The 1117079-nt window shown below is 37.2% G+C and overlaps 1 protein-coding gene, 1 non-coding gene and 1 pseudogene across 2 annotated transcripts; 1 reads left to right on the top strand and 2 right to left on the bottom strand.

Moving 5' to 3' along the window:
* Positions 1–63751: 63751 nt before the first annotated feature.
* LOC119800558 lies at positions 63752–63857 on the bottom strand. Its single transcript, XR_005283050.1, has one exon. It is a non-coding gene; the product is annotated as a U6 spliceosomal RNA (small nuclear RNA).
* An 80048-nt stretch (positions 63858–143905) lies between these two features.
* Positions 143906–666784, top strand: Gpc5 (glypican 5). The gene is made up of 7 exons (XM_038310428.2): positions 143906–144068; positions 167015–167176; positions 332394–333088; positions 366689–366822; positions 386599–386724; positions 478957–479077; positions 666581–666784. The coding sequence occupies exons 1-7, from the start codon at positions 143906–143908 to the stop codon at positions 666782–666784; spliced, it is 1605 nt and encodes a 534-aa protein (XP_038166356.2).
* On the bottom strand, positions 661752–662042 carry LOC119800277 (annotated as a pseudogene).
* Positions 666785–1117079: the final 450295 nt, after the last annotated feature.

Raw genomic sequence — 1117079 nt, 5'->3', positions numbered from 1 at the left:
ATTAGATAATGCGGGTGGATAGACCTAATGAAAGCAGTGAAGGTCACATTTAAATATCAAAGTGCATGTTATCTCTGGGGAAATTAAGAGACACACAGCATTAAGTCATGTCTAGAGCCCCGGAAATCTCACCTTTTGAAAGACAAAAATCATGTTACACTTAATATTTACTAGACGATATAGCACAAAGAGGACAAGATCTATGTATGTGTATGCAACTGTCACCTGATATATGTAAGTACACATACATGTGACATTAGACTTAATTCCTTACGTACATTAAGGAAGTCCTGTGGGATAAAAATACTTATTTTGATCATTTGTCTTGGACCCAGTATCTTTACTGACATCACCAGGTGAAATCTTTCAAGTCTTATTGCTCTTACAATTGAAAACTATCTGTAAGATTGGTAAGAATATTTAAATTAAATTCCTTAATTTAAAATATTACACAAATAAGAAAAACATCAGAGGAAATGATTACAATGACTTAACAAGTGGTATTCAAGTTTTTTTCTAGGCCATTAACCTATGAACTGACTCTTCCCATCTTAATTATTTGATGCACAAGTTAGTTAATTGATCAATTAAATCTGAGAAAAAATTATAATTGAAAGTTACTTACTTTCAATTTTATGCTGAGGAACTGTCTTAGTCAGAAGGACATCATGACCACAGCAACGCTTATAAAGGAAAATGCATAGTGGGCTTTACAGTTTCAGAGGTTTAGTCCATTGTCATCATAGCAGGTAACACGGGGCAGCATGCAGGTAAATATGGTGCCAGAGAAACTACTGAGATTTCTACTACAGGAAGAGACAGAGCCTGGTTTTGGCTCTTGAAACCTCAAAGCCCAACCTCAGGGACACACTTTCTCCAACAAGGCCATGCCTAATCTTTTCAAATAGTGTCACTATCTAAGTATTTAAATATATGAATCTAGGGGGCATTCTTATTGAAATCACCACAGGAACACAATGGAGAAAAAAAACAGCAAGTTAAAAATAAAATGAAGCTAACAAAGTACATGATGTGCAGGTAGCTTTCAACTTGAGGCAATTATTTTTATTTTGCATATTGCAGAAATACTTTTTCCCACAAAGGATTGGTGAGAACCATTAGTCAGGCACCATGCTAAAGATATGAGGCATGAGTCTTCCCTTCTACCATCAGGAAGCTGCTCTCAGAGTCTTCTGGGCCCCTTATCGTGTTCCCTTTCTATTTCAGGTGCCTTACAGCATCAGAGCTGAGCATCCTCAAGTGTTATCCACAATATCTTAAATGTTTGCCTTCCAATACCCCAGTCTTTGTCTATAGTGGTAAATGATCTTCCGAATTTTCTCCAGAGTGCTCTTCTGAAAGCCAGCCAAGAATTACTCATGCCCCAGAAAATGCCTGCTCCCCTTTAATGAGTACATCCTGCAGTTTCCTGCCACTCTTTGAGGTCCCTGAGTTTGGCACCTCTTCGTGTTGCCAAATCTGTGTCCTGAGCTCTGTTCATCTGCAGGAATGGAAGGAATCTGATTACATAGCATTTCTGATTGCAAAAGTCACCTCTGCGCTGATCCCTTGATGAAAAGAATTCCCCATTGTGCGACTGCAAGTAAATCACAGTGCAAGGCTTTAGGTCTGCACGAGATCAACCCACCTGGTGATGGCTGCCCAGAGACACAGTTTATGACTCTGACTGCTGACATTTGTGTCCTGGAAAGTAGAAGCACCTCCAAGGAATGGTTAATACTGCGTGTTACCCTTTCCGCCTTCTATAGGGAATACTTGTACAAGGTCAGCCATTGTTCTGAGCACTTCGCATATAATAATACCCCACTTAATGTTTGGTAGCAGCATCATAAGATTGAAATTAATATCATGGCAACTTTGTAGATGAAGAAACATGGGATCAGTTTCCCTGGGCATGGTTAGCAAGTTACTGAGCAGCTTGGAGCAGACTGTCATTGCGCTGCTCCAGTTCCAGTGGACTATAAACCCTATTTAAATTGCCATTGTAAATGCTATTTAATATTGGCAACCCTCTAACTTTGAAATAATAACTTTTGACATATATACATTAGCCATAAGCAGAGAAAAGCTAAACTGTCCGATGGAAATATTAGAGATATAATGCTATCGATATCTGACAATAGTCATTTGTCTTAAAAGAGTTTCCCTTAAATGAGTATATAAAGCAGGTCACAGATGAGCTGCACATTCTCTTGGCAGAAACAGAAAATGCTGGATAAGTAACGGCTTCTTGAAATACTGGAAGGAGAATTATGAGGGCCTTTAGAAATCGCTGAAATGTAAGTCAGCTTCGAATGCCTTGACAAACACTGCCATCTAATGCCCAGTGGAGAAATCCAGGCTTGGTTCAGACCTTGAATATGTTCTGACACCATCCTGCAGCATTGCTTACAGCAATGCTGCACACACCACACTCTCAAGGGAGATCCTATAACTGACTGCTTCAGTCGTTTGGAGGCAAGCTTTAGGAAACAGCGGGAGACGTACGCTTTAACATCACAGTCCAGCTTCTGGGAATGTTAATTGTAGGGTAGGGAGGCGTGGTAATTATAAAAATAAGGTTGATTATAACATCTACCCAGTGTGTAGGACAAATATCCTTAAGTAATTACAGCAAAACCTAATTGATGCCATCGGTTTGATTCTGGATTCTAAATACTTTTTCATGTGACTTGGTGCTTTTTTTTCATCCCGTGCTTCTTCTTGAAGAGTATAATGATAAAAATGTGCCTTCCCATGGCTTTTTGAAATATATCCTAGCAAAATGCAGACGATAATGAATTCAAGACTGTGAAGACAAGTATGGGCATCTGAAGAACACTGTGCTCTGTGTTCACGTTCATACATGTTGCTAATGTCGTTTTTACATGCTGGGATGGGTTATCAATACTCAATACTCAATGCCCAGTTGAAGTTCATTCCTAGCATGACACCACAGGCTGACTCTGAAGCAGCAAATTCTGGCTAGAATATATATATATATATATATATATATATATATATATATATATATACACTATATACACACACACACACATATATATATAGAGAGAGAGAGAGATAGATAGATAGATAGATAGATAGATAGATAGATAGATAGATAGACAGATAAAATGGCTAGGATAAAAGAGATGAAAAGGAAACATTATCCACTGTGGTCTGTATAGTACTACTGTATAGCAATGAGCTAAAATCAAAATAACTCTTTCTCCGAACCTTCCAGCTGGCATGGGGAGAAGGTTCAGTGAGGGAAAGTACCTGCTGCAAAGCGGAAGGACCAACATTCAGTTCCCTAGAAGCCATATAAATGCCGGGTGGTCTTGGTGGCCTGCTCGTAATCCCAGGACGCACGATATGGAGATAAGACATTCCCAGGCCAAGATGACCAGCCAGACTATCTGAACTGGTGAGCTCCAAGTTCAAGTGAGAGATCCTTCCTCAATATTTAAGGTGCAGTGCAATTGAGGGTGTCAGCTGACATCATCCTCTGGCCTCCACACATATGCCCCCCACATATATCCACACACATGGCTATACAAACCACACAGAAATACACATGCAAAAATGGCAGTTTTTACATGTTACTTAATCTTTATTTAAATTTTAAATATTATATACATTTTACCTTTTTATAAACTGTGTTTGCTACAGACTAAGTGCTCTTTATTCAAAATATATGGCACCAGGATATTTTAGAAATCAGATCCCTCAAATCTCTATTTGAATATACATAATAAAATGCACAGGTCTATAGCCAAATTTAAACCCAAATTTGAATGAAATAGATATAGAGATACATACGTACATATATATGTATATATATACATAGATGTAGATATACAGACAGACAGATAAATTGATAGATATCCCAAGACAATTTCATTTCATATTTTCAAATTATTTCTTAAGGAAATGAAGTTTTATGACAAGGTTTTCTACTTGGAGCCATCATGTTGGCACCCAGAAAGGTTTGGATCTAAAAGTGTTTGGGATTTAAATATTCAACTTCTTATGATCCTTGGGTAACTTTAAAAATCACATCTTCATTGTGTTCCACATAGCTAAAGAATTCTTAGATGGCTATGATATTAAAAACTTTATAACTAGAAGGTTTCAGTTCATGGTAGAGCTCGTTTGTCTTCCAACTTCCACAAAGCGAGACTGTTTCAGTGAAACTAAAGTACAAGCTGTCAGTCTCTCACAGACAGTTCTCAAACATGAGTGGGCCCCTCCCAGAACCCCTGCTGCATTTGGAAGGAGTATTTGTGAATACACAGCAAGGCATTTAAGGGTCAAAATAAAGGAGTTTTAGGTGGAAGGTAAGAGGTATTACCCTCCTGTCTTCCCCTTTGCCCTTGGTTTAGATCCTTTGTTGCCCTACAAGACTGGCAAAGCTTGGTTGCTATTCATTGAAGGGCTCGCCACTTAGCACTAAACCTGAGGCAAGATAAAAAGTGAGGTGAAAACAATTTAGCTCTAGACCTGATTCAACAGAAAAGCTAAATTCATCCTTTGATATCTGTGCCATTATCTAGAAAAAAGGTGGTGGGAGGGGACAAAATAGTACTTAGGCAAATTTGAACACACACACACACACACAAAAAAAAACGTTATCTTTTCAACATGATTCTGAAATCTAATTTTAAAATCTACTGCCGAATTTGTAGCTAAGTAGCTATTCTCAGAATAGAAAGTAGTTTGAGTCCATTCAAAGTCTACTGTTCAAATCAGTTTGGGGTTGGCACAGTCCAGATAACTCACTGGGGTATTCCCAAGTGAGCACAAAGCCTTCACAGTGGCTTGACCTGACATTCATTAATACAGGGTTGTGAAGAGCAATTTAGCATGCTACTTGAAAGACCAAAATTCCTTGAGATTTAATCTTCATGTCTGAAGTACTTCTCAGCATTTTCAGCAACTCCATGTGGAATTCTTAAAATGCAGAAGTAACATTATCAAAATAATGGCTGTGAACCAAGGCTGGGAACCAGGCAGGCATTCATCCTGACAGAGATAAATAATGGGCAAAATAAATTGCGGTATTAGCTGGACACTTGCTACACGTGAACCACACCATCTCGCTTGTATCTACACAGGAAGCATAGCGCAAAAGGAAAGACAACTGCACTGGAATCCATTCAAACGAGCACAATAGTGGTTACCGGGGAAAAATGATTTTGATTGTATCATTAAATTTAAAACATTCACTTTAGGCAATGAACACAATCCTCAAGTGGGCCTTTTATCACCAGCTTAATGGAAGGAGTGTTAAGAAAAAGTGCAAGCGGATGTTTTTAGATTCTATAGCTCTCTTCATTCTGTGATTAGAATATGGAAAATACACACTCACAGGAGAAAAAGCACTGTGTTCCTCAACACAGTCACAAATTAATGTGTAAAGATCAATTAAAAAGAGGCCAATGAAAATCCATTGATCTCAGGAAGAGGTCAAACTGAATAAACATTGCTTAACAATTTAAAAACTAGTAGGAAGCCGGGCAGTGGTGGCGCACGCCTTTAATCCCAGCACTCGGGAGGCAGAGGCAGGCGGATCTCTGTGAGTTCGAGACCAGCCTGGTCTACAAGAGCTAGTTCCAGGACAGGCTCCAAAGCCACAGAGAAGCCCTGTCTCAAAAAACCAAAATAAATAAATAAATAAATAAATAAATAAATAAATAAAAACTAGTAGGATCACAACAAAAATAATGAGGGGATGGGGTGGATTGTGTCACGTTAGTAAATTTCATTGTCCATCAGAATCTAGGAAGACGCAGTGCTTCTTCACAGTTGACAGCAGACAGAAGCTGAAGCCTAGGTAACCTAGAAAGTCTGTGGCCCTGAATCTTTAACCTCAAGCTGAAATAATCATTGGGGTTTCACACAGCTGTTGGTGGCTTGAGGAAGTTCTCTCCTGTTTTGTTATTCTGATTATATGTCCTAAGAAGAACAATACTCATTCAACAATTAAGGTTGCCACTGGGCATAGTGGTCCTTAACCTACTATGTTAAGTAGTATTACTGCTTGTCCTCTGACAAAGCTCTTTGACCATCAGATGTTGTTCACAGAAAAGCCACAATGGCCATGGCTTGGTTTAGCTCCATGTACCCTGAGATGAAGTCTATTACTCCATTCTTTGTCTCAGCCTTCTGACTTCTGTACACAAATGCAACGTGGCAGGTATGGCCATACCCCAGGCCCAAGTTTAGTCTCAAGAGGCCTTACACAACAAGTCCTAATGAACAAGCAAGCCCAAGATAAGTTTATAGATCAAGATCAGCATTTGCTGTGGAGATTTAGATGACACATATTTAGGTGCTGAAGTTCACAGTCACTGTTGGATCTGCTAAGCCTGCTAAGTATAGCCAAGCATATGCACAAAGGTACTGGGATAAACTTTATTTTAAAAGGGTAAGTGAGAAGGCTTAGCAGGTAAAGGTACCTGCTGCCAAGCCTGATGACCTTAGTTTAATCCCTGGGAGCCACATGGTAGAGACAGAACTGACTCCTGAAAATAGTACTCTGACATACACATACTCACACATACATGCACCACATACACTCACACATACGCTCTAACACATACACACTCACACACAACACACACTCTCACGCACACTCACACACATTCTCACACGTACTCACACATACACTCACACACACAACACAATACACTCACAGATATACACACTCACATATACACACACTCTCGCACACACTAACACATACACTCACACACACATCACATGCCAGACATCACCCCCACACCATACATACACACCAATAAATAATAAAACCTTTTTTTTTTTAAGCAGCAAACTATCTCAAGGTCTCAGTTTAGAACAGATGAAGTTTACGGAGAGTTGAAGAACTGGCTACCTGACCCCTACCACATGGACAACCTAAAAGGTCTGAACTGAAAGACATCACCACTTCAAGACTCTCAGGAACCAGCTCTGCCTCAAACCAGAAGAGGAGAATGATGCAAGGTATCAGTCTTCACTACCAACTTGAGGTGTCCATTTCTCCAGCTATAGTGAAGTTGCCGGCAATGCAGAACAGCTCCCCTTGTCCAAGGCTATACCTGTCCTAGGAGAGCACTATCTGCCAAGAGGCTGCTCCACAGTCAATGACCCTTGCATCCAACTGAGACCAGCTCTGCAGGTAGAATTGAGCTCCACAGGGTACCTGTAGGAGCAGTTTCCTTCTGAAGTCTGGCTTCCTTAGGTAACTCTTTCTTGCACTTTACCGTTCACCTTCTCCCAGTTACACAGTCTATGTAAGGAACTCTTTGTACAAAGATCACAGGCTTCAGGATATTTAAGACAACTTTTGTTATTTGTCATAATGAGAAAACGCCTTAGAATAAAAATTTGAAGTGAAACTGTGTAAGACAGCATCAAAAAACAGCAGAACTCTGTGAAACTGACCGTAAGCGCAGAGAAGAAGCTTTGTTGAAACACAAATGTAAATATTGATAAGTTTACTGAAAACTTATCAGAAGTTGGCAAAATCAACTGTATTGGACTTACATCTACTATTTGAAAGTCTCCAAATTAATAGATGTTTGGTGAATGTATAAATTTATTGATAATTACCTATCCCGTTGAACAAAGTTACAGTCTTGTGGTTTTAGGTGACATTCCTTCTAAAGCCTGTCTTTCTAACATTCATTTCTTTATTTGCTGAAAGGACCCCAGCTGATTCTCCATATTACATGAAAATCTAGACTACTAATGAATCCATGCACATAAATTACATTTAAATCACCAAGTGAACAGCTATTTATAAACACACCACACACCATACCTGCCACTTTTATCATTCAATCAGCATTCTGAGTATTTTGAATAACAAGAAGCAAAACTAGGAAAAGAGATTTATGCCATCCGTGGGTTCTTTACACACCAGGAGATAGGAAGCTGGCTGAAAGAGATCTGAAGGAAATCTAAAGAAAAAGAAATGACAGCAGCAGGGGTTTCCATTTCAAGAGACAGAAAATAAGAACTTGTCAAAGAAATGTTAATCACAAACAGAAAGAAGTATGTGGAAGGAATCCCTAGCCACTGAGAAAGAAAAGATGGATGGACAGCCCATTTCTAGAGGTTGGAAGGGGAAATAGGAAGTAGACAGCATGTTTACTGCAACTGATGAAGGGACTGGTTCATTGTTGTTCTGCATCCAGTTGTTAGAGCACTCAGAAAAGAAGGTGGCAAAAAAAATCAAACCAAGGATGCTTTGGCAAATACCCCCCAAATTAGGCACCATTAACTATTTGTTAAAATCCTAGAAAATGTTTAAAATATTGATTTTCATTTTACATCACCTCATTTCAACTCTCAGATTTTTTTTCTTAGTGATAATTAGTATCCAAACTAAAATGTCTGTCCCACCTATCTGATTAATAGGGAATAAAAGAACGAAGAGCTTCTCATAATAAAGACTTATTTTAAGAACATTTAAAAACGCCTGTATCTGTTTTCTCCTCTGCAAATGAGATTAAGCTATATTTTAATATTCAATATTTCTTGGAGAAAAAAAATCTACATTTTCTTCGAGTGTGCATACTAGCAGGAGGAAAACATTCATTCTAAATGGCATTTTAAAGTCAAATTGCTGTTTGTAACCCTTGGAATATAAGTTAAAAAGCAGTAGTTTCTGCATTCCCTCAAATCATAAACCAAAGAACTCAGAAAAGCTAATTTGGTACAGCTGGAAAGAACTCTAAAGATGCATGTTAATCTAATGACTGTTTAGTATAGGAAATTATAGCTTAAATAATGTATACAAATGTGGATATTCATTAAGGGTTTGTAGCATTTGAAAATGAGTTATTTTAAGATTAAGAACTAAAAATACTGGCACTTTATTTCCAAGAAGCTATCAGTCAATGGCAAAGCATAATTAATGCACACATGACTTCCTGTTAGAGCTTATGCAAATCAGAATTTCCTAAGACCAATACACATTCTCCTTTCAATAAATGTAGATACCTTCAGGGAATGAAAAGAAAATCAGCTAGATACTTTTAAGAATCAACAGTGAGGTGGAGAGAAGAGTTTTCAAGACAAACTTGAGTTAGTCACAGTCAAGAGGGATAGACTATTAGGAAGGAACATTCCAGAGGAGACAAAGGACAGAACCTTGTATTATGTGAAAGGAAATTACCCTGAAAATGCAGAGAAGCAACTGTTACTCAGATACAGGAGGGGATACTGAAGTTGGTCACTAGTTCCCAAGACATTGGCTGTCTCACAGGCTCCAGGTCTGGCCATCTTCTACTCTTCTTATCCCTTCCTTTCTACCACCACTGCATGGACTTGCTCCCCTGTGTGGACCACTGTATGGACATGCTCCCCTGCCTCAGGTCATTCAAATCCCTCTCTCTATGCCCCAAGCTCTGTTTTCATTTGTTTCCATTCTCTGATGTGCTTAGGAATCTCTTTCTGTATGCTGTGGATATGTTGTTCTAATTGGTTGATAAATAAATGTGTTTTGGCCTATGACAAGGCAGGATAAAATTAGGTGGGAAATCCAAGCAGAGATACAAGAGAAGGGTAGAGTCTAGGAGACATTTGTCAGCCTCTTAGGAAGCAAGACATGTAAAAAAAGATATAATAAGCCATGAACCACATGACAAGGCATAGATAATATATATATACACACACATATATGTATATATGTGTATGTTAATTTAAATGTAAGAGCTAGCTAGTAATAAGCCTGAGCCATTGGCCAAGCACTTATAAGTATTATTAAGCCTCTGAGAGGTTATTTGGGAAAGAGCAGGTAAGAGAGAATCCTGCACATACACTTCTGACCAGTACTCTCTGGAACTAATTTGGCTTTGAGATTGATATCTGACCTGAATTGCTCAAATTACCATAAGTATTCTCATGGAAAGCTCTTGATTTCACTCCCCTAATATATCCATCCCAACTTTTGAGGTTGTGACTATATAGTCATAATTAAAAATTTGAATGGGCAAATCAAGACATACTATATATTCTATTGTGGCAAAAAACATATAGGTACTACATCTGTACTCTTAAAAATGAAATATTTGCACCTTAATTGCTTATTACACACTAATACATTATAGCATGTATAATTAATCATGTTACTATATGTCATGAATATAGACAAGTGTGAAGATCATATTAGCATCAGTTATATTATTTATTATTATTGTAGATAAGTATATGATGGTGGGGGTCACATAAGTGTGACAGCATTCATGTGGATGTCTTTGGCAGGAAGTGATTCTCTCCTTCCATCATGTGAATCTCAGGGAATGAGCCTAGATCACCACTGATAGAAATAAGACAATTCAGCATGTTATCTATCAAAACTAGCTACTTTTAAATTTGCTATAGCTCTTGCCTGAGTATCTTGTTCATAACTACTGGAATTTCTGTTAAATGTAAGTAATCATTTCCTATGATTTTGTTGCTAAAAATTATACCCTTTATCTTTCTATTAGGAGGATAGATAATTCTTTTAATTAATAAGATCAATCATTATTTTGACTTGTGAATCTTCCTTCAAATATTTAGAAGTAAATGGGTATTAAAAGGTGATTTTGGTTCTATGAATTGTCCACTGTTCAATACACTTCTTTGCCAATTTTATTGAAATGTACATCCCTATGAAACTGAAACTTCAACACCATGTACAGTCTTCCTTAGGCACTGAGTGGTCACTGATGAATTGACTAATATGGGAAAAGAAGATTAGTAGTCAATGAGGTCTCACTGTTGCTCACAAGTTCATGCTTCAACTTCTGTGACCATTTGTGGATGGCCAAAATATGGTTTAATTAGACACTGTTATCTTTCTAATTTTAATCACAATTCAAAAACAGAAAACCAAAAACCTTGTCTAAAAAACAGGTCATTTAATTTCCTTGATATTATTAAGTAATCTCTTTTAATATTATCCTGAAAATTAACACTCGGGTTGAAATTTAAATATATACTCTTTACTTAATTATATTATCTTAAGAAATCTTCTCTTATCAGTGATGTCAAATATTAAAACAAATCACAAATGAGCTTCAGATCACTTCTTTGAAATAACCTATAGTTATGCTTTCCAATTTTACAAACAAAGACTAACCTCTTAATATCTTAAAATCTATCTCTTGGGGTTTGTTTTGAAATTAAAAAACAAAGTTGACCCCTATGAATTTACTATATAGCATTACAAATATAATAAATTGTATCCCTTGATTTCCATGGTACAAGATTCATTAATTATTTAATCACCATATACTCAGTACCTATATATTAATAAGCACCTATAATTAATAAGAAAGCATTATGGAGAAAAGATTGACAGTAAGGTAATTAATGTTCTGTTCCTCGTTAGTTCTGACATGATAAAATTTGCCTTTAAATGAGGTTTGTTGCTTTTGAATCTCTCTGAAGAACAAAAACAATCCCAGTGTTGTGCATATACATGGATGTATACAAGGATACATGATGGATTCTGTCTCCAGATTTATATGCTTTTCCACAACAATTGTGTTACTTATTAGATGTGTGGTATGTATAACTTACTTAAACTTTTCAAGTCTTATTTTTCCACATCTATGAAGAAGAAACAATAATACACATTTGTTGTGGGATATTTGTACACTGTGTAAAAATGTATTGCTATGATTTGTGTAATGAAAATCTGAATGGCCAATAACTAGGCAAGAGAGTATAGGTGGGAATTCTGGGCAGAGATAGAACTCTGGGAAGAAGAAAGGCAGAGTCTCCAGCTAAAAACAGAAGAAGCAGAATGAGCAGTACAGAGATGAGGTAACAGGCCACGTGGAAGAGTGTATATTAAAAAATATTCGGTGATTTAAGTTATAAGAAATAGTCAGAAACAAGCCTAAGCTAAGGCTGAGCTCTAATAATTTATAATAAGTCTCCATGTCATTATTTGCAGGCTGGTGGTCCCAATGAGAATGTATTACTACACATATATAGAGGTGATGTATGATGAACACACACACACACTGCATAGCATAATACCCAAAAAATTTTAAGTATTCTTCCAAAGACAGTTCTTACTGAGTCCTATTGCTGTGGTTTAGGAGCCATCTTTCATGGTGATGATGTATTCATATTTACAGTTGCTCAAGAAGCAATTAGTACCAACATGGTTATTTAATCAGTACAAACTTATTATCTCACAGCTCTGTTGATCATTAATCCAATACAGGGTTCACCAGATTCAACCAAGAGACCTGCATTGCTTTCTTTGGGCTCTTGGATAAAACTTGTTCTGTATCTGTTCCCTGCTTTCAAAGGCCACCTGTCTTCCTTCGTTCATGGTACCTTTAATCTGCCTTCAAAGCTATTTATGGATTGCACTCATACATTACATCTCTTTGATTGCAACCAGAAAAATGTCCTATTTTTTAAGGACTCATATGACTAAATTGCATGAATGAGGATAATCATAGTAATAATAATAATGAATAATCTTCCTCATCCCAAGGCCTATATCCTTAAGCATATCAGTACAGTTCCCTTCGCTATGCAATCTAACATAGTTTCCAATTTCAAGGATTACAGTATGCACATCCTTAAAAAGCATTATTGTGCTTATTAAAGGTGCATTGGGATTGCATAGAAGGTGCTGCGCACACCCCCACCCCACCCCCCATCTGTGCTCTATGTGCTAGAATCCATTTCGCGAGCTTTGGGCAAGGGGCTAGAGGTTGAGAAAACGCACACAGAGACAGACTGTACCCTTCAGACACTGGTACCCAAAGCCCATCTTTAATAGCACCATGGAGGCTTAAATACAGTGCAGTCAATGGCCAACAGGTGAAAATCCTAGCCTCTGATCCTCTAGTTAAAGCACAGCTTTTAGTAACTTCAATTAGAAGGCTATAGACAGGGAAGAGCAATTGCAGGCCAGGATCCATTAGTCCCAACAAGAAGGTGCCTATCTTACAGCACTAGTAGCAGGAACTCAGATGTATTAAAAACTATAACTGTGGCTTATATAGGACTGCCCTGGCAACATAAAAACCAAACCTACATAAATCTTCAGTTCCTCCTCTGTCCACATGAAATCAGGCTTACAGTAAACGCTATTAAGTAGAGGCAATCAACTACCTGCAAAAGTAGTGTATAGACAACTACCCAAAGAAGTAGTGTGAAAATATATTTACTTTGGAAATAAGTCCATTTGTGGCTAAGATACTGAAAGTATATTCAAATCACTAACCTGGTTTTGTAGAATGTTGTATTCTGAGCCCAGCAGTCATGACCATCTTCATCAGAAACAATCATGACTACTCATGGGTTAACTCAAGAGTTAGCCTTTTGACATGCCTTCACAGAAGGGAAGGCTACACAGAGTCATTAGACGAAGTGCCTCTCTCCAGAAGCATGCAGCTACTTGTTTTCTAGATGCATTCTGAGATGCCCTAGAATGTATAAAATGTAGAAGGTTAACTGAAGAAGGGTACTCTATGTATGCAGGGATGGAGAAGTTATCATCTATATTGTGGTGAGGCATTTGGTGGTGTGGCTGTTTTCGTGCCACTTACATCCCTGTGAGTATCCTTCACAATACTCTGTAAGCCCAATGAACTCACTGGTTTGCAAATCTGAACTTTCAGAGAAACATTCTTTGATCTGTCATTGATGCCTTATCCAGGCAGGAGAGATGTTTCTTTGCATCTCACCAGGGAAAGTTCAGGAAATACCAGTACATCCCACACCTGTCTAAGGCTTTACTGGTTAGTCACTTGGGTTTCTCTGTGAAGGTCACAGTCTTAACAAGATGACTTAGCTCAAAAGCTTCAGTTAGAAAAATTAAATGATGGCTTTAAGCTGATTACCCTGTATAATTTGGCTCTGTCATTGTCTCATGTTTTTTATATTATGAACAAAGACATATTAAACAATTCAAGAAAATTCAGCTAATTCCTTTAAAAGAATTTATCCTAAAGAAAATAATATGTGAGTCATTTTAATCAACAATTATATAGCGTGTACAATCTGACCAAGTCTTAAATTATAAAAAAAACCTCTCTGTATCCTCATTACAGATATTTTTGGTATATGATACAGTGCAGAATTCTGAGCACTAAATTAGGTACTGGAGCTTAATAAGATGAAAACAGCTATTCACCACACTAAGGCAAGGCTAGAATGGAAATGAAACTCCAAAACCTAAATCCCTCATTTAAGCAATAAGAGAAGTTGAATATCTAAAGATTTAAATGAAATTGACTCCTCCTTTGATACATAATTCACTTTCATATCCTCTTACTAGAATTCATTAGTAAGATTGAGATTTTAAGATTAGGGAGGTCATGGCATTCAGTAGAACACTGACTCCAATTATCCTCATGATTCAAGAGGAAAAAGTGATGAAGAAGATGCCAAGCACATTAATATCACAGTCATAGAGATACAGGTTGCGTTGTCCAACACACCAGGGCATTCCTACCAATCCTGCTCGAGAGCTGGTGAGCTTCAGCAAACCGCTGCTCCTTTCTAAGTTTAGATGCATTGGAGAAAACACAGCATAAGACTGACACTCCAGCTTCAGAATCTCATGGTTTGAACCCTGGCCTTTTCATTTTTAATCTGGGAAAGCTTGTGCTGGCCACACACTCTCATTGGAATGTGGAAATGACAACACCTACTTTAAATACTTATTACCAGGAGCAAACGGAATAACAGAGCATTTAGATCTAAGTCTGAAGAAGAGCAAACAGTTGAGGAATGGTCCGAAGTAGCATTGCAAATTAATTTGCAAATGCATTGTGAAGAGTAACAATAAATGCAAGCCCATTTCCTCACAAATTAAACACCATTGTTATGAATATTCATGTCCATTCAGCATTACATAAATTTTCCTCAACCCAAGTATTGTAGAATATTTTCTACAATACTTTGAGAGTACCCACCATCTTCTGCATCAGAGAAGCTGTGACTATTTGCAGTCAACCTTCAAAACTGGACTTGTTGATAGCTGTTGATCTCTAATAGAAGGAGGACTATGGAGAAGGTCACTGGGCTGTCGCCTCATCTCAGCTACTCATTCCTGTAGCTTGCAACTAGCTATATGTAATTATTCCTTAACTGCACATGGTCTTCTGACTTTGGGGGTGCTGGAATGTGTAAAGTGTGCAAGGTTCACTAAAGTGGAGCTCCACCTCTGAGAAAGTTTTCATCAATGTTAAGACTTTCCAGTCATGTGGTTGCTTTGGCTCATACACACCCCTTTGAATGACTGCTCACTCCTGCTCTCTGTAAATATTCCTGGTAAACATTGGTTACCCCAGTTGGACACTGGTGGAGCCATGCCTCAGTCTGTGAATGGTGCTCTATAAGAAGGGGTAGGTATTGGTGTAGCTCTCTAGAAAAAGAGTTCCCATGACACCATTGTAGTGTAATGGGTGGTGCGGGCTATTGGGAAGTGACTAAGTTATAAGACTGAAGCCCTCGGGATTGAGATTAGAAGAGTGAGGTTTCTCTCTCCTCCCATCTTGTAAAGACTAGATCAAAAAAGAAATATCTGTAAACCCCAGAAAGCAGGCCCTCCTGAGAAATTTTTAAGTTTTAGAAATTAAAATATTATTACATATTTCCCCCCTTCCCTTTTCTCCCTCAGTCCTTTCCCATAACCCTCCCTTATTCTCTCTCACATTTATGGTATACTGAATGAAGTGTCATAGAAACTCAATTTGCCAGTATCTTGATCCTGACCTTTACTGCCACCAGTCTATGGCAATTGGTTCTTGCCTAATAGTATCTAGTTGGTGATATTTTCTTATGGAAGTTGTAACGTTTTACAACTTAGTAATTTACATTTGTAAAGTTTCTAAAAACCGTCGACCCAGCCCTTTGCCCTAATGACTCTCAAACTGGCTTTTCCTATTCACAAAGTGAAAGTTAGACTTTGGAAAGATGCTGGTGATTCATAATCATGTATTAAAAGTGGAAATAGAAAAAGAATTCAAACTGGGTGACCGCTGGCTCTCTGCTTTCTTTGTTAAATTATGTTACCTTGGCAGTTTAACAGTACACTGGAAACATTTTCAAGGCAAGGATATTTATGTACACAACTCTTGGCACCATAAATATTTGTCTGGATTTATCCAGCTTCAGGCCAATCAACACTGCAGGAAATCTGTGATTTAAAAGGGCCGAGTTTATATTCATGCAATGTTAATAAAATGGAAAGCAATTCAGTATCTCAGACAGGAATGGTTTTATAGACATTAGCAGGTGGCAGATGACATAAACTTACCTTTCTTGACATTTTTAAGCAACTAATATAGTTTGAAAGCATGTACATTTCTGTATCATTTAAACACTGAAAGTATTAATAAATGAGGTTTTGTAAGAAGCATGAATCTGAAGTATTTTGTTTACAAGGGGTAAAGTGCATATAAACTCTAGTAAATGGAAATGAAAGTTATACATTCTTTCCACAGCAATGCAAGAATACGTTGTACAAATTCAAACAACCCTTTAACCTTGAGAAAAATGAACACTGAATTGGAGTATGTAGAACATGAAAGCATAATAAGCATAATAAAGGCAAAAGTAAGTGAGCTTACTCCAGTTTATTCCCATGCTAGGCAGTAAGGAGCAAGCACAATTCATGAAGATTGTTACAACACTATGCTTCCCTTCTGGCCTCCTCTGTACAGAATGAGCTTCCTTCTTGATACCCATCCTTCCACCATAACCATTAGGCTTTCTTCTTTATCTGCACTGATAGTGTAACTTCATGTTCAGTTAGCAATATAATTAGAAATTATATATTAATTTATTCCTCAAGTATGTTTTTGGCTCCAAATTCTATTCACAACTAGTCAAGAGAAGTTTCTCTGTTTTGTAAAATCTTACAGTTAAACACGAGAAGAAAAATTAAGGAGACGGTTTCAGTGTGATGCAATAAAAACTAAAATGTAAAAGTGATGTAACTGAGTAAGCACAATCTTGTGGAAATACAGAGGCAAAATGTAATTAAATAATTCAAAGATGTCGATGCTGTGTAAAAATTAGTCACCTAGCAGGATTATGTATTCCATTCCCACTGCCCAAAAACCCACTGCAGTTGAGGCAACGGAATAAACAGCTTTACTCTCCTTTTACCAGAACAAAACTGTCTCCTAGACATGGTCATATGTGTTCTATACTTCTCTTATTTTTACAGTTCGAATCCTTATCTTTTGTAGTTTATTTCAGAAATGGATCCAAACTCAACTGGTCACCATGTTCTAACCAAGAGTGGAATATTAAGAAACACATTCTACCTCATTCCTTGTGTCAAAAGCACAAAATGATGTTTGGGAGAATGAGCAGTAAGGACCTGGAATTGGTTCATGATGTATTTGAGTGGCAGGCTAGGAATCATAGGTTGTACCCTGGAAACCATTGAGTCCATTGGTTACTGCCACCATTGTCCTGTTTATACAGGCGAGTGAAAAACTTATCTTTGAAGTACTTGGTGAATCATCATTAATAATAAACATGCATAGATTCTTTTATTGTTTTAATAGGAGAAAATGAGTAAGATAATGTATATGTTCTAAAAACAAAAATATAGATGTCTTAACATTCTTTAAAAATAAGTATGTCAAGGAATATACACAAAATGCGGTGTCTTGTAAGTGGCTCTCAGTGTGGCCCATGTGATTAAATGTTTTAAACTGAGGGGTCTGTCACCAGACAAACGTTTGCTGCTATCTTGGCAATACAATTTTTATGTCTCCTTTTTATGAGACCCTGGGCAAGTAACGTAGCCTTTCTGAGTCTGGATTTTTTGACTTGGAAAATACATATACGGTCGTACTTTTAGAGTTTCTTTTTGTGATGGTTAAGAGACATTATGTAATTAAAGCTCTGCACAGATAGGAAGGGTTCAACAAAGTGGCATTGTAGCTATTCTTACTTCAGAAAGGAACCAAAGATAAAAATGGCCTTTGGCCTAAGACAGGGTAATTTTAAGGCTTCATCTGGCTTTGGAAGAAGCATCCATTAATAGCTTTATGACATATGCTGTCAAAGTGGTAGAATATGACAAACTAAAAATCACCCAGATGCGAACACCTTAAGTGCTACATAAACTTTACCTGAATCCGCAATGTGGAGCCAAAAAGGGGAAGTACACAGATGCCTTAAACTAAACAGTATGTGAACAGTGGCAAGGAGCTGTGCTGTCTCTGGTTATTAATGGGGACAGATGGGGACAGTTTTATATGTTAAAAGCACAGATTTCAATACCAAAGCAGGGAAAATCAGCTCTCGAGTTCATACAGTAAGATCAGAACTAAAATCTTCCCATAAATCTGAACGTCCATGTTTCAGTACCGGAAAAATGTAGACTAGAAGAGAAACTGTACTCTCCAGTTTAACAAGGCAACAGGGAAACTCAGCTTCTCTGGGAGCATTGGTGAACAGTAAAACACAATACATATCCTTGGAAACAAGATGTGGACCAACACTTTGGGTGATGATTTGTTTTGTGCATTTGATAGGTACTTGTGGTAGTTTGAGTAAGAATGGCCACCATAGGCTCATATATTTAAATGTTAGTCACCAGGAAGTCAAACTCTGATAGGATTAGAAGGATTAGGAGGTGTGGCCTTATTGGAAAAAGTGTGTCACTGGGAGTTAGCTTTGAAGTTTCAAAAACCATGCCCAACCAGCTTGCTTGCTAGCATTTCCTCTCTTCCTCCCTCCCTCCCTCCCTCCCTCCCTCCCTCCCTCCCTCTCTCCCTCTCTCCCTCCTTTTCTCCATCTTTCTCTCTCTCTCTCTCTCTCTCTCTCTCTCTCTCTCTCTCTCTCTCTCTCTCTCTCTCTCTCTCAACAAACATGTCATTCTCAGCTACTTCTCCAGCACGGCCTTCATGCTTTCATCTCCCCCACAATGCTGAGAAACCCTGTCTCGAAAAACCAAAAATAAATAAATAAATAAATAAATAAATAAATAAATAAATTTCTGGAACTGTAAGCAAGCTCCCAATAAGTACTTTGCTAAGAGTTGCATTGCTCATGGTGTCTCTTCACAGCAGCAGAACTAAGACAGTATGATTTGAGACAGGCATATGTAGTCCAGGTTGGCTTCAAACTTTCTGTGTTCCTCCTCCCCTACCTACTGGCTGCTAAAAATACAGGTGTGTGCCACCATGCCCAGTTTAGGTAGGTTTTTTTTTTTTTTTAATATACTTTGTAAAACCAAATAACTAGTAAAATGAGAAAAATGGTCCTGTGTAGTGAGAATATGTTGGTCATATGATAGGAAAAAAAATCATGAAGACAGGACATCTGACTCAGGCCCCTGTATACATGCAAGTCCCCTGAAACTGCAATGCTGAAATCAGTCTAAAGTTACTTTTAGATATTCTACTATGAGTATTTATCCTACAAACTTTAGGTAAAAGAATAATTTAATATAGTCTTTAGAAACCAGGATATATAAAATTATTGAAAGAAAAACTGGTCTATAGAGAGAAACAAGACATAATAGAAAAATACCAGGTTTATTTGAAAAGAAACAATTAAAATTTCTAAAATTAGAAAAACAATATTATGTCAATAAGAAGATTAGAGAGCAGATAATTCACAATAAGGCATACTTAATAAACTGAAAAAGTAGATTTGAAGGAAAATATCATGAATGCATTTATTGTGGCTTGATTGTGAAATGTCTTGACAGAGACATGTGTTTGAACACATATTTCCCCTGATGGTGATGTTTGGGAAGGCTGTGAAAATTTTACGGGGTGAAGTCTCACTAAAAAAAGTCACTTCATGACACTCATGATAAAATATTGCCAGTATATGTGTTTTAAACGTTCTTCATACATAAAAAAGCAACTCTTGTACTTTTTGGTAAATAATGTTAATAATTTCAGTGATTATACTTTAATACCTGTTTCAGAAAGACTGGAGAGACATTAATTATTTTATATTATATGAATCTGTAGATATTATCTAGCTATAGCCATATATGTATTTATCATCTATATTTTAAATGCATAATAAAATTTTCAGATAAAGAGACCAAATAAGTTCAGTTTATTTAATTTATTGTTTTCTTTTCTTCATAATCTCTGCATTAGTTTTGTTACAACAAAACTTTTCTGGTGGAAATAACATAAGGGAAGACAAATTTATTTTGGCTCATAGCTTGACAGAATCTCAGACCACCATGGAAATAAATGCACCACAGGGCAGCTCAGTTCATGACAGTGGGAATATGTGGCCCTTTAGTTCCTATTATGGCCCATGAGGAGGTAAAAATGGTAAGCTCAGAAGTGCTTGCAGGGCTATACCCACCTGTCCTACATGATTTCTATTTGCCAGCTTGGCCTTGCCTCACAAATGTTCCATGGCTTTCCAAAACAGTGCCACCAAAAAGAAAACAGGTGTTCAAAACATAAAATTTTAGAGATTTATTCAGGATAAAATCATAACAATTCAAAGTGATAACATGATTAAGTGTTTTGTCTAAACATTTATTAAAAACAAGGAAATAATTTTAGAAATTAAAAAGAAAAGAAACAAACTGGGTACTAAAATCCAGGATAAATTCACACCTTTACTTGAAACCATAAACAAACCCATAAAACAGCCAATAATCATCACACTCAAGAGCACCTTTGGGCTATTAGCGGAATTGAAAGGCAGCCAAAGATTTATTTGGTTTCTGACAAGTACTGAAATATTATAACACTCACATGAAATGGTGTATTACCCTTGTCTGTGAAGATATGAATTTTATAAACAACCTTAAACACGAAATTATTAAAGGATGGAAACATGATTGCAAATAATAGGGCTGAGAAATGTCAGAAACTAGGAAGTCAAACATTGGGAAAGAGAAAACTGGATTCTAGTGTAACTGGATGCACTAGAGAACAGTGAATAGATGCTAAGCTTAAGTTCTGAAAATCATTGACTGCGCAACCATGATTACAAGAAGAGAAACACAGATGCTTGGGTGGTATACTGTGTTTAAGTCAGGAGTTACACAGCCTTTCTAGATATGTGTCCTCAATTCTTATTATGGGATATCTATGAGGAAAAATATTATCTGCTAGTGGTTATTGTAACTTTTGAAACTAGACAAGTTCTGTGTAAAGCATTTGGCAGATATTCATTCTCTGAGTCCTCAACGGAGCTTTATAAGTAATCAACTCTGCATTTTACAGAGTAAACTCAAAGCAGAACAAGATTACCTGACTTGTATGAGATCATTTTGTTAGCAAGAAGTAAGTAAAGGACTAATGATAGAATGTGTGTGTAGAAGTGGACATGTATGTACATGTGGGAACACAATAGAATAAAATCTATCATTCCAGTCATTTTCATCTGGCAGTTCAGTGCCAGTGAAAGTTTCCACAAAGCCACACACATTGTCACCATCCATGGCTACACCTTCTTGTTATCCCAAACATAAACTTTACATCACTGAAATGAAAACTTCCCACTTCTCTTTTCAATGAGAGAAAATCTGAGTATGGGATAGAGTTATGAAAAAGATATGATAAAATTTTTATCAAATATAAACATTACTAAGTGTACAATGTAATAGTAAAGCTAATTTGTAGCTTTAGCAATATAATCAAAATGTTATATAAAATTTAGCAATATAATCAAAGCCAAAATACCAGTGGCATGTATGTTTGAATGAAAACATACTCCAAGTATTCTAACATTCTGTCTTTTCAAAAGAAAGGAAACATTTTTTTTTACTTTTAAATTTTACTAAGTATGCAGGTAAAATAAATAGGATAATTTCCAGAAATATAATTGTCAAGCTGCCTCACAATGAAAGAAGTAACATGTTAGAGAGAGAGAGTGGAAATGTGCTCAGTGCGAAATGAGACAAGAACAGTTGAAGCACAGAGCAGCAGGGTGATGAAGCTGGTGAAGCTACTCTGAATCTTAGAGTAGAAAATATATTCTCAAACATCCACATATGAAAAATAGAAAGCTCAACATGAATATTTGTATTCCATACTTCCTAAAATCAGAGAAAGAATAAAATGTTATACAAAATGAATTATAAGGAAAGATATATTCAAGATAGAGCCATAATCTAACGACAACAAAAACACTCCATTAAAGAATGAAGAAAATAAGAACCGAGTCTCTTAATGGGTTTATCATACAGAAAGACTGATCAGATTAATGAAGAGATAGATGGAGAGAAAAAAATATGATAAAAAGGAGTTATTGTAACAAATGTTTTAGAGATTAAAATACTGATCACATACGCCGGTAGATGGTCCTAAACAATGTCAGCCCTAATTTGAACTCAGTGGCTTTCAAATTTTTGGGAAAAAAAGGACATAAAGTATGGGGGGGTGCAAAAGGGATGAGGTTCTAAGAGGCTTCAGCATGGAGTGGGGAATGATCAAAATATATGTGCATACATATATGAAAGTCTCACAGAATAAATAAAATATATTTAAAAATGAAGTGTGGAAAATGTTTCAAAGAAGTTGACAAGTTTCTAAAGGTATCATTATAGTCAAATCATTTGAACATGCAGAAAAAAAATAGTTAAGTCCTCTAAGAATCTAGATTTCAAAACTCATTTAAAAAGTCAGTAGAAGTGTAAGAATCCCATAGGCTCTAAGGCTTCATCAGTGACAATCTCCCCTCCAGGAGAACACCAGAACAAGCTCAATTGCACACAGACTTTCCAAATGGAAGAGGAAATCCTCTTCTATGCATTTCACAGAACTCTCAAACCATCAAACCAAGGAAAAGATTAACTAGCAATCGGAAAATTAAGGATGACATTGTTTTAATAAAGAAATATACCATCACTGAACATAAATTACCCAGAAATGTATGTCTAAATCATTAATAAAAAGAATTACTAACATAATCTAAAACTCTATGGGTAATTTTTATAATGCAAAATTATGTTATAAACAAAAGAGTGACTTGAGAAACTTTAAGTATAATTCATAAGAAATACAAGAAGTTAAGTAAGAAAGTGTCAAAAAGAAAGACTGTCCTTGACCTGAGAAAGGATATCAACAAAGCAAAACAGACAAAAAGAACAGTGACTGATGTCAAAGTGTTCTCAGATAAATCAATTTTATTATCGAGCTAGCCATAACCAACACTGTGATTGAAAAGCCTATAAAACAAAATACAATTGCATCCATAATTCTGTATTACACAGAAAGCATTTTAAGTGAATTAAATAATACAATGTGTTACTTTTCAGAGATTGTATATCTTTAGGACTTCAGAATTGGAAAGATTTCTTAAAAGCCCAAATGATCAGACAAAGAAATATATTGACAAACTCATTGCTTAAAATTTCAAAATTCGTCTCCTCAAAAGATCTATGGATGTAATAGATGATGATAAAATATGATAATATTACAACTTAGACAACTAACCAAGAATTACTATCTATATTTATAAAGAACTTTATTAATCTAAAACATAAAATTCCTTCAATGACTGAACAAGGAAGTCTCTTCAGAAGCCTCACATGCAGTCATGAAAGACACCATGGTGCTGTGGAAAAATCCTTTTGTATACTGCAAAGATTTGTCACTCAAATTGGTTTAATAAAAAGCCGACTGCCTGGTAGTCAGGCAAGAAGTTTGGGTGAGACAACCAAACTAGGAAGCTGGGATGAAGGAGGGTGGAGTCAGAGGAGACACAAGCAGACACAGACCTGTACAAAATGAGCTGCATGGTAGAAAGAACTTAGGTGAGGATGAGAAATATGGGTTAATTTAAAATGTAAGAATTATCTAGTAATAAGCCTGAGCTATAGACTGATCATTTATAATTAGTATTAAGCCTCTGTGTGGTTACGTGAGAGTGGCTTATGAGACAGAAGCTTCTACCTACACCATGCTTCACTATATGTCCACAGGGTCAACTGGAATCTTCATTCCTTAGAACCTCGATGAGATTTGATCCAACTACCCATTGCAGGACGTGTAGGAATTTAAAACCCTTTCTAAGGACAGTATGTGCATTTTCTTGGGATTGAGGAAAAGAGTATCTTCCTGAATCCTCATAACCTCTTCCACTACACCTCTGATTAATTGCTGTACCCTGTTCTGTGCCATATTGCTCCTTAGAATAACCTCTTCATCAGCTACCCCAAACCTAGAGAAAGGGAATTTCTTCTCAACAGCAATGAAATCAAGCCTCTGGGCTGAGTAACAAACATTTGACTGGAGTTTCCCAAGGTCTCAACAAGGCAATTTTTAGTCATTTATTCTGTAGGACATGCCAACCTTTAGCCACCATAAAGGCGCCAATTTCCCATTTTTTTCCATTTTATTTTTCATGTATGTTTAAGCTGCCTATAAGTCTGTGAGAGTGTATGACATCCCCTGGAACTAAAGTTACTGACAATTGAGAGTTGCCATGTGGGTGCTGGCAATTGAAGCCAGGTCCTTTGGAAGAACGGACAGTGCTCTTAACAACTGAGCCATCTCTCTAGTCCATTCCCCCTTCCCCATCTAATGGACAATACACCACCTTCTCTGCTCTTCCATCTTGCCCTTACCAAATCATAGAAAACCCAAGAATTTCTTCTTACTCTCAGCCACACCATTCTCTCCCCATCCCCCAGGACTCATCCCATCACTTGCCTTAATACATGTTGTTCAAACCACAGTTGGCCTACCATAGAAATTCTTGAACCAGTTATTATTGGCAGAGTTGTTGGTTCCACTAGCCTCCTCCTAAATAATCACACAGAAACGTATTATTAATAATAAATGTTTGGCTTATGGCTTAGGATTGTTACTAACTACTTCTTTTAACTTAATTTAACCCATATTTCTTATCTATGTTCTACTGTGTGGCAGTACCTTTTTTTCAGTACAGCATGTTCATCTTGATTCTCTTTGTGTCTCCTGGCAACTCTCTGTGACTCTATCCTTCTTCTTCTCTGAACTCTTTTTATTTTTGTCTGTAAGTCCCACCTAATCTCTAGCTGCCTAGATATTGGCCATTTAGAACTTTATTAAACCTTAATGAGAACACAAATATTCACAGTGTAAAAAAAGATTGTTCCACAGCATATGCCCCTTTTTGTCTAATTAAAAAGGAAGGTTTTAACTTTAACATAATAAAAATATACACAACAAAAATAGTTAACAAGAATTACAGTTACAATATCCAGTCCATTTGTATTTGGCAAATATAGAGAAAATACTCTATTATCTATCTTATCTTTGTGAGTCTAAAGTTTTATGTCAGTTTACCTTTTATTATAAGTGAGGAAATATTTAAGTCTAATTATTTAGTCTTTAACTCCATCAAAAATCTGAAAAGGGTGCAATGTTATCTAATGACAGAGACCTCTGACTGCCTGACCAGTCACCCAGTGTCCTTCTGTAACATTGGGGCATTCATATTTGGCCTACATGATTAGTGTATCTGAGAGACATTTCTGAGAAGCAGGGAATTTTGGAGAACTGTCCTGCCTTATCTTGTCAAAGCTCAGCAGTTCTTTCTTTTGCATCCTACTGGTCCAGTTTGGACAGCATAATGTCAGCAATTAAGGCAAGGGTAGTTTCTTTGCCCGGTGGTTAGCTTTTGACATAAAGAAATAAAATTCCATATAAATTTCTTTTCAATACCCTCCATCTTCTCTGAAGTGAATTGGTACTACTAGAAGCCGATGTGACTTATTGTCAAGAAAAGCCTCCTGCTATTAAACATTTTAAATGCCACATTCTGTAGGTCTTTGAAGTAAAACACTGCCTATAAATCGTTAAAATGTTTTCACCCTGTTGTTTTTAAAAGAAATATGAGAGATTCTAGAATTTGCGAAAGCAATGATTCTTATAAAGATAATTCATATTTTAATGTTATCTTTATTTTTGATTTTCAATCAATCTACCATATAACTATCAAGACCTATTTTAAGTTATAATCCTTTTTTATATATTATATGTCATATATTTTCTATTGTTGAAATTAGGATCAACTGGCCACTATAAAATAAATAATTCTAGGTTGATTTTTAAATTTTAAGCACATTATATGAGCATGTATATCTCTGATCTCTCTCCCTTTCTCTCACTCTGAGTTTTTTCCTTCAATGTCACCACCTGCTTGACTCAAGAAAATGACAAGTCAAGATGGGAAGTGGTGACCAAAGTGGTCTCCTAGCCATGACTGTGATTGACAGGTTTCCTAAACCACATCCTCTTCTCCTAACAAAGTCTCGGAGTCTTTTGACTTCCTCACACCCAACAACACTGAATAGTATTTTCAAAACCAATTGTATCCCACTGATAAAAAGAACAAGCTACAAAAATTTTAGCACACATTCAAAAGCATGAGCTGAATTATTATTAAAATAGAACTTAAGGAATTTTTTATGACAGAAGAACAGAGTTTGACCCCAGATAATGACATTAAAATTAATATTCTCATTCATCCAGCATATATCCTCTCTTGAAATAATTCTACAGTCTTGCCTTAGGCTACCATCCTTAACACTTGGGAATCAACAGCTAGCAAACCTCATACATATAACTGTTTCTTTCCACAGTTGCCTAGCCCTTCTCATGCCATTTTCAACATAATCATGTCTACAAATCGTGCAAAGCAAGCTGGTTGGCAGCCCCAAGCAAAATGGAGTTCTCACTGCAAGATTTCAAAACTTGACATTACATGATGGCAAAACAGCATCCTTGTAGTTAGAGAGAGATAGCCACACCTCCCAAGATCCCCAGGAATCCCATCTGACCAAGCACGCCTCTCAGTCCCTTATTTCAGATCAGCCAGTGTATTCACAAACACAAGCTATTCACTACTGGGTTTGGAAAAAAATAAACAAACAAAAATATTGGAAAACTTACTTAATATAAGTAAATAAAAGTTCAGATTCCAGTTTGAAATAACTCAGTCAGGAAGGAAGGAAGCATGTTAAGAAGTTATACCCCTGGTAATTACAGACCTTCCATGCTTGGCAGAAAGGCAAATGGGAACAGAAAACCTGAATTTTACTTACTTTTTCAAACAAGTTAGCTTTGCTTGTCTCTTTTCTAAGCAAGTATCTCATCTAGGAAACAACAGTTGGAGGCAGGGAAATTACTTGTACATAGACTCAATACAATAGTTTGTCTCTTCCAAGAACTTCTGCTGCCATCAGATGTAGCTGCTACAGGAAGAACACCATGTCCATAGCTTCAGGAAACAATTGTCACTGGTGTTATAGTTTTAAAAATAGAAATAAATTTATAAATGTTTTCTGTAACTTAGAATTGAATATTGTATCTTTTAAAGATGTATGCTTGGGGCTGGGAGTGCATACACATGTACTGGATTCCAAACGTAGCACAGAAAAGTAAATACATGTACCTTTTAAATGTGTCTGTTTTGAAAGGGCTGTCCACAAGATCACTCCTGCTGTACGACATTGTGGAAATTGCAAAACAGGCAGGAAAGTGAAGACATTGGTAGCCTGAGATGGAGAGGGAGGTAGATGGTATGTACAAAATTTGGAAAGTGACAACAACCGATGGATGAGAAGGTACCAGACTCTCTGGCAGACAGATGGATAGGGAAAGAAGCCCTGGCTAGTGAAGAAAGGTGGTAAACTTCAAGAGGCCCAGCTTCCTTCTTTCCCTTCTAACTTGAGATGAAAGCCTGGAAGCTTAAAACAAAGACCTTGTAGGCTGTTTTCTGTGTGATTATTTCCTCCCAGTCGTTGCCCTGATGAGGGACTGACTCAAGGAGTCCCAGCCAGGCCTCCTAAGGTGTGAGCCCATCATCCATCCTCTCTTCAAAGTGACCAACCCTAAGTTAGGGAAGGAAAACTCTCCGGAGATTTACAAAACCCAACCCTCAAACAGAGCCTGGAATCTTCTGCTTTCTGAGGTCCCCCTCTGCGTTGTAGAGGGTCATTTTCTCTGTGTGTCTACTGCCTGCATGTGTTCCCCCACTCCGATAAACGCCTTTCTTCAGCTGTTGATTGTCTGCTGCTGTCTGTGGTATTCGAGATTTCTCCCTTGTTACCTGTCATGCTCCAGAATTCTCCTGCCTTTTAGTTCTCCAACTGGCAGAAAGACAGGAATGCAATCAAGACCCCCAGACTCTATCAATATCATATGACTATTTCATTGTGAAATGTACCATAGAGCATTTGTTAAAGACCACAGACTGAACAACTGAAAGCAAACTCTGCTCTAGACTCTAAGCTTCCTGTGATGACAAATATGGGTATAAATCCAGCTTTTGCATCAAAAGTCCCACTCTCCCGGGGTTTGTTGATAATGGCACAAGTTTCTGTATGGGAGATGGAAGCCAATAGGAATTCTTGGTAATTTCTGCCCAATTGTTCTATGATTCTTAAACTGCTCTTTTAAAATGTCTATTAAAAAATACATAGCCCTGAGATACTAAGAGAAAAAACAAAGGCAGTTACAAAACCTATCAATGAGGAACCAGCAATTACAGTATGCAATTTTACAAGGCAATGACACCCTAGGGGTGAAGTATAGTCCCAAATGGAAATCCTGGTACAAAATCCAGAACGTCTTATTATATGGAAAATGGAAAATGTTTTTATCAAGCACCACACATGACCCACTGCCTGTGTTCTGCCATCATTACCGAGGCAGCCAGGGAGAGGAGACTTCTTGCTGTGTCCTACGGAAACACTACCACCAAGGAGACTTCCTCGGCTGAAAATAGAACTCTGGAGTTGCAGTTTGAGCTATTCTTTTCTTCAGTGTGGTTGAGTCACTTCCTCTCTCTAACCTTCTTCTGAGAAACCTGAACTTTGAAAGTTAAAGAACATTTGGAATTTCACACTTTCTACGGAGTTCAGAAACTGCTGGAGTGATAGGAAAGCCTATCATCCATCCCACTGGATTTGTTACAACAAAACCCACAACTACATGTCTACTTTGTCACCATGTAGAAAATTATTTTCACCACATCCTTCATATAGGCTGAACTACCATCTCCAAAGTGAGGAGTGAAGAGAAAAGGAAAAAAAAAAAAAAAAAAAAAAAAAAAACCTTACAAGCTCTGTAATCCCAGAGGAGGACCACGCAGAGCAATTCAATTTTGTGGCCAAAGGAATTTTGACTCCATGTATATAGAGAAATCGAGGTTTTCTTACAAAGTGAACTAAAATTCTATGTATTCTCTATGTGTTTCCTTTCCTCACAAAATTAGTTTGTAGAAATTATTTGTTCCTGATCCATGTTATCTTCCATGCTATTCTGCACTATACCCTCTAATCTCTCCAAATAAGTCACTGTAAAGCACACACACACACACACACACACGCACACACATGCATGCACGCACGCACACACACATGCACGCACACACACGCACACACACACACACACATGCAGGCACACACCTTCACACTGTACGCAGACACCTCTAGGATTCTTACATATATATTCTTACACCTGTAGGATTCATATATATATATATATATATATATATATATATATATATATATGGAAAAACCTTTCAAGTATGGGTTAGAAGTAAGTTTAGAAAGCACCAAAATGAAGTAATTATGGAACAAACCAAATAAGCACTTACTAAATTTCCTAGGATGCAGAAGAATTTGGAGTATATGAGTAATTAAAAAAACATTTAATTTCTCAATTCCTCTAATCTGAGGACCATGCCAGGAGAGGGAGCCCATACCTGGCATTGCCCTGATGACCTGCAAAGGGAGACTAAAGGAGAAATCACGGAGCCCACATGGAGCTGTGCTAGGTCCTCTGCATATGTTATGGTTGTTAGCTTGGGTTTTTTTTGGGGGGGGGGACTCCTGACAGTGGGGGTAAGGATGTCTCTGACTCCTTCACCTGCTCTGGATACCCTTTTCCTCCTACTGGGTTACCTCACCCAGCCTTGATATCATGTTTATACCTAGTCTTGTGTATCTTGCTATTGACTGATTGATATCTTTGAGAGGTCTGTACTTTTCTGAAAGGAAATGGAGCAAGAAGAGGAATGAGGGAGAGGGGAGGACTAGGAGGAGTTCAAGGAGGGGAAACTGGTTCAGGATGTATTGAAAACATTTGAACTTGGAAGATAGCTTATTAAATAAAAAGCTTGCTGTACAAGCATGAGGACCAGAGTTCAAATCCTAACAACTCATGTAAATATTTGGTAGATGTGGCAGTCTACCTGTAATTCAACTCACAAAAGAAGGAGACTAGTGGCCCTGTGGGTCAGCTTCTCTGGCTAGGTTAGCTATGTTGGTGAGCTCTGGACTAAACGGAGAGACCCTGTCTTGATGAACAAGGTGGAGAGCCATCCAGATTGCAACAACAGACCTTCCCACACATATACCCATGTTATATAGTACCCCTACTACCATGTACTGCAAACATGCATGTATAACACACACACACACACCAAAGAGAGAAAGATGTTTAAATTTGACTCAAATTAAATGAAGATGCTTCAAAGTTCAAAACTGAGGTAAATACCACAAAATGCTTGAAGAATGCAATTGAATACAAAAGAAGCATCAATATGAAAGTCAAACCAAAAATTTCTCAGAATTAAAGTATAAACAGGGCTGGAGAGATGTCTCAGCACATAAAAGCACTGCCTCCTCTTCCAAAGATCCTGAGTTCAATACCACATGGTGGCTCACAACCATCTGAAGATCTGGTGCCCTCTTGACTAAGAGACCTGGTCAGACAACCTCATCAACTTAGACCATGAAACCCAATATGGACAAGTTCAAGAGAACTTGTTGAATATAAGGGCTGCCTATGCATGGTTCAGTGTTGCCAGGGCATACATTTCATTCAAATCTCATTCAAAATGTAGAAAACAATGGCATATTCCAGTTTTATTAAAATTTCCTAGTTCATGCACATAGGTAGAATGATGCATTTAAAACCCAACTCAATATATGCATATAAAATATATATTATATATTGCATTATACATGTTATTAATTCAATACATAATTTAAAAACTAAAAATTGTTTACAAATGTTTACAAATATCTCTTCTAAGACTTACAAAGTACAAAAGGGTCCATTTTCCTCTAGTCTTGTAGAAAGCAAGTGGAACTAAAGGCTATTATGCAATATATAAATATATATGTGTGTATATACATTTATATAATTTATTTTCTCCATTTACAGTTGGCTGGTCTTTAAGCATAAGAACAGGCTCCAAAGTCACTCAGTCCTGTAAAGACCATACCGAAAATAAAAGCACATGTACTTCAATTCACTCAGTCCTTTCCAGAAAAAATAAATAATGGAAACAGATTATGTTTGATGGAGGACAGGAGCTCTGACAAGTGTGGGAAGACGGATGGATGATCCACGGCCTCTTTCTATCTCCTAACATGATGATGGATGGCAGCGCTAAGCCACAAACCAAGAGATATAATGCAATTCTCAGTATGTTTTAAAGTTATTTGTCCCATTGTTTAAATTCTAAAAGTGATAGAACTCTTATTCTTTCATGAACTTACGTTCATAGCAATTTTTTTTCCAAAAAGAAATAAAAAGACATTTCACCAGTCTCGTGTTGATTTACGTATTATGGGGGGACTTTGTTGCTGTACACTCCCCTGATCTTTCAATGCCCCCAAACAAAGTAAGATGTACGTATAGTATACTTGAAGAACTGTTATTTTCCTCTGTGAAAGAGAATAGAACTGGAGGATTCAGGTGGTTTATAACCTCAGTTGTAGGCCCCTCACTGGGCCAAAGGATGAGAGCTGAGTTTCGATCTGCTCTATTCCCATGACACCAGTTCTGCTTCTGTTTTACAAATTAGGCATCACATCCGTTTGCCTAAAGGATGGACTCAGGCGCGCATAGGTTTTCAAGAGAATTTGATCTCTAATGTTAAACCCGTGTAGTCCAATGTCTAATTTCTACATCTGTTTATCTGCTGAGTAACAGAGTGATTGATAGTTCATCAGCAGATGACATGAAGCTAAGTGAAAGAGCCTGGTCTCTATAATATGCTTAATAATAACCATTTCAAGAAGCACGAAAATCGCAGGTGTACAGTAGAGAAAGCCTTGATGTGATTTTAAGGGGAAGGCCCACCAATTTCACTTCTGTAAGGCCTTCTGCTAACAGACCTTTTGGTACCGCATATCCTGTGCTCCCCTTTTCATATCGACATTTCCGTCTCAGGCCGGTTGCTTAGCTGTGTGTACATTAGGAAATTGTGTGTGGCACACATAAAGCTTTATTTCTATTAATTTGTCTAATTAAAGGCAATGATAGCATGATTCGGGAAACTCAGAGAAATAAAGCAACTCTACAACAAACTTCTAAAGAAGGTGAATCTTGATAAACTTTCCAAGAATTCTGCGAGTATAAAATGTATTGGCTTTTTTCCAACCAATATTTAATGTTTTTATCATCATCACCATAAGTTTTGTTTAAAAAAGTCTTCCAAACAAACTTAAAAATTACAGAGGGGAGATAGAACTGGTACAGGGGTAACTTTTAGCTTTATAAACCTAAGAACATCCATTTCATCCATTTAGTAGAAGCTTTCCGGAGGGCTGGAGGGGGAACTCTCTAAATATAGAGCAAAGTTCACAGGATTATGAGTCAAAGACCTAGGCTTGAGCTCTGGCCCCACAGGCTATTAACTGCCCATCCTCTTAAGCAACGGACTTAATCCCTTAAAAAAAAAAAAAAAAAAAAAAAAAAAAAAAAAAAAAGGCTAAAGAAACAATACCTATATGCCAGGGATGTTGTGAAGATCTGTTGGAACGGTGCTCACAAAAGCATTTTATACACTGTCCTGGACTAAACACTTGGTGTTTGGATGGGCTGCAGAAGAAACTTGCTAAAGAAAAGAGACTTGGACGCGCCAGCAGGCACCCAGCAGGGATTCCCTGCAGGCGCCTTTTAAAGGCTGATAAGCATCTCCAACAGCTGCGTTAGAGACTTCGAGGACCAGGCTAGAGGGCATGGGTCGTGCCCTTTGACTTTTTGCTCTGGGCTCAAAGGACAGCTGCCAAGGATCCCCTGGAGGGAAATATAACTCTAAGGAGCAGGGCACAGAGGACATTTTTAAGGGATTCTAACGCGTTTCAAATTCATGCCTTTGCCCACATAGTGTCCGTCCTCCGCATCCGATCACCTGCTTATAATATCCCCTCCAAGAATTACTACGTGTGCAAGTCTCTCTGGAATCTGCTGAATATTTGAGAGTCATTTCTCTTTGTGTAGCGCACATTCTTAGCAGCCTGTCACCCAAAGCGCTCTCCCCTCTTACTGAGTTTCTCAAGGCGGGAATCATGTGACTTTCTTCTGTCTCTAAAGTTAATTGTGTTCCGCAGTTACGCAGAGATGATTGCGAAAACACGTTTTTCAATCCAGGAGGCTCATGGTCAGTCCTTAACTCAGCTACGTCTGAATTTGTTTGCATGCTTTTAAAAGTGGCAATCCATTAGGGTTTTTTGTTGTTGTTGTTGTTTTTTTTTGTTTGTTTTGGTTTTTTTTTTTTTTTTTTTTTTGCAAATTTGGAATCAACAGCTTCCAATTAAGGCCCTAAGGACCACACATTAAAAAAAAAAAAAACAATGTAAAGTGATAACAGTTTCAAAACACCCTGGGGGGTCATTCTAACACAGTTTACTAGAGACTGGCATTTCAAACCACCGAATTTCACCACTCTGGTTATCTTGTTAGGTTTATAAGACAACAATAACTTGATAAAACCACAAAAACGCCTTCTCAGAATGGCTTTAATGTAATAGTCCTCTTTTCGCTTCAGTGTGTCATTTCCACACGTGGTTGTCTTTCCCTGTGTATTAAATGCTCCTTCCATTCAAGGGGTCTGCTTCGGACTTGTAAAGTTCTCAAGAGCTTCCTGCTGGAAATTCGAAACACACGCAACCACCGAGTTTGGGAGGATCATGAGCCACCCCCTCATAAACATGATCCGGAAATTCCTTCGGCAAATATCTGCATAAATATTAGAGGAGAGATTGGCAGCTACTACCTGTCTCCTCAGAGAAGACCCTCTCAGCAGCTGCTGGCTGGAGTTCTGCTGAGTTTCCAACTCAGGCGTTTTTATGGAAGAGTCAGGAGAAGTCTCAGCACAGCTGATAAGCAAGCCCACCACACACAGCAGCTACTGAAGGCAGGCTCCCTCCCGGAACTCTAACCCCAGAGTTAATTTCCACCCATCACATCGCTTTAGGAAACAGATTTAGTAAACTGACTTTCCAAAAAACAAACCTGCGGCATGTCAACCAAAATACAGACCCTGCTCTTGGAATCCTTGTTTCCACGGTGTTTCCATGGCAGTCTGTAAGCACTGTTTCTTTTAAATGACCACGACTATAACCTAAAATTACAGATCTCTGGAAAGAAAAGAGAATGTCTTAAAATTATGACAAAATGGGTGGGAAAGAAATTTGAATTTTGAAAACAGACGAGATTTGTGGCTCAAAATCTGAGTAAAAGTTAAGGAAAGAAAAGAAAGTTTGATTATATGGTAAAAAAATGATTTTGACTCATTTTAGTTTAGTTCCAGAGCCAGTTACAAAAATACATTTCTGAAAGTATTACAAAATTGAAAATAAAAATAAATCTTACTATGTGATCTAAGCTTGATGATATTTATTCGGATGTTTACATTTGAGTAACATCAATTATATTACGGCTAAGCCATGCTTTAGGGATATTGGAAAAGAAATTATTAACTAAACATAGCTTTTAAAACTACTTTGCATATTTATGTCATTTCCAAATTGCAACAATTTAAACAAACCTTTACAATAGAAAAGGCACAGCTTCCTCAATCCAAGCCAATACAGCAGATGGCTTCTGGCTGCTGGCTTTTCTCCCTGCCCTGTTCTCCACTGAGATTTTCTGTAGTGGTTAGAAATGTTCTTCATTTAAGAGAGAGAAAAATAGTGAAAAAGCAGTCTTCAAGGTGCAATATAAATGAACTATTTTCATAGAAAGCAGAAAGCTTTTGGCATGATAAAATTAAGTCATTGTGTGGTTTGGATACAATGTCCCATCCACGGTGAGACTATATCCCATCCATGGTGTGTCAAAGAAGAATGCACAGAGCAAGCCCTGGGTGGGAATAATGAAGGGTCGGAGGTGAGATGGAATGCAGACCTTTGTCAGTCTTTGAATGCGATGCAGTCTTGAGCAAAATCAAAAGGCGTTCAAAATTCTTTTCTCCCCCATCCTTAATTACTCCTCTTGCCACCTAATGACCCTTCTTAAGGTATTAGCGAATAATATTTAAGGAACACAAGTGAACTGACCCAGGAAAATGAGGCTACAAATTAGTTGAGGATAAAAATGTTCTATTTACTTCAGGAGTAGTTTCCTTAGAAGACAAGAGAGCCTGAAGATCAGTCAGAACTGGAAGATATATAAAAAAAAAAAAACTCTCACAGGCTTCTTCATGAAAAGGGCTCTAAGTCCCAGGAGAGAGTGCTGGAGCCCAGTCTAATTTAAGGGACTGATTTTGAACACAGAGACCTCCACTCCACTATCCCAACCTACCACATTTCTGGCCACCAATCTTGCACCTTGGAGGAACTACAAGGTCCCCACGAAGCTCTCATTTCACGGTACTATTGCCACATGTGGCAAAATTGTTAATGAAGGAAAATTCTGTTCAATGGCACTTGTTAAAACATAAAAAGCAACATTTTACTTAGAACCAACACAAGCAGTGCATATACTAATGGGGTCGTGAAGGGAGATGGAAAAAAAGATTGAGATCATCCTCAAATATATCATGGGACAGAGGGGAGTTCTATACAAGCAGCAGGGCAGGGATGGCGGATGGAAAATTACTAGGAGGAAACCTCAGGTGCAGGGAGACTGGCTGAACTGATCTAGCAGCATTCTTGACTAAGACAGCTCAGAAGCCTTAGATGTCCCCCGGGGAATTGAACAGCTGTTATAAAGAAGAATGAATCCCTGACCAGTTATCAGGAAGGACCAGACTTGGAAGGCAGGAAGAACCTTGCTAAACTGCATTCTTAAAACTTGATTATGTATAAGTAGGTTTGTGGGTGGGATGGCCAGGAATTTCAGAAGTCGGGTAAAAGTTTGTCTATGAAGAGAATTCTTGTCACCACGTGGCAGTGACATCTAAATAAGGGGGGAAATAGATTTATTTCAAGAAGAGTTGTTGGATTCTGGACTTGAATGGCTAGGCCAGTTTTCCACTCTACCCTGAAGTTATGGTCATTAAAGAGTTTCCTCTCATTTGAGGAATCAAACACTTGTATTAGGGATGACTTGAGGGATGTCTTGCTATTACATGCATAAAGAAATTATAGGGTACAATTTGTGGTTGAACAAAAGTGAAAAAGGAACCCAGACCTGCATGGACTCACATTTTGATGGTACCACTACAAATCACCGCTGCTCTCTTTGCAACTTTCTGTTTGAATTTGACACGTATCTATTGCACTTCCCTAAATAGTCTGGATAGTCCCTTAACCCCTGTAATAAAGACGATCAATGAAGCCCGCAATTAAAACCAGCCTCATTTTGAAATTTCAAGATTTGCATTGGAAAATAGCTCTGTGAATGTTACCGCATTTTATCTGCCCATCCCCTTGGTTATTGTCATTTAGAAAATCAGAGCTTACAAGGGTATTTTATACATTGTGTATTTTCATGAGACAAATGCATATTGATATCATAAATTAGGCCATATATTTATCCTTCTCAAGTTATCTCTCCTCTTATTATCTAATAGAATGCTGCTAACAGCAACACGGCCCTGAAGAAATGCATTCAAATTTATTCCTTGGAACTAAATAGAAATAAAACCTTATTTATGGAACTTGAGACTACATGAAGCAATAAAACAAGAGGATTTCATTAATTTCTAGTTTGAAGCCATATTTTATTGAGACATAATCATAAATATTCATGTAATGGGTGGAACAAATAATAACTTTTTTATATGGAGAGTAGAATCTTCTAACTGTGCATGCTGGAAGCGCAAAGAAAAACATTGTGAACTCCACTAAGTGTGCACCTGGCACCGTCTTAGCTCCGCTTTAGGTCCTCTGTCTAGGTACCTGAAGCAAGGGTCTTCAGTTTCCTTCCCTTCAGCTCCTTGGCTAGGTGCTAGCTTCACAGACACTAAACTACAAGAAGGCATAAAACAACACCGGCCTCCTTTTATCTTTTTCTTTTAAAGTCATTCTTATTTAACGCTCTGTCCCCTTCCCAGACAGTATTTGCAAACCCCTTTTCTGACATACAAAAGACAAAAGCATTAATAAGACTGTTGAAGAAAAATACTTGTTACATATAAACAAAGGTAAATGTGTAGAACTCAACCTCAGAAGTTTTCATTTACGACATGCTTTCATTTTATGAAAAATAATATTAGGGTCTTGGCAAGATGTCTCTACACATAAAGGTGCTTGCTACCAAGTCTGCTGAGCTGAGTTCAATCCTTGGGACTCACCTGGCAGAAGGAGAGAGTTGACTCTCTCAGGGTGACCTCTGACCACTGCAAAGAGAAAAATGCCCCAAAACAGAAAAATGTAATGTAATGAAAGATTTAAAATTTATATATATATATATATATATATATATATATATATATATAGTTTTTCTTGACTTTCCTGCTGGCTGATGGGAGAATGCTTGTCACCATCTTCCAATATGTCAATATGTCACCACATTTCAGATTTAGCAGTATATCTATCCCCTGTTCCCAGGAGCTTAACAGGAAAGGTTTATTCCATCCAAATTTCTATGCCAGGTATGTTTTGAAATAATTTTGATGTGGGATTCCTCTCTGTATGCTGTGAATAAAGAAACTGTCTTAGGCCTGTGCAAGGCAGAACTTAGGTTAGGCGGGGCAAACTAAACCGAATGTTAGGTTAGAAGAAAGAAGGCAGAGTCAAGGAGAAGCCATGGAGCCACCAGAGACAGACACGCCAGAACCTTGCCAGTAGGCCACAAACCTCATGGTAAAATATAAAATAATGGAAATGGGTTAAACTGAGATGTAAAAGCTAGCCAATAAGAAGTTAGAGCTCAAAGGCCAAACAGTGATTTAGTTAATACAGGGCGGCTGGGAAACGAACAAGCAGCCTTCCTACAACATAATTTTTCCTATAATACCTCTTAATTCATGTTTCTTCTCTCACCTGGGACTCTCCATTTCCACAGTACTGTGAATTATATTTAAAACTGCCGACCCAGACCCACTGTGCTAATTGCTGGCTGTTAGTCAGCTGCCGCTCTAACACCTAGCACCTTTCAGCTCTTCAATTTGCTGTAGTTAGATGGTGATTGACAGGAAGAGCCACAGATGGTCAATATGCGGAAGATAAGAGCAGAAAGCTCAGCCCTGAACTGCATGCCCCTCCCGAGGTTCAGGGGTCATGGAAATGGGAGCAGAAAGAATCTTAAGAGCCAAAGGTGCTGGCTAACCACAAGGTAACATTGTCTACAAACAGAGGAGTTGACCTGTACCATTCTTCAGTTTAAAACATGTAACCTAGTTTGTGATACTGTTCTGTCTTCATAATTCTGAGAACTCCACACTAGCTGCTCACATAAATGGGTGGAATTAATGTTGCTATAATATATTTATTGTTACTGGAATGAAGGGAAGTTTGTCACAATGATCCTTAAGTTAAGAGAGTATGGTTACTACAGCTTCTTACTTTACACTCCTTTCTGCTAAACAGAAAGGCCTTCTATTTCTCCACCCCAAATCTGCACCTTCAAAGCAAGCTATCAAACCTAACTTCACTTTTCCCCTAAAGCATATTGGAACCATCAATAACCACTACCAATTCTGGCTAGCGGGTCTGGCTTCTGACTCTGAGTATTTTGTTTTCACTAAAATCTTCACCAACCACTTCACATGGCTTCATGAAGACCTTCAAAGTCTGAAGTTCTTAGGGTCCTCTCAAGTAACAAAACATGCCATGCTTTGCTGATGCCTGTGGGTGGCCTGCCCCTTTCTGAGCCAATATGGAGAAAGAGTGGATGGGGGTGGGGGCATGGAGAGGAGGTTAGAAGAAGTGTGGGAAGAGAGGAGAGAGAAAGGAGTCTGAGATCGGGGTGTAAAATAAAGAAATAAATTTTTAAAAAGAGTCAAACATGATGCATAAATGACAGGACTTTTAAAAAGAAGGAAAGAGGCCGGGCGGTGGTGGCGCACGCCTTTAATCCCAGCACTCGGGAGGCAGAGGCAGGCGGATCTCTGTGAGTTCGAGACCAGCCTGGTCTACAAGAGCTAGTTCCAGGACAGGCTCCAAAGCCACAGAGAGACCCTGTCTCGAAAACCCAAAAAAAAAAAAAAAAAAAAAAGAAGGAAAGAAATTGCACCTCATTCATGGACACTGGGAGAAGACAAGCTCAGAGACAGACTTCGGTTTATCAGTCACAGAAAAAGCTTCAACCACTCTCAAATTTTAGGGCAGCTCCCAAATTCCAGTGATCAGGAGACACTGTAAGGAGGTCGGGATGGCTTGCAGCAAAGGCGAGTAAATCCTGCCTTTAGGAAACTCCCGAGAATTAAAATGGGCAGTGAGGACCCTCTTTCCTTTCAGGATAAGAATAAAGATGTTGGCTATTGATTACTGCCTCTCAGCAACAATTTCATAATTCTTTTTTAATTTCCCTCCCTTTTTTTTGTGCCTTTTCCCTTTCCTTCCTGACTTTGTGGGAGAGGAATTGAACCTGTGGCACTGTGAAATCTAGACACATTCTCTCCCACGAAACCAGATCTCATCCCTCTTTTTCCTTTTTCCCTTTGAAACGTGGTCTCACTCAGCTTCACACCATAACCCTGAAGTCACTCTGCGGCCCAGCAAGCCTTTAACTTGCTTCACTCTCCCTGAGTTGTTCATGGCTATATTTTATTTTCTTCTTACAGATTTTTTCACAGATCAGAGATTTTTATAAAGTTTCCAAAGATGTCCATTGTTTCAAATTTTGCTCAAAGAATATTGGTTTGCATGGTAACTGAAGTAAGGACTGGGTAAAACACCCAAGACACACAGTCCTGTTGATACACAACCACATTCGCTGTGAGGAGTCTTCTCTTAGGAGCCTTAGCCTGAAAACACAGTGTATTTTCCTCACCTTCCAGAGAAAGCTGTTGTGCATTCATCCACACAACCCCCTTCAAAGTAGTGATTTTTCTGCCTCTGGTTTTTCAAGACAGGGTTTCTCTGTGTACCCTTGGTTGTCTTGGAACACACTCTGTACTCCAGGCTGGCCTCAAACTTATAGCAATCAACCTGCCTCTGTTTCCCAAGGGATTAGAGGTGTGTGTGCCACTACCACCTAGTGATTTTTGTCTTCTTAATGCATTATTCATTCTATTGCTTTATTGACCTGCACACTAAATCATCTATAGCTACAGATAGTGTCTCTGGTAACTGGTCTTAACTGTCAGTTAGACAGGATTAACAGATTTCTAGACCTGGTTAAACACAAGAATCTATCTGCGTAAATATTTCCAGAGATTACTGACAACTGCAACAGTGATTAAGGAGAAAAGAAGCATCTTCAATGTGGGCATTTTCTTACTTCCACCTAGATGAAAAAAAAAATCTGAGATTAAAAAAAAAAACCAATGCATGTAGGCACACAAGCTCTTCCTGCTGGGCAAGTATACTTCCTGCTATTGCTGCTGCTTGTCTTCCAGCTGCTTCTCTTCCTGTTGCTGCTTCTGCTGCCATCCTCCACCGACCTAAAGCACCATTGCTTCTCAAACTCTTCTTCATAGACTCAATATTAGTAACTCCAGGACCTTCCAGCCTTTCAGTGATGGATTGGCACTACTGTGCTTAGATTTGTGTGTGTGTATGTACATACATGGGTCTCCTATTCCCCTATACAATCCTGCCTCATACAGCATCCTTAACAAATTGGTTATGCACTATAAACAAAATTGGAGCTTGAAGCCAAAGCAAGGCTAGAAATCAGGGCATCAATGTCCTACAGCAAATAAGAATTGGAACATGCATATCAAATTTGAAAAGAAGGTGAAAAGTTCATCAGCTTTTCAGGGTGAAAACCGGGTCAGAACCCTGGCCACTGCACTGTTTGCTCCAGGTCAGGGCTTGTCATCCTAATTAGGCACACAGCAGAACAGAAAACAGTAGGTGTTGAATGGTATAGTTGCCAGGTTGGGGGAAAGGAGAGAATACGAAGAGATTAGTTAATGGATAGTTTCCCTTTGGAATGAAAAACAAAAACATCTTGGACCTGGATAATGATGATAGCATTTGTTAACATGTCTAATGCTGATAAGTTGTGCATCTCATTTTTCTCTTCATTATCTCAGTTTTGAGACATCATCTCATGTTGTAGGTTGTGTTTGGATCATTATAGTGTTAAGATTTCATGGGTGCAAGATTTCAGGTTAGCTTCAACTCTCTCTGTCATTGAGAACACTCCTGAATCCCTGGTCCTCCTACCTACAACTCCAAAGATCTGGGTTTTCCAGTGTGCCCGCACACATGGCTAATTCATGGCTGGTAAAAATGCGGTCAGCAACCGACCGTGTAGTGCCCCCACACAAAACTGATATGTCTTCAACACAAATCCTATACCTAAGGCTCAGGAAACATCTCTGAAGATAGTGTAGAAGAATTAAATGAACCAGTAGACCAACATGTCACCCATGAGGCAGTGTCTTCTCTAATATCAGCAAGTTATGCCCATGAAATCTTAGCATTATGATTGTCTAAACACAGTAGACATGATGACAATACCTGGTAACATCCCAAAGTCCCCACTCGTACATAAAGACCATGAGGAATCGATAGCTGCTAAGAAAGGGACAATCAGACCTCTAAGGGAATTAGACCCCAATAGGTTATCCAATCCCAACTGGTCCTCCCTGAATACATACACATATGAGCACCACTAAATGGATTCAGAAGATAATACACCTATACTACACACACACACACACACACACACACACAGACCCACAAAATTAAAGAAGAGTTCCTGACTTTGAGAGGGAGTGGGTGAATACAGGAAGAGTTGCAGGCCAAAAGGATAGAAATAATGTAAATACAATACACAGGTATGAGATTCTCAGAAAATAATAAAATAAGTGTTAAAAATAAAATAAAAATGAAATTTTGAGCAGTTAATTCCATTGTGTGCACTTTATTACAACAATAGTTTTGGAAAAGATTAGCTATACATTTGGGAGTTAATTTTGAACTGGAAATGTCCAACTCATTCTAGTAATGATGCAGAAAGAAAGTGATAATGAGGAAATAAGGGATATGGAAGAAAGGATGAATAAAATATATATATTAAATAACATCTGATATTATTACCAAACTTCTATGTATTGTTTTGCTAATAAACAGCACTGTATTTTAAAAAAATATTTCAATATCTGAGGCTGTAGCTCAGATGTGGTAGAACATTTGCCTAGCTTGAGTGGGACCCAGCATTCATTCCATAGCACACAAAATATTATATAAAATAAGCAAAACCACAGACAAAAAAAACTTTCTTATGAAAGTAGTCAATATAAGTAGTCTATAAAGCTGACAAAATGATTAAGTTAATCATCAGGATAAGACACTTTATCTTATATTTTCCTCGTCTTTAACATTTTAGATCACCATATGTGGTGGTGTGAATGAAAATGGCCCCTGAATGGCACTATTAGGATGTATGGCCTTTTTGGAGGAAGTGTGTCACTGTAGGGGCAGGCTTTGAGGTCTCATTTGCTCAAGCTACCCTCAATGAGACTATCAGTCAACATCCTGTTGCCTGCACTCTCAGCTCTGTCCCACATCTGCCTACAGTGCTGTCATGCTCCCAATCCTGATGATAATTGACTGAATTTCTGAAACTGTAAGTGAGCCATTCCAATTAGATGATTTCTTGGTAAGAGTTGTTATGGTGTTGGTATTTGTTTACAGCAATGAAAACCTAAGACACCATATGAAGAAATAAAAATTATAGAATTACATCAGTGCCTTTGTTGTCTTGATCCTGTACCCAAGGAAGAGTATTTGGAGGTTTACCCTCAGTTTTACCTTTTATATATCATTATAGCTCATGGCCATGGTAAATAATAAATTTACATAGCTTCATCTGATGAGATATTCCACCAATAAATTCAGTCTTTATTGGATGATCCAATACTGCTTATTTTTAAATAATAAAATTATGCAACAAGTACCTGTCCCTGTCTTATAAATAGTAATAGAGTTGAAATAAGACAGAAACCATAAATGTATAGACGTAAGGGGCCCTGGCTGAATGAAGATCATCTCCTTCCATTCTACCATACAGGAAGCATCCAAGTTTGGAAGTCGGTTTTATCAAGATATGTTAACCCAGGGAGGCCATCTATGAATTTTTTAGTTTTTCAGCCCATCTGTCATCTAAATGAGTTTCATTCAAGTGTTTGAATTTAAGCTAATGCTCTAAGAATTGGTCAGTTGCAACTGATAACTTGGCTGACCAGTTCCATCTTCTACCCAGTACCAGTGAACAGGTCACAGGGTGCGTCTCTCTCAGAAGGACATCCTTGAGGGCAGGCTGTATGTCTTACTTTCTAATACCAGGGTAAAACACAGAGTCCATTGATAAGCAATGACAATTTTGTAAGAATTGACTGCAAATATGGGAAATTTTAATTCACAAGTCTATCATGTAGAGTGTTTATTACAGTGGGGAAAATGAAGGAAAGGCAAGCAAATGTTTCTTCCTACTGACTTATCAAGGAAGAGGACACTGTCTCAGCCCTTATATAGTTCCAGAGTGAGAGAGAAGGCAGATAAAGGTAATTGGCACAGTTTATGGATTTTGTGACATCAGCTTGGAGAGAAGATATAATAGGAACCATTTTGCTTCATTTCCTTAGATTTCTTCAATCAAATTCATACCTAAGTGTCATTTACAAATTCTACTGGAAAAACTCACACTTTCTGTGATGTGGAATTCCCTTCTGTATTCTGCGAATACCATTGACTAATAAAGAAACTGGCTTGGCCTGATAGGGTAGAACAGAGCTAGACTGGTAAAGCTAAACTGAATGCTGGGAGAAGGAAGGCAGAGTCAGGAGAAAAGCCACAGAGCTGCCACAGAAGACAGACTTGCTGAAACTTTGCTGGTAGGTCATAACCTCATGGTAATGCACAGATTAATAGAGATGAGTTAAAGTAAGATGTAAGAGTTAGCCAATAAGAAGCAAGAGATAATGGGCCAAGCAGTGTATTTAATTAATACAGTTTCTGTGTGATTGTTTCAGGGCTGGGCAGTTGGGAAACAAACAAGCAACCTCCTTACTACATTTTTGTAACACCTAGAAGTAGTGGACATGTGCAGTCAAACATTACTTGCTGGATGTGACAGGGTCATTGTTCACAAGAACTTACGTGACTGTAACGATATACACAACACCTCCAGGAGAACAAACCAGCCAGAGTCCCACGCCTTCTCTGAAAAGCTATTGGCAATAGATAGCTACCAGTGAAAGGAGAATAAGTTTCCTTTAGAGGTTCAGCACCTGAAAGGTTGCCCCATGTGTACATAGTCCCACACATGTTCAGACACAGACAGCACTAAGGGAACTAAGTCACTATAACAGAGAAAGAGACAAATGAAGTGGGGAGGGAAAAGTTGTGAAAGGGAATGAGCCAGAAATTGAAGGAGAGATAATGGTGGGTAGATTTGATCAAAGCACATGATATACATGTATAAATTTCTCAATAAAAAACAGAAAATACTTTTAACCTCTGAGCCATCTCCACAACCTTCCTCAACACCCAGTAATACCACTTTTGGGTATATATCCAGAGGATGCTCAATTGTGCCACAAGGACACATGCTCAATTATGTTCATAGCAGCATTATTTGTCATAGCCAGTACCTGAAAACAACCTAAATTCCCTTCTACCAAAGAGTGGATAAGGAAAATGTGGTACATTTACACAATGGAGTACTATACAACAGAGAAAAATAATGACATCTTGAATTTTTCAGAAAAATGGATGGAGCAAGAAAATATTTTGAGTGAGGTAACTCAGACACAGAAAAACAAGTATCACATATACTCAGTCATAAGTGGCTTTTAAACATAAAGCAAAGAAAACCAGAACACAAACCACAATCGCAGAGAACTTAGACAACAAGAACACTAATATATATATATATATATATATGGATCTAATCTACATGGGAAGTAGAAAAAGACAAGATCTCCTGAGTAAATTGGGAGCATGGGGACCTAGGGCGAGGGTTGAAGAGAAGAGGAGGGGTAGGGAGAGGAGAAAAAATGTAGAACTCAATAAAAATGAATAAAAAAACAGAAAATACAAACAACTTAGGCTTTCTATTTTTTGGATAGTTGATTTCAATGCCATCGACCAATACCCACTCTGCTCCACCTTTGCTATACTAGTCATGTGCAATAAATAGCTTTGTTTTGACAGAATGCCATTCCAGATCCTGCCGTCTGTGACCACATCCCACAAAGAATAAACCACCAGTCAGACCTCTCATGTTCTATCCATTTCTGGCCTCTTCCTGCCTCCTCTTTCCATCCACTCTGACCGCCAGCTCAGTGAAATATGATTTAAAGACTCTACCATGTACGTATTACATTGTCTAACAAGAGGAGACTGATCAAAAGTGCTGAAAAACTTGACTCATTAAAAAAAAAAAAAACAAATGAAAATTGGCTTAGAAGTAGCACAACATAATCTTTTGACAAACAGAGGAAATCATGGAACACATCAGATAAAACCTATTGATCTCAGTACTTTACATTTGAAGGCAGTCAGAAAAGAAAGGAACCCACTAAAAGCAAGAGCAACGATGCCATGACTAATCTTTGCGCGAGTCTTTCTATGTGTTAGACATTATTTTTGGTAAACTACTATGTAAATTTGCCCTTAACCTCCGATGTAGCTAATCTTCTTCTCCCCCTTTTATGGTTGAGGAAACAATCAGACAGTGGTTAAATATGTTGTCCGAACTTTATCCAGGCAAGAAGCAGTAGAGCATAGGTTGGGGCTGAGGTGGACTCGTTCCCACAGTAGACAGCTTCTCTAGGAGTTGTGTCAAAGCTGTCTGCTCGTCAGTACATCTCAGCCCTCGTCTGTGTGAATATTGTTTTTTTGTGTGTGTGTGTGTGAATTAAGATTATTAAAATACATAAAGTTTTCCTTTGTGAAATTTCCGCAAACGCAAAAGTAGAAAATTTTCTCTGTCCATTTGAAGGATGAACAGCTTACTCCATGTGAATTACTTGTGCCACTTGAAAGAAATTGCTCTAAGCCCTCGTCTTCTCCAATCTGGGTCCTTGACTATTGGGAAACAGGGACATAATGTCACCTCTGAATGGTCATTTTGAGGTGGCTCTCCTTAGTAACATTAGATTGATCTGACGACTTTAATACCACTCATTCTAAAATGCTATTATCCAGAGTAAATTCAGCGGACAGCACACTTAGTCAAAAGTGATAGATTAATTCATTATCCTCAGCCAATTTTAATGGGCCATCTAGAAAGGAAATCACCAGTCAGTTTGGGCTATTGAATATTGTTACTTGAAGCACCTTATTAAGCCAAATTATGAAAATGGGTGATTTTTCATTTCCCTATCAGACAACAAAGGTCACCTATCATGAGCTTTAGAAACATTCCAGTTATTTTTTTTGTCTTTGGCCCGACCAAAAAAAATATATATAGTGCTGAAATTTTTATCTTTTCTATTGTAACTCAGTTATATCAGAACAATGTGCACCACCAAAGAGGAAGGCAGTTTGTGGGATTCAGAATGCAGAGAAATAGAGGCTGGCCTCGATGAATTCTCTGGGGGCTATCTTTGTGATGGCACTGACTAGTGAGATCTCAGTCCTATCCTTTTGATCTGGGCGTAAAGAGCTGCTGTGCATGTAAGCGGGAAGCACTGTGGGCTCTCACCCTACGGCACGAGAAACCAAAAGTAGGTGGCACGCGCACAACCGTGCTCTTCTTCATGCCCCAACTTCTCTGCTCTTAGTTGAGAAATCCTAACATATCTTCTAAATGGTCAGTTTCCCCTTGAGTCTTCAACATGAACTTCTCCACCTTGACCTGGTTCTGAGTACCTGCCACTGCTGAGTCCAATGGCAAACAAGCATAAATTTCACTTTTGTTTACGGCTGGCTAAGTCGTCAGTTCCCAGTCAGGTAAAGCTGACCTGGCATTAGGTTAACACTTCTACATATGAATACATATGAATGTGTGCTGGATTTCAAAAATATGTTTTAATAAATTTTGTGCAGGAAACTGCTGAATCACACAATGTTGTTTGGTTTTGTTGTTGTTGTTGTTTGCCAATTAGAATTAAGGAGACAAATTGAATACTCTGGCACCTGTCTGTGATCCCAGCACTCAGGAGGCCCAAGCAGGAGGGGGGATTGCCAGTTTAATGTCAGCCTGTGCTATATACAGCAAGAGCCTATCCCAAATGAGAGGTGGGGGATGCTGGGAAAAAATAGTTGAGACAACATTCTGATGTGAATATACTATACCAAAATAATTTAGAAGAAAATTCAACTATCTTCCTATCTCTGGGTCAGACTCAAATAGGAACAAGTGCCTAAATGCTTCGAAAACACTGGCCAGCGGGTCTTGCTAGTCAACACAGCTCGTCATCGTAAGTCTTAACTACCACTGTGGGATGGTGAAATGGCTCAGTAAGTGTAGATGCTCGGCATGTGTCTTAGTTAGGGTCTCTATTGCTGTGAAAAGAGACTCTTACTACAGCAACTCTTATAGTGGAAAACAGTTAACGGAGGTGGCAGCTTACAGTTCAAAGGCTCAGTCCATTATCATCATGGCAGAGAGCATGGCAGCATGCAGGCAGACATGGTGCTGGCTACATCTTGAATAGAAGGCAACAGGATTGACACACTGAGTGAAGTCTGAGTAAAAAAAAGGTCTCAAAGCTCACCCACATGGTGAAACACTTCCTCCAACAAGGCCACATCTATGCCAACAAAGCCACACCTCCTAAAAGTGACACTCTTTATGAGCACATAGGGACCATTGTAAGCCCAATGACCTGAATTCCATCCATGGAACCCACTGCAGGAGGACAGAAACAACTACAGCAGTCCTCTGACTGTACATGTGTGTTGTGACATGCACAGGCCCATACTTGTATGCACATATCGTATCCACACATACATTATTAAAAAGCTTTCATAAGGAAACGATCAATGTGATTTCAACATGATTGTGATATACAGTGATTATTAATTGCATTGAGTAGCAAAACTATTAATTCAAAAATTAAAGACCAATACCTTAAACATATGATAGACGTGATCCGTGGAAAAGGAACACTCGGAAAGAAGCCAACCCAGCTACTCCACTTCCCTGCTCTGAACAGATCTCAATGACCCAAATGTGAGAATGTGACAGTGACCTGGCCCAGCAATCTTAGGAAACAGATACAACGAATGGAATTGTTTGCCTTGGGGATTCTGGATGGTGATATTTTTTTAGCCAATTACCATGAAATGAAGTAAATCTTGGAAATCCATTCTTAATAGTTAACTGTCTGACCCGAAGCTCCTGGGATGGATCAGCTTTGTATTTTTGTCTTCCGAAACCTTTTCAAAATTCATCAGATTTATTTTCAAATAGTCATCAAACCATCAGTTTGAAAGTTGTGACTATTATAATTCAAGGCATAATTCTTCCCATGTACTAAGAATATTTCTGGGGTTCTCTATTATAAATTATTTTCTAAAGAAGCTAACTGGAGTAAGGCATAAATTTTATAAGTTTGAATGGTTTTTATAACAACATAACCAGTATAACCAGTAGTGATAACTACTGGTGGAATAGGCTGTTCCTTTTGGTAAAGCTAATTATTCACAGGGAAGTAGTAGACGCATGCCAGGAAAGCATTTTTAATAGCTAAACAAGCTGGCATAGTAGGAAATGACTTCTAAACACCTATCTTCACTCCCACTGAAAAATCAGCTCCCAGCCTGAATTAGAGATCCTCTCCTTACTGGGAACAGCGGTGAATGCAGACTCATGGCCCCAGGATGTAGAAAATAATAACCATATGTGAGCTCAGCCCTAAACAAGTTACTTATACCCACCACTCCGGCTCAGAAACCATCAGGAAATAGAGAGGAGTTGGGAAGACAAGGCTGTGAAAAGTCATTCCTTAAACACAGCACAGCTACAGTAGCTATTAACTCACATCTGCCATAGTTATCTGCACTGGGTCCACACAAGACCAGCCCTATCAACAGTCAGTCAAAGGGGGGAGGGAGTTCATGGGCCCCTGCCCTTTCCCTATGAACTATTGGCTATTGATATTCAGGGAGAGGGAAATTACTGTCTTTGGTTATGTACCCTCTTCTGAGTCCCCCAAACTCAGCATCACATAGATAACCCTGGTTCATCTCAGTAAATCACAAAATAAAATTAATAAACATGAATAGAAGAAAGAGATTTATAGGGGTGGTAGGGAGACTAGGAGTGGAGTGTATGCAAGCACATATATGTGAAACTGTAAAAATGATAATTAAACTTATGAAAATACTTCCTCTTATGATTTATTTATTTTCTCTATATATTTTTCACTATATAGATCTCACTATATATATAGTGAAAATAAATAAGTCATAAAAGGAAGTGTGTGTGCGTGTGTGTGTGTGTGTTGTCTGCATGTATATCTGTTGCATGATTTGAGTTCCTTACCTACAAAGGCCAGAGGGCATTGGATCCCAAGGAACTGGCGTTTCAGATGAGTATTAGCTAGCATGTGGGTGCTGGGAACTGAACCTGGGAGTTCAGTTTGGGTACTTTTATCCTCTAGTCCATCTCTCCAACCCCAAGGAGAGACTTCCTAAAACCTATATAACATTTTCTGGGCACCTGAAAAGTTACTTCTTTGATGACCTCAACCTACAAGCTATTACCAAATAAAGAGTAAGAACAGCGGCATTCTACTGTTGGGTAAGGTAGAGAACTGATTGATGAACAAGAATTTACCTTTTGTTCCACTGGAAGTCATCTACTTACCAATATAGCAAAGCAGGTAAAGAATGAAATAAATGATACATTGTTTTAAAAACTGTAAGAAAAAGGTCTTAATTCCAACAACAACAAAAAAATGCTTCCATGCCTTTCTCCTATTTCTCCTCGTAATAAAAACTGCTCTACACATAGTGAATTACTCGGGAATTTCAGTACGAAAACTAAATTTCAATACGAAAACTAAAACACCCATTTTTCAAACTCAGAGTTACCTAGAAGTAATGAAATCTATCTTCGAACCTATTCCTAAAATGGATAGAATATTGCCCATAATAATCAAAAAGCTCCGCCACGTTATAGCTTACCAAAATAAATTTCAACAGAAGCTAACAACGCTTTTAAACAGATGTAAGTTCCTTCTACCATACCCTATGTTTATGAATATGGCAAAAAAATGTTAAAGAAGGTTTTAAACAGCACAGATCCCACAAGTCCATCTGCTTATGTCATCTGCTACTCTCTGTGGGACACGGTAATGCTTAGAAAAGGAAACTCAGATTCACACAGCATTTATCCAAGTGGATTCTATAATTGAATTCTTAAGGTTTTTTTCTTTTAACTTTACTAATTAAAACTGATATTTTAATATGATTTCCTTTGTTTAAAAATAACGACTTTGTTATTCACCACCCCAATTGGATATGTTCAAATTCACTTAATTTTTCAACTTGCTTTCAACCACATTATGTGTTAAAATACACCTGTTGAATTGGTCTGCTATTTTTAAAGATTTTAAAGATGAATGTTAATATTAAGTGGTAGACAGATACTGAACCACATAAATTGTCCCCTTTCTAATTTATATGGTTATCTAGTTCTTTGACCAATGATTGCCACCCCAGACCACACCAATACCCTACCTAGTTCATTGTAAGTGGCTCATCATGACCACAAGGGGAAGCACAACATTCCCCTCTGATTATTTCAGTAGGGTATCTGAGCAATCCAGGAGCACAGGGCAGCAATAAGATGAGATGGTTGCATTAAACATGCGAGGCCAAAGCAATCAGTAAGTTGGAGTCAGTGTTAGATGAATCTCATCAGGATACTACATTTTATGAGACAACACTTTCCTGATGGAAGAAACCCTCTTTCCCACCTGCTGAAAGCCAGGTCAACCTGAGTAAAAACCAGATCTGCTGCAGTCTTTATAGTGAGTGTCTTAGTTACGGTTTCTATTGCTGTGAAGAGACAACATAACCATGGCAACTCCTATAAAGGAAGACATTTAATTGAGGCGGTGGCTTGCAGTTTCAGAGGTTAAGTCCATTATCAGTATGGCAGGGCATGGAGGTGTGCAGACAGACATGGTGCTGGAGAGGTAATTGCTGCATGTTGATAGGGAGGCAACAGCAAGCAGTTTAACACACTGGGCAGTATCTTGAGCACAGGAGACCTCAAAACCCCCTCACACAGTGACACACTTCCTCCAAGAGGGCCACACCCACTCTATCAAAGCCAGACTTTCTGAAAGTGCCTTTGGATGACATTTTCTTTCAACCTCCCACAGTGTGTCTTTGAGATACGCTTCTGTTTCCTTCTTTTAACATCTCTTCTCCTCATTCTCCTATTGCCACTCCTCTTCTTTCAGTCTTCCTCCTCCCCTTTGCCCTCCTTCTTAGATTTGTTCACTCAACAAATATTCCCTGAGTAAAGTCAAAGATGGGGCAGGTACTGAGCTAGATACTTGCATATGACAGTGAAAGAGATAGTCATGGCTCCTTCCCTCCTCTCATAGAGCGTTGAATACTTCAGGAAGATAGATGTTGTGATGGTTTGAATGCTTACCCCAACCCCAGCATAGGCTCATGTTATTTCAATGCTTAGTCCTTAGTCCAATCCATGGAACAGTTTTGGAAGGATTAGAAAGTATGGCCTTGTTGAAGGAGGTGTGTTTCTTAGGACAGACTTGGAGATTTCAAAAATCCTCACTAGGCTCAGTTTTGTTTTTTTCTGCTGTTTGTGGATCATGATATAAACTCCTAGCTACTGCTCCAGTGCCATGCCTTCCTACCAGCCCCCAGGTTTCCCACTGTGATAATCATGGGCTAACATTCTGAAATTGTAAGCAAGCCTCCAATTAAATGCTTTTTCTCCAAGTTGCCTTAGTCATTGTGTCTCTTCATAGCAACACAATACATAGTAACTAAGACCATATTTAACAAATAATGACAATAGTGATGGGAATAAGGAAATATAAAGATCAAAATGCAGTGAGATGTACGTCTTGTATGAGTCCTAAGGTAGCTTCAAGGCCAATGTGCAGAACTGATCTTAAATAAACAAACAACCCAGATGCTGTGGAGCAGTGTGGGGTGAGGAGCAGAATGACAATGTGTCAGAGGGGTCTACTAGAAAACCCAAAACAGAAAGGGGAAGAGAAAAGAAGGGAGAGGCAGAAAGGAGAGGAGTGAAGAACAGGAGAGGGAGTGGAAAGCAGAGCAGAGAGTGGGAAAAGAGAAAGAAGGGGAAGAGAAAGGAGAAAAATATACAGATTGATGCTAGGAAACAAAAACAATTTGATGTTACAATAGCAATGAATAAGAATGAATCAACAAGAAGAAAGAAGATTCAACTCAGAGTAGAAAACAACAGCACACGGTTTCAGTGTGACGCCTTGATGGTTTCCCAACCAATGCGCAGAGGGCACAACCTCATAAAAAGAAAGGGCAGGGGTGAGGGACAATAAAGAAGAAAAGATGATTTGAAGGGCATGGAGGAAAGCTTTAAAAGAGCATCCGCCTTGAAATGTCTTGTTTTTTTAATGAAGTAGGAGTGAGATTATTTGATGAGAGTGAGGGGTGGAGATTTGTAATAATTGTGGAGCAGAGGACCATGAGTCAACTGGGAAATATATTTAGATTACTCAGCAGTGTTGAGAACCCAGGTGAGGTGATGACAATGAATTAATAATGTTACCAATCTTCTTGGTTATGTAATCTTATCAAGTAAGTCCTCTCAGAACAAACATGGCACAGAGACAGAAAAAGTTAGACTCATTCTGGGATGATGACTTGCCAGAATGGGAGAAATCAGGCAAAGAAAAAATTGCCAGGAAAGTTTCTGAAACAATAAGTAAGCTAATTTATGACTGAATTGGGATAGAAAACTGGAAGAATTTGATAATCAATTGACTAAAGAACCAAAGTAATCAAGTAAGCAGATAACACTTGTTCTGCTGGAGCTCACATCATATCAAGGAAGCCAAATAAATCAAATATGAAGATAATGATCAATACTACTAAAAGAATTCATAAAAAAAATAATGTGTCGATACCGAGAAACAGGGTGACTACTTTATTGTCAGTCCCCAGGTTTCTGAAGGGACAATATTTCACTTGAAACATGAATGACAAGGAACATTTAGCTCTGAAGCGTGAAGAGCAAGATCAGCTGAGAGAGATCACAGAGCAGGGAATGGTGCACTCAGATGGGAATGAGCTCTGGACAGAAAGAAGGCTTTCAGCACTGTGGAATGTGAGCAAGAATTATAGGAATGAAATCCCAGTGATGTCAGCCATACTGTGAACAGTTCGACAGAGAGTTGGCTTTTTTTTCTCATATCAGAAGATTAAAGTGGAGGAGTGATTTGCTTTATGGTTCACAAGTTCACTCTGGCTGCTGCTGCGATGTGTAGACTATGAATAGGAATCTGAGCTAGCAGACGGCTGTCAATCATTTGTGTGATCCAGGAGAGAGATGAAGGTGGATAGTCTAATAACTAATGACGAGGTGAGAGTGAGAGTGGATTTTAATAGCTAGCGCAGGGGACATAACATCAAGGGAAGAGAACAGGGATAGAAGCAATTGTTCAAGTAGCATCGTGTTCCAAGGAAGCAAGCAGGCAGCAGGTTTGGGCAGGGAAGCAATGGATCCTCTTTTGGAATATTAAGTTTCCCTTGTCTCCAAGCTCTCTGACTGAGCAACAGTAAACAGTTACAAGGGAGGATGCACTTAGATTCTCATCAGAAAGACAGATAAAAATTTCAAAAGAATAATATGAGATGTGTCAGAGGATGTTAACTGAGTGTGTGAGGAGTGAATTGATGAGGTGAAGCTGAGTCACACAGGTATGAGAAGGCCATTGGCTGACAAACCTTACTCTGGATGTCTCCTTTGATTATGCGGGATAGAAAAGGGATGTGCTCATGGGAGAGAACCAATTTTTTTAATGTAAAATACTATGGCATCTCAGGAAAAGTAAAATTGATGAAAAGTTCACATTGTATTAGGGAGACATAAGGCAAACTTTCTCAGTGGGAAATGCATGAAATAACTTATATTTAACCCAGGAAGGATCTGTACTGTGTGGGCTTGTGGGTGGGGTTCTGACACTTTACTGGCTCCATGAAGTGTTTGTTGTAAGTAGAAAGAAGGCTGAGGTTGCTGCATCTCTTTCCTTGTGCTCTATGGCACTATGAGGAAACTACATTTGTTGGACAGTCACATCTTCCACTTATTTTTGTTAATAAAGTTGTGTTAGAATACACCCATGCGTTTTTGCTGTGTATCCACATATGCTCTACCACTACAATGGCAAGGATGAGCAGAACTCACAAAGACCAGATGACCCTTGACATCGGCTTATTATCCAGCAAGTCACAGAAAATATTTACTGATTTGCAAACTATGGATCTGTACAATACAAGCAATGACTAAGGACCTACAATGTGAGTGAGCCCCATTCTTTGAGATGCAGAATTATTAGCTCCCCTGGGACCTTTCAACAAAAGCTTTGGGGCCTTTGGGGAAAGATTATACAGGTACATATATAGCTGAGACCAAAGTCCATCTAATGTGGAAATACACAACAGGTTTCTTTGTGTTATACACATTCTCATGTAAGCCTGATCTTTCCCATCGCCTGCAGGAAAATGCAGTACTCAGGTTACATCTATTTAAACAAGAATCTATAACTATTGACCTCAGAATTAAAGACATGGAAGTCTTTAAACAAGGAGCTGGAATGGTAATGATCACCATTACCTATTTAATCTTCTTGGTGTTTAAAAGAAAATATGTGATTTCTATATCCTGATTAAACAAGAATACTTCTCCTAAAATTCCCTTGGAATATAATATCTTTCTTGTGTTCTAAATCACATACCTACAATTGTGTCAAGACCAGGTGAACAATTTAAATAGACCTATAAGTCGTGAGGAAATAGAAGCTGTCGTCAAAAGCCTTCCAACCAAAAAAAGCCCAGGACCAGATGGTTTTAGTGCAGAATTCTACCAGAACTTCCAAGAAGAGCTAATACCTATACTCCTTAATGTGTTCCACATAATAGAAACAGAAGAGTCATTGCCAAACTCTCTTTATGAAGCTAGTTACCCTGATACCAAAACTAAACAAAGACTCAACCAAGAAAGAGAATTACAGACCAATCTCACTCATGAATATCGATGCAAAAATTCTCAATAAAATACTGGCAAACCAAATCCAAGAACACATAAAAAAATCATCCATTATGATCAAATAGGCTTCATCCCAGAGATGCAGGGCTGGTTCAATGTATGAAAATCTATCAATGTAATCCATCATATAAATAAACTAAAAGAAAAAAACCATATGATCATTTCATTAGATGCTGAAAAAGCATTTGACAAAATTCAACACCCCTTTATGATAAAGGTCTTGGAGAGATTAGGGATACAAGGATCATAGCTAAATATAATAAAAGCAATATACAGCAAGCCAACAGCCAACATTAAATTAAATGGAGAGAAACTAAAATCAGGAACAAGACAAGGCTGTCCACTCTCTCCATATCTCTTCAATACAGTTCTTGAAGTTCTAGCAATTGCAGTAAGACGACATAAGGAGATCAAGGGGATTCGAATTGGAAAGGAAGAAGTCAAACTTTCGTTATTTGCAGATGATATGATAGTGTACATAAGCAACCCCAAAAATTCTGCCAAAGAACTCCTACAGCTGATAAACACCTTTAGTAATGTGGCAGGATACAAGATCAACTCCAAAAAAATCAGTTGCCCTCCTACATACAAAGGATAAAGAAGTGAAGAGGGAAATGAGAGAAGCATCACCTTTCACGATAGCCACAAATAGCATAAAGTACCTTGGGGTAACTCTAACCAAGGAAGTGAAATATCTATTTGACAAGAACTTTAAGTCTTTGAAGAAAGAAATTGAAGAGGATACAAGGTTATGCTTTTGTTTCCACAGGAAACACAAGGCTATGGATTCTTTAGGATTAATATGGTTCAGGTTTGATTGGGGTAGACTGCCTGAATCTTAACCGGTAATATCTATCAACAAAGGTTACAGCTATATATCTTTCTTCCCTTCTTACAATTGTAAGGAGAGAGGGCTTGCATTTCATCCCAGCTGCCTGGCTAGCTTAACCCCCAAATAATCACACAGAAATTGTACTAATTAAATCACTGCCTGGCCCATAGCTCTAGCTACTTATTGGCTAACTCTCACATCTTGATTAACTCATTTCCATTAAGTTTGTGTGTCACCACATGATTGTGCCTTGCCAACAAGATTCTAACCTACATCTCAGGCAGGAGATCCATGGTGTCTGCCTGTCTCTGCTTTCTTCCTCCCAGAATTCTGTTCTGTCTTCCCCACCTACCTGAGTTCCACCCTATCAACTAGGCCAATACAGTTTCTTTAATAACCAATTAAAGCAACACAAATACAGAAGGACCTCCTACACCACTTACTCTGTGACTGGCTGTGTGGCTGGGTGGCTGGCACCTGGCATCTTCCTCCCCTTCTCTTTTTCTCACTGCTTACTCTTTTCAGGTTTAGATTTTTCCTTCCACTCATTCTCTTTGCCTGGATTCCATGTCTTTCCCTCTCTGGCCTATCTATTCACCATTCAGCTCTTTATTAGACCAACCAGGTGTTTGGGGCAGACAAAGTAACACAGCTTTATAGAAATAAACACATGTAGCATTAAAAAAATGCATCATTAAACAAATATTCCACAGCCCAAACAAATGTAACTCATCTTAAACTAATATTCCATATAGTTAGATTTTGTTGTTAGGAACACTTACTGTAGGAATTCCTACTGCCAGTAGCCTTTAAGTTACCCGCCCACTTGGGTGTAGCCTCTTACACTATAAATGCCAATCTAAAGAGTGTTCCCTCTCTCTTCCAGCTGCTGGATTAGGTTCCTGTTCCCCATTCATGCAGAAGATTGTGATCTGTGAGTCTACCCCTAAATAAATAGCCCTTTATTATACTCAATTCTGAGCTAGTGTGGGATTTTTTTTTTCTTCCATCTTCAAACACTTATTATGCTTTGGGAATTGTTGATTAGAGAAGAAGTTGATTAGTTTTCTGGACAGTCCCCAAAGGAAATCCATGAATTTTTTTTTTCCTTATGAGTACTATGAAGCCTGAATTCAAAATGACAGCACTTATGACAAGGTGCTTTTGCCTGCTTCCTTCACCTTAACTGTGTTCTTTTTTTGTATAGAAAAGTACTGCAAGAATGGATGTATCTCCCTCTACCAATAAAACTATTATATTCGTCTAATATTAGTTCACTTGTCTGCTTATTTCTTGGTATTTAAGGAACCCATAAACATGACAAGTAGCAGCAAGCATTGCAACCATAGAGACTGAAAGGCTGACGCAGCTATTTGAATCGTTCTCCATTTCTAACACCCCAGATCACATATACACTCCTAATGATCAACAGAACACAAAAGGATGCTATAACTTGATATAATTCAGAAAAGTACACATAATCATTTAAACACATATAATACGATAAGGGTTCCTTACTTTTCTGTTGTTTGTATTTCTGATTTCCTCCTTCATCTATATGTAGAGGTCATGACAATCACTTAGATTCTTACCACATACTTTCCACACTTCCATTAAACTAATTATCTTGAAATATAATTAGCTAATTATGGGGAGAGGTAGATAATGATTGTGAATGGAATGTAAGATAAGCATTAATGAACAGCAACAGGATCCAAATATCGCAGTCAGAGAGAAGACATTCACACTTGGCAGAGAGACAAGAAATATTCAATAACCTTTTGATCAGATGCACTTGAATCAGAACTAACAATGCTACACTGTGTTATTGCAACTGGGTAGGAATCCAAGTATTCCATTTAAAAACTAACAAAGCGCCTTTACATTTCAGTGATTCAAATAATGGTCTTAGGTATCCTGATGCAAACGGATTACAATTTGTCAACTGGACTTTTTAGTCCTTCTGCTTCCTGTGCTTTTTAGAAAGCATTATATAGGAAAGATTTGTTTTCATTTGTAGCTATTGCCAAAGCAACAGAATGCGTTATAATTAAGTTACACCATGCTTTTGAAGGGCCAGTATTGTAAAATTTAAATTTTTCACAATATGGTAAGGGCATATTTGTTTGAAGTGAAAGAAAAAGAACAGGTTGAAAATAGATTTTTTAATTAACTGGCCCAGGATCAGAGCACTTTTCAAATAAAACTACAATAGAGCATCTAATCAGATAGGTTATTTACCCAGAATAATGAAATCTATGCTCTTGGAAAGTCCTTTAAAAAGTGCTTTGGCTGCAATGCTTTTAGTTAGCTAAGTGTATTCAACTAGGTAGAGCCCAAACCAAGGTAACATGTATATGTTAAATTCCTGTAGGAACCACCTGCCTCATCTGGAAAACTAAGCTAATATCAAGGGTAGCAGTGACACCCTGCCTCTGCTATTTGTTGCATTGGTAACAGGAGTATCCTGTCCCCAAGCCTCCCAAACAAACAGTGTGTTTATCATATTGCTTCAGAACAATATACCTGCCCAGATCCCGCATTAGAAAGTGAACTGCTTTTGAAGACAAAGATTGAGACTAACTCACCTCTGTCTCCCTGGCTAATTCCTAAGCAGTCTTCAATGCATGTCATTGGTTTAAAATATAAACAGTGCAGAAGACTAACACCAGTTTAACTCAATGTATTATTTATTCATGCTGTACTAAGCATTCTGGCTTACAAGTTCAACAGAAACCAAGGCAGTTACGTAGGAATGTGTAATTGTCTCAGAATAGATCATCTGAGAATGTTTAAAACCTGGAAAGAGAAGATAAACACCCAGGAAGCATAAAGAATCTAATAGGAAGGTCTGTCCTTGTCCAAATCTGCTTTGTAGCACTGTGATAAACACTCTGGCAAAAATAAATAGATAAATAAATATTTTTTTTTAAAGAAGACAACTTGGGGAAAGGAATTTATTTCATCTCACAGGTTACAACCCACCATCTGAAGAATCCAAGGCAGAGAATCACGGCAGAAGCTCAAAGAGGAATTCACAGAAGAATATGCTTTCTGGCTTTCTCTTGTTCCCACACTCAACTGTCTTTCTTATACAGTCCAGGTTCACCTGTCCAGGGATGACACTGCTTTCAGTGGTTAGACCCTCCTACCTCAGCAAACCAGAAAGTTCCCTATAGACATGCCTGAAGGCCATTAGATAGAGGAGATTCTTCAACTGAAGTTCTTTCTCCCCAGGTGTGCCAAGTTGACAGCTAAGATCAGTCATCATCTCTTTTGATGAATGCTGCAAAGATGGACAGCTGACCAAGTACAGAGAAAGGATAAATGTGTAAAGGCAGGACTAGCAAATACAAATATCATACCAGGACCCTAAGAGAGACATACATAGATCGAATCTACATGGGTAGTAGAAAAAGACAAGAGCTCCTGAGTAAATTGGGAGCATGGGGACCTTGGGAGAGCATTGACAGGGAAGGGAGAGGAAGAGAGAAGAGCAGAGAAAAATGTAGAGCTCAATAAAAATATGAAGCACAGTAAAAAAATCATATGTGTGAAAGGACAGGGGGAAAAGAAGCTATCCATGAGGAAGAAAATGAACCTGGCCCATTTGTAATGAATGGGTACTAGGTTTACCTATAGTAGATGATTTGTGGCAAGGAGTCATGACAGTAAGGATGGAGAGGTAGATTTGGAAACAGAGAGAAGAAGCACGAAAGCTTTAGTGAGAACTGAACATTTAGTCCAGTGTGAAAATCACAGAGCTGAATCAAGAGGTCATACTCTAGGCTTCTTCTTCACACTTGTTCTGGCATCAAAAGAAAAAAGAATCAGACATCTATGAGACTTTGAGAATTCTTCCTTCTCTCTGTCTCTGTCTATATCTGTCTCTCTCTGTCTGTCTCTGTCTCTGTCTCTGTCTCTGTCTCTGTCTCTCTCTCTCTCTCTCTCTCTCTCTCTGTGTGTGTGTGTGTGTGTGTGTGTGTGTGTGTGTGTGCGCGCGTGCATGTGTGTGTGTCTCAGGGTAATCTTGAACTTCAGATTCTTCTGGCTCCACCCCCAGTGCAGGGCTATATCTGGTATAATGTGCTGCTAGAGATCAAACCCAGGACTTCCTGAATACTAGCCAATAACTCTAGTAACAAGTTACATCCCCTGTCCTAACTTCAGTTTCTCCATGAATGACATAGGGAAGATCAAAAGACTGCTGCCAGGTAAGGAAGCTAGAAAAAGGAGTGCCATCAAGAGGGCAAGTCTCTTGACAGTGCCAAAAAATGGCCAAGATTTCGATACTGAATAATGAATGGACAAAATTATGATTCATAAGCAAGGCATGATAGAGAAGAATGGTGCAAGAAATAGTCACACTACTCAGAATGGAAAATAATTCGAAAGTTATGGGTTATTTATTTCTGGAATTTTCTAATACCATGGGTTGTTAAGACAACATAAAATAAAACCATGGATTATGGGTACTGCTGTGTTATTTTTCTCAGGAATAAGGCAATGCATCTATACCAAAGCATAAACTTTTTTTATTCTTCTCTCCACAATACATCTGGCCCACAATTTCGCCTCGCTCCACTTCTCCCAGTCAGTTGTGCCATTTCAATTGTGTTTTAATAAATAAAGATTGCCTGAAGATCTGAGAGTAAAATAGTCCCACAGGTCAGACTTATAGACTAGTTATGGTTTTGATAACACACACCTTTAATCCCAGTAGTCATATGAATTATCATAGAAATCGGATGGTACATGCCTTTAATCCTAGTGGTGCACACCTTTAATCCCAGTCCTAGTGATAAATATAAAATTGGGAGGCCGCTCTCAGACACAGTCTCATTCTGGGATTCCTGGAGGTAGGAGTACCATTTTTCTGTATACAAAACCATGCAGGCTGCATGACTGTCATGGAGCATGACTATTACAGGCCATCTTGGAATTCTGCTACCGGTGAGAGATACTAGAATACTGCATGGAACCTAGACTGTTCTGGATATTCTCAGGTATTTCTCCCAAGGTCTGGCAAACCCCTGATATTTTCAATGAGCTAATGTGGAGTTGGTATTAAAAGCATGGGTTCTAGAGTGTGCCTCTGCTGGCAGTGATTCACAATAGCCATATTTTCATGCACGTTTTATTCAAGATCTTTACAGTTCTTTCCAATTTACTCTACTGTTATGGGATAGCTGATCACACTGTGGGAAGATGCATCCCTGTTTGACTTCACCTGCCTAAGGCACCTTCTGATTGGCTTAATAAAGAGCTGAGAGTCCAATAGCCAGGCAGGATAAGTGGGACTTCCAGAGAGAGAGATAGGAACTCTGGAGGAATCTGAGGCGTGCAGGAGTCAGTCTTGAAATACAAAGCAAGTTGGACATACTGTACTGAGGAGAGGTGAGGAGTCACAGGCAGAGTGTGGGAAATAGAAACAGGTTAATTTGAGCTTTAGGAGCTAGTTGGGAACAAGCCTAAGCTAAGGCCAAGCTCTCATAATACAGCCATGTCATTATTCAGGAGCTGGTGATCCAAAGAAAGATCCATTACATTTGGTGCCCAATACGGAGGCACATATATTCAAGTGTAGGGCCTGAGAGCAGCTGGTGTGCCCCTCAGCAGGACTAGGTAGAATTGCCTACTGCAGCTTGGCCCAGCAATTTCTCAGAGCTGGGGCAGGTAAACATGGCTCCAGACCCACAGACCTAAGGGGACAGAGCCAGATGCCTGGGCCGTGTGCTAAGCAGAGCCTTACAAGGAGCCGACAGAAGCACAGAAGGACTTTGCAACATTTTGCAACATTTTCCCAGAGCCACAAACCCAGGTCCAGACCAAGAAAACCTCTAAACAGATACAATTGAAAATGTGCTGATGAGCTGAAGAAAGAAAAGAAGATGGCTGCAGACAGTCATAGAAAGAATTAAAAAGAATTAAGTAAAGTCTTTAAAGAGAGGGTAATGTAATATAAAAAGAATAAGCCAGGTAAGGATGTGCAGTTGGCTACTCCCAAAACATTTGTGCCACGATTGCTCCAATGAGCATGTCTTGTCAGACCAGTGGTTGTTGTGGTCGCCAGAGTCACAGCTGGGTGTTATTGTTGATTACTTTCTCCCTCACTGGATTGAGTAGCATCTTGTAGTAGGGTGAAAGCTATCCAATAGAAAGGATGCTTTCTTGGTCAGGATCAGTTTGATTTCTCCATGGCTTATGGCCCACATATATGCTACCTTCAGCGACCTATGTTGTGGAATAATCTTTTTTGTACACTGTGAAGATGTGTCATTCTGATTGGATTAATAAAAAGCTGAATGGCCAATAGCTAGGCAGGATTTTTAGGTACACAGGACACTGGGAAGACGAAGAAAAAAAAGAAATGCAGAATCCCCAGCCAGACAGAAAAAGAAGCAGCATGGGCAGTACAGAGTAAAGGTGATAAAGCCACAAGACAAAAAGTAGATTGATAAAAACTGGTTAATTTAAGTTTTAAGAGCTAGTTAATAAAAAACCTAAGCTATTGGTTGAGCTTTTATACTTAATAATAAGTCTCTGTGTCATTATTGGGGAGCTTACAATTCTGAGATAAAAGTTTGACTACAGATCTATACCACTATTGGGCACATACTCAAAAAAAAAAAAATCTACCCCTTTCTGGATCCATAACACTTTATGTTTCTTCCTTCCACATAGGGTTATCTTTCTGAGGTAACTCTTGTATAGCACCACAGCCTGCTCACCCAGTCAACAGACAGTCCTAATGATACCCTGTTCATCCGGTCAACACGAAGTCCTGGATCTCTACCCTGCTCACCCAGTCAACATTCAGCCCTAGCTCTCTGTCATCATTTCTGTTAGCATGCACATGTGTTGAAACCTTTATCATCTTAAGAAGAAAGCCTCCCTGTGTCTACTTTTTGGCTTTCATTTCTTAACTATCTCAGTAAACAATACCCCATTTTCCCAGGTGGTCTGATGGGAACCCCTAGAGTCATCTTTGTATTGACTCTTTATACTTTACAAGAATCCTGTCAGCATATTCTGGAAGCCCCAACTCAAATCTAGCCACAACTGACCACTCGTACTTCCCTCATTATTCCAGGATAAGGACTTTGTACCTCAAAACATCCAAATCTTTGTCAGGTATTACAAGATCCTTAATGATATAAGTCAAGTCTTTTCCATGGCTGAACCTCCAACACCAGCTAGTTTCTGTCACTCACTCGAGCCTTATTCATTTCCTTGAAACACACCAGCCAAGCTTCTGCTTCATAACTTTACAAAACTACCCTCTGAAGGAAAATCTAGCTTCAGGCAGACTTATTCCTCCTCTTCACTCAGATCACATGTCAACTTTATCTCCTCAAAGCTTAGCTGGAACAACTGACATTTGTGTGTATGCATGGTTGTGGGGTGTGTGTGTGTGTGTGTGTGTGTGTGTGTGTGTAAAATTTGGTAATTCTTCACAAATCTGTATGCCATTCTTGTTCAGGAGTCCTGTTACTCTTCTCTATATTATTCAGCAGTAATATTTTGTTTGTGTTTTAGCAAATAAAGCTTGCCTGAAGATTAAATTGCAGAGCTAAGTCACTAGAGGCCAGGTGGTGGTAGCCTCACACCTTTAATTGCAGTGCTTGGGTGTCCTAAGCCTTTAATCCCAGCACTAGGGAGATAGAGACAGAAAGGAATACGGCTGAGCAGAGAGAGGAATATAAGGCTGGAGGAGACAAGAGCTCAGTGCAGTCTGGAGAGAGGTACAGTTGGAGGATGCAGTCTGAGGAGGCAGTCTAAGGACAGGATCGCCCTACCCTTTTGATCTGAGGATTCAGTGGAGGTAAAAGGTCTCTCTAGTGGCTGGCTACACTGCTTCTCTGATCTCTCAGCTTTCACTTCCCAATATCTACCTCTGGGTTTTTATTAAGAACAATCAGAATTTATGCTACATTGTTCCAAATTAAGTATATGTGCCACCAAAGCAAGTACCTTCAACAGTTATTTGTTGCATATATGCATAATTATTACTATGATTTTCTACTCTTGCATATCTTTTACATATATATATATATATATATATATATATATATATTTGTTTGCTTTGCTTTATATTTGCTTCCTGACTTGTTATCTTCACCTCCCTATAATGGAGACTCGGGGCTTTGGGGCAGGGTACTTCATCTATCCTGGCCATTGCTCTATTGTTTGTATTCTTCATAATAAATCCTCAAGCAGTACTGTCCCTTTATCTAGGTACATATGTAATGTTAATATGCATGAAGCACTAATGGTCAGTAAATATCCCAATACACCAGCAGTGCAAATAATGCAGTTGTTTTCCTTTCATTGCGATGTCTCCATTTAGCTTCATTCGTAGGTGTTTGGCACATAGATGCAGTACATACATGTGGTTAGTCATAAAAGGCCACATAAGATTCCTAAAGTTCTTGTTCCTGAAAAATGCAAACACCGGTAAAATAGAAAGATGACGAACTGAACGGTGAGAGTACAGTAAGTGTTCTAGAACATGGAAATGTGTGCTGTAATTTAGGAATGTGGGTGGCTTTTCTCTAGAAGTAAACTACTGCTCCAGTAAGAACTGTCAAATATCTGGATAGGATGTTGTCTACCTGTAACGCTAATACTCAGTAGGCTGAGGCAGATGATTGTCTTGCAATGGAGGCCACCCTTACTGTATAGTAAGTTCCACACCAGTCTGGGCTACAGTGCAAGGCTCTGATGCTACCCTAAAAATCAGAGAGAGAGAGAGAGAGAGAGAGAGAGAGAGAGAGAGAGAGAGAGAGAGAGAGAGAGAGAACTGTCTGGTAATTCTAGATCTTAAAGAAAAGTAACAACCAAGAAGTTGAGATTGTATTATTTTTTCATTTATATATAGACAATGGAAAAATTAAAATAAATGGTGACTGCCAAGAAAAGTTTGTGTACTTATTCTTATCCTTGAAAACCTAATTTTTCACTTTAGCTCATATATACAGATATTAAGACTCTTTAAATGTCAAGAAAATTGGCCTTGTACTAACAAGGGAGAATTTGTATCAGATTGTGATATCTGCTGTCAAATCCATCTAACCCAGTAAATGGTTACTAAGAGAATGTTATGTACATAAAGGTAAGCAGATCAGAGCTTCCGTTGTATATACAAGGATATGGGTCTCTGTGAAGAATGCAAAACATATAGGCAAATAATTAAAGTACAAAACAATAGATAAAAATGTATTTATGGAATTTTTCAAAAGCCTATGAAAGTGAAGTTGGGCATACAGATTATTGGCTAACTAGGATTGTCACATAAGCAGACGGAAAGCAACCTAATCACCAAGGTCATTGAGAACTTAGAAAATTTCACATTCCTGGGAATCCCTGGGGACACACGGCAAAAAGCTAAAAGAGGACAAGAATGTTTAAGAAATAAAAGGAGAGATACGGACTCAAGCAGCTTTGCCTCTCCTCTGCCGAGACTAAAACTGGAATTTAACTAATGAAGATCAAGAAGAAATCTGTGGTCTTGTTTGTATTTGAAACAAAAATGAACAGAAAATTCTGAATCTTCACTCGTGACCATCAAAGATAAAGTCACAAGTTACATGTACAGTCACGTTGAACTCTGATGACAACAAATTTGCTTTTGTGTATTCTCCAACAACACCAATGAACAATAATTCAGAAACAAATGTGAATGATACACTTTTTGCTGTAGGCTAGAATAGTTTAGAGACACAATTTAGTTGTCTATCATCATGTGAAAATTCGACACCTACCCGTATGTAGTGAAATAAAGCTTTCATAACAAGTGTACCTAGTTTCTAAAATTTATTTTTGCATGAAAGTGTTCTTCGTTCTCAGCATGTTATATGAAAATTGTAATCAGCTCTCAGTCGGATCCCTTATAATATAGTGCCATCTAGAGATTAAAGTTGATGTTGCTGCAACCTATATTAACCAGAACCAGTTTCTAAATTGTAACATTGCATTTTATTGGAAATATGTTTAATAGGGCATTTTAAATGTCCGTTATAGTCTATCATTATGGAATGCATTTAAAATAAATTAACGACTGTGGAAGTGAATTGAACAATGCTTTCTCTGGGAGTTTCGCAATATACTATGACACAGAAAGAGCCATATTTAAGTTTTGTAAGGAGTAATAGTCAAACTTCTCCAAAGAAGCAAGATATAGTGTCCTTCATATATACGTATTTATAAAGTAGCTATGAGCGAGGCACTGTACGAACCATGTGTATCAGTCCTGGGGTCCTTCATAGCAATCCTACCTTAACTTGACAGCTCAAAATAACGGAAGTGTCCTCTCACACAGTTCTGAACACAGAAGTCTTTTAAGTCGACTTTTAAGTCGGCACCTAAAGGTAAAATGCTCTCTAAGGCTCTAGGGCAGACACTTCCGCCTCACCTCTCACCGTTTCTGGTGATGGAGCAGTCTTCCTGTTGTTGGCTTTTGACCATATCACTTGAATCTCTGTTTCTGTCCACTCCTCTCCTTCTGCCTGTGACTCACGGTGGCTGAGCGACTCCCATCTGCCATTTTGTCTCTGTGCTCTCTGGGTTTCTCCCCTCTGGGTTGTTCCTCCATGCATCTTGCTGAACAGTTGCTGGATTTGGGCTCTTCCAGCAGAATCCAAGATGACATCTTCCCTTGAAGACCTTTGACCACATCTGCGAAGTCTCTCTTTTTGCCGAGTGAGGTAACGTTGTTTAGTTCCAGGGACTTAGCGTCGACTTATCTTTGAGATGGTTACCACTCAACCCATCACGTTCATTAGTAAGAGAAGTTAGATGTTGGCTTTTCACTAATGAACGTGGGGAAAGCAGGGTGGGAGAGGTGTAAGGGAAAACTTGCAGTTAAGAACATCTGAAAACAGGATTTGTTCACTTGGGCAATGACAGGAAGTCCACAGAGAAATGAAGGTGATGGGTTTGAGGGAAAGTCGTATGTATGCATCAAGAAGTGGGAAGACAGGTAAATTTATCGATAATTTAAAGTTTTTCTTTTAGAAAAAAAAAGATGCTGGGTAATAAAGGAATTAAATGAGTGTTGCTTAATTTGTAATTATCTAAAAGTTTTTAACTGGAAATTATACCCATAGAAGTTCATAAAATCTTTAGGGTTGCTGAAAGGTCACTCTGAGAAGTGGAAAACAAAGCCTTTTCTTCCTCTGCGGGGACAGGCCAATGCAGACCCCACTTTGTTCCTGCTTTGACTTGAAAGACTTGAAAGCCACTTTCCCTTCATGGTGCAATAATGTTCACAGCCAAACCAACTTCAGATCCACAGCTACTTTAACACAGCAAGTAATTTTGAGAAAACAGTTTGTTTAAAAAAATTAAATCATTAAAGGTCATTAAAATCATTCAAGGTCGTTTTTTTCTCATTGTTGCCAATAGTTTTAGTAAACTGGCTATTAATGACTTGAAAAGATAATTGTATAATTACTTCAGTTTTTTCTTAATTTCTTATCTGGCTTCCTTTTAATTTTTTATTTGGTAATTTTTAAGCTGTTATCCTCTTAGTATTTTAAGTTGCAGGGTACCATATATGGGTATTTTAAGGATAGAATATTGTATGTCTAATTAAAGAATGATTTCATATAAAAAATAATTACCAAACTAAAAGCTGTTTTATCAAGAGAAACAACTCAAACTCCAAATATGCCTTTAGGAAAATGGTTGTGTTGTCCCCATCCCCCGCCCCCCCACCGTGAGGTCACTGTCTCCTATGAGTCGGAACATTGCTAGAAGTGTCCTTTGCAAGCAGCTTGGGATGGAGCTATGTAAGCTAAGGCCCCATTCCATTTAACCTGTGTGCTAACCCCGTGAAACTGAGAGGGGGACTGTAGTTCCAATGTTTTTACTACTACAGGCGGTGGTGGTGCACACCTTTAATCCCAGCACTCAGGAGGCAGAGGCAGGCGGAACTCTGAGTTCTAGGCCAGCCTGGTCTACAGAATGAGTTCCAGGGCAGCCAGGAATACACAGAGAAAGACTTTTACTTCAATATATCAGAAGAGTATAAAAATGACTTAGAGAATCCTGTCTCCTAGATCTGTACAATATGTAGCTGACACACTAGGATGGAGGGGCTATGGGAACACTGCTGGAAGGTAAACAGAGTCAATTGTTCCCTGTCTTAGGTAACAACTTGACTGGTTCATAGGATGCCCAGATATTTTATACAGTAACATTTGAACTGGTAGACTAAGGAAGACAGGCTGTCCTCCTTCCAGCTCGATCAAGCCTCATTCAAATGGCACTAAAGGGTAGGCAGAAACAAATGTCTGCACAGGAAGAAATCCATGCTCCTGTTTTTGAGCTGAAAGCTTCCGCCATCCACCCTCCCTCTCTCCCTGTCCCTGTGCCCTGCACATCTTATAACATTTAAGCTTCCGCCGTTTTGCAAAGCTACACAATAAAAACAAATAACCCGTTGGTTCCAGTTTTGGGACACACTCTGAGCAATAAGCTAATGGGTCCAATCAGTCTTTGCTTTTGTTTTAAATTATGTTCTCTAAAATGTGAGATTTTTGTCTTATTCATGAGGCACATATCATGGAAATAATCTACATTTTGTGAACCCTAAGATAATTTCCTTTCATTATGTGAAGATGTTCAAGTAGGGCAGGAACCACTAAGGAACCCAATCCTTATGTTCAGAGCAAAAGCCAAACAAATGAATATTTTAACAACGTAGGGAGAGCGTCCTTTTCCTTGTTACATATAAAGTCTGACTTGGTGGCACATGTCTGTAATCCCAAAACTGAGGCGACTCCACCACTGAGGCAGAAGACCACTGCAACTTTGAGATCAGACAGCTAGGATAGCTGTCCCTAAACAAGCCAAAACGTAAAACTGAATGGGGAATTTTCAAGATCTCTATGTTTATGAATACATCAATTACTTCAAAAATGAAGCAGATGCATGGAAACCTTGGGACTTGTGAGAGAAGAACATTAGAATCTTTTGGCCAGATTGTATGATCCCAAGAAGATAGAAAATGCCTCTTTAGTGTGATTGGATAGCAGAGCTCAAGGTAATTTATCTCTAATGTATGTTGAAGATTGTCAAAGGCTTCTTTTCATGGCTTTTAAATTCTCATAAACAACAGAACCTTAATAAAAACAAGAAGTCAGTCATCAATTGTTACTTTACCATAGGAGAATTTGTTTACTTAGGAATTTTTTCAATTTGTTTTGTTCCTACACTTGTTCCTCAGGTTAGAAACTGTCAGGTCCCAAAGAAACCTTGACCAAGGTTCACTCAGTAACTGTGACTCCTCCCAGACTTCCCACTATGTGTTCTACCTTAAATCTCTCCAACCCAAGGGCTGTTCAGCATCACCCTTCATCTGAACAATCAAGCTGAGGATCCTCAGGTGAAAAAGGACAGAGTCAGGGAGACACCAATCAACTGCCGAAGAAGCAGGACATGGGGAAAATGAGGTAAGAAGCCATGAGTTGTGTGGCAAAGCATAGATACGAAATATGGGTCAATTTAAATTTAAGAGGTAGCTAATAACAAGCCTGAGCTATCAACCGACCACTTATAATTAATGTAAACCTTGTGCTGAATATTTGGAACTGGCAGTTGGGATTAGGAAAGAAACATGTCCATATATCACATCCAACATGTGGCATAGATCCACATAAGACCTAAAAACACTTTTTAAAAAGAGCTTCAAAACACACAAAAATGGAGCCAGATGTAGCATTCTAGTCTCACCGTTTCACACCAGCCACAGGACAGATATAAGAGTGAATAAATCCAAGGTCCTCCCAACTACCCCCAGGTCCAGGAAGGTGATCAACCAAGCTGACAAGGCTCCCACAGAGCCTGTCAAGCCTGGAGAGGGAGGGAAGGGGGAGGAGGAGGGAAGGAGATGGAAATTTTTAATAAAAAAATAAACCATGAAAAAAAGAGTGAATAAAAAGCCTGAGCTAATGGGCCAATCTGTTTATAGTTAATATAGACCTCTGTGTGATTTTTTGGGACTTAACAACTGTGGGAACCAGGTGGGACAGAAACCCTGACAACATTCCTCTTTCTCTTCTGCTGTCTTCACTCTCTCTTCTCATGGCCTGGTTCATCTGGATCCTTCTAGAATCCTCTCTATCTTTTCCTCATATCTATAACAAAAAACCTTCTACTCAACCATACTTTCGAACTGTCTAGTCCACATTTTTATTTAGACACCACAAGATACCCAGAGCAGAACCATAGGCTTGACGATATCCCTTAAATTAAGCATTTCCCTTAAATTAAGCATTAGAGAAAGATAGAGATAAATAAAACATATAAACAAGATCTTTGAGGTTCTGAGAAGTTGATTTTAAATTCAGCATAACTTGTCAGGTAGGAATACAAGCAACTAATACTTCTACAAAACAATTCCTGCATCTAAGGTTAAGGAATCATTGCAGATGGGGTCAAGTCCTAAGGGTGAAGGTCAGGGGTGGTATCACAAGAACCTTAAAGGAAAAGGGAGATTGCTGTGAGCAGCTACACCTGTGAAGCCATCTTTCCAACATGGCTGCCTGAATAATGCTTGTGCAAGGAGAACGATGATGTGTATATTAATATGGAAAGTGGAGTGGATGCTTTGGAGTTCTCAACCTACACAAAGAACTATAGGCAACTAAGGGATGCTGAGAGCAGGAGAAACTGTTTTCCCCAGGGAAGAGCCCACCAACTGATGATTATCCTATACCAAATGGCTGGCGCTGAAATCATACACGTCCAAATAACAGCATGCAGACTGATGAGACTGCATTTAGGGGAAAATATATATGTATATATACACATACATTATATACAGCAACAACTAAAGAAAAAGAGATCGTGGATTTGAAATTGGTCAAGGGAGTGGTACATAAGAGAGCTTGGAGGAAAGAAAGGGAAGGGGGAAATAATCTTCAAAAAATAAAAATAAAAATATTGGCCTCAAACATTAAAAGTTGCAGCTCTGCCATGTGCAAATCCAGCCTGGTTAATTCTCTCATTTTAAGCTCTTATTAACTTGTTCATCAATGAAAAGAAAATGAGCAGCTCTTGAGGGAAAGATTGGATTTCCTGAGAAGAGAATTCATCAGTCACTCTAGTACTTACTCTCACTGCTCCTTCGCTCCTGGTGGATTTAATGTCTTATGTCACAATTTGTGATAACTTTCTATGCATTGCTCTTCTTGTAACTGATGTTAACAATATTTGCATGGAGACTGTATTGTGGAATAAGATAAAACCTTGTGTCGCTGCCTTCTGTAATATTCCTTTCATCTGAAGAGCACTGGGTTTTCCTATGTATCTTTTTACAAAACCATATGCTGCCTTATGAATGAGGAAGGAAAATATTCCTTCTTTGGTTCTCAAACAAAAAAGCAAAGATGACAATGCCTTGAGAAATCTATTACGTAAGCCATTGAAGTGCTTCGTGTTTGATAATTTGACAATATTTTTAATTTATGATTTGTTTATGTTCTTAAAAAACTGAACGCATGTTATTTTTGAGCTTATAAATAACAAGAAAATAAAAATTAAGTTCAGCTATTTCTTTCCTCCTAGAATTTTAAAACCATAACCTTTATTCCAGGCTACAAAGAAATTAATTCCTGCCAGGTAATTGAGAGTATCCTACTGTATTGCAAGCACATTGATATCCCTCATGGTTTGTGGTAAACTGAACTTTGGTATACATGTAGGAGATCTTAATTTCTTTCTATTCTTAGATATGATTTTGAAATCTCCCTCCATTCCTTTCTCCCTGCCTCTCTCCCTCCTTCTGTTTCTCTCTCTCCCTTAAATTATTTCATCTATATACTGCTTTCCTTTACCCCGTCTGAAGATGTTGGTATCAGGCAAGAATGAAACCAGTTCTAGACTGAGATAAGAGAACATTCTGAAGTCCTGGTTCAAAACGAGCTGACACACTTGTTGCCTTTTAGAACAGTGTTTCGATGTCCAGAAGACACCACTGGTTAGGTTGGTTGGTTGGTTGGTTGGTTGGTTGGTTGGTTGGTTGGTTGGTTGGTTGGTTGGTTGGTTGATTGATTGTTTGGTCAGTTGACTGGTTGGTTGGTTGGCTGGTTGACTTTTGAGATATGGTCTTCCTGTGTTGCTGAGCCTAGCTCCTAACAGTCCACCTGCCTCCACATTCCAACTGCTGGATTACAGATGTGTGGCTACCATATCCAACTCAGGAATCTCAGCTTTTATGTCAAGATATGTGACTTTAAAATACAATTCAAAGCAAATTTTAAAAGATGTGACTACAAGACAATGCTGGCCACCACAGATTGACCCCAGTTCTTACTTTCTCCCATTTGTACTTTTGCTTGTTGTAGTTTTCTGCTTAAAATAAATGTTTACTTCAAGACATAAAAACAAATGATGATAACTCCCTGCCTGGAAAGTTTATTGCACTTCTTATGTATCAACTGCAGACGTTCTCTAGGTCAACTCCTACTAGGGCTAAGAAGTCGTCACAACAAATCTTGATGGTTGCCATTTAGAATATTCCTCAACAGGTTGAGCAGTCACTTATGGAATGTCCATTATTTGAAGACATATACTAGGCACCCTCAAGACAACAACAACAACAAAATACGAGAGGCTCCCCTTTACTCTGGAAAATAAAGCTTGAACATAAAAGGCAGTAGTGTAAATTGTTCTGTCATATTAATTAAGATGGTGCTTCAAAACAGGAATATAAACAGAGAAGCAGTTCGTTATTTCAACAATAACAGATTGGTAGTAATAGTTTATTTTTAAAAATTCTCCTGTTCTGAAAATGGGTATATTTAGGTCTTTAACAATATTAGATTATTAGCCCTAAATATTTATGCATAATATCTGCAAAACTAAAATTGACAGCAAGAGACAACAGTTGCTACCAAGCTTCACGATGTTAGCATATTTTTCTGACATATATTTCAAAAGATAGAGAAATCAACTTTAAATTTCCAACAGATGCCTGGCTTTTCCTACACATTGAACTATGAATGCTGTTTTATGTTGTCCACTTGATCAAATCATACTAATGAAAACACTGACTGACAAGGTACATAAAATGTCCTTTGCCCTTCAAGGGACAACCCTAAAAACTAGCGAGTTAAAGCAAATTGAGAACAGGAAATAATGTGTTTTATTTCTACAGGTCACTGCTCTCCTCTGCTGGGTGACTATAGATTAGAGGAGACAAATCTCAGAAGCAGAGAATGGATAGAAAGTTCAGATGAGAAACGGAGAAGATCTGATATTTACCGTAGATACTGAGTCAGCAAACACAAGATGGAGACAAAATGTATTCAGACCACAACAAAGAAGTCACAATGGAAAAACTGTAAAAAAGAGCAAAGGAAAGGATAACTCCAAGAGGATGCCCAAGATTTTGCTTTAGCAAATACGGACTCATGTCACTTACTGAGACAGGAAGACAACGTCACATGATTTGCGTTTTATCTCCATGGTTCTAAACAGCACTCCTTGGGAAAGTGATTGTTTGTTTCGAGATACCATATGAGTCTTATTGGTGTATTTCCAGAGCTCACATAGTCGCCTTTATAAGACTCTTAAACAATACATTTTTGAGCTCCTAAAGCATGGTTTTAAATGTATTGAAAAGTGAATTATTGTATTAAGTTAAAATCAGCATAAAGTAAGCTTCGTTAGTTTCTTATGAGTAGTGTAAAAGCTTTAATTGACAAACCAACAGACCCAAGCACAGAAATTAATGCAAGTATGACCTCTACATTTTCCTGGTAGCTCCTCACAAAAGCCACCCATGTCCTTTATTACAGCAACAGGGAACACATGAGCTGATTTCTGTCCCTGCAGATTTGGTTGCAAGTATTAGAACTATTTATATATTTATATTACCAAAGAATAATCCATCTTAGATGTTCATAATACATGCATTCTTTTATTTCTATGCTCCTGCTTTCATCAAAATTATTTTGAAATTTATTCATGCTTACGTGTTTTGTTCCTTTGTAGTACAATGTGCTGCTTCTTTATGCACACTTTTACACACACTGAACATGCATTCTTCTACTGATGGACGTTGAGTTATTTTCCGTTCTGAATATAACTAATAAATTTGTTTCAAACACTGGCCTGCCGATCTTTGATGCTTTCTTTCACAAAAATATCTAAAATTTAAATGGTTAGAATACAAGAAGCCATGGTCCTTCCATAGCCAGTTTCTGTATTGATGTCCATGGCCCATGTTGTCACCAAAGGCTATGTAGGCACCTGGGGTCTGAGCCACAACTTGTGGCCATGAGGATATTTGAGGGCTGTGTGGCCACCAGAGACATGCTGATCTGAGAGGCCTGTGCTGTTACCCAGGGTCATGGTGTCATCGTCTGGGCCAGGGCTACTGCTGAGGACCCTGTCTGGGTCCATGGTCCTCCAGCAACCCGGGTCTGAATTGATGTCCATGACTCCTGTTACCACTGAGGGACATGCAGAGGGCCAGGGTCTGCTCTGCTACTTGAGACCTTGTCAGACAAATTATTTTCAAATATTGTTGCAACTTGTGTGCTACCTCTGCCTTCCCTTGCAGTGTCCTTCAAAGAACAGGAGAGAGTAATCTCGGCAATGCCTAATTTACTCTGTTTTGAATTATGCTTATTATCAGATTATATTATTATATATTATAATCATTCAATATCATAGCTGAAAACTATTTCCCCAAGTTAAGACCATAATGTTTTGACCACATTGAAAGACCCAGACATAGGATTTCTCCTGTGGAGCGAATCTCAAATCCAATCAGAAAACAGTTGTTTACCCCACAGTTATCACACTCCTACTAAAGCTGAAGGACTATCTTGTCTCTCGAGTCAGGAGAAGTGACAGTAAGTATCCTAGGGGAGGACTTATTGTTATATTTTGCTAAATGGTGATGTTGTCAAAGTGCCTTCTAAATCATCTAAATACTTCTCATTATATGCCTTGCTTTGTGCTGCTTTCAACCTTGGTCAGAGAAACAGTGGGTAGTAGTGAATGAGCTGGGTAGCAGGTAGTGCAGAGACTCATATCTGGTTAAAGTACTGAGAATAAGTGACTAACCATCCAAGGATCATGTACATACATGTGCCCTACATAAGGGTCTGGAAAGAGTAGAAGAGCTGAGGGGGGGGAACTATACTGTTGGGTTTTTATCTTTCTTTTAAGTGACCTGGATTTGTAATGTCAACAACTAAAGTTCATTTTAAACGAACAAAAAAAGAAGTCACCTACTGACCTGGAGATTCGACCAATATGAAAATATCATGGTGATGGCCTCACCACTTAAGTTTTATTCCTGTGTCTCTCATTATATATGCATGCAGTATTATACTGGAGAATAAGGTAATTGTATTCTTTCAATCAAATGTCTGGAAAATAGCATCTGAAGCTGCATCAATATCTTGAAATACCAAAAGAAAGTGAGAATGGCATATGTCTTTCAGATTTCAAGCCTCTATAGACATTTCTGAGCCTAAGAGTTGAACTATCATTTGGAAGCTGTCCTTGGGGCTCAGCAGACCCTTGACTGCTCCTGAGTTTTGTGAGGTTTTTGTTTACGTTTCTAAGTCCTGCTATCCTGCTACTGCAACAGTTTCCTGGAGATTATTCTACAAAGAATAAATGACTCAACCTTAAATGGGATGTCTACACTTCAGAAGAAGGGGCAAAATAAATGGACCGACTGAAGGAAAGATGAGAGGAGGTGTGGAATCCTGCCTTGCGGTAATCACATGGCTTTTGCACTCTTGACCCTCAGCAGCTGTGATTTCTTGCACAAGTCTGGGCCTGCTACTGCTTTGTCATGAAAGGGGAGAGATCCATGGGCCCCATACCCACTCATCTGGGATTGATATATCGTTAACAATCGATGCTGAGAGGAGAAATAATATCTTCGGTGGTGAATTCAATGCTAAAGTGTCCATGCTCTTGTAAGCAAACGCTCTCTCATTCCAGTTTAAAGGACTCTAGTGAAGCTCACTGGGCTACATACACACAGAAGTGAAGCTGCAAGGGGGCAGTTTGGGAACAAGGAGATTCGTGGGAATGAAGGACAAGAGAGAAAATTGGGAGTAACCTGAGTATGATTGCTTTACTCCGAATACACATATAACAAGGTCTTAATGAATTATAGCATTAAAATTAGAAATAAAATATAAAAAATCCTAAGCCTATATTGTCATATTTGGTTTAAATATGCAGTTCCTTCTATATAATTTTCAAAGTCAAAGAAAATATTAAAAAATAAAATCTTGTCTAAAGAAAGTCACATTTGTTCAAAAATATATAGTTTCTTCTGCGTTATTTTCAGAGTAATCTTTTTCTGTACCTGGAGGGGATTGAAAACCAGTTCTTCTTGTAACAGGAAACCTGGAGAAGTACCCACCAGCTCCATGGTCATTGGCAGCTTCCTGTTTCAATCTGTGAGCCATCTCAGTGATGACTCGGCTCATCTGCCTCTCCTTCACCCTATACTTCAGTAAATATGAGTTATCTTCCAAAGAGCCGTCAAACAACTTCTGAGGTCACGCAAAAGTCTCCATTTGTTAAAAGTGTCACCGTTTTTGCTAAGGTGATTTGAATAAGCACGAAGTTTACACAACCCGAAAGTCATCAGATTCTTTGCATGTCACTGTTCCGTTTGGTCGGTTTTATTACATTGCTTCAGTTTCTTGTAAGATGTGTAAACCCCCCAATTTGAGACCAATAAATATAATGAAGTCCTACTTATAGAAATGCTCACAATATCTTATGCTCAGAATACACAGATATTCAGGCCAGAAATGTAGCCCATTGGCAGAGCACTTGCCTGGTATATGTGAGATTGTAGGCTCCATTCTCAGTACTGGCCAAAAGGGGGAAAAATGAGATTTTTTTCTTTGAGTAGTCATTGACAAATGAAGCAATGTTTTCTGTATATTGTATATTTGAATTTTACTTCAAATAGACAGAGATTCAATAAGTGAATAGAGATATGTATGAGACATTAGAGACAAATCCCAAGGTTTATTGGATATGTAAGTTGGGCTGCCCACTGTGGAAGCTCCTAGACATAGTTAGCACTGCAAACGCACACTGAACACTGCTTCAATTCCTCATTCTCAACAGCTGTTTTCCCTTTTTCTTAGCCACATAAGATTAGTGGTTTTAGTATTACACAGTATAATATAGAACATATCCATCATTACAAAATGTTCTGCTGGACAGCAATGGTGTTCAAAATAAATAAACATTAAAGAAACTAGAATTTCATCCTCAAAAAAAATGATTTCTTTACAGCACACAACAGTGTTCTTTGCTGTTTGTATACACATAGCTCTTAGGAAACATCTTTGGCAGCTCATGTTATATTTTTTATATTTATTTATTTGTGAATGTGTTTATGACATGTGTGAGTACATGCCAGAGCACACACTCAGATGTGAGCAGACAGCAACATTTAGAGTTCTGCCCTTCCACAGTGGGTTTCAGTTTGCGTTCATATATCTTTACAAGAAACATGGTTGTATTGGGATTGCCAATATGGTCTTTTACACAGGAAAAATAAAATCTATATGTCTTTGCATTTCAAACATGGAGAAAAATCCATAGAGCAGGCATGCATATGCCGTCTCATTTACAGTGATGGAGCTGCTTCTTTCAGGTTCATCTGCTACTCCCCTACAAACCAGATCCTTGGGAAAGGAGCAAAGATAGCACTATGCCATTTTCGTCCCTTGATGACTAAACTTGATTTGCGAAATGTAAACTAAATTGTGCACCTTCTTTTGTAACTGAATGACCCCAAGCTGAGCTTGGAATGAATCAGTCACATGGCTATATATTTCAACAGTGATCACTATTTTCATCTGTCTCTTAAGTTGGTTACTGTAGTAGAGGGGGCAGGCTGCATCCCGCCACCCGGCTAGTTTAACCACCGAAATAACCACAAAGGAATTGTTATAATTTAATTACTGTCTGAACCATTATCTCTAGCCTCTTATTGGCTAACTCTCACATTTTAGTTTAACCCATTTCTAATAATCTGTATTACCACTCAACGGTGGCTTATCGGCATGAGTCTAACCACGTCCATCTCAGGCAGGAGAACCATGGCGTCTGCCACACTTCCCTTCTTCCCAGCATTCTGTTCTGTCTACTCCACCCACTTAAGGGCTGCCCTATCAAAAGGCCAAGGCAGTCTCTTTATTCAAACATTGAAAACAACACACAAACAGAAGAAACTCCTACACCAGGTCACTGTGGTGACTGACTGTGGTTCATTTTATCCAAAGCCCACTGTGGGCTCCACACCTACTATATGTCTCTTTGTGTAAGGCAAGAAGTAAATAATTCAATTAATATAAATGTAGCTGGCTTTATCTTCAAATTTCTGTTACATAATTTCTAACTTGAATTGTCTATGTAAAATGCCTTTTTCAATGTGTAATATTAGAAAATGCGTTATTTTATTAACACTAATGTCATATACTTGAGTGATTGAGTTACCTTATTATTAATTATTTTATCCAGCATTATTTGACAAAACTATTTTCTGATAACTTTCACCAAAGAGCTAATGACTTGGCATGCATACTTCTATACAAGACAATGAAACGATATCCCTGATGTTGGTGGAAATTGTCACAAAATCTTGGAACAGCTAAGGCCAGCAATGCTTTGCTGGTTTGGAAGTTTCTCTTATTTGACATGTAACATTATACTGCTTTGTTTTTACCTGCATATTTTCATTTTCAGGAAAAAACATTCAACCATGAGACACTTTGCCCAGCACTATCCCGAATGTGTAGTGGTTAACATTTCCTATACAAATCAGAGAATTATTAAATGGATACCAAAAAATATAACTATCATTATCTGATACGGACACCTTTCTTGGTATCCCATAAAAATCTCTACCTTGTTGAATAGGCAAGGCAAGTGACAGAAGCAATAGATGGACTTCCTGGAGTTCTTCATTTACTCTTTTTGTTTCTAGAACAAGTAAATTCAACCTTCGTGGACCTTTGTGAAAACAGTCTCAGCAGAGAAACATTGTCACCTGGTAACTATTATTATAACTTTATACACTCCATTGAAAAAAGCAAATTGTAGGAAAGTGGTTTTCAGTAGCTTCACTCTGAGTCCCAAACTGGCATTCCCCAAACAGTCTACACACCACCCACATTAATTCACACACATCCTGGTTGAAGTGTTTGATCCAGGATGATAAAAGCGAGTTCAAAGCAGAGGTGGGTTATGACGTGTGACTTTCAGCTTCCCTGTCCCTGCATCTTTGCTCTGACAACTGAGCTTGTCTGACAATGTTCTGATCTCAGATTTCCACCAATCCTCTTCTACACTGACCTTTGCTCCTTGGGAACACCATTCTGAGTCCTCTAGCTTTTCTACACATTCTATAGGAAATTAAAAGCTGTTATCTATTCCATATCGTTCTTCTTATTTTGTTAGCAGAGATAAAGAAAAAAAAAAAAGGAGGGACCTTCATTTTGTTGCCTGGAAACCTCCTTAATTAGAACATGGACTTTCCACTCTTGTAATGAGCAGTGTTACCAAATTCCACCATAGGAGAGTTCCTTTGCCTCCAACTTTCCAGGACATTTTCCTTACTTGTTTCCTTACTTGAACATTGCTAAGAAATTTTCTTCTATGGAAAAAAAAAAAAAAACCTTTAGGCTTTGTTATAACACCTAATATCAATGTTGTCCCAGTTACTTTTGCAACTCAGTAAGTAGCCTCTCAATTCTTATATACCCTTGGCTCAAATGTTTAGAAAAAATACAGATTGAATGTGTTTTTTCTTTCTTCACTATGCTTGAAGTCTTGGTGGAAATAATTGAATAGTGAGAGGTAACACAAACAGCTGGAAGTTGGAATCACCTTGCATATTCTTCGTTCATGTATCTGGTACGTGGTCTGGGGAAACAAGAAGCCTGGAGGCTGTCTGAGGTTTTGATAAAGGTGTTTTATGCAGCCTCTTCATGTGTTTGGGACTAATTTGGAATATTTATGTAGTAGTTGGGTGTGATGGGAGACACCCTTAATCCCAGCACTTGGGAGTCAGAGTCGGATCTCTGTGAGTTCCAGACAGCCTGATCTAGAGTGAGCTCCAGGATAGCCAGAGATACACAGAGAAACTCTGTCTCAAAAAAATTAAAAATAAAAATAAAAGAAATAGACTTGAAAATAAAGCAATGTAAAGATGGAAAATATGTAGAGAATCTGAATACTGTGTGTTATTGTGTTTTCTTTGAATTGTTTGATGGCTGAGGAAGGAGTAACAGCTCCTAAAAGACATTTGATTATAAATGCTGCTGAATTAAACCAACATATATATTTTGAAAAATGCCTTGACTCCAAATTTTAAGTTGTAAGATATGTTACTTTGGAGATGTTTTGCTTTTGTTTCCACAGGAAATGAGAGGCTGTAGGTTCATCTTGGGATAAGAAAAGTCAGGTGTGTTCAAGGAAGACCACCTGAAAAATCCCTTATAGGAACAGATGGCCCAGATGATCCAATATTTCAGAGGACCTCTATTGGAGTTTCCTCTGAGCTCTGCATCCAGAACAGCCTCAAGACTGTTAGCTGAAATAATCAAGTATCACAGAATATTCTGGTCAGGACTGACCATAATTGTAAATTATCTTTAGGTCTCCGTAAGATTACCAGTGCCCCCAGTCAGCAGGAAGTAGCCTAGAAAACTATGCCCACATTCCTAAAAAATGGATTATGGATGTTTGTCTTTGTTTGGAGTGTTGGTTACAGGTTGTTTTGGATAATGGTCAACAAAAAAGCTCAACAAAGAGATTAGATTCAGAGTTTTTGTTGTGAAAAGGAGAAAAAGAGGAAGTACTGTCATACAATGGTCTTGTACCCTGTAAAGATTTGTCACTTGAGCCGGGCGGTGGTGGCGCACGCCTTTAATCCCAGCACTCGGGAGGCAGAGGCAGGCGGATCTCTGAGTTCGAGGCCAGCCTGGTCTACAAGAGCTAGTTCCAGGACAGGCTCTAGAAACTACAGGAAACCCTGTCTCGAAAAACCAAAAAAAAAAAAAAAAAAAAAAAGATTTGTCACTTGTATTGTTTTATTGAAACATTGATTGGCCAGTAGCCAGGCAAGAAGTATAGCCAAGGTGACCAGAATAGGAGAATTCTGGGAAAAGGAAAGACAGTCTTGGTTGTTACCTAGACATAGAGGTAGCAAGATGAGAATGCCTCACTGATAAAAGGTACCAAGCCACATAGTTGACACAGACAAGAATTATGGGTTCAGATGTAAGAATTAGTTAATAAAAAGCCTGAGCTAATAGGCCAATCAGTTTATACTTAATGTAGGCCTTTATGTGTTTCTTTGGTACTGAACAGCTGCAGGACTGAGAGGGACAGAAACCTCTGTCAACATTATATATTATATCAGAATTCTTCAATTAGTGCTCTAGCATCAAGACAGAAGTTGCTTGACCTCTTAGTGGTTTTAGAAAACACAATCCTCTACCTCCATTACTCTATTGCTTACCACAGTCACAGTATATCCAGATTTAGGATGAGGGGTCACAGATATTTCTTCTGCATGAAGGGATATCAGCTCATTTGTGGCTATGTTCTTAAGACATCCTATTTATTGGTATTCAATATAAGCACAAAATACTAACAGAAAAGTCAGAAGACAATTCTCAAAAACAAATAGCAGAAATTACTTTGTGAAGTGGGGACAGCTTTCCCCAAAACTCCAGGAGATCAAAATAGTATCCTTCTGTCGGGCTCAGTCTCAATTGAGCTCCCTGCTCTAACACAGGTTAGGCATTGTGCACCTCTTACCAGTGGTAGGAGCTTCAAAACATTTTAGAATGCTAAGATCCTTTAAAAAGCTATGGCTTCTATGTACCTTCATAAAATTAACTTTACAGAAGACATTTCCCCTCTGATACCACATAATCACTTTCTGGGAAGCTTTATTTTAGGAGATGAAATTTATTGTTTAATTTAATTCAGAAAAAAATAAAATAATCACTTTCCCAATATTCTTGCCAAATAATGTTTACCTGCTGATAAAAAGAAATCCGGAATTTCTTAACTTTTCTGTGAAATAACACGGTTAGGTCATTTTATCATTCTCCTGTGATTTTCTATAAAATACGTTTGTTGCAGTTTATTTAGCGTCTCGTTTAGTTAGTGGACATGCTCGCATGCACTCGTTATGAGCATATCACAGTGCACACATAGAGGACAAAACACACGTGCAGGAGTCAGCCTTCTCTTGCTATAATTGTGGGTCCTGGGGATCCCACTGGGATCCCAGGCCTGACAGCAGGCACTTCCGATAATCTGAATTCCTTGAGCTATATTATCTTTGTCTTTAATGATTTGTTTTGCTTTTAATTATGTGTGTATGTATATATGGGGTACGTACAGATGCTTGCAGAGGTTTGGAACCCCTGGAGCTTCAAGTACAGGCTTCTCTCTCTTCATTTCAATCTAGCAAGTCGAATGTGTGTTGCCCAAATACTCTCGGGTGTTGTGCTCTGCCACAGAGGGTGGCTGGAAACGCTTCATGATTTATTGCTATACCCATAGATCAGTGCCATGTGACTATCATAGATGTTTTGGATCTGATACTGCAATGCCTTATCTGCCAGTGTATCAGTCTGGGTCCAATCAGGCGATGAAAGTGACAGTAATTTGCACAAGGGAAGCTTAGAATAAACTATTATTAAGTTATGACAGGGGCATCTATAAAAATGTAATGAAGATGTTAAATGCTACCTTATGATTAAAGGACTGTGGTCCACAGAAAGAGGAATGGGAGTGTGTTGGGGGGGGGTCTCTCAAGAGAAGGTATTGCTATAACCCACTAGATGGCAGAGATGTTTGCTGTATAGCTCGTCTTGTAAAACCCTTGGGATGTTGAGCAACAGATAGGAACAGAGTATTTAAAGAAGTAGGGGAATGGTGAGGACCACAGCAAGATGGCCGCTGGATTCCAACCAGAGGCTCAGGGTTTCCCAGCAATGACAATCTGTAGGTGCACGATCAGATGATCAGCCCCAAGTGTTTTTGCCAATTCACTCCATAGGCTGACCTCAAAGCAGGAGTGAGACTAGGACGTTTATACAGACAGGAAACAAGTAAAGCTACTCCCTTCCATTTGCCTACTAACTTCACACCTCGCACATGGAAAGAAAATATATTTAATTTAAAGTGTTTCATATGAACTTCCAGAACAGGTGCTAAAGAGCCAATTAGGAGCTAAGAGGCAATAATTTGATAACTGGAACAGACCATAAAGCATCTTTGAACACAGAACATCTTTGAAATGTCTGCTTTAAAAAAGGAATCAGAATCCTAAGTTTGATTCCAGAGAAAGCACTATGATTGAGAATCTGCATTATATAGCAGGAAGAAAGAAATAGAGGAAAAAACAAGTGTAGAGAAATCATATTCACAAACATTGCTTAGGAAGACAAGGTGCACACAGTCACACACAGCCACTGTAAATCTTTCACATTGAGAGCTGACTTTTATAAAATATTATCTATTGTCTCATTTAGTGCCTCACAAGCCATGCAGTTCCAACAGCTTAGTCTCTACTAATTAGGAGGTTAGTAGCTTCTAAACTAAATCATTTTCAGTTTATACTCAAGGAGGCTGTGGTCAAGCAACATTTAGACTTAACAAGTGACCAGGCAGTGGTAGCACACGCCTTTAATCCCAGCACACAGGAAGCAGAGGCAGGCGGATCTCTGTGAGTCCGAGGCCAGCCTGGTCTACAAGAGCTAGTTCCAGGACAGGCACCAAAGCTTCAGAGAAACCTTGTCTCAAAAAAAAAAAAAAAAAAAGACTTACCCAGTGACAGGCCCCATGCCTTTTTAAAAATTTTTTTCTTAGTTTTCTTGTGGTTTTTAGTTGTCTGTTTTCTAATGAAAGAGAGAAGGGGTGTGGATTTGGTGGGAGGGGAGGTGGGAAGATCTAGGAGGATTTGGGAGAGTAGAAATTATAATCAGAATATATTGTATAAAAAAGATCTATTTTCAGTTTTTTTTTTAAAAAACCTACCAAGTGATTATTAATAGTTTAATCCTGTCTTACTGATCCCTGCATATAGTGACTATCACAGTACTTAATTTAACATTTTTGGAGAAACAGAAGCAATACTGTAGTAAACATATTGACCAAGAAGTTAGACTAGAGTTGTCAACAGCTGGAAATATATTCCAATGTGCACATGAACTTATCAGCTAACTGAAATGGATTCTTTTGGTCTTGCCACTTTCTTATTCATTCAGACAGTTGGAGCTTCTCTCCTCTACAGTGAGATTGCAGAGCCCCCAGCTCTTGGAGAAGTTTCTCCCCCCCCCACCTCTCTCCTCTCTCTGTGTGTATAGGTAAGGGGCTGTTGTTGTAGAAACTTACTAAGTCCGTCAGAGGACGTCGTCAAACCTCAAAACTCTTCACTGAAGTTTTTTAATTTAAAAACCATTTTTACTTTTTATTATTTAATTTTAAAATGTTATAGTTTTATTTATATTTTTAAGGTATATAAATACTAGGAAGAATTGATTGTGTATACGAAGGTAAATTTTATAACAAATGACCATTGGACTTGCTATGCTTTAACATGCAAACCCAAAGACATATTTCTTGATTTCCATAATTTTTAATGCTGTTCAGTTATTCTCAGATTCAACCCATACAGCTTTGCAAACTGACTTAAATCTTCAGTCATGCTGATATACTTATGGCTCCAGCCATGCAACTAAAACCAACTCACAAAAATCCGTTTCTGCATAAATAGCCAAACAGAAAGATACAGTTTCTCTCTGTCTCTGTCTCTCTCTGTGTCTCTGTCTCTGTCTCTCTATCTCTGTCTCTGTCTCTCTCTCTCTCTCAACACAGAGATTATTTCTGCACTTTCTAAGTCAACTTAAACATTTTCCAGCTATCACCAGCCACCGTGGTTGTTGAGACTTTAAATTTTGGTGCGTATTCACAAGATAGTAGAACTTGAACTGCCGAGGCTTTCATTTTCCAAGCTGGGTGTGTGCTGTGCTCCTTGCTTTCCGGCTCGGAGCAGTCCTGCCACCGTTACTGCGTGCCACCAGCAGAGGGTGGGCAGAGTAAGGGCTGTCAGCGGAACCAAAACTTGCTGCCTGCATGCATCTGCAGCGAACAATTTTAAAAAGAAGCCGGGGCCAGAGAGGATCACTTAAGCCTTGGTTGTCGTGCGGACAACATCGAACAAGTTTAAGGATGTTTAGATTTAGGGCGTTCGTTGATTTCCACGCCTGTGGATGTCCAGATGCAGGGGAACGCACAGTGCGCTCTCGGATGCTCTTTCCTTTCCATCGTGTGACTTTTCTATCAAATCTCGATATTTGACGCAATTTACAGTAATTTATGTACAATATTTTGGGAGCCATATTAAGTGTGCTAAACTATTTGAAAAAAAAATTAGCTTTAAAACAAACCCTGGGGAACTGCCTAAGGAAGGCATTTAACATGGGTACTATTAAAAATGTATTTTAAAATAAAAATTATATTTTAAGAGAATTTTGATTAAAATATTAAGGCCAGTTCTTGAGGCGCCTCTGGAAAGCTGTAAATGTGATGTGAGATACGGGGATGAGGGTTAAGCTCTACGTATTGTAATTAAAGAAAGTCTGAATGAGGCTATTAAATATGAAAATTCATTTCATAGAATAAAGGTAATTCTGAGTGAGTAGTACAACAAACTGTGCCTGTTTACATGAAGAACAGAAAACATCTAAAAGCAAATTTTGGTTAGGGGAATCTGGGGTTCCGGGTACGTTCTCCTCAAGCCAGCTCCTCGGTGCCAGGAAATGACCCCCTCCCCATAGCACCACATTCGAGATTGGCTCCATGCCAGCTACGACCAACACACTTTCCTAGGTGAGCAAAAATGAGCATATTATCAAGTGCTATATCCTTTTCAAACAATTTTCAATGTTTTGCAAAACTTTTGCCACTGCCAATTTAAAGTTCGATGACTCAGTGATTGAAACATTTTCTCATAATGAATAACTCTGTGTAGGGTTTTACAAAATGGTCTCTTTCTATATTTTTCAGACAAAATATTTGCAAACGACAAATGCTCTCTAAAGTCCCTCAATTCTTTGTAGCATATGCGAGTTTCCAAAACTTCTGTAACTTTAAAAACTGTGCCAATATGACCACGTTCTCAGTAATGGGTGAAGCGTAACTGGCAACTAAGGTATTCATCATTTCTGTTCTCCAGAATTCACAATCATTGTTAATTTAAGTAGATCTGTTTCCGTTATTCTGGACCAATAAAATGTTTAGTCAGTATCCCTTTTCACTAACATCAGTTGAACTTCATTTTACGTATGAAAATACTTAAGCTTAAGTAAAAATAAAGAGTTGGAAAGCTTTTTATTTTGGAATGCTCTGCATGCTTTCTTGGGGCTAATATTGTTCTCAGTTTCACTTGTAAGTGCCCACGACTAGCTATTATTGTTTATATGTTTAAAATAATTAAAGTCAATATTTTATGCATTGTGAGTGATGTAGATAAAGAAACGTGTGGAAATTTTGATATGAACACTCATGCTACTTCAAATCATGAGGAAATGTAATTTTAAAGAATTTTTCTCGCACAACTCTATTCAAAAGAAAACATTTACACCGAGGTTACATGGCCAACATGCTTCGCCCTTCTCAGTTATCAAAGCCATTAATTAGCAACCGTTCTGTCCCCTAACACCATCAAGGTGATGCCTGTAAGCTAAGCACAGGACGTACACAGACAAGAAAATCGGCAGTCAATCCAGGTTTCCCGTTAGAGGTACAGCTATTAAATAGGATCATTAGTCTTGATCCAGTGCCAACCACAAGCCTGGGTCCTGCCACCAAAGAATACATTTATAAGTACTCATCAAGCATAGAAATCACAGTTTTATGCCATCAAAGTCTCAGCAAAGTCAAAACTGAATAACTGAAATAGCACTTACTGAATAATTTGGTATGCATTAATAAATTCCAAAAAAGACAGATTTATTGTAAAGTAGTTTATCTAAATTGACGGGAATCATATTATAACACAGAAAAAAAAAACATAGGGCAATAGATTTTCATTTAACAAGTAAATCTTATCAATAATCATCACAATTTATTTTTCTTTTACATTCTAGAGGTTTACTGTTCAATGGTGCTTACCCTAGATATGAGGGAACTGGTGCTGTTTCTGTGTTTTATGATTTTAACTCTCAGAACCTGCGCCATCAGTTCCAGAGTTTCTGCCTCATTCTGCTGAGTAGATTAACCTGCTACTCACATGGAGTTCTCACAACTCATCCCCTATAAGGTGTATGCACCAGACTCCCTGAGCCAAATACTCTGTAATTTCCTCTAGACATTTAAAAGTGATGAGTGGCATCAAGTTCTGTTTCCATTTAAAGTAAAATTGAACATAACCAAGGCTTTAAGAATTTTACAGTTTTCAGTGTAACCTGTGGAGACTCCTTTTATAAAATAAAGATTCAAAGGAGTTGGGATTAACAGTTTGAAGACTGAGTGTTTGGATTTCACAGTCCAGCCTTCTATGTTTTAAATATTTAGTTTTATTCATTTAATAAAACAAAATGCCAGTCCTCACATGCCATTATTATTTATAATTTTTTTCAAAAAGACATTTTAATCTCACGAAAAGATTATAGTAGATTGTAAGATGCCGAATTAAATTTAAAACTTATGAAAAGACAGCTTCCTGGCTTTGATTGCTTTTCTTATCTTTGTCCCACTCACTGTGCACACGGACATAGAATGGCCGTAGCATGAGTGAGCCATATTGTTCTCAGACACTTCATGCGTCTAGCCCTGCTCTCATCTTCTGGCTCACCTCAAATATTCTAGAGAACTGCTTTCCATTGCTAGAATAAAATACCTGAAGCTGGAAACATCACAGAACCAGAGGTTGGGGAGCAGTGCTGGGAAGTGCTATCTTCAGGGCCATGACATGGCCATTGCATTCTGAACTTACCACAGGGTTACCTGCGCAAGACTTGTATAGGGTGAGGCAGAGAAGATCCCCAGAATCCCAGCAGAGAGTGCTAATAGAACTCAACGAGTTACCAAATAACCAGAGGGGAGGGGAAGAGGACAGAGAGGTGGGATGGGATATGTTATGGGGCTTAGAAGAAGTCAGAGGGGAAAGAAGATGATCGACACACATTGCATGCACACCTAAAATCGCCAAAGAGTAAAAAGAGACTCTAAATATAATAAAAATAAAACACCTTCAGCTGAGAGTTCTGTAAGCAAAAGAGCCTGTTCCAATCACATTTTCGGAAGATGAAAGTCCTTGTTTCATAGGATGCCATCTCGGTAGGCACCTGAGCACGAAGAACCATGTGCCAGAAAACAAAGTGATCAGTCTTATTCTCTAACAGTGACCTTCTCAAAAGGGCTTGGCACAGTGGTACATGTCTGTAATTCCAGCATTTGGAAAGTAGACAGAGAAAGATTGATATTTGAGGTCGTGCTCGACTATATAGTGAGTGCCAATGGCTGCACTGCATGAGAACTGTATTTTTTTTAAGGCAAGGGACCTTCATTTAAGGAACCAAATAGGGTAGTGGGAGACTCAGGAACTGTGCTGATCATTCCAGAGGGGAGTGACCGACCCAGCAACCTAAGAACCTTGCACTCCTCCTAACTCTTGAAGGTTCTACCACCTCCCAATGCCATCTCAGTAGGACCAAGCTCCCTACACATGACTACTTGGGGAACGGAGGTGACAATGCTAACCCTGAAGAGGGAGAGAAGCCTGGCGGGAGACTCTTTTCTTAGGTCTCTCTCAGCCAGACACGGAGAGGCGTCCATTGAAGGGCAAATGGAGCGAAGGAGGCTCTCTATTCAGCAAGTTTGTCATGTGAGATGCAGCAGCAAGCTTTCTGACTAGCGTATGTGGAAGAGCAAAAGGACTTCCAAGGGCACCTCAGCAGCATGCCATGTGCTCACTAGAGATAGCGGATTAGAGAACTCTGGTGCCACTGCCTGCTCCTGAGGTTGAGCCACATGTGTCCTTCATGACATTTCTTTGTGTCTATTGACTTCATGAACTGGTTCATGCAAACCGACTTAATGGAATCATCCAGATGTGGGCTTGAGTTTTACTTCATTGATTTGATGGCACTGAGATTGAGAATAGTCCTGTAACTTCTCTGAGCTTTAGTTTCTCCTTCTAAATCAGTGATTGGGGGACGGGGGCTGGAGAGATGGCTCAGAGATTAAGGATGCTGACTGTTCTTCCAGAGGTCCCAAGTTCAATTCCCAGCAGCCACATGGTGGCTAACAACCATCTACAATGAGATCTGGTGCCCTCTTCTGGCATGCAGTCATACATGGAGGTAGCACACTGTATTGTATACATAATAAATAAAATCTCAAAAAAAAAGTGATGGTGAGAGCTGGCGGAGGGAAGGGGCTCAGCCATTCAAGGCTAGGCTCACAACCAAAAAAGTGATGGCAAGATTTTGCAATTAAATTAAAATCTCAAAAATTAATGAATAAAGCGTGACAGCAATTTGTACTAAGGCATAGTTAGAACTAAACCCGATAAATGTTGTATTTTAACTGAATACAAAGAAAGAATATACACACATATATATGTATTATATATACATATATAATATATACATACCTATACATAATACCTATATATAACAACTTAGACCTGGAAATTACCTACAGAGGAAGGGTGAGCTGTGCTGGGTATGATTTTACACCTAGGGTGGGAGTTAGACAATACTAGGGAATGAGCACTCTTATCTCTGCCTGAATGCAAACACTGGATCTCATCTTCTTTGGCACGAGATTCTGAGCTCTCACAGACCAGATGAGGAACTCTGAGACATGCCAGTAAATTTACGGACCCACAGACTTTCAAAGTGAGATGAGTTCCTAGCTCCCCTTTCTGTTTTTCATGACATAATAAAGAAGAAAGCAAATCAGTATCCCTTTTGGAGCTGAATGATCACTTCAGAAGCTTTGGCCAAAGAGTTTTTCTCTGACTTCACTGGGGTCTTGGATATAGAGGTGGCACCAGGAGCAAGAATGTGTGGACCCATCAGCAGTTCCAACAACTACGCTCTCCATTCCAGCAGGGAATAGGAGCACACGCTCAGTAGGCTGACTGCTCAAGTGTGAATGGTGGCTTCACTTAAATGCCTGTGTGTTCTCAGAGAAACTAGTCTGCTTGTCTGGGCTGCGTCAACTATGAATGAGAGCTATGTCTTCCAATGGGGACAGGGAGTCTAGTTTTGTTTGAGCTTTATTTTGTCCACCAAAGAGATTTTTAAGTGCTTCTGTACTCTATTTTTTTTTAATGAGCAGGTTTGGCTGGGTTTGCAGGTCCATTGCTTGAGCGCTTGCCTGGCATGCACAAAGCCTTGAGTTACCTCCAACACCACCTAAAACTAGTCATGTTGGCATAGAGCATAAGGACCAAAGGTTCAAGATCATCCTTGGTTACATAGCTGCCTGGGAATTTTGAGACTGTCTCAAAGGCATATGTGCACATATGCACATACACATACATACACACCAACCAGAAACTAGCAATTCAAACACAAAACAGTAAGACTGACATATTTGTGAATAAATTCTTCACATGGAATACATTTAATATTTTGAAATAATTAAATTGTCTTCAGTTTTACACATTTATTGTAAATACAGATGTTATCTGTTCAGAGAGCAGGGATGGGAGACACTACTATAGACATGTTATCTACACAGCAGTTTACACACATCAGTGCTCATATTCCACTGTTGGACACTCCCAAGTTCAACCCTCTCCATCAGTTCTTACCTAATAAAACTCCTGCTTTATAGACAAGTCAGACGTAGCTAAGAACTCTGCCAAATACTATTATAGTGCAGTAATATCATTATGATCAATGTTTTATACTGTGCCTTTGGAATTAGTCTCCATAAAATTTGTGACAGGTAAACTAACTCGTGATTTGACCCCATCTGTCATATACTGCCAGTGTGGAATTTGGAGATCCCTAAGAGTTGCTTGTGGAAAAGGAAAAAGAAAACTATCAAATATTAACTTAATTGTAGGAAAATCTCAGCCATATTTGGGTTCTGATTTCGGCATAATCATTTTCAGTTTTCCATATGCATGTAGTTTAACAGTATATTTTAGATGATGGTGATGGTAGGGAATCTTTTGTGTATTATTTAATGCAACTAAATAATTATAGTAACAACTAGCACAAGCTGTTGCCTAGGAAGCACGTACGGCTGACATTTGGCACACCTCACCCTGACACACACTACGACATTAGGGACATTAGGGACATTAGGGACAGAATATACTAGAAGAAAACCTACGAGCTATAGTCAGTATTCTGGGGTCTTGAGTGAGTGTCTTCAGTGGAAGAGAAGTTTTGATGAAGTGCAAAGAACTCCATGTATTTAAGTGAGCTCATTTCTCATTTTATTTCATTGCCCACTTAAAGGACAATCATGATTACATTATTAACATACTAACACTGTCATTTTTAGAAGAAAGAAAAATCTGCAATAATGGCATTCATTATGAGTCACAAAAAATTTAAACAGCCATTGTTTCAGTAACATTTTGGCTTAAATATGAAAGTCCACTTGTAGGGTGACAATATTTGACCTATTGTGCTTCTTACTCAAATTTTTAAGCTTGTGATAGACATGGCAAATAAGGGCAAAGCCTGCTTCTCCCACTCTGCCCTCCCTGTGTCCTTTTTACGAAAGTCAGGGTTTTTCTTATAGACCTATTCATTTTAATTTTATATGTATGAGTGGTTTTGCCTGCACTCATACACATACAGTCTACAGAGACAGACTAGGACATCAATATTCCCCAGAACTAGAGTTACAGTTGCCTGGGAGCCCATGTGGGTGCTGGGAATCAAACCCAGGTCATCCCAGAGTACAGCAAGTGTTCTGAGCACTGAATATCAGGCCAGGCTCAGAAACTCATTCTTTAAAGAATCATCCTTCTTTCTCATTTCTTCTTTCAATTTCATAATAAACATCTCAAGCTACTTCCTATCTCCTCGGGCGCCCCTAATTCTCTATCTCTGAAATTCTTTCACCCTCAAGTTTTTTCCATATCAAAAGTTTCCCTATTCGCAATGCTGGTTCTTCAGAGACTGTTTTTGCTAAGTAAAGTTGTTAATTAGTAAATTAACAGAAATACTTTAATGTGGCTAATAACACCATTATGCAGCCTACAGTCATGAAATATTTTTCTTCCTTACTAAGAGAGAAAAGTAACAGCAATCATATGGAGATAATTCTTCACCAACAATGGATGATTAATGGCATGAATTCATTTAGCACATATTACAAAAGACTCGGAGGCTAGAGAACAATTTTCTATGGCTGGACTCTTTAGCTGCCTTTAAATTTAATGCTACAAATGTTCCCTGATCATTTATTCACTAAGAATACCTCGCAATATTTCACCTCAAAGACATGCGTGAAGTTAGGACACAGAATCAGGGCAAATTCACAGGCATAGAGAACCCAAAAAAGCCTTTGTCCTATGTCCTTCCAGAAAGTTCCTTTCTCTCCCTGTCTCTGTGTGTGTCTAAGTGTCTAATTCTCTCTCTCTCTCTCTCTCTCTCTCTCTCTCTCTCTCTCTCTCTCTCTCTCTCTCTCTCTCTCTCTTCCCTCTCTCTCTCTCTCTCTCCCTCTCTCTCCTCTCTCTCATCTCTCCTCTCTCCGTCTCTCCCTCCTCCTCCTGCTCACTCTCGCCTCTCTCTCGTCATCATCTCGTCTCTCTCTCTCTCTCTCTCTCTCTCTCTGTGTGTGTGTGTGTGTGTTGAGTCTGTGTGGGGAGTGTGTGAGTGTATGCATACATACATGCTGTATCTATGTGTATTTATATTTTTGGCACACTCGTTAAAATACAAGTTTCCAATGGAAACGGAGCTTGCTATATATAATTTCCAGAGGAACACTGATCCTGTTTTAGACCCTGCCAAAAAGAGTTGCTCTTAATAGACCAGTTAGAGTCACACCTTTATTAATGGGCATCTAGGTAGCTATAACCCACAAGCCACTGGTACTGGGATTCTACAGTAAGTTAGAGGGTAAGTTAGAGTTTGCCTGAAGCCCTTCCTTTCCTGATGTTTTCCCCAAACTCCATAAATTAGTGATGGGAAACCTTCATTCTTGAGCCACGTTGGTGCAACACATACAGTAAAATCTCTGATGGAATGGAGCTAAAGTCCACATTGTTTATTCTCTAATTCCCACATGTGTCTCAAATTTTTGGGCTTAAATATTCTTTTTGCTTTTAAATTACACAAATTGTACTTTAATAAAAGGTATAAAATTTTACAATGGTATGTCTTTTACAAATGAGCCATTGCTACCTTTTAAGACAACTTTAATCTTAGTAGTTCAGTTGCTTTAAACTCATGTGAAGTCCTTGCATATATAACTAATCATGGTTTATTTTTTTAAGAATCTTTCATATGTCTATTAATTTCTTTTCATCTAACAAGCATGCCCAAAATATTTAGACCTACATATTACAAACTTTAAGGGTAAAAGTAAAATACAAGTGTTTAAATTATCTGTTTGCTTGTTTACACTGTTAATTTTTAGTGTAATGTCTGAGCTCACTCTCCTTTGGTGGAGGTAGCTTTGTGCTACACCATCTGCTCAACGAATTAACCCCCAATCCTCATAACCAGGCACGACAAAGTCTTCCCCTTAACTGTCTTGATTGCTACAGTTTTGACACCGTAGAGAAGGATTCTGTGTTTCCTTCCATGTAAGCCATGAAAGGTAATTATAAAATTGACTTTTCCCCAAATTTCTTTAAATATATGTTGACACTGTGGTTGATGGCTTGCTTACTATTAGTATGCAAACAGGACTTTCAAAAACATCTGGCTACATGCAGTGTGGCTCAGAGGATTAGAGAAAGATTTCTGGTTGTCAACAAGAGCTGGATTTCTAAAAGTACTTCATCCTAGGGTCTCCTAACACATGGAGGCATAGTTAAAGATTTCCACTGATCTGGATTCCTATATCCTATTAGGATGGTTTCACTACATAGCATACTGTTCCCAGGAAATCAGAGGTCACAGCCAATAGCAAAAACACGATATGCAATTTTGACTATTAACTGATGTGTTTCCATTTTTATCCATTGCTTTTATGAATAAGAAAAAATAGCATCTTCCAGAATGAGGTGAGAATCTTAGGGGGTTTTGTTATGGTTGGTTTTTCCCCTTTCATGCTCATGAATACATCACTTAGAAAGAACTGTCAGTTTGTTCTCTGCGGTTTTCCTCTTGGTGTCCTTACCTGTCTGCCATTTGGCAGAGGGAAGGGCTGGTGTGAATCGTCTTGGGGAGAAATAGCTTTGAACAGACAAAATTGGAATTACAAAAGAAAGATGCCAAAGGTCTAGATGGGAACGATCTAAGAATAGATGGCTGCCTTTGCAGAGTGCTGAAGAAAAAAAAAAAAAAAAAAAGACGTAGTCAGAGGATAAATTCAACAGAATGTGTTAACTGCTGAAAAAAAAGTAGAGAAAAGAAGAAAAGGGAAGTGCTCCAGTTTTTAAAATGTTTTCACAAAGAATAAGGGAAAAGAACACTTGTCTATAATGTTTGGAGTGATGGGAGGTTAAGAGAAAAATCCTGGATACGGTATCCCTAGTGATGGATGGAAAGATGGACGAGATGCACGAGGAGAGCAATGCCCGGATTCGCAGAGCTCTTCCGGCGTCCCTCTCTCACTGTTCCACTCGTGAATGCTGGCAGCTCTCCCAACCTCAACTCTGCACGAACAACACGGAATGACACACGCAGACCAGGGGGGATTCATGTTCTGTATGTTTATTTTATAAATGTATAGACACACACAAAGGAACTCTGTATCCGGCATCTTCCCACTACAAGCCATTGTGCCGACTGCTTTCCCATACAATACTACCACACAGGCCCATTCTATGCATATTTCTCCTGAAAACAAGCTGTCTGTGTTATAATTTTTGTAGCCACTCAATGATTTCTTGTTGAATGAATAAATGAATTCAGCCACTTATTCATTCATTATAGAACTATTGGGCTTGTCCAAAGAGGGGAGGGGGGCTAAAAACAAAACAGGTTCTATCATGTTCCAAAATGAGGATAATACTAAATTCAGTTCAGAGCAAATCTACCCATTTAGAACAAATTTAAAGTTTAAACATGGTTCTGATGAATCATAAACCAAAAGAAGACTTTAAAAGAACATAGGTTTGTTTGTTTTTGTTTCCTCCTCTTTGGACTAATGCTACATCTAGGATCAAAGATTTTCTTCCTTTCCTTCACGGACACATGTGCCTATGTGTATGTATTGGTAGCCAGACAAGCTTCTAAGGAGGGGGATATTTAGTAAGTTCCTCAAAGGTAAAGCAGATACTTTCATGGTGATACTAGCATTGCAATTTCTAAAATTATATTCCTCTCATAGAAACTGAAATGTGTGGGACTGTGGCTCAGGATTTATAAGTATATGGCTTAATATATTTTCAACAAAAAGACTGTAAGTATTTGCAAATAATATTATTATGATATATTTAACTCGATATTGATGATAGTATTTATTTAGTCCTGATTGGTATGGCCCTCAATTGTTTTACACCTAAAATTTCAGTTGTTCTTAAAAATATCATGACAAGAAAGAAATTGTTGGGTTTTTTTTTTTTTTGTCTTGTTTTGTTGTTTTGTTTTTCAAGACAGGGTTTCTCTGCAACTTTTGGAGCCTCTCCCGGAACTCACTCTGTAGACCAGGCTGGTCTCAAACTCACAGAGATCTGCCAGCCTCTGCCTCTCGAGTGCTGGGATTAAAGGCATGCGCCACCATGGCCTGGCTCAAAAAGGAATTGTTAATGTTCTAATTACAGAGATGAAGCAATTGAGAAGTAGAAAGCTACCTATGATTGCAAAGCCGTATGTCAAACAGCTCTGCCCCCACCTGGGTCTGGAAAGCAAGTTACATTCCTTAGCTTAAACACAGATATATCATTTTTATTTTAATCAGGTGGTCTGAAAATGTCAGATATTTTTTGGATTATCTGAAAAAAACTGAGATGTGAGAATCTTTAAAAAGACTAATCTATGCTGCAATTTCAATTTGTTATTGTCTAGAAATGACAATATGAGAATAATTCTTGTCTTTTCTTTCTGCTAGCAATCAAAGCAGTGGCAACCTTGTTACTTATTAAACATGTTTAGAACTGTAAAAGTGAGATTTGTCCTTTTTTTTTTTTTTTTTTTTTGCTCAAGTAAGTACATCTGTTGTGTATTTTAGTTGAGGAGGCAGCTCAGTATAGAGCATTTGCCTAACATTTAAAAAGGGGTCAATTCTCCAGAGTTATAAATGATAACATAATGCTACTAAAATAATAATGTAAAGATTTACTGAAGGAGGTATGGAGAGTTGGAAATGTTCACATTTACGTTGCAGGCTTTTTATTCGAGCCAGTTAGCCTTATTTGTGATGATCAGCAATCCCGTGTGAAATCATAGTGACACTATGTTACCTTGCCTGGCAGTTTGTAAGTCATCAAACCACAGGAAATTCCTAAGTGAAAGTGAAAATGAAAAATGTAGGAAATGCTTTGAAGCTCAAGATCTCTGACTCTAGTTTGGCCAAGATTGCTTTAATGAAGTATAGACGTCTAAAATATATGATAGCATAGCTATGAAGCGTTACTTCATTAAGATGTGGAATTTAATCTCGGCTGAGAATGCAAGGAGCTAGGGAGGCTCTTGGGCAGACCAGGAGCCCTGCAGAGTGTGCTATGTATGCTGGGTAATCTCAGAATCCTCACTCACAAGTGTTTTAGCATTCCCAGCTAGCGTTTCTTGCCCTTCTCTTTATTGCTTCAGGACCGGCAGGGGCAGTGCATTTCCTGAAAAGGAGATATTTAGGACGATCTAGCAGGAGCAGAATTTTGCTTCTCTGGGTCAGTTCTACCACGTGGTGTTATGATAGCTGCTGTGTTGTATTGAATTTCTCCGGGTTGTATTTCTCACTTGTTTTGATTGGGGCTTTCACCTTATCCTAATACATGTTCTGGGTTCCCTAGGAATCCAACTTGACAGTCTAGGTATTATCCTCATAGATAACGATTCAGGAGCTTCTGACTGTTCTCCTGCATGCAAGCAGCAAATGATAGCCACAATCAGAGGAATCATCCTTCCAATTGAGAGGACCTGGCTTCACAAACATGCGAAGATTTAATTGCTCAACAGTCATGATATTGCCTGCTGTAATCTCCTAAGGTTCTTTTGAAATTCTACTCAAGTCTGAAAACCACATTTCCATCTCACATTGGTTTTATGCCAGGGATATGACACTGTGCATAATTCCCCAGAAATTGGTGAATAAACCTATTCATGGCCGAACTCTTCCACTCGTATGCTTGTAGAAAAGCAACCGACACTGCAGTCTCTCATGTGGCTCCTGTTCAAGGGAAGAAGGCAGCACTCTGTGTTCTGTAGAGCAGATACTCAGCAAGGAAGTCTGTGGGGTTTGAGGAACCCCTGTGGCCATGTGTTCATAAGGCTCCTCATGACAGCAGTGGTTCCTTTCATCCCTCGCCTCTCTCTCTGTGCCTCTGAATCCTGAATTTCTTTTAGCTAAAGACAGTCTGGAATGCCTTTTCAGGCTGGCTACAAGGCACTGAATACATCTCTGGGGATCAACTGTTATATGGGCACTAGTGATTCTGTTGATAGAACATTCGCATGTGTTGATAAACTCAATCACTTTTGAGTTCAGAGACTAGTAATTATTTTAGGTGAACACATTAGACTTTAACGCCCCTAATTTGTTCAAGAAAACTAAGCATCATCTCTTCTTGAACGGTGAATATTGAGATTCCTGGCTTAGATGATGCAATTCTAAATAGTACTGTGTGTCTGGTTTGTTAATGCCAATCTTCTCTTAAATGCTTGCGTTGAAAGAATTCTCTTAGGTGATGGAGGTTAGTCTTTCTTAAGTATCTGATACTCTAAAAGCCCGTCTTTTGGGTCCCACGAGGCATTGTCAGTTTCATACACATTAACTGACTGATTTACCCATTGCACCCATGACTATAAATGCTACCCACTCAGGTCATCCACTTAGAATCGTTTAGAGAACAAACTCAAACAGTGATTTGTGGTGACTGAACCACACCATCCTTGTACGCATCTCATTCGTCCCTGCTTCTGTTTCCTTTGAGATCTTACACTGGTACTTTCCTTCTTCCTGGCTGCTGCTATCATTTGGAAGCTGAGAGATACTATACAAAGAACAAAGTGTGCAATGTACATCAATCCCAAGTAGCCCTCTGTTACAAGTCAAGACAAAAGAGTTCCAATACCACCTCCCTAGGCTTTTACACCTAACCTGTCCACATCCCTCAGACTACTGTAAACCAGCATTCCTCATCCCTCTTTATGGTGATGTTAAGTCAACTTTAAGTACATTTAAGTATTTTAAGTATTATTAAGCTCTAAGTATTCACTTGGATTCATTCTGAATCCAAGCATAGCTTCCCCACTAGAGAGGCAAGCAAACCCCCCGAGTCTAATATTATGCAAGCAAATACTGGGCACATTGTAGTATGTATGGCTAAATATAACATTCTTTGTTTTAAATTTTATTCTCATAAAATTCTGAGAAAGTCCTATATATGTACAACACAAATAAATACAACTAAAGAAAAACACTTCCTTTATTGGAAGTTTCATGTAAACACTATGTCTGAGATTTTAACGTTTTAATCAGATTATCTATTCTTTTAAAAGTGTATTACATTTATCTATTGTGTGTGCATACCGGAGCACGTGCCAAGCTACACTTGTGAACCTCAGAGGACAACCTGCAAGATGGGCTGTCTCGTTCCCTTCTGTGTTCCGAACTCAGCAGGTCTTCAGGCTGTCAGTAAGCCCCTTTTCATGTTGAACCATATTGCTGGTTCCAGATTATCTAGTCTTTTTAAAAACTTCTATATCTACCCTTTATGTCCCTGTTAAAACCTCCTCAAGGTCTCACATGGCAAGATGACTGTTCAGAAATACAGCAGTTGAGCTCCTCCACATCTTTAGCCTGAACACCCTGTTACCAACTTTTGAAGTTCACAAAAACAAATTATCAGACACTAACAACAAATTCAGGATGAGTTGATTTGTTTTTATCGGCTTGACATGTACACAAAGGATTAGGTTCAACTCTGGGAATGAAAATAAATAGTTAAGTGCAATTTTATAAAAGACTACAAAAAAGTTAAAAATAGTATAAATAGTATATTTTTACAAACTATTTTTAAAATAGTATAATAACTGTGAAATCTGTTATTTTGAATGGTTTTCAAGAAAATAAAAAACCATAAAATCCAGGTCTTGAGCTGTTTTGGGAACTAGTAACTGGAAGAACACAGTTGGGGGCAGAATATAGCAGTCTATCTCATCCGATATCAGATGAGGTTAAATCTAATATTTGGAACTAACAAATTAGAGAAAATCTAAGATACTCTTTGGGAATTGAATATAATCACAGAAAGTAGTGGCACTTTCTAATATCTTCTACCCTGGACTCTTCTTATTGTGTCCTTTCTTATTTTAAAAAACTTTTAAGTGGCCTGGATGATTGCTATATACACTTTTTGTTTTGTTTGTTTTTGTTTTTCAAGACAGGGTTTCTCTGTGTATCTTTGGCTGTCCTCACTTGGAATTCACTTTGTAGACCAGGTTGGCTTCAAACTCACAGAGATCCACCTGCCTCTGCCTCCTGAGTGCTGGGATTAAAGGCGTGTGCCACCATGCCTGGCTTGTATATACACCTTTCTTAAAGCTGATTGGAGAAGAAAAAAAAAAAGATCCATCAACTTATATCCAAACAAGTATGCCCCCAAGAGTATTTTCAAACACAGCACAGCTCCGTGAAGCACATAACCACTGTTATGCCACTGTCTTAGCTACCTCAGGATCTTCCCAGGGTGCCACAGCATGGGTGACATTCAGCACGGGTGACATTCAGTTTTCAGTCATTCCTAAATTCTTTCTTTGTCAGACTTTGCACCTCGAATCCTTGACAAGAGACTTAGAACAACCTTAGTCACTGTCTCAAGGCTTCTCAGTGTGTGCTATATGTATACAATAGGGATGGGCAGGCAAAAGCACCCATCACCATTAACAAACAATAGTAAGAATTAGTCAAGCGTTTTTATCTAATGTAGAAGTCAGCACCAAATCTGGTAGTCCTGATGTCACATAAACATGAAACATGATCTGGAAACTAAAGGGGGAAAAGTGGCCATACTTCTGACTAACTAAATTAGAATGTGTGCAAGTATGAGCCAGGCATTTGCATGTCTTAATGGCTCCTTGAGTAATAAAGGGACAGCCAGGCTGAGAAGCACTGAATTAAGAAAAAGAAGTTTAAAATTATCTATTTGTAATTTTTAAATTTGTGTCCTAATAAAAATATGTGGAAAAGTAGTGAAATAGTTTGCAATACTGTACTATAATGATATGTTGCCTTTAAATGTTTAATGGAAATCATACTATGTTTTTCTAGTTTTGTAGAAGCCTCACGGTGTTGCCCACATTTGCAGATGACTGCACTGGACAGTCCTCAAGGCTGACGGCTGTGGCTGTGCCGTGGTAACTAGGAACTAGTGTGACTGATTTCTCCGAATTGAGAAATCATCTGCTTTCCCCTCCACCTCTCCAGTGTGCCTCCAAAGACGTAACAAGAAAAGGAAGGAAAGAGGAAAAGAAAGGTGATAACTACTCTTTATTGACATGCACACTGACTCGTCTTTCCTTCCATAATTTCTAATTTAATTCCAAAGACAGAGCTGGAACTTTCCAGTTCAATGATCAAAGGACTCTGCATTCACCACAAATTCACAGACCCACATAGTGGCTTGGGCCATCCGCTGTGGTGAATGAATAATCCCTAAATTTCTTCTCTATGGGTATTATTATCGGGCGACTTACAGAATGGCACTGTTCTAAACAAGTCCACATTGGGACAATTATTTGAAGAGCTATTTGAAGGAGCAAATAAAACACAGGTTGGAAAACATAAAACTTGCAGCTCACTCCGAAAAGATTCTTGGTAACCAGAGCCATTTTGTAGTTCTTGATTTTGCAGTAGGCATGGGTTCTGTCTGACTCATAGATGATGGGGAGAGTGGACAAGAGAGTTAGTTGTTAGCTGGTCAACATTAAGTACCCCCAATATGTAATACTAGATTACACAGTCCCAAATATGCAGACATGTTGTATAAAAAAAAAATCCTAAAACTCACCATTCAATTTGTACTGCTGGGCAACTTGCTACATTACCAAAGAAGCTTGTTACATTACCAAAGAAGATCCAAAGACGTTCTTATTTTACAGTGAGCTAGTTCTGTAAACTCACGGTGGTATTTTGCTTCTACTTCCCATTAAATCCAAATGCTGTGGAGAAAATAATAAATAACTGCAAGAAAAGAACCCACTAAAAACGTAAGTCTTCAAGAACAGTAAATGTACTTAGTTGCTCAATTAATTTATAGGTTATCTTTGAATTACTAAATTATACATGTTTAAAAATATGACACCCAGGAGTCACATGTAGTTGAGATTTTAACATTTTCTTTCCCTCTAAGATGTGAATGTGATGGTCACTCTGTACGTTTCTTAAGACTTTATAAGGATGCTAAAAAAGATTATTTTAACTGAATTTATCTTTCAAAATCTAAACACTAGTCAACTGATGGTGTCACAGTCAACTGGTAACACATTTTAGTAATCAGCTCCAGGGCTTTGTAGATGTCCTCTATTCCTACCATCTGTCTTCTGGGACTCAGAATCCCATGACTGAGAAGTGAAAGGTACTGGTCTCCTGCTTGCTGCCCAGCCTGTGAGCACTCACTCAGGAACTGAGACTGAACTGAGCCTAACATGTGTGCCAGAGGGTCGGGAGTCTGAAAAATCCCACTGTGTTTATAACTTCGAAGGACGTGCGTTTCACTGGCATTTCAAGTTGCTTTGTTTTCATACTCTTTGGATGCAGAAGGCACTTGAGAGCCGTCCAAGTAATTCTGTGATGGTCAAAGTCATGTTCACAAAACTTTCTTTTAGTTATGAAATATTCCCAGCTGTGGACCCTGAGACAGAGGAGGTTTCTAAGTAGTAACGGCTTCAAACACACACACAGAGAGAGACACACACACACACACACACACACACACACACACACACACAAATTCATTGTTATAAAAAGTTTCCAAGTACTTTAACTAAGATCTATTAATTTTGAAAGGAAGTATGAGCGTAAAACTTTTAAAATAAAACGTAACCTAGTAATTCTGAGACTTTCTGGGCCTTCCAAGTCAATGACTTTAAATGAATTTACATCTTTCAAAATCCCGATTACCATAAAAAATGTGTACATGGTAAGAGCCAAATCCTTTATAGTTACTATAGTCATATAAAATGCATGACTGCATGTCAGATTTCCAGATATTGTTAGATATCTTAAAACAGATTCTTAAAATAGGACTGATGATTTTAATTGGAACGAAACTGTGAAAGAAGTAACTTTCCTGCCATGGAACTGGTCTACAGGTGGGGTTTCCCTCCATTCAGTGTGTGATGAACACAACAATCACTCTGGTGTAGAGCAGAAGATGAAAGTTGTCAAGAAAACTTGACATAATTAGTCAGTGCCAGCTAAGTGATGTAAATGAGACTTAATAAAATTAGCAGTCCTTTCCCCCTCTGAGTAACTCATAAACGTCTGTATTACAGAAGGACCACCTATTCAAAAGTATGCATTCTAATTTTCAAAGCAAAAAAAAAAGTTTCTAAAAATTAGAGTCAATATTAAAAAGTACTGAAAACAAAACATGAATCCACTTTTTAGAAAAGTTAGCCGAAGTTAAGCAGCACACGAGAAAGTAAGTCAGGGAGACAATAAAGACAAAAGTGCCAAGAGTTGACTGTCAGAACCCGTAACATTAGGACATTATAGACCTCTTCGGGTAACACACGTTTTACAGTTTTCTTGTAAAAAGCACGGAACAGAGTGGCAAGTGCTTTCCAAAGACTGCGAACGGGATTATTCGAAACCAATTTGAAATAGCTGTTTGTCGGAGATGTTATGAATTCTCACTTCTTTTAATAAGGTTTCTGAGAATTCTGGAATTTCCTGAACCACAGCGTGTAGCAGGGAGGGGGCTTATCTCAGCACTGTGGTTGTTTACAAGGCTCTTTCCGAGCTGGGTGCTTTTTCTACCGGAGAGCCGAGAGTTCCCGGTGCAGCTGGGCAAGGGAGGCGGCACGGGTAGTGGCCGAGTAGCCCCCTCCGGGGGCACGCGCCCCGGTGACACGCGGCCAGGTTAAAGAACCCATTCTTTCCCGGCTTCAAAAGGATCGGTGGCCGGAGGAGCTCGCGCTCGGTGGATCTGCCCGGTCCCCGTTCCGGTGCTCCGGTGGGGCCCCCCGATGACCGGGCAGAGTCGCGCGGGGCGAGCAAAGTGAGCAAGCGGCGGTCACCGCAGCGGCTCCGTCGAGTCCAGGGCGAGCGCGGCTGGCGGGAAGCCCGAGCCGCGTGCGCTCGCAGGAGGGTGTGCGGCGCGGGGTCCGCACGCGCGGGCGGGGCCGGCTCGGGAGGGCGTGCCGGGGGCGTGGCGCGAGGTGTCCCGGCCCGGAGCCCCGCGCGGCGGGCGGGCGAGCGGGCGAACGGGTGGCGGTGGGCGGACCCCGGGGCAGGCGGCGCGGCGCCACCAGCGGTTCCCCGGCTCCCGCTCTCCCGGCCGCCAAGAACGAGCCGCCGTGGGCGGGGCCTGCGGTGATTGGCGGGCGGGCGGGGAGGTCGGAAGTACTTTGTTTTTTATGCTAATGAGGGAGTGGGGCTTGTCCGTATTTACGTTGAGGCGGGAGCCGCCGCCCTTCATTCACCCACATGGTCCTTCGAGGTGCCGCCGCCGCCGCCCGGCCTGCGCCTTCGCGCCACTTCGCGCCCGGCGGCGAGGCCGAGGGGGGGGAGGGAACGGTGCCCCGCGTCCCTCCACGGAGCCCCCGAGCGCGGCCCGGGGCCGGCCACGCCGCATCCCCCAGTCCCGGCCTGGGGCCTCGGGCCGTAGTAGTGGCGCGGAGGCTGGCGAAGATGGTGGCGGCTGCTCCGGTGAGTGCGCCCGCCCCGCCGCCGGCTCGGGAAAAGGAAACCTGTTGTGCGCTCCCCGGCACGGCGGCGGGGAGGGGCGGGCGAGCGGGACGGCCGGGGTCGGGGCGATCGAGGAGGGAGGGGTGTCGGGCCGTTGGGCGCCGGCGTGCCCGGGGCGGCCGTCCTGGCTCGCACGCGGGCCGGTGGGCCCGAGGGGGCGGCGGCCCCGGAGCCCGGCGGGGGCCTGCCCGGCGCACACAATGGCCCTGGGGAGGGTGGGCACGAGGCCGCCGGACGGTCCCGGGACCCTCGGGGGCCGGGCGGGGTGCGCGGCGGCCGTGCGGCCAAAGTTTCTCCCGGGGGCGAGAGTTAAAGCGCCTGCAGAACAAAGCGGCGGCGGCACATGGGGCAGGCCGCGGGCCGGGAGGGGGCGCGCCCACGAGGAACCTGCGGGCGGGCGAGGGAGCGGCGTGGGCGGGAGGCCCCGAAACTTTGTGCGCGCCCGAGCGGGCGCCGGGACGCGGGGGCCGTGGGACTCGGGCGCCACCCGCGCGCTCCGCGTGGGCTTTTGTGTGCCACCGCGTGGGCAGCTCCATCTAGTGCGGGCTGGCGCCCCACTGGCCTCGCCGGTGTCCCCCTCCCCTGCCAGGTCCCGGCTCGCCCCGGCGACGGCGTGGAGCCGGGACGGGGCGCTGGCTGCCAAGCGCGGCGCGGGAGGGCTGGGCGGGCTCGGCAGGAGCGGCGGCCCCGCCGCCATGTTCCTCCTGCGGGGCGGGCCGCGCCGCGCGCCGAGGGCGGGGGACATGGCGGCGACTGCGCGCCTCCCGCCGCCGATTGTTCCCGGCGCAGGCCTCGGGCCGCGTGGGGCGAGCCCGGCGGACGGACCCCCTTTCCCTCGGAGCCCCGATCGGGGGCCCGCGCGGGGCACAAAGGACGGCCGGCGTGTCCGGAGCCTCGCTCCGCCCGGGCCTGGCCGCTCGTCGCGCAGCCGCCCAGGAGCGGGCGGGCGGGGGGACTCGGCGCGTCCGGCTCTGACCTGCCGCCCCCTGGCGGCCGCGCGTGGACCCGCTGGCCCCCTTGTGCGACATGTGCTGCTGCCGGCCCGGGCTCCATGAGCGTGGCGGGCACTTGGCAGTGTGGGGTGTTCACCCCTGTCCGGTTTTCTCTTGATAAGCTGGCTCGAAGTGGAGAGAACCGGAGAGGGTAGCGGGCTGGTGGCTTCTGTGGGACCGGGAGAGGAGGAAATTAGCAACGTGGCCACGAGGATCCTAGCAGTTGGGGAAACAACTCTTTATCCCGGCTTGCAGCCACGAGGTCTTGATGGGGGGAGGGGTGGTGAAGAATGGTCCCTCGGTCGCTCTTTTCCTCTGGCTTGAGCTACTGCCCTGTAGGGTTCAGGGTTGACGGTGGTCCTATGAACAGTATTTAAGGGAACACATTAATTCATGCACGGATATTTGAATCTTTGTAATTTTTCAACTTTATCCTCTGCTACCCTTTTTTACCCAATACATTGTTGGCCTGCCTCTGTTGTCCTTGTTTTTGTTTTTTGTTTTTGCATTTAGGAACGATAGAAATGACCACATTCGAATAGGGTGTTGAAAGCGGTAGTAATTTTGAGCAAATGAGCTTATCCTTTCTCTGTCTTCACCCCCTCCCCCCAACCCTAGTCATACACGTGGACCTAGCAGCACCCGAGGCTTTGCCCAAGGATACTTGCAGAGAAGGAAGTTTGCCTGGCTGGGTAAGTATATTCCGATTTTTGTAGTTACTTCTTACAGAGAATCGTTTTTACTTTTGCCTTGGAGTTTTTACAACAGGCTTGAAGTTTTAAAGTATGAAATAAGTGCGTTTGGGGTTTTGTCGAGTTTCTACAAAAATTGTGGGTGAGCTAGATTTTAAGTAAACCTACAGTAGGTTTTGGAAACCGTTTTCAAAATAGTTGCAGGCCCTTTAAGTTGGATTGATAAAGTATATCTAATTTGGGATGGTTTGTAAAATTTAACTTTTTAGATTGTATAACTAATAAACTTAAGTGAATAAACAGTAATTGTATTAATTATTTTGTCAAGTGTCTGCTCATTTGGAGGACAGAAGAAAAGAAATCTCTGCCTTTTGGATCTGGAGTTTTCCTCTAAAAGGTACTAACAAGTCCAGCTGCCCTGCTGGTGATGGTGCTCATGGTGTATAGCGTGATTTTTGTGTGTCCTTCAGTGTGTAGAGTTGGGAAACCCTAGTGTGAGGAAGAGCCAACATCAAAATGTACAATTTGGACCTTTGTGCTTTTAGATGATTTTTCTCTTGTTGGATTGAAGCTGAAATGTATGTTTGCCACAGGTGTTAGAGCTTTGGGCTGTTCTTCTAATTATTTATTTCAGATTGAGCAGGACTAAGGAGAACACCACGTTGAGACCCTGAGGAGTGACGAGTCAGGATAATGTCAAAGTGCTTACAGTGCAGGTAGTGGTGTGCGCATCTACTGCAGTGAAGGCACTTGGAGCATTATGGTGACAGCTGCCTCGGAGGGCCAAGGTGGGCGTCGAGTCCCAGTGAGGCTGCTGGTGCTGCTGAGTGCTTTTTGTTCTAAGGTGCATCTAGTGCAGATAGTGAAGTAGACTAGCATCTACTGCCCTAAGTGCTCCTTCTGGCATAAGAAGTTATGTCCTCACCTAATCCGAGTCAAGCAAGCATGTAGGGGTCTTGATAGTTTTTGTGTGCAGCCCTCTGTTAGCTTTGCATAGTTGCACTACAAGAAGAATGTAGTTGTGCAAATCTATGCAAAACTGATGGTGGCCTGCTATTTACTTCAAGTGTTGTTGTGTTTTCCTTTTTTTTTTTAACTAATTCTGTACTTTTATTGTGTCTGTCGATGTAGACTCTGCGTGGTGTGTTTGATGACAGCTTCCGTAGCACTAAAGTGCTTATAGTGCAGGTAGTGTCTAGTCATCTACTGCATTACGAGCACTTCCAGTACTGCCAGCTGTAGAGCTCCAGCCTCGGCCTTCGCCCAGTCACACTGTCCTGGTACTGAGCACTGGTCTATGGTTAGTTTTGCAGGTTTGCATCCAGCTGTATAATACTCTGCTGTGCAAATCCATGCAAAACTGACTGTGGTGGTGACAAGTCTGTAGAAAATGAGGGAAACTCAAACCCCTTTCTACACAGGTCGGGATTTGTCGCAATGCTGTGTTTCTGTGTGGTATTGCACTTGTCCCGGCCTGTTGAGTTTGGTGGGGATTGTGACCAGAAGATGTGAAATTAATATTGCTGAAGATGCCGATTTCCACTGTAAAGAGATTGTGTGAACTCTGTAACTTCTGTTGCTTTCACTGGTGTAAAACATGAAGGTTTTTACTAAGTCATTTCCCCTTGGGGTTTGTATCTCAGGCATTTCTGTGGGCTTACACTCACAGGTACCCAGTATGATAGCATTAGAGTGGCACCCTTCGCTGACATCGAGTCTAGAGGATCCCAGGGCTGTGTTACTCTAAAACCCTATTCAACTGGATTGATGGGAGTTAAGAAAACATTTTCTTTTAGTCTCTGTAGAGAGTTTTTCTGTTACACCAGATGAGGTGTTTTTTGATGATGCTGTTTTCCTGTATGTGGTCTTGGGAGCACTGGGTAACAGGCTTCTGCTCTGTTAAGTGCATAGCCTGTAAGACTGGAGGACGGGTTTAAGGGAAAGATGACAAGCTGGTGACAACAGTGACAGGTATGCACACTTTTCCCCGCTGCCCTGGAGTGTGATGTCCTGGGATTGACAGCAGAAAAAGTTTTCTCCAAGTTTACAATTGGAGTTCCCTCTATCTAGATTTGGGCAGCACAGTTGGTTGCAGCTGTGTGAATAAATGTCATTGGAATAAAACTTAAAAGAATAGAAGAACTGATGCGGGTGAGCTCGTAAACCAGATCTAAGGTAATAGGACTTAAGCAAGTATATCACCTTGGGAAAAGTATTATCTTTAAAATTTGAAATTGTCATAGCCTTTGTAGTAGACTACCTAGAGTTAAGTTTTCCATCTCTTATGTGCTACTTTTTAAAAGAAATGTAAGAAGCTTAGTCTTGGATTCCTGAACAGCAAGGTAAGGACTGCAGATACAGAGTGACTGTAAAATGCATACATGTTTAGGATAAAGAGTGATCAGAATTGTATAATTATTAATAAAAAGGAAATGTACCTTTAACCTGAGTATTGAACTTTATGAAGTAAAGAAAAGCTGTTTTAATGATTAGTGAAGACCATTCCTTTAAAATAATGAGTTCTATAATATGACATGATTCGTGTGTTCTATAAGGGGTCTGTTGGTTGTGTTCTAAAATTTTGATATTATGTTCATCTTTAAAGGTAGGAAGCCTGCTGGGTGCCTTTTTTTAACATAAGCTAAGTTACAAGTTTAAAACTAATGGGATCTTAATTAGTATCATTGGATGCTGAGCTTGTGTCATGGTGTTTGTTGCATGTTCTTCACTAGATTGTATTTTAGCAAAGCAATTTGTCCCTTTCAGGTCCCACAGTGAAATGAAGTTTTTTCCAAGTTCTTTTTTAATTCTCCTTTAAGTTTGGTACACAAGAACATGAACAGAGCTGTGTAAACCTTGGTTCAACAGATAGGGAGACGAGTGGATGTCGTACTAATTTAAAAACAGTTTTGCTCTTACGCTTTGGTCTTGTGGTGGCTTAGGCTTATAGGCATTCAGGAAAGAGGGAACGTGTAGTTTTCTTGTATGTTACATGTAGATAGTTGTTAAATTTACCCTCTATTAAGAAGGAACCACTGTGAGACTGTAAAAATCCTTACTGAGTGTTGACTTAACTAAAAGTCCCTGAGATGTTCATTTTAACAGGCCAGCCTAGGCCAGGCAACCATCTGGACTTTTCCCTGTGCATGGTTTGAAGAGTCAGTGCAACCTGCAGCTGTCTGGAGAAAGAACAAGTCGATGTCACTAAAAACCTGTTGTATGTATAATGAAATTCTGTTGTGTAACTGATAACACTATGTAGTTTGCCTTCAGAGATTTAACAGGTGAATGAAGCAGTGGAAAAAGTTCAGGGGTCATGCCTTCATGCAGCTTTCCAGTTGATTTTGCTCTCTGCTCAGTCAGAATTGATGTGCTTTTCATTAGACTAAATGGTTTATATCGTTGCCAGTATGTATAGGATCTATTTAGAGGGCTCGGCGTTTTAAAGCATAGGATGGTTGACGGGGGTTTCAGTGTGTGAGTCATCAGACATGGGCAGAGCATGGAGCCTGAAGAGTGCTGCTCAGCTTTCTTTGATGCTTAATAAACACTGTGTGTGTGTTAAATTTTTCATTTCCTGTACCTGATAAGCATGTTGAAATAAAGTTAACTTGTGGCACTGGTGATATTGTATCTTTATTTCCTTACAAGTAACCCAGACACTTTTCCTCTTGATGGCATGGGGACCAGTCTTTAATGGTGGGCTTTGTATTTTTGTCTTAATTTTATAGGTATTTAACATGATTGACAGTGAAAGGAAATATCTCAAGTTTTTAGTTGTCTAATGCACATTCCTAATAATTGAGATAGGTCATTACTTAGAATCCATAGTAGTATAGATGGAATGCTGCTAGCAGGCTAGAGAGCTAGGACTTGTCGAGAGACTTGTCTTTGACTGTTCTGGAACACGATGCATAGGTAAGTACAGTGAACAGGGTTATACACTTAGTTTTACTACACAGTGTGTAGAAAGCTTGTGCAGTGAATGAGTAAGGATGATTTGCAGTATTGATGATTGGTTGTTAAGACAAATGTAACCAGTATGTCCTGAGCTGTCTTTCTCATGAGCCATCACATCACTTGAAGCCATGCCTTTGAGCTTACAGGCAAGGTTTTGTGGTTTCCGTGTAGAATTCTTTATGGACATAGCACTTGTTTTTCCATAACTTGAGATAGGAATGTTTGGGTTTTCCTCACCAACAGCAGTTAGTATAATTAGAAATTGCACTTAGTTACTTCATTTCCATCCTACCAACCTAAAGAATTTGAGCTTTAATGTCTAAAGTTTACATGGTGTTTTACATGATACTTTTTTTTCCTGTTTTCCCTGGCCCCAAACTTTATATCTGTACCCTTTTACGTGGTAGCTAAAGTTTTAGAGTAGTTTTTTTTCCAGTGTGCACATACATCCTCTGCCTTTCCCTCTTCAGACAGTTTTCATGGTAAATGTGCTCTTAGTCTAGCGCCTTTTCTGCTTTATTGTATGTTAGAGCACAATCTCTAGGGAAAAGAATTAAGTTACCTGGTGTGTTTGAATTGGGGAATTTGAGGTACTTTTCCACGCCTCCTTTGCTGTCTTCATTTCTAGAGATGGAATGTGGTCCTGCTTCCAGCATAAAATGGTAATATGTAAACTATGAGCCTGGTGACTTGAAGATACGGTCCATTGGTGCTTAGTATGTAAACCACCTGCTGTGTAGAGCCCATGAACACAGCTACTAGGTAGAAGTACCCAGGTATTAGTGCTGCTAGGGTGCCAAGGACCTAGGGCAGTTAACTAAATCTTGACTCGCCAAAAGTAAGTTGTATTGAGGCACATGGGCAAATATCTGATTTGACAGTGTTAAGTGTTGGTGCCTGTTAGAAAGGATAGCTTGACAGACGTGATCAGTTTTCTCATGATCAGGAAAATAACAGTACTACTTGGTGTTTTCGGGGACTTGAATTTGGCTTAAACCCTTAGCAGACTTAAGGCTGAGGTTTTTTTTAGGGGTTGCCTGGAGAAAATAAGACTAGAAAATAATCCAGTGGCTAGGCTCTTTTTAATAGCTTCTCCCTCCAAGTGCTGGGATTAAAGATTTGTGCCACCACTGCCCAGGTGGTTTCTCAAATCTATTTAGGACCTGAACATAGTGTTTATTTAGGGGGGGGGCAGCTTTGTACAACATGGTTTGATTGTTCATTCTCACTTCATTTAGTCCACTTTGTGCTAAGCTGCTCAGTAGTGCTATCCACTGAAACATGATCTACCTACCTACCAAAAGTCATCATTAAAACTGATGATCCCAGAAGCCCTCTACTGTCCATAGCTCCTCAGTTTGGGATTGGTGCTCATGAGCCTCTCAACCTGTTGAGAACATAAAGATATCAGGAGTGGAGGCCAGCCTACATGGTAAATTTTGAACTATATGATACCCTCAACCAAAACTGCAACCACAACTTCAAGTTGTATGGGCATCAGTTTTCTTTATGTATTAAACACTGTCAATGCTGCAAATCTTGAAGGGTCTTCCACAGGTAGCACTTAGTCACAAAGCAGTAAAAGTTCAGGTTTTTTTTTTTTTTTTTCTTTTTGAGATAAGTGTATCTTACAGTAAAAGTACCTTCACAAATTACAAAATTAACAGCAAATGATTTTTGGGGGGCACATCGGAGTTGTTCAACAGTAACAAGCACAGGTTTTCCCACATGTAATATTTAACCAGCTTGCTTCTGAGGAGTCTTAATCAGATTCACTGAGACATTTGATCTCTAAACTGGAATCTCGGGCATAGGCTTTGAACAGTTTCTGATGCTATTGAGTACAGAACACTTCCTCAGGTTGTTTGAATAGTTACAGATGAGAAATGGTCAGAAAAATAGACTTATGTGGGCTGCAGCTCACAAGGATTCTGGTTGGGAGGGAAGGGAGGGTTTAGGTGGTGACCTGAACACAGCTTACACAGTATACAGTGATGGTCACCGACCCATAGTGTGCTTGCCTGCTAGTGGGTTTCCCATGTCCTGTAGGAGAGGCCTCTGCTGCGCTCTCAAGTTACCCTGTTACTTGTTTTAGAGAAAGCTTTTAGTACATGTTTAGGTTTTTTTGTTATACTTCAAACATTTAGAGTTTAAAGCCACAGTTTGCAACTCTTTGGGTCAGAAGTCTTGAGGGGGATCTCAGTAGTTTTGGCCATTCAAAGGGGAACTGTGTCAACCTTTGTTTCTGATGCTCTAGGGGATCTAGATTCTCCTTGTCTTCAGTCTACCGACTGTATTTCTTGGTGTCCTCTTTGGACCCAGCAATAACTGTTGGAATCCTTACACACGTATCTCCTACCCACTCACATTCAGTGATCTTTGCGATTACACTGGGCTTTCCCAGGTGCTACCTATTTTTATGGCCAGTCAGTTGACCTTGATTCCGTCTGCCATTGCTGTGTAGTGCAGTTTTAGGTCCAGGGATAAGACTTGTGTATTTGCCTATTACCATAACCTCCTTATTTTGTCTTCGTTGTGGAACCATGGTGATTTTAAATGTATGCATAGTCCTAGGCCTTTGTAGCTCCTGAGGATTTAGACTTCAGGAAAGTTCAAAAGCCTTGTTTGATGGAGGGCAAAGGAGCAGAAGAAGGTGCTCATAAAGATTACCCCTCAGCAGTGTTTACCATCTTAGAGCAATGTAGGAAGGTCACAAACAATAGACGGCTGCCATCAGGTAAAAGAAAGCCCCGCTAAAATGAAAGGGATCCACAGTGTCTCACCAAAGCATTCTAGAAATGCTGGCACCCCAGTCAGTTAACAGGTTCCTTAAAGGTCTCCAGGAGATGGGGGTGAAATAGAAATGTTTGCTAGCCAATAGCATTTGTAAACATTAAAAGGTTTGGTTTTTTTCAAGTATGCAAAAAGACCATCAGTGTAGGAATGCTTCTGGAGTCATGATGAGACTTTGTAGAAGTTAAGGAATAATAAGCAGTTTACTTTTTGTTAAAAGTATTAAAAGCAACCACCAATAAAGCAGGGAAAGCCACTAACAGTTATATAAAGAACAAAAAGAATGAAATAGATATTTAAACTTTATAACATGAAATCCTGGATTTTGGCCATTGAGAATGTAGGCAGTTAGACAAAGGTGAGTCTCAGAGCTTACTCACCTTGGTTACTTTCTGTTCTGGCATTGAAACTTAAACCGAGGTTCCTGAAAACCAAAGAACATCCTAATTTGTTTTCCTTGAAATATATGTAAAGGTCTTCATAAATCTGTTAAATGAATGGAATATTTAAGTGTTCTGTGGTTAATGAAAATTTCATTGCTCTGGTATCCTATAAAGGTCTTCAGTGTCGGTTAACCTAGTTGTCAATGCCGCAGACGGTGCTTATTTTCAGGCAAAGGAGAGCAAAGGACACATGCAGCAGTGGCAGAGAGGCATGCGATCCAGAAGAAAAACTATCTGCATAATTACATGTGCTGTGCAAGAGTGGCATGCACAGCCGAATGGGGCAGGCAATGGAAACTTGCCTGTGTGACAGAATTCAGAGCAGCTACCAAATCAAGAGGCCTGGTGCACAGACCTGCAATCCCAGCATTCTGGAGAGAGTGTAGATCAGATTGGGCTCCATACTGAATTCAAGGCCATCCTTGGCAACTACTAACACCCTGTCTACAATGTAATAAAATCAAACCGTTTTTCTGGCTTTTTTAGTAAAGAGACTTGGTGTGATGGCTCAGATGTTAAGTTGCTGCTCTTGTAGAGGACCAACGTTCAATTCCTAGTACCACGATGGCTCACAACCGTGTATAACTAAGTCCCAGGGGCTCAAATGCCCCCTTCTGACATTTAGTACCAGTCAGGTGCACACATACATATATAAGTATATACATCCTGTCAGGCAGAACACTCATATGCATAAAGCAAAGTAGGCCTTTAAGAAATGAGGTCATGACCTCAAGAATACTTTGTGCTGTTGTTTTTCAGTAGATGACCATGGTCTGATATATAACCCTGTGCTAAATGCTATGTTTCCTTAAAGATACTTAATTTTGAGGTAAGTCTCGTATACAATCAGAATTAGTGGAATGGAAATGTCAATGGACGTCTCAGAAAGTCAGCACTACTGGAGTTTATGGTTGGGATGACCAATAAGGTGAGTCCTGTGTACTTCTGGGGAACATTCCACCAGGTAAGTGAAGGGGCAGCCTTGTTAGTCTAGTGTAGCATGCATAAGTACAGTAAATTGATGGGTTTTATTCTTGACAATTTGACCTTTGTATGCTAGTCTTAATATGAGGAGTCACCAAATACCTAACATTTTTGAAAAATATTAAGAAAAAATTGAATGTGTTAGTGTCAGCTGAGTGAATCCATTCAATGATGATTGACATACAGTCCTGGTTTTCTTGTTTATATATGATTGGGTACCTCTTTCTGTTGTAGAACTGCTTGATTTCTTTAAAATGATGGAATGTTAAGAAATCAAAAACCCTAAATAGCACATTTTATTCATCTTAAAGACACTCAGTTTTTCATTTTTAAAACTTACTGTAACATTTTAAATACAGGTTTGTCTCCAGAAAGATGCCATTCACAAGGAATTTTCAGTTTTGTATAAGGCTATTACTTTGATTTCATTTGGTTTGTAAAAAAAAAAAAATTAAGGGACAGCAATACATTTAGAAGCCATATAATTCAACCGTAAATTACAGGGTTCTTATACACACCCGGTTCTGGGTAATGATAGGGTCTAGAAAAGGGAAGCACTGATTAACCTTAGAAAGAAAAAAAGAAAAACTAGCACAAAAATGAAAGAATCATAATGAGATTATGTTGCAGCAATTTAATAAATATTCTGTAATGGGATTATTTTAAACAACGACAACTGTAACCCTAGTTTAAGAAAACAATGTTAGCTAACTGTAGCCCATGCTGCTGGGATGCTGAAGGCAGTTCTGAGGTTCATAGCTGACATTTACACATTAACCCTGCTGGAACACAGTCTTAAGTGCTGCTGACGCTATTCTTTCCTAAACTCCTCAAATAATTGGGAGAAGTTTGAGGAAATCAATCTCTTTTAAATAGTTAACCATAAGGCATATTTATCTTAGCAAACAAAATGCTTTCAAAATGTTCCACTTTTGAAACTGCTTGAATCATTTATGTTGATCCAGTGACTTTGTTTGCAAAGGTTAACTGAAGTACAGTTAAGCAATTGTTTGGCACATTTGGACATTGTAAATGATCATACAGGATAAGATGAAAAAAGTGAATTTTTAAAAGTTAATGATGAGCAGACTTTCACTCTCCCTAGATCATTAGGAGTTTTTATTTGAGGAGTTCCTAGTTATGAAGCAGCTTGTTTTTGTCCATGTGCATATTCTATCTCTGTTTCTTTCTTCCTTATATATTTCTCCCCCTCTTCTGTCTGTAGCATCTGCATTTAATGTTAATATGTGTACCATTAAGGAGTTTTCTAGTAATTATTAACGTTTATACAATTCTAAGTACTTGGAAACTTATAAAAATAATAGGAATAATTTTAGTTTTATTTGTACATTTTACATTCCTGTGGAATACTCAGCCCAAAAGTAAATATTAAAAAAGTAATAGTATACTTTGATATGAGCGATGAAGACCAAATTCAAATTTTCTGAATATTTTATTTTTCCTCTTCCTTCACCTTGTTTCTTCAAGTTTTACATCTGTTCAGAACAACAAACAAAAGCTACACAATGAGCTGTACACTTTCCAGCTTGACATCCAACGGGAAGAAAGCTGCCTTCTTCCTGGACTGAGTTGTGTGCTGCAGTTCACAGTACCTGCATGCGTGCAAGATATGTAGGCATAGATGGCAACAAATCATTGTGAGATTTGGGACTAGAATCACTATCTGTTGAATGGTAGTTTGGATGAGAATGGCCCCTGTGGGCCATTACCTTTGAATACTTCCGTCTCCAATTGGTGGCTGTTTAAGGAGGGTTTGAGGTGTGGTCTTGCTAGAGGAAGCATATCCTTTGCTCCTGCTAGTGGGTTCAGATGTGAGCACTTAGCTATTCCTGCTGTCAGGTAATTTTAATAAATTTACCTTTGCTCCACTATCCCGTTGCCTCTGTCAGCTTGAACTCTAATCCTGAAACAGTAAACTCAATTAAACACTTTCATAAATTGCCTTGATTGTGGTGTTATATCACAGCAGTAGGGAAAAGGCAAATACAGATGGGCTAGAAAATGAGATGATACAAGAGAATGAGATGGGATGAAGAAACCACCCATGATCCACATTAACTTCTGAGCTCCACAGTAAAATGAGACCATAGCTAATACCCACTGACAAGATAAATGATGCTTCTCAAAACAAAAAGATCCATTGTGCTGCCTTGAGGACACCGACGCAACAGAACCATACTCCTCAGCTGTCCTTGTCCATGCACATCTGTTTTCTTAGCAGAAACAAGGAGTTAATAGGCAGCCAATCTGCTCTGCAGCAGAACTACCAGAGAGCACAATGGCCATGTGGTTGCCTGGAAACTTGAAGAGAGAATAATAGTCAAAATTAATTTTGAGTAGCTTGAGTAGTTGTGTTATGTGAATTCTATTCAATAAACTTAGCTAGGGTGGCTGACATGTCAAGCACCAGGAAATTAATTTAATCCTGGCACAAACTTGATCATTGCTTGGTAAAGTTCTCCATGTCAAGGATGAAGAATTGAGGCAGTTATACAGGTAACTTCCATTTATAGAGTGAAGTAAAGGCAACATATGTCTTAGAATGTCTAAGGCTGTGCTTCTAAATTTTCCTAATACTATGACCCCTTAGTACAGTTCCTCACGGGGAGAGGCCAACCATAAAATTATTTTCATTGCTACTCCACAACTATAATTTGGCTGCTCTTATGAATTATAATGCAAATACGCTTTCTGGTGGTCTTATCTGACCCCTATGAAAGGATTGTTTGACCCTAGATGGGTTATGTCCCATAGGTTGAGAAACAATAGTTGAAGACTACTTTGACTTGAAGAGAAGACTTAACATATTCAAGAGGACACAAGGAATATGTAATTCTAGGACATTAACTAAAAGTTATAAGAGAACAGTAAGTTGGATCAATGAACATTAAAAGTAACAACTCTCAATACTAAAAATCCTAATTCCTAATGAAAGCTGCAGACAGAATGGGTTAGAAAGCAGGATCCATTTTATTGCTGCCTCCATAAAACTCTACCATCATCTGTAGGCACCACCTTAGGATAAAAGGGTGGAAGAGTTCTCCAAGCAAATGGAACAAAGAAACAAGCAGTTATAGCAATTGTAATATCTGACAAAATGACTTAAAAACCAAAAGGAATCAGAAGTGACAGAAACATTTCATATTCTGAAAATTTCCATCAAATGGAAATTAACTCTAAACAAGAACACCCACAAAATGAATATAATTAGATCTGAAATCACAGATTGATCACAATATGACAATATACTTGTCAATAGGTGGCTGGCCCCTCAAGACAACTAGAGAAACTTAGATACGTCAGTTAATAGATATCTATAGAATATATATTCAGCATTTCTTGGTCATTGTTCTACTTCCATGAAGAGACACCATGACCCTGACAATTCTTATAAGTGAAAACATTTCACTGGAGGCTGGCTTACAGTCTCAGATCTTTAAGGCCTTGTCAACATGATGGGGAGCATCATGGCAGTGTTGTGAAGGCAGATGTACTGGAGAACTAGCTGCAGGAGCCACGTTAAGATCCCTAGACATCAGGAAGAAAGAAAGTCACTGGACCAGGCTTGGGCCTTCAGTTCCTCCAACAAGGTCATACATCTCTCAAGTAGCACCCTTCCTAATGGCAGGACATTCAAATATAAGAGCCTATGGGGCCATTTCTATTGAAAGCACACCAGCACCCAGACAACCAAGAATATGCTTTCTTAAAAGTTCATGGAACTTTCTGCACAATTGACCACAATCAGGACATAAAGGAAGTCTCAACAAATTTATGAAAATTGAAATTACATCATTGTATTTGACCACAAGGAATAAAACTGAATGTCAAAAACAAGTATCAGAAAGTACACAAACTTATGGAAGCTAAACAACACATTACTGGTGAGTAATTGTCTCAACAGAGAAAGTAAGAAGGAAATTTAATTTTTTCTAGTATTACCTGAAAGCCAAATATACCAAATCTATGAGACACAGTGAAAGCAATTTTAAGAGGAAAAATAGTTCATAGTGCTAAGTACCTATATGAACAAAACTGGTGAGCTTAAGTATTAATAACATAATGCTGCATCCAAAAACAAAAACAAGAGCACCAAATAATAGAGAAAATAAAAGTCAGGGCTGAAATTAATGAATTAGAACAAAACAACAACGAAAGATATGAAGAATCAATGGAGTTGGCACATTGAATAAATTGACAAGACTGACAAAACATTAGACATATTAATGAAGAGAGCTAATATACAAATTAATAAAATCAGCAGAAAAGAGAAAGTCAGATATGCTGAAGAATTCAGAGAATCAAAAGTCTGTACTTCACTATGCTTGAAAATTTTAGGGAAATAGATTAATTTCCAGTTACCTATGATCTACCAACGTTGAATCAAGATGACGTAAAAAAATTAAAAATGCATATAACAACCGAAGAGATAAAAGCAGTAATTTAAAATTCAAACCTCAAAAAGAAGTCGTGGCCCAGATGTATACATTTGATGATTGAACCAAATCATAAAGAAGAACCAATGCCAATACTCAAATAATTCTGCAAAATAGAAACTGAAGAAACATTTCCAAGTTCTTTTTGTGAAATTATTACCTTGATATTAAGACCACATGAAGCCTCAACAACAAAGGAAATTATAGATCAATTCCTTATGAACACAGATGTAAAAGTTTACAAAAATGCAATTCAAATTCAAGAATACATCAAAAAGGTTATCCACCACAACCAAGTTGGCTTCTGAGAAATGGATGGATATACATACATACATACATATATATATACATATATGCATATATCTACACAAATATAAATGAAGTAACATAAGTGTTGTACACTTTATAACTATGCACTTTATATGATAAGTATATAAAATCAATAAATGTAACCCACCACAAAAAACTACTAAAACACAAAACCATATGATCATCTCACTAAATGAGTGAAGACCTTTGACAGACCCATCAACCCTTCCTGACAAAAGCATTGGAGAGTCTAGGGATACAGGGGTTGAATCTCAACATAATTAAAGCAATTTATGACAATTATGTCCCACAGACAGCATCAACCTAGATGGATTAATATAATTTCTCCTAAAATCAGAAGCAAGAAGGATGCCCATTTCTCTTTAAAAGACACTAAAGGAGATAAAGTAGGAAAGAAAGAAGTCCATGATTCTGTACACAAAAGACCCTAAATAGTCTACCAGCAAACTCCTAGAGCAAGAACCATATTCAGGAAAATAGTAGGATAAAAAATCGACACAAATATCAGTAACATTCCTACATACAGAGGACAAGCATACCAAGAAAGAGATCTGTTATACAATTACATTTACAATAGCCTCAAAAAAGTTAACTTGGAGTAAGACTTACTAAAGAAGAAAAAGACACGAAATATTTGCAAAATTTGAATAAAAAAAATTAGATACCAGGAGAGACCTATGCTCATAGATCGGCAGGATTAAGATTGAGAAAGTGACCATCCTACCAAAAGCAACTCACAAAACAATGCAATTCCCATCAAAAATTTTAACTCAATTCTTCACCAGTTTTGAAAAAAATTATTAACTTTTATTTGAAAACATAAAAATTTTGTCAGTCAAGACAATCCTGAATGATAAAAAAAAAAACTGCTAGAATTATCACTATTCCTGATTTTAACTTCTACTTCATAGATATAGTAATTAAGCAACATGATACTGGCAGAAAAACAAACACAACAATCAAAGGCATAGAATTGAGGACCCAGATATAAATCCACACATCAAGAGCCACCTGTTTTTTGACAAAAAGGCAAAAAAATAAACACTTGAAAAGGTAACATCTTCAATAAAGAGTACTGTTTAAATAGGTCTTATGCAATTTCTAAGTGGTCTTAATAATAAAAACTTGGAATAATATATTAGGGCGTGAAAGTTGAAAGATCAGAGAAGCAGAACAGCCAGACTCTAGATCTTACCTTTAAAAAAATCCTCAGACTGAATTGGGTATTCGATCTCTAGAAGTCCTCAGACCGAATCCTGAGCTCCTGTCTCCTCCTGTCTTATATCCCTCTCTCCGCCCAGCCATATTCCTTCCCGTCTCCACCTCCCTAGTAATTGGTTGTTACTTCTCTCTTGGTTGGTTTTTACTGTTAACTTGACATCACCCAGAGTCACCTAAGAGAGAACTGTACAGATAGGAACTAGTATATGGGATTTCTGTTGGATTTTCCCTGATTATTAATTAATGTGAGAGAGTCCAGTTAATTGTGGTCAGTGCCCTCCCTAGGCAGATGATCTTGGCTTGTATAAGAAAGCTAGCTGATCACAAGTCAGTAAGCTAAGCAAGAGTAGGCTTACTTAGCCTACTCTATGGTTTCCACTTTAGGTCCTGTCCTGACTTTCCCCAATGACAGACTGTCCTGAGAATGTAAGAAACAATGAAAAACTGTTTCTGTCCGAGTTGCATTTCATCAGAGGGTTTTGTCACAGCATCAGACTGAAACTAGAATATTGCTAACCTTTGCGCCACTGCTGCCCCCATAGGCATACCATGTCATGCTTGTAGGTTATTGTAGCTCCCAGGGTTCACAGCAGGGTTATGACTGCTGCCCCGGAGTCCCCAGAAAGTCTGAGTAGCATCTTCTGGTACTGTGAATGTCAATCACCAGGAATAGAGCTTACTGCTTAGTACCAACTTGATGTTTCTGTGCTCAATGACCAAAGTGTATGGTATGTTCAGGAATAGAGTCTTACCATCAAATTCTGGTGCATAACCAAGAGCGATGACAATATCCTGCATTGTTTTAGGGATTTTAGGATGCTCCTGACCAACAACTCAAGGTAAGGGATCTGATGTCTAGCACTGAGGTTTTATTTGTTAGCTTATGGCTTCTGGGAGGAATACAATCCCATATGTATGTTAACACCAATTACACACATGCATGCATGTGTGTGCATGCACACACACATACACACACAGACACACACACACACACACACAGAGAGAGAGAGAGAGAGGGAGAGAGAGAGAGAGAGGGAGTGAGAGAGAGAGAGAAGAGAGATAAGAGTTTATGAAATTATAGTTTTTGCATATGGCTTTTTCAAAAAGCCTTAGTTCTCACATTGGTTCTTAGCATCAAATATTTAGATTTGTGTGTTCAACTTGGAGTACTTATAGGTTCAGAAGCTAGAAAGGAGCCATTGGTGAGTAAAGGGAAGGAATATCTTGAGGGAGTAGATATAGTAGTAATAGAGGGTAGGTTTAAGTAGGGAAAAGGATGGGAGGATAGGGCAGAAGAGTAGGTCAGGAGAGGTTAGCTAAATGCTTTTAAGTTAAAAAAGCTCTCTGAGTGTTTGTTTGGTGACAGCCAGAAGAGAGTATTCCAATTTGCATTCATATATAAGAGAGACTTCTTGACAGGGGATGGAAGTGGAAGTGCACAGCTGGTTTCCCAATTCTGCTTAGCAGGTGTTTTCCTCTCTCTGCTCTTTTCCTCTATTTTAATCAAAAGCAGAGTGCTGGTGACTCTGTTTTGATACATAGTCAAGGGAAGCCTCTTGAGTATCAAAGAGTCCACACAGAGAAATGAATGTGCCCTGTAACGTTGTCTTTCTTTGTCCTGTGTCACTTGACTCCTTCGGGACAGACACTTGGGGAATAACAAAATTATTTCTTTTTTTAATTTACCCTTGGGCTTGTTGTTATCAGTCTAACCTGTTTCCTAACACACCATATCTTTTTTTTAAAAAAAATATATCCTTTTCAAATTTAATTCTATCTGAATTGCACAGTCTACAGTATGTCTTTCCCTTGGGTCTACCACTCATATTCCCTTTTCAGAAATAGGTGTTTGCAGAAACTTTTGGCTTCATCTCATTACTTTTTACTGTCATTGCCTGAAGGCAGAGCTCATAATGTAAAAGTAAAATTGTGTTCAACTAAGTTCCCTTGAGTATGTAATTATAATGTATTCCAGTTCTGGGGTATACCTAAACAGGAAGGACCTACATCTCCAACATGGGATTACTTACAGTGTCAGTCACATAGGAAGATACAGGCAGAGGAGGAAGCTATAATAACCAACCCTAAGTGAGGCAAAGCATAACACAGAATAGTGTCCATTTTCATCACTGATGTTCTGTTAATATAGAGGCCCTGAGGGAAGATTGAGAGAAGTGTGCTTTGGAGAAGTACAAAATATTTTTAGGACATAATAGTATTTCTGTCTGTGTTAAAAAGTACCAAGTGTTTCAAATACATTTCATATTAATATATTTGATAGTTAGAAGACCTTATCATTATTTCCTATCAACAAATCATAAATATTGAACGCAGTATCGGATATTGTTTTCAGTTGTTATGCTATCTACAATAACTCAGTATAGATGGAAGCATGAAAATGTTTTCCTATATCAAATATACTATAACTTCTAAGGATCTGAAAACATGAAATGGAGGAAGATGAAGAGGAGAAACTATTGTGAAATATCTATCTGAGAGAAACTATCGTGAAAATGGGAGAATAGACATCATCAAAATATGTTGTTGGGAACTCTCAATGTATTAACAAAATAGATTGCTTTCAAAAAATTAACAACTAATCAGATATTTAAAAAAGTATGATCTCAAATTTATGTCAGGTCATTACAAGAAATAATCACTTGCCAGTTTCTTGATTCTGTCAAGGTTCTTGAACCACACTTACTTATTCTGCTGTTTTCTTTCCTGGGTTTCCTGTATCATTCCCACCCCACCCCCATCATTAACCTGTGGTTTCATTAGAATACAGAGCTTATTCTGGCCTTCTTGACCATCTCTTCCACCTTCAAGACATGTCTGAATATCCTGTGGCCTCTCATGTGAAACTGGATTAAGGGGGGCTATTGCATTTTGTAAAACCTTCACATGTATTGGTTGTTTACCAACTAGAATTTTTTGAAAGCGTTCTTATTTTAATATTATGCAATAAACCAAGCATTTTAAAGTAACAAAATGATTTAAGTAGGCACATTTAGAAGTTTTGAACATTTGGGACAGGGAATATAACTCCATAATACTGCATATTTTGGTTTTTACAAGTAAACTGCTAGTTCCAGACACTTTTTGAAGAAGTGCTTATTTTTTGCATATTTAAGATTAGAATAAGAAAAATCTAAAATAGGATGCTTTTAGCAATAGGAGTTTGGGACAGGTAGTTAGGCTATTCCAATTGTTTTCTTGGAAGGGCCTCAGTCAATTCCCATGATAGATGGCTATTGCATTTTTTAAAGTAAGCCTAGCACTAAAACCCTTTCACACCATGATGCTAGCCCCTGCTGCGATACTGTTGGAATGCCCTCACCAAACTGGGGGTATGCTTGCACCGTGCCCTTGCATCACTGTGGGTGAATAAACATTTCTTAACTGTTACTCAAATGTTAGTATTCCATTGCAGCTACTGAAAATGACCTGTGATGGTGTCTGTCTCTCGGACAGCTTTCGTCAGCTAGGCTGCCTCTTACTGAGTGTTCCCTCTAATGCTATCCCCAGCACAAATGTGTCGTGTCATTTTGATGTTTTCCCCTCAGAGTTAGTCAAATATTTCTTCACACGTCACATATCTTGAAAGCTCATTTTGTTAAAAACAAACCAAGATTAGTGTTTGATATATATATATATATATATATATATATATATATATGTGTGTGTGTGTGTGTGTATATATATATATATATATATATATGGATGATACTAGAGAGTTTCAGGTTTTGTTACAGAAGAAAGTAAAAGTAATGGCTGGGCTTGCTTTGGAGAAAAATCTCCAGCTTTACAGTCTTTTTTGCTTGGCTTACAAACAATATGAAATAAATCAAGTAAATTTCATTGACTTTAGAAATCATGCCTTAATGTTCAATATTTGGAAACTGTTGTGGATTATTTTGCCTTTTTTTTTTTTTTTCGAGCCATGTCAAGAAGACAACCATATCATTTTTTTGTTTAGGTCAACCAAATCTGGAAACTTTCCCACTGACTCAGGGAGGGTCTATCTTGTGCTCAAGTGGCTCTTCCATGTTCACAAACAGCAGCCCTGGGGAGCTAGTTCAGTTCATTCACCACAACAGTGGGTACGAAGGGCCAGGGAGGAATGTCTGTAGACGGCAATTTTCAAAGACATTGATGCATTTCTCAAATTGACAGGTCTGTCTTAAAAATATTTACAGTATACTTTACTTCTTGTTACAGGAACTAATGATTGTCATTTTCTATTTCCTGACAATTAAATACTTTATGTAGCACAAATATAAATTATTTGGTATTTATTACAAATATTTTAGCCTCTGAAGGGTTTTAAAATATTCTTACCAATGTTCTTTAATCAAGGAATGTTTTAAAATATTTTCTATGCTAAGCCCTGATGGCTCCTTGGCCTTGAGAGGGAGGGAGGGGAGGTATGGGTGGAGGGAAGGGGAGGGAAGGGAGAGAAGGAGGGGCGGGAAGGGGGAGGAGGAGCGGAGGGAGGGGGAGGAGGAGGGAAGGAGATGGAAATTTTTAAATATAAAAAAATAATAAACCATGAGAATGGAAAAAAAAATAAAAAAAAATAAAAAAAAACAATAGGTGTTTCTTAAATACTCAAAGTTACCTAAGGTAACTAAAGTTTGTCTACTTTTTCTAAACTTTTACCTTGTTAAAGAAGGCTAGACTTTTCAAAATAAAGATTTACTTATTTTTTTTTTTAAAAAAATATTTTCTAGCTACAACCTACTGAAATACACCTAAACCATTTTCCTCAATGGACAACCATCATTATTTAAGATAGAAATTATACAGATTTATCTACTTTTTAAAAATTTTTTCTCATCAAAAAATTGTTCCACCCACACATCCTTTTTTTTTTTTTCTCTTTTTGTAAAAGATTCAGCAAGCTAGGCACTGCCGCCTTTGAACAGTTGGTGGCTCCAATGCTTTGCAACTGTCTCAGTTTAGTGACGGAATAGGATGGCTCTCTTTTAATCATTCAAAATGTATTTGCAGGCAAGAATGCATGAGCAAATATAGTGCATCTTATCAGAAGCAGAAAGCATTATCATATGTGAGCTTAAACGAAGAGTTTTTCAACTCTCCTAACTTCGGACTGTGTGATTTAGTGTGAGTTCCTGTTCATAACTCACTGTGTACTGAAAGAGCTCAGGTATTCGAAGAGAGCTGTGATGACAGCCACACTTGCAGTATGCATTTCTTAGGATTCATGTTTGAAAAGAATAAGAAGAAACAGGTGATCAATATTAACATTTCATTTTTAATCATTTCAACTGATTAGTGCTTTTCCTCTGTGTCTGTTTCTTCCCCTCTCCCTTTCTCCCCCCTCCCTTTCTCCATCCCTCCTTCCCTCTGCCCCTTACACATATACCCACACATCATCAACATCCAATACACATTTTGTGTTTACAGCACAGTTCACTTTGGACTTGGGACAGAGCAGGTAGCAAGTGGCTAGTCCCAGTGAGCTCAGACCTCAAGCCATGAAGGGCAGTCCTCATACTCAGATAAGATGGACCTATGAATTATTGACAAAAAGTCATTTTGGTAAAGTAAACTGTGATCCAGGAGACTTAATTAAACAATTTAATGAGATGAAAATGAAATATGTAGCTTAGCTAGCAACATCTTAATTTTGTGGTCTTGGCTATGTTAGAACTTTGTATTATTAAAGAGTTCTTGGATCACTTTAGACTCTAGAGTATTTCTTTGGACACGCTATACAGTTTCTCCTATGTTTAACTTCCAGTTCAGACTCTCCTTTTCCATATTTCCAGATTTAGCTTGTATATTATTTTATTTGTTATAATGACTTCTAGCCTCAGTGTTCACCCCTCCCCATAAAGGGCAGCTGTTATGACATGGGTTTAAAGAGTTTAGCCACAGAGGCAGGAGTGACTTGGTTTATTTGAGCCCTGCCTCTACCCTTGACCTATCCTGTGAGGCTTCTCTATGCTGTGACATCTGAAAATACTGAGAATTACCAGACCCAGATAATGTCTATCATGACAGTTAAAATGGCTATGGTAGGAGCTGGAGAAATAGCTCAGTTGTCGGGAGCCAAATTTCAGAGGACTCAAGTTCTGTCCTAGTACTTGCGCTGTGGACCAGCTACTGGGGATCCCGTGCCTTCTCTGGCTGCTGCAGAGGGCCCTGGCTTTGTTTAATATGTTTTATTACATCAATAGAAAGTAAAGTAAGATGCAGAGAAAACTAGTTCTGGATCGTGTAAACATAAACCTTTAATTATTATTTTTTTCTGAAGCTAGCTAAGTGTGTATATCACTTTTCTAGGTATAAACTGACTTTCACATTAAAAAACAGAATCTGAAACATCAGAAAAAAATTACTCTCCACCATCTGCTATTGTCTAATTTTGGAAAATTGATTTGGGATGAAAATGAAATGAAAATCTGAAGTCAGTAACAATTCTAAAAACAACTGCTAGAAAACTGTTGGAGTAATCATTAGTACTTAGGGTTTCCAATTGGTAAGCATTTACCATGTTGGCCACAGCTGCTAGAACTACTTCTGGACACTAAAAATCTGGAATAAATAGAACCTGAAGCATATCATGAGGGATTTATAGCATAACTTAATGTAAAGTTGTATGACAATACTGTATTGTGTTCGTGTTTTAATTCTCTATTCCATGAAAGATTAACAAGTAGATTATACTTCCACATTCAATGACAATGTGTAGACACTTGTGATTTTTTTTAGTCTTTCAGAACATTTTTAATTGACAGTTATTGGACAAGTATAAAGTATGTTCACAGGCTCTGAAGTGAAGCTCAAGAGTTCATCCTCTCATCAGCGACTCTCTTCTTTGTACCCGATACTACAGTCTGCACTTCAGTGTGTACGACTCTCAACTGTGAGCGTGCGGACCATGGTCAGGGAGCACCATGGAGAATGACTGTCTTAGAATAAGGAGGGAGCTGCTGTAGACTGAGTCTAGACACTACAACTCCCACAGATACAGGTAGAAGACAGCCAAACCTAACTCGCTTTCTTGTCAGACAATTTGACCTCTTCTGTTTAAACACCTGTCTGCTGATGGGGCAGTCTTCACAGGCAGCTCACAGGGTCCTCTGTACAATGACTGGACTACAGGTAACAGAAGATTGCATTCAGCCAGCTATGGGAAGATTCATGAAATATGGGTCCTCTTCATCACAGCCCAGTGGTAGTGTCTCTATTCTTCTGCTTTGGAACCATTATTAAGTAAAATAATATTATGTGAACACAACCCTCTGATTCTACAGGAGTGGATCTGATTACTGGGTTTATCGTCATGGGACAGGTTTGCAGATAAGGAATGTAGTATGATATGCTTAATGAAAGGGTAGTCCAATGCCTGGAAGGGATGGTGTGAGGGTCCATCATGCTAATAGGCAGACATATGACTTATACTTGTGAATTGTTGGTTTCTATGCTGTTATGTACTTGAGATTTTTGGACCATGGTTCATCTCAGATAACTGAAACCGAAGAAAGTGAAACTATAAATAAGTGGAAGCTACTGTGTAATGGGAGATGCACACCCATATTGGGAAGGGAGGCTACTGTGTGATGGTAGACACACACCCATATTGGGAAGGGAGGCTACTGTGTGATGGGAGATGCACACCCGTATTGGGAAGGGAGGCTACTGTGTGATGGGAGATGCACACCCGTATTGGGAAGGGAGGCTATTGTGTGATGGTAGACACACACCCATATTGGGAAGAGAGGCTACTGTGTGATGGGAGATGCACACCCATATTGGGAAGGGAGGCTACTGTGTGATGGGAGACGCACACCCGTATTGAGAAGGGAGGCTACTGTGTGATGGGAGACGCACACCCGTATTGGGAAGGGAGGCTACTGTGTGATGGGAGATGCACACCCTCTTTGAGAAGTAGACATGACTAGTGCCGTAAGATAATGAGGTGGCTGCTGGCCAGTCCAAGTGGTGCTGCGAGGAGAGGCATCTGTTTAGACAGAACGTCTCTCTCTCTCTTTTTTTCTAATGATGATCTGTAATCATTTGGGAAGTAGAAAGATGGCTGAGAGTATGAGTGGAAAGTGTGTGTAGAAGCTTCTAGAGAAGTGCGCAGCAGGCAGTTTGAGATTAAACTGCCATATTCTGTGTAGAAAACAAAGGCCAGGCACCAATGATGACTTAAAGTGGTTTCTATTTGCTTATCTCAGCTACTACACCACAGAGCCCCCTGTGTGGAACCCCATGGCCTGTGAGCACACTCAAAGTTCATTTGACATCCTGAACCCAGTTTCTGTTTCTGGTTAAATCTGATGGTGGGGAAAAGTTTGAACTCTCACAATAATTTATGTTTAGAAATATATTTTTTCTGTGCCACCACTACCATATTTATAGTGCATTTAAAGGATTAGCCAGAAAAGTAAATAACAGTAGAAGGGCTATGATGACTTCTTTTTGATGGAATTTTAAAATTGTTACATGCAATATTTTGGCCACAGCATTAAACATTGTGAGAATCAGAAATACAAATAGAGAATTCAATCACTCAAGTAGACTTTGTATTTCATATTTTGGTAACAGTAAACAAAATCAAAAATGATATCAGCTTTATCTCTACATGATTTCTTGAGGCATGTGTATGTGTGCATGTATGTTATTTGTATGTTTTCACTCTTGAAAACTTACCACAGTTTATATAACAGTGTTATATGCCTTAAAACAGAACATATGTTTGAAAGCATTTTTTTTTCTAAAACAAGATTTCTATAACTTAGTCTTGCCCTGACCGCTCTAGTTGCTGAGGATGCCATTGAACCCCTGATATCCATGCCTTCGTCTCCCATGTTCTGAGATTACATTTGTTATCATGCCGGTTTATGTGGTCCAGGAATTGAACACAGAATTTTGTGTGTGCTAGGCAAGTATGATTGCCAACTGAGTTATACCCCAGTTCCTACTCATCAGAAAACAAAGAATATTCTGAATGAAGCACATTCTGTTATGTAAAATGCTTTGAGGGTATTCAGTGAACTCTTGATTGACGACTCATTCTGTGTGTATGAGTTCACTTGGAGAGAGGTGATGAGTCAATACATGTGAATAGAATACATGTGAATAGAATACATGTGAATAGAATACATGTGAACAGAGTACCAGTAATGATGTGATGAAGGCCGCACAAGAAGAACAGTGCATTTATGACATTGACGAAGGGATCATGGTGTCCAGTAAAGACATAAGGGTCTAGGATGAACATCTTTGGAGAAGGTACAAAGATGGGAAAAGAAAACCATTTGGTTTCTATGAAATGCGTATAAAAGAGACCAGGAGGTCTGGGGAAATGATTCTGTTAATAATGAGCTTACCTCCTGTTGCTGGTTGTTTTCACTCCTGCTCTTTTACTCTTTGTCCTTTGCTCTTCTGTGGGGCCTGCCACCCAGCTCCCAAATAAATCACACGGAGACTTAGTCTTACTTATGAATGCTTGACTTTAGCTTGGTTTGATCCTTGCCAGTTTTTCTTAAATTATCTCGTCTGGGATCTTACCTTTCTCTATATCTGCATACCTTTTTTTTTGTTTCTTACTCCATAGCCTGCTGCGTAGCTGGGAGGCTGGCCTCCTTATTCTGTTCCTCCTTCCCAACCCCTCTTTTCCTCCTATTTATTCGCTCTGCCTGCCAGCCCCACCTATCCTTTCTCCTGCCTAGCTATTGCCCGTTTAGCTCTTTATTAGACCAATCAAATGTTTTAGACAGGCAAAGTAATACAGCTTCACAGAGTTAAACAAATGCAACATAAAAGAATATAACACATCTTTGTATCATTAAACAAATGTTTCACAGCATAAACAAACGTAAAATATAATAAAATAAGTAATATTCTACAGCACCATATAATCATGAGAATCTTAATTCACATGGAAATCCATATGGCATCTACTTGAATACACAAACAAGCACCAGCCCCCCCTAAAAACTGATGCTGGAAGTGGATCTTTGTATTGTAGACTTGTAATCATCCCAACATTGGTAAGGAAGAGACATATAGATCCCTGAGGCTAGCTAGCAAATTCAACTACTCAGGAAATTCCAGGCCACCAAGGGGGTCCTATCTTGAAACACAATGTAGACGGCTCCTGAAGAATGAATATGAATCCATGTACACACACACACACACACACACACACACACACACACACCATCATACACATACACCATCTCCCCCCCACACACACTAAAATAAAAATAGAACAGCAGAAACAGTTCTGATGAGTTAGGTTGGAGGCTCAGCTCAGAAACACCCCAGAATGGAAGGGTAGACAATGATATGTCGTTGGATAGAATGAATGTAGTTAAGAACACAAGCAAAGAAGACAGACCTTTGTCCCAATCTAGTTTTGTCCCTAACTAGCTCTGTGATCTTAGGTAAGGTACTTAGCCTCTCTGAGCCTTGATTACTTTCCTGTGTGTAGCAGGGATTGTAATCATATTCCCCATAGAAAGCAACATGTATCTGATGAAGAAATGAGCATTAAACACTACTACAGTTTATGCTTTCTAAAGCACAGAGCAGCTTTCTTAAAAGGTCACTGCTCATTTCAGTATTGTTAGCAGGTAATATAAGATGACCTCGTTTTTGCCCTGTGTGCAATAGTATTCATTCCTCATATACCCAGATCTTCAGGCCAAGCTACTCACTGTCATTCCATGGCAGTCTAGACTTAGTTCCTTGTTACTAAAGCTGTCTTCCTTATGCTATGTACATGAAAGTGTGACAGGAAACTAAAAGTTAATTGTATGTATGATTACTTCAAATAAATCTTGGTTAGAGAGAATAAATAACTTCATTTTGAGCAATTAAGCTTTTTATGCTTGCTGTTTTCCAATTGGGTTTGGAAATATCTCATCTATCTATCTATCTATCTATCTATCTATCTATCTATCTATCTATCTATCTATCTATCATCTACCTACCTACCTACCTACCTACCTACCTACCTCTGTCTCTCCCCAATATTGCAGATTTTCAAAGCAGCCGGAGACATAACATGATTTAGCTCAGCTCTTCCATAAAGTATAGAAGATGTGAGTGTGGTATGTGGCTGACTCTAGGTTACACATGCTAAAAATGCATGGATAGAGCTGTTATTTCTCCCTCCTCAGGATCTTGCTTGTTTCTAAGATATAATTAAAGGTGAATTACTTTTTCTAAAAGCTTAACACACACAGACACACACACACACACACACACACACACTCACACAAAACCACCATAAGGAACTTAATGGGGATTATCTGTTGTATAAAAATAAACTAACAGGAAAATATTTTATTTACAGAATTATGTAAATTAGCACATGAACAGCTAAAGAAAATGTGCAGAACTTTTGCCCTGTGGTCCTCTGGTGTTTTAAATAGTTATCAAGATGGATTGTTCAGAGTTCCACATCAGCTTCTCAGACTGGCTTTGTTTCTTGCCTGTCTGCTGCCTGCCTCATTTTGTCAGCCAAGTGACTGGAGGGTAGAGGGCTGAGGCCATGAGGGTAGGATCTGGGGTCATTTTGGAGAAGAATCAACCAGAGGTGAGAAGGGCAGAAGGGGCTCCTCACAGTTTTAAATATCTGAACAACTTCGTATGCCTCTGCACAAGTCCTGCCCCACAGACAGGTTCCTGGGATCACGTTAAAGCAATTAATTAATTTGAATGTGAAGATTAATATTTAATACAAATTTAATTGAGTGACAAAATGCTTACTCTTAAGCTCCGAGGAGACACCAGAAGATCTCCAGGGCTGCAGGTGAGGAAGCGCTAGCCTGTGCTTCAGTGCTCTTCCCCCGCTTTATCTTCTGCGTGTTTCCTTTTCTTTCTCTGATGTTAGAGAAATGTAGAATTTCCTTGGAAGAAAAGTGTGGGATTTTATTGGTATTATTTATTTTTGTATCACAAATGTAAATTTGGAAGGTCTTTAAAGTCATAAAAAGAAAGTAATAAAACATGCATGACTAGTTAGTGTATTTTCATCGTCCCTCTCTCTGAGAAGGTTCCGTGCAGCAGCTTCTGGATGCCACACAGGTTCTTTCTCAGCGCCTTCCCATCCAACATTCCTGGAGAGTTTCTGAACTTGTAACGCATAGTTTTTATTGACTGCATTCCTTTCCATCATATTGAGGATGTGGTATGCAGATTGTTTTTGCAAGGGCTATGACTGCATAACAGGGCATTCCAAACACTATAACTTCCAACATTCCCTCTAGCTAAATGACTTATGGTGGGATGCATATAGTTCATGTTTAATTTTGTTTGATTTTGAAATATTAAAAATGCGTGTTAAGCACCAACCAAGGAAAGCAGCCTGCTTCTTCTGCTTCCTGCCTGGGAGCCATTATGCCTTCTTTGTGTACTCTGAACAGGGCTGACATATCCCTTTATGGTCCCTATTTGTTTATGTGCTGCTCTAACCTTCTGAACTGTAAATTTGGAAGGCAGCCACTGTATTTGATTCACCTCTTTAGCCCTAGTTATAAACCAGGAGTCAAGGCTGGCATGCAGGCGTTTTGACATCGAGTGAGTCACTGAAGTGATGTAGGACGTGCTGGGAGTTGATGAGGGAGCCAGAGTGGTCAGAGCTCACTGAGTTCACCTGTGAGTAGGGCTCCACCTTTCTCTCTCCCTTTTGTGTCTAGCTGAGCAGTGAGAGCAAGGACTATAGAATGCAGGAATCTGTTTGGAATTCTGAGGTTTACAGCGTAAAACTTTCCTTTTTTCTTCTCAGAGAAGGATAAGCTAATCAAGGACAACTAAAGCAGTTTAAAATATATTGCATTGTTGTAGACAAAGTTTCCTACGTTATTATTGTGTTTATAATTGATTAAAAAGATAAATCAGATAGGCAGAATATTTGTGTGTAGATAATTCCCTGAAGAGCAATGAAGATTATTCTGTATATAATTTCTATGGATAATATGCTATGGACCCAGTAATCAACATTTTGATTTGCATAGTACTTATAATATTCAATAAAATATTATAATATAATATTGTCCATGTGAATGCAGTGATTTATAATAAAGATTGAGTAATGCATATTGGTATGAGTTTCATTTTAAATTGTATTCTAATGAATATTAATAATTATTTGCTGAGATTGTTATTAAAATTTTGTAATGATCAATGGTTATTAGGCCAATAGACAGTATGATTTCAAGTTCTGAGAATCAAAAAAGATACTTGATCATTTTGGAATTAACATCAGCCAGCCTTTACAGATACATTTAAGTTAAATGGGAAGGAATATATGGATTCATCTTCATTCATTTACTTTCTTTTTTAAATTAAAATGGTTACAATTTTATTTATTATCATTGTGTATGTTTTTGTGGACATGATGTGTGTGAATGGATGGAGGTCAGAGCACAACCTTGTGGGGTTGGTTCTCTCCCACTTTTACATGAATTCCTGTGCTTGTGTGGCAAGCTGCTTTCCCAGCGGAGTCATCTTCCAGCTCACCTACTCACTTCCTAAGGAGGATTGATGGACAAGTCTCCTGGGATCACTGCTAATTCTTTCATTCAAGCATTCATTCAACACATTTATTAAAGGTATAAGTAGGCTATTGTGGTCTATATTCTGGAGGAAGCTTAAGTTTTTCTTAAGAAACAAATCATAATGTTATGATAGTCTAAGCAACAATATATTATTAGTCAGCTAATAATAACTGGTAAGATAATATGCTTAAGATGGAAGAAAATTATGTGAGATGCAGGATGAGAAGTTTTCATGGAGAATCAGAACTGAGAGAAATGACCTGGAGGAAGGGATTTTAGGCTTATCTGTGGCTGAAAAGTATAGCTGGCCAAGATATAATTTAGGGAAACTAAAATGGAAAAAGTGGGTTTACACCAAAATAATAAACGTTCACTAATTTTAAATATTGAGCTTATATAAATCTTTTAAGGTAATTAACCTGGATCCCAAACAAAGAGCACAATTTTGCATAAGACCTGGGAATTGACCTTCTCATACCCTAGCAAATGTTACTGACATTCATTGAGCTGTATTGAAGAAACACAAGGATACAGGCTAGGAGCTGACCAGGGCCCATTGCTATAACTTAGACCAGAGAGGGAAAGGAGCTAATGGGGACTTGGTGAGGAAGACTGGGAAAGCTGGGATGAAAACAGTAAATATAAATGACAGATGACAAACTGTTGAGGCATTACTTATAACATACAGTCATAAAAGAAGGGAGCGTTAAAAAAGCTAGGTTAGTTGAATAAGGATGCTTTTGTTAATAAAAAGAACAAAGCTTGGATTGTGTTCATCAAATTAGCAAATTAATCAGTGGGTGAGAAAGTATGAGCTGGAGTGTAAATATTGTAAAGTCTCCCTTGTATATGCAGTGGTTTAAACCAGTAATTCCTGCACTCCAGAGGCCAAGTGACAGGGGACTTTGTTTTAAAAGTTTGAGATGATGGCAGGATTCTGACATTAAAAAGCAGAAGGGATAGATGTGGAGAGGGATGTGTGTGGAAATTAAGTGCAGCCACCACAGATAAAGGAGCAAGAACCCCAGCCTTTCCCTGGGTTGTCCAGATTCCCACTGGCATGCGTAGAAATGAGTCCTCTGTTGATGCAGGTGTCGAGCAGCCAGGCTCCCTTTGGAGTCCTGGATCAATCTATCCCATCTCTCTCTCTTGGCTTTACGCAACTGTCAGCAACCATGGCTCACCCTAGGTTCAAGTGGCGTCATCCTGATGTCTTTAACTAAATGCATCTGGAAAAACATCACGTTTTCATGTTCAAAATTCAAGAGTGGAAATGATTTGGGGGAGGATAGTTTTCGACTCAGTAACACCCCAAAGAATAGTTTGGGCAACTCAGAAGCATGAGAATAGAGAAAAACTGGTAAAGAGGAAAGTCTGACCTAAGAAAGCTTGGAGAACTAGGGCTGGCAAGAAAGCTAAAGAAGGGAAGGACTCTGGGGAACAGGAAGTTTGAGGTGTCAGGCTCACCAGACCCAAGAAACTGTTAGCCAACTATTTTAGAGTAGTGTTGATTATGGTGTCAGCAAAATAATTATAAGATTGTTTGAAAATAGTTCCAGGAAAAGAAGAGTCATATGAAAAGCTAAGATGCCCTGTGGAGCTCAGGTAAAGGAAGGAGGCAGGGGAGTATCATTGTCCATTGGGGGCCAAGTGTTGGCAGTGAGCTACAGCCTCTGGCACATCCCAGAAGGAGGGTTGTTCTCTCTCCTCACAAAGTTTGGATCAAGACGAGAATTCAAAAGTGGCCAGAGCAAGAGATTTCTCTTTTTAGCTTGGGAGTATGAAGTGCTTGTACCTTTTCATATGCAAATATAAAGAATCAGGTTGAATACTAATGTGCAAAGACACTTGTAAAGTAATATCTCCTTCAGATGGTTAATAAGAGTGCGACATGGACCTTATTTATACATACTAAAGATTAAACACACGCTAGAAAGAATCTTTACATGGGGCAATTAGCAATCAATTATGACAATGGTATATAGCGCTGAAGCCTCTGGAAGAATTTCCTTTTCTTTAATCAGAGATAATTATCAATTATGAGGCTTTATCATTAGTAGACTGTCTATATTTTGCATTTTAAGAAGCTACTGATAATTAGTCTCCAGATATTGCTCCAAGTGCTCATTACACTCAGAGAGAAGTGACTCTTCCTTCTAAAAGTGACTTTTAGCTTATAACCTTGAGCTATTTAAGATTGCCTTGTACCAACATTGAACTGAGATGTTATGCTCATTTTTTCCTGTTATTTAAAACAATTCATTTGATAACTGCAGATATGCTAAAATAAGAAAAGGAAATTTAATACTTCCAAAAAATAGTTTAATTAATTTTTTATAGAGATCTGCCTGCTTCCATCATTAAGAGGAGAGTTTATTATCTTAGTTATATTTAGGATGCTACTTATAAACTTGGATTAGTGTCAAATATTTTTCCAGTGGGGCAGAATAATGTCTATTTACTGTGTGAGGCTGTGAACTGGAGTTGTATAAACCTCTTACATGTATTGCCCCAGTTAACCCCATCAGCAATGCTACAACATGGGCATTGTATTTCTGCCTCATTGCCTGCAGTAATGAAAACAGGTGTCAGAGTATTCTTAAACACTTGGACAAAGTAGTGCAGACAAAGAGCAATCATTCTGGAGTATATTTATATCTAGTGTTAACATTAATCTTACCTGAATGTATTAATATCTCAGCTATTATAATACTAGCTGTGAGAAAATAAGAAAATGATTCTCTCACTCTTGATTAATTTAGTAGTGCTATTAACATTTTAAGATACCTATTTTATAGTTTTCCTCTAAATATAAATGAAGAAAGTGAAAAAAAACTTACTGAAAGTTAAGAACCAGATGATTCAGTAACCCATAAATAAAGATGACAACCTGATTTTGAAAGTACTTGTTGATATTATTTTATCAGATGGTGATTTCCCCATGCATTAAAAAAATCTAAAGATTAAGTTAAATGTAAATGTGGACTGTTATTTAAGTAATAAGAACTTCAATAAAGATAACATAATTTGAGTGTCCCAGTCCCTGCTCAAAGGGTAAAGGGTAAAGCTGATCACCAGGGCTCTGTTATCTGGGAGATGAACTTTCTCACATTTCATGATCAAACAGTAAAAACTGTTAAATATTTTTGTTTATATTAATTTCTGGAAGACATTCACTTTAATGAAAACATTTTAGCTGTTGCGGTTAACAAATTTATTTGTTAATTCATCTTTCTTGAAAATATTTGTACAGTTATGGAGGGTATTGAATCTCAATGGAGAATTGCTCTGTGTAAGACCTAAAAAAAACGCTGTATAACAGTTGGTGCAGGTTGTACAACTGAAAGGGAAAGAAACTTGTGCTATATTAACTCTGCTATACCATGATTTCACTTCAATAATTTCCTGGTAGGGAGCTGAAGTCAGATGGTTGAAGACAGGATGGGATAGAATTGGTCCAGTTGATTAAGGGATTAGTCAACAGGCATCCTTTCTTACTGGTCACTTCTGGCAAGACCATGAAAATTCATGCTAGGCTTTTGGGTCTTTGGATAGCTTAAATATGACATGAATGTGGTTGTCATTATCAGAAATTTAGTGGAGGTGAGAGATAGGGGACACAGTGAAACGAGGGGATGTCGAACCAGAGCTAGAGACTCTGCAGTACTCAGGGATGCTGCCGGAAAGAGGCTCTAGTGACTTTTCAGTTACTTATTTATGAGTTTAGTACAAGGAACTGAACATTAACTGTCTAGCTCAATAGTAGCAGGAGTACTGTTGTTCAGGAGTACAGGAGTCATATGATGGGCTTGACTTGTATTTGTATTCATTCATATTTGTTTCTTCTAGGAAAGTTCTTAATCATTTTGGACCTTTCTTTCTTCCTCCATCCATCCCTCCCCCCTCCCTTCCTTCTTATTTATTTTTTTTTTTTTTTGCTTAGTAGAGTAATTATGACTGCCGTGGGGTTGGTTGAGGTGTCTGCTCCAGGAGCTATAACTAAGCACTTAATCAATGTGAGCTATCATTATTTACTGGATATAGAGAGCATCCAAACCAGCTTCTGAGCATGTTTTAGTTTTATTTATGCTGCTATGTAAAATATCTGACAGAAAGCAACTTAGGGAAGAAAGCGTTTATTTGGCTTACAATTCCAGGTTATAATCCTTTATAGCAGGGAAGTCAAAGTGGGAATTTAAAGCAGCACATTCACAATCAAGAGCAGAAAGAGAATAACTACTTGGGCTCTTGCTTGCTTCTCAGTACTTAGCTAACTTCCTCTACTCTTGTGTAATACAGGGTCTGCTGCCTAGGAAATGGTGCTGCCTGCAATGGGCTGGGTCAATTAATAATTAAGCCCTCATACACACAGGTCTATCAGGTTTAGGTAGTTCTTCAATTATGACTCCCCTTTTTGGGTGATTCTAAATTGTCTCATGTTAGGAATTAAAAGGAACCACTACAGAGTGTGAGCTATTCAGTAGACAATTTTGGCTTAAAGATGTACTCAGGGTGAAGACTGCAATCATTACACCATTACCACATTACTCTTACATTATGCTGGCAATTCATTATCTCTCTTTACAAGATCTTGCGTTGACAAACTGTAAATGGTTACTGAGAGTACAAGGGAAGCTTCACATTTAGAAGACTATGGAAGTGTATTTTAAATGATGGCCCTTTAAAGATTTTCCTATCTTAGAGTATTGATATTTGAAAGCAAAGCAGAGAGTCTATTATACAAAAGACAGTCAATAAGTGCTGATTGAATAGCTTTCAAAAATGAGTCATTGTAAATATCAAATTATCGAAATTCTCTCTGGCTTCATTTGTAGTATCTATGAGTAAATTGAGCCAAAGATCAGCTATAGTACAGTATTTACAGGTTGCTCTAAGAATACTTATATAAAAGACACAGTGGTATTGTATCCTGATTGGACGATAGGAACTTGAATGCTCTCAGAAAAGCAATTGAGCTGTTTGGGTGGCATAAGAATACCGAGAAGAAAAAAAAAACCAGCCTTCCTAGCCACCTGTTAGTTCATCCACTGTGGGACAAGGATATCAGCAAAATGTGTCTTTATTTATGAATGTGGACATTTACATTTTCTCATGAGAACCATCCAGTTGGTTGTATGTTTTCCTACCTTTTTTGTTGAAAGGATAAAACCACTGAGAACTTGCTGATAGGTCTCTTTAAGCCTAGTTAAGCTTGGTGAAACTTTTTACATCATATTGTCCAATCAATGCTTGCTGCTCAAATCATCAATATGTCTCAGCTGTATCTGTGATTTTCGTTAGGCAAAGTGTTTTCCAGACTACGGTTGAAGGAATCAGGCTGGACAGCATGACTCCTTTTCACTGTAATTGTTGACGATGATCAGCTCTAACAAGGAGAGATTCTAGTGGGAATCTTGGTGGTTAGTTTTATATAAACACATGATGAAGTTTAGAAGAATAAGCAAATATATATATATATATATATATATGTCTAGTTTAAAAAGTCTGATGAATTAATGAATTGTCTTTAGTCTTTTGATGTAACTGAGTAAGTGTTTAGGTGAAGTATGAAATGCCTAAGACACTCTTGTCCTGAATTTTAACATCCTGATTTGACTCTTATTTTCCCCATCTGTCTATGGCCTTGTGCAAACCATCCCATATATCTATTCCCATCTACTTATTTGTAAAACAGTACTGGTAATAAATACTTTATAGTGTTGAAATAAAGAGTTAGTGAAGGAGAATCATATAGCACTTAGAATATTATTTATTATTATACAATTACACAAGAATTGCATAGAAAGTTATGGCTGCTCTTGTTTCTTAACATGGATATAAATAACTCCCAGGAAGCTTTTTTCATGATGGGGCATCAAAGCAAAAGTGGTTCATAAATATTTTTTTAGGATACATACGCAAAGCCTTGCTTGAAGGCCTAGCAATATAGAAGCTAGTGTTTTCTATTCTCATTTATTAAGAAAGCTTCTAAGAAAAAAATTGTAGTATTGGAAGAATGGATATCTAAAGCAGTTTTTAATTGCTTTATTAATAGAAAGTGGCTGGGAGTCAGATATTAGAGTCAAACCTGATAGATCCACAGAGTGACGGAGAAAACGATCATCAACCTCTACTCTCCATACTTCCCCACATGAAAGTGTTGCGTATCTCCTTTTGCCATTCCTTTCTCTTGTGTGTCCATCTCTCTCCTCTGAGTCAGTCAGAAGACTGTATGGTCCACTCTGGCCAGATGAATGTGAACTCCACCCTCTTAACCAAGGCGACACACCGGTGGCTGTCTTGAAGCAACTACACAAATCTCTCACAACCTTTCCCCCATTTTTTTCTAAATGAAAATGAAAGGGTTTTAACTCTAACATAGTAAAACTATATATGATAAAAGCAATTATAAAGTAAGGATTACATTCACAATTTACAGTCCATTTGTGTTTGGAAAATTCTAAGAAAATACTCCATCTGTCCTCTCTTGGTGAGTCCAAAGTTTTGTACCTAATTTACTTTCTATCTTAACTAAGGAAGCTATAATTATAACAATCTAATTTCATCCCAATCAGAGATCAGAGAGGGATATAATATTACCTGAATAAACAGGAGGTGCAAAGCAAACAACTTCCAAAACTATAGGAATGACAGAGATATCTGGCTGCCTGGACAGTCATACCAACATTCCTCTGCTATGTGGGACATCCATCTTTGGTTTACAGGTCTAGAATATCTGACAGACTTTTTTTGTAAGTAGGAAATTTTGAATGGCTGTCCTACCTTGCCTTTGCAAAGTTTAACAGTTACCTTCTTTTATATCCTGCTTGTCCAATTTGGATAGAGTACTGCCAGCTGTCAAGGCAAGGGTAGTTTCTTGCCCAGTGGCTGATTTTGCCACAAAGAAAACAAACTGAATGTGGAGTTCTTCAATGCTCATCATCTATCTAGAAGTAAATTGGTGCTACCAATAGCAGATGTGTTTTACTTTCATGAAAACCTTATGTTAATAAAACATTTTAAATTCTGAAGTGCTTGAAGACCATCTATCTTTTAAAAATAAATCTCTGTTTTAACTTGAAAGCATACCTACTGTAACTATAAGTTTGATTGTTATAGATGACTAACTACTAACATGTCTTTCTTTGTTATCCTGATAGCTTTGAGGACTAGAACTTTACATTACAATTTTAAATGAGCTACAGAGGAACAATGCCTTAAACAAAAGTAGAAACATAAATACAGTATAACAAAAATAACCTTAAATTTTCATGAATATACAAAAATATCTTAAACAAGAGTAGAAACATATATATAGTATGACAAAATAACCTTAAATTTGTATCAATATATTAATATTCATACCAATTCAAAATATTTGAAAGTAGAAATTGCTTTTTCAGTTTAAAAGTAGATTCAGTAATATACCTTTTTATCCTATCATTTCTATATCCTTTTTTTTTTCAGAATGAGATCTGTGAATATAATATCTTTTGCTTAGTTTCCTCCTTGCCCTTGACCAATAACAACTTGTAAAGAATGGCCTATATGATGATAAAAATTCATAACCCACTGAGTGACCAGAAATAACCCACCCCATCTCTTGGGAACATAGGCAACATATTCTTAAAATTGCTTACTGTTGTCTTGGGATGACAGCATCTTTAGGGAACCCTGAGAAAATTGGGCTAATGGTCAAGTCCTGGAAGAGCTAGCTGTATTCTCATTCTTATCCTTATTCTTATCCTTATCATCATCATCATCATCATCGCTATTATTATTATTTTAGTTTCTGTGTTATGGGAGAATGTGGAGCTTATCTGAAATCTTGGCTGGGTACTTTGTGAAGCTGGACCATGCCAGCTAGCAGCTTTGAAGTTGTTCTGGATGCAGAATTTTGAGGAAACTGCATCATAGGCATTCTGAGAGGCTGGATCACCTGGGCTACTTGTCTTTATTGGTGTCTAGTCCTTTTTTTTGCTGAAAACACGCAAACTTTTAAAGGTAACATATAAATCTGCATTAACACAGGAATGGAATGTGCAGTGTGCACAAGTCAGTTAAAGATGATTTTTTTGTTTGCTTTATGTTTGAGCAGGTAAATGGCATCTGTTAACTTTATGTCTGCTTTGACTATATAAACAGCCTCTATCCATGCCATATGAGGATGGCATGTAATTATAAGTAATGAGTACTTTGAAATCAACAAGATTTATCATGTTTCATCTGTTTCAGGGTTGTTCCAATAATAGAGGGATCAGCCTATATGTCACCTGTTTTGTAGTCTTTCTTGGTTTCTTTCTTCTTGTCTGTGGCCAAGATTTTTAAGAGGTCTTCCCCAATGAAATTTGATTTTCACTCCCCAATGCAACACATTTCCTGACTTCCATTCTTAAACCAAGACATCTCTAAAGTATCTAGGCTGGTTTAACCTCCTGCAACAGACGTCAGAAGTCACGTGGGTAGTATTTCACTCTGTCATAGCAAAATGTCACCTTCTGAAAATGCTACCTTTGATACCAAATGGTCATTAGAAAAACCCCATGACACTTAGCTAAGACTGAAAATTATTCAACATGAGTCTTGACAAGAGTTCAGTTTAAGATGAAATTCATTTAAAGTGGTTAAGATATCTAGGGTCCTTCAGGCCTGCAAAGCTTTTAAACAGCTTCTTTGTGTTGGAGAGCACTCTCTCCAGGCGGCTGTGATTGGGACTGCTCTTGCCACTCACCCACTCACTCATGTTTAACTCTAGTTTGACTTTTGGTTCCTTATTTATTGCTTTTGCAAACTCTAATTTGACAATCTTTCTTTGATGGCTTTTACTTGACTAGTAAGTGCGTTGTGTCTATATTCCCGGGGAAAAAACTCTTCTGAGCATGTTTGTTTTAGTTACTCTCTCAGAACTTTTAAAAACAAATTCTCAAATATATCAAAGCTCAGAAAGACCTGTAAAGGCAGAGAGCATAGAGCGAAATATATACATATAGCTGGACTTCACCGTGATAATGAGAACGTAATGGCTTTCTGAGGAGATTCTGACTTCTAAGTTCTTTCAGAAAATTCATAGCGTTACAGAAAAAATACGCCAAAGCACTAACCTACAACATTTAAGAATAACTTCTACTTCAGGCTTCTTTGAAACCTAAGTATTATAGGCTTCTCAAAAGCCAGCTTTTGCCTTTCGTAGTGTGCCCAGGTCCAATTCATGAAATTTGAATACAAATTCCCATGGATAGAAGACCTTGATTTGGAGAGAAATGCTTCCTCTTATTTCCAGTCCATGGCTTTCATCTCCTTTCTCGGATCCTCTTTATACACACTTTTGGTTCGGCAGGTCAATGATTTCCTAAAGGAACCGCGAGGAAGGAGACTGGGCCTCCTTCCACTCCACTAATTTGGTTCTTTTCTGAGGTCACGCAGTCGGCCTGTTGCTGGGCTCTGCAGGATGTGGGCTGGGGCGGAGCAGGCGGACCGCCAGGGGGTGTGGCTAGGGGCGTGGCCTGCTCCCGGGGCTTGCCAGCCCGGCTTTCTGTGGAGCTCCGCTGGCTGGCACAGCATAGGTTTGCAGCCGGTGGCTGCAGCTCTGGTGGCCGGTGCGGGATGCTCGCAGATTCTCCGCGTCTCCGAAGCTTGCGTTCGGCTTGCGCAGAGCCAACTCGGCCAGGTCGGGGAGGCACCCCGGCGATGCTGCTCCTGAGAAGTCCAGCGTCTCAGCCTCGGGGCTCCAGAGGAAAAACCCGAGCTCTTGCAGGTGAAGCTGCGGTCCATCCGCGGTCTTCCGGAGGCCGTCTGCGCATCGCATCACCGCCAGCCTCGGCCACGCATATTACCCCGGCACCTCCGGCACAGGGCGAGCGGGAGAGTGGGGACCCCGGCGGGGAAGGCGCGAACCGAACACCGAGGATGGACGCCGGCATCTGGCGTCTGAGCTGGCGCTGTCTCCTCCTCCTGGCTCTCCTTGGATCTACCCGGAGCGAGGGTGTGGAGAGCTGCGAAGAAGTTCGGAAACTTTTTCAGTGGCGACTTGGGGGAGCTGTCAAGGGACTGCCGTATACGCCGCGGGCAGGTACGCGCAGTTGTTTGACCAGGCGGTATGAGGGGTTCCGATCGGCTGGAGACCTCTGGTCTTGCGACCATGCTCTCCCAGGCAATCCAGAGGTAGTACCTTCAGTGAAAAGATGAGTTTTAGGGTCCTCCAGTCCGACTAGGTGAATCGAGGGGAGGTCTCTGGGGATGCTTGCTGTGCTCAGGAACTAGAGCAGCTTGAAGGAGCTCCTTAACTGCGCCTGGGATTCATCAGAGCTCCGGAGCATCTGCTTCCCGCCCGTGATCTTAGTCTCCAGAGATATGTCTGAAAGACTAGTTAAGCGGAGGTTTGTTCACCGTGCTGGCAAGTCCGTAGATCTGTTCTTAGAGGGAATGTCACCAGGTGTCCTGCCTTTGCTGTTTTCTCAAGGAATTGTGCTGGTTGCCGCAAGTTTGAAGGTGAAAACATAGACCCAGGCATATTCCTTTGCTGGACAGATGCAGTGGATGTTTTCTGTAATGAGCACTGAAACCAGTACACTCAGACATGACCTTTAGTCGCCCCTTTGCATCCTGGTACCAAGCTTTCCTAAATAAATCCGAGCTTCTCAGTGTGTCTCCCCGACGCACAAAGTAGTTTCACCCCTAAAATAGCGTTAAGGCAACAGGCATTCAAAACCTGCATTTTGGGGGTTCTGCGCATGGATGAGGTATGCCGGAGACTCACGGGGGGAAAAAAAGACAGGTAATGTGGCAGGTGGAGACCATTCTTCATATAAGCTCCCTTTACCTGCGTTCATCCCCAGTGCCTTGTCCTAGCACTCCAATTCTTGGCTGCTGGTGGGAGAGGTGTTAGTGAGCCGAGCAATAGCAAGTGTCTGGAGCTAAGTTAATGGAGTAATGCTTGCTGTTGCTGAAGTCAACAGAAGGGGTGGACTCAAAGGGAGTTGTTGGATGAACAAAGAATTTGCAAAGGATGCCTGAGTACAAAATACGTTCTTTTTTCCAATGCAAGGAGGCTTGTCTTTAGCACTCCCCAGTGGTAACATTTGCTTGGTAAATGTTCTGCCAGTAAGCTAAATTCTTATCATCCTTCCCGGGTTTCTGGGCACGTAAAACCCATCGACCAGCACTTACGTGATCACTTTTAAATATATCAATATTTATTTAAATGTCTATTCAGTACACAGACACTTTTCAAACTGCTTGACACACATAGCTGGTACTTCCAACTTAGGGCCATTCTTGTCTCCTTAACAAGCAAACAAATAACAACAAAACCCCCTTATATGTATGTACTTAACTTATTTTAGTATATTCTTTCATCAAGGAATGCATCTCACTTAGCTGCTTATAAAAACTACCTGATTTGTGTGAACTGCGAAACCCTCACATTATGAGATTTTTGTCCCTTGGATGCCATAGCTTTGGCTGCATGTTGACAGCTCTGCAGTAAGGCTTTGATTCCAACAGCTTCTCACATTTCAGTGTTTCTGTTGCCTGCCGAATACAACACACGGTAGCAAAGTGTTGAGTTTCATTTCTAGAACCTGTATATACCATCCCTTTCTAGAGCATTGATCACCAAGATCACCTTTTGCCATGATATATAGGACTAGTGAAGCTCCTGTACTCCAGAGAAATGCAAAAGCTTGTCATTGCTTGCATTTGATACATGTGGCACAAACCAAGAGCTGCAATGGCATGCGCCTTCTTTTTAAGGTCATCCTGGGCTGTTTTCCAATGGAAGCATGTATCCTATCTGTGGTCTAAGGTAAGGGAGAACAGTGTAGCTCCAACTACAGAAAGTGGAGCAGCTGTGCTCCTAGGGACATCGCTGGTGCTCCTGAGAGAAGTGCTAAGCTCCTTCTATATTTCATTAAGAAAGTTATGTAAAAGTACTATGTTAATTTTGACTAACACAGTAAAAACATTCATACACAAATTTGGTACAAAACTGAAGTTTTCCTATGTTATTCATTAATTTGAATTATTCATTAAAACATTAAAATGTTTTAGCATTGACTTATCTTTTCCCTACTAAAAATATCCCATTTGCAGTTTACCCTAAGTTGCATATATCATATGCTTAATAAATATTTTATTCATATATGTATTATATTTATGTATATTATAGTTATATTTTACAACTGTATGTATAATAGCTTGATAAAATCAGTAGGTGTCTGCTCTGTATTTTAAAATTACCCTGGTATACTTAATATGTAGGCATTTTCACATGAGAATACAAATAGTGCCACTTTTAAAAAAACTCATGCACTTAATTAAAATATAGCCTTTAATCTACTAAAACTAAGACCTTTAACTTAGAATTTGTTTTTCTTAGAAGTTTGTTTTTTTAATTGCATTTACTTATCTATTTGTTCATTTCTTGCATTTCTTGTCCACAGTGGTTAATTCCTTAGGTGTCTAGATAAATGCTAGTTCTGTAATAAAGAGAAGATTTACACTTCCTTCCTACACTTGTGTATTTGATATCTTCTGGAAAATCTTAGCCGATTTGAAATTATTAAAACAGTGTGGACAGAGATTTAAGCTCTCTCGGATTTCCCCACCTTTGTTCTCTGCACTGCTCCAATCCCTCTAAGCCTATTGAGCTCCTAAGAATGTTTGTATGAGAAATGTAAAAAAGGAAAGAGGGCGCAAGTGTGATTAGAATTACAGATTTCCCAGTGTTCCGGTTTCATTTCCTAAGTAGTAGTCAAGGTGCCCTTTGCTCCTGTTGATTGTATTCAGGGAAGAACTGTTAGTGGGGACATCTGTAAACGGCCCTTTCATTTTCTCTTACTCATGGAGGAGGGAAGATAAGGATTTATTCACAAACATAGACATTCTTTTTGAGGGTAGTTAAGGGATTCCCTTAAAATGTGCTGTCCGATAATAAGTGTGTAACTAATCTTAGTGGGTGCTTATCTATCTCAAGAATAACTTTGTAGCAAAGTTGATGGAAGAAAGGTCTTAGTCAACTTTTCATGACCACAAAAAATTACAATACCGGATGTAATGAAGTCACAAAGAGAGTAGATTTATTGATGTGCTTTGCCTTTTGGCTCTGCCGAGTAGAACATGGTGGAAGTATGTTCACTGCCTCTGCAAGGTGCTCACACTGCCCCAGTTCCAAGTATTCAGTGGGTCTATGTTGTGCCATTAAGCAGTTTGTAATATGCTGCTCATAAACCCCATTTAAATGCTTGGTGTCCTGAAAGAGACAAAGTTCATGCTGGCAGCACAGAACTGGAAGCCGCTGTTTTGAAACCATGTGTTTTTTTTTCCTGCTTTTGCAGTAATCAGGAAAACCTTTCTTAAAGAAGCCATAGAGTTAAGCCATGCATAACTCTTTTCTTTTGTGTCTAGAATTCCTTTTCAGGCTTTTTCAGGGTTTTAGGTGGATGTAGTTGCCCATGAAGGAGAGCCAGTCTGTTGTAGGTTGCTGTATGTTTGTTTCCAGCTGCCCAGACTTGAAATAAACACTCAGAAATTATATTATTTAAATCACTGCTTGGCCAATAGCGTAAACATATTCTAGCTAACTCTTATACCCTGAACTAACCCATCTCCATTAATTTGTGTATCACAAGGTGGCTGTGGCTTATTGGGTAATGTTCCCTCCAGTGTCTGTCTCTGGAGAGGCTACATGGCTTTTCCTTGACTCCACCTTCTTTCTCCCAGCATTCAGTTTAACTTTCCCACCTACCTCTATTTTGCTAAGCCACTGGCTGAAATAGATTTATTCATTAACCAATAAAAGCAAAACATAGACAGAAGGACTTCCCACACTAGTATAGGGCCCACTGTAAGCATTGCTATCAACTGTAAGTATGTCTGCTCCCTCTTCCATCTCTCTCATGGTTGTGGTGACATTTCACCTGGTGGCACAATATTCTATTTGTATAAAGGCTTCGGGATGGTTGCAATTTGGAAGTTTAAAGGGACCATTTTACACTCACAACTTATGTTAGATTTACTTATTTGGAGCCAATTAAGAATGTCTGGAATGAGGATTTTTGTTGCCCCACATGTATGTGTGTATAATAATAAAATAATTAACAATAAAAAAGGTCATATAGATTTCTGACTAGATTATTTGGGAATATGGTCCTGGAACTAGAGAGTTAAGAGCAATTAGTTTGGGTGGGGAATAACACACACACACACACACACACACACACACACACACACACACACCCCACACAGAGGTGAGGGGAAGCAAAAGGAGAGAGTTATTGAGTAGCTGGCTTATTTGCATGCTTCAAATTTCAGCTTAAATCAGCATTTAATAAACTGGAGTATACCAGTTATTATTGTAGGATGCCTTTTCCTTCTGTTACCTGACACCTATTACACACCCCTTTCCTTTCACTTTGAGATCTTTCACCATGAGATTGCATGCATATTGAAAACAGAGAACATATCTATTGGGGTCAGTGTCGCAGGCACATGAGCAGTCTATACTGTCACACAGGAGTCCACATTTGAAATGATGTCATGCCTGTTTTAATGAACTACTGGCACTGTATCGACGTTTGAACGCATCTGCTTCTGACTCGGGGTCCTGAAAGTCATACAGCTAATTGATCCTGGTTTGGAACATGTTCTTTGAATACTGACTGGTGTATAGAACAGAATTTGGCATAAAATGAGATTATAGCTACCATGTGACAGATAAGCTGTGGCCTTGCCTTCCCGCTGTGGTGAAAGGTAGCTCAGACGATGAGCTCACACAGATCATGTCACCTGTCAGGCAGCTTATCACAGCAGTGAGAAAAGTAGCCAATGTGGATACAATGCGGAGCTTAGAGCATCAGGTGGACCAAGTGGAGTGACCTTAGACTTTGAGAATATGAAATAGTAATTGCTAATAAATCACAAACCATGCTGTATTGTAACAGGCAAGTATCAGAGCCTGTTATAATACAGATAGTATTTTCAATAAAGGCAACTTTAAAAATACATTATTAGTCTTTTTTCAAATCTGCTTATTTTAAATTAGTGACATAAAATTGTTCATATTTATTATTTGCAACATAATTTTCACTATATTTAAAATATAACATATATAATGTATATATGTTTTGAAGTAGCTAATTTTAGCTAAATAGTATACATGTAATCTCACAGTAGATCATTCTTGATGGCAAAATCACTTAGCATCCAGTCTCATTATTTCTAAAGATTCAGTGAACCATCACTGTATTTATTAGTTCATTGCATAACAGATCTCTTGAACGTAATTCTTTCTAAGTACAGTTTTGTATCCCTTAATCAGTATATCCATCCTGAATTAGCTGAGCCTCAGGTGAGTGTAACTGCCCCTTTACTCTCTCCCATTACAAAAATCCACCTTTTAGATAATAAGGTATTTTTCTATTTGTATCTTACTCTTTTTTTTTTTACTCAAAATGATGTCTTCAACATTTATCCATATGGCTGCAAATGACAGGAACGTTTTCTTTTAAAGACAGGCCATGTTCCATTGTTTGGCCATACCATAGTTTTTTTTTCCATTCATCTGTTAACTAATGGACACTTGAGCTTACCAAGTCCTTAAAATCTCTTTTCAGTGGAAATTTGGAAAATGATCTGCCTATATGAAGTATAGGCATGATTTATTTAGGACAGCTTATGAGAAGCACGGCAAGTTTCCCCAAATAGAAGACTGATTTGTATCAGTGCTAATGAACACTATGCAGATTTTGATATGTATCATCTTGTCACATAAGATTGTTTAAAAATAGTTATAATCTAAAAGTTAGTAAGCATGCCTTAGTACATAATTACATTTTTATTACTTGTTAGGATAAGGAGGGCTTTTTCTTTTCCTTCAATGTTATGGTAAAATTATTTTAGTTTTCACAATTCCTTATGAGCACTATAATTCATCTCTGTAACTATGTTCTTCAAACTCATATTTCCAGACTTTTCTTCTCTTACATGTTAGGAAAGGATGAAATCTGAGGAGGGAATTGAAGTGAAAGCATAGCAAGAGTATGCCCACATTGATCAAATAAAATGAACAAGAAAAAATTACACTGAGATGTCCTTTTCATTGCATATAGTTTCTTTAAATGGAAGACTGTCAATATTAAATTACCGGTTCAGATTTATTTGCTTTCTGAGTAACTCTGTTATGCAGTGAGGTTAGACCAAGTTTCATTTGGTTCGTTTTCTTTTGATCATTGAGATGTCTCTGTTTAATGAGCTGAAACTGGGGCAGGTCAATAAAGCGAAGAGATTAATAGCCCGTTCTCACCAGGCTTGGAACACAGTTTACTCTGGGTTTAAAAAGATACTCATTTTTAAAAAAAGGTTTTGATGAACTTAAAAGGTAAAGGAAATAGGAATAACACCTTGAGGCTCACACAGTAGAGAAATCAGTGAGCTCCTGTAGTTGCTGTGTATCAGGTGGACCTGTGTGGGTCTGTGTCTGTGCAGTTACGAGTTCTGGTTTGAAAAGACTAAGCTAAGTTTCCTTTTTCCCCTCTGGAAGTTCATTGGTGCAAAAAACGCTCCACGTCTTTAAATATTTAGCATTTAATTCTTCTATACAAATGTCTTGTCATAATTTTAATGGGAAACAAAACTTGACAAAGCACTAAAATGTTGTTTTGGGGACAGAAATATGGAAAAAGCAAACAGTGTCACAATTTTGTCACATGTTATACAGTAGAGAAATGAATTTGTAGTCTTGAAATGGCTTAGTCCACACCATTCATTAGATGTGTGACATCTAGCAAATGACTCAACTTCTCCGAGATGTTTAACTTTCTTCCACACAGATGAGAGTATATTTAGGTTTCTTTCATCATTGGGTGACTTTTGGGAGCTATGTTATGCTGGCACTACCTGAAAACATTTCACAGATATCGTGATGTACTTGGCTAGTTTTATGCCAACTTGATGTAAGCTAGAGTCAGTTGAGAGGAGGAAGGCTCAGTTGAGAAAATGCCTTCAAAAGATCCAGCTGTAGGGTATTTTCTTAATTAGTGATTGATGGGGGTGGCATCGTTCCTGAGCTGGGAGTAGTCACGGGTTCTATAAGAAAGCAGGCTGAGCAGGCTGTGGGGAACAAGTCAGCAATCAGCACTGCTCAATGGCCTCTGAATCAGCTCCTGCCTCCTGGTTCCTCCCCTGCTTGAGTTCCTGTCCTGACTTCTGTTGATGATGAATTGTGATGTAAAAATGTCAGCCAATTAAACCCTTACCTCTCCAAGTTGTTTTGGTCATGGTGTTTCATCCCAGCAGTAAAAATCCTAAAACACTCAGGGTTAGTTACTTCTTTTGTTGTGACTACATAACTGACAAGATCTACTTGAGGAAGGGGAGTTGACTTTGTCTCATAGTTTGAGGGATGGTCTGTCAGAGAAGGGAAGTGATGGAAGCAAAAGGTGAATTCTGGGGCTCCTCTCAATTTCTTCTTATTGAGTTTAGAACCCAGCCCATGGGCCTAAATTACTTCCGCTTATGTGGATTTCCTACTGCAAACCAGCCATCTGTACATGGCAGAAATTAGCTGTGTATAACAGGAGGAACTAAAGCAATACTCTGATTTCCAAATTAAAAACTTTCACGAAGTTGATCCTTTACAAAGTTTCTGTTGCTGTTGCCAACTGCAAGAGTAGGTTGGGTGTGGGGACTAGGAGGTCCCAGGAAACCCACACAAGGCATCTGTACCAATCCAGTGGTATTTGTGAGACTTCTGCAAACAGCCATCCGCGTGCCCCAGGAAGCTTGGACTCCCACAGTTGCTTTTGGAGACTCCTGTGATTCCCGCCCTTCTTTCCAGTTTGTCGTCTGCAGCTCTCTGTTGCTTCCTTTGTCGCTTTCCTGTTGTAGAAGATGAGCCACCAAGGGCATTGCATATTTTCATTGTTTGTCCCTATAACAGAAAGGCCTAACTCTGCTTTCCGGAGGCTTTTCTTCTGTGTTGTGGTTACACCAAGTAGAGGAATGTTGTTATCCCAGACAGAGCAGGATGACTGTAAATCCTTGCAGTGTAATTCACTGCCTGCCCAGGCAACCCTCTAGAACCATGATGGAGCCCAGCGACTGACAATATATTCACACTGCTTATTGTGCTCAATGTGCTGGCTAGTTTTATGTCTACTTGACACAAGATATAGTTGTTGGAGAGGAGGGAGCCTGAAAAATGCCTTCCTGAGATCAGATGGTGGGCAAGCTTGTCGGGAATTTTCTTTTTTAATTTAGTGGTTGATGGGAGGGAGCCATCCCTCTACTGGTGATCTTGGGTGCTATAAGAAAGTACGTTGAGCAAGCCAGAGGGAGCGAGCCAGTAAGCGGAACTCCTTAATAGCCTCTGTATCAGCTCTCGTCTCTAGGATTATATCCAGCCTGAGTTTCTGTCCTGACTTCCTTTAATGGTAGACTGTGATGTGGAAGTATAAGCCAAATAAACCCTTTTCTCCCTTCCTTGTTTTTGGTCATAGAAATTCTAACTAGGACACTTGAGTCTCCAGCAGTGAAAACCTCTAGAACATTCCCCGTCCTAGCAGTATTCCCCGTCTGTAGTTCTTCACAGAGCCAGCAGTTCATCTCAGCCTCACCCTGGTCCATTTGCTGTACTTACGGAAGGTGTGCTCCTTTCTTCTCCCTCACTAGTCATGTCTTACCATATCTGTTCTGCTATATATCAGTTTTATGTATTGAGAGTAGCTTAACCACAATGAAACCTGCTTCTTATTTGTTGAGTAGGAATATTTTCTGCCTTGTAAATATTTCAGTGTTGATTCAAAGAAGCTATTCAAGTGGCTTCTCAGAGACTCTTCTGACCACTGCTTGCAATCTCTTAAGAAGACAGTCTATAATCTATGTTCCCAGGAAACTCAGTGCATCTTTTATGACATTTTATCACATTAAGCTTTTACAAATGTGTCTCTCAATCTTCTGAGCCCTGGAGGGAAAATTATGTTTTATCCTCTTGTTGGCCTTAATAACTACACAATGTCTTGTGCAGAACAGGTGCTTCATCAATATTTGATGAATTCGTTTGACTTATTAATCAAAAATGAAGAGCAGGAAATTACTCTGTAATTTAGTACAGGTGAATGGGAGACTTGGCAGCTCCTGAGAAGGGGGTGATAGAGGATTGCTTAAAGGGCTCTAGGGCCACCATTTCTCCCCACGTGTAGGGACATCAACTTGTCACTCCTAACGTTATCTCTGCGAAGGATTAGCAGCTGAACCCAAGATCTGTACAGCCTCATGCTTTTCCCTCTGCTGCTTGGTGGAGCTGGGCAAAAGCTGCACACTGAGTGCTTCTTAGAGTCACTACGCCAGAAGTTGAGTATTTTTGGTACTGAGAAAGCCAGGTGATTTGCACAGGGAAAGCTTTTTGACTCACTTCGTCTTCTGTCATATATGTTTTTAGTTTACCATCTGACATATATACGACCATCCATCCATCCACCCATCTATCCATCCCTCTGTCAGTCCACCATCTATCTGTTTGTTTCTCATCTATCTACTTACATCTATCTATCTATCTATCTATCTATCTATCTATCTATCTATCTATCTATCTATCTATCTAATGCCTCTCCAGTTAGAAAGATGCTTGTATAAAAGGCAAATGGATCAGTTGGAGTTCTTTAGAAGACTGAATTGTTAGGATTTCTGAGGGAGAAGCAAGTTTCATATGTGATTGCCAGGAAATACTACCTTTTAGGGACTAGGAAGTGCCCTGTGGGAAGGACTTAACATTCTGGATGCTAATGTCAAGGCTTCTGCACAGGTAGTTGAAACATCTGTCCAATGAGTGGAAAAAGGGAGGGGTAGAGACAGAGGTGAGGGGGAGGGAGAGAGAACAAAGATTGGCAAGTCATTGGGTGTGGAAAAAGAACAGAATTGTGAAACTTGCTGACTATGCACTTCACAAAGAAGTTTAGGTAATTGGATATGGATCAATATTTCTTGGTGTAGGCATTACAAACTCTGGCCAAGCTAATACTTAACTTTTGGAGTAACTTGCAAATGAAGTGGAGATGTGGAATCTCTATAACCATTCCACAAAGTTTAGTTTGGTAGGAATGACTCTGTATTCTGATTTGTAATTCTTGCATTGTTGCCTTTGCACAGTACACACTTGCTGACTGTGGACAAAGAACAGGATCTGGTGAGAGCTGCCTGCGAGGTGGATGAGGCAGGCAGCTATCAGAGACAGGGCAGCTCACTTGCCCTGGAAAGAGCGTCCATCAGAGTGACATCATCAGATTTGCATTTTAAAAGATCATTCTTGCCTGTAGAGTGTCCATTTGACCTCTTTTCTAGGTGTGAGAGTAGAATGGTGTTAATTCAGTTGGAATGATATCAACGCAAAATGGGTCGAAGAGGTTCAGAATGACTGGGTAATTACTTTCATCTGCTTACTTACACTAGGGACCTGATAAGGACTCCCCATGCTTTCTTAGGCTGTACATTCAGCTGAGCTTATAAAACACAAGAACAACATATTTTCCTTGAACTTATGATTGTGTTAACATCTTGGTTATAATGCATAAAGCACCTGTTTGTTCATATGCATGTACTCCTCTCTGAATAATCAGTGTAGGCTGATGCTGTAGGACAGTCCAGTCACCTGTGCATGACCCATGATCTTCTTTAAATGTTTATAGTATATGCCAGATAAAATAAAGCAATTCAGTCCTAAATGTTAACTAAAGATAGAATAACAATGATATAAAAAATAGAAGCAGGAAAAATAATCTTCAGTTTGCGATAAGAGGAGGACAGGACATGGCTGTGACCTTGGCTGGAGATTTCAGCTTTGAGTTTCTTATTGCTCACTACAAAGAAGAATACAATCAACCAATTATTTAGTACAGTTGTAGGTAAGGGCTAGGATGGGCTACAGGCTGAGAAAAACAGTGGGGGTTGTGAAGGAATGGAGGGGAGGGAGAGGGAAAGAGAAGAGAGAGAGAAAAGAGGAGAGAGATAATTATATCATGGTATGGACAATTTAAGTGGGAGAGAAAAAAATGGATTTTGGTTTTCTTTGTCAGGAGGAGACTGCATGCGAATAAGTCACTAAGCTGAAGTTGAGACATTTTGTTATGAAGGAAGAAATGATGCATTAAACATTTAGAAGATAGAAGTAGATGCAATAGGCTTTTAGCAGGATGTACCTAGTCTCTTACTGTTTATAGTAAATAAAGCTTGCATTTCTGGGTTTCTGAGCCACAGGTCTTAGGGAAATGTTACTGTGAGCTTTATGATCATCAAAGCATCAAATGAGAGAATTCATGGTTGAATGGTGTTTCTTATTTGAATTTCTTAATGACTGTTCTTGCTTACAATCTGGGGCTTATCCTAAAGTGCTAGGATTCATGTGAAGAGCTATGGTGATGGTGTTAGACTTCCTGTTTACCTGTGTCTCATAATCCATGAGCTTTCCAAGTTATTAGTAGAATATGATCCTGAGTAAGGTCTGAGCTACATTTGGAAATAAAACTCATTTTGTTATATTTCTGTTCTCATGAAGTATACACTTGTGGATTGCTTTTATTATTCTGTATCTTATGTATTTTACATGCTACAATATTAGTTTAGTTAGATAAAGTATAACCATTTTCTACAGTTGTCTATGGATAGTTCCCTTGTTCTTGGTGGGATCATCACTGCCATGCTCACAGTTTCAGAAGTTATTTTGTTCCTTGTGTGCCTGATTCTTGACTCAAGAACCAGAGAATCTCCTTTTGTAGACTTTTGGCCTTACACACTTTATCTTTACTTCTTAGGCTGAGGAACAGCAACACAATGGCCATATTTACACATGTGTGTGATTTGCTTTCTCTTTCTCTTTCAGTGTTCTGTGAAATGTCATCGCGTTTAATAAAATGATTCCTCCATTTCAAAAATGTGTGGACAAATTCATAATGCATCTAATGGCGTCGTAGACAAGTAGAAAATGTAAGAGAGGTCTTGGAAATGACCTCATGATCTCACTTTATCAAACAAAGGTACCCTGTCCTGAGCATGCTTCTGCCAATCATTCTGAAGTGGTTTTGTTTTCATAGTCACCTACCCAGTGAATATGGACCCAAGGACAACCAAGTAGAAACACATATTTTTAAGGATTTTAGAATTGTCTACTTTAGTCAAATGGTCAGCTTTGTTATTTCCTTGTATGTGTTGTATATATAATGTTCTGTGAGGCTTACATTAGTGGTACTCAGCCTTCCTAATGCCGTGATCCTTTAATACAGCTAGTTCTTCATGTAGTGGTGATGTCCCAACCATAAAATTATTTTTGTTGTTACATCATAACTGTAATTTTGCTACTGATATGGATTGTAATGTAAATATTTTTGGAGATAAAGGTTTTCCAAAGGGGTTGTGGCTCACAGGCTGAGAAGCACTGGCTTAGAGAATGCCTCACGATTATTTTGGAATATGATGGTCCTTTACAATGAACATATCCTAGGTAGCAATTGCCCACTGATATTCCTGGAGAAAGTGAGAGGCAGACATGCATGTACACACACAAAATGCAATACATAAAACAAATACCTTACTTTTTCATTTCCTAGATTCCATAATATTATAAAATAATTAAAAATATAAGTTGTATATATGTGTATAATTTGTTGAAAACTACAGTGGAATAGCAACCAATATGAAAGGAGTTGACACATTTCTACATGACAAAGTTCATGGAAGGCAAACTTGTACAAGAAAGCTTGCTCTAGAAATAATAGATGTCACCCTCTAACATTGCCTCATTCGCTATAGAGTCTCTGGGCAGAGAGGGCCACAGACTAGCCAATAAGAATGAAAATACTGATGGCATTGATGTTTGTTCCCATAGCATTCACAAAGGTATACTCCACCAGGGCTGGTCCACTGCACTAATCCAGCTGTTGAAGACTCGCCTTAGTGAAGGCGGGGACAGTACTTGGAGAAGGCAGCATCACCTGGAGACCACAGAGAACTGGCCATAACTCTGACAGCTCCTTTTCCTCTCTATCTTCCCGATGCTGGTAATCTCCTCCTGTTTTACATGGACTCCCAACTCTTCAAGAGCTAAAGAGGCATTGCATAAGATACTTAACATCACTTTCTGGGCTGGAAAATTAGTAACAGGACCCTACAAATCCTGACAAACTTGACTTCAACCTCAAATACTTAAAAAGCAGACAACTTCTGAAACTGTTATTGCAATAGATTATTTACAAGAGGTGGCTAAAAATCAATAGACTACAAACTACAAGGATTTGCCTTTGATCCTCAGAAGCCAACTCAAAAACACTGGGTGTGGTGGCATGTACTTGTAATCTCAGCACTGGGGAAGCAGAAGGGTTCCTGATGCTACAGGACAGCCACACTAGTCTGATTTGCATGATTTAGACCAATGAGACATCCAGTCTCAAAGGAGGTGGATGGCCTTTCTGAGGAAGACCCTGCCTATTGTCCTCTGGCCTACACACTCACATACCCACATACGTATTCCCCCCCCCCCACCACACACAACACACACACACACACACACACACAGAGGATAGAGTAATTTGGAACCTCCTAAATAATAAGCAATGGTATTGCAATTTACTTTTATTTTCTTTCGAGTACCAGACTATGCTGCTGCAGCTACTGCTGTTATGAAGTGGTAGTGAGGTGGGTACCTTTTTTCTACAAAGCTGGTTGACATCCACAGACAGCTAGCTGTTGGTTCCAAATTCATGACCTGAAGTTTGAGAAAGCATCCCACTGAGCGTGCCTTTTCTTCTGCTTCATGAGCTGGCAACACAATCTTTCATATTAAAAGAGCCTGTTATTGATTTTATAATTAAGGATTTAAGCATGTGATTTTGTGTCAACATTAATTGATCACTCTAGGAAAAAAAGCTATGAGCATATTATCTATAGAAGGCACAATTATGCTGTTTATATATATAAAAGACACTATTACTGTCCCATCTGTGAGCATTATATTGATTTTATTTGCCTGAGTTTTCTGAGTCCTGAGCATTAATTTTTATTGAAAATGGACTATAAAGACTCATAATATCTGAAATGATTAATATTCCTTTAAGAGTTTTCATTTTTATGAATGATATCTGTATATACTTTTATAGAACAATGAAAATATTGTATAAAGTAATAAATGAATCTGTAAATTATAGTGACACTTTAATATGAAGAATATTTGTAACAATGTAAAAATAATAACCACAAATACTATTTCATATAGTTTATTGAACCAGTTTTTGATGTCTTCAGCAATATGTTCTTCCTAGATAGAATGTTTTTGAAGCTCTCTCATTAATTTTGATCTAAGACAGTGCCTTCTTAGATTTATTACAATGTACTGTATGTGCAAGAAAAAAGAGAAGAAAATTATTAATATTCTTTTGAAAACCTTTCATGCTGGCCTTTGCTTTAGTTACTTGTAACAAAAAGCATAGGGGGAAACAAAGCTTGCAACAAAGGAAAACACACGTTTGATAAAAAGTGACGTGAACACCACCTTTTTAACACCATATTGGGTAATAACTTGAATTTGTCAGCACCTCACATTCTTTTGGTGAGTTCGATTCCAATCACAAAGTTCTCATTAATGCCGTGTTCCACTGTGACTGTCTGTGAACACAATGCTAAGCAGCAGCTCTCTAGAAATTCCTCTTCTATGTGATTCCTTTGATATATTACTTTCCTTTATGTCCTGTTCTTTGGCTTATGTATCTGCTGAGGACCTGGACCATTTGGCCTTTGGAGTTTTCCACAGTCTATACATTGCTGACTGTGTACTGAGGATGCAGGATAAGAGCATTCCTTAGTCCTTCATGTTTGCTATAGTCTGGCAGATGGGATTAAATTCAGGTTGGATCTCCCCCTGGCAAGATATTACTCTGGTATTTGGCAAGACTACAAAGGAGGCTTTGTGTCAATTACCTTTTCTTTAGCTTTTGTTTGGGCAGCGATCTGTTGCTTAATGCCTCTGCCTATTATTTCATTTGGGTTTGATAGCTGGAGCTACTATAACACCTTGTTGTAAAGAAAGACTTGCTGTACCTACTGTTTGGATGCCCTGACGCAGCTCATTTCTGAAAGGCAAGGTATATAATTGCCTCTTACTGCTTATCAACCAGTTTTCACTGATGAATTCTCTACACTCTTGAATATGACAAAATCTAACTCTTAAAAAGCAGCAATTATTAGGAGACATGGAGAGAAAGGATGTAGGAAGAGACAGCTGAAACTGAGGAGCTTTGGGGGAACAGTGAGGAAATCTAGTGTAGCTGAAGCTTCCTGGAATCTATGATCATGAGGATTCCTAGGAATAGAGGGTATGGAGCCTGAGCCAACCATCATATGTAACAGGGCAAGGCTTCCAGAAATGAGACTGGATTACATTTGATTGATGTGTTGTTCAAGGTTAGTGTGGGAAGTCTTTCTGTATATGTGTTTCTTTTATTGGTTAATGAATAAAGAAGCTAGTTTAGCTTGTGATAGGACAAAGTAGAGCTAGGTGGGGAAATGGAAACTGAAGGCTGGGAGAAAGAAGGTGGAGTCTGGAGACACTATGTAGCTGCTGCCGGGAACAGATGAGCTGGAACCTTGCCAGTAAGCCACAGCCATGTGGCAATACACAGATTAATAGAGATGGGTTAAATTAAGATGTAAGAGCTAGCCAATAAAAATCTAGAGCTAATAGGCCAAGCAGTGAATTAATTAATATAGTTTCTGTGTGATTATTTCAGGAGTCTGGGTGGCTGGGAAATGTACAAGCAACCTCTCACAAAACAAGAGGGTCCTAAACAACCAAAATTGATACTAGGACAGAGTGTTTCTGTTGAAAATCTTACAGCAGGGTCCATTGACTAGAAAAACATTCACATAGCTCATTGAATATAGAGAGGTCGAGCTGGTACTTGCATGGAGCCTTGCTCCTACATCCTAGTCTCTTTGGCATGGGAAGATACCCTGTAGTCTACCAAAAGTGGAACCTGGGCACCAACCCAGCCATAAAACCCCCCACCTACATTCTGTCCTGCCTTCAAGATGTCCTGGTACAATGATGGCTCAGAATTTGTGGGAGTGGCAACCCAATGCATGATTTAACTTGAGGTTCACACCATGAGAGGAGGGAGATCATGCCCAGCTCTCTCTTGGATAGCCAGAAACTAGAGACTAGAAGGATAGCACAGAGATCTAGGCTAGAACCAAACATTACTGACAAAAAAAAAAAAAAAAAAAAAAACAATTAAATGATATTCTACTATACTTAAAAATCAGTGCCTTGTCCAGCCCTAATCAGAGAGGCATCCTCTGGCAGCAGATGGGAGCAAGTGCAGAGATCCATAGGCAGACATTATGCAGAGAGAGAGAGAGAGAGTCTAAGTTGGAGGTCTCAATCAGGTTCCTCCCCTCAGAGCTTGAGGAACCCCAAGAAAGAGGGGGAGGAAAGACTGTAGGATCAGAGGGGATGGAGGACACCAGGAGAACGTGACCCACTGAGTCAACTAAGCAGGGCTCACATGGGCTCACAGAGACCGAAGTGGCAATCAGACAGTTTTAATGGATTTGCACCAGGTTCTCTGTGTGTATGTCATGGCTGTTAACTTGGTGTTCTCGTGAGACTCCCCAAAATGGTAGAGAGTGTCTCCCTGGTTTCTTGGCCTTCTCTATTTTTCCTTTTCTTTTCTTCCTATTGGGTTGTCTTATCCAGGCTCAATATCAGGGATTTTTGCCTTGCCTTATTGTATCCTATTTTGTTCTGTTTGACTGCTATCTTTTGGAGGCCTGCTCTTTTTCTGAAGAGGAAATGGGGGGGTTGACCTGGAGAAGAGGGGAGGTGTGTGTCGAGGACCTAAGAGGAGTGAAATGAGGGGAAACTGTGATTGGGATGTATTGAAGGAGGGAAGACTCTATTTTCAACAAAACAATAGCGATTACATCGTATTTTTATGAAAACCGTGAAATGCCTCAAGGCATTTTATTTTTATGAAAACCGTGATTTCCGTAAAACATATTTTCTAATGTTTGGGTACTAGATAACTCCTGGAAGTCTTCTTCTGCCATAAACTGAGTTTGGTTCCGCAGAAGTCATGGGACAGCTCTGACCTGAAAGGGGCTGAGTTTGGAACTCTTGGCGTCAAAGAGGTCATAGGGTAAGGCCCTTCCATCTGACTGTTCCCCACCATGAGAAGACAAAGAGACCCTGGAAGTGTGCATGGCTAACAGGTACGGGGAGCTGATGTCATCTGTTTGCCAGGGAGAGACCAGCTCTGTTGGGAGCTAGTTCTTGGATTTCTTTTTCCAAGAATGAGAGACAAGTCATTTCCATCTGAAAAGTCACAGGCCTGTGACATTTTGTTATGGTATTTCTGCCCAACTAAGCTTAGTCTAGATTTCTCTAACAGGACTGAACAATATGTGTAGCAGCTATTTTCTTATTTATTTTCTGTCCCGAACATAAGAGAAACCCATTTCTTTTTCCTTTTAAAGATTTATTTTAATTAATCAATTAAATTGTGTGTGTGTGTGTGTGTGTGAGAGAGAGAGAGAGACAGAGAGAGAATGGCATTGTGTGTGTGTGCTATGTGTATGAGAATTCAGAGGTCTGTGGAGGCCAGCTAAAGGTTTCCTATCCTCTGGAGCTGGAGTTACAGGAGGTTGTGAGCCTTTGGCATGTCCTCTGCAAGCACAGTGCGCACTCTTACCAGCTGAGCCATCTCTCTAAGCCCTGAGCCATTTCTTTAAGAAATACTGATTTTTTGGGGGGAGAAATGTTATTTCATGGTTATAACCTGGGTACTAGAGATATCCTTCCTATAATCAGTGGTTCTTCACTTTCCTAATGCTGTAAACTTTTAACACACATCACGTGGTGACTGCCTCCCACAAAATTATTTTCCTACTGTTACGAATCATAATGTAAGTATCTGATATGCAGGATATCTGTGTGATATGTGACCTCCCTTCCACCAAACAGGGTCGCAACCCACTAAGGAATGCTGCTCTATACTGGGTCACTGTTTTTAGGCCTTTCTTAAGATATTAGGAAATATACTTCTTAAAGATAAAATTCTTCATGATTTTTATTTATACTTCAAGTTCAAGATTACAGGGTTTATTTAATCTTGTTTTGATTACATGTAAAAAAAATCCTAATTTCCAAGCATACAGGGTGGAACTAAAAATAGAACTGAATAGTTCACAAATGCCCATTTAAGCCTGTATTAACACAACGTTCTCAGAATAGCATGAGATGCCTTTAAATTTTCTTGTTTGTTACCAAACTGTTTGTTTCCCTACTGCAGTTTTCTTTCCCTGTACGCTTGCCATTTCCCTCGAGATGCCATTTTAGATTCTCCTTGTCTCCTGCAGGAATCTCACCTCTCTTTAAAATTTGTTGTTGCTAAATTTCACGTCTTTTCATTCTTTTTGTTTTTTTCGTTCACACTTTTTGTTTTTCCTCCCATTTCTTCATACAGCGCTCCCTATGTGTCACTGACTCCCTGTTTCTCCACCTGAGTCTTCACAGAGAATTTGTTTATCATCTTCATTTCTTCCCGGAGGACGTTTGAACGTGATTTCTAGGTTTCCTAATTCTAATTCATGACAAGCAAGCAAACAAACAAAACCTAGACAAAAATGAACTACAGAGAGCATTGATGTCAAATCTTATACACAATCATTATGATAAAAAGAGGGAAAATGGAGAACACCCTACAAAGAACATGCCTTAGAAAGGGTGCCCCACAAAATCAGACCAATTAAAATTTAATAAAATAAATAAAATTTAGCTATACTGCTGTAGATCCCACTAAAAGATGAGGATTCATCACACAATGTTTTCTGTCATTTATTTTTTTGTTCATTTAGTTTTTTATTGTTTGAAAATAGTTTTGTTCATTGTTTAGTTTTTTTATTGTCTGAAAATCTGTTTCAAGACAGCCTTGGAATAGCTCTTCTAATTTTAAACAACTTTCATTTCTATTGTTCTCATGTAAGATTTAAAAGCATAACTGCTGGGACAGACATGGTGGGACAAGTGAGTGATACTAGACTTGAGAGACAGAAGCAGGAGGCTGACCGTCAGTTGACACCCATCTAGTTTACATGGAGGGTCTAGGCCAGCTTGAGCTCTGTGGTGATGCCCTGTCTAAAATGCCAAAATTAAAAAAAAAAAAAAGGAGGAAGGGATGGAGAAAGGGAAGAAGGGAGGAAGAAAGGGAGAAAGGCAGATAGCTCAATGTGGCAGTTTGTTTTCTTCAAGTCCTTAGTTGATTTATTTCCTTGCTTTACTAAGTAAACTGTCCAACATTTTGACATTGTGACAGGGCATCACCATCTTTGAAGTTCACCTTCTAGAACAATCTTAGCTATCCATACCACCTGTGGCTGTGGGCTGCAAGTTGCAATGTTGCCTGGACATCTTTCTATTTCTCCTGGCTCACTTACAGTTTGAGTCTACTTCCAAAAGGTTTTCTATCAAGTTGGGGTTTGTCCTCAGAAAGAGCCCTGCCAGAGTTTGCGAGGTCAGGACTGCTCTGTCCAGCCCTACCTTTCCCTAAAGCGTCTCTCCTGCACATTCATGAATCCGTCTGCTGTGTTTTCCTGTATTGCTACTTCAGGTTCCTTTCCTTACTTTGTCAGCCATTTTCTTTGCTTCTCCTCCCTCCCTCCCTCTCTCCCTCCCTCCCTCCCTCCCTCCCTCCCGCCCTCCCTCCCTCTCTCACTCCTTCCTTTCCTCCCTCCCTTCTTCTCTCCCTCCTAGACTCTGATACTGCTAAGATCTTGCTGTTGATAGTTTTTTCTTTCTTGTTTGTAGTTTAACACTTTGGAGATGTCATACAGTGTATTGTTGCAAGATTTTTTTTTTTTAAGTTTTAAGGAAACTTTTCTGGTGATATGTGAGGATATAGAAATAGTGAAAAACCACACTTTCACCACTGCTCTCTTAGCAGAATGCCTCACAGTGATTCTGTTTTAACTTAATAAACAAGTTCTTGAGCAGACCGATGCTGTGTTTGATGCTGGGAAGATAGAGGAACAGACCAAGTCCGCTGCTCCTGGATGAGACCTCAGAGAAGTCCTGGCTATCTTGGCTGATGATTCCTTCTGTGAAGTGCTTATTATTTTATTTTTAATTTTGCTTTGTTGTTATCTTCCCCCTCAGAGTTTGAAGTTATTGTTTGGGAACACGATACCTACTTTGCAGCCAGGGCTATCTTGCAGTTTCTGAGTGTGTTGGGATTGTGCCATGTTCCTTGAAGCCAGGCTTTGATATCTTAGAAAGAAAGAAAGGAACTTTCTGCTACCTGTAGTGTATGCCTGTGTTCTCTCTGGCTTTGTTTTCTTGTGATGCTTGTTACATTTACAGTTGCGAACTGCAATGTGCGCTTTTTATCAGCAAGCCTCACATCAAGTCCTTTGTACTGACACTGCAAACAGGGACCATCTGGTCTTCCCTGAAGATTTTGTTTACTTTAGAATCTTGTCTTTGAACAGACGTAATAAGAAAGGAAAGGTTCTTTTTCAAAATTATCTTTTCTTCCTGCATTGGCACCTCAACTTTAAATCATGTAAACATACCTTGTAGGTGATAGTGATTAAAATGTACGCAATTAAAAATAAGGTGACCTTTGAGTTGTGGTATCATGGGTCAGATTGGTTTGTCATTTAGTCTTGTGCTACCATTATAAAACTTCAGGACTGTAGGTGAAAGCATCAGCCAGGGCAGACATTCATCAACAAGGGAATGCATATCCACTGAGATTGGTGTGTTATGTTCACTGTGAAATATTGAGCGGAGCGGATTCTCTCTACACGTTTAGAACAGCAGTGGGGACAATTTGTAGCATCTTTTCTAATTGTAGTTTCCATCATTTAAAAGTGGGCAAAGAGGCAAATGACTGCCATATAACTACATTTCAGACTGTTTTATTTTGAGAAAATCTCGTTTGATGGTTCCTAACCTTAAATTTATTATTGTGAAGCTTTCCAAACAGATGCCTCCTTTCTGAGTAGGGAGAGGAAATGGCCAGTTATGTTCATAAACCAACCGATTATCGGTTTAAGACTTGCTTTCCCTCTTGGTAGAATGATTTGAGAATCAGCTTGCCTGTTTCCACACTTAAGCATGAAAACATTTTGTAGTCTATTGGTGTGTGAAAATGGTTAATAGTCTCCTTCCTATCTTCCTTCCTTCCTTCCTTCCTTCCTTCCTTCCTTCCTTCCTTCCTTCCTCCCTCCCTCCCTCCCTCCCTTCCTTCCTTTTTCTGTGATAGGGTTTCACCATGTATTCCTGGTTAAATTAGAACAGACCATGTAACCCAGGCTGACTTTGCATTTTGATTCTCCTGTCTCTACCTCCTGAGACAGGTGTGTGTTACCCTTACTCAACTAACATTAAAGAAACTTTTTTTTCTTGAGGTTCTGGGCATCAAACCAGGGCCTTGCATGTAAGGATGAAAGGAAATAATACATCTATATTATTGGCTGTTTATGATATACTGAGCATGCCCTCAGTAACTGGGATAATTGACAAGTGGAAAATGGTTCACTTGGGGATTTTCAGTATTAGTGGGAGAACTAATTAATTAGGTATCACATCAAAGAACATAAAATATTAACATAATTAACACGGAGAGATATATTTCCCCTTATAGATATAGGCAATAAAGACTTGAGCTGTCTGAGAGATTTGGGGATATCCTCTAGAAAGATAAGGATTTGCTTCCAGTTTCAGAGGTTAGTCCATTATCAAGGTAGGAGCATGACGGCATGCAGACAGGTGCTGGCTGGAACAGTAGTTGAGAGTTCCCCCATGATCCATAGGCAGAAGAAATGAGAAGGACACACTTCTTTCAACAAGTCTATACCTTGTAATCCTTTTAATTCTTTCAAATAGTGCTACTAATTGAGTTCCATTACCTGGTGACTAAGCATTCAAATATATGAGCCTATGAGGTCATTTTTATTCAAACCACCCAGGTGTATTGTTCTGGTCATGCATGGGAATGTCAACTAGAAAACAGTGTTGCATTCTGGAATCATCTTTGTAATAATCTACTATTGTTATTTTTAAACCCTTCCTAGTTATTCTTACACATAGGTTTATAGGTTCCAATGTTTGTTCTTTCTTTTTCCTATTAATTATTGTATTTTTCTGAATGCGAATCCCACGATTCTTCCATTTAGGAACAAACCTGAGAAGATAGCTTTGTTTACTTTCTATCGATTTTACTATTTGATATAGAATTATCTTTTGTGTAACGTTAGGTAAAATAAATGAAAGAATCCCAACTTATTACCTACTGTGAGGTCTATAAATATTTGATGCTTCTTAGCTTTGTAAAAATGCTCAAATATTGTCATTTGTTATTTAACTTCAGCAAACTAAAGCCAATATTGATAGAATTGTTGGTATCCCATGTTGGCAGAAAGAATTTGAGTGACTTTACATGCTTTGTCCTTTCCAAGAACAGCTCTAGTGAAGCGCTCTCAGACTCTCTCTGAATGTGGAGGAAGGGTTTGAAAGGTAGCTGCTACTTTGGCTCTCATATGTGTATATATGTGTATGCGTGTGAATGAATTTTATTTTTGTTCATTTCAGTAATAATATTAGTTAATGCAGAGATGAAGGTGGGTGCTCTGAACATTATCTGTCAAACAGAAAAACCATGAACAGGCAATTCAAACAAACTTGCAGTGAGCATCACATAAAATCCAGGTAGCCTAAACTATCTCCTCTTAGCTTAAATATTTAGTGCAAAGAATACCAGTATAGAGCAATATAGTGTGAGTGTTTAGGCATCCCGAGGTTACCTGGTCTCCATGTAGGACGATAGGTAAATTTTTATACAGCAAATGCACTTAAGACTCAATTTCCCACCTATACACAAATTTCCCATATGCAGGATTGGTCATGAAGTTTACCATGTAACTTGTTATGTTTCTTAAATGGACTGATAGTCATTGTAGAAAATCCATTTATTTTTCCAGGACCTGATCTTCAGGTTTGTGTATCCAAAAACCCAACATGCTGTACCAGGAAGATGGAAGAGAGATACCAGATTGCAGCTCGGCAAGATTTGCAGCAGGTGCTTCAGACATCCAGCTCAACATTAAAGTTGTTAATATCTCGAAATGCAGCTGCTTTTCAAGGTAGATGGATTTGGGCGAATGAACAGTCCTATTTTGCTATATACTTGTGATAGCAATATTGGTAAACTTGGCTAGGTTCATTTCTTTGTAATTGTGTTTCATTCTGGGATAAAATAAAGTTTGTTTTTCTAGCCATTATAAATTATGTATGGAGCCTTCCTGAGTAGCTATTAAAGATGAATAAGAGAAACCATTGTATTGTTGAAAAAAACCCATTGGAATGTACGCCTTTCAAGAGAGCGCTCTTCCAGTTTTCCATGATACTCACCCTCCATTTTACCTCAGTGGAAACACATATTTATTAGAATCTGTGGGCAAAAGAGGTAATATGAAATCTCACTGATTATTGCCTGGATAATCACAGATTAATATTTAAGGGTAGGAATTGAAGAAATGTTTATCCTGAGTTTTTTTCCTGGCAGCCCCATGTGGTTTTCATCAGAACACAGATTTGATATACTAAGCGCATTCAAGACTGATAAATAGTCAAGTCAGAGATATTAATTGATGTTTAAGGGCTGGCTAACCTCAGAACTCATCCCTACATCAAACATGTTGACACATAAAATTAATGAGATATGAAATTATAAGGCACACTGAAAAATAGATGGTCTTTTTTATTTTAGTCTTTTTGTGAAAGTCCTTACTACTGTAATGAAATAGCTTAATTTGTTCTCCTTTACAAGGCTTTTGTTGTTCCTATGCTTAAAATTAAAAAAAATTAGCTTACATGACTTTTAAAACCAATTTACAGCTTCTGCTCAACACTGAATATAGGTTCTGTTAGTCTTCCTGTCTGATAAGTATAATAATGTCAGTACATGCGAATAATTTGCATGTTTATATGTATAACTAAATCACAAAGCTGATTTTTAAAATTTTACTTCCTATATAAAATAAATTTAGTAAGTCAAAATAAAAATTTAGTTTGAGTTATAATGCAGCTCATGATAAATTGATGATTTTTTCCTTTATAAATTATGAAAAGATTCTAAGATATTTGCTCAATTATGTTTTTGAAGGTCTAGAATATAGCTTTGTTTCTCTTGTGAAACTTACTTATAGGATATTGTGAGGAGGAATTCATTGAAATGCAATTTACATAAAGATTTGTGACACGAAATGGCAAAATTAGAAAGCCTTAGGTGCCCAGTGGAAGTGATAATTCTTATTTCTCATAATAATGGGAACATTGTGATACAGAAAATGTATTTTTTTCAAGTGAACAAGCAAGAAGTAGAAAAGTCAATGTCAAACATAGTGTTTCTGGTTGTCAGTCATATACTTCCAAAGGTAAGGGCAACATTGGAAGTAATCTTAAAACATATATTTGAGAATGCCAATGAAAAGGTTTGCATGTGGAGTATTACCTATGAATTCTCATTTTTTAACCCTAAAGTTCATCCTCTCTGGAGCAGGTGACCAGAAAAGGTCATGATGAACGCAGCCTTCTCTTAGTCAGTGGCATTAACTACAGACAAGGGCATGGTGCCATTAGTTGCTCTCACACAGGCAGATGGGAACAAATATAGAGACCCACAGCCACATAATATGCAGAGTGAGAGACCTTGGAACACTTAGCCCTAACTAGGAGGTCTCCATCAAATCCCTTCTCTCAGGGCTACTTCTCCTTCTCACAGCAGTCATTAATACTTATAGTTTGTTCACTTAGGGGTGGGACCCTGTGGAATTTCTTCTTCCACACACATAAATTTCCATGTCAGTTGGTGTTGCCATTGTGCCAGTCTTGTTGGGAATTCATGAGTGTACTCATGTTTTGGGCACACCAACTGGCAACAGGTGTACTGGTCCCCTAGCTCCTGCAATGCTCTGTTTCTTCCGTGTTTTCCCCTGAACTTTAGGTTCAGGGTCACAGTGCACTTGTATTCACTGGGAACGGGTGCCCTATGGCTGCTTATCCTTTTCATTCTGACCACTTGTGGATCTCTCATAATTTTCATCTGTTGCAAAAAGAGGCTTCTTTGAGGGGTGAGAGTTACACTTAACAGTGACTATAAAGTTGAGTATTTAGAACATAGAAGTTAAGTTGGTTTAAGAAGATGACAATAGTTGGTTGTCCTATCTAGCCATGGTTAGTCAGCTGTTTACAGTACTAAGCATGAATTCCCTCACACTGAGTGCCTTAAGTCCAAATAGATAGCTATTGGTTTCCTCCGTCATGAAAGGTATGGCACCACTATTGCACCACTGGGGAAATCTTGCCAGTTTGGTCATTGATGTGTTTCATAGGTTTTACTTCTGGCTACCAATGCCTATTACTCCATCTCCCTCAGCGGTGGGTCTCTGCTATGTAGAAACATACATAGCTCTGCCTGATATTCTGGGAATAAGTCAGTAGCAAGGAGGATTCCAGGTCAGTTCCTCTTCCATTCCCCCAAGTCTTGTGTCTGAAGTGTGTGGTGTCTGTAGCAATAGGGCTGTACATTCAAGTTCTAGAAGAAAACTGAGCACAATAATAATAATTTATATTGTTTGGGAACTTCCTGTAGGACCCTGACCAACAACTTGAGGGAGGGTTCCAATGACTAGCACTAGAGTTTTTTGTTAGTCAGGTCATAACTCTTTCAGGGAGTTATGTGTGTAGCTGTAGAAGAAAGTTTCTGTTCCACCCGGTCCCACAGCAGTTCAATCTCAAAAAAAAAAAAAAAAAAAAAAAAACCACACACAGAGGCTTATATAAATTATAAACTATTTGACCTGTTAACTCAGGCTTATTATTAACTAGCTCTTGCAACTAAAATTAACCCATAATTTTTGTCTATGTTTAGCCATGTGATTGGTACCGTTTTACCAGCGAAGCATTCTCATTCTGCTTCTTCTGCTTCTGAATGATGCCTTTCCTTTTCCCAGAATTCTACCAGTCTGGTTTCCACACCTATACTTCCTTGAGTGATGAATCTTTATGGTGTATAAGAGTATTTTCACTCAATATGCAGCTACATATATGAATGTGCACACACACACACACACACACACACACACACACACACATTTTGTTTCCAGCCTTCTTTCTCTCCTCTCTGCCTCCCTCTATTTTCCCTCTCTCCTTCCTTCCTTCCTTCCTTCCTTCCTTCCTTCCTTCCTTCCTTCCTTCCTTCCTTCCTTCCTTCCTTCCTTCCTTCCTTCCTCCCTTCTTTCCTTCCCTCCCTCCTTCCTTCCTTCCTTCCTTCCTTCCTTCCTTCCTTCCTTCCTTCCTTCCTCCCCTCCTTCCTTGTTTTTGGTTCTTCCTTTTGAGATAGTTTTTACTGTGTCATCCTGGTGGGCTTGAAACTCAGTGTCACTATGTAGACCAAGCTGACCCCAAACTCACCAAGATCCTCCTGTTTCTACCTCCTGAGTGCTACATTTAAAGGCATACACCTAAGTGCTAGTACTTTATAAGTATTTTTAAGTAATCTTATAACACAATATGTTTCTCCATGGCTTTTAAGAACATTTTTTGTGTTATTTATGCCTCTTTTCTCCTTGTCTCCATGTATTGACCTTTCTCCCCAGTCAAGTCCCTCCAATATCTCCTATTATCCCCTTGGTAGCCGATGTGGGATTCCCCTCTGTATGCTGTGAATACCACTGCTGAACAAAGAAACTGCCTTGGCCTGTTGATAGGGCGGAACTTAGGCAGGTGGGGAGAACTAAACTGAGTGCCGAGAGAAAGGAGACAGAGTCAGAGAGAAACCATTCTGGAGACAGATGACAGAACTTTAGCTGGTAACCCACAGCCTTGTGGCAATACACAGATTAATAGAAATGGGTTAAATTAATCCCAGTGGCCACACTAGTCAGCCATAGAGGATGGGTGGTGGTGGGGCATGCCTTTAATCCTGGCACTAGAGAGTAATATAAAATGGGAGGAGATAGTATAAGAGTCAGTCTCAGTCTGAGGATTCTTGGAGGCAGGATCACCATTTCAGACTGAGGTAGAGGTAAGAGCCAGTGGCTGGCTGTTTTGCTTTTCTGACCTTCAGCTTGAACCCCAGTATCTGTCTCTGGGTTTTTATTATTTGGGCTACACTCTACCAGTTCACAACCCTAACAATGGTGAAGGAAGGCTCCCATTCCCTACACCCTCAGCAGCCGTTGCTGTCAGTTGCTTTCCTGAGGTTGGTTGTTCTGATTGGGGTCAGATGTTATCTCAAAGTACTTTTAGTTTTCATTTTCCTAGTTGCTAAAGATGTTGAATACTTTTAAATATATTTTGTGGTCATTTTACTCTTTTTTTTTAGGGAATGCACTTGTAACAGATGTGGCCAATTTATAAATTGCATCGTATGTTTTGCTGCTTCTTTGTGTTTTAGTTCTTTGTATATTCTAGCTATGAATATTATCTCTGTTAATTTTTTTGTCCAACTTTTCTGCCTGTTAGAGAAAGTGGAGTATTAAAATCAGCTGTTAAGTTGGAATTAACTTGTGTTTTGAAGTCCAGGAGTACACTTTTGTACACTTTTTATGACACTTTTTATGGGGTGTGCCAGACTTTGCTGCATTTAGTTTTAAGATTGCAGTGCCTTCTTAGTTAATTGTTCTTTTGATCATAATGAAGTGTTCTTATTTATCTCTTCTGATTAGCTTTAGTTTGAAGTCTATTTTTGTCAGATATTAGGATGGTGACATTCTGGTTCCATTGGCTTGGAATATATTTTTTAAATAATTTTCTCTAAATTGGTGTATATTTTGAAGTTACCAGTTTTTCTTATTACTTTGTCAACAAATAATAAATCATTAAAGTCAACAAAAAGATGGATTTCTAAATTTTTAAAATTTATTTTATGTGTCTGGGTGTTTTGCCTGGGTACATGTTTGTGTAGCACCTGTATATCTGGTGCCTGTGGAAGCCAGAAAAGGGTGTTGAATTCTCCACCCATTAGTGACTACATGTGATAATTGTCTTTCTGGGTCTGGGTTACCTCACTCAAAATAATGTTTTCTAGCTCCATCCATTTTCCTGCAAAATTCAAGGTGTCGATATATTTTTCTGCTGTGTTCATTTCAATTCTTAATCTGACCAGCTAACCTGTATCTTTTCAGTGAGAAACTGAGGCCATTAGTATTTAATAGTATCATTGGAAGGTGTATGTTGATTACTGTCCTCATCTTACAGTTTGTCTTTCGTTCTAGTTCATGTTTCAGTCTTTACAGTTTCGTTTGTTTTCCATCTATAGCTTCTTGGCTCTGCTATTTCTCCCCTCGGTCCAAAGCATAGTTTCCCGTATTCTCTGTGGGATTGGTTTTGTAGGCGTGCATTATTTTAGTCTCTTTATATTGTGGGAAGTTTTTCTTTTCCCTTCAACTATGCCTGATAGTTTCCCAGGGGGAAGCCATCTGGTTGGTGTCTGTGGTACATTGCCACAGACTTTTCTGCCCTTTAGCGTTTCCATCGAGAAATCAGCTGTTACTCTGATGTGTTTTCCTATATGACATGTGATTTTTATCTGGTTTCTTTCAATACCATCTCTTAATTCTGTGTATTTAGTGTTTATAATATATCAGGGAGTTTCCTTTTTGATCCTGTCTGGTGTTCTGTGTTCAGCTGTGTCTTTCCTTATTTTGACAGTGTTCCTCAATGGTCCTGTTGATGGTCTGGTCTAAGCCATTGGCCTGGGATTCTTTTCCTCCTTTCATGCCTATAATTCATAGATTTCATCTTTTCAGGCTGCCTCAAAGCTCCTGCATACCCCTTTAGTGTGCTTCTCTCATATCTTATTCCTTGTTTAAGTCATCCAGTTCCTCTACCTTATCATTGAATATTGATTTTCTATCTTCTACTTGATTCGTTCTATTGGCATGTCTTTTCCATGTGTTTTCTAATGGAATTACTATTTTCAATTCCATCTTTATTTCAGTGTGGGCCTCTTTGACATTTCTGTATCTTTACTGAATTCAGTTTTCATAGCTTGAATTCTCTTTGTCATTTCATTCAGCCACATACTTGTACTTTCTTAGAGTTCTCTGAGGAGTGTTTTCCTTCCTCTTTAGGGTAGATGAGAAGTTTGTTCATGTTTTCTATAAACACTCTGGATTCTTTGACCACATTTATGGTTACTCATCTAAATCATGTGTCCTGGGCTTCACATACATAATTCCCATCAGAGAACATTCCTACAGGCCTGGTGGGTTCAGGGAAAACACATAATCTTGGCATGTCATATTGTTGTGAGTTTGTGATATGACCTGGTCGTGTGGGTTTCTTTCCATGGCTCTGTGTCTGATGTGAGATTCCTTCCAGCCTCTCTTCTGCAGAAGTTTTGTTTTGTTTTTGTTACTGCCCACCTTTGGTTTGGTTCAGACCAGGAATGAAGAAGTGCTAGACCAGTCCTTACAATCCTCAGTGTTAAGTTTTCATTAGAGTGCTAGGGTGGTTCCAATTTAGTAGGAACTCAGCAAACATGCAAATGTGACTTCTGACTAAGGGTTTTGTCTAGCTTCTGTGCAAACTGCCTCAGTTAATACTGCGAGTATTTGGTGGTGCAGGTGAACTGGGACCTGGAGCACTCACCCCTCCCCAGGCTAAGCTAGTATACATGGTGTATGCTAGCCCTCAGGGTCTGGGATTGTGCAGGCAGGGAATGTTCTGGAGAGCTTACAAGACAGAGTATGTACAGACTTCACGACTGAAACAATGCCTGGGTGTTAGAAAAGCAAGATCAGGAGAGGTGCAGGGGCCTGTACTAGGCTAGGCCACCACACAACCTGGGCAGCTGGAGTTAGGCCTTGGGTTGGGCGTGCTTTGGGTAGGTGACATTTTAGAGGACTCACTAGTCTTGGTTGGTGAACCAGCGTCATTTACATTAGCTACTTAAAAGAGTGGTATTGGACTGGAAAGGGTGCTTGACTGGTCTGTAGTGACCTTTTTCCTCACTGGTCTTGTGGGACTATATGGAAACAAGGATTATAATCAGCCCCTGCCTATTGATTTGGATCTGTGGACTTGGGTCTTCCACTCTACTGTTAGATAAAGGCTGGAGGATGGCAAGGGTGAAAAAGATGAGAAGCCCATTCCCAGAGAGTCTTGGGTTCATCCTGTGTACAGTTCACACTGGTGCTTGTCTACTCGGGCATACCATGTGTAGGCTGCTAGGCCAGAGTCAGCTTTAGGGACCACTCTACTGTTTCAAATAAAAAAATCCACCGCAGTCCATCACAGTGGTCCACTCTCATAATAAACAAAATACTAATCAAAACTGTTGCTGCAAGGGTTCTGCGCAATGACTTCAGATGTCACTGTTACCTGAGCTAGTCATGCTTCGAGCAAGCTGATGTCCTCATGTCTATTATGCATAGAAAATCAGGGCTGTCTTCAAAGAGTCCCGGACTGCCCTTGTCACCGCACAGACAGTCACTGTGCCTTTTGCACGGACTGCAGACTGTCATTAATAAAGCAGAACAGCTCTGGAAAACCGAGGGTGCCTTTCCCTTTGGCCTCTGATGATGACTGGGTACTCCTGCTTTAAACAATCATGTTTTATTTATGTGTGCACTGAAGTTTAGTGTGACTCATGCAACAATAGGCAAGCAGACAGAACATGTTTTGCACTGGACATGCAGCCCACACAGCTCCCGTGTCCTGCTCTGGACATGCAGCCCACACAGCTCCCGTGTCCTGCACTGGACATGCAGCCCACACAGCTCCCGTGCCCTGCTCTGGACATGCAGCCCACACAGCTCCCGAGTCCTGCTGTGGACATGCAGCCCACACAGCTCCCGAGTCCTGCACTGGACATGCCGCCCACAGAGCTCCCGTGTCCTGCTCTGGACATGCCGCCCACACACCTCCCGTGTCCTGCTCTGGACGTGGAGCCCACACAGCTCCCGTGTCCTTCTCTGGACATGCCGCCCATTAACTTTTCTAGTTCTCACCTTCTCAACCTTTGTTCAACGGAGACGCATTTTATTCTTCAACCTAAAATGATCAGAAATCTCAGTTAAAGATAAAAAACCCTCAGTGTTATTTTAATTGAAAGCCATAAGAAATTTGTGTTCTATATAAACTGGGATGATGAGACTGAGAACAAAATTCTTTCCTCCCCTGTGCACTGTTTCTTCTTTCCTTTATTTTCAAATACACTTAAATCTTTCTTTTTTGTTTTTAGTAAACATAAGCAGCTACTTGTCTAAATTGTGGAAAGTTCCCAATGTCATATATGGCATTAAAAGTGGTTAATGATATTTAGGATAGAAATTATTCACATTTTTGTTTGTGATTGTCATTCTCTTGGCTTATTAAATTTCACACATTAATTATAAATACTTGAAATTGAAAGATTGGCAAGCTTGTCTTTTTTATTTGAAGGGTTAAGATCAGGAATTAATAAAACTACATTCTCTTATTTTTCTGAAATATTGAAGTATGTTCAAAATCAAGAATCATGAATTTTTTGTGTTATCTTTTTTAAGAGATAATTTCACTGTGTAACAGCCTGGCTATCCTGGAACTTACTGTGTAGATCAGGCTTGTCTCAAACTCACAACAATCCCTTTACCTTTGCATCCTGTGTGCTTCGGTTAAAGGCATACAACACCACTGCCTGGCTAAGCACCATGCTCTTAAAAATGGATTTATTTAATTTTATTTGATGTGTATGGGAGGTTTTGTCTGTGTATGTCTGTGGACCATTTCAATGAAATGTCTGCAGAGTCCAGAGTGGCCTCTGATCCTCTGTTGGAGGTTGTTAATATCCATGTGGATGCTGCGAACTGAATCTGGTCCTTTGTGTTTAACTGCTGAGCCATCTCTTCAGTCCAACTGTCCTACTTTAAAAGCAGTTGCAATAAAGATGAGAGTGTCAATGAAGATAAATGTGTGGAAAGAACATTTGAATAAAGATACAATTAAAAATTTTCCCTTTACCTGTAAGAAATTCACACACAGATGCAATGAAATATATCTGCTCCCATTTCCTTCTCGGAGTCTCCATATCCTTTTATCCTATCCTTTTTTTTTTATACACTCAGTTCGGTTTTCAATCTGGTCATCTGTGCAGCCTCCACTGGAGCAAGGGACCCTACTAACTACTATATTCTCAGCCCTGAAAACGTGTGTGTGTGTGTGTGTGTGTGTGTGTGGTGTCTGACTGAATGGGCTATATTTAGGAATGCAGATCTATATACACATATGCATGCAATAACAATTAGTGCCAAAAGAGGCCATGAAAGGGAAGGAGGGCAGGGAGGGGTAAATGGAAAGGTTTGGAAGGAAGAAGAGGAAGGGAGAAAGAACAATGAAAAAAAGAGACCATAAATTTGAAAGACAGCTGGAGGGGTATACAGAAAGGTTTGGAGGAAGGAAAGAGAAAGTGTAAATGTCGTAATGATATTATAATCTTCAATAATACAAATTTAAAAACATTATTATTCAACCAAACTTCCTAAATGTAACATTTCTAGTAAGCCACTAAGGCTGAGGGAACATTCCAGAAGAGGAGAGGAAAAAAAAAATAACCAGAGGAAGGGGAGGATTGCTGTGACATTCTGTCTTCTGGGTATCATATGACTATCATAATCATGAGCTCAGAGCTGTGGTAATGTGCATCAAATACACACAGGATTAAACTGTCAAATTCAAGGCATAGATGGAGGAGGCCATATCCCTTACTGTGGAGCTACCAGCAGTAAGGAAAGGAGAAGTTTCTCCCTTTTATTTTCATTCATTGCTATTACACAATTACACACACACACACACACACACACACACTCACACACATGCACATTTACATATGTATACACTTACGTATGTGTGTGTTATTCAGTATGTATTATGTTATTTTATGTATGTTTCCTGGGCGGACTGTTTGGTACTGGATAATCAGTTGGTGTGCTCATCCCTAGGGAAGACTATTTCTCTCGCTCTCAGCATTTCTTAGTTGCCTGTAGTTCATTGTGTAGGGTTGCGGCCTCATGGGCTTTCTTCCACGAGTAATGATATTTTAAGCAGTAAGAAATACTTGATCAAAAGCTTGGAGTTCAGAGAACATGTAGCTTTTCAGAGATTAGTTCGGAGCTTTAGCTCTAGAGTTCAGTGCAGATATGCAGCCAGGGTAATTAAATGAGCTGCAGGACTAAGTGATGCACTGAGTGGCTCTTAGCATAGGAAGGTTCCCAGGGAGAGGGAACATTGCTTCCCTCCCTCTCTGTCTTGTGCTCCTCCTTCCTATCCTACGCTGATGTTGTTGCAATGTCTGTTGAGTACTTACAAGGGACCAAGACATTAAACTGTACCCAATATTCAAATATCAACCTACTTTACCTTTATTGCTTCCTTCAGATTTGTGTTATGCTCCTGTGTTTTAGTTTGTCAATCATGAATTAAGATGCTACACTGCCTAGCTGCTGTCGATGGCATCCAAGTAGATTGAAGGACTTCCTGCAGGTAAAGTTTGTTATCTCGTACAGCAGCCATCCAGTGCAGTTGTTTGTATCCAACTGTCCTTTATCTCTAAAAAGCTGAAAACTGTCTTCTTTGCTATGTTTCATTACGTTGCTGCTAATAATGGGAAACAGGTCAGTCTCCTATATTCTAGGTAAAAGTTACAAGTTTTTAAGTATCAATTGGAAACAAGCTTGTTTTGCCTGAAACATTATTAGTAGTGGAACATTTCTAATTTTAATATTATGTTTACCCTGACAAACTTTTGTGAATTCTAAAAAGTAAGTTTGGGGGCTTTGGAAGTCTGTAGGGGATGTGATTGCCCTGCAACCACAAGGCCCTGAGTCTGGCTCCCAGAAGTTATGTAAAAAGTTGCCATGTCCCATTGTGTGGCGTTTGAGTGAAAACGGCACCCATTTGGAGTGGCACTATTAGGAGGTGTGGCTTTGATGGAGATGGTGTAGCCTGGTTGGAAGAAGTGTGTCACTGCAGTGGGTGGGTTTTGTGGTCTCCTGTGCTCAAGCTATGCTCAGAGCTGGTTCTGCTTTCTGCAGATCAAGATGTAGAGCTCTCATTTCTTTCTCTAGCACTATGTCTGACAGCATGCCGCCATGAACGTAGTAGACTACACCTCTGAAATTGTAAGCCAATCCCAATGAAATGTTTTCCTTTATAAGATTCGCTGTGGTCATATGTCTCTTCACAGCAATAGAAACCTTCACTAAAAATGTTGGCTGTTCAATATCAAACTGTCAGTACTGAAAGCAAACACTGAAGTAACAGGAGACAGACAGAGTAGGCTGTATTTAGGATTATAGGTGTATATATGTAGATTCATGCAAAACAGTTGCTGTGCACCGCGTCCCCGTGTCTGCGCTCTGTGCACTAGAACCCAGTTCGGGAGCTTCGGGCAAGGGGCTGGAGGTTAAAAAACACAGACACACACAGACAGAGAGACAGTGACACGGGTCATCCTTGAATTCCCCAAGAATGCCCCCCTTATTATGTTCAGGGGCAGATTATATAGAGATAGGCACGCCCCAGCCAAACCCACCAGAAACCACTCTCCTGCCATCAGGAACTCCTGAAAATCTCGTGCTCAGAGCAGTTGTAGGCACTCAGATCAAGGGATTACAAGAAATTCAGGATCTGGGGTCTCACTGCTCCCAACATACAGTGAAAACTGAGACCATGAACTTGAAAGTGAGCAAGAAGGAGGCTATGTGAGTGTCTGAAAGGAGGAAAGGGAAGTGAGACATCTATAATTAAATCACAATCTCAAAAAGTTTCAAAATATTAAAACACAAAATCTGGTTGTGGGATCTTTTTCCCAGGGCTGCATGGTGGAGGCAGGAGGAACCCATGCACCAAGGGTGTGTGCCCTGGGTGTGTGGGCAGGTCAGGAGACAAGCTGCAGGGGTTCTGCCCTGTGGGTTCTGGAGATTGAACTCAGGAGGCATGGCTTGGTGGCAGGCACCTTTACCTCCTGAACCTCTCCGCCAGCCTTCAGTAGGATTGATAGAACATGTTTCTTGGCTGGCTTGCTAGATATTTACTAACGTTGCTCTTCTGGGCAGACAATCAGGTCATGTTCCCACCAGTCTTTGGGTGACTTCTCTCTTAGTGGCTTTCTTCCTGCAGGGTACTGCCGTGATTTCAAAAAGTAGGTGTGATGGACGCGAAGTGATTCCTCTTTGGGAATTGTTTGGACTCCCTGGTGATTACATAGCTTGAGACTTGCTGCTTTTTTTTCTTCATCAGGTTCTATGTTTATGCACAATAAGCTCTTATGTATATATCACATACACATATCTACACACCTAGATCATATGTATAGATATCACCTTAGCCTCCCAAATTTGAAAATTCTCATGAAAATAATTGAAATGTCTCTCTGTTTTCTATAAAAAGGCTGAGTACTGTGTATTCTGAGGACAGCAGCCTAGCTGTTACCCTTGCCTCTTTTCTTGACTGTTTTGCTGTTCCCAATTTCTTCCCTATCAAATTAATTCAACATAACATATTTTCTCAAATTCCAGCCCCACAAATAAAGACATATGCAGACTCATACCTACCTATGATGTGTGCATATGTAAATGTTACCAGTTGGTAGTGATAGATTTGACAACTTACAGACCACAGTTTCATATGGAGCACCAGCTGCTGTGTCTGCATGACTTTTCCACCTCTGCCTTGTTGATCCTCAAGGCCCTAGGCTTCTGTTATTTCTTCTGAGTCGTAAATCTTCTGTGATGGAAAATTCTCGTCTTCACTTACAGCAAGACAGTGCGTCTTCCAGTTCCCAGCACGTATATGAACACAGCAATGTTAAATGTCCACCTTGTGACTCCCAGTGTCAACGTGAATCAAGTACTGTTTGATTACTTTCTTGCCTTATTGGATATTATGGGAATGATTAAATTTAGAAATTAGTAAATTTGTAAAGCACAGTAATCTTTATAAAGTACAGATGACGTGTATAGTCTTTGTTATTATGTATATATTTTTAACATCTAAAAGTATTATACTTAATTTATTTTTATATTAACAATATTTTTATATTACAATCCTTTAGTATATTAAAATCATCTTTAAATGTGAATACTATTATCCTGTATCACGTTATGTGATGTGTGTATAACTCAGACTAGAGGTTTTAGCAGTCTCTTGTCCTTTCTTATTAATGTATTTCTATTTCCACAAAATTGAATACAGTATCTGATATAAATTTTTACATTTTAAAATACTGTTATAAAAACTAAGATTAGATTTATCTCTTTATTAAAATGTACCAATATTGTAAAATCATACAATAATATTTCAATGTCTTCAAACACAGCAACATTTCTCCGTTAAGAGTCTTCATATCAAAAGTTCAGTTCAAATCCTGTTTTTTAATATAAGATGGGAATGATGCTGTTCTAAATGTGCATTTTAACAGAAATGTCAGAAATGGCATTCATCAGTCCATGGTCATGAGATACTGCTAATGTTGCTGGAAACATTAATGTGCTATGTAATTTGTAAAGTGACCAGCACTATAAACATAACCTTTGCTCCATGGACATGACGTACGACTTGAATAATGGCCCCAGAGGCTTATATTTGAATGGTATAATATATTTTTAAATAATAGGTTTTGTGGTAGTTCAATGACAAGAAATGGGCAATTCTTACCTGCTTTTAAAACATAGCTTTTAAAAAAAATCTTGGAAATGTTTACTTCTAAAAAAGCAATAATTGTGGGCTAATTTAATCATGAATTTTCATAAAACCCAAATATATTTTAGTCACTGTTTGTCTTTGTTTCTATGACTACATATTTAAAAATGAAATAGAGAAAGTAAAACAAAAAATAACCTTTCCTGATTATTATAGAGAAATCCTCATTAAAGCACAGTTGCAATATAACTACTACACATTTTGATTTTTATAATCCAATAAGATGAATTATTTAGAAAAAAATTTACCAAATGGAACAAACAGTGACATAATGCAGTCAATTGTGAAATTTATACTTTTCCCTTAGTTTATTCCTACCCAATAAATGTCTGAATATGGGCGTTTTTGACAACCGTTTCAGTTTATCATGTGGAAATTTATCTTATAATGAATAGTTTTGTAAATCAAAAAGTTTTAATTCTGAAAGGAAGTTATAAAAGGCTGGCGCAGATAGCATAGCTGTGAAGAGTGTTACTACCCCTGCAGAGCACAGAACCCACAGGGGAGCTCCTGTGTGGCTGGTGGTTTCAGTTTTAGGGATCTGATGTTCTCTTCTAGACTTCATGGGCACTAGGCACACATCACACACACACACACACACACACACACACACACACACTCATACACATAATATTAAAAGCAGCAGACCTTTAAAAATAAATAAAAGCTGGTGGGAAATGGAGAATGAGGTTTATTTAAGTATTTCTTGATATATTTTATATGAAGTTGAAATTTCAACCAGTGAATATTGTTGTCACTCGCTTATAGCTAGTATACATTTTTTTTGTGTTGGACCAAATTTTGTTGACTGTTGTCTTGATGGAGCACATGACTTGCCACCTCTTCTCAATGGTTGTTTTAGTGTTAGCTTATTTAGTTTGAAGAAAAATCACTTGCCCCTGAGAAGTGTACAGTGTAACTAGTTTAAAGAATAATATTGTCAATATTTTCAGAGCTTGTGGTTTTACGTTCTTTAAGACCTTATAAAATTATATATATATATGATAACTATAATAACTTCAGTTTATAACCTAATGACATTAAAATACTAAATAAACTACCTGGGCATAGGTTGCATACCTTTAATCCCACCTGGGAGTAGAGGCTGGCAGATCTCTGTGAGTCCTAGGTTAACCTGGTCTGTATAGTGAGTTACAGGACAGCCAAGGCCATGCAGTGCAATCTTGTCTCAAAAAAACTTTAAAATTTAAGAAATTAATTTACAATTGAATATTGTACTTCATGTTTTGCATATTATCTCATGGTATTTTTGTGACCTGCTGATTTATATTTTAACATGATTACTGTATAGTTTGTGTTATATGGAAAACATTTTTCTTATCTGCCTTATTGATGAACATCTTCCAGTATGGTGAATTTAGAGACAAAGAATATTGCTATAGTAACTGGCCATGGCAGAAAACAAAATGGGAAGTATTTACATTGTCTGAAGTCATATTTGTGGGAAGGACTCAAGAAAGGAAATTAACAAAGAAAGTAGCTCAGCACTTTAGACAACTAATTAAGAGTAAAACCAACATGCAGGATGTCTGGTTGTTTTCATTTTTATTTTCTTGACAGAAGGGGACAGGTGAAGAAGCACCCTTGAGCAGCTGCAGTGGAATATTATTGGGGGACAGAAGATTCATCCATCCATTCAATAAATATTCATAGGGCAAATGAGCAACCACTATTTTCTTGCATTGTGTTAAGTCTGTGAATGACAAAAAAAGAACACTTGCCTTGTATAAGTTAGTCTACATTAGTGCTTCGAAAAAATAAAGAGAGCAGGGTGAAGAGGACCAGAACTACTTCAAGGTTGCAATTTTAGATGGGCTATTCAGAGAAAGGGCAATATTATAGCAAAGGTTTGAAGTGGAGGAGTTAGTCACATGCTTATCTGTGGGAAATACTTCATAGTAAGAGGGGATAATCTGGAGGTAGGAGAAAGCCTCAGGTGCCAAGGGTAGCAGCCAAGAGGCAGGTACAACTTCATTGACGTGATGTATAGTGCAGGGAGGGGGAAGGGATACCACAGAGGCAGCAGGGGACTGAACAGGGGGGCCATCCAGGGTCTCTTCTGAAACAAGAGTTTTTCCACATATGCCCTTGATTTGAAAAATTGTCTGTAGTCTTTGGACCAGGTATGCTAGGGTGGTATTAAACCTAAGTCTAGCCAGGAAATTGTTTTCATAATTCAGAAGAGATATAATGTTTTAGGCCCAACTCTTTGCAGTGGAGGCAGTAAGTCACTGTCAAAGTCAGGACATGTGATCCTCAGTGTCCCTGGGCATAGCGGATGGTAGTGATCATAGCATGGGCCTGGTGTAGTGGAATATGTGGGCGTGTCTGTGCAGCAGCTGCCTGAGGCACTGTGGAATCCCTGAGGCCACCTGGGGGATCGTGATGGCTCGTCTTTGACACGGGTTTGATGAAGATTTGTGTGGAGCAGCCAGCAGACTGTTCTACAGCCTGGCTTTTAAAATGATGGAAATATTTCTACAATAAAACATGTCTATAAAACCTCATAATAATAACCTACCCATACATTTGATAGCTCTAGAACAGCAAGAAGGAATAATACCCAAAAAGAGTAAGTGGGAAAAAAAATGAACAAATGCAGGGTTGAAATCAAACTCATAGAAACAAACCAAATATACCATGTTTACATATGAAAAATAATTTTGACAAAATAGCTTATGATTCCTTGATTCTATATGATGAAACATATTTATAATATTTAGCATAATTTAAAGATGAAGGTTATTCAGAGAAATGGGTAGTACCCAAAGTCAGTTTGAGTAAAATCTAGAGCAACCTGAGCATCATGAAGAGAATTCATGCAATTAGGCAGCAGTAAATAAAGCTGAATACTTCTAATTAAACTGAAGATCATGAGTTTGGAAGGAGATATTTGTTTTAGGCAAAAAGACACACCATAGATACATAAAAATTAAAAGCAAAATTAAAACTAATGGCTCAGCCCATGATTTTCTCAGTGGTTTAAGAGTTACTGAAGTCTAATTTGAAAGATTGCCAAAATATTTATAAGCAGGGCTACATTTGCCAGTGCATACTGATTGAAAATGAAATAATTTCTGTTCACCAAGCAATGTTAATAGCTGTCAGTCATTTAAATAATAGGCTTTTCTTGTAACTTCTTTTTATCTCTTACAAATATTTGTAGTTTTATAATGAACAATTTTTATCAAATTAAAATTTTCACACAGCATTATAGTCTATTATAAGCCATTAAATACAGTTTATTAAAATGTAGAGAGTTCTTAATATTTGAACTGATATTTTTGTACCCTTGGGGAAAGAGCAGATTAAGGTGAGAATACTGCACTATCATCCTTGACATTCAACTGACAGAGTGATAAAGGTATAACCGGAAGTGAGATTCCTCCTCTTTCCTCAAACAGAGGAGCTATGTTTTACAACTACTCTCCAGTGCAGCCTTTCATGATGGGAAATTATCCATGCATATCTTTATGCTTTCAACATAAAATATGTCTAGTTGTAAATGGAATATAGATGCTATAGCTTTTATGCAGAAGGCAACGGGCTTCAAATGACACCTCTGCATCCTGTGAGTTATAACAGTAAATAAATACATGGTAATTGTTGGATAGCTATGTTCTGATTTTTTTTATTCCAAAGTAATTTTGCCTACGGACAAACTTTGTATAAACAAAGATAATTGAACTTTTGCACCCCAAAGGATATTGTTCTCTTATACTAGTAATTTGCCTTCATCCCCTCAGGATGTAAGCTTGACTTGAATGTTAATTTAGAACATGTATTCCATATTTTTCCTTAAGTAGGAATACATTGAAGATAATTCATAAAGAGAGGACTGCTCTTTGCAGTGGGAAAATATTGATTGTGAGTGGATGGAAAATACGCTTAGGAGTTTAAGGAGTAGGGCTAAAGAGTTTGGAAGTCCAAATTTTGATCCTGTTTTTAGACTTGTTTGCTGGGCTTCAATTTCCTTGCTGTGTAAATAGAAAATAATAGAACCTTCCTCAAAGTAGTAATTGATAGAGATTGACTGCTCTAACTCCCATGAAGAACCTACTGTGGTGAGAACTTACATAATAAGCACATAGGATATGTTAAAGTTACATTATAAGCACATAGCATGCGTTACCCTTCTTTATTTATAGTTTTCCTCTCAATATGTAGCAGTTTGTAAACAACTGGAGTTTTTTGGTGTTTGCATTATTTTAAGACTTTGTTTTCCCACTGTTAGAAACACTGCGGTGGCTTGATGGGGGAAGGGTCTTGGTGGAACCAATTTCTAGATCTTTCCAAGGGTCATTCTGCCCATGAATTTGCCAGCAGTCGAGTTGTAAGTGCTTAGCACAGCCAAGTATACTCTGAGCGGCAGCTTAGAGTGCCCTTGGGTAAATACTAAAAATTGGCATTGTTTAAATCAGGATCTGTTGCTGCCTTGCTGGCAATGAGAGAGTCTCAAGTAGAGTTGCACTAATGCTTTTGAGTTGTAATGCCTTGTCCTTCATCATAGTCGAGGCTGATATTAACACTAAGATCTAACAGACTGACTGATGAGATGTCAAGGACGGAGTCCATAAAACATTACTCAATGGATGGTTTAAAATAAGGTTATTCTATTTCTTAAGATAGCCATTAAATAAATTATATGGGTTCTTGGTGGTTGGCAGAATTTGAGATAAAATTTGATCTAAGCTAATACTGGGTTTTTTTGGAAGGCAGTGTTGTGTGTGTGTTTTGTAAATATGTGTGTGCATAAGTAAGAGTGGATTCACTTGCCTTTTGTGTGCATGTAGAGGCCAACGGTTGACCCTGGGTACCTTTCTCTATTGTTCTTTATCTTATTTTAGAGAGAGGATCTCTCAGTAAACCTGGAGTTATTATATTGTTTAGTCTGTCTGGTCAGCAAGACCTCCAGAGCTGCCCAGTCTCACTCCCTAGTACTGAGGGTTTTGGTGGGTGTTTGAGACACAAACTCAGGCCTTTCTGCTTTTGCAAAAAGTCCTTTAGCTACTGAGCCTTTTCCTTAGCTTCCCAGTATGATAGTTTTATTTAGTTACTGTTGTAAATTATTGTTTCATAAAATTATATATGTATCTAATAGCTTAATTTCTTTTCTGTTATTATATGAAAACCATGATTAGTCACCTAAAAGGCATTGACAGTGGGTTATCTGTCTACACAATGAAAAACTTGCTAATTTTATACGTTGATGCTTACATACAACACAACCATTTTAAAAATCACATACTGACAGAAATGGTCACTAGTGTTTTTGAAAGTTGTGTGCTGGGAATCCCCTTCCCAAGTCATTCATAGATGGTAGGGAGATAGCCACAGCATCAAGAAGGAAGACTATCACCATGCACACTTCTTTAACGTTTGTGCTAGGGACTAGAGAGTTGGCTGAGAGGGTAATGGTGCTGGTTGTTCCTATGGAGGACCTGGGTTTGATTGTCAGCACCCACAGGGTGTTCCTAAATTCCCTCTAAGTCCAGTTCTAGCTGACCCAGTACTCTCTCCTTAACTCCACAGGCACCAAGTGTGCATGTGGTAAACAGACATGAATGAGAGCGAGCAAGATACATATGGACATAAAATAATATAAGTAAACCTTAAAATGATTTAAAATTTGTGTTTGTTGTGCTTGCCTCCCAGCTGTAGTCCTAGGACAGTTCTTTTTTTTTCCTCATTTTTTTTTATTAAAGATTTCCATCTCCTTCCCTCCACCTCCCCCTTCCCTCCCCTCCCTTCCACCCATACCCCCACTCAACCCCTCTCCAAGACAAAGAGCCATCAGGGTTCCCTTCACTGTGTTAAGTCCAAGGTTCTCCCAGCTCCCCCTAAGTCCAGGAAGGTGAGCAACCAAACTGACAAGGCTCACAGTGAGCCCGTTCATGCTGTAGAGGTCATGTTCATTGCCGTTGTCCTTGGTTTCTCAGTCCTCCTCCACCGTCAGCCACATTCAGAGAGTCCGGTTTGGTCCCCTGTTCCATCAGTCCCATTCCAACTGGACTTGGTGGTCTCCCGTTAGATCTGTCACACCGTCTCAATGGGTAAACGCACTCCTCACGGTCCTGACTTCCTTGCTCATGATCTCCCTCCTTTTGCTCCTCATCGGGACCTTGGGAGCTCAGTCCGGTGCTCCTATGTGGGGCTCTGTCATTTTCTCCATCCAATGCCAGGTGAAGGTTCTATGGTGATATGCAAGATATTTATGCAGATCTAGGCCAACTGCTTGAACTCTTTTTACAACAAACCTATGTTGCAAATTTATATTACATTATCTATGTGTTTAGCACCTCCTATTCAATGTATTTAGTATAATTCCTATTTTAATGAGATCATACGTTTTCGTGCAGATGAAGACAGTTAACAGTGCAATTGTTCTAGAAAGAAATTTTATAGCACTTAGTTAAATTATGTCTTAACTTCCGTTTTTGTATATTGGAAAAAAGGGCTGATAGCATTCTTTGTGTAATAGCGGGGTCTGGAGACATTCTGGATATCCATGGTCAAAGGAAAGGCCAAGAAAGGGCACAAGAGTTGGCTTAAGGAATGGTATGAATCCGTGGGAAAGAACAAATCGTGCACAGTGATTAGGATAGACTTTAGAGACCCAAATTTGAATGGGGAGATGAAGCAAGACAATGGGGCATATAACACAAGGAAGTAAATATTTAAAAGTATACATAGCTTAAAAGTATATGTAAAAGAAAATTCCTCATAATATTCTTATCTGTACTTTTTATTTCTTATTTTTGTTTTACTTTTATTATTTCTTAAGCTTTCCTGGAAGGCGGACACTACAAAGGTGAAGGGGTGGATACAGAGGGACTTGGAAGTGGTGGCATTGGGGTGCATAATGTGAAATTATCAAGAAATCAATAAAAATTACGTTAAAAAACAAATAAATTTGGGAGAGAATTTCAAAGTGAAAAGAATTTTACCTCAAGGGAAAGTCTCTGTGATTATTTTTAATATTTAACTAAATGCACATGCTATAAATCACAGATATTCTCAGTTCTAATTTAAATCAAATTAAAATGACAGCATTATTTGTTATCCCACTGTTTAATGAATTCAACTCTTCTTTGGTTTTAATAGAAGGGATAGAGTTCCTTTTTTCTTTTTGTTTTAAAGTTCCCTAGAGTTAAACTGTGTTAAAAGTCTTTAAAACAGTGTTTTTGGTGTTCTTTACTTGAAATACTTTTGTTTTAGAAGTCTAAGTGACATTTTTACTGGCTGGAGGATGACCAGAAAGGCTTGTTAATAGTCCAGGATAGAGCAGAAGCAAGAGAGTATGTTTTAGTAGTGATGGCAGAGAGTAGGGGAAGGCTTTGAGAGAGTTCAGGTGGATGGTGGAGCAGGACTTGGAGGAGCGAGGACGGAGGTGGCTGAGAGCTTCTTCATAACAACACATTGTCCTTATTTCGTTTTCGATATCAGTTTTTCTTTTATTTTAAAATATTGTATCCAATTTTAAATATATACTTAACCCATGAATATTTGGTATATAAAAATGCCTTATTCATTCCTCTTTGTTCAGATGGCCCTCTGTTAGCACAATTTTGTTTTACCTGTAGCCCATGCTTAGCCAAATGGTCCTATTCTTATGTGGTTCAGTTTACTTCAGTTGTGAGGGAACTTGGAAAATGAGGACAGTCTGGGTTCCATCTCAGGCCAAGTCTGAAAGTCGTGACTGTTCTCCAGTAGCTTAGCGTCTATTGTGGATGACACAACACTGAATACAACCTACAGGTCTTTGCTGGGGTGGGGCTGAGAGACCGTAAAAAAGACCCTGGACTTGGAGGTGGGTAGCTGGACGTAATGAAGACAGTTTTGTACATGTGTACATGTGGCGGTGGGCGGTTTCCACTGCCGCAGAGGGAGATAGACTCTGGTGTGTTCCAGGAAAGCATCACTAAAGCTTGCCCAGGTGTGAGCAGTGGGGAGCTTGGAAAAGAGCATCTAGGATGTGCAACGTCTTCTAATGTCTAATCTCTCAGCACTAAGATGGTGTTCTTTCTCTTTCACAAGTTTTCTCTTTAGTCTTCCTATTTTCTTTTTTTATTTCATCTGATGCTGTCACTTCTCTTCCTTTTTCTCTAGTCTCCTTTCTCCTCACTTCTGCCATAATTGTTTTTAAGTCATTATTTTTGCAGACATTGCTCAAGAACATTATTTTATATTTTTATACCTTTTAGCCTTTTTAAATATCTATTTTTCATCTTTTAAAGATGAGATTTAAGAAGCTTTTTTTTTAAAAAAAAAAATCTCATTTAAACCAGCAATGGTGGTACATGCTTTGATCCCAGCATTCGGAAGGCAGAAGCATGTGGATCTCTGAGTTTGAGGCCAACTGGTCTATAGAGTGAGTTCCAGGACAGTTAGGGTTACACTGAGAAACCCTGTCTTGGAAAGAAAATCTAACTTAAAAATTTAAGTGTTTAGTTTATTAAGATGGCTAGTAAAACTTTAAACTTTTATCAAAAAGTTGTCTTTTTGATAATGAAAATATTTTCAAAAATAAAATTTCATTTGATAACCATTTACCATATGGCTTAGATTTTAAATATGTGTTTTATATCATATCTAATTTTATATCATCTCTAATCTTATTGTTGATTTCCTTCTTTAAAGTTACTGATACAGTTTTTTTCTCAGCCTCTGAGAAAATTTACTGCAGTTAGAATGACCTTCAGATATCAGTGGTTTGTCTCCAATAGAGTCTGAGTCTTTATGGTAAGATATGTTTGATCCTGCCTTGGGAAAAGAACCCTGCTCTGGTATGCTAATCTTCTAGGGCAGAGAAGGTTGTCTTGTACTGACTCCTGTGATTTCTATTTCCTCTCCAATTTTTCCTGACAGAAAGAGGCTTGTGACCAAGCTCTGATGTCCTACAGGAAAGGCCGAGTGTGTTTTGAATGATGGTTCTGATATTCTTTTTTAAAAAAATGGTTGCTTTTTGTTGAATTTCACTCCCCATAAGTTCCCCCAAAAGATATGTGGGATTTGGGCTATCAGTACCACATCATGAAATATTGATTCCACAGAGACAATTAAGTTAAAATAAGACCATTAGACTGGGTTCTAATCTTATATGACTGATGTTTCTATTTAATAATATCAAATAGAAGGCATGTAGGTTGGTTAGTAGCTTGTTTTACTTGCATGCTAAAAGCTGATTTGGGTTCTTAAGCAGTGTGTTAACTACACACAGAATCACGTAAACCAGGTATGGTGGCTCAGGCCTGTAATTCCACTGTTTGGGAGCTGGAGGCAGGAAGAATCAGGAGTTTAAGTTCATCTTTCCTTGAGGTCAGGCTGAGAGATATAAAGCTCTGTCTTTTTTTTTTTTTTTAAATAATAAACAGCAATGAAAGTCAATCTGGTCACAGAAATATGTGCTTTCTAATTTTCTGTCAACTTGAAAGAAGGTAGAGTGATCTGTGCGGAGGGACCTCATTGAGAAAACGCCTCTGTAAGACCCGGCTGTAGGTGAGCACTTTCGTAAGCAGTGATTGATGTCCATTGTGGGTGATGCCATCCCCGGGCTGATAGTCCCGGTTTCTTTAAGAAAGCAGTCTGAGCGGCACCCCTCCTTCATCTCTTCTTCAGCTCCTGCCCCCAGGTTTTCACTCAGTATACCGTGCGCGTCTAGATGTGTAAGTCAAAGAAACCCTTTCCTTCCCAAGGTGCTTTTGAGCCTGGTGTTTCTTAGCAGCCTTAGTAACCCTAACTAAGACAATAGGGATACAGACAGAGGATCACAGGATGATATCGATAAGGGGAGGAGTTTCTGAAGCCAGAAGAGAGGAACATTGAACATTTTCTCCCTCACATTTCTCTGAAGTAATCAAACCTAACTGATTTTAGACTTTAGCCTTCAGAACCATAAGACAGTAGGTTTTACTCTAAAAGCCACCCAGTCTGTGACACTTCATTACAGTAGCCCAAGGACATGAGTACCATTGTGTTTAAATTTTCCAATATGCTTTTTAAATTTTTTTCTTATTGACTTCCAATTCATTACATGTTTATTGTAATATTAAGCCAATTAAAATCGCTACTTTTTAAAGGTTTTTATTAGGCTATCACAATGAGTTTAAATTTTGTTTCCAAATATTAAATTATATATTTAAAACCAATTTTGTGGTTACTATAGTTTTCTCTATTCAGAAACAAAGAAAATCTTGTGATTTTTCTAATTTAATATCCTGAGTGTGGTGTGAAGTATAGTTATATAGAAATAAATCTTTGTATTTTCAAACACATAAATAACACAAATATCTTTGATATTTGCAGTATGCCATCGTTTATAAAGTACGCCTTTCTGCAAGCAGTTGCATCTGTCTCATAACTTGCCGTGGCGAGGTTGATTGAAACAGCACTGTTCTGGCTGTGGCGTGGATCATCCCCTCCCCTCCCCTCCCCTCCCCTCCCTCCCTCCCCTCCCCTCCCCTCCCCTCCCCTCCCCTCCGCTCCCCTTTATTCCCCTCTTTTTCTTTTCTTCTCTTTTCTCCTTCATTTTCTTTATCATTATTTTTTAAGTGAACCAGCACAATGATTTCCAACAGATAGTTCTCTGTTGATCTAATTCCCAAACACACCTTGGAAGTGAGAAATATGTACTTTCTTTACAAGTGTGCCTGGGACAGGTGTGCCTAACACAGTTCAGCTGGGAATGGTGATGGGCAAAACAGCTACCCAGGAGAAGGAAGCCAGACTATGGCGGTGCTGCTCTGTTGTTGCAAATGTTTACCTGCCATCCGATGGCATTTTTACCCAAGTGTTTCGATCTCCCTTGCTCTGAGTCATCCAAATGCTTTTTATGCTCTGACCTCTGTTCCAAGAGTTGCTCCAGTTTAAGGATTCTGCCCATTTTATCTCACGGGCTATGGACTCAAAACAATGTTAACTTCCCTCTTTACACCTGTAAAAAGTGTATAAAGTAATTAATATGACCAATTTTGTATCTTTAAGAATAGCTATTTTCAAATAGCAAGCAAGCATGGGTAAGAAATTGGAGCAAGTCTTTCCAGTTGGACTGTATTAGAATTCCATCTACATTTTAATTTGGTTCCTGCTGTGTGGATATGTGAGACTGAATCTATTACCTGGCTCAGTGGTCTTTTCAGACAATTTCCCTTTCTCATTCTCATTTTATTGTGAGAGATCATCAACACACTATAGAGGGCCGCACATCCAATTTTGACGACGTTCATGAGGCCTCGATGACTGTAACTTTCCATTAAGAAAACAAAGCTGAATCTCAGAATCAGAACCAATGGCGTCTGTGCTGTTGAAGAGATTGCTCTTGATTAAAGGAACTGCTTGCAGAGCAGGACGTGAGATTTTCTAGTTTGACTTTTCTTCTTTACTGAATCTTCATTTGGGTACTGCACAGAAGAAAACTGTATAGCAATTGCCCCCCTGGGAAAGGGCCTGGTTTCACAGCCGACATTCTGCGTTCCCTTCAATGCTACATTGGCTTGCCTGCTTTTGCTGATCACAATCCACCTGCTGTGATTTCATTTGGAAAGACTTGTTTCTCCGAGTGTTTGCTGTGACTTCTGCTTTAAACACAGTCCTTTCGTGCCTTTAATGCAGTTAATCCTTACTGGGAAGCAGTTTAATAGACCTTCGGTGTAAAGCTTAGGAACATTAATTTAGTTTTGGTTTATTTAATTCATTGCCACGGTCTACAATTTCAGGATATGTCTGGAAGTTAGAGAAATGGTGTTAGATTATAATAATGTGGCATTTCATTTTCTCTTGCTGCCCAGAAGTTTGATGAAATACTCTCCTGGGGTAGAATAACTAGCAGTTATTGATTCCGTTTGCAGCCAGGGCTCTCGTCTCCATCTTCAAAACTGTCCGCTTTTCACCAGGTACCTGGAACCTCTATTCTGTCTCCAGGATCAGTTTTTCCCAACTCACTCTGTCTTTCCTCTTGCTATTTTTGACATTTTCTTCTTGATATACAGCTTACTCCTTCCTGTCACTTCCTTTTAATACTTTCATTACGGCAACTGCCTCTTAACCAGCCTAACAACTGTAGATTTTTGTAAGATAACAGATGAAGATTTTAAATTATGCTACTCATATGTCAATTCTCCAGTGTTTTGTAGTTTCTTCTACTTAAAATACCATCTGGTATTCATAGCTTTAAATGTCCGCTATAATCTCCATTATATCTATGCAAAGTTATCTCTTATCAATGGCAATCGTTTCTCACTTACAGGAGGTCCCATTCCCTGAATTCTGATTTTCAATATTGTCACTTTTCAGAAGTGAAAAATTGCTTATGCTACTTGTACCTGTGCCCATATTACATCCCTTAGTACAGTGCCTAACCATGGTAGATGTTAAATTAATGGGACCTTAGAGTTTTGTGTTTTTACTTCTCGGTATAAGTCAATGTGATCTTTAGTTGATAGGAGAATGGCTTCCCTCGCATTCTACTTCAGACCTTCCAGGCTCGGAACGGGACTCGCCTCATCCGTGCCTCGCTCCAACTCTTGATTTGCAACCTCTACTGATGTAACTAAAGCTCCCTGACCTCATTCCTTCATCTGCGAGGTGGAGATAACCTGTCCACAAACAGTAAAGAGTTGTTATGAGATCCAAATAAAGGAGTCTGGGTTTGGCGTTTTCAAAGAATGATGGATACACTGCTGTCAATTACATGTATGTGCAATTTATCTTCCCAGGTTGATAACCACACCAAACATTTTCAGAACTTGAAAAAATTATATAGGGAAATACATCTTAATTGCAGAACTCGATTTTTAGCCTTACTCCTAGTAATTGCCAAAATATATGTTCTCTTTATGTCGACACTCTTTGTAGCTACATAGATACTTTTGTACTATTGAATTGGTATGTTAAAATATCATGTAAAGTGCTGGTGATAGTATGAATATTGAATTTGCTAAATATTTTAATATCAATAAATCTATTAATACAAATCCACATCTGCATAGCCATACAATGTATGTTATTAAATAGCCTTGCTCTGCTAGTTACTTTCATCACTTATTAAACATTGAATAAGCACAATTTAAATTCATCTAGTGACTGTAATATATCCATTAAGCGCTGGCCAAAAAAATTAGTATAAGCACATCTGGTTCATTAATATGATAATGTATACATGCTGAATCACAATTAAAATTATTTCTAATCTTGTCCAACTTACATTTGATCCACTCTTGGACTCTTTCCATCTTCCCTTCTGTTATCTAAGCTTCTGTTCACCCATTAACTACAAATTTTTTTCTGAATGGCTTTGATATTTAAGTGTTTTAATATTATTATTATTTTACAATTCTTAATATAAGAGTAAAAATATTTCAATTTTGAAAATCCAAGGGCATTTCTAGAATTCCAAAAGTATCTGGAACTCTGGAATTGATTTGAACAACACCATGCTTTCAAAATAAGGAAAAGAATCTGGGTTTTCTATTTTGTAGCAGATTCTTCATTGTCTTCTGTAACATTTGTGCCCTAGTGAACAATACCAACAAAGGAAATAACTGAGATAGAAATTCAAATGACAGTTATGGTTGTGGAATATTTAACTAAACAGAGATGTGTTACATTTGTTTATGCGGTGGAGTATTACTTTAACTGTGTGAAGGTGTGTTACTTTTGTTTGTGCTGCATTTGTTTAACAGTGTAAGGATGTGTTACATTTGTTTATGTTGTGGAATAATACTTTAACTGTGTGAACATGTGTTACTTTTGTTTATGCGGTGGAGTATTACTTTAACTGTGTGAAGGTGTGTTACTTTTGTTTGTGCTGCATTTGTTTAACAGTGTAAGGATGTGTTACATTTGTTTATGTTGTGGAATAATACTTTAACTGTGTGAACATGTGTTACTTTTGTTTATGCGGTGGAGTATTACTTTAACTGTGTGAAGGTGTGTTACTTTTGTTTGTGCTGCATTTGTTTAACAGTGTAAGGATGTGTTACATTTGTTTATGTTGTGGAATAATACTTTAACTGTGTGAACATGTGTTACTTTTGTTTATGCGGTGGAGTATTACTTTAACTGTGTGAAGGTGTGTTACTTTTGTTTGTGCTGCATTTGTTTAACAGTGTAAGGATGTGTTACATTTGTTTATGTTGTGGAATAATACTTTAACTGTGTGAACATGTGTTACTTTTGTTTATGCGGTGGAGTATTACTTTAACTGTGTGAAGGTGTGTTACTTTTGTTTGTGCTGCATTTGTTTAACAGTGTAAGGATGTGTTACATTTGTTTATGTTGTGGAATAATACTTTAACTGTGTGAACATGTGTTACTTTTGTTTATGCGGTGGAGTATTACTTTAACTGTGTGAAGGTGTGTTACTTTTGTTTGTGCTGCATTTGTTTAACAGTGTAAGGATGTGTTACATTTGTTTATGTTGTGGAATAATACTTTAACTGTGTGAACATGTGTTACTTTTGTTTATGCTGCAATTTGTTTAATTATGAAAAGATGCGTTGCTGTTTTACCTTGCCTGGCCAAGGTACATGATAGGTCGAATAAAAAGCTGAATGGCCAATAGCTAGGCAGAGAGAGGAGTAGGCAGGGCTGGCCAACAGAATAAATAGGAGAAATCTAGGTTCCAGAAGAACAAGTACAAGAGAAGGAGTAGATGAAGTATCAACAAAGGGACTCTCCTGGAACCAGAAGCCAGGCACCTACCAGCCAGACACCTACCAGCCAGACACAAGAAGCAATGAAAGTAAGATATAAAGAAGAAAAGAAAGGTAAGAAGCCCAGAGTCATAACTAGACAAACAGAAACAGCTTAAAACAAGAGTTAAGATAAGGCAGAGCATTCATAATTAAGAATAAGTCTCTGTGTTGTGATTTGGGAATTGGTTGGTGACCCAAAACAAAAAAGCTTGGTCCACAGCTGACCTCAACTGCGAGCATAAGCTTATTTTTATGGCCCGAGGTCCCGTTAGGTGCGGAACGTACAGGGGACATTCTGATCGCAGGCTCCCTTCCTGCAACATTCATGCTCTGATAAAGCAAAGACAGTGAATAAGTGTAGCAGAGGGTTGGTAGAGCTTACGGAGCAGACTGAGACAGTGCTTAATCTACGAGGATGGCAAATGAAAACAGGCTTGGCTACACAGTGTTTCTTAGAATGGCACAGCATACGATTCCTTTTCTCTTAGCAGTTTAATTGAAATTTTTACATATATTTCTTTATTTACATAGAGTTGGTGTTAAGGCAGACAACGTTTTCCAGCTGCTGTGAAGTTGTTGCACCAAATCTTCCTAGCTGTGGCATAGTCATATACTTTCCTATAAACTTCAGTTTTATCTTCTTCCCGGGTGATACTTAGAGTTTGGCATCCATCAACAAAGCTTTGAAACAGAATAATAGTCCTAGGAAAGAAAGGGAGTCTAAACAGGCAGGTGGAGATTTTATTTATACTGTAGGAATACTAAGCATCCTGTTTATGACAGCTATTTCTCTCTTTGCAGGGTAAGATTCTTCATCTCTTAGCAGTGTTAGTTGAGCCGTAAGACCATGGAAGAATAGTCCCCACCCCCAGAGTACTCTAGGCTATCAATTTTACAGACTGCATAATTTTTGACAAGAATACAGTTTGAAGGAAACTGTTATGATTAATTGTTGCTCATTAACTTGTTCCTCATTCTGCATGAAATAATATTGTGGATTTTCTCACTCTAAAATCTATGTTTATATTAAGTTGCAAGGTATTTGGTAAAGTTGGAAGTTTAGAAGTCTTTGTCAAGTTGTGAAGAGGCAGCTTTTCTGTGTGTTCATAGGCCAGTGTCAGTGTTTAGCAAAATCGTAGTAGGTAGACCAACAGAACGATTGGCATATCAGTTTTGATGTTGGTATCCTACTATTTTATACCTTATAAAATGATTAACTTCGAAGAAAGAAATATGTATACAATTATTCACATTGTTTATAGACTACCTTGGAAGAATGCAATACCAAAATACAAGTCCTTAAACTCATATGGACTTCTTGTCTTTGTAGGTTATTTAGTAAATGATTAACGTGGCCCATCAGTTTCTCTCTGACAAAAAGTAGGCAGTAATAGTCTTCTGCTATTTTACTTGTGTAAGAGTAGGAGATTCTGAATTTTATGTGTGCTCACGTAAATATGTATTAAGGAATACTTTTCCTTAATATCAGTGTTGGACTCTGTCAGCTCTCAGACTCTTAGCACCTCTACCTTTGATATCCCAATACATGTGATTATGTTGGCATAAACAATGAAAACATCACAGTGAAGAAAATGCTTAGTTATATTTGAGTTTTTATTTTTGTTCCAGAATTGGGCAACACTTAATTCCTTGAAAAACAATATAGTCCCTATTTAACTGTCAATATTGTGGATCAAACCGAGAGCCTTGTAGATGCCAGGCAATCACTCTACCACTGAGCCATGTAGCTCAAGAATCCCCTTTTAAAGACATCTTACTATTCAGCCGAGACTGGTCTACAGTTACTGGGAAGACAAAAATAGAATTTAAAGTTAACAAAAATGTTTTAATTTCTAAAACTTGCCCAGATCTGGTTAGGAGGGGCATGTTTAGTAGTTCTAGTCATTTTTATTTGATAAAAAGTAGAAAAAAACATTGCTTTAGAATTATTATAGTGGAACCAGTTTCCAGTGTCTGCCACAGACATAGTTTAAAAATATCTTGTTTATAATGAAAAATGTGATATCCATCATAAAACCAAAGCCATGTATATTACTTACAAAGTGTTTTTATTAATAAAACTCATATTTTATAGCTACTGTGGGGATTCTGATATTCAAGCATGTAGCTTACAAGGCTAGGAATTCTGATTAACAATGTTCAGACAATTAGAAAACTTTGAAAGAAATAGAATATGCAAAGGTAGTGATTACAAAGAATGATATAACTTTAAATGCCTCTCAGTCGTTTATTTTACACCCCCAAGGAAATTTTATTTCCATATTTCTTACTGTATTCTTCTCTGCATGCTTTTCCTTATAATTGCATTTTAATTTGTTAAAAAGACTTTTAGCTATACGTATGTATGTAATTGTGTCTGTGTTTAGTATGTGCACTCGAGTGCAGGTACCCATGGAGGACAGAGGCATTGGAGTCTTTGGAGCTGGAGAAAAAGGCAGATGTAAGCCTCTTGATGGGTTGAACTGAATTTAGGTCCTCTTCAAGAGCAGCTTGTGTTCTTAACTCCTGAGCCATATTTCTAGCCTTAGCATACAATTTCTTATGCAAGACTCAAACTATACACCCTTTATATTTTCTTTTGTAAATAAAGTACTTCAGACATAACTATATCTTTGTATATAAAGAGAAAAATAAGAGGTGGTATTCATGCTTTATTGTTAAATGAGATTATTTTGGGTGATTATGTCTTGGTTTCTTAGTGTTTTTAAAATAGGAAAACAACGGTAATAGGTACATGGTTGATAGTTATCACCGTATACAGCGAATCATAAACTTTCAGAATTTCATACAGCTAGGAGCATTTATTGATAATGAATTTGCATATTGATTAAAGTTTGGTTGATCAAAGCTTGTTTTATCTTGCCTTGTACAATCTTTTAGTCACAGGCAGTTCTGTTCTAGACTGTGGCTTGTAAGGACATAGTTTCTGTGTCCATGTTGGAGCCATAAGGAAAGGAAAGCAATGGACAAAAATTCTTATGTTGTTGGGAGGAGTATTAAGACAGCAAGAGCAAACGTGTCTCATGAAGTTGGAGCTCAGAATTGGGGCATTGAATGGGGCTTCTGTTTATTTACAGAGGTCAAAGCATGTCAGTGGATGGTGGTAAATTTTGTTTTCCTGTGATGCTAGAGCAAGCAGGGAGTGAGTATATGCTATATGAGATAGAAATAAAATAGTACAAGTTCAAATTCTGTAAAGGGTTGGAAATTAATCTCTTGACCTTCACAATCACTGACAGTTACCAAATATTGTGCTGGAGTCCACACTCCAGTAAAAATATTTGTATTGTCCTACAGCATTTTCCCCCTGCAGCCAGAGTCAGGGCTAAAATAAGAACAATGAAGGAGATCAAGACAGAAGAAATTAGTATATTTAATAAGTTTATGGCACCTATGAATAGAGGGTGTTATAGGGGTCTACAATATTGGGTAATGTTCATAATTGTACATGGCCTAGTAATTTCTATTCGACTCACATTAGAAATGCTGTCTGTGGTGATGACTGTTTGGTGGATCGATGAGAGATTATTAGTATAATATCTGTCAGGAGTTGAACCTCTGCCATAAAAGTCTTTAATGGTAAGCACTGTCTAGACTCTGGATCCGCAAGTAACTTGGTCTTATATGTGAGTGGTGCTGTATAATTCTTTGCTGGGGCAATCCTGTGTATGAGGGATGCGTGGGATGCCACATTCTGCCATTCACATACTAGATCCCTTCTTCCTAGCCATGACACTGTCAAATCCTTCACCCTATGCATTGCATTCTCCCCAACAGAATCTAAATTCTGCTCTCTTAGGAACTTCTATCTATCATAGCACAACTTATGTTATTAGTCTTGAATATGTGATAATTTTTTATATCAAGGATGGGGAAAGCAAACAAAATATTTCAGAGTAAAATCCAGCTCTTAATTCCAAAATGAATAAATTTCATAATTGCTCAGTAATAAAGGAAATGGCAACTTAGAATGGGAATTTTTTCCTTCAGTAGTTGACAAATGTAATTACATTGTACAGAGAGTAAGGCATATGAAAGGGAGTTGGGGGGTTGTTCTGCTTACACCAATTGAGACAGACATTGGCAGAGTTAGATGCAGTGCAAGGGGCAGGCGTCAGCCAAATGAGAGAAGTCACAGTGAGCCTCATAAGAGCAGCCTAAATTCAGTCCGATATCAAGCAGCAGCTGGAAGACAGAAATGTTGACTTTAATAACGTGGTTCAAAGTGAGAAAGTGGCTGGAAATGAGGTGGAGGGCACAGTGATTCGTGCCATGCTGTGGGTTCTCAACTTGAATCCTGAAGGCAATATTGAGACATTTTAAACATGGAAGTTAAAAAATCCCGTAACACTTTAATCCTGGGTACCATCTTCCTACTCTACAAGGGTGGTTGTGTTATAGGGAAAGTTGCAGCTGAGAGGAACATTTACTATTGGTGATAGAAAGTCTGTTGAATACAAATTCAAGTTGCAGGACTGTTTATGTTAGGGTGATGACTGTGGCTTAAATTTCTTTTTTTTTTTTTTAAAAAAAAGACTTATTTATTATGTAAACATTCTGCCTCTATGTATGCCTGCAGGCCAGAAGAGAGCACCAGATCTCATTATAGATGGTTGTGAGCCACAATGTGGTTGCTGGGAATTGAACTCGGGACCTCTGGAAGAACAGACAGTGCTCTTAACCACTGAGCAATCTCTCCAGCCCCCTTAAATGTTTATTACTATTCTTATGACTATTTTTATATTTTGATATAGGGACTTATTATGTAACTCAGGCTGTCCTAGGATTCACTATATAGACCAGACTGGCCTTAAACTTACATCTGCCTATGTCTCTTCTTGGTGCTGAGATTAAATGCATGCCACATCCAAATCCTTTATTATCTTTGATTTGAATTTGGTAGTGGAGAAAAAAATTATTTGTAATAGTGTGTGTGCATGTGTGTGTGCACGCGTGCATGTGTGTGTGTGTTCCCTAATAATTGGCAAGTTTGGAAAGCATTCCAAGACCGCTAGTGAACACCTCAAGCTGTGGATACTAAGTCCTACATAGGACATTAATAACCGAGACAGTTGCTAGGCTACCAACAACAGGTAGAAGGCATATATAATATGAATACATTAGCCCAAGAAGTGATTTGTCTCTCTCAGCCGACTTTCTTATGAACCATCCTTTTCCTGAGAATGCATTTTAACTTATGAATTCTTTATCTTAGATTTTCCATTCAGTATTTCCAGTGTGGTAGATGACAGGTAACAGAATCTGGGTATTAAGCAGGCAAGGAGGGCTACTGGAGGATGTGTTGTTAGAGTAGTCTGTTGTGGGGGTTCAGTTCAGGAACTGTAATGGTGGGTGTGGCAGTGGCAGACTGAGGTCAAAGGGGAGCTTAGGGATGAGTGACTTAGGAAGTGATGTCATGGGGAAGTGTTTGTGGTCACTGCCAAGGGAAAGGAAGAGTCCTGGCATTTCCCTGTGTTTCCAGCTTGAATGACTGGTTAAATGACTCACCTCTTATAATGGGAATTTAGGGAGATGACAAAATACTTTTGGAGAAAACGTATCTTGATTAGATCTGTGCTTCGGGGACATTTACACTGAAGAGGTACCCAGTGGCCTATTAAAAAGTTCCGGGGCCTAGGAGGATAAATCAGTCAAGTGGTTGCCACAGAAACATGAGGCCCTAGTCTGGATCGCCAGCACTGTGCTGTGAGTCTATAATCCCAACTCTGGGAAGACTCGCAGGAGGATCCCTGGAAATCTCTGGCAGGCTACCTCAACTAAATTGTTGAGCTCTGGGTTCAGTGACTAAATCTGTCTCAAAAATTTAAGTGATGAGAAATTGAGAAAGATACTCAACATTGCTCTTTAGACCCTGCATACATGCACTTGTCTGCATATACATTCACATGCATACACACATTTACATAAGTGGCTCATCATTTAGGATGAGGCTGGGTGGAGATGGACATCTAATAATAAAAGATTGGGTACATCACCCATGAAAATACACTCTGGGAAAGGATACCCTTTCTCAAAAACCATAAAACAAAACAAAATCCAGTGATCCCTACAAAAGAACAAGGAAGAATGCCTAATCAGGGGTGGTTGACCGTCTCCTGGGCAAGAGGGAATTTTTAGAGGAAGGGAAGAGGAAACATGCAAAATAACAAGCAGAGACCAATCTAATGCCACATACAGCTGTGTTTCCATCTGTAGTAGTCTGGACAAAAGCCAGAGTTAGACACTGACTGTGGGAGCTTGTGGTAACAATATGGACAGCAAGAAAGAAAACCACTTTTAAGGTATTTGCATTGAAAAAGTGGATTGTTTTCTGCACAAGACTTTTTAAGTGACTTAGGTTTCTTTAGCATAGAAAGTTTTCCATGGGACTATAGAGAAAGATTCATATATGGATGATGTATTTTGAAACATTTGCCTGTTAACTGATGAGCATCATGAACGTATTTTGTATCACAATATACCAGCTGTTTTTCTAGTCCCTTTTGGTTTAATTTTGCTGCTTTACCCACTGTGCCACATTCTTTCCTTTGTCATATTTCAAATGGTTAATTCTACAATAATTAAAAATGCATGTGATATTTAAAATATAAACTAGACTTATTTCATAATTCTGTAGTATTGAGGTTTTATCATTTAGTTAAAGTATATATTGGTCTTCAGCTATTTATGTATTTTTAATACTTTGTAAATGCTTAATTTTTAATGCTGAGAATATATACTTTTATTAAACTTGATTTCCATTATTCCATTTGCATATGTTTTTCTCCTAATATAATCAATGCATACATGATGAGGAAAGCCTAATAACATGGATATTATTAGCTACAAATCAGAATGGGATTTAAGAACCAAATTCTTAGATTCCTGAATTAATACTTGTTGGAAAGAAACCCTTGGAACTGTAGCACTATTAGTCACTTACACCTAACTCTACGGCATGGACGGGCTCACTGTGAGCCTTGTCAGTTTGGTTGCTCACCTTCCTGGACTTAGGGGGAGTTGGGAGGACCTTGGACTTAACATAGTGAAGGGAACCCTGATGGCTCTTTGTCTTGGAGAGGGGTGGAGTGGGGGTATGGGTGGAAGGGAGGAGAGGGAAGGGGGAGGAGATGGAAATCTTTAATAAAAAAATGAGGGAAAAAAAGTAAATTAAATACATTTTAGTATGTTGCAAAGACATGCAAACCTTTAATAAATGAGTAAAATTGGAGCAGAAACATGGCCAGGAGCATGAGGTAACCTAGCTGAGTGGAGGGTAACTGCTTACCATGTGTTTCTGGGGCATGTGCACACACAGCATCCTTGGAGGGTCGGAGTGAGAGCACATGGGCTTCTGAGAGGAGAATAGAAAGAGTATGTGGCAAGAGACAGTGCAGAATAATAAGGAAGGCTACTAAAATATAGGCTTTCTCACAGAGTATTGTCTATTTGCAATTTCAGTTTTGGGTGGCAACAACTGACATTTGAACCAGGCGGTTTGAGTGGAACTGCACTTGCTCTTTACAGCTTCAAAGAAGCTTCCACTGTGAGTTCTAAGAAGTCATCCCAAACAGATACCATTTTAAAGGTCTTGAATTCAAGAATATTGTAGATTCATTTCTACTTTAAACGTATCTATCCATACTAATTAATGATAAACATCCTTCCGTTTTATAAAGTAGTATTGAATGCCATGTTCCATAGTGAAATGGTATAGAAAAGAAAGTCTTTCTGTGGGACTTATCAGTGGAATTTAAAATAGGGCTAAAATAATTTGTGATAAATATATTCCTTAGACTCTGTAAAATTTTCAGAATTCTAAATTAGTATAGACTTTCTGCCTTTTCTTTTGCTGATATGGAAGCCACAGTCATATACATTATTCTATGATATGGGGTCTTTTTGACTTGGATGTATATATGTCAGAATTGTAATCAATGTCCTAAATAGGATAACTTAAAACCTCTTAAAGGAGTTCTATTTTATTCAGATTTTTATGAATTTATATATTTGGCTTATTTCATGTTCCTATTGCACATGTGTGTTGTATAAAGTAAAACATATCTTCATTAGTGGAACCGCAAAAACCTCTATGGACAGGGTCTTTTAAAACAGATGATGGCTTTTACAGTAGAAGCCGAAAAACAGAGCATCAATCAGATGATTCTTTAAACTTCCTCTTCTGTGGGTTTTGCTCCGTGTTAAGTCCTTCACCACATGTACACAGTGCTCTTTAGGAAGAATAATGGGTGGGGAGAGGGATCTGAGCTGCCATTACTTGGAAGCATAGAAAACCGCTTTCTAAAACCCATTGCCAAATGCAGTCTGGCTAGCCATTACTTATGACCAAAAGACTCCTTTGTAAAACTTTCAGGCATTCATCGATGCCTGAGCAAATACTGCTGTTCGACATCTATTAGGATACATGGGTTTGAGTTTCTGCTTGAAAAGACAAACCAAAAGATAGGAAAAATATTTCTGTATGTATGTGCCTGTATTAGTGAGTGCACACGTGTGTGTGCGCAATTGTATGTGCATGCTTGTGCACATATTTGTGAGGGTCCATGACCAAGCTTTGATGCCACTCCTCAGGACCTATCTATGTTTGCTTTTGGTTTGTTTGCTCGTTACTTTGAAGCAGAATTTTCACAGGGCCGGGGCTTGCTGATTGGGTGAACTGAGTGGTTTGTCTTAATAGTTCGTAATAGTGTAGTTTCTTTTGCTTATAAATAGCTGGACTTGAATATGCCTGTTGAATGTAAAGAATTTTTATGGGATGGGCGAAAATTTGTAGAATCTCTAAGTTTTGAAAAAATGTTGAATATCTGAACCCTTGGAAAGATAGGAACAAGACAACCCCAAGGACCGTATTAGTCTCTGTAGTCTGTTTCTTTAGAACATCAACCATCCCAAGTCTCCATTTCTGCTGAAGGAGAAAATTCTCAGGAGAAGACCAGATTGGCTCAGTTTGCTTATACATGTATTGCGTTAGATAAATATGCATGCTCGGGGGCATTAACATGGCAAACTTAAGAGCGCTAGGGGATTTAGGCAGTCATATACTGTCCCTGTGTACAAAACCAAGGTGTATTTATACAAGTTTTCTCTTGCTCAGGGACAAGCAGTCATTTCTCTTGCTGCATGCGGAATCAGCGTCATGGCACTAACATTATAATGGTTCGATGTACAGAGTGACATGGGGGGAAATTAAAGAAATAGAAAATAAGTTATGTACATATTTTCATGTACTTTGTAATATTTATTTCTGTCTATATGCATATAAATATGATACACCCACACACATATTCACATAAAATGTATGCAAGGGAAACAATTCTGGGATAGTAAGCAAAACCTTGCAAGTAAAGGCAATAGTATTGATTCTGCGAGAGATGCAGAGTCAGATTTACATGACTTTGAGAACTTCAATGTTACCTTGCATTTTGTTGGTAGCATCATTTATTGAGGGAAAAGGGTCCTTAAACAAGACATTGTTCCTAAAGTCTCAGTACCCTTGAGAGCTATACCAGTGCAGAGATGCAGTAGGAAAAGCTGGAACCACCAGGTCACACCCCCACTCCTTCCAGTTCTCAGGACTGTGACACAATTTCTAATTGGTGCTAACAAAAACCTGGAGTCAGATATTAGGGTGTGAAAACTGAAAGATCAGAGAAATGGAGTAGTCAGTCACTAGTTCTTACCTCTACAAAATACTCAGACAAAATGGTGTATCCTTTCTCTACAAGTCTTCAGGATGAATATTGTCTTGATGAAAACTTCAAAATGAATGCCTAGAGCTCACACCTCCTCCACCTTATATTCCTTTCTTTGCACAGCCATGTCTTTTCCTGTCTCCACCTTGTTAGTGCTTGGATTAAAGGTGTGTGACTCCCAAGTACTGGGATTAAAGGTGTGAGCTATCATTGCTTGGCTCTGTTTCTCTTTGAGAATGGATCAAGCTAGTGTAGCCCAGGGTGTCTGCCTCTGCCTCCCAAGTGCTGGAATTAAAGGTGTGTGCCATCACTGCCTGGCTAACTAGTGTGGCTAGACCCACATTCTGATCTTTATTTTTTGCAGCATAAACAAAATGCCAATGCATGGAAATTCAGTCATCCTTCTCTTGTTTGGTGAACAGGACCATTTCTCCAACAAAGCCCACTTGCCTTTCTCATTCCTAGTGAATGAGAATTTCAAAATGGCCAAGAGGAATTTTTGGTTGGATAATTTGTCATTTCTTGCAGTTATTATTTTTCTTTAGAAATATCAAAATGGATAGATTCAAAAATCTAAGATTTCTTCTACCAGGAAAAGAGGGATTGGTGAATGATGGTGAATGGTATATGTTTGTGCCTAATCACCATGGCTTATCTCTTCATGAGTTCATTAAGCAACCATCTGCTTGCTTAATTTCCCTTGCTATGGGAAGAATCTCCTTAAAATACATGACTGGTTTCAGGATTTTCTTCAGAAAATGTCTTTGATTAGGTCTTCATATGAGACATAGGGCACAGTTATTTTGAATCTTATTTTCCCTGTCTCTCTGTGATGATCCTAAACATTGTTGTTGCTCTTTCCAGAGAACTGAAACTTCGTTCAAACACAAGCTATCATGTGGGTTTCTTCTATGATCTCAACCTCAACTCATTTAGCCTCCTTAGACAAAGTTACCTAAATGGTTGGTAATTCTACCTTCTCCATTGTTCGTCCTTGTCAGTCGTAAGAGGTGTTATCCGTCTAAAGCACTGTAACTGGGGTTTGCACTAGGTTAGTTTATAAAACTATGCACCTAGCTGTGTTAAGGGCTCTTTACTAACATGGGATTTTGGTATGAGAAGCTCAGAACTGGTGGCTGTTATCCTGTTCCAGTTGTTGTGAATAGTGTCTTTTAAATTACTAATTCAAACGGGAGAATCTCTCAAGCCCAAGGACATATGTACTTTATGTGTAAGGCTGCAGGATAAACCAAACCTTCCAGAACCTACTTTGTGATGGTAGCATAAGTTAAATGTCCATCTAATGTTGCCTGCCCTCTGACTTTGCAACCAAATAGTGAACCAAAACATGATCTCTTTCTGGATGCATTGCATTAACCCTATATGCTGGGGGGGGGGCTATTTTTATATTCTATCAAGTGCTTCTCTAAACATCACTCATCATATAGGAGTAAGTAGTAGAACCACTTATACTTAAATTTGGGTCAGCTAAAGACCTTTCTCTCACTTTGCATCTTACTCAACTGTGAGAGCCTTTGAATGACCCAAAAAAGGATAAAAGGAGAATATTCCCAATGTAGAGCCTATTGTCCTTACTGCCTCATTGGTAAGAATAATCCATTTGAAGATAGCCCAACTTGCCAACTATGTTTCCCTTAGTGTGAGACAGAAACTAGCAACACATATTCATGGGTATGTTAGAAATGAAGATATAACCTCCAGGCTTATGAAATCACAACCTACATTTAGTATCTTTAGGGTAGTTATATACACATTAAAGTGGGGAGAGCATAAAAATGGGGAGCATTTTGGTTTCTCAGGGGTTAATCTGTAACCATGCTGTGGTCTTCCAGCTTAGAAGCATATTCACCCTGACAAATGGCTACCTTGTGATAAAATAACTTGTTATAATATCTTATAAGAGCATATAGCCATCACTCTTAGCATTCCCATGAACATAATACAATATATGGTCATTAACAAAGTCATCACGAGGTGCCACAGATCTCTTGGTCTTACAGAGCCCATATCTGGGCCAAGCAAACTCTGTCCCAATCTTAAATCGATGTGAAGGGGCTTTACAATAAATTTATTTCTAAAGGGTATGGAACCTTAAAATTTGTTAAAAATAAAATTGCTTTAACAATTACAATGTCCATATATTTTTACATGTCTGTATACAATATATTTGACTTATATTGTATAAGAGTTGGAAAAATTAGGGAACAAAAGGAATTTTCTTTGATTTTGTTTCCCAATAAGTGAAAAGAGAATTTAATGTTAAGATGGTAGTATGAAGACAAATTAAGGGAAAAAAATACTCTGCAATTTAGAAACAGAAGACAATCAAGAGACCGTTGTTGAAGTGAGTACTGAATGCTTGCTTTTTTTCCTGCATATTCTATGGCTACAGTGGCATAGTGTTTACCTTTCATTTCTTGTAGAAGCTGATTTTAGAAGTCCCTCTATAATCATGGAATGATGTTTTCTGTGCTTACTACTTAATATGGCCCTTGGTCAGACACACTGCGGTCATTATCTGAAATCCTCCATCATGTAGACACAGACTGTACTGGATAATGAGTCAGCTTTCTCACTTCAAATAGAAAACATTATTTTGAGTGAGGTAACCCAGACACAGAAAGATAATTATCACATGTACTCATACATAAGTGGCTTTTTAAACATAACACAAAGAAAACCAGCCTACAAATCACAACCCCTAAGAACTTAGACAACAATGAGGACACTAAGCGAGAATTACATAGATCTAATCTACATGGGAAGTAGAAAAAGACAAGATCTCCTGAGTAAATTGGGAACATGGGGACCTTGGGGGAGGGTTGAAAAGGGGAGGGTAGAGGCAGGGAGAGGAGCAAAGAAAAATGTAGAACTTAATAAAATCAATAAATAAAAATACAAATCTGTGTTTGAGAAGCATTTGCTTTGTCACTTGTTTCTTTTTGGACTCATGCACCCCATTCTCTCCCTCCCTCCCTCTCTATCTTTCCTTCTCTTCTTCCTTCCCTCCCTCCTTCCTTCCTACCTCTCCCTTCTTTCCTCCTTCCATTTTTCCTTCTTTCCTTTTTTCCTTCCATCCATCCATATATTTTCCTTACTTATTTGCCCTTCTCAGAACAAATAAGATCTGAAAAAAGAACTTGTAACTACAATAAATAACCATTTCTAATCCTTTCTCTCTATAATGTTCAGTTTCCTACTGTAAATGTTACCTGGGTAATGGAGAACTCAGCGCTAGTTGTTCCTCTTTTTCTCCTCTTGTTAGACCAACTACTCAGCTCATTTCAATTCCCAACCCGGCCCGGCTCCTTCATGATGAATTGGTCTTTACCACTGAATTGCTTTTTTTAACTGAACCCAGCAATTTACAATTTGCCTCTATTCAAGCCAAACTGCTCTTTAAATAGACATTGACCTCCTTTTCCTCTCACTGAACCTTTTCAATATATTTGAATAAAATTTAATGTAGCAAAATAATTTTGACTGTTAAACCCATTGAGTTCTTTCAAGGAAGCTTTGAAACCTTTAAGTAATACTCTATAGTAAGAGTAACTTTGATACCTGCTTTTAGATGTAGTGAGATGAAAAAACTCTCAAGAACAGGAAAGTTAAAGAACTTTCTTGTTCTCTGGATGTGTTTGGAGACCACTCCAGGAGAATCCAGAATAAAACCTCTTAAGTTAATGCTGTCTTCAAGCTTAAACCCATCAGCCAGTCAGCTACCCAGGTTAATAGCTTTAAAAAAAATCCTAGGCAAAGAGAGGTGAGGGTTTGTTTTTATGAGTGTGAAAACTGTGATGAATTCGGGATGGATGTTTGTTTAGTCTTGATTGCGGGAGAATAAAGGAACAATGATTCTGTTTAAATGCAGGAGACAGAACAGGGTGGCAGAAGGGCAAGCTGGAAAGGACTGCTGGAGTGAGTCTTTGTCAAGGTTGTATTTTTCCACTTTTGTTATGTTTGGGTATATGTGCATACTTTTCCATGTGTGTGAGCAGGTTACATGTATGTGAGTGTGCACGAAATGTGAACTTCCAAGGCTGAGGTGAGAGCCTCTCTTGATTGCTCTTCTGTCTTATTCAATGAGACAGGGTCTCTCAGCAGAAATCTTCACTCATCAGTGTGATTAGTCTCTTCTGTGGATCCATTGTCTCCAACATTCTAACCTGGATTACAGGCAGGCTACCGTGTCAATATGGTATTTATGTGGGTTCCAGGAATCTAAACTCTGGGCCTCATGCCTCTATAGCAAGCACTTTATCTACTGAACCATCTCCCTAGCCCCAAGGCTGCAGTCTTCACTTGTAAAATTTATGTATCTGTGTAAACTGTACATGGGAAAGGAATTATAGCACATATAGGTTTTTATGTGGGAAAGAAATATTCAAATAATGATATATGGATCTATGTACTTAAGTTTTTCATGGGACGGTTTATTCTTGAGGTAAGAAGTTTAAATTTTAACTGTTTTCATTGGGAAATCGAATACCTCCCCTTTTTGTACATCATGTGAACATGTTTTCTTTATAGTTATCTAATAAAATGGGAATGTTATTACATGCTATGAGTTCTATGTCAGCCTGGGCTACAATATGAGCAGCTGTTTCAAAAAAAATGAAGAAAGAAAAGGGAAAAAGAGAAAAGGAGGGGAAAAGAGAGAAGCAACCAGAAAATTGCAAAGATGTCTACCGCATCCTAACCTTTCTTCCTTTGCCCTTTTTTGCTATGAATGATCTTTTTTTAACATTCCAAATCTACTGCTGTCTTCAAAAAGAGTTGCAGCAGTATCCTCCTTGAACACATCAGTTTTGACTTGTTACTATCAACATATTACTAAACTGTTGCTTTTTCTATTTCTATACTACCGTAAATGTGCTTGAATATATTCTTTACCTTCTTCTGGCTTTTCCCTTTCATTCTTGAAGTCTAAAGATGTCTTTAAAACTTATCTGCAATTACTGTCCACAATTTCTCCCACTCTTACTCTCTGGTGAATTTACTGCTGCAGACTCTTCACTGCCACAGCAACACCTCTGATGCTGTCCACATTGCTTAAGCCAGAGCCCAGTTTTCTTCCTTGTCTTAACTATTCTGTCCACAAGCAACTGACACGTATTCACTCCTTTAGAAGCTGTTTCTCCTTTGACACCCAGGACTTGACTTTCATCCTTTGTCCTCCATTCTCATTAAGTGACCACCCTTCTGTGTTGTTCCTTCCCCCCACCCCCACCCCACTGGCATTTCCTCTCTTCCAGCACAAGTTTGAAAGTATGTTCTGGTTCAAATCTTAATTCTCCTTTTCACCCATTTATCTGTATTTTAAACATTCCATCGCTAAGTCTTACAGCTTTAAAAATCAAATATGATGTGTTTGTCTTAGACTTTTATAGTGAACTGACTGCTCCATTCAACAGTATTCTTGAAATTTTAATAGATGTCTTAAACCCCACACTAAGCTCCTACTTTACATCTTAAAAACCTGCTTGTTCAGGCATGCGCTCCACTATGAGTCTTAGCTGGGCTCATCCTCGTGGGTTCCTGGGAATTTCCCTAGCACCAGTTTTCTTCACAACCCCATAATGGCTCCCAAGCTGTTATAGAACCTACACCGTGCAATGAGTGAAAGCAGGTGCAGAGATCCACAACCAAGCACTGGGCTTGAGTTCTGGAGTCCAGTCAAAAAGAGGAGCCGGGGGGGGGGGCGGGGGGGCGATGGTCAAGATCATGATGGGGAAACTCACAGAAACAGCTGACCCTAGCTAATAGGCGCTCAGAAAGTCTGGATTGGCAGCTGAGGAGCCTGCATGGACACATGCTTGCAGTTCTGTACCTGGAGTTGGAGACAGAGGGATGACACATGAAGGACGAGTGATGTGGGATTTCCCATTGTCTGCTGTCATTACCATTAATGAACAAAGAAAACTGCCTTGGCCTGTTGATAGGGAAGAACTTAGGTAGGTGGGGAAAGCTAAATGGCATGCTGGGAGAAAGCAGGCAGAGTGAGAGAGAAGCCATGTAGCTCCACTGGAGACCAGACACCAGAACTTTAGCCGGTAAGCCACAGCCATGTGGCAATATGCACATTAATAGAAATGGGTTAAATTAATATGTAAGAGTTAGCCAACAAGAAGCTAGAGCTAATGGGCCAAGCAGTGATTTAATTCAGTATCTGTGATTATTTCAGGGCTAAGCAACAGGGATGAACAAGTGGCCCTCCAACAGACAAGATCTTTGATAGACAGGCACACAGGGAGATGGGCCATAGATAGATAATAAAGACTACAAATTTTTATCATGGCAAACTTTTGGCTCCATCCTCATCCTCTAGACCTGAGACAAATGCTTCAAGCCTTAAAAGTCTGGCAGCCATTTCCCTTGCCAGCAAGTGGAGTAGTGGCATGCGTGTCTTGATAATAACCAGCACTTAGGATGTGCTCAATAAGAGGGAAATCTCAGTGATGCTGAGACTAGCTTGGGGTGCTCTGTCTCACAAACCAAGTAGACTGGGAAATCTGGGACAGTATGAGCTTGGTAAATATGGTAGCCAAATAATTGTTTCTATTTTAAGAAGATCGCCCTTTGATAAGTAGAGGAAGAATAAAATCAATAGGAAGTCGATGAAGAGTCTGCTATAATCTAGGGATCCATAATGAGCAGAATTTTCACTTAAAGGATGTGAAATGAAATGGGAGCAAGGATTTTTTTTTTTTTTGAGAAAGAATTGGGTACATGTGCACAGTATGAAGCCCTCCTCTGAGCAGGTGGAACACATCAGTGTTGGCTTTCTGTTGACCTTGAACACAAACAGGATTGTTTTCATCTAGCGGTAGGAAGAGTGATTGGTGTGTTCTTACTGCTTATCCTATTAATTCAGTTCATTTTCAGCATGGCTAAATTAACTGGATTGTTGTCCTATTACATTCGGTAGATGTGTTTAGATGTTAGAGATAGCTGAGCAAGGAAGTCGGTGTTAAAACTAAGAACAGTAAGAATGAAGGAGACTGCTACATCTTGAGTAAGAGAGCACAAAGCACCAAAGCATTTTTCTTGTCTTTCTCCTAATACTTAGTGCTTTGCAGCATTATCCTAACTCAGTGTCACCATCATTAGACTTGCCTTAACATGTCATTTCAGCAGCTTTTCCGTTACTTATTTTACGCATGTGGTGTACAGTAGCTTAGACTTTCCCCCTATGATCCTGCTTCCCTGCTGAGTCATACGAATGACAATGGCAATGAACCGTGTTTATTTTGCTTTCTAGTGCTCTCACTACCTCGTTTTCCTCCATCAGGCTTATCTTTTACATCTTTCAGAGGTAGCGCTAGGGGGTCGCCATCTGCACAGCAGTTTCCTGCCTTCTCTTCAGTCTTATCTTCCCTAGCCCTTCTCTTTAACTTTGATATTTTTACATCCTTGTGTTTATTCATTGCCTGTCTGTCTCTAGAGAGTGGAATCCATGATAGCAGTCACTAGTTAGTTTTATATTTTGGACTCCTGTTGTCTAGCTATGCTTCCTGTTTCCCTGTGTCCTCTTGGGTCATGTCCTCATTGTTCTTTCTGATCTTTGTATAAGCACAGTTTACTAGCTTGCCCTGTCTGTTCTCTGTCAACAGTACTCAGACTTTAGCAATGTCTATTCTAGTTTTACTTCTTGAGAGGATGATGCATAGTTTAATGCTTACTGTTTGTCACTTTCCAGAGAAAGTAGATCCAAATGGACAGAAACCTTATTTTGCGCATAACCATGACTGTGGAATTTACTTAATATTTGATAAGTAATTGGGAGAGTTGGCAAGCAGAAAAATATTTTTCCTTTGGCAAGAACCTTGGTCCATCAACATGAGCATTTGATATTTTATGTTGGTGACTTTTCTGTATTTACAATCTGTCTGATACATACAACATGATAATTCTGAGAGAGGTCCCATATAATGGAAGACACAGAATGGCCAGTTAAATTTGAATGTAGGGAAGTAACAAGTAATTTCATCATTCCTGGAAAAGGGGAAGGAGGAAAAGTTCCCAAATCAGGCAACAGTCAGAGACAGCCCTTACTCCCAGTGTTAGGAATACCACAAGAAGACCAAGCTACACAATTGTAAAATATTTAGATATTTAGCAGACTCATACTTATCCTTTAGCATCAACCATCCATTTGCTTTTAGTTTAGTACCGTCTGTCTTCAAGTAATTAGCAGTCATAATTTTTTGTGGGGGAGAGGAAGCCTTCAATCCTATTTTGAATCTTTGTTCAAAGAGATGGCTTAAACAGATTCACAAGGAGAGCCCAAGACAGGGGTCAGTGCTATTTTGTGATATATTTGTCCCTGTTCTGCTTTCTTTCGTGTGCCTTGTAGAAGGTGACTTTCTTGTCTGGCACAGAAGGTGTGGAAACTTCAAATCAGTTTCAAGGTCCTCCTGAAGCAATTCAGTCAGAAGATGATGCATCAGGTTCTCAGGATAAAGCTGCAGCTCTTAGCTAGCACTGGCCCACCACCCCAACATCACTACCAGAGGCAGGTGACAGCTATGGGGTGTTTATTGTGTAGCATGTGCTGTTTCTTATTTTCATGTTGCCTCACTTAATCTTTGCCTACATTATGTAAATGTTAGTGCTACATGAATTTTAAAAGAAAGGAAATGACACTTGGGAACATTATAAGAAAATCTTGAAGTTGTCAACTGAACCTCAGTTCTGTGACCCTGGCCTTGTGTGTTGATGCTCTAGCCTCTGGTGCATTCAGAAGACGAGGCAATCTGGAAGACTTTCATGTTCAGCAAGAGTGAAGCCAAAATTTTTATGTAAATAAAATTAAAGTTTAAAAAAATAGGAGGGATGAATACAGATTAAAATTAGAAATTACAAAATGATGAACATATCTGAAATAAATAGCTATTTAATTTAAAATAAAATGAGCAAAACAGAAAGGAACAAGGAGGGTGTGGAGACAATCCCAACTCTCAATCTCAAATGCAATCACATGGGCATAGCTGTATTTGCAGCAAAGCTTATTAAATTACTAGAGGACATGTCTTTAATGCTTGGCTGAGACTTCTAGAAAGAAATGAAGATCACCAAAAAATTGGCCTGAAGAAAAGAATAATCAAGAAATACTCCATATTCCCATGATAAAGTTGACTAAGAGGTCTCTTGTTTCTCTAGTTCTGTTCATTCCAAAAGCTGAGTGAATTAAACGACTATGAGGCCTAGCAGAACTTATGAGTGATTTCTTTCCAATTGCCAAGAGAAGGTCACTTGTGATGACTATTAGAGATCCTGGAACACAGAGATGGGTTTCTAAGCACTATTTCTTTATTGTTCAAAAATATGACAGAGAAATTCCTGGTGGGAACACCCAAAATAATTCATTTCCATTCACGGTGATATAAAATTTGTATGCAAAGTCAATGCAAAAATATTTTAAGTTACTTCGTAATTAGTAGGATTTATTCTGTGAACACCAGGCCAGCTCATTAATGTGAAATGTATTGATGAACTTTCTTACAAGTTAAACACAGATTAATGTTCTTCTCAGTATGTTAGAAAGAGTTCAGAGTTAACCTTCATCCCTGACACTGAGAAGATGGTTTCTTCAATTTTTTACAAGTTGTAATTTTCTGAATTGAGCAGAAGCCATAACAAGTATTCTTGGGACCTATGTCCCAGAAAATTGAAAATGTAAAGCATTGTTTTATCAGATTGAAAAATGCATCCATTGTTACCATTGCAAAACATTTTTCAGTAGAGGCAGGATTCATATTTGGACCCATAATCATTTAGTCACGGTCCTCTAGAAGCAGTACTTAATGACCTTAGATAAATGCATTAGCATTTCTCTTGTCCGAGTGGAGAGTTACTGTTCCAATCATGGCTATAATAGGACACCCATGAAAGTCAGTGACTGGGGCTACACTTGGCTTAGTGGCGGAGCACTTTGGAAGCATGTGCAGTGTCTCAGCTGATTGTCCAGCACTTTTGCCAAAGCTCAGTTTGAAAGAGAAACTATGACAATTCTCCAAATAGTCTCACGATCTCAAAGCAGCCTTTAGATTGCACCTTAGGAACCAGTAAGGCTTTCTTTATTCTGTTACAGGGGGGGACAATATGTCAATCCACTTGGCTTTTTCTTTGTCAATGGGAAGTTTTCTGAAGGATGGAAATTCATATTTTTGAGGTACTTTGAAATTGAGACTTTGCAGAGCTCCCCTGACTCATACCTTCACTATGACCCCACAATAGAAAGCCAAAGGTAGTAGTGTCTGCGTTGCTTTGCCGGAAGTCAGGGCGTGAGTTAGTAGCATATTATAGTCAATGTTTTCTAACTCTCAAGCCCACGTTTTCACTGGGTTTAATTTTCTCTTAGGAGTAAATTGATTAGTCCTTGAACATGAGGATTTATACCATTAATTTAGATAGAACATCATAAATAAAATTCTCAAAAGGTGTATTTATGAATGAGAAGAAAATGAAAAATACAGTATAGTAACCGTGTTGTTAGATCTTCACTTTCATTTTCTTTATTTAATGTCCAAAGCTATTCATCTTTTTCTCTTTTCCCCTCTGGGCTTTGGTAATGAGCTTCCCTATTTTATTGTATTGTAATTTGCTTTCCCAATGCTTTGTCTTCATCTGCCTCTCCTCATTCTCTTATGGCTAGATATTATACAAACCTGTGAAGACCTGAAAGCACAGAAGATGTGTAAGCCAGTAAAACTCTCTGAATTTATGGGTAACATAGAAACCAAGTCACTAATAAAGGAATGAGTACAATTGATATAATGAAGCTGGAAACACTTTAAAAAACTAGGGTGTTAAAATATTATAGAAAAAAGCTTTTTAAAATATATTGAAGTGTATTTACAACAAATACGCATGCCTTCTTTACAAGATAGAATGCATTTCCCATGTATGATTTTTTACTAACTTATATTACTAGATATAATGTCTGAGCATTTTATGCTTAAGTCAATAGATATTTGCTTATTTACAGCTATTATCCAAATGATAGTTTAAATGCTGTTGTCAGGACAAAACACGCCAAAACTATAAAAAAAAAAAAGTAAGAGACAAAGTTAAAGCAGTCTAGAGAATACAAATCACACTGTCTCCTAATTCCCACCTTCAACCCAGAGCTGTGCTTGCTATTTTGTGGTTTACATTACCACACCATATGCTCAGCTAGTCTCTGGTGCCCAGATGTTTGGGTAAACACCAGTCGTCTTGTTGCTTCGAAGGTGTTTCCTAGGTGTTATTAACATTTAAATTGGTAGACTCTGACTAAGGCAGTTTCCCCTCCATAATGTCGGCTGGCCTTAATTAGCACAGGTCCTTAAGAGCAACAGCATCCTGCCTCCATACGGCATGTGGATTCATGACTTTGGTATCAATCCCTCCAGAAGCTCCAGCTGTGGGTGAACATTTCAGCTCTCAGGTTTGTCAGCACCTCCAATCAAGTGAGCCAGGTCCTTAAAGCATTTACTCTACTTAATAGCCTGTTTATTCCCTTCTGGCAATAATTCTGATTACTTCAGTGAAGATGACTTTTACACACACACACACACACACGTGCGCGATCTCTGTACTCTGAAATTAGGTATGTAGTTCAGGATGATTTTTTTGCCTCTGTTCCCCGGTGCTGGTATTATAGTTATATACTACCTGTATGACTTCAGATAGCTTAATTTTAAGCAACAGGATAACCAAGGGGCTGATAGATGCTAAGAGCACTTAGTCTTTCAGTGGAACAGAGTTTGGTTTCAAGAACCTATTTTTGTGACCCACAAGTGCCAGCACCTGGGGACTCAATGTCGTCTTTTTGGCTACTGCAGTCACCGCAGTCACCTATATACACACGGCATATATTCACTCAAACATACATACACATGCACACATGTGCATACATATGCACAAGTAAAACTAAAACAAATGTTGTCTTTTTTTTGAGTTAACCTAGCTTTTTAAGGTACAGTGATTTAAGAGATATACAGCAAATTTTAAGTTCTCTGTACACACAATAGTATGGGAATTTTGGTGACCATGAAAGCATATCCCCCAAATTGTTATACCCTAACAGTTGTTTAAAGAGTTTTGGCATTTATATTGCTTTGATGATTGAATGTCTAATAGTTGTGTTATGTGTTATATTATTAAGTTTTATTCTTAGGATGATTCAACTCCCTTCCCCCCACACGGTTAAATTTCCCTTTGTGAAATAGAAAAGACTTTCTCTTGCTTGACTGCCTTTGTTTCCCACTTTTCCTTCACATGACCAGGAAAAACAAGTTTGTTTTGAAATTGGTCGCCAGCTGACACTGTTTCTTAAGAAACGAAGAATTCATAAAAGTTGATATAACGCACTGTCTACTTACAATGAAAAACACTAGTAGTGTTTGATTTTTTTTTTTTTTAATTTTAGATCTGCTGTATTTTGTATTGCTTTGGGCTGAGGCCTCTCAAGAAGTTTGAGAGAAATGGGCTGAGGGACACCTCTGCTTCTTTGAGTGAACAGCTTAGTAAAAGGGAAATGCGAACCTACAGACGGGAAGAAATACTTCTTTCCTTGGTTAACTTTTATTTCTTACCCATCCAGATTATAGTTTCTGTATACTTGTGTCTGTTACAATGGCAGGGGGCTTGAGAAACAGTCACACATAGGTCAAACACTGGTTTACCACACACTGTACTATTGATATTTGATTTTTTTGATAGAATAAACCCACATATGTGTAGCATGATGGTTAACATGTTGGATGGTCCCTGATTTCAGGCTTTTTATCCCAACCCAGACTAGAGAGTTCATCGTTTACATTTCTCCACAGATGTTTCTCAGAGTAGAAGTCGGGAATTGTCTGCTGCTCCAGTCCAAGTTGGGACCAAGGGCCACTTGGGTGTAGAGAAGAGAGATCATACTTCTTCCTTTCCCATGCCATTCTTCTTTACGAGTATCTTACACATAGCAAGAGTGACATAGAAAAATGAATATTTGCTTACTTAAATGTCTGTTCCCATTTTCCCTGAGAAAGGTCAGCCACTTGAAATTACAGGCAAGTCAATTGCATTACTTATCTTTAAAGAAATTGTCTTGTATGGCTGAAAAGAAAATGGCATTTTACCATTGCTGTCAAATTAAAGTCAGGTATGCAAATGTGGACACTGAAGTTCTTGTAGCCGAGAGCACTGAGTGTCAGAAACATGTTTATTAATATTTATGTACACAAAGTCCTCCTGATTTTGCATCTGTCTTGCACTTTTTGAATGTGTATACCTTGTGTCTATATCCAAAGGAATTGTATAGTTTTCATATAAAAATTAATCTTGCCCACATTTTAAAGGGATGTTATTTATATCCAAGAATTTCTTTTAGTATTCTATCAGAAAAAAATCCCTTCTATATCACCTTGAAGGACTGGTAAATTTTGCAATCGCTAAGTCTTCAAGAGTATTTGTATGTGAATGTTTTATATAGGCTGATGAACTTTAATGCTGTTTGGTGATCCTATGAAAATTATTTGTGATATATAATTGAACTATCTAACTTTTGAAATTAATCAGGTTATATATTCAATATTAGCATGAGGAAAATTTAAGCATCTGTAACCAGGTTTCTGATTGATTTGTTGAACAAATGAGCAATTACAAAGCTGCACATGAGTATTCTGTGACTCCCCTACCGTGTGTGTGTGTGTGTGTGTGTGTGTGAAATTCATGCTAGAATCACCCTCCCTTGTGCTACCTTACTCATTGAGGCGAGGGTCTCAGAGTCCAACCCCAATCTCACGGATATGGCTGGCCTAGCCAGCCCTCTTTGAGGATCTGGTCTCTCCTGTGTGAAAGTGAAGTTACAGGTGTGTGGCTGTGTTCATCTGGCACTTGCATTAGTTCTGGGAACTCAGACTCTTACCACCATTTTCCCACATGATTGTCTGTGCCATAGATGCCATAGATATGACTGACAGTCCTTGAGGGAAGGGACGAGGAGGAGAATACACTAGTTAGACACTCCGTGTCACCTCAGTTTTCATTTTTCCAGAAAAATATTTAGCTCTCTGGTTTTCCATTTCACTGAGCACACTGGATTTACAAGTTGTCACACAACAGAGCTTTCAATTAGCAGGTTCCAAGAGGTGTAGTGCTAAATAACATTAACATACCGTCGACAACCTTTATACAAAGGAGCCCTAACTCATGTCTGGGGTCAGGAGACTTGGGGCACTGAACATTTGCACTATTCACAGTGCAAGGCGTGGAGTTCATGAAGCATGAAGCACAGTATTCTGCAAGGGAAATAATTACCCAAGGATTTGATAGGTTGAGGAAAGCAACGCAGTATGAGAGTGAGATTCTAAAAATTTCTTCAATTAACATCAAAATGTATGCTGTCCTAAAAATTCTAGTTTAAACAGTCAAAGTATTCTCCTAATTCAGTCATTTAGGAGTGAGCACAAGAGACAAAAGAAGGGAAGACTTTATTCCATAGTTAGATTCTCTATTGTAGTTTTTAAAAATTTTATCACTTCCCCCTTTTTCTCTGTCCAACTTCTGCAATGTACCTCCTTCCCTTTTTTTCTCAGATTGATGACTTCTTGTTCTCTATTTTTACATACAGATGTAAGTTCATAAATATACAAGTATGGAGTCTGAGTGTTGCTTGTGTGTATGCAATTTCAGACCTGACAATTTCCATGGGATAACCACTTATGTGTTTCATCCCCACACAAGACCACTTTCCCTCTTTTACTAGTCAGTAGTTGCTTGTAGTTTTGTTTGGAACTGGGGTACAATGAGCTTCCCCCTTTCATAGTTAGTGGAGTTGGCATGCCTGTTGGCATTGGCACTGTGCAGGTCTTTAGATAGTCGTATTGTTGAAGCAATGTGGGTGTAGCTCCGCTGTCATTTCTAGAAGACACTATGGTAGTTTTCAGTCACTGAAAATACACTGGTCTCATGAACTGTATAGTGCTAGATACAGGGACTAGAACTGTTAACGCCTGTTTCCCACCAGTGAACGAGACTGAGGGAATTAGAGCCATGTGTGTGAGCTAGAACCTGAGTATGGTTACTGGCCTGTTTAATGCAGCATAGGTAGATGGCTTCCAAGATAAGTAAAAATGGAAATCAGAAATGCAAATTTGTCCCAAACACTCATTAGAGAAAGCTAGATAAGGAAGCCTATGACCCAGAATCCTAGAGTTATATTTTGCCTTTATCATAGCTGTATGTGATTGACAGGAGTTTTGTGTCTCTGAAGAGGACTGCAGATACTTGTCAAACAAGTACGCATATCTGTGTCAGAGGTTATAAAACCTGTCACTTTCAAAGGTGTTTTACTTGAATTAATGCTGGAAATAAAAAATAAATAACACCTGAATATATTGTTATATTTTAGGGACAAAACATTATAATAGGCAACAAGGAGAACTCTTTTTTGCTTTTTGTTTATAAATGTTTAACATTTCAAGTAGCTAAAATATTTGTATATTAAATTTTTTATTTATACCTGCTTTGTCCTCTTAAAGTTTCATATGCTTTTGAATTACTTATGAAATAACTCAATTTACTTAATATATATGATTTATATATGTAATTGGATTTTCTCAATTTTATTAAATATCATTGGAGAAGAAAAAGTAAAATCATTGAAAGTAAAAACTTGTGAGGGATGCTGCACTTCAAAATCGTCTTCCTCTAGTTTGGTGCTTTGGACATGTCTGTCTGTGATTCACCAAACTGTTAGAAACGAGGTGAAATTTGCCATTATGCTAGGTGGGGGTGGTTCACACCTTAAATCCCAGCACTTGGAGGCAGAGGCAAGCAGATTTCTGTGAATTTGAGACCAGTCTTGTCTCGACAAAGAGTTGCCATTGTGTTTTTCCCAAGTTACGATGTAGTAATGCCATTTAATAGAAACAGCAATAATGGCAGTGTCAGCAAGGGAAGTGTTGAGGGAACAAACTTGAAAATTCATGAAGATTTTCTATCTATGTTAGAAAGCATATGCTCTCCACTTGCATTTTCTTCTCAAGGAACAAAAGGGAGGCCTATATAAATCTTCTGGAGATTGCCCATCACGACAGTGTGGAGCCAACTCCTGGTGATTTAGCCTTCTACTGAGACACCATTTGTTTGGGTTACAGAACTGCAGTGGGCCTTCAGCTCCTGCCTGGTCTTTAACAGAGTCCTATAAAGTTCCAAAGTTGCCTCCCCTGAGTTTCTTCTCCACTTAGGCAGACTGTCAGCGGTCCGTCATGAGATGCTAATGACCCATCTGAGCCTATCATCTTTTCATTGAAAGCAGTATTTGCCTTCTCTTGAATTACATGAACATATTTGGCAAATAGCTTATGGCTTCATCTTATACAATTTCAACATACATACAGAGGACAATTTATCCTTTCTTTTGTGTTACATAAAAAAATGGCATTTAGGTCGGTTTTACTATCCACCTAAATCTATAGTGATGCCTGTGTCGGCCACTTGCATATGTAAAAGAGATTCTCATCTTGGTAGCATAAAATAAACCACACTGGGAAGTTTTATACAATGTTTGGACAATAGTACTAATCGGAAGTTTCCAACCCACTGAGACAAGTATGACCTTTAGTATTATGGTTCCGATTACTAATAATCTAGCATCTGGGACATGGGTAACAATTTATACGTAGTGTGACTATCATAAAAGTGACAAAGGAATGGGAAGCACTTGACACATTCCCTAGATTAATTTGATCATTTAATTTGTTAGTCACTCCCATGGCAAAGAGGCCATTTTCTTTGGGAATTCTATGGTCCTTTTCTATAATGGAGTGCATGCTGGCCTTTGTGGAACTTGTTATATTTAATTGATTCCAACCCAAATAGAATGTGGCAGTGACCAAGGAATTCCTATAAGACATTTGGGTATTTAGATTGTCTTTGCTAAGTGAAAATAAAATTTGAAAACAAAGATTTCATGTAACTGATAACAGCATGGTCAATCTCGCGTTTCTTAAAAATCCTCATGGTGGATGCCACTCACTGAAGTCTTTCACTTTGCAGCACTGAAGCCTTCCGAACTCTGTGTATTTAGGGAGCTTTTTTGCAGTATTCATTTTTGAGTCTGTGGCTGATAGGTCTAGAAGATTACCACTGGGAGAAGGCTCTGGCTGACAGGCTTCACAGTATCTCTGAGTAATGATTTGCTTTACAAGTTAAATGCAATTGTCACACATTGTATTTAAAGTCTTTTGTGCTGCAGAAGTTTGCACAGAAATCAAGTACAAGAAGCGATCTATTGTTTTACACTTGGACAGTTTGCGGCTTCCTAAATAGCTACAGTTGTTCGTACAAATCATTCTAAAACCTGAAGTGACTTTATGGAAGTCACTTTGAATGAAGAAAAGATGGTAAGGTTTTTTTTTCTATAAAAATTCTGTTCTAATCTATTGGCTTTCTCTGAGCTAGCAGGAAGAACAGTTATTGGGGGAAAAATCTTCACTTCTGAAACAGAAAAACAAGCTCCCCCTCAGTATCAACACTGACAGTGGTGACCCTGGGTTTCCTTAGGACCTTCCCTTCCTCTCAGGGAGGAAACAGGCTCTTTCATTTGGTATTAGGTCCACTTGTAAAACGTGAGCAGGCAGATGTCTAGACTTAGTGCTTACTCAAAGAATAACTTTGTTTATGTTCTTCTTTCTCTTTGTTCGGGACACAAAGGTAGCACCTTCAATAGAACTGTGAAGCAGGCTATAAATAGGCAGAGGGTGTGAGAGAACTTTAGACGGGGAAATCCATGGCTCTGGGCTTTTCATTTCACCCAGCTTCACTGTGCTTTCTCATTTAGTGTGGTGTGTGTGTTCTTCTACTTTTAGATTGGAAATGTTGATTGTAATACGGTTTCATTCTTTTCCCCTGACTCTTTCAGAAAGACCTTTGTTAATAAGAGCAAATGTATTTGCTGTGCCAGGATTTTTGTCACTAAAACCTTTTTTTTTTTTTTTTTTTTTTTTTTTTTTTTTTTTTTTGTGGCACTCTAGCTCACCTAGGTTTTCCAATCTATCCAAGCAAGTAGTGCACATCTGATGACTGAGTTTGAGAATTAGACAAGTGATTGTAGGAACCCAAGTAATTCCCTACTTGAAAAAATAGAGGGCAAGATTGAGGAAATTGACAATTAATGAAGACTTCAATATGCATTTGACAAAAATCCTGAATATTCACTTTTTAATCAGTGCTTTAATAATAGCTCGTAAAGAGTCAGACTGTAAGTGGTCTTGCCTTTGAAGAGTTTGACAGTTCTGTGATTCAAATGCACGAGAAAGCTCCAAGATCAACCAGCCACATGACTCGAAATAAAGACAAGAATTAAAGAAACCTCTGGCTCAAGATAAGTAAATGAGCCATGTTAGCTAAGCCATGTACATATGTGGGCTTTGGTCTATACAATTTCTGATTAGGAACTTTTCAAAGTCTTTATTTCAGATGGAACTTGATGGATCTATTTATATCACTTTTTTACAATCTGTTAATGCTTTATGAACTACTTTTTTGTTTTCATCCATTTTTTTTTATTAAGTTGATGGAGATACATTCAAAGCTGAAAGACGCAGGGTTAAGGATGTAGCTCAGTTGTCAGGGTTTGCCTTGCATGCATGAGGCCCTGGACTTGATTCCTAGCACTGCAGATAGAGCAAGATGCTAATGTGAATGGATAAGATGCTGTGTGTGCTTAGGCAAAGACTGTGTCTCCTACGTGAAGTGGTCGTAGACTCTGCTCATTCTTTTGGTGTCACCTCTCCATTGGCATTACATAAAAGAACCTTAGTGACCAGTTCCTCATCCAGCAAGTTTTCAAGGAGCAAGCCATCGAGAAGTACTATTGCTTTAATTCTGTTTCTCACAGCTATTTCCAAAACAAAGACTTATCCTCAGAACCAGAAGGTAGCTCTGGAGAGGATGTGTACTTGGCACTGGTGAAATTATTAGTTAAGGAAAAACGATAAACGATATTCTTCATACAATGTATCTGAGCTAATGAAAAAGAACAGAAAATAGACATGACTGAACAAATTGATGATTGAGAAGGAGATAACAGTTCACGGGTGGTCAGTTATGAACTGTTGTGAAGAACCCGTGAATTCAGAGTGTGATGTATTGCTTGTTAATACACATAAGGTAAGATGGTCTGAGTATTGATAGGTAATAAAAATCACGTAGGCATATTGGAAAGCAGGATTGGAGCCAGTAGCTGTGGGAGCTGCTGGGCTGAGAGAAGCCAGATGATTCCCAAGTTCTTCCAGGTCATTTCATGATTTTCACTTCTGTGTAGCAACGTCACTGAAGAACTGTAGCTGCCGTTAACAGCTCTGCTCTCATGATTTTCCATGGGTCAGCTTACATTATCAGAATGAAAATGCTCGTTTCATAATTTGGATTTAAAAGTGTCTGAATGCCCATCTGCGGAGAAGGATTGGGACTCTGGCCAAGGAGCAAAATAATCTAAGCTTTTGACCTTGTAGAACAAACTGTCCTGGGCAACAGATAATTTGCAACCATGGAAAGACAGCCTTAGGAGAGCTTACACAGGGGTCTGCTGGAATTAGAAGTGGGTAAGCAACACAGACGGCAAAGGGCGTTCTGAGAAAGCCCAACTGACACAGGTTATGGACGCCTTTGGGTGACCTCCATATTTCTTCTCCCATACTTGCACAGTAGATTATTAATTTAGAGATAATTATGTAGTTGAACCTTTATATGCTTCCAAGCATACAGATTTAGAGCCCTTTAGAACATACTCCTTCCAACTCTGAATCAGAGCTTGACACTGGAAGAATATAGTAATGAAAATGGGGAAGGGGCCATTTCACATGAAATACTTTCTGTGCTTTATTATTTTTAATGAAACAAGTGGCAGTATTTCTGTACAGCTGCTCCCCTCTGAGAATTTGCACTGAAGCACAATAATACAATTTTGTCTGTGTATGTGTGAGAAAAAAATCGTCTGCCCTGCTGAGAAGACAAAGAAGCATTCTCCCACTAAAGGCCATTATGGATTATATATTGCTCAAGTAACATTGGGGTACTTCATGGTTGTGTATTATGATTTAAGCTAAATTAGGTCAGGAAAGACAGAAAATAATTTTCTATTATTAAACTTGAAAACTTTATTCTTCGTTCATTAGTTGTACAAACCCTACTTGTCCATAATATCCATACATAAACATTTCAAAATTTTATAAATTAATTTTACAGTCATACACATTTTAAATTGTGGTTTTATCTTGGCTACCCCACCCATTCAGACTCTGATTCTCAAACTAAGATTCTCATGCCTTACTTTTCACATCTCTGAAATTGGATACTCTGTGATTCTATACTATAAAGCACTTGGAAATGCACTATTCTGCCTTTAAAAGTAGACCTATATTCACTGTTAATGGCATTCCATACTGCGATAGTTGGTGTTGCTGAAAGTCTAGTTGCAATAATTAAGTACCACTTTTAAATCTTTTAAATGACTTTATCATGTCATTATGGGAGCAGACTACCATTTATTTGGTGGTGCATGGCTTTAATCCCAGCACTCAGAAGCCATAGGCATGTTGGACATGTCAGTTCAAGGCTTTCTTTTCTGCACTGTATAATTTTAGCTTCTTTGTCAAAAATCAGGTGTTCATAGGTGTGTGGATTAATATCTGGGTCTTCAAATCGATTATATTGGTCAACCTCTGTTTTGATGCCAGTACCAAGCTGTTTTCATTACTGTGTCTCTGTAATAGAGCTTGATGTCAGGGATGGTGATGCCTTTGAAAATTCCTTTATTGTATAGGATTGTTTTGGCTATTCTAGGTTTTTTGTTTTTCCATATAAAGTTGACTATTGTTCTTTCAAGGTCTGTGAAGAATTGTGTTAGGATTTTGATGGGGACCGCATTGAATCTATAGATTGTGAAAATGGCAATCCTACCAAAAGCAATGTTGATCCTACCTAACCAAGAACATGTGAGATCTTTCCATTTTCTCGTATCTTTTTTCAATTTCTATCTTCAAAGACTTAAAGTTCTTGTCAAATCGGTCTTTCACTTCTTTGGTTAGTGTTAGCCCAAGGTATTTATTTGTGGCTATTGTGAAAGGTGATGTTTCCATGATTTTCCTTAGATTCTTTATCATTTGTGTGTAGAAGGGCTACTGTTCTTTTTTTTTTTTTAGTTGATCTTGTATCCTGCCACATCACTGAAGGTATTTATCAGCTGTAGAAGGTCCCTAGTTGAGTTTTTGAGGCCACTTAGGTATACTATCATATCATCTTCAAATAACACAAGTTTGATTTTTCCTTTCCAAATTGAATCCCCTTGATCTCTTTTATTGTTTTATTGCTATAGCCAGAACTTCAAGAACTACCTTGAAGAGATATGGAGAGAGTAGACAGCTTTGTCTTGTTCCTGATTTTAGTGAAATCGCTTTGAGTTTCTCTCCACTTAAATTGATGTTGGTTGTTGGCTTGCTGTATATTGCTTTTATTTTATTTAGACATGTTCCTTGTATCCCTGATCTCTACAAGACGTTTATTATGAAGGGGTGCTGAATTTTGTCAATTGCTTTTTCAGCATCTAATGAGATTTTTTTTCTTTTAGTTTATTTATGTGATAGATTACATTGATAGCTTTTTGTATGTTGAACCATCCCTTCATCTCTGGAATGAAGCCGACTTGATCATGGTGGATTTTTTGATGTTATTTGATTCGGTATGCCGGTATTTTATTGACTATTTTTGCATCTATGTCATGAGTGAGATTGATCTGTAATTCTCTTTCTTGGTTGAGTCTTTATGTGGTTTTGGTATGAGGGTAACTGTAGCCTCATAAAGAGTTTGGCAATGTTTCTTCTGTCTTTGAGGAGTGTAGGTATTAACTCAGAAGTTCTGACAGAATTCTGCACTAAAACCATCTGGCCATGTTTATTTTGGGGGTGGGGGAGCTTTTGATGACAGCTTCTATTTCCTTACAGTTTATATGTCAATTTAAATTTGTTCACCTTGTCTTGATTTAATCTTGGTATGTGATATCCAGAAAATTGTCCATTTTTTTTAGTTTTCCAATTTTGTGGAGGACAGGTTTTTGAAGTATGACTTAATGTTTCTCTAGATTTCATCGGTGTCTATTGATAAATTCCCCTTTTTATGTCTGATTTTTTAACTTGAGTGTTCTCTCTCTGCCTTTTGATTAGTTTGTATAAGGGTTTGTCTATCTTGCTGATTTTTTGAAAGTACTAGCTCTTTGTTTCATCTATTGTTTGTATTTTTTGTTTTATTGATTTCAGCCCTCAGTTTGATTATTTCCTGTCTTCTCCTGGGTGCATTGGCTTCTTTTTGTTCTAGAGCTTTCAGGTGTGCTGCTAATTTACGAATGTGAGCTTTTTTCACTTTTTTCATGTGGGCACTTAGTGCTATGAACTTTCCTGTTAGCACTGCTTTCATAGTGTCCCATAGGTTTGGGTACGTTGTGCCTTCATTTTCATTGAATTCTAGAAAGTTTTTAATTTTATTTCTTCCTTTACCCAGGTGTTGTTCATTAGTTAACTGTTCAATTTCCATGAGTTTGTAGACTTTCTAAGAGTATTTTTGTTGTTAAATTCTAACTTTAATCCATGGTGATTCAACAAGATACAGGGGGTTACTCTAGGGCGTGTGTGTGTGTGTGTGTGTGTGTGTGTGTGTGTGTAGGTTTGCTTTGTTACCAAGTATTTGGTCAGTTTTAGAGAAGGTTTCATGAGGTGCTGAGAAGCTATATTCTTTTGTGTTTGTGTGGAATGTTCTATAGACATCTGTTAAGTCCATTTGAGTCATGACACCTTTTAGTTCCCTTATTTCTCTATTTTCTGTCTGGTTTACCTGTCCATTGATGAGAATGGAGTGATGTAAGCTTTAGTAATATTTCTTTTACATATGTGTGTGCTCTTGTATTAGAGGCATAGTTGTTCCAGACTGAGACTTCATCTTGCTGGATTGTTAGTGTTATGAGTATGAAATATCCTCCATCTGTTCTGATTGTTAGTTTAAAATAAATTTTGTTAGATATTAGGATAGCTACACCTGCTTGTTTCTTAGGTTCATTTGATTTGAAAACTTTTTCCCAACCCTTTACTGAGGTAATGGCTGTCTTTGAGATTGAGTTTTTCTTGTATACAGCAGAAAGCTGAATCCTGTTTTTTGTATCCATTTTTTTAGCCTGTGTCTTTTTTCGATTGTAAATACCCTTTAATATCAAAATGTCACTTGAAAACATGCATACAATTAACATACAGACTGGATAGATTATATTTAGGAATATGTATTACATATACATTTATGCATGCTATAACAATTCATGAAAAGGGGTCATGAATGTGAAAGGAGAGCTAGAACAGATATATGGGAGGATTTGGAGGCAGGAAAGGAAAGTGATTAAATGTAATTACTATAGTATCTAAAAGAAAATGAAAAAGTTAAAAATATTATGCATAAAATGAACTGAGTAGGAGCATAAGGGAAGTGTAACCAAAATTAAGGTGTTTGAAAAGCCATATGGAAACCTACAATTTCATAAGCATATTAAAATATAATATATAAGAGTTTGGTTCGAGACTTGCCTAGTGCCTCTGTGCTGTAGAAAGATCATGATCTTGAGGGTATGTGGCTTAATCACCTTCCAAAGTTACCTTATTCCCAAGATGAATCACAGCATATAGCATTCATTATTGGATTCCTTCCAAAGGCCATGAGGACCCTGGTGAGAATAGTTTAGAAAAATCTGAGAAAGACTAAAGAAATAGGCATAGAAGCAAGTCATCTGATTTTAATTAAGAGATTCAGAAAGGAGCTCAGTTATGGTGACATGAAAAATCCTAAAACCATCATTTATTAGCTTAGCCTGTGTCTTTTTATAGCTGAATTGTATCCATTGATATTAATGACCAGTGGTTGTTAATTCCTGTTTTTTTTTTTTTTTCAGTGTTACTAGTTTCCTTTTTGGGGGGTTTTGTTGGTGGGGGGCTACTTCCTGTATTTTTGTGGGTGCAGTTAGCTTCCATGTGTTGGGATTTTCCTTAGTATTTTCTGTAGGGCTGGGTTTGTGGATACATATTGTTTCAGTCTGATTTTATCATGGAATAATGGAATATATTGTTTTCTTCATCAATGATGACTGAAAGCGTTGCTGGGAAATAGTAGTCTAGACTTGCATCCATGGTCTCTTAGTGTCTGCAGTACATCTGTACAGGACCTTCTGGCTTTCATGGCTTCCATTGAGAAGCTGGGTGTAATTCTGATACATCTTCCTTATGTTACTTTTCCTTTTCTCTTTGTAGCTCTTAATATTCTTTCTTTATCTCATATGTTTTGCATTTTGATTATTATATGGCCAGCGGATTTTTTTATTTTATATTTATTTGATCGTCTATTTGGTGTTGGTAAGCTTCTTGTCCCTTCATAGGGATATTCTTCAGGTTGAGAAAATTTTCTTCTATGATTTTGTTGAATATATTTTCTGTGCCTTTGAGCTGGAGTTCTCCTTCTATTCCTATTTTTAGGTTTGGTCTTTTTTTGTGGTGTCCCAGATTTCCTGGATGTTTTGTGTTAAGAATTTGTTGGATTTAAAGTTTTCTTTAACCAATGAATAGATTTCCTTGATAGTATCTTAAGCACCTGAGATTTTTCTCTTCCATCTCTTATATTCTGTTGGCTATACTTGCTTCTGTAGTTCCTGTTCATTTTCTTAGATTTTCCATATCAAGAATTCTGTTTGCATTTTCTTTATTTGCCTCTATCAGCCTTCAAGTGTTGAAATGCTTGCTTGACTTGTTTAATTGGTTTTTTTTTTTTTTGAGGGATTTAATTTCTTCCAATTTTTTGTTTGTATTTTCCTCCATTTCTTTAAGGAAGTTTTTCATTTCTTTAAAGGTCTCCATCTTCGTAAAGTTAAGTTTTTTTTCTGCTTCTGGGTTAGGATAAAGAAGTCTTCCTTTGTGTGGCCACTGGGTTCTGCTGTTACCATGTTGCTTTTTAGGTTGTTGGAGGACTTCTTGCATTGGTGCCTACACTTCTATTCCTTCAATTGATGTAGCAGTGTCTGTGTCTTGGTTCAATCCTTGTAGTGACTGACTGAGTCTTTGGGAATTGTTCTTGGTCTGCTCTGTACTGTCAATGTCTGTGTCTCAGAGAGGTACTGAGTTCCTTCTTAATCTTTCTTGGTCTTTTCTTCTGGTTCACTCTCTTGATCCACTCTGTTCAATCACAGCTTGTGCTTTAGAGTTCCTCTCTTGGTCCTCTCAGCAAGAAACTCTCCTGCTGGGTGGCTAAATTAGTTGAGGCAGGTGTGGGAGGGGCCCAGGGTTTTGCTCCACTATGGAGGACCTAGAGAGTGGAGTTTCCTGCCAGATGGGAACTTACCTCTTGGTCCTCTCTGTATTGTAACAGGCAGTGTTTCAGAGTTCCACCTAGGTGGCAGGAGTATAGGCAAGTTTGGGGGTAGCATGGGGCTAGTAGCTTGCAGGATCAAGTGGATGGTGTTGGGTATTAAGTCAGCCTACCTGAAGGAAACTCTCCTGCTGGCTGGGCTGGCTAGAAAAGCCCTGGAAGTTGGTGGAGTGGCTTGGGGTTTTGCCCCATTATGGAGGTCCTAGAGGGTGGGCGTATTCCACTGGGTGGCTGCTCACTCACCTCTTGGTCCTCTGTCTATTGTAGCAAACAGTGTTCCAGAGTTCCACCAAGATTACAGGAGAATAGGCCATGTTGGTTTAAAATCTATTATTTATTTTTTAAAACATTCTTTATATTTAGCAATATAGGTTATATAAAATAACATTGTAATAAAAATACTTGATATATTTTTAAAAAAACAAAGGAAAAAAATTTCGAGTTATAATCAATAACCTTTTTTACATATCTAACACATTATTTTTTTGAATCAGTTATTTTGAAAATTTGGCTATCTTTTTAATTTCATTGGCCATTGGTGAAGCAGAAATTAGACATGACTAGTCACTGAGCACATTTGTTGCACTGATCCACTGAGGAAAAGTGAGTTTTTAAAATTAATTTGGAGGAGGAGGGTTTATGTGAGGCAATACATTTTTATTTAACATTGTAATATTAGCCTGGTTTCTACCATTGTGTACCCATTTGGGCTTATTATATCCTTTGACTTAACATAGATGTCCACAATTTGAGGGCATGGGGAAATGACTATACTCATGCTATAATCATTTGTCATTGAATGATGTAAGCATCCTTCTTGGAGATCATTTAAAATAATGGCATTATTTCAGTAAAGTAGAAGTTAATGAATCAATGGTATCTTTTTCATGGCAGATCTATAGTAGAAGCAAATGACTGCTGTGTATTTACTTTTCAAAGCATGATATTAATTAAAGTTGCAATATAAATCATGAATAATGTAAATCAATGTATAAAATGAAATTATAATGCCCTCAAATGGCATTAACTCAAGCTATGTCTAATTGACTATCAAGAACCAATAGTTTATTTTAATGTAAAATGTAAAGTAAGCAGAAGTCCGTTTTAAATTAGTATTAGATATGCCACCACTGCTATACATGGTAGTATCTCCCGAACTTAATCTCTCTTGAGCTTAGTAGTTTTACAAGCGGCACTTCTGCTACGCTGAGCAATTTCAAGCACCAAATACTTTTTTCAGCCAACTGACAGTTAATTTGTACACAGACATTTTCTTTCCAGTGCCAGACTATTTTTTTTTTTTTTTGCAAATAGGTCTGAGAATTTAGAGATGAAGTTATTTCTCAGGAAGCTGAGATATTTATATTTTAGAAAGTTTCATTTGATTTCATTGCACAAGGAAGTCAGATAGTTTGTCTGGTGAAATTATAATAAAAATACTATCAATAATGACACTGAACAGATTCAAGAAAATCAGAAGGGACATAAGCCATACTGAATGTTTTAGATTTTGACATATTGTGGTTGAAAACTGTACAGTTGCTTTTGTTAAGTGTTTGGCATGTTACACAAGATTAATGTCAGAGTTCACCTTCACATCTTGTTGGTGTCAGGGTCTCTTTGCTGTTCATTAACCAGGGCTGCTGGTCCCCAAACTACTGAAGGTTCTTGTGTCGCTATGTCCAGGCTCCCCATGGGGGTGAGCTTCTATTGCAGATGTGTGGGTTCTGAAAATACCAGCACAGGTCATCAGGCTTGCAGGACAAACATTTTTACCACTGAAGTTTCTCATCAGCCTCTGTTGCTCTCATCAATGCTCTCATCTTAGACTCTCACAGTGATGTTAATTGTGCCCGGTGGTATTGTTGAAGATTTTTACATCTTTCATCTCTTTTACAATCTAACATTCTTTGAAAACCTTAGGAGTCCATGATATGGTTTTGTGTGCTATGGACACAGATTTGTGAATAGGCAGTTCTTTATTTTCTGCCTAACATGTAAGGAATATTGTGCAACACAGATTCTAGCACACAGTTCTCTCTCTCTCTCTCTCTCTCTCTCCCTCTCCCTCACCCTCTTTCTCTCCCCCACCCTCTCCCTCTCCCCCCCTCCCCCCTCCCCCCTCTGTGTGTGTGTGTGTGTGTGTGTATGCAAGGGGGTTGGTTGTGTATTGAATACATGTGTGCTCATTTACTTCTCTGTATGAGTGTATGAGTGGATGTAGAGACCAGATAATATTAGATTGTCTTTCCTAAGCACTCAATTTCTTCCCTACCCTTCCTTTCCCCCTCCCTCTCTTTATCTTTTCCTTCCTTTTTTTTCTTTTGAGAGAGATGTCCCTGACAAACTTAGAATTTGCCTTTTCAGATAGACTAGACTAGCCAGGCAAAGAGCCTTCTGTCTTTTCCCTCCCATGACCCCCATTACTTGGCTTACAGGTACATAGGACTATGCCCTATTTTTGAAATGTTAGTGTGGGAATCTGAATTCACGTCCTCACATTTGCACAGAAGCACTTCACTGACTGAGCCCTCCCCCTATTTGAGCACATATTTTGTTTAAAGTCTTCTATCATCTCTGAGCCAGAATTTGTCTTGAAATTGAGGCATTAGATTAAATTTGATGATGCATCATAGTTTATTGGCAGCGTTTTCCCTCTCTAAACAGAACGTAAAATAATGATGAATGTTACAGTTGATGGTAACGTAGAGTTGGTGAAATATCGTACTCCATGTGTGTGACGTGCCAGGCAGATTTAATTGATTTGGATGATAAATATGCAGCAACTGTGGTAATTTTCGTCAGTCTGGGTAAATGACTTTGAAGTAGATAACATTTTCCTATTCCATCTTTGCTTTCATTTTTACAAGGTTAGATGTACACTAAAGCTCAGTTTCAATTCAGCTCCCATCACCTGTCTGTCTCATTTTGAAACAGAATATGAAGACAGTAACATGTCCAGGCTTAGAAGGCAGTAATAGCATGCTGCTTGGGTAACTTTCACATCTTTTAACTACGATGGGAACTTTTTGCAAGAAAGAGCGAAGTGTAACATGTACACCTAAATTTGTTAAATCATAGTACTTGATATGTCTTTAGAATTAGACCCAGTGCAACCTGTCTTTAGGAGTCAAAATTAGTCTCCAGTAATTCAGTTTGATCTGTGGGAACCTGCTGTCAGGACCTAAAAATGTTTTCTGACTTTGTATTCTTTTGTCAATGAATTTGATGTATTAAGTTTTACAATCTTTTAAATAGAGTGTTATTGAACATGAAACCTCGGGTTATTTTAGAAAATCGACATGAAATGCAAATTTTCCCATATCCTTCCATTAAGTAAAAATATGTGCTTCTAATAGCACTGTGTTTAACAATAATTACACATTCTCATTAAAGGAAACGACTCTTCTGGAAACTACAAAAGGAATGAAACACTCTTAATAATGTGCAGCTGGGACCCGTCGATTTCTGAGAATGAGATTAAAGAGTATTTACTTAATATAACCTAAGAGATTAGAAATGAAAAGTTGCGGTAATAAAGTCCAGTGATATTATCATTTATTATAAGGTTTTTATTGTTTCAAGACTTCAGATTTAAATAGAATCTGGAACTTAGGATTTCTTAAATATTAAATCTCCCTCTGTTTAAATTTAATAAAACCTATTTCTTTTTGTTCTAATTGTAAGTCCCTTTTGCCTCTGCATTTTTGTCTAGCGAGAAATTATGTAACCACAATAAGACTGGGCCTGCTTGATTGCCTCCTAAAGTGGGACAAGTAGCTTGAGATGACAAGAGCTGAAGGGCTTTAAGCATCCCCCTCCCTGAGTTTGTGTGGGATGCACACATTAAAAACTGACAATTTGCCCGCCACTAATGAATCTATAAGTCTGTGACTATTTCACTAAACCAATTCCTGCTTTTTAAAACAAGATCTATTTACGGTTCTTTGTTCAAATGTCTTCCCTGAGTTCCAGTGAAGGGACTGATGGTCTAAGCTAATTTATTCCAAGTTCTTTTTATTGTTAGTGTCTTAGACGCTCATATCAGAATACACTGTTTAGTTTTCTTAGAAGTTTTCTATGATGTTGAACTAAAGTCTAACTTACAACTAACCTCAAAAATCTATGAAAGCCCTCATTTCCCAAACCCCAGATGATCGACAGTGTCTTCATACAAACACAGTTTTAGGGATCCTCTTTAAGAAATTTTAGCTCAATTCTTTAATGCCTTCAAAGCAGAAATAAATCACTATACCTTACCCACGCCAACTTTTTCATTTTTATAAGGAAATAGCTAAGAAATTTAGAACTTGGGATTTTTTAAATTTTCTTTAAATCTGTTTAAATTTAATAAAACATATTTCCCTTCCCTTCTTGTTTCTTACCTTTTGTTCTCAAAAGGTAATTGTGCATTGACAGCTATAAGAAATAATGCAAACTGAGTTAAAACATACTTCCCTCAGCTTCTTCCAATGAGAATGTTGTACAACATATAGTTCAGTATCACAAGGAGATTGATGACTTTGGTTCAACTAAATATAGAAAGCATGCCTGTAAAGGTGTTTTGTAGGCATGTCTATAGTTCTTGGCCTTGCTGGCCACTATTTTTCTCCATTTCTCTAATTTTGTCATTTCGAGAATGATACATCAATGAAATTGTGTAAGATGTCATGATTTGGGATTGACCTGTTTTTCTTTGTAAGCTCCACACAATTTTACTGAGTCATTCCAACTGTTGCATGTGTGTATAGTTCACTTCTATTGTTGGGTGGCCATCTTATGGGTGTGTAAAACCTCAGGATAGAATAGTTACATTTGTGTTCATTATTTTCTGTTAAGATTACGCAGTCATTAAGAAATCCACATATACGTACATTTAGTACAAGAAAAAACATTGGTTTTTGTGTGGGCATAGATTTATTGCTCTGCTATAAATACAAAGAATGCCATCTCTGACTCATAATGCACTTAGCTCTACAAGAAAATACTGAATTTAAGTGGTTTGAATGTTTCCACTATTTTACATTCTCACCAGCAATGTCTGGCTGACTTCATTCTGAGCACCCTTTCCATCATCTCAAGAGGCTGCAATTTTTCACTGGATAGGTACTTACCTTCTGATTGTGGCTTTAGTATATATTTGTCTTGTGGGTAACAGTACTAAACACTGTTTTGTGCTAGTCCCAGCCCTTAAGCAATTAACAGCACAAGTTAGTAGATGGTCACAATTAACACAAGAACTAAGAGGCAGCTAGCTTCCTGGAATGTTGCTTCTTCTACATTAAGTGGAAAAACCGAGACCAAGGCCCCAAAACCTGACCTAAGTGACCCCAGTAGACTTACACCTCAGATTCTATACACAAGTCAATCAAAAGACAGAGAACCTCTTGGTTAAAATGTCGCTCTCTGTTTGAGAGACTTCTGCAGCATTACTACAAGCATACATCATAACTGTTCAAGCCTCCCTTGAGAAAACTCCATCGGAGTGCCTGTGTAGACCTCTGCTGGGCCCTGCATCAGAGAGCCTGTGCAGGCAATTCTTGCCGTACCTTGTCAGAGTGCCTGGGCAGAACCATTGTGGTGCCTCCATTAGCGTGCCTGTGCAGACGGTGGTTGGTGGACACAGCTCTTTAATGGTTGCTAATTTCTAGAGACCCCAAACATTCTGACTAATTAGCCAAACTAGGAGTGTACTGTAGTGGGAGATAAGTGGTGTCTGAGCTTGATAACTCACAGTGGGCCGAGTTTTGAACATAGATCCTACTTTGTTGTTGTTTCTCAGTTTTGCTGAATGTTTAATTTCAAGAATAAAAGGATATTTGGAAACTTGCAAAAAACAACCAACCAGCACACAGATCCAAGAGATAATACCTATTCACGTAGAAATGACTAAGGAGTAACTCACTGAGCATCCCTTACCCTCTACAGTAGCAAACCTGCATCTCTGGGGGATTAGAGACCAATTATGTTGTCATCTCAAACTCGCACAAGCTGGGGATGGTATTATCTATCGCATCCCCTCAGAGTTTATCTATTTAACCTGTGTAGGATTTAGGTTGTTCTTAGAAAATACCAGACTCTTTTTAAACTTTATCCATGGTCAGAATAGTTTTCATGCTCTCAGAGGTGATATGTTCGTGAGGTGTCAGAAGTTAGCATGATCCCTGATAGGTGTTGTACACTTACTGACTTGGGCTAATGGTTTTTAATGTAGGTAACTTTAAAGTTATAGACAACATATGTGCAATTTATTTAATGCTAACTATTTTATACCCACTGTAATACTTTAAATTTTTTTGTGGTGGCCTAATCCACGTTTACTGAATTGAGTGGGAATATCAATATATCTAATACCTCTAAAACAAGATATGCAAATGAACAAATCAAAAGAACCATAATAAGAAATGCATGAATCCACTCTGAGAAATAAGGACAAAAGAGATGATAAAAATATCTGTTTTTTAGTGAGTATACTGTGGAAATTCATATGTTGATAGAGGAGGTCACCTTTATGGCTAAGGTTAGGGACTTCTCCATACATTCAGCAAGACAAGTCATTAGCAGAACTCTCTTGTTTGCTTAGCAAAGTCCCCACAATTGTCCACTGTTTCTTGCATTTTTTACTAGTTATGAAAAGATTCCTGGAAAGGTAAGCAGTTATGTTCATGGAAATAGCCCAGAAATTTCAGGGAAGAACCATCGATATATAATCCATATTTCCAGGATCAAACTTTTCTAGAACTATTTTAAATGTAAACCTGAAGTCCATATACTTGAAAATTTTGCTAGGAAACATATTATTGAGCCTTAGAGGAGTTAGTCTCATTTCTAATTGCTCTCCCCTCTGTCTCTCACCTTCATCCTAGTGGCGAGCCCTCTGAGGGAAGATTGCATTCTTAATATTAAGCACAGTGTACTATGTTAATGGCAAATACCGCCTATGCTAGACATTGTTAATGGGCAGATTGTCATGTCCATATTTTCCCCTGACATACTGATTCCCCCAGTCCCAAGACAAACCTGCATAATGTGGTTACCCAGGGCACAGCTAGTCTTCTTCCTTTAATTCTCCATAAAGGACTAACACTGTGCTCTTTAGCAGCTTCCACTTTCAGGACTTTAAGTCGCATTCCTGGGACACAGGCAGGCATGAATAATGTAGATAAAGATTTAGCAATCTCAGAGGATAATTGGCAGACATGAATGAATTTTAACTTATTTGCAAAGCAATCTCATGAGTGTGTAACTAGGAATAGCATGTGGCAGGATAAATCACCTGCAGAGTGCTTTGTAATATCTGCTGTCTTAGTGGAATGGCAAATTTGCTTATAGGTGTCCCTGAGATATGGCTGTAAATGGAGATAAATGATATACTTGGATTTCTTTCCAAAAATGGCCAAAAAGTTCTCAGGCATATTGACTTTTGTTTAGTCTAAGTGATTTGTGAGTCATCCCAATATGCTACACTAAATTATAATATGCTATAACAAAATACAATTTGAACATTCATATTTTCTAAGTAAAAAATAACTTTAGGACAGCTAAAGGCTTATGTTTTCTGTTTTGATTAGCTTTGACTTTTAAACATTGTGTTTCAATAACTGGAATTTGCACTCTATATGTAACATATATATAAACACACATGTAACACATATGTGTGTACATACATGCTATTTTTATATATAATATGTGGCAAAATGGAGGTACATTCTTCAGAGTTCACAATTAAATGGTTGCTGAGTATTAAAAAAAAGGCTTTTCTTTCTCCTGTGTTCCAAAGCATGTGAGCTTTGCATCTATGATTGGTTCTCTCATGGTCACAAGATAGCTGCTGTCGCTACTGGTACTTCATTTTCTTACAGCCACAGGTAAAGCAGGACATGTCAGCTTTTTGTGAGCGGTCCCGTTATAAAAGAGGGAAGCCGGTCCAGTCCGTTTTTTTTTTTTTTTTCTAAAGACCAAAAGGGACACAAACCTGGCATTGATCTCTTTTTCAAAGCATGGACAAATGCTTGGATGAACATGTCCAGGGAACTTTTTATTCACCAAACAATGACTAGCCACTGATCCTGTGTCTAGTGGCAGTGAAGGGAAACAAACCTCAGGCTTCGAAGGCAGACATTCTTGATCATTCTGTCATTTCTATTTTGTTAGTATTTTCCCAGATTACACATCAAAGTTCAGTGAGTAGTTACGGTGGGCACAACTGACTTTAACGGGACAGTTAAAGAGGCTTTTTAATTCATCATTTTGTATTTATGAAATAGAATACAACTTTGCCAATGAAAATTCAATTCTGCCTGTGTGTTTGGAAGTTATTCCCTTAGTATTTGACTACAAATGTAGTTCCTAGGTACAATTCATTAGCCCAGAGGAAAAGCGCAGGTTACATAGGAGCAGCCTAAGGAAGAGAATTAACTGAAAAGGAATCCTGTCACGAAAATAAAAACAAAGAAAAACAAAAACAAAATAAAAAGATTGTTGATTGCTCTTGGATACATGTAACAAAAGGCTCTCCCAGCCTTTGGCCAAGCTTCTTCTAGTTTGGCAGTCTAAAGCCAGAATTCCAGTATCTTTTCCTATCTTTACATAACCATTTTAGTGTCTTGTATTTTCTTATCATAAGGATTCTAGTTATTGGATTTAAGATCTACAGGGTGGTCTCATCTCCTAATCTTAATTATGTTGGGGGAAAAGTACTATTTAAATAGGATCACAAACATATCTTTCACTGGATGGAATGACAGTCACCATTTAGTCTAACATAGGCTCTCAAATGTGTTAATGAGAATTGCAAATTTGTTAGCTACTAAATCTAAAACATTTATGTAAAAGACAACGTGGAATCAGTTGTTAAAAGGTAACTGCCAAGCCATTTCCCAGCAATCTGATTGAAAGACTGAAGGGTCCATAGATGTCCAGAATACACCATGCATGTTTTTCCATACACCGAGGCACCTTTTTGAACCACATGCTCTAGAAATAGAAGGGAGCATTCACGCAGAACCACACTGGAGAAAAGACGGTGGCGTTTTGATAGCTCCACATGATTAATCAGTGCATGTTACTGCAAACTTTTCAATTTGAGAATGTTTTGACCTTGAAAACTGATGAGTCAACTAAAAGGTTGCATAAATGCACACACTGCAACACTTAATTCTGAGAGATTTACATAATTAATTGAAGTATTTTTTTCTGATTCCTTCTTGGTTCATTGCTGTTTAAAGACAGATATGTTGGTCTTAATTGCTCTAAGTGTAGTAGACTAGCCTTTAATGCATAGTGATCCTCCTGCTTCAGCCTTCCTTCTAAGTGCTGGAATTATAGACATCTACCATATGAACAGATACTATTTTTCCTAATTTGTAACTAACAAATATGCAAACATTTACAGGTTGAGATCTGGCCATATACTACTGTAGGTTGTTCATGTTGTGTAAAACCGTGTTTTTTTTTTGTTTTGTTTTGTTTTTCCAGGGTGTGCTGTAGCAAGCTTTCTTGTTGGACTGTCTTTGGCTTGCCAACCTCAAAAAATGATAGAATTTTTATTATGAAAAATTGGCCACTAGCTTAGGCTTGTAACATTTGCTCACATAACTTAGATTAACCAAGCTGCATGGCTTGGTTGCCTCTACTCTGTACTGTAAGGTCGACCTTTTCAGTTTCTTCCTGGCATCTTGTTAGACTCCATTTCCTCTTTTTCTTTCTGCAAACACAGCCTGTTCTCCCTGCCTAGCTATTGACCATTGAGCTCTTTATCACACCAACCCCCAGTAGTACATCTTCACACAGTGTACAGACATCCCCAAACAGTGTGCCCCGCCCAGGAGACTCCATTGTACAAGCCTTCGATTTTATTTGAGGGAGAATGACTGCAGTCCAGGGGGTACCCTCAATTATAATCTGTCAGGTGCTACAATCCAGCACAGACTGACAAATAGCCTAGTTCTAGGATACCCTGTAATTGCGTTGAATTGAAACTGCGGGGAACCATGAGCTTATTAAGGGAAACCAGGCCTAAGAAACTTACAAGATGCCAAACCAAAGAAAAGGTGCCCATTCTCCTGGACTCCATAGAGATGAAAAACTAGCAACCCAAGTGCATGGTCCTAAACCACTAGATGTGTGGTATCCATGTAAAGAATGGGAGAATTCTGGGGCTATGACTTTCTGGGTCCTCCACTGATGACATAGCCTACTCCATTGCCTTCCTAGCTACATGTTCATTTGCCAACTTGTTTACCTGTCTACTTATTTTCCCACTGGACATGACCTACCATGACCTATGCCTTTGTTGAGCAAGGTATCTCTCCATAGAAAATGGGCTCCAGAAAGCCATGTTCTAGGGTTCGATTCTGGTCCCATTGCCAGTGACCCCACATACTGCCTAAGCCCCAGCATTGTCACCTGCCTTCAGAGGGGTAGTTCAGACCCATGCAGGTTCTCTAGTTGTCAGTTCAGAGTCAGTGAGCTCCCAATAGTTCGGGTCAGCTGATTCAGCGTGTTTTTAATGGTCTTGGCCATTTGTTTATATTATTGTTCCTCCTTCTCTTTGTATTCCAGGAGCTCTGCCCACTACTTAGCTATGGATCTCTGCATCTGCTTCCATCAGTTGCTGGATGACGGTTTTATGATGTCATTCAAAGTAGTCATCAATCTGATTACTGGGGAAGGCCAGATAAGGCACCTTCTCCATTATTGTTCAGATTCTTAGGTAGGATCATCCTTGTAGAATCCTGGGAATTTCCCTAGTGCCAAGTTTCGCATTAATCCCATACCCATAATAATCTCTATCGAGATATCTCTTTCCTTGCTTTCTCTCTTCTATCCCCAGCTCAACTTTCCAGATCCTTCCTGTTCTTTGTTCCTCCTCTTTCCCCCTCCCCATTCTGATTCCACCCTCCCATCTCCTCTGAAGCTTCTAATTTACTCAAGAGAATCTTGTCTATTTCCCCTTCCCAGAGGGATCCATGTGTATCTCTCTTGGGGTTCTATTTGATACCTAGCTTCTCTGGAGTTCTGAATTATAGGCTGGTTGTCCTTTGCCTTATGTCTGATACTCACTTATGAATGAGTAATACTATGTTTGTCTTTCTGGATCTGGGTTACTTCATTCAGGATTTTTTCTAGTTCCATCCATTTGCCTGCAAATTTCAAGATGTTATTTTTTTCTGCTGTGGAGTACTCCGTTATCTAAATGTACCACATTTTCCTCATCCATTCATTCATCAGTCGAGGGGCATTTAGGTTGTTTCCAGGTTCTGGCTATGACAAATAATGCCGCTATGAACATAGTTGAGTAAATGTCCTTGTGGTGTGAGTATACCTCCTTTGGATATATGTCCAAGAGTGGTATTTCTGGGTCTTAAGATAGATTCCTATTTTTTCTGAGAAACTGCCATGGTGATTTCCACAGTGGCTGTACAAGCTTGCACTCAGACCAGCAATGGAGGAGTGTTCCTCTTGCGACACATCCTCTCCAGCATAGGCTATCATCAGCATTTCTGACCTTAGCCATTCTGATTGGTATAAGATGGAATCTCAGAGCTGTTTTGATTTGTATTTATCTAAGGTTGTCTTTTGGCTTTTTGAGATTCTTCTGTTGAAAATTGTTTAGCTCTGTAGTCCATTTTTAAATTGGATTATTTGGTAGTTTGATGTCTAGTTTGAGTTTTTTGTATATTTTGGAGCTCAGTCCTGTCAGATGTGGGATTGTTGATCTTTTCCCGTTCTGCAGGTTGCTGTTTTGTCTTGCTGACTATGTACTCTGCTTTACAGAAGCTTCTAAGTATTAGAAGGTCCCATTTATTGTTGATCTCAGTGCCTGTGATACTGGTGTTATATTTAGGAAATGCATTTTGCCAGTGCATTCAAGGGTACTTAACACTTTCTGTTCTATGAGGTTGAGTGGGTTTAGATTTATGTTGAAGTCTTTGATCCATTTGTACTTGAGTTTTGTGCATGTCAATAGATATGGATCTATTTGCATTTTTCTACAGGTTGACATCCAGTTATACAGCACTGTTTGTTGAAGACACTTTTTCCCATTTTGTATTTTTAGCTTTGTTGTCAAAAGTCAGGGGTTCATGTGTGTGTGGATTAATATCAGGGTCTTGAGTTCAATTTCATTTATCCTGCCTATTTTTATGTCAATACCAAGCTGTTTTCATTATTGTAGTCAGAAATGGTGATGTCTCCAGAAGTTACTTTATTGTACAGAATTGTTTTGACTATCCTGGGTTTTTTGTTTATCCATATGAAGTTGAGTATTTTTCTTTCAAGGTCTGAAGAATTGTGTTGGAATTTTGATGGGATTGCATTGAATCTGTAGATTACTTTTCGTAAGATTGCCATTTTTACGATGTTAATCCTACCTATTCATGAGCATGGGAGATCTTTCCATTTACTGATATCATCTTCAATTTTATTCCTCAAAGACTTAAAGTTGTCATACAGGTCTTTCACTTGTTTTGTTAGAATTACCCCAAATATTTTATGTTGTTTGTGGCTATTGTGAATGGTGATGTTTCTTTCTGATTTTTCTCGACCTATTTATCATTTGTATATAGAAGGGCTACTGATCTTGTTGAGTTAATCTTGTATCCTGATATACTGCTGAAAGTGTTTATCAAGTGTAGGAGTTTTGTGGTAGAATTTTTTGGGGTCATATATGTATACTATCATATCATCAGCAAATAAGAAATTTGACTTCTTCCTTTCAAATTTTTATCTCCTTGATCTTTTTTGTTTTATTGCTCTAGCTACAACTTTGAGATGTTTTGACTCAAATGAACTTAACATACATCTATTAAAAATTCAATCAAAAACATGAAAGAATATATCTTCAGTACCTCATGGAACCTTCTCTAAAATTGACCACATACTCAGTAATAAAGTAAACCTCAGTAGATACAAAAAATGAAATAACCCCATGCATCTATCTTATTATATCACCACAACTTAAAGTTAGAGTTTAACAACACTAATCTCAAAAAACCCACAAACACATGGAAATTGAACAAAGCTCAACATAATTATCCCTGGGTCAAGGAAAAAATAAAGAAACTCTAAAACTCGATGAAAATGACCTCACAAAATGCTCAGACTTACAGGACACAATAAAGGCAGTGCTAAGAGGAAAGTTCACAGCACTAAATACCCACATAAAGAACCTAGAGAAATCCCACAATAGCAAATTGAGAAACAAAAAACACCTATGAGCTCTAGAACAAAAAGAAGTAAATGCACCCAGGAGGAGTAGATATCAGGAAATAGTCAAATTGAGGGCTAAAATCAATAAAATAGAAAGAAAGCAGTACAACGAATCAACGAGACAATTGAGAAAATCAAAAATGACAAAACTTTATCCAAGCTAACCAAGGCACAGAAAGAATATCCAAATTAAACCAGAAATGAAGAGGGAGACCTAAACGCAGACAATGGGGAGCTCCAAAGAATCATCAGATCATACTTCAAAAACATGTACTATACAAAATTGGAAAATTTAAAAGAAATGGACAATTTTCTGTATAAAAAAACATATACCAAAATTAGGACCAGATACAGAAATTAAACAGACCTTACCCCCAAGGAAATAGAAACAATTATCAAAAGTTCTCCCCCCACAACAAAGCCCAGGGCTAGATGGATTCAGTGTAGAATTCTATAAGAATTACAAAGAAGGGCTAATAAAATACTCCTCAAATTGCTCCACACAATAGAAGCAGAAGGAACACTGTCTACTCTTTCTACAAAGCTACAGTTACCCTGGTACCCAACCACACAAAGAAGCAGGTAAGAGAACCACATATCAATCTCCCTCATGAACATTAATGCAAAAATACTCAATAAAATACCGGCAAACCAAATCCAAGAACACATCAGAAGCATCATTTACCATGATCAAGTAGACCTCATTCCAGAGATTCAGTTGTTGGTTCATCTGTTGGTGTAATCCACCATTTAAACAACTGACAGAAAAAACCCACATGATCATCTCATTAGACGTTGAAAAAGTCTTTGACAAAATCCAATACCCTTTCATGATAAAGGTCTTGGAGAGAGCAGGGATACAAGGAACATTCCTAAACATAATAAAGTCAATATACAACAAGTCAACAGCCAACAAATACCAAAACTAATGGATAGAAACTCAAAGTGATTCCACTAAAACCAGGAACAAGACAAGGCTGTCCACTGTGTCCATATCTATTCAATATGGAAACTTTTGGACTCTTCTGTAACATCTTAACCTGTATATATCCTTTATTTCACATATATGCACATAGACATATAGATACTTTTTGTTGTGTGACATGAGAATTATTAGTAATTATAATTGGACACGGGTGCCATGGGAAGCTGTGGGCAGATTGGCAGGGCAGGAGAGGAAGCTAAGCTGGGGATGGTTCTAGCTTTTCTCCCAACTTCAGGTTGCTAGGTTTGTGTCTAGCTCTGGTTCATATACTGGTGGCTAAAGAATTTTAGGAAAATGGCTTTTTCTGTGAATTCATACGCCAAACATTGAGTGTCAAATGTAGCATGATAAATAAAAACCCATAGACAGATAGTGGGGTTCAACCTGAAGGTCAGAAAAGCAAAACAACCAGCCACTGTTTCTTACTTCCACCTTAGTCTGAAATGGCAAACCTGCCTCCAGGAATCTCAGAATAAAACTGAAATGAGACCTGTCTCCCAACATTAGGTGCCATTTATATTCGGAGACTGTACTTTTAGTTCCTGGTTGCCCAGACCCAACTAATTACACAGAAGCTATATTAATTACAATAGTGTTTGGCTAATGGCTTAGGCATATTCCTAGCTAGCACTTATATCTTAAATTAACCCATTTCTACTAACCTATGTATTGCCACAAGGCTGACTTACCAGTAATGTTCTAGCGTTTTTCTCCTTCAGCAGCTATATGACATCTCTTTGACTCTGCCTACTCTCTATATCTCTGTTTAGAATTCCCACTTGGCTTTACTCTATGCTACTGGCCAATATAGTTTTATTCATCAACCAAAAAATGCAACACATATACAGAAGGACATCCCACATCATAATTTTGTTTCATAAATTTGGGATTTAAGGAACATGCATTTGCACTAGCTTGGCCACCAAGATTGGTGGGTTATATGACAAATTGATGCTATTGAAACTAGAAAATCTTGTGAATTAGTTGTTGTTCCAGAAGTTCTGACACTGTGGAAGGACTGTCAGACACAAACATGTTTGTTTCTCGCATAGTGCACTCATGATAGTGAACCTGAGAAATAGAAAGAATGTGCTGGAACATGGAGCTTCTAAATGTCTCTGCTGTGATTTTCTTCATTGGCTTCCATAGTTTGGTTCTGATTCCAAATCTTGCCCTGTGTTATGGTATCTCTAATGGCATATATTCCCATAAAAATATTACTCTGACTTTACATACTAGAAACTCAAATTATCAAAGTTATCATCCTGCAAAGGAATTTTAGGAAATTGTTTGCTCATAACCATTCTAGATAGTGTGGGTAAGGAAAGGTGTGTGTGTGTGTGTGTGTGTGTGTGTGTGTGTGTGTGTGTGTTGTTGGTATGAGGGTACCCTTGTATTCAGGGCATAGATGTTCAGTATTGAGATTTCCTCTTGATGGGCTTTTCCTGTGACAAATATGAGATGTCCTTCTTTGTCTCTTTTGATTTATTTTAGTTTGAAGTCTGTTAGATATTTATATAGCTATACAGCTTGTTTCTTAGGTCCATTTGGTTAGAAATATTTTGTTACCCACCATTTATTCTGAGGTGATGTCTGTTTTGAGATGAGGTGTTGTGTTTTTTTTTTTATGCAGCAGAAAGATTGTTTTCATATCCAACCTGTTGGTCTGCATCTTTTTATAGGTGAGTTGAGTCCATTTATATTAAGTGTTTCTAGTGACCAGTGATTGCTAGTTCCTGTTATTTTAGTTTTCTTTGTTAGTGATCTTATTGAGTGTTATTTTCCCTTCTATAGGTTTTGCCTCTGTGAGAGAATCTATTGTACGCATCTTTGTAGATGTAGCTGACTTCCTTGGGTTGGGGTTTTTCTTCTAGTACTTGGTGTAGGGCTGGGTTTGTGGGTAAGTACTGCTTAAATATGGTTCTGTCATGGAATATCTTCTGTCTATGGTGATAGTTTTTCTGGGTATAGTAGTCTGGACTGGCATCCATGGTCTCCTAATGTCTGCATAACACTTTACTAGGACCTTCTGAGTTCCATTGTTTTCATTGAGAAGTCAGATGTACTTCTGATAGGTTTTCCTTTGTATGTTACTTGGCCTTTTTCCTTTGCACCTCTTAATATGTTTTTCTTCTTTATGGTTAGTGTTTTGATTATTATGTTGCGAGGGCACTTTTTTGATCCAATCTATTTGGTGTTTTGTAAGATTCTTGTGTCTTCATATGCATATCTCTAAGTTGGGAAAGTTTTCATCTATGATTTTGTTGAACATATTTTCTATGATTTTGAGTTGGACTTCTTCTTCTAGCCCTAATACTCTTAGGTTTTGCCTTTTTATATTTCCTGGATATTTTGTGTTTAATTTTTTTTTAGATTTAATCTTTTCTTTGAATGAGTCTATTTCCTCTATCGTATCTTCGTTTGAGATTCTTTCTTCCATCTCTTGTGTTCTGCTGTTAATGCTTGAATTTGTGGTTCCTGATCATTTCCCATATTACCCATTTCCTTTGATTTGTGTTTTCATATTGTCTTTTGTTTTCAAGTCTTGAAATGTTTGTTTCACCTGTTTGGCTTTTCTTAGTTTTCCTTTAAGGGATTTGTTGATTTCTTCCAATTTTTTGTTTGTCTTTCCTTCCATTTCTTTGAGAGAATTTATCGTTTTCTCTTTAAGGACCTCAAACATTCTCCTAAAGTTAAATTTGGTCATTTTCATCTGCACCATCTGTACTGGGGTGTTCAAGTCTTGTTGTTTTAGAGCCAATACTTTTTGTTGGTGTCAAGTTGATCTTTATGGTGTTGAATATGTTCTTACATTGTCTACCCACAGTTTCCTCTGATTGGTGTAGTTGGGGCCATGTCTTATGGTGGTCACTGATCCAAGTGGCAGTAGATCCAAGGGTCAGATGGTTGTTCCTCATGGTGGAGTCAGGGCCATTGTTCAAGTCACCCCCATAGGTCACTTGTCATTCACCAAAGTTGCTTAGCACTTCTGGCAGTGACTCTGCAGTCCTGGAGATCTTTGGGGCATGCACCCATGAAGGTTGCTTGCTTATGCCTGTTCTCATGGAGAGTGCTAGTTAAGGCCTGCTCCCTCAGAGGTCACTTCCTCATAGCTGGTCTCCTGTGGAGATTGCTTACTTGGGCCCAGTCCCTCAGAGGTTGCTGCCTCAGGCCTACTCTTTCCGAGCTTGCTCCGTTGTACCTGCACCTGTGGAGGTTGCTGACTCAGGCCTGCTCCTGCAGAGGTCACTGGCCTGTTGCTGCTCCAGTGGAGGTCTCTGGATTGGGCTTTCTCCTTGGGAAGTCACTGGCTCAGGCCTGCTCTGGCGGATGTCCCAGATACACACTTATAAACACACAGAGTACATAGAAATATAAAGAAAATCAAACACAAAGTATTTAGAAGTTCATAAAGTTGCCATCTAAAGCAAGAGCACCATGTGTGGTGCCTGTATGTGCCAGGTGGGGCAAACTTTTGAGTTTAACTTGACATGAAGCTACAAGGCTTCCCCTCACCCCAAGCTTAAGTGTTCTGAGGTACAGAGGTGAGGTCATTTGTACAGGATTAGGGGTTTCCTTCTGAACATGTTCTAATAGTTCTGACTGTTTGCAAGAGTGCCTGTCAAGCCTGCCTGGGCATTTCTGCTCTGTAGATGTGTGTTGCCAGTAGTCATTGTAAATGCCTGGATCAAAAGTCTAGGAGAGCTGCTGAGGATACAGCTTAGTTGCCCAGCACAGAAAGATCTTTGGTTTAATATCCAGCACCTTCCCTTCAGTTTTGGGTATAGTTACTCTGGAATCTGTTTTACTTGAGGGCTCTCTAAAACCATCCCTGAGTTCAGGACGCAGTCTAAAGAAGTGGTATGGACCAACATTTATATTCTACTATCTTTTTGAATCCTAATTCTAGTCATCCTAGAGACTATAACCTTCCTCTGTTTTACTACATTGAATTTGTGAATGTTCAAATCAATTTTATTTTTACTCTTCTGTCTTGGAAGACAGCCTAGTAAATTACAGTATAAAATGATCAAGTTATAATCATTTACTGATGCGGATGGAATGAAAATCCCACACATAAGAATGTGTTTGTTCTGTGAATATGAAACTTATTGCTAATTGGCACTCTGAAAAGTCCAATATTACCTGCGTTGAAGGTAGGTCTCAGAGAAAAGGTGGTTCTAAAAGCCATTTGCAACTGGGAAATAGGGAAGTTAAGAATAGGAGATTGTATGAGTAAATACCCGGGAGCTAACCCAGAATCTGTTCAGTAAGGAGAACACACTGCTTTATGTGCGTGTTAGATTTACCCACCAGTGGAAAACTTTTACTGACTGGCTGTGCAGTGCTAACTCTATAGCCTACAGCTTTTCTTCCTCCGTAATGTTAATTAGCCACTTCTTAAAAAGCTTCTTTGTTGATTTGGGTGAAATAGAAGACATATGAGACAAATTTGTGGCTACATAATGAAAGAGTGGTGACTTTTATATTCTTAATAATTTGAACAATGGGGCTATTTTCCCTTATAGTTAATAAGTAGTCGAACATTTGGAAAGCTATTTTTATAACATATCAATTATAATTCTAATTCTTTCCATTGCCACATTAGTTTTAATGCCAAATGGGTTCTATGTGAATAAAGGAAAGAACAAATAATAAAAAGTATTAAATTATCATTTACTATGTCAATAATCTAATAATTTAGGCAGAGTTTATTTAATATAAAAACTGTCACATAACTATCAAAGACGTGACGTACTAAGTAGAAATGTCCTGAATTTTCTCATCAAAAACAATGTAGGATTATGGGTATTTGGAAATGACATGAGAGGTTTCAGGCCAATGCTGGTCAAAGGATACAAACTTTCTGACAGATAGGAGGGCGAACTTAAAATGATGCTTTGTACACTAATAGCATAGCAATGTCTGGCATTTTTTAAAATTGAAAAGTAGATAGCGTTGTTATTGCCAAAGAATTAAGTAATGCAATACATACATCAATTCTCTCAATATAGAAATTCTACAAGGCATACATATTTCTAGGTATATGATAGCACACTTCAAATATAATCCATTCTTACATACTGGAAATTATTATTAACTGAAAAATCAAATATAGACACAATGAGAAGTCATAGGTAGCAAAAAGCAAAAAAAAAAAAATAAAATAAAATAAAGAAAGCAATTTTAAAAGGAGGTGGAGAAAAGGAACTTTATGTCCCTAAGCCTGCCTAGAGAGTATTTGGGAGGAGGCTTTTCAGATTCAAAGGAGAGGAAGGCTTCAAACACAGGCCTTTGCAGCACCCTGATGACTATGCATGCGTAGATGTCGGGGAAAGTTATGTGTTACTAGGGCCTGCTGAGTCACAACCGTGGAGCAGTGCACCTTCCAGAGCCTGTGACAGAGGTGAATAGACCAGGGCAACGCATCAGTAGGGCCGAAGCAGAAAGCTCCTGGTGCCCCCTGTCTGGCCACACTCAACTGGAAGCCACAGCTAAAGTATGTTCTAGATGGATTGCATTTATACACTATTCTTCATGTCATGCTCTCTGCAGGTTTCAGATTCGGCTGAATGCTTACAACTTGAAGTCCTGGTCCATCTGCATTTTCATTGTTTCTGCGTGTGAAAAGGCATATTTATACATCAGTCTCCTTTTGCATGGATTCTTCAACCTCATCTTCATTCATTACTTAGTTTTTTTTTTTTTTTTTTTGGAAGGAGAGTTTACCCTTCAAGCATGTGTTTTCCCTAAAATAATGTGAGGAGATTGTTTCTTGTCTCTCTAGGCCCCATATGGATTCTTCTACTATAAAAGCCTGAAGGGTTGGATGATGGGGGATTCCTTTTAGCCACATAGCTGTCAGGTGTGGGTGGTGAGAAAGTGGGTGTCCATCAAGGTTTGGAAATGCGGCTTGTTTTCTCGCTTTGTTTGCTGAAATAATGCAAGTGGAGTTGAGCTCAACTAGTCAAGATATTCATAAAGTTCCACTAAGGAGACCCAAACACACAGGGTTCTCCCAATCGGAATGGAGTTCTCAGGTAAAAGAAAATGCCATAGGACGTATTAAAGGCTTTCTCCTTGGTGAGCTGCCAGTGTGTTCTTCTGCACGGTTAATTTCCATGGTAGTTACATATGCATTCTGTGTAATTGGGTCCTCATTTCAGGTAGACTGCATTTTTCTCTTACGGTGTCCGAAATTCCCAGGCCATGTGTTGATGTCGTCTTTAGTGTCTTGAACTATTTTGTGGTGAAAGTTGGTTAGAGGGGACAAAGAATGGCAGGTGCTGTGTGTGCTGTGAGCTTCCTCTTCTCAGTGCTTGTCTGTGGATTTCCTGAAAAGCTGTTGATTTATGGGGGGTGGGGGACAACTGTCTGCTTTTCTTTCCTTTTGCACAACTTTCTGACACCTGTGATCCACATGCCAGAATCCTAGTCATGTATGTGGTAGTTTAAAATACATATACAAATTCTTTGGCATTCCTTTTAAAGTACGGGGTCCATGATTTCTCTCCTCTTGTGTTTGAACTTGACTAGGACCTTGCTTTATTTAATATATAGGTAGGTTAAAGTCTCAGCATGTGGCTTTTGTGGAAAGATAGTGTCACAGTTTCCTCTTGCATCTTAGGTCAGTTAAGATGGGTGTAAACCAGTGGTCCTGTTGTTTGGGTTCTCAAACATTACCTTAAAAACATTTATATAGAAAATGTTTAAACATGCTGTTCACAGTAGCTAGAGTCAGAAGGCTGTCAACAGTTCTGTGAGCTTCCTACAGAACCAGACTCTTGAGCTGGTGCCAAGTCACTAAAAGACAGCCCCAACCGAAGCCTTAACTGCAAACTCAAGGGACCCTGAGGTTGACCACATAGCCTACTGTTCTCATGTGCTTGCCCCAAGAAAACTGTGAGATTTCTAGCATCTTTTTTACACTGGTAGCTTTTAGGACACCTCTCATTCAGAACTATATATGTAGCACATTTTATGTTTTTGAATTCCACAGTTACTGTTCCTCTTGTTAGTTCAAAGTTTTCTGACATGGTGGAGAGTTATTATTAATGTCTGAAAAATCTTCCTAAAAGGAATTTTGATTCATATATTGCTGTGTTCCCAGTGTTGAATATCTATATTTTACAATTGTGATTCTTTTTTGTGTAATCTACATTTTATTGCCTTGATATTTACTTCTATAAGACTTTAATTTATGATACCTTTCATATTTAGATGCCTTTAATATTTTATATCTACTTTAAACTATTTCCTATATGTAGTTAATACATTTTAGTATCAAAATTTTATGCTTAAAATCAAAATAGAAAGGTGCTACATTCTGTCTTGCAGTTATTTTAACCTCCAGGCGGTCTTTCATGATGGTCACACTGTCAGCCCTTGCCTCCTTCAGAGGTCAGCGTGCTCTGTGCTAACTTTGGATACCTTCTGGGACTGCCATTTCCTCTCAGCTAAATGTTTGCTCTTCCTAACTGAAACCTGTGTGCTCTTCATCTGCTCGTGGGACGCTCTTGTCACTCTTTCCCTTTGGAGCTGATGTGTCGTCACATGTGAATGTGTGAGTGCCGTGCAGTTATTGATGCTAACCACTCCCATGCGTGAGCTCCCTTCTCTGTCGTGAGATGGCACAGACTGTGTCCGAGTTATTTCTCAGCTTTTTCATCTATTTCCTGCACAGGACAGAGGGCTGTGTTCCTCCTGGGGGATGCAGTTGTGCATCCCATACATTTGTGTTTTCAATATACTACTACTTTAAGCTCTTGCAGGTTAGAGTTTGCATTATGAAAGTGTTCTTAACTTTGGCGTGTCTCCAAGAGCATCATAGTGATTTTGAATATCTTTACTCCCTTATTGTCAGGCCCTGACTTTATATTAAGAGCTCTAGAATTTTATTGAACATTAATATTTTAATACACTTTTATCATAATTAGTCTCACTCCTTAAGATGTTCTTTTAAAACCTTTTACAATAGAAACTATATGCAATCAAACAGGTTAATATTTTGTCATATTAAGCATATTAAGAAAATATTGTTTCTTTTTCTTGAATGGGGTTTTGGAAGTGTTATGAACACTGCAGGCAGTTTTTCTAAGATGCAGCCAGAGGTTTGTTCACTGACAAGAGGGTCAAGGTAGGTTAGATCAGTGCATGCTGAGATTAATTAGGAAGTTTCTAACATCACAGTGTTGCCTGAAGACATCTGGGAACTGGCATGTTAATACAGAATTAGACCGAAGTGCAGGGGAAGGTAAACCCAGGATGATGATATTAGCTTTGAGAATCTTCTGTGTAGTGTTTCCCAACTCCAACCAAGGGGCTGAAAATCAGGTTGGACTCTTTAACAAGAATAGGAAAAGAGACTTAGATATCAAAAGTAAATATGTCAGAGTTCAAATTTCTCTTCCTTAAGAATGTGCTTAGAAGAATAGAAAAAAATTCTCTTTGGAATAGAGACCATCTATTGGGTAATTTCAATTATTTATTTTTATGTTTTTACTGTTCTATTCACAACATCTGCCAGTTAGGAATACATGCACAAAAAGTTGTGTAGACATGCCAGGGAAGCAAAGATAGAAAGGACTCAGACTTGCATGTCTCAGATAAGGTTCATGTCAGCTTTTTACCTTCTAAAGTAACATTTGTATAGGGAAGAAAAGAATGGGATTTGGGGCAGCATAAGTTTGATTTAATATCCTGAAATCATTTAATGTAATTGTATACTTTAAGTGTCCAACAGGGTGGCTATTATAGATCATTTCAGTCTCAACAATCACTACGTGGATGACATGTGCAATGCATTATGATCAAAATACATGGTACCTACTCTAAGATTATTTGACATAGATGGCTGACAAAATGACAATGTCGTTTATCATAGTAAAATGTTTAAAGCACAGGCTTTTGGATTTGGAAGAAATCAGTGATACTGACTTTCAGCAAAGTCTTTTTAAAAAATGTATTATATGTGTATGGGTGTTTTACTTGCATGTATGCCTGTGTACCATGTACATGCCTGGTGCCATGTATGTCAGAAGAGAATTTTGGATCCCATGAAATTCAAATTTAATCAGTTGTGAAATGCTATGTGGGCTCTGGGAATTGTAAGAGTACCCAAGTGCTCTTAACTACTGAGCTATCTGCCAGCTCACCAAAAAGATCTTATTAGATGAGTTAACACAAGTAGGTAAGCAGAAGAAATAAAATGTCGGAAGATAGCAAAAAAGTGTTGTATAATGGTCTGTGTATTCCAACTACCTAAGTTAACTTGTGAATTTGTCAATGCCATAAATAAAAGTTCAATAGTCAAAGTCACTTTGATATATCAATACTAAGGTTTGACAACCCTATAAGCTAAACCTCAAGTATACCAATATTGAAATGAATTCCAAAGAGGGATGCTATTAATTAACAAAAATATTGAATACCAAAACCAGCCTATAAAACTTCTATGGAAGATAGGTGAATAGTCCTGAGAGAAAGACAGTCCATAAACTCAAAATAGCTCAGCCAAAATTTTGTTACTTTTTTTCTTTTTGGTAGAGATTGCAATTTAGTGATATAAATTTCTAGCTCTTGTAGACGAGACTGGCCTTGAACTCACAAGGATCGACCTTCCTCTTTCTCCGAGTGCTGGAATCCACCTGGCTTATTTACACTTCTTAAAATGTCTACTTTTTTAGGGTAAAATTGTTATTTGAAATAAAATGTAAAATGAAACCTGAAAAAAAGATTGCAATTTAGGTTCCAAGATTAACAGATCAGTTGAAAGAGACAAAACCAAGCTTAGAAAGTTGTGAAGATGGCAGGATTCCTGTGTGGTTGCTGGAACTATGAAGTACAGTTGATATGTGATATACGGGGGAAGTTGAAGAGAACATGCACCTAACTTGTAATTTAGGTCTGCCCAGTAATTCCCATCTGTTTTAGCTAGGTTTCTATTGCTGTGATAAAACATCATGACCAAAAGTAACTTGGGGGAAGAAAAGTTTCATCAGACTCACGGTTCCACATCACAGCCCTTCATCAAAGGAAGTCAGGGCAGTCACTCACAGGGCAGGAGTGTGTGGCAGCAGGAACAGAAGCAGAGATCATGGAGAGTCTGCTTGCTATTTCCTCATGACTTGCTCAGCCCAGTGGTGCACCACCCACAGTGCCTGGTATGCATCCAAATCAACCATTACTCAAGAAAGTCCCTTTTAAAGCTTAGATCATGGACACATATTTTATATTAAGTGTGATAGAAGAGCAGTTATTTTTGTTTGCCCTTATTTATTTTCACATTTATTCATGTATTCTTTTACATGCAATATTGTGTTTGTGTGTGCACATGTCTAAGTTCCTTACCATTTAATTTGTTCCTCTGTTAAAGAAAATATTTGGTAAATACATTACTTTGTGAAGAGTAATGGGAATAAATTTAGATATCTGTTCAAAGTAAACACTTCAAGGACACACTTGTGTTAAAATGGGATGTATTCGTATTAATATCATTACATAAAATGATAAAATTTAAGAAATGAATATATAATGCTGTCTGCATAAGAAACTGTCCTCTCCACTGAGCTGTCTATCAATCTCCTTTTATCCCTCCACATTTACATAGTCATTTAGAAAACAATCTGGAGGACTTCCCTGATCTTTCTGCTTTGGGAAACATTTGCTCATTTTTATAGTGTGTTGATATGTCTTCTTAATTGCATTTATGTTTTGAGATAAAATCATTTTATTTGACATTTAGCTACAGATAGATGCATTTTTTTCTAATGGGATTATAGATTCATGAGGCTAGGAAACACCTTTTCATATATCAAGCAACTCACGATGTGCCCAAGACCTCTTCCTCAGCCTGAGCTGCCTTAGTAAGAATGTAAGCTTGCATGAACAACAAAGTGTCATAGTTTCGGGCATCCTGTTCATAAGACTTCTCCTACACTGGATACTTTCCTTGTTTGGCTGCTATTAAAGTAATGAGATTTCTGGTTGAGTACTCATAATGCAGAACCTCACAGTAGGAAGTGATAAAGAAATGCCTTAGACAAGCCTCCACGTACACACTGCCACAGATCCTCCATGCCGCCTCACACAGAGTGGGTGTATTTAGAGAGCTAAATTGACCCGGGGATGCTAATGGCGTTGATGTACCATTGATTGGTACAGAGAGCAGCATTTCATCTGCAGGTGCATTGCATTTTCAAAAATTAGTTAATTGGAATTATCCACGAGGTACTTGTCTACAGCCCCCAGTAAATAGTTTTAAGCTTCAGATTTGCATGATGTGACCTTTAAAATGAACTTTCAACCTTTCAGGCATGTGCTGCCTAACAGTGCGCAGATACAGTTTGTGCTGCAGAAGTGGCTATTGGAGAATGGATATCTGGATTCACAGCATACATAGAGGAGTTTCACATCAGTCAGTCACTCATGTTGGCTTGGTAACCTTGTGAAAGGTTCATAGTCTTTATGCCTTGTCTTTCATCTTTAATTTGATTTCTTCCTCTTGGCTTTATTCAAGTTCTTGGAAGACATCATGAGGAATCAGTATAAAGGTGTCCTATTGCTATGTACATTAACAACATTAAACACTGATTTTTCTAGGCTTGAGGTGAGTTTATGTCCCGAGAAATAGTGTAAGTTGTAAATATTGAAAATGAAATGCATTTAATATGGCTTGATTGCCAAACATCAGAGCTCAACATGATGGTGAGATGTAGGGCCCAAATTGTATGTTCTCCTGGTTGTGACCGATAGGAAGATGATCTCAGCAACATTGCCTAGAGTTCTGAGACAATATAAATCTACCAATCACCAGCCCAGGAGAGGATCCATATCCTGCTTCCAGGAAATTCCTATTTCTGTCACACCATAAAATACTGGAATGTTATAAACTGAAAAATCTTTAATTGGGACCTTGTGTGCCTTAGTGTGGATACATAATATGTCACTATTTTATGATTAGATCGACTTGTGTAAATATTCAAACTAGTTCATCTCTGAGGATGAGAAATGGTGCATTTTTTCTTGCTAAGATTTATGACTGGGTATCTGAGGAAAGATCATTAGTAATTGCTTTCAGTCTTACACTGTGTTACTTTGGAGTCTAATAATTCATCTGTAATAACGCAAATAAAATCTTTTAAAACAGATATTTAATATAATATTTATATAGCTCATTAAATCCATCCATTTTATAGCTTAGATGTACTAAATATATATTGTATGTTTTGTATCCCCTAATACTCTTTATTTATGTGAGACATGGATACATTTAGAGACTGAAAAGAATGATCTGATAACTTGAATTATCAAAACACATCAAATAAACATATGTTATTAATATTCACAATATGGTTAAAAAGAATACTTAATTTAGATCTTTTCATTATAAAATTTATATTAAAGTATTTAAAGTCTAATGATACTTTTAAACTATCATTCACTGTTTTTTTTCACTTATTGACAGTCTAAGAATCTAAAAGTCATGGATAGCTAGGGTATGTGCTTTCCTAGTCACTCTAATTCAATAAGGTTCATGCTTGTACATGTGTATTTGTTTATGTCAAAACTGTAAGAACTTAAGAAGCTTCTGTGGTTACTAGTTGCATATGTAACAATTTATTCTTTCATGCTAATACATTAGTAAATTTAGCAATATTTCTCTGTAGTAAAATTATAATAGCAATATTACTATAAAAATCATTTTATCTTCCCCAAACATTGAAAGTTCACAGTGAGTGAGATTTGTCATCTTATGTGTTATTTATAGTAAGATATGCATTACTAGAGTAGTTATAATCATCTAAAGAGCATAAGAAAAATAATAATAAATGTAGCTGATAATTTATTTTATTAAAGAAGCATTTAATTCAATTTTAATGAAGCTCAAATAGGATGTTTCCAGAATATTACACATACTTAGAAAATCTCATATTTATGCATACATGGATGCATTTTGAAGTTACTAGATACAAAATCTAAAAGCACCTCCACATTTTGCTCCAAGCTAGATATCAGAACAAGACTGTGAGACAAAGTGCAAATGCCGTGTGGACTTCTCTCTTGACTTGGGAGGTAGTCTCTGAAGCATTTCATCTCATTGATAACATTCCCTGTTCAGAACCAAACCTCAGTTGCTTTCCATTGATATTTAAGGTTTTGATATGTTGGCAGCACTAGTATTTTTTATTATATAATCCAATGGTAGTTAAAGTTCTGTGTGATAGTGGCCTGCACTTTGGTGTGTTGTGTTTTGTTTTGTTTTTTTTTGTATCTTCTTTTGCTTACTTTTGAATTTGGGCTGTATGCGTTTGAATGTTCTTTATTCCTGGGTGTAAATTTGAGCAATAAAAATCATTAGGAGCAAGAGGAATGAGATGCTCTCACTAAGTGAACAAAATCTCATAGCAAAGCTTTGCTCCCGGGCACTGAGTCACACTGTTATAGCTGCTCCATTTTAAAGCTGTGCTCCCGAGCACGGAGTCACACTGTCATAGCTGCTCCATTTTAAAGCTGTGCTCCTGTGTGACTCCGTGCTCAGGCTTCCATTTTCTCCTTCTGACCCTGCTTTGACTGTTTACTCATTTTGCCTTTCTTTTCCTTTGATGTCCGTGTGCTAATCACTGGCACACAAATCTTTATTATTTTTTAGACTTCTAAGTGTCAGTCAGTTCCTATGATTCCACTTCCCTTGAAAATGAGTAGCTCTAATCATCAACTCTAGAGGCGGCAGATACCTGGGACCAGACTCTTCTCCCCCTTTTCCCAGTAACAGGATTCATACCTTTTACTGAACTTTACTCGGGGCCTCTGTCACCTAATCTGTAGGATAGAGACAAGAAAATATTCTGAATAACGTTGTTGGGGGCATTACAATGCTGGTACATGTAAAATTCCTGGAGGAGTATCTATCTGCTACTTAGAGACTGCTGTGTGTTCACTGATCACCCATGTTTCCCACAGGTGCATCCTAGTCTACCTGCCCGCCTCAGTAGGAGCAATGTCTCTTTGACATTAGACCTTCATGCAGACCTTATATCATCAATGTCCCTTAACCTTCTCAGGGACCCATCTGCTTTCACATGCTTCAGTGATGTGGAATATTTCTTAATTTAAAGAACAAGTTTGTTGTGGTAGAATGGAATATTTTTAATGCAATTGAGTATCTAATCTGAAAACATATTTTTGCTTTTGAGCATTTCTATATAGTTTTCCATTTAAATGCAGAATTGTTTCCCCTGTTATTTTTCCCAGCTTAAATTGACTCTTTCAAATTCCCTCCAGGTCTTACAGCCAGAGCTTTCTCTCCTGAGTCCACAGCCCTGATCATAGCTGTCACCACATTGACCTACAAATGTTTTCTGTACTGGGACCCACAGGACATGACTTTATTCAAGAGTAGTGTGTTCCATTCTATGATCTCAACAGAAATCACTGGTATAAAGTACATAATGTGGTTTTCCTTCAATGGAAAAATTATTTTTAATATGATTGTTAATCTATCCTATTTTAGTAATATATGTCCTGATCAATAACAAAGGGTTTTCATTCCAACCATGAGCAATGTGGTCATAATTTCCTCACTAAGAATTTAAGAAACAAATATTACCTTACAAGGTAGATGACAAGGGCAGCTTTACTTTTGAACAAATTCTGATGTCAAAGCCTCACATTTGTTTATTAGACAATTAACCATCCTGTATCTTGAGATGGTCAAGAACTGAATTATATTACATTGTAAAACTTTTGTTCCTAGCTTTATCTACGAACTAATTTTCTATTGGAGTTAATGCACATTAGATTTCCTGTCCAGTGGCAGAGGATTAAAAATTGTCATGCCATCTTATGAAAAAAGTTGGAAGAAATATGATTAGCTCTGTGACCTCAGCAGTTGGACAAATGTCAATGGTCTGTTGTCTCAAAAGGAGGATTTTAAATATTTCTAGAGATTTTGCGTATGCAATTCTGAGATATTGAATGTATGGTTGGAGATTTCTCTACAAGGAATTACTGTCCCATTGATCTTGGCTATCTCTATTTGCCTTGGGTAGGAAGTGGAATTGACACAATTGTCAATATATTTGCGAGCATATTTGAGCTGTGCCTCTCCTTGGGTTTGTATATTTAGCCTTTAAACATTGATCTGTTATTTTGTTGATAAACCTGTCAAGTCCATTCAGTAATTTAGCTTGTTTTCCCTCCAAGCAGAGCCTGACAAAACATTTCCCTAGGCGGCTGTTATGGGGCAGAGACCTCATCCTTTCTAATTCTCAGTTTAGACATCCTCTTAAATGAATTTGGATTTCTGCAAGATGGAGCCTTGGGGGTGACAGATTGTCCCCAGGGTGCCTTTACTAGTGCCTCTGGGCAAACCAGAGGATTTCTCTTCAATAGTGCTAATCTCTGTGTTAGTTACAGCTGCTTTCTCTGTACTGCCTCATCTAAAATCTTAATTGCTCCTCTGCCAAAGGGCTCAATTTTATGACTTTTCCTACACTTGTTCTCACCCATGATAGACCTGGATAAGAGCCATGAGTAATAACTGTGCCACAGTCTTGATGCTGGTTTCTCCTCCACGAAATAAACCCGTTCATCGCTTCTGCACTCAGCTTCACTGTAGGTCTGTTTTCAGGACACAGGTAGAATGTAACCAGTGTTTTGCCAGGATATAACGCAAATAGCCCATAACCTCATCCCTGTGAGTTATGTTCCCTTATGATCTAAGCCTCCACTGTCCACATTTCTCAATCTCATCTTCCAAATGCTACCAACAGTAAATGAGTGTTTATTTTTCTGGATTCTCAAAAAATTAGGCCAAATTGGCTGACTACCAAGCTGTAGAATTCTCTTCTCTCTTCAGTACTCCATTATAAGTATGAACTACTATGTACATGTTTTTCTTGGGTTTGGGTTGTAGGTGTTAAACTCAGATCCACAATTTGTGAGGCAAATGCTTTCCTGAGCAAGCTGTCTTCACAGCCCCAGATGCAGTTTTTTTCTCTGTTGACAAAAGATGATGAACACTTTGAAAACGTAATTGTTGGCCATGCGACGATGCCCATTTAGCTCACCCATCCAGTTACTGATTGCGTTGTTTGTTCTTCAGAGATTTTGAGTTCTTTAAATATTCTTGACATTTAAATCCATGTCAAAGATTGTCTTTGTCGTCTCTTTTGTTGAACAAGAATTTGTTCTTTCAGTTTCCTGTAGTCTCGTTTGTTTTTATGACTTCCATTTTCATGAGAATCCTATTGAGAAAGTCATTGAATAGCTCTTGCCCTTACCTTTTCTTCTAGTATCTTCAGAGTTCCAGGTTTTATATGGTGTATTTGATCTATTACTTTTATTTCTGTGTGGGGACCCCTTGAAATCTAATTTCAGTTTTCGAGGTGTGACATCCAGTGTTCACCATACTAATTGTAAAGAGGCAGTATTTTTCCATCCTATAGCTTTGTGCCTTTGTCAAGAAGCAGTAGTTACAGCTGGATGAGTGCTTCTCAGTTTTCTGCTATATTTTGACAGTCACCCTTTTTGTCTATGCTACTAAGATACCTTTTGAGTTTCTGTGACTCTGTACTGCAATTTGAAGTCAAGTGTTATCGTAGTTCTAGTACTGCTCTTTGTGCTCAACTCCTCTCCATTCACCTCTATCCAGACCAGCCAAAAAGTAGGATAATAGAGCTCAAGAAGAAATGTACAGCTCTTCATATAGGATCTACTTCCTGGTTTTCTGTAAGCTTTAAAAAATATTGCCATTTTTTTCTCATTTTTATTAGTTCTTTGAAAACTTCACATATCTTTTGATCATATTCAACCCCATCTCCAGTGCCTCCATACCCACTCCCCTTTCCTCGCCAACCAAATTTATGTCCGCATTTTTTAAAGCTATAAAATGTAATTCATATATATTGCATGTGTCTTCGTGTCTTTCTGGGCACTGGAGTGTGGTCCTTCTATCAGGATATACAGTTTGAAAGAACATCTTTTTCTCTTTAAGCAGCTACCAGTTGCCAGTAGCTCTTAACCGAGGGCTGGGATTTTGTGTTAATTTCACCTCGTCTGCAACCTTTTTCTATGGCAGAGTGGCACTTGAATTTGTCATATTCTTAGTTGTTGAAACAGTTTCTTCTTTCCAGAAATATTTACATGTCCCACAGTCTTCTAGACACTGTAAGCATCTACCCCAGATACATTGGGGGGTCCAAGTGCAAAGATGTGACACATTGTCTAATTTAGCGTAGCAGTTATTTTAGATAAGACCAGTCATTACCCATAGCAAAGTCCAAAGTAAGAATCTTGAGTGTCTTGACTTGCATTTTTCCATCTTTGCAAGATAATGAGCAATTAACCCAATGATTAGAGTGCAGAAGATAATTTGTAATGACGGATATAATAATGGAATTTAATTAACTTCAAATATTTTAGTGAGGATTGATTTGTGCACCAAGATAGTTATTTATACTATAATAACTTCTTTACTTTTGTCTTTAACCATTGCATCAAAGGCATGCCGCAAAGTGACTATCAATGTAAAAAGCCATGGTCTAAAACATCATAGCTTTTTAATGTTGATTTGGATCATGATCAGTATGCAGGCCACAAAGACTGTCACTTCAATGTGATTAATAACTTTGTTTTCCAGTTACTCAACATGTTGTCTATATTCTTTCAGATTGGATTTTATGTGGTAGTAGATTCTGTGAGATACAGAATATATCTTAATTGATTTGAGGCCATTATTTACAAATTTTGCAATTAAGAGAAATAAGCATTTGCTTTGTTATTTAGTTAAAAACAGACAAGAGAATATTTAGAGATGCTTAGAGTTAAGGAAATGTTTTCAAAGCCCTTCAACTTGTATTTGTTTAAATCTACCAACTTATACAGGGTCTACATTCTCTGTAGTAATACAGTAGTATTACAGCCACAGTAATACATGCTTAGAAACCTTAAACTTGACTGCAATGGGTGTTTGGTATTTCAAAGAAAACATTCAATGACTTTCTCATTGCCAAGGGAATACCACGTGTCAGAGGAGCTTGCCTTGGCTTCCTCCTGGCATCCAGAGGGCAGCCCTCATTTAGAATAGAGTGAGATCATTCTTTTTTAAGCCAGCTCTCCTCCAAACCACCTGACTGGGAGGAAAGACTGCATGTGAAATTCTAATATGAATCCTTCATATTGTAATGCCCTGACCCAGGCAGCCTGGATCAACGCTTCTGAAGGAAAACAGATGTCTCATCTTAAGCAGTGGCAGTCTGTCCAGCTGACTGGGAAAGGGAGGTCATTGACTGTCATCTTGAAATTTTCCACTTTTGTCTAATTTTAATGAACATCAAATATAAAAATCTATTTGAGAGATGGTAGAAGCACTCCAAATAGTAGAAATGTCTACTGGGGTCTTTGATTCTTAAATGACCCTGAGGTGTCTTTGTAGGATTCTACGGCTGTGTGATCCAGATATTAACTTATTTTGAGTTTACTAAAAGCTTTTTGTCAAGATTAATGTGAATTAAATTATAAATGTAGGCTAGATACCTATGCCTCTTCAGTTTGATGTGACGATCTGAAGATACTTTTTTTTGTAGTAAAATTTGAAGTCAAGTAGAAGGTAGTTACATTTTTCCAGAATAAAATTATATGTTGGATTTCATGAAAAATATAGATGTATGGAAATATCTTTTCCTTTTTTTAATTTAATAAAAGGGAAATGAGGCTGCTAGTATAGATTTCTCTAACCCAGAGCATCATTTGACAAGACAACTTTTGTCGTCTTTTTTTCTTCATCATTTTGGGATGTAAACAAATACTAGCAGAAGAATGTTAATCGTACTGATTCCAATTAAACATTTTACCCATTTTGAACGTTTCCTTTGTGTGCCCTGGTTGAGGATAGATTCATGGATTCACTCATGCTGCATGTGGCTGAGACATGCCAGTACTTCCCTATCAGTTCTTGTCTCTGGGCAAAACGTCACCACAGACTCAACAATTCACAGCAGCACGTTTAGATCTCAGTTTTTACGGGTCAAGCCTTCAGAGACAGCTTCCGTGAGTGCGCTGCACAGGCTCCCTCACTGCTCTGTTTCTATGTCCACTGAACCGTGTTCTCTCCTGGACCAGGGGAAAATCCACTTTCATGTTCATTGCATCTGTGAGTGGAGTCCTTGTTCCTTGTGATCGTTCCTTGTGACACTGTTCTGCTCCTTCCTCTCAGCAGGAAGCCACCCCCAGGTTTTAGAGGCCGACCCCTACTCTGTGATCTTCACAGACAAAGCTATTCCTATGTTTTATCTCTACATCCTTGCCACAGGGACTTGAACTTCTCCAATATAAAATCAAATCTCATCAAGCCAGAAGCTAGAGTTAGAGGAAGTTGATCAGGGAAGATAATGGTATGAAGTTTAACTTAATCAACATGGTAAGAATCTGTTATCACTCTTGTGGTTTTGTGTGCTTCTGAGTGTGCAGGTATATTAGCACGTTTGTGCTTGTGAGTGGAGGACAGAGGGGCACCTTGGGTGTCAACCCTCAAATATTATCTACCCATTAGATGTCAACCCTTGGGTACTGTCTACTCCTTGAGTGTCAACCCTCAGAATTATCTACCCTTTGGGTGTCAGCCTTCAGATACTATCTACCTTTTTTTTTTTTGGAGACCTTATCTCTCACTGGCCTGAAATTTACCACATGGGCTACACTGGCTGCTCACTGCTCAGTTAACCCCAAGCACTGAGTTTCTAATGACCCTGCATTGGGCTGACAACTATGTGCCACCACACCTGTTTTTAATGTCAGTTCTGGGCCTTGAACTCCATTTCTCAGGCTTACAGGGTAAGTGTATTACTCACTAATATGCCCCACCAGCCCAAGAGTGGTTTAATGCTACCATGTTTTTATGCTTAGAGCAATTCAGACACTGTCTACACTCAACAGTCAACACATGGGGATTCCATGCGAGGCTGAAGACTGGGAGGCTGTGCTTATGGAGACCTTGTGGGTATGGTCAGCGTAAGCGCTTTGTACTTTAACTAGAACATGTCTGTGTTGAACAATGCTTCTCCAAGTAGAGCCTGTCAGAGATGAGTAGAATTAAGTATCTTATCTGCAGAATGTCTGCAACACTTTTGTTTAAAATACTTATTGCAAATTGCAATTGTTTTTCATTTGTCTTTTTTGCAACCATGTAAATCTTTCCCTACCAGCTACCTGAGAGTGATATGTATAATAGATTTATGTCATATAGAGTTAGCCATTAAGCTGATTTATTTGATGCTTATTCCTTAGCAGAAGGTGGAATGAAGGCTTTCCTTGATGATCACTTGAAAGTCCTTTATTTTAGGTCTTGTAACATTCCGAGGAAATATTTGATTAACTAAACAGACAACAAATAGTGTTCCATCTTACCATATCAAGGGTGATGCTAAGTGGACAGAATGAAGAGTCACTGGCTGTCTTGACATTTGGGGCCTGTTGGCTGTGAATACCACAGCAATATCTGTGCTTAGGTAGGTGCTGGTTGAAGCTAAAATTTAGTGAATCCTAAATTTAAAAATCAGATTTTGAAATTTGCTGAAAATTTCCTCAAGCAAATGGGACGATTTATTCTTGTCACATATGCTTTTCCACATGCTGGGAGAAGAGCTTCCACCTGTCTAATGTGCTTTTCCTGCCAAATGGGCAGAGGATGGCAAAGTAAAGAAGGGTACCTCCCTCTGTAGCAGCCAGCGGGAGCCCCATGCAATACGCAGCCTATCATACTGTTCATGAAACAATCTTTTTGGATGAAAAGTAAATGCAAAACACCTTTGATATCTGTTCTATGTCCAAAATTATTCAAAAGTTTTTGGTATGAAGTAGCTTAATTACGTAAATAAAAGTTTGATTTCCTGGTTGACTCCAAGATTTTATCTTTGGCTGCTGTTCGTGTTTTGTAAATGTAGGGTAGCACTCAAATTCATAGGCACCTTGTTAGAACTGGAAAGTTGCCCTCCAAAGACAACAGACAGACCACAGTTGATATCTCTTAGCAACTGTAGCCTTGACATGGAATTAATAAGGATAAGCTTTTAGTCATTCTCGTGTGGAGGAATTAAGAGTCAAGACAGCAGGCTCAGAGTTACAGCTAATGGTGCCTTAGAGTATTTTCTGAGTTTCCAAGTAATGAAAATTCTCAGATAATTTTTAGTTTAACATACACTGTCCTTAAACAATACATTTATTCTAATTATTTTCAATAAGGAAATTTTATATTTTTAATATTAAACAAATTTATCTGCTTTATATGACTTCTTAAATGATTTTTTTTCCTTAACGAAGTGATAAATCAGGTAACAATTTCTCAAGTAATACGTGTGGGGTACTGGGAATAAGGTGAGGCATATAATAAGCCCCAAGGGACTCATTAACTATTTAGCGATCGTTTATGCAGCATCCACTGTGGTTTACGAGCTAGAACTGGAATATACTAGAGAACGAGAGAAGCATGGATTTTCTCAGTAGAGATCAGAAAAGATACTAACTTTACTTTTCTAAGAATGATGCGTATGTCTTCAGCATAAAATTGGGGCTAATCTTAGGATGTTAACGAAGTTCGGTTTTTCTGCAGATAGGTTATTCCAGATCCTGAGCAATAGTGTGCACTCCCACACTTGCCTCGTCCCTTGTGGGCACCTTGTGACTGCAGCTGCAGCAGGCTCTCCTAATAGGGACAGGCTCTGGTTTCAGAGGGAATACACACAAGTGAAGCAAGAGGTACAATCGTGCCTACATTCCAACATTTTCTAGGATATTTCAAGTGGCACAGAATTACTGAGGCAATAGAAAATGCCATGGTTGAAGAGATGAGGGCAAAAAACCCCTAGAAGTTGGTCATTGAATAATACCTGGTTTTGTAAATTAAGGTTTAGAAACTCCTAAACTGTGAATGGCCTAAGCTGGTTTTAGTGTGTGTCCCCTCTCCTTCTTGATCATGGGTGTGGTTAGAGGCAGTTAAACTTAACCTTGCCTGGTTAGTATTTGTTAACAAGAACATAAAAATTGCTTAGGGTGATTTAATCAGGATATTAATGAAGAGTCAGATTCAGTATGACAACTTTGTGAGCCTGTGCCATTCGGGTATAAATTTTAAATTTGGACAGTAACCCCTGCTTACTGGGAGGTGTCCCAGTGTCCTATCAGGCTGGGATGATGTGTCTGAGGCATCTTGACCGAGTGAAATTCTCTGTGGAAAAGATGCTATCATGAAGACTCTCAGAACTTAACAGGCCATGAAGTCTGTGGCTGATGAGACAGTGAGGCTGAAGATTCTGAAAGTCAGGACTGGTGGGAGGGAAGCCACTGTGATCAATGGCTTCTTTTTGACAGTGCTTGGAATAAAGGGATATAGCAGCAAGCCAGAGAGAGCTGCAGAGTAACCAGAAACAGTCTGAGAGGTATGGATCAAAGATGTTTGTTTGACAACAATGTCCACTTATTGCAAGGATTTCTGTCTTGACTTGATCTTTGTTCCTCTGTGCACAAGCCCTGTGTGATGAGTCTGCTTTATGTGTGGGTAAGGCCCTGTGGCAGGTCAGCCTTGTGCTAGCCTTTTGAGAGTTCTAATTGACGGTTATTAGTAGGTGGTAGGCTGATTATTATCAGGAGACTGGCTCTTCTCATACATCATGCCACCTGCTGTGTCAAAACAGTGTATGAGAGCGCTATTACAATTTAACTTTGAGCAGATGCAGAGCACCGTCCAAGGATGTGCAGAGTGTGGTGTTAGGTCAGTTGTATAACAAGATGAATGAACTCAGTGTTCTTTGCTGAACACTGGTCTCAGCACTGTTGCCTCAGCACACACTGTGACAAAATCCACACGTCATTTCATCAGATACTTCTGCCTTATGCTTTGTATATTTGATAAGCCAAAGTCAGCTTAAGGTCAGAGTTAAAGTACGTCTTGTTTCATCAATAAAGGCATACCAAGTGAGCTGTTTCTCTATCTTCTTCCCTCCTGAATCGCTCGCCCCTCTTATTTAACCATCTCAGCAACATTACCAGTCCACATGCTGATAATTCTAAAATGTGAGTGGCTAAGGAAGACCTCTTCTCCAAGCTCCTTTTGCTACTGGATCTGTTGAGTCCTCTCAGGAAAACAGTAACATTCCAGTAAATGGACATTTTGTATAGAAAATCCATTCTGGAAGTGGGGAAAAAAAAAAAACCAGAAGTGAGAGGTTAGGTGGAAGCCAGGAGATAAATTGAGGCGTTGGAAGCCTGGAGAATGGGAAAAGAACATAGCAGCTGCACTTGTTCCTATTCATTCAGCTGCAAAAGAAAGAAACAACTCGAGCTCCCTAAGGAAGAAAATGGGCAGGGTGGTGTCTGAGTGTGAGGGGTGCTACTCAGACGTGGGGCAGAGGAAGAGGGTGAAGGAGCAAAAGCAGAACTGAGCCTCTTCCTTTGGCAGAGTTCGTCTCACCGTCTCTCTTCTTCACCATTTCCTAGGTCACTCTCCTCTTCCACTTTGAGTATTTTTAGGTGGAGGGAGGGAGATTTTCTACCAACGGAATGTCTTCTCCATCCTTAAGAAGAATCACAGGAAGGTTCTCATATTGTTTTAGCTAGAGCAGTTGGTAGAAAAGTTATTCTATTCAATAGCTGACATAGAGACACAGCCGTATCTTAAAGCTAGAAATATCTCGAGCATAGTCTGAACAGTCGTGTTGTCAAAGGAATGGTGGTCCCCGAAATGTCCAGGCAGAGTCAAGTGATGACTTGTGATGTGTTCAGGGGATGTGATGGAATCATGGGAGTGGGGTTTCACAAATGGAGATGCAAACCAGTCAAAAACATCACACATGCACACAATACTGTTATTGCGGATATTGTTTGTGGGGAAAAAAAAAATCAGGATCCCGTACTATATACCATTCCAAATATCCCAACTCTAGTTATATATTAATAACAGCAGTTTATTATAAATACATTTTTATTGTTCCATATTTTTATATGGTTATATTTTTGGTTATTTACATATTACTTTTAGAGTTCCACATATTTCTTATATATAAGCTTATATTTTTAGAAATTTCAAGTCTCAAGCTAAAATCTTTACAGAGCCCTTAGCTTTGTATGCTCACATGAAACAATTTCTTCCTTTCCATCTTTTTTTATTAAAAGCAATATGTCAAACATAACTCACTTATTGAAAATCTACTGTACCCTCAATCATCTGTATTTTAAATGAAGCATGCAGACTCCTTTTGTAGTAATATTGAAAGATATGTCCTTGTTACTAACTCTTCATAGCCCCCTTTTTAGCAGAACACTGTGACCTAGATTTAAATCAGGCGAGGGCTAAGTCACATGTTGGTTTTTGTGACGTAGTAGAAGACTCTGAGCAAATCCAGGTGAAGCATCGTATATGCTCATTTTATATATATATCAGAACTGAGAGATCCTTAAAGCATTCAACTCTGTGTTTTATACCCCAGGGAAACTTTATTTTATGTGATTTATTTACATTTATTGGCCCCTTTAGGGGATTAAAGAATTTGTAAGGGTAATGGAGGCATAATTTTTACCAATATGGTAGGATACTTGCCCAATATGTGAAAGGGCCTGAGTTCCATCTCTATCACCATACAAAATAACACCCCTTCCATGTCATATGCAAAACTGTGGAGGTGTTGCTTTTTACTGGGAATTCCCTTAGGTTCTCATCCAGTGGAGTATTCTTATGAAACTCAGGGCACTTTGGTACCCAAGGTCACTGAAGCAGTCTTACCAATGCCACAGCAAAGTTCACTGCCACACTGATGCACTGAGATATGTCCAGCTTATGGCAACCACAGACACAGTCCACACTGTTGCAAACAGTGCCCCCACCCCCAGGATGTTGGATTCTCAGTATATTCTAACAGAGGGCTGCAAATCAGAGAGGGAAGAGATGGGCTGAGTGAGGCCATTTTGGAACCTCTATCCGCTTGCACAGTTGAATGTACACATTTGTTATGTGGACTGGGTATCCTCAGTGAGCTCTGTATCGTGCCATTGACAGTGATTATTTTCAAGTAAATGAGCATTAGCTGGAGGGGTACTAGTGTGCATGATCATCAAGGTTTTCATTTTTTATTCAACACTTAATGACAGTGGATTCCTCTTCATACTGTCATAACAGCAGGAAGGATTATAAAGTGGTAATAAAATACTTGCACATTTGCTGAGTCCAAATTTTATTCTGAAATCCCACACTATAAATCTCATAGAATTCCTGTAAAGCAGTAAGCAAAAGATCCATGACTGCCTTTTGCAACTTATGTGTTTATTTGATTTCAGATGGGCTGTATTTATTTACTGTATGCTTTTCTCCCATACTCCATTTTAAATGCATTCTTTAAATGTCAGAACGTCACGTTCCTGTTATCCTTACAGCATTGATTCTGGGTGCTGATGAGCAAAGAGACAGGCTGCTCAGGAGCAGGTGTCATTATGTTGAAATGTGACAGGACTTCTGTGGCCACGCTGACATCCATGGGCAGTACCTTAGTGAGGGAGCAGGGCTCCATGTCTGAAATATTTCTTTTGGTTACTATCATTTCCCACATCACTCTGCTGTAGGATTGACTGTATCCTTATGTTGACTTCATTTAGATCTTCAGGAACTTACTCCTCTGTGAATTTAAAGTTCTTATATACACATGAATATATATGAATTCATATATACATATGAATACATATGTGTGTGTATTTTATGTGTATATAAATATATATACAGTTATTAAGAAGCATCCTGAACCTGGAATGCATATGGCAATTGCTATTTTCCAAGTTATGATAGCAATAGTACTCTAGGTATTTCTGCTCCTGCACCATGGTCCCCAGAGTGGAGATGGGAACTTAGTGCTGGGATGTGAGGTTCCACTTGAGCTTTCTCCATACGGAGCTGGGTGGACGGCTCAACTGTTGAGACAGCTGCAATTCTGCTCCAAGTTAAAGGGTAAATTTACTCAAGAGATGGAGATACCAGTGCTACTCTCCAGTAAATGAGGTTTTATAAGTGACAATTTAAGATGCGATTTTTTTTCTCTCTCTCTAGCCTGTCTGTTAGAAATTACAAGGGAGTCTAGATCTCACTGGGTGGTTATGAAAAACTTGTCAGCTTAGTTAGACTGTTCAATAATATGATGGCATTAGTTAGCTAAATTGCTTCTTTAATGAGGGCATATGACACTGGCTTTTTAAATGATAGCCAAAGATTTTAGAGATATGTAGATTAGGAGACTCACCAAATGGGAGTTGGTAAGAGAATATGAAAATTCTCTGCCAAGCTGTTATGAAACATACTGGCTGTGTGAATCTCTTTTAATGCCTGTAAGTGGGCAAGGCTATTAGAATGAAAAGGCAACAAGGGTTTGAGCCAAGATAATGTTTACAATGATAAACATCAACACACCCATCACCATGGCCAGGTTCTCTGACATCTACTACCACGACTAGGTTGCCTGACACCCATCACCGTGGCTGGGTTGGCTGTCACACAGTGCTCGGGCTGCCTGCTGACTGAAATTGCTGCTACCTCCCTCCACAGTGCTGTTTTTATTTTACTGACTACACAGCAGGAGACTGCTGGGTCATTTATGTGGCAAGAAGTCTGCTTAGTTTGACCTTGTTGTACAATTTACAGTTAGAGCCTGCTCTGTTTGCTGCCTCTGTACCAGTGGTCTCTGAGATCGAGTCATACTCAATGAGGTGTTCATGTTACTTGAGGTCTGCCAGGGAACACAGTAGAGACTTGTCATGCAATCAGTTTGCCTCTAGCTTTCACTTTTAGTTATATTTGTTCATAAGTTGAGAACCTTGCTGTCTCATACAGTGGTTGCAAATATTAAACAAGAGATAAATGATGGCTAAGTTTTTTTTCAAGACACCATTTCTTCTAAGTGGTACAAGCTTCCTCACATGACTGAAGAGAATATGAATTGCAGATTCTCGCCTATGTTTTTGTCATATGAGTCTGCATAGTTCTATGTAGAGTGTATAAAATGTGAGTTTGTGGGACTTGACTATTCTGAGATCTGTACTGCACAGGCTTCCTTGCTGAGGCCTCCAAGCAGGATGGCTGAGCTTGTTGGTTCCAGGATCACGCAATGATGGGGGACAGACCACCAAAGTATATTGAACCAGAAGCAAGCTTCATTCCAGAAATTGTGGCAGTGGAGGCTGGTTTTGGTCATCCTCTTAGAGTAAAATCAAGCACCAGGTGTGGGTCAAAGAGCTTTTACAATCTTGAGGTCAGGTTTAAAGTCACATTACATTTTAAGTTTTACAACTTTTGGTTACAGGACAGTAGAATGTTAACTTAGAGTGTTTGTAAAAGCCTGTGACTGACACAGCCACTTCTCACTGTCCCTGAAAGAATGCAAGGCAGAGAGGAGAGTCACATAGGGGAACAGTTAAAAATTAAGGGAATACAAGCAGAGGGTCTCATAGAAACAATAATTAGAATCTAACCTTTGTCCCCAGTACCTGCCTAGCTGGAAAGCTGGGAGGCAGGAGACAATTGTTAAAAGTTTACCTCTGTACACAGTGGGTGCCAGGATGTCTGCTCTTAAGGCAGAAAGTGGTTAACAGTGTTAAAGGTTAACAGTGGCTGCCAGCTTTATTTTTTTTCAAAATGTGTTTGCACTTACAACTTTATTTCTATATTCCTGGACCAGACCCTTTATTTCTATATTCTATCCCTGGACTCTTCAAGCTGAAAGTTTTCCATGTCTGTGTTCTTTCTCTTTTACTGAATTTATTTTCCCATGACTCAGTAATAAAAGCATTTTGAGAAAAATGTTGATTTATCATTTTTTAAAAAAGATTAATTTTTACATTATATGTATATGCATTCTTATCTGAATGTAGACATATGTACTGCATGTTTGCCTGGTACCTTCAGATTCCAGAAGAGGACATCATAGCATGGTCAAAATAGTCCACAGTTCTAAGAGCAACAAGTGATTCTAATAGGCACTCCTCCAGCTCTAGTGATATCAGAATATATCCATTACCAACTACTTCTTAATACAATTCTTGTTAGAATCAAATAGCTGAAGTAGTGAATTTTGTGACTGTACAAATAGGTTAATCTGAGAATCACATTTAATTATTATTTGAAGTTTAGCGAGCCCAAGAGAAAATGGATTGAAATATTACCAGAATAGATATTAGTTGGTCACTCCCACAAGCTTTGTGTCATGATTGTATATCTTACAGGCAAGACACCATTGTAGATCCAAGAGTTTGTAGTTGGGTTGAAATCCTGGTCAGTTTTGTGTCAATGTGACACAAGCTAGTGTCATCAGAGAGGGAGCCTCAGTTGAGCCAAATATCTCTCTAAGATAGTGCTGTAGGCAATTCCATAGGACATTTTCTTAGTGTTTAATGTGGGAGGGCTCAGCCGGTTGTAGGTAGTTCTACCTCTCTGCTGGGCTGTTGTTTCTGTCTTCTATAAGAAAGCAGGCTGAACAAGCCTTGGGAATAAGCCAGTGAGCCTCTGCATTGTACTTCTACCACTAGCTTCCTGCCATTTTTGAGTTCTGTCCTGACTTCCTTCAGTGATGCACAGTGAAATGGAGGGATCAACCAAGAGAAACCCTTTGCTCCCCAAGTTGCTTTGATCATGGCACTTTAGCACAGACTAGTAGACCTAATTAAGACCATTGGTATTTACGTTTTTCTTTTCCATGCAGAGCACCTTCCTGTACCAAAGGCACTAGAGCATAGGGGTGAAGTCTCCTGGAGGCACCAGCTCCACTTTCCCAACATCAATGAGTTGTGTAGGTGTTGTCTTCAGCAATGAGGACTGATTTGATATAAGTCCTACTCTGAGATAGAACTCATGCATGACACTGCTCAGGTGACCAAGATCCTGAGACTAGATAGCCCAGGGACCTAAGGAAAAGCAAAATGCTACTGACCTTAAAAAATAAAAGTAGCAGTAACATGATTCCTGATGATATTCTGCTGTTCTCATAGATCAGTGCCTTGCTCAGCCACCATCTTTCTGTACCTCATGGGAACAAATAGAGACCCACAGCCAGACATTGTGTTTATAATGAGAGACTTTGGAACACTCAGCCCTAAGAGGGAGGCTCCATCAAATCCTTCCCCTAAGGACTCAGAGAACCATGCAGAAGAGAAGGTTTAGAGTATAAGAGCCAGAGGGAATAGAAGACACCAAGAAAACAAGGCCCTCTGAATCAGAATGTTCAGAGCACATGTGAACTCAGACTGTGGCAGCATGCTCAGGGAGTGTGGAGGTCTGTAGGTGGTATTATTATAGCTTCCAGTTCATTGTTTATAAAGTGATTCCTGGGTGTGTTAACGAGCAGGACTCTTTCTTGTGTCTTCTCTTTGGCCTCTTTCTCTTTTGTCTGTTTTTTCCAATTACAATGTGCTTATTAAAACAAATATCACTAAACAAAGTTATAAATTGAATTCTCTGATACAGGTGGGAAAAATGAACAAACAAGACTGTGGCATTAATCTCTGAATAAACAAATTTGTAAGGGGGTGTAGGTTACCTCAAAGGTTACTGCCTAAAGCCTGTGAAAGACAGCTTACTTCCTGTGACCTTTAAGTGTTGACTGTTAAGCTATTATGGAGCTGAGTACCCTGGCGATTAATTCTTTCATTGGGTTGTCTTAATTTTATAGAATTAGATCTCCAGTGAACTATTTAAAGATAATTCTTCAAGCTAAACAAATCCGAGACCGAGTAAAATGAGTAGGAATAGTAACTATTAGGGTTAGAGACAGAAAATAGGAATGCCTTCTAATACTTTCTACAAAGGAATCTCCAGGGCTGATGAACTATTGGAAAGTCTCAGGAAGGCTAGGATTAAAAATAACACCATTAAATGCAGATTATGTCATTAGGAAAGGCAATTGAGTTTCTATTCTGTGTCTACCTGTTTATTTTGCTGTCCTGTATTCATTAAGGACTTTTATGGCTTGTAATTTTCCTTGCTAAATTTAATTGTTTATCAGTGTTTTTTTAAAATGTCAGTATCATTTTTAAGCCTTTAAGCTCAACAGTTTTGTCAATTCCTGGGTATAAAACTGCACTTTGAGTACTGAAAATTACAGATCATATATTTAATTTCTTTTCATTTGAATTTTCATTATTAATACTTTATGAAGGCCTAAATAAATTTAAAACATAACTATCATAGTTTTTAATTTTGACAGCCTTAGGAGACTTCTCTTCCATGTCTTTTGAGCCTCAGGTACAGGAGTTGTGTGGGAAATGGATTAGTGAGGCTGGGGCACACGGGTTCAATGTCTCTTCACATCTTGACTGGTTGGTTTTCTTCTGTTAAAAAGATAACTTTGATTGTTGAAGGGTGATAATTCTACTTATTCATGGGGTAGGAATAAATATTTAGAGTGTAGTTAGGAATTGTTCTGGTTTAATGTGTTGGTAACTGTAGGTTCTCCTCTAAAATCCACGATCTCAATAACACTGGGAGGTTGTAGGTTTCCGGAACCAAGTATGATTTTTCTCTTATTGAATGGGACTTAAGTCAAGGTGAGAGATTGGTTAGCCAAGGCATGCCTGATGCTATTGTACCATAAGGATATAGCGCCATGCTGTCTTGTGTTTCGGGCACCATATCTGGATGGGGTATTTATTGGTTGCTTCCCTAAAACCCCCATGTATCCTTCGTTTACCATGAAAGCTAACCCTCAGGAAGGAGGCTTTCATTTCTGATCAAGCATGGATCCTCTGGGTTCTATGTCTAAAGCGCATGGTGTCTATACCAATACGGACTGACATCCAACCTCTGGCAGAAAATCAAGGGCAAGAGGAACAGCCTTATAACATTTTGGAAGTCTGTTGGACATCTCTGACCAACAACTTAAAATGACATTTCTTATGTTTGTTATTAGAGTTTTGGTAGTCTGTGGGAAAAATTGTCAGCCCTGGATGGAAAATTTCGTTTATACTGTATATGTATTTTTACACACAAACACACACACAGAGAGAGAGAGAGAGAGAGAGAGAGAGAGAGAGAGAGAGAGAGATGAGGAGAGGAGAGAGATGAGATGAGAGAGAGAGAGAGAGAGAGCAAACAAGAACAACAAAAACGCACCATGGGGCCTCATTTCTGTTGACCCACCATACCTGATCATGAAATCTGTCCTAGAGTATGGGACTAAGGTGGCCATTGGGTCTAGTCTGGCATGAGGAAGGTAGTTAATGAAGAGGCATTACAAATAAGGCATTACATGATGGATATTACACATTAGTAAAATGTATACATGAAGCAGATATTCTTGTTGACAACACCTTCGTTACTCTATTTTCTTTAGTACACTTACTTAATTACTCCCCCTAGGTACTAGGAACAAAGAAATATGCAATCAGGAAAAATCCTGCAAGCATGGAATTTGCATTATAGACCCAGACTTATATCATAGATCAATCTGAAAATTGCTTCTGTACATAGCAAGATAATAACTATTTTGGGCCTTCTAAGTCATATAGGTCTTAAATGTACTAAAGAAGAGTAAAGAAATAGACATAATTTGTTATCAGTAAAACTATGATTATATGCTAAAGTTTGACTTTCACATGCTTTGTGTCACAAAATAGTCCTCTGCATTCTTTCTCTTAGCTCAACTATTAAGAAACATAAAGCTCATTCTTTTTTTAGAGTCCACATAAAACCATAAAGGCAAGCATTGGCTCATGGGCTTTATTTTGTTCATCCCTGTTTAAGATGTTTCAGAGCATTAGCCTCCCTTAGTTAAGTAAACCTAAAAGGTTGCACATTTAGGTGATTTTAAAAATATAGTTTAGCAACCAGTTCATAAAGCAGGGAACTACAACTGGAGAGACATTGAGTTACACAGTTTGAGCCATGGATCCTTAGATGACCATGAGTTAAGGGAGTGTGTATCACATGAGTTCCTTTGGAAGTTGCTGTCTCCTGTTCCAGGTCTATGTCTATACATACACGGTTACAAATCCAGAAAGTGACAACTGGAACTGAATGACATGGTGGGGAAGCAGTCTATTCAGGCTTGGCTTCTTTGCGTAGCAATTTCACAGCATACTAATTTAAAGCAAATTAGTTGAAAACCAACCACTACCCCAAAATGTCCCTGGGATTTATAGAAAAAAGATAAAACAGTAGATGACGGCAGAATGAAGAGAGTTGAGAGTAGATGCAGTAGCTGGGAAGAAGCGTGAGAGCAGGCAAAACCCAAACAGCAAAACAGTGTTAACAATGATGGAGAGAGAACACTTGAAAAGTAGCTTGAGGACGTTTCACACGTGAGTGCTAGGAATTAAACAAAAACAAGTTTAGATGGAAATGAGGCAATAAATGTTTTTTTTTTTTTTTAATTGAGCTCTACATTTTTCTCTGCTCCCCTCCTCTTCAACCCTCCTCCAAGGTTTCCATGCTCCCAATTTACTCAGGAGATCTTGTCTTTATCTACTTCCCATGTAGATTAGATCTATGTAAGTCTCCCTTAGGGTCCTCATTGTTGTCTAAGTTCTCTGGGATTTGTAGGCTTGTTTTCTTTGTTTTATGTTTAAAAAACCACCAATGAGTTGAGTATCTGTGATAATTGTCTTTGGGTCTGGGTTACCTCACTCAAAATGTTTTTTAGCTCCATCCATGTTTTTAAACAAAGAACTTCACAGATTAGAGGTGTGAGTATAATACAGATTTAAAACTCCCCTGTGTGCTAGGCACTTACCTTAGTAAGTCCTGCTAGAATTTATGAACTTTAAGGAATAAAAGGATAAAAGGAACAATCCAGAGTTGTGACTGAATATACTTTATAAAAATAAAAAAATGAAGCTGTTCTTTGTGTTTGCAATATTGACATTTGCCAAAGTTTGAAGGGCAGCCATTGCTTACTGAGACAGAAGCACCACATTATATTAATCCAAGGCCCAGCTAGAATCTAGGCACTTGTTCAGCTAGTAGTGTGTACAATATGGCATGCCAAGTGTTCAATGATCTAGATAGTCTATTATCTTTATATCTAAGGGAGTTTGTTCCTTGAAAATAAACTTAGCAAAGTAATTATCTGCTCAGAAACTCCAAGATGAAGGAAAAGGATGTGACAGAAAATAGCAGTACCAGTTTGGTGTACCTCAATGTATATGGATGTGCCAGTCTGTCTTTTTTTTTGTCTAAGTGGGCAGTAACCATGTACAATATTATTACAATCAAACAGATCCAATAGAAGTGTAATTTAATATATTGAAGAATTAGATAATTTCAATAAACATAAACTATAAGAATACATACTTTCAATAAGTTATATTCCTTTAGATAGTCATGAAATATCAAGTATTACTAGATAGTTGTATTCCTGACTGTAAAGGAAAACAGTAAAATTGGTTTGAAAAAAGTAAAATTTACTTGGGCGATGATGGCACTTGCCCTTCATCCCAGCACTTGAGAGGCAGAGACAAGTGGATAGATCTCTGAGTTTGAGACAGCCTGGTCCACAGAGCGAGTTCTAGAACATGTTCCAAAGGTAGAGAAACCCTGACTCAAAAAACAAAATAAAACAACAACAAGAAAGTATACTTTAGTGTGTGTGTGTGTGTGTCCCTGCTCTTCTGTGGAAGACAGGACAACTTGGGTAGTCAATTCCCTCTTCCTTTCTCAGATCTCCAGGCAGTGACAAACACCTTTACCTGCTGATGCTTACTCACCTCACAAACTCCATTCTTCCTAAATTATCAAAATTAAGATTAGTGATAAGGCTTACCTTCTTCAGTCATTCAAATTAAAAAGCATACTTATAAAATTGAGTCAGTCATAAATTTGAAATTACATTTTAGGAAGACAATTTATCACTTTACAAACTATTTAGAAATCATAAAGGAGAATAAATTTTGAAACCAAATTGCCGCAGTTTAACTGTACTCTGAGAAATAATTTCATTTGGTGAGCCATAGAAAGGGAACTTCAAAAAAATGAAAAGTTAGCCACAAGGATCAAGATGGCAAATGGGAAGGACTCCTTATAAGACTTAAAACAAAATTGATTTTTTTGGAATATAAGCAAAATGGGTAAAACCTTGTAGATGTGAAGAATTAAGTGGCAGGGTTAACGTGCAAGGCCAGGGAGAACAAAGGCACCAAACTGCACAAACCTACTACAGTGATGTCTGGAAACCCTTGTGAAACACAAAACTACCAACAATTCTAGTAGAAGAGTAGGCCACGTTGTACATATTTAATCAAGGTCAACGAAGAGAAGAAACTTGAAAGATAAGGAAAACAGCTAATTTTTAAAAACTTTGAATGCTTCTTTGTGGTTTTCACATGTATTCTGATCCCACTGCTCTTGCAACCTCCCTCACAAATCAAAACCAAATTTGAAAGAAAAACAAAACAGAATAATAATTTTAAAAAGAAAAGCTCTCCTGAGTAAATTGGGAGCATGGGGACCTTGGGAGAGGGTTGAAGGGGAGCGGAGAGGCAGGGAGGGGAGCAGAGAAAAATGTGGAGCGCAATAAAAATCAATTTAGAAAAGGAGACTCTTGTCCTGGAAGCTGTACTGTGGCCCGCTGAGCCACACTGTTCAGCCTTAATCCATTCATCTTTACTTGCAAGTGTTCACTGTCACGAGTCATTGGTCTGCTCGAGGCCTCTGGTATGGACTCTCACTGTAGCTCCCCTTGGATACCCTGTTATCCTGTGACATGGTGATCCTGTTGTTTTTAATCTGTAGGTTCATTCCCTTCACAGGCTCCAGCACTTCATAGTGTAAATGGATGCTGGGGTCAGCCAGCTCATAACTCCGGTTCTGGGCCTGGGTGGGAGCTGGGCTGGTCAGCTCGCCAAATTTCCCTCATAGTCTCTATGGCAAGCTCTACCGCGCTGCCTTGGTCAGCTCATCCAGTGCAACCTATAGCAAGGAGCAGGGCCAGTTCTCCTGCTCTCATACTCTCAAGGGCTGCTCACCTGTGCCTCAAACAGCCGGGGAAGCTCTAGGGTGCTGCCCAGGCAGGGTGCAGGGACAGCTCTCCTGTGTGCCGGAGCTGGTTGGGGATAGGACTAATTCTCTCACTCTAGTGACCCCAGGGCCAGCTCTCTAGCGCTGTAACCTGGAAAACTGTTTAAAACAAAGCAAAACTGCAAATCAGGTTATAATTAGGCATAAAATAACAGAAGTAAAAGGAGAACATGAAGAGTCTGTCTTCTGTGAGCAGGCCTCACAATATAAAGGCTGTGTGCCCTGGACTGTTATCGTTGATCCCATAGTAATAAGGGAAAGAAGGTTGTGCAGAGAGGAAGACTGAGTAATGGAGTAAAGGGGTCAAAGCTTTGTCTTTCCAGTGAAAATTTAAAGCAGTTTAAGTGAAGAATGGGAGAGAAACCCAGTAGGAACAGATGTAAAATATGAAAAATTGAATTAAAGTTATTCTTTTAGAGCCATTGTTCAGGAAGAATGAAGTGGAGACTCCTTTGAAAATCTGTGGTGTACTTCTTCTAAGTATGATTACAATGTAAGCTTGAATATGTCCTCCCAAAACAAAGTTGTCATTGAAAACATCAAAATATTATCCCATCAAAAGTGTCTTACCTAGTTCGTGAGCTTAAAAAGAAACATTTCTTTTAATCAATATAAATCTACACCATCAAATTTATGTAGTTTTCGACATACACTCATAGTACTTTTTAACATAATAGCTTTATTAAATGCTTAATATCTAGCCAAAACCAAATAGAATTTAATGTAAAATCAAAGTTTAGCCTGTTAAGAAGCAATGATTGGTTTCCTTAAAAAAAAAAAAAAAGCGTTGAAGTGATTTGACTATTTTCCTTTCCCATCTAAAATTGGAAAAATACATGACTTGATGGCAAGGAATCCTTTCAAATCCTGTGCTTCAAGGTCACATGAGTGGGAAGACATCTGTTCCAATGAGCATGATTCAACATCATGTATCAGTTTGACACTGAAAGTCATAAACAGACTTCTGAAGCAGAGGCACTGCATCAGTAGAAATAAAGAAAATGAGCTAGATTGTACATAGGTGTTTGCTAACTACTATTAAGTCTAGGGAATATCTGAATTGCTTTGAGTCTTAGTTTGACTCCTAATGCGGAGACCCTTTAATTCAGTTCCTCGTGGTGACCTCCGACCATAAAATTAGTTTTATTGCTACTTTGTAACTATAGTTGTGCTACTGTAATTAATCATAACGTAAATACCTGTGTTTTCTGATAGCCATGTGAGCCATGTGATAAGGTCGTTTGACCCACTGGTGAAAACACATACATATATACACAAATAGATCTATACATACACATATATACACACATGTATACACATATACAGAAATACATATGTACATCTGACATACATACATATAATATCATTCTGGCTTACCTTCCTAGGGGCTTTATGGTCATGCACAAATGACTACAAAAAAGACTTTGTAATAAGCTATCTAGTCTTAAAGATTTCCTATTATAATTTTTGCCCTAACTTGTGGCCAACAGGCCTAAACTACTCTCAATAGCTATAATGTGATGAGTCCCTTCTGCTCCCCAGCCTGTCCATGTAATCCAAGCAAGCCTTGAGCTTAAGTAGTAGAAGATGCTCAAGTTCTCTTCCTCTGCCCTCCAGTGCTAAAATTGCAAGGACAGATGCACCACTGCTCCATTTTTTGAGCACCAAAGAGCATGTTATAGCTTTATGCAAGAAGTATTAACTTTAGCAGATCTACAGATTGATTGGATAGTGAAGCAGGTACTTAAAATAATAGAACTTGTTTACCTGGAAACATTTAAATTCCATAAGATTTGATTTCATCAAATGACTAAAGAGACAGTACTCAAGTGGTAGTAGATGCCATGTAGCTTTCTAGAGGAGATGATGTAGAACTATAATAAGGAATTATTTTTTTCTAATAGTATTCTTCAGTACTAAAATCTTACATAATTCTGAAGTAATTACCACAAGTAGATGTTTATCAGTGTTCAGGAATTCTTTCTCTGTACAGAAAGGGAAATTACTTGTTACCAACTCTCAAATATTATACACTTATACCCTTTTCTAAATCATACTTTGTAGATTTTTAATGAATTCAAATAAAATTCCATTTTTATATTCTTTAATCTTTAAGGAACTATGCACATATAAGACAAATCTCTCTATTTTGTCTCTGTAAATGTGTAGTTTTGTGTGTGTGTGTGTGCTTGTGTATGTGTGTGTGCTTGTATGTGTGTGGAGGAATTTTCAGATCTTTATTCTAACCTTGACACAAATCAAACTTATACTTGAATTAGAATGAAAATAAGCTATTACTGCCACACCATAAACCTGGAGTTTGCTTGTAAAACAAATCTCCTAATTTAGCACACACTTCCAATGAAGTTAATTCCTCTTGTGTATGGCACGCTTTTTACACTTTTGAGAGTAATATTCTTACCTTCCTTATTTTACTTGCTAAATCCTGATTTCTTTCCATGTTTCTACTGGGGCTTGAAATTGATAGTTTTTTATACCAGTGTTACCAATTATGTGAGCATAATGACAGTTGTTGCACTTAACTAATGTTGAAGAGTCACATAGAAGTAGATTAATCAGTTGGGAAGGGTGTTCCCTTAATAATGCATATGATTAACTCCAGAGATAAAGGATTGATGTGGAATTCTGCTCTGTATGCTATGATAACCATTGATTAATAAAGAAATGCTTTGAGCCTATGACAGGGCAGAACAGAACTAGGTGGGGAAAGCTAGGCTGTATGCTGGGAGAAAGAAGGGTGGAATTAGAGAGACGCTGTGGAGCTGCCGCCAGAGACAGATATGTTGAAACTTTGCTGGTAGGCCATGACCTCATTGTGATGCACAGATTAACAGAGATGGGCTAAATTAAGATGTAAAAGTTAGCCATATATAAGCTTAAACTATTGACCAAACAGTATTGCAAATAATATAGTTTCTGTGTGATTATTTCTGGAGTCTGGGCAGTTGGAAATGAACAAGCAGCCTCTTACAACAGAGGATGGGTTAATTAGTTTTGCTTCCACTCACTCTCATCCTGGGGTCACTGACATTCCTTTCAATAGCTTTTGGAAATTACACTCAATAATTCCGTATCTTTCCTCATCTCTTCATTGTATCTTCATTTTATCATTGCAGAGAGTGTGCTTTGCATGCAATGTATTTATGTGCATTCGATAAATTTTAGAGTTGTAGAAGGTCTTACAAGAAAGTGAAAATGGAGTATTTTGAGAAGCCAGGAAGTGCTTTGACCAGAGAGTTGCATACCCATTAGCAAATGAAGTCAGACTATGGCCTCAAGTTTCTGATTAATATTTCAGAGTTCTGTTTCATATTTAATAGATATAATTCCTGGAAATAATGTCTTACCTTGCTTGTAAAGGAATGGAAATCCATGCCAAATATTCTAGCAATAGAGAAAATACTAAAAATGAATATACAAACATTGAAGTTCCACAATTCTAAGGTGTAATGAACCAACTTCTCTATAACCCTCTTCAGGTTTCTTCTCCCTTTGATTTTTTTTGAACCTTTCTTCTTGGAGAATTACTCAAATTAATATGACTAGCCATGCACACTGTTGAAATAACATCATGATTGTACATTTGTACAAACACGAAACTACGCTTTAACATTTCCTTATGATTAAGCTTATTTTCACCACAAAGATTTTCCTTTATTTCACCTACTCGCTATAAATCCTATTTATCTTCCTGTCTTTACAGTTAGACTGAACCACACTGTTATATCTTTAAATTTTCTGCAGAGTACTAGAGTGGAAGATGAAGGGTAGAATTGCAACGTTATATTCCCCACACAAATAGTTAATTTACCAGCATTATTTACATGACTGCCGTTTTCTCCTCCACTGACATACTGGTGCCAAGTATTCAGAAGTTCATAGTCACAGATAAACTTTAGAATTACTTTGTCAATTCTATATTTTTCACCTCTTTGGGACTTGGTTGTACATACAGATTTTATTTAGCAAAAAAAAACTGCCATTTTTTCCAGTATGTTTTTCCTAGTTGAAGGCAATATCTCTGCATTCGTGTGTGTGTGTGTGTGTGTGTTCTTTTATCTCCTGTAGTAGGTACATTTGTTTTCCTCATTATATTTTCTGCACATTCTCCTTGCTTATTTCTTACCCGGGTTGTCACTGTTGAATAAATATGATTTACTTATATATAGCAGTCATAGCAATTCTGCGTACATATTTTTAAGTGTGTGGGATTTTCACATTATACAGTAATATCAAAGTAATTATTAGTTAATTATTTAACTATTTATGCTTCCATGTCTTTGTCTTTTAATCATACTGTAACACCCACATGTAAGTGATGTCACAGTTTATAAACATCTTTAGCTTCTAATCATAATAGAAACATAACTCTCACTTAGCATGACTCTGTCAAGCATATATTGAATTAAGTGTGTAGCTTATAACTTAGAGAAGCCTTATTTCCATCAAGTCTCATGTAATGTATGTATATGCTTACATTCAGATATAAATTATATTTGTTATGTATGCATTATCTTTGTATATAGGTATCATTTTTCTCAAAAGAAAATCAAGAGGCCGCTGAATAACTTTTATCTGTAATCACAGAACACATCCCTAGCTGTTACAATCATGGATAAAACAAGAATAAATGAGAATAATTTGTAGGTTGAGTAAGGAGATCCCTTTGACTGTGCCAGCCTCAAATTGGCATGTTATGCTTTGATGCCGAAGTCCAACTGAGAAGGGTTCACTTAAAATTAATTGATGAATGTGCCTGCAATCAACGACTCCTTCATTAATTCAAATTAATGTGGTGGGTTACTCAAATACTTTGGAGACCAGAGTATAAATTAGAAAATCATCTTGTAATATGCTGTAGAAATGGTGACTGAATGGGTGGGCAAAGGGACAGAAAATCCTCCTACCTAGTATGTCTCCAGACTTCAAAATGAAGGAGAGTATTAAAGGCTGATAAAAGATGGCTAAAATTGGATTTGCGAATAACAAAGCTCTCTGGCTTCTGAAGTATATTTATCTACATTTATCTTTAAGTATTTTGTTCCTTAAAGGAGCAGTGTACAAATCCATGCTGAAGAGATTCTCAGAGAAGTGGTGGAACTCTTTGTTATGCGTACTGTCTGTAGGCAAGGTGCACACAGTGGGGGATCCTGCATAAAAGATGGAGGGACTCAGACACCAAACAAATCTGTAATTCTGGAAGAAGTAATAAGTGATTCAAATTCAAAGAACTCTCCAATGTCACAAAAGACAAAGAACAAAGAAAGAGAATGGAAAGGTCTGGGAAACAATGGTGAAGGCCGGAGTAATATTAAAATGATGTAGCTAAACATGCTGTGTTCAAAGTGGGTAGTAGAAAGTTCTTTGACCTTCATATGAAGTTTGTGGAATGAACTCAGGTCCTCACCCTTGTGGGATAAGTGCTTTACCCAAAGAGACATATGGCTGGCACAAATTTTTCCATTATTTAAATCAATTGGAGAGGCATTGCTATCTAAGTATTAACATTACATTTACATTAAAATTATATAAATATTTTCTAAAAATATGCAATAATGTTTATTATAAAGCACGTTGTGTTAGTGCATGTATTATAGCTTATCTTCGGTCACAGACACATTATAAATGTAAGACTATAATGGCTGTGTGCATGCACAGGTGTGTGTGTGGCCCTGATCTTTGTGCATGGCACTCATCTGGCAGGCACATCGAGCATAAATATAATGGAGACCTCTGGATAGATCATCTATGAGAAAGCACACAGTGCTGAAGGTTAACAGGTTCACAGAAAGCAGGATGGGACTCTCTACATTTGACCCTATTATTAAAATCAGCATTTCATGTGCTTATTTAAAACAAAAGGTTGTCTTTGAATACATTATTTAGCTGACCCTTTTTGCTTTTCATTCTGTTTGCAACCACAGTGGCACTGCCCCTGTTGACCTCCTGCTATGGGAAGCTGCCCTAATCAAGGGCCTAGACCTCAAGTTCTCACAAACATTACAGCATTTCTGCTGAGGGCATACCTCCCACAGGCTGTCCTTTTGTTAGGATGCACAAATACCGCAGGGAGTTGAGTTCAACCTCTCTTTAAGGGGAGTGGGATTTAATTGACTCCTGACTCTGGCTTTCAGGTACCCTTACAGCCTTGCCTTCTCTTCTTTAACCTGTACAGTGGACCAGTATACTCTCACAACCTTCCTTCTCTCATGCACACAGATCAGACTCACATAATCATCTGAGAACTGCCCCAGTTTTTCGTAACTCTGTTTACTCTTGTTGGCACATCTCAAAGTATCCTTCTGAGTCAATCTATTACAGTGCCTACTTTGATGGGAGCATTTTCTCAATAACGCATAATTGTAGTGGTTCCGTAAATAGCCACCAGGAAGAATATACATTTGGGATGTTTCAAACCAGTAAGGAGAGCCTATCATCCTGATTTTTGATTGTGTGTCAGCCAGGAAAATCTCAAGGGTCTTAACACTGCTGGGATTGTTTGCACAAGGAGTGTCTTCAGTGAAACTTCCTTTAATATTTTATCTACACAGAGATGAGCTGCTTTTCTTTGAACTTCTTAGTGAGTGTTTATACTAGTATGGAGAATCGTCTGCATCAGGCTCTTCCTATTCCACAGTTTCTCCTCTCAGCCTTACCATTCATTTATCAAGCATTTATTGAAAATTGATTTTTGTCAGGTTTGATCTTAGACTCTGAAGCCCATTGCAATGTGTTAGACATAAAGATTTATTTGTTAAAGGAGTAGCATAATTTTATCAATCTGTGAAAGCAAAAATGAATATTGCCTTCAGTTGCATTAAATGTTGGACTTTCTTTTATAATGAAGAAATGAAAAAGAATAAAATCTATAATCTCTGAAATTACAACTTTGTTATATATTAAACGGTGGGAGAGTCAGCTTTATTTCTGTTTCATCTTTCCAAAATTAGACATTACATACCATCCATTGGAATGAGAAGATGCAAAAATACTCGTGGGAGAAATGACATGATCATATAGTTTAATATGTGTGAGTGTCTGTGTTTCAAAGTGTCTGTCGTTCATATATCTAATGGCTTCTCTAGTGCCAGACAAAAATTCATAAGGCATCTTAAGTTTGTCATCATTTTTATCTTTGGCTTTGTATTTATAACATGTTTACTGTATGACAGAACATAGGCTTACAGAAAAAATAAATGTGAAGAAGTACTCCATTTTTTCTGAACTCTCTTATTAATAACACATTTCCTTTATTTTTCTGTCTCTGTCCCAGTATGTGTGTGCATGTGTGTGTGTTAGTATTACTGACACTATATATCCATATCTATCTATACACAGTGAGAAAGAATATTCTAAACTATGTTTTCATATGACTTTCAAATATATTGTCAGTCATGTACATCCATCTATCTATGTGTCAAGAGAGAGACTCAGAAAGAAGCTTTTCTGTGTCAAGCTTTAATCACGAGGGCTATGGAGTCTGGGGAACAAAGTCAGCATTGCTTCCCCTCTGCTGGGACTTGAAATACAAAAGCAAGTCAATCAAGTGTGGAGGCGCTGGAGAGAGATCACGTGGGTGACATCTGTTCTTTACTACTTTTTTTTTTGGACACGACCAAGATGGGCACCACATCCCAGTAGTTGTAGCAAATGGCACAGATGCTCCTAATAACTACACAAGTGTCTTCCTCCACACAGGAAGTGCTGGGTGTCTGTTTCTATTGTCCTACTAGTTGGTCCTTCATGCCAAGCACCCAGAACGATCACCGCTGCTTATCAGGATAAGCAACCCCCAGTGCTGTTACTCTGCATTTGGCTGCCAAGTGCTCACCTTTGCAGGCATAGTTCAGCACTATGTCACTATGCTGGGCATGTTTTCAGAAATCCAGTCTTAGCAACCTTTTGTGTACTTGAGTTATAACAACTGTGGAGCCTAATTTTCTTTTTAAAATTGTATTTATTCATTTTACATACCACAGTTCCTCCTCCTTCCCCTCCTTCTACCCCGCCCCAATCTCCTCACTATCCACTCTTCAGAAAGGGAAAGGCCTCTCACGGGTAGTCAACAATGTCTAGGACATTAAGTTGAAGCAGGACCAAGACACTTATCTTGTAACATGGTTAAGCAAGGCATCCAATAATAGGGAATGTGCTCCCCAAATCTCTCATGCACCAGGGATTAAACTCTATTCCTACTGCCAGAGGCCCCCTCAAACAAATATATATAACTGTCACCCACATGCACAGTGTAGCACAAATAATAAAAACTCAGAGACAGAAAATGGGGCTCAACTTAAAAACCAGAAAAGTAAAACAGCCAAGCTACTAAAGAAGTCCTACCTCTATCAAAATTGGACGACTGTAAACTAAGCATACTAGGCCTCTCTTCTACCATTTTATATTCCATCTAGTGTTGGGATTAAATGCATATGACTCCCTAGTCTTGAGATTAAAGTTTAGGCCACCACCATGTGGATTTGTTTCTGCATTGATCTTTGGGAACCCAGGGTAGACATGAACTCAGAGATTCATCTGCTTCTGTCTCCCAAATCCTGGGATTAAAGATGTGTGTCACCATTACCTGACTTCTAGTAACTTTAGCTTTACCTCCGGTCTTTGGGAAAGATTTATTAAAATACACATAATATGCCACTATATTTCCCCTTTATTGTTTTCAAAACAAGAACTCGTAACCACTATCTTGTAACCAACACCCTGAACAACAAAAAATATCTATAATACATTGAGTGACCAAAACCCACCAATCCCACCTCTTGGGAAGGTTGGTGTAATATTCTTAAATTTACTTTCTGCTGTCTGGGGGTGATGGTCTCTTTAGGGGATCCTAAAAAAAATCTTGGGTTAATCGTTGTGGCCTACATTTTAGTCCCAGTACTAGGGACTTTTGCCTTTAATCCCAGCACTAAAGGGAATATAAAATGAGAAGAGAAGAGAGGCTTAGTCTTAGTTTATGGTTGTTCAGCCTTGGTAGAGGTAAGACTTCTCTGATGTAGGAGGGTCTTCTGCTATATGTTACTTTCATTAGTCAAATAAAGAAACCGCCTTGGCCTTTTGATAGGCCAGCCCTTGGGTGGGTGGAGTAGAACAGAATGCTGGGAGGGAGAGAGAGCAGTGTCAGGCAGATGCCATGAAGCTCTGGCCTGAGGTGGATGTAGTTAGAATCTTCCCAGTAAGCCACAATCCTGTGGTGATTCAGATTACTAGATATCGGTTAAAGCAAGATGTGAGAGGGATTAAAGATATAAACCACCATCACCCAACTATAAACAGCAATTGTTAATTTCTGTATTTTTTTTGTTGGTAGTTGTGTATGTGTTTCCCTTCAGGATTTGCTGGTATGGGATTATCTATTGCTTTTATTTTCATGGGCTCAGCTAACTTCCTTGGGTTGTAGTATATCTTCTAGTGCTTTCAGTACTGGATTTACTTAGGTATTGTTTAAATCTAGTTTTTCATGGAATATCTTGCTTTCTCAATCTATGGTAATTGAAAGTTTTGCTGGTTATAGTAGTCTGTGGTGCCATCTGTGGTCTCTTAGTGTCTGCATAACATCTGTCTGTTACATCTGGCTTTCAGAATCTCCATTGATAAGTTGGGTGCTATTCGGATGGGTCTGACTTTGTTGATATTTTTCCTTTGCACTTCTTAATATTCTTTCTTTATTCTGTATGCTTAGTTTTTTTATTATGTGGCAAGGGGACTTCATTTTTGGTCCAGTCCATTTGATATTGTGTAAGCTTTTTATATCTTCATACCACCTTCTTTAGGTTGGTAAAGTGCTCTATCATTTTTGTAAACCCTTTCTGTACCTTTAAGCTGTCATTCTTCTTCTGTCCATTTTATTCTTAGTTTTGGTCTTTTCATGGTACCTCAGGTTTCTTGGAAGTTTTGTGTTATGACTTTGTTGGCTTTAACTTTTTCTTTGACCAATGCAACTATTTCCTCTATAGTATCTTCAATTCCAGAGGTTCTCTGTTCCATATCTAGCATTCTGTAGGTTGTGCTTGCATGTATAGTTCCTGTTCATTTAATCAGATTTTCCATTTCCAGAGTTACCCAAGTTTGTGTTTTCCTTATTGCCTCTAATTCAATTTTCAAATCTTAAACTTTTCCTGGCTTTCTTTAAGGGACTGATTGATTTATTCCAATTTTTAGTTTGTCTTTTCCTTGATTTCTTTAAGTGAAAATTTCAATTTCTCTTCGAGGGCCTCTATCATCTTCATAAAGTCATTTTAAGGTCACTTTTCCCTGAATCTTCTGCGATGAGGTGTTCAGGACTTGCTGTTGTACAACCACTATGTTCTGGTGGTGTAATATTGCTCTTTACGTTGTTGAATGAATTCTTGCCATGGTGTCTACTCATCTTTCTCCAATCAGTGCAGGTGATGTCTGTGCCTACGAGGTCTTCTCTTTAAATTAGTCCAAGTGGTGTCTGTGCTTACAGGGTCCACTGATGCCAGAGAGGATGGTTGGGTTTGTGGGGCAGAATGGAACTTGTAGATTACCTGGTACAGTTGGAGGAGTCTTTCCTGCTTGCTGGCTAGTGGGGCTGCAGTGGGGGCAGGGGCCCAGGGTAAGCTCTAGGGCCTGTGACCTACAGACCAGTCCCTCACCTCTTTGTCAACTGGTGCAAGTGGTATCTGTTCCTCCAAGGGCTGCTAATGCCAGAGTGGATCAAACTCTGATTTACTTATGTCTGTATTCCACTCCAAGCTTTCTCACATGACTTTTTATACTCCACCTAGCTCATATTCTTCTGATCTTCTTAAACACACAATCTAAATTATGTAAATATTTCCAGCCTTAATAAATCACTGAAACCTAATGCTGTCAATTACTACAGTGATTCTATACAATGAATGCATTTAAATCTTCATTTAAAAATAAAGACTCACAGGTAGTCATAAATATAAAGCAGAGTCCAATAAACTATCTACTCAACTTCTGGTTGATGATATCTTGCATAATGTGGTATAATAAAAAAGCCAGACCAATGGGACATGATGGTTTATTGATTTCAGATCTCACCCTGTTTCCACTAACCTCCTTCTGTACTGATGTGTGAAGTACTTTGTGGGTGCATGTGTTTCAGTGCAGTCTAATCATTTATTTGGGCTTATGTTGACAACACCATAACCAAGGCACAGTGCTCTTTGATCATTCCAAGGGAATTTTCAATCCTTATAGATACTCCTCTCTTTCATCTGTGCCCCTCTTCTTAACCACCAACCCAGTTTACATCATTATAGTTTATTTGAAGAAAATAACATTTCTGGAGAAGATGAGCTATCACTTTAAGAGACTCTTGTAATATGTAACATCTTGAAATGGACTTTTTCTTCACAAAATACATTTTTTGGGTTTCTTTAATTTTATCAGTATCATATTTGTGAATATTATTTTATTAGATTTTTGTAAGTGTTACAGATGAAACTAGAAAACTGTCAAGAGAAATGTTTCACATTTGCCTGTGGTTGTAGGGGTCTCAGCCTAGAATCCATCTCATTACTGGTTGTGTCCTTCATTTCCACAGTCAGACAGAACCTGTGGCTGGAGAACATGACTTGTTCTGTCATGAGCCATGTAGCACAAAGCAAGCAGGTGAGGTTGGGAGCCCCAGTTCCCTTGAGGTCTACACTCCAGTACCCACACACTTTTCCTAGGCCCCCCTATGAAAGTATAATCAGTCTGCCAGTGGCTCCATTTGGGGTCATTCTTTTCACATACATACCTTTGTGGGGGACAGTACAAATCCAAGCTTTAGAAAACATATTCCAACCAAAGTTAGCTTTCCCTATCTCTTCACCTCTTCTATGTGGGGAAAACGAAACAAAGGAACACCACAGAACAGCACAAGATGGTATTTCAAAACTTGGAAGAAAATAAAGTTGCTGGAGAGTCATAAGCACAAGGAAAGTATTCTTTTTAAACTTTTAATTAACACCAATTGAAGCAATTTTAACTTCATCTAAAAGTAAAAGGAGATATTTGCTCCCAGTTAGCTCTAAATTCATATTAGTCTCCAGGGAATGTGAATATAAAAAGAACTTGGAGAATCTGTGACTAGGATTCTCATGTACTTTTTAAATGTAGAAGAATGAAAGTATTTGTTCTTCATAGGAAAAATTTATTAATTTTAGTGAAATTATTAAATCCAGTGATGAAATTGAGAGTCACTTTCAACTACTGTGGCGTTTGCTATCTAGAAACTTTAAGCAGTGACTGTCCTTCAAAGTCATTATTAATACCGAGTATATTTCTAACATTGCTGAATATTCAGTAAGTCATTTGATATAAATTCAAGTAATTCAAATGTCGGGCTGAGTTCACAGTAGTGATTTACATCGGCAGGAGTTTTATGAGCGTGCATTATTAGTTCTCTGACTTCCTTAATATATAAAGGTTATAAAAAGAACGTTTCCCACAGTTAGGAATTTTAGCATTTCTTCAGGTAAATGTAAATACCCAAAGATTGCATGCAGCCTTACGATTTCTGCAGAAATGGTCAAAGAGTGATTCAGCTCCTCAAATTATGGACACTTGTTTTTCATTAAATGATATTTACAGTCTTCTCACATTCTGAATGAAAATGTACCTGCTAGCTATGCCAATAGGGTTCTGTAGTCTGGTGAGTGACGTTGGTTTGGGAGCACCGTCCTTCCTCAGTGTACATCTGACAACCTCTATCAGCAGCTGAATTTAGCCGCATATATGCTCTGATTTTTAAAGCCATTGATGTGTTTCTAACCTCTCTCATTAAAGAAACTTATTAATGTGGGTATTAGTTATTTGGTAAAAGCAGTTTTAGAGAATGACTGTTTTAGTTTACATTGTTGTGCAAAAGTATCCAAGAAAGTATACTTAAAATATTTTACCTATGTTTCAGACTATTTTTTTCCATGCTTGCTTGGATTATCTCTGTGCCTCAGTGAGACAGAACATCATGGTCATGAACAAATGGTGGCCTGAGAAAAGGAAAAAGCAGGGCCAGAGCCAAGCAGTGCTTTACAAAGGAACTACCCCAGTGACTGTGCTGCCAAGTTTTGACTGTCAACTGGGCACAGACCAGAATCACATGGGAAAGAGAGTCTTAGTGAGGGAATTTTCTACATCAGGTTGTGCGGTTGTGCTGTGTAGGTATGTTTGTGGAGGTTGTCATGATTAATTGATGAAGGAAGCCAAGTCCACACTGGGTAGTACCATGTTCTAGGCATGATCCTGAACTCTATTAGAGTAGTGAAACCAAGCTAAGCAAAAACATCAAGCAAGAAAGAATGTTATCATATTCTCTTTGCTCTTAACTGTAGATGTGGTGCGACTAGTTGCCTTAACTCCCACTTGATGAACAATAGGCTGAATTTATAAGTCAAATGAACTTTTTCCCTTAAGTTGCTGTTAGTTGGAGAGTATTTCCCTGTTAAGAGATTGTTTTAACATGCATTTCTATTCTTTCAAATAGACCCTACTCCCAGTGACCTATGATTTCTTAGTTATGAACTTCATAGAGTGATCCCCTGAATAGGTTATCAATCATGATTTTTTTCACCTGTCATTATCTCTACACATTTTCAACACAGGAACTTTTCCCCATTACATTTAAACCATAGCTACAAATGAATTTTGGTGTCCTACCCCTTATATTTGATTCTTAATTTACATGTCAAGGCATACAACTTTACCCAGAGTCAACCAGTTTGGAGCTAGACATAAACTTATTCACAAAAATCAGGGTAACATTTTAGTTATAGAGTTCCAACTGTTCTTTTTCAAATATCAGGTTCTTTTGGTTACTATGTAGGATGCTGCCCATCAGGAGCATATAGATGCTTATTTGGCAATGAAGTAATTTAAATTTTTTTAAAGAAGCTGGTTCAGTGACCAGGAGGGGGATATAGCTGCTTGACACTACCACAGAAATTCTTATTTTAATGGTCTTTTGTATTACTTGACAGGCTTTTCAAGTTGATTCGTATGAACTTAAGGAAAGATAAATTTCTTTTAAATTGGAAAGATTGATGGGTAGAATGTTTTGGAAAACTGACTGTGACCCCATGGGGATAAACAAAATACATACAGACTGGGAATGGGTGGGCATGTTCACTCTGATGGAGTGGACCCTACTATACAACAGTCTGGAAACTCAACAAGTGTGTGATGGACACACCAGGGAGTGGTACACTGTTACCTGTAAATGGTCTCTGTAGGGGAGCATTCTTACTCTGTCAATGTCTGGAGAATGAAGCTGCAATTAATGCTTTTTATGTTCTATCAGCACTCACACAGACTAGAGGAAGGTTTTGTCAGCTCTGATCCCGACCTAGAGACAGTTTAATTCCCAATGAGTCTAAGGAATTGGGGTCCTTGTGAATAAGGCACCCTCAGGACTTCACACACTTCTTACATACTCACTGAGGTCTTCCTCAGCTCCCCAAGACAGATTCTATATGATGTGGGATATCCTTCTGTATGTTGTGTATATGGTTTAACCATTGATTAAGGAATAAAGGTGCTTCAGCCAATGGCTTAGCGGAGCAAAACAAGATGGGAAATACAGAGAGATAGAGAATAGGTAGAATGAAGGAGATGCCATGTAGCTGCCTAAGGAGTAGAACATATGACAGAACCTTTCCAGTAGGCCATAGCCTCATGGTGTATACAGATGGATAGAAATGGGTTAAGATGTAAGAGCTAGTTAGAAATATTATAGTCATTGGTCAAACAGTGTTGCAATTATTACAGTTTCTGTGTTATTATTATTTGGATCTGAGTGGCTGGGAAACAGAAGAGCAGTCTCTGACTAATCTGTTTTTAGTTACATTCATAATAGCTCAGTAGTATTATTAGTCGTATTAGTACTGGTCAAAGAATTTTTTCCATGACACTATTTCCCATAAAGTATGAAATATCTATAGAGTAGGTAATAATACATAAACTCAGCATAATACTATCAGAAAATAAATTACCACTGCCATGCTGACTTTATTGACAATTCACTTCTTGTTCACATATGGATTTGTTTTATAAAGGATAACCTTATATGTATTCTTTGCAAAGGTCTGTCAGTTTGTAAAATTTACTTAATAAGGTCAACTAATTCAGATAATTGATTCTAGAGTAGAAACTTTTGATCCAATTACTCATTCAAATTGACCTTTCTCGTGAAATACTGCTTGAATTGCTCTATGCAGCTTATGTTTAATTACAGTATCTATGTTTAATTATCGAATCTGAGTAATGTTTAATGAGCTCCCATGTTTAATTACTGTATCTGACTAATATAATTACTCTTAAGTAATCTGTCATTATCAGCTGAGCTCTCTAAGCTCTGTGGAGTTGTCCTCATCCTGATTCTCCTGTCTTTACCCAGTGCTCCATGTGTTCTGCATCTGCCCCAGCAGTTTATTCTAAGCCATCTGTGTGCCCAGCTGTCTGAGAACTTGGTTCTTTCCCCCTCTTGATGTCCTTCCCCATGCTTTGATCTTTCCAACTAAGCTCATGACACATGCTATCTGCAGAACTATCTTTCCGGTTTTCTGGAATACTTCATGGCCCCTATTCCTGTTACTGTTAGGATCACACACCATGTGCTAGAGTGTCCTCGAACTGTGACCTCTGGTAACGTAAGTCTTTACTTTCATATCTAGGAACAGTTGATCATTACATGCAGCATTATTTGATGAATGAATAAATTAATGAGTGTATAAGTTCATCTATCAATCATAATTATGTATAGGCATTTGATTAACAATTGTTTAATACATATGGGTGCTTTTTAAATGCCATTACATTAGGTCAGTGATTGAAAAGACAAATGCATCTGAAAATCAGAGGATAACAAAGGTGAATAAAAAGGCAGGTGTGAGGGCATGATGAAGACTGTCAGGACAATAAGTAAAGTTCAACCCATGGGTTGGTGTTCTGAGCACAGTTTTAATATGATGGGTATCAGTCAATAACAGCACTGTGCTCATTGGTACACTGTGTTAATTCTTAGAATACAGGAGTAGGCATGGCACATGGATAGGTGACTTCAGAAGCATTGCATATTGTTTCTTAGATTCTATCATATTGTGGACCATGCTGTGCTTATAAATGTCCAACAGTATAGATTCATGAGATGGATGAGGGAGCTTTGAGGGTTGTCAGATCGTGGTGCTGGTGTTTCCCAATAGTCCTGGCATGAGGATAGCAGTGTTATGAATAAATACAAGAGGCTTTCCAGGCCAGATTACTTGAACTTCTCAAAAAACTCCCCTGTAGAGTCTGGTCAGTGAAGAAGGTGAAAAATCTTCAGTATACATTTCTTCTAGAGAAACAAGACCTTCAGCTGGTTCCTGAGACATTGAGATTTGTTTTGTGAATAGGCAGTTATCACAGCATGAAGGCAGCAGCTTTGCAGCAGCAATTAAAGAATATTCATCTTAAAAAACAGAAGCATTTGCCAGTGCTTGATTTGGTATTAGTCAAGAAACAGTAGAAAAGTTCATTTATAATTTTTCAAAAGATGTACTATTTATTTTGAGCACTTTTAAGTTCTAATACAAAATAGGAAAGGAAGGGTTGCAGTATTTTCTTTTAAGCGCTCTTGTGTTGAATTGACACAAGCTAGTGTCTCCCAGGAAAAGGTAACCTCAGTTGGGACATGGGCTTTCTCAGATTTATTTGCCTGTGAGCATATTTTGGGGGCATTTTTAAAATTACTAATTGGTGTAAAAGTCCCCAGTCCACAGTGGGAGCTATCATCCATAGTCAGGTAGGCCTGAGCTTAGGAGGGAACCTGAATAACCACAGGGAGCATACTGATAAGCAAAATTCTTCTTCCGTCTCTACTTAAATTTCTGCATCCAGGTTTCTTCCTGGAGTTCTTCCCTTGCCTTCCCTTGACAGTGAGCTTGAACTACATGATCAAATAGTCTTTCCTCACACAAGTTGATTTTGGTCACTGTTTTATGATAGCAATAGGAAAGCAAACCACCGAAACATCTAAGTAAAAATTTATACTTAAGATTCCAAGCAGACAGGGCACCATCAGAAAGTCCTGGTTTTCAGAGAGGCGGGGAATGATGTGGTAACTGTCTTTAATGGGCGCTCAATGAGGCCAGTTTGGTATTCACAGCCTTGGATTATCACCAGCCACTTTACCGTAGGGTGAATTTACTGACCCAATTCCAAACTAAACACCTGTATTTAGTATTGAGCGTGGAGAATGAGAAAACTACCCAAATGATAACAAAGGATATTTCATTAAGTGCAAGGAAGGCTGGCCAGTATTGCCAATATTTGTCAGTAAATTGCAAGCAGAAGGATAATATCTTAGAGAGGAAAGAAGGGAGTTCTCACGTATGACATTACTGTAGTCTATTAACATGGGACACCATGGATGAATTAACTAAAAATCATTTCATGTATTGGTTAAGAGATGTTATTTGATCATCCATGGAAAACAGGCACAGAAAATGGGGGTTGTCAGTGACTGATCAAACCTTGTCCATTTGGGGCAGAGTGCTGCAAAGACCATGGTTCAGATGCTGATTGTTGATAGTTGCAGTTAAACTTCCTTGACTAGTTGTGAGTTGCAGTTATCAAATATAATCTGGCCATTTTGTATATATTCAGTTTCTTTGACACCATTGAGGGGGAAATACTCATTAAGTGAACTCAGGAGTGAATATTCTGGGGTGTCTGAGAGCCACGCCTCAGCTTTATATGCACATCCATAACCAGGGAAGCGGTGCGGTGACCACAATCCTGGGGAAGGGATTCTCTAATCATGTGTTGTGGATGGTCCTTGGCAGAGCCTTGTCTAGTCATTGCCTTTGATTTACAACCTGCAGAAACTGTGGCGTGATAAATACACTGGCTTTTGTAAACCACAACTTTAGATTCAGAGTTTGAGTAAGTTTGTCTAGAATGCATAGGCAATTTCAGTATCTTAGAAGGAATCATGTCCTCTTGAGATTTATTTATTTTCATTTTAAAAAAGAAAACTGTCTTTGCTCATTTTACATATGATTCCCAGTTCACACTCGTTCCCTTCTCCCCATTCCCTCCACCTCCTTCTCACCCCACACCCAACCACTCCTCAGAGAGGGTAAGGTATACTGCTTTGGGGAGGGCCCTTCTTACTATATCTAGGCTGAGCGAAGTATCCCTCCAAAGAGAATAGGTTCCCCAAAAGCCAGTACAAGCAGGGAAAAATCTTGTTGTCACTTCCATTGAGCCCACAGTCTGCCCCAGTTAAACAGCAGTTCTCCTATATCCAGAGTCTAGTTTGGTCCTATGCTTGTTCCTTCACTGTCCAACCAGAGTTGGTGAGCTCCCATTACCTCAGCTAAACTGTTTTAGTGGGTGTACACATCATGGTCTTGACCTCTTTGCTCATACTCTCACTCCTCCCACTCTGAAACTGGACTTTGGGAGCTCAGTCCAGTGCTTATCTGTGGGTCTCTGCCTTTGTTTCATCAGTTGCTGGATGAAGATTCTATGGTGACATTTATAACATTCATCAATCTGACTACAGGTCAAGGCCAGATTGGGCACCCTCTCCTCTATTGCTTAGGGTCTTAGTTGGGGCCATCCTTGTGGATTCCTGGGAATTTCTCTAGTGTCAGGTTTCTTGCTAGTCCAATAATGGCTCCCTCAATCAAAACATCTTTCCTTGCTCTCATCTCCGTCCTTCCTCCGTCTCGATTATCTAGTTTCTTCGTTTCCCTTGACCCTCCCCTCCTCTGCTCCTTCCACTTTCCCTTCTCCACCCTCTGAAGTGCTCCCAATCTTGTCAGGTGATCTTGTCTATTTCCCCTTCCAGTTGGAACTATATATGTTTTTCTTACGGTTCACCTTGTTACTTAGCTTCTCTTGGGTCATGGACTATAGGTTCATCTTCCTTTGCTTTATAGCTAGTATCCACTTATGAGTGTGTACATACCATTGTTCATCTTTCTTGACCTGGGTTAACTCACTCAGGATTTATTTTCTAGTTCCATTCATTTGCATGCAAATTTCAAGATTTTTTTTAACACATTTAGACTTGAGATTTGTGCATGGGGATAGTTAGGGATCTATTTTCATTCGTCAACAGGTTGACATGCAGTTATGCCAGCATCTGTTGAAGATGCTTTCTTTTTTTCATTGTATAATTATAGCTTGTCAAAAGTCAGGTGTTCATAGGTGTGTAGCAAGCTTAGACAGCAGTTAGAGCTGTGACCTAGGGCAATCATGAAACCTCTCACTAGAGGTCCGTGGGTGAAAATTAAGGCCTCTGTTGTAGTGGAGAACTGAACCTTTGGGCCCCCTAAAGTGAGAAGAATGAAGGATGTGAAAAACAGGGAGACTGAGAATGAATGACCAGTGAGGAAGATAGGAGTCCTAAGAAAGTATAGTGTCCTGGAAAAAAAGGAAATAAACCAAAGACCACCTCTCAAACACTGACATATTACATGTGAGAAGAAACAGAATTCCTTAACAGATTCAGAAACTAATCAAAAGTCACTAGACATGTTTTCAGAATTAACTGGGTGGATTACTGGGTGAAAGGCTTAGTAAAGATGAACTATGTGAGGAAATAGTAATGAAAACTGCAGAGAGGAAAAATTGGTAAATCTTGATTTTGTTAATTTTGTTATACAGCATTGTAGATAACTGAGACAGTAGCTGACAATAAAAGGATTATTTTTATTTTCCTTGGGGTTTCCCTAATGCATCTCTATTAAGCCCTGGAGACATTCAGATATCCAGTTTTGTTCTCTCTTCCATGTTCAGCATTCCACACAGTTATCTATATATTCTACTGTCACTGTCTTATTGACTTTCACCCTGTTCTTTAGTGTCTCTCACTGGACTGTTACCCCAGCATCATGGTACTTTATCATCACCGTATTTCCGCTGTGTGCTTCCTATTGCATCTCCCCTCTCCCAGTGGTTGCTTTATCACTCCTGCCAGCAAACTGTCTTCAAGACACGTTATCTGTGATGTCATTACTCTGCCCACTGTAGCTATTTACATGGCTTCTCAAACTTCAGTTGGCTCCAGTCGCTAAGCATGCTGAAATGTTCAGAAGACGGGAAAAATGATAGGTGAGTCAAAGTTACAAGAGGAGGCTAGGACTGGAGTGTGCTGGGAAACTGGCAGGGCTTTCGCTCACATGTTTGTGGAGTTGTGATGTCATGCCATGGAAAAAAGTGTTCATAACCCAGATCTTTTAGAAACCATGGTTTGAGTTTCCCAGATGGGAATCTGGAGCTGTTAACTGGTGCTTCACAGTGTAGTTTGTCCTGGAAGGCTGAGTACTGAATTCAGAGACACTGATATTTGCAAGGTTCTACCACTGGAGAATAAAAGACTCTCGTTACTTTGTCAGTTTATTTCTTATTGTTTCATTATGTATCAAAAGCCTTCAGAGAAGTGTTCAATGAAATTTGTTATCTTATTTTATATCAATTTGAAAATAGGCTAATGTATATGCATACACAGTATGAATATACTTGTATATTTCTGTCCAAATATATGCGTATATTTTTTTTAGTGTTACATTTTTCCTGAGATCAGTTTTTAATTGATTTGACCTGATTTTACAAAATATAAAATCACAGACCTGTTTCCTGGGATATTACAGTTGCCTTAACATTTTTAACTATTGGCTAACTTTGTTTCTAGCACATAGTATGAACTTGACCCTTATATAATTGCTATCATTTGATGGAAACAATTTTAAGGAATTCTATGTCTTGAGATTAGACATTACCTTAGGCACCAATATGATGCATCACACAACAGTCATACACTTGTTGGCATTTTAAAAGAAGGTAAAGCAATACTGTCAAGTGAATCACACACGTGGACACACATACACACATGCACAGAGAGGGAGGGAGGGAGAGACTTGTCACATGATGATGGCTTAGCTTTTATTTCAGGCTGATGAAAAGGGATTGGAAGTTTTCTGGAAATGTGTGGTTCACTCTAGTAATGTATCCCTGCTAATGTGATTCTGCCAGCAGCACTCAGGTTTTCCTCAAGGTGTCTTGAAGAGGAGTATCTTTTTGTCAAGCCATGTTTTAGCGACTTTAGTTCATGGTTGATAACTCCTGTCTCAAGACAGTCAGGACATAACAGGAAAGAAAAAGGGGCTATGGGTGAGATACACATCCCTCAAGTCACACTGTCCTGTCTGACTTTATCCCAGTGTGTCTAAACTCCAATCAATCACTTATCAATGGATTATTCCCTGGATGAGCTATGGAAGTGTCTTTTACTTAGCATTGATTTGGGGGATCAATCCTCAGCAATACAACTTTGTGGTCGTGTTACATTCAAACCAGAAAAGTGGTGGACTTAAACCTTGTCTTTTGTGCCCCTAGTCCCCTCTATGACTGCCTGCTTGGAATGTATTTCACTGTTCTACTTTAAGTTATATTTTGGTTTCCTTACCTTTCTCAGAAGCAAATTACTATGCACTTTTCCTTTTCCAAGTTTTAAGTGATGGTGTTTCTCTATATTTATGTCCTGTCTCTAAACAGATCTATTTATCTGCACAAGATCTGCATCGTTAAACACTTGTCCCACATCTCAGTAAAAATCCAACAAATATTCCATGCTGTGGCACTGAGATGAAGGTTTGTGTGTTGCTTACAGTTTACAACAATGGTGGAGACAGGGTGTCTTTAGTGTTTTTGCAGCATTCAGATTTTACATTAGCTCCCTACTTAGAGATGAAGCTAAACTGGGACATTAACCACAGACTTCGGTTATAATTCTTAACCTGTGGATTCTTATGATGCAAATCATGGTTTCCCCTGATTGGTGTGCATATTCTGAGACTGAGCTGGAAGGTGCCCACTTCATTCTCATATAATACATGCAGCTAATTGGTGTTTTGATTGAACCAGCAGAAGAATAAAAATGCCTATGAATCAAAGGAATTATTCTCATTAGATATGAAACAAAGAAAGCACTGGTTTCAAGAACAAATATTATTCAAAAATATTCTCATTAAAAGAAATTGCTCTCTTTGGTGTAATAAAATTCTTCTAAAGAGAAGCATCTGGCAGAATCATATAACTTACTGTAGCATAACATTTGGGATGAATTAAGTTGCTTCATGCAACAAAATGCTTTCAAGGCTTCTCAATATTTTCCTTCACTTTAACTTATCTGTGTCTCACAGTTCTACAATTAGGTCATTTTTTTACTCCACCTTTTGTTAAAGGTATCACATTATGAATATTGCATAGAAATTACAGTTCCTTGAAGGCTAGAAGCATTGCTAACTGGAATTAGTTCAAGCTCTTGTGTGGAATGTAAAAAGTCTTACTATGTTTGCCACACTTGCACAATTTACCATATTAATAGCTGGTCAGGATGAACTACACAATGCTACAATGAGTGAAAATGGGCACTAACGAAAAGGAAGTCATTGTAATTCATGTGCTGGATAACCAACCTACCGCCAACCAATACTTGAGCATGATAGAGTTAGTGTATGCCGTTGAAATATTGAAATTAGATGTCAATGAATCTCAGAGGCAGAAGTAATTTTAGCCATTATCTGGTAATCTCATTACCATCTCTGATCAGTAGTTTAATGACCGTTTATCTGGACATTACCTTTGTAGAGAAGGCCATTTCTTCTCCAAGACCTCTTTTGAAAGGAGGTTTACCTGTCTATTTCTGTAACTAGAAAACAATTTCAATCAGTCCTCCATATAAGGGTTTTGCTCAGCGTGATTTCCACATATCCTCAAACATTAAGTATTTTGTTCATAGGGACCCTGAAGTACACTGGCATGGTTTGCATTGGTGCTCAGGTGAGTGTACTTAAGTATACATTTATATGTATCAATAATAATTTTGTTCATATGATTATTTTGACAGATTAATATGCTAATGTAGTTCCATGTCACCAATAGCTTGTAACATATATTGTATATAGTATTTGAATAATTAGAAAGTTAACCCCATTCAGTGTTGTCTCTTATTTTTGGGAGGCTGGTGTGGGAAGTCCTTCTGTATATGTGTTACATTTTTTTGGTTAATGAAGAAAGAAGCTGTTTCAGCCAGTGGCTTAGCAGAATAGAGTTAGGTGGGGAAAAGTAAACTGAATGCTGAGAGAAAAAAGGCAGAGTCAAGGAGATGCCATGTAGCTGCCAGAGGGGAAAGATGCAAACTGCCAGCTGGAACCTTGCCAGTAGGGAGCCTGGTGGTAAAATATAAAATAGAAATGGGTTAATTTAATATTTAAGAGCTTGCTAGGAATATGCTATAGTTGTTGAGCAAGCAGTGATTTAATTAATACAGTTTTTGTGTGGTTATTTCGGGAGTCTGGGAGGCTGAGAAATGAACAAGCAGCCTCCTACTACAAATCTATGCTCCAACATATGCTAACCTTTGTTGAGATTGTTGAGGTGCTTGTGTTTAGAGCTGCAGTGGTCAGATGTGTAGTGGAAGGAAACTCATAGTTATAGGGATGGGAAATCATAGTGAGATCTTGTGGTCCACTGGGATCCATATCCAATGGTTTCCCCCTTGTTTATTGGGCCAAGAGGTAGTTTATTCTGGAACCAAATATAAGCCATCATTGGCTATGGAACAAGGTTCAAGAAGTTTAAAGTTTCAGTGTGGTGGCAATTTCATGAAACTTTTATACTAACATAACAAAACCATGAATCACGGAAAAATTTTAAATATGTAAGCAGATTGAGCTAAAGCAGGATAATATACTACAGGCTTCAGGCACTATCTGAGGACACTCATCGCCATCTGGTTGGTAGACGCTATAGTCTGTTAATATATTTCAAAGAGTTATTTGCTATCAGGGTTTCTGCCCTGCCCAGTTCCCGCAGTTGTTAAGTCCCAAAGAAATCACACAGAGGTCTACATTAATCATAAACTGATTGGCCCATTAGCTCAGGCTTTTTATTAACTCTTATAACTTATATTAGCTAGCCCATTATTCTTATCTGTGTTAGCTACATGGCTCAGTACCTTCTTGAACAGTGTAGTCACATCTTGTTTCTTCTGTGACTGGGCAGGACTGCAGAGGGAGCTTCCCTTTGTAGGACAAGTGACCGGTGGACTGTGTCCTACTGCCCAGATAGCTTAACCTCCGAAATGACCACATAGAAATTATATTAATTAAAACACTGCCTGGCCCATTATCTCCAGCCTCTTATTGGCTAACTCTCACATCTTGATTCATCCCATTTCTAATCATCTATGTCACCACGAGATTATGGCTTACTGGGAGAGATTCTAACCTACATCCATCTCAGACTGGAGATTCATGGCATCTGCCACACTTCCCTTCTTCCTAGCACTTTGTTCATTCTACTCTGCCCACTTAAGGGTTGCCCTATCAAAAGGCCAAGTCCGTCTCTATTCAACCAATAAAAAGCAACACACAAATAGAATAACCTCCTACACTTCCCTCTTCCCAGAATTCTCCTGTTCTCATTGACCCGCCTCTACTTCCTGTCTGGTTGTCCTGCCTATACTGCCTGTCTGGTTGCTTGGCCAATCAACATTTATTTAAAATATAATTGATAGAAATATACAATTGTCCTGCACCAGTTATTACCTGTTAACCAGCAGATATTAGTTGAGGCATGAAAATATTAGGAATGCTTATTAAGATGGAGCAAAGATAGCCTAAGATAAATTGTAATTAGGCTCTGGACCTGCAACATTCCAACCCTTCTACAGTCAGTGAATGTGCCAGCAGTTAATCCACCTTACTGAAGACAGTGGAAGTGAACGCTTCTGTGCAGAGAACCTCCTGTGCACATCTTCATCTGTGTCTAATGTGACAGTGCTGTATCTCAGGATTTCAGTGTGTGAAGATTAGCTCGTGGCATCTTATCCTCAGGTTCTCTAGCATCAGATTCATCTCTGAATCATTGGAGACATACTAGAATGTCTCTATACCCTAAAGGGAGCAGGACACATGTTCAGTAGGTGACTTCAGGTTGCTCTTAAGTACTGTAAATCGACTCTGCAAGAGAACTCAAATCCCGATACTTGGAGACCTATATCTTAAGCTCTGGATAAGGCACAGAAAACTATCACAGTGAAAGCTACTGTATTCAAGGCTGTGGAATTCAGAACTTATAATTCTACTCAATTGCTTCATCAAATGAATTTTGATGGCTTCCAACTTTTACTGAAGATAAGAATAGAAAAATCTGTTATATTTTAGACCTATCGGCCTTGGTCCACTGGATCAGGATTCAGGCTTCAATTCCTTTCTTAGTAGTCCCAAGTCTGCTGTCATACTCTGTTGTTTGAGTCACATCACATGCTGTGTGCAGTAATTCAGCTAAAGTAGTGCACATGTGCTGTGGGCAGTAGACCAGCTAGAGTAGTGGACAATGCTGTGTGCTGTAGTGAAGCTAGATCGGCATACACATGCTGTGTGCATGTAGAGTGGCACACACATGCCTGCTGTGTGCAGTAGTTGAGCTAGAGTGTTGCACACATGCTGTATGCAATAGTACAGCTAGAGCAGTGCACACTATGTACAGTAGTGCAGCTAGAATGGCTCACACATGCTATATGCAATAGTGTAACTAGAGCGACACACACATGCTGTGTGCAGTAATGCAGCTAGAGTGGTGCACACATGCATGTTGAGTGCAGTAGTGCAGCTAGAGCCATGCACACAGTGAGGAGGAGAGGCTCCTTCCTCCTGGGACTTTTCTCAGATGCTTGGGTGACACCTGCATCGGCATGCACCTTGTTCTGTTTCACACAGAGGTGACTTAAATGGCAGTAGCCCACAGCATTGAAATGACGTGAAAGCTCAGAAACCATTCCCCCTCATTGGCTTGCGTTCTCACTACGTAAAGAGATTACAACACTGCCTTCCCATACCAGAGTCTCCAATGCATAGAAACAGTTACCAGAGTATCTGCATTAATTTTTATTGTATTTATCATTTGGTTATAATTGTTTTGCTAGTCTCATTTTAGAATAACTTAATACTTGTTTCTTGACTTGCTTCACTTTTGGCACATTTCTCTAAAAAGCAAAAGGCAGTGGAATGTGAGGACAATGAAGTGTTCTTGTCGGAAATAAAAATAACTGCAGACGATAGCAATGATTTAGAAGTCAAGTTGGCTCTGGCTGATATTAATATTCTGGTTATGGGAAAACCCATTGACACCCTGACAATTCCAAACATAAGCAATAAAACAGGATACATTTGTGAAGAATACCTTAATCATTGTTCTCTATCTTTGCAAATGAATGCAGTAATAGCAGTGGCATTTTCTAACAAGGAGGATTCAACTAATCCATTTTTTATAAAGTGAAAATAGACATCAGGGTAAAATATTGTACATTGATTAACTACTTAATAAGTCATTGGCTTTACAAGGCCCAACAGAGGAGTGTTTCCAAATGACAGTGCTTAGATAAAAAAAAAACCCTGTAATCCTTTGTATGGTAATTACAAATGCATTAGGAAAACTCTGCTTAGAATGCATTAGAGAAGATGGTGAAATATGCTCCAGGATCATCATTAGAATGCTGGCTGAAGAGAGGAGGCGTTGTTTTCACAACCAGTGATTGTCATACATTGGTAGTTCAGAAATTGTGCATCACAATACCCTGTTAGGAACAGTAAGACAAAAGCATGGGTCCTTTGGAGTATAGTAATCCAGTTCTGAATAAATTAGCATTTAGAAAGAATACAATAATTCTGAATGTGATTTTTTTGATTCCTAGCTTGTCAGAAAAAAACACCATGTAATAGAGTTGTGAAGGTGCAGGTATGACTGAGTGGTTCTAAACACACACTGGTTCATTAGACATTTGGCTAAAATAAAGTTTCTTAGGATTTTAGTACCTTCCTTCTTAACATATCTCCAATTGACTTCCTTTCTTTTCCTTTTTAAAGATTAATTCTCTGTCTCTTTGTATTTGTCAGTCTCTCTCTCTGACTCGGTTTTTCCTTCATGTGTGTAGATATATCTGGTAGAGTCCCGAAAACCAGATTTAGGAATCACATACTTTAGAGGTAGGGTTACAAGCAGTAAGAGAGATGGGCTTTATTTTGGCTTATGGTTTAAGTCTATCACAGCAGTGATGAAAGAGTAGAGAATTTTAAGGTGACTGCTGAGAGCGCTCATAGTCAGTAAGCAGAGAAAGGAGAATGGTAGAGTGCGGGGTTTCCTCCCCTCCACCACCTTTTTACTAAGTTTAGGATCCTTCCCCGTGATGCTGGCTCAGTTAAATCTCTGTGGAGCATGCCCACAGACCACCCCACAAGTGGTTCTCCTGGGTGGTTCTTGGTCTAGCTAAGGGGACAAAGATAGTCAATCTTCATATAGCTGAGGCAGCGGAAGGCAAGTCAGAGAGACTGACTTCAAACCGAGAGGATGGGTGCTTTTCATGAGGGAGGGGGAGGGGGGGAAGCTCTAGCAGAGTTATATTTTGTTCTTGTGTCAGTAGACAATACATTTTCATCAAAACCACAGGCAAGAGCTCAGGACCAGCCATTCACACCAAAAGCTGAAAAGCTACAGTGATACCAAACCCATTTGATGAGAAGAAATATATTTCCTTGCATGTGTGTATGTTTTTGAAAGTGAGTTTCCAGTAGAAATTCTCATTAAGACATAAAATTCCCTTCTTTGAAATAACTCAATCCTTATAAAAAATAACCTGCTTTTTGATTTGGGTGTATCTTGGTGTATTTTATTTTGCAGTGTTAACTGTTGGCTTCTCAATTTAGTAATACTAATTTTTCCCCAGACCTAGTGAATACAATGGTGATACAATTTGCAAAGCAGTGAGTGTGCTGACGAGCTAGTAAAGCTATTACATGTTTTGATAATCCACTTTGATGGTTTGAATAAGAACGGCCCCCATAGACTCATATATATATATTAATACTTGTTTCTTAGTTGAAGGAATTTTTTGAGAAGGATTGGGGAGTATGTCCTCATTGGAAAAGTTGTGCCACTGGGTATAGGCCATGAGGTTTCAAAAGACTCACACCATTCTCAGTTAGGGCATTCTTTCTGTTTCTTGTTTCTGTTTGGGGATCAAAGATGTAAGCTCTCAGCTACTGCTCCAGCATCATTCCTACCTGCCTGCTGCCACCATGCTCCCTACATGATAGTCATGGGCACATCCTCTGATACTGTAAAGTCCAAATTATTTTCTTTTATAAGTTGCCTTGGTCATGGTGTTTTCATTACAGCAATAGAAAGTAACTAAGGCACTCTGATTGCAACTTTATGAGTAATTCATCTTCAACCTTCCATTCTAAGATCTTATAGTATCATGTACACCAACTGTTTTCATGGACATTGAAGGGCTACAGAATAAAACAAGCCTTATTGGAGAATAGACTAGAATAGGCTCATAAGAACTGAGATATCAGCAGGATTGTCAAAGACAGGGAAAGTTTTATCAGTTGAGACTAGAATCCTATAGTGGAACTGAATGGAAAGTGTAATTGGAGCTCTAGACTAAAAGCTTTAAGTCAGCCTACTACCGTGGTCTACCCACTAACAATAGACTCATTCTATGCTGTGAGGAGTGAATATATGCTAACAGTATTTGGTGATCATAGATTCATTCTCTTGGGATGAGAATTTTTTTTTTTTTTTGGTTTTTCGAGACAGGGTTTCTCTGTAGCTTTGGAGCCTGTCCTGGAACTAGCTCTTGTAGACCAGGCTGGTCACGAACTCACAGAGATCCGCCTGCCTCTGCCTCCCGAGTGCTGGGATTAAAGGCATGCGCCACCGCCGCCCGGCTTGGGATGAGAATTTGAAAAGAGTAATACAATATTGAGTATGCTGCAATTATTATATATGTGAATGTAAAGTCTACATTGGTAGTTATTGTATAAAATATAATAAATCTGAACAAATTATATGATATGACAGATAAAACTCAAAGACAATTTTAATGTTAGTGGGGCTATACAAATGCAGGAGATAAATAGCAAAGATGTAGTTCATTTTTGAAAATTAAATCAGTGCATAACTTAAAACATTCTACTAGGATTTAGAAAGACCAGTCATTGTTTTTAATTAGAAATTGAAATCTGCACTACTTTTAGTGACCTATCGCCAATCATTGTTTCGTCCTCTCATTTGTACCATTTAATAAAATTGACAGTTCTTGCTGAGGTGAAGAGTGTGACATAAACTGTCCAGTACAACTATATAAATAATTTCTCAGATTGTTCAATTCCTGGGTATACTTCCATCCTGATTATCCAAGACTGTAGACAATTTCAAAAATGAACTAGCTTGGCATGAAATTGCCAAAATATTTTCTCCTGTAAAAAAAAAGTGATAGGATGTTTCTAAAGAGAGGAAAGAAAAAAAAAAGCCCTGTACCCTTCCCTTCCTTTCCTGGAGCCAAAGCATCCAGAAAAGCATCTCGAACACTAGGGTTTATGCCATTTGGTATTTCTATGTTTGACATTGGTAAGCAATTAAATCCCAGGAGGTGATCACAAAGGCTAATTAGATATATTTTAGACATCTCAATGAGCTCTGCTTTTGATGTGTGGGCATAATTAGTGCATTGAATGCATGTTAGCCCTAATTAAGTTGATTAATTTTGGCAATATTTGCCTTGGTTAATATAATTAATAAAAGCCCAGGGATATATTTCATATCCCCACATTCAATCATCTTCAGTGATATGTTTTGCAGTTGTGCTAGGTGAATGGGAATAGTCTAGAAACATGAGTGGCATCATGTTTTGAGCTATAGCATCTTAACCAAGAGGAAATCCCCATGTTTTCATACTTTTTCCTCTGAAAAATTTAAATTTTTACATTTTTTCAGTGACTGTTATCAGGTGACTGATTAGCTGTCTTGATCTTCTGCACTACAGAATTCCTCAAATACCCATTGTTACCTTTGTTCTCCTCGGATTGAGTTAGGATTTCAATTGCAGTTAATTTCCCTGTTGCTGTGATTGAATACAGTTCAAGGAACAGTCCCTCTAGAGGATGAAGTTAAGGCAGGTGAATTGGAGCAGCTGACAACATTGCATCCATGGTCTAGACATGGAAAATAATAGTTAATGCTCAGTTAGTTCTCCCAACTGATGTAGTCAAAGATTCCCACCCAGAAAATGGTCCCACTCATAGTCAAGCTTAGCCTTCCCACATCAATTCACATAACTGAGGGCATCTCCCCAGTCATGGTCCTATAGATTGTTGTCTCCCAAGGATTTCTAGATTGTTTTAATTTGACAACATAACCATCTCAGTCCCTCTTGGGAAACTATAATAAAAATTACCTCCCAAGGAATCTGAATTATTTAACTGTTCTTATTTTAAAAAATGATGTAGAAACAAGTTCCTTCTTGGTGTGCTTTCTCCAGCAGAGTTGTACACGGATCCCTTTACGTTACACTGCTACTAAAAACAACGCCACTGCTCCCTGCCATTGTTTTATCTATTTTTATACATTCATATGTTTTTACTTTTATGTCTTTCCATAAACACGAAATCTTTGATATAAGAAGGCGTAGCACCTGGCCTTCCTAGTTCTTTGGGGGCAATTGTTGACTAAAGACAGAAGCAAGTTCTGATTCTCTGGGCAAACAGAAGAAATCTAACAGCATCATTGCACTAGTGACTATTTGTTCTGTGGTCTTTTGCATTTTGCATTGTTCCAGAATCAACAAGAGTTTCTAAACTCACTAGATTTCTCACACTAATGTGAGAATGGCACTTTCAGTTAATTAGCTTAAGTGTTAACTATTTAATTTCATAACAGAAAACATATGTATGCCATTGAACTTTAGCTATAAGAAAGGACAATTGGATCTTCTTATGTATTTCCAAATACTGGATGTTATGAAATTATAATGGTTAATTTTATGTGTCTAATGGATTGGCTGCAGGGTGCTGTAAACAGAGATGGAGCTTTTCTTGTGTTCTGACAGCCCAGTCCAAAATAAACACACAAAACCTTATATTCATTACAGGATGCTTAGCCTATAGCTCACACTAATTAATAACTATTCTTTCCTAATTAAATTAACCCATTTCCATTATCTTTATTTTGCCACATGGCTCATAGCTTTACCTGTCCTTTAGCATCTTTCCCAGGAAGTGGCTCATCTTTCTTGACCCTTCTTTCTCTCTGTACTTCCAGTTTGGCTTTCCTGATTAGCCTTATTCTGCCTTGCTATAGGCCAAGTAAGCTTTGTTATTAACCATTGAGAACAATACATACTCACAGCATACAGAAGTATTAACCCACAGCAGGGTACCTAGGCATTTTAAAATTATTTCTGGGGTTGTTTTTTGTTGGGATGTTTCTGAATGAGACTAAAATTTTGATCACGAAAATGATTAACATAGATTGAATTTGCTAATATAGGTGAGTTTCAACAAATCTTTGAAGGCTCACTTAGAAAAAAAGCTGAACAAGACAGAATCCTTTCTGTGTGATTATATTTGGATGCTTACTATATATGGTATGTATATTCATACATATGTATGGTTGTATATTGTACATGTATGGCTGTGTGAGATGCTAAGCTCGTGGGAAGGAATGCAACACTAGGGGAGAAGAACAGTAAGTTATTTGGGGAGTGATTCTTGAAGAGGTGATCTGTGAGGTGACTGAGAGTTGCTTGCGAGTCAGGGTGGAGAGTTTCCCACACCAGAAAGGAGTTGTGTGTGAGTCATGGTTGAGGTTTGCCACACCAGAAGAGAGTTGTGTGTGAGGAAGGTTTGAGGGTTTACAACACCAGAAAGGAGTTGTGTGTGAGTCAGGGTTGAGGGTTCACCACACTAGAAAGAAGTTGTGTGTGAAAAAGGGTCAAGGTTGGCCACACAAGAAGGGAGTATAATCAGATTTGTGTTTGCTAGTTACAAACAGAGGGAACCACGGAAGAGTTACATTTTTTAATAGATATGATAAATAGCAGAAAGAGCATTAAATCATTTTGCTGGCAATTAAATCTGATGTGACAGGTTGTCACTGGAACATAGTTGACATCACAGCACTGGGGAGGCTAAAGGAGAAGGATTGCACTTTGGTACAGTATGAGCTACATTATGTAACACAAAATGGCCTGTGTTACATCGGGCAGCCCTGTAACATAAAAACAAAACTAAAAAGAATATCAGAGTCAACATCTCAAGCAATGCCAAACTTAATTGAAATGTCAAAACAATGCAAAATAATCAATAAAAACACAGGCAGTTCTGATCTGAGCTGAAAAAAAAATACCAAAAGAACCCACACAATTTTCTTTTTTCCTCTGCTGTTTTGATTGTCTTTTGGAGTAAAAAAAAATATTAAAATATTTCCAAATCAACTCTCTCCGTAGTTTCTCTGTTCTTCAACAAAGCAGAGAGAGCTTTGATTTCTGTTAGGCAACTGGAAACGGGAATTATGCCAAAGATCGGTGATTAATGGCAAAACACCAGTGAAAGCCCTGATATGTACAGGTGTATCAATGACCTTTTCTGGGGACACCTTGGCATCTACTCTCAAGAGGTTCTTAGCTGAGTGGAGAGTTTACCCAAACATAGTCCTCATTCAAAGTGGAAGAAGAGCAATTATTCTGTGCCAAATACAAATGATTCAAGTGACCATGGTCCAGTAACATGGAATTAACATGACTAAGTAACAAGTTCATTGTAAAATCAATTAGCTGGCTGTCTTAGCTTGGCTTTTTATTGTTGTGAAAAGGCACCAATACCATGACAATTCTTACAAAGGAAACGGCTCTCTCACAGTTTTGGAGGTTCAGTCCATTGTCGTCATGGTGGGAAGCATGGTAACATGCACACATGTGATACTGGAGGAACAGCTAAGAGTCCTATATCTTGTAGGCAATAGGAAGTAGGTTGATAGTCAACCTGAAAGACACCTGAGTAAAAGAGACTACAAAGGCTGTCGCCACAGTGACACACTTTCTCAAACAAGTCCACAACTCCTAATAGTGCCTGCTCCCTTTTGAGACCATTTTCTTCCAAACCACCACAGCAGACCTTTTATAGTGACTGAACAGAAGAAAATCATGAATCACAGTGTTTACTAGATACACTTTCGGGTGGGTATCAGAAAAGCAGAGTGGAGAAAAGTCAGTTATAGTTTGTTTTAGTTTATAATAATTTTTAATTTTTGAAATTATAATTCATGTTCTCTTGACCTTTTCCTCACTCCAACCCTTCCTACAAATCTACTTTGCTATCTCTCAAATTCACTTCTCTTTTTTTTGTTGTATATATATTTGACTGAAATGTCAAAACAATATAAAATGATCAATAAAAATATAGGCAGTGGTGCAGTGGATGGAAATGTGAGAATATATGCTATTTGATGCCATTCTTAACTTTTGATATAACCTTGTGGTTCTCTAAGAATACATTACAGAAGTTTTACCTGCCAGTCAAAAGGGTGTTGGGGTGGGCTGGAGGGGAAGGTGGGAGAGTAGGAGTAGGGGTGGGAGAACTGTGGATGCAATTAAAATGAAATTTAAAAATAAGATAAAAGGCTGTTTGGTTAGCGGGTAATAAATAATTACTATGGGGACTAAGGATAGGGTAATTTTGACCGTAGAGCTGCAACATTCCAGCTTTGCCATCATGGACTTCTATTCAGTTTCTTAGCTGTGTGTAATGTTTAACATGGCATAACTTTGGGGATGTGGCAAGGCTTCAATTTATAGGAAGGTCCAGAAAGGAGTGATGATACCAGTAAACAGTCCTTCTGAGGGAGCTGTGTGGTGTGCACAGTTTATACTTCTTCAGTGGGAGCAGTGTTTGGTGTGTAGAGTTCACACTCCTTTAGAGGGAGCTGTGTGTGGTGTGCAGAGTTCACTCTCCAGAGGGAGCTTGTGTGGTGTTCAGAGTCACACTCCTTCAGAGGGAGCTGAGTGTGGTGGGCAGTTTTCACTTCTTCAGAGGGAGCTGTGTGTGGTGTGTACAGTTTACACTCAAACTGAAGGATTTGTGTGTGGTGTGCAGAGTTCACACGCCTTCAGAGGGAGCTGGGTGTGGTGTGCACAGTTTGCACTTCTTCAGAGGCATCTGTTTGTGCTGTGCACAGTTCACACTCCTTCAGAGGGAGCTGTGTATGGTGTGTACAGTTTCAAATAGTGAAATATTTCATATTATCTGATGATCCTTCTGATTCATCCCTGATGTGTACCAAAGGAAGTATTTTAAATCTTTCCTCATGCCAGAATTTATGATTTACATTTTCATTTCTATTAGCCATGAGATGGAGTAGAAGGACTACTTCATAAAGAAATTAGAAACATTCCATATTGGGAGATAGTGTTATAAAATCTAATTTTACAGTTTGTATGTAAAATTCTAATGACTATCTTAGCACTATGCCTGTGATATTTATAAGTATAAATGCGTTTTATGTACATCAAAGAGGGAAGAAAATTTGATATAACAGGTAAGTATTCTTGAGAATCTTTTCTTGTATTAAGACTAGCATTTTATAACATTGATTTGGGTCCTTTAAAATATGGTTACCTGAGCCATCCATAATATCAACCCTATGAAGTATACAGTCATTTTTACTTCCTTATAAAGATAGAGGAGCTACAGAGAAAAAAGTTAAATATCTTGCCCAAAGTTCAGGAGGCCAGTGTAATTTTGAAAGTGGACAGAGGGATGTGGAATCCCAACAGTGAACTCTCTGCCTATCGCCTATGTGTCACTTTGATCTTCTGCCTTCTAACTGAATAACAAGCTCCGTCCACCATTCTATGTATTTCCAGAGAATGCATATCCCCTTTGTTCTCTAGCAGATTCTCACTCCTGCTCTCACATGAAGTTCGTCTGCTGCCACCCTTTCTGCAGACACCTCTCCTGAGGTTACTTGATGAGGAAACACAAGATTTTGTTCAGACCTACCTGCAAACCCATTCAGTGTGTATGAAAGAGCTTTGGTGAACGTTTGGAGACAGCATAGCTAGTGGTATGGTAGCAAAACACACACTTCTGTCTCTAAGATATTTAAAAGTTATTCTTGTCACTCCAAGTAAATGCTCCCCCCCCCCCCTCGGGGCTCTCTGGATATCTTGACATTTTGTTGTAATTACTTCCACTCTGGGCACTTGTGGATGGTATATTCACCTGTACCATCTTACTTGTCAAACCATCTGAGCTGAGAAGAACCCAATAAACTTCACATGTATTTTTAATCATCTTTAGATTGCTTCTAAGACTTTGAGGTGTAGCCACTGTAAGAATTGTTTAGGAGGTCACTGACAAGGAAAATGCCTGCACATTCTCAGTACAGGAAAGGTTTTTCAAAATATTTCTATGCACAGTTATTAGGATACATGGCTTTGGAATTCAAATTTAAGGGTCACTGGGATGATGGATTATCATGCAAAGTCTCCTGCAGAAGATATTATTTGTTCTTAGTGACAGGCATGAAGGCTCTATGTAGAGAAGTGATGAAGAAATACTGGGAATGTGTAAAGACTTGACAACACCAGCATAACCCCACTTGACTGTGATTGTGACAGCAGCTACATAAGTGGTATCATTGAAAGAGTACAGGTAGAGAGATAAGAGAAAGAGGGGGAAGTGCAGAAAAGAGACTGAAAAAATGGCTTAGATTCTACCAAACAAATAACCCTGTGAATCCTTTTTGGGAGTCTAGACTTCTAGAAGCAGCAGATACCAGGGCTCCAAATGCTTGAAGAAAGGAAGATTTATGCACCTCATCCAAAGTACGCTGATCATGAATGTCTTGATGTGGCTCAAAACCTTTAAAGTCAGTTGTGGCCATTAGGATTTAAGAGATTTGGCTATAGGTAGTTGGGGTCTTTGACAGTTTTAATGTTACATATTGTTTGGTCATATTTGGCACCATAAGCTATCTTCTATAGTATATATGTTAAATGTATTTAGAAACATAAAAAATATTTTTAATATACCCTGAAATGAGGGTGGCATCCTGTGTAGCAACTGGGTGGTTTAGCTACATGAGTATATATATGCCTGTTGAAATTCTATTGGTAAAACTTTGCCAAGGTTTTTTTTTCCTTTGACTCCCTCCCTAAAAAACAATAAATCCTCTTTGAGTAACTTAATAACACTGAACATTAAAGTGGACTTCGTGAACTGAGGATAAAGATTTTCCTGGCTGTATTGTAGCCTTTGGAAGCACTGCTGTAAGCTTTGTGTGGGTACAGGAGGCTGCAGCTTCATCCAGGGATAGATTGGAGAACATGTGTTATTGAACAGGACAGAGCAGGAAGCGAGTGGGCTCTCAGTTTCCCAAAGTCATGGTGGGTCAGGCTCAGAGACTACCAGTGTTAGACTGCTTTTGATCCAAAGGCACAATCTAGGTCTGTCTTGCATGTGGGCAAGGGTGAGTTAGTATGGCTGTGTTGTGTAGAAGACAAAATTCATATGAAAATTGAGACAAAAATCATAGCTAAGTGCAGCTATAACAAAGTCTTTTACTACAAACAGCAAGGAGAGATAAGATGTCTATATAAATAATGCTTGCAATGGTGGCCAAGAGCTCTGTAAAAGCTGCATAAGATGCACCATGGGTCATTCTCTCAAAAAAAAACAAAACAAAAAACCCAAAACAAACAAAACATCTAGTGATAGTGAAGTCATGGTTCTTGGAAGAGAACCTACAACCATCAATTTGCTAAACCAACACAATCCTAACTGCCATCTAAACATTTGCCCACATATCCACAGATAAGTGCAGTCCTCATTGCTGATCATGGAAACTTCATTTTGCAGCAGCAGGAGATCATTAAAGACAACACCATCAATCAAAATGAAGAGGGGAGGAGATGGAAATTTTTAAAGATAAAAAAAAAAACCAAAAAAAAGACACAGAAAAATAAAAAAAATGCAGAGTTGTGGAGCTCACTTCTAAAAGATACTTTTCTATAATGTAACTCCTCCTGCACCAAACATTGTGGGGTCAGGGTGGATGGTGGGGTTGAAAGATCAGAGCATCAGAGAACTTGCCATGCAGTTGTGTCCTCCAGTAACATAATGAGCTACATCCATAATATGCTATAAATGTGAGCAAACGACACAAACACCAAGAAGACGTGCCAAGTGGACTTCAGAGAGGCCCTGGAGGCCTTGACCCCATACAAAGAATTATAGAAAACTAAGGAATGCTGAAATGAGGAAAAATAGACTTCCCCAGGGAAGAGCACACCAATGCAGTATGGACAATTATCTGTATTCTGTCCATTATGTTTTAAATAAACACGGATTGGCTAGTAGTCGGGCAGGAAGTATAGGTAGGACATCAAGATAGGAAGTAGAGGGAGGTCAATGAGAACAGGAGAATTCTGGGAAGGAGGAAGCTCTCTCTGCAGTTGTGATCCTGCCACAGAAGAAGCAAGATGTGACCTGCCCCGCTGAAAAATGTACTAAACCATGTGGCTAGCATATACTAGAATAATGGGCTAATATAAGTTATAAGAGTTAATACGAACCCTGAGCTAATGGGCCAATCAGTTCATAGTTAATGTTGATCTCTGGGTGATTTCTTTGGGACTTAATGATTGCAGGAACCAGACAGGACAGAAACCTGAGCAACACCAATGTTTTATATAAAACTTAATAGTTAGTCTTGAAAGCATACATTAGGTTATATTTAAGAATATATATATATATATATATATATATATATATATATACATAGATATATGTATTTAACAATGAAAAAAGAGGCCATGGAGTTTAAAATGAAGATAATGGGTATATTTGAGTATTTGGAGAGAGAAAATGGAAGGAATAAATTTTAAAACTATAACCTTAAAAATAAAAGAAATCCAAAGTATGGTGATGCCGAGGGTCTACGCAGGACTCAGTGTATCCCTTACAGTTCCCACTGATGAGTCCTTCCTCAGTGATGCTACCTGTATTGTAATGGTTTTCAAATGAGAGCTAATGTCAGTTAACACATGTGCATGTGCTTGTGTGCGCACACGCACACACAGATTTTCTTGCATTCCAGGTGTATGGAATTTGGTATGTTAATGACATAATCACTGTGATTGAGCTGCACTAAACATGGCATAATGGCACTGAGAATCATTTATTCTCAGTGTAATAGAATGGAGACCAGAGTTCCTGGGCTGGTGGTGAGGACTTTGGGGTGCTGCATTCTCCTATCCTTCAAGTTCTTTTCTTTTCCTACACTGACACTGCAAACACTTTGGCCTTTCTGTGTAAGGTAGTATCTTTTCCACTCATATTTTAAAACCCAGTGAAAATGAAGGCAGTTTCTTTAGATCTCTCTCTCTCTCTCTCTCCCTCTCTCTCTCTTCCCCCCTCTCTCTCACACACACACACTTCTTTATTTCATACATTTGAATTCACATTTAAAATTTAGATTAATAAAACCTAATATTTTTGAAGTATATTTTTCAATTTATAACTCAGGCTGGTGAGAAGCCTTGGTAGATAAGGCTACTTGCTGCCAAGTCTGAACACCATGAGTTAACTCTTCAGATTCTACAAAGCAGAATAGAAAAAGAATAGAAGGACTTCAGTAAGTCCTCCTCTGACCTCCAGATGTGACCATTGCACATGAATGTACATGCATAAGCACATGTACACAAACATACACAAACTCTATGCATTAAAATGTTTAAAAAATAAAATAAAACTTATATTTCTAGTGAATTTAGAAAAAAACTACACAGAGAAATCCCATCTCAAAAAACCAAAAAAAAAAAAAAATTTCCCCCTGCCTAGCCCTTATCTCATAATTGTAACACTCTGTTCTTTATACTTTTGACTGTGCTACTGGTGGAGTACTTTGTGGTAATAGTTATGACAGCAGAAATGCATTCTGTAGTAAAACGGATTCCTTCTGGTCTGATTGATTTTTGTGCTTTATATCCCACTTCAGTTATCAGAAATTATTGCAATTTTTCCTCCTGCTATTTGGAAAGAATGTAATAGTCTAAAAGATTGCCTGGATTCTGCAGGAGTTTGTCCTGTCAGGTAGCCACAGTGTATTTATTAAACTGCCTGGAACTCAGTAGTGGATACTTTCAATTCTTTCTTTCTCTATTTGGGACTTGAATGGACTCTTGGCAGTGTGACCTAGTGGACCTGTGGGGTCATGGTCAAGAACTGTGAAAATCACTATTCCAGATTGCAATTAGAGTACCTTCCAAAGTTACTGTACATGAGGCATGTGATTGCTAGAACCCATCAATACTGAGGTACAGTGCATTCAGAGTAATTTTCGTATGACTTAGACTTTCATATGGCTTTTCGTGGTGTTGTGCGCTTAACCAAAAAAGACAGATATGTGGTTTTTAACATTACCCTGTCAGGAATTTTTCAGTAACCATGGCATGACCACGAGGAGGATATAAGAGACTATAATGCACACTAATAAAATTCTTTTGGAAAAAATACCAGCAGACTTTTCTAACACTAAGGAGCACATATAAATTAATGATAATTCTTCAAATGGTAGATATGAGTGATAATGTATATGATAATCTAAAATGAGTATGGTAACTGTTGACAAAGATTTCTGTTCTGCCCAGTCCTGCAGCCAGTAAGCCCAAAAGAAATACACAGGGGCTTATGTTAATTATAAACTGGTTGGCCCGTTAGATCAGACTTTCTTATCACTAATTCTTACATCTTACATTAACGCACAATTCTTGTCTGTGTTAGGCATGTGTCTTGTTACCTTTAGCAGTGAGGCATTCTCATCTTGCTTGCTCTGTGGCTGAGTGACCACTACAGACTGAGCCTTGCCTCTTCCCAGAATTCTCCTATTATTGTGGCCCCGCCTGTACTTCCTGCCTGGCTACTGGCCAATCAGCATTTAACTAAACCAGTACAATTGAGAAATCCTTTCAGAATACACGACCATTGTCTCATAGGACGATTAAACAGTGTAATTAGGAGAAGACACTAGAAGTGTGTAGGCAGAAACTGTCCTATTGTGCATCTGTTGAATGTTAGTGTAAACAGAAAGATGAGTTTTTATGTAGCAGGAAGGCCTATGTCAATCTAGGTCACATTGGTTTGGACTGTCATGTGTTAATACAATGCCATCTTTCCTAGCATCCATCTGTCCTTTCAGGTATGTTCTGATAATCCCACAATGCACTTGAAATTGTCTTGATTGTCTCAGGTTTATCAGGATTAGATATGGTCCTAGAGTGAACCTGCACTTGAATACATGGGGAGAGCTAAGAAAAAATAGAATTTTAGTACTCGGGTGAGGAAAAGTTGGCTGAATGAGAAGTAGGAACACTTAAGGAAGTTAAAAAGGGCATTTACTGTTGACAAGGTAATTGTTGGAAACCAACGTTAAAGAACGATACCTATGTGAAAATAAGGCTTCCCTAAAAGTGTGGGAGGCTCTGAAGGAGGGTTGGGGGCAAATGAGAAAGACAGTCCAAGTTGTTGCATTAGACTTTGAAAGTAATTAGATCTCAGGTAAAGATGCAAGTCTCAGAGAAGTCTCAAAGTGTGATGTAATGAAGAGAGACATGACCGTGGCAACTCTTACAAAGGAAAACATTTAGTTGGTGTTAGATTAATGTTTTAGAGCTTTAGTACAGTATTGTCATGAGAAACATGTTAGCATGCAGGTAGACTTGGTTCTAGAAGACCTGAGAGTTCACAAGCAACAGGAAATGATCTGAGACTGGGTATGGCTTGAGCATATATAAGACCTCAAAGCCTACCTCCACAGTGACATACATCTTCCAATGAAGTCATGCTTACTCCAACAAAGCCACACCTCCTAATAATGCCATTCCCTTTGGGGGTCATATTCTTTCAAACCACCACATAGTTTTAAAAATCCAATTTCATTTGACATTATCCCCATGAACCAAGAAACACTATTTGTTTTGCTGACTATACACCTTCTGGCCAACAAACCTATTTTTCACTACTGATGTGCTAAAATGCAAAAGATACATAAAGCATATCTGTTATCTGCATGTCAAACATAATGAATGTCTCAATAAACACCACTTTTGCAGTTAAAATAAAGTTGAAAATTTAAATAAAAGATGCATTTTCTTATGAGATTGACTTTTTCATACTTATAATGTGGCAAACTGTGTCAGCCTTAGTGAAGTCTGCATAACCTGAGTACCAACATTTTTCAAATATCAGTACATGGCAGATTTTGTCATGAATAATGGAACAATTTAAAATGCAGAAGCAATGGATTTTAATTGTGAGAGTAAAGAAATCCCATTCCTTGTATTTCATGTTTGCAACTAACCTTGGACAAACGTCTAACACCCTTGTTTTGAAGTAATACAAGATAGTGTTAAGTCTTAAATAATGCTAAATATCTGTGTGATGTTGAATTTCTTTTTCATATTTGTTAAGCAAAACTACCTACTGTTAGAGACTGCATCAACTGTGTCTCATTAAGCCAGACATGACAGGAATTTGCAATGATGTAAAACAATGACAGTTTTCTCACTAAAGTTTTCTTTTTTTCTTTATGCACATGTAGACATTTTCCTTCATAAAATCAATAATCTACTTGGTAGCATTTGACTTTGCCATGTCTCCTTCCCCAGGCTCATTTGAACCTTTATGAGGTCTGGACTACTTGTTACAAGTAGGTCTCAAAAAGCTGGCCTTTGATAGCTAGCACTTGCTCTATGCTTTCTGTTCCATGGTAGTGTTAAAAGTCTCTGACCCAGGCTTTTGCCATCATAAACTCTACCACATTTTCTCCACCTCCTCCCTTAAGTTGATTAGTCATTCATTATTAATGCTGATAGAGATTCAAAATATACCTACTTGTAAAGCAGTTTTACTTTTTGTTTCCTTTTTCGATTGAATAAATATTTAAGTCACATGTAGATATACACACACTGGTTTTTACTCTCGACTTGGCACAACATAGATTCCCCTGGAAAGAGTCTCTGTGAAGAATTATTTACATTAGATTAGCTTCTGGGTGTGTCTGTGGGGGATTGTTTCAATTGTTAGGCAGTGTAGCCTACAATAGGAACATCCATTTCTTTCTGATCTTGTCTGTGGATGGGGTAAGACTAGCTTCTTGGATTCATGCTTTCATTTCCAAACAAACAAACACAATATTCAAAACAATATTCAAACAAACATATTCAAAACCCTAAAAAAAATCCACCAACTCAAAACAAAATAACAAAACCCAAAACCAAATGACAACAACACCAAAAGCTGCTTTCTTTCATAAAGTTGCTTTTGGTCAGGGTATTTACCATGCCAATAGAAATGAAACTGGAAATATATGCATATTTATATGACTACATATGTACATATATATACATCTCACTGGGACAAAAGGACTTCAGGCTTCTTAATAAGCTCTAAAAAGAGGAGATAAAGAGAATGCAGAAATATCGAGCTATATTTGTAGATGAAGTCAGCAATTGGTAGTGTCATTTGTCATGAAGGGTGTCTGTCTTAGTTACTTTTCTGGTGCTATGTGATACCATGACCAAGGCAACTTACTGAAGAAAGACTCTGTTGGAGGGATGTTGTGTTAAACAGTTGAGTCCATTATCATTCTGGTGGAGAGCATGACACCAGGCAGACAGCCAGAGAGCCCAGAGAATCACTGACAGCTTGTATTTTGATCTACAAGCATGAGGCAAAGAGGGTAATATACTGGCAATAATGTGAGTCAGTGAGACCTCAAAGTCTGCCTCCAGTGCAACTACCTTTTGCAACAACATCACACTTCTTAATCTCCATCCCCATAGTATACTAACGATAGATTAAGTATTCAAATATATAAGCCTATGGTAGTCATTCTCTTTCAAACCATAACAGGCTGTGTGAAGCCTGGTGATCTAAGAAGGATCTCCAGAACCTATGTAAAGGTGAAAGGAGAGAGCCAGCTATTCAAAATTGCTCTTTGATTTCCACACACATGATGTGGCATGTCTCCCACACACATTATGCACTAACAGCCTCACAATATTAAACACAATATTTTTAAAAGTGGTGATATATTTTAAAGAAGATGATATATTTCCAAGACTACTGCTTTTAAATGTTGGCTAAGGAAAGAAATAAATGTTTCATGATTACAGAATGTAGTAAGATCATTGGCTTTGAATTTAAAGGCTCAAGGAAATAGGAGAGTCTGTGTTTTCAAGAAGTATATATTTCATTTGGTAAGAAAGACTTCCAGACATCTCTTGAACCAGTTCCATGGCTGATCACATTACTGGATTCTCTTTCCATTTACTTACCTTGCTGTCAGTCTTGGCAACTTGCACACCTAAGAAATATCAAATGTTTGGATTTCCCATGAGTGTCCAGCAGGATTACATCTTTTAGCTAATTCAAATGATTTCTATCTTGATCCCATTTCTACTACTCAGTCATCAGCTTTTCCATGGAAGAGATGTAGGAAGACTGAATCTTTTCAGAAAAATAAAATCTTTGACTATGGATTCTTATTCAGTGTCTTCCTTGGTTCTGTGATTCCACAGCAAGCTCTTGCTTGGATGCATATGTACATGACCTCAATTCATGCTCTGTTGTAGAACATTATTTTAAGGTATGTTATTCTTGTTTATGCAATGGAACGTGTTTAATTTTCTCATGAAAATTCCCTCTAAATGCTAACTTCTTAGACTAAGTTTTCTTGTTCATCTTGTTTAAGATAGCTATAAAGATAGCTATAGTGCAGAATATAACTTTTAAACAAATAATTTGCATAAATATGTTTAAATTTGTTACATGTATAAGTATTATGTGTAGATTGATTTGGTAAATCAGAAAGTTTTCTACTTGGAATAGGCTAATGATAAATTGATTTATAGCTATTTTCTGTCACAGTTGCAATTTGCTCTCTGGCTAAAATAGTCATTTGATCACTTTCATATTTCTCTAGTCTATAGATTCTAATTTTATAACATGTAAACATGTATGAACTATTAAACTCCAGCTTCAGTGTCTAGTACACATTCTAATATAGTGGCTCAATGAATGAATGTCAGAAGAAATTAGATTTTACTGTGTTTAAGGAAATGGACAATATGCCAGGGGATGCCAAAACTATCAGATCATCTTGTTTTCTTGAGATATCACAAAAAGGAAAATGACAGCAGAAATTATCATTTGTTAAAGTGGTATATTTTGTTTAAGTAAAAGAGATCTATGATCTAGATGATGAAATTAATCAAAATTTTAAATCAGAGAGAGGAGAGGCCCACTAAAAGTGTTGGTTCATTTGTTCTTTTAAAATACAGATTATATCATTAGTAATATACAGTGATTTTATAGCTGTTCCTTGTTTCTGTATTTTTTTAGTGTATTCTAAAATTACTAGAAATTTTTAAGTTCTTCATTCTATAATGTGTGGTATGCCATTTTATGCTATGAATGTTTTATTGCCATTGATTAATAAAGAAGCTGATTTGACCAAATACCTGACTGAATATAGTCAGATGAGAAATACAAGAAAGATAAAATGGAATCTGGGAGATGCCAGCAGACACTGGAGAAGCAAGATGTAAAGTAGCAAGCCAGGATCCCTGTAGTAAAATACAGAATAATACAAATGGGTTAATTTAAGTTGTAAAAGCTAGTTAATAAGTCTGAGCTAATAGTCCAAACAGTTTGTAATTAATATTTAAGAAATGGCTCTGCCCCATTAGGCTTTCCAACATGGCTGAGATATATTCACCACCAGTTCTAGGAGCCATGTTCACTGACCCAACTCTAGGGATGCAACACCTCGATCAAGAGGTTTGTAACACACTGCCCATAAACCCCATTCAAATGTTCCATAGCAAGATCTTTCAAAAAAGCTGTCCATGCCACCAGTACAAACCAGAAAGACATTTCTTAAAGGAGCCGCACATCTATGCCCCACCAGGAAACAGTCTTAATGAAAAAAATGTGCCTACCAAAACGTTGTACTTGACTCCCATTTTTTTTTGTGTGTGGATCTAAAAACCTCTTTTTAAACTATTTTAGGCCTTATGTGGATCCATGCCAGATGGTAGGTGGGTGTCAGTTGCAGCTAGAGGTTTCTCTCCTAGCCACTTAGTCTCGAGTAATCACACAGAAGCTTATATTAATTACTTTATATCAATTATTAATATACATCAATTATTGGTATATTAATTTATTAATATACATTAATTATTCTCTATTAATATATAATTCTATATTCCTGCCCCTAATCAGCAGGAAGTAGTATATAAAATTACACCCAAATTCCAAAACTATTATTTATAAATATTTGTTTTCATTTAAAGGGAGTTATAAGTGATTAATAGTCATAGTCAATATCTTGCTAAGTAAAAAGGGGAATATGTTATAGAAATGATGAAAAAAGATAGGTTATTGAATAGACTTTAAAAAACAACTTTTAGTCTCAAAGTATCTTATTGGTATGAATTTTAGTTTATACAAGTTTAAAGTCAATTTAGTTATACTTTATATTTTTTCTTTTAAGGTACTATGTTTATATGGCTCATTAAAATGTAATGTATAGTTAAAATGCAAATTCATAGTCATCTATAATAGTCAAACTTGCAGTCATGTTTTTTAGGTTTTTAAATTTTCAGAGATATAGTTCAGATAGGTAATCTCCAAAAACATCAAAGACCTATAGTATATGTTATTTAAAAAGTTTTATGGGCTTAGACTTTTCTCAGTGAGACACATCTGCTCCTGATGTCACCAGTTACTTCAAGAGGATGGTGGACATCAAAGAAACTCCTTATGGAGTTTGCTCTTAATGTGGCAAGACTAGCCATTTGGGCAAGAAGCTGCTCTTGTCTGAACTGATTGACAATATGCTGTATAAACTGGACCCACAGGAAAATGACTGCTGAAATTGCCAAAACAAGTTGGGCCAGTCTTTCATGGTTCTTGATTCATGGAAGAGTCTTCCAAATATTACACAGGACACAGAGGAAAATGACTGACAAACTGCCAATATAGGTGGGAAAGTATCAAATTTCCTGCTTCACAGAGAAATCTGCCAGATACTCTGGGCCTGTAGGCTGAAGATGGACGCCCTAACATTACAAAAGAACTTTGAGTGACTGTCCAGCCAGCCAGATATCTCTATCACTTCTAGAGTTTTGGAATTTGTTTATAATTCACTTTCCCATTACTTAGGTAGTATTATATCCTTCTGAGTACTATGATGGAACTGAGACTAAATACTTAGTTTTCCTTAGTTTTGATAAATGATAAATTTAATATAAAACTTCAGATTCACAGATAGGATAGATGATATATTTTCTTTCATTTTGCCAAAATACAAAGTAGACTAAATATTGTAGCTGTAATTATTGCTTGATACCTGTTTTTTTATACATAATTTTACAATGTTAAAACCTTCTGTTGTAATTAGACAAAAAATGGGAGATGATGTTGGATGCCATTCTGAATGGTGTGAATGTTTTCTTAACATTGATTAATAAAAAACGTTATTTGTCCAATAACCAGGTAGAATAGAGTCAGGCATGCAATCCAAGCAAAGATAGAGGGAAAAAAGAAGGCAAACTCGGGGAGATGCCAGCAGACAGCAGAGAAGCGAGATATGAGGTAACACGACACAAGTATCATGGCAAAATATAGAATAATAGAAAATGAATAAGTTTGTAAGAGCTAGTTAATAACAAGCCTGAGCTAACAGGCAAAAGTTATCAATTAATATGAGTTTCTGTGTGATTACCCGAGACTGGGAGGCCAGGAGAGAAACTTCTGTTTACAAACGTGTGAAGTGTTTGTGTATACACACAGACACACACACACACACAGAGAGGGAGAGAGAGAGAGAGAGGAGGTGGAGGGTGTTCATTTGGCTCTAATTTTAACTATTATATAAATGCTCTATTAAGTAAGCTTTTTTAAAACTAGAATCTATATTAACTTTCAGGACATGAATGAATGCAGAACTATGTTAGAAGTAAGGGTAATGCACTGTGATTACCAAATTTTAAAAAAAGAGAAATAAAGGAAGAAGAGTTGAGAATTTTTGCATGCTGTGCTTGTCTTAGTAGCATAGATTAATGACCAATATGCTAATTCATAGTGATGCAGATTAATATCCCAGTCACTATTTATACAGATGACTAATTTCTGAAGAATTACAAATCATAATGCAGAGCATTTAAATGTCATTAAATCAATATTCCAGAGAACAGTTATTACACATTCTACTTTCCTGAAAAACTTCAAGAAATATGAGAATGGAAGAACAGATTCATCATAAACATTTCCAAGCTGGGAAAATAAGCATTTGCTGTGGTTTTATGTGAGTTTGTGTCATAAGTCACATGTTGGCATGACATCCATCAGTGTACAGCGTCGAAGAGTTCAGCATTCCAGGGTAAGGACGTGTGGATTAGAAATGTTAGGCAGGATAGACAGAGATACAAAAGAAATACTGAGACATAGGATAGTGCTGGGAGGGCAACTCACTGAACGCTGAATACTGAATCCACCCATGTTTATTTTACACATGATTATGTGGAGGGTGGGGGGGAGGCAAGAGACTACATTCACATGATATAAGGAATAGACTAAGTATCCTGCGGGTGGTTACTCCGTGAAACCTCCTAATAATCTTCTTTGAAGGAGCAGAATTAGCAAGGAGAAACAGATCCAGCTCTATACTCAAAATACTAATTAACCACACCCTAGGTCAGGATCTCGTTTGTAGCCACACCTGTTGTCAACTTTGAAAGAGAAAAATAAGCCAGACTCTAACCTTCAGTCAAGGTAGAACAGGTTCCCATCTGTGGGCCTCCGCAAGTTTATATAACGACAGTGTATCTCTGACGGTCTTCAGAAGATTAAAAAAATTATTTAATGTGGTACTTTTAAAACCATTGGAAAGCATTTTGTAAAGATTGAGATAGAGTTAAAATTTATTTTAATATATGCATGATAAAGCTATTGAGAAATTATTCTTAAATTTTATCCATCTGTTTGTCTCTCTAAAATGTAACGAATGGGGAAGCATAGCATCGGGCACACAGGAGCTTGGACGTAACTGAGTAGTCGTGAAAGTTGTTTCAGCTCCATATTCTGTGACTTGAGAACTCTGATGTGCAAAAAAGTTGCTCTGAAAATACCTCTTCGCCATAAATGTACCTGCTAAGCCTGAGCTGCTTATCCATGGCTGATGGGTTTTATTTCTTCCCATGTCTCGTTGCTCTAGCTGGGGATAGCTGCAGTCTTACCATGGACATCACACTTCATAGTTTGTTTTTTAACATGTTTATCGACTTAAAATTTAATAAGACCCAGAAATTGCCTGTTCATGTCCTGCTGGAAAGGTTGTTAAAACTATTGTTTCGTGATTGTTACCTATGGAGTCAATTTTTCATTGAAATAATAACAGCACCATGGAGATAACATTTCTCTTGCAGCCAAAAGGCACTCACACAGGAGTCTTTATTGACTTTTCAGTTTGTTAAATTTCATTTTTTATCAATAGCACCTAACTTTATATTTATTAATTTGAATTTAAATTCTTAATTTATATGTCAGCAATCCTTTGCATATAGGATAAAATACCTTTGATGGGCATTGGGACCGCGAAGCCTGAAGTAAAATTTCTATATTTGTTTAGCCATGCAGTTATCCTAGAATGCTAATGTCAATAATTGAAATAAGTGTTCATGAACTCCAGACATTCAAATACACGTCTCTGTGAGATTATACACAAATGGTTTTATGTCTGGATAATTAATTTTTTCATAAATCTAGGAGGCATTATATTTTCAATCAAACTGTAATTTGATTGCTACCTTTGCTCCTTTCCACCACTTGACATTAAAGTGATTTTGGCCTTTTAGATTATATCATCACTGGAAGGAGATGCCTACTGAAGTACTGAACAGCAAACACAAAGAGAAGGAAGGGTTTGGGGTAATTTATTCACTGAGTTGTAGTTGGTTTTTATCTTAACTCTTTGGGGTCCTGCCACCCAACTCTCAAATAAATTTGCCGAGGCTTATTTTGACTTCTAAATGCCAGAGCCTGCTTGGCTTGTTTCTAGCCAGCTTTTTAAAAATTATCCAGTCTACATTTTACCGCTGGGTTTTTAAGTTTTCTTTATTCTATATACCGTTTTTTCCATCTTTCATTTTTTCCTCTCTCCCCCTCTTATCCTTCCATTTATTTTCTTTGCCTGCAAGCCCCACCTTTTTCTCTCTCCTGCCTTGCTATTGGCCAATCAACACTTTTATTAGACCAATCAGGTGTTGTAAATAGGCACAGTTACACAGCTTCAGAGTTAAGCAAATGCAACGTAAAAGAATGTAACACATCTTTAAGTAATATTTCAGAAGTCTAAGCTCTTGAAGCAAATGAGGGCTAATGTTTAATTTTTCATGGATCATTCCAATGGATAGCACCAGGATGGAAAGATACAGCTTGCATGGCGTCAGTTTGGATTTCTCACATGAAATAAAATATTGTAATGTGACATGAACCTTATTTTTCACAATGAAGTCACTAGACAAATTTTTCTGCACCTGACCCACCTTCTGTTCACACTGAGGCAAATTCTTTTGCAGGGCAGCAAATGCTTCGTTACATGTCAATTACTTTTATGGTTAAAAGTCTTGCTAATACCAATGTCAATTCTTAATGCAAAGTGTTAACACCAACTGATAAAAATCATAATTTTTGTAAATTCAAAGTTAATATACAGAACTAATTTTTAAAAACCCATCTCAAGTTTACCCAACTTTAAAAAAATGACAAAAATCATAGAAGGGGTTGAGTTTTTAAGTTGTTTCATTTTGAGACAGGATTTCTTGTATAACTCAAAGGGCCTGGCTCTTGGCATTTAGAAAAGACCAACTTCAAACTCATGATCTGCCTCTGAGTCCTTGTTTACTGGGTTTTTAAGTGTCAGCATATTCAACTGAGGCTTTTTAATTTTTATATATTTTTATAGTTTAAACTGTTTGGAGACTTTGCGAAAGTCACAGAATGTTTTTTTCCCAATGGCTTTAAATATTGGATGTAACACAAGCAAATCAAAATAAGTCCCTATGTTGTGGTATATTAGTAACAGTGTGACAAACTAATTCAAAAGCAACTTCAAAATTCCATTTTGTTCAGACATTTAGAAAATAATAATCAGATCAGAGGAAACCCATACTAACATAAAATGCAATCAGGATTGTGTGCTTTGTTCATAGATTTATTTTTTAATTGCACACTCAAATGGTAGTCAAAGTTAGTATGTTGTCAGTAGTAGAGTTAATTCAGTAAAGAAATATTTGGATGCACTACACTTACCATCATGTTCTAATAAATATGTTCTATTTAATGTTTTCATAAAGTAAGTTAATGTGCAAAATATAGTTATGAATATCCACCAGTAAATTTTATACAGTCTTAAGTCATTAGCTATAAATGGATGTTGTTAGAATTTGTAAAGAAACAGTTCATATATTTTTACTTCTGGCTACTAAAAACAGTCACATACCTGAGCATCATTTAGAGTTGTCAGAAAAAGAACAGGGCATTTGTATTGCCGGGATTAACAATGTTCAAATGCCATTCGAGAGTCCTATGGCTGGTGTCAGTTACCTGAAGACATTCATAGCTTAACTTAAAAATGATGTGTGAAAAGTACATTGGAATACATGTGAAATGGGGGTGTCTTTTTATCTAGTCTCATTTATTTTAAAAATCAATTACCTTGTAATCATTGGTGTTTATATACAAATGGTGTATATAACTGCTTGTGGCTTATGTCATAATTATTTCCCACACACAAACAACTGAATAACAAGGGCCAATGCTACGGAGGAAGGGGCAAACTTAGATACCTTTTTCTAGTTAGAGCACTGAGTTCAGTGTGGCTGTCACAGTCATTCCGTGGCTCTGGGAAAGCAGCATACTGGTTGAGATGCAGCTGAAAGGGTGGGCTGTCCTCCTGGGACACTTGCTGACCCTTTCTAAGAGCAGAGAGGGCATGTTATCTTTATTGGCCATTGCAGTGTCTGGCCATGTGGGAATCACCTGCCCTGCATGGTGAAATATAGATTGCTTTTCTAAGACAGATCTCTGAAGTGGTCTTACAGCCTGCATTTGCCTTCACACAGACCAGTGATTTAGCCAGTTGGGGAATCCGGTATTAACGGTAACTCCCAGCCCACTTTCATTCTCTCTGATCACTGAGTTGCTCAAATACACTTAATATCTGAATATGAATAGTAGAGTCTGCCCTCATTAGCAATCTAAAGCTTGTCATCATCTGACTGAGGAAACACAGAGGGGCAGAGCCCTTTCAAAGCAGGGTAGACATACCCTGACATTTCACACTGAGGTCTGGAATGCAGTGTCATCTACTCTCAGAGAAATTCAGAATACACTTCAGTGTTTTCTTTTCTCCAGAAGACACTACTGCGCAGTTGGGGTTCTGGTTCCGTAGTCACTCCTTGTCTGCTTTTCATGATTTCCTTTTTTACTTTTTCTCCATCTCTTTTATAGGATACTCAAGCAGCGATTTGATTACTGAATTATGACCATGGCCTTTTACAACCTAATTAAAAATAACTATGAGGTTGTTGCTATGGGAGATAATTTTATTGAATATATTTTATAATTATATATCAATATAGTCAAGTGTCATTAGTCTAATTACTAGAGTAGTCGTGGCAGTTTACTGCTGTCTAATAGCCAGGGTTTGGAATCTCATTTGATCTCAATGATTACTCCAATCCCTTCTTTTTAGATTATTCTCCCATTCTCTGTGGATATATAGATTTGCTTGACTGGTTCTAGAGCATCAGCTACTTAGGTAAAAAATAAAATATCCCAAAGACAGCCTTCTGTGAAGACAAGATGAACAATAACAAAGTACAATGGATAAGAGGGTTCCAAATGACTGACTTCAGGTAGCATTGCTTATGCCTCTCACTGCTTAACAAGGCATGACAATTTACGTCGAGCATGGTAGTGGCATATTTTAACTATGTTTAAGTTAGAAAATATTAAAAGATCTATGGACTATCAGTTCTTTTGGGATCTACCTGCTTTAGGTGTAAGTAATATGTAACCTACAAACTTTCATTTTGAAAATAAAAGTAAGATGAAAAACTATGAGAATAAAGTAGCCAGGAAATAAGTACTAAATGTTGTCATGTTTATAAGTATTGACTCAGATATGAAAGAAAATAAACTTCTGATCAACAGGTTACGAATAGCTATAAAATAAAATTTGTCAGACTTTTTATGCCTCTTTATAACTATTCTTTGCTTTTCTGTACTGTTTAGCTGGCTTAGATACTAGGAAATGCATTTCTAGAAAATGTATGTGTTGTGTCTATTGGCAATATCATACAGCCATTCTCCTTGGAAATTAGTTTGGCAGACTGTCCATCAGAGTTTATATTGGGCAAATTATGATGTATTACGCTCATTTTTACATGTGGCAGATGGACAGATGTCTTGATAGGAGTACTAAGTCTTTTGCTTTACCTTCATTGTGTTGCAGAGACCCTGGAAACCCTCATCCGGCAAGCAGAGAATTACACCAGCATCCTTTTCTGCAACACCTACAGGAACATGGCCTTGGAGGCTGCCGCTTCCATTCAGGAGTTTTTCACTGATGTAGGGCTCTATTTATTTGGTGCAGATGCTAATCCTGAAGAATTTGTAAACAGATTTTTTGACAGTCTTTTCCCTCTGGTCTACAACCATCTCATAAGCCCTGGTGTGACTGACAGTTCTCCCCAATACTCTGAATGCATCCGAATGGCCCGCCAGAATGTTAGTCCATTTGGTAATATTCCCAAAAGAGTCATGGGGCAGATGGGGAGGTCCTTGTTGCCCAGCCGCACATTTCTACAGGCCCTTAATCTGGGCATTGAAGTCATCAACACCACGGACCACATGCACTTCTCCAAGGAATGCAGTCGAGCCCTCTTGAGGATGCAGTATTGCCCGCACTGCCAGAACCTCATGCTCAGTAAGCCCTGTATGGGGTACTGCCTCAATGTCGTCAGGGGCTGCCTCGCCCACATGACAGAGCTCAATCCACACTGGCATGCTTACATCCGGTCTTTGGAAGAGCTCTCAGATGCAATGCACGGGACCTACGACGTTGAGCACGTGCTCCTGAACTTCCACCTGCTTGTGAATGATGCTGTGTCGCAGGCACACCTCAATGGGCAGAATCTACTGGACCAGGTGAGATGCCTCTCTGTGCCTCCTTGAATGCAAAGACTAGGCAGGTTGCACCCCAAATTTTGTGACATTTCATTTTCATATTCTTCACGTTCTTATCAGCATAGTGTATCCATTCTCTAAGAAATAGTAGCAAGATGAGTAGATAGACATTCTATCTATGCCAAAACTTCAAACAGCTAAAACAACACTTTACCCACTAAAGTAGACAGTTTTTCGAATGGTTCGGTGATTCTGGAAGAGCTCACATTTAAATCAGGAACAACATCGATTTGAGTTAGAATGCAAAATTAACTGGCAACGTGAAACGAGGTGAGAGTTTTAACTCTCTGGGTCCCTAATATCCTCCTTGCTAAGAAAGACAGTCCTGCAGATGTCTCCCGCAGCATTCCATTTTGAGAAGGCATTATTTATGCAAACTGTCTCTCAAGCACTTGTATATAAAAAGACAGGCTGCCGTCGTTGGACCGCTGCTGATAAGAGGTTGTAGCTTCCTAGCTTTAGAATGGGGAAACACTGCTTTTGCATCCATGAAGGTAAGGCTTGATACCTAGGTGTGCAGAAGCGTTTCTTAGGATTTCGACAAAGTGGAGGAGTGACAGCTTGTGAGAACCTAAGCTGGGCCCTCTCTTGTTTTATTTCTAGCAAAATAAGAATCTTTGTGACAAAACCATCAATCAAGGGATGCTAGAGTTTTCTCTCTCTCCAGCTTCCTGTGGAGCTCTTTAAAAAATATTCTCAGGCTCCTTCGGTAAAGCTGCTCATGTTTCATAGAGGGAAGTGGGATGTGCTGTGAATGTTTCTCCTGCATCACTTCTGAAATAAAACGAAAACTCTGCAGTACCAAGACAATCCATCTCCCTGCAGTGACATTGATTTACCGACTTAACAAATATTCTCATCACGAGGTCTGTATGTCAGCTCTTCATTTCTGGTAGAAGGTGGACGTGAAAATGTTTGGGTTTAACTACTACCTTCCAGTTCTTTCCCTGTGGCCTTTGTGAGCCGTTCTGGGGCCTTTAGAAAAATTAGAAATCGCGCCCTCTGGTGGCTGTTTCATAAGCATTTGGCATTCACCGGATTTCAACCCCCAGTCTGCCAAATGTCCCTATGCAAGAACACTTTTATTTTGCCATTTTACAACTATTGTTCAAAATAATAGGTTTCATTATGACATTTTCATGTATCTATCACTTTGTTTTTCTCATATTCACCTTTTAAATGCCTTCCCTCTTTATCTGTTCTCAATTTGATATAGATAAACCTCATTTCTTGGTCTTTTCTCCTCAGTTTACGTAAATCAAATACAGCATATTCTAAAAAAAACTTAAAAAGAATTAATAGTTTTAAATTTTAAACAGGAAATATAATATCCATATTATGATGACAAGTGTGTCCAGAGGGAATATATATATTATTACCTGAGGTCAACTCTACAATTAGTTTTTCAGTTTTTTCTTTGTTTTAAAATTTTTTATCAATTTTATTGAGTTACACATTTTCCTTTGCTACCCTTCCTTTTCTCCCATTCTGTTTTATTATTTTTGTGTATCTGAGTGTTAGCTCGACCATATAAATGTAGTGTGTGACTGATGCCCGCAGAAGTTAGAAGAGGTCCCAGTGAGCCTGCCATGCGGGTCCTGAGATTAGAGACCAGTTCTCCAAGTGCTCTTCACTTCTGAGTCATCCCTCCAGGCCTCAGACTTTAATTTTGGTTTGTGGTATGCTAGTTAAAATCGTTGGGCCAGGGATTTCTGATGTAAGAGAAATGATGCTTTAGGTCCCCTGTGCTATGTATTTTTGAGAGCCAGAGTACTTTTTTTGTATCCTTAAAATCCATCACCTAGGAATTTATCTATTTTCTCTCTTTCAAAGGCTGAAATAACACAGGACTCCAGTGGATACGCAGGCATGATTTTAAACCCAGCATTGTCTACCCATAGCCTAGGCAAACTGTTCACAGTGCTGTATCTGAATGTGGCTTGTATGGCAAGGATGGTAGGGCTGGATTAGGTGGGATAACATTGGTCAGTCACTGGAGCTGGATTTGTGGCTACCAGCTATTTTTTTCCCTATTCCAAGGTCAGCCCTGGTCAAATCTTGGTTAAACTGTTTACTTCTGTATTTCAAATTATTAGTATAATGTTTGTGTTCTAAGAATCCATTTTAAAGAAAGCTTTCATCCCATGAAATCCTCAGGGAACATTACAGAAAAGAGAATGAGAAGTATAGGCAAGTCAGAGAATCGGGCACGAGCTGCAAAGGACACTGAAGTCATGAACTCATAATTGTGATTCCCTGCACTGGGGCTTGTAGGATTTGCCTTGTCCATAATTACAACCCCCTCCATGTTTCTTTCATTCTCTTTAATCTGTTTAGTAATTAAGTTTGCCCTTTGACAATTTCACACAATAATGAATACTGAGCATTTTTACCGCTGTCTTCATTCATCTCTCTCCTATTCTGCCTGCTCTTCCTTCCTACAAATCTTTCCCACATTCATGTCTATCCATTTGTTTTACGAATCAGGGCCTTCGGTATGACCGTGGGTTTGGAACTATTTGTTGGAACGTCAACAGACCATGATCCGTTGTCCCAGAATCTATCAGCAGCCAGTGGTTCGGTCATAAAGAGTAGGGTTCTGTGTGCCTGTCTCCCTTCCATGACTGCATGACTGACTAAGTCAGTGTTGCCGTGGGTTCAGGAAGGTAATTATGATTATATGCTCATGGTTGGAACAGTTGTATTGGTGCTTGAGGAGTGTTTCACAGCTCCTCCCCTAATCACCTGACTCTTAGATACACCGTCTTCTCCTCCACAGTGTTCCCTGGATATTAGAGGTGGTGTTGGTAGCATAAATGTCTAAATGTGTGTTGTAGGGTTGGGGGCTGGACTCCTACTTATTTTCAGTGTCTGGCATTCGCTGCCATTCACTGAAAAGATGAACCTCTGTGATGAAAGTGGAGAGCGAGTTTATTATTTTGGTGTGTGTGTGTGTGTGTGTGTGTGTGAGAGAGAGAGAGAGAGAGAGAGAGAGAGAGAAACATAGGTATGTAAGAAGTCCCTTAGATGCTGTTTTATTTAAACAGCAGTGGTAAGTTCCCTCTTGAGTTTCTCACTCCCCAGGCATGGGTTGTTGTTAACTACAAAGACAGTGTCAGGTATGGTCTCCCTTCTATGGATTGGGCTTCAAATAAAATTATAAGGCTGTTGGTTATGCCCCTACCCAGCAGTTGTACCACTATTGCAAACGTGGGTACAACTTTTTTGGGCAGGTTGGGTTTTGTTACATAATTCTCACATGCGTAAAACCATTGCTAACACCTTTACTACTTTAATGCATATGGTATCTTCTGTCATCTGAAAGCAAGCCAACAGGGAGGAAGTTTCAGTTAAGCACCAGCTTCCTCTATACCCTACAACGAGGTATGTGGTGTTGTCAACAATATGGTCTGAGCCTGTAGTCATTGGCAATCAAGAGCACTGACAGGAGATGTCTGTTTCAGGAACCAAAAGAAGTCTTATTTTAGAAAATAAAATCATCTGATATGTATTTAAAGGAACATAGTTATTAGTAACAAACTATGGATTATTTTCCAAATAAAGCAACAGAGAGCCTCATTTTCATTTATTTGGAAAGAAGAAACTGACTTTAAGTTCCTTGTAAATGGAGTCATTAATATTTATTTGTGCCAACTTCAAAGTGATTTATAAACTGTTTATCAAGTTTTGATAACCAGTTCACATATCAATGATTTCAACAAATTCAAAATAAATTGTTAGAGAGTAGCAAATAATGCCACTTTCACGTTCCCAAAGCAATCTGTGAACTGAAGCACTTCTCCGTGTATTCTTCAATAAATAGGAATTTACTCTTAAAGGGATCCATAGAAGAGCTCTGATGTATTATGCTCTGTTGGAGGGATTTCAGCCTGAAATAAAAATAAATCCTTAATTTATTGACAAAACTGTAAACATTGCGCGCACACACACACACACACAAACATACACACTCTCCTACCAGCAACAGAAGCATGTTTAGAAAGGCTATTCTTTAAATCCTATAGTTTTTTTTCTTTAGATTATCTCAGAATTTAACTTAAAAATATAGAATCTGAGCCAGAAAGACTGGGATTAAAAGCACAGGCAGTTATGCGAAGCTGGATCATGCACGTGCCTGCACCATCTTTTAGTACAATTTCTCACGTGGTGGTGACCCCCAACCATAAAATTCAGTTGCTACTTCATAACTCTAATTTTGCTACTGTTATTAATCACAATGGAAATATTGGATATAGAGGATATCTGATATGCAATCCCTGTCAGAAGGTTGTTTGATCCCCAAACAGATAGCAATAAGTTGAAAAACACTTGTCTAGCAGTAGACTGAACAGTTCCTTGTTAATTTAGTTTGCTCTCAGGTTAAATGTGGCAATAACAGCCCCATATCTACAGCATCATGAAGCCTAAAATCCGCGCTCATGCTTAGCATCTGCTACAACGTGTTTAAGCCATGGAGAGTTTTTGTCAAGTTACCTGTGCAGTATAACTTGTGATTTGTCTGGTTGCATCCACATTACCTTAGAATCAGTATCTGATTCACTTTTGAATTACAAATCATTTCAAAATTGCAGTTAAGATTGATTGTGCAAAATCATGTAGCTTAATTAGCTGGCAAGAGAACAATTATCTCCTTCCTCCTATATACACTAAAATTTACCTAGGTCTGAAAAAGGACAGTAACATCTTATGCTCATAAGTATGTCAACCACACCCTTGTATAAAAATTGAATTGGTAACTTGGATTAATAGGAATATCTGCTCCTTTTCCTCTAGTATGTGGTACTCACTTTTCTATAATCTCATTGTCCATGAGGCTATGTAAGCTGGTGCAAAGAATAAAGAGCAAACTAGAAAACAGTTGATACCCACAATTACTTAAATAAAACGCAGATGCTTTAAATTAGGTATCTTTAAAGCAAACATGCACTTTTAATACCCATTTCAGTGTTTTCTCAGGGGCAGTTGATGTGGTGGAGGATGGTGGGTTTCTAAGTGGTGGGAGAGAAAAGGAAGATAAGCACATGTTTGGGGTGTAGCATATTCATTAACCGACTGTGGATTATTTTTCAAATGAAACAACTGAGATTCTCATTTATATTTATTTGAACCACAAAATCCATATAACCACCTCTCCTCAGAAGACTAAATACATGGGCATACAGAGGAGTAAAACATGACATGTAATGGAAGAATATTAAAGTTCCTTCTTAAAGGTCGAAAACTACAGGAGAAAGAGCTAAGGGTAAAACACAGATATCCTTATTTTTAAGATAACTCCTGGTGATTCCAAGATTTGGTTTATAGAGTTTTATTTGAGAGATTCAAACATGTCTTTAATTTTGTAGTTTATTTGGATATGTAGTGTGCCAGTTTGAACATGACACATAAGAATGTATGTAGTTCACACAGAGGGGAGCTCAGAATAAGAATAATTCTGGAGTTGCTTTATGTATCGCTAGAATTTATAAAATATTGACATGGGGCAGTTTGATGACACAATTGATAAAGGCAGTCAACTCTAAGCAAGACTCCTTGAGTTCCATGTGGGTCCCCATGACCCACATGTTCGAAGGAGAGAAATGGCTACTGAAAGTTGACTTCTGACGATCTTAAGTATGTAATGTCATGTATGTACTCTTCAAGAATGATGTAAAACATATAGGCTGCAAAGACACTGTTGACAAGAGGTTTCATATGCTGAACTTTGCTGTCACGGAGTAGAAGGTGGTGATCAGAAGTTCTGTATCAGCTACCTCACATCTATCAAATTCATTCATACTATTTGGAATATATATATATTTACCTTTGTTTACCTTTTGTTTGGCTTCTATGGCTGGTTGATACTGGGTCTGTGGCTTAAATGGGGCTTGAATTTTCTGTAAGATGGCATAGTACCTGGGCAGAAGAGAAACTAGACATGTAAATTAAATCAGTAACTGTTGTAGAGCAGAAGTCTAGTGTAGGAGAGAAACATTCCAAGTGGATTGAGCAGTAATGGAGAATTTCTTCTCCAATAAAGAGGAACAGAAAAGCTCCAGCTTACAGAAAGCTCACACAATACTGCTCACAGTTCCATAAAGAATATTTAGAAAGGGTTCAGCCACTGACATATGGGCAGTCCGTGATGCTGGGGAGTTTGGTCCTGCATTGAGCATGAGGCCATAATTAGTTTTTAGTTTCAATGGTAGGGTTATAGTATTCTTTTCTAATGCAGAGGAAGAATTTAAGGCACATCTAAGTGTAAAATCCTTTATTGATTTTCTGTTCAAGAAATGTTACAGCTTAGAGGAACTTCTAGAACAATGGCTCTCAACCTTCCAAATTTTTTGACTCTAATACAGTTTCTCATGTTGTGGTGATCGCCATCCATAAAATTATTTGTTGCTGCTTCATAACTGTAATTTTGCTACTACTATTCATGATAATGTAAACATCTGTGTTTTCTGGTGGTCTTAGGCAACCTCTGTGAAAAGGTCATCTGACCTCCAAAAGGACTGCAACCTGCAGGTTGAGAACTGCTGTTCTAGTATGTTTCCACCCTCTGGTGATGGGTTTTCGTCACATGCTTGACTGTACACATAATCCTCACCTAAGGAAGATTTCTCATTTGCACATGGATGTGTGAAGGCTGATGGGAATGGGTGTATCCAGTTTGATACTTCTGTTGATACTTTTTGAGATAAGGTCTTCTATAGCCCTGGATAGTCCTGAACTCAATATTTAGCCAAGGAAAACCCTGAACTTCTGCTCTTTCTATGCAGCACTTGGGGTTATGAGACAAATAGCTTAACATTAAGCTTTCATTTTGACCATTTGGTAACTTTCTAAAGGCTGAGATGATTGGCAGTGAAGACCAGTCAGTACTGAAGTTCCTCAGCTGTAAAATTTTAAATTCTTTAGAAAGACATTAGAAAATGAGCTTGAATAATTTTTGAATATATATTCCAGAAGAAATTGAAATTGTGTGATTAATTTTTGAATTAGTCTTTTTGAAGAACAATGTGACAAATTTCTTTAAAATCAGTAATGAGAGTCATGAGATTTTACTTTTGTCTGATTTCCTAAGAAAAGAAATATAATTAAGGTTCTTATGAATACTCTCAGGTCTGTATAGCTGTCAAAATCCAGAAAAGTAGTCTTCCATGTTTGTGAGGAGTAACAAAAGCTATGAAATTCTATGTATATGTTAACTGATGATACATTTGAATATAAAACTTGAAGACAAAAGGAAGTCATGACCACCTTCCTCTTCTAGTATTTGAGGGCCAATCTTCACTTCTCAGACACCATCTTCCTTGACACTGTGGTTCAATTTCATTTTAAATACAGCAGGGGAAATAATCACTTATATCCTTCCCAATTAATTTCAATATCATTTGTTTATTTTCATTAAATGATAGAGGGCTCTCTGAGATATCCAAGTACTATGATCCTTTGCTTTCGTTCAAAGACTTATTTATTGCTATCACTTTTGTGTGGATTGATTTGATCCGTGTTGTGATTAAATACCCGACAGAACACTAAAGGAAGCACTAATTTTGGCTCACTCTTTTGGAGGGGGCGAGATCATTTGGTCTCATATTACTGGACACAAAACTCATGTTATTGGTAGTGTGTGGCACAGGCAGATGTTTGTATCATGGAACATTGGGAAGGAAGAGAAGTCAGGAATTGGACAATAATATGATGGCAAGAATCTGTCCATAGTGACCGACACCCAAGTAGGCTCCAACTTCAGGAAACAACAACAACAAAAAAACATTTAAAAAGTGAGATACAAAAAGGCATACAGCTAGGATCAAGTTTTCAAATCAGGAGTATATGTGAGATATTTTATATTCCAACTATAACAGGTATGTGTTTGTTGTTCAAAATAGCATATTTAAAGCCTTTCAATGAAATCCATTGCCCACCCCTGTCCTCCCAGTTCATCCCTTAACCTCAGACCAGATCCAAATCCAGCTCCCACTTTCCCTCCAGACTTCATGTGCTCTCTCTCTCTCTCTCTCTCTCTCTCTCTCCATACACACACACACACACACATTCATGAAGCAATTCAGTAATAGGGGCTTATTAACTCTTAAATGATAACTGAGAAAATTGGCAATAGCCCATAACATTTGGGAGGTCTATTGAAACTTACTGATCAATTACTTGAAAAGCATTAACCAAACCTTGCACTGGCTGTTTGATTGGCTATTCTGTGGTGTTTAGAGAAACCATTTTCTCCCATGTGGTGTAACTCAGTTTAGACCCCTTTAATATATGTATACATTTATATTTTTGGAAGCATCAACAGTAGTAAGTTTCTATATTGCAATTTTTAAAGTTGTTTTTCAAAATTAGCTTACTAGCTAGTGAATTTCCAATAAGCAATTTTATACTTCTTTAGTTATGGATAACCAAGAATCCAGTCCTTCTCGCATCCCCACAAATTTTATCTATCTATCTATCTATCTATCTATATCTATCCATCTATCTTAGCTTTCTATCTTGTATGTGTGTAGGAGTAGATTAAGAGTGTATTGAGAGTAGTTGAGGGGCATCTTTGGGGTTTGATAACTTACACTGAGTAGTGTTGGCAACATGACAGATCTTCTAGAAACAAACTGTGCTGTCACTATCCCTGTGTCATTGTGGAGTAGTTTAAATTCACGTACAGTGGCTGTCATCTCTTCAGTTTCCCACTGTACAAAGTGAATGAATGTATACCTTTTGTTGTATCCCTGCCACCAACCTGTGCTGAAACTTCAAAGGTCTGTGTTAGTCGTCCAAAAATTCCGAAACAGTAAAAGTCAACAATGTTAATTTTTGGAGGAAGTTTTGAGAACTGATCTCCATTTTTTTAAAATCATACCTTAAATAATATATCACAGAGATGTGACTGAAACTCATCACCACATTGGTTACAATTGTAGTATGCCAAAAGGGAAATGAATTTATACATATAAAATAGAATTTCTATCATTTTCAAACAGAAAAAGAAGACATTCTGGAAAAAGGTTTTTATGTTCATAAACTTAGATGGTGGGGGACTAGTTTCTTATATAAGATATCACAAACAACAGTGTTAAGGTACAAAATGATTGAAAATACTAATTTTTAAAATTTTTTGTTCTCTGTGTAATGTTTCACTTTATGACCCACGTTACTTACTAAGGGTTCTTCTACATCACATAAAAGAAAAAGCCTCCTATGCTCTGGTCCATTGCTCTGGTTCCAGACCATGGTACCTGTCTGCATCATCGACTGATGTTTTAAATTGGCATTCTTGTGGCAGGGCACATGGTATGTTCTCTGTTGAAAGCTTCTATGTCAACTGAGAATGGGATAGAGTTACTAGAGGATGAAGAGAAGGCAAAGATTAAAATAAGAAAAATACTGAAGATGCATAATTTATAAATGTAAATAATACAGTCCACAAATACTGCTCATAATTTGCCAAATAGTCATAAAATGTGCTTAATAATAAAGATAAAACGTGGAAATAAATACAGCAGTGGAAGTAAAATTAGTAGAAAAGCCAACTTTGAAAACGCAATCCTAAAAGTATAATGGAATTATTAGAAACATTTTCTTTAAAGTCATCTTTTTTATATATCACATAATAGAAGTTAATGTTTACATGAATCTACTCATACACACTTATATAATTGTAATACAATTATTAAATCATTACAACTCCCCGTGAGAGAAAAAATTAGAAGAGATAAATAAGTATCCTCTAACAAAGGAGCCAGTGAGCTACATGGAAGAAGTTTAGCATCTTTACTCACTGGTGACCAGGCAATAATGAGATATTGTTTAACACTCTGTAGGATAGCTGTAATGGAGATTTAGAAGAAAGTGTTAGTGCAGCTGTGGAGAACCTGGAACACTGAAACGTTGCTGGAGGCGCTGTGAAATGAATGATGCACAACATTTGGACAACTGTTAGGTGCCTTCCTACAGGGTTAAATAGTTACTATATGACTCAGGAATTTCATACTGAATGGATGCATATGCAGTATGTATGCATATGCATACATCATAGAATGGTTAAATATATGTCCCACAAAATACACATTTATGATAACTGTATTTATCACAAAAGTTGAGAAAATAAAACTACCTATATGGTCATCAGGAGATAAATGGGTAAACACGATGTCTTTCATGCACATGTGGCTATTCTCCAGTGAGAAGGAAGATGCAGGAGACACACCGCTGTGCTGCAGGACACTGAACCGCTGAGGAGCAGGCAGTTGAGGATGTCAAAGAAGTTATGTGGATCAGAAACTCCAGCCTGTGTGTAACTGAGTCTCCAATGACGATTTTTTTTTTTTTTTTTTGGTTTTTCGAGACAGGGTTTCTCTGCAGCTTTTTTAGAGCCTGTCCTGGAACTAGCTCTTGTAGACCAGGCTGACCTCGAACTCAGATATCCGCCTGCCTCTGCCTCCCGAGTGCTGGGATTAAAGGCGTGCGCCACCACCACCCGGCTCCAATGACGATTTAAGAGGAAACAGACAAGATGCTTTTCATAGAAGTTGACAGTGAAACATTTTAATGATTAAGATAAAGCAAGGGCCTTTGTTGTTAGCTGGATGTTTCTGATTGGCTAGGTTTGAAGTTTTTGTGGGATAGGAATTCAATCAGTTCAGGTTGTTTGTTTACACAGGAACTGAGAAGGCTGGTCTTAGGCCAATGAGCCCCCCCCCCCCACCCCCAATTAACTACTATTTGAAGTAAGTTGGTCATCAAGGACCCTGCATTACCTGTTACTACGAACATGAAAAGCCAGAGGAGCCAGTCCACTGAGACAGAACAGCTTGGTGCTTCCTTGGGCCTGGGAGGTGGACAGGAGAATGGGAAATTACTGCTTACACAAAAAAAGATTTGAAGGAGTTAGAGGTGAAATCATAAAATGTGATAACGTAGTGTTGTACACTTGTAAATATAGTAATATTCACATTTCAAAGGTGAGGTTGATGGAACATAAATTACATCATGCAGAGCTTATAAAACCATTGACGCTCATAGTAAGTTATAAGAAAGTGACAGTCTGAATTTGAAATTAGATTCATAGAAATGGAAACCCACAGCAGCGCAGTGAAAAATTTCCATGTTGGGGTTTGTTCTTTTGTACTTTGTGTTGGCATGTGTCCTGGAAGCTATGTGAGCTCTTCTCATACATGGTGACATATTAAACATATTTTTAGAAGCATCCTGTTCTTAGTGATTTAAAGTCCCTTAGAGCAAGCATCTCACTGTATAGTGAAGGTTTTGTTTTTACATAAGCAATAAACCCGAAGACCTTGGAAAATGGCTTTTATTACTTCAAAAATGTAGGGGTGGGGTTTAGTGGGAGAATGCTTTCATTTATTGTAGCATCTAGTGAAACTCTGTCAGGCTGTTACAGAAGGATGCCCAGTAAGACATGGATGTCTACCCACTGGATAGTGTAGCTGCAGAGCCGGAACTCAGGAGCATCTGCTCTAAATGGAAGTAAGAATGCTCTCTCTAAAATATAAAAAGGAATCATGGCTAACACCTTTCAGTGACTATCCATTGACCTTACAGAAGAATCTAAACCTTTATGTTGGCTTTCAGAGCTCAGCCTGTTCTGGGCTCTTTTCCCCTCCTACCCTCATCAGAAGGACTCTGCTCTGCTCCAGTCATGCTGGAGTGCTGGAGACCCCTTTGACAAGTAGGCTTCTGCTCCCTTCACTGCTTATGATAGTGAATGAAGCAGGCCCTCCTCTGGTTGTCTGCCTTTAGCCTCTTTAACAGATGTTAATGCCGCTTCTCACTTTCGGTTTCATCCTTCCACTCAATGAATGTGGAAGCCTTTCTTATCTTTAGAAGAAAAGGGTGGGTAGCCCTCTAACTAATACTAATAACATGTTCATCTCCTTATGCCTTGCAGTTATTATTTATTTCTATTTTATGTTTAATTGTAGCTGCCTCGAGGATAGAGGCTCTTGCTCGTACTTAGTGCTCTATGCCTAGAGTCTAGGTGAATTTCTATAGGCCAAGTAAATAAATATGACATTTCTAATCTATTTCCTCAACAAGGGCAGGTCTTTCCAAATTCATCTTTGTCTCCACCTTATTCTTTCTTGTGTCTGTATGAAAACTCTGAACTCCGTGGCATAGTCTACAGTCCTCTGAGTGGTGGTGACATCACCCACTGTCATCTGCCTCCGCTGTGTGCTTTTCCCCCACCTGCTAAAATGCCCATGCTTCATCCAGGACTCCTTACTATCTCTGTACCACTTGATAATGTAACAGCTCAGAGAATTCATGTCATCTTTTTTCTTTCTTTCCAGTGCCTAGTAAAATGTTTGACAATATTTGTTGAACTGAAATGATCTCAAATTTGACTGTTAGAAGCATTTTGATTTAATGCACTAGCTGGATTTAATTACATTTGTTTACAGTTTCTCACCGAAACTTAAATTGCTAACATTACTGTCTCCCATGAGAGCACATCCAGAGAACAGTTATAGTTTGTGGTTATTGTAACGAATATACAAAGTATAACATTAAATGTTTACACAGATACCTTGGTGGTGTTGATATCATATGTGCATTTTGCATAAGCCGCGTCATATATCTCATCTATCAGCTTATGTTTTTGAAAATAAGGGCAAGATAAAATTAATGAGCAATAAAACAAATAATAATGGTCCATGTGATTTTTTTGTCAATAGTTCTAGGTGCAGGTTTGTATCAGTCTTCTACGTTCCACTCCTCAGCCCAGGAATGACAGAAATAGGCATTTAGCTCCCCATGCTATGGGCTACACAGATTTCCAGGCAGACAACATTTCCAGGGCTGGAGAAAGACTGAGTCTCTACGGTCAGCATAAGCACTTGTTAGATGCTGTGAGCTTATCCTCATGTACAGAATTCTTACAGAATTCTTAGAACTATGTTCTCAGGAGTTCGCTGATGTTTTTAGATGCTAGTAGCTAGTCTTTAAATCCATATAATCTTAATGCTTGAAAAAGCTGGGTTCAGTAGCCATCTTCACAAATCACAAAATGTTGTCCATGCAGGTTGTACATTAAAAACTCTGGTCAACATCTGTTAAAAAAAAAACTGTTAACTATGTTTACTTGAACCCTGAAACCTATTTTAACTGGGTACCTCATTTTATCCCAATTTAAAAAGTGCTCTTTTGAGGTATTTTGTGATTTTTATATTGAGAAAAGTTAATGGAATTTTAGTTGGGTTTCTAGGCATCACTTTCAAGTTCAGCATATTGGGAAAGAAACTTTTAAATTTACCATGGAGTATATCCTGGAAACTGACTTCCTAGGAACCTGTCCTATGCATTTATGTGAACTACATTTTTCCTAGGCAAAGCAATATGAAAACAGAAGACTTAACATGGGGATCTTTACAGATTGCCTGTTTTCCTGGAGCTAGACATGAGTGTAGAGGAGGCATGCTTCCCTCCCTGAAAGCCACTGTTCCACGTTCACAATCTCCATTCTCATTTGTATTTGATTAGTTTTTCATAGAGTGAAAGTTACGATATTCACAGTGTGTATTTGAAACATTTCTCAAATATCTTAAACAATAAGCATTAGCATGTGGTGTTGTATGGGGGATCAGCCTCCAGCTGCGCAGGGATTAAAAAGAATCCATGGAGTCAGTGTGTACTATTTTTTTTTTCTTTATCTGAGGGGATTAGAAGAAAGGACACACACTCTCTTGATGGTTTCCTTTTTCCTTCTGCATTCTGCATTCTGCATTCTGTGGTCTATATTCTCTTAACTTTATCAAAAATGTTCTTTCTTTCTTGATTTCCTTCACCTTCTAACTCTCTTGATATTCTCCTAACTTTCTCATTCTGAATGGTTTCCTTCTAACTCATTTAATTCCATCTGTCTTTACTCTTTCCTTTACAGCTTATCTACCCCAGCAAAGTCTTTAAAGCGATATAAAAGTTACATTGTGGTTATATTCTGTTTCTCAAGTGAATGGTGCAATGAGTACAATTCATAAAGAGCATGTTTTCCATATCCTATACATGATTAAACATTTTATGCATTACAGGTAAAAAACAAATTATCCCAAGAACCCACATACACTCATACCTAAGAAACTTGTTGTAGATTAACAATGTAGGCAAGCAAGCTGTTTTAATTCTTTTCCTGCCAGGCTGCATTTTTGTGGTTACAAAGGAAGGACCAATCACTTTCTTATCTTGAAAGCCAATCTCATGAGGAATCTTACGGGGACTACAAACCTAAATCTTTACATATGAAAAAGAATCAGGCAGCTCTACTTTAAATCTTTAGGGAACATACCCACTCAGCAACAGTTCATTTCAGGAGATTGAGGGCAAAAATGGGTATAAGGAATTAATCATCGCCTTTGGTCATCAATCCTAGCAAGAAAGACACATCAGCTAATGATAATTAGGCTGCTTTGCTCTTGACCTTAGAGTTCCTCACTCATCTACATGCATTTTCAGAACTTTAGATTGGCTTCTTGGGGGTTTCACCTCAAAGGTATTTGATAAAAACATCTTACTATAAGTTATTTTTCAAAACTTTCTTTCAGCTGTTATACATGCCCAACCCTGTGAAAACATCTCCCAACATTAAGATGAGCAGGATTTAAACTTGCTTGGCTACTGGGACTCATGTGTTCCATTTGTTGTCCTAAAGCACCGTCTATGTGGCTCCTCAATAGACACTCAGATGTTTTAGGTGTGTGACATGTCCTTGTTTTATTTTTATCATCAAAACTCTATTTAAACTAACATTAAATGAGGCAGTACTGCGTAGGAAGAAATCATCTTCATACTAATGCACAGGTAAAAATGACCAGTAGAATGGGGTGTTTCCTTGTGATAATTCACTATATTTCAGGTAGTGGGGATCTCCCCACACCCATTCACAGCATGCCAGATCGTGGAGGAAGATGGTAGCGGCAAATATATGAAGGCACACCAGATGCGAAAGACATGCTGGGGTCTGTCGGTACTCTCGGGGCCTTGTCTGTCCAAGATTCACCCATCAGGGATTTTTCCTCTATGTGGGCTGACATCTTGGAAGTCTACTTCCATCTGCTGCTCCTTTGACATGGCCACCAGAAAACATGAATTCTACGTTTAAGAAAGGCGAAAGCAACAAAGGAGGGAGGCAACAAGGGGGGGGAGAGAGAGAGAGAGAGAGAGAGAGAGAGAGAGAGAGAGAGAATGAATTATCTGTATCCTTATGTCTTCCCAAAATTTAATATTGTCAGTCTTTACAGTAATTTTATAGTAAGTTGTATGTAGTTATATTCAATTTTATAGAAAAGCATTGAGATAGATTTAATTTTATGTTTATTGACATTTTAATGTTATTGTTTTTTATTTGAAATTTTTATTTTGTTAAAATTATATGCCTGAGTACTGTATTTACTTTATTTCCATCCTCTTCTTCCTCTTCCAACTCCCCCCCCCCCATGTGCTCCACTCCCTCTCATCTTTAATTATTGTTTTACACATGTGTGCACACACACACACACACACTGTCACACACACAGGCCCATGTGCACACACAGGCATGCACCCTGTTAGTGTTGCCTATATGCATATATGTTTAGGGAAGACTACTGGGTTTGGATAAACTACCAGGCATCTTTTCTTGGAAGAATATTAGTCTTGCTCTTTTGCTGTCATTGAGTGCTGTAGCTCCACGTCTAGGGGTGGGACCCTGTGGAGTTTCCCCTATCCACACTAGCCTTGATAGCCTTTGTGCATTTATTTCCCTTACTAGCTTTGTTTTTGTCTACCTTTAAAACTTCCAAGCACGCTGAATGAAAAATAATTTTTCACTGAGTTGAAGTTATTCTTTCCATCTGCAGTGTCTTCCCCTGAGTCTCTTTCTTGCTCTGTCATTTTGTGTTCAATGAATGTTAGTTACATGGAAACTTCTGTCAATCATTAGATGTAAAAAATTAGAGACAGGAAAATCTAAAAAAATTGTCATTGTGTTAAACAGAAAGAAAACGGTTGCACATTAAGTGCTCAGTGGAAGGAGGCATTGAAATTTTTCCCTGCATTACCATGTGAGGCAGCTAAAGACATTCATGCGCTATATCCATTTGTATCAGCTGTGTTAAACAGGACGGACTGATAGCTGTTGCCAATTGAAAAACTCACACCAAAAATCATCAATGGAAATATTTCTTACATTACACTTTCAAATCTGTGAGTAGCATTCCTATTGGAAATGCACAAATTAAATGCATAAAAGGCATATCGAGAGCCTGGAGTTGAGAGATCACATACTGTTTAGTTTTGCAGGTGACGGATGGCAATGTTTAGACAGGCAGAAAGAATAAAAGTACAGAAACAGGAAAGGCCAGTGTCCCTCTGGAGACTCTCAGATGCACGCAACACAATTTAGCAGAAACTTGGGCTCTTTAAAGTGGAGTACTGGGGAATTCCAAGTTTGAACTCTAAATTCACATGAAATGCTTTGGTTCCTATCATTAGGAAGTGGGAGGAATGACCAAAGGCTTTGGATCAGAGAGGCAGTGTGATCAGAGCCTGCTTTAGGAAGATTAATCTTGGAACCCAGAGGGAAGGATTAGGGCAGGGCAGTTGCTGGGAGGAAAGGAAGCAGGGCTGCTCTTGCCTCTGAGAGGAGGCAGTGAGGGCTCACAGTTGAGTGGTGAAATTCCTGCACTGGAGCGGTGGGAGCCCAGGACACCTGCTAAGGGCACAGAGCCTTTGTTTCAGGGCTCTCTACCTCCAGTTGTTGCCATTTTTAAAACATTTTCATGCATGAGTCTCAGTTTTCAAAAAAAAAAAAGGGAAACACTGATTCGTAAAATTCTGACTTTGTCCATTCAGGATGTTTGCTCCTTTGGATAAGTTCCATGGGCACACTTTCGTGTATGGGAGTGTTGTTCTCTTCCCGTTTCCCTTAACTTCAATTCTCAGTTGTTTTTCTTGCTTCCCTGTGGTACTTTTTCATCTGTGATACATTGTGGTTTTGTGGTTGCACAGGCTGGTTGTCCCTTCTACTTTTGTGACAGAGTAGAGTAGTTTGTAGTGTGTCATTCTAACTTACAAGACTGTAAATGTCACAGAGCCCAAAGCATCACAAAATGTTTCTATCTGTAAGTCACAAGATGTTAGTTCATACACAGAGATGGGCAAGGAATGACTGCTCCAGAGTCCTAGAACTGGCCCAAGATATAGTAACTACCGTATACAGCTGAGTTCTCTATACACACTATAATCTCTACACACTACTGACACTGGAATCAATTAGTCTCTGCACACACAGACTCCCTTCAAGGGTCTTCGTTTAAATCTGAAGAAAAAAAATCCCTTCTTACCCAACTAGTGTCTAGGCTGCTTAGAGAACAGATATCAGAGACCAGGCAGGGAAAATTCCAGGTCCAGTTGTAGTTAATATTGCAGTTGGAGTCATGAGGTTTATAGAGTTAAATGTACCTACATGGGCATGGTCTTAAATTTTACAAAGTTCCCACAACTGTGTAAATACGTATGTTTATTTTACAAATATTATTAAATAATATTTAAAAATTAACTACTTAACGTCGATTGGTACATTTTCTCCTAAAACACGTCATTGCTAATGACTCTAATGGACTCTGTCAGCTGGTTCTGTATTTTCAAAACTAGATGCTCAGTATCCTGAGACTGTTGGAGTCTCCAGAATAGCCAGCCACTCAATCATACCCTATTTCTCATCCCTTCTAGCTTTCCAAGACAATGTCCAATCATTACAGTGTCTCTGAAATCCTCCCTCAATCTCTCTCCCCACTGCCATCGTCGTCTTCCATTCCAGGTGACTGGCTTGTATTTCTAATTCCAAAATAATGCTATCAAGTGGAAATGTCAAATACATTTTTCTCATTCTTCCTTTACTTTTGCTTTTCTTCCCCTTGTATGTACATATTTGTCTCTCTAGGCTACATTCCACGATGAGCCACCTCCGATTCATGTCAGGGACAATTTAAGTGTCTCTGGATGACCATAGATGAAAAGTAAACTCCAAGCTTACTTTGTTTCAGTGCCTCACTGGCTCTAATACTCTGGGAACACACTGAAAATCTTGTGTTGCTTTATTCTCATAAGTGGGTCAAATTATCTGAAATTGAATGTCTCCCATCAAATATAAAATTGTTTGAAGATACTTTTGTCTTAAATCAAAGCAGGCTGTTACTGTTTCATGGGTTCTCTGGAAGTCCTCCCAAAAGGCTTCTTGTGTTCTAAAAGAAAGCAGTCTGATAAAGCCATGAGGAACAAGTCAGTAAGTTCCACCTCTTCTTGTCCGTGCACCTGTTCCTCCCTCCAAAATCCTACCCTGCTAGGGTGTCTATACTTCCATGGTAATGAGCTGTGATATGGAAGGGGTAAGCTGAATAAACCCTGTCCTCCCCAAGTTGCTTTGGCTGTAGTATTTCATTACTATATTATTTGTTATATTAGTTACTATACTATTAGTTAAGTAACCCTAACTAAGACAAGTTGGTACCAGGGTAGTAGAGTATTGCTGTGACAGACCTGAATATGTGTTTTAGATTATGGTAGGACTTTGGAACTTTAGACTAGAAAAGCCATTCAGTGTTGAGAACTCAGTGGATTATTTTTTTCTTTGGTTGTTTGTTTCTAGACAGGGTTTCTCTACATAGTTACAGCTATCTTAGAATTCTCTCTATAGACCAGGCTGACCTTTAAACTCAAACATTTCCTTGTCTCTGACTCCCAAGCACTGTTTTTTAGAAGCCTTGAAGATAAGAATGTTAATAAGAAATAATAAGAAAATAAGAAGTATAGAAGATGGAGGGAGGCCTGGCTTGTGAAGTTTCAGAGGGAAGATTAAGGACTCTATCAGGGTCATTTGTTGTTAGGAGTTAAGATACTGCAGTTATGGTTAGCTGGGGCAGAAGAATCAGCTGTGATTAAAAAGATACCAAAACTCCTAAGTGAAACCTTTGCTTTGTTGGGATACTCGATGCTAATCAGCTAGAGCTAAGAAATTAGTGTTGATTAAGAAAGACGAGAATAGTTAAGGTGAAATTGTCTGGAAAGTGTTCTCTGAGAGTCAGAACACACAAACTTGGCAGAGAAAGCCAAGATCGTACCTTGAGCTGGCTGCCAAACTTGGTGTAAGAGTCACCCAAGTGGTTCTGGTTTTGAAGGTATAGAGGGTTTATGGTGAGCAGCTGAGACTTGGCACTGTATAACAAGGCTGGCGTCCCTGAAGAGAACCTAGGAGACTACTGGTGAAAATACAGCCCAGCTGTAACAGACAACCCAGAATTTGGTACATGGCGTTACCATAGGCTGACCATTAAGAAGAATAATAGCAGTGGAATGGACCCATCGCAGCCTAGAAGATAAGCAATATGTGCTGCACAGGGAAGAGTTGAAGTGAACCACGTCCTTTGGAGGAGTGCAGAAGACAGTGAGTGAGCTCAGGCATAAGGCATTGTGTTGCTTACACTAAGGGGAGTTCGGTTTGGTTTGATCTGATTGACTGTGCTTTGGTTCTTCCTGCTTGAAGTCTGAAAGAATTTAACTTAATTTTTATTTATTTTGGTGGAGAGGGTTGAAATAGGGTTTCTCTGTAATCCTAGTTGTCCTGGAACTCGCTCTGTAGACCAGGCTGGCCTCAAACTTAGAGAAGTGCATGTCTTTGCCTCCTAAGTGCTGGGATTAAAGCTGTGCACAATGCCTGACTTTAATTTTAATTTATACAGGAGCCCACAGTTTAAAGATTTCAAACTCTTAAAGAGATTTTGGAATTTGAAAAAATCTGGGTATTTTAAAAGGACTGAACTTTTAATTTGTTTCAATTTGTAAAGACTGTAGGATTTTTTTTTTTTTTTTTTTTTTTTTTTTTTTTTTTGGTTTTTCGAGGCAGGGTTTCTCTGTGGCTTTGGAGCCTGTCCTGGAACTAGCTCTTGTAGACCAGGCTGGTCTCGAACTCACAGAGATCCGCCTGCCTCTGCCTCCCGAGTGCTGGGATTAAAGGCGCGTGCCACCACCGCCCGGCTAAGACTGTAGGATTTTTAAGGTTATATACTCTTAATGTGATGTCTCAAGGATGGATGTGAAATGAAAGGCACTAGATGGGTTTATATCAACTTGACAAAAGCTATAATGATATGAGAGGAGGGAATCTCAATTTTTAAAAATGCCTCCATAAAAACCAAGCTGTAGGGCATTTTTAAATTAGTGATTGATAGGGGAGGGCTCAGCCCTTTGTGGTACCATCCTTGAACAAGTGGTCCTAGGTTCTGTAAGCAGGCTGAGCAAACTGTAGGAACCAGAACTCCTCTGAGGACTCTGCATAAGCTCCCGCCTCAGGTTCCTGCCCTGCTTGAGTTGCTACCCTGACTTGCTCAGTGATGTGTGCGCTAAATAAACCCTTTGCTCCCAAAGGTGCTTTGGTTATGGTGCTTCATCACAGCAATGAGGGCGCCAAGAAAAATGGCTTTTTGTTGTATTTGTTCATGTCCTTTCTTTTAAAAATGAAAATCACCTCTTGCTCAGTATTAGTTTTCTATTGCTGTAATTTGACACCATGACAAAGGCCACTTATGGACAGAGGAGTTTCTTTGGACTCATGCTTCCAGAGGGTTGAGCATCCATGTTGGTGGGGAAGTAGTAGGCATGGTGACGGGAATAGAAACTGAGATTTCAAATGCTGAACTGTAAGCAGGACGCAGAGAAAACAAACAGGGACTGGTATGAGGTTTTTGACACTGTATCCCCTGCCCCAATTATGTGCTTCTTCCAGCAAGACCACATCTCCTAGACCTCCGGAAACAGCACGACCCACTCAGAGTCGTGTTCAAAAGGCAAGAGACTATGGGAACATTGGGTTTTTGTGTGTTTGGTTTTTTTCTTTTTGACACAGGGCTTCTCTGTATAGTCCTGGCTATCCTGGAACTTGTCCTATAAACCAGTCTAGCCTCATAATCAGATCTTCCTGCCTCTGTCTCCCAACTGTTGGGGTTGGGGTTAAAGGGCATGTGACCCCACTGCCCGGTGGGGAACATTCTTATGAAATCACGATATACACTTTTCTGAGATTTGCTATGATTGCAATTACTGTTTAGAGAGGCGAAAGTACCTACATTGAAAGGATTTGTTGTTCTTGTTTGGAAGCGTTCTCTATAGTCTTCCTCAAGCTACCTTTGTCTTCATGTCTGATGTTGCAGTGTCCAGGATGCGTCTTCAGCATTCTCTTCTGTCTTTTCTCAAATGCTACAGAGTGGATAACTGAATTTAGAGCATGAGAGATGGCGATGCCTCTAGATGCTCCTTTATTGTACTGGATTGTGTTGGCTATCCTGGAGTCTTAGTTTTTCCATATGAATTTGAGAGTTGTTCTTTTCGGGTCTCTGAAGAATTATATTGGTATTTGGATGGGGATTGAATTGCTTTTAGTAAGATTGACTTTTATTATGTTAATGCTATCAGTCCATTATATGAGCATGAGAGATCTTTCCAAAATATGATATTTTCAAGTTTTTTCTTCAAAGACCTGAAGTTCTTGTGTTACAGGTCTTTCACATGTTTAGTTTGATTTACCTTAAGATTTTTTTATGTTGATAGTGTTTCTTTTACAAATGTGGGTATCCTTGTATTTGTGGCATAGATGTTCAGAATTGAGACTTTATCTGGATGGATTTTTTCCTTTGAATATGAAATGTCTTTCATCCTTTTAATTTTAGTTTATTTTGTTAGATACCTGAATAGCTACACCAGCTTGATTCTTAGGTCCATTCTTCTGTCCAATCTTCTTACAATCCTTTACTCTGATGTAATTTCTGTCTTTGAAGTTGATCTGTGTTTCTTGTATGAAGCAGAATTGTGGATTCTGTTTTCATACCCATTCTGTTAGCTTCTGTCTTTGGTCTTTTTATTAGCAAAATGAGTCCTTTGGTTTTAATGGATATTAATGACCAGTGATTGTTAATTCCTGTTACTTTTTTCTTATTTTTTGGTTTTGGTGGTGATTGTGTGTGTGTGTGTGTGTGTGTGTGTGTGTGCATATTTCCCTTCTTTGGGTTTTGCTGGTGTGAGATTATCTATTGCTCATGTTTCCATAGTGCACTAAAGTTACTTGGGTTGGAGTTTTCCTTCTAATTTCTATAGAGCTGAATTTGTGGACAAGTATTGTATAAGTCTGGTTTGTCACAAAATATCTTGTTTTCTCCATCTATGGTGCTTGAAAGTTTTGCTGGGTATAGACTAGCATCCTTGCTTACTACGTGTCTGCAAAATGTCAGTCCAGGACTTTCTGGCCTTTAGAGTCTTCATTGAGAAGAATGTTAGTTAGTGTGATTCTGATAGGTTTGCCTTTATATGTGACTTGGTCTTTTTTCTTTTCAGCTCTTATTCTTTTTTCTGTGTGGTTAATATTTTGATTCTTACATGTATTATGTGGCAAGAAATCTTTTCTTTTTTGTTAAAGTTTATTTAGTGTCCTGTAAGCTTCTTTGTAATTTCATTGGTATGTTCTTTAGGTTGGGAAAGTTTTTTTATATGATTGTGTTGAATATATTTTCTGTGCCTTTGAGTTGGGATCCTTCTTTCTTCTATCCCTTCTATTCTTAGGTTTGGTCTTTTCATGGTGGTGTCCCAGATTTCCTGGATGTTTTGTTGGGAAGTTCTTGGATTTAGCCTTTCCCTTGACCAATGAATCTATTTCCTGTTGCATCTTGAACACTCTCTATTCTCTCTTCTATCCCCTGTATTCTGTTGGTGGTGCTTGCATCTGTAGTTCCTGTTTGCCAACTCAGTTCCATTTCCAGAATTCCCTTAGTTTGTGTTTTCTTTACTGCCTCTACTTCAATTCTCAAGTTTTGAACTGCTTCCTTTACCTGTTTGGTTGATTTTTTTTAAATACTTTAAGTGATTTATTGATTTCTTCCAATTCTTTGTGTTTTCCTCAATTTCTTTAAAGGAATTTTTCATTTCCTCCATCTTCATAAAGTTTGTTTTAAGGTTATTTTCTTTGTTTCAACTGCTTTGGAATGTTCAGGTCTTGCTGTCATAGAATCTCTGGTTCTGGTTGTGCCATACTTCCCTTTTTGTTGTTGAAGATATTCTTACACTGGCATTTATGCATCTGGGCCTGGGATTGTTATATGTCTGGTTGTTGATTACTGTGTTGTCTTTGTTTGGGTATTTTCTTCCTTTATTATCTATCTGTTACCATTATTGTCTTCCGGCCTGAATGGCCAAGGGTTCTGGTTATTTACAGGTCTCTAGGTCCCATAGGGTTGTCTTAGCTGAAGTTTGTGGAGATATGACTGCCTAGATCCAGCATATCCTCCTGTTCATCTCTCTTGTTGGGCTGTACCTGTGCTGGTGGCATCTGCTGGAGCTGTAAGGCAGGGCTAGCAATGGGGGGGATGGTGAGGTGTGTGGGATTGGGTTGCAGAGTTGGTCTTGGGAGAACAGGGTGGCTGGGTAGCGGCACTGACAACACTGCTTCTTTACCCCACACAGAGCAGAACGTTATTTTTTATATTTTTATTTTTATTGAGGTATACATTTTTCTCTGCTCCTCTCCCTTCCTCTCCCCCCACTTCCACCCTTTCCCAAGACCCCAATGCTCCCAATTTACTCATGAGATCTTGTCTTTTTCTACTTTCCATGTAGACTAGATCTATGTATCTCTCTCTTAGGGTCCTCATTGTTGTCTAGGTTCTCTGGGATTGTGATTTGTGGGCTTGTTCAACATTCTTAGTCATCAGAGAAATGCAAATCGAAACAACTCAGGGATTCCATCTTACACCTGTAAGAATGGCCAAGATCAAAAACACTGATGAGAACTTATGCTGGAGAGGTTGTAGGGTAAAGGGAATACTCCTGCATTGCTGGTGAGAATGCAAGCTAGTACAGCCCCTTTGGATGTCAATGTGGCAATTTCTCAAAGTTAGGAAACAACCTTCCTCAAGACCTTTTGGGTATATATAACACTTTTGGGTATATATACAAAGGATGCTCAATTGTGCCACAAAGACATGTTCTCAAATATGTTCATAGCAGCATTTTTTGTCATAGCCCGAAACTGTAAACAACCTAAATGCCCTTTGACTGAGAAATGGATAAGGAAAATGTGATAATTTACACAATGGAGTAGTACTACACAGCAATAAATAAATAAATAAATATAAAAAAATAACGACATTTTGAGTTTTTCCGGCAAATGGATGGAGCTAGAAAACATCATTTTTAGCGAGGTAACCCAGACACAGAGCAGAACTTTAAGATGACATTTTAAACTGTTCATTCTTGATGACCCAGGTTAAGATCCCACATACCCTGTCATACTTCCAATGATTCCCTTTTTAACCAAAAAACTTCATATTAATTTTCCTATTGCTGCGATAAAACAACAGGACAAAGGCAGTTTATAGAAGGTGAGGCCTGTTTGGCCTCTCAGTCCAGAGGGACGTGAGTCCAACATCAGGGTTTGAAGCTTGGCAGCAGGCAAGCATGACGGCTGGAGCAGCAAGCAGAGAACTCACATGTCTAGCCGCATGTAGTAAGGTGAGACTGATGAGCGCTTATAATAGTATGGCGTCTTTAAACTCTCAAGCTTCTTTCATCAAGGCCATAGCCCTAAACCTATACATGCAGCTCCAACTATGGGGGTTAAGTATTAAGATATCTAAATTTATGGGTACACTCATTCAAACCACCAGAAAGATTAGACATCTAGTGCAGGCCTTTAACCTCAGCAGTTCAGAAGCAGAGGCAGACAGATTTCATCGACTTTGAGCTCAATCTGGTGATTTCCAGGAGAGCCAGGTCTACATAGAGTCCTTGTCAACAAAACCAGTGGAGAGAAAGATACACAAAGATGCACAGACATGCATACACACAGAAAGAGAGAATTTTTGCTTCCCTCATGAAAATATAGATTCTCTGACAGAAGGTTTATTGCTGTATTCTCACCTCTTAGAATAATGTGAGTAATATGTGCTCAGTTTATTGATCAACATTGTGCTCTGTGCAGTTAAACAAGCACTAAAATCTTTAAAATTGACTTTCAGTCTTGGGGAGTCGCTAAACCAATGTGTGCCTGGAACTGGAACTAAGAGATGCATGATGGAGAGAAGGAAGGAAGTACACTAGTGAAGGAGACAGGGAGGGAATGAGAGAAGAGCACTGGCTAACATTTAGTTTCCTGTTACAGAGTATCAGATGGTTTAGACAGGGCACATGGCCCCATAAGTGCTCACATTACACTTGGGCTTTAAAGCACACATCTAGTAGGTTTTCACAAATCATTGGATTTTTGTGAAGCCCTCATGTATGGGTACAGATTTCACAGACAAGCTGGATTTTCCTTTAGGACTCTTAAAGTCTATGATATTGAATAAACTCATGACAGTTTGATTAATGATGTCAAACAGGATTGAAATGCAGAAGCGCCCTCTGGTGGTTTAGTTTATACCCTTGGGGAAAAATACAGAGGGAACATCCTGCAAGCCGTGGATACAGAGGGTGTTTTTTCCTTGTGCAGTTTTAACACCTGTGTTGCTGTTCTTTACGAACTGGCCACCCATGACAACCAGAATTCTCTTATGGATACAATATATTTAAGGACTGAGATTTGTGGGTTAGCAATCATTTTTTACTCTCTACATAAATTTCTTACTACACTGCTATAATTTCCCCAACTTTTAAAGCCTGTTGTTATGGTTTTAATTTTTTTCTGTACTGGACTTCTGTATTTATTTGCACATTGGATATGTGTGTATACACATGTCTACATTATTTGTATAACACTAATAACATAGTTTTAGGACAGGATTCTGTAATCATTTAATTCTTTTTTTATTCTTATTCACTTTTATTTAAAAATGCTTTTCATACAATATGCTTCTATCATATTCCTTTTCTTCCTTCAGCTCTTCTCAGAATCTCCTCACTTTCTTATCCACTCAACTTCATGGTCATTTCCCACACCTCGCTATTAAAAAGAAAAACAGCATTTTTTATTTTTTGAGAATTCCATATATGAGTACTTTAGTTATCATGTCCTTCTCCTTCCAGTTCTGTCCTTCTCAATTCTCAAATTTATGACTTATTTCTTAGTTTATTCTTCACATACTCCATCCCAATAGCAGTTTCCTCTCCCGCCTCTTCTCCCTGTTTCCCCTCTCCCCAACATGTCCTCTTCCCCAGATCCACCCCTCCTCCATTTCCCTTCAGGAAAGGGTAAGCCTTTTATTGATATCAACCAACATGCTTATAAGCTGTAATATGTATATTATATATAATATATATAATATGAGGAGATATATGCAATAGGCATTTATCTCCTTATATTAGGTTGGACAAGACATTCCAATAGGAGAACAGGGTTCAAAACGCATGAAAAAGAGTCAAAGACAGCCTCCGCTCCCACAGTTAGAAATGCCACAAGAACACCAAACTTTACAACCATAACATATATACAAAGGGCCTAGGTAAGACCCATGCAGGCTCTGTACTTTATGGTTCAGTCTCTGAACTCCTATGAGCTGTGCCTAGTTGATTGTGTAGACTGTGTTCTCCTTGTATACTTGAGCCCTCTGACTCCTATGTAATCATGCAATTCTTGTTTTTCTCTGGTATTGATAAAAGTGCCACTCTTCTTCCCAGTCATGTTTCGGTGACAGAGAGACATTTATTACTGTTTTTAACCTTTGTTTCTCTAATAGATTTTCTTTCAGAACTTTATATTCTCTGTATTTTGTAATTTCTATTTACATTTGGTTTTCAATAGATGAGTATGTTCATCTTCCTTTAAGAAATCAAAACAAAATTACCCTCTAACTCACAATTTCAAACTCGTTTTTAGAAATTTTCCTAATTTAGATGAGAATCAGTCTCTCCAAGAGGTATGATGTAAGATGTCCTTCTGTATATGTGTTGCTTTTATTGAACAATGAATTAAGCTATTTCAGCCAATACCTCAGCAGAGTAAAGCCAGGCAAGAAATCAGAAAAGAGTTAGAGAGAGCATGTAGAGTCAAAGAGACACCATGTAGCTGCCAAAGAAGGACATGCTAGAAACACCAGTAGGACACAGACTCGTGGTTATAATCAGATTAATAGAAATGGGTTAATTTAAGATGTAAGAGATAATTAATGAGAATTCTGAGCTATTGGCCAAACAGTGTTGTAATAATAAAGTTTCTCTGTGATTTGGAGGTCTGGGTGTCCAGGAAATGAAAGTGCAGTCTCCATCAACAAATGACACCCAATGTAGGGTAACACATCCGCATAAACCCTGCAAGAGCTTGGGAAGGAATTCTAGACACAAAAGAAGAGAGTTAAACATGGCTTCTTGGTAGTAGCATTTTCTTGGGTTGGCTCTGTTTGCTAGAGGCAAGAAGAGGCACAACTTCTTTAAGAGGTTTCCTGACTCTGCATTAGCAGCAAAATCTTTGAGGCTCCTTTAAGAGACAGCTACGTGCTGGGGCAGAGTACTTAAATGGGGTCTATGAGCAGCATGTTACATATTACTTATTGGTGACAGAGATCTGCTGCATTCCTGGAGCTGGGGATGGCTCACAGAGGTTGTGGACGTACCTCTGCCACATTGGATGGGGTGGAACAAGCCAGCAGGGCCATGGAGTTGGTCCTCGCCACACCAGCTTAGCATTAAAATGGCTTAATTTAAGATGTATGTTGTTTAATAAGAAGCCTGTTTAGTTGCCAAACAATGTTGTAATTAATATGGATTTTGTGTGATTATTTGGTCTGGGTGGCCAGAAAATGAACAAGTGGTCTCGTACTACAGAGGTACTTACACAAGACTAAATTTGCTTTGTCTTCTTTTTACCTGGATATTTACTATTTACCCTAGTTATCTCGATAAAACTGCCCAGAGTTTTAGTGTCTCTTTTTATAAAATTTATTTTTATTTTTTAAAAAAAACATTTCTCATTTTACATATTTATCCCAGTTCCCATTCCCTGGCCTCCTCCTGCTCCCTACTTTCCCCCCACCCCAGCTGTATCCATTCCTCAGAGAGAGTAAGGCTTCCCATGGGGAGTCAACAAAATCAGACCTATCACTTTGAGGCAGGACCAATGCCCTCCACCCTAAATTTAGGCTGAGCAAGGTATATCGCCAGAAAGAATGGGCTCCAAAAACCCAGTTCAAGCGCTATGGATAAATTCTGTTCCCACTGCTAGTGGCCCCAAGGACTGCCCAAGTATCACAACTGTCACCCACCTAGTTTGGTCCTATGCAGGTTCCCCAACTGACAGTCTGGAGTCAGTGATTCCCACTAGCTCAGGTCAGCTGATTGTTTCCCCACCATGGCCTTGGACCCCTTTCCTCCTTTTATCTCTCCCCTGCCTTTGGTCTCTGGAGGGTTGGTCTAGTGCTTAGCTGTGGATTTCCATATTTGCTTCCATCACCTGCTGGATGAAGGTTTTATGACGATAGGACACACAGCTATAGCCAAATCCTATTGTTTGTAACCATAGTTAATCCTACTTTCTTCAAGGGCCCTGGCTGAGCCTATTGTGTTAAGATTTCCAGTCACGATGGTCTTCTCATGTCATGAGTCTGACAAATATTTCTATAAAGAGGCTGTAAGATCTTCATGTGTTTACTCATTAACCATTAGCACATCACTGGAATCCGAACACAGAAACTTAAGGATAATGAAACCGATATTTAGCCACTACATCTGCCACCTTATTTACAAGATCTATTCTGACTGATTTGGGTTTAAGAAAGAAGATAATGGATATCTTTATCTCTGTTGGCATGAGAAAATAAATTCTGTGAGTTTGAGGCCAGCCTGGTCTACAAGACCAGGGCTGTTACATAGAGAAACACTGTTTTAAAAAACAAACAAAACCCACAAACAAACACATAATAAACTCACAGTTTTTGTTTAAGCTGAAAGAAAAATCATATTTCAATCTCCTCCCAGAAGTCTAGAAGAAACTTTGCATACAATGGGACACAGTACATGATTAAACACTATGCTGTTTCTTTTGTTTTGCTTTTTTTGTGGAAATAGGGTTTCTCTGTGTAAGAGTATTAGTTATCCTGGAACTAGCTCTTGTTGATTAGGCTGGCCTTGAACTCTCAGAGATTCACATGCTTCTGCCTTCTCAGTGCTGGGATTAAAGGTGTATGCTCCTACTGCCTGGTTTCATGTTGTATTATATGAATATTACAGTAATTTCTCATTAATATCTTCTAAGTTAAAGCAATGATGCTCAACATATATAGTGATGTGAACTGTGCGCCTTTGATTAATCTCTTAGGATGAATTACTTAACAACCATACACAGAACATACAATTTTTAATTTAAAATGTATAATCTTAAAAAAGTTGCTGTTCAAATTGTGCTATTCCCCCCACACCCTGCATATGTATCTGTGGCTTGTATGCATGTTTGTATGTGTGGATGCTTATGTGTGCAGGTGCACATGTATATATGCAGAGGCCTAATGTTGATGTTGAAAGTGTTCCGTAATAGCTATCCATCTTATTAATTAAATCGGGTTCTCTTAGTTGGGCCCACAGCTTGCCTGGCTCCACTGCTTATAGAGTCGGCAGAATTACAGGTCAGCTTCACCAATCTGATATTTATGTAGGTTCTGGGGATCATGATTCTGGTCCCCATGCTCATGTGGCAAGCACTGAACTATTTTCCAAATCCTTGATTTGTACTATTAATAAAATTTCTCAGACTATCATTGGTAGAGAAGCCAAGACCCCATTTAATTGGAGTGAACAAACAAAGTTGTTCTTTGCAGACATCTTAAGATTACCAGTAGAAATCTTTGGTCTGAAGACTTGAAAAATAGTGAGTGCACAGACAGATGAAGATGATTTTATGCTTTGTGTGCGGCTACGTAATTATATTAAGACTGGGAAAGTTAGCCAAGTGACAAGAAGTCTTTGAAGCAAATACTTGATTGGAGTGGGAGAAGTGATCTGACTTAGGAGTGAGTAAGAGTCATTTCAAGGTGAGATGGGAACTTGAAAATCAGTGGGAAGCCAGACATGGAACTTAAAGCAGGAGTTGATAAGCATTACAGAAGAAAACAATTTTTTTCAAGACACTTCAGACTGATTACAGGGGAGAATAGTAGAGACCAGGGAGGAAGAAAAGGAGGAAATTGCAGTATAAATCAAAGATGAAAAATTGTCAACAGAAGTGTGAGGTTTTTTCCAATAGGAAGAAGGTGTAAGTATTGAAATGTACCACCCAAATTGGCTCACCTCAGGGGAGGGAAGGTGGCCGCCTAATGTCCTGCCAGCAAATTGTTTTCTGCTCCTTTTCAATAAAATGTGAAATAGAACTCTCTGACAGAAAGTCAAGAAACAGAGGGTCTTTGAAATTCACCTGCTGTTACTGGCATCTTCTGTGTCTACTTGTTTCTTCAGATGTAACTGAAGCTATTCTCTAAGTTTGTGGCTAATGCATTTTCTTTTGCCGTTGAATATAATGAAAATAAAGATCATGGAAGGATGATATTTTTCAGCTCCCCATATTCCTACCTAGAATACAGTTCAGTAGAAGACACGGCCTTGGTTCTAACATGGGAGGGAAGAGAGTAAGATAATATTTTTTCCCAATTATAGAAGTTCAAAGCAGTTTGTGCCTCCTGTCATTTATAATAAAAGAGAAAACTGAGATTCATCAAAACTTTGTTTCAGTTTGCCTTATGTGCCTTTGACCCGTCACAGTGGACCATGGTTACTTTGAAACTATCCCATAATACTTGCAGACGCACCCACCACCAACTCCTATCATCTGCCCCTGGTTCTTGTTTCTAGTGATTGCTGACAATAAAGATTCTCCTCTCTCTGAGCACCTCGCTAATACAGCTACGCCCCGCTATCACTTTCTAAGCCTCGGGATTAAAATTCCTTTTGAACATCTCCACACCTTGATCTTCCTTTTCACTTAAAATAGTACTGTCCTCGGTAATCGATTTTGCCTCTACCTGAAATCTATAAACACTGTCATTGCTTAACATCAGAATTGAAATTTCTTTCCCTGGAATACTAACAGTTTTTAATTACGTATCCACATTTAGTAGACATTCTTCTCTCTAGACAAATATACAATGCTGTCCTGTGCATGTGTACAGTTCCAACTATTCCAATTTTCTAATAAACACACATTCTTAACTTTAAAAACCTTTCCCAAGGTCGGTTTTCAGCCTGTCTAACCAATCTAATTTCCCTTTGCTTTTTTCCCATACAAACCTTTTTCCTAGGGAAAACAAAACTGTAGCCATATTCTACACCAGAGCCACAATACCTTCCTCTCATAGCATTTGTTTCTCATTCTTTGTTCTGAGATGATTTCCAAATCAGCTTCTAAGGTTACCCTTTTCTGTTACTGTAATCTTCATTTTCTGATTTCTGCTCCTGACTCTGGGTCCCAATGATTTTCCACAGGCCTGCTCTCCCCTCTCTCCACATCTTGGCCATTACCTCTTTGTAATAATGTGAAAGTATCAATTTCCTGCTTGATAATTTTTCCTACAAGATTCCTCCCTTGATATTAAAGTTGTATGCCATTTTTGCCTTTTGCTATTGCATTCATTATACAAGATGTGCACGACAAGTTGCTGTATCCTCTTCTTAATTTAGACTTTTCTGAAACATTTTTATTTGCTTTTTCCATCTTTCAAACTTCCAGTTCATCCTTTGATGTGCTGTTCAGATGTAACTTCCTGTAGCATTTCCTCAAGCACCCTAAATACAACTTAACCACCCATTTTCTGTGCAATTGTGCCAGAAAAAAAAAGCATTAACTGGCCTTAATGCTGTCCTGCAGCTGCTTCTGTTGTGAAAATCTGTGAACGCTTATACCTATGAATTTAATTCAACCACGTGCATATATGTATCTTGAGTTAGCATAATGGTATTTAATAAGTGCTTATTTATAAAATGACTGCATAGAAACATATCTCAATATCTTCTGACCTAACAAATGCTCCAAGTCTCATACATGACAATTTGGTACCTTTTCTGGGGCAATACCATCTTTTTCACTTCCCATCTTTTTCCAACCCTAGAGGATCCTAAAACACTGAGAGGACACCATCATCACTCTACCTACTTTTTTGTTTAAGTGAACACAATTTGCCTTTGGAAGATTTAAAAGATCTTATTCTGTTCCAAACTGTAAGCTCTGCTAGGGTAAAAGTCATCCTTCTTTTATCTTCTCACATTTATCACAGGAGCCTTACAAATGTTAGGAGTGAAATAAATATGGATTCAAGGAAATGTATGAACAATTATTTTATATATCCCAATATGGAAAAATCAAAGAAACTGAGAATTTCATGAGATCTTTGCAACAATGTGGCATTTTTGCCTGATGTATTAGATGATCAGGTTCAAAGAGGTTCTGTGATACTTTTAAGGTCTCAGAACTAAGAAGAAAAATTAGACAAATTAAAGTCTGATTTTGGCACAGTGTTTTTGGGGTTTCTTTCAGACATGTTTATTGTTCAACTACATATTCTTAGTTTTTTTTTTGGTAGAGTAGATGCTGAATTAGTTTTCCAATGACAATTACACAAACTATGTAGATTACCATTGCTAGAAGAGAACTGAAAAAGCAATCCTTTTCCCCTGAGTATAGTTTCTCTGTGAAGCCCTGGCTGTCCAAGAACTCACTCTATAGACCAGGCTGGCCTCAATCTCAGAGATCTGATTGCTTCTGCTTCCCAAGTGCTGGAATTAAAGTTGTGTACCATTATCACCTGGCTAAAATCAATCGTTTTTTCACCTTTTGAAGACTAGAACATCTTTACATAATTGTAAGGAAGATAATATAGGGGAATTGCAAATGAGAGTGTATATTATACACTATTATAAGTACTCATTGAGGAATTACAAAATAAGATTGTATTTTATATATTATGTATACTCATTTTCAGCAGTACTTCATGGTTCAGGCCTACCATCCAGCTACTTGGGGGGGAAGGGGTTAAGCCAGGAGGATAGCAAGTTCAAGGGCAGTCTGTGGCACATGGAACCTTGCCTCAAAATAAAAAGTACAACTGGGCTGGGAATACAACCTCAAAAAAAGTGCTTGCCTAGATTGTGTGAGGCCCTTGCTTCCCTCTATGAATTGCAAAGAAAAAAAGTCATTGTCCTTTCTCAAAAGATGCCTTTACCCTTAGTACTAAGTAAAAACTGACTGCGTATTCAGAAAAAGTACATCTTCTTATACAAATATAATGCATGACATGTATCCATATTGAGTAAGCAGTTCTGTTCATACAAGAAATAGTTTTTACTTTAATTCTTGATGTCTGTATAGTTTTTCCAAGTGTTTTCCAGCCTGTATCAATAAGCATGCGACCAGTTCATCATTATTTCCACTACATTCAGATGTGTTGATTCCCATTGTTAAACAACCGTAGGCATTATAGGAATTGAAAGTTAGAAAGTACAAGGTTGAACACAACATTGTTTCATGGCCTGTGGGAGATTTCATTCTCAGAAAAGCTGGAACAGGTTTGTAACTGCTTTCTGATGTTTTCTGTTTGAAAGGTGACTAAGATTTGTGGCAATCCAGTGAGGACAGTGACACAGAGCCCCCGCTGTACGTCTGATGCAAGCAAAGAGAAGCATGGAGTGAGGATCTCTACAAGGAATGGCGAGGAGACACTTGCCAACAGAAGAAAGTAAGACATTTGTTTTACAACCAGAAAGAGAAAGTAAGCCATTGATTCTACAGGAGAATAGAATGTTTGTTAAATAGATCCAAATGTAGTGTGGAAGAAATTTTTTTTTTGTTTTGTTTTTTTTTTGTGTTTTTTTTTCTTTCTCGAGACAGGGTTTCTCTGTGGCTTTAGAGCCTGTCCTGGAACTAGCTCTTGTAGACCAGGCTGGTATCGAACTCACAGAGATCCGCCTGCCTCTGCCTCCCGAGTGCTGGGATTAAAGGCGTGCGCCACCACCGCCCGGCTTGGAAGAAAAAATTTAAATGCTATTTCCCTGTATTTAAAATGTAATTGAAGGGGAGGAGAGAGGCAGGGAGGGGAGCAGAGAAAAATGTAGAGCTCAATAAAAATCAATAAAATCAATCAGTAAAATGTAGTGGCTAATTTTCTGGACAGAGAGTTCAGTGTTAAACACTTGCTGTTCTTGCAAAGAACCTGAGTTTTGTTCCTAGCACCCATACAAGCTCATCTCAACCATCTGTAGCTACAATTTGAGAGCCTCTGAAAGTCCTCCTGGCCTCTGTGGGTGCCCATACACACATGGTACATATATAGACAGACACATATACACATACATAATGCCATAAAATTCAGCAGCTCAACCTTTCCCGTTAATTTGGAAGATGGGTTCAACTTTTGAGGATAACTTTTGTAGCTACCATTATTCTTGATTTCATTAGGTCAATTACTATATTCTAATAATTGTAATCTAATAATAATTAAAATTATTCTTTAATGTTTTATGGAAGTCACGGGAATATGTGAGCATAGGGTATTTAAACTGAGGACCACATACTATCTTTTAACTGATTTGAATTAACTGTATTGTGATTTCTACGTAGAGCTAATGGTGATTATCAAACAGTCCAGGACAAGGCTGTCACTCCATGTGGTTTATATTTTTGGATATACCATTCTTTAAATAGAGTAAAACAAAAAACTTCCCCTACATTTTACCTGCAATGATAAAAAATACCCACTTGTTTCTATCAAGTGGTAAGCATTTAGCATTTCACTGTGCCTGTCACTATTTTACTGGGTAAATTAAATCTTTCTCTGGTGTCCCTTTGCTTGATAATGGGTGTGTGACATGAAGAACTATTCAAACTAGAAGAAAACATTTTAATATTTAGTGAGTGTATACCTTCTGGAAAACAGTGGCATCTCTGTCATTGCCTTCTAAATTGAATCTAAATTCAGATCGTTATATATGTATTAGTTTAAATAGTTATAGAAATATCTTTTAGGTAATCTATAGTAAAATGCTGTAAGCAGCGTTCTCAATATAAAATCATCCAGTTTCTTTTTCCTTATTTGTTTACTCATTTACTTGTATTTATTGATTCTTCTCTCATACATTATATATTGAACAGTAACTTTTCCCTCCCTTCACTCCTTCCAATTTCTCCCCTCCCCTCCCCTCTCCTCCAGACTCCAGCTCCACTTTTTCATTTCCTTACAATAAAAAAAGAAAAAGCCAAGTCTCCCAGAGATATCAATTAAACATAGTTACAATAAGACTAGAAGATTAGGCACAAACCCTCACAGCAAGGCTGAGCAAGGCAGTCCAGTAGGAGAAAAAGGGTCCCAAGATCAGGTAAAAGAGTCAGTCACCACTCTCTTCTCAAGTCCCACTGTTAGGAGTCCCACAAGAACACTGAGCTACACAACCATATAATATATGTGGAGTACCTAGTGCTGACCCATGCAGGCTCCCCAATTGTTGATTCAGTCTCTGTGAGTCCCTATGAACCCTGCTTAGTTGATTTAATGGGTTGTGTTCTCCTTTATCCCCCCTCCCCCGCTCCTACAATCCTCCCAGGCCCTCTTCTGTGGTTGTTCCCTTGGCTCCACCTACTGTCTGGCTGTGGATCTCTACATCTGCTCCTGTCCTTTGCTGGATTATGCCTCTATGACGACTGATTGGGGATTCCCCTCTGTATGCTGTGAATATCATTGGTTAATAAAAGAACTGCTTTTGGCCTATAGCAGAGCTATAAGGGAACAGAGCTAGGTGGGGAAAGCTAAACAGAATTCTGGGAGAAAGGAGGCAGGGTGAGAGAGAAGCCATGTAACTTGCTAGAGACAGATGCTGGGAACTTTACCCGGTAAACCAAAGCCATGTGGCGATGATGAAGATGGGTTAAATTAATATGTAAGAGCTAGCCAATAAGAAGCTAGAGCCTATGGTCCAAGCAGTGATTTAATTAATAGAGTATCTTTATGGTTATTTCGGAGCTGAGCAGCAGAGAACTAATAAGCGGCTCTCTCCTCCTACACAACTGGGCTAGGCCCCAGTCTGTAAATATAGTGGACCATCCATCACTAGGAATCATTTCGTTGACTTTTTTTTCCTTTCCCTTTTTTTTTGAGTCATATTCCGTTCTATTCTAGGTCTCTTGGCTGCCTTTCCTCTAGTTCTTGGCCAACCATGCAATTGAGGATCAGACTCCCACTCATAGCTTGAGCAAGCACCTATTGGACTAGTCGTTTGCTGGGCACTCCCACAATTCTCTGCCTCTATTACCCTAGCATGTCTTGCAGGGAGGACGGGGGAAATTTGTTTAGATCTGTATTGTGTTTTTAAATTGGACTATGGTTTGCTGATGTCTAATTTGTTTAGTCCTTTATAAATTTTGAATGTTATTTGTCTGATGTAGAGTTGGTGAAAATTCTCCCATTCTGGAGGCTGTTGTTTAGTCCTATTGACAGTGTCGTTTGCTCCTTTGCTTTGACGTACAGAAGCTTTTCAGTTTCATGAGGGTCCCACTTATTAATTGTAGATCTTAGTGTATGTGCTATCTGTCTTCTGGCCAGTAAATTGTCTCCTATTCCAATGCTTTCAAGGCTATCCTCCACTTTCTCTTCCATTAGGTTCACTGTGTCTTGTTTTATGTTAAGGTCTTTGATTCACTTGGACTTGAGTAGTGTTCATGGTGATATATATGGGTCTGTTTGCATCTGCACCATCTGATTTTCTTTTGGTCGCAGCACACTTAATTGTCTCATTCTTTTCAGATGGACTTCAGTTCTGGGATCAATATTTAGTTACCTGCTGGTAAATAATATAAACTGGTATTTTGTGTATAATTTTTTACCAAAACCTTTTTAATGAATGAATAACAATCCCTCTCTTGTGCTTTAAAAAGCTAAAAAGCAGTGTATTTTACCTTCAGAGTCTTATAATAAAACCCAGGTAAAACCTTAAGCACGAAAGGTCAAGTATATTTTAGCACCCAAACAATCTAGTACAAACCTTAGGACAATGAAATCTTTAGTATGTTTTATTCATTACTGAAACTAAGTGGATTCAGGTGAAAGGTGCAGAACAGCTCTTGACTAGATCTTGTCATGAATCTAGCAGATTCATTGTCCTGTTTCTAACTACCATCCACTGTAATTTATGTAAATTACATATATCTTCAGTATGGATATTGTATATATTATATATCCAAAATTATGTATCACACTACCCAGTGTGCACACACAATCGGAAGGTCTTTGAGTATATTTAAATATTTCAATTCTGTACCATTTATCCTATTTCTGAATAGGGCTTAATTGCCATAGTAACCTATTTCTGCTTATTGTTTATGTATTACGAAGGTTCATTCATTAACTCTTTCTGAATTTTATTGCTCACTCATTACTTACTCTCAAACATTATAGGTTTCACTTGGAATAGGTGAGGCTGTATAGCTATAGCAGACATGTGTACTGTCTTCCTTATGCTCTCTCATCCTCTTGAGTTTATAACACCTCCCTTTCAGAGGATGATAAATTGCTTCCACTAGATATGTCTTGAGACCAGGTGCTTTCTTTTTGTTTTTAATGTCGAAAAATTTTTGTATCTTTCATATTTTTCTTTTCCCATCTTTATGGATGATCTTCTTTGCTTTCTCATTCTAAAAATATAAACTTTAGTTTCAAAGCTTCAACATTTTTTGTGCTTGTTTTGGAGGCTGTGTTTGTCTCTGTGTAGCACTGGCTGTCCTGTTGCTAGCTCTGCAGACCAGGTTAGCCTCAAACTCATACTCCTGCCTCTCCTTGAGCACTGGGATTAAAGACACAAACCATGATATGTAAAATGTGGACGCATTGTGTAACAATGAGCATGTTTCCATTTGGAATCACTGTGATGAAAGAGGAGTGGCATGAAAAAGGGAATGAAGATCGCTATTTCTATAAATTAATAACACATACATAGATGAAAGCACTCCTCAGTCTCAAGCACCATTGTGGAGGCCATTTCTTGGAACTGTGCACCTGTACAAAGTTTCAGCAGATCAGAAAAACAAAACTGACTGTCACCACTCATAATAAAATGCCACATGAACATTGAGGCAGTGGGAACACAAACGGGTTAATTTTCCCTAAAAACAGAAGACCCAGTCCATCTCAGTCTTTGTGTTAAGGAATTCCCTTCTTTTAACCATAACCAAAGGGAAGTCTGCGTATATGAGTTAAGTTTCTGTTTCTGTCTTGAAGCATCATGGTCAAAGAAACTTACAGAAGAGTTCATTTTGGCTTTCTGTTCCAGAGGGATAAGAGTCCATCATGGCGGGGCAGTATAGCCATAAACACCAGTCATGGCTACTGGAGCAAGAAGCTGAGACCTAAGGTCTAAGCCGCAACCATAAGTTTGGACTGGAAGTGGTACTGGGCTACAGGATTTGAACTCCTACTCCACCACCACCACCGTGATGTGCTTCCTCTCTAGTAAGGGCTGCACCTCCTGAGCTTCCACAAATACTGCCTCTGATTGGAGACCAAATGTTCAAATACCTGAGCCTATGAGGGACTTTTCTCATTCAACCATCACATTCTACTCCTTGGCACCCACAGTCTGATGGCCATTCATAATGCAAAATGTGTTTAGTTCAACTTCAACCCCCCTTAGTCTTTGTCAGTATTAACACTTTTTAAAAGTCCAGAGTCTCTTCTGATGCTCAAAGCAACTCATAATTGCAAGCCCTTGTAAAATTCATAAAGCAAATGATGTACTTCCAGTACAGGATGGCAGAGAATATACAGTACTGTTCCGGTGTGGATGGCATGATCAGACAATGCCAGGCCAAAGCCAAGCCAAAATCCAACAGGGCAAGCACAAATCCTCACTCAGTGTCCAATATCTACGGCTTAACTTTAAATGGCTTAGATGGCTCTGTCTCAGCAGTTCTGCTTCCTGTAGCATCTCTTCTTCAGCTGGCTCCATTTCTTGTGCATCTCTTTGGCAGATGTCTCATGACACTGGTATCTCCAACATCTTGGAGACTCCTCTCAAAACCAGGCTTCATTCTCACATGGTGGGCTCTCAGGGCCCCCAACTGCCTTGTCCCACGCTGCATGGCCTCCTTGGTTGTCTGAAACAGATGAGGAAGAAGCCATGACCCACTTGCTCTTATCTCCTTTGAGCCTCTATAGCCAGCACTTACTGATAATACTGCTAAATTTGCCTGTCAGTTTCAGATAGATATTGTGCCCTTTAAATCACATTTGCATCAGCTTTTATTTGTTGTTGCTTTCTAGGACCCAATTTGAAATACATGATCCTATAAAGGACATTGATTATTCCAATCACCATATCTGTTCTTAAATTATTTTCAGTTTTTATTCACATTGGTGAGATTCCTGGCTGCCAGTTTACCAATCTGTTATGCCCCTGTGTTGTGAGGGTTCTCATCCTGCTTTAGTCAGTGTGTTTAAACTACAAACACAATTAATTAGATAAACTTGTAGTTATATATATTTGGTGTGCTTTGGGTTTTGATGCTATTTTAGAAGTGTATGATATGGAATTGATATTTATAACAGCATAGTGAAAAGGATGGGGATGAAGAAAACAGGATAAAACAATAAGGACTGTGAACACTCAGGAATCTGCAAGGACACATTTGATAGTGTGGTCAGAACATAAGCATCTGCATAACTTAAACATCTGGAGTATAGTTACAGAATATATAAAAGAAGAACTTACTGTGTAATTTTCTATAGTTTAAGAATTTGGAAGCTGATTAGCTTTGGGGTTTGTGCTCAGGATCTCTAGGAAGATTGCTTTGAAGACTCCAGGAACTTCTACCTGAGGCTTAAGTGGAATTGGAGGGCTGTCTCCAAGTGTGGGTCACTGGCTTGACTGTCGGCATAGGACTTAAGTTTCTTTTCAGCATGACTTCTCCGTAGAGTACTGTGAAATGCTGTAGCCTTCAAAACCAGCCTCGGGAATCACACATACCATACTAAGCTCATCTTTTCACTGGAGAAAGTGATGCATGATGGGGTAAATGGGAAGGTTGTCCATGGTGGTTGCAGAGAGTGGGAGTGCTCACCCTTTTCTACCTAGAGAAGAGGGGTGTGAGTCCTGTGAGTCTCTTGTTTGTGAGTCTCTCTTGTTTGTAAGTCTGGCTGCCCATAAGCTGCAGATAGGCCATGGTGGTATAAGGGGTTTCTGCCTGTGTGGAGATGGAAATGAACCTCTGCTGTTATTCATGCTCTTTACTGTGACTCTGCCCTCTGCCTAAAGAACACACTCCATTTAACTCCCACCCCCTCCACCTTCTCCCACAGCTTCCGTCAATCTTTTCCTCAGAGAGCCCTCTCTCTCTCTGCCCATATCCATTCCTGGCCTCAGAAGGCGGGTCTAGGGAATCTGATCAAGAAATGTCTAAATTTATAAAAAGCACCCAGAAAAAAATTACAGAACAAGTATAAATTAATGGAAACTCAATTTCTAAATACGTCTTCTATATGTCATAGTTCAAAATCTTAATCAATTATCCCCTGTATTTTCTACTCTATATTCATAAACAACAACAACAAAACAAAAACAAAACAAGACGAACAAAAAGCAGCAACAGCAAAAGTCCTCTCCTGGTGAATGTGTGTGCTTTCTTTGCTCTAAGAATTGACAAACAATTTACATATTAAACATGTCTCTGTAGAAGACTTGGGCTAAGGCCCTTGTGGACTGTCCAAGCATGACCATTGGAAAGAGATTTGAGCTATATGGTGGGATTGTGTTTGTTTCTGGAGATGTAATTATCTAGATTTAGTCTGTTACATTATGCTTTTTATATTCTACAAAAAATGAGCAAACTGAAGACTGAATGTTTGCTATGTGCTGGTTATGGAGCTTGCCATAGCTCCATCAGGGAAGTTTCAGCTAGAAGCTGTAACCCTTTCCTCATCAAACCAGCACAAAGGACACAGCACTCATACAGCTGTCTCAGTCATCCCAGGCAAAGCGATTTTCCCTGTGGCACTTCCTGTTCCCTGCCTGATTTCTTGAAGTTAGCTGGTAAGAATAAGCTATTAGCAAGCTTAAGTCAGTGATAATTAGCTGAACATTATTATTTCAAAGTGGTGTGGCTGTGCCAATTAAGTGGGTAATTAGGAAAACCCCAGGACAATAAATTAAGACACAGCCTCAACACCAGGGTCCCATCTGTTCACCAGCATGCTTTCCAATTACCCAAGTTTCTCAAAGCAGAACATGTGATGAAGGGATAGTCTACATGCACCCTGTGTTTGAGTGAGAGAGACTGTCCTAGGTGCTTTGCAAAATTGAGATAGCATCATGTATGATTTTGGTGTCCAAGTTAGGAGTAGGAGGACCTTTAATACTTGGTGTATATTTAATCTTTGAAACAAAATATGATTCCTTAATTTTCTCATTGGAACATCATACCCATAATACCCATTTTAAACTATGTTTATTATGATTTGGGTGAGCCTTTTCCACTTGGATTAATAGAAGCTATATTTATTAGAAATTGAAACTGAAATCGACTCTTGACATTTCAGTGTTTATAGAGACCAATAAGGAAGACTATCGTGTTGATTGGGGATGCCATTGTCAACTAAAGCAAATCATATCCGTGTGTGTGTGTATGTGTGTGTGTATCCAATATATTAAGTGTAGGGGAAATTTTACATATACTCAATAAGAACACTAAATCTATTGGGTTTGTTAACAATACAAATAAAATAGATTTGCATTAAATGGATTAGTTTCTTAAAACACATTAGTTTATAATTCCTGAATAAATTATAATGCTTTATTAATGACATAAAATGAGTTAAACTTGATGATTCTACAGAATACTGGCTGTATATAATTTTTAAATGGTAAATAAATCAACCTTGAGATACACTGGGCTAAAGGTAACATTAGAAATGTAAGCATTCTATGCATAAATATATACATAGCACAGAAAAAAAGAAACTTCTGAGAATTTACTATCTTTTATAATAATAAAGAATGCAATTTACAATCTGTTTCCTAAAAGGAAGTAAGTCCTTTGAGGTGTCATTATTTATTACCTGAAAGTTTAATTTAGTAAAATAAAGGTCATGCTCTTTGAATGAGAAAATTTCTGTTTAATTTAAAACAGTACTTAGCGAGTGGTGCTACTAAGTAAGTACTTCCAGGGCAAGACAGACCTCAGCAGAGCTTCACACAGGGTGCAAGAGGTGAGGCTGGAGAGGAGCATGGAAGGAGGGAGCAGAGTCCCAAGCAGGCCAGAGCGGAGAGCTACATGAGTAATGAAGACGAAACTGCAGGAGTCAGAACTCAGGCCCACAGGAAGCATCTAATGCCAGAAGGCAGAGCTAACATGTGGCAGAGGTTTAGGATCCTGGGTCTTGAACCTTTGGGGGTCATGTACCCCACAGAGAACTGATAAAGCCTTCTCAGAGACAGGCTCATAAACAAGCACAGAGAGAGAACTGTGTTGGCGTGGAAAGCAATTTGCTCCAGATGAAACTAATTCAGAGAACGATGCCCTTAAACACACACACACACACACACACACACACACACACACACACACCCTGTCTTTTATTTTCTCTTAGCTCATGGGAAACCTCCCAGCCATTGCATAAGACATCTTGACATCTTAAGTTAATGCTAGCCCGCAGATAACTAAATGGACACTGAGCACCTTTTGTCCTGAAAGGAAGAAATAGTGTCCAGTAGTTGATGTGATTGCACATTACAGTTAGTACATGCAGATTTAATATCTAATAGATTTTCATGTCTTTGTTTTGACTGACAAGTACTAAATGCTGTAGAAAACTGTGAATCTATTCCTGCTGAGTGAGAACTCTCATTGTTCACTTGTTCGGATGACTGTAGGCTTATGTCAGGGAACATCACGAATACTGGAAATTTTCACGCTCCATTGATGCTCTTCTAAGCATTGTTCATTGTGCTAATCTGGGACATCTGTAATAGCACACTTGGCCATTTTGATTAAATGAGTGAAAACAATTTTTCACATATTTCTCACTATAGGAAAAATAAGAAAATATGCTTCAAACCATGAAAGGGAAAAATCCTTTACGTTGGACAGATCTCAAACTCTTTCTCCAAAAATCGATTTCCAAGTAATAGATTTCTCAGGTATACCTGGGGTTTTCAATAATGGTTATAACGTGACAGTTGAGTTGTCTCATTTTTAGCCTCAAAATATCCCCCTGCAAGGAAATCAAGCTGTGAATGGAATTTTTGCCAAATGACACACCAGAAATTGTTCCCCCTTCTCCTTACTTTTTCTTTCCTTTGCCTTCCTCCCTCTTCTTTACCTCCTTTCATTCTTCCTTCCTCCTCAAAGAGGTGAATGTTCCTTCCACCCAGTCTCCTCAGAAGGTCAACAAACATCCACAGTTCTGAAAAGAAATCCAAATTAAATTCCCGTTTTCCCACTATTTTAAAAGGTGACTATTCAAGCTCATGTCATGTGGAAGTAGATGACGTTTATGAATACATAAGTCATTTCAGGATTTTACACAGCCTATTGGAGGCAGGTAGACAGTAAACGAAGCTTGTCCCTGTTCAAATGGAGAAACAATGCTTGCATTTGAAGCAGCATGGTCCTCCAAACATTGAAGCTCTACGTTCTACTTTGTTGGGCATGGCAAAGAATATTTCTAACACTCTGTCAGTGGCCTTTGAAGTGTTTTAAAGACAGAAATATGCATCAGGGAAATGGAGAACAGGAAGGGCCAAGAGGTTCTATAATAGCATTGTTTTCCATTTCCTGTCTAAAGGAGACACCAAAGTTATAATTGTCCTAACTGTCTTTACAATGGTAAAACAAATGTGTGTCTAGTGTAGGACTGTATCATTTAATAGAGACAGTCCTATTATTTAGTGTTTATTCATTAACTGTCCTCTCTAAGAAAGAAATCCGAGCACTGTTCCCTAGTGTCTTTAGAATCACATGAGGTTTGGTTCTCTTGGAAGTGGATCAAATGGAGTTTTAAAGCAAGTTTCAGGGTAATTCTTTGTGCTTAGACTCATATTTGTAGAGTTAATCGACATGTCAAGTCGCATTCTAGAAAATATGACTTTTCTTTGACTTTTGAAATCAATAGAACTAAAGCTCTTCTCTTGCTATATTGGTTTACCTTCCACTACCAAGAATCTTGTTATAAATCAAATATTACAACTTTCAGATCTGGTAAATTGAACAGGCTCACCGGATTTATAACCTTCATCTTATTTGGCTTTGTGTATAGTTTTCCATTAAAACTAATCCTGATGTAAACACACACACACACACACACACACACACACACACACACAAACACACACCCACACAAATGAAAAAAATACAAGAAGAATAGAAAACTTTAATTTCCATCAGGTTGAATATATTTTGAATGTTATAATTCAGTAAAACAGTTACACATTTTGACTCCTGCTCACTAATCATTTCTGTGCTCAACTATGTTCATAGCAGCATTGTTTATCATAGCCCAAACCTGGAAACAACATAAATGCCCCTCGACCAAAGAATGGAGAAGGAAAATGTGGTACATTTACACAATGGAGTACTACACAGCAGAAAAAAATGACATCTTGAAATTTGCAGGCAAATGGATGGAGCTAGAAAACATCAAGTAAGGTAAACCAGACCCAGAAAGACAATTATCATATGTACTTACTCATAAGCAGCTTTTAAACATAAAGTAAAGAAAACCAGCCTACAAATCACAATCCCAGAGAACCTAGACAACATAGAGGATCCAAAGAGAGATATACACAGATCTAATCTACAAGGGAAGTAGAAAAAGACAAGATCTCCTGAGTAAATTGGCATCATGGGGGACCATGGGAGAGGATTAGAGGGGAGGGGAGAGGCAAGGGGAACAGAGAAAAAAATGTATAGCTCAATAAAATCATTAAAAAGACTGTAATTTTAAAATCTAGTCCCTGTTTAGGCTACAACAGTGTGCAGGAACTTCTGCCATGACTTTCACAAACACACCAGACAGGCCCCTTACTGGGACATTGTGAGTCCCTAGCTAGCAAACTGTGTGGTGCCAGAATTTCACCTGGGAAGTGATTTTATATTCAGTGGAGTATAGTTCCTGTTTCCTGCTCTATACCTCTTCTCTGCTTAGGAGTCAGAGAGCCTGGGTAAACAATTTTTATTAAGTAAATAAAGCCCTGACATGAAAAATTACTTTTACATATAACATACAATTATTAGATAATAGAGAAGTAAAAATGAGAAAAAAAGCAGAAATAGTCCATTTGCAAATGGTATAAAAGAGAGTATTTTTATTAATATTGTAATTCTAAGAAGGCACAGTATTATCCAGTCTAACATTACTCCTAAGTACCAATAAAAGAAATATCCACGACTTGACCCAAAATGTTGTATTCCCAGATGTATGAAAAAATGAGAAGAGACAGCTCAGTGGGTAAATTGCCTGCGTGGCACACATGTGAGGGCCCATTCATTTCACCGTCTAGGCCCATTCATGACACCGTCTAGGCCCATTCATGACACCGTCTAGGCCCATTCATGACACCGTCTAGGCCCATTCATGACACCGTCTAGGCCCATTCATGACACCGTCTAGACTCATTCATGACACCGTCTAGACCCATTCATGACACCGTCTAGACCCATTCATGACACCGTCTAGACCCATTCATGACACCATCTAGTCTCACTTGTGGCTCTGTCTGGGTTTCATGATCAGATTCCTTTTCTCTGCAAAAGAACTGAAAGGCAAGAAAAATCTCACGTGCAGCAGGTAGCTGTGGGGAAATTCTAGAACACAGTAGACAAATCCACTGAAGTATGGCTTGTTCAGGGGAGAGGAAAGACACACAGGATTCTCTCCCCATCCTTCCTCTCTCTTCTTCCTATCCTCTCCTCTTCCTCCTCCTCCTCTCCCTCCTCTTTCCTTCCTTTCTCTACTTCTCTCCCCAACTCTCCTCTTCTCTCTCCCTCTCTCTCCTTCCTCTCAGCCTCTCACCTTCTCTTATGTTTCTTCTCATATACTCATACTTACATACTCATACTCTCATACTGTTACATTCCTTGCATAACAGATATACACAAACACACACACACAGAGAGAGAGAGAGAGAGAGAGAGAGAGAGAGAGAGAGAGAGAGAGAGAGAGAAAGCACACAGACAGACCATCTGTACAGAAGCAGAAGAGCTGGGGGCGCCAGAAAAATCCAGTATCTCTTTAATAGGTGTACTACTTAGTCTTTGAAGGTTTTTCTTCCCCTAACTTAGGGCTGGTCAATTTGAACAAAGAGATTTTGGTTTTTAATTTTATATTTATTTAATTTATTTAATTTTAAGTTGCCAAGATTTTGTCTCAGCTCAGGAGTGTGTAGATGAAGCTTGCTACTTTATACAAGCTCTGTCTGTCTTTCTTAGTCATGAGCCCTGACCCCATCTGTCTGCCTTTCTATCTGTCTAACTCCAGTAGTTCATTCACATGAGCAAGTATACATACCACATACTACATACTATTCTACCCAGTGTAGGTAGATTATACAATTTCAAAATGAAGGTAATAGTTATTTGTGGAGTGTCCTGAATTAGATTCAGGAGCACTGCAGATGTACCATTTCACTTAACTTTCTTGTTGATTTTGACCCAATTATAAGTAACTTGGCATGCACATTTCAACAAGTAGAATTTGCCACACTAGCTGCAACTTTAATTGAAATGAATAAAAGTTACGCTGTAAAGAAATTACATCCTTTTCCTTGAGTGGACACCCAGTTTCTTTATGGTGGCCAGATTTGTTTTAAATCTTTTCCATCTGCTCAAGTTGTTCTTTTCTTTTTAATGTTTGATATTTTTGTTCAAAGTACCCTTTAATGAAGAACATGGTCAACACCTTTTAAAGTAGATTTTCACAATACAGAATATTGATATTAGATCTAGGCTTGAATGTCCACTTTTGTATTTTCCGGGTGGGTTTTAAGTCACACAAGAGCAAAATGCATTTAGAACGCATTTTCTTATTGGGATGATGAAGGATAGTGTGGGATGCCTTGTCTGATCCTTGCAGCTGGCTGTAGACTGTCAGCTCAGGGCTAAACTAAAACTACAGGAGAAGCCTCATCATGGAGCTCCTGTCAGAAAAGAGCTGCCAGAAAGGATGTGGAAAGATACTTGTAAATTTCTTTTTTTTTTTCTTGTTTGTTAAACCAAGCTTTATTGATAAAATGGAATTCAGAATATCTTACTAGGAACAGCAGCAGGCCCAGCCAATCATGATAGGAAAAAAAAATGTGGCAGTCTCCTACTGTGTAGGAAGCTGCTGCTTACCAATTAGTAACTGAATGTAGGACTCATGAAGAGGTGCAAAGAATCAAGGCATTTCAGCCCCAAATCGATACTGTCACCAACACTTGGTGCCACCTGCAGTGCTCTCAGCTGCAGGAGAGGCCATCCTAGAGACAGGTAAGAAGGAGAGGCTGCACGAACAAGCCAGTCCCCCGCCAGAACACAGACAGTTTTCCATAACTCCCTGGGTGTACAAAGTGCTCATATTTAATTATGAACTGCTTTAAAATCACGGTCAACGATAAAGGAAATGTTTGGCTTGTTGTGTGACACAACAGATACAGTCGTGCTGGGACAGGGAGAGCAGCAGCCACGTAGCTCGATGCTCATGTGCGCATGATTATGAAGAATTCCAAAATCTTACAAAGCTGAACACCCAGGGAGTTATGGAAAACTGTCTCTGTAAATTTCTTAGAATCCATTTCTATCCCCCATTTCTTTCCATGTTGCTTCTTCTGTTACCATCAACTCTTCATCTCCTTTGGAGTGTAGAGGAATCCCTGTCAGTCCTTAATGAAATAAAATCATGTCAGGTGAACAAGACTTCCTGCAAGGATGGGAAAACCTGGAATCATTTAACCAGAGAGGAAAAAAGACTCTGCAAATGATGCTGAACAAACCTTAGGTCACAGTTCCATGATGGGAAGTGGGTTCAGATAGGGTTCAGAGAACAGACCCCAGGAGTTCCTTGGGTGGTACAAACATATTTAAAACAAAACCGTTATCGTAGACTTAACATTTTTGAAACACAATCTGTTTGTGATAAATGCTAAGCATTGCTTCCTAGGAAATTGTGACCATGTATTTCTCTGGGCTGGGAAACCTAGATTTCAGCTGTTCCTATGGTTCATCAAACTACACACATTGTACACACACTGAACTATTTTCAAGTGCTGTGGGATAGAAATCTAAAAATTGTTTTCAAATAGAATGACTTAGGTGAGAATAAAGTTAAGTGATTAAATATAGATTGAGAACAGCAAGAGAAAATAGTTCTTATCTCAAAGCATGTAATTATATATTTCCTCTGCTGAGCTGGAGACTGACATTTTAAATGCCGACTGTTTGACAGCTGTGGTCAGACATCTCTACAGGGTTGAGCCTGCTCATTAGTGCCACATTAACCTTAACTTTGCCTCAGGCCATTAACTAGCAAACTGCACATTTGACCTTTGTTCTACAGATATTTTCAAACAGTGGGCAAGGTACTGCTTTTAATTTGGGTTCTGTATTATGTGTGGACTGACTTTATGGGTAAGAGAAAAAAATCAATACATGTCATTAAATAAAGAAACATGTGGTTGGAGACATTACACAGAGAAAAGATCCATTTGGAAATGTGATTATTTTCCGATATTTTCCCAGATAATTAGCTTTGGTACAAATTAGAAATAGTGCCTACTCTCTCCAGTAGAAAAGATAGTGATGAAGTACAACACATGACAATATATAGATAGCTGAAAGGAAACAAACTGCCAGAAGATAAGGACCATGAAATAAAACTTTATTTTTAGAAGTACCTAACAAATGCAATGCAAACCCAAATGTAAATTAGTCACATGGCTAAAGGCATGTGGTTCTCTAGACGAACAAAGTTTAACTTTATTTGGGCACAACTCTTCACACCCAATGTATGAGGCATATGTCAAACTTATAAATTATAATTTAAGTTAGCTTAATCAAGTATTTTATTAGACTGTGTACATGTGACTATATACTATTTATAAAATACTGTACCACAGTTCATACTTAAGTGTGATATATATTTGTGGAGTTTCAGGGGTTCATGTTATCCAGTTAAATATGGGAATAGCTTGGTACCAAGTTTGTAGAACTAACTTATCCTTATATGCTGCCTTTCTAATGTTCCCCCCTCTGTCTGAGAGCTTGTTAATATCCAGGTAGTGAAAGTTGGGGAAGGGTAAACATCAGCCTGTCAAGGTCAACTTTGCTTACTTCAGAAGGGTACAAACACTACAAAGAAACTCATTAACTCATTCTTTAGATAAAACCTATGAATTATCTTATTGCTCAGTGAAAGATGTTGCTTTTGTTATTAAAGGTAATTACTGTATTATGCCCATTGAAAGTGTTATTCTATTTTATAGTAGTAACCAAGCATGATCACGTCAATGAACCACGAAGAAAAAAATCACAGACTGATTACATTTCCTTTTATATATTTGAGCATGCGATGTATCAGGAGACTCTTCTGATACTGTTGGCCTCAAGGGCATGAAAAGCAATGAAGCAATAACTATGCTAGTCCATGTTTCTACCCTGTCTTCAGTAAGCTCAGGGCAAACAAGGCTGCAGGCTATGAATGAACAATTGTGTTATAGACCTTTTCTTTACTGAGCCAGCACTGAACAAGTCTGGTCATTAGGTAGTGATTAGAATTTACTCTGCTCTCGGCTTCCTGTACTGCGTATTTTATATATATATACATACATATGTATATATCTGAAATATATAGGTTTTTCCTATCTGAACATTCCTATATGAACATACTACATCCTCAGTGCAGATTTTCACAAAAGATAACAAATCTGTTTTCTATCATAGCAACATACATATAAATGATGTTTTTGCTTTCTTAATGTGATAATATCCATAAATTATTGGAACTATAGAAGTACTCCTCTACTTAATATTTTGAAATTTTGATTTGTTAAACCTTCAACATTTTTCTGACATTGATAATTGATATTACACAATGCTGTTGTGGAAAAGGTCAAAGGAGATCCTGGAGTTGGTTCTTCCCTACCATGTGTTTCTTTGGATTGAACTCAAGTCAACAGTTTGGCTGGCAGGTACCTTTACCTGCTGAGCCAACTCAACAATCCTCCCTGTATAGTTTAGTTTTTTTTCCATGTGATGACGCCATATAGGTAGAAGGTGCTACTCAAAAATGGCTTCTTCAGGTTCTTTGTAATTCATAATGAGTGCCTCTGTGATGGAATACTATAGGATCTTAATACACAGTGAGGCTAAATAGTAATGGGTTATTATATTTCAATGTAGTTCATTCCCTGGGATTGCTACTGAGTTAGTAATCTTGACATTTAGAAACCTAACATTTTTTCCTCATTTTTTTTTATTAAAGATTTCCATCTCCTCCCCTCCTCCTCCCCCTTCCCTCCCCTCCCTTCCACCCATACCCTCACTCCCTCCCTCTCCAGGTCAAAGAGCCATCAGGGTTCCCTTCACTATGTTAAGTCCAAGGTCCTCCCAACTCCCCCTAAGTCCAGGAAGGTGAGCAACCAAGCTGACAAGGCTCACAGTGAGCCCGGTGGTAAAAAACAATGACATCTTGAATTTTGCAGGCAAATGGATGGAAATAGAAAACACCATCCTGAGTGAGGTAACCCAGGCCCAAAAAGATGAACATGGGATGTACTCACTCATAATTGGTTTCTAGCCATAAATAAAGGACATCGAGCCTATAATTCGTGATCCTAGAGAAGCTAAAGAAGGTTAATCCAAAGAAAAACATATAGTTATCCTCCTGGATATTGGAAGTAGACAAGATTGCCGGACAAAAAATGGGACACCTAACATTTTGATAAACTATACTACGAGCATACACTGATTCTTCACAATCTAGAAGTAGGTCCTATGGGTTAAAGAATTCTAAGGGATCTTTCTGTTTGAGTTTATGAGTAGCATCATTAATAAAAAAAGAATATAGTACTAATTTTCAATTCTGAAAACTATTAAAAACCAAGACATCACCTAGGGCTAATTTACCAAGCATTTGAGTATCTGTTGGGTATTAATGATGATCAAACGCTCAGAACAAATGTAGGACAAGGTAGAGGTTTTGCTGTGAGACATCATCCATCAGAAGGGAAAGAGAAAGGGCAAAATTAGGAGGCAAAGCCCATCTGTTTGAAGTCTGAAGAATTTATACATTTTTATATGACCTGATAGATCATGCTTTAAATAAATGCTCAGACAGAGAACACTTTCCCATATCCTCTTAAATAGTGCAATTCAATTGCTCATATGAATTATATATGATTTCTATATTTTAGTGATGTTTCCAGGCCAAGATAAAAAATTGGCATAAGTAACATAACTACTGAAGGATAATTAACAAGAGCTTTTAACTTTTTTCATGTATATATCATGCTTCCAAATTTAAAGGATAATATCTTCATGATGATAAAAAAGTAAATATATGGATTAGTCACACCCATAGCACATATATGTGCAGGTGTATATATACACAGTAGGTCTATATCGCCATTAGGCAATTTGTAACATGTTTCTCACAGATCCCATTTAAGTTCAGGACCTCAATCTACCAGCATGAACCAGGAAGCCTTCTCTCAAAGAAGCCGTACAGTTTCTGCTACTTACACTGAATCAGGAAGCTTTCTTTTTAAGAAGCCGCAACTCTGCTCACTGCCAGTGAACAGAGACTATCTGAAAAATATGTCGCTACAAGAAGCTGCTGCACTCTGTTTTTTTGTGTCTAAAATTCCTTCCCAAGCTCTCAGTTTTTATGTGGATGTAGTTGCCCCACAATGGCACCATTTATAGACAAAGACTGCTTGTTTGTTTCCCAGCTGCCCAGTGCAGAATAGTCACAGAGAAATTATATTAATTACAGCACTGTTTGGCCAACAGCTCAGGAATATTTCTAGCTAGCTCTTATATCTTAAATTAACCCATTTCTATTATTTTGTATTTTACCACAAGGCTCATGGTTTGTTATCTCTTACTTCTTAGGAAGCTACAAGGTGTATGCCTCCTTTGGCAGATATATGGCAGCCCTTTGACTCCACCTCTTCTCTTTATATTTGTTTGGATTTCCCATCTGGCTTTACTCTACGAAGCCATTGGCTGAAACAGCTTTATTCACCAACTAATAAAAGCAGTGCATATACAGAGGGGCATCCCACATTACCAGTTGCTGCACTAGCTTGCCATAGAGACCAGGCAGTAGTGGAGCATGCCCTTAATTCCAGAACTAGAGAGGAGTATAAGATTAGAGGAGAGAACGCTCACTCACAGTTTCCTTCTGAGATTCCTGGAGGCAGGATCACCAATTTGGACTGAGGTAGAGGTGTAAGAGCCAGTGGCTGACTATTTTGCTTTTCTGATCTTCAGGTTGAACCCTAATTTCTGTCTTTGAGCTTTTATTAACCATGCTTCACATACACACAGGACGTCTGAAAGTGAAGTTGTGTTCTCCTCCACTTTAGGTGTTGATAGTTTTTTTCTCTTTTTTTCCTGAAGCCAGAGCTGTCTGATTCTGACAATTCCAACTCTCAAGCCAACCTCCGAGATACTTTGTCTCTTCTTCCTGTATGCTTAGATTACAAGTATCCACCACATCTGTCTAGTTTTCATAAATTGTGCTTATATGAACACTGGCATTTGAATTTGAAAAGCAAACTTTCTTTGTTCTTCTAGGTCCTGATTTTAAAACTCAAGTCATTGCTTTCTAAGCAAAAAAATGCAAAATTCTTCATTATCATTGAATTTTCCCTTCTATAATCCTCAGGGGCAGGAGAAATAGAATGTGAATACATAAAAAAGCAAACCTTAGTTGATATACTAAACATTCTTCACTCTATTAAATTTTACTGTAGTTCTTCTGGAATATTTTATATCTAGCTCTTAGTGTCATGTATAATAAAAACTTACTACTTTGTATTCCTTGTTACCCAAGACTCAGAAATATAAGTTGAATAAACCTTTATTCAGGAGGCAATTCATTAGCATGTTGTAAGCCTGATGTTTTCCATATAAAATAGAAAATATTTTGTGTTTCTGTGTTTAGATACCAATGACTTGGTAAGGATTTAGGGAGACTGAAGTGGTGTGTGTGTGTGTTTGTGTGTGTGTGTGTGTATGTATATGTGTGTACGTATGTGTGTACATGGTATTCAAAACCTTTTGTCTTTAAAATAAGACTAATAGCCAGTAAAATTTTTTAATCAAAACACAAATGTAGATACTAAGATGGCATTCTTCTATAAAATAACTTTACTGGTTGTTAGAAAAAGTCATAAATATATAAAAATAAATAAAATATAGTATCCTATAAGAAGCATGTAGTAATTTTTATGTGGATCCTCTCTATGGGTTAATGTTATCTTTTTTTTCCATTCAGAGAATTCATCAACAGCCTTAGACTGCACAGGTCTTTCTATGGTAGCCTGGCTGATCAGCTTTGCATCACTGAATTAGCTGCTGCTGAAGGAAGGCCCTGCTGGAATGGAGAGGACATAGTGAAAAGGTGAGTTCTGTGCAGAGTTCCTTTCCTTCCTTGCTTTCTTCTGGTGGAGCCGAATAGATGCATAACTGTTGGCACTTTACAACACAGGTTAGTCAGACCTTTTCAGTGTCTCTGACTATCCTTATCCTTTTTATCATATCACTCTGAGGACACTTTGTGTTGATTTAAAGCTTTCATCATGTCCACCTGTCTCCAACTTACACACAACCCCAACCTCAAAACTGCTATCTTCTGTCTAGTTGTTTTTATTAAGTGTCTTATTTTTTAAATTCACGAATATTAGATTTTGAGGAAACTCACTGAAACTTGAATACTCATCCAAAAATAAGATTGAGAGGGGGAAAAACAGTATTTCTAAATCATAAGATGAAATACACTTTCCACTCACACACTCCCTGTGTAGGATTTGAACCTTTAAAATGTATGATTGAATCTTTGGAAATTAAGTTTGTTTTCAGCTCTCTGATAAAGATACTGAGTCTAGGGCTGGAGAGAGATGGCTCAGAGGTTAAGAGCACTGGCTGCTCTTCTATAGGTCCTGAGTTCAATTCCCAGCAACCACATGGTGGCTCACAACCATCTGTACTGAGATCTGGTGCCCTCCTTTGGCATGTGGGCATACATGGAGGCAAAATGTATACATAATAAATAAATAAATCTTTAAAAAAGATACTGAGTCTATTCACACACATCACATACATAGTGATTCCATGTGGTTGGTATCTCATGGTTATCACAATGACATGCTCATTTAAAATAATCTACCGTTCAAGTACTAACAAGTTCAGACCTTGCTTAGCTTACAAAATCAGATGAGATGGGGTCATCCAGGGTAGTCTTGCTACAACTTTATATGCTATGTTTTGTTGATATCCATGGGAGCCCTGCCCTTTTCTGAATAAAACTGGAGGAAGATTGGGTGGGTTTAGGGGAGGGGGGCAGAAGGGGATGTTCAGAAGGACAGAAAGCTGCAGACAGAATAAAAAACTAGTAATTTCAAAATAAAACAAAGCAAAAAAATCTAGCAAATTAAGTTACCTGATAAATGCATGACATTGTACTTAAACACAGACATCTGTATAAATTTTTCTACAAACTTTCTATGTGATTATATTATGTTTAAAAACTATATTCTATCATAAACAAAGACAGAGATTTACAGAAAATAAATGTGAAATTAAAACTGTAAATTACAATACAGTATTTAGTAATCTGACAAAAATGTTTTTATTATGTCCTTTGGCTAGTGGACTATATTTTAAAATGTTTTTTTTTTGAAGGCAGTCATAATATTCAATTGAGTGGGTTCTTTTGAATTGAGTTCTTTCCACATGAATTTTCCTTCTAAGATCTACCAATTTCTTCTTTGAATTATTTTTCATTATTCAATTGAGTTATTAAATTTGAAGTGAACTCTATTTATAATATAATATAAATAAAAATAATATATTTCTAACTAAGATGAATGAGAATCCCATGATTTTGAAATGAAAAGTTAAGTAATGCAAAACTTTAAATATATTATGTTTTTAAAACCTTCATCTGTAACTATGTTCGATTTGTGGAATTCTTGTCATTTGTGTGAGATTTGTGTACTTGGAGAATCACAACTCACATGACACAATTTCTTAACGATGCCTTTAACTTCCTTTGCATTTGAGAAGCCACATTTTTAGGTAGAGTTCTCCATGAAAAGTGTCTGTTTGTAGAGCAAATTGATTCTAGGTCTTCATCTCCTTGATTTATCCTTCCTTCCCTACACTGTTGAGGATCCCTGTTTACTGTTGATCCTGTTTACAAGGGCCAAGTTCAGAGAGCCTCCAGCTCTGGAGAACAAACCACACTCCACCTTTGTCGTCCTGAAACCAGTCTTCTAACCTCATGGCCTAGAGGACTCTTTGCTTTCCTTCACGGAATTTTGTTTCCTCATGTCATGGCTCCCCAGTCTGTTACTGCTACTGCTTTCTTTAGCTGACATTTTTGCTCCCAAAAACCCCTGTTAGTGAACACTTTTCAGTCAATATATTTTAAGGCAGTGCACAAAAAAATTTAAGCACTGGGTCATTTAATTATCCCAAGACATCTGTATTGTACTAAAGTAAATTTGTTGGTTTGTATGTTTTATCATGTTAATACTGAACTTTCATGTGTACATTATCTTTTTACATGGTTGACTTCTATTGTATTTTCAGTTATGGCTTAGTCAGTTCCTGAAGTAAATTTAGAACAAGATAGTTTTGCTAATGCAAATTCAATGCTAAAAATCTAGGTATCTTTGCAATCTAGTTGACTGCTTATGTTGTACTTACTGTGGCTTTTATATGGATCACTACTGTTTGCTGTTTTTATTTTTTGTAAAAAGTAAAAATTCACTTCATAAGAAGTGCTATTAATAGTTCTAAGTTTCTAATTCAGATTTTCATAAGTTTGGTGACATGTGTTAAAGCACTGATAGATGTTTTAATATTGAACTCCTGAATTGTCTTAATAGGATTTCTGTAAAATATTGAGTCCAGATAACTGATATTTTAAACTAATTTTTGTTCTTTAGGAAAAAAATTTAGCAATATCCCCAGTGAAAAGCTGTATGTGTATTTTGCTTTAGACATTCATTTTTAAAGACATACCATTACTTAAAACAAAAAAGTCATTCAATTTTGAGATTGAAATCAAGTGGATGTGTGTCATATTTAGGGGTGAAGACTATTATTCTCTTCATGGTAGGTTATAATACCATCACGTTCATCCTGGGAAAATTATGCCAAACACATCAGCACACTAAATTGGTTGCCAAGATTGATTTTTATCATTCGTTATCAGACTGGAGTGATTATGTTGGCAGTGTTTCTTCTCCTGCAGGCATTTGTTAGGAGGTGACTGATAAGATTATTTATGTGCACAGCTGTGCTGCTTCAGAGGTTCGTCATAGTGATGCTTCTGTATCATCAGAGTCTACAAAATTGGGTAAAAACAGGAGACCTTGGAAGTTCCTTCTGAATGAAAGAGAAAAATGTCTCAAATATCTGTAGTATAAGGAGAATTTTGCCTCTGAAACAAAGTCTATATTAATTTTAATATTTTTAACGGCACCCTTCGCGGCATATACTTCACTATAACACTGAGGTCAACAGGTCAAGTTCCTGATTTTAGATGAAATTGAGTTGCTGCTGAAATCTCTAATCTGCATCTCTGAAGGTCCATCTTCTGTAGCATGCTTTCATTATCTTGAAACAAAATTGTTCTCTGAAGGCATGCCGGTCCCTACTCTGTCCTCAGTTATCTGTGATTGTAAATTGATTGTTCAATGGTTCACTTCCCTCTGGGCAGTGAAGTTTAGGTGACAGCCCCTTAATTAGCAGGGCTTGCTTTTAATAGACAGAAAATCTAGTAACTCTCCCTCGATATCCAGGAATTCAGCATCTCTACATTAGTCCTTAAAGCAGCCAGGAGCTGTTAACTACTCTAGTAAAATTAATAAGCCACATCATTTCTACTTTATCTTGATTTAGTTAAAATGTTCCCTAATGCTTCTGGCACAATCCGTTTTTTTTTTTTTTTCTCTCTCTAGTTCTTATGTTAAGGTGATCATTTCCTTAAAAGATTATGACCAAGTTTTTTAAATCATATAAAAATAGGCCAATGTTAGCACTCTTAACTTTGTACTTAGTTTATTACCATTTTCTATTTCAATCAGGACTTTTTTTCTCAGCAGTAATTCCTTTTCTTCACTTCATCAACTAACAGGAAAGCGATTTTGCTTTTAATCTTTTGTTCTTTCTGTTCCCATAGTGTTTAATTATATTTCATCTGTTTTTACAAAGCAAGTGGTCTAGTTCTCATGTTATGACCTTCATTTGAAGTAAATCAGTTCTCCAGTGCTCAGAATGGATCCATGGAATGGCCATTGGCGTTTCCTGCAGACTGCGTTTCAGATCACATTATTCCTTGTCACCTGACCCCTGACTGCTGCCAGTTGCGGTCCACTGTTCATGACACATATCCTGTTAGCTTTGTAAATATTTTCAAAACACACCTTTTCTTTACATTTTTTTTTTACTTTCATTTTAAAAATGTTGCAAAAATAAAATCTCATGAACCGAAATTAGACAGATGAAAAACCGTACAACTCAGTGAACTTCAGGGTAGCCATTCAGAATGGATACTGGGAAGTTTCATTTCTGATTATATACTTCACTATGGAATATATTTTATGAACTTACTCATCACCAAAAATGAAAATTCCTGTATTCAGTCCTTCCTTACCCTCAGCCTTTACCCATAATTTTTTTCGTACTCACACCAAATATAATTGGTTGAGAAGTAGAGAGTGTTCAAAAATGTAATTTGTGGGCTTATTCATCTCAGGAATCTACTATAGAATGTAAAAACCTCCACTATTAAAATGAGTAATTTCCAGCTAAATTATTTTCTCCAGGCAACTACATACACCACTTAGCCAAACTCCTACTTTCATTTCATGTTTCAGTAGAATGAACTCCCTGTGTGTGTTAGACCCCCAATTTACTGTACTAGCTACAAAGGTTTTTACGTTTATATATCACATCGTCTTTCTTCTGTTCTAATTTCTTTTAGAGTAAATCCATTTTATTAAAAGAAGGGTAAAAGTGATTAACATCATTGAGTACACATAAGTGATTTTCATAAGATAACAGAACTATAGGGAAATTAAGTCCATAAGACAGTGGTTCTCAACCTTCCTAATGCTGTGACCATTTAATATTCTGAGTCCAACTGGATGCATATAGTTGTATCTGATATGTAAATTTGCAAAAAATATGGAATAAATTTGTAGCACACTCAGCTGTGACTCTCACACAGCAACTAGGTTCTAGCTGTGTTATCTTGAATTCTTTCGGACCAGAATTTTATTTTTCTTTAAATTGTAGTCTCTGTAGTGATCATTCTATTGTTTAAAACTTCATAGCAAATGCTAAAGGATAGTCTGGGGATATCTTGATAACCAGTTGTCTCTTTTTAAGGGTACATCATTATTCTCAGAGCTGCTCTTTGCCAGGCAAAAATATAAACTGTAGCAATCCACTAGAAATCTTTTCATAAATAAAATCATGACCAATTTTAGGGTTGTTTGAATCACTATGGTGCCAATAGGATGTTTGGTTATCAGTTAGTTTTATAAACAGTGTAAATTGTGCACTAGAAACACCCAGCACTACTTAATATTTGAAAATCTAAATGCATTCAATGTGTTTGTTTATACCTTGCCCAGTTAAGCTCTGGTTGAATCTAGGAGACATGTTAGTGGGTGTGAACAATTTATACACTGTGTGTCAACCCTGAAAGGTACTAATTCAACTTCTTCTAACTTTCCATATCTACCTGAGTGTTTTGGATTTGGGAAATTTTAGTATGAAAAGGTGAAGTAAAAATAAAAAGATATAAAAATACTAACTTCTGTGACTGATTATATTTATGATATTTTTATTGATGCCCCAGGCTGGCAGGAATTTAAAGTTGAAGGGTGTCTCAGTGTGTTCAAGGCAACGCCTCCCCTCACTTCTCTATCTCACAGTGCGTCTCTTTGTGCTCAGAGGATTATAAGGTTTCTCTTCTTCCCCATGACCTGCCATAGAAACCACGGAATCCTTTCCTTACCACCTCTGGTTTTGGGAGTCTAGTCTGACTTGTGTTTCTTTCTCTGTCACTAGGTGGGCTTCCACTGCATGTGTTAACAACAAGGCTTTTATACCTTCCCACTTGTAGGGAACCCTTGAGATTTCACTTAGGATGAAGAAATAGGGAAATGCCATAGTATTCTAACATTTCCTCAAAGAAATTTTCTCATTTGGTTCTTTTAGCCTAAAATTTTGTATAGTTAAGGTGATGTCAAGCTATGGGACCAAAGTTGTAGGCATGTAACCTATTATACTTTTCACCTCACACGGAAGGCAAAAAAGAACATGTACCATGTGTCGTCTTGTTCTCTGATGCGATGAACACAAAATAGGTAGTATGGTCAAGAGTGTTTGGAGATGGTGGGAGAATCTGAAAGCACTTTCCATGTGAAGATAATAACATTGCACCTAGAATAGTATATTAAGTTAGGCAAGTTATAGCCCTAATATTTGGAGGACTTAAAATGTAAAAGCTGGTAGAAAGCATGCTCAAGGTATGTACAATAGCAAATCAGATTCTAAAATAGGAAAAGCATGAATTCCAGCATTACTTCAAATAAGAGATTTCTTATTTGACTGAGTACATTCAGAAATAATAAACAGAAGGTGACATGGATTTCCACTCATACATTTAATAAAAATATATAGTAAATATAAGTAGATAATAAAGTATAATATGAAAATATAGTAATGAAAAATTGAAAGACGTAGTAAATAAACATTGTCAAGCAACTTCTCTGTCCACACAATGTTCTAGAACCTGGGACAGAATTAGAGATGGAAAATCTTGGTAGGATCCCATCTTCCAGGTAGATTAGGAGACAGAAGAGACAAATCATGGTCAGATGTAACTGTAATTCACAAAATCTTTATAGTTGTGGGAAATTCTTCACCCTGCAGACTTGGAAGCATGAAACAGAGTGGGAGAACATTTATTCTTAAATGACCTAGTGAGTGCTGGGTGCCCTCCAAGCTATATTCTCACCATTTCTAACTGCTCAGATTGTTCATTCTCCCTGTATGCTCTTTTCACATCGGCTTCACTGGCTTGTCTTAACCACTTAATGACAAGCTGCTTCTCCTTCACTGCACTGCACCCAATAATTCAGAAAGAGGCTGTCAAATGTCCACAGCTCGTAACCACTTGCAAATGATCTCCAGGAACATTAATTGATTTTTAAAGATTTAAAATCTGCTTTTTTTGATAATCTCATGTGAGTACAATGTACTTAGACTATAGCCATTGCTCATTACTCCTGTCCCCTACTACAGCCCTTGTGGATCTCCTCCCCTCCCAATCTCAACTTTATACTCATTAACTTGTAGCAATTTTCATATATTTACAATGTGACTGAAAGAAATATCTCCCTGATACATAAAATTTGTTGAACTATTTCCATAAGGAACTCAGAATGTTCGCTACCACAGAGTAAAGATTGCACAAATGTTGAATCACTATGGCTAAGTAAGATCTGCTCATTTACTTCAGGGTCACCATATCTCTGTTTTGAACTCCCATAAGTGGATGAATTATAACAGGAGAGTCTTATTTGGAAACATCAACATATGTGAAGGGTTGTTTGTCAATTAGTAAAAACAATAAGAGCTGGAGAGATGCCATGACAGTAAATGTGTACTGTTTGTACAGATGGCTTCAGATGGGGTTCCAGAGCCCATATCAAGCAGGTAAAAACTCCATGTAACACTACCTTCAGGAGCTTTGACTCCCGTTTTGGGCCTCCCTTTGCAACTTGTATGCATATACTACATAGAGACACATGTGCATAAACATAATTTCCTCCTGGATATTGGAAGTAGACAAGATTTCCAGGCAAAAATGGAGAGCTTGGGGGTGGGGGTGGGATGGGTTTAAGGGAAGATGGGGAGAGAGAAGTGAGAAGGGGGGAAGGATGGGGAGAACTTGGCTTCTCAGTCAGCCCTCCATGTAAGCCACGTTCAGAGAGTCCAGTTTGATCACATGCTCCATCAGACACAGTCCAGCTGGCCTTGGTGAGTTTCCATTAGATCAGCCCCACCATCACAGAGGGTGAGCACCCCTCGTGGCCTTGACTTCCTTGCTCATGTTCTATCTCCTTCTGCTCCTCATTTGGACCTTGGGAGCACAGTCCAGTGCTCCATTGTGGGTCTCTGTCTCTAGCTTCATCCACCGCCAGATGAAGGTTCTATGGTGGTATGCAAGATATTCATCACAGTGGCTATAGGATAGGGCCACTTCAGGCGTCCTCTCCTCAGCTGCTCAAGGAACAAGCTGGGGACATCTCCTTAAACACCTGGGAACCCTTTTAGAGTCCAGTCTCTTGCCAACCCTCAAATGGCTCCCTTAATTAAGATACATACTTCCCTGCTCCCATATCCACTCCTTCTCCAAGTGTAAACCTTAGGAGTCTTTTCCAGACCATTTAACACAGGAGCTGATCTGTCTGGGGGTCCGATTTTCATCAGTTACCCTGACTTTTGTGACTTTCAGATTGTGTTATTGAAAACAGCAGCAATCTTACTGTTTTCCAGGATGGTAATTCTGTTTATAGTAAGAGCGTTTTAATACTTCACCTTCATAGTCACACTCAGAAGTATTTCTTCTAAATAAAACAGATAGAGATACTTTTGCTCAGACTAGGTTCTATATTTTTGCATAACAGCAATAAATTTATTAGACAGTTATTGTTACATATGAGAAGATATATTAGAAATGTAATCATTCACTTATTTTTCTCCAAAAAGATCCCACTGTAGTCTCATTTTATTTATATGCTTAGCTCATCAGCTACATGTACATTTTACTGCTAAATCAGCAGATCTTCTCCTCTGATGTATTTCTCAAAGTAAGGAAACCTGTTAGAAGTTGTTAAAAAGAGTTTTGCAATACCCAATGGCAGGATGATTTCCACATTAATAAATGTGGTAGTAGTAGCTTATTGCCCTTTTTATTTGGCTTGTACAAGTAATATGGTTGTGTGTCGTACTTTATGTAGATTTAATTTTCTCCAGATTATTCTGAATACTTTTATTCCTTTCTTTACTTAGACCCAGGAATACAAATTATTTCTTGTTTTGAGATGGAACTTTGAAAAGTAGAGTATATAATGAATTTTACATATAACAACATCCATAGAAGCTGCCTGTTATAAACCTTTGAGTTACTAATTTAAAAGTCTTAGGATTATGAAGGAAATGGAACTCACATTTGAAACATTTGGTAAGTGTCATGAACAACATTTCATTGTACACAGAAAGAACATTAAGTGGAAGCTAGGAGAAGAGGGATTGTGTGTGAAAGTCCATTCTCTGCAAACATCTAGAGTTGACTTCATCAACAAGCCAATGTAGATACATTATTATAAATAGAAAACCAGTCAGTTCTAAGAAAGTCTACATAGCCAAAGTATTTCATCTATCAACATCTATCATCAGGGACGAACCTGCTGATGTGCCATAAAAATTATCTATTCTTGGGTCCTATTTGATATCAAGGAAGGCGTTCTGTATAGTAACACTGATTGCTAGTCACTGTGGTGGAAATATACATGTGGAAGGATATAAATTCATTTATAAGAATTTCACATAAAGTAAATATGAAATTACACTTAAGTACATGTGTGGATAAAATGCTAGTCATTTTATTGTTATAGAGAAAATCTAGACAAATAAATATTTTGAATCAGGAAAACAATAGGAGCTTAGGCTTTAAAATGATCATCTTTTAGTGAGCAAGATATATTAAAATATAAAAATTGTTGCTAAGTGAAAGCTGTATATGGTGAATTGGTTCAGAATTCAATTGGGGTTTAGCTGAAATGTTTACCAAATTGTAATATGTATTTCTACAGAAGGCGATTCAGTGTGGGTGGAAAGAACTGCAGTGTAAAATGGCATAGTAGTGTAGAAGTGTTATTAATTTCGGATTCCTTAAAAGAGAGAGAGAACCAAGCCCTTCTTTCTTCAAAAAAGTTTGTTTTACGCATGCACACACATACATATTTACCCCTTTAAATTTAAATTACAGTGCTATCTGAAGTTTAAACATAGTCAGGCGGTAGAATTTCTCAATTTTTGGAAGATTTAAGTCTTTCCCCCAAGACTTCTACTGAAAGACAGAGGCCTCTTTACCCCGTTGACAGTAAAATGCTTTAGTCTATGTCTACAAGTTTAATCAGTAATTAACCAAATCTGAAAACAGCCTTTTATGCCAGCATGAAGACTTAAATCAAATCAGTGAGTATAATATTCCCAGTGAGTACAATATCCTAAGTGTGTTACCAAATGAAATTAACAATCACCATCACTGTTTTAGGTGAGGAACAATAAATTTTTCTCGCAGGCTAGTGTTGCAGACCTGGGGTGAGGAAGAGGCTGGGTTCCGTAAATACTATGAAAGACCTCTGTGGAGAGATCACATTCAAGCTAATGTGGGAAGACCGAATCTCCAAGAAGAGAGAACTTCATGCTTCATATGGCTGCAGAACAGAAGGAATGCGAGTGTGTGAGCAGCAGACATACAAATGACAAAGGGTTTCTTTTAATTAAGACTCTCTAAAGGGTAAATAAGGCTACCCCAGCCAGAGAAGTACTTGGTGATTCATTCTAGGTGTTTAAGCAGTCTGGGCATTTCAAGCAGCAGTGGGCTGGCACTAAAGAGTTTTCTCTCTGTATTCACATTCAACTCAGATCACTTACAACACCAAATGTAGTGGCTTCTCACACATCCATAGCGTCTCCAGCTCTTTACACACAGTTGCGTTTCCTCCTGTTCAGCTCAGTCTGGCACTCATCACAATTACTACCGAGTCCACAAGTTGAGAGCGCTGCTCCACAGAAAGACTGTTACTTTTAGAATTCATTCACAAACAGTATTGGCAAGTTCTCCACAGCTCATGTGTGATGTAGTCAAAATTTGGAGATTTTCATACTCATATTCTTTGGTTTGATAGTTGCTAGAGTGGCTTACAGAATTCAGAGAAATGCTCTGTTTTCAGCCAGTTAATAGAAGTAGCTAAAAGGGAGAACTGGAAACTGATGACAAAGGTTGTCTGAGAAAGGCTCTGTAAAGATTAAATGTCAGCCTACAGCAGCTAGGGCCAGGCATGTGATGCTTCCACACCCTTTCTGGGCAAACCAAGCTCCGAGCACTTCCACACATTCAAATCAGCAACTTAGATGTTCTTTGAACACCGAGGTCTTAAATATTGATGGAGAATACTTGAAGGTCTGAAAAAAATTAATGATTAATGTTCTTTGATCATCAGCTGAGTCACTTTTTTTACATGTCCTCTCTAGTCCCCAGAGCATGAAGAGAAAAGCTTAAGTTCCAAGGTGTCAAGTGTTGTTTGATCTTTTTCGTGACCGATCCTCATGCAAAGCCTACCAAGTGTTCCCGTACTAAAAGTGAAGTAGTTTCTATCACTCAGGATATGTCAAGGTATTTAAGGTTGCTAGATGATTCTATGTAAGGTATTGCAAAAGACTTAGGAGATATGTATCAGGAACCTGGATCAAAGACCAAATATTAGAACTAATATTTTTCCGGGCAATCATATTTATGTTTGTGTCATAATATTTGAGTACCTTAGACTTGATAAATTATACACAAGAAAGATTTATTTGTTCATAGTTCTAGTCCTGTGCTTTCCAAGTTTAGGATTTTGGCATGGATTTTTTTTTTATCATGGGGATAGCTTTGCATAATTGAAGTCCTCAGTGGCAGAAAGGTAAACAGAAAGAGGGTGAATGTGCTTGTGGTACTTTCTCTTTGCAATGCTCAAACACTCAGCAGAAGCAACTTGAAGGAGAAATGGTTCATAATTTCACTACTCCCTTAAGGTAGGGAAGGTAAGGCAGCCACGATGGGTTGCTCCAATTGTAGTTGTATTTTCACATGAGTTTTGAACAAATCTTTAGACCATAACAATGGCTCTTTATAAAGTGGATTCATTAGCCTTGTTTCCCCACATCAACAAAATACCCAAGAAAGCCATCTTGAAAGAGGAGATGTTTGATTAATCATATTTATAAACATTTCCAATCATAGCATCTGGACCCACTTTTTCTGGTCATGTGATGAGGTAGAACATGGTGCCGGAGGATGTGGTAGAAGGAAGCTGGTAACCTCCAGTCAGCCAGTGTTGGTGGAAGTAAGAGGAGAATGCAAGTGTCTTCAGGGGTCTAGAGAAAAAATAAACATGAAGACACATGCCAATAACTTACTCCCATCCTCACATTGATCTTTAAATTCATTTATCAGTCACTGACACTGTTCAAACACTCATAATCAAATTAGCTCCCAAAACTCCACCTTTAAATGCTGCTGCATTAGGAACCAAGGTCAATATAAGAATTTTGGAAGGATATTTTTTAACATCCTAATAGAATAAGGACTTTTGAAAAACTGCTTTGTCAGAAGTTAACTAGACAAGATTGAACAGGGACCACGGGAGGAAAAATGGAAGTCTACCACTGCCACAGGATAGATTCCTCACATAACATTATCTCCTTTTATGGTTTCATTCATTAGGACAAACCCAACTATTTACAGATCATTCTGCAGAAATAGTAGATTTTGTTTTAATAGTTTGTTTCTCCAGATCCATTGAGTTTTCCCGAAATCTCTCTATACCACTAATTATCATTACTTGTCTTATTAACCCCACTCCCTTTAAAAGGATTGTATAAGTTTCTGACCTGGTTGTCTTAATGCAAGGGTTTATTAATTGTTGAAATGTTTTATACAGTGTGTTTTGATTGCAATTAGCCCCTCCCTGAATGCTTCATAGATCCACTCTTCTTCCTTTCTTATCCACTGAACCTCAACTTTGTGTTCCATCCCCAAGTCTGTTTTCCATTTATATTATCAGTTATTTTAGTGAGCATTCATAAGGTGGAGGAAGTTGGGCTCTGTGAAACAGTAGGCAATGCATTGAATTTGTAGTTTGACTAAGATTCATAAGGTGGACAAAATTTCTAGTCTTATCCTAATATAAGTCAAGTTAAAAAGAGCACAATCAACTAAATTCAATAAAATACAAACCCAATATATTTATTTTTAATTCACTAATATGGTATAGATAGATAAAATTTATGATTCTCGACATTGTCAAAAACATGTAGAAAAATATATTTGTCTTTAGATAGGAGAATGATTCATATGTCTTGAGAAGGGCAACCAGGTAATTTGTATCAATATTTCAAAGACACTAGACCGGCAGGGCGGTGGTGGCGCACACCTTTAATCCCAGCACTCGGGAGGCAGAGGCAGGCAGATCTCTGTGAGTTCGAGGCCAGCCTGGTCTACAAGAGCTAGTTCCAGGACAGGCTCTAGAAACTACAGGGAAACCCTGTCTCGAAAAAACAAACAAACAAAAAAAATCAAAGACACTAGACCTCTGAATTAACTGATTACCTGTAAGAAATTTTCTTCAAATATAGCAACATATAAGTACAAATATATTGAAAATACCTAAATGAGAAGAAACATGGGGGTATGCTTAGGAGTAATCATTAATCATAGTTGTATGTGCTTTTAAACTATTAATAATCCCATGTACTTTCAGTCCATGTCGAAACAACATAATACACTAAAACTTATATGCATGATGGTAAAAATACTGGCACTTACTTTAAGTAAATATATTTGCTTGGGGAAAGGGGTGCTCTGGTAAAATGCTGCATATGTGGAGGCCAGAGGAAAACTTTCAGATGTTGGCTGTCTTTTTCTAACACGTGGGTTCTGGGAATTTAGCTTAGATCATAAACCTTGATAGCAAGTGTCTTTACAGATTGAATCATCTTGTGTGCCCCACTAATCACTTGCTTTATTAATATAATTAATTATATAAGATTATAAAACTGTAAAGATGTAAGGTAATGAACATCTCTATTCAAGATGTTCACGTGTCATAACAGGACAAGTCCTACTATAGAGACAGTGTAAAGTTCTTGTTTGAACAAATTCTTTAGAGCAATGTTGTTGTTTAATAAGATTCCATTTTGATAAACAGCATCTTCTACATAATGAATTTTGTATCTCAAATGTATGAAAATGTTAATCAGGTTTTTAGGTATTGTACATTTTTGGAGAAAAGGCATTGATTACTTTACTTTCTCCTTAGGCATTTAGTAGTGATGGAAAATAATTCTTTAGGCCACATTTGAATTTTTAGAGCATATTAGGGTGTGGAATGTTTAAAATCTTCTCTCTTTCATACCTTTATACACACACACACACTCTGCATAGACTTTTCCATAACAGCACTTTCTTGGGGATGTCTACCTAAGAATCACAATAAACTGTAGAGCTACAGGTTATAAAATCTAAGACTGAGCTTCCCCATTCCTAGTATAACAGTTCCTAAAATACAAGAATTAAAAAAAACCTAGAGAAAACCCCACAGTTTATTCTTCATTTGAATTGAAATAAAGACAATATCTAAAGAAGACAGACTTTCTATAGGTCATTTTCAACGTTCTAATTGACATTTTTGTGTCTTGCACATGTTTTCAATATCACTTGTTTCTGCAATTTAAAAATATTCTTTGGACAAAAGGTTTTTGCTTGGTCCAGACAGGCAGATGAAGCCATTGGTAGAATGTAAAAGCATCAGGACCAGGCAGCTAATTAGGAATTTATCCATTCAGACATGCAAGTCAGCTTCTCTTTGGGACTCCATCCAAGTAAGCATAAAAAGCTTCAAAATGCGTACACAGACAGATCTGTTAGTGTGCAGATTGACATAATTCATCATGATTTCTCATGTGTCTTCTGGGGACTATTCGCCTGCAAGCTTTATTAGTATTTGTATTTACTTATGGTAGAAAAACATGATGCTATTCCTCGGGAAATGCACTGTTGTTTGGGGATTCCTAATTAGCTGTTTCCTGTTCATTTTACTTGCAAATGTGCTTTTTGCTCTAGAAGTTTTCTAGCAGCCAAGATGACAAAACATTCAGTTTCATGAAGACTTTAACCACTAAGCAAATGTTTAGACCTTGATTCAAAAGAAACCAAGGAAGAACTCATGGGTGGACATTTAATGGGGAAATTGGCAAGGAGTCACACTAAAACCTTGTTGTAAAGTGTCCTTGTTTTTTGACTTTGATGAAGCAGAGAAATCTAACATTTTAAAGTATAAGGTACTGCAGGATGGATTAATTGGGAGGAATTTCTGTGATGGAATGTTAGGTTGCTCTCAGTTGATCATTAACCAACCATTTTTTAAAATGTATTTATAACTGTTACGTGGTTCTGGGCTCCAAAGGATGTATACCCAAGTTTCTGTCCTACCAATTCCCACAGTCATTTAGACCCAAATAAACACAAAGAGGATTATATTAATTAGAAAGTGGTTGGCCTATTGCTCAGGCTTATTACTAACTAGTTCTTACAACTAAAATGAACCCATAATTTTTATTTATGTTTAGCCAGATGGCTTGGTATTTTTTCTCAGTAAGGCATTCTCATCTTGCTTCCTCTGCATCTAGCTGGTGACTGTGTCTCTGCCTTTTCTCTGATATGGGAGGGTCTTCTGTTTGAGTTGATTTCATTGCTTAATAAAGAAACTGCCTGGCTCATTTGATTGGCCAGCCCTTAGGTGGGTGGAGTAGACAGACATAATGCTGGGAAGGGAAGTTAATAAATCGCCATGCCTCACCTCTCTGGGGCAGATGCCATGCCTCTCCTCTCTGAGACAGACTGATGAAGCTCTGGCGTACGCTAGAATCTTCCAGGTAAGGCACCACTTCGTGGTCCTACACAAATTATTAGATATGGGTTAATCAAGATGTGAGTAAGAGGCTGAAACTAATGGGCCAGGCAGTGTTTAAATGAATACAGTTTGTATGTTATTTCAGGGCATAAGCTAGCCAGGCAGCTGGGAGCCAGGTGGGAATGCAGCCCACCACTCCCAGTCACTACAGAATGGTGCCCAACGTGGGGCTCAAACCCACGACCCTGAGATTAAGAGTCTCATGCTCGGCCGCCCAGCTAGCTCAGTCGGTAAAGAGCTGGGTGGCAGGAAGCGGCTTGCTGTTCCCACTACATTTCTCTTCCCATAATTCTCCTAAATTGGATTGCCCCACCTATGCTTTCTGCCTGGCTACTGGGCAATCAGTGTTTTTTTAAGCCACTGTGAGTGACAAATCTTTACAGTGTACAAGAACATTATTCTTCAGCAAAGAAAATAATGTGTGGCAGTGAACTCTGGCTATGAATGATGGGACAGCTTCTCAGCACATCCTATTACATAATATATTACAATGGCAAGATACTGACATTGCTTCTGGAAGTCAGAGTGAGCAAGGGATTGGAGTACATACTGTAGTACACACATTTTCATTGATCTGCAGTATAGTCATCCCCCTACTAATGGAACCACTAGTTCACCACATCTTCTCAATGCCTGCCCCATAGAATTACCACCTGACTCAAAAACCATAAAATGCCTCCCAGAGGCCCTCCCCAGACTTCAGGATTGACATTGCATAATGAGTTTTACAAAGATTACCTTTCTTGTCTCCAGATGTGTTCAGCTCCAGGCTTCAGTTCATACTTCTTTGCTTCCTGGTGGGTCAGAAGAGGCTAGTCATAGCTAAGATTCCTCTTTCAATGTCTCCTTATTTCTACCATCCACTCTGCATTGTGTCATTCATTCCCCTTCATCAGAAAGCATTTCTTCAACAATCTCTTGAGTAAGCATATAGCTATGACGTATGCTCTTATATCACAAAGGACTTTTCTGAGAGCTGAAGGACAAGAAAGAGCAAGTTAGAATGAATGGTATCAAGGGAGACAAAGTATTCTATAAGAAAAAAAAGACACCAGCTATCTTGATAAGGACAGCTACAACAAGGGCAAGAATTCTACTTAACGAAGTGATTGTGCACATGGGGCACACTTGGAGGTTTAAGGGCTGGTTCTAAGCAAAGGAATAGTATTAGAAATGAAGCCAGAAAGGCTAAACTCTTTCTAACTTGCCTTATCTATAGTGACTTAATGACAAAAAATTGAAACCTTCAAACCATTGCCTGTATTTTAGACAATATAAAAATCATGTCATAACTAAAGTAATGTATGCGTTTGAGACACTTCAAAATTGATTCTTTAAGATGTTACGCTAAAAATTGTTGCTTACATGGGTTCCTCCCACCTTACTTGCATGTACATCATCATTGTGACTGTAAGCATGTAAAAAGCCTACAACAGGCAGTATCAACAGTGCAAAGAACTCATCATTTTTATTCTTTATTCCAAGCACAATCTCACAAATGCAATATGAAGAGCATGATGTAAGTCTGTATGGTATACTTATTCATAGAATGCATGAATATTGTTACTTTTTAAAATATATGGGGGTGAGGGACCATGTGACAGGGAAGGTCAGCAAAATAAAAACACATATAGCATACCCTTTTATACATTTTATTGCAATTCATGTTTTTAAACACTTTTTATGTGGTATTTGCCATGATCTGGTAACTTAGGAAGGAGATTTTTTAAAGACTATGGACTTGGTTGCTATGTATATTATTAAGCACATATGTATATCACAGCTTCAGAAAAACTACTTCTAAAAATCTTTATAAAATAGAGAAAATTATACATTACATCTGACTGCCAAACACAGAACTAAATTAAGGGTTATTTCTGTACATTCAATATTTCACTACCATTTGGGTTGTAACTCACGGTGCATTTCAGTTGTTGGAAATTCAAATTACCATAATTTGTGATTTCTCAGAAGTACATTGATCTATAAATATATGTACAGTTTAAAAGTAGCGTGCACTCCTTTTTATCTTGGACAGGTAGCTTAGTTTACAGCCTTTCTGTTCTGCTCTGGCTTTTATGTTCTCATTTCCTACTCCCTCATTTTTTTGTTTTTGTTTTTTGTTTTTTGTTTTTCGAGACAGGGTTTCTCTGAAGCTTTTTTTTTTTTTTTTTTTTTTTTTGAGCCTGTCCTGGAACTAGCTCTTGTAGACCAGGCTGGCCTCGACCTACTCCCTCATTTTAAGAGCAGGTTTCTCCCTCTACCTACCACCTCTCTTGCAAATTATTTCCCCACACAAGTATGATTATTTAAAAGAAATCAATAATGTAATTCATTGCTTATGAATTGCTTCACAGTAAGAAGGATTTCACGCCCGTAGACTACTCTTTCTACTCTTTCTCACACACCTTCAAGCACATCAAGTATTCTTTTTAGAGCTCTATACTTCGGAGCAATCATTCCAGTGTTGGGATTTTACCTTCCCTGCATTTTTAAAACAAAGTATGAGTTACTGGCTCTCTCTCTCTTGGGCCTCCTAAACTGTGTATCGACTCGGGATGGTTTTTATATACTTAAGCACTTGCTCAGGTGGCTGTCATTTTCATGAGTTTGCCTTGTCTTTGAGAGTCTCCATGAGATTCAGCTGTGTGAATAAAAGTGATGCTGAGACCATGAGGGGTGGGAGTACTCCATGTAAGAAACAGTATGTCCAAGACGGATCAGGAACAGTGAGCTGCATATAAAGTTCTGTGGCTCTGGTTCATCAATCCAAAAGTCCATGGAACGGCTGAGAATAGAGTCTATACATCAATACTGGATTATACATAATTAAATAGTGTATATTGCTGTTAGCTGAAGCCTAGTCATAGCTAAAAGTGCTTTCTGTCACACCCTTACATCGATTTATTAAGATGGTGTTATTAGTACTTGCAATTGCAGAAAAATAAATTGAGATATCAAGTTATTAACTCAAGATACTGTTGCGGCAATGGGAAAGGAAAGGGGGGAGGATGAGAGAGAGAGAGAGAGACAGAGAAATAAAGGCAGAGAGAGAGACAGAGAAGGAGAGACAGAGACACACAGAGAGAGACAGAAATAGATACAAAGAGAAACAGAGAGCAAAGAGGTTTCTTTGGGAAATAAGGTGTTTTTTTAGCCAGCAGAGAAACAGAAATTCCTGTGCAATTAGTAACCACTCAGGGCCTTCCTCTCTTCTCAGTCATATCCTGGCAGCTGCCTAGAAATATCATCAGAAACCCCATTACAAAGACAGACCATACACTAAAATCCCTGTGTGCTACCCCATAAGCTTCTGGTCTTGCTTTGTCAGCCTCTAATTCTATCCAAGTCATACGTAGAACCACATCATGCATCTCATTTACTAGATGAAAGGGAAAAACAGCTTTCATACAAGCTTTTTGAGATGTAATCTGAATGCCACCAGGATGGTATACATAGCTAATTGCTGACTCCCCCTTAAGGACTCTAGATATACACTTGGATATATATTTTATGGAAATCTTCATTCTTATCCTCAGTTCATCTTTTACTAAGTGTCTTTCTCTTAATGTTCTTGTTTAATCCTATATGAAAACACCTTTAGTAAAAATTTTAGCTTTACTTCATTATTCTTGTTAGCCCCAAAATTCTTTCCAGCATAAAAAGCCAAAAATCGTGGTTGGCCCTGAGAAGATCTTCCATAGAGGAGAGGAACTCACCAAGCTGTGCTGTCCCCTCACAGATGAAATCATTAGCAGTACCAAGCAAAGTTTAGACTGCAAGTTCTGATGGCAGAGTGTACATCACTCCCATTGGTCTGTTCACGTCAATCACTAACAAATTACACATCAGTGATGAACAAGCTAGTGGATGGGTAATATCAAAGCATCTGGTTTATCATAAAGAAAACAAACTTCATAAAGTTACTAAAACATTTCAAATGCCATATTCTGTAAGTCTTTAAAATGATTGAGGATACCTATTTACCAGAAATATATCTCTGTATATCTAGAAAACCTAACATGATTGTAACTTTGACTATTTTAGATGACTATTAATCTATATTTCTTAATTATACACTATTTTTAAATGGGATGCATGAACATAATACCTTAAATTAAAGTAGGAATATACATACAGTATAACAAAATTAACCTTAAATTTATATCAATTAAAACCATACCAATACAAAATTTGGAGATCAACAGTTGTTTTTTTGGATTAAAGTATATTCAATAAACTATCCTTTTTTCCTTCTTTTTACATCATATCCCCCTTTCTTCATTTAGAAAGATATAGTGATACTTCATTTCTATTTTAACAAGGCTTACCTGAAGATCAGTAGTATTAGCCACACTGATCAGCCATACAGATCAGGCAGTGGTGGCACACACCTTTAATCCCAGTAGGCACACTAGTTTTCCATAGAAACCAGGAGATAGTGTTACACAACTTTAATCCCAGCACTGGAGAGTAATAGAAGATGGGAGGAGACAGGTTTCAGGCTAAGTCTCATTTTGATGATTCCTAGAAGTGGGATCACCATTTTTGGAGTGAGTTAAAAGTAAGAGCCAGTGGCTGGTTGCTTTTATTTTCTGGTCTTCAGGATGAACTTTAATATCTCTCTCTAGGATTTTATTAATTGTGCTACAGAAGGAAAATGACTATAACCAATAACAACCTATCACCAACCCTCCTTAAATGTAAGCAAGCATTTATAAACAGCATTTTGAGAATTTGGCAATAGTTTTCCAGACTACTTCCTGCTGATTAGTAGGCACTGGTGATCTTTGAAGGACTGTGAGAAAATTTAGAGTTAATGTTCAAGAACTGACTTAGAAGTTGGGTTATCTCAGCCAGCAGTCTTGAAGCTGTTCTGTATATAGAACTGAAAAGAAATTTTGAGATACTTTGAAATATTGAATTGTCTGGGCTATCGCTTCCATGGGACCACTTAGGGGGTCTTCCTTGATCAAATCATGTTAACTTACAAGGAATCAGTGTTTCTCATCTTCTGTGGAAACAAAAGCAGAATCTCTTTTCAAAAGCAACATATCCTTAGACCCAATTTTTGAAATCTAGACACCTTTAAATTATGTTGGTTGAGTTCACTTTGCACCCCAAATTAAATGTCTCTCAGCAGTAAAACACACTGGAGCCTATCTGGGGGTCTTCCCACCTGGATCTCTTTCACTGCATATCCTCTAGTCTTTTTTTGAACACATTAGCAAAAGCCCTAAATCTTCCATGCAGTATGTGGCTCTGTTTTTAAGCCCAGAACTGTGCTCTCAAGTCCACACTCAGTGACTGGGAAGAGGCTTTTTGTACCTAGGCCCATGAAAAACTGCAGTAGTCTAGCACACAGTCTGCTACAAGAGACATGAACTATGAAGCTGCTCTTGACTCTGGTTTTATGTGTCTAGAATCATTTCAAAGCTTTAAGTTTCATGTGGATCCATGTCCCACATTGGGTGCCATTTGTAAATGGAGGTTTCTCTGTCTTGCCCCATCCTGATAATGCTTCTAAATAATCACTGATGTTTAATATTAATTACAAAATGCTTGGTCAAATACCTCACATGTATTACTAACTAGCTCTTACATTTAAATTAACCCATTTCTAGTCTATTAATCTATATTTTATCACATTTCTTCTGGCTTTACCTGTGCTCTAATACATCTTGCTCCTCCAGCAACTGGCTGGCTTCTTTGCCCTCTCTGTCCCTCATCTGAATTCATCTCACCTAAAGTTAACTTACTTAATCTTATCCTGCCTATTAGTCAAACATCTTTTATTATTAACTAATGAGAAGAATGCATTTCACAGCCTACAGAAATATCATCCCACAGCACTAAAGCTGTGTGAAAATAGCATTTCAGTTAAGCTTCAAGAAGATTACCCAGTGATCCTCAGATTTGGAAGATTCTGAAGCTGGAGGGGTTCTCCAAATTCACCCTACTCTTTCATCAAAAGGTCTTGCTTGCAAAGCTTTCATACAGGATTTTCAAGAGGCTTAACAAAAGGAACCATGCTTTCTGGCTATGAAATACACCTCATTAGATAGTCAGAACTGGGACTTCTGTACATTTTTTCCAGCATTTTACAGGCAACGGAGAGCAAAGTCCACAGGAATTTGAGTTTTCACATATTGTTTGTTATTAGGTTCAGTTGAATAGCCAGCTTAATGAACTTTGCAAAGCTGCGTGTTCAAATCAATGAACGAGGAATTGATCCCAAACATTTTTACTTAGGTAATTTCCATGCCTTCTGCTGCTTACCCATCCCAACTCTTTCTATAGCAGACTAGAGATTCAGTAGAGAATTATGATGGCCCACTTCCACTTAGCCATCTATCACCTCTTTGTTCTTTCTTACATTTTAAATTTTTGTCTGTGTCAAGGTATGCAAGTACCCATTCATGTGTGTGCACATCTGCCAGTGGAGGCCAGAGGTTAGTGCCCATGTATTCCTTCCTCCCTTGCTTTCCATCTTTATTTTTTTGAAACACATTTCTTGAACGTGGATGTCATTATTTAGGCCCTTCCTATCACATCTTAGACCCCTTTCTCCCCCACCTGTATCTTTCTCCTGAGAATCTTAGGCTGAACCCAAGGCAAAATGTACTTCCTCATTTCTAGACTCATCATTGGGTGGCCTGATTGTTGAGTTTCAGTCTGTTCTGTACTGATCTATATGAAGAGGTATTCTATGTAAACTGTGTAGTTATTATTTTCAAGTTGGATTTGCTTACCTTTCCAGTTTACAAAAGTGCCCTAGAAACTAAGATGGGAAATTCAGGGCCATTTAATGACCATGTCTTTCTTCATTAAAAGAGGAATTACTGCTTTCAACATTCACCAAACAAGTCTGAACTTGTTTAGTACATTGACTCATTTTATATATAAGGAAAACACTACCCACATAAGTAAGACTCTACTCCACTCAGAATTGTTTTACGGTGTGAGAATTCTCCCTGCTGAAGTCCATGCTTTTCAACAGCCTCATATCCCACAGTCTACAGGAAACAGCAACCATCCCAGGCCCACACCTCCCTTTTCTGTAACTAAAGGTTGCAGCAAAGGAGGATCTTTGAAGCTGGACTTTAAAAATTGATTGCACTCTATCCTAGTCCTGGAAAAAAGCAATTAGATTATCTGTTTAGGTATTTTTTCTCAAAATACATTAATAGTTTTGTTGAACAATAGTAACTCATTTTAAACAAAGGACACTAACTTAATGAGCAGAACCATTTGCATTTATTTTTACAACACAATAATTTCTTCAAAGTAAGATCCTCTTGAATTCCTTTTGAAGTGCTCGTGTTCCTTCAGCTGTTTCTACAGCTTTCTTCTTTTTGTGTCTTGGGTTGCCATCCAGTGGTAACAGCCACATACTTCACTTGTGTAATGAAACCCTCTTCCTATGCTTCTGATTCAGAACTCTATAGTTCAGGATAACTTTATACAACTAATAACAGTTGTAGCCAAGCTTCCCACTGAAACCAATAAAGATAAAAATGTCTAGATACTGGCAGGGTAAACCAGCAGACGCTGGCTACAGAGAAAAACAGTTCTTTGATTTTCTTAGTAAAGTTATTACCCAAATTTCCCTTCAGATAAATAAGAAGTGTAAAGCATTTGTGTAAGTTTCTATAGTCTTAGTAATTTCTAAATGTATTCAACAATGATGGATGCACTCAAATCAATGAGTAATTGATGCTTTTCTCGGGTTTGATGCTGTCCATGTTCAAAAGCACATGTGTAAATTTGAGCAGAGAACTTACAGCAGCTAAATCCAATTACATTATTTATTCCAATATGGGCAAGTTGTTTGTAGCAGTTGTAATTTAGAAGAGTTCTTTTGAATAACTCCTATAATCTTCTTAGAAACTGGTTCCTGAGCAGTGGTGAGGAGCCTGCACAATCATAATACAAATAAGGACTTACTTAAGCCAGGTAAAGAAAATATAATAAATGCACAATAGTTTAAAAATCAGTGTTTCTATCTATAAAATATGGCATAATTTTATTTGACATTGTCTAAGTTTAAAGATGAAAGGTTTTGGAAGCAAAATAACTCAAAAAATAATTTCATCTAAATTAAAACCTGTGTCTTTGGATAGACATTACCTTGCTTCAGACTGACTTAAGATGTTTTAGGTTGGAACTTGGTGTAACATGTTTTAGCTCTTTTTTTAAAATCATCATTCTGACACAATGCCTGAAGGAACTCTTGTGCAGGGCTGGGGGTTTGCTTTAGACGACTGTTTTGGAGACCTCATTCTCCAGTCACTTGTACTTGAGAACTCCTGATAATGAGAGCACATGCTAGATTTACTTCATGAGTGACTAGAAGGCAGAGAGACAACGCTTCTACTCAGTGGGTTTTCTCCTTCTTGCTTTTTATTTTGTCTAGGCCTCCAGTCGATGCAATGGTGTCTCGGCCTCATTCCACTGTTTCTCTGAGAATGCCCTCACAGACCCACAGGTGTTTCTCATCAATTTCTTTGGTGATTCTAATTTTAATCAAGTTGATAATGAAGACTAATTATTACAAATCTACTCCTTGTTAACTTGATATTCAAAACACTTCACTAAATTGTGATGCCCATTCTGGACCTTACAAAAGTCTCGTGTTTAACTGAGAATATTCAGTTTCAGTAGTGCAAATAGTTTTCACGGTTCCAATTTTGTTTGGTTTCCTCAAGACTCAATACAAGCCCTTAGTTGTGAACCCATATCAAATAAAATGGTAAATTTTATTGTTTCACTCCAGAGAGGCATAGAGTAACATCATTCATTCCAAAAAGGAGGAAAGGGAGGACCATGAGAGGCAAGATGGGACTAAAGCAAAAATGCAGGTTAGCAGGGCAAATGTTAAGAGAGAAAATTCAATGTCAGGCATCTGGGGCACATGGTGTCCAGATGTGAGCTCTAAACAAACAGCAGGACCACACTATGGAGTCTTTTATACTGACTTAATTCATTATATGCAGATTTCTTAGCAGGTATTCCATGTTTTTGGCAACTTAGATTCTGCTCTCACAATTTCATGAATTGCTTTCTTTGGTGACCATTTCAGGGAATTCATTTCTGATCCTGCCACATAATGCCTAGCATAATAAACTTTCCTCCAAAGTATTGATGAGAGTGGTCACAACTTTCAGCCTCTTACATTCTACATATTTGTAAAAACTAACATCCTGTGGACAACAGCAAAGACTGCAGTAGCTGCACTTCTTTGGACAACAGCTGAAGCCTGGCTGACTGAATTGTGTAAATCACTCTCTAGATAGTCCTGGTCATGCAGTTCACCTATGTCTTGGCTCTCTCATCAGTTAAGGAGAACTTGAGCTGCATGGGGTCTTTTCAACTTCTGAGATGTTCTCAAGATGCCTTCCTCACTTCCCAATGCAGTGTGCTTAGGTTCTCCTTAATGATCATGGTCTCATTCAAAACCACACTTTCTTTAACTCCAGGATGCACTCCTTCCATTGGTAACTAGGCTGTACTTCTTTTAAGTTATTTGCTCCTAATTCTTAGGAAATCTTACTGACTCTCCCTAACCAAACTCATATCATAATACTATGGCATATTGAAATGTTGTCTGCCAAATCATTTCATCTCATGGTTTTAAATTCAGGATCTTAGAAAGTTTCTGGACCAGGACAAAATCTTTACAATATATAACACAAACATTGCCATATGTAACACAAATAACTTCTGTACTTATTCATTATAGAATTCTTATGATCTAATAGTCATGTTTATGTAATATAAACTTTTATTGCCACTGTAAAAAGTTAACATCACAGAAGAACTTAATATGACAATATTTATTTTAACTCACAGTTATAGAGAGTTTGGTTCATACTTGGATGCCCCCATATGCATGAACAGAACCTTGTGGTAATGGGAAAGTTAGCTAAGGAGTAGCAGGCTAACTATAAAACAAGGTAGAAGAAATGCTATTGCTCAGATGACTTTCCACTACTCCTCTTCTTCCCATTTTCTCACATTTTTACTGTCCAAATAATCATATTCCTAGTTAAGATTCTTTCTCAGACAATCACCCGCCACCACCACAGGAAACCCCTTCACAGATATACGCCAAGGTACACCTTACCTATAAACTAGATGTTTTTGAATCCAGTCTATTCATTCATGATGATTAGCTACAATGTTCCCTTCCTCTATTTCCTAATCTTTCTCTTTTATGGTTTTCTCTTTGTTTATTGTAGTACGGAGGCTGCTTGGTAGTTCCCTGCTGCCTAGCCACAAAATAATCACATAGAAGTTGTATTAATTAAATCACTGTTTGTCCCATTAGCTCAAGCTTCTTATTGACTAACTCTTATCTTAATTTATTTTATTTCTAGTAATCTGTGTATTGCCACATGGCAGTGACTCACTGGCAGATTTGGCATGTCTGACTCTGGCAGTGGCTCCCCATAGTGTATCTTTCTCTGCCTTCCTCCTCCCAGCATTCAGTCTAGTTTTCCATGCCTACCTAAGTTCTGCCCTATCAACAGGCCAAGGCAGTTTCTTTATTCAATAACCAATAAAAACAACACATAGACAGAAGGACCTTCTACACCAGTTTGTATACAGTGTTTGCATGTGCATATTTGCACCTTGTGAGTGTCAGTGCCCTAGAAGTCAAAAGGATGTAGAATTCCAGGAATTTTGAGTCACAGCCTGTTGTGAGCTGCTTGATGTGGATGCTGAGAACCAAAGTTAGGCCCTCTGCAAGAGCAGCAACTGCTTCCAACTGAAACTGGATTTCAAACTCTTATAATTTGTCCAGAAAGGAGAACAAGCATGTTTCAGGTGTGTCAGCTACAGTACCAGCATTACAAGTGTGCACCTCCATTCCCTGCTATGAGTAGGTTCCCGGGAGGGCTTGGACAGCACAAGGTCTATACACCGAGTCATCGCACCAAGCCTCATTTTGGTATCAATCTTTTTTTATTGATAATTAGTCATGTGAAAGTTTTATTATTATGGTTATTTCATAAACCCATTGGCTAACTATGTTGCTTCCTTTGTGAACCATCTACTGATGCCACTTGCTAAGTCCTAAAATCTCTTCTGTTGTTGTTTTGTTTTTTAATAACTTTATTTTCTCAGATTTCTTAAGTTAATCTTTATTTTTAATATTTTAATTTTGTTTTGAAGATTTAATATATCTATGATTTCTTTTGATTATATTCACCCTCAGTACCTTCCAGAACCCTCCCCTCAACTTTATGTCCTCAGTTTTAACACAGTGTCCAGTAGCGCTGTCCATATGTGTATATGTGTTGGGATAAGACACACGACCTTAATCCTTTGTCCAATATGCTTATCCCAGGTAGATGTTAAAGATGTTTCTGGTATATTTACTGTATTAACTCGTGTACTTAATATAATTTTTAATTAAGTCATTTATTTAAGAAAATGGCTCACCTTGTAGCACATCCTCTGCTAATTGCTGAAGTACTAAATTTAATCAGTAAAAAGTTCTTCTTTCCTGAACTACACTTTGTTATTTTAGTGATAATTAAATCACTAAATAGTGATAGTGATAATATCAGTGATAATTCCTATACTATAAAATCAGAAATGTAAAAGGGACAGAGTGCTGTGCCAATTGCAATATTATTTTGGTTGGAATTTTACTCATTTTAGTTATTATTAAAAATCGAACCAGATTGATTTTTTTTCTGTGACACATTCATAATATTCAGCATTCTCAGAACAAATAAAAAAGTTCCTTGTAAAGCAAGAGAAATTAAAATTTTATAATTATCTTTGCTCATTTTAAATATTTAGTGTATATTTTATATGCAGTAAGGTAGTCTCTTTTGGATAGTATCTTCATTTTGGGATTCTTGAAATAATAAACCTGTCTCTCCCTAAGCAGTACTGCACTTGGAATCATATAGCACCCTGTGTAGACTTTTATATGAGTTCTGGGATTGAAGTCATACCCTTGTGCTTGCATGGCAAGCACTTTACCAGCTAACATCTTTGAACCAACCCACTTTAAAAAATGTAGTTCATAAAACCAGTTAATTTTAGAAAGGTGGATTTATATTTCTTTTGATTCAAAAAAATTTGTCCAATGTCACTTTCCACGGAGTACATATGGTTGTTGTCAGTAGCTGTCTGAGAAATGACAAAATGCCATAGGATTTTCTGTTGGCAAAGTGACTCTTACAGTAGTGTTATATAGAAATCGTTGAGGAAAGCCTATTAAATCTGAAGGATGTTTATGTCAAATCCATCAGGTCACCCCCCAAAAATCCTTTTCCATGGCTGGAAATATTGTGCTGAAGAAATGACAAATACACATCCTAACCTCTCTGATTTATGACAAATGTGTGCCTACATGAAAACCATTGCACTGTGTTTCATAGATATATACTTACCATGTGTCAGTAAGACACAAAGCATGCACATTCCTTTTGAACAACAATTAATACAGTTTTCAGCATGAGGTTATTGTGTGATGGGTGGCTGGCAACATTTATGCTGTCTGCACTATCTAGATAGCAAGGTGCATTCAGGTGATTCCTATTATCCTTCAGGGCATGTGTCTGAAAAGCATTATTTTCAGATGAACCATAGACTTCTGAGTGGTCAGCCCCTAGATAACTCTGGACTGTCATTGTACCAGAAAGGAAATGTCTTCATTTGATAGAATAAACAAGAGCTTCTTTTCTTTCCATTGTCTTGTATTTAATATTTATTAGTTTCTTTTAAGATTTGTTCTTGTGTCTGTTTTCCTTTGTATTTTGATAACAGCCTTTGAGTCTGTCCCTGTCTGTCCATCTCTGTCTGTATTTCTATGTGTGTGTTGCTGTGGGTCATCTTGGATTTGAGAATGCTGTTGTAAGCACATCATTATTGAATCACATTCTTTGCCCACATTTGACTTGATTTTTATCTATCATTCCAAGCATCGGAGCTTTTTTTTCTCTAGTGGTTTATCAAGTTGGATAAATGGTCTGTCTTTTTAATTCCCTGTCTGGACTTGATAAATTTTGGTTTTATCTTGTGTTTCATTGTATTAACTTGTTTTATGTAATTATTAAGCCATACAATTGATCTATAATTGTAACTTCTTAATTTTATGTACTAATTCATAACTGATCACACATGTTCATAACCATTATGTTTTAAAATTTTAGTCTCATGTTTGTCTAAAGAACACTTAGTTCTTTTTTTTTTTTTTTTTTTTGGTTTTTCAAGACAGGGTTTCTCTGCAGCTTTAGAGCCTGTCCTGGAGCTAGCTCTTGTAGACCAGGCTGGTCTCGAACTCAGAGATCCGCCTGCCTCTGCCTCCCGAGTGCTGGGATTAAAGGCATGCTCCACCACTGCCCGGTTAAGAATACTTAGTTCTTATATTTTCTCTCCAAACATGGAATTTAACCATAGAATCTCCCTCTCTGTATTACTTTGTGTTTAATAATATGCTATTTGGAACAATGCTTCTTAAGTGGTTCTTCCAATAGTCCCTTTGTACACAAGATGTTCTTAGTCAAGCCTTGACAGGTTTGGTGGTTTGAATGAGAAATGATCACCCCTCATGGATTGGCCACCTGGTCTTCAGTTGGTGTAGCTGTTTGGGGATGCTATAGAACCTTTTGGTAGCACAGTGTTGTTGGAGGAGTCAGGTCAATGGGGGTGGCCTTTGAGGGTTTATAAGCTTACCCTGCTACCTATTTGTGTTCAGTCTTCTGTATAAGAGTAAAATCTTGATTCTCTAGTTCTTGGTTTGTCTGCCATTCTGAAATATCTTCCCTACCATTATGGATGCTAGCTATTCTGGAATCCTATGCCCAAATAAACCTTTCTTTCCTTTCACTGCCTCTGGTCATGGTATTTTAGCCCAGCAACAGAAGACTTTGTAATAAAATGGGCATATAAAATAAGTTGAAAATCAAACATTTACTACTAATAAATCATAATGTCTTAAGGTTATTTGATATATTCATCATTTTTCCATTTCTAATGATTAAAGCAAATTTGTGCATATTAATGAGGTGGATAAGCCTGTCTTCTCTTAGAATAAACTCTTGACTGAATCTTTATAAGACATAGTTTTCAAAACTCATTATTTTTATTTTATAAATATTAGTACTGAGAATATTGTCTCATCAACCTAGGACAAAATAGGGGAAGTACACTTAGAGTCATTTTAGAAAATGTTGGCAAATCAATCCTAATCCGGAGCCAGAGTTTATTTATTATTGTTATTTTCTTTCTCTTTGATACTAAAGTCAGCAACTCAAAAAATACAACTTTTTAAGGTCAATCTTCTCTAATGATACAACTGTTTCCCTGCTGAGAAAAATCGATAGTCAAATACTAAGTCTTTCTTTTTCGTAATGGAATCATTATGCTTCTCTGAACAGAAACTTCAGATGTGCGGTGAAAACACCGCAACCAGGACACAGAGTAGCCCGACTCTGAGCCACATTGTTGCTGGGAGGAGCGTCCCTTGGCTCCGCGAGTCACAAAACAGAGCTCACTTTGTCTGCTCGAAACGTGCGTTCCAGTGCCGTCATGATGAGCAGCACAGGCAAACTCTACCAGAAGCTCGCGAGATTCAGTACAGATTTCTGTTTTAGTAATTTTTGTCACTGCATGTACAGAAATGTGTTGGTATAGCTAAATTTTCCATGACACACCCACATTGAGTGTAGGAACTCATGATTCGTGGTGAGCACTAGATTTTCCTGTTTGGTTCTGGGCCAAATGCTGTGTGAAAGTCAAACACCATCGTTCGTTGTAAAGACAATAGTGCTGTCACTTATGCTGAAATTTTAATTTTTAAAAAAATTACAGTAAAATGAAACTAGTAACATTAATATGAGGAAAGTACTCTATTCCCATATTATTTATTAATAAATGAATCAAAATAAAATATAAAATTCCTGCTTTGTTGTTTTTCATGTTTTTTTTTTTTTTTTTTTTTTTTTTTTTTTTTTTTTTTTTTTTTTTTTTTTTTTACAAATTAGTCAATTAAAGTAATTATGTAATCTCTGGTCTTGGGAAATTCCTCCACAAAGGTAAACAATGTTGATTTGGCCCAAATGTTTAGAAAAAGGATTTTAATTTTACATCCTATGTACATATGGGAAAACATATTTTACATCCTATGTACATATGGGAAAACATATTTTTAAGCTTATGAGTTCTCTAGGCACCCAGCAGTCGAGTGTGGCTGTCTCTTCCTTGATGATGCAGACACATTGCTGTCCTGCTAGGTAAGCTTTCCAAACAAAAGGAAAACCATGGCTTTGAGGCAAAGCTGACAACTGGTGAGTACTGTGGCCTGTGTGCGTGTTATTTGGTGAGCTTGGCCTCAGAAGAATAAAGGACCCGTGAGATACATCAGCTATCAGATACCTTTCAGTGTTTAAGCATTAGAATCAGGGAAAAATAAATACAAATTGCACAGAGCGCAAAGAAAGGTGTGTGTTGTGGAGATTGTTTTGATGTAGTTAATGAAGAAATTTTTAAGAGATGATTTTATAATAGGAGAATTTTCATTGAAGACTATGATGGACAAGTTTACCCAAGAATGAAATGTTGTGTTAGTACACTGACATTTCATATATATATATGTATATATATACATGCATGCGTATATATGCATTTATGTATGCATACATACATATATCTGTATATGTTTTGTTGAAAATTTTGCCAGATAGTTTCCCTTTCCACACACACACGATGTTTTTAGTGTCTATTACCTCACTCTAAACGATTTCATAGCAAGGTCTGTAAGATTTATTATCTGGTAATACCACAGACTCTGTACTAATCATGCTAAACCTTCTATAACCAAAATTTATTATACACTGCACCAGATGCTGTGTGCTTTGAACTAGTTTCTCCACAAGAATTTATGGTGTGAATATATTAAAGATATCAATTTATCAAAGGAGAAGGGGGAGTGACTTGATCCTGCCTTAGCTGAAGGTGCTGGTCTTTGTTAGCTCCCCATGGGAGGCCTTACCTCTTCTGAGGAGTGGATGGGGGTGGGTTGGGGTGAGTGAGCAGGAGGAGGGAGGGAGGGGGATCTGTGGTTGCTATGTAAAATGAGTAAAAAAGATACAGAATTGTAACATGATTCCTGTTTTAGTAAAATTCAGTTCTTTTGTATTTGAGTAGTGTTTTATTAAATGCAAAATTTGTAAATGATTACTATCGAACAAAAAGTTGGCATCGTTTATTAAACAGGAAAGCAAAAAATGTCATCGTCTAACCTACACTTCCATTAGCAACAAAATGAATCATCTATCCTGGGGAATTTTTATTTCTCCTTCAACTGTATAATAGAGATCACTTCACATTTTTCAAACCTAATTCACCATAAAATAGTCAAGTCTTAAAGAATCATGATTGACCTGTGCATTTCCAAGTTTAGTTTTCTGAAGACACTGATCGTGAGATAACATTCTGTTGAAAAATGTGATGTGTGAGAGTGGTTCACCCCTGTGACTAGTGCTGCGGGTGAGAAAACAAACATGGAACATCTGTAAATTTATGATCCTGAAATTGAGCAATATTTGGTTTGGCTCTACGGCACACCAATTAACCCATGTGAGAAAAAGTTATTTGTCTCGGCCGCCTAGCATTTCCATTGTCTACTTTCCTTATGTAAGCCGGCACGCAGCCAGAGTTTAACACAGAAAGCACCACACATCGATTCATCCCACACTGCTGGGAATGAAGGAATGAATGTACGGGAGACCCTGTAGATCATCCTGGCTCTGGCTTTTTCATTAGTGCAAGGCAATGCAAAGCAATAATTTCATGGATTGTATTTCCTGTCCTGTTATCCAAAATCTGACTGCTTTTCCATGTAGAATTCAGAGTATGCAAAATCTCCTTTGTTAGTAATTGCTTTGAAAGGCCACTCTATTTGAACTGAAGGATAAGAGTATTAGTGAATCAAATAACAAGCATTCTGGCAAGAGAACTTTACAATACACGATTGGGTTTTAATATAGATTATAGCAGTTCTTTTTATTTTATATTTGAAAGAATTAATTGCTAATTTTATTGTCTCTAATGGTTTGGATTTGGCCTTGCAAATTTCTTACAATGTCAGCCTCAAGCTTTCCTTTTATTATTGCCATCTTTATAGGATATATATATATATGTACACACATATGTTTTTATAGGAAAAGATGTATCAAAGATTTGCACTTTTTAAACATAATTCTATTAAAAATTCTATTAACTTTTCACTCAACTATATTATTTGAGTCAAAGAAAATGTACATACTTGTTAGATTTTAGTCTGCGGGCTGATTTTTCTTTTATTTCTCTTATCTTTGAAATGCTCTTAAATTGAAATAGTGCAGTGAGATTGTAATAGCCATATAATTAAATCAAAATGGAAGTGTCCATAGTAAGCAGTTGTTTAATTTCATTGCTACTCACATGCTTTTATCTAAATGTAGTCCAGATGCCAAGCAGACCATCTATGAGCTCTATCTACCTATCTGTCTATCCATCTATCTATCATCTATCTATCTGTATATCTATCTATCACTAATCTATCACTATCTCTATCTATCTAACCATCTATCTATCTGCTACTACTTCTGTGTATGTGTGTGCACATATGCCCATGTGTCCATCCTTCAGAAGCCTGGGCACTTTATTTGCCGAGTTTGTTTCTGAAACCCTAGCTATCTGATACTGAGAACAGAACTGAGTTGTCAGTCATTTACTGGCCCAAATTAGGACAACATTCATAAGTACCTTTGGCACATTTTTTTTCTGTTTTTTTTTTCCTCTGAATACATTCCCTGACTATGCCAAGAGAAACGGTTTGTAAATTATTAAAATTTATTTGTATTCCATGTAGTTGATAACAGAATCAAGGGAAGGTGCCACAGCCAATGGAAACAGATATAAAGGGATCGACTAGTAAATATCGTCATGTAGCAGTTACCAGATGTGACAGGGCTGCATCTCAATGGGAATGTCTCTAGTAGGTGCATTTATGGAAGAGGCATCCATGGAAGGGACATTATGGTGGCAAGGACTAATGTTATTATCATTATTTGCAAAGTGGGGAGGACTCCAAAATTAGATACCTAATAATATGATACACTAAGACTTAAGTACATCCAGTCCTTACTACCCTAAGGCCCCAAATCTCTAAATGCCACAGTGATCCGCCCAAAGTGGTAAGGACTCTCTCTACCTGGGTAGTTCTTCACACCACCTACTTAAACAGCAAAACTATCCTTAGGTACATTTGTTTTGCACATGTGTGCCTATACATGTTCTTCTGTGTTTGTGGACATGTGGATTTAGAATTCTTGGTGCATGTATCTTCCTCATTGGAGGAAGCCTGCAGTCAGGTATCTTACTCTGTTGTTTTCCACTTTATATACTAAGCCTTAGTGGCCCACATAGTGTGAGTTTTATTTTATATCTCTCATAGCCGTCTTGCTCTGGGGAATCACCCATCTCTGCCTTAGCACACTGAGGCTATGGGTGGGTTACCACGCCCACATGGCTTTTCCAAGTGCTCTGGCAATCTTAACTTCAGCTCTCACTTTTAAACGACTTGGACTTTTTCCTATGGACCACCTCTCCGCTTCTAGATTGCAGTTTTGCATTGGCCACACAGGTGCGAGTCAAGACAAATGTCAGTATGCATGAGGAATCTATGGGTCCAGTGAGATCAGCGTATTCTTGCAGCCAAGCTTGATGATCTGAGTGCAACCCCTAGAACCTACACAGCAGAGTTGAATCCCAACTCCTGCATGTTTATCTTAGTGCTCTACATGCTAACCTTGGCACACAAATGCCCACACATGCACAAACATACAGTAAATAAATAAATGTGAAAAATGAATATAAAAGTCTGTGCATTCAAACAACAAAATTCAAAACCATTTCCAGGCCAGATCTCTTTGCATATGTAAGTATATAATGGTTACTCTTCATCACCTAGAAGACATATTTCTTGGCTCCTGCAGCAGCAAGTTTCCAGAAAGATTTAATTGAGGTATGAGGGGGAGTCTGGTCTTGAATGTGGGTAGCACTACATGAAACTGGAGCCCTTGGTTGAATATAGGACTGAAAAATTAGGAGGGGCTAACTGATCAGTATTTATCTGTTTCCTGATTGTACACTAAACATGACCAGATATTTAATGTTACCGTTACTCTACCGTTACTCTTCCTTTCCTCCCCAAGAATGTTTGTTCCTTTAAATTGTGACTTTAGAGACTGTTAGAGCTGCCATGTGTTGGGACTAATGAGTCCTGGCCTTCAGCTGCTCTTTCCTGCTAGAACCTTCTAATTGAAGTTACTAGAAGCTGTGCCTAGGTTAGAGGATCAGAGGATGGAATTTTCACCTGTTGGCCATTGACTGCAGTGTTTTTAAGCCTCCATTGTGCTATTAAAGATGGGCTTTTGGTACCAGTGTTTGAAGGTCTGCGTGTCAGTCTGTCTCTGCGTGTGTATTCTCAACCTCCAGCCCCTTGCCCGAAGCTAGCGAACTGGGGTCTAGCGCATAGAGCGCAGACTGGGCCCGCCGTGCGGGGCAGCCATGTAGCAACTGGGACTGAGAACCAGGTCCTTAGGGAAAGCAGCAAGTATTCATAACCACCGAGCCATCTCCTGCAGCCTTATTAAATTTTAAAGTATGGCATACAAACATTGTTTGGCCAGGTTATTTTAACCTATTCATCATGGCCATTAAAAACTTTAAAGACAATTCTGGAAATGACGACCGAATTGTAAAACAGTGACCCTTTAGAGTATTGCAAAATGAATTTAGAAAACCATCTATATTTCTGCCTTTTTAGTTGTTACTGTATGTGATGTGTGTATGTGTCTGTGTGTGCATGTACGTGCATGGTCAAATGTGCACATGTATACGCATCTTGCATACATGTTCTTGTCATGGAACAATTTTGTGGAGTCCTTTCTACCTTTCTACCTTACTGGGCTGTGGGAATTGAACTGTAGATCGCCAGGCTCATTGAATAAGGATCTTTAACTGATGACCCATCTCCTTAGCTCCATATTTATTTTTTAATTAAAAAATAGCAAAAATGAAGTAATCACACAAAGTAATTGTGTGAAATTTTTGTTTTACATAAACACATACAGCTTCTTGACCTTATTACCATTTAACATTAGTATTTATATTTCAGTGTTTAAAAAATGTCACCTCTTTAAGAGCTTAGTGATCTCTGACAAGCCTGATTTATTTCCTCATAAAGATGCAGGGGATCATGACACATAGTATTTGTACTCCATCATGGTCCTTGCTCCCCTGTTGCCACTCCAAAATGTCAACATATCCTCTGCAATTATGGCATTGATTTTTTGGGTACTCACCAAGCTGCTATTGAGATAAGGGATTTAGAGGAGTTTCTTGACATCTCTTGCTTAAGGCTAATATTTTACTTAACCTGTGTGTGTGTGTGTATGTGTGTGTGTAGTCACTGCTAGCCATAAAAGAAAGTTGTTGAAGCAGAGAAAAACTGAACGAAGGGTGAGGTGTTCCATTTCTCTGACACTCATAATCCAGGGCTGGTATTTCTTGATAATTTTTAAGGTTTTCCATATGTTAAAACGATATTGTGAGAACAGTTTCATACAATAGGTTAACAAGCCATTATGTCATTTCGAATTGCAAAGAATGGACGGTTTAGCAGGGCAACAGTGCAAGGAGGACCTGTCTTGTACAGTGAGATGTGTGCAGACAAACCTTCATACAGACCCAGCAGAGGAGATGAAGTCGCAGTTCCAGGCCTGGCAGGAAAGGTTGACACGGGGCCATCTGTTCCTCTAACACATGTCAGGTAGAATGATGGAGAGAGTGAAACCACACACTCAGGTCTGTTCATCATGGGCTTGTGGGGCGGGGGGAAGGAGATGATAACCTTGTGGAAACATGACAGAGCCACCACTAAGTCCTGCTTTTAGAAATGTGGCACGTAGGATGGGTGTTTGAAAACAAGACAAAACAGCCTCAGAATCAAGGGCAATATAGTAGCATATTTGACTTTTAACTTTTAAAGGCATTTTAATAGTATTGCTTTAAAAACTTCACTGGCATCCATTTCCAGCTCCACCATCCTTCCACCTATGCAAAACTGGAGGGACAATAATCTAAAAATCTAAATTAAGACGGAGATATTGGTGGAGTTTGCTTGCAATATTACTAAAGAAGGTTTGCTGTTTCTCTTCATCCACTGGTGCTTATTTTATTCTTGTCCTTAAGTGATGTGTGAAGGAGAAGTAAAACATTTTATTTTCTAAATTAAAGAGTTGCATTTTGCTTTCATTAAGGCACCCTAGGCTTTGCTTTATTGCATCCTTAATTAGCACTTGAATGGTCAAAGGGACTTATTTGGTAAGCGTGTATCTTGCAACACAATAGAGGCGTATATTAATAAAAGGCTAAAACACACCCAGGGGTCTCATGCAGCCATATTAAAACATGTATTAATGGGACTTATATGAAGTGCTGCTCAAAGGAAAATGAAATGTTGTATTGATTCTCAGGCCATATGCTTGTCAGAAATGCAGGGTGCGTATTATTCCCTATTCAAATTAGCACTTCCAAACTGACCTGAACATGTTCAAGGTTTTTTTTGCAGACCAAATGTAGCCCATAAGGCAATTAGAAAGCTCAGAGAAGCCTGCAGGATGGCTTCTGGGCACTAGGTGGCAGAAGTCTCCAAGAACAGTGCTCTTGCATTGAAGACTGGACTTTGATTCCTGAAATCTGCAAACCAATACTCATCAAAGCCTTGACTGTTAACACTAAGGTCCTCCATTTTATTCACATGTGGGGCATTTTGATAAATACAAACAGCATATTTCATTTCGTGTGGATTCAGCAAAATCAGTAAATTCTGTTTTCAAGGAATTTATTTGCTGGTAAAGTCACAAAAATAAGGTTCTACTATTAATTTTTAATTTACCCTTTTTTCTTCGATATATTAAATTTTATTTCAATTTTATCTTTGATTTTGTAGCACAAAGAATCAAAATATTTTTAAATAGTGTGATTCAAATGGGCAGGGCAGGGGTGGAAGCTCCATTTTTATGTGAAGATTAAAATTGTCGTGTGATAAATTGATCAATTTCTGATAGGGTGAACCTGGATGGTCTGTAAGATGAGCAGCACAGGGCTTCTTCCTTTCTGTCAGTTGTACGAGACAGGATGTCTCTGTGTCACAGTCCTGGCTGTCCAGATACTTGCTCTGTAGTCCAGTTTGACCTCAAACCCAGAGATACTGTCTTTGCTTCTTGAGTGCTGGGACTAAAAGCATGTGCCACTGCTTCCTGATTTAACATATTACAATTGTGATTTTTTTTTATTATTTGTATTTTATTTTTTAACTTAAATAACATTTTTTTCATTCATTTCTCATACCAACCAGGATCCCCTCTCTTCTCTCCTTCCGTCCCCTCCACTTTTTCATTTATCCCCTCCCCATCCACTCCTCCTCCTGTGGGTTTGCACAATGCATAGCACATCAAGTTGAGGCAGGACCACGCTCCTCTCCTTATATCGAAACATTTAACAGGCTTATAAACAGTGAGTCTTTAGAGACAAATTTTGTTTTCTGAACATGCTATATAACAAAACATTTCTACATATGAAAAACGTGGCATGGTTACAGTGTAGGGTAGTGCTGTGAAGCCCAGACCTACAAAGTCCCCCAGAAAACAGCAAGGAGACCAAGACCCGCATGCAAAAGCAAAGAGCCTTTATTTTGTACAAGTTTGCAAACTCGGTCTCTTCATGTGTCCAACATATTGGAATAATCGGAGAGCCGTGAGCTCAGTGAGAGTTGTGTTTGTATAGTAGTAAAGGTGGGAGTGAGGGATTTCTAAGGTTCAGGACCCCTGATTGGCTGACATTTTTCTAGGGGTGTCATGGTGAGTCTGTGCTGGAATGTGATCCTATCTACAATGGTTGGAAGTTAGGCACTTCCTTTGGGTGGTCTTTTCTTGGGTGGTGCTCAGGTAATCTCAGTTTATGCTCCTTCCTGCAACCAGGTATTGCTTCAGGGTAAACTATTGAGACTCAGGCCTCTGTTAAGCTTGTCATGACTAGGCCCAGCACTAGCAGGTGATGGTGGTTGGAAGAATTTCCTTTGGGTGGTCTATTTATATTAAGCCTATCAAGCTGGCTCCTACAGACAGCATATATGAATCTAACAGTTTATTTCTAGCTTTAGCATTATTGGACTTTTAGGAGAACAAACGATTTACTGCTAATTTGTGTGTGTTGTTCACTATAAGAGACTAACATCTCCTTTGTTCTCCTTAGCACAAGGCCCATGTGTTCCTTCTGAAATGTGTGCAGACTTGTAATATAAGAGACATATCTGAGCATGTCAGTGGAGAGAGAGGCAGTTTCAGAGCTGTTTGAGTGGAGGCAAAGCCCATCCTGAATGTGGGTACCGCATGTGTTGCAATCCCAGACTAAAATAAAAAGGGAAGAGGAAAAGCCAAGGAAGCATGGGCATGAATCTGCTTCCTGATTGCAGCTATAATGTCAGCGTTCACCTCTATCCCCTGCTGACGAGTCTTGTTGGTCAGGATACCTAAGCTAAGACACACAGATGCTTTCTTCTTTAAACTGCTTCTGTCCGGCATGTTGTCATAACAACAGCACAGTAACTAATCATAATCTCTTACAGTGAGGATGAGTGGGGCTTTCTCATGACTGTAGATGTGGCATAAGTCAATGAGACCTGAAATGCCATAGCTAGGAAAGAAAGGGACAATACTACATTGGGCATTTCCATCACCATAGTGATTTCATGCTGTGTGTTCCTTGGTATTGTTTGAATTCTGATACATTCTGTCCATTGAGGAACCAATGCTCTTGTTGCAGAGCTGAACCCTCAAAACCTCGGTCCTGTTATTTTTGGTTTACTATGCTATACACCCTCCTTATCTGTGTAAAATGTCATATAAACACCTTACCTCCAAGTTTTAGATGTGTGACTCAAAGGCAGAGCAAGAGAAAGTTTTGATGAACTAGGTTACACTATAAACAAGGAAATAAAATGAAAGAAAGGAAAAAAATGTGGATTGTATTTTAAAAAGGATGTAGATAAGTGATGTGAAGGTGGGGTGGTAGTGCACCCTTTTAGCCCCAGCCATTGGGAAAAAGAAGCAGGTGGACCTCTGACTTTGAGGCCAGCCTCAAAGTGAGTTACAGGATATCCAGGGCTAGGTAGAGAAATCCTGCCTAAAAAAATCCAAAAACAAACAACCAAAAAATCCAGAAAATAGTTTTTGTCCATAAATGACATAAATGAAGCTAGTTATATGCAATGTAAATTATATAAGCTAAAGGGTATGACCAGATATTTAGTTTTCCTTCTTGAAAATAAAGTGATTATTGTCTTTTCCATATATCTTAAGGACATAGTCAGACCCTCATCAGTTACTATAACTGTATAATGTGTCTTGTCAATGCTGAAAGGCAAGATACTTCATTGAATGATTATTTGGTAGTTTTATATATATCATTTGACTCATTACCATCATATTCAACTATATTCTTAGCCACTTCTGAAATAGTTTAGATCTACTGGACTGAGCTCCCAAGGTCCAGTTGAAGAGCAGAAGGAGGGAGAAGATGAGCAAGGAAGTCAGAGTACATAATAGAGTAAAATCCATTAAAAATAAATATGCGCCTCATGGTATAATAAAATGATAACCAAGTCCAGTGTTGAAAATTAAACTTATCCACCTGTAATATTACACTTTTCAGGATTTAATATAACATTTTACTGTTTATTAAAGTAGATATTGATAAAAGTGAAAATAATTATAAGGGTTTCTTAATAACTACTAATTAACTTTTTATCCATTTATAGTGAGACTATAGATAGTTCTTCTACTAATTATATTGGAAACTTCTGTGTAATAGACACAAGGAAAACTAGGGCACATTTATTTTATCCTAAGCTTGTAATTTGGATAATAACATCGAGAAGATGATTGGAAAATATGGGCATACTGTAGCTACTGCCTATCTTCACTGAACTTCAAAACTGACAAATTTTCTTGAAGTTTCTTTAGGCATTTATTTTAAGCTTTTTAATAAATTTATTTTATCTGTAAAGTGTTTTTCTGATTTTTAATAATTTCCTATAATCTATTCTTAAATAGTAACTTAGGCTTATGTTTATTTAACCTTTTATATTATAGTGATAATTTTATTGTTAATAAGTAGATAAATTTTTATAGAGTCAGTGAAGGAACTGATTTTATAAAAATATAAACCTACGTTATATAATTACTCATTTCTTTCACTGCCATTTTTAATATTTATGGCCTAATAATTATAAACAAAAATGGTGAGTTTAGTGGGTAACTTTTGAGAAAAATTTCAGAATATTAATAGATTTTAATTTTAATTTTTGCTTATTGAATAAATCCTAGTATGAAAAGAGGTCATGCTGCACCGCATTCATGGAGAAGAGTATAAGTTAAAAAATGATGTTTCAAGTCAGAAGTCGCTGTCTGGAACCCCTTGGTTGTAATCTTGGTCGCCTCTAGGTTTTACCTTCTCTCAGAGGTTTCTATTTGCAGGGGATAATCTCACCCTCCGAGAGTGTTCTCAGTCCAACCACAGCGTGGCGCTGCACTGTGAAAGAGCCAGCTCTGTTGCGCTGAAGCAGTTTGCTGAGTCTGGTAGAATAGTACATTTTAAAAAGCCTGAAGTGGAGAGGAAAACTCCCTTAGGCTTACAGGGAAAGATCCGCACTTTCAGTGCAGGAAGGCATTTACAAACGTGTTTCCTACCATGAATTTAGCAAGCGCGTCTCAGACTAGCAGGTCTAGCTGCTTTGCTTTTAAGTGTCTTAAGTTTTCCGGGTGTTCTTGGAACTGAACTTTGAACCTTTGCATAATCACGTGTTCTTTCTTTTGAAACATGCACAAAAATCTCTGGGCTAATCCCAGCATGTGTTCATATGTTTGCTGTTATTTGCTTAGTGCATTAGGTCATGTAAGAATATTATCCCTGAGGTTGGAGGCTGGGTAGTTAGGAGGGAGGAAGGGGAAGCGGGAGAGTGATGTGATTACCAACTTAAAAAGAAAGAATAGTAACCAGTAAAAATAATAAAAATAAACTTCATCCAAGTTGGTAAGTTGGTGCATTTAAAAAATAAATAAAAATGTTATCCAATATCCACAAAAAATTGTGTTCTGTCTTTAACCCCATTCTGTACCAGCATTAATGGACAATGTGTTGTTCAGCAACAGTTAGAGATGCGGGCTTCTTCACTCACCCTCAGTCCTCTCTCACGGACTGCACAGTTTGTCAAAGTGTAACATTAACCTCAACAGCAAAATCTAAGAAATGGTTGAAAAGCCAGCGGTCTCAATTTATTTCTCTCCCCCAGCTTCCAGGAGTCAATCATTAATAAGACATTTTGAATTGTTATTAGAAACACCAAAGCTAAATGAGGAGTAAACTCACAGCTCTCACATATGTTCTGCTGATACTGCACGTGTATAATTTAAACTAAGGTGTGCTGTACTTCTCTCTTCATGGAATTGAAGTAGCTACCCCCAAATACTGAGATATAAATTTATTCTAAAGCCCTGAAACCAAAACCAAAACCAAAAATCTTAAGATTTCTCTAAGTTTATGGAGGTCATTGAATATTGAATATTAAAAGATTTTTATATTCATAAAAGGTTTATATATGCATGCTTGTTTATATTGCTGTGTTTTGCTAGGTCCAAGAAACTCACCCCCTTCCTTTCGATTATGCCCCTGCACCTGTTACCATCCATCTGAAAGCATCCTTCCTTCTCAGGAGCTCTGAGAGCACCTTTGTACGTTTGGAATTTTCATTAGCTCTTTACTGGCTGTCAGAATTTGGGCTGTGGTATTGCAGGGCAGAAGCATACAATGTATCAAGCTGCCAAGTCACAGATGCTTTTCTAGAGCGACAGCAGGAACCTCGAGACCTCACAAAAGCAAAACACATTCACTGAACAGAGCCAGGCTGTTTCAGCATGTGGCTGGTGACAGGCTGTTTCAGCATGTGGCTGGTAAATTCTCTCCAGAGTAAGAGCCATGAGGGTCTAAATCAGATTAGCCCCTGAAGATGGTTTGCTGGTCAGGGAGATGGGATTGTGGGTCAGGGATTGGGGTTTGTTGGAGTGAATGGTTTGCAGGTCAGTTAAGTGTGGCTTGCAAGTCAGGAGTGGGTGTGGTTTGCGGTTCAGGGGTGGTTGAGACTTGCAGATCTGGGTAGGTGTGATTTGCAGGTCAGAGGTAACTGTGGCTTGCAGATAAGGCTGGAAGAGGACCAACACTTTGCCAAGTGTTGGTTATAATGGAAGATGATTTTTAAAAGTTGCCAAGTGCAGATTTTTCAAGTTTGCACTTTTGTTGAAAGTAAGAAAATTTGGATTATAAATTGTGTACTTTAATTAGCAAATCAGTAAGTATAAAAGTAGAATATTGTAAAAGACCTGAGTAAGTCAGCAATGAAAATACCTTTTGCCCCATATTTGAGTTCTACTCATGTGCAAAACTTTTAAAAGGAAATATTTAGGTTGGTGTTTGTGGCTTTCTTTGAGATGTGTTTTTTAGTTGAAATCTTGAAATCTATTATACATCTATGTTTCAAAAATGTCTCATTATGTCATTATCTATATGCTATTCTATATTGATATGCAGATATGCAGATTATATTCACCTAGTTTATAAACCCAGACCCAAAGATCTGTGTGGGTCAATAGATCCTGACTCCATATAATAAAGAACTTTTGCAGACGGAACACTTCAATTCACTCTGAAGCTCTTAACAGTCAATGTTTTTGATAGTGTCCTTCTGCCTATTTGTTATTGTGCCACATATCAGCATGTCTAATACTAAGTGCCTAGTTTTCTCTATTATTTTGCAAAATTTTTCATGGAAAATAGATTTTTAATAAAATAATTCTAATTATGGTTCCCCGTTACTGAGCTCTTCTTAGATATTTCCCAACTCACTAACCAGCCGCATCCACAATCTTTCTCATGCTTTCTCATTAGAAAACAGGCATCTAAAAGATACTATAAACTAAAACCAACCTGAATGGGAAAAAAGAAACACACAGGAAAAGGAAGCACGAGAAGCATATAGATGCAGACACACACATTGGCAAATACAGAATTTCCATCAAAACAAAAAAACAGAAACAATAATATGCAAGCAAAAGACCTATAATAAAAGAAAACTGCCCAGACAAAGCCATGCAAGACAAAAACAATTGACCTCATTCTATGCTGACAGTCTACTGCTGACCATGTCCTTAAAAAATGGTTTTTATACTCAGTGAGTTCCTTGGAGGAAACTTATTTTTCATTTGAGTGGTTATCAATTGAAGATAGCTTTTGGTTTAGAGATATATGCTTGTGTCCACTTCCAGTCATAGCCCTGGGACCCCATCAATTCCAGACCTATGCTGGCCCAGTACATGCTGCCATGGTCTCTGTGAATTTACATTTGCGTTGACTCTGCTTTGTTTAGAAGGTCTTGTTTACTTGGTAATCTCCATCCTCTCTGGATCTTACAATATGTTTACCTTTTCTGCAGGGTTCCCTGGGCCTTGAGGGGAGGGATTTGATGAAGACATCCCATTTAGGACCAAGGGTTGGTCTTTCAATTCTCTGCATATTGCTCAGTCATGGGTGTGTGTATTTCATCCCATCTGTACCAGAGGGAGCTTCTCTGGTGACTGCTGAGGGAGACACTGATCCTTTGAGCAAAGCAGAATGTCATAGGAGTCATTTTCTTGCTAAGTTTCTTTAGAAGAACAGTAGTATTTGGTTTTTATCTTAGGTCTCTAGCCTATCTACTCTCAGGTCTTGGCCACCTGAGCAGTGCTGGGGATGGGTTCCACATCATAGAATGGGTATAAATCTTAGATATCAGTTGGTTATACCCCAAGCTTTGTGGCACTATTATACTAGTGCATCTTGCACCCCTATAATGTCACCAAATGAGGACTTCAGTTCTTGGGATGAGTTACTTCTCATTGAATTGTTAGAAAGGAGCTCCATGGGAATATCAAATGACTCATGTGATTACCAAGGCTGTTTATTGTCCTCTCTAAACTGAGGGCAAGGCTCTATTAGTGAAGACAATACCTACCAAACTCATTGAACATGGAGAAATCAAAGTTGTGTCTACCTAGAATTTCATCCCTACCAATTAATATTTGTGTTCCTGGAAGGTACTCTAACAAGAGAGAAAGGTAATAATTGATCTGGCTACACACCCTTTGATATATAATGGTGACATTATAGGGATGCAAGACCTGAGAGTAGATAGGCTAGAGACCTAAGATAAAAACCAAATACTGTTTTATTTGTATTTCCTTGGTAACTAACAATGTGGACCATTTCATTAGGTGTTTCTCAGATATTTGAGTTTCCTTTTTTTGAGAATATTGTTTCCATCTGTATCCCATTGTTTATTTGGGTTGTTTTCATGATGTCCAGATTTTGAATTTTTAATGCATTTTGGATATTAGCTCTCTAACAGATATGTAGTTGAAAAATACATTTTCCTATTGTGCAGCCTGTCATGTAGTATAAATAAGGTATCCTTTGCCATACTTCATGAGATCCCATTAATTGTTTCTCTTAGTGCTTGTGCTAATTATGCTCTGGTCAGGTAATTGTCTCCTGTGCTAATGAGTTGAAGACTATTTCCCATTTTTTCTTCTATCAAATCTATTGCATCTGGCCTTATGTTGCAGTTTTTGATCCATTGGAGTTGAATTTTTACAAGATAAGTACAGATCTGTTTTCATTATTTTTTACATGGTGGACATCCAGTTTGACCAGCTCCATCTGTTGAAGATGCTGTCCTTTTTCCAGTGTGTACTTCTGACTTCTTTATTTAAAAAATAATCAGGTGTCTATAGGTGTATAGATTTGTGTGAATCTTCAATTTGATTCAATTAACATTTCTGGTTTCTCTGAATATCCTACTATTTTTGTTATTATAGATCTGTAGTACAATTTTAAATTGGGATGATGATACCTCCAGTATTTATTTGATTATTCAATTGTTTAGTTACTCTGGGTCCATATAAACCTAAAAACTGTCCTTTTAAATTTTGGGAAAAACTGTGTTGAAATTTTGATGAAGATTGTATTGAATTTGTCAATTTCTTTTGGTAGGATGGCATTTTCACTAAAGTAATCCTATTGATCCTTGAGTATGGGAGATATTTCCATCTTCTGAGGTCTTCTTCAGTTTCTTCAATGTTTTAAAGTTTTTATCATGCAAATTTCTAGCCTGCTTGGCTAGAGTTACCCCAAGATATTTTGTTATTTGAGGCATCTGATTTTTGCATTAATTTTGTTCAGCAAAATTTGAAAAATAATGCAAAGGAGACTTTAGCTTTCTATGGGTCAGCTTTTGTTTTTATTATCTCCTCCTTTTTTAAATTTTTTAAACATGATAATAAACCTGTTGATTACTTACATAATTATATCAAGATTAAAAGGAATATAACATATTACACATTTCTGGGGAAGCTTACCTAGCTAAATAATGCCATAAAATATGAACCTTTTCATCCTTAGAGTTCAGAGAAGTGATCAATGAAGCCTAAGTCAGCCACAAAGACTTCATTTAATAAATACTTAATGATGAGTTGCTGTGTGTAGTTTATTTGCCTATTGACAGTACACCTCCCAGCTATCGGGCATCTGCTCTAGTAAGCTCTTCCTGATCAAGGACTGTTTGTATATGTATGTAAATATGCTTCACCTTGGACACTCAGGTTGGATATTGGGTATATTTACTGAGTGAATACATCCATGGATGACTGTCAGAGAACTTGAAGGCATGCTTCTTTCAGTGGACAAAACTCTAATGGAAGACTGCACATTAAAGGAGTGAGGACCTAGGTTTCACAGTTGGAAAGTTTTAACTCTCCTGGAATCATTCACGGCTGTTCCCATTTTGTCTGCTTTAATGAAGGACGTATTCTGCAGCACTGGAGTCGAAGGGGAGGAGGATTAACTATTTAGTCATATGTCTGTCTTCATCTCAACCACATTTTCCAGATCATATTTTAATAAAATTTTTATTTATAGTGTGTCTTTGCAAGGAAAAGTATCAAAACTGAGTAGATAGTGTGTCAAACAGGTATTTTAGAGTTGTTTGACAGATGTCTTCTGGAAATAGATACCTAGAAATGTGATCTCAGAACCCCCACTTCCTAAAACAAAAGAACATATGCCCTCAAACTACTTACTTTGGTAAAATGCAAAGGGTTTGAACTTGAGACTAGAGAACATAGCTCTGTATTTCTACTTGATATTACTCTAGCCCCAGTAAATAACTTATTCTTGGTGGGTTTCTTTATAACCTTGCTTTCCTAAGTGAGTGGTATAGAAACTACAGAGAGATAAAGTATTGAGTATCTATATGCTGAAAATACCTTTACCCAACTCTGCACTATCAACAGGATTTGTCTTAACTCTTTCATACAATTTGTGTAGTAATTCAGACTGTTTTTCTATGGGTATTAATTTTCAATTTTAATTTGATGTATTTATAGGAAACTCCACCTCATTTATGTATGCCATTTTATTTTGTATTTTCCTCCAAACAATGTATAATACCAGTCATGAATATATAATTTTGTCTATTGGCAAATATATAATTTAAATGATAAATAAGTGAATTGCAAAAGATATTTTCACATAATCTCACAGGAATGTCACCCCACCACACATACCACAAATGTCACAAAATTCAAAGAATTAGATAAGAGCAATATATTTTGGAACACTTCTTAAGCATTGGCTTCATAGTATCTCAGAGGTTAGCAGAAATGTGCCAATATGCCTGTAGATGGCATCCTTGCACCAGATGGGATGAGTCAATAATTAACTATGCAAAATCTTTCCCAGTGAGTCAAGCTACTTAGTGTCAAGTGCATGCTTAAGAATCTGTGATACTGATTTTTTGGAACTGGGAACTGATAACCTATTTTTAGGGAAAAACGTGGAAAATTGGGTATTACCCGATGGGTTCTACAGTGGTTATGTCTGCTTATAATACAACACTTTAGAGAAGAAAAGGAAAAAGTAAAATAGGCATTTTAGTGATTGATCTAGTCATGTCTTACAAGTTAGCATTGTCTAAGTAAACAATCTACATTACATATGGAAGCTGTGTTTGTCTTTTCTGAGTTAAAGTTCCTGGGGGTATTCCTGGAGGCAAACAACAAGTTCTTTCCTCATCCGAACTGTGAATTGTTTGTGCAGTGCTGTGTAAAGGCCTGCGAATGCAAATGCTGCGCCATGCAGAACCCATCCACTTTCATTAAGTACCAGATTCGCCTTCCCTGGTCATCACAGATACAGATGACTCTGATACCTTTCTACTTACCATGAACTATATAACTGACTATATATTTAACATTGGTAAAGTATCTTGATACAGTAATTCATACATAAATTTGATCAAAGAAGATACTCTTATAAAAGGATTTTGCTTCTCAAATTATGTAAATTTTGCATTTTGTAAAGAAACTATGTATTATCCTTCCAGATGACGTACAGGTAACTATTGTGGGCATAAAGCACATTGTTTAAATATCTGATGACCAATTTCTCTTGTTAATCCCAATTGCTTTTTAAAATTTTTACTATTTTGATTGTGTAAAGCGTGTGATTGCTGATCAAGCTCAACTTGAGATGAAGTGATCAACTGAGTAAATTTATCAGCTAAAGCATTACCTTCAGCCAAATGCCCAGGAAGATCCGAATGTGCTCTAATATGACCCACAAAGCATGGCATTTTTCTTAGATATATGGAATTTTTTTTGGATTTACTTGACTACTACCAATTCCAGTTCATGGAACAGTCTCTATGGCCTGAATAGCTGTAGAAATGCAATGACATCAGTATATAAATTAAATGCATTATTTGCAAAAAGCTGAAACGTCACAGCAACCACTCCGGTCATCTACTTGAGCTGAGGCCGGGTCTGTTTCCACTACATATCCTTTACCATCAACAACATAAGCTGCTCTTACATTAGAAGAACCATCTGTAAAAATTAACAAAGCATCCTTTAAGGCATCTTTCATTACAATTTTAGGAGAAATAAAAGAATAAACTTATGCAAATTGTAGCAGTCAATCAGCTGAAAAAAATTATCAATTTGGCCTAAATATTGAGCAAACACAATTGTCAAATTATCATTATTTTGAAATAACCAACCAACCTGTTACCTAGTTAAACTGTAACTTAGTTACCTAAGGAACACTGATCACATTAGGTTCTCTACCAAAATATTGCCTAGATTCCATGTGGCTTTTCTGTACTAAACAAACTACTGCTTCAAAATAAGGGTCTAATATTTTGGCTGGGGAAACAGGTATATGCAACCATAATAATGTTCCTTTTTGCCATAGTATGGCTGTTGGAGTAAGTCTTGTAGGCAAAATATATGTTGTCCACGGTAGATCATAATTAATATAAAATGTACCTGCTGATTCTGTATTGCATATTCCACATATACCAGTACCTGTCTAGCAATATATGTAAGATGTCTTGGGGAACTGGAATCATTACTCCCCTTAAGAATTTCACTGAGGGTCTCAGATCCTGTGGGAGATTTTAAATTGGGATATAGTCACTGGATATCCCCCAATAATTTATGAAAGTCATTGAATGGTTGTAAGCTATTCTTCCCAATTCATGCTTCTCTCAGCCCAGGAGCTGACCTACAATGGCAGCAGTGGTTCCTGAAGGCCTCAAACTGCAGCTGTTGCCAGGCGATGCACCCTGCACTCCTTTTCCTCGTTCAGGAGCACTGGAGGCTATGCCATCAGTGTGGGGGATGGAGCAGAATATTTACACTAACTACAAACTCTAAAATTCTCTGCATTTGTTCGTGCTCCATCCCAGCTCCTCTGGCTGTCACAATATGTCCAAGCAAATGTACAGACAGCTGTGTACTATTTCTTTGATCCATATCTACAATTTTTTACAGTTACAATTTTTACATATAATTTTTACTCCCAAAATATTCACTGCACCTTTACATCACTCTTTCCCTGCCAAGTGCTCACTTTTCATCTCTACATCTTGTCGTGAAGCTCCTCTGTGGTACCACTGGCCACATGCCGGGATGCCATCTATCAGGGTCCAGTCTCAATGGGTTCATATGTTCCAGGGTAAGGGTGTGTGGATTAGAAATGTTAGAGAGAAAAAAAAAACAGATGTAAAAGAAATAGAGACACAAGATAGAGACGGGAAGACAACCCAGTGAATGCTGAATCTGTCCTTTGTTTATTACCCATATATACCCCAATCCAAAAAGGAAGGGGAAGACAAAAGACACCTTTGATAAGATATAAGAAAAAAATCACCTCAAAACATCCTGTCAGTAGTGACACTTTGTGTCAAATGTTCTGTCAGTAACTTTGAAGGAGCAAGAATAGGCCTGAACTCTCTCTGACCTTTGGTCAAGGTGGAATAAATCCACATCTGTGGGCTGTTACATATAACAAAGTGACTGAGACCATTAACTTGGAGAAATTATTTGGCTCAGCATTTTAAAGATTCCTGTCCATTCTCTAACTAGTTCTGGGACATGATAAAGCATCATGTAGAAGGTGTGGTAGAATTAAACATCCTAATTCAGGGCCAGAGGCAAAGTGAACAGACAGGAAGTTATCACCTTCTTCAAAGATGCAACCACGAAGAGCTAAGGACCTTCACTAGGTAGACCTCTTTAGATGAAGAGATGGTTATCTGCTATATTACCATTCTGGGGGGGTCAGCTTTTCAACATGTGACCTCTTAGGGAATATTTAATATCAGAATGTGGGAAGTTGTACACTACAACATAAACTAAAATACAGTGTCCATCTGACTTTAGATAGCTGGAAAAAATATGAATTGATATCATTTTAGTATTTTAGCACTGGCCAGTGCAAAGTTTATACTAGGCCCTCTAGATAGCATATTGGAAAAGATGTAAACTCAGCCCTCAGTAGGCAATGCTTGTATATAGGGAATGTAAAATGCATAATGAGATAAAGTAGCAAGCATCAAAGTTACCCATATCTGTATCTATATGTATATCAATGCTATACATTTGGCTCAAAGTCAAATCAAAACTAAGGTGTTTGAATGAACTGAGTCAGGCCTTAAATGTTAGAACTCAGTCTTGATGACCACCATTGAAAGATCTTTCATACATTTGCATTTTGCAGTTACTGAAAGTGGTATACAGCTTTAATTTAGTAACTGTATCCAGAGTGAACATCCAATAGTCTTGAAGTTAAAAGTTAAGCTATCGAAACATTGATGTCTAGAAACACAGGTCACATATTGAATTACAGAGTAAAGCCCATCATGGCGGGGAAGGCATGGCAGTGTGGAGGAGGATGAGACAGCTCTCATCCTTTCAGTCAGGAACAGAATGCTTCTGCTGCTGCTGCTGCTGCACATCTTGGCTTCTCCTTTTTATTTAATCCAGAACCTCAGCCCATGATGGGACTAGGGACTTTTAGGGTGAGTGTTCCCATGTTATCTAAATGACAAAAGACATCCTCTCAGAGGCATACTTAAAGCATTACCTTTGAGGTAATTCTAGACTCTATCAAATTGAAATCAGTTTATTGAACTCCATACTCAGTAAGGATGCAGTTATATCTTCAAATATAGTCTCTCTCTTGCTAATGTATTTTCATTTATCATATATGCATTGTTTTCCTATATATCATCTATACAAACTTCTGTATTTCAATGCTTTACTATTTTCTGGTTGGTAGTAAGAGTGTTGGTATTGTATAAATCCCCATTTAGTCAAATTTTGAAGTGTCTTTTCTCATTCTATGGTTTCATTAATTTCATGTCATCTTTTGCTAGATTTTTCTCAGTATCAAGAAGAATTTGTAGCGGGGCCATGGTAGTATATGCCTTTAATCCCAGAACTCAGGAGGCAGAGGCATACAATTCTCAGTGAATTAATGATTAGCCTGATCTATAAGAGCTAGTTCCAGGACAAGCTCCAAAGCTACAGAAAAACTCTGTCTTGAAAAAACAAAAAAGAAGAATTCATAATTTATTTGTCTTTGTTCAGTACTTAAAAATAGATGATATTTTAGAAAGTACTGTTATGACCTTAATATTTCAAAATATTACGGAGTTCAAGTATGTTTTTCAAGAAGTGATCATGAGAAAAGGAAAATTTTGTTGTTGAATAAAAAGAACATTGCAATCAGAATTACCTCAAAACTAGAATGGTAATACATTCAACCAAAATCCTCTGATTGATGAATTCAGGGCTTGGTTGTTGTTTCTCTTTCTGTAATGAAGTTTTCAAAGTTTTACATTAGGGCCCTTTTATTATGCCAAAGATTTTTTTCAACTTAATTCACACCATTGGCTTGAGCTTACAGAGTTTCACTAATGTCTATAGTAACTAAGTATCTCAGAACTGTCTTTTTAAATTGAAATTAAATATCTTAAATATTTATGTTCAGACATTTACTAAACAATGGAGAGACTGAGTCAGTATTGTAGAGAAATGGAGACAAATAATGAGGGAAAGGAATCATTCGACTCTGGGAAGATGGTAGAAGACACAGCACGAATCTGAGCTTTACATTGTGGAACTGTAGAAATATATAAGAGCTATGAAAACTACTCCCACGCTGTCCTCTCAGTGTGCATAGCTGAAAGTCTTACATTTGTATGGATATGTGAAAAATAATCTGTCAGTCATGTAGAGACCACCGATCTGTAGCTCACCACCACAGTCTATTCATAAACATGAAAACAAATGATATTCTTAAGAAAGTGTGTACTTTTTGTTTGCTTGACGCTTTTTGGATGTGGATTTGGCACAATAGATCCTTTATATCCAGCCCTACTCCAGCACCCCATTGCCACAGAACACACAGGATCAAATGGCGCGATGCACAAGTACAATTCAGAATCCTTAACTAATGCTCCAATATAAGTTGGCTGTTTGAGGCAGAGTGGATATCTGAACCAGTTTCTTCTTTTTTCCAGTGTACTCTCTTTAAATTGAAAAATGTGGTTCATTGTTATCTTCAGTGTTTCATCGATCTCTTTAAAATTATGACACCAACTGTACAAAGTAATATAAACTCTACAAGCCAGTTTCTAGTAAAAGCAAGTACTTTTGAGTACTTTCATGTAAATCAACTGTTGTTATCACTCTTTATCTATTACTTTTACATGCAGGGATGTCTCCACCCCACATGCAACTGCCATTGCATTTCTAGTTCATTCTTCCTTCAGCATGGCCAGGACTAATGCTCAGCATCTTACATACAACACCTGACATTCGTAGTGCTGCTGGAAGCCTTTTCGTCATGAGTGATCCACTTTGAATTATCACTATATTATTGTGGTTATTTGTTCTGGAAAGTGCTGTAATGGAGACCATTTTACAGGCATGCTTAGAATCACAGGCTTGTATGGAATACATTCACTGCTGGAGCAGTAAAGATCCATGTATGATGGAATGAAACAAAGTAAATTCTTCTAGGCAGAGGCAAGGCTATATTAGTCTCATTGCCTCTTCATATCACCTTAAGCAATATAATGTGTGGTTATGTGCCATATAAAAGGCTTGGATATAATAAAACTAAATATGGGAGTTAATTCAATAAAAGTGAAATAAACAGATAAAGACAATCACAAAAAGATCAGATTATAATCAGGTTATGTTGATGTTAGATTTGAAGGAAGACATTAGGATACCAGTATAAGGATCATGGAGGATGGGAGACTAAGGAAGAAAGTCCAAGTTGTGCTTGAACCTCAGATAGTATTTGGAAAATTAGAAGTTTTATGGCTCTATACTCACTGTAGGCGAGTGAAATACATTTATTTTGGGGGAAAGGAAAATGTGCTAGGCCAATTAATGTTCTCAAGCTGATAAGGAAGTTATTGCTTACTGATATTGGATAACATGTGTTCAGTATTTTGTAAGTCATTCTATTCATCAGAAGAGAGAATTTGTATTTACTCCATAGTATTATGAAAATAAAATATAATCACAGTCAAAAATGCCTGACTCTGTATTTAGCATATCTAAATACAGATGTACATCTCCAATAAATACCTAAATCCTTTCCTATTTCACAGTATTGAAGTATTTCCCAGCAATAATAAATGACATAAACATATCCAGAAAACAATCTTAATTTTTTTCAAGGAGATTAAATTTTTGTATAATATTGTAATGTAATTTATTGAACAGTTATCACAAAATTTAATGTTGAGCATTTTCTGTATGGATCAGATGTTCAAACAACATATTTGATTCTCACAGTAATTTTCCATATCATTTCCCTTTGTAGAATTATCAGTTACATCAATGGGGCTTTGGGATAATCCATAATAACAAAGAATATCTCTGAAGTCTATGATGTTAATAATTACGATATTTTTGATATTCATCAGTGGTGCTAACATTTGCAAATTTGAAAAGTGGGATATATGACAATAGAATATGGTATGGCTTTTGTGGATTTTTAAATCCTTCTCTAACTTTTGAACTTTTCCAGTCATCAGGCTTCCAGTCTTCCTTCTTGCAGTGTAGAATCAGATAAATATGCCTGTCTGCAGCATTGCTCTCCATATTAAATACAACTGGGTTGGTGGTGTCTATACACATTTATGTGTATGGGGTAGAACAGTGAACTGTTCATGGCAGCATCAGAAAATAAGCTGTCAGGTTTTATAGAATGAAAATATTTGAATCATAATGCTCATGACTACTGGAATAAAATAAATGAAAGCACTTTTTCTAGTTCCAATAATAGCACCAGGGTTGGAACTAAGAATTACAAACTCTGAGAAAAATAAAAAAGCAGGTTTTTAAGAAATGAGAGAATGACCAAAAAGAGCAGAAAGAACTTGACCTTATGCAGAGAAGGATAGCTGGTGAGATCTCTATTTATTAGATCTTGACAAAAATCATTTTTCAGATCATATAACCCTAGGAAACTAGAATTTTAAAGCAACGGCACAAACTGTGGCTTCAGAATTCAGGTGGTGAAGTTTGAGCTTTCAAAATAGGTTTGGCAGTGTGAGAGTAGTTAATTGAGAAAAAGACAGGCCAAAGTGACCACAGTTCTGCACCTGACTTACCAGGTCTTTGGATTACTCTATTAGGGAGCATCCAAATACCATAAACCAGCTTTACAGCTGAGGGAAAGAGTGAAGTTCATGCTGAGCTCAGCACATATTAGCCATGTCACTAGGGCCAACTTAATTGGGAAGAACTGACAAGGGTCCAGAGCTAAGTACCATTATCTCTCATTTATTATGTAATCCACAAGATTCAATCTTAACTTGAAATAATAATTTCTCATGGGAACAGTTACCGGAACTAAGATCCAGAGTCAAGGTTAAATAACTTAGGCATCCCACGTCTGAGGTGTGCAGACTGCAGTTAGGATGTCAGCTGTGTTAGATACACCTGTGTACTTCAAAGAAGTAATGTTTATATGGGGAGAGCAATTGTAGAATCTGTGCAAGTGCCCAAATTATCAATGGAGAAAGCCTGGAAATTCCAGAAATCAAAGTGAATAAATGTTTGGGGATAGGTTCCTACCTGTTAGAGGGAGGGCTGCTGGTTAGCTGCCCAGCTAGCTTAGCCCTGAAATAATCACACAGAAACTATATTATTTAAATCACTGCTTGGCCCATTAGCTCTAGCTTGTTATTGGCTAATTCTTACATATTAATTTAACCCATCTCCATTAGTCTGTGTATCGCCATGTGGCAATGGCTTACTGGCAAAGTTTCGGCATGTCTGACTCCGGCAGGGCATTATGGTGTGCCTCTGACTCGACCCTTCTTTTTTCCCAGCATTCAGCCTAGCTTTCCCTGCCTACCTAAATTCTGCCTTGCTATAGGTCCAAAGCAGTTTCTTTATTCATGAATGGTAATCACCAACACACAGAGTGGACTCTCACATCAGGTACCCAGTGAGTAAGTTTGTGTAAATGCAAATGCATTGGCACTACCCTAACATAGGGAGAAAAAGAAATGGTATGGAAAAAAACCAGAAACTCACGTGCAAGGCGGGGGGTGATAAAACACACTTAGCCACAGGTATTCATAAGAATATTGAAAGAGGGGGACACTATGGGAGAGAAAACATTTGGAGACTAAATAAAGATTCCCTAATTTATTGAAAGCAAAGAAGCTAAAGACTAAGCTAGATGGTGAACCTCAAAGCAAGATGCTCAGAAGGAATGAACGCAATGAACATGCAGAAGATAAAGATGAGTGAAAAGGTGAAAGGCACAGAACGTAGGAAGCTGTGCCACAGACTGGATAAACACAGCTAGTGTTCAGACGGAAATCAGTGAGGAACAAGTTTTCAAGTTTTCCACACAAAAAATATCTTACCTTTTTCTCTTGAGGACTATTTACTAAATTAGATAGCTAAAAGGTATAAGATATAAAGTATGCACACATTGAAAATTGTAATGTCTTATTACAATGATGAAATTATTCTGAAATCTATATTTCAATGTAAAAAGATACAGAATAGCTAAAAGAATCTTGAAACTTGTATACAGTAGGCAGTTATTTTGCTATACATCTAAAATAAGGTAAATCGCCATCCATTCTAGAACAGAACTCACTTTAGAAGACACTCATAATTCACAATGACAGAAGAATATGTTAAATTCTTTTTTTTTTACCACCATTGGCAAATCAACTGAATGGTAAAGCTGTAAATGATTATTAAAATGAATATAAGCCAGGCGGTGGTGGCGCACGCCTTTAATCCTAGCACTCGGGAGGCAGAGGCAGGCGGATCTCTGTGAGTTCGAGACCAGCCTGGTCTACAAGAGCTAGTTCCAGGACAGGCTCCAAAACCACACAGAAACCCTGTCTCGAAAAATCAAAAAAAAAAGAATATATATGTGTATATATATGTTTATCTTTATGTGTCTGTCACATCACATAAAAGTCAACACATGGTTGATCATATGGTTAACATAAAATTGTTATAGCTTTTCAGAAGTACATCTTGAAAAGTAGGCTCTTCAAAAGATATGCTATATTAGAACAAAAGCCCAACATAGAACAAACATGAAAAAATATATATATTGGGGAATTTTGTCTTGACTTTGCCGACAATATCTTAAATTTTCAAAGGTCTACTTAATAAAACCAAAGAGACAAATAGACACTTAGATCATAAAGACAGATATGTAAGCTGGTAATGAAACATATGATATTTATTCAAACTTAAGACCCAGATTGTATCCTAGGTTGAAGAAAAGGATTTATGAGAATTATTGGGGATGGTATGATGGCACACATCAGTTCACAGCTGCTCATGAGGCTGAAATAAGCTGACAGTGCCCAAGACCAGGTTGAGATGTATAGCAAGATCTTGTCTTAAAACAAGGCTGTGTGTGTAGCTGAGTTCTTTAGCACTTGTATAACATGCTTGAGTCCCCGAGTTCAACTCTTAGAACTGCTAAAAGAAGAGGAAGTGGGAAGAGAAAGGGAGAAGGAAAGAGTTGACTAATAGTTATATAGTAACATAGTAATGTGTGTATATGTTGAAGTCAGAAAAATGAGGATATCGAACAAATTTGGCAAAGCATAAGCAATTGATGCATCTTGATGAAGGTATACAAGAATTCTTGCAAATGTTTCTATTTATAATATTTAAGCCTAATAGTTAAAATGCACAACTTTCCCATTGAATAAATATTTACCTACAGTAGGCTCTGTCTTTCTGAAATTCTGTGACTAATCCCTGAAGGGGAATGTACCAGATGAAGGAATTGTGAATAAAATAGCTCTAAATAGAGTATAATGGGGTATAATAAGGGGTTCCATATTGAATGGGGAACTCACAGATCACAAAAAGAAACAGGGACAGAATCCAGCATCCAGGTGTGACAGTGGGAAGAGAATGAGCTAGTGGGCAGGCTCATACATTTTTGGTACCCAAGGCCATGCCCAACCTGGTCCATAATCTCATAGACCATTGGCTGAAGGAGGCTCCCCATCAAAGCTCCAAATGAAATGTGTATCATAACAGAAAACAAAAAGAATCAAATTAATATATGTCAATATGTCATTGCCCATAGCCATTATGACAGATGAAAAGCTAATTGCAAATGATCCACAAGTAAAACGTTACATTCTCTTTTAGATAGATACTATTCATGTTGTATCCTGAAATCATTGTATTTGAAGTAGTGTAGTGGGGAAGTAGTGAATGAGGAGGCCAATCTACGAGAAACACAAATGTTTTAATGATTAAAGTTAAATGTTAAAATGATTTAAGTAGTGAATGCTTATTTTGTGCATGCACTTGGGCCTTGTTACAGTGCAGTTTGCTCCTAGCCATGAAATCATGCAAATCAGTTCTGCCCAGAATCTAACCCTTTATGTTATTACTGATGTTTCAATACTAAGCAGTTTATTAGATCAGCTCTTCTTGGTAAAACACAGATTTACAAATGCATGAGTCTTCTTCAGTCATGAAAATTTTTAACAGTAAAATCAATTTCAGCATCTTTTTGATTATTACTTAAAATATATTTTGAAATTTATTTTATGTTTAAAAATAATTTTCTGTTTATACAAGCAGTCACATTTGCATTGACACTTTTTTCTTTTTATAAAATTTTATTGATTTTTATTGAGCTCTACATTTTTTTCTGCTCCCCTCCTTGCCCCTCTGCTCCCCTTCAACCCTCTCCCAAGGTCCCCATGCTTCCAATTTACTCAGGAGATCTTGTCTTGGCTTTCTTAATATTCTCTCTTTTTGTAGAAGTCCTAATTTTCAAAGGATTTTTTTAAGATCTTTTTTAATTGAAAAGTAAAAAACAAGGCACAGCTTCTGGCCTGGTTGCCTTTTCTGTGTGAACTTAATTACAGCTCTGCTACTGCGAGTCAAGGATCTATTCCCTGAGTGACAGTGTGGGTCAAGGTCACCTTTATGCTTGTTAGAGAAGATGCCTATCCGAGACCTCTAGTTTAATGACCCAGCATCTTCTTCATAAGTTATCATCTGGGACCATGGCAGGAACTTTTGAAGCTCCATTAGCCCTTTTGGCCACAGGGGAATCATTAAATTAACAAAAAATGACAAGAAACAAAATTTGAAATTGGCTACATTTTAGCCCTAAAAATGTTGGCTTTCGGGTATTTTTTTTTAGCCAGGAAATAGTATTGAATTGTCCTTTGAAAAGTTTAGCGTAACTTCCATTATCATTGAACTTTTATTCTTTCTAAATCTGTTAAGCTTTATTCCACTGTAATTACTTTTCAATTAAGCAACTATTATCTTACACATCATTCCCATCACAGTGAACACGAAATACCTCCACTGCAAAGTTGAAATTGGCTCTAATATAGATTCTAATTCTAATATATATATAATATATATATTATATATATAATATATAATATTATTATTCTTATGATTCTGTGATTGCAGAATAAGATTTTCAGTTCCAAGCTTAAGAAGCACTTTCTAGTTTGAATTTTTTTTCATTTCATAGCTGTATCTACATCCCTGGGAACCAGAAAAAAAGTGTGGTCATAATATTTCAAGATGATTATTATCTACCACCTCTGGAACTGTGAAAGTGCTTTTTATTTTTGCAGAGCTGGGAGTATCAGTCTCCCTACAGATAATAATAAACACAGAAAAATCTATATCTGAATTTTGAAGGAACCCGGAGTGAAGGGATTTGTCACACAAATAAGTTAGGACACCTCCCTAACATACTCATCTCTACATTTATTAGGAAAATGGATTTCAAATTCAAAGCTAGAAAATGCAAAAATATCCTAAAGTAGACTGTACAAATGGGGAAGAGAGTATATTCAGAGAATACTGTCCACACAGCCAAGACTATTCAGTGCACAGTGCATTCAATGAAGATGATGCAGCCCACTATTATTGTATATTCAGAGAAGACTGTACAGTCAGCAACGATGACTGTAACCCAAGAAAAGATTAGTGTAATCCAGCAAAAACTGTAATTTAAATGATGATTTTTTTAACCATGGAAAACCAAGTCCAGCAAAGTCTGTAGATCCAGGGAAGATTGTTCAGGAAAGACTCTATCCAGACAAGACTCTCTACCCAAGCATGGCTCTATATACAGAAAAGAATGACTCTATATTGAGACAAGACTCTGTAATATCTTATGAGGAATATACATGATGCAAGGAATATATATACAGCAAAAAATATATCTAGGGAATATTGGTTATCCAGGGACCAGTGGTTATCCTGGGACAAATGATATACAGAATGAGTGTATAGTCATTGAAGACTAGAATAATAAGAAACCTATGCATTCAGGGAAGCCTGTAGATTCAGAAAGTAGGATATATTCAGTGAAGACCGTATATCCAGTGAGGACTGTAAATCCAGGGAAGCCTATACACCTAGCGAAGACTATGCATCCAGTGAAGCCGGTGCATCCAGTGAAGCCGGTGCATCCAGTGAAGCTGGTGCATCAAACAAATCTATAGGTTCAGTGAAGACTGTACATCCAGCAAAATTTGTATATCCAGTGAACACTATATAATCAGCAAAACTGTATATACAGCAAAGACTGTGCAGTCAAGGAGGTATGTATATTCAGTAAAGCCTATATATTCATCAAAGTTGTATGTTTATCAAAGGCTGTATATCTAGTGAAGACTCTACACTCAGTGGAGCCTATGCTCAACAGAGACTATATAATAAAGGCAGATTGTACATTCTGAATAATGTACATCCAGTTAAGACTGTATAGCTGTTGCTGACTATACATTGAGCAATGGCTATACTTTCAACAAGGACTGTATACTAAGTGAAGATTGTACATTGTGGGGATTGTATATTCAGTGAGATTGGACATTTCAGCAAAGAATTTATACTCAGCAAAAACTGTACATCCTACCAAAACTAGAACCAGTGAAGACTCTACTTATAGCAGTTTCTACACATCGAATGAAGACTGTTTGTGTATTGGAGACTATACACTCAGCAAGGACTGTACACTCAATGAGTATTCTGAGTCCAGTAAGGATCCTCCATCCAGTGAAGACGGTGCATCCAGTGGGGACTGTTCTCCCAGTGGGACTTGACTGTGCATACAATGAGGACTGCGCAGCCAGTGGGGGCTGCGCAGCCAGTGGGGGCTGTGAATTCTATATGCAGGGATGTCTATGTACTTAGTAAAGACTGTACATGCTGGAAAGACTGCACATTCAGGAGTATTGCACTCCTGGTAGAAACTGCAGGTTCAGTGAGGACTCTGTGTTCAGCAAAGACTGTGCATCTAGTGAAGATTGTACACTCAGCAGAGACTACAATCAGGGACAACCGTACATTCTACAAGGAATGTGCATTAAGTGTAGACTGTATATCTATTGATGACTACATTCAGCAAAAACTGTACCTTCAGCAAAGATCTGTGTATCCAGTCAAGAGTACATTACATGAGTATTGTATATTGAGTTAGGATTGGACATTCAACAAAGACTGTACACTGAACAAAAACTCTACTTCCAGGCAAGACTACATCCAGTGAAGACTATTCCCGGAAGACTTAAAATTCAGTGTGGTCTAAACATCTAATGAATATTCCTCATCAAAGACTTTATCTTCCTTAAGGACTGTACATCCAGCAAAGGCTGTACATTGATCAAGGCCTACACATTTGTTGAAGACTCTACATTCAGGGAAGACTATACATTCCTTGAATTGTGTCATAAGTTTTAGAGTGAGAAGAGACTCTGAATATGGAGTGAAAATGTTTGTGCTATATCAGTCATGCCATCAGAGTTCCTTGGCATGAAATAGAAAATGGAATGGTTACTTTCATATAAATGCTTGGGTAACCTTTTAAGTAAAAATTCATCCATTTTTCAAAGTAATATACTTCACTAAATGTTGTTTATATCTTCTAAATCATTTTGTTCCACCTAATGATTATAGGTAAACATGAAGTTGCTGTAGAAGTTATGTGTTCTTACAATGTGGCCAATGAATGTTACCAAAAATTTTCCTCTTTATATAATCAACTTAAGAGTGCTAAATTTGTCAGTAATTGAAAGAGATTATAAAGAAGAAACTATAATGAAAGGGAAAAGATGGAAGGAAAAAGGAAAGGAGGAAGATTGGAGGACTACTGCAGGTGGGGAAAACACTAAATTGAAAGAGTTTCAAGCCATTGAAGATGCTTACTAACCAAAGTTATATTTAATTTATTCCAGGCATACTGTGCAATCACCTAGAATTAATGAATCAGTTTTTGTGTATCATAATAAATGTTTTAGTTTGTGGGTTTAGTTTTAAAAGATTTTTAGTTTGTTTTTTCTATCACATCTGGGCTACACAGCCTTATTGCATTGTAAGAATTGGAATAGTCTTTTGTCCAGTGTCGTCATCCTTAGGTTGTAAGTATGAGGCCAAGGCCATATTCTTCTACTCTTCAGAAAGCTTCTTTCTGCTTCATAATCACGTGATCTGAGAGTAAAGCCTTGAGGATGAAGTAACAGTCAACATACATAGCATTTGTCTGGTTTCCTGCCTCAAAGAAATTAAGAGAAAGTCATTGCTATAAGAATGAACAATTTCAATTACTTTATTTCAAAAGGCTATCATAGAAAAATAGTAGTGAAATGCACAAAACTCTGCAATCTGAAATGCTCTGTTCTCAATTAAGATCAATATTTTCCAAGGAAACTTAGAGCAACCCTGGCTTCTAAGACTGTTTATTTTGTACATATAAATGGTGTGTGATTTTTCTGAACACCTGGACCAAGCACTGTTTCAAAAATGATGAGACGCACTCTTTTAAAGTTCAATTACCTTCTAAGAGATTTGTCTTCCAGATAAATGGACTACTTCTAATTCCCTAAATTGAGAATAGATTAGCATATTACAAGTTTAAAATATTACATTGTGTATTATAGCTGTAAATATTTGGTTTAGTAATAGTTCAGTTACTTATTTTTCACATCTAATTTCTTGTTTTAATATTATTTTATTTGGAAAGACAAGCCTTGCTGTTATGATTGATCACTGTGTGAGCATTTATAAGAGAATTAAAATTTTGAAGCATATAGCACTTTAAAGCTCTTTTTTTACACCAGAAAGAAATAAAATATGATGTATTAATAAGCTATTTATGTTGTAGGTATTTAGCCAACATTCTACATTTGAAGAAAGCCAAAACTCAGACAAAAATATAAATGTAATCAATTTTAAAAAAGACTTGGTGAATGTTCAAACTTATACTACAAGGATTCACCAGTGAGAGAAAATACATTTCTTTTTAGTTTTCTTGTTTTTTGTTTTTCAAGACAGGGTTTCTCTGTGTTGCTTTGGAGCCTGTCCTGGAACTAGCTCTTGTAGACCAGGCTGGTCTCAAACTCACTGAGATTGCTCAGCTGCTAAAGGCTCAGCTCACAACCAAAAATAAGAGAAAATACATTTTTAAAAATAGCACAAGAGGATAAGCTGTCAGAGTTTGGAGATTAAAACTGGTGAGTAGGTTAAAGAGTCAGAGATAATATAGCAGGGAAAATATGAGCCCAGATACTGAAATATGCAAATGTTTGATATATTTGTAGAATGACCAGTAGACTAGAATCAAGAAACTATTGTTACTCTATGGAAATGACAAGAAAATAGGGGGAAAATATTATGCTCAATTTGTAATAACCATTTGAGAGGCTATTTGTATTACCCCCCAGAGAGAATTTAAACTGTTCATTTACAAGTGATGCTAGTTGAAAGGAATTACTTTTGTTTGTCTAGCTTCTGCTTTTTCATTGGTGATGTTAACCTTGTAGGACATACTATTAGAAAATTATTAGATTGCAGTTAAAGTAAGAACATAGCTAATGACACATTTAAATTTGAACTTTAATTGACATTCATTTATATAGTCTTATCCCATTATCTTTTCCTATTTTCAAAAAGGCATATAATGGAGAATGAAATCAATGCAAAAATCAAAGAGCACACGAGAAACCTTATATTGTAAAGTGATTATGAGACTCCACATATCACACCAAATCTCCATACATAGTTTTATGAGACTGCACATACCAATTCTTCCATTGTATGCACTGTGACTTATTAAACCATATGAAGAAACCAGCTTCTATTATACTTTAAGATTAATTTTATAACCTCTCCAATTTTGAAAGGATTGGAAAATATGTTTATGTAGGAGAAAAATAATCAACTCTTGTGTCAGCTGTCTATGATTTCAAATACTACCTGTGCCAGATCCTCTTAGGGCAAGGATTTTGACTGCTGAAAATTTATTGTTAGTTTTAACTCTTGCTTTTTATTGTCTTCAGTAAGTTGATATTTTCTTGCAATCAATGGAAACATAAAAACTGAATGTGATTTTCAAATGTAACTTTGAAGTAACTGAGACACTTTGATAAAATTTTGAGCTGTGGCTTCCCAGAGATAAATAACCTCTTGCATTCTTATGCTTTTTCATTAAAGCACATATAAAGACACATGAAATAGGAGGGGATTTATTGATAAGTATTCCAGCAGGAGAGGGAGGTAATGAGAGAGGGACTGAGGGTTAAAATAACTGAAATTCATCATACAAATTTATTAAACTGTCAAACAATAAAATATTTTAAAATAATTATTAAATGATTATAATTTATTAAATAAATAAATATTATGGAGTACATTTGATACCAACTATTTAAATGCAAAGTTTTATTTAAATTTTGATTTTTGTCCCTTATTTACTTCTGTCTTCAAAATATGTGCCCTATTTTATTAAAGAGAAATTACAAATGTCTTAGTATGCACCATCGGTTCACAGATATTATTATAAACCTGGCCCAGCACTACTTATTAATTTTTAATTAATATATCCATTGGATATTGTCAAAAATCAATCAGAACAGTGGAAATTAGGTCTTTAAAATATTGCACTCCCATGTTTACAGAAACCATTTTAATGAATGAGTCCAAGTTCATGCAGTGGGAGAGAAAATACACATAAGGTTTATCTGGGAGGGGCCAGTTTGCCAGGAGAATGGTCTCTATGGGGCTGTGGCTGAGACAGTACAAGGAATAGAAATAGAAAGAAAATAGAATAGGCAGGGACAAAGCATGGGTAGTAAAGAGGATGCCATGTAGGGACTCAGTTTCTTTCGTCAGTGATGTACATCTATGGCAACTCAATTAGGGAGAGATGTTTGATTTAGTCCTTTAAACCAGAGCAGTGAAGATGTCCAATTCATGCTGAATAGCACAGTCTTACCTCAGCTACAAAGCTGCTTAAACATTTTTCATTTGTGTGTTCTGAAACAAAGAGAGATGGCAAATATGAATAGGAGGCTGAGAAAAGACAATTATAAACTAGAGTTGGAAACACAGGGAATACTTCAACCAAATATGAACTTACGACCATTAGGCAACGCTCAGACTTGGAATTTCAACAGGAAGAGGGAAGACAAACTTTTCAACTAGGATAGGAAAAAATACCGATCATCAAACATAGATATTGCAGAAAGCAGTTACAATACTGTGGTGTAATTATCAAGCCTGACATTAGGAACTGAAAAATTCTTTGCAGTATCAACCCAAATGGGCAAATTTCACATGTGAAGGAAAATTATCCTTTGTTGTTCTACAGATTTAAGTTATATTTATTATAAAATGTTGGTGTTGAATTTATGGTTTTTAATGAAATGATATTAACTAATGACATTATCACTGGTTATAATAGTTTAAGTATTGGCAAATTTTCAAGGTGAGAGTCATGGTATTCCAGTCATGAGTACTTCAACTTCCCATAAATTTACTGTTGATTGGTATACATTAGAAACTTAAGAAACTTAATAGTAAGTTATTAATATTTGTAGTAAGTTCTTAATATTTGAAGTGGATCCTTTTTAGGATCTGTTTTTTTTTTTCAGAACCCAATAGTCAGTGTGGCTATGAATTTTCTTCTTAGAGAGACAAGATTCTATTTCTAGTTAAAATATTACACTAATTTAGAAGATACATTGACTAGCGGGAGGACTAAAGGGTCATATTTGAAAGCTTCACAGAAAATTAGAGCTCGTAGAGAAGTAAGCACCCAGCCCTTGAAATCAGACATGAGACTTGACCTTACCACTGTGGTGTGAAGGGGTTGCATTAGGTCAAGGGCAGCAGAAAACTTAACAGCCTATGACATAACAATATTACAAAAACCATTCATTATAAGACTTGTTATAAAGCTCTAGAAGGATGATGAAATAATTATGTTATTTTTCAAACACCTTTAAAGGATGAACGATTTAGTGCCCATGTGCATTGTTATGAAATTGCCATTGAAATATTAAAATATTCCAGAATTTGCTGCAGCTGTACTTCCAGTGGTCTGATTTTGGTCACCATAGAATGAAAGATAAAGACATTCAAGAAACGTATATTAGAGAAAGCTCTTTTTAGGTCATAACATTTTATTGGATACAATCAGAAAGTGTGGTGTGGTTGACAAGCCCTCCATTGAGTTTGAAATTGCTGTGTTACTACTATGTTCCAATCAATGAGAACCTCTCAGCCGAACTTTTATTGATTTGTATACCTCAGAGTCACATAAATGGCTTTCCTTAAATCTTCCAATTTTACTCTTTTTTTTTCTGAATTCTTGCCTGCTAAAAGGATATCTATTTACTTATTCTCTTATGTTCCTATCCAGACATAATGTGGGCCAAGATTCATGTTCTATATGAAAGTGTGCATGTGTGTGTGTGAGCGTGTGTTATGAAAAACTGCATTATTCTGTGAGCAGATAAATTATACTATGGGGAATTCTATAAACAGAGTTTTAAGAAAGCAAGTTAAATGCTTTTCATTTCAAACAGAAAAAGCATAAATGAGAATGTTCGCACATCGATCACACCTGACATGGTTCTACAACTTCTTTTCAGTTTTGAGAAATGTATGTGAAATCCAACTAAATCCTTGGTATTAACAGATGCATTTAAAAACGTATTGTGCACATGCAAAACTAGTTTCCAGACTTCCTGAAATCATGGTCCAAAGGATAACCAGGAATTTTTTTTAAGCATTCTTAGTTTCCTCCAGTTTCTAACATGTTAACTATTTATATGAAAAATGTGATCTCACCATATGTTCCAGTTGGAAAATCAACTACACTGAAGCCTTTTTGATGTTGCCAAAATCATGGACTTAATTTGTTTTAATTCTATTTTCCATTATTATAGTTAAATCTTTTTTAAATGTCACTAATTTTGATAGGAAAGGTAGATATTAGCAAATAGTTTGTCTTCCTCACATGGGAATTTTTATTGAAATTTTTTATGCAGTATTGATTATGGTTTCCCTTTTGCCAGTTCCTCTGTGATTCTCCACACCTTCCAATGATGCAATTCCATACCTATTTTTATCTCTCTCTTTAGAAAACATACCTGAAAGCAAACCACGAAACACCCCAAATAACAGAAAACATATACAAAAACCACACTGACCAAATATCTATGAAAAGACAAAATCAGAAACAGTTTAAGAGAATAAGTCTAACAATTGCTCGGACAAAGCGATGTCAGATTAAAAAAAAACCTTGAAAAACATGATTGAGTTGATTGAGTTTTGTCCACCTACTGCTGGGCATGAGACCTGTCAATAAGTGTGATTGATGATAACCAGCGAGACTTCACTGCAGAGAGCTTCTTTGTTAGGGATGGGAGCTCGTGTGTATTCCCCGCTCTCAGAACTGGGACCCTATCTGATTTGAACATATATAGACCCTACGCACTCTGCCACTGTCTCCATGAGTTCGTATGCACAACAGTCCCATGGTGTCGAGAGAAAGTTTTTTTTTTTAAGTTTCTTCATCCCTTCTAGATTAGTTCTCTCTGCCTCCTCTCCATAATAAATCCCTGAGACCTGAAAAAAAGATTTGATGAAGACTTCCCACTTATGCCTGAGTGTTCCAAAACCTCTCATTCTCTGTACATGTTGATGTTTTCTAACTATTATGTATTTGCCATGAGTAAAAATGGAAAAGAGAACAGTTTCAAACTTCACTGACTTTTGAGTTCTTAACTTTATGTTCTTATCTAAGCAATGAAATTCTGTTTAATCTTCCTTACAGATGTCTGTGAATTGTGTGCCTTCTTAATAGCATTACAGCCAATGCAGTCTATATTAAATGTTATCATATTGAATTATATAACATGTATATGAAGTCATTTGCTCTTTTCTGATAAAATAAAGCTACGGATAATTAGACATAATAGAATAAAGACTGATTACTTTAAATGAATCATTATAATTTACTAATGTACAATGATAAAGTCATTTAAAACATTATTTGGATAAGAATGAAATGAACAATATTTCTTAACCTTTTAAAATTACCATGTAGACTCATGCTTGATTGATGCAACTGAGGCATTTATGGCTTGAGCATTTAAAAAATACAATTTTCTGTACTGCTGTTAAGTAGATGTTATTTATGTTTCTACTAAATCTCATACTCTCATAAGAATTAAATATCTAAGTGAATATTGGGGTATAATATGCTTACAAATGAACTGATTTTAGTCTTATAGAAAACACTATAATTTTATAGATATAAGGAAATGGTATACTCTAAATATTGTGTTGTTTTATTTTTCAAGTAATCATCTTTTTAAAGGTCATACAGAAGAGTTGTCTCTGAGGGAAGCCAGAGTTGATACTACGAATGGCATACAACACAAGAGAATATGGCAAAACAGGAGTTAAGGAAGACTGGGAGACTGCATCAGATCCCTGACAGACTGATGACGATGACTCCTCTAAGCAACCATAGAGTCTGACCTATAGGCCTTGGACATTTTGAAGGATATAATTTTAGAGGAATTAGCTAACATAAAACCTCACCAAAAGAACTAAGAATATCATGAAATAAAGCCCTGGAGATACAGGAAGTTTTTCTCTAAAATGAACACAAAATTATGTATACAATATGACAAAATAACTTTGACTATGTATACAAATATTGTAGAAATAAATAGGAACATATTCAATATATTTTAAGTTTGTATCAATACACAAGAATCTATACTGATGTAAAAGGCCTATAAAGAATAGCTCACAAATATTCACTCTATTGCTCACTATTATTATTAGTGTGAGTAAGCTCCCATTAATATATCATCCCATCTTTTGTTTTCAAAGAGATCCCTGAGCCTGGTGTGCAAGGTTCCTATGTCTATGTGTTGCTTTTATTGGTTAATAAATAAAGAAATTGCCTTGGCCTGTTGATAGGGCAGAACTTAGGCAGGGTAAACTAAATAGCATGCTGAGAGAAAGGATGCAGAGAGAAGCCATGGAGCCACCAAAGTCAGACATACCAAAACTTAGACCAGAAAGCCACAGCCACATGGTGATATACAGATTAATGGAAATGTGTAAAATTAATATGTAAGAGTTAGCCAATAAGAAGCTGGAGCTAATGGGCCAGTGATTTAATTAATACAGATTCTGTGTTGTTACTTTGGTTCTGGGTGGCTGGAATGAAAAGCAGCTCTCTCCAACATAAGCCTACATAATTCCCCCAACTCCCAAACCTATACCTACCAGTTATAATCAACCCCTAATTAATGTCCATAACCCCAAGGACAAACTTTTTTTGGAGAGGGTACATCATGCTCTAGTATTACTTTCAGCTGTCATGGGATCAATATTCTTTCTATGGGATCTTGTGAAAGTAAAATGATGGTTAAGTATTACTGTCTGGTATAATTGCAGGTAGTCTCTGAGTATTCAGTAGGGTCTTTCTGAGGTTCCTATTGGAAGTTCTGGCCAGAAAGTTGTAAAAACATGCACCATTTAAGCTAACCAAGTTGAAACCATCTTGACCAGCTGGTACCAAAAACAGGTCTTATAGTAGTGCTATCAGCAACATGAAGTCACATCAATTAGGTGGAGTCATTGTTGGGGGGCCCAATCTGCTTCCTGGAAACTTCAAAGATGACTGAAGAAAAATTCTTTGCTCATTCTGGAAAACTTAAATATTATTTATACAGACATATTTTCAATTAAAGGTACAATAAAGACCGAAATAGGTATAAAATAGTTTTTTCTTAAATTCTTTCTTCTTCTGTCCCATACCAGATGGCTCCTGACATGAGACAATAACTCTGAATTTTTCTTTTAACAACCTACTTGGATTTAGACAAGTACAGAGTAATTGTCCAACTCCAAAGCCAACTTTGATTTTTAAGTGAGTCATGACTATTATTCTAGGTTATATTCAGAGTTTCTTACCTTCAGATGACCTATCCTCATAACTCATAATTATCTTTGCTTTGTGATCCTATCTGGATAATTATACTTCCCTTTTTAGGCATTTACATATCCAAGGTCTCTTGATTTTTTTGAAGATGAGTATTTTCCTGGAAAAACAGGAACAGAACCCTGCCCCAACGCTTAAGAGGTTTCTTTACCACCTGTATGATTGTCACCTCTGTGGATGAGTCATCATTCCTCTTTTTCAAGAAATTCACTTTTCAAACTCAATCTTTATTAATTTTGATGGTATCCATAGATTTTTCTTCTCCTGTGGAAACAAGAGCAAAACACCTTCCCTACATACCACATCTCCTGGTCAGCATTGTGAAGTCAACACATCCTTGAAATACATTGGCTGCTTTAATTTATAAGATTTTTCTATTATCCAAAGTCTCTGCTGCTGTTTTTCCTTTCTCATTAGTGTTAAGAAAATTTAAGTTTAATAAAACATTATATAATCAATTTCTGGGGTATTTTCCATCCCTTTCTGTTGTTTTTAACATATCCTTTACAGTTTCTATAACTGCCTGACCTATAGGATTATTTTGTATACCTGTAATATGCTTTATATTATAAGCCAAAAAGCTTCCATTTTCTTAGAGACATATGCTGTACCATTATCTGTCTTTATTTGTATGGGTATACCCATGATAGCCATAACTTCTAATAATGCGTGATTACTGAATCAGCCTTTTCTGAGCTCAAATCAGTTGCCCATTGAAAACCTAAATTACTATCTATGGTATGGTGTACATATTTTAATTTTCCAAAATCTTCAAAGTGAAATACATCCATCTGCCAGATTTCATTCCTTTGAGTACTCTTTGGGTTGCTCCCTGCAGGCAGTGGGGTTTGGTTATAGAAAGAGCAAGTAGGACATCTCTTGATAATCTCCTTATCTTACTGTCATGTAAGAAAACTTTCTTTAAACCTTTGCTATTGACATGTTTCTTATGAAATTCTGAGGCCTTCAATACACTTCCAATCAATAATCAATCTCTGCATTACCTTGTGCTAGAGAACCTGGCAGACCCATGTGGGATTGGATGTGTGTTATGTACATGGGACAAAGTGTATTCCTGATTATATCTCTTTTGGTATATACATGGCATCTCTTTGACTCCACCTACTCTCTCTATTATCTCTGTTAAGATTTTGTGCCTGACTTTACTCTTCTAAGTCATTGGTCAAAACACTTTTATTCATCAGCTAATAAAAACAACACATATACAGAAAAATATCGCACATTATTTCCCCTTTTTGTCTAATTAGAAAGGAAGGTTTTATCTTTAACATGGTAAAATTGCATATACAAAACATTTACCAAGCAAGAATTATAGTTAAAATATTTATTCCATTTACATTTGGCAAAATAAGAAAAATACTGAATCACCTATCCAATCTTCAGAGTCTAAAGCTTTTTATCTAATTTATCTTTCATCATAATTAAGGAAAAATATAATAACTATCTCTCTTCACCTCCATCAAAGAACACAGAAGATTATAATATTACCTAAGTAAATAGGAAATGCATTAAAAGCAACTTCGAAATTTGTAGAAATTACAGAGACATCTCACTATCTCACTATCTCACTATTCTGTTTTAATGTTGGGCCATCCATCTTCAGTCTATAAGTCCATAATATCTGGCAGACTTTACATTGAACCAGATCTGCTTTGCCTTTTAATGGCAAAGTTTTTCATTTGTTTTCTTCTGTGTCCTACAGAATGTCTGTCAGTTTCTTCTATGGAGCAAGAACCATAAAGGACCATCCAAACTTTTGAAAATTTCAGCAGTCACTTTTCTGTGTGTCCTGCATGTCCACTTCCCACAGCATAGCATCAAACTGGCCAGGCAAGAGAAGTTTCTTGTGCAAGAGGCTAGCAACTCCTTAAGAAGCCTCTTTAATTCCCATTATCTTGAAGTAATTGGTGCTGCCAAAGGCAGACATGTCTCACTGTCAAAAGAAGTCTAAGTTCTTAAAACCTTTTAAATGCCATTATTTTGGAGTTATTTGAAAATCTGAAAAGCACTTATCTATCTGAAACATATCTCTATATCCTGAAAACCTAACTAGCATTACAAGTTTGACTATTGTAAGTGACTATTTATTAATCCAAAATTTTTAATTTTAGATTAATTTTTAAATGATCTTGAGCTATATATACATACTTTAATCAAGAGTAGAAATATATGTAAAACAAAATTGACCTTAAATTTGAAACAATAAATCAATATCCATATAAATGCAAAGTATTCATCTCTATATCATATCCCCCCTTTTTAAAAAAAGATTGACTGTGAACTTTAATGATTCATGCACAATACCTTATAAGTGAAAGCAAACATTTATAAACAATCATTTGGGAATTTGGGTGTTTTTCCCCCAAATTCCTTCCTGTTGTTTGTTGGGTGAAGTATTTTTAGGATTGACAGAGACCTTTCGTTTTCTTCCCATCAAACCCCATTAGCCTGAAAGAAATCCATGGGTTCTCATCTTTTGTGGAAACAAAAGCAGAACCTCTTTACCAAAGCAACATATCCTTAGACCCAAATTTTGAAGTCATTACCTTCATGTTGGTTAAACATAGCAGCCCCCTGAATCAATTACCTTGCTGTAGTCAAAAATTTCAAAGAAAAACTATAATATACATAATATATAATTATATATATATATAATACTCTCTGTATATTTCATCTTTGTGGGGCTTTTTATATTTACTTTTTCTCCTTTAATCTATGTCTGTACCCTTTTGAATTACTTTTACTCTTTTTGAAGACTGTTTTATTTTTAAAACTATTTACTTTTTAAAATTGTCTATACTCTTCTCTCTCCCAAGCCTGCGTACATTTTTTACAAACACACTATGACCCATTCAGAGGTTTACTTTGGTCTGAATCCATCTTTAATGCCTATCTGTAATCATTTTCTGACAAGGTGTGCTCTTCTAAAATAAGCAGGTGTGGCTAGAACTAACATTGCAGCATTGCCTGTTGGCTCTGCCATACAACATGGCAGAGGTATGTTCACCCCCTCTGTGAGCCATGCTCACCAGCCCAGCTCCAGGGACATAGTGAGTCTATGTTGCCATTAAGCAACTTGTAGCACTGTTCTCATAATCCCTAAGTGCTCCATAGCCAGAACTCCCAAAGAGTAATAGCCATTTGTGCTGCCAGCATGGACTAGGAAGAACCAAAAAGACATGTCTTAAAGAAGATCTGTATTTTTTGCTGCTAACAGTGAGTTAGGAAGCCTTCTCTTAAAGAACCTCATCTCTGCTCACTGCCAGAAAACAGCCCACCCATAAAAGTGATACTACAAAGAAGCTCTGTGTAATTCTTTTGTGTCTAGAATTCCTTCCTAAGCTCTCTTAGGTTTTATGTGGATTTAGTTGTTCCATGTTGGGCATCAACTGGAAACCATGCTTTGGTTTCTGGGATGCTCAGACCTGAATAATCATACATAACCTATATTAATTATAAGAATGTTTGGCCAATAGTCAAGGTATATTTCTAGATAGCTCTTATATCTTAAGCCAATTCTATCCCTTTCAGCAACTATATGGTGTCACTTTGACTCCACATACTCTCTCTATATATCTCTGTTTGAATTTCCTGCTTCCTGCTAAGCCATTGGCTGAAACAGCTTTATTCATCAACCAATACAAACAGCACATATAGGGAAGGACATCCCATATCATGAGACTGTGTCATGAGCCTGGCTTGAGCATCTGTGACTCAAAAACCAGTCCACTGGCAACTTTTTTTTCAATAAAACCACCCCTACTCCCGTGTCACACCTCCACATAGTGCCACTTTCTACCATTTTTCTTTTAAATCACCAGAGTGACTCAAATACCCCTTCTCCACTGCATTCCATTCCTGGCCTGTTGTCCTTGAGACGGCTTGTAGGCAAAGGCTCCTTCACTGTCTTGTGACCTTTGTTATATTTCCCTATATATTTTTAAGTTGTTCTTGTTTTCTGCATATTACCAGTTCTGTTTGTTTGAGATAGCATCATAAAGCACTGTTAATCTTTTTTATCACTTCATCATGTTGTAGTTAGAATTTTTTCATATTCATTATTAAATATGTTCACTATGTAAATACATAAATATCCCACAATTCACCTGTGCATTCTTGAATTGTTTTTAACTTCTGCACTGTGAAGTAACCCATGTGTGACCTTTTCTTCACATAGATTGAAATCTTTTCTGCTGAATCAATCACCATGGTAAACTTCAAATGACTGAGTCAGAAGTTTGTTAGGATTTTGATGATGAAATGTCTCTTCAGCTGTGGAGAATTTAAAAATATAGTTTAATGAAGCAAAAAAAGGAGCCAGTGAAATAACCTAACTTCGGCTTTACTGCATTTCAGAGTTGACAGTGCATTAACGCCTGGGTTAATTTCTAGCATTTGACCTCTGTTGTGGTGTCCGTCTCTGTCTGGTCCTGGTAATGGCATTCAGCTTTCTCATCTGCTTGCAATTCCTGCGCCATACCGTAGCTGTCACTCGTGCTAATTTTCCATCAATTATCTAGCAAAAACAAACCACTCAATAACAAAGAATGAATTGAATATGTGGCCCTTTGACTTCAGAAGGCAAGAGCTAGAAATCTCCTGTGGCTGAAGCAAAATATTCAACATGTCAGTGTTGTGTCAAACACCAGCTCTGAAATTATCAGGTAATCTCAAGTCTCATCCAGGCTGCTGTTATGGGATCGGAGAGACTTGCAGCATTGTTTTAGAGGAAATAGGAACTGTCAGCCTTAAGTCTCCGAGCTTGGTCTCTTGAGTAATGGTTCATACAATTCCTATATTAGATGCCTTTTTGTCTACATCAAGGAGAAGAGTTCAGCCTGGTTGGGATCTGTGTGCTTCTATTTTATTGTAATTGGGCTTGAAAACTTCATGTCTTCTCTTTGCATTTCCCATAGTAATGTCACTGTTGTTTTTGTAGCAGTCCACATACGTTAAAGTAATTTTTAAAAGTAATTAAAATTTCAGGACTACAGATACAGGTATTCTCAGTATATAATACAGTTTTTTGCTCTAATCAAGAAAATTTAAAATTAAAAGTTTAATTTTTAAAAAAAATAAGATTGTGGTAGATGAATGAATTTATTATTTTTTATTAAAAATTTCTGCCTCCTCCCCGCCTCCCATTTACCTCCCCCTTCCCCCTACACTCCCCCTACCTCTCCTGTCCGAAGAGCAGTAAGGGTTCCCTGCCCTGTGAGAAGTCCAAAGTCCTCCCCCCTCCATCCAGGTCTAGGAAAGTGAACAGCCAAACAGTCTATGCCCCCCAAAGCCAGTACATGCAGTAGGATCAAAACCCAGTGCCATTGTCCTTGGCTTCTCAGCAGCCCTCATTGTCCGCCACGTTCAGGGAGTCTGGTTTTATCCCATGGTTTTTCAGTCCATGTCCAGCTGGCCTTGGTGAGCTCCCATTAGATCAGTCCCACCATCTCAGTGGGTGAGTGCACCCCTCGCGGTCCTGACTTCCTTGCTCATGTTCTTCCTCCTTCAGCTCCTCATTTGGACCTTGGGAGCTCAGTCCAGTGCTCCCATGTGGGTCTCTGTCTCTATCTCCATCCATCGACAGATGAAGGTTCTATGGTGATATGCAAGATATTCATCAGTATGGCTATAGGATCTGGCCATTTCAGGCTCCCTCTCCTCAGCTGTCCAAGGAGCTAGCTGGGGACATCTCCCTGGACACCTGGGAACCCCTCTAGAGTCAAGTCTCTTACCAACCCTAAAATGGCTCCCTTAATTAAGATATATACTTCCCTGCTCCCATATCCACCCTTCCTTTATCCCAACCATCCCATTCCCTCTTGGATATTAGCACTCTATTGAATGTGGAGTTGGTATTGACCTTTTCCAATTCTGTAGCTGCTGGGTTGTCCTATTGACAATGTCTTTTGCCTTACAGAACTTTCTCATTTTCATAAAGTCCCACTATTAATTGTTGATCTTAGTACCTGTGCTGTGGTGTTCTGTTCAGTAAATCACTCCTGTGTCAATGCTTTCAAGACTATTTCCCACTCTTCCTTTGATCAGGTTTAGTGTAACTAGTTTTATGTTGAAGTCTTTGATCCACTTCAACTTGAATTTTGCAAAAAAAAATAAATACCAATAAAATTACTCCTAAATGATATTCTCCCTCACTTACAGATCAGTAGGTGGGAAAAGATGCAGAGACCCAAAGCCAAGCACCAAGAAGAGGGAGGGAGGGGGGAGAGAGAGAGAGAGACAGAGAGAGAGACAGACAGAGAGAGACAGAGATTCTAAATTGAAGGTTCCCATTAAATTTCTTCCCTCAGAACTCAGGAAATCCCACAGAAGATGGGGAAGACAGATTTTAAGACCTAGAGGGCCTAGAAAACACTACAACAAGGTTTTCTTAACAAACTAAGCAATATGTGCTCACAGAGACTAAAACAGCAAGCACAGGGCCTTCATGGGTCTGCACTGGGTTCTGTGAATATATATTCTATGAACTTAGTATTTTTATGACATTCTTTACTAGGAGAAGAGGCAGATGTCTTACTCTTGTGCTTGCTTTTGAGATTCTTTTCCTCTTCTTGAGTTGCCATGTTCAACTTCAATATGATTGCTTTTTGCTTTATCGTATGTTTTATTTCTCCATGTTTTGGTATCTCTTAGAAGGCTGTTCTTTTCTAATAAGAGATAGAAAGGGTGTCTGATCTGGATAGGAGTGGGGGGATAGGGAACAGCTGGGAAGTAGAGAAAATGGAAACTATAACTGTAGTGTATTTCATGAGACAATGATATTTTTAATACAGGGAAAAGAAAAAAATCTCTCAAGTTTTGTTATCTTTGTGTAAGGAAGCTGTATAGTATTTACTGTCATCAGGTCACAGGTTAGCTTGTTGGCAGTTTAGAGCCCTTGTCCCTGGTTCATCTATAAGCTTGACTTAGTTATACGAAGCCCAAGGAGCATATTCATTTCCTGAATGGCCAGTGGTATTTATATTTTATTCCAGATATGGAAGATAAGAGCTTGAGCGTGAGTCAGTGACAACTTGGACAGTTTCAAAGTTAGCATGCAAAATGTACCATTTTAAAAACATTTAATTTCTGAACCTACCATAATTTTACCCACTGCTGGCCATATACCATTGTATGTCCCAAGTAGTACTTGCTTCCCAAGGGTTTTCTCATTCATGATTCCTACCCCAACATCCCCAATAGCTTTCTTCATAAGTAATGTAATTCAGTTATTTTCAGTCACATGCATGGCCCTGAAGGGAAACCATTTTGTATCTATAAGTTTCATAAAAATCAGCTTATTTTTACTGCAAAAATAACACATGGTTAAACAAAAATAGTTACCCTGGCCTCACCCTTCCCTTACTCTACCTTCGTTTGTTTATTCATCTGTTCATTTGTTCCTTCCTTCTTCCCTTTCATTTGTCCTTCATTTGCTATTTTCTTTGTTGATTAATTTTATCTGACTATTTGGTAAATGTGTATAACTTCCCATCACTATAAAGCTTGTTAACCTTCCTTCCCTGTGTGTGCTTTCCCTGTATGTATGTTTTTTCATTTGTTTTTGTAGCCCAATTAGATAAACCAGGGCTACCTGTGTGACTGTTGGATGGTACCTGTCCATTAGAGTCTGGTGGGAGGCCCAGTAGGTATAGAACTCAAGGCGGTCCTTCATTCCCTGAATCTACCACTGGGAAATATTTAATAAGATTGTCAAACTAACTTACTTAGGACCTTAGAATTGTTACACATGAAAAATGGGCATCAGGTGGAAAACATTTCAGGAGAGACACGAAAAGTTTTGTTAGATCTAGTCAAAGAACAATGCAAAAAGTGAAGAGAGCACAGCTTCTTAGTGAAGTGCTGAACAAGAATTCTGTGACCTAATTCATAGATAGGATCATGGCACAGTGAGGAAAGGAAGGGCATTAGTTGGCAACATTGAAGAATATAACCATGAGGAGCACTTTCCAAAATAAGTACCTTGTAGATCATCATGTGATTTGGGGAGAGTTCCTTACAATGAGTCTCTGAAAGGCTTTAAACAGAGAAATAATATGTGAATTACATTATGAAAAACTTTTACCACAGTGTAAATAGGTTTTCTCTCCCACATGTCAGTTTCCAAATAACCACTCTGAGGTTTAATATTAACTACAAACTGTTTGTCCTATATTAGCTCAGACTTATTATTTACTAGCTCTTACAACTTAAATTAACTAATTCATATTACTCTATATTTTACCACAAGGCACATGGCTTGTTACCTCACATCTTGCTTCTCCAGTGGCTGTTAGCATCTCCCTACTCTGCCCTTCTTACTCCCTTCTCTCTGTTTGAATTTCCTACCTGGCTCATTTCTGTCTGGCTGTTGTTCAAATCAGTTTCTTTATTAACCAACAATAATAAAACATAATCACAGCATACAGAGGGGTACCCCACATCACCAAAGTCCTAAGAAGAGCTGGAGGAGATCAGTAGCAGAAGTTAGGAGACCATGAATTCTTTGTTATAATCAGAAGAAATGGGGTAATAAGTGGTTATTTTGGCAATTGGTTCTGTATAAGTACATTGAGTCAAGCCATACAGGAGCTTTTAAATGAATCTCTGATTTTACTTAGTGTTCTATAATCAGAAGAAAATCCTACTTTTCTATGTCAATTTTTATAACTTTGATTAGAGCCTAAGTATAATTATAATAGGTAATATGACATGGTTAGATATTTATGTGATTTCTTTTCTTGCTATTATATGGCCAAAATCATTATGCTTATAAACACAGAATATGTAAAAGTTAATTTCTCTTGTAATTGAATCAATGATATCCTTCCAGGAACTTGGAGTAAGAACCTTCTAATTCTTAAATAGTCTTGTTATTTATAACATTATACTGGCATATCATTGGGCAATGTTTTAATACGTGAATAAACTAGAGCCATATTTGTACACAGATGTCATTTTAAAATGCAAAGTAAGAAAAACTCATAACAAAAAATTCTTATTTTTTAAGGGCAAGTATGCACTGTTTTTTGAGAGGAATGTTAACATCTCATTATGCCAGGGAGTGGTTTTGAAAATGATTTGCCCATAATTTTTGTCAGTCTCATGCATTTAAAACTTGTATACAATTACTTTGTATTTGATATTTATAGGTTGATTGATTGACTGTGGTGTTTCAAAAAAAAAAACAGTATGTTGTCTGGGGTAGCCTTGAACTCATAATCCTCCTAATCTGAGGCTCAGTGTTAGGATTATAGGTCAGTTCTACCTCTCCTGACTTCTAATAATTTAAACAGAATAGAAGGAAATTTTGATATATTTTTTACATAACTTATCTATAAAGAACCAAATCTTTCTTCTTTCCTTTCCCTGTCTTGTGTATTTGACATTGTATTTGTTTGGACTCAGGCTTTGTCCACTTTCTGTCTCACATTGGCTAATTTTGCTGTTTCTTTTCTTGTCTTTATTAGAATTCAATAGTCCTTTTAATATTCACAGTTTCGGTTTCTGTTTCAGATCTTGTTCTTCTTGTTACTTTTTACATTACAAAAATTATTCTTGACTCAAAACTCTCCTCTCCACAGCCCATGTGCCCTCTCTTCTGTCATTATTTGACCGTACTTCCCCCAACCCCAGCCCCAGGCTCTGACGGAATTCCTGCCTGAACTTTCCACTGTAGACAGACTCCTCAGAGGATCGACTACCTGCTCCTGCTTGTTTGGTTTCCTATAAAACAAAGTATCTGAGGTGTCACTCATATTGACGTCTGGGCATATTTGTCTTTGTACCATTTATGCCCTAAATGATATGACCTTCTCCATACTGCTCAAATTTAAACAGTTTAAGAAAATTCCTGAATAAGTCTTCTGGTGAGCCATGAGTTTCTTTAGGATGTTTTCTACTGGAAGATTTAGTATAATCCTCTTTTCTCTTCCTGAACGGGGTGCCTACATTTTGCTTGCTTTTTTTGTTTCTCTCTTGTCTCTTCCCTACTCTTTTTTAAAGCCTTATAAATACTATTTTATATAAAGAAATGACCATTTTATTTAGTTTATTCTTTTGGCTGTAAAAAGATGTCATGCTGCTTTTCTCAGCTCTGTGCTGTAGGTAAGATTGATGTCTGTAGTTGCTGTGGGTAGTCAGCAGGCCCTGGTGCAGCTGAGCTGAGGTGGATGGATACCTGTTGAGCCTGTCTGCCTCTGGGTACAATACATATTTCAATAATCAGCATGAATATATTGGGGCAGTGAGAGGAGAAGGTATGTGAAAGTGGTTTATAAATTATACACTCAGCTGGTTCCTGGGTGGAAATACTGAAAGAAGGCTACATTTTTAAAAAATTGATCTTAAGTGGCTGGTTGGTATGGAATTAGATGGCTTGTTTATTCAACATTTTCTATCTTGCTCATAATCTATCTACATAATTTCTTAACTTCATTAAGATTAAGTGATCATGCTAAATGAGAATGCATAATACACGTAAAAGAAGAGAAAGAAAAAGATAAAAAGCAAAGCTCAGGCTAGTGAAAGAAACAACAGAAATAAAATTAGGAAGCCAACGGTCGGTACTGTCAGGTTCCAGCATACAGACCCCAGACTGCTCTGCTGCCTCATCACAACACTTCCCTTGAGTGCTGATCCTCCAAGATCTCATTCTTAGTTTTTAAATTGTTACCTAATTCTCCCAGCAGCCCTTCTTCCTCATTCCCTCTCTCCTTCCTTCTCTCTTTCCTTTCTTCCCTTGTTCTCCTTTCCTCTCTTTCCCCTTCTTTTTAAGAAAATGAATAATTTTTAAAAATATCTTTAAAAGACTACAGGTATTGAAGAGAGAGACACACACAGAGAATGGGAAAGGGAATGTTGGAAGGGTCGAACCTGTACACTCTAAGGATGCAGGAGACTGCTTTACAAAACTGCAGGGCAAATGGGAAGAAGGCACACTTAGTGAGATATCAGCCAAATTCACCTGGTGTATGAAATCATTAGATCCTTGGGGTCATTATCATGTTCTTCTCTTCACCATATTATTTATTTTCTGTTACATAAAGATTTATAAGTATGTTTGACCAAAACATGGTTGCTAACATATCCTGCCACTCTCCATAGCAGGTAATTGGTAAATAACATGATCTGATTGCTATCTGGTTTTCTTTCTGGCCTTCACCAACAAGATAGGTAGGGCAAAGTTTTAGACCAAAGACTAGTGTCTCTTTCCATCTCTCACCACATATACTTTTCTTCCCTCTCCCTTCATCGTGCTTTCCTTTATCCTTTTCTTATAGAGTCTGTGCCTTTTTTTGCAAGATCATCTTAGAAGCCTTCAGAAATACACAGCACATACATACAAAATGATGAAGCAAACATACCTCCTCAATTTGTTTTAGGCAGGGCTGAGTTGAACGTATTGACCTCTAAGGTCCCTTCCAACTCGAAATTTATGTTGTTGTCACCGAAGACAGACAAAAGAAATCTATTAAGCTATGGGCTAAGAAACAAAAGTAGGTTTGATACAGGTGTATTTCTTCTTGGGGGCAGGCTGCTCGATACTGTAGGCTGCTGCGTATCCTCCTGGGTACACAGTGGTAAAGCCAAAGACACTGTTATAAATACAAAATTTCAGTTAAAACGCTATTTTATTTTTAAGAGCAATTTAAACAGGAAACAAAGGATTTTAAATATATGCTTTGAGTCATTTGTATATAATGGAAAAGTAAGATTAACCAAATAGATGTAGCTAATTTTATGAAACTGATTGACATTTTATACAATATAATTTAGTGTGGTTTTATTTTGTATTTATAGGAAATATTAAGATATATTTCCAAAGTTTTTGGTAATTTTTATAATTTTTACCCCTTCTAAATAATTATTAGTTTTACTTATTCAACTTTTATTGAGGATAGACCCACATATTGGGTCCTGATTATGATTTTTGCCTCCTACTATTCTTTCCAGTTCCTCTACAATTACCCTCCCATCTGTATGCATCATTCATTAAAAACAAACATGATTTTGAGGAATAATAATACAATAAAATGAGATAGAACAAGAACAAGCACATTGGAATACTACAAAACAAATGGAAGGAAAACAAAGAGAAGACAAAAAAAAGAGACTCCCTAATTTGCACTGTCAAGAATTTCATAAAAATACTAAACCAGTAACCAATATATATACACACAAAACCTTTAAAACAATGATAGAGGAAGAAATTTAAATGAAAATACAAACATTAACAATATAAAATAGAAAAAAATTAAAAACCTATTACGACATTATGAGAAAAGGAACCAACCCCAAAGATGCCCTTGAGTTCATTTCTTCTTGGCCATCGACTGCTGGACATTCAGCCTATCTTTAAGAGTAGTTTATTACCCAGAGAGAGACACCCTTGGAGAAAGTGAAGTTTTCATCCGCAAGTGTATCAGTTGATGATTGCTTCTGGGTTAAGGGTGAAGGCCTGTGTCCGCATCTCCATTCAGGTCTAGGACCCGATCTGCTGCTGACAGCCGTAAGTCCTGTGCTTGCTGACTCAGTGTCCATGAGCTCATATGGGTTTTGATCATATTGATTTAAATGGTTTTGTTTTCTTGGTGTCCTCCATTTCCTCTGACTCTTACAGTCCTTCTGCCGTCTCTTCCATGGGTTTCTGTGAGCTTTGGGAGAGGGATTTAATGGATGCATCCCATTTAGGGCAGAGTGTTCCAGGGTTTCTCACTCTCAGCATAGTATCCACCATGGATCTTTGTGTTTGCTTCCACCGTATTGCAGGAAGAAGCTTTCATAGCATGCGGAGTAATTTCCAGTACTAAAGACACTCACCTGCAAGTGTGAAGATTCTGTATAAGTATCAGCTTAACTTCTTCATGTTCCATGAATTGAGTAGGTGTCGTCTCCAGTCAGTGGGGTTTTCTGTTGTTTTGTGGAGAAAAACCCATAGTCTTTGCAACAGCCTAGATTGCTTGGGGGTTCCTATGAGATTCCTTTGGTCAATATCTCAATTAGATGTAACTCAATCCAGGTACTGGAGGTTTCATTTGATGACAAGAGATGGTCAGTTAGTGTTCTTTCTCTTCTATAGTTTGGCAATTTTACTTAGATTGTCTTCCTACATGTATATATTTTAAAAAGGTTCTATTGTATTAGGTTCCTATGCTGCTCTACAAATAGCTTTTAATTTCATGTCTTCTAGTACTCAGTCATTTTCCTATTCTCTTCCTCTCACTCTACTTGAGACTCCTGTTCCTGCCATCTATAACTATGTATGTATTCTGTTACCTTTTCCTAAGGAAATATCATTCTGCTCCCACCTAGTTCCTTACATAACCTCTATGGTTCTAGGGACTGAACCTTGATTATCATTGACTAAACAGCTAATATCCAAATATAAGAAAACATTCCGTATTTTTCTTTCTCGATCTGGGTTACCTCAGTTAGATTTTTCTTTCTTTCTAGTTAGTGTGTGCTTCATGCTCTTACTTTGAATGGCTGAGTAATGTTCCACCATGTAAATGAACCACATTTCCAGATTGGAGGGACATCCAGATTGTTTCCAATTTCTGGAAATTATGAGTAGAGCAGAAATGGACATTGATAAGTGTCTTCGTGATAGGATGATGCAACTTTGAGCTTATGCCTAAGAGTGGTACCTGGATGGAGATGGATTGATTCTCAGTTCGTTTATAAACTGCCGCAGTGATTTCCAAAATGGCTATAAAATTTTGCTCTCCCACGGGAAACAGATGAATGTTCTTCTTATTTCATGTACTTGTCAGTATGAACTCCTACTTGTGTGATTGATCTTTGATATCTGATAATTGTAAGATGGAATCTCAGGGTAGTTTTGATTTGCATTTCATTGATAACTAAGAATGTTAGACGTTTCTTGAAGTTTCTCAACCGTTTGAATTTCCTTATTTGAGAATTCTGTTTTAATCTGTACACCATTTTAAAAATTGGATTATTTGTTTCCTTGTCATTGAATTATTTTAGCTCTTGAATTATTTTGGATATTAGCTCTATCAGATATGTAGGTGATAAAAATGTTTTTTCACTCTGTATGCTGCTGCTCAGCCAAATGCCAGTGTATTTGCCTTCGAAGCTTTCCTTGTTTGGTTGGGTCTTTATGTGATTTATGTATTGTGGTAACTGCGACCTTGTAAAATGAGTTGGGATAAATGTTCCTTATGTTCCTATATTTTGGAGTAATTTATGAGAGTTATGGCATTGATTCTTATTTGAAAGTCTGGTTGCACTCTAAGCTAAATCCTTTTGGCCCTGGGAATTTTGTTTTTTGTTTTTTTTTGGTTAGGAGACTTACGACTCTTTCTATTTCACTAGGTATTTTAGGTCTGTGAAAATTGCATGTCTCATCTTGATTTAAGTTTGGAAAATAATGTATATTGAGAAAATTATCTTTTAGATTTTCCAATTTTGTGGAGGACAGATTCTAAAAATGATTCTCTGATTTCCTTGGTTTCTGTTATGTTCCACCTCCACCTCTAATTTGTTAATTCAGGTACTTTTCATTGCTCCTTAATTTGGGTATGGGTTTATAAACTTCTTGATTTTCTCCAAGAAACAACTTTTTGTTTCTTTGATTCTTTGTATTGTATTTTTGTTTCTATTTTAATGTTTCAGCCTTGAGTTTGAATATTTTTACCCTTCTACTACTTTTGGGTATGGTTTCCATTTGTTCCACTGCTTTTAATTATGCTGTTAAATTCTTAGAATGAGGTTTCTCCATTATTTTAATGTAGGAACTTACTTAGTGCTATGAATTTGTCTCCTAAATATTTCTTCATTGTGACCCATAAATTTGGGTATGCTTTATATTTTTCATTCAATTGTCAAAATACTTTAATTCCTTTCATAATTCCTGTCTTAACCCAATTGTGAATCAGTAGTAAGTTGTTCAGTTTCCATGAATTATTAAGCATTCTGTTGTTGAGTAAATAACTTTAATTTGGGGTGTGTGTGTTTGTGTGTGTGTGTGTGTGTGTGTGTGTGTGTAGGATACCATTCTTTTATGTAAAATTTAATTATTGCTGATATAAATTACAATATATCACAAAATATTATAAAATTCCAAAAAAATCTAGAATTTTGTGTCTGAGGTAAAATAGTGGTTATAGATTGGTAATGTATCTCAATTGTAGAGCCCTTGTTCAACATGTGTCAGATACCAACGAAACAGAGAAACACAGAGAGAGATTGAACTTATACTATGAGTCATTTTGACTTGTCTTAAAGTACATATTAGAACCTGCATAATAATATGCATATAATAGCATATTTTCATGTAATAAATAAATAGTGTATCAAGAGTTCAAAATATAATTGTGACCATGGTAGGTCAGTTGAAGACAGTTTACACTGTACAGTTTAATTTTGAAATTCATGGCCAGGAAATAAGTATCACTGTAGTATTCTAGTAGTTGCAAATTATGCTGAATAGATAGGAGAGAGAAAAGACAGTTTTAAATTCTGAGAAGTGCTTGGAATCAAAAGAGGATGATTGTAAATTAGATTTATAGCTTGTGTTTTTTAAACTAATGTGAAGTATTTATAAATTCCTTTATAACCGATGTATGTATAGTCCTGTTTAAAGTTTTCTGAAGTGTCAGCTTCCTGCTGACTCCAAATTGTCCAGATGTTTCCTGTGTTGAAATATCTTCTTTCTGGTTCACACAACTGCTTATTTTACAAACTGTTCTGAAATTGCTTACCTGTGGGTCTCTTGGCTACCCTGGCAAGCAGCGATGCATGCCTTGCCAAACAAAGTGAGGCTGAAGACTGATTTATGTACATTTTTTAAAATGAATTCATGCTTTCTGAATTTTTTTTAAAATGTCCATTTCTTAATTGGTTTATTGAGGTGGTAAACTGACAATAAGTAAAGCATACATTGACTTTTAAAAATAATAATTATAACCATAATAACTAAATCATATCACAAAATATCATATCCACAAGATAAATTAGTTATTTATAAATAATAATATCAAACATATTCACAATTATATTTATTTTGACTTTAGTAAAATCATAGATACAGTGTTAGTTTTTAAACATAAATGTATAGTTATAAAGCTAATTAAATTGCCAACAGTCTGAAAATGATTCTATGTCTTCACAATTCAAGTGAATATGTAAAATCATGAGGAGTTTAATCACTGCAAATTGACTCTACATTGTCTATTTTCTAAAGTTCTGTGAGCCCCAATCTACCGTGAAAGGTTATTCCCATAAGTGTGGCTCATAAAGTCCGTCATAGGAGTTATTTCTAGACTGAGGTTTCAACAATTAGAACTTTCTATATAGAGAAAATTGTTATATAGCACAAGTGTCCACAGAATGGCCCTTAGCATTGGTGATCAGTGCATATCAAGAGCATATTCAGGCTTTTCTTGAGGAAAATCACCAGTCTTTACATCATAGTTCCTACCAGAAACAGAAGGAGAAGCAATAGAGAGCTCAAAAGTAATTTACTCTCTGTCAAGGAACTCACTGATGAATACCTACAGTGTACTTTATAACCTGTGTTCCCACCCAGGTGTGCAGACAACAGCACATTTGCTGGACCAACTGCAAAACCAGCCTTCTATCTTTCAGCAGTTCTGAGACTCAGGATTCTAGACATGAAAGGAATATAAAATCACAAAATCAGCCATATAAAAATTTATTGGAAACAGCAAAAAATAGCAGCTGCAGTTAGGTTTCTACTTTCGGTTTTTAACTGCTCATACGTGCTGCAGCTTTGGTAAAGATAAACATCTGATGGAGTACGTTACACATCAGGAATTACCATTGTCTTACCTCATGTACCAGCAAACTTGGGGAAGAGAGTTAGGATCTATCATTTTAAGTTGTTTACATCCCACTGTCTGATTCTGTTATTTTTCCCTGAAACTGTATAAGTATACATGAAAATATAATTCTGGCATGAATTTGAGTCAAATTATATGGCATTTTACAAAATTAGTATCTGCCAGTCAGTGGTTATAACATTGGTTTCAAGTAGGAATTGCAGGTTAAGACAGTAATCAAAGTCAGTCCTTCCTAATTATTTCTTTAAAGCTGGTTCATAAAGTCAGTCATGCATACAACAACTGTCTATAGGCTTACCAGCATCTCTTTCGTGTTATAAATGCCCAACACAGAAAGATTGAAATTGTCTTAATAGTTATTCTTTTGCAGTGTGTTAATGTGTGTGTGTGTGTGTGTGTGTGTGTGTGTGTGTGCGCGCATGTATGGGTATGTATATGCTTTTGTGTGTATGTGGATATGTGTGTATGTGTGTGTGTATTGTATGTGTGTTAGTGTTTGTATTTATGTGTGTGTTGTGCATGCCCTTGCTTTTGTCCTTGATGATCAGAACAAGTTGTTCTTAGGAGTGAATATTCCTGTACACGATTAGCATCCATTACCAGTTCTGCTGAGAAGAAATAAGCACATGTGGTAGGGCTTAACTTTTATATTTAAAAAATTCTTTCTGCTTTAGTGCTTTGTTCTATTCTTTACATGTTAACAATTTTTCAAGTAAAAAAATCTATGGAAATTCTTTTTTTTTTTTTGGTTTTTCGAGACAGGGTTTCTCTGTAGCTTTGGAGCCTGTCCTGGAACTAGCTCTTGTAGAGCAGGCTGGTCTCGAACTCACAGAGATCCGCCTGCCTCTGCCGCCCGAGTGCTGGGATTAAAGGCATGCGCCACCGCCGCCCGGCTGGAAATTCTTAAAATGTTTTATAATTAGTCTCACACTCAGAGTAAAAAGAATAATGATCTGTAGAAATTCCACAAGGTAAGCAAAACACATTTGTTAGGAAGAATTTTATTTAATTAAGAAATCATATTTGTGTACACAAATTTAAGTCAACAGAAAGTAGGTTTTTAAAGCCAACGAGAATCTTCAATCATTCATTTAATGATGCTGGGACTTTTTTTTTTTTTGCCTAAGTATGTATGGCAAGATGTTAGAAATGAAACTAAGTAATAAAAGGGCCAGACTGAAAGGAAAGAGGGTAGAAGAGGACAGGAAAATGTGGAGTAAATATGCTTACCACAGTCTGATGTAGAATGAATATGTATAATCATGAAAACATTTATGCACGCATAAAAATGTAATTCCTGCATATTGTTTATTAAACAATTAATTATTTTCTTCAATAAATACTGTAGAAATAACCAAGAAATTGAATATTAATATTGTTACATCAAAAGTATCTCCATATAATTTATAGTAAAGTGTCCAGATCTCACTTTTTTCTCAGTTTTTTTTATTTTAATAAGCACTCCTGATTAACAAGAACCAATAAAGAAGCTATATGCAGTTCTTTTTCTAGGGTGGCTTTGAAAGTGGCACTAACAGAAATTTATTAATGATTGATTGCTTTTCAAAGTACATTAGATCATAAAATATATTCTGTACCATCCTTTATTTGAGGCTATGGGACTTGTCAGTCTTTCCTAGTGTAGTTGTGATTCATTCATCTTCATTGTTGTTCTGTCTTTGTGCAATTAATATTAGCACACACAATAAATTGCAGCATATAAAAAGGAAAAATAATACAATGATGAGAATGAAGGAATCATAACTACAATAGAAAAGGTTGACAGGTGACACAATGAGAGTTAGTTACCTTGTGTTTTTGCCAATACTTGATATCACTCATCTTTTCACTTGAACCATTTTAATGTGAACATTAGACTATATCAGAGTGTCATTTGTAGAAGAAGCGGCGGGCTGTGTTCCTACCCGGTCCCCGCATGCCTTGGCTAGCTTATGCCCCAAAATAATTACACGGGAACTGTATTCTTTTAAGCACTGCCTGGCCCATTAGTTTCAGCCTCTTATTGGCTAATTCTCACATCTTGCTTTAACCCATATTTAGTAATCTGTGTAGCACCACGAGGTGGTGGCTTACCAGGAAGATTCTATCCTGCTTCCATCTCGGAGCAGAGAGCTATGGCATCTGCCTGAGGTTTCTGCCTGATTCTGCTTTTTTTTCCCCCCACAATTTTGTTTTGTCTACTCCGCGTACCTCATTTTCTGTCCTATAAAGGGCCAAGGCAGTTTCTTTATTAACCAATGAAAGTAACACATAGACAGATGACCCTCCTCCATCAGTCATTAGTCTTATAAAACAAGAAAAGGCAATAGCTTTCAGTAAACCATATTCCACTTTAATTTTTAATAACATTTCAATGTTGTTACTATCCAAATAATAATAAAAGGAGGTAACTCAAATATTTAAGAACAGAGTAGCTGAACTTATAATTCTGTAACTGGCCTTGTATAGTTAGTTAACGGTGTCATAAGCTGTTGTAATAAAAACACCAAAAAGCAAACAGTTTCTCAGGTTAACTCCAAGTCCCACCATTAGTGCATGCTGAAATACTTGTCTGACGCAGAGTGAAAGTGAGAGGAGAGAAGCTATGAGTGACAGTCTGAGGAAGACTTGACAAGGGCTCCCTGAGGATCCTAGACCAAATTTAGCCATTAGAGGTCTAGGTTTTCAGACATTGGACCTGCCTTCCCTTCCTGCATCTCTCGGTAACTAAGGGCCACATAAAGAAAGAGATGTTTTACTGAAACAGCAGACAACTTTATACTTCTAGACTTCCTTGTTTTTTTTTTTTGATCAATTAAGCTCAAACTCATGAACACCAAACAAAAGTATAATGATGAATTGACTGTCCCCACATTGAGAAACTAAAGAAATGTGTGAATCACCATTACAGTGTTGTATATTTTTTTTACTGCTCCGGTTGGTGGTAGGACCAGGGTAAATAGAGCCAGTAAGTGAGGCAGAGTAGATTCTCATGAAATAGCCAACTTTATTCAGAGCATCAGATGAGTTATACTCTGATGGTTAAGAGGAGTCACCTGAGTACATTGTACAAACACAAGGCGAGGTTGCACATGACAAAGCATGTTTTTTTCCATAGAGGCAGATAAACAAATGGCAATATCCAGCTGTAACGAATAATCTGAAGTGAATTCTTATCCCTCACACTGAGGAGGGGCAAGACAACATATCCTGAGGACAATTCTATGTTTTGAAAGAACGGAAGTCACAAGACTCTTGTTTTTATTAAAGATTTCTCACAAGCACTCAGAAATCTCCTTACCAGGACTCTATTCTTGGACTGTATTCTGATGATATTTATTTACCCACATTAGTCATCATCTCTATTGATTTTCAGCACATTAATCAAGGAGCCAACTATGTAATGTGCTTTTAACATTGTGACAATGATATATACTTGGTCTAGCTACAGAAGATCAAGGTTAATTGACTCCTTGGTAGTTAAGAATAGGAGGCATTCACAACATAAGTGGTCTCAATTTTCTTCTGCTCCTTTCTATTGGCATATACTTCCCAATCTCCATAGATCCTGGAAAACCACCTCTAAATCCTGTTGTGGCTGCACAAAAAAATAAGGTGAATTTTGGTGTAGGCAGAGACTCCTCTTTCTTTTTCCAGCTGCTCGGATCCGAATAATCACACAGAAACTATATTAATTACAACACTGCTTTACCAATGATTTAGGCATATTTCTAACCAACTCTTACATGTTAAATTTACCCATTTCTACTAATCTGTAAATCACCATGAGGCTGTGACCTACCAGTAAGGTTCCGGCTGGCAGATTGCATCTTTCTCCTTTAGCAATTATATGGTGTCTCCCTGACTTTGCCTACTTTTTCTTTCTATCTCTGTTCGGATTTCTAGCCTGGCTTAACTCTAATAAGCCACTGGCTGAAACAGTTTCATTAATAACCAATGGTAATAAAACAAATTCATAGTATACAGAGGGGAATCCCACATCATTCTGAACTGTTTTGGAAATATCAAGATTTAAACAACTGCCTGTCACAGTTTCATTAATATTATACTTTATTAATATTATACTATTAAAATACATAATACTAATATTATGAGAATTAGTATGTCAAATACAATGTCAAAGTTTGTTATTTAATTTTTATTTAGAATTGTCAACCCTCGTTTTGAAATGGACATTCCTTAAACTTATTTAATGCGGCTGTGCTCATACGAGTGGAACACAATTTCATTGTTTCCAAAAAAGTTTTTACTTCACGAGGAATTTTTGGGGAAAGGTGTGTTAACAGTTGGCACACACTCGTCCAGGAGAAGGAAGGAAAATCACATTAAAACAATGTGAAATCACTGTGGATAGCTTTCTTTTTGTCATAATGAGAAAAAAAGAAGAGTTACTATAGGGGAGGCAACTGATACCTCCACCTGGTGGAAGAGACCTTAGTACATTAACATTTTTTCATTTTCCTTTTAAGAGTGTTATCCTTTGCTCCAGAATATCATGGCCCATTACATGAAAATCCAGTCTGTCTTAATATCTCCTGGCTTAGCTCACTTAATATTTATTCTTTCCTGCTTTCCCCCAAATTTCTGAATCCAGAAAGACTTCCCATATTTTAAGTGTGCATCACCTGTGTTAACTTGTCTTTAGAGCTATGTACAATGCTTCTTTGTTACTCCACAGTGATGCATGTGGCTGCTCATGTGACTTACAAAGCTACAGTATGAATAAGTGCAATTATGTGGCTGAATTCTACTAGGTAACTTTGAAATCTAGCAAAATGTAATGAATTTTATCAGTGAATGACTTAATTGGCATTGGTGTTTTCTATTTCCCAGTTGGTAATGAGCATTGTGAGGACAGGAATTATATACTTTTCACCTAGTCTATTCATACAGAATAATTAATAGAGTAGGAACAGATACATTTTGGGACATATAAATTTAAATATTTTCATGAATAGTAAGGTGATATTATATTATTGCCATTTGGTGAAGATTGCAGACTTCTAGTACCATTTACTGCCTGTGACAATATACTGTTACTAATGATTGCAACTTACTGAAACTGTATTATTTCCTCTACCTACAAAAGATTTTGTGGATTTTATGTCATTATAAAGTTAATAATTTTGACTTGTCTTTCTCAATGAATGTATGTGTGTGTTTGTATATATATACACACAATCTTATATAAATACTGCATAAAATAAATTGATGCAGATAATGAGACAATGTTAGGTATAGACATGTGTAATTAAGCCAGAATTATTCTCTCTGTCTCTTTCTCTCTCTCTCGCGGGCACACACACACACACACACACACACACACACACACACTCTTTTATCATGTTGTTATACACAGTTAAAATCCAATTTTTTCTGTTTTCACTGTGACCATTTCACCTCAGCAGAATGGTGATAAAGTTTTTCTATTTGTATTTTGAGAAGCACAGCCGTGGTGTCTGTTCTGAGAAAAAATGGCTCAAGCAGCTCTGAAGGTTGCCTCTGACCAGGTTCTCAAGTCATAACTCTTTCCTTTCACTCCACCAGCTATGCTCAACGAGTGGTTGGAAATGGGAAGAAAGCCCAGTCTGGAAACCCCGAAGTCAGAGTCAGAGGAACTGACCCTGTGATAAACCAGATCATTGATAAACTGAAGCATGTTATCCAGGTAAGTGCTGACTTGATTTTTATGGATATATTCAACTGTAAAGGCAGTATGATTACTTTTAACCTATTTGATAATTTTAATAATTGTATCTAATATCCTCCTAAATTGATCTTTGGAAAAAAATTATTTTTATCTGGAGTTTCAGAAATACTTTGTTGAACCATCATCATTTCAAGTCAATTCCAATGGTCTGGTAGAAAATCTGTGTCTGTGAAAAACAAGTTGTTGCTTTTAGCATTTCAACTATGAACCTCTTGGGGTATAATCATTCAGTAAAGAATCTATAAGCCTAGGAACTTATAACTACTAAAGGAAACCATATCAGATCACAAAAGCCAGAACTGCCTTTCATACAACTATATAAAGTTTGTCAAGAAAGTGGCACTATCAAAAGACCATAAGTAAATAATCTGCATTTCTGGTATTTATTTCACATTTTAGATATTATGTGTGTAATCTCCCTAGTGAGTGTTCATTAAATATTTCTGTTTGATCTTTTATGTCATATGCATTATTGTTTTAATACGTAATATATGGACCATTTCAGATAAGTATTCAAAAACATTTCATTGAAACTGTTTATTAATTGGAATAATGCATTACATATTGTAAGTGTCACCTTCATCCCACATTTAGTACTATTTGAGGTAGGAAGGACTATTCCTTAAGTTGATAGTCATTATGTAACAATTTATATGTGTATATACATCTTCATTCATTTTCATTTGAAACCCTGATGAACCTAATATGTGTATAGCTGTTGTTTACTCCCTAGGTAAGTGCACAAACCCAAGAACATACACACAAAGGAACAGTTAGATCTCTAATCTACAGAGCTTCTTACAGTCCTGTGGAGAAGGCCTTCCTGATCTGTGGCCCCACAGCATAGCTGCATCCTTGTTAAAAAGATATCAAAGCTACATCCTTTTCAAGGTGTTGCAGGGAAATGATCCTACTTTGTAAGCTCCTGTCCAGATTGCATCCCGTTCTTTCATCTTTATGAACATGCAGATCTCAAATTATACAGACTTTCGCTTCATTGTACAATTACAAGAAAATATCAAATATATGCTGCCTTTGAGGTTTGAATTTAAAGTCTGCTGGAATCATATGGCTGGAAATTAGATTTTTTGTGAAGGATCACAGAAAAGTCATATCCTGAACAGGTGTCACTAACACATTAACCTTTTGTGCCTTAGAATATACTGCTTCATAAGCTAGTTCTCCTGCAGATGGAGAAAAAGTTTTTATTTTGCCAGACTTCTGACTCCTTATAATATATATGTGCCCTGAAAAGGTGGCTGGTGCCATGCGGAACTGCAACGGACAGTTAACAGGATCCCTAGTGTCATTTCTAAGAAAGGTTCAGGAAGGTTGCCGTCTGGCGCGAGGATTCATTACTTGGGGAGGAGTGCGGGCTAAGTGAGGGCATGGACATTGTGACATAGTCACAGTCAGATCCCTACATTTATAAGATCGTATAAATATTTGTGTAAAGTTGTTTTCATTATAATGGATTTTAGCTACACTTGTAAGTGTGCACTTGGAAAAATGCTACATTTTATAAGAGAGATTAATGTGCCCCTTGCCTTTTTGTCTGTGTACAAGTATACAGAAATAATCACCTATACTTTTTGCCAGCAAAAATATTAGTAATAATTACCTCCATATGTTATTTCTGAAACACCTGTGTTCTTGGCCTGCTATAGCTGTGACCTCATTTTCTCTGACTTCTGCAATTAATCACTAAGCAAGCAGGCAGAGATTTTATGTTGAATTGGCTATACTTTCCCTGTTTTTACAGTTACTTTATTAAGTGCATTTAATATATTTACCCTTTAAGTTCATAGTTTGAGAATAGGTTTATAAAATAGCGAGACAAGGGAGATATGGTGACTATCAGTGCCTTTGCACTCCCGGATGATGTAATTGAACCAACAACAATAGCTGGAGAGAATTATAAAGGAAATCAACAGACTGAGAAGAAAGCCTTAGGAAACTAGTGCTACTGAATGAAGAAAAGGAATCGGGAAAATTGGTGAGAACTCTGGGGCAAAAGAACAGAAAGTTCATCATCTTTAGGGCATAGAAAGCACAAAGCTGCAGCAGAATGAAGGGGCAGCAGAGACAAACATGAAGCTTGTGTGGGAGAACATTAAGGGGCTCTCGTCACAAGTGTTTGGTTAATTCCTAATGCAAGAGGAAGACGTTTAAAGTGCTCAGGGGGCGACTTCACTTACGTCTTACAAAAATAATTTTGTCTGTATTGTGGAAACTGGACCTCGTGGAGAAAGAATCAAGGAAAATCCTATACCTTGAAGATGATAGTAACTGAGAATTGGATGATCAGCATAGATATGAGGTATATAGAGCCTGAGAAATATTTTGGAAATGGAATTGGTTTTTGGTTAGGTTGGAATTATGGTTGAGGAAAAGAACAAGGGGTCGATTCGATGGTTCTGTGGGTAAGGACATTTTCTGTAAACCCTGAAAACCTGAGTTAAATGGGGAGCAAACACATAACACGATTTTGTCCATATGTTGAAGGGTTAGGTAGAATGCCAACAATGACCAGGAAGATGCTAGCAATATGGAACATTTAGTGGTATTAGAGATATCAGAAGTCCCTTAGCAAATTTAGGATGAACAATGAATCCCAAGAGTAGCCAGAAGAAATATTTGCCTTCCATCCTCCCTTAATACATATTTACTCTTTCTGCTTCTCTGTTCTGTATGTTATGCTGCACTCACATGTATACTTGCTTTCTGATATATGTATTTATTATAGACTAGGATCTGCATATAAGACAAAGACAACATAAGTTATAAGAGCAGATATAAAGGTACTTCTTTCTTCTATTTCTAACTCTACCGTGACTTTTCTTTCTTTTCTTGTGGTAGAGAAATATATATATATATATATATATATATATATATATATATATATATATATATATATATGCAATTATAATTGTTAGCAAGTGTATGAAATCCACTGTGGAGCCCCACTCCACAGTTTCAGAGTAGCTAGCCATTCTCACTGTATAGAAGTTCATTGAGATATGTAGATTTTGCTTTAGCTAACCTTGCTTACATGGTTTTTAAATTTAATTTACAAGTTCTTTTAAATAAAGATTTAATTATTGTTAAAATGAAAAAAATATTGTAGTCAGAAGGTGACTTGCAAAGACATTCAAGGTTTGCTAGAGAGAGAAGCTTTAGCATAAATAATCTCAACATACTTCATCATTTAAGGCAAACCCTATTTCTATGTTCTGCTCTTAAATACATATTGATGCAAATAAAAATCCTTGGTTTGTGGTGTGATCATGTGTTCCTCACAGACATCGCAGGACCCCACCGTTTCCACACCTCCTGAAAGCCCTTCTGCATTGTGAACGGAAATCTTGAAGGAACAAGGGCTTCTTAGCCTGCCTCTCCTCCACCTGTGATTCTGCCTGTGATTCTCTCCTGATTCAACCTTGCTGGGATCCCAGTACTTACCTTCCAGGGCCTCTTTGTAAAGAGTAATTTCCCAGGGCAAATTCAACTGGGGAAATCTCACCATACTGTAATGTTAACTTCCCACTGAGATGAGAAAAAAAAAATTAGTTCATTTCTCCTAGTGTATCTCATAGGGACAAAAATCTACAACCTTTTTCCATTTGGATTCCTTTTCCAAGAACTTCTTGTTCACACTGACTACTTGTTTCAGGGAAAGTTGTCAGCATGCATGTTACAGCTGTGTAACAAATGGTCTGTAACCATTAAACATCTATAATTTTTAAGGAAAATGTTGGAAGAAGCTAAAATATTCACTGCTGGGTACTACTAGCACAAAATGGATGTTTTTTTTTTTTTTTTTTTTTTTTTTTTTTGGTTTTTTCGAGACAGGGTTTCCCTGTAGTTTCTAGAGCCTGTCCTGGAACTAGCTCTTGTAGACCAGGCTGGCCTCGAACTCAGAGATCCACCTGCCTCTGCCTCCCGAGTGCTGGGATTAAAGGCGTGCGCCACCACCGCCCGGCAAAATGGATGTTTTTAATGCTAAGAAAATTTCACTCTTTCAATATGACATGTAAGATGAAATGGCATTCAGTTTGCCATAATCATTTTACTGACAAACCTAATAATAACTATAATGGTGTGGAAAGTGGTGAATTTAAGTGGAATTTTATTTCCTAACCCTAACCATTCCAACTCATTTAAGAGTGCTAAGTTTCTGTGAAGCATTTGCTTAATGGGTACTAAAACTTCTTCATAAAAATCGTCATGTATTAAATAAATTTTTTCTTTTAATAAAAAGATGTTATAATAGCTACTTAAATTGTAAAATAACCATATATTTAATAGCATATATTCCAATGATCATAGTGTAGTATATTAAGGCATAGATGACACTTATGTAAGGAACAACTATGCTAAACAGACTCTGCCTTTTTTCACTTTTTCCTGAAATACTAATATTATGAATAGTCACTTTAGCACCATGGCAGACTGAAAGAGATTCTAATTTAAATCTCAATGAATAGTTATAAAGGATAGTTTTGCACATACAAAAAAATAAGACAAGATGTTCTAAAGACACTGTTATTTCAAAGTTTCAGAATTCTAAGGACTTTTGAAGCTCTTCTCATTAAACATACAGTGCAATACATTTTAGAAATTTTTTTATTTGTTTTTAACTGTGCTTGAATTAGTCAGTCTGTTTGAACTCAAATATCAACAGATTCTGGGATTTCTCTTCCTCTGACCCATCCTATCATGGTCTTAGAATGTACCACCATACTGAGGCCATTTAAACTTGATTCTACTACAGAGTAGCCATGGCCCTAGGCTTGTGGTACTCATATTACATAATCAGACAGTTCTTCACTTGGAATTAGCAATGCAACAGCCATCAAAACACATTTAGTTAACTTACTTTGAGAATAAGGTACTTGAAAAGCACTCGATAACTTTGGAAGGCTATCTAATTCAACAATTAGCTTGTTTGAAAAAATTCAATTGAAGTCTGCTTTCTGGAGTAGAAGTAGAGGGACTCTGACTCCATTATTGGCTGTTTCACTAAAAATAAATCAATTGCAAGCATAAAAGAACCATTCCAATTAGTGTACAATCAACTGGAAACGAAGTCCTAAGAACTCTTTGAAAGTAATGAGATTAGGGTTGGCCATTGTTGATTTATTTCTGATTATTTAGAGTATGAGATTGTCTTATGCAGAGAGGAGGCTAAGCGTTCTAGTCATTTCAGTAAGGCTGCTGCTGGTCTTAAGACTTGATTAGTTTCCCGGCTAGATTTTCTTTTTGTATATAATTGGAAAATCATCGATAATTAGAACTTTTATTTCTAATTATTTATTGCCATAGGATTTCATACACATATACCCCCAGCAAATCTCTTCTTCTTAAACTTCTCTTCTACTTCCACATTCTTTATTTTGTGACCTACTATGTTTAATTAGAGTGTTCTACATGAGCACTGGCAGAAGATTGTTTGCATAAGTGAGGCAATGTATCTGTGCTATACTTCCGAGGAATATGGCTCTTTATCCCTTGTCAACCTGAACTGCCTGCAGCCCCTCCTCACGGAGGGTGTGAGAGCCTATGAACATCTCTTCCATCTAGGATAGAATGTTGATGGAACCATTCTTGGTCAGGTCTTCTGTAGATTGCCACTGCCACCGTGAGTTTCTGAATGTAGTAGTCCTGTCAGAAGACAGCATTTTATAGTCTTCCATCTATGACAATTTGCATGAGAATGGATTCCATTGGCTTTTCTGCTTGGGTGTTCTGTCCCCAGTTGGTGGCGTGTTTGGGCTGGATTAGGAGATGTGACCTGGTTGGAGGAGACATGTCACTGGGGGGTGAGCCTTGAGGTTTCAGAAATTCATGGCATTCCCAATTTGCGCTCTCTCTTTCTCTCTTTCTCTCTCTCTCTCTCTCTCTCTCTCTCTCTCTCTCTCTCTCTCTCTCTCTCTCTCTCTCTCTCTCTCTCTCTCTGTCCCTCCCTGCCTCGCAATTGCTCTCAACACATAAGTTCTTAGTGCTCTAGCACCATGCCTGCTTGCCTGCTGCCATCTACTCCACTGCGATGGCAATGGACTCACCCTCCGAAACTGAAAGCAAGCCCCCAAATTAAACTTCTGGTTTTATAAATTTCCTTGGCCGTGATTTGTCACAGCAGTAGAAAAGAAACTAAGGTTAGTTATTTTTAACTTTGAATTAGCTTTTAAATTAGCCTTCTCATTCTCCAACTCCAATATTCTTTTTGTCTTCTCTTGTCTTCCCTGAGCTTTGGGGGCTTATATAGATGTCTCATTTATGATTGAGCATTTAATACTTACTGGTTTTTGTCCCATTGATCAGTTAAGAGTATCTGAACTGGTCACTACCAGCATCATGAACACTCGATATTTACTGGTTCATGTCTCATTAGACCAGGTAAGAGTCTCTGAACTGGCCTTGGACTGCCTGAAAGAGAAACTTCTCTTCCCATGACTGAGAACAGCAATGATCTTGGGAATAAACTTAAATTTTAATTAGGCAACTAGGAATATCTATAATCTTTGTTAAAATAATCTAAAATCTTTTTATGCATTTAGTTAAAAATAAGGTGATTTAAGAAAACGATGTGACAAATTATAACCACTTTCCACTTAATTCAGATTTCTTTTTCTTCTCCTTCTCCTTCTCCTTCTCCTTCTCCTTCTCCTTCTCCTTCTCCTTCTCCTTCTCCTTCTCCTTCTTCTTCTTCTTCTTCTTCTTCTTCTTCTTCTTCTTCTTCCCCCTCCTCCTCCTTCTTCTTCTTCCTCCTCCCCCTCCCCCTCCCCTGTCCCTCCCCCCTCCCCTGTCCCTCCCCCCTCCCCTGTCCCTCCCCCCTCCCCTGTCCCTCCCCCCTCCCCTGTCCCTCCCCCCCCTCCCCTCCCAATCCCCCCTCCCCCTCCCCCTCCCAAGCCCACTCCCCCCCCCCCTCCCACCTCCCCCTCCCCCCTCCCCCCTCCCCTCCCCCTTCCACCTCCCCCTCCACCTCCCCCTCGCCCTTCCCCTTCCCCCTTCCCCTTCCCCCTCCCCCTACCCTCCCTCCCTCCCCTGTCCCTCCCCCTCCCCCTCCCACTGTTCCCTCCCCCTCCTCCCTCCTCATCTTCCCTCCCTCCCCATGCCCCCCTCCTCCTCCCTTCCCCCTCCTCGCCCCGCCCCTCCCCCCTCCCCCTCCCCCTCCCCCTTCCACCTCACCCTCCCCCTCCCCTTCCACCGTCCCCCTCCCCCGTCCCCTCTCCCCCTCCATCCTTCCACCTTCCCCCTCGACCCCTTCCACCGTTCCCCCATCCCCTCCCCTCCCCCTTCACCCTTCCACCTCCCCTTGCCCCCTCCCCTCCCGTCCCCTGTCCCTCCCCCCTCCTCCCTCCTCCTCTTCCTCCCTCCCTCCTCCTCTTCCTCCCTCCCTCCTCCTCTTCCTCCCTCCCTCCTCCTCTTCCTCTTCCTCCTCCTCCTCTTCCTCCCTCCTCTCCTCTCCTCTTCCTCTTCCTCCTCTTCCTCTTCCTCTTCCTCCTCTTCCTCCTCCTCTTCCTCTTCCTCTTCCTCCTCTTCCTCCTCCTCTTCCTCCTCCTCCTCCTCCTCTTCCTCCTCCTCCTCGTCCTCCTCTTCCTCCTCCTCCTCTTCCTCCTCCTCCTCTTCCTCCTCCTCCTCTTCCTCCTCTTCCTCCTCCTCCTCCTCCTCCTCCTCCTCCTCCTCCTTCTTCTTCTTTTTCTTCTTCTTTTTCTTTTTCTTCATCTCGAGACATCATTATACTGTAGCTTGGGAGTCTGTCCTGGAAATAGCTTTTGTAAATCAGGTTGGATTCGAACTCACAGAGATCTGCCTGCTTCTGCCTCCTGAGTGCTGGGATTAAAGACATGTGAAACCACCACCTCGCTAAATTCAGATTTCTTAAGATATTAACTTCAATGGTGCTTAAAAGACTGCAGGAATTACGAAATACAGAAATAGTTACACATTGTATTATTGTTAAGGGTTCTTCTTGTCAACCTGGTTGGGTTGAGGGATGCCTCAGAGATTAGCAATGTATGTGCCTGCATGAGTCAGTGAGGGGCTATCCAGGGATGTTAGATCATGGAGACTGTGACTTATCTATTTATCTCAGTAGTTGAGTACACTTCTGAGAGATGGTGAGCTTTGGAGGATGGGGCATGGTTGAGGGCACTAGGCTACTGTAGACATGTCCTTGAATACTGCATTTATCAAATTTTAGACTGGTTCCCTTGTGTTACTATTCCACTGTGCTTTCTCTCCATTATGATGTGAGTCAATCTGATATTCTCCTCCATCAAGTAATCTAGAGTCTCTGAAATCAGGACCTAATCTGAATCTTCCCTTTTCATAAATTTTACTTATCTGGTATTTGGCTACAATGCTGGTAAAACTATCAGCTATAGGCCGGGCGGTGGTGGCGCATGCCTTTAATCCCAGCACTCGGGAGGCAGAGGCAGGTGGATCTCTGTGAGTTTGAGACCAGCCTGGTCTACAAGAGCTAGTTCCAGGACAGGCTCCAAAGCCACAGAGAAACCCTGTCTCGAAAAAACAAAAAACAAACAAACAAAAAAAAAAAAAAACCTATCAGCTATATTTCATGACAAGTGTAATATTTTAAGACCTTCACCTGTCTACTTATGGAGTCATTTCAAATAGCTAAAAATGAAACTAACCCTAAGTTTTTCTTCAGTTTTAACAAAGTAAGCATTCTTTAACAAAGTAATGCACCAAAAGGCAGAGATTTGGGTTATCAAAAGACATAAGCCTGGATTCCAACTCATCTGATCAGTCTGTTGTGACTGCTGTCACCTCCTCTAACACACAAGGCTGATAGAGTATTTACTGAAGACCTGAACTCATCATGTTTTAACTTGATAAGTTTGTTTTGAAGATTGTCTGTTTCTGTTAATTTTTTTCTAAATAACATTTTTAGTTCTTTACTGCCATAATTTTGCTAAGGTGTTCTTGCTGTACTAATGGATTATCTTTACTTCTTCAGCAATTATTCAACAGTATCTTATTAGTGAATATCTCCATTGGCTTTTGAGCACTTACTTATACAGCTTCTTTCTTCTCTTGGTTCCTTCCTACTAATTTGTTAGCAATTGTTCTGACTACTGTCATGTGATCTTTGTGTCTTTCCTTTTTTAATTTCATGAAAAATTATTTTGTGATACCCCATCCCATCACCTTGTTATTCCCTTCCTCTGCTATACTCTCACAGTATCATGATAAGCAACTATTTATCTCCTTCCAACACATTTCCTCTGAGTCTCAGAAAACTTTAATTTACTTTTGTGCTGGAAAAGAAATATAGAGGTTCAGATTTAAGGTGGCCAAATACCCTCAATCCTAATTGATAGACCCCCCCCTTATTCTTGTTTGCATACTTTGTGCCCTTTCTCATTTCCCTAAGCCTGTAACTTGACTAACAGTTTAATTATACCTCATGTTGGTGACCTGCCCATACTGCAATTGCAAATTTTCTTTCCATCTTTTAACTTGTCTGCTTATTTTACATCATGGTCTTCACAGGAGTTGATACCACTACAGTTGTAGCAAGAGTTTCTGACTGATTTTAATTTGGTGTAGTATTGTTGTCTATAGCAGCATCTCCAGTTTCTCTCCTATACTGTGTGCAACACATTGTGCTTGTCTCTGGTATCCTTCATTCATCTTGAGAAATTGCTAGTTATCTTTTGTGGCAGATTCCAATAGACAATTATCAGTCTGACGGCACACTGAAAATGGCACTAAATTTCTGAAAACATTCAGAAAACAAGTCATTTTGATGAATCACCTATATTTTTTGCTAAATATGTAAATTTGACAAAAGGGCATCTCTTTTTTCAAGATATCCTAAAATTCAAATTAGTAAATTAAATATGTGAACTCACAAAGAAAAGGCCTAATATATTTGTAAAAATCCAAACATTAAAGCATGGCATTCACATGCATGGTCAGGTTTGCAGTCCACATGAATGCAAAGAGTTTTACTTAAAACTAAGTGAAGGTAACTCACCCATTAACTGCTGGGTGCATGAAGGGATCAGGGAAAATAAACTCAGAGAACATGAAGGTGGGTGTGGTGCACATCTTTATTCCTAGCACTCAGGAGGCAGAGGCTGGATCTCTGAGTTCAAGGCCAGCCTGGTCTACAGAGCAAGTACCAAGACATCCAAGGCTACACAAAGAAATGCTTTCTAAAAAACTAAAGAAAAAATGCAAAAGGAACTAGCAGAGTCTATAATGAAAGGAATGTGTTTTGTTGGACTCCTGATATGCATTAGGTGTAAATTTTCTGTAAAGTTCATTGTGTTACATGTTTTCCCCCAGAGTGGCATTATCTGAAGGCTATTGTAATTTTGAAAGGTGGAATCTAATTGAGTGATCTTTAGTTAATTGAACTCCTGAAAGAACTGGTAGACTGAAGCTTCTTGTCACTTGTTTTCCTCATAACAGGATAAGCCTTTTGTTTGACCATATAGTTTTCCAATATTGCCATCTAGCACTCACATTGAACTCCTCAAAGAAATGGGTCTTCTTTATCATGGGCAGGAGCTATCAGAGCCCAAATAAACATCTTCTCTGCAGAAATCTGTTATAGTAATTGCAAGACAGTTTTACAACACAACTACCTAATTCAAGAAGTTACCCTGAAACACTCTTCTCTTTATATTCCACCAACTGCATGACTTAGGGATTGGCCTACCAAAGATGGCAGGAATGGACAAATGACACACTCATGTATAGAAAATCTTGAATCTGGTGGGCCATATACTCCGACGGATATACTCTAACAGCAACCCTAAGAAACTCAATGCATATGTTTCACATGTGTGAATTGAGAAGGGTTTATTGTATACCGTGGATTGAAAAGCAGAGTTACTGTATGCAGATGAACAAGAAAGTGGAAATATATTTAGCTGATCTTTGTAGGAAGTCTTTTTAGGGGAGGGGCCTCAGGCTGTGGACATCCTGGAGGAAGAATCTGTGATCAACATTTTTTATACATATTGTTAACATACACACAGGGACCAAGAAATGCTTTTAGATTTCCTTAACTCTGAGCTATTCGAGTCTTGAAGTGGCTGTGTTCATATCAAACAATCCACACCTACTCATTATTTCTTTGCTCCTTATATATTTGTTCAGGGTCTTCTCTGCTTCCCATAGCACTTATGTTCTGTCCACAAATACCTAGATTATTATACCCTTATGAATACTGATCATGGCACTGCTGTCATTGAATAATTTCAACATGCAAAGTTCTGTTTCACAGCTCGAATTTTCAGTCTCCTCTTTGATAATTGTTTTTGTTTCCTCTATGTGTTCTAGAGAATATTCCCAGCAGCTGTGCCTGGCTGTTTACTGAAATCCATAGTTCTATCACCCTCCTTTGAACTGTAGTTTTGAGGGATCATGATAGCCTGCTTTCTAAACCACCCGCCTATCCACCAATCCAAAGAAACCCAAGATAGCTCTTTGTGTCCACCTACACACAACTGGGTGGTGAGATGAGTTACAGATTCCCTGGAAAACTATCCTAATTTTATTTCACTTGGCTCAACATCTAGCATGCAAAAATTGTTTCTCTAATGATCATTTCCAACATGCTGTTGCCATACATAGTTTTTTGATAGCTCATTCATACATAATCTTAGCTTTCTGCTGGTAAATGATGAGACCATAATGCTTTACAGGTTCAATAAATTTACTCTAACCACTTGACAGCAATTTTATGAATGTGCTTTGAAGATATACTTTGTCAGAGCCGAGCAGCTCCAGAATGTGTTCCTTGCAGTTCAGTGGCACTTAACCAGATGGCCTCCTACAGCTAAGGAACAGTTAAGGCACCTAGAAAGAGGCTGACTAACAACGAGAGATGGCTGCTGGGAACCAGTCAGGATATTTCTTGTCATAGATTACTGAAGAAGAAAGATAGCTACAATGTAGAGGTCCATTAGAAACTAAACCTGAGAGTTCTGTACATTTATAATTATAAATATAACAAGGCTTATGAATATATTTTGTTTGTTATGTGTTTCATACTGATGTGGTGGAACCTTAATCAGTTTCATTAGATAAAGAACAAATCATGAATTTTATTGAGTTCATGTACGAATATCATCATGATGGGTCAGCAAGTATTTCTGAAAATTATAACTTTGAAATTTTATAGTGTGAACTATAGTATGAAACCAGACCTAATGCTCATTAAACAGGAGGTGAAATCCTACTTAACTTCTTTTAATACCTCTTTTTTCATCTTAGAAAAGTGAGCTTTTAACTGTGAAGCTCTGAATTTAGTTTTTAAGGTGGATATAGCAAAGCAAGTTGGCTCACTTTTACTCAATCCTAGAAAATGTTAACTTCTACATTTTATTTAGTAAAGAAAGCATTTTAAAGCTTTTCTACAAGAATCACAGCACCATGAAGGATAAATAAAATTTCCAGAAAATAAATACACTCTTAAAACATTTTATAAATTTAGAAGAACATATTCTTAAGAGTTTAAAGATTGCATACCTGCATCCATTCCAATTTAGGCAGGATTTTAATTTCATAGTATAAAACATAAGCAAAATACAACTTGAATATATAAAAAGTTGTTTGCACTTAGTTCTTGTATATATATATGTATATATATATATATATATATTAAAGAAAATATTTACTTATTTTTTAGTTTATGTGTGTTAGTGCCAGCATGTATGCATGTATACCACATCTATGTTTGGAGGCTAAGATTCAGCATTATATTTGTTTGTATCTGTGCTTAACAAAACATTGAGACATCTTGTATATACCGTGAACTTTCACAGGAACCTTTGGAAGATCAACAAAGGACATTGAGTATTGCTTGTATCAGCTCTCCATAACTACATATGAATATTTTTACTTATGAGAATTAATTACTATAACCAAGAGTTTAGTATCTTTACCCAAGTGTTAATTTCTGTGCTTGATAATAAATATGCTATCAACTATGGAACTTGTTTCTCATTTTAGTTAACTTTTTTAATGTTTAAAATAAGACAACTTTTCTATTGAGGTCTACATTTTTCTCTGCTCCCTTCTCTGCCTCTCTCCTCCATTTTTCAACCCTCCCCAAGGTCCCCATGTTTCCAATTTACTCAGGAGATCTCATCTTTTTGTACTTCCCATGTAGATTATATCTATGTAAGTCTCTTTAGTGTCCTCATTGCTGTCTAAGTTCCCTGGGATGGTGGTTTGTAGGCTCATTTTTGCTAATTTTTAAGAATACTTCTTTATCTGACATTTTTATAGGTACTGCAGTCTTCAAGGTTTCTCTGCTTAAGACTAATCTTTATGTTCAGGCTACAGTGAAATCCTTAACTATAATCTCCATTTACCATAGAGCATAAAAGCATTAATAAAGTGATGTAAATAATAATTTGATTATTTTATATAAATTAAAAATAATAGATCAAATATATGCTAATAGGAACATTTTAAAATCATTCTCATGATAAACTATTGTTTTAAACTTATAAATTTTAAGTTATTATAGTTTTTGGTTCGTCTATTCACCTAAATTCCTGGCAGATGTGTTCAGCATCCTGAGAAACACAGGGAATACAACTTGAGAAAATGGAGACACTGACGATGGTGTTGGCATTCTAGCAATAATACCTATTTTTAAAAACATTTTATGTAGTAGTTTTTTTTCCATTTTATGTATGCAGTTCCTCCTTCTTCTTCTCCTCCTGCTCCCTCCACCTTTCCAAGCCCCCCCCCCCCATCCACTTCTCAGAAAGGGTAAGGCCTCTCATGGTGAGCCAACAAAGTGTGGCAGATCAAAGAACTGTCCCTCCTCCTACCCCCACCCCGCTCTATATAGCCTGAGCCAAGGTATCACTCTACTGGGAATGGGCTCCAAAATGTCAGTTAGTGTAATAGGCATAAATCCTAGTTCCACTGCCAATGGCCTAACAGACTGCCCAAGCCGCAAAACTGTCACCCACATTCAGAGGGCTTAGTTTGGTCCTATGCAGTTTCCCCAGCTGTCAGTCCAGTGGAAATGAGCTCCCACTAGCCTGGGTCAGCTGTTTCTGTGGGTTTCCCCATCATGGTCTTGACCCTTTTGCTCATATAATCCCTCCTACCTGTCTTTAACTGCACTATGATCAGTGCTTAGCTGTGGATCTCTGTATCTGCTTCCATCAGTTACTGGATTGATGATGATAATTATGGTATTCATCAATTTGATTACAGGGGAGGCCAGTTTAGACACCCTCTTCACTATTGCTAGGAGTCTTAACTGGAGTCATCCTGGTGGATTCATCAGAGTTTGCCTTGCTCCAGATTTCTCCCTACCCTCTAATGGCTCCCTTTATCATGTTATCTCTTTCCTTGCTCTCCCTCTCCCTCTCCAAACTTGAACATCCTGTTCACTCATGACCATCTCAATCCACCCCACCTACTCCCAATTTACTCAGGGGATTTTTATCTATTTCCCCTACCGCGGAGCATCCATGCATATCTCTCTTAGTGTTCTTCTTGTTACCTTGCTTCTCAGGGGTTCTGAATTATAGCCTAGTAATCTTTTACTTTACATCTGATATCTACTTATGAGTACATGCTGTATTTGTCTTTCTGGGTCTAGGTTACCTCACTTGGGATTTTTTTTTGTTCCATCTATTTGCCTGCAAATTTCAAGATGTAATTGTTTTTACTGCTGAGTAATACTCCAGTGTGTAAATGTACCCAATTTTCTTTATCCATTTTTCTGGTGAGGGGCATCTAGGTTGTTTCCAAGTTCTGACTATTACAAATAATACTGCTATGAAAACAGTTGAGGAAATGTCTTTGTGGTGTGAATGTACATCCTTTGGGTATATGCTCAAGAATGGTATTTCTGGGTCTTGAGATAGATTGATTCCTAATTTTCTGAGAAATCACCACACTAATTTCCAAAGTGTCTGTACAAGTTTGCACTCCCACCACCAATGAAGGATTCTCTTACTCCATATTCTCTCCAGCATCAGTGCTTTTGATTTTAGCTGTTCTGATTTGGTGTAAAAGTGTATCTCAGTCATTTTGATTTGCATTTCTCTAATGGCTAAGAACATAGAGGTATTTCTCCAATATCATTTGGCCATTTGAGTTTCTTCTGTTGAGAATTCTGTTTAGATTTGTACCCACTTTTTAATTGGATTATTTTGTATTTTGATGCTGAGTTTCTTGAAGTTTTTGTAAGGCAAAGGACATGGTAAATAAAACAAAATGGCAGCCTACAGAAAGGGAAAAGATCTTCACCAATCCCACATCTGACAGAGGGCTGAATTCCAAAATATATAAATACCTATAAATACAAAAAAAACCCTGTTTGTCTCTGAGGGAAGTGGTGGGGAAAGACTGAAAGTTTAGCCTTTTTAAACCAATGCATTTGATGTTCTAGTGTGAAACAGTGACTCCTCCTAGGGAGTGCAATGGGAGTCAAGGCCAGTGATGACAGCTTTAAAAAAAGCATATAAGCCAGAACATGCACAAAGATAAATACAAATATTTACATAGTAATCAGAGAAATGAAGAATAAACTTTTTAGAGTTTATAGGAAGATTTCTTCTCCAGACTCAGGAAATACATATATAGTATCCAAAACTTAGTAACACCCACCTAACAATTGTAAGTTAGAATTAATTATCAGAGGTTACTAAAGTAATCTGATGTTATTTAATTAGAATATATTAACAGTATGTTTGAAGTGATCTTATTCCTTGCTTATAGTGTAAGTAATAACCAACTGCAGAAATGATGGACAATGGAATATTATTTTATCTGGTAGTCTACTTTGTTTGTAAATTATTTCAAGGACTATTACTTACCTGGTTTTAAGTTACTTCAATTTTAGTAATGATTCCCATGAAATCAAGAAGATTTGCATAAAATCTCTCTACATGACTCCATAGGGTGGACAAAGGACAATTGTGTTTAAATGTGATCAGGTTTGTTGTGTCCCTCCTATAAATAATTGACTGTGAATTAGTTTATCATACATGAGGTCTTGAAAGAACTCCCTCAGGTTTTATTTGGTTTTGTACCTAACAGTTGGTCACATGGTACATTTCAAGGCCCCACTTATGACTGACGATGATATAGAAGCTGGTCCAGGGGTTGAACACTTAATTCTTCTGAGATCATTAAAACAGAGTCAGAGTAGAGATTAAAAAGTCAGCAACACCAGTGAGGCACATTTTTTGGAAGGTGGCATACATGGAAGTCCATAAATAATAGCCATGCTCACAACAGTATAGCCATCATTTTAAAAGAAAATAATGCATGCACAAGGTGCATAGAAAGACATTGTAACCAAGGCCTAATTCAGAGCAGAAGAACAGAGGGAAGATGTAAAGGTGTCCAGCAATTGCTAATGTAGAGAATGGGCAGTGAAGGTAAGAGGCTTTAATATATTTAATATATTTACTTTAATATATTTACCATCTAGCAGTATATAAAAATAGCTTCTCAACATCAGTGTCAGAAATACAAGAATATTTTTAGGAACATTTTCTCTTAATTCTGTTTTCATGACAATAAAGTTGAAAATGGACACCAGGTTTCAACTTCTATCTTTCCTGTCCAGTTCCTGACAGTGCAGACTCCAGAGTTGACCAAATTAAAGATTTCTTTCCCATTTTCCTGGTAACCTCACTGAGAACTACTCCCATACTCCAAACTCAATCAACCCAGCATTTTTTTAATCACTGTCAACTGCAAACACTTCGATATCACCAATGCAGTGAAAATGTAAGTGTTCTTGAACAACTTGGAGCTTATACTGCACACGGATTAATTCTAAAATTACATGAAACACTAAGGTTCTGAAGTTGAATAGACTTAAAGTCAGAAAATACTGCAGTCGCATGTTAGGAAGCAGTTGTATGCCATTGGTTTCAGGGCTGATATTGGTCTGCCTGTTAGGGGTGTGGGTCATGTTGTCTGAACTTCCGTAGAGAATGGCTATGATCTTTGATTTTTTTTTCTTTTTGAGAGTTAAACCTCACAGTTTACATGGATCTTCCAGCTAGATTTTCTTTTAGTTGGATGTATGTGCATAAACTGCTTACCTCTATTTGAATTTTTACCATACAATTACAGCAGATCTCTCTTTCCTGTAAACAGCTGTGACTTTTATTCTTTTCCTTTTCGTTGAACACCTCATGTGAATATTTTCCCTACTTGATTTTATTTAACTTTTTAATGGTGGGTACATCTGTTGCTCTCTCTCTATCCGGTTGTCATTTTAATGGTTTGCCCAGAAGCTGAAACCACGATAGAGGTATATTTTCTTTCTGTTCCATTTTCTTTGTTCTAGATATATCTATTTTTAAACAACTGAGTTGCTTTACTATCACAGATATTTGCCTTGCAAAGCTGTTCATCTACAGTCTTCTTTATGCATACTTTGGAAAGTTTTTGATTAATTGATGCATGAAATATCAGACTTCTCTTAGAAGTCTTTTAGTATTTCCCAGATGCATATTGGTAGAGATTACTTAATGGTTTCTACAAGAAATCTTCAGAACAATAAATTTTGTTATGTGAGGACAATTCCCAAAAGCAAAACTTAGAGTGATAAACTAGCCATTAAAGGCCCAGAATTGATGTAGATTTATCATTTTAATTTTCATACAAATTTAAGAATACCATGTAATCAGCACCAGCTACATAATCTTGAAAGCCCAAGGAACTCTGTTTAATTTTAGATAACCACATATTCAAGCCCAGGCTGGCACTAGGTCAACTGAGCTACAGCTTAGCCTCAGTGGATTTTACATTAAGTTTGGTTGACATAAGAGGTTGGTTGACTACTACTTCAGTAGTTCTTTGAGATGGACAATTTTCAAGCATGCCCTTAAGTAAAATACATCTACAGTTGGTTCTTTCCTCCTCGGGAGCATAGTCATCTTCAGATGTCTTGTTTCTGTTCTAGACTCTAGCACCAGACAATCACCAGACTGGGCATTTGGGATTCTGTGTTAGGTTTACCATGTTCACCTCTCTGGCTGTGTTGCAAGGAACATTGCTTCCAGATCATGGCCTTCTCCCAGTTTTATTAATTACAGTTGAAGCGATGTACACACTAGCTCACAAGTGAACCCTTACAACATTACTCCTTTATCATGTGAGAACTCCATTTTGATGTTAGAATGTCTTTTAAAGCAGAAGTTAGGTGACATTTTTTCAGTATGTCTTCATAATTCTCAAAATGATAGATTATAATAATGTACACCAATGGAAAGAGGAATAAAATAGACTGTTCAGTACACACATTTGCAAACCATAGGATAAGCAAAGATGAGTATCCCTTGTTTCTTGGCCTCGTTAATAAGCATCGGATATTTTGAATGAAGTATTATATAAATAGAAAACTCTTATTCTCTTTGACAAAGGCATACATTTTCTTTTATGTTGTATTATTTTATTGGTTTCTCTACATATATGTATATATTGTGAATATACTCCTCTAGAGGTGAGAGTAGAGCCTTGAGTGAGTGTCACTTCTCAATAGCCGGCCCTGTTCTTTATTCAGGCATATTTTCTTACCGCGGTGGTGGTCATCAAGTAGCCAGCAATCGCCAGGCTTCTGTCTGTGTCTGGTGCTGGAATGACATGCACAGGCCATGACGTATTGTTCATGTGGTGGAGGGGGGTCACACTCGGGGTCTTGTCCTGTCCATGTATCTTTTTTACTGGTTGAGTCATTTCCATGACAATTGTCCATACCTCTAAACAGCAGCTATGCATTTGAGATGGTCGTGTTGTTTGAATTATATTTCACGGTCCTTTATATGTTATAGAAATAAATGTAGGATTTGAGAAGCATGGATCAGCACTGTGTGTCACTGCTTCATATTGCTTTAGTCAGGTTTGTGCCTGAAATTCTTCAGGGCTTAGGTATTCTCAATGAACATGTGTTAAGCTTCAATTCTGAAAATCCTTTTAACTATGTTATGTACTAAAAAGATGAAATGATACCGTGAACATAAAATTATAAGCCTTGTGTTTCACAGCAAATGTGATTTAAACAATGCGAACAACATCTGTTTTCTCCAAGTCATTTTCTCTGAACTCCCACAGATCAACCATCCAGGAATTCTTCATCAACACAATCAAATCCAATTATACTTAAGTGTAGGTATTCATGGTTATTTCCCTTCTGTTTCTAGCTATCCCTATTTGCTTTTATGTTTTAATGTTTAATCTTTTTTCTTTTAGTTTTCCTTCTTTTGAGAATCACAACCTATTTTTTATGGCAAAATCCCCACCTTCCTAATTTAGAAATAATGACATCACATCTCCCTGTTTTTGCAGAGTGAAATGTTTAGTAATCTTCTCACAGGATTTTTTTCCTATAGAAGACAGCTTTTATTTCTATGGAAAATCCACTACACGCCAAACTATGGGATAGATATTTACATGAGTTACTTTAAGTATGCCATTACCCATAGAGGAAAAATTAAATAGACTCACTATTGCAGGTTAAAAAATGCTAAGACACACAGAACTGATGCAATGTCTTTAAGTTTTGTAGCTAAGTATGTGTTATTTACACCTGGCTATGCTATCATTAAGCTACCTTTCTGTTACACATCAATTTTATTTGCATCTTTGTACTTAAGGTATTCTACCATGAATCATGGTGACGTTATCTGTTCTGCTATGCCTTCCCCTATTTTGTTCTCTGATCTTGTTCTGTACTCAGGTTGACTTCCAGCTTGGATCCACCTTTTCCACCAGTGAATGCTAGGAATTGTAACTTCACTGTGCCTGATATTCTTATCACAATGTGTAGTCAGGAGCCATTCCCACCGGGATGCAAGCTCTGTGTGGTCAGATGAGGAATCATAACAGCTGGACAGCTATTGCAGTAATTCCCATGTGTGGCTGAATACATGTTCACTTGAACTTGATTAAATCCAGTTACATCAGCTACTTTGGCACTACTGATTGGTTTCTGTGTGGCACCTTATAGTTTCTCTTTGTTCAAATTCTCCTTAAAATAACTCTGAGAAAATGATATGTAACAAATTACAGGTGACTTTCCAAATGTCTCCCTTACTGCTTCAGATCCTCCCCTACACACAAAGGTTTAAGGTCTAAAAGTTAGTAGAGAATTTACACTCTGAGACACACTTAATCTCTATCATCATACTCAAAGAATACAATTTTCTGTGACTCTACCAATATGAAGATGTAAAAAAAAATGAGAGGGGGCTAACAGGGTCGCAGAGGCAGGATGTTTTTTTGGTTTTTCGAGACAGGGTTTCTCTGTGGCTTTGGAGCCTGTCCTGGAACTAGCTCTTGTAGACCAGACTGGTCTTGAACTCACAGAGATCCGCCTGCCTCTGCCTCCCGAGTGCTGGGATTAAAGGCGTGCGCAACCACCGCCCGGCTGAGGCAGGATGTTTTAAACAGTTAATTGGAAGCATGTTTCACAGGTTCATTGCTTCAGAGTGGAAGTTAAACACTTTTATGAAAGATTTAAGTATAGAGCAAGTCTCAAACGTTCTTTTTTCTGCTAAGCCCTGGAGTTGTGCTCTTCAGAGTACACTCCAAATTACTGTGTGAGAGTAACATTTGCTTTAAAATACATAACACAATTCTGTGACTGGTGCAGGCTGCCAGATAGCACGAAAAGTAAGAATGCTTCATCTTATTTTCATTTTAAAAGTTACTATTTATTTCAATTAGCTTACAAAATAGCAAGTTTCCTTATGGTGTTTTAATATGTAATTCATTTTCCTGGATTTCTCTCTGTTCCTCATTTCATCTCTTGCCATCTTTCCTTTCTGTACCCCAAATACCTTCTTCCATTTTCTTTTCTTTTTAAAATTTATTGTTCTCTCATACAATACATCCCAAACACAGCTTCCCCCACTCTGCTCCCAGTCCCTTCTCATCACCTGCTCTCTCTATCAGATTCTCTGATCTACCGTTTCCCTTCACAAAAGACCCTTTCATGGGACTCACCCAAACTTGGCATAGCAAGATGCAATAAGAGTGGGCATATACACTTACATTAAGGCTAGATAAGGCAACCCTGTAGCAGGACAAAGGTCTGATGAGCAGGTAAAAGAGTCAGAGACAGCCCCACTTCCATTGTTAGGTGTACAACAAAACCCCAAAGATTAATAATCACATCATGTATTTAGAGCATCTGATGCAGAATCATACAGGCTCAATGCTTTATTTGTATCTTAAAAATTGGCTGTGTTCTAATGTCAACTTTGAAATTTAAGTTTTATTTAAAAGCTAGCAGCCAACTCTCTGTACTGCTGGGCAAATATGGCTAATAATTGATACATAAACACTAAGGGTGCCTCCATGATTTAGATTATTAAGTGATAAACTGCGCAAAGGGAAGAAAGATGGGCAGGATTAATATTCCTTCTGATGGGGAATCCAGATGACCCCCTTTCTGTCAATAATTAGAGGTCATACATGACTTAAAGCTAAGAGAACTGTGCTCAAAGCCTGGCCATGGGACATCCACTCATCTATTACGTTCTTTTCTGCAGAAATGTGGCAGGAAACCTAAGAAATAAGTCACTGAATTAAAAATCTGTTCTATTGCCTTTCCTCTGTTGCAATGATCTTGCCACTAAAGAATACTCTTTAGGTCATATTTTACCCTGTGAAAGCAAGCTTCCAGAATAATGCTGTTCTGGCTTTCTGGCTTTGCTTCAAGCAAAAACAAAAGACTTTCTTGTAATTCCTCAAAGTAGATGGATTTAATGCTGGACCATAGCATGGATGTCACTTTCCTTAGAGTTCAGCTACACCCACGGAACGCTTCAGATGCTCAAATTACCATTCCAAAGGTGAAAAAGATTTTCTCTCATTTAATTCTAAGGGCATTTTAATCTATGACTGTAAAAATTGCACAAATCAGGTTTCAAGACCAGAATAGCAGAATTATATTTTCTGTTAGTAGATATTTATTTTCCCATCATAAACCTTTTTATTTCTTAATTAGTAATTTACCCCGTTGTTTACTAAACATTCAGTGTGTCTACTTTTATATTTTCTACAAATAAAGAAACAGACTCTTATGTACTTACTAGGTGCATCAATTCATTTTAGAAAAACAAATTCATTAAGTGTTACTTTGACAAGAGCCCTTGGAAATCAAAAGGTGAAAAGATCCAGGTATGACCCTCTTCTATCATGAAGCTTAGTTTACCAGAAGTGATGGGGTTTAATTAGATAATAATATGTATAATTAGTTAGGTTTTATAATATGAAAGAAAGGTACAAGGAGCTGCAATAAATAAAACTTACTAAGGTGGTTATTCTGATAGCTAAAAGATAATTAAGCATTTATTGGACAAGAGATGCAAGGTTTACAAATATAAGATGCAGACATAACCCAATAGAGAGAATGAGAGAATAGATGCTTATAGTATGCGAGAGACATTAACAGCATGAAAGACTGTAATTAAGTTGAGAACAATGGAGGGAGGCAGTGAGCTGACACTTAAAGTAGAAGACTGGGACCAAGTCGTACCGTGTCATGGAGAACTGGTTTTAAATTCACTGAAGAAATAAAATTATACATAATTTTAAGCTATGGCATACGTGATATGACTTGTAAAAAGAAATCAGTAGTCTGATTACAGTAAGTAGAATAGATTGAATGGAGACTAATTCAGTAGAGGTGATGATATGGGGGATTATACTAAAAGTTCATTACATCACTGTAGACTAGCAGGGAATGATCACTGGATGTGCCAGATGTTTACAAGATCACCATGGCGAGCCTGGCTAGCTGGCTCCAAGGAGGGCAGAATGTCATGGCACTATAGTGTGAATGTTTTTCAATCCACCCCCCCCCCCAAATCTCATCTATTGACAAGCTAGACTTTAAAATGGTAGATTTAAAGCTACAGCCTTAAAGAGATGATAAGGCTCTGAGCCCAGAGTCTTCATGGTAGGTATGAGGGCTTTTATGAAGAAAACTCCAGCCTAAGCCAGTCCTTCCACCATTTGGGGTACCAGCTGTGATCCAGAAAAGTGCCCCTCACCAAACATTCAGGATGCTGGCTCCTTTGCGTTAGATTTCTCCACTGCAGACCTGTGACAAAGAAGTAGTTTTTGTTTGTAAACCATATTGATTGACGACTTTAGTTGTACTAGATGGAACAGATGTAGCAAGTAAGCTAATAGTGAAATGTCCAACAGTAGAAATTGCTGAACAGATTTCACATGTGGGGAGGAATATTAGATCAGATAAAGATGGAATTCATCAATGTCAAGTGTGAAATGAACTTTTCAGAGTTTGACTCAAAGGATAAGTAACAATTAGAAATATAAATATCAGCAACACATACCCACAGAGAAAGCAGATCTTTCTGAATGTATGGAGAAGTTCCCCCACCTAAGTCATAAGGGTAATTTCGTCTATCACCATATTAATTGCCAGAGTATACTCACTCAAAAGTGTCAGATATTTTAATCTGATTTTGATCTCTTATATCTGTATTTCTCAGAGTGAATGCATTCATTTCTCATTATTGTTCTCTGCCTATATTGTTTTAGAGGTATTAGTGAAATTTCTACTCAATCCAGTAAATATGTATTAAGCCCCCACAAAACAATTTTAAAAATACTTTAGTGTGTATAAAGTAGTTAGCATTAAGTGACTTGCATATACTTTTTATAACTTTAAAATTAGCGTGGATTGAAAATTGTTAGCCTAAGTCAATAAGTATACAACAACTACAATCGATCATGCCAACTTCTGAAACCTCATGACCGTATCACCTCTGAGAGTGTAAGAACTGTTTTGACTATGGATAAAGTTATAAAGAGTTTGGTATTTTCTAAGATCCACCTAAATCCTCCAAAGTTTAAATGAATAAACTCTGAGGGAATGTGATAGATAGTACCAGCTGTAGTTTTTACAAGTTAGATATAATAGCATAAATTGTCTGTTTGTCCAGATGACCACTAAGTATTTACTTGCTCAGAAATCTATGCGATGTTAGTGAGACCTGAAGCCACATGTGATTAATTGTTATTTTATAATTATATCACTGTAGAATTTACTGTAGCATATGATGTGTTGCAATCCTGCAGGCTCCTTTTCTAGAGAAAATAGGAAGCAAGGATTCAACTCCTCAGTCTAGTAATTTTGTGACAGCATGTTAAAGACTACCACAGATACATATGTTGAAATTAGCTTAGGTACACAGAAGACTTATCAGAAGACATGGAAGCTGAGGAGTCCAGATTACCCTGGAAAGTCCTTAGATGCCATCTGCTGAGCAACCTGGGGATAAGTGCCACTGGACAGTGGTCCATTCCTCACTACCTACTCCCAGAGCCTTCCAAGTCACACTAATTTAATCACTCTGCAGCAGGTTTCTTATGGTGTAGATAGGTTTCTTATGGTGTAGATAGGTTTCTTATGGTGTAGATAGGTTTCTTATGGTGTAGATAGGTTTCTTATGGTGTAGATAGGTTTCTTATGGTGTAGATAGGTTTCTTATGGTGTAGATAGGTTTCTTATGGTGTAGATAGGTGTAGAGCTGTATCACAGTGTTTAGTTAAGCAAACGAGGAAATACTATGACATAGTTATTGCTCTAGTTTTTACCTTGATGTCCCCAAAGCAGAACAAAGAGGTTTATTCTTGCCTTCCCTAAGTGAAATTCCATTTTAAGAATTACATTTCCATATTTATTATGTTATTTTAGTGTTCGTTATCCTTAGAAGATATGGAAAGGTAAGTCAACTACTGTATAAGAACCATATCATAAAAATGTACCCCTTTGTGTTAGGAGACTTTCTTGACTTATGTTCATTCAGATGCTCTTAATTTGACTGAAACTAAGTTTTCAAAATGTTAAAAACAAGAGACTATAATGGTATATTCTTAGTGTACACTTTATGCTTAGAGATGGCTGTGTTTCTTTGGAAGAGCAAGTTAGAGATGGAGAAGTGAGCCGGGAAGTTAAAATCTATGGCACAATGTTGAAATCTCCACAGGTAAATGCCTTAATATTGATCTTTCATATGGCTGGAAGAACTGTCACAATGATCTATTGACTTATGTGCCTGGAGATGAAGGTGATAGATTCTTTCTCCAGATTGCATTTCCCCACACAGGATTTTATAAAACTATAGCTAGACTTAGTTTAAAAGCACATTATGAGAGCTGATGTAGTTTCCTTGATTTGATATACAGATATACTGGGTTCGGTTTTTTTACCCCATTTCAGATTGTATATAGGTTGATTGAAACTGATAAAAACAAACAAATATAAGTGGAAATTAGAAATATGAACCTAGGATGAGAAAAGCCATGGCTTGAAAGAGTCCCAGAGTTGTTACCTATGAATGACCCAATTTAAGCACACTTAGCATTCTGCAGGAAGAGAGAATGACAAATTTGTAAGAAGTATGTAAAAATCTACCCCGACCATATTGGTTAGAAATCTACTTGGAGTTTCAGGGCTACTTTATGAGCTGCGCTTTCCTGGTACACTTTGGTATACGGTGGGAGTATTTGGATACTTTTGAAGAAAGTAGAATTTGCTACAGCTTAAGGCCATGGGAATTCTGCTAAGATTGCTTCCTTCAAGCTTAGAGCTTTAGTAATACGGTGATACACTGCTGCTTTACGAAATAGGGGCCAAAGCTATTGCCAGTGTTTAGGATCTTCCCGCACCAAGAAAGGAATATAAAGTAAAGCTGTAAGTAATTTGATTTTTCATCTGCGGAGTGCTTAATGCTTTCATTGTATGCTTTAGCTTCTCATATGATATGACTTAATTTGTTTTAGATATCCACATGGTATCTATTTATCTTACTGGTCACAATGAAATTCCTTGAAACAGTTATACTACAGTGTTCACTCAAAAGTAAAACATTTGTATATTTTTCTTACATAGAATGAAATAATGAAGATCCTCAAAGACTATTAAAATATTACTGCAATGAAATTTTAAATTTACCTAATAGCTGTAGAAGACAGTGTTTACTAATTTCAGTTTCTTATAAATAGTGCAGTTCCTGTAACATCTGATCCCTTTGACTGCTATTAACTATGACTATTTTCATAATTTAGATAATACAATATTTAGCAAAAATGTCACTATTATAAAATCTACTTTTAATTCTTGCTTATGATAGTGTCTAGCAATAGATACTTGTGTATTTACCATGTAATTAAGAGAAAAATTGAAAATATGTCAACAGAAATATTGGTAACGAATGTTATCAGGCACAAAAGAAATTTATGTGGATCCATTATTTTCACAAACTAACTATATTTGAGATTTAAATGTTTATCTTTCACTATTGGTTTAACAGCTCCTTAACACAATTATGGTATTGATAAACAGAAAGGCCCCTCATAAAAACCATCGCTTTATCTTTCTACCATACGAAAGTCCAATGCTCTTGATTTTCTTACCTGCTCTGAGAATATCAGACAATTTATTTATATTTTTGTTAGTTATTTATTAGTTACTTGGCACGTGTGTGTTTGTGTATATGTAGCTGCCATGATGCAAGTGTAGAAGTCTGAGAACAACTAGTAAAAGTTGGTGTTCCCCTTCCCCGTGCAGGATTCCAGGTTCTAACTGTAGTGATCAAGCATTCCAACAGGTGCCTTTGCCAGTGACCTTTCTCCAGGTCTGAGCATTTGCAACTTTAAAACATGGTCAAGGAGGGCTAGCACATATCTCTAAGTTCAAATCTCTTTTATCACATGTAGAACCAAGGAGGTTGAATCTTTTTGCCAGTTACTAGATTAATGTACCTTATTCTTAAAATAGTCCTTTAAATTAGGTGTTTATGTCTGTGCTTAGAATGGAGTTCATGTTTTTATAGTGGATACATGTTTGTATGTTTTTTGGGTGCACAGGGACAGGGGTAAGTGTTTATGTATATTTGTGTATTTATAGAAGGCAGAGATTGATATCAAGTCTTCCCCAGTTGTTCTTTACCTTATTTTTTGAGATGTGGTCTCTCACAGAGCCTGAAGTTCCCTGACTTGGGTAGACCAGCAAGCTGCAGGGACCTTTCTATCTCTGCTTTGGCAATGGTGGGATATAGGCCTTTACTGTTACAATTGGGCAGTTTGGGTCAATCTCAGGTCTTCATGATGGCATGGCAAACACTTTATTTACTAAGCTTTCTTCCCAGGCTCTGTGCTGTTATTTAAATGAAAACTTAAGCAGGTAAATTGCCTTATTAAATACATATGATAGGAAATTTGCTCTGAAATTTTAAAAGAAAAGTTGGAGAGAGACAGGCTCTAGATAATCCTAACAGAATAATCCTATCTTGAGATATGATGAGGGCACAAGTCATGGCACTGACACTCAGATGGAGAAAGTACTAGGCAACAGGGCTGGTTTTACTGAATTAGTGACTTACAGATTAGATAAGAAAACCAATAGTACTCTATACCAAGTCATCAATCCCATCTTTATAATCTCTAGTTTAATTACTATATTGTTTTAACCATATCCTAATATGGGTCCCAGTCAGATGTACCCTACTCCAGTGCTTCTAAGGGCTTATGTTTTCTTCTGCTTTAGATACCATGGCACGTCATTTGGCAATTTGGGGACCTTTCTTGCCCATTCTGTCATTTAGCTATCTAGAAAAATCTTTTTATAGTTGTAAAACTGAATCTGGGATGCTAGGAAGTCTTGGGAAAATTTTCATAATGATATACAGAGTTACATCTATGTTCCATGTGAGTTCCTAGTCACCCAGTTTTTCCTGTTTTCCTCATGATGTGATCCCTTCCTATTGTCAGAAGTAGCTCACAAGCTCCTCACTGCTCTTTCTGTTTCAGTAGGTTTTATACAAGGATTTGTTGATCTAGTGACCTATGAAAGCTTTCAATATATTCTTTCCTCAGCAATTTATTTCCTTATATTCATTAATATATATCTCAGAGGACAGGAAGACTGTTCTCCCTGGTTTTGTTAGTGTCTTACTGAAGCCCGCTCAGGTCACATCACTTCAAAGTAGTGTGTGCTGAACAATATTCCATTTCTTGTTGCATTACAGGTGGCATGAGGCCCTTTTCGCCCCTTGGTTCTGATGAACTTGGGTGTTGCAGTGTGACTATATGGGCTGTGTCTATAGTATGTAGGAAAGAATTATGTTTTATTTAGCTTAACATAGTTATCTAGTATTTTGGTGCTATCTGGGGCCCTAAAACATTTTCTGAATCATTTGAACAAGAAATGAATAAATGTCACTGTCAAAACTATAGAGTATTGTGTGCAATTTGGTTACAATTAAAGCAATTTGCAGGCATATTTTCTAAAACAATCTGTTCTGTTTCAGACGGTGAGACAACGTTAATTATTTCTCTATTTTCTCCTTTGTTGAGATAAAATGAAAAATAGGAATTTTAGGTATTTAAAAAGCTCACTGCCTTTGTATTTACTATATACACAGTGGAACAGTCAGTAAGCTCATGCTAATTGCTATCTCTTCATATAATACTTAGTATTAAATGTCTACATATTTATTTGGTGATAAGACAGTGAAGCTCTATCTTCTGAGCGAATTTTAAGTCTTCAGTATGTTACATTGCATAATCAGGGAATCATGTCTTAATACTTCTTATATCAGTATGGCTTATTGTTTTATATAAGGATTGAGCATTTCCCTGCTAAAAATGTACAGTTTCTACTCAGAATTCTTTGAGGTGAAATTCAGTTTCTACCTTTTATTTGAGAATGACTTTTAGTTCTCATCATGTCTTTTCTTGCTGTGTCTCAAGTTCTAGTCATTTTATCATTCAACGTGGTGAAGAGCAGTCCATCAGGTCTCTAACAAGAGAACAATGACATAAAAAGGGAAATCTTATACCACAACCAGGTCTTATATCAAACCTTTTCAGATTAATTCACCTTCTGTTCTTGATGTCTAACCCATCTTGACCAAATCAATCAAAAAGCTTTACTTTCATACTTGGAAGTGTTGCTTTCACAATCAATAAAAACACAGCTCATTTTAAATATGCATATATTAGAAGAATGAAATTCCTATTGACTTGAGGTGGAATTTAAGAAAAAGGGTTCGTATTTGTGTGTGTGTGTGGGTGGTGTGTGTGTGTAATTCATCACAGGCTTTATGGTTAAGTTCATGACAAAAATCATGATTATTGTACAAGTAATGTACACTGTGTATGTTTAAATTTAATTTAAGAAAAATAGTGAATTGTTGCTGCATAGAGAATTATTACTCATGTCATGCTTCTCAATCATTCAATGATAAATTGGTATCTTTCTTACAGTTCTAACCACAGTTGATATTTCTGTATTATAAAACACATTGTCCAAGAAAGCATCTCTAGAAAAAATTGAATTTAATTTATTTATAGGAACAGTAAAAATATCAAGCTATGTAACTTTTAAGCATCTTTTATTAAAGACAATAAGTAGAAACTATGTCTTCTATTGGCAGATGATTAATTGGATTGAATATGTGCATGAAGAAATACGTTTTCGGTCATGCAGTAATCACTGTTCATATGAACTACTGCAGTTAGGTATACTTCTAAATGTGAAACTTGAGCTGGGCAGTGATGGCACATGTCTTTAATCCCAGCTCTTGGGAGGAAGAAGAGTTGGATCTCTGAGTTCTAGGCCAGCCTGGTCTACAAGAGCTAGTTTCAGGACAGACTCCAAAGGTGCAGAAAAACTCTGTCTCAGAAAAAAAAAAAAAAACAACCAATAAAAAGCAAAATAAAACAAAGAACAACAATAAAATCATGAGAAGATGATTAAGATCAACTTTTGAGTAAGATTGCTTATGCATTTCTTTTCATTTGAAAATATGTAATGTAAACACTGAGGAAAAGGTTCAGTTGATAGTTTCTGCCAGTCAGACTAGTACTGGAACTAGGATCTCTGTAACACAAATAGCAGGCATGCTAGTATGAACATTGTTTATAATTGCAGCACTCAGGAAGCATACACAAGGTACTGTGGAACAAACTTTCTAACTGGGTTAGTTGGAATGAGCAAGTTGCAGGCTCAGTGAAACAACCCCATCCCAATAAAGACAAAGTAGGAAACGATCTGGAAACCCCCAAAGACAGCTGTGGGCCAGAATAAGCACTGGCACTCACGTGTACATGAAGACAGACACAAAAAGAAATCCCACACTAGCTTAAAATTTGGTACAATAAAGAATTATTATTTACGGTAAACTCACAGATCACAGTCCTCTGCTTGAAGGGAAAACAGCAGCTGAATCCAGCAGCCGGAGAGAGATCAGGCACTGGAGATTTACATAGACATTTATAATGTAAGAGGCCATACCCAAGTGGGCGGTTTAACTTAAGGCTCCTGACTGAAAGGATTTCCAACAGCATACACATGCACTTCTTTCACTTATATCCAAAAATGTGGTGTGCGTATAATGTACACACTAATCCATACTATATGCATCAAATATAAAGAAGGGAAGCCTGGTGTTGTTTATATGAGATGTATATAATCATGCATGAAGTAAGCTATTCTCTTGGCAGAAACACTTGGCACCTTGCTGAGAGTCAAGTGAGTGTTATGTTGGCATTATCAACATCATTGACAATGTTTACTCTGTCATTGAGAGTCGTTTTACTGATCATCCATGAGCTTCTGTATTGTTTCTTTGAATGCTGTCACATGGTCATAGAGAGAGAGGTTTTAAGTCATCAGAAGTTGTCACTGAAGTGTGTGTGCTTCCCCATAAGATCGAATTGGGTTTGTTGTATGTGTAATAGATGAATTTTTACTGTATGATGGATAGCTGCTCATTCTGTTAATGGCATTTCATCTATCAATGCTTTTGATATGGGTGATCACAGGATGTGGCCAACTCAATTTGGGATTATGAACAGAGGGTGAAAGTGGCCATGGGTTTGAAGTTCACTGATACGTATTTTCTCCTCTTGAGGGTAGGATGATTGTATTATTTGTTCAGACACCTTTCCACCTGGAACAAGCTGCCAACTTTCTTGTCCTGTCAACCATATCTTGTCAGTATTAGCTGAATAGAGGACTTTCAGTTCCTAGGTGATTTTTCTATGTCAGAGAAAATTTTATGACTATAACTCTCCATTCTTTCTGGAAAGTTACCAGTATCAATAACTTGTTAGGAAAAATGAGATGGATTTCTGTTCTTCTGGTTAAGAAAGCTCTCTATTGCTTCCTCGACACACTGATTTAATTAATAGCTTGTAAATTGAAAAATAAAACAAAACAATCAAATAAAAACAAAGTACCTAGGAAACTGAAAATAAACCAATGGTAGTAAAATATTGAAAGGTAAGAAGTAGAGAGGCATTATTAGGATTTTGGTTTCTGTTGTATTTTTCCAGTCAAATTGAAACAATAATAAAAGAAAAACAATCATCATGTAACAATCAAGAAAATTGGTACATAGGGAAAAATTAGAATCATACAGTTAAGATTTTCATAAAACTTGTATAAAATAATTATTTTTAAAAACATCATCACAAAAATTTTGTGATGAATATGAAAATATAAAAAAATGAGATCACATAGAAGTAGCCCACCTATTCACTTGTTTGGACCTATCAACACTGCACTAATAAAGATTCGGATGCTTTTGATTCTAATATATTTCATATGTCTTTGTATATGTATTACTTACTAATGATATTAGAATATATTAATAAAGTGACCATGTATTTTAATTTATATAGTTAATCAAAAATTTTAATTGTCTTTTTATATCATCCACCTTTAAATTTCCTTACATTTCAACAGGATTAAGACTGTGGCAGTTAGACAATTTCACGGCTCCCTGGGAACTGAAAAAAATAGTTTAGTGCCATTTCTAATTTCTTCACTTCTTTGTGCTATTTGATTGGGTAATTAGAACTCTTCTTATATTTATTTAAAGCACTAGTTAATGTATTTGTGAATTCTAAAAATAACCTGCCGTTTTCCCTGTTACAGACCTGACAATCTGGAAGCTAATTCCTTCTTAATTAGTATTCTTTTCTCCAAATGTTTTGTAGCTAGATTATTTGCATGTTATGAGCATTGTAGGTACAAATGTTTTTTTAACTTTCATATGATATACTTTTTAGATTTATAGACATATATATTTTATTTCCCCTGGTTTACTCTAAATATGTCACTTCTTGAGCCTGAGGCAGATTAGATTATTAGCATTTGCTAGCTGCTTAATAGTTTTTTTACTGTGAATAATGCTTTTGTACACTGTAAAAGATTTATCGCTCCTATTGGTTAATAAAACTCTGATTGTCCAGTAGCCAGACAGAGACCATAGGTGGGGCCACCAGATTAAGAGAATTCTGGAAGAGAAAAGTCTCCACCCAGACACAGAGGAAGCAAGATGAGAATGCCTTACTGAGAGAAGGCCCCAGACCACGTGGCTAAACATAATAAAAAAATATGGGTTAATTTAGTTTTAAGAGATTAGTAATAAGCATGAGCAGTTTCTAATTAATATAAGCCTCTGTGTGCTTATTTGGGAGTGAATGACTATGGGACCAGGCAGAGCAGAAAACTTCTATCTATAGTGGTGCAAAGTAGGACAACAATTTTCACATAAACTTGAGATATGTATAAAAAGTATTCTAGGTAATAAGATCGGGTTTAAACACTACTTCTTGGTAACTGTCTCCTTCAACAAGCAATCTCCTTCAACAAACATCGACACCAGTCTTCTTTGTGGTAGCATGGACCTGGAACACCACAGAGTTATGCAGTATGCGTCGATCCTTCCAGTACTTCTGCATTGAAGCTAGACTTTCAAAAAAGCTAAGGAATAGTGGGGAGATCAGCTGCCAAGATACAGCTTTAATCCTAGCTGCATTGCTTAGCAGATTAAAGACTCATGTGGTCAGAAAAAGAGAGAGGTAGGTATCAGTAAGACAGATTCAGATGGAAAAAAAAAACTTCTAAGCAGTTTGTAGTATTGTTGTCAAAAATAAGCATAGGCTTGGGAGGGAAAATGAAAAGAATAGAGAAAGTCCTTAATACAGAGTATTTGGGTACAGTGGCATATGCCTTTAATCCCAGCACTTGGAAGACAGAGGCAGGGCAGATTTCTGTAATTTTGAGACCAGCCTGGTCTACAGAGTGAGTTTCTGGGCAGCTAAAGATACATAGGGAATCCCTGTCTCAAAATAACTAAAAATTAAAAAATAAATTTAAAAAAATAGAGTAAAAAATAGACCAAGAATCTAGATACTGTATGTTATTGTGTTGTCCTTTGAATTGTTTGACTGCTGAGAAAGGAGCAACAGCTGCTAAAAGACATTTGATTATAAATGTTGCTAAATTAAACCAACCTATATATTTTAAAAAACCTTTACTTTAAAATATAAGTCAAAAGATATTACTTTGAGAAAGAGGTTCTGCTTTTGTTTCCCAGAATGGATTCATTCTGGATTATGAAAACTAAGGTTTGATCAAGGAGATCCCCTGAAAAATCTCTGATAGGAGCAAATGATCCAACATTTTAAAGCACCTCTGTTGAAATTTGCTCTGAATTTTATATCCAGTACAGCTTCAAGACTGCTGACTGATATGCTCAAGCCTCACAGATAACTCCAGTCGGAACATAACCATAATCCTAAATATTCGTTGGGTCCTCATAAAATTATCAGTGACCCAATCAGCAGAAAATTACAATCCACATTCTCCAAAAAATGGATTATGGATACTTGTCTTTGTTTAGCAGGTTGGTTACAAGCTGCTATAAATAATGGTCAAGAAAAAAGTTAAACAATGGAGATTAGATTCAGAGTTTTGTTTTGAAAAGAAAAAAAGAAGAAATGCTGTGGGATACTGTTCTTGTACACTGTAAAGATTTGCCACTCACATTGTTTTAATAAAATGCTGATTTTTATTAAATGCTGAATAATATAATGCCAGTGGCCAGACAGGAACCATTGGTGGGGCAACCAAACTAGGAGAATTCTGGGAAGAGGAAATGCAGAGATTCAGTTACCAGCCAGAAGCAAAATCAGAATGCCTTACTGAGAAAAGGTACCAAGCCACACTGCTAAACATAGTTAAGAATTATATTATGGGTTAATTTAAGTTGTAAAAGCTAGTTAGTAATAAGCCTAAACTATAGGCTACCTAGTTTATAACTAAGCCTCTGTGTGTTTATTTGAAACTAAATATTTATGTGACTGTGCAAGACCGAAACTTCCATCTGCAGGTTTTGGAATCGCCTAAAGAACTAGCTTCAGGTATCCCTCTGCGTGATTATTTTACTTCTTATGCCTGTGAGAAATCATCTTGAATACATAAATTAAGCAGAAATTTGCCACTGTGGGTGGCATCATTCCCTACCTAGGAGAGAGAACTGAACAACAGCCTGCACTCATTACTGTCTCTGATTTTGACTGTGGATGTAATAATGTAAGGCTCCCCCTAAGACCCTGGTGCTTTGACTTTCCTGTAATGAAGGATTTTAACTTTGAAATTGGACCCAAAGATAAACCCTTTCTTCCATATACTCTCTGAGGAGTGAATAGGGGTGGGGTGGGGAAAAGGTGGAGGAGTGAGAGGAAGAGGAAACTGGGATTGGTATGTAAAATGAGATTCTTACTGCAAAGTATTTCTTGAATATATGGTTGTGTAGCTTTGAGTTGGTGGATATCATGTAGAGACAGAGTTAAATACTTAACCTTCTCTTCCCCTTTCTTCAGTAGCTTGTAGGGATTTTTCTCTCCTGGTGTGCACTTCCCCTGTGGAAAAACAGTTGTCCAACTGATTTTAACTTTTTAAGTGAAATGTTCTCTTTGATGAAGCTTTGAAGTAATGCAATCTTAATTTGATTTCTTTTTAAAAGTATAGTTACGATAAAGTAAATTATGAAAAATTCCTCTTAGGTGAACATCGAACCATATACTTAAATTCTTAAAATATAATAAAATAGTCAGTTGTGCTTATTGTAGACAATAATGTTCAGCTACTTCCATTTTATATTTTACATCACATTTTTTATTTTGTTTTCCTTTATTTGTGTTTTTGAAACAGGCTTTCATTGGGTATTTAAGCTGCCTTCAGATTTACAATCTTCTGTTTCTGCCTCCTGAGTGCTAGGATTACAAGCAAGTCAGATTTTACATGTTGTCATCTTCTCTTTCTCATCCTCCTCCTCCTTTTCCTCCTCCTCCTCCTTCTCTTCCTCATTCTTGTTCCTTATTCTCCATCTTCTTCATCTTCATCATCTTCTTTCTTTTGGGAGAGGATTTTTTTCTTCTCTCATTTACCCTTCTGATGGCCCTTAAACTTTTTCATTCCTAATCCTTTTTTCTCTCTATTAAAAAAAAAACATTATTGGCTTGTGTACATGTACTGGAGGACATACAATGGTATACCTGTGAAGGGCAGAGGTCAGCTTTCAGGAGGAACTTCTCATCTTGCACTGATCTTCCACTGTGTTGCAGCTGGGTCTGTCTTTTCTCTGATGCTATGGTATGTATTCCAGGCTAGTTCCTGGTAGTTTTCTGGGAAACTCTCCTGTCTTTACTTTTGCTGCAGGAATGCTGAGGATGTCAATGTACTCCACTGTGTCTGGATTCTTATGTGAGTTTCAGGGTTCAAATGTGACTCCTCATGCTTGCATTATTTTCTGCATTTACCCACTGAGCAATCTCCCAAGCAGTTCTCTTTATTATTTACTATATAGTGAAATGATTTTTCCCTTAAATTTTATTTCCTTCATGAATTCTACTTTTTTTTCAAATTCTCTCTTTTCCCCAACAGTCTTATTTGTTGTCTTAAGGTCTATTTATATTTTATTATATTTTTAAATTTTAGGTTTGAATGCACAAAATTTCTGTTTTATAGCAGAATCTTTCTGGTGTTTAACTGTTGATAGGTTCCTATTTATATTGTTTTACAGAATGTTTACATTGTTGCTAAAGAAACTTCTTAGTGCCTGTCAGTTGTAAGTAATGGCAATCCTTACCATTCAGAAAGCAGGGATTTTCTCTATGAGGTGAGAAAGCAGTCAGAGCTCAAGGGCACTCTCAGAATTTCCCACCATGAGATTGTTGTATCATTTCTTTAAACACCGTGGACTTGCTCTTGTCCTGCTTCCCAGAACCACACTCTGGATAAGGAGAATTCCATTCCATGCCTCTTACTCTCTTGACCACCAACCTGCCTGGTGTAAAAAAATCGTCGCCTTCCCTCACTTTTAGAATTCCTGTTTGACAAGTATGTTCTGTAGGATTTCCAGTTTTGGAGGGTATCCTTTGTTACCCCACTCCTGTCCTCATATGGTGTCACAGTCTTCGTATATCTGACATATGGGGAAGTGTGCTTTGTCCACAGATTTCATTGTAAATTTCCAATATTTTATAACCACCTGGAGCCACTTCTCCTTATTTTTGTTCTTGAAAAACCCAGCTTTCATGTTACTGCAGCTCAGCCCCGTACTTTTTGTGTCACGGTGTTATAAAACTAGATGCTAGGATAGTTTTCTGTTGGTTTCCATGAAAACAATGTTTACAGTTTAAGAGGGGGATTTTTTTTTACCCTGTCTTGGAGATGACTCAGAACAAAGGTGGTAACACAGAACTATATAAATCCTTGCATATATTTGAATAATGGGAGTGCAGTATTTAGATTAACAACAAAAATTCCATGTGTTTCTTCATTTACCTCTGCTCTTAAAGTTTAGTTTGCTGTTTGGGTTGATGATAACTTTAAACAGCAAGTATGTAAAATAGAATTGCAACAATAATAACATAGTCTGGATATTTTTATTAGGAGGATGTCAAAGGTTAAGCACTTGGGAACTTTACTTTTTGCTCCGTATTTCTGAGTGTTTCTCCCTAATGTAAATGTGATTTGCACAATGCCATCTAATCACTGTTCTTTCGAGCATTGCAACCTCTGTAAGCCTAGTAAATGAACAGCAGATGTCACTGTTGGATGAAATGAGCGTTTTTGTTAATCCCATCATCTCTAATTTGAAAGTGTCTTTCCAGAATCCAAATTCTGAAGTTTATTAATGTAGGAGTCGGACACGGGGTGGGGGGGGGACTAAGATTAAACTCAAAACTGAATTTTTGAATCAATTTCATATCTTAGCATGGCACCTTAGAACATGGATATATGCCAGCTTTGCAATTATCTCGATTTTCCATTTAATGTTAAAGCATTTCTCCAGTTTACTCTGCATAATGATGTGTCAAACTTTATAGATGGAGATGCTGCTTCCCATTTGGATGAATTAGATACAATGGGTTTAAATTAGCCCTGGAGTATCAGGGTATAGGTGGCAGCACTGAATCACCAAAGGAAAGGTGGCCATGGTTATTGCTATGGGCAGCAGAGCAAAGCAATGCCCATAATGGCCTGGCCTGTAGTGGGAAGCACAGGCAAATTAAATTTTATGGTGGCATGACTCATGTGGACCTTTGGTATCAGCTAATCAATCAGTCATGGTGTTTCCAGTCAGGAAATAGTTAAGAAGCCTACTGGCCAATGTAAGGGGAAAAATTCTCAAGCAAACAAAAATTATTGCAGTGCTGACTCATAGCAGTAGGGAATCTTGACCTGTGAACCACTCAAATCAGTTTGCATACCCAACTTCTTGAATGAAAGGAAGGTCTTTACTAAAATACCAAACTTTCTCCTTGAGTACAAAGTTTTGTCCTGATTACGGTTATTTTTGCTGTGATAACACACCAATTGGGAGGAACAGTTTTATTTCATTTACACTGCTACTCTTCATTGTTCCCATCCCTGAAGGAAATTAGGACAGGATCTCAAACAGGGCTGGAACCCCGAGGCAGGAACTGATTAAGAGGCCACAGAGGGTGTTGCTTACTCATTTGTTCCTCATGGTTTTCTTAGCCTGCTTCTTTATAGATCATGGAACCAACAATGGGCTGGGCCCTCCCCATCAATCACCAATTAATAAAATGCCATACAGTCAGATTTTTTGGAGGCATTTTTCTTTCAATTTAATTACCTTCCTTTTAGATGACTCTGCCTTTGTCAAGTGGACATCAAACTAGTCAACACAGACAGGAATGAATTTTAATGGGAATAAGTATTTGACATCTATGCCTCATTGGCATTACTGCTTGAAGCCTTTGAACATGTACTTGGTAGTTTAAGTCTAGCAGCTCCTCATCTGTTGGTGCCCTTATAGCTGGTATAACATCAACCCCACAGTTCTAGCAGGGTCCACTTAATATGAATATGTGAGTGTATGTAAGCTTACAATATTTCATTTTTAGCTTAAATATATTTTAATTTTCAACTGCTAATATACTCTACTATTGCCATGTATGGTAGCAATTTTTGTGGTCAAAGCTCCTTTTTTATAAATATTGCGGATTCCAGTGTGGGAACTTGAAATGTTCAGATTGCTTGCGTCTATTTTCTAAAGGGAAATGGAAGGCGACATTTCCTGAGTCCTACTGTGATGTTTAGAATCTTCCTCATTGATGCCTCCTGCTAATTGTCTCTGGAGAGTTTTCAAATAATTTTGAACTTTCAGGCATGGAAAATCTTTAAGTGACAGCTTCCTTTCCAGTTGGCATGCCATTACTGATCAGTTGTGATTCATTTTTATTTCCAGTATTTTTACTTGATAATTTATTAACATTTAACTATTTTTAATTTTGCTTCACAATTCTTTTAAAAGAACTGGCTGAAGTAGTATGACATTTCAGTCTTCATCCATCATCTCCAAATAGACAATCTCACATAATTCTTGCTGTATAATTGCAACTGTTGTAATCACAAGAATGAGGAAAGTGCCAGAAAAACACTAGAAACAGTTCAGCTAAAATTATGTTGATATTTTATTAAAATAAAATTGAGCTCATTCTCATCACAATTTTGATTCCAATTTTACATTTGTTCTTCAGCAATGGGGCAGGCAGGTTTTTTTTTGTTTTTGTTTTTTTTTTTTTTTTTAGCATTGTAGAGCTGTACACAGGGCTTGGCTTTAAAGTAGGAGTCAGCAAAATTTGACTGCATGACAATTGAATTGATCTATAAAAATGGAAATTTCATTCCTGACATTTTTATTCTAAGATGACATGTAACACATCAAAGTAGAATGTAAAAAGAAAGTTGGCATTGATTAAGACGCCATGGGAGGTACTATTCATTAACTAAATGAATATCCATTGAGCATCTCTAGTCTATGGATCACTTTAGTTTGGTGTGTATCAGTGACACATGATAGGTTTACAAGCCTTTTGGGACAATTTATTTTTGTTTTTACAAAATAAAAATCAAATGACTAAATTATTTCTCTATAATAGATAATTTTAACAGTATAAAAACAACTTTATATTCATAAAATATGTTAGGAAAAATAAAGTATTTTAATAATAGCCATTTTAACTTGATAACATGCCCCCCTTCATCACGTTTTGTCCAATATTAGCAGGCCACATTGGTGAATCTATGTTATAACAGAATATGATAATACTGTAGTTACACATATGCATTGAATATCAGGAAGAAAATGAAGTTTTGAAATCGATGAAAATTATCCATGCCATAGCAAATACGAGAGTATCTTGTTAGTACATATGTCCGGTATGGTTTCTTCCTTTTAATGAGTTATTACCATCTAGGAGAGACATATGGTATGTCAATGGTGCTGCTTATTAAGGTGTTTGAGGAAGAAATATTAAGAAGGTGCACCAGATGCTGTTTAGCTCTATAAGAACACAAATGGTTGCCAGGAATGTGTTACTGCATTTCATCCTTAGTAGGCATAAACCTGACACAGTTTATAAGCAAAGAGCAATTTAAGACCTATTTTATGTTTTATTTATCTTTCATCATCTTTATCTATGCGTATGTGTGTGTCTATGGATATGTGCCATGTATGTGGGAGTATACATACAGGCCAAGGAGAGGGTGTTTGATGCTCTGGAGCTGAATGAACAGGCAGTTGTGAGGTACCTAATGATGCCTGAAAGAAAGCTGAAGTCTTGTAGAAGAGCTGAGCCATCTCCACAACCCCTATTTATTTATTTTTTAATTATATGTGTTTGTGTGCATGTGTGTGGGATGTGCTATAAGCATCTGTGAATACAGGTACTCTCAGTTTCAACAGAGGATGATGGGTGGCTGATCTCCTGGAGCTCAAGTGGTTTTGGGCCTTCCAATATGGGTGCTGAGAACCAAACCTGACACTTCTGGAAAAGTGGTCTCGCTGTTAACCATTGAGGTATCTCTTCATCCCCTATATAAATATTTATAACATAAATTTATATAAATATAAATTAATCTATAAAATTATATTTATATAAAACTATATTTAATATATTTCAGATCTAAGCAAAAGGCTGTGTAATGTACACAGAACAACACTCAAACCATAGTTCCCATTAATTTCATAAACAGTGGAACCCTTGATTCTGTGTTTATGTCTCTTATATAAGATTTTCAGACCATTTCCCTCATAATTAAATCTACAAGATATTTCATTATCCTTAATGCTGCCTCTGACCAGCACTGGATAGAATGTTCTTGTTCTTCCCTCCCTGCCTGATTTATGCTTTTGTTTTATTCCTAACCAAGAGAATTTTCTTCATCAGTTGTGTTTGACTTCTCCAGTAAGCTCTTTTTTTGTTGCCTGTGCTAAGTGCTTGTTTAGAACATGAGTATTCACCAGATTGCCTGATCTGATTCCAGGAATGGGTATTAATCATTGTATAAGCTTGGAAAAAAAACACTAATCTCTAAACTTCTATTTTCTCATCTTCAAAATTACAGTGAGGGCTAAAGGTATATCCCAGTGGTAGAATGGTTGCCTACCATGTTCAAGGATCTAGGTTCAATATTCATTACTGCAAAATAAATGAAAATAGAATAATTCTGCTGAGCTCCTGGGGTATAATCATGTAATGATGTGATGTTTGCTATAATATTCAAAGATAGGTTTTACTGATGCTAGTGAATAACTTTAGTTCCTTTCTACTGAAAATAGGTTCTTTTTTCATGCATTATATCTTGATTATAGTTTTCATTTCCTCTACCTCTACCACTTTTCCTCCCCTCCTGATCTACTCCATTTCTGTATCTCATGAGAAACGAACAGGTTTTTCACAGATACCAATCAAACATCATAAGATAAAATAGAAGATGGAGCCAAAGCTATTATATCAAAGTTTAAAATGACAAACTAACAGGAGAAAAAGACTCCCAAGAGCAGGCACAAGATTGAGAAACCCACTCATTTTCACAGTCAGATATCCCGTGAAAATACTATTAAGTTCTAATGAAGGCTCCTAGAAATAGGTGAATCTAAATCCCAACTGGACATCTCTGTGGTCAGGCAAAGCTTCCAGAGGTGGGACTGGGTTGCGGTCACTTGAGTTGTTCACCAAGGAGGTCACGTGGAAATCTCTGAACAACCCAGAGTAATTCTAAGACAAAAGATAAAGACAAACTAACAGCATGAACCTATTTTGAGGACAACATCCATACAACACATTGGACATGGAGAAGTTGAACTGTTACCTAGAACTTTCGCCACTATGTTCTGGTATCTTTTGTTATATGTCTAAAATACTATTCTGCTTAGTATATTTGATAGGCAGTCACTTACAAAATAATTATAGCCATTGAAAGAAGGGGACAAAACTTATAAAATTACATACTTATAAATAATAGGGATAGGACTTAAATTCAAATGGTATAGCTATAGCCAAAACTATCACTACTATCTTATTTATTCTTCCTTATTGACACATGGCTTTATCTGAGACCCTGTTTAAATATTTACTGATGAATTAATTGACAGCATTCAATAAACATGCAAAAATTCAAGGAATTATGAATGACCCCAAGATTGTAGTTCCTTTGCAACCTCATACCCATTTTAATAGTTCTATCAATAGTGGATCTCAACCTCTGTGTTGTGGCAAACCTGTGCCAAACCTCTATCTCCAAAAATATTTGCATCATAATTAATAACAGTATTAACATCACAGTTATGATATAATTAACAGTGACAATAATTTTATGGTTGTGCATCACTACAACATGAGGAACTGTTTTAAAAGATTGCAACATTAGGAAAGTCGAGAACCACTGGATTATAATATCATGAATATGTGAAAAATAATACTAAAATTGGAAACCTTGTGTGTGTGCATTTATCTGTGTATTTTCCAATGACCACATGTGTTAATACTATGTCTGTACAGATGGACTGAACAGGAATTGCAACTAGAAAATGCAGATGACTAGTCTTCATTTTCAAACCATATTAATGGCTTTAATCCTTTCAGTTGAAATTACTTAATTTCAACATGTCTAAAAAGTTGTATCAGAAGTTACAAACTTTGATTCTTAGGTTGGAATTTGCTGACATTTTTAAACTATTAATGAAAGGAAACAGGATTCTTTCAGGTATCAATTCTCTACAAAAGTTATATTTTTACAAATGTAATTATGTGTTAATTTAAAAAGTATTATGATTTCTGTACATAGGCCACACAGTTGATGACAACACCACTGGTGGAAAGAGCTAGAACCTTCCTGCTAAGACAGAAGAAAAGATGAACACTGTGGTGGTAGAAAACTAAGTCAGTTTTGGAACATATATTTCCTCTGTAAACCCCTGTATCATATTAAAATTTCATTTATCTAAGTAGAAATTGGTGGAATGTACTTCATGCTGCTGAATGGAAGCTTTTTATATCAAGATTTTTTAGTAGAAGTTTTAAGATTTTGAGGGTAAGTAGGTGAAAGTTGCTTCTAAATTAAGAGAGACATTTCTAATTAAAAGTATAAGCACATGGATTAGTTTGAATTACTAATGCATATTATAGACAACTACACAACTGGAAATTGTAAGCCCTTCGGAATTTTCACTCTAGTTGTGTCCTCTACTAAGTGGTGTACAATACAGTTACCACTTACTGGTATACTATTGCTATTTTAATAAAAGTTTCCTTGTGACTTCTCTCTCTCTCTCTCCCTCTCCCTCTCTCTCTCTCTCTCTCTCTCTCTCTCTCTGTGTGTGTGTGTGTGTGTGTGTGTGTGTGTGTGTGCCTGCGTGCATGCACATGCATGGACATTCAGTGTTGTGATAAGTATCTTACATAGGTTCTTTCTAGTCATAACAAATATCAGTCAAAAGTTATTGATTAATATCAATGACAATTACCATCAAGGATAGGAAAGTCTGAGGAAGAATGATAGTAAATAATGGTTTGGGAAATGACTGAGTTGCCAGTGTACCTTCCATACGAGCACTTGGAGTTCTTAGCACCCACATGAGCAAAGATGGGTGAAGTGTCAGGTGGTAGAGATAGATGCATACTTGAGCTTTATAAGACAAACATAAAGGTTCAGGTTGAGTGATAACAATCGTGTCAGAGTGTAGGCTTGCCTCCTCATCAGTGTGGACTCTGACTGGAGTTCTGTTAGCCAATAAATATTACAAAAATTAATGTGAGTGGTCAACAGAAGGACAGTATGAAGAAAATCAGCTTGCTTTCTATTCACACATGTCTATCTGCTGGCTCACCAGAATCCTGGTGAAGACTTCAGATGACTACATGTTGTGGGAACTCTTTCAAGCAAATAAGCTCTAAGATGTTGGCCCACCAGGTGGATCTCTGTGAGGTCAAGGCCATCCTAGTCTACAAGAGCTAGTTCCATGACAGGCCCCAAAGCTACAGAGAAACCCTTACTTGAAAAACAAAACGAAACAAAACAAAATACCAGCCCACTTTGGCCATGGTCCCATGTACTATAAGTACAGCCCCTTTTTTTGCTGAATTCAATTCCAGTTCCCAGTGCACTCAAAGGACTGTAGGTTGCTACCATTACTATGAGGTTATCCCCAAATAAATAAACGTTTGTTATCCTACATTCCGGGATATTGTGGAACTCTTTGATTCTAGTACAAGTATAGACAACAGCTTTTGCTGGCAGATGGGAGCAATCTTTCATTCAGCAATTGATGTTTTTGGAATTTTAATACAGGTGTTTCAACTAGTTAAGTACTCTGTTGCTTGTAATGTCTTTTAAGACTGTTGCTCCATTCTTGTTCTGATTCACCATATTCTAGGTATGAAATTTGAGGGCTTGAGTGGTAAACTCGTGAGCTGGTAGTTTTGGGTGGTAGAGACCATGTTTACATGAGAAAGAGCAAGAGACATTGCTCCTTTCTCTTTGACAATGCAGATCAGCCTGTGGAAGAGTGATGGAGAGAAAAGAGAAAAGTTACACACAGATTATCTTGTGTTTATACTTTCTTTCTGAAACCACATTGTCAAATGTTAGCAAGCATTTCCCTCTGAATTCCATGAAGTTGTCATGCATGGGTGATTATAACCCAATAAATGAGTTTTCACTTATTGAACATAAACTTTGTGTGTCTCAGTCTCACATTTCAAATTGTGAGGATTCCAAGGACAATGCTAGAGGGATTTGTCTTTGTTCCAAGTCAATGCTTCTCATGTTTTCTTGGATGAATAATTTTTCCCTAGGCCTGTAGGGTAAATCTTAAGACACTCCACATATTTTATTTTACTTTTTTTTTCTAGACAGGGTTTCCCTGTAGTTTCTAGAGCCTGTCCTGGAACTAGCTCTTGTAGACCAGGCTGGCCTCGAACTCAGCCTCCTGCCTCTGTCTCCCAAGTGCTGGGATTAAAGGCGTGCGCCACCACCGCCCAGCATATTTTATTGACCATGAGAAGCAGGATGTGCAGAGCACTCTATTCTGTGCATATCTGTAAGCCAGGAATGGATTTACTCAGCGAACACTCCTTAGCTCTCTGTCTTAAACAAATGGTGCAGGAGCCAAAGGTACAGTGGGTTCACACTGATAACACAGCTGAAAGGACTTCTAGCTAATGAGATGGATCCAGAAAGACCAGATTCCCTTGACTCTTAGTATGCTAATAGGAGACTTGAAATTCTCAGATTCTACTTGGAGTGGAAGGGACAATCACTAACCATATTTTATAGGCAATCATAAGTGCCAAATATGATTGTCATTCTGCATCATATGTACATTCTCTTAAAAGGAGATTTAAATTTATATACATATGGAATAGGGTCAATAGTTTGAAAGATCTATGTGTCAGTCAAAAAATACCTAATGTGTTACTAATTTTACATTGTCAAAATACTGCTTAAAATAAATTGCATTATAAATTGCCTTCATCTAGACTTTTATTTTGTCAAGATTTAGTTTGCAATCACTTTTAATAATAGAATGGTTGACAGGGATCAGGTACTCCATAGAATAGACTTTTAAGAGAAAAAATTATCTGAGAGGCTTCCTTTAGACCATAATATGGAACTCTAAGTTAGTTCTTCTAAGTCCATAAAGGCAAGGACTGGTGAGTCTGTAGTCTGTAGTGTGACCAATAGAGCAGGTTAAGTACATCGCTTTGGATCTCATCTTAGATGTGCCTTACTAACTATCCTATGTGATCTAATAGGCTGAATTTGCCTTCTTTGTTGATTGTTTCTAGTTCCATCCATTTACCTGCAATTTTCATGACGTCATTTTTTTCCACTGAGTAATAAACCAGCAGCCTATTCTGAATAGGAAAAGTTCTTCACTAACCCTACATCTGAAAGAGGACTAATATCCAAAATATATAAAGAATTAAAAAAAACTAAACATTAAAATACAAATAATCTCACTAAAAATGGGATGCAGAAGATTCCCAACAGAAGACTCTCAAATGGATGAGATACACTTAAAGAATTCAACAACCTTAGCTATCAGAGAAATGCAAATCAAAATGACTCTGAGATACCATCTTACGCATGCCAGAATGGCTAATATCAAAAAAGCCAATGATAGCGTATGTTAGAGAGGATATAGAAAAAGAACTCTCCTTCACTGCAGGTGAGAGTGTAAACTTGTACAGTCACTTTGATGTGATAATACATCAGTCACATCAGGTATGGTAGTTTCACAGAAAATTGTGAATTAATTTACCTCAAAACCCATCAATACCATGCTTAGACATATATGTGAAGAATGATCAATCATACCACAAGGACACTTGCTCAATTATATTCATAGTAGCATAGTTTGTAATAATCAGAAGCTGGAAACAACTTAGATGCCCCTAAACAGAAGAATAGCTAAAGAAAATGTAGCTTGTAATACCTCTTAATCATGTGCAATATTAGTGGAATATGAAACTCTATCCAAATCATGAGAATCTCTCAGTACTTGTTCAGAGCTATTTCAAGAACTGTTCAGTTGGACTTGGCTGGCTATGTGTAGCAGTTTTTGAGCCTTGAGAAATCAAATGCCTTTTTACAAATAGCTTCTAATAAGTAACAGTTCTAGCTATGTGCATATATTGTCACAGGGCAAAGTAAACAGAAACACTGCTATATTTCATATCATTTCTGCAAAAGCCCTGTTGAATACCTTATTTGACACATTAACCAGAAGTTTAATTCTTGTTAATTTGTTGTAAATACAAATAGATGATTTAAATTTTCCACATGTACTCTTTTAGTTTTAATGGTTTGAAATGAGATAAGCATGCCACATTATATTAAATCAGAATACATTCCATTTATTATAATATACATACTTTTGGGGCATATGTTGTATATTTTATAATAATAAATAAGATCATGAAAAAAGCATAAGGTAAAAGCAATAGTAGAATAATACAACACTGACACGGAGCTTTCATGTGAAAACATACTTATGTTCATGAGCACTTGTATATTAGTGTGTACATACAGCTACGTGTACTTGTGCATATATATATATACATATCACATACACATAAAATAATAATTTTTAAAATATTAAAACTTTCGTACATGAGTATAATCACATAATTTGAAATTTTCTTTAAAAAATCTAAGAATATATATGATTGCTGATTCTGGCAAAGCTACCAGACACAAATTCAATCTAAGAAATAATTTGTCCTTAAGTCACATGAAAGAGATGTTTTTTTTTTTTTTTTTTGGTTTTTCGAGGCAGGGTTTCTCTGTAGCTTTAGAGCCTTTCCTGGAGCTAGCTCTTGTAGACCAGGCTGGTCTCGAACTCACAGAGATCCGCCTGCCTCTGCCTCCCGAGTGCTGGGGTTAAAGGCATGCGCCACCACCGCCCGGTGAAAGAGATGGTTTTTATATAACTTAAAACATTCACAATAACAAAACCAACAAAATTATTCTATTTGTGAATCGTATGAGCTATATGAGCTCTGAGATTGATTAACCAAGATGTAGAATGTCATATCCATTTTTTGAAATTCATTCACTATATAAATTTCTACAAGTTACTATGTGATTTTTGCTATTGTTCATTATTCTGTACCTATAATTTCTTCAAAAAACAAATTGAATCATTTTATAAGGCTTATCTTTAATCATAGGACTCAGCAACAGGTACAGAGTTCGATAGTGCCTAAAAATAGAGAAACATAAAGATATAGACACCTAAAAAGCTTTTGCATTGGCTGAATAAAAATTATGTATCCCTTCTAGAGATGTATGAAGTCATGTGACTGCTGTTGGTCCTCTTACCATGCTCTCCTCCATGGTGGTTATGGACTCTAAGCCTCTTCAAACAAATACTTCCTTATGTAAGTTGTATTGGTTGTGTATTTTGTCACAACAACTGAATAGTGTAAGACAGTAAAATTGTAAAAACGCAGACAAACACTACCCAGTCCTTCAGTATACAATAGTGCTGAGATGTTTATTTCCTTCCTAGCTTTTTGAGCTCCAGAGGTTTTCTGTAAATTTGTCTGCTCCTTTGTAAAAGCAGTTGTGATGTGGGATTCCCCTCTGTATGCTGTGAATACAATTGGTGAATAAAGAAACTGCCTTGCCCTTTTTATGGGCAGAACAGAACACATATAGGCAGGAAAAACTAAACTATATTTTGGGAGAAAGGACGCAGGGTCTGAGAGAAGCCATGGAGCTGCTGTTGGAGACAGAAGTGCTGAAACTTTGCTGGTCGGCCACAACCTAGTGGTGACGCACAGATTAATGGAGATGGGTTAAATTAAGATGTAATAGTTAGCCAATAAGAAAATAGAGCTAATGGGCCAAACAGTGATTTAAATAATATATTTTCTGTGAGATTATTTCAGGTCTGAGCTGCTGGGTGGCCAGGAAACAAACAAGCAGCGTTGTTTTACAACACAGTTGAAGCTCAGATTGCTTGCTCATCTGTTTTTACTGTGGTATCAATAAGTGAGTGATTAAGCATGGACAACATCCCTCTCTTCCCAGTGATTATTTAACCAATGCTTCTTTCCTGGAAGCGATAGAAATTCAGAAGCTCACATATAATTATAGAGAGAGTCCAAAGCATTTCTAGAAGAAAATGACACATTGCCAAGTGCACAAGGGATTTTAGCCAAAGTAAGTGAATGAAAGGTTTTAATTCACAAGGGTTCAAATTCATTTAGGCTTGTCATATCCTACAAAGGAAAATTATCAACCAGAAAGGGGTAGTCAGGCATGATATTAAACAGCTGAGTATGCCAAAATAATCACTCTGTGGTTATGGAGTTCCATTCACTATATCCATGCTTGAGCTGTTACCATTGTGTGGGATTTTTTCCCTTCCTGATAAATTGATTTGTTTTTCCTAATGTAATTATCATCAAGTTTTTGCTAAAATGAAAATCTGAATTGAATAACTCCATGGAGTTACAATTTTTGAATATTTAAGTTAAACATTAAGTAAATTTAATTTGTGAAACAGGCTTCCAGATGGTGGAAACACTATTTTTTGCTATTTATTTGCACAGGATAGGGTTGGATGTACTTATGACAAAATAAAAGTTTTCTTAATAACTTCCTGAATTTCTAACTAGGATTAGTGAGAGATCTCAAAGATACATTTATTGTTCACATATGTGAAAACCTGTGTTATGTACTTTTTAAGGTGAGAAATACGTTGCCAGAAAGGTTCATTTTTCAGATCACACACCACTCTGACCCCAGTGAATTGAAAAGTTCACTAAATTGTTAAAAAGAAACATCTTGCTTTAATGTTTCCCTTTAGAGTTATTGTGTAGAAAAAGTGAAGACAAGATCTACAAACATCTATCCAATAATCCAAATTGTGAGGGTTGAAAGTGGACTGTTCCATGAGGCAGCTTTTATCAAGTGATTATCAAGTAGGGTTTTTTCTTTTAGCAGATACCAAGGGTTTATTAGTCAATATTTTAAACGGATTGCTATTATTATTACTATCATCATTATTATTTATATTCTATTGCAGTTTCCCCTCGTTCCTCCACTCTCAGTCCCTTCTTTCAAGGCCCCATTCACTCCTCCTCCTTTTCTAATTCACATAAGAACAGGACTCACAGGGAGAGCAACCAAACAAGGCACATCATATAGCAGTAAGACTTGCCACCTTCCTTTGGGTTAAGGTTGGATGAGGCAACCTAGTATGAGGAAACGGTCCCAAAATGAGCAAAAAAAAGTCAGAGACAGGATTGGGAAGTATTTTATTTCATTGAAAGACTTAAGTGACTACTTAAGCAGCAAATAGCTTGTTAGTGAAATTCTATAGCCTTAATATTAAGCAAAAGTGATAAAGACAGTCATGGAAAAAGGTAAATATATTCACTAACCATGTTTATGTATTTTTTCCTTGTTGTTTTCTTGAAATTTGGGTACGTTTGTTTTCTTACTGACACTATTTATCAGGACATTTGGTCTATTTTCTAGATTTTGTGTGTGTGTTTTTGTGTGTGTATAAACTTAGTTACCTGAACAAATGTTTGTGATCATTGAACAAGCTACAATGTACAATGTTGTATTAAAAAGCTTGATTTATGTAAAAACTGATTTATTAAGTGGGAAGGAGCACACAAAAGTACAGAGGAGCCTTATCTGCATCTGAGACATTAAGTAAAGAACACATTTATAGGCAGATTATACAGGAAAAATGAATTTCATTAATTGCAAATGTTAGCAATGAAGTATTTGAAAAGTAAAACCTATTTTCTTTATATTAAATGTACTCTATGATAGGGAGATGACTCAGTGCAGAAAATATTTACCAAACAAACATAAGGATCCATGTTCAGTCCCCAGCACCCATGTAAAACAGCTAGGCATGGTGCACAGCCATGCACACATGTAAGCACATCATTTGGAAGGTGGAGAAAGCCTTTATATCCAGCCAATCTGGAAGAATTTATGACTGGGGATTCAGTGAGAGACTCTGTCTCAAACCCAATGTGGGTAGTGATCAAGAGAGACAGCCAGTGTCTTTCTCTGGCCTTAGATGAATGGATACATACTAACACATACAAACATGCAAATAGTCAGTCTATTCTACTGCTCCACTCTATTGCTTTTGTTCAATCTTTGATTTTATACATTATGACAGGTTTATATTTAACATTATAAAATAAAATATATTCACTGGCTACAATAAAACTTTAAAGACAACCAGGAAGATATCAAAATGATCCATAATTTCAAATCTTTTTGCATTCGAATTACTACATTATATATATGGAATTTGCTAAGAAAGTGGGCATAGCAAGAAATTATCATTTTTGTATGTATCACATCACCATATCCTGTATATTACATTTATTTTTTCAGCATTATTGATGAAAGATTAGAGATATATAGATTATGAGATAGAAAATGATATATGTAGATAATTGTCTCATGTGTACAGATACACGCATACACAAACACACGTACACATGAGATAGATCTCACTGTTTTTCATTAAAACTGGAAAATGAAGAGTAAAATTTCAAAAACCAAAGAGCAAAACCACTGTGACAAAAAAGAAAAATAGTATTATGTATAAATAGGTATACCATATTTCTAAGAAGACAAGAAGCAGACTTGTACACTTTATTTGGGATATATTTGTATATTATAAAATTTTATAACCTATATCTCTGTTGCCATATAATTTTTAAATCATGTGGGAAAAATCAATGCTTAAGAATAAACATTTTTAGTGTAAGTCATTCCTTCAACCTGGAAATAAGAAAACATTTTTAAAACTTAATCAAAAAAGTGACATTTCAATTTTTTAGAGTTACATTCTAGTAGTTCAGTAGAGTTTCCTACATTGTTTTACCCTCTCTCCTGCCTCTTCCCAGATCCAATCCTACCCTATACATCAAGTCCAATTTGGACTCTTCTCATACATTCTTGGCCTTCCACTGAAGTTTGATGACTTACTAGCTGTTACATATTTTTTTTCTTGGTTTTTTGAGACAGAGTTTTCCTGTAGATTTGGGGCCTGTTTGGTACTTGCTCTGTAGACCAGGCTGGCCTTGAACTCAAAGAGATCCTCCTGCTTATGCCTCCCGAGTGCTGGGATTAAAGTGTACACCACCACTGCCCAGCAAGCCAATACATTCTTAAGACAATTCACTCTTCCTCTCCTAGAATGTATCAGTTATCAATAGTTTCATGCCTACCTCCTCTGCCCACTAAGGAATTTGGTCTAGGTTGAGCTTACACAAGCCTTGTGCCTGCTGTCAGAAGCACTGTGAATGATTCCTTGCTGAATAGAGCTTTCCTGCTGTGTCCAGAAGGTTTTGCTTCCTTGGAGTCATCCATTCAGTCTTTTCAGCCCTTTTTCTATGATACCGGAGTCTTTGGGGGAATGAGTTGTTATATACATATAAACAACAAGTTGATATACATACATACATACATACATACATACATACACACACACACACACACATACACATATATATACACACACATATGTTTACAGCTGGGCATTCTGTCTTTCACCCTTTCAAAGGCACTTACCATAGCACCTTAGTAACATTCTGATGTCTATGAGTAGTTCACATGAAATACATATTTGTGAGGATTTATGTCTTGGAGAGAGAAAACATAAAATGTTTAGTTTCTGGGTTAGGTATGTATAAGTCAGAATGTTTGTTTTAAGCATCATCCATTTGCCTTTCTTCTAAGGCAGACACTAAAAACTAGCAAAACACATTTTAAATTGTTAATGTATTTTATTTTTTTAAAAAACAATATTTTTAAAAACAGTCTTTTCTCACTTTACATACCAATCCCAGTTCCCACTCCCTCTATTCCTCCTGCTCCTCCCAATTTCCCTCCACCCATTCAATCCTCAGAGAGGGTAAGGGATATGGGATTCCCCTTTGTATGCTGTGACCCCCGCTGTTTAATACAGAAGTTGTTTTGGGTTTGTGATATAGTAGAGCAGAACCTAGGTGGTGAAAACTAAACTGAATGCCGGGAGAAAGGAGGAGGTGGAGTCAGGAGAAGTCATGGAGCCACAGCCAGATACAGAGATGCTGAAACCTTGCCAGTAGGCCACAAGCCTCATAATACAATATAAAATAATGGAGATGGGTTAATTATAATGCAAGAGCTAGCTAGCAATATGCTTAAGTAATTGGCCAAGCAGTAATTGAATTAGTACAGTTTCTGTGTGGTTATTTAGGAAGTCTGGGTGCCCAGGAAATAAACAAGTGGCCTCCTACTACAGGTAAGGGGGGTAAACAAAGTCTGACATATCACTTGGGGCACATTTTTAGATCACAGTGTACAAAAAGAAAACTATGGGTGAGAAAATAAATTATGTAGGAAAGATAAATGAAAATAGTTATATTAAAAATATTTATTTGAGCAGAATTCATTTGGTCATGCTCCCTGACCAAGAACGTTTATTTTGTAATTTTGTGAAGAAAGAATATTTCATTTCAGTATTTCTTTATCCTCCTAATGCATGGTATGGTATGAGAAACAGCAGAAGTAGTATAGAAGACAAAGTGACGACAGACAATTGTAATGTTTCTATGCAAAATGTTGGAAATGCAAGTGTGAATATTAAATAAGATGGAAGGTTAAGAGTCAGCTGAGGAAAAGGGGAGTGATTACAGCCTCAAACATGCTACGTTAGTCCCAAGAAGAATTTAGTGACAGATATTTGACAAGAGTTAAACTAGAAAGTAGTTAGGGACTGAACAAGGTCGTCCTCTTCTTTGAGTACTGAATTATAGAATCCATGGAGAACTGGGAAGGAATAGAAAGAGGCAAGCATGAACAGGTCCCCGAACTAACCAACTCCACTGACAGAAAAGGCAGCAATGTTAGGGGAGCTAGAAACAGAGCCAGTGCTCAGGAGAATATTGTGAGGAGGTCCTAGACAGTACTGAAACAGGATCCATAACAGTAGAAAATGCTAATTCTCTTGAATGAATTCATTTTAATTCTAGGCAAAGACTTCAAATATATTAAAATGGCTCAAGTGTCAAATTATAGCCGGGGGATGCTGGTGCACACCTTTAATCCCAGCACTCGGGAGGCAGAGGCAGGCGGATCTCTGTGAGTTTGAGGCCAGCCTGGTCTACAAGAGCTAGTTCCAGGACAGGCTTTAAAAAAGCTACAGAGAAACCCTGTCTCGAAAAACAAAAAGAAAAAAAAGAAAAGAAAAAAAAGTGTCAAATTATTTCAGATAGCAAACATCCATTAACATTACATTTGTTGCTATCCTAGTGATTATATGCAGAAATATCTCTACTATATGGAGGGAAATGCTGTTGTTCATGAATGTATAGTAAGGTATTATAAAGGGCACCACTAAAATTATGTGCAGATAGGTAAAATGAGGTTCATTAATGGAAATTTTCAAGCATTCAGTTATGGGACTTCATTATACTCAATGAGATGTACATGTGCAGGTGGGGTAGGACTGACAAACCCAGAAAGGATGCCATGGAGACTAAAGGTACTAGACAGTATCTGTTTAACTACATAATAGCTAAATAGTTTTCTTGGTCAATAAAATACCTTAGAAAGTATAAGCTTGGCCTGATCCTGATTTTGTATTAAGTTAACCAGAGCTAACACAGCCTGTTCTGTACTAAGTTTCTAAAATGGGAAAGAACTAACTTGAGTCCAGGGCATCCAGAGCTGTCTCTCCAGAACTCACATTTAATCTAATTAAATTATGTCATGCTTGAAAATTGTACCATTCATAAATCTTTATGCCATCAATATTCTGTATCCAGTTACTAAGTACAGAGCATATGAATATATTTTTATGATTATTTATTTGTGTTTTGATTTCTATTTTGTTAATCAAATTTCTTCCATGTTTAGTTTTTTCTTCTTAACTTTATTCTTTTACTTCCCCCCGTTCATCTTTCCTGCTTTTTTTCTTTCTTTGTGAGATAAGGTGTTTAATATACTCTGAACAGCAGCTTCAACTAGCAATCCTCCTACCTCAACCTCCAGAGTGTGGGGATTACAGGTATGTGCCATGATATGAAGGCCTATATTTTGAAGTGTTATTGCTTGCTTCATGCTCATTTGGGGTTACTTTATATTTTCAGCTGAACTATTCCTTTCGTTGCTATTAACCAATATGATGCATGTTGATTTTCTTCAACTTTACTTTGACCAAATTTGATAAGGTAGTTTTTCATGTCTAATGGTTTTCTGTTGTCATTGTTTCTTTACTATTACGTTTGCAAATAAGATTTTCTCTATATAGTATAAATCTATTTTAAAACTCATTATAATTGTTCTTACCTTTAACTTTTTATTTACACATTTTATTAATTTTGTGAGTAGAGTTTGGAGTGTTACAGCATACTTATGAAGGTCAGAAGGCACCTTGCCACAACAGAATCTCTCCTTCTGTCATGTAGATTTACAGGAAATTTAAATACTAAGGCTTTGTAATAAGTGTTTTCTTTGTTTTTTTTTAACTTGCCTAGACTTCTTGATGGAACAGCTGTTGCCTTTGAGTCTTAATAGATAACCTACATTTGAGGATCTCATTCTTTTCTTAAAGTTTGAGTCTATTATTCTGCTATATATATTACATTTGATTTGTTTGTTTATACTTTATCATTTTTACTTATTTGTCCTAATTATTATAACTTATTGTCTTGTTTTAATGGCTTTTTGCTACACATTTTCATTGTTAATGTGCTAGTTAGCTTTGTTTTAAGGTACAACTGAGATTTATTATATCCAATTACAAAAACAAAAATGAAACAGTAGGTTTAGTGCTTTTCAAACCACCTAAGAAACTTTGTACTATGTAACTTTTCTTTGCTATCCCTCCAGCCTGTAGTGCTATTTTGTCATATATTTTATTTCTACATATGTTATAATCCCTACAGGGGAAGCACAGCTTGCAATGACTAAAAAAAGCGCATATTATAACTCCTTTAAGATAACTTAGGCAAGTTGCATCCTGAAAATTCATAGGAGATACTTCCAAGAAGATGAAAACAAAAATACACATTGTCACTTTGCAGCGTGTGCACGCAGGCATATGGCGCTCTATTCCTGGCTTATCTCTCAATCCTGCAGAAGTGCACTGCCTTAGTCACCAAGACCTTTGCAAATGTGTTCTTCTGATGTAATTTCCCAATATGTAAAACTCTAGAAGTTGTGATGGAGGGCAGCTATGACTATCTCTTTTGATGAAACAGGCTCTTCTACTTCTCCACCTTGGTTTCCATTGCTTTCTGTTCCTAGGCTTATGCTTTCTATATTTGAATAAATTATGCAGCTTCAAATCTCTGATCTTGCTCTAATCACTCCAGCAAGGTTCCTCATATTCTGAAGAGGACCTGTCACAATGGCCCTGTTACACTGTTTACCCAGTCGTTGCTTATGTACATAATCTTACTCAGTAGACTTTGATCATAAAACTATTCTCAGCATCATCAGTCACAATGTACTACACAAATTGAATAGACAGAGCAATCAATTAATGTATCAACAGTTGGTGTATAGGATAAATATGAGTAAAAAGCTAATTTTGCCACAGCAGTTTTAATTCAAAGTTAATTTGCAAGGCTTTGTTTGGTCAATGGATTCTTACATAGACACAAGGTGCCTGTTGCTGAATGTGTTATTAAGCAGTGGGGGTTGAGTGCCATAGGCAATATATCAGAGATTAATTGTCAGTTAGTAAGCAAATTAGGTAGCAATCAAGGATACACAAAAATTACACTGTCTTTAGAATAAATGTTAGCTGGGAAGTCATAAATGAACAGATAATCAGGTGGGAAGACATTGTGGCAAATGAATTTGTTTCTTTAAACAACTTTTATAACAAACACAATTTTAATAAAATATCACCCTGCTTCCCAGTCAATAAAATTCTACTAAAAAGTAATGAAATCTGTAAAGGTGATTGCTGTAATTCTGCAGACACTGACAGAGGCTCGGTGGGAGGCCTGGATATGCCTCTTCCCTGCCTCTTCTCCTATTTACAAACATAATTAAAATGAAAATGAATAGCCTGCTTGGCTGCCCTGAAAGAGTGAGCACCAAGAGCGGAGTGTGGGTTGCTTGTTCAGGGTGACCCCTATGAGTCAGTGTTGTAGAAGAGCAGCCAGAGCAGACAACAGTCTCAAGCCTTCCGAATAAAGCTAGTGTCACACAAACTTTGCTTCAGCAATCCTTTAAGAAAAAGTGTCCTTTGATCCTTTAATTTCCTTCTTTCTTTTTTTAAGGGGGCAGGGAGTAGTATGTATTTTAGTTTTTGTTGGTTGTTTTATACTTATAAGAAATGAGAAGTTCCCAGGAGTTGTTGACCAAAGTCTATGTTCATGTATTGCTTAGTTTTTTTTCTTTTTCTTTTTTGATTTTTTATTAAGCTCTACATTTTTTTTCTGCTCCCCTCCCTGCATCTCCCTCCCCCATTGAGCCCTTCTGCAAGGTCCCCATGCTCCCAATTTACTTAGGAGATCTTATCTTTTTCTACTTCCCATGTAGATTAGAACTATGTAAATCTAAGTGTCCTCATGGTTGTCTGAGTTCTCTAGGATTGTGGTTTGTAGGTTCGTTTTCTTTCCTTTATGTTTTTTTTTTTCTTATGTAACCAGTAAACACACATTTTGTTTTTCTTCACAATACCAATCTTTGCAGCTTTTAGGTACATATTTTGATTTCATTATTCTGCTAGAATATAAAGAGATGGAGAAGCCTTCACATTTTAACCCAAGAGCAAAGATTAATTTTCGTCTAAAACAGAAGCATTGTGTGTTCAAACATAAAGGATGAAAACTTCATTTGGAATTGTTCCTGAAACTGCACTGAATGACTGGAGATCTCCACTGGGGTTACTTTGGATTGAAATGTTGGATTTGTCTAACGATTCCTGCAAAGGGAAGCATAGAAGCCTCTCAGTCTGAAAGTCTGTTTCAAATACCATAAGGTCTTCACACATGTACTCAAACCTAGTGACTACACAGGATGTTAACCAACAGGAAATCTCATTCCTCAGTCAAAAGCCGATTAGAACCAGACTGAGAGGCAGACTGTTGCAGCAAACCAGACGTTTAGTAATAAAAATCATAACCCATGTTAGAGTGCAGGGCAGCTTCTTGGTTGTTTTTAGATCACAGGTATCACAGGAAAAATACATTCAGTAAGGCATGGAATGAAAATGTGGACCTGTGGCAGTAGCTAATTTTACAGAGTGTCATTCAAGGCTCAGATTCTGTGTTCTAGAATATGTTAGGTGTTGGGGTGACTCTTCTGATGAGGTAGTGAGGGTGCTCTTCTTACTGTGGGATCACACATCAAAGCTCCACTGCTTACACACTGTTGAAGTAGACAGACATGCATAACCTCATATCAGATCTGCTCTATTCCTAGTTAGCATGGTAGGTGTGTCTTTACCTGCTGTAGAGTTAGAATAATTCACATTCAATTGAAAAAGGCTCTTGCCTCATGTCACAAAACAGCAAGAGGAAAAGCAAAAGTGAAGCCAAGGCGGCAAGTTTTCACTCGTTCTTCTACAGACCCTCGCCTGTCTCACTATCCTTGTTTGGAAGATGAAAGTAGAGCTCACTGGCCATATGCCTTCTTGTCTGCTTAAGAACATCGGGTTCTACCAGGCAGTTTTAGAAAATAAGGATCTAAGTGGGTTTCCAAAACCTTTCACATGCAAAGAAAAGAAAATCTGTTAAAGAAATATTATGGAGAATAACGAATAGTCTTTCCATTCTTGTGTTCTGCTTCGGTATCTTATATCTGTTTTGCAGTATTCTAGACATGTAACATAATCATGGCTGCACTTGAGTTGCATTGCAATGCTGAAATCCGAACAAAGGGACTTTATGACACCTGTGTAAAAATAAAGTAGTACTTAGTAAACGCTGGCTTTGAATGCTATAGATAAAGCTCTCTGATGGTACTTTAATGAGCATATCATTTTTGCTTCTGGAGTAATTTCTGCACTCAAGGATTGTTTATAATTATGTGTCTTTGAGTACCTGTTACCTGTCATTACAGATGCAACGAACCTTATTTTGTCTGTCCTCTCAGTGCTTTAAATATCATGACCACCTCATTAATCTAGTACTGCTGACAGTTATCATTGACATATAATACCATGCAATTATCACTGTGAGAATCACCCCCCAACATGCAATCATGATTGTAAATACTGCATAATTGTTAATGCCATATTTTATTAGTATGAAATTACTGTTAATGTTGTTAAACATGCAGCTATTGTCATAGTTTTCATTCCCTAGGTACTGAACTTCACAGTGAACACCAAATATAATGTGAGGATAAGATGAGAAAAAAGGAGGTATATCCCCTTTATAGAATTAAAGTGATTAAACCAAGTCATTCATGTGCAGAATTATAATAGTCTAAAATTCCTGAGTTACACACAGCATCTCTGTTCTCAAAGAGATCTCAAGACAATGTCAAGTTTCTACCTTTTGTTTGACCATATAGGTAATATCTTTGGTGAACTAATATTTTATGATTTGGATTTTTTAAACCCTGAGTATGAACTGATGACTTCATACTTAGATACTAATCTGCAATTGTACCAGAACAAGATGATTATTTAAATTCTCTTTTGTTCCTAAAATAGTCACCATTCTTGAAATTAGACAAAAGTAAGCAAATTGCCAGGAGAAGCAATATATTGTATGTCAAAATGAAGTGGGAATTTCAAATAACCTCAAGATTCTTCAGCTCTGTAACCATTTTGATTATCTGAACTTCAGTTTGGTCATTCACAGAAGTAATGGCTCTGTGGACTAAGGACTATCTGTAAATAATTCAAGGTGCTGTGGAACACATGCAATAAGCCCCCAGTTAGTGGCAAGAATATGACACATATCTGAAATGCTAGATGGAGTTTTCTTTTACTTTAAGAGTCACATTACCTGGTTATATCACCCCTGTAAGTAATTTCAGTATGTTTAACATGATTTACACTAATATTTAGGAAGCAGTCACTTGGTCAGTATGTGTATGTGTACCCATGTGCTTTGCAGGAAGCCTACGGTTATAAGGCGGAAGGTAGTTGGCTTTCTTCCTCCAAGGCATTGTCCTTGACTGGTCAGCAATGCCATTGCTTCCACGTGGACAAAGATTTAAACAAATAACAAAACTGAAATGCATAAGGCTTCTGTGAAAGAAGCGAGTGACTATGTGATTTACATGTCAAATTTTTTACTATCAAACTGTCCTCATGAATCAGTAAGATCTTACCTAACTCTAGCCCACTTAATATGATGTATGTTTATGAGAATTAGGATTACTATGAATTAGCTTATTATCTTATTATTTATATATCTTTCATTATTTATTCATGTTTTTCAATATTGTTAAATGAATATGTGCTCATATAAAAGAAAATTTCTCACTTCTAAGTCCCATGCCCCATTCATATTACACAAATGAAAGCAATCTGATATGGTATTAACAACAGCTGTGCTGCATAAGGAACAGATGTTTGTAATGATCAAGACAATGACTTTCACGGCTGTGTGTCCCATAGCATTGTGTCAGTAAATCTCTCCACCTTTCTCAGTCCTTCTGCTAGATGTATTTATTTCTTTTGGTTTTATTATCTCTGAAAAGAATGTTAGAGAATTTAAAATACTTGATGACTACCCCAAAGTGAAACTAATCTTTTCTGAAATTTCCCCATTTGCATGTGATCAGAAGAGCAACCTGCTTACTTTATTTTGGCATAGTTCATACTTGGTAAATGATGAATAAATGATATTCAATATATTTCCTTAATTGTAGCCATACTTAATAATTAGCATGATTTGTATTAGCTCATTTGAATGTGAAGCATTAATTTTGTTATTTTATGAAAGATAACCATTTAGTTTAGTATATGTACAAAGCTTCACAATACTAAAGCATTTATGAATATTCTAAAAATGGAAATCAAAGACTCATACAATGAGATGCTAAGATATACAAACTGGAAGACAGATCTTTCATTTTTATGAATTAACCAGATTAATATTGTGAAAATGGATACATTATCATAGACAGTGTATATATTCAGTGCAATCTTAACCAATAATCAACACTATTCTTCACATAGATATTTTTAAAACAACATAAAATTAATATGGAACAAAAAGACCCTGGACTGCCCAAATAGTTCTGGGCAATGAAAGTGGTGCTGAAGGTGTCACCTTCCGTCTCCGTTACCAAGGTGCTTGCTCTTTAGTAGTCGTGTTCAGTACAATTACGAGTTTGTAGACTTCGTTAACTATGTCTGTGCTTTTTCAGTCTCATCATAGCGACTACAGTAACATTTCAAAAAAGGAGGCTGTGGATTGCATTTCTACAAAGATGTCTCATAGTTATTCTCCTGGTTATGTGAGGGCATAAAATCATCTTTGTAATTGCAGAATAAGTTAAATGCTATGACACAGAACACAGAAGTAACTGGTTATCAGGTTTTAGGTAGCTGTAGCCTCAAATGCGATAATGGAACCAAGTGAGAATTTTCATTAGTTGCTTTACTAATGGCAAACATTACTGTGGCAAACATTCCCAACTAATGCAATGTAGGGAGTGATTTTCTTTTGGCTCACACTTTCACGGTAAAGTACATCATGACCTTGACGCCATGGATGAGAAGGCAGGAGGCAGCCCATCACTTTACCTCTGAAGTGAGGTGTAGAGCAACGTGGATGTTCTTCTCAGGTTCCTGCCTGATTTGTTCTTTTGTCCATACTTGGAGAGAGCAATGAAGATTGAGAAAGAAATAGACAAGAAACTTAGTGAACACTGTGATCTACCTTAAGTTTATTATTTAAAGTTCTTACCTACCCCAATCCAAAAAAGGGGGGATAGGAGAATAAAACTTCCTTACCGTGATACAAAGAACAAACAAATTTCCTTTACATATCTCCAAACATCAGGTAACCATGCCATAGATCAAAATATCCTCTTTTGTCTAGGCAGAACATTTTGTAACCATAACTTGTTAAGCATACTGTTGTATAGTCTTGAAAGGAGCAAGAATAGGTCTGAACTCACTGACCTTTATTAAAGGTGGAAGGTATTTACTCTGTGGCATAAAAGGAGCTGTGGGCTGTGTCCCGCCATCTGGCTCCCGCACGGCTAGCTTTGTCCCAGAATAATTATATGGAAACTATATTCATTTAAACATTGTCTGGCCCATTAGTTTTAGCCTTTTATTGGCTAATTTTTACATCTTGTTTTAACCCATATTTAGTAATCTGTGTAGCACCATGAGGGTGGCTTACCAGGAGAGATCTTAACCTGTGTCCGACTCAAGAGAGCAGAGGCATGGCATCTGTCTGAAGTGTCGGTCTGACTCTGCTTTTTTTCTCCTACAGTTTTGTTCTGTCTACTCCGCCTACCTAATTTTCTGTCCTATTAAAGGGCCAAGGCAGTTTCTTTATTAACCAATGAAAGCTCCTGGTGTTCGCGAAATCTTTGGTCATGTAAGTTTTCCCTTTTCCCCCAATTATTAAAAACTAAATCTTTTGTATTGAGTTGGTCTGGTTAATTATCTATCGACCTCGCCCCTTGACTGTAGGTCCCAATATTCAGTCCAGGACCACAGCCTATGGAATGCTGTCATCCATAGTTAAAGTGCGGTTTGCTTCTCCAAGTAGACTAATTGAGAAACAACCTCACTGACATGCCCAGATGCTCATGTAATGTAAATGAGCAGTTGTGGGCTTGGCTGGCAGGCTCAGGGTCCTGGTTTGTTCATAATAGTCCTTTCACAGTGCCTTCATCCGAATATTTTAAATTTTCAACCAAATAAAAATTAATTCATTGTTTTTAATCTCTGAGATATACATACATTGTCCATTGATCTTTTCTCTTTAAAAGTGGCTTAGAAACATTCTTCTAGGTTCTTTGATTCACATACATGGAATAGAAACAATCTGCTAGATCCAATGAGTCACATGTATGGAAATAGGAAGGCAACATCCTGATAAGTTTGGATGAGGGTCTTGGATGATGGTAGAAGGAGCTGGTGAGTGAAAACCCTAAATTTTATTATATAAATGTGTGAAAATGCCAAAGAATAATTTTAAAAAAAGAAATCCCCAAAACTAGTCTAAATTTCCTTCACCCATTTTGCTCTTCTTCCCAGAGCTTTATGACTCTCAGGCTATCACACTATCCTGCCCTCTCTTCAACAGCACGTGTGCTAGCATTATACAAAACAAAAAACAAAAAAACACATTTTCTCAAGATTTTTTTCACAAATTATCAATCTTTCTAAATTGAGGCTTTTGTTTCAGAATCAGATATTGGGTCTATTTTGATTTGAGGCTACATGCTTACAATTCTTTAAAAATTCAAATGAAAGAACAGTGTAGAGGATAACCTCACACTCACCAGTATATCATTTGAAACCTAATTTTCTGCATCTTAGCTCTGTATGGCTGTGATTTAAAAAAATGTGTCCAGAATCAACTTGTAGAATAAAGTATTTTTATTAGCTTAGTAGTTATAATCAACATTAAGGGCAACCAGGATAGGAACCCAAGCAAGAACCTGGAGGCAGGAACTGAAGCAGAAACCACAGAAGAACACTGTTTACATGCATGCTTCCCCTGTTTTCCTCAGCTGCTTGCATATTTAAGTCAGGTCCACCTGCCAAGGGGAGACAAGGCCCACAGAAGACTGAGCCATCCAACATCAATTAGCAGTAAATAAATAAATAAATAAATAAATAAATAATGTCCCACAAAAATACCCACCAGCCAGGCTTGTAGAAGCACTTCCTTGATTTAGACTCCCTCTTTCCTTATATGTCTAGGTGTGAAGTTCCCAAAAACTAACTCGTGAACTTTTCTATTCAATTCATCAAATTCTAAGGTAGACAATATGTGTGACTGTGTATATGATTCTCTCTCTCTCTCTCCTCTCTCTCTCTCTCTCTCTCTCTCTCTCTGTCTCTCTGTATGTGTGTGTGTGTTTGTGTGCCTTCATATGTGTGGAAATGTATGGTGGTGCTGCCTTGGGGATTATCTAAATACACACTGAATTTACTTTCATAGGACTGAAATCATCTCATAGATGAAAGCTTGGTTTCTTTCTTTTTGACTTGATCTCAGAGCATCTTGTAGGAAGTCTTCATTGCTCTTGAAAGTGTCAGTTGCTGGGCAGGACTCCATAGTCCAGTCACCTTAGTTCTTAGCTAGGATACATAAAAATGACCAAAATGTCACTAACATCATATAGCAAGTGGCAGTTGATATAGGGTGAAGTGAAAGCAACATCAGGAATGATAAGACAAACCAAGTAAGCATGACAAAAAGGGGACAGAGTAGTGCAATGTCATATGTCCCACAAGCCATTTTATAGTCAGTGTGTGTTTTACACAGAAACCAGAACAATGCCTACAAGTCGTAAATGGTTGATATTTTCCTGGTTTCTCAACACGATGTGTCACTTTGACTGTATTGTGACAGATGTTATTCATAAATCAGTGTTAGGTTCTAAATAATACAAATGAAGTGTTTTCAGAATGAAACAGTAAAACTATGTTTTACACATTTATGAGGAAAATTCACTTTCACATGAATTTCCATTGGACAAAATGTTATAGTATGCAATACTCCTACTTCCTTGCCCTACTTCATGTATTCATTTAAGTGCCTGACACATTACTAATGCATGATTTAAGATATACGTACACATGGTATTCAGAATAATATCATTCAAAATCCCAAAGTCTTTATTGACTGGCTCTAATGCACTGATATAAAAACAGAAGGACTCAAAACTTTGAGAATTCTCAATTATGGATTCTGAAATAAATTCAGAATACAGGCTTCAATGATATAAATGCAACACATTCTGCTACCAAACTCACCCTATCACAAATACACAGTGAAAGGCCTGGCCTCACCCAAGACCTGATGCATATTCAAGTTTTTCCCTGAGATTCCCTGAGACTGCCAGAGCAACAAAAGAGAATATTTAGCATGCTAAAGCGCACTACTTCCAGTTTTAATTACACACAAGTCATCTGTTTAAAAATCTGTTTGAGAATTTTGTCTGGAATCAACCTGGATTTCTGTTTTAGCAACTGCCCTCCTATATAAAAGATAATCTACTTTGTGTACACTGGAATTTCTTCTTTCCATTTGATGTCCAGTTTTATGAACTTATCCATTCATGAGTTTGCTTCTTGGTTAGTTGGCAGAGTTTTCTTTTGGAAGCATATATTCCCATGAATAACTTACACAATGATTTATAATTTTCTTACCCAGTTTAAGTATTTCTTTCTTAAAATAATAATCTGTCCATATTTGAAATGGCTACAGTAAGTCAGAAAGTAATTGGAAGAAAAGGACGAGTTTGCTCTGGGTTCCGCTGCTGAAATGGAAACATGCCTCTAGTTCTTACAACACCATGGCTCTACCAATCTAATAACTATGTGCTTTTGTTCTCTGATCTATACAATGGGAAAAATCAACAGAATACTTGGAAAGTTTAAGTCAGTTGATTCTTGAGAAAAATTAAATTGATGCCTAAGATCCTGGGAGTCAGAGGACTAGGAAAAGAAGATTCTGATTTCAAGGAGAGCCTCGCATAAAATAAAGTAAAGCAATTGGGAAATATGTTTGTTAACAAGAGAATTGAGGTTACTTTATTTTCCATATTCACTTTTGGGTTATCATTTGTAACTAGGCTAGAGTTATCTGAAGCTGTATATTGCTTTGTTCTGGAATAATGGTATGATTTTACTATTATTTAACCAAAAGCAACCACTACTCACACAGTACTAAGATCAGTAAGTCACTATAGGTTCTGACTGCAAGAAAGATTTTGAACTGTTGTGCTTCAAAGTGCAGAGGCTCTGCATGAGATAGAAGAGCCTCATCACGTAGTCATGATATGGTTTTGGACCAATTATTAACTTCTCTATGTGTTATTGCTAAGGTGTTTAGCTGGGATGCTCACATTCAGGCTAGGTCATGAAAAGCTTTTGTTTCCACGGTCTGCATGATAATCAAAATTTGAAATACACATGCTGAAATTGAACTGCTTCCAGTGGTATGTGTCAGGGAAAGGTAGAATCAATTCAGAGAATATGTCAGTAGGTAATTTCACCATTGTGAGTATATCATACAGAAGATTCACAGGTTAAGAATGGGAAATCAGTGCTTTAGAGATGGTCTTACAATAGCTGTCATCCCACACACTACTGAGGGATCACTGAGTGGCGTTTGGGCACAGCTTTTCTGTAACTACACACAATGTGTTCATGCCTTGAGGAAGTTGAAGCCCAACATGCACAAGATGATAGTTGAATGATGTATGGTGCATTATTTGTAGTGGGTCAGGAAAGCCTTGAGAATTATCAGAATAATTTCCAAAGCTGTGACATGAAGGGGCCAGGCCTGTTTGTTTGGGTTTTTTTGTCCTGCCCGGTACCCCACAGCCAGCAAGCCCCAAAGAAATAACACAGAGATCTCTATAAGTTATAAAGCTGATTGGCCCGTTAGCTCTAGCCTCTCACTGGCTAACTCTCACATCTTGATTAACCAATTTTCCTGATCTATGTTAGCCATGTGGCTCAGTACCTTTTTTCTGTGGTTGCAGATCACATCCTGCTGCTTCGGTGGTCTGGGCATGAGTGGGAGGAATCAACTTCCTCCTTCCCAGAATTCTCCTGTTCTCATTACATCATTTCTACTTCCTGTCTGGTTTTCCCACCTTTACCTCCTGCCTGGCCAATCAGTGTTTTATTTAAAACATGATTGACAAATTACAGACAATTCTCCCTCAACACATAACAGTGTCTGCCTAAGGACAGGAGGCAGAGAGGGTAGATTCAGAGAACATTTATATTTACCATCACCCGGAAAAACAAGCACATTCATGAGCATGCTCAGTTCAAGATCTCCCTTCTCATGCTTTTCATATTCTATTGGCATGTAGGAATGACTCCTGGCAGGTCTTCTGAGGAGGAAAATGCACAAATACAGTAAAGTAAGTGAAAGACATGCTAACAGGGATTTAAATGTCTGCAGCTCCCTCTTTCAAAGATAGGATCATGACCCCAGAAGTTCCTGCCTAGCAGATGATATGTCCAAAATTAGGTAATGAGATGGAAATTATTTTTGTCTTCCTAGGTTTTAGGTTTGGCATCCTTCATATTTTTTTTTAAAAAAAACTTGGGAATGTGGTTCATAGGTTTTTGCAAAGCAGAAGACGTAGTAGAACATCCCAAAATTATTGTAAAAATGTAGAATAGGACATTTTTCTATACTGCACCAGCTCTCTCCATAAAATTCCTTGCACGTATATCAAAAGCATTACATATCAGGGAGCAACTGAAAAAATGACTAATTCTGCTGTTCTCAGCTACTTAATGTATTTTCACCTTGAATTCCAGGAAGACATTTTAATCTGCCCTGAAAAGGAAATAAATGTCTTCTTTTTATACTCAGACTCAGAGCAGAACACAAAATTCCCAGAATTTATATTGGGTAGCCATCAGTAAGTCACAGTTTCTCACAAAGAGAAAGTAATACTTTAATGAATTAATAAGCCAACAAGGCATTAAGAATATTTTTCTAGATATTTGAAAGGAAAAATCAACCTTTATAGTTCTATGTCACAAAAACAGAAACAAAGATAAAATAGAAGTAGGCACACACAAAAATGAGAGTATGACTATATACAAAGAATAAGAAAGCACCTATTCCAATATTCAAGTTTCTCTTTATGGTAAACAAAAATATATATAATAGGAAGGGGGCATATAAACATGTATTGTAAGTTTTCTTCAAATAGTGAAGACAAAGAATTCCACCAGCTGGTATTTCTTTCCACTGACAAAGAGAAAACAGACTTGTTCTCTCTTCAATAAGCCGAAGCTCAGAAAAACCAGTGGAGTGGGTCTAAGCAGATGCCTTGTAAGCTGCCTCTGAGCCCCTGCAATTGCCTGCTATGCTAATGTTTAACAACAAAGAATAAAACATCTGAAAATGCCGAAATCAGTGTGGGAAATCCTGAGGTGTTTAACAGCATTTCAAAGTTGCCGAGTAAAATTGCTTAGTTGAATATGGAAGGCAACTACTTTGTTTCCCAGCCTGGAGAACAATGTCAGAAATTTACAGTCTGATACAGAGAAACTTTTTCAGTGTAAGTTCTTTGATATCTGAAGGTTAAAAAAATGGGGTTATATTCCCTATGCAATATATGTGTCCATACTAACATTTGACCAATCATAGCCAGATGTCAGTATTTTAAGCCAGCTAGGTCGAAGTTGTACATGAGTTATGTGTGTAGAAAAGCATGTTAAATATTTAACTCTTGATTTTGATAATACACATAGCAGACCCTTTTAATCCTTCTTTACTGTAATAGAGTTGTCCCCTTTTCTTAGTAGACACACAGGAAAGTAGAAATAACAGGTCATTCATGACTACTATATCCAAGAGAGCCACAGAGAATGCCTCAAAATGTCACATCTCAGTGTTCAGACAGTGCAACTATAGAATGAGGGAAAAATCACACCACTGCCCATGCTCTGTGAGAAGACTAAATGAGTCCTCTTCAATCTCTCTTTTTGGAAGTAGGTTAAAAACTTAAAAGTTCCTCTTCCTCTTCTCTGGGAGTTTCCAGAGGTACATCCAGGACTGTCACTAGAACTGGATGCAGCATGCTACAGGATAAATTTCTTACAGAGTGTATTGTCTTGGAAGTTCATTCAGAGAAATGCAGGTTTGGCTTTATTTTCTCAAAACTTTGATTCTTTGTTACATACTATGTAATGACAGACTATCTCCTACTGATAGGAGGGTGCACCTAAAACTTTTGTCTCTATTTGTGCAAGTATGTGCCAGTGGTTGTAAACAAGGAGACATTAGAAGAACGGCATCATAAGCTCTGACCCAAAGCCGTGCTGGAGATTTTTCAGTCCCATCCTTCTGTGCCCCTGTCTAAAATTTAGAAAGAAGATTAAGCTAGGGTAATGTTAAGTGATGAGGTTCTAAAAACAGAAATTGTAGGTTACAGGTTCTCATTTAATAATATTTCTTGTATTAAAGTTGAATTAAATCCTGATCACAGTTCCCTACCCTCTACTCCTCCCAGTTCCTTCCCATCCCCCCGTCATCCTGTGTAGATATGTATATGACAGATACATTACTTCCTGTCTCTCATTAGAAAAGAACAGGCTTATAAGGGATAACTAAAATACCAAAATAACATATAAGATAAAACCAAAAACACCTTAGCAAAGTTTCACAAGGCAAACCAGAAGGAAAAGGGCTACAAGAGCAGACACAGAATCAGAGACCCATTCATTCTCACACTTGGGAATCCCATGTAAATACTAAACTGAAAGGTGTAATATATACACACAGAGGAAGAAGTACATGCCTGAGTAGGCCCTGTACTTGATGCTTCAGCCTGTGTGTTCATATGAGCTTTTCTCACTTGTTTCAGAGGTCCTTATTCTTCTGGTGTCCACCACAACCCTAGGTCTTACATCCTTTCTTCCTCCTCTTCTTGATGATTACCTGAAGCATAAGGGGAGGAATTTGATAAAGAAATCCCATGTAGAGCTGTGTATTCCAAGGTCTCTCGGCAAAATGTCTGGTTGTGATTCTAGGTATTTGTTTCTATCTGCTTCAGGATGACGCTTCTCTGATGATGGATGTATAAGGGACTGATCTGTGAGTTTAGCATAATATCATTAGGAGTTAAGAGCAGTAATATTTGGTATTGCCCTAGGTTTCCGGGTTATCTAGTATCTGATTCTTGGACACTAAAGCAGTGTAGGGTATGGGTTTCATCTGATGAAGTGAACCTTAAGTCAAACCAGACATTGGTTGGTTACTCCAACAGAATTTGTGCCATTACTGTCTTAGTATATTCTGCAGGTAGCACAGACTGTAGAGGTTTTATGGCAGGGTTGCTATTGACATTTCACTTTTTATAAAATGCAGAGTACCTTCTCATAACAAAGGCAAAAGAACATGGGGTGAAGGTTTTTTCTAGGCACCAGCTTGGCCTTTCCATGCTCAATGAGTTATATGGGTGTTGTGTTCAGCCATGTGACCTTACTGTCATTTTGTTTAAAGAAACTTATTGTCTTTGCAACCACCTGGATTATTTGGGGATTTTCATGGGACCCCTTTGGCCAACAACTCAATTGGATTTAACCCAGTTCCCATATTATAAGCTTCATTTGGTGATAGGAGATGGCCAGTTTGGGACTCTCTTTCCCTCATTATTTGGAGACTTCAGTGTGATCACCTTCATGTATTTTAGGCAGTTTTTTACTATACTAGATTTCCATACCACCTTTTAAATGCCCTTCCTTCTCTATACCCATCCATCCATTTGCCATTGACTTGCCTGCAAATTTCATGATGTCATTTTTAACAGGTGTGTACTACTCCATTGTATAAATGAACCACAATTCTTTATCTATTCATCTGTTAATGGACATCTAGATTGTTTTTTAATTATTTATAGTGGCTATTAGAAATAGAGCAGTGATGAACATAGTTCATTGTGGTAGGATGGAGAGCTCTTTGGGTATGTGCCCAGAAGTTGAGGTGTAGATCATTTCCATTCTTTTCTGAAGGAAAGCCGTCGTGATTTCCATTGCGACTGCATGTGTTCTCACTCTCACCTGTGTTCCTCTTCTTCTGTATCATCTCCAGCATCAGCTGTTACTGTAAGCTACAAATTAGAAGCTCATTCTTCCTCAAAAGTATTTTCCCAGACCAGACATCTTCCATATAGAATTTCCTTGGTTTCTGCTTCCTTTCTTTCTCAAACCTTCTTGATTTCATTGTGTGTATGTGTGTGTCTATGTGTGTTCATGTGTCTATACTATGTACATAACTTCAAGGTTTTTATACCAAGTTTGTGTTTTCAGTGTTAAATGTTTAGAACAAATGTCATTTTCCCCCTTTCTATGTGCTGCTCCTTCCACTGTTCATTTTATCTATCATCTATCTATATCTACCTACCTATCTACCTATCTATCTATCTATCTATCTATCTATCTATCTATCTATCTATCCGCTTGCATTATATATGGACATATATACATATAAATGTATATAGTCTGATTACCTATATATTGTCACTAGAATGTAATCTCAAAAACAGAAGAATTTAGATCATGTTTACTGCTATGTCTCCTGCACTTGCCATAGTTAGTAGTCTACAAATATGGCTCAACAAATGATTGAATTTATTGTCCTGTGATAGTAAATAAGGTTTTCTCACCCTTAGAAAAGAAAGAATTCCAACTGCACTGAATGAATTTTGAATAGAGGAGAGACATCCACAAATGTAGGATTTTCTTATTTTGTATTTTTCTATTTTTGAAAGTTACAAGAAGCCTGATCAATAATTACATAACTATAGAAAACAATGAAGAATCTCCCATGAGCAGCACTTCAGTTTCAATGGAAGACATTTTCTTTTCTAATGTTTTCATAAGATAAAATACTAACTCCAGTTGAACCTGCTGAAGAGAACACCCTGCCTAAGCGCATGTGTATTATGAGAACACCATATTCAAGGCTTCTAAGAAGAAATGGGAAATGAACTAAGTGTTCTCTGTGTTCTGAAGCAATAAAAAGAATGACATCAAAAGTTTTCACTAAGGGTCAGTGACTAAACTAAACCATTTCTGTGAAATGTGAGGCTTTGTGCTTCCTGCACAAACTCAGGTTGTTTTATCTGGACTCTGTGTACTTCTGTAATAAGCAATTAGTACTCACTGGGGCTGAGAAATTGTGTGTTCCCCAAAAGTAAATAAGTATTGATTTCTCTCTGGCCTGAAGAGTTTTTGAAATTCTGTCTTGCACAAAAGTGATTCACCCTTACTTTTGTCTATACTAGGTTTTAGTTCCTCTCTGAATATAGAGCCATAGCCAAGGAAACTCATGATCTTGGGTCAAATGTATTAGGAAACATTTTCATTTACATTATTTCCAGAAAGTCTAGCTCTTGAGGTGTCAAAGAATTATTACAAAGAAATAACATTAGCGAATATTCTGTTTTCCTAATTAAAACAACTAAGATGGACCCCCCCACAGAAACATGCTCAGAAGTCTAGTCAAGGCATACTTGTTAATTAATTTTGTGAGTTTCATAGATTATAGACTGGGAGAGCAATCAAGTTGTCTGACTTTTCATGGTCTGCTCATTTGTTAATTAATTTTGCTTTATCACATAGTCCATTTTTATAATATTGTAGCAGATATAATTTTGAAGGTTATATTTTGTGCTTTGAAAAATTGAATTTATTCATATTGCTTAATCAAGTATTCATAATTAAATGTGTCTTACAGATCATTTTCTTGTGGCATTTAATATGATAAAGGTGCACCATAAAATTCAGTTATGCAATATGTATACATTTTATTCCAGCAAAAGTAATTATATCAGTTTTCATGATCTGAATATCAATGTATAGTAGGATTTCTATTTATTTACACATCACATCATGACTAGGACAAGTTGCAAGTTTTAAAGGGGAAATCTGTTTGATTCTACTCATGTAGATATAAACCATGTCTTCATTATTTGCCTCATACCTAATAATAATAAAACCTTTACTCATTTCTGAAAGACAGAATTTGTTATCTTTTTTAAAGATTTTTTTCACTTTTTTAATATTTATTTATTTATTAGGTATACAATATTCTCTCTGTGTGTATGCCTGCAAGCCAGAAGAGGGCACCAGAGCCCATTACAGATGGTTGTGAGCCACCAAGTGGTTGCTGGGAATTGAACTCAGGACCTTTGGAAGAGCAGGCAATGCTCTTAACCTCTGAGCCATCTCTCCAGCACCAGAATTTGTTATCTTAAAGAAAATATTTTATAAATATTTTGAGAATTTTATACTGGGAGTTTTTTTTCTGAATAACACTTCAGCTCTCCGAAGTCCACTCTCACATTCCAATCCTCCCTAACCCCTCTGTTTTTTGAAACCCATGCAGTCCTGTTTCTGTTGCTCATCCACTTTTAAGAGTAGAGATAGACAGAGACCCACATTGGAGCACTGGACTGAGCTCCCAAGGTCCTAATGAGGAGCAGAAGGAGGGAGAACATGAGCAAGGAAGTCAGGACCGTGAGGGGTGCATTCACCCACTGAGACGGTGGGACAAATCTAATGGGAGATCACCAAGGCCAGTTGGAATGGGACTGATGGAGCATGTGATCAAACCTGCCTCTTTGAATGTGGCTGATGGTGGAGGCTGACTGAGAAGCCAAGGACAATGGTGCTGGGCTTTGATTCTACTGCATGGATGGGCTCTGTGGGAGGCTTGTCAGTTTGGATGCTCACCTTCCTGGACCTGAGGGGAATTGGGAGGACCTTGGACTTCCCATAGTGTAGGGAACCCTGACTGCTCTTTGGCTTGGAGAGGGAGGGAGTTGGAATGTGGGTGGAGGGGAGGGGAGGGAAGTGGGAGGAGGGGAGGAGATGGAAATTTTTAATAAAAAAGAGTAGGGATTTGTCCTGCAGTATAGTAGAGATACCAGAGTTCACACAGTTAAGAGTAGGGATTTGTCCTGCAGTATAGTAGAGATACCAGAGTTCACATATTTAAGGCAAACTTACTCTTTCTCTCCCAGCTGCAAAAATGTCACTGGCTCCTCAGCTAGTGGTGATTTCATTTAACCTCCGCCTGTCCCTGTTGGGATTCTGTCTAGCTTGAGCTTGTCTGAACGTTATACAGGGTGTTATAGGCACTCTAAGTTCATAGGTGCAGAGCCCTCTTGTGTTTCCCAAACACTTGGTTACTTGAAGTCATCTATCACCTCTGGCTTAGAATCTTTGCATCCATCTTCCTCCTTTGGAGTAGGGTTTTAATTTGTACATCATATTTAGGGCTAAGCACTCTACAATCACTTTTTCTTGCAGATTGACCAGTTGTGTGACTCCGTGTTAATCACCATCTACTGTAAGATAAAGCTCATCTAATAAGAACTGATGGATTCACTGATATATGCAAATAATAAGTCATAAGGAGTTATTTTACTAAGTCTAGTTAGCAAAACAATAGTAACGGGTTCCCCCGTGTGCCTATGACAATAGATTCTTGTTATCATTGATGGTGGGTTCCATTTCATGGATAAGGCCTTAAATCCAATCATAAAGGTGATTGGTAACATCTGTAGCACTCTGGCACTGGTAGAGATATCTTGTCAGGTCAGCCCTTACTGTAGCCTGCAAAGTACAAAGCTCGGTGAGATGGATGATTCCTTTGATCATTTGGTAGCATTCAGAGTACTTTTCATATCTACTAAAGCTAGCAAAGCATGAAGCTTCCAGTTGAGTGGCAGCTACATTTTTTTCATGTTTTATGACTCAATAATGAGATGTCCTCAGCAGTAGAATTCTTCTCTTCAAACACTGAAGAGTAACCAAGAGCATTGACAGTAATGTTTTGGGGGGTCTTTGGGAGTTTATTGGCAAACTGAAAAACAGGTAACCCTCATAGGATTGGGCTTTTTATTTGCTAGAATTTACTTATCTTTACCATTGCCCTAATAGAAATTTATATTTGTGGTTGCAATTTGAGATGAAGAAAATGTAATGACATCACTATGATGTCAGTACTTAGAAGGCAGGCAACAGACTGCTGCAATTTCAAAGCCATCCTGAATGATTTTAGACCTTATTTCAACAAAGAAAAAAAAAGGAAATTCAAGTGATGATAACTTTCTGTTAGAGAGAAGTCTTCATATTTGCCCAGTTGAGCTGTTTTCCTAGGAGCTAAATAGAATTTTAGCAAACTCACAGCTTTTTAAATATAGCTGGAAAATATTAATCAATATTATGTGGTGGAAAATGGAAAATAAGTTTGTCCTCTTAAAATGTCATTTTGTACCTTTACTCTGTTGTAATAAAATTACTAATTGCTGCTATTTGTCTTCTAAACTCTGTTTTGGCTCCTGTCCACATTTAATGTTACATTTTCACTTTTGTTGATTTTAAGAGTTTTATGTTACAATATTTCTTTACCTATTTATTAGGAATTCCGTTTTCTTTCAAGGATATTATCATTTCTTAGTAATATCTTTGGAATTAGTCTGAATCATGTATGATGCCAACATTATTGTTTGATGGTCCTCAAGAAATATCCCATTTTCCTGCTAGTGATTTATGTTCTGCTAGTGCTGAGGAGACATTTTACTAAATGTCTGTTCAAGAAGAGCTATATTGGTAATATTATTTGAATTTTTTGCATGCCAGTAAATAGTTTTCTCTCAGATAGTGAGAGAAAAATGTTGACGTCTGTACTTAGAGTTATTGTCTATTCAGTTCTTCATGCAATCCATCAGTTGTTCCATGCATTTCAAGTCTGAATATTTGGTGCCTATTTATTTAGAACCTTTATGTCCCTACCTCTTATCATTCTGGAGACTTCTCATTTCTTGTTACCCCTTGAGTATTGTTGGATGCTTTTTGCTTGCAGTAGAGTAACTCAACTTTCCTTGTGATGACTTTATCATTACTAAGATATGCTTTTTAGAGCTCTCAGTCCATAAATTTGTCAGTGACATTATGTTGCAGTAGTATTGAAGTTGTGATCTTATTTGTTGTTGTTGTTGCTTTCTTATCTACTCTTTGTTTTCTTCTACATTTTCCCCATTTGTCTATGGTCAACTTCTTCAAATGGTTTATCTTGTTTACTGTGTGTTTCTGATATTATAGTCTACCATGAAGTAAGATGTTACTCTTCCGCAATGCATCACAGCTTTTTATTTCTAATTGTTTCCAGCTCTTCCTAGTCTTCTTGCCAAGCAGTTTCTTTCTTTACATGCTAAAAAATTTGTAATGCAATATTTTCTGTAAGTGTTGCAATTATGTGTTAAAGACAATAGCAAATAATCATAATGTTTTGTGGTCTCTCATATATTTAAAAGTTCTGGTTCTCCTGTGAAGTTTGCTTTCCATCTCACATCATTGTCCTTCCTCATAAGGAACCTTCTCTCATTATTTCTCAGATCTTATGGAAAAATTTATATCTTCCAAACTCAATGTGTGGGTAACTTTGTTCTATATTAAATTCTACAGTATCATTTTCTTCTAGCTTATTTCTAAGAATTAAGTCAGCAGCAATTGCTATTTTTTTGCTTGAGTTGGACTGAAACTTTTTGAATCTGTGAGAAGAGTCTTGAATACTTTTTCTCTATGTTTAAAACTGAATTGCCACTGTTTATCAATGACTCAAAAGGTATTCCTTGTTATGCTTTCAAGTGGCTTAATAGTTTCTTCTGCCATTTTACATAATATACTGAAGATTGTTTATCCAGAAGTCTTTCAGGATATATTTCTTAGGTAGCAGTGTCATGATTGCATTAGATAGTCATTATCTTGACAAATTATTTGGTGTTTTTCTTCAAATGGGCAAATACATTTCCAATACCCACTTTACGGCTCTCACAGTTCCTGTGGGGTGTGTCGCATGTTCTCCTCTGTATGTGGGGTGTGTCGCATGCTGTCCTCTATAGCCCTCCAGATAATGTCAGAGCTCACTAGTTGGTTGACTTACTTAGTCTGTGAATCCCTAAAATGGTATTGTTTCTGTCATGTCAAGATCACAGGCATGTCCTGCCACACACTGTCTTTTCCAAGTGGAATGGGAGGCCAACTCAAGCCCACTTGGTTACATAGAAAGCTCCTTGCATATTGAGTTCCCTTCAAAGCCCATTCTGTCTTTTTCTATGCTTTTGAATGTCATTTATCCTATTTAGTATTCACATTAATTATGCCACTTTCATGTTTTTCAAAGCTAGATGGCCAGGGACATTGTTTTAAAATGTCAAATTGGTTTTATTTGGGGTAAATAGGTTGAATTACATGCACACTATGTGGATATTTTAGACTTGTTTGTAAATGTCCCTAGTGCTGATCTGACCAGCCTCTAACCTAACTGCACGCACACAGGCAGTGTAAGGAATCTCTAATGACTTTTCAAATGAACTATCCTTTTTTTGAGATCTAACTGTGGGTTGTCTTGCTATACACTTCACTGTCATGACTGAATACATATTCATGTGTTTCTGTGTCCTTTCTATAAGTGGCCTTTTAGTCGGCCAAAGATACGTGTGAAAAAATACTTACTACTCTATTTGGGATTTTGTCCTTTCCTAGTTCCTTTTTTACTTAAAAACACATTTTAGTCCTACTTCTCTGCATTTATTTTGCATTATGTGCTTTATATATTTATGTTTATTAATTTTTCTTATGTTTTATGGTACTGAAGATGGAACCTATAACTTTATACCCTTGAGCCTTGTAGACAAATGCTCTACCACTAAGCTGTATCATCTGCTCCCGTTTTACTTCTTATTTTGAGACATGGTTGCATTAACTTACATGGGTTAGCATTGGCTCACTCTGTAGCCAAAGCTGACTTTGCATATATAATCCTCCTGTTTCTACCTTCTCCATATTTGGCTATGGGCATGAGCCACAGAACCCACTTTGCTTTTAAGTTTTCTCCTTTCCCTTTTCTCTTAGATTAAATCTAGTCAAATAAGTAGCTTTTGCCCTTTAATGGGTTGTTATTTTCTGATATATTGACTACATGTGATATGTATTGAATAAATGCAGTTATCAAATAGAGAAAAGAACTTTAAGGTTTACTTGGTAGGAAAACAAAGAGACATAATTGCAGTTATTTGAATTGCACCTCTTTGTCTGTTATTTAGAAGATATGTAACCCCTAATATCTAGTTGATATAATAGCTAGTAGATATATTAATTCACAAATGGCTTTAATAAGAGCTATCTTTTAAGGTGGCAGGCAAGTGTTGTGAACCAGTAAAAGAAGTGACTGTCTACATATTTTAGAAAGTATACTTAGTATCTACCATTTGCATAACATTTTCTATGTGTCAAGCATAACATTTATAGTTTTATCCCTAACTCATAGAGTAAGTCTAAGAAACAAGGTGTGTTTTATTGTACAGATAAAATGGAAGACATTCTGAAATAAAGCATTTTGTCCAGAGACACGACTCAAAGACCAGCCTCAACAAGATTCATATGTTCCAGAATAGGAGCAAGAGGATTAGGATTAGTAAACAAAAGGTACACAGATATGAGAGAAATAGGAGACAGAATCACAGAACAGCATTGGGAGGGACATTCAATGAATACTGAACATTGAATTCTTCATTTTCCACATGTGTATATATTTATTTCAAAAGTGGAGATGGAGGCATCAGACTTTGTTAACATGATACAGGGAATAGATTTGGATTCTCTGATCTTTAGTCCAAGTGGAATGGATTTACTTCCATATCCAAAAATACTAATTAACCACACCGTATGTGTGAATCTCTTGTTTGTAGCCATAATTGTTGTCAGAAACTTTGAAAGAGCAAAAGTAAGCTCAACTCTCTGACCTCCAGTCAAGGTGGAACAGGCTCACGTCTGTGAGTCCTCATAGCCAACAAACCTAGCAGCAGTAAGGCTAAAATAGGAAGATGTTTAGCTGAACCTGCCAATAATGATCGTGAGTCAAAATAAAATGAAAACAGCTAAACAACTAGGTAACAATATTGAGTTTTACTTGACCTAAATCTTCTCTGATTGTTATAAATTTTAACTACAGAGGAAAACCTATGAATTAGCAAGTGATGCTGAAATTTTAGTTGAACAACCTTTTTTTTTAATTTGTTCAGTTTTGAAACCCCCATATTTTTAGATTTGAAAATGGATGTAATGCTGATGACATAATGCAAAAACATTATAGAACTTACTAAGTACCCATGAAATACAATTTTAGCCAAACACTAGGTGAGTTTGGTTTAAGTAGCAGTTATTATTGGGGTGGAAAAATTTGCTGAGGTATAAAAATCAAAAGATGGCATTTAAAATAAATGACTAAGAAAGTAGAAAATAGTCCCATGTGTGACACCATCTCAGCAGTCAGTGTGTTTTAGCAGCAGCAGCAGCAGGGGAGCTTGTGAATGACGTTAAGAATTAGCCAGCACTTGTTTTGTACCTGTAGCACTGCTCAGTGTGCAAGAACATGCGTATAAGTTTAAGACACAACGTTAACAAGCCTTTCATTAACCTGATTAACTCACAAAGAGCTTTTTGGATCAGATTAAATAAATAAAATCAAGTTAATTATTAAAACAATTGAACATAGATAAAAATATACTAAGAAAATGAATTGTTTACCTGTTAAGATAAATACTTTGGAGGAAATTGCCTCTTGGACTTCCGTTTTCCAAAAATAATTATTTGGTTAATTGTCCTTCAGTTGCCAGTTTTGTCGGTATCTGTGGGATCTAGTGTTAGCCTCTGCTTCATTCTCAATAATGAGAGCTGTTTATTACTCTTTCTCTTAGTTAGTATTGCTGTAAGTCAATCCAATTTTGGTATTGTTTATTTGTTTTTTAAATCTATTTAATTGGTTGCCTTCTATTTCTCTTCTCTTTTTGATTTTTAATTACAATTTATTTCCTTCCATCCATAGATTCATTTTGTTGTTCTTTGCTGGGGTGTTCTCAAGGAATCTTCTTAGCTTAACACTTTCTATTTTCATGTAAATATTTCATGCTCTGACATTTTCATACTAGTGTATCTGAATCTTATCTTTTCATTTTAACTGTGAATTCGTCTATTATTCTACTCATTTCTTATTTTAGCATAGACTCGAAGATTTCCTTGGTGGATTTTTATTTTCACTTGAGACTTTGTTTTAATGTATGGCTCATAAAAAGTGTGTTATGTACTATGTGGTGCCCATGTTTTTGAAGAGTCTCCTGATATACTTATTTCACCTATTGGAGTCTGGCTTGATTTTATTGTGGCTAGAGAAGAGAGTATTGTGAATTCAATTATTTTAGATGTGTGTCTTATTTTATATCTTGGGATCTCATGCATCTTGGAATGTGTACCAAGAGTACCTGAAAAACCATTTGCCCTGCAGTTGTTGGATATTGTTTGTTCATGGTGCTCTTATGTTGACAAGGGCCTATTGAGGAGTCCAACCAAAGCTCTGTATTTGTCTAGGTTTTTTTTTTGTTTAACTTCTTTTTAGTTATTTCAGTTTTATTAAATTGTTTTATTTTTAATTAAGTGTATGTGTTTGAGTGTAATTGCTATGCTTTCAGAGGCCAGAAGCATCCCATTTGTCTGTCACTGGTCTTAAGGTGTCTGAGATAACCAATGGAGCTCTGGTACTGAGCTCAGATGCTCTGTCAGAGCAGCACTGCTCTCAACTGCTCAACCATGTCTTTAACTCCAGCTCTTTCTTACTATATTTAAATCTCTGTTGTTGAACTTCGATTATTTAAGAATATAAATGTGGAAAACACAGTCTCATGGTTGACCTCAAATCAGTCCACATTAACTTTTAGAGAGCATAAATTATATATACACACATGAATTCAGTCTTTCTCTCCATATACCTGTGACTCTTTGGAAGGATGTGGGATTTTTACCTCAAGAACAGACATCTGGCTCAATTATTAAATCAGTCAAAATCACTAACTGTGAAATACAAACTTAGAGTAAAAGTTCATAGCAAATTTTAGGCATAGTTTAAAGTAACAATTAACTTAAAAGTATTTCAAAATTTCATTATGTTCTTTGCAATATTATAATTTGTACATCATTAAGAAGAAACACTAAATGTAAAATTCATGTACATATTTTAAAGAAAAGTTTAGTTTGTTAGCCTTCTATAAAAATACCTAGCATTTTGGAAGGTTTAATACAGTAAACAGAGGAGAAAATGAGGAAATGTAATATCATTCCAAACCCTATGCCAGAAATAAGTTTGAAACAGAACTGGCTCTTGAAATTAAGTTTTATGCTTGCATTGGGAACATTAAAATCTCTGCATTTCATCTGCCTGTTTCCTATCATAGTGCTCAAGTCAAATATGAAAAGAAATACAGGATGAGATATGTAAGTTCAAATATTTTATGTTTCTGATCATCTCCGAGCTTAGAGGTGGGACAATTTCTGTCCGATATTTAAACGGACTTTAAGAAAACAGGCCAGAACGCTAAAAAATTTAAAGGTGGTATTAAAAATACATAATGAACATCAACCCTTCAAGTTATTCTGTAAATTTGATGTTTTTAGTATTGTGACAAAATTGTTTTAATTAGTCATAATCATAAATAATAAGAATTGATAATATATTCTTATTCCTCCCAACTCTTTAACTGGACGTTGGGAGCTCAGTCCATTGCTCCAATGCAGGTCTCTGCCTCTGTCTCCATCAGGTGCTAGATGTTTTATGGTGATATTTAAGATATTCATCCGTCTAAGTACAGGGCAGGCCAGTTCAGGCACCCTCTCATCTATTGCTATTGTCTTAGCTGGTCATCCCTGTGGATTCCTGGGAATTTTTCTAGAGCCAGGTTTTTTGCTAACCTCACAATTGCTTCCTCATTAAAGATACCTCTTTCCTTGCTGTCATCTCTGCCTTTCATCTCTCTCCCAGGATTTATCCCTGCTGCTTTTACTGGCTTTGGGGGAACCTATTCTCTTTGGATGGATACCCTGCTCAGCCTACATATAGTAGTGAGGGCCCTGGACCTTCCCAAAGCAATGTGGCTTACCCTCTCTGAAGAGGGAATGGGCAAAAGGTGGTATGTGGAGGGAATGGGAAGAGGAAAGAGAGTGGCAACTGGAATTAGTATGTATAATTAAAGAAGAGAGTTGGTTTTCTTTTTTAAAAAATTAAATACAAATTTAAAAAGACATAAAAATCAATATTAATGGCCTTAGTTTTCTTTTTAAAAAAGAATTGATAATACATTTTAATTGTACTTTCAATTTTCTTTCCAAAGTAAAATAATTTCTATTGAGGTAATGCTTTCTGAGACAAGTACTTAAAGTGACTGATTTACAAACACAAACAAATAATTATTTCAGTAGTATATTTTAAATAGTGTTAGATTCTTTTCTGCTCAGCTAAAATGAAATATTGGCCTGTTTAACCATATATAAATATATATATATGGTTTTATATATATGTACATATATATAAAGAGAAAAAGTATGAGTCAAATTATAAGTACTCATTTATTTTACTATAATGTAAATGTATACATGTAGAAAAATCTATATTTTTGACATTTAAAAGGATTTGTATTGAATATATACTTCGAAATGTTTTGTTACTATCTTTGTATAAAATATATGTCAGTAAAATGAGAGATTTTTCAGTCACTAAAGGTTAGTTTTACTTGGTTTGGGACTTCTGCTTCACAAATAACGACATAGAGACTTCTTATTAATCAGAAAGCTTGGTTTTTATCTTAGGATTCTAGCTTAAAATGACCCATGTGACTCTTTACATCTCCTCAGTATTACACTTCCAACTTGCTCAGAGGTCCCTGAATCTAGATTCTTCCTCTTAGTTCCTCCTTCTGACTAGAGAGCTGTTCAGCTTTTTATTAAGCCAAAAAGAAGGTGTATAGTCGGAGACACATCTTTACAGTTTACAAAAAGATTATCCTCCAACAATAAAGCACTTATCTCATTGTTATAAGGACCTGAGTTTAGAGTCCCATGGAAAAAGAGAACACAGAATATTGACCGGAACCCCTTGTATCAGCTGTGGCAGGATGGTGTTTGGAGTCAGGTGGTAAGAAACTACAGGGTCTCCTCTGGTGGCAGAGGCATAGGCAGGGAAAGCTCTGTGAGTCTGAGACCAGCCTGGTCTACAAAAGCGAGTTTCAGGGCAGGGTCCAAAGCGACAGAGAAACCCTGTCTTGAAAAAAAAATGAACAAAAACAAAAAATGACTGGATCTCAATCAAAAGAAGAAAGACATCTGCGAAATGATAATGTCATTAATTCAAATCTGTGAATGTGGACAGACCACACATTTATACACTTCACATAAACGTTATACACAAAAGAAAATGTGTGAGTCATGAATCAATGATAAACGAGTTCAAACATTTTATGATTTTCTATCTGTCTCTCTGTCTGTCTATCTGTCTGTCTCTCTGTCTCTCTGTCTCTCTATCTCTCTATCTCTCTCTCTCTATCTCTCTGTCTCTCTGTCTCTCTCTCTGTCTCTCTATCTCTCTATCTCTCTCTGTCTCTCTGTGTCTCTCTCTGTCTCTCTGTGTCTCTCTCTATCTCTCTATCTATCATCTATCTATCTGTCTCTATCCTCTCCCTCTCCCTCTCTCTCCCTTTAGTATGGGCATGTATAATTTTAACTACTCCTTTTATATTGTTTAAGTCTGTGTATATGAATGCATGCATGTGTTTTTATTTATTACTTAAAAGGGAGATTTATATTATTCTTCTTTCTTTAAGGTTTTAGTGACTTTAAATAATGTCCTACTAAGAGAATAAAGGGTAAAAATAATATTAAATTCTGTTATTCTATGTTTACAGAAAAATAATGACAAGCTTTGGCATATTTGGCCTTGAAATAGTTCATGTAGATAAGAGATGCCATCTCAGGGACATTCCTTCTACTCTATGAATAAAAACGATATGATAGAACTCTTCAGTTCCCTATTCTTTGACATTAATTGAATCATGTTTATCTAATGCCAGATCCTGTCTGATTGAGGCATGCCTTAGTTTTCTATTTGCTGCTATAACAAAGTGTGATATATCTAATCACATAGAACAAGATGTTTATTGTTTTAGGTCTGTACTGACACTTCAATCACTAGGTAAAATCAAGATATTTCTAGTGCTGCATCAATTTCCTCTAAGGAAAAAAAATCATTTCCTTACCTTCTCTGTTTTTAAAGGCTTTTTTACCCTCTTCCTTAATTCCCGTACTTGTCTACTTTTCAAGTTTAAATGCCAAACCTCCCTCATACAGGCCCCCTGCCAAACTCATTTTTGAGGCCACAATTAACCTGATACCCAAACCACACAAAGACTCAAGGAGGAACAAGAACTACAGATCAAAGTCCCTCATGAACATTGATGTAAAAATACCCCCCCCCAAAAAAAATACTCAAAAAAAATTACTGGCAAACGGAACTCTAAAAACACACCAAGAAGATCACTCACCATAGTCAAGTAGGCTTCATCCTAGAGTTGCAGGGATGGCTCAACAGATATGAGATTATACATTGTCACAATCTGTTCGACATGTTAAGATCTTGAGTTCTATTCTCTGTAGTTTGTATTTAAGGCATTTGGAGTCCTCAAGAAGAAATCCACATGGCTGCTAAACACTTTTAAAACTGGTCAACGTCCATAGACATCAAGAAAACACAGATTAAATCTACATTAATGGATAGAAATATTGTTCTATGGTTAAGAGAATGCATTTCTTCTCCGAAATATAATCAAGTTCTTTATGTGACAGTAGTGACAAGAGACTTGCAGAAACTAAAAGCATGGGGAAAAGGGGAAGTGTGATGGTCAAATGCTAACAAAGTGGCTTGCTCAAACAATACAAACTAGAGTTTTAAAAGATGATAACAAGTAGTTTTGTAATAAATATTGATTCTTCAATTTATCAATCCCTTCTGTTTCTATAGTGTGTAATTATTTGAGGAATATTGGTATTAGTTCTCCTTTTGAATTCTTTTGCAGAATTCTACAATAATTCTATCTGGCTCTGTTCTTTGTTTGCTTTGGTTGAGATTTTTAATGATTTCTCTATTAGGGATTGCAGGTGTATTCAAGTTGTTTATCTGATCTTGATTTCACTTTGGTAAGTGGTAACTATCAAGAATATTGTACATTTCTTTTAGACGTTCCAGTTTTGTGGAGTACAGGTTTTTGAAGTGTGACCAAATGATTCTTTGGATTTCTTTGGTGTAATCCTCCCATTACTTTATGATTTTTCTTAATTCAAATATTATCTTTCTTCCTTTTACTTATTTTCATATGAGTTTTTCTATCTAGTAGATTTTCTCAAAGAACCAACTTTTTGTGTCAATTATTCTTTGTGTTGTTTTCTTTGTTTCTATATTATTGATTTCAGCCCTGAGTTTATTTCTTGCCTTCTCCTGTTGTGTATGTTTGCTTCTTTTTTTAGAGCTTTCAGGTATACTGATACCTAATATTACAGCTTTCTATTTTCTTTTTGTGGGCACTTAATGCTATGAATTTTCCTCTTGGCACCACTTGCATTGTATCCCATAAGTTTGTGTATGTTGTACATTCATTTTCATTGAATTTTAGGAAGTCTTTAATGTCTGTATTTCTTCCTTGACCCAGTGATGATTCAGTAGAGAGTTGTTCAGTTTCCATGAGTTTTTGTCTTTCTCTTGTTTCTGTTGTTACTCAAATTCAGCTTTAATCAATGCTAGTTTGATACACTACAGGAGTAAATTCAATTTTTTTATATCTGTTGAGACTTGCTTTGTGATTGAGTACACGATCAGTTTTGGAGAATCTTTCATGAGGTGATGAGAATATATATATATATATATATTTATATTTATATATATATATATATATATATATGTATGTTTGTATTTGAGTGAAATGTGTAGATATCTGTTTCAGTTCATTTAAATCATAATGTCTGTTAGCTCCATTACTTCTGTTTAGTTATTATCTAGAGGATCTGGCCATTGGTGAGAGTGGGATATTGAAGTCTCCCACAATTAATATGGGATATTCAATGTTTAAGCTTTAGTAATATTTCCTTTACAAATATAGGTGATCTTATGTTTTGGGCATAACTGGTAAGAATTAAGATCTTTCCTTTGATGTGTGTGAAAGGTCCTTTTCCATCTTTTGATTAATTTCAGTTGAAAAGTCAATTTTGTTAGTAGTAGAACAGCTAGCTACATTGGCTTGTTTATGAGGTTCATTTGCTTGGAAAATCTTTCTCTAACACTTTACTCTGAGCTAATGTATATATTTGGTGTAGAGGTGTGTTTCTTGTATATAGCAAAAGGATGGATTATGCTTTGCATCCATCCTGTTAGCCTGTGTCTCTTTTTATTATGCAATTAAGTCTACTGATATTAGAAATATTAATGTCCAAAGATTTTTAATTCCTTTTATTTTGTTGTTGGTTATGTGGTGGGAGAATGAGAGATTCGCATCTTTAGGTTATGCTGGTAAAGAATTACTTACTGTGTTTCTGTGGGAATAGCTAACACTCGAGTTGGAGTTTTCCTTTTGGTGTCTTCTGTGGGACTGGATTTGTGAATGGATATTGTTTAAATTTTAGATTACCATAAAAGATCTTGTTTTCTCCGTCTAGGGTGATTGAAAGCTTAGCTGGGTATAGTAGTATATTAGTCTGGGAGGGTATCCTTGGACTCTTAGAGTCTTCAAAACATCTGTCTAGGCCCTTCTGGGTTTTAGAGTCTCCTTTGAGAAGTCAGATGTAATTCTAGTAGGTCTGCCTCTTATATTACTTGTTATGTATTGCTTGTCATAAAGTACTTTACATTTTTCCTTCACAGCTTTTAATATTTTTTATTTGTTCTGTATATTTACTGTTTTGAAATGTTACATTATAACATTTTTCTGCACTAATATATTTGGTGTTCTGTAAACTTCTTGTGCCTACCTTTTTAGATCTGTCATAGTTTAAGTCAAGAAAATTTTCTTCTATTATTTTGCTTGAATATATTTTCTGGGCATTTGAGCTTGGATTCTTCTCTTTCAATTCCTATTCTTAGATTTGCTGTTTTCTTCCTTCTTTTTTCTTTTTGGAAGATAATGTATCATTCATTATTTAGGTCCTGTATGCTGTCTAAGATATGTATATACCTGTTATTTCAACTGTTAAGTTTATGTCTGCCAAATGACAATTTCATATGTATTATTAGTCTCAACAGTAGATACTTTTCTCTCTCTTTCTTTCTTTCTTTCTTCCTTTCTTTCTTTCTTTCTTTCTTTCTCTCTTTTTTTTTCTTTTTCTATTTTAGTGTTCCAGATTTGCTGGATGTTTTTTCTTAGTAACTTTTAAAATTTAACATTATCTTTGATTGAACAATCTATTTTTGCTATCATATCTTCAATGCCTGAGATTTTCTCTTCCACCTCTCATATTCTATTGCTGATATATGTATTTGTAGCTCCTGTTTGCTTATCCAGATTTTCCACTTCCAGAATCCCTCCCTTTTGTGTTTTCTTTGTTTCAAGAAAGATCTTTAAACATTTCCTTCAGCAGTTTGTTTGTTTGTTTTTTCTTACATATTTGGCATTCTTGAGGTTTTTCTTTTATTTCCTACATTTTTTTGATGTTTCCTCAATTTACTTAAGGGATTTTTTTCATTTCCTCTTTAAAGACCTCTGTTGTACACATAACATTGTTTTTAAGGTCGTTTTCTTGTGCTTCACCTGCATTGGAATGTTCAGGTATTGACAGAGTTCTATGGCACCTGGTCTCACAGTCGTTCAGTCCCTAAGAAACATTAATTATAAACTTGTTGGCCTATTATCTCTGGCTTCTTATTAACTCTTACATACTACATTAACTTGTAATTCTTGTCTGTTTTAGCCACATTGCTTGGAACCTTTATCAATGAGGCGTTCTCATCTTGATTCCTCTGCATCTGGGTAATGCCTGCAGACTAAGCCTTTCCTCTTCCCAGAATTCTCCTGTTCTTGTTGCTCCACCCATACTTCCTGCCTGGTCAGCCCACCTATACTTCCTGCCAGGATACTGGCCATTCAACATTTAAAGCAATACAACTGACAATTTTTTACAGGGTATAAGACCATTGCCCCACAACATTCAGGTCTTGCTGTTATAGCGTAACTCAGCTCTTATAGTGCTTTATTGCCTTTCTGTTGTTAATTGTGCTCTTATACTAATTTTTAGGCATGTGAGTTTGGGATGATTGACAGTTTAGGTGTTGATTTCTAAGTTTATCTTTGTTATATTTTTCCCTTCATTTCTATTTCCTCTCTGGTCTTCTGTTCAAAGTGGCCAAGGTTTTGGGTACTAGCAAACCTTCAGGTCCAGTAGGTTTTCTCTGATGGGATTTTTGCAGCTTGCAAGACCTCTGGGGATTTGGAAGCTTACATTTCCTCTGTGGTTCCAAGTACCTGTGTAGCCTCTGTTCTGCCTGCCTGATTGGTCTCTGTGATTTCTAGAACAGTGAGACCTCCTGAAAAATGGAAGTTATTCTGCCCTTGTTGTGCTCAAGGAGATGGGAATAATTTGTCTTTTGTGCAGTTGAAGGCTTTAGGGCCAGCTATAGGGAGTTTTAGCTGGTTGTGGGCAATATCTTACTTGTGGTTCCAAGGATCATCCTGGCCCCTGTTAAAGCTGTCAGAGTTATGGGCAAAAATATTGGGTCTAGTGAAAGGGATACTGTTTCTGTCTCTGGGATTTTATTATTCATAATACACTTACCTGGTGTCTGTAGGGTCAGCATGGTATCCATGTAAGCAGCCAGAGTTGTGGACAAAAGCCTATGAAATTTAAATAGCATTTTCTCTGTTTTGTCATGGATGTATTGATAGGTGATATCCCATAGTATTGCCTGTCTTTATGTTGACTGAAATTATGATAGAATTACAATGCATTGGTTGTGAAACTCTACTTTGAACAAGATTAATTACATTAAAATTATTTTATGTTTTTAAATTAAAAATAATCTTGGCAAGAATCTGATAGAGGTAGCCAACAACAATGGCCTCCTCTATTGCTGACCAGGTTTTGGATGTGAAATCATAGAGAGCCAATGAGTTTTTAAAATAGATTTATTTTGCTAATACATTTAAAACTGCTTTAAGGACTGAGCTGGTATGGGGTCATTTGCTTGGATTCTAGGTCCACTCAGTGATTTTTTTTGAGAAGTTTTGAGAATGTACATTATATTGTGGAGATATTTTTCTCTCACTGCATAGCTTGCCACTCTTCACAGCTGGCCCTGAGCCATGCAGTGATTTGAAAGGAAGAAAATTAAATTTGAGAGTAGGCCTTTGTCGAATTCACAGAGGACCCATGTGGAGAAGATTGAGTGTCGTATGTGGTACACCATCTCTAATGCTAATGTGTACACAATTTTTTTTAGGTGAAAAGTAAGATAAAAGATTTATGGCGTTTTAAATGAAAGAGAAAACTTTCTGGTAGCTGCAGTTCTACTTATATCACTTTCTAAACAGAGGGTAAGCTCTGGGATTTTCTTTAGAAACTGATCAGAACACAGCGACACTACATACTCAACCATAGCTGAACCATGCAGATGACTTCTCAAACATTTTACCATTTTATCAAGTTTTATTTTCAAAATACTTCCGTAATGCTGGGTGACAATTATTTTAATTCTAAGTTACAGCTCTTGATTTCAGTATCTCTTTGTTATTTTTCCCTTAATCGTGCCTCCATAACTTCCCATACTCTTCTGAAAGAAAATTGCACAATTTCTTGTGATCTTGAACTAAATTGTCTCAATTACTCAGCAACCTAACAAATAAATGAGAACTCTGAATGGATGCCCCTTAGTAAACAGAGGTTGTCTGGGCAGGGGGGTGTCCACAACCAGATACACAAAGATCACTAAGCCAGAGAAAAGTTAACCTTTCTTCTTTCTTCTAAAACATTAATATTTATATCTCCTCTCATCTAAAACACTGATATACAAAATATTTTCCAACAAGATGATTCAAACCAATGTAAGTAGCATGCACAAATTTTACCAATTACTTTTTAAATGAAGATGTGAATTAAAAAGCAATATCAGCATGATGCATGTTGTAGAAAGAATAATAATTATAACTATTGGAAACTTTATAATGATAACTTGTGTGGATGACCCGACTTTGTGTTATCAACAGGCTCAAACCCGAACACTACACACAATGATTATCACTTTTAAAGTAGTGCCTACCTGCTATATTGGGAAGTGTGATCTCCCTAGGGGAATAAAAAAAAGCAAACTTCTTAGAACTCATTAAATCAGTGGCACTATAATAAATCATAAGCTTGTTAAAAGGAAATAGTTTAATATAGACAGACTAGGTCCAGCTGTCTCAATAGCATATAGCATATGGAACTTAGTAATTGGACTCAAATGATAGCTGTTAAATCATTTACACCAGTGTGCAGCATTAGAATTCTATAAGAAAAAAAATTGTTCCTAAGTTACTACTAGATTGAGTAATATACTTTAAATTGTGGATGAATCTCTCTCAAATTAACATCTGATTGTTGGTTTCTATGGAGTTCCTTTGAAGTAGAAACTAAAATATATTTGTTCTGGGTCATTTCTGGGTATAATTTATTTAGTGATTTGTTTGACTTCAAACTACTTTATATTTTTATCATTTATATTTTGTTTGCTTGTTATTTAAAAAAATAACAAAATTCACTTAAAAATACAATATGTATGTCACTCTGTTCATATTTGCACTAAAGTTAAGATGGGGCAAAACAATACAAAATAATTTCATTTTAATATAGTTATAATAAAAAAGATTTAGTTACTAAAAAATACTTCTGTCTTGTTTTTGGAGATGTGAGATCTGCATCAACAAAGCTTAAAGACCTACAAGGTCCTGTCTCATGGAGCTATGTGTCATGGAAAGCAGAACTTACCCTGCTATGAACAGACATGTTCTCTCAATGAAGATTCACTAACACAACTGTTCATCAAATGAATTGCTTTTTGTACTTTAATTTTATTTCAAACCAGACTCATAGGGCTCAATCTATATATTTGCTTTGGTGGTATGGTATGAGTCATCTGCGAATTTGGATAGATGCTCCAAAGGAAGGAAGATGAGAGAAAAGGGTGTTTTCCCATGCTACCATGATTCTGTGAATGCAGTTTCAGTTACCTAGCTCAGTCAGTAGAGAGTGTAACTCTTAATCTCAAAAACATGAGTTTGAGCCTATGTTGGGTACCATTTGTTAGATGTAAGTTTCTGTCTATCCTGGTCCCATAGCTGTTCAGTCCCAAATAAACACCCAGAGGCTTATACTCGTTATAAGTTAATTGACCTATTAAACTAGTCTTATTATTAACTAGCTATTACAACTTAAATTAACCCACATTTCTTATCTATGTTTAACCATGTGGCTTGGTACCTTTTCCCAGTAAGTCAAGCTCATCATGCATCCTCTGCTTTGGCTAACAACTGTGCCTCTTCCTTGTTTTTCCCAGAATTCTCCTAGTTTTGTCTTCCTTCCTATGCTTCCTGCCTGGAAACGGGTAATCAATGTTTAACTAAACAAATATGAGTAACAAATATTTACAGTGTACAAAGACATTATTCCACAGCACCTGCAAATGACTTCTGTCTCCTGCTTTGGTTTCTCCAGTCCATGGGAGAATCCTTCCTTCTACCTTTAATCTACAGGTTGACTCACTGTCTGCTCTTTAGATACTTAGTTTTTCTTTCACCTATTCCACCAATTCCCTTGGCTAAATTGGCTTTACTTTGAACCCTTAGGATAATTTCTGTTTTTGTACATGGATCCTGACTTGTATCAACTTTCTGTTTCCAGAGGGAGGTAGTAAAACAGATGAGGTATGCCCGTTTCCCTCACATTATATATTAAACATGACAGTGCAGATATCCTAATGCAGTCTGCTGAAAATTAACCATGAATCTGTTGCTCGCCGAAGGAAATTGAAAGAAAAATACCAGGAAAAGTGGTTGGAAACATAATGATTATAGGACGCATAATAGAAGAAGAAATGAGCCACAGCTCCTGGGAACTACTCTGAAATGGGACTCCTCTGCATTTAAACTCTGTGACAAGCATACAGCATAACGTGAATGTCGGGCAACTGTATGGAGAGGGAACAGGAAGACAGAGTATTTTTTAGGTTTTTAATTGAGCATTCTTATGCTTTGTTTGCTTTTGTTTCTTTGAGAATGGACTCTGTATTTTAGGCTGGCTTCAATTTTGTGTCAATCCTCCTGTTTCAGCTTCCTAAGACCTAGGATTAGCTAAGAACCACCACACCGTGCTAGACTGGGATGAATTAAGGACAGCTTTAAGGCTTCCGTTCAGAGGATAAAAAGGTTTCAGAACTCAGTGCCCATAACTTACAGCCGTAGAACAGTGTCTTTCCATGGAGATTTATTATCTTCCTGATTCAGTAGTGAAGTTCTCCAGTGTGCTTTCCTCTTTCAGCTCTCTTTACCCTAGTTGATGATTTCTCAAGCCCACTTAAGTCACTTGTACATCTGAAAAATCTCATCATTCCAAATTACAAGCACATTTCTCCCTCCTCTGCATTCTAGTCTGGTTGTAGCTTTGTCATTCCTCCCAGTCAAAGCTTTTGAAATGTTTTCGTACATATTTACTCCTTTTTTTCCTCTGCTACATATTCCATATCCCAAGGTAACGAAAGTTTCTCCTTATTGTCACGTATAAAATCTCTTACCTGTGAGCTAATCCAATAGTCACATTCAACTTTCACTGCTCACGGTTTCTCAAAAGATTTTGATTGCTTTTTAAATTTTTTAAAATTATTTTTTAATTTTTGAAATTATAATATAATTGTATCATTTTCCAATAATTTTTTTCCTTCCTTCAAACCTTCCTGTGTGCTTTCCATATTTAAAATTCATGGCTTATTTTTATTTAATTGCTGTTATACAAACACATACACATATATGCACACATATATGTAATATACACATTACATAATATATACAAATATTTGTGTGAATTCATTCATACATACACATATATATTGCATATATCATATATTTTCATAAATGCAGAAATACAACTTGCTCAATGCATGTAACAGAACTTGTATGTATATGTTTTCAGGGTTGATGACTTGATATTGGATGACCAATTGTTATCAGTAACACCCAGCTTTCGTTGAGGTAATAGATTTCTGATTCATGGCTAATTGGTTAAATGCTTTGTATCAGTAGACATTTTACTAATCTATACTTTCATTTGAGCTAATCTATCTTTTCTATTCATTGATAATATTATATTCTAGCGTTTGAGAACATTGACTATTTTTAAATTTTATATGAATTAAATTTTCTTGGAAATAAGATTAGTACATTTAAAGCTTAAAAATCAATCCATTTATTTACATTTGTCTTTTAAACATACAGTAAAAAGTATAAGTCAAAGGATTAAGCAGCATTCAAAACCATTTCTAAATTTACCATTATTATGGCAGATGTTGCTTTCTAATGAAATATTGAATGCAATATTCTCTGAAGCTACCTGATTTAGCAGGAAGCTTTTGTCTACCCCACAGAGATCTAAGCTAAAATCCTTCATTCAGTGTTTAATCTTGCAGCATTTATTCTCTTTCATGACTTTCCAATTTGCCAATTCATTGGATTTCGTTTATCACCTTTCTACAAAAGCTCATTTGTTTGCTGACAGTTGCATTCTAAGTTAAATCCAAAGTAGGGCAAATTAATGAATATTCAAAGTGGCCCTGAGGGTTGTTGTTAGCATGACAGTTCTATCACATCAACCATATGTAAAATCTTTCCAGTTAAATGTGGCTGTTTTTGCTTTATCAGAGATTATTTATTACTTTATGCTTTATTAATCACAATCCACAGGAACTTTTTGATCAATTAAAGCCTTCTCATGTCTGAACATCAAATAATCTGCCATGCATTTGACATATTAAAGGCTTTATAGCATTGCTATTTATTTGTTTCATGTTTTTCAAATGGTTTGGTGCAAAACAAATGAGACAGAGTTGAGTAAAAATCAAGACACCATTACAGTTTTCTTATACATGTACAGAGAGTGCTTTGATGTTCAGGTATTTGTCAAAATATATAGGGGTATAGGGCTGTCCAAACTTGTTACAGCAAGTGTTGCACAGCGAAGCTTGGAGAGCTCATTTTTTATTTCCATTTTAAGTATCATCTGTCATCAAAACAGGAATTGAGTTTATGTTGTTTAAATGAAGGTGTGAGAAAAATTAAGGCATGTTTAGTCATGCTGGGGAAAAGATTTTGTTCCCAACTCGATTCCATTCTCCACATGCATTATTTAACAATTTTTTTTGCTATGGTCCTTCTTAAGAAGATATTATCAACAGTATCTCTCAATCATTTCAAACATGAATCTTACAGTCTACACTGTCGGCCATTACTGTAGTCATAATCTTCTCTCTGTATTGGTGAACACTTAATCATTTACTTACACAAAAAACATTTTAAACATAGATTTGTTGTTTTTCTTTCCATTACTTAATAAAAAAAGTACCAGGACTTGAAGAGTTGGCTCAGTGACAAAGAGCACTGTCTGGTCATCCAGTGGACTGGGGTTTAATTCCCAGTACTTACATGGTAGCTCACAACCATCTGTAACTTGAGTTCTAGGGGACCTGATGCACCTGATGCTTTTTTTCTGCCTTCCAGTGGTACCGGGCACACACATGATCCATAGACATATATGCAGGCAAAGCAAAAACACACAGACAATCAAACAAACAAACCAAGCATCTTCACTACTCCTTAACAGTTGTTCCCAGTTCTCTTCGAGATGGTTAATGTATCTCTACTTGATCTCTCAGGTAGAACATTGCCATCATCTCCGTCTTTTCCTTCTTCACTTCTTTGTGTAGCTAAATAGTAAAGAATCATTCAAGTGGCAACTTTTAAAAAACAACCCCCGTTAGAATGTACAGTTCTACTCTGACACAGAGATTCTGCAATTTACAGTTAATAAATGATTACTTAAGTAAACAAGTAGTAGACAATAAATAGTATGGTCTATAACTCTACATGAAATTTGAGTGAGAAATCTTTCTTTGGCCCTAGTCAGTTAGCATATTATTTGATCATTCATTTCTTTTCATCAACTTAGTACTAAATGTGTAAAATTGAGAAATATTTTTTCAATATAGAAATTGGTTTTTCATCTAATTTTTATACTATATTTACATCCTTTCCACTTCTCCATCTCTCTCTTCCAACTATGCCTGAGCTACCTGTCAAACTTGTCCAATATATCCAACATTCACAGTTATTTTTGTTTTACTAATATATATCCATATACACACATATGTATGCATTTATATGTCTAAGGCTGAGAACATGCTTGGGATTGTATAAGCTTTTGGGGTGCTAATTCCTGGAGCAGATTGGTTCTCATTCTAACAGCAGCCATTTATTGCCTGTAGATCTTCATTTAGGGGTGGGACCTTTTAAAGTTCCCCCATCAATGATGCAAGTCAAGTGGTGTTGTCTTATGCAGACCTTAATTAGGTGAACATATTGAGAGTATATGGGCACACCTTCTTTTTCATATAGAGGTGACATTATTTCCAACAGATGTGCAAATGTATAAATATATATGTACACATATATACATGTGTATATCTTCAAGTATAAAGATATTATATACATATACAGGCATATATTTGTATATTAGATTAGATTTTTCATACTTGACTTGTATAATATTCATTAATTCTCCTAAAATCTATATGAGCATTACTATTCTGAATTAATTTCATGTGATGAAATGTTCATATATATGCTAAATAATCATGAAGCAAATTGATAAACACAGAACAAGAGTATACTCTAAACTGTAGAACCCATCCAGCGAACCCATTTTCAATTCTTTTGTATCCAAATTAGCCGTATATTAATCAGTCAACACACTGAACTGGTACAACCAACTGTCACATTTTCTTTACCCATCTACTTTGAAATAATTTTTGTTCTTTTAGAATTTCATACATGTATGTAATGAACATTAATCACGATTACCATCTATGTCATAAACACAATTCTTTAATTCTTAAGCAGCATCAAGTTAAGTATATTTTTATATCTTTGTTTATCTTAGCTACTGAACTTGGAAGCCGTATCTACTAATATTTTCCCTTGTTAATCCTCCAATGAATTATTTGATGATATAATTAAAATGCAAAATATTGGCTTTTATTCAATAAAAATCCCTTTAAACTACTATGTGTTCATTTCTGGAGTTAAAATGGCAAATTAGGTATAGTTTCTTAATGAAGTCAATGCCTGCTGAAAGTAGAAATCACACCAATTTCAGTATAATTAGAAACACTGGATGCTATGTCACAGAGAAGCCTGCAAATGATGTGAACAGCATAGCTTAGATTCTGATTCTACAAGTCAGGCATGCTTAAAATGGAGCTTGGTAAACAGTTCCCAGAGTATCTGCTGATCTGTCAAAGAATAGGAAGACAGAGCTACAATTAGTGTAAGGCTTTATTTGGATAACAGCTATTTAAATTTTTAAAAATATGTTTATTTGTGTAAGTGTTTGGCCTTCATATATGTGTATTAACCCCATGCATTTCTGGGACCCCAGGAGTTAAGGATTGGTGATTGGATGCTCTGGTGGAGTTGGAGTTAGAGAAGGTTGTGAGCTACTACATGAGTCCCGACAGAACCCAGGCCCTGTTATACAAGTGTATACAAATACACTTAACCAATGGGGCCACTTCTCCAATCTCTACTACTACCATATAATCTCTGTTTCTGATCATTGTTTTGCTGTATACAAACATAAATTGCTCAACAAAAGGATACATTTTGAGAAATATGAGACATTTTATCATTGTAAGTCCACAAAAACATACACTGATTATACATTTACACATTGAAGTTTTAAGTGGGGTTTGATATGATCTAAACACATTGTATCCTTGTAGGAAATTATCAAAGAATAAGTCAGTTTATAATGGAATGGATTTTTATAGCATTCTTAGAAACACCAATATATAAGAGCCAGAACAGCATCTTAAAATTCTCCATAAACTTGAACTTTTACAGATATTATTATATATTACTAGTTTGCTCTGAACATTACAGCTGTGGCTTATTTCTTCCAATCTATAAGTAACATGAATGGAAAGCCAGGCCTCCACATTCATCAGGAAATTAGGTGAAATGTTACTGAAGAATCCCAATATTATCGTCCTTCAAATAAATAGGTAATGTACACCTGATAGTTCATCTTGAATGTCAACTGAATTATATTAGGAGGATGAACAAATGAGGACGCTTACATAGGGTGATGATTAGAGCTTGCTACATTGATATGTGTAACATTTAAAAAGATTATTTAAAGTCTGTGGAACCAGAGAAAGGTCTAGTTGGAAGAAGTCCGTAATGGGGTACATGCTTTCATAGGGTAAACATCGATTTGGTCGCTTCCTGTATGACATGCAGTAAACAGCTTTGCTCTGCTATCCATTTCCTCCCTCTTTCCGTGTTGCTACTGGCTTAAAAAGAAGGCTAACCATAGTCTGAATCCTCTCTCACCTAAGCTAGCATACACCTTGCCAACTTTGAATGGTATCTCTCAGTCTGTCAAGTGACAAAATATCTTACACATCTCCATATAATCACCCTGAGATGCTCTCGTTTCTAAATCTGAGGTTTAGTCTAAACATTTCTAGATATGGTCCCGATGTTTTCATGATGTCTTACCTCCTTGGGTCTCACTATCAATAGTTTTGCACTCTGGTGTAAGAGAATATAGAATGGTGTGGTGTGGGAAGTTCTTCTGTATATGTGTTGTTTTTATTGTTAATGAATAAAGCTGTTTCAGCCAGTGGCTTAGCAGAATAGAGCAAGGTTGGGAATATTAAGCAGATAGAGGAGGAAAGAAGACAGAGTCAGGGAGAAGCCACGAAGCCACCACAAGAGACAGAAGCCAGAATTTTACCCTGTAAGCCACAGCCATTAATGATTAATAAAAATGGGTGAACTTAAGATATAAGAGGTAACCAATGAGAAGTGTGAGGTAATAGGCCAGGCAGTCTTTTATAATATAGTTTCTATGTGATTATTTTGGGTCTGGGTACCTGGGAAATGAACGAACAATCTCCATCTACAGAATGGCACCTATGTGGACAACTACATCCACATAAAACCCAAGAGAGCTTGATAAGTAATTCTAGAAACAAAAGAACAAAGGTAAGCATGGCTTCTTGATAACAGCATTTTCTCAGGTGGGCTTTGTTAGAAGCAAGTGCTTCTCATTTAAGAGATGCTTGCTGATTCAGCATTAGCTGCAAAAATCTTACAGCTCTTTAAAGAGGTTCAACACCAAATACTTAAATGGTGTTGATCAATAGCCAACAGCATGATTTTGGGTAGTGGAAGGGACCTTAAAAGTCCATAGGCTTGTGGTAATAAACGTAATTCCTGACAGTACCTCTACCATGAAGCTACATTCTCAGAGAGGTAAGGAATGGGGTGGACCCAGCTGTCAAAGCCACAGCTTAAATCCTAGCCATATTGTTTAGCAAATTAAAGACTCATGAGGTCAGATAAACAGGGATATACAGTAAAGATAAATTCCGATGATAAAACCTCTAAACAGTTTACAGTGTGTTTAAAAATGTATGTAGACTTGGGAAAGAAAAGAAAAAGGATAAAGTCCTTAAAAATGAGAGAGAGAGAGAGAGAGAGAGAGAGAGAGAGAGAGAGAGAGAGAGAGAGAGAGAGAGAGAGAGAGAGGAGAGAGAAGTTGGGTGTGGTGGCTGGTGGCATACACTTTTAATCCCAGTATTTGGGAGACAGAGGCAAGTGGATCTCTGAATTCAAAGACAGCCTGGTCTACAGAGTGACTTCCAAGACAGCCAACGATATACAGAAACAGAAACATCATGTCTCAAAAAACCAAAAAATTAAAAGAAATAGAGTTTAAAATAAAGCCACATAAAGATGGAAAATAGAGACTCTGGATACTGTATGTTATTGTATTGTCTTTGAATTGTTCGACTGCTGAGTAAAGAGCAGCAGCAGCTAAAATGTACTTGAAAATATTTAAATGTTACTGCTTTATTCCAGCATATATATTTTAACAATGTCTTGACTTCATAATTTAAGCCAAAAGATGTTACTTTGGAAAAGATGTTTTACTTTTGTTTCCACAGGAAATGAGAGACCATGGGTTCATTCTGGGTTAAGAAAAATCAGGTTTGATCAATCAAGAAAAAAGTGATAAGATGCACTATTCAGCCAGCCATTACAATTATGAAGCCATGTTTTTAAAAAACTCACATATTAACTGTCCTATATCTCAGTGTGACCTATGCAGCTACACACTGTTGGATGGTGATAAACATTAAAAATGAGAAGAATGCAACTTTTCACCTAACAGATTTTTGCCTGTACAAGAATTAAAAGCACCAGAAGTTTCTATTTTTTCTTCCCACTGAGGACATATAAAGGCATGTAGGTGAGAGAAAGTTAAGTTTCTGCTGTTAAAGCCTCACATTCTGTGGTGTTCTATTGTGGTAGTCTACAGAGACTAACACTGTGTACTGTGTGCATAGATATCCCATGATTATTATTTAAGAAGTCTTCTCTGGTATTTAATGTCCATCTCTCCTTTCTCCTGGCATCTTTCCCTTGCCACTTGGAGACATGGCACCACAGTTTCCTATCCTTGTATAATGAACTGAGCAACTCCCTACAAAGTCTGACGTGGCTGAAGAAAGTGCATATCCGAGATGCCCCACCTAATGATTGAAGTATTTCTGAGGGGTCTCTGCTCTGATTCAAATCTATTATCAATGGACATTCAGAAGCTTCAGAATTCTCCAATTTGTTCACTGCAGCCTCTGTTAAGAGGTCATTGCATCAGATATGTCCCCCTGCTTCCTGCCAGCCATTCCAGGTGCCAGCCCCAGAGCCTACCTCAGAAAAGCCTATGTATTCTGGTCTCAACCTCAGTTTGCAGCATCTATTATATGAAAATCTATAAAATGGCACTATAGATTTTGTTTGTCTGTATGTGGATTGGGTCTGAAACTGAGAAAATATTATAATTTATTATAAATTTCCTATCTGTCTGTCATCCCTTGTACATTTTCATGAGATGCTGCAGGCCACAAATATATTACTTCCATGACTGTCCATACCATTTAGGGCGTATTATGAAATAATCATAGTTTTTGACAAATGTTTTCTGAATGAACTACAATTATTTCATCATCTCACTCTCTAGGCTGGATTAGCTCTAAATTGAAAATTATTATAAAAATTTACACTCACTCTAGGACGTTAAACTGTATAAAGTTTGGCTGTGCTCCTTGAGTGACAGTTTATAATTACTTTAATATTTTTATGAAAGTACAATGCATTACTTCACATGCAACCATGTGCATGTAACCTTTATCCAATCATATAGTAGTATCTGGACATCATACGGTATCCGTAAATCAGACAGTATCCACACATTATATGATACCTGCATATCTAATAGTATCTGCACGTCATACAGTATCCCCACATCATATGGTGTCCGCACATCACACGGAGTCTGTAAATCATACATAGTCACACATCATACAGTATCTACACATCACACAGTAACTACAGATCATTGTACATTATCCTCCCTTCATCATACAGTATGCGCCCATCATCATACAGTATGCGCCCATCATACAGTATGTGCCCATCATCATACAGTATCCACACATCACATATAGTATCCACACATCACTCACTCAATATATAAATCACTCACTGCACTTCAGCTAATTCTTAAAAACATTAAAACCATGCATACTAAATAGGGCACTAATGATATTTCAATTTATGTAAAGACCAAAACTTTGAAATCTCAGTATAAAAGTATCTCCCACTTCAAATATTTAACAAATTTTTTAGTGAAATATTTATTTTGAATCTATTTTTATATTACATAATATCCCCAATACCTACTACCATTTTTGAAATGAGTAGAGGTTTAAGACTTTGTTCTTCACTGATTAAGTCAGATGGCCATCAAGTAGACCCATATAAAATACCATAAGATTCATAATGTCACAAATTGTTTGTGACATGCATTTATCACAATGGTATAAATCAGAGATGATAAATGAGCATGTAAAACATCTATACATAGTATTTCATTTTCCCATCAATGAAAGGTTTACAAAAGAATTGCATCATTAGCTCACTGAAGAATTCTGTTCTTGGAGGTTTACTTTTCTTCTGTTTCTCTCTCTCTCTCTCTCTCTGTCTCTCGACTTTATTGATTCTTTTTGGATTTCACATCATGCAATCTGATCTCACTTATCCCCCGGTTCCCTTGCATTTACCCTCTGCCCTTACAATCTCCCCAAAATCAAAACAAAATAAAAGAAGTCAAAGAAACCAAACAAAGCAAAACAATAAATATATAAAAAAAGAGTTTTTCTTTGAAGCTGTAGTGTGGTACCGTGAATCACAGCTTACCCTTTAGTCCATTCATCTTTACTTCCAAGTGTTCATTGTCATGAATAATTTGTCTGGCTTGAGTCCTTTGGCTAGTGCTACACCACAGACAATGGGGCTCTCAGGCTCCCCGCCACCCAGCTAGCTTTACCCAAAATAATTACTCGGGAACTGTATTCTTTTAAACACTGCCTGGCCCATTAGTTTTAGCCTCTTATTAGTTAATTCTCATATCTAGCTTTAACCGATATTTAGTAATCTGTGTTAGCACCATGAGGTGGTCGCTTACCAGAAGAGATCTTAACCTCCGTCCATCTCAGAGAGGAGAAGCATGGCGACTCACTATGGTGACTGCCTGAAGCGTCCTCCCAACTCTGCTTCCTTTCTCCCACAATTCTGTTCTGTCTATTCTGCCTACCTAATTTTCTGTTCTCTTAAAGGACCAAGGCAGTTTTTTTTATTAATCAATGAAAGTAACCACATAGACACTTCTCCATCACTCTTGGATATCCTACTGTTGTCCTACATCATGGAGATCCTGCAGCTTTGGATCTGTAGGGTTTCCCCCTTCACATTCTACAATAGTCCATAAATTCAGTGTTTGTTGGGGTGGGCAAATTCACAGCCATGTTTCTGGTTCTGAGTAGTAGCTGGGTTAGGCATCCTTCCAGCTCTCCTTTGTCTTCACTACCAAGGTGAACTCTCCAGCATTGCCTCACAGATAGCTCACACAAGCAGCCTGCAGCAAGGAGCTGGGCCATTTCTCCTGCTCTCGGATCCTCAGATCCAGATCTACAGTCATGTTGCCAGGACCAGCTTTACTGTGTTGTCCTATCAGGGTGCAAGTCCCTTGCTTCTGAGTGCTGAAGGAGGCATATAAGGGGACAAATGCACATGGGTAACTTACCTAGAATGTCTAGACTTCTCCTTAGCAGGGTGATTGTGCTAAGTGGTAACCAAATGAACTTTGTACATGATATTCTATGCTTTATTGATAAAATGTGATTAAATGCTGCCCAAATCAGTTTTTTTCCCTGAAATTCCATTCTGGTACTTCAAATAAATCACTTCACTTTTATGCTTAGTAACATAATCAATCAGATAGTCTAAGTAAAACATGTAACGTTGAATGGTGTCTTCATTGCTGGGAGGGAATCATTACTATTTTCCAAATAGAATTTGAACATATGTCACATCATCTGCTATCAGCTTCTCAGTTATTTATTGAATAATGTGTTAAGATACCATGTTAGTTTCAAATTCCTAGATTCAGGGAACTTTCCTGCTTTACTCTCAAGAACCTGGGACCACAGGTGTGTACCAGTGTATCTGGCTTTAGTTTTAACTTTTCACTTTTTCGAATTTTCTATTTTTGTACTTTAAAATGACAAACATGCACACACACACACACACACACACACACACACTTTTGTATTTACCCACCATTTGCTGAAATTGTATCTGTTTTAGATTTTCTCGGGTCATGGGGACTGCATTCCACTTTGGTTAATGTAACTCGTATGCTTCATTCAAGAAGGATGATTAATTTCTAAAATGCAGGGCAAGAACAGGGATACAATAAATGTGGTTAAATTTCAAATTAAAGAATCATTAGGACTAAGAACTGAACAGTGAAAGAAGCAGTGAGAAAGCTATGTGGGTGACGTAGGCCAAGGGACCTAGAGCAAAGTGCTCCCTTAAACTTTGAAAAACAGTTAAAAGTATAGTATAGTTGGCAGACTGAGTGAAGAAGAGTGAGAGCAGAGTTCAAAGCTAGAGTTGGCAGTAAAGGAGAAGGTATTTCATGGAGATGGAAGATTTTGAAATAGTCTTGGGTTTTACTATGTATAAAACAACTCCCAATGTGCAGATTTTGGAAAACAGGTTTTATTTGTATTTTAAAAGGATAAGTCAGTCTCTGTAAGAGTAGCCTAATTTGGGCTATGGATTCAGCTCAGTGGTAAAATGCCAGTTCAACTTGTGTGAGGCCGTTAGATTAATTGTTAGCACTACATTGTTAGGAGCAGTGAGACCCCAGATCTTGAATTTCTTGTAATCCCCTGATCTGAGTGCCTACAGCTGCTCTGAGCACGAGACCTTCAGGAGTTCCTGATAGCAGGAGAGTGGTTTCTGGTGGGTTTGGCTGGGGCGTGGCTATCTCTATATAATCTGCCCCTGAACACAATAAAAGGGGCATTCTTGGGGAATTCCAGGATGAACGCTGTCGTTGTCTCTTTGTCTGTGTGAGTCTTCGTGTTTTTTAACCTCCTGCCCCTTGCTCGAATCTCGTGAACTGGGTTCAAGCGCACCGAGTGCAGACATGGGGGTGTGGTGTGCAGCACTACATAAAAAATAGTCCTGCTGCTCAGGGTTGAAAGTGGCAAATGGAGAAGTATAGAGACCCTGGAGAGGTCACTGAGTGGGGGAGTATGCAGGGCAGGAGTGCATCTCAACAGGAATGATGGAGTTTACACTAAATAATTTAGGGAATACTTTGGTGAGATCACTGCTGAATTTGAATTTACAAGGTTGGAACATTCTAAAACTAGAATATTTAACAACAAATACTAAATAGGCAGGCAGCATTCAAGATTGGCACTCCAAAGCATGATCTACAGTGTGCAGTGTGTGTGTGTGTGTGTGTGTGTGTGTGTGTGTGTGTGTGTGTGTGTGTGACATATATTGTTCAATACCACAAGGGAGAGACTAGTGACAGGAACTGAGATGCCACACTTGTGAAGTCTGACATTAACAGGTAAATGAAAGTAGAGAAGTGAGTATGTGAAACTGAGAAGAGATAAAGAAGAGAAGTGAGAGAAAAAGCAAGTACATGTGTTTCCTCTGAAGCTAAATAAAGAATATCAGAGGAAGGAGTGATCAGATATGTGAAATCTTACAAGTAAGTCATTTTAACAAATTCCTGGAATTTTGTTTCATTTAACAACAGGCAACATTTGATGAATTGATCAGTGCAGTGTGGGAAGTGTGAGGCAAGCAAAGCCAGGTCTAGATGAGGTGAGAATGATGGAAAAGATGAGGGGATCAGAGAGTGGGATGATTCAGACCAACCAGAATAGGATGTTTGCTCGAGAAGAGGGTGGGGAGAGAGAGGAGAGAGAAGAAGAAGAGAGGGGAAAGACAAGCGAGAAAGAGAGAGAGAGAGAGAGAGAGAGAGAGAGAGAGAGAGAGAGAGCGCGAGAGAGAGAGAGAGCGCGGAGAGGAGAGATGAGAAAGAGAGGGCGGGGGGGCGGGAGAGGAGAGAGGGGGGAGAGAGAGAGAGAGAGAGGGAGGGAGAGAGAGAGAGAGAGAGAGATCTCTCTCTCTCTCTCCTCGCCTCTCCTTCTCCCTCCCCTTTTTTTGACGAATCCAGCATTAAACAATGGGGATAAAGGAAAGATATTCTTAGGATGTATACTTTTATATTAGTGAGAATTACCTGTAGGGAGTGGAACATAATGAAGCGGATGTTAGAAAAGAGAGCATGACTTCTGTGATGATGAATTCATGAAGCCCATCTAGGGTATAGGGTAGCTATCAAAAAATAGAAAGCAATAAGAAAAGCCATCATTGTTTAAAATGATAAGAGATGGTTTGTGTGACCAAATATGAGTGATCAAGGTCCAGAAACACAGATTTGGGCTACCCCAAATTCTGTATTCTAACATGGAATCACTTTCATGGATTTTTTACATAGTAATAGAAAAAAAAAGAATGCTATAAATTAAGGCACCTTTAAGGGATGGAAACGGTGGGTAGGTGGGTTCCAGCAAAGTGTAAGAAATACCTGACTTAGATCCCAAATTGTATCTGATTATATTCTTAGCTTTGGGTTAGTAGAAGTGAGGAATTTGCAAAGTTAATCTATTTCAAAGGTTTCGTCAAATATCCCCATATTGGGTAAGACATAAGGTGGAGAAGAAGAAGTAGCTAAGAAAGAGGATCAAGATAGTCCAGGATAGTCATTGGGCTCTGGACTTGCAACATTCTGACTTTTCTACGCTATTCACTATAGTATATGTTTCAATGGAAGATGCAGCTCCACTTCCAGGAGCCTTCATTTGTAAGTCCTCTCAACTTGGAGTGCAGGAGCTGCTCTTTGCTGTGTTTTTCACAAGGTCTTTCCTCTGTTCAGGCACAGGTTTATAAATTCTCCTGGTAAGAGCATCCATCCTATTAGACCAAGGACAACCCATGTGACTTAACTGTACCCTAAGACAATAATCTTTTTTTTTTTTTTTTGGTTTTTTGAGACAGGGTTTCCCTGTAGTTTCTAGAGCCTGTCATGGAACTAGCTCTTGTAGACCAGGCTGGCCTTGAACTCAGAGATCCGCCTGCCTCTGCCACCCCGAGTGCTGGGATTAAAGGCGTGTGCCACCACAGCCCGGCGACAATAATATTCTTAAGTCAGGGCTTTGATTTCAACATGTAGGTTGGAATAGGAAATTAAGTTCAACCAGCAACTAGAGTTTATCACCTATGACCTGCTTCATAGATTTTTTTTGAGGGTTCTGCACTCAATCGAACTTGAACAAGAAGTTGATTTGGGAAGATGTTCATAAAATGACACATATTGGTGAGGAGCAATTAATGCGGTCCTCTTAGCTCCTTCGTATGGACAAACATGATCTCAGTTGTCCATGACTGCTGTGGAAGATGAAAACATGAACTGTAGAACATCTTCTATCATATGCATCTAACAACGAAAGATCAAAAGTTAATGTGCCACACATAACCTTCCATCTGCAAATGGTCTTTGATGACTCAACAGAAATCCCATATTCAGCAACATGAAATGATTTAAAAGGTAGAAAATACTCTGAGCAGAAACATTATCTGAGAGGTTGCATATTGTGGGGAAAAGTGGAATTCACTGGATAGGGTTAGTTAAGTATTAGCCAAATTAACAAGAGACCAAGTGAAAAACAAGAACAAGAAACTCTGAAGGGAATGACTAAGAATGGAAGCATTTCAGTAGCTTTAAAAAAGATTATTCAATAAGATTTATGCACTAGGCTGGAGAGATGACTCAACAGTTAAGAGAGCATACTGTTCTTGCAGAAGACTGGGGTTTGGATCCCAGCACCTGAATAGGATGGCTTACAACTCTCTACCTTCTTCACATACCTGTATTCATGTCACATGTACAGACACAGACAATTTAACTTGTAAAAAATATGTATATGTATGTAAAACTTTCCATGAGTTTGTATAATAATAAAGGAAAAATGAACCAGACAATAATTGAATGCTTTAGACAGATATGACATGTAAATTAGATTGTTGAATGCGCTCTTTCATGAGAATCCTGTGCTTAAGATTTGACTGAACTTGCTGTTACTATAATTCTCACTTTATATTATAATGTAGCACCTGATATGACAACAGAAAGCCGGCATTAGCTTAGTTCTTCTCCTTTAACTGCTAAGTTTTCCATGAATCTATGAACATTGGTTCTGTTCTGTCTGTCATTTGCTGGGCCTGTTAAGCCTCTAATTTGATCTTTTTATGTTCTTTTCCTTCCTGGATTATTTCTTTGATATCTATTATAGAAATCTTCATTCTGCATGGTAGGATGGTACCCTCACTCCTTTAATCCTAGCACTCAAGAAGCAGAGACAGGTGGATCTTTGAGTTCATGACTAACCTGGTATAGTGAGTTCTGAGACAGCTAGGATGACACATAGATTTCCTATCTCAAAAAACAAACAAAACCAGCTAAACAAACAAATAAAACTTCATTCTAACTTGCATTAAATGTATTTTAAAGTGAAAAATTAAAATTTTCACACAAATTCATTAGTAAGGCTATAAGACAAAACCAAAGCCAAGCCTATGCATGAAATCACATAGTAATCAGAACTGTGCTCTGGGGTCTTAGAAGATGTCCACATTGGATCTTGTGCAGTAGAATGCAAAGCTGCCTTAATATGGGAGGCCCCGGAAGCTACTATGGAAGGTGCTAAGTAAGAAATCTGAACAGCGCTGTCATGGCATAAGATGCCTTCACCTTGCTGATGACAGCTCTGAAGTGGGTTCTTTCAAAAGAAATTATATTGAGAAAATTGAGAGTAAATATCAGCATTAGGAGTTTCTAGAATTGTTTTAGTCTGCTTCTAACATGCTAGAAAGCTATTAACATTAATGTTGAATGCTTAAATATAATCTACTATGATTATTGTTTCAACCTTTATTGCAGCTTGGGATATAGTAAGATGATTGAATGTACTAACCCTAACAAAATTTGATCATGTTAAGGATCTTATCTACTGAATCCACCAAGGATTTGGTGAATTAATTCACAGCTTCATCCTAAGGAAGTTTTAAATGGAAAAATCTTCTTGGAAGATTTCTACTTCTGCCAGAAAAGTAAAACTTTTGGCTTTTCCAATCAAAAAGTGAGTGTGTTTTACCAAGATCAATATAATGGCTTCATTTATATGATTCATAAACCAATCTAACTTAAAACCTCATAATTTTGAACTTGTACAGAAATGTATATCAAAATAAAATGAGAAATCATCTGCTTCCTTACAGATGCAATGCTATAAAATTCATCATTGATTTCAAACAACATTTAATCTTTTCCTTTATATACTTTGTCCAAAAAATACCCCTAGCAGAGTAGTTGGATAAATCAGTTCTTTCCTGTACAAGTTATTCTCATTATTCTTATCATGCTGTTTATTATAAGGAAAGGGCTAATTCAAGGATAATGCAGGACACACAGACAGGGTGTGTATAGAACAAAGAATCAAATGAACAAAAATGTGAAGCAAAATATGATCAAGGGTATGTGTAGGATGCCATCTTCCCTATGGAGGAACCCAAACAAATAGATTTCAGTCTCACTGCCTCTCCCGTTGGCTCGCCCCTCCTAAGAAAGAAGCAAAGGTGTAAGAAAGGTGGGACTTTCTTCCTAAAAACGTTTACAGGGATATTTTCTGGGGTTATTCAAAGATTTGGGAAAGAGCATAGTCTTTCACAGTGATCCCCAAAAGCAGCTTCACCCTGATAATCACCACTATCCTTGCCAGTCAACTGCTGACTGGCAGACATGTTTAAATTGCTTAGATCACTTTTGTGGCACTTAAGTGCCAGATGACTGTAGCAGTGAAGTCGGAGGAGGGTTTAGAATGAATGTTGGTAGAAGATGCATGATGGGTAAAAATAGTTCCAGGACATGTATACATGGGCAAGTCATCCTATAGAGATAATCAATAGGTTTTATGACGTTAGAACAAATATGAGTGTTGGCAGAACTGATGTGGGACTGAGTGTAAAATTCTAGTTCTGAGACCAGAGGTAGAAAAATCAAATTTACCACACACCATTTGAAGATACCAGAGATATCTGTTAAGAAAAGTAATTCCTAATTACTCATGTATAACTGTTGAAAGTCAGTCTTAAAATGTCAACTTTGTATCAAATCTTTTCTCCATTGTATTCTTCAAAAGTGTTTCATCAATCTATTACGGGTTGAAGACAGATCATTTGATGTTCTCTATGCAACCTCTACAATCTTGGACTTAGGTTGAACCCTTCTTTCCTTTTGATTTTTGAGCTGCACTTAGTTACTAAATAACATCCCTTACCCTAGGCAGTCATGAAGACAAACATGAGTTTCTTTAACTGACAGAAAAGAAACGCTCTCACATCAAGTCAGGTTATCAGGCAGCACAAATCCACGCCGATTGTTCCTTATTTTCTTTCATGCTCACCCCACAAGAACTTTTGTATTTTAATCTTTATGAAGAGCAACTCTGATTCAATTATGTTAATTGATCATATATTTCTGTATCCTATTAGAAAATTCTAAAAATTTATAGATAACCGTGTAGTTAGCAGAGCTGGAATTTCTCATTGTTGGAAAGGGTAGTGGAAGTCAGATTTTTTAGCTTGTCAAAACAGAATATAACAGGAAGAAATATGCTGTCTTTTTAATAAATATGTATACTTGTTCCATGAATGCTCTCTCATATGCCATTTTCCTATTTTTGAATCACAGTTAATGTTTTTAAATCACTTTTATAAAACAATGAGTAATATTCAAAAGCATATGTGGATCTATTTCTCTTGATTGAATGCAGTGAATTAAACGATTTCACAAAATTTATTTCATCTTACTCCCTAGTATAAAAGCAATTCAGCTCATAATCTCAGATATGAATTCAGGGATGACTTCACAGGAAACAACCAATCCTAGTGCACCAGCGCCCAAAGGGCACCAGAACAAGGACATGGTCTTAATCTACCGCCACTACTGCATTCCTTGACATTCTTCCCGCCCTGTAGGTCTCGGGGCTACAGTGCTATTCTCTCTGGCTTCTATTTTCTGTAAAGCCTCTCTTTTTCATCTTCATTCCCCTTTTCTTCCTCCACTGTATGCTTCCTTTTAACCTTTATACAGCTAAGAAATCAATAAAAGCCTTAGGTAGCATGTGTCAATGCTGTTTTAATATAATTTTATTTCAAATATTTAACCAATATTTATTTCTAGTCTACTGAAATTTTAATAATTGAACATTAATAAAAAGTATTATAAAATATAAATACTTAAATATAAACTTTCCCATAAATATCTACAATGATATAAATATGTTCTACAAGGCACCTTAGAATAAAAAATTTCTAAATATACTATGAGTTTCCTAATTTGAATTAATTTAAGAGTTCAGGAGAAAAAGATACAGAATAACACTAACAATAGTAACAACAACAAAACTCAGAGATAGTAGTTGAGATGCCAAAAACTATAAAGCATATTGATGACAAGAAGAATGAAGGTCCCAACTTAGGACAAATCTTAACCTATCTTGTCATGTTTTTATTGGATATGAGATGACTCATTACAAATGATCCTGAGACAGTATTTGAAACATGGCTCGGGACAGAAATTTATTATATGATTCTTAACTAAAAACTGTGAATTAAAATATAGGGACATAGAACATGTTAAGCAGTGTGAGGAAAGGCAAGTAATTCCGTATATGTACATATACTATGATTTAGTATATTATTTATGGCAGCTATTTTGTAATTATTTAATTTTAATATAAAATATTGTATATTATATGTTTATGAATTATTTTTTAAAATTAATAATTCTGACATGGAATGTAGAAAACCATTACTGACCAAGTACCAACAACGATAGTGGAGTGCTTACCCCTAACTGGGCAATTATGTCACATCCTTCAAAGACTAAGGAACTTCATGGAAAAGGCAGCAGGATGTATGGTGTAAAACCAGAGGATGGGCAGAAACGCAGCACCAAGGCATCTCCTGGACATGACGTTATTGTCTCCCTCATGCACTCACTGCAGTGTTAATCACTGCAGAGGATTAGGCTCCTAAATAGTCCATCATGGATAGCAGAGGAGCCCATGATAATCAGCCTGTTTCATACTTCCTAACAAATAGTCTGGAAGAATTAAAACAAAACATTTGTGGAGAGAATGTCAGCAGGAGGAAATACAAAGGTAGATGGGGGTGGAGAGGCTTAACTCCAGCTTGCTGGATTCTGCTCTGGGTGAGTAACTTGCAGAAAGCTAATGGCTGCTGCCCACACTCCTGTAAGTTCTGAAGACAATACTGCTGCTGTTCAGTTAGAAGAATTTCTGTTTGATGTTTTGAATTTTCCATTCTTAACAATAATATATTATGAACTCTACCATATAGATTTTTTAGAAAAATCAATTCTACATATTAACATGTTCCATGAACAGATGAAAAAACATGTTTAAATGCTGTGAATTGTATTTTTCTGTATGCTATCAAGTAGCTCATTGTGATTTTGTTCTCAGTTCCATCATCACAATGCCCAATATTGGTCATAATATAGACAAAATACATAACGAAATTATTCACATTTTGTGTGTATTAGGATGATTTTATCCTCGCCTTTTCTGAAATCACATATATTTAATTTTAGCTCTTATTTAACATTCAACTATGAAAATAAGTGACATTTCAAATGCCTTGGATGAATCTTCTGTAGCGGATAGGTATGGGAGGGAAGTGAAACAGGCATTGCTTGAGACTTAGCTACAAATAAAGGCACAGAGGGAAAGAAGAATAGGGAGTGTTCACGCTCTGCTGAGCTCATCTGCATGCTCAGCTCTCCTTGGTTGTTCTCATGGAGAATTATTCATGATAATACTCAGTGTTGTTGCTATGAGGAGAAGACAGGAGAAAAGCTGCAGTAGAACTCTGTGGGGGTGTGAAACTTGCCTTCCCGGGCTGTGGAAATTATCGGTTTTTGAGTAATAAAAGCTAAGCAGAAAAGATAGGGGACCTGGTGAAGATATGAGCACAGATGGGAATGTGAAGAGAACACTAAGATGTTCTTATTCTCAAATTCGGTGATTTCTTCATCCATGACTCTTAATTGCAAAAGCTGCCCGAGTTCCTTCAAGATGTCAGAGATGCCTGTTACACACCTTACCTACAAAGGAGAACGACATACGTTCCACTCAGTCTGAAACAAAATACTTTGAAGTCCAGGCTCTCTTCACTTAAAAGCCGTAACAGGAATGGCATGCATCTGGCCACCCCCATTTTTAGTTCTATGTGGGTGGTTCTAATGGAGTGTTTCTAATGGGGGCATCTACTGCAGGGGCGGGTGATGTGGGAGGTTCTTCTGTTTGAGTTGATTTCATTGGTTAATGAAGAAACTGCTTGGCCCATTTGATTGGCCAGCCCTTAGGTGGGCGGAGTAGACAGAACAGAATGCTGGGAAAGGAAGTTAATAAATTGCCATGCCTCTGCTCTCTGAGCCAGACTGCCCTGCCTCTCCTCAGGGAGACAGACGCAATGGAGCCAGCTACCAGGTCAGACATGCTGAATCTTCCCCGGTAAGACACCAGTCGTGGTGTTACAAAGATTATTAGATATGGGTTAGTCAAGATGTGAGTAAGAGGGTGAAACTACTGGGCCAGGAAGTGTTTTAAAAGAATACAGTTTCCGTGTAATTATTTAGGGTAAAGCTAGCCAGTGGCTGGAAGCCAGGCAGCAGGAAGCTGGTCTGCAGCTACTCACTACAGGCGGGGAGGTAGAAGATAGCACTTCTTCAATAAGGAGCAAAGGGGAAATTGAGGCTTAGCATAACAAGGGATCATGGGTTTCTATTGAACTATCAGAGCTTGACCCCAATAGTCAGGAAGAGAGTAATGGGTCTGAGACGGAAGTGGAAGATAATGTTAAAGCATCACCCAATTCTTGTTTGTTTGTTTTTCACTTTAATTTTGATAGAATAACTTCTACATGTATTTTCCAACAAGTACTTTAATACCGCAAACATGTATTTTCCCCAGATGTTTTAAGAAGAGTGGCTGAAAAAGGATCCAATCATTAAGTTTAGGCATCATTTTCCAATTTGCTGTTCATTATACCAGATTTTCAAGAGATGTTGGTATATTGCCCAGAGGAAACATAACTTCAAGATCAAGTAACTTGGGGAAATATTAACTGGCCTTTTGTTTTCTTGAAGTATAATAAAATTTCATTGAACTCAGTAATCCTAAGAAAGGAAGTTGGTGTGACACAGCCTTCTATAAAATGTATTTGGTTATAAAACCTATTTATTATATAAATGTAATTTCAATGCTATATGCTTTATAAGGAGCATGCTTTGGGGAATTATTTTAAGAATAATTATTTATATACCCCCAATTAAAATGTTGCTCAACCATCTGTGTCATGTGAAACTCCAGAGGAACTTACTGAAGCAGAAGTGGACTCAGTATCTATCAGTACTGGTCTCTTGTGGTGCCCAGGGTGCTGGCCTGACACCCACAGCATGAGAGATGCACAGACATACTAACACCCTGAAGTGTTGCACAACTTACAAGTAAAGCCTGGCCTATGGTTTTGATTCAGCAACTTGAATGGCTTAGGCTGATGAAATGAAGCAAATCTGGAGAGTGGAAGTCTTTCTCTGTCAGCTTTGACTGGTGTCAAAATAATAAGAAAGTAAAGATGAAAAAATCACTGCTTATTTACAATTAACAAAAACATTGACTACAATAGGAATATCCCTAGAACCCCATCTAAAGCAGATCTTTGAAAGGTAGCCAGACATAAGATGTGATTATAGTCGAGTCTTTTGAGAAGCTGATATATTGGTCTGTAGGCCTTTGGAGGAAGGAATAGGGAAATGCCTGCCAAGCCCCAACTTTAATGACTATATCCAAAATAGAAATAATTCATTTTGAAATGAATTACCTTAGGTCAGAGAGCACTGACAGCACAATACCTGATTCATTTTGGGAACCTTAAAGGAACATTAAAACTAGGTTTGATATATCCAAGAAGTTACGTATAAATAGTAACCTATTTATTTATTTATTTATTTATTTCTATTAATAGAAACCCAAGTTTCCATAATCTATTGGTATTAGTGGTCTATATTTTCCTCAGACTACCACGGTTTAAGTCCATTAGGAATGCTATAATCACTCGACAAGGAATCTTAGCAGAAGAATAAGGGTTATACTTAATGAAGACCCAAAGCTGAGCCAGAAGTCAGCACAGGACTGCCTCAGGTGAGCACACAGGACAGTACCCGAGGCAAGATACTGCAGACGAGAAGCCATATAGCCTGCTTTGGGAATCTAGAAAGTGCAGTTCCAGCCCAACCTGAGTCATGCTCCTCTGAGTTTGAAATTGAGAGAATGGGAAATCAAGTTTATCTGGTACTTCATGTTTCTTTTTATTAACCTTGAGTTGGACATCCGGCTTCTCAATCTCACTGGTCTACATTCAAATTTGAAACTGCCAGTGTCTCTAAGAATAGACAGAAATACCGTTTTCCTGTCAGAATCCATTCAGGAGCACTGGAAAATTCCAAGCCAGTGACTGTGGAAACGACATTGGACTGTCTTGGTTCCTTCTGGGAGTTAGTGACATCGATGTCTTCACAGACAGTAAACACAAATTTATTCTCCCATACCAATGTCTGATGTGACTTCTCTCTGGAGTTGATTTGAACTTGTGTGCTCTGTCATTAAGTGCTAAATTAGTCCTAACTACTCACACACAAGAATAATTACAAAGGTGAGCCGAATACATACTGTTGGCTCTTCCAGTGGTATATCCTGTTTGTTCAGTGCTGCATGGCCATTTCCGTCTCTTTACCTGTTATTGAACTGAAACAATGTCCATTCTGTTTGATTGCTTGAAACATCAATCAGTTATTGTGAATCAGCAGTTGTGTGGCTATTTCATGCATATGCATTTTAGTCATACTTTTCATATGTACACTGAATTTCTCAGGATATCAGTGAGTCCGTGGAAGAGCCCCGCTCATAAGAAATGAAGGGCAGACAGACTCTGAGCGCAGCAGACTTCATTACTAAACCTGAATATGCAAGTCTATGACAAAGTAGAATATAAACATTTGATATCTGTATGGAGTCCATGTGCCCCACAGTGAAATATAAATTATATGATGGTTATTCTCTATTTACAATGCTATTACAAAGATTATACTATTATTTTTATCTTTTGCTAGTTATTTACAATAAATGAAGTTTAACGTCTCAAGAGGTACCATTAAACTATACAGAGTCCCCAAGATTAAAAGAAAATATGCTATAATTTTATTTCTAATTCTTTTTGGGGAATGAGAATTTGAACTACCTTGAATTTTATGTGTCTTCCACATATGTACATAAAGTTAATTCTCTGTCCCGAGAGTAACACAGACATAAAAAAGCCAATTACAATTTTATGAATAGGAAATATAAGATCTGGGTTTTCAGTTTCTCTATTGCTGTGTTCTAAATAACAGCATGATTCCCAGGGAATGCTTTCATCCTTTCCAACAAAGAACAACTAGCAAATTTCAATAAAGAAAAGTCAAGCTAGACTTTCTATAGCACAAGAAATGTTAAGATAGAGTCCAAGCTGGTACCATGTTTTGGTGAAAACTCAGAAGACAATTTGAAGGCAGCTTTTGAGACTCTGGAGACAGGAGAACAGATGGATCTCTGAATTAAGTGACTGTGTAATCTGAGATTTGAAAAGAGCCCCAGTCCCAGTTGTATATTTTCAGTGATTATGGGCTAATTGGATGTGGTAATTGATTATTAAAGGACTCATAGGCTTAAAGTCTTAAAGTTCTTAAATTTATGATTTAACTATTGCTAATAAAATCCAAAGATGTGAAATCCATTATCTGAATGTTGATAGTAAATAACATTCCATGAAGCATATTTTGTTCTTCTAGATGAGAAAATACAAGAGCTGGAGAGTTGGTTCAGGAGTTAGCTAGTCATAACCAAAATTAGAAGATAATACTTTGAACTAACACATTTTCTATGAAGCCAGATAAAAGTCAAACATTCACATATTTTATTTTAAATTCTGTGGTTGGGAAATTAACAAAACTTCATGCTTACCAGACAAAGATTGAAAGGAAAAGCCCACTTTGTTTTCTTTTTCCCTGAAGTGCCTTGGTAAGGTATTTAGAACAGAGAATATATGTTCACATATATGCTCATATTACATGAATTTTCTTTAGGAATATTAAATTCTTTCACTCAACTTTACTACTTAAAATTCAGTGTTTATTAACCCCAGATGCCTTCTTGTAAATAACCATAATCCAGTTTCTTCTTATACCGTGTGTTTAATTTTCCTAAATGGTCTATTGATTTGATAATAACTACCATTAAAATTGGTCATTTGTTTTCAAAATGTTTAATAGATTTTGGGTTTTCTTTAGAATCTATAGAAAATCACTACAAGTTTAGTATTGTAGTACATTATCATATAGATCTGCAGGTCAGGAGTCTGAAGTGGGTCCTGAGTTCTGGAGGTTCTAGGAGACTTTTGTCTGCCTTTTCCAGCTGCTGCTGGATTCTTACATTCGTTCACTTTTGGCCAGGGGAAGATGGCTCATACCATCCCTTCTCTTGAATTTCATTTGAGTTTGTGAAGGACATTTAAAAGTAAGGCTATAATTAATGACCCAAATGACCCAAGGTCTGGGAGTCTGCATGTCAAGAAATTTTTGACTTTCTTTCCCCAGCCCCTTCTTGAATGACTCTGTTTTGGAGACTATCCACAGGTAAAAAGTCCAGGTTTCTTGAGAACACTATGTAAAGGAAGTTAAAGATGCCCAAACTGAGAGAAATGATGTGAAGTGAAAGAAGGGAGGGAAGAGACTCCGCGAATCAAAAGTTGTTGTAAGCACACCTGCCTGAAGCAGACTGCTCACCCCCATCTGATGCTGTACGGGATCAGAATGGCTGGGCCTGATCCGCATTTCTAACTTGCAGCATCATGTGTGAATCAAACAGTTTTGCTGAAGCCATAAAGTACCATTCTACCTAAAGGGCCACTAGCACAGAAAGAAGGCAACGTTGATCACTGTGGTCACCTAGCACAAACAGTGGGTTTTTAAAGTCTCTATCACAAATAATTCTTACCCTCTTTTTCCCCACGGGATGGTTCTTTAGAGACACAATAAGCTTTGTGATATTCCAGCATCGTCCACTTCCTAAATACCCAATCCTTTAGTTCAGCAGGGCCTTATTGAATGACTATTCTGGGACTCTGGATCACTCCTTTCCTGATGACAGAGTTGCCTGATTACAGCTCTGTTCTCAGTTCTACCTCCAGCTAGGGCAGAGAGAGGGCACTTTCACTTACCTATGATGCTTTCATGACCTCTAAGCACACCTCATACTGAAAATGGATCATAAAGATTGAGTATCTTACAGCTGAGTCTTACTTTTTATTCATAATAGATTTAAAATGAATAGAGAAAGTCATACATCTTAGCAGTTGTTTTATATCTGAAGTATATCTCATTGGGGTAAAGAAAAAAGTGCAAGAAAGATAAAATATTTGTGTGATTCAATTCTCTATGTCCGCAGTATCAGGTTAACCATGAACATGGAGGACTGCTGTTCATAAGCCTTTCAGTTAGGAAGCATGGCATTACAATCAAATGGGATTTTCCTTGACTGTATATTGTAAAGGGACATGAGGGGCAAGCCTTCTCAGTTGGATCTTTTCTCATGTCCAGGAGGCTTCCACTAGTATGGTTCCAGCAACTTTGCTGAAGGAATTTGGCTGTTTTAAATTAATAAGCTTTATTTGTTGAAAGAAATTTTATTTTAAAAAATGAATTCAGTCATAGAACAGAGATACCCCTCCAGAAAGAAAGCACACAAGCATTCCCCTCTATTAACATCCTATTCAGGAGCTGTGCATTTGTTATCCTAGGTGAGCTTGCCTTGGTACATCTTTGTCACCCACTGGTAACTTCAGACCTGTGTGTGCACAGTAGAAATCAAATGAATCTAAGACTTCAAATGTTTTTGTATTATCATGTACTTTTTTAAAATTACTTTAACTTTCTTTGCGTTGCTTTAGAAAATTTGACATTTTTTTCTCCTAAAACTGCATGGTTTATTTAAGCACACTTGACCTTTAAAATATGTTGACTAACAAATTCTGTTCTACTGCTTTTTTAATGCAGCTCTAAGGAGTACTCACAGAGTTTGACTTGTTATATGGATACGACTTCCTAGCTATGGTTTTATTTGTTGTATTAAAATGACTCAATATGGGAGTTACAGAGAGATTTTACAGTAAAGGAAGATCCAAAGGTTAAGCCAAAATATTCAGAGTCATTGAAGAAAGACCATTGATGTTATTAATAATGTAGCTGATGGCTTCACTAACTTCCAATTGCTGTGATAAAAAGCAACTTGGGGAGGAAAGGGTTTATTTCATCTTAAAGCTTCAGGCCCAGAATCCAGGGAAGTCTGGGTATGAACTCAAAGCTGGAACCTGGAGGCTAGGACTGATACAGAGACTAGGATGGGATCTTGCTGACTGTTCTCCATGGCTTGCTTGTCCTGCCTTCCTATAGCACCCAAAACCCCCAGTCCAGTTTCAGTACTGCCACAGTAATTTGGGACCTCTGTATCAATCAACAGTTAAGAAAATACCCTATAGACTTGACTACAGGCCAGTCCCATGAAGGCTTTTATTCATCTAAGATTCCTATGATCCTAGCTTATATCAAGTTGACATAAAACTATCCAGCACAGTTACATGCATAAGTGTGTGTGTGTGTGCGTGCACACACACACACTCACACTCACACCTTTGTGTCTATATGCTCTAACATGATGCTATATAAAAAGAATGTACTATGTTTTTGCATGCAATATTCTTTATTGATGATATTGAATATTGTGAGAATTTTTTCTGAGACAGATAAATATATTCAAGATTATATACCTTTCAGTATGCACTGGGCTGGTGGCAAGCACTGTTAAAAATATATGTAAATTGGTGATGCTAATAAGTTTTTAAGTTGTTATTATAATCATTCCTTCTGATATTAATTTTATTAAAAATAGTAAAGATGGTGGAGGAAGAACTCAACTTTCTCACTGCACTAGCGATCGAGAAAAAATATCTAGTCAAATAGTCAACTAGACTGCCTTCATCCTCAAGATTGATGGGAAAATTATCAACCAATCACATCTAGTTAGGGTGTGGCTACCTGTAGTCCAGGTAGCAAACCTGGCGCTCTCTCTTTCTCTGCACAGTGCCCACCGGACCGATTGGATTTCGGACCTCCCACTCTTGGAGTGTGAGTTTCGCCTTTTCAACTATTAAAAAATAACTGTTATTCTTGAGCTGGTCTGGTTATTTACCGTACCGACCTAATTTGTCAACACAAGATTCTATGGATGCTTTTGCAATTATGACATTAGAATCACAGCTTCAAACAGAGGCAGAGTCCATAAGAGCTCTGGACTGAGCTCCCAAAGTCCAGTTGACAAGTGAGAGGAGAATATAAGCAAAAAAAAAAAAAAAATAAGGTCAAGACATGATGGATACACCAACTAAAACAGTCTACCTGAGCTAATGGGAGCTCACCAACACCAGCCGGACTGGGAAGGAGCAAGCATAGGACCAAATTAGTCCCTCTGAAGGAGGCTGGCAGTTATATGGCTGGGGCAGAATGAGGGGCCACTGACAGTGGCACCAGGACTTATCTTTACTGCTTGAACTGGCTTTGGGGGAACCTGTTCTCTTTGGATGGATAGCTTGCTCAGCCTAGATATACTAAGGAGAGTCTTGAACCTTCCCCAAAGCAATGTGCCTTACCCTCTCTGGGGAGTGGATGAGGGTGAGGTAGGGGAGTAAGTGAAGGGAATGGGAGAAAAAGAGGGAGTGGGAACTTGGACTGGTATATATGATGAAAAAAGAAGAAAAAATTACAGCTGCACATACTCATAAAGGTAATAGCACAGCTAAGGCTGATAAAATGTTAGTTACAGAGTTTTTTTTTTTTTTTTTAATATGCTTCAATGAATTGTAGGTGTCAGTGAAGGAAGCAACTCTGACCACAAAGGAATAAAAGACATGGTTTATTCTGGAGCAAAATGATTGACTATGGCCTAGATATATAGTTTCAGGTCTCCCCAGATACCATCTTCCAATGAGTTATTAATTTCTCGAAACTTTCATAGTAACTGAACAAAGAAATCTATAAATCAAGATACTTTTTCAAATACACTGGAAGTGCATCAACAAGACCTTGCAGAGCTTTGCTGTAGGCTTTGGAAGTTTTTTGACAATGTTCTTAGACCTTTGATTGGAGGAAAACTCGAGTTCTGTTAAGTCAGTACACCCCAAGTGGTTTTACTATGATTGATTATTATTTATCCTTTCAGACAATACATCTTGACCACAGTTCCACTCTTTCCACTCCTCCCAGATCCCCATACCTCCCCATCTCCCAGATACACTCCTCTTCCATTTCTTGTCAGAAAAGAGCAGGCCTCCCAGTGGTATCAAACAAACACAACCTAATAAGAGATACAATAAGACTAAGCATGAATCCTCATATCAAGGCTGAGCAGGGTAACCCATAAGAGTCTCAAGGGCAGGCAAAAGAGTCAGAGCTACACCCTCACTCCTGTTAAAAGTTCACAAGAAGACCAAACTAACAACTGTAACATATGCAGAGGACCTAACACAGACCCATTCAGTGTCACAGACTTCCGCTTCAGACTCTGTGAGGCGCTGTGTCTCCGGCAGGGGCAATGCACCACAGGCACCGTAAAGCAGTTCGATGGATGAGTTATTAACATAGCAAAATAGTCAGATGGAGGCAACTGGAGGATTTGTGTTAACAAGAAACAATATCAAACAGCAAATATTAACAAAAAGAAAGAGCTGAACAGGGTTCGAGCATCTAGGCAAAATAAGGAAAGAAACACAGAGAAAGAAAGCAAGAAAGGACCGAGCAGAGACTGAAGAGGAAGAAAGGCAATAGGAATCCAGGAAGCAGAAAATGCAGGCCCTGGTTATAGGAAGACTTCTTGTGTGGTGCTAAGGGGCACAGAGGCCCAACTCGGGAGGCTAAGTAGGGGCTTGTAACACTTTGAGAGCTAGGGGTCTAAGGAGGGAGGTCTGCAGAGGATCTAACTCCAAAAGCTGTTAGCTGCTGTTGTCTTCTTGCTCCTGAGGCTGCTGGACCCCTCTGAACCACAGAGGGGTACAGGAGCTGCTTTCAGTGCACAGAGGCATCCTAATTCTCTGGGTAGAAAGGACCCCAGCTGCCTTCGGTCTGCAGCCGTCACAAGTGAGAATGTACTTCCTTTGCAATGATGTATCTTTGCTTATTTAGCCACAGTCAGCTTTAAAAATGTGTAATGTAAATGCCGCGTTTGTATTATGTAGACTTATGCTTTAAAATCAGGCTCCTGACAAAAACTGGATTTTCATTTCAATAAAAATATTTCTGCTTGAAAAAGGTTTGGCTGTTGTTTCTAACTTTTATTATTGTAACTAAGATTTAGATGAATATCTTGTAGCTGCGAATTTCCCTACTACCAACATTTCTTTAAGCATGAGACTTTTGTACATACAGCCATATAGCTCTTTAAAGCTGATATGAATGACACATTTAGCACAAATGGGTTTTCCCAGTTATATAATATATTCTATTAATTTACTAATATTATCAATACTTTTAATATAAAAAATAAAATTATACTGTGATTTTTTTCACATAAAATCCAGATTCCTTAATTCTATCCTTTGTTTTTTGCTTTGTAGATTGAGCAGAGTTCAATATAAAGACATTTGCAATAACAAGATATGTTATCTGATATAATTTATGTAAGTTGAACTACATGAGGTGGATGACACATCTCAGTGGTAGAGCCCTTTCTCAGTGTACATGCGTTTAATCATCGGTATCATCAAAAGTTACATAAAATCAGTAAATAATGGAAGGATAACTACTCTAGTTATGCTAGGTGCCTTTTTGAATTTGAAATAAATACCGATGTAGATTTTATCTTTCTAAAATTGTATTATTTTTCTCACTTCCTAAGCAGTCTAAAAATGATGATTTTTATTTAACTTAACTAGCAATTACTTTATTTTTGTTATTTTCTAATATGAAGGAAAATAACATTTTAGTAACATTTCAAAAGTTGCTGAAGCAGCATTTAATTCTGTTTATCATGAATAATAGGAAAACAAGCAATTATCAGATTTCTCTTTGACTAGACAGTAACAGTGATTAGAGAACAGATGATAAAAACAACGTACTGCTGTGGTGAGGGGAGCTGAACAGGCTGGCGGGGCTGTGCAGTTTCTCTGTGACTGGTAGGCACTGCACACTGAACACAACTGTGAAATGTATATGCATGTAGTACTGGCTAGACTGCCAGTCTCTCTATTAAAAGATGGATTGCCTTTTATGAGTGGAAATTACTAAAGAAGATCAAAGCTATCTTGTTCTTTGAATACCCATGATATCATCACCAAGTCTCCCTAACTGTTCATCGTTTTCTGAAAAGCTTCAGGGTGCCCATTATGTTTAAGCCATTCTTTCCAGTTATCATGGTCATTGAAGGCTTACCACAGAGTCTGGGTTAATTCTGTTTAAAATTCTAACACATTGACCATCCTGTCTATAAATCATAAAAAGATGTATTAATTTCCTTCCAGAATTAATTCTAGATTAGAATATGGTGACTTGTACAGGTCTTTCTTTGTAATATTTGTTCTATTCAGACAATGTGCAGAACTGTAATCAACAGAAAATGGCAGAACCTTTTACTTTAGGGATATGACTTCTTCAGAAAGGAGATGATAAATCACAATTATATAAACTGAGAGAACACATAACATACCTATAATCCGGGCAAGAGGAACCCATTGCATTTGCAAGATTAGAGCTAATCGTTTTTGCAGGGAGTGCAATAAATCAATTTTGAAAATGTCAAGTCAAATCAGGTGTGCTAAGCTATTAACTAGTATGTGGTTTACAACAAAACCAGAAACTGAGTTATAGAATTTATTTCAGACACCTTCATTTGCAAACCACATAAGGAAGGTCTAAGCCATGTTTATATATACAAGCATCTCATGCAGTGATAGGAAAAGAATTGAGCATACAATGCAGAGTAATCCTATTTCTACTTCAAAGAAATTGAATCAATTCATGAAGTTAAGACTTAAATGTTAATCATCATCCCTTTATGGCATTGTGTCCTTAATAGAATCAAGAAACACTAGGTAAAAAATAATTTCATTTTCAGCACATTGTGCAAAGATTTTATTTAAAAAATACTTTATTTGCTTCTTATATGAGCCTTGTCCAGCCTTGATAAGAAGGTTTGTGCCGAGGCTTATTGGATTTGTTATGATATATTTGTTTTCGAGGCAGGGTTTCTCTGTAGCTTTGGAGCCTGTCCTGGAACTAACTCTTGTAGACCAGGCTGGCCTTGAACTCACAGAGATCCGCCTACCTCTGCCTCCCGAGTGCTGGGATTAAAGGCGTGCGCCACCACCGCCCGGCTGTTATGATAGATTTTATGTGTTCATTTGCTATCAGTGGAAGGTCTGTCCTTTTCTGAAGGGAAACTGAGGAGCAGTGGATCTGGGGAAAGAGAGCGATGAGAGAGTTGGAGGAGTGGAGGGAGGGGAGACAGTGTCCAAGATGTATTGTATGAAAAGAAAAATATATAAAAGAGTAAAAAGTAACACATGATTAGAAAATGATCTTAGATTTGCAAATTAATTCTGCAGCCAAGGTGAAATGAATTAATGAATAAAGTGGGGGTAGATTTAAAGATCTATGTTGAACCCAATGATTCTTCTCTAGGCTGCAGAATGTTTTGTCCCAAAGGCTACCCTCAACTAATCATCAAATTGCTTAATGATGTGTCACAAAAGCCTTTTCAGTAACACAGAAGGAACAGAAATTGTAATACTCAGATTCATGATAGTAGATGATTAGGAAGAGGAGATTCTGTTAACTAATTGCTCTGCATCCCTTACATTATTATTAGCCAAAGGTTACTAATTCTTTCCTGATAAAGGTGATGCATTTGTTCATGTTTTATGCTTAGATTCAAATTTGACTGAAAACTACCATATTTAAATCACAGAAAATCATGTTCAACACTGAGGTAAATATATTAACAGTACTTTATCATGGGTTGATGGTTGAAATTTCAAGTTACCAGGACAGAGACCCAGAGATTTGATAATATATTTTAATAGCATCGAGGGGAAAAAAGAAACTCTGTACATGGTTGATAGATGCCATTTTGCCATTTGTAATGTATTAGGCTATTAGTAGGAAAGTTGTATGAAGGTCTGAGGTCATTTCTCACTCTAAATGATGTTTTTCAACCTTGACTGAAATTTGGAACCACCTGGGAGATTTGGAAATTACTGATGTTTAGCTTTCATCCCCAGCGTTTCTGCTGTAATTGATCTGAGGTCCAGACTGGATATTAGAACTCTGTAGCGAGGTTGGAAATCACTGCCCCAGAAAATCTTGGGATGTGAGTTTTTAAAGTACACATATGCAGATATAACCAAGCTGTAAATATTATGGCAAAATTATTAATGAATATTGGTTAAAGATACCACGTTAGACAAGGAAGGCAACTAGAGAAACATTTCTCCAACCCTAAAAAGGTGTTTGCCTTGGATTTAAGAGTGTGAAATCAATAGTCTAAATAATTTCTATGAAAACAATGAGTATTACATGAATAGTTCTCAGGAAAATCAGTTCTGTCAATGATGAATTTGTTTATGAAGCTATAATAACGCAAAAGGAGATTTTCAAATTAGTGCTTCTAAGAGGCAAAATAACACTGGGAGAGCACAGATGCTCAACTAAAGTATTCCAAATTATTTCTGATGTGTAATTGGTATCATTATTTTGAGTTTACTGTATTTTTTGAAAAAAGCTTTCTTCAAATCATTATGTCAACCAATCAAATGTTCATATTACACACATACAGTTTGTTGTTATTTTGGGTGTAAAGCTAGCTGTGCGGGAGCCGGGTGGAACGAAAAGCAGGTCCCGCTCCTTATCACTACAATACTTAATTTTCATAAATATAAATGATACAACAAACACATCACCCAAGTTTTTGTGGAGACAGTAAATATTTTTTTCAGTCGGATAGTTAAACAGAATTGTTTCCCTAACTCTAGGGCTGGGGATTGGAGATTTGTCCTTTGTGACTTACGAGAACAGTGGATATGGGTATAAAAATAGTAAAGAAATAATTAGTTTTAAAAAAAAAACACTGAACTCCACATTTAGCAAAGTTAATGAGAGTCCTTACGGTCTTAAAGCTTCATATCAGCATGTAAATGAGAACTACAAACCAACAGAGAATAACCTCAGCATCCACGAGTATTTAGCTAAAAATGTCTTCTTTCTCCTGATGATTCTGTATCCCCTAGTTTTACTTCAGACAGATGGTTCTTCCCCTAAAAGACTCCAAATAAATTTTGCATCCTTTGTGGTTTACATTTTTTTCAGGGACCATTGGTAGGAAAAAATAACATTTTAAAATGCATTTTGAATTGACTGGCTCTTTTACAGTCTGTGTTTTAGTAATGTAGCTCAGTTAGTATTGTCTAGATAATCAGGAATAATTATTCTTTGACGGGGTTACGGTAGCTTAGCAGTATACTATATTCTTTGATATTCTGAATATTTAAATTGTTACAATATGAGTAATTAGAAATATTTAACCTTATGACCACTTGACACAGCAGTAAGTTAGCACACAGGGACTACAAAGAGAAAGATTGTGTTGTGAACCGAAGAGTTTGACATGGAAGTTATCGAAGGACAAAGAAAAAAGTCTTAAATTATGTTTCTTTTCTTAGAATTTGTGTAGAATTCTAAAGCAGCAGCAGAAGTTTGTTTGCAGTCATTAGGTAAACTTTGATAGTTCTTCTCTCTTGACAGTACCCCAGCCCTTGACTGAGATGGGCCCTAACTTAATGTAAGGTAATATTCAAGGGTTAAGAGCTCTCAGCTGAACTCTGTCTCCGATCAGATCTTATGACGGTACCCTATAAAGTGAGTAGGACAGAAAAAGGATTCACTAAATACCATAGAATCCACGTCAAACAGCTGAATAAGGACATTGTGGTCATAAAAAAGGTGAAAGGGGGGGCATATGGAAAAAAGTTGATCATTTAATCAGTTCTCCATACACTAATTTTAACAGGTCACATCTGAAAAGACACAGAAAAATAATACAAAGACTAAATGGCTGGTGGCAAGGGTTCTCTAAAGATAGTCTGCCAGCCCTGGTCATCCAGAGGCTCCTTTGTGCCATGTGACAGCAGCTCTTTCCCAGGGGACACATTGTCTAGGTGTGTGTCTCAGTGTTCTAGTCTCCATTCTACTGACTCACAGTCTAGAGAGGGAAGACACCTCCCTGATCCTAAGGCAATGGTCAAGCTAGCTCTGTAAACAATATTCTTCATCAGGAGGCTTGTCTCTAATGATACACTTCCTCCAGCAAGGCCACACCTACTCTGAGAAGGCCATATTATTCCAACAAGGCCACAACCACTCTAACAAGACAACACCTACTCCTCCAAGGCCACGCCCCCATTCCAACAAAGCCACATCACTCCAATAAGGCCATACTCACCCCAACAAAGCCATATCACTCCATCAAGACCACACCCACTCCAACAATTCTACCCCTCTTCCAACTTAGCCACACTTCCTAATATTGTAGCTCCCTAGGAGGGCCAGTTCCATTCAAACAACCCCCCAAAAGAATACTGTGTAAACTGTTTCAGCAGGTATGTAAATTCTAGTAGACAGTCAGGGACTTCCTCTCATTCAGAACTACAAAGATGTGTTTCTTGGGGGTATGCAGAATGCTGTCTAGATTGTTCCATCTTCTTTACATGCATGTGTAATTCTGCCTGACTGTAAGAGATTTAAATGTCAGCCTTCTTAAATGTGTTTTGTGTAACTTGTGTATACAGATTTATTTTAAGGTGAGACGAGAAGGAAGAGAACATTAATTTCAGATGGCTTTAAGCAAATATTAGAAAGGTGAGCTCTCATAGGCTTCCAAATATCTTTTGGCTAGTTGACATTTACAAACCCTGAGCCGGCTAAGCTTTCTCCCTTAGCAATATTAAGGCTTTATAGCGTGTCAAGGATATGTGGAATGAACTATGCCATTCAAGAATAGCAAAGAAAAGACAGGACTGTATCCACTGTGAGTAGACATCAGGAAATCACACTTTGTGTTATATGAAACATCGTATTATATAGCACTACAGGGTGTAATCATCTTTTCTGCTGCTTATGGTGTTGAAAATGTTTGCTCCCTTTTCACCTTGCTACTTTAAGATCCACTTTTGATTTTATTATTTATCTTTCATTCATTTGAGTAGCAAATTATCTCCTTCAGTTTGAGAACACTGTTTGAAATTCTGGAGGATATCTCATAAAACTTAAGAAAACCGTCAGCACTGTTGACGGGAAGTGCTAACAAGAATTGCTTAAGGCTGTAAATTGAGAACCAACTAATTCTACTTCTTTAAATTGTGTGTGTGTGTGTGTGTGTGTGTGTGTGTATGACTCCTTTCTCTTACATAACAGTATTTTATGTATGTGCAAACCCTTAATGTTAGCGACAGAAAAAAATTATAAGAGAAAATAATTTCAAAAGTTTGCAAACCATTGCCAATCTTCATCCTCACACTGCAGCTGGAGGAAAGAGGTCAAAGCAGTATGTGTGGGTGATAATAGCTGATGCTATCAGTACACAGGAAAATATTTCAGATATATGCAAATATGGAAATAAGTTTAGGAATTATTTCAACCTTTAAATTTTTTATTTTCAAATTTTTATTATGGTAAAAATATAGATAGCATAGTCGATACTTTCTTAATGACTTTTAATTATACAACCCAGTGTTAAATCCATTCACATTGTTATATAAACCATCTCCTCCCCAGATTACTCTTCTGATTTCAAAATTGAAATTACATGAATTAAATGCTTCCTTTTCAATTTTCTAGCAGTCCCTGCCAACCATTTTCCTGATTTAATGATCTTATTTATTAACTCCTGAAAGCCATACCCATTCAGAAATAAAAGCAATTTAATAGGGTAAACATATTATAACTTTCATTAAATCAAGACTGCTTGCTACTTGTTTCTCTGCTCTGTGGATTTTGTTTTTCTTTGGTCATTTTTGAGATTATAATACAATTCCAACATTTCTTCATTTCATTCCCTCATTAGTAAACCCTCCTATGTATACTTCCTGGCTCTCCTTTAAACTTAAGGCCTCTTTTTTTTTCTCATTAATTGCTGTTGCATGCACCAATGTATATTCATATACACTCCTAAATATAGCATGGTCAGTTCATATTCTGTTACTTGTATGTCCATTTTCAAGGCAGATCATTGGCACTGGACAACCAATTGGTGTTCTCTTCCCTGGGATGACTGCCTCTTCCACTACCAGTTTTCCTTAGTTCTCTGTGTAGGGTTGGGGCCTGTGGGTTTTGCTCATTCACCTTTGCATGTCTATTGGCATCATCCTCGTTCACCTTGTACTGTCATGGTGCAGAGAATTTATAGATGTAGCTTCTGATGTTAGCAAGACGCACAATCTAGCAGAAAGCTTTTACTATCTCTTCCCCCTCCCTCTCGTCCCCTGTCTCTTTCTTTCTCTCCTCTGTATAGCTTCTCACTTATGATCGTGTGTAAGTTTATATGTAATTATAAATACATGTACACATATACTGCCAATGGATTTAGTAACAATGTATTTACAAGATACTATCAACAAATAAATAAAAATTTGAAAACCAACAATTAGGAAAACAAACTCCTCCAAGGAGTTTGACTTCTGTGTAAAGTGATCATCAATAATGTGAGAGTCTTGATATATGTATGGATACCTATCATCAGATCCATTCTGTTTAATATTTTTACTTTTCATGGCTAGAAATGTTTATAATTATTCAACTTCACAATTTCTCTTATGTTTATAGGAAATATTTGAGTAGGAAAAATATAAAGTTCACTTTAAAGTTAACAAAATATTAGTTCTTAGCATAATATAAGTGCATTATTTTATTATTAAATAAGGTAATAAAATAGATTATATGTATTATATATCATGGATTTATCTAACTACATTTGCTACTTCAGTTATTTTGAATTTTTACTTTTCTACATGTGCATTTATAAGTTTTTGGATATGTCAGCTAATACAGAAAATATCCACTGTTATTTCTTCATCAATTTTTAGGCTTTTTCCAAAAATTTGAACTGGATAGAGAGTTGTATTTGGCTATTTTCATTTTAGTGCCCATATTTCTGTAGGTATTTTGATTGCCGTTTCTCAAATTTTAAGTACTCCATTCTATTTTTACTTTGTATTTCTTCAAAATATAATTTTGTTCATTTACAGTCATAAGATACTCTCTCTTGTGTGTAGTGGTAATGTAGTAAATCTCTATAAAAATTCTTGGATTACTGAGAAAAGCCATCTCTTGTTCTTCTCTTTACTGAGATATCATTCAGATGCTCGTAACCTTCATCCTCTAAAGAGGTGCAATCCAGTGACTTGTATGTGGACAAGTTTATGTTGTAAACAACAAAATATGCAGAAAATCTTTGTCATTTTGAAAACAGGCAAACAAACAAACATCAAAATCCTGCACTTTTGACTGTCCAGTTCATGTTTCCTTCATCTTACCTTTAGCCACTAGCAATGACTCATTTACTTTCTATTTAGTCCCACAATTTTCTATAGATCAAATTATATAACATTTTACTCCTGCCCAGCCATCTTCACTTAACACAGCATTTTCATGACCTGCATATGTAGTGTATACTAGAAACCAAATGCTTCTTATGAGTAAACAGTACTCCATTGCTTGTGTATACCATCCTATTTATTTGTTTGACCGTTGATGGATATTTACTTAGTTTTGCTTTTTGGCTGTTATGTTTAAGTATCTCTGTAAACACTTGCATGTAGTGCTTTACAAGTATTTGTTTTCAATTTTATTAGATATGTTTCTAGGAGTGGAATTATTTAGTTACTTGATGAACTTTAATGTTTTGAAAAACAGCAAGCCCATTTAGAAAGCGGTTGCATTATTTAGTATTCCCACATGCAATTATGTGAGACTGTTTGCACACTGTCATTTAATGTTAGTTCCTGTTTTATTTTTGTTGTTTTGACCATAGCTATCCCTGTTAGTATGTCTTTGTGGTCTTGATCTGCATTTTGCTAACTACTAATATCTTCTGAGGTATTTTCCATTCAAATGTCTTTTCTGGTGAAATGTCTGGTTATACCATCTGTCCTCCTCTTTAAATCTGAGCTCCCTTGTTTTATCATAGTTGAGCAAGAGGAATACATTATATCCAAATACAAGTCACTTACAAGACAAATGATCTCCAAAATAGTTCTCATGGTCTATAGTTTCTTTCACTGCCATGGTGATGTCTTCAGAAGCATATAAAATTTAAGTACAATTTATCTCCTTCTCTCATGTCCCTTGCAATTAGATAAAGAGCCATTGCATAATTCATAACCATGAAGTTTTGACTTGTTTTCTTCTATGGGGTTTGTACTTCTAAATTTTACGTTTAAGCTTCTTCCCCCATTTTTGGCATACAAAGTTTTCCACAGTAGCCCAGAATGGGGTATAACAAAGGTTTATTTATCTGGGGATAAATTCACAGAAAGTATAGCTATCCATAGTCCTCTGCAAGCACTGGGCACTGGAACTGAATCCAGCAGCCAGGAGACCTGCTCATGCTTTTCATAAGCATTTAAAGTATAGAGACCACACCCAAGTGGGCCAGTATCTTAAAGGCTATTAAGTGAAGAAGTCCCCTCAGGACCCCACTTTCAGTAAAGTTTTGTAAGTGTCATAAGGTCAGAATAAAATTTCTTTGTTTAACATCTATTTTATTGCTACCTTTCCTGTTTTTCTTTTATTGTTACTTTTAGATGAAATCATTGTATTTATCATTTTACATAAAATCTTTGCTAGACCAAAGTATAATTTATTTTATATTTCTAACTTTGATTAATCTACTCATTGGTTTTATGTTTCTCTGTCTCCATCCCTGTCTTCACCTCTCTCTCTCTCTCTCTCTCTCTCTCTCTCTCTCTCTCTCTCTCTCTCTCTCTGTATATGTACTTCCTTAGATGTTTTTATATAGCTGAATCTATTTCTTGATTATATATTAGAATATTCATACTTTACTTTCTTTTCATACAAAGTTAACTTTTTGTCTTTTACAATCTGATAGAATATTTTTGTCTGTCCAGTTCCCTTGGATGTCAAGAAATTAAGCTACAAAGGCAATGGGCGTGAAAGGCAGAGGAAAGTGATATTCTGTATGTTCGTAAGACCAGCCACAGAGTCAGCTGAGGCCACTGAAAACGTTTAGCTGACAGAGACATACGCACGTGTAGTTGAAGTGACAAATAACAGACACACAGTCACATTCACAAAGGCCGTTACAGTTGGCTACCAGTGAATATTTCATTTTCTCTAGATCTTAGTTTGTAAGTAATGAAACAGACACTAACTCATTAAATGACAACTGTAACAATATCTTTTGTAAAACTGGTTTTCATATCACTATAGGCCTTTTTCACTAAATTTGTGGATGAACGTCACAATTTAGTTGAGATGAAGAACTTCTATTAAGCGATAAGTTAATAGTGAGGGTTTGTTAATATCTAATGATCTGATTTAACCAAGAATGCTTTACAGTACTCATAGGCATGATAGACAGCATTTAAATTTTCGTATCTACTATGACTTTTGTTTGCTTTAATCAAATGCCTACATCTCTTGGTGTCATTAAAATAATCATTACTTACATCGGGCTCACATAAGGTTGGCCTAGTAAGGGAACAGTCAGTTACAAAAGCCAACAGTCTTAGGAGGTTGAACCTTATAATACTGTGAGAAAAGGAACAATGGTCTTCAGCAGTCTACCCACTGCTGAGATCACCAGGACCTAGCGAATAACTTCAAGCCTATGATTACACAGATCACCCTAGATAAACTCAGTGGGCTTCAAGACAAACTGAAGTAACCATGCTTATTTGTAGGGAAGACATCAGCTAGACCAGGAGTATCCAGCAGAGAAACAGAGTAGGGATAAGAGGAGTCAGTATGTACTGTGTACATGTGTGTTCACATGTGTTCACACGTGTAAATACAGTATATACTGACTTGTAAAAGAACAAATTTAATTAGTACATTCCTAAACAAAGTGTTTCCTAAAGTAAACAAATTCACAAAATAAAAACTCTTTCATACACTCACTATAGGTTTATTCTGGTGTCACATCATTTAAAATTTTTTTGTCACTACAAGTTGGAATTAAATTTGTGTGGATATAAATCAAAGCTGGCTAAAGGTAGACACTTCATTTTTATAGACTTACTAAAATGCAGTATAAGAGATGTGTCTACATAAGATTATGAAAGCAAACATTCAGAAGAAGTATATTTTCTTCAGTGTTCTGGAGTGAGTGGCTAAAACCAAATGAAATCAGTGAACTGAACTTAAAAATTGATTTGTTAACTTTTTCCCTTAGGTAGATATTATGGTTATGTTAGAATACTTAAGCTCCACAGAGTTGCATTTAAAATACTGCTATATATAAGCATAGTACCACTCATTTTTTTTTAGAGGTTCTTTTCCTTTGGGGGCTGAAAATAATTAATGTAGCTCTCAGGAGCGCCCTCTCTGTGCTTGCTAATCTGGCTTTTGGCTCTGCCTGCTCAGTCTCCCATTTGCTGCTCTCTGAAAAGACACTGCTGTGGGCTGCCAGGTGATTTGCTCTTTGCTGTTTCCTTAGCAGTAGAAAGATAAGAAAATCATAGACAGAGAGTCATCAGGAGATGGGACCTGCATCTAAAAGATGCATCTGATTTAGTTATGGAATTTTCCTCTAAAAAAGAATATGAATAGGGAGTGGCTGTTTATAAAGCTGGATAAGCAGCCTTAAACCATGAAGAAAATGTGTGAAGTTCAAAACATATAGGACACCTGGTTTATTTTGACTATTTACCATCAATGGTAATGAAATAGAAATAAGCTCCAGATCTTTCAAAGTCACATTTCCATGTGGGCCACATCTTTATCATTATGTTTATTTTAATAGCATAGAAAGGTCTGGGATATTTAAGTTGGAGAGGCTAGTGATGGTGAGGGAAAGTCTCCAGGAGAGTTGGTCTTACTGGGAGTCAACTAAGAGCCAGGCTTTACCTCTACCTTCATTTGTAAACAAATGCCATAGTTATCTTTGTACTGTGTTGATAAAACACTATGACCAATGCAATTTTTAGATGAATGAGTTTATTTTGGGCTCAAAGCTCCAGAGAGTTCATGACATAGAGGTACCATGTAGCAGGTAGCCAGGTAGCCAGCAGCTAAAGACACCTGGGACCTCACAAGTGCAACTGCAACAGGAGGCAGGGAACTAAGGACTGGCACAAAGTTTTGAATCTTCTGTGTCACACTAGTGACACACCTCCTCAACAAGGCCACAGCTTTTAATCCAATACAGTTTCACCAACTAGGGATAAAGGATTTAAATGTAAGAGACAATCGGGTGTGTTTTTATTCAAAGGAACACAATAAAGTTCATTCACAATATAGGCAGTAGAAAAGAAAAATTATGGGCTTCAGACTAACAAGGGCATAAACCTAGTTTTTCCAGTTACTAATATAAGATAACCAGGAATATTTTGCCTTCTAAGACTTCTGTCCTCGTATCTGTAAATGCAGAAGTAACCAGCACTAAATCGCAGCATCAATTGATGAAATTTGTGTAACTAATGTATAGTGTCTCACAAGTTACTGGCTTATCGTTGTACCAAATAAGTACTATTATAAAAGCAAGACATTTTTGGAATCATTATTTTGATACCCTCTAGTTATAACTTATCTTAGCTTGTCAGCCCCAAATGCCTTGACATGATCATTTATAAACAGGAGACAGTTACTGCACAGAGCTCTGTAGCATGGGAGTCAAATATCATGGAACTGTCCCCAGAAATGCTGTCTGCTGAGAGTGTCCTTTCTCCTTCAGAGCTGATGCCTGTGTGGGTGCTCACATAAGAGTAGTGCAGGAACTTTCTAAGTTCTCTTTCATAAAGGGCTTTCTCTCCAATTCAAGGTTATCTGAATACCTTCTAATTGTCTGATCTTCTAGTATTACTGCAATGGTTATTGTTTCAACATAGGAATCCTGGGGATACACACATTCATAATATGACACATAGTACCAGGCAAGCTACAAATAACATATTTATAGATAGATGGATATATAGGAAGATACAGAGATACAGAAAAAAAAATCAATCTGCTTTTTAAAATATAAATTTATGCCTATTGTATAAAAACAAATATTAGATATTTCAGCAAATAAAATATGATATGAAATTTATGGATGAATCCTGAAAATACACTATTAATAAAATCATATTCTGATGACTACGTCTTTGAAGCGCTCCATCCCTTGTGAGTCATGGGGCAAAAGAACAAAACCTAAAGTAGTAAAGAGAAGCTGATAATGTCTAATAAAGGTTTAAAGGAGCAGATGATCCCATGTCAGCATCTGGAGTATGAAAGGTAATTGTTCCCTTTGGAATTCACATTGTGTCACCTTCCTCAAGGAAAGGGCACTCAACTAATCATCAGCATTACCTGATCTTCATGTACAGGTGCCACACATGGCTGGCCTTCTTCCAAAAGCACAGCTGCTCCCACATCAGCTTTACCACTTGTGTGCATCAGGTCACAAGCCCTTAAGTTGCTCTGGTTTCAGAATGGCTTGTTGATGAACACCTCTAACTACAAGCTCTTGGATTTTCTCCCTTCCATCACTCTTACTGAGTTTCATGCTAACTCCAAAAGAGGGTCTCCTGGCCTTACAGGTGTTCATAATTTCCATTGGCATCATTCCTCATTGTAAATTTATCACTCATATCCATTGTCTTATCAGGAATCTTGATATCATCAATAGCTCTTTACACTGCATTGTAAAATTCCAGGGCTCTGAGAAGACCCTTCACCTCAATTTCTTATTCTCCCTGTTCTTTGAATTTTAAAACATTCTTTTCTTATATTTCTGAATCTGACACACAGTAATATAGTTTTATCTCTTTGCATTTTTCTTAGACTTTAAAGTTTCTTTATAGCTTCAGCTATTTCTTTAATAATCGTAAATATCTCAGATGTGTTAAATATGGAATTTAGATTCCTATTTAAAATGATTCATTGCCAAGCTAAACCTGCATCTATACCCTTCAAAACTGACCACCATGGGCATAGAAATACAGCATTTCAAACAATTCTTCCTTAGATCTATATGCCATTGTGGTATTTTGTTAGTGAAGACTGAACATAAATGGTGGAAAGACTGATGAGCTTCAGGCAATGTACTGAAAAATCTCTAAAGAAAGAGATGAATAGATTTTACTCAGACTGAATTATAGTTATAAATAAACTTAAATTTCCAGAACACTATACGCTATGGATTACAAAGCTTAATGTACTATCAATTTCTTCTATAGTTTCAATGAATGTACCCATTAGGTTAACAGCTATTGGGTCTATTTCATAACTAAAATACTATTTAAAATGATGATAGTTTGTGGCAAACAAGACTGACTGGGCCCCTTTACAAGATTTTATATGGAAACTACGGGTATTTTCTGAAAAACACAAAGATTATCTAATTTTCTATAAAAAAAAAATAGAAAAGTTTAAAGCATTCAACTGGCTGCTTTCTCCTTTAAAACTAAGTCCTCATTACTTCAGTAAGGTGTAGATCAAATATCTATAACTATACATTTAAATTAAATTGGTAAATTTATGCATACATTTCAGTGTTACATATGGGGATGTAAAACATCTTGCCTGTTACTTTATTCATATTGATGGTAGCCATATCTGGAGTTTGTAGGTTCTTGGTTTCATTGGCTTTTATAGCTGCTTAGGTTAGATATATTATGCTGTATCAGTCCCTGTTGGCTCGATACTACTTGGAGTTTTAAGAAGTTGAGCATCATTGGGATAACACGTGTTAACAGTAAAGCAAATAGGATAAATGTACCATGAATAGCACAAAATATTTCCTGCAATGTCACATGCAGAGTCATGCTGCATTTTGTCAGTTTGAGTAAATATAAAAGTTCCCAACTCATGAATCAGTCTAGTATTCTGACTCCCACAGTGGAAACAGAGATTATGAAAACAGCTAGTTCCTAGTTACCATAAATCAGGGCTCCTATTCGATCCTGCTCAAAGAAAGCTATTTAGAGTGCTACCATTACAAATATATGCAAGAAGATGAGGTAATGAGCACCTGTACTTTTAAGATAGCAGCTGACTTGCTTTTTGCTTTCATTATCAGTCAATAGCCCAAATGATTAAATGTACCCAAGCAAATGCATTTGAAGTATGTATCTACGTATCTAAATATCTGAACTCACCATAGGTGAGTGTTGTCATTTATACATTACCTCCTGACTTTTATGAGAATTTGCCAACATTTCTGTTATTTATCTTTTAAGTGGTGGTCAACAAACCATATCATTTTTTCAGAAGCCAATTATGGAGTGAGGAAAGGATGTGAGGTGCTCTCTGCACGTCTGAGGTACCCAATTCTCACTTATATCTGTGCCTGATGAGTTAGTACTGCCCTCTAAAATGAAACAGATTTTGAATTGCTTTCTTGAAAAATTGATGAAGCATTTTATTTGGTGAAAAATTATAATCATGCCATTAAAAGCCTGTACTTTGACTTAAAAGACTGATGTTCTACATGGATGAGGAGAAAATTGGGAAATAGGACTGCCAACTTGTAAAATTACATGAGTCCTCAAAGCTACAGGGCTACTGGGTAGACTCATAACAAATGAAAAGAAACAAATAGTTGAAGTCACAGATAAAATAATAGTTACAGCTTCATCATATCCTAGGTTATCGTGTATGCTGGTCATCAAATTTTAGATGAGAATGGGAATTGTTTCATGTTATAACAACCTACATATATGAAATTTTTTTCTCATTTTTTTATTAAAGATTTCCATCTCCTCCCCTCCTCCTCCCCCTTCCTTCTCCTCCCTTCCACCCATACCCCCACTCCACCCCTCTCCAAGACAAAGAGCCATCAGGGTTCCCTTCACTATGTTAAGTCCAAGGTCCTTCCAGCTCCTCCTAAGTCCAGGAAGGTGAGCAACCAAACTGACAAGGCTCACAGTGAGCCCACCATGCTGTAGAGTTCATGTTCATTGCCATTGTCCTTGGTTTCTCAGTCCTCCTCCACTGTCAGCCACATTCAGAGAGTCCGGTTTGGTCCCCTGTTCCATCAGTCCCCTTCCAACTGGACTTGGTGGTCTCCCGTTAGATCTGTCCCACCATCTCAATGGGTGAACACACCCCTCACTGTCCTGACTTCCTTGCTCATGATCTCTCCCCTTTTGCTCCTCATCAGGACCTTGGGAGCTCAGTCCGGTGCTCCTATGTGGGGCTCTGTCATTTTCTCCATCCAATGCCAGGTGAAGGTTCTATGGTGATATGCAAGATATTCATGAGTATGGCAATAGGATCTGGACATTTCTGGCACCCTCTCCTCAGCTGCCCAAGGACCTAGGTGGGGGCGTCTTCCTACTCGGCGGTAAAAAACAATGACATCTTGAATTTTGCATGCAAATGGATGGAAATAGAAAACACCATTCTGAGTGAGGTAACCCAGGCCCAAAAAGATGAACATGGGTTGTACTCACTCATAATTGGTTTCTAGCCATAAATAAAGGACATCGAGCCTATAATTCGTAAAAAATCCTAGAGAAGCTATATAAGAAGGTGAACCCAAAGAAAAACATACAGTTATCCTCCTGGATACTGGAAGTAGACAAGATTGCCGGACAAAAAAAGGGAACATGGGGGTGGGGTGGGATGGGGGGAGGGGGGATGGGGAGAGAAAAGTGTGAAGTGGAGGATGGGAAGAGCTTGGGGGAATAGGATGGTTGGGATATAGGAAGGGTGGATATGGGAACAAGGAATTATATATCTTAGTTAAGGAAGCATTCTAGGGTTGGCAGAGACATATATGAAATTTTAAGGATAATTTTTGACTTCTTTCAAAACATTTGTAAATCCTTTATAGTGAATATTAAATATACTTGGGGTTTAAGAATTAATATAATTATTTGTCCTTGACCATAGACTTTTGGCCAGGTTTAAAGTACCAGGCAGAAATCTGTCTTGTAGAGTAGGTCTTACATCCAATCAGAAAGTAGTTGGTTAGCCCATAACTTCCATGCCATGATTGCACGAGAAGATAAAGTTAGTGTTGTAGCAGGCTAGGTATGGCTCACACAGAGAGAATTTTCCTGTCAATTCGATGTTCATTTCTCAATTGCCTGCAATCAAAGTGAGTAATAGCAATTACTATTATGGTGGACAACGGAAAGCAATGGCAGTGCCAGTTTTATTTTAGACAGCTCAGAGCCTCCCTGCTAAGAACTCATCCTATGCTGCTTCAGATACTTGCCTTTAAAGACCCTTGTTTGCAGGAAACAGCATTTCCCACCAAGGCAGAGTATTTCAGTTTAAGCTCCTTTAAAACTGAATTATATTTTCTTTTTTTTTTTTTTTTGGAGGGAGGAGGAAAGGGTTTATTTGGCTTATACTTGAGCATTGTTGTTCATCACTGAAGGAAGTCTGCATTATATTTTCTAACTAACTTACGTACTAGTTAATTTCCATAAGACTTCTTGCACATCCTTAGTTTTGGATAACTGACCATCTCTTCGTTTATCCCTTTTCCTTAAACCTTTAACCCAGAGTCTACAGATTAAGTGTCCACTTAAGGTCTGCCCACTGCCCTTCCCTGTCACCCATGCTCGGCTTGTCCTCCAAATCACTACTTTCTTCAGTTGATGATCTTAGGTTTCCATAGAGATTTTCATGAGCACTTTGTTTTGACTAAACTTTCCACCAACACCTCATTTCACCATCCCCACCCGCTTCTATACAGTATCCTTCCTGCCCCTACTGTAGCTCTTCCCCTTTCTTAAGGCATCCACTTCCTGTAGCTTCTTTAGTTCTTGGCATGCACATATACTCTCCTTTAAACATACAGTAGTTTTGAAGTCAGGATTTAAATATCAGAGTGAAAAGGTGGTGTTTCTCTTTCTGAGTCTAGATAATTTATCAAGATTTATCCAATTATGCAAATTTCATTTAATTTTCTTCATACTTTATTAGTATTCCACTGTGTTTATATATCACAATTTCTTCTTGATTATGAATCTTTTTATTCTACTTTGTAGCTATTGTGAATAAAGCCATAATAATCACAAATGTTCAAATATTTATGTACTATGATGCAGATTTCTCTGGGTATATGTCCAGAAGGGATATATCTGGATCATAAAGTAATTCCATTTCTAGATTTTTTTAAAAATAATCTTCTGACTGCTTTCCAAAGTGACCACCTTGGTTTACACTTCTGCTGTAGTGTGTAAGGTTTTCCTTTGCTACATCTATTTATTGTTACTTGTCTTTCTGATCATTTCCTCATTTCTAGTAAAATTAAACCTTAAGATGGTCTTAATTTACATTTACCTGTTAGGTAAGACAGTTGAACACTTACAAATTGTTTTTCAGCCATTCATATTTCTTGTTTTGGGGAGTTTTTGCTGAACTCCATAGTCCCTTCTTTAATATGTCCTAGAGAGGTATTTTTATAGTGGTTATTATTTAATGGTAATGGAGACTCATACCTGATCAAAATGCCAAGCATAGGTAACTGGTGCTCTTCTGTCCGTGGGTCAACTCTATCAACTTACCTACAGCCAAGTCTCTAACTCTGACCTTCAGACCAAGCAGACTAGGCTCATGTTTTTGGGTTCACACATTTGAGATTATCTAGAAATTAAGGTTTGTCCAGTGCCCAAGCTTAGGAAGTTGGCTAGTATGTGTATGTCTTTGCGTGTGTTTATTTAAGTATGAACCTATGTAAACATTTTTACCTAAGGTTTGTCCTTTTCTTAGTGTCCCCTAATCATGAATAAAAAGTCGATCCTCTACTGAATATTTTTGGTAGGTAGGTTTTTTTTAAACAATCTTTTAAGATCATTATTAGTGGACTTTTGAAGAATTCATTCCTGAAAGCAATAAAGATCTTACAGTGTTACTATTTGACTATTAGTCAGTATTACAGTCAGTCCATTATTGGCTTCCATTATTACTTTTCATGGTACTGTTGATGCAAACCTTCATGTATTTTCTTAGGTTATTTGAGTCTGTTCTATTATTCTAAGGCATCTATAGAACATTATAATTTTCTTAAAATATTAAATCTATTATCTAATTTTTTAAATATATAAGAACTTCAGCCAAAAATTCTTCCAAAACATTTATGCTATTTTACAGAAGGAAATTTAAATAGTACATTGGTCAAAGAATCAGTTTGTTAATGCTATACACATAATTATTGTCAGATACATGTTTTTAAGTCATCTTTTATATTAAATACATTTTATAATATTATAAGCAACGATATATGGACTGTTCTAACTTATGTTTCTGTTTACAGCAGATTTTACTCTTTCAAAATCTATTTGTTTTAATCCAATTCATTTATAAAAATAAGACTTTTTAAAGAAGTTTTGTGAAAAATTGAAAATATTAAGTTAGATTATATTTTGATTTTCTAATTTTATATGTCCTATAGCTTTAATTTACTTTCCATTTCATGTTCCTGTTTGTTGGTACAGTTTCAAAGGTGTCTTTCTTATTTATACAGAGTTGGGACTTTAGATCCAAAATATTCTGAATGTGATGGAAGTCAAAGCTCAAACATTCCTTGAAAATGAGATTTTTCTGGGTTGGGAATCAGCGGCGCCTATTGCTTGATGCGTTTTGAGAGCAGGGCTTGCTCCAACTCTCTATGCATTAACAACCTAGAGAAGAAATGGGATAAAGGAGAGGCAAAGAGCACACATTCACTAAGAAAGAGAAACACTGAGGGACTAACAGAAATTCACTGCATTAAAATAAACTCACCAAAGGATAAAACACATTCTCTTTCACTGAGTTCAGAGAAGACTTCTTATTACTTCTAAATCCTTTTTTTCTCTATAATAGTTTGCCCAAATGAATTATTTTTAAAATTCACTTTTGTATTTTGTATTTGCAAAGATCTTCCCTGTGTTACATTATTTAGTCTCTTGACGATATATGCTAAACATGCCTATATTACTGATAGGGAAATTGTATTGCTAATAATTATAATGACCTTCTCAAGGTAACAAGACTGATAGCTAATAGTGCCAGTCCTGACAGCCTGGTTGCCAAGACTTTCTGTGTGGTTTCCCATTTCACTATAAAATACCACCTCTGAGCCCTGAGCTCAGCTACTGAATAATGGATGGACAACAACCCACCAGAGAAAAACATCACTTTATTTATTTATGAAAATTTATGTTCGTTACATCCATCTTTATGGAGCCATTTTGTGATGATGGCAATGAAACCTTAAGTCTGACATACACCAAGCATAAACTCTACCACTAAGCTGCACCCCCAGCCTCAGTAACCTACAGCTTTGGAGTACATGGCACATATTCTTTTGGCTTATTTTTTTTCTATCATTGGCTTGAGAACCTGACTCCATGAACTCCCTTTCCTAGGGTTATCCTGTAATTGTCTCCATCAGTTATACAACAGCAGACATCCCTCCCTGACTTTGCCTACTATCCAAACTTATACTGTGATGACAACTGGATAGATCTATTTGGAAGTTACCACGTAACTCATGCTCAACATGTCCTAAATTGAAGTAATCAATTTTCTCTTAAACTATTTGTAGACAAAATAATGACCTTTGGCTCACTACAACTATGGCTTAATCATCCCACACTGTGAACATGCTGTCTATACATTCCGTCGATCTGAATGAGTCCAGAATGTATATTTCAAATGTAATCCCTACTTTAAAGAAGCTAATAAGTAGGGCCTTGATGCCAGTAATTGAAGATTAAAAGGTTACATCTTGTAAAGTGTTGGAGTGAACTACATCATCCTCTTTAGTTTCTATTTTGTGTTGTGTGAAAGTGTTTTTCATTTCTGCCTTTAGTGATGAAGCAAGTAGGCTCTCAATAGACACCTGCATCTTGTGCTGTACAACTCTCAATATTAGGAAAGACATTTCTTGGTGTTATAAATTACTGAGTCTCATGTCCCATTGTACTAATGGTAATAGACTAACATGTGTGGAAAAAGGAATTAAGCTTGCTACCTGAATTAGAATTATTAATTGGCTAAGAAATTAAAGTATTTCAATGGGTAATCTTCAAATGGGAAGACTAACTTAGATGTAAAAATTTGACCCATTGCAGCTACAAATATACTTAGACATGTAATAAGAGAAGAGTGTCCTCTATAACCTTTAGATGTGGTTGTGTAAGAATGATCAGAGTGATTCTTAGTAAAGGATTGCATGAATATTCTAAATAGGTATAGAGCCAAGGAGTGTGAAGGAGGCTATACATATTAAAAAGGCAAGAAATCAGGTTCTTATATACAGCTGAGAAGCAAATCAAATCCTTTACCCATATCTTAGTGTTAGCAAGTTATCCTTGTTGGAACTCTGACCAGCAATATGTCATAATGGCACTGTTCTAAACCACCAAGGATGTGGTAAGAGAGTGGGAAAAAAACTAGTTTGCAATTTGCTGTCTGTAAGTAGGATTATGTTGTATTACATACAATGAAAAATGTGCCAGGTGATTTGGAATTAGGTCAAAAATATGTCTAGAAGACATTCACAGGGCTTGCATGGCATTTAAACCCAGAATTTCCTTAACAATGCCAATCACAGTGTAGATGCTCATGTCTCTAAAGAAAGCTAGAAGCATGATGGAGAGTGTCTACCCTCAGTGACAGTAACAGTGAGAATGCCAGGATGATCATAGCTTGTCAGTAGAAGGCTGGGTGGTCCGTGATGAGCTACTGATTCTGAAATGGAAAATAACTAAGTTTTAATACAAGTCAGTGGGGAAAAAAAGATTTTGTTTATTGGCAAAGAATTTAGTTGAATTTTGAAATTCAAGAATGAGGAAAGAAAACTCACAAATTGTAGTAAAAATTGAAGGAATTTCTTGGAAATTTCTTGAGACTTCATGCTTATCACTTCTTGAAACCTCTGAAAAATAAACAGGGAAATGAGGATAATAAGAAAATCCGGATTATTTAGTTTAATGTTCATATTACCTACATTTAAAAGACATTAGTAATTTCAAAGGTTTGTTTTTGGAACCTTCTTTAAATATTGAAATCATAGATAGAAAATGGAAAACTGAGGAAGATCTCAAAACAAAGAATTCTGTTTCATCAAAGGCTAGGAGTCGGCACTGAGATGGCTCAGTGGGCAAAGTATTTGTGCGGTCAAAGAATGACTTTTTGAAGTAATTTCTGTCCTTTCATCTTTATAGGCATAGTCAGCATTGAATTCATGTTGTCTAACCTAGATGGGAAGCACGTTCTCCACTGAACCACCTGGCTATCCCAGGGGATTAGCTGGAGGCATTGAAACTGAATGGTGCTTGACGATTTAAATTGTAAAACTGTACAACACCTAAGGATCTCATTATCTTTCCATTTGTCCCCTTTTTGAACAAGATTATCTGTAACTACTATCTCATACTGGTCTGAATTTGCGTTCTGTGAGTGCTGTGGGTCTTTGGAGCCTTCGCATTGGATGAAATGTACCTAAAATTGGTGCCGTAATGTGATGATTGCCTTTCAGGAAATAGAGTGAGAATTAAGGTATTTTATGTATGAGATAGATGAGTCCTTCTCAGGAGACTAAGGAAGACAATAGGGAACAGAAAACAGTGTCCTCTGCATGTCCTGTGTGTTAGAGTCTGTGGACATGCCAAGTAGCAAAGGAAATTAATGCATAGTAAAATGAAGGTTGCCATGCCTGTTGCCTCCAATGTAGGATTATGCGGAAATGATTGAGGTGGGTTCAGTACAACCACAAGAGTCACAAGAAGAAGGAAAGGCATGCAGTGCTTCTCTGGAACATCTACATGAAACCTGATGCTAGCCCAACCAGATGTATTTGATGTGGATTCTTGAGAACACTAAAATAATGCATTTGTGCTAAATTTGCAGCAGATTTTCATAGGGACAAAGGGAAACTGATAATGTAATATCTCTCCTGTATTATTTCTGGTTCGAGATTCCTTTGCTGATGCCCTTCCCCTCCTGGTCTAGAAATCACTCTTCTTTGCCATATAACTAGATGTCAAATTAATCAATTACTTCGTGTGGCTTAAAAAGCTCCAAAATGTTTCTAAAATAGGTTTTCTCTTCACACCAATTAGCACATCCTTTGATATGTTGCATATTTTAAATGAGAATTTACTAATATTCTTAAAATGTCTTTATATATGGGTATGAACCCTCTTCTGATAATTTCCAAGAACATTTCATAATCTACCCTAACTTACATACAAACTTAAGCTTCCCATGTTTGTCTCCTGCCAACATTCTACCATCGCTATTTTGTACTGAATGATGACACTCCTGTTGTTGCCTAGGGCAGACCCATGTCCACACCTTCTTCTAGTGTCTTCAGTGTTCTAACATGTGTATACCTGTGAAATTTTTGCTTATGTTGATAATCACATTAGCTGCCGTCTGCCCTGTATTTCTACTTTGTTTTAATCTTTGACTAAAAACAGAGCACCTTGATACTTAATAATATAAAGTGTGGGTATTTATTTTTAGCTCAGTAAACTTCAAAGAACCTGTTTCATAGTAGCTGATGAATGCCTGGCTACTTAGTTGAATTAAACTCTTTCCTTATTGTGTTAGTCTCTAAAATTATTCCCCCATGCCCACAGCAAGTCATACACTACTATCAAATTCCATTTCCATGAGGTCAGGCAGACCACATGGCTTGTTTCTCATATCAGAATGACAAGGTAAAGGGATTTTCAAATAAAGTTAAGATCCCAATTCATTTTTTGAAAGTGAATCAAAAGCAAAATTAAACTCTAGAAGCCTGGATTAAGGTTAAATCCCTGAGGCAGGGACTGCTGAGTTCTCACTTGAGGTGGGAGATTCTCACGCTCATCTTAAAGAAGCAGATAGCCACCATGTTATGAATTGCCTGTGAAAGCCCATGTCATGGGAAACTCTGGCCACTTGAGAGAATCCAGACAAAGACCAACAGAAACCAGATCACACAATGGTCTGTCTCAGTACAAGGAAACAATTCTCAACAAAGACAGTATGCTTGAAAGCAGATCTCTCCCCAGAAAAGCTCGGGGTGAGTTCTCACATAATTTAGCATCTTGATTCCAGGCTGTGGAAAATCATGTCAGGACTCCTAACCCATGGAAACACTGAAATCATAAGCGTGTGTAGCTTCAGTTTTCTTTATTGGTGAAAATTTGCTTCACAGCAATAGGAAACTAACACCCATGGAAATTCAAACTGGGAAGGCATTTATCTATCTATCTATCTATCTATCTATCTATCTATCTATATCTATTTTTTATTTATTTTTTAAAAAACAATCCAAATTCCTACTCCGTCTCCTCCTCTCCTCCTCTCATTTCCTACACACACCCTCCCACCCAACCCCTTCTAATCCTAAGAGAGGGTAAGGCACTTTGCTTTGTGAAAGGTCCAAGGCCCTCCCTTCTCCATCGAAGCTAAGAAAGGTATCCATCCAAACAGAATAGGATCCCCAAAAGTCAGTATATGTAGTGGAGATAAATTTGAGAGCCATTGTCAGTGGCCCCTCAGTCTGCTCCAACCGTCAACCACTTTCAGAGAGACTAATTTGGTCCTATGCTTGTTCCTTCCCAGTCCAGCTGGAGTTGGTGAGCTCCCATTAGCCATTAGCTCAGGTAAACTGTTTTAGTAGATGAACCCTTTTTGGTCTTGACTTCCTTGCTCCTACTCTCATTCCTTCCACTCTTTGACTGGACCTTGGGAGCTCAGTCCAGTGCTCCGCTGTGGGTCTCTGCCTCTGTTTCCATCTGTTGTTGGATGAAGGTTCTATGGTGATATTTAAGATAATCATCAGTCTGACTACAGGGCAAGGAAAGTTCAGGCACACTCTCCTCTATTGCTTAGGGTCTTAGCTGGGGTCATCCTTGTGGACTCCTGGGAATTTTTCTAGAGCCAGGTTTCTCACTAACCCCAAAAAGGCTCCCTCAATCAAGATAGCTCTTTCCTTGCTCTCATATCTGTCTTTCTTCCATCTCAACTATCCCATTCCCTCAAGCTCTTCCCAACCCTCCCCTTCTCCCCCACCTCTTTTCCTTCTCTCCTTTCTTCTACCCTCTGACGCCATGCTCCCAAATTTTGTCAGGCGATCTTGTCTGTCATTGTTTTTTACAGGTGTGTAGTACTCTAAAGTATAAATGTACTACACTTTGTTTATCAATTCTTCAGTTGAGGGGCACCTAGGTTGTTTCCAGGTTCTGGCTATTACAAATAATGACAGTGTATTTTTAGTATTCAGGCATACCCTGGAACAGTGCCTAAGGCTCTGTACCAACAGGCATAGCAAATGTTATCCTGTCCCTTTAAGAGAAGCTCAGCCCACTCTTAGTCTTTCTTCCTGCTAGGTAAAGGGGTCTAGGTCTCTTTTTCTTCCTCTCTGTCTCTCTCTCTGTCTCTGTCTCTCTGTCTCTCTCTGTCTCTGTCTCTCTGTCTCTGTCTCTCTGTCTCTGTCTCTCTGTCTCTGTCTCTCTGTCTCTGTCTCTCTGTCTCTGTCTCTCTGTCTCTGTCTCTGTCTCTCTCCCCCAGTCTCTCTCTTACTCTCTCCCTCCACTTTTCCCCCTTTTTCACCTCTGTTCCTCCCCTCTATGCCCCACGCCCCTTTTGGAACTTTACACTAAATCTCCATCCACCTGGCTTATTTGTCTGTCCCTTACTTACCCTCCATGGTTTGGATCTCACCCACAGGCCATGGGACCTGCAAAGGTTCCAACTTGCTCAGAAATCTTTCACCTGTTCCCTTTAATAGGTTCCTATTTCCTGCCTTTTGCAACCATGCACTAATGTGACAATGTTGTAATTCTATGTGTGTATTAATAAGTCACTATGTCAAAGACTTCAGTAACCTAATGGTCTTTAGAAACCCCATGACAATCTTGCATAGAGACAAGGTTTACTAATTTCCCCAAGTGATGCTCAATTTCATCAATGCAGATCACGATATACAGCATTAACATTACCAATAAAAGGACTTAACAGCACTAAATATTCTTAATATAATGCAATTAAAATGAAATATCACTACAGTGATAAGAAATAATGTGTGATCTCTAATCATAAACAAATGTCCAAAGATCCTAAACTGAGAAACCCTGAATACCATATCTGTTCCTTTCATAAGAGACAGGTAAAGTCTGAGTAACTCTCCCAGAACAAAGAAATCTAACACCTAAAAGCCATGCAAAAACAACTTCCATGAGACCTATGATGTGTTATTATAACTTCAACATTATTAACAATAATAGCAATACAATCATGTTTAGAGTAATGTTAATTTTCATATAAAACCTAGTCAATGGAGGGAAAGTAAAACATCTTATGAAAACATCGTTGTAAAAATAACCCTGTGACTTGTTAGTTAATGCCGTAAATGAAACTATTCAAATATTATTTTAACCTATATAGCACATAGCTTTCTTTTTCTTAATGAGTATTAATTAAGAGGCTAGTGGGAAATAAAAATTAATGACTGAACATGTAAAGTTACTGATAGGTTGCTCCACTTTGAAATATTTTCTGTTAGTTTTCAACAGACGGCGGCTGATTCAGAGCATAGTACCCTGCTCCTTGGGGATACAACTAACCATGTTGTTTACACGAACCGTGTTGATCTTGTGTCTGTACACAGTTTGTGTCTGTCACCCTGGTCCGGACATGTCCACAGTGGATTCTCAATGTGTTCCTATGCATATATTCAGACTTTCCAGAGCTATCATTTAATTAGGTCACCAACAAACTGGAGAAAATGAATTCAAATTAGAAAACTTTTACAATTAATGTGAAAGTGTTTAAATATGGGTAACTTAAAATTTATAACATCTAATTAACTTATGCTTACTCCATCAAATCATATGTATCAGGAATATTCCAAATTTATAATCATAACCTCTGTCTTTATGTTACCTAGGAAATGATATGTTCCCAAAAGACTGTTGTTCAATCGTTTTCTATTCAAAACTTAGTAGCAATTTCCCATCTTGGAATAAGTTCTGGCTAGCTTTAGTTGTGTCTCGGGTATATAAGAGTACACGATTTTAATGGGAAAAATAAACCTAAACCAACAATTTAAATATTGAGGAAAATTTTCCAGTATCTGAAATGCACATGAGCCCTCTGGGTGCTGTCAACGGCTAGTGATTTATTAACACCTGTGGGGCATTATGACAACAAGCTGACTTTGAGGGGAATGGGGAAAGGACCAAATAGCTCAGAGACTGGCAACGAATGCCATCTACAAAGTTACACTTTCCTTGAGAAAGCAACTAGTGTAGGAGAAGGACACGGGCAAAACTCAGGAAAACATCAGCTTTGGTGAACAGACAGGGAAAGAACTAGAAGTAACAAGGATCAGAACAAACAAAAGAAACATGTTACCAACAGAGGTAGAGCATTTTAAGGGAACCAAAAGATTGTCAAAATCAACCCTGAAATATGACAGACTGCATAATGAATTGGAGCTATGTGGAGCAGCAACTTGCTCTTTTTCTTTGATTTTGCAGTTATATACACAGATATCCATAAATACGATTGATGTAACTAATATTTGCAGTGTGGCTTGTCCAAAAGCTACCACCTTCACTAAAGTGGTAAAGTGCCACCAAACTCTTCACTGTTTTCATCCTTAAGATTTCAGAAACCACTTTTGGATAACACAAGAGCCAGGATACTGCCTATGCCGTATCAGAATGGGCTGCAAAATTGTCATGTTATTTCTTTATCAAAAAATATGTGTGTGACAGACAGATCCTTATGCATAGTGCAACTGTAACTCTCTTACTGTTCATGCCCAGCTCTGTGTATTTTCAGAGGCATGCTTAACCCACAGAAGGGACTTTAGAACAAGAGTCTGGTACTTCTGGCCATAACACATCCTCAAGGTCAGTCAGCTTGAAGGGTTTTTTTTTTTTTTTTTTTTTTTGCAAAGGCACACAGCCCAGCACTTATGACCTCTGCATTCACATGAATGTGTTGGTAATTTTATAACCACATGTAGATACCTGACTTGTAACTGTACCGAATTTCCTTGCAGATCTTTTATTTTGTCTCTGTCTCTGTCTCTGTCTCTGTCTCTGTCTCTCTCTCTCTCTCTCTCTCTCTCTCTCTCTCTCTCTCTCTCTTTCTGTCTGTCGTGAATTTGTACTTAATCTGAACATTGTCACCTGCCCATATCTGGGTGGAGACCTCCAATTGCCGCTCACGGCGCCCCCGTGTCTGCGTTCGGTGTGCTTGAACTCTGTTACCAAGCTTCGGGCAAGGGGGCTGGAGGTTAAAATACACAAACACACACACAGAGAGAGACAAAGACAGGGGTCATCCTTGAATTCCCCAAGAATGCCCCTTTATTGTGTTCAGGGGCAGATTATATAGAGATAGCCATGCCCCAGCCAAACCCACCAGAAACCACTCTGCCATCAGGAACTCCTAAAAGTCTCATGCTCAGAACAGCTGTAGGCACTCAGATCAGGAGATTACAAGAAATTCAGGATCAGCGGTCTCACTGCTCCCAACAGTCACCACCTTAAATATAGGAAATAATAAAGCAGTGTCCTCCATTGGCAAATACCTTGGAGGAAAGGCCATTAGAGAATTGTTAACCAAATCTGCTAAAGATAGAGTCTATCAAAATACTAGTGGATTAAATAGCAATATGAACTGTGGATGCAGCTTTGGGGTATTGCCACACTTGCTCTTTTTCCATCAGTAACCAACAAACCCATTTGTTTCAAGACTGGAAGACTGCTCATTTTTAAGGTAACTGCAGAGCTGGGGATAAGGGAGGAATATAAAGTACATAAAATACTATAAAACTAAGAGATGTCCAGCATTTCCCCATAACAAAATGATCCTTAGTTTGTCTAGATCTGAAAACATGGATTTCAATGGTTTGTACAGAGTTGGTACTGATTTACAGAGTGGGTATGGAAAGGTCTCTACCATTCCAGAAGTCAGGAATCCTTACATGTTTTAACACATTCTCACTGGAGTTCTGGAGAAATTGGTTATGTGCGGTCCCAATTCATCAAAAGAGAATCTAGGAAGATCCTGGATGAAGCAAAACTTTCATGGTAGGAATCAGCCAAAAACATGGAGCCCTGGTGATAGGGGCTTTTACAGTGAAGGACTAAGAGACAATGCAAAAGTTGGGATTGTTCTTGACAGGCATCTGATAGGGTCCCATTAAATAGAACAGGGTGTTGCATGAAGTCGCTACCCAAGTGGTTAATTCAAACAGTTTGGTAAATTCGAGGTGACATGTATAATGTTGTGTTAAATTCAGAACATTCTGGATTCTACAAAGTCCCTTACAGTTTCATTGCAGATGGAACTTTCAAAAATATTGGATTAGCTAAACCATTGATCTTACTAGAAATTTTGTCATGTTTTTTAAAGAAGTCTTTAGGATTCAGGTATAAAGAATCAACAGAATGGAGTTTTGCCTGCTTTTGCTTTTGGGTTTCATTTCAAATAGGCTAGTATATTTCTTAGTTCTTAATAGATTTATTTTCCTGTGCCAGTAATGGTCATTAAAATAATTCACTTTGATGTGAAAAACAACTTCTTCTCTTAAGGGCACTTGTGAGGGGAATTCACAATTATTGATCATTTTAATTGAATTATATCCTCAGAGCTTTAGGTTTGAGATCTGAATCCACAATCTGTCATGTGCAAGTAATCAATTACGTTTATTTAAATGTGCTTGCTTAGAGCAAACACGAGCAGAGAAAGCTGCCGGTTTCCAGTATGAAACTATGCCTTTAGCATAATACTATATCACTGAAAATTAACTGTGAAGATAGTGCTAATGCTTTCCCCATTTTGCAGTTTATTTTTAGATTTGCTGAATATTAAAAAAAAATATAGGGTAATTTAATTAAAATGGTTGAAATGTAAATGTAAACTTTTAAAGTATTCTCTAAATCTGCGAGGTATTTAATTTTTCTTTACATTTGTTATCTGTTGTGGAATTCACTTACATTGTTGCCATTCATGATAAAAGTGATGTTGCCATGACCACCATTCATGGAATTCGATCATGGCATGACCAAGTATAAAATACTGCTCTCTTTAGCTCTCTCTACCAAAACTGATATGTTGCTGTTGTTACTCTTGCTGCTGCTGTTGTTCCTGTTATTGTTGTTGCTGCTGTTGCTGTTATTGTTGTTGCTGCTTTTGCTATGGCTGTTGCTGCTGTGGCTGCTGTTATTGTTGCTGCTGTTGTTGATTTGTCACTTAGATTCACCACATACCTAGAAACCAAAGACAATTATTCCTGGACTCAAGAACATTCTTGTAAAATTTTATGTCAATATTTTAAGGATTTATATTATTTTTCAATAGGTATTTATTCCACAGCATTGTGACAATTAAATGAATTCTGAGTAATCCTGAATTCTTACATCTGAATCAGCACAGGAAAACAGTTTTTACTGGATTACCCTGAAAAATGAATATTCTTTTTCTCAGATTTGTTCACTTTGGAAGTTAGTAGTTTTGATTGCCAAGAGTTGGGCACAAAATATTCTGAAATGAGTTATCCTATTTCTTTATAGTAAGTTTTGCTTCTCTCAATTTGGATTATTTTATAGATTGAAATAATTAAACATATATACAGAACAGGACAAATGCATGCAAACATGAAAGGTAACAAATCAAGGCATGTATAGAAAAAATGAGCACAGTCACCAATTAAATTAGGTCCCACTGTGTAGACTTGACCTTACCCCTCTGCATGCTGTGCCACGCCACCTTCCCTTTCTCAGTCCCTGCTTATCTTGGTTTAAATTATGCATGAGCAGATTTGTTGCTGAAATGGTCAAATCTACCCAAAAGAAGTTTAAACAAATAATTAATTTCACCATGACAGAGTTTTGGCTTATTAACTGGTCCTGTAGTGTTCCATTCTATTTCTGGTAAGAGAGTATTCTCTTCCCAAAACCATTTTCTGTGTCTTGTATAAGCATGGTGCCAACCACCCTGCTCCATTATTCATCCTTTTTTTTTTTTTTTGATACACCTATTCTGAAATACGCTCTTGGCTTGTTTTTAAATGTTTTCTGGAAATCTCTCCATTCCAAAACTACATCAGCATTGGCAATAATGACACACAGGAAAAATAGGATAAACTCTTAAGTTTGCAGTGTGCTGAGCGGTATGAATAATAATAAGTTGTAGTGATACAGATGCATTCTTGCTTTTTTGATTTACATATGTTTTTCCCAGTGTTACATGAGTCAATGATAATGTAATCTTTACAACTATATTTCAATGAAAGCATTATTGCGATCCCTATAGAGAATTATAAAAGCAACTGTTAAGGCAATGCTCAGCTAAATAAAATATAAATAGAATATTCCATTGCTACAATTTCTCCCAGGCCATTATTTGATCCTGCTTTCTTCTCCCACCTGTTCTTACAAGCCATGGAATGTTTAAACTCTGTGTTCACTGTCTTTCTCTAGTGCAGATTTTTTTTCCCATTATCACTCAATATGATATTCCTTACATAATCTCAGAACTTTTGTGAGACCCTCCTCAGACCTACTGTTTTTTTTTTTCTCATACTCAATGTCTAAGCCTAAATCGAAATGCAGCGTACCACTTTTCGTTTGTGAACGCCGGCATCCTGGGGACCTCCTGAAAATCCTTTTTCCACTCAGTTTTTGTCATCTATTTCTATTTTTATTTAAGGTCATTGCTCTGCTCTTTAAATTTTTATTTTTATACCTAGTATTTTTGACACACATTCATCAACTTTAATGCTCAAAAGTTTAATAAGTCCATCTCTGCACATCACTCCCAAAGTATAATCTTCTCTAATTTGAAATGCAAATTCTCCTCTGCTCATCCTTTCCACCTTATATCCCCTTCCATACCCTCATGTTCATGATCATCAAATACCCTAGACCTTGTATTGTTTACTTCTTTCTTTCTAGATTTAGGTTTTTGTCAGGCCTTCATAGTTTCTCTTTAGGACTTGTCTCCCTGAAGCTTGTCATCATTCTGTGCAAGTTATTTTCTTCAGTTTCTACTTTATCAAGATACTTTTACGTATGATTCGCTCTCTTTGGATCTTTTATTGACTATTTAAAGTATATTTTATTTTTTAAAAGTAGATTTTTCTTAAATTATACTCAGCAAGATTCTTGATAGAGCATGCCATTGTTGTAGAATACTGGGACAATAAAATCATAGAAAGCATTGCTTTAGTGCCCTTCTTTGGTTTTGATCATGTTAAAATCAGTCAAAATTTTCCCCAGTACTGCATAGTTTTAGTACTACAAAATTAGGAGTAATTTGAAAATTAAAATTTAGTAACCTGCTAAATATCCATTAATTTGATGTTTAATGATAAAAGTTTTATTTTTAACTAGATCAATAATGTCATTTATAGAACAATGTGTAATAGGCTATTTTATACATTTTGAACATACATGAAATTAGTTATACTTAATCCCCATGGCTAGAAAAGTTACAAAAGTATTGTCAATATAAAAAAATGTAAATAACAATAAATTTAAATTTAATGTAAAAGATGTGATTAAAAAATGAACTGATGCATCAGTAGCCCAGAAATTTATTTAAGGGGTGAATTCATGTAATAAGATCTTCAGACAAAACCTACCTACCACTTCAGTTGTGTAGATGGTGAAAGCCATTCATAAACTGAAGACTTTTGATGAGTTCAGATATGAGATAGGAAGAAAACATCCCCACAGGATTGATTTGATTCTGCATCACTAAACTCCAACCATTGGCAAATAGAAGCAAACTAAAACAGCAGGTGTTAAAAGGGGATTTCCGTACAGTTAATATTTTACATATGTTTACTAATTCCTACTCTTCCTGAGCTTGTATGTAAGATCTTGATAATGTTAGGCACAGAAGCTCTGCTAAAAATCAGGTTGGCCATGTTAGCTAAAAAATATGAAGTATTTTTTCCTTATCATTTGAGTTAGTCTATCTACCATGGTGCGTTTAAGGGGATTCAATCACTGACAGATGACAAGCTATTTCCTTCTCCCTAGAAATGAAAAAGTGATAGTTGCTTTTAGGAAAGAAAAAGACCACAGATATCTTTCAAACAGTCAAAATCTAAAAAGGAAAATTGGTGCTTGCCTTTTAGTACTTTGTAATATAAATGACAAAGCAATAATTTAGCTGTGTTAATTGGAACTAAGCAACGGCAGTCTTAGTGGGTTTTTCTCAGACTAGAGGGATAATTGAAGGGTACAGTTATTGTAGATTTGACCTCAGTATTCTAAGCAATAATTTATCACTCTCCCTTCTTAGTTATAAAATTAATTTTATTCAGATAAGGAAATGGGTGTTTTGGAGGCTATGGAAAACTTTTTGCTGTCACATGTCTATGTATAGAATCTAGCATTTTTTCTTCAACATCTTGATTTTAGGAGAGGAAACTTGCTTACAGATTTCTTTATATTTACTCATTCATTCTTCGGATCACAAATATTCTGTCAATATATAGAACTGAATGAGATTTGGTTCTTGCCTTCAGTGAGTTATCTTTCCAACTAGAAAATCATTTCACTGGCAATTGTGCTCCGTTATGACTGACAGTAAGCTTCCATCTGTACTAGCTTTCTTAAGACAGTGATCTGGATTCACCATTTCAGTGCCTCTGTTTTTCCTCTTAGCATTGTGTCTGCCTTTCTGGTAGTCACCAAATGGTAGATTCATGTATGTGTAGTGCTTATATGGTACAAAGAAGGAGGAGTATGGAGAATTTCAGATGTGAATGGCTCAGGACAGCTAGATTTTTCTTTTATTCATAACCATGCCCAATAGACTTCAAGTAATATGTTACCACCAGATGTCTGTCTAATTTCTTGAGCCTCTCTAGAGACTGGGAATCCAGGGAAATTAAGATTTCTGCCAGGCATACATATCATTATCCAAACTAAAACAAGATCCAGCCAACTAGGAAATATAAGAAAATAGATATACTTTGGTACCTTGATGTTGCCATCTTGACAGACTTTAAATTTGTGACACTCACAAAAAAAAAAAAAAAAGAGGGAGCAGTGCTATGAAACAAGGTGCAGATTGAGATGGCCTGTAGTTTTTAGAAGTACCAGTGACACGCACCTTAAATAACTGTTTAAAGAGAAATGTTTGCGATGAGTTTCAATAGTAAACAAATATTTAATTAGTCAATAATCATCATTCATCATCATTTATACCCCAGCAATGCTTAAGTATGCATGGGAAGCCTGGTTATGGTGGTTCTGCAGTTGCTCCTATCCTGGGCAGTCCTAGATACTTGTGTTATTGTCATATCTAAGGGTCCACAGTCTTCCTTTATGATGTCTATCCAGTGTTTTGGGGGACTTCTCTTTGCCTTATCCTGTGCACTCTTCCAAGCACTGCTTGAGTATCTGCTGTCATTAATTCTTATTACATGGCCAAAGTATCTCAAGTACTGTTGCCATATCCTGTAGTTAACTTCCTTCTGTAGATGAAGGTATTTCTTAGTATCATTGTTGTGCAGCCTATCTCTTCATGTTAGGCAATAGTGGGTAATACTAATCCAGGATTCAGTATTAAAATCTTGTTCACTCAAGATTAAAAAAATCATATCTACTCAATATAAAAACAAGAGCTAACCATGGTGGCACATGTCTGTAACCCCTGAACTTGGGAGGTTAAGGTAGGAGGATATGAGTTCAAGGACATCTTTACCTTTCCCAGGACACAAAGATGAATAAATGAAGGATAAGAAAACATTTGTAATGGCTCAGTTTATCACAGTATCTCCATCTGTGTCAATGCTTTTGGACTCGACCATAACATTAAACCATAACATTAAAGTTTTATTTCATATCTATGACCATTATTTGCTGAAACTTCAACTCTTATTCTTATTTTGAATTATCTTAGAAAAATTAAGTAATGCATATTCCATATAACCATGATTATAACAGTCTTAACTAAGAAATATATTTCTCTTTGGTACTAAATATTTTGTCAGCAGCACTAATAATATTTTTCCTTGCTAATAATTTTGTTTTGGATATGAATTTTCTATAAGTCAATTAGTGTGATTTATCTTCAATATTAAGCCTAAACTTTGGTCTCCATAAGCCTAAGCAGTTTAATACATAACAATAAGGTTAATAGTGAAGTTAAGAACTTATTTTATTCTTGAGACCTGAGCAGATTTTTGAACCCAATTATCTTAGTGTGAAATGTGAGAGACATATTAAGTTACTCTCTTGAAATGTCACATGTAAGTAATCATAAATGGAATATTTGCAACAGTGTTATGCCTCTAAAACGTAACTCTTGGGCATGGAAGATGAGAGATGTCCTTCTGTATTATGTGCTGATTTTATTGGTTGATGAATAAAGATCTTTTGGCCAATGACTTAGCAGAATAAAACCAGCCAAAAATACACGCGCGCGCGCACACATACACACACACACACACACACACACACACACACTTGTGTAGAGACAGAGAGAGAGAGAGACAGAGACATAGAGTGAGCAAGAGAAAGTAGGCAGAGTCAAGCAGATACAATGTAGCTACCAAAGGAGAAAGACACTAGAATCCTGCCAGTAAGCCAGAGCCACATGTTGAAACACAGAGTAGTAGAAATAGGTTAATTTAGATGTAAGAGCTAGATAGGAATATGCCTAAGTCATTGATCAAGCAGTATTGTAATTAATAAAGTTTCTGTGTGATTTTTCAATCTGGGTGGCTGGAAAATGAAAGTACAGTTTCCGTCAACAAATGGCACCAAATGTGAGCAAATACTTCCACATAAAACCCAAGAGAGCTTGGGAAGAGAGTCTAGACACAAAAGAACAGAGTTAAGCATGGCTTCTTAGTAGACATAATATATCAGAATATATTGTTTGCTAAGGGCAAGCAGAATCACAGTTCTGCTAAGAGAGGCTTACTGACTCAGTGTTAGCAACAAAAACCGTGCATTCATTCAAGAGGCCCTGACACCAAACACTTAAATGGTGTTTATGAGAAGCTGGCTGCATGCTTCTTGGTGGTGGCATGGACCTCGAAACTCCATGGAGTTGTATAAAAATAAAACAGGATCCTGCCAGTACCTCTGCCATGAAGCTACTCTCAGGAATCCAAGGAATTGGACAGATCCAATCACCAAAGCTGTGACTTTTATGCTAGTCTTTTTGCTTAGCAAATTAAGTACTCATACGGTCAGAAAAAGAGAGATATAAAGACAGATTCAGATAAGAAAAAAAACCTGTAAATAGTTTACAGTATATTGAAAAATATGTGTAGTCTTGGGAAAGAAAAAAAGGATAAAGTCTTTTAAATAAAAAAAGAAAAGAAATAAAGGAGTTAGGTGTGGTGGAACATGGCTTTAATCCCTGCATTTGGAAAACAGAAGCAGGTGGATCTCTGTGAGTTCACGGACAAGCCTGGTCTACAGAGTGGGATCCAGGACAGCCAACAATATACAGAGAGACACTGTCTCAAAGAAACAAAAATTTAAAATTAAAAATAAAAAAATAGTTTTTAAAAAGTTATATAAAGTTGGAAAATATATAAAGAGTCTAGATTATGTATATTACTGTGCTTTCTTTTAATTTTTGACTCTGCATAAATGAACTACAGAGATACATCTCTTAGTATAGGCTGCTAAGCTCAAACAACATCTATATTTTAAAGGTATCCTGACTTCAAAATTTAAGCCTAAGGACATGTTACCTTGGAAAAGAGGTTCTGCTTTTGTTTCTACAGAGGATAAAAAGCTGTGTATTCCTTACTGAGTAATATGGTTTGCTCAAACAAGACTACCTGAAGTCTTGGCCCAGGTGGTCCAAAAACCACAACAGCTTTATGACTGATGGCTGAAATGGACCTACCACACAGGTTACCCCATTAACAACCTGATTAACAGCACCCTCAATCAGCAGGAAGTAACCTAGAAAACTATGTCCACATTCCCAAAAGTGGATTATGGATGTTTGTCTTTGTTTAGAGTATTCGTTATTAGTTTTAATTAATAATGGTCAGGGAAAAAATCTAGACAAAAAAAATTAGATTCAGAGTTCTTATTTTGAAAAGAAAAAAATGGGAAGTGCTGTGGGATAGTGCTCTTATACTCTGTAAAGATTTGCCACTTTCATTGGTTTAATAAAATGTTGACTGATCAGTAGCCACACAGGAAGTATAAGCAGAGCAACCAGACAAAGACAATTCTTTGAAGATGAAAAGCTAAGTCTGTAGTCACCAGCCAGATGCAGAGGAAGCAAGATGAGTATGCCTCACTATGTTACCAAGCCACGTGGCTAAACATAGATTAGAATTACGAGTTAATTTAAATTGTAAGAGGTAGTTAATATTAAGCCTGTGCTAATGGACCAAGCAGTCTATGATTAAGCCTTGGTGTGTTTCTTTGGGACTGAACAGCTGCAGAGCCAGGCAGGACAGGAATTCCCATCCACACATGGAGTCATAGGCATTGCTTTCTTTGGCAAGAGAAATAGTGATTATCTTTGAGAAAAACGGTTTGATGAAGTTCTGTGAATACATGCTCTGGTTAGGAAACATGAGGTAAGTGCTTGGAAAAGAAAGATGTATTCCATGAAGACAGTGAGACAAGGGCAATATGTGGGATGGTTTTTGGCTTAAAACAGTTTTGTATTTCTGAGAAGTGATTAAGGATAGACAACTCTTCCTTTGTAGTGACTACTTTGGTGCTCTGGGATGTTTGCTTAGATTATCATGAGCACATGGGGATTTATTAACTATTGCTATTGGTGTTTCTGATATTTGGGGACTTTGTTGTTTTAAACATAGATCATAATATCCATTTCCTCAAATATTCTTTTACCTGAAACACTAATGAATAAAACAGCATTAAGATTTAATAGTTGATTACTAGTACAAAATATATGACTATGAAAATAAAGACATCTCCCATCAAACTATTTACCCTGATAAACCAAAACATAACAATGAGAAAATTTCCACTGCAGAATCTCATTCCCATCCCTGTATGAGTGACCCAAGGACTAAGCAAATCAGTGCTCACATTAGTGTTTACACACATACACATACATGCACACACCACAGCCTCTCTTCACTGGATGTCTTTTGTCCCCCAGAGCTTTGATCTCCTCACCAAGGCTGGGAAGCATTAGTTATTCAGGCTCTCTTCCTTCATTCATCTCTGACTCACCACCAATATTTTCCCAAGACACAAGAAAAGTTACAACAGAAAAAATTCATGAAAGCAAGTAAATTGTGTACCATTAGAGGACAAAAAACTAAAAATCTGGCATGCTGTGAATAGCCTGTTGTGATGAGAGAGCACGCAGGCTGTTACTGACGAGTTAGTTCCTTCCTTGTCTCATTCCTGGGTCTTTTCATGTCTTGCCATACAGGCTCACAACTGTTTTTTGCAAATAGTTTATTGTTCTCTGACTTGCTGAATTAGAAGGTAGAAATGGATGAATAGAGAGCTCAGCATTAGGAAATAAGCAATATTAAAAATAAAGTTATCATAAGGATAAAAACAGGATTATAAGGACTAATAATAAAATGATGTAAAATAAAATAAAAGTGAAAACCACAGCCAAGATATCAGAATAGGACAAAAACAAATGAACAAAAGCACAAGAAAGGTACAAGAAACAGATACAGATGCAGAGTCCAATTTGTTCACATGATCAGAAGTCCCATGAAACCACTAGACTGAAAGCCAGAATATGTACTCAATGTCCCTCTAAGGTTAAAAAGAGAAAAGAAAATGGTACAAATAAAATAAAATAAAGATAAGTTTTAAATAATGGAAAAGCCCTGACATGACATTATGATACAAAAAGCTGCAAAAGACGAATTTAAGTTCGTTTCCTGCTGGCCATCACCTGCTGGGCACGAAGCCTACAATTAAGAGTAGTTTCTTTCCCAAGTGAGACTTCCCTGGAGAAAGCTAAATTTCCATTTTAAAGTGTTTTTTAGTTGGAGATGACTTCCAAGTTACAGATGAGAGCATGTTTCCACTTTCAGCTCTAAGACCCCGTGTGGTGCAGAACCCTGAAGTCCATGTGCATGCTGCATCAGTCTCTCTGAATTGTTAAGTGTGTTCATCCTGTTGATTTAGAAGGCCTTATCATTTTGCTGTTCTCTATTTTGTTCGGCTCTTACACTCTTTATGCCTTCTCTTAATTCAGGGTTTCCCAAGCCCTGATGGGTAAGGATTTCATGGAGACATCCCGTATAGGACTGGGTGTTCCAAGGTCTCTCAATATCTTCACATTGTGTGCTGATGGGTCTCTGTATTTGTTCTCACCTGCTGCAAGAAAAAGCTTCTGTGATAATTAATGGACAAAAGACTGATCTATGATTATAGCAGAGTGTCATTAGCTGTTATTTTATTACTACTTTTTTTCTTTTTTGTTGTTCAGTAGCATTTGATTTTACCCTAATTCCTGGGATATCTAGTCTCAGGTTTTTAGTCATTCAAATGGTATCAGGTAGGAGTCCCATCTCATGCAGTGGGCCTTATGACAAAGCATATTTATATTAGTTATGCCACAAGATTGGTGCCATTATTGCACTAGCATATCTTGCAGGAAGGACATCATTGTGGATCAAATGGCTTGTGTCTGGATTGGTATTTACATTTCTCCTTTGGTAGCTTGCAGAGTAACTTTGTTTACTTTCTCTCTGCTTCTTAAATGGAGTAGACATGTCTAATGCTGTCCAATGTATTGTTTCCCTTTATGGGTTGATTTTTAACTAAGAATGCTTAGATTAATTAACATCAAATTTGCAAAGATAACTTTCACTTGTTTCTACATAAATTGTTAATTCTCCCTGAACTAACTTTTGTGTGATATATGTAATGATTTTTTAGCATCTTTTGGGACCAAACATATAATAGTTCTAGGACTGTCTCTTAAATAATGTTTTTACCCAGTAACTGGCCACCATTTTACCTTTCTCAACATCAGATATCCATATTTGGTATTTTTGAACTTTTATTCTATTTATTGATTTCATACCTCCATTTATTCATTCCTGCAGTACCGTGCAGCAAAAGTATAGAATGATCTTAAAACCACAAGGAATTCCTAAACTTGACATTAAAAAAATAATCTTGGTTACTTTAAATTTTTTTAACCTTCCTTTACATATTTTATGCAATTTGTAGGTGTTTATAATTTTATTGGATATTCAAAGGACTGTGGAATGTTTAGGATTGACAAGTGTGAATATTGAGCTTTCCAACCCATGAACAACAGGAATCTCTCTATTTATTAAACTATGTACTTTTACAGCATATTTTACCTGTTAAAATACTGATTCTGCATATTTAGGTAAATTCGTGATTGATTTTATATATTGACTGTTCTGCAGTCTTGCTAAACACATACATCAGATTGAATAGCTGCTTGATGGATTAATCAGGACATATTTATGTCTATTGCTGTTGTCAGAAAATAGAAGTAATTTTCTCTCAAATATAGATATTTATTTTTTCCTGAACTGTTGATGTGGTTTCATAATAAACTTAAGCATGAAAGGAAAGATTCATCCTTTTTTTCCTGTAACAAGTCAGTAGTAAAGAGAATCAATCAGATGTTCAGCATTTCATAACTTAGGATAGTTTTGTTGTTTATTTTTTTATTTTTTTATTTTTTTTAATTATTTTTGTTGTTTATTTTTATTGTCCTCTACTAGGTTGACAAAATCCTTAGTGTTACTTGTTTGCTGAGAATTTTAAGTAGAATGATTTTTAAATGTGTCAAGTTTATTTGATGAATATATTGATGTGGTAATTCTCCACATATCTGTTAACTTTATGAAGTATATTTATTAGACTTTAAATTCCTCTTTTTTAAAATTAATTTTATTTATTTCCAAGAATGACATACACAAGTACTATATTACATCATTTCTGCCCTCCCTTCACACTCCAACTCCTGCTAGCCCTCCCTTCACTCTTTCTTAAATTCATGACCTCTTCTTTATTATTGTCAGATGTAAAACACAAATATATGTCTACACATAAATATACTTTCTGATGGGGAAGCTCAGCCAATCACATTTGGCTAGGGTGTGGCCGCTTGGGGCGACAGAAGAAGGACCTGGGCATCCAGGGACCCTCCCCTTGTTTTTGTATTCATTTGGCGCACGTGACTCTCGCTGGATCCCGATCGTGTGAGTTGCTCTTGCTTCCAATTATTAAAATTATATTTCCCTGTTTTTTGATCTGTTCTGGTTAATTCTGACTACCGGTTGACCACACCCTTCAACTTTCTCAGTTAATTTTCTGATGCTTACATGTATATGTGTTTATTCTTAATTACTAGGGATTATATGAACCATGAGGACCACATCCTTGGAGAAGACTGATTCTTCTTAGTAGCTATTTATTGTCTACTTCTCTTCATTTAGGTCAAGGAATTATGACATCTCCCCCATCTATATTAGCATGTCAGTTGGTGTTGTCAATCTAAAAATCTTGTTTAGGCAGTTATATCATTGAGATGAGATTTCTTGAATGCAGCTTCTCTATAGTATTTTTATAGAAGATACTAACAAGCATCAGAATTCTTGTCTTCTTTGACTCAGATCAACACACACACACACAATTTCCTGAGCCATATTTGTATGTAAGACTGCTTATTTATTTCCCAGCTGCCTAGACCCAAAATAATCACACAGAAGCAATATTAATTAAAACGCTGCTTGGCCTGTTAGCTTAGGATTCTTATTAACTACTTCTTACACCTTAAATTAGACAATTCCTATTATTTTATATTCTACCATGAGGCTCATAATTTACCAGTAAGGGTCTGAGGTATCTGTCTGCTTTGGCAGCTACATAGTGTCTTTATGACTCTGCCTACTCTCTCACTATATCTTTTCTAGCCTGACTATATTCTGCCTTGTCATAAGCCCAAGCAACGTCTTTATATGTTAACCAATAAAAGCAACACATATACCATAATATATATCTGAAATATATCTCTGTATACCTAGAAAACCTAACTAACATGACTACAAGATTGACTATTAATGTCTCTCTGTATTTAACTCATTCACAGTCAAAAAACTTCAAAGAAAACACAATAATATACATAATCTAGACTCTTTGTGTTTATTCCTTCTTTACATGGCTTATTTTTCTTTATTACTTTTTCTAGGAGTTTAATAATCATTTTATTTTCTTTAAGCTTCTGTACTCTTTCATATTATAACTGTCTATACTCTTTTTCTTCTCTCTCTCAAGTCTACATACATTTATCTAACACTACGATCCCTTTTAATGTCTTTTCCATCCAAATTTGCCTTTATTACGTATCTGTAATTATTTACTGACCAGTATATAAAAATAGAAGCACTGTTAAACTGGTAATCTCCTTGGTTGCAGCAGACTTGGATGCAGGCTCCTCCTCTCTCAGGCTTTCAATACGGCAAAGGTAGTTCACTGCTGACTCTGGGACAACTGACTGGGAGCTGTCCTTACCAGTTCAACTCTGGGTAGCACTGTGCTGCATATAAACTCTTTTATATGAGTAAAAGCTAAATCTTCTATGCTGCACACTTCACAGCCTGGAAATACCTCTGTGTATGGTGGCAGAAATTCACCATGCTCTCTGGCCTATGCACCCCTAACAGGAGTACAATCCCACTGCCTGCTCAGGCAGGAAACACTGAACTCCAGACATGGTCTCAGCTAATTTCCTCCTGACCCCAACTGGGCACACAAGCATCTGGACCAGAAGTGGGTGGCAGGCATCAACCCCAAACTTTGGGCACCATCCTGTAGGCAGAGTCTGCTTGTTTGTTTCCTGGCTGCCCAGACCTGAAATAATCTAGTAGAAACTATATTTAATAAAACACTGCTTGGCCTATTAGCTCAGAATGCTTATTAGCTAATTCTTCATCTTAAATTAACCCATTCCTATTATTTTATATTTAACCATGAGGCTTGTTAGGGGTCCAGGTGTCTGTCTCCTTTGGCAGCTACATGGCATCTATTTGACTACACCTACTCTCTTGCTATATCTTTTCCAGCCTGACTGTATTCGACCCTGTCATAGGCCCAAAAAGCTTCTTTATTCACTAAGCAATAAAAGCAACACATATACAGAAGTACTTTATAGCGTCTATCTACATGTATTTAAATTGCATATTTATCATTTGGAAATGGGCATCCCACAGTCAATTCTATGCACTTTGTCAAGTTATATATTTCTGTAATGACCTCTGGTTAATTAAGAAGTTTCTTTGATGATATGTGAGATTTACAGTCATCTGTGTATAAGAATAATAATTTAGAACACAGTTGGGAATTATAACTGTTTTAAGAAAATGCGTTTAATCCCAGTACTTGGAAGGCATAAGCAAGTGGGTCTCTGTGAGTTCAAATCCAGCTTGGTCTACAGAGTGAGTTCCAGAACAGTCTGCAAAACTACAGAGGAAAAAAAAAAAGAATAAAAGGGGACATATTAGGCTATTTTCTAAGGTCTGTGACCTCGCCAATCAATGGTAGTTTGTTACATTTATTTGCTTGAATTCCCTACTATTGTGTGGTCCTTAAGTCCAATAGACAACTCTTGGTTACCCTATTGTATAAATACTATTGCATCATTATCTTTCTGTGTTGGTCGATGAGTCACAGGCGTTACCACTGGCTGGCACACCTTCAGATGCTATAAAAGCTGTCCCAAGAGAGGAGACTTCCCATCTGTTTCTTCTTAATTACTTCAAGTCTTGTCCTAAAGTGTACAATATATTCAATAATAAGGTCATGGATACATTCTTTTAAAAATATAGGCATAATTGTCTTTCAGATCATTGGATGAATGTCTACTAATTTCAAATCCACTCTAAGGAAAATGTTTTGTTCTTCCCTGTGTGCAAAAGTTCTAAGAGAAAAGATGAGAAAAGCACATGGAAAGATGACCACTTACCTGCTTCTTTACAAGACAGCTTCAGCTGTCTTTATTTCTGTACTTCATGGTTCTCATCATTTACAGAGATCGCGAAGTGAAAAGTACCTCAATTCTTGCACAGTGTACTCTTGAACAATGAGTCTCCTCACTTTATCTGAGCAATCCCTAAGAAGTCTAAAATCTATCCCAACCCAGATTTCGAATAATGTCTCACAGCACAATGTGGGGTCTGCTTTGCTTTTCTAAATAAGATATTTTTGACTATTTTTCAATGAGCATTTTTTTCTGAACAGATTGCTGAAATATGATGAATGTGCCAAATCAGTATGCTTATAAATTTATAATATACAATAATAGTTAAAATTGGATTAAAAGAAGAAGGTTTTCATCAAATTGCCTTGTTCAGTCATAAAATTAAGGTCAGAGAAACATAAACTCTATTTTCCTCTTTGTTACCGGTGTGCAGTAAGTCACTCCCTAGACAGTCAACTACATTAGTACAGTAACACCAGCCATGTTCTGGGACCTATAGAAATACAGTTAAGAAAAGAGATTCACAAACAGACCAGTCAAGAATTGTTTCAAATTAAACAACACTTTTAAGAAAAAAATATGCTTGTGAAGGAAAGCTCTGGCAGTCACTGGCACCCTTTGTCTATAGGGTGGAAACATTACTTGGTGGTCCCAGTAAGTATTTCTAGTTTTAGCAACAATATTATTTCTTAATCTACTTACCTTTCTTTTAAAATTTTTAATAGTTACAAAATGTCTTGCCTTCTTATTGCCCAGAAGCCCCAAAATTTGCAAGAAATGCTGCCTGTAGCTCTTTGTGGGTGGCAGAGAGGTGTGAAAACATAGATTCAGTCCCACCCCCGCTTCCTCTGCCTTCTGGTGCCTAATTAGGTGCTTATCCTAACACCTTAGTATATACTCTCTGTATATGGCATAATTCCCAAACTCATGATTTGTTTTAATCCTAGTTTCTCCAACTTCTCAAAAGTTCTTCATAAATAAGACTGTGTAATCAGCCTTCTCAGAATGAACATACCTGAGCTTTCCATCCATTCATAAAACAGAACAGCATTTATTTTTGTATGGTTTGATATTTTCCATGATATTTACAGACTTTGCTTATGAAATTTGCTTAATCATTAATCATATGTTTACTTTTTAATCATTATAATTATATTCTTTGCATATAATCTAAAGAAGTTTTCTGTTATATGAAGGTAAAAGGTCCCCCATAGGCTCAGGTAACTCTTTCATCTCGATCCCCAGCTAAAGGGACTATGGAGTGGGTTATGAAACTTGTGAGTGGATCAGAACGTATAGTCCAGCACTCTAAGACAGGAATGAAAGCTAAAGAGATAGGACTGTACTCAGGGCAGGTGGTGGCACCACAGTTTATTCATAGCTTTGCGATCTGAGAGTACATAGAGAAGGAACCATAAATGTGGCCAGGAAGTCAACCTTCCCCTATCCTATCAGTAATCTACTTCCTCCTGCGGATTCCTGTCTTCATAAATTTCCTTCTTTGGTTGTTTCTGCTAGCCACTCTTTCATACTGACAATATTAAATAGCATCACAGAAAATTAAGCCAGGGATGGGGTCATTGTGTTGGTAAATCTGCCTGTTTGATAATCCTTCGGAAGGGGCTACTGGAAACAATATGGAAAAGTTTGAAAGAATAAGGAAACTGTAGAAGGCCGTCAGCAGTGCTTAATGGGCAGTTCTTCTCAGAGATCAAAAGATCAGAGTGTTGATATAAATATAGACAATGAAGGCCAAATAAAATAAAACCTCTATTAGGAACTAGCCTTATGGCCATTCATTTTACAGTTTGCCTGGTGTGGGAAATCCTTCTGTATATGTATGTGTTGCTTTTATTGGTTAATAAAGAGGCTGCCTTTGGCCAATGGCTTAACAGAATATAACCAGGCTAAGAATATATATATATATAATATATATATATATATATATATATATATATATAGAGAGAGAGAGAGAGAGAGAGAGAGAGAGAGAGAGATTAGGAGCACAGTCTGAGCACTGAAACGGGAAGACTTGCTCATCATGTTTTCTCCACTCTGAAAAGTGCTCGGCACAACTTATAGAGGCAAACATCTGCTTTGACTCACAGGTTAAGAGGGTTTTGGCGACAGCCATTTGACTCTGCAGTTTTCGGCTTTGTTAAAGTAGAGTGTCCTGGGAACCTTTGGTGAGGAAAAACTGCTACCTCCTGAAAGTGACGTGCAGGCACAGAGAAAGAGATGGAGAAATGTGGAAGGGCAGGAGAGATGAAAGAGAAGAGGCAGAAGGGACCAAGTATTTCATATGCCCTTCAAATATAAACCCAATATTTCTCCTGCTCGACTACCCCATCTTTTGAGGGTCTGCTGTTTCCCAGACATATCACCAGTTCAGCGTGTAAATCTATAGGGAACATTCCAGACTGACACCAGAAGAGTGAAGATGCGAATCATCCCGTTTGTGGATTTCATGAGCCAAAGGCTCTACAAACACCTGTTAGAGTTAGAGTTCATAAGTCTGGCCAGATGGTGGCACACCGTTAATCCCAGAATTCAGGAGCCAGAGTCAGGGCCATCTCTGTGAGCTCAAGGCTAGCCTGGCCTACAAAGTGAATTTCTGGACAGCCAGGGTGACAAAAAGAAATCCAAAAGGGGGAAAAAAGTAAAAGCGAAAATAATTCATAAGTCTGACAAACTTGAGATAAAATCAGTATGCAAACATTAATGTTCTCATACACCAAAAACTAACATGTATAAAGTGAAATAATTAAAGTAATCCTACACATAGTAACTCCAGAAACACAAAAACAAAAAATCCCGAAAACAATGGAGTAAATTTAACTAGAGAGGCAAAGAGTCACTACACTGAAAATCAAAATGAATTGATGAACAAAACTGATACACAAAACGAACTTTAATATTGTCTATTGAAGTAATTTCTACAGTTAAAATATACACGCTACCAAAAGCACTTATAATTCAATACAATATCCCTGAAATTTCCAATGGCATTTTCTACAGAACTAGAAAAATATCAATCCAAAATTCCATGAAAAAAAAAATCACAAAGCCCCCAAGTAGCCAAAGTAATCCTTAACAAAATAAACAATCCTAAAGACAGTAGAAAGAATGTTTTTAGACATTTGATAAAGCTAAACAATGGGAGAGGGCGGAGCTCCATAAGAAAACGTGCCACAGAATGGAGATCTCCTACGTTGGGTTACATTCGTACATCCTTGGAATGTACTGATATTCTGCAAAATTGCTATCTGAATGGCTTACCTACACTTCATTAAAACAATAAATCAGAAATTCTAAAATGATTCTAACTGTATCTAGCACACTGCACCATATATGTATATGAAGTTGCATTTTCAGCAATGATTATGAAATCAGAATTTCCATTACCTCTGAAAAATGTTTATAGTGCTCTATATCTATAAAGTCAAATATTCAGCTAGGATTTAATTCTTCCTGTTAAGATAAATAAGTACATTCATGGCAGTAGCCTTCAAATTTGCTCTCACATTTAATGTGCTGTAACTTGTATGTACATCAGAGAACTGTTTTGAGATGAATTTATGATTTGTTGTTAGTGAATGGTGGCTATGAATGGCTATTTTATATGACTATACAGCTGTACTTTCCAAAAAGGGGGAGGGCAAAAGGGCTGTGAGTGGAAATAATGTAAGACATGTTATTGATATTATCTAAAGAAAAAAACTCAGTGAAAAAGTTTCAATTAAAATTTGAAAAAAAATGGGGTGGGGAGAGATGGGGGAAAGGGAAGAGGGGTAGAAGGTTGTGGTTGATAGGTAAAATGAATAAAAAAATATTTAAAAGATACAATAATTTCAGTACCAGAAAAAAAATGAAAAACAAGAGTCAGAAATGGTTTGATAATGGTATTAAACATTTTCAATAGCAAGATTCAGCAGGCATATGCATAGCATCCTAAGTTTGAAGCCAGTTTGAACTTCATAGTAAGACTCTGTCCCACAAACAGCAAACAAACCAGAGTAAAACAAAATAAAAGGCAACTGAGGGAAAAAAAAAACATTTCTTAAAGGAAGAAATATAGGTAGACAAAAAAGTGGGGAAAATGACTTACTATAACAATCCATGAAAAGAGTTCAATCTGTGAAATATTACCAATAAAACCAACTTTTATTCAAACTACAATAATAAATGCCATGTAGCTATTGACAAAGAGACTCCTTGCCTAATATTGATGGAATATTAAGTTAACGTCACCATGATGGAGAATATGGAGTTTGCTTAAAAATCCTAAATTTAGGTCTGCCATTTTTTTCACGTTATCCTGTTTCTGAGGGAATTGAAATTAGCAGAGAAATAAAAAAAAATTGAAATTACAAAGACATACTTGATGGCAGGAACACACTAGCGGACTCCTACTACACAAACTTGCCTGTTCATGAGTAATGAGTATTGTAACAATATTCATGGCAGCAGTGACACGGAATCAGACTGTGTGCCCATCGTTTAATGACTGTATGATAACATTATATATACATAACAGAATGTCAGTCATACACAGGGTGAAATACTGCCATTTTGAAAACTGGATGGAACTGGCAAGTAATAGCCTGTGTGAAGAAGGCCAGACAGAGAAATGTAAACAAGCACATTCTCTTTTTTGTGAGAACCCAAAGCCTTGTAATGGTAATTACCAGAGAGAGGGTATGTACCCTAAAGGGAGTCCAGAGAGCCGGATTAATGGGTGCCATATAGTGCAGAAATGGTCAAGTCTAGTCTTCTCCAGCACCCTGGAGTGAGTTCGCTGTCCAATTCCTGAGTCTGTAGAGGGGAGTGCTAGAATGCAAGGGTTCTGAGGCTCAAAGGGGAATAAATAGTAATGAGGCGAAATGCAAAGGAGAGTAGACAGAATTCAACACTAAAGAGTTCCACTGGAGACAATGGAAGTTGTATCCAGGTGATAAGTATTGTAGTGTTTCCCATAAACATGGATGATCACTACATGTTATCCACAAGCAACAATTAAAAAGCACCAGTAAACAAAAGAAAAATGTATGTTCGAATCTAATTGACCATGTGGAAACAATATGTATCTTACAATGGGTTTGATTGCACATTGAAATAATTGATAAGTATATGATGAGTCACTTTGACTTTATCAGTTATTTATAAATAAGTGATAAATAAGTTACCAGAACATAGATTATAAATTCTTGCAAGCATTTTTAAAGTATATCCATATGATAATTTATGAGTGTGTAAAAATCATATGTTAGAAACTTTCTTCTCGAGAATGTTACGTTTTATTATATTCAAGGCAGAAATGCACTCTATATTTTGTTTTCTGGAATTTTAGGAACTGGCATTAATGAATAAAAACGGAAAAGACAGGTATTTGGGTTTCTGACCTTCTCTGTCACACATTTTATCTGGAGTCAGAGGCTCATTGCTGTCACCATGGATTTATTTTACAAGTTTGGACTTGCAAATATGTGGCAGAATTTGAATGTCTTGCACAGTTTTTGGAAAGCAACCATTATAAGGAATACACTGACCTTTTCCTGTTTATTTTCATTGGTTAATGGCAGCACCTTTACAGCCCAGTCAGCTTGTAAACAAGAGGAGGAAACTGAATGCATAAAGGTCAGGAAACTTTAGAGTCAAAATTTATGAAACACCATACCTATCCTGTGAATAAAAAGAAGAAAATGACACTCTGCTTTTTAAAGATGTATGTGAAGTTGGAAATTTTTGGAACTAACCAAAACATAAATCATAAAATATTTTAATTCTGTTGCAAGTAAAGTGAAGTAATATTTCATAGTAAGATGTATTTCTTCTCTGAGTATCTTTCAAGTTATTATTGTAAAGGTCAATAGCATTGGCTTTATATAGAACTATGGTGTGTTACTAGAAAGCCTGTGATATTTAGGAGCCTGTCTGTTTTTCTATTATTATTCCTAGTAAGGCATGGGCTAACAAATAGTAAACAGTAAATATTCATTTAACTGCATTGACTTCTCAATGGTACACTCAAATAAACAGTAAAAATAAGATTACAGGAAAAGTGGTTGCATAATATTTAAAATAGCTTCCAAGAGTTAACAGCTCTTACATGACACTGTGGAAAACATGGGTAGTTCAAATTTCAAAATTATACTTTGAGATCCAACTGGGGAAGAAATAAGATGACTGAAGAAATTTGGTATTATCAATATTATGAACAATTAATCACAATACTCAGTAACATCTCCTAGTACAAACTCTTTAGGAAAGGTCCCATCTCTTTAAAATCACAGTGCACAACTGAATATACAGAACGTGACACTGAGCAAAACAGATAAAAGAAAGACTAAGCTAGAATTTCATTGCTAATGGAAGCCAGAGGGTCAAGGGGAAGTGGAGACCGCAAAGCAGCCACCATGATTAACATCTGTTAATGGGAAAGTGAGAACTTCAGGGTTTGGCACGTCCTAACCCATAGAATTGGAAGGGGCTGACCTCGCTGTCTCTACAGGCTGTAATATGGAGAATCTGAGGGGCTGATGCAGGTGTACACAGTTTCTTCACTCTGCTCATCCCAGGAGAAGTTGGTGGGAAGGAAGAACCAAACTGCTGCATTCCCTACCAGCTCTGTAAGGGAAGAGAAGGGTTTTCAAACTAGAGACCAGTATTCTGTCCATTAAGAAGCAACATAACTTGGTCTCTCTCTCTCTCTCTCTCTCTCTCTCCATAATGTCTGGCTGTAGGCTTCTGCACTTACTCCCATCTGCTGCTGAAGGAAGCCTCTCTGATGTCAACTGGACATGACGCTGGTATATGAGTATACCAGAATATCACTAGTAATCAGTTAATCATTTTTTTTGGCCTGTCATATTTGATTCTAAGTCTCTGGACTGTCCAGTCTCAGGTTCCTGGCCATCAAAGCATGATAGGGCAAGGGATCCCTCTCATTGAGTAAGCCTCCCCGTCATGGAGGAGAGGGAACACTGTTAGGCGTCAGAGAGAGGAAAACCCCAGGAGAGCATAGCCAGTCAATCAACTAAATAATATTCAGTAGGGCTCATAGAGACTGAAGCATCTAGAACGGGGCCTGCATAGATCTGCACTAGGTCCTCTGTGTATGTGTTATGCCTGTGTACTTGTTCTACTTGTGATACTTCTAACAGTGGGAGTGGGTGGATCTCTTACCCCTTTGCTGGCTTTTGATACTCTTACACTCCTATGGGATTGTCCAGCATCCATAAGAGGTCTTGCAACTTACCTTATTGTATCTTGCTTTGCCCTATTTGACTGTTGTTTCTTGGAGGCCTTCTCTATTCAGAAGAGAAAACAAAGGAATGGATCTTGGGGGAGACTCATGTGTTTGAATGTTCAACTGATAGTAAGTAGTGACAGTATTAGGAGGTTTGGCCTTCTTGGAATAGGTGTGGTCTTGTTGGAGCAAGTGTGCAACAGTGGAAGTGGGCTTTGAGGTCTCTTATGCTCGTTATAGCCAGTGTGATATGAAGTCTCCTTCTGCTGCCTAGATATCAAGATGTAGAACTCTCAGCTCCTTCTTCGGCACTGTGTCTGACTACATGACACCATATCCTGTAGTGAAAATAATGGACTAAGTCTCTGAAAGTATAAGCCATCCCTAATTGCATGTTTTCCTTCATGAGGATTGCCACGGGCATAGTGTCTCTTCACAGTAATAAAAACCACAACTAAGACAGCCAGCATGTCTTTGGTAATTCCTTTCACTTTATAACACCATCACTACAGTTAACTTAAAGAAGAGAGAGTTATATTGGCTTCTGATTCAGAGGGATACGATTCCCTCATGGCAGGGTTGAGGAATGGAAGCCGGCTGCAAAGAAGTTATCAGGAACAAAAGAGATAACATCTTTAACTTCAAACATGAAAAAGACATGGCAGAGAGAATGTAGGGCAAGATTATATACTATGGTAGCTTCCCCTCAATGGAGTGTTCCCTCCCATAAGGCCACAACTCCTAAACCTTCCCAAATCCTGTATTCTAGGACCTTGAGCCCGGAGAAGCCCTGTGCTTGGCTATATGTTGTTATGGCAACCCTCTGACTTCAGGGAGCAATGTGGAAGTGGAGCATCAGACAGTTTCATGTGTTTTAAATTCAACCTGTTTTATATTTAAAACACTTTGTAAGGATGTCTTTCATCATGCCGTCAAGTCAAAAGAATTAATCAGCTGGCCATATTTTCTCTCTCTGGGGATCAGATAGATCAACCACAGAGAAATGAAAGAATTACCGACTGAGCAAGACCTAAGCTACAAAGGAAAGCCTGAGTGAGAAGCTCAGCTTAGGGCTGCTGCTAAATAACGGGAGGAATGAGGCCAAGCTAAGGTTAAGGCATGGTCTATGACAACAGGAAAGGTTCCAAGAGGCCATAGGGTAGAGACCAAAAGATTTTGCCACTAGATGTAGTCAGTCATGGATGCACCCAGCATTTAGAAAGTGAAGGCAAGAGGATCAGGAGTTCAAGGGCACATGTACTTACTTATAGTGAGTTCAAAGCTAACCCAGGGTCCTTGAGTCCCAGTTTCAATAAACAAAGGACAACCCCACACAAAATAAGGTGTGAAATAAAATTATATGGGGTAGAAAATTCAATGACTTTTGTTTACCAAATAAATCAACAATTTTTCTGTTTTGTTGTTGTTACTGCTAATATTCTCTATAAATACAATTAAATCCATTTTTCTAAATATACTATTAAAGGACCAGAGCCATATATGGTATGTGTGTGTGTGTCTACATGTGTGTATGTGCCTCCTGAGTATAGAGGCACTGTAGTAGATTAAAGACTAAAATTCCAATGAATAGAGCACTGTTAGACAGCTGCCCTTAAAATCTGGCCTAAGAATAACACATATCAGAATGCTGCAACCATCTAAGAGTACACATGGCCACTAAAGGGAAGTGGAAAAGGTACTAGATAAATACCCACCAAAGCACTGTGATAGACATTTAAAATGAAAATGCGTAAAGATTTTATTAAACCATGGATTTTTCTCTTTTGCCTAATTTTTAATAAAAGTAATCATTTATATATAATGAAATACATACAATAGTTACTTGCTAGTGCTAGTGTCTGAAAGCCACATCATTACACACACTGAACTGTATATCCTGCTCTGCTTTTGTATTTTAAAGGGAAAAAGTAAAAATGTTCATACTGAACATGCTCAAACCTCCTGTTCATCAGCATGCACCAGGCCAGGAGACCTGGGGTGACATAATCTCTCTCTCGTTCACACTATGATGACAGAAATCCCGGAATCCCCTTACGACTTCCAAGCCACTCTCGCCAAAGGCCACTTTCCTCTGATATTTGCTTTCTTTGAAAGCCAGCTGAATGCTGACTTACTCAGCTTCTCCATTTGTCCCTGTTTCCTCTGGGGATTTTGACACTAGATGCTGATAGCCCTAGCTGTCACTCATTCCCATATGGTTCTTTGGTTTGTTTGTTAATTCCCCTCCATTAACCTCAGAGATAGAGGCCGAAGTAAATTATTCCCTCACCACATTTTCAGAGACAGGTTCAGAGAAGTGCACCTGATGATGTGACCAGAGCCTCCACTGTCATTACACATTGCTCTTTGAGGAAACTAATGAAGGGCATATATTTCATGTTTGAGTTACCTTAGACCAGCTGTTGGCATATGCCTTGCTCTCGGTACTCTTCAGGCAAAGGGCAGAGGATCCTTAGTGCCAGGCCAGCCTGGTATGTACACAGCAATACCCTATCTCCAACAGGAAACAGGAAAAACAAGAAAAGATAGCAATTCACTTGCAAGACACTTAAAACGTAAGCAACCTAACTTAGTAAAAGATAAATAGAAAAAAGGTATCGAACTGCTGATCCACAATAAAATGAAAGCAAGGCAAGTGAAGAAGCAAGAAAACAATGTTTTAACAAAAAACTGTGGAAACTCAACAATGAAACAATGTTTTCAACATGCTAAGGAGAAAATTATGGCAACATAAAATTCTCTAGCCAGTGAAATTATCCAGAACAAGAAGCACAGTATAGTATATTTAGAGAGATAATGACCCAGTAAATGCCTGAGAAGAAGAATGGAAACACAAAGAAAACACAAAAGAAAGCCACGGACAAGCTAACGTATTCCAGACCAAGGCTCAACACTACAGGAAGCAATTGATTTCACTGGGAAAAAACAGTTGTTAAATATTGCTCCAAGAAGCTTGAAAACACTGAATTAATCCTGTATCTATTATAGAAGCTGTTTCTATGATTAACACATTATATATGCATGCACATGCACACATAGGGAGAGGAGGGGAGAGAGAGAGATGAGATTTTCAAGCATGGTGAATTATCTGGTTAGCCCTCCCAAAATGTAAGCAATGCCTGCTTCTATTCGTATAGCATGTTTTCAGGAAATAGATACACCCACAGACATCTATTCTAGCAAGATTCTCACAGCCACAGCATTTATATCTAGATTCTCACATTGGACAATTTTAAACGAACAGGAAGCCAAAACCGTAATTTGTTTCATTAATAGACCAGAAAGAGGCTTATCGCAAAACAGGGATATATGAGGTCTTCAGGACATGGCTCTACTTACTTCTGCGGCTGAAGAGCAAACCCTTGCACAAGTAGCCAGCATTTTCAGAGCACCATTTGTAAGAACCTAATGCTACTGGATAAGGACTCAACCCAGTACTTTCATTTTCACTTTGCTACCTCTAAAAGGGTCCTATTCTAAATGCTATCACATTTTGAATATCATGATCTAGGGTTTCAGTATCTGTTTCAGATAAATACAATTTAATCTGTAACAAACATACACTTCCCACTGGGCAGGGTGTGTGTGCTGCTGGGAACAAACCCTATATCTGGCAATGAAAAAGAAAGAATTCTCATGAGTCTTATAGAGGCCTAAAGGAAGTCGAAAAGATAGACTATTCATTTTCTGCAAAAAATTTACTATGGCCTGAGATATAAAGAAACAAACACACATATATAAAACAATGTATTTGCATATTGTTATAAATAATATATAAATAAAAAACAATATGTATGGCTCAAGCCATATTAACATTATATATATTACATATAACATGTAATTATAATTACATGTATAATTATATAGAATACATGTATATATGTGTGTATATGTATGTATTACTTTAGGGAGGGGAAGGATGGTAAAGAAAAAGTTAAAATAAGAGTATTTTTAATTTAGAGCTATACGTGACAACTGAAAATTTTGTTTCGCCTTTTGGAGTGAGTATGTAGCTATAGCAAGATTAAATTGTTTAAGTGTACATGATTAAGTAGTAAGTGACAGAATTTGTTTTAAAAATCTTAAAATATTCACATCTAGCCTCTCCACAAGACAACTAAAGATTCACATTTTGTCCATTTTCTCACATTATTTCTGTAACATTTCCCTTCAGTTCATCTATGACTGTTCACAGTTTTCCAGGTTGGCTAAAGAAAGGTACAGTAAGGGAATCTCATGGTAAAGGGCGATGTTAGAACAACATTTGTGGAGTCATAAGGTCTGTTACCATCTGCAGGACTTGAGGGTGTCATCCTAAGTGGGTCAGCCTGAGATCCCTTCACAGTGAACCTTTATTGCGTTGAAACTTTACGGGAGTTTTTCATTTTGCTTGAGCACCTGAGGATGTCTCCTGCACAGCTGGCCAGTAAAGCAAATGGGGAATAGTTGCCAAAATCAGATTTTTAAAGGAGTTTTCAATACTTCATGATTCTTTTGAGAAGACAATGGAAATTTGATTAATTAAAAAATCTAAACAGGGACCACTTGCATGACAATATATCATGATTAAAATCTTCCTCCCCCTGCCTTTATTCAGTCATTCTTTTTAATTAATTCTGTTTATTTTATGTCATAGAATGAAGGCAATATGATGGAGATGAAAGGACAACAATTGCAAAACCTAGAGCTGAGTGACATAAATCTCATATCCTACTAAAACTACAGTAGCAGTTTGTCTTAATAAAAGAAATGGCAAGTGGGAAACCCCAAGCTAATATAGGAGAAGGATGATACCTGAATTCTGTGTAAAAAGAACATGATGTTATTGTTGGTGCAAGTGTGTATTGCTAGTATATTGAGTTGTTCCCATAATAACGCGGCCAAAGTCATTAATTACCATATCAACGGACATAGAAATTATTACTATAGGGACTGAAAAGTAGTTTAGCTTTTAAGATGATTGACTTCCAGAAGATCGCAGTTCAATTTCCTCCACCCTTATGATGGCTCACAACCATCTGTAACTCCAGGCACAGGGGATGCGCATCCCTCTGTAGGCACCAGACATTCGTTTGCGGCAAGACATACACAGACAAAATAGTTATCTACAAAAAATAAATAAATATGTAAATCAGTGCTGTCTATAGTCATTAACCAGAAAATGAGAACATTGTTATTGATATGGCCTCTGTTTCACTGAAAATGTTATGTTTGATGGAAACTCAATTTACCAAATGACTTGGTGTTTTAGAACATATTTGCTTAGTTATGTTTTATCCATGGTTTGGGAAATTAAGTTAGATTCCTGTATTATCAGGAACATGATGTGCAATGACTGGGCAAATAGTTTAGCCTTTTTTCTCAGTAAGTAAATTATTAATAAGTACTTGCCATTATACTTTTGACAAGGAGAATGAGTTTCTGAAGACAAACCCAAGCTCAAGTGAAAATTCAAAGTGGGAAGGAGGCACATTAATGCACATCCACTCAAAAAAGCACAGTTTTACCTCACCCCTTGAGCTCTTTAAAATTCTGCATGCTTACAAAGATATAGTTGGAGAGATTAAGGCTTTTAGCATAGTAAATAGAAATGACTCCTGAATGATAAACCATGAACAATACACATTTAAAGCACCTGAGAGAGGCAAAATAATGAAACTTCTCAATATCTCATTATTCTTTCTTCAAAAGCTATTTAATTTTAATCGTAACTTAGCCTGTATCAACTATAAGTTCTTACATGTAATCACTTCTCTCCAAGCGTATTGCTAAGGTCGTGCATGCATGCACGATATTATCCATTGTCTTTATGTCAATGATCGTGTAATAATGATTTAGGAAATTAGTAAATTAGCTTGAACGTGAGACTGAAGAAACGAAGTCTCCTCAAGCAAACAATAGGGAAAGTCCTATCTTCTGAGGACTACGATGTTTGTCTTTTCAAGAATTTGTCTTAAACATCTACTTGCGCCACCAATCATTTTACAGATATTCGCCTTGCTTAAAATTTCCAGTTTCTCGTTCACTTCCTCTTCCCTTGTGTTGCTGTAATACAACATCACTGCTTACCCACAGATTGCTCTTCGTGCCTGTCACTGACTTCTGGTTTTTCAAGAGCCATTTGAATACCAATTAAAATTTGGCCTGAATATTCCTCTTTGGTTGCCACTATTTTGTTTTTCTTCTAAGTTCTGTATAAAATTGTTTTTTCTTCCATTTCTACTTCATTCCTGAGATACCTAGGGTATAGATTAGGACACAGATTCATAATTCACTTGATCATTTCATTATGGCACAAATGGGAGAGCCCCTTTTTGAGTTAGAGATGAAGATCAAATGTAGTGGTGGGATCCAGAGCTTTTGTATGGGAATATGATTAAATGATAAGTGCGGCATTACAGCTTCAGAGAGCAAATTTAGTAAACCTTCCTTAACGTCAGCGTTCTTTTACAAAAATCTCAAGACTTTTATAAATTACCAGCCTGGATTGCATAAGCCAAATACCAACAGAGCAGTGACCTTTCGTATTACTGGTGTAACAGACTCAGAGATCAGAGAGCTCTAACTTAAAGCAAACACTGACAAGCAACCCTGAAGAAATGACTTCTGTGTCTGCTCAACCTAACATAACATGACATACTCTAAAATGTGTTTGGCTTTTTAGGTTTTTAGGTCTCTAAAGGTTTAACTGCTCTTGAAAATACAGAGCTGGGGAGTTGCCGTGTTTGGATTTATGGGTAAATGTTTTCTCAATTTGAAAGAGCAGCAGTAGCACACTTTGTTAAAGGATTCATAACAAGGATTTTAATAATATTAATAAGGACATAGAAAGTGAAATAGCATTGGGTCTGTAGAGGCGGGAGTAAGGTTGGAGGTTTAGAGAATGGGAAATTGTATTACAGAGCAGGTTCCGTAAAGAGACGTCTACATCTCATTTGCAACAGTCTTATAGAGGTAAAAAGGAATCAATCATGGGATTTTAGATCAGAGTTCCAATTTTAATATGTTATGAGCTTCCATTGTGTTTTTACATGAAAGCAAAAATGCCAGTATCTTTAAAACAGAATTATATTCATTTTTAGTATCAGACAAACTTATCTTTATATACACTTGCTTACATACGTATGCATATACAAGTATTTTTTCATACTTATGTGCACATATACATAAAATTTTCAGCTAGTGTGCAAAACATATCATTTAAAACATTACTAATCTTGAAAAGATTCTGTCTTTTTCTGTTAACATTTTAATGTTTGTCTGAACAATTTTATAATTAATATAAAATTGCATATTACGTGGTGTTTATGTTTTCCAGGATGAGTGACATATCATATGGGGGCTAATACTACCTTAATACGTGCTTGCTCATTATACAGCTATGTAAATGATGATGACAGTAGAGGTGACTAGCTAGAAATGCTCCATTATGTCCAGTGCATTAAACCATATTGTTGTACTCTTAGGTTTGGGGTTGATTTTGAGTCTGATTGATGTGTCTCTTTTATGGCACACATATTATACATATGAGTCAGATAAAGCTAGATTTCCCTGCAAGTGTTTGACATGCTCTTGCAAAGGTGGGATGTTCCCGGACAGTGAAGTGACCTCGGTCTATTGAGAGATGAATTCAGCAGCCGAACGAAGTGCGTTTGCTTAGGCTCATCAGATATTCTCCCCACCCAAACATCCTGTAAAAAGCCTCCTTAATGAGCTTCCTAAACCAATTAAACACAAGCAGACAGCATCAGTCATCAAAACTGACTATTTGCAGCTAATTGGTGGCGTGTGCAAGTTGCTTGCTCTTGGGAAAGGAAGAACACTCCCCCCCCCCCACTTTGTCCTTCCTCTATTGTCTTCCCACTGGGAAAGGAAGAACACTCCCCCCCCCCACTTTGTTCTTCCTCTGTTGTCTTCCCAATTTTATGGATGCATGGTCATGCACAGGGCACTCTGAAGGAGTACGGGGCTCTCAAGTGGATAAAGTGCCTTCTCAAACATTTTTGTTCATCAGAGTAAAATGAGTTTTAATAGGCTTAAGTGATTTGCCTAAGGCACACAATTAATGTGTGGCTGGCGCTCAAAACCATGTCCTTTCTTCTGTTCTAATTGTTCTATAAATATGTATGTATTGATTAAATTTCTTCCATCCCTAATGGGGAATGAGTTAAAATCTTAAAACATAATCATTTTAGCTTTAGGCAGGCTGAGGTGGCAAAGCTAAGGCGGCCAGTGTTGTAAATGCTTCCCCTCTTCCAAAGAGAATTGGTGCATCAGTATCAAGTCAAACTTTTACAGTGAAATCCATGATAAAGCAAAACATCCACCACCGACATTTACAAGGCCCTGAGTGTTTACAGCACCTAAGCCAAATAATGCTCACTAAAGAAGGTAAAATGTTATACTATTTTATAGAGGCAAAGAGAATATGGCCACAATAGTAATGATAAATTTATTTGTATTTTATGTTTAAAAGCATCCATATATCATGCCCACCTTAATGCATGGAATGTGTGAACAAAATGGTGAGATTTATTTTGGTGACTATGTGTCCTCATGGCTGATTTTCATGTGTCACACAGAAATAAGCACCATTTTCATGCTAAAGATTCACTTTGCCTATATGTCTTCAAATCCACATGTGGTTTATTAACATAGAGAGGAAAGTCTGCCCTTGAGAGAAGGTAGGCTGGTATCCAAGTATGGGTTGAAGAAGAGGATATGAAATGCTGCTTGTCCATGAAGGTGATCCAATGGAGACAAGGAGAGGAAAAGACACACTGTCTTTCAGGGATTGGAGAAGGACAAATGTGGAGAATGGGCCCTCTGAGAAAGACCAAAGAAGCTGTTCTTGCTCTGAAGATCCCAAATGCAAAAGCAGACTTTCCTTTCTTCTCTAGAAACAACTAACCAAACAAAATAAACTGAATCAAATTTTGAAACTATTTCAACAATGGAGACTTTAGTGAAAATAAAAATGGTGTAGACATTTAAAAATTGCAATAGGAACACCTCTCTTGCAGTAGCAAATATCAAAAACAAACATCTTAAAAACTAATCTTCTGCTTCAACTGCTTTTTAAAAACAAATTCTTAGAAATATTCAGGGACTAAGGAATAAGATTATTTAAATTTATTCCTTTTTTAAAATACAGAGCTAATAATTTAGCAAAGTCATAACATTAAACCTTAGACTCTTCTGATTTTAATTTCATCTTATAACATAGCTATAAATGATTCCTTGGAATTAAAGCATGTGTATGCACATTTTAAGAACAGTGCTTGCTTTTTTAGTGTAGATGATGTATCTTTCAGAATACTTGTTACATAACATATGTTCAATTAATGCCATAAGCTGGATAAGTGAACCATATTTGCCACCAGCAAGAATAGATCCAGTTATTCTTGAACTTCATGACCATTGATGATTGTAGAAACAAATTTACTAAAGCTAATTTGATACAGAGGGCATTAATGACAGGATATACATACACAATGAAGTATTCCCAAGGAATAATAAAAATGTTTATTATTACCATTAATTACTTATAATTATCCCCTAATATTTCAGCATGATGAGGAGAATATAGAAAGATAAATCTTGGCCTCATTTCTGAGAAATATACTACTCATCAGATTTTATGACTTAAAGAAAAGAATGTGAATTCAATATTAATTAATGGCACAGCGGCGGTAGTTGTTACTGTTTTTTAAAGAAAAAGACAGAAATATATGAGGGATGAAAAGGAGATATTGAACTTGAAAACAAGATACACTGTTATGAGTTGCAGAGAAGGGAAGGGCTTACTTTAGGAGGGAAGAAGGAGAAGAGAAGTGAGAATGACTACACAAGCATATCTTCATGGGAGTAGACACCATGCTCTTAGAAAGAATTTGCATCTGAAAAACTAGGTTTAGAATAATTTTAAAGTATCTTAGTGTATTCTAGGGGACCTGGACGAGTAGGGCACTATTTACCTTTTACTTCGTCCTCATTTCTAGATGTATATTGGTTTGTACCAGGTGATTTACAGACAGGCAATTTGCTTATGTAAATTTGGAAAAATGTGAGGTGAATCCCAAGGAGACAAGACTGCTTCTTGAGGAATTTCTCATAAATCTTAATTCAAACAAACCAAGAAGGGCCATACGGTGAAACCACCAAGCACCTCACCTTTTGCAATTCTCATGGCTCATCTATCTGGAGTGATGTTTCCCTTTCTCCACACACATGTTGAGAACTATTGATGTTTATTTTTTCAGTAAAGCACATGAAAGTGCTTTAAGGCCAAGAAGTGACATGGTTAAACTACTGATTTGGGGAAAATAACGCTGTCCTAGTGGATTGAACAAAGTCCATGCAGTGAGAAATAAGGTAAGATAAGGTTTCATGAAATGTGAGTAGAGACAGTTACCCTGTAAAACAGAAATGAGTTAGCTAATCTTCACCTCCTGTCCCTGGTGGGAGACTGTAGGAGGCAAGGTCAATTAATAAATAACCAGAGCAGCTCTATTCAAAAGATTTTAATAATTGAGTGAAAACTTACACGACCAAAGATCCCGTAAACGCCAGGAGTGCAGGAAACCAAAGAGGAAAAACAAATGCACGTGGATGTTTTATAGACTATTTGTGGCCCCAGGGGGCCACACCCCACAGACAAGGTGATTGGCTGGGCTTCCCCTTCAGGAGACAAGCTAGTAAATACAACAAGGGTTGTAAATAACCACAAGAGTGTGATCTCTTGAAAAGTGAGCATGCAGCATGTTAGACATTCCCTGGAAAAAACAAAAACATGCTTCTGTATGGAGTATTGTTTTCATCGTTCTGATAAAGGAGCTCATATAAACAATTTAAAGAGAGAAGGAATTATTTGGCTCATAACTTTTAGAGGCTTCCGTTATGGAAGGAAAATACAGATGAGGACATCACATCATGGAAGAGAGCAAGGTAGTGCAGAAAGTCAACAGGAAGGATCTAGGATAAAATATAACTACAAAAGGCACATTCCCAGTGGCCTCCTTCTTCTACTTGGGTCGTGCCATCTAATACTTGTAGTTCTTTGAATAGTCTCTTCAGATTTTTTTTTTTTTTTTTTTTTTTTTTTTTTTTTTTTTGGTTTTGAAGTTATTTTTAGTAAAAGAAAAATAAATGCAGGCTTTCCAAATGTGACAAAGTGAACTGAAGGTCAGAAGGAAGCTGGGTGTAGGCTTATCATAAGCTCTTACTCCAAAGCCTGGAAATGAGATCTAAGCTTTCCCAGGAACTGGCTGGATGCCAGAGACATTCCTTGTTGGTGTGGGCAGAGCTACCCTTGATCAATGGCATGGTCTACATGGGCTCTTAGGCAACCACCATGTGCCCACTGACATGATTAACACTTATTCTGGGGAACATTAAGTTACGGAATGACATAGGAAGCCGAGATGGTGGCTTATTCAGTTGGATTCTGAATCACAATCAGGAAATAGTCTTTATCTTGTGCAACCATAATTTCATTTAACTTGGAGCGAATTCAAAGGAAGGTTAGGTCATTCTGGGGGTCAATTTCATGCATAGTGCTCCGTGCCTTCAAGATAAAGTTGTGCATGAGGTCGGCATATTGTGTAGTAGTGGGATTTTCCATGGTGCTCTTGATGGGAATGCCTTCAGTGTTCACCACGATGTTTCCCTGCACTCCTTTCTGGCTCTGAAGTCTCTTGAGTGTTTCCTCCACCTCTGCCATCTCGTACCAATCCAGCAGCTCTGAGTCGCTGACGCTCAGCGAGGTCCCCTCTCTTCAGATTCTTAACCTATCAGGTTAAAATAACCCCCTTCTTCCAATTGGGGCCCACCATCAAACAGTTCTAGCCCTTGTATTAGTGTCTTCAGATTCTGAACCTATCAGTTGGTTAAAACGCTCATTAGGTCAGAGTGCTGTGGGCTTTACTAATGTCTTATGCTATTCTCAATCCCGTCAGGTTGATAATCACATTCTATCACATGAATAGAAGTGGATATGCATTGGCATGTAAGAGTAAAAATAATGAAATGAATTAGATGAGGTAGATCCTCCACATGTAGAAAAGGGATACAGCAATCCTATAAGGAGAGGAGTTTGAAAATCTGGGATTGTCAACCCAGTGAGATCCTGGATTTATTTGCATCACCACCGTAGAAACAGCAGTTTTGTCTTCTACATGAAGACAGAAAATAGGAAGAATACACAGAAACAGAGAAAGTCAAAACCTATACATGGTTGCAATGTAGGAGGTTATTTCTAAGGGCCCCATATTTACAGTAGGTGGATTTGTTTCTAAAGAATGTATTAGAAAATTTAAAAAATATTTTCATTAAAAAATTTTCTCAAAAGTAAGTGTTGTCCAAGTGTGAGTATGTATTAAATATGTGAATGCATTAAATTTCTCTTGGGACATAACAAATGATCATACAGGTAGCAGTACTCCAGCATCAGACCTGAGCTCATACTATCACATGGCTGAAATCAAAAGGCTGGATACATTTGACTTAGTTTAGAGATTTTGAAAAATGAGCCATTTCCAAGAATCTAGACAGTACAGGGAGGATTATAAGACCAGTGGCCCAAGTCCCTACTAGAAACCACTTCATTCTTAGTTTCTAGATACCTCACATAGTCACTTCCTTTCCATGTGACCCTTAAGGGCCTTGATCAAAACTAGATCTTATATATTCATATACTGTAGTTCCCTGTATCATAATCCCCAAGAACCTATGATTCTAGTTTCTGTCTCTGGTAAATGGCCAAAAACTCATCCGTCTTTTAAAACACTGATTTAATTCTATTATTCTCACCCAGACAATCTTGCTTTCCATAAACCCCAAATTAACTAATAAATGAGTTAATACATTTGCACAAGTCCTAAAAATGCAGTGTATCATTTTTGAAAATGATACTAGCTTCCTAGTTTCAGGGACTAAAGTACAAAGTTCTGGTATCTGTTTTCCAATTCCGCTCAGCACAGATTATTTGAAAGAAATTATAGCTGTATAATTATACTGTTTCTTACAATTTTGAGTTCATTACTTTAGATATTTCCTAGATGCTAAAGTGAAAAACAAGTATAAAAAACATTGCAGATGATTTTATAAATGTCCCACACTATTTTGAACATTCACTATTTTTGATCACAGACAAGTAAAGGTGTCATGTGAGAGGAACTCTGAGTTGCTTGTGAGAACACTCCAAGAAAATAAGACACGTTTTGTGATCTCAATTTCTTTAAAAGATGGAATTGCCCTTGGGATGTGTTTTCTTGTTCCTCCCAGGTTAGTGGATGAGTGAGCTCATTTCATATTACTCATTATTGATTGCTGCTGTTATTTAATTAAATGCTTATATGCCTTTCTGGAAAACTTTTGTTGCCACATTGCTGTGGGATAGTGGTTTGTACCCTGTCACTTGTATTTTAAATAAACACCAATTGGTCAAACAGGCAAGAAGGAGAGGTGGGACAATGAGAATTCTGGGAAGAGGGAAGTTTCAGTCTGCAGTTGTCACCCAGACACAGAGAAAGCCAGACACAGAGCAAGTCAGATGTGACTGCCTTGCCAAAAAAGGTACCAAACCATGTGGCTAATACAGACAAGAATAATGGGCTAATATAAGATGTAAGAGTTAATAAGAAGCCTGAGACAATAGGCAAATCAGTTTATAATTAATGTAGACCTCTGTGTGTTTCTTTGTAACTGAATGACTGAGGGACTGGGTGGGACAGAAACGTCAGTCAGCACCATATGAGACTTGACCTTGTGGTTGCATATAGCTTGAACTCATGAGAACTTTACTCATGATTGATTTCTCTAAACCCTCAGAGTATAAACTGCTCAGGCTGTCTCATGAAACTTTAGTTTGCCTCATTTATTGGCTCCATTCTCCCAGTTCCCACTTCATCTAGAGTGGTGACAAATATAAATAAATGAATAATTCTCTGACCATGTGTTTATTTACTTTAAATGAAAAAGTTTCTTAAAATAGTACTGTTTTACAGTGCCTATCATTCTGTTTGAATTTTGAGATCAAATTCTTAGGATTGGATCATGGTGATTTATGTATTGTTGTTCATGAGATTTTCTTTGTGTTTGGGCCTGGATCCTAGTAAAATACCAGAAGAATCCTTAGAAATTAAAGTTGATATGGGAAAATGTTGGTAAAGCATGCACGCATCAAAAAAAGAAGGCAAGATACCACAGAGTGTGGCTTTTGCTATAGTTGTTACTCAAGGCTTTACCTATAATTAGATTGCCAATCAGATAATTCTTTAAGCTAACATTAGATGTTTAAATAACATTTTATTAGATTATGTAATAAAGTAGATAATAGTAATTAACTATATTAGTATTTATTGTTTTGGCACATTTATTTCAAATTACTATGTTTTCTGGATTTTTTTCTCAAGATGACAATAGCACACAGATATTGTTGTGATTATTTTAGATGTGAGAAAGCTGAATTAGTAATTCAAGGAATTTACCTTTAGCCATGTTTCATAGTGAATGTATGTGAGAGTCAAGATTTATTTCTCAATATGTTGAACTTCATAGTTCAAGCCCTTTATAATGCTAGCTATATGATCAGTAGAATACTTGAATAACAAATGATAAGTGAATGTGGATGCTAAAAAGAAATCCCACCCTAGCTCAGAATTGAGTATAATAGAGGGTTATTTGTTTAGGGGTAGACTCACAGACCACAGTCCTCTGCTCGAACAGGGAACTGCAACCAAATCCCACAGCCAGAAGAGAGAGGGAGCACATGCTTTACATTGGAATTCATAGTATAAAAGGCCATGCTGAAGTGGGAAGGTAACTTTAAAGGCTACTGCCCATAGGAATTCCTATAGCAATAAAGACTATAAAATAGAACCACTTCTCCTGACTCTATCTCTTCAGGTTTGAGTTTTTAAAGTTGTTTCTTCATTGCAATGACCCCTGCCACACCCTCCCATCTCCAGTAACCGGCACACATACCTACAATCAAACAACATTAAAGAAGTTTCGATTCATTTGACTTTGAAATAATTTCTTAAAAATTAACTCTAGTGGCATAGTCTTTGAGAACTGCTGACAAGCAAGGCAAATTAAATAATTATTATTGCTTGCATGATTTTTGGTTAGAAAAATAGAAATTTTAAAGAAGTTGTGGCAGTTGGCATTTGTGATCTGATAGTTTTTAATTGTGAACTTTCTCAATCTCAAAGTCCAGTTGTTTCATCTAAGTATCCTTAGAGTTATCATGTTTGTCACCAACGTTCTGAAGTTATTTTCCTCTGGACTCTTAAGTAGGAGATGCTGTCACTCATATGAATGTCTATTATCTACACATTAATGCCACTGAATTCCTCTCCTCAGCCTTTTGCAAAGAAACCTAATTTACATGCCTATTAAGTGGACAGCAGAGGTATACTCCCTTTACATCAGTGCCCTGTTCTCTTACATTTAGTCATATGTGCCCTCAAATTGCCTTATAGAGTAAATGCCATATCTAAGATTATTTTAAAAGTCTTACCTTTAAGTTAAATATTCTGCTATTTATATCATCACCTCATTACAAAGAAGTCCCAAAATTTTCAGTATTATTCAAAATATTGTGTTTAGTCTGAAAAAAATGTCTATGGCACTTATTTTGTTCTTAAGAGCTAATGAAGTTCATGAGAAATAAGAGCTATGGAGGTCAAAGAGTCAACAATTTGCAGAAATGTAACTTGGACTTCAAATCTGCCCTATGCCCTCTACATTGGAATGTTAGATGGCTTGACATGTATGTGTCTGTCCAGAATGCTAAACTTGTTGGTGAATTCTTTTATGAGGTGCTAGCACTCATATCTGGAGAAAGTGTGGAGTGTCAGTTTGAAAACGAGTACAAGATTCTCAGCCAAGGCTTCACAATAGGGGTTGTATTGTATAACAATGCAACTAACTGTGGTTAGATTCTGCCTATTCAGAAATACAGGGTTGTTGGGTCAAACCACTTAAACGCACAAGGCATGACTTTGTTTTTCAAAGCATTCTCCAAAGCTTCACATTAGAGTTAGTAGGTAGACTGTTTACTCTTTGTAGATACCAGATTTTGCCCATCATTTTTCACAGTTCCAGTTACTATTTTAAATGCATTAAATGATGAAGGTTTGATTAGGACAGGGATCTACACAGAGCTAGCAAAATCATATAAGAGAATCATCCTAGTTTCTGAAAACGAAATGTGCATCTGTGGTTTTTACATATACCGTTGTTGTCTATATTCAGTTGTTACAGGGTAGATCACCCAAACCCAACACAAGGGAGATGCTTGAGCCAGGCAGTGGTGGCGGCATGCTGGAACAATCCAGTGGGGACTGTGATGACGAAGACGGCTGTGGTGGATCAGGGAGTGGAGAAGTCAAGAGGACCCTGAAGATCGCAAACTGTGAGTGCATGGATCTAGCATTACTTTCAAATGGTTGGTTTTGAAATATCAGGTAGGAATGGCCGTGAATTCAGAAACTGACTGGAGTAACTGGCAAAAGGAATGAGCCTGTTTTTAACCATGTAGGACATGCGTTTTGGGGGGTATTGCTCATGTTGTGCTAGTAACTTTATGTGGAAATGACATTTTTTATAAAGAACTGATGAGTGATGGGCAGTTTTGAGAAATATATAATTTTAAAGAAACAATCTTTAGGACACGTTGTTCAGTGTGTATCAGTAATTAGTCTGAACCAGGTGATTAAGAACCACTAAACAGCCAAATGTGCGATTTCACAGTATTATCATGTCACCGTCTACGTGGTTTTACTCTATTAACTTTTGTTATAATCTAATTAAATTTGTCTTGTCTGAATATGCGGTTTTATTAGTTATTTGATAGTTTCATACAATACTTTTTGATCATGTTCAACCTTCTCCCCAAACTCTTCCTCAATCCTGTCTTTACTTTTAAAATATGTCCCTAATGTTGACTTTCTTTTTGTTTGGATGGAGTATAAATTATAAATGTTTCCAAATGTTTGAATATTCATTTACAATGACAGATATAACTTCCAGGGATGGGGAGATGGATAAATTTATAAAGTGTCTACCATATAAATATGAGAATTCACTTAATTTGGGACCCTTAGTAGATGCCTAAAAGCCCAGGTGCAGTGTCTTGTGTCTGCCATCCTAGTCCAGGGAAGATGGAGTTCAGGGATTCCTGGAATTCACTGGCCAGAGACCCTATTTCAAGAGAAAAGTGGAGAGCAACTGATGTCTGCTATCCTCCTTTGAGTGCACACACACACACACAGACCACCACCACCACACACACCACACACACACACACACAATTTCCCCACACATGTACATTCATGTTTACCTGTAAACAGAGAAGATGCAACTTCCAATTTAACGTTTTGAAACGGGAAAAATTGAAGGAAAAATAACTACCAAATGTTTCAATGTGGTCTTCATATCCAAGATGAAGACGATGGGATCTATTCCATCCAGTGGCATGCATGTTTCTTTGTTCATGGAGCAGGACAATAAAAGTGATCAAATGAGGAAACAGGCAAAATTATTACTACCCAAGCAGATGACACGGATTAGATTGAAATTGCTTCCATATGTATGTGTGTCTGCGTATTTCTGAATATACCATTAAAATTTTAATTTTTATGGCATTTTCACATTCTAGACTAATTTAGAATCTCAAGAACCTGGGATAGTTAAAATGGGGTTTGTTTCATGAGAGAAATCGATCCAGTGAAAGATGTTCAGCGACTGTCTTCACATCAACTTAGGTGACAAGGTGGCAGGGGTGAATTGGTTACTTCAAAACCCATGTTTCAATTACTGCTCATATAGACTTGTTGTAAGCAAGACCCAATAAAAATTGGGGAGATTAAGATATAGATGATTGTCAGAAACTCCAGGCAAACATTGAAAACATCCTTGTCTGTTCACTCCAAGAGCGCTGCCTGTTATTTCTAAGTGTTTATAGCTGTTGTCTTTCAATTTTTAATAAGTGGATAGGAAATCACTGTGGATAGACTTCTGAAATGAAGAAGGTTGAGAAAATCAGCAAAGTGTGACTATACTCCTAGATTTCAAAGTACTGCAACTCGGATTTTTGCAACTTTGGGCTAGTTCATTGGTCACAAGTTAAAAGCAATTGTGGTTGTCTCAAGAGATGGAAAATATCATTTTCCAGAATGTTCAATGGCTATTATTTGTGTTTAGAGCTCATGACTCATTGTGATTTCTTTTTTATACTCCATGTTTACTCTTTATTAGCTGAAATTGTCATGACTATTTGCACTCTCAAAATGTTCAATTAAAATAATAATATATATAGTATTATGTATGTACACACACGTGTGTGTATATATATACATATATATATATATATATATATAGAGAGAGAGAGAGAGGGAGAGAGAGAGAGAGAGAGAGAGATTTTCTGAGAAAGAACATGTAGTGGTATATTATTTGTATTTTGATAATTCTTCACTGAAGACCAGAGGCAAAGCTAATGTCACTATAGGTCAGGCAGTGGTGGCAGACACCTTAATCCCAGGATTTGGGAGACAGAGTCAGATGAATCTCTGTGATTTCAAGGCCACCCTGGGCTACAGAAGATCAATGCTGAAACACATCTAGGTGGTGGTGGCTCACAACTTTAATGGGAGGACAGAGAGGTTTAGTCTGCTTAGTTTTTTTTTGGTTGCCCAGCCTTGGTAGAGATTAAGACTCCTCTAGTGGTTTGATTACTTTGCTTTTTGGTTTTCAAGATGAACCCCTTTCTGTCTCTGGGTTTTTATTATTCGTGCAACAAAGCATATTCCTACTCTGTTATGTAAATTAAATGAATGTTCCATTCATGCAAATTTGCAAAGTTGATAAATATTTTTCTAATTGTACTGTTTTCTATTTCTATATATGTTTATATAGAATGCAGAGAAATATGTGATTCAAAGTGTAAATTTTTAGCTCCAAAATATTTATTTATCATTTAGGCATCATTTTTATTTAATCCCCCAAAATACTAATTTAGTATATTTAAGTTTATTTTTTAAATATATTATTTGTGTTTGTGTTTATCTGTATCTATATGTATGTGTGTATATGAGTGTGATATGTGTGTGAGTGTGTATGTGTGTATATATGGGTGTGTGTTTGTGTGTGTGTATGTGAATGTGTACATATGTGTGAGCTTGTGTGTTAGTGAATGTGTATGTGTTAATGCATGTATGTTAGTGTGTGTATTGTGTAAATGTGTTTGCAAAAGATTGTATGTGTGTGACATGAGTGTGTGTGGCATGTTTTTTCTGCCTACCTTTCTCTCCAGTCAAGCCGTGTTTATTGTAAAAGTATTTTTTTGTAATCCTGCCTGTGGATTCTTATTAAATCGAAAGTGAAGTGTTATTTATAGTTAGAATCCATCTATGCTGCATAGTTTCCAGTACTAGGAAAATTTTCTACATTTGAATGTTTTACATATATTTGGCTATTCAATGAGAACCTCAAATTGTAGGAATTGCATCTTTGAATCTTCATTTTGCCTTTTTCTAACCACCTACAACCTGAGGTTCTTTAACAAGGAGAACTCAAGCAGGACCTACATGCTGATGGACACAATCCAGTTCTTCCTCCCTTTGCATGTTTGACAAACTTAATGTCACTAAAATCAATGTCTCTTCAACTGCTGTACTAATCATATATATATATATAATATATGATATAATATATGGTATATATATAATGCTGATACTGTACATCAGTGCACCGTTTGACAGCAGGTTATAGGAAAACCATGGCTCAGTAATTTTGAAACTTTTGTAGCTCTTATATGCTATGGATTTGTCAACAGTGAGCAGCTTTATTTTGATAAGTTGGCTCACAGTAACAAAATTAGATGAAATAATTTTGGTTTCAAGTTTATTTAGATGATAGACATTAGAATATACTGTGATTTACATCTTCAGGTTTCTGCATCACTAAAATGAAATATTTACTAATTTTTCTTAAGCAATATTATTATTTCATTTTCACTGAAGTGCCTGTAAGTGACACCAGGCCCTGTTCATTGTGTGTGCCAGTTGCGTTTCTGAGTGACCGTATTAGAGTCATTGGCTACCTGTAGGAGTTCACACTGACTGGAACATTCACAGGACCAAGGTACCCTTCCAGTCCTTGGGCCTTCCTGAGTATTCCGTTTAGCCATCCAAGGCTGTTTTCTAGATACATAGAGTTATTGTTTACTGTGTCTTTGATACCTCACTTAGAGTCCTTATATAAGCCTCTAACAAGTGATTCTGATAGAGCTAAGAAGATCTTGGGAGAGACTGCCACATTCCACATGCACAGTGAAATAAGACATAGTCCTTTGTTCCTTAGTTAAGAAAATATACTAATTTACTTAGCAACAAAGGATTGCGGAGTGAGGAAAAAATTTTGGCTTCCTCATATCTTTGTTCACATAAATCATTATTGCTTCAGGATCTCATCTAGCAGTGGACGTTAGGGTGAGCTCAAAGAATATGGCTTGAGATTTCTCTCCAGAGCTATGAATTAATGCTATCATAAAAATAATGTCATGTAAGTTTCCATTGTCTGTTATTTCTCAGGCTTTGAACAAAGATCAAGAGTCATTTTCCATAGAGAGCCAATTTTCTCCTTTGCAATCTAGGTCATTTTAGATAGTACAGCATATAAGAGCTGAACACCATTAAATTGGTTCCAAATATGTTAGAACACCTATATTGTTCCTAAAATTAAAATATTACGAAGTTTGTTCAGTTTGAATGCATGGATTCTGCCTTGTAGAGTTAAAAATAGCACTGTAGGAGCTTTATTAAAACATAAGAAAAGTATAGTGTGAATAATTGAGTTGCTTGTCATGTATTTAATTCATTGAAACAGAGATAAAACTCTTATTGAGGTTATTGTATTAATTTTTGAGGTACAGTAAATGTAACCTTGAATAATGACTACGTACATGCACTTACCAATTACAAGTGCTAATTTGGGGTGAGAAGAAGCCTTGCATTAAAAAAATTTTGAATTTTCATGAAGAAATTATCTCTTTCAAAGTTTATTTAAAATTACCAGCTAGTTCAGTTTTTACTTATAAAATTATGTGGGTAAATGAGATATATATCTACTATAAATATGTTTAACTTAATATTTAATCATTATTCATATTCTTCTGATTATAGTATTCCATTTTGATTTATAAATAACTGAGACTCATCCTGGCTACTAGCTATGGTGTTACCAAGATTGTATGCAATGGAATGTGGGAACATAATGGGTAACATAAAACTACGTTTCATCCTTTCGAACATTGTATATTATATTTATGGATTTAAATAACAATTGAAACATAGGATCTGCCCTTGAATGCCCAAGTGATGATTTTCATTGCATTGGCTTTGAATGATACATTTTTAGATGAATAGAGACATCAATTATTACTTAAGGGAGCCTGTTAGCATCCATCCCAAAGGAACTAGCAGTTCAGCAATATTCCACTAGTAGCCTATACCACATCAGAGAATATAAAATAAAGTATTCATGCTTTTTCAGAATAGCATAGTGCTGAACATATTTGTAAAAGCAATAAAAATATAAAAATTGAAACTCAAGAAAATATCACCAAATAAATTGTATCTTGACTTAATTGAGTTCCTCTAGTAACCAAAAATGAATAAATAAAATGAAAACAAACAAACCTATATTCTATTATCATTTTATTTCAAATTAACAGGGTATAAAATTGCAACATTTTCTTCTATTAGAGAAATTGATAAAGTAAATAATGTTAAAGTCAAGTTAGACATGCAATTGGTTCATTATTGATTTCTTTCCATGTAAATATCTGGAGTGAGTGATCCAGAGTATTTACCAAATAAATAAATGCTCACTAAGTGGATGAATTATAAAATTAAAGATAATACAATCTGATCCCAAAGCATCAGAAATTTATTTTACAAATGTCTTGAACATTCCGCTAAAGAGGAAAGCACATTCAGAAGGCCCAGGGAGAGGCCCAGGTGATACTGCTGCTCACAATCTAAGAAGACACATGAAGAACAACTACAGTCTACCCATTAGACTTCCAATATCCAGAATCATTACCTGGTAATGTAACAAAGTAAAAGTAATCTTAAAATTCTCTCAGTGGTTACACATGTTCTTTCCAAGAAAGCAGTGTGAAAGAAGGCCATTAGAAAACATCACAGCTGAGCTAGCAATGATGATGGATCTTTTATACAAATACTAATTTCCGTATTAGCTTGCTTTGGGGACTTGTGTTTACTGCCCTACTACCTAAAGACCACCTAAAGAAGGTCATGCCTATCTTTTCTTGGGATACAAATTTCTTGGTTCTTCTACTGCAAACAGACTTTCTTCTTGAATTATGATGTATTGCATCCCAATAGAAATAGTCTGTTTATTAACTGTGGTTTTGGGTGGACACTGAGTTCACCATCAATACCAGCAGAAATAATCAAAGTTTTATGTGTAAATAGAGAAAAGAGTGAGACTGTGAAGCCATAGGGAAAAGGTCACTCTAGAGAAAAATAATTATTTGACTGAAATATTTATGAGTGAATGGCTTTGAGTGGGTAAATTAATCATTTTGCTCCAACATGTGACAATAGGGAAGAAAAGCTACCTGGCAGGAGCAACAGGTACATTCACAAAGAAACAATCGAAGGAACATTGTGATATGTCTCATATATATATATATATATATACATATATACATTATTCATATGTATATATATATATGGATTATAATTTGAAATATGAAAATTTTCACCTTCAAGAGTTAAGGTCAAATGTTTTTCCATTTGGAGCTTATTTTTTACTTTTTTATTTTTGTATTATTCATGAAGTTTTTGCTTGTGTTTTTACTGTTGTGCAAGGCACAACAAATTCAGATTGAGAATCACTGTTACTGACAGACATTTTTATGTAAGTTTTCATTCATTTATTAAAAGTGGTATCTCATGGCCACTAGCTGTATAACTGAGATGGAATTTTTTTCTTTTGATTTTTTGAGACATGGTTTCTCTGTAGCTTTTGGGGTCTGTCCTGGACATAGCTCTTGTAGACCAGGCTGGCCTTGAACTCACAGAGATCCGCCTGCCTCTCGAGTGCTGGGATTAAAGGTCTGTGTGTGTGACCACTGCCCAGCTTTTGAGGTGAAAATGAAAGACAGAGTGATAATGTAAATAAATATTTATTTAGTACTTGTTTTATTGAGCAACATATATATGAATTATCAGAATAATTATGTCACTATAAGATATGCCTGCCTATTAATATTACTAACATCAATTAAGCTGTTTTGCATTGACAGCCTATACTTTCTCTTCAATTGATGGTTATATATCCTTAATCGATTCAGAGAAACAGACGTAGATGTTTTCAGTCCACATAAAATCTACACCTAACTCTAATTTATTCTCTGCTGAGCATACATTTCTCAGCTCTAGCTGTGGTCTCAGTCAGTCACTACTTCATTCCTGAAGAAGGTTTCGTGACAGAACACCTCACAAGTCCTTCCATGATTCAAAGGCCTCTTGCCCTTTATAATCAAAACCTAATTTTGATGAATATAGCACGTTGACTCCCATTTTCTCTACTTGCATCTCTCCATTTTATTTTCCCAGAATGTTAAATCTGTAAAATGGATTTTAATATTACTGTCTTCCGTTCTTTTCATTCATTCTGGCTTTTCAGTGTAGTTCTTTCATTTTATGTCTGTAATTCTGAGCTCACATGCTCAGGTGAGCAGTGTCCTTGTTCAGTTTCTACTAGTCAATATTTTCTCAAAGACTTCTTATGAAAAGTTTGACTTTAAATTTAAATTTGTTCTCTATTCTTGACTCTTTTTTGGGAATAGCTACTATGTATTTGTTAAATTTCTCTTGCTTAGTTTTAATATCTTTCCAAAACCTTTTAATATACTTTCAAACTCAGCTGCTCTGCCCCCCGCCCCCAGTTCTGTTGGTTAAGATTCAGTTCTTTAGCCTTCTGTTTTATCATATGGCACTATGACTGAACTAGCTCCATGTTTACAATCCTTATATATTTTAGTATTTATTTTTAAATCAATTCATTTTTATGCTTCTAGCTATAACAAACGCTATAATTTCCTACTTTTAAAGCCCTAAAATTTCTTACTTTAATTTGGTAAAGGACATTCTTGGGGAAACACAGCATGCATTTAGAGTTTGGTGTACTTGCTAGGAATCTTAAGGCTTTCTTAACCATGATAACCCAGCTGTTGTAAACTGGTTAATCTCACCATTGCTTCCTTAGTTTACTGAACATTTTTTTTTTTCTCATGGTTTATTTTTTTTTATATTTAAAAATTTCCATCTCCTTCCCTCCTCCTCCCCCCTCCCTCCCCTCCTTCTCCCCTTTCTCTCCCCTCCTTCTCCCCCTTCCCTCCCCTCCCCTCCACCCATACCTCCCCTCCCTCCCTCTCAAGGCCAAGGAGCCATCAGGGTTCCCCACTCTATGCTAAGACCAAGGTCCTCCCAACTCCCCCCAGGTCCAGGAAGGTGATCGACCAAGCTGAGAAGGCTCCCACAGAGCCCGTCCTTTTTTGCCTCTTTTAAAAATTTTATTTTTGATTCAAAATATCTCATTATATATACACTTCTATGTTTTGTAGAATATTATTTTTATTTTAAGATGTGTTACATTTATTTATGCTGTAGGACAGTTGTTTATTGATACAAAGATATGTTGCATGCTTTTTGGTGCATTTCTTTAACTCTGTGAAGCTATGTTACTGTGCCTGCCTAAAATACCTGCTTGGTCTAATAAGGAGATGCACAGCCAATAGCAAGGCAGGGGAAAGGATGGGCAGGACTGGCAGGCAGAGAGAATAAATACAAAGAGAAATCTGGGAGAAAAAATTGAGGGGCAAGAGAAAGAGGAGAGGAAGACACCAGGGTCCAGCCATTCAGCCATCCAGATTTAGACAGCAGGAAAAATATACAGAAATAGAGAAAGATAAAAGCCCAGAGGCAAGAGGTAGATGTGATAATTTAAGTTAATAAAAGCTGGCTAGAAACAAGCTAAGGCCAAGCATTTATGAGTAAGAATAAGCCTCTGTGAGGGTGAGATTTACTTGAGAGCTGGGTGGCAGATCCCTCAAAGAGTAAAGAGCCAAAAGAGAAAAACGAACAAACAAACAAAACCATTATGTGTATATACCTAGGAGGTTAAGTATGGACAAGTTAAATTTTTGGCTTTTCTAACATTTTTTAAATATACATGTGGCCTTCCTAGCTTTAAGGTGCTCAAAGTCTAGAAGAGAAAGATGTAGTAAGTAAATGTTATGACATGATAACAGAGGGAGACATTGGGATAAATGGTAGAAAGTATCCTTTCTTTGAGTTTTTGCCCCTTATGCATAACATTCTGAAAATTAAAGTTAGGGTAGATTACCATACAGAATCAAAGTTATATGGGAAGTACGATTAAATTCATTCTAACCAGGGCATTTACAAAAGAAAAATGCTTCGAATACCACTATTCTTTTAGTACACCAAAGCCTTCCCTCTAGTCCTGGAAACTGCCTCTTGAGTTCAGAATGAGAGAACCAGCTGGGGAAGGAGCCAGACTTACCGCAATGTACAAGAATATATAAGCGGCATTGCTTAGTGGTTTCAGCTTTATTCTGGAGGGAATAATGGGTTTACTCAACTGTAAAGGAAATCCATATATACAAGGCAGAAGGCACAAATAATATGAGAAGTGCCAGTGATGTGCTGGCAACAAATTGATGAGTTGGAAGCGAATTCACTTTCTTCTCAGTAAACTTTTCTTTTCTTTTCCCTTATTTTTAAGTTGATAGATGACTCGTCCAAATTGTCCAAAGCCAGAAACTACAAAGATTTTCCATGATTCTTTTCATCCTTTATTCTCTATGTCAAAGAAGATCTACTGTATTTACCGCTAATTATTTTTTTCTGAAAAATACCCACTTCTACACACACCTCTACTTTGCTAATTCACATCCTTGAGTTCTGTGGCCGGGACACATAGGGGATATCAATTTTGCTCCTCTGATGTGTACTGGGCATTTGTACATTTTCACTAAAACTAGTATTTCAAACGTAGCCTATGTTTTTTGACTAAAGCAAGAAACTTCAGCAACCATGTAGCATTACTGGGCAGATAGGGCATCACTGCAAGAAAGAGGCTGGTTTAATATCAGTCTGTGCACAGTTGAAAGACAGCTGTTAGTACTAGCCCTATCAGGGAGACAGGTTCAGTTCTTCAGATGCCTTTCATCATCTTCAGTTTGAACTGAATATGTCTACATTTTAAAACATGGGGGCATCCTCATACAAGCATATATTGTATGTTGAGAGAATTCCTCTTGAGCATACCCTACCTCCTCTAATTTTAAAAGGTAAGCAGGGCCAGGCTTGGTTAGTGCATGAATGGAAGACTAAATTTTAAGAATGAAGTGTGTGGGCATACTTACTGTTTCTCCTAAGACACTAGTTTTTTACAACATTAGAAGATTCCTATTGCTCTTGTGATATTTTTAACTTACTTTACTGCCCCCACTTAACCAGTGAATTCTACAAATTGAATTATTTGTAACTATGCAAAACAAACTTAATCTCCTAACGTCTTCAAATAAGATCTCAAGCTGTGAAATCTGAAAATCATATGACCTTAATTGTTTTTCAAGCTAATTTATTATTTTATGCCCTAAATGGAGATTGAAAAAGGGAAGGGAAAATATATCTTATTTCTGGGTAGATTAGTTTTCAGCCCAGACCCGACTCTTTCTCTTAGTAAGAGTGTTGATTCTTGAACTCTTCTTCCTCATGGAAATGCTACCGAGTGCAAAACTCCTGCCGTCCCACCTGTGGGGCAGGTTTTTTTTTTTAATTTCTGACTATATCTTAAGGATTCCCCTCAAGTCCTGAAGAAGACAGTCTTTAGTTGTGAGACTGTCAAGAAAATAGAAAAAGATACACTTGTGATTGAGATGTATTTCCATGATATTCCTGAAAGGCGCCTGTCCGGAGTGAACTCGCTTCCTTGCCAAACTGAGCACACTTATCATGGTGTCTCTTTAGAAGGCTCTCTGACTATCATCTGAATATGGCTGCACTCTCAGATCTACACATCCCTAGAACCTGTTTACCCTTCTTTTCCACTTTTCCAGACTCTATTCTTAAGAGCATTCAAATTGTGTTCAATTAACCTTGTATATCCACATGCCAAATCCTGTATTAATTTATATCTTAAATAACTTGTTTCCCTGTGTGCTTTGTCTGATACAGCATGTATCAATATTAAAATCAGAACCAACACATATTTATTATTTGAAAATCTATATGATTCCTGCTAGTTTTCTGGGGTAGCAAACTTAAATCTTCTCTCTGTAAGTATATATCCCATTGTGTGATTGAAATTTGTTTCACAGTTTCTTCCCAAATTCCAAAGGAAAATGATGACATAATTATCAGATGAAATAACTCATTCATGGTTGGAGACACCGAGCAGAGTACAAGGAAACTGAGTGTCTTGTGAGGGAACAGAACTCAGGGAATTCGGCCATGGAATCACTGAGGCTTTTGTTTAAATTCCCTGTGAACCAAGATCTATCAATGGTATGTGAAGTGTTTCTTTGAGGGCTGACAACTGAGGCTCACTACTGAGTTGTCTACAGAGACCATTGGACAGACTGACAAAAATATATTTAGGACAACTGATTAATTAATAAACGAATAAAAAGCAAATGGAACTAAATTCTAAAGTGCAAGATATAGTTGATTCTTTAAATAAATTTCAAATTTCTACCTTCATTACTAATTCCATGACATCCTTGTTTGGAGTGTATTGATTTATTTTATAAGATACAGCCAAGTACTTCTCCAACATCCTATATATTTACCAAACATAAAAACTGTGTTTCATTCCTACACCCAAAATAAAAAATTATCATTGCTTCTCATGACTAACTCAAGGGCACACCTTCGTGTATGAGTTGCAATAGCTATCATAGATATTAATATCTTTATAGGAAACTCTACATATAATTTTTGATCACATTATTGATAGCTGCTATGCATTATGTTGTCTGGCTTCTTGACAGGACTGGGAGTAACTTAGAACAGTTGTGAAGCCCTCTCACGAGGGCTCATTTAGAATAGGTTAATTAAAATGGGAAGTCCCACAGCTACAGAGAAACCCTGTCTCAAAAAAACAAAAAACAAGCAAACAAAAAAATGATTATGTGGTTGCCACGCAAGTCCTTTTGTGTTGAGCACTGTGTTCTATGGATAAGTCTTGATCAGCCACTCCCTTGCTTTGAATCACAACAATATGTTCTAAACTCACCTTGTATTTTCCCTGCCAATGAGGAGACTTCTCTGGGAGAAGTCGCAATCCTTTCTATGGGGAATGGTACTTAAAATATAGCTTACAATTATGGTTTAAAATAGAAACTTTAAGAGCTCCATGGTATTTCTTCTGTTATTGCTAAGGGCTAGAATGGGCAAATCTAATGTTGAATTGGCAGACATTATCTTCTTAATCTTAGCCCAAATATAAAATGCAGCACCATTCCTCTATGTTTCAAATCTAACATGCACCAAACTTTTAATGGTGGCTTCTTGTACGGTGGAAAGAAAGTAAAGAATTCTACATTCATTGCTCACAGTGATTATAAGGCAGCCACAGTTTAGAAAACCATCAAAATGTAAAAATATTTTTTTGAAAATCAAGAAAATAAGCAATTTACCCCAAAGCTCGTGTCATTATAACTTAATGCAGATTCATTCAAAGGACTTAGGGAAAATGTTGACTAATATCACGAACAAATTTGATATATTTATTCATTTGTTATCTAGCCCATATACTCTTTCATTTTCTCTAGGCTGTAATAAAAGTTAGGGGACAGACTGGATCAAAGTCTATACTTTAGTGTTCATTCTTTTGTTTTTGTTTTTTAATTGTTTATTATTAAAAATTTCTGCCTCCTCCCCACCTCCCATTTCCCTCCCCCTTCCCCCACTCCTCTCCTCACCCCTCTCCAGTCAAAAGAGCAGTCAGGGTTCCCTGCCCTGTAGGAAGTCCAAGGTCCTCCCCCCTCCATCCAGGTCCAGGAAGGTGCGCATCTAAACGGACTAGGCTCCCACAAAGCCAGTATACGAAGTAGGATCAAAACCCAGTGCCATTGTCCTTGGCTTCTCAGTCAGCCCTCATTGTCCGCCACGTTCAGAGAGTCCGGTTTGATCCCATGCTTTTTCAGTCCCAGTCCAGCTGGCCTTGGTGAGCTCCTATTAGACCAGCCCCACAGTCTCAGTGGGTGGGCACACTCCTCGCAGTCCTGACTTCCTTGCTCATGTTCTCCCTCCTTCAGCTCCTCATTTGGGCCTTGGGAGCTCAGTCCAGGCCTCATGGCTCAGCCACCACGTCTTCCCTGTGACCTGCTGCCTTGTGCCTCTTCTACCAGGACTTCCCTGATATGATAAACGGTGAACTGAAATAAATTCTTCCTTACTCAAATTACCCTTTATCAGGTATATCATCAAAGCTACAAGAAAAAATAACCACTGCGGTAAATATGTCAGGGTTTCCTTTGTGCTGGTTTGATAATGCAGATTGTAAAACTGTAGCCCTAAACACGAATGTAACATCTCTAGGGGAAGAAGACAGAAACCTCTATGAATGAGCAAAATGGTATTCATTATTTCAATAAGGCTTTGCAGCGACAGCTTTGTCTTCATTTCTATAATGTTTCCATACATGAAGCATTTAATGAAAATGTTCTGAATTCCATGGACAGAGAAGAGCATAATGTACATCATTCTGAGACACATCTTAATTAACACTGGAAATAAGACCTTCTAATGAATTAGAAAGATTGATGTCAATTTTAATCAACACTATTTTCCAGAAGCCAAATGAATGTAAATGTTTATATGTAAAACCAAAACTGACTTGAAATACATATTTGACAACTACAGTTTTGTCAGTAATTATAAGTATCTGTGAGTCACATAAATAACCTTTGTGTTTTCATCTAGAGGAAACCTAACTGGAATATTTTATACTACTTTGGTGTGCTATTTTGAGTGAAAATTAATAAGCCAAATATAATTACTGCATGCTAAGTGTTAAGTTGGGAAGTGAAGCTCAGAACATGTGTAATTTAGTAGGATGATGTGTCATATCTCAATTTTAGAGAAGCATTAAGAGAGTGTTAACTGCTTGAGGGTAATTTTGATTAGGTTTGACTTTTAATTTCCTTATAGCGCTAATATGTCTCTGTTATAGAATATGAACAATTACTTCTACATATTAAATAACATTAATTTTAGCTCTCTGGTTATAAATTTGCAAAATAACATGGATTTTATATCATAACGCTTTCAGAGTAATTAGTACCTCTTTCATGTTAAAATGCATTCTGTGTAATCTTGTATTTCTAAAATCTAAATATATTATGAAAGTCATTAGGGAATGATCTGGCATGGATTTCATGCAAAAATTTTGAACTCTAGTTACAGTCACTGATGATTTCTTTATCTGTATTCCCACACTAGTTATTTCTTCGTGGGATTTAACCCCTTGTTTTCGTGTCATCGTTCTACCATGAATTCATTCAATGAACACTTTCTTGGTACTTAAATGTGACAGCATCTGCCGCTAAAGGATTGATGAATAATTAGGAAATGACAATGGAGTGTGGGGAAACACATTTGAGGGGAGACGTTCCTAGGAGCATTTAAGGAGAATACACAGTTCAGTGTTGGAGGTAATTAGAGGGCCTATGCAAGAAATTGAGCCTATCTTGCATGGAGAGAACAGTTTTCTCTTGGTAAATGGAGAGCCATGGAGTGATTACCAAAAGGACTGGACGCAGAAAGAGAACTCTGCTAAGTAGAGACAGGAGAGTTCAGAGGGAAGGAAAGGATCTGAGAGTGTTTCATATACCATGCCCTGGGACTTATGAGGTTAACTCCTGCATCAATACTCAGGGGCCTTGGCATCCTTCTGAAGAAAGAGACTGGAATACCCAGCAAACCTTCCCAAACTGGGGGGGCTAAGAATGCATCTGCAGAGCAATTGAGGGGCAGCCATCACCCCAGGCACAGTATATGGACGCCGGCATTCAAATACAAATAGCGAGTGCCTCATCTCCTCATGTGAAATCCTTCTTGCCTCCACTGCTCTCCTGACACTACATATATAAATGCCACGATGAGATATTTGCCTATTTGATTTTTTCCTAAAGTGTGTTTTATTTCTGAGACAGGATCTTATGTAGACTATGTCAGTCTTGAACTCCTTAAAGTAATGGTTTGTTTGTTTTATTTTGATGTGTGTCTTTGTGTGGGTATGGGCATGTGTGTACATGTCACTACATAGGTAAAGGACATGGGTTCCCTTGGAGATTAACTTCTAGGCATGTGTGAGTCACCTGACATGGTGTGGAAAGCTTAATTCTGGTCCTCTGGAAGAGCAGGAAGTGATCTTAATCATTGAGCCATCTCTCTAATACCTGCATGTGTATGTTCTTTATTTCTTCTCTGACTATGAATTCCTGAAAACATCTCTATGTATACACATCTTTATACCCTTGAAGCAAAAGATAGCAAATCCTTACTAATGCATAAAGATATTCTGAATGAGTGAACAAAGAAAAATTTTGCATCATCATAAAGAATATGATAAAATAAAATTGCATAAAAATAAAGAGAAAATGAGGTATAAAAGTGATGTTTAAAATTGGCAAAGTTATATAATATACACGGTTAAAATAAACAATAATTTCACCAGGTATTTCATTCCTCCAGCATACAGGCCATAAAATAAACCACATGAGTTGATCATGCTTAATTAATATTTTGGTGTTTTTGATAAAAAAAAACTTGCCTTGGTTACAATATTCGTATACATGTGCCAACAAAGTTTGCCCAAGTTCAGTGAACAACACCCAGAATTACCTGAAAGGTAAGAATGTCCTATTTCAAAGATATTTTACTGCAAAATATTAAATACAGAATGTGAAAGTTGTGGTCTTAAGAATTCTTAAATGTACACTAGCATTATTAAAGTAGTAGATAATCCTGGCTGAAAGTCAGATACAGTGCCTTGTGTAGGAAACTATGATTTAGTATGCACTTGCCCCTCTTCAGCACAGAAACATGAAGTTATTGGCCCTGAGTTATAGACCCCCTGGTTATGGTACAGAGCAATGCTCAGACACAAGAAGAAGAACTTCAACCAAGGATGGAGTCAGGATAATCTTTCTCATACTGTGTAAGGAATCCTGTACTATATAAACCCTTTGACATTATTTTCTTATATATGGATAAACAGAAATGAAAAAAGAAATGTGTGGAGTAAAACAAAGCATCCTTAGAGTAACATTTTTGAAATATTACCTTAAATCTTACTGAAAGCAATTAAAAAAATAAGATGGCTTTGTCGAAGAAGTTCGCTGACAATACTGAAACTGAAATGGCCTCTACCAGTCTCTGCTCCTATCATCCAGGACCCTAACCAGTCCCACTTGCTAACATTACAAAAGGCTCACAAAGTCTGTTTAGTGCCTTTTGGTTTGTGTGTTTGTTTGCTTCAGAGAAGGCCACAGTGGTAACTGATGGTTTATTTTGCTTGAAGCAATTCTTGGTTATAGGAAGCATCACATAAAGACCTCAAGAGAAACTTCTGATGCCAAAGTAGGTTCACCAACTTGAGGCATGCAGGGAAACAACACACCGAAAGACTTGTGAGGTGACTTGGAGTTTTTCTATGAACTATTCCTAGTGTGGAATTGTACTGGAGAAATATGAGGAGTTACTCTAGAGGACATGTCAGCCAAGATGGGCAAGTGCATCACGATGATGCTTACTCAAGAGTGGATAGTACTGAAATCATCTTGAGAAGGTGTCATTAATAAACCAGCAACCACAGTATTTTCTTGTCTGTATCCCATAAGAAAGACTGTTAATTAGAAAGACATCCCTGTTCATAAAAAAACAAAAGGGACATGGATAGCAATGTGTTCTCTATCTAAAATCAGGCAACAATACACACAGAGAGATAGATAATAGATAGCTAGACTATAGAAAATAGATCTGCAAACACACATGGGCACAAAATATATATTCATATATATACATACATACATAAAACACACACAGTACACACACAAGACACATATATACATATTCACACACACACACATATATATATATATATATATATTTACAGATATACACAGACACTCATAATCCCTGAAATTTTTCTTTATAATGGATCAACTCTTCTTTTCCAAAGAATATAAAGAATTTTGGCAGGGGAAGTAATGAATTCAGTTTATTGCTCTGTTTTGTATTTAGAATCAAGGTCTTTCCATGCAACCCAAATCAGCCTTGAATTTGAAACTCTCCTGCTTCAGCTTCTCAAGTGCTAGGTCTACACCAAAGTATTTGGTACCAGAAGGTATTTAAGTTTTTCTCCACTATTAGAAGTGTGGTTTATTTTCTGTGAAAAAACCCTATATCAAGACCCCATGATGTTTGTCCTGTCAAAGAAGAGATGAATTAATGGTGAACCCAGTACTGAATAGTACTGACAACTCTCCATGGCCCAAAGACTGTAATAAGTTACATTTCACAACCAATATTTAGATAACTTAAATGTTCATCATTAGATATCAAATAGAAGAGGCAAATACATTTAGTTGTTATTTGAACTGTCTAATTAGAATCCTGGGTTAGGCATTAAAAGATCCAAGTGACAAGTGATATCAATTTCATCTGTCATACTTGTCGCACACAGAAAGTATAGGAGCAGTGGAAATGAAACTGCAGTGAATCAAGGTGAGAATGAGGTGATATCAGAGCAGGAAAAGCAGTGCATGAAAGGAACATTACAAAAGATTTTACCCTGATCTCACTTTTGAATAAAGTCTGAAAAGAAATGGGAATTTGCACAGAACTCCTGTTAAAAATCTGCTGATTTTACAGTTTGGACAGAGTGCATTTAGGTGGCAGAGATGGGTAAGATAAATATGAAGCAAGAGCTGGCAGACAGCCTGCTGTTGTTATCCACAGGCCACACAAGCCTCCAGACACAGCTCTGCTGTCAAAAGGGCCATGAGGATCCAGAGGTCTGATCCTCACAGAAAAGGTCAACTATTATTTTTAAATTGCCCTTTTAGCTCAATTGAATTCTATTTATTTTAGTTCAACTCAAGTTTTGTGCCAACCGAGGATCAAGAAAGATGAGGATGTGAAAGAAGAAAGGAGGGGTATTGGGAGGGTTTTTTGTCTCAAATGGAACATCCTGTAAGTCGATTCAGTTAGTTAACTGCAGCATAAAGGTCCAAACTATGGTGATTCCAGTGAATTAGGATGTGATTACAAACTGCCACCTGATGATGTCACGGTTGATTTGTCCATCCTTTCGTCCTCTCTGCTCATGGTCAGTCCTGATGGGAACTGTTAATTGTACTAGGGAACAGTCTTCCTAAAGAAGGATTTTTCTAGTTGGTCAAGAAGATAAAAGTAACTGAACATTCAAATGATGCATCCTTTATAGCCTTAATATCAGTACTATTTTCTTCTCTTTTGGCTGTGACTGAATGCTAGACATGATGCAATTTCAGAAAGCATTGTTTTATTCTGATTTACTGTTCAGGGGAATTGGTCAGTAAGTTTTGCAGCAGAAGGAGAGGCCATGTGTAACATTTCATCAGCAGTCAAGAAAAAAAACAAACAGGAAATGAATTCAAGATACACACTCTTTTTTTTCAGGTTTTCTTGTTTTTCTTTTGATTTTTATTGAGCTCTACATTTTTCTCTGCTTCCCTTCCTGCCTCTTCCCTCCCCTTCAACTCTCCCTCAAGGTCCCCATGCTCCCAATTTACTCAGGAGATCAAGATACACACTCTTAAAGCCAGGCCTTGTAGCTACTTCTTCCAGGAAGGCGCCACCTCCTGCTGGCTCTGTAACTCCTCAAACAGTGCCAAACACAAGGAACAAACATCAAGGACATGAGCTCATGTTTAAGCACAGTATCTTCATGTAAACAGCCTAGGACAGAATCCTGAAACTATCTATAAATACCACTGAAGCTGAGAAACTGACATTTCTGAGGGACTTTCCTTTTCTCTGAAAATCTTCAGTTCTGTATGAGTCTATTATTTAAAACATACCTATTTTAAAATAAATTATTAGGCAAACAGGAAAACATTAAAGTGGAAACACTGGTACTTTGAAAATTAACTTTCATATGCAAAAATATTTATATTTGAAATGAACTTTGAAATACTTGTATTTATTATTAGGTTTTCTTTTTTAATAAATTTTGTGGAGAGATAAGGGAGTTGTAAATTTTATAATCAGACATTGCCTTGTACTCCTTCCAAGAGATCATTTATTAACAGCAAAAAATTCATCAGGTGACACATATATAATGTAAGAACAAATATATTTTATAATTTGAAAGAGTGTAGCTTTTTATGGGAAGATCAAAGACTTCTTTTTTAAGAAGTTGAAATAGTTTACTATATTCTAGGATAACTACTGAATTTTTGAAATTCAATCCATTTTGCCCTTCTGATAGTGACATAGTCAAAGTTACCATCAGTCTCTATTCACATTAATGTGTTTTTATTCATTCATTCCCCAGAATTGATCATGTCAATCTCTTCTTTCTTAAAATATAATTTCCTTTAACCATCACTTTAATTTAGTTATGGGGTGGCTTCTGTTAGGTTCACTCAGATTTTCTCTCTATATTTCATCTTCCCTATATACATCTGCTTTCCATATACATAGCTTTTTTTCACTTCTATTTATTGCCATTCTAATTTTCTCTCCATCTTGGTTATTATCATGATTCACTAATTGGCCAATACAGCGTTCTGTACCACCAGCCTCACAAGTAGTTGCAACAGTAGGATTATTATATTTACCAAATTTTAAATACCGGCTCCTTTTTTGGTAAGTCTTAAATAGTGTGTATTAGAAGGTATCATTGCCAGCACTAACACACATACTAATATTTCAATGATTCTTAAATGAATGTAAGAATGAATGCAAGAACCAATTGATAGACAGTTGGAATGATAGATGTATAGATTATGAGGGTAGATAAGTGGTATGTTTGTTCATTTATAGTTTTAGGATGAGTATGGAAAAACAATTTTCAAATTTGAGTAGTGGGATTAAGTTGGGCTCCATGATTACCTTAAGTTTCATGAGAAATTATTTTAAAGAAGATCATAGAACTTAGGATATTTGAGAAACATTAATAGAAGAGTTCTTTAAAAAAGAAAGAAAACGAAAAAATAAACAAAGTATATAAAGAAGTCATGATGTAGGTCACAATATGGAACATAATGAACAAAACATAACCATTTGAATTACTTTTAAATGAAGCTTTAAATTTAGTTTGAGAGATCCTAGTAGAATTGATTTTGAATGTGTTCTAAGAGGTAAAATTAGGCAGTTACGAAAGTGGTGAAAGACATCTTGGCCTATGCAAAATTTGTCATATGCTTTATAGTCACAGTAAATTTTATATCTCCCCTGTTCATTTAAACTGCCTCTCAGTTACCTGACATGTCACCTTGAAGATATTCTTGGAGAGAGAAAAACCATTTATAAAAAATTGACTCTTCCTGTTATTTAAAAGAGAGACTATTCTGTATGTTGGTTGAAAGGTTCCTTTATGGTTATTTTATTTCTATTGAGACACCAAATTGCACACCTCATGTCTGAGACAAATATTTGTAATTTCCATCAGCTTAATGTTAAATTATTAAGCAATGAAGCCTAATATTTCTTGTTTCATTCCAATTGATCCAGCGTTTTCTAAGTAGAAAGCAAGAGCAGCTATTTTAAATTAACCATGTCTACTCATGACATTGAAAACATAATGGTAGATTTAACAATAATACTCCTAACATCTTCTAACCACAGTGTATCTGGTCAAAATCAATTCTTGATTATAGGTGAAGTCAATGGGTAGACATAATGCAGAAGAAAATGCTTTCTTATCTATATGTTGTGATCGACTAATTGTGTATGAATGCAGTTAAGCTTTCATTCAGATAATTGGGGAAATTCAGAAAAAATAGAACCACCTACTTGGACTAAAGGTGAGGTTCTGCCTTCATTACCAGCATCATTGGTCCTTGGGGCTCTTTCTTTAGCATGATGTGTTTCCTGCTCCAGTGGGTTGGCTTGTGGAGTTGGGGTATGAGCTGAACTGTTTTGACCAATATAACTTTTGAGTTTTAGGGCCATGTTGTTCCACCACCGTACAATATGCCCTCAGCAGTCTAAGGACGGTTAGTATCAGCCTACATTAACTTCTTAATGACTTGTTTTCCTTTATTATTTCTCAAACTGAATTGTATTGCTTACTTTTCAAGAGTCAGCTTTTACAGTCTTTCTCATTGCTTGTAATGAATTCATTTATTCATAAATTGAATCTTTTAAATTAATTAACTTAATTACATTCCTCTTTAAACTTGGAGAGCTTAAGTCCATTGTCACTTGTACTTCGCTTTTCTTCTATAGTTTATCACAATTACATATGTGTCATCTCCTTCATAAGGGTGTCGATGTAGTAAATGGTAATTTTTGCTGTATGTGTACCAAGTAATATTTGTAACATGAGCAGGGCCATCTTAAAATGTCTTGGGGAACTCACAAATCTGTACAGTGAAAGGTAAGCACTCTTTTTTTAATTTTATTTTTATTGATGAGCTGTACATTTTTCTCTGCTTCCTTCCCTATCTCTCTCCTCCCCTTCAACCCTCCCCCAAGGTCCCCATGCTCCCCAATTTACTCATGAGGCCTTGTTTTTTCTACTTCCCATGTAGATTAGATCTATGTAGTGTCCCCATTGTTGTTTGTGATTGAAAGGGAAGCACTCTTATGATTTTTGTCTAGTGTATGTCCATATATACAAATATGAAAATGTAATACAATATAAACATTTAAATACAATCATATATTACTTATTTAATATATTAAATATACATGAAGTTATTTAGCAAGGAATTATAAACTATTTCAACGCCTTTAATCCCAGCACTCGGGAGGCAGAGGCAGGCGGATCTCTGTGAGTTCAAGGCCAGCCTGGTCTACAAGAGCTAGTTCCAGGACAGACTCTAAAAAAGCTGCAGAGAAACCCTGTCTCCAAAAAAAAAAAAAAAAAAAAAAAAAAAAAAAAAAAAAAAAGGAGAACCATCTTTGGGAACTACAGAAAAATCAGCATAAGATGGTTTCTTTCCCAAGAGAACTTAAAGTTATACGTGCAAAACCAAGCCCTCAGCAACAACATTGAATGCAAAGCTCTACAACAGAATTAAACACAGAGAACCAGAGCAAGGACACAGTGCAATTTTGACAAAAATTATTTTTATAAACATTTTGTATTAAGTATTCTAAATACATAAATTTTATTTTATTGTGCAATGAAATGTTTATTCCTCTGTTTCCAGATTTAATGTGTAACATGTCTGTATTTATCTACTGATATCTTTACATATAGCATCTGTGTCTACATATGCATCTGTGTCTACATACCACACACTGTAGCTGTAAACACATTTATCCCAGCATTCAGGAGGAAGATTTAGGTGGATCTCTATGAGTTCAAGGTCAGCCTTGTCTATAAAGCTAGTTTTGGTATAGCCAGAATTACACAGAGAAGCTCCTGTCTCAAAAAACAGCATAAACAAAGTAAAACAAAAATATCTAACATGGGAATGACCACATAATTGAAATTCAATTCATTTTATAGGTTTTTCTCTGGATTATCTTGAATTGGGGAGTGGAATCAAATGTCATGTTATCTTTCCTCTTTTTGTTTGTGGTTGTGTAGTTGACTTACCCATTCATAAGCCTTTTCTGAACTCTGGCTATTAGGGCCACTAGATGGGGCTTGTGTGCTTAGTTCTTTATGGGTTGCCAAAACGTACTTCTTTGTTGGTTTTCAAATCAGAAATAGATTTCTTTAATGTGTGTTTCTCCTTCACTCTCCCACTGTTAGCAATTCTTGCTAGAAATCTTTATATTAGCAAATGAGCGGCTTAACTATTGCACTCACACACGTGATGTTTCTAAGGACAAAATTGCAAATCTCTTTATAACCGGGTACATTCATCTCTTAGAGGCTAAGTGTGTGACCTCATATTGGTTTCTAAAATCATTCTTATATAGTAGAGTCTCTACAACAGAATCTCTCTTACTCTTGTTCCCCTTTTCCAGGGCTAAGGTTTAATGGCTATTTCATATCTGCAACTAAGGTTTATGAGGTTATGGTCATTTCATATCAACAGCTAAAGTCTGAGAGGCTTTATTTCATATCTACAGCTAAGGTCTATGAGACTATGGTTATTTCATAACTACACCTAAGGTCTATGAAATGATGGTTTTCAGCTTTAGTAAACACCAGTGTCACCTGGAGGGCTTTAGAAAATTCAGATACCCTGACAAACTGCCAGAATTTCTGGTTCAGTGAGTCTAGGATATGATCAGGTGGTGCTGAGTTTGTGGTTAAAGGAGACGCAGGTTAAGAAACTGCAGTCTGCACGGGCTTTCTGTAGACCAAGCAGAAACCATTCACAACTGATTCATGATTCAGCACTGCTTCATACCCCCTTTCTGGAGTCTGCACCAGGACAAGGGTCAGGTGAAGGGTATTTACCATTTAGTGTTACAGCCAGTAGCAAAAAGCACTGCATCCTAGTATAATGTCCAAGTTCAGATGAGGAAACACTGTAATACCCTATCTCCTGGTAATCACTAGCTAATGCTCCTTTGGAAAAAGAACTGAAATGAAGCATTTTGTACTAGGCATCAAAGGTATGGATTCTGATTGTCTTACAACTTTTTAAATTTTTCTTTTGACACATCCAATTGCCAAGTTTTATTTCTGAAGCACAATGAATAAAAACTCAGAGACAGAAATTGGGGTTCAATCTGAAGACCAGAAAAGCAACGTACCCAGCCATTGGCTCTTACCTTGACTTCAGTCTGAAAATGGTTATACTACCTCCAAGCATCTTGGAATGGGACTGAGACTGAGAACTGTCTCCAACTATCTTATAATCTTCTTCACTTCTGAGATTAAGGGTGTGCACCACTACCACCTGGTTTCTATGGCAAACTAGTGTGACTACTTGGATTAAAGGTGTGCATCATTGCAGCCTGGCCTGTAAAGGAGGCCAGTGTGACTGTTTAACTTTTCTGATCTTCAGGCAAGCTTTATTTGTTAAAACACGAATAAAATGCTACTGCAGCTACTGCATATCTCCTCCCATCCTGCTCCTGCTTTGCTAGGATCCTCAATATCACTGCCCTTTTGTCTTTTACAAAAAAGTATAACATTTGAAGAAGCAAGGAGTGTGAATATTTTGATAATGTTAAAATTTACCTCAGTTTTCTTATTTACTTATTATTATTGTGGTTGTTAATATTATTATTTCCATACATTATATCCCATCTGTAGTTTTCCACTCCTCCCAGTTCCCCCCCACACACACACACCTCTCTTCTTCTCCAGATCCACTCCTCCTCCAATCCCCTTTAAAAAGAGAAAAAGCAGGCTTCTCAGGGATATCAACCAAACCTGGCATAACAGATTGCAATAAGACGAGGCACATACCCTCATATCAAGGCTGTGCAAGGCAATCCAACAGGAGAAAAAAAGGATCCCAAGCCCAGGCTAAAGAGTCAGCGATGCTTGCATCCACCACCATTTGGTGTCCCACAAGAACACCAAGCTCTGCAAAGATGTTATGATTACCCCCAATTTTTGACTATCTGAAATGACTGGATAGATATGGTGAGCGTTTCTTAGAATCATATCATGTAAGGGGTCTCAGTCCTGCTACTAATACCTACCATGTTGTGAGGCAGGCTTTTGCCTTTGTTACCTTTAGGGAAGACCTGCCTTGTTCTCCTTTCTATATTTTGTCTACACATAAATCACCCAATGCCTCTCATCTTACTCCCTTTTCACTGTCTCACATAGGCACTGAACCTACTAAGTTAATCCTGTCCTCAGAGGTCTTGATCAGTGATGGGCATGGTTTGAGCTTTGCATTCTCTGTATTTCTCCATGTCATCAGCCTATTTTATAGCTCACTTAACTTTTTGGCCCAGATCCTGTCCTCTGGAAATAACAGCATTATCTGCTAAATGTGGATTCCCCTCTGTATGCTGTTAATATATTTTCTTGTCATTAGTTAATAAAGAAGCTACTTTCAGCCAATGGCTTAACAGAATAAAGCCAGCCTGGAAAAGATATATAGAAAGAATAGGCAGTTTAGAGAGACGCCATGTAGCTGCCACAGGAGACAGATGTGTCCCCAGAACCTTGCCAGTAAACCACAAGCCTTGTAAGCCTTGTGGTAATAATAGAATAATAGAAATGGGTTAATTTAAGACATAAAAGCTAGCCAGAAATGCACTTAAGCTATTGACCAAGCAATGTTGTAATGAATATAGTTTCTCTGTTGTTGTTGGTGGGGCTCCTTATTTGTCCCTGCTGCCCCACTAGCTTAGACCCAAAATAATCACACAGAAACTGTGTAAATTAAAACACTGCTTGGTCCATTAGCTCCAGCCTCTTATTAGCTAACTCTTACATATTAATTTAACCCATCTTTATTAATCTGTGTATTGCCATGTGGCAGTGGCTTACCTGTTTAAGAATGTCTGACTCTAGTGGTCCCATGGCATCTCTCTCACTCTGCCTTCTTCCTCCCAGCATTTCATTTAGTTTTCCTCGCCAACCTAAATTCTGCCCTATCAACAGGCCCAAAGCAGTTTCTTTATTCACTAATGATAATCACAGCATACAGAGGTAAGTCCCATATCACTGTGTGACTATCTGAGTTCTCAGCAGCCGGAAAATGAATGAGTAGCCTCCACCTACACTTGTTTATGTATGGTGCTCAGCTTTTGTTAGAACTTACTGGTCTCTAACATAACATAACATGGTCTCTGGCAATCCTGGGCCTGCTTACCTCAATTGTCCAGCTGGTGGGTGAGCCTTCACTTGTGCTGTTTGGACCAAGACTTGAATTCCAGGTATCATCAGTGCTGTGGCAGTATCCTCCAGCTCATTTGTCTTTCCATCTCAAGTCGTTAACTACTCAGCTTCTCTGTGCCTTCAGATATTTCACCTTCACTTCGTTTTTATAGTCTGTACATTCATAAACAATTAAAACCCGATGTCGTTAAGCCACTTTCCTTTATACTCTGTCATCCTGTAAGACATGAAATTTGTGCCATTAAGAGTGGCTGGTAGCCTGTCACTTGTGTTCTCTACCATTGTCTAAGCTATTTATTGAGATGCACTCTTAATAGAATTGATCAAAGCCATCTGTTCTAGCCAAGGAGTGTCTGTATTATGCCTGCAAAATCTAATATACTCCACACTTTCTACCATTCTTTACTTGGCCTTCATGTTACCACCCACTATACCGTACACCCGATTTTAGTCTGTTGCAACAAATCTCTCCTTGAGAAGACAGTCACAAAATACTGTGCATAGTACCCTTTAATTTAAATCAATGCTTAATAAAAAATGACCTCTATAATTTCTTTCTGTTTATATACATACATATATATATATGTATACATACATACACACACACACACGTGTGTGTGTGTGTGTGTGTGTCAGGATTCTGCATGCCAAATATATTTGCTATTGAGAGTGGCAATTGCTGGAAGTAGCACAAAATGTTTGAGTCACCCATAAACACTTCTAGAGTCATGGAGTTGAAACAGTTAAACTAATATAGCACAGAGAGTTTTTACCAAGTGCTTAACCTAATTATATTTGTGATACAAGTTAGACTCGCTTTATACACATAGGAGGCAGCAAAGGGAAGCTTATCATGAACACTGAGGGTAATAGAGACAATTGCTTTGGTGAGCCTAGGACTGTCACAGCAGCCACGTCAGGACAGATGGTGCTGCGTTTATTCCAGTCTAGGGACTGAAATTGGCAGTAGTCAAACAAAAATCCTGAAAAGCATGTTAGCAGTTGTAGAAATGAGCTTTCTAATGTAAGAAGTCACTCATAGCATCCCATTTGAGAATGCATGTGAAATTGGAAGCGCTTGCCTCTTTAGTTAATTTGCTGATTTGTATATACAACTTATTTATTATACATATTAATACAACTATATATGCAATACAATTGTGCTATATTCAGTTAGTATCTTGCAGCTGATACATGGTAATATGCCACTTAACTATATTATTTTCTATAAGTGTATATGTATACATATATATGCATATATATTAGACATTAACATAAATATATATATATGACATTAATATTAAATGGCATCTTCCTAGGAGTATGTGACTATTTAAGCCCAGCAATGTGGTCCACTCTCACACTTCAAGTGTGCTAGGTGGTTGAGAAAGAGGAAGTGTGAGTTTTCAGCTGTCCTGGGCATCCTAGCTATATCCTGTCAGAAAGAAAAAGAAACAATGGCAAGAAAGGAAAAATGGAAGTAGTAAAAAGACAGAAGGAAAGAAAAATGAGACAAAAAGGAAGAGACAGAAAGAAAAATACCTTAATATCTTATATATGCTATTATGTATTCTATATATCCAAATCCCATATATATATACATATATATTGTATATATATATATATATAACATATAAACATACACACATTAATCCTTAGGGTTATTATGCTTGTAGGTTTTAAATAGTTTTTTTCATAATCTACACTGATACTAGCATAAGAGTTTTAAGGAATTCTTTAGGAATGAGTTTAATTGGACTTTGGAGGATTCTAAAACAGACCACAGGATTTTGAATTAGTCAGATGACTGCTTTGTTCTTTTGCCTTCTCTTCCTACTCAGACAACAAGTAATTAGGATTGCTTTGGGAGGTGACTGAAAAACTACTTTGGCACTTTAAGAGTCTGATTCGATAATAAAGGTTAACTTTATGGGAAAAACAGAATTCTTTATATGCTCTTCATTATTTAATTAATTTCAACAGAAAGGAATGGGGGCGGCAGGAAGAGACGTCATGCCTTGCCCTGCTGCTGTACCTTAAACCAAAACGGATTCCAGTCTGCCTGTCTGCTTCCTCTTGCTCACAGGGGTAAATACAGGTGTCTGGAGGGAATGGTTTCTCATGTCCACATTTTCATGGTTTTGAGTTCCTGTAATCCTGACAGGGTATAGACACTTACATTTGCTCTCACAGCTGTATTCTAGCTGAACCAGGGTTTGTCAATTTCCACACACGTGTGTCCTATAACAACATCTCCCACTCCAACCGAAGAGACCTGACTCACAATTGGTCTCTAACAAAGGAGCCATTAAGGTAGACATGGAGAACAAGCAACATTCTTGCTGTATCTGTTATTAGGCCAATGGTATAACCTTTATACAATAATTTATATTTCCAGACTAACCCTTGCTTCTAAAGCCACGAGCCTGATTTGTGTGACTATTGGACTTTCTGTTTTGTTCTTATCCATAAGGACATAGTGTTTTATTACAGACTAATATTTGTACACATCCAACAGATAAGTGCTGAAGGACAAGGACAGCTCATAGGTAAATTAGCTGCACTTTAGAATTTTAAATTTAATCATAAGCTTGAATTTAAACAAAATCGTGTAATTGCATTTTACCAGTTTTTCCTGCAAGCAGTGTGACCCTGCATGTGAATCTGAAGCCCAACCTTTACTGGTTCTACTTCATTTTCCTTTGCAATGGACTAGTGTGCTACAAGAAAAGTACCATGTGCCTGCCAGTCTTTCACCAAAGCAGAGGCTTGCCATCAGAGTCTGCGACCCACATAGATGTGTGTCTGACAATTTCCCATCGTCTGGGATACCTTTGTCCCTGATGTACTAGGGAATCTTGGTTAATGGCAGACACCTGAAATCGCCTCTATACCTCTTAAAAAGCATTCACCATCAGAACTGCAATATACCGTCTTGTTATATTAAAATAAATTAAGACAAAGAAAAACACTTTTAATTTATTCTGAGAAAGCATTTTCTGTTTGGGGAAAATCTGGCTAATGAGTGAATTCAATCAACCAAATGAAAAATAAATACAAGGTCCCTCTTGGTGTGCTGGATAATTAGTGCTTTGAATATGAGAATCATTACTATGTACCATGATAACTGTAAAAGAGAGTTTTTCCCCTCATTACAACTTTTCTTGAGTAATTTGTATGCAACGCACAGGTATTAATTATGTTTTCAAGTCTGTAGGAATGCCACTATCTCTTTCCTGAACTTAACACCTCTCAAAACATGAAACTATGTAACTATTGAACAGTACCTCTTTGTTTGTGGAGGTTTTGCATTGTCTTGCTGCTGTTATTCAAGTCCTTAAAGGATACTTCAGTACATTTTTATTAGTATATGTTGATTGAATAAGGCAGCTATTTTCATTAGCATTTCCATACATGCATGCCATATAGTTTGATCATATTTATCCTTCCTTGGGTAATTTTTAAAGGAATGCCATGCTAATTTCATATATGTGGACTATTTAAGTGGTAAGAAAATACGTATTAGTAGAGCATAAAATTATAGTTTTAAATACAGCTCTCAGATGAAGTTTGCAAAGACACACAGCAAATAGACAATGTCTAAAGATTAGCAAGAACTCAGATTTCCTGTTTATTTCAAAGCCTCGTTTGCGTTAAATGTAAATCCAACAGGGGGAGCCACTGGACACTTGCAGACAGCAAGTAAGAAGGGTAGATGTGCAAATAAAAGGATAGTATTCAGAATATAAAGTGTAAATAAATGTGTCCCGAGTGTTCGACTGGGGACAGTTGTAAGCTGAGTGGAAAAGAGACTTTCTGTCCTGAAAAAATGCCCATCAGTTCAATTTGCTTGCCGCAGAAATCTAGGGGACTGAGAAAAGGAACAGAAGAAGTGGCTGTGACTCTGACATACAATGTCTGACTAACTGGTTTAAAAGTAACTCCTTTGACAACAATACTCTAAAGTTTTCTAACATGATTTAAATTAAAAAATTCAAGATTTTGCTACCACCTTGTTATAAAGTTAGTTAATGGGAAGAGTAAAACATAAAAAGAAATGAAAACAAAAGTTTGTAATGAAAGCATTATGGCAAGTATTGTTTAATTGGGGGGAATCTGTAATGTGGGGATTTCATGGTATTGGGGAAATATTGAGTTCTTCGGGTAAAGTTTTGAGACTCCTCTGCAGCTGATTTGTTGAAACAAAGATGGAAAAATAAACGACAGTCCCAAGCACAGGGTCTAGGGTAGAAAGGTCTCAGCGCTTACTTCATGGGATATATATATAACCGTGCACTTTGTTTTCATTCCAGTATTATTTTAGTTAAAATTGGTTTACCAAGCACGGTAGAAGTCGTGTCCTCTGGGTAGATGATAGCAGCCTTGTTCCTTTCCGCCCCTTCACATTGAATTTCCATTGCATACACATTCTTTGACAAAGCCTTCCCAGATACTTTTAGGAAATACAATGTCATATTTTATTTTTGCATGGATTCAGCCTAATAACAATGCCTTAACTTACTCCTTCTCTGGCATAAACATTGCCCTCTCGCTTAATAGCCTGACCCAACACTAGAAAATAATGTGCTCTTCTTTGGGGAAAACTCTTTTGGCCATACTCAGCATTCCTTAGTTACCTGAAGTTCTTTGGGTAGGTGGAAGTTGCATGGGCTTGCCCCTCTCCATCCATGCTATCTGCATTAGCGTGTCTATTGTTTTGGTCCTTGTGATGGTTTGAATGAAAAATCTCCTCATAGCCCATAAGGAGTGGTATTATTAGGAGACGTGACCTTGTTGGTGAAGGTGGTCTTGTTGAAGGAAGTGTGTCATATTGGAGGCAGATTTTAAAATCTCGTATATGCTCAAGCCACACCCAGTGTCTCAGACAACTTCCTATTGCTTACAAGTCAAGATGTATAGGACACACAACTACTTCTGTAGCACCATGTCTGCATGAACGCCGCCATGTTACACCACGATGATAATGGACTAAAGCTCTGAACCATAAGTCCGCTCCAATTAAATCTTTTACTTCATAAGAGTTGCCATGGACATGGTGTCTCTTCACAACAATAGAAACCCTAAGGCAATTCTTGTTCAGTTCGTGTTAAGCAGTCATATTGGTTAGACAAGTATAGCTTCTGACATTACTAGAAGACACAATCTCACAGCAAACTCTGTGATCTTCTGGCTCTTGAAATTGTTCTACTGCATCTTACGCATTGATCCTTGAGCCTTAGGCATAAAGGTTATATTATAGATGTATCCTTTGGGAATGGGATCCACAACTCTGCACTTTGATTGGTTTTAATTTTTTGCCACAGACTATTTCTATTGCAAGGTGTCATTTCCTTGAATAGAGATGAGTACTACATGTTCCTGCAGGTAAAATGACAAATATTTAGACTGTAGGTATTATCTTTGATCGACAAAGAAACAATTGTGGGAATCTCCTTGAAGATCTATGACTTCATTAGCCCTAGATAGGTGGTTAGACTCCATGGCCAAGCATGATTTTCCCCTTGTTGAACAGACCTTAAGTTCAATTAGTTACCACCAAGGTATATGGGTCACTCTTGCATCATGAGGGTTATAATGCTATGCTGGTCATTGTTGTGGTTCATAGATGCTGTGTGTTAGCTGCTTCCCTTTTTTTTGGAAGCTCTCATGACTGTTAGCTGCTTCCCTTTTTTAGAAGCTCTCATGGTGCACTTGAGAAAAGACTTACAGACCATTTTTAGCTCAGGGCCCTCTGTACCCTCTGTTTAAAGTACACAATGTCTTCAGCAATAGGGAGTTACATTCTACTCTAGGGGCCTAACAAAGAGAATAACAATATTTTGTAATGTTTTGAAATTTTCTTGGATAAACCTGACCACCAACTCAAAAGAGGACATCTCTTCCATGGCTTTCAGTTTCTTGTTAAGTGATCTTCAGCACATGGAGGGAGAATTGTCAACCAGATGAGAATTTCCATTTAAAACATATATGCATATGTATATGCCGACTTCCATTTCTTTTTTGTTTATTTGCCTGTTTGTTTATTTATTCGTTTTTTGTGACAGGATTTCTCTGTGTAATAGCTCAGCCTGTCCTGAAACTCATTCTGTGTAGACCAAGCTGTCCTCTACCTCACAGAGATCCAACTGTCTCTGTCTCCTGAGTGCTAGTATTAAGATGTGTAACACCACCCACCAGCTCATTTCTTATATGTATTTTAAATAGCTAAGAGTATAATTTCTTATGGCTTTTTTAAACAATAGTACTGATATTTTGCTTTCCTGCTTCTGTGTGTATTTTTCTCTCCCTCACTAGTTAGAAGTTCCATCACATTTTCGCCATTTCTCCTCATAAAATTTTAGCAACGTTATGCATTCTATTTAATGTCATTATATGAATTATTCCACTTACTAGTTTCCTCTTTGATTTTATTTTATATATTGTTTTAATCTGATCATGATCACCATTAAAATCTATTATAGTTTAAAATAATTTAGTAGGAATAAATCTTGCTTATGACTAAAGATAAATTTTATATTGTCTAACACATTGTTATTATATTACCTCCCATTCCTGTGATCCAATCTGGCTTTGGTTATGGGTTATGCATTTTCTTCAAGGTGTGTTATTTTTATTACAAACTCACTTTGAAAGAGCTTTAGTTTTATTTTAAGAATATCTCCAGTAGGAAGCATCACAGACTGTGCAAGGTTGAAACTGAACTCCATGGGAAATCTCTCAGTAATCACACACACACACACACACACACACGCACGTTTGAAGCAGAATATAAAACTGCATTAGTTGAAGACATGAGCTCCTTTAGAATTTCAGCAGGAGAGATTATTTTATCCAAAACAAAGAGCCTTTTTTAATTGTTTTAAATTTCTCCCCTTGTGTTGTGGGATATTTGTTTACACTCTGTGAAGATGGGTCTCTGCCTAAAGTGCCTTCTGATTGCTTTAATAAAGAGCTGAATGGCCAATAGCCAGGCAGGAGTAAATAGGTGGGATTTCTGGGAAGAGAGAGGAACTCTGGGAAGAGAGGCAGGCAGAAGCTAGTGAGATGTGGACCAAGTTAGATGTACAGAATCGGAAAGAAGTAAAATACCAGATGAGAGAATACAAATTAATAAAATAGGGTACTTTAAGTTATAAGAGCTAGTTGGGAACATGCCTAAGTCCAAGCTTTCATAATTATTAATAAGTCACTGTGTAATTATTGGGGAGCTGGTGGTACCCCCAAAAGTCCAACTACACTTGTCCTCCTGATGTATATTTTTCCAAGACCATTTTTAATGTACTTTGTGTGTCTTACCTTGGTAGAGTATTTTCATTTTCCATGTAGACCTTCTCCCTTACACACAAAGCTTTAGCTTCTTTCATTCAGTTAAAACTCAGTCCTTAAGTAAACAAAACCAATCTTCAACTACCTAGAGAAATCACAGTGAAATATTAAACATTGTTCTATTTAAATCTCTTATTCATGGGGACACCTAAGAATCCGTTATGTTATTGTTGTTGGCTAGATTTCCAGTACTGTGCATGGTTTTTACTGGTTGAGCAGGTCTTCAGTCCAACCAGTGAACTGTTGGTAACCACTAAGGTAAATGTGCCACTACTTCACTGATAGATGCACTGTGCCATGCTGGCCATTGTTGGTCTTTATAGATGTCACGATCAGCTCAGACTCTTGGTTGGTTCTCTCCTTTGAAAGCTAGCATGGCACCTCAGAGATGAGGCCTTCTGCTCATTTCTAGCTGTGCACATAGAACAAAGTTTGTTTATCTTTTATTCTACATAGATATTCAAGGTGAGTTTTCTATTTACTAGTATGTCATTTTAATGTAATAAGAGGATCTAGGGTATTTTATGTGTCTTTTAACTCAAAAACTCTCATCTTTCTTTATCATTATTGACAATGAAACCATACACAGGGTAATATTAATGTAAAATAACAAAAGTCATCAGAGTTAAACAATAATATTTACAGAGAAACCTCTATTAATATGCCAAGCAAAGAACCCCAAACTAATGAAGAATTTGAGTAACTGGCTAAAGCATGGGGAACATCATAATTTTTGGGATGTTATAAAACAGAAATTTGTGACAGCTTTACAAATTGATATTGGGAACTAATACTTTTGGGAGAAAAAGCTAACACCAGGATCTGCACATAAACATTCATATCAGGTCCTGATATTCCCGTGGTCAAGAGACAACTATCAGAGCAGTCCCGTTAAGTGCCTCATGTGTGGTTTCGAATCACTCTGGTACTCTTAACAGCCTTGGCCTGCAGGTCAACATTGTAAATATGGGGCTATTTTTCTCCATCACTTGATAACATGTATAAATACAATCCCTCAACAATTTCAACAATTTTGATTTGGAATGCTCTATGAGAATATGACTTGATTTAGTAATCAAACAATAAGATGACTTCTCTGACATCCTGAAGAATAGGCTTTGGGAGTGTTCTAATTCCTCTGGACAGTATCTTGTTTATCCACAGAAGAAGGAAAATGTTGTGTCACTTTTGATAAAGGCATATTTTGGAACATTGTCAAAAAGAAATAGCAATTCAATAATAACTCAAGAAATAAGGGACATATTGCCTTTCCCAGTAGAGAGCGGAGGCTCCTCAGATAGAGCTGAATTCATGTAACTGACAAAAGATCTATGGATTTGGTTTTAATGATATCAATTTGACTCCATTTAAAAATAAATAAAACAACACATCAAATAGCACAGCTCTTCGTTAACTCTGCATTTTAAGGTTGAGAAAGTGTTTATTGTGGTGTAACATCAGCCTGTTACCCAGCTGCATACAGTAAATACTGCACTTTAATGAAAATGTTCATCTGTCATCCTGTCTTCAATGAACTCCAATATATTATTTATTTATTCAGCTTGATAGTCTCCAGTGCAAAATACATATAAACGTCGAATGCTAACTGTGATTCAATTAGTGAGAAATGAGAGAAAAAAAAAGAGCTCTGAGCATTAATGAAATATTAACTTAAGGTTAAATGTATGCAGCATAATGAGCTGCTAAAAATTGAATGCAAAGATTTGGCTTCATACATATGAATGCATGTCCTGATATTACTGCTTCTAGAAATAATATGGCTGGAAAATGAATCCTTACAGGAATCATCCTGACACATTTTTTTCTGAAATTTCAGATGTTATATAGTTTCAATAATTTAAATCAAGAAGGTATGAATTCAGACTTCGAATATCTTGATTTTATGATATCAGAAATAAAATATTGAAATAGTCTTAAATGACTTGATTCAAGGAAGCATTGCTTTTGTCCTAGGACACAGTGACTCTGCTTTGCCTTCTGGGGAAATCCAGTTTAGCCTAAGGTGAAAACTAGCTAGCTACTTATCTCCTAACATCTGACTTTCCAAACACCCAGTATGATAGTACTCTCGTATACATACTTATATACTATACATAATCAATTAAGATTTTAATTCAGTGTAACCAAATGTTCCAGTTAAGAGTTAACATTTCTAGTGTAGAGAAGTGCATACAAATGTGTATGGTTATTTGAACAAAATAGTCCCATACAGAGCAGCTCTCAGGGAGTTAGTGAATGGCACACATGGGTTTCTTTCAGAGGATCTTCTCTAAAATTGAATTGGAATCCTCGACTCTGACTCAGTGCTCACATCATTTCAGGGTGGTAATTTACCTAGCACCTTGGCGAGTCACTTTTTACGTTATTATGAACTGCTTTATTAGTTATAATAATAAATAAAACTGCATCTACAAGAATATGTTGAGGTAAAACAGGCATGAATCTATATTATTAAAATGTGATTCTCCAACCCTTTATTCAACATGTAGGAACACCCTCAGTACAATCTACACGGGCACTCTCAAGTCAACCTCCAGAGGAAATTCACACACATTCACACACACACACACACACACACACACACACACACACACAGAGAGAGAGAGAGAGAGAGAGAGAGAGAGAGAGAGAGCTCATAGTAAAGTAGGTTGTATTATTTTTTACTTATTGACAGCAGTAAACATTTAAAATCCAATTACTTTTAACAAAGAAATTGTAAGACTAAATTTAATTCAGGTTTGCTCTCTAATGGAAGAAAACTTACTAATACTTTGTATTAATTTTACATTAAGTCATATTCTGAGCATGCTGAAATTGAATAAAGTATGCACGTGGTGGGATGAATGAAATAATTGTTTAAGAATATCCTGCTTTTCCATGCAATTCCCCTTCTGGGATTCCAGGGAGTGAGGCAGTCTATGGACAATTAAAAGCAATCCTACAATTGACCACCAGGTGGCGCCACAGTCTTCACAGATGTTATTCACAGAGCGCCTTGCAGAGCTTAGTCCCCAGTAGAAACTGGATTTTCAGAATATTTTATTTGTAATAATGAGACATGTGTGGCTAATTTCCTAAAGAATAGTTTTACTTTTGTCATCTTTGGTAAAGATGTGCACAATGAGTAAAGATGAACAGCTGTTGAAAATAAAAGGAAGTTGCCTCATTTAGAACCTATTAATTTCTACCATCATTGTTCCGTACAACACTCGCAGACTTAATTACTCATACGCAGGATGTTACAACTAAACAAGAAATAAAATTTCTTTACTCTCCATATCCCCCCCCCTTGTTTGAACCACAAATTGTATGTCTCATATTGAATTAAATTACTTTACAATGGAAATCCTACCAAAATAGTTTAGTTCTTTCACCTGAGTTTAGATTGTTTGCTTGGTCTATTGAAACATGGTCCCACGTCGCCCATACTAGCCTAGAGCTCCTTGTGAAGTCTCACTGATCTCTAGGTCCTCCAGCCTCTGCGTCCCAAATGCTGGCGCTTCACCACCACATCGCTAAGCCCGTTCGTTCATGAGAGCCCACCACTGCACTCGCTTCGCCATCACTCTCAGCCCCCACCCCCACACGTGCTCGGTCTCATAGAATTAGCTGCGTCGACCAGACATTGTCACCAATATATCAACCCCGAGAGAACAGGGTTTTTTTTTGACTATGACCAATAAAATATATAGCATCGCCAAATTGATGTTTGTTTTTATCTGAGGTAATTTAGATCATCTTGTACATAGAACTAAATGCTAGTAGCCAGAGGAAAGAATCATGGCTGTAAGGAAGCCACAAATGGCTCTGATTGATTATTTAAAGGAGTGTAATAGAAGCAACAGGCTTTAAGGGAGGCACACCTCTGAACTAGCTTTCTGCTCGTTGTCAGGAGTGAGCGTGAAAATGACAGCCAGCAGCGAAGAAAGCAAACGAAAAAGAGCAAGAGGGAGAAAGCCACAGCGCCATGAATGCCCGCTCTTTGTTCCCTTCTCGTTCACTAAGATCTCTTGTGCCTAATTAAAAGGCATTTTCCCCATCCCACCGAAAGGTTTTGATTAGAAGACATTAGTCCCTAATCAAATTCTCTCACTTTCTTCAAAATCAGTTTTTGATATGTAGGGTAAGAAACATTTATTTGGAAATATTTGCATATACTTTCTCTGTATTTATAAATAAAAATACTATTGCACACACATTTCATTCTGAATTTGAGTGTGGAGGGAAAAGCATAGTTGGCCCTTTAAGGGACTTTTGGTAGTGGCGTCAGTAGGGACAGAGTCCTGACTTCTGCGATGCAAAACAAAACAAAACAAGCAGAAAACAACTGAACAAAATTAACCAAAAATAACACTGACTTCTTATCCTATTGTAAAGGTGAGGTCACAGGACAGCGACTCCCTCTGAACTAGCGGATGGATTCAAAGGATAACAGTTTAGCCAGAGCCGAGACTAGGTGTCTGAAAACACCATGAGAAACAGCTGTGGGATGGGGGAGGGGGACTAAGCTGTAGAGTGGGGATCCTAAGCTGTGAGATTGGAGGCACTAAACTGTGGGATGGAAGTTCTAAGCTGTGGGATGGGAGGTTTCTAAGTGTGGGATGAGGTGCCTATGCTGACAGATGGGGAGTCTAGGCAGTGGTGTGGGGAGGCCTGCACTGTGGGATGGAACAGCCTAAAGGATGGGATGGGGCAGCAGAGACTATGAGAAGGCGTGGTTAAGGGTGTGCTGATAACTAGCAGTTAGCACAATGACACAGCCGTAGAGCCTCCCTGCACCCCTCCGGGAGCCTCTAAAAATGGTCCTCAAGAAGGACCTGATCGAAGGGAGACACCCAGTACTAATTCTTTCCATCTGGAGAGGGACAAAGGCACTAGGGGCACATACTGGAGTTCACAGTTCGGGAGACTAGAGGTGCGGGCTCTGTCTCTCTCTCTCTCTCTCTCTCTCTCTCTCTCTCTCTCTCTCTCTCTCTCTCTCTCTCTCTCTCTCTCTGCACTTTGCTACACTATTAATGGTTCATCTACCCAGGGCATGTCTACTTTGTCAGCAAATGATACAAAAGATGTTAAAAGGAAGAATATATGGTTAAAAGATACTCTCCTGCCAGAGTAAGAGAAAGCAGGAATGGTGGGATATGAGGCCAGTGTAAAGAAAAATACTACCTGAGTTTAATATGGTAAGATCTTTGTTGGGGAAAAAGCAGGTAGACAACATGCAAGAACAGATGGATAAAACAAACACAGAAAGGCATTCTAAAGAGAGAATAAAATGAAGAGCTAGAAATCAAACACTGTCACTGAAATGAAGGCTCCCTTCAGATGGGCACAGGAGCTGGAAATATGCAAAGAAAGAGAACCAAGCTTGAGGACGTGAAAATAGAAATCTCAAAAGTTGCAACATGAAGAAAAAAATCTGTTACAAAAGAAAGAATATTCAGAAAATATGGGAAAGTACAGAAAGTAAAATATACACACATAAGGACTCCAGAGGACAAAGCAGGAAGGAGGGAAGGAAGGAAGGAAGGAAGGAAGGAAGGAAGGAAGGAAGGAAGGAAGAAGCTGAAACCACACTTGAAGCAATGATGACTGAAGATCACCCCAAATTAGTGTCAGCCACAAAGCACAGACCCAGGTGGCTCACAGAAGGCCAAGCAGGAGATAGGAAAACAAACACACAGAGTAAAGTCCGAAGTTAAGCTTCTCACAGAGACCTTGGTGCCCCACTACCACACTGATTATTATCTCGAATATCACCATAGAGTCTTCATCCGGCAACAGATGGAGATAGAGACAAAGTCCCTCATCAGAGCAACGGACTGAGCCCCCAAGGTCCAGCTAAAGAGCAGAGGGAGGGAGAAGACAAGCAAAGAAGTAAGTAAGGACCGCAAGGGGTTGGTCCACCAACTGAGGCAGTGTGCCTGTTCTAATGGGAGCTCACCAAATCAAGCTGGACGGGGACTGAATTAGCATGCCGTCAAACCGGACTCTCTGACTGTGGCTGACAATGGGGGCTGACTGAGAAGCCATTGATAAAGGCACTGGGACGTGTTTCTAAGGCATGGACTGGCTTTTTGCGACCCTAGTCTATTTGTCTATTTGGATGCAAAGCTTCCTAGGACTGGATGTGGGGGAGTGGGGGCTGGGACTTCCCACAGGCAGGGTTCCCTGCCCTCTTTTAAGAAAGTGAGTGGGGGAGCAGGAAGGGAATAGGAGGAGGGGAGGAAGTGTAAATTTTTGAATGGAAAACTAAAAAAAAGTTGGAAGAAACAATAGCAAATAAAACACCATATATAGCATGAAAACTAAAAATTACATTTGACTTCTCAGTAATCATGCTAGCCAAATGAGAACAGAAGGAATTATTTTAGTTGATAGAAAACATAACAATACCAGTGGAGTGTTATACTCAGTGAAATTATCCATCAAGAGTTAAGGCAAAAACTAAAGACAAGTGCAATTTGGCAGATGTGTTTTATTTTTTTGTAAAAAAATGCTAAAATATGTCTACTAAAGAGAAAAACATTAAAAATTATAAACCAAGATCTCCATAGTGAAAAATTCATAAAATTAAAAATCTTAGTAAATAAAACTTTATTCTTAATTTATCTGTTACTTTTCCTCTATCATATTACTATTAGGAAACAAATTAGACCACATGCATTTCTGAGTTATGCGTATTTTATACGTGCTTCTGACTGCCCAAGTATAACTGACATGAATGTCAGCATGGTACAAGGAACTGGAGGAAGGACTTATGTTATTTATGGGTCTCTCACATGCCTATGAACTGAATAATATTATTGGAAAGTGGATTTGGAGTTATGAGTAGTTAACAGAACTTTAGGACTCCTGGTGAAGTAAATAGTGTGAAGGTAGGATAGGAAGTGGACTAGCGCCAGCATACTCGTGAAGTAGCATCAATGTTGGAAGCATACAGAGGAAAATAGGAAAATGAGGAAGAAGAGCACATACTCACTAAACAGATAAGTAAATCCTAATCTCACTGTGGTACCCGTGATGCTAAAGCTTGCTCTATGCCAACTTGTCTTATGCTGACTTGACACAGCTAAAAGTTATTTAGGAAGAGGAGACTCAATTGAGAAAATGCCCCCATCAGACTGGCCTGTGGACAATTCCATGCTGACTTTTCTAGATTGTTGGTAATTGATGGTTAATTTATGTGGGAGGGGCTATCTTACCTTGGGCAGTAGCATCCCTAGGCAGGTGGTCCTGGATTCTGTGCAAAATCAGGCTGAATAAGCATCAGAGAAAGTTAGTTAGGATAGTTATTGGGTATTAAAAGGGTTTTGTGTAATGATAAAGGCACTGGTTCTCCTCAGGGCCAGAGTTATGCTTGATATATGTTCACCCATCAACAAAGCGTCCAGACGCATGCAGCAAACCCATCACTATAAGGACTAAGAAGGTGCTAGTTAAATATTACTGAGAGCCCATTGCACAGCAGTGGGAATGGTTAAACACTGGATAGTGAATCAGTCAGGACTTTCAGTCATTGAGTTGGATGTAAAATGAGGCAGCCACTGTGGATAAAGAGCTTACATTATTACTGTGTGTTCAGGAATCAGGCTACCCATATTCATTGACGATATTAACTGAACACACATAAAAATGTATATTTAAATAAACTCTATTCACTGTTTACCTACCACTAAAGTACTCAAGTTTCCAGAGACGAACACATGCATTGTGGTTTATGCAAAGAAATATTATTCAGCACTGAAAATGAGTGAGCTATCAAAGCTTGAGATGAGATGGCTGATGTTAAAAGCATTTAATGGGGAGAGGGAAAAAGCCAACCTGAAAATTACATTATATTATTGTAACCATATAGCACTCATGAAAGGGCAAAATCCTGAAAACAGTAAAAATTGCATTGGTTGCCAGGGTTAGAGAGGAAGGAGGGTGAACATGGGAGCGCAGAAAATTTTGAAGAGTGTGGAAAGTGTTCTGTATGATATTACCGTTGCTGCAACATGTTATTATACATGTCTTACAATACACAGATGGCCCAACACCAAGAATGAGCTCTCATGTAACTGATACAGTTTGGATGATGACATCGGTCTTGTTTCCGTGACTGTGGTACAGTAACCATATTGACTGGAAGGGTGATATGGGAAGTAACCAGAAGAGACAGGGCATCTTCTTTCTCTGTAATTTCTGTTGAATTTTGGTGTGGCCATATAAAAAGATTTGCAAAATTTAGTTTGTTTATTAAAATAATAATAGGTGGAGAGCCCATTGTTTAAAGGAATTATCCAATTATCCATGTAATAGATTTAGCAAGGTAATTGCATAATATCAGTGTTTGTTCCTTTTAACATTTATCCTAATTATCTTAAAATAACAAAAGAAGTCAGCAATGTGAGTTTAATTTATTTTAAATTTGGAATGTGCAAGGGAAAAAGGTTGTTCATTGAAGTATTTGGTAATTGTGGCATTGCATATCTGTAGTAGACTACAGCATTCATTAATTTCATTTGGCTAAGGAATAATGAAAAAGCTTTCATTTTAGATTACATTTATTTCTATGTACAGGCATAAGATTGCACATTATTTAAATTGAATACATAATTTATAATAAGGCTGAAAACAGTACATTTGCATGACAAATACACACATTTTCTATTTTTTCTAAAATTTGAGATAAGTTTATCTGACAACTGTAATCATGAAAAATTATTGGGAGCTTATTAAAAACATATTCAATGTTATGTTCAGTTTAGAAGTTGAAAGAACACTAGTAATTCAATTTCTACATCTGAATTTCTGCACTGAAACAGATTATTATTTTTAGCTGAAAAAGGAAATAAATTGTACTAGTTCATAATTCAAGACAGAACCAAAGTAGCATATTTGTACTTAAATCACCATGCAATCCTTATTCTGGGCTCAGTTTCTGCAGTCTCTCAATCACGGGGTTTCGTTTTCCAGTGTCTGTGCAGCTGAAGGTAAAGACAGCTCCACGAAGAGCAGCTTCCAGTACAGGATCAGATTTGAGAGGATATTCCAAGTGTGACTTAAGATGAGAAACTACTCCCTGAGAATGCTTGGAAATGTTGGATTACAAACTTTAGCGGTTTTCATGTGTCATGTCAGGAAAATGTTTCTCCAGCAACAATAGTCAGTCCAGGACTTTGTTAGTGCTCCCATGCATGTCACAGAGGTGGAGGGGCTCGGTTTAGTTAGCTATGCTCTGCGAGCTCCTTTGTCTTTTTGGTACTGACTGAATTCTCATAAGCTTTATACCCTTGTGAGATCCTCCATTTTTTGTGTTGATATCATGGAATGCACAGCTCTTTATTACACAGGTGTCTTGGTCTATTGACTAATTTGGATCATAACTACAGACTGAGTAATTTGTAGAGAGAATGAATTATGTCTTACAGTTTTAGAGGCTGTGAAGTTCATGATCAAGATCCATATCTGGTGAGGACCTTACTGTGTTCCAACATGAGGAATGGCAAAGCAACACATAAGACAGGGGTCATGGGGATTGGGCAAACTCACCATCTTAACAGGAAACCTGCCTCAAACCCAAGAAAAGCATTAATCCTTTCCATCCATCTATCCTTTCATAAGGGTGGAGCCTTCTTGATCTAATCACACCTTTTACTCGTTCATTTTTTACCTAATCACCTCCTATGAGGGCATATTTTTAAGTCAACTTAAGCCAAGGGTACTATGAACTAGTGCAGTTTTATTCATGCATCTCTTCTTGCCAGATGGTATACAGCTCTAGAGTTACGGGCTCCATGCTGAATACGGTTCCTAACCTACACCAAACATGGAACAGAAAATGAAAATACTTTTTTTAGCTGGACAAACCAGAGGGGGACAAAGGAATGACAATGTTTCCTTAAGTCCTTTGGTAGCAAAATTTTCTGTCTTTGGGGATATTCCCACTTTACTCCCTATTCTAACTGCAGAGACCCTTTGTTTTATACTTGAGATGTTGCTGGCCTATTGGTGCTACTGTAGTCTGTGAAATATCCCAAACAGTCTTTTGCAGTACCCCTGCTTGGGGTTCCCTCTGTGTTCTGCCCACCTTGATCTGTCATGGATAGGAGGATCACACTTGGCTCTGTCTCCAAGTCCATAGAATCTGTTACCCTCCTCTGATGTCCTTTTGTACCCACATGCATACATACACATATATGGCATGCATTAACCGAGTTACACACTCATACATATAAATAAAAAATAGATCTTTAACACAATAAAAATACATTGATTGCTTTGTATCATGCAGATATAGTATACAGAATTCAAAATTAATACTTCTATGAAAAATATATGTGAGATATTTTAATATGACTATTTCATTAAGCTTTCAATTCTTCAAATTAAAAGATTTATATCTGTAAGATTTTCCTGACATGAGTAAATTATATGCTGAAATTATTTTAAAAACCAGGAAGTTTGCAGAATTCCATGTGGAGACTTAGTTGGGTCTGAAAGTCTGTCAACAAAAAGGGTTAACTTGAAACCTCTTCCTCTGTTTCTTCACTATATATCATGTCCAATAACTTATTGGGTTCACTCTAGTACCATCATTTCTTCATGCCAATTTATTCTCATAATTCTCAGAAAATACTACTTTGATTTTCACAAGAAACAAAAGCAAATAGTGGGTGAGCTTAGAGCATTAAAACATTTTGCTGGCATACCAGTGTGGTGACCATAGAAGTCAGGTTGTTTCCTGCTGACACTATGCCAAGCCCAGGGGCCACTGTTAGCCACATAGTGCTATGGGCTAAGTGAGATGGGCTATGTGCAGTGGTTCCTTTTCTACAATGTCTTTGCAGACTTTAATCATTACGACAGCGTTCTCATTCCAAAGCTGCACAATGGTGATAGCTGGGTAAGCATCCCGTGAGTAATACAGTCCCTTCCTTTGTAGCCTGCAGGTATGCTCAAGTGCATCAGAAAACAGATGAGGAAAAATGAAATCCAAGTGGAGAAGAATTGTCAGAGCCCACATTAGGCTTTTTCAGGCCTTTATTATTAGACTTCTTCCAGGTCTCATTTCTTGTGGCCCTTTTCCCACAGTGTGGTTTGAGAGGTCATTGCACCATATTATATGAATTAGTGAGAAGAAAAGTGATTTTAAGGTCAGGTTCTGATAGCTTCCTTACCAGCTTGAGCAAAGACTCCAAGATCTGTTATTGGAGGAAACTGGTTTAATTTTTATGCTGATTAGCATTTGCAAAGTGTACGACATAAATCAGAAAAGCATTAACAGCCAAAGACATTTGCTGCAGATATGTGGAAATCGTGCTGTTAAAAATAACTTCAGAATGTTTTTCCTAAAAATTCAATATGAGGTGAAGAATCTACAAGATCAGTCAATAAGACTACAGTCCCATGAAAAGAAATCAACATTGTAATCCAATATGATATTAAACAATGACTTTGCAGTTCTTTATATAAATATTTTGGTCCATAATCTAGAACTAGGTATATAATATTTTTCTTTTAAATGCAGTGCTCTAAGGCACCTACAACTAAACAATGCAAAGCCCTATCAAAGCAAACATTAAAAGCTTGTTAGTCAAGCATGGGTGTCATGCCTCTAAACCCAGCACCAGAAGCAGAGGCATGAGAATTGCTGTGATTTAGAGGCAAGCAGAGGCTACAAACCTAGACGTTGTCCTAATAAAACCAAAAATGATATAAAATAAAAGTTGATGGACAGCTCCAAAGTCATGTACCATTCAAAAAAAAGAAAGTAAGATTGTACTCATTATTTAATATTTTCATTAAAATATCTTAGATATAGGTCTATTTTGGTTCAGCAAACTGTGAGGGGTACAATCTCCTTCTAGTACATGGGTGGTCTCCAGCATGTCCTACCACTGTACGTGTGTATGCAGAATAAACGCTGATGTGCTTCCAATGTCTATAGGTGTGCAGAGTCAGAGCTAAGAAAGGAGAAGCGCATGTGCAGAAGCACACACTGAGGACAGCCAGGAGAACACAGGGCAGAAAGAAAACTGTGAAAGTAGGGTTCCAAGGAACTTCAAGCCTACATTTCTAAGATGAATTATCCAGACACTGAGCAAAATCGGTATGTTGGCCTTTTGTTCTTTGTTTGTCATTCAATCTATCCCAGGCTCCACTTTTATATTTAGCGTATCTTGTATTTATGACATAATCACCATATGCCACCAAAACTCAGCAAGGATCTCTGAGTACGACCTGAGTGTTTAAGATGAAGGCAAAGCATTTGATGAGCATGCTGAACACCAAACCTAAAGAATGGGGATTGTTGAGATCGCCTAGACTGAGGGGAGCCTATAAAACATGAACTAAAGGAGCTGGGAAGAACACAGTGGGAGATTAATTAGAAATGAAATCACTTTGTTTCCTATTAATATTGTTTAAAAATTTAGTTCTCTATGTTTGGCATAAATTGGGAAACAGATGTTTCCCATAAAAAAAACAAGGACATACTATCAATAAAGTACAGAGAATCTAACAAAAGGTAGTTCACAATTTTCTCATTGCAATATCCAGCTCTCAACTATATGTACAGATATTGGTTGTTATTGGTTCAACTCGACAGAAGACAGAATCACCTGAGACATAGACTTCTGGGCACACTTGGGAGTGATTACTATGTTTGCATTCATTGATTTGGGAAAATCTATCCCAGCTGTAGGTAGAACAATTCCCTGGGCAGGAGATTATGAACTACATGAACCCAAGAAAGGCAGATGGTTGCTACATGCATTCATTACTCCCGATGTCAAAATTGCGAATGCAGTGTAGCCAGCAGCATGCAGCGGCTGCTGCTCTAGCCATCATAATGCTAGGTAACCGTGGATTGAAAGCCCAGATAAGCCCTTTCTCCTTTATGTTGCTTTAGTCAGGGCATTTCAGGGCAGACACAGGAAAAGTAGCTAAGAGCTGGTACTTTCCTAAGGGCTAACTCTAGAGGTCATACTTCAAAGGCATATATTCTCCTTACCCAGAACCAACAAGTACACTTGAAGATTTCTGTATAAAAAGCACTTAATATGTGAATATATATTCTTACTATGTATTACAAATTTTAAAAATTTTAGTTTTTTTAAACAACCCTTTCTTATTTTACATACCTATCACAGTTCCCACTCCTTCCCTACTTCCCCTCCCCCCACTTCCACCTCCCATCCACTCCTCCGAGAGTAAGTCAACAAAGCCTGAGACATCACTTTGAGTCAGGACCAAGGCCCTCTCACCTTCATCTAGGCTGAGAGCAAGGTATCCATCCAAAGAGAATGGGCTCCAAAAGGCCAGTCATTGCACTAGGGATAAATCCTGGTCCCAGTGCCAGTGGCCCCATAGACTGCCCAAGCCTCACATTGTCACCCATATTCAGGGGTTCTAGTTCGGTCCTATGCAGGTTCTTCCACTGCCAGTCCGGAGTCAAGGAGCTCCCACTATCTCGAGTCAGCTGTTTCTGTGAGTAATCCCATCATGGTCTTGACTCCTTTGCTTGTACTATCTCACTCCTCTTCCTTCTTCCACTGGTCTCCTGAGCCTCTGCCCAATGCTTAGCTGTGGATCTCTGCATCTGCTTCCCACAACTGTAGTCCCACCTACTTAGGACGCTGAGACAGGAGGACAACTTGAGTGCAGGAGTTCTGTGTAGTATGCTATGCCTATAGGATGTCTGCACCGTGTTCGGCATCAATATGGTGACCTCCCGGTGGTGGGGGCGGGGCCCACCAGGTTGCTTAAAGAGGGGCAAACGGTCCCAGGTCAGAAATGTATTGCATATTTTGACTGAATGATATTTAAGAAGGAAGCAGGTATTTGATGATCCTTTTTATTGTTGTACATTTATTCAGCCCCCAAACATAACTACAACCTTAGAATATAATTATTATCCATACAAAACTTCATTTAAAACCTAACGGGCCTGACTAGAAGGTTAAGTCAGAAACTCTTAGGGAAGCTTCACTTTTGTGTGTAAAGCTTGGCACTCGTCCCGCTGTTCACAGTTCTAGGGAACATTCTCTGGTTACTAAGCTAGTCTGTTTCCTGTACTCAGCTATGCCGACATCAACAGTTACAGCATTGGCCTTTCTGTTATTCTCCTTCTCAGAGATGGGGTAACAGGGAGGATTCCCTACACCAGCAGATGTGCCTATCGCTGATGAGCAAGGCACAGAGAGTCAGAAGCGGCCTCTGCTAGCACAAAACAGTGGGTGACAGAGGGACAGATCCTTCCCTTTCAGCCTGCAGAAAACACCAATATTCTATTGTGAATGCTGTGACTCTGAGTTAAAACCGTATTTCTGCAGAAGGTCCTGCTAGGTGGGAAATGTTATGACCCTGAAAAGTGTGCAGGGCAATCAACGTGAACAGTGCAGCTAATGGTGAGTGTGCTCTAAAGAGGGAATCTGAAGGAAACAAGAGGCAGGGGCAGAACTTCTGTTCCATGGCCTTTAGTCACACAAAGAGCCCGTGATATGCCCCACTCAGGATCCCTCATGCATTTTGTAGTTCTCTCTTCCCATCACTGTGAGTCCCACTCTTTGGTATCTTACTTTTCTGCAGAAGTCATAAAATATCCAGACAAATGTAACTGAAGGAAGAGTTTAACTTAGCTCACAGTTCAAGGTGCAATTTCTCACAGCTGGACTATTAGAAGCTTGGAACAGCTGGTCATACTGCATCAGTGGCCAGAGCAAAGAGTAACGAATCTGTTTCTGCTTGGTTTTATGTCTATGACTCTTTGGTACAGGATCTTGGCTAGGGTCTCATGATATATTCACAGTGGTTGGGTCTTCCCAGTGTATGAGTCATTCTTATTTTAGATGAAGTCACTTATCTTGTTACCTTAGCACCATATTATTTTATGACAGACAACTTATCACAACCTATATACATCTTATAATATGCTTTCTTCATATTATGTATTTATAAAATGTGTTTCTCTCACTAAAATATTGCCTCCATGAGGGGAGAATCATTACCATTTCTGTGTTCAGCTACAGTGACCAATACCCAGAATGGAGTCTGAGCTAAGGCAGGCCTCATAACCTTTTCCCTTCTTCTGAGTCTGAAGTTTACAGTAGATTACTAAGATGCTCCTTACTCATTCATTATTAATGTTTTGTCTTAGTATTTCTTCACAGCTCAGTATTATTTTATGTTTCTCATAAGTCAAAGACAGGCATTAGATTGAATATATAGAGATTGTTGATATGTAAAATCAGCATCCAAGGAGAACTTAAAGAGCCTTATCTACAGGATATCACCACCTGCCTAGTAAGGCTCATATTGCATGAAAATCGAGTGATCTTACTTCTTTTCCTAAGTGGCCATTGGCATAAACTGGACAAGTAGGAAAGAGTTATGAAATGATCAAATGAAGAAGTAGCTCAAACTCTAGCTCTGAAATGGAGAAATATTCATTTACTAGCAATGAGAAGAAAACAATGAGTCTTAACCCATAAATTGCAGACCAAAGTTGAGATGCCATATAACTTGGAGAACTAGTGGCTAGTAGATGTTTCTTTGGTAACAAATTTAATGTATTTCATTTTTTTAAAGTGCTTAGCATCTAAGGTAGTGTCAACAAAATGTCTGATTCTCTCCATGGAAAAAACTCTCCCCTATCTTTACACCAATTGTCACATTAGAGCTCGGCACCCTTAAAAACCTATAGCTAGCCATGCTTATTGTCACATGTGTCACTGCTTCTGTGACAAATGAATAGATTATCAGTGGTCACACTGCAGGAAATAGCACTGGACAATTAGTTCATTTACCATTTCACTGCTGAGATCTTTGTGTTGTACTCTCCCCCCTCTCTCTGTCTCTCTCTCTTCCTCTCTTTCTCTCTCTCTCTTTATATATATATATGTATATGTATATATTTATGAAAATCTTTCATACTGAAACAGTTTGGCACTCAATGTAGGGCCCAAATGCATAAACCTGAGATTAAGAGTCTCATGCTCTTTCATACTGTAACGTGTGTGTGTGTGTGTGTGTGTAAAACAATTGAGAATTGATTAAATTCTAATACTCTTCAATATAGAAATCAAATTAAATTAATAACCTCATTTATTTCAAATTAGTAAGTACTGTAATGAGAGAAAATAGTTAATATTTAATATTAGAACTAAAAAATGGATAATGAAAAATAAGCTATTAGCATAAATATAAAGCTTGACTTTGCTGTGTTTTAAAATATTGGATAGAAACAAAATACTATCTTTTCACCACACGACTAAAATTACAAAGTGGATATTTATCATTTTTATAATTTTCATGATTGACTATCATACAGATAAACAATTAAAGCTCAGAAGTCTAATGCTATTAACAATATTTGTATTGGCTTTACCTTGAGAATCTCTCTGTATCAAAGCCCAAGAGATTCACAGGATAGAGTTTATCTGAGAAACTTTGAAGTTTTATTTTACAATTCAGGCACAAGTGTTAATACTGTATGCGCCAGTTTTATAGTTTAAAGCCACTTTAGACCTTTAAATAATGAAATATCCTGTAGAATACAATATTGTATCATTATGCCTCAAATTCCTTGGAAAGGAAAGGTACAAGACAAAGCCTAATGTACACACATATGAACACACATGCCAACACACAGAAACTCACACACTTGCCAATACACACACACACACACACACATAGACACAAATGCACAGATACAAACTTAAACACACACAACTCCCGAATCTGCTATGGATTGTTTGTATTCTTGAATATATCAAGATGAAAATAGCCTATTCTTGTTTGAATCTTTGTCTGGTGTGGTCTCATTAATGAAATGTACTACTGAAACTGTGAGTAGGTTTGGCTAAGTTTTATTTTGATGACTTAACAACACATCCATACAGGGTGACTGCATGACTTTGATTTGTTTGAATTTTCTTTCTCTTACACTTTCCTTTTCTAAAGTATCAAATACAATTTTGTTCCCATGTCTGCTTTTAAAACATGAATTCAGGCTGAAACAGGAGGAGGATTGCTCATCCCAATGGAAGTCCACAGGAGTGGTCTATAAATGTTTTCTTCCTTGACAGGACTAAGTTTCACAGGAAGGTTTTTTATTCTCACTCATGTACTGGTACATAAAACATTTTTTTAAAATAACTACACAGTATGAATTACAAAGAATACCTTTCCAAGGAGAATAAAGAGAGGGTAAATAAAGATCACTCATATAGATAAGAATAAGCAAACACACACACACACACACACACACACACACACACACATCACCACAACACACGATGGCCAGAACTGTCCTGTTCATTTGTTTTCCGTATCCTCAGGCACGCCACGGCCATCTCTAGATTCTAATGAATGCTAATGCTATGGAATTTACATAATTCAGGTAATTTATGAACTTTATACTTCATTAATTTAAATTGTCATTATTTATGCCTTTTCTCTAAGAGAAGAAAAATCCAATATTACTACAGACAGATATCTTCATCTTAAATACATAAAGTAATGAGTCCAGAATGGGGTTTCAAGAGCTCTAAGTCACATTTCTTAAAGGGAATAACTAACACAGTTTGACACAGCTACTGGCCATGTGGTAGCCAGTGGGCATTTCTAATAAATCACAAATGATCAGTGTCCATGGCCTGTATTATATATCTTGAATTAAAATGCCATCAAAAATATTTTTAAGAAACACAATGAATCTCTCATGCAGAACTAATATAAAATACTTAGCTTTTATTCTCAGGTCTCTGGAAAAGAAAATTGATGCACAAAACAGTGATGAATTTGATGCATACTTTAGAGCATGAAGAATGAACTTGTTTCCCTTTTTCTCTTGAAACAAAACCTCAGTGCTTTTGGAAACAGTGAGTGGGGGTATGATATCCTGATAGGATATGAAGCTCTGCTCTGTTTGTCTACTGCTTCAGGTACAACTTTCCACTGACCAATTTTTACATTACCAAATTATCAGAAATTTTTATGGTACATAAAATAATAGTGTGTCTTAACTTGGATGATGCCTTTCATATAAATTATATACAGCAGCAAAAGAAACTAATGTATTATGCCATGGAAGGCATTTTTGCAAAAACATTTTTAAAAGATTGCTCCACTAGTGATTATGATACTAATAGGCAGATTCTAATCCTTGGCTATGTTACCTCATCATTATGCTTCGCAGAAAAAGTTAATTATATACTTGGGTCTTCAGCCACACTATAAAGGTATTGGGTGAAACTGTATCATGTCAGTATTAAATATGAAAGCACACAATTCCAGATGCTGGGAAAATGTAAAAATGCATTCATACTTCTTCATCTTAACCATGATGTTAGGACAACTGTCAAGCTAGTTTTGTAGTTGTATACTCTCTAGAAGCTGCAGCAATATTTAGTTCTGAAATGATCTGTCCAAATCACATTTACCCAGTATTCCCAGATGAAACATATCTGACATGCGAAAAGAGCCACTTTTCCGCTTCACCCTCTAAGTGTTTGCTGTGTTGATTAGTGTTCATAGCTCCAGACAGATTAGTGAGGCAGTAAGTGGGAGAAAATGCTAATGGACAGCTAATCAAGTGCGTGGGTATCCGATAGTCAATTACTAGAGACTACAATTATAATTCAGAAGTGTGTGAAGCATCATCATTCAGATACAGTGCTTTCAGGCCAAATGTTGTAACTAGGACAGACAAATGGTTGCACACCGGCTCACTGGGGAAGGTGGTTATTAGGAGCCGGAGGTTTCCTAATAAAGTGGTAATCTCCCTTCACAGATGCCACAGGCAGTGCTGTAGCTCATTTGTAGAAAATACAGTGTGCCGCATTTGCAAAACTGAAGCACCAACATGTTACTCCACTACTCTTCTGGAGGTGGGAACTAAAGGTAACATGTCATGAGTAGAATTCTTTGCTTCTCCATAAAGGTGGTACAACCTGCATAAAACAAAATTATTTTTATTAAAATATAACATATAAATATAAAAGAGAAAAAAGTGTATAGTATTTTATACTATGATAGCATTGTAGGGAATACTGTAAGATAATATCCCAAGCTGCTGTTCAAAACATTTCTATGCCTTTCTCTTTTTAATTTACAGGGAACTAAATTCACAACATATTAGAAAGGCAAAGAGGAATAAAGACATGGGCAGTTAAAAGAGTATAAATTTAAAAAATATTGAAGTACATCAAATAAAGAACTCAGTTCCATAAAAACTATTGAAAACACCCTGAACTTGTATCTTAGAACATTAACTACTCTCTTTTATATCTTACGTTTATTTTTTAAACCACTTTTCATTTACTTTAAAACAAAAATTGTCTCTAGAAATTAATTATGCCTCTCCTTTTTCTTCTAGCTCTTCTATGTTCAGTTCCAGTGTCTTGATGTTAGATGCTACAAAAATTATTTCAGTCATATAATATAAATATCTTATGATTTATTAACATTAATAACAAGAGAAACTATAAATATATCTTTTCTGAGGAATTCATTCAGTGCAAATTTAACACAATTATATCATAAATTCTAGTTAAAATAGATAACAAGAAATAAAGAGATAAGTAACCTGAGTTTCTTTCAACCATTTCTTAATGTCTCATTTGGAGCAATGTAACACATACCTACTCATACTAAAAACTTTACATCATGAATCGTTTATGTATTAAAGGTTTTTTTAAATATCAAAACTTTAGAATTGGGGAAACTTCAAAAGACATATAAGTGGGACAATAAAGTTATCTACTTGAAAGACTAGGAGGTTATTTATACAACTGAGGTTAGGTATAAGCTCCATTTTTGATCACTGACACTGAGTGCAAAGTTTAGTATCATAAACATCCATAAAGTGGCATGAGAAGCTTTGTTACCTATCGATTGTGGTAGACCAGAAGGAATTGGAGTCTACTGAAAAATTAACAACTGGTGGTAATAAACTTCACCTTAAATCTGTGAGTTATTTAGAAACAGTTAATCCTTCCAGCCACCTTATGACATGGTACATTTATAAATAAAGTGTGCACAAGACTGCCACATTAACCATGAGATTAAATACCTCTCTTTATCCCATTCCAATGGAATTGTGTTGGAATCCTTATCTGTCATATGTTCGATGGGTGATATGTCATCATATTGCAGTGGTAAGAACACACTTTAATATTTTACCAGAACCATAAAGAATCGCAGTTTCAGAAAGCATCATGGAAATTGTTAGGCTTTGTATTTTTCTTGTGTTCTCAGAAGATCCTGGTCTACTGAAAACCACAAAAATGTTTAATGTTTCATTGTGTGACTTAGAGGTTCTCTGGTGAGGCCTCTATGTTAAGATTTGCATCATTTCTCATTGTTCCCTTCTTAACGTTGCCAGAGGAGTTGACAGTTCTTTGTAAGTAAAATGTGATTGAGTAGAGTAAACACTTAACTTCCTCTGAAGTGTTAGGTGCTATCTTTAGTTAAGCTAATGAGACTCTCAGGTCTAACAATTCAGATCTCTTTAGAGTATCTGTATTCACTCTTTGCATTCATGGATTCCACATTTATAGAGTGAATCAGTTGAATATCAAAACTACTTTTGACAAACATAGTGGTTATAATAAGCAGCTGTAGTCTTTGTCATTACTCTCTAATACAGTATATAAGTTATATATACAGCATTACATTTTATTGACTATCATAAGAATCCAGGGTTGCTTTAATGTAGGCTGTATTAACATAGATTATATGCAAACTCTGTGACCTTTTGTATTAGGGACTTGAGCATCTTGGATTTTCTTAACCTGCATTTCTTTTTTAATTTTATTTTTAATTGTATATATAGTGCCTGGGCATAAGTATGTGCATGTGTGTAAATGTCTGTGGACTCATAAGAGCTCCTCTAATTCCCTGGAACAAGAGTTACAGGTGGTTGTGAGCTGTCTAACATAGGTGCTAACTGAACTCTGGTCTTATGAAACACTGTGTGCTCTTAACCATTGGGCTGGCAATCTTTCTCTCTTTTTCTCCAAACATTAAGGCCAGTTTTCTTCATATACTTGAGGTAATAGCATATGGTATCCAGAATGTGAGGTGAGTGGTTAGTCTCAAATGTAGCACAAAAATATGGAAGCAACAAAAATTCTGTCATATTAGAAAGGAGCTTATTTCTATAGCAATATAAACTATCAATGTAAGTATGTAAACTAACAAGATAACATTCCTCTGGGACTGCTTTGAGAGGCAGGAACAAATGAAATCGGGTGGGTTGCTCTTACCTGAGCCTGCCTTTTAGATTTTAACTCATTTTACCTGGCTTTTGCATTTTAAATGTTTTCTAAAGCAGTGCACTGTGAGTTGAGTTTGAATGAATAGTTTAATATTCATTTGTTTTGGGTTTGTTTGGCTATATAGTAGCAGTGTTTGGTATGCTAGATAAGCAAGCCCTCCCACTTGTAATAAATCCATGAGCCAAATAGCAGAACTTGAAAAAGTATTGGAAGGGATCAGATTTAGGGCATTTACAATATTGAAAGGCATTGGAAGGAAAGACATCTATTAAACTCAGGTTAAGGTTTTAATTGGAAGAGCTGTTAATTAAGAAAATAAGAAAAACAGAAACCTAAAAATGTATGTACAGTATATTTATGAAGTCAACTTATTAAAAGGTGACAGTGACTGCCAAGTCCCAGATAATTCGTTGTCTTTTTCTTCCTTATTTCTCATAAGTTGTATGCCTAGTAAACCAGAGGCACACATTTGTAAAACAGTTCTGCTCACATCTGTAAAGGGTTCTCTTAAAATCCAAGCAACCTATTAGCTGGACAGTTTGTGGATCTTCTCTGAAGACTGATAATAGTTCAGGAAAAGGGTCTACTTGTGTGGTCTCAGCATGCCCTGTATACTCTTTTGATTTTTTGATTTTTGTTTTTTGTTAGTTTTTTTTTGTTTTTGTTTTTTTTTTTTTTTTTTTGGTTTTTTTTTTGGTTTTTCGAGACAGGGTTTCCCTGTAGTTTCTAGAGCCTGTCCTGGAACTAGCTCTTGTAGACCAGGTTGACCTCAAACTCAGAGATCCGCCTGCCTCTGCCTCCTGAGTGCTGGGATTAAAGGCGTGTGCCACCACCTCCTGGCTTGTATACTCATTTGAAAGGTCAGCTTTTAATGTCAAAGTTACTGTATAGAAATTGGGTGAGAATGCTGCAATCTGTATATAACATTTCCTTGATATGTTGATACATACGAGTTGGGAACAAATGGGTAAACAAGTCAGCAACTGGAGTGATCAGTTCTGTCAAGGGAAGACTTGCCTCACAGACTTAAACAGGTTATCCGGTTCTCATTGATCTAAGTATGGCAGTCAACAGCTCCAACTGAGTAGTCCCTGCTCCACAGGGAAATTTGTGCATCTTCACATCACATTGTGATTAGATTAAATGCCGCACAGATTTTCCTTTTGTTGAATAGGAATGGAAACCCCAAAGAAAGACAAATTTCCCTTTATTTATATAAAGGGTGACACAGTATCCAGTGGCACAGTTTTGCAATCCCTTGGATGTGTGACGTCAGAGGAGCACTGCTGCCTTCACCTCCTCTAATACCCCCTGTGTATGCTGGTGAATCTCTCTACCATAAATCCTTGCTCTGGTTCAAACCTAAAGACTTCACCAGGCTCAGCCAGGACCTCAGCTCCCTATTGCACACTCACTGAGCCTGTTGTTAAACAATTTGCAGGGACAGAAGGAGTCTCCATCACCAAAACAAGTTGGCAATGTGTCAGTAATTGAAGAAGCAGCAAGAGGACCCCACTGAGAGTGAGACTGAGCTGGCATGGAAGAGAAAACCGTGGCTAAGAATTCCTCTGGCACGAACCTACCTTCTGTTCTTCTGCAAATGACCTACAGGAGAGAGGGGCCTTTCTTCTCTCTGAACTCAAGCTCCAATTTCTAGGAAAATGATAAAATGGTTATGTTGGTGATTACCGTGAATAATAGATAAGCCCCTGGGCCTGGTAGCGGCTATTTATAAAGTGAATTTTTTCAGCTTGTTCCTTGGTATTAAGCATGTAAATGACAAACTTCCCAGCCTCTTGTAGCTTACAAATCAGTTTCTTAATGGAAAACTAGGGAAGACAGATTTTATTTCCTGTAATAATTTTCATTGGGTAGAAGGACAGCTCGGAGAAAAAAAAGAATGCTTGAGAAGGGAAGATTTTATGTTTCCTGTCTGTGGAACACTTACCTCTGAGAATCTGTCAGAAAGTGAGGCCTTATCCTGTTTGACAACATTCATTATCTAGTGAATAATTCCTTTTGAGGAATTTGAAACTTCCATCTATGCCCGTAAAATGGCTGCATAATGTGGCAGAACCATTATGTAAACTAACCCTTGGCAAGCAAAGGATGTTATAACTCCTTCCATCAAAAAGGTAATAACCTGCGACATTTGGAAATCACAACACAAATGCAGTGTCTGTTATCCTTGTCACAACGGCAAAGAGCCCATTTATGGCGTCCAGAATAAGAAAGCCCAGCTCCTGTGCAGTTCAAGTCACTTGACTTTCCACCCAACATCTTTCTTTATAGCCATGTTCTTGTTCTGAGGAGCTCTCCAAAGGAAGAGCTGGAAGGTTGGAGCAACCAGAATATATCAGTTCCCATTATTGGGACATTCAGTGGCAAATATCAACATTTTATATTCATTATAGGAAACATTTTATGTATACATCTGATTGCAATCCTTTGTTTTATCTCCGTAGTATCTACTAGGATACTATATCCTTCATGGCCAGAGGAGTATAATTTTCCTGGTGGTTGTAACCCCGCCGGCAGGGTCAGTTATTCAGGGTCCTCTGAAGGGGCGCTAACCTGCAAGACATGGGCTGAAGAAGAGGAAGGAAACCAAGCAAGATTCTATTGTCAAGGTCTCCGTTTATTGGGGTGAAAGTTACAGCTTATATACCCCTTGAATGGGGTGGAGGTAGGGGTAGGCAGGTGTAACCCCCGCTTGGCAGGGTCAGCTATTCAGGGTCCTCTGAAGGGGCGCTAACCTGCAAGACATGAGCTGTAAAAGAGGAAGGAGACCAAGCAAGATTCTATTGTCAAGGTCTCCGTTTATTGGGGTGAAAGTTACAGCTTATATACCCTTGAATGGGGTGGAGGTAGGTAGGCAGGAACTCTGAAGGTCATCAGCCAGCACCTGGAGTAAGCCGAAGCATGTGATTCATTAACATTGGAGTAAGGGGTGGGTTCCATTAACAGATGTGATCCATTAGCATTGGAGTAAAGGGTGGGTTCCGTTAACGGATAGCTCTCAAGATAGTGGGATGAGGGGTGGGTTCTCTGTAAACATCCTTAGGACAATGACCTCTGCTATCCCTGTCAGGACGATGTTCCCTGACAAATCTATCCTTAGGAAAATGGTCCCTGACAGGCAGGAACTCTGCCAGGGTAACTGAAGGTCATCAGCCAGCACCTGGTGTAAGCCAAAGCATGTGATTCATTAACATTGGAGTAAGGGGCGGGTTCCGTTAACAGAATGTTCAAGATAGTTGGGATGAGGGGTGGGTTCTCTTTAAACATCCTTAGGGCAATGACCTCTGCTATCCCAGTAAGGACGGTGGTCCCTGAGAAATCTATCCTTTAGGAAAGTGGTCCCTGACAGGTGGTTGTTACAACCAATCAGAACTGAATCTTCTCATCTATCCTATGAGACACCAGCATGTTCTCCCTTTGCAAAAAGGAAGTGCTGCTCACCGGAGTGTTAGTGGCGCCTTTGCTGAGTAATTACTGTTTTAGGGCTTATTCCATTGCTCTGGTTTGTTGTTGCTGTTTGGTTGGTTGGTTTGGTTTTGGATAATGGTGGTGGCAGTGTTCCCTACTGTTTTGAGTCAGGGTCACATTATATATTCTCCCGATGGCCTTGAATTCACTGTGTAGACAGGATGGCCTCAGATTTATAGCAATCTTCCTGCCTCTGACCCCAGATTACTCAGATGACAGGCATGCACCACCATGTTGAGACTTTGCTATTGTTTTGAAGTTTTGTATCTTACTACAGATACCTTGAAAACCAAGGGATGACCTTTATTTCTGTGTTAAAAAAAGAAAAGGCACTTAGGTCTCACATCTCTATAAACATCAATAACCTGTATTTAAAATTCCATTTTGTTAGAAAGACAATGACATACCTCTGGACTCTTAAGACTGGCCTTGCCTTAGATGCTAGTTTAGTTGGAACACTTGAGTTTTCTGATGTTTGTCTGCCTGGCCTGCTGAATAGCAGCTGGACCTGCCTTGGGCACTCACCTTTGCACTCCCAGGGATCCTGTAGGGTGGCAGAATATTCACATATCCTTGTTTGTGTCTTCTTCTTTTCATAACATCCTGTGGTAGACAGAAAATTTCTCCCAAAGTTTCTACATTTTAGTCCCTTGAAAACAGGAAGTTCACAGTTCAAAGTTAGATCAAATAAAGTCAATGTAAAATTTCAAATACATTGGCGCACCTATTCTTATTATTGTTCCGAATATTTTTCATCTTTTTTATACAGATTGAACAAGTCTATTTCCATTAAAAATGCTGTGACACTTTTAATTAATTTGAAAGAATATAATTGCTGGAATAATTTAGTAGCATAATTATAGGAGGTTTAATGCATCAGCGTTTGCTCTTTGGGCAAAGGCATCAGAGAGAAATTGAAATAATTTGTGTGACTTCTTGCAAAGCTTTGAGTTTCCTTGCTATCAGTCTCTCTGTATACACTTTCAGAGTCCAGCCTGAGCAGAGCCCAGACTGTCATTTGGGGCATTTAAAGTGGCACTGCATTTGGGGGATTTGGGACTTGGAAGTTAACAGATTGTCTGAGTCAGATGTAGAATTTCCCTCTTGTGATGTCGGGTCAATATTCAAAACATGAATGTTTCAGTTTGAGAATGTTTGGGTTATAAATGCCCTACCTGCGTAGCTCAGCCCAGCTTCAAAAGACATGTGGACAGTGTTTCATCCCCAGGGAAACACTGTAGATGAACAGATGGGAACTTCCTCTAGGTGTATCATTCCATTTAGGCTTTTAGAATTATCCCCAACTCTATCTGGTGGAAATCTGCTTCTCCTCTCCAGTGTCTCACACACAGCACAGAGTATTGAGATTAGTAATGCAGTAATATTACTGAAAAACATAACAAACAACATGAAGAATAGCAAGTTAACAGATCCACTGCTCTGTGTCAGGCTTGGGGATACTGCCATTACTGCCATTTCATACACAAGAAGAGTGAAACTTGAAATCCTGCTTGTCATGCTGCCAAAGCAGTGTTAGTAAATGGCAGAGGTCAGCATCCTGGCCAGAGCTAGTGTAGTGATACGCAACCATCACTGCTCTCGGTCTGAGTAGTGTGCGCTTTCTGTACCATCACTAGTGTCAGAGGAACACCGTTCAGGATCACCATATTTTATGCCTGTATTCATTGCCTGTTTGCTACAGACAACTTTGTATGGCATTCTGCATCCTGGAAGCTCTATGGCCGCTCCATGACCAAATAGGTTAAAGACAGTTTAACAGCAATAATACAACACATAGCACACAGACACTGTTTCATCTCTTCCCCAAATGGACAAGACTCACAATAGGTTTCGCTGTATTTATAAACAGGTAGAAATTATGGTATCAAGAAAGTGAGATACAAATTTAAAAGGCATTTAGAATGCAAAGAAGTTGATACATCTTGAAGTGAATTCATAGGAAGTGGGGTTATGGTCATTTCTATTTGAGTTAGTGTCCTCTGGCTACTTTATTTCTTCATACACAGCTAAATTCTGTTAACATATCTCTTGGTCAAGTGACTTCAGTGCATAATATTTCTAGAATTTTCATGAGCTTAATAATTTTTAATAGAGCTTTTATCACCCACTTTTCAGTTGTAGAACTTGCTGAAGTTGGAAATTCGGAAAAGTGGTCATGTGATTTTGAGACAGTTTAAGTGATTTACAATAAATCATTTTTTTCTGGTTCTAGCTTTCACTTATAAATCCCTTTACCCCTTTTTTAATTTATGAACCTGTAAATCCTTGGCCACTTAACATTGAAAAAGATTCTATATTAGAACTCATATTTCCTCAACAAAAAATAGTAGATAATCCAGTTCAGTTTTCCAAAAATTGTAGATTAAGCTCACTAATGGGTGAATCTCAGATACAGCTGAAAGCACTTCATCTAGAAGGTAATGGGTGAAATCTGCCTGTTAAAGAGTTGGAGGGCTTAATTAGAAAGACAATTCTCAGGCAATACCCCTCCCAGGAACTCTAAAGTGGCTGTTGATTTTGTTTGTACCAGGACTTGGGGCAATGGCTAGGAAGAGAGTTTAATTTCAATAAATCACAAAAGTTTGTACTGAAACTGTCTCATCCTCAAACTTGCTAACATGGGGTAAGCACGGGATTTTTACCTCTCTGGTTAATGATTTCGACCCTCCTCACTGGCCAGGGAGAGATGACCTACTTATTTCTGCAGACCTTGCCCTTGTTGAGTATGGATTCTGGCACGTTCCACAATAGAAACATCTGGAAAAACAGGTGGTGGGTTTGTAGTTTATTACCGCAGAAGCAAAGACTCTCCCTCTGTGTTTTTTTTTTTTTTTCTGTCTTTTTTCCCCTTGTTTCTTTCTTGCCCTGTGGGCCTATAATGTAAACTATATTGGTGTATAAAAGAGTGTAAGGTCAAAGTGGGTTCACAAAGTGACAGAATTTCTGACAGTGTCCTAAGAGACAGTCTGAGCTTAACTCTGACCTGGTAACCAAAAGGAGTGCTGGCAGAGAATCAAAAGCTTACACTCAGAATTCCTCCAAAACCATGTGAAGTGGGTGCCTATTTGTCAGGAAAAGCATTACTTCCTTTATCCCATCCTATAGCCAACTACCTCTGGGAGTGCTACAGGAGTGGTTATTACATGAGAACAATAACATGTAATATTTAAAAAAGACCATGTATTTGAAGGAGAATGGGAAAGGGGTATATATGGTATTTAGAGGGAGAAAAGGAAAGGTGGGAATGTTGTAATTATATTCTCAAAAGCTAAACAATAGAAAATTTACTGAAGAGAATAGTATTTACATTGAAATCTATATTGGCTACATGGTAGAGAGCTGAGAGTTCAACAGAGTGAGCATTTGGGGATGGGAAGACCGTGATGAAGTATCATAGCCCCACACTGGGGCAACATCTGCTGGGGTCCAGCCTTGAAGGGTTTATATATTCCTGGGTAGGGGTGCGAGGGTTAGAAATACTAGGCAGAATGAACAGAGATACAAAGGAGATGTGCAGACAACATACAATAGTACCAGCAGGGCAATCCAGTAAATTTTGAGTCTGCCCTCACTGATTTCTTATGATCTTTAAATAACCCAATCCACAAGAGAGGAAGAAAGCAAAACACTTTTTTTTTAACCATGATAAAAGGAACAAAGTGATCACAATCTTAATACCCAAAACACCAGGTAACCACACCCTAAGTCAAGATATCCCATTGATAGCCTCATCCTGAGTTAAATCTCCTGTCAATAATCTTGAAGGAGCAAGAATAGGCTTACATTTTCTGACCTTTTGTCAACGTGAAGTCGACCCACTTCTGTGGGTCCCCACACTGATGGAGAAAAACAATAAAGAACACTTACTGTTTTGGGTTTGCCTGGTGTCACATCAAGGATGCTACTGTGCATGATCCATTGGCGCACGAGTCTGGGTTTTAAGTTAGAATCACAAGAGTGGAATAGAAATATTTTTTGTTATTTTGTCCCCTAGTAGCCATGAACTTGTTAATTTTCCTCATGTTTCTCCTTCCTCCTGTCCTCTAACTTTGAAATTGAATGCAGAATAACTCCATTTTTTTCATTCTTCTGGCATTATACTAAGAAGATGAATAAAACAAGACCTCTTTCTTTCAGAAATCACAGCATTATTGAACTGATACTTTGTGATTGCATTTCCTGTGGTAGACTCGGGGGAAATATAAAGATAGAATTCAGAAATGGACCAGACACAATCTAGCTTTCCGTCTTATGGATACTACTATCCACAGGACCCTATGCACTATGTCTACTGCAGTAGAATTGGGATGGCAGAGAACTGTAGAAAAACTACATACTACCCATACTTTGGTACCACATTAAGGGTCTTATGCTAATTGTTTTCCCATAGTTGATGACAATATTATCCATATAATTGACCCTAACCTTTTTAAATAGGTGTGAAGACACATTTCTCCCTTGTATACTCTCTGCACTAGACTCTAGTTGGCAGGCCTCCCTCCTATCTCCAGCACCACTTGAAAACACTTATACTCTTGTTAATAAGATTTAGCTCCTTAAGCTTCCTAGACAAAAGCTACAATATACATTTAAATTATCACTCTCAACACTATAATAGACTTTTTATTGTCTTATCAGCATGATCTATCACACAGCTTAAACAGGAGTTAGACAGATGCAGTTATGAACTGCATGATATTTGAGAGCTGGTATGAATGAGTTGATGCCTCACCTCTGCTGCTATGGACTTTTTTTTTAACCTTCCTTTGTTTTCCCAAGACTAATCTGTGCAGTGAAGTGAGACTTTCTTATGTCGCAGAAATGCGGCTGTCTTCCTGCAGAATCGAATCAATTCTCTAATCTCTAGCACTGTGGGTACTGAGTGAGAAAAAGCCCTCTTAACACAGGAAGCTAGAACTCCTGTCATCTCTGAACTCACTGGTGAGTTTAGGAAGGTGAGAAGCAGCAATAATACCAAGTAACTAAACTGCAAACAATGACAAAATATCTTTTTGCATTTACAATTGGGTGATTGCATTATTTATTTGATGCCTCTGCAATTGTTGATTAAATAGAGATGTGCATAAACTGAAACCTGATAGAAATAATTAGAAGTTTAATTACAGTAAATTAAGAGAAGAACACACTGTGAAACCGAAAGAACAGATGCTCAAAGAAGAAAATGCTAATTTGAAACTACTAGAAACATTAAGGGGAATCTAAGGAAATAAGCTGATTTATAGAGACACAAAAGTATTTCTCCTTTTCCTTCCACTGATTTGTTTCAACATGCTCCATCTGTGTCAGGAATGTTTCCATGTTCCCTCCTTTGGTTTATCATTTGCTTTTCTGGAAGACATCTTATTTTCTTATCTGGTTCTATTTCATTTGAAGAGTATTTTCCAATTTTAAGAACATTTTGTTTGATTTCTCTGCCAATTATCATATTTCAAGAATACCAAATATTAATATTATTGCTATCTAATAGTCCAAACTATTAATTGTTCATGTGGCAGGTTTGTAGGAAATTCTGTGTATTTTCACTCAAGAAAAATCAATCATATGAACCAGATCTCAGGTGTCAGTATGCGCCAAGAATTGGATGAAGGAAATCTTTTCATGCTTCCTCCAAACCTACTTCAGACTTACTGAATTTTTTTTTTATGGAATGTTATTTGTAGACTTCCTTAGAACTACCATCTTGCATGGATAATGTTTTATCCATCTGTTTTTTATTTTTATTCATAAGCGATGGGTTTTCCCGGAATTATCACATAATTACTGAAGCTAAAAATTGTTATTTTAAGGTGAATTTTAACAGCACTAGTGAGAGTTTACATATGATCCCTAAACAATTCTATTTCCTGGAAGTGCACTTAACAAACTCGAAAGGTCTGTCCTCTGGTGCTCAACACATGGAAATAATCATCTTGCTAATTGCACCCTAGTGATTTCAGCCAAACTTATCCCCACCCTGTCCTGAAGATAATATAAATTTAATTTATCACAATAGGTCATCCTTTCTTTCATAAGTGTATTTTTTATCATTATCCATGGTACAAACTTATTCTAAAAGATTCATGATTCTGTTACCAATAGAATAATTTTAATTTACCATGGAAGGAAATAATTTTGACTATGATATGCTTGTTCTAGTTTATTCCTTCATTTCTTTTTTCTTCTCAAAAGACACAGGTTCCTGTGCCCTTCACTTATGACAGAAGGTATATATTTTAAGTTCCCAGTGTATAATATCAAAAGTTGTAAAGCAAATGATGCTTTTTTCTGTTATAAACCTTGAATCCTATACTTCATATCATTATGATTCAGGTGATGATAAAAACTGATGGTTTTGTGAGAAAGCAGCTTTTTTATGTCAAATACAAGCTTGCTTTGTGACGCTATACTTGTTAGTCACTTTAGTTTCAGTCATTGGGATGACTAGTGTTTTTATTATCCTTACATAAGCTAAAGTCGAGGAAGAGGGACTCAGTCGAAAGTAAGCCTCCATCAGACTGGCCTGTGAAAAAACCTGTGGGACAGTTTCTGTATTGGTCATTGATGTCGGAAGGCCTGGCCCACGATAGATGCTTGCATCCCTGGAAAGGTGCTCCTGGGCATATAAGAAAATAGATTAAACAATGGAGCAAACCAGTAAACACACTCTTCCATGGCCCCTGCCTCTAGGTCCCTGCCTTGAGATCCTGAAGTACTTTGATAATGGATTATCATGTGGAAGAGTAAACTAGATAAGTCCTTTCCCACCTAAGTGCCTTATGGGCATGGTGTTTTATCACAGCAACAGAAACCCTGCCTATGACACCTATCCTTACTGCTTCAAGATAATTTTGTGTTACATTTATAGGGGTATTCTTCTTCTAAGAGTTTGAATGGAAGCAAAGTCATCAACTATCAGTAGACCATAGCACATTGAAAAAAAAATGCATCGCCTAGGACACGCACACATCTATCTTTTTAAATCAAATTACCTTAAGTTTATAATCAAATTCTTTTAACAACAGTGTAAAACCAGTTTGAAACACAACAGTGCAAAAGTGAAAAATAAGAACTAATCATGTGAAGAAAACTACGATTTCTCCAAGAAACATTTCTGCACTATTAAAAACAAACCATGCAAACTTTAGACGTTAGTCATGCCATCAGAATTTAGGAACTGTGTTGCTAATATTGTTAAGGTAAGACCCTTCCTTTTGCTTCTTAGGGAAGTATACGGTAAAAAGAAAATAACTTTTAGATGATTTTGTTGTGGCAGAAGAAGAGATTTCTACTGTCAGCTCTTTAAAGTGCTAATCAAAATTAGGTTGCTGGTGAGATGCAATGTTTTACAGAATTTAGGCCTTGTGTTCATGATGTTTTACAAACTGTGCTCTGTAGTTAAAATGTACTAGAGAAAACCAGCACAGCTAGCTTGCCATGCTCTCTTTTGCAGGACAAACTTGAGAAGTTATGCCTAAACTAACTAGGAATGTGAAAAGTGAGCCATTTGCCACGATGCTGATAACAATGTAGTCTATGGTGAATGCCCAAGGGCCAGGTGTTTGGAAACTGAGTATGTATCTACCCCGTGTCTGCATGACAGATACTGAATAGAAAGATTGTCCTCATAGGTTCAAGTGTGGTTCCTTTGTACATACGTGTACAACGCCATTGGTGGGGGAATTAAGAACAACCTCTTTGACTGTACTGAAAAGGGACATTAAAAGCCTTGAGTCTGTTTGCTTACTGGCTTTGACCCATGCCTTTTGACCCTTCATCAACCTCTCTTTGTTTTAGAAATAATTTTTCTTTGATATATCGTATCTTTGAGAACAGCAGCATGTTGAGTTCTATAAATCATGGGAGAAAACTGCCAAACCCACAGCAGTGTTTGGAACCTCTGACATGCTGCCTTCATTTCACCACACACTGTTGCTGATAGAGTCTCACCCCCACACTATGCCCTGCCTGGTGGATAATGTTTCAATATTGGTTTGTATGACACCATTGCCCAAGAAAACCTTGACTTTCTTACTGTTACTGAACAAGAAATAGCTCTAGAGCATCCTAACTTAAACTGCCTGTGTCCAGTTTATTTAATTCATGGCATTAGTTGATCATCTCACATTACGGTTCTGACTATATGTCACTTCTCTCTTTTTTTAAAGTTGAGTGTGGAATGACATTTTTGTTGTCCTCTCTAGCTGCTTGACCTCTGAAAGAGTTATGGTTTTGACTTTAATGAATGTCCATTTACCTGATGATGTAGTGCTGGTAAGAGACCATTACTGAGGTAGACACTGTTTTAGAGCCTCCAGCAGATCTCTACCTTCATCCAGAAACTGAGGGCTCAGAGTAGCTGACGGTTGGTCTGAAATGAACTATAGCATTTGTTGGAAATTAAACAGTTTAATGTTCTATAAGTGATTAGCGGAGTCTAATAACTTTGACTAATTGACCTGAAATAAAATACATGAGATTTTTTCCAACTTTTTGGACACATATAAAAGAAAGTAAACTTGCTCCAGACAACTGAGTTATTATCATTCAAATATGATAGAATGAGTGTATACATACACCCGAACATGAACTACTTCTAAGTTGGAAAAGAAATTTCTAAGGAAAATAAACTAATGACAATCATAAATTCTCCCTCAATGACACTCCAAACTCTTTCCTAAAGTCTTAATTTCATGCCCTATTTCATATTTTCTATTCTTGCTAATATTACTTAGCTCTAACAGTCTAACTATTAACTATAAGGTTCTATCTAAAGGTTAAAAATTTACTGTATAAATCTTCAAAAATAAAGCTTAAAAGATACCATTGTATTTTAAACCTATTTTATACACCAAAGTATCCTGGAGATAAAATTCCATGTTCATCCTTTGGGGGATTGTTCCTTATATATAGAGTTATTTGCCAAACTTAAAAAAAAGATTAACTATTTTAATGCTGTTATCCTCCATAATTATAACACATTCAACACAATAATTTCTCTTCTTTCTCTCAAAAATGTTCCCAGTGATGATAGCATGATGTCAACAGGAGATAGATTGAAAACATTGAGTTGAGGTGTAGAGCATGAGAAAGACTGAGTGAGGGGGTGTGGAGAGGTAAGAAGTCCACTTAACCACGGGAGCCTGGAAAGCCCTCAGTGTGAGCTTATTACCTCAGAGGTTCAGTGATGGCGAGAGCTGACTGTCATACATGGAGTTGTTTTAGAATGTGATGTGTGCATTACGTATTCAGACAAGATATTATTCTGTCCATCTTAAACAAAAAACAGATGCATGGTTGCCATATAGAAAAATTAATTTGAAGATTTTGTGTATGGCAATCCTAGATGAACTAGTGGGGTAAAGTGAGTCCCTTAGAGCAATCAATGAATTTCTCTAAAGTGAACATTGTCTTCCAGATCCTTTTTGTCTTCATATCCCTACCCTGTTAAGATTAGAAAAATGTTAAGTAGGAGGAACAGAGATAAGATAGAATCACTAAGGCATGGGATAGTAATGGGAGGGCAACTCAGTGAATACCGAATGCTGAATTCACCTGTGTTCATTTTCCATACACTTTTATACCCCAATACAGAACGCAGAAGAAGATAAAAGCCTGCTTTAACGTGATACAAAGGACAACTAGAAGAGTTGAGGTTTCTTTTTCTCAAGTTTTCTTTAGTGTGATTGCCACTCTACTTCCTGTTGGCTGCAACATGTAGTACTCTGAGCTCCAGCACCATGTCTGCCTGCAGGCTGCCATGTTCCCATCCTGATGATAATGGACTGGAACTCTGAAACTTTAAGTGAGCCACTCCAACTAAATGTTTTCTTTATTAGAGTTGTCATGGTCATGGTATCTCTTCACAGCAATAGAAACCCAAACTAAGACATATTCCTTCAGAGGATTACATGATATCAGGAAATACATAAAAAATAAAACTTAATTCTCAGTCTCTTGCTTTTCTAATTTCTGCTATCCAGTAGGTGGAAATAAAAGAATGGAGAATTCAAATACAAACTCAGCTACATATAGATGCTCTACCTCAAAAATCATAAAACAAATATAATTTAAAAGAAACAAAAGGTTTATAGTATTTACTATAAAGTAATAGAAAGTACTTTATAGTACTATAGTACTATAAAGTAATAGTAATAGAAATAGTTATATAAAACTAAAGGAGATTTTATTAAATCTAACAAGCAATACATATATTCAGTAGTCTTAAAACGTTAATAAAATTAGGAACACAAAAAGAATCAAGGAACTGAATTTTCAACGGTATGACACTAAATAATTCTCAGCAATGTGAAGCATATGAGATTTAGTTTGAAGACCCTTTTAGAGGAACCTTCAAAAATCTCTAATTTAAAATCAATATTCATTCTTTTATCTATCAAGAAATATGTAGGGTACACAAGGACACAATCTTTGCATTAATATTATTTTCAAATATTACATTTACTTTTCTATGGCTGTTTGCATACATTTGTGTATAGATGATTATGTCAGGATATCGAGAAGACTTTTCCTGAAGCAGAATATTCTCAAGGGCTGCCCTTCTTTGCCTTGGTAAGTTTGGTAATCACTTTCTTCTGTGTCCACCCTTTCCAGTTTGGAAAGCATACTGTCAGCAGTTGAGGCAATAACACTTTCTTGCCCAGTAGCTTACTTTTGTCACAAAGAAAGTAAGCTCCATGTGGAGTTTCTTCAATGCCTATCATCTGCTCTGAAGTATATTAGTGCCACCAGGAGAAGTCTTGTCTCATTGTCATAAATAAAGAACCTTTTATTAAAACATCTTAAATGTCATATTCTGCAGATCTCTGAAGTGTTTGAAAATGACCTGCCTATCTAAAATATTTATCTGTTTGACCTAGAAAACAGACCCAGTAGGAGTACAAGTTTGATTGCAATAGGTGCTTAAAATACTAACTTAAATTTCCTTAGTATCTTAAATAGTTAGCAATAATAAACTTTCAAGGACTAGAAATTTGCATTACATTGTTAAATGAGTTGAATAGTTATACTACTTTGCACAGTAAGTTCTAATGAAATAATCTCAACTTTGTATCAATATACAAAAGCCATATCAATGCAAAATATTTAAAGTTAGTGGTCACTGTTTTAGTTTAAAGGTAGATTTAATAATCTACCTTTTAATCCTATTTCTATATCTCTATTTTTTCAGAGTAGATTCAATAGTCTACCTTTTATCCTATTATATCTCTAGCATCTTTATTTCAAAGCAAAGGAATCCTGAAAACTCATTTGTTCAGGGGTGGGGGTGATCCAGGTAAAGCCTATAACCCTCCAGGAGAAAAGAGATCAAAGAACCTGCCATCTGAAGGAAGGAACATTTAGTGAAATCGACTAATTCCTGTGGCATTTGGAATGCCAATGCCTATGGAGTTGGGTCCTGTGGAGTTTGCTGCAAAGAGGCTGCAACAACAACAAAAAATTCCAAGCTCTCTTAGATGTTTAGGGAGGTAAAAGAGGATAACCTAGCCAACAAGGCAGCGACTCCGATGGGAGCCCATGTGTAGCTCCAGCCTGTGCAGGTGGCTACAAAGCCACAGGCAAGCATCTTTTTTTGATGAATTTGTGTTCTAAATTTGGACAAAAATATAAACTGTAAAATTGATTTATCCAAACTGCTATGGGATGGCAAAACAGAGCCACAGGTAGAAGAGAATATTGACAAACCCAAAGCCCTGAGTTTGATCTCCAAGAATCATTTATTTAAAGGAGAGAATCAACATCTACACATTGTCTCCTGACATTCATGAATATCCCTTGTCATGTACATGAACACGCACATGCACATGGAAAGGGTGCATAGACACACAAAGAGAAATACATATGTTATTATTTATTATTATTATTATTATTATTTATTATTATTGTAGTAGTAGTAATAGTAGGAACTAGTAGTAGTATTTTCCAAACAGGGTTTCTCTGTAGCTTTGAGACCTGTCTTGGAACTGGCTCTTGTAGACCAGGCTGGCCTCGAACTCACAGAGATCCACCTGTCTCTGCCTCCCATGAGCACTGCTTGGCATTATTATTATTATTTTTAAGAATCCTATGACTGTTAATTCTAATTGCCAACCTGGATGGTTTTGGAATCAATGTGGCAGTAATGAAGCTGCTTCCATTTTTTTATTTTTTTATTTTATTTTTTTTTTTTTTTTTTTTCCTCATGGTTTATTTTTTTTTATATTTAAAAATTTCCATCTCCTTCCCTCCTCCTCCCCCCTCCCTCCCCTCCTTCTCCCCTGAGAAGGGAGGTGCACCCTGGATGTGGTAGCTTCACACTGTGTAATGTCATGAGAATTGGATGAAAGGAACAAAGGAGAAAGCTTGAGGACAGTCAGCTCTCTCTGTTTCCCAAGTGGAAGAGGGCATGAGACACTGACTCAGTCTCCATCTGCACTCAGGCTGGATCAAAACAAATTCTCCATTCCAGAGCAGCCAGCAAAACAACTACTCTGTCTCCATCAGGCTCCAAGAGGAGAGGGGCATCAGAAATGTGATTTGAAGGCAGTATCTGAGATTCCTAATTCAATTAGTGGCATTTAAGTGTATTTGTATAGGTAGGGTACAAGTCTCTGAAAACATAGCTGAATTCATCGTAAAAGACTCCCTTAGGAGCCAGGATTGGGAAATGGGTTCCAGAGCCATCACTGATGATTGTGTTCTAAACAGTCACTAGTCTTCAATCACAGGGTTTTTAAATTAAACTATATAAATAATATTTATAACAAATTTTTAAATTAAAATACTACACCGATGAGACATGGTAATATGCTTAATATTTGTTTTGTCATAAACCATACCAACATGCTTTTGTTTTAAAATTAAAATATGAACAAAATTATCAGTCCTTTACATAAATTCTCTATTTTAGATTTGTTATTTGTTTTTATATTTTATATTCTTGAGTAACTTTAAATTTTAGATAGAGTAAATGCTTTTAATTTGACATTCCAAGAAAGAGAATAGAACTGAAATTTACTGTAACAGTTGAGCACTGTGGGGCTTTAAGAATCCTAGTAATAAACCCGCAATCCCAGTAATATCAGGTACCTGCAAAGCACAGGGAAGAAATCTTGAGTTTCAAATTAGACAAGGATACCTCGTGAGACTGAGAATGAAGGAGGGGGTGGGGAAAGGAAGGAGGGAAGAAAGGAAGGGACGGAATAAGGAAACAATGAAGGAAAGAAATTTGGAAGGAGAGAAGGGGAAAGGAATAAAAAAGAAGGAGGGAAGAGAGGAAAGAAAAGAAGGAAAGAAAAAAGGAAGGGAGGGAACGGAGGGAGGTAAGAAGGGAGAAAAAAGAACCTAGGGGAAGCCCTTGTACGTCCTGATATCAGGTAGTAAAGATGTCACGACTGTAAGATTTTTCTAAGTCTGAATTAAATTACATGAAAAATTTTAGTAGCTGCTCAGTATATGGTAGATAAGAAGGTAGTTATAATAAGAATATGGACAATTTCACATACTGAACTGTCTTCCTTAAAAAAAAATTAACTTGCTAACCATCATACTTTGAGCTTTACTCTTTTCCCAGGATTTGCCATAGTTTATTTTATTCTTTGCCAACAAAGAAGGTTCCAAGAGTGAAATAACTATCTATATGGCCATTAAGTATTTCCTCCAGAGTTCCCTGTTCAATCTAGTCAAAATGATGCTAATTAGTCTTAATTGTTCAGAGAACACCTGTGAGTCCACTAATAGATGCTGAGATGCCTAATGGTAACCTGAGAAAAGCCCCTTAGATAAATTAAATTCTCTCATTATGTGGTAAAAATGGCTCAAATTCAACTGGCATTTGTCTGCCCTATTTCACTAAATGTGGAAATACACAAATCTAGGCTTGTATCGTTTTCTAGTGTCTGGTGACTTCAGAAAACTAAGAGCAACATTGCAGAATGCAAAGATGAAAATGTCAAAGTAAATTTTAGGCCTTGACTTTGTTCCTGAATGGATAAGTGAAGTTCCATGAAGCCCTTATGACTATAACCATTTTGATAGACTCTGATATGACTATTAGTTCTGATTCTCCTTTTCTAATTTCTTCTTAGTTAAGTATAGAACTGAAAGTAACAAGGGATTACATCATGAAGTTAGTTGTGTTTTCTCATAATTATTGGCATGTCCATACAGACAAATGCAACAAAAGCACAGGGAGTGTGAAACAATGTATGGACTTCAAAGTGGAAGAAATATAATAAGTAATAAATACACAATTAAGATTATTTTTCTTTCTGTGATCTCACACATAGGTGTCAAGTCATATGCAAAAAGCACTTTTGTTGCCCCATTTTTGTAAGTGTCCTAGCAGCTTTCATATTCTTTATATCTGAGTTCGGTGAGGTGTTTTCATGAATGTCAGACTGCAGTCACCCGGTTCAGAAGTGTTTCCCATGTGTCTGCCAGATGTAAGTTACCATTTGCCAGTGTTCAGAGCCATGCCTATCATAGGTTGATAGTTTCCTTAACCAACAAACAAACCAACAAACAAAACATGTTTACCACTCCTAAATATTTCTCTAAAGATGGCATTCTACAGAATAGATGGTTCGATAAATATTGAATTAGTGAATTAAGTATGGATTGGCGTTCAGAACCAGTGCTTTACTAAGTATAACTGTAGTATTGTTTAATCAAGTCAGTACACTTTGCTGCTGCTAAACTGTTGAGAATATGCAACATGTACCTATTTCTAACAAAAGCAAATAGCATTAAGTGTGTTATTAAAGCTATTATCTAAAGTTCTATACTTTATTGACCATTCAAGCAAGAACACTGAAGCTGTTTTCAGTACAGTCTTCAACCTGACCTGAGGAACTTCTTCAGCTGTCTGAATGGTGCTCTTTTAAAAATCGTTTGAACTAAATTGAGCATTGCTATCACATCTAAATGTCAGCCACTCTTTGTATCTGAATTGCAATCTTTTGGACTGCCTATCTCTGGATAATTGCTTTATTGTTACTCTGGCTACAAAATACTCTTGCGCTTGGTCATCATCGTATCAGGGAATGGAGAGCAATGCCCTTGGCTCCACATCAAAAAGCAAGCCTTCAGTGCTGAACTTGCCTCTAGCATGAGAGTTAATTATGAATCAGGATACAGGGGCAAATGAAAATCCTTGGTAATATCAACCACAAGATTATATGAGGGAGAGCAAAGTCTGTAGTGATTAAACAGGCATTCTGACTTTTCTATGGTTCTCAGCATTTCACACTTTATGCATTTAGAGCACTAATGGGCTGAGACCTCCATCAAACATCTGTTTATCGAATGGAGCTTTCGATAGTGTGCAGGCTGGCAGAAAATCCATTCTATATTTTTCATTAAAGTTATTCTTTGAAACTTGTGCATGTGTACAGTGTTCCGTGATCATATCCCTTCCTCACTCTCCCTCTGCAACTCTTATTACTTACTAAACATTCTTCTCATTCCCAAATTCATGTTCTTTCCTTTCTGCTTCTTTCTTTGTTCTTCCTCCTCTTCTTCTTCTGTTAAAATAAAATTCACTAAAGCCCGTTAATCCTGCCTGTATATGCCTGATAGTATGGTCGCTCAATGGGGCAACTTACCAGTGGCTACAACCCTGTGAGAAGTGATTCTTCTGCCCTCAGAAGCCATCAACTGCTGTTAAGCTGGGGTGAGTCCTCAGGGATCCATCTCTCTTCAGTGCTGGAATCTTAGCTGGTGTGATCTTGTTTTGTGAAGATAACCTGCTCGGAGTTTGCCCTATAGGCACTATCTATACAACACCTGGAAGACAGCATTTTCAAACACTCTTCTCCATCCTGTGCATCTTACATTCATTCAGCTCTCCTTGTCCACAATGTTTTCTGAACTTGGGGGTGGGGAGGCAAACACAGATGGTTCATCTACAGCTTCTATTACTGAGTACTCACCAGCACTTATTCCTAGCATTTGACCATACATGGCATTGATGATCCTAAGAGATATGAGGAGGATGAACTGGGATTTGTATGTCGGGGGGTTGATGAGGATCAGTTATTAAGGCTGAGGGTACTGGTCCATTACATGCCTTAGTCAGTGTTTTCTAGAGGAATAGAACTGATCTGATAAAATGAATGCATATATCTATATATGTGTGTATTCCCTATGTATAAATATATACATAAATAAATCACATGTGTATTTATATATAGGGAGTATTGTGTGTATGTGTGTGTGATTTATTATATTGGTTTACAGACCATGGTACACCTAGTACAACAATGGCTGTCTAACAGAGGAAGGTCTAAGAATATAGAAGTCATTCAGTCCGCGAGTCTGACTGTCTTAGCATATTCTAGAATCCTGAAGAAGTAGGCTCTAATACCAGTGAGGAATACACTTGCTACACGGAGTTAGGACATGCAGTTAAAGACAGTAAGCTTCCTCCTTTCTTTATGCAGGCCACTGCCAGAAGCTGTGACCCAGATTAAAGGTAGATTTTCCTACCTCAAAGATCAAGATTAAAGGTGTGTTTTGTCACTTGGGTAGCTCCAGATTTAAAGTGGGTCTTCCTGCTTTGAGTGATTTAGTTAAGGAAAAAAAAAACCCTTATAGATTTAGCTAATTCCAAATTTAAACAAGTTGACAACCAAGAATAGTCATCACAGATATGAACATATGAAAACAAAGAAAGAAATGAAATTATTTAAAAATTTTAATTTCCTAAAGGAAATTTTAAATGTATCTTAGATTAGACTAAATAAGCCAATTATATACAAAAAGTTAACCAAAAATGTCTATTACAATAAGAAGAGATGTTTAAATATTGGTATTTAGTCTAGGTTTTCTGCTCTTAGTAAAGGCACCCTACTCATTACTTATTCACATTGTATCTACTAGTGGGCACAACAATCATCAGAGAGGTTTTTTCAGTTATTTAAATATTAGATATTTCATTTATTAGATTGCCTTGGTACAAATTAAATAACAAAGGGGTATATTTTCTGCAATTTACAAACTATTTTCGTATTTTATTTTACATTTTTTTTTTACCCATTTCTTCCACTGTTTCTGACTAAGTTAAATTCTGTACATGTAAAATGAATGCTGCTTGATTCAGTACAGTGGCCCAAGTGTTTAGCTTTCTGTCCTACATTTGAGGGGATGATTAGCTTGGTAAAATGATCTCTTTTGATTAGTAGTTCTGACTCAAGATCTCTAACCAAGTCCAAATAAGATGGTTCCCTTTATATTCTGTACAGGGCTTTTTCTCTGTTGTTGCTGATCACAAATTATTGTAATCCCTTTTCATATATTTTCCCCTATTTTTCCTCATTCCATGATTAAACATTTTTTACCTTGCAGTCATTTTCTTATATTTTCATGATCCATTTTTTTTTACACGTTTCTAGACTTGACACTCTTGGTACTTGGTGGTTTTAGCTATACTTGAAGCTTTGCTAACCTTGGTTTTTACAGAACTTTCCTCTCTTTTTAGAAGCACTTATTTGATATAAAATGTTGTTATATCCCTTCTTTCTGATAGCTCACATGGAATAGCATTCTTTCTCTGCTCAGAAAGATGTCTGACCTCTGTCCTTGTCTGAAAGCCAGCAATTTTGATTATAGGGCCGTATTATAGGAAGCTCTAACTTAATAAGATCACCTTTAAGTTCACTTTAAAATGTTTTCCATTTTCTGAAAGAATATGTTGTCATGAATGTTAGACTGTAATTGTTTTAAATACAGGCAGTTTCTATAATGCAACTCTAATTTAGATTGTTAATTTCAAAAACAAAATTCATAATCTCTCAGGGATGAGACTGACTTCTAAAGACACAGCTTAAAATTGGATGAAGAGAGAATATTTGAAAGAGGGTGTTTTATAATACTAATACAATGTCCTTTCGTATGAAATAATATAGCTTATTTAAGTAATGTAAGTAGTGTCTTAATTCTTACGTAATCCATTTCTGAAATGCTTCTTATGTGTCGGATATTGTGCATTTCAATGAAAAAGGCTTAGACGTATCTATATGTCATAAATTCAGAAGACAATTTCTAGTGTTGGTCCTTACGTTCCACCTTATTTGAGACAGAATCTTGTTCTCTGCTATATACACCAGTCTCTCTTTGAGTTTATGGGTTCATATTATAACCAGAACAATTATCTACACTTGTCATATACACACATTGCCTTAGTTAATTTTTCTCCTGTTGTAATGAAACAACATGACAAAAATAATTGGGGGGGAAAGGGTTTATTTTGTTTATATTTCCACATCACTGTTCATCACTGAAGGAAATCAGGATAAGAGCTCAAACAGGGTAGGACCTGGAGGCAGGAGAGGATAAAATGGCCATGGAGGGGTGCTGCTTACTGGCTTGTTCATCATGGCTTGCCCAGCCTCATTTCTTATAGAACCAGGGACCACCAGCCCAGAGGAGGAATTATAGACAATGGTCTGGGCCTACCCTATCAATCACCAGTTAAGAAAATGCCCTAAACCTTGCTCACAGCATGATCTTATGGAGGAAATTTTTTTCAGCTGAGGTTACCTCCTCTCAAATGATTTTTTTCTGTTTGTGTCAAGTTGATATTAAACTATCTACCACAAACATCTAACATAACTATTTTCAGATATTCAATCATTAAAACTATTATTTGATCATTTGAGGATTATATGAATTACATTGTTTTCAAAGCTGTGGGCATATAAAACAAATCAATTGGCCAATAGTTCATATCTGATATGAAGCTCCTACACCACCTTTAATCTCGTACCGCATTACAAAGTTAAAAGATTACGTACATTATTGAGTAAATTATTGCTTATTTGCTGTCTGACTTCACAATGTACGTTTCATATTGAACCCTAATCCTCCTATACAATTTTTAAGAAGTGGGGCCTTCGGAGAAGAAGTGACTAACTTACCAGGGTTCACACGCTGGTGGGGAATAACAGCCTATAAAGGAAGCTCCAGAGAGCTGCTGATACTGATGCTTCAGCCTGAGACTCCAACTGAGAAGTAAAGAACAGTTCCTTCAGACACTGAATTTGCCATCAGGTTGATCTTGAATTTTTCACTTGCTAGACCTTCCAGAGACATATTCCTATTATATATAAGCACCTGTTCTATGGTGTTTCGACGAAACAGTATGAATGAGCTAAGATGGCACCATCTTTGTCCTTTTCCTCTCCATTACCACTCAGTTACCATTACTGGCCAATGATGTTTGGCATGGTTATCTGTGCTTCTAATGTTTTAAGTTCCGTCTAAAGATAAAGCTCCCCCACTTTGCTTCTGGCAGAAGGCTCCAAATTTAATTTCTCAGTCACCCTGGACATCACTCTACCCACACAAGAAAAACAAGATGATCTTATTTCTTCAGAATGAACATATAAGCTTTTTTATTTTAGCCACAGCCTTGGTAAGTCTAGCAACCCAGACTAGATAGATCCTCATGAGATTATTGCTGGTCTAATGGGCAAGAGTCTTTTGCCATCTGCCCCGATTGCTGGAGTTATTGTGAACCTGAATTACTATCAGCTGTTCTGTCCTTGCATAGACTGATTCTTCTAAAATAAACATAGTATAGAAGCTGGCAGTATTCTGGTGCTAAGGAAAGATGTGAGACAGTGGTACCTGTATATTAGATCCAGGTACTCCTGAACCCAGGTTATAATTTTAACAATGAGTTAAATTAAAAAGCAAATTATCATACTTTCAATCATTTAATGATTCAGTTTTTATTCACATTGAAGTAATCTTAAAGACAAAGTCCTTAAATAAACTAAAATGTAACCAGGGTAGAAACATAAAAAGCTTAGTAAAATTAAATGTTTTCCAAGTTCTTTTTCCTCAACACTAATTCAGTTCTTATTTTAGATAGAATTCTTTTATATATATATATATATATATATATATAATAAAACACAATTATTTTAAATTTATTTAATTTAAATATAGTCTTATAAATTTGAGGCTTTGTTTCCTGTTTTCAATATGCTAGTAACATTACATTAATCTTTATAGAAATAATCACTTGTAATTCAAAGGTATCTCCAAATAATGGGATGGTTTCTTGAAACCATCCCCCAAGTTAGATTTGCTGCATTATGATTGTTATAGAAACAAATAGAGAAAAAGAACATTATCTGTGGTCAAAAAGTCTGTGAATGCTACAAGATAGAGTCGCTGAGTTCGATTTTCTACATAAGAAATTAATCAAAGTACAAGACAAAGGAAGAAACAGATCTTCTCAGGAAATGGCTTCCATACAGTCCAGATACTTCCTTCCTTACATGAAAAGCCTTGGGAGGAATACTTTATCATCAAATATCAGATGATTAGAGGCTCAGATTGCAGTGTATCCTCACAGTGACAGTGGTTGTGGAGTGGAATGGATAGATGGTTGAGGTACATTACAGGAATGGAATCCTGCAGCCCTCAGGAATACACTTAGAAAATCATTGCTTTGTCTGCTTTTACTCCTGGGAAACTGACTATGACAATAGCAATCATGGTGAACACCGTGGTGTGTGTCATTTTACATCCTGAAATGGAGAATAACTGCTGGGGGATACGTGTGTCTTTGAAGTCACCGTACCATTTCTATCTGCCAGTGGAGGGGGCTTTGAACTATCATCTTAGAGAAAAGTTCTTATGCATGTGTTTTGTTTACATAAGTTTCAGTGCAGAAGTTTCTCTGGCTTATAGACTCGCTCTCGCAGAAGAGATTTCATCTTGGCAACTAATACTTTCTGAACTCAAATTCTGTGACTGCAGAAGCTATTACAGCCAAGGAAAATAGGGGAAAATCAGAAATCCATTTGCTTCATCAGTTTTCCCCACTCTACCCAATATTAAATCCAGCTCTCCGCAGGACAGCATCTAATTGATTTTAAGTGACATATCAACCTCCGCCTCCTTACCTTAGGACCATTTCCAACAACCATCTCCCCATGAATGAACAGACTGGAAATGTGATTCCCATTTTAATTAATGTAATGTTTTTCTGTTGTGTTCTGTTCCACACTTCGATAGTTCTTTCTTTGCTACTTGCCACTAGTGTATTCTGCACTTGTATCAGGAGACAGACTTAGAAAATCATCGAAACATAGCTCTAGTTTACTACATTTCAACTATTGTTAAACTGTTTTATGTCTGAATTATTCAAGCAATTCATTAATGCTTTGTACAAAGTCATACAACATGGAGAAGAACATGTCCTTAGGTCACACATCTGCTTAAACGCTACTGTCTTTCTATGAACGCTTGGTAACTCGGTGACTTTATATTCAAAACTTACAGGAAAGAAAGTTTTAACTTTAGGACCTAATCTTCTTAATTTAATTCCTATATGTAATATATTCAGTAAAATTCCTCAATCATTTATTTGGCTTAAAAATACTCTAAGCCTTGTTCTCGTGTTCAGTTCAGGTTTTCCTTGATAATTATTACCCAGACATTTTTTAATGCATTTATACCAAAATTTTACTTTCTGCCAGTCCACAAGCCTATATCTTTGATACTTAGTGTGACACACGTTATAAATAATTTTACCTTCCCTTTCCTTCCCCAAACTTTTTCTTCACAGGCATTGCCCATAGTCCCCATTTCTTTGTTCCTTTTTGCTCCAAAGCTGCATTTTTAAAGTTTATCACTCATTTTGATAATAGGGACCTCTCTCAGATAATGCATTTCTCTACCATTGCTGTGAATTTTTCCTTTGTGGGGCTGAGGATCGAACCTCTGGCCATACATATGCTAAGCAAGTACTTTAACACTGAGGTCTGTTGTCAGCCCTCTTTTTATTTGTATTTTGAAACAAGGCCTCATTCAATGTTCCAGGATGGATTTAAATTCATTCTGTGGTCCACTGTGGTCTTGAACTTGTCTTAGCCTACCCAATAATAGGATTGCAGCTATGAGGTTCCAGGTCCATCATGCCTTCACCCTTGAAAGGGGAAGTCATCCCAGCACAATATACATGGTTCAGAAATCTACCATTTCATAGCGGAGTAAGTAAATGTCAGCATAAAAACAGCCAGACAGTTTGGAGCCTAGTGTCATAGGGAATGGAAGATAGAAATACGATCTGGATTATGGTCAGAAGAATTGGGAGAGATGAACAGATCTGAGGTACATTTTTAAACTTTGACATCCTTAGGTTGGATAGGAAGAATGTACCAGGTGAAAGAGTGAGGGATCAAGGTTGACTCCATGATTTCAGAATTTTACAAAAATATTAATTTTTGAAGTATAAGGAGACTTGATGGAGAAAATGACTGGGAACACATTAAGATATTTCATATATATGTGTGTGTGTGTGTGTGTGTGTGTGTGTGTGTGTGTGTTGAAAGAGATTTTTGTCTATTAGTTTGATTGATTTTGAGGCAGGTTTTCTCTGTGTAGCTATGGAGCCTGTCATGGAACTTGCTCTGTAGACCAGACTGGCCTAGAACTCTCAGAGATCCACCTGCCTGTGCCTCCTGAGTCCTTCACCACTGCCTGACTAAGATGTATTTTTAGTAATTATAATGAAATTTATATTAAGCTGCAAAAGTACAGAATTAGCAGTTCTTGGTTACAGTCATAAACTATGAGTCTTTAAGTGCTTTTAGAAGTTTTCAGAGTAGATTTGTGTAATTGAGAAAAGGCTATGGCTAGCAGAGAGTTAGTAACTCGGACTTCCCTTTTGAGAATCAAAAATTGGGGTGAGGCAAGGAAAAGATGAGAGTAACTGAAGATGGGAAAATGTGAGCACAGGAAAAGAAATTGAACCCTGACTGAATCACCACTGACAAAGCGAGACAAGCCCCATAGGAAGATGCTCTTTAGGAAGATGCTCTCACAGCTAGGCTTCATGGGCCAGAACGTTATCTATAACTGGGGATGAATGTCTTGGGTTATCATAAATGAAGTTAGAATATTTTACCTTATTACCTATGGAAAGTACACTTATTCTCTTTAATCATTTTTTATTTAACATGATGTGTGTTTTAAATTGCCCTCATTAAAACAATGGACTTTGTAGCATATGAACTATTTTCCCAGTACAAATCCGTAAAGTAGTTACCTTTCATAGCAAATGTAGAGCAGACTAGTCCTGAAATCAGACTGTCACCTGGGATCACCCACTGATCCTGAAAACCCAGAGAGACGTGTTAGAAAAACTATATTCCATTTGAATTGACAAGCTGATTCCATACTACGTGTTTTCTTGTCTCATCTTAAATAACAGTGAGACAAATTTGGGTTTGAAGGCATTGCTCATTTTAATATAAAGGCTTTGCATCTGATTTAGGTCACCATTAACATGCACTGAAATAGTTTGTCCTCTGTAATATCTACAGCATGGCTATATAGCCATTGTTCTCAGTCACTAGGATAAAGTCTACTTAAACACTGGGAGCCATTGATGGAGAGGGAAGAAGGAGGTGCATATCTTCTCTGTACTGTATGTAGAGCTTCCTTACAATGAGAGGCCACTGGTTGATAAGTCTATTAACTGAACTCCCAATATTTATCATTTGATATCATGGTTTTAGTAGAAACTTGGGGAAAGTTATAATTACTATTTATCCTCATTTCATAATACTTTTTGGAAAAACTTCAAAGGCATGTTGACGTTAGCTCCTCATATGCTAAAAACAGTTGTTAATAATCTCACACTTAATCATGAACTTCAAAACAATATGGTATTTGGTTTTCAGTGCTGCTCTCTGGCAATAAAAGCATACCTTATAAAAAGTTAATCTGCTTCCTGTTAACATGAGTAAACACTGTATACTATTTTTAACACTTGTTTCGGGTTTTTTTGTTGTTGTTGTTTTGTTTTGAGACAGTGTTTTTCTCTAGCTTTGGAGCCTGTCGTGGAACTAATTCTTATAGACCAGGCTGGCCTACAACTCACAGAGATTCACCTACCTCTTCCCCCTGAGTACTGGGATTAAAGGTGTAAACCACCACCATCCCGCTGCTGTCTTCCAAATTTTTAACAATCATTCTCAACATAGATGTTTAAATTAGTTTATCTTAATGTTAAGAGATTTGGCACAGTAGTTCTCATCATTCCATTGACTAGTCAGAAATGTCAAGATAACTGTGGTAAAATCTCTACTTGGTAATTTTGATGTGATGTCTGTATTTCTTTTTTTGTTGTTTTGTTATGCTTCATTACCTGTTCTATAAGTTCAATGTGATCTTGTTAATGACCAACAGTGTACATAGACCATGCATGGCATCCTGTACTAGGAAATAATTACAGTATAAAATCTAGACTGTCCCTTGAGTTAATATGGCATTCTTTATATTTCTATAATTCTAAGCAAAATAAAATGAAGATCACACTGCAAAAGTTGCTGTAAATAAATAAATGTCAAACACTTTGCAATTATACATTGGTCTGTATACATACATGTATGCTCATACACATATGTTTACCTGAAATATCCCCCAAGAGAACATATTAACAAAGACAGGCCATATATATATGTGCATCCATTCAAACATGTGTCCACACTGTATTTGTTGATGCTGACATGTAAATCTTCTTCAGTGTTAACTTTGTAGTTGTATCTTTCATCTATTTATTTTGTATTTATGAGTCCAACCAGATAGAGAGTGATATTTTTTTATGTTCAGCATGTTCATCTGTTTCTTGTCATTTTCCCTAACTAACCAGTAAAGTATAAAATTTATATTCAAAACATTTATACTGTGGTGATTATTATAAGTAGAGATTTTTAAAGTGTGTAGGAGTCTGTATATAGCTTTTATGCAAATGCTTTATGATTTTATGTAAGAAACCAACTTCTACAGATTTTGATAGTTCAGTGAGGTGGCAAGGGAGTTCTGAAATAAATTTCTTGAAAAAACTAGGGAGGGCCAGTCCATGGTTATGGAGGCTGAGAAGAGCCAGCCCGAGCAAGTGGGGGGTGGAGGGCACAAAAAAAAGTAAAAGAAAAAACTAGAGACTACAACAATACATAAAAATACTTTATTAGTATTTAATGTATTATAATCTATGAGGTGCATACTACTTATAATATAGACAAATATTATAATGTACCCATAAGAGGTAATTCAAAGTTGTTTAAGAAAACTAAACCAATTAAGCTAGGAGATGATTAAGTGTGGGAAATGTGCTACTGTTATTGAGCAGAAGAAACACATTCATTCCATCTTGCTTTATGTAACTACAGTATATATTACACATATTTGCTATTCTTGTTGGTATTTCTTAGTTTTAGTTAATGTAGTTACTCATCAATTAGGGATAACAAAGAAGCAGCATTAATATGCATGGCATCTGCTGCTTATTGCTTGATTTGGTATGCCTTGCCTTCTGCAGGTTGTATGAAGATGTCATGTTTATGAGTTGTGATATAGACACAAGAGAAATCCATGAGAAGACATGGTAGGATGCCTTTATTGATTGATAAACCATAAAATAGAGACCTAGAGTTTGAAAATCAGCTTTTTATAGGTTGTAGGTGCTACTGCTGCTTGTTCTTGATCTTCTCATCTTCCACCTCCTGCTCCTTCTCCTCCTCCTCTTCTTTTCCAAGGCAAGGTCTTTCTATGTAGTTTTGGGTGTCCTGGAGCTTATTATTTAGACCAGGATGGCCTGAAACTCACAGAGCTGTCTACCTCTGATTCCCAAGTGCTGGCATTAAAATTATGCACCACTATGCTCAGCTTTAAGAATGTAAGCTCATAAGGACTAATGTTGTGTGACAGTGTTTTTAGGGAGATATGAACAAACATCTGCTTAATATAGATATAGGCACCAAACCAAGTCTTACGTGGTGAACCAATAAGTTTTGTTGGGGTTACTTACAAGAATATGGGTGAGGGGTTGTTTATGGGGCAGAAGTGACTCAAAGACAGCTGCATCATCAGAAGTAAACCTTACCATAAGTGATGATGTTTCCTGATCTGGAAACCTGGACTGAACTGCCCAACCTACAGGCAGTTCAACAAATTAGAGAGCATCCTTTTAGGGTGGCTCTGCTGGTCTGAACCTCTTCTTGGAAGACCAGGTGGTCTATGTCTCTGTCAGTCAGCATGGCCACTTTGAGAATATCATGAGTTTTTACAGTTTATATTCACTTGGTGGGGATGGAGCCTCCTGCATTTACTCCATGTGAAGAACTTCCTGAAGTTCTCAAGTTTTCTACTTTCTGATATCACTGAGATTCTGCATTTGCTCCATGTAAAGGACTTTTTGAGGCTCTAGACTTTTCTCATATTAATAAGATTCACAGAAGAACGGGACATTTCATCCCCATGGAGAGCACCCTGTACCAAGCTGCACTTTAGGATGAAACTGTATCTCAGAGGAGATCGCTACACAACAACCAGCTATGCGAACCTGTGCAATTAAGATGAGCTGTTGAAATCTAAGGACAAAGTCTTGGTAATTAGCCATAGACTCATGTGTGGAAGACTTTCAAAGGAAATCTGCCAGCAACAGTCATGGAAGCTAAAGCTGAGGCCTCTGTTATCAAATCAGCTGCTCTCTGGTCTTCTTTTCAATAAGCTTTAATGAGCAAATTAATCAAATTGTTTAGTGTGCTGAGACTCAGTTTTCTAATCTTTAACAGCAGTTACAATACTCTTCTACTTAAGGAAAACTTATTGAAGATTATGTAAATATGTCAGTATAAACTTTCACCAAATTAAGCTATTCACCAGAGGGTAATCTTAACCTGTAACGTATACAAGGTAGTGATTGTACCCGGTGTGATGAGGTGGTGCTTCAGTTAGGTAAATTGTGTTGTTGAAAGTGGTTGTGGATGCCTGATCCAGACTTCTTTATACTGGAGAATGGTGGGTGTGCCTGATCCAGCCTTTCATATGTTGGAAAGTCATGGGGGAAGCCTGATCCTGTCTTCTATATATTGGAGAATGGTGGGTGTCCCTGATCCAGCCTTTCCTATATTGGAAAGTCATGAGGAAGCCTGATTCGGTCTTCAATATATTGGAGAATGGTAGGGATGCCTGGTCCAGTCTTTCATATGCTGGAGAGTAGGAGTGGTGTAGTTTGTAAAGTTCATAGGTGTTTCAGGAGATGGTTAAATCTTCATAAACGCGCACTTGCTTTAAAGTGATGTTACAGAGAACCATGCAGAGGGGACGGAGATTCAGAGTGAAATATCTGTTGAGAATCTCAAACCAAGCAGCAAGAATGTTTTTTGTTTGTTTGTTTTGATTGATTGATTTGTTTGTTGTTTGCTTTTCTTTTTAATTTTCTGTGAGGTTCCTTTTGTGAAATACCTAGCTTGGTTCATATGAGCAGAAGTCAGGGATGACATGGAACCTTTCTATCTGTTGTCTCATGTTAGTCAGTTGCTGCATGTCATTTCCTGTGGACTAGCTTGGAAAGTGTGGTCAGGCAAAGTCTTAGTATGCAACAGGTGAACAGAAGGACTTTTTAAGAAGGGCAGTCATCACCCTGGAAGGGAAAATAGATGAGATCTCCTGGGTAAACTGGGGACAGGGAAGTGTAATGAGGAGGGGAAGGGGCATGACATCATGAGGGACCAGATAGTAAAGTTGGGGGAGGGATGGAATAGGAGACCAATGAAAGAGACAGTTCACCTGAGCTAATGAGAGCTCATGGGCTCTAGACTGATTGCTAGGAAACCAGCATAGGACAGAACTAGGCCCCTCTGGATGTGGGCAACAGTTGTGTAGCTTGGTCTGTTTGTGGGGCCCCTGACAGTGAGGCCTGGATCTATCCTTGGTACATGAACTGACATTTTGTAACCCATTGCATATGGTGGGACGTCTTGCTTAGCCTTGATGTAGTGGGTAGGGGTCTGGTCGTGCCTCAGCTAAATGTGCCAGGCTTTGTTGACTCCCCATGGGAGGCCTTATCCTTTCTGAGGATTGGATAGGGGGTGGGTTGGCAGAAGTGGGGAAGCTGGAGGAGAGGGAAGGGGAACTTTGATTGGTATGTAAAATGAATAAAAAAATAAAAATCAAACTCATTTATCATAAAGCAGAAAATCGAAGAAAACTTTTTAAAAAGTAGGATGATGATGCTGAGAAAGCATCACTTCCGAGTTTTCAGTGCAGTATCCAGCTGGAGAGAGGAGGGTGAGTGGTGAGTGCAGAGCACAGCAAGGAGTTCAAAGCCTGTGTGACTTCATTAGTTCTGTTCTCTCAACGTCTCAGCGTCCATGACCAAAGTATCATCTAAGTACTGAAATTAAATACAGATGTACAAACTTTATGTAGTGGAAACATTATCCATTCATCTTCCTTAGTTTCAGTAGAGTGAGTCTCTTGGTAGCTGTCATACATGATAAATACAGTTTAGTTAACAAAACTGTACTTTATGTAACTTCATGCTTTACAAGAGAGATCAATAACTAAGTTACAAATATACAGTAACAAAATCAACATGCAGCAAATATCTCAGCATTCATTTGCAGGAGTTATGTACTGCTTTTAATTCTAGTAAGTGGTAATCATAAATTGTGGTTTAGCTTGATAAATAACATTATAGGAATTTTTTGATACGTGCTAGCCAAAAATTGAGTGAGTAATTAACAATTTAAGCATCTTCTTGCTCTACAACTTCCTTAGCTTGTGTAATACAGCAGTGGATCATTGTTTGTGTTTGATTATCTATTTATGTTGTAGTTAATGGTTCTGGGCATACTTTATCAACAATGTGAGTAATGGCCATATGTTCATTTTAATATTAGCTTGCAAATTTGAATGAAGATTGACTTGAATAAGCTACACTGATAACTTACGACAATGATGATCACAGCTGACAGCTGTCACTGAAGTGGTGCATAGAGGTCTCAAGAGGGCCATGATATTTACGCCCATGTCATAACCCTCTCTTACCTTATGTGACTAGAAAGGGTACATGTTTAGAGCATTTGGACATAAGGTAATTGCTCAAAGGTCCCAACTATTCTATGGGAAGACTAATCAGAAGGTGCCTCTCTGCCCCACACTACCCTTGTTTATTACAGTTTAGTATTGCTAGTTTTGGTAAACAAAACAAAAACACCTAAAATATGCCACTGTCTATACAAAACGACCACAACTGGGATATGTAAGCCCGCCTAAACTAATGAATCTAAAAACTACTTTTGGCTAACTGTTCTAATCTAATTGGATTTTTAGAATATTCCAGATCCCACTAAGAAAGATTGTAACAAACTAATAAAATCCGAGCCTGCCTGGCTTTGTTGTAGCATATGGCAGGTCACCGTTCCTGTCTTTAAAAAAAAAAAAAAGGATGATTTAGCAACATCTATAAAAATAAAGTAAATCTGTTCACAATTGGCATCAGATTGAAAGCACAAGTTAAAATAATATAATTCTTAAAATATGGTAATGCCTTCAGTGTGCAGAGACATGTGTCTGGAACCACAGCACCCAAGACACTGAGGCAGGCAAATGGGTATTTTGGGCCCAGCGTGAGATGCTAAGTAGGATATGGTTTAAACAAAGCAAGTGCTTTCTAAGCCCATTCTCTCTCATCTCCATCTCTGTTATAGGCTGTAGGAACAAATATATTTATAATGCAACATAGCATCATTAAATTACAGTTCCATATGAAAGCACCAGAATGTGCTACTTATGGATGGCACTGATGGTCCAGACTTGAGAATATGAAGAGGAGATAGTGTACAATGAGAGGGCCTTTAAATTTCCACTACTAAGGAGCTGGGAAGAGCACTCAGTGGTTAAGAATACATTCTGCTTTAGCAGATGTCCTGAGTTCTTACTGGGAAGCTCATAATTGTCTATAACTACAGATCCTGGGGATCTAGGGTCTTATTCCTGCCTCTGTAGTAGGCACCACACTGAAATGCAGAACACCCACAAATCCCTTTCTGATGTGGGGTTACTGAAGATTTTTTCCCTTCTGTAGGCTGTTGTTTTGTCTTGTTGACCATGTCCTTTGCTCTATAGAACCTTCTCAGTTTCAGGAGATCCCACTTATTAATTATTTCTCTCAGTGTCTGTGCCAATGGGGTTATATTTAGGAAGTAGTCTCCTGTGCCAGTGCATTCAACTGTACTTCCTACGTTCTCTTCTATGAGATACAGTGTGGTTGACTTTATGTTGAGGTCTTCAATTCATTTGGATTTGAGTTTTGTGCACGGTGATAGATACGGATTTATTTTTATTCTTCTACATGTTGATATCCAGTTATGACAGCATTATTTGTTGAATATGCCTTTTTTCTCTTCTATGTTTGTTGCTTCTTTGTCAAAAATCAGATGTTCTTAGGTGTGTGGATGTATATATGGGTCTTCAATTCAGTTCCATTGTTCTTCCTGTCTGTTTTTATGCCAATATCAAGCTGCTTTCAGTACTCTGTAGCTCTGTAATAGAGTTTGAAGTCAGGGATTAGGGTGCCTCCAGAAGTCGCTTTATTTTACAGGATTGTTTTGGCTATCCTGGGTTTATTGCTTTTCCATATGAAGTTGATTATTATTCCTTCACTGTCTGTGAAGAATTTTGCTGAGCATTGCACTGAATCTGTAGATTATTTTTTGGTAAGATCACCATTTTACAGTGTTAATCCTACCTTCCCAAAAGCATGGGAGATGTTTCCATTTTCTGGTGCCTTCTTCCATTTCTTTCTTCAAAGATTTCAAGTTCTTGTTATGCAGCTCTTCCACTTGTTTGGTTAGAGTTACTTCAAAATATTTTATGTTATTCATGGCTATTGTGAAGTTTGATGTTTCTCTGATTTCTTTCTCAGCCATTTATCATTTTTATAAAGAAGGGCTGCTTTTTTGCAGTTAATCTTGTATCCTTCTACATTACTGAATGTGTTTGTGAGTTATAAAAGTTCCTTGGGTTAAACTTTGGGGATAATCTATATAAACTATATGATCAGCACATAATGAGAATTGAATTCTTTTCCAATTTGTATCCACTTGATGTCCTTTTGTTGTCTTACTGTTCTAGGCAGAACCTCAAGTACTATATTGATTAGATATGGAGAGAGTGGACAATCTTGTTTTGTTCCTGATTTCAGGGGGATCTCTCTGGGTTTCTCTCCATTTAGTTTGATGTTAACTGTTGACTTGCTTTATATTGCTTTTATTATGTTTAGGTATGTTCCTGTATCCCTGCTTACTCCATGACCTTAATCATGAAAGAATGTTATATTTTGTCAAAGGCTTTTAAGCATCTAATGAAATGATTATGTGGTTTTCTCTTTCAGTTTGATTATATGGTAGATTATATTGACAGATTTTTGTATGTTGAACCATTCCTGCATCTTTGGGATGATGGCTACCTGGTCATAGTGGATGTTTTTTCTGATGTGTCCTTTGAGTCAGTTTGCCAGTCATTTATTGAGTATTTTTGCATCAGTGTTCATGAGTGAGATTAGTCTGTAATTCCCTTTCTTATTAATGTCTTTATGTGGTTTATGTATCCGGTTATTGGAGCCTCGTGAAAAGAGTTTGGCAGTGTTCCTTCTGTTTCTATTTTGTGGAACAATTTGAGGAGTGTTGACAGAGGTTTCTGTCCCACCTGGTCTCGTATTCATTCAGTCCCAAAGAAACACACAGAGGCCTACATTAATTATAAATTGGTTGGCCTATTAGCTCAGAATCTTAATAATTTTTCTTAGACATTATATTAACCCATAATTCTTGTCTGTGTTAGCCATGTGATTTGGTAACTTTCATCAGTGATGTAGTCTCATTTTGATTCCTCTGGATCTGTGTGATGACTGTAGACTGAACCTTTCCTCTTCCCAGAATTCTCATATTCTATTTGCTCTAGCTATACTTCCTATCTGACTACTGGCCAATCAACATTTTATTAAACCAACGCAAGTGACAAATCTTTACAGGGTACAAGACTATTGTCCCACAGTACTTTTTTTTTTCAAAACAAATCTGAATCTAATCTCCTTTGTTTAGCTTTTTTCCTGACCATTTTCTGTAACAATTTGTAACCATTGCACTAAACAATGAAAATCTAGAACATAAAGAAGCAAACTCACCAAGGAAGAAAAGATGACAAAATATAATCAAATGGAAGCTGAAATCAACAAAATAGAAACAAAGAAAACAATACAAAGAATCAATGACACAAAAAGTTGGTCTATCAACAAAATAGACAAATGTTATCCAAACTAATAAAAAGGTAGAGATAGAATACCAAATTAACAAACTCAGAAATTAAAAGGGGACATAACAACAGACACAGAGAAAATCCAGAGAATCATTGATTCATACTTCAAAAACCTATTCTCCACAAAATTGGATAATTTAATGGAAATGAACAATTTTCTGCAAAATATCACTTACCAAAATTAAGTCAATATAAGATATGAAAATTAAATAAACCTTTACCTGTGTAAGAAATAAACATAGATATGCATACTATCTTATATATACTATTTATATGTTGATTTAAATTATCTGCTTTTTTAAATTACATTCTATTTAATATATATTTTATAATGGGAATATCAAATAGTTAATGAGATCAATTTTATACATATATAACTTATTTAAATATTTTAAAATTTAGCCAGAAATATAGCCAATCAGTTAGAAACTCAGTAGAAATTTTAAAAAAGTTAATTCAGTCAGTCAACCTTTATATTACAATTATGAAAACTGTTGAAATTCAAGAACACCTTTGAACTTTATGTCTCTCTATAAACATGTTTGCTTTCCAATAAGTGAAGAAAACCTACAGGCTCGTCAATGTGTATTAATATATGCTTCAGTAGTCATAAAGAAAAGAAGAGGTTTGTAACTAGAGAGCTGAGTGAGTACTGATGTTTTCTTCATCATTGATGTTGATGACATTAGAGCTCTGTTGGAGTTTCTCATCATGGACACTTCCTCACCTTCCAGAAAGCAAGATGAAGTTTATTCACCTCAAGGCATGAATTACAGAAACCTAAAATAGAGTAAGGTGATCTCACAAATAATGAGGTGGAATGTAATGACGTCCCCCAGTTATGACATCACATTGCTATGCTTTTTGACTTTCCAAATATTTGTTCTACCATTTTAATATCTGGTTGAAATCTTCTCATGATACTAGTTCAATGCAGGATTTCCTTTTGGGCAGTATTCTATCCACATTCCAATTTTCTGACAGGTAGAAGTAGAGGGGCTTAAAAGGTAGTTTTTTCTTTCAACATGGTGAGTAGTCTTTAGTGAACTCCCAAAAAGACTGGGTTGTAGTTTTCTTATAGTTGATCAGAATGCTGTCACATAAGCCATCACCTCTAGGGGAAACTACTCATTCTAATGCCACATGAAATTCCTCACAGTGCTAAAGACTGAATTGATAAATAGCAATTGATAGTCTCTCCCAGTCAATCATATCAGTGTAGACAATTGTATTTTTTTCTGTTATAGCAAAGCTTGGTAAAACATAGATATAACAACAAACGTACTTTTGACTTATAGTCTGCCATCATGACTGCTTAATATTCAAAGGATAATTTAATAAATACAAGACCGGACCCAGCTATTAGTAATATGACTGTGTGTGGCATTAATAATTTAATCACTATTTTATATAATTTTATGTATAAACACATAGAAATCTACATATGTTTTTCATTTTGTGATTGGGAATATTAAAGCATACTGAAATATTTAGGGAACTAAAACCTATAATCATCTTCTCTTTTATGTCAATGATTGGTAAGTTCTAAGACCTTGTTCCACTGGCATCAACATTTGTAGATGCTCCAGGCCCTTGCTATGCAAAGTGAATAGTTGGTATGCTATTGAATTTGTAAAATATTTTGCTTTGTAATTTACTGAATTCAAAGACTTATAACTCAATGGAGCTGTATTTAAGGCTTTTTAAAGGAAGTCAGAATAATTAACATAGAGAAAACAAAACTCAAGAGGTATAGTATAAGCATTCAAACTCATTTAAAAGACTTGTAATAAAGGTATCAATTTGTTTAGGGGTTCCAAGATGTGAAGCATTTTCCACTAGGTAGAAGTTTTATATCTTCATTCCTACTCTGTGCCAGGAAGTTCTCTATGCTTTAGATTAAATGGTAAAAATGACAGGCAAGTTCCAGAACTCATTCCCCTGTACTGCGGTACAAACAGAAAGGCATGCACGTGAGCCAGTAATTCCAGAGGATGATATGTAGAAAGTTGAGTATGCCTTGAGACATTGTACTCTGTGACAGAGAAGATGAGTTGTGGTCCTTGAATAGAACTGGAGGTCTTTCCTAATACCTTCACTCTGGGGCTGAGCTGCAGGCTGCATTCATCATCATCAAAGCCCTGCTGCAGTTAGCATGATGGCCCTGAAGCCCTCTCCATACAACAATCGACACTGCCATAATTTGTCATTTAGGCTACACTGAGAGTTTGCATTTGTTCTTTTAAAGAAAATCTATCAGCTTTGGTTGCTCTGCTATATTACATGTACAAATGACTATGTTTTAGAATCAGAATAAACCCTGAATCAATTAGTGAGATTTATGAGATGGCTTATAATGTGTGTCTGCAGAACTTTCTTACTTAATCTTATAAAACCGACTGTTCTTATGATTTCCAGGCTATGTAAACCTTCACATATTTGGAAGTATGATAAGATCATTGGTACATTTGTGTACTTGTGTTTCTTTATCCTAGAGTGTATTGTTTACAGGCTCTGGAAATCTATTGCAGGGCTGGTGCAGTATTTGAGTATCCTGAAGGGAGTTCTGATCCACCTGGGTCTCTCTGCTCCACATTTGTCACCTGAATTTCTTGTGGTACTGATTATACCATTCTCATCATAATCAAAAGTACCTGAAATTACCAAGGATTTTTAATTCTTTGTATGTTGGTCTCCTTCCAGGATTAAACTACAATCTTTTCTGAGAAAGATGACTTGGGAAATCATTTTCTCTATTTCATCACATATTTCTCACATTCAGTAGCATTCAAGAAGCACTGTTGATGGCTCAAATGATATTTATTTGTATTTTCAACCACTAAACTTAAAAACATGTAACGACAGTAGTAGACATATGACACTAAGATATTCGCCCCTCGTAATGAACTTACAGACCACAAGAAGGAAGGTTCCCTCTCTCTTTACAACTTTTGAGATGTTCCCATGGGACTTGAAATTTTACTTTTTAAAGCCATAGTGAATCTACAATATCTTTAAATTTAATAATTATTTATACTATTTGAATTCTGTCCCTTGTTCATGGAACTTAAGTCTCATATGGTGAAGTAGTTTCTGTTTTAGTTACAAGTGCATCTTTGGGGCCTGAAGAAATGTAGGAAGCATGAGAGTTCCCTATTGATTACTCACTGAGCATAATCTTCCATGAATAGGCACATTTGTTAAGTGTGAGTTAATAAACTAGAGTTAAACCTGGAAAAGAAGAACTATAATATTTTCTAAAACTTAGTTTTTGACACAGGTGTTATATGCTCTCTCTGCCCTCAATAGCTCAGCCTTATCAACTGTGAAGTGTCTTTGCCTCCTTGAAATAATCTCTTGCTGATTGGGTGAGGCTCTCTGGTTGAAACTCATTTCTACAATAAAAATTCAATACTCTTCTCAGAAAAAGTTCAATTCTGAACCTAAATTTGTTTAAATAAATAAATCCACATTTGATTGGCCAGCCAGTATTTGAGCACAGTTTGTCATGGCTTCCTGTCGACACCTAGAACTTGAGAAAAGATTCTTTGAACTAAAAGATTTAATTTGTTGTTTGTTTTATCTTTTAATAGAATACAGATTTCTTCTTTGGACTATTCCAAGCAAAAACACTGTATAATTATCATCTTAAAATAATCAACTGGACAACTTTTATGTCAACTTTCCATGATCTTGTACTGAAATTATTTCGTATAGGGAATGCAATGCCCAAAGACTGCAAATGAAAACTACAGAGCTCTATGAATCATTGACCATGGCACAAGTCTGAGAAGCTCCTGAGATTCAAGGAGGTTCTCTATAAAGACAATTTTTATGGATCATCCTTTGGTTGCCCTATGGAACTGGTATAGGGAAATGCTGGACTTTAGAATCTGTTCATGCTATCTTAGTCTACATGGGAATTGAAAGGTATCTCTGATCTTAGTCTGCAAACTTCTCCTTTTAAAGTCATTAGAGGAAAATAATGCAAGTTCCTAGTTATGAATGACCTTTAATTAATTGTGATGTTTCCAATTAAGTAATGTGACAGTGACACAGGAAGATTAAAAATGGATCTTCATGAAACTCTAAGGCACATTAATGGAAACCTTAAAGTTCTGTCCTTTAATACTTCCTCTTCAGGTTCAAGGTAAAGAAGTCATAAGTGAAAAGAAATAAAATCTGAGGGTTAAGAAGTATACTCACTACACATTCATTCTATCCATGTCTCTTTGTTTTTCTTACTTCCTTGTACTCTATTCTAATTCTTCTGTGCTAACTGCCTTTGATTTCTTAGCTTTAATTCTCTGTCTCAATCCTAATATTAATTTCAATTCTCTGCTATATTCTTGTTTTCCTTCATCGTCCTCTTCTTCTTGTTTTAATTTTCTTATATCTACTAATTTCTGGGATGCTTTTGCTTCTGTTCCCACTTTTTTGTTGGTACCTGCTTCACCTTTTCTCTTTGTTCTTACCCAACTACACAGACCCGCAAAACCTTGTAGATAAAGGTAACCAGGCCACCTACGTAAATAGACAATGGAAGTTAATGGCCCTTGGTCTATTAGCATTTTTGTCTAATGTTAGTAAGCTTCAGTGTTAGTAAGTTTTTAAGCTTGTTGCTTATCAGAGTTGCCAGTGAAGTTTTGTCTTCCACTGGGCTGTGGGTATATGGTTGGTTAATTATTTTTCATAAGAATAAGGCACAAGCAGTAAATCTCCTGAACTAAAATCATCAGTAAACTGCGGTGAAGGTGAGGTGAGGAGTTAGGAGTCTTTTAATGCATGGTTAGTTTTAGGCCATCACTTTTCTTATCTATAAGTGAGGTTAAAACCAAGGCATGTTTATTTTTTCTATTGATGTGAGCAGCTATGAATTAACAGCTTTGGACATGTAATAATTCTATGTCATTGGATATCTGGGAATGACTTAAAGGGAATGCTTTTTCTTGACCCTAAACACTGACCAAATACCTGTCAATAAAGATAATTGCAGGAAGACAGATCTCTATGTTTACATAGGAGAGAGGAGCATAGATCTGGTAGTGAGAAGCAGGTTTCCTGACTGTGTGACTGTCTTCATGCATATCTCAAATAATGCTGGAATGTGGGAGATAAATTTCCAATTTGTATCAGAATGGGAATCACCTACAGTAAAAAATCTGCAGCAAAAAGCAGCCACTTTATTCACAAGGCAATATGCCCTGCATCTTGGTTTACTCCTCCAAAACAGAATTCCTGACTCTGATGGCTTGGTCTCATGAAAAAGATGGCTGAGTGATTACTCATAGTGTTGCAGCTTGTAACAATGCATAGAGCAAAGTCTTCATGGACCGTTTCATTCTAACATAGTCTTTGTATCACACGCAGGAGAGTTGCCTTATAATTGTACAATATGTACAATGACTTTGTCACCTCAGGTTAATTCCTACTCATAAAAGAAGCACAGGGAATCTTGGATGTAGCATAGAGGCAGAATATTTATCAAGTATGTGGGAAATACTGGATTTGATCCCTGGCTGTAGTGAGGAGGTGATCAGGCCTGCTTTTTGTCCCAACTGCTTTTTTTTAACTCGCGGGTTAGCTTTACCAGAAATAACACGCAAACTGTATTCATTTAAACACTGCCTGGCCCATTAGTTTCAGCCTCTTATTAGCTACTTCTCACATCTTGCTTTAACCCATGTTTAGTAATGTGTGTAGCACCACAAGGTAGTGGCTTACCAGAAAAGATTCAGCATGTTTGACCTGGTAGCTGGCTTCATGGCGACTGTCCCAGAGAGGAGAGGCATGGCGATTGCCTTAAGGGTCTGCCTAACTTCCCTTCTTCCCAGCATTCTGTTCTGTCTACTCCACCAACCTCAGGGCTGGCCTATCAAATGAGCCAAGGAAGTTTCTTTATTAACCAATGAAATCAACACAAACAGAAGACTCTCCCACATCACCTGGCCCTACTAAACCAAACAACAGAACTAAAAATGTAGAGAAAATTTCAGAATAGAATTTCTGTGAAAAATATTTTTGGTTGGTTCACGTGTAAGAATGAACATTGTAGTCAAGCATGATGATAGCATGTGCTTGTAGTTTCAGAAGAGGTGGCCTAAGACAGGAAGATTGTTTGATGAGTTTAAGGCCAGCTTGGGAATCACACTGAGCCATCTCTTTAGAAACAAAGAAACAGCTAATGATAATGCGCACTGATAACTGAGTACACAGCTCAGTTCTGGAGTATTTGCGTCCTATGCACAGATCTCAATTTGATTCCAGGACCATAAAACTACAACAAAGGGACTCTGAAGCTGAGCTACACCTTCAGGCCCTCCTTCCATTGAAGCATATGGAACCCCTGAGTGAAATAAAATATAATTCTAATTATAGGCGGGTTTAATTTTCACATAGTTTAAAAATTAGGGAACACTTTTGCATTGTTGGTGAAAATGCAAGCCGGTACAGCTCCTTTGGTTGTCAGTGTGATGATTTCTCAGAAAATTATAAAACAACCTTCCTCAAGACCCAGCAATACCACTTTTAGGTATATATCCGAAGGATGCTCCACTGTGCCACAAGGACAAGAGCTCAACCATGTTCATAGTAGCTTTGTTTGTCATAGCCAGAACCTGGAAACAACCTAAATGCCCCTCGACCCAAGAATGGATAACAAAAAAAGTGATACATTTATACAATGGAGTATTAAACAGCAGAAAAAAAAATGACAACTTAAATTTTGCAGGAAGATGGATGGAGCTAGAAAACATCATTTCAAGTGAGCTAACCTATACACAGAAAGACAAATATCACATGTGTTCATTCATAAGTGTTTTTTTAAACATAAAGCAAAGCAAACCAGCCCACAAATCACAATCCAGAGAATTTAGACAACAATGAGACACTAAGAGAGACTTACATAGATCTAATCTACATGAAAAGTAGAAAAAGACAAGATCTCCTGAGTAAATTGGGAGCATGGGGACCTGGGGGGAGGGTTGAAGGGTAGGGGCGATGCAGGAGGGGGGAAGAGAAAAATCAATTTAAAATTAGTTTTGTGATCAGTTGAATATAGAAAAAATGAATTTCTGTTGTTTATATCCCCAACCAGCAGCATATGGCAGTTTCTAAAGATCTCCCACCATGTCTAGACTTGCAAAGTCAAGCCCAAGCTAAGAAACTTCACTTTGCATGCTGTGGAAATCATACACATCCTCTAGAAATACTGGTCTGAACATTGATCTTTCCCCTAGCTAGTAAATGCAGTTTATCTATGATGCTATTGGAAAGGCACACTGAGCCATGGCTTCATAGCTCAAAGCAAATCAGAAGGGGATGTGACTGATACCACATAATCTACTGAGGATTTTTTAGTCTGGGCTAAACTATGCTATAGAGAATGTGTGTTAGATACATTTCCAGCTAGATTAATTTCTGCTTATAATAATTGTTAGGACCTTACCTCATAGTAAGATGGAGGACATCTTCATAATACATACATTTTAGTACATGCACATATGGTATATCTTTATTTCTTACTTTATTAAACTTTATTTTTGTAGTTAAGAAGTTTTGTTTTTATATTAGTAAATAGCTTTGTTAATGTGACATTTGTGAAAATAGATGAGTTGGTGTCAGCTATTTCTTTTCATATTTCCTGCATATTATGTTATTTCTTAGTAATTTTGAGAATAGAGTTAGAATTTACATAGCCTTATGATTTTATGATAAACCTTACAACATAGCAAATATAAATAGTAAAATATATTGAATTACTGGTTCTTAAGTGAGCATTCAGAGCTCTGACTAGGTATACTTATCTAAACTGATTTCTCAAGCATTTATGAGCCAGAGGAAGCTGGCTCTTATCTATTACACAGTGCTAGTCAATAAAGCAGAGCAAAGGCCAATGTAGTTGAAGCAGCGACAGCACCCCACCCTGTAATGTAATTATCTCAAACTGCATTTATGCAATCAGATGTAAAATATTATATCCAGTGGGATTATATTCTTTAATGTTATAGCTTATCTTGAAATACATTATCTATAAAAAAATGAAGCAGAAGAAACTTGAAATATGAAGCAATCTTGAGCTGAGGTTGCTCTCAATCTTAGAAAGCATTAGTACCATGATCAGACTCTGTGATAGGTTTGAGTTTTTAAAGGGAATATTAATGGAAAATGAGACTTTTATTGGTATTTTTAACATTGTTTCCTAGCATAGATGGGATCACAGGACCTTGCACATGCTTGGCAAGCGTATTATTACTATGTTATGTTATATTATTATATCCAGACCTCTTCTTCTACATTTGAAGATTGTTAGCATTAATGTGTAGGAATAAGAGGTGCATGTGTAGGTGAAGTATGATGTCGATATTTCTAATAAACCAATGTTTAAATAAACTATAGATAATTCAACTATCATAGAAAGTAACAAATAGAAACATCTAAGAATAATGCTTTGCCAATTGTTACAAAGATCTTTTCAAATTGTGTCTATCAACTATTAAAGATGATTTTTGTTGTACTGGTAAACAAGTAGACACAATAGTTATGTTTTTCATCTTTTAACTTGAAGTTATATCTGATGAGACTGCTTGATGGTGGTTCTACTTTTTATATTACAATAATACAGTAAAGTAGCATACAGAAGAAGAAATCTGTAGTTCCATTATTGCTTAGGGAAAATTACTTTTTTGTAAAAAGAATTCTAGGTTTTATTTTATTGCTAGCACTAAAATGATGCTAACTACCTTGAGCATTCACAAAAATATGCAAATAGGATTTGGCAATGTCCAGATTAAAATCGGTAATTTTAAAATATAAAGGAACATTAACAAATCATTTAGTTGATATTTCCAACATAATACCTCCTTTTAGTTTTTTTTTCCATCCTAATTCATTCAGTCAATCAAGATTTAGTATTTACCAAATGTCACTAAAGTGAGTGAGCTACAGTATTTAGCTTCAGGTTCTACCGTAGAAGAAAGACAGAAAACATTTCCCTAGATAACTAGCATTGCTTAAAAGTGAGGTGTGACCAGAAGACTGGGAGGGTATGGACATGCCCGAGGGTGTTAGAAAATGCAGCAATTTCCTCCTGCCTGAGGAAATCTAGAGTGAAATTTCCCTGGGCCTTTTAAATTTGGAGATTTCTGTCAGTTTTTTAAAAAAGGAATTTTTCCCTCTATTACAGCAGGAAATATGAGTAAAAGGAATAGGTGAAGCCAGGTAGTTTAATTTGCCTGAAAGTAGTGAAAATATAAATAGTGAGAATGGCTAGATCATAAACCTGGAAATTATTAACCCATGAGAAGTCCCTGCGGGGTTTGGACCTTGGGAGTAACACGAAAACTATGTGAATGGATTGTTACTGCTGATAGACAGGCATGAGTGAGGGGCATTGGAATGCGATGGTGGGAAATCTATTAACAGCCATGCAGATAGAAATAATGGAACATGGAAAATAAAGAGACATTATAGGAGGCACAATAGAAATAGAATGAAAACGGATTAACTGTTAGGCACACGAGTAAAGGAAGTTAGAGAAATTTGGCTGAGAACAAATGCACCAGTGAAATGGTAGCATTCTGAATGACTCTGGGCATGGTCCTGCAGAGCAGATCTGCTGTGTGCCACAGAAATAAGGATGAAATTAGAAGAAATAATACACATGGAATAGATTTCTTAATTAAAACATTCTAAATAAATTAACAGTTTTGTTGGATTTATTGTGAAACTCTGCTACACTGGCTAGATATTATTACTATGTTATTAACATCACCTAGAAAATTGAAAGAGAGAAAATACAGGCGTGAAAAAAGATGAGTTTAATTTTATGAAGATCAACACTAAAACTGTCATGTAAGGTTTCTCACAGGAGAAAACTGATGGCGTTCAAAGAGGATTTGTTTGTGAAATGATCATCAGAGTGTAAATACCATGTAATGTCTGAGTACACAGTTTACCCAGATCAAGTAGTAGCCCTTGGGACCATCTCCAAGCTTACAGGGAAAGCTAGGGATGGGGTAGTGTGACATCGCTTTGCATCTTGGAAAGAAGTCAGAGGCTACAGTCAGCCCAAGGCAGTGCTGGAAGAAGGGAGTAAGGTAGTGAAGACGTGCATGTTAAACCGCTACTTCATGGACAGCTTGCAAAAGGAAATCAACCAGGCTGGTATCCAGTCCATGTTACCCATATACAGAGGCCATCTAAGCAGATAGCCAGATGGAAAACTAACTGTACCATGGGGAGACCTGGGAGCTGTGTAGATGCATGTAAACCCCTGGGTGGTAGAAACGCTGACATGTATGAAGACTCTTTAGATCGTGACATGTACTCAGCAATTTTAGCAATGTTTGAATCTGTATAAATTCATATAAACTTTGCAACTAGCTTCTCACCTACTTGACATGCAAAGAGAGCAACTGTGATGACCAATGTATTAGAGATTGTATTTCAGGATACTTAGTTAGAAAAGCATCTCAGAAATATCCCTGTGAGAAGAGGAAACAACCTCTTCTACACTCAATCACATGGGGATTCCCATGCTAAACACACTATGAACATGAACACCAGCTAGTAATGTGCTATTTGTAGTTTAAAACTATGATATTTCAAGTCAGTCATCTTGCGTGGAAAAACATTTAACCTGCTGATAAATTTCTTCAGTTTGTTATTGGGGGTAACTTTGCTTCACTTGAGTTTATATATTTAAATATATGTCCTTTAAAAGTTGAAAATGGGTTTTAACTTGTTGTATCCATATCTTTCAGTGTTTAAAAGCAAACATATCAGTGTTTTAATAAGGGTGTGAGGACTCAAAATATCATGATATCTATACAGAACATTAAGAAATGAACTAGTTGCTAAGACAGATGTTTCTTCCATGAAATCTGCGTTGCGTTGATCCAGTTTGATGTTTGGTGGATTTCTGAACACTAACAAAGAGATAAACATCAACCATAATGCAGCGGGATTCCATGGTTGCTGGTGTTCGCGACAGGCAATATTTAGATTCTTTCAGTCTATCAGTCTATCATCATTTCCCGCTTTTGTTCCCTTTCTCCTTCCAGGTCTGCTCCAAGGGTTGTCACTGCTTTGGGAATTTACATGATATCAATGCTTCACTTCAAAATCACTTAGAATACAAATACTTTGGTGTTTAGTATTTGGAGTCAGTTATTGTCTAAAGTCCAACTATCGCGATATAAATATGTTTTACTTTCTCTGAAGCACTGCAATTCCTGTATTCCTAATTCTGTTATTTCTTTAAGAGGGCTTAGTTTTAGGACCTTTCCAGTTTACTGTCAGTAAATATGTTTATAGTAAAATCCTCAGCTCATGGTAGATACTCAAAGATAGAGTGTTGTATTGATTTTTGAATGTCCTTGCATTTGTGACAGGGTGTCCTATTGGATACAGCACGTTCTATCATCACATATCTTTGTGAGACCTTTGTAAAGAGACACACAATCTTCTTAAATCAAGGATATACAGCAGATATATGGTTGGTTAATTTACAAAGCCAAATATTGCACTGGCTCAAATCTAGTTTATTTTTATTCTTTTTTACTTTACTACAGGAATACAATGCATGTAGATAAATACAGCCACCCAACTCTCCCTAAATCCAACTTCGAATTACTCTAGGACCCCTACTCTCTCTGAGCTTTGTGTCCTCCTCCTCCCACTGATTGTAATTAATTCTGCCTATATGTACCTGGATGCAGGGAACCCTCCCCTAGAACAGTGCTCCTCAACTTTCCTAATGCTGCAGCACTTTTATGCAGTTCCTCATGTTGTGATGACCCCAACCATAAAATACCGCCATTTCTACTTCATAACTGTCATTTTGTTACTGTTATGAATCAGAGTGTAAATATCTGGTGGGTATGATACCTGGTGTGCAACCCCCGTGAAAGAGTTCTTTGACTCACCAGGAGTCACAACCCCCAGGTTGAGAGCTGCGGCACTACAGCAGGATCAATCAAACACTGACCACAGTGCTGAAGCAAACTTTCTCTCCTGTATATAGAATCTCAGGAAACTTAAAAAATCTGATGCTATAAAAAAGCTATGGCTATATATTTACTTCAGGTAAATCTTTAAAATGAATAGAAACAAAACAAAAATTTGTGTAAAGTACAAATTAAACAAGGTTATGCCCAATAATAGTTTATAATATATAAAAACACTGTTAACGATATTTTTAACAATATACAAGAAAAGTCATTCCTAGGTGCTATGAATAAACCTTATTACTGGTGAGGAAAACAGAGTTACTACCCATTTGCATACTCTTATTGCCAAGAATTTTTTATTGCTAAAGTAGCATTAGGGCCATCAGGATGACCCAGTGGGTAAAGCATTTACCACACAAGGCTGACGATGAACCCGATAGAGGAAGGAAGAGTACAGGTCCCCACAATTGTCCTCCTTCCTCTATGTATATACCATACCATCTGCACACCACTAGACATCATACATAGATTATTACATAATCGTAATAATAATATTAAAAATGGACAATTGATTGGATACTATCATTTATTATATTTAGGCATAATAATTTTATTAAAACAATATTATAAAAATTTAAGATTTTTAAATTTGTATTCAAATATTGAAATATATGTATGAAAATAAAGCTAAGTACCTGAACCCACACAAACTTCTGCATTTCATGTGTAGTTATGATAGTTATATAAGCTAGTGGGTTAGTTTTCTTAGAGAGGTATTTTTATAAGTATCCTTGGATTTGTAGAGCTTAGGAACTGGGTGAATTTGTCCTTTAATGTGATTTAACAAAATTACACAGAAACAATAAAAGGCTTTATGTAAAAGATAAATAAAAGGTTGTCTACTTTTTAATATTAGAATATTCACTAAAATTACATTGCTGATTACTAATTATTTAAATATTTAAGTGAAGACATAAAAACAATATAATCTGAAAGAAAAAATAAAGGGAAATACGTTATTTTTTAACCCAAATGATGAGGCTTCACACAATAATATTTTGATTGGAAGCGATTTCATTTACAGAAAGAATGTCCGTAGCACAGGCCATTGGGAGTAGGGCTGTACTCTTAGTAGGGCTGGCTCACACCTATTCCAGTATCAACAAAGGCAACTCTTGCAGTCATATTTGAACTTGTGCAGAAAAATATCATGGAACTGGAGATGGCTCAGAGTATAAAGAATGTCACTGCAAGCATGAAGATGGCAGTTAAGATCCCCCAAACCTGTGGAAAAGCTGAGTGAGAGGGGCCTGCCTTTCACTCCAACACCGGAGCAAGAGGGACAGGTGATCTCTGCGCTAGCTGGCTCTATGGCCAGTAGAACTAGCAAGCTTCAGGCTGACAAGAAACCCTGCTTCAATACACTGAGAAACAGAAGATGCTTGACATTACCCTTGGGCCTCTATGCCCATAAACATATAACAAACACACTTACACATATACCTAAACCCATATGAACACCCTTACCTGTGTAAGCCAAGAAAAAAGGAGAGTAAATAAATATATTCCCAATGAAATCTAGCAAAAGGCATATTTCTTTTGCGAGTTTAACAAACCATATTGAGGAAACTATAAATAATTACTAGTATTTTATAAAACGTCTCAGATATTTTATTAGTACTAACACTTTCCAATGTATCAACTTGTTGAGTAATTAGTATTGTTAATTTCTTGTTCATTCATTAAATCAGTAAGAAATCAAAACAGAATTAAACAAACTTTGTGTTTTTGTTTTCTTTCTGTGTTATAACAAGTGAGCCAGCTTGTAGGTCTATTTCTTTAACCCTAATAAATTTAAGTGATAGACAAACAGAATTGATACTCTGGGTTTAATCTTAAGCCTTGTTTTTTATAATTTATAAATCCTAAAATTTTCTGACATACACACATAGCTCATGAATTTACTTTTGTGACTCATAGGCCATTAAAATTAAAGTTTTATTTCATGCCCATTAAATGAGTCAAAATTTAAGTCTTCCATGAGAAAAAGGAGGTTAACATTTTTTTTAATGTTCTAGGAGTTTTAGATTACACTACTCTTAAATGTTATTTGGGCAATTTGTCTCCAGCAATTATGGATTTATAGAACCACCTTGTTTATATCTGGATAAAATTTAACCAATTTCCTTTTCTACTTCTATTTCTATGTTGGTAAGACAATTTACATTAGTAATTCGGCTTTCCTGATTTATTTTTAGTTTCTAAGTTGCTTTATTTCAAGATAAGGTCTATTTCTGTGCCTGCTTTCATTTTATTCTCCTCTTTCCTTTGGTTGTTGCTGGGTGGACTCTAAAGGACAACTGAAAACCCTATGCTATTTCCACCAAGCACGATACGTGGAGCATAATAGATAAGAGACTCAATTAAATGCAGGAGAATAGAGTCTCTCCTACTTTCCCTTTGAAAGGTGGTGTGTGGAAGAAGCTCCTTTTCTGGTCTGGACTGAAAACTGTCAGAGTGTCGTTCGTTTTCTAGTTCCTCATGGATAGTGAAAACCTTCAGTACAGACAAACAGAAAGCAGATTTGATTCTGAGCGCTTAGCCTAGTTTTTGCTCCTCTTTTTTTTTCTTTCCTTGAATTATACATATATATTATTTTTCATCTTAGTAGCCACTGTTCTAGAATATGTGATACAGACAGAAGGAGGGAGGCATGGAAAGCATAAGAAGAGAGAAGGGGAAGATTGAATCATACAGAGGGAGGAAGGAAGGAGAGAGGGGGGACACCTAATGTTATTACCTCCCATATTCTAATGCGGCTGTGTTGGAAGATGCTTGTAAGTGAGCTATTCCATGAAGAATAGTAACTTGTGGGGTTCACACAAGATGACTCAGAGACAACTTGCTGCTTTTGCTGATAATCTGGATTCAGCATCTCATGTATGCATGGTGGCTCACAACAGAGCCGATTTCAGAGGCTCTGACACCACCCCAGCTTCTATGGGTACCAGGCATACACGTGGTTTACACACACATGGGGACAAACATTTACACACACACACACACACAAACAAATGAAAACAATGAAAGAAAGTATCCTGTGAGCTCACCAGACTGCATCAATTCAAGGACTGCCCTTGGAGCTTCCTTGACTTGGGGAAAGCGTTTTCCCCTTATGTTCATGCTTTTCTAGCTCTGACCTCCTAGGATAGAAGATCACCATTAGCATTGCCTTCTCAAGCTTCATCACTATTCGAAGTTTCCTAGTAGGCGAGATACAGGTTATTTGCTGTCTTGTGTAGTACCCAAATCTCACAACTAACTGGGAAAATATGTTGAACCCGTTGCCATAGAAACTTACCTCTAATCTGCAACCAAAACAACTAAATTGCTTACTCCTTCCTCTCTAGATTGCCATATTGATGCCAATCCCCTTTCTGCATTAAGGCAGGAATTTGTATCTCATTCTACGGAGCATTGAATTGAAGTTCATGTAACTGAAATTGTTGCAAGAGGGATGGCGCTTGGCTTCTCCTAGACCTTGGGTGCAGGAAAAGTTCCTGCATTGCAGCGACTTTCCCCAGAATGTCTTGTGAGAGAGCTCTCAGAACCAACACTCTCATGGAGATGAATTTCACTTCTAAGCTGTTTCTTAGAAATGTTGCAAGGCAGTTTACTCTTTTAGAGTCAAACATCATTTCTCAGTTGATAGTTGGTCGGAAAGATTGGCATGGAGACCTCTTACAGCACCCAGACACCTTCACAGCAGCATGGGTTCATAGCTCTGTAGGCTTCGAGATGCTCAGAGAACTTTCTCATCCAAGCAAGACTTGAGACAGAGTCCTCAACTTAGAATCATGTCTTCTGTCCTGTTCGTTGCCTACTGTATCTCAAACTGAGGCTGCTAGTGGCTTTCCTGATTAGCCTGCATTTCTCCACTGAGATCTTAAAATTAATGTGGTGCATTCAGTCACTGCTGTGCACCACAATTTTAACGCCCTGTCCTCTGTTTCTTTCCCCTTGTTCACAGATTCTCATGCCTTTTTGACAAGGAAAACCCAACATATAGTTCCATTCCTGTCTTAGTAAAAAATGAGATTTGGAAACAAGTCACTTCCATCTTCAGATGTTCCTTGATTAAAGACAATATTTAACTTGAATTATTCCATCTCTTAACAACTGTCATTCTTTGGTCCCAGAGCAGGTATACTAGTTAATATAAAATGAGTGTCTGTGAATTATCAGTCATACAATTTTTAAATATATATATATATGTACACATATATATATATAATTTACTAAAATAGCCCAAGGATATTTCATGTACTAAAATATACAGTTAGATTAAGTTATTAAATCATTAAGTTATTGGTTAAAGTTATAGCTCTCAGTAGCCCCCAAACCATTGCTGGCTCCTGCTATTTGTCATTGTTCATCTAGAACTAGATGTATTGAAGCGTAGCTGAAATGGTACAGACTTCCGTTGTAGGGCAGAGAGAAATCAAAGTGAGCCTAAGCTGATAGCTATCTCCTTGTTGTCTGTTTTTTTTCCAGTTCTTTTACGTGTTATGCAGGCCATTGGTGGACAAAATCATTATCAATAAAGTGCAGCATAACTTTTATGGAGAAACCAATCAGTCTCTGCCCGGATTTGGGTCCCCTCTATAGGAGTGAATTTATTCCTGCTGCTGTAAATCTGGTCAAATCATATGGCTGTTTAGGTCATAACTACTGAAGAAGAACCTACCACCACTGTTTTGAAAAAATATCATAGAAGCTGGGCTTGGTGGCTCATGCCTGTAATCCCAGCATTGAGAAGACTGAGGAGGAGCATTGCATTGAGTATAAGACCAGCCTGGGCTATGTAGTTTACACTGGCCTAGAACTCACCTTCTTACTTTGGAGGACACCTCCTGACTTACTATAAAATGACTGTTAATTGTGTTTATTATCTCATTTAGATGTTCCTTTAAACGTTAGAATTTTTGTGTTCTTTTAATTTGCCAAGTTAAATAATATAAAACTATATTTCATAATGGATTTCCAATGGTGAATATTAATGCATAGTATTTTTCAGTTAAAAATCTACATGTTGAACATTCAGAATTTCACACAGGCAAACATGTGTAAGCGTAAAGACGTATTTCTCTTCAAGAGACTTCCCTTTATCTACTACAGCAATTTTCAGGATATAAATTATGCATGCATTAGTTTCTTTCTGAAACCATTTCATTTGCTGTCTTCTCAGCAAATTTCTCGAAATGAGCACAACCATGTCTAGTGAAATGTAATGAAAGGATAAAATGAACTATGCTAAGTAATCGGGAAATATTAGGGGAAATTGTAAATAAGTTAATGTAGGTGTAATAAAATGATAGCTAGCGTGTTTAAAGAAAAAACTGCAATGTACTGACATTTTGAAAAATAGGCAAAAAAATTAAAATGGACAGAGAAATAGATGTCCTTCGTCCAGAAAATGTGCTCATTGGTAAGGGAAGGGAAGCAGGGTAAGTCCAAAGAATGACGCCTTCTTCCTCACCTTTTTTGTTAATGAAAGACAAAGAAACTCTTATTGGCACAGATGGAGAAGCATCAATGTGAAATTTCTTCAAATCATTATATGCAGTAATGCATATAACAAATTATTATATATAAGATCCAAGATAAATGAGTCATCCACATCTGGAATATCATCTCAGTATAAACACAAGCCTCCCCATTTGGCATTTTCTGGCATAATATTTAGCGTGAGTTGCAATATCCAGGGCTGGACTTAACTGTGGCAGAGAAAGCAAAAGAGAAAGGACAAACAGTGACCCGGAAGAGCTGGGATCCGATTAACTGGGCTCTCAGATCAAAAACCTCAGGACCCAAGAAGCTGCTGTGTCTGTCAAATATAACTGTACAAAGAAGTGGGGTTATTGCTTACTGCTGAATCAAGGAAGAAGGGCTCAAACTACAGAGGTGAATCAAGGAGTTGAGACAAGCTAATCTCAGTAAGAAAATAGCCTCCAGGTCTTAGATAGCTGAGGGAATAAAGCTATGGTGAGTGTTTTCTGCACACACTATCAACGTTCCATACGTGGACAAGAGGAAGGCTTTGACATCCTTCAGCGCTTCCCCTAGGAGTAACGCATCGTCGTTTTCCCAGGGGCCTGAGCTCACCAGCAACAAACATCCATTCAGACTTTCACACACTCGAGGCTTCCTCCACCTCCCACTGTAAGTTTTGTAGCACTGGGATATTATTGAAAATATCCATGGAGACTATAATGAATACAATATTTGCAGTCAAGTATTTCCTTTGCAAAAACTATAGCTTTAATATAATAAACATAAATGGGGAGAAAATAAAGAAAAAATGTGTGCTTGTCTTTAAGGGAGAGAAATAGAAGGCACAATGCTGTGTAGGTCCTTGGGCAGCTATGGAACTTGGAGATGCTTTGTAATATCTGATTTGTATTTGGTTTCTAGCATTTTACAAGTGCATTGTAACTAGAAATGGAGCCAGAATCTTATTACCGGAGACGCTGCACAGTGAAATGTCAACACGGAGCACTTGTAGTTTTATTGCTTTAATGGATAGTTCATTTTGTGACTACATGGACTATTTGAATAGTATGACATTTGGGGGAAGTTTTTAAATTGATTTTATCCAATAGATATTAATGTTGGGTTAAGACCTGATATAAAAAGACAATATATATGTCCATGTCTATCTTAATTTACAGTGAAGAAGCTTGGGCCAAGAACCTAACAAAGACCGTAGAAATCTTTACAGTTAGCATTAGCACCATGAAGTTTACCTCATGAGCATTTCCAGAATATTCTCTTTTATTTTATTTTGTTTTCAGGACAGGGTTTCTCTGTATATTAATTCTCAGAACTCACTCTGTAGACCCTCAAACTCAAAGATCTGCCATCTGCCTACTTCTGCCTCCAGAGTGATGGGATTAAAAGTGTGGACCATCACTAACCCAGCTAAGCATTCTTAGTATGTTCATTATATGTTCTTTTGAATGGAAAATGTTTGCAGGTACTGATAAAACACAGCTTAGATAGTAACAAGTGTGCTTAATGATTCCTTAATGAATAGATGTATTTAATGGATGTTGGGACCATTTGGAGTTCTGGCCTTCAGCTGCTCTTCCCTGCTAGAGCCTTCTGAATGGAGTTACTAAAAGCTGTGCCTTGAGGATCAGAGGATGGGGTTTTCACCTGTTGGCCCACTTGACTGCTGGGTATTTAAGCCTCCATGGTGCTATGAAATACGGGCTTTTTTTTAACCAGTGATTAGACGTCCTTGTGTCTGTCTGTCTCTGTGTGTGTTTGTGTATTTCAACCTCCAGCCCCTTGTCAGAAGTTTGCGCACTGTATTGTAGCGCATAGAGCACAGACTGGGGCGCAATGCGCTGCAAATTAAGCTAGTAGAGAAATGATGGGTTTGTCCACCTGTCACCCTGCAAGCTATGCATGGATGCTCATCACTTTGTTATTTCTACTTTAAATTATAGTTAAGGTTCACTTTTTTAAAAATCATATGTTAATGAACTATCTTTTTCTACAGTTTCTGAATTTTATTACCAAATGATGACATTATTTTTAATTGATTTATCTAGGCACCTTTGCCAAAAGTAAATTGATGATGTACGAGTGATTCTGATTCATTTATACATATTCACGTTTATAAATTTATACATGTATACAGCCACTTGTACATATCTTATGACTTCCATAGTCACAGTCAAAATGAGGTTTTAAATAAATTCTTAAATTGAGAAGTATAAGGTTATTACCCACTAATATTTTTGCTATTATTTTTCCAAGATTCTCTGACATGGTTATGGTCTTTATAATTTCACCTATGTTTTGGGATCTTCTCAAACTGTACAATAAAACTTTATTCGAAATTCAATTTGAATTTTATTGACCATAGAATAATTTTGATAAACTTGACATTTTACATCGAATTTTCATTTTTATGGTCATTCCATATATTTCCTTTCATTTCCTTCTGTCACATCTATAAAGATTCTTTATAGTTTGCAGTGTGTGACATGCTTTATAGCTTTGTTTGGTCATTTTGTTGTTTAAATGAAAACGAAGTTGAATGATGTAACTCTGCCTAGTGTTTCTCTGCACAAGCCTTTGATAGAACTTTTGATAAAAATGAGTATGTATGGTTAAATTCATTCAGTGTTTGAATAATGGCATAGGTAGTCATGAATTCAGTCTTCATTTAATGAACAAGTAATGTCTGCTAAATGCAGCCTCTATAAACACATAGAACAGGAAAGATACATATTGATCAGTTGTTGAAATCCATAAGCTTACAGAAACTTGCATCTGTATTTCTTTTCCCTATGAGCAGTATTTCTGTGTCTATTCATCAGTGTTCACTGTCACTTAATGGAAACAGCTATCATGACTATGAATCAGTTCCATGCTAACAGATAAGATATCATTTTAATAGGCATTAAAAATTTTTAACAAATATTTCATGGAGGTTATACCAGAGCTCAGTATTTGCCTTGGTGACCAGAGACTAAAGGAAAATACTGGCTATGGCTTCTTGATTACTTGATTCATGGTTTAGCAAAGTTGAGTCTCAAAAATATCTTATTTTATAACATAATGAAAATACAATTCACACATTTCAACAACATGATGAATCTCAAATTTCATCATTTTTGATAACAGAAAAATAATTATTCAAGATTCATATGGGAAAGTCTAGGTAATGGCATTGGTAGTAATTACACAATTGGATTACAAATCAGAATAATGGGCATTGATTTGTATGTACACCAGTCTGCTTCTCCTTTAAGAATATTCTAGAAAAAAAGGCAACAATATTTCAGAATTTGTAAACTATAATTACTAGTCCCATACAATTGTAGTACAGAGCTCATAACTAGCTTGAATAAAAACATGATTATTAAATATTTATTTTATTTACATTTCAAACTTTAAAATATTTGTTTATTTTTCTTAAGAAAATAAATCAGTCTATAAAGAAATACAGGGGGAAAAACACTACAAACTGAGCAACAAATAGAAAACTCCCTGCATTATCTGAGGCTCAACTGTTGGTGTATCTGAAGATGCTTGTTAATTTCAGGAAATGTGGAAAGGCAATGAGAGGTGACACAGCAGGTGAGAGCGATAACTGATCCTGCGGTTACCTTAGTTCCGTCCCCTGCACCCACAAAGGCCTGTCGCTCCAGCACCTGGGTACTTGACAGCCTCCTCGGGCCTCCATCGTCACTGCATTCTTGTAGCATACACATACATAGATATACAAAGAAATATAAACTAAAAATTATTCCCTCAGTGTTAAAGGAAAACACTGACTGCAAAGAAAAATATTTTCTTAAAAATAGATGCTTTAACAAAAATTTTAATAAATATTTTATTACCAATTCTGTATCGAATTGAGTTCCTTTCAAGCAAAAACATTAGTAGCTTTCTAATTCTAATGTCTGGATGCTCTATGGAAGACATTTCCTAATTGTATTGTCATCTCATGGATTTGCAAACTAGTTTTCTTTTGAACCACTGTCATGTGACTTGAGTTTGTTCTGTCTTGTCAATACATACATGTCACATGCATTTTAACATGAGAAAATGGTCTGCTTTTTGGAACAGTGACCTGTGAGAGCTCTGAGTTATGTTAAACAATATCAACAATATTGTTCTTGAAAAACAATCTAGTTTTTAACCAGCATTTTGCGGCATTTTGTACTGAGGAGTGTATGAAGTTAAACTCCATTTTCAGCTTTTTATACTCTTTACCTTGTTGTGATAATTAATACATATGTTATATGTATAGTTTTATTTTTCTTCTTAAGGGAAATACAACAAAATACTCTAAAATACAATAACTGTGTATCATATTGATTAATGTAAAAAATACAATTGAAGTATCAGTGAAAAAACAAATTAGATGGCTGTTCAATTCAATTTTTTTAACCTCAAAATATATTTGCATCTTTTCTCCCTCTCCACTCTCCCTTCAATGTTCACACCTCAATTCAAAGTTCGTTTTTCTCATGCATCCTTGGTTTAGCATAATTTTATCTTTTTTTTACTATTTATGCTAACACATACATACTTTAGAAGGTAATACAAAGAATTGAAATTTCTTATTCTCCATGTTCAAGATGAGGACATTATAAAATATCATGATTGTCTACTTTTGTTAATGTTGAGCTCTGAATGGGAATATATTATAAAATAAAGTTCTAATTTATTTGAAAACCTTTCAGTGCAATGGGAAGAGGGAAGAGAGTGTGTGCATAGAATTATGTAGGATTGTGTCTATCATTAAAAGTCTATCTTGTAAAGCATAGACTAGACATTTATAGAAGTTCCTGTGACTTATTAGAGGATCAGTGCAATGCTTTTGCTTATAAAATTGATCAGACAAGGGCTGGTGGCAAGAACACGAGGACTATAACAAAGGATATCAATATATATTGAACATAATGTTCTGGAGTAAGAACAAAATAAGTAAATATAGAAATCATTGGACATGAATTCAATCAACATGTGAAAATTTTACCTAATCATTCATTATCAGTACAACTCAGGAGTCAGATAGGGGTAAGAACCTGAATAACTAGAGACGTGGTATAGAAGCAACCAGAGTTCTCCTCTCTCTTTCATTCTTTGATCCAAAAAGGGTAGGGCCCCTCTTTAAGCCCCACCCTGCTACTTCCTGTGCCTATCTCTCTATCTTCTAAAACCCCTATGTTTAAATTTGATCAGCTAGTAACTAGCTCTGCCCTCAGATTTAAAACAAATTTTACTGGCAGCTCTGGGAATACGAGAATGCGATCAAAATGTCACACAACAAAGATACTAAATACAAACCATATTGAAACAAGGTAACAAAATGAGAACTGAGGAAGCACAGAATGGGCAATGGGGGAGAGTAATAAAAATAAGCAAACAAATAATGGAAAGGGGCAGAGAAGTTTCAGTGGATGGGGCAATTTGTGCACTGTCTGAGAAACTGAGCTCTATCGTCAATCCCACAATGTGGCAGCATAGAACCAACTCTTGAGCGCTGTCCTCTGACCTCAACACACCTTGTTTGGCCCTTACACACCCTCATACATGCATTAAATGATAAAATTAATTAAAAGAATCCGGGCCAATATTATTAATGTGGGAAACTAATGTCAGGACAAAAAAAAAGGTTGACCGGAGTATGGCTGTTATTAATATGCAACAAATGTCAGATTATGAAAATGTGAGAAACTTTACTGTTAGGTCAGCATGAAATGGGGGAAGGAGTGCTTTGCCGTGCTAATGGATGGAATCCCTAAAACAGTTGGAGTATTCACACAAGTAAAGCACACATACAACAAAATAAACATAACCAGCAATGTAGAGCTGAGTGTGAACTATCACCCAGAGTCATACTGAACCATGTACATTCAATTTATTTTTCAGAGGTTAAAAGTACAAATGAATGTTACAAGGGATTGAGTACAATAATGGATATATTCAGAGGTAGAGAAAAAGAGTAACATGTGTTCAAATTTCTCAGTAGTTAAAGCCAAATATGCTCCCTACCATTAGTGTAATGGTTAGCTTCAAAGTCTCTGCTAATGAAGGAAGCAGAGCCCTTGGAAAAGTGTATGTTCTGCTAATTGGGGGTTTATCAGTCATAAATATCAATTAGGTCTAATTTATTGGTTGTTTTGCTCAATCCTGCTGCCTCCTTGCTTTCTTTCTGTCTGCATGTTATATTAGTGTTGACAGGTCCAAGTGAATCTGTATCTTTCTGCTTTCAGTTCTGTGAATTTTTAATGGACATATGTTGGAGCCCTAGGTTTTGATGCCTACAAAGTGAGGATAATTCTATTTCTTTAGTGAAGTAATCCCATTAGAAATTTCTGTTCTCTGTCCGTTTCTTCTGGACTGCCTTGTAAACTGACTGTTGTTTTCTTTAGTAGATTAGCATGACATCACTTTCACCACATCGAAGTTTTAATCTTCTTGCACTCATATCCAAGACATTTTGAAGGCATATATTGCATATATTGCAGTTGGGTTTATTGTATGATCAGACAATGGTTTTGGCTTGGTGTGCTAACATTTAATATGCTAATATGCTTAGTATTGGTATTGTTATTATTTGGATCATATTTTTTTCCTTTGTCCTATTTTCATTTCCTCTTTCTCTATTTTGGAGCATTTAAATACTTTCATAAAAACATTTGGACATAAGTGTTGTTTTTGGGGTATTTCTTCTAGAAAGTTTTTTTTTTTTTAGTTCTAGGAATACAAATCTGATATTCAGTAGTTAGTGTTGTGGTAAAATGACCAAAGCAGTTAGCTTTAAGGAAGGGGTTTTATTTTTCCCCATATTTCCAGAGATGCTAGTTTATGGTTCTGTGGGGAAGGCAGCATTACAGCTAACCCCTGGTGGAGCAAAGTTACTCAAGCTAGAGACAGTGGTAGGGCTGGATTTCAATATTCCCTTAAGGGGCATGATAGCAAATCGGGGTATTCACCTCTGGTGCTATCCCTGGGCTCCTAATGTCTATCGCAATCCTACAGCAGCACAGGTTAACAATGACATTTTTACCGTGTGGGATTTTGGGGGATATTTAAGATGTAATGTGCTTAGCACAATGTATATATAATCAGTATGTTTATCACTTACTATGATGGTATCTCTATTTCCTTTGCTTACATTTTCTCCATAATTACATTTGCCATGGATACCACACTTATACAAAAATGAGGGTTTTTTTCCTAAGGTATTTCCCTTTCTGCCCGTCTTTTTTTGTTTGTTTGTTTGTTTTACCTCTCACTGACATTCCTTCAGGGTCTCTTAGAGAAGAAATAATAAAACAAACTTTTTAAGTTGTCCTAGACTCAATCCATCTTCATGCCTAAAGACTATTTTAAGAATAGGAATCATAATGAAGTTTTTTCTTCTAAAAGTTTTATATTATTTTTTTATTATCTACTGCAATCGTTGAATTCTTAGTGGAAGATTACAGCTATTCGAGCTTGATTCCTGTGTGTGTGTTAATCACCTTTTCATTAGATCCTTTCAATTTTTTCTTTGTATTTATTTTTATGAGTTAGATTCTAATGTGTCTTCAAGTTTATAACAATTAGAACTCTCATAGCTTCATAAATCTTTTAATTTATGCACGTCACTGAAAGTGGAAGTTTGTGCTACAATTTAAGTGCTTTGCAAAAATTGCATCATTGAGCTGGTTTATGTTTTTAGATTTGTTTTCTGCTGAGTAAAGATTTATTAGCACTCATTTGTCTTAGTTTCTTTTCCTGTCACTATGATAAAATATCCTGAAAGAATCTTCTTAAGTGAGGAAAGGTTTGCTTTAGCTCACAGCTCTACACTCAGTCGATCACAGCAGGGAAGTCCAGACAGCAGGTTTCTGAGGCAGCTCTACGGATTATGTCCGTGACCAGAGGAGAACACTGAATGCAAACAGCTGCTGAACTTTCCTTTGCTACTTATGCAGGGCAGCATCTCTAGCCATGTAATTGTCCAGCTCATGATGAATATGTTTTCTTACCTCAGTAAGCGCCATGAGGGAGGGCAATCTCCCATACACAAACTCAGAGGCACTTCTCCCAGGTGAGTCTTAGACTCAGTCAAATTGACAGCACCAACCGTCACACGGCTCACACTTCATTCATGGCTAGACAGCGTGACAGTAGTGATGGAGACCTTATTAAAACATCTACAATCTGGTTCTGTAAGAAAATAATTTCCCATCATCCCACATAATAAAATTCCTTAGCAGGATATGGAAGGTCCCTGACAGCTTGTTATTTCTCAGCCTTTGGATGTCTACTTTGCATCTACATTTTAGGCTCTCTGACTACTAAGAGTCTTTTATATCTTTGTGTTCAAACACATTTTCTGTTCTAGATGCTTTCAATAACTGTCACCTTACCATCAATTTTGTTCTCAAACACTAGAGCTGCCATGTTCTCTTCAATCTTTTCTGAGTTCCCTAAGTAATAATACCATGTATCTGTGATAGCCTTTATTATCTGTCTACTATCTACTATTACACCTAACATGGACTCCACAGCTGCAAACTCTGTATATGCAGATTCAACCAACTGTGGATTAAAAGGATTCCAAAAATGTGTTTATATTAAACATAGAAATATTTCTTGTCAACACTTCCTAAATAATATATCAAGACAGCTATTTACCTGACATTTGCATTATGCTACAAAAACACCTAGAGATGAGGTATGATGTAAGAGGATGTATATTGGTCACATGTTAGTCTTTCACCACTTTACTACCTAAGGGACACAAACACTAACAGAATTTGATAACATCTGGTATCTTGAAACTCATCACCCTTGTAGATCTGGAGATGACTGCTTATCACAGTATAATTTACGAACTATACAGACAATAGAATTTAAAAAGAAATCAAAAGTGGAACCTTGTCTTATTTTCAATTTTATTGTAAAACATGGAATATAGGGGCAGGAGAGATGGCTCAGAGGTTAAGAGCACTGAATGCTCTTCCGGAGGTCCTGAGTTCAATTTCCAGCAACCACATGGTGGCTCACAACCATCTGTAATGAGATCTGGTGCCCTCTTCTGGCCTGCAGGCATTCATGGAGGCTGAACACTGTGTACATAATAAATCCTAGAAAAATGCAGTAGAGTAATTGTTTGCTTTTACCAGCCTTTTTACTATATCTCATCCTTTATTCCAGAGATTGCTACTGATGGTAAGTTAGCAGCTTCCTATGCCCTCAGTCCTATATCAGGCAATAAGGAAAACAGGGGCCATACTTAGAGTGATATGATTACACTGAGGATACATGGTATATTAGCAGAACATATTTAATAGCTGGTATGTGCTCACTGAAGATGTAAGGAATGCTATCAGTGGCTGAAAACCTCAGTAGAAGCCACAGATAACATAGTAAATGATTGGAAGAAGAGATGAACCATCCTTGTATTTATGTTTAAGAACTTCATCTGGAAATTCTAAACTCAGTTCATTTATTTAAAGGTTTCTCTGCAGATCACAAAGCTGAGTTTCTAACTTAAAACATAAAAAGAAAAAAATCTATCATGTTATTAGTTGTCAAGCTAATTTAGTCCTGGATTTTTATACAACAATTAATCATGTGTGAAATGAAAATAAATATTAGGATTATTATATTGTTCATAGCATGTATATATCACTATTAGATGCTAAAGGATATTTTCTTTCTGATTATTTTCTGATACCAGTACCTATAATGAAAGCCAAGCAAAGTGCACACTTATTACAAAGTGCTGAGGAGCCAGACAGAGGAGAAAATCCCATAGTTGTTGACAGAATTCCCTATTAACTAATAGGAAATTCTGTCCCCCAAATTAATGCCAAGTGTGTTTAAGTAATATGCTTTACATTGACCTCCAGAATCAGCATGTATATTCATCTGCCCATATGTACACATATACCACACAAAAATTTATTTATAATCCAAACAGTAGAGACGAGCACACAGGACTGGGATGATGAGGTATTGCATCCACACAACACAGACTGTTCTCATGAGAGTGACTCAGAGGATATAAACATTCAAAGATGTATTCTGAACACTGCCTGTGGAATGACTGTCTGGTAAAATTTTCATGTATGAAATAGAACTGATCATCCTATTGAACTTGCTAAGGAAAAACAGTAATGTTCTACCAATTGTATGACTGAAATCCCTACCAACACATCAGGAAATCACACAGGGTCAGCAAAAGCTATCAGTCATCCAGAACTGAGACTCTATGGAGGGTTGGCACTGGGGAATGCTGCCCAACTGAGCAATAAGATGGCATGAGCCTGAAAATGGGACCTTGCTTGGCCAATTATCAATGTCAAGGTCAACTGCTAATGCCCTACAGTCCATAATTCATGGAAGATAAGAAAAGTATTAAAACCCAAACAGTACAGGTTAAAATATATATATTGAAGAGTGAAGGGAGCCAAATCAATGAGAATCAAAAGCAAGCACTTCTAGAAATGATCCCACTGGGAGTTCAAAGAACGTTTTTGGAGATAATTTCACATACTCAATAGGACATTGAAGACATAGCATGGCTCCAAGTCTCTGCTGTAAGGAAGGATACAACACTATTAACCAGAAATGAGAGGGTAGAGTGGGGTTAGCATTGTGAAGGCAGAAGGTCAGAAGTGTAGCTGGTGGGGACTTGGGGAAGATTTTCTCACCCCTGGGCTCTCTGTGAAGGGTATACATCACTCTAGCACAAATATGCCTTTGTTATTTAGTCCTTGGATTTATTTAAGTAATAATATATTCAGATAATATACAGAATATATATTCATAGGGTGGACATGAGATTTCAAAGAAATAGTGCTCCACCGAATGATTTGTCATGTTTTGCAATTATTACATGTATTTTGAGCAATGTAAGGATGACTAGAGCTGTGTGCAAATCCCTTATTTATATGATATCATTATAGATTCTCTTTAACCTCTTTCAATATGACTTTAATTGTATATAGCAAATATGTATCCTGTAATGAATCCTTCATAGGATTTTAAAACAGGAATCACTTTTGACTTTCATTGATGAATGAAATTAGACAGTATCATCCATGCAAACATAATCTAAACAATAAGTCAATAGTAAGAAATATTTCTACAGCCAAAGATAACACGTGTGTTTTCTTCTTTGTTTCTTCCATCAGTAGCATGAATAGTATTTCTCTTCAATAATTTTCCATTATTTCAGGTAGTCCAAACAAGGTTGAAGAGGTGTTTATATAAATATACTTAATGATCCTTGAGAAATGCATATGCCCGATATCGGTACAATATTCCTGGAGCATGAATCTACTGTTATCAAGGATAAATAAAGTTTTCAAAAGTATATTGCATATAGGTTAATGTCAGCAAAGGTTAAAAACATCAAACTCTGAAATATCATGACTTGACACTAATGACCCAATAATAGGTTGACATTTGCGGTTCTTCCTGGGGGGTAAGAGCCCACCATATGCAAAGATCAGCTTCTGCATTTAGCTGCTTATCTCAAAGGAAGAAATATGAGTAATAATAGTGCAAGGGAGGTTAATAACAGGTACAGGCTTAGCCTAGCTTTTATCAGTCCGTTTAGAAAATGAACTGAGAATTGCTGTCAAGTTGATTGGGAAGGGGAAAGGAAGAATGGATCCATATGGGAGCCATCAGTCAGCTTACAGTGTGTGAATGAAGGTTGTTTGCAAGGTTACCTGGGCTGATACAACAGAAGCTGGAATTTGCATGTCAAAGCTTTGTTCCTTTTATAACATACTGCCATACAAATCACTGGCCCTGGGGCTTAAATTTCACAGATGTCTAAACTCATTTAAAAATTAAAGTGCAATAATTTGTGATCCACAATACACCTAATCATTCCAAAAATTTAGGACATTTTCTTTTGTCATTAACTTCCATTCTTACCTGCTCTTGCCACTTAAAATTCTAATGTTTCACTGCCTTATCCAAGATTTTTCCTTTGAAAACTAATATATCCTTTGATAAGAATTGTATTCTTTGAGGCCATTGTACTATTATTAAAGTAAGGAGACTCAAAATTCATATTTAAGAATCCCAACTAAAAATAATGCTGCATTAAGTTTACTACTGTTTTTTGTAGCCAATGAAAAGAAACGTGTTTCATAGGTGAAACATTTTTAGGTTTGTTATTTATTTAATTATTATTTCAATTTCCAATGTAGAAATTTTGGAAAGCATGGTGAAGACTATTCACAGTATACTTTGTTCTGTGAATTGTTTCATCAAAATAAATAATCTTACAATACCACAAAATATTCTACATGCCGTGATCCAATAAATGTATAGTGACTGGGTACAGATGATATTTATTAGCATTGTGATTAACACCTTTTCTTCAGTAAAGCTGAAGACATTTCATAAGAGAATATAAGCATCATGCTCACAGGAAGTTCTTCCAGAGGCTGAAACAAGAAGGGATTTGCCCTCCAAGCCTAGACATGTATTTGTGATGTTAGTCTGTACTATATGAAAAGGTGAAAGGCAAGCTTTACTTTTAGTTGTGGTTTTCTTCCTAGTAAATTTACAATAAATTCTGATTCAGTGTTCTGTGGTTTACACTGCTGGAATTTGTTCCATTTTACTTGGTAGATTCATCCCACAGCTCTGGTCATTTCACCTGAATACTCATCATCAAAAAAAAGCAACTTGCTGGTTCTGTCTTCCCTTTCCATGATGGGGTAAGTATTTTCTTCCAAAAGTGCAGAGAATGAAATGAACAAAGAGACAAGACAGACTTAATGACTTGCGTGTTTATCAGTAGAGGGAAAGGCAGGTCTATGATTGCACAGAGGCTATATAGCGAAAATTCAGGAATGAGTTTCAATTCATGTCAAAGACAAGTCCAAATCCCTCACTGTACAAATATTCCCAGGTTATAATAATAAATCAGAATTATTTTATTGATTTTTATTGAGCTCTACATTTTTCTCTGCTCCCTTCCCTGCCTCCCCCTTCCCCTACAACCCTCTCCCAAGGTCTTATCTTTTTCTAGTACTCGTGTAGATTAAATCCATGTATGTCCCTCTTAGAGTCCTCATTGTTGTCTAGGTTCTCTGGGATTGTGATTTGTGGGTTGTTTTTCTTTTATGTTTAAAAACCACTTATGAGTGAGTACATGTGATAATTATCTTACTGTGTCTGCATTACCTCACTCAAAATGATGTTTTCTAGCTCCATCCCATTTGCCTACAAAATTCAAAATGCTTTTTTTTTTTTGCTGGGTAGTACATTTACACAATGGAGTACTACACAGCAGAAAAAAATCAGAATTATTTAAAATAAACATATTTGTCTTTATTGCAAATCTATAGTTATGAGTTATGTCAAAGATTGTCAAAGACTGGGATGGAGTCAGCACAAGAGCACACTAATATTGATCCTGTCATTCTGCCTAAGACTGGAAGTCACCGTTCTCAGCTCAAGGATGTGTTTAAATTAATGATTCGTTTTCACCTCTTTTGCTAGAAAGATACTTTTAGATTACTTCAAAATACATGATAATCCAATGTCAAGAAGTTTTTTATATCTGTAGTTTGCAGAAGCTGTTGTATAACTGAGGAATGGAGGGTCTTGCTATTTAAAAGCAAGTTGTTTTAATTTTGGTAAATGGTACTTATCTAAAAACAAGGCCATTTCTTTTACATTTTCAAACTTTGTGGCATATATTTTCTGGTACTTGGTTGGACAGTATTTAACAGAAAGAAAATTTAGTCATAATTTCCCATGTTAATTTTCTATCGAAATACTGTTACAGTAAATAAAGCTAATACTATGTGAACAACTAGATATTGTAAACAAAATGTTTACAATGATGTTTTGAAAAGAATCAGATTTTAATATAATGCTATATGAAGTTAATTCCAAAACCCAGCAAGGTCAGGAATAATTGATAAATACAAATTTTAACACATTTGATATTAACATATAAAAATTATGCCCATGAAGTATTTCCACATGCTTTTAATCCCAGAACACTAGAGGCAAGGCTTGCAGATGTCTGTGAGTTTGAGACTAGACTGGTCTACAGAGCGAGTTTTGGGACAGTCAAGGCTACACTGAAAAACCCTGTATTGAAAAAAAAGTGTGTGGGGGGGGGTGTGTAAGAATATTTTACACATTACAATTCATAAAAGACTTTAAAAACTTTAGACTGTTTTCTCTAGGGATTTAAATAATTTACTGTTTTTAAATGGTTTTGGAAATTCAGACTAGTTTTGTTTGCTGACTCATGTTTCTATTTCTCTAAGAAGGGCCGTTATGGTTCCTGTGATGAACATTTAGTCTACAGATTACTTTGTAGAGTATAGCTCTAATGATACTAAGGCTTTCAATTCATGTCTTGCCGTTTATTCGTGTCTTTAATTTCTTTCAGTCACCTTTATAATATTGATGAGGCATACGTTTCACATCCTTGGGTTTTTTCTCATACATTTTCCTTTTAAATGTTGTATATGGATTATTTTCTGTGATCTCATTCTTGGATTGTTCATTGTTGTATAGAAATAATTAGATTTTGTACAATAATTTTATAATGTGCAAACTTGCTGACAATAATAGCTCAAGCGGCATGGTGTACTCTTTATTTTTGTCTTTATAAACTATTTTATCATCTTAAAATAGAGATTTTTATACTATTTTCCAATTTAGCTGTCTTTGTTTTTAAAACTAATTGCTAGGAATAGGACTTTGATTTTGATACTTAAGAGTGGTAATGAAGACATGAGTTATTTCCTTCGGCTCTTTGTCTTCCATGTGGAGCCCATAGTGTTCGTCGTGGGTAGATGGAGGATTTTCATCACAAACGTGGGTTGAGTAGGTTCATGTTTCTCATTCCACTTCTGCTGGAATCGTCATGTGTTTTCTTTCTCCTAAAATACATTAACTATTTTTTTTATTGCAGCAACCTAACCTTCTTTGAATAAGCTGTTCTTGGCAGTGATATATAATAGTGCTTTGCTTTCCCAATATTGTTAATATTTTATTTAATATTTTAAAAATTAATATTTTATTGCATGTATGTTTTATTTTGTTTTCTGTTATTTTAGTAGAGCCCATGTGCATTGCATTCATAAGGGACATTCATCCATATTTTCTTTTTGAGCTGTCTTTTATTTTTGGTAACAGTATAATTTTAGCCTCATAAAATGTTAGAGGGAAATATTTTTTAAATAATTTATTTATTTAATTTTCACAGGCATTTATGTTTTGCATGCATGTATGTCTGTATAAAGGTATTGGATTCCCATGAAACTGGATTTGCAGGCAGTTATGAGCTGTTATTAGGTGCTAGGAATTGAACCTAGGTCATCTGGAAGAGCACCCAGGGCTCTTAACCACAGCCCTTAGAAGTGTTTTTTTGTTTATATTTCTTCCTAAAAATATTGGAGAATTAATATTTATTCTGTAAATTATTGGTACTCTTTTCATATATTCTTTTAGTTATTGATTTTATTTTTCCACATTTACGGTGGTGGAAAAGATCTCTTATCTTGGGATTAATTTGATGATATATACACGTATAGAATGACCACTGTGACTGACAGATGGGTAGGCATCACACTTTGACCAGTGCTATAAAAATACAGCCAGTTTTATCTTAGTGATGAATCTAAGCCTACCTACAAATAACCTAGTTCATATGTACAAGTGTATTTGACTCACTATATTTGGATATACAGTACTTTACTAAAAATATAACTTAAAATTAGAATGAGAAGGATTCCATTATATTGCTTCTAGCCAGGTAAAACTGTGCTAAGCACCTTTTGGAAATACTGAATTTTATATTTGAAATTGGACCTCATTCCACCTCATCTCAGTCACTCCATCCTGTACCTTCCAGATAGCTATAAACTTCTGACCTAATTGCACATGGCTTCTATGTTGTTGGGAGTTGCTATGGTATAAAGATTATGGAAGGTTTAATGAGGGGAGAAATCCATCTCTACTGTCATAGGGAAGTTGTCATCTATGTTGAAGTGAGAATTTTTGGAGGTGTGTCTGCTTTATGGTCATCCAGGCTGAAGTACATAACTTCTAACCTATGTTCTATACGTACAACAAACTCATTGATTTTCCCAAGTTGTACTTTGATGAAATTGTACTTTGCTTTATTGTTTTAGCCCTAAAAAAGAGTATAGAGACTTGTTTACAATTTTCTAGGAAAAGAGTTAATATAAAATATGGATAACACCTTTAAAATGAAAATACAAAATGTCGACAAATAGCCATAACAATCTTTAACATTCCTATCATAAAAGAATATTTTTCCATAGAGAACAAAAGTAAACAATGATACAATACAGTAGAAATTCATGTAAATATGGACAATTTTCATATTCTTCTAGAGTATGATTTGTAATTGTATGTACACACTTCTTTTTGAAGTACCTAACTGTAATATGACAGTTTGATTCTAATTGAATATTTCATGTAACCATTTGTCTTAATTGCATGTACCTAAAATCATATCTAAAAGCGTAAACTTTCTAACGAGTCATTAGTAAAGTCTGTTTGAAACAGGATTTTCTCAAGCATGTTAATTTATTTATCTAACATATGTATGACAGGAACACCCAAGCTCATAATGCACGCAAAAATGGGGTCATCCTCTATCAGTACATGTAAAAATGCTTTATTCAAACTAACAATTGGGAAATAGGCTCATAAATATTCTCTGTAAAGTACTTGGCTCCACTACTCTGGAACCAGATTTTTAACCTGTGATAACATATTAACAGTATCTATGAGAATTGCTTTTAAATTAATATCTGGGTCATACTAAGATATAACATTCTGAAAGCCTGATTATATCATTAGATTACATTTATGCACAGATCAGATATACTTTAGTACCTTTAAAAATACAGTAATAGATACAGAACTGAGTTTATTCCGAATTATCAGTTCTTTATAATTACCAAAGTTTGCTCTGATTTGGTACATGTAGATTAATTTAATTTACAACTTAGTTTATTTAGTTCAAAAGTATTTGCTGTGCACTTTGCATAGTTGTGATATTATAAGGGCCATTATAAAATAGTGCTAGTTCTTCAGGGTTTTATATGCTACAGTGTTGTATACAAATATAGGAGTTTATTGCTTTCATTGCTGGTAGGACTGTAGTGAAATGCGTTCATTAATTTTGATTTATGAAGGTTGAATTATATAGTGCAGTGTAATAGAGTTGGTTTACAAAGTAGTGAATAAATATGAATTTGGCCCTTGGACAAGAGAAGTTTTCTATGCATGACTTTTTATTCAAAAATTCTCAAATGCATTACTTGTTTTAGTTATTAGTACTTTGGTTAAGGTTGTGTTTAATTTTACCTCTTGATAATATAATTCCGCCAAAGGAATGAACACAGAATTGTAGTTGTGAGCAAATATTTTTTAGTTCTTATCTGGACATGACTGAAATGTTCCCTGTACAATTTCCATAGTAGAAATGCTAAAATTTAATGTTGTTCTTCCATATAAAACATAAAAAATCTGAGGCATTGTCTTCAAGATCAGGAATATAACAACGCAAAAATCAAACAGAATTTATTTTAAAATGAGTTTTGAATGTATTGTATAATACTTTGTTAAAAGATATCTAATCATATTCACTACTTTTCATTTCTCAACTACTCTAAGATCCAATTCCTTTTCTCCACTTTTATTCTACCTTTCTTATTAATAATATCTTTGACTGCTCCTTTAATTAGAATGCAGTAGTATATGTGAATCCATTAAGTTTTTATGATAGTTATAATGGTGGCCTGCTTTTTCTGGTACAGTAATGCTACAAGTACATATTTTAGTACTTTATGGTGGTAAGAGTTTGTGGTAAGAGTTTGTCAACTACTGTCTCTATGTGTGATATATCTGTAGATTATGAGGGTGAGATTTGGTCAACTGCATGTTATGTTATGTTGTGTGAACTTTATGATGGTGCGTATTGGTCAGATTCACACTTATGCTGTGTGATATAATCAGTACTTTATGATAGTAAGAGTTGGTTGACTACACATTTATTTTTTATGCATAGTCTTTTTTTGTTTTTTTGTTTTTTTGTTTTTTTGGTTTTTTTTGTTTTTCTGTTTTTCGAGACAGGGTTTCTCTGCAGCTTTTTTTTTTAGAGCCTGTCCTGGAACTAGCTCTTGTAGACCAGTCTGGCCTCGAACTCAGAGATCCGCCTGCCGCTGCCTCCCGAGTGCTGGGATTAAAGGCGTGCGCCACCACCGCCCAGCTATGCATAGTCTTTTATTGATTTTATTGAGCTGTACATTTTTCTCCTCCCCTCCCTTACTTCCCCCTTCCCTTCAACCCTTTCCCACGTTTCCCTAGTTCCAAATTTACTCAGGAGATCTTGTCTTTTTCTACCTCCCATGTAGATTAGATACATCTATGTCTCTCTTAGGGTCCTCATTGTTGTCTAGGTTATAGGTTATCTGGGATTGTGAATTATAGGCTGGCTTTCTTTGCTTTGTGACTAGAAACCACTTATGAGTGAACACATATGATATTTGTCTTTCCGGGTCTGGGTTACCTCACTCAGTATGGTGTTTTCTAGATCTACCCATTTACCTGCAAGTTTCAAGATGTTATTATATTTTTTCTGCTGTGTAATACTCCATTGTGTAAATGTTCCACATTTTCCTTATCCATTTTTTGGTCAAGGGGAATTTAGGTTGTTTCCAGGTTCTGGCTATGACAAACAATGCTGTTATAAACAAAGTTGAGCACATGCCCTTGTGGCATGATTGAGCATCCTTTGGATATATACCCAAAAGTGGTATTACTGGTCTTGAGTAAGGTTGTTTCCTAATTTTCTGTGAAATCACCATACTAATATCCAAAGGGCCTGTGCTAATTTCTACTTCCACCATCAATGCATTCTCAGGTAAACACTCTTCAAAACAAAAGGGGTGACATAACCATTTCTTTTCATTGTACAATAACTCTTGCAACCTAACAGGGATGCAGTAAATATATAGATAATGTTTATGAAAATTTCAGTTGTTGTTTACTATGGAGAAAATTAGATTATACAAATGCTTCCTTTGAGTTATTTGAAACAATTTTGTGTTGAAACAATTCTTTCAAAATATATCCATATATATATATATATATATATATATATATACACACACATTAAAAGCAGCTCATGATACCATTTCTACAAAATATAGAAGATAATATGTCTGAAACCTTTTCAAAAGTTTTTTGAGCATTTTTAAAATTCAAATATGTGAGTTTATTTGCTCAATGATTTTTATGAAAATGTGCGTGTAGAAATATATAGAACTTGGGGTGAAACCCAGAATGGCATTAGAGCATCCAGTCAACAAATCTGTCTGTATTAACATGCACTGAAAAATAGAGCATTTGGCAGACTCTCCCTCCAGTCTGACACAATCATTGAATCAGGTAGTTATTTCAGTATCTCTTGCTATAATCATGAAAACATCGTGTACTATGAAGCTGGACCACACAACATTTTAAACTAATAAAACTTCAGTTCCAGGTACATTATAAAAATACTCCAAAGCAAATAAACTTACCATTTTATACCTATGGTCATAGTTTTCTCAATATATTCTTTTTTTTTTATTTTTTATTTTTTTTTAATTTTTTATTTTTTTGGACAAATACCCCCTGCCATTTCTTTAAGATGGAGCCTTAAAGTGCTGATGTATTCCCTTAAGATTTCATGTGGGGTCTTAGAGGGATCCGCCAGGGGAACCAGAGGAAAGAGGACGTGACTGAGAAAAATAAAGCCCTTCCCAAAGATCCCTCATCTTTCAAAGTTGTGAATGATTAGTTGCCCCGAAGGGAAGAGTACCCACCTGATGAATGTGTGGCCCACCATGGCATCATTATCCATGGGAGTAGAAGGAAGTTAGTTAATTCCAGCCCCCATCCCGCGCCTTTCTTTCCTCACTCACTATAGTGGGCTACCCCTGGGAGACTCAAGATACCTTGAAAGCACAGCGTGTTTATATAACTTATTTTGGGTTTGCCAGTGGAGTTTTAAAATTTGTATATATATTATTCTTCTGGGCACTTCTTAACGCAAGTGTGAAGGTGTGGACATGGTTTGTGGGTGTCTTTCAAGGATTCACGTTGCTGGAAGCTATATTCCGTGTGTACAGCAGTAGGGCATTGACGAGATGGAGTTCAGGGGAAAGCTGGTTGAGTTGTTGAAGATAGTGGTTGGATGAGATCGAAGTAGTTATCAGACTCTGAGCTACTTTGTGGGAGAGTCAGTTGTTATTACAGAGCTCCTCCGACTCTGACGCTGGCTTCATGGGTCACCCGTCATCCTCATGCATGCTCTCCTCTTGTCATTGTGATACACCATGAGGTGACTTAGCCCATGGGGCCTTCACTGGTGCCAGCACCATGCTGCTCAGACTTTTAGCTTTCAGATCTGTGAGTTAATGAAATTGGTGAATCTAAGTTGGCATATCCTATCACCCTGTGATGGTTAATCTTTCATTGTATCGATTTAAAATTGCCTAAGAGATGCATCTTTGGATATTCCTGTGAGGTGTTACCACAGATGTTTAAGCAGAGAAGACATACCCTAAATGTGGGTGGAACTTTCCCAGGGTCTAAGTTTCTAGAATGATTCTAGAGGGCAACGAGAAAGTGTCCTGAGAATCAGCATTCACCTCTTTTCTGTCCCCTGACTGCAGGAATACATTGTTTATTTGCCTTATGCTCCTCTGCTGTGCCACCATGGACTGGAATCCTCAAACCATGATCCGACTCTTAAGATCCCTGTTATTTCTTTAAACTGTCTTTATGTTGGTATTTTGTCATAGCAGGGAGAAAAATAAAATTCCCCAAGTCCATACCTTATATTAGGATTCATCTCCAATACTGTATATTTATGGATTAGGACAAGTGTATAATTTAATTTACTATCATAGCATCTGAATATTCTCATTACCTTAAAAATCCTTGCCAGCCTAGCTATTCTTCCATCCTTCCCAACTGTCTGGCTTTCTTGAAAGCTACTTACCTGCCTACTTATGCCTCTACTAGTTTGTATTTCCACCAGTCATGAGTGAGAGTTCCCACTACTGTTTCTTAATAACATTGCATGTTCTCGGGATTTTGCATTTTGGCTATTCCAATTGTGTGTCCCTTTGGCATTAAATAAGATTATGCCTTTGAGTTATCCAGCTTCGAGTCCAGCCCCTCCACTTCTATCTAGTACTTAGTGCCAAGATACAGTTCAAGTGTCCCAAAAGGAGAGAAAAAGAAGAAAAGAAATTAATGGAAAGAAAGTATTGATCCTGCAGGGTCTTGGATAGGGAACCCCTACCACCCAGCACTGTTTGGGACATAGATATTTGATCTATAGTCTACAGAAGCTTTCCTAATATACAGGTGTGTAGGGCTCTGACATTTTGTCTTTCAAAAAAATAGAAGAAAAGGAACGAGATGATATGTGGAGAAGGAAGAGAAGGGAGGAGAGACAGAAGGAACACAGAGCGGAACCTGTTCTAGAGAGAAACGGTGGTGGGGTTTCCTCCTCAAAAGCGCTGTCTCTGTTCAGACAGGTGGGGAGGCAAAGAAAATGTAGCCCCCGGATCCTCTTTTTTTGTGTGTCTCTGGTTTATAGTCTTCTTCTTATGAGTTTAGTACTGTATTATATCCAACTTCCACACAAATGTACATTGATTAATTGAAACAAGGCCACTTGTACCATGATGGCAAGGCTTAGGGTATACACATCTCTGTCAAATTCGAAAGTTAAGATGGACCTTTGAGAAGCACCTGGAATACATTGTTTAAGGAGAGTATCTAAAAGTAAGTAAATTATTTTAAGTTGCTTGACCTTTCATTGGTCATTCCTTTTTTCTAATGTGTATAGTTGAGATGTTCACCACAAATAACAATGTTACTCTTTGGAGACTGGCATTCAAGAGCCTAGGGAAGCGTATGAACAGTGAGAAATGTAGGCTTTAAAGTCTGGACAACAGCTTGTCCCCCTCTGCAGTCAATGTAGCTTTCAAGTCTACAGATTGATCATATTATTTATTACATTTTCCCTCCATAGTTAAGCATCAATTTTGTGCATGATTCTGAAGTTTTTTTTAATACATTTGGTTGCTGTCCCCAAAGTTTCTAACTTTATTTAAAAGCCGTAAGGTTCTTTTTCCATGATTCCCTTTCTTCACATACATTGCTCTGTGTTTAGATAGAGGCTTGAAACCATAGAATTCCATGAAAAATCGAGGAGAGTGGCTTTCTGGGACGGCAAATTGCACCCAGGATAGTAGCCAGTCCAAAGATCAAAAGGCCGCTATTTTTTAAAGTCAGTTCTTTCAACTGATGCAGAAAGATGGGAAAATATGTGGACTAAGGAAAGCAAACGAGCTGGCCATATCCATTAAGTCCAGCTGTGACTTTTAAGAGATTGTTTCAATTGAGCAGTGAGATTGGAAAGTAGATTGCAAGACGCTATGGAGTAAATGAGCAGTTTGAAATTAAATGAAGTGTGAATGGACCACTGCTTCATAAAGCTTTGGGTTTTCGTTTCTTTTTTTTTTCAAAAGTTGAAGCCTATTTTTGAAGATGGCATATTATGTGAGAATCTAAACAGGTAAGAAATAGAATTCATATTCTTTGTAAACTCTCTTGGTGAGGCCGGAAACCTCTGATTGTATTGGCACAACGTGGCTTTCAAAGTTAATGTGGGTAGCTCTTGCAGGAGGTGTGACAGAACAGGAAAGGAGGGAATCAGTTGTGCATACGGTGCTGCACTGCACTCTTTCCTTCCTCTTTCATCCTGCTTAACTGGGAGGGAAGTATAGCTAGAGAAATCCTTAGAGAAGGCTCCAGGCTAGAGGAGCTTAATGGTGCCTCTGTAGTGTCCAATGTGCTTCAGTTAGACCTTACTCCATAGACCCTATAAAAAACAATCACAATGAGAACCCTAAGAGAGACATACATAGATCTAATCTACATGGGAAGTAGAACAAGACAAGATCTCCTGAGTAAATTGGGAGCATGGAGACCTTGGGAGAGGGTTGGCAAGGGAGAGACAGGGAGGGGAGCAGAGAAAAATGTAAAGCTTCAATAACATCACATAGTCATTGGTGGCTCCAAAGCCTCTTGAGCTACCAAATACTCATTTTTGTCACGGTTCCACCTCCCTTTCAAACTGTGGTATTCTTTGCATAGAGTGTATTCATTCAGAAATCCCAGAAATGATTACTTAGATTTCTCTAAGATTTTTTTTTTTTAAATCTTAGAGAAATCAAGATGAAGAAGACCCAGAGTGGATGTAAAGGGGCAGCCTCTTGGACATGTATGCTATTTACTCTTTGCTCCTTTGCACATCTAATATTTTATAAGAAGGTAAAACAATTAATAGTTTCTTAGGATTTTAAAAGATCCCATTCGTGCTATGATAGGTTAAAAGCAGAAGTTGTACCCCAAAATAAATTCTTTGAAAAATATCTATCAGTTTAAGGATATGTCTTGTATTAACAGCATTTTTCCCATTATAAAGTATGCTCTTATTCTCTGAGATTCAGTATTTTCTTCTTGACCCAATATTTTTTGTACAGTAAAGATTGAAGCCCCTTCTCCTTGTTTCTGCTGCGAGGCATTTTTCTCTTACCTCTGAGCACACGGACAGGCTCCCCCAATGAGACATGACAGAAACAGCTTAAAAGAAGGACGGACTTGGTGATCATCACTGATTAAGAGGGTTTGGTCTAGGCTAGTTCAGTGCTGTGCATTCAGACAGAACAACACCAAGATGGGAGCAGGAAGGGATGCTGTTCTCTTCGTAGACGATGGGGAAAAAAGAAAGGTGTTCCGAAAAGAAAAATCAGGACATGTCCCCAGGCCTGTGTCTTGTAACCTCTTTTTCTAACAAAGCCTGTATCTTAACTTTCCAACCACTTCCCCAAAAAGCCATAATATTTTGAATTCATTCAATTGTTAATACCTTCAGTAGCCCTAAGACCTCAGTGCCTGGTCAGTCTGATGACCTCTGGAGACATTCTCATAGAATCACAGCTGAAAGGGTGCTGCTTCATTAGTCTCCTAGCTGCTTATTAATCTAGTCAAGTTGAAAAGTTAACTAGAACACTGAACCACATGGGTGTTGCAGTGGAAGGAGAGTGTAAAAGAAAAATGTAGACAGCATATACTTAGGCAGGAAGTCTAACACATCAATACCTAAAACGTGTGTCTACAATAGAAGTGTGGGATCCAGGAAGTAAAAGGGCTATCATTTGTTCCCTTTCCTCGATATTGAAAGTTAAATACTTTAAGCTTCTGTTATATTCATATATGATACCAGTATATAAACATACACACATATGTTTGTGTTTATGTTACATGTGTGTGAGGCTATACTTTTTTAAATTACATTTTTTTTTTTTTTTTGGTTTTTCGAGACAGGGTTTCTCTGTGGCTTTGGAGCCTGTCCTGGAACTAGCTCTTGTAGACCAGGCTGGCCTCGAACTCACAGAGATCCGCCTGCCTCTGCCTCCCGAGTGCTGGGATTAAAGGCGTGCGCCACCACCGCCCGGCTAAAATTACATTTTTATTTTGACATAAACTTACATTGATAAAAAGATTTCAGAGATAGTTCCGATGTTAAAACCTGCCTAGACACTCTGATGTTATCATACTCATAATCACTGTGCAGTTCTCAAAACTAACAAGCGAACATGGGCACATTAAGACTAGGAAAAATTCAAACTTAAAGTGAATTTTATCTGTTTCTATCACTCACATCTTTGCTTCTCTTCTAAGATGCAGTTCAGGATACATTGCCATTAGCCAGATGACATTCAGATGTGGAGTCAGCACAGTTTAAGTGGACCACTTGCCTTCTCACAAGATTGCACTGTCGAGTATCAGCTGAGAATGATAGCTGATAGTTACCTCAGTACCAAACTATCTAGTCACACTTGTTCAGATAGTTCTTTTTCAAGGTAATTAGTTTGTGCCTTATAAAATACAATGTGATAATTAGCAGCTTCAGCTAACTGTGCAACCAGGAACAAATACAATTGATTGATATGTAGAGTTTATACATACCTTTGTATGCTAAGACAAAATCATCTAACATTTTAAGGTTCATTTTACTAATCAGTAATTTCAAAATGATGAAGCCTAACCCATAGAGTTAATAGGGTTATGTAATGGAAGGAAACATCTGTGCTGTATCAGAAACAATGAATGCAGACTGAACATTGCTATCATTATAACCAAGAAAGGAGTGATCCATGCTTAGAAGGTGTATTCCTATAGACGTGTTGACACATTTTGAATCCATTCATTCTGCTTTTCTTGATTGATGTGTCCAGGTTTATGAGGTACTCTTCTCTGCAAGTTCTAGAATATAAGACTGACCCTGTTCTCAGGAAATGCATGTTGGTCAGCTATAAAGCCTCAAGAATTTGTGTGCACTGTGCAGGAATAAGATGTGTCTTAAAGTTAAAATTTAGAGGTGGAAAATTCTTGCTTTGCCAGCGCAAGAAGGTTTTATGACAGTCTGTGGCTGTTTCATATTTAGCTTTCTTTTGTTATTCCCTGTGTAGATGGTTTATTCAATTCTGTAATGATTTTTTGGGGGAAAGAGATTCATTAGAAGCTTTTGCAATTGACTTTGGGCAGGGTTCTTGGGTTTCTTTTTAATAATCCTCCCATATCCTCTTCTATGTTTCTTCTTTCTTAGTAGAAAGCAAGTTATGCTTCAATTGACTTTCTGTCTGCTTAATAAATATTGATATATTGGATGCATTTAGGCATGACCATGTGTGATCCATCTTTAAAGGTAGAGTCATTTTGCTAGGAGGTTGCAATTTATTTATTCCTCATTCATTCTCACATCTTTAGAGAGACCTCATTATGTAAATACTGAGAGCATTTGTGAAATGAAAAACAAAAACAATATTAGCTTTTAGAAAAATAATAGCTATTGAAAACAAGATATCATCTGAGCAGAGTGCAGTGAATATAGACCATATTGTGCACAAAGTATTAGTATGCTGTCCTTTGATAATAAGAAAATATAATTGAAAGCCAAATGTGCTATTTTCTCGTTGCAAGAGCTCCAGAATTTTATAGCAACTGAGGAAATAAATGTATGTAATTTTTTACCTACCAGTATATGGAAACAAGATTAAATTATTCCGAAGAGAAAACATAATCATATGATTTTTTCAAGGGCATTTAAGACATCTTACTGAGAAATATATGATACTATGTTTAAATAAATATGTGGATTTTTACTTTTATGTGTTTATTCTGGATGCTGATTATTGATGTAACATATTTAGTTGAGTATAAAGAAATATAAGCACTATTTAAAAATAATTTAATGGAAACATTTACATTGTCCATTAATTTTGAGTTGAAATTGACATATCATTACATACTTTTATAAAGTACTGCAGAGTTCATATGCATACATTGTAAAATACAACCATAATCAAGCTCATTGATATATTCAACACTTCACACAATTGTCTTTAATTTTCCAGTGTTAAGAATAGCAAAGTTCCACTTGGTACAATATTCTAGAGCCTAGCACTTTAATTATACTCACAATACTCTACAGCACATTCCCACAATTTATTTACCTATCTAAATCAACTTCTATAACTTTTGAGCTATTGCATCAAACTTCCAGCTTTGGCAGTGATCATTCTCACTGTCTGCTCTAAAAATTTGTTTTAAATTTTATATAAATGAAATCACACAACATTTGTCTCCCTGAACTTAATTTATTTTAAATGGTCTATTGACCTTCAACTTTATCAATATTATCACTATCACAAGATTTCCTTCTCTTTTCAAGATGAATGATATTTCATTATTCATACAATACAACATATACAACAGAATACAAAATTAATAAAATATTTCAGATGTTTTATACCTACCCATGTACAAATAAGTGCTTCTTTTGAATCCATATATTGACCATTGTGAATACCCTTAAAATATGCCTCCAGTAATAATACATATAATTTTTCATATATATATATACATTTATTTTTAGTATTTTTTATTTGTAAATGACCATCTTTCTCTGATATTATGCAGTCTGTATGACTGAGAAACATTGCTGAATAATTTTGTATTGTTTGTCTCATCGCATTATGATTCTGTGTCTTCTTTCATCCATCAGTAGCACAGCATAAAGAGACATATTTTTGCCAAAAGGTTGTCTGGAGCAACTGCTCTGCCTGTCAGGAAGCAGAAGCAGCGTTTTAATTGTTGTGCTGGATCTCATTTCATGCAGACTGCATTTGATCACCTCAATAAAACCTCTTGTGCGGAGTGTCATGGCGGAAGACCAGTGGGACAGTCCAGGCTGAAATCTATCTGAAGCTGGCCAAATCTTAGACGTAGACAGACTTCGTAACTGTTCAATAAAAACTACCCACTTTTATTAACTCTCTACTTCTACATCTATTTTTACATATGCTACTTTAAAAAAAATTAATTCCTATTTATGCCTATTATTATAATAATTGTGTTTTCTGAGTATTTATGGAAGCAATGTCACACTATTGAGCTTTAATGCTACAGATAAAAAACACATTTTAGGAAACAAATGATAAATAGCTGACTGGAAATTCATATTAAAATGATACTTGATAATTCGATGTGAAGGGAAGTTTTAGTAAATAATATTTGGATGAATGCTCAAGTGACTGGAACATACCATAATTAAGTGAATAATTAGATGAAGTTTTTATGTCATTATAAGTTACTTTTAGGCTGGACATGTTAAAAAAAAACCCTGAATTTAAAAGTTGAGAGACAAAAGAAAACTGAAACATTTCAAATAGCTTGATATACATTTTTTTTTACTGAAAAAAAGCAAATGATTGTTAGATTTCTAAAAGTGCTGAGCACATACAAGATTCTGTAGGAGTGATTTTGATAATTCTGTATTACAAAAGAAAGTTCCTAAGATTGAGCATCAAACGTGGCCCAGGTCTCACTGAGTTTTCCTTATTCCAGAGCAATTAGGAATTGAAATTAAGAAAAAACTATGCCCATGGTTTCCTTAATTACTACTTTGTAACACATGGGTATGTAATGCATTATCCAGGCTCATTTTCTGAACATTTAGTACCATATCCTTGTGGGATGTCTCTCTGTATGCTATGAATCTGTTTTATTATCATTTGTTAGTAAATAAGCTGATTTGGCCAATAGCCAGGAAGACTAGAGCTAGGTGGGAAATCCAACCAAAGAAAAAGGGAAAAGAGAAGGCTGGGTGGGGAGAATCCAGCAGTTGCCAGAGAATCAAATGGGAGGTAACAAGCCACAAACCTCATGAGACAAACAGTTTGCCATTAATATTAAGCCTCAGAGTGGTAATTCATGAACTTGAAACCAAGAGAGAAACCTCCTTTATAGATCCTAGCTGGTGTCACTGGTTTGGAAGGGTTTGGAAACAAAGAGGAAGAGTGCAGTTGAAGGGAAGTAGCTACAAGAGGCACTTCTACATTTGGCTTTACCTCCAGCCTCTTCCTCTCTTCCTCTGCAGTGTGTCCATCGTATTCTTGGCAGCTTCCTTTGCTTAGCCAACTCTGAAGTAATTGCTTCTTTTAGTTTCTTTGTACCAGGTTCTTTGTCACAGCAATGCAAAACTAAGCCATAAACTATTCATGCATCATGAAAAGAAAGAGAAGAAATAAGGAATTATTGATTCATCTTAGTACTAGTATCATCCTTGAAGTAATAACATTTATTGAGCTCTGGAAAATGGAAGGTTCTGGAGTGGATAAAATGATGTGTAATCCAAATGAAGGACAGAACATTGGTGAGGATTCATAGATGAAAAGGAGCAGGGAGAAACCAGGAATTTGGAGACTTCTAAGTGACAAATCTTAGGATCCAGAATAAATACAATAAACTATATGATACGGAGGCATACCACTGAGATCTAAAGGTAGCTACCCTCATTCCAACACAAAGAGGTTGTTGGTCAAGGTGGAAGATAGGGGCCGACAGCCAAGGTTGACCTTTAACTTCCACAACTGTGCGTGTGGTTACAGATACGCATGTGCATACAAAGGCTTTTTAAGGTGAGTTCTCTAAATTATAAATTTTTTTTTTGCTCCTAAAACAGTAATTCCCAATGATTTTATTCAAGAACCCAGAATAAGAAAACCAATATACGGAAGAGTAAAAATAACATTGCAGTGTTACAAGAGCATTTCCTTCATGGCTCAGAGAGGTCAAAGAAGTGAGACATCTTGAGAATTCTCCAGTCCCTGAAGAACAGTACACCAGTGTCATTTCCTGGAAACCATGCTGAGAACAGTAATAGACTTTCGTCTCTACCTGGCCCACACCAATAATACCTAAAAGTCACACAGTCCCCCAAATTTCATCCAGGGAAAAAGGCCTTTCTGCACTAGAGAGAGTCACAAATAATTCACATCAAAGCAACACAGCAGAAAAAAAGGGAAATTATTAAAAAAAAAATACAGATGGTATTTCTAAAACTTATTTTTCCTGTATATTGAAGCTCTTTCATTTTTCAGACTATATCAAATTTATATATAAAGGTCTACTATGGGGCCAGAAAGAAAATGTCCTATTGGTATGTTACTTTGTCTACTACTCCCTCAGTCCTGTTATTTTTTAAAGCTACAGAATGATTGCTCATACAAAAGATAGGAAATGATATCTTCCCATGTCCTGCTATAATCAGAACCAGAATCACTTCTTTGGTACACTTCACTGTTCCTTAACAGTAAGCTTTCTACGTTGTCATTAACTTGAAATATAATAATTAAACTTCAGTGATGTTGAAAAATGTATGTATTATTTAAAGTCAAGAAATTTAGCGAATTTGTCAAGTTATGTGAGTAAAATCAAGAGGAGAATTCCATTCAGTTCCAAGACTTTCTGCATTTTAACGTGCAGCTCTTTCCTCTTTAAGTGTTTGGGCATGTATTCTTCTCTTGTCCCCCCCTCCCCATTCCCTTTCTTTCCCTCACCATTCTTTTGCTCCCACATCACCTCCTTTGTTGTCATAATTTATGTCAGTTATCTGGAACTATTTTACTTTCAAAGTACCTTCAAAGTATGTTTACTAATCTATAACTAAAAGTAGAGAATGAACTGTAGGAAAAAGACCATGTTCTCAGATACACCCTTGAGGAGAGAGAGAGCACAGCAAGCGGGGTTGACGGATAGAGCGCTGAAAGCTCTCACACATGATAACAGGGATACTAAAAAAAGATTTATTATGTCCATGAAATATTTACCTTTCCTGACTAATGAAATGCAAATACTGAAGGGTGTGTATATGGATGTGTGTGTGTGTGTGTGTGTGTGTGTGTATGTGTGTTATAGCTAGAACAACAAAAGAAGGGGAAAGTACAGTTTAGTGTGTGAACAAAATGCTGCAGAGCATGAAGTCCTCCACTAACTCATCATAGAACTTAGGACAATAACTGGAAAAAGATATCAGATGAACATATAAAATTATGCAGATGAAAACCAGCAAGGAGAAGTTGTTTATATATTTAAAAGTTGTTTAAAATGAGGAAAGTTATGTTTGAAGACATATCAATCAGGTTCATTGCGACAACATAGAATGTACTTATAGTAGCATTCTAATGACATAGAAGGCAAAGGATATTATTCTAAAAATCTGCTTTTGTTGTTTATATTAAGGGGTTTCTAATCTTTTTTGTTTTTAATTCTAAATGTAATAATACATCATTAGATTAGGAAATAAATCAGTGGTCCCATGAGATTCGGTAAGTAGTAACAGCATATTGACCTTGAACACCTAAGCTCTTCCATAAGGCCCTGAATTATATAGTAATAGCGCAGTGACAGCACTGCCATGGAAGCAATGGCACTGTGAGAAACTGGTGTGGGCACTCCCCTTGGCATGGCCTCAGCTGCTCTGCTTTTACCTCAGGCCTTCAGAAGATCATAGTGAACGTTTCCAGTGTCCTATTGATATTACAATTTTCTAACTTGATGAAACACGAAATCTTAAGAAAACAAAAAAGAAAAACTTGTCTTTTTATCATTTGAAGTGAATAAATTGAGGCTTACTTATCAAATACAAACCAAAGATTTTGTAATGATTAGTTAAGGTTAAAGGGCTAAAAGCATTCGTTTGTTGAGAATGATATTTATAATCAATACATGTTTAAAAAAGACTTCTATTCAGAATGAAAAAAATTTATTAAAGGGTTCCATTTAAGGGGCTGGAGACATGCCTCTGTGGTTAAAAGAACTGGCTGCTTTGTTTGATTGAACTGTTTGTAACTCTATTTCTAGGGGATCCTATGATCCTTTTGGCCTCTATTATTAGCACATACACACATGGTACATAGACATGCATGAAAGCAAAGCACCCTTATGTATAAAATAAAAATAATTTGATTTTATTGTTACCGCCTTTAAAAACAGCAAAATGAGACAACTCTAGGGACTGCTCCAGGTGTAGTTTTCTCAGTAATCAGTCACTGTGGAACATTGGCTTTAAGGACAAGGTTCAGCCTTACTGTAAGAAACCAGAATACATTCGGACTTACTGTGTGTGGAAACTAATTTGTTGAAATATGTGAGGTCACTCTTTTTGTGAGTTTGTATGACTTTTTAAGTAATTACTGATCTTAACAATGTTTTAATTAACTGTGCACCGTTTCAGACAGGACTAAAAGCTGAGTGTTGCTTTCTTCACAACCCATATTTACCAGAGAATACACATCCTGCCTCAATATATCAATGTGTGTCATATGCTCAGACTACAAAGATCGCTGGGAGACCTTAATGGAAAATAAAACTCAAATGGAAGCCTTATACATTTAGCCTAGGAAATACAAACTGTTTATTTCTTCATGAAGTCAGTATGTGAGATTTTAAATATATTCAAGATAGCAAAATTTGATACTCTTGTTTCAGTATTTGATGTGTGATTCCCCTCTGTATGCTGTGAATACCATTGATAAATAAAGGAATTACTTTGGACCTACAGCAGAGCTATAGGGGAACAGAGCTAGGCAGAGAAAACTAAACTGAATGCTGGGAGGAAGAAGGCAGAGTCAAGGAGAAGCCATGTAGCCCCGCCAGAGACAGTAGCTGGAATTTTAGCCAGTAAGCCACAGCCACATGGCGATACACAGATGAATAGAAATGCATGAAATTAATATGTAAGAATTATCCAATAAGAAGCTGGAGCTAATGGGCCAAGCAGTGATTTAAATAATATGGTTTCTGTGTGATTATTACATGAGTCTGGATGCCGGGGAACAAACAAGCAACTTCCTTTCTACAAGTATTCAGTACAGAAAAAGCAATATTCAAGATCTGGGAATTTCACCACTTAGATAATTATAGGGTTTTGTTGTTGTTGTGGCATTTCCTTTGGTTTTTTTAGCATTAACAATCATTGTTAATACATCAAAAATGTATTTTATATCAATGAAAATATTATTAGGTATAAACTGATAATATCTTAGGCAACTTAAGAATTTTAAACTCAATGTCTTTCCATAAAGCAAGATTTAATAAAACTGAGGGCAAATTATGAGCTTTGACTATTATTTTAATTGAATAAAATTGAAGTCCTACTTAATGTTCTCAAAGTAATTTCTCAAATGTGTAAAGAATTAGACAAAGCATTGAGTTTTAATAAAGTATCTGAAGATAAGTTTTCTATAGAAAAAGTAAAATGTGCACAAGCATTAATCATTTTTTCCTGTTTTTAATTAAGTAGCAGATGGAGCCTAAACCTGAATCTCCTAAATGGCTGGAATCTCAGGCTAGATAAGTCATAGGCCTAGGGGAAATCCTACTGCTATATTTCTTACAAAGGAACACAAGACTAGAAAGACTGCTAAGGACACATGGCTACACCCATAGAGCAGTGCATCATTCAGTCATTATTAGAGAAACTGCTCGAGATAGGTGGTAATCACCCTGAGATCTACAATTGGACATTTTTGTAGAGAGAGAAACTTTGGAACAGCCAGCCCTATATGGGATGTCTTCATTAAACCCCTCCCTTCAATGTCCAGTAATCAGAGGAGGAGGATGAAAGATTGTAAGAGGTCTACAGCAGTGCATGTCTCCAAGGAAAGAGCACAGTCGTCTACACACAAAAGACTGATGCACATTTGTAATCACATTCAAGACCTGGACAAGTTCAACCCACACAAAATCCCAGCAGTGAGAAGGGGAAGGCCCACCCACAACCAAGAAACTACTTTCAGTTGATACCTTCTGGGAAAAGAAAAATCAACTGCGTCATTGGATGTCATTTGAATGTACTTCAGGGCAGGTTCCATGTCCAGGAGCAGTTAGTTGGCCCAGAAAAAAAAAAAAAAAACAACTCAATGATTTTTGTTTTGTTTGGTATGTGTGTGCACACTTTTTGGTTTGGTTTGGTGTGTGTGTGTGTGTGTGTGTGTGTGTGTTATTGGTGCTTTGCTTTGCTTTCCTTTTTGGTTTGTTTGTTTGCTTGTTTATTTGTTTGTTGAGCAAAAGAGAGACACAGAGACAGAAAGAGGGAGGGAAAGAGACAACATAAAGTTGGATATGTCTAGAGGTTTTGAGGACCTTGGTGTAATTGGGAGAGGGGAAAAATATGATCAAATTATAACATAGGAAAATGGATTTTAAGGGAAAATGAAAACATTAACAGCATGTTTCTAATTTTAATTATTTTATTTTTTGAAATTAAAATATCACAACAACTACTAGACCAGCAGAATCACCTACAATTTATAATCATTTTCCCTTTATATCCACACATAAGTGTAATCATCATCTTTCATTGAGGAAACTTCCTTTTGTAACAAACAGAAACCACTTCAGAAAACCACACTCCATAAAATTACTGAGTTGTAAAGACCAGTCCCATTGTATACATCTGGAAACTACGGCCACATCTGAGACTCAGGGAGCACTGTGTTAGGGGGGCTGAAAGACTGTAGGATGGGAGGAGCAGAGAGTTTGCTGTGAGATTGTGTCTCCTAGTAATGTCCCAACATCATGACTGCTTAAATGTGAGCTAAACAAGGACACCAACTGAGACGGCAAAGCAGAATCAGAAAAACTCATGGGTTTTCAATCCTCTACAAAGAACTATGGGCAATGGAGGAAAACTGGGAGCAGTAGGTGGTCTTGCCCAGGAAAGAGCCCAGAAAATTGGTTGTCCAATACCAAATAACCCTGAAAATACTTATACAAATACCACTATACAGATAGAGAAGATTGTGTTCAGAGCGTCTTCATTGTAAATAGAAGGAACAGAACATAGCATTAATTATAGATCCATTTAATTAATTTTCTAAATACTTTCTTTTCGGTCCTCTAAATCTTATTCCATTGAGGAAGTTTAATGGAAAATACATCAGCCCTGAGAAACAAACTAATAGCATTAAATGGACTGAGTAAGTTATATTTAGAAACAAATATGTGTATACATATAGACATTTTATAAGAATCAAATAAAAATGAGGCCATGAATTTGAAGGAGAATCACTAGCAGTAGATGGAAGGGTTTAGATGCATTAAAGGTAAGGAAGAAATGTCAAAAATTTTCTTTGCCACCTTTGAATACCTCTCACATACTCCCTTGTTTTCACAAATTTATTAATTTTATATATATATATATATAATATTTGCATAATATATATAATCAAATGTAGGATTAAACTCTTTGCATTTGTGTACTTTTTTGTATTTACATTTTAGCGCTGACCACTGCCCTGAAATCATCTCTGTATAATCCAAATTTTGACAGGAATATTCTGTTTGAAAGGAGTTTCCTGTTCGCATTCCAGTGTTGAATGTTATTCCCAGTTTCTATCATAATTCTTCTTCAGTTTTTCTGTAAATACCTCAACAGTTATTTTAATAACAACCAACCATTAAGCTCCCTGATTTATAAATGCCTTTATATAATGCATGTATTTTTTTAGTGATGTGGTTTCTTCTGTATGTTAAAAGTAATTTATAGTATATTCTTTATCACCCATGGTGCTTACAATTACACCCCTACATTTCCATATAGATAAATACTAAATGTCAACATCTCTGTTACTAGCCAAATATTCTTAAAGTTCAGTTGTCTAGAGCATTCTTCAAGAACCAATGAATGCTTGGTAAGCTGCCCAAAGAATAGCATTTCTGAGATAAAAGGCAGCAGAGTGATAGAGTGTGTGTCTGGAACATTGGAGCAGATCTGGCATGCAAGGATGACAAGGGTAGCTTTTCTGTGATCTCTGGAATGCGCTGAAGGAGGACGGGTGCTGGAGGAAGGACAGAGAGTGAAAAGAGACTGCTTCAGGAGAGGGAGGGACTTCCTGATGGGCTCAGGACACTAGGAATATCAAAGAAGGTAGGATTTTATTTGCATAGTTTACATGTTTGTAGTTTTGAATACAATTCCAGCTAACATACTTAGTTGGATCTCATTTACCTAATATCTACTGTGTTCTCCAAGTTGTTAACACATTTTAAAAAGGATTTTGGGTATGTGAATTTTATCTCTGGGTAAGGTGAACTAGTGGCTGCAGTAAAGATAGGCTTGACAGCATCCTCTGTAAAAGGTAAAGTTGAACCTGACACTCTCAAGCTCATCTCCATGAAAAGGATTGACCAATAAACCCATTTATCCCATCCATCTCCCATGAACATTTGTCTATTGTAAGACCCATTAGCACATGTTGCTAGACATTTTTGTGTCGAGCTAATTAGTGTATCTACTTTTAAACAACACAAACTCTCCTGTATTTTAAATTAGCAGAATGGATAGAGGATCCTGTTCCTAAGCAGAAAACACTGCCACTTTCTTTGTCAGGGGCACTAACGTCTCTTTGAAACTGTGGAAGAAAATCTAAGTCAAGCTAGCATAGCAGGGGTTTGTGATGTGTGTGTGTGTGTGTGTGTGTGTGTGTGTGTGTGTTTAAACATGTAGGAAATTTAAATTTTCACTTTAAATATTTCAAAGGTAAGAAAGCTCAAGACCAAAATAACAACCACTGTGTTAAATGAAACATGTCACAGAATGAAGAGAATCCTAAAAAGAGCTTTCTTATTCTCTTAAAGGAAAGCATTTTGTGATGGATGGGATAATGACATGCAGGTGGCTATTTTAGCTGCTCAACTTTTACCTTTCAATAAATCTGTTTTAAGCCATTTTTGCTTGTAATTTTTGGCTTTGCTTTGTTTATTTAAAAAGCCATATAAATATAGTCATTCTTTCAGTACACTGTGTCCTCATAAGTGTTTTATTAAGGAACTAATGAGTTCCAGCTTGTCTCTCACTGGATGGCCCAGTTCTTAATGACCCTTGATAAGAGAAAATAGACTTTTGTCAAAAATCTTTGTTCCTAATCAAAGCAGCAAAGTTCTCATCAAAACACAGGGCCAATGCCAGATCTGATTAACAACTAGAGACCATGGGACAGAAAGTTAATTAAGACTGCAAATGCCTGAACTACATGGACATGTTTTAAACAGTTTGAAGCATAGCATGATTTATGAAAAAGGCTGTAGTGAAGATTTTCTGAAAATGTGTTTTGTAAAACTCAGTAATGAACCAAAAAATACATAAACGAACATTCTTCTTCAATCTTTGACCCTTGCTAATAAATCCCATGTATCTTATTAAGTTTGAAGTCTGGCATGAGTTATTTTACATGATAGTAGCCACTTACTGGCATTTTTTCTATTGTTCAAAGTAACATCACAGACTTAGAAATTATTATTCTAAAAATAAAAATGACAGTCTGACCTGGCAGCACAGACTGTAACCATTGCTGGTGGCTGAGAGGTGAAGGAGGAAGTGTCATGAGATTAAGGGCAACAGAATCAGTTGAAGTCCAGCTGAACAATTTACTGGGACCCAGTACAAAACAGAAAGTAAGGATATGGCTGGGGGCACAGCTCAGTTACGGTGAAGTGTTGACTTAACCTATGACAGGGCCGTGTCCAGTCCTTACACGCACACACATACACACAGACACACAAACACATACAGTACATCACTGACAACAGTTGTTAGTCCTACCTTGTTACAGATGATGATGACCTGACCATTTTAAACTTAAAACCAAGTCTTCATAGACAAATGTGTCATTGGCTGAGTTGTCTCTACACAGTGCTTCATTTCTAGGTAAATTCCTTTACATGTAAGATAAATTAAAGGAAGATATTTTTGTTCAAGTTTAAAGTCATCTCAACTTGTAGCTCAGACTGGTTTTGAACTTATGATTTACCAGCCCATCTTCCCCAGTGTTGGGATTGCAGGTGTAGTCTAACATGCAATATGTTAAATATGAAGATTTAGGGATGTGCATATTGAAAAAGTCTGCACTCACAGAGGAGTTAAGCAGAGTTAATCAAATCTGAACAATGACAGAAAGAACAGTCCCAGGGACAGTTTACGTCATTGATTATTTAAAAGACTACATTGTGGAAATTAATCATAACACTAATTTTCACTATTATACCTATTGTACTTTGTGTTGTAATATATTAATATAAGACAGATTACGTTTATTCTGGAGAGTAACCATCTGCTAGGCAATACCCCCAAAATATAAAGTTGGTATTAAACCAGAAAAAGTAAATTTATTAAGGAGTAGAATTTGCTTCCTCAGCATTTTCAATCTTAAAAATAGAGTTGGTAAAGTCAATAAATTCAGATATTTGTCCCACACATATCCATGTTCCTTTTGTAGAAAACACACACAAAATACAATTTACTTCAGAGATAATGCAATTGATAAGTTGGGATTTGGAGGGCAAAAGTTAATTATTTCATGTGGTTTCATGGCATTTCACAATACTTCACGATTTTGAAACACATATTTTAAAAATATGAGTGCAATTTTAATAATCTGTCTGTGCTGTTGCATACCACAATATATTCTTTAAATATCACTTTCATTTATGAAAATTATTATAGCAATCCTAGTCTGTCAAGCTTTTCAACACTATTCTATATAACTTGTGCTATAGCACCTGTCATCATGCCTAGCTTTCCCCAAGAGTGTTGAGGATCTTAACTTGGTATCTCACTCTTACCATCTTATAATCACCCTAGGCTGTGTAACTGTCATATACTATAGGCTTTATCTCAGTGTGAAAACACTTATTGAAGGGCTCCTTTAAGTGATTATTTTGCTTTTGGATTTATTTGTTTTATTTTCTAGGCATAATGTTTTGAATGCATGTATGTATAATGTATTACATGGGTATCTTGTGCCAGCAGAAGCCAGAAGAGAGGGTTAGAGCCCTAGGAACTAGAATTTCAGGTGGTTTGTGAGGCACCATGCGAGTACTGAGATTAGAACCCAGGTCTATACAAGAACAGCAATTGTTCTTAAGCACTGTGACATCTCTACAATCCTCTGATTAATACTTTTTAAAACATAAAAACTCAACTATTTTGTGTATATTATTATTTGCAGATATTGATTTTATCTTCTTTTAAATCAATTATAGATATATCAGATTTTGTACTGAAGTCATATGACACCATTTTCAAAGGATAGCCCATCTTTGTTTCTGTAAGACAATGAATAACTTCAATGAGTAGAATTGTCATTTTTTTAAAGATTTATTTATTTATTATGTATACAACAACATTTTGCCTCCATGTATGCCCGCATGCCAGAAGAGGGCACCAGATCTCATTACAGATGGTTGTGAACCACCATGTGGTTGCTGGGAATTGAACTCAGAACCTCTGGATGAGCAGCCAGTGCTCTTAACCTCTGAGCCATCTCTCCAGCCCCTAGAATTGTAATTTTTTACCCAACATACTAAGATAATCTCTTCTATGTAAGATGACCACTTCTTTAAGACTTCGCTGTATTGTTGCTGGTAGGTTTACTCAAAGGATGGCTTCAGTTATGCAGTGAGATCGCACGTTAATATGTGATTAAGTCAAGAACAGGAAACATCTTTATCTGGAGTAAATTAAGAATTGTTGATTGTCAGTTGTACCTGAGGAAATCTACAAATGTTTCCCAGGACAACTTAATTACTACAACTAAGCAATTATGAATTTCAAAGTAGAAAACTTTTATTACAGGATTGTAACTTGCATCTCATTTTTGTTACACACATGCACACACATACACCCTACACACAAACACAAACACACAATCTATATAATGCCTTGCAAATGTTGCATTTAATTAACCCCTAGACTTTAAGCAATAATCAAACTGTAAGTAATTTTAATAGTTACTTATTTTTAAGTTATAAAATCTTGATACCAACTTTGCTGAAAAGTGTGTGCTTCTGGCCACAAGGAAATGTTGCTTTATTCACTTCCTGTGGTGACAGTAGAATGTGTGTGTGCATTAAGTGTGGGAGGTGGTCATTGAGGAACTGTTCTGTTACCACCTGAGGGGATAACTAAGCCTGTCTCTTCCGTATGCTTTACACTACTCTGTATGGGGAGAGAAACAATGGAGGGGCAAGGAGCTTTTGTATTTAAACCATTCATATGAAGATACAATGGAGAGGCTTCATCTGCATCAGCACAAATCACTGTAAACACCTGGCAATCATGACAAAAATCAGCCCAAGTGAGGTTGTTTGAAATTCAAACTTTCTCCTTTAGCCTTATCTATAAGAATCTTGAGGATTTTGGCAAAGAAATGTTAATTAAAAAGGAATTAGATATCCAACTAAAACATATTTATAAGGAAATGTAATACTAAAATCCCCATGACAACCTACTCGAAGGATCTGTACTATCATTTAAAGAACTTTGTGCTTATAATATCCTCAAAATGTTTTTTTTTTTTAAGGAGATGCTCCTAAAACATAACATTTGACTTTATTCCAAAGATATCATTGAACAGTAAACACTGAAGAGACAGAGCAGCATTAGGACAAGTTCAAAAGAGAATCAAGGAACAGATTTATAAGCATCAGTCAAAAGGGATGAAGTATGAGTGCAGTAATAGATACAAAAGTGATTAATGTCTTTCAAGGTAGTAAACAGTAACATCTGTGTTAACTTCTATCCTGAACAGAAGTTATTTATACTGCTATTAACTAAAAATCATTTTTGCTGGTTTCAGAAAATAATTTATATTGCTGCAGGATTTTCTTCATGTTTAATTTTTCTGAAGTTGTTACACATACTTGGTATTTGTAAGCAGTAAGCTAAATGAATTCAAAACCTTATTAGAGATGTTTTCAAACAAATTAAGCTACTAGAATGTTTCCTACTTTTCTGAAATTCATGCATTGTCTTGCTTTCTCCTCTTCCATCCTTCTTTCCAATATTGTGGCAGTACTCACATCTGCTTGTATACATGCTTCTAGCCACTGGGGTTTTTTTTTTTTTTTCATTTCATGTCTCATGGATTTTAAAATTGTTCTCCTCTCCTAGTCCTCTTCCTAATTTCATGACTCAGACTTATACCTGCACTGGTATAAATAATACATGTATGAACATCAAATGCTAGAATGGGTATATAAGAAAATATGTGGTCTTGGTCTTTGGAGTACAGGTTTCTTCAGATAATGTAGTCTTTTTGAGATCTTTTGTTTTCCTGTAATTTCTATAAATTTAATTTTCATTAATGGGAATAAAAACATATTATGTCAAATAAATTTCATATGTACTATGTTTTAATTATTCACACATCCACTGAAGGGCATTTTAGGCTCATTTTATTTCTTATATGAATAGAGGAATGATGTGGGATTCCCCTCTGTATGCTATGATATGTTTTAATATCAATGGTTAATAAAAAGGCTGCTTTGGCCTGTGGCAGGACAGAATAAAGTTACGCAAGAAAACTAACTTATTGCTGGTAGAAAGAAGGTGGAGTCAGACAGATGCTATGTAGCTGCTGAGGGAGAAAGACACCAGGACCTTACCAGTAGGCAACAGCCTCATGGTGATACACTAATATAAATAGGTTAATTTAAGTTATAAAAGCTAGCTAGGAATACACTTGCGTCATTGGCAAAAAAAAAAATTGTAATTAATATAGTTTCTCTGTGATTATTCTCATCTGAGCGACCAGGAAATGAAAAAGCAGTCCCTGTTTACATAGAAACAATAAAGATGGATGTAGAAGAACCTCTATTGTGATGGAGAGTCCTTTGAGTAGACACCCAGCAATGACACAGATTGCCATATGGTAGTTTCTGTTTACAGTCCTTTGGGTATACATTCAGCATTGTGCAGAAAGGGCATATAGTAGTTTCTGTTTACAGTCCTTCAGACATACACCCAGCTATGGTACAGATAGGTCACCTGGTAATTTCTGGCTGAGTCCAATCAGTTTTTTAAAGTATGGAATCATGCTTCCTGAATATAGAGATATTTTGAATTATTCCTTTCTAACATTCATTTTTATATCTCTTTTTATTGCTATAATAAATACAATGAACACTATTTTGAATAAAAATGGAGGGAATAGATGCTTTTTAGAGAAAATACTATTTTGCCTACTGAGCATAAGGTTGATTATAGGGTTTTCTTGTATATATATTTTATTATGTATTTCTAATTTCTTCACAAAGATGTGTTGAACTTTGTCAAATATATGGTCATACTAATAAATATAATCAAAAGATATCTTTCCTAAATTATATTCATCTTTTTTGCTTATTGATTAGTATGCAATGAGTAAACATGTATATCCTGTATGGGACTAAATTGGTCATGATGTATGACCTAAATATAATCTTGAGTTCAGTTTGGAAATATTTTTGTTGAGAATTTTGCTTGAGTTTCATGTGAATAGTTGGCTCAAGTTTTGTATTGTTTCTTCCCTTTCTGTAATGTGTGATCACTAAATCTTTAAAAGTTGGCTAGAATTCAGCAATGAATTGCCAACTTTGGGGATTTTTCTGTATAGGATGACTTTTCATTGCCTCTTCAATCTCAGTGTTTATAGTGGGTCTTTGGTGTTGTTTATGACTTTTGAAGGAGACATAATAGGACATCATTGGATTTAAGAATCTATTTGTTCTATGTGAATGTATAAAATTTGAATTTTCAAGGTGTTCCTGAATGAACTTCTGGATTTTATTGGAATCTATTGTAACAATTTTGCTTTTATCTTTTACTAAGTTGGAGCATCGCTCTTTCCCTCAATTAGTTTGGCTACAGTTGTCAATCTCATTAACTGGTTTGAAAACCAACTCTAATTTATTCTATTTTTTTTCAGTTTTTCATTAATTAGTTTCTGTCCCATTGTCTTTGACATCAGTGTTTGGATGGTTTGTTCTTATTTCTCTTGAACTGTGAGTTACATCATTAGGTTATTTGAGATTTCTCTGTTTCTTTTTTCAAATGCAGGCACTTTTATCTATAAGCTCTTAGACTTGCATTAGCTAGTTATTGCTTTGGCATGTTGTGTTATCATTTGCACTTGCTTCTATAAATTCTGAATAATTCCCCATGATTTCTTTAATAATCCATGATTATTCAAAAGTCTATTGGTCATTCATAAATTATTTCAAGTTTCTTAAGCTTTTCTTGCATTGATTCCTAGTGTTATCCCAGTGTAGTATAATAGAACATAAGGAATTATTTCTCATTTTTTATATGTTAAATCTTGATTTATAATGTGAAAAAATGAATAAATGTATAACTAAGAATCTGTATTCATTAAGCATTATGTGTAATGTGCTATAGAGATATGTTAAATTTGGTTTAATCAAACATAATTTAGATGTGGTTTCTTTATTGGTTTTTAGAGGGGAAGACTTATTTACATATGAGACATCTTTAGAAGTTTATCACTGTTATTAACGTCAATATCTATGTCACTTTTGACACCTTTATTCTTATATTTATGAAATTTTTTCCCTAAGATTTAATATGTACATGCTAATAATATTATATATATACACATATATATATACACATATATATATGGAGTTTGATCATGTTTACCCCTTTCCCTAGTGTTCTCCTATCTTCTTTCACTTTTCTTTACCCTCTCTTAAACAGAACAGTTCACATATAAAACAGCATATATGGTTCTTGTCTTCTGGCACTGATTGTCTTCTACTTCTTCATAGTTCCTATTCCTCCTTTGTTTCTTTTTTTTATTAGACTCCACTCATAAAATGAAATATGCAACTTCACATGGTCATATTCTACTGCTTTGGTAAACCATAATTGTGTGAGAATGTTGAAAATGGAGATCCCCAATGAGGGTGGTTTACTTCAGATAGATAAATTATAGATTTCATGATGGTTCTTGCCTTGGAACAGGCTTTGCTGTGCTTCTCATCTTATCCCATTGAATCCAGAATGTTCCGAGACCACAAAGTTGTGCAGCTGAAACTTCTCTTCTGTTTCACACATCAATGCCTGGAATCCATTTTCCCTAAGAAACACAACAGAAAATTAATGGAAACATTTAACTAATACTTAAATCCTTAGCAGCTCAGGAAAACTATCAGTCAACATTTGGAGATTCCTCAGATGCTAAACCACAATCACCTTTATCCATTGACCAGCTGGGTATCATAGAATCAACTTGTGTCTTTCCACACAAGGTCTCTATTTTCCTCCATTCTTACTGTATATTAGTTAGTTTTCTATTTGCAGTGACAAAATATCTGAGCAAAGGAAGGAAGGGTTTGTTTTTGGCTCATAGTTTGCAGGGCACCTTCTTTCATGAAGAGGGAGGCAGGTGGAAGGAAGTTAAGGAAGTTGGTCACACTGGATCTTCTCAAGAGAAAGTGATGGATGCACCTGTTTGTGTCACTATACACATCAATCAAACAAATGTAGATAATCTCTTACAGATATAATCATAAGTGTTTTTTGTGTCAACACTGATTTCAAAGTCCCATAAAGCTGCCAATTACCATGACAATCACAAATATACGTAACACTCATCCCTTCTCTAAGTTTTTTTTAAAATGATAACGTTTCTTATAATGGATCAATCTTGCCTTCTTTTGACTCATTCACCAGGTGGTTTCCATACTTACTGTAATCCCATGTGTGAACATTTTTTTAAAAAAAGAGGTTGGTGGTTTCCCTATGAATAGAAACATTGAAAGTATTTCTAGCACCTAGCTTGGTAGGTATGAAACCAGGAGATTTTCTGAAAATGTTAATCCTCTTTATTAAGTTCCTTGCCACTTTCTCAAAGAAAGTTGAAACTAGAAAATAAGACTCTAAACTGGGATACCCCTTGAGGAACAGAGAACACTTGAGTGTGGAACCTAATGGAGGTAGAACTCACAAGAATGGCTCAGGAACTCCAAATCTTGCTGACGTTGTTCCACTGTGAGGTCACCACAGGCGTTCTTTCTCCCACCCTCTTTCCACAGTGTCCAACCAAGGTTTTTCGAACTTCAGTCATTCTAAGTAATAACACTAGGCATTTGCTTTCCTTTTTATACTGCAGGATGAGTTACATAGTAATTAACTTTTACTGTTATCATAATTTAAGTTTTATCTTAGGCAATTTAACAAGAAAATGTCTAAATAGGTGGTTTTTTTTAGTTCTTTAATAAGGAAATGTCACATGTCAAATCCTTAATCATTAGTGTGTTATCTTTGCTTAGTCTTCAGTGAAATCTGAGTAAATAATTCCAGCAATGATCCAGTCTTTCTTCCCCAACCTCAATCTTTCAATGCACATGAGTAAAACCTAAGTTCAGTGAAGCAGAAAACAAAACAGAGAGACATATTTGGAAGCATAATTATAAAACGCCTCCAGTTTCCATCTCAGAGTGAACAATGTCTATTTAAGCTGTTGTTCCTCATATAAGCCCATTGTTTACCTCTTGTCCCATAATGAGAAGATAATAAATGGTAAAATCTAAAATCTCACTAAAGTGAAGACTAAATTGAAAAATATATTTTTTGGTTTTTGTATTTACCATAAAGTTAATTTTTAGGGAAAATGGCAGCAACCGAGATACTTGGTTGAAATATGAGGACATTAAAGCACTTGCCATGCTGACAACTGATAGGGTTTCGAATAACCTCTACTGATTTGCATTTTACTTATTCAGATTTAAGTATTTATCCATCATGATACGAAATGAGCACAAAGATGACTTAAATGAGTATTAGAAATTTTTTCTCTCTAGCCGGGCGGTGGTGGCACACGCCTTTAATCCCAGCACTCGGGAGGCAGAGGCAGGCGGATCTCTGAGTTCGAGGCCAGCCTGGTCTACAAGAGCTAGTTCCAGGACAGGCTCTAGAAACTACAGGGAAACCCTGTCTCGAAAAAAACAAAAAAAAACAAAAAAAAAAAAAAAAAAAAAAAAGAATTTTTTTCTCTGAATTCTGAAGTGAATGTGCATTTTTGGTTAATTTTGCTTTTATGTGAGTATGGTCAAAGGTTTACTCATCAAAAAAATATATGTAATCTAAAGTGTCATCCTCAGATCTTTTTTAGAGCATTGTAACATTTATTAGAAACAAATCTCTCTTTTTATTTACCAAGATTCATGCAGCAGGGAAATCTTTATGGTTATCATTCTAACTCAATCACAAACAAGATAAATTGGAGCAGTGAATCAAATTATTATGCCTAAACAAAGTGAGAAGCAATTATAGTTTTCTAAACTATATAAAAGTCTGTCATCTATCTATCAATTGATCAATCGATCAATCTATCTATATGTTATGTAGTTAGAGGAGTACTTGTACGTTCTTTTTTATAGTACTAAGTCTTTTTTAAAGGTTTTAAGGTAATATATACATATACATACATATATATATATATACATACATATATATAAACACACATATAAAACACATAGCCCATGACACCCACATTGAGGTCAGAGAAGAGCTAGGTGGAGTCAGTTGTCTAGGAGGGTCTCTATCACTGAAATTCGATTGAAGTCTTTCTTAGCAGCAGGTGCCTTTACCTGCTGAGCCATGTTGCTGGCCCTGAAGAGTTTCAGAATGTTCCTACAACATTTATTAATAACATCACTTATACTATATCGGATGTACTTAAACATTCTTCAATGACTGTGTCTTTGACTTTAGCTTCTAATGGTGTCTGATTTTTCTAGTAAGTTATGATTGAATGCTTTTATTCAGTCTGTTTTCTAGGTGAAATAGAATACAACTGAATGTTGTTTGTGACTTCAGACATATAGCAATTCTCACTGAGAGTAGCATAAACCAAACAGGGACATAAGTTTGAAGCTTCTGAAGTATTTTTCTATTCTCTAGTCTGCAACTCTTTACTGTGAAACTCATCAGAGTGTATACTAAGTAACGGGAAATAACTTGAATTCCAAGAGTTTTAAAGCCATCAGATCATGTAATACTGTTATATCCTAGGAACTTTTGTCTCTGTAGCTACCTTAAGCTTTAATTGTTTTGAACATAAAATGAGAGATACAGAAGCAAGTACGCCATAGGAAGATTGTGGAAAATAGCCTGAAATGCAGAACAGGTAAATGTTAATAATTCTTATTATTAATACAGATAAATATTTACAGTATAGTCTTCAACTTTTTTTTTTGTTTGTTTTTCGAGACAGAGTTTCTCTGTGGCTTTGGAGCCAGTCTTCAACTTTTTATATTTTTATTTAGAAGTAAACTATAAATTCAGAAATATAAAAATTTGTTGTACAAGAAATAACAATATCAGTTCCATCTTTCTAAGTTGAATTTATTCACTTATAAACCCAGCCTTAAAGAAGAAATCAACAGAGTGAGGGAGGTGCTTTCCTATCCTAGAACCCTGCACTGGAGAGGTGGACCAATGAAAAACTAAGTCATGACTTAAAGGAGCAGAGATCCATAAGGAAAAAATAAAACATTAGTAGAAAACAGTGTTATGTTAGGAAATTTGAATTGTGTGTGATGCATTGTTGATTGAGTTTTTCAGTGGAAGCCACATCCAGAAATATGGCATCACCCTTAGTCTGAGATTATAGGCCATTTGGAGCTGTCAGTCATGGGTGTTGAGAACTGAACTCAGGACCTCTATAACACGGTGTGGACCTTTAAACACTGAGCCATCTCTTGGTCCCACTTTCTATTTCAGAAACACAATCATCATCAGTCATATGTTCAAATGTTCTCTAGGGAGTCTACTGAGACCCATTGTACTGTTTACAGAGATATAAACAAAAACATGCTTGCACTTCATCTTCATATAACATGTAGTAAATTATGTTTTATCTCTCCATTTAATGTAGTATAATGCCTGTATTTAAAATTTTCACAAAATTGTTTATTTAGATACTATACACACTAATATGGGCACAGTAGGTTTCTTGTTGAGTTATCAAGGCTTCAAGTTTATATTATTTCCCAACAATGGGAAAGAGATAGTTTTTTTTTTTTTTTTAACCAACCTCCTTTCTTTTCTCTGGGAAAGCACCTGATGTTGCAACTCCACTTGGACACTTTCTGCAAAGTAATCCTTGACAATCAGCTAGACTGATACGTCTATGTCTCTTTTGAAAGCGCAGGAGAAGTGGAGGTTGCTGATGAGAGACAGAGTGTGGAAGGCACAGTGACGCTCAGCTGCCCTGTGCTCAGAGGAGGATCAGCGCCTTCTCCTTGTTGTTGCTGTACCAAGAGTTTCATCTTCAATTTACCTTTATTTTCTTTCCTCTGAAGTGGAAGTGAAATGGCTTCATGGTAGCTTACTCCTTTATTTCCATTAAGGCCCCCAAATCCCATTTCAAACTCTCAAATTCTCCAGCTTTTGAAAAAACAGAGTAATTAGACTTTTTGCTCAAGCTTTAAATACACTTTTTAAATCCAACATTATTATGATTTTGATTTATGATGTCTACTATTTTTTAAAATGAGTTTATCCTAGGATTATTTTTATAAAATTTAGTTTCCATTGTCTTACTTCTAATTTTGATCACACTATTAGTGGTTGGAAATTCAGCTTCAAAGTTTGAAATAAACACAGTGGGTAAAATGCTGGCTACATAAGAGGGACCCAAGTTCAAATCCTCAGAGCCTATATCAAGCTGAACACAGTGGCACAGAACTGTAATTCAAGTGCTCCTGCGTTAAATAAGAGACAAAGACAAAATATTTGGAAGCATTCTGGCAGGGTAGCCTGGCACATACAGCTCAAACAAAGCAAAGAGTGAGGACACACACGGAGGCTGTCCTCTAACCTTTACCAACTCACACGTGGGTAAATATTCACAAATATTCATGTGTGCATGTGCACACACACACACAGCATAGGCACACACCACACAACACACCAAACCCTCTTACACACACACCATAGATACACACACACACACACACACACCACTCACACGCACACACATCATAGACACACTGAGAAGTACAGATGAGGAGGCATTGAAACCATGTCGTACTTCCAAATTCATCAGCACACCGGGGACAACTGTAATTTTATTAAATGTTGAAGTCCTCACAGAGTCTCAGTTCTTTACCCTGAGTAGGGGAGGTAACTGCAAATGACCAGTGAGGTGTCAGTGTCACGGATCTACGTGGGGCTTCTCAAATAAGTTTAGAAATGACCAAAATTTAAAATAAAAGTGAAAAATGCCGAAGAAGGAATTTTGCCGCAATGGACCTCAGAGGATCAATAAAAATTTAGTGATGTTCAAAACACATTGATAATGGGTATTTTAAAAAGGAGAGCCATAAGATGATGTAACAGGTCATCAACTGGTCATAATGTCAGGGCATCCTGTCAGCATAGATATGGGCCACTGCTTTAATATATTACAATGTGCATGTGTATTTGTGCAATAGCCCAAGAAAGCAGTATGACTTCACCTTCTAAACAGTCACATTAGGAATATGGATGTACTTTTAAACCTAGAAATATTTGATCTATAATCAAGAGCAATGCTCTATGTGCAAACATTAATTTATAGCATAGCATCGGTTGTATTCTTCTTCTTAATAACAAATTCCTAGAATCAAATGAGACATAATGACAGATACAATAACAATTTATCTTGGCAGTGTCAGGTTAAGTGGAAATGCATTTTTCTCAAGTCCACATCAGGAGGGATATTTATTGTAGGATGTAAGCTATAAACTTGTAGTAGTGTGAGGTATAGAGGAGTGTGTTAACAACTGACTTTTTGCGGGATATTTTGTTTGTGCTGTAACAAATAAAGCGTACCTGAAGATCAGAGTGTGGAGCTAGCCACACTAGATATAATGGTAAATATTAGATCTGAATTCAAGTTGTCAGGTTTGCCCAGCAAGTCTTTTGGCCCACTGAGCTATTTCTCCACCCTGTGAATTATTTTTCTGAGGCTAAATAATAAATAAACAAACAGAAAACATTTATACCTGTATAAAAATATTCCAAGGAAATGTAACTTGAATTCATAATACTGAAACTATCAAAACCAAAAACCACAGTTCTCCCGTGAGAGACAATAGAGAGAGTTTATTATGGAGGCAAATTGGAGTGACTGTGGCCTAGGAAACATGGAGCTAGTTCACCCCAGTCTTCGTGTATTCACATGGAAGCAGTTTTATAAAGTTTTATAGTAGCAGAGCACAAGCAGTCATAAATCATGACGTTTTCATTCACAGTATTGTAAGCATCAGAGAGATAGCTACAGCAAGATAGTGGAAGCTCTCTACTAGACTCAGACGCCATGGTGTTGATGGGCACTGGTTAATACAATCTTAAACTTTTCAATTTAAATTCATTAACCATAGAGTGATAGACCTGTCATAGTGGTAAGTGGGGAATAGGAGCTTAGGGGGCTAAAGCTAGTCCAAGTTAAGGTATAATAGGGCCACAGACCAGCAACTTTCCAAACTCCACACAGTAGTGCAGTTTTCCATCCTGTAGTGATGGGAGCGGGCTGTGGCCTGGCTCCTAGCTAGCTTTACACCCGAAATAATTACACGGAAACTGTATTCATTTAAACACTGCCTGGCCCATTAATTTCAGCCTCTTATTGGCTAATTCTCACACCTTGCTTCACCCATTTCTATTAATGTGTATAGCACCATGATGTGGTAGTTTACCAGGAGAGATCTTAACCTGTATCTGTCTCGGAGAGGAGAGGCATGGTGACTGCCTGAGGTATCTGCCTGACTCTGCTTTTTTTCTCCCACAATTCTGTTCTGATAACTCTGCCTATCTAATTTTCTGTCCTATTAAAGGGCCAAGGCAGTTTCTTAATTAACCAATGAAAGCAACATATAGACAAATGACCCTCCTCCATCACCATCCATCTGTCCATCTTGCAAATACAGTATCTTCCTCCTCCTTCACAAAACCTAAGCACAACACTCTCAGACAACACCTTCCCTTTCTTATGGGCAGTCTGGAGAAAGAAAGACTGCCCTCACTTGTTGCTTACTTCTTAAACACTGCTGAGTCCCTGTGAGGCACTATCTAGCTACATCTATGCTACCTAGTTACATCCATGCTATGCAGTTACATCCGTGCTATCGAGTTATATCCAACACTTGGCTCACTCATTTATACTCTGATCTCTACTTACTGTTTACTGAGAGTTCTCATTTTGTCTCAAATGACTTCCCTTTCTTAGTCCCCACTAGGAAGCCATGTTCAACATGCTGACTTCCACATTCCTTCTCCTTCAGACACACCAGTCACCCACTTCCTGGGTCTATCATAGGACTTGTTATCATCAAGAGTTTATTCACCAAATTTCCATCTTGAGAAGCCACTCCATATCCATCATTGTCCTCCAGTCCCACTGAATCAATGACTTGATCCAGGGTCTAAACTCCATTGGCCAGGCCAACTTTTTGCTGTGAATTATTTCCAGCCACTATTTTTCCAACTTTAACTTAGATATTCTTCATAATCATTGTCTGAATACACTAACACCCATCCCTTTCCCATTACCACACCTGTTTGGCAAACAAGTCAGTCCTATCATTTAATTAGTTGTGAGAATTAGTTTCTAGTTAATGAGCTTCATCACAGTGCTTTTCATTCAAACTTTGTTTTCATTAATACTTTCCCACACTCTCCTTCCCAATCTCCTCCTCCAATTCCATTGCTTTCTCAAATACCCTCTTCTCCTTATATGCATCATGCATTCTATTATCCTACCCACTCAGATCCCCTTGCCTTCCTGGACGATTCGACCTCTTCTCTCATGGATCTCTTTCTTGTTCATGACGTACACCCCCTACCCCACCTCATGACCTACAATGCCCTGCATATATACACAAATGTAAAAACTGAAATCTATGTTCTGTTTGAAATAAAATAGTGTATGTTTGTCTTTTTAAAAATCTGGCTCATATTAGTTAACATAAAAATTTTGAGTTGTGTAAATTTGAGAGCAAATCTCATGGATTCAACTTCCTTTGTGACTAAATTAATTCTACTGGGATTATATGAAATTAAAATTTTTGCACATCAAAGGAAACAAGCAATAGAGATCCAACCAATGGGATAGGAAAAAATCTACCAAGCTAGCTTTAGATAAGGGCTAATATCTAGAATGTATAAAAACTGCAAAAAGGCCAGGCGGCGGTGGCAAATGCCTTTAATCCCAGCACTCGGGAGGCAGAGGCAGGCAGATCTCTGAGTTCGAGGCCAGCCTGGTCTACAACAGCTAGTTCCAGGACAGGGCTCTGAAAACTACAGGGAAACCCTGTCTCAAAAAAACAAACAAACAAACAAAAAAAACCCTGCAAAAAAAAAAAAACCCACAACAAACAGATCCAACAATTAGTGAAATGAGCCAATGGCACAGGTTGTGATTGCACAGAGCAGACCAAGTGGTGAGTGATCACCCACCCAGCTGGGTACCCCATTCTCTAGGCCCTTAGTGCTGGGGCAAAACTCCAGATCTCTCCCCACCCACCCCAACTTCTCTAGCCCGTCGTCAGATAAGCTTTCTGCGGGTAGATTGCCCCAATACCCCTAACTTATCAATCAGATCCTGCAATCTACAAGTCTCATTCTGTCCCCAAACCCTCCTATGCCCTGTGACCTTTAGAGGAACTCTGAAGCTGTGACTTCACAGAGAAGAACAAGAGAATAGGCTAAGAGAGCAGATCAAGAGAAACCTTGGAGGCTCCCTGAGACACAGACAGTGACAGTACTGAGCAGATGTAGAACAGCTTCCGAAGACACAGCAACTTCAAGGGTTGAAATAAGAGACAAAGAAACTGCTGGTATTTATTGGAGGAAGAGATGGGTAGGTGCCAGTGCAAAAATGTATTCAACAACCTGAAAAGCAATATGGTAACAGAAGAAACCAGCAGTCATACAGCAGGAAGACTTGATCATCCTAACCCAGAGGAAGCAAAAGAAAACATTTTTAAAAGTAACTTTGAGAGTGATGGAGATGATTAAAGAGGAAATGAAAAAAATTCCTTAAAGAAATACAGAAAAAGACAAACAAAAAATTGGAAGAAATCCATAAATCTCTTAAAGAAAACCAAGGGGAAAAAATAATCAAACAGGTAAAGCAAACTGTTCAAATGGTTCAGTACTTGAAAACTGAAATAAAGGCAATAAAGAAAACAAAAAAAACAGAAGAAATTCTGGATATGGAAAATCTGGATAAATGAATGTGGGAACTACAGATGCAAGCATAAGAAACAGAATATAAGAAATGGAAGAGGGAACTCAGGTGTTGAATATCCTAGAGGAAAGAGATTCATCAGTCAAAAAAGTTAAATCCAGCAAATTCTTAACACAAACACCCAGGAAATCTGGGACACCATGAAAAGATCAAACCTAAGAATAATAGGGATAGAAGAAGGAGAAAAACTTCATCTCAAAGGCACAGAAAATATAATCAATGAAATCATAGAAGAAAACTTTCTCAACCTAAAGAAGGATATTTCTATGAAGGTAGAAGAAACTTACAGAATACCAAATTGACAGGACTAGAACTCACCATATAATAAAAAAATGCAAAATATTCATAATAAATAAATAATATTAAGAGCTGAAAAGGCAAAAAGTCAAGTAACATATCATGGTCGACCTATCAAAATTATATTGGGTATATTATATACCCAATTTCTCAGTGGAAACTATGAAATCCAGAAGGTCCTGGATAGATGTGCTGCAGACCCTAAGAGACCATGCATCCAAGCCCAGACTACTATACTCAGCAAAGCTTTCATTGACCATCGATGAAGGAAACAAGATATTCAATGACAAAACTAGATTTAAACAATACCTACCCACAAATCCTTCTAGTACTATGGAAAGTACTAGAAGGAAAACTTTAACCCAAGGAAGTTAACTGCACCCACAAAAACACAGGCAACATATAACTTATACAAGCAATCCCACAGAAGGGAAACACACAAACACTACTGCCAAAAAATAACAGGAATTAACAATCACTGGTCCTTAATATCTCTTAATATGAATGGTCTCAAATCACCTACAAAAAGACACAGGCTAAGAGAATGAATATGAAAACAGGATCCATTCTTGTACTGTATATAAGAAACACACCTCAACCTCAAACAAGGAAATTTCCTCATACTAAAGGGTTGGAAAAAGATTTCCCAATCAAAAGGACCTAAAAAACAAGTAGGTGTAGCTATCCTAATACCTAACAAAATAGACTTCAAACTAAAACCAGAAGAAATGGAGGACACTTCATACCCATCACAAGAAAAATCCATCAAATGAAGTCTCAAATCCGAACATCTCTGGCCCAAATTCAAGAGCACCCACATACGTAAAAGAAACACTACTAAAACTTAAATTGCACATTAAACCCCATACACAAATAGACAATTCTCAAAGAAACACATTTGACCAATGTTGAAGGAAGGCCACTAGTTTGTTCCCAGCTGCTTAGCCCCGAAATAATAACACAGAAACTATTAAATCACGACTTGGCCTATGAGCTCTAGCTTTTTATTGACTAACTTTTCCATATTAATTTAACCTGTTTCTATTTCTATAATTGGGTAATTATACCCAATATGTGTATGGCCACATGGCTGTGGCATACCCGCTAAGGTTCTAGCATTTGTCTCTGGAGGGGCTACATGGCTTCTCTCTGACTTTGTCCTTCTTTCTCCCAGCATTCAGTTTAGTTTTCCCTGCCTACCCCTATTCTTTTGTCCTATCAGGTCAAGCCTGTTTCTTTATTCATTAACAAATAAAAGCAAGACATAGACAGAAGGACCTCCCACACCAGACCAATAAATATTTGAAAAAAATTAACATGCTTAGCGATCAGAGAAATGGAAACTATGACTATTTTGAGATTCTATCATACCCTCATCAGACATTTATCTCTAAAAGCAGTAAGTAGCAAATTCTGGTGAGAATGTTGGGAAAGTGGAGTCCTTTTGCAGAGCTGATGTGAATGCAAACAAGGGCAGTCATTCATGTTTGTTTTCAGTTCTGATCTCAATGTACTGTTGCCTCTTTTCTTTTCCTTTCTCATCTCTGCTACCTCTAGTCTGACTAGGTCAGAAACATCCTGTATAGACCAATATTTAAATACTCCAAGCACTCATTTAACCATTCACCTTCAAAAGTTTTATTGAGACTTTGCTTACATCATGTTTACCATGACCCAAACAGGAAGGAGTCTAAAATCCATGGACACAGAAAATCTCACAGAGAAAATTATGAGGTCAATGAGGGGATGGAGATGGGTGATAGAAAAAAGAACAATCGGATATCACTGATCCATACAAAAATTCTTATGTAAACTGGGCACAATCTGGATGATACAGTGGTTTTGGAACATTGTTGTTAAAGCAAAAGAACACAAAGAATCAAAGAAAAATAAATTATTTTTATCTGTCAGGTTAGGGATCAGAAACAGTACGTGTGAAAATGTCACTGAATGAGAAGGGAAGGCACAGGAGAGAGAGAGAGGGGGGGGGGGGAGAGAGATTGTAGGGGGTATTGGAGACAATGAATGTTCTGATCTCATGCATTAGCAGCATCACAAAGTGTTTTAAGTGTATGTACTCAGTGGTTAAAAAAAACTGTCAAACACCAATGCTAATATGTGAGTAGTGTGAGCTGGTCAATGTTCCCTGAATTTTAGGTTTGGGTCTGTTTTGTAGATGTATCTATTGAGACTGGGCACTACAATTCTGCATTTTACTTGGCCAACCAACATGGCACCATAACCATAAGCATGCAATACTACCAAGCATACCTTGGCAGTAACTCACAGCTCTTTACTTGGTCATAAGACCAAGTCAATAAGTAGAGCACCATGATTAATAGTAGAAATCGAGTCAACTACTCATTGGTAGTAACCCATGTATCTTAGAGCAGATCCTACAAGCCAGCACTTCACTAAACTAGTTAACTAAACATTTGTCCTTATGCCCACGGGGAAGTCTAGTCTCACTCTCATCAAGGAAATTTCTCCTTGTACTAGTCAAGGAACACTACAGAACACCACAACCAATCAGAGTACAGATACATTTTTGCATTTGCAGTATTTTTCTCCATTTAAATAGACTATATAAATTGCCCTTTTCAAATAAATCCAATTGACAGAAGACAGAGTTCTGAAAATTGTTCCTTTGCTGAGAGGTCTGAAATAGGGGAACTTGGGAAAAGAATAGCAATGAAAACTCCGATTAAAGATCAAAGGATCCTCTTGTCCTTTTAAGATGTAACAGAAGTGAAGTTAATGATTTCTCAATCTCTAGAATAGGAAGGGGGCACGAATGTTGAGTGAGGCAGATTTTGTCTCTTGAGAGAAAAGCTGAACAAGACTATCGGTCACCTTGCTTCTGGTATAAGAAGGTCATATGTCCCTCTGTGAGTTCTATCCTTGGGAAACCTTGGGTAATTCACTGTACAGTTAATCTTTGCAGAGCGATGGGTTTGGATAGACTGTAATTTTCCTCATGCCCATGTAATATCATATAACAAGAAACATTGTCCTCAGTTTGTAAATACTTGACTTGGCTTGGGGCTTACATCTCTCTTCAAGCTGCAGAGAAAGGGTTTTCTGGCTAATGAGGAGTATTGCCCTGCCTACTTGGTGAGTGTAGGTTTGCTGCACTATCACGAGCACCGGAGTGCTTCGCCTCGTAAGGTGGAGTAATCATGCCAGATTTAACTTCTTGTATAAAAGAACTAAAGTTTTAGCTGAGTATTTTTGTGTGACATATAAGAGAAATAATGACTTTTATAACCAGTAAAAAGGTAGAGAACATGAAAACAGAACTGAAGTCGAGGTGATTCCTGCAGTCAACTCAATACCTGCCCAGAGATCCAAGTCATTGCACCAAAGGGGAAAATACAGTACATTGAAGCTGATTTACAGAAGAATTTTCTAAGGATCAATCTACAAAATAGTGAAAAATAGAGTAGTAGAACACCAAAAAATGAGCTACGTGTAGACAGGGCAACTGAAGATGGAGCTCTCCAACAGTGACTCAGTTCTGCTTTCCAACTGAATGAGAAGGAAACTATTGGAAGCAGGAAGGAACACTAGAAAGTAAAAGGCAGCTACAAAGGACTAGGGAGTACTTCTGTTCCCATCATGCAGAGGGTACATGCTTGGAGTACATGTGTTATTGGACAAATACTGGTTGTCTTCTTAAGGACATGTAATTGGTCTTGATGAAACTTAAAAGCAAGCTTTGGGTGTCCACCAGATTTCAAGTAGCATTTGCGTACCAGAATAAAGTTCAGCACTCTTTTAAAAGACATCATTCTAACCAAAAATGGTATCTAGCACCCAATCAATAACATAGATGTAAGTTGATGGAAACATTCTTACTGCGTTCAGGAGGGACGAGGATAGACAGACATAACAGAAGGTGATAATATGGTTAGGAAAAAAAAGCTATCTGTAATTGTGTACCATATATGTTACCATTCATGCGCAGGTGACCTGAAGATGGTCTTACAAGGGACAGCGGCAGGTGACCAGAGGCCACACGGGTCCTATTGGTGGGTGTGAGACAAACAGGCCATGCAGAGAAAGCTTGGGTATAGAGTTTATTTATGAGACTAAGGGGTTATGGATGGGCAAGGAGAAGGGGAGAGAGAGAAGGGTGGGACAGAGAAAGAGAAAAGAGAAGGGGAGAGAAAAGAAAGAAATTAGAAGGGGAGGAGGTAGAGAGGCCATAGTTTCCTCTCAGAAGAGGGACAGACACACACACACACACACACACACAGAGAGAGAGAGAGAGACAGAGAGACAGAGAGAGAGACAGAGAGAGAGAAAGAAAAAGAACTTTACATCGGGCGGTGGTGGCGCACGCCTTTAATCCCAGCACTTGGGAGGCAGAGGCAGGCGGATCTCTGTGAGTTCGAGGCCAGCCTGGTCTACAAGAGCTAGCTCCAGGACAGGCTCCAAAGCTACAGAGAAACCCTGTCTTGAAAAACAAAACAAAAAAAAAAGAAAAAAAGCAGTTAATGGACATGGGTTATGAAAGGAAATATAAAGCAATTTTTTTTTCTTAGCTTTAATTATGTCATGATATTGTGCGACAGAATTTTCCTGGAAAGAGGCAACGTACACATAACTACTAGCTCCAGATAAGTAGCCCATGACAGACAGAAAAAAAAAAAAAAAGAACTTGGTGGGGCTGGAGAAAAGATGGGATAGCCCCTTGCTACAGTCAGAAGGGAGTGGCCAAGATCATTAAAGGAACAGGGTACCCAGGTGACAGGCCAGGTCAGCAGATTACAACAGTCAGTTCAAACTAAGGAAAACCTGCTCATGATTAGAAGAGAAATGGAAGAGAAAGCAAAAGGAGCTAAGGAATATCTATAACTAAATTCTAATCATACCAACCTTTAAAAATTGTGAAAACTGAAATCCAAATGAAAGCATAGGGAAAATTCTTCAATGATACCACAAAGGGCTTAGTCAAATCTTTGCTAATAGTGCAAATATTCCAAAAACTGTAGTAACAAAAATTAGAGGAATGTATGGGTAATATTCTGGTTTTTCTGGGATATATTCTTTTTTTATCCTTCCTCACCAATTGGGAGGTTGCATGCTTAATGTATATTAAAGAACACAACGTTTTCTAATAGGATATTGAAGAGAAATACAGATTAAAAAATAAAAATTTGTAAAATGTTTAAAGCAATAATTTCTTAACTTTAAAAAATTCTAAATGATATAAAGTCCAGATTTTGTAATTATGATACATTTATATTACTAAATTTTAATGTTTGATTTTGAAATATTTTTCACATTTCCACATATCCAATGAAGAAATCAACACTGGTGCTATAAATATATAAGTTTCCATTGTTTGCACCCCTTCTCTGTCAACTTCATCAAAATAAGAAACTTTTGCTATCCTTTTACACACAGAGAGTAATTAAATGTTTCACCTGTCACAGAGTGTTCCCACATATGAAAAATGGTAGAAATCACTTTACGTGGTAGTAAACATTTTTAAGTAACTAAATATGTAAGAGACCAATGAAGCTTTCTAGTTCCTTTTTCTATTATTATGGAAAAGGAACACACCTGCCAAGACACTTGAATGGCTTCAGGGCAGGACTTCATGGAGTCTCCTGTTCCCTATTTGCATATCTTTAAGGAATCAGTGTGACAGACTCTCTTACTAGCCAAGCTATCTCACCAGCTTGATGTAGTTACCTGTAAAAATAATGTGTGCAGAGCGACCAGGAGAGAAGGTGCCTATAGTCTTACTGAAGCTTGACATACTGTGACTGGCTGATATACATGGGAGGGCTGCCCTTTTCTGAAGAGAAAGAAGGAGGAGAGCATGGAGTAGGGAAGAGACGGCGGGAAAGAGGGAGGCAGGGGAAACTGTAACCAGGCTGGAAAAAAATCAATTTTATGTGTGTGTGTGTGTGTGTGTGTGTGTGGTGTATCATGTTTTACTGTATCACAATTCTGGTCTACATAATTTTCTTTTTTGTACCCCTTCATTCTATTCAGTATCTGAGACATTTTCTACTTTAATTGTTTTTCTTGATCTTTACTTGTTTAGAGACTCAATGTGTTGCATAAATCCACGTCTCACACATATTTTCGTTGTCCTGAGTAAGCATAGCTAACAGCAAACAAGAAATAATCATTGCTGAATTTTTAGTTTTCTTTCCTGAAGTGCATTCTATCTACACTGATAAATCTTAAAACCTTCATAGGACTTTTAATTATCTAATATGTTGTCTAAACAGATAGGTTCATATTTGAGTACTACACCTGACATTTCAATTCAAAGTGAAGGCCACCAAAATTTACAGCTACTGGAATTCCATTAAACAGTTGTCAGGAAGAAAGACAGAGGATTACTGATTTTCAAATGCCTACAACATTCAGTGCTGCACCTAAGAAGAAAATGTCATGTAGGCATCAACACACATTTTATTTTTTTGATTGAATCTCTTATGGCATTATTATTCAGACATTGGCAACAGCGCTTCAAAACTAGTGCAATGTCACAGATAAGAACACAGTTTTGTCACTTGGAAAATAAGATAGAAGGTTCTGGAATTGACATATTGCAAAACCACTTAATTTACAGTTTACTTGGTAGAGTTTCTGCATTATTGTTGCCTGGAATTCATTTCTTCAAAGCTAAGTCTCAACCTTTCAGTATTGAATCACCACTTTACACACATTCCAGACAAGGGAGGTATATTAACAATCCATCTGTTACTGCTTGTCAACACCTGCGCCAGGAAAGCACATAAAGAAATAACTAAAGACAAAGTAGACTGAAAAGATGTACTATAGGAAACAAATAAAAATCCTCGGGCAGGGAGTAAGTGCAGGATATTAGGTTTGTCTGCCACAACAAAGGGTACGTCTCTCCCTTGTCATGTGTGATGCCTAACACGGTCATCAGATTGTCTCTGGGGAAGATCTACCGTCACAAAACACACATAGGAAGATTCTCCGTAGCATACACTAGATAATGTTATGTGGCTTTATTTGTTAATTTAGAAAGCAAAACACTTTATTTTTGCTTTAAACAAGCTCATGAATTTTTATATTTGTCATATTACCACTGATAAAAGCTTAGGTTAGTGACAGAGATTTTGTATCTAAAATGTAGATATCCTTACCCGTAGTGACATTATCTCTTGTAGAAACTATTTTACTTCATTTTCTGAGATCTTCATATCCCAGATTTACATCTTGGCTTAAATGAATAAACTCAGAGATTTGTCTTAGATACAGGAGAAACATAAAAATGTTTTTTATCTCTTCCTCCTTAACATGCAAGGAAGTGTGTGAGTGACATGGGTTCTCTAGAGAAGTTCTAGATTTTCTATTGGAATTGAAGGCAGCATAGTCAGCATGAGTTCTGTGACCTTCATCCTCATAGTTAACAGTCATGCTGGGAGTAGCAAGTTGCTACCAACGTCATTACAACCTCTAAGGTTAGGCTTCAGTATCACTATCTCCAGCATTAGAGAAACAACTCCAAATATTTAATTATATATTTAAATGGCATTTAAAATTTCTTCTTTGAAAATGTTTTTCATTTATACAATATACCTTAATCATATCCTCTCCAGTCCTCATCTCTTTTTCTTCTCCCTAAACACAGCACCTATCCAACTTGATGACTTCATATCCTGCTTATTAATTTGCATTCATAACTTCCTGTGTAAAATTGGTGCTTCTCGTACATGAGCATGACACTGTCCACCGGAGTATGGATAACCTAAGAGGGCTCTCCAAAACCTCTCACAATCTTTTAACCATTAACAGCTAGAAGTTCCTCAACTATATAGATATCTTATTAAATATTGCCCCCCACACCCTTTTAAAACTCCCTCATAGCGTTTGAACTGGACTAACCTTGTGGAGGTCCCATGCAGATCACCACATCTGCTGTGAGTTCATGCATCCAATCCGGTGCCATTTAGAAAGACTTTCATTCTGAAAGAGCAGACTATGGAAAGGACATCGGAAAATTTGGTATGAATTACAAAATTGGTGATAGCAATCAAGTTACTTGTATGTAGATTACAATTTAATTTACGTAAATCTTAGCATGTTTGATTCCATCAAAAGTATGTAATCTAGGTTAACTGAAGCCAGACATAAACCTTTCTATCAACAATACCCTTTTGTTTTCTATAGAGAAGAATTGACATTCTCTTAACAGTTCCTGTTTGGAGAAGAAACTTTTTGTGTGCTCTGTAGACAAGCACAGAGCTCTCATACTGTATTTTTTTGTGTGCTCTATAGACAAGCACAGAGCTATCATACTGTATTTTTGTGTGTTCTGTAGACAAGCACAGAGCTATCACACTGTATTTTGGCACTGGAGCCCTTGTGCCTTGCCAGAATTTGTCAAGATAAAATGTAGAGCTCTCATTCAGTTAAGGTGCAATTTACTGCATATGTATTATTGTCAAGACACTGGACTAGGCCTGTGGCGAGACCATAATAAATAAGATAAATTCTATCTTTACAAAAGTTATAATTAGTTAGAGATAATATATGTACACATACATGTGTAGTATAAACATCATAATTAGTAATAGATAAGGGAGTTAAACTTTCGACGTGACTGTAGTAATAACCATGTTCTCCCTTATCTTTTACACTACTCTAAGGACTGCACCTTTGCTATATCCCCTTGGTACCCAGCATAGTGTATCTAAGAGAGAATGCTCTGAATATACAGAAGGCTGAGGGACTGAAACTGGGCAGATAAAGACTACAAATGATTTCAGGGAAACTCCTTTATGAGTCTTGAGCTATTTGCTCAATGAACCTCAATAAAAATGAATTAGCAGTAGTAATAACACCAAACTTGAGACCTTCCTATCGTAAACCCTGCAGTTTAATACATAATCACTTTCCATTAAGAATTCATCTCCTTATCTTTTGCCTATGTTGTGAAATATATTGTAATTAGAATTGATTTTTATGGTACAATTTTGTAAGATACCATAATAAGTGCCTTACTAAGGGCCCCAAATGATTTGAGATATATTTTCAAATGTGAATTCTATAATTCTATTAAAGAAAATCAACAAATGTTTAACAAGCCCATACAGCTCAGTGCGCATTTCCTCATATCTTTACTGACGTTTATAGACAAGTTCATTTTAGAGACCACTTTGGTAAAAATCATTCCAGATGACTCATCCACAGCTCCAGGAAAATAATAATTCGCATTTAAGACATAATTTTCTAGATACATTTATGTGCATATTCATGCATGTGTATGCATGTGAATGCAAAATTGCATGTCCTTATGTTCTCATATCCATCGAGGCCAAAAGCTGTTACTGGATATTTTCCACTAAAACTTTAAACCTGACTTTTTTATAGAGGATATCTAGCATAACTTTGGCCTCATTGATTCCACCAGGTTGACCAGTCAATGAGCTCCAGGCATCTTCCTGTCTCCACAATCCTGAAATTGTGGACATAGCATTTCAGCATCCCCCAAATTATTATATTGTGTCTTAGTTACTTCTCCATTGCTGTGAAAACTCACCATGATCAAGCCAACTTCTAAAATTAAGAAATTAAGTGAGGACTTGCTTATGTTTTTAGAAGCTGAGTCGAGGAAAATCATTACAGACAGCACGGCAATAGGCAAGCAAACAGCCCTAGCGGAGTAGCTGAGAGCTTATATTTTATCCACAAGTTTGAGGCAGAAAGAGAGAGAGAGATGGGGCCTGGAACTGGCTTTTGAAACTTCAAAGTTGACTACAGTGATACACCTCCTCCAGCCTGCCCACACCTCTAAATCCTTCCAAGCCTGTTCTACCAACCAGGAGCCAAGCATTCAAATATATGAGCCTGGGTCATTCTCATTCATAATACTGCATATACGTTCTGTGGATCTGAATTTAGGTCTTTTTAATTGCGTGATAGACATTTGATTGAATGAACCATCTTCTTATTTTTTGATTTTTGACTCCATCTATCTGCTGTCGTTTAAAGATGAATATAAGTATGTTCTACATATCTCCCTGTTGCTCAATAATTGGCTACATGGAGATTATGTGTGTTTACAACAGAGCTAACAAGCGGTTCCTATATCTTAACAATACAGGGGAAGGTGTAAGGTCTATTGCATTGTATTACAGTCTGTGGCGGTGTATGTGGCGGTATGTGGTGTATGTGGCGGCAATATGAACTAGTGTATTTTTCTGTCATTCATATAAAAATATAAATTCCACACTCTATACAGCTACTAGTTTTACAGAAGGATGGACCAGTGTGTTATTGATTCATGTATTTTCTATATTATAGCTTTCTTCATAGTTTTAGAGAATATTCCTTCTACTTACAAGAGCTTCTGTAAAGCAAAGGACATTGTCACTAAGACACAAAGGCAGCCTACTGACTGGGAAAAGATCTTCACCAACCCTGCAACTGACAAAGGTCTGATCTCTAAAATATATAAGGAACTCAAGAGACTAGACGGTAAAATGCCAATTAACCCAATTAAAAAATGGGGCGCTGAACTGAACAGAGAATTCTCAACAGAAGAAGTTCGAATGGCCAAAAGACACTTAAGGTCATGCTCAACCTCCCTAGCTATCAGGGAAATGCAAATCAAAACAACTTTGAGATATCATCTTACACCTGTCAGATTGGCTAAAATCCAAAACACCAATAATAACCTTTGCTGGAGAGGTTGTGGGGTAAGGGGCACACTCATCCATTGCTGGTGGGAATGCAAACTTGTGCAACCACTTTGGAAAGCAGTGTGGCGGTTTCTCAGGAAATTCGGGATCAACCTACCCCAGGACCCAGCAATTCCACTATTGGGAATCTACCCAAGAGATGCCCAATCATACAACAAAAGCATATGCTCATCTATGTTCATAGCAGCATTATTTGTAATAGCCAGATCCTGGAGACAGCCTAGATGCCCTTCAGTGGAAGAATGGATGAAGAAACTGTGGAATATATACATGCTAGAATACTACTCAGCGGTAAAAAACAATGACATCTTGAATTTTGCAGGCAAATGGATGGAAATAGAAAACACTATTCTGAGTGAGGTAACCCAGACCCATAAAGATGAACATGGGATGTACTCACTCATATTCGGTTTCTAGCCATAATTAAAGGACATCGAGCCTATAAGTTTGGGATCCTTGAGAAGATAATAAGAAGAACCTCCACCTGACGATAGATGAAGAAAATGACAGAGCCCCACCTTGGAGCACCGGACTGAGCTCCCAAGGTCCTGATGAGGAGCAGAAGGAGAGAGAACATGAGAAAGAAAGTCAAGACCGTGAGGGAACCTCCAGCTGGCGACAGATGGGGAAGGTGACTGAGCCCCACATTGGAGCACTGGACTGAGCTCCCAAGGTCCCGATGAGGAGCAGAAGGAGCGAGAACATGAGGGAGAAAGTCAGGAACGAGAGGGGTGCGTTCACTCATGGAAACGGTGGGACAGAACTAATGGGAGATCACCAACTCCAGTTGGAATGGGACTGATGGATCATGCGACCAAACCCGTCTCTCTGAGTGTGGCCAACAGTGGGGCTGACTGAGAAGCAAAGGACAATGGCTCTGGGCTCTGATTGTTCTTCATGGACGGGCTCTGTGGGAGCCTTCTCAGCTTGGTCGATTACCTTCCTGGACCTGGGGGGAGTTGGGAGGACCTTGGTCTTAGCATAGATTGGGGAACCCTGATGGCTCCTTGGCCTTGAGAGGGAGGGAGGGGAGGTATGGGTGGAGGGGAGGGGAGGGAAGGGGGAGAAGGAGGGGAGAGAAGGGGGAGAAGGAGGGGAGGGAGGGGGGAGGAGGAGGGAAGGAGATGGAAATTTTTAAATATAAAAAAAATAAACCATGAGAAAAAAAAAAAGAGTTACTGTAGAGCAGTAGGACACATTAACTGTAGCTGAAAACACATTGCTGTTCAATATAATATTTGATTTAGTGTTGTAGTATCTTATACTTAGAGGCTTATAGCCCTGTAGTATGATGTGCATGCACATGTGCATGTGTTGTCTGTGGAAGGTTGCATATCAAAACATGCAACTATGTGATACATACGCAGATTAAAAAACTGATCTATACTATAGTAGGCTGTGATATTTAAGCTGTGTAAGTAATGGCTGTAATATTTGCACATATAGGAAGCATGTAATAAGTACACTTCACAAAATGGGTTTCTGTCTTTAAACATCTCTGTGTATAAACATTAGGCCTGAATATGGAAAAATCTAATATATATATAAATATATATATATTTGCTTAAAGATCCATTTAAAGGTGATTATTAGGTAATGAGACATACATATATACACACCCAGCCATTCTTTCATGAGTGGTTATTGAGAGGAAGCTATGAAAGCATGTTTCTTCCAATGCACTATGTCAATATCTGGTTTCTGTGTGTATGAATGTGAACAGGGTGAATGCTTTGCCTGTCCTTTGAGCTTTGGCAGAGCTCTTCATTTCGGTGTTCAGAAATGGTCAGCATGTTTGTAGTTTCTGAACTGTAAAACTGAGAGTAAAGTGTTAACCTTACAACTATTAACACATGGAATTAGAAAGTGTTATCATTAGCAGCTAATGATACCTTAGTGTGGGCTAAACCATATCCACCAGGTAATTCTTTTCTTTAACATTCAGACTATGGTCATCTACTTTGACTGTTTTAGATATACACACTCACACGCATGCCCACAAATGCACACACATGCTCACGTCTGGGTATGTGTGTGTCTTCAAGAGCCTGTACCTGCAGAGGCTAGAGAACAACACCGTTTCACTGGAATTAGGTCCACATACGGTTGTGAGACAACTGACTTGGGCACTGAAGTCCAAGCTGGGATCCACAGGATGAGCAGCCAGTGTTCTTAATTCTGAACTGGCTCTGCAGCCCCTGCTTTAGTATTTTGAAAATACTGAAAATCCAGGAGAAATAAATTTCATCAATTTTCACTACTTATATTCTAAAAATACATGAACGTTAACAGATTCACTTTCAAATATGATTGAGAAATTTTGCAAACTTTTATGTACCTCTGAATTATTTTGAAGGCAACCACTCTAAAGTATAAAATTGAGTGTATCGTCAATAATCTCCTTGGAAAACTTTAATTGTCCACAAGATGTGATTTCTCCCACACATTTGTAATCCTAGCACCCAAAAGACTGAGATAAGTAGACTCCTGAAAGGTGGAATTCAGCTCTAGCTACATGCATAGCGAGTTCCAGGCTAGTTTGGGCTACATAGTGATCTCTGTCTCAAAACACTAAAAAGAAAAAAAAAGAAGTATTATTTGGCAATTCATATTTCATAATTTTACATCAAAAATTGTTTTTGTATTTTTGATAAGGACATTTCCCTGATTTCTATCATCAGATATCTACATTATTCCCATGTTATTTTGTGAGAGCAGTTAACTGGAGATGCTGCAGATGGAATTTCTTCTTCCCTTGTACTGTTTGTTTCTAAATATGACAAGAAGATTGGCACGGACGATTTAAATCACTGTCAACATTGTTCTGGGTCATCCAGTGGAACTGGTATAATTATACAGACATATAACACTGGAAGCAGCAACTTTGAGCTTCAGAGGATCAGAAATGAATTAGAAGATCAGGGAAGATGTAAGCGTTCATGGAACAGGGAAATGACTGTCCTCTTCAAAGACCCACCCCACCTTAATGACTCTACCTCTTAAAGGTTACACAGCCACCCTAAGAATGCTACCAATTAGGAAACAAGAGATGAAAAATGAGTCTGTTGAGTTCATTAGAGATTCAAATCATAACAATAAAAGTTGGGAAAGAATATTACATGACAGCCATCAAAGGTTACCTCAGTCCTGCAGTCACCAGGAACTTAATTTAACTCTGACAATAATTGGAAGGAGAAAGATATAAATTCTCCCCTGAGCTTCTGATGTATAGCATAACTGTGTCTTAGTTTTAGCCTCTGAAATTCTAATCAGATCTAGCTAAATGCTGCAAAATTCCAATGGGATCATGAGGTCATGGATGAGGTTTTTTTTTTTTTTTTTGTAGTTTTAAGTCATGGTAATTTCATCCATAATGGAAAACTAATTGTAAAATCTTCTAGTTAAAAAATTTAATTTACATTTGTTATTTGTTTATTTGTGTGCGTGAGCAAATATGTTTGTGTGTGTGCACACGCACAGAGGCATAAGTAATTCCAGGAAAATTTGCAAGAGTTGATTATTTCCTTCCACCATGTTGCTTCTAGGGATCAAACTCAAGTTCTCAGACTTGGCTGCAGGAGACACCAAGATTTATTTTATCTTTTTATTTAAGAAATCTCCTTACTTATATAGAATTTTAGAAAGTGGAAGTACTGTTTCATGTGTTCAAACTACAATACAAAGCAGAAAATAATTTCTCCAAGTTTGGTCATCTTTTACCTTAATCAAAAATATTCCAGTGAGAATCTACATTCCATTCCATTTGACCTTGTTCTATTTTCATCCTCACAGTGGGTGGTCCTTTTGTGAAGACGACAATTGTATTGAAAGGCATGGGATCTACATATAAGAGATGCTGTTTAATACTGATGGGCTCAGACATTTTCTCATTATTTGTTGTCAGATGTAATGATCTCTGTATATTAAAGGAGAGATAAAATAAGGGTATAGAGATAGCCCAGCAGCTAAGAGCACTAGTTATTCATCCATAGGCCTCTGGCTGTGTTTTCAGCACCCACATGGTGGCTCAAAACCATTTGTAACACCAGTTTCAGAGATTTGGTGTCCTTTTTCTTTTGCCTGCCCATTGCACTATATATAAACACACACACAAACAAAACACTCTATACATAAAATAATAAATAGCTTTATTTTGATAATAGAAGAATTATTGGCACTTGATAAAATATTTGTATATATTCTCTTTCTACATTTGTGTGTCTTCTACATTATAGATGTGAAAACAATCCCATGGCTACTGTAGCTTGTCCCTGCATCATCTAAATGATGCATTATAGTAACTGTGTCACTTTGAAATCATTTGAAAGCAGACTGATGACACTGTTTGTATTGTAATACTGATGGTAAGAATTTTAAATATCATCCTCTTGTGCCACATAATATCAGGAGATTTGGTGAAAGCAATCTATTAATAAGCTAAAGATACCTGTTTCACAAAGTGACTGTGAAGGGTGATTTGGGATATCCTTCTGTATATGTGTTGCTTTAGTTAGTTAATGAATAAAGCTGTTTATACCAATGACTTAGCAGAGTAATGTGATGTGGGAAATCTGAACAGAGATAGATAAAAAAGTAGGCAGTGTCAGGGAGACGCCATGTAGCTGCTGAAGGATAAAGACACTGGAACCTTACCTTAGTAGGACACAGCATCGTGATGATACACAGATTAATAGAAATGAGTTAATTTAAGGTGTAAAAGCTAGCTAGCAATATGCCTAAGCAATTGGCCAAACAGTGTTGCAATTAGTATAGTATCTGTGTGATTATTCATGTGTGGACAGTCAGAAAACAAAAGAGCAGTCTCCACCTACAAGAGGGGGGATATGAAAGTGACATTAAATTGGTATCAATAGAAAACAGAAGTCATACTTATTACATTTATGTACTCCTCTTTTTTCATAGTAATGTCACAGAATTTCAAATGAATCATACTGTTAATTCTGATTAAAATATATATATCCTGCAGTTAATTAGAAAGAACTTCAAGACATTTACTACTGAGCCACTGAAAGTAGTAAGTTCTGCCAGTAGTCAGCCAAGAATCCACAGCCTTATCTTCACACAACTGCTTTAAGTTTTCTCATGAAAGGCCCAGGGCTAACTTTTTGGTATTTGAATCCAAACTTCCAAGGAAACTTAATCTTTGTATTCTGTTTCCTGATGGATGCTTTATTCATGGTCTGTGATTATAAATCTTTCTGTCTACCTCACAGGCATTCATATGCCTGATCATATTCTGTTATTGAACACACCTCATGAAAAATATTCTTTTAAAGCATAGCATAAAGGTTATGGAAGTGAAATTGTATACATCACAGTGTCTACCCTAATGAGAATTTCACTGCAGGAAATGGAAATACCGTTCATCCAGTTTCATTCTATACTTTCTAAACGAGACATAGCTTAATACAGCTAACCAAGGGCACACCATCTACCTTGATCTGATTAACAGTGAAAGGAGAATGCTTAGTTTTATGGAAGTAATAAATAATTCATAGTAATATGATTGGTATAATGTTGTTAGGTGTAGTTACTAAGTTGTCAATCATATTTTCTTGGGAATTATTCAATAATTCTATAAATACTATAGCATATTACTTTGACCTTGACTTATGATTTTGTAAAGGAATTAAAGGGCTGAGAATCTCTCTATCTAGTTTATTTTAATAACCCTCTCAATAATTACAAAATTTAACAAGCAAATTCTCCATTTAGCACAAAGAATCTATAATGTAAATTAAAACTTTAGTAAAATCACACTGATGTAAATCAATGGACATTTTAGAACAATAATAACAGTTCTCTGTGAGTTTAAGACACTTGTCAACTGAAGATACCACACCAGATTGAGTGAAATGCAGTAGAATGGGCTTTTCTCCCCATTCTATGTATATGATATAGCTGCGGGCAGGACTGGAAGTTCCAGCTTGTAGCATTTGTTGATTTGAGGTATAAATATTACTGTGATGACTGACTTCAAACTGTCAACATGAGCTCAATGACCTCATCACATATTAGCACAGTTGGTTCTGGCAAGACTGAGAAAACATTTCCCTAGATAAAATTTACCAAATGCTGATGTTCTTGTAGTGATTCTAATAGTTTTGGTTGAATATCACTACCTATACTAGCCTGTTAAATTTTAATATGCAAACAAAGCATACACATGGAATCTTGTTGAAGCCTCATATCCTTTTTATTGTTTTAGAACATCTGGAAGATTAATGTTGATCAAACGCACCCCTTTCCTTAACTTCTAGTTCCTCACCTATAGGCTACTTTTCCATCCGTATTTCATTTGCTTTTTGAAAAACAAACAATGGAAAAACTAAGGACGCTCACTCAGTGGTGCCTGACGGACATGGATGGAAGCATCTACTGGAGCATGGGTAGTGTTTCAGTTACTGAATCCTCTCCCCTGCAAAAAGTTCTATCTCACAGCAACCACCAATTACTCACGTCAGGCCAGACAGGAATGGGATTTCATGAGCCTCTCCAGTATCTGGTTTTTGATTTGGGCAGGCTTTGTCTTGTGTAGATCCAAAGGAAGTCTCTGTGAGTTCTTGTGTATAATACTTGTGTCATTATAATTTTCAACGAAGATGATTTTGCTGTGAAGGTCCACTGACTCTGGCTCTGATAACTTTTCTTCCCCTTATTCTTTTCAGGAGTCTTTGGAAAAGTAGTATGGAATAGATATAATATTTAAAATTGAACACTACATAAGCTCATATTGTCTGCACTGTGACCTGCTAGGGATCTCTATATTCACTTCAATCTACGTAAAAGAAGGTTCTCTAATAAAGTACAAGAGATGTACTAATTATGGATATAAGCATATGAGCACATCAGGCTATTTAATATATATTATTTTACCAAAATAATAGTATTTAGGTCCTCAACCAGAGCCTATAACATAGTCAAAGAGAGTTATTTAGCTCAGTTTACAGTACCAAGCATGAATTGTGTCTTGTGGGGGCAGGTTTAAACCACAACTAAAAGTGGTTGATGATGACACCTGTACCTGTCACGCCACTATGTCACTAATATGTCACTATGTCAGTCTAATTGTTACTGTAGCCTCCAGGGTTTACTGCTTTGTAACACTAATAATAACTTTTATCTCCTAGTAGCATACATAGTCTTTCAGCGCTATTGGGGTTTTCTAGTCATGATGAGGCTTCCAGGGGGATACAATAAAAATCAGATTCTTCCTTATAAGGATCAGGATGAGCCTGAAATTCTGAACTTTCAACAATTTTCCAACAGATGTTAAAAATGACATTCTCTAGGCTATATATGAAGGAGAAATAGGGATTCACAATGGTGATTTTCAAGCTTCAATGTGGTAATGTAATGCTGTAACCACCTTCAAAAACAAATCTTTGAACCCTATAGCAGAGTTTTGGGCTCACTATTTTTCAAAAGGCTTATGAATGCACATTACTCTCAAGTGCCTTCATGATGCTGGTGGGTTTTTTTGTTGCTGTTGTTGTTGTTTATACTTCCATGGAGTTTTTATTATGGGCCAACATCATAAACAAACTATGGAGACTTCAATAATTAAATCCCCCTTTATTTAACTTTTAAAGTATATAATTGCATTTATTAGTTTGAGTTTTAATTCTCCTATCTCCAGTGGAATAAATTATTTTCTTATGCTTATATTTTTATTTATTATTATTATTATTATTAAAAAATTTCTGCCTCCTCCCCGCCTCCCATTTCCCTTCCCCTCCACCCACTCCCCTCCCCCTCCCTCTCCAGTCCGAAGAGCAGTCAGGGTTCTCTGCCCTGTGGGAAGTCCAAGGTCCTCCCCCCTCCATCAGGTCTAGGAAAGTGTGCATCCAACCAGGCTAGGCTCCCACAAAGCCAGTACATGCAGTAGGATCAAAATCCAGTGCCATTGCCCTTGGCTTCTCAGCAGCCCTAAGTCTGCCATGATCAGAGAGTCCGGTTTTATACCATGCTTTTTCAGTCCCAGTCCAGCTGGCCTTGGTGAGCTCACATTAGATCAGCCCCACCGTCTCAGTGGGTGGGTGCACCCCTCACGGTCCTGACTTCCTTGCTTATGTTCTCCCTCCTTCTGCTCCTCATTTGGACCTTGGGAGCTCAGTCCGGTGCTCCAATGTGGGTCTCTGTCTCCATCTCCATCCATCGACAGATGAAGGTTCTATGGTGATATGCAAGATATTCATCAGTATGGCTATAGGATCTGGCCATTTCAGGCTCCCTCTCCTCAGCTGTCCAAGGTACTAGCTGGGGACATCTCCCTGGACACCTGGGAATCCCTCTAGAGTGAAGTCTCTTGCCAACCCTAAACGGCTCCCTTAATTAAGATATATACTTACCTGATCCCATATCCACCCTTCCTTTATCCCAACCATCCCATTCCCCCAAGCTCTCCCCATCATCCCCTTCTCACTTTTCTTTCCCCATCTCCCCTTACCCCCATTCCACCCCACCCCCAATTTACCAATTTTCCCGGCAATCTTGTCTCCTTTCAATATCCAGGAAGATAACTTTATGTTTTTCTTTGGGTTCACTTTCTTATTTAGCGTCTCTAGGAACATGAATTATAGGCTCAATATGGCTAGATACCAATTATGAGTGAGTACATCCCATGTTCATCTTTTTGGTTCTGGGTTACCTGGCTTAGGATAGTGTTTTCTACTTCCATCCCTTTGCATGCAAAATTCAAAATGTCATTGTTTTTTTTACCACTGAGTAGTACTCTAATATGTATATATTCCATAATTTCTTTATCCATTCTTCCATTGAAGTGCATCTAGGTTGTTTCCAGGTTCTGGCTATTACAAATAATGCTGCTATGAACATAGTTGAACAAATGCTTTTGTAATATGAGAGGGCATCTCTTGGGTATATTCCCAAGAGTAGTATTGCTGGGTCCTGGGGTAGGTTGATCCTGAATTTCCTGAGAAACTACCACACTGCTTTCCAAAGTGGTTGCACGAGTTTGCATTCCCACCTGCAATGGATGAGTGTACCCCTTACTCCGCAACCACTCCAGCAAAGGCTGTTTTTGATTTTAGCCATTCTGACAGGTGTAAGATTTTATCTCAAGTTGTTTTGATTTGCATTTACCTAATCCCTAGGGAGGTTGAGCATGACCTTAAGTGTCTTTTGGCCATTTGAACTTCTTCTGTTGAGAATTCTCTGTTCAGTTCAGTGCCCCATTTTTTAATTGGGTTAATTAGCATTTTAAAGTCTAGTTTCTTGGGTTCTTTATATATTTTGGAGATCAGCCCTTTGCACAGGAGACCACTTCCTACGTATAACCCCAGCAGCACAGACATTAATGGCAACATTGAATAAATGGGACCTCCTGAAGCTGAGCAGCTTCTGTAAAGCAAAGGACCCTGTCACTAAGACAAAAAGGCAACCTACTGATTGGGAGATCTTCACCAACCCCTCAGCAGGCAAAGGGATGCTGGTGGTTTTGTTCCAGCAGGTGTACTATGAGTATCCCTGTCCCTAAGAAATCACAGAAATAGGAAGAAGACTGTTTTTTACCATGATGCCCATCAACAAAATTAGAAGGTAGAGTGTCTAACCAAGCAGTTGTATTTACATTTTCTCCCATCATTCCTCCATCTGTGTATCTTGACTATTAATCACAATTAAGGTCTTTATGACAGTTTTTGTCAAGATTAAGAGAGGAAATTTAAGAAGTATTTTTTGGCTTTGAGAATTTGCAATTTAAAATAGGATATTAGCCAGAAACAAATGACAAGAACATTAAAGATACCTAAGAAAATATATATGAAGACTAAAGTGTGATTATGTGAGGATTGAGAAATTATTGAAAAGCTAGTGCGATGTATTTTTCAGAAATAAGATTCAGCACTCTGTGAAATAGAGCCAAGAATGAGTCCTATGAGGAAGGTTTATATTTTGATCAAGATGTTCTCACAGGACCCTTCAGAGTAGAACTAAGTAATCACTCAGTGTAGTTGATCAATCTGCTCAAATGAAAGCTTGCACTCTCCTGTAATCCCAGCACTCAAGATGTTGAGGCAAGACGATTGGAAGAATGAGGCCAAACCAGGCTTATATTAAAAGACTCTGTCTAACATTTCTAAAAGTCAAAAAATATAAAAGTAAAATGGGACGTAAGATGCAAGGCCCGGTATCTACTTTCTAGAAATTAAAAGCAGTCGTTGTGACACTGTAGCATTTTAGACTGATTTAATTATGAAATCTGTGAAAATTAATACTTATTTAATTATCAACTTTGGTTCATGAGAAAATAAAGTCACATGGTGAAGAACAAAATATGAATACATTGTATTTAGTCATTTCTCATTTAGAAATTGAAGCAATTATTAGGACACTAATATACAGCCACTTTAGCATTATAATTATAAGGTGATTATGGGGGTGGACAACAATGTTCTGTCTTTACTACATTTGATCTATGAGTAGATTCGGTCTATTATTCTCTGACCTTGGACATTTTCTTATTTGGAAATTATTGTTCAATTCAAGAATGGTTATGGATCTATCATGTCTTTACTAAAAATGTTCCATTCAGTTATCTTGATAAATGTTTCAACTGTAAGGATTTCAGGGTTATATTGTTGAATCATCCTGAGAATGTTCTCACCAAGAGACCAGGTTTGATTAAGAGTTGTACACAATTCATAGAAAGCAAGAAGTGCACTGGCATCGTGGCTGCTAGAAGAAACAACACAACAATAAACAGTTTCCATAAAATGCTTTGGAAATAGTCTGCCAGTTGCCCAGTCCAGACTATACCCTCAATATGAGAAGATAGTTCATTCTAGAATTTTCTAATAGAAACTGGAATGCATGAATCTATAAATATCTCATATAAAGTGTTATATGTTTGTGTATCGTACAGGCAGAAATCATTTACAATTAAAATATAGCACCACTGCTCTATAAAAGTTAGTCATACTGTTTTGCTTAATGAGTAACAATGTAGCCAGTCTGTGGTGGCACACGCTTTTAATCCCAGCACTTTGGACACAGAGGCAGGTGGATTTCTGTGATTTCGAGGCCAGCGTGGTCTACAGAGCAAGATACAGGAAGGCTTTAAAGCTACAGAGAAACCCAGTCTCAAAAGAAAAACAAAACAAAACAGAAAAAAAGAATAGCAATGAAGTTGTACATGTTTCAGACAGACATATTTTCCCCAAGTACTTCAAGTTGTAGTTGGTCAAATCTATTAGTGAAGACTCTTTTGATATGAAAGGTAGAATGAAGAATAGACATCATGGCCACACTTGGACGCATAAGGAACTTTCTATATAGGGATATTTGACCTATTCTACTTTATTCTGTTGATGTATACACAGTAGAAAACATTGGTATGCTTTGTGTACTTGTAAGAATCTAACAAAAATCTAGAGCCATGCAATTTTCTCTCAGTATTTGTGGCCGAAATGAGTGATGGTTATCCTATTGCTGTATGATATTGTTACTGTGAAAACATAAACTCACTCCAGATAACCAGATGATGATGTACTAAAGATGCCACTAAAGCCCACCTTGGCATACTACTGATTTTTATTAGAATTACTTAAAGGGATATGTATAAGGGGTTAGTTACAGGAGAAAAAATTGACTCAAAGACAGCTGATCACCAAAGCCAGTATGGGTGACAACTTGCAAAATATGGAAATCTAGAGCTCTGTACAATTTGTAGACAGTTCAAAAGGTTGAAGAATCCCTTCCAGGTGGTGGCTCAGATGCTCTCTAACTCCTTCAGACAACTTGGCTGGTCTGCCTCTTCCAGGAAGTTGCTGGTCTGAATGAGGATATATATATATATATATATATATATGTATATATATATGTATATATATACACACACACACATACACACACATACATACACACATACATATATATGTATGTATATATGTATATATACATATATATGTGTGTATGAAATATATATATCTTTACTGTAACATGAGATATAAATTAATTTTTAATGTTCTCAATTATATAAGTCATATTTTCAGTGACTGAGACTAGTCTCTTGTATAAATTTATCCATTCTCTACAAATTCCCTTCCTCATGTCTTCCTAACACAATTGTTCTCAGGCTGTTCTCATTCTTAAATTGGTTGTGATGTTGTCATTGACCCCCTGAGCTCTATGTTTATATCATCGATATTAACAGGAATCAAAAATAGTATACCAATTTCTTTCCTGCTTCTGACAGTTTGGGATTAAAAGAATTTGTAATTTCAAAGCAACAGGAGGACTGTATAGTCATGATCAGCTTGGGGTGCTTGATTGGCACTATTTCAGAAACCAAGTAGAATGGAGAAAGGTGCATTTCAATCAAAATGTTAAATACATTTTAGCAATGATTACTTATTTTATGATAAATAAGACTTGATCTGATCCAGGTATGGTGATCTATGTCTTTAATTCCAGCCCCATGATGCAGTCTGGTAGATTTCTGTGAGTTTAAGACTACCCTATTTAAATACAGAGTTCTAGACTATCTAGAACTACCGAGTGAGATTCTATCTAAAAGAAAATCAAACACCTGATCTAATGAGACTTCCTGCATAGAATTCATGCGATCTATACAGGGACAACATTATATCTAGAATTATTATAGTTAATATAGAGTAAAATATGTATCCTCTTTTACTTATAAATAGCAAGTATTTTGAGTTCTGGACCATTTGTTTTCCAAAATTTAGGATGTATTTTCTGGCATGTAATCATGAAAAATAAATAATGGCTATTCCTTACCTCATGTTTACTTCATACAATTTTTTGTTTGATTAAGCTCAGGCAACACGTAGAGTTTTCACAATATTAGCCATATAATATGCAACAAAAGATATTTATGGAATAAGGGTGTAGTACTATTGGTTCTCTTTTGAAAATAACATAACCCCAACCAAGGGATAATAACTGACGAGGATAACAGAAAGAATGAGTTTGTTAATATGTGACACAACATGACAAATCTATTTTTGTAGTCCTTAATATCAAATACATTTGCAAAAATAAATATTAAGCAAGGAACATCACATGGGTTTCCATTTAAGGGTCAAGTTGACTTTGGTCAAAATAATCAGTGTCTCTTGTGAATAAATTTTCATGATCTCGACTTGCTCCAACTTTCATCACGCCTCAGATTAGAACCAAAAATGTTGAGTTCTTCTCTTTCTTTCCCTCTAGTCCACTTCATACTGTCAGAGAAAAATGGGATAAACAAAAGGGAGAGAAACCATTAGTGCAACTAGCACCATCAACTCCTTTCTACTGCTTGAGTATTATTTTTCTCCTTCTCCACCAATTCCACACAGGAAGGGTTATTTATGACTTTGCATTTTCTTTTGGCACTATGTCTAGATTGTCCACTATGGATAGCCTGTCTGTTAGATCCTCAGGTTATATAACGTCTATCTTGATTTAACAAAGACAGCTCAGTTCTGCTTTCCATCAATAGTGTTCACCTACCAAAAGATCATTCACCCTTCCCAGGAGAAACTGTTTCTTGTAGAAGGCTTTGCTGTCCACTCTGAAGACTGCACTCTAACCTAGTTTGCTTTCTCTTGCAACTTGGAAGAAAGGTGAAATTAAGAAGCCCACGTAAAAGAACTTTACCAGAGACCAACAAGATATGGTGCCCTGTCCTTCAGCAGTCCCTGCTCTAGACTTCTAGGAGAATGTCAGCTGTACCCAAACCCAGATGATATCTGTGTAACATTATTTTACTCAAAATGCCTCTAACTTATTTTTTCATCCCAACTTTTGATAAAAAAAATTATTGATGGATCAGAACCCACTCTATTTCGTGGGATCCATTTAGATTGTTTTAAGAACTCAGTTTTTGGTTTTTGTTAATGTATTTTAACTCTACATAGAAATAGTTTTCGTTAGGACACTTTTATGCATGTACAGAAGTTATTTTGATCATGTTTGTGCTCTTTTATCCCCTCACATTCCTACCAACACCCTGCTTCCCAGCTAATGTTTTCTGACCCACTCAGTTTCATTATGGCTAACTATGGAAACATGAATAATGGTTTGTTTACAAGACTAGGTGCACGAAGAGTCCCTGCCACTTCTGACGGTGAGTTTAGTCCTGTGGAGGTCACAGTCGCTGTGAGCTCGCGACTGCAAGAACTTTTTCACTGTCGCTCACAGAGATCGGCGTCCTAGACCGCTTCCCCTCTTCCCTTCTTCCTGTGCATTCAGTGTGCTCCTCCTAAGTCCTTAGAAGTCAGACGCTCCCAATGTCTTTCTTTACCCACTCCCTCTCTAGACCACAAGTATGATTCCTCTTTAACCTGTGCTATGTAAATATAGCAGCTTGCTCTGTAGAAGCCCATTATTGATGCCAATAAGAGGCTATTTTGATGGGAACATGCTATTTTCTACTTGAAATAAATATAAAGTTAATAGGAAAACATTTGAAATGTCAACTTCTTCCTAATCTGAGTGTTTACACTACACCTTTAAAGTCTGTTCCTACTCATTACAACAAAGTGTCACACTGCTGCTCAGGATCTGGTATCTGCCAAACACTGTCTGTGTCTAATTTGGCAAACTAAATTGCACTCTCTGGTTGTCTGGTTCTTGCATTGATATTGATTTCATGTGTCCTATTTTGCAGTGGTGTTGAATGAGTAAGCAAACATTAGGAATGCCTGGTTTCACATATGCTTAATAATGTGAATAAGAATCTAGGTTATCACATTAATGTTGGAATAGTAACAATGGTTACTACATTTTACACTGTAATTGTAATAACACTGATCATGGTGAAAGTTCATAGTCTTGTATAGGTTAAAATAATTTATTTAATACAAGTTCAGTAAGAAACAATAGGGCTGGGAATGTATCTCATTGGTAGAGTATTAGCCTAGCATAGCCAGCATTAAGAAGGAGAAGAAAATGCCTTGGAAAAGTACAATGAATAGGAGGAACAAGAGAGGAGTAGGAGTAGGAGGATAATTTTATTTTACTTTTTATATTCAGGTTCTTATACATGCTAAGTAAGTCCCATACCCCTAAGGTATATCCTACTCACCAAATTGTTTCCTTTGTAGACGCTTACACACTGGGTTCCATTTATGCAGACAGAAGTTAAAGTTTGACTTAAGACAAAAAAGTTGGCAAAATGATTATACAAAATAGCTGTGTTCATGGTTAGTGCTTAGCTGTTAATGGAACACACATTATAGAAATCAGGTCATGTGGAGGAGAATACTCTCATAATTGCAAGACATATGACATGAATATTCAGTTCATTAACACTAAGAGGACAGTCTCTTAATGTGCATGATACTCACTGTAGTCCTGCACTTAATTTTCCATTTCATTTTCCAGATGCAATATTAAAATGGTTGGCTTTTACTGGTTCTTTCTTTGTGCTATCCTCAAGGATGTTTCAACCAATATCTTACACAGAGTTACAATGGTATTTTAGAAAACTAAAATTGGGAAAGCAGAACTACTCCAAGAAAAATATCATAAAATGCCTACTTAGTTTAAAAGCAACTGCTAGATTTACCTAATAGCCTTTCCACATCAGTAGGAGGGAAATGTCAGATACTTCTCTCTTACCCATCATGCGGCCTGTGATACAACCAAGTAACATAATAAGCATAGGTGAGCAGTGAGCATTATTTGATACCTGTAAGAATCATAGAACAGTACTCAGTTTACCCATTCTTGTTTTGATAAAAAAAAAAAAAAAAACAGGAATTTCAGCCTCTTTTCTTTTTTTGAAAGTATAAATTCTTTGAAGAGAAAAAAATGAAAGAGCACTCTCAGAAGCCAATCATTGCCAGATTTTTAGGTCAGTAACATATTGCTAACCATTATCTGTTTTCTCTTATGTAATCACTTAATAAAGTCACCTCTTAAGTACTTTGCAGAGATAAACAAGTTAACTATTGAGCTCCTAACAAGTCATAACAAATTTTAGCTTGTCTCAATGTTTTTCAATTTAGGAAGTTGTTGAAAAAAAGAATTTTGAGACTATGAATCGAAAATCTGAAAAATACCAACTGTATCTCTAAGAATACAGCTATCAGGATGTAAACACTCTTCCCCAGAGAACAGAATTAGATACTTAGAAAGCATTTGAAATTTAACAGTGTTAAGTGTTCATCAGCTCCACTACAGTGTGATTTAGTTAATTAAGGTCATTTATTCAGTAATTTTTCCAGTTTGAAAGTTAAAAATACATCAGTTTTGGTACAAGGAAGAGGGAAATATTTTCAATTAAATATATACAAATAGTGCCATATTAAGATAGACACTGTTTGTAAATAAACATATATAGTATGAATGTTTCTAATTGCTGAGTAACTAGAGCAAATGTTACCATAGCCAAGTCTCACAGGAAATGGTGCAGCAATCTGTGAATAGCAAATACACCACTTGTACACACTCTGTAACCAGCCTCTTCCTCCTGCTCCCAGACCTTGAACGGCACTGTGGACTCAGGGTGAGGGATTACCTGCCAGCAAAACATTTGTTCTTATATTTTTGTTTGTGTTCTTTTTCTTCTATGTCAAGTAAAAATATACTTTAGAAAATCAAATTATTTGATCCACTTCTATTTATATCATTTATATATTCAACTTTTAATTTTATTCTATATATATATATATATATATGTGTGTGTGTGTGTGTGTGTGTGTGTGTGTATCCTGTAAATATAAGTATCTCACCAATATAAAGATACTATCAATCACATCTCATTCAAAGGAACAACAAAAACTTCCCACCGAATGATACTAAAAGCAAATTATTTCAACATGTGAGCTTTAAGTTTATTTGCAGGAGAGTGGGGCAGCCTCAGAGACAGCAATGCCTTTATTTGGGTGGTGGTGCAAATGAGGGAACCCTACCCAAATGGTCACTTTGCTTTACCTGTGAGCAGTTAGTTGTCTGTGATTACAAAGGCAGAGATGGAATGATGTTCAGATTGAAAGACACATATCAAGCTTGCTCACTACTGTGCCAAATAAATCAGCCAGAATGTCATAACTCCCTTCTACCATACCCATACAAACTCCACATAACTTTATTGTACAGTGACCTGCATCATAAATAATACCTTGGTGATTGCAATTGCCTGTGTTACTGGAACAATGAGGCAAACATTATTTTTAACTATATAAAAGAGATAAAAACTGTTACACCAATCCTCACTTTGGGAACAAATTATTTTAGCCTTTTATTTAAGAGAACCCAAACATCTTGATGGTTACTCACTTTTATCACTTAATTTTCAGCAACACTATTCTATTTCAACAGTTATGACAACAGCAATAAATTCAGAAGTTGGTTGCTATTTAGCCAGTGGACTGTTACTCATGTTAGCATAGTATATATATGTCATATATAGGTGTATAAACACCTGTATCATTTAAGGTGAAATGAAATAAAACACAAACTCATTCACTTAGACTTCCATAAAAATTGTATGCAAGTGGTACACTTGAGCATTATCAGAGACAGTAGTCAGTGTTCTTACAGCTGAGAGGCCGCACCCATAAAATAACCCTATTTCTAGCTAAGGTAATGTAATGAACCATTTAATATGTGCTGATATAGCTACCTTTGCCTACTTCACCAGATTAAATTGAGCCTACTTAAAGCTTTACAAACCTAGTAAGACAGTTTCTTTTAAATACTTAGTTCAACCCATGAGGAAAAAAAATTATGATCCGTGAAAGACTGTGAATGCTAAAAAAAAAAAAAGTGAATAGAATCCCAGAGACATTTTTAAACTCATGATGATGATTTTGCTATGAGTGAGCTCAAGGCAATTTGTCTTCTGAAGTGTAATGCTTATCTGCTGAAGATAACACAAAACTAATGTGCCCTATGTGCAGAGAAACAAAGAAGTTTTAATAACATAACATCTCTTTCTGGTTTCCTAGGTCAGTGAAGGGAATTCTGCACATGATTCATATGATTTAAATATTTCTTGGGGATGATGAAGCCATGAGGCATATCTAGAGATGTAAAAAAGGTAGACTCTTTATTTATGAATCTTCACTAGTGTATAATGTAGTTTTCCAGCTAAATTGTTTTGTATTCTCATTGTGTCAAGTACACAGTGTCTAGATCTTTAGAAACTCCCAGTGAGACTGTGTTAATCACTAAGTAGGAAAGAACATTCTCACTGTGTGTCAAGAGTGCATGTGCAAAAAGATGTCTGTAAGCATAGTGTGACCTCAAGCAGTCATTTCCAGATAAATGCATTCTGCTTCCCCACGATGTTCTCATCTCACTGATTGAAGTCCATGTTTATTACTAACCATTTGTCTCCCTTGCCGATTTTCATTTATACTTCTAATTAGCTGTTCTGGCCCTTAGCTGCATCTACTAGAAAAGCACCCTGTATTATAGATAGCTTCCTACTTACTGGAGACTAGCTCAGTTTATTGGGCATTGACCTTTTAGAAGCTCTTTGGAAACTCCAATTGCTTACCACTGAAGTGTGAGCTGCTTAACATTCACACCGGCTTTAAAGAGTTAGAGCTAACCTAATGCTCCTCAACATACTGTAGGAAAGACTATGTGCTCCTAGCCTATAGTAGTCTCAGGTGCAAATACCTTTAGTGAGATGATAGACAATGAAGCAGGTGTGCCCAGGAAGATGTGGGTCTTCTCACCTCACTGAGTTGTCATTGTCTGGTTTCTCCAGTGGCTTTAGTGTTGCTGAACAACAGAGGGTAAGTTCATATTTTCTTATTACTTATTTTATTTTAAAAATTTATTTTTAAAATTGTGTCCTTTATTTTACGATAACTTCATTTCTCCTTTCCACCTTTACCCTAGCCCCCCCATATACCTCTCCTTGCTCTCTTTCAAAATCATGTTGTTTCATATTAATTGATGTTACGTGACTGTATGCATATACAGATGCACATACAACCCTAAATGTATATGATTCTATAAAATATGTATATAAATGTGTTTATATAAATATATTTGTATGTATAATATACAGACATATGTATAGTTTCTGCACAGACTGGATAAAATTACTTACATGTATGTTTTCAGTGATGAGCATTTAGTATTGTACACCAGCTGGTGTGCTCTTCTCTGAGGAAGACTATTTCTCTCACTTTCAGCATCCTTCAGCTTTCTGTAGTTCATTGTGTAGGGCTGAGGAGGGCTGAGGCCTATGGGCCTTCCCCAGTCCATTTTAGCCTGCCTACTGTTTTTCCCTTTCAGCTTTCATTTCAGAAGTCATGCTGGTGACTCTTCATGGCTGTGGCTTTTGACATCACTATGATACACAATCTCAGAGCAAACTCCCCGAAACTCTGGCTCTTATGACCTATTTTTATCCCTTTATCTACAATATTACTTTAGCCTTAGGTGTGGGAGTTACCTTGTAGATTTATCCATTGAGACTGGTCTTTATCTATTGCGAAGAGAAATGGCCATTTTTTCCTGATTCTTATGGTTATATAGAATTCCCTAAATACAGAGATGTATACACTACAAGTAATAATTCTTTTTTTTATATATTTAAAAATTTCCATCTCCTTCCCTCCTCCTCCCCCCTCCCTCCCCTCCTCCTCTCCCTTCCCTCCCCTCCTCCTCCCCCTTCCCTCCCCTCCTTCTCCCCCTTCCCTCCCCTCCTTCTCCCCCTTCCCTCCCCTCCCCTCCACCCATACCTCCCCTCCCTCCCTCTCAAGGCCAAGGAGCCATCAGGGTTCCCCACTCTATGCTAAGACCAAGGTCCTCCCAACTCCCCCCAGGTCCAGGAAGGTGATCGACCAAGCTGAGAAGGCTCCCACAGAGCCCGTCCATGAAGAACAATCAGAGCCCAGAGCCATTGTCCTTTGCTTCTCAGTCAGCCCCCGCTGTTGGCCACACTCAGAGAGACGGGTTTGGTCGCATGATCCATCAGTCCCATTCCAACTGGAGTTGGTGGTCTCCCATTAGTAATAATTCTTGATGGTTGGGTGGGTCAGAAGAAATTCTGGTTCAGCCTATGCCCCTGGGGTTGGGTTTTCTGGGTCTGATTTCCACTCCCCCCATGAAGTCACTTAAGGCTGAATCTGTTAAGAAATACATTCAAGCCTTGCAAATAAATACAATATCTCCCTGGCAGAGATTTTAGGAGACTAGAGCAGACAGCTATGTGAGGTGTGTGGAACAGTGTCTATCTAGCAATGCATTAGTATAATATTGATGTAAGACATTTGTTCTTACTTCCATGAATTTGCTATAATTCGAACAGTATTTTATCAGTGGAGTTCTGCTTCTGCATATATTTTAAATTATTTTAAATTATTGAATATGCACAATTATTATTAAATACATCTTACATATACTTTAGTTCTTCAAGTATGTTTCCTTCTCATAGATTTAAAATATAGTTTTTTAATTTTTATGCAGTCTTTTAAAGGTTTTATTTTTATTCTTTGTAGTTTAATGTATACAATTCAATTTGGGGCCAAAGATACATGTTAAAACAATTTTAATATATATTAGACCTTTATAGCAAATAATTTTACTCTATATTATCATATAATTTGATTCCTCCAACTTTTCCCAGATGTCCCCCACCATTCCACCCACTAAATTTCATGTCCTTAATTTCTTTTTCTTAAGAAAATAAACAAATATACTAACATAAAATAAAAACAAACCAAAAGAGAAAGAAAGAAAAAGGTCTCACAAGATTCCCCCACTCAAAAAAAAAAAAAAAAAACCCCACAGCAAATACACTAAATAAAAAGCGTATGTCTGAGTTAGGATTTCTATTGCTGTGACCGGATTCCATGATCATGGCAACTCTTCTAAAAGAAAGTGGTTAATTGTGGTGGGCTTTCAGACGTTGTGGTGGCACACACCGGTAGGATTTGCTGAAGTACTTTTCTTTGTGAGTAGGCATCAATCCAGATGGGTTCTCGATTGGGGATGGGAGTTATTGTCATATGACACCTTGCCCTCCTCAGCACTGGGCTGCATATCCCTTAAACTAGTCTGTCCACCAGTTGTGGGTCTCTGTGTTAATTCCCATCTACTATACGAAGAAGCTTTCAGGATTTTGGTTAAGTGATTTATGTGTATAAAAAATGTCATTTGTTGCTATGTTTCTTTATCAAAACACTAGTATTTGATTTTGCACTAAGCTCATGACCTGTGCTTTCTCAGTTCTTGACCATCCAAGCAGAGTCAGACATCTATTTGGGCTGTGGACCTTAAAGCTACCCAGACAGTAGTTAATGAGTCGCACAGCATTGGCTGTGGTTAGTATTAGTTAGTCCCACTATTAGAACCGCATAACTTTCAGGAAGGTCACCATTGTATGGTAGGAAATATTGGCAAATAAGACAATTTTTACTTCATAGATGTTTGATGTGATGATTGTGTGGGAAGCTTCTCATACAAAACCACAATTATATAGTTCAAAGATTATTGTTTAGCAAGGGATTATTATTATTTCAAATATAACACTAAGGCTACAAAGAAATGGTTTATCTCAGGTCACAGGCTTTTGAGAGTTATGATTTAAAAATCTATCATTGGAAAGTGTGTTCTGTTTCCACTAAGGCATATTTGTTTCATGTGTTTTAAATAACATGAAGTCTAGAAAAGGTACGGGAACACATGTAAACCACAGGTTTTCTCAAAACCCCATCATTTCTATGGAAACAAGGCTCATGTTTAAAAACATGCCAGTTCCATTTTAGAACATACTCTATTTCAGGGACAATTCTAATAAACTCACATCCCATAGCTTCAGCTCATACAATATACATGTGAAAAATCTAAGTATAAAATAGGAGGTAGAGCACTTTTTAAATTAACCATGCTGCCAACTAATGTAGAAACTTATTAAGAGGCATACAATTTCAAAGACAAATTATATACTATAAAGACAATTTATCAATATCTAAGATCATCAATGTATGAACATAATAAAATAAATTTAATACCATATAGTCCATTTAATGATTTAAGGAAACAAGAAATATTCATCTTACCATAGTAGTGTAAAGCAGACGTTTTAAGAAAACATTAAAATTGGGAACTGCAGTAAGCAGGCTAATAAACAGGTAAAATTATTATAATCTAGAAAATCTGCTGCTAATGATTTTTACAAATCAGCTAGCATTGGCACTATGGCAATAATGTCAGTCACAGGAATCAAGAGGCTTTCTGATCACTGTTTCAGAACTCTATAAAATCCTGTCTCCAATCAGATAATTTGATTTCATGGCACGGTAGTCTGAAGGAGAGTTAAGTAATAATAGTAATTACAAATGGAAATAAAAGGTAAAATTTACTAATAGTTTGCAAGGATGAAATGAATATTAGCTGAAGAATAATTATCTTATGCCCTTCAGTGGAAGAATGGATGAAGAAACTGTGGAATATATACATATTAGAATATTACTCAGCGATAAAAAACAATGACATCTTGAATTTTGTATGCAAATGAATGGAAATAGAAAACACTATTCGAAGTGAGAACCTTCACCTGGCGATGGATGGAGATAGAGACAGAGCCCCACATTGGAGCACCGGACTGAGCTCCCAAGGTCCTGATGAGCAGCAGAAGGAGGGAGAACATGAGAAAGGAAGTCAGGACCGTGAGGGGTGCGTTCACCCACTGAGACGGTGGGACAGAACTAACGGGAGATCACCAAGTGCAGTTGAAATGGGACTGATGGAACATGAGACCAAACCGGACTCTCTGAATGTGGCCGACCATGGAGGCTGACTGAGAAGCCAAGGACAATGGCGATGGGCTTGGACTTTATGGCATGGACGGGCTCTGTGTGAGCCTTGACAGTTTGGTTGATCAACTTCCTGGACGGACTTAGGGGGAGTTGGGAGGACCTTCGACTTAGCATAGTGAAGGGAACCCTGATGGCTCTTTGGCCTGGAGAGGAAGGGAGTGGGGGTATGGGTGGAAGGGAGGGGAGGGAAGGGGGAGAAGGAGGAGAGGAGATGGAAATTTTTAATAAAAAAAAATGAGGAAAAAAAAGAATAATTATCTTACAAAAGACCTTAAATTGTCTAATGAAGATAATACAGCCAATACTCACCTCAGGTTTATAATAGGAAATGGAGGTACATGATCTAATAAATCATGGGGATTAAAGGTGTTAAAACCACCAGGCTCTCGAAATGTGTGGCTGGAGGATATATTTTGTTTAGTCTGCACACTATTTTTATACTCAGAGGTTATTTTAAAAACATAAACAGATTTCTACAAAGATAAACAATGAACCACAAGAGGGCACCGGGCACATCTGTGTGCCCCACCTTTTGGTATGATGTCATCAGCTGAAGTTAAAGAGGAGTTGCCTTCTCACTTGTGTTCAGGATTTCTCACACACACGGCACATTTTACCCACCTCCCCTGAGTCCCTGCAGACACTATTTATGATCTGTTTCTTCTGTGTCTATAATTCTTTGTATTGAGTGGTGCATTGTTCTAATATATGTTTAATTTTCTGAATACCTCTCTTTTCTTCTTGGAAATACATCTGAATCTATATTTTGAAAAATACAGTTCTGATTAAGAAGTTTTCATGTTATACTTTGTACATAGGTAGTATCTGTTTTTAACAGAAGTGTGCAAAATATGTAAGGTTTTGTTCAACTGATCCCAATATAAAATAATTGATTAATTAGTTTTAAACCCAAGAGTTTGAATTGGAATTTAATTAAGATAGTTTCACTTCAAAATCTAGAGTTAAAATTATGAAAGAATTTATAAAATTTATGTTCATATATTTTCTCTAGTGCATTATTCTGCCTTTTTTATTCACTCTGTATAAGCAAGATTACTCTCCTTCTTGAATACTTGAGAGTATCACAAATCATACTTAGAAAAATTTTCTCGTTAATAGAATTCTTGGTGTATTTATAAACCATAGAAAAATCTATTTTATTTTAATGACATTAATTCTGCAATTCATATTTTAGTTGCTACTTTTACAACCCTGGTTACTAATTTTCATGTGTAAGGATTGCATCACATTTCCATTAATAATTAAGTTTTACCAGTAATGAGATATGATTGTCCATTAAGATACAGTTTAACTATGAACACCAATTATACTATAGTGAATAATGGGCTATAATAATAAATTTCTCACAGTAATTTGCTTAAAATGAAAAAATATTTACATTTTTAACTGGGCTGAAACTTACCTTTATGTGCTGTGTGTTACTTGAGGCCTCAAACTCTGACTTTGTAAATATTTTTTCTCTTCAAGTACAACGGATTATTCTAGAGGCTTGACTTTTTAGTTAAAGCATTTATATCATTAATCAATACATTTGCTACTAGAATTATGATAACTTTCTTTTAAATGACTTTTAAATGAGTAATGCAAATTCCTAATTTTAGTTTAATATCTTGTTTGATATTTATTCACTATTCTGCAAAGTCTTTCTTTCCCCAATTGCCTGTTTTCTCCTGGCTTTCTCTAAAAGCAATTATGAAGATCTTTGAGTACTCACACAGAGTGTGAGACATCTCTAGAAGATTGTTTCTGGCAATTTGGGCAATATCATATTTCTCAGTACAACAACAAAAAAGCTTTGTCTGGAGTGATAAGATATGGTAGATTTTGAAGGCAAAAACCTAGTTCATGGGGTCATCTAGAAAGAAGGCATAAATTTTCAACAGTCTGTTTCTATCTGGAATTTTTTATTTTCATTTGAAGGAGGCAACGTGACCTTTCCTATTTCAGGTAATAAAATTGAGCATAGAAGTTTGGGGGAAAAACACTAAGCTGGATTTGCATATTTTAGGCTCTCTTTAGGAATAGTTATTTTGTATTCATCATTTTCTAAATATTAGTAAATTTCTTCCCTGAGTTACCTTTGCATTCCTGAAGATACTTAAGAGCAGGAAAGCTGCCATTTGAGAACTTAAGTAGTTGAGTCATCGAAGATATATAGATAGAAGATATATTAATAGATAGGAGGATGATAGATAAGTTGAATGTAATACTCACAGGGCAAATTAGTGCTCATTAAAACTTTTTAAACATTTTATTTTGATGTATGTTTGTATATGTGTGTATTATATTCTTTTTTGTTAAATTCTAAAGATTCATCCTTTAAGAATTAATATATGTATACAATGAAAAATAATTAAATTCAGCTCCCCATTTCTCCTCTCCCACTCACCCCAGATGTTCCCTACACAGCACTATCAACACTCTAGGTCTAGTTGTAAAGACTCCAGTTAGTACTGCTAATTCATACATAGCTCTGAAACCATCCACTGGGCACTGGAAACATCCACTCTACATCCACTGCTAGATTCTCCCAAAGAAGAATTCACTTCCTCTCCAGGACCCAGAAACTGCCCTTTAGATAGGGGTCGGGTCTTGTGACCTCCTTCCCTATCTGTGCTGAAATTATGGATGTCTTGATTTTGTTAAGGCAACCATAAGAACTGCTGTGAGTTCATTAGAACAGTAACCGTGGTCTGCCCAGAAGACATCATTTCACACATCAATTCTATCCTCTGGCTCTTACATTCTACCTTTCTATGATGTTCCCAGAGCCTTACCAAGGTCATTGGCAAAGATGCCCCATTTGGGATAAAGACTCACAACCATGTATTCTCAATACATTTACAAATAAATTTACACTTGTTTTCTAACTTTGAATATAATATGTCCATGTGCTTTTAACTTTCTATAGAATTTTTGTGTCTGATATCAATATTGATCCTGCTTCTTTTTCTACATGTTTCCTGTCTCCGGGGCTTAGTAATTATTATTAATTTAGAAAATGTCTAATTTTGTTTCAAAAAGCTGTCTTTTCCTTTTGCTAGTTATTATGTCTAGCACAATTACAGTTTCAAAATTGTATAACTTTGCAGTTTTACTTTGCTTCTTTATCACATTTTCTTTGCTTTTAAAAAAATTTTTATTGATTTTTATTGAGCTCTAAATTTTTTTCTGTGCTCCCCTCCTTGCCTCTCCCCTCCCCCTTCCACCTTTTCATATCACGGCAATGAACTACACTTGATTTATATTTGAAGCCTCCTCTTTTTTTTCTTACTGTTTCCTCTGAAGTTTCTCCTTGCCTCCTCTAGTCTGTCTTAGTATCCTACACCATGCATTCCACATCCTTTCCCTGTCTTCTTGTTTGCAATTCATGACCGCACTGGAATAATCTTCCTAAATTAGAATCCTAATCAAGCCAAAACCACTCAGATATCTCTCTGAAGAGGAGATCCTACCCCTTTACACTAACTACACTCTATGACTTGGTTCTATATTTTTGCTTATCTACTTCATATCCCTAATAATTTTAATAATGATGTAAGTACCAATTGTACCCAAAGCAGGACTCCTAGGAAGTAAATAAAAATCACTCGTTTAAAAATAAAATACAGAACATTAACATAAGATGCTATGATGAATATTCTTTCTGAGGGTCTTACTATCATTGCCATAATGTACATGATCATCTTCTGATCCCATGTATTTTGTCTTCCACGATTTTTTTATCAATATACTTTCGGGGAAATTTTGAACATTGTTTTGCCCAGCTTGGTTATTCTAGACTATTCCTCTGCCAACACCCCCTCGCACGCACACACATCAAAACTTGCCTGCAGAGACCAAATATCAATCACACCAAATACCAAACATATCAAATAATTATCCACACAGTCTTAGGCTATGTAGGGGCAACAAGTTAGAAAGCCAGTGCCTCTTTTCATCTCTTCATAGCTATCTGATATTTACTTAAGTATGCCGGTCTTTTTATTGCTATTTAATTTGTGTGCCGGTGTGTCATCCCTTTAAAGAGAAAAATATATTACTTCAGTATAAAACTGGCATTATATATTTGTTTTCTCATGGGATTTTAACAGAGCCATTCACTCCCAGTAAGCAGTGGAAATTTATTTGTGTCTGAATTACAAATCAGTTTCATAATTCAGTTTGTGGTCAAGTATCGGTTTTACTTTAGAAGAAAATCATTCAGATTTGTAGTCTGTGTCCCACAGAGGGCTTGTGTCTTTGCCAGAGCTCATCATTTTTCTCCAGAAAACACTTCTGTTGCTGCATTTATTTAAAAATAATAATGGTAGTGGAACTTTGTGGCAAAGCAGCTTTGCGACTCTCAGTGAGACTGGGAATTCTATTTTTGTTTATGTTCTTTATCTGTTTGTTTGTAGTCCTGGCTCACCTAAATCATGAAACCTAGCCTAAGTTGAAATCACACTCAAGATCCTCTTTCTTCAGATTCTCTACTGTGGAATTATAGGTGTGTACCTCCCTACACTGCTCAAGATTCTAAACAAGATAAAAGGAAAAGCATTTTTCAGTGCAAGTTAATATTATACAGCTAAGATACAGCTGTAAAGTAGAAGAGGTATATGACACAAAGGATCTAGTGATATCCATGATCTAGAAAGTTCTCTTATTATCTCCACTTCATGACAATATAAGCAATGTTGATACCAACAACAAAAAGAAGGCTGTTGGGTATTCAAGAGGGCATGCAGGGTGAGCATGCTTTCTGACAAGCCTGAACCTTAGCTTTGTCCTCAGGGCATGCATTATTCAAGGAGAAAATGTATTCTCATATAAGTTGTTCTCTGATCTCCACGCTTACCATAGCATATATGTGCACAGACACCACACAAAGTACAGAAAACTGTCTTGCACTAGTATTTAAAAGACTTATTTACTTACTTTAAATCATCTGTTGAGTAATTTGAACTAATTCTTATTGTCTACCACTATTATGGTATTTTATGAGTATTTTATGTTCTTCTTGTAAGAGTAAGGAATATCTTTACATAATTTGGGAAATTAAACACTTTACAAATTAAATGCCAGATTGATGCTGCCTTTCTCCATTCAATGTTGGAAATGATTGGCAAAGTATTGTCTGAATGTTCTTAAATATTTAAAAAGTATATCAGGCTTTTAGGTGGCACCTAAAGAATTTTAATTCTTTTATCTTAATATATGAAAATATGATTAATACCTATATATTGTGGTTGCTCCTAATTTCAATGTGCCAATTAAATCAGACTTGTGAAATGAAATTACATAAAATCAAAAGATGGTTTGTCTTTATTACATAGCTTCCAGAAAAGACTTAAGCAGTGAACTCATCAGCTGGTAAGTGAATTGCAGGCATACTTCTGTTTATCATCTGTGCCTGTTAAAATGAGAATTTATGATTGCATTTATAGGATTAAAAGTGATCCTATGATGATAAAGAATGATTAAACAAAGCTCACTAATATCCTGATCTCAACTATTTGTTATTTTTGTTGGAAGAATTGCTATTAAATCCATTTGGCAATTATAAAATATATGATACCTTTTTATTAAATATGGTTTTCACACTGTAGAGTATAAAAAGGCAATCTTCTTATATAGTGAGATTTTATACCCTTTGAACATAATCTTATCACTTGCCAAGGTAGACTCTAAAACCACCACTCTACTTTCTGTTTCTGTGAATTCCATTGTTACAGATTTTACTTAGAAGTGAGAAAAATCAGTACTTGTTTTTCAGTTTGGTTACTAATTTCAACTTGTATAATATTCCTCAATGCCACGCATGTTATAAATAAGATTTCTTTACTTTATTTTTATAGTTCAATTTTGTTCTTTGACAATTTTATGCATATATGTATTACAATCTATTTACTCTCTCATCACCTTTTCTAATCTCCTTCCCATCTTTAGTTCTCTCTCTCTCTCTCTCTCTCTCTCTCTCTCTCTCTCTCTCTCTCTCTCTCTCTCTGTCTCTCTCTCTCTCTCTCTCTCACACACACACACACACACACACACACTCACACACTGTCCCTACTCATCCCATTCCAAGATTCATGACTTTTAATTCTGCTTTGTGACCCATTTTGTTTACACAGCCACCTTTGTGAGCCTTGCATTGTAACTATACCCTGGAGACTGATATTTATTTTCACCAATAATACTCAACTGAAGTCCGTGACTCCCATTCTCCCAGAGCTTTAAACTATCGAGTAGTTTAGCAGTGAGTGGTAGAACTCCTGACTGTTGAGGCATGTATTCTTGTGTGGACATAGTGAATGTATACCATCCCTTTTAAGGCATAGGACTAATTTTCTTTATTTTAAAATACTGAATAATATTCAATTCTATGTACATATTTGTGTCATATTACCACATTTTCTTCTATTCATTTCTGTATAAATGCTTGGGTGAATTTCATAATCTTTAAAAATTATGGATTATATTTGAGATTCTAGTATACTTACATAATTTCCTTTTCCCTTTCCTCCCTCCACGACTTTCCATATTCCCCCCTTATTCTCCTCCAAATTTATTACCACTTCATTAATTATGGTTATATGAATAAATGTATATATAATACATATATTGGTGTGGTACTACTCATTCTTTGTGAAAAACAATATTTGTTTTTCAGGTTTGGCATTAATATCAATTTGTATGATATTCTCTAATTCCATTCATGTGGTAAACGGTGAAATTTCTTAACATTCTGTTGGTCAGCTTTCCTTGGGAACAGAGAGCCACTACTAAGCAAAATGTGGAGTTGCAGTGCCACCTTCGAAGGATCCATCTCCAAGCAGCCCCCGCTCCTGAGGCTTGGAGAGCACTGAAGAAGAGAGGGTGGAAAGGCTATAAGAGCAAAAACTTATTAAGTTGGCTGGGAGACCCTGTCTCCTTGTGATTTCAGGAGCTACATCGGCAAAGTCTCATGAACATGACTATCTACACATGAGTTGAACAATGGCCATACTAGACACGGAAAAATGGATTGGAGAAATCCTACAAGCCTTATCCCTACACAAATGACTATGGTTTACCAAAGAATACTGAGGGTAGGAGAAATCATCTCCCCCATGGAAGAGCACGTCACTTGGTTATCCATAATGAATAGCGCTGAAAACATCCATATGAGTAGTATACAGGTTTTCTCAGTTCTCTAAATTTTACTCCTTGGAGAATATTTAAGAGAAAATAAATGAATGAAGTTGGTCTTCCCTGCAGAACTACAGCTTTCAAAGAAATAATGGAAATCCCTGCATCCCAGGCTTACAGTACTAGGATATCTTCATGTATATGTATAAAAATATACTGAATCATAAAGAGTTAAAAAATAACCACATTTTTAAAAGTTTGGAAGTTGAAAGTCAATATTAAGCATGTGGCTCTTTTAACAGATTAATCTACATTAATTAAGACTAATGTGTATTCTTTATACTGAGTTCTGGAGATAGGCTCAATCAATACATCTACAATTTCAATTTTTCCAAGTTTTATCCTTTCTATGATTGTAGAAACATTTTCTATATGTTCTAGGCAATCACACTACCACTGAGATATACATCTTCAGCTTCCTAATATTTTGTTTCATAAATTATATTACCTTGTGGGAAATTCATAAAAGTAGAGATTGAAGCTACATATTTATTTCACAAAAATATTTTATGAGTTTCAAAAACTGTACTAAACTTTTGAAGAAGAAAAGTAAAAAACTAAAATTTAAACAGTTAAATCTACAAGACAAAAATACACACACGAAAGTTTTATACAGTACATGTTAATATTCCTGCTTTACGGAAATTATTTTGTTGTAAATTTCTTGCAGAAAATTAAATTAATTAAAATGCATATTCACTCTTAAATTTGGGATCTGAATAGTACCTCGTTCAGTCACATCTCATGTTCCAGTGGAAGGAACTTTAAAGAGGTGAGACTACATAAAGAAACTGACATCATCTAAAAACATGTCTGGCACTTTTTATCTCCATTGGTTATGGCTTTTATGAGCAATTACTGTGCTGTTCCATAAACTCTTGTCACAATGTGTGAGTCTGCAGAGGCCAAAATCAAATGTATCAGTGACCCTAGGCTAAAAGCTCTGAAATTGTAAGTCAAAAATGATCCTTTTTTTGGTAAGTGGATTATATCAGGAATTTTGTCACACAAGCGACCACAATCATTGTCACATATCTTACTGATGATGGCTGCCTTTTGCCTTTAATACTCTTAATATCACTTATCAATAAGATATCACATTACTGTATATAAAGAGCACAGTATTTTTCTTGCTAAAACTTGGTCTCCATATTCTCTTTTCTTAGGATATAAATAACTCAAATAACATCTCGCTATTTTTCCTCTGATAGGATATGTTGACTGGTAAGACAATTACATAAAATTTTGTTCCTAAACAATTCTCCACTGTTTTTATTCACTGACTCAAAGCAATCAGAAAGCCAAATTGGAAGTAGTTGAATGAGTCAAATATTTTTCCCAGTCAATCTGTGTTCAGCTTGGTAATGTGTTAAACATATTTTTTTTCAAATGCGTAAAGCTCAAACCAAAATTAAAACTAAATTGGCCTAGACAGATATTACTTCTTTCATACCATTATTGACTATATTCAGTACTGTATTAAGGACAGAGAGAAAATATGAAACAAAATCACTAAATATTGTGCATATACTTGAGTCTGGCAGTTTTCTAGTAATAATAATGAACCTAAAATTATAAAATGACATATATGTATCTATCTCTGTATCTATTATCTATCAATTTATGTATCACCTATTGTCTCATCTACATTTTATCTATCCATCCAACTATATATTTTTATATATGCGTATATATATATATATATATATATGAATGTCATCTATCTAAACAGTTTTACAAAGCAATCAGTCTTTGCAATGAAACATTCCAAATCTTCAGAATCTACTCAGAATTATATACTTAGGTCAAATCACTTTTATACAGCACAGTGGTAGTAACAGAAAAAAATTCATTGAAGTCTTAGTTCTGTCTGCACCACAGCATTAACTCTATAAATGATATAAATCCATCGATATGAAGCATTGCAATCTGTGCAATCAGAGCTTTTGCTAGAGACGCCCCTGTCTGTGTACACAGCAGTCATACCACATCCTCAATAGAGGGCAAAGGGCCTCACTCGAGGTTCAGTTGGAATTGCTTAACAAGTTTTCCAGAGTTTTAAAAACAATTAGTAGCCCCTTCTTAAGTTGGTTACGCTCTTTGGGAACGTCTTGTTTGTATCATAAATGATCCTCAGGTGGGCAGAAGCTCGTCTTCTGCCACTCAACCAAAATTAAGCTAAAATTTGAGAAGGAGTCCTCACCAGAATATATGCCCCTGCTGGTAGGAGAAGAATTGAAACATGTTTTCCTTCAAATACCCCTGGTGATGACATGAGATTCTTCTTTTTGCATTTCACATTTCATTGTTACTGTGTTTGCCTACTTAAAGGAGTTAGTTAAAATTGACATTGAATGGATGGAATGATAAGAGGGCTGGAGTACACATTTAATCGCTAGCCAAGCTGCTTAAAGCAACTAAAAACATGTACTAATCCTATGTGTACATAAAGTATTGTAAAAACAACTTGAAGTCTGATATACTTTTGACCAATTATAGAACACTATAACATATATTTGCTTGCTTTTAATGAGTAAAAGTGTTGATAATTTGGAAAGGCTTTATCTAAGTGTTGGTAGATAAACAATAAATAGGTTCTGCATGGTTAATAGTTTATTACTGCCCTAAGTTCTAAAGAGATTCAGAAAATTAATATTTCAAAAGAAATATATAACATAAATATATTAACATATATAGAAAGAATAATGTATTAGAATAATACTTTTCAATAAAAACTATTTTTGTTATTATTTGTATTGTTCTATGTGATTTTTCCACATAATTTTTTTTTCTTTGAACTCTATATATTATCCAACATTCACACTTTTCATCATGGGGCTTTATATTTGAAGTGGGGGTTGTTTATTTAGAGGAAATTACTAAGAATAATATTTGAATAAAAAATTTTTTAAGATAATCCATCTGTTCCCTTTGATTCTTCTGTTAGTTGCTTTAGAATTCATGCTGGTGACAATGATGTCTCCTTGTTTACTGAGTAACACCACAATCCATGTGCAGAATATGACTGATGCCTCATTCCAGGATCCATGTGCAGAATGGCTTTGCACTGGGGAAGGCAGATTACTCACATATCCTTTTGAGGATTTAAGAAGACAGACATAATCCAGTTCTAAATATGAAAACAAAAATAGCTGGGTAATCACCGTTTGCTTAATCTGCTTTTATTATATGACAAATTTAAAGAAAGCCCACCAGCAAATAAGATAAGTGTTTAAAAATATGAAGTTTAGAGGAAAAAATTTATTTAAATTTATTGAGATTAAATTTATTAACTTTATAAAGAGAAGGGTTAAAGATAATAAGAATTGATCTTTCCAAAGCACTTAATAGTAGTCACTTGAAATGAATTTTTTTAAAAAAAATAGCCTCACTCCTTCTATACTAAATGAAGGACTTAATAGCACTATGCCATGAACATTTTCAGAATTCTAATAGTAAATCTGTACACATGGCTTTTCCCTACACTCCAGGCTGCACCGTATTGTCACACTGCATGCTCATTCTCCTGTTTCTATTAGAAGCTGTCTCCATGACCAACTTTGTGCAATCCCTATGCCTTGCAAAGTTGCACAAGATCCAATATTTTAATCGCCCCAATGGCAGTTGGAAGTAATTCTAGAAGACGACAGACCTTCTTCCAACAAAGTGTGTCCTCAGGGATAGGGACATCACTTGTAGGCTCAGGGATCTCACAAAAAAAGAGGAAATTGAATGGAACAATAGGTGTAGATTGGTGTGAACTTACACTAATAATAATAATAATAATAATAGTGAATAAAAGAGTGAATACTTGTGAGCTATTATTTATAGACAATTTACATTGCTATAGTTTTTGTATATTGATACAAATTCAAATTATAATTGTTATATTGGATATGCATCTTTTTATTTACAATATTTGTATACCTATGAAAATTATTTTGTCAAATTGTAATCATGCATGTTTCTACCTCTGTTTAAGTCATTTTGTATATTGATATAATTTTAGGATATATTTATCATATTGCATTATACATTTCTACCACTGATCAAGATATTTATACATTGTTTACAATTTGAGGTCATTGTCCTCATTTGCTGCACAGTTGTTTAAAGATTGTTTAGTATTTTCATATAAATTCTTAGACTTTAAGTTATATGAGTATTAATTATTCGAGGTCAATAGTCATCTATGTTTGTCATACTTATAGTTAGACTAATAAGGTTCTTTAGATACATAGAGATTGTTTTCTGCATAGATAGATAATCTTAAACCACTTCAAAGAACTGTAAAATATGGCATTTAAATAACTTAGGGTTGTGTTGACGTGAGACACAATTGACCTACCAGCACCGATCTATTCCCATGAGTATGTTGATTATTGAAGACACTCCACTTGGACCTTGTTTACATTAAAACTGGCCTTTGGGCAAGAAATCGCCATGCCTTGACCACTGACAAAATATATGGTGTCCAGCCTAGACAAGCAGGATACAAGAAAAAAGACTGCCAATCCTTCCCAAGACAGGGTAAACAGCTTTGAAAATTATTCCTGCCTCTGAAAATGCTCTGTCAATTACTCTTAGACCTTAGTCAAAGTTGGTTGCTCCAAATTGCAAATGAGACTTTGGGTGATTACCCAGGTAGCTACTTGTCTCTGTTACCTACTGCACATTTTAAAAACTGCTTGATTGCACTTCCTGCATACTCAAGTAGTATATCTCCCTTCTCAGGCCTTCCATGGGGTTGAAGACTAGATAGTCATAGTTATTTTCCTCTTATGATTTAACCAGTCCATTTCTAATGCAAGATTTAGACTCCTTGAAATAGAATAATTATTAAAATATTTAGCATATGTTTCTTGTTTAATATTTTATTGCTGGTTGTAATTCTTGTTTTCTATTTGATATCTGTTCCAATTGTATGTAATTTTGTATTGGGTTTGATACTCTTACATCATGGCTGAAAGAGGCAATCCAACAAAAAAGTGTCCCAAGAGCAGGCAAAAGACTCAGAGGCATCCCCACTTCCACTGTTAGGAGTTCCACAAAAAAAAAAAAAAAAAAAAAAAACAGGATAAATCACCATAGGTTGTATGCAGAGTACTAACACAGACACATGTAAGTTCCCTCTTCGTTGTTTCAGTCTCTGTGAGCCACTATGCACCTTACTTAATTGATTCTGTTGGATGTGTTCTCTTGGTATCTTCCATCCTCTCTGGTTCCTGTAGTCTTCTATAGTCTTTCCTTCTTCTGTGGGATTTTCATAATTCCACCTAATGTTAGAGGAATATGCAAAGACCTACACCCAATCAGCTGCCTGAGGAAGCCTTATCATTAGGAATCATAGACCTTTTTTGGGTGATTTTTCCACCCTAGATCTCTGAGCTATCAGGCTTCCATTTCTTGCCAGTGTTGGGCTTGAGGTCCCTCTTGTGACTTGGGCTTCTACTTAGACCAAGCATTAGTTGCCCACTCCAACAAGCCCTGACTCACCATTTCCTCAGCTTATCTTGCAGGCAGAAGAGGTGTGTGTAGAAAGTTTAGAATTGATTTGGTATCCCAGTACCACCACTGGGAGACTTATCTGGTAATATTATCTCTTAAAAGCTTATTCTTTTTAAATAAAAGAGAGAAAGGTAGTAGATCTCAATAGGAGGTGAAGAGGAACTGGGAAGAGTAGAGGGATGAGTTATTCTGGAAAAATCCATTTTCTGGAGAACTATTCAGTGGTAAAAAAAAAAAAATGCCATCTTGAAATTTGCAGGAAAATGGATAGAACTAGAAAATACATTCTGAATGGGGTAACCCAGACACAGAAAGACAAGCATGGTATGTACTCACTCATAAGTAATAAAGCAAAGGATAACCATCCTACAGTTCAAAATGCCAGAGAAGCCAGGAAACAAGGAGGGTGCTAAGAGAGACATACATGGATCTACCTGGGAAGGGGAAACAAACCAGATCTCCTGAGTAAATTGGGAGCATGTGTAGGGGGGTAAAGGGGAGAGGGGAAGGGTGAAGAAAAGAGGGGAGCAGAACATGAGGGATCTAGAAGGTCCAGTTGGGAAAACGTCAGAGAGGGAGAGAAAGGAAAGAGATATCTTGAGAGAGGGAGCCATTATGGGGTTAGAGAGAAACCTGGCCCTAGAGAAATTCCCAGGAATCCACTGGAATAACCCCAGCTAGGAATCTAAGCAATAGTGGAGAGGGTGCCTGAACTGCCCTTCCCCTGTAATCAGAGTGGTGACTACCTTAATTGTCATCATAGAACCTTTATCAAAGAACTGATGGAAGCAGATTCAGAGATTCACAGGCAAGCACTGAGCCAAGCTCTGGGAGTCTTTCTGTCTTGCTATAGGGTCTGTTTTCTTTTTCATATTTTTGTAAATTGTTCTAATATTTTGAGAACATCATTATTGTGTATTTCATCTCTATCACCCCTGCCCCCCCACCTCCGACTCCAGTTCCTTCCATGTCTCCCCATCTCAAATTTATGAGCTCTTCTCCACTATTACTATAACATGTGTGTACAGATTTATATGTATGTATATAGAGATATATAGATATATTATCTTAAATGTATAAATGCTTATACATCTAATTATATATGCACACAAGTATATATAACGTAATAAGTCCACTTAACTTTGGTTGTATGTATGTGTCCAGACTTGACCATATGTGATTGAACCATATATGTACAACAACATAGGTTCTGATCCACTTGGCTTTTACAATCTTTAGCCCTTCTTTTTCCATTTACCTGGAGGTTTAGGAGTAGTATGTAAATTGATGATGCATTAGTTTGGGTTGGACCATCTGTGTTTTGGCCAGCTGTTAGTCACTATAATAGTGTTTATCTGTCGCAAAAAGAAGCTTCTTTGATGGGATGTGAGAGTTACTGATCTGTGGACATAGGGGTAAGTACTTAGAAAACAGTTGACGTTCTATTGGTTTACAGAGAGAAAAAGCAATTACTGTCAACAAACCTAACGGGCAAGCATTCGGGAAGGAAACATCTATCCAGACCAACCTGTTTGTGATCTGTATCGAATCATCTGATCCATCACACCATTAAATGGGGAATTAAATAATACACTTCCTTTGTTCTTATTTCATGCTCAATCAACTTTTCTTATTATAATTTGTGTTCCCCTGTAGCTTGTTACACTAAAACAATACAACACATAGAAAATACAAGGGTTGTCACACGGGTATAACACATCCAATTATTCTTTTCCTTTTGAGTTAAAACATTAGCGTTCTGATATATATATATGTGTGAGATATATATATATATATCTCACACATATATATATATGAGCTCTAAATGAATCCGGAATGAATTTGCATAATAATGGGATAGTGTTTCAGATGCAGTAATCCACGCCTTAGTATCTCACACAGCATTACAGCTTCTCCACATGAACCTCTTTGCACACACACACACACACACACATGTGTATATCATTTTTCATATGTATGTATGTTTGATATGTTCAGTTTAATGGCAATTACTGAATCAAAAAATATTAATCTAATTTCCCAAAATTACAATGATAACCTTCCCTTGGTATATTTTCTAGGAATTCAGTAACCGTATTTAAAAGAATAATTGAGAAATATTCAACTGGAGAATATAATAGGTATTGAATGTATAACTTACTATAAAATCCATTAAGAACACAGCTTGTCACAGAGTTGCATTTGAGTATAAGAGGGCTATTCAGTAAATGATGCTTTTAATGCAGTCCATATATTGGTAAATGGCTAAAACCTCCTCTCTCTCTCTCTCTCTCTCTCTCTCTCTCTCTCTCTCTCTCTCTCTCTCTCACTGAATCAGATTTGACTGTTCAGTTTAGATGAAGTAGTTGTCTAATATTAAGTACACATATTCAAAATGTTAAGTATGGAAAACTCAATTTAAAATATGAGAAAGGCAGAAGGAGAATAAAATCCCAGAATCCATAATAAAAATATTGAAATATACTAAACACATTAAATAAAATCCAGCTAAAAATATAAGTACACATATAATACAGTGGTTATCAACATTTTAGGATTCTCACTGTGCAACACCGAGAAAAGGATAATCCAAGAAAATAATTATAGAAATTTATTTTAAAACATATTTAAAATGCTTAATTCCATTAATATTCTAAGAATGTAATAAAAATACCTTAACAAAATCTATATATTTATAATCAAAACCTAATGTTAATATACATACATATGCATGCCTATAGATGGATAAAGAAAAGAATTTAGGTCTTTCTAGTTTAACAAATATTCTGATCAGACTAACAGTTTCTTCCCTGGGAATCTGTGCTGTAGAAAAGACAAGACATACAAACAAAAGAAACTTTATTACATTTTATATCATACTGTGAAGTGGATAAAAACCAATATATACCTAAGATTGTAACTTAATTAATATTTACATATACAATACCTATATATATATATATAAAACTGTTGATTAAATAGTTATATTTAATTAATAAATTATATATATAAATAAATTTTAACTCTGGCAATAATATATGTATTTTAATGTTTGGTATATATATCAAACTTAAAATGAATTTCATATGCTATATTAGAGCAATTTTCAAAAAACAAGCCCTCAGAGGATAAAAAATACAAGAAAAACATTTTAAAAGTATAAACATATCCATGGAAGGAAGCTGTATGTGTGCAGAAGTGAACAGATGTACAGACACAAATGCAAAGGAAGCCAATTTAGATGATGTATAATAGACCCCAAGTTATGGTAAATGGGAATTTCTGAGTACATGTGTGTCTTTGTGTATATTGCCACTGATGTAGATGATTCTATTCATAGTTCATCTAATTATATCACCAGGATTGTCTTTGCTGTGCTATAAAGAGATGACCAGAATTTGAGGAAAGAGATTGTCACCCCATCCGTCAAATAAGCATGGTCTATGTCAACTATATAATACAGAAATCATCCACATTACATTTTTCTTTCACTATAAGATATTAATTACTTCACAGCATGGATTTATTCAGATAACATGAATATTTAAGTAATTCTTGTTACATATATAGGTAATCTCAGTTATGGAGAAAGTTCTCTATGTTGTTGGCCATTTATGCATAAACAGACACCCAGAAATTATCATAGTAGATCATGTGACATATATTATTCACATATTAATTTGTGTAAACTAAAAATGAATTACTTTAGTAAATAACCTACCTTGTAGGATCTGCTTACGGCATCGGTTTGCTGCAGCTGATACTTCTTATTCTGCTCACTCATTTGAGAAGGACTTTCTAACCAGGAAAGGAACCAGATGTTGCATTTAAATGTGTTGAAAACATCACACAAACTGTCCCTTTTCTTTGATGCTTTAATATTAAAGACTTTTTCCCATTCAAAGGAGAAACAAGTATTGAATTTCCTAAGCTTCCTCAATGTAATTACTGAAAGAGGAAAATACACTGGACGAGAATCGTGACACAAAGGGAATGCTAAGACGTCGGAGAGGGTTGGTTGTAAATAAATGAAGTCATTATTATTAACTTGCATTTTAAAGTTGAAGCATTCTTCTCAAGCATTGAACTGAAACAAGAAGTGTTTGACTTATAAATTATGATTTTGCTAATTGCATTCAAGTAATTCTCATAGCAATAATGTGCAATCATCCCAAGAGCTACAGGGTTTTTCTCCGCCCTCATTTTATTAAAATACACTACAAATCTGACAAGCCTATCTCCCCATGATGTATAGCAGAAGGTTCTGTGGTCCAGAAATTTAACCAGTGCCTCTTTCAAATTCCATACAATCCATTAATCTTCAACAAAGTACTCAATGCAAAAGTTTGAAAACAATCTTACAAGTAAAACTGTAAAGGCAAGCTCCAAATATCGAGTTTGCTATGTTTCTGAGAAACTAGACTACATCCATATAGTATTCTCCCTTCCATAAAGAGAATTGTAATTTATAATAAGTGGATTGTACGTAATGTTTATTGAGAACAAATACAGATTCAACATGACGACATTGTCCTAAGTAATCACGGTAAACAGAGTGGATGGGAGGTATGGAGCTGGGAGGAGACAAGGGAGGGAAAAATCTGTCCAAGATATAAAGTAAATAAATAAATAATCCTATTAACTTCTGAGATTTGAATGAAAACATAATTTACCGTGTGCTAAGTGGTATTTAGCCCCATTGTCAAATTAAGTTCGCAAAGGAATCTGTTGAAATGTGTATTTCTTTTCCCATTTTGTAGACCTAAACCACTGAAATACTAGAAACTTGAATGACTTTCCCGAGGACAAATCCATGTTCTTGTGGCGAGCCTTGGTTAAATCATGTTTGGTTCTATATCTAGTGAATTTCTTCTGCCCTGGAGCAGATTCTACTGGTACATTATAGGGAGCATTAGTTTTACAACCTCTTTATACTGGTTCTCTGTCGAGTGACATTGAAATTCAAGTGGTGTCAGCAATTTGTGTTGAAACAGTAGAGATTACCATCTAAATCCAGGAAGAAGAACAAATCAAGATTATTTTCCCTGCCAGGCTCTGTAAATTAGCATGGTAATGATTTTAGTGTCCACTTTTATCAAAAGAACAATGTGTACACTCCATAAAACTCAAACTCTCATTAGAGCTTTTAATGTTTACTTACTAAGTAATATTAGTTGCTTACTATTCATTTTTGGTGGATGGATAACAGAAGGATAGGACATATAAGAGATTGTTAAGATTCATCAAGAGGACATATTAAAGGCAGTGAGACTAGGACTGGGTGATTTTTATCGTGGATAATTCTAGATATCCATAAGATATGGATACAGTTAAAAGGAGCAAACTGAGTTAAATGGGCTCCATCAATTTAAAAGCTATAAACCTAACCTGATATTAGAGTCTATGCTTTTAGCTGGAGAAAGGGAAGCGAGGCTGAGAAGAGGATTAGGAGGCTTAAGTGTCAGAAGCACGGTTCTTCCCACTTCCTCTTAAAATGTATCAAGTGTAGATTTTAATGCACATGTTTTCTAACCACAGTTAAAATAATGTGAAGCTAGGTATCCTGTGATTTGAATCACTTTACTCCATTCTTATATAGTTTGTCACATTTTGCATCGTCCTCTATACGTAAGGCTGACAGGCCAAGTCCAGAACTCAATTAATCTTTTTTCTGAGAATGTTAGCCATGAGAACTGTATTTGTATAACTTACACCTCTTCCAATACAATTCACATTGTTATATACACCAAACACAGGTATCCTACTGAATCCATTTCTGAGAATGTTAGCCATGAGAACTGTATTTGTATAACTTACACCTCTTCCAATACAATTCACATTGTTATATACACCAAACACAGGTATCCTACTGAATCCATTTCTGAGAATGTTAGCCATGAGAACTGTATTTGTATAACTTACACCTCTTCCAATACAATTCACATTGTTATATACACCAAACACAGGTATCCTACTGAATCCATTTCTGAGAATGTTAGCCATGAGAACTGTATTTGTATAACTTACACCTCCTCCAATACAATTCACATTGTTATATACACCAAACACAGGTATCCTACTGAATCCATTTCTGAGAATGTTAGCCATGAGAACTGTATTTGTATAACTTACACCTCCTCCAATACAATTCACATTGTTATATACACCAAACACAGGTATCCTACTGAATCCATTTCTGAGAATGTTAGCCATGAGAACTGTATTTGTATAACTTACACCTCTTCCAATACAATTCACATTGTTATATACACCAAACACAGGTATCCTACTGAATCCATTTCGTGTTATTAATATATACATTTTCTTAGAGCTTTTTGGATAATATATCAGGGAACCCTGGAGAAACCTGATTCTCCCCCTTCAGTAATCATTAATTACCTGAAGCTTGTCATCTGGGGGGTGGAGCATTGGGAAATACCTTCTACCCATGCTGGTAGGTTTAGTAGTGTTCTCATTATACATATCTTTTTAAGCAGACATTTGTATTTCATGGGTAAAGTTTCCATGTCATCTCATGAAAAGCACTGTTCACCAGGATTCATCCCAGTCCTTCGGCTCTTGGTACCATTCCGTTCCCTCTTTCATCGTGCACCTTGAGCCCTAGGGGTAAAGGTTGTGTTATCTGTGTGTCAGTTAGGCCTGTGAACACCAAGGCCATTTGGCCTTTTTTTCTCTACATTCTGACCAGTTGTATATGTCTATAACACCTGTATCTCTTCAAAGAATATGTTTTTAGATGATCTGTAACCACTCCTCTCTTGTGTAGATATAAAGGATATAGTTGGGAATTATATTGATTCTGCATAATGGAAGTAGTTGCTTCTCCTCTGGGATGGGTTACCACTCCAGTGACGGGTAGTTGTCTAGGTTTATAATACTAGGTATAAATTCCTTCCTATTGAACATGCCTTCAGTAAAATTAGACAACTGTGGTTTTTCCCCAAGTTAAAAGTGCCAGAATTACACTATTCGGAATATTGTGTTGAGCCAGTCCTTTTGTGGTGTGTAAGCCTCAGAGCTAGGTAGGGTTATTTTAGCCTGGCAGTTGACAGAACAAATTCCAATATTCTGAGATTAGTGCTCAGAGAAGAGGATTTCCAGCCCAGTTCCTTTAAACCACATGTCAGGCTTGTGTGCAGTCGTCTGTATTAGGGTCTAACCTTAAAGTTCTTTTTTTTTCCACTGTACATTTTCTTTTTATTAATTCTTTTCTCGTACAATACATCGAGACCACAGCCTCCCCTCTTTCATTTCTCCCAGCTCTCCCCCAACCTCCCCTCTCTCCTCAGATCCACTGCTCCTTCATTTCCTTTCAGAAAAGAGCAGGCCTCCCAGAGATATCAACTTGAAGGCAACCAAGGGCAACTGTAACAACCTATACTGGTGGAGGAGTGTGTGTCTTTCACTCCCAGATACATATCTTGAAGGAAGATTGACGCTGGATCTTTATGGCTAGTCTTGAAGGGAGCATTGCTATCACCCGTGTGATATAACTCAAGTTATAGTTATGTATTTGTATGTGTGTGAATGGACGGTTGTGTGTTTTCAATACGTTTATAAAATCATCTTTCCCTGTGGCTCTTCCAAGTGCACAGTGTTGTTTATCTCTCATTCTCTCCCTTTCTCTCTGTTTTACTCTCTCACCTTCCCCAGTTCAAGAATCCCCTGGCGGCCCATTGTCTCCTTTCCTATCACCTGTAGCTTTTTTTTTTTTTTTTTTTTTTTTTTTTTTTTTTTTTTTTTTTTTTTTTTTGGTTTTTCGAGACAGGGTTTCTCTGTGGCTTTGGAGCCTGTCCTGGAACTAGCTCTTGTAGACCAGGCTGGTCTCGAACTCACAGAGATCCGCCTGCCTCTGCCTCCCGAGTGCTGGGATTAAAGGCGTGCGCCACCACCGCCCGGCTCACCTGTAGCTTTTTTATCTCCGACTAATTCTCCCCCACACCATCACACAGTCCCCTTCTTCCTTCCTGTTTTATGCAGTTTCCTGATGCTTATATTCAAATCTAAAGGTTTGGATCTAGAATCCTCAAATAATACCTAGCCAGCTACTCATTTTTGGCCCATTTAATGATAGCAAGCATAGGTTGCATCTTGTAGGGTGAAACTTGAATATGATCAGAAATTGATGAGTTGTTCGATGATATTTGGCCACTGTTGAACAAACCGGGTCTTCTCTCAAGTCATTTCTGTAGCTGGCTCATAGCTTTCACATCTCCAGAGACTGTTGATTAATTTTTTCAGTTGAATCAACACTATCCAGCACTCTGAAATCTAGCCAGTAGGGATGAGGTTCTGTCTTGATACAAGCTTGATTTCTTCATGTCCTATGATTCAGTATTACAGTATCTTCAGCAATAGGGTCTTACAAATTCTGGTGGGTAACCAAGAGAATTGGCAATAGATTGTAATTTGGGGTGGTAATAAGGGACCCCACAGACTAACAACTCAAAAAGTAACTTGTACCTTACACTGGGCTTTTTATTTGCTGACTTTTGTTGTTTTGGGTGAGTCATTTTGACCCATTTTAGGGTAATACTATTTAAAGTCATTTTATATTGTATGTAAATATATTTTAGTAAGATTATATAGAATCTATAGTAGTGGGTTTTGTATGGCATTTTCAAAGGTGTTCAGTGTTCTTTATTGTTCTCCATACCACTCCCTTGCCTTGCACAGAGTTCCTGTTGCTGTGACAAAACACTGTGACCAAAAGCAAGTTGGTGAGAAAAGAGTTTATTTGACTTACCTTTACATGATATTATAACTGAAGGAATTCAGGACAAGGACTTAAGCAGGGAAGGAACCTGGAAGCAGAAGCTGATATAGAGGCCTTGGAGAGTGCTGCTTATTGGCATGCTTATCATGTTGCCCACCCTGCTTTCTTATAAAACTAAGGACCACCAGCCCAGGGATGGCATCAGCCACAAAGGGCTAGACCCTCCTGCATCAGTAACTAATTAATAAAATATCCTACCGTCTTGTCTATAGCCTGATGTAATGGAGGCATGTTCGTAATTGCTTGCTTCTCTCAAATGACTCTAGCATGTGATGAGGTGACAAAAAAAAACTCCCCAGCACATCCTCTTCCTCCCAGTTCTGTTTTCTCCCTGTACCGTTTCTGTTCTATTATTCTCATTTACATGACCTGAGTTCTACACTTCTTTCCTCATGACCTCTTAGTACAGTGGTTCTCAATCTGGGAGTTGCAACCCCTTTGAGGGTAGTATGTCTGCGTATCTGACATTTACAATATAATTAATAACAGTAGCAAAATTAGTCATGAAGAAGGAACAAAATCATTTTATTATTGGAAGGGTCACAACAATATAATGAAGAGCTGCAACATTTGGAAGGTTGAGAACCACTTCCTTAACAGGTCCTAGCCTTCTACCTAGAAGAAGGTCTTTCATGATATTCACTAATACCATTCCTGTGCTTTTTCCCAAAACATTCTATATCCTGCTTCAGGTAGGCGTGCTCACTTATATTTATTTCGGCTTTTTTCACAATAGCTAGGAATTCAAACCAACTTAATGTCCATCATGAATGAATAGTTAATAAAAATATGGTTCATATAAACATTTAAATATTACTCATCTATAAAGAAAATGAAATTATGAAATTCAAGTGTAAATGGATGGATCTGGAAATAATTACTCTGAATAAGCGAGTCAGAAAAGAAAGACCAATGATAAATGCTCTTTTTCATACATGGATTCTAACTTTGAATCTTTAGATTGAAGAAGAACATTTTTAAAAAGAATCAGAAAAAACATAGCAGAATATGGTTAGGGGATATTCAGTAGGAAAAAGTAACTGGACCTTTAGTGAAATTGAACTACATCTTAGGTCACATGTGAAAGTACAAGCATATTAATAATGACTGTTCCCGATTACAGAGCATAATGATTTACTTAGTGAACTGTATGTTCAGCGTTGGTGTGAGTTAAAAAGGAATAATTTGGATATTTTAGGAAATAAGAATACATCTAGGAAACAGATTGAAAGAAGGTCAAGTGATTACATTTGTATTATGTAGAATTAGGTCAGGGAAAGAGAGAGAAAATTTACATTTGATAGTGAAAATATTCCCCTTAAACAACCACAGAAAAATCAACAAGGGTCTCAAAGAAAAGAAATGGGTACCCAATATTATTCTCAACAGTGATGTTGAGGCAACTAGATATCTGAACACAAGAGAATTACATATATCCTATTCATCACATATATCACAGATCTTAACATATTCTCAAAACCTTACTCCACTCATAACAAAATTATAGAGCTTAGTATACATAATTTTGAATTGAGAAAGCCATTTAGATATAACATCAAAAGTATAAGACACAGGTGAAAAATAATCTATGCTTCATAATCATTTTATAAGTTGTGCTTCAAAAGATAAGAACATAAAAAATGAAAAGAGGGCTCACCAAAATATGTGCAAAGCATATGGTTCGTAAGATACTTTATGTTTCATCTGTCTATCTTTCTGCCTGTATACTTAAGAACACTTTCAATTTAGTAATAAAAATAGAGCCAATTCAGGTTTAAAATAAGCAGAGATTTTTATCTCACATTCCTCTTGAAGAGACTCGCGTAGGTACTAAAGGAATGAGATGTTCTACATCATTTTTCTCTTATCTAGTTGTTAAATAAACACATATGTTGTATTACAATACAACACTTTGTATAGAATGGAGTGATCAAAAGACAGATAATAATAGATATGTGAGCAACTGTGGCTAAATTGATCTTTCCCAGCTCTCTAGTGGCTGTGTAAAATGATAATCAGCTCTCAGACACAGCCTGGAAGCTCCCCCAAAGTTCCGCATATATCTATATCATCTAGAATTTCTACATCTAGACACAGACTCAGGAAAGGAAAGGTTATGGCCTTTAAAGTGTGCATGGAAATGTTATGGTAGCAATACTTACATTAGCTGACAGATGAAAGGAACTCAAATGTCCATAAACTGAGGAGTGAATAGGCAAAAGATAAAATACAGTGGAGTATTATCATGTAGGGGAAGCAGTGAAATGCCGTGTCATGCTAAACATAAACTTAGGGAAAATTATGCTAAGTAAAACATTCTGGAAACTCAAAAATTAAAATGCTTCATGATTTTATTTTAAATTGAATTTACTTATTTCAAATATATAGTTGTTTTGTCTTCATGAATCTGTTTCCTAGTTGTATGTATGGTTCTCACAGAGGTGAGAAGAGGGTGTTAGATCCTCTGGACCTGGAATTACATATAGCTGTTCTGGGAATCAAAGCCATCTTTTCTGAAGAAAGTCAGTGCTCTTTAAGCACTGAGCAACCTCTTCAAACCTGTGTGGATCCAATTTTATATGTCTCTGTAATAGGCAAATCAACAGAGAGCAAAATAAATGACTGACTTCACAGACTCAGAAGACAGTGCGAAGAGGCAAAGGAAGTATGTGTTTAAGACAGATGTATTTAGAGGCTGACAAAAATGTTTCGAATTGATTGTGATCATGGCTACTCAACTTAATATGTCCACTAGATGACATGGGAAACTTTAAAAGAATGAATTCCTGTAGAGTGGGAGATCTGTCCCAATGAACTGTTCCATCAAGAACAGTAAGAAACCAGAGTGTCGAGGATAAGCACGAAAATAGGAGACAAAAAGATTGAGATCAAGGCAGAATTGGAATAAGTAGTTTAGGAAAAAGTAGAAAGAGTATATTTTGAAGGAACTATGTAGAAAGTGAGGGAAGTAACATTAATAAAGATTTGTTCCATAAGAAAACCAAGATTATTGGTTTTGAAACCATTAACCTAGCCATGTTCCTAAGTATGAATGGATTTAAGATGAAGTTTATAACACAGAATCATTATAATTTTGTTTTAAAATATTATGCTTAGGTTAATGGCATATTATCCCAATGTACCTGAGTTCTGTTAACTGTACTTTAACATAAATCTCTCAGTAATTCTTTTGTGTTTAAGAAGAGAGATTATTTTGGGCTTTTAACCCTTTTACTTCACATTCAACTTTATTATGCTAGCAGTAGAAAAAAGACAAATTGCCAGAAATATTTGCGGAAATGGGTAGAAAGCTGAATTGGGGCAAACACTTGACATATAGGACTCTCCTGGAAAGCAAACAGGAAACACATAAGATTATTTCTGGGAAGATATATTCCATCCTTCTACCATTTCCTTTAGAGCCTAATCACCGCCTTGAACAGTAAACACTGCCAGCCTGTGTTTTTTTTACCCAGGTGAAAATCCTGGGTAAACAGCTTCTTCTCACATTGTTTATAAGATGTGCAAAGCAGAGGGCAAGAACTGCAAACCAAATAAAACGAACTGTCAATTTCACTCAGGGAAACACTTAAGCCTGCTTATGCATAGAGCTGCATCAACTCATTTACTCATAAAAGTCAATAAGCCTGCAACCTGGGTCATCACCAGAGCCCTCTTTACCACAGGAAACTGATTCTCAACTTTGATGAAAGCGGCACAGAAGACGCATCCTTCGTTCAGCTTTATCCAAGACCATGCACTATGTTTTTCTTTCAACTAAGAAAAAAGTAAGCATTGTTATTGCTTATTCTGCCCATAACAACGGATTTCCCACCCCGTTTTACAGCACATGACTCTCCCTTCATTAGGGACCCCTTCCACTGTAATACTTGGTCCACTGGCTCTCAGGCTGTATCTTGCTTCTGCAGTCATACCCTAGGTGAAATGACCAATATTAAATATTAATAAATGTCATCTCCAAGCTTCAGTTTCCTCGATGAAAATGAATTTGAGACTCTCAAGCACGCATGCTTGACTTTAAACTTCAGAAAGTGCGCATAAACTCATTTGCCCACGTTCAGAAAAACGATGATTCTGACCACCATGGGTGGTGATTGAGAATGGTGTCTGAACCAGCCTATTAGAATTTCCACAACCACTGGCGTGTCTTAACATTTATATCTACTACATCCAGGAACAAAAGGGAGAGCTAGAGATGTGGGTCACTTGTAGAGCACTTGCCTAGCATGTGTGAGGTCCTGGATTTGATCTTCGTAGCTGTCATAAAAAAGAATATCCTGAAAGGAAAACCAGTGTGCTGTGTTTATTCAAATCAGCCCACGGGGTCTTAGTTCCCCTCCCTCCCTCTCATTCTGCATGTGTTTGATCTGGAAATCTTTCTTCTTGAAGATGATGTTTTCTGAATCAGTCAGGATGTAGAGCCTGCCTTAGGAGATAAGCTAAGTAGGCTGGTGCCCTGTGTTTAAACTGCTGCCAATGACGTGTGTGTGTGTGTGTGTGGTTGTGGTTGTGGTTCTTCCTCAACTGTGCCTCCACCCAGCTCTTTTCATTCAGGCAAGATCTCTGCTGAAATCTTTAGCCTTCAAAGCTACTGAAGACTATTTCTATTGCTGTTCTTCTAATCCCAGGAGGGTTCTCACTGTCCAGTTTCCATTGACTAACCTTTTATCTACAGATGGCCTATGTTGTTTCCTGTGAAAACCCATTTTGTATCCAAAAAGAGCATAGTAATTTATTCATTTCAAGCCAATATATTTTCAAAAACTAGTGGAAATGTAAATAGAATAACTTTAATTAGACTTCCAAAGAAAAAAATCAAAATACTTTTTGGTAGGAAAATTTCCATTTATAGATTTGTTGGGGAAGGAGAGAGCCGCTTGTTCTTCCATGCCAAAATAACCACACAGAAACTATATTAACTAAATCATTGCTTGGCCCATTATCTCTAACTTCTTATTGGCTAACCCTTACATCTTAATTTAACCCATTTCTATTAACTTGTGTATTGACACATGGCTATGGCTTACCAGCTAAAGTTCCCAGTGGCTATCTCTGGTGGCTTCATGGCTTCTCTCTAAGTTTGCCTTCCTCCTCCCATGCTATAGGCCAAGCCAATTCTTTATTCATAAAAAGCAACACATAGACAGAAGGACTGCCCACACCACAGATTGCCACTTTTTTTTTGTTATTTTCTGCTTTTTCTCGAGGACAATAACTAGACACAGATAAAATGAAATCGCCTACTGATACCTCAAAACTTTTGGTAACGCTTCCTGTCAATCTCACTCCGCATTAGTAGGTTATTGGATGGAGGCACTATAATGACAACGTTTCCAAGTCTTATAACTTGTGTAACTTATACCTGTTGGTGTTAAATGTTTGATTCCAGCTATTCAAAATGCAGCTTTCACTCTTCTTGGAGTGTAGGAAAATACAACTGCTCTGCTAGCCAAGACCCACCTCAGTAGCTCTTGACTGTAAATGTGCTCTGTGACAAGCAGGAGGAAGAGGAGTCACACTTGGGTGCTGTTGATGGCAAGGTTGGGTGGCTTCTTTCCCATGCTGAGATGTGAAAGCTGCCTTGCCCCACGTAAAGAAGTTCTCCTCTCTCTTCAGTTTCCCTTCCTATTACTTGTGGCCCGCTGAGTCAAAAATATTAAATTGGAAATTACAGGAATAAAAAATTCATAGGGCTCAAATTGTGTTTTATTTTGAGTGAAGTGATGAAATTTTTTTTCCTACTCTTTCCTGCCTGGGCTGTGAACTAACACTTGCCTGCTAGTCACTTCGCAGTCATTCATGGTATCAATTAATTTTACCTAGTCATGTTATTTCATGTGCTTGAATTCAAGAAATCCTCATTCAGCCTAATACTAGCCTCACAGTATGGGACTGATGTAGGAGAGGCAAGGGCATACTGTTCGGAAAGGCTGATTAACTCTGGTACCATGTGGCACTGTTGCAGAACACAACACAAAAGTAAAGCACAACATAGATAGGTACAGGTACTGCTAAGTTTCCCACTGTGTTTCTTCCAATATGTCACCCAGAGAGGTGTCTACTTCCTTGAATGAGGGAAGATTTGTCTTTACTTGGCCTGCTCTAGACTACACACCACACTACTTTCTCAAATTTCGGTATCAGAGCAATTCATTTAACACTTATTATTCAACTAAACCTAGTGTCCCTTAATTCATTCTTAGTGAAACAGAAAATAAAGACTGGTGTCTTTGTCTTTCTTTGCCTTGGCATATACTGTAAAGAATTTGAGAGAGAGTCTTACTCTTCCCGAGAAAATTTTGCCATCAAGTTTAGGCCTGACTTTCATATAGCTACCAAAGTATTTCTTAGAAGTTTGTAGAACTGAAAGGGAACTCTAATATCTCATAATATATACCTAGAAACACCCCCAAATAAACTAAAGTCCATGATGCATTCTTAATTGCAGATAGAATCCAAACAAGACATGCAACTTTGAAAGAGAAGCTTGTAGAATATTGAAATACATTTCTATACCAGAATGACTTACTACGACTCAGCACAATTCCAGGAGACCACAAAAGAAAGATTCCCAATGCATTCCCTTTATGAGAGACAAGAACAGTCTTACTATGCATCTTTTCATGCTACACACTCCCTTAATGCTAGGTGAGGGTGACTGTGCTCACCACTACATCTCATAAACATTCTCTCTGTGTAAAAGTGACAGCCCCTCTGGCTGGTGGTAAATATGCTTCAGACATATAAGACCAAAGTAATTCTTCTATAATCAATTTGACTACTCTTTTCTTTTCTCCACATTGCTATAGTAGTTGTGAGTTGTGGTATGAAAACTTGCTGGAGGTTGCAAGTCCAACATTTCTAGATTGCAGATATTGTGTTCTCATGAGGTCAGAAAGGATGGGTCATCTGGGTTCTCATCATGAGAGTGTGTATACACAGAGGCTCTGTCTTCAGCACCTAATCAGTAGCAAATGCCACATCTCCTAATCCTACCATTTTAGGAATCCAGTTTCAACATAATGACTTTGAGTGAGAATTAATATCCCATGCATTGCCACATCAAATGAAGGATAACATTTAAAATACAAAGAAAATATTTTAAGAATTTAAGTATTAGTGTTTTATTCTATCGTATTAGAGTATGGTCACTCCAGTACTGTCTCTCTTGGGATTTTATCATGAAAATATGTTTGAATTTGTTAAAGGTATTTTATTTTTCTATTGACACAATCCCATAAATTATCTTTACTCCCATTTACATATTTTTTATATTTATTTGTGTGCATATATTAAATCATACCTGTTTTCTTGGGACAAAGTGAATTTGATCATGATGGATAATCTTTTTACTATATGCCTGTTTTTGGTTTGTAAGAATTTTATTGAGATTGTTTGTATCTAAGTGTTTTGGAGAAATTGGCCTGTGGTTTTATTTTTGTTGTGATATCTTTACCTGTTTTTATCATAAGAGTAATGATGACTTTGTAGAAAGAGTTTGGAAGTGCTCCTATTGTTTCTGATTTTTAAGAAATTATTTAAGACATGTTAGATATAGGTACATATGATAAACATGCTTTATTATACTCAAGACATAACCAGTGGCTCTGTTTTGCTAATATCTATGAATTACAGTGTTTGAGCTTATTTTAATTATTTTCTCTTTAAATCACATTGTTGTCCTTTTCCCACTTTTTAAAGATAATGAAATGGGCATTATAACTCTGCCAGAATAGTGCAGTATATTAATTTGCAAATTTTGTTAAGCTTTGGAAAAATGCAGTCTTTAACTGTTATTGTTATCTGGAGAATGAAGAACTCTACAGCAAAGCAGAGAGAACTGCAGAGTTACGGTAAATTCAATGTGATGTTGCTATTAGTCTGAATGCCTTAGCTAAATGCTACCAACTGACAACATTAACTGTGCTTCCATAGCAATTTCCTTAATGTTACTTAGCAGCTTCCCTTTAAAAATACCCATTTCACTTTCCTGCAGGCCAAGGAGCATCATCAGTAATAAAATCACATGCTACATTGCATAGCCAGAAGTTAATGTTGCACTCAGAGGACCTGTCACTGGCTGTTATAAATCTGCACAGATACCATGCATTCATGGTACCTCCTTCCTAGATTAAGTATCAGAGCAGCATGAAAAGTCTAAAGACAAGTTCACAGTAGTTTAGCATATTGAGGGGAGCCCTTGCATGTGATAAAGTAGGAAATATCAAACTGATATCTGTATGTTATTTTTGTTTATTGAGTACTGTTCTTCATGTCAAGTACTATATAAAAACTTTTCTTTAGTTGTGCGCCAACACAAACTACAAAAGTACCACCACAAAGATGTCACTTGCAGGACTCTTAGAGACCAAAGAAAATCACTGACTTAAAGTTCTCCATAATTGCAGCAGGAAGCTGTGGCTATTTAAAGTTAAACAGAAGAAGTCAGATCTCAGAGTCTGTGTTCTTTGCTCTTTGTCTAATCTAGAGTCTTGTAATTGTCATTTGTCATAGAATGTCCTTCTGAGAATTTTAACTACTACAGTCCACCAAAACAACTCTGCATTTGTAAAATTTAGCTTTAGACAGTGACTGTGGGTTCTCCATTAACTATCACGATTCCCCGCATCATCCCTCAACACACCTCACCTGCTTCTCCTTCATTCTCAAAGACCACTTTCTTCCTCCCCAGTTGTTCTGTTCTAGTAGTGCTTTGCATACAGTGTTCTATGACCCCCGCTTTTATTTTAAAAGAGGTTTCTCACTATTTGGTATTGGTTACCCGATGCTGTGATATCCATGAGGATGACTGTTAGTCCTGCCCCTTGGAATTGTGTAGTTACCTGTAGTTATTCTTCTAATGTTGAGGCCTACTGAACTTTGCCCTTTCCTTGTAGTGACTCTATTGATGTTATCCTCATTCAGGTCATTGTTTTAGGTACCCATGTTGTTGAGACTTCATGTGTATAGGTTATGCTGTTTCTAGAAGACACAACTCATAGCAAACTCCCTGTTCCTTTGGCTCTTAGAGCCTTTCAGTAGATTTTATTATTATGCAAAAAGATTTTGCTAATATGATTAGTATGTGTATTTGCATACAAGTTATTTTTATGGTTATCCAAGTCCATATTGCCACAATCTCGGTGGGGACCTCCAATTGCCACGAACCGCGCACCCCTGTGTCTGTGCTCGGTGCGCTTGAATCCAGGTCCCGAGCTTTAGATAAGGGGCTGGAGGTTAAAATACACAAACACATACAGACAGAAAGAGACACCGGCCATCCTTGAATTCCCCAAGAATGCCCCCTTTATTGTGTTCAGGGGCAGATTACATAGAGATCGCCACACCCCAGCCAAACCCACCAGAAACCACTCTCCTGTCATCAGTAACTCCTGAAGGTCACCTGCTCAGAGCAGCTGTAGGCACTCAGATCAGGGGATTACAAGAAATTCAGGATCAGGGGTCTCACTGCTCCCAACACATATTTCATTGTAGAAAAACTACATTCCTTCACTCAGTAACTTGATGATCAACTTTTTTATTTTTGTTCTAAAAATATAATACAAATCACAATCTTCTGGGTTTACAGATCTGAAAGCTTTTTCCTCAATACCAAGGCTCATTATTGAAGTCTCAGTTCTTCCAGAGATATGTTTAACTTATTTTAAAGGAGCACTTATTTGCTCTCTTCTGTCTTGGAGTGTGTCTGGTGGTCAGTGCTGTGAATACAGTGCTTGGAGTGTCCAGAGTGCTCAAGGTCTCTCTGGATTATGACCTGCGGTGATACCTCCCTCTCTCCTGACATATGATGACATCAGAACCTGACCTTTGAGTTCTCACAAGAGATCGGGACATTTTCCTATCAGAATGACCTCTCCCACTATACAGCTTTATCCCTCAGTTTCACTTAGCTCCCCTTGATCCCTTTAATTTTATATTCTCACACAGGGATGATATGTGTCTCAGATTCTTCATAAGTTATATTTACTCTCCATGAAAAACTAAGTAAAAAGTGACTAACTTTTCATAAAGTGTTTTGTCTATTTTAAAACAAAATGTCTTATTACAGTGTTCCTTAAAAATAAATGAGATGTGTGTGCTGTCTCCTAACCTTAATCTCAGCCCTTAGAGGCAGAGGCATGTGAATCTCTGAATTGCAGGCAAACATGGAATACATAGCAAGTTTCAGGCCATCCAGTGCTACATGGTGACACTTTGTATATAATTATTAACTGATTAAAAATTAAAACGAGAAGCTTTCTCTTTTAAGTTTTTTTGCACTTTTGCTTATATGTTTAACTTCATTTTATTTTACCGCTCTTTACTCAGGCTTTGATGACATCTAATACTATATATAAAATAAGAAATAACATAAAAAAACAGAAGTTCAGACTATAAAAGTGGATCATAAACCTAGATTGAATGGAAATAGAAAAAAAAACAAACACTGGGGTTTATAAGTAGGTTGCAATGCAATTGAAGTATCTACCCCCTCAATTCTAAGGAAATTAAACCAGAGACTGGGGGAGGTTAGGCCATGCAAAAAATTGAGCCACAGATCACTATAATGAAGTTCAATGAGAGATGGAAATCTGTGCCTCTGACTGTTATTTGGACACTCAGTTCTTGGCTGCCTGCCACAGTGAGGGCATCTTAATAGGTGATCGGCATTTGGGTGTCTATAAACCAAGCAGTACAGGTATGAAGAGGCAAATATTTCCAACACTGAAGAAGATGCTGACTGTGGACAGATATTAATATGGGGCAGGTTTGTTTCCTTAGGAGGAAACGTTTTAAGGATGTATTTGATAGCACATTGCTGCATATGCACTGCATTTACAGTGTGAGTTCCATGGAATTTGACTTTCCAGTGTATTACAGATAACTGAGAAATGACATATGAGATTACTACCCCATCCTAGGAAAGGATACACACTTCACTATATGATGTTTATTTCCCAATAAAAGAAGTATACAGTCTCCCAGGAGAAAACACTTGTTGGAACTTGACCGTTATATGAATTTTGAGTGACAACGTATCAGTTTCCTATATTGCCTTAGAGAAGAGTGTCTAAAAGCCAAGGTAAATCTGTGTCTGTAAGCCCAGCGATACGTCAGGAAGAATTCATCACAGAACCCATTTCAGAAAGTCACTACAAATTTTATAAGTATTATACCGAGTCAAGTCATCTTGTGAGAGTTATCTTTAACGTCAACTAATCTGGGAATACAAGCCTGTCCCAATTGCTTTTTGAAGTGTTTGGGAGGAACACACAAAGAGCTCAGTTAGTACAGGACAACCACTTTGCTCCAAACCGTTAGTTCCTTTCAAATGCTACATATGACAAACTAAGTAAAAAAGTATTTGCCAAAATGTAACATTGGTATTGTGTCAGCAAACCATAGAAGTTTAAGGGGATTTCCAATCCAGTATTATTTGGAGTAACTGACTAATTTATAGACAACCTTATCACTTTTGTTTGTCTTGGTCTCTGGCTGCCTCCTTGTGTTAAGTATTGTAAACAAAATTACTTCTTCAGTACTAATCAATAAAAATACAGAAGAGTTCTGTCATTGCATTCTTTAACAAATGTATAAATAATTCACATTATCTTCCCATTTTCTAAATTTTACTTGATTCTGACCAGTGTATGGTAGCTACATAGTGGCCAAAATTAATGTTGTACTGCCTGAGTCACAATTTATTTGGTTGACCCTTTTTGATAAGGAAAGAAAAGCATTTAAATTAAATCTACTCTGGATGCTGGTTTGAGTAAAGATGACTTAGCTCTTGTCATCCTTATTTTCTCCTGGAGTCTTGGCCGTTTGCTAGCTCTGCTCACATATCTTGGTTCTCTGGTTATCAGTCTTTGGATTGCTTCAGATTTCCCATGGCTATGGCACTAAGAATGAATTCTCTCACTGGCTTATTTATGGAGAACAGACAGTGGAAGGAGTGTCTGTTGCTGGTTAAAAAGTGTTTTCCTTAGAGAAGCTGAGCTTTCACACAAAGATCATCATAACACTCCAGTGATCAGTGTGTAATGGTGCTTTTGGGTTTTGTCTAGTTTACATTACATTTTTAAAGCAGCTATACCATAAGTTTGCATTTGTTTCCTTAGGAAAATGCATACATAAATTTGATACCTGTGATATTCATTCTAATTCTCCAGGTATAATCTCAAATGTTTCTATACAGTTAATCATTAGTAACCAACTGTACTGATTCATGTTTTGAATGTAAGATCATGCTATTAAATAGAAATACAGCTTTCTGGTAATACATCCTGACTATGCTTTCCTTCTTGAATTTGTATATAAAATATCCCCCTTACATGTAAAATCTAACGACACTAAATATTTTTTTTAAAAAAATCTAACAACACAGGAAATCTACAAGGAAAGAATAAATCAAGATTTCAAATTAATGTTTTAAGAGCTAGGGCTGTCGACTGGTTCAATGGATTAGAGCGCTCAAAACACAAGCCTTGACAAGCTGAGTTTAATACTGGTATGCCATGATAGAAAAGGAGAAACAGCTGCCAAAATAATTTCAACACCACCCCCACCACACATACAGTCAATGTACATCAGCATTCACACATATTATTTTTATCCTCTCACACAGTATAAACATGAGCCATCAGTCATGCACACCCCTCACCTACACACATAGTGTGAACATGTACCAGCACTTACACCCTTCACCCCCACACAGTGTGAATGTGCACCCGCACACATGCACACCCTTCACCTTCACACAGTGTGAACATGCACAGACTCACACACCATTCATACACAAAGTATGAACATGCACCAGCACTCACTCACACCTTTCACCTTCTCACACTGTAAACATGCAACAACACTCACACACCATTCATTCACACCACAGTGTAAACATGCACCAGCACTCACTCACACCCTTCACCCCTAGAGTGTGAACATACACCAGCACTCACATACCATCTACACACGCGCAGTGTGAACATGCATCATCATGCACACCCTTTACCCCACACAGTGTGAACATGCACCTGCACCCCAGCACACTCTTCACCCTCACACAGTGTGAACATGCACCAGCACTCACATACCCTTCATCCACACAGTGTGAACATGCACCTGCACCCCAGCACACTCTTCACCCTCACACAGTGTGAACATGCACCAGCACTCACATACCCTTCACCCACACAGTGTGAACATGCACCTGCACCCCAGCACACTCTTCACCCTCACACAGTGTGAACATGCACCAGCACTCACACTCCCTCACCCCTATGAAGTGTGAGCATGCACCAGCACTCAATCACATCCTTCACCCTAAGTACCATATATAGAAGCATTAAATCATAAGAAGAGTAAAAACTTAATTGAAAAAATTAAAAATATATGATATATTGCTTTGACAAAGAAAATGATTTTCTATATCTAAGTATCAGTGGGATAAAATTAAAATGACAGAAAAATTGACATAAAAAATCTTACATGAAAAGCCAGTAAAGTAAATAACTATCAATATAGCTATATGATAGTAAGTCCCTCCCACACAAATCTGTGGGTTTGGGAAATTGTTAAATTATAACATTCTGGGAGGGTATAGTTATATTATCCTAAAATAGTTTTTAAAATGGTAGCAATAACAATTGCATGAACAGTTCTAAGTATAAACTATTGGAATACATTTAAATTAATTAATTTCCTTAGAAATGTAAAATGTTTTAGTAAAATAGATTTAGTAAATAAAATTATATGGCATACTTAGGAAAAATTGAAATACACATTCCTCCCCCACAGAGAAGTAAAATCTGCAAGACTGTTTCTGAAAAGGATAGCACATATTCAGCGTGTTATTAGCTGTTATTTATTTTATTTTTGATATTGTAATTACATCATTTCTCTCTTCATTTTCTTACCTCCCAAATTGTAGTCTGGTAAGAGTCCACTTAGGCTGCATAGGACTCTACGTCAAAAGAAGAACTAGGTGTCATGAAAATAATTGATTATACATATGTACAAAACTGCCAAATATTAGAAAATAAACAAACTGGCAAGGAATGGTGGAGCCTTGTTGAAGCAGTTATACTACAGTCCCTAACAGAGATTTCAGGTTGGAGTGCTCTCTGTCCTCACAAAGGGCGGATGCCCGGCCTCTCATTCTCCCAGCAGGCATGGTTGTCATGGAAGAAAGTACACTAACCTCTTGTGGAGATAGATTGTTTTAACTTCTAACATTTCACAGAGGCATGAGATGTTTAATATCTGTTCTATAGTTCACCTTTCTCCTTGTGACAGGGCCAGTGAGAAGTCTGCCACCATGCAGGGAGTTTTGTAGAATACTTGATGCTCTAAAGCAAGGGAGCCTGTCACTTGTTCTCAGTGTCAGCTCACAATAAGCAAGGACAGAATGTGAAATCTTGCCAATATAATTTATAAGACAGCTGGGATATGTTGGGATTTACTATACTTTTCAAAGACTATATGTATAGTATATTGCTAACAAAACACCTTATAAAACTCCCAAGAAAAGTGATTTTAAACATTCTAAACATCAACATGGCAAGGATATGAATGTATATGTTATTTAGCCATACTGCAAGTATATAAAATATAAATATTTTATACTTTAGAAAATGTCACTAATATCTAATAAATATGGAGAGTGTTTTTAACTGAAGCCCAATCCCACAAGTTGTTTTCTGGACTTCACATGCGCACCATAGTATACTTGCCCCACTTTTGAAATACATAACTAATTGGAATTATATTGTCATAGGAAAGGGGAGACTTTTAGTCTGCTAGTTCCTGCAAACTGATATTCCACAAATACTCGCTAAACTAGAAACCATCCAAACATTCCTTCTGATTAATCCTGTTTCATAATTAAATGTCTATCACTGTTGTCTCTTGTGTTGACTTTAAACACAAACTTCTGAGCTAGGTTGGGAGCTGGTTGGTCTGTTTTGTGCCATGTTTGAATTTTCCCTTGATGGCAAAGACTACTCCTTTGTAATTTAAAGATGTCACTGATTTTAAAAGATCACTAAAAGTAAGTAAAACGCCTGAAGACAGAACTTCTGGTTCTTTGGAGGGGTTTCTTAGAAGCCTGCTGGCTATTAATGCTAAATTGGTGGAACAAATATGAGTGAGACTATAGCCTGGAGAGATAATGGAATCTTAAGTAATAAAAATAAAGCAATCATCAGCAACAAAGATCATAAAGTCTATCAATAAAATAATTTAAGTACAATTATATGACCAGGATTTTTTTCATATATATGATTGTAAAAATTATTTTTAACAGAAAATAGTCGCATTTTGCTAACATGAGCAGCAGTGCATAAAATATCAGTGTATATTTTAGCCCTAAATTATAAGTCTCTGACACTAAGTAAAACTCTCCAGTTGGTACCTAGACAATATAGTGCTTAGTTACCTCTTTAAGCATTTTCCCAAACCAATTAGATTCTCCTACTATTCTAAGGTTGTACATGTATTGTAATGATAATACACACACACACACACACACACACACACACACATAATCTATGTTGTATTAACTTGTCTACCAGACTACAAGTATCTAACTGCTTTCTGTTTGCAGATAGGTTTCTAGGTGTGAAGTAGTAAATGACAGGTAGGAAAACATTCCTTCTGTCAAGAAAATTCTGTCCCTATAGGTGAATATATTAACACACAGAAAAACATGACTTGAGCAACTATTATCTACCTCAGTGATGAAAATAATGCAGTGCTATATGTAAAGATGTCGTTTTAAAACACACAGCTGTCTGAGCTGAAGTGATGATGGAGAATTCTGTGTGAAGAAGCAACACTGGGCTAAAGGATAAGGCACCACTCTGTTCTATAGGAAAAAAACACTTCAAGAAGATTAAATAACTAAGGAAGGTCTGGAATATCAAGAACATTGATGTAGAGAAGCAAGATGATTCTATAGGAAATGGAGAAAAGATTAAGTAGATTGTCTAAGCATAAGTAATGAAGGCCATAGTAAGAAGAATTATTAAGTAACAGGCATTTTAAGCACAGGACTAATAGGAAAATAGTATAGGCTTTCAAACATTACTCTGGACTCTGGCTAGGAAAGGGATTCTAATCCATCAGAAAGGAGGAGAAAGCATGCAACAGACTGTCTCTGTGACCTAAAAAGGAAATTCTGTAGTCTAAACTGTTGCCAGAGATAGAGGTAATTTAAAAAAAACTGAAGTTTTGAACAGTTGACAGATTAACTATAAGAAATTTTATTCCAGTCAAGCAGATAAGCAAGATGCTAAAAGATGAATGGGGAATCTCCACATTGCTACATTGATACCACAACAGTGAGGGGATGGAGCTTGAGGATGGAGAGTGTGTGGTGATGGATGACAGCAGACTACAAAATCTAGGTACTACTCGATGCAGTAGAAAAATTTAAAATCCAAAATCATGAAGAAACAGAGTACGGATGTGTTCCAGTGCAGAGGTGAAGACTGGGAACCTGTTATCTGTCATGAAGGAATGCGGAATATCTGGTTACAACTAGTAACTTCAATTTGGCAGACAAAGTGGGAAAGTTATTTTTTTCCATCTCTTCTGTGTCCTATAGACTTGAAGGCTAGGTCATCGTCTGAAAGTAGAACAGTGTTGGCGTTAACGGATGAGTGGTTCTGTTGATGTGTAAGTGGGGAAGTTACCATGACTAAGATATGAAAATAGAAAATATAGAACTGGGACCAGAATATTTGAGATCAGTGTGGCTGAGGTGGTGTAGTTGTCAGAAGGCTAAATGAATAAGCAAATAGATTAAACCATGGGTGTCAGGAATTAAGAGAAAAAGTTGATAGGTGATTCTCTGTTTAAGCCTAGGTCTTAGTTAATAAACAAAGGAATAAAAGTGAAGAAAAGAGGAGATTAAATGCAGCACTAAAGGAACCTAAATAAATGAGAAGTTGCCAGATTATTTTAAATGTGGAAAAAGGTTCTTGTATGTGTCCTCTTTAATTTTTTTAAAAATATTTTATGTATGTAAGTATTGTACTGGCAGGTATGAGTGTGCATCGCATGCAAACCTAATGCTCACCGAGTACAGAGAGAGCGTTGGATAGCATGAAATTGGAGGTACATATGGCAGTGTGAGTCCATTTAGATGCTGAGCATGAACCTGGGTCTGATCATGGTTGTTGAGCCATCTCCCTAAAGTCCAAGGGCATGTGTTCTTAAATTAGCAACATTTATAAAGAATAGGGTAAAGATATAATTTAAAGACAGCCGTGGATGACAATTGCCTCTTTTAAAAAATCTTTTTCTATTATTTAAAATAGTTTTTACATTTAAATATGTTTTAATCATATTTTCTTCTCCTCCAAGTCCTTGTAGATACTCCCCACACCCACCAAACTTTAAGTTCTTTCTCAACAACAACAACAAAAATACAGCATCTAAAAAACAAAAGCAGAAAACAAAACCACATCCAAACTAACAAAACATAACAAAAACAAACAAGCAAATAAACACCGAACTGTCACTAAATCAAATAAAAGCACACAAAAATTGCAGAGTTCACTCTATGCTGATCAACTACTCCCGAACATGAGACGTGTCCTGGAACGGCATATGTTCCTGGGGTTACTCTGTTGGAAAAAAAACTGAACTTCTCTCTCCAGCAGGTATAGATGACTAATCAGTAGATAATGGTTTTCCCAGGGGTCTGATATCCATTCACTCATGAAATAAATAACAAAATGAAACAGGAGAAAATAAAACACGAGAAAATAAAACAAAAACTATCACATTGAAGTTTGACAGGACAGACCAACAGAAGAGAAAGATCCCAAGAAAAGGCACAGGAAACAAAGACCCATTCACTGACACACTCAGGAATCCCACAAAAACACTAAACTAGAAGCCTTATTACATTCGCAGAGGACCTGGTGCAGAGCTGTGTAGGCTCTGTGCATGGTGCCCCAGTTTCTGTGACTGATATGAGCATCTCTTACTGACCAGCCTTCAAATGCCTACGCAGCTAGAATAAAGTAACCACGGATCAGCCAAGCTCAGGTTGAAAGAGGGGTGAAGCTCACAAATTTAAACAAGTTTGAAAACTTAAGAGTGTAGTGGAAAGCCATGTGTAATAGTTCTGCCTAGGAAAGATGATAAATATGAAATCTGATAAAAAAAAAAAAAACAAATGTGTGTACCAACGTGTGGTTCCCTGATTTCTCCATTCTCCAAGTGCTGACTATGTATTTTCAATGAATCTTACAGGTACAATCAATTGACATTATAACATCTCAATTCTAGCTAAATAGAGACACAAATATGAAAGTTTAAATAATGAAATACTTTGTGGCATCTGCAGAGACAGATACACTTAGCAACCACAGGAGTTCCTTTCCCAGATTCTGTATGGATCAAGATGGGATGCTAGATTTCACTTCAGCAAAGAGAGCTTTGGGACAAGTCAGAAAGAAGCAGAATTGGAATTTATTAGGAAGAAATATTAGTAAATATCTTGACATAGGCATTAAGAGAAGAGGATGTTCCTTCAGTAAAGGATGAGACACAATCCCACATGTGGTGGCCTTCTCCAGAAAGAATAATGGCTAAGTTTCTCAGTGGGAGTCACATACAGGATTTTGGTGGTTCCCAAATTATACCTCAAAAACTTTACTACAATTTTCCCCCTTTAAAATTTTCTTTTTTTTCTTTTTCTTTCTGTTAAATGGGATCTTTGAGTGACTTCACAGATGACATAGACAGGATTGAAATCTTAGATAACATAAACCGTGAACCACAAGTATTGCTCAAGGGGGTTAAATTATGGTTTTTCTTGTAATGAGGCTCCATGTAAGATTTCTAGAAAACAGTAGGTTCACAGCTGGAAGAGGACATCTACAGCGAAGCTCTGTGGCATGATTCTTTGTTTTCTTTTAGCATTGCCATTTATAGTTTCTCTATATTAATAGGCTATTTTCACTCTATGGGTAATATTCACAGAAATGTAAATTGTATTAAAATTCTTGCTTCTCAGGTGGAAAGAGTATGTAAGCAGACTCTTGATTACTGGGCTCCTCTACCATCGCATGTGCCTTTAATTATTCCCGTTTTTCCTTCTTGTTTCAGAAATGATACTAAACCGTAGTGATATTATCAGTGAAGATCAGGCTAACATTAGCATGCTACACAAGCAGTCTTTCCTAGGAAACCCACTATGCAGTATATTTTAGTAAATCTGAAGCAGGGTAGATTGCAACATGCCAATATAAGAAATGTATGTGTGTCGCTGGTATTTTATGGGATCTTGGTACCTGAGAGACAGGAAATTTGACATAAAAAACAGTGGGTATGCATGAAAATCGAATGATTATTGTAAACTTTTGATGTTTGATTGCTTCTTAATTATTTAGAGCTGCTATTCCTATCTGAAAAATTAGAATTTTGAAATCTGTGTTGTAACATTGTGGTGTAAATTAAAACACAGTGTAGGGAAAGCATCTTGTCACATGGCTAACATATAAAAATTCTAAGTAATTAAATACAGTTGATTGTACTCTATTATTTCCTAATAGAAGCTAAATTTATAGGAATAACTGCAAGAATGTTGAAGCTAAAATTTCTATTTTTATTCTAGTGTCCAAGTTGTGGTTTTCTTCTCCTAATGCACCCTAAAATGGAACTGAGCCAGATTTTTCTTCCAAAATAAATTCTATGCATGGTTAAAATTCAGTTCTATCTTTAAATAAATCTCATATTCATGAAGGTGCAAAAGCTTCCTATGAGTGACTTGTGAATTTTCAGCATAACAGAGAAAGAGGCATCATAAATTGAACCACGGGACAGATAGGCAGAAGAATTATTAGGACATACAAGGGATAAGGAATGGATAGGGCATGGAGCACATTAGAAGTGCACTAACAAAGCAAACGTTTCTCAAGAGTTCTGACAGACAGTTGGTAACTGGAACAGATTGCAGTTGGGCAAAATAAAAAGTCATATCTGGAGGAAGCTGTTCCATAAAAGCTAACATAGCTTTGGGAAACTGGCTAGATTGATTCTGAGAGAACAAATTAATTCATAATTTTCAATAGGCTATGGGTCTTGAAAAGTAATTAATAATTTAATAAAAGGAATTCACTTAATGAATATATTTATATTTCAATAAATAGGCAGAAAGGCATTAGTCCTGTGCTTAAACCAGTAATACACCTCAAGTGTCTTTAGGGTGGTAAATAAGGATGTTCATTTTTAATCCCCTGTAGTGGATGTTCCCTAGTCCATAGCCTACGTGGTAGTTAGGCTAAGGAGAAACAACTGGCCAAATACAGTGGAACACAGCTGCTGATCACTGCATGACAGAACGACATCCTAAAGGTACTGGCATAAAACGATAATTTTTTGATGTTGTTCTAGGGTTTCCTGAACCAGTTTCTGCCTGCAGAAATTTGATTCAGGAGTACGCAAAAGCTGAAGATTCAGTTATGTTGGGAGACAGGAATTATCTGAAGGCTATTTACCAGTAGTCACATGACAACTTCCTGTGTTACTCTTCTCCTTCATCAGTTGGTGCCAGTAGAGTATCCTCAGATGCATGAGGCTAAGACTGAATCACATTCTGTGACCTCAATGAAGAAATCACGAAGCATCACTTAAATAGTAATTTCAGGTCAATATAAATTCAAGATAGTGGTCATCATAGTAAGAAGTGCATGAGGCCATTTGAAAATGTATTTTTTAAGTAGGATGCTGGATACTATCATTTTTGCTGACGTGTATTCTGGGAATTATTTTAAATAGATGAGTATATGTAGTTCTCAATTTCATATTTTCTTTCATTATTCAATGTGTTTGGGTTTCTTTTAGTAGAAAGGGACCATTTTTAACAATTTAATTATTGATTTTACTTCCCAACTACAGTTTCCCCTCCCTCCTCTCCTCGCAGTTCCACTACTCCACCTCCCTTCCTCTGCCAATCCATTCCTCCTCTCTTTCTGTTCCGAAAAGGACAGGTTTCCAATGGATATCAATAAATCATGGCATATCAAGTTTCAGTAAGCCTTAGTATATCCCCTTGTTTTAAGACTGGACAAGACAACCCAATATGAGGAATAGGGTCCCTAATGTCAGCCATAGAGTCAAAGACAGCCCCTGTTCCTATTGTTACTATTTCCACAAGGAGATCAAGCCACACAATTTTCACATATATGCAGAGGACCTATGCAGGCTCCCTGGTTGTTGGTTCAGTTTTTGTGTGCTTCTATGAGTCCAGGTTTGTATGAAATATTATTTTAAGATGTGTTTCATTTGTTCATACAGTGCTCTTCACCTTAGACCAAAAAACCCAATATGGACAAGTTCCATAAAATGGCCATATACAGGCTGCCCATGCATGCTTTAGCATTGCCAGGGCATAAATTTCAAATTCAAATTTCCCATTAGTTTATGGTATTGAATATTTGTTTAATCATACAAAGATGTGCTGTATTTTTTCATCTTGATTTATTTAACTCTGTGAGGCTGATTCTTTGCCTGTTCAAAACACCTGATGGTCTAACTAAAGAGCTAAATAGCCAATAGCAAAGCAGGAGAATGGACAGGCATGGCTGGAAGGCAGAAAGAATGTATAGAAGAAGAAGCTAGAGAGATTGTGGAGCAAGAAAAGAAGGGGCCAGTCACCCAGCCATCCATGGAGTAAAAGTGTAAGTAAGATTATAAAAGTAAGAAAAAGAAGAAGCCCAGAGGCAAGAGGAAGATGGGATAATCTAAAATAAGGAAATCTTGATAGAAATAAACCAAGCTAAGGCTAGGCATTTCTAAGTAATAATAAGCTCCCATGCTTATTTATTTGGGAGTTGGGTTGTGGGCCCCCAAAAGAGTAAAGGGTGATTAAACAACCAGCAACACAGATTATTTGATTCTGTGGGTTTTCTTGTGGTGTCCTTCCTCTCCTCTTCTCCTGGATTCTCAAGCTCTGCCTAATGTTTGGCTGTTGGTCTCTGCATCTGTTTCTATCAGTTGCTGGATGAAATCTCTCTGATGACAAGTCGGCTAAACACCAATCTATGAGTATAGCAAATGACTATTAGGCATCATTCCATTGACTTTTTTCCCTCTATTCATGTTTGGTTCTATCCTGGCTCCTTCTTTATCTAGCCTCTGGATCCTGGTACTCCAGGCAATACCAGGGATGGGCTCACTCTCCTGGGATGGCTCTAAGACTGGACCAGCCATTGTTTGGCCACAATCCCTGAGCCACCCATACCCTAACACATCCCATAGACAAGACAGACAGTAAGTGAACTGTTATGTGGCTGGATTGTTGTCCCAGTCCTTCCACTCAAGGTCTTGTCTGGTGGCAGGAGATGGTCATTTCAGGATATGTGTACCCTATGGCTATAAATCTTAGCAGGGGGGAAATGGATTAATGTAGATGGAGTTTCTGTCCTACCCAGCCCCATAGTCATTCAGTCCCGAAGAAACACAGAGTGGATTATATTAATTATAAACTGCTTGTCCTATTAGCTCAGGATTTTTTAACTAACTCTTACAACTTATATTAACCCACAATTCTTGTCTATGTATAGCCATGTGGCTTGGTACATTTTATCAGTGAGGCATTCTCATCTTGCCTCCTCTGTTTTTGGCTGGTGACTGCATCTCTGGTGTGGGAGTCTCCTCTGTGTGCTATAATTACCATTAATGAATAAAGAAAACTGCCTTGGACTGTTTATAGGGCAGAACTTAGGTAGGCAAGGAAAGTTAGGCTGTATGCTGGGAGAAAGAAGGGTGGAGTTGGAGAGACACCATGGAGCCACCAGAATGAGACATGCTGAATCTTTGCTGGTAAACCACTGTCACGCGGCAATATACAGATTAATAAAAATGAGTTAAATTAATATAAGAGTTATCCACTAAGAAGGTACAGCTAATGGGCCAAACAGTGATTTAAATAATTTGGTTTCTGTGTGATTATTTTGGTTCTGGGTAGCCAGGACGAACAAGGAGACTCTCCTCCAGCACATCTCTGTCTTCCTCTTTGCAGAATTCTCTTCATCTGGTTGCCCTGCTTATACTTCCAGCCTGAGTACTGGCCAGTCAGTGTTTTTTTTTTTTTTTTCCTTTTTCTTTTTCTTTTTGATTTTTTGAGACAGGGTTTCTCTGCAGCTTTTTTAGAGCTTGTCCTGGAACTAGCTCTTGTAGACCAGGCTGGCCTCGAACTCACAGAGATCCACCTGCCTCTGCCTCCCGAGTGCTGGGATTAAAGGCGTGCGCCACCACCGCCCGGCCAGTCAGTGTTTCATTAAACCTTTACAGGTGATAAATTTTTATAGGGTATGAACATTATCTACAGAAGAGTTTCTTTTTTGTTTTCATAGTTTTAAATTAAAATATATCTATATCATTCTCCAAACTCCCTTTCTGTTTTCTGTCTGCAAGCTCCAAGCCCTCCTATACAACCCAAATTTTCCCTCTCTAATTTATGGTCTCCTTTTCTTTATTATTGTCATTCTTGTGCATGCACATGTGATATCTCTCTCTCTCTCTCTCTCTCTCTCTCTCTCTCTCTCTCTCTCACACACACACACACACACACACACACACACACACACACAAATACAACTCGACAGTCTAATTAGTGTTACTTGTGTGTTTATAATTTTTGGGCTAACCAATTGGTGTTAGTTAGCCTATTAAAAGACTGATTCCCTGAGAAAGAACATTTCTCTGCCTAGGGGTGAAGCCTCAAAAGATTTCCTACTTCTGTGTTAGCATGTACGCTGATATCACACTTGTTAACTCTTGTTTAGCAGCCATGTTGTTGAGGTATCAGCGATATTGTTGAGGTATCATGGGTGAATCTTACCTGCCATTTCTTTGAGAAATTATCTCACTGTAGACTTTCTTGTCACCTGTTTCCTATGGCCTCCTGCCCTGTCTTCCTTCTTATTCCTTGATCCTTGGTTTCATGAGTTAGTTTGTAGATGTTTCATTGCTGCTGATACCCCACAATCTGTTTTTCTCTGCAACTATACCTTTTGTGGTTTTCTATAGCAGTTACCATCTGTTGCAAAGAGAGTTATTTGATGATTAGAGCTACACTTATTTCTGAAGTACTTTGTTATTAAATTTTAACTATCTTGTTTACTGTTCAGTAAGATAAACCTTATTTGCGGAAGTGGACATATGACTGAGAAATGATCCCAGACTCTTAAAAGTATACGTCAAATACTTTACTATAGAACTGTGACCTCATCTGTTCTTCTACTTTATGTTATTAGGCAGTCTGTCACCGAGTTGACATAGCTAGCCTTGAAGTCACTCTGTAGTCCAAAGAGACATGGAGCTTTCAACCTAACTCAGTCTCTCAGTACTTTACAGTCCTTGCTTTACAGGTCTGTGCCATTATACCTAATGAAGACAAACTCTTGGAATATGCATTTTTCTCATTATTCTTTTCTCATACAATACATGCTGATTTGGGGCAGACTGAGTTGCTACTGATAGTGACATTGGGATGTGTCTCTACTGCAGATACTGGCTTCATAGGATCCTGTTCTCTTTGGGTGTAAACCTTACTCAACCTAGACGTAGCAGGGAGGGCTTTGGACTTTCCACAGGGCAGGGTGCATGGCACTCCCTTAGGGTTGGAGGGATGAACTGTCTGTGGAGGGAGAGGGAGTGAACAGAAAGGAGGGAAGCGAGTGGGAATTTGGATTGGTATTTTTTTAAGTAATAATAAAAAAGAAAGAAAAGAAAAAAACACAATTCATGCTGATTAGAGCCTCTCCTGTGTCTACTTCTAGCCCTGCCCCACATTCCTTCTGTTTTCCTTTGGAAAAACATAAATCTCCCAGGGATGAAATATGCATTTTAATAGAAAGATTTGGGCAATGAATTTCTGAATATCTCCTTGGTTCTACTTACAAATGCTAGCTTGTCCTTATTTTGCAATTTTTGTATAATTTTTCAGTTAGCTTTTTATAATGTAACCGTTATCTCCATGTGTTTAAGAAATAAAATGTTATAAGAAATACTTCAGAGGATATGCTAGTTTCAATTAGATTTTTTGAAATTCTGAGGGATTTTCTAATTGCCCTGTGACAATCAAGATTACTTACACATTTGTGAGAAAATTCAGGTAGTGCCAAAATAATTTAATGGCATACTGGCTTTCTAACCCAAAAGGTTTGCTTAAAACCCAAGTATAATTTAACATTTTCTCAGAACACACCCATCTTGTCAATAAGGAAGTGTCTTCCTAGTAAGACTGAAGAACTCTAATGGATAAACATGACAATTTAGCATCAGAAGTGAAATTAAGACTTGATTTTTCTGATTTCTCTTTCAAGTCAGCCAGACTGTCATCATCTTTACCTTTTTTATGTGGCATATGACCTTGAAATTTCAGATACCCTAGAAGAAATTTTTTCTTCTTTTTTTGCCATCTTGGTCATATTTTTTTTTCAGTCTGATAAAATTATAGCAGGGTGGTAATATATGCAAATAATAAAGAAAAATAGAGATGATGATGATGATGACTTGTTTTTCAAGACCGGGTTTCTCTGTACCTTTGAAGCCTGTCCTTGAGGACAAGGCTGGCCTCCAACTCTCAGAGATTTGCCTGCCTCTGCCTCCTGAGTGCTCGGGTTAAAGCCATGAATCACCAATAGTTTTTAAGAATAAAACGAAGGAACAAAGTGGAATTTAATTTAGGAAAATCACCAAGGATAGTGAAGATATACCCAATATATTAATTAAATATGCATCAAATGTACAATATTTCATCAGAATAAAATCTCTGAATAAACTGGACAGAGGTGCTGCACACATTTAATTCCCAAACTTGGGAGGCAGAGGGAGTCAGATCTCTGGTGAGTTCCAGGTCAGCTAGGTCTACAAAGTGAACTCAAGACAACTAGGGTTGTTACACAAGGAAACCTTGTTTCAAAAACAAAACAAAACAAAATATTTGTAGTATAGGAACAGAATAAATGTCCATTGAGCCAGAATTTATTAGAGGCCTATCTGTATTCTTAGGATTACATTATGAATCTGGGGAACGATATTCATTTCAGAAGAAAAAGTTCCTATAACTATAGAAGGAATCAGGGTTGCCTAGAGACTGACTTATGTAACAAAGCTATAAACTGCTGGCATCCTTATTCCTCAATGGCCTCTAGGAAATGGCTGGATTAGAAGGGTATTACAATCAGAACATATGGGTCCAGTTTAAAGAAAACAGCTGTGGTCAAATAGCAATTAATTGAGCTTGAGATCATCATGACTGCAGGCATGGCTATGTAAACTATTTAATTTAGGGTGTATTATTTAAAAAGAAGAAAACCCAATAGTCTTTGAGTCACAAAATAAATACAACATTTGGTTGGTAGGAGTACACAGAGTGAAGTGAAATTTTCTCAAGACAAATAAAGAAAATTAAAAATACCTGACTGAAATGATTGCTGAAGGCAATGGTAAAATCAAAATAAGTATATTTATGTAGAATTGTTACATTCAAATCACTGGCTATCTGTGGAAAACCAGAAGATTACTCTTCATGAAAACTTAAATGCTAATTTCTAATATTTCAGTTATCTTAATTCACTATTTCTTGCCCTTAACACACACACACACACACACACACACACACACACACACACATATGTATACATTATGAAATTGCAAACTTAAGTGGATATGAGAGTATTATGTAGATTATCTCAACAAAGCATTTAAAGAAAAAATTTACAATCATCTAAACCAAAGAAGAAAGTATGATAAAGCCAGATATACACAACCAATCCAAGATGAATAGTATTCCAGAGACCTCTACAGTCCTCAAGAAGTCTCAAGTCAGTTATTTGTAGAAATCATTTTTCATGCATTTGTCATGGGTACTTCAACTCAGGAATAACATCTGAGCATGGGTTTTTCAATAAGAGTCAATCCAAACAGTATTAAGAGAAAATGATATTAAAATTCTTCCCACATCTTTTAAGGAAAACTCTATCACCTATCAACCATGGTATCTTCAGGGTGTTTTTTTTTTGTTTTGTTTTGTTTTGTTTTTCGAGACAGGGTTTCCCTGTAGTTTCTAGAGCCTGTCCTGGAACTAGCTCTTGTAGACCAGACTGGCCTCGAACTCAGAGATCCACCTGCCTCTGCCTTCCGAGTGCTGGGATTAAAGGCGTGCGCCACCACCGCCCGGCTTCAGGGTGTTTTCTACAGTCAATGATGATTGGGTTCTTTTAAGAAACTTCTAAAGATCAAGTGTATGAAGGCTATAAAACTGTCAAGTTTCACATGCTTGGAATTTTACTCCATTTAGAGGAGAGGGGGAGACCTGACATATCAGGATAAAATTTATCCTCATCTTGGGTTGAGATGGCTCTAGATCTAAAAGCTATTAAGATGAAAACAAAAACTATGATTCATGTTATAAATAAAAGTAACACCTAAAGTAAGCAACAGATAAATAAATGAGCACCATAAATAAAGCATTATATTTGGTTCTTTAGAATAAAACTGGGAAAAGGAAAAAATTAAGTCATGAATTTAACAAGTCAGCTAAGCCTATATGGATCATTCTACATGTTTCCGCAATTTGCCAATATTTCTATTTGTGTATGTAAAAATCAATTCATGGACTCCTAGCAGTTATATGAAGCATCTTTAAAATTAGAAGCAGGATGTTTTAAATAATTCTGTGACTTCAGTATTTGAAGGCATAATGAGGGTGACAAATGAGCAAACTGATATTATATTGTATTAACTAGATACTAAGCAGAGGACTATATGACATCACAATGTAAAATCATACTATCAGTCAAACTCAACGAATGTCCCACATGCTCCATGTCTTGCAACATAAAATATTCAGCTGATTGATTTAAACCAAAACTGTCATATCCATCTTACTATATGCAAATTATTGTTATCTGTAATAAATAGTAACATTTCATGTATATCAAAGACTTGTTTTAAGCCAAATTTTCCTATTATCTACTATTAATACTGTTTGATTTGTATTCCTGCTTTCTAACCCATGTACTCAAGGTCATATAAAAAATTTCTTGGGTCAAGGAAGAGATTGTGATAGAAAAAAGATTAAGAAACTAAGATCTGTTAAAATACAAAAATGAGAATATGGACAAAGTTAGTAGTAGGACAGAAGTTTTACAGTTAATTTAAATGTTCACTGATTGAAAGTTGGCATTTGAACATATACTATATTTGAAATTGTGATTTTTTAAAATAATCTGTACATATTTAAGGAAGATATTAGTGCATGCTTGGAATTGTTTAGAATAGTGATATTGGCTCTAAGTTGTTGTGGTGCCATAGGTTTTACACTTGAGAATGATCTCAAAAAAAACAGTTTTCCAAGAAAAGAAGAAAGTGGAAAAGTATGTCTGTTCAACAATGCTTGCTCATTACTCACAACCCTAGAAACATATGTGAGATTATTCAATGTGAGTTCTCTAAAGACCAGACTAACCTCGAACTCACGATGATACACCTGCCTCTTACTCCTAAGTGTTGGATTTAAAAGCCTGTAACACCACCGTTGTCAGTGTGTAGTCTCAGTGTGATCAGTCTACTGACATCACAGATGGATTCATCTTTACGTGTTATGAATCAGAGGGCAAAAGTTTTGAAAAATAACCATAATGTATACAAATCTAATATTGGCAGCTAAAATAAAACTGCAAATGGCAATGCACATCAGACATAGTAGATAAACAATATTTAATCATGAAGGGGAGTTGGTATTATTTAGGGACGACCTACAGGAAGATGCAAGATATAATATGGACACCTTGAAAGCAGACCGAGAAGAGTTGCAATCCTAACTCTACAAAACTCTAAAACTAAAGGATATATAGAAAAAGAAAGACACCATTGAAAGACAACAGACCTCACATTGGACATTTTGCTCTGAGACAATGCTGAGTGCTTCAAAGGTGAAGAAAGAAAACAGCTTCTTAAATGTATTTAGAAATTATAAAGACACACATGATTTTATCAGGGGATAAGTCTGGTGTTCCAGGCTCCACACAATGTCATTTTGCTGGGAGGAATGCAAGATGCAATGGAATTTTAGGCACCTGTGTCTTGGAAATTCAGTTTCTGAGCTACCTGATCATTACATGTATTAGGCTATGGTGCCAGCATTTAGATACAGAAAAGATATGAACTTCCAGATAAACAAAGTAAAAGATAAGCATAGGATGTACAAAAGTTGTATTATAGAAAGAAAGAGAATAAACTAAAGATTAATGGCTATAGTAGGTTTTTAATTTTGACAGAGGCACTGAGAAAGGGGTGGTTTAAAATTAGTCTTATCAAGAAATGGGAAAATACTTCAACACTTAAGACTGAGTGCAATATATGATAAAACTCAATGGAATGGTCTAAATAATTTATAATGTTATTATCATGCAAAAGTGAAGTCATATGCTTTTGAAAGTTAAGTAACAGATTATTCTGCCATGAACAAGAAATTCCACACATTATTGCTTTCACCTTTTAAATATGGCATTAAACATAAAGATCTTTATGGCGTGACAAATGACCTCTGATTTCTGGAATATAAAAGCCACCTTACAAGCCTATATTAAGTGAACATACATTTAAGAGTGCTATTGAAATTTCAATGCACTTAGTCAAGTAACTATGTATATAAATGAAACTTTTCTATATGTATGTATTTTAGGATGCTTCTTAGGTTTCCATTCGCTGTGTTATCCATCCATCCCCTTATTTCCATCCTTAACCTCTAAAATTCCATTCCCGTCTACAATTTTACACTTTATGCTTCCTTTTCTGTTATCCCCCTTATGTAACACCGAGGGTCTATCCCTCCATTGCAGTCACCTCCAGGGCCCCTTACTAAGTTCTTGCATTCTAAGCCTATTCCAATTTAAATATGCACATGTAAACATTTTAAACATCCATTCATGAGTGAGAGAGAACCTGTGGTGTTTGTCTTGCAGGTCTGGGTTTCATCATTCTGAAGAATTATTTCCAATCTCACCCACTTACCACTGATTTCTATAATCTCACTTTTCTTTCCAACTTCTTTTCATTTCAATACTTTTTAATGCCAAGGTACCAGGAATCTGGAGATTTCCCCTGTTTCATCAATGAATTACAAAACAGCTAACTATTCCAAGCTCCGGTCAAATGGTATGAACAATATTGTCTAGATCAACACAATCCTCAGTTGTGATTATTTCTAGCTCTCTTCAGAGAGTTAGCCTGTTTTCCTAGCGTCATCTACCCATTATCTTTGCATTGAAATAATATAATCACATAATATATAATGTGAATTATAATACATAATAATTATATGTGATTTCAATGTAAAGGTAAATATATAGAGTTGTTTTAAATTAAAATCATATATATGTATATAAACTCAGGGCTTCAACAAGAAGCTACCTATATTATTTTAATGTTATTCATGGCAGGTATGAGATTTGGAATAATGTATGCAAGAGACAAGACTCCATTCATAACAAAGATCATGCATCGCCAAGGTGGTGTGGTATGTCCTTTTTTCATTGCCATAGAAGATGTTATTAGAAAATATATATTTTCTAATAAAAACTATTTTTATGATAACAAATACTGGCAAACATGTGGGGAAGGAGGAACCCCAGATTACTGCTAGTGAAACTGAGCCAGTTGCTACAAAAATCAGTATATGTTTGCTTAAAACAGCTAAAATTAGAACTTGTGGGTATATCCAGGCATGCTAAATCCAGCTATAGATACTTGAACACTCATGCTGCACTACCCACACAGATAAGGAATGAAGTAGCCTAGATATCTGTCAGCAGATAAACTAATAGAGAAAACAAGATACATGCATACATACAATGAATTTTTATTTGACCATAAATAATGAAAACAACATTTTTCAGGAAAATAAGTGGTATATAAATCTCTATGTTGAACAAAATAAGACTGATAAAGGTTGCTACTGTGTGTTCTCTTAAATGTTCATCCTAAATTTTAATTTAATGTAATTTGCATACATATGTATTCTCTCTATATAAATACATCCATAAATATGACTTGTTTCATGGCTTCTACTATATACATATATGTGAAACATAAGTCACGTATGTAATCGAACTTGAACGGGAGCATGGGGGTGGATCATAAGTGCAGTGAATGAAATAAATAAAGCAGAAGGAGAAGGACGAGAGAGACCGAGGAGGAGGAGACTGAGCGAATTGTGTGCGAATGACTTAATCAACCATATTTCTTACTTTAACTTCACAAAACTTTAAAAACTTGAAAGTACATAATTATGGTTATTGACTCAAATCTTTACTTGCAGTTTACTTTTTAAAGTTTTAATTAATTTTGCTGTTTGGCAGCCTCACACATGCATGCAATGCATTCTGATTATTTTATTCTCTTATGTCCTTACTTCCCTTGCTTTCCTCCATCCTGACCCTCAGATATCTTCCCCAATTTCATGATTTTCCATCTGTTTTGTGATCCACTGAATTCAGCCACTCCCCTCTGTGTGACCATGGGTTTGGAAGTATGCATTGGAACCTTGTAGGCTCACCATAATTGGCACATTTATGGTACAGAATCTGCCATTAGACGGTAGCCCAGCAAGGCCTAATGTGCCTCTCTCACATCCATGCCTGAGTCTTAGTAGGACTAGTCTGATGCCACCTCACTCAGGAATTCCAGTTGTCGTGAGTTCAGGGTTACAATATGCTGTTGCTCCTGGAAGACAAGAGTCTACATCCTGTCTTCTGTCTCCTATTTACTTTCTATACTTTCGTCTATGAAGTTTTTTTTTTTTTTTTTTTGGCTTAGATGTGATGGTTTAAATGTCTTTTCTAGGGCTAAGACACCAACCATCACTTATTTCCATATTTATTTCTTGGGTACTCATGTGTCTCTGCATTAGCTTCCATTCATTGCAAGGGGCATTCCTCTAATTAAGGCAGAGAGGTAGCATTGGTCTGAGGGTATAGGCAAATATTTAGAAGGCAATCTGATGGCATGCTCATTCAGATAAGGGATGATAGTAGGCACCCTGCAGGACCTATTATCTCACTAATAAAAGAAATGTTAGCAGAAACCATTCTTAGCCTTGAGCTTGCCCATGTTCATCACAAAATTAGCAGAATTTAGGAGTTTTATATTTATATATAATAAAGTACATTAGATATCTTTCAATGAGATGTCTAATAGCTGAGCAATTGAAATGGGTTTCATGGAGTTCCCCCACCCTGTCTTCAACGACTCAGCCACAAATGCTCTACTTTTCCACCTCTATGGATATGTGCTCCTGCTCTCCTTGTATAAATCACCATCCCGACTAAACTCCTATTCAGAGATAGCCATTTTATGTCTTCATTTAATAAATCTCTCAAGTGAGACCTTGCTATATTTTGTGACTCTGTGGTAACTCTCATGCTCACAAGAAGCTTGGGTACCCTTTCCCCAATTGTGTTAGCTACAATAAAACACAAGATATAATTTACTTTTTTTTCTTTTATGGTTTTTCGAGACAGGTTTCTCTGTGTAGCATTGGAGCCTGTCCTGACACGAGTTCTTGTAGACCAGGCTGGCCTTGAACTCACAGAAATCCATCAGCCTCTGCCTCCCAAGTGCTGGCATTAAAGGCGTGTGCCACTAATGCCTGGTGATATCATTTTATATATGAAGTAGAGACACAGTACATTTCTACATATTTCAACTTTAAACAATAAGTAAATAAGACTTAATATTTGAGACCATAATATATGAGGATTGTTTTTGGTTTTGGTTTTGTTTTTTGCCTCAATTCACATTGCAAACGTAAGGTACTCCATGAGGAACATAATGATAGACCTGGCATAGTAGTTTGTATCCCAAGTCCTCCAATCACTTGCTAGTGAGAAGCAACAAAAGAATTCTGAAGTACAGATTTCGGCAAGGGAAATGATTTTACCAAGTCAGTGTTCTTTCCTCCTGTGGCACTATATACAATGTCTCAGCTGTCCAGTGCCATCATAATCTTCTAACTGCACTCCAGATTGAATTCAAATTAGTGTGATGAGCTCTCATCCATCTCTTACCGTGCAGAGCTTGGGAGACAGAAAGCATCTACTCTAAAAGTATAAAAACGCCTGCAAATGCAGTTTTACACTATAATTTTGAAATGCATGCATAATTCAAAGAATATTCCAATAGCTTCACAAATAGAATGCCCTTTAATGGGAAATAACTTAAAATTCTCATCCTGTTGTTGTGAGATATTTGTTAGTACTGTAAAACCTGAGAGTATATTTAAAAATATCCAACTTGGGTAAGGAGATGGAGCCAATGTCTAATTGATGTGAATTAGCCATAAAGAGTACAGAGGAGCCAGGAAGACAGAGAGAAGCGCCAGAAGGAGTGGGAAGGTACTTGGAGTTTGGCAGCCTTTTTTTGGTTTGGGAGGGCTGAAGAGAGGCTCTCTTTCTGATCTCTGGATAAAAAGGAGCTGGTTGTTTCCTGGCCTCTCTGAGCTAGCAGGTTTTCACTGCAACATCTGACTCCAGAGTCTTTATTTATGAATAGAATGATAAAGACTTAGTTAAAATTTATAGTTGACAGCAGCCGCAGAGCAGGTGCCACTGGGACTGAAAACGTGGCCTGACTGGTTGGGTGCTGACTGCGGGGCTCACGGGACCTGGGGTCCAGGACCCACAGGTGTAATTACATTATCAATAGATTCAGGTGCAGTCACTAAGCCAGCAGAAAAACAGCACCTACTAACACAAGGCATCTGATAGCATGTATGCATCTTCTATATAGTCTTTTTGTTGTTTTTTGAGACAGGGTTTCTCTGTGTAACAGTCCTAGCTGTCCTAGAACTTGCTTTGTTGGCCAGACTGGCCTTAAAGATCCACCTGCCTCTGCCTCCCAGAGCTCTTCCATGTACTCTTAACAGAAGTTAGTAAAATACTAAAGATGAGCTCAGCTGGCAAAAATGCGCCAGGATGCAGCACAACACATGCCCTATGTGAGCTAGATGACTACCAAGTGAATTGAGTGGAGAGAAAGGGAAATATAAACTACTTTTAAGTTTTATAATTGCTTAGGAAACAGGAGTTCCTAGCTAAAGGAAGTGTTTTATGATCCTAAAATATTCTGACAGAAATTACAAAATGCAGTGATAATGAAATCAAACTGTCTTTAACTTCTTAATCTCTTCTTTTTTTAAAAAATTAATGTCTGCCTGTCTTTGAGGGAACTTGAAACCCAATGCCATAAAAAGAAAAAAAGCAAGTGGACTGTAACATGACATTCCTTTCCTACCCCTGGTCATTTGCAATTTCATATAATTGGAAATGGGACCGTACATATAAAATTATCAATTACTTGCTCCCAAAATATGATTATTTATGCTACAAAATCCTGTTAGCAACAATAATCTCTGTTATTATATAAATAGCATGCATCCTGTCAGATTTTATCCACCTGGCTTCCTAGTGCTTACGAGCATCATTTTCTGTGCCAAGGGTGCAAGAAAACCCTCTGCCTAATCACTTGGTACCCAGATCAAACAAGGGTAAACATATGTCTATGTTTAAAACTTAACTATCTTTCTTCTTATTCTGTCATCATCTTCAAGAACAAAACAACACATACATGAGATAATAGATAGATAGAAAGATAGATAGATAGATAGATAGATAGATAGATAGATAGATGATAGATAGATGATAGATAGATAATGGGTATGTGGGTTTAGTTATTTTAGGCATATATATCTGTAGAATCCTTTTAAGTTTAAAGATATTTCCTCTTCTTTTCTAAATGCCATGTGCTTATAAAACATCATCTATGACTTGACACTGTTATCAGAGTTAGATTTACATTACTGTTTCTACTTTTGTTCATTTTAATTAGAGGCATTCAGGGTAAGATGTATCTGTGCTCTTTTGACTGGAGAATTTAATCTGAGGATCCCCATGGTGCATTCATGAATGCAATGTAACTTTGAAAGACTCAAAGCAGTCTACAGAATTTCCATAGGAGAGCTGCAACTACGTTTACTTTGTGCGACATCTAGTATTAGTTAAGACTCAGAACATCGTTGAACTAGAAACTAACCTGTCAGAGACAATTCCTTCCCACTAAACAACTTACATACTAGTAGTATCTTCTTTTGTTTGCCTAGTCATTGTATTGTTCTGAAGTCAGAGATAGAGACTCCACTGGAGTTAGGGATGAAGACTTGGCATTTCAGCAAACACACACACACACACACACACACGCACGCACACACACATGCACACATGTACACACACTACAATAGGCACTTGAATTGATACTTTTATAGAAACACGGGTGTCCTCTACCAGAGGAATGATTTATTCATTGTATCCAGACAAGCCACATAAGTTGTACATGTTATATATTAAATACATGAAATCAAAGAAGTATAAACTCAGAATAGGTGTCCCCACTCAAAACCAGGACAAACAGAATGCTGGGGTTCTGTGTTCATCTATGAAGTATTTTCTTGCTAACTGTGGATACTGAATACTAAAGAAATGGCCACTTCAGTTATAGTGACAAATATCGAATAGCATAAAATATGACTACTTAAATTATTTTGATACATCTGTGTATCTCAGTACAGCACTAAAAGGAACAAAATACAAATAATAAAAGTGAAAATCATTTTTTACTAAAGAAGTAATCTTTCTCTCCGTGTGTGTGTGTGTGTGTGTGTGTACCATATGATGTGGTTTCAAAATTCATTTGAAAAAAAATGTATTCAATATAAATGAAATAGAAAAACTTAAGGTACAGTTAAAATATCTATAAGAATATGTGGTTCAAAAAATCTGTGGGAAGCAGTATCCATGGAGAATAGCACGATTCTGATTTTATTATTGACATTATATACTGTAAATAGATTTTTATATGGAGAAGATAATGCATCACCAATGTCAGGAAAGAAAAGAAAGTTAGATGAATTAAGGCTGTTAATGTCCCAAATTATGAGGTATGAACATTTGTATTTAAGTTTTAAATCATCTTTACTTTGGGTTAGATAGAACTTTTATGAGAATTACCTAATAAAGTTGATTTCAGCTGCTTAAAGCTAAGTTGAAATCTGGCATTTTGTCATTGAAACACCTGAATGTATACTGGGGGTAAAATCAACCCAATCTTATTATTTTAGCCAAATTTTTGTATTCAGTGCACATCATGGCTTACTATAAGGTATTACTTCTAGAAAGAATATTCAACTTATCTTTGGCCTTTCATTAAAGCACAGGCTTTCAAATGCCTAAAATATTAAATTACAAAATAACTTTCTCAAAAGAAAAAAAAAAGCAGTATCATGCTGTTACATTTGACTTGTAAAAATAAACTTGCCATTTTTATCTCTTTGAATAGAATGGAATAATCATTGTGCATTTTGAATTAAGTTTATAGATGCTTGCTCTATATCTGATTATATATTCATAAATGAGTTGTTAACTGAAAGCTGATTTTCCGTTGTATTTTCCAACATTTACCATGGATCATTCCCTTTTTTGTTCTGTAACTATAGTCTCAACGCTAATTTGGCATGGCTTACAGAGGTCATTGCTCATGACTCTAAATCTTTAGGACACAAGTCCCTGCATAATCCGATGTCAGTTTACAGCCTGGGGTATCTCTAAGCCAGTATTTATTAATCTATGTTCTTTGACTTTTCTTGAAAACATTAACTCTCCATTACTTCACACTGGAAACAGCACTGTGGATGAAATAGCATCAGTTCAACTCCTCCCCCATCTATCATTCAACTTCCTTAGCCGTAAAGCCCAGGAGCTGAAAATATTACATAATTAGCAAAAGGAAAATGTGGATTTTCTTGTACTAAATGTGATCCATCTGCCAGAGGGTCTTTCTGCAGCAGCCCCAGACAGGATCTCCTTCAGCACACACTTACATTATCTGTTACCTCAGGGCTCTTGCCTTTTACCCTTGGGATTTCCCTCTGTGTAGTCACACTGTAGACTATTTTCTCCTCTGTATTACTTGTCTTCATTCTTCTCACTGTTGATGGACTGGGATGGACAGTATTTTTCCATCCTGGAAAACTCTACTGTTCATTGAAAAGTATTTAATGGCATCTCCTCTGCTAATTAGATTCTACGAGTGCCTTCCCAAATTTCATTGCTGTAAATCAAAGATAATTCTTGAAATTTCCATAAGAATGGTGCTTTTGTATGTCACCAGCCACCAATGCGCAAGCTAAGAGTACTGTCTGCAAAGTACAGAGGGCTTCGAGCTGATATGCCTAAAAGCACTTATACAGTCAGACTCCAGCATGTCACCCTCACAGTTGACATCATCTTGGCTGACCAATGTAGTCTTCTGTATCTCACCAAATATAACTTCAGTTTAAAATCCACTTGAAGGCCTAGAATTTTGTTCACAAGCTTTTCAATTTTTTTTGTAACTCTACTGTAATATTTTTATCATATCCTTTGGCCACATACCTCTCTGACCCTCTTCATATTTCTGACATATTAGCTTTTATGTTAATTTAACGTATCATCAACTTGTGTATTTTTACTTTACCGCACACAGATTGCTGATTCCTTTTTGCCTTGCACAACAAATATTCTGTGTGAATGCTCTGTCACCAAGTGTAAGTAATTAAGAAAGATTGATGATCTCAGTTGTTCAAGGCATTTCAAAAAACTAAAAGGAGTCCATCGTAATGACATTACAATGAGGCAATAAAAGATTTCTTGCAAGCATATGTTCAAATATGGGAAGATCATAGTAGTAAACGTCCATTATGTCTGTCGTTTGTCATGTCATTCATAAATTATAATTGTGCATCATTTTCTCCAGGTTTAAATTAGTATCATAATCTATGCAAGATGGAAGCACATGCAAGATTTATTATTTGTATCAGTGTTATACTGCTTAATGTATACTAGGCATTAACATATTTTTATTAAAAGAAATAAAATGGATAGAAGAGAAAAGGACAAGGTAGAGAAGAGGAAGAAGCAGAAAATGTTTCTATGTTGGAGAACAGCTATAAATTTTTTAGCACATACAGTACAGATTAAGTATATATCTTAGCACATACAGTACAAATTAGTATACAGAAAAGTGTCTTTTCTTCTTTCCATAGACTGACCATCATTATGATTAGGATCTCAATAGCCAAAATTAGTAAATGTAATACTAAGAGTATATATTGACTAGACTAGCGTCTTGGCACAAACCAGCAATCCCAGCTCTCAGAGTTTGTGACAGGAAGATTGCAAGAGGGAAGATAACATGGGATACACAGTAAAACACTGTTAGGGAAAGGAAAAGGTTAAAAATTCTAGTTGCTCTCTAAGCATTTATACACAATCCCTTACATAGCTTTGATAGACCAGCACATTTTGTCAGTACTCATGAAGGTTTGGGTAATGCTGTTTCTGTTAATTTAATGAGATTTGTAATTCTATTTGCAAAATACTATACCTATATGGCATGTTACCATTTTGTATAGTTGTTCCCCAATTTTTGATTCATATTGAGCTCATAAAATACTTATGTCTACATATTTACGATTATTTCTCGCAGCTTATGAAATGTACAGTAGATGATCATTATCTGAGCTCATCCTTATGTGCTGTAGAACACCTCAACTTAGTGCTCCCCTTCTGTCCACTGCTGTCCACAGTGAAATCACCCAAAGGCATTGAGTTTTCCTTAACATGATGTGTATGCATTCAGTAATATGTGATTGGGGCCTTGTCCAGCCATAGATATTGGATTATACAAGAAAGAAAGAACACCTTTGTATTTAGTACCTCATCTTCTTGAACAAAGAATTTCTATTTTATTTAGAAAAATATTATAAATTGAATCACACACTTTCATAACTGTCCATTGTGTTTTCTTAGTATGTAGACAGTCTTTGAACATGGAGAAGACAGGATTCTGTGACAGGGGCTCAAGATATATCCCTCACTGATGTGTTGACTGAGAATACCAAATCACTGTTCCTCTTGATTACACTTTGATTATGCATTTAAATCTCTTGAAGTCCATCTGTTCATCAAAGTATAATTGACTGTCAAATCCAATAAGTGACAGAAATTCCTTTCCTTTATGTCTGACCTTGTTTTTTGGCAGAGAAGAAGTGGATTCAAATATGACAAACTCTCCCCCGACAGCTGGACAATTGTTCACTGTGGCCAAATGAGAAATCTGTTTCAGGGAACAGACAGGCTCGTTGCACAACGTATTTTACCATTCTCCACTGCTCTTTTGAATGCATTTATTACTCCTCAAATTTCCCTTTGCTGTATTTAATAATTTCTACCTGTATGCTCTGTTAATTCTATAAAATTCACACATCACATATCTGACAAGTTTTGATATATAACCTCTGTCTTGGGCTTGTTTCATTTTTAAGCGAAAATTCCACCTTTTTTTCCTCATGCTCTACTTTGAAACATCTAATAGACTCTAATTTTGCTTCCGTTTTAAACCCAAGTCATAGCTTAAAATCAATAAAAGTTCACAATAAAAAACAATAAAAACAAACACAAAAAACACAAAAACACAAAAACACAAAAAAAACAATAAAAGTACACAAGGACCCTTTCCTGGGTGATGAATGTCATGTTTTAAATCTGGCCTTATTTTTATTAATATATTATAATTTACTATTTGGGGATTTCACACATCATATCCACCTCCCTCCCCTGCATCCTGTTTTGTTTGGAGCCCTTTGAGCCTACCACAAAAGAGAAAAACAACTGGTGGAATGTAAATCTCAATTAAAATTCCACAATTTCATTTGAAGCACTTTTATGAGAAGCATAATTATCTGGTTAACCGTGATGAATAAACTGTACCTGGACGTTCTCTTTTGAGTAGTTTCTATTTTCCATTGTTAACTGGCATAGTCATGACTTGATTCTTCTACCAGTTAGTCAATAGATGGTCAATAGTAGCGTAATGCTGACTCAGTGTCTGAATCAGTTCCCTTACATTACATGATTATGTGAGAATGATTTGATCTCACACCCTTAAAAGAGGAGCAAGCACAGACAGGGTATTGATATTATAATATGCCATTATAATTATTCTGTTTCACTAAAACTTTTATCACATATCTCTTATTGTTCCTCGCTTGCTCTTTTGCTCTCTCTCTGTCTCTCTATAAGAACATTATAGTTCTTTGACTGTGATATAAGGAACTAAGCTTTCTCTGTATGTCCTGAAGGATATTTCACAAGTTAGATTAGAATCGTTTATTAATTATTGGTCTTGAGTAGTTTGTGATATATATGTATATATGTACATGTGTATGTATATATGTATTTATGTATGTTTGTTTGTGGTTTTAGGACTGGTAATGTCAACAGCTTTTGATATACAAAGGGGGCCTTGGGATATACCCCCTATAGTTAACAGAGATCTACTGAATAAACAACCAATTTGGTGTTTCATGTTATTTTCATCTGAACATGTCATCTTAGCAACTCATTTGTAAAACAAAATTAGTGTTTTCCTTGTTTTTAATCATTCTGTCTGTGGGTATCATATGTGTGTATCTCTGTTCATATGTACGAGTGAAGGTTCATGCTTGTGTGTGGCTATTGGATATCCTTGGAAGTTAGTCCTCATCTTTCACATTTCTGAAATAGTAACTTGTTTCTGTATATTTTAGACTATCTGTACAGAAGGTTTCAGAGAGCCTTCTGAATATCTCCCATTTTTCTTTTGGAACATTGGAATGACATTAAAGTGATACCATTTATGTTTTTTTCTTGGGTGATGAAGATCCAGACCAGGCTATCACCCATTTGTGGCAAATACTTCACCCAGTGGGCTACTGTTCCAACTCATAAAATTATTACTTTGCAAAAACTTCTGAACAAAGCTATTAATAATAGCACTTTAGATGATTAAACAGTACACCTTGTAATATATTTTCATTTAATGTCCTTAGAGTATTAAATGCATTTAAACTTCTTAATTTTATGCCACTTTCCTAAATTCATTGCATTTTACAAAATCAAACATGATGTGAAATGTAACAGGCCCATATTTATTCGTCCATCAAGATATGTGTAGTTGCTCTCATATCTCTGACCTATCTCCTGTCTCCGTGCTCTCTCTCTCTCTCTCTCTCTCTCTCTCTCTCTCTCTCTCTCTCTCTACTGCAAAGAAATTTTCAGGTTCAAAATATGGTAGTTATTTGGCCTTGTGCCCAACATATGCAAAATCAGTCAAAATGCTATATGGCTGCATATCAAATAGTGATAAAGAAAATCTGAATGCTTGATTATGTGTCATTAATGAGTGCTATTGAGTACCAGCCTCAGTTTCCTCTCAGGCTGCCAAAAGAATGCTATAACAAATGAAGGACTTGGGATATGAGCTCAGAAAATGAAATTATCACTCTTTATTTTTCTCCACCAGTTTCATTATTGTTCTTTTCTACTCTAATCCTCTACTACTTCTAATTCCTTCTAGATTCTTCTCCAACTTCTTCCTTTATAATAAAACCTCTTTTCCACAGGAGACTTGAAAATGATAAGGAAATTACAAGAGTTACCTTCTCATTGGTCAAGAGCACATTCCTAGGGCAAGCAATTAGGAAGCTAACCCATTGCCATGGTAACATAAGGTCTTAAGGCCATAGGAGCAAAACTGCAACCATATGGGGTGAGGGTACAGTTCCTACTGACAACTTTGAGACACAGATCCATTGTTAGTAGACTGGCAAGCTAAGAATTAACACGTTTTTCTTAGTATCTTGGTTGAACATCTATGACTCTGTCCTTGGGCATAGCTGTAAGGTTTCAAATTTATGATCTATTTGCAACAAGCCTTTAGTCTAGTTTAATATAGTGGCATTTCATTTATATTTTAGTAAATGAAACTTGCCTGAAGATGAATAAAACAGCCCCACTGGTCAGCCTCACAGACCAGGCAGTGGTAATACACACCTTTAACCCCAGTAGTCATACTAGTTGCCATAGAAACCATGCCTTAATCCCAGTGGTACATGTCTTTAATCTCAGAATTACAGAGGATTTATAAAATGGGAGGAGACAGCTCTGAGTCATAGTCTCCTTCTGAGATTCCTGGAGACAGGATCACCATTTCTGGACTAAAGTAGAGGAAACACCAGTACCTGGTTGTTTTGCTTTTCTGACTTTCAGGGTGAACCCCAATTTTTATCTCTGAGTTTTTATTAATGTGTTTTAAGTTTTAACTTGCTCTGACATGAATGATGGAGGAAGATCATCTGTCTATGTTTACTTTCATTGGTTAATAAAGAAACTGCCTTGGCCCTTTAATAGGACAAAAAATTAGGTAGGCAGAGTAGACAGAACAGAATTGTGGGAGAAAGAAAGCAGAGTCAGGCAGATGCTTCAGGCAGATACTATAGCTCTCCTCTCCAAGATGGATGCAGGTTAAGATCCTTCCCGGTAAGACACCACCTCGTGGTGCTACACAGATTATTAGAAATGGGTTAATCAAGACTTGAGAATTAGCCAATAAGAGGCTGAAACTAATGGGCCAGGCAATGTTTAAAAGAATACAGTTTCCGTGTAATTATTTTGGGTAAAGCTAGCCGGGTGGTGGGAAGCAGCTCTCCATCGTTCCATCTATACTTGAAAGTGATCTACTTGTGTGCAGCTACTCTGGCCAAAAGAACAAGACAGGCTGTTAGGTGTCTACAGTCCTTGTGTGATAAATCGATCCAGTTATGAAACATGTCCCAGTATACCTTCTATATATCAACACTATATAGCCAAGTGAAAAGTCATATTCTTGACCACCCACAGATTTATGTACCATAGATGGAGTATTTTCATAATATAAACACACAAGCAGTGGACAGCACCCAAAGCTAGTCTTAGGCAAGAGATGAAGCTCATAGGGAAGAGATGAAGTGACTCATGAGAGAAATTACAGACAGGAGCAACTGGTTTCCACAGTCAGTAACTCGATGACATTTCCCAGTGGGGCTTCCAGTCTGGGAATCACTCATCTGGTAGGTTGGCCATTGAATACTAATTATTATCTGCTATATCTCTTCTAGTCCCTGACAGATCACAGTGACAATAGAATAGGTACCTCCATAGGGAAAAGATAATCAAAATTTTCTCTAAGAATTCTTCCAGTTAAACCTGTTCTTCAAGGCTAGGTATTTTTCAGTGAACTGGAGAAGACTTGATGAAGACTGAGAACCTGATTCTGGTAGAAGAAACATTAGAAAACCACAAAAATGAACAGACTTTGTGTGAAAGCTAGGAAACAACCTTCTAGGACAGATATTCTGCACTTTCCTGATGCTGTGGTGTTCAACAATCATGAAATTATTTTGTGGCTACTTCATAACTGTAATTTTGCTGCTGTTATGAACCATGATGTAAATATCTGTGTTTTATGATCTTCAGGCTAACTGGCCCCCAGGTTAGAACAACTGGTCTAAGAAGAAGGATTCTAGGCAGAAACTCCTGCTATGAAATAATATTTTTTTCCACTTGGAGATAAATGATACTTTACAGCAAAGCATTAGAAATAAGTTGGGTGGTGGTGGCCTTTAGGTCCTGATGAGGAGCAGAAGGAGAGAGAACATGAGAAAGAAAGTCAGGACCGTGAGGGAACCTCCAGCTGGCGACAGATGGGGAAGGTGACTGAGCCCCACATTGGAGCACTGGACTGAGCTCCCAAGGTCCCGATGAGGAGCAGAAGGAGCGAGAACATGAGGGAGAAAGTCAGGAACGAGAGGGGTGCGTTCACTCATGGAGACGGTGGGACAGAACTAATGGGAGATCACCAACTCCAGTTGGAATGGGACTGATGGATCATGCGACCAAACCCGTCTCTCTGAGTGTGACCAACAGCGGGGGCTGACTGAGAAGCAAAGGACAATGGCTCTGGGCTCTGATTGTTCTTCATGGACGGGCTCTGTGGGAGCCTTCTCAGCTTGGTCGATCACCTTCCTGGACCTGGGGGGAGTTGGGAGGACCTTGGTCTTAGCATAGAGTGGGGAACCCTGATGGCTCCTTGGCCTTGAGAGGGAGGGAGGGGAGGTATGGGTGGAGGGAAGGGGAGGGAAGGGAGAGAAGGAGGGGAGAGAAAGGGGAGAAGGAGGGGAGGGAGGGGGGAGGAGGAGGGAAGGAGATGGAAATTTTTAAATATAAAAAAAAATAAACCATGAGAGAAAAAAAAAAAAATACTAGCACTCGGGAGGCACAGGCAGGAGAATCTCTGTTCAAGGTCAGCTTGGTCTACAAGAGCTAGTTCCAGGACAGGCTCCAAAGCTACAGAGAAATCCTATCTCAAAAAACAAACAAAAATGTATTGCATTTTTGGAATTCAAGTTCCAAAATATACAAAGAACTCAAGAAATTGATCATCAAAGAACAAATGTCAAATAAAATAATGGAGTACAGACCTAAACAGAGAACTCTCAACAGAGGAATCTAAAATAGCTGAAAGACAGTTAAGGAAATACCCAACATACTTAGTATTCAAAGAAATGCAAATCAAAACAACTCTGAGATTCCATCTTATACTTGTAAGAATGGCCAAGATCAAAAACACTGATGGCAACTTATTCTGGGGAGGTTGTAGGGTAAAGGAAACATTCCTGCATTGTGGGTGGGTGTGGAAGCTGGTACAGACACTTTGGATATCAATGTGGTGATTTCTCTTGAAATTAGGAAACAACCTTCCTCAAGACCCAGCAATACCACTTTTGGGTATATACCCAACGGATGCTCAATTGTACCACAAGGATATGTGCTCAACTATGTTCATGGCAGCATTGTTTGTCATAGCCGGAATGTGGAAACAACCTAAATGCCCCTTCACTGAAGAGTGGATAAGGAAAATGTGATACATTTACACAATGGAGTACTACACAACAGAAAAAGTAATGGCATCTTGAATTTTGCAGGCAAATGAATGGATCTAGAAAACATCATTTTGAGTGAGGTAACCCAGACCCAGAAAGACAATTATCATATGTATTCACTCATAAGTGGTTTTTAAACATAAAGCAAAGAAAACCAGTCTACAAATCACAATCCCAGAGAACCTAGACAACAATGAGAACCCTAAGAGAGACATTCATAGATGTAATCTATATGGGAAGTAGAAAAAGACAATATCTCCTGAGTAAATTTGGAGCATGGGGACCTTGGGAGAGGGTTGAAGGGGAGGGGAGAAGGAGAGAGGGGAGCAGTGAAAAATGTACAGCTCAGTAAAATATCAATTACACACACACACACACACATATGAAATACTGTAATAGGAGTGCAATTTGGATTATGCTGTGAAGGAGTAAAGCACAGGAATCAAATTGAGACTGTTCTATGGGTGGAGAGAGATGTCTGTGGGTTGAGTACCTAGTGTTCTTCCAGAGGAACTGAACTATGTCCCTAACAACCAAGACAGGCAGTTCATAATCGCCTCTGACTTCAGTACCAGGAAATTCAACACACTTTTCAGGAGCCAAATAAAAGAAACAGCTAGAGAAACCCTAGAATGTCCCTCTTCCTGGGGTAGTGGAATGAAATATCACACACAAGCCCTATGTCTAGGAGGAATTGTCAAGATTGACCACTGATTGAAAGCATTCTTGGGAACTTAAAAGCAAACATACTATGAAAAGTACAATGCATTGTAAACGTACGTTGTTGAGATTTTTCATTTCTGGATCTAAAGCAATTCCCTTCAGTATACTTGATGTCAATGAGCTTTCTGGAATGCACACAACATTAGCAGGGAATAGGTTACCTGATCTATCGGCAACTATCTCAGATCTTGGGTGAGAAACTTGACATCTGCCTGTGGCTGTATCTTCATAGCTAAAGGTTAAAGCTTTTCTGTAAATTCTCTGACTTTACTCCAATGTCTAATTCTGTCTATGATCACTCATTAGCATCTACTATTATAAGGAATGGTTGAATAAAATTATATTGCTGTAAGATAAGCACTGTAATCTTTATACAACATTTGCATCACAAATACTCTCAATTGTATGGAGGATTCTAATTTTAAAAACATTAGCATGCAAAAAAATGAGATTCGTTATGGTGCGTCTATCTATGTATATTCTTAACTTTTCTCATACTCATTTCTCTATGTCTCTCTGTTTCTCCTTGTACTTTTCATGAAATAAATGTCAATAGATAAATTATGGATGATGGACAGAAAGAAATGATGAAAGATAAAGAAATAGATAGAAAGTAGATAAATGTTTTTCTTTTAAAACTAGATTATTTACATGGGAGAAAATATGCGATATCTGTTTCTTAGTTGCCTATTTCAATTGACACATGATCTTCAGTTCCCTTTATTTACCCACCAGGAGTAGTATATGTGGATCATGTGTGAATTGTACTTTCAATTTTCATAAGGACCTCCATACTGATTACCAGAGCTGCTATACCATGTTCTTAACAGCGGACATAACACTCATCCCAACTCTGCTTTTATTTGTGCTTGTTTATTTTCTTAATGATTCTCATTCAGACTGCACTGACATCCAATCTCAATACGGTTTTCACAAGCATTGATCTCTAAAGGCCCTGGGTTTGAGTCTAGACCTGAAAATTATTATTTAAATATTATTATTATAATTAAACATTTTAAAACCTCTTAAATATGGGAACTATAAATATATTTCTGCCATATATGCCTAAACAATATTTGATACTTTCATTTCAGTTTTTCATACTTTAATCTCAACATCTTTCTAGCTATGTTAATTAAAATATACTAACTAGAAAAAACAACATTTTTTATAAAACATTTCACTACTTTTAAAGACGGCTTGACATTTTTTTTTTTGCAGTTCAATTCATTAGATTCCTAGGAGGGTGAGATTACATAGTTAATTATAATCATTGTCTCATCTATTATGTTCATTTTCTTTTTAAACTCAGAGAGAAATAAAAATGACTGAATATTTTACAAATTTAAAAGAAAGATAGAAAGGGAAGTATTGCTATATGGAATTGTTATATTTTTAAAATATTTATTTATTTTGTATACAATATTCTGTCTGTGTGTATGCCTGCAGGCCAGAAGAGGGCACCAGACACCATTACAGATGGTTGTGAGCTGCCATGTGATTGCTGGGAATTGAACTCAAGACCTTTGGAAGAGCAGGCAATGCTCTTAACCTCTGAGCCATCTCTCCAGCCCCTTGTTATATTCTCATCAGCTTCATTTATTGGCACAGAATAGTGATGAACATGGAATCAAGAACACTTAAAGTGTTACAAGATCATTACAAGATCAATGGGTTTCTTTGGAGAGTTGAGAGCTGTGTTCTTATATAACACGTGGCCACTTAACAACATTGCTCATTCATAGGACAAACAACTTGCTCTGTTTATTTAGCCTCTGGCATAGACTGCACCTCTGCATTGGTGAAACTCACAACTTAAATAACTGTACATCAGAACTTCCATGATATGAAATATATTCCTAGTTAGAACCATTGATATATTTCATGTTTGCATGGTTTATAGTCTGATGGAAATTTTTTCATTAATAATAACAAACTATGAAATAGCATATTAAAATCTGCAGTTATATAGCATATCATGAAAAACAATTTTGCACAATGCCCACTTTATTCATACCAAATCTCTTGCCCATAATTATTTGAGAAAAGTTACGATTAGGTGGATATATATGTAGACTGATTAACATGCACATTTAAACTTACCCATAATTTATATGAAACATAACATACCAGTACATTTTAGGAGTAAATTATATTAATAAAGAAAAATATATCAATAATATTGTCTAGTAAAGTGACTATGGCAGATAACGTATGTTCTTCTCAATTAAAAATAAGAGGAAGGAAGCCAAAATTTGCAAAGTAGGTTTAGCTCGAAAAGTGGAGAAACAGTTAGATACTTTACTAAGCAATTAACTCTAAATAAATTGCTCGCATGAATTTTCATTTGATACTTAGAATGCATGTTGCAGAACTGTGTATGTTAATGAATGAGCACATTTTAATAGCAAATACGAAAACACTTTTATACTGATATTTATTCTAGCATGCAGAGTTATGCTGCAGAATTGGTGCCTTATGAGGTAATCTCACACATGAATTACATGTAAGTGACTTAGGTAAGGAATGTGTTTTTAAAATATTGTAAAGAGAATAAGTTAGAAAACAATACCAATAGTATATTATTTAAAATATTTTGACTTTTGAGCAGAATATCAAATAATTCGATGGTATGTTTCATCATGGCAATGAAGATTATGACTATCACAAGTGAGGAGAAATAATCTGTATGTTTCTGGAATTGCATAAACTAGGGATAGATGGGGAGTTCAGATGGTTAAGGGCACTTGCTGTTCCTGCAAAGGACTGTGATTTAGTTCCAGTACCAATATTGTAGTTCATAACTGTTTGTAATACAAGTTAAAGGGAGTCCAAAGCCCCCTTTCGGTTTCTGCAGAAACAAGACATATATGTGGCTTACACAGACATTTAGGAAAAACATGTATGAACATAAAATAAAAATAAATCTTAAAATATAAAATAAAATTATATGAGCTCAGTAGAGTCTGAAATTTGTTCTGAAACTGGAAATCAGCAGTGGATTTTTCTGTTCTGAGGTGAACAGTCTCGTGATCTCCACATGGATGGATACCAATGTTCCCTAAAAAAATTACTTTGCCTCTTTTTTTTCTCTGTTAAAACCTCACATATTTGATTTTTTTTTCACCATATGAACCAGAAGTGAACAAAATCCTGAAGGTTAGCTCTAGAAAAAGAAGCTGTTTCTATCACAAAACAACAGGAGAATGTTCCAAAATATCCCATTCTCTGAAATTAGTGTTTCTTATGATAAGTGAAATAAACCAGGTACAGAAAAAAACGGTATGTTCTCACTGAAATGTGGAACTGGGAAGTTAAAACGGCTGACCGTCAAAGTAGAATGGTGATTAGCGGAATATGGCATGGGGACTGAATTACGATGAGTGCCCCTCTTGGTTCTCTCCTCTTTGCTGTGATGAAATCGTTAACACGCTCAAGAAAAGGGAGAAAGGATTGGCTTCCCCTCACATCTCTAGGCATAGTCCTTGTGGGATTGAATTCCTGGTGCCAAGAGCTGCAGGCAACGGGGCACATCTAACCCACAATCAAGAGGGAGATCAATTTATCTTCCATCAAGCACTCTTTCTCCATGTCCGTTGCCCTGGTTCCTACCAGGGAGTGCTCTACTGGAAGAGTCCGAAGCATCCCACCTCAGTTAAAGCATCAAGATAATCCAGGGCAGGAATGCCAAACGCCTTGTCTTGTTTAAAGGGAATAGTTTCTCTTTTTTATCACTGTTCCTTGACCTTTGATTAGAAGAGAAATACGTTATTAACAAAAGCACTGCCTCTTTTCTCCTCAACAAAGTAAGCATTTAGATATATCTATCTGTAAGCACTCAGTTTCCATTAACAGTATATTCGAAGATAAAATACAAATCTGTGGGTATATATTGCTCTAATCTATGTTGCTCTTCATTTATACCATAAGAGTAGAAGATGAACTTAGCATAAAATATTGGGATGATTGTTTGAACATAATAAGGGCAGCATAAATACTACTGAGGAAATACCATAAAAATCCCTCATTTTTGTTCCTTCTGAAAATGGAGGAGGTTACTCTTTGATTCAGTTGATGAGAAGGGACTGGATATAAGGTGCTAATTAATGATTTGGTGTGCACCACGCTAAACTGTCTCCCCGCTGTTCTTTCTGTCCTTTCTTGTAAAAACTGGCAGGCATGGGCTTCCATTTTCCAGATGTAGGACAGCATTTCTACTTCTGCCTGCCAATAATGCTTTGTGATCTGATATGTGAGCAAGCCTTTCTCAAATGGCTTTTGAAGAAACTCTTAGAAGTTTGAACATCATAAAATTTCTTAAAAAGCTAATAAGGCCCTTGAACCAACTCACCTTCATCATCTGAGCTTTTCAGACATGGTTGGTGTTCTTTGAAGACAAAGAAAGAGAGAATAATAGGCAAAAATTCTCATCCATTGTAGGGAAAGTACAGAATAGTCAAATTGGAAATTTAAGTATATATATATATATATATATATATATATATATATATATATATATGTTTAACCACATATCTAGATTTGGCTGGGTGACTCCTTTTTCGTTCCTTATGATTGATTACAAAAAATAAGACCACAAAGAAAGGATTACCTAATTATGGTATATTTGTTTATTTCTTATACCAGTGCCTATTCACAAAGATTTTAAATATTTTAATTTATTTATCATATATACACATACAAAAGAGGTATGTTATAGAGCTCTGTTTCCACTAATACATATTTCATAGGTGAGGACAGTACATTCCAGGATGCAAAATGCCTTGTTCAATATTCAGAACTATTACCCAAACAGTGGAACATCCCCACTGTAAGTTTTGAACTGCTATACTGCCAAGTAGATAAGTAATGTCAAACAATGAGAAAAATTCAAAGCTTTAAATTCCTTTCACACACATCAAAGGTATTTGGAAATGACTCATATCTGTAGATGCAATTGGAATGACTGAATAATAATGCAGAGAGCTTTGAGAAGAAGACTTGATGAAAAATGGTGAGATGCAGATCTATCCTAAGATATCAGCAGTCCAACAACAACAACAACAACAAAAGAGTTTAATAAACTAAAAGGGACAAATTTGCTCCTGTTCAGAGAGTCCATAGTTTACCCCTCTGACACTAGCCATGCTAATGCTTCCAGCTTAACTGTCTCTCAGCTTTAGGAATATATTCTTTAAGTAAAATGAGTATTTCTGAGATATTATCTTGAAATATAATTCTGTAGGGCAATAAATAAATAAATATTACAATACCTAGACTAGGGAAAGCTGACAAATTAGTTGATCTAAGGAGAGATTCAAGAATTTTTTACAGAAAAGTTCCCAGATGCCATAAATTGCAAACTAGAAAGTTATAGCATTCTTTCAAGGAAAACAAGGACACTCTCAGCTCAGAGCCAAACCTTGAGAGAAGTGTTCTAAGAAATGAATATAGAAAGTGAGGTTGGAATGTAGAAATAGTTGCTTTGGCTCTAGAAGGAAAGCCACGGTTGTTAGCAGGTTGTATGGGGAGAAGAGTCCTCCACTTGTTTCAGTTTTTGCTCGTCTAAACTGAGTGGGCCAAAGCTATTGTCTGAAACCAAGGAAGACATTACCTATGAATGGTCCCATTCTGAAAAGAGGTAGGCATGCAAAGACTTGGGATTTATGATGAACAATTATCTGGGAAATATGACAGTGTAGGTAATGCACACTACACATTTGCATATTTAGGATGAATGAAACACAGACAGATGGACAGACTGACAGACAGAGGAGCAGACATATGAGAAAGAGTGGGAGGAGAGAGAGAAAGATCCATCCTGAGGTATCTTTTTCCAGAGAACCTCCTTCCCTGAATCCACTGTCTAGTTCTAAGTCCTTTCATGGTATACTGTTTCTATTACAGAAATTGACCAAGGTTGAAATTTTCATTTAACTCTTCTTTAGTGTCATTATTATTTTTTATACTCCAAGTTATGTCAAAGGGCAGGTTTTATGGCCTTTAGAAACATATATTTTACACACTATGAGTAGCTATTGATAATTGTATTTTAGGATTCCTTCTCTATAAATAGTAAAGCAAAACAAGCAACAACAACAAGGTCCATTCCCTCAAATAGTTTCTTCTAACATGTTCTCCTCTCCAAATTTCCACACCATCTGCTGTAACACCAGAACTGGAGACAACTATGATAAATGAGTTGAAGAAATTGGGAGACACAGTCTGATGCAGAACTGGGCATGATGTGGTATTCCCCTCTGCATGCTATGAATGTGTTTTATTACCATTGGTTAATAAAGAAGCTTCTTTGGCTTATGGCAAAGCAGAATAAACCTAGGCAGGAAATCCAAGCCAAGATAGAGGAGGAAAGAAGGCAGAGTCAGGGAGATTCCATGTAGCTCCTCAAGAAGCATGAGCCTTGTGAAAGAATATAAAATAATATAAATGGGTTAACTTAAGATGTAAGACAGGGGGAGTTGTTGTGATCTAGCTGCCCTCACCCTCTCCCCCCCCACCCCCCCGCCAACTCCCAGCCGAACTTCCTTGTGGTTTGTGATTGACAAGGATGTTTGTGTTCTTTCTGGCTTTCCACAAAAGCAGTAGAGTTATAAAAGACTTTAGCTCAGGGAAAAATAAAGGTTGCTGTTCTTCCACCTGAAAAGAAGCCTCCATGTCTCAATCCTGGCACCCCCCCCCCCCTGCCAGTCTTGGCATCCAGACTCTGCTGGCACGACACTTACCCACTGAGTCATCTGGCCATTGCTGCTTTTGGTTTTATAATAAGGTCTCATGTAGCCCAGGCTGGCTTTGAACTCGCTGTGTATCTAAAAATAAACTTGAATTTCTGAAAAAAAAAAGATGTAAGAGCTAGCTAGAAATATGCCTAGCCATTGAACAAACAGTGTTGTAATTAATGTGTGTGATTATCCGGGTCTGGATGTCCGGAAAACAAATGCGCAGTTTCTGCTTACATGGGAAAGCTTTTGTGTTCATGGTAATTTTACAAGGATCATCCTATCTGACCTTGTAGGAAATTATTCAACTTACTCATTAACTCAGTTTTCAAGAATATTTAAGAAATCATTTTAATTGATAGAGCTAAAGATTATCATATATATTCATATGTCACATATGTGCATATGTGTATGTCTCTGTAAAAAGACAGTTAAATACGTATGCTTATGTTCTTTCTATGACTAATCTATTCATAATATAGAATACTGCAGGACATTTTTAAAGGTTTGAATTTGAGAAAATAGGTAAATGCTCTATAGCCTTTCACTATGCTTCCTAGCTATTTCTGTCCTCTCTCTCTGAATATAATTGGTTAAAGTCTTAAAAAGGCTGGATGGAGAAAAGAGAAAACTGCAACGAAAGGAGAGATAAGTGAGCTCAGCATAGGAAAATGCACTACGTGGCTGTCCCTTCATTTCCTTCCTCCTCGGACAAAAGCCAGTAGTAGCATTCTTATTTAGATCAGTCTTATATCACATTAAAAACATGAATATTATCCTTATTTCTGTAGGTCTGAAAGCCAATATAATTTAAACTTTGAAGTGCAGGGATAGTACAGTATAGCATGACTGTAAATATTCCCCTTTTTTCAGAACAAGGTTGGGGGCACTTAGCCTGGCTCTCTGACATTGCAGGATTAGCAGGGGGAGACAGTTTTATAACAACTATTACAGAACTACTAACCATGTGAGAAAGGTAGGAAGTTTCATAAAGAGATGTTAAAATGGGCATGTGCATATTTGAAAATAAGATGGTTCTCAAGTCTTAAGGGTAGCAACCACCACTGTTCAACAATGAGGAAGTCTATCAGCTCTTCCCAACATTTGTCTCGTTAGCACATGCTCCACAGCCACCAATTCCCATTGTGGTCAGAGAGAAGCACATATTCTCCACCAGAATGTGGAAAAGAGGATGCAGAAATGACACCCAGACATTCCGCAGGAATTGTGTGAATTCTTACCCGATTTAGCATGAGAGCGAGAATACCTACATGAATAACAGCCCAGGGCTATTTGGTTTTCAGAAAATTAGTACTTGTAGTTTCAGTGCTGCAGATGGTAGCAAATCATTTTCCAGGAAGAGTAAATCAGTTTTATGAATATATGTTTATCTAAATCAATTTTTGTGGATATTTTTACACTTGTCCCTATGTGTTAGTAAAGAAGCACAGACGTTAAAATATACCTGATACATGGTAAGACTGCAGAAGATGGAGCTGGAGATCAAATCACGCATGCTCACCTGGTCTAACTATCATCTCAATAGGAGCTTCTGGTTCTAAAAGAAAAAAGTAAACAATAAAGAAATGTCTTAGAGGTACATCTGTCCAATATTTCTTTTGCATTTAAGTTCTATGTAATAGCAAGCCCTTTAGCTTGTGGAGATCCTAACTGCAAACACACATAGCAATTTGAATATCCAAATGAAGGTAGTACCTATTGCCATTAACACCACTGAATTTAGAAAGACCCAGGAGACTAACGAAACTTCTCTCTGGGTGTGTTTGTGGTGGGATTTTCAGGGATGAGTAACCAAAGAGGGAGAAAAGTACCCTTACCATGAGTAGCACCATCCCATAGTTAGTACAAGGGATGTAATCTTCTTTTTGCTACTTATATTTTATGAATAATATAGCAGCAAAGAAAGGACTGGAAGACAAGAATTAGACATGTATAAAAAAGCTCATTTCAAACTGAATAGTGTTACCATAGTGACCGTACTGTCCTGGACTCTGGTTCTTTGGCCTTTTCATTTTCTTTTTCTCTACACATTTTGGAGGGAAAATAGAAAGCCAGGTTTTCCTGGCCACCATGACATGACTATTGTCACTTCAGTGCCTACATTTCAGCTATGGTGTTCAGGCCTAATCAACACAGACTCAGAGGAATTGTAGCCGGGGACCAAGGAGTGAATTGTCCGAAACGGTGAAACTAAATATTTTCTTTTTTTGAAGGTTTTCTGTCAGATTTCATGTTAGAGCAACGTGAAAGCTAACTAACCACAAATGCAAAACAAAACATGTTTCTTTCAGATTTTTGTTTTGTTTTTGTCTGTTTGTTTGTTTGTTTTTAAGAGGATTTTAATTCTGAGCCTGTGTCATTTCTTCTTTCTGTATCCTAGGGGTGTGCGTGTAATCTTATGAAATTTTCATGCTTAAAATGAGATTAATGGCATTGCCTTTGCTTTATCTTTCACTTATAAAGTTTTGCTTTCCTAAAATTTTTTTATCAAGACTTATTCTATTACAGAGCCCCTTGCTTACAGACTTAAGATACAATTCTGAGCAAAATCAATCATGCTTTAGTTTATGCAGGAATAGTTAGGTAGATCAAGTATAAGGATAAAATAACATATATTTATTATATATGAGAGTTAGTTCATCTCTAGCAAATAAAAATAGATATCATTCTTTCTCATAAAACACCTAAGAATGTCATTGTGGGACATTTTAAATGAAAAGTTTTAGGACCCCTTGACAGTATTCCAAATAGCACAGCTGCTTCAAAATCTAGGAGATTTTGGTAGTGGCAAGAGTAATATTAAACTCACAAGAGCCATGGCAGGAGTAACCGTAAACTCAGTTTTTCTTGTCTTCCAGTGGCTTTACACTATTGAGGAAATGTATGCCACACTGAATGGAATCCCTTCCTTGCACCAGAGTAAGATAAGTCTTTCACAGGGAATCATTTCAGGCACTACCAAGTTGGTATTAATTGTAGCACGGGCCACTGGGCTATGTCTGAGGGGTCTCCAATTTTGTTAATGGCATTCTTAATTGACAATATAGCCATGACTCTGAAAGGTGTGAAATTAAAATCCTGAGGAGCATGTAAAATAGCATAACTCCTAAACTCTATGTTAACAAAGGAATTTAATTGGATAGCATCTTACTTATGATTGGCTTTTTACACCTCAGTAGTTTCAGTTGATTTTAAATGGAAAACTTGATCTCAAGCATTAGTTGTTGTTTTTCCAACATAGAAAAAAAAACTGAGCAAAAATAGTGATAAAGTTTCTAAAAAATACTGAAATGTAGTACACCAATATTTGGTATTTAGATTTGAAGCATTTGTAATGTGGAAAGCATATATTTTCCTCCTATCTACATATCTATTATTTCCCAGATTCTTATGGTAATTTTGAAAGCTTATATGTTCAATAATCAATAATATTTCAATGCATTGAAAAGAGGTTTATGTTTCAAGAATGGTGCATTGTACTTTTTGACTTAAATTATGTCACATGGCCTCTCCACAGGCCTAGAGTTGTTAATTGAGTGTCATATTCATCATAGGATGAGATAACTAAGTTCATATTGTGTGTACCATGCAAGAAAAAAGAGGGGAAATTGTGCCTTTGTGCAGGTGACATGGTAGTTGGGCAAATAAATGTCTAGGGAATTGTTAATATCTGTGTTGCTACGTATTCTGCTAGTAGATTAGTGGTGGCTTTTATGAAAAAACTATCTGATTTAACTCAAACTAAAATGACATTTTTTTCTTTTCATTTAGAACATATATTAAGAAAAATCAAAGATTTTCATATTTAAAATGTACCTTAAAGCAGCAGTTAGGTACAGACACTGTGGGAATAGAAATCTGCAAATGAAGCTTCTAATTCCATTTGTTTTCCACAGTATCATCAAAATATAATAAATTACATTTCTGTTAAATTTTAAAAGTACATACTTCTTAGCAAAATTGTCAGGAAAATATTCATTTACACAGGAAGATATTAACAACATATTTTGCCCATGTCTATCATTTGAACTTCCTTTGAACTCTGTTCAGTTCCTGCTGATGATGACAGAGAGTCCTTGCTCAGAGAGTATTCCGTTTGCCTGTGAAGCGGTACCAGGAGAGCACTGACAAAGGGCAGAGCTGCTGTTAGATGCTAAAGTCCCAAAGCTGTGTGAAATGTCAACTAATTGAAAACGGTAATTATCCTACATAACAACATGAACTGTTTCATTCCAGGATATGTGTTGCTTTTAAATTAATAGTCATTGATCTTTTGATTTTTCACAATTCTTCTATGTCCTTTTGTCAAATTATCGAGCCATCAGTTCTTGGAACAAACCCATTTCACCATTTTTTATTGACTGTGGTTTAATGAGTGACCTGGCCTTCCTGTTTGGAGAGGTTGTAATAGGCGCATCCATCTAAGGATTTGTCAGGCAGGGTGAGCTGTGTAACCTTTATTGTTTGTTGGACTTCTAATAGAAAAAAATGGAACTTCAAATAATTGTATTACTGTGGCTATTTGAAATTATTTCAGATATTATTTGGGAGGAGTCATGTTAAAAACAAAAGCAACAGATCTTCGAATTACGACCCACTGAGAAAAGCCATCTCATAAAAAATGAATCACATACAGTCAAAATGCTTGGCTTGCTTCTAATGGTCAATATTTCACATCAATGGCTTTGAGAGAAATGCATATAGCATAGTTTTTCAGATAAAGAATTAATATCTTCTCTTCGGTAGGGAAAAAAATCTGTCAAGTGAAAATTAGAAATGAGAATTCCTGTAGCTATTCAATGAACTGCAAGTACACTTTAACCTTATGAAAGTGAGCTACTTCAGAAAGTGTTTCATAGTAACCTAACCCCAAATCAAAGGTTTCTCTTGCAAGGGGTAAACAACCCAACCGTATTTTGATATGACTTGTTATAGAACAGCAAAGCAGGAAGGATAACTGTATGTATGATGTTACTCATGTGTTCAGGGATAGGTCTTATGATATTAGGAGGCCAATATATGGTGATTACTGGAAGATTTTATTCTGTCCTCAGATCACCACAACATCATAAAAACCAATTTGCCATTGAATATGATCAAAATGAGTGCAATGTTATCCTAATTGTGCTGGTAATATGAAACAGTGTTTCCTTCAATTCAGTTCTGACTAGTCTATGATAACTATGATGTATATTCAAATAACCTATAGTTGTTTCATACAAAGTCCACAGATGAACTAATGCATTGTGTGAAATAAACAGATGAATGATTTAATGACATATATATATATATATATAATGATTTCTGAGGCATGTGAGATATAGCTATATGATATATATATATGATATGTGAAGGCATATGAGATATATTTATATGATATTATGAGGTGAGGGCATGTAAGTGAGGTATATTTATATGATATAAATGATGTGTGAGGGCATGTAAGTGCTATAGGTAGACAGACAGACAGTTATGATGTGTGAGTGTATTTAAGTGATACATATCATATATATTCATATATATATATATATATATGATTAGATGTGTGGGTATATGTAAGTGTGTTTATGGTTTCGCTCTTGTGTATGGGTACCATCAGAGGGCAATCTGGGTGTTGCCCTTCCCTCTCTACTTCATTTGAGACACGATCGCTCTAGCACTGTATAGAACAGTGTAGTGGGCCAATGGTACTTCTAAGGTTTTACCGTCTCCGTTTCCCACTTCCCGTATTCTTTTGGGGTGTGTCGTGGCGCCACAGAGTCCAACTCTTATGTTCATTCTGGGGAATCCAATCTCAGGTCATCACACTTGCTTATCTTCACTTTTACTCACTGAGCCTTATCCCTGTTCCCGAATCTAAGGCATTTAATAAACACACCATCTTAGTCCTCTCTGTGTAAACACACATGCTTTGAAAATGTTCTGCACACTGAGATGCCACAGGTGGGAATGAGGAGCAACTTAGTCATCCTGCTTTGGTTTAAGAAAAAAAAAAAAAAAAGCACAGTCCCCGAAACCTTCTTCTATTTGAAGCCGAAAGTGTTTAAAGTGCATAAGTGAAAGTATTTGTCTGAAGAAATGAGCTCAATACTGTAGGAATCCAAGACGAAAATGTCTGGGAAAAGAAGGTATTTCGGGAAAACACAGGCATGCATTTGAGACCTTGGTAAACTTTGCCTGCACAACTTTGTGCTTCCTTTCAGATTTACTATTAGGTTGAAAAGGGAGGGAGGCATTTCCTCCCCTCCCTGCAGTGAAAAAAAAAATGCACTGAATTTAGTTTTTATTTCGCTCTGAAACTCACAATATAATTTTTTTCTATTGTTTTATAAGTAACATTCTAGCCAAACGTTGGCCTGCATAAAATTATCATTAGCAAAACCCCACAAAGACGAGTGTGCATTTGTTCTGTAAACACAATGCAACTGTGAAATCAGTCCTTTCAGCTTTCTGACTCCCTGGAGTGAAGGCGCTCTAGAGATCACTAGATCAAAAGTGAATAGAGAGTTATCACAGCTGTGTGTGGTTATCAGAGAAAGTAAACCAGCAGTCAGTCACAAGGTAGGCCATTGGTGCTCATTGGTGAACTATTTGGCATGCAAATTGCTAAGTATCCCTACTACCTGGCCTTTGTAATCACTTCCACAGTAAGCCCTGGCATTTGATTGTCTTCCCTGCGCCAGACCATTTTGTACTACTCTTAAGGATTTAAGCGCTGGAGCTTTGTTTTGGATACAGATAATTTCTCTTGTTATTTCCTGGTTTCCCTTCCCGCTGCCCTGCATTTATCTCTAAATTGCTCTAATTGAGTCATCCCCATGATCATGGGAGAATTTCAATTTTTAGCTGGAATCTCATTTTGAATTGTTTATTCTGATAATTACCATTGCCGCATGAAGGCTCAGTAGAGACAGCTGTTATGTTCAGAATTCATTCTTTAATTTTAATATAAGCTTTCAGATGCTGGGTGTCAAACACAGCAGTGTCTTTTGGATCCTTAAAAACACCTCAATAAAGACCATTCAGACTGAGGAGCTATACTGTTAAAGACAAACATTACAGGAAATCACCTTTGAGTTTTGAGGGTTAAAATTTGCATAAGCGATCTGAATCTCAGCAAGCACTAAGTACACAGCAATGTTTTGATGGGGTAATTTAAATATGTCCTTCATTAGAATGACAGTTATTTGCAGAAGCCATAGCCGCAAACATACTGAACTGATATTGGCACTATGTAACGTCACTGTAATACTTTTTGATCAATAAACTAGAATAAAATCAGATTGGTGAGTAGTAAACCTCAATTAGTCCATTGGAAACTATCATAAGAGAGTAAAATGAAAATATAAAAATCTGACTGGACTATTAAAGAAATCTTTATGTTGAGACTTGGTTAATTCTCTGCATGGAGTAGAATGAGTCCCAAAACATCACTCCTTCTGCTTGGGTTTTGCCGAATACTGGACAAGCTCCCTACATTCTCGCTTGTCAATTCTTGATGCATGCATCATCCGTGCTTTTTTTATACTGTCATGAAGAGTAGTTGATAATGGAAGCCTTCAAAAATCTCTATTTAAAGTTGGACTAGAAGTCAAAATCTGGGCAAGACATTCAGCCTCAAATTTGGAAGTTAAAGGACTGAGATCAGATTTAACAATTTACACCTCTAAGTTTCTATGCTAAATCTGTCAATTATGATATATGTCACAATTCCAAAGAGAGATAAACATGAATGTTATGGACCTACAAGTTCCATAACTATGTAAGATGGCCAAAACTCATAATTAGATTATTTCATGATGCAGCCGTCACACATGGAAAAGAATTGAAAACCCTTTGTCCAGTATGTGACAAAACTAAGTGAGACCCCACAAGTGAGGTTGATAAAGATAACAGGGACTAGAAGAAACATAAGAAAAGAAAGGATGTGTGGAGTTGAGAGAACATGAAACTTTTAGCAGAGGCAAGTGCTATTGATCACATCTAATGTACAGGGACCGAAAGCAGAGCCTTTGATGTTTGAGCACTAAGAGTTAGCTTACAAAAGAAGTGAACATTGAAAAGGGGTTCAAGTGGTCTCAGGCGGAAGCCGGGGTGATAGGTGTGGTCCATGGTTAGAGATGACCACATAAGCTCTATTCTTAAGCATCACAGAACAGGGTGGAACTGGAGAAGTCTGTGTTATTGTTCTCCTCTTCCTCCTTTGTCACTACACAGACATAATAGAATTTACTCTTAGAACATAGTCCAGTAGAAAGAAACAGATTTATGGAGAAAAAAGTGGAGGATGGGCAGTTGTCTAAGATAAGTACATAACCAAACTGTAATGTGTTTTGGATCTGCTGAGAATAGAGGTACTCTTTCTAGATAGCACTTGGCTTTCCTTGGAAAAATTTAGTGTTAGTATTAACAGCTATGAAGTGAAACATACACATTCACTAACACCCCCATGTGTGTGTGTTCACACACATTTGAGGCATTATCAAAGGAGAAGTAGCAGTTTCTGGTGTAAAGTGCCTTTCTCATTATAGATCCTGTTCAAAGATTTTAAAATTAAAATACCCTGAGGATATAAAGTTAGAGAGTTGAAGAGAGAGAGAGAGAGAGTAATCATCAGAATGAATGCAAATTGTTGAAGCACAGAGCAGAGCCTTGTCTTCGATGCAGAGAATGGGGAAATTACAGCAGTGACATCTAATTGACATCACCAGATGCTGCTAAGAATTTGATGGGGTTTATCACAATAGGTATTTTTTAAGTGTTTGCAGTGTGAATATTGCCTTGTTTGCATAGTTCAAATACAATGTAGTTTAAGGTAGAGAATATAAAAACAAACAAAATTTGAACATCTTTATTTATAGAAAGTACTTTTCAAAATAAGGGTTCCAGACTTGGGAGTAGGTGGTAGCATACTACATATTTCCTGCCGTAAAATGGTGGTGACATATGGTAAGGACCTGGCAATTATCAGCTCTTGCATTTGGAATGCTCTTTCTGTCCTAGGATGAAAAACTATTCAACTCATTGTGTTCATAGTCTACTAAAGGAAAACAATGAGAGAGAACAACAAAAGCCTAACTCAAAACATGTCCTAATCACCTGAACCTGTGATAGTGAGGTCAAAGAAAGTTGGAGAAGGGGACATTAGCTGGCTTGGAATCTCAAAGAGATCTTGTATGTAAAAGAGAGAGTCGGGAGATTTGGAAGAGGAGATATGAATATGGAATGTGAGGAAACTTCTGGACTGCTGATGCACTCACATTAAGGAGTTGCAGAACCAGGAAGAACCAGGAGACAGTTGAAATCCAGAAGCTCAGAATGACAAAATAGAGCACTCTTCTCTGAAGCCTGGAGATGAATCCTCTGAATTTCCCCTCACACTCCTGACTTTTGATCTGCTTGATAATTACTGGTTGTGTTTGTGTCATCAACTGTGTGGCAATTTCTCCTAGCAATAATAAGAAACTTGGTCAAGCATGAGCAAAACCAGCAAAGGATACATGGCAGGATTCATGAAACACTAACCAGAAAAACCAACTGCCTTTTCAGGAACCTTACCCTGGCATTTCCTTTTGTTTTATTTAGAATAAGGGCACTTGAATTTTCTGTATCAGTCGCTGACCACAAACAAACAAACAACAAACAAAACCCAAAAACAAAAACAAAAAAAAATGTTTTGTACTGATTAACGAAACTCAAAGCTATCAAAATTAGATAATCGTACACTATCTCCTGGGGTTTAGATGTGAAATCCTTTCTAAAATCCACTGATATCCATTATTAAGAAAAGGGAAAAGAAAGTGCATATTGGACGAGAGTAGAATGGACCTTTGCACCTGATGTCAAGGCTGTGAGTACACGGTGGACAGTGTGTGAGGAACCTCTGCATCCTGTCACCAAGTTTCAGAGTTCCCTTCAGCATCTATATCAATATGCCCTACTATTCTGTCTGCAACGCCCACCCTGTTCCCATCCAGCATGCTCTCCCTAGGATTACTATGGTAACCAGTTAATTCTCCTCCTAGACTCTATTTTACTTCCCATCCCTGCTACTTTTTTTCTACAAGAAGCAGAACTTATTTATTATTCATGTATTATATTGACTGCTTGACTTTTACTGATCTAACAATTCATGCAGAAGTTAGGGTTAAGATCCCAAGACTTTATTTGGTCATTTCTTCTCAATCATGTTATTTAAGGAGGAAGGTGCTTTAATGATGTTCACCTTTCCCATTTGAGAAATGTTTATGTTTCTCTTAAGACCATTTTTCCCATTATACTGCAAGTTTGCTTTGTAATCATGCACTCATTTATTCTAGTATAAGATTAATGTTAAAAGTTCTGTCATCATGAAAATTAAATCCACCTTTATCCACTATTGTATTGTATTTAAAGCATAGCTTCTGAGAGGATAAATAATGAATCAATAAAGCAGCAACAAATAGCAGTTCTCCACCTTAGGAGCTTTTTGATATGGTGGAGATGAGGGGGAAAACGACCATAATCAAAATGCTAACAGCTGCCCTCGCTCTTCAGACAGACTTCAGTGTGACCACTGTAGGGCAGATGCACTTTGAATATTGATTTGAAGATGCATCTAAGGACTGGCTGTTGAATCAAACAACATAGGTTCAGTGGACACTTTATGTTGGCATAAAAGCATCAGCTTTCAGACTCCAGATTCACAGTTAATGTGGAAGAGGACATAGAGACAGAAGAGGAGTTTGATGAATATAGTTGGAACCTTTTATGCATTCTGCCTGGTCCTGCAGTCACTTATAAGGTAATCACTTTGAGGTTTAATATTAATTATAATTGTTTGACCAATGGCTTAGACATATTACTCAATAGCTATCACAATTAAATTAACCCTTTTCTTCTAATCTGCGTATCACCACCAAGCAGTGGCTTATCAGCGATGTGATGTCCTAGCATGTTACTCCTTCTGTGATGACATGGCATCTCCCTGACTCTACCTTCTTTCTTTCCATATTTCTGTTTGGATTTCCCAGTCAGCTATATTCTGCCTGGCCATTGGCCAAAGCAGCTTTATTCATAAACCAACAAAAGCAACCCATATTTTCAGCAGCCAAAAGGATATCCCACATCGCCCTTTTTCTGTCAAATTAAAAACAAAGGTTTTAACTTTAATATATGAAAATTGCATAAAGCTAAGCAGGTGTCAAGGAAGGATGCAGTTACAGTATTTGGTCTATTTGTGTGTGACAGAACTAAGGAAAATACGCTGTCCTCTACCTTATATTTGTGAGTCCAAAGTTTTATACTTCAAATATCTCTGAATGAAGGAAAACTATAATTCTAACTATCTAGTCTTCAATTCTACCAAAGAACCCAGAAGGATATAATATTATGTAAGTAACTGGAAGTGCATTGTAAGCAACTTTCAAAACTCTAGATATGACAGAAATATCTTGCTGCCTGGACAGTCACCCAGTTTTTTCTGTAACATTGGGACATCCACATTTTAACCTATAGGCCTAGAGTGTCTGACAGACTTCTCAGTGAATCAGGAATTTGAAAATGTCCCATCTATATTGGCAGTTTTTCAGGCATTTTCCTTTGTGTCCTGAAAAATATCTAGGAGACTCTTCCATGAAGCAGGAATCCTGAACGACTGTCCCATCTTGTTTGGCGAGTTCAGCAGTCACTTTCCTGTGGGTCCTGCATGTCCAATTTATTTAACAGACAGTCAGTAGTCCAGGCAAGAGCAGCTTCCTGCACAAATGATTAGCCTTGACACATGAAAGCAAACTCCACAATGAGTTTCTTTGATGCCCATCCTCTTCATTGAAGTAATCAGTGCTGCCAGGAGCAGACATCTCCTGTCCAAAGAATTCTAAGTTATTAAAACATTTAAATCCACAAAACACCTTTATTCATAAACCAATAAAGGCAACACATATTCACAGCATACAGAATGATATCCCATATCAGACAGAGGCAGAACAGTGAAAAACCTTTGCCCACATCAGCATAACAAAAGACCCCAATCATTTTTAAATTTTTTGGTGTTGTTTTCTTTTTTATAGTTTATTTTTTTTTATATTTAAAAATTTCTATCTCCTCCCCTCCTCCTTCCCCTTCCCTCCCCTTCCCTCCACCCATACCCCCCCTCCCTCCCGTTCCAGGCCAAGGAGCCATCAGGGTTCCCTACTCTATGTTTAGACCAAGGTCCTCCCTGGTGTTGTTTTCTTTAGCAATGAGGAAAGGACAAAAATTATGAGTAGATGAATGATAACTTTAATGGTACTGCAGAAAGTTAATGTATCAGGCCAATGTGGCAATGAAATGCTACATATATAATTTCTGTTCTATAAATATATTTGAGTGTTTATTGCTAGAGGCCAGCTAGGCACTAGAGGAAATACAATGAGAAAATAGTAGTGTGGCTTTTACTCTCAATGCTAAGTTCCTTTTCTCTAAGTTCTAAAGCATATTTTGTTTCCAAGACACTATCACAAGTTCATTCAGGGCATGAAAAACACTCCTTGCGTTTCTTCTAATTCAGTTCTGATATATACAGAGGAATTATGCAAACAGCAGTTAACTAGTATTACTATTAATGAAATAATCAGAAATTTTTGATGGTGAGAATGCACATAATACTATGATATTAGCCTGAGTTTCTATAGGCCTGCCGTATAGCAAGATGAGTAAAGGGAAAAGATGAATTGAAAACTTATGTAATAAGGATGACATGTGGAATAATTCAGGAAGAGAGATACACTTGGAGGTTTGAGTGATCCAGACTCTCCTATTAAAAGGGGCACTTGTCATGCTATTTCTCATTCAATGTTGTCTCTCTACATCTTGAATACCTTTATACATTAGAACTTACCAAAACAATTTAAGCATGTAATATTGATTTGCATGGTGGTTGCTTAATGGAATTATGTGGGCTAGCAAAGAATAATATATAATTATTCTTATATAATAAGCTTCAATGAGAATAAATTTTATTCCATTGTGTGTGTGTGTGTGTGTGCGTGTGCGTGTGTGTGTGTGTGTATTGCATGTGGGGAGATCAGAAGACATTTGAACAGTGGTCAATTATTTCCTTTCAATGTGGGACCCATGGATATGGCTTGAGTCACCTGACAAGGGACGAAGAACTTTGGTCACTGAGTCATAGTACCAGCAGTGGTCTTGTTCCAACCTAACTTTTACCAGAAAACTTACCGAAAGCCATTTCTAGTCTATTAATGTCAGTTACAGCCTTAAAAAATAAGTATCAGGTTAATTATAGTTATATATGTTATTAAATTACCTCTTACAATTTATATTTTATACAGCCATAAAATCTGCTTTTATAGTATTATGTATTTTACATTGAGAAGACAAAATGACACAATTCTAAGCTCTATGTTTGCTTTGTTGGTTGACAATGTGAAAAATAGAGTAGAATTCAATGAAGTTTAAGTCCCCAACAACTCAAACCTGGAAATTTTCAATTTATTTTTTTACAACTAAGAAATGTTTAATTGTATTCATATAAAGGGAAATCTTAAGAATGAAGAGATAAGTGCTCCCATTTAATTCTCGATGCAGTTAGTACTGTGCTGTCCCAAATGACAGCCACTTAGTCACCTGTGGGTCTTTAATTTTAAAACTTTTTACTTTAAGTAGAATTAAAATTTCACCACATAAGTGTCATTCAATGCATTTCATGTACTAGGTGTTCAGATGTAGCTAATGGATATCCCCATACATAGAGGAAGATTGTCCTGACCACCATGCAGCATTCTGTATGGAGCACTCATGTGTTCCCAGTATTTAGTATTAGCTCCTTAGTTTGTCATTTCTTCACAGGCAACAGAATGTTTTAGGGAGGAAGACACATTTTTCCTCCTGAAAGGCAAATTTCTTATGATTGGCACAGGAAATAACCAAGTGATTTCAAGAAATTGGTGTAATGAGTACCATTTGTAATTGAGATCAGCGCAGTTAGTAATAGGACATTTACAAGAAGACTAAGTACTTCTGCACTTGCATTTTATGACTGCACAAGGTTTGCTTGGATGCAGTATGTGTGTTTTGATTTCTTTGGTCACCATATCCACAATACACTGTGTTACTTTGTGATGGCATAACTCACATGGAAGGTGATGTAAGACTGCCCGAGATTTCTAAAATGAACCAAGTCAACACGTTTCAGAGTGAAGAGCATTCTGTTTTTCATCAGGGGAAAGTGGAGTCCATTACTTTTAAAGCAGTTTTATGTGTTGCCTATGTTCCCAAAGTTTACAAGATAGTATTCCAATGTGACTAATTAAAAGTTTTTTTTTTAATATTTGTAATCATTGTAAAAGTTGGAACTGGATACATTTTGAGTAATGTCAGAATAAAGTATGTTGCTAATAATCCATAAAAATGTCACGTGCCAATAGATTTACTGACGCTTTTCAGAAGAGGCATGAAATCAAGTCAGGTCCTGGTAACCACAGTTTGTGTAAGTGGGTTAGTTAGATCTTGCAAAATGCAGGAAGTTTATTTTAAATGATTGTTTTGCCTTCTTTCAATTTCCCAGTCTTTATTATTACTTTGAAATAATTTTTCTATGTCTGTTTTCTGGTACTATTTCATGTCCATAACACATCACCAATATCACCAATCTAATCAGCAGCCCAGGAGAAGTCCAGCAGAGAGTGCCCTAGAGGGTGTAACTGCACAGCACAGTTATGACTAACTTTGGTGTCTAATCTTTTGGTGTCCTGTTTCCAAATGCCTTCAGTTTATTATTTTGTGGAAGCGATAAATCATTCCATAAAACCTACTTGATATATAATATAGTTTGGAAGAAATATTAATTAAATGTTTATGGTTGTGGTCAGTTAAGTAACCTTTAAATATAATTTGGAAAATTGTTATTTATCCATGCCAACATCATCAGCTTTACCTTCTCCCTTCTTGAGCATATTACTATGTCTATGTTTATGAAGAATATTTGTTAGAAGTTTGTAAGCCAGGTTTTCAAGATGGATCCTGTAGCCACTGTTTGACCCTTGTATACCCTTAATAACTTTGTTACATATTGTACATTTTTGCATAATAGAGATGATAATGAAATCATATTCTTTTCTTTTTAAAATATTTATTTTTACTTTATATGAATATGGATATTTGTCTGCATGTATTTACATTACATGAGTGTTGGGCACCTGGAGAGGTCAGAAGAAAAACATCAGATGCCTGCAACTGGAGTACACATGGTTATGTGCTGGAATATAGCTTCTGAGAATAATCTCAGGTTCTATAAGAGCACCCAGTACTCTTAACCACTATTCCACTTGTCTTCCAGCTTCAAAGATTATTTTATGAGTTTATTAAGACAACAAAATAAGGTAGTACCAGGTCACAAAGAATGAGTTGATTGAATGTGAGGTCAGTTCCCCTTCTTCTGTTGCACATGCAAGGGATCTTAGCTCACCTCTGCTGTTCTAGTAGCGCTTCCATGTCCACTAATGTCTTACAATTTTATTGTATATTTGTGTCTTGAATGTTATTGTGTATTAATTACTAGAAAACTCAGAGATGAAGAAAGTATACTTTTTATCTCTGAGAGTCCATAATTTAGTATGACTCTATCTCTTACATATTTGCTTATGCTGTTATACAGATGCTGCATGACAGTTGCTGCATCCTGATACATTCATCATGACTTGACAATGTCATAAACAAAAATGCACGGAATATATCTGGCCTTCTGGACACTCTAACTTAACCAAAACATACACTAAAAATGCTGGCTGTTCATACTTTTGATTATGTGGCTTTTGTCTAGTACATGACTGGAAATATTATATTATGTCAAAACACAGCTATTGCTGTCTAAATATTGTAAATTCATATATCATAAATCATATTGGGGACCATAAGTAAGCACAATATTGAGGACTATAAACATGGTAATGTTTATCATGAGTGAAGAGATAAGAAGAAACACACCACAATGATTCCTTTTATTAAATTACTTCTAAAGCTTATTTTTTTTTTTATTTTGGTTTGGATTTTTGGTTTGCAATCCTGAGGAATGAATCCAGGGCTTGACATCTTAAACATACACATTCTGAGAAGTTGCAGCAATTAATTTTCATAAGAATCTCAGTTGACTTTTATAACCAAATCTTAGGCCAAAAGTTCTACAGGTGTGACAGAAATGTAGCCATCGAGGAAAGAAATACTTGAAATTATTTAAAAAGAGTAAATTTGGGAGTTAAATATTACAATGATGCAGCACTCCTCAGACATTCTTATAGGTAACTGTAGTTGAATGCTTTCCTATCCAACCCGATTACTTACATGTATCGGTACATTTACATTTACATTTCATGTTTGAATACTCAGAATGTATTGATACAGGAAAATAATTTGAAGTTCAAGATTTCCAAAAGCTTATGGTTTCTGAAGACATGACAAAGGATACTAACTTAAAAAGTGTGGGCAGAGACTGCTTGTTCATTTCCCGGCTGCTCAGACCAAAATAATCACACAGAAACTATATTAATTCCAACACTGTTTGACCTATTAGCTCAGGCTTCTTATTAACTAACTCTTAGATCTTAAATCAACCCACTTCTATTATTCTGTGTATCACCATGAAGCTGTTGCCTACCAGCAAGGTTCTGGAGGCAGATTATGTCTCCTTTGGCAGCTATATGGCATCTCCCTGCTGCCCAACTACTGATTATATCATAATTAGACTTATGCTAATGGTTTGCTATCAGTATCAATGGTGTCATTTAAAACCATCATTTCAAAAATCATTAGATATTCTTGATATATGAAGTGCTCTTCTACATTTTAGAAAGTGCTACACAATCAAACTATAAAGACATATATGTAGACAGAGGCTGCACATTCCCAACCGCCAAGCCCCAAATAATCACACAGAAACTATTTTAATTAGAACCCTGTTTGGCCAGGGACTCAGGCATATTTATTGATAGCTCTTGCCTCTTAAATTAACCTATTTCTATTTGTCTACATATTGCCACATAGCCATAGCATTACCTCATTTTCTACATGTCTTGTTTTCCCTGTAACTGGCTGGTGTCTCATTGATTCTGATTTGGATTTCCCAGCTGGCTATTTTCTGCCTTGCCATAGGCAAAAGTAGTTTCTTTATTAACCAATGGTAGTAAGACATAAAAGGGAAATCCCACATCACATGTGATCTTTGTCTGCAAATCTATAAAATGTAGCCTAGTTCAGAAAGAAGAGAGCCAGAATTATTATATGTAACTTAAAGTTAAATATTGAGCACACATTAAAGTTGCTATGCTTTTATAATGCATCATGCATGTAATTGTGTGTGTGTGAAGGATTTTTCTATAATATGCTGGAGACATGTTTGTACTTGATCAGTGTATTCTCAAATGAAAACATAATTTGTTACAATATTGAAGGTCAGCATGATTTTATGATCATTTGGTCAGATTCCAGGAATAAACAGATTGCTGAGTGAGCATGCAAGTGACAATTGCAATATTAGTGTCCTTAGCCTATTGCTGAAATTCTTTAACTCAGTTTTAGCACCAACATCCACAAATATTTAGCCAAAGGACCTGTTGTTTTCCTGGCTATAATGCTAAAAAAATCAAGCTCTGTATGCTCAGACATTTTTTTCAGATTACTCCTAATTCTTCTATTTTTTTCAGATTACTTTATAGCAATCCAGGCTGCAAAAGTGAATGTCATGAAAGTGTCATTCTAAGGCAGAAGTTCTTGGGTCAAATGACCCTTTGACAAAGGTAGCTCAAGACCATCGGAAAACACAGATATTCACATTATGATTCATAACAGCAGCAGAATCACAGTTATGAAGTAGCAGTGAAAATAACTTTATGGTTGCAAGTTACCACAGCATGAGGAACTGTATTAAAGGGCTACAGAATTAGTAAGATTGAGAATCACTGTCCTAAACCAGATAGTTTATTTCACTTGCCTTCAATTTTCTTCTCTCTTAGTTCGAGAGAGACTCTTCTTCCCTGAATTCAGTAAAGTACACCCTTACTCTTCAGAAATGAGAACCCTTCCTTCTTCAAACCTCACATTTTTATTTTTTATTTTTAGTGTCTTAGTCTGTAGTCTACATCATTTAAGTCTGTCTCCAAAGGCAGACTCCTGTCTCTTTGATGTTTTCTGCATGCTGTGATCTAGACCTAAAAGTTTTCTCACTTTATCCTTCATGATATGCAATAAAAGTACATACAAGAAACAGCTTTAAGTTTAACATTTTGCACACAAGGAGAATTTTGATTGTGCTTCCTCGGTTTTTCAGCAATATTAAGTATGTTTGCACCCATGCATGAGTGCATGTTTAAGTCTAAAGACACTAGCACATTAATTTCTTCAAGCAAGTAATTCATCAAGCCTTGAGTGTGTCTAGCTGAATATTTGATCACAGAGATGCCATGCTAGGTAACAAAGCATGTAAGTAAACCCTAGCAATCAAATAAAGACAAAACCAGGGCAAACTTCCTTGGGAAAAGCAGGTGGATAACAATGAATATTCATGAACTCATTGAGCATTGAAACTCAGGTCTTCACATCTCAGGAATAAAGGGAACTGACTTCTTCTTAGGGCTGTCATGCTCCTTGCCCACACTGTTCTCCAACTTTTTATTTGTACCCAGGGGTGTCTAGCCGAAAGCTCTCTTGCTTGCCCATCAGGACAATGAGGAATGTTATTTTCTGCCTAATCATTGCTGAACAAAGTTGCCTCACCCTGAGGCTGACTTCAGTGTGTCAAACAAATGCCTCTTCTCTCCCAAATAAATGACAGCAGCCTGTTGGTTGCCTTCTGGATTCACAGTAACCGGGCCCCCTTCCAGGGCCACCCTTGTGCAGCTTTTTCTTAGCACACACTGGACATTTTCAACTTGGTAGAATTTCTGTAGAAGATACATTTTTAAAATTTTCTTCAGGATGAGAGATGCATAAATTTCATTGCAGCACAAGTAATAAAATCCTCAAGTCAGATACTGGGGTTCAACTTGAAAACCAGAAAAGCAAAGCAGCCAAATCACTAGAGAAGTCTTACCTCTATCAAGGTTGGGTGAAAGCAGACTAGACAGGCTAAGAAGGCAGAGCCTCTGTGTCCTTTTATTTTATATTCCCTCTTATGCTGGGATGAAATGTCTGTGACTCCATAGTACTGGGATTGAAGTATGGAGGCACCACTACCGGGGCTTGTTTCTGTGTTGATCTTGTGTAGCTCAGGGTAGATTTGAACTCACAGAGATCCCGCAGCCTCTGTTTCCCAAGTGCTAAGATTAAAGGTGTGTGGCACCACTGCCTGACCTCTAGTGGCTTATCTTTGCATTTCTGATCTTTACATTTTGGGTATTAGTTTTGACTGAAGTTGTCTCCTTTTTTTCTCAAACTTTTTCTGAAGTCATGAGTCTAGAAAATAGTACATCCTTACAGAATACTGAAAATACCAAACAATGGACAATAGCTCACCTCCTTTCTAAGTGATAATCCCTTGGAGATGATTTTCCCCTTCTATTTGACTTCATTTGGATGTTTTTTCTCTTTTTGATTTTCTTCAGTGCTTCTAACTTGGATCAGTTGTGAGAGTGTAGATGCCCCCTACCTTCCTGTTCATGAAGAATTTCACAGTGATGTTTGTCTCATGTTCAAAGAATCAGATTATGAGTTCATATTATCAGAACATTGTCTCAAATTATATATATATATATATATATATATATATATGTATATAAAACGTAGAGTTTATTTATATATTTAAAAAATATATACTAGTTATATAGGCCCACTAATATATAAATAGCTATTAGTGTGTGCAACCAATCTAGAATGGCCTTAATCTCTTACCTCCAAATTGAGGTAGCAGAACTAACAAGAGAACTACAAATCTACAATCATGATAATAACAAATGACTTATGTCCTTGTAAATTTTATGTCACAGAGAGAAGGGGCCAAATCTAGGAGGCAGTATTCATGCAATGAAATTGTGGCACTTAAGTGTGGCTTGTCCTTACTGATGGATCTGAACGTTAGATCCACTCCTACACATGTTAGCTTTAGTTTTCCACCTCTGAAGGCTGTGCACAGCCCAGTCAACTTGCTTGTTATGGTGCATTAGCTCCAAGGGCTCCTTTATAAGTTATTTTTTGTTTTTCAAGTTTTTGCCTTACCTTCGTCTACATGAAACCTTGAAATCTGTGTGTTTTTCATCTAGACATTGCAGTCAATTACTATGTATTTTACTGTGGCTTTCTGTCATTGAATAGTACATCAAAATCTACAATTTGCCATATTTCACAAGAGGTGGTGCAAGGTATTTTGAAATTATGAAGTTTTTCAATTAATTCTATTGGAATTATTGGTAAATCATGTTTGAAACATTAAAGGGAATGAATTATCATCTATTCCAAAGACTACCATTAGATAAATATTCAACAATCTATAATATGAATGAATAATAGGTAAACAAGTAGCTCATGTATTGATAGCATAGAATGACAAGTGATTGTAACATGAAATTCTGTAGCTAGAATTTACAATGCTTCCTGACAATCTTTGAAACACAAATATTGACAGCATCATTTAAGGCAGATCTATAAAATTACCATGCCTGTGACATTTCAGCTAAAAACCTTTGATAGAAATGTACACATTTTTTAAACTTAGAAGGAAAACAAAGAATTGTCAAACATACAACCTATATCACAAAATATAGATTTTTTCTAAAAAATCAATTGTATAGAAATGTCAATAAATCATTAAGTTGTCCAGTATCCGCCAATGAAAGTGAAAGGAGATAAATGTAGTGAGGAGAAGCAGTCCCAGCAGGAAAGATAACATACTTTCATATAGTCCTGTGTTACATTAGCAGCATCTTTGGATTGATGACCACAGTAACAAAACTCAATCCACTTCAGCCACAGTCATGCTTATAAAGCTTTAAGTCTAAGGAGTGAGAAGTACAGAGCTTGTGGGCACACAGAATAGAAAACTCCTGAGTTTCTTCTCCCAGTGGCGTGGTCTGGTCATTGTGAAATCAGGACATGCCTTACAGAGGAGGACACGTGAAGATGAATACACCAGTGATACTTCTTTGTCCCAGTAACCAAACTGTATTGTTTCAGCTAAGTCTAAGTACTACCCTATCAACAATGTGAGCAAGTCAGTCCTGGTATTTTATATAATCCTTAAGAGTCCCCCCAACACAGACACACATGTGTACGCATGCGCGCGCACACACACACACACACACACACACATCTAACATATAAAAATGTGTAACAGTACTTCAAGTTAACATTGCAAAGGGGAAAAGCAAGCCATAAAGCTTTAGGTTTCATTTCATCTAGATATTAACCCTATCCTTCCTCATAAATGTGGCAATAAATGATTATGTGCTAATAGATTATAGCATTAGGTAGGTATGGGTCTACAGCAAAAAATTTAGATAATTTGGAATGCCCCTGACTTGGAAGAGTCAGAGCAGGACAAAAAAACATGAGGTGTCTTCAGAGTTCAGACAATAACAAAACCAATCCATACTTGGCACCCAACTAACCATGTTAATAACAACAGCACATATTTTGAGAAAAATGTTTCATTGGTAAATAATTTTGGCAGATATAATAATAAAAATTCCTATGAAAAATATCAATTTGACATTCATCTTGAGTTTGTTCAATGAGAAAACAATTTTATGGCTGTATAAATGGAATCAAATAGCTTACATGAGAATACTGTAAATACCTTCATAAATTATTAAATGATTTTCAGACTTCCTAGATGAGAACCACATATAAAGAGCTCGAAAGACATGATGAAGACTGTAGCTTTTTGAATCCACCCAAAACGTGTTAATTTATTTCATAAATATGTCAGGTAGGGATGATATCCTAAGTAGGTACAAGAGGATATAAAATTATGGAACGAATATTAAAGAAAATTTTATGACATGTTCATATTTATATCCCATAAACTTGCTCAGCAAATCTTCTCCTATTTATAAAGAGAAGCTTTCCACTGAATAATTCTACCCAGGTATGTTTCAATAGAACAAATATTTCCTGCATGAGGAACAGGACCTAGCTTTGAGTCTATTGTCATCTTTACGTAACTTCGGTCCAAGATGAAATTAACTACTATACTTGGACATAATGAACAAAACATTCCTTTAAAGACACAAAATAATAAATGTAGAACTGGGCATCATTGTGGCAAGAGGGACCACCAGAGATGAATTCCAGCTTCGAACTAAAAAGAAAGAGATCAGATTCTGGATAGCAGAAGCAGAGGTAGAGATTGCGAATCTCAGAATCTTGAGGGAGGAAGTTCATTCCCTAGTGGATATGGCTGCGGCTTCAAGACGGGAAGGGAACTGCCATTGGTGTCATTTTTGTGGTCCTCCTACCCCTTTCTCAGAATTAAGTTCACCTCCAAAAGCGGCACTAGACTGCGGTAATCAAGCCTCAGCTGACTGTCTACAGATGAGAGAAATCCTAGGAAACTGGAAAAATACTGAGAATGTCAGGTCAGAGAGGGGAGCAGGAAAGCTGTCCTTCTTCCCATTCATTCTTCCAGGTGTCCCAGTGGTGGCTGCACTCGACTTTATGGCCTAACCTACAATCTGTGGCTCTCATTCTTCGATTCTGGGGAAATGTCAGATCATGTAATTCCAAGTCCTGTTCCCTTTGTTTTGTGTTCTTCACATCACTGAAGAAAAACGTGTGTGTGTGTCAAGGTTTCTGAGTGATGTTTTGGGGTGACTCTTGTCACCTTATTCTTCCTCATTTAGGCTCAAGATCGGTCACCTCGCTTCATGCTCTAGCCAGTGGATAGTAGATTCAAATTCTCTGAAGACAGACATGGAAACAACCGCCAGGGTCCAGCCTGAGCTCGGGTTTAGGTCTTGAGACCAGGGAGGGGCGAAGGCACAAGAAAAATATTTGAACCACCAGGTGGATTGCCCTCAAATGACCCTGAACAGCTTGAGTCATCTTTATTTATATTTTAATAGAGTTTTTTTTTCTACCAGATTTACAAAAAGTTTCATTATTGTCTCCTATTTTTGACTTTTAAGAAATACATCATATTTTAAGAAATATGATCATTATAAAAGCCCCCATGTTCCCTTTTATGATTCCCCAAATACACTTTCCCACTCCCAACCTTATTCTAGTCATAGAGTTCAGCATTTTTTTTCAGGCTTAACTAAATATTGAGCCAGACACAACCTGCTCTTGCAGGACTTACGCCAGCTGACAGCTATTTATGGGTTACAATAGACATGGGTGCAATGCTTTAAGGACAATAATATTCAAACCCAAACAATTCATTCATGTTTAAAGATATGTGTTTGTAGTTTCCTTACCTCAATTGGGTCCCAAGTCTCAATCTCTATATGGCAGATTTCAATAATGCCCTCTTTTCCCATAATAATGTACTTCTTCCACAAATATAGGTTCCTGCATATGGTTAAGATGGATCTTTCCTTCCCATATTTTGCATTGCATTTTTTTCCTCTTGGGCATGCTAGATCCTACCACTGATTTTACAAGTGTGGTTTCCAAGGAGGTTACTCTCAACAATTGGCCCCATGTGTATTCTTGAGGCTTTCCCCTTATTCTGTGTATGCATTCCTTAACTCACAGTTTTCTAGAACTATGACACATGGTTAATGTTCCAAGTGTTGTTTTTCATATGCACCTATTAATTCCTGCTACTACCATTTTATGAGTCTTCTCCACGGACTGGTTCTATCTACCTTTTCTGCAATGTGATTATAAATCAAGATACATTCATTTTAACAGCGCCTATGGAGTCAGAAAAGTTCCCAGGGTTAGGAGTTGCAGTTAATAGCTCCAGATAAGAAATTTAAGAAGCGTTAATTCTATACTGATTCTAAGGTGGTAATATTTGAGAAAGAACAGAATTTATGGGGGGAATAATTGTTGCATGCGTGATTGACACAGTGAAACTACGAAACTGCCAAAGGGAACCAACAATAAATATATTGAAAGAGAAAGGAGCCTAAAAGCTGCATAAATTCAGCAAAGTACTGCACTGCCCTGAAGTCCACTGGTCCTTACCAAGCGAGGGACCATCTTCCATGGTGTTTGTCTTGTGGAGACTTGTAGGACAGGCTTTCATACGCTGATCCGAACTAGGCTGCATGGCTCTCAACAAACTCTGTATTGTGAAATAAAAATAAATAATAAATAACAACTCTAAGACTCAGAAGACTACTCGCTGGTCTCGTATGTTCACCCACACATCACAGTAATAAGGATATTTCACCATAACCTTAGTTTCTGCGGCGCTTCTCTGCCTGTTTATTCCAAAAGCGAAACCTCGTCAATCCAGTCTGCATCACATGCTTTGTGCGTGCTGCCGGCCCTGCCTAGACGATCACTGCGTCGTTATTCACCCTAATAGATTCTACCCTTTCCTCTAGACACCTTTAGGAGCTCATTCCTCTGATAACCTGTCCTAATCATTCTCGTTCCTCACATGGCAGACCCACCACCTCCCCAGGCACACACCCGCACCATTTATCTTCACAGAACGTTGAGATTACCGCCATTGCGTTACCCACTCAGGATATTTTAACTTCGCTTATTACACCACTAATCATTTCGTGTACTTTTAAGCATTTTTCTCTTTTCAGCAGTAGCCATAGTTTGATGGTTAAATTTAAAATGGATGTAAGAATGAATGAAAGTAGCATTCACTAGCTTTAGCCTATTCTTAATAAAATATCTTTAAAGAATTCTCTATGAAATATTTTTCATTCTTATGTGAAGTGTTTGAAAATGTGTTATTTACCAAAGCTGGCAGAATTGATGAAATGCCTTCTCACATGAGAATGTGCAATTGTTTTCATAACCGGTTTGGACAACACTGAATAAACTCACACCCACTCTACCTATATCATCTCGGCTATGATGTTAGCAGAATCTCTAAAAGCAAAGTGAAGTTATTTACAAGTTACGCCACTGAGAATTGAAAATGTTATAACCACTGCATTGTTTTCAAAGAAAAAAATGTTGAGGTACTTTTATTTAGAATTAAATGGAAATGGGCTTTGTATTTCATGGAATAAAATACACCATGTACAAGTGAAAGTCTTTGACAATCAAGAGAAAGAAACCTTCATGCATTTGACAGCTTAGCTTATTATTTTAAGATTCTATTTGAAATGGTTGTGTATTTGAAAGCTATGAAACCATTTCATGTATATTGAATGAACTGTTGCTGAATAGAAAGTCGTACTTGTGAGGTTCAGTGCATAAAATGAACATTCTTTATCATTCAGACATATACATGTGTATAAGTGTATATATACTTATATACTTGTAGGTGTGTATATATGTTAATGCACATAGATATATAGATGAAAAGATGATATAGATGTAGATAGATAGATAGATAGATAGATAGATAGATAGATAGATATACAAATAGATAGAGGTAGTTGAAAGATATATCTTTTTCCAATGAGAAAGAAATTTTTGCAGTCTTAATAAATTTTTAGAGTGGGTACCACAAGAAGATACATGGGCAAACACATATGTTACTGTCCAATAAAGGGATCCTACAACGTATTATTTTTTCTCAACTATTGATAGGTTTCATAAAACCATGTATTCAATAAACAGCGATAGACAATGCTTTTTTTCATATATTTAGAAACACATGCAGAGAGGCTAAGTAACTTGCCTAAAGACATGGGGTCAATATAGAAGTTATTACAAGCCTGAATCTCTAGTTTAAGTTCTTAAAGCCTCTGCTTCACAGATGGCTAATGCTTATTTGAAGGTTTATGACTTTCCAGAAAACCAGTATTGTAGCTGTAGCTCCATTAAAAAATCTATTTGAAGATAATGATAGGAAATCTTTAGAGATGAATTGATACAAGGAAAGAAAAAAAGATGTGACTGATAGTGTTAAGAATTTGAAAGTAATTTAGATGAAATTATACAAGTTTTGCAGGGTGGGATCTTTAGAATACAAGTTATTCATTCATTAAGTCATTCCTGCATGAAGAATTGAAGAGTCCATGCTCTGAAAATCTAGATAGAAAAATCTGAGGCAAGAGTAGAAGCAAAAGCAAACAAACCAGTAAACCCATTCACATGGAAATCAGAATCCAAAGACATTAATAGAAGAGATAATCCATAATGATGGGCCAGAGAGTACGAACATTCTGATTTACATGCAGAGGAACATGCAGATACACACTCTGTCTTGACCTAATCCTGACTTAAAATTGCATCAGGAATTGATTAATCATTTTCTTGGCTGATGTCATTATCTCCTCAATTTCTCCATTCATTCTGTCTTTCCTAATGGGAATCAGATTCTCCAGATTGGTTCTAATAATCTGTGACACTGTGGACATCTTATTTTTCATAAGTTTCACCTGCAAATCTTGCTCTGGTTAGTGAACATCTGATGTTGTATCCTGACTTTTGAGTGATTGTCCCCTGTAGTGTACTGAGCTTCACCGAGCATGTGTCTTCTTTCCTTCTTCCTTTCGTTCTCTTACATCTACGTGTGTCTAGCATTGTACCTCATGCAGACATTCCATGGATATCTGAGGAGGGAAAACAGATAAAAATATGAGGAGAGGCAAAGAGAAGTAGCAGTGGAATTTCTCCTCGAGGGTCCAAGTTCACAATCTGTTGCTCTGATGTCCAACCAAGTGACAGGTTACGAAAGAGGCCAAACACCTGCAATATGCCTGATACAGAGAGGGAAACAAAAACACAGCTTTCTCCATCTCTGTCAATGTATAGAAGCGTTTTAATTGGTGCTTTTCATAGGATATAGAAAAGATAAGAGATTCAAGACACAGAGAAATGATATTTAGGAATGATCATTTTAGGAAAAAAAATTAAAAGACCAAATGTTTATAGGGGAGAGATCCCTGAATCATAACACTTGAAGGAAACAGTCACACTTTAACAATTGATATGACAGGCAGTATCAAAATACTCTAACTATATTTTAACTACTTAAGAAGCCAGCATGTACAAGGGAATTTGATGCAGGATATATTTTATTCAAATAATGCAAATAGATGTCTTGTCATAAAAATCAATATAATTCTTGAAATATAATTAAAGCAATGTTTTCTGACAACACTACTGTGCACTCACTGCCTGTGCCTCAGAAGTAATTTCTAGAAATATATAATGTTTTAATTTAGTTATGATTTTTATTGCTTTATCATTTAAAGAATCCATGTCTATTTGGGTAATTAGTCATGTACTTGAAGATTAGGTAATCTACAACTTCATCTACAATGAAAAAAAATGTCATTTGAAAAATGTCAAAATACTCACAACCTTAGTATATATACGACCCAAGTTAAGATAGTGATGCCATCAAACAAGAGGTTTAAGTTAAAAGTGATGGTTTCAGATATGGTTTTAAGGAGTTTCTGTAGGCCTGGGCTTCTTGAGATCATCTATCTCATCTATGTTGTAAAGTCACTCTAATAGCTACAATTAAGTTTTAGGATTAGCAGATTTATATCAATTAAAAAATTTGTTGTTTTTTAAAAGCAACCAAGCAAAAAGAGATAGATAGATAGATAGATAGATAGATAGATAGATAGATAGATAGATAGATAGATGATAGGTGATAGATATTAGATAGATAGATAGATAGATAGATAGATAGATAGATAGATAGATAGATAGATAGATGATAGATAGATAGATAGATAGATGATAGATAGATAGATAGATAGATAGATGATAGATAGATAGATAGACAGACAGACAGACAGAGAAACAGAGAGGAGGAACATGAGGAAGAAAAGGAGTAAAACACAAGAGGATCACAAGTATCCAGGTTTCCCAGAGTATACCTAACTCAATGTAGCCAAGGATAGCCTTGAACTTTTGGTCCCTCCTGTCTCTGCTTTTGTAGGACTGAAATTATAATTCATTACCATAGACTATAGTCCATTATGTTCATTAGCATACCCTCTTTATGCAGTGTTATGGGTAAATTCACGGCTTCCTACATGCTGAGTAAACAGTCTACCAACTAATCTACATCATTTGATTTTGCGGCACAGGCAATATTGAACTCATGATCCTAAAACATTAGCCCTGGAGGACTGGGATTAAGGTATAAACTACACAAATGAGATCAGAAATTTGATGGAATATACCTACTTCATAAATGATAGAGTAGGGTGCTGAAAATTATGGAAATAACCCAAAATGGTTATTAGTACTGTACAGTGTAGTAAGGAGGCTGCTCGTTTCATTCCCAGTTGCTCAGCCCCAAAATAATCACACAGAAAGTGTATTAATTAAATCACTGCTTGGCTCATTAGCTCTAGCTTCTTATTGGTTAACTCTTATATATATATATATATATATGTGTATATATATATATATATATATTAATCCATTTCTATTAATCTTTGTATCACCATGTGGCAATGGCTTATGGGCAAATTTCGGCATGTCTGACTCTGGCAGTGGCTCCATGGCGTCTCTCTAACTTTGCTGTCCTTTCTCCCAGCATTCAGTCTAGCTTACCCTAACTACCTACGTTCTGCTTGCTATAGGTCCAAAGCAGTTTTTTATTCATTGATGGTAATTACGGCACACAGAGGTGACTCCCACAACAGTACCGTGTATTCAGGTTCACTGTTACCAAAGATGGGCATCTTACTAAAAAGAATATGGGCAAAAAAAAATTGCAAACACAGGTCATATATGAACCACTGGCATCAGAGATCTGCCTAGAGATTGCTGGTAAAGTATTGTTTACTTGTAATGTTTAGTATACTCTACTTTCTTTTCAGCTTGCATCTATCTTTTTGCCTTTTTTATTATATATTGACTTGACGTGAGATCACTGGGATATTCAGTTTTCTGTCATTGATCTTATGTAGTACAAACATCTTGCTGTGAGTCAGTGCTTTTTGTAGCAGCTCCTGCTAATGAATCTGGGTTGTATTGTGTGGAACTGTGGGGCTTGGTCTTCTAGATCTCAGTAGGATCAGTGGCATATGTCGAAATTCCACCTATAATGGACTATGAAAATTCATTTATCCTAACTAGGAAGTTAGCCACAATAAGGAGGGCAAGCTAATCCATCCCCATTATTGTATCTCTCAGCCCATGACATCTTGGCACTCCTTCCAAGACATCCATTCTGTCTGCACCTCAATGCTTTCCTCTATGGAATGGAATGAAGTGGGGAAAAGGTCATCTGAAGATGTGTGAGCCTTTCTGAGCATTGATGTATGCTGCTCCAATCATTTTAATTCAATTTTATGACTGTAATTAGCACCTTCGATAAGTTCTAGATTGATAACTTCTACAATAGACATCAAAGGAAAAGGAAAAGCTCTTTCATCTGAAAGCTCAGGAATATTCATTTTATTCATTTAGGTTTCTTGAATTCTTAAGAACTTTATTTAATTTTCATAATATACACTTCTGTTTAAGCTATTCTGCCTTATTTTTCAGTGAATCTACTAGTTTTAGAATTAATTTTTTTCCTTCATGTCCTACAGTCCTATAGTTTTAAATTTTAATTAGTCATTATTTTTGCATTCTGGGAAATGTTGAATGTCTGTCCTTTATAATATTTTAGTTGGATTTACTGTAAAACCTTTTATTTTTATATCACCACAAATACATTTTTATTATACTCTCTTTTTCTGTTGTGATGTGTGTGCATTTAGCATTTCACATTTGAATATTTTCTGTTATTTCTCCACTTTGGCATCTTTCTGTTAACAGAATTTTATTATGATTTCAGATACGCCAACATTTGTACACCCTACTAATGTACACATTCTTGCTTAGCTTTATTATTCTAGGGTACATCACTGAGCATTTTTTATATGTTATATGTTTTTATATGTTACATTTTTTTTCTTTTTTGTTGTAAAACATTCTTCCATACCCCTCATGTAGCTTTTCAATACTTAGCTCTCTAATCCAAAGAAACTTAGACTTTTATAAACTTGTTATATCACGACCTAAGTTTGCTTCTTCTCTCGCCTTAGGTATTTAGTACATTGATAATTTCTATTAATAGAGAAAGCATAAGAATTTCACCTCTCCACCTGCACAGCTTCTGGTGCCTTCCCAACCCTATTGTTTTCTGAAAGAGTGGAGGACTAGTGAGTACAGGCCCTCTGTAAACACAGCATTCCTTTAACTAATCTCTAGGAGGAAACCTACGTTTGCTTACTTTCTGCTGCTATGATAAATACCACAACTAAAAGTAACTTCAAGAGGAAAGGTCTTATTTTATGGTACAGGTTATAGTCCATCATAGCAAGGCAGCAACTCAAGGCAGAAACTTGGAGCCCAAATGAACAGAGCAACATTGGCTTACTGACATCTTTGGCTCAGCTGTCTTTCTTACATAGCCCAGCTGCTGTAGGAGCACATCCCACTACTTCAGCCAATAGCATTTAAGATACCAGCCTACTTGGGCATGGTCTCTTATACTGTAAAACGGATGTAAAGCCTGTGCTCACTCTCTTGCTCCTGGATCTCGCTTCTGACTGCTAGACTCTGTTCCTGTTCATGCAAAGAACTGTTATCTAGGACAGTGATCTGTAAGTTTCTCCTAAATAAATAACCCTTTATTAATCATAATTCTGAACTGGTGTGGGATTATTTTGTGACTTCTGCCTTCATCTATTGAGGGATGGCATCACTTACAGTAGTCAACTCTCCAACATCAATTAGTAATTAAGAAAATGCTACACAGAAAATGAGACAGGTCAGTTGGATCAGGGAATTCTTCCATTGAAGGTGTCTCCAGGTTGTGTCAAATTCACAGCTAAACCTAATATGATATATCATCACTAGTCATCATTGGCACATAAATACAGCACCTTAAATCATTTTCTTTCATGTTGTCTCAAAGATTTCATGTTAATATAATGATACAAAATGTAGCACAACTTTAAAGCCTCATGGTCTTTAAATGCCTAGCAATTTTAAAATTCAATTCCATTTTAAAAGTTCAGGATGAATCAGGCCTGGTGGCACATGCCTTTAACCACAGTATTCATGAGGCAGAAGCAGAAAGATCTCTGTGAGTTCAAGACCAATCTAGTCTACATAGAGAGTCTCAAGGATAATTCTATTTCTTTTCTTTCCCATTCTTTACCAGTGTTTCTGTAAGTGTGTGTGTGGGGGGGGGGCATGTGTGTATACATGCAATTTAATCACACATTGTGATAATATGTATATTTAGTATTGCCACAAAACATTGAATGTTTTAGTATCGTGTAGGGTAATACTACATTAGTAATAGCCAGTATAAAAGTAAGAAATTAAACAATAAATAAATGAGTTTTCATAGATGATTGCCTGTTAATTTTCAGTGGATTAAACACATTTTACAATTTAGAAGAATAAAAGCTCCTATATAAATGTCACAGTAAATGCTTTATCCTATTGGCACTCACTATAAGCTTTGTGAGAAAGTCATCAATTTAAGAATGTCCTGCATTCTAGTAATGCAGATGTTGATCAATTACTATTCAACCCCACTTCTGTGTCTTTGCTTCCTTTATTTCAATATCCAGTGAGATCTTATGTATTTTCCATAATCATTAAGAGGAGAAGGGGGTTCATATTATTCATGCTTCAGAGGTAAATGATAGAGTCAATCATCTCACATTCGCATGGATCATTACAGCGTTCACGTTAATTTATGCTCAATTAACATGCTCGCAAACAGTTTTCTGTGGAGTTTCGCCAATTGGCCTTATAGCTCCTGGCTCTGCAAGGTTCATTTTGCTGTGATCATGGGTAATACGATGAGCTACAGTCTTCTTTCCTATCATTAGTCTTAGGGTTTCGGTTTTGTTCCCAAATTGAACAGGGCCAGCATGGGGTGAGATGGCAGTGACAAGTCCTGGCTCAGAGCCTCATTGCTACATCTTGGCAACTGTCCTCTGCACAGATGTGCTGATCAGCCAACCAGCAGGTCACAGGTGTACCTCTGTGCTCGTGTATGGAAAGGTCACTGGGAGGAAGGCCACATTTAACTTGGAGGAATGAGGAGAGACTTCGTCTGCACTAGAATCTGCCCGTTCCTCTGCTATAAGGAGTGAGGCCATCAACAGGCCACCTCTTTCCACACTATAGGTCAGCAGGAATATGATTCTTTTCATGTTATACCTCCTAGAAATAACATTTGAGGAAGCATGGACAGTGTTATGTTAAATATATATAGACAGAAAACCATTGCTGTTTGTTGCTTGATGTAAAGTAAGTATATTAATGATTAAAATTAACATATTGTAGGTTACAATATATTCACACTGTCATATTTAGGGAACTAAGTAATTTCAAGTCAATTCCTTTTTATTTTTCAGTTGCATTTTTAAATCAAAAGGCATCCTTAAAATATGTATTTCCTTTTTTATTCTTTTTTGGCTATATCATAATAAAAAGGGCTTCAATGATTGGTTTTATTAACACCTATATTCTTGGAACATGAAACACATACTGAGGGTACATTACTTAGAATAATATGTGAAAATTGTAAAGTTATGGGCTTTAGCAGGTGTCTCACGTCTTCCCATTTTTCTCATAAGTTACATCTATCTATTAGCAGTCTGTGAATCAGCTCTAATGCAAAATATATACTTATCTAATGCACAATCTCTCATGGAAGGCATGCAATTCTTAGATTGGCAGCCCGAGAAATAGGGCTACTCCACATTGTCGTGGATATCTATATTAAGTGATGGTGGGACATTAAGTTGTAGTGAACAGTGAAGATTTATCAGAAGAATAAATGAAAAGTAGGGTCTGGAGAGATGGCCTAGTGATGAAGAACATTTTCATCTCTTCAAAGGACCATAGTTAGGTCTCCAGAACCCAAGTATGTAACTCTAGCGCTCAAGAATCTTAGGCCTACTTCTGGTCTTTACAGCTATTCCCATACATGTGGAATATTCTCTATCTTTCTCGCACTTCAGATTTTAAAAATGGTATTTCAAAATTCTTTTTAAGATTAAATTAGAACTCTTTCCCTCAGGTTTCATGCTCCTACCCAGTTTAGCAATATGAAGAGAAGTTGATAGGAAGGAAACAGTAGAAAGAACTGCCACTCATTACTTGATCAGTTTCCTGCAGGGCTGTTGTAGAAGACTGCATGTTTAGCTCAGCCCTGAAATAATCACCCAGAAACTGTATTATTTGCAATACTGTTTGGACAATAGCTTATGCATATTTCTAGCTCACTCTTACCTCTTAAATTAACCCATTTCTATTATTTTATATTTTACCACGAAGCTCTTTGCCTACCAGCAAGGTTCAGGCTGGCGGCTTGCATCTTTCTCCTCTGGCAGCTGCTACATGAAGTCTGTCTCCCAGCTCTGTCTTCTTTCTCTCAACATTCAGTTTAGTTTTCCCTGCCTAGCTGTAGTCTGCTAAGCTACTGGCCGAAACAGCTTTTTTATTCATTAACCAATAAAAGCAACACATATACAGAAAGATTTCCCACACCACAGGGTGGTGTTTTAAACTTAATTTTGTCTTCATTAAACACATGGTGCTTCCATATTATCTGTCCTTCATAGATGTGTAAGAGATGCCATAGGAAGGAAGCAAGCATACCCCAGATTACAGTGACAAGGGCTACAAAGGCCTCAACATGGTCAGTCCATTGTTATATGAACTTCATAATAAATCAGGTAGAAGTTTTAGTGCATGGTAGAATTGCTAGTGGTGTGTCAGCATGCCTTTCAGTTCTGACCAGTGTGCATGAAGTGAGGTCGAGATTAACTCTCTACTCCAAACAATCCATTCATCTTTTGCCAATAAAAGTTCTAAAAAGTCTATCGGATCAATCATGATTGTTGTCCCTGTCGGCAATCAACTGAGGAGGCTGTGATAAGAAACATCCAGGAAAAGCAAATTCTATGTAAGTGTAAGAAGGAAGTAATTATGGATGATTGGAGACTATCGATGACCATGACCTGGGTATGGGTTTTGTTCATAAATTGAACAAGGCCAGCATGTGTTGGGGTGAGAGTGACAAGCCCTGACTCAGTGACCATTTTTCACACCGGCACCTGTCTTCTGCACAGAATTTGGGGAGGATACATATCTAAATATTTTTCAATTCAATATATGAAAAGGCATAAATGGCATTATTGGTGTGGCATAAAGATTTTTCCTTGTTAAATTTTTTTGTATTTACTTTTCATAACTTTGACCCTTCCTGGCTCATGCAATCCTTTTTTTCTCTCCTCAACAGGACTCCTAGGGGTCAGCCCAATGCTTGGCAGTGGATCTCTGTTTTTGCTTACATCAGTTAATGGAATACAGGTCTCTGATGAAAATTAGAGTAGTCATCAGTATGATTACAGAACATAGTCAGTTGAGGCACCCTCTCCTCTATTGCTAGGGTCATCCTTGTGGATTCCTAGGGGTTTTCCTGGCATCAGTTTTCTCCCTAGTCCCAGAATTCCCTCCTCAATCAAGACATTCTTTCATTGCTCTTCCCCTCCATCCCTCCTCCACCCTGCCCAACCTGATCCCTGTTTCTGATCTTAGCCATTCTGACAGGTGTAAGATGGAATCACAGGGTTATTTTGATTTGCATTGCCCTGAGGGATACAAATGTTGAACAGTGCTTTCAATGTAGCTTGCCCATTTGAGATTCTTATGTTGGTAATTCTCTATTTAAATCTATACCCATTTCTTAATTTGATTATTTGGTATTTTGATATCTAGTTCTTTAAATTGATTTTTGTTGAGCTCTACATTTTTCTCTGCACCCCTCACTGCCTCTCCCCTCACCTTCAAACCTCTCCCAAGGTCTCTATGCTCCCAATTTACTCAGGAGATCTTGTCTTTTACTACTTCCCATGTAGATTAGATCTATGTATGTCTCTCTTAGGGTCCTCATTGCTGTCTAGGTTCTCTGTGATTGTGATTTGTGGGCCGGTTTTCTTTGCTTCATTTTTAAAAACCACTTATGAGTGAATACATGTGATTATTGTCTTTCTGGGTTTGGGATACCTCACTCAAAATGATGTTTTCTAGCTCCATCCATTTGCCTGCAAAATTCAAGTTATTTTTTTTTTCGGCTGTGTAGAACTCTATTGTGTAAATGTACCACATTTTCCTTATCCATTCTTCAGTCGATAGACATTTAGGTTGTTTCCAGGTTCTGGCTATGACAAACAATGCTGCAATGAACATAGTTGAGCACATGTCTTTGTGGCACAATTGAGTATCCTTTGGATATATACCCAAAAGTGGTATTACTGGGTCTTGAGGAAGGTTGTTTCCTAATTTTCTGAGAAATCACATTGACATACAAAGGGGTTGTACCAGCTTGCACTCCCACCCAATGCAGGAGTGTTCCCTTTACCCCACAACCTCTCCAGCATCAGTTGTCACCAGTGTTTTTGATCTTGGACATTCTTACAGGTGTAAGATGGAATCTCAGAGTTGTTTTGATTTACATTTCTCTGATATCTAAGGATGTTGAACATTTCCTTAAGTGTCTTTTAGACATTTTAGATTCCTCTGTTGAGAGTTCTCTGGTTAGGTCTGTACTCCATTTTATTATTGGATTATTTGTTCTTTTGATGACCAATTTCGTGAGTTCTTTGTATATATTGGAGATCAGACCTCTGTCTGATGTGGGTTTAGTGAAGATCTTTTCCCATTGTATAGCCTATCATTTTGTTTTGTTAACCATGTCCTTTGCTTTTCAGAAGCTTTTAAATTTCAGGAGGTCCCATTTATTAATTGTTTTTCTCAGTGTCTGTACTACTGGGGTTATATTTAGGAAGTGGTCTCCTGTGCCAATGTGTTCAAGTGTACTTCCCTCTTTCTCTTCTATAAGGTTCAGTGTGGCTGACTTTATGTTGAGGTCCACTTGGACTTGAGTTTTGTGCATGGTGATAGATATGGGTCTATTTTCATTCTTCTACAGGTTGACACCCAGTTATACCAGCACCATTTATTAAATATGCTTTCTTTTTATAATCTAGTTTATTGAGTTCTTTATATATTTTGGAGACCATCCTTCTGTCATTTGTGGGGTTGGTGAAGATCTTTTCTTCCATTCTGTAGCTTCCCACTTTCTGGAGATCCCATTTATTTATTGCCTAACTCAGTGTCTGTGCTACTGGTGTTCTATTATGAAGGTCTCCTGTGCCAATGAGTTCAAGGCTGCTTCCCACTTTTTCTTCTGTCAGGTTAAGTGTAACTGGTTTTATGTTGATGTTTTTGATCCACATTGACTTGAGTTTTGTGTAGGGTGATTGATATGGATCTATTTGCATTCACGAAGATTTTTCTGACTAGATATTTGAGAAACTAAAAATTTTTTGAATTATGTACATGACTATGAGCAAAACATGGTGGGTTTTTTGCCAGATTTTATCAATTGTTAGATACTTTTATTTGGAGTTCTGTTGTTCATGAAGAAAAATGTCTAAAAGTAAACAAAATTGATAATGAAAACATACTTGTCAAATAAGGCCAGTAAATTTTATATTTTATTCTTCCTGTAAATTATATTTTGTTAACCACTAAAAATTAAAATCTCTTATACATGATGATCAACTATAGGTATTAATATAGTTCTCATTGCCAATTTTCATGTTAAGATGAAGTTTGTTCTCAGGTTCCCACTACCACTCTGAAAACCTAGAAGACTAACTTTTCAAATTAAAACTTCTTAGTGTGACATACTGATAACAAATATTCACTTATTAATTTTCATAAAATTTTGGCAAAATACATTGGGAGCCTACAAAAAGTCATGAGGTCTTTACAAAGCAACATTATTGTTAAACTGTATTGTGTTATTGCTACATTTGACTCCATGCTAAGTCCAGCTGCTGTTGATGCTGAGAGCCTGGTGAGCCTTGCCCAGTATTTAATTGTGATGATCACACATGGACTAATAAATCTTAGCAAAGCTAAGTTTTGGTCTTTGGTTTTTTTTTTTTTTTTTTTTTGGTTTTGGTATTTTTTTTTTTTTTTTTTTTTTGGTTTTCTGAGACAGGGTTTCTCTGTAGCTTTGAAGCCTGTACTGGAACTAGCTCTTGTAAATCAGGCTTTAAGGTGCATTAAATTAAGGCAATTTTAAAACTGTAATTTTAAAAACATGTTTTGAATATGAGAGTAAACAATTTACTGAAATTCATGATCAAACAAACAGAGCAGGCAACACTATTTACATATTAATGATCTAAAATAAATTGAACTTTGAGAAAGACTAATATTTTTAACTTCATGTAATATTTCAAATATACTTGATGTTTGCATATTATTTTACATAATTTGAAAATAAATAAACTTTGATTTTTTTAACAAAAATTCTATTTTATGACCTAGGCAAAATGTATAGAAATAAACACTTTGGGGATGTGACTGCCATATGCCACGTTAACTATTTAAAACTGTTTCTCTCAAACTCACTACAATTTGAATATTGAATATCATTATGATATTAGTCATGGTTTGTATAGAAAAATATCTACCCATAAGACTCCTGTTTTAAAGTCTTGTTTCCAGGCTGGTGCTGATACTGAGACAGAATTAGATAGTTACAATTAACTTCCTCAGTCAGTCATCAGTGGGAGTGGTACCTACCATACTTTACCATTAAAGTTTATGAACTAAACACAAAGTCCAGAAGAAGGTTTGGTACCAGTGATTCAACACCAGAGGCAGGGATGCAAAGGAGGTAATCAAATTGAAAACCTTCGTAATCCCGTTGTTACTACAGTATTTTTTTTTATTTTTTAAAGAAAACAAACTATCTTTTTTCATTTTACATACCAATCCCAGTTTCCATCCCTCCCCCCTCCCATCATTCCCTCCACCTATCCCCGCACCCTACCCCCATCCACTCGTTAGAGAGGGTAAGGCACATTGCTTTTGGGAAGGTCCAAGGCCTCCCCACTATATCTAGGCTGAGCAAGGTATCCATTCAATGAGAATGGGTTCCAAAAAGCCAGTACAAGTAGTAGGGATAAATCCTGGTCCCACTGCCGGCGGCCCCACTGTCTGCCCCAGCCATGCAACTGTTACATACATTCAGAGTGAGTAGTTTGGACCTATGCTGGTTCCTTCCCTGTCCAGCTAGAGTTGGTGAGCTACATTAGCTCAGGTAAACTGTTTCAGTGGGTGTACCCATCATGGTCTTGACCTCTTCGCTCATGTTCTCACTCCTCCCACTCTTTAACTGGACTTTCGGAGCTCAGTCCTTTGCACCGTTGCAGGTCTCTGCCTCTGTTTCCATCAGTTTCTGGATGAAGTTTCTATGGTAATATTTAAGATAGTCATCGGTCTGACTACAGGACAAGCATTGTTACTACAGTTAATGATCAATGTTCAGTTTCTAGTTGCATTGGGAAGGCAGAGAAACGTTCACATGAACTTGTGCAGCAACAAATGATTTCTGGCAATCCTTTTTGTTTTAACTTTTGTTATGGAAGTTTCAGAACCCAGCCCTGGAATTCTGTCAACTTTACACAAGGCATAGTTTCCATCTGGAAACCTGATTGCTAAGTACAGATTAATGCCCCCCTTACACTTAGAGCTGGCTTGCTGAAGTACTTGATGTGAGATATAATGGAAAGTCAAGAATGAAGTAAAATCTGTAAGCATTCTGTTAGAAGAACTGATGCTTGGATCCATTTATGGCTAAGATACAAAAGAAATACTTGTTAGGAAAATAAACCGTGAGATGTGTTTGGTCTTGCTAAGTTGAAGGTAATTACATATATAATTCTGTAGTTAAAATGAATGGTCTGTAAAATACATGAATTTATAGTAAATATCCCAACTTACTATATTGAAAAATATCAACAGAAAAAAATAAATGTTTTTTAAAGAAGTTATAGTAGTTAATACAGCTATAGGTCCAATAAGAAGGAAAACCCACTAAAATGAGGAAAACACTTGCAAACTGGTGTTCTAGAAGAGCACATGTTGATAAAATGAAGGTGTACAGTCAATCGTGTAAGATGCTATGGAGAGGAATGGAATTTAGACTTAGCCAATGCACATGGGAAAAGAGAAATAAATGATGTGCCAGAGACAAAGTCACGACTGTACTGAATGGAAAATGACAAAGCAAAGTGTGTGCAAGAAAATGGGAGGAAACAAGAAGTAGTAATGACCAAGAAAGCTCTCTTATAACTTCTTTGTGTCTTAGAGTTTCAATTGCTGTGTCAAAAAAAAAAAAAAAAAAAAAAAAGCCTATTGCCAAAAATGGCTGGGGAGAATAGGATTTGTTCTGCTTACAGTTGTAGATCACAGTCATCATCCAAAAGTCAAAGAAGAGACTCAAGCAGGGTGGGAAAGTGAAGGTAGGAATTGGCAGGAACGGATGTAGCATCGAGAGAAGGGTGCTGTTTGCCGGCTTTCCCTCCCTGTGTTACTCAGCCTGCTGTTTTACATCATCCAAGATCACCTGTCTCGGGTTAACACTGTCCACAGTGAGCTAGCTCCTCCCTCATCAATCATTGCTCAGATTAGCCCACAGCCGGATTTGTGGAGGCATTTTCTCAATTTCAATGTGTCTTCTAAAAGGACTGAAGCCTGTGTCAAGTAGACAAACTGCTAGCCAGCAACACCTCAGAAAGATGAGCAAGTAGCTAGGTTTGTAAACGTGCTATCGAATGCATTGCAAAACTGTAAAATGCTTCAACCGTCTTCAAATGCATTCTTTCATGAAGATAAATATCAGAATCTCTGTCAAGCTATTTCATAGGATTTAATTTAACTTATTTAATAAGGAAAAAACTGCTAGTTCTAAGCCAAAGGGAGTTTCTAAAATTTGACTAAAATTGTTTCCATATCAATTAGTTGTGATATACAAGCTCTTTTCATCTGCATTTAATGGATAAGCTGTTGCACATAGTTAACACTTATTCCAGTGCCAGTTCATACAATTCTGTGACTATTTTAAGCCTCCCAAAAGGAAGAAATCTTATTCATGATGATTGTAATTCTAAATTTAGAAAAGAGGAGCTGCCTTAAAGTTTCATTGTATTCCAAGAATTGAGTCATGCAGAATTGAAGCATGAGATGATATCACACAGACAGTATTTGTGTTCAGGGTGCTAACTTGAGGGTCTGTAGAAAATCTAGCCCGTAGTTTAGAATGAGAACACTGTATTCAATCTGACAGCTGTGTAGGAATTCTTAACCCTTGACCATACATTTGTGAAAGTTTGAGGGGAAATGGTGGCTTTACACCTCCTACAGAGTAAGTCATTGTGAACTTTGAGTAAAGAGGTGGGTTTACTGTCACAGGTCCTTTGAAAATGGACAATGCAGAAGAACACTAGGAAACATCATCTTTTATGTCAATCATTCCAGAATTTGAAAGTATTTACTTTAGTTTGGAGATGAAATTTACGTTATGTTTTAGTGGTGTTATATCCATATCATTAAATGTTGAAATTAAGTGGGCATTTCAGAACTAATGAAATCTTAATGTGTTTATATAAATAACATACTTCTCATTAAATTTTATATAACACTAGTTTAACTCATAATCTTCAGAAATGCTTAATATGTATTATATAAAGAGAAACCTTTTGGACTGTAACATGAATTTTCAATTGAATTTAATAAAATGATAAGTGTTCATTAGCCAGAAGCAGTTTAAAAACTGAAAGTATTTTAAAGTGTTTCAAGTATATCATTAAAATAATCTGTTCTTAATAGGGTACCCATACTTTATAAATTTTTATAAAGTAGGAACAGGTTACCTTTTGTCTTGAAAGCAATGGGCACTTATTAGTCATCTTGAAGCTTGCAAATCATGCTTTTGACACAGAGCTAACCGTGAAAACTTAAAAAAGGCAACATTAGTCTAAGTAGGGAGTACTAAATTATTACTTCACCATATTAATCCTTTTTACACTGGAAAGGAATTCAAATTATCCTGAACCAATCACAGCTTCATGTTCTCTTTCAAGTAAGACCAAAGAAATCTTGCTTTCAGAATATTTGGTAAGTGGACATAATTTCAAAATATTAGATTATTGATTTAAAATATTTACGATGTAGATTTAATGAACGTGGAATTTTTCTTTTTACTCAATAGTTCCAAATCATTGGTTCAAAGGATCTCAAATCAATCATTAGCATGAATTTAGTAAGGCAATTAGGGTAACTTCTAAAGAAAGTAGAGCAATGCAAATAAAATGACCTTTAATTCAATGTTAACCAAATATCTTAAATTGTTCATAGCAAAAAAATTACACTCAAGTTTAAACATACAAACAAAAATTCACACAATGTATTACTTATAACTTAATATTTTATTAGAATATTCTTATTAATGCTAACATTTACAAACGATATAATAATTAACCAGCAACAAAAACAATCAAACAAGTGCTAAGAGTACATTGATAATAATAGTAGCCTCTCCAGGTTATTTAATACAGGTATATAGCTGACAGGTATTCAGTCTGCTGATTAACTAACTTCTCTACCAAGTGCTGGTTGAAGAGGTCTCACTATTCTCAGCTGACTGCAGTTACTTCAAATATTGCTTATAAGTGATAGAAGATTTAACTTCTAACTTATAAAGTTAACAACATATTCTTTACTAAATTATTTCATACCATGGGGAAATAACCGGGCGGTAAGTTGAGCATTAAATATATTTAATGCATACAAAATTTAAAGAGTTATAGTTTCACATCATTGTAAACTCCCCAAATATTTCACTATTTTATATGAAAACGTGAGCTATAATAAAGCACACATGTGTAGTAAGGAGGCCGCTAGTGTGTTCCCAGCTGCTTAGCCCTGAAATGATTACACAGAAACTGTATTAATTAAATTACTGTTGGCCCATTAGCTCTAGCTTCTTACTGGCTAATTCTTAAATACTAATTTAACCCATTTCTATTAATGTGTGTATCGCCACATGGCAATGGCTTACCAGATAAAGTTCCCAGCATCTGTCTCCGGTGGGCTGCATGGCTTCTCTCTGACTCTGCCTTCTTCCTTCCAACATTCCGTTTAGTTTTCCCTGACAAGCTCTGTTCCTGCGCAGGCCCAAGACAATTTGTTTATTAACCAATGGTAATCAAAGCACACAGAGGGAAATCCCACATCACACATGAAGTTAGAGCTGCTTCATACAAGATAAGCGAGCTGCCTTTCCTCATGCATGAGTCCAGGTCCTGTCCGTGTGAGTTGACATTAGTGTGAAAAGGGAGACTCAGTGACCTACCTAGGTCATATTAACTCCTCTTCAGAATTACCCACTGAGAAATTTTATGGATGTATTTGGTGGTAGCATGGAAAAAGAGAAACATGGATGACTTTATGGAAAGTCTTCATTTGATTTTATTTTTGTTTTCATTTGCTGGTCCTGCTAGTGGCATGTATAGTCCCACACAATAATTGTGAAACTTGCCTCAAGGAAGAATAGAAATGTAATAATGCATCTAGGAGGGAGATATTGATATTCTAAAAGCACTATCTCCATGTTCCAAGATTTATATTTTAAATAGAATATTTGGGTTAAATCTCAATTTCTGCTATGCAGATGCTACTCTGCACCCTTATGTGTGATAAACACACCTGATGTGCTTTCCTATTTACTTCCAGCACCACATTTCTGTCTCTCTTGTCACCATTGTATTGTAGACTAGTTCTCTACCCCCTTTCTCACTTAATTGACTTTTTTGACCTCTACCCCCTTTTTCTGTGGTCTCCCCCCCTTCAATCCTCTCCCAGGATCCCCATGCTCCCAATTTACTCATGAGATCTTGTCTTTTTCTACTTCCCATGTAGATTAGATCTATGTATGTCTCTCTTAGGAGCCTCATTGTTGTCTAGGTTCTCTGGGACTCTGATTTGTAGGCTGGTTTTCTTTGCTTTATGTTTACAAAACCACTTATGATTGAGTACATGTGATAATTGTCTTTCTGGATCTGGGTTACCTCACTCAAAATGATGTTTCCTAGCTCCATCCATTTGCCTGCAAAATTCAAGATGTCATTATTTTTTTCTGCTGTGTAGTACTCTATTGTGTAAATGTACCACATTTTCCTTATCCATTCTTCGGTTAAGGGGCATTCAGGTTGTTTCTAGGTTCTGGCTATGACAAACAATGTTGCTATGAACATAGCTGAGCACTTGTCCTTGTGGCATGATTGAGCATCCTTTGGATATATACCCAAAAGTGGTATTACTGGGTCTTGAGGAAGGTTGTTTCCTAATTTTCTGAGAAATCATCACACTGACATCCAAAGCAGCTGTACCAGCTTAACTCCTACTCTCTTAAACAAGACTGAGAAGCTGCTCATATAGCTGACAATATCCCTCTCATGCCTCTAGTGACCAACCGAAAGTTTCCTCAATGATTTTTGGAAAAAAAATCATATGGAATTTAATTATCATCTCCTGTTTATATTAGTTTCTTTTCTGATGCTGTGATAGAACATAATGAGCAAAGCCCAGTTTGGAGAAGAAAATGTTTGGTCTTGGATTACAGTTCCAAAGGAATGAAATCCATAATGGTAGGAGAAATTTCATATCCCCTCCCCTGAAAGCCCCAGAAGCAAAGACCAAGTGTTCAACTACAGGAGTCGATAGTGGGTATTTTTCATTTAACCCCTACTCTCGTTAACCCAATCGCATTTCCTATAATGATATCCCAATACTTAGCAAGGGAATGAAGATCTAACTAAACAGGAAAGTATGACGGGGTCATTCTGCTGCTGCTGTGACATAGGTACTTGAACTTGGTTTGCTTCCCTTAGGAGCAGACTGCAAGGTTTTTGAATTCTGAAAAATTCATAAAAGCCGTCACAGTCCCCCATTCTCTCAAAGAATCTCATCCATTTTATAAAAGTTTAGGTAAGAAACATAAAAAAAGATTTTCTCTGTTTGATATTATTAATATGCAGTTATAAATAAAATTAATCGCTAGATACTAATGTTTCTTAATTTTTAATTATAAAGTTTGCATATTGATAACCAAATTATAAATAAATTAAACAAACACACGTATGCATGCATGCACACACACGTGTGTGTGTATGAGAGAATATTCTGTAGAGAGAGGATGTACAAACTGATTAGGTTTAGAGATCACTCTCATTATAGTTTACCATAAATTAAAGGCCCCTCTTAATGTACATCCTGAGTTCAAGACATCTGAGTTCCTATTGGAAGTCACATCAGAATTCATTGCGCCAATAATAACAAGACTTCCATTTCTTGAGTGTTTCATCTGTGCTCCCAATGATCAGGGCAGACGACATTGGTTTCATGGGAGGTGGACTACATTACTTTGTCACATATTACATTGCCCTAAGGAGAGGTGGTAATCTGTTTATCATTCCCTACAGTTCAATTGAGAACAGCTTGACATTTTTCATTTAAAATAATAAAATGTGAGGCATCAGATAGTAGAGGGTAGTAAATTATGTGTCAGCCCTGCTCCTCCCCAGATCCGCCTTAGAGAATTTAATGTTACTGCTTCTTCTATTCACTCTTAGATGGCCTTTAATTAAAGGCGGGTCGTTCATCGCTTACGCCCATTGCTCCAGCCTTCAAGTAAAAGCACATTCCTGATTTCCCAAGAGAGAGTAAGTTTCTATTGCCTAGTTTCATCAGCCCTGGTTTAATTCCTCAGATGGACACACTTCTACTTCCCAATGTGATGATTTACTTGACTTTAGGAAAACCCTTACCTAGAGGGCTATGGATTCACAGGGCTTTGACTTCAATAAAACATGCATGTAGAACTCACTTGTTTATACATGTATCTGTTAGTCCCATATGTATCTTACATAACTATTAACAAGATGCTGAGACTTATCAAAATGACACAGCGAAGTCTCTGCTCTAACAGAACAATTTTACAAGAATAGGTGCATGTGAAGTCTTAATTTGTCAGAGTGAAATTTTCCTCTCTTAACTTTCTTTGATTAATATTTATTGAGCTCTACATTTTTCTCTGCTCCCTTCCATGCTTCTCCCCTCCCCACTTCAATCCTCCCCCAAGGATGATTGCTCCCAATTTACTCAGGAGATCTTGTCTTTTTTTACTTTCTACTTCCCATGTAGATTATATTTATGTAAGTCTCTCTTAGTGTCTGCATTATTGTCTAAGTTCTCTAAGATTGTGGTTTGTAGGCTGGCTTTCTTTGCTTTATGTTTAAAAAGCATATTTTTGGTGGTTTTTAAACATGTCCTCTCTCAACTTTATTTCTGACTAAGACCACTGTAACCCTCCCTGTTTGAAATTCCCATTAGATGCCAAATCTCAAGAAAATTGTTACCACTTAACCTTGAAAATATATGCTTTGCTGTAAATATAGTATGAAAAATCTGCCCATGCCTTACTGATACACATCATGGTACGATAATTAATTTTCAACATTACTAAAGTCTGGGTTGGTTAAATAATGCAGTGCATAAAAGAATCTACCATGAAAGTCTGAAAATTACAGGGTCATATAAAGGTTGAAGGAAAATCCAAGCCCACAGCGTTGTCATCTGACCTTGACACATGTACACATGTGACCTGACACACACACACACACACACAGTCATAATACACCAAATAGAATAATAAAACAGTACTATAGTAAAATGAGAAAAATTAAATCTTTATTTAAATTAAAATTGGCTTCCTATTTTTGTGAAATAAATAAGATAAATAAGCATATAAATTTTTATAAATTAAATTAAACATCATTTTTCTTTTATCACGATGTCCATTATTACAGAATTTGAATGTTCAGTGTGTTTGTTTGTGTCTGTGTACACATGTACACTCCTCCATGTGTGGGTGTGGTGTGCTGTGTACACAGGAAGACCACAAGTTGATGTCGGATGTCTACCTTAATCAGTCACCACTTTGGTTTCTTGTGGGGTCTCAAACTGAATCTGGAGCTTGCTGTCTGGCTTTCTAGGACTACTGATACTTCATCTTATTCACCCATTTTAGGTAGCAGGTGTGCACTGCTGATTTAACATTTTGTTAACGTTGGTACTGTGGATCCAGCTCAGGTCCTGGTTCCACCACAAGAAGAATTCCTTCAACTGAGCCATCTCCTCAGCTCTCATTTTCCTTATAGCAGAGAGGAAAAAAAATCTCATAATCACATCACAAATATAAGTCAATATTTTTCTCCTGTGTCTTTTCATTCTTCATCGGTGTTACTATCAAGATGTGTTCTATGCACCACTTGAGTTATTTTCATTGAATTATTGCTTTGTATCACATTGAATGGGCCAGAAAAAGCTAAAATATGTTGGAAGGAGTTGGCATTATGCTAGATGAGATGAGAAAATTACAGGATAGCTTTGCCACAGCTATCTCTTTATTACTAATCTTAGTTTTATACATAGTAAACAGAAGCCTGTCTCGCCATGTTCCCACAGGGTAGATGTCTTTTCTTTCTAAACTCTTCACTGAAGGGTTTTTTATCAGAAGAATACATGTGTCTGGTCTGAAAACCATTGATTTATTTAAACAAGAAAATCATCATACATTGGAGTCTATGTAATAAGAAGTCATGATAGGAGTCTGTCCTACTATTCTGGTTTGTGTTACAATAGAAAATACATCCTTTTCAGAGACTTTGGAGAATGCCTAAGATTGAAGCTGTCCAATTTATCAAAAATATTTTTCCCATATATTTGCATGGAATTCAAATGCCTAAGTAAAGTAACATATTTTCTTCATGAAATACCATTTGCTTCCATTATTATGAAAGAAATGATAATAAGTGATGAAATTGGGTTCTTCTTGAAATACAGTTTTCTGAGCCATTTTCTTCTTTTCTCAAGGCATGCTCTCAGAAGCAGACAACTACAAATGTTGGCTGCTGGAGGACCATAGTGGGCTATTGTTTCTTTGATATATTTTTGGCTGCAGAATACTAACTTTTTAGATTTTGATTTCTCAAATAACTTTCTAAACATGCATTTTCATTCTGAACATGTATTTTCATAGCCTTTCTTAAGAGGTAGAAATATTACTAGATTTCTTTTTGTAGTGAAAAATAAAAAAAAAACTTTTAGTGAAGGCAGAAAATTTTCTTACTACTCTTGGCTAAAATAATAATTCCATTTTTTGAGTGAATATTTGATATATGGAAAATTTTGGAAGATATCATGTGAACCAATCTACTCAGTAAGCAGCAACTGATGAAGTAAACAAAACACAAATTATATACAAAATGAAACTGTACACAATTACATTTCAAAAACCATTGTCTATCAGTATGTAAGTAAATTCACAAATAAAACAAGACATGGGGAAGTCAGATGTCAGAATAAATACGATGACAATAACTTCTAGAGTGGGGTGGGGAAGAGAAATCAGAATTCTGTAAAGGTTAAAGCAAGAAACCAGATTGGTTTTTATATTTCTAAATCTTAGTCTTGATCCCTTGTTTTTACTGAATTAATCTAAATGTATAATATTATAAAATCACTAATTTTTTTTCTGAACTGGGATATGAATTAGGGCCACACACATGTTAGGCAAGGGCTCTATTCCTGAGATTTATCCTGAGCGAAACTAATCGTTTTTGAAGTTTGGATATTTAACAAAAACTATAAAGTTTTATATATATTACCATAGTATCATATGTTACTGAAAATGTTTCCAATAAAATGTCACATTAAATAAATATATTTAAATAAAACAAAATTATTAGGCCTTATTTTTTCTTTGCAAATTTCCTACTTGCCATTTTTCAAGTGTTCTAGCTTTTGTAATTTATTAGAGAAAATATATGAGCAGTTGTGCTATAGGTGTTTGCCGAGAAGTCTTGGGTCACTCTATTTTAACATATAGTTCAGAGATATTCCAAAACTGCCTTTCAAAATTCACAACCAATGCAGGGTGAATTAAAGGTGCTCACTCACACCTGACGTGGAAACTTGTGAACAGTCCTCTACATGCAAATATCTGCTTGCATTATCTCAAAGTTTCAGAGTAAGGCATTTCAAATGCATATTTTCAGTATTGCTGTTGGCCTATGTATCTGTGAGAGAAAATATGTCATGTCAGAAAATAATTGAAATTGCACCTGAAGTGATGCAAAGAACAACCTCTTTATCTACTCCTTAAATAAATGCTTTCCATTTCAAAGACAGTTCTAGCTGAACCGCATAGCTCAAACGATCAGTTAAAGCAGACACCCGACTTCTTCAAGGAGTCCTGATTTTTATGTGATTTGATCAACTGAGAGGGTGTAAATTCTAGTGCCAGAGCAAAACATATGCACAGGCTTATCTGAATCCTTGTGTGCCAGGCATCTGGTGAAATACGGCCCTGTCATTGTCTTCTTTCAAGCAGTGTTTATCATCATCTCCCTGATTGCCTAATATAAGTTTACAACCAGTCTCCCAGGTGTGCTAGGGCATGACTGCTCTCCCACAGATATCATAAACAGCGACATCCTTGGTAATGAATGTCAGAATCATGGCAGCCTCGGAGTATATTACATATTGCCATGTCGCCTGGCCTATACACCAAGCTAGGAACTCATTCTCTACTCCTTAGTCAAACAGATCTTAGGTGCCAAGTTTTTACTAGTGGTAAAAGGAAGATATCATATGTGTCCGATCAATTATGAAGACTCTCAAAATGTATTATCTAAATAAGCCCATTGCCTCAGCCAATTCTTATGTTTCTTAGATTTAATTTATCTCCTACTGTGGAAACTTTCAAAAATGGGATTTTTAGGCTGAAGGGGACTTAATTATACTTATCTAAATAGCTATTTTTTCAAGTTCAGACATGAAGAATAAAGATAGTTGTGTTTTGTTTTTGTTTTTAATATACTGGAAACTAGTATATAAACAGCACTGAAGCATTTAGCACCTGGTGTAGGACTCTTTTCCTTTGACCTAGTAAGTCTCCTACAATGTTCTGATGCACAAATGCCAGGGCTGTGATGCAGATGTACCCAAAGGGGCTGGGCTCCCAAGATCTCACGACTACTGCCTTGTGCCCACTTCTGGTGTTTGTTTGTTTGTTTGTTTGTTTCTGATGGTCTCCATTTGCCATAAGAGACACTTCTTTGATTAGGGTCTGTAGCCTTTTCTATGAATATAAGGGTAAGATTTAGATTGTAGTAAGGAATTATTCTTGGCTAGCAGAGCGATGATAGTAGAATTATCTCTAAGGTCCCTTGTTTAAGCCCTGAGAATGTGGTTAGGTTTTTCAGTACTGAACATAGACAAATATAATCATAAAAAAGAGTCTGTCAAATTTGAATATGGAAGGCATGAAAGTAGTTTGAGGGAGAACAACTGAGAGGAACTGGGGGAAAGAAATGGAGGCAATAATGTAATTTTATTTCAGTTAAAAACACTTTTAAAGGAAAATAAAAAAGTAAAAGAAAAATGATGTGATAGTTTCTTAATGAGCAGGATACAGATTTTATTTCTATGTGCATCCTCTGGAGTCTCTAGCTAGCTAGCTAGCTACCTCTCTCTCTCTCTCTCTCTCTCTCTCTCTCTCTCTCTGTGTGTGTGTGTGTGTGTGTGTGTGTGTGTGTGTGTTTCAATCTGTATGTGGCATATTTCCCAAATGTTTGTCTCTGTGTTCCCTTAACATATTTTGAATAATACCTGGGATATGTGTCCTGCTTGTTCGACCACATTATTAAAGTAGTCTTTGTTTCATTGGTTTTGAAGCAGAAATCATTATGCTTTTTAACCTTTTCTTCTAGTTATTTTAATTTAATGGAGCCATCTGAGAAGGCTCCATTAAATGTGAGCTGAAATATGAGCTGAAATGACTAGCTTGATAGTGAGGTTCAATCTCTTCTAATTGAGGGAATTTCTTTCCTTGTCTTGGAATGATCTTGTTAGGAGGACCGCTTTCTTATGTAAATGGGAATGAAAAAGTTTAAAAAAATCACTGAGAATTGAGAAGTTTTTCTTCATCAAGGGAATGTAAGAGAATGTTGCAAGATGATTGTGTTGGCATTCACATTTGGGTGGCAGGAACAATTGGTGTGTGTGTGTGTGTGTGTGTGTGTGTGTTTGTGTGTGTGTGTGTGTGTGTGTGTTTCAGAAAATAAAAAGGCATTAGTTTCCAAGTGAAAATGTGCTATGCTTTAAGAATCAAAGAGTAGAGGAATCTTACCTAAAACAATACTAAATATAAGACAAAACCAAAGGAGCATATTTGTGTAAGTGCTTTAGTGGAACATTTAACTCTAGGGGAAAATTTTATCTTTGAAAGGCATTACCAAAAATTGTCTGCAATTGATAGAAAGAATTCTCACATTGATACTAACACTAGGGAATATTCACCTGTTTATTCTCAGACCGATGTGAGGGGAAACACCATCTGGGGCTCACTGCTGTCACCAGAGTAGAAAAGGAATGAAAAAATTGCAGGAAGACTGTTCTTCCACATTGTGAATTTGCCAACCTCACCTTGGATGAATTAATTATGCTCTGATAGGAGAGCCCAAGAGATTCAACCTTTGAAGATGTACTCTTCTCTGTAATCAATAAAACAGGTTAGCATTTAAGCCTGCCTCAGGGAAAAGGAGTGTAAAATTCACCATGTGGGGGAAGCCTTTATATTCTATTCATAATTTTATGGGCAATACAAAAGGGTCCACATTTAAAAATTGAGAACAAAATTAATATTAAGAGAATTATATTCTTTAAATGAAACATGAAAATAAGTTTGTGTCAATGTATAGAAATTTCACAGGTAGGAAAAAGGCATGAACTATCTTTTTAGAAAAGCACAAAAGACTTAAAATGGGAAAATAATTTTTTTTCTTTTTTTTCCAGTTTATTTATTTTTTATTAAAAATTGCCATCTCCTCCCCTCCTCCTCCCCCTTCCCTCCCCTTCCCTCCACCCATACCCCCACTCCCTCCCTCTCCAGGCCAAAGAGCCATCAGGGTTCTCTACACTATGTTGAGTCCAAGGTCCTCCCAACTCCCTCCAGGTCCAGGAAGGTGAGCAACCAAACTGACAAGGCTCACACAGCGCCTGTCCATGTTTAACTTGGTAGAGTGAAATATTAAACAATATAGCAAATAAACATTAGGCTCAAATTGTAAAATGACATGAATAATATCTAACATTTTTCTAACTTCAAAAGATAAATACATTATAGGATTTATAACAACTTAATATATAAAGTGTATGAAAGATATGCTTTATATACCTCATTTAAAATACACTGGGTAAGGACCATGGTCTAGCAATGCTGAGTGCATTTTAATACCTGCCTCGGAATGAAGTTTCCACAGGTCCCTTTCTGGCTTCTCAAATTACACATGCAGGAATCCTTAAGGGTAATTAAGAGTAATTAAAATGCTTGTAAATACTAATTGTGAATACAATTCACCCTCTTTTGGCTAAACATATGTCAGTGTTCATGACAAACATTATGGAGCAGTCCCTGTTCTCTATAACAAAAATTAAATCCACACTTTTGCACATTGCTTCTTAATCCTTTCTTTATGTAAAGCAATCTTGCCACTCCAGCTGTTGGAGACTTTCCAGGAGTTCCAATCACTCCTATTTTCTCCCCATTTTGTATTTTATTAAGGTAACATCTTTTAGAAATTATCAAATAGTGAAAGCAGCAGAATGAACAAAGACAAAATACCTCTAGTATACAAACTTCTGTAATGCCCACTACTATTATAACTCTAATTGTATAATTATAAGTACTAATGCTACCACTCTAGGCTTTACGAAGTGAAGCTGTTATTGCAGAGCTAAGAGGCTAAGAGATTACCTCTAGAATTTCCCTAAATGATGAGGGTCATTGATAAGTATATTACAAAGCTGTGTGTATTCTACTTGATGGTGGCCAATTTGGCCAACTTGACAGCCTAGAGAAGAATCTCAATGAGAGAGGGACTGCCAACGTCAGGCTAACCTGTGGATGTGACTATGGAAGATTCTCTTGATTCGGTTAATTGAAGCATAATTATACATTGAGGGCTTAATTATTCCATAGATAGGATACCCTGGACTGTGTAAGAGTAGAGAAAACTGACATTTAATATGGTCTTGTGTTATTTGATACCACCTGATTCAAATTCTCTCAATTCAAAACTATACCACGGAATTGAAAGTACATTCAGCCCTTTGTCCTTTACATTGTTTTGTTTTAAGGCATTTTTGTATCAGAAAGGAAACTGATGCATACTTGTTAACTGCCCAATATGTTAGGCCAATAAAAATAGAACACACCGGACTATATAGCATATACTGTAACACATTTCTAGATGGCTTTGTTGCTTTTAAATTATGTAACCAGAATTATAATACTTTTATTATTTCAGACAGTTTATGAGACTTTTAATTCTTCATTTTACAAAAGCCTTCCTCTTTGTGTCTGAATAACATTCTCCGTTGTATATATACTACATCCATTCATTCTTCCATTGATTCCACAGTGTGTCTTTCTTTGTATGGCTACAATCAACATGGTGGTTCAGATGTCTCTCTGCTGTATGTTACTCAGCATCAAGACAGCTAGACATTACAATACTTCCTATTATTTTCATAATAGTTATATTAAGTTGCTTTCATTCCTGGGTCCAGGTTATAAGATGATCGCATCCTTGCTTGCAATTTTACATTTTCTTTAATATTATTATAACTAGTCTGACCATAATGACAAGAAATTTTATTTATTTTTTGTTTTCCTTTTCTTGTTTATTAGAAATGATGCATGTTTTTCATGAAGTCATTGTCTGCTTGCACAGCATCCTATATAATAGAGCTATTTTTCTTAGTTGTTTCTCTGCAGACTGGTTGTTATTTGTTGTTGAGTTATATGTGTTCGTGAAATATACTGTATATTTATTATTTATTCAACGAAGAGTTTTCAAATATTTTCCCCTTCTATGTAAGATTTCATTGCTATTGATTATTTCCCCTGAACATTAATGCTGCACTTCACATACTCACATTGTTTGGCTTTTTCTAATTTTAATATTTTGGTTTCAAGTAGTATATAACTCTTACCAACAGATCCAGTCCTTGACAAGAAGATCAGATCTAGAGGCCACATAATGTTTTAACCAAACATGAAAGTGTTCCTGCTCTACATGTATCCTTGGAGATTTCGTACCGCTATCTTTCAGTAACATAAAATCTTATTAACACCACAATGCTGTTATGTTAAATGCTTCCTAAAGCAGAAGTAGAACTTTTTCAAAATGAGCATTTTGTTTTGGGTCCTCGTCGATTTCTCGTGTTTCAAACTTCAGGCTTTGTGTTTGTAATCTACCCAGAGTCATTTTTACTTCATTTACATTATTTATATTTTATTTGAATACAAATATCGACTCACATTCCATTTCACTCTGATGATATAATTATTTTTAAACACAGAAAGTAAGAATCTATAGGATTGATTTCTTTATTCCCGAGAAAAATACAGTCTTCCTTCCATTTACATGTCTCTGCTGCCCCTTCTGACATTCTGAAAAGTAATTAATGACCTTGTAGTAACTATTTTGTGTGTGTGTGGGGGGGGGGTGAAAGTCTTTGGTTAATTTCTGGGATAACTGGTTATTAAATGAGCTTTGTTTTCTCTTGTTTGGGGTGAAGACTTAGAAGCTTAAAGTGAAGAAGTCACGCCATCCCTCTGATCAGACCGACTAAAATAATAAAAAAGACAAAATATTTAAAAAAATGCAAGCCAGGATGTCAGCGTCTTATACCTGAGTCTATCAGTGAGAACATAAATCAACACAGTCATTGTAAAGAATAATATGAGAATTTGTCAAAAAAAAGTCAAGGAACATGTGTAGCACTCTCTCTACAAAGTACAATGCAGCAAAGGGACACATGGCCTCCCACGCAAAATCACATAGTCAATGGTTTGGCATTAATCTGTACAGGACCCTAGCAAAAGATAACAACTTTTTGTGGTTTATATCTTGATTGGTATTTAGGTGGCAGTGTGGGTGCTTTTCAAAACTCAGTAAATGTGGACTTAAGATTTGTGTATTTCTTTTTGTGTGAGAGAAATTTATTTCTAAAACCTGAAGAGGAATATCAATAGGAAAGATCATTGTCAGCAGCTCCAACATAAACACATAATTAGAACCCTGGCAGTGTTTGGCTCAGTGAAGAAGGAGGGAACCATATGTCTAATTCGGCATTTCTTCTTTATTTGTTTGCTTGCTTTTAAGTGCAAATAAATAAAGTCATGATTAATGTCTCCACAGATGTTACAGGCAGACATCCACTGCTAATAAAATCTCCCACTGAAGTTTTCATTCCATAATTGAGCACAGTATGTAGAAACCCTGACATTGCATTTTAGTTTAATATTATTATATCTGTATAATGTTATGTAATAATATTATATTATTAATTATATTTACTCTATCATCTCTAGACCAATTACTCTGTATAGAAAACAATTTGCACTGATACTAGAATTCCTTGTGTTCTGTAATTAAACAGTTTAAGAATAAAAATGTTGAAAGTATTGTATGAGAGAAGAATAAATTAAAATAAAAAGTGTTACATGTATAAATGAAATATTACTCTTCTTTTAAAAGGAAGAAAGAAAAAGAAAGAAAGAAAGGAAAGAAGGAAGGAAGGAAGGCAAAGGGAAGGAGAGAGAAGGGAAGGAAAAAGGGAAGAAAGCACACGGTATTCTAGGTATACCAATAATCTAAATATAGACAGCCACAAAGAAACTAACAAAACAAACAGAAGAAAAAAGGAATAAAAGAATTAAGTAAAATTAAAGTTTCCACTGCTGCCACAATTTCTAAAATTCCAAAATACTTTCAGATAAACAATTTTAAATGGAAAACAACAAAGAAAAGCAAAAGCTGGGGTATTCCAAACCAATATTATTTTTCGAAGTAACCCACTTTGTAAAAAGTGAGGCTGCCATTTCCTCCATGCAGACAGAAGATAATTTTAACTGAAGAAGTAACCAAGAGCAAAACAGAAAGGTTTTGCACGTGGATAGGAAGGAAGTTATTTGCTTTCATTTTGATTTTTATTTGTCATGGCAGAGCATTAAAATTGCTTCTCTGGAGTGAGCCAGGAGGGATCCTGAGATAGTAAGCTCATTTGGTATTGAGAGACAGTAGGAGACAGGAGGTGTAAGGAGAGACTCTACCTGTAGGAACAATGTGAGAACACATGAGAACCGGGCAGCCCTCTATGGAAAACAAAATTAATCAACATGTCGAGCTTAAGTGTTTCTCCAGACCGTAGATGTCAAATAACCTTTAACTGTTTAAAGAATGCAGCATTCTGTAGACATAACTGTGCAGTATCAATGGGATAGTGTGGGAAGGAGAGCATTTCTGAGAATCTATGGTTCTCATGCACATTGCATTTTACAGTAAGTAAATGCACATATATTTCCAAAAGTTGTTCACTGGTCTTCTTTTTATATTTTATTTGATATACAATTATTTCATTCTCTCCTTTCCTTTTCCTCTGTTCAATCCCTCCCGTGATTTCTTTCATATTTCTTGTCTCCCTTTTTTAATTTACATAAACACATACACATTTAAGTTACACACACACACATACACACACACACACACTAAATGTATAAATTCAACCTTCAGAATCTGTTTAATTTGATTTATATGTATATGGGTTTTATTTTTAGAGGATAGCTTGTTGGAATTAATATTTCACAAGACCTTCTCTAAGAATGTTCTCATGTGAAGTCTCTTCTCTCTGCAATCTCAAAATTGAACTTTCTTTTAACTTTGCTCCCTTTCTGTAACTGATAATCACCCACCTTTGCAGCTATATACATATATATTATGTATATTATGTATATAGTCTTGCTTGATTAGACAATATATGGCCTTTTACAGTCTAGAATAATTTCCTGACTTTCTGAAAATTAAAACTATGCATTATAGTTAACAAAACTATAGACAACAAAAACTCAATATATTGTAGATCTAGTCTTCCATTTCAATTTGACCAATTGTTTTTAATTTCTTATGTTATGTTGGATGACATGGAACCTTTGAGAATGTATTTGCCAGCAAAAGATGTTAGACATTGCTGCCTTTATTCTCTAGCCCATCATACTTAAGACATTCTGTAGCTCACATTATACATGTTCAAAATTAATTTCTATTTTGTCATGTGTCTTAGGAGTCCTAGTTTTGTCCCTGTGATTTCTCAATGTATTGATTATATTGACCAGATAATTTTTGACATTATTGTTATAGTGGCAGACCATTTACTTTGCTGTTTGAGATGACTACTTTGGGGTAACCTTTTCAATATATATGCACTATGTATGATAGTTAAATAAGTGTATATGCAAATTGTGATACATAGATAAATTTTGCAGTTCTTGATTTGATCAGAGACCACAAGCAGATTCAACTTGATTTTGGAAGCAGCTATTTATTTTTTGGTTTTTCGAGACAGGGTTTCCCTGTAGTTTCTAGAGCCTGTCCTGGAACTAGCTCTTGTAGACCAGGCTGGCCTCAAACTCAGAGATCTGCCTGCCTCTGCCTCCCGAGTGCTGGCATTAGAGGCATGCACCACCACCGCCCGGCTTTCTTTGTAAATTCTTTAAAAGCATCATTTTTGTTAGCATCTAGCATTCAAATTTAACTTTCAAATCTTTAGTAAGTTTAGAGACACAGTATCACACCTACTTGCAAGATCAAACATTGAATATAAAACCCACATGGACATTGGTAAGAGTGGATCAGATGATACCACACCTGCAGTTGGAACCTGTCTATGTTATAAGACAACAAGGCCACTATGTATGGGGATTTAAGAGCCCCTGACACATTTTAAAACATATTTTAAAATTCTTTACCCACTGTGGTAAAAATAAAATCCCAGATAACTATTTAGGGTTGATACAACTCCATGTTTACTCTACTTCCCATCAGCTCAAACACTAGCTGGGCACCTACTGTGTCAGAGATGAGTACTGTGATCAAGGATGATGACAAACACACTCATAACTCATAATTCCTGCATGGTGATCTTTCAGGAGTAACTGTAAATCGGCTCAGGCATCATCTGCCCTGGACAGCATCAGAAATCCACCTCCAAATCATTAACTGATGTAAGCACAAACTGCTCATTCATTTCTCAGCCACCCAGACCCAAATAATCACACAGAAACTACATTAATTACAATGCTGTTTGGACAATTGCTTAGGCATGTTCCCAACTTGCTCTTATATCTTCAATTAACCCATTTATATCAATCTGTGTATTGCCATGAGGTTGTGGCTTACCAGGTAAGGTGCTAGACAACTGTCTCCTTTAGCAGCTACATGACATGATGTGTATCACTTCCAGCCTGGTTATATTCTTTCCTGCCATAGGCCAAAGTAGTTTTATTTATCAATCAATAAAAGTAGCATTTTATAAAAGAATATCCCACATCATTTTTACTTTTCTTCTGTGAAACAGGAACCCTGAAAGACCATCTCACCTTCTTTAAGCAATGTCAGCAGTAATTTTTCTATGAGTCCTACATGTCAAGTTCATACAGCACACCACCAAGCAGTTCAGGCAGAGCAGTTCTTGCTCACAAGGCTAGCCTTGTCACATTGAAGGCAAATTCCATAATGAGTTTATTCAATGACCATCAACCTCTCTGAAGTAATTGGTGCTGCCAGAAGCAGACATGTCTCTTTATCAAGAAAAGTCTAAGTTCTTAAAACATTTTTAAATGTCATATTATGTAGGTTTTTGAAAGATCTAAAGAGTACTTATCCATCTGAATTATATATCTGTACATCTAGAAAAACTAACTAACATGACTACAAGTTTGACTATTATAAATGACTATTAATCTGGAATTTTTGCTTATATATTACATTAATCTTTAATTTTAATTATATATTACATTAATTATAGATACATCTTAAATGAACTATATAAATGTAATACATTAAATAAGAGTATAAATATATATGTATGTATATAGTGTGACAAAATAGACCTTAAATTTGTATCAATAGAATAAGATCCATACCAATGCAAAGTATTCATCTCTATATGATAACCCACTTTAAATGAAATAAAACATTTATAAACAATCATTTGGGTAATTTGGGCATTGTTTTCTCCAAAAAGTTTCCTGCTTTTGTTTGGAAAAGTATTTCTAGAGTTCATGTAGACCTTTTGGGGGATCTTGTTCCATCAAACCACAGTAGTCTGGAAGTAATCCAGAAGTTCCTGTCTTCTGTGGAAACGAAAGCAGAACCTTTTTTCCAAAGTAACAAATCCTTATATTCAAATTTTGAAGTCAAGATACCTTTAAAATACATATATTGGTTTAGCTTAGAAGTCCATACAATGAAATGTCTCTCTCTACTTAGCTCATTCACAGAAAAAAAAAACACAATTCAAAGAAAACACAATAATATACATTTCCATCTTTATATGACATAGTTTTAAACTCCAATACTTTTAATACTTATTCCATTATCTTTACTCCTTTAATCTATGACTGTTAGTACTCTTGTCTGTACTCTTTTTCCTCTCATTTTCCCAAGCCTATGAATATTTTTTAAACTCTCTGACCCATTCAGAGGTTTATTTTTGTCTGAATCTGTCTTTATTGTGTGTCTGTAATCATTTTCTTACCAAAGGCACTTTTTAAATGCTAAGTAGCTAGGACTAACTCTGTGGCCCTGCCTGTTGATTCTGTTCAGTCCAATATGAAAGAGGTATATTCACAACCAAAGAATTGATTTAAAAAATGAGGCACATTTACATATTAGAATACTACTCAACAGCAAAAAACAGTGACATCTTGAATTTTGCATGCTAATGGATGGAACTATAAAACACCATCCTGAGTGAGGTAACTCAGACCCAAAAAGATGAATATAGTATGTACTCACTCATAAGTGGATACTGGACTTAAACAAAGGACATTGAGCCTATAGTTCATGATCCTAGAGAAGCTAAATAACAAGGTGAACCCTAAGAAAACATATATAGGTTGACCTGAAACGTCGAAATAGACAAGATCACATAAAAAATTGGGAATATAGGGGTAGGAGGAGAAGGAAGGGTGGAAGGAATGAGTAGGGGAGAAGGGGAGTGGTGAGAAGAACTTGAGGGAATGGGATAATAGAGATGCAGGAAGGACGGAGATGAGAGCAAGAAAAGAGATGTCTTGATTGAGGGAGCCATTATATGGTTAGCAAGAAACACGGCTCTGGAGAAATTCCCAGGAATTCACAAGGATGAGCCGGAGTAAGACCATAAGCAAAAGAAGAGAGGATGCCTGAACTGGCCTTGCCCTGCAGTCAGGCAGATGAATATCTTAAATATCATCATAAAACCTTCATCTAGAAACTGATGGAAACAGAAGCAGAGACCCACATCAGAGCACTGGACTGAGCTCCCATTGTCTGGCTGAAGAGTGGGAGGAATGAGAATAGTGCCAAACTAGACCCTCTGAATGTGGCTGATATTTGTATGGTTGGGGCAGACTGTGGGCAAAGCTTCCAGGATTTATTTTAATGCTTATACTGGATTTTAAGGAACCTATTCTCTTTGGAAGGATACCTTGTTCAGCCTAGATATAGTAGGGAGAGCCTTGGACCTTACCCAAATCAATGTGCCTTACCTTCTCTGAGGAGTGGATAGGGGTGGGGAATATGTGGAGGGAATGGTGATGTAGAAGCCCTCTTTTTTTCTTAAGCATTTTTGATCTTAAGCTTTTTTTCTTAAGCTTTTTTTGGCCCCAGATGGTGGGAGTCATTGTGTAAACATAGATTATTCATTCGTTTCCCAGCTGCCCAGACCCAAATAATTACACATAAACTATATTAATTACAACATTGTTTGGTCACTAGCTTATGTATAGTCCTAGCTAGCTCTTATATCTTAAATCATCCTATTTCTATTACTCTGTATGTTGCCATGAGATTGTGGCTTACCAGGTAAGGTTCTGGGTGTCTGTCTCCTTCAGCAGCTACATGGCATCTCCTTGACTCCACCCAATCTCACTATATGCCTCTTCCAGCCTGGATATATTCTGCACTGCTATAGGCCAAAGCAGCTTTATTTATTAGCCAATAAAAGCAACACATGTACAGAAGGGCATCCCACATCCATTGAAGCTTATCTAACTAATGAAAGCATCACCTGGTGTCTTAATGGTTTCTCTGCTTTCAGAAGAGAGCATACCAGAAGCCTAGTGGCTGCCACAGTCCCTGCTGTGGCACAAAAGGCTCCTTTATATTTAGTGAGTAGAACAGAAGGAGAATATAGAGTTATATTTCAGAGCCAGAGGAGAAGAGTCACAATCACCATGAGAAGTTTCTCGTCTAAGAAAACAGCATATCAAGGTGATAAGGAATGATGTATCTTCATCACCAAGGAGCAGGTAGCTGACGGCTGGAGAGATAGCTCAGCAGTTAAGATAAAAAGCTTTCCAAGGACCCAAGTTCAGTTCCAATCACCAACATTAGCCTGCTTAATAATTCTGTAGCTTTTGTTCTTAGCAAGTCAATGTACTCATCTGTCCTCTGCTAGCACTATTCTTACCCTCATGCATGCACACATACACACACAACACCCACACACACAAACACACTACACTCACATACACACAACACTCACACACACATACACACAACACTCACACACACATACACACAACACACACACACAACACTCATACACACATACACACACAACACTCACACATACACACACACAGAGCAAACACTGGAGACTTCAATAATTTGGTCAAGGACAATTCTTTCCAATTAGTAAAACCATACTTTTATAATGCCACACTGTAAATTACATATATAAGTTGTAATAATTGGCCTCTATATCCTCCTTTCTTTAAAGTTCTTAAAAAGATAGTGTGTGCCCATTCCAATATAAGATCAGTAGTAAGCTTAGATATTTTCAGAACTGGTTATTTTGGAATCCCCCTTGAAAAAAGAACAAAGTTAAAGTAACAAGATTATGTCAACTTATGCTTGTTCTCATAAGTAATATAAAGTTCTGGCTGATTCCATTGTACATTTCTTTGTAAGATCAACAATTCAAGATTTGTAAAGCAAAAACATACTGCTACTGACTCTTAGATCACAGTGTAGAGCAATGTTATTGTTTACTAGTAGAGTAAAGGAAAAATAGATAAAAACAAATGAACAAATGTCCAAATAAATATTGATATCCTTCGGCTACAGGCAGGATGCACTGAAATCATCCAAAGCCTCTGTGGGCTCACTGTGATCCGGGAACTGTGAAGTCAGTCTGCAGGTTCCCCCATCTGGTACATCTGATTTCTAGAACTTGTTTGCCAAGTGTGAGCAGCAGGGGATTAGCTTCAAAAGGCTTTGTGTGTGGCAGTGATGTTTTGGTCCACTGAACATTTTTCTCAGAAGACTGTGGACTTCCATCTTTAGCTCCTTCATGGCACCAGAAACTGAGGTCACTCTTGGTACCTAAGTTCTCTAGTCATGGCCATGCTTACCAGGAAAATAAATAAAGAGGAAAGTGGTAACTTCAGCACTATTTCTTTAAAGAAGCTCAAAGAAGTTTGGAGCTAAGAAGAAGAAGAAAAGAAAACAATACAAACAGGAAGACAGAAAATGCTCATATTAGAAACAGTTCATCATTTGGATGGTCACAGAGGCCTCCCTCAGAGACTCCTTGCAGTGGATATTGTAATACTACACTTTAATGTCACATGTATCTCACAACTTTCCTAGTTGGGATTAAGATGGACCCTTTCATATTTAATCCTAGTTGTATCAACTTGTGTAGAATTTTGTTTAAGGCAGCCTAAGGGACACTTTCAATGAGCAATAGAGTAATCAGAACTAGGCCTCCTCCCTCTACTAAACTCATGCCTGTTTCAGGTATGAGAAAACAAAATGGGTCCATTTCAATGAGCCAGTCGTAAATTGCTCATCAGTCCTGTTTTCTCTGGCCCTGCCCTTTTGCAAGGAAGTGGATTTCTAAAGAAATCTGTGAGCTGTATTCTTCTTAGCTCCTTTTTGTGCTGTTGCTGCCTCCATGTGAGGCCTTTCATGGCTTGTCATGCTGCCCCTGAGTCTTGTAAACCACGATGCCTTTAGCCTGGTAAACACTGCTCTATGAGTTTCTGTTAAACAATAGATGCAGGATGAAAATTGTGACTTGCATGATGGGCCATTGTGTCTTTGACCCCAGTATGAAATTTGGTTATAAGTGACACTTTGAAGTGTGAGATTTTGCTGACAACCAATTCATTACTGAATATTTTACTACACAAGAGCTAATAAAAGATAGTTAAATACAAATTCCCCCACTAAAGTCAAGATGGACATGAACAGGTCAATATCATATTTCCATTGTTTTCTTGAATTCTTACACCTGGAATGTAGCCAGTAATACTGAAAGGATTCTTGAACAGTTTGCTTGTGTCTCATTATGCATAGATAATATTATATTATCTATGAAGTCTACAGTATCTTGTAGGTGTTTAGAATTGATGTGTCCAGGTTAGTTTCTTTTGTAAAGTAAAATTCAATCATGTTACATTACATTGAATGCTACTTACAAAGACTCCCACACACACACCTAGGAAAAAGTAATTTTTGTTTTGAGTTTTCTCTCTAAACATCATAACTAAAAGAAAATGATAGATGCTTAAGCATAAAAAAGCTATAGCAACAACCATTTTTATTTGATGTTTACTGTTATTTAAACAGGGTTCTCTTTATAAGTAGCTTGTATGGGAATGAGAGAAAGTTGGGGAGTGGTTCATTCCCAACTACTAAACACATTGTCACTTAAAAACAAATACAGGTGAAAGGATCTCATTGACAGAAAATGGTGTTTTTAATAATATTTGTAATTGTGTAAAAATTCATTTTTGCCTATCCCATGTGATTTTATGTCTGCCCATTTATTTTACCCTATGAATTCTCAGGTTTTGCCTATTAAATGTATCCCAGACACATTGGGTTCTCCAAAGGACTGGAACTGGTAGCGTGGGTACATAAACACACACACACACACACACACACACACACATATGTGACTTATTAATTAGAATGTTCTTAAGGGCTAGTAATCCAACAATGGCTGTCTGCTGAAATAAAAGACAAGAATCCAGGAGTTGTTCCATAAATGAGACTGGATGTCTCAGGAGCCCCAGGGTGGTACTGGAGGCTTGGGGGATTCCTAGAGAGCTTTTTATCTTTATTCTATGCTGGAATCTCAAAGAAATAGTTTATGATACCAGTGAGGGCAACCAGATGGTGTTTAAATCTTGATTATAGGTGAGATTTGTGAATCAGGGAAAAGCTACCAAATGTCGATCATAACATGGTCAGTGGATTATATGGGTCTGTGATTATATAAATGATTATATAAAATCATTGGTCCAAGCTATCTTCTTGGGTCACAGCAGCATAGACTTCCGGTCATGTAGTGACCACTAAAAGTATAGAGATCAAACCCCATCTCGCATGGACCATGTTACTATAGCTTTGAGTTGTTTTTATGAGTACAATAAAGTAGATTTTATGTTTAAATTTTTAAGTTTTCCAAGAGTGAAGAGGCAAATTGTTTGAATATTGAAAAGAAAAGCTCATCTTAAATGTGATATGGTTCGCAACATGTGAACAGTGAGGCACCCTTCAGCCGTGGGTTAGTCAGAAGTTCTTTGTGGGAAACTAAACTCTATTTTGCAATGAAATAGAATTCACAGCAGCAAGTGCTTGCTTGGGTCAGAGGCTTTGCTCACATCTATCAGACACATGAGTCTCTCTAGTCTCCCCTAAGTGACATACATAATACATTGTATAACTGGAGATATTTTAACTAATTAGCAATGAGTCTAGCAAAAATTCATATACTAAGTAGACATAACTGAGTATTTTATATACTTGCTTTTATATAGTAAGGCTACCACTATTGCATGGAGACTAAATCAGGTCAAATTCCAAGTATTTTTCCATATATAAGTGTGTTCATATATATATATATATATATATGTGTGTGTTTGTAATCAAATGAATGTATCCATACTCTTCAAATCAACAATATTTAGGCATAAAGGTATGACACTTCTATTAGTATTTCTTAATCTGCTTATAAATAATAAGAACAATTTTTCTCAGACTGTAGAAATGTAGAAGGAGAGAGTTGCTTGTTTCCGGTTGCTTAGTCCTGAAATAATCACACAGAAACTGTATTTATTAAGTCACTGCTTGGCCCATTAGCTCTAGCTTCTTATTGGCTAACTCTTACATATTAATTTAACCCATTTCTATTAATCTGTGTATTGTCCCATGGCTGTGGCTTATGGGCTAAATTTTCCACCAGCTGTTTGTCTCTGGTGGCTCCATGGCATCTCCCTGCCCCTGCCTTCTTCCTTTTAGCATTCGGTTTTGTTCTCCCCACCTACCTAAGTTCTGCCTTGCTATAGGTCCAAAGCAGTTCCTTTATTAATCCGTGGTACAGAGGCAAATCCCACATCATAGAAACACATTTGCTTGTTTTGTAAGATTCATAAAAGAATATCTACACATGAGTAAGGCCTTTTCAAATAATTCAAATTTCGCTTTCAATACCAGGTTATCGAAATAGTAATTAAAGGATAATAGGCATCAGACAAAAGTAAGATCTTGTAGCATGAGACATCTGGAACAGGGCGTGTCGGTTCACTTAAGGACAGGAGAATCACATCCACAGGATGTTTTTACAGTTTGTGTTTTCACCACAGTTGGCTTATTTAATGTCTTCAAGATTGCTGAAATAAATCCTTTCTTTGTTGTCGCTTTTTTTATTGGTTGCTTTGTGTTGGCACTGCATCTCATGTAGCCCAGGCTGGAATGGAATTCGCTGTAGAACTAGGAATGACCCTGAACTGCTAATCCTCCTTGCCTTTACTGGCCCACTGCTGGGAATATAGGTGTGTGTCAACACACTCAGCAACTTTTTGAAAATTCTGTGGGTTAGGACAAAGGAACTGATTCTGAGGGTTTATCTTCTTTGTCAGGGCTCATGAAAGCGAGGAGCAAACTCCTTTCAAGACTCAACTTCTTTCCCTTAGATGATTTTATCAAATACATAATATTTTTTATATTGCAGAGAATAATGAGCCAATGCTCTTAGAGCTTTGAAAGAATGGTTTCTATGGAAAGAAAAGGTTAATAGATTTGAATGAAATAATCATCATAAGCTAAGAGCATAGCTTGAAAAAACCTGATTGAGAACAGAACTGTGAAACTATAGGAATTCATATTTACATATTATCTCAATAACGTATGCAGAAGTGCACTTTCATTTATCAAATGACTGAGTAATTAAAGTATTCTTCCATTTCTTTTTTCTTTACAGAAAATTTGTATTTTCCATCAGATTAATTTAAAGTGGCTTAAAAGCAATATTGACACAGATTTTTACCATTAGGAGTGCATTGCCCAATTTTAATTTCACCTAAATACTTTAGTGACTAAAAATTTGGTTGATTTTCCAAAGCTTTCAATGAAGTTTTATCATTGAATTTATTTCTACTCACAGTAATTTCAATAATTACACTCATTTGTATAATCGGAGCATTAAAAACTGCTTCAGAAATATGCATAGCTGAACAAGTGGGAGCAGATGCCCACATGAATACATGCAAGGTTGTCCCAATCTATATAGTCCATGGGAAGCCATGGAAAGGTTTAGGATACCATCAGGGAATTTCCTACTCAGCCTTGGAAAATCAGTTTTTCCAAAAGATTTTAGCAACAGTTTATGAGGAGGATATGATCACGTTCTGTGACACTGATAAGTCACTTTCAACTCTGAAATCAAGCATCTCCCTTCTCGTGAGTAAAATTCAGCGTGTCTTCACAGGACCCTGAACTTGGATTAGAGAGTACTGCTTCCAGTTTCTCAAACATCCTTTCTTTGGTTCTGGTTTCATTTCATTTGCTTGGCTGTTTGGTTGATACCATCGTTTTGTTACACACACACACACAAAAAAATAAGAAATTCTGTCTGGTTGCTTGAATAGAAGAATATCACATAGAGGCTGATAGAGCCAATTTGTTGCATCATGGCCCCGGAGAGCTGAAAGTTTCAAAAGTATTGATTATAGCTCTAAAGAAACTAATGCATTATAAGCTAGTCTGGCCATTAACAAACAGATGGGATTGTACCTAAAAGCTTCGAATCTTTTCCATTATTTTTGTGATTGTCTGGCTGCTGTTAGTCAGTCTGCGACAGTAATGGCCTAAATGAAAATCCATCAGAGTGCTAATGTTCTCCATCTCCTAGACTTGCAAAGTCAGAGCTTATTCCTCAGTTGTGTGGATAAAATTTCCTCGGACTTCCATTCAGAAAAGACAAAACTTCAAAAACTACATAGAAATAATGCTTTGAAATTCAAATGTGTAAGGAATATCTAAGCTGTTACCATTTGCCATATTTATTCTACCTGACTCAGACTTTATTTCTAAAGACTGTTTGTCCCTTTAGTATAATATGAACAATAATAGTATTATCTAGTAGCGTAGAATATTATAATAGATGATAACTGTTTGGTGAAATATTGAAGTTCTCCATGAATGATACTTAATATCTAATACATTAGCATATTTTTGTGGGAGTCTTTGATATTACCTGTAAAGAATGCATGTCATATAAATTGATAAAATTTGGGTATTTGACCATTTCCTTCTTTTAAAGGATGAAGAATTATTTGGTCATATTCTATATTTTACATTGACATTGGCTCAAATGCTGCATGAAAACCAACACAATACCATTCCTAAAATTTCAAATTTTCAAAGCCGAGTTTAGTCAAAGGGTGATGATGATGATTATTTTTTATGTTATCTGATTAAACTTGTGTAATGTAAATCAATCATTAATTGTGTGGCAGCATTTTAAGTCAATTTTATTTATTGCTTCATTCATATAGATAATCTAATGACATAAACAGGATTTCATCTTCTGAGAGTGGATTCTGGCAATGAGGATCAGAGTAACGTGGTTCCCGGGATATCAATCTCCTATTTCTAGAAACCATGACTAGGTTTGGTCCTGTAACCAAAGCAGTTAAGTTGGCAGTGATGCTAACTCTCTGAATGATCTGATTATCACCAGTAGGGAGTGGATCCTGGCAGTGGAGACTTAATGCAGCTAAAAAGGTCATTAGAAGGAAAACGCAATGCTGGAGCCAATGAGAGAGGAAAAACTGTAAGAAGTGAGGGACTTCAGGGACTGGAAAGAGGTCTAGTGGCCAGGGACAGGAGAAACCAAAACTGATGCTGGGTTGAGTTTTCCCAGCACCTCCATAAAATCACATCTCTCTCGGTGTCTTGACTTTAGACTGGAGAGTACCATGTGTCAAGCTTGTAACCTACAAAACAATAAAGTATTAGTTAAGTGACTAAAATGTCAAGTTATCACATTCTTAGTAATTCTTATGGCAACAATATAAATCTCATGCCCTACATTTTTTTACATTTAATTCAGCCCAACTAATTTAAATGAATGACAATGAAGGAAATTGATCAAGAAGTTGTAATAGAAATATTCACATTATTAGTAAGAATCATTATGAATGCAATGAATATTGTGTTTAACACTTGTGAGATTGATAAAGAAATGATTTATTAGGAGTCATTTTTAAGTCATTTATATAGTGTCATCAGGGTTTTCTATTTTTCTACATAGAAATCTTGGATTTTTAATTAAATTTATTCCAAGTATTTTTATGATCATTTTTGAATACTATGAAAAAGTGTAAATATTGCTGCGTGACAGCCTCCAAGGTAGATTGAAAGAAATATCAAGTTCACACATAAAAGCATACATGATTCAACCTACAAGCAGAGACCCACCACATAGTTCTAGAATACGTGTGTCTTAGTTACAGTTTTTATTGCTCTGAAGAGTTACTGTGATCATGGCAACTCTTACAGAGGAAAACATTTAATTAGTACTGGTCCGCACAGAGTTCAGAGGTTTAGTCTGTTATCATCACGGCAGGAAACATGGCCACACTCAGGCAGACATGGTTCTGGAAAGGTAGTGGAGAGTTCTACATCTGCATCCTCATGTAACAGGAAGAGAGAGTAATACTGGGCCTGGCCAGAGCATCTGAAACCACAAAGCCCACCCCCAGTGACAGGCTTCCTCCAACAAGACCAAACTGCTTAAAATTGCCACTCCCTATGAGCTTATGGGGGCTGCTAGTTTCTTTCAAACTACTACAGTCTGGGGGAATAATGAATACATTAGAGTTTTGCTACGTTAATGTGTTTAAAATACATCTGGGCTAAGAAAAATCACTTAGTTTATTATATTCCATTTAGTTTTCTAAGTGCCACAGTGCTTTAATAAGACATTTATTTTACCAAAACTTTCATTTGTTTTGAATAATTATAAAAATAATAATGATTTTAACATCTATTTGTGTTCTGATGACAGTTTTATTGAATTAGGTAACATTTTCTAGCACTAAAGAGCTGTACCAGTGATGAATACTTCAAATCATTAAGCCACTTAGTTATCAGAATAAATCTAGGGTGTTATTTGTAATATTATTTTATTTTACCGGTGAGACTATAAGAGCACAGAAAGGTTAAATCACTTGCTCCAGATTCACCAGGAAGCAAAGAAAGCAGCTAGACTCCGGGTTAGGAAGCAACGACTCTGTTTTCTTTGCAAATCCTATGTATTGGCTAAGTACTGCTCAGAAGTGTTGGCGGGTTCTATCATTAAGACCTATTCAAAGGAAAGAATCAAGGGACTAGACGATTGAAGCAGACTTTCATCGCATCTTATTTCCCGACAGGAGTGCCTGCCTCTGCAGCGCCTATCTTTGAACAGGCACTAGGGTACCATTTTACCACTGATGCAACTGTTACATAACATTATATTCCAAGCAGAGCCCATGGACACCCATAGTCCTTGTTCATCTTAGGGTATGTTGTTTGGATCAAAGAAAACTGCTAGTCACCAAACACAGAAACGGGATGATAGCAGAAGTCAACAGAAGCCTCTATACACTGGTAAGAGCAGACAGGCAACAAGCCTGAGACAAAGCCAAACTCCAGATTTATATGCCTGGTTTGCTTTGATTACTGCATACCAAGTACCCAGAATTTTAGTGTGACTGACATCTGCAAGGAATTGGCCTTTTCTTTTAAAAGAATCTGAGGCATATTAATGCTTCAAAATGGATTTGTATTGCTTGCTTTGAGTATGAACTAATAAATTAAAGAGCTATTAGAAGCTGGCTCCCTGTAAACATAGGCTTTTACACTGTGTTCTTTTCTTCCTGTCATCTCTTTATGATCCAATACAGAATATTCCAGCCTGCAGTTCCCAATTTAATCCTGTTACTCATTTCAGCTAGTACATTTCTCTCTTTAAACCACAGTTGAACTGATTCTAGATTCTTGGTCACTAGTGACTCTGTGAAACAATCAGCTGGGATGGCTTCCATCACTTGTTTGAAGAGAGGCAATGTTTAATGCATGATTCCTGTAGGTTTTACTTGGAAATGAGAAAAATCGGAGTAGGACTTAAAAATTAAATTTTAAAAATTAAAATCGTAAAGCACATTTTAAGCCCCAAGATTTTGTAACGTTACAGCAAATGTTTTCTGATGCTGTATAAGGAAATTGAGGTATAATTTGACAATAATTTTAAGACATAAAGTGTCAGCACAGATCATAATGAATTACAAACTAACACTTGCAAGAGTATTGTGATCAAGATAACTGTGATTTCAAAGGGCACTTTTGTTTTTAGTTTACTTGCTTGGTTGTTAAAAATAACTTATTTATGCAAGCAGAATTATTTGCTTTCCCTAAGTAAACATTTTACTAACACATAATAAAGAGAATTTAACTTAAAAGCGTTTTGCTAATATTGTTCCGTGACCCAACTACATACAAATTATTTTACCTTAGATGAAAGCTTTCTTTCAAATGTTTTATATAATCAACTTTTAAAAGAGAAAAATTGAAATTAAACAGTAACCCCGATACAGAAGACCCATGATTCATCTACATAACAAGACACCAAATATTCAGAAAAACCTGAATTGAAATTTGCCAAATTTTGTCAAGTTCCTTTTTATTTGTATGTGGGGTGGGGTATTCGTGGCATAGTGGAGTTTGGAAGAACCCTCTGTGAAGTCTGTCCTCTTCATACCTCACTCTTGCTAATATAGAAATGGAAGTCGCCATCAGGGAGTTGCCAAAAAGCCAAACAGCTGCCTACAGAGTGCTCTACCATCATGATTTTCTGATTCCATGTCACAGTCTCCAAAAAGATTCAGGACCATCTTTTACTCACCAAAGTTTGGAGGCGTTGCTAGCCCAAAACCCCCAGTGGGGGTGCACTCAGCCACTGGACATATAATTTGCGCAGTGGTGAACTTTGTCCACTTCTGAAAGTGCGGTGGCTTCTGAGAGCAATTAGATTATTGTCTCAGGGTTCACGAATCCCTGCCCATGAGATCCCAGCTCTATTCACACAAATCTTGGAAATGTGATATTTTACATTTCAGAGAGAGCTCCCGAGGCCTAGGACTTGAATAAGGTCACACAATCAGAACCACCAGGAGAACCAAGAGGGCCAGGAAGAGGCAGAAAAGAACACATCCTTTTTGGTATTCATTTTGGCCTTTATAATAGGACAGTTTTCTCAAGCTTAAGGTAAATCCAGAATTAAAGTAGAAACATGAGACATCAGCATTTCAATTTATTTTGAAATACCCATTATTTTTACTGCTTTGCTTGCAGTGTGAATGAAACATTGTGCTTATGGGAACATAAAATATTGGTATATAAGTCCATTTCATTGTTTTAAATAATGTTACTGAAAAACTGTTGTATTTTATTGATTGGGATATTGGACAATAAACATGCATTCTAAAAATCTATGCACATGTTGATTTTCATTTCCAATGAAGTATTTGGCCTCAGTTAATAATCTACATTTTCATAGCAAAACATATTTAAACATAAATTTTTCCCCAAAGATTTCTTACACCATGGGGCTAAGTTTTCTAAATGTTCTTTCTTAGATGGGGTCGCCATTTAATGGAACATTTTGCTCTTTTACCACAATCTGAGTCCCCTCACTCCCTGTTCCTTCAAGGAAGAGAGAGACTTTCCATGATGCCCATTTCTAAAGAGGAACAGCAAAAAGGAGACCCCAGAGCATGAGCTATAATGGTGGAGAATGGACTGGAAAGCAAAGAGGAGGCCCTGGAAGCATGTGGAGGATTCTGTAGGCAGCAAGAAAGCTTTGTCTTCCTGTTAGATGTGAAATTTCTTTATTCCATCAATTCTTACTCTCAGGGTGATCTTAAATAGGTCTATTTCAGAAATACAAACACAAAGATCTTACCAACCCATACCTTGTTTCAGCTCCATGGTATACTTAAGTTATAGTAAAATTGATTTTATTCTGAGTTCTGGATCAGATAATTGCAGTGATAAAGCAAGAATTCAGTCACTATTCTGCAACAAAGAGAGACTTTTCTCCCCCTATGCATCTTCCCAACCAAAACAAGGAAGCAATATACCAACATTATCTTAGCAGGCATGGGGATTGATAGTCATTTCTTTGCAGTAGTAGAGATATTTTGCCACTACTGTACGGTAGGGTTTTGCCACTACTGTTAGTAAAAGAAAATGTAATTGACCACCACGTTTTAAGATGGTTGGTTTGATTCACTGTTCCAACAACTGACCTTGTCCAATGTTTGCGTTCAACGGGACTCTTTATGCTGGAGGAATTTTCTGAAAGTTATCATTGTACTTGTGGAAGGAGAGGACCTTACCCCTCCCTCCTTTTCTGTAAGACTGTGCCTATTGGTGTAGACAAAACCGATAGATAGTCAATAAATTATGTGGGTCATACTTTCCTCTAATGGGAATACTAGTAGTACTTAACTCAAAAGTTAGTTTAATTGACATTTGATTGACTCTTTCAGTTCGCCTGCTACTGTGGGTACCTGGCAGTATACTAAATGTTAGTCAATATGCTAATACTCCAACTTGACAAAGTAAAAAATTATGCATCACGTACTTCGTGGGATACTCCATGAAACAGAAATAGATGGTTTACCACGATAATACAGTTTTGCGTGTGATTTCTTATCCTTTGTTACTAGTCCCCTACCTCTTCACTTCAGATTTTCACTTCGAGATCTTTTCCTGAAATTGGGTAAGATTCCCTAAAGCTTTTCTCAACTCTGCACTGTTGTACATTCCCGGTAGAGGGCGCTGGTGTGACATTGCAGGAGAAAAGACCTTTCCAGCTGGCGCCTGCTGCTGTAGCTGCTCAGCAGGGCAGGTGTGCGGACATGGGTGTTAATTACTGCCTTAGACTCAGAGCTGCCCTCCCTCTACAGTCTTACAGTCTTCGTCCAGCCTGCCCACCCACTCCCACAGCTCTCCCAGTGAGGACACCACACATTTGTTTGGCCACCTCTTTGTACACCTGGAGCTGCAGGCCATAGAACACCTCCTTGCCTGGAGCCTGGACCAGTCAGATAGGTCTGTCTGGGCCACCGGTTTGTCTACTGCCTCCAGTGTAAGGAACATCTGGAAAGCAGGCACTGTAAGGTTCCCTTCCAACTGTAATCTTCCTGGTTACCCTCCTTTAGGCCAAGCGCACATTTTACCTTTCCTCCTGCCTCAAACCTGGTTCCGTTTCTTGCTTCACAAGTGTTTCTAAAACAGTTTCTTTCGTGGAAAACACTCGCGCTTTTCTTCAGGTTGGCCTCTGAGTTATACAAATAACTGGAGAATCAACCAAGGAAATAAGCTTTATTTATAGGCCAACTATGCTCTTTCACTACAACCAAAATCTCACTTTTTCTGAGTGTTTTTATCCATGGCGCCTTCTAATTCACGAGTGGAGAAACCTGAGGTGATAGTCTTTGGTAGCTTGCTGGAGGCTGTGAATTGGTTTTTGTTGTCATTGTTTGTTTTACGCTCACCTTAATAGCTTCTTCAGTATTCAGTCAAAGTGATTGCTATGTAAGTATAACATGAATTTTCATAACTATCACTTACGATCAGAACACTTTTTTGGACACTCTCTTCCACATTGTTGGCATTTCTGCTGTGTCCGATGAGAACCTTTGTTCACTTTTTCTCTTTGAATGTGAGGATCTTTTTTTTTTTTTTTTTTTTTTTTTTTTTTTTTTTGCTGAACACACACAGCTCATGCAAAACTGTGCCTGGCATCATTCTAGAGAGATCGTCCTCCTGAGGAGACAGGCAAGCTCTAATCTCTGTGGCATGTCTAGACGACATGGAGGGAGGCAGAAGGCAAACAGCTGAGGTTTCTCCTCAGACCTAGAATCTGAGTCACTTTAAGGACTGGCCCTCTTCAGGATAAATGCTGTTATCATTCCGGTCTAACTGAGTAAAGAGTAAAAGCCACAGTCCCTGGTGCCAAAGGAAGACTCAGGAGGCTAAAGGTGGAGTGTGGGCGGAGCGAGTCATCCATCTGGTCTAACCGAGCAGGAAGAGGAAGAGCTACATCTCCTGTGGCCAAAGGAAAACTTCATTTCCCATCCTTGCTCTATCGACCTTTTCAAACCTACTGTGGAAACGCTACAGGGTCCATCCTTCTGCTTCCGTCTCCAGAGTCCTGGGGTGACAGATGTGTGTTGCCGTACTCAACACTGGACCCAGCTTTCACTCTCTGTATCCTCTTACATTTCTGACAGTTGGTTCATTTTATTTATTTATTTTAGGTTGTTGAGTTTTTTATTTGTTTTTTTTTATTTTATCTTGTTTTATTGTTGAGACGTGTGGTCTCATGTAGCCCAGGCCTACCTTGAACTCTCAACCCCCTGATTCTATCAGCACTGTAGTGGCCTTATTGGGATGGCTACCACGCCAGGCTCTGTTTTACCCCTACCATAGTGTAATAGCTACTCAAAAAGTCCAAAAAGAGGGTCGGTCAACACTTAACCCCTGGCAACTGTAAACTTGGCCTCCCAGATGAATAAGGTCTGTATAGATCCAAGCCAGTCAAGGATCTCAGTAGGACACTAGCCTGGATTTAAGACCCTAATTCTAATAGCAAGCACCTTTGTAAGACAAAGAAAGGGTGATTTCAGATGCAGTCAAATAAGGTAAGAAACCCATTTACACGTGAAGTTGGATACAGAAATCAGAATTATTCAGTCACAGCCAAGAAACACCTGCAGCCTCCAGGACCTGGGAGAAACAGGGAAGGATTCTCTCTGTAGCCCTGTGAAGGGAACATATCCCTGCCAACACCTTGGTTTTGGACATCTGGCCTCCAGAACTGTGTGGGAATGAATCTCAGCTGTTTAAATTCACCAAGTGTGGGTAATTGGTTGTGGCAGCCCTAGGAAACTAATATAAATAGAATCCCATTAACTTCCTGTCTTTCAGAAGTCCTCCAAAGTCTCAGCACCACCCATAGACCCCGACCCCACGTGAGTCTCAGCTCTGCGGCACACCCTTCTCATTGTGTTTCTTCTGAGCAGGACAGGCACACCACTCGCGATCTGAACTGAAGTTTTTTAAAACAGTATTTAATATTTAACTCAGTCTCTCTTCAATCTTCCCTGGGCATCCAGATTCAGTCTGGATTGAAGAGAAATCATTCAACTATGAGAAAAAAGATTTAATTTCAGTTCTTTGACACACACAATGTGCTTTCCCTGGATACAGCAAGGGAGAAGCAACTGCATTTTAAATGAAAGCCAATCAAGATCGGTAGGTTTGACAGGGTACTCATTCAAGTTCAGCGATCCCCATACCATTTCATCCATAAAGGTGTGTATACACGTGTGTATATCTTAAGGTTCTAATTTCCCCACTGACATTGTTTCATAAAATCCCTCCAGAAATATCTGATATACATTTTAATATTACTTAGACTCAAAAAAATTTTTTACTTAGACTCAGTCCCCCTTATAACATTAATTTTTAACTCTAAACCTTCAGAGACAGAAGTGTGCTTTACAAATGTCTTTTACTATTTCCTTCCTATGGCAAAAGTTATGTGCTTCTGCTGAGGAAAAATTACATATGTAAATGGGAAGAGGGCATTTGAAGTCAGACAGCACCTTGGAATAGACTGGGCAGTCACATGGGTTTTTCTTCATTAAGACATTTTAAAGTTTAGTTCTCAGTGTGAAGATAATTTAAATTGAAGGAATTTTTGTACCTTGCAACTGCTAAGACCTCTGTGCATGCATGAAGCTTTACAAATGAGAAGCTGTGTGGCTCATCGGTGAGAGGAAGGTGCTTGGCTCCAAAGCAAGGGACCGCAGCTTAAACATCTCCCTTTCATGTCACAGCCAGAAAATTGGGCATTAAAAATGAATAACACTGCAACTATAAGAAAAATTAGATCAACTAAAATATAATTTAATGAATCCCTGTGTGATAAGAAATCATAGTTCAAATCATTTGATATCAAAAGCTACCTTCTATCCCTTAACCTTAAAGCAAAAGTTAACCAGCTCAAATCATGTGACTTCTGCTGAAACTTTTCAGGTAATTCAAGCCCATGTTTATGTATTTCTCCAGGGAGTTCATCTATCCTTTCCCATGTCAATCATCAGCTAGTAATCTATACCTTTCTGCAGCAATGTCTAAACTCCTTAATCTGTATATCCCACTTCCCTACTGAGATTCCAAGCTCAAGGAAGTTAAGACTCTATCTTAAGCTACGTCTGTAACCTTTCCTTTAACAAATACCCATTTTCTTTATAAATTGAAGTTATGTAAACTAAAACAAAATAGATCAGCTATATATAGTTTAAGATTTTTAACTGTCTGATTTGCTACAGAAAAGACAAAAACATACATCCGTGCTCTCCAAAGCTGCAACAGGTTGCCAGTGCTTAGACCTCAGTCATTAGAAGATTTGTGGAGTCCGTAGGCAAGTGCACATCCTACCAGCCACATGTCCTTTCCAGCTCCCTCCTTGCTGGTGTTTGCTTTCCTTATTTAACATAGCTGTGAAAGTATGTTTGAAAATGGTCGTCAAGACCTCTCCTCAGCAACCTATCTACTCAGTCATCAGGTTTGTCTCAGCTCAGAACTGGCAAGCTGTGAGTAGCTAGCACTCTGGGCACTAATGTGTGCTCCAAATACTGTTCACTCGGATAAATACAGACATAGCATAGACACAGGTGAATGTGTGCGTATTTCCTATCAGTGGCCTTGAATTTTAATATCAGTCTTGTTATGAGGATATTTAAATAAGTCGCTCATTGTCATAGAATAGCTAAATAACGATTCAGATCTCAGATTGGTGACTTGCTCCCCAAATCCACATATTCTACATCAAGTCGCAAGACTATTAAGTTTTTATGTTTTAAAGGATAAAAAGGTATGATGGTACACACCTTTGATCATTCTACTCCAGAAGCATAAGCAGGTGGATATCTGTGAGTTCTAGGCCAGCTATGGCTACCTTATGGGACAGTTTGTATGAGAGAGAGAGAGAGAGAGAGAGAGAGAGAGAGAGAGAGAGAGAGAGAGAGAGACAGAGACAGAGACACAGAGACACAGAGAAATTTAGAAGGATCAAACTAGACTGAACTAAGCTTAGAGTCCATTATGTAAAAATAATCACTTTTAATTAATCTAATTATAATCTATAAATCACAGATCAAAGACTCTAATGTAAAGCAAAAAGAGAAGGTTACCATGAGCGATTGAAAACAGGTTGTCAGGAAAACAGAAAGTCAGGACATAGGGGAATGTCCTGAGTAAGCACTGGGAGGACAGCATACATAGACAAGATGAGCAATTCATAAAAATCAGCCTGCCTCTGCCTCGAGTGTGCTGTAATTAAATTATGTAAAACTTTGAAAAGAGACTTTGCAAAAGAGCATGGTTATCAGCCAATGATGTAAAATAGATGGTGCAGTGATGGTCACTAGTGAGGACTCTGACTTTTTGCAATACGGCTACAAAAACTATGAATATACTTGTAGTTACGCTAGCCAATCACTATCCACTTCATCTCAGTATCCTGGCAATAGACTTGGAAACATGTTTTCCTATTGTGTTGCTAATGGTGTGATGGAGCTTACAGAGGGAAAGGGACCAGTGAAGTGACAGACAACCCTCATGCCTCAGTAACCCCAACTAGCATCGAAAGAAGGTAGTGACCCTGTTTCCAAGAGAGAGAGTTATGGAAAATGACTCTTCCACCCAGTCCTCCATTGCACAACACATCAGCCATGGAAGACTCTTGAAATCCTCTCTGCTACACAGTCTCTAAAGTGTTTCCAACTCTCCAAGACTGAGACCCTCCTCAGCACAAAGGAAAAGCTGAGCTGGGTAAGCTGCGAGCCAGTGCTTACACTATGTGTTGGGCATGTGTGTGGTCTTCTCTGGATCACCTTATTAAACACTCAGTCACACATTTTAGGGGACTGAAAATTTAGAACTTCACTTATCAGTTTTTCTCTTAACTATGCCTTAAAAACTCTTCAAAGGGAATATATTGCAACACTAGTGGATAACACAAACATCAATCTCTATGGTTAAAACTATCCATGGATCTTTTAAAGGGCTGAAAACCTGACCACATCGTGGCTTGATTAGGCTAAAAAATTTGGGGTGAAGCTGCAACATATTTATTCACTCAAATTAACCACAATACCTACTAAATTTAAGAACGGCTGCTTTAATTGAATGGAATGCTTCATTAGTCAAGATTCTTTAGGAAAATAGTACCAACAAGATACATAAATAAGTAGATGATAAATAGTTACTAAATTCATAGAGAGATAATTGATAGATACATAGGCAGATAAATGATCGATAATATACCAATGGAGGGTTGAATGAGTGATCAACTATACATAAGACAAGCAGACAGAGGAGATGGACATATGATAGAGGAATCATTACTGGAACTGTTTCACATGGTTATGGAGGCCAAAAAATCAGTTCAAGACTTGATATCAATGTTTATAATTTTTTCTCTGTCTCTTTGTCCCTCTCTCTTTCTAAATCTTCCTTACTTCCTATTGGTATATTAAACTTGAAGAGGAGAATCGATATGTAGAAAAAGTAGTCCAACAAACTCTATTTAGGAAAACATAAAACCTCTGCTGTGCTTTAGATAATCAGACAAAAAAACCTTGCCAGAGAGGGTGGTTCAGTTCAGCTGGAAGAGGTTAATCTGCATTCTTCAAGCATATACAAGACAATACTTGGTGTGGTCAATGTATAATTATCATAGATGAGGAAGGAGAGAATTAGATCTTAAAACTTAATTTTTCTGTCTAAGTTTTTCTACAAATATCTTCTGATTTTGTTCTACCACGTACTTCTGGTATTCTTTCGTTTTTTTTCAAGCATCTTAGTGGTGATCACATTGTCTTTTTTTTGGTAATATCTTTTTTGAATTCTGCCTATGTATTGCAAGCTTCTTGCTTATTCAAGCCTATTCCAAAGCCATGACATAAGATTTATCTCCCTCTCAAAAGCAACTATTTTCTCAGTGTCTATGCCTAACATTCTTATGTGATTTATCATTCCTGCTTATTTGTATTTTATAGCAGAATTTAATATTCTCAAAGAATAATACACATACATACTGCAAAATCATTTGCATATTTGAAGGAAAAGACTTTATTGTAGAGGTGAAAGAGACCTGTGCTGTTTTCATTACTCTCTTTGGATAGCCTTATCCATTTTAAAGGAAAATATAACTGTTATGTGTAACCTTTGCACAAGACTGCTGTTCAAGGAAGAAATGCTGCAGGCAAATCAAAGAAATTCACATTGAAGAAAGGCAATGAGCTAAACATTAAAGCATGAAAACCACATCTCAAGAATGGAATGACCCAATTCCAACAAAATTTAAAGCAAAGCAAAAAGTCAAATAACGCACTTTGCAAAAACCTGGCAGATTTAAATTGAAGCATAATGATGGAGGATTCCCATTGGCTAATAAAGAAACTGCCTGGCCCATTTGATTGGCCAGCCCTTAGGTGGGCAGAGTAGACAGAACAAGAAGAAGGAAGTGAGGTAGATGGCTGAGTCAGATGCTACACCTCTCCTAAGTTAGACAGACTGCCATGCCTCTGCTCAGGGAGCCAGACACGATGAAGCTCCAGCCCAAGATGGACGTACGCTAGAATCTTTCCGGTAGGACACCACTTCGTGGTGCTACACAGATTATTAGAAATGGGTTAAAGCAAGATGTGAGTAAGAGGCTGAAAATAATGGGCCAGGCAGTATTTAAAAGAATACAGTTTCTGTGTAATTATTTTGGGTAAAGCTAGCCGGTGGCCGAGAGCTGGGCAGGACGAAAAGCAGGCCTGCCTGCAGCTCCTCACTACAACATAATTATCCATTGTAAGAGCTATGGTCTCCAGTGTCTTCACCCCCTTCATCAATCACACATTGAGTAGCATTTGTGTCATCAGAAACAGAGATATATGCTTTATTGAGTACATTAAGCATATTTATGAATGCAGTTAAATACGTCATACCAAAGCATTGACCAGAAATGGAGAAATGTCTCAGTGGTTAAGAGCATTTTCTGCTTTGCCATGGGAGCAGAGTTCGTTTCTTAACACCCATTTTGGGTAGCTCACAACTGACTATAACTCTAGTTTAAGGGAATCCTTTCTTGAAAAGTGCCTACATATAAGATACATTTATATAAACACACATAAACACCACACGAGTACACTTAAATAAAAACAATAAATAAATATAAAAACACATTATTTTAGTTATCACATCCACACATATAGAAACAAGCAAACAAATACCTTTTATTTTTAATTTGCAAGTAAAATCGTATAAAAATTTCAGTGTATAACAAAATTTAATATAATATATATGATAGGCTGAAAAATCAAGTTATTTAGCAGATACATTACTTTGTATATTTATTATGAATATGTGTATATGGTGAGAACTCTAAAATTTCTCAACAGTTTTTACATATATAATATGTAATATAGTATATTATTACTTATAATCAATGTGATATGCTCCAGGTTTCTCAAAGCCAATTTCTGTTTTCCTTTCTTTCTTCTTTCTTTCTTTCTTTCTTCTTCTTCTTCTTCTTCTTCTTCTTCTTCTTCTTCTTCTTCTTCTTCTTCTTCTTCTTCTTCTTCTTCTTCTTCTTCTTCTTCTTCATTTTTGGTTTTTCTCTGTAGCTTTGGAGCCTGTCCTAGAACTAGCTCTTGTAGACCAGACAGGCCTCGAACTCACAGAGATCCGCCTGTCTCTGCCTTCCGAGTGCTGGGATTAAAGGCGTGTGCCATCACCACCCAGCCAATTTCTGTTTTCTAACTAGCATGTTATGTCCCTTTCACCAACACCTGTCTCTCCAATTTCTTTTCCTCCCATCTTTTGATAATCACTGTTGTAATCTCAATCTCTAAGAGATAACTTAGGCAAAATTTATCTTTTTTTGCCTGCCTTATTTCACTTAACAAGATACTAGAATTCGTTCATGTTGCCACAAAATGTCAGGAACACCTTTTTGTAAGATCAAATCCTCCATTGTATAAATATATCAGTTACTCTTCTGTAATTGTGATAAATCACCAGGACTAAAATCAATTTAGAGAAGGAAGAACTTATTTAGGCTTCTGGTTCCAGAGGGATAAGAGTCCATCCAGGTAGAGAAGCAGAATAAAAAGCATCAGGCTGATGAGAGGAGCAGGGAACTAAAAAACCACACAAGATATATTCTCTACCAAGAACTGCTTCTCCAAATAGTACCATCTATTGTAGACCAAATGTTCAATTATTTGCACCTATGGGGACATTCTTATACAAACTAAAGCTGGACACATGCATTTTTTTATCCATTGATTCCTGTGATGTCTAGTCTTAGTTGTCCTTTTGACTTGTGGAATCAGCTTAAACCCAAGAAGCTGGGCATAACTGTGAGAAATTTTATTAACTGAATTTGAGGTGAAACCCTATTGTAAACATGGTCCACACTTTCAGGTAGCATCCCACATAAAAGAACATGGAAATTGTATGTATCAGGGTAGATATGGTTCTATTTACGGTCTTCTACATGCTGACATCCAGTTATGCCAGCACCATTTTTTGAAGATGCTTTCTTTATTCCACTTTATAGTTTTAGATTTTAGTCAAAAGTCAGGTGTTCATAGGTGTCTGTATTAATATCAGGATCCTCAGCTTGATACCATTGGTCTGCCTTTCTATATTTGTGCCAATACCAAGCTGTTTTCACTACTATAGCTCTAGAGAAGAGCTTGAAGTCAGGGATGGTGATGCCTTGCAAAGTTCCTTTAATGTACAGGATTGTTTTAGCTATCTTGTGGTTTTTGTTTTTCCATATGAAACTGAGTATTGTTCTTTCAAAGTCTGTACCTTGCTGAGCCTAGATACAGGGTCTATATTTAATATATTGTTATATTAACAGATAATGCATCAACATATTAATATATAATATAATGCATATTAATATCAATATGTTTAATGATTTATATGTTGCTATATTAATATATCAGATAACATGTCACATATATATGATACATATGTCTGTGTTCATGCTCATTAAGTTATTCTATCAGTCCTGTTCCTAGAGAACTCTGACTACTAATGTAATTCATTAATAGAACTTTAGACTGTTTCTATAACCTGACTATTATGAATACTTAGAGAAAAACATGAAGCACACATATATCTTGAGCAAATCCATGTAGGTGACATATACACAAGAGGAGGAAAACTCACTCATGCAGTGTTGCTTTTTGATTCTTGGAGAAATCATCATCCTGCTTCTTTAAATACCTATAGTGATCTATGTTTTCACCAATAGTGGGTGGGAATTTGCAGGTTTTTTTCCTGATAACTGGGCTGAAGTATGAGGTATTTGTTGTGATTTTAGCACGCATGCTCCTGATGGTTAGAGAAAATGATGTTCTCCAGGCTCTCTCTAGTTCGTTGATTGTGTCCTTGGCCAAGGAAAGCAATTTAGTCATATGTAATCCTATGTTTGATTTTGGTTTTGTTTCTTGTGTGTGGGGGGGGTCATGTCTAAAACACATTTGCCTAAACCACAGCCACAATCTTTGACCTTCACTCATGTTACCTTCTTATAACTTCATGGTTTCCGGTGCTATGTTTAATCCATATTAGTTGATTTTAATTTTTTCCATTGTTCCACTTATTTATTTGTTTTACTACTTAGTTATTTGGTAAGCATTGTACATGGGACCTTTAAAAGGGCTTCTTTGTGTGTGTGTGTGTGTGTGTGTGTGTGTGTGTGTGTGTGTGTAGAATATGTGCATGTGAGAAAAGGTGGTTGTCAGAAGAGGAAGACAGGTCTCCTGGAGATAGAGTGACCTAGCGGCTACTATCAGCCTGGATAAAAGTCAAATTTTTCCTAATGTGCAATAGAAGCTTACCCATAGGGGAGGGGTAGGGAGAAAACTGAGAGGCCCGAGTTAAAAGAGAAATGCAGGGGAGGTCTTCCAGTGTTGAGACACGTGTCTGCATATATTCCCAAGGGGATGACTCCTGCTACCAGACCTCCTGCTCTGTGTGTTCTGAAGCTGCGTGCTTGTGCAGCTCAGCATTAGATGTAAGAAGGCTCTATTCTGTGCAACTGTTTACAAGTTTCTTGTGGAGCACAAGAAAGGTCTCTCTCCAGCCTGTACCAAGACCTAGAAGAGGCAAAGAGAACAGCACGCCCCATCTTTCCAAATGAAGAGATTGGGCTGGGATCTTGAGAATCATTACTTACACATAGCAAAGAAGCTTTGTCCATTTCCACAGATGCTTCGGTGTTTTTTTTTTTAATATTTAAGGCCAAAAGAAATATTCTCTCACTCACAATGATCTATCTTCTTTCCCAACAATATTTTACACAATCGGAACCTAGTCCTGTTCTCTTTTCTTTCCCAACATAATATTTTTATTGATTACTTGAAAATTTGACATAATGCAGCCTGATCACACTCACTTCTCAGTCCTCCCAGCCTCCCCCCCCCCCATAATTGTCCAATCTGTGTTGCCCATAAACTCAATGGAGCATGGTAACACCCCCAATTGCCAAAGTCTTAGAGAAAACTGAGTCCTCCCCCAGCCCTTCTGTACCAGAAGACACCTGTTGTAGAGAGATACACTTCAGCATCCTCATCACAGTTATTACCAGTTCTCTTCGTGGCTCGTAAACTGTGTCTTTGAGGGGAACAAGGGGGCACAGTGGGGGAGAAGGGTTGTCGCAGAAGCCTTCAGTGTCTCTCAAGCTCAGCTGTGAGTCTGTAGTCATCAACACCACTGCAGAAGAGGCTTCCTTGCCCTTTGAAGCCGGCAGCAGCACAGATCATGCACTTTCACGTGGTTTCCAGCTACAGTACGGTGACGGAGACCATGGGGCTGGCACATTTGGTGCTTTCCCTTGTAAAAACATTGAAAAGAGTTTTGTATTCACAAATACTACAGAATTAGTACAGTGTAAACAATTAATTTAGGAAGTGTTGTGCGGTAAAAACTACTATTTAATTATTTCAAGAAAGATAATTTTCTAAATATTTTAAGTCAAAGCTATAAAGAATTTTATTCTTATACCAAATAACTACATTGCAAAATAACTATTGTGAATTGTATCTGTAATGACACAATTTAGTTCTTTTTCTTCAACATCCCAACAGTCACAGAGTTAGAGGTAGACCTTTGAGTACTACAAAATACTGAGCTCACAACTATTTATAGTGTGTAAAATACCATGATTCTATTTCATTTTTTAAATATTAATTTATTTATTTACATACATTTGTTTGCCTGAGTATAACACACACATAGGAACTAGCAGAGGTTAGTCAACAGATGACATTAAATCTCTTAGAATTGGAAATATAGGTGGCTATGAGCTGCAATGTGGGTGCTGGGAAATAAACTTGAGTCTTCTGCAAGGGCATTGGATGCTATTACCTAATGAGCCATACCCACAGCTCCAATCTTACAAGATTTATGGGCAATGATAGTGGAGTATGTAGGCAAAGAACCAAATTAACTGTTTCAGTGTTTACTACCGAGGAGTCTGTATTAAGTCTCTGTTGAAATTGAGGTCACTGAATGCCACACTGGGAAGAGACTATTCACATGGTTGGAGTTCACTGACATAACCAGTATTCATACCAGCTCAAATAACACAGTATTTGCCCACAACAAAAGGAGAGAAGGAGGTGAGGATCAGCACTGCAATGCATTTACTCTACACATCTAGTGGATATCTTCTGTGGCCAACTGGGATGAAAAGATCTTCACAGAGCACAGTTCAGACCATGGTAGAAGGAACTATAATCCTCCTACATGTATCTGAATTATGCATAACAGAGATTACACTGAGGGCCTTTAAACAAAGGAATGTGCATTCAGCCTGACACTGGGAAAAGAATTTTCCCAGACAGTGATGAACCTATTACAGCCTCTAAAGACAGTTTCCCTTAGAATGGAAGTGTACCAAGCCAAGACATCCTCAAACAGCAGAGTAGATGTCAGCATATTGTATACAAATGGCTGCCTTTCTCAGCAATATCTTTCCAGAACAAAACTTCAGCTGGATTCCAGTACTCTGTTCCTTGGCTTGACTCCACATTGTTTCACAGTTGTCTGATCTTTTATCACAGCTGCAATGAGAATGGTTTTGAAAATAAATATTTTTATTCTCATAAGTGAAAATAGTAAATGACAACTTCCCTGTAAAAAATACATTAAACAATATCAGAGTAGTAAGCTATTTATCTCATAGAGAATACTATAATGTTTTTAAAGAGTGTTTCATTAAGCACATATAAGAATAAAATAACAAAATGGACAAAAAATTATATAGAATCCAAAAAGCAGTATATCAAGAAGGGGCAAAATAAGTTTGGGAAACTGTCTACTAGGAGTTCTATTGCAGCAAATGGTGCTTTTATATGCTTCTTTGGAAAACATTTACGGATATACTTGTACTTTCTAATTTCTTCAGGAGTAATGCTCAGTATTATAAGTATTTTCATAATAGTATATGCTATAACCATAATTTTTGAAAGATCAACAATCTACATAGAAATAAGAATGAAATAATTAGGCTACCCATTCCACAAAATCCCACAGTACAAAATCTTAACAAGGCAAAGGTAGGATCTTTGAGATAAAATTGATGTGCTCTCAACTATTCCAGAAAGACAAATAATGCAACTGCCATTCTGTGTGAATAGGCATTTACATTTCAGTAAGACCCAGGATTGAGAAAACCTGACTTCATTTCCAGTAAAATATTCATTATTACTATTGAAATCCTTGTAAGTTATATCAGATGCTGGAAACCATATCAACTTTCCAGAAGATATTTTCCACTCTGGTGGGGAAGCATGGCAGCAAGAACAGAAGGCCTTCTGGTCATGTTGTCCCTGCTTTAAGAATCAAAGGGAGATGAGTTTGCAGACGAAATATATAAAAGTTCAACTAGATGCTCCAGAATTCATTACCTTTTCTTTTCCTGATAAATAAATACCTAGAACTGATTGCCCCTTCAACAATTCATGTTTCCTGGCAGAGATCTGGACCCATGTTCTTCCCTGTTTTCAGTTCAGCTGTGCACACCGCTCTCCTAAACAGACACTTGAATCTTTGCATTGCCTACACATCCTCCAATTTCTCACTCAGTTTATGTTTTGAGCACATTCTATTTGTCAAGATCTACATTAAAAGGGTGATTTGGATTGTCCATGTGCAGATGGCTCAGAAATCAATGATATTAAGTAGGTGTTTTTATTGTATTAGCACAGTGTGAGTCTCCTTCGAGGATCTGCCTCCACACTTTGCTGTGTGAATACATGAGTATTCAGAGCCAAAGCTGTCAGGTTAACACTAAAATATGAAATCTGTTTCAGAAGCCAAATAGCCAACTTGCACTAAAAATTCAAAGAATAAAAAATGAAATAATTCTTTTGCATAATTCTTCAGGATTATTTCATAATCCCCTAATAGGTGATAAGGAAAAACATATTGGAACATTTAAATCAGCTTAACTTACTTCAGTATGATATTCTAAGTATTTTTTTCAGGAAAGTCTCATTCTCTCATCTGGAAAATATTCTTTTTTTCAAGATCACCTTCCATTGTTGGGGCCGTTCTCACTAAAATGGCACTGTCTTGTAATGATTGAGGAGCCTATATGCTCCTTGACCGGGGATGATGGCTTTGGGCTTCTGTTGCCTCTCATATATGTGAGTACTGCTACCTGGCAGTCTCTAGGGACATAACTTCTGTCTGGCTGCTCGTTCTCTTGCAGTTATGGTCTTTGTCTAATGACTGAAGCCAAGATGAGGAGGAGTAACTGTGAACTCCAGTAAATTCTGTCATTTAAGAGCTGAGAACTGGCTCCTACTTCTTGCTCATGATCATTGTGCAAAAAGTACTTGTCTCTGTATTAAACCTGATGTTCTACCTTTTCCACGCAAGAAGTGATGACTGGCATTTAACCAGAGCAAAGTCTTTAACTATGAAATTTGTGGAATATTATACCAAGTCTGTAGACTATATTCCATTATTAATCCTCCATCAACCTATGTAGTCCTCATTTATAGTTTATGCATCCACATCCTTTCATAGGCTAAGAAGAGAAAGAAGAGTTGGGGCAACATGTATGACTACATTCCTCTCATCTACTTTTTCTTCTCTCTTCATTTATTCTACAAAAGTTCTCATCTTGTTAGACATATGTTCTATCTATTATGACTGGAGAGGTAAACCACAAAGAAAATTTCTGAGTAGTCATGAATCTTAATTACAGAAATGGAAAAAACAAGTTCGTCTCTACATGTCAAGAATTGAGTTGTTTGAAGAAAAATGGAGTACAAAATGATGAGAACAAAGGTGGGCTGATGCGCCGAAGAGTTTTTTTGATGAATACCATTTGCAAGCGCAAACCTGCATATTTTAAGGTTGGCTTCCTTTCTACAGAGTGCTTTGAGTCAGAGGGAGCAGTGATTATTAAAGCCGCAGTAGAGACTGATGGGGAAGAATAAGACAGACAGTGTACCTGGAGCAAGGGTGGTGGAGAGGGAATGGACATGGACAGAGAGGTCAAGAGAAACCAGCTTGAGAAGTCCAAGCACCACTGGATTTATTTGAGTTTCAGTGCCATGAATGAACTGAATGTGAATCTAACAGAAAGTAACTAGAGGAGACAAGGTGCTCATACTTTCCAGAGGGCATGCAGTGGACACTTACACGGTTGGACTATGATTGCTTCTGGGATACATACTGATAGCAGGGACTAAAATGTCTGACAAAATCATGAATTGATACATGTTAAAAGACTATTGACACCATGGACCCAGATAAAAGAGACTAGAGCTTGAAGCATGGGAATGTCAATAGTCAGTTTTGGGGGAAAAAAAGCACCATATAGCCTTTTAGAAAACAGTAACTTACAGGTAATTTATCAAGCCTGGAGATCGGCATAGATGTAGGAAATATCAGCATAGAGGATTGGATGGTTTTAGCTCTGGAGAAAGTATGGAATGTTCAGAAAAGAAGTCCTAGAGCTGCACCCAAACGTTTCCTGAGAAGAAACCAAATAGACGAAGAGTGCCTAGGGAGTAGCGTCTATGACGTCAGCGGAAGTAAGGAGTGCAGCAGAGCGAGGCAGTCGAATCCATTAACGATGTTGGATGACCTGAGTAGGCAGGCAAGAAGTCACCTTGACAAAGGCATTTTTAGACTCATGAAGATTAAAGTCTGATTGGAGAGCATTAAAGAGAGATCTGGGAGAAAGTCTGCTTAAAGGCATTTATTTCCACATCCTCCCAGTACACTACTAAATGTGTGTGATGGAACTTTTGTAAAGACATAAGCTACAAGGACGAAGGGTGTCGAAAAGTAGACGACAGCAGAAAAACCAAGTAAACAAAGTTTTATCATCCGGTGAGAAATGCGCTGGTAGTAGCTGACTCGTTACACCAGATACGAGAAAATCTGTCCTTGAATCAGGATGCTAAAAGGATGAACCTGGACATTCTCATAAACTCCAAGAAGCACACATTTGCTTGGCTCGCAAAGTTGAGAGGGAGTGAAACAATAGAGCTGAGTGAAAGCCTCTTAAGTCTGCCATGAGCCAGGCTTTCCTTCCCAGCTCTGTGAAGAAAGCCAAGGGTCTGTCTAGTCTCGTCCAGGACTAGAAGATGGCTTTTTGGATAAGTTTGACAAATTAAAATGTTTTGAACATGGACATGTCAGACTCTAGTGAAGGAAAAGGTAGGGAAATTATTAATAACAGAGGTTTTAAGCACTTTTGAAAAAATAAAACACACCCCACACCCAATGTCCTTGTTTATTTCTCTTCTTCACCATTATAAAGATGGCTGGTAAGTTGCTCCCTGTGTCTTTGTATGGGTGCTCACCTGGTGGAACTACCCAAAAGCAATCGTAGTTTAGTCCTCTATGTCTTTTTTTTTTTTTTTTTGGTTTTTCGAGACAGGGTTTCTCTGTGGCTTTGGAGCCTGTCCTCGAACTAGCTCTTGTAGACCAGGCTGGCCTCGAACTCACAGAGATCCGTCTGCCTCTGCCTCCCGAGTGCTAGGATTAAAGGTGTGTGCCACCACTGCCCGGCCCTCTATGTCTTTTTTAGCATCCTCATTGCTGATGTCATCCGATTGTGTGGCAACGAATAATAATTTATTTTCAGACTGTCTTCATTTCCTGTGTTTAGTAAAGTCCTCCTTTAACTTTACCCATGAGATCCTGTCATATGTACAAAAAATAAAGGAAGTCAACAAGCACTTGAGATTAAAAATTCATATTTTTTCACACTTTCTGTCTTGAATAGAGCATTGTGTCAGACCCCGAAGACCATGATGACAATCATGCATTTAACCAAGCTTTGCCCTTGCTGCATCCAGAACAACTTTGATTTCTTTCCTTTGTTGTGCTGGATGTGATATTTAGCAAAGTAGGAACTTCTGATGTGAAAAACATATGGTGTGCTATGATGGAAATGAGTTCTGACATCCCGGCACATGCATCGAGGTGTTTAATGATGTTGGATGACATAAATTAACAAAACTTCAGATTTCCAAATCATTACTTAGATTCAAGGCGGCAGAGTACCACCTGTTTATCACATTTTCTACACATTGTTATCAGATTCACATATTAACTGTTCTTTCTAAACAAATTATCCTAGGACACCTTCAGAATCCACTGCACAACACTTTGCAAGCCAATCACCTAGACACTGGAGGCTGGCAAACCCAGACATCAGTGAATTGCAAGTGTTCTGCATTGCTCCTTAAATTGTTCTATCCATAATCTGTACACAATTCCACTTACTTATAGTTAATACCATTTTTGTCTTGGATGCTGTTGTCTACGTTATGAAAAGCAACAGTAGGAATGTCCACAGCATTTGTCTGTAAGATAGGAAGTATCCACTCTGCTTTACAGAGTGCTCTTTGGAGGCAATTCATTCTTTCTCTTTGTAAAATGTAACCTTAACCTTGTGATATTTCAAAATATGCATAAAATGTAAAATGGCACTGCTAAAAATGCTTCTGGCAACTCCTTCTTCAACATTTGCTTTATTTACATGTCGCTTTGTCTTTCAGCTCTTCACACACAAAGGTGTCCTGCTTCAAGGCACATATATTCACTAACTAACTCAGTCAAACAGGTATATTTTGAGAACCTCCAATTAGCTTATCAGTCTTCAGTTTTTAGCTATAAAATATTCCCTCAGCAAAGTCAAAGCACAAGCCAGGGGCCGTCCTAGAACTGGCTGTTCCTATGACTGATGCCATGTCTTGAGTTGAAACTCAAAATTCTTGTCTTCCCACTCAAATGTTTACAAGTCTAAAAAGAGTGTGCTGATCTTTGAAAGGACTGAAATACTCCTCATAAGCAAACACACATGCCACACATGTACACACATACACACGCACACATACACACCACACACACACACATATGCATACACAGAGCCACACACACACAGACACAAAATGCTCAGAGTGTTCAAGGTGACATATAGTATATCTCCAGTTAATATAGGAAGATATAAGTGCACATATTCTTCAAAATATACTTTTATTCAAAGTTTGGTAGCCACATAGTATAACTCTAATATCAAAACTGAGATGAATGCTATAATCAAACAAAAACCCCCATGGGAATCCTGGGTATATGTGATTACTTATGACATATAAGAATTAATAATTTGAATTGTGCTCAGAGGACACAGAGATGAGTGCATAGGTAAAAATTTGTATGACGCTGAAAGCTCTCAGGAGCTCTGGTGTCCCACTACAAAAGCACCAGGATTCCATTGTCTGTGTTTTCTTTCCTCAGTCTATAGTGATGTAAGGTGCTTTGAAAACTCAGAATGCTACCTACAGCAGGAAAGGAGTCTCCTCATACAGACTTTCTACTTTAAAAAATTAGCACCTGTCTTTATGAACCAATTCTGAAAGCATGTAACAGCCTTCCACATCCTTGTCTCCTGGGTTTGGGGATGTGAGGCCACAAAAGAGGCGGCTTTCAGTCTAGAAACAAAGAGGAGGAAATAACACTCCTAATGCTCACTTGGATACTTGGATTGTAAACAGGGCTCTTATTTTCATGTTCAGAAGACATTCAGGAGCCAGACTGATACTTTATCTACATGATATCTGACTAACTGCATACTCAGAAGAGACTATAAAACTGCATTTGAGTCTGACATCCTCCCGGCTAAAGTGTTGAGTTTATCAAATAAACAAGAAGAAATCAATTACACTCCCACAGATACTGTTGAGTGGTCTGAGGGATGAGTGGGGAAATGGGGATCTGACTTTTTTACCTCTCCTTTTCAATAACAGTCTAGGACTGTGTCACCAGGAAGCAGTGCACTACGTTTTATTTCTCTATAAAATGCTTCTGTAAGCAAACTAGACTACATTTCCACTTGTGATTTCCTTTTTATTTGCTAGCATTCATTGTACGTAGGATCACAAGAAAAGGGGAGGGAGGAGTTAAAAATCAATAGAATGCTCAATTTATCTTCATATTAGGTCTCTCCTCCTGAAATACCGTGTGACATAGGGATCATGTGTTCATTCTCATTGGGTTCATCCGGTCATCTTTTTAATAATTGTATTCTTTCTGCACTGAAGAGCACCCTGTGTAGATATCAAGGCCAAACCAAAACCACGGGATAATTTCCATTGATTGCTGTATAGACTGAACCTTGGGAGGTTGTGAATGTGTCTTTGGGCCCTGGTTTCCCTTCTGTGGATATATTTGAATTGGAAAAGCCATCAGTTCTTTTCAAGTCAAACATAAGGGATAAGACCAGTAGGGATGCATTGTGTGATTTTGGAGTTTATGAGAGCAGGGTATTTCAAACATGCAGGTTCAGACTGTGAAGCCTTCAGTCGCCCAGAGGTGCTGTGTGTATAATTGTTTTTAATTAAATTTCACAGTCTAGCTATGCAATGTGAAATGCGTGTGGATGTGAATTCTTTGTTGCTAGGTAGGCTGGACTGCAGCAACTCGCTTTTTGGTTCAAATTTTTTAATTTCCTCTTACCAATTTTACATGAGTTTTTAATGTCTGATCAAATATTTTATGTTGCTTCTAATTTGGATACCATTGTTATTGATTTCATTTCCTTAGAAGCCTTCCCAGTTCTTTTTCATGAATATTAGCTTCAGATTATGAATGGGTTTCTGTTGTTGCTGTAATTATTGTTTTCCTTTGTTTTTACTTCTGAGCCTCTGCTATTTAACCCACCGGTTTTATCTAATGAATCACTGTGTAATGATTAAAAAAAAAACAATAAGTGCATTTTTAAGATGAGGGACTAGAGAGATGACTCAGTAGTTAAGAGCATTGACTGCTCTTCCAGGGGAACCTGGTTCAATTCCCAGTACCCACATGGAAGCTCACATTTTAAAGATGATTTTTTCCCTTAACTCGTGTGTAGATGGGGTTTAAAGATTGAAGCTTTTGCTTGCCTTTCAAAATATTATCTTCGCAATTTTAAGTTAAGAAAAAACAGGTCCATGCAGGGACCTCTCAGGCTTTTTCTCTTTCCCTACCCCTCCCTCTGTTTTTCATGTGTATGTGTGCACGTGTGTAAGGATGCATGCACAGGTGAGCAAGGCCATGTGGAAGCCCAAGGGTCATGCCTGTGGGGAACCATTCTCAGTGTCTTTCAGCCTCTTTCACTGAAATATATCTCTTAATTTAACCCAAGGCTCATATAAATGGCTAGTAGTTCATTTGATTCCCAATACACTAAACATATCGTTGGATCTTGCTGCTTGCAGTATAGCAGGACACGCATCCCTCATGGTAGGTGTTTGTACAACTGAGCAGTTAGTGTAAATATATGCTCACTACATGTCATAATCATTTGGGGGATACAAAAGACTTCCAAGATTGATGCAGAACATCACTTACTATAAATGCAATGATATACATATTTTTCTTTACTCATATTTTTTATTAAAAATTATTTTTTATTTTACATACCAACCACAATTCCCCTTCCCTCCCCTTCACCTCTCCCCTGCTGCCTCCACTCCTTCACATCTTCCATCTACTCCTTCGAGGGGGTAAGGCCTTCCTTGGGGAGTCAACAAGGTCGGGCATATAATTTGATATCTCATCCAAGTATAAATGAGTATGGCCCAGATACATGAACATGGGTTTTCCTTTGCACACTCTACCATGAATGCAGGAATATAAAGTTTTAAAACTGCAAAACTGAAGAAAATCACATATTAAGTCAGGTGTCAAACATATTTTGTAGTGACATTAGGCATGTATTTGTGTTTGTGTGTGTGTGTGTTGACATCAGGCATGTTTTTGTTTGTTTGTTTCTTTCTTTCTTTTTGTAGTGTAATCACTCATGTAGTTTTAGCAAAGCAAAGGGAGTGACTTTATAGGTAGCCGCAGCTACCAAGATTTTTACCTCCTCATCAAATGGGTTGTAGATTAATTACATGGTGAGGCAATGGATGACCACCATAGAAGCTGACCAACTGTGATGAATTTACATCTGGGCTGCCAGATTCCGAGTCCCACAATCATGAAGTTCTATTCAATCAGTCAGCCTGCGGGATCCCTAGAACATACAGCATCTTTCTGTGAAGTTCAGTTCACATGGAAGAACAATGGATGCTTATGTTAAAACACAACGATTTATCCAGAATCAGCTCAAAAAACTTGTGTAATAGATGGGGAAACTGGAGTTGCGGAGGGTAGAAATGGAAGGAGCTAGTGTTCTGGATAGAGGAGCCTGACTAAAGCCTTGCTTTCAATGACCACATGGTGCCCTTGAGGAACGGGACAGAGGAAATCACTGACGTGGATCAGTCTGCTAAAGATGAGTCTTCAAAGGCTGGCAAAGCCTCAGTGTGAAGGAGCCAATAGTGAAGACATGAGGGGCTTTAACTTGGAGCTAAACAGAGTACTGATGGCTGAGGAAGGAAATTTAAGTAGGTCAACAGGACACAAGATTTACTCTGCGTCCATTATGAATAAATGGAATTAAGAACCTGGCCCTGAAAGTCAGTAGAGCAGTGAGAGAGGAACTACAGATGCCTCTGAAGAAGCCTGTAAGTAAGGGAGCTTTATTGACTGTAACAGAAATTTGATAGTCACTAAAATTATTTTAATATAGTGGAGGCCCATTTTAGTGATGCTCAGGTTTCAGGCTGGGGAACTAGAAAATAGGGAGCAAAGTTTTCAACCAAAAAAGATAAATATTACCTGCTGTTGTTACTATTAGGGTTTTACATATATACATATATATAAAATGCACATAAATATACATATATATATATAATTTGTTTGTTTAATTTCCGTTCTCTGTTCGTCAATGTGCAAGTCCATAAACTTTTGAAATATTTGGGGAATTTCCACTTCCCAAGGAAAGATTTCCTGTGTTTCCAGCAATGTGTTCTTTGTCAACAGCCCATCTGTACTTTGAAAAGTACTTCAATATTAGACATAGCACACACCATAATCTTAAATGTGCAATGATCTTATCTGAACTTCTTATTTTGTAACATTTTATTTAGGTTTTCTTTTTTTACTACAGAGCAATACATTTTAAATTACTTATTTCATACAAATTGCTACCTGTTTGTAGTAACTTTGGACAAGGTATTTGGAGAATATTTAGTAAGGGTAAAGAAAGTGTTTGTGTGTGTGTGTGTGTGTGTGTGTGTGTGCGCGCGCGCGCATGCGTGTTTGTTGTGTGTTACAGGCATTCACATGCCACAGTGTGCATGTGAAGTTGTAAGAATATCATATCTTTGGGTATTAGTCCTAACCTTGGGTGCTGTTTTGAGATGGGGTCTTTTATTAACCACTGCAGAAGGCCTACTAGATAAACAATTGGCTTCTGTGGATCCTACTGTCTCTAGCTCCCATCTCCCCACAGGAGCGTCTTTGATTGTTGAACAGGTCTACTGCATCCAGCTCTCCATGGTTTGCAGATTCATGGCTCTAGGACTCTCAGCTCAGATTCTCCCACTTTCACAGCGTTGCTCATTGAACCTTCTCCTAGGCCCCATTTCTCTCACTTTTAGTATTTTTTCCTGCTTTTTGCTACTTTCTCTAGCTACATGCATATTTAAATTTGCCGAAATATGTACATAACATTCTTTTGACTCTGAACATCTCAGAAGCTAAAATCTTAAGATTGTATTTCCTCATTTGTTAGGATATTATGTGTGCTGAATTCTTTCTTAGGTTTTTTCCCATTATAATTTCTCTTCAAGGATGGCCCTGGTTTACTCAAATGAACTGCTTTTGTCAGAAGTCAGGCATTCAGTTATAACCCCAGGATTAATGATATTTTAAATCTTCTGTCTTTTCCTGAAAACTTTTCTATTGCATCTGGATGTTACTTACAGCACTAAAGTTATTTCGCTGACTGTTTTTCGGCCATTCTAGAGTAGAGCAAGCTTCTGAAGAATCCAAAGCAGCTACCAGTCACTCATCTAACTTTATGAACTTTGAACAGTTCTTATAATGTAAGATTACAGTGTGTGCTCTAAACAATAATTATTTGCATCTTTTGAAACAATTACATGTTTATATTGATGAAATGATGTATTAATAGCCTTGTGTTGGTAGTTTTTTTTGTTTTTTTGTTTTTTTTTTTTTTTTTTTTTTTTTTTTTTTTTTTTTTTTTTTTTTGGTTTTTCGAGACAGGGTTTCTCTGTGGCTTTGGAGCCTGTCCTGGAACTAGCTCTTGTAGACCAGGCTGGTCTCGAACTCACAGAGATCCGCCTGCCTCTGCCTCCCGAGTGCTGGGATTAAAGGCGTGCGCCACCATCGCCCGGCTTGTAGTTTTTAAATCTATACAGAGACAAGAGGAATCTAGCTGTAACTAGCTAAACTTAGAAGAGAGAAACCTATAAATCTATGGATCTGGGTAAAATATGTGAGCCTACAAATATTTCTTTTGACATTTTCCACAATTTAACTAAGCTTTATTTATTAAAATAAATTTTTAACATGCTTTCTGTTTTATTACAACTATGATATGCAGACGTATGTCATAGGTCATTTCTACACATATCTCACTTCCATTTTACATTGGCAGAGTCATAATATTTATACACACACACACACATATATATACTCTCCAGTGCATAATATCTTAGAAAAATAATTGTTACAATGTATTTATTGAACTTTTATGTATCATCATTACTTAAGCTATTATTCACTAAAGGGAGTGCACATGTCTGCATAAATATCACTACAGGTGCACTTCAGCGCATGATTTCTGGGACCTCTGTGGCATTCAAGGCATGCAACTCATCAGCTTCATAGTCACGAACATTAATATAAGTTTACCCTGTCTCATCTCCAATACGTCGGGCTGCACTTGCATATTACACTATTGATTGTGGTTACAGAGTAGTCAAAGATATAAAGCAGCCATTTATATTGTTTCTTCAAGTAGCTACTCCAACTCCTACTGGTCACTAAAGAGCCATGCGGTGGATTTATGTCCAGAATCTTGATTTCCTTTTACTAGTGTGATCCTTAGCTTTTGAGAACTGTAAAGCTCTTTCTGCTTGCATGTTCCATCCCTTTGAGAGAATACAGGTCATATCCAGACTGGATTTTGTCTCCAATTCAAATAGAGGTGGGGCAGGGGGTAGGGAATCAGAGTAGTAAATGAATTCACTATGTCAAGGGCAAAACACTTTAAGGATACATAATTCTCTGACACATGTAATTCTGCCAACAATTCATGACAATATGTGCTGAGCATTGTCCAGAAGGGCACTAATCAGAGCCCTTTTTACACGCCTGACTGACCTCAGACTCCCCAGAAGGAAAGAAATTAGTAAAATAAATTCCACCTTTGTATAAACCATCTAGGCAAACTGGTTGTTATGGTTTGGATATGGTGTGTCCTTTAAAGGTGATACATATACTGAAGACTTTATTTCCAATGTAACAATAGTCTAAGGTGCCATCTTTGAGACTATAGGGAGACAGGGAAATGACGCCAGCTGTGGGAACTAGGTCATGGGAGGTGTGGCTATAACAGGTATTTAGGGAGCCACTCTTGTACCCTTAATCTTTCTCTTTGGGCATCTTTGTTCTATCCACTGCTGGCTGTTACGTTGCGTTGCCTTCTCACAAGGCCAGAGTGATTTGAGCTAACATCTGAAATTGAGAGCCAAATGAAACATTTCCTCCTTGTCTAAGCTACTCTATAACGGCAACAGAAATATAACATGTCACTGTAATATGGTATAAGGTCTCTGTTTAAACAGTTCAATTACACAACTAGTCTATATAGAGCCAGTCATTAAAGCAGGATGGATCCCTTCTAGAATGTGCAGAGTTCAAGCAAATCCTGGCAGCTGAGCTTCTAGGTTTTCCATATCCTGTAGTCTAGGAGAAAGAACAACCTCTTCATCCCAGACTTGAGAACTCTTTTCCTTCTATGAGCCTTCAAAATATCTCTGGGGCTTTGTTTGGGTTTGCTTTAGTTTTGCTTAAATTTCTCCAAAATTTACTAAATCTAAATAAGTTATATAATTAGGAAGTAAAATATGCTAAAATAAAATCAGAAATTTTACATCAAAAATAAAATATTCTGTAGAGAGATTTGAATTATATATGATAAAATAGGGTATTCAAGATATCAAGGAATGTAGCACAGCTTACTTTCAGAATCAGTGAGGGTCAAGTCTTGGTTGTAGCACTGACATGGCTGACTCTCCTAGACTATAGGTAGACTTCTTTAACACAGAAGTTCAACACTAATTGGTTGCCTGAACAGGAGTACGCATCTCTGTTGAAATCTGCAATGGGCTGCTCAGTCTGTGAATGGCTTTGTCTTTGAAGTTGTTTAGGATGAAGCTGGCTGTCATTATTTGCTGTTGCCAATGCGATAGCAACGTGAGTCTTGAAGAAGAGGAGGTAAGCATCTCTGTCATGGACCAGGTCTAAAAGGAATGATTCCTATCCACTACTCATGAAGAATGTAATTGAATAAACATGCTCAATAATTTTAAGGCTTAATCTTATTTATGTCTGTATGAAGGTGTCTGTGTGTGTGTGCACAGACATGGGTGCAGGTACCTGAGGAGGCTGGTATCTGAACACACACACACACACACACACACACACACACACGTACAGGATGCCTTTGGAGCCCATAAGAAAGTCAGAGGAGGGTGGCAGATCTCTTGGAGTTATAGGCAACTGGGAGTCACCCAACATGTGTGTTGGGAAGTAAACTCAGCAAAAGCAGCCAGCACCCAACACTACTGACCCTCTTTTTTGTCCAAATCTTAATCAGTTTGAGAACATTGTGCTTCATAGGTTAGCCATGTGCTCAGGGAAAAGAGAGTGGACTTTGCTATGTGAACTGTAAGCTCTCCCTGTGTTACTTTTGCTATAGTGAAAAAAGGTGAAAGTAGCTGAAATAGTGTGAGAAAATGTTACCCTGGGCTTGGGGGCCTACTCTTCTAAGCCCAGCACTCCACAGGCAGGGCATGCCGATCTCTGTCTCTTTGAGCCCATCCTGAGCTACAAACAACCTCATGACTGCCAAAGCACACACTGAGACCCTGCCTCAGAATAAAGAAAGCATCCACATACTTTGAAAAATGTAAGTCACTGAACTAATGGAACTTACTCAGCAGAAATGAATTTCATTTCAACTCTTTGAAAAATATTGATTTTGAATAAAAAATATTTAAAGGTTTCTAAATTTCTCTAAAATATATTTAGGAAACTAGATGGAAGAAGTTATATTTACTTCATATATATATATATATATGTATATATATACATATATATATGTATGTATTTAATATCTAAAGTAATCTCATGCATATTTGAAAATTGTTAATGTATGTGTTAACATATAAGACCCATACGTTTTATGAAAGACACAGATAAGTGCCCTCTGAGAATTATCATAATCATGTGTCTAAAAGTGTGGTTTATCTATATTGGGAATGTAGAACTTTCTACATTGTATTTTCTTATAAAAATTAAACCATTGTGTGGCAGATCATACTCACATAAAGCACACTGGGATTGTGATTATGCCTTTCCACTTCATATATAATTTTTTATTCCTGTGCTAACTTTGCCAAGTTGAATGAAGCATTATGTGAAGATAGCTTCTTTTTACTTTATTCAGGAAAGTTAATTTTTAATGAACACTTATAGATTGTGCTTAAAGTTCAGTACTTCTCAGCAATTTTACTTTAATGTTGGTTAAATGCCTACAAAAGCTACAAAAATACACATGACTGTGGCCAACTTATACTCAATTTTGACATTTCAAATATGGATTTGTCCAGACAATGCAAATAGCCCACTTTGCGTGTCCACTTACAAGGTTTTCTTATGGGTTGGGGAGTGTGGCAATAAGAACCTTGTGGGATTTTCCTGAATATTCTAGAAGGAATCTGAGTATAGTCTGGAGACAAAGCCTTCTAGTGTTTTAAGTAGCTCCTGAATGTCAACATAAACTCACGGGCACATTAAACCTCCCCAAGGGATCTCTAAATTATAGAACATACATGAGCACCATGCAGCTTGATCCATGAATTGTAAATCAACCCATGAAGAAATGTAGGTCTAAAGGCAATTAATACTCTCTGATTGGAATACTGTGATTAGGGAAAAAAATAGAAACAGTGCCAGCATTGTTGAGTTGTTTCTCTTGTCAGTATTCTATGAGAAATGCCCTTGCAACAACCGGCCCTCGGGTATTACCAGCCTTACATATTTTTAAACGCCGGTTGGAAATTGTATTCATCTCCACACAAGCACTTTCTTGTCACGGCAGCTCATTTAAAACGCTATTGTTCCAGTTCTTGTCCTGGATTTTATTGTTTCCTTCTTCTACAATAAATTATGCATGATATCTTAGGGAGGCTTTGAAGTTCAATCAGTTTTGGCAAAAGAAAAAGCATTTCTTTGCAAATAGTTAAAATAGAATTCTGCCTCTAATTCATCCCTGTTGAACCTTTCCGCATCGCAGATATCAGAAAGTAAACCACCAGGCATAGCAGCTAGTTATGCAAAAATGCCCTGGTAGGACAGAAAGAGGAAACAGTTTGTTGGGATTTTTTTTTTTTTTTTTAAACAACCAAGGGAAAATACTGAAAAACGGAAATGCAGTTTTATGTTTTAGTCGATCATGCAAATGTCCTGGGAAATCAAGAAAAACTACCTGGTATCATGTTAGAACAAATGTATCATAAGCATTTAAGTGTATGTAGTTTTGAAAAAGTGTAAAAAAAGCAATGACAGCAAGTGAAAGTTCCCCGTAGTTTCTGGAGATACTGCGTCGGTGGAGCACATCGCTGGCCATGGACTGGATCCTGGTGCTCCCCTCTATAGTGCTTGTGTCCCGCTTCTTGTCCATGTCGTTGTGCTGGTTACGAGGTTAATGCGCCAAGTGGAAGGAGTCCTGCTGCACTTTCGGAGGAGTACTTGGACAAACAAAAGCTAGGCTCTCAGGAGAGGCCATCTGAGCATGCGCACATTAGGTAAGCAGGGAGCAGCTGTATTGGTTAACACTGCGGAATACTCTTCCCCTGGTACTTAATGAAAGATCTCACTGAATCGACAGCCACAGAGAAAAGTGGTCAATACATAGAGAGATAGTAATAAGGACAACTCTCACCGTATGATGTGACTGTGTGACATCACATTGCATAATGAGAAAGCAACATTGAAAGCCTTGAACTGATTGTATGTCCATGTGGTTCAAAGGAACAGAAATGACTCCTAGAATGTCTCCATTATCTGTAGTTGATAACTTTAGGGTATGATAAATGCTTGTTTTAATTAAGGTCTTGAATGTATTCTTATATCTTGAGAAAATACATCTTCAATCCTTTACAGAGAAAAATTGAACTTGACAGAAAAAAAAAAAAAACATAAGTAACCAAGCTCTCCGTCAGATTTGCTTTTCATACAGTCTTATTGTAAGTTTTCTCTGTATTTTCTACCTCAAAAGCACATGCACCATATCTTACTTCCTCATTTTAAAGATTAAAATTTGAATTCCATAAATATCTACCCCCTTCTTTGACAGGCCCTAGTTATGAATTTGCTCAGCTGGTACTAAAATCGGTTACTTTATATTTTACCATTTTTTTCTTGCTTAGAAGTACTATATTTCCTCAAAAGACAATGTCATATAACAGAGGGACATTTTAAGACAAAATTCTGGTCATGTGAACTCAAAAATACTGGCACTTATTTTGTCAAATGAGTCATCACCCCCTTTCCTTTGATTCTTTTCACTAACAAAAAGATAATACCTGTCTAGTGGCTTGTACTAAAAACGAAAAGAAAAAAAAAATGAGTAGAAATTGCCTGTTCTTTTGCTTCACAAGATAAAACTTTATCTAACTTGCATTTACGATTCAATGTGTAAGCAAAACTCGAGAGTGCTGTGTGATGGTACCAGTTAAAGTAATGGGCCTGAACTAGAGCCCATAATGGTTTTTGGGCTCCTGCCGTGCTGCCCAGCTTTCAAGCATGAAAACTCCGGGAAAAACAAGCGTCTCACCCTGAAATGTGCTTTATTGATGCCTTTAAGGAAGGAAAACCTAAGTTTCCCAGAATTAAGATATACCAAGACATGAGTGATATTAAAATTGAAATTTAATATGAAGTCGGAGAACATGTCACTAAATAATGTTTTGTAATAAAAAAGAATGAAGTAAAGGTACCATACCTATCGGATTTTGAATTTGATTGGAGTCAGTATCAGGGAACATAAACTCACCACGTCCATTGTTGTTTATGCAGTCCTTTAAGTCAGAACAGGAGCCTTCAAAGGACATCCCAGGGTGCTGAAAAGTCCTGTGCTCTAACATACCCTGCTGACTTATCTGCACATAGACATTATAAGGTTGCACATGGCAGGTACAGCTTTTATTTGTGATGTACATATATACATATATATGTATGTGTGTGTGTTTGTATGTATGTATGTATGTAGTTTTGTCCATGTACAAAGCCATTTTTCCTAAATGTAATTTTTTTTTTTACTGGATCTTGTAGAATGATGCTTTATCATGGTTTTTACCACAGTGACTTTAGGGCAAGTTATAAGCTCTGAAGTCCCGAGGCAAAAATAACTCTTTTGTGAATGAAAATAGATAGCATTGCTGATTTCACCTTCACCAACATGTCCACAGTCCATTCCTTGTTTCTAAGCATCCTCACAAGGAAGGCTAACAGAGTACTGTAGTTGGATCTGTAATGTTCCAAGAGGGCCATGTGTAAAAAAATTTGGTCCTGGCTAATGCTATTCCAATGTGTTAAAAACTTTAAGAGGTAAGGCCTCAGGTTACACCTTTAGGTGATTTTTGATGCATTCTTTACTCCCCCCCCCCCGCCCCGAGACAGGGTTTCTCTATGTAGTTCTGGCTGTCCTGGAACTCACTCTGAAGACCAAGCTGGTCTCGGCTCAGAGATCTGCCTGCCTCTGCTTGTGGAGTGCTGGGATTAAAGGCATGCCTGGTGAGTTCTTGAAAAAAAATGACTTGGAAGAGAGTGGGGCTCCAGTCTATTCAGCTCCTCCTCCCCTCCCCCTCTCCCTCCTCCCCCCTCTTGTGTGTGTGTATCTTTTCTTTCTGGCCACAAGGTCAGTGGTTTTGCTACTTTACATTATTCTAGTCATAGTACATAGTCACATGGTTGATCTAAGGACAACACAGCAGTTGGATACAGAATGGAACTTCTGAACCTGAGCATTTTCTCGTTATAACCTAATTATCTCTGGTATTTGTTATTGTAAACATGGCTAATTAGTATACCCCATTTCTAATCTTATTCAACATTTTCCAATTTAAACTTCTTAATAATTTATGAACTATTTGCATTGTGGTTAGGAAGAGCATAACGAAGAGCACTCTTGCTACATTTAAAACTATCTTTCCACAATGCTCAGCTTGCTCACCAAAGAAAGCACTGCGCTGCAGCAGGTTAGCTGCACATTTCAGTTTGTGAATCTGTAAAGAGCATGCAGAATTAAGAGGGGGAATTAAGGTTAATAAGAGGCTACCTTGCGCAGCATAGTACATATAATCTACTTGATAGTTGAGGCATCTGAGAGGTGACAGGAGATCCAAACTATTTTTTAGAGTTGTTAAACACCACAACAGATAGTGTAGATTCTCATATTGGAACAATTGGTGCAATTGCTCCAGGTTTCTCCTAGGAAGCAATCATGTAAACTTGAACTTTACTTCCTTGTATGTAAGAGGATGGGCTGTGACCTTCTGACTGTGTCCGTCTCTGAGAGCTACTTATCTTCTACCGTTGCTCTCTCTCACTTGGTGTAGAAATGACTGCTGAGACTGAAATTCACATCCAATATTTTCAAACTTAGCATCTCAGAATATACACACCACAGTCAAAGAAATGGTCCATATTTAAGTTATAGTGATGCATACAAAATATTTATTTTGTCAGAATTCATCTTTTAAAATCCATAGCTTTATATTCAAACAGCTGTAAAGCAGACTCAGTTCGTTCTTAAAATCCCCAATGTCATATTTATCAGCCCGATCTCCTTTCACTTTGCAGATGGATTTTAAAACTCAAGGGGATGTTCTAGTTGTGGGATATATTCCAACATATCTCCCATAAATGTTGAAATGAAAATTCTAATTGTTATTAAGATAGTAAAGACAAATATGTTCTCTCCTAAAATACTTGCCTCTCTCTCCAGCTATAAAGCTAAGCAAGTGTTTCAATGGACTGGAAAGAATTCTTTTTTTCCTGTATTATTTCTAGTTTTCAAGAATATCCAGTGCCACATGAGTACGAATATTTTAGACTTTATGTTTACAAAACTTTCAAAGAATAAGCCAAGAAACTGTATGACAGGCTTATTTGCATGTGATACCTGAGAGAATATTTCTAGCTTAGAGCTATTTTAGACACGACTGGGTAATAATGAACTCCTTATGACCCGAAGAGTGTGTATACATTTCTACAATAAATAATGAAGTATAAAAAAAGGCATGGAGAAAAGTAATGCATTTGGAATTGAGTTTTGTCCCTGAGCTCTTTGAAGGGAGGTTAATGTGTTAAAAGGTGTCGCTATTCATGGAAATCCAAATGCTGATAAATAATACATAATGCTAGTGATTACCACCTAATTTCAATATTTATTGAAAACTGCCATTTCAAAGCAATCAACGCACATCAGGAATTGTGCTATTATCTACGTTTGTGCAAATTTCCTATAAATATTGAACTTCAGTCATTACCATTAGAATAATTTATTGTTAAATTCTTGGATATTTGGATATATATGGGAAATGATTCGGATCTTACACTGTGAAAGATTTCTGAATATTATATTCTTCATAAGTTTGATGCAAATAAGAATGTGTTATTCAATGAGGTTCTTAAAATCTGTTCCCTAAAAGTCTACTTCAAATAATTATAAACTGTGAAACTTGAATCTAGTACCATCACACAGGCCCCACTTAGTGTGGTTCATGGAGACTCTCCAATGAGGGTGAATGTCAATAGCTTCCTATGGAATGTCAGACTACCACGGTGACCTTATACTTCCTAAATTTTTCTAAAGATATTCTTTTAGACAGGAAACTTGATCATTCTTTTGAATGAATTCACCTTTATCAGTGACAAAATAGAATAAACAGATTTCTGCCATACATTATGATAGGCACTTACAATATAGATGACAGAATGATGTTCCATCATCCTTTTCTCCTGGACAGTGGGAAATGTTGCTACGTTGTTGATGTGTGCTGTGACAGAAATAATGGAACCATCTGACATTCATTTGCCAGAAGTTATCTAAACTTTGTGTACGCATTCATCCTGAGAGCATTTCTAGATGGTGCAATCAATGCCCCACTTTCCAATTAAGAACTTGACATGCAAAGCAGTGACATGAAAAGCGGTCCTTGTTGTAAAGGAAATATAACATTATTAAAGAGTTTAGATCCCGGTTAAAATTTGTATAGATAATTAAAATTCTAATTTCATTGTCAACTCATAAGATAAAGATGGTCAAACAGGCATTTATTTACAGCATGGGATGAAAATAGAAATAGAAGAATATGCTTTATATTTGAGAAGCATGAGGTATGTTTAAATGTAAGATGGAATGTGGGTATGAGTAAGACTGACACCAAGGTTTGGTGGGCATCTCAAGGGTTTCATGACCGTGACTTTTCACAGGGTTTCTTTGGAACTTGAGCCTTGATGACATATTCTTTCCTCCCTCCCATAACTCCCCTGGACTGAGTGGCATGCGTGGAAAGCAATCTGATGAAAATAAACACGATTCTCCTAACAGACATTTGAGTTCTACCAAAGAGCATTTGAAAACTAGGAAGCCCTTGGATTTTTCAACATTAGAATTGGAGCCCACTTGGTATAAAGCTGAGATGTTCTAAGGGGCAGAGCAACCTCCTTTCTGTTCGTACACACATACATACACACACACACAAATTTTTATAGGCTTAATAATATCAGTAATTGTTCCTTTTATTGCCCAAGATAGAGTACAATACATAGAGTAGTAAACCTTTTCCAAACTTTTTTGGAAAAAAACACATGCATACTAAAACATGTAAAAGAGATGAGAAAAGTATAAAACTAAAGATTTATTTTTGACCGCTGTAAAATAGGGTGATCTAGAGCAATGATGATTGGAAAGAAAGAAGTAGGGATCTCAACAGGTAATTTTATTCCCCCCCCAATAAAATATTCTTTGTTGCTTTCCTGAACAAACTACTATAGAATATGTTACAGACATATAATGAAGCATAGAAAATTCTGTATGTGTAGAAAATTATGTAGGACAAAACTAGAATTATAAAAATACTGTGCCATAATTTATGGCTGCTGATACACAATAAGTGTTCAATTTGGAATAAAGTATCGAGGAGGATATTATAGAACACTGCCAAGCAAGTTTTCCTCTATATATTTTAGCAAGCACAGTCTGAAACTTCTAAAAGTCTAAATTTATAATTTGGTGATAATGCTAAATGCTTTACATAGGAGAATGTATATGATTACTCAGGTCTCAGCTCTGTTGTGTGCTTGTTTTGAGATACGTAGCAAAAGCCGGTGATTCTAGGTCACGGTATTCTAAACTGTGTATTAAATGTCTTACCATCAAAATGTATAACAGAGCAAAGCTGACAGCTACACACAGGAAAACGGTATACATAAGGTTATATTCAGAGACTAACTTTCCCAAAGGTAATGAAAGAGAAAATAGGTAAAATATTAGGAAATGTCATGAAAAATGAAATAATGTAAGTAATATGTGTGCATAAATAAACAATCCTATAAACTTTTGTATGTAATACCAGAGATGCTCTTATTTCAAATGTTATAGAATATTTAAACAAATCAGACAGCACATTTAAGAAAAATGTAAGAATACAGAGAATGCTATAAAACTGCTGTATCTGTTTCATAGAATGGGCCAAAGCATCCTCCAACATTGGTACTGAGAGGATGCTTTTTCTCATGCTTGCTTTTGGGCTTTCTCGCTGAGAAAGACTCAGTTCCACTTGTAACTAAATAACCTAAATCTGGGCTCTGAGCTGTTACTACATTTCCCATCTCAAGAAAGTCGCAAGTGTTCTACTTGAAGTGTTTCCCCTCCCCCCACCAGCCATTTATTGCCACCTTTGCCTTAGTAATAATAACAATATAAATTTTTGCTGTGTATGTGTTTTTGCAGTTTTTGAAGTACAGTGATTGTTAATAATGATTATAATCAAGTCCCTTTTCTAGGATTTATAAAATTCCCACCCAAACTACAAGAATTGCATACATATATGCAGTGAAATTAAAAATACATTACTATTTATGTATTTATCTTCATGGGCTGTAGCTCAAGAGTGCATTTAAAGTGTTTCTGGAGAACTGAAGGGCACTCTTTGTGAAATTAATGAAAACATGTCACATTCATGTTACACTGTAGAGCTAATGACAGTAGCTCCACTCTTAGCTTTGCCTTTGTTCTTTCCCAATTCTTAAGTGTTTTAGTTAAAGGTTCTCTTGCTGCAATAAAACACTATGAGCACAAAGCAAGTTGGGCAGGAAAGGGTTTATTAGGCCTACACTTCTGTATGATTGCTCATCCTCATTGTGGAAATCAAGACATGAACTCAAACAGGGTAGGATCCTGGAGACAGGAGCTCAGGCAGAGGCCGTGGAAGAAAGCTGCTCACTGCCTTGCTCCCCATGACTTTCTCTACCTTTCTATAGAATGCAGGACCACCAGCTCAGGGATGACATCACCCACGATGGGCTAGGATCTCCCCCATAAACCATTAATTAAAAGAAAGGATTATAGCTTGATCTTATGGAGGAATCTTCTCAATTAAGTTTTCTTCCTTTAACTAGGTATAGCCTATGTCATGTTTGCAGGAAACTATCCAGCATACTAAGTAACTTGTGTTCTTAAGACAAAATTTTGAAATGTCTTAAAACAGTTTTTAAATTGCATTTTAAATTCTAAACTAAGCATCATATCATCATTTCCCCTTCCTTATCTTCCTTCAGTACTCACATGCACACCCCTTGCTCTCTCTCAACTTCATGGCCTCTATTTTTAAATTGCTGTTATACACACACCTGCACAATCATATATGTATTCCTAAATATATAAATATAATCTTCTTAGCCATATGAAGGTATTTGCATGTATATGATTTCTGGGCTAACACTTTGCCTTGGATAATCAGTTTGAGAGCTCTTCCCAGGAGAAGTCATTTTTCCAGCTCGGAAAGGGAAAATTTTATGGGGATTCAACTTTAGACAAAGAACTATAGGCAATTAAGGAAAATAATTTTTTACATAAATGACTGTCTTCTTTTATTGTTATGCTTCTCATTGATGTACTGTTCTTTCCCTCCAGTGACTACCACAGACAATGTAAAGATAGATTTCAATGTGGAAAAGTATGAAATGATGGTAAATATTCATGTAACTTTAAACCCCAGCCACCAAAGGTCTAATTTTTTTTGTGCTTTATGATTTTAGAGACTGCCGAACACAGAGAATCAATTAATGCCTCCTAGTAGCAATAGTGTTAACAGGGGCAGCATCTGCCACTCGAAATGATAAAAAAAATCAATGACAAAACCCTGTTCCTTCAAGTTTTCCTTCCTTGAATTTTTCCCGATATCTTTCACAAGATATGTTTCATGATTCATGTTACCAATATTTCTTGTTTGTTTTTTGGGAGACCAGATCTCATACAGGTCAGGATGCTCTCTAACTCAGATACCACTTACTATTATCTCCCAGTTGCTGAGGCTACAAGCTGAAACTACAAAAATCAGCTGGTTTTTGATGATTATAGAGATTATTATAGATGGGGCTGATGTATTAAGTAGCTCTAAAATCAAGAAATATAAAAAATATAAAGAAAGTATTGTTTCTAAATGGAGTTGAATATCCATGTGTTTTATGATGTTAGGGACACCATGCCTGCACAACTCAAAAAAAAAAAGAAAAAGGCATGTGAAAAAAGGTGGGTGATATTGGGCAATGAGCATGTATTTATAAACTATTAACCATTGTTGAAATTCCAGTGATATAATTCATACAATCTGTTAATGGCATTAATACTTTAATGAACAACTGGTAAAGAACTAGGACTAAATAGATGGATCAATAGTTAAGACACTGGCTCCTGTTGTAGAAGACTCTGCATCTGAGCGTAACAACAACACTTCAGTTTACAACCATCTGTGATTAGCTAAGGAATGCAATCCATTCCTGGATCTCTCTGGCCATTCCATTCACACAGCAGACTTACATACATGCATAGAAAACATTCATAGACATCTGAAAATAAGCTGTAAAAAAAGAATTTCTTAAGTTTAACTTTCTGTTTACATTGGCTCACATTTTAAGCATCCAAAATGTATTTGGACATATCTACATTAAAAATATTTGAATAAACTGTGCTGTGCATCTAGAAAACAAATAACTCAATTTTAAAATGGGTCATAAATAGAAACGGAATTCTCAAAAGAGGAAACTCACATGGCAGCAAAGCACTTAAAGAAATGTTCAACTCTTTAGCCATCAGGGAAATGCAAATCAAAACTACTTTCAGATTTCCTCTTATGCCAGTCAGAATAGCCAAGAGCAATAAAACAAATGACTACCCATGCTGGTAAGGATGTGGAATAAGGAAGTCACTCACCCTTTGCTGGTGGGAATGTGAATTTGTACAGCCACTGTGGAAATGGTTATTACCCATAGTCAGTACAACTCAGGTATCCAAGTTCCTGAGACTACATGGACCAAGGACCTAGGAAAATCCAAATACTACTGTTCTGCTAAAGGAACACAGAAAAAAAAAGGGGGCACCTAGTGATCTTTCTCTATATTCATAAATCTGTGCCTTGCTAAGTCCCCATCACAGAGGCTTTCTCCTGAAGCAGAGGGAATGAATACAGAGACCCACATCCAGATAATGTTCAAAGAGTGAGACACCATGGAGCACTCAGTCCTGAATGTGCTGTTCCCATCAAATGCCTCCTCTCAGGGCTCAGAGAACTCTGAGGAAGAGGAGGTAAAAATAGTGTAAAGTAAGAGCCGAGGACTCAAAGTCTTCTAGACACACCAGAGCTTGAGTGGGCATCCACTGGGTGGGGTCCTAGAGCTGAAAGGAGAAATGGGAACACACCCCTCTCCTTACCCAGAAGCTATCACCAACTGACAGCCACTTACAAATGAAAAATTAGTCTTCTCCAAGGGAAACTCACCAGTCAAACAAACCCCTCAAGGGCAGGCCCCAGGCCCAGCAGGACATGACCATCACACACCAAATCACCAGCATCTTCGAGGTTCTTCTCATAATGCTGTCAGTGAAGTTTATTTAGTCATTTACTTTTGTCCTATTATACAGATCCTTTCCATTTCTATTATGGCTTCTTTTGGAGTTGCTAATGGAGTTTCTGAGGGTGTGAACATGTGTCCTGAGGGGTGAACATGTGTATACTGAGGGGTGAACCTGTGTGTCCTGAGAGGATGAACATGTGTGTCCTGATGATGAGAACATGTGTGTTTTGAGAGGGTGAACATGTATGTCCCATGGGTGTGAACATGTGTGTCCTGAGGGGATGAACATGTGTGTCCTGAGGGGGTGAACATGTATGTTCTGTGGGTGTGAACATGTATGCCCTGTGGGTGTTCTGAGAGGGTGAACTTGTGTGTACTGAGGAGTGAACATGTGTGTCTGAGGGTTGAACATGTGTGTCCTGAGGAATGAACATGTGTTTCTTTGTATCTCTATGTGGCCCTTGTGCTTTTTCTTTGGTTGTTTCATCACATCCTGTTGGGTTTGACTTTGATTTATTCTATTTTGTTATTATTCCTTATGTGCCTGCTTCTTTCCTAAGAACGTACTGAAAGGGCTTGGTGGCTCCAGATGGGAAGGGAGGCGGGGAGAAACTCAGAAGCATAGGAGAAGGGAAAAGGTAATCAGAATATATTGTATGAAACAAATGTATTTTCAATAGAAGGAAATATTTTATTAAATCATAAATATTACTTTATAAAAGGAAATATAACTTCTTAAAATATTAATTTCCTTAAAACTAATCCCTCACTTTTACTTGAAAAAGTAAAGAAAACACCCAGTTGACTCCTTGTCATCTGGTGTGATGAATCCTGTATATATCAATGAGCACATTATCATTTATGCAACAAGTAATAACCACGGATCAAATTTACCTCTAACATACTGATCAGGAGCAGTGTGCTGTGCACCCAGGTATTATTTGAAATGTAAATCTTAATGTGTAAATATTTGTTTGTGGTTAACTTAGTGCATTTAATTCACTGGTTATTTTTAGAGTAACAAATTCTTGGCACATCTATCACACACACAGTAGTTTCAAATAAACAGAGTCAATTAATTCATATAAATTCAAATATTATTCATAATTCTAAATACTGCGAAAAGTACAATAAAGTGTTCCATCATGGACAGCCATGTAACTGAAACCATAAAACATGAAATCGCGCATATAGGGATGCTACTGTAGCTTTTCTCACCACAGCAATTAATTTTAGTCATTTGCCTCAGGAAGTTTAGTGCTTATGGAAAAGTTTAAATCCAGTGAGAAGAGACCATGGGTTCTAAAAATATTGAATCCTTTAGCAGATACCTTTCCAAACATTTACTTCTATGTCTACACACACGATTTCCATCATGACATTCATTTAGAATCCTTTTGGGTGTGATGTCTGTTGCTTTGTTTTTCCTTTATAGATGATGAAGAGGATATCACAATCTCCTCCTAATAGCAGGGCCCAGGGCAACAGCACTCCTTCACAAACTGTTCAAGTTCCACTTCACAGAAGTACATACAGAGCGGGGCAGGTTTTACACACAGGTGGAATGGGTGGGACTGAAGCAAAGAGATGTTAAGTTTAAAGTTTCCACGTATTCCATGAAAGAAACTATGTTCACTGTTCAGGAAGAGACTTGTAAAAATGCTGGTTGTACACAGAGAATTGTCTCCCAATAAAGCCGTGCTTATATTTAACATAAATACAGTTTTATAATCCCAAGCATTAAAAGCTCTGCATTCATATCTAATCCTGAGCTTCAATTTTTATTACTACAATATTATGTCCAGAAGTTAACCTTCTGATATTAAGCATTGACTTCTGAGACTAGATGTCTGTGTGATGCTTGAGAATGTAGCATTGTCCAGTGAGAATTTAGATGAATGGGTTCATATAATCCAGGATATTCTTAAATACAGGTTTACTAAGACTAGGCATTAAAACTGTTCCCCATTCAGGTCAGGTTTTCTATTTTTATTACCTCTGATTATACATTTTCATTTCCACAGGAAAGAATGCATAGTGTCTTAAAATTCATGTTAGTTAAGATATAAACATTTCTCAAACATTTGTAGAACATCATTGGGAAAATCCCTTGATTAGATAATGCTTTAGTTAACAAGACAGTTAATTCATAATGAAATTGTTTCAGGAAACAGCCAATTAAAAGTCACAGTATTTAATGTATAGTGCAAACTCAAATTTAACACAAGAAGCAGAGTAACTTATACCCTACATCAGCAACTAAAGTTAGAACCATAAATGAGTTCAGTGGAAAAGAATGAGTAATCTTGAACTTGTGGAATTGCAGGCTGGACTTTCTGTATCCCACTTAATCTCCCCGCCACATACACACACATGAAAAATAAATCCTTAAGATTTTTTGGAAATGAGCAGCATCAACGGGAGTGACATACATAGGAGAAGAGAGCAGTCTTAGAGGTCTATTCATGCTCTGGATCTGCTGTGTTAGGGACTGGACTCTTGAATCTGCACAGAAGATCTTTAGTGAAGTCTTATATTCATCCAAGCCTAGAGGCATGTGTATGTCTGCAAGGAGTGGCTAGTTGCTGTGATGTTCAACTTATGTTGGTCCAACTTAGACATATTGTGTGTGCAAAGAAGGAGGGTGTGTTATTTTCTTCTAATATCTGACCATTATTGCCATAAATTCATACAGCTAGTGCGTGGTTGGAAACTTGTGCCTACTGGCAGCTTCAAAGACCTTTCTGCCAATGAAATACATGCATAGAGTAATTTGGTGCAGTATCTTTTCTGATATTTTGTATTTTGACTTCCATAATATGTTCAAATAAACTACATAAAATACAGTTTTTTAAAGATGCTAAGATCCCAACCATAGTTAATCACACTAAAAACCGTGATGTTATAACACATCTTCCATAGAGTTTTAATTAGGATTTAATCTTCCTCTGTTAAATCAAAAGGATAAATTTTTATTATAAACTGCATGTTTTCCTTCCATAGACCCAAGCAGACAACCCTTTAAGAAAAATTATCTTGTCAGATCATGTCCCTTCTGACAGATGGGCCCCAGGAAGCGGGTTTCACCTTTAGCAATTTGAGGGGCAGCACACACTTCATTTTCTCAGTGAAGATAGCAAAAGCATTATTTATCATTTCTGCAATAGCATAATTACTCATCCAGCATGGCAGCTATGGTTTACAGACCACGTTGCAGCTCGCGTTTGTTTATTGGTTGCACTTTGCCCAGCTTTCCATCTCCTGTTCATCCCCAGTCACTCTGCTCCTGAGATAATCCTTGGTCAGCTAAAATCACAGCCGTGGGAAGAGCTCCTTGCATTTTCTGTACTCCAGGACGTCATTGCCACTGAAGCATGTGCCAGGATCTGCTGTTGCTGTGTTACAAAGCATTTAACAGAACTTAGAAAACAGGCCATTTCTACATGCTTTAGCAATCAAACCTCCATGAAGCCATGATGGCACTTACTTATGGATTTTGAATTATACAAGAGACCCCTTCATAGTTTCAGCCTCAATCAATTACAGTTAGATGCAATGAAAAGTTGCAAAGCAGTAATTAGGAATGATGCAATGCAATTTCACTTTATATTTCATATGGAAATGAGCATAAAGCATATTTATTATCCCATCTTTTTCTCTTTACTTTCTTGCCACCAAGCAGTTCCCTTTCAAAGAATTTATTCTTGTTTCTGGAAATAAACACCACAAATGAACTTTAATCCTCCTTGACCACTACTCAACAGACATCAATCACACCTGTCTTTATCTTTACAGCATGTTTTCATTTTGAGCATCTCTAACATGACATGAATGTGGTAGACTAGACTGCAATCCCTTCCTCACTTTGGTCTATTTTTAGCTGTAGGAGTTGTCACCTCTTGGATCTAGCCTGACCTCCCTCCTACCTACCCAATGCCAAATGTCATTGTCAAGCAAATGAGATGAAACCATAAGAAGGTAAAGGAGGAAGTTGAGAAGGTTTTGCCAAATTTCATTTGCTTCTTAATTGTTAGAAAGAGATGATAATTAAGTCATATAAATTGTTTTAAATAATCAGTCCCACAGAGGCAGGAAAATTTCTTCACATACACACATAAACTAAAACACACATACATGCTATTCAAATTTCACTTAGCATCTGGGAATGGCTTCAGCATCTGTAATTATCCTCCTAGAACATATTTGTTGATAATTTGACACTACCATAGTGACCATGGTGGGAGATGCCAATATTCGCTCCCATAAGAACCTCAAATGGCTAGCATGATTCTGTTGGAACTCCCCTCACTTGGTCTTTGAAATGCGGCCTCATATAATTCACTGAGAACTGTTGGAAATAGATGTGCCATGGCCAACTAAGTCAACCACGTCATCTTAATTTGGCTGGAAAAGAATTTTCAGAGAGGCTTGGAGGAAGGAATACAACCTACTGAGGCATAGACAGTGGCTGTCACATTCTTGGTTACTCTCATCTCTGTTTATAATATTTATGCTGTATGTTCTTAGCTTTTATCCTGGCTCCTAATTTGCATAGTCATCCTCTAGATTGTGGATTGTATAAAATCAAACAGGTTGGACATATGTCCCAGTGAGTAAAGTGCTTGCCAGGTAAGAATAATAATTTGAATTTGGGTCTGAAGTGTCCATGGGAAAGCTGACTATAGTATTGTGATACTGGAACTCCAGCCTCCAGGGAGTGGGCAGAGGAGGAGACAAACAGATCATAGAGACTCAATGCACAGTCTCTCCAACTGAAAATGTCAGTGACATCCAGTGAGAGAACTCAAAAGGTTAAGGTGGAGGGTAGTAATAAAAGATTGTACAAATGATGTACTTTGAAGACGTGTTAGTGTATAACAGAATTGATGTTTGTTTTCTCTTTGATTTTAAACAGAGAAAATAAAAGGAGTCGCTGCTCCTTTAAAAAAAAAAAAGATACCTGATGTTAACATCTGGATTCTACACACTCACACACCATGCACACACACACACACACACACACAGAGAGAGAGAGAGAGAGAGAGAGAGAGAGAGAGAGAGAGAGAGAGAGAGAGAGAGAGAGAGAGAGAGAGGTGCTTCCACTCCAAACACACACACATGCACACACTCTACACACAAAGTAGAAGAAACAAAACTGTTTTGGCTGGTGATGTGACAAGCTTCAGGAAACAAGTGGTCTCCTGAAATCTTAAATTAAGGAGTATTTAGAAGCATTTGATTGCAAAGTCATGAAGATGGCAAAGAATGCAAGTAGAGAGGAAGGCTAAGTATCCCAAAATGATGAGATGGATTACCTTAATCGCCTTACAAAAGCCCATTGTGGTTCAATTCCTCCTTCCTTAATTCAAGCTCTTTCTGAGCCTTAGACAAATGCCACCTGTAACAGATGTTTGTGGAAATGGAGAACCTGAAAACGCAAAAGTCATGAGCGCACACACACACAGAATCAATAGGGCTGCATTCTTGACAAATATTGGCAATGTAATGTGAGGGTTAGTGATTTTTCTGTAATTCAATTGGTTCTGATTATCATCAAATACTGGAAGACAGGTCCTAAACGATGTCTTGAGGAGAAACTACAATGAATAGGAGCAGGTTACGAGCAAATAAATGGAAGGAATGTGACGATTCGTGTGGCATACCTTCCAGAGATAGTTTTTATTTGACATTTGAAGAAAGGAAACTTCCTTTGAAACTTCAAAGGAAGTTTCCTTTCTTCAAACATTTGAAGAAAGGAAAGATCAAAATAACAGGACTGAGACACTTAAGGTAGAACACACAATGAATGTGTACTATACATAAATTCAGATGGTAAATGTCCTACATATAAATGCAGAATGTATATGTACTATATGGATGCAGAATGTGTATATACTATATATAAATGTGGAATATGTACATACTTTATATAAATGCAGAATATTCACATACTGTATATAAATGTCCATACTATATATGAATGCTGAATGGGCATGCACTACATGCAAATAAGAATGTGCATGTATTATGTGAATGCAGAATGTGCAAGTAATAACATGTAAAAGCAGGATGTACAGGTGCCATGTAAATGCAGGATGTACTTTAGGGTGAGCAAGATAGACCTGAAAACAAATATAGCACCAAGCATTACGGATTGGATTGGCATTTAACTGATTGTACTGTGCAGGTATCATATAATTTCATGAAATGCATGGTCTCCTACACTTTGAATATGTAAACTTATTTAACTTGGGAGCTAATTGACAAATGATATGCTAATGCAAAAAAGAAAAGGAATGGAGTTGATTGAAAATAAGCCACTAAAAGGACATTTAATAACCCGTACTCTCTTTACAGAAACAAGGAAAGCCTACACTAGACACTTACAATGCTGGTTTAGTTAGCAATATATTTTATTGTTTTGTTTTTCTAGTTTTTTAATATGGATTTTTTGGGCAAAAATATTTTTGTGTTAGCCAATTTTATTTATTCTGCCAGAAAACTGGTGCATTATTTTTTGATTATGCTAAATAAAAACATAAAAGATAATGAGATTTCTTGTAATCAAAACAAATTCAATAGAACACTACAGAAATTTGAATTCTTAATATCAAGTTAAATGGTTTGATCAAAACTTTTTGACCAGCACCCATGTCCTCAACTACCTAGATCAGAACTGCTGTAAAGTGGTCCCTCACTCAGTGTTTGCATCCTCCAGTAAAGAGAAATTCGGTGGACGGTCTTTCTTTGTACTTGCTCTGACTCCTCTGTTTAAAAAAATGTTGAAATGCATGAACTGACTTTGTAGAGTCCATTCTCTATCTAAGTTACTTTGCTCAGCCTAGACACAGGGTTGGAGTGTAAAGGGTTGGCACTGCCTCCGAGAGCGGTCCAGTCATTGTTGACTTCCCAGGGGAGGCCTTAACTTCTCTGAGGAGTGGATGAGTGTGAGGAGAAGGGGTAAAAGGTAGGGGAGGAAGGGGAGGGAACTTGGCTTGGTATATAAAAAATTAAATAATTAATGAAAAAAAAGTTGAGCTCAATTGAGGGATGGCTGATTCTTATTTACTTATCTGGCATACTCTATATTCTCTTCAATGATAATCATTCATCATATTCTAATATGAACAATTATGCCTACAATATAAACACAATAATACAAGGTTGCCATCTATGAGGCTTTTCATTAATTCATTTTTATTTTTTCTCTTTACATATAAAAAGAAAAAACACTGTATATTAAGTTTTTGGAGAGAAAATTAAACAAGAAAATGTTTGGCCTTGCTTATTAAAATATAAACACAAGTTTTGATGGAAAAAAATGAAGGCTATCACTTGAAAGCTTACTCTTTTATTTTATTAGATTTTTAAAAAATACCAATCCAAGTTACCACTCCATCCTTCCTCCCATTCCTTCCACATACCCTCCCACCCAACACCATCCAATCCTCAGAGAAGGTAAGGCACATTGCTTTGTGGAAGGTCCAGGGCCCTCCCTACTATATCTAGGCTGTGCAAGGTATACATCCAAAGAGAATAGAACCCCATAAAGCCAGTACATAAAGTAGGGATAAATCCTGGTGTCACAATCAGTGGTCCCTCAGTCTGTCCCAGCCAGGCAACTGTCAAGCACAGACAGAGGAACTAGTTTAGTCCTATGCTTGTATCTTCCCAGTCAGGCTGGAGTTGGTGAGCTCCCAATAGCTCAGGTAGACTGTTTCAGTGGGTAAACCCATCATGGTCTTGACCTCCTTGCTCCTAATCTCACTCTTCCCACTCTCTGCCTCTGTATCCATCAGTTGCTGGATGAAGATCTACAGTGATATTCAAGATATTCATCAGTCTGACTACAGGGCAAATCAAGATCTGGGCCCCCTACTCTATTGCTTGGGGTCTTAGCTGGAATTAGCCTCATCTTAGACCTGTCAGAACAAAAAGGCTAAGATCAAAAACACCAATGATAGATTATGCTGGAGAGGATGTGGAGTAAGGGGATCACTCATCCATTGCTGGTGGGAATGCAAAAATGTAATGGCTGGCCTTGATGAGCTCCTATTAGTTCATCCCCACCATCTCAGTGGGTGGGTGTACCCCTCGCGGTCCTGACTTCCTTGCTCATGTTCTCCCTTCTTCTGCTCCTCATTTGGAACTTGGGAGCTCAGTCTGGTGCTCCAATGTGGGGCTCTGTCTCTATCTCCATTCATCGCCAGATGAAGGTTCTATGGTGATATGCAAGATATTCATCAGTATGGCTGTAGGATCGAGCCATTTCAGGCTCCCTCTCCTCAGCTGTTCAAGGAACTAGCTGGGGACATCTCCCTGGACAACTGGTAACCCCTCTAGAGTCAAGTCAGAATTCTTAAAATAATCTAAATTTCTACATATTTGCAAGGATTTAAAAGAACCTTGCATTGGTCTTAGTAAATAACATTTCTAACCTTTCTGAGAAAAAAAAAGTAAATTCATATAAACATACAAATACTTTTATACATATGCAGGTAGATTGCAGGGCAGGTAATAGATGTATAGATATGTACATATGCTGTATAGTGTCTAAGACAAGTCTATTCTACTAAGTAATAAATGTATGTACTAAGAAAAATAGCTTAATTGCTAGTACATTACAAACTGTAATATCTGAACAAACAGAGAAATAAAGTCTGTTCGTAATTTTTTCAGATATAATCTCTCCCTGAATTTTCTCTCCTATAAAAAGTGAAGCAATAGGTCCTATGAGTACAAAGCAGAAACACCTAGAATACGTAAAGTGATATGTTGAGTTTGCCCACGATAAACACACTTTGTCATATGTAGGGGAAATGTTACTCTTCAACAGGTTTAGTTGTTCAAAGCTGTGAAGTGTGCCAGTGCCACGTTTTATTTATTTATTTTTTGCACAATAGAAGTGTTAACTGCAGACACCATATTTTCTAAATGCTGTTGGATTTGTCTTTAGGGTTTACTCATTTCTCTATTTCAATTTATCTCTAAATGTAATATGAAAGCTTGACTTTCTGAACGTTTCAGTTTATTTAACAAAATTTGTCACATGAATTATCTTACTTCTCCCCTTTCAAAACTTTTAGCCATAATCTTTACCTTTCTGTTTTTCTAAACATGTGTTCCTGGAGGTGATGGTAGACATCTACAATTGATTTCTTTTCTTATTAGTGGAAATGTAACTGCTTTCTTGTCATGGCAGAATATCTGACTTTATATAGCACATGTATATTTCATGATTGTATATATGTGTACTATGTAAAGAAAAGCACCAAAAGTACCCCTCTATATACTATATTTAAACTCGAAAGCAAATGTTCATTCATTCAAATGTGTTCTGGTGTGTTTAAAGCTATGACATTGTTCTTCTTTTATGATTTAATACAGTGAGACTCACTAAAGACTTTTCTCTACCAAATCTTTGGTTGCTAAGAACCATATTTAGACAAAGTACTGTGTATAATATTATGCAAATACAATTGGCTAAATTTTATTGAATACTCCTTGTAATCAATGTTCTATCTTATTTATCAAATTTTGATAACAATATTATGGTGACTTCTCAAATAGTACTCAAAGGTCTTTCTCTTCATAAAATCCACAACATTATAATTACTACAGAAACTGCCCCATCTTTGAGGGCTTGGGTAGATTTCGCCTGTGACCTTTGGCGACCTCTGGAAGAGAAGAGAATACGATAATAATTTTGGTGTTTAGTCAGGAGTTTCCTTTTTTTTTGTATGTACTCAGGGGTCATTTTTCAGAGATGGACAATGGACAGCAGAGCTTTTTTTTAGGTCAAGAGAGTTTTTATTTTATTAAAGATTGGATTCTTCCTTCTAATTTCACCTAATGCTGAGCTGCCTCCCTTACTTTGGAAAGCCACACTGCTCTGCCATGTCTCACTGAAATCGCATGCACTTTGGCCAACAGCTCCCCACTTACTTCCGTGTTCTTACTCATTTTTGTTTTACTTTTCCCGGAAGCACTGACTTTGTTAAGGCGGTGTGAATTTTCCATTTCCTTGTATAGATGATTTTTCACCTTTGCCCCTTTCCTTTGGAACCCAAGTCCTCAAACTTCCACTCTTCATGTAACCTATAACTCCAACATTTCCTGCACTGTTCCTGATGTAGTATTTAACTCTTTCTCTGGTTATGAGGTTTCCTTTAATTTCTCTACGCATTCAGCTAAATATCTTTTTTTTGCTACATGGTAATTGGTAATAAAATTTATTTGCCACATTTTTATCTAATATGTTATAATGTTTTGCTAGCTCAAATATTTTAACACAGTATTACATTTTTAAATACATATATATGCCACCCAAAATGATTTTATATACTATCTCTGTTTTTCTATTGCATTGCTAAGCATTTTTAAATCACCATGCTTATAATGTACTCATATGTGTATATAATTTACCTTCAAAAATAAGGACAAGCATATTTGTCTGATGTACCATTAAAAGTGTGTGTTTTTGTCAGAGGCTGCTTGTTCACTTCCTGGCTGCCAAGACTAGAAATAATCACACAGAAATCTTTATTAATTGCAATACTATTTGGCCAATAGCTTACACGTATTTCTGGCTAACTCTTATATCTTAAATTAACCCATTTCTATTAATCTGTGTATCACCATGTGGCTGTGGCTTACCAGCAATGTGTCAATGAGCTCAAGCAGAGGCATCTGTCTCTTGCGGGTGGCTATGAGGCTACTCCCTGACTCTACCTACTTTATAACTTTCAGCCTGGCTTTACTCTGTTAAGTCATTGGTTGAAAGCAGCTTATTTATTAACCAACAACAATAAAACATATTCACAGCATATATTACCTCCCATAGTGTATATAGACTTTTTTGTATTTCTCTATCCATCTGACTATTAGGAGAATTTTTAACAGGTTTTCCATAAAGACTCTTTAATAGACCCAATATTTAATCAAGGTCAGACATTCAGAATTGACCCACACCCTTGAAGAGTTGAGCTCTTTTTAGTTCTTCCAAGCTTAAATTTGTAGAAACAAAGCATTTCCTCACACACCAGTGTTTTTATACTTCTACTGTTCCTCTTGGAATTCTGGAGTAAAAAAAAAAAAAAAACAAAAACAAAAACAAAAACAAAGGTTTATCTGATAAATTTAATAAGTCTACTTAACACTGGAAGGAAATCATGTTATAAAAATCTAGAAACGTTTCAAGTTGTATTCACAGGGGATAATGGCAGGTCTTTTATCTGTGGGTGATGAAGAGGTGTTTCTATGTTGTCTTTGCCTACAATCTGAAAGTAAACAGTGATTTTGATATTTTACTGCTTACGTTGCCCTGCCTAGTGGTTCTTTGTGTATTTTGTTTCCTTGCCCTTCCTGTCAACCTGTCAGCCATCACATTATAGTACTGAAAGTGTAACTGCCTGTAGCAGTTCCCTTCCCGGTTCTAATCTTCTTTGAAGCAAGAGCAGAAAATTAGTTTGGCTGAAAGTCAGCGCCAGCATGCATGTTATAGTAAGTGGAGGAGTCAACTGATTCTGAAAATGACTGGAGGCCTTGTTTATGAAAGGAAGTCTATAAACCTGAATCTTATTGATCTTTTCTTGCTAACATTTACATTTAAAACTTGCCCTGATTTTCAGGTTTTGTAGCGTATTTTGACATCCCTGTGTACCAAGCTTAAGTACATATCCTGATGGTTCAGTTATTTCATCCTCTTCACAAAAGGGGCGGCTGTGGTAGATGAGGAGTGTATGAAATTTAACTGACCCAATTTCTAGATCATGAAAATGAACATGTATAGGACATTGAGTACCTGGGAAATGGAATTTAGCATCCTGACTTCCTGCATGGCTTCTCTATCTTCCTTCTGTGTTTCCTATTTTGATGATGGGTAGGTGCTTTAGCCTAGCCCAAGAGCAAACCTGATTTTTCTTCTCTTACCACTGTAACTAACTTACAACAAAAGTTTTCTTTTCTGCTTTACCTTTTGAATAGCTATCAGATCTCTAATTCCTTCCCCACCTCTCCTGGCATGCTGGAGAATTTCATTCATCTTAATTTCAAATTTGATATCCAACATTTCTATCCACTTCAAGTATATATATATACATATATATATATATATATATATATATATATATATATTCTAAACTTATACATATATATAAATCTTGAATTCTAGTTGGTAAATATACATATGTTTTCATTTAAATTTTCAGAGTTGAAAAATTTAAAAGTCCAAGGTAGAAAGACTTGACATTAACTCTTTAATTTAATTAAGCTACTGCATATTATAAAGCTATTTGTTTGCAGTAAAGGAAAAGTCCAGTTAATTTTCTAACAAAATCTTGTCCTAGGCTTCAATATATTTCTAAATATAAAATGAAAATTGCAATATCATTGTAACTGTACTGACAAAAATAGAGATAGTTATACCCCTCAGGTTGGCTATTACTATAGAAACAATGGTCCCCAAGAAACTTAAATCTCATGCTAGTAGAAGGAAAAGACTGAAGCCTGATGCCACTGATATAAGTATTGTCTCCTAGGGAGAGTTTTCCCACAGTTCAGACAATTTAATCATCTCACCTCTCAGCAGAGCCTGGAGCTGTGGCTGTGATTGACAGTGATGGATGGGACCACACCTTGATCAAGCCTGCTTTGTGATCAACACTATTTGCTTCTTTTTAAACCAAACCTCATGTCAAGAACCATATGATAGACTTTAGTCTGAGAGACAGGGCCACTAAACCTCTTTATTTATTACTCTTCCTACTATGGACACACTGAATGAATCAAATTTCCCTGCTTTCCCTTGAGACTACAAGAGAGAAGGAAAGACACACACACACATGCACGCACGCGTGCACACACACACACACACACAGAGAGAGAGAGAGAGAGAGAGAGACAGACAGACAGACAGACAGACAGACAGACAGAGACAAAAAGAGAGAGAAGGAGACCAGCATTTTTGTGAGGAAGTTGCTTAAGACTAGCAAAAGAACAACTGAGAAGTTACCAGTGTCCATAATTTACTTGGAGCCATGGGGCATTTGAATTCCCACTGGCCAGCTCAGAAGAAGTTTAGATCAGTGTAAGGACCAAGACATCTTTGTTATATGTTCTACATAGGCTAAGGGATCATCTGGTCCCAGAAAAGAATATATAAACACAAGTTTTGAATCAACCTAATTATTTCCATATTATTTATTGCATCCTAAAACAATGTTTAAGAGGGATATATTGACCTAGGAATGGAAAAAAAGAATAGATAGTTTTGGATAGATGAGGTGGGTTATGGTCTAGAAAAGGAAGATCAAATGGGGAGGGACAGAGAAGGATGAAGAGGTAGAGAATATGGGGATGGAACGCTAAAACTAGGAATCACTTGAGGGATTGCGTGGAAACCTAGTATTTTTGAAAATGACTTATAAAGACACAGCTGCTGAAAATTTCATACGGTATTCATGGTCACTTCCTCTTATCTTGATACAGAACTCAAAATAACCAAGAGACAAAGCCTCAGAGAAAGAAGGAAGCATAGTCAAAGGAAAAACCAGTTGTTAGTAAATTGACAGGAGCTGACTGAAAAGAATTATAGTCATCACCCAGAATGGACAGATGATACCTGAAGTGATTGATGGTCTGTCACCAATGGACAGAAGATTGCGCCATCTATACCAGTCTTCTTGGACTCATCATTAGATCAAGAAATCAACCTCACACTTTGCTCATAACATCTTCCCCCAGGTTCTCTTATCCCTTTCACAATACATGTGAGACAGTCACACCCCTAAGCTATCTGTGTCTAAGGCTAATGTCTTCTCCAGTGTAGGTGTGGGAGGAGTCTGCAGAACTGGAGTTGTCAACTCAATTAGAAAGTTACTCACAATAAAAAAACTTGCTGGAAAAAGATTAACCCAGAAATTTATCTCTGCATGTTTACCAATATTGCTCTCTTCCTTTTCTCACTGTCATAATTCAAGATCAAATACATAACTTGTATCGTTTTCACACTGAATATTTCCTTTATTCTCTTCTTGGATAGATTTCTTGAAGGGTTCAGAACATGATTGCACATAGTCTTGTTTCTGTTCTGGTACTATTTCAAAAAAAGTGGATGCTTAAGACTGTGGAATACACAGATAAGGGAATTATTTCGTTATTTTTGCTTTTCTTCTGCTTTTTGTCCACAACTCTACTTTCCATGTACTGAAGTCTAACTGTTGAATTCAATACAGCTAGCAGTTTCAGAATGAACTGATTATCATACTAGCAAATGTCTACACGTAGTTCTTAGTTCTCAGTTTTCCAAAGTGAAGTGGCTTACTCAGTTTTCATAGAAAGTCATCCTTACTTGGGCCTCATATTCAATGCAGGCTCTGCTTGGCTGCCTTTCACAGTGTCCGAGGTGGAATTCTCCCTTAGAAGGTCGCAGTGGATGAATGTATGGTTAGATGACGGAGCGAAGAGAAGCATAAGCGCTCAAGGAGGAGTAATGGGGTGGGGTTCTTCTGTTCACTGACAGGAAGGAAGTAAATATTCAAGAATATCAATGAGGAAATGAAGCAGAAATCTATTGTGCAACATAGGACTACAAACTGAAATTCGATTCTAGGATGCACTGGGATTTTTGCAGCACACCGCGCCCAGGTCTGCGCTCTATGCGCTACAATACAGTTCGTGAGCTTCGGGCAACGGGATGAAGGTTGAGAAAACACACACACACACACACACACACACACATACACATGCACACACAGAGAGACAGACAGACACACGGACGTCCAATCACGGGTACAAAGTCCTTCTTTAATAGCACCATGGAGGCTTAAATACCCAGCAGTCAATGGCCAACAGGTGAAAATCCCATCCTCTGATCCTCTAGGCAAGGCACAGCTTTTAGTAACTTCAATTAGAAGGCTCTAGGAGGAAAGAGCAGCTGAAGGCCAGGACTCCAATTGGTCCCAAAAGATTTTGTATTTTTAAGTAGCTTGATAACACACAACTTTATGTGCCTATAGTTATAAAATGAGTAGGAAGGTCAAACTTTCTGCTTTTCTGAAAGCCGAGTAAAGTATCTTAGGAATTTGTTTTTAATGGCTATTAATACAGATGCTTAATTATTGATTTGGAGAGACTCAGTCGTTAAATGCACAAGCTGCTTTTCCAGTGGTCCGGAGCTGGATTTCCAGCTCTCAGCGATCTGTAACACCATCCTAGGGGATCCAACAATACTTTAGGGTCTCTGAGAACTTATCAACATGGCAAGGAACAAACAATTATGAAGGTATAAAAGACTGATACAAATAAAATAAAAATGAAAAAAGTCATTTGAGATAGCATTGTGTCTAAATCAGAAGACTAACCATGCAGTGGGCACAGAGATAGGGATAAGTCAGTAATAATCTACAACCCTAACACATGCCCAGGGTCTATCCCCCACACAGTTCCTGAGAAGATTTAAGGCAGTATTTTCTAGCATTCAACGTTCTCTTCCTGTTGTTTAGGTGTATTTTTATTTCTATATTGCCAAAGCACCTAGTACATAGCAGGAAATGCATTTGGAAAAGTGGTGAGCTCATGATGTCATGTTTATATAGTCAAAGGAATGTTAGAAAAGATATCTAACAGAATTTATCTTGATGTGCAATTTAACTTACCAAGTTGCTAAACACATAAGTGCTACAAACAGATAGATCACTGAAGAAATTATGACACATTTTCTGATGTTCCATGTGTCCCAGCTAAAGAGGATAACCTATCTATATAATTAGACATGTATACGCTGTATTATATTTTATTTGAAAAGAAAATTGTCCAATCATACCTACAAAATTGTTCTATTTACCAAAAGAATTGAGGAAAAGTTTACATTATTTAGCAATAATTTCCCTCAATTAAGGGATTTATTTACATGAAAATAGTATATATATTTATTTTTTAATCATTTTCTATTGAATATTGTCCATCATTTTAATGAATGTTAATATGTGTTTTGTAATGTATTTGATATATTAAAACACTTATACACTATAAAATAGAACAATTATTTTTATAACATGGTTAATTGAATCAATAAAAATAATGCCCATTACAATTTAAAGGCAGGATTAATATAAAAATTTTGTTTGGTTTCAAAGTCACAAAAAAACAACAGAGATAGAAACTCTCAGATTCACTAAAGAAAGACTTGGAGGTTGATAAGAATCCAGTATAGCTTCAGACCAAGACGGTGAGCTTTCTTGGACTCGAATATAGTAATTAGACTCAGAAACTGGCCTCCAAAGTACACATTGGGGAATTTCTTTTTATTTGTTCTTACTGCAGCATAATTTGTTCATTTAAGTGACATTTGCTAAATGTAAGTGCATATTTTAATAAAATTTAATAAGAATGCTTGTATGGTATTTCCACAATCAGAATGGAAACCATGCCAACTTATCAGAACCTTTCTGGTGGCCCTCTGTAGTCCACCACCTTCCATAAGACCTGATTATTTTCTGCATAAGAAACTTGCTAATTTATATTTTCATTAGAAAAGTAGAGTGAGTGATCATCCTCTGACTATGGTTATTTTCCTTACATTTATCTGACTTTGACTTGCCAATAGGTGAATAAATATATCACATACATAATTAATTTGAATTCCTTTAATGATTAATGCTGATGTTCTTATGATTTTCATTGTTTTCTGATAAAGTGTTTTTTCTAATATTTTACACTTTTTTGAAAACTTTAATTTCCTTAGATGATGGAAATTTTTCATTTACTCTGTTCAGAGGTTCCTCGACAGATACACAACTGTAAATGTTTTCTTTCATTCTGTCGGTTGCCTTTTAATTGTTAAGACGAAAGTTCTTAAATTTGAGAAAATGTAATTTAGGGTGCTGGTGAGATGACTCAGTGGGTAAGAGCAGTTTTTATTCTTGTGGGAGACCTGGCACATCTCAGACCCCAATTATCAGCTCAAAATCACCCATAACTCCAGCTCCAGAATATCAGGTACTTGTTTCTGATCATTGCTGCCACCAAGAATGCATCACCATACACATAAAATAAATATCTGGATAAATTTTAATTTTTTTACTGCCTTAGAAGAATGTTCTTCCTGAATTTGCCTAGCAAAGTTTTCCTAACTATTTTCTTACCAAATTTCCTATAAACGTTTATTCTAGAATTTCCAGATTTTGATGTGTTAAAGTCAAGGCTTATACTCGCTTCCACATCAATGTCCATTTACACCATCTTTTGATGTAAAGTTTCTTTTTTTCCAGTTTATTTATTTTTTATTAAAAATTGCGATCTCCTCTCCTCCTCCTCCCCCTTCCCTCTCCTCCCCTCCACCTATACTCTCACTCCCTCCCTCTCCAGGCCAAAGAGCCATCAGGGTTCCCTACACTATGTTAAGTCCAAGGTCCTCCCAACTCCCTCCAGGTCCAGGAAGGTGATCAACCAAGCTGATAAGGCTCACACAGAGCCCATCGCCATTGTCCTTGGCTTCTCGGTCAGCCTCCACTATCAGCCACTTTCAGAGAGTCCGGTTTGGTCGCCTGTCCCATCAGTCCCATTCCAACTGGAGTTGGTGATCTCCCGTTAGTTCTGTCCTGCCGTCTCAGTAGGTGAACGCATCCCTCACGGTTCTGACTTTCTTGACTCTAGAGGAGTTCCCGGGTGTCCAGGGAGATGCCCCCAGCTAGTTCCTTGGGCAGCTGCGGAGAGGGAGCCGAAAAAGGTCAGATCCTATAACCATACTCATGAATATCTTGCATATCACCATAGAACCTCCACCTGGCGATGGATGGAGATAGAGACAGAGCCCCACATTGGAGCACCGGACTGAGCTCCCAAGGTCCTGATGAGGAGCAGAAGGAGAGAGATCATGAGAAAGAAAGTCAGAACTGTGACGTAAAGTTTCTTTTGTCATCAATTGTACAAGAATTGTGACAAAGCATTGCTTGATTTCCTGTGTGGAATTATGCTTGCCCCTGCCATTTCTCTGCCTCTCCTCACATCCCTGCCCTGCTATACCGATTATTTCACCACACTCTTTAAATCTAACGGTGTAGTGTAAGTCCTTCACCTTTTCTTCTTAAAATTTGTTTCCCACATTCTCAGGTCTTTGCATTTCCATGTAAGTTTTTGTTGTTGTTGTTGTTGTTTCGAGACAAGGTTTCTCTAGTTATGGAGCCTGTCCTGGAACTAGCTCTTATAGACCAGGCTGGTCTCGAACTGGAACTCACAGTGATCTGCCTGCCTCTGCCTCCCGAGTGCTAGGATTAAAGGCATGCACCACCAACACCTGGCTTTCTGAGATTTACTTTGGAATATCTCAGAGATGTTTCATTCATCTACATTCTTTATGAGATTCGTATTTTTAACATTCTGATGTTAATGTAAAGTGTACACAGAAGTTTCTGTCCCACCTGGTCCTGCAGTCATTCATTCCCAAAGAAGCACACAGAGGCCTATATTAATCATAAACTATTTGGCCTACTAGTTCAGGCTTATTATTAACTAGCTCTAATAACTTAAATTAACCCTTAATTCTTGACTATGTTTAGCCACGTGGCTTGGTACCTTTTCTCATTAAGACATTCCTATCTTCCTTCACCTGTGTCTGGCTGGAAACTGCGTCTCTGCCTTTTCTCTTCCCAGAATTCTCCTAGTTTGGTTGCCCTGCCTATACTTCCTGTCTGGCTACTGTTCAGTCAGCGATTTATTAAACTAATATGAGTGACAAAGTGTAGAAGAGCATTGTACCACAACAGTTGGCTCTATCATTCTATTATTGTATTTTAAACTTTTTAAACTAAAAATCTTTATTTTTCAGATTAGAAATCCTTTACAACATTAAGCTTACATTTTCCAATGCAACCTGAAACTACCAGATACATCATTTTAAAAATTCTGCACTGATTGTATGTGTTCATGCAATTTTCAAAAGATTATCAAAACATAATTATTTAAAAATTTGCATCTTTAGGATGAAGTGTAGACTGACTCTCATCAGTCTTGCCTACACTGCACTATTATAACCCTTCCCATGGAATTACATTCTGTTAGGCATTATAAGTATTCTTGATATAATTTAAACTATCAGGTTTATGAAATTACCCTGCCATTTATATGAAGCACGCAAGTATTCTTGGAGTCTTGTGTCTGCTGGGAGTCCTGATTTAATATTCTAACCTTGCATTCAGCCAGCATGGCTATACTCACTTATCAGTTCAATGAAATTGTATTTTTTATTTTTTCTTTAAAAAAATCTTCATAGGGAACCATGTCACATATAAATACACATGCAAAAAGTGTTGTATTAATCTTCCTCACTGTGTTCAACATTGAGAAAATGCAGCATTGTCTTATGCCTAATCTCAACATGCAGATATTCACATTTTTGTCACTAAGTATCATGTAGGCCATTTACAGATGTTCTATATCAAGTGAATCCCTTAGAATTATTGCTATCAATAGTCTCATATATTCAAGGTGACTAGGCTCATTCCCACAAATGTTTTCCATAGTTGTGGGGTTGTGATTTTGGTAAATTCTAATTATATACTGAGATATTAGTAAAGCCAAGCAAAACAATTGAGAAGACAAACATTAAAAAAGGAAGAAGAAACAGAAAAATAGTGAAGGAAGCTGAGAAGAAATAATTTTTAGGTAGTGGTCGTTTGTTAAGAACATACCAGAATAATTCTAACTTGCTATAGTTTTAATGGAGCTGTCAGAATCAAAGAACACATCAAAGGACGGCAAATAATTTGAATTTCTATAAATACATTGCACATAAAACACGTTTAAATATGCATTGTTCTCTGTAAAACAAGCATATCTTCAGAATTCTCTTCTACCAAATGTTGACATCATAAAACTTATGAGACAGTAACTCAAATATCATCCTGCTTAGGTGTGTCTTGAAACAGAGGAAAAGTGGTTAAAAAGTTTGAAATAATTGTGAAAGAAGAAGTTTTGAGTAAATTAGATGAGTTCATGGTTTGTCTGCCTCTCGTCTGATGCTGAAGTAAGGGCAACATGGCATAACAGAAGGTGAAAAGACAAGTAGCTGTGTTAAGGAAACTAAACGTAGACTATGCTGGATTCACCTAAGGCATAAGTTACACGGATTTCAAGCAAACACTAGTTGTATAGTGGCACTATTGTGCTATAAAATAAAACCAAACACTTTCAGTGTTCTGCACCCAGGACTCAGCCTCACTCACAGTTCTCAAGTCTCTGTACTCTGTGTTTATTCTGAGACTTGGTCTGCATGGAAAGTTTTCTCCACCTGGAAGCCCTGGGTAGTAAATGTTAAAACATATACACCTGAAAGGGCATGAAACAACAAGTCAATCGGGGAGAGGTTCAGTCAGCATCAGCACTGCTGCGTAGATGTTGTCAAGTTGGCTCTGTTTCCCACTGATAAACCGAGGAAAGGGAAAGTGGACTCTGCAGCCTAGAGGTTTTTCTGAAGCCCCTGATTTTTGGTAGCAATGACATCATTAACTTCAAAGCAACAGTGCTCAGTAGAAAACACTCCAGAAGTGACCAAATCTCCTTCTAGATTTCCAATTAGTGTACTCTGATAAGAGTAATGTTTCCATAAACTACTATACTCTCATTTGTCAGATAGTCTCCTGTCTCCAAAGACTTTAACACTGATTTGTGCTATCACTGACCTCCCCTCTGTTGTTTATGGTGGCGTTTATCCATTCAGATTGGAAACTCTGTGGATTTACCTCATCATAGTGCAGCTGACAATCTTATGTGTGTCTCTTGTCATTAGTCAGGAGGCTAGAACCTGCTGAATGCAAAATTCAGTTATGAGAGCTCTTCAGTGTCTTGTCACACAAAGGACCAGTATGGATGAGTATGCTAACTAGATTAATTGTGGTGCCAATTCTCAATGTCTATAAACATGTAGATTATATAATATACTTTAAATATACGTTCTCATTTTTCATTTATACTATAATAACCCTCAAAATAATAGACAACAGGGATGTGCTTTCATAACTGATTTTTAATATGTAATGTTTTGTAATTATGAGCACATTTCTATACACTATACCACCTGAACACACTACTCTTAGAACTGCATGTCTGTTGCCCATTCCTCCCAATCCTCCGTCTCTAGTTACCACCACTCTACCCCTTGATTATGTGAGCTTAAATCTCTAGATTTCATATTAGAATGTGATTAGGCATTCTCCTACAGCACTTACAATGCTGCTCTTTGGGTGTAATCCATATTTTTTATAAAAGCAAGATTTCCAAATTTTTATGAAAAATATTTCATCTTTTGTAATTTATACACTCTGTGTATGTGCATAAGTAGTGTATGTCTCTTTGTGTGTGTGTGTGTATATATATATATATATATATATATATGTGTAGTGTGTATGTCTGTGTGTGTATGTCTGTGTGTGTGTGTGTGTGTGTGTGTGTGTAGTGAGTGTACATGTGTTCCCAGTGTGGGAGTGAATGAATGTGATATATACATGTGCATATGTATGTACTTGGGTAGTTAGAGAGGTGTGGATCCCTATGTGTGTTCATGAGGAAGCCATAGGAGGATATTAGACATATTGATTGCTACCCTTACCCTCAATAACTTGAGACATGATCTCTCATTTAAGCTTCCAATTTCCTCCCTGATGTTTGGCTAGGCAGCTTCTGGGATCTGTGCTGTATACAAATGTACACATTCTCTTCTAGAATTAGAGGCTCCTATAGCCATATCTATACTGTGTTTACTGGTTTGGATTTTGGCCTTCCTTCCTTCCTTCTTTTTTTCCTTTAACATGGATACTCAGGATTCGAACTTGGGTCTTTATGCTTGCACAGGGATTGTCCTTACTCAGTGAGAAGTCTTTACAGCCAAACACGCTACATTTCTTTACTTGTTTGCTCATCACTTCTGTTTAAGGTGTTTACATATCTTGGTTCTGTGAGTGCTGCTGAAATAATTAGCATCTAAGTACAGACATCATGCAAGGTGCTGATTTTGAGTCCTTTGTACAAATATCCAGAATGTGCGTTTCTGAAAAATGTGGCAAATCTCTGTTTCATTACTAGCATTTATATTTGCATTCTTTGAAAATTTCACAAATATTTATAAGGAAATAATTCTTCCCAACAAGCCCCTCCTACCATGGTGTAGATATATTAGTGAGTGCTTGGAAAGGGGAGGGCATTTCCTTTTGTGGCTGAAGCCATTATAAGTTGATCACAGCCCTCTCTCTGTGTTTCTTCATCTATTTATCTATCTAGCTATCTATCTCTCTTAATATATTTAATGATTTTCTCACATTCTTCCCTGTTTGTCTCTATCTCTTTCTATCTCTGTTTTCTCTGCATCTCTGTTCTCCTTATATATCTATATCTATATACCTATAGATAGATAGATAGATAGATAGATAGATAGATAGATAGATAGATAGATAGACAGACAGATAGATAGAAAGACATCTTCCTGACTAATAACTGTTTGCATATATCCCACACCTGGTACTGAAATTTTCATTGGATAATCCAAGGTTTAAGAAGAAGCAATGGAAGCTTTGTACTGTTTTCCATAAGTGTTATATTAACTCAAATTTATGTCAGGAATGCACAGGAATTCTCTCTTCTCAAATCCTTTCCAGTATGTATGTCTTCTGTCTTCTTGAATATAGTCATACTATTGGGTGCAGGTGATACTTTGTTGTACTTTTGATTGGTTATCCCTCAAGGATTAGTGATGTTGAACACCTGGGAACACACCTATTTTCTTTTGGTATAAATGTTTTCTACTGAGAAATGTTTGGCTTTATTGACTTCTTTTCATTGCCCGCCCCCCCCCGTCATTAAAAGCACTCTTCGCTCTGTGGGTAACTCTGCGCACCTGGTTCCCAGATCGCTTTCTCAGATACATAACAAGGATCAGCTGCCCTTAGACCTCACTGTGTATCCACTCCTGCTTTCAGTTCAATTTGTCTAAGTTGTAACTTCGTCATTAATTTAACAAGTGCTTATAAGCCAATTTTGTAAAGGTTTGGACTTGAAAGTTAAACCCCTGACCAGTGTTGGTCCTCACGGGAAAGCAGGGATATTGGAACATTGGAAGCAACTGCACTGAAAAATTACAAGCTGAAGGTGTTCGAAAATTGGGTGTCCTTTAGGAGAGGGAGGGGAGAAGGAAGTGGCTCCGCATTATGGCTGATATTCCCTGAGAAAGTGATATCGGATCTAGGACATAAGTGTGAACTGGAAACAATTGTCTGAACAGAATCAGCACATGGAGGCCTTGCTGAACGGACAACATCAGCGAAAGTAAGCAGTGATGGACCCAAGCTCAGACACGCAAAGCATTGCTAAGATTCCGGAAGCTTTCTCTGCTGTATTGCCAGTCAGGACAACCATCGGGCTCCAGTGCAAAATAGTGAGCAGACTATGTATGTAGAAATCCTTGTTTCTTTATTTCTTTTTTAAAATTTCTTTTGTTATTATTTTTTGGAATATAATACATCTTTCCCTCCTTACCTTTCCTCCTTCAAATCGTTCTCTATGTTCCTCCTCATTGCTTTCTTTCAAATATATATATATATATATATATGTGTGTGTGTGTGTGTGTGTGTGTGTGTATACATATACATATATATAGACATGCTAATATGAAAGTGGGGAATGCTCAGGAAGCCCTAACCCTAGGCAAAAAACTACAGGCAACTAACCAAGCAATGCTGAGAACAGTAGTAGTCTCCCCCAGGGAATCATACCAATTGATCATGTAATACAAAGTGATCAGCCCTGAAAACATATCCATACAAGTAAAATAATATTAACTGAGCAGAATATATTAATATGTTCAGAAATCTTTATTTTTGTTTGACTCACATATTAGCAATAAAAATGATGGAAACTTTATTTGCAATATTAATATAAAGTTCATTTTATCTTGCATTTATATTGCCTCCATGCTAAAATCTAACTTCAATACCATGGAAAATTCTTCTTATGTAATCTTCTCCCTTTGAGATGAGTTTACTTTCATTAATCTATTCTTTATGATATGCCTAATCTAATTTATTAATATTATCACTCTGTGGGTAACATTGTCTTCATCAAAAGTCTTTAATATCTCACTGTTGTCTTTTAAACAAACTCAGGTTTAATAATTTATTATGTATCCATCCAGGCATTTAAAATTTATTTAGTGCCTACATGAGATTTTTCTTTGGGCCATTGTGATTCAACTGCTGGCATTACTTTGTCCTCACTTCAAACAGGATGGAAGTGTATGGGGGTTTACATCTCCCTGAGGCTTCCGCAGAACAAGACCAATAGTCTGAGATCTAAGAGGTCTATTGCCTTGGAGCTAACTGCTCTGGGGAATTTTTGACACTCGAAGGTTCCTTGTGGAACCAGACTGAATTAAGTCTGGGGTGTTTTTCTGAGAACACTCTCTTGCCAGGCATCTCCCCGATTATTCTCCCGCTTCAGCTATCTACCTTTATCTATCTGCCTCTCCTTGAAATTACCTGAGATTGCGTTCTCTTTGACTCAGTTTCTGGTCAGTGAAAACCAATAAATATATTCATAGTCATCATTGAAAATGCATTCATACCAAGTTTTAAAGTGAACATGGACAGCACTATCAATTTTGATACTATGCCACCCATAATACTAATAAATTTCTAGGTACAGTTGAGATGAGATGACAAATAAAGATTAGATCAGAGGATTGTAATAGAACACCATCACACCCAATCATGACCTCAAGTTCAAATAACTAAGTTTTTAAAGAGAGGAAATCAAAGAAAAACTTCTAGATGAATAAAATGAGCAAAGACCCAATGGCATGAGAATTACAAACATCTCAACTAATTCATTATTATTAAAGACAGTATTTGATGCTTGAGAGAGCCAGCAAATCAAGGGAATAGGAACTTGAATTATTCACTAAGTGTCATAATAAAGACTTGATTTATTTTAATTGATGGACACAATGCAGACTCTTGATTGTGAGGATGTTAGAGCTTAGCAGGTGCTTTGCAAAGCAGGCTTTGAAGTTGAATACATCAATAGCCCAGAGAAATATTAGCCTGAAATAACATACTTGTGTGTAACAGAAAAAATACAGCTGAGAAGGGAATCAATGGTAAATATCACAAGAAAAACATGGGGCCTACATGAAATGGATTAATTCAGTGAGGGGAAAATTCTAGACTTTGGAAGATCTTTCTCTTCCCTCCATCAGTCACAAGTTCTAATAGATACATGTTCTTCTTTATCATCCATCATTTAATACCAATATTTCCCTGCCATCTTTGGTTTTACTCAATTATTGTCTTTTTACTATTTTTTATATTTTTCATATTCCATAAATATATTTATATTTCCATATTTACTATATTGACAGCACAGTAGTTTTACTAATCTTAATTTTAAAAAATGAATAGGGCTGGAGATATGGCTCAGTAAGTAACGATGCTTCCTGTCATGATGAGGTGAGTTCAATCCTTGGAACCCACATGATGGAGTCAGAGAACTGACTCCCATAAGCCATCCTCAGATCTCCACCTATGTTTCGCGCGGTGAGCACCCACATGCATACACATATCCAAACAAACGAATAGTTAAATATAATTTAAAATTCATAAAATTAGAATGAATGGTAAGCATAGACCGGTTGATGCAGACTACTTACCTATGAATTATTCTGCTTATTATAAGAAAACGTTAAATGAAGAAAATATATAAACCAAGTGTTCTTTTTCAATATTTATTAAAGGAATGTCAACAAAAAGAACACAAATATCAGATCAGTTATTGTTTTAAGTGTGAAACAGTTGATTTTGTCTAAGACCAAGAAAAGAATCAAGCTGCTAGCATACTTATAGGAGTATGATAAGTCTAAATGTTGTAAAATCATTTAAAACAACTAACAAATTAAAATTTGTACCTCTTTTGATTCAACAGTGACACCACGAAAATTTACATGTGTATCAGTGCCTATATGGATATACAGAGAGGCTTGCATACCAGTGTTAGGTATAACAGCAAAAACTGAATGTGATTTAAAAGTTGAATAATAATAACTAATTAAATATTAACAATATTATTTGACTTATATTGAAAATGTGAGGATTGTATTGGTGTAAAATAGTGAAATTTTTTGTATTTTCTTTTTTTGTGTGTCACGTCTTTGTGTGTATGTGGTCACACATATCCCACAGCCAGTGTACCTCAGTGCATGAACTCTGGTACACATGTGGAAGCCAAATGACAACAATCTGTTGATTCTCTCCTTTCATTCTGTGTGGGTCACAGAAGTCATGCTCAACTTGTAACGCATTGCAAACTAATCATTCTCACTAGCCAAAATAGTTTGGTACGAATGGAAGAGGGTATTAATCTATTCAGAGTATAGTCTCAGTCATCACATGGTAAAACCAATCATACACTCTAAACTTCCAACATAGTGAATTCTAACCTAATTAATCTTAATCAATAAAAAAATCAGGAGTCGGATATCAATAAAATATTAGGACATATTATCTAAGGCAACAAATGACTAGTTTGCTGCTATACGATGTAAATGTTCACTCATATAATTCTGCTGAAAAGAAGAAGACACTCCCAGATGTGACAATAAAAGACAACCATGTATTCCCTTTACTGGCTATTAGGACTGCTTCATGTCGGCTAATTCCATAGTTTACTACCAACAATAACGACACCGTTCATTTATTTTTCTACTTCTAGGAAACGGCACACAAAAAAATTTCATTGACTGAGAATAACACTGATGTATTTGCCTTTATAACTTTCAATATATTAGCGACAATCATTTATTTTGAGATTTGTTCATCAAAACATTGATTCACATATTCATTATTAGTGATATGTTTGGAGAGTAATACATATCCATCACATATAAATTTTAAAAAGAAATTAACAAATTGGAGAAAAACAGACATAGAACATCAAAAGATGAGGATAAGACCTTCACTGTTGATGTTTGAAATTTGATTCTGTTGCTCTGCATTTAGAACCATCCAACTTTCTCATTAAAAAATTCTATTGGTGGGGGACGGTGGTGGTTCACGCCTCTAATCCCAGCACATGGGAGGCAGAGACAGGCAGATCTCTGTGAGTTAGAGGCCAGCCTTGTCTAAGTGCTAGCTGCAGGACAGCTAGATTTGTTATACAGAGAAACCCTGTCTTGAAAAAAATAACATTAAAAATACTATTAGCAAAAAAGAATGCTGTCACATACTATTATTATATACAGATATCACTTCATATATTCTATTTCCCATGCATTAAAATGACATGTAAATATACTTTGTAAGGGAGATGACTTTATTAGAAAATTAACTCAAATTTGAAAGTAGAATACTGAATTACATTCTCCTATACTGCACAGCATTTTAATGCAGTTTGGAAAGAAGACATCAATGTTCAGCATTTATAATTTATCATTTGCTCTTTGGACTAAAATTACTAAGTAGATAGAGGAATTACATGCATTCACTAAGCTTCCCATACCTCATGCCTTACTGTAATGGAGGATTGTCCAGGAAGAGTCAAATAAGCCACTTGTTACAAACGTTGGACAAAGGCACTCCTGCATGGCGCTTGTACTCCACTCTTAGCTGCTTCCGGGAGGTTTGCCGTTTGCCACTTCTTACCGCCAACATAACTTTAGATCACAAATGGAGAATTAAACCTGTCCCTCTTTACCAAGAGGATTTTAGTACGCTCGGTTTTCCATCCGTGCGATTGTGGTTGCTTCATCACTCTTTGTCTCTTTGTGGGGCTCCACCAAGCTCTCAAGCAAATACATGGAGGCTCATTCTTATAAATGCCCAGCTTTAACATGGAGGCTCATTCTTATAAATGCCCAGCCTTAACATGGAGGCTCATTCTTATAAATGCCCAGCCTTAATATGGAGGCTCATTCTTATAAATGTCCAGTCTTAGCTTGGCTTGTTTCCAGCCAGTTTTTTTTTTAAACTTATTCATCTGCCTTTTGCCTCTGGGCTTTTACCTTTCTTTGTTTCTGTATATCTTTTCTTTCCTTCTTACTCCAGGGCTTGCTGTGCGGCTAGGTGGAGTCTTCCTTTCCTCCTCTTTTTCATGCCTCAATCGCTCCTCCCAGATTTCCCTTCCTGTTTATTCTCTCTTCCTGTCAGCTCCACCTATCTTTTCTCCTGCCTTGCTATTAGCTATCCAGCTCTTTATTAGACCAATAAGGTGTTTTAGACAGGCAAAGTAACACAGCTCCACATCGTTAAACAAATGTAATACATCCTCACATCATTAAAACAAACATTCCACAACATACACAAATGAAACACATTTTAAAATAATATCCCACAACATAAGATTGTATGATTACTTCAAGAGGGAAAAGTCAGGGCATAATCACAATCAGATCAAAGCCAAACAAAATTCCAACCATCCAATATCTGGGATCCACTCATGAACTTCTGGACTCCTCCGAAGGACTTGGGTCGCTTCTGCAGCTCTGCCCTCTGCAGCACACACAGCTCTTCTAGGCTCGGACTGGCTCCACTCTACAAAAGTATTTTTCAGGAGCCCACAGTTGAGAGACTTGAATTTTAAAAGACTTCAGATTTTTAAAGAGGTTGACTATTTTAAAGGAATTGAAATTTTAATGTGCTTAAATTTGTAAAGTTATTTAAGATGTTGGGGATGAACAAGAATGGAAGAGTTGGTTTAATAGTGATGTTTTTGTGTGTCAACTTGACACTAGCCAGACTCAGCAGAGGAAGGAGCCTCAGTTAAAGAACTGCCTGTGTCATCCAGCTGTAAGGCAAACGCCATTCTCAATTAATAATGATCAGTGGGGGAAGGCCCAGTCCATGTCGGGTGGTGCCACCCCAGCACTGGTGGTCCTGGGTTCTATAAGAAAGTAGACTGAATAAGCCATAAAAAGCAAGCCATTAAGCAGCTACCCTCCAGGGCTCTACATCAGCGCCTGCCTGCATGTTCCAGCCATTTAAGTTTCTGTTCTGACTTCCTTCAGTGATGAGCAGCAAAGGTATAGTGTACGTCTAATAACAACCCCCCAAAAGAATATCTGTGTACAAAATAGTCATTTGAAGACATTTTCATCTTCTATAACAAGCTACAAAAGGAAGTGTATAAATTTGTATGTCATATGCACTGAGAAATGCATAATAATTACTATAATTAGTATTTCTAAACTGAATTATAGGATAAAAGGGTCAATAGATGTACTCTAGAGACTGAGAACACTGGAAATTCAAACAATACTTTGAAGACACAACCATGGATAAGAAACCCTGGTGAGGGAGAGAATAGTTTAACGAATGCCTGAATATGAGAGAGAGAAGCAGAGGAAAAAAAACAGTAAAATGAAAAATAGGAAGATAATAAAATAAATGGCAGAGATGACATCTGGTATACGGAGACCAAAGCCTGAGTTTTTCCACAGGATCTCTATGGGTTATGAGAGTCAGGGAATTGAGGATTTCTACAGAATTCTGAAGATTGTGCCTTCTAGTGAAGGCTGGGCAATACGAGACATCATTGTAACTGCCCCCAGAATACCAGGGAGTTTGTGGTGAGTCTGTGTCTCACATACCAGAGGCTCTGTCTGTAAAAACTCACCAACGTGACTGCCTCAACATGAGCGGAACAAGAACAACAAAATGGACATGACAAACTGTCTATTTGGGCGAACTTCGGGGGGGGGGGGGCCCAACCATACACAGAGAACTACAGTCAACTAAGGATGGCTGAGAGAGTAACAATTGTCTTCCTGGGAAGAGCACAACAACTGGTTATTAAATACCAAATGGCAAGCTCTAAAACACACCAGTGAACAACATAATATAGATCGAGATGGTTATATTTATGCCTTTAGAAATATATGTGTATACAAATGCATCATTTACACATACATATATACAAATAGGTAAGTAAGAAAAATTAATGAATTAAAGGCCACAAGTTTGAGAAAGAGCAAGGAGAGGTATATGGAAGGATTGGGGGAGAAAAGGTAAGGGAGAAGTAATATAATTACATTATCATCTCAAAAATAAAAATAAAAAAGAGTGAAGAAAATTAAAAGTCATTGGTTTAGAATGATTGATCACTATTTTGGGGGACTTGAAAACATGCTTCAATTAAGTCTTCGTCTCAAGGTCCTAAGCACTTGTTCAATGACAAGTATTTGTGAATAAATATGTCATTTTACTGTGAAGTAAATAGAAACCTATTATAATTTGTTAATAATGCATTTATTTTCAGGAAAGTCACAAGATCACTTTTGCTATATGTTTGAAGATTATAGAATTTCTGTTATTGAAATTATGAGATATGAGTCAAGATATTATTTCTACAGGCACATAACCAAGCTTTGTTTCTCCTGTTCTGTCATATCTTTCACCAAGAGACATGGTGAGATCAATACTCTAGCTCGAGACTTTCTGAGGGTAGAGAGAATACAGGAGATCTGGAATTTCAGGCTGAATTTAGTGATCTTCTTATATACTAAATATTCTCTCCAATCCCTTCCAGATGGGCTCTCACATCCAGCGAGAGTTTCCCATCTTCTCACAGCTGGGTTCTGCTGTAAGAAGTGACGTTGCTAATGCGATATTAACTCTTACACAGTCCTCATGGTTTTACAGCTGTTTTGTGATTTCAGATTTTTTTTCATAGAAGCCATATGTGACACTGTAATGCTTTAATTGTTATTAGAAGAATAATGTTTTGAGAAAGCAACACACTTGGATAAGTTCATTCTCCACGTTTTTAAAAAACCTTTTAATTTGAATTTCACACCTTTTTACTCATAAAAATATGATTACATAACACCGATCTGAAATGTGTTACCATTAGAGAGGTTAATTTTGAGCCAGTTAAATTATTTTGGTATGAATACATATTTATAATAAACTGTACTTGGGATAATAATACCTGTAGAGTTTGAAAACACAAAAAATAAGATCTAATAATCTAATAATGGATCCTCATGTGATACTCAGTGAAGTTAGTAAAATGTACTTTATTTTTAATCATTTGCCTATGTGTATGTCCTGTATGGACTTTTGCCTGTGAAATCCGTGCTCGTGGATGACAAAAAAAATGGTGTTGCTTCCCTAGGCGCAGAAGTTACAGGTAATTGTGACCTTGGCATGGACATTTGGAACTAAACTCAGGTCCCTGAGTAGTGCTTACTCTTAGCTACAGAGCCATCAATCCAGCCTCAAGATTAATCTTCTAATTTAAGTAATACCAGAACCTCACATTACTATCATGTTACATATAAAGACATTTCATTTTCTAACCACTCAGCCATTTCACCATTTTGAAAATAACCATTTTCTCTTCAAATTTCACTTATTTTTTTCCTCCAAATACATATCTTTGCCTACTCCACTTTCGTGGACATTCAGATTTTATTTCCTGATATTCCTTTTTTCTCTAGCTTCAGTAGCTGCCTAGATCATAGTGGTCATCTTTTGCTGCATTCCCAATCCTCCTACCTCACCCCTTCACAGATATACATAGAAGGAAACTAGACTTCTATGTCTTTAATGACATGTGACGGATTAGTCACTATGCCTGTGTTCTTTGTCACAGGTCTAGCCCACACTGGCCTGATGATACCTGAATGATTCTTCCTTTTCTTGAAATACAGTGTTGGGCTGACACCCTTCTTGTTAGCAAGTCTTAAACTGCAATTGAATCCATCTTGTCCCTCCAGTTCTATGTGTTTTTGTGGTACTGACCCTATCTCCATTGTGATTAATCTAGTTCAGCAACACTAATCTACAATTCCTTTATCGTATAAATACATACAAGGTGCCTATGTTGAAGATTTCTTTATTCTACTCACCTCATGTTTCTCCGTACCCCAAATTTATGAGATTAAGTCTAGGAGTCACTTTTTGAGGTAATGTTCACAGGATTCTGTACAAAGAACCCTAATTTCTAGTGCATGCCCTATATTTTTACACAGGATTTATGGTGATAACTTTTGCTTTAGTAAATTGTAATTGCCTCACCTCCTCTGTTCTTAACATGTTAATTCTCAAAACACAGATGTTGGTCATCACTGATTTCTAGAACCTTGGCACGTATTTGGGAATTACTGAAGTTAGTTTTATGAGAACATGTACTAATGGATGTCATTTGCATCTCTAAGGGGACGCATGAAATATTAATGTCAATACAGAACAGAGTAAAGGTTCTAGGACCGGGAAATTGAGCACTACAAAGTTTTTGCCATTGTATGCCAGAGACACGACTGGGCAAATAACAAGGTGGAGGGCACCAAAGTGAAGTTCACCACAAGTTAGAGCTTTTTCCTTGAAAGAATGGTTACCTAAAACCAGTGATTTTACTCATGCGCTAGAGATAATCTTATACACCATAGACAGAGATAATTTTGAATATAGCCATTCTTCCTCTCCGGGACTCACCAGATTATGTTTTGAATATAGAATCACATAATTGTATTAGACTTACCTCATAGTGTTTCATGTCTTTTCACCCTCATGGATATTTTCTCCATCTCCATGTAGACTGATCTCTTATTTGTGGTGTCTAAACTAGAGTTAATGGCTCACAGAAGGCCATGGCCATGTGAATCTATAATTAAGAATAGTCTACAGAGACTGGCTGGTAGTAATAAACTACACTTTTTTCCTTAACATATCTGCATAGCATTCAAAGGAAGAAAATGTCAGTCTGCCTTTCCAGGGCTAGCACTTCTGCTCATAGACCTCAGCAGTTGCCTCTTCTAAGGCTATGTTCATATATTCACATAACATAGACTGTGTGTCACACAGAAATTCCAGCACATGAACACTTTTATCTGTTCTGTCTCCAGTCCTAAAACAGTGGCATGACTCCCGATTGTGTTAAAAACCATGCTGCTTCCTAGTCTGGTCTACACTTTCCAGGCAGCTTTCTCCACAGCCTGTGATGTACCCCTTTGTCTTGTAGTGAACCCAAGTGGAGGAACACAGTGCTTGCTAGTCTAAATTTTGACATGGAGTTTAGATTCTTGTCGACTCTAGGATGAAAGTAGTGAGAAAGTTGAAAACGGTATTATTAATTCAATAGACTTGTCACAAATCTATTAGTGTGTGCTTCCCAGTATGTGTAATACACTGCTACCGTGAAAACAGGATGGAAATCCTACATAACAATGTTAACAAATGAACACCTGAACATGGTCAACTTTCCACCTCTCCAGTACTGCCTGAGGCAATGCCTAGACTAGAGTGATCGACAAAAAAAATTGACTAATCTTTAATTCAAATAAATGCTACTGTTCTCTTGAAAGACCCTTTTGGAGATAATGATGCCACTTGTCTATCAAATAAGAGTGTGATATTTATCATCCTACTTCTCTGATTTTAAAAAATAATATTCTACTAATTCTTTGAGAATTCTCTACATTTTGTTTTGCTCATACTCACCCACTTCCTCCAACCCCTGCCATACCCAACCTTTCCACCCTCCCATACCTACCAAACCAAGTCTGAGTTTTCTTTCTCCACTCATTGAGTATAGCTTGCATTGTCCAAGTAGTCTGGGAAGTGAGGCCTGCCCAGGAGTGTTGGGGCATTTCCAGGAGTATTGTGACATATCAAGGGTCACATCACTACACAAGACAGATTCCATCTGTCTCAGGAGATACCCAATGCATCAATCACTCTTCAACTAGCAGTAGGATTTTTGTGCCTCCCTGCCAAAATTGACACTAGGATTTTGTCTGACTTATACTTAAACAGATTTGTTCATCCTATCACAAGGATTGTGATTTCCTGTATACAGCTTTGCTGTTTTGTCTGGAAAATACTGCGACTTCTGGCATTTACAATCTTTTTCCATGCCTCTTCCAGGATGATCTTTGAGCCGTGGGAGAAAGAAGATTGTATGGACATTCCATTTAGGGCTGAATAATTGAGAGTCTTTTATTTTCAGCATTTTGAGTACCTGAGGGTCTCTGAGAGGATTGTCACATATAGCAAGTAGAAGCTTTCCTGATGATGGTTATGAGATGCTCTCAAAAATGAGTATATCATTAAGTTCTTACGGATTGTGTTATTATTATACTAATTTACCAGAATAATAGTGTTGGATTTCTACCTGCCTCTCTGTGTAGGCACTGTAGACACAGTTTCTTAGTTCCTTTAGTAGTGAAAGCATGAGTTCCATTTCCTGCAGCGGGCCTTGGATCCAGTCAGAAAGTGGAGCACAGCATTTGAGCTACTACGATACACTGTCAGGTCATCTATTGTTATATTTTGTAGCTTAGGCAGCTGGGTGAGGTTGATTATTATTTTAACTTTACAATCAGTTAGGCTGTCATTACAAAAACAAGCCACTGTACATGAATGAGTATTAAATAGGAAACTGACTACCAGGTGTCAAAAAGTTCTTGAAATTCCTTAGCAGGAGTACTTGTATTGGTCAGTCAACCTTTGACTAAGGGATAATCAAGAGAGACAGAGGAAAAACTGGGAAGGTGGGAAGCATAAGCAGATATAAATAAATATATAAATAAATATGTACAAGCATTCGGGAGACGACAAACGCAAGGAATGTGTTTTTCCCAGTTTCTTGGTTGACAGCTGAAAGTGTTGTGTCTTGTAGTCCATAAACAACTTAGACATAATTAGATGAATGCACGCCACTTAAGATAGATAAACAAACTGTTCCCTGAGTAGGCCAGATAAGAAATGGAAGTCCCCAGAGACAGGGAAGTTAAGGAAGACTAAGAGAATGATCTGTCAAGACTAAGAGTCTAGGCTAAATTCATTATGGAATGTTGCCAATGTGACGCAGAGTAGAACACTGACTGACTCTGGGACTGGAGATCACCCGGAGGAAGAAATATGATGACATAGAGCAAGGGAAAGAAGTCAGGGAAGACTAAAAATTAATCATTTCAAATTTTACTTCTAAGAAAGGTTAATTTGATACATATTTAGCTCAGTTACTGACAGTTTCATTTTCTTAATCTGTTTATTTTGCCACAGAAAAGTTTATTTATACCTACCTCTACCAAAATCTATCATGATACTCCAGCAGATAAATACAACTATACTTTAAAATGAAAAAAGTAATCACCTCCAATTTTGGTACTTACAATGTTATTACTGACCCCTTAAGATACTTGTGGCACAGAAGTCTTATTGAATGGGCATTTGAGTAGCACTCCAGAAAGCTAATTATTTGAAACAGCTTTTAGACTGGCTATTAAATAAATAAGGTGAAGAAAATACTTGTAAGATTGGCATGTTTGATTTAGAAAATGCTGGTAAGCCTAACCTTTAGCTTAAAAAGTCTTATGGTACCATATATCTTTAATATGTGGCTTACATAATGAACCACTAGTGGAAATGAGAAATATCTTAATTGGGTTATTAAATGTATAACTTTCTCTGGATTGAACATATATGTATATATGTACATATGTATGTATATGTATATTTCATCGATGAGTAATGGATTTTCTTCTGGTCTGAGTACACATTTGATCCAGAACTGCATGCTTCTCTTAGCTATCTATAGCTTCATTAGTATTCTCATAAATAACATAATCCCATCCTTTTCATGGGATGTTGGTGTCAATCCACCTGCATACATCACACTTTCTCCATTCATCAGTCAATGTTCATTTATGCTTTTTCCTTTTTTGGTTGTTGTAAATAGTGTTGCAATAAACATTGCTGTTGATTACATCACCTTTGGATAAACACCAGTAGGTGAGACTGCAGGGTCAAAGTATATTTCTATTTCAGCTTCTGAAGAGCTATCAGTGTTTTCCATAAAGACTGTATTGATCATCCAATAGCAGTGTGCAAGGTCTTTCTTTCTCCCCATCTCACCAGCACTTATTAGTGTTGGCCTTTGTCATATATAGTTTGCCAGATAAATATATAGTTTCAAATATTTCAAACCCCCATTCTCTTTATTGACTTTTCACACTGATTTTCTTTCCTATTCAAAAGCTTTCTGGTTTTATGGAACTCAATTGGCATTATTTTCTTTAGGTTTCTGTAGTTTGGGGGTCCTGTCCAAATGATGTCTTACACACTCCAGTGTCCTGGAGCATATCATTCCCCCCTACTTGTTTCATAGGTTTGTGTTTTATATTTAGTTGTTCAATTCATTTTGAATTGATGTTTTGGGAGAGATTGAATACTCTTTTTGATTGGTGACAATGAACTTCATTCATCTGGATACTATATCATTCTCTACATTTGAAAAGCTTTCTGTTTTTATTTCTTTGAATAATCTTTTCCTGGTTCTAGAATTGTCTAGTTCCTCATTTATCCAAATAATGCTGTGGGACAATGGTTTGTACCTTGTCAACTTTATTTTAATAAAATGTTGATTGGCCAGTAGCCAGACAGGAAGTATAGGCAGAGCAACCAGGGAGGAAGTATAGGCACAGCGATGAAAACCGGAGAATCCTGGGAAGAGGAAAGACTCAGTCATCACCCAGATGCAGAGGATGCAAATGTGACTGCCTCACCAAAAAAGTTACCAAGCCATGTGGTTAAGACAGACAAGAATAATGGATAATATAAGATGTAAAAATTACTGGGTCCTGGGGTAGGTTGATCCCAAATTTCCTGAGAAACCTCCACACTGCTTTCCAAAGCGGTTGCACAAGTTTGCATTCCCACCAGCAATGGATGAGTGTACCCCTTACTCCACATCCTCTCCAGCAAAGGCTATCATTGGTGTTTTTGATTTTAGTCATTCTGACAGGTGTAAGATGGTATCTCGTGTGGGACAGATCTAACGGGAGACCACCAAGTCCAGTTGGAATGGGACTGATGGAACAGGGGACCAAACCGGACTCTCTGAATGTGGCTGACGGTGGAGGAGGACTGAGAAACAAAGGACAACGGCAATGAACATGAACTCTACAGCATGGACGGGCTCACTGTGAGCCTTGTCAGTTTGGTTGCTCACCTTTCTGAACTTAGGGGGAGCTGGGAGGACCTTGGACTTAACATAGTGAAGGGAACCCTGATGGCTCTTTGGCTTGGAGAGGGGTGGAGTGGGGGTATGGGTGGAAGGGAGGGGAGGGAAGGGGAGGAGATGGAAATCTTTAATAAAAAAATGAGAAAAAAAGAAAAAAAGATGTAAAAATTAATAAGAATCTTGGGCTACTAGGCCAACCAGTTCATGATTAATGTAGACCTCTTTGTGATTATGGGGGACTAAATGGCTATGGGACCTGGTGGGATAGAAACATCAGTCAACAAATTGTAACTAAATTCCAGTCCCAACTTTTCCCTAAATTGTGATTTCTATTGACTAGCTTCCTTCTCTTCCAGCTCTTTATTTTCAACTTTTCTATTTCAAACTCATTAGCTTGCCTATTTTACCTCTATTGTTACTGATTCTCCTTACATTGCACTCAGTATGGTTATTAGTTTAAGGATTTCTATTTAGGTTGTTTCATACTTCTCTTAAGTGTCTTGCCAGAAGCCCACTGAGTTTCAAATCCTCCATCTTTATAGAACTGGCTTCTCTCCCAAAGTTGTTGCTGAGCAGCATCACCCTGGAGTCTCACAGTCACAGACACCTAGCAGTCAGTGGATGGGTCCTCCAGTCCCACTGCAGGGCTGGAAGACGTGGACCACTACTCAGGTTTCTTCCATTAGAATGCACGTCTCTCCCTCATAGCCAGGCATCTAGAGTCATAGAGGCATCTAGATTGTACTGGACTGAGGATGGAGCCTTTATTCTGACTGGTGTTGGATCCTGGTGAGTCAGTGAAATGTGTCATCTACCTTTTGTGTTCTTCTCCCCCACTAGGTGGAGACTTTACTCCCTCTCTTGATCCACATTGAAGCTTGGTTTTAGCAGGCAGCTGTATATATAGCTAGTGAATTTCCATTAGTTTAGTTCACAAATAGTGTGTAAGGTCAGGAAATATGATACTCTTCCCAGCACCAGGTCTCACCTTGAGGAGATGGTCCTTGCACTCAATCTAAAAGCCTATACCTAGCTCCCTTCTACTTCCCCTGTTGGTAGGTACAGCTTTCCAAGTAGATGGAATGCGGCAATTTCCCCTTCTTTAATGTATCTTTATTTTTTGTTGTACTAAAGCCAAGCATGATATGCTGTCCCCTAGTCTCCCTAGCACACAGGAAAGTGCTTTGATTCATACATATCCATTGGAATTTATGCGTCTGTGGAGAGTCAGTTGCTCTGGGGTCTTAGTCATCTTCTTCTTTCCCAAAGAAGCTATTTTTGCACTTACTGATGTTCATTATATTTCATTTTATTTGCATATAAACCCCAAAAAAGAACACACAAAATATTCTCCTTTCTGACTTTAAAATAGAATTGGTTTTTGGGTACAGGTATTCATCACAGAAATTAAGCTATTAAGCCCTATTTGGGGTATAAGGAAGGCACTGGACCCAAGCAGACTTAAATTGGGCCGATACTTCTTCCCTAATATATTTAAAACATAAATTCCTAACGATTCATTTGTCTTTTATTAATTATAAATTAATTTAATTCTTCATAAAACTTTTTTGTCAACAGTACATCCCTAAAAACTGAAGACTTTAAATTGCTATTGCATTGCTTTTAGTTAAATATTTGTCTGTTAACCAAAAACAATCTAAGAAATTGTTTATTCACTTCTTAAGTATTACCATTGACATCACTACTATGTATCCTCATTATTCAGGATCAATGGCTCTATAATGATTTCATTCATATTTTCACCTTAGATTCTTTTGGGGACTTTTGTTGTATTAATTAATTTCTTCCTTTTTAACGTTAAAGCAAGTATGTGTCCAACAGTGCTATTTTCAGACCAAAATAAATAGTAATGGCTCTAGGACTAGACTTTCCTTAATAAATAGAAATGGCTTAAGGACTAGACTTTCCTTAATAAATAGAAATGGCTTGAGGACTAGAGTTCCCTTAATAAATAGAATCGGCTCTAGGACTGAAATTTCTTTATGGATTTTACAGTTTTCTTAGCACCTGCTTCACATTTATCTTCAAGAAACTGAAAATTTTTCTCATCTAAGATTCAATGTTTTGTCACAAACATAAGCAATATCCACTCAGCAGAGCTTGGCCTTATGCCACAAGAAGCAGGAGGTGTTTGTGGAACTGTTCTATTGATTTTCACACATTATTTATTAGAAATGACCACTGATTTCCTCACAGTGCTATGTGTAAACATTTGCCATATGTATGTAGCTTCAGAATTATTTTGTTGTTCACAGAACAGCCTATGTCTTTCCATCAAAGTTGAGCCCTCATCTCAAAGGTAAACAGTACTATTTTATTCAATGGTTCATATTTTAGAATCTTCACTACATATTTTTGGCATTATATAGCAAACATTGGGTTATTACTAAAGACCTGCTTTAGTTGTAATAAATTCTTTCAAACTACAGTAAATCTTTTTGTTTAGGACATTTGAAAAGTAGCTATCCCTAGCTTTAAATATGTGTTTATTGATGTTGCTTATTGGTGGGAATAATGTACAAGCTTCCAGAGATTTTTAATTTATAAATTTTACCGCTACAATGAGATTAATAATAAACCTACGAACACAGTTTATAGAATTTCCACCACAAAAATCTGCCTTGTGAGGTCTTCTGGAGATATAATTGCCATCATAATAAAATATTACTAATTTAGAAGACATGTTTCTGTTGACAGAGGTTTCTGTCCTACCTGGTCCCATAGTTTCTATTCTCAAAGAAATACACAGAGTGTATATTAATTATAAACTGATTGTTCTATTAGCTCAGGTTTCTTATTAACTCATTTTTACATCTTAAATTAACCCATTCTTCTTGTCTATATTAGCCACATGGCTTGGTACCTTTATCAATGAGGCATTCTCATCTTATTTCCTCTGTTTCTGGCTTCCTCTGTGATGACTGCAGACTAAGTCTTTCCTCTTCCCACTTGTATTTTAATAAAATGCTGATTGGCCATTAGCCAGGTAAATATAGGCAGGGTGATCAGGAAATAGAGGCAGGGTGATGAGAACAGGAGAATTCTGGGAAGAGGAAAGATGCAGTCTTCAGTCTTCACCTAGATTGAAAGGAAGCAAGATGAGAATGCCTCACCAATAAAGGTACAAAGCCATGGGGTTAACAGAGACAAAAATTATGGGTTATTGTAAAATGCAAGAATTAGTTAATAAGAAGCCTGAACTAATAAGCCAACCAGTTTATAATTAATGTAGACCTCTGTGTGTTTCTTTGGGGCTGAACAGCTGCAGGATTGGGCAGGACTGAAACCTCAGTCAACATGTTTCAATTGCAAAAACATATTCAAATAATGGAATTGTTTCTTTAACATAACATTCTACTGAAGGGATGGGAGAAATCGGGCTCCAGATCTGTGAGTACAGTACGGCCAACAGTAGGTTAGTTTTCGATTCCACCAGGAACTAGACTCTTTTAAACTTTCCACTTTTTTTCTAATTTATTTTTTTTAGTTTTCTGAAAAAAACGGTACACTAGTTTCATTGCACAGCCCACCACTGGATGTTGTCTGCCTATGTGGGAGAGATTTCATGTGAACAATGATACAAATGAGACCTGGTGTGTAAGGGGTGACCTAAGGAATCAGGAAGCCTGTTTCAGCATGTTCAGTTAGACAAGAATAGCAGCAGAGGTATCCTCAAGAGGTAGACCAGTTGTTTGGTAGGAATTCTGGAAAGTTAGAGATACTAATTATGTGAAAGTAAATCATAGAAGTAGAAGTTATGTGGCTACTGTGTTGATGTAAAGAGGTACTTTTGCTAATCTTGTTCTGAATATACTTAAGATTCCCCATTATAATTCTAAAGTTCAACTTATTTATATTAAAACATTATTTAAAGTAAATCGAATTAAAATCTTTCAGATTATTAGAATGCTATTATAGTGATTAGATTTCATAATTTCCTCTTTCACTTTTAGAATTGCTTACTCTCTATGTCATTCTAGTTAAATATTTTCTAATATAGTCAAAGCACAACATTTTTGTAGAAACATCTCTGACTTCAATGTCATATTACTCTTTTAATTTGTTAAGATGTGTCAAACCGAGTTCCTCAGAAATAACTGATAGCCAGATGTGGACAAATATATCTGAATTTTCTTTAAGATAAGACCAGGCTGAGACAGTAGAATGATACATACATAAAAGAAAAAATAATTTTAATTTTATGGGGAGAATGTATAATGCCAGTTTACCCATTTTATTAGCTGAATAGAATCGGCCAGAACAGTATCTATGAAAGCTAGTAAATTTCTCTTTTACCCTATGCACTTAGAGTCTGTAAGAGCTCTTTGAAGGACTACTTTTAAATTTCATAGACAGGTAAAACTGTATCAGTCTTTTAGAGATTGAAACAAAAATCAACTGATAAGAAGACTCATACCAACTGAGGAGAAAAGTCAGCCCATTGCTCTGTAGATGTGTATGTGTTCTGGCTGAGAGAAGAGTGTGATGAGTGAGGGGTGGGCAGGCACATGCTGGCTCCTTGTTATCTAGATTGGTTTTATAGAGGTTTTGAATCTGGAAATGAAATGAGCTTTGAATGGATTTCCTAGATCATGGATGATATAGATGTATTAATAATAATTTTGTTGAAGATGAAATGCAAGCTGCAGAAGAGGTCTGGGTGGAGCAGGTTGCAGTTCAAATTTTAAGACACCCGTTGGTTGATGATTTAGAGACTGACCATAGTATAGAGTCAGGACACAAGATGGATTGCTGTCATCCCAGGAAGAGACAAGAGAAGTTGAAGGGGCATGAAAGTGGTGAGAGATGCTCATATATGGGATATCTTTATTTCTTGAAAACATTTTTTTCTTTACCAGATTTTTAAATAATGTGACTGTTTTATTCAAATGTGTGAGAATGAAGATGAGGGGAAAATGACTTTGTAGGGAAAGAATGAGATATTTGTGACTCGTTAAAGATATTAAATAGTTATCCTGCCTATTTGAGTTTAGAGGCTACAAATACAGAAATTCAACCTCTAGAATCTAGAAGACTTTTGAAGCCATAAGACAGCCAAGGTGGTCTAAGTTTAGAGTAGGCTCAGCTGCTATATTCCAGAAAATCATGTTAGATACTTTAATGTTCTCTGACAAAACGTTGGTGACCTTCATTTAAATAAAGTTTTAATCCTTTCTTTGCTCTTAAATATATGACCTCACTAAGGATGCGTTATTTCATTATGTTTAATTCTCATAGAAATTCTAAAATATTAAAATTGACCCTCAGTTTATTAGTAATGCTTCCCAAGTACAATTCTCTTTATCAGATATAACTATGCCACTTACTTTTACAGAAATACAATCTTGCTGATTGTTAGAGCTATTATATCATAGGTAAGACATCAGTGTTCACATTTCAATAGAGTTAATTTGCATGAGTCCCATAAGCTGCAAGACCACGTTTTCAAAGAGGAGTCAGATTTTATTAAGCCTGATTTATATCAAAGTATCATTTACTGATTCTCACGGGCACAACTCTGGCAAGCCCATATGCTTCAGTATATACATCTCTGTTCTTTTCCATCATGGTTCATGAAAGAGTGTTATGAAATCTAATTAATTTAATTAATGGATGTCAGGGCCATTGGAACATGTGTTAACATGAGTTAGTCTGTGAAGAAAGAACTTCCTCACCAGGGTCTTTTCCAGGAGAATGAAAGTTTAGGGACCTCCACTGAGTGGGGTCAACTAAGTAGTATTAACTTTCATATCAAAATGAGACACATGACTATCTGCTAACAAGCTTCAAGCATGGAACACCAGTGTTATCACCAAAGATACTGTGGCTGCCGTTGCAGGACTAATGAAATGGAATGTTACACCCAGCTCTTAGCAAATGTAAAATAGTCTCATGTTTTCTTAGGATAAGGTGGAAAATAAGTAATTACAGGAAAGTGCCAAAAGCTGCCCTTGTAGAATCAGCCTGAAATATAATTTCTCTCCTTTTTTGTCTCCTCTGCTTTTTGTTGGCCAGTTCCTTTTTGTTACATTTATAATCATAGCCTTTGGCCACTTAGTTTTCATGACACAAATTTGAAAAAAGAAACCACCCTTGCAAAAGAACGAACATTTCCTATCTTGTGTTTGCAACTCCCTTTGTACTCTGTATAAGAATATCAGCCCTTTAGTCTTTGTCATGCAAAACGGGAACGGAAGCAGTTAAGGTAAAGGAAACTGCAATAGAATGAATAGCGAGTTAAAAAATTAAATTGCTACAGGAGAAAATTTGTAAGTACTCAAGGCAGTTGAGGGTAATCATTTATCAAACACAGATACCATCCTTTCAATCCAATATCATAATTGGTAAGATGTACCCAGTGGCCTTTCAATACATACTTTTTAAGGTGATATTAATGAGTAGCAAAATCAATGAAAAGCCTGCTAGAATTTTTCACTTAAGGAAGTAACTGAGAGGTGTGTGGTATAAATTCTTCTCTTAATGGAAAGAGGAGAATATACTGTTCAGATCCATAAACAGCAAAGGTAAAAGACAGAAGTTTCACTGCCCGTACATTTCGGCCCCAGTGCATCTACAAACCAGTATCATCAGGAGGATTCCTCAAACTCGTGTATGCAGTTGCTCATTCATCCTTTGCACATGGATGTCCCTCAGGAACTCCTACTAAACTTATTGTCTTTTTCCTAACCAGTAACAGCATCCAAGACCGAGGACCGACCGTGAGCTATTCTAGTCTCAGCCTTCTCCTGTGGGTTTGATCCAGTTAAAAGGGCTCCACAAAGCTATTGGAAGGACACCAGCTCTGTGTCCTTTAGCAACTGAGTTCGATCTCTTTCCACAACTCCAAACTGCTGGGTTTTCATTTTTGTTTTTCTCAAATTAATCATAGTGTGCCTTGAAATTGCATGTTTGGAAGTCTTGATCTCTCAAAGGCATTTGCTGTCATTGCTTTCCAGACTTTCACACAGTCCCTTCACTTTTCCCTACTGTTTTGTCACCTTTACGTCACCCAGGAACCTCATCTTCTCTACCGGGGTCATACATCCTCCATCTATCCACCCATAATCTAGCCTATACATCACTATTCAGCATGTGGCTCTGAAAAGCAAATCTAATGTTGCAGCTGATAAATTGCTTCAGAAGCTCACACTTGTTTCATGGTAAAATCTACCTAAAGCCCTGAGCTTTGAAGTAGCCATGATCAGTATGATCTGCCTCCTAGCCATCTTCTGTGAAAGTATCTGTCTTTGGGGGATAGGTGATGCAATATAACCTATACCTTTTGAGGCTGAATGGATAAATCAAAGTTGATGCCAGAGGACCTCCTCCTGGGAAGTCGTGGGTTAACTGGACTTACTTACAGAGGATGGCTAAAGGATTATTGACGTGAGCATGGGTAACCCCAAAGCTGATACACAGGAAAATTTTTCTCTAGCACAGATGATACATTTCTCAAGGCAGTCTTTTACATCTATGTGCTCTACCTCCACAACACCCCAAGGCCATAAGAAATTGGGGCCCAATTCAGTTCATCTGGTTATCAGGAGTGGTAGAATGTTCAATGAGTGTCCTATGACCTTTCCTGCCTCCTTCTTCTATGGGAAGCATTAACATAGACAAAACTGGTTAGGGTGAGCGTCGGTAATAGTCACAGACATGTTTGGTTTAAGGGATGGTCCTCTTCAACATCATCTCTCCTTCTAACACTATTTTATTGGCTCACCACTCTTTAAATATTCCACTTTTGTGAGAATGTAGGCCCACTCATGTTTATGTCTTTAGTCCCCAACCTCTCAATTCCTCATCCCTAAACTTAATGCATTGTCTCTGGCATCTGGAATGGTGGCTTTCAGTGAGTTGGAAAACCATGCTGTACTTTCTCTCAGAATGCATTTTGTCTTCATTTATCCATGAGTATAAATTGATATTACAATTCTTAAACACGATCTTGCATTTCAAAACTCAATCTTCAAATGCCTTGTGTAACATAATGTCATCCATTTTTAAATGGACTTCTTCCTCGCGGGGCATTGTGAAGCATGAGGACAATGTTTTAGCGGCTCTGTGACCCACTGTCTATAATGCATAATGATGTGCATCCATGTATGATTTGTTTAAATAACAGAAGCACAGCAACTGAATATCTTATTTCTTCCTTATATACTCCATTGTAAACATATCGATTCTAATGGATATTTCAGAATTTGATTTTTGTTGTTGTAATATATGTTAATTAAAAAATCTTCATTCTTCCTCTACAAATCTTCTGATGAATCAAGTTTAGTTCCTTTTGGGAGCAACATTACATTCACTTCCTTTCACTTGTCCTATTGCTACTATTAAGTGTCTTGACTCTGTAGATTATTTGCTTTTGTACATATAATGGGACTCTTGCTATTTCTTCATAAATGACCATATAAAATATTCATGTTTACTTATGTTTTGTGAAGATCTATCTATATGTGGTAGATTATGTTATTATAATTTTACTTTAAGTAGAAATATAGATGAATAGATTCTTTTTAAGTGTTGTAAGGGCAAAGCTTCTAAATTAAATATACAAAACTGTTCTTCTTGAAGATAATAAAATCATAAGCAAAACACAGGAAAAGAACAAATTATATAAGAAATGTTAGCTGAATTTCAATAGAATTATTACATTAGTGTATGACGAAACAAAGATCTGTAAAATATTTAGATGCCTGTAAATTATTAGATATATAATGTATGAATTCTATCCACAAATGTTCATCAAATCAATTGTGATATTTAGAGAAGTTTTCATGTTCTCAGAAAGTCTGAACCATAAATAATGCATAATTTAAGAAAGAGAATAGGCTCTGGGAAAAGAAAATCATGACATTCTAGGGAGAAGATTGTAATAGTATGGATTGTTATTCTTCTCAAGAAGAAAACCAACAGAATGTTGGCTTATTCAATGTGGTTAGAGAGTCTAGTATGACCATATACTGGAAAGACTGAGAACCCAGAATCTGCACCATCCACAAAGTTGAATGCCACTACTATCCCATTCTGGTACTGAAGTTCTGAGGCATCTTGTATAGCCAGTGACCTACGTGTGTGTGTGTGTGTGTGTGTGTGTGTGTGTGTCCACATGCGAGAGAGAGAGAGAGAGAGAGAGAGAGAGAGAGAGAGAGAGAGAGAGAGAGAGAGAGAACAAGCTGTACCTGTAACGTGTACCTGGTAATGCTGTGCCTGATAACATGTGGATGCACAGCAATGCCTCTTAGAAACAGATTGATTCCTTTGTTCTGAAGTCTTGTGAGTTCTTCTCCTCTGTATAACCCTGGAGAGTTCACTCAAGAAGACCCAGAATCAATGTTGTTATGTCAGTGAACAATGGTGGCAACAGCAGCAGATAAGACTTACTCACTGGCAAGGAATGAAAAAGACAGCAGAAACCTTCACCCGCAGATGTCTTTATGCATGAGCTGAGCAAGAGCCGGAAAACAAATCTGAAGAGCAGTCTTACTACTAGGTTTCCCATTCCAGGAAACACATTCATAGAGCCACCCAGAGCTCTTAGCTAATTTCAGATCCTATCAAATTGACAACCTAGCTTAAACATGACAGAGAGATAATACTAAATCTTTAGACCAATCTCTTTCCTACTGTCTCATTGCCTGAATTGGCGAAAGAGACAAAGAGCCAAGAATAAAGTAAGAAGAAGTAGAAACAAACCAAGTGTTGTCAAGAGAGTCAGAAACCTGGTAATGTGAGGGTTACCTGGCTATGGGAAACCTGAAAGGTACTAATAGCAAGTGACATGCTATATACCACTAGATACAAGTGCATCAACTTAGGGCAGAGTTCAGCTCACATCATCCAAATGAACAGACCTGTGCTAAGACATTGCAGGAATCAATGGACATAAAAGGGGAAATGGCAAAAAAAAAAACCCTATGAGACAACAATAAAAAATCAGGAAATGAGAAGAAATAAAAAAAATTAAGAATAAATAATCCAGTCAGTTTCTTAGGAAGGTGGTTATGCAGACACATGGAGTATTGACTGTTTCCAGGCATAAGGTATAAAACATATGTCAGTGGCTACATACAAAAGAACTCCTTTGTACTTCTTTTTCAGTTTGTTGTGTGTGTAGAGAACTGTTCATACATGTTATCTTATGAAGAGAAATTCATTGAAAGATTTAATGAATGGCATTGGATCTGCTCTGCTGGTGGCTTTTTATTATTATTGCAGTTATCAGAGTAATAAGAACTGATGTGTGTGTGTGTGTGTGAGAGAGAGACTGTTGTTTCAATAGAAAAGTCCTTAAATAATTGACCTGCAAAAACATGAATTTACTATCACAGTTTTTTTTTTTTTTAACTTGATGCAAACCTAGATATAACTTAGAAAACAGAATCTCATCAGAGGAATTACCTCTATCAGACTGGCCTGTAGGCATGTCAGTGGGACATTTGATTGATTACTAATTGATGAGAGGGCTAACCCACTATGTGTCGTACCATCCCTGTGCAGGGTTTGTAAGACATGAAAGAACAAGCCAGAGGAAGCCAGCCAGTATGTAGCATTCCTGTGTCACCCAGGCTTCAGTTCCTGTCATCAGGTCCCTGCACTGAGTTTCTGCTTTCGTTTCCCTTCATGCTGGACTGTAAACAATAAGATGAAATACACCCTTTCTTCCTCCAAGTTCATTTAGGACAGTGTTTATCACAGCAGGAGAGAAATAACCAGGGACATAAACTTTTAATTTTGAGCTAGTTCATTCAGATGTCTTTTCTATATTGTCACTGAAATGAAAGGCCATATTTGTTCTCTGGACATAATTTTTCCTTTTTGATTAATTATATTTAGAAATAATGTAGTGTATCTGTGACTTTATGATTGGAACTCACTTGTTAAGAGAAAGGCTATGCTTATAATGCTGCTCATCTCACACACATGAGAGAGAGAGAGAGAGAGAGAGAGAGAGAGAGAGAGAGAGAGAGAGAGAGGGAGAGGGAGAGGGAGAGGGAGAGGGAGAGGGAGAGGGAGAGAGAGAGAGAGAGAGAGAGAGAGAGAGAGAGAGAGAGAGGAGAGGAAGAGACTGAGGAGAGGGGATCTTCAATAGACCCAAGCTATTCCTCTGTGAGGTTAAATAACAGTATAAATAACAGTAAACAATTACCAGGAAAGAGGAGACATTTTGTAGACACAACTGCAGGGGACTGAACTAATATCACCCATGTGATTTGTCACCGTGCCAGGGCTGCCTTCTGGTGATATAGCTAAGCAAACCACCCATGACAGTGTAAATATCTCTCACCGTATTCCTGTAAGAAACCTTACTAAATTCATTGATTCAATGGTGAGATCTGGGTAGGATGGTTTCGTAGCTACACCCTCAGTGCCATCTATGTTAAGAATAGATATTGTCTGTATCCCTATAGACAATCTCACATAACATGTTGGTAAAAAAAAGTTCATAACCATATATGTCTTTGTCTCATGCTCCTTCCTTTGTATGAGCTTTTAATTTTAGATAGCAGTGAGTGAAAATTTCCCATACACCTTACCACGCTCCTCATCAAATTCATTTCTTGCACCTTGAGATAGTTTTTAATGTTAATGTATTTGCTGTATATGTATAGTTAATGAGCTGATATATTGTTATTAACTAACAGTCTATGATCAAAGTAGCGCTCATGTACATAATGGTATGGGACCACGACAATACCATACAGAATTTTAGTTTCGCTGCCTTGCAGTCCCCTGAAATGTAGCTATCCATTCCTTCTCTCTCCCTGTGGAACCTCTAGCAATGACTATTCTTTTTACCGTCTCCACGCTTTTGTTTTACAATTACATAATTAAATATTACATAATTAAAATCACACAACCTTTTCAAATTGACTTATTTCAGTTTGCAGTATAATTTAAGATTTCCCCGTGTCCTTTGATGGTGTTCAAGCTCTGTTCTTTAAAAGCACTTATGTTTCCATTTTTGATATAATGTAGTCAGTTTATCTGCCTATATAATCAAGAACATCTTGTTTACTTTGGGAATTCTTATTTTTGAATAGAGTTGTTGTAAACATTAGCATGAGTAGTTTTTTGGCATTTTTTTAACTTCCTTGGCAAATAGCAAGAAGCATATGCTAAGTGTGTATTTAGTTCCAAAAGAAATGAACACTTTGCTTTTACAAAAGCTGCATCATCTAGCACACTCTCAGCAAGAGTTTCTATGCTTATTTCTCCAACATATGACATTGTCAGACTCGGGTGTTTCTACCATAAGAAGTTACACAATGCCATTGGCATGTTATTGCTTCAGTTTGCAATTCTCTAATGATGTATAATGTCAGTCATCCTTTAAAGGTTTTGTTTTTAAGTCATTGACCTGTACAGCCGTCACTAGTTTTCTTTAGTTTTTCTCCTGCTGGTAAACCTTAGTATTCTTTTGTCTTTTTTGTTTATTAATAAATTGTTCCAGTTATTTGTCTGCCAACTTGGAACAAACTGAATCATTTTGGAAGATGGGACCTCACTTGAGAAAATGCTCCCACTAGATTGCACTGTGTGCAAGCCTATGGTGCGTTTTTTCTTGTTTTGATCATTGCTGAATAAAGACTTTGTCACATGGTATGAGAACAACATCTGTATATAAGATTAGGATAAGATGGTTGTTCTACCCACCCCTGTTTCTGCAGGGCCTCGTAATCAAATATCAGGGGTAGCACTGGCTAGCGAGACTAGGAAAAGCAATGACTGTCAGGTAAAGTAAGAAATGTTGCTTCCGTAAATAAGCTAGTCAGTGATCATGGAAGACACCTGAACTCAACATGTGGCCTGTACATACATGTGAGTATACAGTTGCACACATATGAACACATAAACATGCAATGAAAAATCAGGCATTCAGAATCATGTAGGGCTTTTGGTATATAAATAATCATTTACTCCATCTTTGGCTTCAATTATTTCTAATGTAGAATAACACTGATTCTGAGAGTATACATGTGTATTCAAAATTTATCAAAAACTTTGCATCATATGTTTAGAATTTCTAACGATTTTTATTTCTTTGGGTATTCTATGAGTTATTGTAGCATTTAAAAACTGTGGCAACAGTATTCTTTCTTCTACATATTTATAGCTATGGTTTTTTATTATATTGGTGATTTTTTTATTATATTGAACTTAATTGATAATAACTGTACCATATATTGTCTCAAAATTTAAGAGAATATATCCCCAATACTTCTATTAGGGTGGTATATGCTACATGTTTTGAGTTCAGAAATATCCCATATGCTTAAATTTGCACAATACTAAAAACTACTGAACTTTTCACAGTCTGCTTGTTTTCTTTCAATGCTGTCTAATTTTTCTCTTGCAATTCTTGAATATGTTGATCTATTTCAGCATCAACATTGAGTCATCTACTTGTGTAATCTCCCTGCTGGTTCTGAGGTCATCTGTGAGGCCATTCCACTAAGTCTGGTTTACCTGTTCTTCTCCAAGTAAAGGAGGGAAGAAGCAGGCCAGCAGGGTACTGACCAGGTCCGTGAGTGGGGAGGAACTGACATAGCTATCAAACATTGTGTTCAGCCCAGGGTCTGTCTGTGGCTCCAAATCTCTGTCTTCAGAAGGCTATGGTTATTTTCCCTCAAGATTTTCCTTTCCTTCTGTTTTGTATTAGTTGCTTTATGTGGGAACAAAATCATCCTCATAGTTTGTAGTCTTGGTCTTAATTCTTTGATATTTTCTCCAGAGATGGTTAAAGCTTTTGTCATCTCACCAAGTAACTTGATTATGCTTATTCAATAAAATATGAGTGAATAAGTCACATCATGGTGGTTAATAAATATGTCACTGTTTTATGTCATCTTAGGACATGTAATACCACTTCAATATTTAAATTACTTTTAGAAATATTTTATATCCTTAAGAAAAATACATCACATTATAAACATTCCATGTTTTATCTGAATGAATAGCTGCTCGTCCTTCCTCTATCGCGTCCTCACTTGTATGTAAAAGTTAATAGAATGAAGATGTTGCTGTCCACACTGCTATTGGCTCTTAATCCTATTTCATACAGAATCATCTGTTAACCTGAACTTAGGACACACAGGTGCTCTCCACCCTCGGTCTTCGAACATTTCCAAATTTATCACGCAAACTATTTCTGAGTCCTAACCATCATTGTACTGCCTGGCAGTTCACAGCAATGATCTCATTCTTGCACCAATTTCCTATCGGTATAAGTCATTACATTTGTTTTGCTATGATAAAGCACCAGATCAAGGCAACTTCTACAAGAAGGTATTTGATTTGGGCTTATGGTTTCAGAGCATTAGAGTTTGTATTAGTTGGTATTCTCTGGAGTAACAGAACTTATAGGACAAACCTCTGTGTGCATATAGAAATAGAATCTATTGGAATGCCTTACATTCAGCAATGGCTGACTGTGAATGGAAGCCCCCAAATCCAATAGTTACTCTGTCCACAGACTAGATGTCTCAGCTAGTCTTTAGTATACACTGTTATCCCAGAGAAGTAGTCTCTAATGCTAGTGAAGGGATGATTATGATAGCAATGTGAAAGTGAGCAGGAAAAAACAAAAAAACAAAAGCTTCCTTTTTCCATGTCTGTATCTAGATTTCCAGCCAAAGATGTGGCCCAGATTAAAAGGGTGTCTTCCTGATTCAAGATCCAGATTAAATGCGTGTGTCTCCCTACTTCAAAGATCTGTGTTAGAAGTGGATCTACCAGAATCAAATTAAACAAAATCCCTCACATTTATGACCTCTGCATTTTGGATTTTAGTTCATTCCTGATGTAGTGAAGTTTTCTGTGGATGCAGTTGTCTATAAATTGGACGCCAGTTATTGGCAGATGTATCTTTCCTGCATGGTGCTGCAGCCATTCAGTCCCAAAGAAATACACAGAGGTATACATTAATTATAAACTGATTGGCCTATTAGCTCAGGCTTCTTATTAACTCTTATAACTTATATTAGCCCATAATTCTTGTCTGGGTTAGCCACGTGGCTTGGTACCTTTTTCAGCAAGGCAGTCACATCTTGCTTCCTCTGCATCTGTGTGATTGCTACAGACTGAATCTTTCCTCTTCCCAGATTTTTCCTGTTCTTGTTGCCTTGACTGTACTTCCTGCCTGGTTTCCCTGAATATACTTCCTGCCTGGCTACTGGACAATCAGTACTTTATTAAAATACATTTGACAGGGTACAGACCACTGTCCCACAGCACTTCAAGATTATAGATCGATAGATAGATAGATGATAGATAGATAGATAGATAGATAGATAGATAGATAGATGATAGATAGATAGATAGATAGATAGATAGATAGATAGACAATAGATAGATAGATGATAGATAGATAGACATAGATAGATAGATAGATAGATAGATAGATAGATAGATAGATAGATAGATAGATAGATAGATAGATAGATGATAGATAGATAGACATTTAGATTGATTTTGAAATGCTTTTAAATATAAAAGAAAACAATGTGAAGAACTTGCTAATGGAAGCTTGTGTTTCATGTGACCATGAACCGAGTACTTATTGTCAGATAACCATCATCTTTAGGCCAAGACATCCCTAGTTATGTGTTGTTTTTTGACTTATCTTCTTTTTGTTTGCATGAATTATCTGATAAGGACATTAATTTTATTTTTTCTTTTACTTTTAGTGTATGAGTTTGAGTTGGATGGTGGTGTATACATGAGTGAAGGCTCTCACAAGGCCAGAGTGGACATAGGATCTCCTATGGCTAGTATTACAGAGAGTGCTGACCTTCCTGTTAATGGCCCTGTGAAACAACCTAAGGTCCTGGGCAAGAGCAGTACATGTTCTTGAATGTGGTGTTTTCTTCACTACCATATTCTCTGAATAAAACATATTGCTGCTAAGTCATTGGACCATGCAATCTAAAGTTGCACAAAGTTTTTGTCTCCTTGATCCACTTAAACTTCATATTACCTTCATTACACATTTGCCCCTCCCATGTCATAGATGAGAAAAGTAGGCATCAAAGGTTAAGCGACACGCAAAACCAATCTACCTTCAACATCTGAAGCTGTTTCTGAATGACAATATTTTTTCATTTCTTTTTTGACAATTGAATTCCTAAAAGAAACAATTGGACATAACAAAAAATTATCACAGACAAGTAACACAAAAATCCCAACTCTTCCAAAACTAAGAGCTTAGGTATTATATCTGCACATGCTGTAATGAAAAAATTTAAACTAGGAATTATTCTCTAAGTAGATGAATAGAGATTTTTTTCCCCCTGGGAAAAAAGTAACTTGTCTTTTTTATTAGAGTATATGCATGTTTCTTGTTCAGATATCAGTCTGGAAGTACTTAATATAGAATATAAGATTGGAAAATGCCTTCATTTTGAACATTTTTAAATAGCCACTTCGCTAAGGCTGTTTATGAATCAGAATTTGTTGCTATGTGTCACCTTCTCAGTTTGAGCTCTAAAGTCAAGAAACAATGAGCTGGAAGGAGGTTAAGGAAGAAAAATAATTCCAAATGAATAAATAGGCACGATAATTTGATCAGCATGGCTCCAGTCTCCCTACAGCAAGTGATACAGAGATTTACAATTAACAAGAAAATTCAGTGACCTCATTCATTATCAATGAAATAGCAGGAGAACTGCATAAGGTCCTTCCAGCAGCTATTTACAGTGGTTTTGATATTTTATCTCATGAATTTTCTCAACTCTTGGGAATTTCATTTAACTCCTATTATACTATACTAAGAATTAAATACTTTAAATGATAGAGGAAACTCAGACACTGTGAACCTCTGATGACCCTAGAATATACATGTATGAAAAAAGCAGATAAATAATAAATAGAAGGCAATTATATTTCACTATGAGAAAGAGAAACAAACATATTCTCTTTCTCTTTCTCTCTCTCTCTCTCTCTCTCTCTCTCTCTCATCTGTGTGTTTGTGTAAGATTTACAGAATTTATTTAGTGATGGATCTAATCTTACATCATATGCAAAACATGACTATTTTTCACAGTTATTTTGTGTTTATAATTGTGAGCCTTCATGAGTTTATATGCACTGTATGCATGGAGAGGCCCATGGGGGAGAAGAGAAAACATTGGATACCCTAGTTCAGGAGCTACAGTTTGTTGAGAGCCATTCTTTGAACACTGGAAATTAAATTCGAGTTCTTTGCAAAAGCTGCAAATGTGCCTAACTTCTAACCCATCCCTCTGACACCAAAACCACAAGTATATTAACAAGCATTTTACTCATTAAATTCTAGCCCAAAATGCATCATTCTTTTGTGTTTATTAGGATTCTCTTCTTTATCCTTAAGGTAAATAACACCACGGTGTCAGTGCTTAGTAGAAGGAGCTAAATAAAGGTTCATCTCAGCCCTGAATTCAGCGAACCCACACATCTACCAGTACATCTTTGTGTGCAGACCCAGCACACTGGGATTATTGGTCACATAATCTGTCACTGACAATAATAACAGCAATGACAATGGTGATTAGGCTTCCTATTTATGAGAAAACTCAGCTTTGAGAGGTTAATTCACATTTTTCACCATCTAGGTGTTCCTTCTCTTTTGCTCGCCTTCCCACACACCTCTCATCTTGAAGATGCAGATTAACCAAATTTGGAAAGTCTTCTATCAGGTCTTCTAAGACGATATTGTTATAACTATCTTGAACATTCTCTGTTCTAGACTCTGTCAATTTCTTCTCTTCCTTTTTAGACTAAAAACCCAATGAAGTAAATTATTTGCACTTCAAAATCATAAGATCCCAGGTATCTATACAATATCTTTCATGCATGAATGAGGAAGATTTTGGATAACTTATCATATGACTAGTATGACCTATAATAAAATGTATACTGTGTAGAATACTAGTAGGTAATCTTGAAACATAGATAAATCACTATGAAAAAGCTAATAATCAAACAGAACACATCTCAGGATTGCTGGTATTGAGGCAAAGACATGTAGTCAAGTGTGTACTGAAACAAAGGTGATCATTAAGTTTTCTTTAAGATAATATAAAGCATAGGAGTTGTTTGCAAGACATTTAATATTTTGTGAAATTCTAACAGCCATACTGAGTCTGCACACATATCATCCCTGTACTTGCCAAATGTAGAGTTACGTGACTTTCCCAATGTTGCGTACAGAATAAAGAGGAATCAAAAGTCAGTCCGAGCTCTAATTAACAGCAAGCTTGTGTGCTGGCATGCTAGTTTATGAAACTTCTCAAGCCATGCTTTTCCTAAATTATCACCTTACACCTTATGTCCATCATTTAGGCTCTGAAACTCCCTGTATGTCATAGCATAGCTGTAGGTACCCACTGAGGTCATAGTGATGTATTGTTTGTTATTTACAGAATATAAGACTCCAGCAAGGAGGGCCTAAAAGGATGTTTGTTTTGTAAATTCCTGAATAGGGTCTTTCTTTGCTATAAGTTAGTAAATGTATGCCTCTAATTTTGGAAATATAGACTTTGGGTGATAATTTTAAAAAGTCAGTTTGGCACTTAATCATGTTTAGGCATTTAAAGAAACAATTGTGTGCTGCTTTTTCAAAACTGTCCCCCCAGATCCAGAATCCATCCAATGATGTTTCACTCCGCAGGGATGCTACTGTTACATTTGAATGCTCTACTTTCTTCTTTTTATGCTACTGTTCGCCTAATGCAGATTTTCTCCCACAGTCATCAGCTTCATTACACAGAAATTAATATAACTGTTAGAGCAAATAGTGAAAGATTTTGCCTTGGAAATTCTCAATTTATTAAAAAGCCCAGAGCAAAACCTTTGGGAAATAATTTAGTGTTTGAAATGATTCTTCTTCTTTTCCTTTAAGCACCGAGGTTTGGTTGCAGGTGTCTTGGGCATCATGCTTTGCTATTTGGCGGTAAAAATTGGTTTATTTATCAAATGCCATTCACTCTGAAAGCTAGAAAAAAATTATTTTAAATCCACAATTGGCTTCAACAGCTTCTGAAATGTTTCGTATTGTGTGGTAAAATATAAGTTCAAGTGTCCACTTCTTTTCTCTCTTCTCAGTATTCTACATCCACTTTCACAAATGACCCCCGGCACAAAAGATGAAAGGACCTGTTATTCCAATAGGAAAAAATAATCACCAAGTTTAAACCCTAAAAATAATAATGTCGTTTGTGCAAAAAATCCAATCTTGCTCATAGAAACTTTGTAATTTCTTTATTTTTCCATTGTGATTTTATACTCAGATGTTGAATAAAGTGATAAAAATTAAAGGCTGTGAAATGTCTCTGCAGATCATGCACCTGCAATGCAAGTGTGAGCACTGGAGTTTCGTTTCGCAGAGCCTGCGTCAAGGCTGGGAAGGGCAGGCATGGTGGCCATCTGAAATCTCAGGACTAGGGAGGCAGAGAAAGGATAAAACTGGAGCAGGGAGGACTAGTCTGAACTGGCAAGCTTCGGCTTTGCCAAGAAACTCCATTTCCATAAACAAAGTAAAAACCAATGAAAGAAGACACTCAACATCATCATTAAATCTCAGCACAAACATACAACTGCACAAGCATGTACCAACATACATGTGAACACTATATACATGTGAATACCACATACATATGCGAAAATAATGACTGTCTGCTAACTCACTAGTGTGGGATTTTTCCGGCTTCCTTATGTAGGCATTTAGTGCTATGAACTTTCCTCTTAACACTGCTTTCATTGTGTCTCATAAATTTGGGTATGTCATGTGGTCATTTTAGGAAGTGTTTAATTTCTTCCTTAACTCATTCAAGTGAGCATTGTTTAATTTCTATGTGCTTGTGGTCTTTCTGGAATTAGTGTTGCTGCTGAATTCTAATTTTAAGCCATGGTGATCCGATAAGACACACGGGTTATTCCAATTTTTTTGTATCTGTTGAGGTTTGTTTGAGATCTGCCATGGAGAGTCACTTGACCTGCTTCATACCTTAGGGAACAAGAAATACACATTAGAGACCAGGTATGGTGGCATATACCTTGAATTTCAGAACTCAGGAGGCAGAGACAGGAGGTGGATATCTGAGTTCAAAGCTAGTCTGGTCTACAGAGTGAGTTCTACAACAGCCAAGATACATAATGAGATGCTGGAAAGAAAGTAAGTGAGGAAGGAAGGCATGGAGGCAGGAAAGGGAACAGGGGAGCAGGAAGGAAGGGAGGGAGGGAGGGAGAGTTAAAGGAGGGAGGGAGGGAGGAAGAAAGGAAAGACAGAGGGAAGAATATTTTGTGTTAAGTCACTGAGACTTGAGGTTTATTGTCACTCCAGAAGAACCTACCCTATCCTGAGCAAGAGGGATGCATATACGTCTAAAGGGGGATCCTGATCTACTTCTAAGAGGGAATAAAAGGGGCTTCCACAGAAAAGTAAAAATAAATAAATTTTAAAAAAGAATAATGGCTGTAATGCTATCCTATACCTTGGAGTTTATTTCATCTTGTTGTCTATTAAATGTTTATCAAATGATCTACATGTGACTTAATACAGTTTGTGCTACCCAAAGCATTCACAAACTTTTAAAATATTGTCCTAAAAGACAAGCTACTTTGATTATGATAAAAAAAATTCCAAATGAATTAATTGAGTAGGAAATCACATCTCTTAATTTATTTAGATAACTTCTTGTTATAAATGGAAGGTTTGGGTGTTAGCAGCCCAAATACTATTTGCAACAGGTTAATGCCATAAATCTTCAAGTCTTCAAATAGGTTATATGTAGCACAATTTATAAAAACTCAGTGACAGAAATTGGGGTTCCACCTGAAGGTCAGAAAAGCAAAACAGCCAGCCACTGGCTCTTAAAGCCTCTGCCTCAGTCCAAAATGGGAATCCTGCCTCTAGGAATCTCAGAATGAGACTGTCTAAAGCCTGTCTTTTCACATTTTATTTCCTCTCTAGTGCTGGGATTAAAGGTGTGAACCACTACCACCCAGTTTCCATAGCAAACTAGTTTCTGTGGCTACTGGGATTAAAGGTGTGTGTCACTACTCCCTGGTTTGTAAGGCTGATCAGTGTGGCTGTTTTACTCTCTGTATTTTAGACAAGTTTTTTTATTAAAATACAAATGAAGCCAGGCTGTGGTGGCGCACACCTTTAATCCCAGCACTTGGGAGGCAGAGGCAGGTGGATCTTGTTGAGTTCGAGGTCAGCCTAGTCTACAAGAGCTAGTTCCAAGACAGGCACCATACCTACAGAGAAACCCTGTCTGGAAAAAAACAAAACAAAACAAACAAAAAAAACTACAAATGAAGTATCACTATAAGAGGTAAACCCGATCCTCTTCATAGACTTACATTTTGGTAATGGCAATTTTTCGGGGACATGGATTTCTAAATAAAGCTATAGATTACTGACCAATTTTGAAATGGGAAGAAAGTGAATGCCTTCTCCTTTTCCTCTCCCAGTTGGCACATCAACTTCTCTTCTTTCATGTGCCACATGAAAGCACAGTGATCCACATTTCCCACACCAAAGAATGCTGCTTGTTATTCTGTTCTTCAAGCTGTTCCAACAGTCAGTGACCTGACTGAGAACCTTGTTGACAAGCTCCACAGGTGTCCTGGCTTAATGTTGCTCTGGAGTGCTTTTAATAGATAAGCGTACTCTATCTGCTCTGACAAAGAAAAATAGGGCAGAAAATCAGACAAGCATCTCCTCTAACCTGAGCTGAATACTTAACATAAGTCAAGGGCAAAGGGAGCATTCTTTTTTCTCAGTACCCTGAGGAGCCAGCAAATAGCTACCCTTTCTTTGATATTCATGTACCACACATATAGGCAGATGACAGGGAGCTTGACCAGACAGATGAGAAAATTATTTAAAGGTGCTTTCACATACAGTACAAACAAAAACACCTTAAAGTGTTATGAAGATGAATTCAATTATTGATCTTACAGGGAGGGTTGAGGTTCACAAATGCTTGATTTCATATATACCTATATTTTATTGTGTCTAATCAAAATATTTATTAACTGAGCTATACTGGAATAATTATACAAACAGAAAAAATATCTCATAATTAATCTCAAGATTTTGTTTATATTTGTTTGCAAAAGAAAGGGTACAATAAAGCAATGTCTCTACACGGATACACGTGTATTTTGAAACTCAATCTATATTTACCTTTATTAAGGAGAAGAATTGTGCATTCATTCAGGGTGATGTAGCTGTGGTCATAGATAAAGGCAAGATTTCATGAAGAGAATTCATATAGAGAGAAAACTAAAACAAGATGAACAAGGTTCCTGTTTGCAGAGGACAGAAGACTTGCACGAGGATGTGGGTGTGTCTCCACCAACTGGCACTCTCCCCATAAAAGCAACAAGTCAATCACCTGTTAACCCGTAGGCTAAAGGAGAGCATAGATTTGTGTGTCTGTCCATAGAGAGGGCCTGAATTTTTCTGTGTGTGATGTTGTGATTCATTTTTCTGGATATTTTAATAGTTTACGCACATATAGCACACTTGATCTACAAATCAATGCTGAGATGTCCATAGTACAGGCAAAGAAAAGGTACCAGCAAAGTACCACGACAATTCTGGATGATGTTACAAATGAACACATACAGAAAGCTAAGACTAATGTCTAAACCCCATCCCAATGCCAGGAAAGATAGCCAGAATCTAGACTTATACTGCATGAGCCAATTATCCACTAAGCTGAAGGATGAACTTCCAAATATGCCCTATAATATAAGCTAGAGTCCAAAGCAGAATGTTAGTCAATAAGTAAAATGTAAGCCCTTTATTACCCAGTCTAAGGAATGAATATTCCCCGAAGACTAAGTATAAAAGTAAATAAATAGATGATACATAGATAAATAGATAAATTCAGAGGATTTTTATTGCACGTAATATCCATTTATGGTCTACTGAAAATGGGGTCTGTGTTGTTGAACAATAAAAACAAGTACGAGAAATGAGTATTGCTTTTAAACCCCAAAAGGTCATGGCCTCAAAATTCGCCTGGGATCCTTGGCCTTAAAGCATCTGCTGCCAACCATTGACTGCAGCCTGTGATGAAGTGCTCAGGAAAGACTTTGCCACTGAACCTACTAGGCACATTGGGGAGTTAAATTCTCCTCTAAGTAATATCAGGACCCTTTTGTGCTAAAAGACGTTTATATAAATTGGGATTAGTATTGCCTAGGGAAAGGATTCCAATATGACGGATTAAGCAAATACATGATTCACACAAGCTATTAACTCGCTGCCTTATAGAAGAAAACATGGGAGTCTCAGAACAGTCACCCTTTCTAGGTTTAATGAGGCAAGAAAAACCTCTGTGTCCTATTCAGGGTCATTGCCATTTAAAAAGTCATTAAAGAATTCAAGGGTAAATTTAGAGAATGACTATTTGGATAATATATAGTAGAATAATACATAGTAGATAGTACATGGTAGAAAAAAATCTTTTATTACAAATTCTGAAAGCTCCATTTTTGTTATCTTTGAATTTTATTTTTCCTGAAGCAAGTGTTGCCTTGCCCTCTGTAAACTCATATAAGATGAGCGTCATCTCATCATTCTTTCTGACTTACAATAATTTTGCATTGTTCCAAAGAACCCACAGATATCTTATAATTACAGATACTTGAATTGACAACTGAGAAAGAAAAAAGTAGACAGATGGGCAGATATGAGGAATGCAGAAAGGAGGGAAAGAAGAGAGGAAGGAAGGAAGGAAGGAAGGAAGGAAGGAAGGAAGGAAGGAAGGAAGGACATAGAGTGGAAGGAGAGAGGAAAAGAGGAAGAAAAAGAAGGAAGGGAGGTAGAGAAGGAGGAAGGAAACTATAAAATGTATGTTACCAGTAACTAGTTTAAAGTGAAAACATTTTGTGCCAATTTCATATGGTACAACTAATCCTTTATTTATTAACCCATTATTAAAGTTATGGGGTTTTCTACAATTCAAAGAAATAATGAGAACTATTTGCAGAAAAATGCATTTGGTCACTTAACCACAAAATACTGTATTCATTTCTGGAGGAAAGAAAAGAATACCTTCACTATTTTTCTGCTTCAAAGAAAGACTCTATTTCATCCTTTCTAAGTAATGTTTTCTACTGTGAGATAAAGGAGTAGATTAATGAGAAATAGGCAATAAACTTATTTATTTTTTAATAGTAATAAAGACTATACTTAAAGAGTGTGGCTGAGAGTTACATAAACAGCATCATTTTAGTTAGGAAAGTCTAAAATCAAAAATATATTTTGTGTTTTAAATAATGTATGACTTATAAAAGTGGTGCAAATAAGATAATGAATCTCCAATCATTAATGAGACATTATTTTTAATTCTAGTAAATATTGCAGAAGAAGCAGAAATAATGTAAAAGCCAGGGGATGCCATATAATGCTTTGAATTTGTATTCTGGATAGGACATGCCTATTACAATCATGACCTCAATGCTGCTGTAGCAACCTGCAAAAGATCCACACAAGCAGGACACATAAATCCCAGTGTAGACAACGTAGATGACATCCATGCCTTATCTTATGCTGCTGAGCTACTGGCATTGTATGGTTGCTGCAGTTCAGGGAGTAGCAGTTGAGAATTTCTTTCTTGCGATATGGGGACTGGTAGGTGTCCCATGCTCCAGTGGATGCCCCCACCTATTCACATATGGGCAGCACCAAGTGGACTTAGTATATTATAAAAAATATATTTTTTTCAGGAAAAGTTGGAGAGAAGAATGTTAACGAGCATATGGGAAGTTGGAAGGGAAAAATAGAGGGATGATATTTTCTTATTTCATTGTATATGCATACATGAAATTCAAAACTAAAAATATTAAAAGAAAGTTATTTTTAAAAATTGAGTTACTTACCAATTGTTAGGTTGCCCTTTAAGAGAATTTATAAACATAAAAGTAGAGGGTCAGTCAATCAGAGCACCACAGTCAAATCTGATAAGAAATTAAAAGTTCTTTATTTTTGCCACCACAGGCCATGGTTCCCCTTTAAGGTACCTTAGTAACAGAGGCACATTAGTATCATGTCCACATATTGCTTTCTGTTTCATGTATTGCTTATTATTTCTGCGTTCATTAAAACAGACAGGCCAAGGAGACTTAGAAAAAGCTCAAACAAATAAATTGATGTTTTATTGCACAAGCAATAAACATACCTATCTTTAACATAAGAAGGTCTTCATGTTATTTTCACATATTTTGGCTTAGCCTAGACATTTCATTGAAGGTAATGAGTATTGTCTTCTCATGACATGTAAAATTTCCATTTGGTTCAGTTGTTTCAAAATCTTCCTACTTATGTATTTCTGAGACTGAAAGATTGCAGGTCAGTGTAAGGTCAAAAACTCCTATTCTCTGTTATCTATTCTCATTTTATCAAGTAAGAGTAACACTTCTGAAGTTTCTCTTTTATTTCATAAAAGGATTGGAGGCTATGGGGCAAAGGTTGGCTTTGTTTTTAACTCCAAATATCATTTGTTTTGCTTATTAATTTTGCTGATAAATTTAAATAAATTCTTATAGAAAAATAGAAGTAAAGTCCATTATAAGTACTATAAAATTTATTCAAATTCTAAGGTTAATTTTATTTCATTGACTTTTTATTTAAAAAAATCATTTTCATATACTATATAACAATCATGGTTTCACCTTCCCTAAGTCCCATGAGATTCTTCCCAAACTCCCATCCACCCAACAATTTCTTAGTAAATATAAGAATTTAATTATATTAGTTCATAATGCTTCCCATATATATTAAAATACATACTTTAGAAATTTCAAGTAACTTCCACACTACTGATTTTATAGACCCAAACACACATTAACAGAAGATAAAATATGGAACTGTGGTATATATACATACGATGGGACATCATTAAGCTTTTCAAAAGAAACAAATTCTGTTTTTTTTTGAAGTTTTTTGTTTTTTCTATTTTTTCTCGTTTTTTTTATTAAAGATTTCCATCTCCTCCCCCTTACCTCCCCTCCCTTCCACCCATACCCCCACTCCACCCCTCTCCAAGACAAAGAGCCATCAGGGTTCCCTTCACTATGTTAGCGTGAGCAGCAGTACAGACAAACTTAAATTCATTACTCTAAGGGACATAACCAGTTTCAGGAGGGTGAGTACTTCACGACATCTATTTACATAAGTCAACTAACAATAGTTAAACACAGACAGAAAATAATTAATAGTTTCCAGGGATAAGAGGGAGGAGGAAATAGAAGCCTGATTTTCAATGGTCGTTGGACTTTGGTTATGCAAGAGAAGTTATTGAGAACTGATATGCAACATGTTGACGGCAATTAGTAATGCTGCTAGGGGCACATACAGAGTGTGAAGATGGCACATCATGTCAAGTGTTCTTACCAGAGGGAAGGAAAGGGAAGTAGGGAAGGACAGGAGAAAGGAGCAAGGAAGGCAAGAAGGAAGGGGGGAAAGAAGAAGAGAGAGGCATGTGGAAGAGTAGGCGAGTGGTTCAGAGCTGTAGAAGTAATCCAAACACATTTCTACAAAAGCAACAGACAAAAAAAATACTTACATTAAAATCTACCAAATACATTTACAAACACAATTAAAAGTGTTATGGTGTTCTTCTAGTTCATGAACTCAAATGAGACCTTCTGTTTCATGATCATCCCAAAACTGACATTCAGATACACAATTTTAGAAGATAATTGTATCATCTATTTTAATTTCCCAAGTTTGTAATGGAAGAAGGTTGGTGTCTTATTCGTTCCCTGGAATTACACTCCCGCTACACATTAACTACCTTGCTGACCTAGTGACACAAAACATCCGTGGCTGTCAGCTTTGAACTACTAGAAAAGAATCTCAGGTTGACCAGGATGGAAAGGGGGTTCGTTTGGATGCACATTGTCAGGTTCCATCCCATGACTCATCAATCACTGCACGGCTACAGCCTGTGATGACTCATCACGGGGAGAAGCACGTGGCCAGCAAAGTACTCACCTTATGGCTGAGAAGGCATTGAAAGCTAGAAGGGAGCCACAGCCATACACTCCCCTTCAGGAGCATGCTCAATGACCAGTAGATGTCGCATTCTGCTCTAACCCTTTAAGGCCGAGTCTCTGATAATAGTGCCTTCATGGGGAATATACCCTTAGCCGGTGGACCTTTGGGAAATATTCAAAATATAAGCCACACTATGATGGCAAGCAGTTGAGAAAGACATAATCTTCTTTAGGGCTTGAGAAGAATTCAGTAAGACTTAGGATATGAAAAATAGTATGCTTTTAAACACAAATGTCATTAGTTTGGCAGTGACTTAACCAGGATCAGCTGATGTCATGAGTATTGAGTGCAATCTGATCTAGTTTAACTTTTAAAGAACTTTTAGTGATTTGATTGCCATGAAAGTGTATTAAACATGAAGACAAAACTCACACAAAGGCTGTGCAAATTCTCATGTCAAGTGCTAAGGAAACTAGGCTTTGCGCAAAACCAGTCAGAAATGATTAAAATGGAGCTTTTGCCAAAAATACGAAGCAGAATTTGAGAGAATAAAAATCTTAAAGGCAGTGAAATTACTAGGGGCTTTCATACTGTTTGCTCATTATGCTCCCTTGGTATAACACAACAAATGCATATGGCATATGAGTTTATACTGTCCTTACCAGACGAATAGCATTGAACTTAGAGATTTTAGTGAGATTTATTTTTGAATACTTTTATTATTGTTGTTAATTCCCCTTTACCTTATTTTCTTTATTTTTTTATTCTCTCCCCCGCCCTTGAAGGCATTGCTGTGTATTTATGTTGGGTAGAATGGCCTATATTCATCATTTCCCTTGTCTCTGCTTCCCCCTGTTTTGATGTGGCCAGTCACATGCATCTCTTGTCTTTTCTAGAGTGACTGAGGAATTTCAAGTTTCACTCTCCTGCACTCAGGAACCACGATGAATGTTGCCTTGGGCAAGATCTTCTAGTTTCTCCTCATGTCATGGCATTTTTTTGTGGCACAAGTTTTAGCTCCCTTTCAGATTAGACAGTCAGACTCTGAGAAAGGCTGCGGTGTGGTGGGGTGTTTGGCAGGAGAGTTATCAGTTCCTGGAAAGCAAAGCTTTTAGGTGATGTCTTGCTTTCATTTCAAGTTTGTCAGTACAGTTAATCTAGGTATGACTTAGGAATCACTGAAGGTGGCCAGCTCAGAACTACTAGGTTCTGTTTAACAACCCGTGACCCATCAGGAGTCTCCTTTCTGTAAACAGATGATCTCTCTGAGAATATACAAGACAATGACTGTGTTTGCTCTTATCACCCTTAAGCCCAGTTATTTCCCTTAGACTGAGACCTTTGGAACTATCCCTCAGCAAAGAAATATAACTTCCCCAGTTTTAAACTTATTTTCTGATCAAATAAGCTTTTTTATTCCTGATATGGGATGGCATTAACTTCTCTCATCAACTGTCATTTGCTTTTGCTTTCTGGTTAAAACCTAATGATACAATGTCAAGAGCAAACTCTAAAGTTCAAAGTCTAAAACAAGGTCAAGATAAGCAATGCCTTTTATTAATGTTCTATGGAATCTCTAAAATCCAGTCAGGATAGACAGGTAAACTCAAGTCTGCTGATATAAAGATTATAATAATCCCATGAATGTGCTAACAAATAGAAACTCTAAATCTATTTATTTAGGATAAAAAACAGATAAAAATTCTTTTTATGAGAGCTGTGGTTCCTGAGGATAAAGATGTCATCTGAAATTATACTGGAAGTAGGAAAATAAAATTTAAATACATTTCCTAACCATGTTTTCACTTAATTTTGGTAGAAATGTATTCAGACTTCCTTTATCATAGCAGTAAACACAGACAGGAGATATCTATGTTTAAACCACCTTAGCCTAACATAATTTGTAATGGCTATCATTAGGGGTTTATGCAGAGCCCTGTTTTATGTCAGCCATGCTAAGATAATGTAGCTTGGGGTGCTCTTTGAAATGTGTGCATAAACACACACTTGCCCCATGTATCTGTTTTGTCATTTCTTCTGCTATGTAAACACTGTTATGAAATTTAGTCTAATCTTTTCGGGGTTAATTCAAACATTTTCACTATGTTCAGATAAACGTAACCAAAGCCAGATGTTGGTCCCTGTGCTTAAAGAGCACGCCCAATGTAAACATAATTCCACTTCCTGCTTTCTCTCTTCAATCCAGACATATGGTTCTTCACAGTGTTTTCTCCTTTGCCATGTTGTGGACCTCCCAGAATCCAAGCCCCCTTCCCAACCATTTTCTGTGTTGGTGTCTACCTTTAATTTTCTATTATGCTTCACCACCTCCAGAATAGTGCTGCCAAGGGAGCCATTCCGTCCTGACAGGAATCCCAAGGAATCCATCTCTTTATTATCAGCTACCTTCTTTATAGGTTCTCAATTCAGTGGGCACTTCTTCAGGCTTCATTTGCTCTGCAGAATCCTGCTGCCCATTCTCTCACTTGCAAAAAGAAACAATCTCTTTATTGGATTCTGCAGGCTCTCCATTCATTTTCAAGACTTCACTGGAGATGGCCATCTTTATCCTACTGTTTCCTTGGGACCTGCCTCTTCTATTTCTTGTCAGCCCTTGGCTCAGCATACTAATCTTTCAATCATGACTTCTCCTGGGCATTTTTACCTGCTAAACAGACATCTCGCTTGTCCAGTTCATTGACTCAGTCTAAAACCATACCCTACATGAAAGTCTGTAAGTATGTGTGGCTGTGTCACATTGTCCCTGAATTTTTGTGTATATATGGGCCAGTCTGGAGTCATGTGCACATGTATGTATCTATCTAAAGAAGTTAGAAGAAGATAACAGGTCCCATAGAGATGGAATTATGGTGCGGAGAATTGTCTGTATTCTGTCAATCATGTTTTGAATAAATGCTGATTGGCCAGACAGGAAGTAGAGGCAGGGCGATGAGAACAGGAGAATTCTGGGAAGGAGGAAGCCCATTTCTCGGATTCCTGCCCAGACCACCGATGTGACCTACCCCACTGAAAAAGGTACTGAGCCATGTGGCTAACATAGACTAGAATGATGGGCTAACATAAGTTATAAGAACTAATATGAAGTCTGAGCTAATGGGCCAATCAGTTTCTAATCATAAGGAGAACTCTGTGTGATTTTCTTTGGGACCTAAATGGCTTGGGGACTGGGTGAGACAAAAACCCCAACAAGCAGCAGGCCCTCATGTTACAGAATTACAAACAGTCCATGTCACCCTAACTTGGTGTTGGGAATCAAACTCCAGTCTGCAAGAGCAGCAAGTGGACTTAGTCACTGATCCGTCTCCCCCTTTCCCTTGCTGCCACCAACTTTTTGTCCATTTTTCCTTTTTGCATAATTCCTGATTTATTATTATTGGTGTGAGCTAGTTCATTTGATTCTAGGAAAACAGAGCTCTAATGTTCTGATAAAGTCATGAGGAATGAAAGATGCTTTAGAAGATGTCACCTTTTAGAATTGCTCAGATTTCATAAAATTTGCCAGTCAAAGGCTCACTTGATGTAGGCATGCATAAACTGGTTTTCTTGTTGCTATAAAGCCTACTGAAAGCTTTATAGGCGATTCAGGGCAGGAGTGATGGCTCTATCTTTCCTGATACATTGAAACAGCTCTGGAACGACTTTAATTCTCTTAGATCTCACTTTGTCGATTTTATTTTAATAGCCGTGCTTTGCATATTAGCTGATACTTAATGTGCATATGTAAAAAGAAGCTAGTGAATGAAATATTCTGTTGATCCTCTATATGACATCAATGTATTATGTTTTAAGTTCAACAGAATAGCTTTTGGGGAAACACATGGAGATTTAGTGGACTTAAAATTCCAGAACTTATTCAACATGCCAACTAAAAGAAAACCCATTATTTTCTCTATCAAAAGAGGTTCCATCTCTAGGAAAATGGGAGGAAAAGATTAAATGGTGGCACTTATAGAAGACATCACTTACAGTTACTATTTCAATGTTCTGTCACGATCTTAATGTTTTCCCAGAATGGGATAAAATAACTATGTTATGTAACTGTACTGTTCTGTTATCCAAATGCCATCTATAATATCCATGTGCATCTGATTTATGAACTGTTTTAGTTCATATACTGTAATTTTTTGCATAGTACATTTTTTAATTGTAAGGAAATCTAGAGATTATCTAGTTTAATTCCTCAGTTATATAATTATAGTACGTAAGAGAGGAACTGGAAAGAATATATTTACATGACTTAAATCAGGCAGCATATTTAGTTAAGAACAGAATTATGGCAAAGAGGTTGTTTTTATCTCCCTAATAAAGCCATTTTAGTAATGGTTTGCCTAGACTTGGTATTCCCAGTGAGGTATTGGTTCTTCTGACCATGACAGACATTACCTACAAACTATTCTGTAAGAACATGCTTTTCTCTTATTTTCATGAGAACTCCTCCTGTGCCCTTAAGTATCCCACAGACACTTGCCTTTTCTCTATTCAGATGTGATTGTCTAAACTAGAAGAACAATTTCTGGATGTCCTGAAACAACAGTAACTGGTTATTCCAACCTGTGACCCCACTTACCAATTCTCATATTTTTCCTGGTTTCTTCTATACATTGAGCCACAATATTCATTATAGGAGATGTTGGATATAAATTTCAAATGAGCACTTGAAACCTACGTATTCTAAGTGGAAATGTGCTGTAAGTATAACACACATGCACTTTTCAAATATTTGGGAGCAAAAAAAAATTATACCTCTGTGTTAGCTTTGTCCTCATGTGACAGAGTGCCTGACATAAACAACTGGAAGGAAGAAAGGTTTCTTCTGGATCACGGTTTTAGACAGTCTTTCTCACTATAAAGTGGAGAAAGTAGTAGAGATCAGAAGCTCATATTGTAACAGCCAGCAAACAGAAAGGCAGAGAAGATTCCAGGACATGGAGAGATAGACCCTCAAGGACATGCTTCTGGTGACAAGACCCATGCTTGTATTTTTCAGAACCTCCAAAATCAGTATCATTGACTGGGACCAAGGAGTCGGCATATAAGCCCATGGGAGACATTTCACACTCAAACAATAACTCTCTGTTCCTAACCCTGGAAAACTCACAGCTATTTCATGCGTGATGCAAAGGACATTCAGTCCCTCTGCAACCATCTCCAAAATTTGTTTTGTTTGTTGTATTTTTATTTTGTTTTTACCATTCCAAAACTGATCAGAAACACAATCACAATGTCTCTAAGACTTGAGGTATAATCACTTTTCCGGGAGCCCCTCATCAACTAAAAAGACACATTAATTTCTCCTATATAGCAAGACACAGACAAACATTCTGATTTTAAAAGGGAAGGATAAAAATATAGTAAAGAAGAATGGTACCAAAGAAAGAGTGGCATCCATCATTAAATCCTGTGGCTCTCTTCTTGATATGCAGGGATTATAGTACCCTGGTTTGAGCTACCAAAAATTTGAGTTCCTCTGCCCTTTCCATTTGTAGCTCACATAATCTTTCTCCTAGACTGGCTCAATTCATTGATTGCCATGTTCTCCCATATTTCCTGCCTTTCTAATGTCCCCGAGTCTCTACTGTAGACCAGGCTTCACTTTCACAGCTTCATGCACCTGCTTCTGACAGGCTGCCTTCAAGGACTCTGAGTCTGTGATTTATTGTCCAGGATTCCAATAAACGCTATGCAGAATCCTCACAATCCTGGAACTCTCATTTGAAAGCCATATGAAACCCACATGTGTGATTCCAAGTTCTACTAAAAGCTTTGGTAGTAGTTGGATCTCCTTTGGCTATGGCCACAGTGGCTCTGAGGGTTGGCCCACTGAGCACATGGAAAAAGGCTAAAGGAAGCAGCTTTGATGACTGTGTGAGCAGAGTGACCCTCTTCTCAAGGGGAAGTCTTTTCAATGAGTTCAGTATTACTAACATTAAGTCTGAGAGATGGGTGGGGTACAAACAATGCTTGAGAATCTCCTTTGTGATGGTGCAAAAGCCTTGTCTTCTTTTTAATAACACTCATCTTGTTAAATTAAAAAAAAAGCTCTGAATTTATTCTGCCTTTTCTGACAAAACAGCAAAACTTATCAGGTCTTATATGTTCTGTTGTTGCTGTTTTGTTTTTTGTTTTGCTTGTTTATTTATTTGGTTTGATTCATTTTCTCTACTTATTTTCATGTTAAGCCTAGATCCTGAAACTAGATTGTTATCATCTTTGAGACATCTTTGGGCATGCTTATGGAAAATTTCCTTATTTAGGAGGCCCCATCTGAGAAGTGGGTGGCACTGTAGTCTTGAACTTTCACCCTGAGTTATTAAACAGAGTTAACAGAGCACGAGTGTTCTATCATTCTGTTTCCTGATTATACATGTCATGTGATCATTGCATTCAAGACCCTGCTTCCTTACTTCTCCTCTCTGATGGAGGGTATCTTTGAACGCTGAAATGAAATAAGTTTTCTCCATCAACTTGTCTCTGACAGTAACAACGGAATGAAGTCAAACAACATGGGCCGACAATGTGCCCCTCAAGAACCACAGACTAACAAAAACCCCAGTACCAAACACAAGAAACCCCCTTTTGAAGGTTTCGTTGGGGTAATTCAAGTGACTCCCAAAACAATATAGGTTATTAGTGTAGCCCTTCTTCACATACATTTTTTTCTCTTACCAACCATGCCTCTCTTGTTGTCCCTAGAATTACATCAAAGTAAAGAGTGGTGTACTACAAAAACAAAAATGTGGTTTGTGATGGAGGCTTGGGGTTTTGATTTTCCTTCTCAATTGACAAGGATGTCTCCCCTATTTTGGTATATAATGCTTTGATAACTTCTCATTCATTTGTCTCTCCAAATTGTCTACCTCATTTAACCACTTCCTGATATCACCTTGTCACTATTGGTTCTCACTTTTCCTGAGTTTATTCTTCCTACTTCACCTTTCCGCTCGTTTGCCTTGCCTACCTGAATTTCCTCAGCTGTTGTGAAATTCTCAAGCACCTGTGTTGCTATTCTGACCATCTTTTAGCTGCATTCCCTACCTATAGAGCAAGATAATTGAGTGTTTCATTTTTTAATTTTTAGTACTTAAAAAGTGCAAGTTTATCACACAGAATGATGAACATCATGATCTATTTCATGTTTTGAAGAAAGGAATATTAATTGAAGTTGTAGCAGAAGGCATTCACAGCATCAGAACTGATGAGCTAGTTGATCCAACTCTGAAGAGAGAAAGAACAAATTGAAACTCCATATTCTGTTTGTCTTTGGAACCTAATATGCAAAGCATTTGCTTTATTATATGAGAATTTGATATTTTCTTCCTGTACTCACATTTGTGGAGGCTGAATTTTTTTGTATGCTAAATTCATCATCTTTATCTTCCAGTGCTTTGTCTTTCTTGCATTGATGCCAATAAGCAGGAAGTTGAAACTACTCTTGTTGCTCAAATGCATCCATCCATGACATGGACAAGGCTGTCCTTGTTAAACTGTTGGTTTAGAAATGCTCTGAGCTGTAACCTTCTTCCTGCTCAGTTGAATTGATTAAAACAAGTTGTATGAAAATTAAACACAAGCACTATTTATATAATGAAAGGAATGCAACAGAAACCCACAACCTTTAGAATTTCAAATGTAGGAATTATCTCACTGTGACAATCAAGGTTGATGTGTCTCTGGGAATGAATTCCTTCTGCACAATAGGCATTCTCCACATGCTTTCAAAGTGAGGAGATTGTTTGTGTCTCATTAGGCTTTTAAAAATAGGATGTATCTGTTTATCTCTTTGTGCATTATTTTGGATGACATTTGTATTTACAATAAAACTAACAAAACAATATAATGCTCCTGTAAGCTTTCCTGTAGCAAAGATTCAGTTCTATTAAAATACCTTTTATTCATGTTGTTTGTTTTTACCTTTAGTATGAGAATTTGAGATATTCTTTAAAATTACTTTGTTAAATGCTAGTTAATAATGTAAAAGGAATAATGGTCTGTGGTGCTCTATTTGAGAATATCTGAGGCAGATGTTGAAATTTGCTAAAGTGACTCCTTTGATCTCTATTTATAAATTTCAATTTACATTCTACTTCATGGTATTGGCCTTTGGTAACACATACCATATTGCCATGAGAAAATCATGGCTTAGGTTTTTTTTCTTGCTATTTAACTCTCAAGTATTTTCATAGGACCTTCTGGGCAGGACCTTCTGGTTCCTTATAGTTCTGAATTCCTGAGACACAGACTCATTCATTAAAGTGAATCTCCAGGCTAGCCCCAACTTGTCCATCGGCCCACACTGGTGCCTCCTAATTCCACCATCACTTGGGAAGCTCTCAGATAAAACTGATATTATTCCCTGCACTCTAGGATAAAATTCAAAGGGATTAGACTGTGACTATTGGAAGGTACTTTGTATGATAGCAGAGACTTTGTAGAGATCATCCCCAATAAACTCTGCTAAAAATGTTATTATTTCTCGTTTCTTTTAGTCTTCTATTCAACTACTACAGTTGACCACAGTTCCTTCCAAACCCCCATTGGTTGTATCCATAGAAGTGCATTACAAATCACCTGCAACATTCCCAGTAACACACAAGGAAATCCTCCTGTTTTCAGATAGTCCATGTGTACATAACTGTTACAGCAGTAATCAAACAGGACATCAGAGTAAAATGAAGAAATTCTGTGAAGTTGATTTTTTTTCTTGTTTGCATGGAAAAAACAAGTACTCTTGTTTGTTGTGGTTTTCATATGAATGGGTCCCATATGCTCTTACTTTTGAAATCTTAGTCATCAGTGAGTGGCATTCTTTGTGAAGCATTAGAAGGATTAGGAGATGAGGCCTTGTTGGAGTAAGTTTGGCCTTTTTGGAAAAAAAAAATGTATCATTGGGGATGCGATGTGAGGTTTGAAAGGCCCACAGCAGGCCAAGTACATCTTGTTCTCCCTCCCATGACTGTGGATAAGAATGTAGCTACCAACAACTTCTGCAAGCACTGCCTTCATGCTGCCATGGTCCCCACTATGATGATAATGGACTATACCTCTAAAACTGTAACAAGCTCACAAGTAAATGCTTTCTTTTATAAGAGCTGCCTTGCTCATGATGTCTCTTCACAACAACAGAACAGTGACCAAGGCAGAAAATGGCGCCAGGGAGCATGGTGTTGCTCTGACAGCCATGACCATATAGGACAATTTAAGTGGAGTTTAATAGGAAAATCTTGTAGGAGCATGGAAGA

Source organism: Arvicola amphibius, chromosome 13, assembly GCF_903992535.2.
Source record: "Arvicola amphibius chromosome 13, mArvAmp1.2, whole genome shotgun sequence".
Lineage (NCBI taxonomy): Eukaryota > Metazoa > Chordata > Mammalia > Rodentia > Cricetidae > Arvicola > Arvicola amphibius.
Note: the sequence above shows the minus strand (reverse complement) of the source record. Positions and strands in the feature narration are given on the sequence as shown.

What these genes read in the sequence shown, in the direction of transcription:
- Gpc5 (XM_038310428.2), top strand. Translation starts at nt 143,906, where the DNA reads ATGGACGCCGGCATCTGGCGTCTGAGCTGGCGCTGTCTCCTCCTCCTG. An exon ending in ACACTTGCCAACAGAAGAAA is followed by an intron (nt 366,823 to 386,598) that starts GTAAGACATTTG and finishes TTTTCCATTCAG; the next exon opens with AGAATTCATCAACAGCCTTA. An exon ending in GGAGAGGACATAGTGAAAAG is followed by an intron (nt 386,725 to 478,956) that starts GTGAGTTCTGTG and finishes TCACTCCACCAG; the next exon opens with CTATGCTCAACGAGTGGTTG.